The 1,080,767-nt window shown below is 66.9% G+C and overlaps 2 protein-coding genes, 3 long non-coding RNA genes, 353 other non-coding genes and 3 pseudogenes across 371 annotated transcripts; 1 reads left to right on the top strand and 360 right to left on the bottom strand.

Annotated features, from left to right (window-relative positions):
- Window positions 1-30,517: 30,517 nt before the first annotated feature.
- On the bottom strand, window positions 30,518-30,599 carry LOC146406444 (small nucleolar RNA SNORD116; annotated as a pseudogene).
- A 1,642-nt stretch (window positions 30,600-32,241) lies between these two features.
- LOC146406445 (small nucleolar RNA SNORD116) lies at window positions 32,242-32,322 on the bottom strand (annotated as a pseudogene).
- Window positions 32,323-34,822: 2,500 nt separating this feature from the next.
- On the bottom strand, window positions 34,823-34,909 carry LOC146406446 (small nucleolar RNA SNORD116; annotated as a pseudogene).
- Window positions 34,910-40,109: 5,200 nt separating this feature from the next.
- On the bottom strand, window positions 40,110-40,201 carry LOC146406447 (small nucleolar RNA SNORD116). The gene has a single exon (XR_014832804.1). It is a non-coding gene; the product is annotated as a small nucleolar RNA SNORD116 (small nucleolar RNA).
- A 2,540-nt stretch (window positions 40,202-42,741) lies between these two features.
- Window positions 42,742-42,833, bottom strand: LOC146406448 (small nucleolar RNA SNORD116). The gene has a single exon (XR_014832808.1). It is a non-coding gene; the product is annotated as a small nucleolar RNA SNORD116 (small nucleolar RNA).
- A 2,531-nt stretch (window positions 42,834-45,364) lies between these two features.
- Window positions 45,365-45,456, bottom strand: LOC146406449 (small nucleolar RNA SNORD116). The gene has a single exon (XR_014832810.1). It is a non-coding gene; the product is annotated as a small nucleolar RNA SNORD116 (small nucleolar RNA).
- Window positions 45,457-47,996: 2,540 nt separating this feature from the next.
- Window positions 47,997-48,088, bottom strand: LOC146406450 (small nucleolar RNA SNORD116). Its single transcript, XR_014832819.1, has one exon. It is a non-coding gene; the product is annotated as a small nucleolar RNA SNORD116 (small nucleolar RNA).
- A 2,531-nt stretch (window positions 48,089-50,619) lies between these two features.
- On the bottom strand, window positions 50,620-50,711 carry LOC146406451 (small nucleolar RNA SNORD116). Its single transcript, XR_014832820.1, has one exon. It is a non-coding gene; the product is annotated as a small nucleolar RNA SNORD116 (small nucleolar RNA).
- Window positions 50,712-53,242: 2,531 nt separating this feature from the next.
- On the bottom strand, window positions 53,243-53,334 carry LOC146406452 (small nucleolar RNA SNORD116). The gene has a single exon (XR_014832821.1). It is a non-coding gene; the product is annotated as a small nucleolar RNA SNORD116 (small nucleolar RNA).
- Window positions 53,335-55,865: 2,531 nt separating this feature from the next.
- On the bottom strand, window positions 55,866-55,957 carry LOC146406453 (small nucleolar RNA SNORD116). Its single transcript, XR_014832822.1, has one exon. It is a non-coding gene; the product is annotated as a small nucleolar RNA SNORD116 (small nucleolar RNA).
- Window positions 55,958-58,488: 2,531 nt separating this feature from the next.
- On the bottom strand, window positions 58,489-58,580 carry LOC146406454 (small nucleolar RNA SNORD116). The gene has a single exon (XR_014832825.1). It is a non-coding gene; the product is annotated as a small nucleolar RNA SNORD116 (small nucleolar RNA).
- A 2,531-nt stretch (window positions 58,581-61,111) lies between these two features.
- Window positions 61,112-61,203, bottom strand: LOC146406455 (small nucleolar RNA SNORD116). The gene has a single exon (XR_014832827.1). It is a non-coding gene; the product is annotated as a small nucleolar RNA SNORD116 (small nucleolar RNA).
- A 2,531-nt stretch (window positions 61,204-63,734) lies between these two features.
- Window positions 63,735-63,826, bottom strand: LOC146406456 (small nucleolar RNA SNORD116). Its single transcript, XR_014832840.1, has one exon. It is a non-coding gene; the product is annotated as a small nucleolar RNA SNORD116 (small nucleolar RNA).
- Window positions 63,827-66,357: 2,531 nt separating this feature from the next.
- Window positions 66,358-66,449, bottom strand: LOC146406457 (small nucleolar RNA SNORD116). The gene has a single exon (XR_014832848.1). It is a non-coding gene; the product is annotated as a small nucleolar RNA SNORD116 (small nucleolar RNA).
- A 2,531-nt stretch (window positions 66,450-68,980) lies between these two features.
- Window positions 68,981-69,072, bottom strand: LOC146406458 (small nucleolar RNA SNORD116). The gene has a single exon (XR_014832852.1). It is a non-coding gene; the product is annotated as a small nucleolar RNA SNORD116 (small nucleolar RNA).
- Window positions 69,073-71,603: 2,531 nt separating this feature from the next.
- Window positions 71,604-71,695, bottom strand: LOC146406459 (small nucleolar RNA SNORD116). Its single transcript, XR_014832857.1, has one exon. It is a non-coding gene; the product is annotated as a small nucleolar RNA SNORD116 (small nucleolar RNA).
- A 2,540-nt stretch (window positions 71,696-74,235) lies between these two features.
- On the bottom strand, window positions 74,236-74,327 carry LOC146406460 (small nucleolar RNA SNORD116). The gene has a single exon (XR_014833407.1). It is a non-coding gene; the product is annotated as a small nucleolar RNA SNORD116 (small nucleolar RNA).
- A 2,531-nt stretch (window positions 74,328-76,858) lies between these two features.
- On the bottom strand, window positions 76,859-76,950 carry LOC146406461 (small nucleolar RNA SNORD116). The gene has a single exon (XR_014832875.1). It is a non-coding gene; the product is annotated as a small nucleolar RNA SNORD116 (small nucleolar RNA).
- A 2,531-nt stretch (window positions 76,951-79,481) lies between these two features.
- Window positions 79,482-79,573, bottom strand: LOC146406462 (small nucleolar RNA SNORD116). The gene has a single exon (XR_014832880.1). It is a non-coding gene; the product is annotated as a small nucleolar RNA SNORD116 (small nucleolar RNA).
- A 2,531-nt stretch (window positions 79,574-82,104) lies between these two features.
- Window positions 82,105-82,196, bottom strand: LOC146406463 (small nucleolar RNA SNORD116). Its single transcript, XR_014832882.1, has one exon. It is a non-coding gene; the product is annotated as a small nucleolar RNA SNORD116 (small nucleolar RNA).
- Window positions 82,197-84,727: 2,531 nt separating this feature from the next.
- Window positions 84,728-84,819, bottom strand: LOC146406464 (small nucleolar RNA SNORD116). Its single transcript, XR_014832886.1, has one exon. It is a non-coding gene; the product is annotated as a small nucleolar RNA SNORD116 (small nucleolar RNA).
- A 2,531-nt stretch (window positions 84,820-87,350) lies between these two features.
- On the bottom strand, window positions 87,351-87,442 carry LOC146406465 (small nucleolar RNA SNORD116). Its single transcript, XR_014832890.1, has one exon. It is a non-coding gene; the product is annotated as a small nucleolar RNA SNORD116 (small nucleolar RNA).
- Window positions 87,443-89,982: 2,540 nt separating this feature from the next.
- On the bottom strand, window positions 89,983-90,074 carry LOC146406466 (small nucleolar RNA SNORD116). The gene has a single exon (XR_014832896.1). It is a non-coding gene; the product is annotated as a small nucleolar RNA SNORD116 (small nucleolar RNA).
- A 2,532-nt stretch (window positions 90,075-92,606) lies between these two features.
- LOC146406467 (small nucleolar RNA SNORD116) lies at window positions 92,607-92,698 on the bottom strand. Its single transcript, XR_014832900.1, has one exon. It is a non-coding gene; the product is annotated as a small nucleolar RNA SNORD116 (small nucleolar RNA).
- Window positions 92,699-95,229: 2,531 nt separating this feature from the next.
- LOC146406468 (small nucleolar RNA SNORD116) lies at window positions 95,230-95,321 on the bottom strand. Its single transcript, XR_014832905.1, has one exon. It is a non-coding gene; the product is annotated as a small nucleolar RNA SNORD116 (small nucleolar RNA).
- A 2,540-nt stretch (window positions 95,322-97,861) lies between these two features.
- On the bottom strand, window positions 97,862-97,953 carry LOC146406469 (small nucleolar RNA SNORD116). Its single transcript, XR_014832906.1, has one exon. It is a non-coding gene; the product is annotated as a small nucleolar RNA SNORD116 (small nucleolar RNA).
- Window positions 97,954-100,493: 2,540 nt separating this feature from the next.
- LOC146406470 (small nucleolar RNA SNORD116) lies at window positions 100,494-100,585 on the bottom strand. Its single transcript, XR_014832908.1, has one exon. It is a non-coding gene; the product is annotated as a small nucleolar RNA SNORD116 (small nucleolar RNA).
- A 2,519-nt stretch (window positions 100,586-103,104) lies between these two features.
- Window positions 103,105-103,196, bottom strand: LOC146406471 (small nucleolar RNA SNORD116). The gene has a single exon (XR_014832910.1). It is a non-coding gene; the product is annotated as a small nucleolar RNA SNORD116 (small nucleolar RNA).
- A 2,519-nt stretch (window positions 103,197-105,715) lies between these two features.
- LOC146406472 (small nucleolar RNA SNORD116) lies at window positions 105,716-105,807 on the bottom strand. Its single transcript, XR_014832919.1, has one exon. It is a non-coding gene; the product is annotated as a small nucleolar RNA SNORD116 (small nucleolar RNA).
- A 2,520-nt stretch (window positions 105,808-108,327) lies between these two features.
- On the bottom strand, window positions 108,328-108,419 carry LOC146406473 (small nucleolar RNA SNORD116). The gene has a single exon (XR_014832921.1). It is a non-coding gene; the product is annotated as a small nucleolar RNA SNORD116 (small nucleolar RNA).
- A 2,541-nt stretch (window positions 108,420-110,960) lies between these two features.
- On the bottom strand, window positions 110,961-111,052 carry LOC146406474 (small nucleolar RNA SNORD116). Its single transcript, XR_014832928.1, has one exon. It is a non-coding gene; the product is annotated as a small nucleolar RNA SNORD116 (small nucleolar RNA).
- A 2,541-nt stretch (window positions 111,053-113,593) lies between these two features.
- LOC146406475 (small nucleolar RNA SNORD116) lies at window positions 113,594-113,685 on the bottom strand. The gene has a single exon (XR_014832934.1). It is a non-coding gene; the product is annotated as a small nucleolar RNA SNORD116 (small nucleolar RNA).
- Window positions 113,686-116,226: 2,541 nt separating this feature from the next.
- Window positions 116,227-116,318, bottom strand: LOC146406476 (small nucleolar RNA SNORD116). Its single transcript, XR_014833297.1, has one exon. It is a non-coding gene; the product is annotated as a small nucleolar RNA SNORD116 (small nucleolar RNA).
- A 2,541-nt stretch (window positions 116,319-118,859) lies between these two features.
- On the bottom strand, window positions 118,860-118,951 carry LOC146406477 (small nucleolar RNA SNORD116). Its single transcript, XR_014832938.1, has one exon. It is a non-coding gene; the product is annotated as a small nucleolar RNA SNORD116 (small nucleolar RNA).
- A 2,519-nt stretch (window positions 118,952-121,470) lies between these two features.
- Window positions 121,471-121,562, bottom strand: LOC146406478 (small nucleolar RNA SNORD116). Its single transcript, XR_014832940.1, has one exon. It is a non-coding gene; the product is annotated as a small nucleolar RNA SNORD116 (small nucleolar RNA).
- A 2,538-nt stretch (window positions 121,563-124,100) lies between these two features.
- LOC146406479 (small nucleolar RNA SNORD116) lies at window positions 124,101-124,192 on the bottom strand. The gene has a single exon (XR_014832941.1). It is a non-coding gene; the product is annotated as a small nucleolar RNA SNORD116 (small nucleolar RNA).
- Window positions 124,193-126,731: 2,539 nt separating this feature from the next.
- Window positions 126,732-126,823, bottom strand: LOC146406480 (small nucleolar RNA SNORD116). Its single transcript, XR_014832949.1, has one exon. It is a non-coding gene; the product is annotated as a small nucleolar RNA SNORD116 (small nucleolar RNA).
- A 2,519-nt stretch (window positions 126,824-129,342) lies between these two features.
- On the bottom strand, window positions 129,343-129,434 carry LOC146406481 (small nucleolar RNA SNORD116). The gene has a single exon (XR_014832960.1). It is a non-coding gene; the product is annotated as a small nucleolar RNA SNORD116 (small nucleolar RNA).
- Window positions 129,435-131,972: 2,538 nt separating this feature from the next.
- Window positions 131,973-132,064, bottom strand: LOC146406482 (small nucleolar RNA SNORD116). The gene has a single exon (XR_014832982.1). It is a non-coding gene; the product is annotated as a small nucleolar RNA SNORD116 (small nucleolar RNA).
- Window positions 132,065-134,603: 2,539 nt separating this feature from the next.
- Window positions 134,604-134,695, bottom strand: LOC146406483 (small nucleolar RNA SNORD116). Its single transcript, XR_014832989.1, has one exon. It is a non-coding gene; the product is annotated as a small nucleolar RNA SNORD116 (small nucleolar RNA).
- Window positions 134,696-137,236: 2,541 nt separating this feature from the next.
- On the bottom strand, window positions 137,237-137,328 carry LOC146406484 (small nucleolar RNA SNORD116). The gene has a single exon (XR_014832997.1). It is a non-coding gene; the product is annotated as a small nucleolar RNA SNORD116 (small nucleolar RNA).
- A 2,541-nt stretch (window positions 137,329-139,869) lies between these two features.
- Window positions 139,870-139,961, bottom strand: LOC146406485 (small nucleolar RNA SNORD116). Its single transcript, XR_014833005.1, has one exon. It is a non-coding gene; the product is annotated as a small nucleolar RNA SNORD116 (small nucleolar RNA).
- Window positions 139,962-142,502: 2,541 nt separating this feature from the next.
- LOC146406486 (small nucleolar RNA SNORD116) lies at window positions 142,503-142,594 on the bottom strand. Its single transcript, XR_014834417.1, has one exon. It is a non-coding gene; the product is annotated as a small nucleolar RNA SNORD116 (small nucleolar RNA).
- A 2,528-nt stretch (window positions 142,595-145,122) lies between these two features.
- On the bottom strand, window positions 145,123-145,214 carry LOC146406487 (small nucleolar RNA SNORD116). The gene has a single exon (XR_014834431.1). It is a non-coding gene; the product is annotated as a small nucleolar RNA SNORD116 (small nucleolar RNA).
- Window positions 145,215-147,742: 2,528 nt separating this feature from the next.
- On the bottom strand, window positions 147,743-147,834 carry LOC146406488 (small nucleolar RNA SNORD116). The gene has a single exon (XR_014833015.1). It is a non-coding gene; the product is annotated as a small nucleolar RNA SNORD116 (small nucleolar RNA).
- Window positions 147,835-150,362: 2,528 nt separating this feature from the next.
- On the bottom strand, window positions 150,363-150,454 carry LOC146406489 (small nucleolar RNA SNORD116). The gene has a single exon (XR_014833016.1). It is a non-coding gene; the product is annotated as a small nucleolar RNA SNORD116 (small nucleolar RNA).
- A 2,528-nt stretch (window positions 150,455-152,982) lies between these two features.
- On the bottom strand, window positions 152,983-153,074 carry LOC146406490 (small nucleolar RNA SNORD116). Its single transcript, XR_014833018.1, has one exon. It is a non-coding gene; the product is annotated as a small nucleolar RNA SNORD116 (small nucleolar RNA).
- Window positions 153,075-155,602: 2,528 nt separating this feature from the next.
- LOC146406491 (small nucleolar RNA SNORD116) lies at window positions 155,603-155,694 on the bottom strand. Its single transcript, XR_014833024.1, has one exon. It is a non-coding gene; the product is annotated as a small nucleolar RNA SNORD116 (small nucleolar RNA).
- Window positions 155,695-158,222: 2,528 nt separating this feature from the next.
- On the bottom strand, window positions 158,223-158,314 carry LOC146406492 (small nucleolar RNA SNORD116). The gene has a single exon (XR_014833030.1). It is a non-coding gene; the product is annotated as a small nucleolar RNA SNORD116 (small nucleolar RNA).
- A 2,525-nt stretch (window positions 158,315-160,839) lies between these two features.
- On the bottom strand, window positions 160,840-160,931 carry LOC146406493 (small nucleolar RNA SNORD116). Its single transcript, XR_014833298.1, has one exon. It is a non-coding gene; the product is annotated as a small nucleolar RNA SNORD116 (small nucleolar RNA).
- Window positions 160,932-163,472: 2,541 nt separating this feature from the next.
- Window positions 163,473-163,564, bottom strand: LOC146406494 (small nucleolar RNA SNORD116). Its single transcript, XR_014833302.1, has one exon. It is a non-coding gene; the product is annotated as a small nucleolar RNA SNORD116 (small nucleolar RNA).
- A 2,541-nt stretch (window positions 163,565-166,105) lies between these two features.
- Window positions 166,106-166,197, bottom strand: LOC146406495 (small nucleolar RNA SNORD116). Its single transcript, XR_014833321.1, has one exon. It is a non-coding gene; the product is annotated as a small nucleolar RNA SNORD116 (small nucleolar RNA).
- A 2,541-nt stretch (window positions 166,198-168,738) lies between these two features.
- LOC146406496 (small nucleolar RNA SNORD116) lies at window positions 168,739-168,830 on the bottom strand. The gene has a single exon (XR_014833332.1). It is a non-coding gene; the product is annotated as a small nucleolar RNA SNORD116 (small nucleolar RNA).
- A 2,541-nt stretch (window positions 168,831-171,371) lies between these two features.
- LOC146406497 (small nucleolar RNA SNORD116) lies at window positions 171,372-171,463 on the bottom strand. Its single transcript, XR_014833346.1, has one exon. It is a non-coding gene; the product is annotated as a small nucleolar RNA SNORD116 (small nucleolar RNA).
- A 2,541-nt stretch (window positions 171,464-174,004) lies between these two features.
- LOC146406498 (small nucleolar RNA SNORD116) lies at window positions 174,005-174,096 on the bottom strand. Its single transcript, XR_014833347.1, has one exon. It is a non-coding gene; the product is annotated as a small nucleolar RNA SNORD116 (small nucleolar RNA).
- Window positions 174,097-176,637: 2,541 nt separating this feature from the next.
- Window positions 176,638-176,729, bottom strand: LOC146406499 (small nucleolar RNA SNORD116). Its single transcript, XR_014833348.1, has one exon. It is a non-coding gene; the product is annotated as a small nucleolar RNA SNORD116 (small nucleolar RNA).
- Window positions 176,730-179,270: 2,541 nt separating this feature from the next.
- Window positions 179,271-179,362, bottom strand: LOC146406500 (small nucleolar RNA SNORD116). The gene has a single exon (XR_014833349.1). It is a non-coding gene; the product is annotated as a small nucleolar RNA SNORD116 (small nucleolar RNA).
- A 2,540-nt stretch (window positions 179,363-181,902) lies between these two features.
- On the bottom strand, window positions 181,903-181,994 carry LOC146406501 (small nucleolar RNA SNORD116). Its single transcript, XR_014833351.1, has one exon. It is a non-coding gene; the product is annotated as a small nucleolar RNA SNORD116 (small nucleolar RNA).
- A 2,541-nt stretch (window positions 181,995-184,535) lies between these two features.
- LOC146406502 (small nucleolar RNA SNORD116) lies at window positions 184,536-184,627 on the bottom strand. Its single transcript, XR_014833044.1, has one exon. It is a non-coding gene; the product is annotated as a small nucleolar RNA SNORD116 (small nucleolar RNA).
- A 2,541-nt stretch (window positions 184,628-187,168) lies between these two features.
- Window positions 187,169-187,260, bottom strand: LOC146406503 (small nucleolar RNA SNORD116). Its single transcript, XR_014833353.1, has one exon. It is a non-coding gene; the product is annotated as a small nucleolar RNA SNORD116 (small nucleolar RNA).
- Window positions 187,261-189,801: 2,541 nt separating this feature from the next.
- On the bottom strand, window positions 189,802-189,893 carry LOC146406504 (small nucleolar RNA SNORD116). Its single transcript, XR_014833354.1, has one exon. It is a non-coding gene; the product is annotated as a small nucleolar RNA SNORD116 (small nucleolar RNA).
- Window positions 189,894-192,433: 2,540 nt separating this feature from the next.
- On the bottom strand, window positions 192,434-192,525 carry LOC146406505 (small nucleolar RNA SNORD116). Its single transcript, XR_014833355.1, has one exon. It is a non-coding gene; the product is annotated as a small nucleolar RNA SNORD116 (small nucleolar RNA).
- Window positions 192,526-195,066: 2,541 nt separating this feature from the next.
- On the bottom strand, window positions 195,067-195,158 carry LOC146406506 (small nucleolar RNA SNORD116). The gene has a single exon (XR_014833054.1). It is a non-coding gene; the product is annotated as a small nucleolar RNA SNORD116 (small nucleolar RNA).
- A 2,541-nt stretch (window positions 195,159-197,699) lies between these two features.
- LOC146406507 (small nucleolar RNA SNORD116) lies at window positions 197,700-197,791 on the bottom strand. The gene has a single exon (XR_014833359.1). It is a non-coding gene; the product is annotated as a small nucleolar RNA SNORD116 (small nucleolar RNA).
- A 2,540-nt stretch (window positions 197,792-200,331) lies between these two features.
- On the bottom strand, window positions 200,332-200,423 carry LOC146406508 (small nucleolar RNA SNORD116). Its single transcript, XR_014833374.1, has one exon. It is a non-coding gene; the product is annotated as a small nucleolar RNA SNORD116 (small nucleolar RNA).
- A 2,541-nt stretch (window positions 200,424-202,964) lies between these two features.
- LOC146406509 (small nucleolar RNA SNORD116) lies at window positions 202,965-203,056 on the bottom strand. The gene has a single exon (XR_014833055.1). It is a non-coding gene; the product is annotated as a small nucleolar RNA SNORD116 (small nucleolar RNA).
- A 2,541-nt stretch (window positions 203,057-205,597) lies between these two features.
- LOC146406510 (small nucleolar RNA SNORD116) lies at window positions 205,598-205,689 on the bottom strand. The gene has a single exon (XR_014833056.1). It is a non-coding gene; the product is annotated as a small nucleolar RNA SNORD116 (small nucleolar RNA).
- A 2,541-nt stretch (window positions 205,690-208,230) lies between these two features.
- On the bottom strand, window positions 208,231-208,322 carry LOC146406511 (small nucleolar RNA SNORD116). The gene has a single exon (XR_014833382.1). It is a non-coding gene; the product is annotated as a small nucleolar RNA SNORD116 (small nucleolar RNA).
- A 2,540-nt stretch (window positions 208,323-210,862) lies between these two features.
- On the bottom strand, window positions 210,863-210,954 carry LOC146406512 (small nucleolar RNA SNORD116). Its single transcript, XR_014833387.1, has one exon. It is a non-coding gene; the product is annotated as a small nucleolar RNA SNORD116 (small nucleolar RNA).
- Window positions 210,955-213,495: 2,541 nt separating this feature from the next.
- LOC146406513 (small nucleolar RNA SNORD116) lies at window positions 213,496-213,587 on the bottom strand. The gene has a single exon (XR_014833061.1). It is a non-coding gene; the product is annotated as a small nucleolar RNA SNORD116 (small nucleolar RNA).
- A 2,540-nt stretch (window positions 213,588-216,127) lies between these two features.
- Window positions 216,128-216,219, bottom strand: LOC146406514 (small nucleolar RNA SNORD116). The gene has a single exon (XR_014833396.1). It is a non-coding gene; the product is annotated as a small nucleolar RNA SNORD116 (small nucleolar RNA).
- A 2,541-nt stretch (window positions 216,220-218,760) lies between these two features.
- On the bottom strand, window positions 218,761-218,852 carry LOC146406515 (small nucleolar RNA SNORD116). The gene has a single exon (XR_014833063.1). It is a non-coding gene; the product is annotated as a small nucleolar RNA SNORD116 (small nucleolar RNA).
- A 2,541-nt stretch (window positions 218,853-221,393) lies between these two features.
- On the bottom strand, window positions 221,394-221,485 carry LOC146406516 (small nucleolar RNA SNORD116). Its single transcript, XR_014833067.1, has one exon. It is a non-coding gene; the product is annotated as a small nucleolar RNA SNORD116 (small nucleolar RNA).
- Window positions 221,486-224,026: 2,541 nt separating this feature from the next.
- Window positions 224,027-224,118, bottom strand: LOC146406517 (small nucleolar RNA SNORD116). The gene has a single exon (XR_014833068.1). It is a non-coding gene; the product is annotated as a small nucleolar RNA SNORD116 (small nucleolar RNA).
- A 2,541-nt stretch (window positions 224,119-226,659) lies between these two features.
- On the bottom strand, window positions 226,660-226,751 carry LOC146406518 (small nucleolar RNA SNORD116). Its single transcript, XR_014833069.1, has one exon. It is a non-coding gene; the product is annotated as a small nucleolar RNA SNORD116 (small nucleolar RNA).
- Window positions 226,752-229,292: 2,541 nt separating this feature from the next.
- Window positions 229,293-229,384, bottom strand: LOC146406519 (small nucleolar RNA SNORD116). The gene has a single exon (XR_014833074.1). It is a non-coding gene; the product is annotated as a small nucleolar RNA SNORD116 (small nucleolar RNA).
- Window positions 229,385-231,925: 2,541 nt separating this feature from the next.
- LOC146406520 (small nucleolar RNA SNORD116) lies at window positions 231,926-232,017 on the bottom strand. Its single transcript, XR_014833087.1, has one exon. It is a non-coding gene; the product is annotated as a small nucleolar RNA SNORD116 (small nucleolar RNA).
- A 2,541-nt stretch (window positions 232,018-234,558) lies between these two features.
- Window positions 234,559-234,650, bottom strand: LOC146406521 (small nucleolar RNA SNORD116). The gene has a single exon (XR_014833094.1). It is a non-coding gene; the product is annotated as a small nucleolar RNA SNORD116 (small nucleolar RNA).
- Window positions 234,651-237,192: 2,542 nt separating this feature from the next.
- Window positions 237,193-237,284, bottom strand: LOC146406522 (small nucleolar RNA SNORD116). Its single transcript, XR_014833097.1, has one exon. It is a non-coding gene; the product is annotated as a small nucleolar RNA SNORD116 (small nucleolar RNA).
- A 2,542-nt stretch (window positions 237,285-239,826) lies between these two features.
- Window positions 239,827-239,918, bottom strand: LOC146406523 (small nucleolar RNA SNORD116). The gene has a single exon (XR_014833098.1). It is a non-coding gene; the product is annotated as a small nucleolar RNA SNORD116 (small nucleolar RNA).
- Window positions 239,919-242,458: 2,540 nt separating this feature from the next.
- On the bottom strand, window positions 242,459-242,550 carry LOC146406524 (small nucleolar RNA SNORD116). Its single transcript, XR_014833103.1, has one exon. It is a non-coding gene; the product is annotated as a small nucleolar RNA SNORD116 (small nucleolar RNA).
- A 2,546-nt stretch (window positions 242,551-245,096) lies between these two features.
- Window positions 245,097-245,188, bottom strand: LOC146406525 (small nucleolar RNA SNORD116). Its single transcript, XR_014833116.1, has one exon. It is a non-coding gene; the product is annotated as a small nucleolar RNA SNORD116 (small nucleolar RNA).
- Window positions 245,189-247,714: 2,526 nt separating this feature from the next.
- LOC146406526 (small nucleolar RNA SNORD116) lies at window positions 247,715-247,806 on the bottom strand. Its single transcript, XR_014833399.1, has one exon. It is a non-coding gene; the product is annotated as a small nucleolar RNA SNORD116 (small nucleolar RNA).
- A 2,545-nt stretch (window positions 247,807-250,351) lies between these two features.
- LOC146406527 (small nucleolar RNA SNORD116) lies at window positions 250,352-250,443 on the bottom strand. Its single transcript, XR_014833118.1, has one exon. It is a non-coding gene; the product is annotated as a small nucleolar RNA SNORD116 (small nucleolar RNA).
- A 2,527-nt stretch (window positions 250,444-252,970) lies between these two features.
- On the bottom strand, window positions 252,971-253,062 carry LOC146406528 (small nucleolar RNA SNORD116). Its single transcript, XR_014833128.1, has one exon. It is a non-coding gene; the product is annotated as a small nucleolar RNA SNORD116 (small nucleolar RNA).
- A 2,545-nt stretch (window positions 253,063-255,607) lies between these two features.
- LOC146406529 (small nucleolar RNA SNORD116) lies at window positions 255,608-255,699 on the bottom strand. The gene has a single exon (XR_014833134.1). It is a non-coding gene; the product is annotated as a small nucleolar RNA SNORD116 (small nucleolar RNA).
- A 2,544-nt stretch (window positions 255,700-258,243) lies between these two features.
- LOC146406530 (small nucleolar RNA SNORD116) lies at window positions 258,244-258,335 on the bottom strand. Its single transcript, XR_014833135.1, has one exon. It is a non-coding gene; the product is annotated as a small nucleolar RNA SNORD116 (small nucleolar RNA).
- Window positions 258,336-260,880: 2,545 nt separating this feature from the next.
- Window positions 260,881-260,972, bottom strand: LOC146406531 (small nucleolar RNA SNORD116). Its single transcript, XR_014833136.1, has one exon. It is a non-coding gene; the product is annotated as a small nucleolar RNA SNORD116 (small nucleolar RNA).
- A 2,545-nt stretch (window positions 260,973-263,517) lies between these two features.
- On the bottom strand, window positions 263,518-263,609 carry LOC146406532 (small nucleolar RNA SNORD116). The gene has a single exon (XR_014833140.1). It is a non-coding gene; the product is annotated as a small nucleolar RNA SNORD116 (small nucleolar RNA).
- A 2,535-nt stretch (window positions 263,610-266,144) lies between these two features.
- LOC146406533 (small nucleolar RNA SNORD116) lies at window positions 266,145-266,236 on the bottom strand. Its single transcript, XR_014833294.1, has one exon. It is a non-coding gene; the product is annotated as a small nucleolar RNA SNORD116 (small nucleolar RNA).
- Window positions 266,237-268,780: 2,544 nt separating this feature from the next.
- LOC146406534 (small nucleolar RNA SNORD116) lies at window positions 268,781-268,872 on the bottom strand. The gene has a single exon (XR_014833142.1). It is a non-coding gene; the product is annotated as a small nucleolar RNA SNORD116 (small nucleolar RNA).
- A 2,545-nt stretch (window positions 268,873-271,417) lies between these two features.
- LOC146406535 (small nucleolar RNA SNORD116) lies at window positions 271,418-271,509 on the bottom strand. Its single transcript, XR_014833144.1, has one exon. It is a non-coding gene; the product is annotated as a small nucleolar RNA SNORD116 (small nucleolar RNA).
- Window positions 271,510-274,044: 2,535 nt separating this feature from the next.
- LOC146406536 (small nucleolar RNA SNORD116) lies at window positions 274,045-274,136 on the bottom strand. The gene has a single exon (XR_014833295.1). It is a non-coding gene; the product is annotated as a small nucleolar RNA SNORD116 (small nucleolar RNA).
- Window positions 274,137-276,680: 2,544 nt separating this feature from the next.
- LOC146406537 (small nucleolar RNA SNORD116) lies at window positions 276,681-276,772 on the bottom strand. Its single transcript, XR_014833147.1, has one exon. It is a non-coding gene; the product is annotated as a small nucleolar RNA SNORD116 (small nucleolar RNA).
- Window positions 276,773-279,312: 2,540 nt separating this feature from the next.
- On the bottom strand, window positions 279,313-279,404 carry LOC146406538 (small nucleolar RNA SNORD116). The gene has a single exon (XR_014833152.1). It is a non-coding gene; the product is annotated as a small nucleolar RNA SNORD116 (small nucleolar RNA).
- Window positions 279,405-281,944: 2,540 nt separating this feature from the next.
- LOC146406539 (small nucleolar RNA SNORD116) lies at window positions 281,945-282,036 on the bottom strand. The gene has a single exon (XR_014833155.1). It is a non-coding gene; the product is annotated as a small nucleolar RNA SNORD116 (small nucleolar RNA).
- Window positions 282,037-284,576: 2,540 nt separating this feature from the next.
- Window positions 284,577-284,668, bottom strand: LOC146406540 (small nucleolar RNA SNORD116). Its single transcript, XR_014833157.1, has one exon. It is a non-coding gene; the product is annotated as a small nucleolar RNA SNORD116 (small nucleolar RNA).
- Window positions 284,669-287,208: 2,540 nt separating this feature from the next.
- LOC146406541 (small nucleolar RNA SNORD116) lies at window positions 287,209-287,300 on the bottom strand. Its single transcript, XR_014833159.1, has one exon. It is a non-coding gene; the product is annotated as a small nucleolar RNA SNORD116 (small nucleolar RNA).
- A 2,540-nt stretch (window positions 287,301-289,840) lies between these two features.
- LOC146406542 (small nucleolar RNA SNORD116) lies at window positions 289,841-289,932 on the bottom strand. The gene has a single exon (XR_014833167.1). It is a non-coding gene; the product is annotated as a small nucleolar RNA SNORD116 (small nucleolar RNA).
- Window positions 289,933-292,472: 2,540 nt separating this feature from the next.
- Window positions 292,473-292,564, bottom strand: LOC146406543 (small nucleolar RNA SNORD116). Its single transcript, XR_014833172.1, has one exon. It is a non-coding gene; the product is annotated as a small nucleolar RNA SNORD116 (small nucleolar RNA).
- A 2,540-nt stretch (window positions 292,565-295,104) lies between these two features.
- On the bottom strand, window positions 295,105-295,196 carry LOC146406544 (small nucleolar RNA SNORD116). The gene has a single exon (XR_014833185.1). It is a non-coding gene; the product is annotated as a small nucleolar RNA SNORD116 (small nucleolar RNA).
- A 2,540-nt stretch (window positions 295,197-297,736) lies between these two features.
- On the bottom strand, window positions 297,737-297,828 carry LOC146406545 (small nucleolar RNA SNORD116). Its single transcript, XR_014833188.1, has one exon. It is a non-coding gene; the product is annotated as a small nucleolar RNA SNORD116 (small nucleolar RNA).
- Window positions 297,829-300,368: 2,540 nt separating this feature from the next.
- LOC146406546 (small nucleolar RNA SNORD116) lies at window positions 300,369-300,460 on the bottom strand. Its single transcript, XR_014833189.1, has one exon. It is a non-coding gene; the product is annotated as a small nucleolar RNA SNORD116 (small nucleolar RNA).
- Window positions 300,461-303,000: 2,540 nt separating this feature from the next.
- On the bottom strand, window positions 303,001-303,092 carry LOC146406547 (small nucleolar RNA SNORD116). Its single transcript, XR_014833190.1, has one exon. It is a non-coding gene; the product is annotated as a small nucleolar RNA SNORD116 (small nucleolar RNA).
- Window positions 303,093-305,632: 2,540 nt separating this feature from the next.
- On the bottom strand, window positions 305,633-305,724 carry LOC146406548 (small nucleolar RNA SNORD116). Its single transcript, XR_014833196.1, has one exon. It is a non-coding gene; the product is annotated as a small nucleolar RNA SNORD116 (small nucleolar RNA).
- A 2,540-nt stretch (window positions 305,725-308,264) lies between these two features.
- LOC146406549 (small nucleolar RNA SNORD116) lies at window positions 308,265-308,356 on the bottom strand. Its single transcript, XR_014833197.1, has one exon. It is a non-coding gene; the product is annotated as a small nucleolar RNA SNORD116 (small nucleolar RNA).
- A 2,540-nt stretch (window positions 308,357-310,896) lies between these two features.
- LOC146406550 (small nucleolar RNA SNORD116) lies at window positions 310,897-310,988 on the bottom strand. The gene has a single exon (XR_014833198.1). It is a non-coding gene; the product is annotated as a small nucleolar RNA SNORD116 (small nucleolar RNA).
- Window positions 310,989-313,528: 2,540 nt separating this feature from the next.
- LOC146406551 (small nucleolar RNA SNORD116) lies at window positions 313,529-313,620 on the bottom strand. Its single transcript, XR_014833206.1, has one exon. It is a non-coding gene; the product is annotated as a small nucleolar RNA SNORD116 (small nucleolar RNA).
- Window positions 313,621-316,160: 2,540 nt separating this feature from the next.
- On the bottom strand, window positions 316,161-316,252 carry LOC146406552 (small nucleolar RNA SNORD116). The gene has a single exon (XR_014833207.1). It is a non-coding gene; the product is annotated as a small nucleolar RNA SNORD116 (small nucleolar RNA).
- A 2,537-nt stretch (window positions 316,253-318,789) lies between these two features.
- LOC146406553 (small nucleolar RNA SNORD116) lies at window positions 318,790-318,881 on the bottom strand. The gene has a single exon (XR_014833208.1). It is a non-coding gene; the product is annotated as a small nucleolar RNA SNORD116 (small nucleolar RNA).
- A 2,535-nt stretch (window positions 318,882-321,416) lies between these two features.
- LOC146406554 (small nucleolar RNA SNORD116) lies at window positions 321,417-321,508 on the bottom strand. The gene has a single exon (XR_014833212.1). It is a non-coding gene; the product is annotated as a small nucleolar RNA SNORD116 (small nucleolar RNA).
- Window positions 321,509-324,046: 2,538 nt separating this feature from the next.
- LOC146406555 (small nucleolar RNA SNORD116) lies at window positions 324,047-324,138 on the bottom strand. Its single transcript, XR_014833218.1, has one exon. It is a non-coding gene; the product is annotated as a small nucleolar RNA SNORD116 (small nucleolar RNA).
- Window positions 324,139-326,687: 2,549 nt separating this feature from the next.
- LOC146406556 (small nucleolar RNA SNORD116) lies at window positions 326,688-326,779 on the bottom strand. Its single transcript, XR_014833219.1, has one exon. It is a non-coding gene; the product is annotated as a small nucleolar RNA SNORD116 (small nucleolar RNA).
- Window positions 326,780-329,314: 2,535 nt separating this feature from the next.
- LOC146406557 (small nucleolar RNA SNORD116) lies at window positions 329,315-329,406 on the bottom strand. The gene has a single exon (XR_014833222.1). It is a non-coding gene; the product is annotated as a small nucleolar RNA SNORD116 (small nucleolar RNA).
- Window positions 329,407-331,946: 2,540 nt separating this feature from the next.
- Window positions 331,947-332,038, bottom strand: LOC146406558 (small nucleolar RNA SNORD116). Its single transcript, XR_014833227.1, has one exon. It is a non-coding gene; the product is annotated as a small nucleolar RNA SNORD116 (small nucleolar RNA).
- Window positions 332,039-334,573: 2,535 nt separating this feature from the next.
- LOC146406559 (small nucleolar RNA SNORD116) lies at window positions 334,574-334,665 on the bottom strand. Its single transcript, XR_014833228.1, has one exon. It is a non-coding gene; the product is annotated as a small nucleolar RNA SNORD116 (small nucleolar RNA).
- Window positions 334,666-337,200: 2,535 nt separating this feature from the next.
- On the bottom strand, window positions 337,201-337,292 carry LOC146406560 (small nucleolar RNA SNORD116). Its single transcript, XR_014833229.1, has one exon. It is a non-coding gene; the product is annotated as a small nucleolar RNA SNORD116 (small nucleolar RNA).
- A 2,539-nt stretch (window positions 337,293-339,831) lies between these two features.
- LOC146406561 (small nucleolar RNA SNORD116) lies at window positions 339,832-339,923 on the bottom strand. Its single transcript, XR_014833230.1, has one exon. It is a non-coding gene; the product is annotated as a small nucleolar RNA SNORD116 (small nucleolar RNA).
- Window positions 339,924-342,461: 2,538 nt separating this feature from the next.
- LOC146406562 (small nucleolar RNA SNORD116) lies at window positions 342,462-342,553 on the bottom strand. Its single transcript, XR_014833233.1, has one exon. It is a non-coding gene; the product is annotated as a small nucleolar RNA SNORD116 (small nucleolar RNA).
- A 2,536-nt stretch (window positions 342,554-345,089) lies between these two features.
- On the bottom strand, window positions 345,090-345,181 carry LOC146406563 (small nucleolar RNA SNORD116). Its single transcript, XR_014833234.1, has one exon. It is a non-coding gene; the product is annotated as a small nucleolar RNA SNORD116 (small nucleolar RNA).
- A 2,537-nt stretch (window positions 345,182-347,718) lies between these two features.
- On the bottom strand, window positions 347,719-347,810 carry LOC146406564 (small nucleolar RNA SNORD116). The gene has a single exon (XR_014833250.1). It is a non-coding gene; the product is annotated as a small nucleolar RNA SNORD116 (small nucleolar RNA).
- Window positions 347,811-350,346: 2,536 nt separating this feature from the next.
- LOC146406565 (small nucleolar RNA SNORD116) lies at window positions 350,347-350,438 on the bottom strand. The gene has a single exon (XR_014833254.1). It is a non-coding gene; the product is annotated as a small nucleolar RNA SNORD116 (small nucleolar RNA).
- Window positions 350,439-352,974: 2,536 nt separating this feature from the next.
- On the bottom strand, window positions 352,975-353,066 carry LOC146406566 (small nucleolar RNA SNORD116). The gene has a single exon (XR_014833256.1). It is a non-coding gene; the product is annotated as a small nucleolar RNA SNORD116 (small nucleolar RNA).
- Window positions 353,067-355,603: 2,537 nt separating this feature from the next.
- LOC146406567 (small nucleolar RNA SNORD116) lies at window positions 355,604-355,695 on the bottom strand. Its single transcript, XR_014833257.1, has one exon. It is a non-coding gene; the product is annotated as a small nucleolar RNA SNORD116 (small nucleolar RNA).
- A 2,540-nt stretch (window positions 355,696-358,235) lies between these two features.
- On the bottom strand, window positions 358,236-358,327 carry LOC146406568 (small nucleolar RNA SNORD116). The gene has a single exon (XR_014833258.1). It is a non-coding gene; the product is annotated as a small nucleolar RNA SNORD116 (small nucleolar RNA).
- Window positions 358,328-360,864: 2,537 nt separating this feature from the next.
- Window positions 360,865-360,956, bottom strand: LOC146406569 (small nucleolar RNA SNORD116). Its single transcript, XR_014833263.1, has one exon. It is a non-coding gene; the product is annotated as a small nucleolar RNA SNORD116 (small nucleolar RNA).
- Window positions 360,957-363,496: 2,540 nt separating this feature from the next.
- Window positions 363,497-363,588, bottom strand: LOC146406570 (small nucleolar RNA SNORD116). The gene has a single exon (XR_014833265.1). It is a non-coding gene; the product is annotated as a small nucleolar RNA SNORD116 (small nucleolar RNA).
- A 2,537-nt stretch (window positions 363,589-366,125) lies between these two features.
- On the bottom strand, window positions 366,126-366,217 carry LOC146406571 (small nucleolar RNA SNORD116). Its single transcript, XR_014833284.1, has one exon. It is a non-coding gene; the product is annotated as a small nucleolar RNA SNORD116 (small nucleolar RNA).
- A 2,733-nt stretch (window positions 366,218-368,950) lies between these two features.
- LOC146406572 (small nucleolar RNA SNORD116) lies at window positions 368,951-369,044 on the bottom strand. Its single transcript, XR_014833433.1, has one exon. It is a non-coding gene; the product is annotated as a small nucleolar RNA SNORD116 (small nucleolar RNA).
- Window positions 369,045-371,517: 2,473 nt separating this feature from the next.
- LOC146406573 (small nucleolar RNA SNORD116) lies at window positions 371,518-371,611 on the bottom strand. Its single transcript, XR_014833437.1, has one exon. It is a non-coding gene; the product is annotated as a small nucleolar RNA SNORD116 (small nucleolar RNA).
- A 2,581-nt stretch (window positions 371,612-374,192) lies between these two features.
- On the bottom strand, window positions 374,193-374,286 carry LOC146406574 (small nucleolar RNA SNORD116). Its single transcript, XR_014833438.1, has one exon. It is a non-coding gene; the product is annotated as a small nucleolar RNA SNORD116 (small nucleolar RNA).
- Window positions 374,287-376,901: 2,615 nt separating this feature from the next.
- Window positions 376,902-376,995, bottom strand: LOC146406575 (small nucleolar RNA SNORD116). Its single transcript, XR_014833443.1, has one exon. It is a non-coding gene; the product is annotated as a small nucleolar RNA SNORD116 (small nucleolar RNA).
- A 2,623-nt stretch (window positions 376,996-379,618) lies between these two features.
- On the bottom strand, window positions 379,619-379,712 carry LOC146406576 (small nucleolar RNA SNORD116). The gene has a single exon (XR_014833457.1). It is a non-coding gene; the product is annotated as a small nucleolar RNA SNORD116 (small nucleolar RNA).
- A 2,616-nt stretch (window positions 379,713-382,328) lies between these two features.
- On the bottom strand, window positions 382,329-382,422 carry LOC146406577 (small nucleolar RNA SNORD116). The gene has a single exon (XR_014833470.1). It is a non-coding gene; the product is annotated as a small nucleolar RNA SNORD116 (small nucleolar RNA).
- Window positions 382,423-385,045: 2,623 nt separating this feature from the next.
- Window positions 385,046-385,139, bottom strand: LOC146406578 (small nucleolar RNA SNORD116). Its single transcript, XR_014833484.1, has one exon. It is a non-coding gene; the product is annotated as a small nucleolar RNA SNORD116 (small nucleolar RNA).
- A 2,616-nt stretch (window positions 385,140-387,755) lies between these two features.
- Window positions 387,756-387,849, bottom strand: LOC146406579 (small nucleolar RNA SNORD116). The gene has a single exon (XR_014833485.1). It is a non-coding gene; the product is annotated as a small nucleolar RNA SNORD116 (small nucleolar RNA).
- A 2,623-nt stretch (window positions 387,850-390,472) lies between these two features.
- LOC146406580 (small nucleolar RNA SNORD116) lies at window positions 390,473-390,566 on the bottom strand. The gene has a single exon (XR_014833487.1). It is a non-coding gene; the product is annotated as a small nucleolar RNA SNORD116 (small nucleolar RNA).
- A 2,616-nt stretch (window positions 390,567-393,182) lies between these two features.
- Window positions 393,183-393,276, bottom strand: LOC146406581 (small nucleolar RNA SNORD116). The gene has a single exon (XR_014833488.1). It is a non-coding gene; the product is annotated as a small nucleolar RNA SNORD116 (small nucleolar RNA).
- A 2,616-nt stretch (window positions 393,277-395,892) lies between these two features.
- Window positions 395,893-395,986, bottom strand: LOC146406582 (small nucleolar RNA SNORD116). Its single transcript, XR_014833489.1, has one exon. It is a non-coding gene; the product is annotated as a small nucleolar RNA SNORD116 (small nucleolar RNA).
- Window positions 395,987-398,610: 2,624 nt separating this feature from the next.
- On the bottom strand, window positions 398,611-398,704 carry LOC146406583 (small nucleolar RNA SNORD116). The gene has a single exon (XR_014833490.1). It is a non-coding gene; the product is annotated as a small nucleolar RNA SNORD116 (small nucleolar RNA).
- Window positions 398,705-401,328: 2,624 nt separating this feature from the next.
- Window positions 401,329-401,422, bottom strand: LOC146406584 (small nucleolar RNA SNORD116). Its single transcript, XR_014833493.1, has one exon. It is a non-coding gene; the product is annotated as a small nucleolar RNA SNORD116 (small nucleolar RNA).
- Window positions 401,423-404,038: 2,616 nt separating this feature from the next.
- On the bottom strand, window positions 404,039-404,132 carry LOC146406585 (small nucleolar RNA SNORD116). The gene has a single exon (XR_014833496.1). It is a non-coding gene; the product is annotated as a small nucleolar RNA SNORD116 (small nucleolar RNA).
- Window positions 404,133-406,748: 2,616 nt separating this feature from the next.
- On the bottom strand, window positions 406,749-406,842 carry LOC146406586 (small nucleolar RNA SNORD116). Its single transcript, XR_014833500.1, has one exon. It is a non-coding gene; the product is annotated as a small nucleolar RNA SNORD116 (small nucleolar RNA).
- A 2,615-nt stretch (window positions 406,843-409,457) lies between these two features.
- LOC146406587 (small nucleolar RNA SNORD116) lies at window positions 409,458-409,551 on the bottom strand. Its single transcript, XR_014833504.1, has one exon. It is a non-coding gene; the product is annotated as a small nucleolar RNA SNORD116 (small nucleolar RNA).
- Window positions 409,552-412,175: 2,624 nt separating this feature from the next.
- LOC146406588 (small nucleolar RNA SNORD116) lies at window positions 412,176-412,269 on the bottom strand. The gene has a single exon (XR_014833521.1). It is a non-coding gene; the product is annotated as a small nucleolar RNA SNORD116 (small nucleolar RNA).
- A 2,624-nt stretch (window positions 412,270-414,893) lies between these two features.
- On the bottom strand, window positions 414,894-414,987 carry LOC146406589 (small nucleolar RNA SNORD116). Its single transcript, XR_014833522.1, has one exon. It is a non-coding gene; the product is annotated as a small nucleolar RNA SNORD116 (small nucleolar RNA).
- Window positions 414,988-417,586: 2,599 nt separating this feature from the next.
- Window positions 417,587-417,680, bottom strand: LOC146406590 (small nucleolar RNA SNORD116). Its single transcript, XR_014833523.1, has one exon. It is a non-coding gene; the product is annotated as a small nucleolar RNA SNORD116 (small nucleolar RNA).
- A 2,624-nt stretch (window positions 417,681-420,304) lies between these two features.
- Window positions 420,305-420,398, bottom strand: LOC146406591 (small nucleolar RNA SNORD116). The gene has a single exon (XR_014833524.1). It is a non-coding gene; the product is annotated as a small nucleolar RNA SNORD116 (small nucleolar RNA).
- A 2,616-nt stretch (window positions 420,399-423,014) lies between these two features.
- LOC146406592 (small nucleolar RNA SNORD116) lies at window positions 423,015-423,108 on the bottom strand. The gene has a single exon (XR_014833526.1). It is a non-coding gene; the product is annotated as a small nucleolar RNA SNORD116 (small nucleolar RNA).
- A 2,616-nt stretch (window positions 423,109-425,724) lies between these two features.
- LOC146406593 (small nucleolar RNA SNORD116) lies at window positions 425,725-425,818 on the bottom strand. Its single transcript, XR_014833527.1, has one exon. It is a non-coding gene; the product is annotated as a small nucleolar RNA SNORD116 (small nucleolar RNA).
- A 2,616-nt stretch (window positions 425,819-428,434) lies between these two features.
- Window positions 428,435-428,528, bottom strand: LOC146406594 (small nucleolar RNA SNORD116). The gene has a single exon (XR_014833532.1). It is a non-coding gene; the product is annotated as a small nucleolar RNA SNORD116 (small nucleolar RNA).
- A 2,616-nt stretch (window positions 428,529-431,144) lies between these two features.
- Window positions 431,145-431,238, bottom strand: LOC146406595 (small nucleolar RNA SNORD116). Its single transcript, XR_014833542.1, has one exon. It is a non-coding gene; the product is annotated as a small nucleolar RNA SNORD116 (small nucleolar RNA).
- A 2,616-nt stretch (window positions 431,239-433,854) lies between these two features.
- On the bottom strand, window positions 433,855-433,948 carry LOC146406596 (small nucleolar RNA SNORD116). The gene has a single exon (XR_014833546.1). It is a non-coding gene; the product is annotated as a small nucleolar RNA SNORD116 (small nucleolar RNA).
- Window positions 433,949-436,565: 2,617 nt separating this feature from the next.
- Window positions 436,566-436,659, bottom strand: LOC146406597 (small nucleolar RNA SNORD116). Its single transcript, XR_014833556.1, has one exon. It is a non-coding gene; the product is annotated as a small nucleolar RNA SNORD116 (small nucleolar RNA).
- Window positions 436,660-439,275: 2,616 nt separating this feature from the next.
- Window positions 439,276-439,369, bottom strand: LOC146406598 (small nucleolar RNA SNORD116). The gene has a single exon (XR_014833561.1). It is a non-coding gene; the product is annotated as a small nucleolar RNA SNORD116 (small nucleolar RNA).
- Window positions 439,370-441,985: 2,616 nt separating this feature from the next.
- On the bottom strand, window positions 441,986-442,079 carry LOC146406599 (small nucleolar RNA SNORD116). The gene has a single exon (XR_014833562.1). It is a non-coding gene; the product is annotated as a small nucleolar RNA SNORD116 (small nucleolar RNA).
- Window positions 442,080-444,695: 2,616 nt separating this feature from the next.
- LOC146406600 (small nucleolar RNA SNORD116) lies at window positions 444,696-444,789 on the bottom strand. Its single transcript, XR_014833563.1, has one exon. It is a non-coding gene; the product is annotated as a small nucleolar RNA SNORD116 (small nucleolar RNA).
- A 2,616-nt stretch (window positions 444,790-447,405) lies between these two features.
- LOC146406601 (small nucleolar RNA SNORD116) lies at window positions 447,406-447,499 on the bottom strand. Its single transcript, XR_014833564.1, has one exon. It is a non-coding gene; the product is annotated as a small nucleolar RNA SNORD116 (small nucleolar RNA).
- A 2,616-nt stretch (window positions 447,500-450,115) lies between these two features.
- On the bottom strand, window positions 450,116-450,209 carry LOC146406602 (small nucleolar RNA SNORD116). The gene has a single exon (XR_014833572.1). It is a non-coding gene; the product is annotated as a small nucleolar RNA SNORD116 (small nucleolar RNA).
- A 2,617-nt stretch (window positions 450,210-452,826) lies between these two features.
- LOC146406603 (small nucleolar RNA SNORD116) lies at window positions 452,827-452,920 on the bottom strand. The gene has a single exon (XR_014833579.1). It is a non-coding gene; the product is annotated as a small nucleolar RNA SNORD116 (small nucleolar RNA).
- Window positions 452,921-455,537: 2,617 nt separating this feature from the next.
- LOC146406604 (small nucleolar RNA SNORD116) lies at window positions 455,538-455,631 on the bottom strand. Its single transcript, XR_014833584.1, has one exon. It is a non-coding gene; the product is annotated as a small nucleolar RNA SNORD116 (small nucleolar RNA).
- Window positions 455,632-458,247: 2,616 nt separating this feature from the next.
- Window positions 458,248-458,341, bottom strand: LOC146406605 (small nucleolar RNA SNORD116). The gene has a single exon (XR_014833588.1). It is a non-coding gene; the product is annotated as a small nucleolar RNA SNORD116 (small nucleolar RNA).
- Window positions 458,342-460,957: 2,616 nt separating this feature from the next.
- Window positions 460,958-461,051, bottom strand: LOC146406606 (small nucleolar RNA SNORD116). Its single transcript, XR_014833597.1, has one exon. It is a non-coding gene; the product is annotated as a small nucleolar RNA SNORD116 (small nucleolar RNA).
- Window positions 461,052-463,667: 2,616 nt separating this feature from the next.
- On the bottom strand, window positions 463,668-463,761 carry LOC146406607 (small nucleolar RNA SNORD116). The gene has a single exon (XR_014833599.1). It is a non-coding gene; the product is annotated as a small nucleolar RNA SNORD116 (small nucleolar RNA).
- A 2,616-nt stretch (window positions 463,762-466,377) lies between these two features.
- LOC146406608 (small nucleolar RNA SNORD116) lies at window positions 466,378-466,471 on the bottom strand. Its single transcript, XR_014833601.1, has one exon. It is a non-coding gene; the product is annotated as a small nucleolar RNA SNORD116 (small nucleolar RNA).
- Window positions 466,472-469,087: 2,616 nt separating this feature from the next.
- Window positions 469,088-469,181, bottom strand: LOC146406609 (small nucleolar RNA SNORD116). Its single transcript, XR_014833602.1, has one exon. It is a non-coding gene; the product is annotated as a small nucleolar RNA SNORD116 (small nucleolar RNA).
- A 2,616-nt stretch (window positions 469,182-471,797) lies between these two features.
- Window positions 471,798-471,891, bottom strand: LOC146406610 (small nucleolar RNA SNORD116). Its single transcript, XR_014833608.1, has one exon. It is a non-coding gene; the product is annotated as a small nucleolar RNA SNORD116 (small nucleolar RNA).
- A 2,616-nt stretch (window positions 471,892-474,507) lies between these two features.
- On the bottom strand, window positions 474,508-474,601 carry LOC146406611 (small nucleolar RNA SNORD116). Its single transcript, XR_014833610.1, has one exon. It is a non-coding gene; the product is annotated as a small nucleolar RNA SNORD116 (small nucleolar RNA).
- Window positions 474,602-477,217: 2,616 nt separating this feature from the next.
- LOC146406612 (small nucleolar RNA SNORD116) lies at window positions 477,218-477,311 on the bottom strand. The gene has a single exon (XR_014833618.1). It is a non-coding gene; the product is annotated as a small nucleolar RNA SNORD116 (small nucleolar RNA).
- Window positions 477,312-479,927: 2,616 nt separating this feature from the next.
- On the bottom strand, window positions 479,928-480,021 carry LOC146406613 (small nucleolar RNA SNORD116). The gene has a single exon (XR_014833623.1). It is a non-coding gene; the product is annotated as a small nucleolar RNA SNORD116 (small nucleolar RNA).
- A 2,607-nt stretch (window positions 480,022-482,628) lies between these two features.
- LOC146406614 (small nucleolar RNA SNORD116) lies at window positions 482,629-482,722 on the bottom strand. Its single transcript, XR_014833626.1, has one exon. It is a non-coding gene; the product is annotated as a small nucleolar RNA SNORD116 (small nucleolar RNA).
- A 2,607-nt stretch (window positions 482,723-485,329) lies between these two features.
- On the bottom strand, window positions 485,330-485,423 carry LOC146406615 (small nucleolar RNA SNORD116). The gene has a single exon (XR_014833627.1). It is a non-coding gene; the product is annotated as a small nucleolar RNA SNORD116 (small nucleolar RNA).
- A 2,624-nt stretch (window positions 485,424-488,047) lies between these two features.
- On the bottom strand, window positions 488,048-488,141 carry LOC146406616 (small nucleolar RNA SNORD116). Its single transcript, XR_014833634.1, has one exon. It is a non-coding gene; the product is annotated as a small nucleolar RNA SNORD116 (small nucleolar RNA).
- A 2,616-nt stretch (window positions 488,142-490,757) lies between these two features.
- On the bottom strand, window positions 490,758-490,851 carry LOC146406617 (small nucleolar RNA SNORD116). Its single transcript, XR_014833635.1, has one exon. It is a non-coding gene; the product is annotated as a small nucleolar RNA SNORD116 (small nucleolar RNA).
- Window positions 490,852-493,467: 2,616 nt separating this feature from the next.
- Window positions 493,468-493,561, bottom strand: LOC146406618 (small nucleolar RNA SNORD116). The gene has a single exon (XR_014833637.1). It is a non-coding gene; the product is annotated as a small nucleolar RNA SNORD116 (small nucleolar RNA).
- Window positions 493,562-496,177: 2,616 nt separating this feature from the next.
- LOC146406619 (small nucleolar RNA SNORD116) lies at window positions 496,178-496,271 on the bottom strand. The gene has a single exon (XR_014833641.1). It is a non-coding gene; the product is annotated as a small nucleolar RNA SNORD116 (small nucleolar RNA).
- A 2,616-nt stretch (window positions 496,272-498,887) lies between these two features.
- LOC146406620 (small nucleolar RNA SNORD116) lies at window positions 498,888-498,981 on the bottom strand. Its single transcript, XR_014833651.1, has one exon. It is a non-coding gene; the product is annotated as a small nucleolar RNA SNORD116 (small nucleolar RNA).
- A 2,616-nt stretch (window positions 498,982-501,597) lies between these two features.
- On the bottom strand, window positions 501,598-501,691 carry LOC146406621 (small nucleolar RNA SNORD116). The gene has a single exon (XR_014833657.1). It is a non-coding gene; the product is annotated as a small nucleolar RNA SNORD116 (small nucleolar RNA).
- Window positions 501,692-504,306: 2,615 nt separating this feature from the next.
- On the bottom strand, window positions 504,307-504,400 carry LOC146406622 (small nucleolar RNA SNORD116). Its single transcript, XR_014833658.1, has one exon. It is a non-coding gene; the product is annotated as a small nucleolar RNA SNORD116 (small nucleolar RNA).
- Window positions 504,401-507,016: 2,616 nt separating this feature from the next.
- Window positions 507,017-507,110, bottom strand: LOC146406623 (small nucleolar RNA SNORD116). The gene has a single exon (XR_014833660.1). It is a non-coding gene; the product is annotated as a small nucleolar RNA SNORD116 (small nucleolar RNA).
- Window positions 507,111-509,725: 2,615 nt separating this feature from the next.
- On the bottom strand, window positions 509,726-509,819 carry LOC146406624 (small nucleolar RNA SNORD116). The gene has a single exon (XR_014833661.1). It is a non-coding gene; the product is annotated as a small nucleolar RNA SNORD116 (small nucleolar RNA).
- A 2,616-nt stretch (window positions 509,820-512,435) lies between these two features.
- Window positions 512,436-512,529, bottom strand: LOC146406625 (small nucleolar RNA SNORD116). Its single transcript, XR_014833662.1, has one exon. It is a non-coding gene; the product is annotated as a small nucleolar RNA SNORD116 (small nucleolar RNA).
- Window positions 512,530-515,145: 2,616 nt separating this feature from the next.
- On the bottom strand, window positions 515,146-515,239 carry LOC146406626 (small nucleolar RNA SNORD116). Its single transcript, XR_014833663.1, has one exon. It is a non-coding gene; the product is annotated as a small nucleolar RNA SNORD116 (small nucleolar RNA).
- Window positions 515,240-517,854: 2,615 nt separating this feature from the next.
- Window positions 517,855-517,948, bottom strand: LOC146406627 (small nucleolar RNA SNORD116). The gene has a single exon (XR_014833664.1). It is a non-coding gene; the product is annotated as a small nucleolar RNA SNORD116 (small nucleolar RNA).
- Window positions 517,949-520,564: 2,616 nt separating this feature from the next.
- Window positions 520,565-520,658, bottom strand: LOC146406628 (small nucleolar RNA SNORD116). Its single transcript, XR_014833674.1, has one exon. It is a non-coding gene; the product is annotated as a small nucleolar RNA SNORD116 (small nucleolar RNA).
- Window positions 520,659-523,273: 2,615 nt separating this feature from the next.
- On the bottom strand, window positions 523,274-523,367 carry LOC146406629 (small nucleolar RNA SNORD116). The gene has a single exon (XR_014833676.1). It is a non-coding gene; the product is annotated as a small nucleolar RNA SNORD116 (small nucleolar RNA).
- Window positions 523,368-525,982: 2,615 nt separating this feature from the next.
- LOC146406630 (small nucleolar RNA SNORD116) lies at window positions 525,983-526,076 on the bottom strand. The gene has a single exon (XR_014833681.1). It is a non-coding gene; the product is annotated as a small nucleolar RNA SNORD116 (small nucleolar RNA).
- Window positions 526,077-528,690: 2,614 nt separating this feature from the next.
- Window positions 528,691-528,784, bottom strand: LOC146406631 (small nucleolar RNA SNORD116). The gene has a single exon (XR_014833699.1). It is a non-coding gene; the product is annotated as a small nucleolar RNA SNORD116 (small nucleolar RNA).
- A 2,614-nt stretch (window positions 528,785-531,398) lies between these two features.
- On the bottom strand, window positions 531,399-531,492 carry LOC146406632 (small nucleolar RNA SNORD116). Its single transcript, XR_014833701.1, has one exon. It is a non-coding gene; the product is annotated as a small nucleolar RNA SNORD116 (small nucleolar RNA).
- A 2,616-nt stretch (window positions 531,493-534,108) lies between these two features.
- Window positions 534,109-534,202, bottom strand: LOC146406633 (small nucleolar RNA SNORD116). The gene has a single exon (XR_014833702.1). It is a non-coding gene; the product is annotated as a small nucleolar RNA SNORD116 (small nucleolar RNA).
- Window positions 534,203-536,818: 2,616 nt separating this feature from the next.
- Window positions 536,819-536,912, bottom strand: LOC146406634 (small nucleolar RNA SNORD116). The gene has a single exon (XR_014833703.1). It is a non-coding gene; the product is annotated as a small nucleolar RNA SNORD116 (small nucleolar RNA).
- A 2,616-nt stretch (window positions 536,913-539,528) lies between these two features.
- On the bottom strand, window positions 539,529-539,622 carry LOC146406635 (small nucleolar RNA SNORD116). Its single transcript, XR_014833704.1, has one exon. It is a non-coding gene; the product is annotated as a small nucleolar RNA SNORD116 (small nucleolar RNA).
- A 2,616-nt stretch (window positions 539,623-542,238) lies between these two features.
- Window positions 542,239-542,332, bottom strand: LOC146406636 (small nucleolar RNA SNORD116). The gene has a single exon (XR_014833710.1). It is a non-coding gene; the product is annotated as a small nucleolar RNA SNORD116 (small nucleolar RNA).
- A 2,615-nt stretch (window positions 542,333-544,947) lies between these two features.
- On the bottom strand, window positions 544,948-545,041 carry LOC146406637 (small nucleolar RNA SNORD116). The gene has a single exon (XR_014833724.1). It is a non-coding gene; the product is annotated as a small nucleolar RNA SNORD116 (small nucleolar RNA).
- A 2,607-nt stretch (window positions 545,042-547,648) lies between these two features.
- On the bottom strand, window positions 547,649-547,742 carry LOC146406638 (small nucleolar RNA SNORD116). Its single transcript, XR_014833739.1, has one exon. It is a non-coding gene; the product is annotated as a small nucleolar RNA SNORD116 (small nucleolar RNA).
- Window positions 547,743-550,350: 2,608 nt separating this feature from the next.
- Window positions 550,351-550,444, bottom strand: LOC146406639 (small nucleolar RNA SNORD116). The gene has a single exon (XR_014833745.1). It is a non-coding gene; the product is annotated as a small nucleolar RNA SNORD116 (small nucleolar RNA).
- Window positions 550,445-553,060: 2,616 nt separating this feature from the next.
- LOC146406640 (small nucleolar RNA SNORD116) lies at window positions 553,061-553,154 on the bottom strand. Its single transcript, XR_014833747.1, has one exon. It is a non-coding gene; the product is annotated as a small nucleolar RNA SNORD116 (small nucleolar RNA).
- Window positions 553,155-555,769: 2,615 nt separating this feature from the next.
- On the bottom strand, window positions 555,770-555,863 carry LOC146406641 (small nucleolar RNA SNORD116). Its single transcript, XR_014833748.1, has one exon. It is a non-coding gene; the product is annotated as a small nucleolar RNA SNORD116 (small nucleolar RNA).
- A 2,607-nt stretch (window positions 555,864-558,470) lies between these two features.
- LOC146406642 (small nucleolar RNA SNORD116) lies at window positions 558,471-558,564 on the bottom strand. Its single transcript, XR_014833749.1, has one exon. It is a non-coding gene; the product is annotated as a small nucleolar RNA SNORD116 (small nucleolar RNA).
- Window positions 558,565-561,172: 2,608 nt separating this feature from the next.
- Window positions 561,173-561,266, bottom strand: LOC146406643 (small nucleolar RNA SNORD116). The gene has a single exon (XR_014833759.1). It is a non-coding gene; the product is annotated as a small nucleolar RNA SNORD116 (small nucleolar RNA).
- A 2,615-nt stretch (window positions 561,267-563,881) lies between these two features.
- LOC146406644 (small nucleolar RNA SNORD116) lies at window positions 563,882-563,975 on the bottom strand. The gene has a single exon (XR_014833771.1). It is a non-coding gene; the product is annotated as a small nucleolar RNA SNORD116 (small nucleolar RNA).
- Window positions 563,976-566,590: 2,615 nt separating this feature from the next.
- LOC146406645 (small nucleolar RNA SNORD116) lies at window positions 566,591-566,684 on the bottom strand. Its single transcript, XR_014833777.1, has one exon. It is a non-coding gene; the product is annotated as a small nucleolar RNA SNORD116 (small nucleolar RNA).
- Window positions 566,685-569,299: 2,615 nt separating this feature from the next.
- On the bottom strand, window positions 569,300-569,393 carry LOC146406646 (small nucleolar RNA SNORD116). Its single transcript, XR_014833780.1, has one exon. It is a non-coding gene; the product is annotated as a small nucleolar RNA SNORD116 (small nucleolar RNA).
- A 2,608-nt stretch (window positions 569,394-572,001) lies between these two features.
- On the bottom strand, window positions 572,002-572,095 carry LOC146406647 (small nucleolar RNA SNORD116). Its single transcript, XR_014833789.1, has one exon. It is a non-coding gene; the product is annotated as a small nucleolar RNA SNORD116 (small nucleolar RNA).
- Window positions 572,096-574,703: 2,608 nt separating this feature from the next.
- On the bottom strand, window positions 574,704-574,797 carry LOC146406648 (small nucleolar RNA SNORD116). The gene has a single exon (XR_014833813.1). It is a non-coding gene; the product is annotated as a small nucleolar RNA SNORD116 (small nucleolar RNA).
- Window positions 574,798-577,405: 2,608 nt separating this feature from the next.
- LOC146406649 (small nucleolar RNA SNORD116) lies at window positions 577,406-577,499 on the bottom strand. The gene has a single exon (XR_014833828.1). It is a non-coding gene; the product is annotated as a small nucleolar RNA SNORD116 (small nucleolar RNA).
- Window positions 577,500-580,107: 2,608 nt separating this feature from the next.
- Window positions 580,108-580,201, bottom strand: LOC146406650 (small nucleolar RNA SNORD116). Its single transcript, XR_014833836.1, has one exon. It is a non-coding gene; the product is annotated as a small nucleolar RNA SNORD116 (small nucleolar RNA).
- A 2,608-nt stretch (window positions 580,202-582,809) lies between these two features.
- On the bottom strand, window positions 582,810-582,903 carry LOC146406651 (small nucleolar RNA SNORD116). Its single transcript, XR_014833840.1, has one exon. It is a non-coding gene; the product is annotated as a small nucleolar RNA SNORD116 (small nucleolar RNA).
- Window positions 582,904-585,511: 2,608 nt separating this feature from the next.
- Window positions 585,512-585,605, bottom strand: LOC146406652 (small nucleolar RNA SNORD116). Its single transcript, XR_014834512.1, has one exon. It is a non-coding gene; the product is annotated as a small nucleolar RNA SNORD116 (small nucleolar RNA).
- A 2,608-nt stretch (window positions 585,606-588,213) lies between these two features.
- LOC146406653 (small nucleolar RNA SNORD116) lies at window positions 588,214-588,307 on the bottom strand. Its single transcript, XR_014833844.1, has one exon. It is a non-coding gene; the product is annotated as a small nucleolar RNA SNORD116 (small nucleolar RNA).
- Window positions 588,308-590,915: 2,608 nt separating this feature from the next.
- LOC146406654 (small nucleolar RNA SNORD116) lies at window positions 590,916-591,009 on the bottom strand. Its single transcript, XR_014833864.1, has one exon. It is a non-coding gene; the product is annotated as a small nucleolar RNA SNORD116 (small nucleolar RNA).
- A 2,608-nt stretch (window positions 591,010-593,617) lies between these two features.
- Window positions 593,618-593,711, bottom strand: LOC146406655 (small nucleolar RNA SNORD116). Its single transcript, XR_014833883.1, has one exon. It is a non-coding gene; the product is annotated as a small nucleolar RNA SNORD116 (small nucleolar RNA).
- A 2,608-nt stretch (window positions 593,712-596,319) lies between these two features.
- On the bottom strand, window positions 596,320-596,413 carry LOC146406656 (small nucleolar RNA SNORD116). The gene has a single exon (XR_014833889.1). It is a non-coding gene; the product is annotated as a small nucleolar RNA SNORD116 (small nucleolar RNA).
- Window positions 596,414-599,021: 2,608 nt separating this feature from the next.
- LOC146406657 (small nucleolar RNA SNORD116) lies at window positions 599,022-599,115 on the bottom strand. The gene has a single exon (XR_014833897.1). It is a non-coding gene; the product is annotated as a small nucleolar RNA SNORD116 (small nucleolar RNA).
- Window positions 599,116-601,723: 2,608 nt separating this feature from the next.
- Window positions 601,724-601,817, bottom strand: LOC146406658 (small nucleolar RNA SNORD116). The gene has a single exon (XR_014833898.1). It is a non-coding gene; the product is annotated as a small nucleolar RNA SNORD116 (small nucleolar RNA).
- Window positions 601,818-604,425: 2,608 nt separating this feature from the next.
- On the bottom strand, window positions 604,426-604,519 carry LOC146406659 (small nucleolar RNA SNORD116). Its single transcript, XR_014833904.1, has one exon. It is a non-coding gene; the product is annotated as a small nucleolar RNA SNORD116 (small nucleolar RNA).
- Window positions 604,520-607,126: 2,607 nt separating this feature from the next.
- Window positions 607,127-607,220, bottom strand: LOC146406660 (small nucleolar RNA SNORD116). Its single transcript, XR_014833906.1, has one exon. It is a non-coding gene; the product is annotated as a small nucleolar RNA SNORD116 (small nucleolar RNA).
- Window positions 607,221-609,828: 2,608 nt separating this feature from the next.
- On the bottom strand, window positions 609,829-609,922 carry LOC146406661 (small nucleolar RNA SNORD116). The gene has a single exon (XR_014833907.1). It is a non-coding gene; the product is annotated as a small nucleolar RNA SNORD116 (small nucleolar RNA).
- A 2,616-nt stretch (window positions 609,923-612,538) lies between these two features.
- Window positions 612,539-612,632, bottom strand: LOC146406662 (small nucleolar RNA SNORD116). The gene has a single exon (XR_014833910.1). It is a non-coding gene; the product is annotated as a small nucleolar RNA SNORD116 (small nucleolar RNA).
- Window positions 612,633-615,213: 2,581 nt separating this feature from the next.
- LOC146406663 (small nucleolar RNA SNORD116) lies at window positions 615,214-615,307 on the bottom strand. The gene has a single exon (XR_014833911.1). It is a non-coding gene; the product is annotated as a small nucleolar RNA SNORD116 (small nucleolar RNA).
- A 2,582-nt stretch (window positions 615,308-617,889) lies between these two features.
- Window positions 617,890-617,983, bottom strand: LOC146406664 (small nucleolar RNA SNORD116). Its single transcript, XR_014834442.1, has one exon. It is a non-coding gene; the product is annotated as a small nucleolar RNA SNORD116 (small nucleolar RNA).
- A 2,583-nt stretch (window positions 617,984-620,566) lies between these two features.
- LOC146406665 (small nucleolar RNA SNORD116) lies at window positions 620,567-620,660 on the bottom strand. The gene has a single exon (XR_014833914.1). It is a non-coding gene; the product is annotated as a small nucleolar RNA SNORD116 (small nucleolar RNA).
- Window positions 620,661-623,265: 2,605 nt separating this feature from the next.
- On the bottom strand, window positions 623,266-623,359 carry LOC146406666 (small nucleolar RNA SNORD116). Its single transcript, XR_014833919.1, has one exon. It is a non-coding gene; the product is annotated as a small nucleolar RNA SNORD116 (small nucleolar RNA).
- A 2,582-nt stretch (window positions 623,360-625,941) lies between these two features.
- On the bottom strand, window positions 625,942-626,035 carry LOC146406667 (small nucleolar RNA SNORD116). Its single transcript, XR_014833922.1, has one exon. It is a non-coding gene; the product is annotated as a small nucleolar RNA SNORD116 (small nucleolar RNA).
- A 2,582-nt stretch (window positions 626,036-628,617) lies between these two features.
- On the bottom strand, window positions 628,618-628,711 carry LOC146406668 (small nucleolar RNA SNORD116). Its single transcript, XR_014833929.1, has one exon. It is a non-coding gene; the product is annotated as a small nucleolar RNA SNORD116 (small nucleolar RNA).
- A 2,582-nt stretch (window positions 628,712-631,293) lies between these two features.
- On the bottom strand, window positions 631,294-631,387 carry LOC146406669 (small nucleolar RNA SNORD116). Its single transcript, XR_014833950.1, has one exon. It is a non-coding gene; the product is annotated as a small nucleolar RNA SNORD116 (small nucleolar RNA).
- A 2,572-nt stretch (window positions 631,388-633,959) lies between these two features.
- On the bottom strand, window positions 633,960-634,053 carry LOC146406670 (small nucleolar RNA SNORD116). Its single transcript, XR_014833960.1, has one exon. It is a non-coding gene; the product is annotated as a small nucleolar RNA SNORD116 (small nucleolar RNA).
- Window positions 634,054-636,634: 2,581 nt separating this feature from the next.
- On the bottom strand, window positions 636,635-636,728 carry LOC146406671 (small nucleolar RNA SNORD116). The gene has a single exon (XR_014833963.1). It is a non-coding gene; the product is annotated as a small nucleolar RNA SNORD116 (small nucleolar RNA).
- A 2,581-nt stretch (window positions 636,729-639,309) lies between these two features.
- LOC146406672 (small nucleolar RNA SNORD116) lies at window positions 639,310-639,403 on the bottom strand. Its single transcript, XR_014833964.1, has one exon. It is a non-coding gene; the product is annotated as a small nucleolar RNA SNORD116 (small nucleolar RNA).
- A 2,583-nt stretch (window positions 639,404-641,986) lies between these two features.
- LOC146406673 (small nucleolar RNA SNORD116) lies at window positions 641,987-642,080 on the bottom strand. The gene has a single exon (XR_014833965.1). It is a non-coding gene; the product is annotated as a small nucleolar RNA SNORD116 (small nucleolar RNA).
- A 2,581-nt stretch (window positions 642,081-644,661) lies between these two features.
- LOC146406674 (small nucleolar RNA SNORD116) lies at window positions 644,662-644,755 on the bottom strand. Its single transcript, XR_014833967.1, has one exon. It is a non-coding gene; the product is annotated as a small nucleolar RNA SNORD116 (small nucleolar RNA).
- A 2,520-nt stretch (window positions 644,756-647,275) lies between these two features.
- LOC146406675 (small nucleolar RNA SNORD116) lies at window positions 647,276-647,369 on the bottom strand. The gene has a single exon (XR_014833970.1). It is a non-coding gene; the product is annotated as a small nucleolar RNA SNORD116 (small nucleolar RNA).
- Window positions 647,370-649,949: 2,580 nt separating this feature from the next.
- On the bottom strand, window positions 649,950-650,043 carry LOC146406676 (small nucleolar RNA SNORD116). Its single transcript, XR_014833973.1, has one exon. It is a non-coding gene; the product is annotated as a small nucleolar RNA SNORD116 (small nucleolar RNA).
- Window positions 650,044-652,563: 2,520 nt separating this feature from the next.
- On the bottom strand, window positions 652,564-652,657 carry LOC146406677 (small nucleolar RNA SNORD116). Its single transcript, XR_014833976.1, has one exon. It is a non-coding gene; the product is annotated as a small nucleolar RNA SNORD116 (small nucleolar RNA).
- A 2,522-nt stretch (window positions 652,658-655,179) lies between these two features.
- LOC146406678 (small nucleolar RNA SNORD116) lies at window positions 655,180-655,273 on the bottom strand. The gene has a single exon (XR_014833977.1). It is a non-coding gene; the product is annotated as a small nucleolar RNA SNORD116 (small nucleolar RNA).
- A 2,557-nt stretch (window positions 655,274-657,830) lies between these two features.
- Window positions 657,831-657,924, bottom strand: LOC146406679 (small nucleolar RNA SNORD116). The gene has a single exon (XR_014833984.1). It is a non-coding gene; the product is annotated as a small nucleolar RNA SNORD116 (small nucleolar RNA).
- Window positions 657,925-660,540: 2,616 nt separating this feature from the next.
- LOC146406680 (small nucleolar RNA SNORD116) lies at window positions 660,541-660,634 on the bottom strand. The gene has a single exon (XR_014833400.1). It is a non-coding gene; the product is annotated as a small nucleolar RNA SNORD116 (small nucleolar RNA).
- A 2,555-nt stretch (window positions 660,635-663,189) lies between these two features.
- LOC146406681 (small nucleolar RNA SNORD116) lies at window positions 663,190-663,283 on the bottom strand. Its single transcript, XR_014833986.1, has one exon. It is a non-coding gene; the product is annotated as a small nucleolar RNA SNORD116 (small nucleolar RNA).
- Window positions 663,284-665,838: 2,555 nt separating this feature from the next.
- Window positions 665,839-665,932, bottom strand: LOC146406682 (small nucleolar RNA SNORD116). Its single transcript, XR_014833987.1, has one exon. It is a non-coding gene; the product is annotated as a small nucleolar RNA SNORD116 (small nucleolar RNA).
- Window positions 665,933-668,487: 2,555 nt separating this feature from the next.
- On the bottom strand, window positions 668,488-668,581 carry LOC146406683 (small nucleolar RNA SNORD116). Its single transcript, XR_014833988.1, has one exon. It is a non-coding gene; the product is annotated as a small nucleolar RNA SNORD116 (small nucleolar RNA).
- Window positions 668,582-671,197: 2,616 nt separating this feature from the next.
- LOC146406684 (small nucleolar RNA SNORD116) lies at window positions 671,198-671,291 on the bottom strand. The gene has a single exon (XR_014833990.1). It is a non-coding gene; the product is annotated as a small nucleolar RNA SNORD116 (small nucleolar RNA).
- Window positions 671,292-673,907: 2,616 nt separating this feature from the next.
- LOC146406685 (small nucleolar RNA SNORD116) lies at window positions 673,908-674,001 on the bottom strand. Its single transcript, XR_014833991.1, has one exon. It is a non-coding gene; the product is annotated as a small nucleolar RNA SNORD116 (small nucleolar RNA).
- A 2,616-nt stretch (window positions 674,002-676,617) lies between these two features.
- On the bottom strand, window positions 676,618-676,711 carry LOC146406686 (small nucleolar RNA SNORD116). Its single transcript, XR_014833996.1, has one exon. It is a non-coding gene; the product is annotated as a small nucleolar RNA SNORD116 (small nucleolar RNA).
- A 2,616-nt stretch (window positions 676,712-679,327) lies between these two features.
- On the bottom strand, window positions 679,328-679,421 carry LOC146406687 (small nucleolar RNA SNORD116). Its single transcript, XR_014834000.1, has one exon. It is a non-coding gene; the product is annotated as a small nucleolar RNA SNORD116 (small nucleolar RNA).
- Window positions 679,422-681,977: 2,556 nt separating this feature from the next.
- Window positions 681,978-682,071, bottom strand: LOC146406688 (small nucleolar RNA SNORD116). The gene has a single exon (XR_014834002.1). It is a non-coding gene; the product is annotated as a small nucleolar RNA SNORD116 (small nucleolar RNA).
- A 2,556-nt stretch (window positions 682,072-684,627) lies between these two features.
- LOC146406689 (small nucleolar RNA SNORD116) lies at window positions 684,628-684,721 on the bottom strand. Its single transcript, XR_014834004.1, has one exon. It is a non-coding gene; the product is annotated as a small nucleolar RNA SNORD116 (small nucleolar RNA).
- A 2,556-nt stretch (window positions 684,722-687,277) lies between these two features.
- On the bottom strand, window positions 687,278-687,371 carry LOC146406690 (small nucleolar RNA SNORD116). The gene has a single exon (XR_014834011.1). It is a non-coding gene; the product is annotated as a small nucleolar RNA SNORD116 (small nucleolar RNA).
- Window positions 687,372-689,935: 2,564 nt separating this feature from the next.
- On the bottom strand, window positions 689,936-690,029 carry LOC146406691 (small nucleolar RNA SNORD116). The gene has a single exon (XR_014834023.1). It is a non-coding gene; the product is annotated as a small nucleolar RNA SNORD116 (small nucleolar RNA).
- Window positions 690,030-692,585: 2,556 nt separating this feature from the next.
- On the bottom strand, window positions 692,586-692,679 carry LOC146406692 (small nucleolar RNA SNORD116). The gene has a single exon (XR_014834025.1). It is a non-coding gene; the product is annotated as a small nucleolar RNA SNORD116 (small nucleolar RNA).
- Window positions 692,680-695,235: 2,556 nt separating this feature from the next.
- Window positions 695,236-695,329, bottom strand: LOC146406693 (small nucleolar RNA SNORD116). The gene has a single exon (XR_014834026.1). It is a non-coding gene; the product is annotated as a small nucleolar RNA SNORD116 (small nucleolar RNA).
- Window positions 695,330-697,885: 2,556 nt separating this feature from the next.
- LOC146406694 (small nucleolar RNA SNORD116) lies at window positions 697,886-697,979 on the bottom strand. The gene has a single exon (XR_014834027.1). It is a non-coding gene; the product is annotated as a small nucleolar RNA SNORD116 (small nucleolar RNA).
- Window positions 697,980-700,535: 2,556 nt separating this feature from the next.
- Window positions 700,536-700,629, bottom strand: LOC146406695 (small nucleolar RNA SNORD116). The gene has a single exon (XR_014834030.1). It is a non-coding gene; the product is annotated as a small nucleolar RNA SNORD116 (small nucleolar RNA).
- Window positions 700,630-703,193: 2,564 nt separating this feature from the next.
- Window positions 703,194-703,287, bottom strand: LOC146406696 (small nucleolar RNA SNORD116). Its single transcript, XR_014834033.1, has one exon. It is a non-coding gene; the product is annotated as a small nucleolar RNA SNORD116 (small nucleolar RNA).
- A 2,564-nt stretch (window positions 703,288-705,851) lies between these two features.
- Window positions 705,852-705,945, bottom strand: LOC146406697 (small nucleolar RNA SNORD116). Its single transcript, XR_014834042.1, has one exon. It is a non-coding gene; the product is annotated as a small nucleolar RNA SNORD116 (small nucleolar RNA).
- A 2,556-nt stretch (window positions 705,946-708,501) lies between these two features.
- LOC146406698 (small nucleolar RNA SNORD116) lies at window positions 708,502-708,595 on the bottom strand. The gene has a single exon (XR_014834044.1). It is a non-coding gene; the product is annotated as a small nucleolar RNA SNORD116 (small nucleolar RNA).
- A 2,556-nt stretch (window positions 708,596-711,151) lies between these two features.
- LOC146406699 (small nucleolar RNA SNORD116) lies at window positions 711,152-711,245 on the bottom strand. Its single transcript, XR_014834045.1, has one exon. It is a non-coding gene; the product is annotated as a small nucleolar RNA SNORD116 (small nucleolar RNA).
- A 2,556-nt stretch (window positions 711,246-713,801) lies between these two features.
- LOC146406700 (small nucleolar RNA SNORD116) lies at window positions 713,802-713,895 on the bottom strand. The gene has a single exon (XR_014834047.1). It is a non-coding gene; the product is annotated as a small nucleolar RNA SNORD116 (small nucleolar RNA).
- Window positions 713,896-716,460: 2,565 nt separating this feature from the next.
- On the bottom strand, window positions 716,461-716,554 carry LOC146406701 (small nucleolar RNA SNORD116). The gene has a single exon (XR_014834052.1). It is a non-coding gene; the product is annotated as a small nucleolar RNA SNORD116 (small nucleolar RNA).
- Window positions 716,555-719,110: 2,556 nt separating this feature from the next.
- On the bottom strand, window positions 719,111-719,204 carry LOC146406702 (small nucleolar RNA SNORD116). Its single transcript, XR_014834056.1, has one exon. It is a non-coding gene; the product is annotated as a small nucleolar RNA SNORD116 (small nucleolar RNA).
- A 2,581-nt stretch (window positions 719,205-721,785) lies between these two features.
- Window positions 721,786-721,879, bottom strand: LOC146406703 (small nucleolar RNA SNORD116). The gene has a single exon (XR_014834478.1). It is a non-coding gene; the product is annotated as a small nucleolar RNA SNORD116 (small nucleolar RNA).
- A 2,617-nt stretch (window positions 721,880-724,496) lies between these two features.
- Window positions 724,497-724,590, bottom strand: LOC146406704 (small nucleolar RNA SNORD116). Its single transcript, XR_014834063.1, has one exon. It is a non-coding gene; the product is annotated as a small nucleolar RNA SNORD116 (small nucleolar RNA).
- Window positions 724,591-727,215: 2,625 nt separating this feature from the next.
- LOC146406705 (small nucleolar RNA SNORD116) lies at window positions 727,216-727,309 on the bottom strand. Its single transcript, XR_014834074.1, has one exon. It is a non-coding gene; the product is annotated as a small nucleolar RNA SNORD116 (small nucleolar RNA).
- A 2,616-nt stretch (window positions 727,310-729,925) lies between these two features.
- LOC146406706 (small nucleolar RNA SNORD116) lies at window positions 729,926-730,019 on the bottom strand. The gene has a single exon (XR_014834083.1). It is a non-coding gene; the product is annotated as a small nucleolar RNA SNORD116 (small nucleolar RNA).
- A 2,625-nt stretch (window positions 730,020-732,644) lies between these two features.
- On the bottom strand, window positions 732,645-732,738 carry LOC146406707 (small nucleolar RNA SNORD116). Its single transcript, XR_014834087.1, has one exon. It is a non-coding gene; the product is annotated as a small nucleolar RNA SNORD116 (small nucleolar RNA).
- A 2,617-nt stretch (window positions 732,739-735,355) lies between these two features.
- LOC146406708 (small nucleolar RNA SNORD116) lies at window positions 735,356-735,449 on the bottom strand. Its single transcript, XR_014834093.1, has one exon. It is a non-coding gene; the product is annotated as a small nucleolar RNA SNORD116 (small nucleolar RNA).
- Window positions 735,450-738,074: 2,625 nt separating this feature from the next.
- On the bottom strand, window positions 738,075-738,168 carry LOC146406709 (small nucleolar RNA SNORD116). The gene has a single exon (XR_014834095.1). It is a non-coding gene; the product is annotated as a small nucleolar RNA SNORD116 (small nucleolar RNA).
- A 2,624-nt stretch (window positions 738,169-740,792) lies between these two features.
- LOC146406710 (small nucleolar RNA SNORD116) lies at window positions 740,793-740,885 on the bottom strand. Its single transcript, XR_014834373.1, has one exon. It is a non-coding gene; the product is annotated as a small nucleolar RNA SNORD116 (small nucleolar RNA).
- A 2,624-nt stretch (window positions 740,886-743,509) lies between these two features.
- Window positions 743,510-743,602, bottom strand: LOC146406711 (small nucleolar RNA SNORD116). Its single transcript, XR_014834374.1, has one exon. It is a non-coding gene; the product is annotated as a small nucleolar RNA SNORD116 (small nucleolar RNA).
- Window positions 743,603-746,226: 2,624 nt separating this feature from the next.
- Window positions 746,227-746,319, bottom strand: LOC146406712 (small nucleolar RNA SNORD116). The gene has a single exon (XR_014834375.1). It is a non-coding gene; the product is annotated as a small nucleolar RNA SNORD116 (small nucleolar RNA).
- A 2,624-nt stretch (window positions 746,320-748,943) lies between these two features.
- Window positions 748,944-749,036, bottom strand: LOC146406713 (small nucleolar RNA SNORD116). Its single transcript, XR_014834376.1, has one exon. It is a non-coding gene; the product is annotated as a small nucleolar RNA SNORD116 (small nucleolar RNA).
- A 2,624-nt stretch (window positions 749,037-751,660) lies between these two features.
- Window positions 751,661-751,753, bottom strand: LOC146406714 (small nucleolar RNA SNORD116). Its single transcript, XR_014834382.1, has one exon. It is a non-coding gene; the product is annotated as a small nucleolar RNA SNORD116 (small nucleolar RNA).
- Window positions 751,754-754,376: 2,623 nt separating this feature from the next.
- LOC146406715 (small nucleolar RNA SNORD116) lies at window positions 754,377-754,470 on the bottom strand. Its single transcript, XR_014834446.1, has one exon. It is a non-coding gene; the product is annotated as a small nucleolar RNA SNORD116 (small nucleolar RNA).
- A 2,617-nt stretch (window positions 754,471-757,087) lies between these two features.
- On the bottom strand, window positions 757,088-757,180 carry LOC146406716 (small nucleolar RNA SNORD116). Its single transcript, XR_014834385.1, has one exon. It is a non-coding gene; the product is annotated as a small nucleolar RNA SNORD116 (small nucleolar RNA).
- A 2,624-nt stretch (window positions 757,181-759,804) lies between these two features.
- Window positions 759,805-759,897, bottom strand: LOC146406717 (small nucleolar RNA SNORD116). The gene has a single exon (XR_014834391.1). It is a non-coding gene; the product is annotated as a small nucleolar RNA SNORD116 (small nucleolar RNA).
- Window positions 759,898-762,522: 2,625 nt separating this feature from the next.
- On the bottom strand, window positions 762,523-762,615 carry LOC146406718 (small nucleolar RNA SNORD116). The gene has a single exon (XR_014834392.1). It is a non-coding gene; the product is annotated as a small nucleolar RNA SNORD116 (small nucleolar RNA).
- A 2,623-nt stretch (window positions 762,616-765,238) lies between these two features.
- Window positions 765,239-765,332, bottom strand: LOC146406719 (small nucleolar RNA SNORD116). Its single transcript, XR_014834447.1, has one exon. It is a non-coding gene; the product is annotated as a small nucleolar RNA SNORD116 (small nucleolar RNA).
- Window positions 765,333-767,949: 2,617 nt separating this feature from the next.
- Window positions 767,950-768,042, bottom strand: LOC146406720 (small nucleolar RNA SNORD116). The gene has a single exon (XR_014834394.1). It is a non-coding gene; the product is annotated as a small nucleolar RNA SNORD116 (small nucleolar RNA).
- Window positions 768,043-770,657: 2,615 nt separating this feature from the next.
- On the bottom strand, window positions 770,658-770,751 carry LOC146406721 (small nucleolar RNA SNORD116). Its single transcript, XR_014834500.1, has one exon. It is a non-coding gene; the product is annotated as a small nucleolar RNA SNORD116 (small nucleolar RNA).
- A 2,616-nt stretch (window positions 770,752-773,367) lies between these two features.
- LOC146406722 (small nucleolar RNA SNORD116) lies at window positions 773,368-773,461 on the bottom strand. The gene has a single exon (XR_014834104.1). It is a non-coding gene; the product is annotated as a small nucleolar RNA SNORD116 (small nucleolar RNA).
- A 2,615-nt stretch (window positions 773,462-776,076) lies between these two features.
- LOC146406723 (small nucleolar RNA SNORD116) lies at window positions 776,077-776,170 on the bottom strand. The gene has a single exon (XR_014834501.1). It is a non-coding gene; the product is annotated as a small nucleolar RNA SNORD116 (small nucleolar RNA).
- Window positions 776,171-778,784: 2,614 nt separating this feature from the next.
- On the bottom strand, window positions 778,785-778,878 carry LOC146406724 (small nucleolar RNA SNORD116). The gene has a single exon (XR_014834481.1). It is a non-coding gene; the product is annotated as a small nucleolar RNA SNORD116 (small nucleolar RNA).
- A 2,623-nt stretch (window positions 778,879-781,501) lies between these two features.
- LOC146406725 (small nucleolar RNA SNORD116) lies at window positions 781,502-781,595 on the bottom strand. The gene has a single exon (XR_014834457.1). It is a non-coding gene; the product is annotated as a small nucleolar RNA SNORD116 (small nucleolar RNA).
- Window positions 781,596-784,212: 2,617 nt separating this feature from the next.
- Window positions 784,213-784,305, bottom strand: LOC146406726 (small nucleolar RNA SNORD116). Its single transcript, XR_014834398.1, has one exon. It is a non-coding gene; the product is annotated as a small nucleolar RNA SNORD116 (small nucleolar RNA).
- Window positions 784,306-786,929: 2,624 nt separating this feature from the next.
- Window positions 786,930-787,022, bottom strand: LOC146406727 (small nucleolar RNA SNORD116). The gene has a single exon (XR_014834406.1). It is a non-coding gene; the product is annotated as a small nucleolar RNA SNORD116 (small nucleolar RNA).
- Window positions 787,023-789,647: 2,625 nt separating this feature from the next.
- On the bottom strand, window positions 789,648-789,740 carry LOC146406728 (small nucleolar RNA SNORD116). The gene has a single exon (XR_014834408.1). It is a non-coding gene; the product is annotated as a small nucleolar RNA SNORD116 (small nucleolar RNA).
- A 2,623-nt stretch (window positions 789,741-792,363) lies between these two features.
- On the bottom strand, window positions 792,364-792,457 carry LOC146406729 (small nucleolar RNA SNORD116). The gene has a single exon (XR_014834465.1). It is a non-coding gene; the product is annotated as a small nucleolar RNA SNORD116 (small nucleolar RNA).
- A 2,617-nt stretch (window positions 792,458-795,074) lies between these two features.
- On the bottom strand, window positions 795,075-795,167 carry LOC146406730 (small nucleolar RNA SNORD116). The gene has a single exon (XR_014834412.1). It is a non-coding gene; the product is annotated as a small nucleolar RNA SNORD116 (small nucleolar RNA).
- A 2,615-nt stretch (window positions 795,168-797,782) lies between these two features.
- LOC146406731 (small nucleolar RNA SNORD116) lies at window positions 797,783-797,876 on the bottom strand. Its single transcript, XR_014834506.1, has one exon. It is a non-coding gene; the product is annotated as a small nucleolar RNA SNORD116 (small nucleolar RNA).
- Window positions 797,877-800,491: 2,615 nt separating this feature from the next.
- On the bottom strand, window positions 800,492-800,585 carry LOC146406732 (small nucleolar RNA SNORD116). Its single transcript, XR_014834111.1, has one exon. It is a non-coding gene; the product is annotated as a small nucleolar RNA SNORD116 (small nucleolar RNA).
- Window positions 800,586-803,200: 2,615 nt separating this feature from the next.
- On the bottom strand, window positions 803,201-803,294 carry LOC146406733 (small nucleolar RNA SNORD116). The gene has a single exon (XR_014834508.1). It is a non-coding gene; the product is annotated as a small nucleolar RNA SNORD116 (small nucleolar RNA).
- A 2,614-nt stretch (window positions 803,295-805,908) lies between these two features.
- On the bottom strand, window positions 805,909-806,002 carry LOC146406734 (small nucleolar RNA SNORD116). The gene has a single exon (XR_014834491.1). It is a non-coding gene; the product is annotated as a small nucleolar RNA SNORD116 (small nucleolar RNA).
- Window positions 806,003-808,624: 2,622 nt separating this feature from the next.
- LOC146406735 (small nucleolar RNA SNORD116) lies at window positions 808,625-808,718 on the bottom strand. The gene has a single exon (XR_014834119.1). It is a non-coding gene; the product is annotated as a small nucleolar RNA SNORD116 (small nucleolar RNA).
- Window positions 808,719-811,333: 2,615 nt separating this feature from the next.
- LOC146406736 (small nucleolar RNA SNORD116) lies at window positions 811,334-811,427 on the bottom strand. The gene has a single exon (XR_014834511.1). It is a non-coding gene; the product is annotated as a small nucleolar RNA SNORD116 (small nucleolar RNA).
- Window positions 811,428-814,042: 2,615 nt separating this feature from the next.
- LOC146406737 (small nucleolar RNA SNORD116) lies at window positions 814,043-814,136 on the bottom strand. The gene has a single exon (XR_014834469.1). It is a non-coding gene; the product is annotated as a small nucleolar RNA SNORD116 (small nucleolar RNA).
- Window positions 814,137-816,752: 2,616 nt separating this feature from the next.
- LOC146406738 (small nucleolar RNA SNORD116) lies at window positions 816,753-816,846 on the bottom strand. Its single transcript, XR_014834493.1, has one exon. It is a non-coding gene; the product is annotated as a small nucleolar RNA SNORD116 (small nucleolar RNA).
- Window positions 816,847-819,409: 2,563 nt separating this feature from the next.
- Window positions 819,410-819,503, bottom strand: LOC146406739 (small nucleolar RNA SNORD116). The gene has a single exon (XR_014834128.1). It is a non-coding gene; the product is annotated as a small nucleolar RNA SNORD116 (small nucleolar RNA).
- A 2,563-nt stretch (window positions 819,504-822,066) lies between these two features.
- Window positions 822,067-822,160, bottom strand: LOC146406740 (small nucleolar RNA SNORD116). The gene has a single exon (XR_014834139.1). It is a non-coding gene; the product is annotated as a small nucleolar RNA SNORD116 (small nucleolar RNA).
- Window positions 822,161-824,783: 2,623 nt separating this feature from the next.
- LOC146406741 (small nucleolar RNA SNORD116) lies at window positions 824,784-824,877 on the bottom strand. Its single transcript, XR_014834140.1, has one exon. It is a non-coding gene; the product is annotated as a small nucleolar RNA SNORD116 (small nucleolar RNA).
- A 2,564-nt stretch (window positions 824,878-827,441) lies between these two features.
- LOC146406742 (small nucleolar RNA SNORD116) lies at window positions 827,442-827,535 on the bottom strand. Its single transcript, XR_014834142.1, has one exon. It is a non-coding gene; the product is annotated as a small nucleolar RNA SNORD116 (small nucleolar RNA).
- Window positions 827,536-830,099: 2,564 nt separating this feature from the next.
- On the bottom strand, window positions 830,100-830,193 carry LOC146406743 (small nucleolar RNA SNORD116). Its single transcript, XR_014834143.1, has one exon. It is a non-coding gene; the product is annotated as a small nucleolar RNA SNORD116 (small nucleolar RNA).
- Window positions 830,194-832,810: 2,617 nt separating this feature from the next.
- On the bottom strand, window positions 832,811-832,904 carry LOC146406744 (small nucleolar RNA SNORD116). Its single transcript, XR_014834146.1, has one exon. It is a non-coding gene; the product is annotated as a small nucleolar RNA SNORD116 (small nucleolar RNA).
- Window positions 832,905-835,521: 2,617 nt separating this feature from the next.
- LOC146406745 (small nucleolar RNA SNORD116) lies at window positions 835,522-835,615 on the bottom strand. The gene has a single exon (XR_014834147.1). It is a non-coding gene; the product is annotated as a small nucleolar RNA SNORD116 (small nucleolar RNA).
- Window positions 835,616-838,240: 2,625 nt separating this feature from the next.
- On the bottom strand, window positions 838,241-838,334 carry LOC146406746 (small nucleolar RNA SNORD116). The gene has a single exon (XR_014834150.1). It is a non-coding gene; the product is annotated as a small nucleolar RNA SNORD116 (small nucleolar RNA).
- A 2,616-nt stretch (window positions 838,335-840,950) lies between these two features.
- LOC146406747 (small nucleolar RNA SNORD116) lies at window positions 840,951-841,044 on the bottom strand. The gene has a single exon (XR_014834153.1). It is a non-coding gene; the product is annotated as a small nucleolar RNA SNORD116 (small nucleolar RNA).
- Window positions 841,045-843,660: 2,616 nt separating this feature from the next.
- On the bottom strand, window positions 843,661-843,754 carry LOC146406748 (small nucleolar RNA SNORD116). Its single transcript, XR_014834162.1, has one exon. It is a non-coding gene; the product is annotated as a small nucleolar RNA SNORD116 (small nucleolar RNA).
- Window positions 843,755-846,370: 2,616 nt separating this feature from the next.
- Window positions 846,371-846,464, bottom strand: LOC146406749 (small nucleolar RNA SNORD116). The gene has a single exon (XR_014834166.1). It is a non-coding gene; the product is annotated as a small nucleolar RNA SNORD116 (small nucleolar RNA).
- A 2,616-nt stretch (window positions 846,465-849,080) lies between these two features.
- LOC146406750 (small nucleolar RNA SNORD116) lies at window positions 849,081-849,174 on the bottom strand. Its single transcript, XR_014834175.1, has one exon. It is a non-coding gene; the product is annotated as a small nucleolar RNA SNORD116 (small nucleolar RNA).
- Window positions 849,175-851,790: 2,616 nt separating this feature from the next.
- LOC146406751 (small nucleolar RNA SNORD116) lies at window positions 851,791-851,884 on the bottom strand. Its single transcript, XR_014834177.1, has one exon. It is a non-coding gene; the product is annotated as a small nucleolar RNA SNORD116 (small nucleolar RNA).
- A 2,616-nt stretch (window positions 851,885-854,500) lies between these two features.
- On the bottom strand, window positions 854,501-854,594 carry LOC146406752 (small nucleolar RNA SNORD116). Its single transcript, XR_014834479.1, has one exon. It is a non-coding gene; the product is annotated as a small nucleolar RNA SNORD116 (small nucleolar RNA).
- A 2,616-nt stretch (window positions 854,595-857,210) lies between these two features.
- On the bottom strand, window positions 857,211-857,304 carry LOC146406753 (small nucleolar RNA SNORD116). The gene has a single exon (XR_014834480.1). It is a non-coding gene; the product is annotated as a small nucleolar RNA SNORD116 (small nucleolar RNA).
- Window positions 857,305-859,860: 2,556 nt separating this feature from the next.
- LOC146406754 (small nucleolar RNA SNORD116) lies at window positions 859,861-859,954 on the bottom strand. Its single transcript, XR_014833414.1, has one exon. It is a non-coding gene; the product is annotated as a small nucleolar RNA SNORD116 (small nucleolar RNA).
- Window positions 859,955-862,579: 2,625 nt separating this feature from the next.
- LOC146406755 (small nucleolar RNA SNORD116) lies at window positions 862,580-862,673 on the bottom strand. Its single transcript, XR_014833416.1, has one exon. It is a non-coding gene; the product is annotated as a small nucleolar RNA SNORD116 (small nucleolar RNA).
- Window positions 862,674-865,297: 2,624 nt separating this feature from the next.
- LOC146406756 (small nucleolar RNA SNORD116) lies at window positions 865,298-865,391 on the bottom strand. Its single transcript, XR_014834188.1, has one exon. It is a non-coding gene; the product is annotated as a small nucleolar RNA SNORD116 (small nucleolar RNA).
- Window positions 865,392-867,955: 2,564 nt separating this feature from the next.
- LOC146406757 (small nucleolar RNA SNORD116) lies at window positions 867,956-868,049 on the bottom strand. The gene has a single exon (XR_014834193.1). It is a non-coding gene; the product is annotated as a small nucleolar RNA SNORD116 (small nucleolar RNA).
- A 2,625-nt stretch (window positions 868,050-870,674) lies between these two features.
- On the bottom strand, window positions 870,675-870,768 carry LOC146406758 (small nucleolar RNA SNORD116). Its single transcript, XR_014833425.1, has one exon. It is a non-coding gene; the product is annotated as a small nucleolar RNA SNORD116 (small nucleolar RNA).
- A 2,624-nt stretch (window positions 870,769-873,392) lies between these two features.
- On the bottom strand, window positions 873,393-873,486 carry LOC146406759 (small nucleolar RNA SNORD116). The gene has a single exon (XR_014834199.1). It is a non-coding gene; the product is annotated as a small nucleolar RNA SNORD116 (small nucleolar RNA).
- A 2,617-nt stretch (window positions 873,487-876,103) lies between these two features.
- LOC146406760 (small nucleolar RNA SNORD116) lies at window positions 876,104-876,197 on the bottom strand. Its single transcript, XR_014834201.1, has one exon. It is a non-coding gene; the product is annotated as a small nucleolar RNA SNORD116 (small nucleolar RNA).
- Window positions 876,198-878,813: 2,616 nt separating this feature from the next.
- Window positions 878,814-878,907, bottom strand: LOC146406761 (small nucleolar RNA SNORD116). The gene has a single exon (XR_014834203.1). It is a non-coding gene; the product is annotated as a small nucleolar RNA SNORD116 (small nucleolar RNA).
- Window positions 878,908-881,524: 2,617 nt separating this feature from the next.
- LOC146406762 (small nucleolar RNA SNORD116) lies at window positions 881,525-881,618 on the bottom strand. The gene has a single exon (XR_014834209.1). It is a non-coding gene; the product is annotated as a small nucleolar RNA SNORD116 (small nucleolar RNA).
- Window positions 881,619-884,243: 2,625 nt separating this feature from the next.
- Window positions 884,244-884,337, bottom strand: LOC146406763 (small nucleolar RNA SNORD116). Its single transcript, XR_014834224.1, has one exon. It is a non-coding gene; the product is annotated as a small nucleolar RNA SNORD116 (small nucleolar RNA).
- A 2,625-nt stretch (window positions 884,338-886,962) lies between these two features.
- Window positions 886,963-887,056, bottom strand: LOC146406764 (small nucleolar RNA SNORD116). The gene has a single exon (XR_014834234.1). It is a non-coding gene; the product is annotated as a small nucleolar RNA SNORD116 (small nucleolar RNA).
- Window positions 887,057-889,681: 2,625 nt separating this feature from the next.
- Window positions 889,682-889,775, bottom strand: LOC146406765 (small nucleolar RNA SNORD116). The gene has a single exon (XR_014834235.1). It is a non-coding gene; the product is annotated as a small nucleolar RNA SNORD116 (small nucleolar RNA).
- A 2,616-nt stretch (window positions 889,776-892,391) lies between these two features.
- LOC146406766 (small nucleolar RNA SNORD116) lies at window positions 892,392-892,485 on the bottom strand. The gene has a single exon (XR_014834236.1). It is a non-coding gene; the product is annotated as a small nucleolar RNA SNORD116 (small nucleolar RNA).
- A 2,616-nt stretch (window positions 892,486-895,101) lies between these two features.
- LOC146406767 (small nucleolar RNA SNORD116) lies at window positions 895,102-895,195 on the bottom strand. Its single transcript, XR_014834237.1, has one exon. It is a non-coding gene; the product is annotated as a small nucleolar RNA SNORD116 (small nucleolar RNA).
- A 2,617-nt stretch (window positions 895,196-897,812) lies between these two features.
- Window positions 897,813-897,906, bottom strand: LOC146406768 (small nucleolar RNA SNORD116). The gene has a single exon (XR_014834239.1). It is a non-coding gene; the product is annotated as a small nucleolar RNA SNORD116 (small nucleolar RNA).
- A 2,616-nt stretch (window positions 897,907-900,522) lies between these two features.
- LOC146406769 (small nucleolar RNA SNORD116) lies at window positions 900,523-900,616 on the bottom strand. The gene has a single exon (XR_014834241.1). It is a non-coding gene; the product is annotated as a small nucleolar RNA SNORD116 (small nucleolar RNA).
- A 2,617-nt stretch (window positions 900,617-903,233) lies between these two features.
- On the bottom strand, window positions 903,234-903,327 carry LOC146406770 (small nucleolar RNA SNORD116). The gene has a single exon (XR_014834242.1). It is a non-coding gene; the product is annotated as a small nucleolar RNA SNORD116 (small nucleolar RNA).
- A 2,625-nt stretch (window positions 903,328-905,952) lies between these two features.
- On the bottom strand, window positions 905,953-906,046 carry LOC146406771 (small nucleolar RNA SNORD116). The gene has a single exon (XR_014834243.1). It is a non-coding gene; the product is annotated as a small nucleolar RNA SNORD116 (small nucleolar RNA).
- A 2,625-nt stretch (window positions 906,047-908,671) lies between these two features.
- On the bottom strand, window positions 908,672-908,765 carry LOC146406772 (small nucleolar RNA SNORD116). Its single transcript, XR_014834244.1, has one exon. It is a non-coding gene; the product is annotated as a small nucleolar RNA SNORD116 (small nucleolar RNA).
- Window positions 908,766-911,390: 2,625 nt separating this feature from the next.
- Window positions 911,391-911,484, bottom strand: LOC146406773 (small nucleolar RNA SNORD116). The gene has a single exon (XR_014834247.1). It is a non-coding gene; the product is annotated as a small nucleolar RNA SNORD116 (small nucleolar RNA).
- Window positions 911,485-914,100: 2,616 nt separating this feature from the next.
- Window positions 914,101-914,194, bottom strand: LOC146406774 (small nucleolar RNA SNORD116). The gene has a single exon (XR_014834248.1). It is a non-coding gene; the product is annotated as a small nucleolar RNA SNORD116 (small nucleolar RNA).
- Window positions 914,195-916,788: 2,594 nt separating this feature from the next.
- Window positions 916,789-916,882, bottom strand: LOC146406775 (small nucleolar RNA SNORD116). Its single transcript, XR_014834250.1, has one exon. It is a non-coding gene; the product is annotated as a small nucleolar RNA SNORD116 (small nucleolar RNA).
- A 2,594-nt stretch (window positions 916,883-919,476) lies between these two features.
- LOC146406776 (small nucleolar RNA SNORD116) lies at window positions 919,477-919,570 on the bottom strand. Its single transcript, XR_014834260.1, has one exon. It is a non-coding gene; the product is annotated as a small nucleolar RNA SNORD116 (small nucleolar RNA).
- Window positions 919,571-922,187: 2,617 nt separating this feature from the next.
- Window positions 922,188-922,281, bottom strand: LOC146406777 (small nucleolar RNA SNORD116). Its single transcript, XR_014834262.1, has one exon. It is a non-coding gene; the product is annotated as a small nucleolar RNA SNORD116 (small nucleolar RNA).
- A 2,594-nt stretch (window positions 922,282-924,875) lies between these two features.
- LOC146406778 (small nucleolar RNA SNORD116) lies at window positions 924,876-924,969 on the bottom strand. Its single transcript, XR_014834266.1, has one exon. It is a non-coding gene; the product is annotated as a small nucleolar RNA SNORD116 (small nucleolar RNA).
- Window positions 924,970-927,563: 2,594 nt separating this feature from the next.
- On the bottom strand, window positions 927,564-927,657 carry LOC146406779 (small nucleolar RNA SNORD116). Its single transcript, XR_014834276.1, has one exon. It is a non-coding gene; the product is annotated as a small nucleolar RNA SNORD116 (small nucleolar RNA).
- Window positions 927,658-930,273: 2,616 nt separating this feature from the next.
- Window positions 930,274-930,367, bottom strand: LOC146406780 (small nucleolar RNA SNORD116). The gene has a single exon (XR_014834288.1). It is a non-coding gene; the product is annotated as a small nucleolar RNA SNORD116 (small nucleolar RNA).
- A 2,585-nt stretch (window positions 930,368-932,952) lies between these two features.
- On the bottom strand, window positions 932,953-933,046 carry LOC146406781 (small nucleolar RNA SNORD116). Its single transcript, XR_014834289.1, has one exon. It is a non-coding gene; the product is annotated as a small nucleolar RNA SNORD116 (small nucleolar RNA).
- Window positions 933,047-935,631: 2,585 nt separating this feature from the next.
- On the bottom strand, window positions 935,632-935,725 carry LOC146406782 (small nucleolar RNA SNORD116). Its single transcript, XR_014834290.1, has one exon. It is a non-coding gene; the product is annotated as a small nucleolar RNA SNORD116 (small nucleolar RNA).
- Window positions 935,726-938,310: 2,585 nt separating this feature from the next.
- On the bottom strand, window positions 938,311-938,404 carry LOC146406783 (small nucleolar RNA SNORD116). Its single transcript, XR_014834307.1, has one exon. It is a non-coding gene; the product is annotated as a small nucleolar RNA SNORD116 (small nucleolar RNA).
- Window positions 938,405-940,989: 2,585 nt separating this feature from the next.
- LOC146406784 (small nucleolar RNA SNORD116) lies at window positions 940,990-941,083 on the bottom strand. Its single transcript, XR_014834315.1, has one exon. It is a non-coding gene; the product is annotated as a small nucleolar RNA SNORD116 (small nucleolar RNA).
- A 2,616-nt stretch (window positions 941,084-943,699) lies between these two features.
- On the bottom strand, window positions 943,700-943,793 carry LOC146406785 (small nucleolar RNA SNORD116). The gene has a single exon (XR_014834317.1). It is a non-coding gene; the product is annotated as a small nucleolar RNA SNORD116 (small nucleolar RNA).
- A 2,616-nt stretch (window positions 943,794-946,409) lies between these two features.
- On the bottom strand, window positions 946,410-946,503 carry LOC146406786 (small nucleolar RNA SNORD116). Its single transcript, XR_014834318.1, has one exon. It is a non-coding gene; the product is annotated as a small nucleolar RNA SNORD116 (small nucleolar RNA).
- Window positions 946,504-949,088: 2,585 nt separating this feature from the next.
- LOC146406787 (small nucleolar RNA SNORD116) lies at window positions 949,089-949,182 on the bottom strand. The gene has a single exon (XR_014834326.1). It is a non-coding gene; the product is annotated as a small nucleolar RNA SNORD116 (small nucleolar RNA).
- Window positions 949,183-951,767: 2,585 nt separating this feature from the next.
- LOC146406788 (small nucleolar RNA SNORD116) lies at window positions 951,768-951,861 on the bottom strand. The gene has a single exon (XR_014834333.1). It is a non-coding gene; the product is annotated as a small nucleolar RNA SNORD116 (small nucleolar RNA).
- A 2,585-nt stretch (window positions 951,862-954,446) lies between these two features.
- LOC146406789 (small nucleolar RNA SNORD116) lies at window positions 954,447-954,540 on the bottom strand. The gene has a single exon (XR_014834334.1). It is a non-coding gene; the product is annotated as a small nucleolar RNA SNORD116 (small nucleolar RNA).
- A 2,662-nt stretch (window positions 954,541-957,202) lies between these two features.
- LOC146406790 (small nucleolar RNA SNORD116) lies at window positions 957,203-957,296 on the bottom strand. Its single transcript, XR_014834337.1, has one exon. It is a non-coding gene; the product is annotated as a small nucleolar RNA SNORD116 (small nucleolar RNA).
- Window positions 957,297-959,882: 2,586 nt separating this feature from the next.
- On the bottom strand, window positions 959,883-959,976 carry LOC146406791 (small nucleolar RNA SNORD116). The gene has a single exon (XR_014834342.1). It is a non-coding gene; the product is annotated as a small nucleolar RNA SNORD116 (small nucleolar RNA).
- Window positions 959,977-962,562: 2,586 nt separating this feature from the next.
- Window positions 962,563-962,656, bottom strand: LOC146406792 (small nucleolar RNA SNORD116). Its single transcript, XR_014834346.1, has one exon. It is a non-coding gene; the product is annotated as a small nucleolar RNA SNORD116 (small nucleolar RNA).
- Window positions 962,657-965,243: 2,587 nt separating this feature from the next.
- Window positions 965,244-965,337, bottom strand: LOC146406793 (small nucleolar RNA SNORD116). The gene has a single exon (XR_014834350.1). It is a non-coding gene; the product is annotated as a small nucleolar RNA SNORD116 (small nucleolar RNA).
- A 2,662-nt stretch (window positions 965,338-967,999) lies between these two features.
- Window positions 968,000-968,093, bottom strand: LOC146406794 (small nucleolar RNA SNORD116). The gene has a single exon (XR_014834353.1). It is a non-coding gene; the product is annotated as a small nucleolar RNA SNORD116 (small nucleolar RNA).
- A 2,585-nt stretch (window positions 968,094-970,678) lies between these two features.
- LOC146406795 (small nucleolar RNA SNORD116) lies at window positions 970,679-970,772 on the bottom strand. Its single transcript, XR_014834358.1, has one exon. It is a non-coding gene; the product is annotated as a small nucleolar RNA SNORD116 (small nucleolar RNA).
- Window positions 970,773-973,357: 2,585 nt separating this feature from the next.
- LOC146406796 (small nucleolar RNA SNORD116) lies at window positions 973,358-973,451 on the bottom strand. The gene has a single exon (XR_014834359.1). It is a non-coding gene; the product is annotated as a small nucleolar RNA SNORD116 (small nucleolar RNA).
- Window positions 973,452-976,037: 2,586 nt separating this feature from the next.
- LOC146406797 (small nucleolar RNA SNORD116) lies at window positions 976,038-976,131 on the bottom strand. The gene has a single exon (XR_014834365.1). It is a non-coding gene; the product is annotated as a small nucleolar RNA SNORD116 (small nucleolar RNA).
- Window positions 976,132-978,902: 2,771 nt separating this feature from the next.
- On the bottom strand, window positions 978,903-984,017 carry LOC146406798 (uncharacterized). Its single transcript, XR_014840404.1, has 2 exons — window positions 982,002-984,017; window positions 978,903-980,647 (listed from the first exon to the last, which is right to left on the bottom strand). It is a non-coding gene; the product is annotated as an uncharacterized LOC146406798 (long non-coding RNA).
- LOC146406799 (small nucleolar RNA SNORD109A) lies at window positions 983,952-984,017 on the bottom strand. Its single transcript, XR_014832487.1, has one exon. It is a non-coding gene; the product is annotated as a small nucleolar RNA SNORD109A (small nucleolar RNA).
- A 14,303-nt stretch (window positions 984,018-998,320) lies between these two features.
- On the bottom strand, window positions 998,321-1,038,544 carry LOC146406800 (uncharacterized). Of its 6 annotated transcripts, none has more exons than XR_014840400.1 (7): window positions 1,038,025-1,038,544; window positions 1,026,769-1,026,897; window positions 1,026,169-1,026,320; window positions 1,025,478-1,025,625; window positions 1,023,264-1,023,700; window positions 1,022,168-1,022,332; window positions 998,321-1,007,005 (listed from the first exon to the last, which is right to left on the bottom strand). It is a non-coding gene; the product is annotated as an uncharacterized LOC146406800 (long non-coding RNA). The 6 variants fall into 6 exon arrangements; XR_014840401.1 differs by having other exon boundaries at window positions 1,002,854-1,006,982; window positions 1,038,034-1,038,544; XR_014840398.1 differs by lacking the exons at window positions 998,321-1,007,005; window positions 1,022,168-1,022,332 and having other exon boundaries at window positions 1,022,654-1,023,700; window positions 1,038,034-1,038,544.
- On the bottom strand, window positions 1,038,471-1,038,544 carry LOC146406801 (small nucleolar RNA SNORD107). Its single transcript, XR_014832415.1, has one exon. It is a non-coding gene; the product is annotated as a small nucleolar RNA SNORD107 (small nucleolar RNA).
- A 3,892-nt stretch (window positions 1,038,545-1,042,436) lies between these two features.
- Window positions 1,042,437-1,076,548, bottom strand: SNRPN (small nuclear ribonucleoprotein polypeptide N). Of its 3 annotated transcripts, NM_001243699.1 has the most exon segments (10): window positions 1,042,454-1,042,620; window positions 1,042,739-1,042,864; window positions 1,043,486-1,043,624; window positions 1,044,031-1,044,183; window positions 1,044,861-1,044,972; window positions 1,047,822-1,047,973; window positions 1,049,396-1,049,541; window positions 1,056,115-1,056,282; window positions 1,060,710-1,060,805; window positions 1,076,440-1,076,548. In NM_001243699.1, coding segments are annotated over 7 exon segments (723 nt in total). In that variant the 5' UTR covers window positions 1,049,399-1,049,541; window positions 1,056,115-1,056,282; window positions 1,060,710-1,060,805; window positions 1,076,440-1,076,548; the 3' UTR covers window positions 1,042,454-1,042,582.
- On the bottom strand, window positions 1,049,405-1,076,546 carry SNURF (SNRPN upstream open reading frame). 6 transcript variants are annotated; one of them, XR_014840393.1, is made up of 4 exons: window positions 1,076,440-1,076,546; window positions 1,060,710-1,060,805; window positions 1,056,115-1,056,282; window positions 1,049,405-1,049,453 (listed from the first exon to the last, which is right to left on the bottom strand). XR_014840393.1 is itself a non-coding variant. In XM_085017053.1 (3 exons), exons 1-3 carry the CDS (start codon window positions 1,076,451-1,076,453, stop codon window positions 1,056,177-1,056,179), a joined length of 216 nt encoding a protein of 71 aa, XP_084873179.1. In that variant the 5' UTR covers window positions 1,076,454-1,076,546; the 3' UTR covers window positions 1,056,070-1,056,176. The 6 variants fall into 6 exon arrangements, 1 of the variants encoding a protein (XP_084873179.1); XR_014840394.1 differs by having other exon boundaries at window positions 1,049,405-1,049,464; XR_014840396.1 differs by having other exon boundaries at window positions 1,056,100-1,056,282.
- Window positions 1,061,762-1,068,729, top strand: LOC146406802 (uncharacterized). Of its 2 annotated transcripts, XR_014840412.1 has the most exons (3): window positions 1,061,762-1,063,301; window positions 1,064,866-1,065,630; window positions 1,065,927-1,068,091. It is a non-coding gene; the product is annotated as an uncharacterized LOC146406802 (long non-coding RNA). The 2 variants fall into 2 exon arrangements; XR_014840411.1 differs by lacking the exon at window positions 1,061,762-1,063,301 and having other exon boundaries at window positions 1,064,250-1,065,630; window positions 1,065,927-1,068,729.
- Window positions 1,076,549-1,080,767: the final 4,219 nt, after the last annotated feature.

Here is a 1,080,767-nt window from a genome sequence, read left to right on the forward strand (position 1 = left end):
CCTCATGATTAAATCTTTTGAGAAGTTCAAATAGCTCTTTATATAATGCCATACATCAGCCCCAGAATTAGCAAAGTGTTACTGGAAGAAATCTGCAAGTAAATTACATGAGAATAATCTCTAACACTCTTATTACAGATACTTAGGAGGGCCAGATGACCTCAAATAGAAAATTGCAAATATTAAACATGAAATTATCCACTACAGCAAAGACACATTGACTAACGTACATAATCAACATTGATGGAGAAACTTTATTTACTAAGATCACTGAGGATGTTTGTGATGAATGTCTCACTTGTTTTTGGTAAGTCGTAAAAGTTAGGCATGGATACAAGCCCAGATCTAAAGGTTCTTTCAAACACTTCTAAACAGGTTTCATAAATACTTTCTGTAATGGGTTTTTAATACACATTGTAATTGCTTGCTTATTTAGGGGATGGACTAAAGCCTTGTTGGAGAATTCTAGCTCTGTCAGTAGCAATATATTACATGATTTTATGTTTCCAAACTATCTCTGGAATAGTACTAGACAAAATCATCTTACTGAGACTATAACTGAAGAGCTTTGCACAAATATTTCTTCCAGTCACACAGGAACCCTAATGTACATATTATTCCAGTCTTCAGGAAGGATAGACGAAACATTAAATTCAAATTAGCAATATTCTCGTACAGTCTCAAACTCCTATGGCCTGAGGTTTGCATTAATGACAGTTAACTCCTGGGGTTCATTGAATTGTTCCTTTTGAGTCAGCAACAGAACAATATATAAGTCTAGGAGTATCACTTCTGCTTGTAGTCTCTAAGCTATTGTAAGTAATCCTGGCTAAATATTGCAGATGACTCAGGCAACTCATCTAGTTGTAAATGTAACAAAACTTTCTACCAATTTGTATACAAGTAATGTGGGCAGAAAAACTCTTGGTGTTCTGATTCAACCTCATTGGAATCCTCAGAGACTAGCTTATTAAATTTTTTGTCTTGACCCAGTGGCAACAGCCATAGCAGCTAAACAACTGGAAACTTACATTAGCTTGGTTTTAGATTAGAGTATTTAAAAAAAATACAAATATCCTTTCCTCAATAGCCTCCTAAACAACTGTTAATTTCTGGAGGCCTGGTCTAAAATTTGTGAGAGAGTGATAGCCTTCAAACTCTGGAAAACAAACAAACAAACAAACAAAACCAAAATTAGGTACTGTTGAAGCTAGTGCAGAAGTAAATTTCTGCAAGCTTGACAATCGAAGAGGATTAAACTATCTTAAATCATTACTGGAGACCTCAAGCTGAGAAATCCTAGGACCCCATTAGAAGCATGTGGTCTTTGCAAAGAAATGGCTTCTATTGAAGGCCGTCTAATCAAGTAGACAGCTCTGTAAAATGTGGACAGCACCCCCTCAATATCCACAAAAAAGATGATAAATCGTCATGTTTTAATCTGTATTCCTTTATCGCTTATTTTCTAAACTACATTTAATTATATTACCTATAAGACATTATTTATATTGCTTTATTTTGCCTTTAATCACTCTTTACTATGAGTCTAAAATGGGGTTACAATTTATGTGTGAAGGGTTAAAGCATACGATCAAACTATTGAGTTTGTACACATTTTCCCTTGTGAGCTACCTGATTTCTCTTGGTTCCAATTCTTTGCAATAAATCAGTAACTGAGGCCCAACTAATAGATGACAAGGAAAACACAACTAGATACAACTATACTGGATAGCCAGAAATCTAAAATAACTATCCTGTACTGTCATCTCTGGAAAAGGAGTTTCCTGTGTTTACCTAGATAATACCAGAGAATCTCTGGTGGAAGTCTGGAGTTGTAACCAAACTTTCATAGGAATAAAACTTGCAATAATAAATGCAGAGCAGACATATCTATTTGGATGTGTCTAATTTTCTCAGATCTTGTAAGTAAGGCCCACTACTTTTCTTTTGCTTTAGATATATTAATGATATTCATACTACACAATTTATTGTCTGGCAGTAAACTATTCTTGATGAGTAACACTAAAACATTATAAAACTATTTGACAATGTCATAGAGATATTTTGGCTTTAAATAGATCATTGTGTAGTTCTGAAATGCTAATACAGGATTAGTGAAATAATCTTGGCTACATATCTGTACCCTAGAGGAAACTGCTACCTTGATAATCTAAAATCTGCCTATTTAGTATCATCTCTGACATCACCTAGTTCTATTTTGACCTATTAGCTTCTCCTCTATGAAGAGATTTTCAGATAACTTAATTCTAGAAGAAAAGCTGTACCTTGGTGTTAGAACACAATCCTTACCATTCAAGGGGAATTCTGTATTGCTTTCTTTCTCAAGCCCCCGACCTTGAATAAAATTTCAAAATATCCTCCTCTCTTTTATACACTGTTGAGACTGACAAGGGGGCTCCCTCCTACTGTCATAAGAGAGTAAAATAGTTTGGTGATATGTTTCAGGAGCCAGCATTTGATGTATGTAACATAATCAGTTATTTTCAAATGCATGTTTCCTCAAAGAATCAGAATATTTATTAAAAATATAATGTGTCAGATGTTGTACAAAGCGAAACTTTGCTCAATGTATCTCATTTAATTGTAACAGCAGCTGACCCATCCTACGTCCTCTCACCACAGAGACAACCCAGAAAATATGGTGAATGGGAATCTGAACACAGGAAATCTATTCTGGCAGCCATTTCCTTAATAAGCATGAAATTGTACCTACTAATATATTCTATTTCCATAATTGCAAGGAGCCTTACTATCTTGTTCATAGCTATTTCCCTACTGCCTAGAACAGTTCCCTTCTCATACTATATGGTTCACAAATATTTTTAGGGTGAATAAATAAGTTTAAAATGTATTCTATGCTGGTATACAGATTGATATCCAAGAACATGAGTTTTGAATCCAGAAGCTCAAAGTTAGAATAAAACATATGCTACTTGGTAATTATTTACTTTGGTTTTTTCATCTTTGTAGTGGAGGAAGTGATATCTAGGTTTGCTCTAAATATTTTTTTTTTGCTCTAAATATTACACAGTAAAATTATATAAAGTGACAGCCACAGGGGCTAGAATAATAGGGTACCATAAAATAGTTTTTATGATGAATATGATCATTCTAATATTGTCCCTCCAGAATTCTTCTATCCTGCATATGATTTCATTATGTGGCATATTTCCTTATGTTCTTGCACTTCAGCTTGTCCCTGATTGTTCAGTAACATAAAATAAGCTGTTCTATAGTTTCAGTTTTGATTCCTTGTTTTTTTAATTTTGGAGGTTTCTAGGTGTCTGGATAGAATACAAAAAAATGGATCATAACTATTTATTTCCTATTACATCTCACCCAGAAGCAGGGACAAAAAAGGGAAGAGGAAAAACAGGTAGATTTTGTGAAAGAATAAGCTTGTATTTTCATTGTAGTGGGTATTCTGCCCAAATGATGTAGAAGTAAGCTGCTCTGTCATTACAGCAATGTATGTCCCAAGACACCTTTCTTGATCTCTAAGTATTGGAGTTTCTCCTCAATTAGGCGAGCCTAATCCCTACATAGATGTACATATGAAGATATATATAGACGACATAGATATGGAGTAAAGCATGAGGCAAAATCTCAATAAGTGGTAATGATAGGATAGTATTATTACATTTACTTTTTATCTATTTACTCATTCAATGCATAAAATAAATCAAACAATAACCCCTCAAAAGGAAGAAAATGTGTCAGCTTAAGCACATATCCTATTATGTTTATAACCTCATTCATTTATGGCATGTTAAAAAAAGATTTATCAGTGACCTCAAAAATTAAATCCCATCATGATTTTAGCTATGTGGTTCTCTCTAGATACACCTTTCTCCTTCATGAAAATAATAATTAGAAGAAGCTTCCCACAACAGGTAGGGAAAAAATCCTCTTGCCCATTCATTCAATCAATCAATCATATTTTTGGTAATTTATTCAATAGACAAACATTGCTGTAGCATATCTTCTACACAAGGTATTGTACCAGACACAAGAAGAGTACAATCCTTCTGGCTGATTTCAGTGGAACTCAGTATAGTGCCAACAGACAATATGAAGTTGTCAATGACCTCTTGCCCTCTAACTCATATCCACCTGCAACAGATTGTGTATGTAACTGTAACATGTTATATATACATGTAAAAAGCTATGTATATAGATTCAGGAGTGTGCAATTACACACACATGCATATGTTATTCTTTCAGTCTGTTGTGAGGTTTAGAGTGTATATGTATTTATCTCACTGGTTCCTTTAATCATTCAATAAATCATTCAAAAATTGAAGTTGAATTTATTGAGTGCATACTATGATGAGAAAGTGTGGGGAGCACTAATATCTAAATATAAAAAGACAATCTCAAGGAGCCTATAGTTTATCAAGGACGAAAGGAACACTCACAATAATTAAAATAAAAATGATAACTGACTGAAATTACAAACATATCTAAGAATAATGACACTATTTCATCCTGAAGTTTAATTTAGAAATTTTTTTCTATTTTTTATCAATGTATACCTTTAATTTATTAATGATGAATCTAATTTTTCTCCAAACCAGGGCAGAGAAAGTCAATCCTACCCAGAATAGTGTGGAACATTCTGAAAAGACTTCTCTGTGGTCTTATACAAGCTATGCTGTCTAGAGCAAAATTCCCAGGAGAGGAGAGAAACAGAAAATACCCAGCACTGTCATTTTAAATTTTAAAAATATACCATGCATTTGGGTATTATATCTCCTGTGGTATTCTCATAGCAATAGCAACTGTTTTTTCAAGTTGAGAGTTGCTAAAAATAATGTATTTCTATGTCTGCAACAAAAATTTAAAAATCTGTATCTTGACTACAATTAGAGGAATGGATGATCCCCACTTTTTTCCTTCATCTGGTATTATTTTCATTTATGTGAATTAAACCTTTCCATTTGTAGTACAGACTAATGCTGTATTTCTACATCTTAGACATAGTTTCTTTTATAAGTTTGTTCTTTCTGATTATTTTACAAGTGTTAAGAGATCTTAATTTTATATAATCCTACAAAAGCCTGAAAAGAACCTCACTGAGGTGGAGGATAAACAGGTAGGATGGAGTTGGGACCATCTTTTCAGTGGAAAAGAATTAAAAGAAAAAAAGAACAATAATTTTTGTGTCTAACATACATTACAGTCTTCATTTCCTTACTTTCTCTGAGGAAGTTCTACCATATCATTATATTCTGTGTTTATCTCATTGGGCTTTCCAATATAAAAATGGCAATTATTTTGATATTACATCAAAGCAGTGCATTAACATAGCCTTTTGGATATTCATGGCATGAAGTCTTTGGGTCGCTACCAAAAATATGTGATAATATTTAGGGTGCTGTAGCTGGTCATGATGGTGTTGCTACAAAGAAATAATTGCCATCTCAAGTTGCCCAATTAAAAGCAGGGAACAACATGAAGTTTTGTGGAGAAGTCCTTTTTGTGTGAAAAATATAAGAAACCTGAAGGTCAAAAGATCATGATATTAGAAAATTTGCAATAGCCATAATCTCTCCAAGCCAGAGTGAGATGAGAAATCTTTACCAATACCTCCAGATATACACTTCTTTCCTGAGTGGAAGGTGTACCCCACTGGCCCTTAAAGAGTCCCTTTAGGAGGTTATTGCTTCAGGAAATAAGTGATGCTTTATTACTCACTTTGACAACCTGAAGTCAAGACAGAAAGAACCATTTTTTTTCTCTACAGGTAGAATCATGATTTAAATACTGTGATAAGTAATGGTGTCTGATAATGATTCATATCCCAAGAAGTTTCCTCAACTGAGCTGCCTGTCAGCTTGGTGCTTCAAGAGAATTGAATATATGAATTAGAAACCTAAAGCCTAATCAACAAAAACATCAATCCCCTGAAGTGCTGGTAAAGGAATTTTTAAGTTATAATAGCTCACAAAAAAAGGAATTCCCTAACCACTGCTATCAGATAGCTTCCAAGCTCCCTAGAAAACTGAACTCTTCTACCAAAGCAAAACAGAACAACTGGATTAATTGACCAGCAAACTTATTCCAGTGCTGTTGTCCATCAAGCTATATACATCAGGTGGTATATATACATCAGGTGGTATGTAGGGTTTTTTGAGAATGTAAGCTTGTGTTAATTATTAACATGACATATATGGTCATAAAGGCTTACATTAGAGCACTTGAGCACTAGTGGTGGGTGATGGTACCTATACTTTAGAGTTGCCTGGCCATGTTTGCAACTAACTCCCTTTCCCTTTTTCTTAGGGGACATTTTCATCTAGACCATGAAGTACAGGACGAGATGATAATCATGGGGTGCCCTACTTCCACTGGGGAAATGACCCAACTACCCAAAGTTCCTATTGGGTCAGTGAACATCTTAGTGACTCAAGTAAGACTTCAATATAGAAAAGGGAAGAGAAGCTCACATTTTACTAAAATTGCAAAGCAGATAATTGAATTCAGAAATTAAAATGTTCTTTTTTGCCAATCGGCTAAAGAAAAAAATGGACTGCAGAATTAATCAAAGCCAAGAAATACAGAAATAAGAAAAGTCAGCTCTATCTTTAGATCCTGGACTCCTGGATTCCACTGAGATTGAAGCTAGACTTAGCATAGTTATAGAAGATTATTGATTTCCTTTTCCCCTTTTAAGATATTGATATGACTAATTAAGACAATTATGAAGAAATGCAAAGAAAGGCTAATAATGTCAAAACTAAGGGACTATATTTTTCTAGAATGCTTCTTGAACAATTCTTGAGAATATAATACTGCCAACAAAAAAAAGATAAAATAAAAATGATGTGAATGTGGTACCATGGAGCGAGAGGTGATATGTGATTAATTGTTGATCATACTGTATCTAGTGTTGCAAAACAGAGTGCTATGATGGAATAAATTTGATAATTTTACTTATGTAATGTAATGTATTTGTACAGATATTACAACTGAATATAATTATACAAATGTACCATGTGACCATGAGATTAAAATTTAAGGTTATGTCAACAAAGTGAAGCTAGAGTGGGGACATAATCAGGGTATAATGGTTAAGTGAACAGTTCTGCAGATAAGATATATCTAGGTTCAAATACTGCCTCAACCAGTTACCACAATGACTGCCATCGTTGTTGTTTTCCTGCAGCATTTTGTTCTAAATTTTTCCCGGTGGTTTTATCTACATGAATACATAATCTACTTAAAAGAGCAATTTGAAGAAGGCAATATGAGTATCCCCACTATTTAGGCACACATAAAAAACTATATACATATGTGTCAGCTTTATAATATTCTAATACACATCTAATGGGGTACTTAAAAAAATTAAAAAACTCAAGTTTTACCAACATTTCAGAATAGAATCTACCACATTTAAGTGTGTACTCAATAAATGAAAACATTTATCATAGTCATTAATTATTTTGTTACCTGAATAAGGAATTCACAAACATGTATTATATTCTTCTTTCAAAAAAGGAAGTCCCTATTAAGCAGATCACATAAAAATATGTTTTTATAGCACATGCTTTATAGGTTTGTAAGTAACCTAAACTAGTCAAAACACACATGCAACATACCTTCTAAGTGAGTGAAATGGAGGAAACACAAGTTACATAAAAACAGATTAAAGTTAAATAAAATATTGCAAATCACTTTAAAACAAAGGAGGATTATAAAATGGCAAAGGTAAATGAAAACAACACTGCCTATTATATAAATAATAATAATATGATTATATTATCTAATTTAAAATATTCAATTTAAAAATATAATGCAACAAAATGTTTTTCAAAATGACACATCTGAGATTAAAAAGAACTTTCATCAGAAAAATGAGTTACAATCAAAAGTACAATCCAGAAGAAGATAAAATTGAATTGACTCCATTAAGGGTAAATATCATAGCATCACATTTTATAAAGAAAAAATACACAGACTCCCTGAGATTTAAAGAAAACTACAAATAAATTTTAAAATGCTTTATTCAGCATTTAACCAGTCAAAGAATTGAGAAATTAGAGTATAAAGTAATTACCAATATGGCTGGCTTTAAGTCTACCATTTTGCTTTTTAAAATTTTCTGTATAACCTTGTATATTTTAGTTCCTTTCTTTATTTTTCCTGCATTATTTTGGGTTATAAAATACTTATTATTATTATACTTTAATTCTGGCTTTTTAGCTATAGTTCACCACATTTTTTTCAGTGATTGTCATATGGTTATGGTAAGCAGCTTTAAATAATTAGAGTCCACTTAGAGTTAATATAATACAGCTTTATATAAAGTATAAGAACCATGCATTGCTATGGTTACATTTATCCTTGCCCCATCCTGGGTACTATTGTTATAATATAGATTATATTATATGTATTATATGTATTATATCTGGGTATTATATGTTATAATACCCAGAACTTAGTACTATAATTTTAGATTTCAATATTAATATGCCTTTCAAATATTGAAAGACAAAATATTAACCAAAATATTTCCTAAATTTGTTTTTCTGACCTTTCTTCTTCCAAGGCTCCAATTACATGCCAATGGAAACATATCCTAAAATGACCCAGATGTGGCATTAATAATATATAAGGGCTTTAAAGAACCCATAAAAATATGTTCAATATAGTTAAAGACAAAAGATGCTCATAATGAATGGATAGGGAATATAGGCAGAGAAATGGACATTATAAAAATGAACCAGGTGAAAATTCTATAAATAAAAGGGACAAAAAGCAACATGAAAAAAATTTTTTTGTCTTTTTTTTTTTAGGGCCGCACCCATGGCATATAGAGGTTCTCAGGCTAGGGGTCCAGTCGGAGCTGCAGCTGCTGGCCTACACCGTGGCCCCAGCAACTCAGGATCCAAGCGTGTCTGCAACCTATACCACAACTCATGGCAACACCTGATCCTTAACCCACTGAGTGAGGCCAGGGATCAAACTTGCATCCTCATGGATACTAGTCAGGTTTGTTAACCACTGAGCTGCAATAGGAACTCTGACATGAAAAATTTTAAGTAAATTTAGGAAGAGAAAAAATAGCCTGTGAACTTCAAATGTAAGCTCAACAGAAATCAATGAATTGGAAAAACAGAGAAAAGAAAATTTAAAATGATCAGTGCATTAACAATCTATAAATCTAGAAAGCATTCCAATATATTCCAATAGGTGTAGTTGTAGTCTACAATGAGAACACGGGGTAGGGAAAATGAGAAAAAATACTAGAAGATGAGAAAGCTGAAAAATCCGGAATTTCATGAAATGAGTGTCAGTCTACACATCAAGAAGTTCAGTGAACACCAAATAAGACAAATACAAAGAAAGCCACACTTAGATAGGAATATAAGAAAACCTTGGAGGTAGACAGAAGGAAAAAAGGTTTATTATATACAAATAACTGATGACATAAGGGATGGCTAAATTCTCAACAACAACAAAAAAATAACGGAGGCCAGAAAACAATGAAAGACAATAGTCAAGTTACTGAAAGGAGAAAAAAATGTAAATTAATAATTTTATATTCAGTAAAAATGAAGGTAAAATATATTGCCAGACAAATGAAAAGTGAGAGAATGTGTAGAAAGAAAGCTAAGGGAAGTTCTCAGTCTCAAGGGAAAGAACAAAAGATGGAAACAGGAAGGATCAAAAAGTAGAGGTGGTAAGTATATGAGTAAATACAAATATTCTCTCAATTTATTTAAAAGACTATTTGTTGTAGAAAGGAAAATTTGAGTATATAGAATTTATATCATATATAAACATAAAATGACAGGAGGAAAAGGAGTTCCAAGGGTAACTATTTTGCTGTAAAATTTTTATACTTTAAATGGTGTGTAAAATATTAATTCTGAAAGTTATGTTTATAAAAGATAAAGAGGTGGAATGAAGGAAAATGTAAGCTACTTAATGGGAGAAACATTTGCAATACTTATATTGGTTAAGAAATGTGTATCCTGACAATATGAAGAACAATTACAAATGAAGAGTGAATAAACAATTCATTTTAAAAGTGTCTGCATTTAAAACTACTATGGACAATTCTCAAAGGGCAGAGTGATGGAATAAATTGAAATATGTACACAAGATATCAAACAAAACACTGAGGAAGACTTCTTTGAATCTCCATACCGGTAGGATGATTTCCATGATAATGAAAAGGCATACTACAAAAGGGCATCTATATCATGCTATAATTCATGGAAGAAGGATGGATATATTATAAAATATGCACATATTTACTCACTTGTGAACAAGAAAAACAGAAAAGATAAACCAGAAATGAATGAGACTAGTTACCTGTAGGCGTTGAATAATAATTGGGTGGGGTGGGTGGAAAGATGGGAGGAATGGAACCAGTGTAGTGAGAGAAGAATCACAGTTCTCAGAGTTCTAAGTCTTAGAGTCATAGCAACATTTCATATTGCAAAAATGAATAGTGAAAATCAACCATGAGGGAGAGGAACTCACATCGAAATACAAACATAAGAGAAGTACCTGACTGTATGACTAACATATGTGGGGGACCTAGCTAAGTTTGGAAACTAGTTTGATGACTGGATGCTGTAAGGGTAAATTAAAAAACCTGCATTTAAATATTGTACTTTAGTTGGTGATTTTATTTTTAAAAGAAGTATGTCTTAACAATTATGAAACTAATATATATTAGATTAAGAAATAAGATAATATTGTGGATAATAAAAGGCAGGTTTCTTGCTGTTAAGAGAAAGGGGTTACAAATAAAGAAAGAATAAAATAAGAATGGTGATACTAGATTGTAATCAGAAATATCAGTATGGAGATACAAAAACACACACGGAGAGAAATGTAAGTTATTTAGATGTGTGCATGTGTGTATGAGTAAACCTAAAGATATTTCCCAAATCTTTGCATTAGTAGGGGCTAGAAGAAATAATTTCTTGATAGCAAAGATCACATATAACATTCAGATCTTGGTTTCTAAATAATATTTTCCAATATAGAGAACCAGAGCTCCTTGAAGAAATGGTTGATTCTAGGTTTGGGGAAGGAAAACATAAGATAAACCTAGAATATCTGTGGAACCATAAAAATAATGACATGCTCAAAAAATTATGTGGGCATAGTAAAAGAACAAAGGGACCAACTTTAAAGGAGCTCCCAATAGCCAAATCTTGGAAAACTTTAGAAGTAAAAAATAAATAATTATAACAATATATGAAAACCCATGGACTAAAGAAAATACTATACATTAATCCTGATGTAAAACAGCAACTGAATACATAAAAAATGTGAGGAAAAAAGTATGCCCTAATAGTTAAATTCTAATGAATACGTGTGGAAAGTATCAAGGAAAGAGAAAAATATCATTAGGCAAACATTATGGTATTAATTGCTGTAGGCAACAGTCACCAATGTGTACTAAAATTAGTGAGTCAGTGTATGATGAGAAAGAAAACATCTGCATAGTTTCAAAGTATCTCCTCACAAAATATTTAATTGAAAAGAGAAAATAAGTAATTTTGCACTGGAGAAGCCTGGCATACATCACCTTAACCAAGTGATCATATTTAATATCTGCAGAAATAAGACGTACTGACTTTATACACTACTGATATAATCCACTAAAAGCATACCCTATTATCATTGTGTTATTTTTGCCAAAAGTGCATAACCTCAATCTATGAGAAAATATCAAACAAATCCAAATTGAGGGCTTTTGTAGAAAATTATGGCCTAGTTTTTCTCCAATGCATCAAGGTTAATAAATTCTAAGAAAGACGAGGAACTCTTCCAGATTGGAAAGTGGACACAGAGACAATGACAACATGACAAATGAAGGCAATATGGAATCCTGAATTAGATTCTGAACCAGAAAAAAGCACATTAGTGGTACAGCTGGCAAAATTCAAATATGGTCCACAGACTAGTTAACAGTATTTACAGTAATGGTTATATAAGATGTTAACATTAGGAAAACAGGGTAAAGAATGCATAACTCTATTTTCGCAAATTTCCTGTAAGTATAAAATTACTTCAAAATAATAAACAAATTTGGGGGAGAAATACAAACATAAGAGAAGTACCTGACTGTATGACTAACATATGTGGGGGACCTAGCTAAGTAATTAATTTGGTAATTTTAATAATTACCAAAGATTTATAACTGGCAGCTAACCTTAAAAAATTTTTGTTATACTTTTAAATGACCAAACCATAAACTGAAGGCACAATAATATAACACCTCATAGCCACTCAAGTGAGTATGATTTAAAATAATGACAATTTCACATCTATGAGTCTGTTTCTGCTCTGTAGATAGGCTCATTTGTGCCATATTTTAGATTCCACATATAAATGATATCATATGGTATTTGTCTTTCTCTTTCTGACTTACTTCACTTAGTGTGAGATTCCCTTGTTCCATCCATGTTGCTGCAAATGGAATTATTTTGTTCTTTTTTATGGCTGAGTAGTATACTATTGTGTGCATGTGACACATTATCTTAACCCATTCATCTGTTGATGAACATTTAGGTTCTTTCCATGTCTTGGCTGTTGCGAATAGTGTTGCCAAGGGGGAATGGGAAGGAGTGGGATGGATTGGGAGTTTGGGGTTAGTAGATGCAAATTATTGCATTTGGAGTGGATAAGCAATGAGAAACTGTTGTATAGCACAGGGAACTATAATCAATCACTTGTGATGGAACATGATTGAAGATAATTATGAGACAAAGAATGTATACATAAGTATAACTGGGTCACTTTGCTGTACAGCAGAAATTGACAAATGTGGTAAATCAATTATATAAAATATTAAAAAATAAATGAAACAAAAGAAAGATAATTTCAAATACTAGTGATGATGGCTAGTAATTGAAAATAATGTCTATCACTGGCAGAGAGTGTGAAAAGTTTCCACCTCTTTTAGAAGACTCTTTGACAGTTTCTTATAAAGTGAAGTAAAAATATATCTTCCAATCAGGCAAATTCCATTTTTAGGTAATTGCTAAGAGATACATATTCAAAATATCTACAAACTGGAAATGACCCAGATGTCCATCAACAGAGAATGGATAAACAAATTGTAGCATGCCCATTCAATGGAATGGTGCTCTACAATTTAAAATTAAAAAATAAGTTAACATTACTGGTAAGGGGAATGACATGGATAAATCTCAATATCATGATGATGAGTAGAAGAAGCCAGAGACACACTGTGTGATTCCATTTAATTAACTGCAAGAACAGGCAAAACTAATATAGGATGACAGAAATCAGAACATTATCTTTTATGGGAATTAGGCTTAGCTGATACGAGGCAGTGAGGGGGATCCTCAAGTAATTAAAATGGTACTAATTACATGGGTATATACCTTTCAGAAAACTCATTGAATTACATATTTAAGATCTATGCACTTAATTATGTAAATTTTACCTATGTAAAAGTAAAATGTTAAAAATAAGGAAGCTCCTCATGACTGATATGAGGTGGTCTGCTACAAACATTTAAAAATATTTACATAGTACATAAATATATTAAATAAAAGGAAGTACAGAACATTATAAAAAAGTATGTGTATGGGGTGGTTATGGAAGATGGAGTTAAAAAGGCAAATTACCTTTCACTGAAAATCTCTCTGTAAAATTTGAATTTTGTAACATATGTTATGATTTAAAAATTAAAGCGTAAAAATGCTTTTGAGGAAAACCAGTGCTATGATTTCTTTAACTTATTTAAAAATAAAATGAAGTGAATGAATAAGGCAAAATGATAATGGTGGAAGCTGGGTTCCTAGTATTTGCAAGTTCACTGTTCTTTTATCCTTATCCTCTGAATGTTTACAATGTGTTAATAATGAGGTTTTATAAAACTCAGAACGGAGAAAGTTTTTCACTACTAAGAACAAGTAAAAATCAGTAGATTACACACTTTTAAGAATTTATTAGGAAAAAACACAAAGGAATACAGACAAAAATATATAAATAAATTATAACATTAAAAAAATACACTGATAAATTATACCAAAATGCTGATTGGGGGAGAGGGGAACAGAGAGCCAGTGAGGCTAAAAATCCATGAGTCACACTTATCTCATTAAAAAGACACACAGAAATAACCAAAACTAGAATGAAAATGGATATTGAGACAAGATAAATTAATAGGGTGATGAAAGAACGCTTTGTATTACGTCATCCTACTGTGTTTGAAAATCTATTTGGATTGTGATTTTCCAGTGGAAAACATGTTAAATATAAGATATAAAACAAAAAATAAGCTATAACCATTAAAAAGTGAGAACATTTTCGAGACGGCCTCAATTCTACTCCAAATCACCAAAAACAAAGGAGTTTTCAGATGATTTAAATAATGTATTTGATAAACTATTGATGTTAATTCTAGAGCTTTTAAACTCATTCTAGAGCACAGAGTAAAAAGAAAATTCTTTTTTTTTTTTTTTTTTTTTTTTGTCTTTTTGCCTTTTTCTAGGGCCGCTCCTGCGGCATGTGGAGGTTCCCAGGCTAGGAGTCTAACTGGAGCTATAGCTGTTGGCCTATGCCAGAGCCGCAGCAACGTGGGATCCAACCCACTGAGCAAAGCCAGGGATCGAACCCGCAACCTCATGGTTCCTAGTCTGATTTGTTAACCACTGCGCCACAACGGGAACTCCAAAAGAAAATTGTTAAAGTTATTTTAACTCAACCAGGAAATCTAACATGCAAACATGACAAAAACAGAGCAAAATGTAAAATTACAGATCAATTTCTTTTAGTAGTACAGTTGTAAAAAACCAAAATCAAATGAAGATACTCATAATTCAGTAGTGAATTTAAAAAGTAAAACTTTAAAAGTCTGTTGAATGAACAACATAAGGGAATTTCAATACTAAAAATGAATTATTTTCACAGATGAAGTTTAAGGAATAATATAATTTTTATGAAGCATTTGGTTACATTCACCACTTGGTTTTGATTTAAATTTCTTAGAAATATATAAAATGTAAGAGACTTTTCCTAACATGACACACACAAAAATCTCAAATTTAGAATTAGCATATTACTCTGATGACTGAGACCACTTACATCAAAATAACTTACCTATTGGAAATAAGACCTGATACCACCCCCAGCAGAGTCCTATAAACAAGATAAAACCATAAACCAATAAATAAATTCAGTTAATTCATCTAAATAAATAGTTCTTCCATCATTACTCATATAGGGAAATTGCTCATTCATTAGACAAAAATTTGATGATCTACACTCACATCAAGGTCCTCATTTTACTCTTTCATTAACTTTAAACTATTGTATCACAAATTTTTCCCACTCCTAACCAGTTTATTGCCTTGAAAATCCTGCCTTAAACCACATTAGCGCATCCCCCAAACCCATCATTTCTTGTTTTTGAAATACTACTAAACCTTGTCAAAGTGGTGTTTTCCCTTGCTGGAGTAGGTCTAATAAACTCAGCTTTGCTTGATCATCATTGTTTATGAGAGTCTTTTTTGGTAATAGACCAGCAACAACGTGCTGGTCAAACCCGAGAACTATCCATTAAAACCTAATTAAATAAAGGGTGGGTAATATTTCCACAATTGTTTAAGTGCTCTGAAAGTACCAGTCAGTGAATTTTATTAACATAACTAAAATTCACATAATTTGGAAGGGGAGAATCACATCTGTTAGTATTTGTAAGAGATTTAGGATATAATTTGAAAAAATCTGAAAAACCCTAAGAAAGGGTAAGGAGACCATTTACTCCCAAAACAAAACACGACTTTTAGATAAAGAAAAATTATTAAGTAAGAAAATGAACTGAAGGAAAATATCCATATCACAAAGTGAAAATATTAAAAGTAATTAAAATTATTGAATAAAAGGAAAGACATACCTTGTCCTTGGATAGGAAGACATATGATTAAAAACCAATTCTCCCCTAAATTAATTTATTAAAGTTGATGAAATTGCAGTCTAAACTGTAATTTCTTCCAACGAGAAGACACATGAGACAGGAGGCAGAAGAAGAGACACACAGACCCACAGAACAAAAATGGAGCCAGTCACAGATGAGAATACAGTATATGTGCAAGATGGCATTACAGATAAATGGGCAATTATTGGCCAATAATCGCAAATAATGGCAAATAACTTGGCAACTTTAAATTTCAAATCAAAAAAATTCTCATGATTTAAGAATTTGAATTAAAAAAAACACAAAAGAATTTGAAGTTAACATAGGTGAAGAGTTTTATGGGATCAGTATAAATATTTTTCCAAAATGACATGAAACTCAGAAGCCATAGAAGTAAACATGGTTATACTTGGACATATAACAATCATACATTCTTATAACAAAAATGAAGTTTAAAGGTGTTAAAAATATCTGTAATGCTTGACAATCCAAAAGCTTACTCCCTCAATAATAAATGAGCTCTCTGAAATCAGCAAGAGACTAAAACCTCCCCCAGCCCCAAAATTGGACATAAAGAGAAAAATTTTAAATATAGATGGCTAATAAACACATGAAAAATGATCAAAAACAAAAGAAATACAATTTAAGACAATAGTTTGGGCTATCACACTGGCAAAGATTTTAAATACTCATAAAATTCATTATCTGTGAGGTTGTGGGAAAGCTGGCAAATTCATTCATTGCCATTTAAGGATAAAGATGTTACCATATTTCTAAGGAAATCTTGTGATTATTTTCAAAATTTGAAATGTGCATATACTTAATCCCAGTATTTCGACTGTAATTTATTATGATATAGTAGACAAATATAAATTATTGATATATAGGGAGGTTCATTGCACAGAAATTTGGTGCTAACATAAATATCTATGAATAAGTGCTTAAAACGTTTAATTATATTTCATGTACAAAACAGTCATGCAGTCATTCAACAAATGACACAGATATGTAGTAGTGAAACAGAAAAAGGGCATTGAAAAAATTGTTAAATGAGGCAATTTGCAGAATAATGTGTACAATATAGCTCCAATTCCAGAACCCCCTAAAAATAACGTGTGTGTGTGCGCATCTATCCACTTAAAGAATGCACACAACTCCCTTAGTAGAGAAAAACTTTGGGAGATAGTATTAGGAGAAAGGAGGGTGCTTAATTTATATGTTAGATATTTTAGATATGCTTTGATTTTTGAAAAAAAATAGATCTTATTCTTTAAATTTACCACATGGCAAATGAAATTTATAAATGTATTTTTATGGGAGCACTGAGCAATTCCACCATTTTGAGTTTCTTGTGCAATAATATTTCCTCTACTGAGGCTCCTGGGATTGAGTCAAGTGGAAGCAAGGGAAACAGTCACCATGCCCAAATTAAAGTCTCATCGATGATATCCCAACATGAGCATTTCTCAGTTAAGCATTTCTTATCTGCAGGAGGTATCCACTGCAACACAGGAAAGAGAAGAGTTTCCATGCCTGAGGAAGACTGTCGTAGATTTGGAGAAGCTGGTGGTAGAAGCAATGGTATCCAGAGTAACAAATCCACCTCATCTTTGTGGCCATCACCTGCAAGGACACAGTGGGGAACATTGGCAAAGGCAAGGAACACATTTTCTAAGGAGCTTGTCAGGGGGCTATGACATCCTTGCACACTTTTCCTCTACATGTGCTGGAATAAATCTACACAGAAGCCACAGAGAAAGCCACATTTTTAGCTGCTGGGTGCCTTCTGTGGCTGGAAAAGTGGCTTTAAGACTCCCTAAAATCAAAGGTGCCAAACACTTGTACTCCCTTTCCACCTTTGCTTGGCTAAAATGATGGCGATCACTATCTCAGAGTTGTATCTGTCTTTTCCCTTCTGTATTTGGCTCCTTAAAGTTCTAGACTGATCATTCATATAATTAATTATTTCAGCTCAAACTACCTGTCTACCTTCCAGTCTATTATTTATTGAGAATCTATTATATCTCACATATTATAATAATTCTCTGGTAATGAAGTGGACCCAGACACTTTTTTCCTTATCTTTTTTCTTATCTTTACTGAATGAGAAAAGTTAAGAAAATTCTTTATATTGATAGTAAATGTACTAACTGAATTGTAGAAAAGCTATGAAGGTACACAAGAAAAGCTATTCTCTCAACTCATTAGGCAGTCTGACCTTTGGGGTCAATTAGAATGTAACTATAAGCCATCAGTCTTCAGAAAATTAACGTCTAACTTTCTATCCAGACATGGTTGCTCCTAGAAAGCAAGGACTATTATGACAAAAAACTTACCTTCAGAGGGCAGCCCTTGGACAATAGGTAGATGAAATGCTCTGTATGAAGAGTCTTGTTTAGGGATTTGCTGATGTCATTCATTCTCAAAAGGGTTCCCAAGAAGTCATCTCCTAAGAGGAAAAAATAAAGAAACACCACTTTTAATAAAAAAGATAATTCAGCTGGAAACTGGGAAGTAACTCTTTGGTACTCCTTCATATTGATTTTATTTGGAAGCTGCTTCCTACTCTGTTATACAGCTCTGAAATTATAGCTAGCTGCTCCATAGCTCTGCACATTTCAATATTAGCACCATGCATCAGAACCCTTATCCCTTGTGCATTTTCAAAACTGACTGGATTGCCTGGATCAAATTAAAAATTACGTTTCTTTTTTTTGTATCATTTTTTGCATCATTTTTTTCTGCTTAGTTGACCCAGACTGTTTACAAAATCACTCTATAAAATCTAGTTATTTATCTATTCTCAGTAAAAGTTTATTGAAAGCCTACCCTGTGCCTGACAACTCATAAGGTGCTTGTGTCACCAAAAAATGAACCATCAGGCCATAAGAGATGAAAACCCCATTTGGTGAATCAGTCATACAAATAAAGAGGTGATAAGTAATTCAGTAATTGGTGTTATAGAGGTAGATTCAGTTTTAGAATAGAATAGCTAAGGAAAGATCCCCATTTAGGAAGACCTGTTATGACACAAAGTAACTCCCAATTACTATTTTCACTCTCATCTGGCTCTTGGATGGGTTTTTAATGCTTATTTAGCTATAACCAAATGTCATCAAGCTTATTAAAAGCAAGATACATAAATGCCCATCCATCCTAGGCTTTTTTCTAATAAACATACAGTTCCATGCTCATTTAGTCATACCTTCAAGGATGTCCAAAGGACCACAAGTAGGAAGGGTCTTACAGAGAAGTTGTCACTTTCTGCAGAGCTGGCATTTGAGAGTTAAGACAAAAGCATAGATGGTTTCCCTTTCCTTCTAAGCTCTGTCACCTGACAAGGAAAAATAAAAGGGGGGAAAATAACATTTTAAGAAACAACCTATGTAGATATACATATAAATGCACCTATATGTACATATAAACTATACACAAACACACATTCACATAATTGTTACAACAGCAGAGGTTGGAGCAATGAGATTGCAAGCAGGGTTTATTTACCAACAGAGTGGTCGGGAGCTCTGAGCAAGCAAGACTCAGACACCTTCCCCCCTCCACCCCCGCCGTTTCCCTCTCCCCCACACAGGGGAGTGCTTGGTTTTTTATAGACAGGGGTCATTTTGTTGAGCCATATAGTCTGTGGTCTTGGGGCTATCTTTGTGTTTGGGATCCCATTTGCCACATGGGCCTGTTCGATAAGAAGGAGTCTGCAAGTCTGGATTTGGCTGGGTTATGCTGATTTTTTGATCCTTTTAGGCCTTGTTTCATTTTCCATCTAATAGTAATCTAATTTGACAATAAAACATTCATAATCTGTGGGTATCCTGTGTGCTACACACAGACTGGTAAAGATGGATGTTAAGTCCTTTCTGTGTTACCTGCATAACCTTCAAATATGCACTGTTCTCCCTTTATCCTGAGGTCCAATAGACACAGAGAGTGGTTGGCCAATAATCATGTTAGCAAGACAAAATATTCTCATTCAATTAAGACCGAATGTTATAATGCAATTTTTTTTTACCATTATGTGCAAATCAGTGAAAACATGATTTCTCTGTTACAACATGGCAAAGTCTACTGGAAGCTCCCAACAATTCCATTAGCAAAAGAAATTTGTTTCTAGCTTATCAATTTTCATAAGACCATCTTTAGAAAAAAAAAATTGCTGTCTGTAACATCTAAATTCCTGGAAATATTGGATTAAATTAAATTAATCTTTTTTAAAACAATAGTCTAAAGTTTGTCCCCCCCAAAATAATCTAGTGAAAAGGTATAGTCCTGTGCAATTATAAGAAGTGTACTATCTTCATCTAAAAGATATCCATAAATAAAATATTTTAATCTATGATTTGACAAAATAATCTAACGCAAATCATCTTTTTTTTTTTTTTTTTTTTTTTTTTTTTTTTTTTTTTTTTTTTTTTTTGTCTTTTTGCCTTTTCTAGGGCCATTCCCACGGCATGTGGAGGTTCCCAGGCTAGGGGTCGAATTGGAGCCACAGCCACGTAGGATCTGAGCCGCGTCTGCGACCTACACTCCACAGCTCACGGCAACGCCGGATCCTTAATCCACTGAGCAAAGCCAGGGATCGAACCCATAACCTCATGGTTACTAGTCAGATTCGTTAACCACTGAGCCACGACAGGAACTCCCTAAATCATCGTTTTTAAACAATTTCAATTTAACAACAAAATTCTAGATGTGACAAAATGAAGAACACATTTGATTACTATATTCAGGTTATCCTAAAAATGCAGAGAACAGTGGCTTACATGTGGTTTTCCGATCTCGTTTTTGCTGATTACCCAAGGAACAAACAAAAAACTGTATATCTACCTCAAAGTGATATCCTAATACTCTTTCTGAAGTCATCTCCAGATGACATATCACAAATTTCATCAAATGTATTTACAAGTCTTCTATCATCATGTCAATAATTAAAAAATATTTAAATACTAGATTCAAATAAAGGTATAAAATTTTAACTTTCACATTAAAGAAAAATTAATAAAAAACATTTGTTAAAACATGCATTTGCCTTCTGAATTTAAACATACTGATGCAAGGCCATTGTCTTGTAAATTTCATTTTCTTGCTCTCTGACAAGTCAATAAACAAATTTAGAAATATTTATCACAATGTGATAGTTAACAATTCTATTTTCCAACAATTTTCTCATAAATAATATTACCTAAAATTTCAGTAAGTATTTTAAAGAAGTTATTTTTATATTAATTACATTTCTTATCATAGAGTGACATATATGTAATAGCTCTGGATAACTTGTGTTTAATAGAACTTTGGTTGCTGCTGAACAAAAATCTGGAAATTTTAGGGAACACAAAATGGCATATCATTGTGCGTACATAATTCTTTGGTCTAACACAGTAAATTTGGACCTGAATATTCCTGCTGGCAAATATATAGATGTGGACTTTGAGTTTTATGAAAGTCCCAGTAGAAGATAAGCAGCCATTTCCTTCAAGGGAACCTACACAGACACACTTTTTCAGAAAATACTTAAGTGAAGATAATGTACTGAGGAAGAGTTAAGTGAAGATAATGTACTTAATACTTAAGTGAAGTTAAGTGAAGATAATGTACTTAATACTTAAGTGAAGATAATGTACTGAGGAAGAGAAAGATATTAAGTGCCTCTAATGAGAAAAGAAACACAACCTTCTCAAATCACTGTCTCTGCAAAACCCACTACTACCAAGGGAATCTTAGCAAATGGTAGCAGCTGCTCTGGCTTACATCACACCTGATCCTTCATAGTTGGATGGCAGAAACGGATCAATTTCTTTATATAGGTACAATAGGGTCTTACAAACTTTTGTTTTTCCCAACACCTGCCTGAATGTCCTTTTTAAACACTTTCTCCTTGTTTTCACTCCTCCCCCCAAATTTTAATACTACAGATATATTGTATATCTGCTTATGAACTATGGCTGTTTGGAGGACAATGAACCACTGTAATATTGCCATATGTAATATTGTAATGTGTTGTGATGCAATGAACCACTGTAATATTGTAATGTAATGTAATGAATCATTGTACTATTGTAATATGTGAGATTTCTTTTGATCCACAAGAACAACTTTTTCACCCCAGGAGGATGATATCAACTATCTTGAGAATGCACTGTGCGTGTCAATTTGAGAAAAGGAACTAAATGAGTAAGAGATGCATAAAGGGCTCCAATCTGTCATAAACTGTATCTGGGACAGTTTTCCATTCTCTGCAAATGTTCACTCAACAAGACACACTGCTGAGGTTTCAGGGACATTCTCTCAATCACATACCTTATTTTGGCCCAAGACCAAAGCACTCTTAATGCCTAATGCTTTGAGTTAATTTAAGCACAGGAATGTCAAAAAATCCTGTAGGAATGGAAACCTTGGAGGATTCACCATGTTATTAACGTATGTATCTGATGTAATTACAAGAGTCCTCCCCAAATTGGTTAAACAACTGACAAGCAAAACAAAACAAAACAAACCCCCTTCCCCTAAAAAAACCCACTGGCTAGCAATAGATAAATTTGAATAAGTATGGTATATTGTCAAGGGATCTTCTGGAAATTTCACAGAGATCAGTGTTGACAGCAATGGCATGTTACTGAGTTTAAAGTGTAACCAGAACCGTGCTTTCCTCCACAGCCATCTCCCCCTCAAGAAACACAAGACAAACAATAGCATTCCTGATAGAATCTATGGAATCAGTAGTGAGGCCTTCTCTCTCTTTCCTAATTTTAGTGATTTATGTCTTCTTACTTTGTTTCTTGGTCAGACTAAAGGCTTGTCAATTTCATTAATCTGCAAAAACCAACTTTTGGTTTCATTGGCTTACACTATAATTATTCTGGGTTCTATTTTAATATCATTGACCTTTGCTCAAATATTTATTATTCACTTCCTTTGATTTAATTTGGCTTTAATTTTCTAGTTTAGTATTTTTCTTTCTTCTTACGGTTGAAGCTTAGATCATTTATTTGGTATATTTCCTCTTTTCTGATATAATCTTTTAAAACTATAACTTTCCCTCTAGGCATGTCTTTAGCTGTATCCCACTCAGTTCTAAATGTTTTATAATTTTGTGTTTGCCCTATAAAGTATGTTAATTTCAAAATATTCAGCAGTTTCCCAGAGTAATTTATTTTGACTTCTAATTTAATTTTCCTGTGGTCAGTAGAACCTACTCTACATGATTTCAGTCTTGAAATTCATTAAGTTCAGTTTCATAACTTAGCATATGATATAATCTGGAGAATAATCCAGATGTGTTTAAAAATAATTTGTGTTCTACTGTTGTTGGGCGGAGTCTTCTATCTATGTCAGGTCAAGTTGGTTGATATGATTACTCAAGTATATTATAACCACATTGATTCTCTATATTGGTCTGCCGATTATTAAGAGGAAGGTACAGATATCATTAGTGAATTGCCTATTTACCCCTTCAATCACGTCAGTTTTTGCTTTATGTGATTTGAGACACTATTGTTAGGTGACTTTGTTTATAACTGTTATATATGCCAGATTAATTAAACCTTCCATCATATGACATCCTTCTTTACTTCTAGGAATATTTACCATAAAAACTATTTTCTCTGAGGTCAGAATAGCCACTCCAGTTGTCTTTTGGGTATTCTCTGCACGATATAATTTTCCCACCCTTTTACTTTCAAACAGCTAATGTTTTTTATTCTAATGTGTTTCTTTTATAAACAATGCATACCTGTTTAATTTTTAAAATGGAATGCCCCAGTTTATGTCTTTTAAATTTTATATAGTTATCATATGGCTGGATTTATGTCTGCCATTTTCCTATTTGCTTTCTAGATGTCATATCTTTTTGGTTTTTCTGCTCATTCTTAGCTGTCTTTTTTTGTGCTAAATAGATACTTCTTACTGTAATAGTTTAATTCTTTGGAGGTTCTTTTAGTATTTTTGAGTTATTTGTTTAGTATCGGCTCTAGGGTTTAGAAAATGCACCTTAAATCATCACAATCTACTTTGGAGTAACACTAATTTTGTTATATGGCCATTTATATGTCTTGAACTCAGTTTCAGAGAAGTGATTCTGTCCCTTATTCCGTCCAGATTTTCCAGCAGATCAATTATTGAAGCCATAATTGGCCTTGGCATGTTTATTACAGCAACTATTAACCTGAGATAGGTGACAGACACTAAACAGCAAGGATTTCATTACCACTAGACTGGACATATAATCATGTTATTAAGTCATGGAGACCAACAAACACAATTAGTAACCCAGTTCTGTGTTTGACTAACCTGGACAGACTCTCATTGTCACTGGGACATTGCAGCTATTTAAAAGAATGCCAGTATTCTCAGAATAAAATGCTTGCCGTTCTGAGAATTCACACAGGCCTTTGAAGATGCGAGGCCGAATTATTCCCAATACTTTCCTTCATAGTTTTATCTCAAGAGGAAAGAATAAACTCGTCCAAATGAAACCCAGTTTTTGGTCCACGCCAACCTGTGGGAAAGAATAAATGAGTGTCAGGATAAGAAGTAGTACGAGCCCATTCGTGAACTATATACATATAGGAGGGTTCACTATGTATATGCATACAATACATATCATCACTCTACTGAGATATTTCTGATATCATTCAAAAGAGAGTGCAAAAATTCAGTGGGGAAAAAGTGCCTCTTATGACTCTTCAGATAATTAAAACTTTTTGGATTAATAAATACTTCACAAAAGCAATATAATTCTAAATTACTTAATAAAATAATAAAAATAATGTAGTAATATACATTTATTAAAATTTGATATTACCTCTGGAGTGCCTTGTTCTCATTTTTCCCAGAGAAAGAAGATGGTACAAGTGACAAAAATAGCACGTCTCTGGGGGTGGCAGTGAAAATTCCAAGCAGCAAAATGTCTCTTTTGTTCTATATAACTTCCAGTCTACAAAGCACAAGGGAAATTAGGGAGTTGGGAAACAAAACATTTCTAATGGAATATTTAGTAAGGAATACATAAAAGATATTCACTGAGCAACCAATATGACAACAACAATAAATGCTTGCTCCTTTAAACATATTAGTTTAGAATTTTTTCTCTAAGACATAGGCCTCAAAGTTTCCTCAATGTACCCATCATAACTCCATTCATTGTAACTAGTATCTTTCTTTAACACATTGCAAATCCATTGGGGGTATATAAAAGCAGACAAGGAAATCCATGTTAAAAAAAAACTGTAAATTTAATCATTTCACATCTAAAAATGTTTAATGCAATATGTAGCTGGAGCCAGTGCTCATGTGTTGTTCACTCGGTTGATGAGAAAAACAAAAAAAACAAAAATCCAAAGAAAAAATAATTCAATCCTAGTGACTGGTTGGCCGGCAAATTAAAATATATTGTGAAGAGTTCACATATAGTACTTACTTTTCTTTCTTTCTTTTCATTTTTTCTGTCTTTTTGCCTTTTCTAGGGCTGCACCTGCAGCATATGGAGGTTCCCAGGCTAGAGGTCTAATTGGAGCTGTTAACCATCAGCCTACGCCACAGCCACAGCAATGTGGGATCTAAGCTGCGTCTGCGACCTCCTCCACAGCTCACGGCAACGCTGGATCCTTAACCCACTGATCGAGGCCAGGGACCAAACCCGCAACCTCATGGTTCCTAGTCGGATTTGTTAACCACTGAGCCATGACAGGAACTACCACATACAGTACCTACTTTTCAATTATCATATGTTAGTTTCATTTACTAGAGCAAAGTAAAAATCCATAATCTCTTTGTACTTTGACTACTTTAAAATAAACTTCGGAGTTCCCGTCATGGCACAGTGGTTAACAAATCCGACTAGGAACCATGAGGTTGCCGGTTTGATCCCTGGCCTCGATCAGTGGGTTAAGGATCCAGCGTTGCTGTGAGCTGTGGAGGAGGTCACAGACGCAGCTTAGATCCCACATTGCTGTGGCTGTGGCGTAGGCTGATGGTTACAGCTCCAATTAGACCTCTAGCCTGGGAACCTCCATATGCCGCAGGAAGCAGCCCTAGAAAAGACAAAAAGACAAAAATTAAAATAAAACAAAATAAAACAAACTTCAAGAGACCAATCATCACTCAGAAAAATCCAGTAGTTCAGAAAACTATGTGAATATCTCAAGGACAGGTCCAACCATTTCTAGAATTTTCGGTGTTCATGTGCTAGTTCCCTAGGGTCTGTTTACGGCAATTGTATTTATGCTGCCAGCATAAATGACTTAAAGAGTGACTTAAAGAGTTACAATTTCACTCCAAATTTAGATATGTATAGACATTGTACCATCAAATTCCTCTGATATATGCAAACAGCTTAGCTTTCAAATATCTCAGTTCTTCCTGGTACCACACAAATGAAAAACTGATCTTCATATTGTAATGTTTTTCTTAGAGTAGGTATTTGCGCTAGGCCTCAGTTTGACAGAGGTGATTGTGTAATTCATTTGTTCACATTTCTAAATAAGATCAATTATTATAGTAATCACTGATACCCAAGAGTTTCTAAAATAGACCACTGTTTGCGTCAGAAAGTAAAAGAAACTCAGAAGTTCATCACTTATCCTCACTACTCAGTTATGGAGACCAGACCTTAAATTAAAGATCCAGGTTCCACAGCTGACTTCATAGACAGTGCCTTATAGTAACTGAAGCATTACAGAATCCTTAGAAAGAAGGTCATATTCTAGGGAACAAATGCTTACTGATCTCAGAATTCCCACTGGCCCCTGAGGATGAGCTTTCCCTTCATGTCAGACCTCAAGGGGAAGGAATAAACATTTTCATATGAAACCTTAGTTCTACCTTTACTGACCTGTGGGAATAGGACAAAAATGTAGAAAGATATAGAAGTAAACCTGTTCATTTATCCATCAGGGACAATACATTAGTGTTCGATCATGTACGCTCCTACGAAATAAGCTAATGAAGTGCTCTGATAGGATGTTTCCAATGCTATTTTAACAATATTAATTGTCTTAGTCTCTGGCCTCCATAAGAGCTAGTACTGTCCAATATTTTCTGCCAGACAAATTAAATGTGCAATCAGAATGTGTGAGTGTGCACAAAGTTCCAGGAAAATTTTGAACAGAACAATGTGACAGACATATGTTACTGTAAATTCAACCTCAAAATTTTTTTATCCTCAAAAATGACCCAGTGGATTAAGGAGGAGGAAAGTGCAAAAAGTAATGACAGGGAAACAAAGAACAGCCATCTAACAATTACTTACAGGACTTTACCTTTCCGTTTGAGGTCAGGAACCTGGCAATCTGCAGAGGATGCACAGGATTATGCCACATCAGAGCCTACACAGTGTGGTCACAGCAATGCAGGCAAGGCTCACACAGGCACAATAATTATGGAAATGAAACTAGAGGGGATGGGAATGTGCAGAGAGGAAAAGTTGGACACAGAATCCTCTCACCATGAAACATTTCCTGTCCTTTGTCAGTGTTATACTTACCAGGCCATATTGCTGAGGATTCAGTGACATTTGTGCAAGCATGCCCCTCAGTAGAAACAACTTCTGTCTGCCATATGGGTGAGGAACAGCCTTGTCATCACCTCCATGCCTAATTCCTATATGAGGCATCAGTAGGAAGACAAAGAATATGCAGAAATTCTGGAAAGGAACAAAAAGAAACCTCAAAGAATCACTGGATTGTTAAGACTTCATATTGTTTCAATTGACAGACTCTGTACAACATCAATGAAAATTATCAATTACTTAAAAATAATAAAAATAACCCAGGAAAAATGATAAAAAACAGATGTTACCTTGAGAATGCATCATTATGTTTCTTTTCAGATAAGGGAGCAAGTAGAAGTGACAAAAGTAACTCTTCTTTGGTGATGTGGTAAGAATTTCATGTAACTCCAATATTACTTTTAACTTGCAAATTGCAGAGGTATTTAGAGGAGTTGAGGGGAAAATGCCTTCCAAATTAAATATTAGTTGATAATAGATTATAAGGAATTAATTATATACATTTGCTGACCACCTGCATGACAAGAATAAAAATACATTTGTTCCATTAAACAGGAGAATATAGAAAGTCATTTGTTCTAAGACCTAGTCAAACTTTCTCCAAAAGACCATCAGCATCACACATTAAAATTGAGATCTCCCTTAAAACACATAGGAAACAGGTTCTTAGAATATGCATATTAGCCAATAAAATGCCAAGAATTGGAAATGCAAGAATTTCACAATTTAAAAATATTTAGTGCCCAATATACTTGAATCCATCATGCAAATGTCTAGAACATTTCTCTTTATGTGAGAGGGAAAAAACTGTATGAATTCTTGTGACTGAGCTAACATTCACAGCAAAATATGCTCTAAGATATTCCTATTGACAGAAACTACTTTTAAATTTCCACATACTTGCTTTATCTAAAAACTGACAAGTAAAGACATAACATCTTTTGAACTGACTATGTAATTGACTTCAGTAGACTACTCCTTACTCACAAGAGGGTAGTATCTAAGGAAATCATGTGAAAAGCTCAAGGGTAGACAAAAACAAATTTCCTGGTCCCACTTCTCATGTGCTTGTTCTTCAGAGTATGACTACTATGAGTGAATGGATGCTATCAGCCAAGCACTCAAAGAGTTGCCATGTCATCCCTAAATCAGACATTTATAGACCACTGTGGAGCTCATTTTCCCTGATGTATGCAATCAGGACTCCTTTAGTCCTGTATGGTACTGCTACTAGACCAACTGAGCTCCCTCTACATTTTTGCCTAGCATGGTCCCTGGGAGGAACCTTAGCTGACAAATGATTTCATCACTCAATTTGTTCATATTCCAGCAAGACCCATATTTGAAGTCTATCATTGATCCAGGCACATTAGCAAAAGGGACTTTGATCTTAAAATATGTGGCAGATGCTGAGCACTCAGGGTTTTGATACCTTCAGACACACTGATCCATGATATTCAATAACAGAAAGGAGTCATCAGAGTTGATGACAGCTCGATGACTAACTAGCACAGCCAGAGTCTTGTTGTTATATGAGTGTTCCAATGCCCTAAAGGAATGCCAGTATTTTCAGGACAAAATGCTTATTGATGTTACAGCTTCCACTGCCTCTTCAGGATGATATGGTACAATTAATGTCATTACTTTCCTTCATGTCACCTTGCAAGAAAAAGGAATATATGCTTTCATACAAAACTCAGCTAGTGGCATACCTGTGGAAACAGAGTAAAAATATGGGAAAATGAGATGTATCCATGTTTATTTGTTAAACATATGCAAGATAGGAGGGTTTATAATGTATCTTCATATCACATATACTCAAATTATTTTAGTAGAATGTTTCTGATGTTATTCAAAGGGAGAAAGCATAAAAAGCTTGTAAATAAAGGAGACAAAATATTGAACAACTCATCAGGTAATTAATAATGCACATTATTTGCTTTAACAGACACTTCACAAAACCAATTTTCTACTTGATTACAAGAATATAATAAAAATTAGCCATAAAAAGAAAATTTATTTAACACTGGTTATTACCTTTGAAGTGCATTGTTTTGTTCCATCCCAAAAAAGGGAACAGGTGAAAACACAAAAATCTAGCACTTCTTTAGGGTGGTGAGTATTCCATGCAATTCCAAAGTCACTTCCATTTTTTAAAGTACAGAGAAAATAAAGGAAGTTGTGAACCAAAACCTTCCAAACTGAATGCTAACTGCTAAAAAATAACAAGGAATTAACCACAGACATTAACTTGACCATCTATATAACTAGAAAAATTATATTTTTTCCTTGGAAAAGGGTAGTATAGAAAATCAGTTTTTCTAAGACCTTGGTCTTGAAGTTGACCTCAAATTCCCCTTGAGTACTGCTTACTAAAATCATAACTTTTATTTAAACATACAAAACATTCATTCAAGGAATATGAATATTAGTCAAAGATATCTACACAAAATTCCAGGAACTCGATATTTAATAATCTCATGTCTAAAATGTTTAATGAAATATTTAATTTAATCCATCATCAAATATCTAGAAATTTTCTCCCTGAGTGACACACACACACACACAAAAACTTGTTCTTAAAAGTTTTTGGTGGATTAGCAAGCAAATTAAAACATGCCATAAGATAATATAATAAACCTAATCAAACCTTCGATTTTCTCATATTTCTTTTACTTAAGAGATAAATGACACACAAAAACGAATTTCTTTCTAATTGACTGTCAAATAGACCTAAACATAATGATCCTCAGAGAAGACTGAAACATCTAAGGAAACTGTATGAATGGCTCAAGTGTAAGCACAGCTGTTTCCCACAGTAGTCATTATTCATGTGCTGGTTCTCCATGGTTTGTTTACTGTGGTTGTAGGGATGCTGCCTGCCAATCACTCAAAGAACTGTCATCCCACAATGGTTAGTTATAGTCTCTGTACAATTAATTTCCTCTAGTGTATGCCAGCTTCTTAGTTTTCCAGTACTGTAGTCCTTTTGGGTGGGGAGAACAACTTGCTGACCAAACTGAACCCTTTCTACATTTCTGCTTGGCTTGGTCTCTTGTGCTGGACTTCAGTTCACATGAGTGATTTTGTCACTCAGTTTGTTCAGATTCCAGTGAGATCCATTTTTGAAGTCATCATCAATCCAGGCACATATATACAAGGGACCTTGATCCTGAGACATGTGGGAGACACTGAGCTCTAGACTTCCATCTCCTTGGGACACCCTTGCCCACACTATTCCCCATGGAGGCCAGCATCACTGATGACTCCATGGCTGACTAGCACAGCCAAAGTCTCAACATCATTGCAGGAATTCCTGAGGGGAATGTCACTATGTTCAGGGCAAAGTGCTTACCAGTATGAAAATTCCCACTAGCTCATAAAGATGTCATAAGGATGAGAGGCATAATGTTTTCCAATACCTTCCTTCATTTCATGTCTCAGGGAAAAGAATAAAATCTTTATATGAAATTGAGCTCTTAGTTAATCTGCTAGCCTAGAGTAAAATTATGGAAAGATGAGAAGTATATGAGTTCATATGTTAACCATGCATGACACGAAAATGTTTATTATGTACAGGAATATAAAACCACTATTTCTCTAGTAGGGTCTTCTGATATTATATAAAATGGAGGAAGCATTAAAGTCATGGGAAAAATTACACAGAAGCCTCCGAAGACCCAGATTATTAAAGGCCTCACATTGCTTGGATCAACAGACTCTAAGACAGCATTTGTAATCTGGTCTGCTAAAAACAAACAATATAAAACCCCAGGAAAACACACTTATTAAAAGTTGCAATGTTAACTCCAGAATGCATTGTTCTGATTATTTCCATAGAAGGGAGCTAGTACAAGTGACAAAAACAGCAGTTCCTTGGAGTGGTGGTAGGAATTCCATCCAATTCCAATATCACTTCTAATCTACAACATATTTTGGGAAATTAGGAAATTTGACAAACAAAACCATCATAATTGAATGTTTAATAATAACAGATTATAAGGAATAAGCCATAGATACTCACTTGATTGTATAAGAAGAAAAAAAAACAATGCTCACTACTCAGACCAGGGTAACACTGAAAGTCGCAAGACCTGTCTCAAAGGTTCCACAAAGCCCTCCCTTGGCATCAGGTGCTAATCCTAGGATCTCCCCTTCAACACTATAAAACCCACTAACACAATATGAATATTGGGAATCTGCCTAAAATGTCAATAATTGGAAATGTAATCATTTTTTAATTAAAAGTGTTTAATATAGCATCTATTTGAATCTATCACAAAAATGTCTAAAAAATTCCTCTTTGAGTGATAGAGAAAAAAAAAAAAACACTTCCAATTCTTGTGACTTCATCAGTAAGGCAATTAAAACATTTTTGGAGACATTTTGACAAATAGGAACTACTCCTCAATTTCCATGTTTCTTTTACTTTAATAGATACAAAAGTAAACATTCTTATGTTTTGCTTTGAATACCTAACTGACCTCATTCTGAAAATTTTGGCACCTAAGAAAAATATGTGAATGGCTCATAGGTAGGCATAACAATTTACTACCTATCTCTCCATTCTTGAGCTGGTTCTCCAGGATCTATTTATTATACTGCCATCCAAGCATTCACAGAATTGTCATGTCATTCCTAAGATATTTACAGATCTCTGTATAGTTCATTTCCCTTAATGTATGCAATCAGGATAGCGTTCAATTACTTTGGTCCCTACTGGCACCATTAGCTGATCAAACTGAGCCTCACCCCCAAATTTTTGCCTGGCATGGTCTCTTGTGCTGGACCTCAGTCACACAAATGATTTTTTCACTCATTTTGTTCAGATTCCAATGAGATCCATTTTTGAAGTCGTCATTGATCCAGGCACATTCGTAAAAGAGATCTTGGTCCTGAGATATATGGTAGACACTGAGCTCCCAGGATTCTATAATTCTGGGATACACTGACTAAAGCTCTTCAATTATGGAGACCAATTATAGCCAATGACCTAGCCTCTTGGCTGACTACCATAACCAGAGTATTATTGTCACTGGAATGTTATGATTCCCTAGGAGAAATGTGATTATTTTCAGGACAACACTTACTGGTATTAGAATTCACACTGGTCCTTGAGGATGGAAGGTAGAATTACTTCTAATACTTTCCTTCACAGCACATATCAAGGAGAAGGAATAAAATCCCCCATAAACTCATCCCTATGAAGCCTAATTTTTGGTCCATTTCAACCTGTGGGAAAGTATAAATATGTAAAGATGAAAGGTATACATGTCTATTTGTCAAAATTTAATAAGGCAGGATGATTTGCTATGTGCCTTTATGTAAAATACACTGATTTATTACTCTTCTAATGATGCTTCTGGTTAAAGTAGAGAAAAGCATAAATAAAGGAATTGGAATCCTCAGATACCTCGACAGATTATTACTGCTAATAATATAGTTTGTATGCATCAACTCAATGCAATTTTAGATTGTTTTAAATATAATAAAAGTAACCCAAAAAACAAATTTACTAAAATTAGATGTTACCTTAGGAGTGTATTATTTTTTTCCTTCCCAGTTAAGAAAAATGGCACAAGTGACAAACTCAGTACTTCACTGGTACAGTGAAGAGATTCATGAAATTCTAATGTCATATCCAGTAAACAAAGTACACAGGAAATTAGGGAAGCTGCAAAACAAAGTATTAATGGACTATTCAGCAAAAAAAATTTATGAGAGTTTATAATATATATTCCTTGGTCCATAAGAAGGAATATATATGCTTACAACTTTTATCACAGTAGAAGAGATATAATTTTTCCAAGCTATTTGTCTCAAAGTTTCGTCAAAACAAATCACTGCAAAATCATTTACTATAATTAGGATGGGTGTTTAAACACATTAAAAAACCACTAAGAATAAATGAAAGTGACAATGAAATCCATATAAAAATCTAAGAATTTGAAGTATAATCATTTCACATCTAAAAATGTTTAATGCACAGGAAAAAAAAAAAAAAACTCATGGACATGAAGAACAGACTTGTGGTTGCCAAGGGGGAGGAGGAAGGAGTGGGATGTATTGGGAGTTTGGGGCTGGTAGATGCAAACTATTACACCTGGAATGGATAAGCAATGAGATCCTTCTGTATGGCATAGGGAACTATATCTAGTCACTTGTAATGGTACATGACAGAAGATAATGTGAGAAAAAGAATATATATACATATGTGTATATATATTTATATATGTATATATTTTCATATATGTATATATATTTATATATATGTATATGACTGAGTCACTTTGCTGTATAGCAGAAACTGACAGATCATAAATCAACTATAATAATTTTTTTTAAAAGTTTAATGCAGCATGTGGATGAAGCCAGCACCCAAATGTATATACTAAGTTTATAGGAAAAATGAAAAACAAACAAACAAAAAACTGTTCTAATTAATGTGACTGGGTTGGGAAGCAAATTAAAATATGCTGTGAACATTCCATATATCCACTCTTCAATTTATATATAATTGTTTCACTTAATAGAAAATGAAATGTAGAAGTTCATAATATCTTTGAAATTTGACAATCTAATCACACTGAAGACACAATCATTCAGAAGATTCTGTCAGTTCAGACAAATGTATGAAAGTTTCAATTGTAGTTACAAATATTTCTCATGGAACTCATTATTAAAGCGATGATTACCTAAAACTTATTTATTATAAGTTTGTAGATGCTGGCAGCCAAAAACTCAAAGAGTTGTCACCCCACAATGGTTATTTATAGCCTCTGTAAAACTGACTTCCTTTACCATACACTAGCATCTTAGTTTACCAATATAATATTTGTTTTTTTGGGGTACAAACTGCTGACTAAGCTGGATATCCATTCACATTTTTGCCTAGCATGGTCCATGGACTAGACCTCAGCTTACATAAGTGATTTTGTCACTATTTTGTTCAAATTCCAATAAGATCCATTTCAGAAGTCACCATTTATCCAGGCACAGTTATAAAAGGGAACTGTAGAATGAAATATATGACACACACTGAGCTATCAGGACTACATTTCTGATTGGCATAGCCAGAGTTGCACTGAGATTGGAGGGTTAATGTCCCTGAGAGGAATGTTAGTATCTTCAGTATCTGTGTTTACAAGCACAGATTGTCTTCACAGCAGGCAACCACAGGGACAGAGAGCACTACCAGCAATGAAGTACCTCATATCAGGCCCTGAAATTCTGTTTCTCAAGGCCAGACCAACCCACATAGCCTCAAGGTGTCTACCCACACCACTGGCACATTAAGGGCCTCACACACACTGCCTGATAGGGGAACACACTCGGTCAAAGGGACCCTCTTTCTAAGTCCCCTATGAGAACCATGTGATTAGGAGAGAGTAGTGAGTATTCAGTCATTTTGTTCAGATTTTCAAGAAATGCAAATAAGTAAATACCATAGATTGGAGCAAGGGCTAAGGAGCTGGACTTGCACACTCACAGCCTAGACCCTGGGATGACTAGCCTGCTCCTTTATATCATACTTCAGGAGCTTCCAGAGCTTAGCCAAGGTGCAGGAAGTAAAGCTCACACTCAGGCAATCAGGCTGCTGTGACTTGGCCAACGCAAGGGGATGAGAGTGTAGCCAAGGACACCTGAAAAGAGTGCCCTGAGTTCTACATGTCCATACACAGGGACAGTGCTGCTTACCATCACCAGGCCTCCATGATCCCCTCAATAGGCCATCATCAACTTGCCTCTGGGAGCTCCTTGGACTCACTTGGTATCTCCAAATAGGCCCAGGATTCCATGCTGCTGCTGATCTTCAATCACTGATGCTTCCATCTAGGTCATGGAGGGGAAAGGACACGTGCATGCCCATTTTAGGGAGGTGCATGGTTACACAGGGGAAAAGGGCCCACAACCTGTGTCTCAGAGCTGCATCTGGCTTCTATGTTTCACATGCCTCCCTTCCTTCTGGGTGTCATGAACCACAAGGTGATGTGGTAAGGCAAGGACTGCAATCACAGAGGGCCAGAAATGGCACAGAGAGTGACACAGGCACTCAGCTCCCTTGTATCAGGCCCTGCAATTTGGATCCTCAATGCGGGCCCCAACCACGCAGCATCAAAGTGTCCACCCACACCACTAAGACACATTCAGGAACACTGGGCTACTCTGCCTCACACACATAATTCAAGAGGAAGACACCCCACTCCTGGTATATTCTTTTCTCCAGTTGTACTTGCAGACATAGGGCAGCACTTTCTCTATCTCTGGAAGCATCCCATAAATATCAGAAACTTGCCCTAAAAAGAATGCAACTATGCCAAAATTGGCTCCTTGGGCCAAAGACCAAGACAATAATGTGCATCTGCACAGAACACGGAGAACTCCAAGCACACTCTATGTTTCCCAAAAAAACAGAGAAACCTCTGGTGTAAAATACCAGTAGAGTGGTTTGAATGGCCAGAAGTACAATAGAACATAGAGACATGCACGGGGTCACTTCTAGGCCAGTACCTGCACTATCCCTAACAAGGAAGTGTGTGTCCTGACCATGAACACAGCAAGAGATACAGGTCATTCAAGAGACACAGGTCAACCACACACACGCAATGGAAGAAGCCAGAAAACATCCTGGATTCTGAACGTGACATGATGCCTACAAGCCAAGGCCCAGAATGCCACACAGCATGGGCTACCTGTAAGAAAATGGACACCTAGCCCCAACAAAGCCCTCCATCTTTCACTAGGCCCACACACCCCACAGCTGCCAAGCACAGGTCTAAGGTCTCCACTCAGGAGAGGAACAGGAAAACCACACATAAGAGGCTACATTGTACCACAAGATGCAGGCTATCCTTGACCACTAACTCCCTACTTTCCACACACTTCTGCCTAATGACCTCCAGGAAGAGCCCCAAAAGGCAGGGATGACAAGCTGTGCTGGGCATAAAAACCACGCCTGGGTATTAAGGGGAAGAACATCATGCCATCAAGTGAAAGGGAGAATGTGGTTAGGGAAAGGAGAAAAACAACCCATTGCCTCAAAATAGAACCTGCTGGGCGGACACTGCTATGGGCCAGCGACTTGGTGTCTTGCTTCTGAAGAAACTTATGGGGAACAAAAACTACCAGAGGACAGGCAACATGCAGGACAGTGACATCATGCCAGGGCACCTAATCACAACTGCTCAAACAATCCACATGTGGGGCTGTCCAAGCATATCCAGGATAGGCTCACTCTAATGGCTTTTCTCTCGCAAACTATGACTCACAACTCTCGACACCTAGTGACAGTTAACAAGCACAAGGTACTTTCAGGACCTGGACAAAAACCTGAGGGTTCCCAGGATTCCCATTTCCATGATGTTGGGGCAAAAAAGTACAAAAGTGGGCTTGATTGTGGAAGGGAAATGCTTGCATAGGGGACTGGAGCACCACCACCTAGAGACCTGTGCTGCACCTGGCCTCTAGGTTTTCAATTGCCTTCTGCCTCTATAGAGTCTCTAGGGAACATCACTGAGGGTGCCCCAGGCTCCCCACCACCCATGAGAGACTCCGTGATAAAAGGGCCTAACATATGGCACACTCTCCAAAGTGAATCATGACACTCCCCTCAGAACAACAAGAACACTACCCTGCCTGCATCCGGTGTCCCAAAGGGAACATGAGAAGGGAGCTGGGTCTAGCCCAGGACTCAATCTGGAACACTACAACCATAGACTTCACAAGATGTAGGGAACAAAATTCAGCACACTGTATGGCAAAAAAAAATCAAAGTCAGGAGAAATGCCCAACGGGATCTCAATCATATTCAGGCAGACTATCACGCAATGCTGTCTTAAGAAAGACTGGCTAGGCTGGGCACCTTCAGAGGCACCATGACCTGAGGAATGCCCTCAAGGAGGTCAGAGACAGGCAACTGCCAAAATCTTCCGGCGCCTATCATAGGACTGCAGTCCATAGACATCATGGAGTGGGAAATGAAACAAAGGAGCCCATACAAATGGACCCAACACACAAGTGCCCAGTGGGAACCACCGCCAGAACTCATTTTCGGTGAGAAAAGGGTAGTAATATCGCATTCTATGATCAGTGTACAAGGAATGAATTAAAGGACGTCAGAATCAACACAAGCAAGAGTTCAGCCCTTAGAATGCAAAAAAAAAGCATAAACACAAAAAGATCCAATGTGCCCCACACAGTACCAAAAGAACGCTGCTGAGACAAGACAATGGAGAGGACGGGAAGTTCACACTCAGGCAACCAGAAGTGGCATAGGATGGTCAAAGACAGGGGAAGAGGGTATTGCTCACGGAAATAAGATGAGTGTCCCAAGGGAGATTTATCCAAAAAATTAAGAGCCACATACCAAAGACAGGTCTCCAAAAATCCCGCTAAAAGACGGCACGCCCACTGGTCTGCGGGAGCTCCTCGGCCTCGCTCGGTGGCACGCCACAAGATCAGGGGTCCGCCATGCTGCTCTCCTGGGTCAGGGCGAGAGAGCACACACACCACAAGGGTTTCCACAAGGAGGAAGGGCCACGCTGGCGCCAGGGGACCAGGGCCCCTCCACCTGGAGACCCGCACTGCATCGGGCTGCCACGGCTCCCCAGCCTCCCCAGCCTCCCCTCTCTCTGGGTGTCTGCAGGCACACGGACCCAGCCTGGGGGACGGGCGCGGGGGGTGGTGCAGGCCCGGCCTGCACAGAGGCGTGCCAGGGGCACAGAGAGAGGCCCCGGCATTCTTCTCCCACGTCCCAGGGCCCGAAAGATGGATCCCCAAGGCCGGCTCCCCGCCCCCCAACACGGCAACAAGGTGCCCCACGGAGGCACATTCAGGCCCACTGGGGCAACCTGCGCCACACCCCCGACACGACCGGGAAACCCAAACCCCTGGCACCTCCTCTGCCTCAGGACTTCCGCCAGGACTCACCGCCCCTGCGGAAACCCTCTCTCTTCCTTTGTTCTCTCCCTCTCTCTCTCTCCCTCTCGGTCCCACCCGCTGTCACCCTTTCCCTGGCGAGCGCGCGCGCACCGAAGCTTTCTCTCCTTTGCTGGACCCATCCGACGCACGATCAGCCACTTGCCCTCACAAGAGTCTGTCCGTGCCAGCCGGCTCTCCAGGAACCCCAGCACGGGCGCACTGATGCTACCCTGCCCTGACGAAGGGTGACGGCCACCAACTCCCCTTGACCTCTCCATGATGCGGAATCCCCTCAGCGCCCGTAAGACCCCCCCGGAGCCGTTCCCGTGCCCAGCAGCAGGCACGAACCCCCTGACGAGACGTGGTCGCTACCCGGCGGTTCCCGCCCGCACCACGCCCGTCCCAGGCCCGACCACACACCAACCGGGACACCCAAGTCGGCCGGGAGACACGGCTCAAATCCCCACAGGGCGTGGGACATTCCCCCAAACAGCCGGGACTCCTGAACGGGCCAGGCCTTCCAGGGCCTCAAGCCCCGGGCCTTCCTGGCAAGCACGCGGCCGCCGGGCCTCATCAAAGCCCTCCGTCACCGTCGGGGCCAGGACACCGCCACCGATGCCCAAGCCCAGGCCTCCCGTCTCCGCTCGCCATCAAGCCGCCCGCCGCAGGACCCGGACACCCGCCCCGAGCAGCCTCCCAGGCACTGCCAGCTGAGAGACGTCCCTGGCCGCCGACCTCCCCGCTCTGCCCAGGCCCCCGCGCGGCGACCTGGGCGAAGCGCTCCACGCGGCGCGGGTGGCTCGCTCTGCCGGGCAGACCACCCCCTCCAGGGCGTCCAAGGGCTCGGCATCGGACCCTCCAGGGAGAGGGAGACCGTGCACCGGGAAGGACTCCGACCCGTGGCCTCCCAAAGGACCCCCCCAAGGTGCGGTCAGCGCCGCGGCCCAGGGACCTGGCGGCTGCCTTCCCCAGACCCCCACGGGGAGCCACGCCTCCCAGAGGAGAGGCCACATGCAAGACCGTCCCCGCCCCTGCCCGCGCGGTCCTTCCCGACCCGGGCCTCCCACAGCCGCTGACGCCATCCCACTTGAGGCCAGGGCACCTCCTCCAGAGCCCCTCGCCCATCCAGACGTGGGCCTGTCCACCCACGTCCCCGGCAGGCTCCCTCTGCCCGCCTGTCGCTCACCACTTCAGCTGCCCCCTTCTCGCCACCCAGCCCCAGCCTCCGCCCCCACATCCCTGGACGTCCCAGGGGAGCGCCCTCAGGGGTTCCCAGGCTCCCCCCCTCCCATGGGGGACGGCCCTGATCCAAGGGCCCCCGCTACCACAGACCCCCTGCAGCAGGTGGCCCTCAGGGGTCCCCAGAGCAGAAAGAGAACGCTACCCTGCCGGGATCCCGTCTCCCCACAGCATCCTGAGAAGGGCGCCCGGCCTGGGCCAGGACGCCCCCTGGGGCCCTAGGGCCGCACACTTGCCTCGGGTGCCGGGCCCAACTTTCGGCCCCCGCGACGGCTTGCGAAACCCCCCAAGGCCGGCGGGAGGCCGCCCGGGATCTCCAGCACGCTCGGGCACGCGGCCTCTCCCCCGAGGCCAGCGCCGGGCGACGGGCCCCATGCTTCCTGGGCCCGGCAGGCGGCCGCCTTCCCCAGACCTCACCCGAGTGGCTGCTGACACACAGAGGCCCCAAGGCCAAGGGCCCATCTACCCCCGAGCCCCCGGTGGCCGCCACGTGCCGGACCTCAGTTTCGATGAGGAGACGGTAGTGAGTTCTCACTCATTTTGTTCAGATTTCCAAGGAATGCTTTAGAGGGAGTCATCATCGATCCGAGCACGGGCTCCGCCGCCGCAAGGCAAATTCACGGCCTCCGCACCTGGACATCCAACCCGCTCCATCACGGCAGCGTTTGGGGGCGTGCCCAGACAGACGAGCCACTGGGCAGGACGGGACGCTCCCCCTCACGCCCCCGGAGCTGGCCTGCCGGGGCCAAAGCCCGCGAGAAGCGGGGGTGGCCCGGGGCTCCGGACAGACGAGCGCCCCAAGGGCGAGTTCTCCACCACTGAGGACAGGGGCCGCTCACCATCGCCAGGTCTCCACAGAGCCGCGACAAGGACGCCACGCCCACTGGTCTGCGGGAGCTCCTCGGCCTCGCGCGGTGGCACGCCACAAGATCAGGGGTCCGCCATGCTGCTCTCCTGGGTCAGGGCGAGAGAGCACACACACCACAAGGGTTTCCACAAGGAGGAAGGGCCACGCTGGCGCCAGGGGACCAGGGCCCCTCCACCTGGAGACCCGCACTGCATCGGGCTGCCACGGCTCCCCAGCCTCCCCAGCCTCCCCTCTCTCTGGGTGTCTGCAGGCACACGGACCCAGCCTGGGGGACGGGCGCGGGGGGTGGTGCAGGCCCGGCCTGCACAGAGGCGTGCCAGGGGCACAGAGAGAGGCCCCGGCATTCTTCTCCCACGTCCCAGGGCCCGAAAGATGGATCCCCAAGGCCGGCTCCCCGCCCCCCAACACGGCAACAAGGTGCCCCACGGAGGCACATTCAGGCCCACTGGGGCAACCTGCGCCACACCCCCGACACGACCGGGAAACCCAAACCCCTGGCACCTCCTCTGCCTCAGGACTTCCGCCAGGACTCACCGCCCCTGCGGAAACCCTCTCTCTTCCTTTGTTCTCTCCCTCTCTCTCTCTCCCTCTCGGTCCCACCCGCTGTCACCCTTTCCCTGGCGAGCGCGCGCGCACCGAAGCTTTCTCTCCTTTGCTGGACCCATCCGACGCACGATCAGCCACTTGCCCTCACAAGAGTCTGTCCGTGCCAGCCGGCTCTCCAGGAACCCCAGCACGGGCGCACTGATGCTACCCTGCCCTGACGAAGGGTGACGGCCACCAACTCCCCTTGACCTCTCCATGATGCGGAATCCCCTCAGCGCCCGTAAGACCCCCCCGGAGCCGTTCCCGTGCCCAGCAGCAGGCACGAACCCCCTGACGAGACGTGGTCGCTACCCGGCGGTTCCCGCCCGCACCACGCCCGTCCCAGGCCCGACCACACACCAACCGGGACACCCAAGTCGGCCGGGAGACACGGCTCAAATCCCCACAGGGCGTGGGACATTCCCCCAAACAGCCGGGACTCCTGAACGGGCCAGACCTTCCAGGGCCTCAAGCCCCGGGCCTTCCTGGCAAGCACGCGGCCGCCGGGCCTCATCAAAGCCCTCCGTCACCGTCGGGGCCAGGACACCGCCACCGCTGCCCAAGCCCAGGCCTCCCGTCTCCGCTCGCCATCAAGCCGCCCGCCGCAGGACCCGGACACCCGCCCCGAGCAGCCTCCCAGGCACTGCCAGCTGAGAGACGTCCCTGGCCGCCGACCTCCCCGCTCTGCCCAGGCCCCCGCGCGGCGACCTGGGCGAAGCGCTCCACGCGGCGCGGGTGGCTCGCTCTGCCGGGCAGACCACCCCCTCCAGGGCGTCCAAGGGCTCGGCATCGGACCCTCCAGGGAGAGGGAGACCGTGCACCGGGAAGGACTCCGACCCGTGGCCTCCCAAAGGACCCCCCCAAGGTGCGGTCAGCGCCGCGGCCCAGGGACCTGGCGGCTGCCTTCCCCAGACCCCCACGGGGAGCCACGCCTCCCAGAGGAGAGGCCACATACAAGACCATCCCCGCCCCTGCCCGCGCGGTCCTTCCCGACCCGGGCCTCCCACAGCCGCTGACGCCATCCCACTTGAGGCCAGGGCACCTCCTCCAGAGCCCCTCGCCCATCCAGACGTGGGCCTGTCCACCCACGTCCCCGGCAGGCTCCCTCTGCCCGCCTGTCGCTCACCACTTCAGCTGCCCCCTTCTCGCCACCCAGCCCCAGCCTCCGCCCCCACATCCCTGGACGTCCCAGGGGAGCGCCCTCAGGGGTTCCCAGGCTCCCCCCCTCCCATGGGGGACGGCCCTGATCCAAGGGCCCCCGCTACCACAGACCCCCTGCAGCAGGTGGCCCTCAGGGGTCCCCAGAGCAGAAAGAGAACACTACCCTGCCGGGATCCCGTCTCCCCACAGCATCCTGAGAAGGGCGCCCGGCCTGGGCCAGGACGCCCCCTGGGGCCCTAGGGCCGCACACTTGCCTCGGGTGCCGGGCCCAACTTTCGGCCCCCGCGACGGCTTGCGAAACCCCCCAAGGCCGGCGGGAGGCCGCCCGGGATCTCCAGCACGCTCGGGCACGCGGCCTCTCCCCCGAGGCCAGCGCCGGGCGACGGGCCCCATGCTTCCTGGGCCCGGCAGGCGGCCGCCTTCCCCAGACCTCACCCGAGTGGCTGCTGACACACAGAGGCCCCAAGGCCAAGGGCCCATCTACCCCCGAGCCCCCGGTGGCCGCCACGTGCCGGACCTCAGTTTCGATGAGGAGACGGTAGTGAGTTCTCACTCATTTTGTTCAGATTTCCAAGGAATGCTTTAGAGGGAGTCATCATCGATCCGAGCACGGGCTCCGCCGCCGCAAGGCAAATTCACGGCCTCCGCACCTGGACATCCAACCCGCTCCATCACGGCAGCGTTTGGGGGCGTGCCCAGACAGACGAGCCACTGGGCAGGACGGGACGCTCCCCCTCACGCCCCCGGAGCTGGCCTGCCGGGGCCAAAGCCCGCGAGAAGCGGGGGTGGCCCGGGGCTCCGGACAGACGAGCGCCCCAAGGGCGAGTTCTCCACCACTGAGGACAGGGGCCGCTCACCATCGCCAGGTCTCCACAGAGCCGCGACAAGGACGCCACGCCCACTGGTCTGCGGGAGCTCCTCGGCCTCGCGCGGTGGCACGCCACAAGATCAGGGGTCCGCCATGCTGCTCTCCTGGGTCAGGGCGAGAGAGCACACACACCACAAGGGTTTCCACAAGGAGGAAGGGCCACGCTGGCGCCAGGGGACCAGGGCCCCTCCACCTGGAGACCCGCACTGCATCGGGCTGCCACGGCTCCCCAGCCTCCCGTCTCTCTGGGTGTCTGCAGCCACACGGACCCTGCCTGGGGGCCGGGCGCGGGGGGTGGTGCAGGCCCGGCCTGCACAGAGGCGTGCCAGGGGCACAGAGAGAGGCCCCGGCATTCTTCTCCCACGTCCCAGGGCCCGAAAGATGGATCCCCAAGGCCGGCTCCCCGCCCCCCAACACGGCAACAAGGTGCCCCACGGAGGCACATTCAGGCCCACTGGGGCAACCTGCGCCACACCCCCGACACGACCGGGAAACCCAAACCCCTGGCACCTCCTCTGCCTCAGGACTTCCGCCAGGACTCACCGCCCCTGCGGAAACCCTCTCTCTTCCTTTGTTCTCTCCCTCTCTCTCTCTCCCTCTCGGTCCCACCCGCTGTCACCCTTTCCCTGGCGAGCGCGCGCGCACCGAAGCTTTCTCTCCTTTGCTGGACCCATCCGACGCACGATCAGCCACTTGCCCTCACAAGAGTCTGTCCGTGCCAGCCGGCTCTCCAGGAACCCCAGCACGGGCGCACTGATGCTACCCTGCCCTGACGAAGGGTGACGGCCACCAACTCCCCTTGACCTCTCCATGATGCGGAATCCCCTCAGCGCCCGTAAGACCCCCCCGGAGCCGTTCCCGTGCCCAGCAGCAGGCACGAACCCCCTGACGAGACGTGGTCGCTACCTGGCGGTTCCCGCCCGCACCACGCCCGTCCCAGGCCCGACCACACACCAACCGGGACACCCAAGTCGGCCGGGAGACACGGCTCAAATCCCCACAGGGCGTGGGACATTCCCCCAAACAGCCGGGACTCCTGAACGGGCCAGGCCTTCCAGGGCCTCAAGCCCCGGGCCTTCCTGGCAAGCACGCGGCCGCCGGGCCTCATCAAAGCCCTCCGTCACCGTCGGGGCCAGGACACCGCCACCGCTGCCCAAGCCCAGGCCTCCCGTCTCCGCTCGCCATCAAGCCGCCCGCCGCAGGACCCGGACACCCGCCCCGAGCAGCCTCCCAGGCACTGCCAGCTGAGAGACGTCCCTGGCCGCCGACCTCCCCGCTCTGTCCAGGCCCCCGCGCGGCGACCTGGGCGAAGCGCTCCACGCGGCGCGGGTGGCTCGCTCTGCCGGGCAGACCACCCCCTCCAGGGCGTCCAAGGGCTCGGCATCGGACCCTCCAGGGAGAGGGAGACCGTGCACCGGGAAGGACTCCGACCCGTGGCCTCCCAAAGGACCCCCCCAAGGTGCGGTCAGCGCCGCGGCCCAGGGACCTGGCGGCTGCCTTCCCCAGACCCCCACGGGGAGCCACGCCTCCCAGAGGAGAGGCCACATGCAAGACCGTCCCCGCCCCTGCCCGCGCGGTCCTTCCCGACCCGGGCCTCCCACAGCCGCTGACGCCATCCCACTTGAGGCCAGGGCACCTCCTCCAGAGCCCCTCGCCCATCCAGACGTGGGCCTGTCCACCCACGTCCCCGGCAGGCTCCCTCTGCCCGCCTGTCGCTCACCACTTCAGCTGCCCCCTTCTCGCCACCCAGCCCCAGCCTCCGCCCCCACATCCCTGGACGTCCCAGGGGAGCGCCCTCAGGGGTTCCCAGGCTCCCCCCCTCCCATGGGGGACGGCCCTGATCCAAGGGCCCCCGCTACCACAGACCCCCTGCAGCAGGTGGCCCTCAGGGGTCCCCAGAGCAGAAAGAGAACGCTACCCTGCCGGGATCCCGTCTCCCCACAGCATCCTGAGAAGGGCGCCCGGCCTGGGCCAGGACGCCCCCTGGGGCCCTAGGGCCGCACACTTGCCTCGGGTGCCGGGCCCAACTTTCGGCCCCCGCGACGGCTTGCGAAACCCCCCAAGGCCGGCGGGAGGCCGCCCGGGATCTCCAGCACGCTCGGGCACGCGGCCTCTCCCCCGAGGCCAGCGCCGGGCGACGGGCCCCATGCTTCCTGGGCCCGGCAGGCGGCCGCCTTCCCCAGACCTCACCCGAGTGGCTGCTGACACACAGAGGCCCCAAGGCCAAGGGCCCATCTACCCCCGAGCCCCCGGTGGCCGCCACGTGCCGGACCTCAGTTTCGATGAGGAGACGGTAGTGAGTTCTCACTCATTTTGTTCAGATTTCCAAGGAATGCTTTAGAGGGAGTCATCATCGATCCGAGCACGGGCTCCGCCGCCGCAAGGCAAATTCACGGCCTCCGCACCTGGACATCCAACCCGCTCCATCACGGCAGCGTTTGGGGGCGTGCCCAGACAGACGAGCCACTGGGCAGGACGGGACGCTCCCCCTCACGCCCCCGGAGCTGGCCTGCCGGGGCCAAAGCCCGCGAGAAGCGGGGGTGGCCCGGGGCTCCGGACAGACGAGCGCCCCAAGGGCGAGTTCTCCACCACTGAGGACAGGGGCCGCTCACCATCGCCAGGTCTCCACAGAGCCGCGACAAGGACGCCACGCCCACTGGTCTGCGGGAGCTCCTCGGCCTCGCGCGGTGGCACGCCACAAGATCAGGGGTCCGCCATGCTGCTCTCCTGGGTCAGGGCGAGAGAGCACACACACCACAAGGGTTTCCACAAGGAGGAAGGGCCACGCTGGCGCCAGGGGACCAGGGCCCCTCCACCTGGAGACCCGCACTGCATCGGGCTGCCACGGCTCCCCAGCCTCCCCAGCCTCCCCTCTCTCTGGGTGTCTGCAGGCACACGGACCCAGCCTGGGGGACGGGCGCGGGGGGTGGTGCAGGCCCGGCCTGCACAGAGGCGTGCCAGGGGCACAGAGAGAGGCCCCGGCATTCTTCTCCCACGTCCCAGGGCCCGAAAGATGGATCCCCAAGGCCGGCTCCCCGCCCCCCAACACGGCAACAAGGTGCCCCACGGAGGCACATTCAGGCCCACTGGGGCAACCTGCGCCACACCCCCGACACGACCGGGAAACCCAAACCCCTGGCACCTCCTCTGCCTCAGGACTTCCGCCAGGACTCACCGCCCCTGCGGAAACCCTCTCTCTTCCTTTGTTCTCTCCCTCTCTCTCTCTCCCTCTCGGTCCCACCCGCTGTCACCCTTTCCCTGGCGAGCGCGCGCGCACCGAAGCTTTCTCTCCTTTGCTGGACCCATCCGACGCACGATCAGCCACTTGCCCTCACAAGAGTCTGTCCGTGCCAGCCGGCTCTCCAGGAACCCCAGCACGGGCGCACTGATGCTACCCTGCCCTGACGAAGGGTGACGGCCACCAACTCCCCTTGACCTCTCCATGATGCGGAATCCCCTCAGCGCCCGTAAGACCCCCCCGGAGCCGTTCCCGTGCCCAGCAGCAGGCACGAACCCCCTGACGAGACGTGGTCGCTACCCGGCGGTTCCCGCCCGCACCACGCCCGTCCCAGGCCCGACCACACACCAACCGGGACACCCAAGTCGGCCGGGAGACACGGCTCAAATCCCCACAGGGCGTGGGACATTCCCCCAAACAGCCGGGACTCCTGAACGGGCCAGACCTTCCAGGGCCTCAAGCCCCGGGCCTTCCTGGCAAGCACGCGGCCGCCGGGCCTCATCAAAGCCCTCCGTCACCGTCGGGGCCAGGACACCGCCACCGCTGCCCAAGCCCAGGCCTCCCGTCTCCGCTCGCCATCAAGCCGCCCGCCGCAGGACCCGGACACCCGCCCCGAGCAGCCTCCCAGGCACTGCCAGCTGAGAGACGTCCCTGGCCGCCGACCTCCCCGCTCTGCCCAGGCCCCCGCGCGGCGACCTGGGCGAAGCGCTCCACGCGGCGCGGGTGGCTCGCTCTGCCGGGCAGACCACCCCCTCCAGGGCGTCCAAGGGCTCGGCATCGGACCCTCCAGGGAGAGGGAGACCGTGCACCGGGAAGGACTCCGACCCGTGGCCTCCCAAAGGACCCCCCCAAGGTGCGGTCAGCGCCGCGGCCCAGGGACCTGGCGGCTGCCTTCCCCAGACCCCCACGGGGAGCCACGCCTCCCAGAGGAGAGGCCACATACAAGACCATCCCCGCCCCTGCCCGCGCGGTCCTTCCCGACCCGGGCCTCCCACAGCCGCTGACGCCATCCCACTTGAGGCCAGGGCACCTCCTCCAGAGCCCCTCGCCCATCCAGACGTGGGCCTGTCCACCCACGTCCCCGGCAGGCTCCCTCTGCCCGCCTGTCGCTCACCACTTCAGCTGCCCCCTTCTCGCCACCCAGCCCCAGCCTCCGCCCCCACATCCCTGGACGTCCCAGGGGAGCGCCCTCAGGGGTTCCCAGGCTCCCCCCCTCCCATGGGGGACGGCCCTGATCCAAGGGCCCCCGCTACCACAGACCCCCTGCAGCAGGTGGCCCTCAGGGGTCCCCAGAGCAGAAAGAGAACACTACCCTGCCGGGATCCCGTCTCCCCACAGCATCCTGAGAAGGGCGCCCGGCCTGGGCCAGGACGCCCCCTGGGGCCCTAGGGCCGCACACTTGCCTCGCGTGCCGGGCCCAAATTTCGGCCCCCGCGACGGCTTGCGAAACCCCCCAAGGCCGGTGGGAGGCCGCCCGGGATCTCCAGCACGCTCGGGCACGCGGCCTCTCCCCCGAGGCCAGCGCCGGGCGACGGGCCCCATGCTTCCTGGGCCCGGCAGGCGGCCGCCTTCCCCAGACCTCACCCGAGTGGCTGCTGACACACAGAGGCCCCAAGGCCAAGGGCCCATCTACCCCCGAGCCCCCGGTGGCCGCCACGTGCCGGACCTCAGTTTCGATGAGGAGACGGTAGTGAGTTCTCACTCATTTTGTTCAGATTTCCAAGGAATGCTTTAGAGGGAGTCATCATCGATCCGAGCACGGGCTCCGCCGCCGCAAGGCAAATTCACGGCCTCCGCACCTGGACATCCAACCCGCTCCATCACGGCAGCGTTTGGGGGCGTGCCCAGACAGACGAGCCACTGGGCAGGACGGGACGCTCCCCCTCACGCCCCCGGAGCTGGCCTGCCGGGGCCAAAGCCCGCGAGAAGCGGGGGTGGCCCGGGGCTCCGGACAGACGAGCGCCCCAAGGGCGAGTTCTCCACCACTGAGGACAGGGGCCGCTCACCATCGCCAGGTCTCCACAGAGCCGCGACAAGGACGCCACGCCCACTGGTCTGCGGGAGCTCCTCGGCCTCGCGCGGTGGCACGCCACAAGATCAGGGGTCCGCCATGCTGCTCTCCTGGGTCAGGGCGAGAGAGCACACACACCACAAGGGTTTCCACAAGGAGGAAGGGCCACGCTGGCGCCAGGGGACCAGGGCCCCTCCACCTGGAGACCCGCACTGCATCGGGCTGCCACGGCTCCCCAGCCTCCCGTCTCTCTGGGTGTCTGCAGCCACACGGACCCTGCCTGGGGGCCGGGCGCGGGGGGTGGTGCAGGCCCGGCCTGCACAGAGGCGTGCCAGGGGCACAGAGAGAGGCCCCGGCATTCTTCTCCCACGTCCCAGGGCCCGAAAGATGGATCCCCAAGGCCGGCTCCCCGCCCCCCAACACGGCAACAAGGTGCCCCACGGAGGCACATTCAGGCCCACTGGGGCAACCTGCGCCACACCCCCGACACGACCGGGAAACCCAAACCCCTGGCACCTCCTCTGCCTCAGGACTTCCGCCAGGACTCACCGCCCCTGCGGAAACCCTCTCTCTTCCTTTGTTCTCTCCCTCTCTCTCTCTCCCTCTCGGTCCCACCCGCTGTCACCCTTTCCCTGGCGAGCGCGCGCGCACCGAAGCTTTCTCTCCTTTGCTGGACCCATCCGACGCACGATCAGCCACTTGCCCTCACAAGAGTCTGTCCGTGCCAGCCGGCTCTCCAGGAACCCCAGCACGGGCGCACTGATGCTACCCTGCCCTGACGAAGGGTGACGGCCACCAACTCCCCTTGACCTCTCCATGATGCGGAATCCCCTCAGCGCCCGTAAGACCCCCCCGGAGCCGTTCCCGTGCCCAGCAGCAGGCACGAACCCCCTGACGAGACGTGGTCGCTACCTGGCGGTTCCCGCCCGCACCACGCCCGTCCCAGGCCCGACCACACACCAACCGGGACACCCAAGTCGGCCGGGAGACACGGCTCAAATCCCCACAGGGCGTGGGACATTCCCCCAAACAGCCGGGACTCCTGAACGGGCCAGGCCTTCCAGGGCCTCAAGCCCCGGGCCTTCCTGGCAAGCACGCGGCCGCCGGGCCTCATCAAAGCCCTCCGTCACCGTCGGGGCCAGGACACCGCCACCGCTGCCCAAGCCCAGGCCTCCCGTCTCCGCTCGCCATCAAGCCGCCCGCCGCAGGACCCGGACACCCGCCCCGAGCAGCCTCCCAGGCACTGCCAGCTGAGAGACGTCCCTGGCCGCCGACCTCCCCGCTCTGTCCAGGCCCCCGCGCGGCGACCTGGGCGAAGCGCTCCACGCGGCGCGGGTGGCTCGCTCTGCCGGGCAGACCACCCCCTCCAGGGCGTCCAAGGGCTCGGCATCGGACCCTCCAGGGAGAGGGAGACCGTGCACCGGGAAGGACTCCGACCCGTGGCCTCCCAAAGGACCCCCCCAAGGTGCGGTCAGCGCCGCGGCCCAGGGACCTGGCGGCTGCCTTCCCCAGACCCCCACGGGGAGCCACGCCTCCCAGAGGAGAGGCCACATGCAAGACCATCCCCGCCCCTGCCCGCAAGGTCCTTCCCGACCCGGGCCTCCCACAGCCGCTGACGCCATCCCACTTGAGGCCAGGGCACCTCCTCCAGAGCCCCTCGCCCATCCAGACGTGGGCCTGTCCACCCACGTCCCCGGCAGGCTCCCTCTGCCCGCCTGTCGCTCACCACTTCAGCTGCCCCCTTCTCGCCACCCAGCCCCAGCCTCCGCCCCCACATCCCTGGACGTCCCAGGGGAGCGCCCTCAGGGGTTCCCAGGCTCCCCCCCTCCCATGGGGGACGGCCCTGATCCAAGGGCCCCCGCTACCACAGACCCCCTGCAGCAGGTGGCCCTCAGGGGTCCCCAGAGCAGAAAGAGAACACTACCCTGCCGGGATCCCGTCTCCCCACAGCATCCTGAGAAGGGCGCCCGGCCTGGGCCAGGACGCCCCCTGGGGCCCTAGGGCCGCACACTTGCCTCGCGTGCCGGGCCCAAATTTCGGACCCCGCGACGGCTTGCGAAACCCCCCAAGGCCGGCGGGAGGCCGCCCGGGATCTCCAGCACGCTCGGGCACGCGGCCTCTCCCCCGAGGCCAGCGCCGGGCGACGGGCCCCATGCTTCCTGGGCCCGGCAGGCGGCCGCCTTCCCCAGACCTCACCCGAGTGGCTGCTGACACACAGAGGCCCCAAGGCCAAGGGCCCATCTACCCCCGAGCCCCCGGTGGCCGCCACGTGCCGGACCTCAGTTTCGATGAGGAGACGGTAGTGAGTTCTCACTCATTTTGTTCAGATTTCCAAGGAATGCTTTAGAGGGAGTCATCATCGATCCGAGCACGGGCTCCGCCGCCGCAAGGCAAATTCACGGCCTCCGCACCTGGACATCCAACCCGCTCCATCACGGCAGCGTTTGGGGGCGTGCCCAGACAGACGAGCCACTGGGCAGGACGGGACGCTCCCCCTCACGCCCCCGGAGCTGGCCTGCCGGGGCCAAAGCCCGCGAGAAGCGGGGGTGGCCCGGGGCTCCGGACAGACGAGCGCCCCAAGGGCGAGTTCTCCACCACTGAGGACAGGGGCCGCTCACCATCGCCAGGTCTCCACAGAGCCGCGACAAGGACGCCACGCCCACTGGTCTGCGGGAGCTCCTCGGCCTCGCGCGGTGGCACGCCACAAGATCAGGGGTCCGCCATGCTGCTCTCCTGGGTCAGGGCGAGAGAGCACACACACCACAAGGGTTTCCACAAGGAGGAAGGGCCACGCTGGCGCCAGGGGACCAGGGCCCCTCCACCTGGAGACCCGCACTGCATCGGGCTGCCACGGCTCCCCAGCCTCCCGTCTCTCTGGGTGTCTGCAGCCACACGGACCCTGCCTGGGGGCCGGGCGCGGGGGGTGGTGCAGGCCCGGCCTGCACAGAGGCGTGCCAGGGGCACAGAGAGAGGCCCCGGCATTCTTCTCCCACGTCCCAGGGCCCGAAAGATGGATCCCCAAGGCCGGCTCCCCGCCCCCCAACACGGCAACAAGGTGCCCCACGGAGGCACATTCAGGCCCACTGGGGCAACCTGCGCCACACCCCCGACACGACCGGGAAACCCAAACCCCTGGCACCTCCTCTGCCTCAGGACTTCCGCCAGGACTCACCGCCCCTGCGGAAACCCTCTCTCTTCCTTTGTTCTCTCCCTCTCTCTCTCTCCCTCTCGGTCCCACCCGCTGTCACCCTTTCCCTGGCGAGCGCGCGCGCACCGAAGCTTTCTCTCCTTTGCTGGACCCATCCGACGCACGATCAGCCACTTGCCCTCACAAGAGTCTGTCCGTGCCAGCCGGCTCTCCAGGAACCCCAGCACGGGCGCACTGATGCTACCCTGCCCTGACGAAGGGTGACGGCCACCAACTCCCCTTGACCTCTCCATGATGCGGAATCCCCTCAGCGCCCGTAAGACCCCCCCGGAGCCGTTCCCGTGCCCAGCAGCAGGCACGAACCCCCTGACGAGACGTGGTCGCTACCTGGCGGTTCCCGCCCGCACCACGCCCGTCCCAGGCCCGACCACACACCAACCGGGACACCCAAGTCGGCCGGGAGACACGGCTCAAATCCCCACAGGGCGTGGGACATTCCCCCAAACAGCCGGGACTCCTGAACGGGCCAGGCCTTCCAGGGCCTCAAGCCCCGGGCCTTCCTGGCAAGCACGCGGCCGCCGGGCCTCATCAAAGCCCTCCGTCACCGTCGGGGCCAGGACACCGCCACCGCTGCCCAAGCCCAGGCCTCCCGTCTCCGCTCGCCATCAAGCCGCCCGCCGCAGGACCCGGACACCCGCCCCGAGCAGCCTCCCAGGCACTGCCAGCTGAGAGACGTCCCTGGCCGCCGACCTCCCCGCTCTGTCCAGGCCCCCGCGCGGCGACCTGGGCGAAGCGCTCCACGCGGCGCGGGTGGCTCGCTCTGCCGGGCAGACCACCCCCTCCAGGGCGTCCAAGGGCTCGGCATCGCACCCTCCAGGGAGAGGGAGACCGTGCACCGGGAAGGACTCCGACCCGTGGCCTCCCAAAGGACCCCCCCAAGGTGCGGTCAGCGCCGCGGCCCAGGGACCTGGCGGCTGCCTTCCCCAGACCCCCACGGGGAGCCACGCCTCCCAGAGGAGAGGCCACATGCAAGACCATCCCCGCCCCTGCCCGCACGGTCCTTCCCGACCCGGGCCTCCCACAGCCGCTGACGCCATCCCACTTGAGGCCAGGGCACCTCCTCCAGAGCCCCTCGCCCATCCAGACGTGGGCCTGTCCACCCACGTCCCCGGCAGGCTCCCTCTGCCCGCCTGTCGCTCACCACTTCAGCTGCCCCCTTCTCGCCACCCAGCCCCAGCCTCCGCCCCCACATCCCTGGACGTCCCAGGGGAGCGCCCTCAGGGGTTCCCAGGCTCCCCCCCTCCCATGGGGGACGGCCCTGATCCAAGGGCCCCCGCTACCACAGACCCCCTGCAGCAGGTGGCCCTCAGGGGTCCCCAGAGCAGAAAGAGAACACTACCCTGCCGGGATCCCGTCTCCCCACAGCATCCTGAGAAGGGCGCCCGGCCTGGGCCAGGACGCCCCCTGGGGCCCTAGGGCCGCACACTTGCCTCGCGTGCCGGGCCCAAATTTCGGACCCCGCGACGGCTTGCGAAACCCCCCAAGGCCGGCGGGAGGCCGCCCGGGATCTCCAGCACGCTCGGGCACGCGGCCTCTCCCCCGAGGCCAGCGCCGGGCGACGGGCCCCATGCTTCCTGGGCCCGGCAGGCGGCCGCCTTCCCCAGACCTCACCCGAGTGGCTGCTGACACACAGAGGCCCCAAGGCCAAGGGCCCATCTACCCCCGAGCCCCCGGTGGCCGCCACGTGCCGGACCTCAGTTTCGATGAGGAGACGGTAGTGAGTTCTCACTCATTTTGTTCAGATTTCCAAGGAATGCTTTAGAGGGAGTCATCATCGATCCGAGCACGGGCTCCGCCGCCGCAAGGCAAATTCACGGCCTCCGCACCTGGACATCCAACCCGCTCCATCACGGCAGCGTTTGGGGGCGTGCCCAGACAGACGAGCCACTGGGCAGGACGGGACGCTCCCCCTCACGCCCCCGGAGCTGGCCTGCCGGGGCCAAAGCCCGCGAGAAGCGGGGGTGGCCCGGGGCTCCGGACAGACGAGCGCCCCAAGGGCGAGTTCTCCACCACTGAGGACAGGGGCCGCTCACCATCGCCAGGTCTCCACAGAGCCGCGACAAGGACGCCACGCCCACTGGTCTGCGGGAGCTCCTCGGCCTCGCGCGGTGGCACGCCACAAGATCAGGGGTCCGCCATGCTGCTCTCCTGGGTCAGGGCGAGAGAGCACACACACCACAAGGGTTTCCACAAGGAGGAAGGGCCACGCTGGCGCCAGGGGACCAGGGCCCCTCCACCTGGAGACCCGCACTGCATCGGGCTGCCACGGCTCCCCAGCCTCCCCTCTCTCTGGGTGTCTGCAGCCACACGGACCCAGCCTGGGGGACGGGCGCGGGGGGTGTTGCAGGCCCGGCCTGCACAGAGGCGTGCCAGGGGCACAGAGAGAGGCCCCGGCATTCTTCTCCCACGTCCCAGGGCCCGAAAGATGGATCCCCAAGGCCGGCTCCCCGCCCCCCAACACGGCAACAAGGTGCCCCACGGAGGCACATTCAGGCCCACTGGGGCAACCTGCGCCACACCCCCGACACGACCGGGAAACCCAAACCCCTGGCACCTCCTCTGCCTCAGGACTTCCGCCAGGACTCACCGCCCCTGCGGAAACCCTCTCTCTTCCTTTGTTCTCTCCCTCTCTCTCTCTCCCTCTCGGTCCCACCCGCTGTCACCCTTTCCCTGGCGAGCGCGCGCGCACCGAAGCTTTCTCTCCTTTGCTGGACCCATCCGACGCACGATCAGCCACTTGCCCTCACAAGAGTCTGTCCGTGCCAGCCGGCTCTCCAGGAACCCCAGCACGGGCGCACTGATGCTACCCTGCCCTGGCGAAGGGTGACGGCCACCAACTCCCCTTGACCTCTCCATGATGCGGAATCCCCTCAGCGCCCGTAAGACCCCCCCGGAGCCGTTCCCGTGCCCAGCAGCAGGCACGAACCCCCTGACGAGACGTGGTCGCTACCCGGCGGTTCCCGCCCGCACCAAGCCCGTCCCAGGCCCGACCACACACCAACCGGGACACCCAAGTCGGCCGGGAGACACGGCTCAAATCCCCACAGGGCGTGGGACATTCCCCCAAACAGCCGGGACTCCTGAACGGGCCAGGCCTTCCAGGGCCTCAAGCCCCGGGCCTTCCTGGCAAGCACGCGGCCGCCGGGCCTCATCAAAGCCCTCCGTCACCGTCGGGGCCAGGACACCGCCACCGCTGCCCAAGCCCAGGCCTCCCGTCTCCGCTCGCCATCAAGCCGCCCGCCGCAGGACCCGGACACCCGCCCCGAGCAGCCTCCCAGGCACTGCCAGCTGAGAGACGTCCCTGGCCGCCGACCTCCCCGCTCTGCACAGGCCCCCGCGCGGCGACCTGGGCGAAGCGCTCCACGCGGCGCGGGTGGCTCGCTCTGCCGGGCAGACCACCCCCTCCAGGGCGTCCAAGGGCTCGGCATCGGACCCTCCAGGGAGAGGGAGACCGTGCACCGGGAAGGACTCCGACCCGTGGCCTCCCAAAGGACCCCCCCAAGGTGCGGTCAGCGCCGCGGCCCAGGGACCTGGCGGCTGCCTTCCCCAGACCCCCACGGGGAGCCACGCCTCCCAGAGGAGAGGCCACATACAAGACCATCCCCGCCCCTGCCCGCGCGGTCCTTCCCGACCCGGGCCTCCCACAGCCGCTGACGCCATCCCACTTGAGGCCAGGGCACCTCCTCCAGAGCCCCTCGCCCATCCAGACGTGGGCCTGTCCACCCACGTCCCCGGCAGGCTCCCTCTGCCCGCCTGTCGCTCACCACTTCAGCTGCCCCCTTCTCGCCACCCAGCCCCAGCCTCCGCCCCCACATCCCTGGACGTCCCAGGGGAGCGCCCTCAGGGGTTCCCAGGCTCCCCCCCTCCCATGGGGGACGGCCCTGATCCAAGGGCCCCCGCTACCACAGACCCCCTGCAGCAGGTGGCCCTCAGGGGTCCCCAGAGCAGAAAGAGAACACTACCCTGCCGGGATCCCGTCTCCCCACAGCATCCTGAGAAGGGCGCCCGGCCTGGGCCAGGACGCCCCCTGGGGCCCTAGGGCCGCACACTTGCCTCGCGTGCCGGGCCCAAATTTCGGCCCCCGCGACGGCTTGCGAAACCCCCCAAGGCCGGCGGGAGGCCGCCCGGGATCTCCAGCACGCTCGGGCACGCGGCCTCTCCCCCGAGGCCAGCGCCGGGCGACGGGCCCCATGCTTCCTGGGCCCGGCAGGCGGCCGCCTTCCCCAGACCTCACCCGAGTGGCTGCTGACACACAGAGGCCCCAAGGCCAAGGGCCCATCTACCCCCGAGCCCCCGGTGGCCGCCACGTGCCGGACCTCAGTTTCGATGAGGAGACGGTAGTGAGTTCTCACTCATTTTGTTCAGATTTCCAAGGAATGCTTTAGAGGGAGTCATCATCGATCCGAGCACGGGCTCCGCCGCCGCAAGGCAAATTCACGGCCTCCGCACCTGGACATCCAACCCGCTCCATCACGGCAGCGTTTGGGGGCGTGCCCAGACAGACGAGCCACTGGGCAGGACGGGACGCTCCCCCTCACGCCCCCGGAGCTGGCCTGCCGGGGCCAAAGCCCGCGAGAAGCTGGGGTGGCCCGGGGCTCCGGACAGACGAGCGCCCCAAGGGCGAGTTCTCCACCACTGAGGACAGGGGCCGCTCACCATCGCCAGGTCTCCACAGAGCCGCGACAAGGACGCCACGCCCACTGGTCTGCGGGAGCTCCTCGGCCTCGCGCGGTGGCACGCCACAAGATCAGGGGTCCGCCATGCTGCTCTCCTGGGTCAGGGCGAGAGAGCACACACACCACAAGGGTTTCCACAAGGAGGAAGGGCCACGCTGGCGCCAGGGGACCAGGGCCCCTCCACCTGGAGACCCGCACTGCATCGGGCTGCCACGGCTCCCCAGCCTCCCCTCTCTCTGGGTGTCTGCAGCCACACGGACCCAGCCTGGGGGACGGGCGCGGGGGGTGTTGCAGGCCCGGCCTGCACAGAGGCGTGCCAGGGGCACAGAGAGAGGCCCCGGCATTCTTCTCCCACGTCCCAGGGCCCGAAAGATGGATCCCCAAGGCCGGCTCCCCGCCCCCCAACACGGCAACAAGGTGCCCCACGGAGGCACATTCAGGCCCACTGGGGCAACCTGCGCCACACCCCCGACACGACCGGGAAACCCAAACCCCTGGCACCTCCTCTGCCTCAGGACTTCCGCCAGGACTCACCGCCCCTGCGGAAACCCTCTCTCTTCCTTTGTTCTCTCCCTCTCTCTCTCTCCCTCTCGGTCCCACCCGCTGTCACCCTTTCCCTGGCGAGCGCGCGCGCACCGAAGCTTTCTCTCCTTTGCTGGACCCATCCGACGCACGATCAGCCACTTGCCCTCACAAGAGTCTGTCCGTGCCAGCCGGCTCTCCAGGAACCCCAGCACGGGCGCACTGATGCTACCCTGCCCTGACGAAGGGTGACGGCCACCAACTCCCCTTGACCTCTCCATGATGCGGAATCCCCTCAGCGCCCGTAAGACCCCCCCGGAGCCGTTCCCGTGCCCAGCAGCAGGCACGAACCCCCTGACGAGACGTGGTCGCTACCCGGCGGTTCCCGCCCGCACCACGCCCGTCCCAGGCCCGACCACACACCAACCGGGACACCCAAGTCGGCCGGGAGACACGGCTCAAATCCCCACAGGGCGTGAGACATTCCCCCAAACAGCCGGGACTCCTGAACGGGCCAGGCCTTCCAGGGCCTCAAGCCCCGGGCCTTCCTGGCAAGCACGCGGCCGCCGGGCCTCATCAAAGCCCTTCGTCACCGTCAGGGCCAGGACACCGCCACCGCTGCCCAAGCCCAGGCCTCCCGTCTCCGCTCGCCATCAAGCCGCCCGCCGCAGGACCCGGACACCCGCCCCGAGCAGCCTCCCAGGCACTGCCAGCTGAGAGACGTCCCTGGCCGCCGACCTCCCCGCTCTGTCCAGGCCCCCGCGCGGCGACCTGGGCGAAGCGCTCCACGCGGCGCGGGTGGCTCGCTCTGCCGGGCAGACCACCCCCTCCAGGGCGTCCAAGGGCTCGGCATCGGACCCTCCAGGGAGAGGGAGACCGTGCACCGGGAAGGACTCCGACCCGTGGCCTCCCAAAGGACCCCCCCAAGGTGCGGTCCGCGCCGCGGCCCAGGGACCTGGCGGCTGCCTTCCCCAGACCCCCACGGGGAGCCACGCCTCCCAGAGGAGAGGCCACATGCAAGACCGTCCCCGCCCCTGCCCGCGCGGTCCTTCCCGACCCGGGCCTCCCACAGCCGCTGACGCCATCCCACTTGAGGCCAGGGCACCTCCTCCAGAGCCCCTCGCCCATCCAGACGTGGGCCTGTCCACCCACGTCCCCGGCAGGCTCCCTCTGCCCGCCTGTCGCTCACCACTTCAGCTGCCCCCTTCTCGCCACCCAGCCCCAGCCTCCGCCCCCACATCCCTGGACGTCCCAGGGGAGCGCCCTCAGGGGTTCCCAGGCTCCCCCCCTCCCATGGGGGACGGCCCTGATCCAAGGGCCCCCGCTACCACAGACCCCCTGCAGCAGGTGGCCCTCAGGGGTCCCCAGAGCAGAAAGAGAACACTACCCTGCCGGGATCCCGTCTCCCCACAGCATCCTGAGAAGGGCGCCCGGCCTGGGCCAGGACGCCCCCTGGGGCCCTAGGGCCGCACACTTGCCTCGCGTGCCGGGCCCAACTTTCGGCCCCCGCGACGGCTTGCGAAACCCCCCAAGGCCGGCGGGAGGCCGCCCGGGATCTCCAGCACGCTCGGGCACGCGGCCTCTCCCCCGAGGCCAGCGCCGGGCGACGGGCCCCATGCTTCCTGGGCCCGGCAGGCGGCCGCCTTCCCCAGACCTCACCCGAGTGGCTGCTGACACACAGAGGCCCCAAGGCCAAGGGCCCATCTACCCCCGAGCCCCCGGTGGCCGCCACGTGCCGGACCTCAGTTTCGATGAGGAGACGGTAGTGAGTTCTCACTCATTTTGTTCAGATTTCCAAGGAATGCTTTAGAGGGAGTCATCATCGATCCGAGCACGGGCTCCGCCGCCGCAAGGCAAATTCACGGCCTCCGCACCTGGACATCCAACCCGCTCCATCACGGCAGCGTTTGGGGGCGTGCCCAGACAGACGAGCCACTGGGCAGGACGGGACGCTCCCCCTCACGCCCCCGGAGCTGGCCTGCCGGGGCCAAAGCCCGCGAGAAGCGGGGGTGGCCCGGGGCTCCGGACAGACGAGCGCCCCAAGGGCGAGTTCTCCACCACTGAGGACAGGGGCCGCTCACCATCGCCAGGTCTCCACAGAGCCGCGACAAGGACGCCACGCCCACTGGTCTGCGGGAGCTCCTCGGCCTCGCGCGGTGGCACGCCACAAGATCAGGGGTCCGCCATGCTGCTCTCCTGGGTCAGGGCGAGAGAGCACACACACCACAAGGGTTTCCACAAGGAGGAAGGGCCACGCTGGCGCCAGGGGACCAGGGCCCCTCCACCTGGAGACCCGCACTGCATCGGGCTGCCACGGCTCCCCAGCCTCCCCTCTCTCTGGGTGTCTGCAGCCACACGGACCCAGCCTGGGGGCCGGGCGCGGGGGGTGTTGCAGGCCCGGCCTGCACAGAGGCGTGCCAGGGGCACAGAGAGAGGCCCCGGCATTCTTCTCCCACGTCCCAGGGCCCGAAAGATGGATCCCCAAGGCCGGCTCCCCGCCCCCCAACACGGCAACAAGGTGCCCCACGGAGGCACATTCAGGCCCACTGGGGCAACCTGCGCCACACCCCCGACACGACCGGGAAACCCAAACCCCTGGCACCTCCTCTGCCTCAGGACTTCCGCCAGGACTCACCGCCCCTGCGGAAACCCTCTCTCTTCCTTTGTTCTCTCCCTCTCTCTCTCTCCCTCTCGGTCCCACCCGCTGTCACCCTTTCCCTGGCGAGCGCGCGCGCACCGAAGCTTTCTCTCCTTTGCTGGACCCATCCGACGCACGATCAGCCACTTGCCCTCACAAGAGTCTGTCCGTGCCAGCCGGCTCTCCAGGAACCCCAGCACGGGCGCACTGATGCTACCCTGCCCTGGCGAAGGGTGACGGCCACCAACTCCCCTTGACCTCTCCATGATGCGGAATCCCCTCAGCGCCCGTAAGACCCCCCCGGAGCCGTTCCCGTGCCCAGCAGCAGGCACGAACCCCCTGACGAGACGTGGTCGCTACCCGGCGGTTCCCGCCCGCACCAAGCCCGTCCCAGGCCCGACCACACACCAACCGGGACACCCAAGTCGGCCGGGAGACACGGCTCAAATCCCCACAGGGCGTGGGACATTCCCCCAAACAGCCGGGACTCCTGAACGGGCCAGGCCTTCCAGGGCCTCAAGCCCCGGGCCTTCCTGGCAAGCACGCGGCCGCCGGGCCTCATCAAAGCCCTCCGTCACCGTCGGGGCCAGGACACCGCCACCGCTGCCCAAGCCCAGGCCTCCCGTCTCCGCTCGCCATCAAGCCGCCCGCCGCAGGACCCGGACACCCGCCCCGAGCAGCCTCCCAGGCACTGCCAGCTGAGAGACGTCCCTGGCCGCCGACCTCCCCGCTCTGCCCAGGCCCCCGCGCGGCGACCTGGGCGAAGCGCTCCACGCGGCGCGGGTGGCTCGCTCTGCCGGGCAGACCACCCCCTCCAGGGCGTCCAAGGGCTCGGCATCGGACCCTCCAGGGAGAGGGAGACCGTGCACCGGGAAGGACTCCGACCCGTGGCCTCCCAAAGGACCCCCCCAAGGTGCGGTCAGCGCCGCGGCCCAGGGACCTGGCGGCTGCCTTCCCCAGACCCCCACGGGGAGCCACGCCTCCCAGAGGAGAGGCCACATACAAGACCATCCCCGCCCCTGCCCGCGCGGTCCTTCCCGACCCGGGCCTCCCACAGCCGCTGACGCCATCCCACTTGAGGCCAGGGCACCTCCTCCAGAGCCCCTCGCCCATCCAGACGTGGGCCTGTCCACCCACGTCCCCGGCAGGCTCCCTCTGCCCGCCTGTCGCTCACCACTTCAGCTGCCCCCTTCTCGCCACCCAGCCCCAGCCTCCGCCCCCACATCCCTGGACGTCCCAGGGGAGCGCCCTCAGGGGTTCCCAGGCTCCCCCCCTCCCATGGGGGACGGCCCTGATCCAAGGGCCCCCGCTACCACAGACCCCCTGCAGCAGGTGGCCCTCAGGGGTCCCCAGAGCAGAAAGAGAACACTACCCTGCCGGGATCCCGTCTCCCCACAGCATCCTGAGAAGGGCGCCCGGCCTGGGCCAGGACGCCCCCTGGGGCCCTAGGGCCGCACACTTGCCTCGCGTGCCGGGCCCAAATTTCGGCCCCCGCGACGGCTTGCGAAACCCCCCAAGGCCGGCGGGAGGCCGCCCGGGATCTCCAGCACGCTCGGGCACGCGGCCTCTCCCCCGAGGCCAGCGCCGGGCGACGGGCCCCATGCTTCCTGGGCCCGGCAGGCGGCCGCCTTCCCCAGACCTCACCCGAGTGGCTGCTGACACACAGAGGCCCCAAGGCCAAGGGCCCATCTACCCCCGAGCCCCCGGTGGCCGCCACGTGCCGGACCTCAGTTTCGATGAGGAGACGGTAGTGAGTTCTCACTCATTTTGTTCAGATTTCCAAGGAATGCTTTAGAGGGAGTCATCATCGATCCGAGCACGGGCTCCGCCGCCGCAAGGCAAATTCACGGCCTCCGCACCTGGACATCCAACCCGCTCCATCACGGCAGCGTTTGGGGGCGTGCCCAGACAGACGAGCCACTGGGCAGGACGGGACGCTCCCCCTCACGCCCCCGGAGCTGGCCTGCCGGGGCCAAAGCCCGCGAGAAGCGGGGGTGGCCCGGGGCTCCGGACAGACGAGCGCCCCAAGGGCGAGTTCTCCACCACTGAGGACAGGGGCCGCTCACCATCGCCAGGTCTCCACAGAGCCGCGACAAGGACGCCACGCCCACTGGTCTGCGGGAGCTCCTCGGCCTCGCGCGGTGGCACGCCACAAGATCAGGGGTCCGCCATGCTGCTCTCCTGGGTCAGGGCGAGAGAGCACACACACCACAAGGGTTTCCACAAGGAGGAAGGGCCACGCTGGCGCCAGGGGACCAGGGCCCCTCCACCTGGAGACCCGCACTGCATCGGGCTGCCACGGCTCCCCAGCCTCCCCTCTCTCTGGGTGTCTGCAGCCACACGGACCCAGCCTGGGGGACGGGCGCGGGGGGTGTTGCAGGCCCGGCCTGCACAGAGGCGTGCCAGGGGCACAGAGAGAGGCCCCGGCATTCTTCTCCCACGTCCCAGGGCCCGAAAGATGGATCCCCAAGGCCGGCTCCCCGCCCCCCAACACGGCAACAAGGTGCCCCACGGAGGCACATTCAGGCCCACTGGGGCAACCTGCGCCACACCCCCGACACGACCGGGAAACCCAAACCCCTGGCACCTCCTCTGCCTCAGGACTTCCGCCAGGACTCACCGCCCCTGCGGAAACCCTCTCTCTTCCTTTGTTCTCTCCCTCTCTCTCTCTCCCTCTCGGTCCCACCCGCTGTCACCCTTTCCCTGGCGAGCGCGCGCGCACCGAAGCTTTCTCTCCTTTGCTGGACCCATCCGACGCACGATCAGCCACTTGCCCTCACAAGAGTCTGTCCGTGCCAGCCGGCTCTCCAGGAACCCCAGCACGGGCGCACTGATGCTACCCTGCCCTGGCGAAGGGTGACGGCCACCAACTCCCCTTGACCTCTCCATGATGCGGAATCCCCTCAGCGCCCGTAAGACCCCCCCGGAGCCGTTCCCGTGCCCAGCAGCAGGCACGAACCCCCTGACGAGACGTGGTCGCTACCCGGCGGTTCCCGCCCGCACCAAGCCCGTCCCAGGCCCGACCACACACCAACCGGGACACCCAAGTCGGCCGGGAGACACGGCTCAAATCCCCACAGGGCGTGGGACATTCCCCCAAACAGCCGGGACTCCTGAACGGGCCAGGCCTTCCAGGGCCTCAAGCCCCGGGCCTTCCTGGCAAGCACGCGGCCGCCGGGCCTCATCAAAGCCCTCCGTCACCGTCGGGGCCAGGACACCGCCACCGCTGCCCAAGCCCAGGCCTCCCGTCTCCGCTCGCCATCAAGCCGCCCGCCGCAGGACCCGGACACCCGCCCCGAGCAGCCTCCCAGGCACTGCCAGCTGAGAGACGTCCCTGGCCGCCGACCTCCCCGCTCTGCCCAGGCCCCCGCGCGGCGACCTGGGCGAAGCGCTCCACGCGGCGCGGGTGGCTCGCTCTGCCGGGCAGACCACCCCCTCCAGGGCGTCCAAGGGCTCGGCATCGGACCCTCCAGGGAGAGGGAGACCGTGCACCGGGAAGGACTCCGACCCGTGGCCTCCCAAAGGACCCCCCCAAGGTGCGGTCAGCGCCGCGGCCCAGGGACCTGGCGGCTGCCTTCCCCAGACCCCCACGGGGAGCCACGCCTCCCAGAGGAGAGGCCACATACAAGACCATCCCCGCCCCTGCCCGCGCGGTCCTTCCCGACCCGGGCCTCCCACAGCCGCTGACGCCATCCCACTTGAGGCCAGGGCACCTCCTCCAGAGCCCCTCGCCCATCCAGACGTGGGCCTGTCCACCCACGTCCCCGGCAGGCTCCCTCTGCCCGCCTGTCGCTCACCACTTCAGCTGCCCCCTTCTCGCCACCCAGCCCCAGCCTCCGCCCCCACATCCCTGGACGTCCCAGGGGAGCGCCCTCAGGGGTTCCCAGGCTCCCCCCCTCCCATGGGGGACGGCCCTGATCCAAGGGCCCCCGCTACCACAGACCCCCTGCAGCAGGTGGCCCTCAGGGGTCCCCAGAGCAGAAAGAGAACACTACCCTGCCGGGATCCCGTCTCCCCACAGCATCCTGAGAAGGGCGCCCGGCCTGGGCCAGGACGCCCCCTGGGGCCCTAGGGCCGCACACTTGCCTCGCGTGCCGGGCCCAAATTTCGGCCCCCGCGACGGCTTGCGAAACCCCCCAAGGCCGGCGGGAGGCCGCCCGGGATCTCCAGCACGCTCGGGCACGCGGCCTCTCCCCCGAGGCCAGCGCCGGGCGACGGGCCCCATGCTTCCTGGGCCCGGCAGGCGGCCGCCTTCCCCAGACCTCACCCGAGTGGCTGCTGACACACAGAGGCCCCAAGGCCAAGGGCCCATCTACCCCCGAGCCCCCGGTGGCCGCCACGTGCCGGACCTCAGTTTCGATGAGGAGACGGTAGTGAGTTCTCACTCATTTTGTTCAGATTTCCAAGGAATGCTTTAGAGGGAGTCATCATCGATCCGAGCACGGGCTCCGCCGCCGCAAGGCAAATTCACGGCCTCCGCACCTGGACATCCAACCCGCTCCATCACGGCAGCGTTTGGGGGCGTGCCCAGACAGACGAGCCACTGGGCAGGACGGGACGCTCCCCCTCACGCCCCCGGAGCTGGCCTGCCGGGGCCAAAGCCCGCGAGAAGCGGGGGTGGCCCGGGGCTCCGGACAGACGAGCGCCCCAAGGGCGAGTTCTCCACCACTGAGGACAGGGGCCGCTCACCATCGCCAGGTCTCCACAGAGCCGCGACAAGGACGCCACGCCCACTGGTCTGCGGGAGCTCCTCGGCCTCGCGCGGTGGCACGCCACAAGATCAGGGGTCCGCCATGCTGCTCTCCTGGGTCAGGGCGAGAGAGCACACACACCACAAGGGTTTCCACAAGGAGGAAGGGCCACGCTGGCGCCAGGGGACCAGGGCCCCTCCACCTGGAGACCCGCACTGCATCGGGCTGCCACGGCTCCCCAGCCTCCCCTCTCTCTGGGTGTCTGCAGCCACACGGACCCAGCCTGGGGGACGGGCGCGGGGGGTGTTGCAGGCCCGGCCTGCACAGAGGCGTGCCAGGGGCACAGAGAGAGGCCCCGGCATTCTTCTCCCACGTCCCAGGGCCCGAAAGATGGATCCCCAAGGCCGGCTCCCCGCCCCCCAACACGGCAACAAGGTGCCCCACGGAGGCACATTCAGGCCCACTGGGGCAACCTGCGCCACACCCCCGACACGACCGGGAAACCCAAACCCCTGGCACCTCCTCTGCCTCAGGACTTCCGCCAGGACTCACCGCCCCTGCGGAAACCCTCTCTCTTCCTTTGTTCTCTCCCTCTCTCTCTCTCCCTCTCGGTCCCACCCGCTGTCACCCTTTCCCTGGCGAGCGCGCGCGCACCGAAGCTTTCTCTCCTTTGCTGGACCCATCCGACGCACGATCAGCCACTTGCCCTCACAAGAGTCTGTCCGTGCCAGCCGGCTCTCCAGGAACCCCAGCACGGGCGCACTGATGCTACCCTGCCCTGGCGAAGGGTGACGGCCACCAACTCCCCTTGACCTCTCCATGATGCGGAATCCCCTCAGCGCCCGTAAGACCCCCCCGGAGCCGTTCCCGTGCCCAGCAGCAGGCACGAACCCCCTGACGAGACGTGGTCGCTACCCGGCGGTTCCCGCCCGCACCACGCCCGTCCCAGGCCCGACCACACACCAACCGGGACACCCAAGTCGGCCGGGAGACACGGCTCAAATCCCCACAGGGCGTGGGACATTCCCCCAAACAGCCGGGACTCCTGAACGGGCCAGGCCTTCCAGGGCCTCAAGCCCCGGGCCTTCCTGGCAAGCACGCGGCCGCCGGGCCTCATCAAAGCCCTTCGTCACCGTCAGGGCCAGGACACCGCCACCGCTGCCCAAGCCCAGGCCTCCCGTCTCCGCTCGCCATCAAGCCGCCCGCCGCAGGACCCGGACACCCGCCCCGAGCAGCCTCCCAGGCACTGCCAGCTGAGAGACGTCCCTGGCCGCCGACCTCCCCGCTCTGTCCAGGCCCCCGCGCCGCGACCTGGGCGAAGCGCTCCACGCGGCGCGGGTGGCTCGCTCTGCCGGGCAGACCACCCCCTCCAGGGCGTCCAAGGGCTCGGCATCGCACCCTCCAGGGAGAGGGAGACCGTGCACCGGGAAGGACTCCGACCCGTGGCCTCCCAAAGGACCCCCCCAAGGTGCGGTCAGTGCCTCGGCTCAGGGACCTGGCGGCTGCCTTCCCCAGACCCCCACGGGGAGCCACGCCTCCCAGAGGAGAGGCCACATGCAAGACCATCCCCGCCCCTGCCCGCACGGTCCTTCCCGACCCGGGCCTCCCACAGCCGCTGACGCCATCCCACTTGAGGCCAGGGCACCTCCTCCAGAGCCCCTCGCCCATCCAGACGTGGGCCTGTCCACCCACGTCCCCGGCAGGCTCCCTCTGCCCGCCTGTCGCTCACCACTTCAGCTGCCCCCTTCTCGCCACCCAGCCCCAGCCTCCGCCCCCACATCCCTGGACGTCCCAGGGGAGCGCCCTCAGGGGTTCCCAGGCTCCCCCCCTCCCATGGGGGACGGCCCTGATCCAAGGGCCCCCGCTACCACAGACCCCCTGCAGCAGGTGGCCCTCAGGGGTCCCCAGAGCAGAAAGAGAACACTACCCTGCCGGGATCCCGTCTCCCCACAGCATCCTGAGAAGGGCGCCCGGCCTGGGCCAGGACGCCCCCTGGGGCCCTAGGGCCGCACACTTGCCTCGCGTGCCGGGCCCAAATTTCGGCCCCCGCGACGGCTTGCGAAACCCCCCAAGGCCGGCGGGAGGCCGCCCGGGATCTCCAGCACGCTCGGGCACGCGGCCTCTCCCCCGAGGCCAGCGCCGGGCGACGGGCCCCATGCTTCCTGGGCCCGGCAGGCGGCCGCCTTCCCCAGACCTCACCCGAGTGGCTGCTGACACACAGAGGCCCCAAGGCCAAGGGCCCATCTACCCCCGAGCCCCCGGTGGCCGCCACGTGCCGGACCTCAGTTTCGATGAGGAGACGGTAGTGAGTTCTCACTCATTTTGTTCAGATTTCCAAGGAATGCTTTAGAGGGAGTCATCATCGATCCGAGCACGGGCTCCGCCGCCGCAAGGCAAATTCACGGCCTCCGCACCTGGACATCCAACCCGCTCCATCACGGCAGCGTTTGGGGGCGTGCCCAGACAGACGAGCCACTGGGCAGGACGGGACGCTCCCCCTCACGCCCCCGGAGCTGGCCTGCCGGGGCCAAAGCCCGCGAGAAGCGGGGGTGGCCCGGGGCTCCGGACAGACGAGCGCCCCAAGGGCGAGTTCTCCACCACTGAGGACAGGGGCCGCTCACCATCGCCAGGTCTCCACAGAGCCGCGACAAGGACGCCACGCCCACTGGTCTGCGGGAGCTCCTCGGCCTCGCGCGGTGGCACGCCACAAGATCAGGGGTCCGCCATGCTGCTCTCCTGGGTCAGGGCGAGAGAGCACACACACCACAAGGGTTTCCACAAGGAGGAAGGGCCACGCTGGCGCCAGGGGACCAGGGCCCCTCCACCTGGAGACCCGCACTGCATCGGGCTGCCACGGCTCCCCAGCCTCCCCTCTCTCTGGGTGTCTGCAGGCACACGGACCCAGCCTGGGGGACGGGCGCGGGGGGTGGTGCAGGCCCGGCCTGCACAGAGGCGTGCCAGGGGCACAGAGAGAGGCCCCGGCATTCTTCTCCCACGTCCCAGGGCCCGAAAGATGGATCCCCAAGGCCGGCTCCCCGCCCCCCAACACGGCAACAAGGTGCCCCACGGAGGCACATTCAGGCCCACTGGGGCAACCTGCGCCACACCCCCGACACGACCGGGAAACCCAAACCCCTGGCACCTCCTCTGCCTCAGGACTTCCGCCAGGACTCACCGCCCCTGCGGAAACCCTCTCTCTTCCTTTGTTCTCTCCCTCTCTCTCTCTCCCTCTCGGTCCCACCCGCTGTCACCCTTTCCCTGGCGAGCGCGCGCGCACCGAAGCTTTCTCTCCTTTGCTGGACCCATCCGACGCACGATCAGCCACTTGCCCTCACAAGAGTCTGTCCGTGCCAGCCGGCTCTCCAGGAACCCCAGCACGGGCGCACTGATGCTACCCTGCCCTGACGAAGGGTGACGGCCACCAACTCCCCTTGACCTCTCCATGATGCGGAATCCCCTCAGCGCCCGTAAGACCCCCCCGGAGCCGTTCCCGTGCCCAGCAGCAGGCACGAACCCCCTGACGAGACGTGGTCGCTACCCGGCGGTTCCCGCCCGCACCACGCCCGTCCCAGGCCCGACCACACACCAACCGGGACACCCAAGTCGGCCGGGAGACACGGCTCAAATCCCCACAGGGCGTGGGACATTCCCCCAAACAGCCGGGACTCCTGAACGGGCCAGGCCTTCCAGGGCCTCAAGCCCCGGGCCTTCCTGGCAAGCACGCGGCCGCCGGGCCTCATCAAAGCCCTCCGTCACCGTCGGGGCCAGGACACCGCCACCGCTGCCCAAGCCCAGGCCTCCCGTCTCCGCTCGCCATCAAGCCGCCCGCCGCAGGACCCGGACACCCGCCCCGAGCAGCCTCCCAGGCACTGCCAGCTGAGAGACGTCCCTGGCCGCCGACCTCCCCGCTCTGTCCAGGCCCCCGCGCGGCGACCTGGGCGAAGCGCTCCACGCGGCGCGGGTGGCTCGCTCTGCCGGGCAGACCACCCCCTCCAGGGCGTCCAAGGGCTCGGCATCGGACCCTCCAGGGAGAGGGAGACCGTGCACCGGGAAGGACTCCGACCCGTGGCCTCCCAAAGGACCCCCCCAAGGTGCGGTCAGCGCCTCGGCCCAGGGACCTGGCGGCTGCCTTCCCCAGACCCCCACGGGGAGCCACGCCTCCCAGAGGAGAGGCCACATGCAAGACCATCCCCGCCCCTGCCCGCACGGTCCTTCCCGACCCGGGCCTCCCACAGCCGCTGACGCCATCCCACTTGAGGCCAGGGCACCTCCTCCAGAGCCCCTCGCCCATCCAGACGTGGGCCTGTCCACCCACGTCCCCGGCAGGCTCCCTCTGCCCGCCTGTCGCTCACCACTTCAGCTGCCCCCTTCTCGCCACCCAGCCCCAGCCTCCGCCCCCACATCCCTGGACGTCCCAGGGGAGCGCCCTCAGGGGTTCCCAGGCTCCCCCCCTCCCATGGGGGACGGCCCTGATCCAAGGGCCCCCGCTACCACAGACCCCCTGCAGCAGGTGGCCCTCAGGGGTCCCCAGAGCAGAAAGAGAACACTACCCTGCCGGGATCCCGTCTCCCCACAGCATCCTGAGAAGGGCGCCCGGCCTGGGCCAGGACGCCCCCTGGGGCCCTAGGGCCGCACACTTGCCTCGCGTGCCGGGCCCAAATTTCGGCCCCCGCGACGGCTTGCGAAACCCCCCAAGGCCGGCGGGAGGCCGCCCGGGATCTCCAGCACGCTCGGGCACGCGGCCTCTCCCCCGAGGCCAGCGCCGGGCGACGGGCCCCATGCTTCCTGGGCCCGGCAGGCGGCCGCCTTCCCCAGACCTCACCCGAGTGGCTGCTGACACACAGAGGCCCCAAGGCCAAGGGCCCATCTACCCCCGAGCCCCCGGTGGCCGCCACGTGCCGGACCTCAGTTTCGATGAGGAGACGGTAGTGAGTTCTCACTCATTTTGTTCAGATTTCCAAGGAATGCTTTAGAGGGAGTCATCATCGATCCGAGCACGGGCTCCGCCGCCGCAAGGCAAATTCACGGCCTCCGCACCTGGACATCCAACCCGCTCCATCACGGCAGCGTTTGGGGGCGTGCCCAGACAGACGAGCCACTGGGCAGGACGGGACGCTCCCCCTCACGCCCCCGGAGCTGGCCTGCCGGGGCCAAAGCCCGCGAGAAGCGGGGGTGGCCCGGGGCTCCGGACAGACGAGCGCCCCAAGGGCGAGTTCTCCACCACTGAGGACAGGGGCCGCTCACCATCGCCAGGTCTCCACAGAGCCGCGACAAGGACGCCACGCCCACTGGTCTGCGGGAGCTCCTCGGCCTCGCGCGGTGGCACGCCACAAGATCAGGGGTCCGCCATGCTGCTCTCCTGGGTCAGGGCGAGAGAGCACACACACCACAAGGGTTTCCACAAGGAGGAAGGGCCACGCTGGCGCCAGGGGACCAGGGCCCCTCCACCTGGAGACCCGCACTGCATCGGGCTGCCACGGCTCCCCAGCCTCCCCTCTCTCTGGGTGTCTGCAGCCACACGGACCCAGCCTGGGGGACGGGCGCGGGGGGTGGTGCAGGCCCGGCCTGCACAGAGGCGTGCCAGGGGCACAGAGAGAGGCCCCGGCATTCTTCTCCCACGTCCCAGGGCCCGAAAGATGGATCCCCAAGGCCGGCTCCCCGCCCCCCAACACGGCAACAAGGTGCCCCACGGAGGCACATTCAGGCCCACTGGGGCAACCTGCGCCACACCCCCGACACGACCGGGAAACCCAAACCCCTGGCACCTCCTCTGCCTCAGGACTTCCGCCAGGACTCACCGCCCCTGCGGAAACCCTCTCTCTTCCTTTGTTCTCTCCCTCTCTCTCTCTCCCTCTCGGTCCCACCCGCTGTCACCCTTTCCCTGGCGAGCGCGCGCGCACCGAAGCTTTCTCTCCTTTGCTGGACCCATCCGACGCACGATCAGCCACTTGCCCTCACAAGAGTCTGTCCGTGCCAGCCGGCTCTCCAGGAACCCCAGCACGGGCGCACTGATGCTACCCTGCCCTGACGAAGGGTGACGGCCACCAACTCCCCTTGACCTCTCCATGATGCGGAATCCCCTCAGCGCCCGTAAGACCCCCCCGGAGCCGTTCCCGTGCCCAGCAGCAGGCACGAACCCCCTGACGAGACGTGGTCGCTACCCGGCGGTTCCCGCCCGCACCACGCCCGTCCCAGGCCCGACCACACACCAACCGGGACACCCAAGTCGGCCGGGAGACACGGCTCAAATCCCCACAGGGCGTGGGACATTCCCCCAAACAGCCGGGACTCCTGAACGGGCCAGGCCTTCCAGGGCCTCAAGCCCCGGGCCTTCCTGGCAAGCACGCGGCCGCCGGGCCTCATCAAAGCCCTCCGTCACCGTCGGGGCCGGGACACCGCCACCGCTGCCCAAGCCCAGGCCTCCCGTCTCCGCTCGCCATCAAGCCGCCCGCCGCAGGACCCGGACACCCGCCCCGAGCAGCCTCCCAGGCACTGCCAGCTGAGAGACGTCCCTGGCTGCCGACCTCCCCGCTCTGCCCAGGCCCCCGCGCGGCGACCTGGGCGAAGCGCTCCACGCGGCGCGGGTGGCTCGCTCTGCCGGGCAGACCACCCCCTCCAGGGCGTCCAAGGGCTCGGCATCGGACCCTCCAGGGAGAGGGAGACCGTGCACCGGGAAGGACTCCGACCCGTGGCCTCCCAAAGGACCCCCCCAAGGTGCGGTCAGCGCCGCGGCCCAGGGACCTGGCGGCTGCCTTCCCCAGACCCCCACGGGGAGCCACGCCTCCCAGAGGAGAGGCCACATGCAAGACCATCCCCGCCCCTGCCCGCGCGGTCCTTCCCGACCCGGGCCTCCCACAGCCGCTGACGCCATCCCACTTGAGGCCAGGGCACCTCCTCCAGAGGCCCTCGCCCATCCAGACGTGGGCCTGTCCACCCACGTCCCCGGCAGGCTCCCTCTGCCCGCCTGTCGCTCACCACTTCAGCTGCCCCCTTCTCGCCACCCAGCCCCAGCCTCCGCCCCCACATCCCTGGACGTCCCAGGGGAGCGCCCTCAGGGGTTCCCAGGCTCCCCCCCTCCCATGGGGGACGGCCCTGATCCAAGGGCCCCCGCTACCACAGACCCCCTGCAGCAGGTGGCCCTCAGGGGTCCCCAGAGCAGAAAGAGAACACTACCCTGCCGGGATCCCGTCTCCCCACAGCATCCTGAGAAGGGCGCCCGGCCTGGGCCAGGACGCCCCCTGGGGCCCTAGGGCCGCACACTTGCCTCGCGTGCCGGGCCCAAATTTCGGCCCCCGCGACGGCTTGCGAAACCCCCCAAGGCCGGCGGGAGGCCGCCCGGGATCTCCAGCACGCTCGGGCATGCGGCCTCTCCCCCGAGGCCAGCGCCGGGCGACGGGCCCCATGCTTCCTGGGCCCGGCAGGCGGCCGCCTTCCCCAGACCTCACCCGAGTGGCTGCTGACACCCAGAGGCCCCAAGGCCAAGGGCCCATCTACCCCCGAGCCCCCGGTGGCCGCCACGTGCCGGACCTCAGTTTCGATGAGGAGACGGTAGTGAGTTCTCACTCATTTTGTTCAGATTTCCAAGGAATGCTTTAGAGGGAGTCATCATCGATCCGAGCACGGGCTCCGCCGCCGCAAGGCAAATTCACGGCCTCCGCACCTGGACATCCAACCCGCTCCATCACGGCAGCGTTTGGGGGCGTGCCCAGACAGAGGAGCCACTGGGCAGGACGGGACGCTCCCCCTCACGCCCCCGGAGCTGGCCTGCCGGGGCCAAAGCCCGCGAGAAGCGGGGGTGGCCCGGGGCTCCGGACAGACGAGCGCCCCAAGGGCGAGTTCTCCACCACTGAGGACAGGGGCCGCTCACCATCGCCAGGTCTCCACAGAGCCGCGACAAGGACGCCACGCCCACTGGTCTGCGGGAGCTCCTCGGCCTCGCTCGGTGGCACGCCACAAGATCAGGGGTCCGCCATGCTGCTCTCCTGGGTCAGGGCGAGAGAGCACACACACCACAAGGGTTTCCACAAGGAGGAAGGGCCACGCTGGCGCCAGGGGACCAGGGCCCCTCCACCTGGAGACCCGCACTGCATCGGGCTGCCACGGCTCCCCAGCCTCCCCAGCCTCCCCTCTCTCTGGGTGTCTGCAGCCACATGGACCCTGCCTGGGGGACGGGCGCGGGGGGTGGTGCAGGCCCGGCCTGCACAGAGGCGTGCCAGGGGCACAGAGAGAGGCCCCGGCATTCTTCTCCCACGTCCCAGGGCCCGAAAGATGGATCCCCAAGGCCGGCTCCCCGCCCCCCAACACGGCAACAAGGTGCCCCACGGAGGCACATTCAGGCCCACTGGGGCAACCTGCGCCACACCCCCGACACGACCGGGAAACCCAAACCCCTGGCACCTCCTCTGCCTCAGGACTTCCGCCAGGACTCACCGCCCCTGCGGAAACCCTCTCTCTTCCTTTGTTCTCTCCCTCTCTCTCTCTCCCTCTCGGTCCCACCCGCTGTCACCCTTTCCCTGGCGAGCGCGCGCGCACCGAAGCTTTCTCTCCTTTGCTGGACCCATCCGACGCACGATCAGCCACTTGCCCTCACAAGAGTCTGTCCGTGCCAGCCGGCTCTCCAGGAACCCCAGCACGGGCGCACTGATGCTACCCTGCCCTGACGAAGGGTGACGGCCACCAACTCCCCTTGACCTCTCCATGATGCGGAATCCCCTCAGCGCCCGTAAGACCCCCCCGGAGCCGTTCCCGTGCCCAGCAGCAGGCACGAACCCCCTGACGAGACGTGGTCGCTACCCGGCGGTTCCCGCCTGCACCACGCCCGTCCCAGGCCCGACCACACACCAACCGGGACACCCAAGTCGGCCGGGAGACACGGCTCAAATCCCCACAGGGCGTGGGACATTCCCCCAAACAGCCGGGACTCCTGAACGGGCCAGGCCTTCCAGGGCCTCAAGCCCCGGGCCTTCCTGGCAAGCACGCGGCCGCCGGGCCTCATCAAAGCCCTCCGTCACCGTCGGGGCCAGGACACCGCCACCGCTGCCCAAGCCCAGGCCTCCCGTCTCCGCTCGCCATCAAGCCGCCCGCCGCAGGACCCGGACACCCGCCCCGAGCAGCCTCCCAGGCACTGCCAGCTGAGAGACGTCCCTGGCCGCCGACCTCCCCGCTCTGTCCAGGCCCCCGCGCGGCGACCTGGGCGAAGCGCTCCACGCGGCGCGGGTGGCTCGCTCTGCCGGGCAGACCACCCCCTCCAGGGCGTCCAAGGGCTCGGCATCGGACCCTCCAGGGAGAGGGAGACCGTGCACCGGGAAGGACTCCGACCCGTGGCCTCCCAAAGGACCCCCCCAAGGTGCGGTCAGCGCCGCGGCCCAGGGACCTGGCGGCTGCCTTCCCCAGACCCCCACGGGGAGCCACGCCTCCCAGAGGAGAGGCCACATGCAAGACCATCCCCGCCCCTGCCCGCACGGTCCTTCCCGACCCGGGCCTCCCACAGCCGCTGACGCCATCCCACTTGAGGCCAGGGCACCTCCTCCAGAGCCCCTCGCCCATCCAGACGTGGGCCTGTCCACCCACGTCCCCGGCAGGCTCCCTCTGCCCGCCTGTCGCTCACCACTTCAGCTGCCCCCTTCTCGCCACCCAGCCCCAGCCTCCGCCCCCACATCCCTGGACGTCCCAGGGGAGCGCCCTCAGGGGTTCCCAGGCTCCCCCCCTCCCATGGGGGACGGCCCTGATCCAAGGGCCCCCGCTACCACAGACCCCCTGCAGCAGGTGGCCCTCAGGGGTCCCCAGAGCAGAAAGAGAACACTACCCTGCCGGGATCCCGTCTCCCCACAGCATCCTGAGAAGGGCGCCCGGCCTGGGCCAGGACGCCCCCTGGGGCCCTAGGGCCGCACACTTGCCTCGCGTGCCGGGCCCAAATTTCGGACCCCGCGACGGCTTGCGAAACCCCCCAAGGCCGGTGGGAGGCCGCCCGGGATCTCCAGCACGCTCAGGCACGCGGCCTCTCCCCCGAGGCCAGCGCCGGGCGACGGGCCCCATGCTTCCTGGGCCCGGCAGGCGGCCGCCTTCCCCAGACCTCACCCGAGTGGCTGCTGACACACAGAGGCCCCAAGGCCAAGGGCCCATCTACCCCCGAGCCCCCGGTGGCCGCCACGTGCCGGACCTCAGTTTCGATGAGGAGACGGTAGTGAGTTCTCACTCATTTTGTTCAGATTTCCAAGGAATGCTTTAGAGGGAGTCATCATCGATCTGAGCACGGGCTCCGCCGCCGCAAGGCAAATTCACGGCCTCCGCACCTGGACATCCAACCCGCTCCATCACGGCAGCGTTTGGGGGCGTGCCCAGACAGACGAGCCACTGGGCAGGACGGGACGCTCCCCCTCACGCCCCCGGAGCTGGCCTGCCGGGGCCAAAGCCCGCGAGAAGCGGGGGTGGCCCGGGGCTCCGGACAGACGAGCGCCCCAAGGGCGAGTTCTCCACCACTGAGGACAGGGGCCGCTCACCATCGCCAGGTCTCCACAGAGCCGCGACAAGGACGCCACGCCCACTGGTCTGCGGGAGCTCCTCGGCCTCGCGCGGTGGCACGCCACAAGATCAGGGGTCCGCCATGCTGCTCTCCTGGGTCAGGGCGAGAGAGCACACACACCACAAGGGTTTCCACAAGGAGGAAGGGCCACGCTGGCGCCAGGGGACCAGGGCCCCTCCACCTGGAGACCCGCACTGCATCGGGCTGCCACGGCTCCCCAGCCTCCCCTCTCTCTGGGTGTCTGCAGCCACACGGACCCAGCCTGGGGGACGGGCGCGGGGGGTGTTGCAGGCCCGGCCTGCACAGAGGCGTGCCAGGGGCACAGAGAGAGGCCCCGGCATTCTTCTCCCACGTCCCAGGGCCCGAAAGATGGATCCCCAAGGCCGGCTCCCCGCCCCCCAACACGGCAACAAGGTGCCCCACGGAGGCACATTCAGGCCCACTGGGGCAACCTGCGCCACACCCCCGACACGACCGGGAAACCCAAACCCCTGGCACCTCCTCTGCCTCAGGACTTCCGCCAGGACTCACCGCCCCTGCGGAAACCCTCTCTCTTCCTTTGTTCTCTCCCTCTCTCTCTCTCCCTCTCGGTCCCACCCGCTGTCACCCTTTCCCTGGCGAGCGCGCGCGCACCGAAGCTTTCTCTCCTTTGCTGGACCCATCCGACGCACGATCAGCCACTTGCCCTCACAAGAGTCTGTCCGTGCCAGCCGGCTCTCCAGGAACCCCAGCACGGGCGCACTGATGCTACCCTGCCCTGGCGAAGGGTGACGGCCACCAACTCCCCTTGACCTCTCCATGATGCGGAATCCCCTCAGCGCCCGTAAGACCCCCCCGGAGCCGTTCCCGTGCCCAGCAGCAGGCACGAACCCCCTGACGAGACGTGGTCGCTACCCGGCGGTTCCCGCCCGCACCAAGCCCGTCCCAGGCCCGACCACACACCAACCGGGACACCCAAGTCGGCCGGGAGACACGGCTCAAATCCCCACAGGGCGTGGGACATTCCCCCAAACAGCCGGGACTCCTGAACGGGCCAGGCCTTCCAGGGCCTCAAGCCCCGGGCCTTCCTGGCAAGCACGCGGCCGCCGGGCCTCATCAAAGCCCTCCGTCACCGTCGGGGCCAGGACACCGCCACCGCTGCCCAAGCCCAGGCCTCCCGTCTCCGCTCGCCATCAAGCCGCCCGCCGCAGGACCCGGACACCCGCCCCGAGCAGCCTCCCAGGCACTGCCAGCTGAGAGACGTCCCTGGCCGCCGACCTCCCCGCTCTGCCCAGGCCCCCGCGCGGCGACCTGGGCGAAGCGCTCCACGCGGCGCGGGTGGCTCGCTCTGCCGGGCAGACCACCCCCTCCAGGGCGTCCAAGGGCTCGGCATCGGACCCTCCAGGGAGAGGGAGACCGTGCACCGGGAAGGACTCCGACCCGTGGCCTCCCAAAGGACCCCCCCAAGGTGCGGTCAGCGCCGCGGCCCAGGGACCTGGCGGCTGCCTTCCCCAGACCCCCACGGGGAGCCACGCCTCCCAGAGGAGAGGCCACATACAAGACCATCCCCGCCCCTGCCCGCGCGGTCCTTCCCGACCCGGGCCTCCCACAGCCGCTGACGCCATCCCACTTGAGGCCAGGGCACCTCCTCCAGAGCCCCTCGCCCATCCAGACGTGGGCCTGTCCACCCACGTCCCCGGCAGGCTCCCTCTGCCCGCCTGTCGCTCACCACTTCAGCTGCCCCCTTCTCGCCACCCAGCCCCAGCCTCCGCCCCCACATCCCTGGACGTCCCAGGGGAGCGCCCTCAGGGGTTCCCAGGCTCCCCCCCTCCCATGGGGGACGGCCCTGATCCAAGGGCCCCCGCTACCACAGACCCCCTGCAGCAGGTGGCCCTCAGGGGTCCCCAGAGCAGAAAGAGAACACTACCCTGCCGGGATCCCGTCTCCCCACAGCATCCTGAGAAGGGCGCCCGGCCTGGGCCAGGACGCCCCCTGGGGCCCTAGGGCCGCACACTTGCCTCGCGTGCCGGGCCCAAATTTCGGCCCCCGCGACGGCTTGCGAAACCCCCCAAGGCCGGCGGGAGGCCGCCCGGGATCTCCAGCACGCTCGGGCACGCGGCCTCTCCCCCGAGGCCAGCGCCGGGCGACGGGCCCCATGCTTCCTGGGCCCGGCAGGCGGCCGCCTTCCCCAGACCTCACCCGAGTGGCTGCTGACACACAGAGGCCCCAAGGCCAAGGGCCCATCTACCCCCGAGCCCCCGGTGGCCGCCACGTGCCGGACCTCAGTTTCGATGAGGAGACGGTAGTGAGTTCTCACTCATTTTGTTCAGATTTCCAAGGAATGCTTTAGAGGGAGTCATCATCGATCCGAGCACGGGCTCCGCCGCCGCAAGGCAAATTCACGGCCTCCGCACCTGGACATCCAACCCGCTCCATCACGGCAGCGTTTGGGGGCGTGCCCAGACAGACGAGCCACTGGGCAGGACGGGACGCTCCCCCTCACGCCCCCGGAGCTGGCCTGCCGGGGCCAAAGCCCGCGAGAAGCGGGGGTGGCCCGGGGCTCCGGACAGACGAGCGCCCCAAGGGCGAGTTCTCCACCACTGAGGACAGGGGCCGCTCACCATCGCCAGGTCTCCACAGAGCCGCGACAAGGACGCCACGCCCACTGGTCTGCGGGAGCTCCTCGGCCTCGCGCGGTGGCACGCCACAAGATCAGGGGTCCGCCATGCTGCTCTCCTGGGTCAGGGCGAGAGAGCACACACACCACAAGGGTTTCCACAAGGAGGAAGGGCCACGCTGGCGCCAGGGGACCAGGGCCCCTCCACCTGGAGACCCGCACTGCATCGGGCTGCCACGGCTCCCCAGCCTCCCCTCTCTCTGGGTGTCTGCAGCCACACGGACCCAGCCTGGGGGACGGGCGCGGGGGGTGGTGCAGGCCCGGCCTGCACAGAGGCGTGCCAGGGGCACAGAGAGAGGCCCCGGCATTCTTCTCCCACGTCCCAGGGCCCGAAAGATGGATCCCCAAGGCCGGCTCCCCGCCCCCCAACACGGCAACAAGGTGCCCCACGGAGGCACATTCAGGCCCACTGGGGCAACCTGCGCCACACCCCCGACACGACCGGGAAACCCAAACCCCTGGCACCTCCTCTGCCTCAGGACTTCCGCCAGGACTCACCGCCCCTGCGGAAACCCTCTCTCTTCCTTTGTTCTCTCCCTCTCTCTCTCTCCCTCTCGGTCCCACCCGCTGTCACCCTTTCCCTGGCGAGCGCGCGCGCACCGAAGCTTTCTCTCCTTTGCTGGACCCATCCGACGCACGATCAGCCACTTGCCCTCACAAGAGTCTGTCCGTGCCAGCCGGCTCTCCAGGAACCCCAGCACGGGCGCACTGATGCTACCCTGCCCTGGCGAAGGGTGACGGCCACCAACTCCCCTTGACCTCTCCATGATGCGGAATCCCCTCAGCGCCCGTAAGACCCCCCCGGAGCCGTTCCCGTGCCCAGCAGCAGGCACGAACCCCCTGACGAGACGTGGTCGCTACCCGGCGGTTCCCGCCCGCACCAAGCCCGTCCCAGGCCCGACCACACACCAACCGGGACACCCAAGTCGGCCGGGAGACACGGCTCAAATCCCCACAGGGCGTGGGACATTCCCCCAAACAGCCGGGACTCCTGAACGGGCCAGGCCTTCCAGGGCCTCAAGCCCCGGGCCTTCCTGGCAAGCACGCGGCCGCCGGGCCTCATCAAAGCCCTCCGTCACCGTCGGGGCCAGGACACCGCCACCGCTGCCCAAGCCCAGGCCTCCCGTCTCCGCTCGCCATCAAGCCGCCCGCCGCAGGACCCGGACACCCGCCCCGAGCAGCCTCCCAGGCACTGCCAGCTGAGAGACGTCCCTGGCCGCCGACCTCCCCGCTCTGCCCAGGCCCCCGCGCGGCGACCTGGGCGAAGCGCTCCACGCGGCGCGGGTGGCTCGCTCTGCCGGGCAGACCACCCCCTCCAGGGCGTCCAAGGGCTCGGCATCGGACCCTCCAGGGAGAGGGAGACCGTGCACCGGGAAGGACTCCGACCCGTGGCCTCCCAAAGGACCCCCCCAAGGTGCGGTCAGCGCCGCGGCCCAGGGACCTGGCGGCTGCCTTCCCCAGACCCCCACGGGGAGCCACGCCTCCCAGAGGAGAGGCCACATACAAGACCATCCCCGCCCCTGCCCGCGCGGTCCTTCCCGACCCGGGCCTCCCACAGCCGCTGACGCCATCCCACTTGAGGCCAGGGCACCTCCTCCAGAGCCCCTCGCCCATCCAGACGTGGGCCTGTCCACCCACGTCCCCGGCAGGCTCCCTCTGCCCGCCTGTCGCTCACCACTTCAGCTGCCCCCTTCTCGCCACCCAGCCCCAGCCTCCGCCCCCACATCCCTGGACGTCCCAGGGGAGCGCCCTCAGGGGTTCCCAGGCTCCCCCCCTCCCATGGGGGACGGCCCTGATCCAAGGGCCCCCGCTACCACAGACCCCCTGCAGCAGGTGGCCCTCAGGGGTCCCCAGAGCAGAAAGAGAACACTACCCTGCCGGGATCCCGTCTCCCCACAGCATCCTGAGAAGGGCGCCCGGCCTGGGCCAGGACGCCCCCTGGGGCCCTAGGGCCGCACACTTGCCTCGCGTGCCGGGCCCAAATTTCGGCCCCCGCGACGGCTTGCGAAACCCCCCAAGGCCGGCGGGAGGCCGCCCGGGATCTCCAGCACGCTCGGGCACGCGGCCTCTCCCCCGAGGCCAGCGCCGGGCGACGGGCCCCATGCTTCCTGGGCCCGGCAGGCGGCCGCCTTCCCCAGACCTCACCCGAGTGGCTGCTGACACACAGAGGCCCCAAGGCCAAGGGCCCATCTACCCCCGAGCCCCCGGTGGCCGCCACGTGCCGGACCTCAGTTTCGATGAGGAGACGGTAGTGAGTTCTCACTCATTTTGTTCAGATTTCCAAGGAATGCTTTAGAGGGAGTCATCATCGATCCGAGCACGGGCTCCGCCGCCGCAAGGCAAATTCACGGCCTCCGCACCTGGACATCCAACCCGCTCCATCACGGCAGCGTTTGGGGGCGTGCCCAGACAGACGAGCCACTGGGCAGGACGGGACGCTCCCCCTCACGCCCCCGGAGCTGGCCTGCCGGGGCCAAAGCCCGCGAGAAGCGGGGGTGGCCCGGGGCTCCGGACAGACGAGCGCCCCAAGGGCGAGTTCTCCACCACTGAGGACAGGGGCCGCTCACCATCGCCAGGTCTCCACAGAGCCGCGACAAGGACGCCACGCCCACTGGTCTGCGGGAGCTCCTCGGCCTCGCGCGGTGGCACGCCACAAGATCAGGGGTCCGCCATGCTGCTCTCCTGGGTCAGGGCGAGAGAGCACACACACCACAAGGGTTTCCACAAGGAGGAAGGGCCACGCTGGCGCCAGGGGACCAGGGCCCCTCCACCTGGAGACCCGCACTGCATCGGGCTGCCACGGCTCCCCAGCCTCCCCTCTCTCTGGGTGTCTGCAGCCACACGGACCCAGCCTGGGGGACGGGCGCGGGGGGTGGTGCAGGCCCGGCCTGCACAGAGGCGTGCCAGGGGCACAGAGAGAGGCCCCGGCATTCTTCTCCCACGTCCCAGGGCCCGAAAGATGGATCCCCAAGGCCGGCTCCCCGCCCCCCAACACGGCAACAAGGTGCCCCACGGAGGCACATTCAGGCCCACTGGGGCAACCTGCGCCACACCCCCGACACGACCGGGAAACCCAAACCCCTGGCACCTCCTCTGCCTCAGGACTTCCGCCAGGACTCACCGCCCCTGCGGAAACCCTCTCTCTTCCTTTGTTCTCTCCCTCTCTCTCTCTCCCTCTCGGTCCCACCCGCTGTCACCCTTTCCCTGGCGAGCGCGCGCGCACCGAAGCTTTCTCTCCTTTGCTGGACCCATCCGACGCACGATCAGCCACTTGCCCTCACAAGAGTCTGTCCGTGCCAGCCGGCTCTCCAGGAACCCCAGCACGGGCGCACTGATGCTACCCTGCCCTGGCGAAGGGTGACGGCCACCAACTCCCCTTGACCTCTCCATGATGCGGAATCCCCTCAGCGCCCGTAAGACCCCCCCGGAGCCGTTCCCGTGCCCAGCAGCAGGCACGAACCCCCTGACGAGACGTGGTCGCTACCCGGCGGTTCCCGCCCGCACCACGCCCGTCCCAGGCCCGACCACACACCAACCGGGACACCCAAGTCGGCCGGGAGACACGGCTCAAATCCCCACAGGGCGTGGGACATTCCCCCAAACAGCCGGGACTCCTGAACGGGCCAGGCCTTCCAGGGCCTCAAGCCCCGGGCCTTCCTGGCAAGCACGCGGCCGCCGGGCCTCATCAAAGCCCTTCGTCACCGTCAGGGCCAGGACACCGCCACCGCTGCCCAAGCCCAGGCCTCCCGTCTCCGCTCGCCATCAAGCCGCCCGCCGCAGGACCCGGACACCCGCCCCGAGCAGCCTCCCAGGCACTGCCAGCTGAGAGACGTCCCTGGCCGCCGACCTCCCCGCTCTGTCCAGGCCCCCGCGCCGCGACCTGGGCGAAGCGCTCCACGCGGCGCGGGTGGCTCGCTCTGCCGGGCAGACCACCCCCTCCAGGGCGTCCAAGGGCTCGGCATCGGACCCTCCAGGGAGAGGGAGACCGTGCACCGGGAAGGACTCCGACCCGTGGCCTCCCAAAGGACCCCCCCAAGGTGCGGTCAGTGCCTCGGCTCAGGGACCTGGCGGCTGCCTTCCCCAGACCCCCACGGGGAGCCACGCCTCCCAGAGGAGAGGCCACATGCAAGACCATCCCCGCCCCTGCCCGCACGGTCCTTCCCGACCCGGGCCTCCCACAGCCGCTGACGCCATCCCACTTGAGGCCAGGGCACCTCCTCCAGAGCCCCTCGCCCATCCAGACGTGGGCCTGTCCACCCACGTCCCCGGCAGGCTCCCTCTGCCCGCCTGTCGCTCACCACTTCAGCTGCCCCCTTCTCGCCACCCAGCCCCAGCCTCCGCCCCCACATCCCTGGACGTCCCAGGGGAGCGCCCTCAGGGGTTCCCAGGCTCCCCCCCTCCCATGGGGGACGGCCCTGATCCAAGGGCCCCCGCTACCACAGACCCCCTGCAGCAGGTGGCCCTCAGGGGTCCCCAGAGCAGAAAGAGAACACTACCCTGCCGGGATCCCGTCTCCCCACAGCATCCTGAGAAGGGCGCCCGGCCTGGGCCAGGACGCCCCCTGGGGCCCTAGGGCCGCACACTTGCCTCGCGTGCCGGGCCCAAATTTCGGCCCCCGCGACGGCTTGCGAAACCCCCCAAGGCCGGCGGGAGGCCGCCCGGGATCTCCAGCACGCTCGGGCACGCGGCCTCTCCCCCGAGGCCAGCGCCGGGCGACGGGCCCCATGCTTCCTGGGCCCGGCAGGCGGCCGCCTTCCCCAGACCTCACCCGAGTGGCTGCTGACACACAGAGGCCCCAAGGCCAAGGGCCCATCTACCCCCGAGCCCCCGGTGGCCGCCACGTGCCGGACCTCAGTTTCGATGAGGAGACGGTAGTGAGTTCTCACTCATTTTGTTCAGATTTCCAAGGAATGCTTTAGAGGGAGTCATCATCGATCCGAGCACGGGCTCCGCCGCCGCAAGGCAAATTCACGGCCTCCGCACCTGGACATCCAACCCGCTCCATCACGGCAGCGTTTGGGGGCGTGCCCAGACAGACGAGCCACTGGGCAGGACGGGACGCTCCCCCTCACGCCCCCGGAGCTGGCCTGCCGGGGCCAAAGCCCGCGAGAAGCGGGGGTGGCCCGGGGCTCCGGACAGACGAGCGCCCCAAGGGCGAGTTCTCCACCACTGAGGACAGGGGCCGCTCACCATCGCCAGGTCTCCACAGAGCCGCGACAAGGACGCCACGCCCACTGGTCTGCGGGAGCTCCTCGGCCTCGCGCGGTGGCACGCCACAAGATCAGGGGTCCGCCATGCTGCTCTCCTGGGTCAGGGCGAGAGAGCACACACACCACAAGGGTTTCCACAAGGAGGAAGGGCCACGCTGGCGCCAGGGGACCAGGGCCCCTCCACCTGGAGACCCGCACTGCATCGGGCTGCCACGGCTCCCCAGCCTCCCCTCTCTCTGGGTGTCTGCAGCCACACGGACCCAGCCTGGGGGACGGGCGCGGGGGGTGGTGCAGGCCCGGCCTGCACAGAGGCGTGCCAGGGGCACAGAGAGAGGCCCCGGCATTCTTCTCCCACGTCCCAGGGCCCGAAAGATGGATCCCCAAGGCCGGCTCCCCGCCCCCCAACACGGCAACAAGGTGCCCCACGGAGGCACATTCAGGCCCACTGGGGCAACCTGCGCCACACCCCCGACACGACCGGGAAACCCAAACCCCTGGCACCTCCTCTGCCTCAGGACTTCCGCCAGGACTCACCGCCCCTGCGGAAACCCTCTCTCTTCCTTTGTTCTCTCCCTCTCTCTCTCTCCCTCTCGGTCCCACCCGCTGTCACCCTTTCCCTGGCGAGCGCGCGCGCACCGAAGCTTTCTCTCCTTTGCTGGACCCATCCGACGCACGATCAGCCACTTGCCCTCACAAGAGTCTGTCCGTGCCAGCCGGCTCTCCAGGAACCCCAGCACGGGCGCACTGATGCTACCCTGCCCTGACGAAGGGTGACGGCCACCAACTCCCCTTGACCTCTCCATGATGCGGAATCCCCTCAGCGCCCGTAAGACCCCCCCGGAGCCGTTCCCGTGCCCAGCAGCAGGCACGAACCCCCTGACGAGACGTGGTCGCTACCCGGCGGTTCCCGCCCGCACCACGCCCGTCCCAGGCCCGACCACACACCAACCGGGACACCCAAGTCGGCCGGGAGACACGGCTCAAATCCCCACAGGGCGTGGGACATTCCCCCAAACAGCCGGGACTCCTGAACGGGCCAGGCCTTCCAGGGCCTCAAGCCCCGGGCCTTCCTGGCAAGCACGCGGCCGCCGGGCCTCATCAAAGCCCTCCGTCACCGTCGGGGCCAGGACACCGCCACCGCTGCCCAAGCCCAGGCCTCCCGTCTCCGCTCGCCATCAAGCCGCCCGCCGCAGGACCCGGACACCCGCCCCGAGCAGCCTCCCAGGCACTGCCAGCTGAGAGACGTCCCTGGCCGCCGACCTCCCCGCTCTGTCCAGGCCCCCGCGCGGCGACCTGGGCGAAGCGCTCCACGCGGCGCGGGTGGCTCGCTCTGCCGGGCAGACCACCCCCTCCAGGGCGTCCAAGGGCTCGGCATCGGACCCTCCAGGGAGAGGGAGACCGTGCACCGGGAAGGACTCCGACCCGTGGCCTCCCAAAGGACCCCCCCAAGGTGCGGTCAGTGCCTCGGCCCAGGGACCTGGCGGCTGCCTTCCCCAGACCCCCACGGGGAGCCACGCCTCCCAGAGGAGAGGCCACATGCAAGACCATCCCCGCCCCTGCCCGCACGGTCCTTCCCGACCCGGGCCTCCCACAGCCGCTGACGCCATCCCACTTGAGGCCAGGGCACCTCCTCCAGAGCCCCTCGCCCATCCAGACGTGGGCCTGTCCACCCACGTCCCCGGCAGGCTCCCTCTGCCCGCCTGTCGCTCACCACTTCAGCTGCCCCCTTCTCGCCACCCAGCCCCAGCCTCCGCCCCCACATCCCTGGACGTCCCAGGGGAGCGCCCTCAGGGGTTCCCAGGCTCCCCCCCTCCCATGGGGGACGGCCCTGATCCAAGGGCCCCCGCTACCACAGACCCCCTGCAGCAGGTGGCCCTCAGGGGTCCCCAGAGCAGAAAGAGAACACTACCCTGCCGGGATCCCGTCTCCCCACAGCATCCTGAGAAGGGCGCCCGGCCTGGGCCAGGACGCCCCCTGGGGCCCTAGGGCCGCACACTTGCCTCGCGTGCCGGGCCCAAATTTCGGCCCCCGCGACGGCTTGCGAAACCCCCCAAGGCCGGCGGGAGGCCGCCCGGGATCTCCAGCACGCTCGGGCACGCGGCCTCTCCCCCGAGGCCAGCGCCGGGCGACGGGCCCCATGCTTCCTGGGCCCGGCAGGCGGCCGCCTTCCCCAGACCTCACCCGAGTGGCTGCTGACACACAGAGGCCCCAAGGCCAAGGGCCCATCTACCCCCGAGCCCCCGGTGGCCGCCACGTGCCGGACCTCAGTTTCGATGAGGAGACGGTAGTGAGTTCTCACTCATTTTGTTCAGATTTCCAAGGAATGCTTTAGAGGGAGTCATCATCGATCCGAGCACGGGCTCCGCCGCCGCAAGGCAAATTCACGGCCTCCGCACCTGGACATCCAACCCGCTCCATCACGGCAGCGTTTGGGGGCGTGCCCAGACAGACGAGCCACTGGGCAGGACGGGACGCTCCCCCTCACGCCCCCGGAGCTGGCCTGCCGGGGCCAAAGCCCGCGAGAAGCGGGGGTGGCCCGGGGCTCCGGACAGACGAGCGCCCCAAGGGCGAGTTCTCCACCACTGAGGACAGGGGCCGCTCACCATCGCCAGGTCTCCACAGAGCCGCGACAAGGACGCCACGCCCACTGGTCTGCGGGAGCTCCTCGGCCTCGCGCGGTGGCACGCCACAAGATCAGGGGTCCGCCATGCTGCTCTCCTGGGTCAGGGCGAGAGAGCACACACACCACAAGGGTTTCCACAAGGAGGAAGGGCCACGCTGGCGCCAGGGGACCAGGGCCCCTCCACCTGGAGACCCGCACTGCATCGGGCTGCCACGGCTCCCCAGCCTCCCCTCTCTCTGGGTGTCTGCAGCCACACGGACCCAGCCTGGGGGACGGGCGCGGGGGGTGGTGCAGGCCCGGCCTGCACAGAGGCGTGCCAGGGGCACAGAGAGAGGCCCCGGCATTCTTCTCCCACGTCCCAGGGCCCGAAAGATGGATCCCCAAGGCCGGCTCCCCGCCCCCCAACACGGCAACAAGGTGCCCCACGGAGGCACATTCAGGCCCACTGGGGCAACCTGCGCCACACCCCCGACACGACCGGGAAACCCAAACCCCTGGCACCTCCTCTGCCTCAGGACTTCCGCCAGGACTCACCGCCCCTGCGGAAACCCTCTCTCTTCCTTTGTTCTCTCCCTCTCTCTCTCTCCCTCTCGGTCCCACCCGCTGTCACCCTTTCCCTGGCGAGCGCGCGCGCACCGAAGCTTTCTCTCCTTTGCTGGACCCATCCGACGCACGATCAGCCACTTGCCCTCACAAGAGTCTGTCCGTGCCAGCCGGCTCTCCAGGAACCCCAGCACGGGCGCACTGATGCTACCCTGCCCTGACGAAGGGTGACGGCCACCAACTCCCCTTGACCTCTCCATGATGCGGAATCCCCTCAGCGCCCGTAAGACCCCCCCGGAGCCGTTCCCGTGCCCAGCAGCAGGCACGAACCCCCTGACGAGACGTGGTCGCTACCCGGCGGTTCCCGCCTGCACCACGCCCGTCCCAGGCCCGACCACACACCAACCGGGACACCCAAGTCGGCCGGGAGACACGGCTCAAATCCCCACAGGGCGTGGGACATTCCCCCAAACAGCCGGGACTCCTGAACGGGCCAGGCCTTCCAGGGCCTCAAGCCCCGGGCCTTCCTGGCAAGCACGCGGCCGCCGGGCCTCATCAAAGCCCTCCGTCACCGTCGGGGCCGGGACACCGCCACCGCTGCCCAAGCCCAGGCCTCCCGTCTCCGCTCGCCATCAAGCCGCCCGCCGCAGGACCCGGACACCCGCCCCGAGCAGCCTCCCAGGCACTGCCAGCTGAGAGACGTCCCTGGCTGCCGACCTCCCCGCTCTGCCCAGGCCCCCGCGCGGCGACCTGGGCGAAGCGCTCCACGCGGCGCGGGTGGCTCGCTCTGCCGGGCAGACCACCCCCTCCAGGGCGTCCAAGGGCTCGGCATCGGACCCTCCAGGGAGAGGGAGACCGTGCACCGGGAAGGACTCCGACCCGTGGCCTCCCAAAGGACCCCCCCAAGGTGCGGTCAGCGCCGCGGCCCAGGGACCTGGCGGCTGCCTTCCCCAGACCCCCACGGGGAGCCACGCCTCCCAGAGGAGAGGCCACATGCAAGACCATCCCCGCCCCTGCCCGCGCGGTCCTTCCCGACCCGGGCCTCCCACAGCCGCTGACGCCATCCCACTTGAGGCCAGGGCACCTCCTCCAGAGGCCCTCGCCCATCCAGACGTGGGCCTGTCCACCCACGTCCCCGGCAGGCTCCCTCTGCCCGCCTGTCGCTCACCACTTCAGCTGCCCCCTTCTCGCCACCCAGCCCCAGCCTCCGCCCCCACATCCCTGGACGTCCCAGGGGAGCGCCCTCAGGGGTTCCCAGGCTCCCCCCCTCCCATGGGGGACGGCCCTGATCCAAGGGCCCCCGCTACCACAGACCCCCTGCAGCAGGTGGCCCTCAGGGGTCCCCAGAGCAGAAAGAGAACACTACCCTGCCGGGATCCCGTCTCCCCACAGCATCCTGAGAAGGGCGCCCGGCCTGGGCCAGGACGCCCCCTGGGGCCCTAGGGCCGCACACTTGCCTCGCGTGCCGGGCCCAAATTTCGGCCCCCGCGACGGCTTGCGAAACCCCCCAAGGCCGGCGGGAGGCCGCCCGGGATCTCCAGCACGCTCGGGCATGCGGCCTCTCCCCCGAGGCCAGCGCCGGGCGACGGGCCCCATGCTTCCTGGGCCCGGCAGGCGGCCGCCTTCCCCAGACCTCACCCGAGTGGCTGCTGACACCCAGAGGCCCCAAGGCCAAGGGCCCATCTACCCCCGAGCCCCCGGTGGCCGCCACGTGCCGGACCTCAGTTTCGATGAGGAGACGGTAGTGAGTTCTCACTCATTTTGTTCAGATTTCCAAGGAATGCTTTAGAGGGAGTCATCATCGATCCGAGCACGGGCTCCGCCGCCGCAAGGCAAATTCACGGCCTCCGCACCTGGACATCCAACCCGCTCCATCACGGCAGCGTTTGGGGGCGTGCCCAGACAGAGGAGCCACTGGGCAGGACGGGACGCTCCCCCTCACGCCCCCGGAGCTGGCCTGCCGGGGCCAAAGCCCGCGAGAAGCGGGGGTGGCCCGGGGCTCCGGACAGACGAGCGCCCCAAGGGCGAGTTCTCCACCACTGAGGACAGGGGCCGCTCACCATCGCCAGGTCTCCACAGAGCCGCGACAAGGACGCCACGCCCACTGGTCTGCGGGAGCTCCTCGGCCTCGCTCGGTGGCACGCCACAAGATCAGGGGTCCGCCATGCTGCTCTCCTGGGTCAGGGCGAGAGAGCACACACACCACAAGGGTTTCCACAAGGAGGAAGGGCCACGCTGGCGCCAGGGGACCAGGGCCCCTCCACCTGGAGACCCGCACTGCATCGGGCTGCCACGGCTCCCCAGCCTCCCCAGCCTCCCCTCTCTCTGGGTGTCTGCAGCCACATGGACCCTGCCTGGGGGACGGGCGCGGGGGGTGGTGCAGGCCCGGCCTGCACAGAGGCGTGCCAGGGGCACAGAGAGAGGCCCCGGCATTCTTCTCCCACGTCCCAGGGCCCGAAAGATGGATCCCCAAGGCCGGCTCCCCGCCCCCCAACACGGCAACAAGGTGCCCCACGGAGGCACATTCAGGCCCACTGGGGCAACCTGCGCCACACCCCCGACACGACCGGGAAACCCAAACCCCTGGCACCTCCTCTGCCTCAGGACTTCCGCCAGGACTCACCGCCCCTGCGGAAACCCTCTCTCTTCCTTTGTTCTCTCCCTCTCTCTCTCTCCCTCTCGGTCCCACCCGCTGTCACCCTTTCCCTGGCGAGCGCGCGCGCACCGAAGCTTTCTCTCCTTTGCTGGACCCATCCGACGCACGATCAGCCACTTGCCCTCACAAGAGTCTGTCCGTGCCAGCCGGCTCTCCAGGAACCCCAGCACGGGCGCACTGATGCTACCCTGCCCTGACGAAGGGTGACGGCCACCAACTCCCCTTGACCTCTCCATGATGCGGAATCCCCTCAGCGCCCGTAAGACCCCCCCGGAGCCGTTCCCGTGCCCAGCAGCAGGCACGAACCCCCTGACGAGACGTGGTCGCTACCCGGCGGTTCCCGCCTGCACCACGCCCGTCCCAGGCCCGACCACACACCAACCGGGACACCCAAGTCGGCCGGGAGACACGGCTCAAATCCCCACAGGGCGTGGGACATTCCCCCAAACAGCCGGGACTCCTGAACGGGCCAGGCCTTCCAGGGCCTCAAGCCCCGGGCCTTCCTGGCAAGCACGCGGCCGCCGGGCCTCATCAAAGCCCTCCGTCACCGTCGGGGCCAGGACACCGCCACCGCTGCCCAAGCCCAGACCTCCCGTCTCCGCTCGCCATCAAGCCGCCCGCCGCAGGACCCGGACACCCGCCCCGAGCAGCCTCCCAGGCACTGCCAGCTGAGAGACGTCCCTGGCAGCCGACCTCCCCGCTCTGCCCAGGCCCCCGCGCGGCGACCTGGGCGAAGCGCTCCACGCGGCACGGGTGGCTCGCTCTGCCGGGCAGACCACCCCCTCCAGGGCGTCCAAGGGCTCGGCATCGGACCCTCCAGGGAGAGGGAGACCGTGCACCGGGAAGGACTCCGACCCGTGGCCTCCCAAAGGACCCCCCCAAGGTGCGGTCAGCGCCGCGGCCCAGGGACCTGGCGGCTGCCTTCCCCAGACCCCCACGGGGAGCCACGCCTCCCAGAGGAGAGGCCACATGCAAGACCGTCCCCGCCCCTGCCCGCGCGGTCCTTCCCGACCCGGGCCTCCCACAGCCGCTGACGCCATCCCACTTGAGGCCAGGGCACCTCCTCCAGAGCCCCTCGCCCATCCAGACGTGGGCCTGTCCACCCACGTCCCCGGCAGGCTCCCTCTGCCCGCCTGTCGCTCACCACTTCAGCTGCCCCCTTCTCGCCACCCAGCCCCAGCCTCCGCCCCCACATCCCTGGACGTCCCAGGGGAGCGCCCTCAGGGGTTCCCAGGCTCCCCCCCTCCCATGGGGGACGGCCCTGATCCAAGGGCCCCCGCTACCACAGACCCCCTGCAGCAGGTGGCCCTCAGGGGTCCCCAGAGCAGAAAGAGAACACTACCCTGCCGGGATCCCGTCTCCCCACAGCATCCTGAGAAGGGCGCCCGGCCTGGGCCAGGACGCCCCCTGGGGCCCTAGGGCCGCACACTTGCCTCGCGTGCCGGGCCCAACTTTCGGCCCCCGCGACGGCTTGCGAAACCCCCCAAGGCCGGCGGGAGGCCGCCCGGGATCTCCAGCACGCTCGGGCACGCGGCCTCTCCCCCGAGGCCAGCACCGGGCGACGGGCCCCATGCTTCCTGGGCCCGGCAGGCGGCCGCCTTCCCCAGACCTCACCCGAGTGGCTGCTGACACACAGAGGCCCCAAGGCCAAGGGCCCATCTACCCCCGAGCCCCCGGTGGCCGCCACGTGCCGGACCTCAGTTTCGATGAGGAGACGGTAGTGAGTTCTCACTCATTTTGTTCAGATTTCCAAGGAATGCTTTAGAGGGAGTCATCATCGATCCGAGCACGGGCTCCGCCGCCGCAAGGCAAATTCACGGCCTCCGCACCTGGACATCCAACCCGCTCCATCACGGCAGCGTTTGGGGGCGTGCCCAGACAGACGAGCCACTGGGCAGGACGGGACGCTCCCCCTCACGCCCCCGGAGCTGGCCTGCCGGGGCCAAAGCCCGCGAGAAGCGGGGGTGGCCCGGGGCTCCGGACAGACGAGCGCCCCAAGGGCGAGTTCTCCACCACTGAGGACAGGGGCCGCTCACCATCGCCAGGTCCTCCACAGAGCCGCGACAAGGACGCCACGCCCACTGGTCTGCGGGAGCTCCTCGGCCTCGCTCGGTGGCACGCCACAAGATCAGGGGTCCGCCATGCTGCTCTCCTGGGTCAGGGCGAGAGAGCACACACACCACAAGGGTTTCCACAAGGAGGAAGGGCCACGCTGGCGCCAGGGGACCAGGGCCCCTCCACCTGGAGACCCGCACTGCATCGGGCTGCCACGGCTCCCCAGCCTCCCCTCTCTCTGGGTGTCTGCAGGCACACGGACCCAGCCTGGGGGACGGGCGCGGGGGGTGGTGCAGGCCCGGCCTGCACAGAGGCGTGCCAGGGGCACAGAGAGAGGCCCCGGCATTCTTCTCCCACGTCCCAGGGCCCGAAAGATGGATCCCCAAGGCCGGCTCCCCGCCCCCCAACACGGCAACAAGGTGCCCCACGGAGGCACATTCAGGCCCACTGGGGCAACCTGCGCCACACCCCCGACACGACCGGGAAACCCAAACCCCTGGCACCTCCTCTGCCTCAGGACTTCCGCCAGGACTCACCGCCCCTGCGGAAACCCTCTCTCTTCCTTTGTTCTCTCCCTCTCTCTCTCTCCCTCTCGGTCCCACCCGCTGTCACCCTTTCCCTGGCGAGCGCGCGCGCACCGAAGCTTTCTCTCCTTTGCTGGACCCATCCGACGCACGATCAGCCACTTGCCCTCACAAGAGTCTGTCCGTGCCAGCCGGCTCTCCAGGAACCCCAGCACGGGCGCACTGATGCTACCCTGCCCTGACGAAGGGTGACGGCCACCAACTCCCCTTGACCTCTCCATGATGCGGAATCCCCTCAGCGCCCGTAAGACCCCCCCGGAGCCGTTCCCGTGCCCAGCAGCAGGCACGAACCCCCTGACGAGACGTGGTCGCTACCCGGCGGTTCCCGCCCGCACCACGCCCGTCCCAGGCCCGACCACACACCAACCGGGACACCCAAGTCGGCCGGGAGACACGGCTCAAATCCCCACAGGGCGTGGGACATTCCCCCAAACAGCCGGGACTCCTGAACGGGCCAGGCCTTCCAGGGCCTCAAGCCCCGGGCCTTCCTGGCAAGCACGCGGCCGCCGGGCCTCATCAAAGCCCTCCGTCACCGTCGGGGCCAGGACACCGCCACCGCTGCCCAAGCCCAGGCCTCCCGTCTCCGCTCGCCATCAAGCCGCCCGCCGCAGGACCCGGACACCCGCCCCGAGCAGCCTCCCAGGCACTGCCAGCTGAGAGACGTCCCTGGCCGCCGACCTCCCCGCTCTGTCCAGGCCCCCGCGCGGCGACCTGGGCGAAGCGCTCCACGCGGCGCAGGTGGCTCGCTCTGCCGGGCAGACCACCCCCTCCAGGGCGTCCAAGGGCTCGGCATCGGACCCTCCAGGGAGAGGGAGACCGTGCACCGGGAAGGACTCCGACCCGTGGCCTCCCAAAGGACCCCCCCAAGGTGCGGTCAGTGCCTCGGCCCAGGGACCTGGCGGCTGCCTTCCCCAGACCCCCACGGGGAGCCACGCCTCCCAGAGGAGAGGCCACATGCAAGACCATCCCCGCCCCTGCCCGCACGGTCCTTCCCGACCCGGGCCTCCCACAGCCGCTGACGCCATCCCACTTGAGGCCAGGGCACCTCCTCCAGAGCCCCTCGCCCATCCAGACGTGGGCCTGTCCACCCACGTCCCCGGCAGGCTCCCTCTGCCCGCCTGTCGCTCACCACTTCAGCTGCCCCCTTCTCGCCACCCAGCCCCAGCCTCCGCCCCCACATCCCTGGACGTCCCAGGGGAGCGCCCTCAGGGGTTCCCAGGCTCCCCCCCTCCCATGGGGGACGGCCCTGATCCAAGGGCCCCCGCTACCACAGACCCCCTGCAGCAGGTGGCCCTCAGGGGTCCCCAGAGCAGAAAGAGAACACTACCCTGCCGGGATCCCGTCTCCCCACAGCATCCTGAGAAGGGCGCCCGGCCTGGGCCAGGACGCCCCCTGGGGCCCTAGGGCCGCACACTTGCCTCGCGTGCCGGGCCCAAATTTCGGCCCCCGCGACGGCTTGCGAAACCCCCCAAGGCCGGCGGGAGGCCGCCCGGGATCTCCAGCACGCTCGGGCACGCGGCCTCTCCCCCGAGGCCAGCGCCGGGCGACGGGCCCCATGCTTCCTGGGCCCGGCAGGCGGCCGCCTTCCCCAGACCTCACCCGAGTGGCTGCTGACACACAGAGGCCCCAAGGCCAAGGGCCCATCTACCCCCGAGCCCCCGGTGGCCGCCACGTGCCGGACCTCAGTTTCGATGAGGAGACGGTAGTGAGTTCTCACTCATTTTGTTCAGATTTCCAAGGAATGCTTTAGAGGGAGTCATCATCGATCCGAGCACGGGCTCCGCCGCCGCAAGGCAAATTCACGGCCTCCGCACCTGGACATCCCACCCGCTCCATCACGGCAGCGTTTGGGGGCGTGCCCAGACAGACGAGCCACTGGGCAGGACGGGACGCTCCCCCTCACGCCCCCGGAGCTGGCCTGCCGGGGCCAAAGCCCGCGAGAAGCGGGGGTGGCCCGGGGCTCCGGACAGACGAGCGCCCCAAGGGCGAGTTCTCCACCACTGAGGACAGGGGCCGCTCACCATCGCCAGGTCTCCACAGAGCCGCGACAGGGACGCCACGCCCACTGGTCTGCGGGAGCTCCTCGGCCTCGCGCGGTGGCACGCCACAAGATCAGGGGTCCGCCATGCTGCTCTCCTGGGTCAGGGCGAGAGAGCACACACACCACAAGGGTTTCCACAAGGAGGAAGGGCCACGCTGGCGCCAGGGGACCAGGGCCCCTCCACCTGGAGACCCGCACTGCATCGGGCTGCCACGGCTCCCCAGCCTCCCCTCTCTCTGGGTGTCTGCAGCCACACGGACCCAGCCTGGGGGACGGGCGCGGGGGGTGGTGCAGGCCCGGCCTGCACAGAGGCGTGCCAGGGGCACAGAGAGAGGCCCCGGCATTCTTCTCCCACGTCCCAGGGCCCGAAAGATGGATCCCCAAGGCCGGCTCCCCGCCCCCCAACACGGCAACAAGGTGCCCCACGGAGGCACATTCAGGCCCACTGGGGCAACCTGCGCCACACCCCCGACACGACCGGGAAACCCAAACCCCTGGCACCTCCTCTGCCTCAGGACTTCCGCCAGGACTCACCGCCCCTGCGGAAACCCTCTCTCTTCCTTTGTTCTCTCCCTCTCTCTCTCTCCCTCTCGGTCCCACCCGCTGTCACCCTTTCCCTGGCGAGCGCGCGCGCACCGAAGCTTTCTCTCCTTTGCTGGACCCATCCGACGCACGATCAGCCACTTGCCCTCACAAGAGTCTGTCCGTGCCAGCCGGCTCTCCAGGAACCCCAGCACGGGCGCACTGATGCTACCCTGCCCTGACGAAGGGTGACGGCCACCAACTCCCCTTGACCTCTCCATGATGCGGAATCCCCTCAGCGCCCGTAAGACCCCCCCGGAGCCGTTCCTGTGCCCAGCAGCAGGCACGAACCCCCTGACGAGACGTGGTCGCTACCCGGCGGTTCCCGCCTGCACCACGCCCGTCCCAGGCCCGACCACACACCAACCGGGACACCCAAGTCGGCCGGGAGACACGGCTCAAATCCCCACAGGGCGTGGGACATTCCCCCAAACAGCCGGGACTCCTGAACGGGCCAGGCCTTCCAGGGCCTCAAGCCCCGGGCCTTCCTGGCAAGCACGCGGCCGCCGGGCCTCATCAAAGCCCTCCGTCACCGTCGGGGCCGGGACACCGCCACCGCTGCCCAAGCCCAGGCCTCCCGTCTCCGCTCGCCATCAAGCCGCCCGCCGCAGGACCCGGACACCCGCCCCGAGCAGCCTCCCAGGCACTGCCAGCTGAGAGACGTCCCTGGCTGCCGACCTCCCCGCTCTGCCCAGGCCCCCGCGCGGCGACCTGGGCGAAGCGCTCCACGCGGCGCGGGTGGCTCGCTCTGCCGGGCAGACCACCCCCTCCAGGGCGTCCAAGGGCTCGGCATCGGACCCTCCAGGGAGAGGGAGACCGTGCACCGGGAAGGACTCCGACCCGTGGCCTCCCAAAGGACCCCCCCAAGGTGCGGTCAGCGCCGCGGCCCAGGGACCTGGCGGCTGCCTTCCCCAGACCCCCACGGGGAGCCACGCCTCCCAGAGGAGAGGCCACATGCAAGACCATCCCCGCCCCTGCCCGCGCGGTCCTTCCCGACCCGGGCCTCCCACAGCCGCTGACGCCATCCCACTTGAGGCCAGGGCACCTCCTCCAGAGGCCCTCGCCCATCCAGACGTGGGCCTGTCCACCCACGTCCCCGGCAGGCTCCCTCTGCCCGCCTGTCGCTCACCACTTCAGCTGCCCCCTTCTCGCCACCCAGCCCCAGCCTCCGCCCCCACATCCCTGGACGTCCCAGGGGAGCGCCCTCAGGGGTTCCCAGGCTCCCCCCCTCCCATGGGGGACGGCCCTGATCCAAGGGCCCCCGCTACCACAGACCCCCTGCAGCAGGTGGCCCTCAGGGGTCCCCAGAGCAGAAAGAGAACACTACCCTGCCGGGATCCCGTCTCCCCACAGCATCCTGAGAAGGGCGCCCGGCCTGGGCCAGGACGCCCCCTGGGGCCCTAGGGCCGCACACTTGCCTCGCGTGCCGGGCCCAATTTTCGGCCCCCGCGACGGCTTGCGAAACCCCCCAAGGCCGGCGGGAGGCCGCCCGGGATCTCCAGCACGCTCGGGCACGCGGCCTCTCCCCCGAGGCCAGCGCCGGGCGACGGGCCCCATGCTTCCTGGGCCCGGCAGGCGGCCGCCTTCCCCAGACCTCACCCGAGTGGCTGCTGACACCCAGAGGCCCCAAGGCCAAGGGCCCATCTACCCCCGAGCCCCCGGTGGCCGCCACGTGCCGGACCTCAGTTTCGATGAGGAGACGGTAGTGAGTTCTCACTCATTTTGTTCAGATTTCCAAGGAATGCTTTAGAGGGAGTCATCATCGATCCGAGCACGGGCTCCGCCGCCGCAAGGCAAATTCACGGCCTCCGCACCTGGACATCCAACCCGCTCCATCACGGCAGCGTTTGGGGGCGTGCCCAGACAGACGAGCCACTGGGCAGGACGGGACGCTCCCCCTCACGCCCCCGGAGCTGGCCTGCCGGGGCCAAAGCCCGCGAGAAGCGGGGGTGGCCCGGGGCTCCGGACAGACGAGCGCCCCAAGGGCGAGTTCTCCACCACTGAGGACAGGGGCCGCTCACCATCGCCAGGTCTCCACAGAGCCGCGACAAGGACGCCACGCCCACTGGTCTGCGGGAGCTCCTCGGCCTCGCTCGGTGGCACGCCACAAGATCAGGGGTCCGCCATGCTGCTCTCCTGGGTCAGGGCGAGAGAGCACACACACCACAAGGGTTTCCACAAGGAGGAAGGGCCACGCTGGCGCCAGGGGACCAGGGCCCCTCCACCTGGAGACCCGCACTGCATCGGGCTGCCACGGCTCCCCAGCCTCCCCAGCCTCCCCTCTCTCTGGGTGTCTGCAGCCACATGGACCCTGCCTGGGGGACGGGCGCGGGGGGTGGTGCAGGCCCGGCCTGCACAGAGGCGTGCCAGGGGCACAGAGAGAGGCCCCGGCATTCTTCTCCCACGTCCCAGGGCCCGAAAGATGGATCCCCAAGGCCGGCTCCCCGCCCCCCAACACGGCAACAAGGTGCCCCACGGAGGCACATTCAGGCCCACTGGGGCAACCTGCGCCACACCCCCGACACGACCGGGAAACCCAAACCCCTGGCACCTCCTCTGCCTCAGGACTTCCGCCAGGACTCACCGCCCCTGCGGAAACCCTCTCTCTTCCTTTGTTCTCTCCCTCTCTCTCTCTCCCTCTCGGTCCCACCCGCTGTCACCCTTTCCCTGGCGAGCGCGCGCGCACCGAAGCTTTCTCTCCTTTGCTGGACCCATCCGACGCACGATCAGCCACTTGCCCTCACAAGAGTCTGTCCGTGCCAGCCGGCTCTCCAGGAACCCCAGCACGGGCGCACTGATGCTACCCTGCCCTGACGAAGGGTGACGGCCACCAACTCCCCTTGACCTCTCCATGATGCGGAATCCCCTCAGCGCCCGTAAGACCCCCCCGGAGCCGTTCCCGTGCCCAGCAGCAGGCACGAACCCCCTGACGAGACGTGGTCGCTACCCGGCGGTTCCCGCCTGCACCACGCCCGTCCCAGGCCCGACCACACACCAACCGGGACACCCAAGTCGGCCGGGAGACACGGCTCAAATCCCCACAGGGCGTGGGACATTCCCCCAAACAGCCGGGACTCCTGAACGGGCCAGGCCTTCCAGGGCCTCAAGCCCCGGGCCTTCCTGGCAAGCACGCGGCCGCCGGGCCTCATCAAAGCCCTCCGTCACCGTCGGGGCCAGGACACCGCCACCGCTGCCCAAGCCCAGACCTCCCGTCTCCGCTCGCCATCAAGCCGCCCGCCGCAGGACCCGGACACCCGCCCCGAGCAGCCTCCCAGGCACTGCCAGCTGAGAGACGTCCCTGGCAGCCGACCTCCCCGCTCTGCCCAGGCCCCCGCGCGGCGACCTGGGCGAAGCGCTCCACGCGGCACGGGTGGCTCGCTCTGCCGGGCAGACCACCCCCTCCAGGGCGTCCAAGGGCTCGGCATCGGACCCTCCAGGGAGAGGGAGACCGTGCACCGGGAAGGACTCCGACCCGTGGCCTCCCAAAGGACCCCCCCAAGGTGCGGTCAGCGCCGCGGCCCAGGGACCTGGCGGCTGCCTTCCCCAGACCCCCACGGGGAGCCACGCCTCCCAGAGGAGAGGCCACATGCAAGACCGTCCCCGCCCCTGCCCGCGCGGTCCTTCCCGACCCGGGCCTCCCACAGCCGCTGACGCCATCCCACTTGAGGCCAGGGCACCTCCTCCAGAGCCCCTCGCCCATCCAGACCTGGGCCTGTCCACCCACGTCCCCGGCAGGCTCCCTCTGCCCGCCTGTCGCTCACCACTTCAGCTGCCCCCTTCTCGCCACCCAGCCCCAGCCTCCGCCCCCACATCCCTGGACGTCCCAGGGGAGCGCCCTCAGGGGTTCCCAGGCTCCCCCCCTCCCATGGGGGACGGCCCTGATCCAAGGGCCCCCGCTACCACAGACCCCCTGCAGCAGGTGGCCCTCAGGGGTCCCCAGAGCAGAAAGAGAACACTACCCTGCCGGGATCCCGTCTCCCCACAGCATCCTGAGAAGGGCGCCCGGCCTGGGCCAGGACGCCCCCTGGGGCCCTAGGGCCGCACACTTGCCTCGCGTGCCGGGCCCAATTTTCGGCCCCCGCGACGGCTTGCGAAACCCCCCAAGGCCGGCGGGAGGCCGCCCGGGATCTCCAGCACGCTCGGGCACGCGGCCTCTCCCCCGAGGCCAGCGCCGGGCGACGGGCCCCATGCTTCCTGGGCCCGGCAGGCGGCCGCCTTCCCCAGACCTCACCCGAGTGGCTGCTGACACCCAGAGGCCCCAAGGCCAAGGGCCCATCTACCCCCGAGCCCCCGGTGGCCGCCACGTGCCGGACCTCAGTTTCGATGAGGAGACGGTAGTGAGTTCTCACTCATTTTGTTCAGATTTCCAAGGAATGCTTTAGAGGGAGTCATCATCGATCCGAGCACGGGCTCCGCCGCCGCAAGGCAAATTCACGGCCTCCGCACCTGGACATCCAACCCGCTCCATCACGGCAGCGTTTGGGGGCGTGCCCAGACAGACGAGCCACTGGGCAGGACGGGACGCTCCCCCTCACGCCCCCGGAGCTGGCCTGCCGGGGCCAAAGCCCGCGAGAAGCGGGGGTGGCCCGGGGCTCCGGACAGACGAGCGCCCCAAGGGCGAGTTCTCCACCACTGAGGACAGGGGCCGCTCACCATCGCCAGGTCTCCACAGAGCCGCGACAAGGACGCCACGCCCACTGGTCTGCGGGAGCTCCTCGGCCTCGCGCGGTGGCACGCCACAAGATCAGGGGTCCGCCATGCTGCTCTCCTGGGTCAGGGCGAGAGAGCACACACACCACAAGGGTTTCCACAAGGAGGAAGGGCCACGCTGGCGCCAGGGGACCAGGGCCCCTCCACCTGGAGACCCGCACTGCATCGGGCTGCCACGGCTCCCCAGCCTCCCCAGCCTCCCCTCTCTCTGGGTGTCTGCAGCCACACGGACCCTGCCTGGGGGCCGGGCGCGGGGGGTGGTGCAGGCCCGGCCTGCACAGAGGCGTGCCAGGGGCACAGAGAGAGGCCCCGGCATTCTTCTCCCACGTCCCAGGGCCCGAAAGATGGATCCCCAAGGCCGGCTCCCCGCCCCCCAACACGGCAACAAGGTGCCCCACGGAGGCACATTCAGGCCCACTGGGGCAACCTGCGCCACACCCCCGACACGACCGGGAAACCCAAACCCCTGGCACCTCCTCTGCCTCAGGACTTCCGCCAGGACTCACCGCCCCTGCGGAAACCCTCTCTCTTCCTTTGTTCTCTCCCTCTCTCTCTCTCCCTCTCGGTCCCACCCGCTGTCACCCTTTCCCTGGCGAGCGCGCGCGCACCGAAGCTTTCTCTCCTTTGCTGGACCCATCCGACGCACGATCAGCCACTTGCCCTCACAAGAGTCTGTCCGTGCCAGCCGGCTCTCCAGGAACCCCAGCACGGGCGCACTGATGCTACCCTGCCCTGACGAAGGGTGACGGCCACCAACTCCCCTTGACCTCTCCATGATGCGGAATCCCCTCAGCGCCCGTAAGACCCCCCCGGAGCCGTTCCCGTGCCCAGCAGCAGGCACGAACCCCCTGACGAGACGTGGTCGCTACCCGGCGGTTCCCGCCCGCACCAAGCCCCTCCCAGGCCCGACCACACACCAACCGGGACACCCAAGTCGGCCGGGAGACACGGCTCAAATCCCCACAGGGCGTGGGACATTCCCCCAAACAGCCGGGACTCCTGAACGGGCCAGGCCTTCCAGGGCCTCAAGCCCCGGGCCTTCCTGGCAAGCACGCGGCCGCCGGGCCTCATCAAAGCCCTCCGTCACCGTCGGGGCCAGGACACCGCCACCGCTGCCCAAGCCCAGGCCTCCCGTCTCCGCTCGCCATCAAGCCGCCCGCCGCAGGACCCGGACACCCGCCCCGAGCAGCCTCCCAGGCACTGCCAGCTGAGAGACGTCCCTGGCCGCCGACCTCCCCGCTCTGCCCAGGCCCCCGCGCGGCGACCTGGGCGAAGCGCTCCACGCGGCGCGGGTGGCTCGCTCTGCCGGGCAGACCACCCCCTCCAGGGCGTCCAAGGGCTCGGCATCGGACCCTCCAGGGAGAGGGAGACCGTGCACCGGGAAGGACTCCGACCCGTGGCCTCCCAAAGGACCCCCCCAAGGTGCGGTCAGCGCCGCGGCCCAGGGACCTGGCGGCTGCCTTCCCCAGACCCCCACGGGGAGCCACGCCTCCCAGAGGAGAGGCCACATGCAAGACCGTCCCCGCCCCTGCCCGCGCGGTCCTTCCCGACCCGGGCCTCCCACAGCCGCTGACGCCATCCCACTTGAGGCCAGGGCACCTCCTCCAGAGCCCCTCGCCCATCCAGACCTGGGCCTGTCCACCCACGTCCCCGGCAGGCTCCCTCTGCCCGCCTGTCGCTCACCACTTCAGCTGCCCCCTTCTCGCCACCCAGCCCCAGCCTCCGCCCCCACATCCCTGGACGTCCCAGGGGAGCGCCCTCAGGGGTTCCCAGGCTCCCCCCCTCCCATGGGGGACGGCCCTGATCCAAGGGCCCCCGCTACCACAGACCCCCTGCAGCAGGTGGCCCTCAGGGGTCCCCAGAGCAGAAAGAGAACACTACCCTGCCGGGATCCCGTCTCCCCACAGCATCCTGAGAAGGGCGCCCGGCCTGGGCCAGGACGCCCCCTGGGGCCCTAGGGCCGCACACTTGCCTCGCGTGCCGGGCCCAAATTTCGGCCCCCGCGACGGCTTGCGAAACCCCCCAAGGCCGGCGGGAGGCCGCCCGGGATCTCCAGCACGCTCGGGCACGCGGCCTCTCCCCCGAGGCCAGCGCCGGGCGACGGGCCCCATGCTTCCTGGGCCCGGCAGGCGGCCGCCTTCCCCAGACCTCACCCGAGTGGCTGCTGACACCCAGAGGCCCCAAGGCCAAGGGCCCATCTACCCCCGAGCCCCCGGTGGCCGCCACGTGCCGGACCTCAGTTTCGATGAGGAGACGGTAGTGAGTTCTCACTCATTTTGTTCAGATTTCCAAGGAATGCTTTAGAGGGAGTCATCATCGATCCGAGCACGGGCTCCGCCGCCGCAAGGCAAATTCACGGCCTCCGCACCTGGACATCCCACCCGCTCCATCACGGCAGAGTTTGGGGGCGTGCCCAGACAGACGAGCCACTGGGCAGGACGGGACGCTGGCCTGCCGGGGCCAAAGCCCGCGAGAAGCGGGGGTGGCCCGGGGCTCCGGACAGACGAGCGCCCCAAGGGCGAGTTCTCCACCACTGAGGACAGGGGCCGCTCACCATCACCAGGTCTCCACAGAGCCGCGACAAGGACGCCACGCCCACTGGTCTGCGGGAGCTCCTCGGCCTCGCGCGGTGGCACGCCACAAGATCAGGGGTCCGCCATGCTGCTCTCCTGGGTCAGGGCGAGAGAGCACACACACCACAAGGGTTTCCACAAGGAGGAAGGGCCACGCTGGCGCCAGGGGACCAGGGCCCCTCCACCTGGAGACCCGCACTGCATCGGGCTGCCACGGCTCCCCAGCCTCCCCAGCCTCCCCTCTCTCTGGGTGTCTGCAGCCACACGGACCCTGCCTGGGGGCCGGGCGCGGGGGGTGGTGCAGGCCCGGCCTGCACAGAGGCGTGCCAGGGGCACAGAGAGAGGCCCCGGCATTCTTCTCCCACGTCCCAGGGCCCGAAAGATGGATCCCCAAGGCCGGCTCCCCGCCCCCCAACACGGCAACAAGGTGCCCCACGGAGGCACATTCAGGCCCACTGGGGCAACCTGCGCCACACCCCCGACACGACCGGGAAACCCAAACCCCTGGCACCTCCTCTGCCTCAGGACTTCCGCCAGGACTCACCGCCCCTGCGGAAACCCTCTCTCTTCCTTTGTTCTCTCCCTCTCTCTCTCTCCCTCTCGGTCCCACCCGCTGTCACCCTTTCCCTGGCGAGCGCGCGCGCACCGAAGCTTTCTCTCCTTTGCTGGACCCATCCGACGCACGATCAGCCACTTGCCCTCACAAGAGTCTGTCCGTGCCAGCCGGCTCTCCAGGAACCCCAGCACGGGCGCACTGATGCTACCCTGCCCTGACGAAGGGTGACGGCCACCAACTCCCCTTGACCTCTCCATGATGCGGAATCCCCTCAGCGCCCGTAAGACCCCCCCGGAGCCGTTCCCGTGCCCAGCAGCAGGCACGAACCCCCTGACGAGACGTGGTCGCTACCCGGCGGTTCCCGCCCGCACCAAGCCCCTCCCAGGCCCGACCACACACCAACCGGGACACCCAAGTCGGCCGGGAGACACGGCTCAAATCCCCACAGGGCGTGGGACATTCCCCCAAACAGCCGGGACTCCTGAACGGGCCAGGCCTTCCAGGGCCTCAAGCCCCGGGCCTTCCTGGCAAGCACGCGGCCGCCGGGCCTCATCAAAGCCCTCCGTCACCGTCGGGGCCAGGACACCGCCACCGCTGCCCAAGCCCAGGCCTCCCGTCTCCGCTCGCCATCAAGCCGCCCGCCGCAGGACCCGGACACCCGCCCCGAGCAGCCTCCCAGGCACTGCCAGCTGAGAGACGTCCCTGGCCGCCGACCTCCCCGCTCTGCCCAGGCCCCCGCGCGGCGACCTGGGCGAAGCGCTCCACGCGGCGCGGGTGGCTCGCTCTGCCGGGCAGACCACCCCCTCCAGGGCGTCCAAGGGCTCGGCATCGGACCCTCCAGGGAGAGGGAGACCGTGCACCGGGAAGGACTCCGACCCGTGGCCTCCCAAAGGACCCCCCCAAGGTGCGGTCAGCGCCGCGGCCCAGGGACCTGGCGGCTGCCTTCCCCAGACCCCCACGGGGAGCCACGCCTCCCAGAGGAGAGGCCACATGCAAGACCGTCCCCGCCCCTGCCCGCGCGGTCCTTCCCGACCCGGGCCTCCCACAGCCGCTGACTCCATCCCACTTGAGGCCAGGGCACCTCCTCCAGAGGCCCTCGCCCATCCAGACGTGGGCCTGTCCACCCACGTCCCCGGCAGGCTCCCTCTGCCCGCCTGTCGCTCACCACTTCAGCTGCCCCCTTCTCGCCACCCAGCCCCAGCCTCCGCCCCCACATCCCTGGACGTCCCAGGGGAGCGCCCTCAGGGGTTCCCAGGCTCCCCCCCTCCCATGGGGGACGGCCCTGATCCAAGGGCCCCCGCTACCACAGACCCCCTGCAGCAGGTGGCCCTCAGGGGTCCCCAGAGCAGAAAGACAACACTACCCTGCCGGGATCCCGTCTCCCCACAGCATCCTGAGAAGGGCGCCCGGCCTGGGCCAGGACGCCCCCTGGGGCCCTAGGGCCGCACACTTGCCTCGCGTGCCGGGCCCAAATTTCGGCCCCCGCGACGGCTTGCGAAACCCCCCAAGGCCGGCGGGAGGCCGCCCGGGATCTCCAGCACGCTCGGGCACGCGGCCTCTCCCCCGAGGCCAGCGCCGGGCGACGGGCCCCATGCTTCCTGGGCCCGGCAGGCGGCCGCCTTCCCCAGACCTCACCCGAGTGGCTGCTGACACCCAGAGGCCCCAAGGCCAAGGGCCCATCTACCCCCGAGCCCCCGGTGGCCGCCACGTGCCGGACCTCAGTTTCGATGAGGAGACGGTAGTGAGTTCTCACTCATTTTGTTCAGATTTCCAAGGAATGCTTTAGAGGGAGTCATCATCGATCCGAGCACGGGCTCCGCCGCCGCAAGGCAAATTCACGGCCTCCGCACCTGGACATCCCACCCGCTCCATCACGGCAGAGTTTGGGGGCGTGCCCAGACAGACGAGCCACTGGGCAGGACGGGACGCTGGCATGCCGGGGCCAAAGCCCGCGAGAAGCGGGGGTGGCCCGGGGCTCCGGACAGACGAGCGCCCCAAGGGCGAGTTCTCCACCACTGAGGACAGGGGCCGCTCACCATCACCAGGTCTCCACAGAGCCGCGACAAGGACGCCACGCCCACTGGTCTGCGGGAGCTCCTCGGCCTCGCGCGGTGGCACGCCACAAGATCAGGGGTCCGCCATGCTGCTCTCCTGGGTCAGGGCGAGAGAGCACACACACCACAAGGGTTTCCACAAGGAGGAAGGGCCACGCTGGCGCCAGGGGACCAGGGCCCCTCCACCTGGAGACCCGCACTGCATCGGGCTGCCACGGCTCCCCAGCCTCCCCAGCCTCCCCTCTCTCTGGGTGTCTGCAGCCACACGGACCCTGCCTGGGGGCCGGGCGCGGGGGGTGGTGCAGGCCCGGCCTGCACAGAGGCGTGCCAGGGGCACAGAGAGAGGCCCCGGCATTCTTCTCCCACGTCCCAGGGCCCGAAAGATGGATCCCCAAGGCCGGCTCCCCGCCCCCCAACACGGCAACAAGGTGCCCCACGGAGGCACATTCAGGCCCACTGGGGCAACCTGCGCCACACCCCCGACACGACCGGGAAACCCAAACCCCTGGCACCTCCTCTGCCTCAGGACTTCCGCCAGGACTCACCGCCCCTGCGGAAACCCTCTCTCTTCCTTTGTTCTCTCCCTCTCTCTCTCTCCCTCTCGGTCCCACCCGCTGTCACCCTTTCCCTGGCGAGCGCGCGCGCACCGAAGCTTTCTCTCCTTTGCTGGACCCATCCGACGCACGATCAGCCACTTGCCCTCACAAGAGTCTGTCCGTGCCAGCCGGCTCTCCAGGAACCCCAGCACGGGCGCACTGATGCTACCCTGCCCTGACGAAGGGTGACGGCCACCAACTCCCCTTGACCTCTCCATGATGCGGAATCCCCTCAGCGCCCGTAAGACCCCCCCGGAGCCGTTCCCGTGCCCAGCAGCAGGCACGAACCCCCTGACGAGACGTGGTCGCTACCCGGCGGTTCCCGCCTGCACCAAGGCCCTCCCAGGCCGGACCACACACCAACCGGGACACCCAAGTCGGCCGGGAGACACGGCTCAAATCCCCACAGGGCGTGGGACATTCCCCCAAACAGCCGGGACTCCTGAACGGGCCAGGCCTTCCAGGGCCTCAAGCCCCGGGCCTTCCTGGCAAGCACGCGGCCGCCGGGCCTCATCAAAGCCCTCCGTCACCGTCGGGGCCAGGACACCGCCACCGCTGCCCAAGCCCAGGCCTCCCGTCTCCGCTCGCCATCAAGCCGCCCGCCGCAGGACCCGGACACCCGCCCCGAGCAGCCTCCCAGGCACTGCCAGCTGAGAGACGTCCCTGGCCGCCGACCTCCCCGCTCTGCCCAGGCCCCCGCGCGGCGACCTGGGCGAAGCGCTCCACGCGGCGCAGGTGGCTCGCTCTGCCGGGCAGACCACCCCCTCCAGGGCGTCCAAGGGCTCGGCATCGGACCCTCCAGGGAGAGGGAGACCGTGCACCGGGAAGGACTCCGACCCGTGGCCTCCCAAAGGACCCCCCCAAGGTGCGGTCAGCGCCGCGGCCCAGGGACCTGGCGGCTGCCTTCCCCAGACCCCCACGGGGAGCCACGCCTCCCAGAGGAGAGGCCACATGCAAGACCGTCCCCGCCCCTGCCCGCGCGGTCCTTCCCGACCCGGGCCTCCCACAGCCGCTGACGCCATCCCACTTGAGGCCAGGGCACCTCCTCCAGAGCCCCTCGCCCATCCAGACGTGGGCCTGTCCACCCACGTCCCCGGCAGGCTCCCTCTGCCCGCCTGTCACTCACCACTTCAGCTGCCCCCTTCTCGCCACCCAGCCCCAGCCTCCGCCCCCACATCCCTGGACGTCCCAGGGGAGCGCCCTCAGGGGTTCCCAGGCTCCCCCCCTCCCATGGGGGACGGCCCTGATCCAAGGGCCCCCGCTACCACAGACCCCCTGCAGCAGGTGGCCCTCAGGGGTCCCCAGAGCAGAAAGACAACACTACCCTGCCGGGATCCCGTCTCCCCACAGCATCCTGAGAAGGGCGCCGGGCCTGGGCCAGGACGCCCCCTGGGGCCCTAGGGCCGCACACTTGCCTCGCGTGCCGGGCCCAAATTTCGGCCCCCGCGACGGCTTGCGAAACCCCCCAAGGCCGGCGGGAGGCCGCCCGGGATCTCCAGCACGCTCGGGCACGCGGCCTCTCCCCCGAGGCCAGCGCCGGGCGACGGGCCCCATGCTTCCTGGGCCCGGCAGGCGGCCGCCTTCCCCAGACCTCACCCGAGTGGCTGCTGACACCCAGAGGCCCCAAGGCCAAGGGCCCATCTACCCCCGAGCCCCCGGTGGCCGCCACGTGCCGGACCTCAGTTTCGATGAGGAGACGGTAGTGAGTTCTCACTCATTTTGTTCAGATTTCCAAGGAATGCTTTAGAGGGAGTCATCATCGATCCGAGCACGGGCTCCGCCGCCGCAAGGCAAATTCACGGCCTCCGCACCTGGACATCCAACCCGCTCCATCACGGCAGCGTTTGGGGGCGTGCCCAGACAGACGAGCCACTGGGCAGGACGGGACGCTGGCATGCCGGGGCCAAAGCCCGCGAGAAGCGGGGGTGGCCCGGGGCTCCGGACAGACGAGCGCCCCAAGGGCGAGTTCTCCACCACTGAGGACAGGGGCCGCTCACCATCGCCAGGTCTCCACAGAGCCGCGACAAGGACGCCACGCCCACTGGTCTGCGGGAGCTCCTCGGCCTCGCGCGGTGGCACGCCACAAGATCAGGGGTCCGCCATGCTGCTCTCCTGGGTCAGGGCGAGAGAGCACACACACCACAAGGGTTTCCACAAGGAGGAAGGGCCACGCTGGCGCCAGGGGACCAGGGCCCCTCCACCTGGAGACCCGCACTGCATCGGGCTGCCACGGCTCCCCAGCCTCCCCAGCCTCCCCTCTCTCTGGGTGTCTGCAGCCACATGGACCCTGCCTGGGGGCCGGGCGCGGGGGGTGGTGCAGGCCCGGCCTGCACAGAGGCGTGCCAGGGGCACAGAGAGAGGCCCCGGCATTCTTCTCCCACGTCCCAGGGCCCGAAAGATGGATCCCCAAGGCCGGCTCCCCGCCCCCCAACACGGCAACAAGGTGCCCCACGGAGGCACATTCAGGCCCACTGGGGCAACCTGCGCCACACCCCCGACACGACCGGGAAACCCAAACCCCTGGCACCTCCTCTGCCTCAGGACTTCCGCCAGGACTCACCGCCCCTGCGGAAACCCTCTCTCTTCCTTTGTTCTCTCCCTCTCTCTCTCTCCCTCTCGGTCCCACCCGCTGTCACCCTTTCCCTGGCGAGCGCGCGCGCACCGAAGCTTTCTCTCCTTTGCTGGACCCATCCGACGCACGATCAGCCACTTGCCCTCACAAGAGTCTGTCCGTGCCAGCCGGCTCTCCAGGAACCCCAGCACGGGCGCACTGATGCTACCCTGCCCTGACGAAGGGTGACGGCCACCAACTCCCCTTGACCTCTCCATGATGCGGAATCCCCTCAGCGCCCGTAAGACCCCCCCGGAGCCGTTCCCGTGCCCAGCAGCAGGCACGAACCCCCTGACGAGACGTGGTCGCTACCCGGCGGTTCCCGCCCGCACCAAGCCCCTCCCAGGCCCGACCACACACCAACCGGGACACCCAAGTCGGCCGGGAGACACGGCTCAAATCCCCACAGGGCGTGGGACATTCCCCCAAACAGCCGGGACTCCTGAACGGGCCAGGCCTTCCAGGGCCTCAAGCCCCGGGCCTTCCTGGCAAGCACGCGGCCGCCGGGCCTCATCAAAGCCCTCCGTCACCGTCGGGGCCAGGACACCGCCACCGCTGCCCAAGCCCAGGCCTCCCGTCTCCGCTCGCCATCAAGCCGCCCGCCGCAGGACCCGGACACCCGCCCCGAGCAGCCTCCCAGGCACTGCCAGCTGAGAGACGTCCCTGGCCGCCGACCTCCCCGCTCTGCCCAGGCCCCCGCGCGGCGACCTGGGCGAAGCGCTCCACGCGGCGCGGGTGGCTCGCTCTGCCGGGCAGACCACCCCCTCCAGGGCGTCCAAGGGCTCGGCATCGGACCCTCCAGGGAGAGGGAGACCGTGCACCGGGAAGGACTCCGACCCGTGGCCTCCCAAAGGACCCCCCCAAGGTGCGGTCAGCGCCGCGGCCCAGGGACCTGGCGGCTGCCTTCCCCAGACCCCCACGGGGAGCCACGCCTCCCAGAGGAGAGGCCACATGCAAGACCGTCCCCACCCCTGCCCGCGCGGTCCTTCCCGACCCGGGCCTCCCACAGCCGCTGACGCCATCCCACTTGAGGCCAGGGCACCTCCTCCAGAGCCCCTCGCCCATCCAGACCTGGGCCTGTCCACCCACGTCCCTGGCAGGCTCCCTCTGCCCGCCTGTCGCTCACCACTTCAGCTGCCCCCTTCTCGCCACCCAGCCCCAGCCTCCGCCCCCACATCCCTGGACGTCCCAGGGGAGCGCCCTCAGGGGTTCCCAGGCTCCCCCCCTCCCATGGGGGACGGCCCTGATCCAAGGGCCCCCGCTACCACAGACCCCCTGCAGCAGGTGGCCCTCAGGGGTTCCCCAGAGCAGAAAGACAACACTACCCTGCCGGGATCCCGTCTCCCCACAGCATCCTGAGAGGGGCGCCCGGCCTGGGCCAGGACGCCCCCTGGGGCCCTAGGGCCGCACACTTGCCTCGCGTGCCGGGCCCAATTTTCGGCCCCCGCGACGGCTTGCGAAACCCCCCAAGGCCGGCGGGAGGCCGCCCGGGATCTCCAGCACGCTCGGGCACGCGGCCTCTCCCCCGAGGCCAGCGCCGGGCGACGGGCCCCATGCTTCCTGGGCCCGGCAGGCGGCCGCCTTCCCCAGACCTCACCCGAGTGGCTGCTGACACCCAGAGGCCCCAAGGCCAAGGGCCCATCTACCCCCGAGCCCCCGGTGGCCGCCACGTGCCGGACCTCAGTTTCGATGAGGAGACGGTAGTGAGTTCTCACTCATTTTGTTCAGATTTCCAAGGAATGCTTTAGAGGGAGTCATCATCGATCCGAGCACGGGCTCCGCCGCCGCAAGGCAAATTCACGGCCTCCGCACCTGGACATCCAACCCGCTCCATCACGGCAGCGTTTGGGGGCGTGCCCAGACAGACGAGCCACTGGGCAGGACGGGACGCTCCCCCTCACGCCCCCGGAGCTGGCCTGCCGGGGCCAAAGCCCGCGAGAAGCGGGGGTGGCCCGGGGCTCCGGACAGACGAGCGCCCCAAGGGCGAGTTCTCCACCACTGAGGACAGGGGCCGCTCACCATCGCCAGGTCTCCACAGAGCCGCGACAAGGACGCCACGCCCACTGGGCTGCGGGAGCTCCTCGGCCTCGCGCGGTGGCACGCCACAAGATCAGGGGTCCGCCATGCTGCTCTCCTGGGTCAGGGCGAGAGAGCACACACACCACAAGGGTTTCCACAAGGAGGAAGGGCCACGCTGGCGCCAGGGGACCAGGGCCCCTCCACCTGGAGACCCGCACTGCATCGGGCTGCCACGGCTCCCCAGCCTCCCCAGCCTCCCCTCTCTCTGGGTGTCTGCAGCCACACGGACCCTGCCTGGGGGCCGGGCGCGGGGGGTGGTGCAGGCCCGGCCTGCACAGAGGCGTGCCAGGGGCACAGAGAGAGGCCCCGGCATTCTTCTCCCACGTCCCAGGGCCCGAAAGATGCATCCCCAAGGCCGGCTCCCCGCCCCCCAACACGGCAACAAGGTGCCCCACGGAGGCACATTCAGGCCCACTGGGGCAACCTGCGCCACACCCCCGACACGACCGGGAAACCCAAACCCCTGGCACCTCCTCTGCCTCAGGACTTCCGCCAGGACTCACCGCCCCTGCGGAAACCCTCTCTCTTCCTTTGTTCTCTCCCTCTCTCTCTCTCCCTCTCGGTCCCACCCGCTGTCACCCTTTCCCTGGCGAGCGCGCGCGCACCGAAGCTTTCTCTCCTTTGCTGGACCCATCCGACGCACGATCAGCCACTTGCCCTCACAAGAGTCTGTCCGTGCCAGCCGGCTCTCCAGGAACCCCAGCACGGGCGCACTGATGCTACCCTGCCCTGACGAAGGGTGACGGCCACCAACTCCCCTTGACCTCTCCATGATGCGGAATCCCCTCAGCGCCCGTAAGACCCCCCCGGAGCCGTTCCCGTGCCCAGCAGCAGGCACGAACCCCCTGACGAGACGTGGTCGCTACCCGGCGGTTCCCGCCTGCACCACGCCCGTCCCAGGCCCGACCACACACCAACCGGGACACCCAAGTCGGCCGGGAGACACGGCTCAAATCCCCACAGGGCGTGGGACATTCCCCCAAACAGCCGGGACTCCTGAACGGGCCAGGCCTTCCAGGGCCTCAAGCCCCGGGCCTTCCTGGCAAGCACGCGGCCGCCGGGCCTCATCAAAGCCCTCCGTCACCGTCGGGGCCAGGACACCGCCACCGCTGCCCAAGCCCAGGCCTCCCGTCTCCGCTCGCCATCCAGCCGCCCGCCGCAGGACCCGGACACCCGCCCCGAGCAGCCTCCCAGGCACTGCCAGCTGAGAGACGTCCCTGGCTGCCGACCTCCCCGCTCTGCCCAGGCCCCCGCGCGGCGACCTGGGCGAAGCGCTCCACGCGGCGCGGGTGGCTCGCTCTGCCGGGCAGACCACCCCCTCCAGGGCGTCCAAGGGCTCGGCATCGGACCCTCCAGGGAGAGGGAGACCGTGCACCGGGAAGGACTCCGACCCGTGGCCTCCCAAAGGACCCCCCCAAGGTGCGGTCAGCGCCGCGGCCCAGGGACCTGGCGGCTGCCTTCCCCAGACCCCCACGGGGAGCCACGCCTCCCAGAGGAGAGGCCACATGCAAGACCGTCCCCGCCCCTGCCCGCGCGGTCCTTCCCGACCCGGGCCTCCCACAGCCGCTGACGCCATCCCACTTGAGGCCAGGGCACCTCCTCCAGAGCCCCTCGCCCATCCAGACCTGGGCCTGTCCACCCACGTCCCTGGCAGGCTCCCTCTGCCCGCCTGTCGCTCACCACTTCAGCTGCCCCCTTCTCGCCACCCAGCCCCAGCCTCCGCCCCCACATCCCTGGACGTCCCAGGGGAGCGCCCTCAGGGGTTCCCAGGCTCCCCCCCTCCCATGGGGGACGGCCCTGATCCAAGGGCCCCCGCTACCACAGACCCCCTGCAGCAGGTGGCCCTCAGGGGTTCCCCAGAGCAGAAAGACAACACTACCCTGCCGGGATCCCGTCTCCCCACAGCATCCTGAGAAGGGCGCCCGGCCTGGGCCAGGACGCCCCCTGGGGCCCTAGGGCCGCACACTTGCCTCGCGTGCCGGGCCCAAATTTCGGCCCCCGCGACGGCTTGCGAAACCCCCCAAGGCCGGCGGGAGGCCGCCCGGGATCTCCAGCACGCTCGGGCACGCGGCCTCTCCCCCGAGGCCAGCGCCGGGCGACGGGCCCCATGCTTCCTGGGCCCGGCAGGCGGCCGCCTTCCCCAGACCTCACCCGAGTGGCTGCTGACACCCAGAGGCCCCAAGGCCAAGGGCCCATCTACCCCCGAGCCCCCGGTGGCCGCCACGTGCCGGACCTCAGTTTCGATGAGGAGACGGTAGTGAGTTCTCACTCATTTTGTTCAGATTTCCAAGGAATGCTTTAGAGGGAGTCATCATCGATCCGAGCACGGGCTCCGCCGCCGCAAGGCAAATTCACGGCCTCCGCACCTGGACATCCAACCCGCTCCATCACGGCAGCGTTTGGGGGCGTGCCCAGACAGACGAGCCACTGGGCAGGACGGGACGCTCCCCCTCACGCCCCCGGAGCTGGCCTGCCGGGGCCAAAGCCCGCGAGAAGCGGGGGTGGCCCGGGGCTCCGGACAGACGAGCGCCCCAAGGGCGAGTTCTCCACCACTGAGGACAGGGGCCGCTCACCATCGCCAGGTCTCCACAGAGCCGCGACAAGGACGCCACGCCCACTGGTCTGCGGGAGCTCCTCGGCCTCGCGCGGTGGCACGCCACAAGATCAGGGGTCCGCCATGCTGCTCTCCTGGGTCAGGGCGAGAGAGCACACACACCACAAGGGTTTCCACAAGGAGGAAGGGCCACGCTGGCGCCAGGGGACCAGGGCCCCTCCACCTGGAGACCCGCACTGCATCGGGCTGCCACGGCTCCCCAGCCTCCCCAGCCTCCCCTCTCTCTGGGTGTCTGCAGCCACACGGACCCTGCCTGGGGGCCGGGCGCGGGGGGTGGTGCAGGCCCGGCCTGCACAGAGGCGTGCCAGGGGCACAGAGAGAGGCCCCGGCATTCTTCTCCCACGTCCCAGGGCCCGAAAGATGCATCCCCAAGGCCGGCTCCCCGCCCCCCAACACGGCAACAAGGTGCCCCACGGAGGCACATTCAGGCCCACTGGGGCAACCTGCGCCACACCCCCGACACGACCGGGAAACCCAAACCCCTGGCACCTCCTCTGCCTCAGGACTTCCGCCAGGACTCACCGCCCCTGCGGAAACCCTCTCTCTTCCTTTGTTCTCTCCCTCTCTCTCTCTCCCTCTCGGTCCCACCCGCTGTCACCCTTTCCCTGGCGAGCGCGCGCGCACCGAAGCTTTCTCTCCTTTGCTGGACCCATCCGACGCACGATCAGCCACTTGCCCTCACAAGAGTCTGTCCGTGCCAGCCGGCTCTCCAGGAACCCCAGCACGGGCGCACTGATGCTACCCTGCCCTGACGAAGGGTGACGGCCACCAACTCCCCTTGACCTCTCCATGATGCGGAATCCCCTCAGCGCCCGTAAGACCCCCCCGGAGCCGTTCCCGTGCCCAGCAGCAGGCACGAACCCCCTGACGAGACGTGGTCGCTACCCGGCGGTTCCCGCCCGCACCAAGCCCCTCCCAGGCCCGACCACACACCAACCAGGACACCCAAGTCGGCCGGGAGACACGGCTCAAATCCCCACAGGGCGTGGGACATTCCCCCAAACAGCCGGGACTCCTGAACGGGCCAGGCCTTCCAGGGCCTCAAGCCCCGGGCCTTCCTGGCAAGCACGCGGCCGCCGGGCCTCATCAAAGCCCTCCGTCACCGTCGGGGCCAGGACACCGCCACCGCTGCCCAAGCCCAGGCCTCCCGTCTCCGCTCGCCATCAAGCCGCCCGCCGCAGGACCCGGACACCCGCCCCGAGCAGCCTCCCAGGCACTGCCAGCTGAGAGACGTCCCTGGCCGCCGACCTCCCCGCTCTGCCCAGGCCCCCGCGCGGCGACCTGGGCGAAGCGCTCCACGCGGCGCGGGTGGCTCGCTCTGCCGGGCAGACCACCCCCTCCAGGGCGTCCAAGGGCTTGGCATCGGACCCTCCAGGGAGAGGGAGACCGTGCACCGGGAAGGACTCCGACCCGTGGCCTCCCAAAGGACCCCCCCAAGGTGCGGTCAGCGCCGCGGCCCAGGGACCTGGCGGCTGCCTTCCCCAGACCCCCACGGGGAGCCACGCCTCCCAGAGGAGAGGCCACATGCAAGACCGTCCCCGCCCCTGCCCGCGCGGTCCTTCCCGACCCGGGCCTCCCACAGCCGCTGACGCCATCCCACTTGAGGCCAGGGCACCTCCTCCAGAGCCCCTCGCCCATCCAGACCTGGGCCTGTCCACCCACGTCCCTGGCAGGCTCCCTCTGCCCGCCTGTCGCTCACCACTTCAGCTGCCCCCTTCTCGCCACCCAGCCCCAGCCTCCGCCCCCACATCCCTGGACGTCCCAGGGGAGCGCCCTCAGGGGTTCCCAGGCTCCCCCCCTCCCATGGGGGACGGCCCTGATCCAAGGGCCCCCGCTACCACAGACCCCCTGCAGCAGGTGGCCCTCAGGGGTTCCCCAGAGCAGAAAGACAACACTACCCTGCCGGGATCCCGTCTCCCCACAGCATCCTGAGAGGGGCGCCCGGCCTGGGCCAGGACGCCCCCTGGGGCCCTAGGGCCGCACACTTGCCTCGCGTGCCGGGCCCAATTTTCGGCCCCCGCGACGGCTTGCGAAACCCCCCAAGGCCGGCGGGAGGCCGCCCGGGATCTCCAGCACGCTCGGGCACGCGGCCTCTCCCCCGAGGCCAGCGCCGGGCGACGGGCCCCATGCTTCCTGGGCCCGGCAGGCGGCCGCCTTCCCCAGACCTCACCCGAGTGGCTGCTGACACCCAGAGGCCCCAAGGCCAAGGGCCCATCTACCCCCGAGCCCCCGGTGGCCGCCACGTGCCGGACCTCAGTTTCGATGAGGAGACGGTAGTGAGTTCTCACTCATTTTGTTCAGATTTCCAAGGAATGCTTTAGAGGGAGTCATCATCGATCCGAGCACGGGCTCCGCCGCCGCAAGGCAAATTCACGGCCTCCGCACCTGGACATCCAACCCGCTCCATCACGGCAGCGTTTGGGGGCGTGCCCAGACAGACGAGCCACTGGGCAGGACGGGACGCTCCCCCTCACGCCCCCGGAGCTGGCCTGCCGGGGCCAAAGCCCGCGAGAAGCGGGGGTGGCCCGGGGCTCCGGACAGACGAGCGCCCCAAGGGCGAGTTCTCCACCACTGAGGACAGGGGCCGCTCACCATCGCCAGGTCTCCACAGAGCCGCGACAAGGACGCCACGCCCACTGGTCTGCGGGAGCTCCTCGGCCTCGCGCGGTGGCACGCCACAAGATCAGGGGTCCGCCATGCTGCTCTCCTGGGTCAGGGCGAGAGAGCACACACACCACAAGGGTTTCCACAAGGAGGAAGGGCCACGCTGGCGCCAGGGGACCAGGGCCCCTCCACCTGGAGACCCGCACTGCATCGGGCTGCCACGGCTCCCCAGCCTCCCCAGCCTCCCCTCTCTCTGGGTGTCTGCAGCCACACGGACCCTGCCTGGGGGCCGGGCGCGGGGGGTGGTGCAGGCCCGGCCTGCACAGAGGCGTGCCAGGGGCACAGAGAGAGGCCCCGGCATTCTTCTCCCACGTCCCAGGGCCCGAAAGATGCATCCCCAAGGCCGGCTCCCCGCCCCCCAACACGGCAACAAGGTGCCCCACGGAGGCACATTCAGGCCCACTGGGGCAACCTGCGCCACACCCCCGACACGACCGGGAAACCCAAACCCCTGGCACCTCCTCTGCCTCAGGACTTCCGCCAGGACTCACCGCCCCTGCGGAAACCCTCTCTCTTCCTTTGTTCTCTCCCTCTCTCTCTCTCCCTCTCGGTCCCACCCGCTGTCACCCTTTCCCTGGCGAGCGCGCGCGCACCGAAGCTTTCTCTCCTTTGCTGGACCCATCCGACGCACGATCAGCCACTTGCCCTCACAAGAGTCTGTCCGTGCCAGCCGGCTCTCCAGGAACCCCAGCACGGGCGCACTGATGCTACCCTGCCCTGACGAAGGGTGACGGCCACCAACTCCCCTTGACCTCTCCATGATGCGGAATCCCCTCAGCGCCCGTAAGACCCCCCCGGAGCCGTTCCCGTGCCCAGCAGCAGGCACGAACCCCCTGACGAGACGTGGTCGCTACCCGGCGGTTCCCGCCCGCACCAAGCCCGTCCCAGGCCCGACCACACACCAACCGGGACACCCAAGTCGGCCGGGAGACACGGCTCAAATCCCCACAGGGCGTGGGACATTCCCCCAAACAGCCGGGACTCCTGAACGGGCCAGGCCTTCCAGGGCCTCAAGCCCCGGGCCTTCCTGGCAAGCACGCGGCCGCCGGGCCTCATCAAAGCCCTCCGTCACCGTCGGGGCCAGGACACCGCCACCGCTGCCCAAGCCCAGGCCTCCCGTCTCCGCTCGCCATCAAGCCGCCCGCCGCAGGACCCGGACACCCGCCCCGAGCAGCCTCCCAGGCACTGCCAGCTGAGAGACGTCCCTGGCCGCCGACCTCCCCGCTCGGCCCAGGCCCCCGCGCGGCGACCTGGGCGAAGCGCTCCACGCGGCGCGGGTGGCTCGCTCTGCCGGGCAGACCACCCCCTCCAGGGCGTCCAAGGGCTCGGCATCGGACCCTCCAGGGAGAGGGAGACCGTGCACCGGGAAGGACTCCGACCCGTGGCCTCCCAAAGGACCCCCCCAAGGTGCGGTCAGCGCCGCGGCCCAGGGACCTGGCGGCTGCCTTCCCCAGACCCCCACGGGGAGCCACGCCTCCCAGAGGAGAGGCCACATGCAAGACCGTCCCCGCCCCTGCCCGCGCGGTCCTTCCCGACCCGGGCCTCCCACAGCCGCTGACGCCATCCCACTTGAGGCCAGGGCACCTCCTCCAGAGCCCCTCGCCCATCCAGACCTGGGCCTGTCCACCCACGTCCCTGGCAGGCTCCCTCTGCCCGCCTGTCGCTCACCACTTCAGCTGCCCCCTTCTCGCCACCCAGCCCCAGCCTCCGCCCCCACATCCCTGGACGTCCCAGGGGAGCGCCCTCAGGGGTTCCCAGGCTCCCCCCCTCCCATGGGGGACGGCCCTGATCCAAGGGCCCCCGCTACCACAGACCCCCTGCAGCAGGTGGCCCTCAGGGGTTCCCCAGAGCAGAAAGACAACACTACCCTGCCGGGATCCCGTCTCCCCACAGCATCCTGAGAAGGGCGCCCGGCCTGGGCCAGGACGCCCCCTGGGGCCCTAGGGCCGCACACTTGCCTCGCGTGCCGGGCCCAATTTTCGGCCCCCGCGACGGCTTGCGAAACCCCCCAAGGCCGGCGGGAGGCCGCCCGGGATCTCCAGCACGCTCGGGCACGCGGCCTCTCCCCCGAGGCCAGCGCCGGGCGACGGGCCCCATGCTTCCTGGGCCCGGCAGGCGGCTGCCTTCCCCAGACCTCACCCGAGTGGCTGCTGACACCCAGAGGCCCCAAGGCCAAGGGCCCATCTACCCCCGAGCCCCCGGTGGCCGCCACGTGCCGGACCTCAGTTTCGATCAGGAGACGGTAGTGAGTTCTCACTCATTTTGTTCAGATTTCCAAGGAATGCTTTAGAGGGAGTCATCATCGATCCGAGCACGGGCTCCGCCGCCGCAAGGCAAATTCACGGCCTCCGCACCTGGACATCCAACCCGCTCCATCACGGCAGCGTTTGGGGGCGTGCCCAGACAGACGAGCCACTGGGCAGGACGGGACGCTCCCCCTCACGCCCCCGGAGCTGGCCTGCCGGGGCCAAAGCCCGCGAGAAGCGGGGGTGGCCCGGGGCTCCGGACAGACGAGCGCCCCAAGGGCGAGTTCTCCACCACTGAGGACAGGGGCCGCTCACCATCGCCAGGTCTCCACAGAGCCGCGACAAGGACGCCACGCCCACTGGTCTGCGGGAGCTCCTCGGCCTCGCGCGGTGGCACGCCACAAGATCAGGGGTCCGCCATGCTGCTCTCCTGGGTCAGGGCGAGAGAGCACACACACCACAAGGGTTTCCACAAGGAGGAAGGGCCATGCTGGCGCCAGGGGACCAGGGCCCCTCCACCTGGAGACCCGCACTGCATCGGGCTGCCACGGCTCCCCAGCCTCCCCAGCCTCCCCTCTCTCTGGGTGTCTGCAGCCACACGGACCCTGCCTGGGGGCCGGGCGCGGGGGGTGGTGCAGGCCCGGCCTGCACAGAGGCGTGCCAGGGGCACAGAGAGAGGCCCCGGCATTCTTCTCCCACGTCCCAGGGCCCGAAAGATGCATCCCCAAGGCCGGCTCCCCGCCCCCCAACACGGCAACAAGGTGCCCCACGGAGGCACATTCAGGCCCACTGGGGCAACCTGCGCCACACCCCCGACACGACCGGGAAACCCAAACCCCTGGCACCTCCTCTGCCTCAGGACTTCCGCCAGGACTCACCGCCCCTGCGGAAACCCTCTCTCTTCCTTTGTTCTCTCCCTCTCTCTCTCTCCCTCTCGGTCCCACCCGCTGTCACCCTTTCCCTGGCGAGCGCGCGCGCACCGAAGCTTTCTCTCCTTTGCTGGACCCATCCGACGCACGATCAGCCACTTGCCCTCACAAGAGTCTGTCCGTGCCAGCCGGCTCTCCAGGAACCCCAGCACGGGCGCACTGATGCTACCCTGCCCTGACGAAGGGTGACGGCCACCAACTCCCCTTGACCTCTCCATGATGCGGAATCCCCTCAGCGCCCGTAAGACCCCCCCGGAGCCGTTCCCGTGCCCAGCAGCAGGCACGAACCCCCTGACGAGACGTGGTCGCTACCCGGCGGTTCCCGCCCGCACCAAGCCCCTCCCAGGCCCGACCACACACCAACCGGGACACCCAAGTCGGCCGGGAGACACGGCTCAAATCCCCACAGGGCGTGGGACATTCCCCCAAACAGCCGGGACTCCTGAACGGGCCAGGCCTTCCAGGGCCTCAAGCCCCGGGCCTTCCTGGCAAGCACGCGGCCGCCGGGCCTCATCAAAGCCCTCCGTCACCGTCGGGGCCAGGACACCGCCACCGCTGCCCAAGCCCAGGCCTCCCGTCTCCGCTCGCCATCAAGCCGCCCGCCGCAGGACCCGGACACCCGCCCCGAGCAGCCTCCCAGGCACTGCCAGCTGAGAGACGTCCCTGGCCGCCGACCTCCCCGCTCTGCCCAGGCCCCCGCGCGGCGACCTGGGCGAAGCGCTCCACGCGGCGCGGGTGGCTCGCTCTGCCGGGCAGACCACCCCCTCCAGGGCGTCCAAGGGCTCGGCATCGGACCCTCCAGGGAGAGGGAGACCGTGCACCGGGAAGGACTCCGACCCGTGGCCTCCCAAAGGACCCCCCCAAGGTGCGGTCAGCGCCGCGGCCCAGGGACCTGGCGGCTGCCTTCCCCAGACCCCCACGGGGAGCCACGCCTCCCAGAGGAGAGGCCACATGCAAGACCGTCCCCGCCCCTGCCCGCGCGGTCCTTCCCGACCCGGGCCTCCCACAGCCGCTGACGCCATCCCACTTGAGGCCAGGGCACCTCCTCCAGAGCCCCTCGCCCATCCAGACCTGGGCCTGTCCACCCACGTCCCTGGCAGGCTCCCTCTGCCCGCCTGTCGCTCACCACTTCAGCTGCCCCCTTCTCGCCACCCAGCCCCAGCCTCCGCCCCCACATCCCTGGACGTCCCAGGGGAGCGCCCTCAGGGGTTCCCAGGCTCCCCCCCTCCCATGGGGGACGGCCCTGATCCAAGGGCCCCCGCTACCACAGACCCCCTGCAGCAGGTGGCCCTCAGGGGTTCCCCAGAGCAGAAAGACAACACTACCCTGCCGGGATCCCGTCTCCCCACAGCATCCTGAGAAGGGCGCCCGGCCTGGGCCAGGACGCCCCCTGGGGCCCTAGGGCCGCACACTTGCCTCGCGTGCCGGGCCCAATTTTCGGCCCCCGCGACGGCTTGCGAAACCCCCCAAGGCCGGCGGGAGGCCGCCCGGGATCTCCAGCACGCTCGGGCACGCGGCCTCTCCCCCGAGGCCAGCGCCGGGCGACGGGCCCCATGCTTCCTGGGCCCGGCAGGCGGCCGCCTTCCCCAGACCTCACCCGAGTGGCTGCTGACACACAGAGGCCCCAAGGCCAAGGGCCCATCTACCCCCGAGCCCCCGGTGGCCGCCACGTGCCGGACCTCAGTTTCGATGAGGAGACGGTAGTGAGTTCTCACTCATTTTGTTCAGATTTCCAAGGAATGCTTTAGAGGGAGTCATCATCGATCCGAGCACGGGCTCCGCCGCCGCAAGGCAAATTCACGGCCTCCGCACCTGGACATCCAACCCGCTCCATCACGGCAGCGTTTGGGGGCGTGCCCAGACAGACGAGCCACTGGGCAGGACGGGACGCTGGCATGCCAGGGCCAAAGCCCGCGAGAAGCGGGGGTGGCCCGGGGCTCCGGACAGACGAGCGCCCCAAGGGCGAGTTCTCCACCACTGAGGACAGGGGCCGCTCACCATCGCCAGGTCTCCACAGAGCCGCGACAAGGACGCCACGCCCACTGGTCTGCGGGAGCTCCTCGGCCTCGCGCGGTGGCACGCCACAAGATCAGGGGTCCGCCATGCTGCTCTCCTGGGTCAGGGCGAGAGAGCACACACACCACAAGGGTTTCCACAAGGAGGAAGGGCCACGCTGGCGCCAGGGGACCAGGGCCCCTCCACCTGGAGACCCGCACTGCATCGGGCTGCCACGGCTCCCCAGCCTCCCCAGCCTCCCCTCTCTCTGGGTGTCTGCAGCCACACGGACCCTGCCTGGGGGCCGGGCGCGGGGGGTGGTGCAGGCCCGGCCTGCACAGAGGCGTGCCAGGGGCACAGAGAGAGGCCCCGGCATTCTTCTCCCACGTCCCAGGGCCCGAAAGATGCATCCCCAAGGCCGGCTCCCCGCCCCCCAACACGGCAACAAGGTGCCCCACGGAGGCACATTCAGGCCCACTGGGGCAACCTGCGCCACACCCCCGACACGACCGGGAAACCCAAACCCCTGGCACCTCCTCTGCCTCAGGACTTCCGCCAGGACTCACCGCCCCTGCGGAAACCCTCTCTCTTCCTTTGTTCTCTCCCTCTCTCTCTCTCCCTCTCGGTCCCACCCGCTGTCACCCTTTCCCTGGCGAGCGCGCGCGCACCGAAGCTTTCTCTCCTTTGCTGGACCCATCCGACGCACGATCAGCCACTTGCCCTCACAAGAGTCTGTCCGTGCCAGCCGGCTCTCCAGGAACCCCAGCACGGGCGCACTGATGCTACCCTGCCCTGACGAAGGGTGACGGCCACCAACTCCCCTTGACCTCTCCATGATGCGGAATCCCCTCAGCGCCCGTAAGACCCCCCCGGAGCCGTTCCCGTGCCCAGCAGCAGGCACGAACCCCCTGACGAGACGTGGTCGCTACCCGGCGGTTCCCGCCTGCACCAAGCCCCTCCCAGGCCCGACCACACACCAACCGGGACACCCAAGTCGGCCGGGAGACACGGCTCAAATCCCCACAGGGCGTGGGACATTCCCCCAAACAGCCGGGACTCCTGAACGGGCCAGGCCTTCCAGGGCCTCAAGCCCCGGGCCTTCCTGGCAAGCACGCGGCCGCCGGGCCTCATCAAAGCCCTCCGTCACCGTCGGGGCCAGGACACCGCCACCGCTGCCCAAGCCCAGGCCTCCCGTCTCCGCTCGCCATCAAGCCGCCCGCCGCAGGACCCGGACACCCGCCCCGAGCAGCCTCCCAGGCACTGCCAGCTGAGAGACGTCCCTGGCCGCCGACCTCCCCGCTCTGCCCAGGCCCCCGCGCGGCGACCTGGGCGAAGCGCTCCACGCGGCGCGGGTGGCTCGCTCTGCCGGGCAGACCACCCCCTCCAGGGCGTCCAAGGGCTCGGCATCGCACCCTCCAGGGAGAGGGAGACCGTGCACCGGGAAGGACTCCGACCCGTGGCCTCCCAAAGGACCCCCCCAAGGTGCGGTCAGCGCCGCGGCCCAGGGACCTGGCGGCTGCCTTCCCCAGACCCCCACGGGGAGCCACGCCTCCCAGAGGAGAGGCCACATGCAAGACCGTCCCCGCCCCTGCCCGCGCGGTCCTTCCCGACCCGGGCCTCCCACAGCCGCTGACGCCATCTCACTTGAGGCCAGGGCACCTCCTCCAGAGCCCCTCGCCCATCCAGACCTGGGCCTGTCCACCCACGTCCCCGGCAGGCTCCCTCTGCCCGCCTGTCGCTCACCACTTCAGCTGCCCCCTTCTCGCCACCCAGCCCCAGCCTCCGCCCCCACATCCCTGGACGTCCCAGGGGAGCGCCCTCAGGGGTTCCCAGGCTCCCCCCCTCCCATGGGGGACGGCCCTGATCCAAGGGCCCCCGCTACCACAGACCCCCTGCAGCAGGTGGCCCTCAGGGGTCCCCAGAGCAGAAAGACAACACTACCCTGCCGGGATCCCGTCTCCCCACAGCATCCTGAGAAGGGCGCCCGGCCTGGGCCAGGACGCCCCCTGGGGCCCTAGGGCCGCACACTTGCCTCGCGTGCCGGGCCCAAATTTCGGACCCCGCGACGGCTTGCGAAACCCCCCAAGGCCGGCGGGAGGCCGCCCGGGATCTCCAGCACGCTCGGGCACGCGGCCTCTCCCCCGAGGCCAGCGCCGGGCGACTGGCCCCATGCTTCCTGGGCCCGGCAGGCGGCCGCCTTCCCCAGACCTCACCCGAGTGGCTGCTGACACACAGAGGCCCCAAGGCCAAGGGCCCATCTACCCCCGAGCCCCCGGTGGCCGCCACGTGCCGGACCTCAGTTTCGATGAGGAGACGGTAGTGAGTTCTCACTCATTTTGTTCAGATTTCCAAGGAATGCTTTAGAGGGAGTCATCATCGATCCGAGCACGGGCTCCGCCGCCGCAAGGCAAATTCACGGCCTCCGCACCTGGACATCCCACCCGCTCCATCACGGCAGCGTTTGGGGGCGTGCCCAGACAGACGAGCCACTGGGCAGGACGGGACGCTCCCCCTCACGCCCCCGGAGCTGGCCTGCCGGGGCCAAAGCCCGCGAGAAGCGGGGGTGGCCCGGGGCTCCGGACCGACGAGCGCCCCATGGGCGAGTTCTCCACCACTGAGGACAGGGGCCGCTCACCATCGCCAGGTCTCCACAGAGCCGCGACAAGGACGCCACGCCCACTGGTCTGCGGGAGCTCCTCGGCCTCGCGCGGTGGCACGCCACAAGATCAGGGGTCCGCCATGCTGCTCTCCTGGGTCAGGGCGAGAGAGCACACACACCACAAGGGTTTCCACAAGGAGGAAGGGCCACGCTGGCGCCAGGGGACCAGGGCCCCTCCACCTGGAGACCCGCACTGCATCGGGCTGCCACGGCTCCCCAGCCTCCCCAGCCTCCCCTCTTTCTGGGTGTCTGCAGCCACACGGACCCTGCCTGGGGGACGGGCGGGGGGTGGTGCAGGCCCGGCCTGCACAGAGGCGTGCCAGGGGCACAGAGAGAGGCCCCGGCATTCTTCTCCCACGTCCCAGGGCCCGAAAGATGGATCCCCAAGGCCGGCTCCCCGCCCCCCAACACGGCAACAAGGTGCCCCACGGAGGCACATTCAGGCCCACTGGGGCAACCTGCGCCACACCCCCGACACGACCGGGAAACCCAAACCCCTGGCACCTCCTCTGCCTCAGGACTTCCGCCAGGACTCACCGCCCCTGCGGAAACCCTCTCTCTTCCTTTGTTCTCTCCCTCTCTCTCTCTCCCTCTCGGTCCCACCCGCTGTCACCCTTTCCCTGGCGAGCGCGCGCGCACCGAAGCTTTCTCTCCTTTGCTGGACCCATCCGACGCACGATCAGCCACTTGCCCTCACAAGAGTCTGTCCGTGCCAGCCGGCTCTCCAGGAACCCCAGCACGGGAGCACTGATGCTACCCTGCCCTGACGAAGGGTGACGGCCACCAACTCCCCTTGACCTCTCCATGATGCGGAATCCCCTCAGCGCCCGTAAGACCCCCCCGGAGCCGTTCCCGTGCCCAGCAGCAGGCACGAACCCCCTGACGAGACGTGGTGGCTATCCGGCGGTTCCCGCCCGCACCACGCCCCTCCCAGGCCCGACCACACACCAACCGGGACACCCAAGTCGGCCGGGAGACACGGCTCAAATCCCCACAGGGCGTGGGACATTCCCCCAAACAGCCGGGACTCCTGAACGGGCCAGGCCTTCCAGGGCCTCAAGCCCCGGGCCTTCCTGGCAAGCACGCGGCCGCCGGGCCTCATCAAAGCCCTCCGTCACCGTCGGGGCCAGGACACCGCCACCGCTGCCCAAGCCCAGGCCTCCCGTCTCCGCTCGCCATCCAGCCGCCCGCCGCAGGACCCGGACACCCGCCCCGAGCAGCCTCCCAGGCACTGCCAGCTGAGAGACGTCCCTGGCCGCCGACCTCCCCGCTCTGCCCAGGCCCCCGCGCCGCGACCTGGGCGAAGCGCTCCACGCGGCGCGGGTGGCTCGCTCTGCCGGGCAGACCACCCCCTCCAGGGCGTCCAAGGGCTCGGCATCGGACCCTCCAGGGAGAGGGAGACCGTGCACCGGGAAGGACTCCGACCCGTGGCCTCCCAAAGGACCCCCCCCAAGGTGCGGTCAGCGCCGCGGCCCAGGGACCTGGCGGCTGCCTTCCCCAGACCCCCACGGGGAGCCACGCCTCCCAGAGGAGAGGCCACATGCAAGACCGTCCCCCCCCTGCCCGCGCGGTCCTTCCCTACCGGGGCCTCCCACAGCCGCTGATGCCATCCCACTTGAGGCCAGGGCACCTCCTCCAGAGCCCCTCGCCCATCCAGACGTGGGCCTGTCCACCCACGTCCCCGGCAGGCTCCCTCTGCCCGCCTGTCGCTCACCACTTCAGCTGCCCCCTTCTCGCCACCCAGCCCCAGCCTCCGCCCCAACATCCCTGGACGTCCCAGGGGAGCGCCCTCAGGGGTTCCCAGGCTCCCCCCCTCCCATGGGGGACGGCCCTGATCCAAGGGCCCCCGCTACCACAGACCCCCTGCAGCAGGTGGCCCTCAGGGGTCCCCAGAGCAGAAAGAGAACACTACCCTGCCGGGATCCCGTCTCCCCACAGCATCCTGAGAAGGGCGCCCGGCCTGGGCCAGGACGCCCCCTGGGGCCCTAGGGCCGCACACTTGCCTCGCGGGCCGGGCCCAAATTTCGGCCCCCGCGACGGCTTGCGAAACCCCCCAAGGCCGGCGGGAGGCCGCCCGGGATCTCCAGCACGCTTGGGCACGCGGCCTCTCCCCCGAGGCCAGCGCCGGGCGACGGGCCCCAAGCTTCCTGGGCCCGGCAGGCGGCCGCCTTCCCCAGACCTCACCCGAGTGGCTGCTGACACACAGAGGCCCCAAGGCCAAGGGCCCATCTACCCCCGAGCCCCCGGTGGCCGCCACGTGCCGGACCTCAGTTTCGATGAGGAGACGGTAGTGAGTTCTCACTCATTTTGTTCAGATTTCCAAGGAATGCTTTAGAGGGAGTCATCATCGATCCGAGCACGGGCTCCGCCGCCGCAAGGCAAATTCACGGCCTCCGCACCTGGAGATCCCACCTGCTCCATCACGGCAGCGTTTGGGGGCGTGCCCAGACAGACGAGCCACTGGGCAGGACGGGACGCTCCCCCTCACGCCCCCGGAGCTGGCCTGCCGGGGCCAAAGCCCGCGAGAAGCGGGGGTGGCCCGGGGCTCCGGACCGACGAGCGCCCCAAGGGCGAGTTCTCCACCACTGAGGACAGGGGCCGCTCACCATCGCCAGGTCTCCACAGAGCCGCGACAAGGACGCCACGCCCACTGGTCTGCGGGAGCTCCTCGGCCTCGCGCGGTGGCACGCCACAAGATCAGGGGTCCGCCATGCTGCTCTCCTGGGTCAGGGCGAGAGAGCACACACACCACAAGGGTTTCCACAAGGAGGAAGGGCCACGCTGGCGCCAGGGGACCAGGGCCCCTCCACCTGGAGACCCGCACTGCATCGGGCTGCCACGGCTCCCCAGCCTCCCCAGCCTCCCCTCTCTCTGGGTGTCTGCAGCCACACGGACCCTGCCTGGGGGACGGGCGGGGGGTGGTGCAGGCCCGGCCTGCACAGAGGCGTGCCAGGGGCACAGAGAGAGGCCCCGGCATTCTTCTCCCACGTCCCAGGGCCCGAAAGATGGATCCCCAAGGCCGGCTCCCCGCCCCCCAACACGGCAACAAGGTGCCCCACGGAGGCACATTCAGGCCCACTGGGGCAACCTGCGCCACACCCCCGACACGACCGGGAAACCCAAACCCCTGGCACCTCCTCTGCCTCAGGACTTCCGCCAGGACTCACCGCCCCTGCGGAAACCCTCTCTCTTCCTTTGTTCTCTCCCTCTCTCTCTCTCCCTCTCGGTCCCACCCGCTGTCACCCTTTCCCTGGCGAGCGCGCGCGCACCGAAGCTTTCTCTCCTTTGCTGGACCCATCCGACGCACGATCAGCCACTTGCCCTCACAAGAGTCTGTCCGTGCCAGCCGGCTCTCCAGGAACCCCAGCACGGGCGCACTGATGCTACCCTGCCCTGACGAAGGGTGACGGCCACCAACTCCCCTTGACCTCTCCATGATGCGGAATCCCCTCAGCGCCCGTAAGACCCCCCCGGAGCCGTTCCCGTGCCCAGCAGCAGGCACGAACCCCCTGACGAGACGTGGTCGCTACCCGGCGGTTCCCGCCCGCACCAAGCCCCTCCCAGGCCCGACCACACACCAACCGGGACACCCAAGTCGGCCGGGAGACACGGCTCAAATCCCCACAGGGCGTGGGACATTCCCCCAAACAGCCGGGACTCCTGAACGGGCCAGGCCTTCCAGGGCCTCAAGCCCCGGGCCTTCCTGGCAAGCACGCGGCCGCCGGGCCTCATCAAAGCCCTCCGTCACCGTCGGGGCCAGGACACCGCCACCGCTGCCCAAGCCCAGGCCTCCCGTCTCCGCTCGCCATCAAGCCGCCCGCCGCAGGACCCGGACACCCGCCCCGAGCAGCCTCCCAGGCACTGCCAGCTGAGAGACGTCCCTGGCCGCCGACCTCCCCGCTCTGCCCAGGCCCCCGCGCGGCGACCTGGGCGAAGCGCTCCACGCGGCGCGGGTGGCTCGCTCTGCCGGGCAGACCACCCCCTCCAGGGCGTCCAAGGGCTCGGCATCGGACCCTCCAGGGAGAGGGAGACCGTGCACCGGGAAGGACTCCGACCCGTGGCCTCCCAAAGGACCCCCCCAAGGTGCGGTCAGCGCCGCGGCCCAGGGACCTGGCGGCTGCCTTCCCCAGACCCCCACGGGGAGCCACGCCTCCCAGAGGAGAGGCCACATGCAAGACCGTCCCCGCCCCTGCCCGCGCGGTCCTTCCCGACCCGGGCCTCCCACAGCCGCTGACGCCATCCCACTTGAGGCCAGGGCACCTCCTCCAGAGCCCCTCGCCCATCCAGACCTGGGCCTGTCCACCCACGTCCCTGGCAGGCTCCCTCTGCCCGCCTGTCGCTCACCACTTCAGCTGCCCCCTTCTCGCCACCCAGCCCCAGCCTCCGCCCCCACATCCCTGGACGTCCCAGGGGAGCGCCCTCAGGGGTTCCCAGGCTCCCCCCCTCCCATGGGGGACGGCCCTGATCCAAGGGCCCCCGCTACCACAGACCCCCTGCAGCAGGTGGCCCTCAGGGGTTCCCCAGAGCAGAAAGACAACACTACCCTGCCGGGATCCCGTCTCCCCACAGCATCCTGAGAAGGGCGCCCGGCCTGGGCCAGGACGCCCCCTGGGGCCCTAGGGCCGCACACTTGCCTCGCGTGCCGGGCCCAATTTTCGGCCCCCGCGACGGCTTGCGAAACCCCCCAAGGCCGGCGGGAGGCCGCCCGGGATCTCCAGCACGCTCGGGCACGCGGCCTCTCCCCCGAGGCCAGCGCCGGGCGACGGGCCCCATGCTTCCTGGGCCCGGCAGGCGGCCGCCTTCCCCAGACCTCACCCGAGTGGCTGCTGACACACAGAGGCCCCAAGGCCAAGGGCCCATCTACCCCCGAGCCCCCGGTGGCCGCCACGTGCCGGACCTCAGTTTCGATGAGGAGACGGTAGTGAGTTCTCACTCATTTTGTTCAGATTTCCAAGGAATGCTTTAGAGGGAGTCATCATCGATCCGAGCACGGGCTCCGCCGCCGCAAGGCAAATTCACGGCCTCCGCACCTGGACATCCAACCCGCTCCATCACGGCAGCGTTTGGGGGCGTGCCCAGACAGACGAGCCACTGGGCAGGACGGGACGCTGGCATGCCAGGGCCAAAGCCCGCGAGAAGCGGGGGTGGCCCGGGGCTCCGGACAGACGAGCGCCCCAAGGGCGAGTTCTCCACCACTGAGGACAGGGGCCGCTCACCATCGCCAGGTCTCCACAGAGCCGCGACAAGGACGCCACGCCCACTGGTCTGCGGGAGCTCCTCGGCCTCGCGCGGTGGCACGCCACAAGATCAGGGGTCCGCCATGCTGCTCTCCTGGGTCAGGGCGAGAGAGCACACACACCACAAGGGTTTCCACAAGGAGGAAGGGCCACGCTGGCGCCAGGGGACCAGGGCCCCTCCACCTGGAGACCCGCACTGCATCGGGCTGCCACGGCTCCCCAGCCTCCCCAGCCTCCCCTCTCTCTGGGTGTCTGCAGCCACACGGACCCTGCCTGGGGGCCGGGCGCGGGGGGTGGTGCAGGCCCGGCCTGCACAGAGGCGTGCCAGGGGCACAGAGAGAGGCCCCGGCATTCTTCTCCCACGTCCCAGGGCCCGAAAGATGCATCCCCAAGGCCGGCTCCCCGCCCCCCAACACGGCAACAAGGTGCCCCACGGAGGCACATTCAGGCCCACTGGGGCAACCTGCGCCACACCCCCGACACGACCGGGAAACCCAAACCCCTGGCACCTCCTCTGCCTCAGGACTTCCGCCAGGACTCACCGCCCCTGCGGAAACCCTCTCTCTTCCTTTGTTCTCTCCCTCTCTCTCTCTCCCTCTCGGTCCCACCCGCTGTCACCCTTTCCCTGGCGAGCGCGCGCGCACCGAAGCTTTCTCTCCTTTGCTGGACCCATCCGACGCACGATCAGCCACTTGCCCTCACAAGAGTCTGTCCGTGCCAGCCGGCTCTCCAGGAACCCCAGCACGGGCGCACTGATGCTACCCTGCCCTGACGAAGGGTGACGGCCACCAACTCCCCTTGACCTCTCCATGATGCGGAATCCCCTCAGCGCCCGTAAGACCCCCCCGGAGCCGTTCCCGTGCCCAGCAGCAGGCACGAACCCCCTGACGAGACGTGGTCGCTACCCGGCGGTTCCCGCCTGCACCAAGCCCCTCCCAGGCCCGACCACACACCAACCGGGACACCCAAGTCGGCCGGGAGACACGGCTCAAATCCCCACAGGGCGTGGGACATTCCCCCAAACAGCCGGGACTCCTGAACGGGCCAGGCCTTCCAGGGCCTCAAGCCCCGGGCCTTCCTGGCAAGCACGCGGCCGCCGGGCCTCATCAAAGCCCTCCGTCACCGTCGGGGCCAGGACACCGCCACCGCTGCCCAAGCCCAGGCCTCCCGTCTCCGCTCGCCATCAAGCCGCCCGCCGCAGGACCCGGACACCCGCCCCGAGCAGCCTCCCAGGCACTGCCAGCTGAGAGACGTCCCTGGCCGCCGACCTCCCCGCTCTGCCCAGGCCCCCGCGCGGCGACCTGGGCGAAGCGCTCCACGCGGCGCGGGTGGCTCGCTCTGCCGGGCAGACCACCCCCTCCAGGGCGTCCAAGGGCTCGGCATCGCACCCTCCAGGGAGAGGGAGACCGTGCACCGGGAAGGACTCCGACCCGTGGCCTCCCAAAGGACCCCCCCAAGGTGCGGTCAGCGCCGCGGCCCAGGGACCTGGCGGCTGCCTTCCCCAGACCCCCACGGGGAGCCACGCCTCCCAGAGGAGAGGCCACATGCAAGACCGTCCCCGCCCCTGCCCGCGCGGTCCTTCCCGACCCGGGCCTCCCACAGCCGCTGACGCCATCTCACTTGAGGCCAGGGCACCTCCTCCAGAGCCCCTCGCCCATCCAGACCTGGGCCTGTCCACCCACGTCCCCGGCAGGCTCCCTCTGCCCGCCTGTCGCTCACCACTTCAGCTGCCCCCTTCTCGCCACCCAGCCCCAGCCTCCGCCCCCACATCCCTGGACGTCCCAGGGGAGCGCCCTCAGGGGTTCCCAGGCTCCCCCCCTCCCATGGGGGACGGCCCTGATCCAAGGGCCCCCGCTACCACAGACCCCCTGCAGCAGGTGGCCCTCAGGGGTCCCCAGAGCAGAAAGACAACACTACCCTGCCGGGATCCCGTCTCCCCACAGCATCCTGAGAAGGGCGCCCGGCCTGGGCCAGGACGCCCCCTGGGGCCCTAGGGCCGCACACTTGCCTCGCGTGCCGGGCCCAAATTTCGGACCCCGCGACGGCTTGCGAAACCCCCCAAGGCCGGCGGGAGGCCGCCCGGGATCTCCAGCACGCTCGGGCACGCGGCCTCTCCCCCGAGGCCAGCGCCGGGCGACTGGCCCCATGCTTCCTGGGCCCGGCAGGCGGCCGCCTTCCCCAGACCTCACCCGAGTGGCTGCTGACACACAGAGGCCCCAAGGCCAAGGGCCCATCTACCCCCGAGCCCCCGGTGGCCGCCACGTGCCGGACCTCAGTTTCGATGAGGAGACGGTAGTGAGTTCTCACTCATTTTGTTCAGATTTCCAAGGAATGCTTTAGAGGGAGTCATCATCGATCCGAGCACGGGCTCCGCCGCCGCAAGGCAAATTCACGGCCTCCGCACCTGGACATCCCACCCGCTCCATCACGGCAGCGTTTGGGGGCGTGCCCAGACAGACGAGCCACTGGGCAGGACGGGACGCTCCCCCTCACGCCCCCGGAGCTGGCCTGCCGGGGCCAAAGCCCGCGAGAAGCGGGGGTGGCCCGGGGCTCCGGACCGACGAGCGCCCCATGGGCGAGTTCTCCACCACTGAGGACAGGGGCCGCTCACCATCGCCAGGTCTCCACAGAGCCGCGACAAGGACGCCACGCCCACTGGTCTGCGGGAGCTCCTCGGCCTCGCGCGGTGGCACGCCACAAGATCAGGGGTCCGCCATGCTGCTCTCCTGGGTCAGGGCGAGAGAGCACACACACCACAAGGGTTTCCACAAGGAGGAAGGGCCACGCTGGCGCCAGGGGACCAGGGCCCCTCCACCTGGAGACCCGCACTGCATCGGGCTGCCACGGCTCCCCAGCCTCCCCAGCCTCCCCTCTTTCTGGGTGTCTGCAGCCACACGGACCCTGCCTGGGGGACGGGCGGGGGGTGGTGCAGGCCCGGCCTGCACAGAGGCGTGCCAGGGGCACAGAGAGAGGCCCCGGCATTCTTCTCCCACGTCCCAGGGCCCGAAAGATGCATCCCCAAGGCCGGCTCCCCGCCCCCCAACACGGCAACAAGGTGCCCCACGGAGGCACATTCAGGCCCACTGGGGCAACCTGCGCCACACCCCCGACACGACCGGGAAACCCAAACCCCTGGCACCTCCTCTGCCTCAGGACTTCCGCCAGGACTCACCGCCCCTGCGGAAACCCTCTCTCTTCCTTTGTTCTCTCCCTCTCTCTCTCTCCCTCTCGGTCCCACCCGCTGTCACCCTTTCCCTGGCGAGCGCGCGCGCACCGAAGCTTTCTCTCCTTTGCTGGACCCATCCGACGCACGATCAGCCACTTGCCCTCACAAGAGTCTGTCCGTGCCAGCCGGCTCTCCAGGAACCCCAGCACGGGAGCACTGATGCTACCCTGCCCTGACGAAGGGTGACGGCCACCAACTCCCCTTGACCTCTCCATGATGCGGAATCCCCTCAGCGCCCGTAAGACCCCCCCGGAGCCGTTCCCGTGCCCAGCAGCAGGCACGAACCCCCTGACGAGACGTGGTGGCTATCCGGCGGTTCCCGCCCGCACCACGCCCCTCCCAGGCCCGACCACACACCAACCGGGACACCCAAGTCGGCCGGGAGACACGGCTCAAATCCCCACAGGGCGTGGGACATTCCCCCAAACAGCCGGGACTCCTGAACGGGCCAGGCCTTCCAGGGCCTCAAGCCCCGGGCCTTCCTGGCAAGCACGCGGCCGCCGGGCCTCATCAAAGCCCTCCGTCACCGTCGGGGCCAGGACACCGCCACCGCTGCCCAAGCCCAGGCCTCCCGTCTCCGCTCGCCATCCAGCCGCCCGCCGCAGGACCCGGACACCCGCCCCGAGCAGCCTCCCAGGCACTGCCAGCTGAGAGACGTCCCTGGCCGCCGACCTCCCCGCTCTGCCCAGGCCCCCGCGCCGCGACCTGGGCGAAGCGCTCCACGCGGCGCGGGTGGCTCGCTCTGCCGGGCAGACCACCCCCTCCAGGGCGTCCAAGGGCTCGGCATCGGACCCTCCAGGGAGAGGGAGACCGTGCACCGGGAAGGACTCCGACCCGTGGCCTCCCAAAGGACCCCCCCCAAGGTGCGGTCAGCGCCGCGGCCCAGGGACCTGGCGGCTGCCTTCCCCAGACCCCCACGGGGAGCCACGCCTCCCAGAGGAGAGGCCACATGCAAGACCGTCCCCCCCCTGCCCGCGCGGTCCTTCCCTACCGGGGCCTCCCACAGCCGCTGATGCCATCCCACTTGAGGCCAGGGCACCTCCTCCAGAGCCCCTCGCCCATCCAGACGTGGGCCTGTCCACCCACGTCCCCGGCAGGCTCCCTCTGCCCGCCTGTCGCTCACCACTTCAGCTGCCCCCTTCTCGCCACCCAGCCCCAGCCTCCGCCCCAACATCCCTGGACGTCCCAGGGGAGCGCCCTCAGGGGTTCCCAGGCTCCCCCCCTCCCATGGGGGACGGCCCTGATCCAAGGGCCCCCGCTACCACAGACCCCCTGCAGCAGGTGGCCCTCAGGGGTCCCCAGAGCAGAAAGAGAACACTACCCTGCCGGGATCCCGTCTCCCCACAGCATCCTGAGAAGGGCGCCCGGCCTGGGCCAGGACGCCCCCTGGGGCCCTAGGGCCGCACACTTGCCTCGCGGGCCGGGCCCAAATTTCGGCCCCCGCGACGGCTTGCGAAACCCCCCAAGGCCGGCGGGAGGCCGCCCGGGATCTCCAGCACGCTTGGGCACGCGGCCTCTCCCCCGAGGCCAGCGCCGGGCGACGGGCCCCAAGCTTCCTGGGCCCGGCAGGCGGCCGCCTTCCCCAGACCTCACCCGAGTGGCTGCTGACACACAGAGGCCCCAAGGCCAAGGGCCCATCTACCCCCGAGCCCCCGGTGGCCGCCACGTGCCGGACCTCAGTTTCGATGAGGAGACGGTAGTGAGTTCTCACTCATTTTGTTCAGATTTCCAAGGAATGCTTTAGAGGGAGTCATCATCGATCCGAGCACGGGCTCCGCCGCCGCAAGGCAAATTCACGGCCTCCGCACCTGGAGATCCCACCTGCTCCATCACGGCAGCGTTTGGGGGCGTGCCCAGACAGACGAGCCACTGGGCAGGACGGGACGCTCCCCCTCACGCCCCCGGAGCTGGCCTGCCGGGGCCAAAGCCCGCGAGAAGCGGGGGTGGCCCGGGGCTCCGGACCGACGAGCGCCCCAAGGGCGAGTTCTCCACCACTGAGGACAGGGGCCGCTCACCATCGCCAGGTCTCCACAGAGCCGCGACAAGGACGCCACGCCCACTGGTCTGCGGGAGCTCCTCGGCCTCGCGCGGTGGCACGCCACAAGATCAGGGGTCCGCCATGCTGCTCTCCTGGGTCAGGGCGAGAGAGCACACACACCACAAGGGTTTCCACAAGGAGGAAGGGCCACGCTGGCGCCAGGGGACCAGGGCCCCTCCACCTGGAGACCCGCACTGCATCGGGCTGCCACGGCTCCCCAGCCTCCCCAGCCTCCCCTCTCTCTGGGTGTCTGCAGCCACACGGACCCTGCCTGGGGGACGGGCGGGGGGTGGTGCAGGCCCGGCCTGCACAGAGGCGTGCCAGGGGCACAGAGAGAGGCCCCGGCATTCTTCTCCCACGTCCCAGGGCCCGAAAGATGGATCCCCAAGGCCGGCTCCCCGCCCCCCAACACGGCAACAAGGTGCCCCACGGAGGCACATTCAGGCCCACTGGGGCAACCTGCGCCACACCCCCGACACGACCGGGAAACCCAAACCCCTGGCACCTCCTCTGCCTCAGGACTTCCGCCAGGACTCACCGCCCCTGCGGAAACCCTCTCTCTTCCTTTGTTCTCTCCCTCTCTCTCTCTCCCTCTCGGTCCCACCCGCTGTCACCCTTTCCCTGGCGAGCGCGCGCGCACCGAAGCTTTCTCTCCTTTGCTGGACCCATCCGACGCACGATCAGCCACTTGCCCTCACAAGAGTCTGTCCGTGCCAGCCGGCTCTCCAGGAACCCCAGCACGGGAGCACTGATGCTACCCTGCCCTGACGAAGGGTGACGGCCACCAACTCCCCTTGACCTCTCCATGATGCGGAATCCCCTCAGCGCCCGTAAGACCCCCCCGGAGCCGTTCCCGTGCCCAGCAGCAGGCACGAACCCCCTGACGAGACGTGGTCACTACCCGGCGGTTCCCGCCCGCACCACGCCCGTCCCAGGCCCGACCACACACCAACCGGGACACCCAAGTCGGCCGGGAGACACGGCTCAAATTCCCACAGGGCGTGGGACATTCCCCCAAACAGCCGGGACTCCTGAACGGGCCAGGCCTTCCAGGGCCTCAAGCCCCGGGCCTTCCTGGCAAGCACGCGGCCGCCGGGCCTCATCAAAGCCCTCCGTCACCGTCGGGGCCAGGACACCGCCACCGCTGCCCAAGCCCAGGCCTCCCGTCTCCGCTCGCCATCCAGCCGCCCGCCGCAGGACCCGGACACCCGCCCCGAGCAGCCTCCCAGGCACTGCCAGCTGAGAGACGTCCCTGGCCGCCGACCTCCCCGCTCTGCCCAGGCCCCCGCGCGGCGACCTGGGCGAAGCGCTCCACGCGGCGCGGGTGGCTCGCTCTGCCGTGCAGACCACCCCCTCCAGGGCGTCCAAGGGCTCGGCATCGGACCCTCCAGGGAGAGGGAGACCGTGCACCGGGAAGGACTCCGACCCGTGGCCTCCCAAAGGACCCCCCCCAAGGTGCGGTCAGCGCCGCGGCCCAGGGACCTGGCGGCTGCCTTCCCCAGACCCCCACGGGGAGCCACGCCTCCCAGAGGAGAGGCCACATGCAAGACCGTCCCCGCCCCTGCCCGCGCGGTCCTTCCCTACCGGGGCCTCCCACAGCCGCTGACGCCATCCCACTTGAGGCCAGGGCACCTCCTCCAGAGCCCCTCGCCCATCCAGACGTGGGCCTGTCCACCCACGTCCCCGGCAGGCTCCCTCTGCCCGCCTGTCGCTCACCACTTCAGCTGCCCCCTTCTCGCCACCCAGCCCCAGCCTCCGCCCCAACATCCCTGGACGTCCCAGGGGAGCGCCCTCAGGGGTTCCCAGGCTCCCCCCCTCCCATGGGGGACGGCCCTGATCCAAGGGCCCCCGCTACCACAGACCCCCTGCAGCAGGTGGCCCTCAGGGGTCCCCAGAGCAGAAAGAGAACACTACCCTGCCGGGATCCCGTCTCCCCACAGCATCCTGAGAAGGGCGCCGGGCCTGGGCCAGGACGCCCCCTGGGGCCCTAGGGCCGCACACTTGCCTCGCGGGCCGGGTCCAAATTTCGGCCCCCGCGACAGCTTGCGAAACCCCCCAAGGCCGGCGGGAGGCCGCCCGGGATCTCCAGCACGCTCGGGCACGCGGCCTCTCCCCCGAGGCCAGCGCCGGGCGACGGGCCCCATGCTTCCTGGGCCCGGCAGGCGGCCGCCTTCCCCAGACCTCACCCGAGTGGCTGCTGACACACAGAGGCCCCAAGGCCAAGGGCCCATCTACCCCCGAGCCCCCGGTGGCCGCCACGTGCCGGACCTCAGTTTCGATGAGGAGACGGTAGTGAGTTCTCACTCATTTTGTTCAGATTTCCAAGGAATGCTTTAGAGGGAGTCATCATCGATCCGAGCACGGGCTCCGCCGCCGCAAGGCAAATTCACGGCCTCCGCACCTGGAGATCCCACCCGCTCCATCACGGCAGCGTTTGGGGTCGTGCCCAGACAGACGAGCCACTGGGCAGGACGGCACGCTCCCCCTCACGCCCCCGGAGCTGGCCTGCCGGGGCCAAAGCCCGCGAGAAGCGGGGCTGGCCCGGGGCTCCGGACAGACGAGCGCCCCAAGGGCGAGTTCTCCACCACTGAGGACAGGGGCCGCTCACCATCGCCAGGTCTCCACAGAGCCGCGACAAGGACGCCACGCCCACTGGTCTGCGGGAGCTCCTCGGCCTCGCGCGGTGGCACGCCACAAGATCAGGGGTCCGCCATGCTGCTCTCCTGGGTCAGGGCGAGAGAGCACACACACCACAAGGGTTTCCACAAGGAGGAAGGGCCACGCTGGCGCCAGGGGACCAGGGCCCCTCCACCTGGAGACCCGCACTGCATCGGGCTGCCACGGCTCCCCAGCCTCCCCAGCCTCCCCTCTCTCTGGGTGTCTGCAGCCACACGGACCCTGCCTGGGGGAAGGGCGCGGGGGGTGGTGCAGGCCCGGCCTGCACAGAGGCGTGCCAGGGGCACAGAGAGAGGCCCCGGCATTCTTCTCCCACGTCCCAGGGCCCGAAAGATGGATCCCCAAGGCCGGCTCCCCGCCCCCCAACACGGCAACAAGGTGCCCCACGGAGGCACATTCAGGCCCACTGGGGCAACCTGCGCCACACCCCCGACACGACCGGGAAACCCAAACCCCTGGCACCTCCTCTGCCTCAGGACTTCCGCCAGGACTCACCGCCCCTGCGGAAACCCTCTCTCTTCCTTTGTTCTCTCCCTCTCTCTCTCTCCCTCTCGGTCCCACCCGCTGTCACCCTTTCCCTGGCGAGCGCGCGCGCACCGAAGCTTTCTCTCCTTTGCTGGACCCATCCGACGCACGATCAGCCACTTGCCCTCACAAGAGTCTGTCCGTGCCAGCCGGCTCTCCAGGAACCCCAGCACGGGAGCACTGATGCTACCCTGCCCTGACGAAGGGTGACGGCCACCAACTCCCCTTGACCTCTCCATGATGCGGAATCCCCTCAGCGCCCGTAAGACCCCCCCGGAGCCGTTCCCGTGCCCAGCAGCAGGCACGAACCCCCTGACGAGACGTGGTCGCTACCCGGCGGTTCCCGCCCGCACCACGCCCGTCCCAGGCCCGACCACACACCAACCGGGACACCCAAGTCGGCCGGGAGACACGGCTCAAATCCCCACAGGGCGTGGGACATTCCCCCAAACAGCCGGGACTCCTGAACGGGCCAGGCCTTCCAGGGCCTCAAGCCCCGGGCCTTCCTGGCAAGCACGCGGCCGCCGGGCCTCATCAAAGCCCTCCGTCACCGTCGGGGCCAGGACACCGCCACCGCTGCCCAAGCCCAGGCCTCCCGTCTCCGCTCGCCATCAAGCCGCCCGCCGCAGGACCCGGACACCCGACCCGAGCAGCCTCCCAGGCACTGCCAGCTGAGAGACGTCCCTGGCCGCCGGCCTCCCCGCTCTGCCCAGGCCCCCGCGCGGCGACCTGGGCGAAGCGCTCCACGCGGCGCGGGTGGCTCGCTCTGCCGGGCAGACCACCCCCTCCAGGGCGTCCAAGGGCTCGGCATCGGACCCTCCAGGGAGAGGGAGACCATGCACCGGGAAGGACTCCGAGCCATGGCCTCCCAAAGGACCCCCCCCAAGGTGCGGTCAGCGCCGCGGCCCAGGGACCTGGCGGCTGCCTTCCCCAGACCCCCACGGGGAGCCACGCCTCCCAGAGGAGAGGCCACATGCAAGACCGTCCCCGCCCCTGCCCGCGCGGTCCTTCCCTACCCGGGCCTCCCACAGCCGCTGACGCCATCCCACTTGAGGCCAGGGCACCTCCTCCAGAGCCCCTCGCCCATCCAGACGTGGGCCTGTCCACCCACGTCCCCGGCAGGCTCCCTCTGCCCGCCTGTCGCTCACCACTTCAGCTGCCCCCTTCTCGCCACCCAGCCCCAGCCTCCGCCCCAACATCCCTGGACGTCCCAGGGGAGCGCCCTCAGGGGTTCCCAGGCTCCCCCCCTCCCATGGGGGACGGCCCTGATCCAAGGGCCCCCGCTACCACAGACCCCCTGCAGCAGGTGGCCCTCAGGGGTCCCCAGAGCAGAAAGAGAACACTACCCTGCCGGGATCCCGTCTCCCCACAGCATCCTGAGAAGGGCGCCCGGCCTGGGCCAGGACGCCCCCTGGGGCCCTAGGGCCGCACACTTGCCTCGCGGGCCGGGCCCAAATTTCGGCCCCCGCGACGGCTTGCGAAACCCCCCAAGGCCGGCGGGAGGCCGCCCGGGATCTCCAGCACGCTCGGGCACGCGGCCTCTCCCCCGAGGCCAGCGCCGGGCGACGGGCCCCATGCTTCCTGGGCCCGGCAGGCGGCCGCCTTCCCCAGACCTCACCCGAGTGGCTGCTGACACACAGAGGCCCCAAGGCCAAGGGCCCATCTACCCCCGAGCCCCCGGTGGCCGCCACGTGCCGGACCTCAGTTTCGATGAGGAGACGGTAGTGAGTTCTCACTCATTTTGTTCAGATTTCCAAGGAATGCTTTAGAGGGAGTCATCATCGATCCGAGCACGGGCTCCGCCGCCGCAAGGCAAATTCACGGCCTCCGCACCTGGACATCCCACCCGCTCCATCACGGCAGCGTTTGGGGGCGTGCCCAGACAGACGAGCCACTGGGCAGGACGGGACGCTCCCCCTCACGCCCCCGGAGCTGGCCTGCCGGGGCCAAAGCCCGCGAGAAGCGGGGGTGGCCCGGGGCTCCGGACCGACGAGCGCCCCAAGGGCGAGTTCTCCACCACTGAGGACAGGGGCCGCTCACCATCGCCAGGTCTCCACAGAGCCGCGACAAGGACGCCACGCCCACTGGTCTGCGGGAGCTCCTCGGCCTCGCGCGGTGGCACGCCACAAGATCAGGGGTCCGCCATGCTGCTCTCCTGGGTCAGGGCGAGAGAGCACACACACCACAAGGGTTTCCACAAGGAGGAAGGGCCACGCTGGCGCCAGGGGACCAGGGCCCCTCCACCTGGAGACCCGCACTGCATCGGGCTGCCACGGCTCCCCAGCCTCCCCAGCCTCCCCTCTCTCTGGGTGTCTGCAGCCACACGGACCCTGCCTGGGGGACGGGCGCGGGGGGTGGTGCAGGCCCGGCCTGCACAGAGGCGTGCCAGGGGCACAGAGAGAGGCCCCGGCATTCTTCTCCCACGTCCCAGGGCCCGAAAGATGGATCCCCAAGGCCGGCTCCCCGCCCCCCAACACGGCAACAAGGTGCCCCACGGAGGCACATTCAGGCCCACTGGGGCAACCTGCGCCACACCCCCGACACGACCGGGAAACCCAAACCCCTGGCACCTCCTCTGCCTCAGGACTTCCGCCAGGACTCACCGCCCCTGCGGAAACCCTCTCTCTTCCTTTGTTCTCTCCCTCTCTCTCTCTCCCTCTCGGTCCCACCCGCTGTCACCCTTTCCCTGGCGAGCGCGCGCGCACCGAAGCTTTCTCTCCTTTGCTGGACCCATCCGACGCACGATCAGCCACTTGCCCTCACAAGAGTCTGTCCGTGCCAGCCGGCTCTCCAGGAACTCCAGCACGGGAGCACTGATGCTACCCTGCCCTGACGAAGGGTGACGGCCACCAACTCCCCTTGACCTCTCCATGATGCGGAATCCCCTCAGCGCCCGTAAGACCCCCCCGGAGCCGTTCCCGTGCCCAGCAGCAGGCACGAACCCCCTGACGAGACGTGGTCGCTACCCGGCGGTTCCCGCCCGCACCACGCCCGTCCCAGGCCCGACCACACACCAACCGGGACACCCAAGTCGGCCGGGAGACACGGCTCAAATCCCCACAGGGCGTGGGACATTCCCCCAAACAGCCGGGACTCCTGAACGGGCCAGGCCTTCCAGGGCCTCAAGCCCCGGGCCTTCCTGGCAAGCACGCAGCCGCCGGGCCTCATCAAAGCCCTCCGTCACCGTCGGGGCCAGGACACCGCCACCGCTGCCCAAGCCCAGGCCTCCCGTCTCCGCTCGCCATCAAGCCGCCCGCCGCAGGACCCGGACACCCGCCCCGAGCAGCCTCCCAGGCACTGCCAGCTGAGAGACGTCCCTGGCCGCCGGCCTCCCCGCTCTGCCCAGGCCCCCGCGCGGCGACCTGGGCGAAGCGCTCCACGCGGCGCGGGTGGCTCGCTCTGCCGGGCAGACCACCCCCTCCAGGGCGTCCAAGGGCTCGGCATCGGACCCTCCAGGGAGAGGGAGACCGTGCACCGGGAAGGACTCCGAGCCATGGCCTCCCAAAGGACCCCCCCCAAGGTGCGGTCAGCGCCGCGGCCCAGGGACCTGGCGGCTGCCTTCCCCAGACCCCCACGGGGAGCCACGCCTCCCAGAGGAGAGGCCACATGCAAGACCGTCCCCGCCCCTGCCCGCGCGGTCCTTCCCTACCCGGGCCTCCCACAGCCGCTGACGCCATCCCACTTGAGGCCAGGGCACCTCCTACAGAGCCCCTCGCCCATCCAGACGTGGGCCTGTCCACCCACGTCCCCGGCAGGCTCCCTCTGCCCGCCTGTCGCTCACCACTTCAGCTGCCCCCTTCTCGCCACCCAGCCCCAGCCTCCGCCCCAACATCCCTGGACGTCCCAGGGGAGCGCCCTCAGGGGTTCCCAGGCTCCCCCCCTCCCATGGGGGACGGCCCTGATCCAAGGGCCCCCGCTACCACAGACCCCCTGCAGCAGGTGGCCCTCAGGGGTCCCCAGAGCAGAAAGAGAACACTACCCTGCCGGGATCCCGTCTCCCCACAGCATCCTGAGAAGGGCGCCGGGCCTGGGCCAGGACGCCCCCTGGGGCCCTAGGGCCGCACACTTGCCTCGCGTGCCGGGCCCAAATTTCGGCCCCCGCGACGGCTTGCGAAACCCCCCAAGGCCGGCGGGAGGCCGCCCGGGATCTCCAGCACGCTCGGGCACGCGGCCTCTCCCCCGAGGCCAGCGCCGGGCCACGGGCCCCATGCTTCCTGGGCCCGGCAGGCGGCCGCCTTCCCCAGACCTCACCCGAGTGGCTGCTGACACCCAGAGGCCCCAAGGCCAAGGGCCCATCTACCCCCGAGCCCCCGGTGGCCGCCACGTGCCGGACCTCAGTTTCGATGAGGAGACGGTAGTGAGTTCTCACTCATTTTGTTCAGATTTCCAAGGAATGCTTTAGAGGGAGTCATCATCGATCCGAGCACGGGCTCCGCCGCCACAAGGCAAATTCACGGCCTCCGCACCTGGACATCCAACCCGCTCCATCACGGCAGCGTTTGGGGGCGTGCCCAGACAGACGAGCCACTGGGCAGGACGGGACGCTCCCCCTCACGCCCCCGGAGCTGGCCTGCCGGGGCCAAAGCCCGCGAGAAGCGGGGGTGGCCCGGGGCTCCGGACAGACGAGCGCCCCAAGGGCGAGTTCTCCACCACTGAGGACAGGGGCCGCTCACCATCGCCAGGTCTCCACAGAGCCGCGACAGGGACGCCACGCCCACTGGTCTGCGGGAGCTCCTCGGCCTCGCTCGGTGGCACGCCACAAGATCAGGGGTCCGCCATGCTGCTCTCCTGGGTCAGGGCGAGAGAGCACACACACCACAAGGGTTTCCACAAGGAGGAAGGGCCACGCTGGCGCCAGGGGACCAGGGCCCCTCCACCTGGAGACCCGCACTGCATCGGGCTGCCACGGCTCCCCAGCCTCCCCAGCCTCCCCTCTCTCTGGGTGTCTGCAGCCACACGGACCCTGCCTGGGGGACGGGCGCGGGGGGGGGTGCAGGCCCGGCCTGCACAGAGGCGTGCCAGGGGCACAGAGAGAGGCCCCGGCATTCTTCTCCCACGTCCCAGGGCCCGAAAGATGGATCCCCAAGGCCGGCTCCCCGCCCCCCAACACGGCAACAAGGTGCCCCACGGAGGCACATTCAGGCCCACTGGGGCAACCTGCGCCACACCCCCGACACGACCGGGAAACCCAAACCCCTGGCACCTCCTCTGCCTCAGGACTTCCGCCAGGACTCACCGCCCCTGCGGAAACCCTCTCTCTTCCTTTGTTCTCTCCCTCTCTCTCTCTCCCTCTCGGTCCCACCCGCTGTCACCCTTTCCCTGGCGAGCGCGCGCGCACCGAAGCTTTCTCTCCTTTGCTGGACCCATCCGACGCACGATCAGCCACTTGCCCTCACAAGAGTCTGTCCGTGCCAGCCGGCTCTCCAGGAACCCCAGCACGGGAGCACTGAGGCTACCCTGCCCTGACGAAGGGTGACGGCCACCAACTCCCCTTGACCTCTCCATGATGCGGAATCCCCTCAGCGCCCGTAAGACCCCCCCGGAGCCGTTCCCGTGCCCAGCAGCAGGCACGAACCCCCTGACGAGACGTGGTCGCTACCCGGCGGTTCCCGCCCGCACCACGCCCGTCCCAGGCCCGACCACACACCAACCGGGACACCCAAGTCGGCCGGGAGACATGGCTCAAATCCCCACAGGGCGTGGGACATTCCCCCAAACAGCCGGGACTCCTGAACGGGCCAGGCCTTCCAGGGCCTCAAGCCCCGGGCCTTCCTGGCAAGCACGCGGCCGCCGGGCCTCATCAAAGCCCTCCGTCACCGTCGGGGCCAGGACACCGCCACCGCTGCCCAAGCCCAGGCCTCCCGTCTCCGCTCGCCATCCAGCCGCCCGCCGCAGGACCCGGACACCCGTCCCGAGCAGCCTCCCAGGCACTGCCAGCTGAGAGACGTCCCTGGCCGCCGACCTCCCCGCTCTGCCTAGGCCCCCGCGCGGCGACCTGGGCGAAGCGCTCCACGCGGCGCGGGTGGCTCACTCTGCCGGGCAGACCACCCCCTCCAGGGCGTCCAAGGGCTCGGCATCGGACCCTCCAGGGAGAGGGAGACCGTGCACCGGGAAGGACTCCGACCCGTGGCCTCCCAAAGGACCCCCCCCAAGGGGCGGTCAGCGCCGCGGCCCAGGGACCTGGCGGCTGCCTTCCCCAGACCCCCACGGGGAGCCACGCCTCCCAGAGGAGAGGCCACATGCAAGACCGTCCCCGCCCCTGCCCGCGCGGTCCTTCCCTACCCGGGCCTCCCACAGCCGCTGACGCCATCCCACTTGAGGCCAGGGCACCTCCTCCAGAGCCCCTCGCCCATCCAGACGTGGGCCTGTCCACCCACGTCCCTGGCAGGCTCCCACTGCCCGCCTGTCGCTCACCACTTCAGCTGCCCCCTTCTCGCCACCCAGCCCCAGCCTCCGCCCCAACATCCCTGGACGTCCCAGGGGAGCGCCCTCAGGGGTTCCCAGGCTCCCCCCCTCCCATGGGGGACGGCCCTGATCCAAGGGCCCCCGCTACCACAGACCCCCTGCAGCAGGTGGCCCTCAGGGGTCCCCAGAGCAGAAAGAGAACACTACCCTGCCGGGATCCCGTCTCCCCACAGCATCCTGAGAAGGGCGCCCGGCCTGGGCCAGGACGCCCCCTGGGGCCCTAGGGCCGCACACTTGCCTCGCGGGCCGGGCCCAAATTTCGGCCCCCGCGACGGCTTGCGAAACCCCCCAAGGCCGGCGGGAGGCCGCCCGGGATCTCCAGCACGCTCGGGAACGCGGCCTCGCCCCCGAGGCCAGCGCCGGGCGACGGGCCCCATGCTTCCTGGGCCCGGCAGGCGGCCGCCTTCCCCAGACCTCACCCGAGTGGCTGCTGACACACAGAGGCCCCAAGGCCAAGGGCCCATCTACCCCCGAGCCCCCGGTGGCCGCCACGTGCCGGACCTCAGTTTCGATGAGGAGACGGTAGTGAGTTCTCACTCATTTTGTTCAGATTTCCAAGGAATGCTTTAGAGGGAGTCATCATCGATGCGAGCACGGGCTCCGCCGCCGCAAGGCAAATTCACGGCCTCCGCACCTGGACATCCCACCCGCTCCATCACGGCAGCGTTTGGGGGCGTGCCCAGACAGACGAGCCACTGGGCAGGACGGGACGCTCCCCCTCACGCCCCCGGAGCTGGCCTGCCGGGGCCAAAGCCCGCGAGAAGCGGGGGTGGCCCGGGGCTCCGGACAGACGAGCGCCCCAAGGGCGAGTTCTCCACCACTGAGGACAGGGGCCGCTCACCATCGCCAGGTCTCCACAGAGCCGCGACAAGGACGCCACGCCCACTGGTCTGCGGGAGCTCCTCGGCCTCGCGCGGTGGCACGCCACAAGATCAGGGGTCCGCCATGCTGCTCTCCTGGGTCAGGGCGAGAGAGCACACACACCACAAGGGTTTCCACAAGGAGGAAGGGCCACGCTGGCGCCAGGGGACCAGGGCCCCTCCACCTGGAGACCCGCACTGCATCGGGCTGCCACGGCTCCCCAGCCTCCCCAGCCTCCCCTCTCTCTGGGTGTCTGCAGCCACACGGACCCTGCCTGGGGGGGGGTGCAGGCCCGGCCTGCACAGAGGCGTGCCAGGGGCATAGAGAGAGGCCCCGGCATTCTTCTCCCACGTCCCAGGGCCCGAAAGATGGATCCCCAAGGCCGGCTCCCCGCCCCCCAACACGGCAACAAGGTGCCCCATGGAGGCACATTCAGGCCCACTGGGGCAACCTGCGCCACACCCCCGACACGACCGGGAAACCCAAACCCCTGGCACCTCCTCTGCCTCAGGACTTCCGCCAGGACTCACCGCCCCTGCGGAAACCCTCTCTCTTCCTTTGTTCTCTCCCTCTCTCTCTCTCCCTCTCGGTCCCACCCGCTGTCACCCTTTCCCTGGCGAGCGCGCGCGCACCGAAGCTTTCTCTCCTTTGCTGGACCCATCCGACGCACGATCAGCCACTTGCCCTCACAAGAGTCTGTCCGTGCCAGCCGGCTCTCCAGGAACCCCAGCACGGGAGCACTGAGGCTACCCTGCCCTGACGAAGGGTGACGGCCACCAACTCCCCTTGACCTCTCCATGATGCGGAATCTCCTCAGCGCCCGTAAGACCCCCCCGGAGCCGTTCCCATGCCCAGCAGCAGGCACGAACCCCCTGACGAGACGTGGTCGCTACCCGGCGGTTCCCGCCCGCACCACGCCCGTCCCAGGCCCGACCACACACCAACCGGGACACCCAAGTCGGCCGGGAGACACGGCTCAAATCCCCACAGGGCGTGGGACATTCCCCCAAACAGCCGGGACTCCTGAACGGGCCAGGCCTTCCGGGGCCTCAAGCCCCGGGCCTTCCTGGCAAGCACGCGGCCGCCGGGCCTCATCAAAGCCCTCCGTCACCGTCGGGGCCAGGACACCGCCACCGCTGCCCAAGCCCAGGCCTCCCGTCTCCGCTCGCCATCCAGCCGCCCGCCGCAGGACCCGGACACCCGCCCCGAGCAGCCTCCCAGGCACTGCCAGCTGAGAGACGTCCCTGGCCGCCGACCTCCCCGCTCTGCCCAGGCCCCCGCGCGGCGACCTGGGCGAAGCGCTCCACGCGGCGCGGGTGGCTCGCTCTGCCGGGCAGACCACCCCCTCCAGGGCGTCCAAGGGCTCGGCATCGCACCCTCCAGGGAGAGGGAGACCGTGCACCGGGAAGGACTCCGACCCGTGGCCTCCCAAAGGACCCCCCCCAAGGTGCGGTCAGCGCCGCGGCCCAGGGACCTGGCGGCTGCCTTCCCCAGACCCCCACGGGGAGCCACGCCTCCCAGAGGAGAGGCCACATGCAAGACCGTCCCCGCCCCTGCCCGCGCGGTCCTTCCCTACCCGGGCCTCCCACAGCCGCTGACGCCATCCCACTTGAGGCCAGGGCACCTCCTCCAGAGCCCCTCGCCCATCCAGACGTGGGCCTGTCCACCCACGTCCCTGGCAGGCTCCCACTGCCCGCCTGTCGCTCACCACTTCAGCTGCCCCCTTCTCGCCACCCAGCCCCAGCCTCCGCCCCAACATCCCTGGACGTCCCAGGGGAGCGCCCTCAGGGGTTCCCAGGCTCCCCCCCTCCCATGGGGGACGGCCCTGATCCAAGGGCCCCCGCTACCACAGACCCCCTGCAGCAGGTGGCCCTCAGGGGTCCCCAGAGCAGAAAGAGAACACTACCCTGCCGGGATCCCGTCTCCCCACAGCATCCTGAGAAGGGCGCCCGGCCTGGGCCAGGACGCCCCCTGGGGCCCTAGGGCCGCACACTTGCCTCGCGGGCCGGGCCCAAATTTCGGCCCCCGCGACGGCTTGCGAAACCCCCCAAGGCCGGCGGGAGGCCGCCCGGGATCTCCAGCACGCTCGGGCACGCGGCCTCGCCCCCGAGGCCAGCGCCGGGCGACGGGCCCCATGCTTCCTGGGCCCGGCAGGCGGCCGCCTTCCCCAGACCTCACCCGAGTGGCTGCTGACACACAGAGGCCCCAAGGCCAAGGGCCCATCTACCCCCGAGCCCCCGGTGGCCGCCACGTGCCGGACCTCAGTTTCGATGAGGAGACGGTAGTGAGTTCTCACTCATTTTGTTCAGATTTCCAAGGAATGCTTTAGAGGGAGTCATCATCGATGCGAGCACGGGCTCCGCCGCCGCAAGGCAAATTCACGGCCTCCGCACCTGGACATCCCACCCGCTCCATCACGGCAGCGTTTGGGGGCGTGCCCAGACAGACGAGCCACTGGGCAGGACGGGACGCTCCCCCTCACGCCCCCGGAGCTGGCCTGCCGGGGCCAAAGCCCGCGAGAAGCGGGGGTGGCCCGGGGCTCCGGACAGACGAGCGCCCCAAGGGCGAGTTCTCCACCACTGAGGACAGGGGCCGCTCACCATCGCCAGGTCTCCACAGAGCCGCGACAAGGACGCCACGCCCACTGGTCTGCGGGAGCTCCTCGGCCTCGCGCGGTGGCACGCCACAAGATCAGGGGTCCGCCATGCTGCTCTCCTGGGTCAGGGCGAGAGAGCACACACACCACAAGGGTTTCCACAAGGAGGAAGGGCCACGCTGGCGCCAGGGGACCAGGGCCCCTCCACCTGGAGACCCGCACTGCATCGGGCTGCCACGGCTCCCCAGCCTCCCCAGCCTCCCCTCTCTCTGGGTGTCTGCAGCCACACGGACCCTGCCTGGGGGGGGGTGCAGGCCCGGCCTGCACAGAGGCGTGCCAGGGGCATAGAGAGAGGCCCCGGCATTCTTCTCCCACGTCCCAGGGCCCGAAAGATGGATCCCCAAGGCCGGCTCCCCGCCCCCCAACACGGCAACAAGGTGCCCCATGGAGGCACATTCAGGCCCACTGGGGCAACCTGCGCCACACCCCCGACACGACCGGGAAACCCAAACCCCTGGCACCTCCTCTGCCTCAGGACTTCCGCCAGGACTCACCGCCCCTGCGGAAACCCTCTCTCTTCCTTTGTTCTCTCCCTCTCTCTCTCTCCCTCTCGGTCCCACCCGCTGTCACCCTTTCCCTGGCGAGCGCGCGCGCACCGAAGCTTTCTCTCCTTTGCTGGACCCATCCGACGCACGATCAGCCACTTGCCCTCACAAGAGTCTGTCCGTGCCAGCCGGCTCTCCAGGAACCCCAGCACGGGAGCACTGAGGCTACCCTGCCCTGACGAAGGGTGACGGCCACCAACTCCCCTTGACCTCTCCATGATGCGGAATCTCCTCAGCGCCCGTAAGACCCCCCCGGAGCCGTTCCCATGCCCAGCAGCAGGCACGAACCCCCTGACGAGACGTGGTCGCTACCCGGCGGTTCCCGCCCGCACCACGCCCGTCCCAGGCCCGACCACACACCAACCGGGACACCCAAGTCGGCCGGGAGACACGGCTCAAATCCCCACAGGGCGTGGGACATTCCCCCAAACAGCCGGGACTCCTGAACGGGCCAGGCCTTCCGGGGCCTCAAGCCCCGGGCCTTCCTGGCAAGCACGCGGCCGCCGGGCCTCATCAAAGCCCTCCGTCACCGTCGGGGCCAGGACACCGCCACCGCTGCCCAAGCCCAGGCCTCCCGTCTCCGCTCGCCATCCAGCCGCCCGCCGCAGGACCCGGACACCCGCCCCGAGCAGCCTCCCAGGCACTGCCAGCTGAGAGACGTCCCTGGCCGCCGACCTCCCCGCTCTGCCCAGGCCCCCGCGCGGCGACCTGGGCGAAGCGCTCCACGCGGCGCGGGTGGCTCGCTCTGCCGGGCAGACCACCCCCTCCAGGGCGTCCAAGGGCTCGGCATCGCACCCTCCAGGGAGAGGGAGACCGTGCACCGGGAAGGACTCCGACCCGTGGCCTCCCAAAGGACCCCCCCCAAGGTGCGGTCAGCGCCGCGGCCCAGGGACCTGGCGGCTGCCTTCCCCAGACCCCCACGGGGAGCCACGCCTCCCAGAGGAGAGGCCACATGCAAGACCGTCCCCGCCCCTGCCCGCGCGGTCCTTCCCTACCCGGGCCTCCCACAGCCGCTGACGCCATCCCACTTGAGGCCAGGGCACCTCCTCCAGAGCCCCTCGCCCATCCAGACGTGGGCCTGTCCACCCACGTCCCCGGCAGGCTCCCACTGCCCGCCTGTCGCTCACCACTTCAGCTGCCCCCTTCTCGCCACCCAGCCCCAGCCTCCGCCCCAACATCCCTGGACGTCCCAGGGGAGCGCCCTCAGGGGTTCCCAGGCTCCCCCCCTCCCATGGGGGACGGCCCTGATCCAAGGGCCCCCGCTACCACAGACCCCCTGCAGCAGGTGGCCCTCAGGGGTCCCCAGAGCAGAAAGAGAACACTACCCTGCCGGGATCCCGTCTCCCCACAGCATCCTGAGAAGGGCGCCCGGCCTGGGCCAGGACGCCCCCTGGGGCCCTAGGGCCGCACACTTGCCTCGCGGGCCGGGCCCAAATTTCGGCCCCCGCGACGGCTTGCGAAACCCCCCAAGGCCGGCGGGAGGCCGCCCGGGATCTCCAGCACGCTCGGGCACGCGGCCTCTCCCCCGAGGCCAGCGCCGGGCCACGGGCCCCATGCTTCCTGGGCCCGGCAGGCGGCCGCCTTCCCCAGACCTCACCCGAGTGGCTGCTGACACCCAGAGGCCCCAAGGCCAAGGGCCCATCTACCCCCGAGCCCCCGGTGGCCGCCACGTGCCGGACCTCAGTTTCGATGAGGAGACGGTAGTGAGTTCTCACTCATTTTGTTCAGATTTCCAAGGAATGCTTTAGAGGGAGTCATCATCGATCCGAGCACGGGCTCCGCCGCCACAAGGCAAATTCACGGCCTCCGCACCTGGACATCCAACCCGCTCCATCACGGCAGCGTTTGGGGGCGTGCCCAGACAGACGAGCCACTGGGCAGGACGGGACGCTCCCCCTCACGCCCCCGGAGCTGGCCTGCCGGGGCCAAAGCCCGCGAGAAGCGGGGCTGGCCCGGGGCTCCGGACAGACGAGCGCCCCAAGGGCGAGTTCTCCACCACTGAGGACAGGGGCCGCTCACCATCGCCAGGTCTCCACAGAGCCGCGACAAGGACGCCACGCCCATTGGGCTGCGGGAGGTCCTCGGCCTCGCTCGGTGGCACGCCACAAGATCAGGGGTCCGCCATGCTGCTCTCCTGGGTCAGGGCGAGAGAGCACACACACCACAAGGGTTTCCACAAGGAGGAAGGGCCACGCTGGCGCCAGGGGACCAGGGCCCCTCCACCTGGAGACCCGCACTGCATCGGGCTGCCATGGCTCCCCAGCCTCCCCAGCCTCCCCTCTCTCTGGGTGTCTGCAGCCACACGGACCCTGCCTGGGGGGGGGTGCAGGCCCGGCCTGCACAGAGGCGTGCCAGGGGCACAGAGAGAGGCCCCGGCATTCTTCTCCCACGTCCCAGGGCCCGAAAGATGGATCCCCAAGGCCGGCTCCCCGCCCCCCAACACGGCAACAAGGTGCCCCATGGAGGCACATTCAGGCCCACTGGGGCAACCTGCGCCACACCCCCGACACGACCGGGAAACCCAAACCCCTGGCACCTCCTCTGCCTCAGGACTTCCGCCAGGACTCACCGCCCCTGCGGAAACCCTCTCTCTTCCTTTGTTCTCTCCCTCTCTCTCTCTCCCTCTCGGTCCCACCCGCTGTCACCCTTTCCCTGGCGAGCGCGCGCGCACCGAAGCTTTCTCTCCTTTGCTGGACCCATCCGACGCACGATCAGCCACTTGCCCTCACAAGAGTCTGTCCGTGCCAGCCGGCTCTCCAGGAACCCCAGCACGGGAGCACTGAGGCTACCCTGCCCTGACGAAGGGTGACGGCCACCAACTCCCCTTGACCTCTCCATGATGCGGAATCTCCTCAGCGCCCGTAAGACCCCCCCGGAGCCGTTCCCATGCCCAGCAGCAGGCACGAACCCCCTGACGAGACGTGGTCGCTACCCGGCGGTTCCCGCCCGCACCACGCCCGTCCCAGGCCCGACCACACACCAACCGGGACACCCAAGTCGGCCGGGAGACACGGCTCAAATCCCCACAGGGCGTGGGACATTCCCCCAAACAGCCGGGACTCCTGAACGGGCCAGGCCTTCCGGGGCCTCAAGCCCCGGGCCTTCCTGGCAAGCACGCGGCCGCCGGGCCTCATCAAAGCCCTCCGTCACCGTCGGGGCCAGGACACCGCCACCGCTGCCCAAGCCCAGGCCTCCCGTCTCCGCTCGCCATCCAGCCGCCCGCCGCAGGACCCGGACACCCGCCCCGAGCAGCCTCCCAGGCACTGCCAGCTGAGAGACGTCCCTGGCCGCCGACCTCCCCGCTCTGCCCAGGCCCCCGCGCGGCGACCTGGGCGAAGCGCTCCACGCGGCGCGGGTGGCTCGCTCTGCCGGGCAGACCACCCCCTCCAGGGCGTCCAAGGGCTCGGCATCGCACCCTCCAGGGAGAGGGAGACCGTGCACCGGGAAGGACTCCGACCCGTGGCCTCCCAAAGGACCCCCCCCAAGGTGCGGTCAGCGCCGCGGCCCAGGGACCTGGCGGCTGCCTTCCCCAGACCCCCACGGGGAGCCACGCCTCCCAGAGGAGAGGCCACATGCAAGACCGTCCCCGCCCCTGCCCGCGCGGTCCTTCCCTACCCGGGCCTCCCACAGCCGCTGACGCCATCCCACTTGAGGCCAGGGCACCTCCTCCAGAGCCCCTCGCCCATCCAGACGTGGGCCTGTCCACCCACGTCCCCGGCAGGCTCCCACTGCCCGCCTGTCGCTCACCACTTCAGCTGCCCCCTTCTCGCCACCCAGCCCCAGCCTCCGCCCCAACATCCCTGGACGTCCCAGGGGAGCGCCCTCAGGGGTTCCCAGGCTCCCCCCCTCCCATGGGGGACGGCCCTGATCCAAGGGCCCCCGCTACCACAGACCCCCTGCAGCAGGTGGCCCTCAGGGGTCCCCAGAGCAGAAAGAGAACACTACCCTGCCGGGATCCCGTCTCCCCACAGCATCCTGAGAAGGGCGCCCGGCCTGGGCCAGGACGCCCCCTGGGGCCCTAGGGCCGCACACTTGCCTCGCGGGCCGGGCCCAAATTTCGGCCCCCGCGACGGCTTGCGAAACCCCCCAAGGCCGGCGGGAGGCCGCCCGGGATCTCCAGCACGCTCGGGCACGCGGCCTCTCCCCCGAGGCCAGCGCCGGGCCACGGGCCCCATGCTTCCTGGGCCCGGCAGGCGGCCGCCTTCCCCAGACCTCACCCGAGTGGCTGCTGACACCCAGAGGCCCCAAGGCCAAGGGCCCATCTACCCCCGAGCCCCCGGTGGCCGCCACGTGCCGGACCTCAGTTTCGATGAGGAGACGGTAGTGAGTTCTCACTCATTTTGTTCAGATTTCCAAGGAATGCTTTAGAGGGAGTCATCATCGATCCGAGCACGGGCTCCGCCGCCACAAGGCAAATTCACGGCCTCCGCACCTGGACATCCAACCCGCTCCATCACGGCAGCGTTTGGGGGCGTGCCCAGACAGACGAGCCACTGGGCAGGACGGGACGCTCCCCCTCACGCCCCCGGAGCTGGCCTGCCGGGGCCAAAGCCCGCGAGAAGCGGGGCTGGCCCGGGGCTCCGGACAGACGAGCGCCCCAAGGGCGAGTTCTCCACCACTGAGGACAGGGGCCGCTCACCATCGCCAGGTCTCCACAGAGCCGCGACAAGGACGCCACGCCCATTGGGCTGCGGGAGGTCCTCGGCCTCGCTCGGTGGCACGCCACAAGATCAGGGGTCCGCCATGCTGCTCTCCTGGGTCAGGGCGAGAGAGCACACACACCACAAGGGTTTCCACAAGGAGGAAGGGCCACGCTGGCGCCAGGGGACCAGGGCCCCTCCACCTGGAGACCCGCACTGCATCGGGCTGCCATGGCTCCCCAGCCTCCCCAGCCTCCCCTCTCTCTGGGTGTCTGCAGCCACACGGACCCTGCCTGGGGGGGGGTGCAGGCCCGGCCTGCACAGAGGCGTGCCAGGGGCACAGAGAGAGGCCCCGGCATTCTTCTCCCACGTCCCAGGGCCCGAAAGATGGATCCCCAAGGCCGGCTCCCCGCCCCCCAACACGGCAACAAGGTGCCCCATGGAGGCACATTCAGGCCCACTGGGGCAACCTGCGCCACACCCCCGACACGACCGGGAAACCCAAACCCCTGGCACCTCCTCTGCCTCAGGACTTCCGCCAGGACTCACCGCCCCTGCGGAAACCCTCTCTCTTCCTTTGTTCTCTCCCTCTCTCTCTCTCCCTCTCGGTCCCACCCGCTGTCACCCTTTCCCTGGCGAGCGCGCGCGCACCGAAGCTTTCTCTCCTTTGCTGGACCCATCCGACGCACGATCAGCCACTTGCCCTCACAAGAGTCTGTCCGTGCCAGCCGGCTCTCCAGGAACCCCAGCACGGGCGCACTGATGCTACCCTGCCCTGACGAAGGGTGACGGCCACCAACTCCCCTTGACCTCTCCATGATGCGGAATCTCCTCAGCGCCCGTAAGACCCCCCCGGAGCCGTTCCCATGCCCAGCAGCAGGCACGAACCCCCTGACGAGACGTGGTCGCTACCCGGCGGTTCCCGCCCGCACCACGCCCGTCCCAGGCCCGACCACACACCAACCGGGACACCCAAGTCGGCCGGGAGACACGGCTCAAATCCCCACAGGGCGTGGGACATTCCCCCAAACAGCCGGGACTCCTGAACGGGCCAGGCCTTCCGGGGCCTCAAGCCCCGGGCCTTCCTGGCAAGCACGCGGCCGCCGGGCCTCATCAAAGCCCTCCGTCACCGTCGGGGCCAGGACACCGCCACCGCTGCCCAAGCCCAGGCCTCCCGTCTCCGCTCGCCATCCAGCCGCCCGCCGCAGGACCCGGACACCCGCCCCGAGCAGCCTCCCAGGCACTGCCAGCTGAGAGACGTCCCTGGCCGCCGACCTCCCCGCTCTGCCCAGGCCCCCGCGCGGCGACCTGGGCGAAGCGCTCCACGCGGCGCGGGTGGCTCGCTCTGCCGGGCAGACCACCCCCTCCAGGGCGTCCAAGGGCTCGGCATCGCACCCTCCAGGGAGAGGGAGACCGTGCACCGGGAAGGACTCCGACCCGTGGCCTCCCAAAGGACCCCCCCCAAGGTGCGGTCAGCGCCGCGGCCCAGGGACCTGGCGGCTGCCTTCCCCAGACCCCCACGGGGAGCCACGCCTCCCAGAGGAGAGGCCACATGCAAGACCGTCCCCGCCCCTGCCCGCGCGGTCCTTCCCTACCCGGGCCTCCCACAGCCGCTGACGCCATCCCACTTGAGGCCAGGGCACCTCCTCCAGAGCCCCTCGCCCATCCAGACGTGGGCCTGTCCACCCACGTCCCCGGCAGGCTCCCACTGCCCGCCTGTCGCTCACCACTTCAGCTGCCCCCTTCTCGCCACCCAGCCCCAGCCTCCGCCCCAACATCCCTGGACGTCCCAGGGGAGCGCCCTCAGGGGTTCCCAGGCTCCCCCCCTCCCATGGGGGACGGCCCTGATCCAAGGGCCCCCGCTACCACAGACCCCCTGCAGCAGGTGGCCCTCAGGGGTCCCCAGAGCAGAAAGAGAACACTACCCTGCCGGGATCCCGTCTCCCCACAGCATCCTGAGAAGGGCGCCCGGCCTGGGCCAGGACGCCCCCTGGGGCCCTAGGGCCGCACACTTGCCTCGCGGGCCGGGCCCAAATTTCGGCCCCCGCGACGGCTTGCGAAACCCCCCAAGGCCGGCGGGAGGCCGCCCGGGATCTCCAGCACGCTCGGGCACGCGGCCTCTCCCCCGAGGCCAGCGCCGGGCCACGGGCCCCATGCTTCCTGGGCCCGGCAGGCGGCCGCCTTCCCCAGACCTCACCCGAGTGGCTGCTGACACCCAGAGGCCCCAAGGCCAAGGGCCCATCTACCCCCGAGCCCCCGGTGGCCGCCACGTGCCGGACCTCAGTTTCGATGAGGAGACGGTAGTGAGTTCTCACTCATTTTGTTCAGATTTCCAAGGAATGCTTTAGAGGGAGTCATCATCGATCCGAGCACGGGCTCCGCCGCCACAAGGCAAATTCACGGCCTCCGCACCTGGACATCCAACCCGCTCCATCACGGCAGCGTTTGGGGGCGTGCCCAGACAGACGAGCCACTGGGCAGGACGGGACGCTCCCCCTCACGCCCCCGGAGCTGGCCTGCCGGGGCCAAAGCCCGCGAGAAGCGGGGCTGGCCCGGGGCTCCGGACAGACGAGCGCCCCAAGGGCGAGTTCTCCACCACTGAGGACAGGGGCCGCTCACCATCGCCAGGTCTCCACAGAGCCGCGACAAGGACGCCACGCCCATTGGGCTGCGGGAGGTCCTCGGCCTCGCTCGGTGGCACGCCACAAGATCAGGGGTCCGCCATGCTGCTCTCCTGGGTCAGGGCGAGAGAGCACACACACCACAAGGGTTTCCACAAGGAGGAAGGGCCACGCTGGCGCCAGGGGACCAGGGCCCCTCCACCTGGAGACCCGCACTGCATCGGGCTGCCATGGCTCCCCAGCCTCCCCAGCCTCCCCTCTCTCTGGGTGTCTGCAGCCACACGGACCCTGCCTGGGGGGGGGTGCAGGCCCGGCCTGCACAGAGGCGTGCCAGGGGCACAGAGAGAGGCCCCGGCATTCTTCTCCCACGTCCCAGGGCCCGAAAGATGGATCCCCAAGGCCGGCTCCCCGCCCCCCAACACGGCAACAAGGTGCCCCATGGAGGCACATTCAGGCCCACTGGGGCAACCTGCGCCACACCCCCGACACGACCGGGAAACCCAAACCCCTGGCACCTCCTCTGCCTCAGGACTTCCGCCAGGACTCACCGCCCCTGCGGAAACCCTCTCTCTTCCTTTGTTCTCTCCCTCTCTCTCTCTCCCTCTCGGTCCCACCCGCTGTCACCCTTTCCCTGGCGAGCGCGCGCGCACCGAAGCTTTCTCTCCTTTGCTGGACCCATCCGACGCACGATCAGCCACTTGCCCTCACAAGAGTCTGTCCGTGCCAGCCGGCTCTCCAGGAACCCCAGCACGGGAGCACTGAGGCTACCCTGCCCTGACGAAGGGTGACGGCCACCAACTCCCCTTGACCTCTCCATGATGCGGAATCTCCTCAGCGCCCGTAAGACCCCCCCGGAGCCGTTCCCATGCCCAGCAGCAGGCACGAACCCCCTGACGAGACGTGGTCGCTACCCGGCGGTTCCCGCCCGCACCACGCCCGTCCCAGGCCCGACCACACACCAACCGGGACACCCAAGTCGGCCGGGAGACACGGCTCAAATCCCCACAGGGCGTGGGACATTCCCCCAAACAGCCGGGACTCCTGAACGGGCCAGGCCTTCCGGGGCCTCAAGCCCCGGGCCTTCCTGGCAAGCACGCGGCCGCCGGGCCTCATCAAAGCCCTCCGTCACCGTCGGGGCCAGGACACCGCCACCGCTGCCCAAGCCCAGGCCTCCCGTCTCCGCTCGCCATCCAGCCGCCCGCCGCAGGACCCGGACACCCGCCCCGAGCAGCCTCCCAGGCACTGCCAGCTGAGAGACGTCCCTGGCCGCCGACCTCCCCGCTCTGCCCAGGCCCCCGCGCGGCGACCTGGGCGAAGCGCTCCACGCGGCGCGGGTGGCTCGCTCTGCCGGGCAGACCACCCCCTCCAGGGCGTCCAAGGGCTCGGCATCGCACCCTCCAGGGAGAGGGAGACCGTGCACCGGGAAGGACTCCGACCCGTGGCCTCCCAAAGGACCCCCCCCAAGGTGCGGTCAGCGCCGCGGCCCAGGGACCTGGCGGCTGCCTTCCCCAGACCCCCACGGGGAGCCACGCCTCCCAGAGGAGAGGCCACATGCAAGACCGTCCCCGCCCCTGCCCGCGCGGTCCTTCCCTACCCGGGCCTCCCACAGCCGCTGACGCCATCCCACTTGAGGCCAGGGCACCTCCTCCAGAGCCCCTCGCCCATCCAGACGTGGGCCTGTCCACCCACGTCCCCGGCAGGCTCCCACTGCCCGCCTGTCGCTCACCACTTCAGCTGCCCCCTTCTCGCCACCCAGCCCCAGCCTCCGCCCCAACATCCCTGGACGTCCCAGGGGAGCGCCCTCAGGGGTTCCCAGGCTCCCCCCCTCCCATGGGGGACGGCCCTGATCCAAGGGCCCCCGCTACCACAGACCCCCTGCAGCAGGTGGCCCTCAGGGGTCCCCAGAGCAGAAAGAGAACACTACCCTGCCGGGATCCCGTCTCCCCACAGCATCCTGAGAAGGGCGCCCGGCCTGGGCCAGGACGCCCCCTGGGGCCCTAGGGCCGCACACTTGCCTCGCGGGCCGGGCCCAAATTTCGGCCCCCGCGACGGCTTGCGAAACCCCCCAAGGCCGGCGGGAGGCCGCCCGGGATCTCCAGCACGCTCGGGCACGCGGCCTCTCCCCCGAGGCCAGCGCCGGGCCACGGGCCCCATGCTTCCTGGGCCCGGCAGGCGGCCGCCTTCCCCAGACCTCACCCGAGTGGCTGCTGACACCCAGAGGCCCCAAGGCCAAGGGCCCATCTACCCCCGAGCCCCCGGTGGCCGCCACGTGCCGGACCTCAGTTTCGATGAGGAGACGGTAGTGAGTTCTCACTCATTTTGTTCAGATTTCCAAGGAATGCTTTAGAGGGAGTCATCATCGATCCGAGCACGGGCTCCGCCGCCACAAGGCAAATTCACGGCCTCCGCACCTGGACATCCAACCCGCTCCATCACGGCAGCGTTTGGGGGCGTGCCCAGACAGACGAGCCACTGGGCAGGACGGGACGCTCCCCCTCACGCCCCCGGAGCTGGCCTGCCGGGGCCAAAGCCCGCGAGAAGCGGGGCTGGCCCGGGGCTCCGGACAGACGAGCGCCCCAAGGGCGAGTTCTCCACCACTGAGGACAGGGGCCGCTCACCATCGCCAGGTCTCCACAGAGCCGCGACAAGGACGCCACGCCCATTGGGCTGCGGGAGGTCCTCGGCCTCGCTCGGTGGCACGCCACAAGATCAGGGGTCCGCCATGCTGCTCTCCTGGGTCAGGGCGAGAGAGCACACACACCACAAGGGTTTCCACAAGGAGGAAGGGCCACGCTGGCGCCAGGGGACCAGGGCCCCTCCACCTGGAGACCCGCACTGCATCGGGCTGCCATGGCTCCCCAGCCTCCCCAGCCTCCCCTCTCTCTGGGTGTCTGCAGCCACACGGACCCTGCCTGGGGGGGGGTGCAGGCCCGGCCTGCACAGAGGCGTGCCAGGGGCACAGAGAGAGGCCCCGGCATTCTTCTCCCACGTCCCAGGGCCCGAAAGATGGATCCCCAAGGCCGGCTCCCCGCCCCCCAACACGGCAACAAGGTGCCCCATGGAGGCACATTCAGGCCCACTGGGGCAACCTGCGCCACACCCCCGACACGACCGGGAAACCCAAACCCCTGGCACCTCCTCTGCCTCAGGACTTCCGCCAGGACTCACCGCCCCTGCAGAAACCCTCTCTCTTCCTTTGTTCTCTCCCTCTCTCTCTCTCCCTCTCGGTCCCACCCGCTGTCACCCTTTCCCTGGCGAGCGCGCGCGCACCGAAGCTTTCTCTCCTTTGCTGGACCCATCCGACGCACGATCAGCCACTTGCCCTCACAAGAGTCTGTCCGTGCCAGCCGGCTCTCCAGGAACCCCAGCACGGGAGCACTGAGGCTACCCTGCCCTGACGAAGGGTGACGGCCACCAACTCCCCTTGACCTCTCCATGATGCGGAATCCCCTCAGCGCCCGTAAGACCCCCCCGGAGCCGTTCCCGTGCCCAGCAGCAGGCACGAACCCCCTGACGAGACGTGGTCGCTACCCGGCGGTTCCCGCCCGCACCACGCCCGTCCCAGGCCCGACCACACACCAACCGGGACACCCAAGTCGGCCGGGAGACACGGCTCAAATCCCCACAGGGCGTGGGACATTCCCCCAAACAGCCGGGACTCCTGAACGGGCCAGGCCTTCCGGGGCCTCAAGCCCCGGGCCTTCCTGGCAAGCACGCGGCCGTCGGGCCTCATCAAAGCCCTCCGTCATCGTCGGGGCCAGGACACCGCCACCGCTGCCCAAGCCCAGGCCTCCCGTCTCCGCTCGCCATCCAGCCGCCCGCCGCAGGACCCGGACACCCGCCCCGAGCAGCCTCCCAGGCACTGCCAGCTGAGAGACGTCCCTGGCCGCCGACCTCCCCGCTCTGCCCAGGCCCCCGCGCGGCGACCTGGGCGAAGCGCTCCACGCGGCGCGGGTGGCTCGCTCTGCCGGGCAGACCACCCCCTCCAGGGCGTCCAAGGGCTCGGCATCGCACCCTCCAGGGAGAGGGAGACCGTGCACCGGGAAGGACTCCGACCCGTGGCCTCCCAAAGGACCCCCCCCAAGGTGCGGTCAGCGCCGCGGCCCAGGGACCTGGCGGCTGCCTTCCCCAGACCCCCACGGGGAGCCACGCCTCCCAGAGGAGAGGCCACATGCAAGACCGTCCCCGCCCCTGCCCGCGCGGTCCTTCCCTACCCGGGCCTCCCACAGCCGCTGACGCCATCCCACTTGAGGCCAGGGCACCTCCTCCAGAGCCCCTCGCCCATCCAGACGTGGGCCTGTCCACCCACGTCCCCGGCAGGCTCCCACTGCCCGCCTGTCGCTCACCACTTCAGCTGCCCCCTTCTCGCCACCCAGCCCCAGCCTCCGCCCCAACATCCCTGGACGTCCCAGGGGAGCGCCCTCAGGGGTTCCCAGGCTCCCCCCCTCCCATGGGGGACGGCCCTGATCCAAGGGCCCCCGCTACCACAGACCCCCTGCAGCAGGTGGCCCTCAGGGGTCCCCAGAGCAGAAAGAGAACACTACCCTGCCGGGATCCCGTCTCCCCACAGCATCCTGAGAAGGGCGCCCGGCCTGGGCCAGGACGCCCCCTGGGGCCCTAGGGCCGCACACTTGCCTCGCGGGCTGGGCCCAAATTTCGGCCCCCGCGACGGCTTGCGAAACCCCCCAAGGCCGGCGGGAGGCCGCCCGGGATCTCCAGCACGCTCGGGCACGCGGCCTCTCCCCCGAGGCCAGCGCCGGGCCACGGGCCCCATGCTTCCTGGGCCCGGCAGGCGGCCGCCTTCCCCAGACCTCACCCGAGTGGCTGCTGACACCCAGAGGCCCCAAGGCCAAGGGCCCATCTACCCCCGAGCCCCCGGTGGCCGCCACGTGCCGGACCTCAGTTTCGATGAGGAGACGGTAGTGAGTTCTCACTCATTTTGTTCAGATTTCCAAGGAATGCTTTAGAGGGAGTCATCATCGATCCGAGCACGGGCTCCGCCGCCACAAGGCAAATTCACGGCCTCCGCACCTGGACATCCAACCCGCTCCATCACGGCAGCGTTTGGGGGCGTGCCCAGACAGACGAGCCACTGGGCAGGACGGGACGCTCCCCCTCACGCCCCCGGAGCTGGCCTGCCGGGGCCAAAGCCCGCGAGAAGCGGGGCTGGCCCGGGGCTCCGGACAGACGAGCGCCCCAAGGGCGAGTTCTCCACCACTGAGGACAGGGGCCGCTCACCATCGCCAGGTCTCCACAGAGCCGCAACAGGGACGCCACGCCCACTGGTCTGCGGGAGGTCCTCGGCCTCGCTCGGTGGCACGCCACAAGATCAGGGGTCCGCCATGCTGCTCTCCTGGGTCAGGGCGAGAGAGCACACACACCACAAGGGTTTCCACAAGGAGGAAGGGCCACGCTGGCGCCAGGGGACCAGGGCCCCTCCACCTGGAGACCCGCACTGCATCGGGCTGCCATGGCTCCCCAGCCTCCCCAGCCTCCCCTCTCTCTGGGTGTCTGCAGCCACACGGACCCTGCCTGGGGGGGGGTGCAGGCCCGGCCTGCACAGAGGCGTGCCAGGGGCACAGAGAGAGGCCCCGGCATTCTTCTCCCACGTCCCAGGGCCCGAAAGATGCATCCCCAAGGCCGGCTCCCCGCCCCCCAACACGGCAACAAGGTGCCCCATGGAGGCACATTCAGGCCCACTGGGGCAACCTGTGCCACACCCCCGACACGACCGGGAAACCCAAACCCCTGGCACCTCCTCTGCCTCAGGACTTCCGCCAGGACTCACCGCCCCTGCGGAAACCCTCTCTCTTCCTTTGTTCTCTCCCTCTCTCTCTCTCCCTCTCGGTCCCACCCGCTGTCACCCTTTCCCTGGCGAGCGCGCGCGCACCGAAGCTTTCTCTCCTTTGCTGGACCCATCCGACGCACGATCAGCCACTTGCCCTCACAAGAGTCTGTCCGTGCCAGCCGGCTCTCCAGGAACCCCAGCACGGGAGCACTGAGGCTACCCTGCCCTGACGAAGGGTGACGGCCACCAACTCCCCTTGACCTCTCCATGATGCGGAATCCCCTCAGCGCCCGTAAGATCCCCCGGAGCCGTTCCCGTGCCCAGCAGCAGGCACGAACCCCCTGACGAGACGTGGTCGCTACCCGGCGGTTCCCGCCCGCACCACGCCCGTCCCAGGCCCGACCACACACCAACCGGGACACCCAAGTCGGCCGGGAGACACGGCTCAAATCCCCACAGGGCGTGGGACATTCCCCCAAACAGCCGGGACTCCTGAACGGGCCAGGCCTTCCGGGGCCTCAAGCCCCGGGCCTTCCTGGCAAGCACGCGGCCGCCGGGCCTCATCAAAGCCCTCCGTCACCGGCGGGGCCAGGACACCGCCACCGCTGCCCAAGCCCAGGCCTCCCGTCTCCGCTCGCCATCAAGCCGCCCGCCGCAGGACCCGGACACCCGCCCCGAGCAGCCTCCCAGGCACTGCCAGCTGAGAGACGTCCCTGGCCGCCGACCTCCCCGCTCTGCCCAGGCCCCCGCGCGGCGACCTGGGCGAAGCGCTCCACGCGGCGCGGGTGGCTCGCTCTGCCGGGCAGACCACCCCCTCCAGGGCGTCCAAGGGCTCGGCATCGCACCCTCCAGGGAGAGGGAGACCGTGCACCGGGAAGGACTCCGACCCGTGGCCTCCCAAAGGACCCCCCCAAGGTGCGGACAGCGCCGCGGCCCAGGGACCTGGCGGCTGCCTTCCCCAGACCCCCACGGGGAGCCCGCCTCCCAGAGGAGAGGCCACATGCAAGACCGTCCCCGCCCCTGCCCGCGCGGTCCTTCCCTACCCGGGCCTCCCACAGCCGCTGACGCCATCCCACTTGAGGCCAGGGCACCTCCTCCAGAGCCCCTCGCCCATCCAGACGTGGGCCTGTCCACCCACGTCCCCGGCAGGCTCCCTCTGCCCGCCTGTCGCTCACCACTTCAGCTGCCCCCTTCTCGCCACCCAGCCCCAGCCTCCGCCCCAACATCCCTGGACGTCCCAGGGGAGCGCCCTCAGGGGTTCCCAGGCTCCCCCCCTCCCATGGGGGACAGCCCTGATCCAAGGGCCCCCGCTACCACAGACCCCCTGCAGCAGGTGGCCCTCAGGGGTCCCCAGAGCAGAAAGAGAACACTACCCTGCCGGGATCCCGTCTCCCCACAGCATCCTGAGAAGGGCGCCGGGCCTGGGCCAGGACGCCCCCTGGGGCCCTAGGGCCGCACACTTGCCTCGCGGGCCGGGCCCAAATTTCGGCCCCCGCGACGGCTTGCGAAACCCCCCAAGGCCGGCGGGAGGCCGCCCGGGATCTCCAGCACGCTCGGGCACGCGGCCTCTCCCCCGAGGCCAGCGCCGGGCCACGGGCCCCATGCTTCCTGGCCCCGGCAGGTGGCCGCCTTCCCCAGACCTCACCCGAGTGGCTGCTGACACCCAGAGGCCCCAAGGCCAAGGGCCCATCTACCCCCGAGCCCCCGGTGGCCGCCACGTGCCGGACCTCAGTTTCGATCAGGAGACGGTAGTGAGTTCTCACTCATTTTGTTCAGATTTCCAAGGAATGCTTTAGAGGGAGTCATCATCGATCCGAGCACGGGCTCCGCCGCCACAAGGCAAATTCACGGCCTCCGCACCTGGACATCCAACCCGCTCCATCACGGCAGCGTTTGGGGGCGTGCCCAGACAGACGAGCCACTGGGCAGGACGGGACGCTCCCCCTCACGCCCCCGGAGCTGGCCTGCCGGGGCCAAAGCCCGCGAGAAGCGGGGCTGGCCCGGGGCTCCGGACAGACGAGCGCCCCAAGGGCGAGTTCTCCACCACTGAGGACAGGGGCCGCTCACCATCGCCAGGTCTCCACAGAGCCGCGACAAGGACGCCACGCCCACTGGTCTGCGGGAGGTCCTCGGCCTCGCTCGGTGGCACGCCACAAGATCAGGGGTCCGCCATGCTGCTCTCCTGGGTCAGGGCGAGAGAGCACACACACCACAAGGGTTTCCACAAGGAGGAAGGGCCACGCTGGCGCCAGGGGACCAGGGCCCCTCCACCTGGAGACCCGCACTGCATCGGGCTGCCACGGCTCCCCAGCCTCCCCAGCCTCCCCTCTCTCTGGGTGTCTGCAGCCACACGGACCCTGCCTGGGGGACGGGCGTGGGGGGGGGTGCAGGCCCGGCCTGCACAGAGGCGTGCCAGGGGCACAGAGAGAGGCCCCGGCATTCTTCTCCCACGTCCCAGGGCCCGAAAGATGGATCCCCAAGGCCGGCTCCCCGCCCCCCAACACGGCAACAAGGTGCCCCATGGAGGCACATTCAGGCCCACTGGGGCAACCTGCGCCACACCCCCGACACGACCGGGAAACCCAAACCCCTGGCACCTCCTCTGCCTCAGGACTTCCGCCAGGACTCACCGCCCCTGCGGAAACCCTCTCTCTTCCTTTGTTCTCTCCCTCTCTCTCTCTCCCTCTCGGTCCCACCCGCTGTCACCCTTTCCCTGGCGAGCGCGCGCGCACCGAAGCTTTCTCTCCTTTGCTGGTCCCATCCGACGCACGATCAGCCACTTGCCCTCACAAGAGTCTGTCCGTGCCAGCCGGCTCTCCAGGAACCCCAGCACGGGAGCACTGATGCCACCCTGCCCTGACGAAGGGTGACGGCCACCAACTCCCCTTGACCTCTCCATGATGCAGAATCCCCTCAGCGCCCGTAAGACCCCCCCGGAGCCGTTCCCGTGCCCAGCAGCAGGCACGAACCCCCTGACGAGACGTGGTCGCTACCCGGCGGTTCCCGCCCGCACCACGCCCGTCCCAGGCCCGACCACACACCAACCGGGACACCCAAGTCGGCCGGGAGACACGGCTCAAATCCCCACAGGGCGTGGGACATTCCCCCAAACAGCCGGGACTCCTGAACGGGCCAGGCCTTCCGGGGCCTCAAGCCCCGGGCCTTCCTGGCAAGCACGCGGCCGCCGGGCCTCATCAAAGCCCTCCGTCACCGTCGGGGCCAGGACACCGCCACCGCTGCCCAAGCCCAGGCCTCCCGTCTCCGCTCGCCATCAAGCCGCCCGCCGCAGGACCCGGACACCCGCCCCGAGCAGCCTCCCAGGCACTGCCAGCTGAGAGACGTCCCTGGCCGCCGACCTCCCCGCTCTGCCCAGGCCCCCGCGCCGCGACCTGGGCGAAGCGCTCCATGCGGCGCGGGTGGCTCGCTCTGCCGGGCAGACCACCCCCTCCAGGGCGTCCAAGGGCTCGGCATCGCACCCTCCAGGGAGAGGGAGACCGTGCACCGGGAAGGACTCCGACCCGTGGCCTCCCAAAGGACCCCCCCCAAGGTGCGGTCAGCGCCGCGGCCCAGGGACCTGGCGGCTGCCTTCCCCAGACCCCCACGGGGAGCCACGCCTCCCAGAGGAGAGGCCACATGCAAGACCGTCCCCGCCCCTGCCCGCGCGGTCCTTCCCTACCCGGGCCTCCCACAGCCGCTGACGCCATCCCACTTGAGGCCAGGGCACCTCCTCCAGAGCCCCTCGCCCATCCAGACGTGGGCCTGTCCACCCACGTCCCCGGCAGGCTCCCTCTGCCCGCCTGTCGCTCACCACTTCAGCTGCCCCCTTCTCGCCACCCAGCCCCAGCCTCCGCCCCAACATCCCTGGACGTCCCAGGGGAGCGCCCTCAGGGGTTCCCAGGCTCCCCCCCTCCCATGGGGGACAGCCCTGATCCAAGGGCCCCCGCTACCACAGACCCCCTGCAGCAGGTGGCCCTCAGGGGTCCCCAGAGCAGAAAGAGAACACTACCCTGCCGGGATCCCGTCTCCCCACAGCATCCTGAGAAGGGCGCCGGGCCTGGGCCAGGACGCCCCCTGGGGCCCTAGGGCCGCACACTTGCCTCGCGGGCCGGGCCCAAATTTCGGCCCCCGCGACGGCTTGCGAAACCCCCCAAGGCCGGCGGGAGGCCGCCCGGGATCTCCAGCACGCTCGGGCACGCGGCCTCTCCCCCGAGGCCAGCGCCGGGCCACGGGCCCCATGCTTCCTGGCCCCGGCAGGTGGCCGCCTTCCCCAGACCTCACCCGAGTGGCTGCTGACACCCAGAGGCCCCAAGGCCAAGGGCCCATCTACCCCCGAGCCCCCGGTGGCCGCCACGTGCCGGACCTCAGTTTCGATCAGGAGACGGTAGTGAGTTCTCACTCATTTTGTTCAGATTTCCAAGGAATGCTTTAGAGGGAGTCATCATCGATCCGAGCACGGGCTCCGCCGCCACAAGGCAAATTCACGGCCTCCGCACCTGGACATCCAACCCGCTCCATCACGGCAGCGTTTGGGGGCGTGCCCAGACAGACGAGCCACTGGGCAGGACGGGACGCTCCCCCTCACGCCCCCGGAGCTGGCCTGCCGGGGCCAAAGCCCGCGAGAAGCGGGGGTGGCCCGGGGCTCCGGACAGACGAGCGCCCCAAGGGCGAGTTCTCCACCACTGAGGACAGGGGCCGCTCACCATCGCCAGGTCTCCACAGAGCCGCGACAAGGACGCCACGCCCACTGGTCTGCGGGAGGTCCTCGGCCTCGCTCGGTGGCACGCCACAAGATCAGGGGTCCGCCATGCTGCTCTCCTGGGTCAGGGCGAGAGAGCACACACACCACAAGGGTTTCCACAAGGAGGAAGGGCCACGCTGGCGCCAGGGGACCAGGGCCCCTCCACCTGGAGACCCGCACTGCATCGGGCTGCCACGGCTCCCCAGCCTCCCCAGCCTCCCCTCTCTCTGGGTGTCTGCAGCCACACGGACCCTGCCTGGGGGACGGGCGTGGGGGGGGGTGCAGGCCCGGCCTGCACAGAGGCGTGCCAGGGGCACAGAGAGAGGCCCCGGCATTCTTCTCCCACGTCCCAGGGCCCGAAAGATGGATCCCCAAGGCCGGCTCCCCGCCCCCCAACACGGCAACAAGGTGCCCCATGGAGGCACATTCAGGCCCACTGGGGCAACCTGCGCCACACCCCCGACACGACCGGGAAACCCAAACCCCTGGCACCTCCTCTGCCTCAGGACTTCCGCCAGGACTCACCGCCCCTGCGGAAACCCTCTCTCTTCCTTTGTTCTCTCCCTCTCTCTCTCTCCCTCTCGGTCCCACCCGCTGTCACCCTTTCCCTGGCGAGCGCGCGCGCACCGAAGCTTTCTCTCCTTTGCTGGACCCATCCGACGCACGATCAGCCACTTGCCCTCACAAGAGTCTGTCCGTGCCAGCCGGCTCTCCAGGAACCCCAGCACGGGAGCACTGATGCCACCCTGCCCTGACGAAGGGTGACGGCCACCAACTCCCCTTGACCTCTCCATGATGCGGAATCCCCTCAGCGCCCGTAAGACCCCCCCGGAGCCGTTCCCGTGCCCAGCAGCAGGCACGAACCCCCTGACGAGACGTGGTCGCTACCCGGCGGTTCCCGCCCGCACCACGCCCGTCCCAGGCCCGACCACACACCAACCGGGACACCCAAGTCGGCCGGGAGACACGGCTCAAATCCCCACAGGGCGTGGGACATTCCCCCAAACAGCCGGGACTCCTGAACGGGCCAGGCCTTCCGGGGCCTCAAGCCCCGGGCCTTCCTGGCAAGCACGCGGCCGCCGGGCCTCATCAAAGCCCTCCGTCACCGTCGGGGCCAGGACACCGCCACCGCTGCCCAAGCCCAGGCCTCCCGTCTCCGCTCGCCATCAAGCCGCCCGCCGCAGGACCCGGACACCCGCCCCGAGCAGCCTCCCAGGCACTGCCAGCTGAGAGACGTCCCTGGCCGCCGACCTCCCCGCTCTGCCCAGGCCCCCGCGCCGCGACCTGGGCGAAGCGCTCCACGCGGCGCGGGTGGCTCGCTCTGCCGGGCAGACCACCCCCTCCAGGGCGTCCAAGGGCTCGGCATCGCACCCTCCAGGGAGAGGGAGACCGTGCACCGGGAAGGACTCCGACCCGTGGCCTCCCAAAGGACCCCCCCCAAGGTGCGGTCAGCGCCGCGGCCCAGGGACCTGGCGGCTGCCTTCCCCAGACCCCCACGGGGAGCCACGCCTCCCAGAGGAGAGGCCACATGCAAGACCGTCCCCGCCCCTGCCCGCGCGGTCCTTCCCTACCCGGGCCTCCCACAGCCGCTGACGCCATCCCACTTGAGGCCAGGGCACCTCCTCCAGAGCCCCTCGCCCATCCAGACGTGGGCCTGTCCACCCACGTCCCCGGCAGGCTCCCTCTGCCCGCCTGTCGCTCACCACTTCAGCTGCCCCCTTCTCGCCACCCAGCCCCAGCCTCCGCCCCAACATCCCTGGACGTCCCAGGGGAGCGCCCTCAGGGGTTCCCAGGCTCCCCCCCTCCCATGGGGGACAGCCCTGATCCAAGGGCCCCCGCTACCACAGACCCCCTGCAGCAGGTGGCCCTCAGGGGTCCCCAGAGCAGAAAGAGAACACTACCCTGCCGGGATCCCGTCTCCCCACAGCATCCTGAGAAGGGCGCCGGGCCTGGGCCAGGACGCCCCCTGGGGCCCTAGGGCCGCACACTTGCCTCGCGGGCCGGGCCCAAATTTCGGCCCCCGCGACGGCTTGCGAAACCCCCCAAGGCCGGCGGGAGGCCGCCCGGGATCTCCAGCACGCTCGGGCACGCGGCCTCTCCCCCGAGGCCAGCGCCGGGCCACGGGCCCCATGCTTCCTGGCCCCGGCAGGTGGCCGCCTTCCCCAGACCTCACCCGAGTGGCTGCTGACACCCAGAGGCCCCAAGGCCAAGGGCCCATCTACCCCCGAGCCCCCGGTGGCCGCCACGTGCCGGACCTCAGTTTCGATCAGGAGACGGTAGTGAGTTCTCACTCATTTTGTTCAGATTTCCAAGGAATGCTTTAGAGGGAGTCATCATCGATCCGAGCACGGGCTCCGCCGCCACAAGGCAAATTCACGGCCTCCGCACCTGGACATCCAACCCGCTCCATCACGGCAGCGTTTGGGGGCGTGCCCAGACAGACGAGCCACTGGGCAGGACGGGACGCTCCCCCTCACGCCCCCGGAGCTGGCCTGCCGGGGCCAAAGCCCGCGAGAAGCGGGGCTGGCCCGGGGCTCCGGACAGACGAGCGCCCCAAGGGCGAGTTCTCCACCACTGAGGACAGGGGCCGCTCACCATCGCCAGGTCTCCACAGAGCCGCGACAAGGACGCCACGCCCACTGGTCTGCGGGAGGTCCTCGGCCTCGCTCGGTGGCACGCCACAAGATCAGGGGTCCGCCATGCTGCTCTCCTGGGTCAGGGCGAGAGAGCACACACACCACAAGGGTTTCCACAAGGAGGAAGGGCCACGCTGGCGCCAGGGGACCAGGGCCCCTCCACCTGGAGACCCGCACTGCATCGGGCTGCCACGGCTCCCCAGCCTCCCCAGCCTCCCCTCTCTCTGGGTGTCTGCAGCCACACGGACCCTGCCTGGGGGACGGGCGTGGGGGGGGGTGCAGGCCCGGCCTGCACAGAGGCGTGCCAGGGGCACAGAGAGAGGCCCCGGCATTCTTCTCCCACGTCCCAGGGCCCGAAAGATGGATCCCCAAGGCCGGCTCCCCGCCCCCCAACACGGCAACAAGGTGCCCCATGGAGGCACATTCAGGCCCACTGGGGCAACCTGCGCCACACCCCCGACACGACCGGGAAACCCAAACCCCTGGCACCTCCTCTGCCTCAGGACTTCCGCCAGGACTCACCGCCCCTGCGGAAACCCTCTCTCTTCCTTTGTTCTCTCCCTCTCTCTCTCTCCCTCTCGGTCCCACCCGCTGTCACCCTTTCCCTGGCGAGCGCGCGCGCACCGAAGCTTTCTCTCCTTTGCTGGACCCATCCGACGCACGATCAGCCACTTGCCCTCACAAGAGTCTGTCCGTGCCAGCCGGCTCTCCAGGAACCCCAGCACGGGAGCACTGATGCCACCCTGCCCTGACGAAGGGTGACGGCCACCAACTCCCCTTGACCTCTCCATGATGCGGAATCCCCTCAGCGCCCGTAAGACCCCCCCGGAGCCGTTCCCGTGCCCAGCAGCAGGCACGAACCCCCTGACGAGACGTGGTCGCTACCCGGCGGTTCCCGCCCGCACCACGCCCGTCCCAGGCCCGACCACACACCAACCGGGACACCCAAGTCGGCCGGGAGACACGGCTCAAATCCCCACAGGGCGTGGGACATTCCCCCAAACAGCCGGGACTCCTGAACGGGCCAGGCCTTCCGGGGCCTCAAGCCCCGGGCCTTCCTGGCAAGCACGCGGCCGCCGGGCCTCATCAAAGCCCTCCGTCACCGTCGGGGCCAGGACACCGCCACCGCTGCCCAAGCCCAGGCCTCCCGTCTCCGCTCGCCATCAAGCCGCCCGCCGCAGGACCCGGACACCCGCCCCGAGCAGCCTCCCAGGCACTGCCAGCTGAGAGACGTCCCTGGCCGCCGACCTCCCCGCTCTGCCCAGGCCCCCGCGCCGCGACCTGGGCGAAGCGCTCCACGCGGCGCGGGTGGCTCGCTCTGCCGGGCAGACCACCCCCTCCAGGGCGTCCAAGGGCTCGGCATCGCACCCTCCAGGGAGAGGGAGACCGTGCACCGGGAAGGACTCCGACCCGTGGCCTCCCAAAGGACCCCCCCCAAGGTGCGGTCAGCGCCGCGGCCCAGGGACCTGGCGGCTGCCTTCCCCAGACCCCCACGGGGAGCCACGCCTCCCAGAGGAGAGGCCACATGCAAGACCGTCCCCGCCCCTGCCCGCGCGGTCCTTCCCTACCCGGGCCTCCCACAGCCGCTGACGCCATCCCACTTGAGGCCAGGGCACCTCCTCCAGAGCCCCTCGCCCATCCAGACGTGGGCCTGTCCACCCACGTCCCCGGCAGGCTCCCTCTGCCCGCCTGTCGCTCACCACTTCAGCTGCCCCCTTCTCGCCACCCAGCCCCAGCCTCCGCCCCAACATCCCTGGACGTCCCAGGGGAGCGCCCTCAGGGGTTCCCAGGCTCCCCCCCTCCCATGGGGGACAGCCCTGATCCAAGGGCCCCCGCTACCACAGACCCCCTGCAGCAGGTGGCCCTCAGGGGTCCCCAGAGCAGAAAGAGAACACTACCCTGCCGGGATCCCGTCTCCCCACAGCATCCTGAGAAGGGCGCCGGGCCTGGGCCAGGACGCCCCCTGGGGCCCTAGGGCCGCACACTTGCCTCGCGGGCCGGGCCCAAATTTCGGCCCCCGCGACGGCTTGCGAAACCCCCCAAGGCCGGCGGGAGGCCGCCCGGGATCTCCAGCACGCTCGGGCACGCGGCCTCTCCCCCGAGGCCAGCGCCGGGCCACGGGCCCCATGCTTCCTGGCCCCGGCAGGTGGCCGCCTTCCCCAGACCTCACCCGAGTGGCTGCTGACACCCAGAGGCCCCAAGGCCAAGGGCCCATCTACCCCCGAGCCCCCGGTGGCCGCCACGTGCCGGACCTCAGTTTCGATCAGGAGACGGTAGTGAGTTCTCACTCATTTTGTTCAGATTTCCAAGGAATGCTTTAGAGGGAGTCATCATCGATCCGAGCACGGGCTCCGCCGCCACAAGGCAAATTCACGGCCTCCGCACCTGGACATCCAACCCGCTCCATCACGGCAGCGTTTGGGGGCGTGCCCAGACAGACGAGCCACTGGGCAGGACGGGACGCTCCCCCTCACGCCCCCGGAGCTGGCCTGCCGGGGCCAAAGCCCGCGAGAAGCGGGGCTGGCCCGGGGCTCCGGACAGACGAGCGCCCCAAGGGCGAGTTCTCCACCACTGAGGACAGGGGCCGCTCACCATCGCCAGGTCTCCACAGAGCCGCGACAAGGACGCCACGCCCACTGGTCTGCGGGAGCTCCTCGGCCTCGCTCGGTGGCACGCCACAAGATCAGGGGTCCGCCATGCTGCTCTCCTGGGTCAGGGCGAGAGAGCACACACACCACAAGGGTTTCCACAAGGAGGAAGGGCCACGCTGGCGCCAGGGGACCAGGGCCCCTCCACCTGGAGACCCGCACTGCATCGGGCTGCCACGGCTCCCCAGCCTCCCCAGCCTCCCCTCTCTCTGGGTGTCTGCAGCCACACGGACCCTGCCTGGGGGACGGGCGTGGGGGGGGGTGCAGGCCCGGCCTGCACAGAGGCGTGCCAGGGGCACAGAGAGAGGCCCCGGCATTCTTCTCCCACGTCCCAGGGCCCGAAAGATGGATCCCCAAGGCCGGCTCCCCGCCCCCCAACACGGCAACAAGGTGCCCCACGGAGGCACATTCAGGCCCACTGGGGCAACCTGCGCCACACCCCCGACACGACCGGGAAACCCAAACCCCTGGCACCTCCTCTGCCTCAGGACTTCCGCCAGGACTCACCGCCCCTGCGGAAACCCTCTCTCTTCCTTTGTTCTCTCCCTCTCTCTCTCTCCCTCTCGGTCCCACCCGCTGTCACCCTTTCCCTGGCGAGCGCGCGCGCACCGAAGCTTTCTCTCCTTTGCTGGACCCATCCGACGCACGATCAGCCACTTGCCCTCACAAGAGTCTGTCCGTGCCAGCCGGCTCTCCAGGAACCCCAGCACGGGAGCACTGAGGCTACCCTGCCCTGACGAAGGGTGACGGCCACCAACTCCCCTTGACCTCTCCATGATGCGGAATCCCCTCAGCGCCCGTAAGACCCCCCCGGAGCCGTTCCCGTGCCCAGCAGCAGGCACGAACCCCCTGACGAGACGTGGTCGCTACCCGGCGGTTCCCGCCCGCACCACGCCCGTCCCAGGCCCGACCACACACCAACCGGGACACCCAAGTCGGCCGGGAGACACGGCTCAAATCCCCACAGGGCGTGGGACATTCCCCCAAACAGCCGGGACTCCTGAACGGGCCAGGCCTTCCGGGGCCTCAAGCCCCGGGCCTTCCTGGCAAGCACGCGGCCGCCGGGCCTCATCAAAGCCCTCCGTCACCGTCGGGGCCAGGACACCGCCACCGCTGCCCAAGCCCAGGCCTCCCGTCTCCGCTCGCCATCAAGCCGCCCGCCGCAGGACCCGGACACCCGCCCCGAGCAGCCTCCCAGGCACTGCCAGCTGAGAGACGTCCCTGGCCGCCGACCTCCCCGCTCTGCCCAGGCCCCCGCGCCGCGACCTGGGCGAAGCGCTCCACGCGGCGCGGGTGGCTCGCTCTGCCGGGCAGACCACCCCCTCCAGGGCGTCCAAGGGCTCGGCATCGCACCCTCCAGGGAGAGGGAGACCGTGCACCGGGAAGGACTCCGACCCGTGGCCTCCCAAAGGACCCCCCCCAAGGTGCGGTCAGCGCCGCGGCCCAGGGACCTGGCGGCTGCCTTCCCCAGACCCCCACGGGGAGCCACGCCTCCCAGAGGAGAGGCCACATGCAAGACCGTCCCCGCCCCTGCCCGCGCGGTCCTTCCCTACCCGGGCCTCCCACAGCCGCTGACGCCATCCCACTTGAGGCCAGGGCACCTCCTCCAGAGCCCCTCGCCCATCCAGACGTGGGCCTGTCCACCCACGTCCCCGGCAGGCTCCCTCTGCCCGCCTGTCGCTCACCACTTCAGCTGCCCCCTTCTCGCCACCCAGCCCCAGCCTCCGCCCCAACATCCCTGGACGTCCCAGGAGAGCGCCCTCAGGGGTTCCCAGGCTCCCCCCCTCCCATGGGGGACAGCCCTGATCCAAGGGCCCCCGCTACCACAGACCCCCTGCAGCAGGTGGCCCTCAGGGGTCCCCAGAGCAGAAAGAGAACACTACCCTGCCGGGATCCCGTCTCCCCACAGCATCCTGAGAAGGGCGCCGGGCCTGGGCCAGGACGCCCCCTGGGGCCCTAGGGCCGCACACTTGCCTCGCGGGCCAGGCCCAAATTTCGGCCCCCGCGACGGCTTGCGAAACCCCCCAAGGCCGGCGGGAGGCCGCCCGGGATCTCCAGCACGCTCGGGCACGCGGCCTCGCCCCCGAGGCCAGCGCCGGGCCACGGGCCCCATGCTTCCTGGCCCCGGCAGGTGGCCGCCTTCCCCAGACCTCACCCGAGTGGCTGCTGACACCCAGAGGCCCCAAGGCCAAGGGCCCATCTACCCCCGAGCCCCCGGTGGCCGCCACGTGCCGGACCTCAGTTTCGATCAGGAGACGGTAGTGAGTTCTCACTCATTTTGTTCAGATTTCCAAGGAATGCTTTAGAGGGAGTCATCATCGATCCGAGCACGGGCTCCGCCGCCACAAGGCAAATTCACGGCCTCCGCACCTGGACATCCAACCCGCTCCATCACGGCAGCGTTTGGGGGCGTGCCCAGACAGACGAGCCACTGGGCAGGACGGGACGCTCCCCCTCACGCCCCCGGAGCTGGCCTGCCGGGGCCAAAGCCCGCGAGAAGCGGGGGTGGCCCGGGGCTCCGGACAGACGAGCGCCCCAAGGGCGAGTTCTCCACCACTGAGGACAGGGGCCGCTCACCATCGCCAGGTCTCCACAGAGCCGCGACAAGGACGCCACGCCCACTGGGCTGCGGGAGGTCCTCGGCCTCGCTCGGTGGCACGCCACAAGATCAGGGGTCCGCCATGCTGCTCTCCTGGGTCAGGGCGAGAGAGCACACACACCACAAGGGTTTCCACAAGGAGGAAGGGCCACGCTGGCGCCAGGGGACCAGGGCCCCTCCACCTGGAGACCCGCACTGCATCGGGCTGCCACGGCTCCCCAGCCTCCCCAGCCTCCCCTCTCTCTGGGTGTCTGCAGCCACACGGACCCTGCCTGGGGGACGGGCGCGGGGGGGGGTGCAGGCCCGGCCTGCACAGAGGCGTGCCAGGGGCACAGAGAGAGGCCCCGGCATTCTTCTCCCACGTCCCAGGGCCCGAAAGATGGATCCCCAAGGCCGGCTCCCCGCCCCCCAACACGGCAACAAGGTGCCCCACGGAGGCACATTCAGGCCCACTGGGGCAACCTGCGCCACACCCCCGACACGACCGGGAAACCCAAACCCCTGGCACCTCCTCTGCTTCAGGACTTCCGCCAGGACTCACCGCCCCTGCGGAAACCCTCTCTCTTCCTTTGTTCTCTCCCTCTCTCTCTCTCCCTCTCGGTCCCACCCGCTGTCACCCTTTCCCTGGCGAGCGCGCGCGCACCGAAGCTTTCTCTCCTTTGCTGGACCCATCCGACGCACGATCAGCCACTTGCCCTCACAAGAGTCTGTCCGTGCCAGCCGGCTCTCCAGGAACCCCAGCACGGGAGCACTGAGGCTACCCTGCCCTGACGAAGGGTGACGGCCACCAACTCCCCTTGACCTCTCCATGATGCGGAATCCCCTCAGCGCCCGTAAGACCCCCCCGGAGCCGTTCCCGTGCCCAGCAGCAGGCACGAACCCCCTGACGAGACGTGGTCGCTACCCGGCGGTTCCCGCCCGCACCACGCCCGTCCCAGGCCCGACCACACACCAACCGGGACACCCAAGTCGGCCGGGAGACACGGCTCAAATCCCCACAGGGCGTGGGACATTCCCCCAAACAGCCGGGACTCCTGAACGGGCCAGGCCTTCCGGGGCCTCAAGCCCCGGGCCTTCCTGGCAAGCACGCGGCCGCCGGGCCTCATCAAAGCCCTCCGTCACCGTCGGGGCCAGGACACCGCCACCGCTGCCCAAGCCCAGGCCTCCCGTCTCCGCTCGCCATCAAGCCGCCCGCCGCAGGACCCGGACACCCGCCCCGAGCAGCCTCCCAGGCACTGCCAGCTGAGAGACGTCCCTGGCCGCCGACCTCCCCGCTCTGCCCAGGCCCCCGCGCGGCGACCTGGGCGAAGCGCTCCACGCGGCGCGGGTGGCTCGCTCTGCCGGGCAGACCACCCCCTCCAGGGCGTCCAAGGGCTCGGCATCGCACCCTCCAGGGAGAGGGAGACCGTGCACCGGGAAGGACTCCGACCCGTGGCCTCCCAAAGGACCCCCCCCAAGGTGCGGTCAGCGCCGCGGCCCAGGGACCTGGCGGCTGCCTTCCCCAGACCCCCACGGGGAGCCACGCCTCCCAGAGGAGAGGCCACATGCAAGACCGTCCCCGCCCCTGCCCGCGCGGTCCTTCCCTACCCGGGCCTCCCACAGCCGCTGACGCCATCCCACTTGAGGCCAGGGCACCTCCTCCAGAGCCCCTCGCCCATCCAGACGTGGGCCTGTCCACCCACGTCCCCGGCAGGCTCCCTCTGCCCGCCTGTCGCTCACCACTTCAGCTGCCCCCTTCTCGCCACCCAGCCCCAGCCTCCGCCCCAACATCCCTGGACGTCCCAGGGGAGCGCCCTCAGGGGTTCCCAGGCTCCCCCCCTCCCATGGGGGACAGCCCTGATCCAAGGGCCCCCGCTACCACAGACCCCCTGCAGCAGGTGGCCCTCAGGGGTCCCCAGAGCAGAAAGAGAACACTACCCTGCCGGGATCCCGTCTCCCCACAGCATCCTGAGAAGGGCGCCGGGCCTGGGCCAGGACGCCCCCTGGGGCCCTAGGGCCGCACACTTGCCTCGCGGGCCGGGCCCAAATTTCGGCCCCCGCGACGGCTTGCGAAACCCCCCAAGGCCGGCGGGAGGCCGCCCGGGATCTCCAGCACGCTCGGGCACGCGGCCTCTCCCCCGAGGCCAGCGCCGGGCCACGGGCCCCATGCTTCCTGGCCCCGGCAGGTGGCCGCCTTCCCCAGACCTCACCCGAGTGGCTGCTGACACCCAGAGGCCCCAAGGCCAAGGGCCCATCTACCCCCGAGCCCCCGGTGGCCGCCACGTGCCGGACCTCAGTTTCGATCAGGAGACGGTAGTGAGTTCTCACTCATTTTGTTCAGATTTCCAAGGAATGCTTTAGAGGGAGTCATCATCGATCCGAGCACGGGCTCCGCCGCCACAAGGCAAATTCACGGCCTCCGCACCTGGACATCCAACCCGCTCCATCACGGCAGCGTTTGGGGGCGTGCCCAGACAGACGAGCCACTGGGCAGGACGGGACGCTCCCCCTCACGCCCCCGGAGCTGGCCTGCCGGGGCCAAAGCCCGCGAGAAGCGGGGCTGGCCCGGGGCTCCGGACAGACGAGCGCCCCAAGGGCGAGTTCTCCACCACTGAGGACAGGGGCCGCTCACCATCGCCAGGTCTCCACAGAGCCGCGACAAGGACGCCACGCCCACTGGTCTGCGGGAGCTCCTCGGCCTCGCTCGGTGGCACGCCACAAGATCAGGGGTCCGCCATGCTGCTCTCCTGGGTCAGGGCGAGAGAGCACACACACCACAAGGGTTTCCACAAGGAGGAAGGGCCACGCTGGCGCCAGGGGACCAGGGCCCCTCCACCTGGAGACCCGCACTGCATCGGGCTGCCACGGCTCCCCAGCCTCCCCAGCCTCCCCTCTCTCTGGGTGTCTGCAGCCACACGGACCCTGCCTGGGGGACGGGCGTGGGGGGGGGTGCAGGCCCGGCCTGCACAGAGGCGTGCCAGGGGCACAGAGAGAGGCCCCGGCATTCTTCTCCCACGTCCCAGGGCCCGAAAGATGGATCCCCAAGGCCGGCTCCCCGCCCCCCAACACGGCAACAAGGTGCCCCATGGAGGCACATTCAGGCCCACTGGGGCAACCTGCGCCACACCCCCGACACGACCGGGAAACCCAAACCCCTGGCACCTCCTCTGCCTCAGGACTTCCGCCAGGACTCACCGCCCCTGCGGAAACCCTCTCTCTTCCTTTGTTCTCTCCCTCTCTCTCTCTCCCTCTCGGTCCCACCCGCTGTCACCCTTTCCCTGGCGAGCGCGCGCGCACCGAAGCTTTCTCTCCTTTGCTGGACCCATCCGACGCACGATCAGCCACTTGCCCTCACAAGAGTCTGTCCGTGCCAGCCGGCTCTCCAGGAACCCCAGCACGGGAGCACTGATGCCACCCTGCCCTGACGAAGGGTGACGGCCACCAACTCCCCTTGACCTCTCCATGATGCGGAATCCCCTCAGCGCCCGTAAGACCCCCCCGGAGCCGTTCCCGTGCCCAGCAGCAGGCACGAACCCCCTGACGAGACGTGGTCGCTACCCGGCGGTTCCCGCCCGCACCACGCCCGTCCCAGGCCCGACCACACACCAACCGGGACACCCAAGTCGGCCGGGAGACACGGCTCAAATCCCCACAGGTCGTGGGACATTCCCCCAAACAGCCGGGACTCCTGAACGGGCCAGGCCTTCCGGGGCCTCAAGCCCCGGGCCTTCCTGGCAAGCACGCGGCCGCCGGGCCTCATCAAAGCCCTCCGTCACCGTCGGGGCCAGGACACCGCCACCGCTGCCCAAGCCCAGGCCTCCCGTCTCCGCTCGCCATCAAGCCGCCCGCCGCAGGACCCGGACACCCGCCCCGAGCAGCCTCCCAGGCACTGCCAGCTGAGAGACGTCCCTGGCCGCCGACCTCCCCGCTCTGCCCAGGCCCCCGCGCCGCGACCTGGGCGAAGCGCTCCACGCGGCGCGGGTGGCTCGCTCTGCCGGGCAGACCACCCCCTCCAGGGCGTCCAAGGGCTCGGCATCGCACCCTCCAGGGAGAGGGAGACCGTGCACCGGGAAGGACTCCGACCCGTGGCCTCCCAAAGGACCCCCCCCAAGGTGCGGTCAGCGCCGCGGCCCAGGGACCTGGCGGCTGCCTTCCCCAGACCCCCACGGGGAGCCACGCCTCCCAGAGGAGAGGCCACATGCAAGACCGTCCCCGCCCCTGCCCGCGCGGTCCTTCCCTACCCGGGCCTCCCACAGCCGCTGACGCCATCCCACTTGAGGCCAGGGCACCTCCTCCAGAGCCCCTCGCCCATCCAGACGTGGGCCTGTCCACCCACGTCCCCGGCAGGCTCCCTCTGCCCGCCTGTCGCTCACCACTTCAGCTGCCCCCTTCTCGCCACCCAGCCCCAGCCTCCGCCCCAACATCCCTGGACGTCCCAGGGGAGCGCCCTCAGGGGTTCCCAGGCTCCCCCCCTCCCATGGGGGACAGCCCTGATCCAAGGGCCCCCGCTACCACAGACCCCCTGCAGCAGGTGGCCCTCAGGGGTCCCCAGAGCAGAAAGAGAACACTACCCTGCCGGGATCCCGTCTCCCCACAGCATCCTGAGAAGGGCGCCGGGCCTGGGCCAGGACGCCCCCTGGGGCCCTAGGGCCGCACACTTGCCTCGCGGGCCGGGCCCAAATTTCGGCCCCCGCGACGGCTTGCGAAACCCCCCAAGGCCGGCGGGAGGCCGCCCGGGATCTCCAGCACGCTCGGGCACGCGGCCTCTCCCCCGAGGCCAGCGCCGGGCCACGGGCCCCATGCTTCCTGGGCCCGGCAGGTGGCCGCCTTCCCCAGACCTCACCCGAGTGGCTGCTGACACCCAGAGGCCCCAAGGCCAAGGGCCCATCTACCCCCGAGCCCCCGGTGGCCGCCACGTGCCGGACCTCAGTTTCGATCAGGAGACGGTAGTGAGTTCTCACTCATTTTGTTCAGATTTCCAAGGAATGCTTTAGAGGGAGTCATCATCGATCCGAGCACGGGCTCCGCCGCCACAAGGCAAATTCACGGCCTCCGCACCTGGACATCCAACCCGCTCCATCACGGCAGCGTTTGGGGGCGTGCCCAGACAGACGAGCCACTGGGCAGGACGGGACGCTCCCCCTCACGCCCCCGGAGCTGGCCTGCCGGGGCCAAAGCCCGCGAGAAGCGGGGGTGGCCCGGGGCTCCGGACAGACGAGCGCCCCAAGGGCGAGTTCTCCACCACTGAGGACAGGGGCCGCTCACCATCGCCAGGTCTCCACAGAGCCGCGACAAGGACGCCACGCCCACTGGTCTGCGGGAGCTCCTCGGCCTCGCTCGGTGGCACGCCACAAGATCAGGGGTCCGCCATGCTGCTCTCCTGGGTCAGGGCGAGAGAGCACACACACCACAAGGGTTTCCACAAGGAGGAAGGGCCACGCTGGCGCCAGGGGACCAGGGCCCCTCCACCTGGAGACCCGCACTGCATCGGGCTGCCACGGCTCCCCAGCCTCCCCAGCCTCCCCTCTCTCTGGGTGTCTGCAGCCACACGGACCCAGCCTGGGGGACGGGCGCGGGGGGTGTTGCAGGCCCGGCCTGCACAGAGGCGTGCCAGGGGCACAGAGAGAGGCCCCGGCATTCTTCTCCCACGTCCCAGGGCCCGAAAGATGGATCCCCAAGGCCGGCTCCCCGCCCCCCAACACGGCAACAAGGTGCCCCATGGAGGCACATTCAGGCCCACTGGGGCAACCTGCGCCACACCCCCGACACGACCGGGAAACCCAAACCCCTGGCACCTCCTCTGCCTCAGGACTTCCGCCAGGACTCACCGCCCCTGCGGAAACCCTCTCTCTTCCTTTGTTCTCTCCCTCTCTCTCTCTCCCTCTCGGTCCCACCCGCTGTCACCCTTTCCCTGGCGAGCGCGCGCGCACCGAAGCTTTCTCTCCTTTGCTGGACCCATCCGACGCACGATCAGCCACTTGCCCTCACAAGAGTCTGTCCGTGCCAGCCGGCTCTCCAGGAACCCCAGCACGGGAGCACTGAGGCTACCCTGCCCTGACGAAGGGTGACGGCCACCAACTCCCCTTGACCTCTCCATGATGCGGAATCCCCTCAGCGCCCGTAAGACCCCCCCGGAGCCGTTCCCGTGCCCAGCAGCAGGCACGAACCCCCTGACGAGACGTGGTCGCTACCCGGCGGTTCCCGCCCGCACCACGCCCGTCCCAGGCCCGACCACACACCAACCGGGACACCCAAGTCGGCCGGGAGACACGGCTCAAATCCCCACAGGGCGTGGGACATTCCCCCAAACAGCCGGGACTCCTGAACGGGCCAGGCCTTCCGGGGCCTCAAGCCCCGGGCCTTCCTGGCAAGCACGCGGCCGCCGGGCCTCATCAAAGCCCTCCGTCACCGTCGGGGCCAGGACACCGCCACCGCTGCCCAAGCCCAGGCCTCCCGTCTCCGCTCGCCATCAAGCCGCCCGCCGCAGGACCCGGACACCCGCCCCGAGCAGCCTCCCAGGCACTGCCAGCTGAGAGACGTCCCTGGCCGCCGACCTCCCCGCTCTGCCCAGGCCCCCGCGCCGCGACCTGGGCGAAGCGCTCCACGCGGCGCGGGTGGCTCGCTCTGCCGGGCAGACCACCCCCTCCAGGGCGTCCAAGGGCTCGGCATCGCACCCTCCAGGGAGAGGGAGACCGTGCACCGGGAAGGACTCCGACCCGTGGCCTCCCAAAGGACCCCCCCCAAGGTGCGGTCAGCGCCGCGGCCCAGGGACCTGGCGGCTGCCTTCCCCAGACCCCCACGGGGAGCCACGCCTCCCAGAGGAGAGGCCACATGCAAGACCGTCCCCGCCCCTGCCCGCGCGGTCCTTCCCTACCCGGGCCTCCCACAGCCGCTGACGCCATCCCACTTGAGGCCAGGGCACCTCCTCCAGAGCCCCTCGCCCATCCAGACGTGGGCCTGTCCACCCACGTCCCCGGCAGGCTCCCTCTGCCCGCCTGTCGCTCACCACTTCAGCTGCCCCCTTCTCGCCACCCAGCCCCAGCCTCCGCCCCAACATCCCTGGACGTCCCAGGGGAGCGCCCTCAGGGGTTCCCAGGCTCCCCCCCTCCCATGGGGGACAGCCCTGATCCAAGGGCCCCCGCTACCACAGACCCCCTGCAGCAGGTGGCCCTCAGGGGTCCCCAGAGCAGAAAGAGAACACTACCCTGCCGGGATCCTGTCTCCCCACAGCATCCTGAGAAGGGCGCCGGGCCTGGGCCAGGACGCCCCCTGGGGCCCTAGGGCCGCACACTTGCCTCGCGGGCCGGGCCCAAATTTCGGCCCCCGCGACGGCTTGCGAAACCCCCCAAGGCCGGCGGGAGGCCGCCCGGGATCTCCAGCACGCTCGGGCACGCGGCCTCTCCCCCGAGGCCAGCGCCGGGCCACGGGCCCCATGCTTCCTGGGCCCGGCAGGTGGCCGCCTTCCCCAGACCTCACCCGAGTGGCTGCTGACACCCAGAGGCCCCAAGGCCAAGGGCCCATCTACCCCCGAGCCCCCAGTGGCCGCCACGTGCCGGACCTCAGTTTCGATCAGGAGACGGTAGTGAGTTCTCACTCATTTTGTTCAGATTTCCAAGGAATGCTTTAGAGGGAGTCATCATCGATCCGAGCACGGGCTCCGCCGCCACAAGGCAAATTCACGGCCTCCACACCTGGACATCCAACCCGCTCCATCACGGCAGCGTTTGGGGGCGTGCCCAGACAGACGAGCCACTGGGCAGGACGGGACGCTCCCCCTCACGCCCCCGGAGCTGGCCTGCCGGGGCCAAAGCCCGCGAGAAGCGGGGCTGGCCCGGGGCTCCGGACAGACGAGCGCCCCAAGGGCGAGTTCTCCACCACTGAGGACAGGGGCCGCTCACCATCGCCAGATCTCCACAGAGCCGCGACAAGGACGCCACGCCCACTGGTCTGCGGGAGCTCCTCGGCCTCGCTCGGTGGCACGCCACAAGATCAGGGGTCCGCCATGCTGCTCTCCTGGGTCAGGGCGAGAGAGCACACACACCACAAGGGTTTCCACAAGGAGGAAGGGCCACGCTGGCGCCAGGGGACCAGGGCCCCTCCACCTGGAGACCCGCACTGCATCGGGCTGCCACGGCTCCCCAGCCTCCCCAGCCTCCCCTCTCTCTGGGTGTCTGCAGCCACACGGACCCTGCCTGGGGGCCGGGCGCGGGGGGTTGTGCAGGCCCGGCCTGCACAGAGGCGTGCCAGGGGCACAGAGAGAGGCCCCGGCATTCTTCTCCCACGTCCCAGGGCCCGAAAGATGGATCCCCAAGGCCGGCTCCCCGCCCCCCAACACGGCAACAAGGTGCCCCACGGAGGCACATTCAGGCCCACTGGGGCAACCTGCGCCACACCCCCGACACGACCGGGAAACCCAAACCCCTGGCACCTCCTCTGCCTCAGGACTTCCGCCAGGACTCACCGCCCCTGCGGAAACCCTCTCTCTTCCTTTGTTCTCTCCCTCTCTCTCTCTCCCTCTCGGTCCCACCCGCTGTCACCCTTTCCCTGGCGAGCGCGCGCGCACCGAAGCTTTCTCTCCTTTGCTGGACCCATCCGACGCACGATCAGCCACTTGCCCTCACAAGAGTCTGTCCGTGCCAGCCGGCTCTCCAGGAACCCCAGCACGGGAGCACTGAGGCTACCCTGCCCTGACGAAGGGTGACGGCCACCAACTCCCCTTGACCTCTCCATGATGCGGAATCCCCTCAGCGCCCGTAAGACCCCCCCGGAGCCGTTCCCGTGCCCAGCAGCAGGCACGAACCCCCTGACGAGACGTGGTCGCTACCCGGCGGTTCCCGCCCGCACCACGCCCGTCCCAGGCCCGACCACACACCAACCGGGACACCCAAGTCGGCCGGGAGACACGGCTCAAATCCCCACAGGGCGTGGGACATTCCCCCAAACAGCCGGGACTCCTGAACGGGCCAGGCCTTCCGGGGCCTCAAGCCCCGGGCCTTCCTGGCAAGCACGCGGCCGCCGGGCCTCATCAAAGCCCTCCGTCACCGTCGGGGCCAGGACACCGCCACCGCTGCCCAAGCCCAGGCCTCCCGTCTCCGCTCGCCATCAAGCCGCCCGCCGCAGGACCCGGACACCCGCCCCGAGCAGCCTCCCAGGCACTGCCAGCTGAGAGACGTCCCTGGCCGCCGACCTCCCCGCTCTGCCCAGGCCCCTGCGCCGCGACCTGGGCGAAGCGCTCCACGCGGCGCGGGTGGCTCGCTCTGCCGGGCCGACCACCCCCTCCAGGGCGTCCAAGGGCTCGGCATCGCACCCTCCAGGGAGAGGGAGACCGTGCACCGGGAAGGACTCCGACCCGTGGCCTCCCAAAGGACCCCCCCAAGGTGCGGTCCGCGCCGCGGCCCAGGGACCTGGCGGCTGCCTTCCCCAGACCCCCACGGGGAGCCACGCCTCCCAGAGGAGAGGCCACATGCAAGACCGTCCCCGCCCCTGCCCGCGCGGTCCTTCCCTACCCGGGCCTCCCACAGCCGCTGACGCCATCCCACTTGAGGCCAGGGCACCTCCTCCAGAGCCCCTCGCCCATCCAGACGTGGGCCTGTCCACCCACGTCCCCGGCAGGCTCCCTCTGCCCGCCTGTCGCTCACCACTTCAGCTGCCCCCTTCTCGCCACCCAGCCCCAGCCTCCGCCCCAACATCCCTGGACGTCCCAGGGGAGCGCCCTCAGGGGTTCCCAGGCTCCCCCCCTCCCATGGGGGACAGCCCTGATCCAAGGGCCCCCGCTACCACAGACCCCCTGCAGCAGGTGGCCCTCAGGGGTCCCCAGAGCAGAAAGAGAACACTACCCTGCCGGGATCCCGTCTCCCCACAGCATCCTGAGAAGGGCGCCGGGCCTGGGTCAGGACGCCCCCTGGGGCCCTAGGGCCGCACACTTGCCTCGCGGGCCGGGCCCAAATTTCGGCCCCCGCGACGGCTTGCGAAACCCCCCAAGGCCGGCGGGAGGCCGCCCGGGATCTCCAGCACGCTCGGGCACGCGGCCTCTCCCCCGAGGCCAGCGCCGGGCCACGGGCCCCATGCTTCCTGGGCCCGGCAGGCGGCCACCTTCCCCAGACCTCACCCGAGTGGCTGCTGACACCCAGAGGCCCCAAGGCCAAGGGCCCATCTACCCCCGAGCCCCCGGTGGCCGCCACGTGCCGGACCTCAGTTTCGATCAGGAGACGGTAGTGAGTTCTCACTCATTTTGTTCAGATTTCCAAGGAATGCTTTAGAGGGAGTCATCATCGATCCGAGCACGGGCTCCGCCGCCACAAGGCAAATTCACGGCCTCCGCACCTGGACATCCAACCCGCTCCATCACGGCAGCGTTTGGCGGCGTGCCCAGACAGAGGAGCCACTGGGCAGGACGGGACGCTCCCCCTCACGCCCCCGGAGCTGGCCTGCCGGGGCCAAAGCCCGCGAGAAGCGGGGCTGGCCCGGGGCTCCGGACAGACGAGCGCCCCAAGGGCGAGTTCTCCACCACTGAGGACAGGGGCCGCTCACCATCGCCAGGTCTCCACAGAGCCGCGACAGGGACGCCACGCCCACTGGTCTGCGGGAGGTCCTCGGCCTCGCGCGGTGGCACGCCACAAGATCAGGGGTCCGCCATGCTGCTCTCCTGGGTCAGGGCGAGAGAGCACACACACCACAAGGGTTTCCACAAGGAGGAAGGGCCACGCTGGCGCCAGGGGACCAGGGCCCCTCCACCTGGAGACCCGCACTGCATCGGGCTGCCACGGCTCCCCAGCCTCCCCAGCCTCCCCTCTCTCTGGGTGTCTGCAGCCACACGGACCCTGCCTGGGGGCCGGGCGCGGGGGGGGGTGCAGGCCCGGCCTGCACAGAGGCGTGCCAGGGGCACAGAGAGAGGCCCCGGCATTCTTCTCCCACGTCCCAGGGCCCGAAAGATGGATCCCCAAGGCCGGCTCCCCGCCCCCCAACACGGCAACAAGGTGCCCCACGGAGGCACATTCAGGCCCACTGGGGCAACCTGCGCCACACCCCCGACACGACCGGGAAACCCAAACCCCTGGCACCTCCTCTGCCTCAGGACTTCCGCCAGGACTCACCGCCCCTGCGGAAACCCTCTCTCTTCCTTTGTTCTCTCCCTCTCTCTCTCTCCCTCTCGGTCCCACCCGCTGTCACCCTTTCCCTGGCGAGCGCGCGCGCACCGAAGCTTTCTCTCCTTTGCTGGACCCATCCGACGCACGATCAGCCACTTGCCCTCACAAGAGTCTGTCCGTGCCAGCCGGCTCTCCAGGAACCCCAGCACGGGAGCACTGAGGCTACCCTGCCCTGACGAAGGGTGACGGCCACCAACTCCCCTTGACCTCTCCATGATGCGGAATCCCCTCAGCGCCCGTAAGACCCCCCCGGAGCCGTTCCCGTGCCCAGCAGCAGGCACGAACCCCCTGACGAGACGTGGTCGCTACCCGGCGGTTCCCGCCCGCACCACGCCCGTCCCAGGCCCGACCACACACCAACCGGGACACCCAAGTCGGCCGGGAGACACGGCTCAAATCCCCACAGGGCGTGGGACATTCCCCCAAACAGCCGGGACTCCTGAACGGGCCAGGCCTTCCGGGGCCTCAAGCCCCGGGCCTTCCTGGCAAGCACGCGGCCGCCGGGCCTCATCAAAGCCCTCCGTCACCTGCGGGGCCAGGACACCGCCACCGCTGCCCAAGCCCAGGCCTCCCGTCTCCGCTCGCCATCCAGCCGCCCGCCGCAGGACCCGGACACCCGCCCCGAGCAGCCTCCCAGGCACTGCCAGCTGAGAGACGTCCCTGGCCGCCGACCTCCCCGCTCTGCCCAGGCCCCTGCGCCGCGACCTGGGCGAAGCGCTCCACGCGGCGCGGGTGGCTCGCTCTGCCGGGCAGACCACCCCCTCCAGGGCGTCCAAGGGCTCGGCATCGCACCCTCCAGGGAGAGGGAGACCGTGCACCGGGAAGGACTCCGACCCGTGGCCTCCCAAAGGACCCCCCCCAAGGTGCGGTCAGCGCCGCGGCCCAGGGACCTGGCGGCTGCCTTCCCCAGACCCCCACGGGGAGCCACGCCTCCCAGAGGAGAGGCCACATGCAAGACCGTCCCCGCCCCTGCCCGCGCGGTCCTTCCCTACCCGGGCCTCCCACAGCCGCTGACGCCATCCCACTTGAGGCCAGGGCACCTCCTCCAGAGCCCCTCGCCCATCCAGACGTGGGCCTGTCCACCCACGTCCCCGGCAGGCTCCCTCTGCCCGCCTGTCGCTCACCACTTCAGCTGCCCCCTTCTCGCCACCCAGCCCCAGCCTCCGCCCCAACATCCCTGGACGTCCCAGGGGAGCGCCCTCAGGGGTTCCCAGGCTCCCCCCCTCCCATGGGGGACAGCCCTGATCCAAGGGCCCCCGCTACCACAGACCCCCTGCAGCAGGTGGCCCTCAGGGGTCCCCAGAGCAGAAAGAGAACACTACCCTGCCGGGATCCCGTCTCCCCACAGCATCCTGAGAAGGGCGCCCGGCCTGGGCCAGGACGCCCCCTGGGGCCCTAGGGCCGCACACTTGCCTCGCGGGCCGGGCCCAAATTTCGGCCCCCGCGACGGCTTGCGAAACCCCCCAAGGCCGGCGGGAGGCCGCCCGGGATCTCCAGCACGCTCGGGCAAGCGGCCTCTCCCCCGAGGCCAGCGCCGGGCCACGGGCCCCATGCTTCCTGGGCCCGGCAGGCGGCCGCCTTCCCCAGACCTCACCCGAGTGGCTGCTGACACCCAGAGGCCCCAAGGCCAAGGGCCCATCTACCCCCGAGCCCCCGGTGGCCGCCACGTGCCGGACCTCAGTTTCGATGAGGAGACGGTAGTGAGTTCTCACTCATTTTGTTCAGATTTCCAAGGAATGCTTTAGAGGGAGTCATCATCGATCCGAGCACGGGCTCCGCCGCCGCAAGGCAAATTCACGGCCTCCGCACCTGGACATCCAACCCGCTCCATCACGGCAGCGTTTGGGGGCGTGCCCAGACAGACGAGCCACTGGGCAGGACGGGACGCTCCCCCTCACGCCCCCGGAGCTGGCCTGCCGGGGCCAAAGCCCGCGAGAAGCGGGGCTGGCCCGGGGCTCCGGACAGACGAGCGCCCCAAGGGCGAGTTCTCCACCACTGAGGACAGGGGCCGCTCACCATCGCCAGGTCTCCACAGAGCCGCGACAGGGACGCCACGCCCACTGGTCTGCGGGAGCTCCTCGGCCTCGCTCGGTGGCACGCCACAAGATCAGGGGTCCGCCATGCTGCTCTCCTGGGTCAGGGCGAGAGAGCACACACACCACAAGGGTTTCCACAAGGAGGAAGGGCCACGCTGGCGCCAGGGGACCAGGGCCCCTCCACCTGGAGACCCGCACTGCATCGGGCTGCCACGGCTCCCCAGCCTCCCCAGCCTCCCCTCTCTCTGGGTGTCTGCAGCCACACGGACCCTGCCTGGGGGACGGGCGCGGGGGGGGGTGCAGGCCCGGCCTGCACAGAGGCGTGCCAGGGGCACAGAGAGAGGCCCCGGCATTCTTCTCCCACGTCCCAGGGCCCGAAAGATGGATCCCCAAGGCCGGCTCCCCGCCCCCCAACACGGCAACAAGGTGCCCCACGGAGGCACATTCAGGCCCACTGGGGCAACCTGCGCCACACCCCCGACACGACCGGGAAACCCAAACCCCTGGCACCTCCTCTGCCTCAGGACTTCCGCCAGGACTCACCGCCCCTGCGGAAACCCTCTCTCTTCCTTTGTTCTCTCCCTCTCTCTCTCTCCCTCTCGGTCCCACCCGCTGTCACCCTTTCCCTGGCGAGCGCGCGCGCACCGAAGCTTTCTCTCCTTTGCTGGACCCATCCGACGCACGATCAGCCACTTGCCCTCACAAGAGTCTGTCCGTGCCAGCCGGCTCTCCAGGAACCCCAGCACGGGAGCACTGAGGCTACCCTGCCCTGACGAAGGGTGACGGCCACCAACTCCCCTTGACCTCTCCATGATGCGGAATCCCCTCAGCGCCCGTAAGACCCCCCCGGAGCCGTTCCCGTGCCCAGCAGCAGGCACGAACCCCCTGACGAGACGTGGTCGCTACCCGGCGGTTCCCGCCCGCACCACGCCCGTCCCAGGCCCGACCACACACCAACCGGGACACCCAAGTCGGCCGGGAGACACGGCTCAAATCCCCACAGGGCGTGGGACATTCCCCCAAACAGCCGGGACTCCTGAACGGGCCAGGCCTTCCGGGGCCTCAAGCCCCGGGCCTTCCTGGCAAGCACGCGGCCGCCGGGCCTCATCAAAGCCCTCCGTCACCGTCGGGGCCAGGACACCGCCACCGCTGCCCAAGCCCAGGCCTCCCGTCTCCGCTCGCCATCAAGCCGCCCGCCGCAGGACCCGGACACCCGCCCCGAGCAGCCTCCCAGGCACTGCCAGCTGAGAGACGTCCCTGGCCGCCGACCTCCCCGCTCTGCCCAGGCCCCCGCGCCGCGACCTGGGCGAAGCGCTCCACGCGGCGCGGGTGGCTCGCTCTGCCGGGCAGACCACCCCCTCCAGGGCGTCCAAGGGCTCGGCATCGCACCCTCCAGGGAGAGGGAGACCGTGCACCGGGAAGGACTCCGACCCGTGGCCTCCCAAAGGACCCCCCCCAAGGTGCGGTCAGCGCCGCGGCCCAGGGACCTGGCGGCTGCCTTCCCCAGACCCCCACGGGGAGCCACGCCTCCCAGAGGAGAGGCCACATGCAAGACCGTCCCCGCCCCTGCCCGCGCGGTCCTTCCCTACCCGGGCCTCCCACAGCCGCTGACGCCATCCCACTTGAGGCCAGGGCACCTCCTCCAGAGCCCCTCGCCCATCCAGACGTGGGCCTGTCCACCCACGTCCCCGGCAGGCTCCCTCTGCCCGCCTGTCGCTCACCACTTCAGCTGCCCCCTTCTCGCCACCCAGCCCCAGCCTCCGCCCCAACATCCCTGGACGTCCCAGGGGAGCGCCCTCAGGGGTTCCCAGGCTCCCCCCCTCCCATGGGGGACAGCCCTGATCCAAGGGCCCCCGCTACCACAGACCCCCTGCAGCAGGTGGCCCTCAGGGGTCCCCAGAGCAGAAAGAGAACACTACCCTGCCGGGATCCTGTCTCCCCACAGCATCCTGAGAAGGGCGCCGGGCCTGGGCCAGGACGCCCCCTGGGGCCCTAGGGCCGCACACTTGCCTCGCGGGCCGGGCCCAAATTTCGGCCCCCGCGACGGCTTGCGAAACCCCCCAAGGCCGGCGGGAGGCCGCCCGGGATCTCCAGCACGCTCGGGCACGCGGCCTCTCCCCCGAGGCCAGCGCCGGGCCACGGGCCCCATGCTTCCTGGGCCCGGCAGGTGGCCGCCTTCCCCAGACCTCACCCGAGTGGCTGCTGACACCCAGAGGCCCCAAGGCCAAGGGCCCATCTACCCCCGAGCCCCCGGTGGCCGCCACGTGCCGGACCTCAGTTTCGATCAGGAGACGGTAGTGAGTTCTCACTCATTTTGTTCAGATTTCCAAGGAATGCTTTAGAGGGAGTCATCATCGATCCGAGCACGGGCTCCGCCGCCACAAGGCAAATTCACGGCCTCCACACCTGGACATCCAACCCGCTCCATCACGGCAGCGTTTGGGGGCGTGCCCAGACAGACGAGCCACTGGGCAGGACGGGACGCTCCCCCTCACGCCCCCGGAGCTGGCCTGCCGGGGCCAAAGCCCGCGAGAAGCGGGGCTGGCCCGGGGCTCCGGACAGACGAGCGCCCCAAGGGCGAGTTCTCCACCACTGAGGACAGGGGCCGCTCACCATCGCCAGGTCTCCACAGAGCCGCGACAAGGACGCCACGCCCACTGGTCTGCGGGAGCTCCTCGGCCTCGCTCGGTGGCACGCCACAAGATCAGGGGTCCGCCATGCTGCTCTCCTGGGTCAGGGCGAGAGAGCACACACACCACAAGGGTTTCCACAAGGAGGAAGGGCCACGCTGGCGCCAGGGGACCAGGGCCCCTCCACCTGGAGACCCGCACTGCATCGGGCTGCCACGGCTCCCCAGCCTCCCCAGCCTCCCCTCTCTCTGGGTGTCTGCAGCCACACGGACCCAGCCTGGGGGACGGGCGCGGGGGGTGTTGCAGGCCCGGCCTGCACAGAGGCGTGCCAGGGGCACAGAGAGAGGCCCCGGCATTCTTCTCCCACGTCCCAGGGCCCGAAAGATGGATCCCCAAGGCCGGCTCCCCGCCCCCCAACACGGCAACAAGGTGCCCCATGGAGGCACATTCAGGCCCACTGGGGCAACCTGCGCCACACCCCCGACACGACCGGGAAACCCAAACCCCTGGCACCTCCTCTGCCTCAGGACTTCCGCCAGGACTCACCGCCCCTGCGGAAACCCTCTCTCTTCCTTTGTTCTCTCCCTCTCTCTCTCTCCCTCTCGGTCCCACCCGCTGTCACCCTTTCCCTGGCGAGCGCGCGCGCACCGAAGCTTTCTCTCCTTTGCTGGACCCATCCGACGCACGATCAGCCACTTGCCCTCACAAGAGTCTGTCCGTGCCAGCCGGCTCTCCAGGAACCCCAGCACGGGAGCACTGAGGCTACCCTGCCCTGACGAAGGGTGACGGCCACCAACTCCCCTTGACCTCTCCATGATGCGGAATCCCCTCAGCGCCCGTAAGACCCCCCCGGAGCCGTTCCCGTGCCCAGCAGCAGGCACGAACCCCCTGACGAGACGTGGTCGCTACCCGGCGGTTCCCGCCCGCACCACGCCCGTCCCAGGCCCGACCACACACCAACCGGGACACCCAAGTCGGCCGGGAGACACGGCTCAAATCCCCACAGGGCGTGGGACATTCCCCCAAACAGCCGGGACTCCTGAACGGGCCAGGCCTTCCGGGGCCTCAAGCCCCGGGCCTTCCTGGCAAGCACGCGGCCGCCGGGCCTCATCAAAGCCCTCCGTCACCGTCGGGGCCAGGACACCGCCACCGCTGCCCAAGCCCAGGCCTCCCGTCTCCGCTCGCCATCAAGCCGCCCGCCGCAGGACCCGGACACCCGCCCCGAGCAGCCTCCCAGGCACTGCCAGCTGAGAGACGTCCCTGGCCGCCGACCTCCCCGCTCTGCCCAGGCCCCCGCGCCGCGACCTGGGCGAAGCGCTCCACGCGGCGCGGGTGGCTCGCTCTGCCGGGCAGACCACCCCCTCCAGGGCGTCCAAGGGCTCGGCATCGCACCCTCCAGGGAGAGGGAGACCGTGCACCGGGAAGGACTCCGACCCGTGGCCTCCCAAAGGACCCCCCCCAAGGTGCGGTCAGCGCCGCGGCCCAGGGACCTGGCGGCTGCCTTCCCCAGACCCCCACGGGGAGCCACGCCTCCCAGAGGAGAGGCCACATGCAAGACCGTCCCCGCCCCTGCCCGCGCGGTCCTTCCCTACCCGGGCCTCCCACAGCCGCTGACGCCATCCCACTTGAGGCCAGGGCACCTCCTCCAGAGCCCCTCGCCCATCCAGACGTGGGCCTGTCCACCCACGTCCCCGGCAGGCTCCCTCTGCCCGCCTGTCGCTCACCACTTCAGCTGCCCCCTTCTCGCCACCCAGCCCCAGCCTCCGCCCCAACATCCCTGGACGTCCCAGGGGAGCGCCCTCAGGGGTTCCCAGGCTCCCCCCCTCCCATGGGGGACAGCCCTGATCCAAGGGCCCCCGCTACCACAGACCCCCTGCAGCAGGTGGCCCTCAGGGGTCCCCAGAGCAGAAAGAGAACACTACCCTGCCGGGATCCCGTCTCCCCACAGCATCCTGAGAAGGGCGCCGGGCCTGGGCCAGGACGCCCCCTGGGGCCCTAGGGCCGCACACTTGCCTCGCGGGCCGGGCCCAAATTTCGGCCCCCGCGACGGCTTGCGAAACCCCCCAAGGCCGGCGGGAGGCCGCCCGGGATCTCCAGCACGCTCGGGCACGCGGCCTCTCCCCCGAGGCCAGCGCCGGGCCACGGGCCCCATGCTTCCTGGGCCCGGCAGGTGGCCGCCTTCCCCAGACCTCACCCGAGTGGCTGCTGACACCCAGAGGCCCCAAGGCCAAGGGCCCATCTACCCCCGAGCCCCCAGTGGCCGCCACGTGCCGGACCTCAGTTTCGATCAGGAGACGGTAGTGAGTTCTCACTCATTTTGTTCAGATTTCCAAGGAATGCTTTAGAGGGAGTCATCATCGATCCGAGCACGGGCTCCGCCGCCACAAGGCAAATTCACGGCCTCCACACCTGGACATCCAACCCGCTCCATCACGGCAGCGTTTGGGGGCGTGCCCAGACAGACGAGCCACTGGGCAGGACGGGACGCTCCCCCTCACGCCCCCGGAGCTGGCCTGCCGGGGCCAAAGCCCGCGAGAAGCGGGGCTGGCCCGGGGCTCCGGACAGACGAGCGCCCCAAGGGCGAGTTCTCCACCACTGAGGACAGGGGCCGCTCACCATCGCCAGATCTCCACAGAGCCGCGACAAGGACGCCACGCCCACTGGTCTGCGGGAGCTCCTCGGCCTCGCTCGGTGGCACGCCACAAGATCAGGGGTCCGCCATGCTGCTCTCCTGGGTCAGGGCGAGAGAGCACACACACCACAAGGGTTTCCACAAGGAGGAAGGGCCACGCTGGCGCCAGGGGACCAGGGCCCCTCCACCTGGAGACCCGCACTGCATCGGGCTGCCACGGCTCCCCAGCCTCCCCAGCCTCCCCTCTCTCTGGGTGTCTGCAGCCACACGGACCCTGCCTGGGGGACGGGCGCGGGGGGGGGTGCAGGCCCGGCCTGCACAGAGGCGTGCCAGGGGCACAGAGAGAGGCCCCGGCATTCTTCTCCCACGTCCCAGGGCCCGAAAGATGGATCCCCAAGGCCGGCTCCCCGCCCCCCAACACGGCAACAAGGTGCCCCACGGAGGCACATTCAGGCCCACTGGGGCAACCTGCGCCACACCCCCGACACGACCGGGAAACCCAAACCCCTGGCACCTCCTCTGCCTCAGGACTTCCGCCAGGACTCACCGCCCCTGCGGAAACCCTCTCTCTTCCTTTGTTCTCTCCCTCTCTCTCTCTCCCTCTCGGTCCCACCCGCTGTCACCCTTTCCCTGGCGAGCGCGCGCGCACCGAAGCTTTCTCTCCTTTGCTGGACCCATCCGACGCACGATCAGCCACTTGCCCTCACAAGAGTCTGTCCGTGCCAGCCGGCTCTCCAGGAACCCCAGCACGGGAGCACTGAGGCTACCCTGCCCTGACGAAGGGTGACGGCCACCAACTCCCCTTGACCTCTCCATGATGCGGAATCCCCTCAGCGCCCGTAAGACCCCCCCGGAGCCGTTCCCGTGCCCAGCAGCAGGCACGAACCCCCTGACGAGACGTGGTCGCTACCCGGCGGTTCCCGCCCGCACCACGCCCGTCCCAGGCCCGACCACACACCAACCGGGACACCCAAGTCGGCCGGGAGACACGGCTCAAATCCCCACAGGGCGTGGGACATTCCCCCAAACAGCCGGGACTCCTGAACGGGCCAGGCCTTCCGGGGCCTCAAGCCCCGGGCCTTCCTGGCAAGCACGCGGCCGCCGGGCCTCATCAAAGCCCTCCGTCACCGTCGGGGCCAGGACACCGCCACCGCTGCCCAAGCCCAGGCCTCCCGTCTCCGCTCGCCATCAAGCCGCCCGCCGCAGGACCCGGACACCCGCCCCGAGCAGCCTCCCAGGCACTGCCAGCTGAGAGACGTCCCTGGCCGCCGACCTCCCCGCTCTGCCCAGGCCCCTGCGCCGCGACCTGGGCGAAGCGCTCCACGCGGCGCGGGTGGCTCGCTCTGCCGGGCCGACCACCCCCTCCAGGGCGTCCAAGGGCTCGGCATCGCACCCTCCAGGGAGAGGGAGACCGTGCACCGGGAAGGACTCCGACCCGTGGCCTCCCAAAGGACCCCCCCAAGGTGCGGTCCGCGCCGCGGCCCAGGGACCTGGCGGCTGCCTTCCCCAGACCCCCACGGGGAGCCACGCCTCCCAGAGGAGAGGCCACATGCAAGACCGTCCCCGCCCCTGCCCGCGCGGTCCTTCCCTACCCGGGCCTCCCACAGCCGCTGACGCCATCCCACTTGAGGCCAGGGCACCTCCTCCAGAGCCCCTCGCCCATCCAGACGTGGGCCTGTCCACCCACGTCCCCGGCAGGCTCCCTCTGCCCGCCTGTCGCTCACCACTTCAGCTGCCCCCTTCTCGCCACCCAGCCCCAGCCTCCGCCCCAACATCCCTGGACGTCCCAGGGGAGCGCCCTCAGGGGTTCCCAGGCTCCCCCCCTCCCATGGGGGACAGCCCTGATCCAAGGGCCCCCGCTACCACAGACCCCCTGCAGCAGGTGGCCCTCAGGGGTCCCCAGAGCAGAAAGAGAACACTACCCTGCCGGGATCCCGTCTCCCCACAGCATCCTGAGAAGGGCGCCGGGCCTGGGTCAGGACGCCCCCTGGGGCCCTAGGGCCGCACACTTGCCTCGCGGGCCGGGCCCAAATTTCGGCCCCCGCGACGGCTTGCGAAACCCCCCAAGGCCGGCGGGAGGCCGCCCGGGATCTCCAGCACGCTCGGGCACGCGGCCTCTCCCCCGAGGCCAGCGCCGGGCCACGGGCCCCATGCTTCCTGGGCCCGGCAGGCGGCCACCTTCCCCAGACCTCACCCGAGTGGCTGCTGACACCCAGAGGCCCCAAGGCCAAGGGCCCATCTACCCCCGAGCCCCCGGTGGCCGCCACGTGCCGGACCTCAGTTTCGATCAGGAGACGGTAGTGAGTTCTCACTCATTTTGTTCAGATTTCCAAGGAATGCTTTAGAGGGAGTCATCATCGATCCGAGCACGGGCTCCGCCGCCACAAGGCAAATTCACGGCCTCCGCACCTGGACATCCAACCCGCTCCATCACGGCAGCGTTTGGCGGCGTGCCCAGACAGAGGAGCCACTGGGCAGGACGGGACGCTCCCCCTCACGCCCCCGGAGCTGGCCTGCCGGGGCCAAAGCCCGCGAGAAGCGGGGCTGGCCCGGGGCTCCGGACAGACGAGCGCCCCAAGGGCGAGTTCTCCACCACTGAGGACAGGGGCCGCTCACCATCGCCAGGTCTCCACAGAGCCGCGACAGGGACGCCACGCCCACTGGTCTGCGGGAGGTCCTCGGCCTCGCGCGGTGGCACGCCACAAGATCAGGGGTCCGCCATGCTGCTCTCCTGGGTCAGGGCGAGAGAGCACACACACCACAAGGGTTTCCACAAGGAGGAAGGGCCACGCTGGCGCCAGGGGACCAGGGCCCCTCCACCTGGAGACCCGCACTGCATCGGGCTGCCACGGCTCCCCAGCCTCCCCAGCCTCCCCTCTCTCTGGGTGTCTGCAGCCACACGGACCCTGCCTGGGGGCCGGGCGCGGGGGGGGGTGCAGGCCCGGCCTGCACAGAGGCGTGCCAGGGGCACAGAGAGAGGCCCCGGCATTCTTCTCCCACGTCCCAGGGCCCGAAAGATGGATCCCCAAGGCCGGCTCCCCGCCCCCCAACACGGCAACAAGGTGCCCCACGGAGGCACATTCAGGCCCACTGGGGCAACCTGCGCCACACCCCCGACACGACCGGGAAACCCAAACCCCTGGCACCTCCTCTGCCTCAGGACTTCCGCCAGGACTCACCGCCCCTGCGGAAACCCTCTCTCTTCCTTTGTTCTCTCCCTCTCTCTCTCTCCCTCTCGGTCCCACCCGCTGTCACCCTTTCCCTGGCGAGCGCGCGCGCACCGAAGCTTTCTCTCCTTTGCTGGACCCATCCGACGCACGATCAGCCACTTGCCCTCACAAGAGTCTGTCCGTGCCAGCCGGCTCTCCAGGAACCCCAGCACGGGAGCACTGAGGCTACCCTGCCCTGACGAAGGGTGACGGCCACCAACTCCCCTTGACCTCTCCATGATGCGGAATCCCCTCAGCGCCCGTAAGACCCCCCCGGAGCCGTTCCCGTGCCCAGCAGCAGGCACGAACCCCCTGACGAGACGTGGTCGCTACCCGGCGGTTCCCGCCCGCACCACGCCCGTCCCAGGCCCGACCACACACCAACCGGGACACCCAAGTCGGCCGGGAGACACGGCTCAAATCCCCACAGGGCGTGGGACATTCCCCCAAACAGCCGGGACTCCTGAACGGGCCAGGCCTTCCGGGGCCTCAAGCCCCGGGCCTTCCTGGCAAGCACGCGGCCGCCGGGCCTCATCAAAGCCCTCCGTCACCTGCGGGGCCAGGACACCGCCACCGCTGCCCAAGCCCAGGCCTCCCGTCTCCGCTCGCCATCCAGCCGCCCGCCGCAGGACCCGGACACCCGCCCCGAGCAGCCTCCCAGGCACTGCCAGCTGAGAGACGTCCCTGGCCGCCGACCTCCCCGCTCTGCCCAGGCCCCTGCGCCGCGACCTGGGCGAAGCGCTCCACGCGGCGCGGGTGGCTCGCTCTGCCGGGCAGACCACCCCCTCCAGGGCGTCCAAGGGCTCGGCATCGCACCCTCCAGGGAGAGGGAGACCGTGCACCGGGAAGGACTCCGACCCGTGGCCTCCCAAAGGACCCCCCCCAAGGTGCGGTCAGCGCCGCGGCCCAGGGACCTGGCGGCTGCCTTCCCCAGACCCCCACGGGGAGCCACGCCTCCCAGAGGAGAGGCCACATGCAAGACCGTCCCCGCCCCTGCCCGCGCGGTCCTTCCCTACCCGGGCCTCCCACAGCCGCTGACGCCATCCCACTTGAGGCCAGGGCACCTCCTCCAGAGCCCCTCGCCCATCCAGACGTGGGCCTGTCCACCCACGTCCCCGGCAGGCTCCCTCTGCCCGCCTGTCGCTCACCACTTCAGCTGCCCCCTTCTCGCCACCCAGCCCCAGCCTCCGCCCCAACATCCCTGGACGTCCCAGGGGAGCGCCCTCAGGGGTTCCCAGGCTCCCCCCCTCCCATGGGGGACAGCCCTGATCCAAGGGCCCCCGCTACCACAGACCCCCTGCAGCAGGTGGCCCTCAGGGGTCCCCAGAGCAGAAAGAGAACACTACCCTGCCGGGATCCCGTCTCCCCACAGCATCCTGAGAAGGGCGCTGGGCCTGGGCCAGGACGCCCCCTGGGGCCCTAGGGCCGCACACTTGCCTCGCGGGCCGGGCCCAAATTTCGGCCCCCGCGACGGCTTGCGAAACCCCCCAAGGCCGGCGGGAGGCCGCCCGGGATCTCCAGCACGCTCGGGCACGCGGCCTCTCCCCCGAGGCCAGCGCCGGGCCACGGGCCCCATGCTTCCTGGGCCCGGCAGGCGGCCGCCTTCCCCAGACCTCACCCGAGTGGCTGCTGACACCCAGAGGCCCCAAGGCCAAGGGCCCATCTACCCCCGAGCCCCCGGTGGCCGCCACGTGCCGGACCTCAGTTTCGATGAGGAGACGGTAGTGAGTTCTCACTCATTTTGTTCAGATTTCCAAGGAATGCTTTAGAGGGAGTCATCATCGATCCGAGCACGGGCTCCGCCGCCACAAGGCAAATTCACGGCCTCCGCACCTGGACATCCAACCCGCTCCATCACGGCAGCGTTTGGGGGCGTGCCCAGACAGACGAGCCACTGGGCAGGACGGGACGCTCCCCCTCACGCCCCCGGAGCTGGCCTGCCGGGGCCAAAGCCCGCGAGAAGCGGGGCTGGCCCGGGGCTCCGGACAGACGAGCGCCCCAAGGGCGAGTTCTCCACCACTGAGGACAGGGGCCGCTCACCATCGCCAGGTCTCCACAGAGCCGCGACAGGGACGCCACGCCCACTGGTCTGCGGGAGCTCCTCGGCCTCGCTCGGTGGCACGCCACAAGATCAGGGGTCCGCCATGCTGCTCTCCTGGGTCAGGGCGAGAGAGCACACACACCACAAGGGTTTCCACAAGGAGGAAGGGCCACGCTGGCGCCAGGGGACCAGGGCCCCTCCACCTGGAGACCCGCACTGCATCGGGCTGCCACGGCTCCCCAGCCTCCCCAGCCTCCCCTCTCTCTGGGTGTCTGCAGCCACACGGACCCTGCCTGGGGGACGGGCGCGGGGGGGGGTGCAGGCCCGGCCTGCACAGAGGCGTGCCAGGGGCACAGAGAGAGGCCCCGGCATTCTTCTCCCACGTCCCAGGGCCCGAAAGATGGATCCCCAAGGCCGGCTCCCCGCCCCCCAACACGGCAACAAGGTGCCCCACGGAGGCACATTCAGGCCCACTGGGGCAACCTGCGCCACACCCCCGACACGACCGGGAAACCCAAACCCCTGGCACCTCCTCTGCCTCAGGACTTCCGCCAGGACTCACCGCCCCTGCGGAAACCCTCTCTCTTCCTTTGTTCTCTCCCTCTCTCTCTCTCCCTCTCGGTCCCACCCGCTGTCACCCTTTCCCTGGCGAGCGCGCGCGCACCGAAGCTTTCTCTCCTTTGCTGGACCCATCCGACGCACGATCAGCCACTTGCCCTCACAAGAGTCTGTCCGTGCCAGCCGGCTCTCCAGGAACCCCAGCACGGGAGCACTGAGGCTACCCTGCCCTGACGAAGGGTGACGGCCACCAACTCCCCTTGACCTCTCCATGATGCGGAATCCCCTCAGCGCCCGTAAGACCCCCCCGGAGCCGTTCCCGTGCCCAGCAGCAGGCACGAACCCCCTGACGAGACGTGGTCGCTACCCGGCGGTTCCCGCCCGCACCACGCCCGTCCCAGGCCCGACCACACACCAACCGGGACACCCAAGTCGGCCGGGAGACACGGCTCAAATCCCCACAGGGCGTGGGACATTCCCCCAAACAGCCGGGACTCCTGAACGGGCCAGGCCTTCCGGGGCCTCAAGCCCCGGGCCTTCCTGGCAAGCACGCGGCCGCCGGGCCTCATCAAAGCCCTCCGTCACCGTCGGGGCCAGGACACCGCCACCGCTGCCCAAGCCCAGGCCTCCCGTCTCCGCTCGCCATCAAGCCGCCCGCCGCAGGACCCGGACACCCGCCCCGAGCAGCCTCCCAGGCACTGCCAGCTGAGAGACGTCCCTGGCCGCCGACCTCCCCGCTCTGCCCAGGCCCCCGCGCCGCGACCTGGGCGAAGCGCTCCACGCGGCGCGGGTGGCTCGCTCTGCCGGGCAGACCACCCCCTCCAGGGCGTCCAAGGGCTCGGCATCGCACCCTCCAGGGAGAGGGAGACCGTGCACCGGGAAGGACTCCGACCCGTGGCCTCCCAAAGGACCCCCCCCAAGGTGCGGTCAGCGCCGCGGCCCAGGGACCTGGCGGCTGCCTTCCCCAGACCCCCACGGGGAGCCACGCCTCCCAGAGGAGAGGCCACATGCAAGACCGTCCCCGCCCCTGCCCGCGCGGTCCTTCCCTACCCGGGCCTCCCACAGCCGCTGACGCCATCCCACTTGAGGCCAGGGCACCTCCTCCAGAGCCCCTCGCCCATCCAGACGTGGGCCTGTCCACCCACGTCCCCGGCAGGCTCCCTCTGCCCGCCTGTCGCTCACCACTTCAGCTGCCCCCTTCTCGCCACCCAGCCCCAGCCTCCGCCCCAACATCCCTGGACGTCCCAGGGGAGCGCCCTCAGGGGTTCCCAGGCTCCCCCCCTCCCATGGGGGACAGCCCTGATCCAAGGGCCCCCGCTACCACAGACCCCCTGCAGCAGGTGGCCCTCAGGGGTCCCCAGAGCAGAAAGAGAACACTACCCTGCCGGGATCCTGTCTCCCCACAGCATCCTGAGAAGGGCGCCGGGCCTGGGCCAGGACGCCCCCTGGGGCCCTAGGGCCGCACACTTGCCTCGCGGGCCGGGCCCAAATTTCGGCCCCCGCGACGGCTTGCGAAACCCCCCAAGGCCGGCGGGAGGCCGCCCGGGATCTCCAGCACGCTCGGGCACGCGGCCTCTCCCCCGAGGCCAGCGCCGGGCCACGGGCCCCATGCTTCCTGGGCCCGGCAGGTGGCCGCCTTCCCCAGACCTCACCCGAGTGGCTGCTGACACCCAGAGGCCCCAAGGCCAAGGGCCCATCTACCCCCGAGCCCCCAGTGGCCGCCACGTGCCGGACCTCAGTTTCGATCAGGAGACGGTAGTGAGTTCTCACTCATTTTGTTCAGATTTCCAAGGAATGCTTTAGAGGGAGTCATCATCGATCCGAGCACGGGCTCCGCCGCCACAAGGCAAATTCACGGCCTCCACACCTGGACATCCAACCCGCTCCATCACGGCAGCGTTTGGGGGCGTGCCCAGACAGACGAGCCACTGGGCAGGACGGGACGCTCCCCCTCACGCCCCCGGAGCTGGCCTGCCGGGGCCAAAGCCCGCGAGAAGCGGGGCTGGCCCGGGGCTCCGGACAGACGAGCGCCCCAAGGGCGAGTTCTCCACCACTGAGGACAGGGGCCGCTCACCATCGCCAGATCTCCACAGAGCCGCGACAAGGACGCCACGCCCACTGGTCTGCGGGAGCTCCTCGGCCTCGCTCGGTGGCACGCCACAAGATCAGGGGTCCGCCATGCTGCTCTCCTGGGTCAGGGCGAGAGAGCACACACACCACAAGGGTTTCCACAAGGAGGAAGGGCCACGCTGGCGCCAGGGGACCAGGGCCCCTCCACCTGGAGACCCGCACTGCATCGGGCTGCCACGGCTCCCCAGCCTCCCCAGCCTCCCCTCTCTCTGGGTGTCTGCAGCCACACGGACCCTGCCTGGGGGCCGGGCGCGGGGGGTGGTGCAGGCCCGGCCTGCACAGAGGCGTGCCAGGGGCACAGAGAGAGGCCCCGGCATTCTTCTCCCACGTCCCAGGGCCCGAAAGATGGATCCCCAAGGCCGGCTCCCCGCCCCCCAACACGGCAACAAGGTGCCCCACGGAGGCACATTCAGGCCCACTGGGGCAACCTGCGCCACACCCCCGACACGACCGGGAAACCCAAACCCCTGGCACCTCCTCTGCCTCAGGACTTCCGCCAGGACTCACCGCCCCTGCGGAAACCCTCTCTCTTCCTTTGTTCTCTCCCTCTCTCTCTCTCCCTCTCGGTCCCACCCGCTGTCACCCTTTCCCTGGCGAGCGCGCGCGCACCGAAGCTTTCTCTCCTTTGCTGGACCCATCCGACGCACGATCAGCCACTTGCCCTCACAAGAGTCTGTCCGTGCCAGCCGGCTCTCCAGGAACCCCAGCACGGGAGCACTGAGGCTACCCTGCCCTGACGAAGGGTGACGGCCACCAACTCCCCTTGACCTCTCCATGATGCGGAATCCCCTCAGCGCCCGTAAGACCCCCCCGGAGCCGTTCCCGTGCCCAGCAGCAGGCACGAACCCCCTGACGAGACGTGGTCGCTACCCGGCGGTTCCCGCCCGCACCACGCCCGTCCCAGGCCCGACCACACACCAACCGGGACACCCAAGTCGGCCGGGAGACACGGCTCAAATCCCCACAGGGCGTGGGACATTCCCCCAAACAGCCGGGACTCCTGAACGGGCCAGGCCTTCCGGGGCCTCAAGCCCCGGGCCTTCCTGGCAAGCACGCGGCCGCCGGGCCTCATCAAAGCCCTCCGTCACCGTCGGGGCCAGGACACCGCCACCGCTGCCCAAGCCCAGGCCTCCCGTCTCCGCTCGCCATCCAGCCGCCCGCCGCAGGACCTGGACACCCGCCCCGAGCAGCCTCCCAGGCACTGCCAGCTGAGAGACGTCCCTGGCCGCCGACCTCCCCGCTCTGCCCAGGCCCCTGCGCCGCGACCTGGGCGAAGCGCTCCACGCGGCGCGGGTGGCTCGCTCTGCCGGGCCGACCACCCCCTCCAGGGCGTCCAAGGGCTCGGCATCGCACCCTCCAGGGAGAGGGAGACCGTGCACCGGGAAGGACTCCGACCCGTGGCCTCCCAAAGGACCCCCCCAAGGTGCGGTCCGCGCCGCGGCCCAGGGACCTGGCGGCTGCCTTCCCCAGACCCCCACGGGGAGCCACGCCTCCCAGAGGAGAGGCCACATGCAAGACCGTCCCCGCCCCTGCCCGCGCGGTCCTTCCCTACCCGGGCCTCCCACAGCCGCTGACGCCATCCCACTTGAGGCCAGGGCACCTCCTCCAGAGCCCCTCGCCCATCCAGACGTGGGCCTGTCCACCCACGTCCCCGGCAGGCTCCCTCTGCCCGCCTGTCGCTCACCACTTCAGCTGCCCCCTTCTCGCCACCCAGCCCCAGCCTCCGCCCCAACATCCCTGGACGTCCCAGGGGAGCGCCCTCAGGGGTTCCCAGGCTCCCCCCCTCCCATGGGGGACAGCCCTGATCCAAGGGCCCCCGCTACCACAGACCCCCTGCAGCAGGTGGCCCTCAGGGGTCCCCAGAGCAGAAAGAGAACACTACCCTGCCGGGATCCCGTCTCCCCACAGCATCCTGAGAAGGGCGCCCGGCCTGGGTCAGGACGCCCCCTGGGGCCCTAGGGCCGCACACTTGCCTCGCGGGCCGGGCCCAAATTTCGGCCCCCGCGACGGCTTGCGAAACCCCCCAAGGCCGGCGGGAGGCCGCCCGGGATCTCCAGCACGCTCGGGCACGCGGCCTCTCCCCCGAGGCCAGCGCCGGGCCACGGGCCCCATGCTTCCTGGGCCCGGCAGGCGGCCACCTTCCCCAGACCTCACCCGAGTGGCTGCTGACACCCAGAGGCCCCAAGGCCAAGGGCCCATCTACCCCCGAGCCCCCGGTGGCCGCCACGTGCCGGACCTCAGTTTCGATCAGGAGACGGTAGTGAGTTCTCACTCATTTTGTTCAGATTTCCAAGGAATGCTTTAGAGGGAGTCATCATCGATCCGAGCACGGGCTCCGCCGCCACAAGGCAAATTCACGGCCTCCGCACCTGGACATCCAACCCGCTCCATCACGGCAGCGTTTGGCGGCGTGCCCAGACAGACGAGCCACTGGGCAGGACGGGACGCTCCCCCTCACGCCCCCGGAGCTGGCCTGCCGGGGCCAAAGCCCGCGAGAAGCGGGGCTGGCCCGGGGCTCCGGACAGACGAGCGCCCCAAGGGCGAGTTCTCCACCACTGAGGACAGGGGCCGCTCACCATCGCCAGGTCTCCACAGAGCCGCGACAGGGACGCCACGCCCACTGGTCTGCGGGAGCTCCTCGGCCTCGCTCGGTGGCACGCCACAAGATCAGGGGTCCGCCATGCTGCTCTCCTGGGTCAGGGCGAGAGAGCACACACACCACAAGGGTTTCCACAAGGAGGAAGGGCCACGCTGGCGCCAGGGGACCAGGGCCCCTCCACCTGGAGACCCGCACTGCATCGGGCTGCCACGGCTCCCCAGCCTCCCCAGCCTCCCCTCTCTCTGGGTGTCTGCAGCCACACGGACCCTGCCTGGGGGCCGGGCGCGGGGGGGGGTGCAGGCCCGGCCTGCACAGAGGCGTGCCAGGGGCACAGAGAGAGGCCCCGGCATTCTTCTCCCACGTCCCAGGGCCCGAAAGATGGATCCCCAAGGCCGGCTCCCCGCCCCCCAACACGGCAACAAGGTGCCCCACGGAGGCACATTCAGGCCCACTGGGGCAACCTGCGCCACACCCCCGACACGACCGGGAAACCCAAACCCCTGGCACCTCCTCTGCCTCAGGACTTCCGCCAGGACTCACCGCCCCTGCGGAAACCCTCTCTCTTCCTTTGTTCTCTCCCTCTCTCTCTCTCCCTCTCGGTCCCACCCGCTGTCACCCTTTCCCTGGCGAGCGCGCGCGCACCGAAGCTTTCTCTCCTTTGCTGGACCCATCCGACGCACGATCAGCCACTTGCCCTCACAAGAGTCTGTCCGTGCCAGCCGGCTCTCCAGGAACCCCAGCACGGGAGCACTGAGGCTACCCTGCCCTGACGAAGGGTGACGGCCACCAACTCCCCTTGACCTCTCCATGATGCGGAATCCCCTCAGCGCCCGTAAGACCCCCCCGGAGCCGTTCCCGTGCCCAGCAGCAGGCACGAACCCCCTGACGAGACGTGGTCGCTACCCGGCGGTTCCCGCCCGCACCACGCCCGTCCCAGGCCCGACCACACACCAACCGGGACACCCAAGTCGGCCGGGAGACACGGCTCAAATCCCCACAGGGCGTGGGACATTCCCCCAAACAGCCGGGACTCCTGAACGGGCCAGGCCTTCCGGGGCCTCAAGCCCCGGGCCTTCCTGGCAAGCACGCGGCCGCCGGGCCTCATCAAAGCCCTCCGTCACCTGCGGGGCCAGGACACCGCCACCGCTGCCCAAGCCCAGGCCTCCCGTCTCCGCTCGCCATCCAGCCGCCCGCCGCAGGACCCAGACACCCGCCCCGAGCAGCCTCCCAGGCACTGCCAGCTGAGAGACGTCCCTGGCCGCCGACCTCCCCGCTCTGCCCAGGCCCCTGCGCCGCGACCTGGGCGAAGCGCTCCACGCGGCGCGGGTGGCTCGCTCTGCCGGGCAGACCACCCCCTCCAGGGCGTCCAAGGGCTCGGCATCGCACCCTCCAGGGAGAGGGAGACCGTGCACCGGGAAGGACTCCGACCCGTGGCCTCCCAAAGGACCCCCCCCAAGGTGCGGTCAGCGCCGCGGCCCAGGGACCTGGCGGCTGCCTTCCCCAGACCCCCACGGGGAGCCACGCCTCCCAGAGGAGAGGCCACATGCAAGACCGTCCCCGCCCCTGCCCGCGCGGTCCTTCCCTACCCGGGCCTCCCACAGCCGCTGACGCCATCCCACTTGAGGCCAGGGCACCTCCTCCAGAGCCCCTCGCCCATCCAGACGTGGGCCTGTCCACCCACGTCCCCGGCAGGCTCCCTCTGCCCGCCTGTCGCTCACCACTTCAGCTGCCCCCTTCTCGCCACCCAGCCCCAGCCTCCGCCCCAACATCCCTGGACGTCCCAGGGGAGCGCCCTCAGGGGTTCCCAGGCTCCCCCCCTCCCATGGGGGACAGCCCTGATCCAAGGGCCCCCGCTACCACAGACCCCCTGCAGCAGGTGGCCCTCAGGGGTCCCCAGAGCAGAAAGAGAACACTACCCTGCCGGGATCCCGTCTCCCCACAGCATCCTGAGAAGGGCGCCGGGCCTGGGCCAGGACGCCCCCTGGGGCCCTAGGGCCGCACACTTGCCTCGCGGGCCGGGCCCAAATTTCGGCCCCCGTGACGGCTTGCGAAACCCCCCAAGGCCGGCGGGAGGCCGCCCGGGATCTCCAGCACGCTCGGGCACGCGGCCTCTCCCCCGAGGCCAGCGCCGGGCCACGGGCCCCATGCTTCCTGGGCCCGGCAGGCGGCCGCCTTCCCCAGACCTCACCCGAGTGGCTGCTGACACCCAGAGGCCCCAAGGCCAAGGGCCCATCTACCCCCGAGCCCCCGGTGGCCGCCACGTGCCGGACCTCAGTTTCGATGAGGAGACGGTAGTGAGTTCTCACTCATTTTGTTCAGATTTCCAAGGAATGCTTTAGAGGGAGTCATCATCGATCCGAGCACGGGCTCCGCCGCCGCAAGGCAAATTCACGGCCTCCGCACCTGGACATCCCACCCGCTCCATCACGGCAGCGTTTGGGGGCGTGCCCAGACAGACGAGCCACTGGGCAGGACGGGACGCTCCCCCTCACGCCCCCGGAGCTGGCCTGCCGGGGCCAAAGCCCGCGAGAAGCGGGGCTGGCCCGGGGCTCCGGACAGACGAGCGCCCCAAGGGCGAGTTCTCCACCACTGAGGACAGGGGCCGCTCACCATCGCCAGGTCTCCACAGAGCCGCGACAGGGACGCCACGCCCACTGGTCTGCGGGAGCTCCTCGGCCTCGCTCGGTGGCACGCCACAAGATCAGGGGTCCGCCATGCTGCTCTCCTGGGTCAGGGCGAGAGAGCACACACACCACAAGGGTTTCCACAAGGAGGAAGGGCCACGCTGGCGCCAGGGGACCAGGGCCCCTCCACCTGGAGACCCGCACTGCATCGGGCTGCCACGGCTCCCCAGCCTCCCCAGCCTCCCCTCTCTCTGGGTGTCTGCAGCCACACGGACCCTGCCTGGGGGACGGGCGCGGGGGGGGGTGCAGGCCCGGCCTGCACAGAGGCGTGCCAGGGGCACAGAGAGAGGCCCCGGCATTCTTCTCCCACGTCCCAGGGCCCGAAAGATGGATCCCCAAGGCCGGCTCCCCGCCCCCCAACACGGCAACAAGGTGCCCCACGGAGGCACATTCAGGCCCACTGGGGCAACCTGCGCCACACCCCCGACACGACCGGGAAACCCAAACCCCTGGCACCTCCTCTGCCTCAGGACTTCCGCCAGGACTCACCGCCCCTGCGGAAACCCTCTCTCTTCCTTTGTTCTCTCCCTCTCTCTCTCTCCCTCTCGGTCCCACCCGCTGTCACCCTTTCCCTGGCGAGCGCGCGCGCACCGAAGCTTTCTCTCCTTTGCTGGACCCATCCGACGCACGATCAGCCACTTGCCCTCACAAGAGTCTGTCCGTGCCAGCCGGCTCTCCAGGAACCCCAGCACGGGAGCACTGAGGCTACCCTGCCCTGACGAAGGGTGACGGCCACCAACTCCCCTTGACCTCTCCATGATGCGGAATCCCCTCAGCGCCCGTAAGACCCCCCCGGAGCCGTTCCCGTGCCCAGCAGCAGGCACGAACCCCCTGACGAGACGTGGTCGCTACCTGGCGGTTCCCGCCCGCACCACGCCCGTCCCAGGCCCGACCACACACCAACCGGGACACCCAAGTCGGCCGGGAGACACGGCTCAAATCCCCACAGGGCGTGGGACATTCCCCCAAACAGCCGGGACTCCTGAACGGGCCAGGCCTTCCGGGGCCTCAAGCCCCGGGCCTTCCTGGCAAGCACGCGGCCGCCGGGCCTCATCAAAGCCCTCCGTCACCTGCGGGGCCAGGACACCGCCACCGCTGCCCAAGCCCAGGCCTCCCGTCTCCGCTCGCCATCCAGCCGCCCGCCGCAGGACCCGGACACCCGCCCCGAGCAGCCTCCCAGGCACTGCCAGCTGAGAGACGTCCCTGGCCGCCGACCTCCCCGCTCTGCCCAGGCCCCTGCGCCGCGACCTGGGCGAAGCGCTCCACGCGGCGCGGGTGGCTCGCTCTGCCGGGCAGACCACCCCCTCCAGGGCGTCCAAGGGCTCGGCATCGCACCCTCCAGGGAGAGGGAGACCGTGCACCGGGAAGGACTCCGACCCGTGGCCTCCCAAAGGACCCCCCCCAAGGTGCGGTCAGCGCCGCGGCCCAGGGACCTGGCGGCTGCCTTCCCCAGACCCCCACGGGGAGCCACGCCTCCCAGAGGAGAGGCCACATGCAAGACCGTCCCCGCCCCTGCCCGCGCGGTCCTTCCCTACCCGGGCCTCCCACAGCCGCTGACGCCATCCCACTTGAGGCCAGGGCACCTCCTCCAGAGCCCCTCGCCCATCCAGACGTGGGCCTGTCCACCCACGTCCCCGGCAGGCTCCCTCTGCCCGCCTGTCGCTCACCACTTCAGCTGCCCCCTTCTCGCCACCCAGCCCCAGCCTCCGCCCCAACATCCCTGGACGTCCCAGGGGAGCGCCCTCAGGGGTTCCCAGGCTCCCCCCCTCCCATGGGGGACAGCCCTGATCCAAGGGCCCCCGCTACCACAGACCCCCTGCAGCAGGTGGCCCTCAGGGGTCCCCAGAGCAGAAAGAGAACACTACCCTGCCGGGATCCCGTCTCCCCACAGCATCCTGAGAAGGGCGCTGGGCCTGGGCCAGGACGCCCCCTGGGGCCCTAGGGCCGCACACTTGCCTCGCGGGCCGGGCCCAAATTTCGGCCCCCGCGACGGCTTGCGAAACCCCCCAAGGCCGGCGGGAGGCCGCCCGGGATCTCCAGCACGCTCGGGCACGCGGCCTCTCCCCCGAGGCCAGCGCCGGGCCACGGGCCCCATGCTTCCTGGGCCCGGCAGGCGGCCGCCTTCCCCAGACCTCACCCGAGTGGCTGCTGACACCCAGAGGCCCCAAGGCCAAGGGCCCATCTACCCCCGAGCCCCCGGTGGCCGCCACGTGCCGGACCTCAGTTTCGATGAGGAGACGGTAGTGAGTTCTCACTCATTTTGTTCAGATTTCCAAGGAATGCTTTAGAGGGAGTCATCATCGATCCGAGCACGGGCTCCGCCGCCACAAGGCAAATTCACGGCCTCCGCACCTGGACATCCCACCCGCTCCATCACGGCAGCGTTTGGGGGCGTGCCCAGACAGACGAGCCACTGGGCAGGACGGGACGCTCCCCCTCACGCCCCCGGAGCTGGCCTGCCGGGGCCAAAGCCCGCGAGAAGCGGGGCTGGCCCGGGGCTCCGGACAGACGAGCGCCCCAAGGGCGAGTTCTCCACCACTGAGGACAGGGGCCGCTCACCATCGCCAGGTCTCCACAGAGCCGCGACAAGGACGCCACGCCCATTGGGCTGCGGGAGGTCCTCGGCCTCGCGCGGTGGCACGCCACAAGATCAGGGGTCCGCCATGCTGCTCTCCTGGGTCAGGGCGAGAGAGCACACACACCACAAGGGTTTCCACAAGGAGGAAGGGCCACGCTGGCGCCAGGGGACCAGGGCCCCTCCACCTGGAGACCCGCACTGCATCGGGCTGCCACGGCTCCCCAGCCTCCCCAGCCTCCCCTCTCTCTGGGTGTCTGCAGCCACACGGACCCTGCCTGGGGGACGGGCGCGGGGGGGGGTGCAGGCCCGGCCTGCACAGAGGCGTGCCAGGGGCACAGAGAGAGGCCCCGGCATTCTTCTCCCACGTCCCAGGGCCCGAAAGATGGATCCCCAAGGCCGGCTCCCCGCCCCCCAACACGGCAACAAGGTGCCCCACGGAGGCACATTCAGGCCCACTGGGGCAACCTGCGCCACACCCCCGACACGACCGGGAAACCCAAACCCCTGGCACCTCCTCTGCCTCAGGACTTCCGCCAGGACTCACCGCCCCTGCGGAAACCCTCTCTCTTCCTTTGTTCTCTCCCTCTCTCTCTCTCCCTCTCGGTCCCACCCGCTGTCACCCTTTCCCTGGCGAGCGCGCGCGCACCGAAGCTTTCTCTCCTTTGCTGGACCCATCCGACGCACGATCAGCCACTTGCCCTCACAAGAGTCTGTCCGTGCCAGCCGGCTCTCCAGGAACCCCAGCACGGGAGCACTGAGGCTACCCTGCCCTGACGAAGGGTGACGGCCACCAACTCCCCTTGACCTCTCCATGATGCGGAATCCCCTCAGCGCCCGTAAGACCCCCCCGGAGCCGTTCCCGTGCCCAGCAGCAGGCACGAACCCCCTGACGAGACGTGGTCGCTACCCGGCGGTTCCCGCCCGCACCACGCCCGTCCCAGGCCCGACCACACACCAACCGGGACACCCAAGTCGGCCGGGAGACACGGCTCAAATCCCCACAGGGCGTGGGACATTCCCCCAAACAGCCGGGACTCCTGAACGGGCCAGGCCTTCCGGGGCCTCAAGCCCCGGGCCTTCCTGGCAAGCACGCGGCCGCCGGGCCTCATCAAAGCCCTCCGTCACCGTCGGGGCCAGGACACCGCCACCGCTGCCCAAGCCCAGGCCTCCCGTCTCCGCTCGCCATCAAGCCGCCCGCCGCAGGACCCGGACACCCGCCCCGAGCAGCCTCCCAGGCACTGCCAGCTGAGAGACGTCCCTGGCCGCCGACCTCCCCGCTCTGCCCAGGCCCCCGCGCCGCGACCTGGGCGAAGCGCTCCACGCGGCGCGGGTGGCTCGCTCTGCCGGGCAGACCACCCCCTCCAGGGCGTCCAAGGGCTCGGCATCGCACCCTCCAGGGAGAGGGAGACCGTGCACCGGGAAGGACTCCGACCCGTGGCCTCCCAAAGGACCCCCCCCAAGGTGCGGTCAGCGCCGCGGCCCAGGGACCTGGCGGCTGCCTTCCCCAGACCCCCACGGGGAGCCACGCCTCCCAGAGGAGAGGCCACATGCAAGACCGTCCCCGCCCCTGCCCGCGCGGTCCTTCCCTACCCGGGCCTCCCACAGCCGCTGACGCCATCCCACTTGAGGCCAGGGCACCTCCTCCAGAGCCCCTCGCCCATCCAGACGTGGGCCTGTCCACCCACGTCCCCGGCAGGCTCCCTCTGCCCGCCTGTCGCTCACCACTTCAGCTGCCCCCTTCTCGCCACCCAGCCCCAGCCTCCGCCCCAACATCCCTGGACGTCCCAGGGGAGCGCCCTCAGGGGTTCCCAGGCTCCCCCCCTCCCATGGGGGACAGCCCTGATCCAAGGGCCCCCGCTACCACAGACCCCCTGCAGCAGGTGGCCCTCAGGGGTCCCCAGAGCAGAAAGAGAACACTACCCTGCCGGGATCCTGTCTCCCCACAGCATCCTGAGAAGGGCGCCGGGCCTGGGCCAGGACGCCCCCTGGGGCCCTAGGGCCGCACACTTGCCTCGCGGGCCGGGCCCAAATTTCGGCCCCCGCGACGGCTTGCGAAACCCCCCAAGGCCGGCGGGAGGCCGCCCGGGATCTCCAGCACGCTCGGGCACGCGGCCTCTCCCCCGAGGCCAGCGCCGGGCCACGGGCCCCATGCTTCCTGGGCCCGGCAGGTGGCCGCCTTCCCCAGACCTCACCCGAGTGGCTGCTGACACCCAGAGGCCCCAAGGCCAAGGGCCCATCTACCCCCGAGCCCCCAGTGGCCGCCACGTGCCGGACCTCAGTTTCGATCAGGAGACGGTAGTGAGTTCTCACTCATTTTGTTCAGATTTCCAAGGAATGCTTTAGAGGGAGTCATCATCGATCCGAGCACGGGCTCCGCCGCCACAAGGCAAATTCACGGCCTCCACACCTGGACATCCAACCCGCTCCATCACGGCAGCGTTTGGGGGCGTGCCCAGACAGACGAGCCACTGGGCAGGACGGGACGCTCCCCCTCACGCCCCCGGAGCTGGCCTGCCGGGGCCAAAGCCCGCGAGAAGCGGGGCTGGCCCGGGGCTCCGGACAGACGAGCGCCCCAAGGGCGAGTTCTCCACCACTGAGGACAGGGGCCGCTCACCATCGCCAGGTCTCCACAGAGCCGCGACAGGGACGCCACGCCCACTGGTCTGCGGGAGCTCCTCGGCCTCGCTCGGTGGCACGCCACAAGATCAGGGGTCCGCCATGCTGCTCTCCTGGGTCAGGGCGAGAGAGCACACACACCACAAGGGTTTCCACAAGGAGGAAGGGCCACGCTGGCGCCAGGGGACCAGGGCCCCTCCACCTGGAGACCCGCACTGCATCGGGCTGCCACGGCTCCCCAGCCTCCCCAGCCTCCCCTCTCTCTGGGTGTCTGCAGCCACACGGACCCTGCCTGGGGGACGGGCGCGGGGGGGGGTGCAGGCCCGGCCTGCACAGAGGCGTGCCAGGGGCACAGAGAGAGGCCCCGGCATTCTTCTCCCACGTCCCAGGGCCCGAAAGATGGATCCCCAAGGCCGGCTCCCCGCCCCCCAACACGGCAACAAGGTGCCCCACGGAGGCACATTCAGGCCCACTGGGGCAACCTGCGCCACACCCCCGACACGACCGGGAAACCCAAACCCCTGGCACCTCCTCTGCCTCAGGACTTCCGCCAGGACTCACCGCCCCTGCGGAAACCCTCTCTCTTCCTTTGTTCTCTCCCTCTCTCTCTCTCCCTCTCGGTCCCACCCGCTGTCACCCTTTCCCTGGCGAGCGCGCGCGCACCGAAGCTTTCTCTCCTTTGCTGGACCCATCCGACGCACGATCAGCCACTTGCCCTCACAAGAGTCTGTCCGTGCCAGCCGGCTCTCCAGGAACCCCAGCACGGGAGCACTGACGCTACCCTGCCCTGACGAAGGGTGACGGCCACCAACTCCCCTTGACCTCTCCATGATGCGGAATCCCCTCAGCGCCCGTAAGACCCCCCCGGAGCCGTTCCCGTGCCCAGCAGCAGGCACGAACCCCCTGACGAGACGTGGTCGCTACCCGGCGGTTCCCGCCCGCACCACGCCCGTCCCAGGCCCGACCACACACCAACCGGGACACCCAAGTCGGCCGGGAGACACGGCTCAAATCCCCACAGGGCGTGGGACATTCCCCCAAACAGCCGGGACTCCTGAACGGGCCAGGCCTTCCGGGGCCTCAAGCCCCGGGCCTTCCTGGCAAGCACGCGGCCGCCGGGCCTCATCAAAGCCCTCCGTCACCGTCGGGGCCAGGACACCGCCACCGCTGCCCAAGCCCAGGCCTCCCGTCTCCGCTCGCCATCAAGCCGCCCGCCGCAGGACCCGGACACCCGCCCCGAGCAGCCTCCCAGGCACTGCCAGCTGAGAGACGTCCCTGGCCGCCGACCTCCCCGCTCTGCCCAGGCCCCTGCGCCGCGACCTGGGCGAAGCGCTCCACGCGGCGCGGGTGGCTCGCTCTGCCGGGCCGACCACCCCCTCCAGGGCGTCCAAGGGCTCGGCATCGCACCCTCCAGGGAGAGGGAGACCGTGCACCGGGAAGGACTCCGACCCGTGGCCTCCCAAAGGACCCCCCCAAGGTGCGGTCCGCGCCGCGGCCCAGGGACCTGGCGGCTGCCTTCCCCAGACCCCCACGGGGAGCCACGCCTCCCAGAGGAGAGGCCACATGCAAGACCGTCCCCGCCCCTGCCCGCGCGGTCCTTCCCTACCCGGGCCTCCCACAGCCGCTGACGCCATCCCACTTGAGGCCAGGGCACCTCCTCCAGAGCCCCTCGCCCATCCAGACGTGGGCCTGTCCACCCACGTCCCCGGCAGGCTCCCTCTGCCCGCCTGTCGCTCACCACTTCAGCTGCCCCCTTCTCGCCACCCAGCCCCAGCCTCCGCCCCAACATCCCTGGACGTCCCAGGGGAGCGCCCTCAGGGGTTCCCAGGCTCCCCCCCTCCCATGGGGGACAGCCCTGATCCAAGGGCCCCCGCTACCACAGACCCCCTGCAGCAGGTGGCCCTCAGGGGTCCCCAGAGCAGAAAGAGAACACTACCCTGCCGGGATCCCGTCTCCCCACAGCATCCTGAGAAGGGCGCCGGGCCTGGGTCAGGACGCCCCCTGGGGCCCTAGGGCCGCACACTTGCCTCGCGGGCCGGGCCCAAATTTCGGCCCCCGCGACGGCTTGCGAAACCCCCCAAGGCCGGCGGGAGGCCGCCCGGGATCTCCAGCACGCTCGGGCACGCGGCCTCTCCCCCGAGGCCAGCGCCGGGCCACGGGCCCCATGCTTCCTGGGCCCGGCAGGCGGCCACCTTCCCCAGACCTCACCCGAGTGGCTGCTGACACCCAGAGGCCCCAAGGCCAAGGGCCCATCTACCCCCGAGCCCCCGGTGGCCGCCACGTGCCGGACCTCAGTTTCGATCAGGAGACGGTAGTGAGTTCTCACTCATTTTGTTCAGATTTCCAAGGAATGCTTTAGAGGGAGTCATCATCGATCCGAGCACGGGCTCCGCCGCCACAAGGCAAATTCACGGCCTCCGCACCTGGACATCCAACCCGCTCCATCACGGCAGCGTTTGGCGGCGTGCCCAGACAGAGGAGCCACTGGGCAGGACGGGACGCTCCCCCTCACGCCCCCGGAGCTGGCCTGCCGGGGCCAAAGCCCGCGAGAAGCGGGGCTGGCCCGGGGCTCCGGACAGACGAGCGCCCCAAGGGCGAGTTCTCCACCACTGAGGACAGGGGCCGCTCACCATCGCCAGGTCTCCACAGAGCCGCGACAGGGACGCCACGCCCACTGGTCTGCGGGAGGTCCTCGGCCTCGCGCGGTGGCACGCCACAAGATCAGGGGTCCGCCATGCTGCTCTCCTGGGTCAGGGCGAGAGAGCACACACACCACAAGGGTTTCCACAAGGAGGAAGGGCCACGCTGGCGCCAGGGGACCAGGGCCCCTCCACCTGGAGACCCGCACTGCATCGGGCTGCCACGGCTCCCCAGCCTCCCCAGCCTCCCCTCTCTCTGGGTGTCTGCAGCCACACGGACCCTGCCTGGGGGACGGGCGCGGGGGGGGGTGCAGGCCCGGCCTGCACAGAGGCGTGCCAGGGGCACAGAGAGAGGCCCCGGCATTCTTCTCCCACGTCCCAGGGCCCGAAAGATGGATCCCCAAGGCCGGCTCCCCGCCCCCCAACACGGCAACAAGGTGCCCCACGGAGGCACATTCAGGCCCACTGGGGCAACCTGCGCCACACCCCCGACACGACCGGGAAACCCAAACCCCTGGCACCTCCTCTGCCTCAGGACTTCCGCCAGGACTCACCGCCCCTGCGGAAACCCTCTCTCTTCCTTTGTTCTCTCCCTCTCTCTCTCTCCCTCTCGGTCCCACCCGCTGTCACCCTTTCCCTGGCGAGCGCGCGCGCACCGAAGCTTTCTCTCCTTTGCTGGACCCATCCGACGCACGATCAGCCACTTGCCCTCACAAGAGTCTGTCCGTGCCAGCCGGCTCTCCAGGAACCCCAGCACGGGAGCACTGAGGCTACCCTGCCCTGACGAAGGGTGACGGCCACCAACTCCCCTTGACCTCTCCATGATGCGGAATCCCCTCAGCGCCCGTAAGACCCCCCCGGAGCCGTTCCCGTGCCCAGCAGCAGGCACGAACCCCCTGACGAGACGTGGTCGCTACCCGGCGGTTCCCGCCCGCACCACGCCCGTCCCAGGCCCGACCACACACCAACCGGGACACCCAAGTCGGCCGGGAGACACGGCTCAAATCCCCACAGGGCGTGGGACATTCCCCCAAACAGCCGGGACTCCTGAACGGGCCAGGCCTTCCGGGGCCTCAAGCCCCGGGCCTTCCTGGCAAGCACGCGGCCGCCGGGCCTCATCAAAGCCCTCCGTCACCTGCGGGGCCAGGACACCGCCACCGCTGCCCAAGCCCAGGCCTCCCGTCTCCGCTCGCCATCCAGCCGCCCGCCGCAGGACCCAGACACCCGCCCCGAGCAGCCTCCCAGGCACTGCCAGCTGAGAGACGTCCCTGGCCGCCGACCTCCCCGCTCTGCCCAGGCCCCTGCGCCGCGACCTGGGCGAAGCGCTCCACGCGGCGCGGGTGGCTCGCTCTGCCGGGCAGACCACCCCCTCCAGGGCGTCCAAGGGCTCGGCATCGCACCCTCCAGGGAGAGGGAGACCGTGCACCGGGAAGGACTCCGACCCGTGGCCTCCCAAAGGACCCCCCCCAAGGTGCGGTCAGCGCCGCGGCCCAGGGACCTGGCGGCTGCCTTCCCCAGACCCCCACGGGGAGCCACGCCTCCCAGAGGAGAGGCCACATGCAAGACCGTCCCCGCCCCTGCCCGCGCGGTCCTTCCCTACCCGGGCCTCCCACAGCCGCTGACGCCATCCCACTTGAGGCCAGGGCACCTCCTCCAGAGCCCCTCGCCCATCCAGACGTGGGCCTGTCCACCCACGTCCCCGGCAGGCTCCCTCTGCCCGCCTGTCGCTCACCACTTCAGCTGCCCCCTTCTCGCCACCCAGCCCCAGCCTCCGCCCCAACATCCCTGGACGTCCCAGGGGAGCGCCCTCAGGGGTTCCCAGGCTCCCCCCCTCCCATGGGGGACAGCCCTGATCCAAGGGCCCCCGCTACCACAGACCCCCTGCAGCAGGTGGCCCTCAGGGGTCCCCAGAGCAGAAAGAGAACACTACCCTGCCGGGATCCCGTCTCCCCACAGCATCCTGAGAAGGGCGCCGGGCCTGGGCCAGGACGCCCCCTGGGGCCCTAGGGCCGCACACTTGCCTCGCGGGCCGGGCCCAAATTTCGGCCCCCGTGACGGCTTGCGAAACCCCCCAAGGCCGGCGGGAGGCCGCCCGGGATCTCCAGCACGCTCGGGCAAGCGGCCTCTCCCCCGAGGCCAGCGCCGGGCCACGGGCCCCATGCTTCCTGGGCCCGGCAGGCGGCCGCCTTCCCCAGACCTCACCCGAGTGGCTGCTGACACCCAGAGGCCCCAAGGCCAAGGGCCCATCTACCCCCGAGCCCCCGGTGGCCGCCACGTGCCGGACCTCAGTTTCGATGAGGAGACGGTAGTGAGTTCTCACTCATTTTGTTCAGATTTCCAAGGAATGCTTTAGAGGGAGTCATCATCGATCCGAGCACGGGCTCCGCCGCCGCAAGGCAAATTCACGGCCTCCGCACCTGGACATCCCACCCGCTCCATCACGGCAGCGTTTGGGGGCGTGCCCAGACAGACGAGCCACTGGGCAGGACGGGACGCTCCCCCTCACGCCCCCGGAGCTGGCCTGCCGGGGCCAAAGCCCGCGAGAAGCGGGGCTGGCCCGGGGCTCCGGACAGACGAGCGCCCCAAGGGCGAGTTCTCCACCACTGAGGACAGGGGCCGCTCACCATCGCCAGGTCTCCACAGAGCCGCGACAGGGACGCCACGCCCACTGGTCTGCGGGAGCTCCTCGGCCTCGCTCGGTGGCACGCCACAAGATCAGGGGTCCGCCATGCTGCTCTCCTGGGTCAGGGCGAGAGAGCACACACACCACAAGGGTTTCCACAAGGAGGAAGGGCCACGCTGGCGCCAGGGGACCAGGGCCCCTCCACCTGGAGACCCGCACTGCATCGGGCTGCCACGGCTCCCCAGCCTCCCCAGCCTCCCCTCTCTCTGGGTGTCTGCAGCCACACGGACCCTGCCTGGGGGACGGGCGCGGGGGGGGGTGCAGGCCCGGCCTGCACAGAGGCGTGCCAGGGGCACAGAGAGAGGCCCCGGCATTCTTCTCCCACGTCCCAGGGCCCGAAAGATGGATCCCCAAGGCCGGCTCCCCGCCCCCCAACACGGCAACAAGGTGCCCCACGGAGGCACATTCAGGCCCACTGGGGCAACCTGCGCCACACCCCCGACACGACCGGGAAACCCAAACCCCTGGCACCTCCTCTGCCTCAGGACTTCCGCCAGGACTCACCGCCCCTGCGGAAACCCTCTCTCTTCCTTTGTTCTCTCCCTCTCTCTCTCTCCCTCTCGGTCCCACCCGCTGTCACCCTTTCCCTGGCGAGCGCGCGCGCACCGAAGCTTTCTCTCCTTTGCTGGACCCATCCGACGCACGATCAGCCACTTGCCCTCACAAGAGTCTGTCCGTGCCAGCCGGCTCTCCAGGAACCCCAGCACGGGAGCACTGACGCTACCCTGCCCTGACGAAGGGTGACGGCCACCAACTCCCCTTGACCTCTCCATGATGCGGAATCCCCTCAGCGCCCGTAAGACCCCCCCGGAGCCGTTCCCGTGCCCAGCAGCAGGCACGAACCCCCTGACGAGACGTGGTCGCTACCCGGCGGTTCCCGCCCGCACCACGCCCGTCCCAGGCCCGACCACACACCAACCGGGACACCCAAGTCGGCCGGGAGACACGGCTCAAATCCCCACAGGGCGTGGGACATTCCCCCAAACAGCCGGGACTCCTGAACGGGCCAGGCCTTCCGGGGCCTCAAGCCCCGGGCCTTCCTGGCAAGCACGCGGCCGCCGGGCCTCATCAAAGCCCTCCGTCACCGTCGGGGCCAGGACACCGCCACCGCTGCCCAAGCCCAGGCCTCCCGTCTCCGCTCGCCATCAAGCCGCCCGCCGCAGGACCCGGACACCCGCCCCGAGCAGCCTCCCAGGCACTGCCAGCTGAGAGACGTCCCTGGCCGCCGACCTCCCCGCTCTGCCCAGGCCCCTGCGCCGCGACCTGGGCGAAGCGCTCCACGCGGCGCGGGTGGCTCGCTCTGCCGGGCCGACCACCCCCTCCAGGGCGTCCAAGGGCTCGGCATCGCACCCTCCAGGGAGAGGGAGACCGTGCACCGGGAAGGACTCCGACCCGTGGCCTCCCAAAGGACCCCCCCAAGGTGCGGTCCGCGCCGCGGCCCAGGGACCTGGCGGCTGCCTTCCCCAGACCCCCACGGGGAGCCACGCCTCCCAGAGGAGAGGCCACATGCAAGACCGTCCCCGCCCCTGCCCGCGCGGTCCTTCCCTACCCGGGCCTCCCACAGCCGCTGACGCCATCCCACTTGAGGCCAGGGCACCTCCTCCAGAGCCCCTCGCCCATCCAGACGTGGGCCTGTCCACCCACGTCCCCGGCAGGCTCCCTCTGCCCGCCTGTCGCTCACCACTTCAGCTGCCCCCTTCTCGCCACCCAGCCCCAGCCTCCGCCCCAACATCCCTGGACGTCCCAGGGGAGCGCCCTCAGGGGTTCCCAGGCTCCCCCCCTCCCATGGGGGACAGCCCTGATCCAAGGGCCCCCGCTACCACAGACCCCCTGCAGCAGGTGGCCCTCAGGGGTCCCCAGAGCAGAAAGAGAACACTACCCTGCCGGGATCCCGTCTCCCCACAGCATCCTGAGAAGGGCGCCGGGCCTGGGTCAGGACGCCCCCTGGGGCCCTAGGGCCGCACACTTGCCTCGCGGGCCGGGCCCAAATTTCGGCCCCCGCGACGGCTTGCGAAACCCCCCAAGGCCGGCGGGAGGCCGCCCGGGATCTCCAGCACGCTCGGGCACGCGGCCTCTCCCCCGAGGCCAGCGCCGGGCCACGGGCCCCATGCTTCCTGGGCCCGGCAGGCGGCCACCTTCCCCAGACCTCACCCGAGTGGCTGCTGACACCCAGAGGCCCCAAGGCCAAGGGCCCATCTACCCCCGAGCCCCCGGTGGCCGCCACGTGCCGGACCTCAGTTTCGATCAGGAGACGGTAGTGAGTTCTCACTCATTTTGTTCAGATTTCCAAGGAATGCTTTAGAGGGAGTCATCATCGATCCGAGCACGGGCTCCGCCGCCACAAGGCAAATTCACGGCCTCCGCACCTGGACATCCAACCCGCTCCATCACGGCAGCGTTTGGCGGCGTGCCCAGACAGAGGAGCCACTGGGCAGGACGGGACGCTCCCCCTCACGCCCCCGGAGCTGGCCTGCCGGGGCCAAAGCCCGCGAGAAGCGGGGCTGGCCCGGGGCTCCGGACAGACGAGCGCCCCAAGGGCGAGTTCTCCACCACTGAGGACAGGGGCCGCTCACCATCGCCAGGTCTCCACAGAGCCGCGACAGGGACGCCACGCCCACTGGTCTGCGGGAGGTCCTCGGCCTCGCGCGGTGGCACGCCACAAGATCAGGGGTCCGCCATGCTGCTCTCCTGGGTCAGGGCGAGAGAGCACACACACCACAAGGGTTTCCACAAGGAGGAAGGGCCACGCTGGCGCCAGGGGACCAGGGCCCCTCCACCTGGAGACCCGCACTGCATCGGGCTGCCACGGCTCCCCAGCCTCCCCAGCCTCCCCTCTCTCTGGGTGTCTGCAGCCACACGGACCCTGCCTGGGGGACGGGCGCGGGGGGGGGTGCAGGCCCGGCCTGCACAGAGGCGTGCCAGGGGCACAGAGAGAGGCCCCGGCATTCTTCTCCCACGTCCCAGGGCCCGAAAGATGGATCCCCAAGGCCGGCTCCCCGCCCCCCAACACGGCAACAAGGTGCCCCACGGAGGCACATTCAGGCCCACTGGGGCAACCTGCGCCACACCCCCGACACGACCGGGAAACCCAAACCCCTGGCACCTCCTCTGCCTCAGGACTTCCGCCAGGACTCACCGCCCCTGCGGAAACCCTCTCTCTTCCTTTGTTCTCTCCCTCTCTCTCTCTCCCTCTCGGTCCCACCCGCTGTCACCCTTTCCCTGGCGAGCGCGCGCGCACCGAAGCTTTCTCTCCTTTGCTGGACCCATCCGACGCACGATCAGCCACTTGCCCTCACAAGAGTCTGTCCGTGCCAGCCGGCTCTCCAGGAACCCCAGCACGGGAGCACTGAGGCTACCCTGCCCTGACGAAGGGTGACGGCCACCAACTCCCCTTGACCTCTCCATGATGCGGAATCCCCTCAGCGCCCGTAAGACCCCCCCGGAGCCGTTCCCGTGCCCAGCAGCAGGCACGAACCCCCTGACGAGACGTGGTCGCTACCCGGCGGTTCCCGCCCGCACCACGCCCGTCCCAGGCCCGACCACACACCAACCGGGACACCCAAGTCGGCCGGGAGACACGGCTCAAATCCCCACAGGGCGTGGGACATTCCCCCAAACAGCCGGGACTCCTGAACGGGCCAGGCCTTCCGGGGCCTCAAGCCCCGGGCCTTCCTGGCAAGCACGCGGCCGCCGGGCCTCATCAAAGCCCTCCGTCACCTGCGGGGCCAGGACACCGCCACCGCTGCCCAAGCCCAGGCCTCCCGTCTCCGCTCGCCATCCAGCCGCCCGCCGCAGGACCCAGACACCCGCCCCGAGCAGCCTCCCAGGCACTGCCAGCTGAGAGACGTCCCTGGCCGCCGACCTCCCCGCTCTGCCCAGGCCCCTGCGCCGCGACCTGGGCGAAGCGCTCCACGCGGCGCGGGTGGCTCGCTCTGCCGGGCAGACCACCCCCTCCAGGGCGTCCAAGGGCTCGGCATCGCACCCTCCAGGGAGAGGGAGACCGTGCACCGGGAAGGACTCCGACCCGTGGCCTCCCAAAGGACCCCCCCCAAGGTGCGGTCAGCGCCGCGGCCCAGGGACCTGGCGGCTGCCTTCCCCAGACCCCCACGGGGAGCCACGCCTCCCAGAGGAGAGGCCACATGCAAGACCGTCCCCGCCCCTGCCCGCGCGGTCCTTCCCTACCCGGGCCTCCCACAGCCGCTGACGCCATCCCACTTGAGGCCAGGGCACCTCCTCCAGAGCCCCTCGCCCATCCAGACGTGGGCCTGTCCACCCACGTCCCCGGCAGGCTCCCTCTGCCCGCCTGTCGCTCACCACTTCAGCTGCCCCCTTCTCGCCACCCAGCCCCAGCCTCCGCCCCAACATCCCTGGACGTCCCAGGGGAGCGCCCTCAGGGGTTCCCAGGCTCCCCCCCTCCCATGGGGGACAGCCCTGATCCAAGGGCCCCCGCTACCACAGACCCCCTGCAGCAGGTGGCCCTCAGGGGTCCCCAGAGCAGAAAGAGAACACTACCCTGCCGGGATCCCGTCTCCCCACAGCATCCTGAGAAGGGCGCCGGGCCTGGGCCAGGACGCCCCCTGGGGCCCTAGGGCCGCACACTTGCCTCGCGGGCCGGGCCCAAATTTCGGCCCCCGTGACGGCTTGCGAAACCCCCCAAGGCCGGCGGGAGGCCGCCCGGGATCTCCAGCACGCTCGGGCACGCGGCCTCTCCCCCGAGGCCAGCGCCGGGCCACGGGCCCCATGCTTCCTGGGCCCGGCAGGCGGCCGCCTTCCCCAGACCTCACCCGAGTGGCTGCTGACACCCAGAGGCCCCAAGGCCAAGGGCCCATCTACCCCCGAGCCCCCGGTGGCCGCCACGTGCCGGACCTCAGTTTCGATGAGGAGACGGTAGTGAGTTCTCACTCATTTTGTTCAGATTTCCAAGGAATGCTTTAGAGGGAGTCATCATCGATCCGAGCACGGGCTCCGCCGCCGCAAGGCAAATTCACGGCCTCCGCACCTGGACATCCCACCCGCTCCATCACGGCAGCGTTTGGGGGCGTGCCCAGACAGACGAGCCACTGGGCAGGACGGGACGCTCCCCCTCACGCCCCCGGAGCTGGCCTGCCGGGGCCAAAGCCCGCGAGAAGCGGGGCTGGCCCGGGGCTCCGGACAGACGAGCGCCCCAAGGGCGAGTTCTCCACCACTGAGGACAGGGGCCGCTCACCATCGCCAGGTCTCCACAGAGCCGCGACAGGGACGCCACGCCCACTGGTCTGCGGGAGCTCCTCGGCCTCGCTCGGTGGCACGCCACAAGATCAGGGGTCCGCCATGCTGCTCTCCTGGGTCAGGGCGAGAGAGCACACACACCACAAGGGTTTCCACAAGGAGGAAGGGCCACGCTGGCGCCAGGGGACCAGGGCCCCTCCACCTGGAGACCCGCACTGCATCGGGCTGCCACGGCTCCCCAGCCTCCCCAGCCTCCCCTCTCTCTGGGTGTCTGCAGCCACACGGACCCTGCCTGGGGGACGGGCGCGGGGGGGGGTGCAGGCCCGGCCTGCACAGAGGCGTGCCAGGGGCACAGAGAGAGGCCCCGGCATTCTTCTCCCACGTCCCAGGGCCCGAAAGATGGATCCCCAAGGCCGGCTCCCCACCCCCCAACACGGCAACAAGGTGCCCCACGGAGGCACATTCAGGCCCACTGGGGCAACCTGCGCCACACCCCCGACACGACCGGGAAACCCAAACCCCTGGCACCTCCTCTGCCTCAGGACTTCCGCCAGGACTCACCGCCCCTGCGGAAACCCTCTCTCTTCCTTTGTTCTCTCCCTCTCTCTCTCTCCCTCTCGGTCCCACCCGCTGTCACCCTTTCCCTGGCGAGCGCGCGCGCACCGAAGCTTTCTCTCCTTTGCTGGACCCATCCGACGCACGATCAGCCACTTGCCCTCACAAGAGTCTGTCCGTGCCAGCCGGCTCTCCAGGAACCCCAGCACGGGAGCACTGAGGCTACCCTGCCCTGACGAAGGGTGACGGCCACCAACTCCCCTTGACCTCTCCATGATGCGGAATCCCCTCAGCGCCCGTAAGACCCCCCCGGAGCCGTTCCCGTGCCCAGCAGCAGGCACGAACCCCCTGACGAGACGTGGTCGCTACCCGGCGGTTCCCGCCCGCACCAAGCCCCTCCCAGTCCCGACCACACACCAACCGGGACACCCAAGTCGGCCGGGAGACACGGCTCAAATCCCCACAGGGCGTGGGACATTCCCCCAAACAGCCGGGACTCCTGAACGGGCCAGGCCTTCCGGGGCCTCAAGCCCCGGGCCTTCCTGGCAAGCACGCGGCCGCCGGGCCTCATCAAAGCCCTCCGTCACCTGCGGGGCCAGGACACCGCCACCGCTGCCCAAGCCCAGGCCTCCCGTCTCCGCTCGCCATCCAGCCGCCCGCCGCAGGACCCGGACACCCGCCCCGAGCAGCCTCCCAGGCACTGCCAGCTGAGAGACGTCCCTGGCCGCCGACCTCCCCGCTCTGCCCAGGCCCCCGCGCCGCGACCTGGGCGAAGCGCTCCACGCGGCGCGGGTGGCTCGCTCTGCCGGGCAGACCACCCCCTCCAGGGCGTCCAAGGGCTCGGCATCGCACCCTCCAGGGAGAGGGAGACTGTGCACCGGGAAGGACTCCGACCCGTGGCCTCCCAAAGGACCCCCCCCAAGGTGCGGTCAGCGCCGCGGCCCAGGGACCTGGCGGCTGCCTTCCCCAGACCCCCACGGGGAGCCACGCCTCCCAGAGGAGAGGCCACATGCAAGACCGTCCCCGCCCCTGCCCGCGCGGTCCTTCCCTACCCGGGCCTCCCACAGCCGCTGACGCCATCCCACTTGAGGCCAGGGCACCTCCTCCAGAGACCCTCGCCCATCCAGACGTGGGCCTGTCCACCCACGTCCCCGGCAGGCTCCCTCTGCCCGCCTGTCGCTCACCACTTCAGCTGCCCCCTTCTCGCCACCCAGCCCCAGCCTCCGCCCCAACATCCCTGGACGTCCCAGGGGAGCGCCCTCAGGGGTTCCCAGGCTCCCCCCCTCCCATGGGGGACAGCCCTGATCCAAGGGCCCCCGCTACCACAGACCCCCTGCAGCAGGTGGCCCTCAGGGGTCCCCAGAGCAGAAAGAGAACACTACCCTGCCGGGATCCCGTCTCCCCACAGCATCCTGAGAAGGGCGCCGGGCCTGGGCCAGGACGCCCCCTGGGGCCCTAGGGCCGCACACTTGCCTCGCGGGCCGGGCCCAAATTTCGGCCCCCGCGACGGCTTGCGAAACCCCCCAAGGCCGGCGGGAGGCCGCCCGGGATCTCCAGCACGCTCGGGCACGCGGCCTCTCCCCCGAGGCCAGCGCCGGGCCACGGGCCCCATGCTTCCTGGGCCCGGCAGGCGGCCGCCTTCCCCAGACCTCACCCGAGTGGCTGCTGACACCCAGAGGCCCCAAGGCCAAGGGCCCATCTACCCCCGAGCCCCCGGTGGCCGCCACGTGCCGGACCTCAGTTTCGATGAGGAGACGGTAGTGAGTTCTCACTCATTTTGTTCAGATTTCCAAGGAATGCTTTAGAGGGAGTCATCATCGATCCGAGCACGGGCTCCGCCGCCGCAAGGCAAATTCACGGCCTCCGCACCTGGACATCCAACCCGCTCCATCACGGCAGCGTTTGGGGGCGTGCCCAGACAGACGAGCCACTGGGCAGGACGGGACGCTCCCCCTCACGCCCCCGGAGCTGGCCTGCCGGGGCCAAAGCCCGCGAGAAGCGGGGCTGGCCCGGGGCTCCGGACAGACGAGCGCCCCAAGGGCGAGTTCTCCACCACTGAGGACAGGGGCCGCTCACCATCGCCAGGTCTCCACAGAGCCGCGACAGGGACGCCACGCCCACTGGTCTTCGGGAGCTCCTCGGCCTCGCTCGGTGGCACGCCACAAGATCAGGGGTCCGCCATGCTGCTCTCCTGGGTCAGGGCGAGAGAGCACACACACCACAAGGGTTTCCACAAGGAGGAAGGGCCACGCTGGCGCCAGGGGACCAGGGCCCCTCCACCTGGAGACCCGCACTGCATCGGGCTGCCACGGCTCCCCAGCCTCCCCAGCCTCCCCTCTCTCTGGGTGTCTGCAGCCACACGGACCCTGCCTGGGGGACGGGCGCGGGGGGGGGTGCAGGCCCGGCCTGCACAGAGGCGTGCCAGGGGCACAGAGAGAGGCCCCGGCATTCTTCTCCCACGTCCCAGGGCCCGAAAGATGGATCCCCAAGGCCGGCTCCCCGCCCCCCAACACGGCAACAAGGTGCCCCACGGAGGCACATTCAGGCCCACTGGGGCAACCTGCGCCACACCCCCGACACGACCGGGAAACCCAAACCCCTGGCACCTCCTCTGCCTCAGGACTTCCGCCAGGACTCACCGCCCCTGCGGAAACCCTCTCTCTTCCTTTGTTCTCTCCCTCTCTCTCTCTCCCTCTCGGTCCCACCCGCTGTCACCCTTTCCCTGGCGAGCGCGCGCGCACCGAAGCTTTCTCTCCTTTGCTGGACCCATCCGACGCACGATCAGCCACTTGCCCTCACAAGAGTCTGTCCGTGCCAGCCGGCTCTCCAGGAACCCCAGCACGGGCGCACTGATGCTACCCTGCCCTGACGAAGGGTGACGGCCACCAACTCCCCTTGACCTCTCCATGATGCGGAATCCCCTCAGCGCCCGTAAGACCCCCCCGGAGCCGTTCCCGTGCCCAGCAGCAGGCACGAACCCCCTGACGAGACGTGGTCGCTACCCGGCGGTTCCCGCCCGCACCACGCCCGTCCCAGGCCCGACCACACACCAACCGGGACACCCAAGTCGGCCGGGAGACACGGCTCAAATCCCCACAGGGCGTGGGACATTCCCCCAAACAGCCGGGACTCCTGAACGGGCCAGGCCTTCCGGGGCCTCAAGCCCCGGGCCTTCCTGGCAAGCACGCGGCCGCCGGGCCTCATCAAAGCCCTCCGTCACCTGCGGGGCCAGGACACCGCCACCGCTGCCCAAGCCCAGGCCTCCCGTCTCCGCTCGCCATCCAGCCGCCCGCCGCAGGACCCAGACACCCGCCCCGAGCAGCCTCCCAGGCACTGCCAGCTGAGAGACGTCCCTGGCCGCCGACCTCCCCGCTCTGCCCAGGCCCCTGCGCCGCGACCTGGGCGAAGCGCTCCACGCGGCGCGGGTGGCTCGCTCTGCCGGGCAGACCACCCCCTCCAGGGCGTCCAAGGGCTCGGCATCGCACCCTCCAGGGAGAGGGAGACCGTGCACCGGGAAGGACTCCGACCCGTGGCCTCCCAAAGGACCCCCCCCAAGGTGCGGTCAGCGCCGCGGCCCAGGGACCTGGCGGCTGCCTTCCCCAGACCCCCACGGGGAGCCACGCCTCCCAGAGGAGAGGCCACATGCAAGACCGTCCCCGCCCCTGCCCGCGCGGTCCTTCCCTACCCGGGCCTCCCACAGCCGCTGACGCCATCCCACTTGAGGCCAGGGCACCTCCTCCAGAGCCCCTCGCCCATCCAGACGTGGGCCTGTCCACCCACGTCCCCGGCAGGCTCCCTCTGCCCGCCTGTCGCTCACCACTTCAGCTGCCCCCTTCTCGCCACCCAGCCCCAGCCTCCGCCCCAACATCCCTGGACGTCCCAGGGGAGCGCCCTCAGGGGTTCCCAGGCTCCCCCCCTCCCATGGGGGACAGCCCTGATCCAAGGGCCCCCGCTACCACAGACCCCCTGCAGCAGGTGGCCCTCAGGGGTCCCCAGAGCAGAAAGAGAACACTACCCTGCCGGGATCCCGTCTCCCCACAGCATCCTGAGAAGGGCGCCGGGCCTGGGCCAGGACGCCCCCTGGGGCCCTAGGGCCGCACACTTGCCTCGCGGGCCGGGCCCAAATTTCGGCCCCCGCGACGGCTTGCGAAACCCCCCAAGGCCGGCGGGAGGCCGCCCGGGATCTCCAGCACGCTCGGGCAAGCGGCCTCTCCCCCGAGGCCAGCGCCGGGCCACGGGCCCCATGCTTCCTGGGCCCGGCAGGCGGCCGCCTTCCCCAGACCTCACCCGAGTGGCTGCTGACACCCAGAGGCCCCAAGGCCAAGGGCCCATCTACCCCCGAGCCCCCGGTGGCCGCCACGTGCCGGACCTCAGTTTCGATGAGGAGACGGTAGTGAGTTCTCACTCATTTTGTTCAGATTTCCAAGGAATGCTTTAGAGGGAGTCATCATCGATCCGAGCACGGGCTCCGCCGCCGCAAGGCAAATTCACGGCCTCCGCACCTGGACATCCCACCCGCTCCATCACGGCAGCGTTTGGGGGCGTGCCCAGACAGACGAGCCACTGGGCAGGACGGGACGCTCCCCCTCACGCCCCCGGAGCTGGCCTGCCGGGGCCAAAGCCCGCGAGAAGCGGGGCTGGCCCGGGGCTCCGGACAGACGAGCGCCCCAAGGGCGAGTTCTCCACCACTGAGGACAGGGGCCGCTCACCATCGCCAGGTCTCCACAGAGCCGCGACAGGGACGCCACGCCCACTGGTCTGCGGGAGCTCCTCGGCCTCGCTCGGTGGCACGCCACAAGATCAGGGGTCCGCCATGCTGCTCTCCTGGGTCAGGGCGAGAGAGCACACACACCACAAGGGTTTCCACAAGGAGGAAGGGCCACGCTGGCGCCAGGGGACCAGGGCCCCTCCACCTGGAGACCCGCACTGCATCGGGCTGCCACGGCTCCCCAGCCTCCCCAGCCTCCCCTCTCTCTGGGTGTCTGCAGCCACACGGACCCTGCCTGGGGGACGGGCGCGGGGGGGGGTGCAGGCCCGGCCTGCACAGAGGCGTGCCAGGGGCACAGAGAGAGGCCCCGGCATTCTTCTCCCACGTCCCAGGGCCCGAAAGATGGATCCCCAAGGCCGGCTCCCCACCCCCCAACACGGCAACAAGGTGCCCCACGGAGGCACATTCAGGCCCACTGGGGCAACCTGCGCCACACCCCCGACACGACCGGGAAACCCAAACCCCTGGCACCTCCTCTGCCTCAGGACTTCCGCCAGGACTCACCGCCCCTGCGGAAACCCTCTCTCTTCCTTTGTTCTCTCCCTCTCTCTCTCTCCCTCTCGGTCCCACCCGCTGTCACCCTTTCCCTGGCGAGCGCGCGCGCACCGAAGCTTTCTCTCCTTTGCTGGACCCATCCGACGCACGATCAGCCACTTGCCCTCACAAGAGTCTGTCCGTGCCAGCCGGCTCTCCAGGAACCCCAGCACGGGAGCACTGAGGCTACCCTGCCCTGACGAAGGGTGACGGCCACCAACTCCCCTTGACCTCTCCATGATGCGGAATCCCCTCAGCGCCCGTAAGACCCCCCCGGAGCCGTTCCCGTGCCCAGCAGCAGGCACGAACCCCCTGACGAGACGTGGTCGCTACCCGGCGGTTCCCGCCCGCACCAAGCCCCTCCCAGTCCCGACCACACACCAACCGGGACACCCAAGTCGGCCGGGAGACACGGCTCAAATCCCCACAGGGCGTGGGACATTCCCCCAAACAGCCGGGACTCCTGAACGGGCCAGGCCTTCCGGGGCCTCAAGCCCCGGGCCTTCCTGGCAAGCACGCGGCCGCCGGGCCTCATCAAAGCCCTCCGTCACCTGCGGGGCCAGGACACCGCCACCGCTGCCCAAGCCCAGGCCTCCCGTCTCCGCTCGCCATCCAGCCGCCCGCCGCAGGACCCGGACACCCGCCCCGAGCAGCCTCCCAGGCACTGCCAGCTGAGAGACGTCCCTGGCCGCCGACCTCCCCGCTCTGCCCAGGCCCCCGCGCCGCGACCTGGGCGAAGCGCTCCACGCGGCGCGGGTGGCTCGCTCTGCCGGGCAGACCACCCCCTCCAGGGCGTCCAAGGGCTCGGCATCGCACCCTCCAGGGAGAGGGAGACTGTGCACCGGGAAGGACTCCGACCCGTGGCCTCCCAAAGGACCCCCCCCAAGGTGCGGTCAGCGCCGCGGCCCAGGGACCTGGCGGCTGCCTTCCCCAGACCCCCACGGGGAGCCACGCCTCCCAGAGGAGAGGCCACATGCAAGACCGTCCCCGCCCCTGCCCGCGCGGTCCTTCCCTACCCGGGCCTCCCACAGCCGCTGACGCCATCCCACTTGAGGCCAGGGCACCTCCTCCAGAGCCCCTCGCCCATCCAGACGTGGGCCTGTCCACCCACGTCCCCGGCAGGCTCCCTCTGCCCGCCTGTCGCTCACCACTTCAGCTGCCCCCTTCTCGCCACCCAGCCCCAGCCTCCGCCCCAACATCCCTGGACGTCCCAGGGGAGCGCCCTCAGGGGTTCCCAGGCTCCCCCCCTCCCATGGGGGACAGCCCTGATCCAAGGGCCCCCGCTACCACAGACCCCCTGCAGCAGGTGGCCCTCAGGGGTCCCCAGAGCAGAAAGAGAACACTACCCTGCCGGGATCCCGTCTCCCCACAGCATCCTGAGAAGGGCGCCGGGCCTGGGCCAGGACGCCCCCTGGGGCCCTAGGGCCGCACACTTGCCTCGCGGGCCGGGCCCAAATTTCGGCCCCCGCGACGGCTTGCGAAACCCCCCAAGGCCGGCGGGAGGCCGCCCGGGATCTCCAGCACGCTCGGGCACGCGGCCTCTCCCCCGAGGCCAGCGCCGGGCCACGGGCCCCATGCATCCTGGGCCCGGCAGGCGGCCGCCTTCCCCAGACCTCACCCGAGTGGCTGCTGACACCCAGAGGCCCCAAGGCCAAGGGCCCATCTACCCCCGAGCCCCCGGTGGCCGCCACGTGCCGGACCTCAGTTTCGATGAGGAGACGGTAGTGAGTTCTCACTCATTTTGTTCAGATTTCCAAGGAATGCTTTAGAGGGAGTCATCATCGATCCGAGCACGGGCTCCGCCGCCACAAGGCAAATTCACGGCCTCCGCACCTGGACATCCAACCCGCTCCATCACGGCAGCGTTTGGGGGCGTGCCCAGACAGACGAGCCACTGGGCAGGACGGGACGCTCCCCCTCACGCCCCCGGAGCTGGCCTGCCGGGGCCAAAGCCCGCGAGAAGCGGGGCTGGCCCGGGGCTCCGGACAGACGAGCGCCCCAAGGGCGAGTTCTCCACCACTGAGGACAGGGGCCGCTCACCATCGCCAGGTCTCCACAGAGCCGCGACAGGGACGCCACGCCCACTGGTCTGCGGGAGCTCCTCGGCCTCGCTCGGTGGCACGCCACAAGATCAGGGGTCCGCCATGCTGCTCTCCTGGGTCAGGGCGAGAGAGCACACACACCACAAGGGTTTCCACAAGGAGGAAGGGCCACGCTGGCGCCAGGGGACCAGGGCCCCTCCACCTGGAGACCCGCACTGCATCGGGCTGCCACGGCTCCCCAGCCTCCCCAGCCTCCCCTCTCTCTGGGTGTCTGCAGCCACACGGACCCTGCCTGGGGGACGGGCGCGGGGGGGGGTGCAGGCCCGGCCTGCACAGAGGCGTGCCAGGGGCACAGAGAGAGGCCCCGGCATTCTTCTCCCACGTCCCAGGGCCCGAAAGATGGATCCCCAAGGCCGGCTCCCCGCCCCCCAACACGGCAACAAGGTGCCCCACGGAGGCACATTCAGGCCCACTGGGGCAACCTGCGCCACACCCCCGACACGACCGGGAAACCCAAACCCCTGGCACCTCCTCTGCCTCAGGACTTCCGCCAGGACTCACCGCCCCTGCGGAAACCCTCTCTCTTCCTTTGTTCTCTCCCTCTCTCTCTCTCCCTCTCGGTCCCACCCGCTGTCACCCTTTCCCTGGCGAGCGCGCGCGCACCGAAGCTTTCTCTCCTTTGCTGGACCCATCCGACGCACGATCAGCCACTTGCCCTCACAAGAGTCTGTCCGTGCCAGCCGGCTCTCCAGGAACCCCAGCACGGGAGCACTGAGGCTACCCTGCCCTGACGAAGGGTGACGGCCACCAACTCCCCTTGACCTCTCCATGATGCGGAATCCCCTCAGCGCCCGTAAGACCCCCCCGGAGCCGTTCCCGTGCCCAGCAGCAGGCACGAACCCCCTGACGAGACGTGGTCGCTACCCGGCGGTTCCCGCCCGCACCAAGCCCCTCCCAGTCCCGACCACACACCAACCGGGACACCCAAGTCGGCCGGGAGACACGGCTCAAATCCCCACAGGGCGTGGGACATTCCCCCAAACAGCCGGGACTCCTGAACGGGCCAGGCCTTCCGGGGCCTCAAGCCCCGGGCCTTCCTGGCAAGCACGCGGCCGCCGGGCCTCATCAAAGCCCTCCGTCACCTGCGGGGCCAGGACACCGCCACCGCTGCCCAAGCCCAGGCCTCCCGTCTCCGCTCGCCATCCAGCCGCCCGCCGCAGGACCCGGACACCCGCCCCGAGCAGCCTCCCAGGCACTGCCAGCTGAGAGACGTCCCTGGCCGCCGACCTCCCCGCTCTGCCCAGGCCCCCGCGCCGCGACCTGGGCGAAGCGCTCCACGCGGCGCGGGTGGCTCGCTCTGCCGGGCAGACCACCCCCTCCAGGGCGTCCAAGGGCTCGGCATCGCACCCTCCAGGGAGAGGGAGACTGTGCACCGGGAAGGACTCCGACCCGTGGCCTCCCAAAGGACCCCCCCCAAGGTGCGGTCAGCGCCGCGGCCCAGGGACCTGGCGGCTGCCTTCCCCAGACCCCCACGGGGAGCCACGCCTCCCAGAGGAGAGGCCACATGCAAGACCGTCCCCGCCCCTGCCCGCGCGGTCCTTCCCTACCCGGGCCTCCCACAGCCGCTGACGCCATCCCACTTGAGGCCAGGGCACCTCCTCCAGAGACCCTCGCCCATCCAGACGTGGGCCTGTCCACCCACGTCCCCGGCAGGCTCCCTCTGCCCGCCTGTCGCTCACCACTTCAGCTGCCCCCTTCTCGCCACCCAGCCCCAGCCTCCGCCCCAACATCCCTGGACGTCCCAGGGGAGCGCCCTCAGGGGTTCCCAGGCTCCCCCCCTCCCATGGGGGACAGCCCTGATCCAAGGGCCCCCGCTACCACAGACCCCCTGCAGCAGGTGGCCCTCAGGGGTCCCCAGAGCAGAAAGAGAACACTACCCTGCCGGGATCCCGTCTCCCCACAGCATCCTGAGAAGGGCGCCGGGCCTGGGCCAGGACGCCCCCTGGGGCCCTAGGGCCGCACACTTGCCTCGCGGGCCGGGCCCAAATTTCGGCCCCCGCGACGGCTTGCGAAACCCCCCAAGGCCGGCGGGAGGCCGCCCGGGATCTCCAGCACGCTCGGGCACGCGGCCTCTCCCCCGAGGCCAGCGCCGGGCCACGGGCCCCATGCTTCCTGGGCCCGGCAGGCGGCCGCCTTCCCCAGACCTCACCCGAGTGGCTGCTGACACCCAGAGGCCCCAAGGCCAAGGGCCCATCTACCCCCGAGCCCCCGGTGGCCGCCACGTGCCGGACCTCAGTTTCGATGAGGAGACGGTAGTGAGTTCTCACTCATTTTGTTCAGATTTCCAAGGAATGCTTTAGAGGGAGTCATCATCGATCCGAGCACGGGCTCCGCCGCCGCAAGGCAAATTCACGGCCTCCGCACCTGGACATCCAACCCGCTCCATCACGGCAGCGTTTGGGGGCGTGCCCAGACAGACGAGCCACTGGGCAGGACGGGACGCTCCCCCTCACGCCCCCGGAGCTGGCCTGCCGGGGCCAAAGCCCGCGAGAAGCGGGGCTGGCCCGGGGCTCCGGACAGACGAGCGCCCCAAGGGCGAGTTCTCCACCACTGAGGACAGGGGCCGCTCACCATCGCCAGGTCTCCACAGAGCCGCGACAGGGACGCCACGCCCACTGGTCTGCGGGAGCTCCTCGGCCTCGCTCGGTGGCACGCCACAAGATCAGGGGTCCGCCATGCTGCTCTCCTGGGTCAGGGCGAGAGAGCACACACACCACAAGGGTTTCCACAAGGAGGAAGGGCCACGCTGGCGCCAGGGGACCAGGGCCCCTCCACCTGGAGACCCGCACTGCATCGGGCTGCCACGGCTCCCCAGCCTCCCCAGCCTCCCCTCTCTCTGGGTGTCTGCAGCCACACGGACCCTGCCTGGGGGACGGGCGCGGGGGGGGGTGCAGGCCCGGCCTGCACAGAGGCGTGCCAGGGGCACAGAGAGAGGCCCCGGCATTCTTCTCCCACGTCCCAGGGCCCGAAAGATGGATCCCCAAGGCCGGCTCCCCGCCCCCCAACACGGCAACAAGGTGCCCCACGGAGGCACATTCAGGCCCACTGGGGCAACCTGCGCCACACCCCCGACACGACCGGGAAACCCAAACCCCTGGCACCTCCTCTGCCTCAGGACTTCCGCCAGGACTCACCGCCCCTGCGGAAACCCTCTCTCTTCCTTTGTTCTCTCCCTCTCTCTCTCTCCCTCTCGGTCCCACCCGCTGTCACCCTTTCCCTGGCGAGCGCGCGCGCACCGAAGCTTTCTCTCCTTTGCTGGACCCATCCGACGCACGATCAGCCACTTGCCCTCACAAGAGTCTGTCCGTGCCAGCCGGCTCTCCAGGAACCCCAGCACGGGAGCACTGACGCTACCCTGCCCTGACGAAGGGTGACGGCCACCAACTCCCCTTGACCTCTCCATGATGCGGAATCCCCTCAGCGCCCGTAAGACCCCCCCGGAGCCGTTCCCGTGCCCAGCAGCAGGCACGAACCCCCTGACGAGACGTGGTCGCTACCCGGCGGTTCCCGCCCGCACCACGCCCGTCCCAGGCCCGACCACACACCAACCGGGACACCCAAGTCGGCCGGGAGACACGGCTCAAATCCCCACAGGGCGTGGGACATTCCCCCAAACAGCCGGGACTCCTGAACGGGCCAGGCCTTCCGGGGCCTCAAGCCCCGGGCCTTCCTGGCAAGCACGCGGCCGCCGGGCCTCATCAAAGCCCTCCGTCACCTGCGGGGCCAGGACACCGCCACCGCTGCCCAAGCCCAGGCCTCCCGTCTCCGCTCGCCATCCAGCCGCCCGCCGCAGGACCCAGACACCCGCCCCGAGCAGCCTCCCAGGCACTGCCAGCTGAGAGACGTCCCTGGCCGCCGACCTCCCCGCTCTGCCCAGGCCCCCGCGCCGCGACCTGGGCGAAGCGCTCCACGCGGCGCGGGTGGCTCGCTCTGCCGGGCAGACCACCCCCTCCAGGGCGTCCAAGGGCTCGGCATCGCACCCTCCAGGGAGAGGGAGACTGTGCACCGGGAAGGACTCCGACCCGTGGCCTCCCAAAGGACCCCCCCCAAGGTGCGGTCAGCGCCGCGGCCCAGGGACCTGGCGGCTGCCTTCCCCAGACCCCCACGGGGAGCCACGCCTCCCAGAGGAGAGGCCACATGCAAGACCGTCCCCGCCCCTGCCCGCGCGGTCCTTCCCTACCCGGGCCTCCCACAGCCGCTGACGCCATCCCACTTGAGGCCAGGGCACCTCCTCCAGAGCCCCTCGCCCATCCAGACGTGGGCCTGTCCACCCACGTCCCCGGCAGGCTCCCTCTGCCCGCCTGTCGCTCACCACTTCAGCTGCCCCCTTCTCGCCACCCAGCCCCAGCCTCCGCCCCAACATCCCTGGACGTCCCAGGGGAGCGCCCTCAGGGGTTCCCAGGCTCCCCCCCTCCCATGGGGGACAGCCCTGATCCAAGGGCCCCCGCTACCACAGACCCCCTGCAGCAGGTGGCCCTCAGGGGTCCCCAGAGCAGAAAGAGAACACTACCCTGCCGGGATCCCGTCTCCCCACAGCATCCTGAGAAGGGCGCCGGGCCTGGGCCAGGACGCCCCCTGGGGCCCTAGGGCCGCACACTTGCCTCGCGGGCCGGGCCCAAATTTCGGCCCCCGCGACGGCTTGCGAAACCCCCCAAGGCCGGCGGGAGGCCGCCCGGGATCTCCAGCACGCTCGGGCAAGCGGCCTCTCCCCCGAGGCCAGCGCCGGGCCACGGGCCCCATGCTTCCTGGGCCCGGCAGGCGGCCGCCTTCCCCAGACCTCACCCGAGTGGCTGCTGACACCCAGAGGCCCCAAGGCCAAGGGCCCATCTACCCCCGAGCCCCCGGTGGCCGCCACGTGCCGGACCTCAGTTTCGATGAGGAGACGGTAGTGAGTTCTCACTCATTTTGTTCAGATTTCCAAGGAATGCTTTAGAGGGAGTCATCATCGATCCGAGCACGGGCTCCGCCGCCGCAAGGCAAATTCACGGCCTCCGCACCTGGACATCCCACCCGCTCCATCACGGCAGCGTTTGGGGGCGTGCCCAGACAGACGAGCCACTGGGCAGGACGGGACGCTCCCCCTCACGCCCCCGGAGCTGGCCTGCCGGGGCCAAAGCCCGCGAGAAGCGGGGCTGGCCCGGGGCTCCGGACAGACGAGCGCCCCAAGGGCGAGTTCTCCACCACTGAGGACAGGGGCCGCTCACCATCGCCAGGTCTCCACAGAGCCGCGACAGGGACGCCACGCCCACTGGTCTGCGGGAGCTCCTCGGCCTCGCTCGGTGGCACGCCACAAGATCAGGGGTCCGCCATGCTGCTCTCCTGGGTCAGGGCGAGAGAGCACACACACCACAAGGGTTTCCACAAGGAGGAAGGGCCACGCTGGCGCCAGGGGACCAGGGCCCCTCCACCTGGAGACCCGCACTGCATCGGGCTGCCACGGCTCCCCAGCCTCCCCAGCCTCCCCTCTCTCTGGGTGTCTGCAGCCACACGGACCCTGCCTGGGGGACGGGCGCGGGGGGGGGTGCAGGCCCGGCCTGCACAGAGGCGTGCCAGGGGCACAGAGAGAGGCCCCGGCATTCTTCTCCCACGTCCCAGGGCCCGAAAGATGGATCCCCAAGGCCGGCTCCCCACCCCCCAACACGGCAACAAGGTGCCCCACGGAGGCACATTCAGGCCCACTGGGGCAACCTGCGCCACACCCCCGACACGACCGGGAAACCCAAACCCCTGGCACCTCCTCTGCCTCAGGACTTCCGCCAGGACTCACCGCCCCTGCGGAAACCCTCTCTCTTCCTTTGTTCTCTCCCTCTCTCTCTCTCCCTCTCGGTCCCACCCGCTGTCACCCTTTCCCTGGCGAGCGCGCGCGCACCGAAGCTTTCTCTCCTTTGCTGGACCCATCCGACGCACGATCAGCCACTTGCCCTCACAAGAGTCTGTCCGTGCCAGCCGGCTCTCCAGGAACCCCAGCACGGGAGCACTGACGCCACCCTGCCCTGACGAAGGGTGACGGCCACCAACTCCCCTTGACCTCTCCATGATGCGGAATCCCCTCAGCGCCCGTAAGACCCCCCCGGAGCCGTTCCCGTGCCCAGCAGCAGGCACGAACCCCCTGACGAGACGTGGTCGCTACCCGGCGGTTCCCGCCCGCACCAAGCCCCTCCCAGTCCCGACCACACACCAACCGGGACACCCAAGTCGGCCGGGAGACACGGCTCAAATCCCCACAGGGCGTGGGACATTCCCCCAAACAGCCGGGACTCCTGAACGGGCCAGGCCTTCCGGGGCCTCAAGCCCCGGGCCTTCCTGGCAAGCACGCGGCCGCCGGGCCTCATCAAAGCCCTCCGTCACCGGCGGGGCCAGGACACCGCCACCGCTGCCCAAGCCCAGGCCTCCCGTCTCCGCTCGCCATCCAGCCGCCCGCCGCAGGACCCGGACACCCGCCCCGAGCAGCCTCCCAGGCACTGCCAGCTGAGAGACGTCCCTGGCCGCCGACCTCCCCGCTCTGCCCAGGCCCCCGCGCCGCGACCTGGGCGAAGCGCTCCACGCGGCGCGGGTGGCTCGCTCTGCCGGGCAGACCACCCCCTCCAGGGCGTCCAAGGGCTCGGCATCGCACCCTCCAGGGAGAGGGAGACTGTGCACCGGGAAGGACTCCGAGCCATGGCCTCCCAAAGGACCCCCCCCAAGGTGCGGTCAGCGCCGCGGCCCAGGGACCTGGCGGCTGCCTTCCCCAGACCCCCACGGGGAGCCACGCCTCCCAGAGGAGAGGCCACATGCAAGACCGTCCCCGCCCCTGCCCGCGCGGTCCTTCCCTACCCGGGCCTCCCACAGCCGCTGACGCCATCCCACTTGAGGCCAGGGCACCTCCTCCAGAGACCCTCGCCCATCCAGACGTGGGCCTGTCCACCCACGTCCCCGGCAGGCTCCCTCTGCCCGCCTGTCGCTCACCACTTCAGCTGCCCCCTTCTCGCCACCCAGCCCCAGCCTCCGCCCCAACATCCCTGGACGTCCCAGGGGAGCGCCCTCAGGGGTTCCCAGGCTCCCCCCCTCCCATGGGGGACAGCCCTGATCCAAGGGCCCCCGCTACCACAGACCCCCTGCAGCAGGTGGCCCTCAGGGGTCCCCAGAGCAGAAAGAGAACACTACCCTGCCGGGATCCCGTCTCCCCACAGCATCCTGAGAAGGGCGCCGGGCCTGGGCCAGGACGCCCCCTGGGGCCCTAGGGCCGCACACTTGCCTCGCGGGCCGGGCCCAAATTTCGGCCCCCGCGACGGCTTGCGAAACCCCCCAAGGCCGGCGGGAGGCCGCCCGGGATCTCCAGCACGCTCGGGCACGCGGCCTCTCCCCCGAGGCCAGCGCCGGGCCACGGGCCCCATGCTTCCTGGGCCCGGCAGGCGGCCGCCTTCCCCAGACCTCACCCGAGTGGCTGCTGACACCCAGAGGCCCCAAGGCCAAGGGCCCATCTACCCCCGAGCCCCCGGTGGCCGCCACGTGCCGGACCTCAGTTTCGATGAGGAGACGGTAGTGAGTTCTCACTCATTTTGTTCAGATTTCCAAGGAATGCTTTAGAGGGAGTCATCATCGATCCGAGCACGGGCTCCGCCGCCACAAGGCAAATTCACGGCCTCCGCACCTGGACATCCAACCCGCTCCATCACGGCAGCGTTTGGGGGCGTGCCCAGACAGACGAGCCACTGGGCAGGACGGGACGCTCCCCCTCACGCCCCCGGAGCTGGCCTGCCGGGGCCAAAGCCCGCGAGAAGCGGGGCTGGCCCGGGGCTCCGGACAGACGAGCGCCCCAAGGGCGAGTTCTCCACCACTGAGGACAGGGGCCGCTCACCATCGCCAGGTCTCCACAGAGCCGCGACAGGGACGCCACGCCCACTGGTCTGCGGGAGCTCCTCGGCCTCGCTCGGTGGCACGCCACAAGATCAGGGGTCCGCCATGCTGCTCTCCTGGGTCAGGGCGAGAGAGCACACACACCACAAGGGTTTCCACAAGGAGGAAGGGCCACGCTGGCGCCAGGGGACCAGGGCCCCTCCACCTGGAGACCCGCACTGCATCGGGCTGCCACGGCTCCCCAGCCTCCCCAGCCTCCCCTCTCTCTGGGTGTCTGCAGCCACACGGACCCTGCCTGGGGGACGGGCGCGGGGGGGGGGTGCAGGCCCGGCCTGCACAGAGGCGTGCCAGGGGCACAGAGAGAGGCCCCGGCATTCTTCTCCCACGTCCCAGGGCCCGAAAGATGGATCCCCAAGGCCGGCTCCCCACCCCCCAACACGGCAACAAGGTGCCCCACGGAGGCACATTCAGGCCCACTGGGGCAACCTGCGCCACACCCCCGACACGACCGGGAAACCCAAACCCCTGGCACCTCCTCTGCCTCAGGACTTCCGCCAGGACTCACCGCCCCTGCGGAAACCCTCTCTCTTCCTTTGTTCTCTCCCTCTCTCTCTCTCCCTCTCGGTCCCACCCGCTGTCACCCTTTCCCTGGCGAGCGCGCGCGCACCGAAGCTTTCTCTCCTTTGCTGGACCCATCCGACGCACGATCAGCCACTTGCCCTCACAAGAGTCTGTCCGTGCCAGCCGGCTCTCCAGGAACCCCAGCACGGGAGCACTGAGGCTACCCTGCCCTGACGAAGGGTGACGGCCACCAACTCCTCTTGACCTCTCCATGATGCGGAATCCCCTCAGCGCCCGTAAGACCCCCCCGGAGCCGTTCCCGTGCCCAGCAGCAGGCACGAACCCCCTGACGAGACGTGGTCGCTACCCGGCGGTTCCCGCCCGCACCAAGCCCCTCCCAGTCCCGACCACACACCAACCGGGACACCCAAGTCGGCCGGGAGACACGGCTCAAATCCCCACAGGGCGTGGGACATTCCCCCAAACAGCCGGGACTCCTGAACGGGCCAGGCCTTCCGGGGCCTCAAGCCCCGGGCCTTCCTGGCAAGCACGCGGCCGCCGGGCCTCATCAAAGCCCTCCGTCACCTGCGGGGCCAGGACACCGCCACCGCTGCCCAAGCCCAGGCCTCCCGTCTCCGCTCGCCATCCAGCCGCCCGCCGCAGGACCCAGACACCCGCCCCGAGCAGCCTCCCAGGCACTGCCAGCTGAGAGACGTCCCTGGCCGCCGACCTCCCCGCTCTGCCCAGGCCCCCGCGCCGCGACCTGGGCGAAGCGCTCCACGCGGCGCGGGTGGCTCGCTCTGCCGGGCAGACCACCCCCTCCAGGGCGTCCAAGGGCTCGGCATCGCACCCTCCAGGGAGAGGGAGACTGTGCACCGGGAAGGACTCCGACCCGTGGCCTCCCAAAGGACCCCCCCCAAGGTGCGGTCAGCGCCGCGGCCCAGGGACCTGGCGGCTGCCTTCCCCAGACCCCCACGGGGAGCCACGCCTCCCAGAGGAGAGGCCACATGCAAGACCGTCCCCGCCCCTGCCCGCGCGGTCCTTCCCTACCCGGGCCTCCCACAGCCGCTGACGCCATCCCACTTGAGGCCAGGGCACCTCCTCCAGAGCCCCTCGCCCATCCAGACGTGGGCCTGTCCACCCACGTCCCCGGCAGGCTCCCTCTGCCCGCCTGTCGCTCACCACTTCAGCTGCCCCCTTCTCGCCACCCAGCCCCAGCCTCCGCCCCAACATCCCTGGACGTCCCAGGGGAGCGCCCTCAGGGGTTCCCAGGCTCCCCCCCTCCCATGGGGGACAGCCCTGATCCAAGGGCCCCCGCTACCACAGACCCCCTGCAGCAGGTGGCCCTCAGGGGTCCCCAGAGCAGAAAGAGAACACTACCCTGCCGGGATCCCGTCTCCCCACAGCATCCTGAGAAGGGCGCCGGGCCTGGGCCAGGACGCCCCCTGGGGCCCTAGGGCCGCACACTTGCCTCGCGGGCCGGGCCCAAATTTCGGCCCCCGCGACGGCTTGCGAAACCCCCCAAGGCCGGCGGGAGGCCGCCCGGGATCTCCAGCACGCTCGGGCACGCGGCCTCTCCCCCGAGGCCAGCGCCGGGCCACGGGCCCCATGCTTCCTGGGCCCGGCAGGCGGCCGCCTTCCCCAGACCTCACCCGAGTGGCTGCTGACACCCAGAGGCCCCAAGGCCAAGGGCCCATCTACCCCCGAGCCCCCGGTGGCCGCCACGTGCCGGACCTCAGTTTCGATGAGGAGACGGTAGTGAGTTCTCACTCATTTTGTTCAGATTTCCAAGGAATGCTTTAGAGGGAGTCATCATCGATCCGAGCACGGGCTCCGCCGCCACAAGGCAAATTCACGGCCTCCGCACCTGGACATCCAACCCGCTCCATCACGGCAGCGTTTGGGGGCGTGCCCAGACAGACGAGCCACTGGGCAGGACGGGACGCTCCCCCTCACGCCCCCGGAGCTGGCCTGCCGGGGCCAAAGCCCGCGAGAAGCGGGGCTGGCCCGGGGCTCCGGACAGACGAGCGCCCCAAGGGCGAGTTCTCCACCACTGAGGACAGGGGCCGCTCACCATCGCCAGGTCTCCACAGAGCCGCGACAAGGACGCCACGCCCACTGGGCTGCGGGAGCTCCTCGGCCTCGCGCGGTGGCACGCCACAAGATCAGGGGTCCGCCATGCTGCTCTCCTGGGTCAGGGCGAGAGAGCACACACACCACAAGGGTTTCCACAAGGAGGAAGGGCCACGCTGGCGCCAGGGGACCAGGGCCCCTCCACCTGGAGACCCGCACTGCATCGGGCTGCCACGGCTCCCCAGCCTCCCCAGCCTCCCCTCTCTCTGGGTGTCTGCAGCCACACGGACCCTGCCTGGGGGACGGGCGCGGGGGGGGGGTGCAGGCCCGGCCTGCACAGAGGCGTGCCAGGGGCACAGAGAGAGGCCCCGGCATTCTTCTCCCACGTCCCAGGGCCCGAAAGATGGATCCCCAAGGCCGGCTCCCCGCCCCCCAACACGGCAACAAGGTGCCCCACGGAGGCACATTCAGGCCCACTGGGGCAACCTGCGCCACACCCCCGACACGACCGGGAAACCCAAACCCCTGGCACCTCCTCTGCCTCAGGACTTCCGCCAGGACTCACCGCCCCTGCGGAAACCCTCTCTCTTCCTTTGTTCTCTCCCTCTCTCTCTCTCCCTCTCGGTCCCACCCGCTGTCACCCTTTCCCTGGCGAGCGCGCGCGCACCGAAGCTTTCTCTCCTTTGCTGGACCCATCCGACGCACGATCAGCCACTTGCCCTCACAAGAGTCTGTCCGTGCCAGCCGGCTCTCCAGGAACCCCAGCACGGGAGCACTGATGCCACCCTGCCCTGACGAAGGGTGACGGCCACCAACTCCCCTTGACCTCTCCATGATGCGGAATCCCCTCAGCGCCCGTAAGACCCCCCCGGAGCCGTTCCCGTGCCCAGCAGCAGGCACGAACCCCCTGACGAGACGTGGTCGCTACCCGGCGGTTCCCGCCCGCACCACGCCCGTCCCAGGCCCGACCACACACCAACCGGGACACCCAAGTCGGCCGGGAGACACGGCTCAAATCCCCACAGGGCGTGGGACATTCCCCCAAACAGCCGGGACTCCTGAACGGGCCAGGCCTTCCGGGGCCTCAAGCCCCGGGCCTTCCTGGCAAGCACGCGGCCGCCGGGCCTCATCAAAGCCCTCCGTCACCGGCGGGGCCAGGACACCGCCACCGCTGCCCAAGCCCAGGCCTCCCGTCTCCGCTCGCCATCAAGCCGCCCGCCGCAGGACCCGGACACCCGCCCCGAGCAGCCTCCCAGGCACTGCCAGCTGAGAGACGTCCCTGGCCGCCGACCTCCCCGCTCTGCCCAGGCCCCCGCGCCGCGACCTGGGCGAAGCGCTCCACGCGGCGCGGGTGGCTCGCTCTGCCGGGCAGACCACCCCCTCCAGGGCGTCCAAGGGAACGGCATCGCACCCTCCAGGGAGAGGGAGACCGTGCACCGGGAAGGACTCCGACCCGTGGCCTCCCAAAGGACCCCCCCCAAGGTGCGGTCAGCGCCGCGGCCCAGGGACCTGGCGGCTGCCTTCCCCAGACCCCCACGGGGAGCCACGCCTCCCAGAGGAGAGGCCACATGCAAGACCGTCCCCGCCCCTGCCCGCGCGGTCCTTCCCTACCCGGGCCTCCCACAGCCGCTGACGCCATCCCACTTGAGGCCAGGGCACCTCCTCCAGAGCCCCTCGCCCATCCAGACGTGGGCCTGTCCACCCACGTCCCCGGCAGGCTCCCTCTGCCCGCCTGTCGCTCACCACTTCAGCTGCCCCCTTCTCGCCACCCAGCCCCAGCCTCCGCCCCAACATCCCTGGACGTCCCAGGGGAGCGCCCTCAGGGGTTCCCAGGCTCCCCCCCTCCCATGGGGGACGGCCCTGATCCAAGGGCCCCCGCTACCACAGACCCCCTGCAGCAGGTGGCCCTCAGGGGTCCCCAGAGCAGAAAGAGAACACTACCCTGCCGGGATCCCGTCTCCCCACAGCATCCTGAGAAGGGCGCCCGGCCTGGGCCAGGACGCCCCCTGGGGCCCTAGGGCCGCACACTTGCCTCGCGGGCCGGGCCCAAATTTCGGCCCCCGCGACGGCTTGCGAAACCCCCCAAGGCCGGCGGGAGGCCGCCCGGGATCTCCAGCACGCTCGGGCACGCGGCCTCTCCCCCGAGGCCAGCGCCGGGCCACGGGCCCCATGCTTCCTGGGCCCGGCAGGCGGCCGCCTTCCCCAGACCTCACCCGAGTGGCTGCTGACACCCAGAGGCCCCAAGGCCAAGGGCCCATCTACCCCCGAGCCCCCGGTGGCCGCCACGTGCCGGACCTCAGTTTCGATGAGGAGACGGTAGTGAGTTCTCACTCATTTTGTTCAGATTTCCAAGGAATGCTTTAGAGGGAGTCATCATCGATCCGAGCACGGGCTCCGCCGCCACAAGGCAAATTCACGGCCTCCGCACCTGGACATCCAACCCGCTCCATCACGGCAGCGTTTGGGGGCGTGCCCAGACAGACGAGCCACTGGGCAGGACGGGACGCTCCCCCTCACGCCCCCGGAGCTGGCCTGCCGGGGCCAAAGCCCGCGAGAAGCGGGGCTGGCCCGGGGCTCCGGACAGACGAGCGCCCCAAGGGCGAGTTCTCCACCACTGAGGACAGGGGCCGCTCACCATCGCCAGGTCTCCACAGAGCCGCGACAGGGACGCCACGCCCACTGGTCTGCGGGAGCTCCTCGGCCTCTCGCGGTGGCACGCCACAAGATCAGGGGTCCGCCATGCTGCTCTCCTGGGTCAGGGCGAGAGAGCACACACACCACAAGGGTTTCCACAAGGAGGAAGGGCCACGCTGGCGCCAGGGGACCAGGGCCCCTCCACCTGGAGACCCGCACTGCATCGGGCTGCCACGGCTCCCCAGCCTCCCCAGCCTCCCCTCTCTCTGGGTGTCTGCAGCCACACGGACCCTGCCTGGGGGACGGGCGCGGGGGGGGGTGCAGGCCCGGCCTGCACAGAGGCGTGCCAGGGGCACAGAGAGAGGCCCCGGCATTCTTCTCCCACGTCCCAGGGCCCGAAAGATGGATCCCCAAGGCCGGCTCCCCGCCCCCCAACACGGCAACAAGGTGCCCCACGGAGGCACATTCAGGCCCACTGGGGCAACCTGCGCCACACCCCCGACACGACCGGGAAACCCAAACCCCTGGCACCTCCTCTGCCTCAGGACTTCCGCCAGGACTCACCGCCCCTGCGGAAACCCTCTCTCTTCCTTTGTTCTCTCCCTCTCTCTCTCTCCCTCTCGGTCCCACCCGCTGTCACCCTTTCCCTGGCGAGCGCGCGCGCACCGAAGCTTTCTCTCCTTTGCTGGACCCATCCGACGCACGATCAGCCACTTGCCCTCACAAGAGTCTGTCCGTGCCAGCCGGCTCTCCAGGAACCCCAGCACGGGAGCACTGAGGCTACCCTGCCCTGACGAAGGGTGACGGCCACCAACTCCCCTTGACCTCTCCATGATGCGGAATCCCCTCAGCGCCCGTAAGACCCCCCCGGAGCCGTTCCCGTGCCCAGCAGCAGGCACGAACCCCCTGACGAGACGTGGTCGCTACCCGGCCGTTCCCGCCCGCACCACGCCCGTCCCAGGCCCGACCACACACCAACCGGGACACCCAAGTCGGCCGGGAGACACGGCTCAAATCCCCACAGGGCGTGGGACATTCCCCCAAACAGCCGGGACTCCTGAACGGGCCAGGCCTTCCGGGGCCTCAAGCCCCGGGCCTTCCTGGCAAGCACGCGGCCGCCGGGCCTCATCAAAGCCCTCCGTCACCGTCGGGGCCAGGACACCGCCACCGCTGCCCAAGCCCAGGCCTCCCGTCTCCGCTCGCCATCAAGCCGCCCGCCGCAGGACCCGGACACCCGCCCCGAGCAGCCTCCCAGGCACTGCCAGCTGAGAGACGTCCCTGGCCGCCGACCTCCCCGCTCTGCCCAGGCCCCCGCGCGGCGACCTGGGCGAAGCGCTCCACGCGGCGCGGGTGGCTCGCTCTGCCGGGCAGACCACCCCCTCCAGGGCGTCCAAGGGCTCGGCATCGCACCCTCCAGGGAGAGGGAGACCGTGCACCGGGAAGGACTCCGACCCGTGGCCTCCCAAAGGACCCCCCCAAGGTGCGGTCCGCGCCGCGGCCCAGGGACCTGGCGGCTGCCTTCCCCAGACCCCCACGGGGAGCCACGCCTCCCAGAGGAGAGGCCACATGCAAGACCGTCCCCGCCCCTGCCCGCGCGGTCCTTGCCTACCCGGGCCTCCCACAGCCGCTGACGCCATCCCACTTGAGGCCAGGGCACCTCCTCCAGAGCCCCTCGCCCATCCAGACGTGGGCCTGTCCACCCACGTCCCCGGCAGGCTCCCTCTGCCCGCCTGTCGCTCACCACTTCAGCTGCCCCCTTCTCGCCACCCAGCCCCAGCCTCCGCCCCAACATCCCTGGACGTCCCAGGGGAGCGCCCTCAGGGGTTCCCAGGCTCCCCCCCTCCCATGGGGGACGGCCCTGATCCAAGGGCCCCCGCTACCACAGACCCCCTGCAGCAGGTGGCCCTCAGGGGTCCCCAGAGCAGAAAGAGAACACTACCCTGCCGGGATCCCGTCTCCCCACAGCATCCTGAGAAGGGCGCCCGGCCTGGGCCAGGACGCCCCCTGGGGCCCTAGGGCCGCACACTTGCCTCGCGTGCCGGGCCCAAATTTCGGCCCCCGCGACGGCTTGCGAAACCCCCCAAGGCCGGCGGGAGGCCGCCCGGGATCTCCAGCACGCTCGGGCACGCGGCCTCTCCCCCGAGGCCAGCGCCGGGCGACGGGCCCCATGCTTCCTGGGCCCGGCAGGCGGCCGCCTTCCCCAGACCTCACCCGAGTGGCTGCTGACACCCAGAGGCCCCAAGGCCAAGGGCCCATCTACCCCCGAGCCCCCGGTGGCCGCCACGTGCCGGACCTCAGTTTCGATGAGGAGACGGTAGTGAGTTCTCACTCATTTTGTTCAGATTTCCAAGGAATGCTTTAGAGGGAGTCATCATCGATCCGAGCACGGGCTCCGCCGCCGCAAGGCAAATTCACGGCCTCCGCACCTGGACATCCCACCCGCTCCATCACGGCAGCGTTTGGGGGCGTGCCCAGACAGACGAGCCACTGGGCAGGACGGGACGCTCCCCCTCACGCCCCCGGAGCTGGCCTGCCGGGGCCAAAGCCCGCGAGAAGCGGGGGTGGCCCGGGGCTCCGGACAGACGAGCGCCCCAAGGGCGAGTTCTCCACCACTGAGGACAGGGGCCGCTCACCATCGCCAGGTCTCCACAGAGCCGCGACAAGGACGCCACGCCCACTGGGCTGCGGGAGCTCCTCGGCCTCGCGCGGTGGCACGCCACAAGATCAGGGGTCCGCCATGCTGCTCTCCTGGGTCAGGGCGAGAGAGCACACACACCACAAGGGTTTCCACAAGGAGGAAGGGCCACGCTGGCGCCAGGGGACCAGGGCCCCTCCACCTGGAGACCCGCACTGCATCGGGCTGCCACGGCTCCCCAGCCTCCCCAGCCTCCCCAGCCTCCCCTCGCTCTGGGTGTCTGCAGCCACACGGACCCTGCCTGGGGGCCGGGCGGGGGGGTGCAGGCCCGGCCTGCACAGAGGCGTGCCAGGGGCACAGAGAGAGGCCCCGGCATTCTTCTCCCACGTCCCAGGGCCCGAAAGATGGATCCCCAAGGCCGGCTCCCCGCCCCCCAACACGGCAACAAGGTGCCCCACGGAGGCACATTCAGGCCCACTGGGGCAACCTGCGCCACACCCCCGACACGACCGGGAAACCCAAACCCCTGGCACCTCCTCTGCCTCAGGACTTCCGCCAGGACTCACCGCCCCTGCGGAAACCCTCTCTCTTCCTTTGTTCTCTCCCTCTCTCTCTCTCCCTCTCGGTCCCACCCGCTGTCACCCTTTCCCTGGCGAGCGCGCGCGCACCGAAGCTTTCTCTCCTTTGCTGGACCCATCCGACGCACGATCAGCCACTTGCCCTCACAAGAGTCTGTCCGTGCCAGCCGGCTCTCCAGGAACCCCAGCACGGGAGCACTGACGCCACCCTGCCCTGACGAAGGGTGACGGCCACCAACTCCCCTTGACCTCTCCATGATGCGGAATCCCCTCAGCGCCCGTAAGACCCCCCCGGAGCCGTTCCCGTGCCCAGCAGCAGGCACGAACCCCCTGACGAGACGTGGTCGCTACCCGGCGGTTCCCGCCCGCACCACGCCCGTCCCAGGCCCGACCACACACCAACCGGGACACCCAAGTCGGCCGGGAGACACGGCTCAAATCCCCACAGGGCGTGGGACATTCCCCCAAACAGCCGGGACTCCTGAACGGGCCAGGCCTTCCAGGGCCTCAAGCCCCGGGCCTTCCTGGCAAGCACGCGGCCGCCGGGCCTCATCAAAGCCCTCCGTCACCGTCGGGGCCAGGACACCGCCACCGCTGCCCAAGCCCAGGCCTCCCGTCTCCGCTCGCCATCCAGCCGCCCGCCGCAGGACCCGGACACCCGCCCCGAGCAGCCTCCCAGGCACTGCCAGCTGAGAGACGTCCCTGGCCGCCGACCTCCCCGCTCTGCCCAGGCCCCCGCGCGGCGACCTGGGCGAAGCGCTCCACGCGGCGCGGGTGGCTCGCTCTGCCGGGCAGACCACCCCCTCCAGGGCGTCCAAGGGCTCGGCATCGCACCCTCCAGGGAGAGGGAGACCGTGCACCGGGAAGGACTCCGACCCGTGGCCTCCCAAAGGACCCCCCCCAAGGTGCGGTCAGCGCCGCGGCCCAGGGACCTGGCGGCTGCCTTCCCCAGACCCCCACGGGGAGCCACGCCTCCCAGAGGAGAGGCCACATGCAAGACCGTCCCCGCCCCTGCCCGCGCGGTCCTTGCCTACCCGGGCCTCCCACAGCCGCTGACGCCATCCCACTTGAGGCCAGGGCACCTCCTCCAGAGCCCCTCGCCCATCCAGACGTGGGCCTGTCCACCCACGTCCCCGGCAGGCTCCCTCTGCCCGCCTGTCGCTCACCACTTCAGCTGCCCCCTTCTCGCCACCCAGCCCCAGCCTCCGCCCCAACATCCCTGGACGTCCCAGGGGAGCGCCCTCAGGGGTTCCCAGGCTCCCCACCTCCCATGGGGGACGGCCCTGATCCAAGGGCCCCCGCTACCACAGACCCCCTGCAGCAGGTGGCCCTCAGGGGTCCCCAGAGCAGAAAGAGAACACTACCCTGCCGGGATCCCGTCTCCCCACAGCATCCTGAGAAGGGCGCCCGGCCTGGGCCAGGACGCCCCCTGGGGCCCTAGGGCCGCACACTTGCCTCGCGGGCCGGGCCCAAATTTCGGCCCCCGCGACGGCTTGCGAAACCCCCCAAGGCCGGCGGGAGGCCGCCCGGGATCTCCAGCACGCTCGGGCACGCGGCCTCTCCCCCGAGGCCAGCGCCGGGCGACGGGCCCCATGCTTCCTGGGCCCGGCAGGCGGCCGCCTTCCCCAGACCTCACCCGAGTGGCTGCTGACACCCAGAGGCCCCAAGGCCAAGGGCCCATCTACCCCCGAGCCCCCGGTGGCCGCCACGTGCCGGACCTCAGTTTCGATGAGGAGACGGTAGTGAGTTCTCACTCATTTTGTTCAGATTTCCAAGGAATGCTTTAGAGGGAGTCATCATCGATCCGAGCACGGGCTCCGCCGCCGCAAGGCAAATTCACGGCCTCCGCACCTGGACATCCCACCCGCTCCATCACGGCAGCGTTTGGGGGCGTGCCCAGACAGACGAGCCACTGGGCAGGACGGGACGCTCCCCCTCACGCCCCCGGAGCTGGCCTGCCGGGGCCAAAGCCCGCGAGAAGCGGGGCTGGCCCGGGGCTCCGGACAGACGAGCGCCCCAAGGGCGAGTTCTCCACCACTGAGGACAGGGGCCGCTCACCATCGCCAGGTCTCCACAGAGCCGCGACAAGGACGCCACGCCCACTGGGCTGCGGGAGCTCCTCGGCCTCGCGCGGTGGCACGCCACAAGATCAGGGGTCCGCCATGCTGCTCTCCTGGGTCAGGGCGAGAGAGCACACACACCACAAGGGTTTCCACAAGGAGGAAGGGCCACGCTGGCGCCAGGGGACCAGGGCCCCTCCACCTGGAGACCCGCACTGCATCGGGCTGCCACGGCTCCCCAGCCTCCCCAGCCTCCCCTCTCTCTGGGTGTCTGCAGCCACACGGACCCTGCCTGGGGGGTGGTGCAGGCCCGGCCTGCACAGAGGCGTGCCAGGGCCACAGAGAGAGGCCCCGGCATTCTTCTCCCACGTCCCAGGGCCCGAAAGATGGATCCCCAAGGCCGGCTCCCCGCCCCCCAACACTGCAACAAGGTGCCCCACGGAGGCACATTCAGGCCCACTGGGGCAACCTGCGCCACACCCCCGACACGACCGGGAAACCCAAACCCCTGGCACCTCCTCTGCCTCAGGACTTCCGCCAGGACTCACCGCCCCTGCGGAAACCCTCTCTCTTCCTTTGTTCTCTCCCTCTCTCTCTCTCCCTCTCGGTCCCACCCGCTGTCACCCTTTCCCTGGCGAGCGCGCGCGCACCGAAGCTTTCTCTCCTTTGCTGGACCCATCCGACGCACGATCAGCCACTTGCCCTCACAAGAGTCTGTCCGTGCCAGCCGGCTCTCCAGGAACCCCAGCACGGGAGCACTGACGCTACCCTGCCCTGACGAAGGGTGACGGCCACCAACTCCCCTTGACCTCTCCATGATGCGGAATCCCCTCAGCGCCCGTAAGACCCCCCCGGAGCCGTTCCCGTGCCCAGCAGCAGGCACGAACCCCCTGACGAGACGTGGTCGCTACCCGGCGGTTCCCGCCCGCACCAAGCCCCTCCCAGTCCCGACCACACACCAACCGGGACACCCAAGTCGGCCGGGAGACACGGCTCAAATCCCCACAGGGCGTGGGACATTCCCCCAAACAGCCGGGACTCCTGAACGGGCCAGGCCTTCCGGGGCCTCAAGCCCCGGGCCTTCCTGGCAAGCACGCGGCCGCCGGGCCTCATCAAAGCCCTCCGTCACCGGCGGGGCCAGGACACCGCCACCGCTGCCCAAGCCCAGGCCTCCCGTCTCCGCTCGCCATCCAGCCGCCCGCCGCAGGACCCGGACACCCGCCCCGAGCAGCCTCCCAGGCACTGCCAGCTGAGAGACGTCCCTGGCCGCCGACCTCCCCGCTCTGCCCAGGCCCCCGCGCGGCGACCTGGGCGAAGCGCTCCACGTGGCGCGGGTGGCTCGCTCTGCCGGGCAGACCACCCCCTCCAGGGCGTCCAAGGGCTCGGCATCGCACCCTCCAGGGAGAGGGAGACCGTGCACCGGGAAGGACTCCGACCCGTGGCCTCCCAAAGGACCCCCCCAAGGTGCGGTCCGCGCCGCGGCCCAGGGACCTGGCGGCTGCCTTCCCCAGACCCCCACGGGGAGCCACGCCTCCCAGAGGAGAGGCCACATGCAAGACCGTCCCCGCCCCTGCCCGCGCGGTCCTTGCCTACCCGGGCCTCCCACAGCCGCTGACGCCATCCCACTTGAGGCCAGGGCACCTCCTCCAGAGCCCCTCGCCCATCCAGACGTGGGCCTGTCCACCCACGTCCCCGGCAGGCTCCCTCTGCCCGCCTGTCGCTCACCACTTCAGCTGCCCCCTTCTCGCCACCCAGCCCCAGCCTCCGCCCCAACATCCCTGGACGTCCCAGGGGAGCGCCCTCAGGGGTTCCCAGGCTGCCCCCCTCCCATGGGGGACGGCCCTGATCCAAGGGCCCCCGCTACCACAGACCCCCTGCAGCAGGTGGCCCTCAGGGGTCCCCAGAGCAGAAAGAGAACACTACCCTGCCGGGATCCCGTCTCCCCACAGCATCCTGAGAAGGGCGCCCGGCCTGGGCCAGGACGCCCCCTGGGGCCCTAGGGCCGCACACTTGCCTCGCGGGCCGGGCCCAAATTTCGGCCCCCGCGACGGCTTGCGAAACCCCCCAAGGCCGGCGGAAGCCGCCCGGGATCTCCAGCACGCTCGGGCACGCGGCCTCTCCCCCGAGGCCAGCGCCGGGCCACGGGCCCCATGCTTCCTGGGCCCGGCAGGCGGCCGCCTTCCCCAGACCTCACCCGAGTGGCTGCTGACACCCAGAGGCCCCAAGGCCAAGGGCCCATCTACCCCCGAGCCCCCGGTGGCCGCCACGTGCCGGAACTCAGTTTCGATGAGGAGACGGTAGTGAGTTCTCACTCATTTTGTTCAGATTTCCAAGGAATGCTTTAGAGGGAGTCATCATCGATCCGAGCACGGGCTCCGCCGCCGCAAGGCAAATTCACGGCCTCCGCACCTGGACATCCAACCCGCTCCATCACGGCAGCGTTTGGGGGCGTGCCCAGACAGACGAGCCACTGGGCAGGACGGGACGCTCCCCCTCACGCCCCCGGAGCTGGCCTGCCGGGGCCAAAGCCCGCGAGAAGCGGGGCTGGCCCGGGGCTCCGGACAGACGAGCGCCCCAAGGGCGAGTTCTCCACCACTGAGGACAGGGGCCGCTCACCATCGCCAGGTCTCCACAGAGCCGCGACAAGGACGCCACGCCCACTGGGCTGCGGGAGCTCCTCGGCCTCGCTCGGTGGCACGCCACAAGATCAGGGGTCCGCCATGCTGCTCTCCTGGGTCAGGGCGAGAGAGCACACACACCACAAGGGTTTCCACAAGGAGGAAGGGCCACGCTGGCGCCAGGGGACCAGGGCCCCTCCACCTGGAGACCCGCACTGCATCGGGCTGCCACGGCTCCCCAGCCTCCCCAGCCTCCCCAGCCTCGCCTCTCTCTGGGTGTCTGCAGCCACACGGACCCTGCCTGGGGGCCGGGAGGGGGGGTGCAGGCCCGGTCTGCACAGAGGCGTGCCAGGGGCACAGAGAGAGGCCCCGGCATTCTTCTCCCACGTCCCAGGGCCCGAAAGATGGATCCCCAAGGCCGGCTCCCCGCCCCCCAACACGGCAACAAGGTGCCCCACGGAGGCACATTCAGGCCCACTGGGGCAACCTGCGCCACACCCCCGACACGACCGGGAAACCCAAACCCCTGGCACCTCCTCTGCCTCAGGACTTCCGCCAGGACTCACCGCCCCTGCGGAAACCCTCTCTCTTCCTTTGTTCTCTCCCTCTCTCTCTCTCCCTCTCGGTCCCACCCGCTGTCACCCTTTCCCTGCGAGCGCGCGCGCACCGAAGCTTTCTCTCCTTTGCTGGACCCATCCGACGCACGATCAGCCACTTGCCCTCACAAGAGTCTGTCCGTGCCAGCCGGCTCTCCAGGAACCCCAGCACGGGAGCACTGATGCCACCCTGCCCTGACGAAGGGTGACGGCCACCAACTCCCCTTGACCTCTCCATGATGCGGAATCCCCTCAGCGCCCGTAAGACCCCCCTGGAGCCGTTCCCGTGCCCAGCAGCAGGCACGAACCCCCTGACGAGACGTGGTCGCTACCCGGCGGTTCCCGCCCGCACCACGCCCGTCCCAGGCCCGACCACACACCAACCGGGACACCCAAGTCGGCCGGGAGACACGGCTCAAATCCCCACAGGGCGTGGGACATTCCCCCAAACAGCCGGGACTCCTGAACGGGCCAGGCCTTCCAGGGCCTCAAGCCCCGGGCCTTCCTGGCAAGCACGCGGCCGCCGGGCCTCATCAAAGCCCTCCGTCACCGTCGGGGCCAGGACACCGCCACCGCTGCCCAAGCCCAGGCCTCCCGTCTCCGCTCGCCATCCAGCCGCCCGCCGCAGGACCCGGACACCCGCCCCGAGCAGCCTCCGAGGCACTGTCAGCTGAGAGACGTCTCTGGCCGCCGACCTCCCCGCTCTGCCCAGGCCCCCGCGCCGCGACCTGGGCGAAGCGCTCCACGCGGCGCGGGTGGCTCGCTCTGCCGGGCAGACCACCCCCTCCAGGGCGTCCAAGGGCTCGGCATCGCACCCTCCAGGGAGAGGGAGACCATGCACCGGGAAGGACTCCGACCCGTGGCCTCCCAAAGGACCCCCCCCAAGGTGCGGTCAGCGCCGCGGCCCAGGGACCTGGCGGCTGCCTTCCCCAGACCCCCACGGGGAGCCACGCCTCCCAGAGGAGAGGCCACATGCAAGACTGTCCCCGCCCCTGCCCGCGCGGTCCTTCCCTACCCGGGCCTCCCACAGCCGCTGACGCCATCCCACTTGAGGCCAGGGCACCTCCTCCAGAGCCCCTCGCCCATCCAGACGTGGGCCTGTCCACCCACGTCCCCGGCAGGCTCCCTCTGCCCGCCTGTCGCTCACCACTTCAGCTGCCCCCTTCTCGCCACCCAGCCCCAGCCTCCGCCCCAACATCCCTGGACGTCCCAGGGGAGCGCCCTCAGGGGTTCCCAGGCTCCCCCCCTCCCATGGGGGACGGCCCTGATCCAAGGGCCCCCGCTACCACAGACCCCCTGCAGCAGGTGGCCCTCAGGGGTCCCCAGAGCAGAAAGAGAACACTACCCTGCCGGGATCCCGTCTCCCCACAGCATCCTGAGAAGGGCGCCCGGCCTGGGCCAGGACGCCCCCTGGGGCCCTAGGGCCGCACACTTGCCTCGCGGGCCGGGCCCAAATTTCGGCCCCCGCGACGGCTTGCAAAACCCCCCAAGGCCGGCGGGAGGCCGCCCGGGATCTCCAGCACGCTCGGGCACGCGGCCTCTCCCCCGAGGCCAGCGCCGGGCGACGGGCCCCATGCTTCCTGGGCCCGGCAGGCGGCCGCCTTCCCCAGACCTCACCCGAGTGGCTGCTGACACCCAGAGGCCCCAAGGCCAAGGGCCCATCTACCCCCGAGCCCCCGGTGGCCGCCACGTGCCGGACCTCAGTTTCGATGAGGAGACGGTAGTGAGTTCTCACTCATTTTGTTCAGATTTCCAAGGAATGCTTTAGAGGGAGTCATCATCGATCCGAGCACGGGCTCCGCCGCCGCAAGGCAAATTCACGGCCTCCGCACCTGGACATCCCACCCGCTCCATCACGGCAGCGTTTGGGGGCGTGCCCAGACAGACGAGCCACTGGGCAGGACGGGACGCTCCCCCTCACGCCCCCGGAGCTGGCCTGCCGGGGCCAAAGCCCGCGAGAAGCGGGGCTGGCCCGGGGCTCCGGACAGACGAGCGCCCCAAGGGCGAGTTCTCCACCACTGAGGACAGGGGCCGCTCACCATCGCCAGGTCTCCACAGAGCCGCGACAAGGACGCCACGCCCACTGGGCTGCGGGAGCTCCTCGGCCTCGCGCGGTGGCACGCCACAAGATCAGGGGTCCGCCATGCTGCTCTCCTGGGTCAGGGCGAGAGAGCACACACACCACAAGGGTTTCCACAAGGAGGAAGGGCCACGCTGGCGCCAGGGGACCAGGGCCCCTCCACCTGGAGACCCGCACTGCATCGGGCTGCCACGGCTCCCCAGCCTCCCCAGCCTCCCCTCTCTCTGGGTGTCTGCAGCCACACGGACCCTGCCTGGGGGGTGGTGCAGGCCCGGCCTGCACAGAGGCGTGCCAGGGCCACAGAGAGAGGCCCCGGCATTCTTCTCCCACGTCCCAGGGCCCGAAAGATGGATCCCCAAGGCCGGCTCCCCGCCCCCCAACACTGCAACAAGGTGCCCCACGGAGGCACATTCAGGCCCACTGGGGCAACCTGCGCCACACCCCCGACACGACCGGGAAACCCAAACCCCTGGCACCTCCTCTGCCTCAGGACTTCCGCCAGGACTCACCGCCCCTGCGGAAACCCTCTCTCTTCCTTTGTTCTCTCCCTCTCTCTCTCTCCCTCTCGGTCCCACCCGCTGTCACCCTTTCCCTGGCGAGCGCGCGCGCACCGAAGCTTTCTCTCCTTTGCTGGACCCATCCGACGCACGATCAGCCACTTGCCCTCACAAGAGTCTGTCCGTGCCAGCCGGCTCTCCAGGAACCCCAGCACGGGAGCACTGACGCTACCCTGCCCTGACGAAGGGTGACGGCCACCAACTCCCCTTGACCTCTCCATGATGCGGAATCCCCTCAGCGCCCGTAAGACCCCCCCGGAGCCGTTCCCGTGCCCAGCAGCAGGCACGAACCCCCTGACGAGACGTGGTCGCTACCCGGCGGTTCCCGCCCGCACCAAGCCCCTCCCAGTCCCGACCACACACCAACCGGGACACCCAAGTCGGCCGGGAGACACGGCTCAAATCCCCACAGGGCGTGGGACATTCCCCCAAACAGCCGGGACTCCTGAACGGGCCAGGCCTTCCGGGGCCTCAAGCCCCGGGCCTTCCTGGCAAGCACGCGGCCGCCGGGCCTCATCAAAGCCCTCCGTCACCGGCGGGGCCAGGACACCGCCACCGCTGCCCAAGCCCAGGCCTCCCGTCTCCGCTCGCCATCCAGCCGCCCGCCGCAGGACCCGGACACCCGCCCCGAGCAGCCTCCCAGGCACTGCCAGCTGAGAGACGTCCCTGGCCGCCGACCTCCCCGCTCTGCCCAGGCCCCCGCGCGGCGACCTGGGCGAAGCGCTCCACGCGGCGCGGGTGGCTCGCTCTGCCGGGCAGACCACCCCCTCCAGGGCGTCCAAGGGCTCGGCATCGCACCCTCCAGGGAGAGGGAGACCATGCACCGGGAAGGACTCCGACCCGTGGCCTCCCAAAGGACCCCCCCAAGGTGCGGTCCGCGCCGCGGCCCAGGGACCTGGCGGCTGCCTTCCCCAGACCCCCACGGGGAGCCACGCCTCCCAGAGGAGAGGCCACATGCAAGACCGTCCCCGCCCCTGCCCGCGCGGTCCTTGCCTACCCGGGCCTCCCACAGCCGCTGACGCCATCCCACTTGAGGCCAGGGCACCTCCTCCAGAGCCCCTCGCCCATCCAGACGTGGGCCTGTCCACCCACGTCCCCGGCAGGCTCCCTCTGCCCGCCTGTCGCTCACCACTTCAGCTGCCCCCTTCTCGCCACCCAGCCCCAGCCTCCGCCCCAACATCCCTGGACGTCCCAGGGGAGCGCCCTCAGGGGTTCCCAGGCTCCCCCCCTCCCATGGGGGACGGCCCTGATCCAAGGGCCCCCGCTACCACAGACCCCCTGCAGCAGGTGGCCCTCAGGGGTCCCCAGAGCAGAAAGAGAACACTACCCTGCCGGGATCCCGTCTCCCCACAGCATCCTGAGAAGGGCGCCGGGCCTGGGCCAGGACGCCCCCTGGGGCCCTAGGGCCGCACACTTGCCTCGCGGGCCGGGCCCAAATTTCGGCCCCCGCGACGGCTTGCGAAACCCCCCAAGGCCGGCGGGAGGCCGCCCGGGATCTCCAGCACGCTCGGGCACGCGGCCTCGCCCCCGAGGCCAGCGCCGGGCGACGGGCCCCATGCTTCCTGGGCCCGGCAGGCGGCCGCCTTCCCCAGACCTCACCCGAGTGGCTGCTGACACCCAGAGGCCCCAAGGCCAAGGGCCCATCTACCCCCGAGCCCCCGGTGGCCGCCACGTGCCGGACCTCAGTTTCGATGAGGAGACGGTAGTGAGTTCTCACTCATTTTGTTCAGATTTCCAAGGAATGCTTTAGAGGGAGTCATCATCGATCCGAGCATGGGCTCCGCGCCGCAAGGCAAATTCACGGCCTCCGCACCTGGAGATCCCACCCGCTCCATCACGGCAGCGTTTGGGGGCGTGCCCAGACAGACGAGCCACTGGGCAGGACGGGACGCTCCCCCTCACGCCCCCGGAGCTGGCCTGCCGGGGCCAAAGCCCGCGAGAAGCGGGGCTGGCCCGGGGCTCCGGACAGACGAGCGCCCCAAGGGCGAGTTCTCCACCACTGAGGACAGGGGCCGCTCACCATCGCCAGGTCTCCACAGAGCCGCGACAAGGACGCCACGCCCACTGGGCTGCGGGAGCTCCTCGGCCTCGCGCGGTGGCACGCCACAAGATCAGGGGTCCGCCATGCTGCTCTCCTGGGTCAGGGCGAGAGAGCACACACACCACAAGGGTTTCCACAAGGAGGAAGGGCCACGCTGGCGCCAGGGGACCAGGGCCCCTCCACCTGCAGACCCGCACTGCATCGGGCTGCCACGGCTCCCCAGCCTCCCCAGCCTCCCCAGCCTCGCCTCTCTCTGGGTGTCTGCAGCCACACGGACCCTGCCTGGGGGCCGAGCGGGGGGGTGCAGGCCCGGCGTGCACAGAGGCGTGCCAGGGGCACAGAGAGAGGCCCCGGCATTCTTCTCCCACGTCCCAGGGCCCGAAAGATGGATCCCCAAGGCCGGCTCCCCGCCCCCCAACACGGCAACAAGGTGCCCCACGGAGGCACATTCAGGCCCACTGGGGCAACCTGCGCCACACCCCCGACACGACCGGGAAACCCAAACCCCTGGCACCTCCTCTGCCTCAGGACTTCCGCCAGGACTCACCGCCCCTGCGGAAACCCTCTCTCTTCCTTTGTTCTCTCCCTCTCTCTCTCTCCCTCTCGGTCCCACCCGCTGTCACCCTTTCCCTGGCGAGCGCGCGCGCACCGAAGCTTTCTCTCCTTTGCTGGACCCATCCGACGCACGATCAGCCACTTGCCCTCACAAGAGTCTGTCCGTGCCAGCCGGCTCTCCAGGAACCCCAGCACGGGAGCACTGACGCTACCCTGCCCTGACGAAGGGTGACGGCCACCAACTCCCCTTGACCTCTCCATGATGCGGAATCCCCTCAGCGCCCGTAAGACCCCCCCGGAGCCGTTCCCGTGCCCAGCAGCAGGCACGAACCCCCTGACGAGACGTGGTCGCTACCCGGCGGTTCCCGCCCGCACCAAGCCCCTCCCAGTCCCGACCACACACCAACCGGGACACCCAAGTCGGCCGGGAGACACGGCTCAAATCCCCACAGGGCGTGGGACATTCCCCCAAACAGCCGGGACTCCTGAACGGGCCAGGCCTTCCGGGGCCTCAAGCCCCGGGCCTACCTGGCAAGCACGCGGCCGCCGGGCCTCATCAAAGCCCTCCGTCACCGGCGGGGCCAGGACACCGCCACCGCTGCCCAAGCCCAGGCCTCCCGTCTCCGCTCGCCATCCAGCCGCCCGCCGCAGGACCCGGACACCCGCCCCGAGCAGCCTCCCAGGCACTGCCAGCTGAGAGACGTCCCTGGCCGCCGACCTCCCCGCTCTGCCCAGGCCCCCGCGCGGCGACCTGGGCGAAGCGCTCCACGCGGCGCGGGTGGCTCGCTCTGCCGGGCAGACCACCCCCTCCAGGGCGTCCAAGGGCTCGGCATCGCACCCTCCAGGGAGAGGGAGACCATGCACCGGGAAGGACTCCGACCCGTGGCCTCGCAAAGGACCCCCCCCAAGGTGCGGTCCGCGCCGCGGCCCAGGGACCTGGCGGCTGCCTTCCCCAGACCCCCACGGGGAGCCACGCCTCCCAGAGGAGAGGCCACATGCAAGACCGTCCCCGCCCCTGCCCGTGCGGTCCTTGCCTACCCGGGCCTCCCACAGCCGCTGACGCCATCCCACTTGAGGCCAGGGCACCTCCTCCAGAGCCCCTCGCCCATCCAGACGTGGGCCTGTCCACCCACGTCCCCGGCAGGCTCCCTCTGCCCGCCTGTCGCTCACCACTTCAGCTGCCCCCTTCTCGCCACCCAGCCCCAGCCTCCGCCCCCACATCCCTGGACTTCCCAGGGGAGCGCCCTCAGGGGTTCCCAGGCTGCCCCCCTCCCATGGGGGACGGCCCTGATCCAAGGGCCCCCGCTACCACAGACCCCCTGCAGCAGGTGGCCCTCAGGGGTCCCCAGAGCAGAAAGAGAACACTACCCTGCCGGGATCCCGTCTCCCCACAGCATCCTGAGAAGGGCGCCCGGCCTGGGCCAGGACGCCCCCTGGGGCCCTAGGGCCGCACACTTGCCTCGCGGGCCGGGCCCAAATTTCGGCCCCCGCGACGGCTTGCGAAACCCCCCAAGGCCGGCGGGAGGCCGCCCGGGATCTCCAGCACGCTCGGGCACGCGGCCTCGCCCCCGAGGCCAGCGCCGGGCGACGGGCCCCATGCTTCCTGGGCCCGGCAGGCGGCCGCCTTCCCCAGACCTCACCCGAGTGGCTGCTGACACCCAGAGGCCCCAAGGCCAAGGGCCCATCTACCCCCGAGCCCCCGGTGGCCGCCACGTGCCGGACCTCAGTTTCGATGAGGAGACGGTAGTGAGTTCTCACTCATTTTGTTCAGATTTCCAAGGAATGCTTTAGAGGGAGTCATCATCGATCCGAGCATGGGCTCCGCGCCGCAAGGCAAATTCACGGCCTCCGCACCTGGAGATCCCACCCGCTCCATCACGGCAGCGTTTGGGGGCGTGCCCAGACAGACGAGCCACTGGGCAGGACGGGACGCTCCCCCTCACGCCCCCGGAGCTGGCCTGCCGGGGCCAAAGCCCGCGAGAAGCGGGGCTGGCCCGGGGCTCCGGACAGACGAGCGCCCCAAGGGCGAGTTCTCCACCACTGAGGACAGGGGCCGCTCACCATCGCCAGGTCTCCACAGAGCCGCGACAAGGACGCCACGCCCACTGGGCTGCGGGAGCTCCTCGGCCTCGCGCGGTGGCACGCCACAAGATCAGGGGTCCGCCATGCTGCTCTCCTGGGTCAGGGCGAGAGAGCACACACACCACAAGGGTTTCCACAAGGAGGAAGGGCCACGCTGGCGCCAGGGGACCAGGGCCCCTCCACCTGGAGACCCGCACTGCATCGGGCTGCCACGGCTCCCCAGCGTCCCCAGCCTCCCCAGCCTCGCCTCTCTCTGGGTGTCTGCAGCCACACGGACCCTGCCTGGGGGCCGAGCGGGGGGGTGCAGGCCCGGCCTGCACAGAGGCGTGCCAGGGGCACAGAGAGAGGCCCCGGCATTCTTCTCCCACGTCCCAGGGCCCGAAAGATGGATCCCCAAGGCCGGCTCCCCGCCCCCCAACACGGCAACAAGGTGCCCCACGGAGGCACATTCAGGCCCACTGGGGCAACCTGCGCCACACCCCCGACACGACCGGGAAACCCAAACCCCTGGCACCTCCTCTGCCTCAGGACTTCCGCCAGGACTCACCGCCCCTGCGGAAACCCTCTCTCTTCCTTTGTTCTCTCCCTCTCTCTCTCTCCCTCTCGGTCCCACCCGCTGTCACCCTTTCCCTGGCGAGCGCGCGCGCACCGAAGCTTTCTCTCCTTTGCTGGACCCATCCGACGCACGATCAGCCACTTGCCCTCACAAGAGTCTGTCCGTGCCAGCCGGCTCTCCAGGAACCCCAGCACGGGAGCACTGACGCTACCCTGCCCTGACGAAGGGTGACGGCCACCAACTCCCCTTGACCTCTCCATGATGCGGAATCCCCTCAGCGCCCGTAAGACCCCCCCGGAGCCGTTCCCGTGCCCAGCAGCAGGCACGAACCCCCTGACGAGACGTGGTCGCTACCCGGCGGTTCCCGCCCGCACCAAGCCCCTCCCAGTCCCGACCACACACCAACCGGGACACCCAAGTCGGCCGGGAGACACGGCTCAAATCCCCACAGGGCGTGGGACATTCCCCCAAACAGCCGGGACTCCTGAACGGGCCAGGCCTTCCGGGGCCTCAAGCCCCGGGCCTACCTGGCAAGCACGCGGCCGCCGGGCCTCATCAAAGCCCTCCGTCACCGGCGGGGCCAGGACACCGCCACCGCTGCCCAAGCCCAGGCCTCCCGTCTCCGCTCGCCATCCAGCCGCCCGCCGCAGGACACGGACACCCGCCCCGAGCAGCCTCCCAGGCACTGCCAGCTGAGAGACGTCCCTGGCCGCCGAACTCCCCGCTCTGCCCAGGCCCCCGCGCGGCGACCTGGGCGAAGCGCTCCACGCGGCGCGGGTGGCTCGCTCTGCCGGGCAGACCACCCCCTCCAGGGCGTCCAAGGGCTCGGCATCGCACCCTCCAGGGAGAGGGAGACCGTGCACCGGGAAGGACTCCGACCCGTGGCCTCGCAAAGGACCCCCCCAAGGTGCGGTCCGCGCCGCGGCCCAGGGACCTGGCGGCTGCCTTCCCCAGACCCCCACGGGGAGCCACGCCTCCCAGAGGAGAGGCCACATGCAAGACCGTCCCCGCCCCTGCCCGTGCGGTCCTTGCCTACCCGGGCCTCCCACAGCCGCTGACGCCATCCCACTTGAGGCCAGGGCACCTCCTCCAGAGCCCCTCGCCCATCCAGACGTGGGCCTGTCCACCCACGTCCCCGGCAGGCTCCCTCTGCCCGCCTGTCGCTCACCACTTCAGCTGCCCCCTTCTCGCCACCCAGCCCCAGCCTCCGCCCCCACATCCCTGGACGTCCCAGGGGAGCGCCCTCAGGGGTTCCCAGGCTGCCCCCCTCCCATGGGGGACGGCCCTGATCCAAGGGCCCCCGCTACCACAGACCCCCTGCAGCAGGTGGCCCTCAGGGGTCCCCAGAGCAGAAAGAGAACACTACCCTGCCGGGATCCCGTCTCCCCACAGCATCCTGAGAAGGGCGCCCGGCCTGGGCCAGGACGCCCCCTGGGGCCCTAGGGCCGCACACTTGCCTCGCGGGCCGGGCCCAAATTTCGGCCCCCGCGACGGCTTGCGAAACCCCCCAAGGCCGGCGGGAGGCCGCCCGGGATCTCCAGCACGCTCGGGCACGCGGCCTCTCCCCCGAGGCCAGCGCCGGGCGACGGGCCCCATGCTTCCTGGGCCCGGCAGGCGGCCGCCTTCCCCAGACCTCACCCGAGTGGCTGCTGACACACAGAGGCCCCAAGGCCAAGGGCCCATCTACCCCCGAGCCCCCGGTGGCCGCCACGTGCCGGACCTCAGTTTCGATGAGGAGACGGTAGTGAGTTCTCACTCATTTTGTTCAGATTTCCAAGGAATGCTTTAGAGGGAGTCATCATCGATCCGAGCACGGGCTCCGCCGCCGCAAAGCAAATTCACGGCCTCCGCACCTGGAGATCCCACCCGCTCCATCACGGCAGCGTTTGCGGGCGTGCCCAGACAGACGAGCCACTGGGCAGGACGGGACGCTCCCCCTCACGCCCCCGGAGCTGGCCTGCCGGGGCCAAAGCCCACGAGAAGCGGGGCTGGCCCGGGGCTCCGGACAGACGAGCGCCCCAAGGGCGAGTTCTCCACTACTGAGGACAGGGGCCGCTCACCATCGCCAGGTCTCCACAGAGCCGCGACAAGGACGCCACGCCCACTGGGCTGCGGGAGCTCCTCGGCCTCGCGCGGTGGCACGCCACAAGATCAGGGGTCCGCCATGCTGCTCTCCTGGGTCAGGGCGAGAGAGCACACACACCACAAGGGTTTCCACAAGGAGGAAGGGCCACGCTGGCGCCAGGGGACCAGGGCCCCTCCACCTGGAGACCCGCACTGCATCGGGCTGCCACGGCTCCCCAGCCTCCCCAGCCTCCCCAGCCTCGCCTCTCTCTGGGTGTCTGCAGCCACACGGACCCTGCCTGGGGGCCGGGCGGGGGGGTGCAGGCCCGGCCTGCACAGAGGCGTGCCAGGGGCACAGAGAGAGGCCCCGGCATTCTTCTCCCACGTCCCAGGGCCCGAAAGATGGATCCCCAAGGCCGGCTCCCCGCCCCCCAACACGGCAACAAGGTGCCCCACGGAGGCACATTCAGGCCCACTGGGGCAACCTGCGCCACACCCCCGACACGACCGGGAAACCCAAACCCCTGGCACCTCCTCTGCCTCAGGACTTCCGCCAGGACTCACCGCCCCTGCGGAAACCCTCTCTCTTCCTTTGTTCTCTCCCTCTCTCTCTCTCCCTCTCGGTCCCACCCGCTGTCACCCTTTCCCTGGCGAGCGCGCGTGCACCGAAGCTTTCTCTCCTTTGCTGGACCCATCCGACGCACGATCAGCCACTTGCCCTCACAAGAGTCTGTCCGTGCCAGCCGGCTCTCCAGGAACCCCAGCACGGGAGCACTGAGGCTACCCTGCCCTGACGAAGGGTGACGGCCACCAACTCCCCTTGACCTCTCCATGATGCGGAATCCCCTCAGCGCCCGTAAGACCCCCCCGGAGCCGTTCCCGTGCCCAGCAGCAGGCACGAACCCCCTGACGAGACGTGGTCGCTACCCGGCGGTTCCCGCCCGCACCAAGCCCCTCCCAGTCCCGACCACACACCAACCGGGACACCCAAGTCGGCCGGGAGACACGGCTCAAATCCCCACAGGGCGTGGGACATTCCCCCAAACAGCCGGGACTCCTGAACGGGCCAGGCCTTCCGGGGCCTCAAGACCCGGGCCTACCTGGCAAGCACGCGGCCGCCGGGCCTCATCAAAGCCCTCCGTCACCGGCGGGGCCAGGACACCGCCACCGCTGCCCAAGCCCAGGCTTCCCGTCTCCGCTCGCCATCCAGCCGCCCGCCGCAGGACCCGGACACCCGCCCCGAGCAGCCTCCCAGGCACTGCCAGCTGAGAGACGTCCCTGGCCGCCGACCTCCCCGCTCTGCCCAGGCCCCCGCGCCGCGACCTGGGCGAAGCGCTCCACGCGGCGCGGTTGGCTCGCTCTGCCGGGCAGACCACCCCCTCCAGGGCGTCCAAGGGCTCGGCATCGCACCCTCCCGGGAGAGGGAGACCGTGCACCGGGAAGGACTCCGACCCGTGGCCTCCCAAAGGACCCCCCCCAAGGTGCGGTCCGCGCCGCGGCCCAGGGACCTGGCGGCTGCCTTCCCCAGACCCCCACGGGGAGCCACGCCTCCCAGAGGAGAGGCCACATGCAAGACCGTCCCCGCCCCTGCCCGCGTGGTCCTTGCCTACCCGGGCCTCCCACAGCCGCTGACGCCATCCCACTTGAGGCCAGGGCACCTCCTCCAGAGCCCCTCGCCCATCCAGACCTGGGCCTGTCCACCCACGTCCCCGGCAGGCTCCCTCTGCCCGCCTGTCGCTCACCACTTCAGCTGCCCCCTTCTCGCCACCCAGCCCCAGCCTCCGCCCCAACATCCCTGGACGTCCCAGGGGAGCGCCCTCAGGGGTTCCCAGGCTGCCCCCCTCCCATGGGGTCGGCCCTGATCCAAGGGCCCCCGCTACCACAGACCCCCTGCAGCAGGTGGCCCTCAGGGGTCCCCAGAGCAGAAAGAGAACACTACCCTGCCGGGATCCCGTCTCCCCACAGCATCCTGAGAAGGGCGCCCGGCCTGGGCCAGGACGCCCCCTGGGGCCCTAGGGCCGCACACTTGCCTCGCGGGCCGGGCCCAAATTTCGGCCCCCGCGACGGCTTGCGAAACCCCCCAAGGCCGGCGGGAGGCCGCCCGGGATCTCCAGCACGCTCGGGCACGCGGCCTCTCCCCCGAGGCCAGCGCCGGGCGACGGGCCCCATGCTTCCTGGGCCCGGCAGGCGGCCGCCTTCCCCAGACCTCACCCGAGTGGCTGCTGACACCCAGAGGCCCCAAGGCCAAGGGCCCATCTACCCCCGAGCCCCCGGTGGCCGCCACGTGCCGGACCTCAGTTTCGATGAGGAGACGGTAGTGAGTTCTCACTCATTTTGTTCAGATTTCCAAGGAATGCTTTAGAGGGAGTCATCATCGATCCGAGCACGGGCTCCGCCGCCGCAAGGCAAATTCACGGCCTCCGCACCTGGACATCCCACCCGCTCCATCACGGCAGCGTTTGGGGGCGTGCCCAGACAGACGAGCCACTGGGCAGGACGGGACGCTCCCCCTCACGCCCCCGGAGCTGGCCTGCCGGGGCCAAAGCCCGCGAGAAGCGGGGCTGGCCCGGGGCTCCGGACAGACGAGCGCCCCAAGGGCGAGTTCTCCACCACTGAGGACAGGGGCCGCTCACCATCGCCAGGTCTCCACAGAGCCGCGACAAGGACGCCACGCCCACTGGGCTGCGGGAGCTCCTCGGCCTCGCGCGGTGGCACGCCACAAGATCAGGGGTCCGCCATGCTGCTCTCCTGGGTCAGGGCGAGAGAGCACACACACCACAAGGGTTTCCACAAGGAGGAAGGGCCACGCTGGCGCCAGGGGACCAGGGCCCCTCCACCTGGAGACCCGCACTGCATCGGGCTGCCACGGCTCCCCAGCCTCCCCAGCCTCCCCAGCCTCGCCTCTCTCTGGGTTTCTGCAGCCACACGGACCCTGCCTGGGGGCCGAGCGGGGTGGTGCAGGCCCGGCCTGCACAGAGGCGTGCCAGGGGCACAGAGAGAGGCCCCGGCATTCTTCTCCCACGTCCCAGGGCCCGAAAGATGGATCCCCAAGGCTGGCTCCCCGCCCCCCAACACGGCAACAAGGTGCCCCACGGAGGCACATTCAGGCCCACTGGGGCAACCTGCGCCACACCCCCGACACGACCGGGAAACCCAAACCCCTGGCACCTCCTCTGCCTCAGGACTTCCGCCAGGACTCACCGCCCCTGCGGAAACCCTCTCTCTTCCTTTGTTCTCTCCCTCTCTCTCTCTCCCTCTCGGTCCCACCCGCTGTCACCCTTTCCCTGGCGAGCGCGCGCGCACCGAAGCTTTCTCTCCTTTGCTGGACCCATCCGACGCACGATCAGCCACTTGCCCTCACAAGAGTCTGTCCGTGCCAGCCGGCTCTCCAGGAACCCCAGCACGGGAGCACTGACGCTACCCTGCCCTGACGAAGGGTGACGGCCACCAACTCCCCTTGACCTCTCCATGATGCGGAATCCCCTCAGCGCCCGTAAGACCCCCCCGGAGCCGTTCCCGTGCCCAGCAGCAGGCACGAACCCCCTGACGAGACGTGGTCGCTACCCGGCGGTTCCCGCCCGCACCAAGCCCCTCCCAGTCCCGACCACACACCAACCGGGACACCCAAGTCGGCCGGGAGACACGGCTCAAATCCCCACAGGGCGTGGGACATTCCCCCAAACAGCCGGGACTCCTGAACGGGCCAGGCCTTCCGGGGCCTCAAGCCCCGGGCCTTCCTGGCAAGCACGCGGCCGCCGGGCCTCATCAAAGCCCTCCGTCACCGGCGGGGCCAGGACACCGCCACCGCTGCCCAAGCCCAGGCCTCCCGTCTCCGCTCGCCATCCAGCCGCCCGCCGCAGGACCCGGACACCCGCCCCGAGCAGCCTCCCAGGCACTGCCAGCTGAGAGACGTCCCTGGCCGCCGACCTCCCCGCTCTGCCCAGGCCCCCGCGCGGCGACCTGGGCGAAGCGCTCCACGCGGCGCGGGTGGCTCGCTCTGCCGGGCAGACCACCCCCTCCAGGGCGTCCAAGGGCTCGGCATCGCACCCTCCAGGGAGAGGGAGACCGTGCACCGGGAAGGACTCCGACCCGTGGCCTCCCAAAGGACCCCCCCAAGGTGCGGTCCGCGCCGCGGCCCAGGGACCTGGCGGCTGCCTTCCCCAGACCCCCACGGGGAGCCACGCCTCCCAGAGGAGAGGCCACATGCAAGACCGTCCCCGCCCCTGCCCGCGCGGTCCTTCCCTACCCGGGCCTCCCACAGCCGCTGACGCCATCCCACTTGAGGCCAGGGCACCTCCTCCAGAGCCCCTCGCCCATCCAGACCTGGGCCTGTCCACCCACGTCCCCGGCAGGCTCCCTCTGCCCGCCTGTCGCTCACCACTTCAGCTGCCCCCTTCTCGCCACCCAGCCCCAGCCTCCGCCCCAACATCCCTGGACGTCCCAGGGGAGCGCCCTCAGGGGTTCCCAGGCTGCCCCCCTCCCATGGGGGACGGCCCTGATCCAAGGGCCCCCGCTACCACAGACCCCCTGCAGCAGGTGGCCCTCAGGGGTCCCCAGAGCAGAAAGAGAACACTACCCTGCCGGGATCCCGTCTCCCCACAGCATCCTGAGAAGGGCGCCCGGCCTGGGCCAGGACGCCCCCTGGGGCCCTAGGGCCGCACACTTGCCTCGCGGGCCGGGCCCAAATTTCGGCCCCCGCGACGGCTTGCGAAACCCCCCAAGGCCGGCGGGAGGCCGCCCGGGATCTCCAGCACGCTCGGGCACGCGGCCTCGCCCCCGAGGCCAGCGCCGGGCGACGGGCCCCATGCTTCCTGGGCCCGGCAGGCGGCCGCCTTCCCCAGACCTCACCCGAGTGGCTGCTGACACCCAGAGGCCCCAAGGCCAAGGGCCCATCTACCCCCGAGCCCCCGGTGGCCGCCACGTGCCGGACCTCAGTTTCGATGAGGAGACGGTAGTGAGTTCTCACTCATTTTGTTCAGATTTCCAAGGAATGCTTTAGAGGGAGTCATCATCGATCCGAGCACGGGCTCCGCCGCCGCAAGGCAAATTCACGGCCTCCGCACCTGGACATCCCACCCGCTCCATCACGGCAGCGTTTGGGGGCGTGCCCAGACAGACGAGCCACTGGGCAGGACGGGACGCTCCCCCTCACGCCCCCGGAGCTGGCCTGCCGGGGCCAAAGCCCGCGAGAAGCGGGGCTGGCCCGGGGCTCCGGACAGACGAGCGCCCCAAGGGCGAGTTCTCCACCACTGAGGACAGGGGCCGCTCACCATCGCCAGGTCTCCACAGAGCCGCGACAAGGACGCCACGCCCACTGGGCTGCGGGAGCTCCTCGGCCTCGCGCGGTGGCACGCCACAAGATCAGGGGTCCGCCATGCTGCTCTCCTGGGTCAGGGCGAGAGAGCACACACACCACAAGGGTTTCCACAAGGAGGAAGGGCCACGCTGGCGCCAGGGGACCAGGGCCCCTCCACCTGGAGACCCGCACTGCATCGGGCTGCCACGGCTCCCCAGCCTCCCCAGCCTCCCCTCTCTCTGGGTGTCTGCAGCCACACGGACCCTGCCTGGGGGCCGGGCGGGGGGTGGTGCAGGCCCGGCCTGCACAGAGGCGTGCCAGGGGCACAGAGAGAGGCCCCGGCATTCTCCCACGTCCCAGGGCCCGAAAGATGGATCCCCTAGGCCGGCTCCCCGCCCCCCAACACGGCAACAAGGTGCCCCACGGAGGGACATTCAGGCCCACTGGGGCAACCTGCGCCACACCCCCGACACGACCGGGAAACCCAAACCCCTGGCACCTCCTCTGCCTCAGGACTTCCGCCAGGACTCACCGCCCCTGCGGAAACCCTCTCTCTTCCTTTGTTCTCTCCCTCTCTCTCTCTCCCTCTCGGTCCCACCCGCTGTCACCCTTTCCCTGGCGAGCGCGCGCGCGCCGAAGCTTTCTCTCCTTTGCTGGACCCATCCGACGCACGATCAGCCACTTGCCCTCACAAGAGTCTGTCCGTGCCAGCCGGCTCTCCAGGAACCCCAGCACGGGCGCACTGATGCTACCCTGCCCTGACGAAGGGTGACGGCCACCAACTCCCCTTGACCTCTCCATGATGCGGAATCCCCTCAGCGCCCGTAAGACCCCCCCGGAGCCGTTCCCGTGCCCAGCAGCAGGCACGAACCCCCTGACGAGACGTGGTCGCTACCCGGCGGTTCCCGCCCGCACCAAGCCCCTCCCAGTCCCGACCACACACCAACCGGGACACCCAAGTCGGCCGGGAGACACGGCTCAAATCCCCACAGGGCGTGGGACATTCCCCCAAACAGCCGGGACTCCTGAACGGGCCAGGCCTTCCAGGGCCTCAAGCCCCGGGCCTTCCTGGCAAGCACGCGGCCGCCGGGCCTCATCAAAGCCCTCCGTCACCGGCGGGGCCAGGACACCGCCACCGCTGCCCAAGCCCAGGCCTCCCGTCTCCGCTCGCCATCCAGCCGCCCGCCGCAGGACCCGGACACCCGCCCCGAGCAGCCTCCCAGGCACTGCCAGCTGAGAGACGTCCCTGGCCGCCAACCTCCCCGCTCTGCCCAGGCCCCCGCGCGGCGACCTGGGCGAAGCGCTCCACGCGGCGCGGGTGGCTCGCTCTGCCGGGCAGACCACCCCCTCCAGGGCGTCCAAGGGCTCGGCATCGCACCCTCCAGGGAGAGGGAGACCGTGCACCGGGAAGGACTCCGACCCGTGGCCTCCCAAAGGACCCCCCCAAGGTGCGGTCCGCGCCGCGGCCCAGGGACCTGGCGGCTGCCTTCCCCAGACCCCCACGGGGAGCCACGCCTCCCAGAGGAGAGGCCACATGCAAGACCGTCCCCGCCCCTGCCCGCGCGGTCCTTGCCTACCCGGGCCTCCCACAGCCGCTGACGCCATCCCACTTGAGGCCAGGGCACCTCCTCCAGAGCCCCTCGCCCATCCAGACGTGGGCCTGTCCACCCACGTCCCCGGCAGGCTCCCTCTGCCCGCCTGTCGCTCACCACTTCAGCTGCCCCCTTCTCGCCACCCAGCCCCAGCCTCCGCCCCAACATCCCTGGACGTCCCAGGGGAGCGCCCTCAGGGGTTCCCAGGCTGCCCCCCTCCCATGGGGGACGGCCCTGATCCAAGGGCCCCCGCTACCACAGACCCCCTGCAGCAGGTGGCCCTCAGGGGTCCCCAGAGCAGAAAGAGAACACTACCCTGCCGGGATCCCGTCTCCCCACAGCATCCTGAGAAGGGCGCCCGGCCTGGGCCAGGACGCCCCCTGGGGCCCTAGGGCCGCACACTTGCCTCGCGGGCCGGGCCCAAATTTCGGCCCCCGCGACGGCTTGCGAAACCCCCCAAGGCCGGCGGGAGGCCGCCCGGGATCTCCAGCACGCTCGGGCACGCGGCCTCGCCCCCGAGGCCAGCGCCGGGCGACGGGCCCCATGCTTCCTGGGCCCGGCAGGCGGCCGCCTTCCCCAGACCTCACCCGAGTGGCTGCTGACACCCAGAGGCCCCAAGGCCAAGGGCCCATCTACCCCCGAGCCCCCGGTGGCCGCCACGTGCCGGACCTCAGTTTCGATGAGGAGATGGTAGTGAGTTCTCACTCATTTTGTTCAGATTTCCAAGGAATGCTTTAGAGGGAGTCATCATCGATCCGAGCACGGGCTCCGCCGCCGCAAGGCAAATTCACGGCCTCCGCACCTGGACATCCCACCCGCTCCATCACGGCAGCGTTTGGGGGCGTGCCCAGACAGACGAGCCACTGGGCAGGACGGGACGCTCCCCCTCACGCCCCCGGAGCTGGCCTGCCGGGGCCAAAGCCCGCGAGAAGCGGGGCTGGCCCGGGGCTCCGGACAGACGAGCGCCCCAAGGGCGAGTTCTCCACCACTGAGGACAGGGGCCGCTCACCATCGCCAGGTCTCCACAGAGCCGCGACAAGGACGCCATGCCCACTGGTCTGCGGGAGCTCCTCGGCCTCGCGCGGTGGCACGCCACAAGATCAGGGGTCCGCCATGCTGCTCTCCTGGGTCAGGGCGAGAGAGCACACACACCACAAGGGTTTCCACAAGGAGGAAGGGCCACGCTGGCGCCAGGGGACCAGGGCCCCTCCACCTGGAGACCCGCACTGCATCGGGCTGCCACGGCTCCCCAGCCTCCCCAGCCTCCCCAGCCTCGCCTCTCTCTGGGTGTCTGCAGCCACACGGACCCTGCCTGGGGGACGGGCGGGGGGTGGTGCAGGCCCGGCCTGCACAGAGGCGTGCCAGGGGCACAGAGAGACGCCCCGGCATTCTCCCACGTCCCAGGGCCCGAAAGATGGATCCCCAAGGCCGGCTCCCCGCCCCCCAACACGGCAACAAGGTGCCCCACGGAGGCACATTCAGGCCCACTGGGGCAACCTGCGCCACACCCCCGACACGACCGGGAAACCCAAACCCCTGGCACCTCCTCTGCCTCAGGACTTCCGCCAGGACTCACCGCCCCTGCGGAAACCCTCTCTCTTCCTTTGTTCTCTCCCTCTCTCTCTCTCCCTCTCGGTCCCACCCGCTGTCACCCTTTCCCTGGCGAGCGCACGCGCGCCGAAGCTTTCTCTCCTTTGCTGGACCCATCCGACGCACGATCAGCCACTTGCCCTCACAAGAGTCTGTCCGTGCCAGCCGGCTCTCCAGGAACCCCAGCACGGGAGCACTGATGCTACCCTGCCCTGACGAAGGGTGACGGCCACCAACTCCCCTTGACCTCTCCATGATGCGGAATCCCCTCAGCGCCCGTAAGACCCCCCCGGAGCCGTTCCCGTGCCCAGCAGCAGGCACGAACCCCCTGACGAGACGTGGTCGCTACCCGGCGGTTCCCGCCCGCACCACGCCCCTCCCAGTCCCGACCACACACCAACCGGGACACCCAAGTCGGCCGGGAGACACGGCTCAAATCCCCACAGGGCGTGGGACATTCCCCCAAACAGCCGGGACTCCTGAACGGGCCAGGCCTTCCAGGGCCTCAAGCCCCGGGCCTTCCTGGCAAGCACGCGGCCGCCGGGCCTCATCAAAGCCCTCCGTCACCGTCGGGGCCACGACACTGCCACCGCTGCCCAAGCCCAGGCCTCCCGTCTCCGCTCGCCATCCAGCCGCCCGCCGCAGGACCCGGACACCCGCCCCGAGCAGCCTCCCAGGCACTGCCAGCTGAGAGACGTCCCTGGCCGCCGACCTCCCCGCTCTGCCCAGGCCCCCGCGCGGCGACCTGGGCGAAGCGCTCCACGCGGCGCGGGTGGCTCGCTCTGCCGGGCAGACCACCCCCTCCAGGGCGTCCAAGGGCTCGGCATCGCACCCTCCAGGGAGAGGGAGACCGTGCACCGGGAAGGACTCCGACCCGTGGCCTCCCAAAGGACCCCCCCAAGGTGCGGTCCGCGCCGCGGCCCAGGGACCTGGCGGCTGCCTTCCCCAGACCCCCACGGGGAGCCACGCCTCCCAGAGGAGAGGCCACATGCAAGACCGTCCCCGCCCCTGCCCGCGCGGTCCTTCCCTACCCGGGCCTCCCACAGCCGCTGACGCCATCCCACTTGAGGCCAGGGCACCTCCTCCAGAGCCCCTCGCCCATCCAGACGTGGGCCTGTCCACCCACGTCCCCGGCAGGCTCCCTCTGCCCGCCTGTCGCTCACCACTTCAGCTGCCCCCTTCTCGCCACCCAGCCCCAGCCTCCGCCCCAACATCCCTGGACGTCCCAGGGGAGCGCCCTCAGGGGTTCCCAGGCTGCCCCCCTCCCATGGGGGACGGCCCTGATCCAAGGGCCCCCGCTACCACAGACCCCCTGCAGCAGGTGGCCCTCAGGGGTCCCCAGAGCAGAAAGAGAACACTACCCTGCCGGGATCCCGTCTCCCCACAGCATCCTGAGAAGGGCGCCCGGCCTGGGCCAGGACGCCCCCTGGGGCCCTAGGGCCGCACACTTGCCTCGCGGGCCGGGCCCAAATTTCGGCCCCCGCGACGGCTTGCGAAACCCCCCAAGGCCGGCGGGAGGCCGCCCGGGATCTCCAGCACGCTCGGGCACGCGGCCTCTCCCCCGAGGCCAGCGCCGGGCGACGGGCCCCATGCTTCCTGGGCCCGGCAGGCGGCCGCCTTCCCCAGACCTCACCCGAGTGGCTGCTGACACCCAGAGGCCCCAAGGCCAAGGGCCCATCTACCCCCGAGCCCCCGGTGGCCGCCACGTGCCGGACCTCAGTTTCGATGAGGAGACGGTAGTGAGTTCTCACTCATTTTGTTCAGATTTCCAAGGAATGCTTTAGAGGGAGTCATCATCGATCCGAGCACGGGCTCCGCCGCCGCAAGGCAAATTCACGGCCTCCGCACCTGGACATCCCACCCGCTCCATCACGGCAGCGTTTGGGGGCGTGCCCAGACAGACGAGCCACTGGGCAGGACGGGACGCTCCCCCTCACGCCCCCGGAGCTGGCCTGCCGGGGCCAAAGCCCGCGAGAAGCGGGGCTGGCCCGGGGCTCCGGACAGACGAGCGCCCCAAGGGCGAGTTCTCCACCACTGAGGACAGGGGCCGCTCACCATCGCCAGGTCTCCACAGAGCCGCGACAAGGACGCCACGCCCACTGGGCTGCGGGAGCTCCTCGGCCTCGCGCGGTGGCACGCCACAAGATCAGGGGTCCGCCATGCTGCTCTCCTGGGTCAGGGCGAGAGAGCACACACACCACAAGGGTTTCCACAAGGAGGAAGGGCCACGCTGGCGCCAGGGGACCAGGGCCCCTCCACCTGGAGACCCGCACTGCATCGGGCTGCCACGGCTCCCCAGCCTCCCCAGCCTCCCCAGCCTCGCCTCTCTCTGGGTTTCTGCAGCCACACGGACCCTGCCTGGGGGCCGAGCGGGGTGGTGCAGGCCCGGCCTGCACAGAGGCGTGCCAGGGGCACAGAGAGAGGCCCCGGCATTCTTCTCCCACGTCCCAGGGCCCGAAAGATGGATCCCCAAGGCTGGCTCCCCGCCCCCCAACACGGCAACAAGGTGCCCCACGGAGGCACATTCAGGCCCACTGGGGCAACCTGCGCCACACCCCCGACACGACCGGGAAACCCAAACCCCTGGCACCTCCTCTGCCTCAGGACTTCCGCCAGGACTCACCGCCCCTGCGGAAACCCTCTCTCTTCCTTTGTTCTCTCCCTCTCTCTCTCTCCCTCTCGGTCCCACCCGCTGTCACCCTTTCCCTGGCGAGCGCGCGCGCACCGAAGCTTTCTCTCCTTTGCTGGACCCATCCGACGCACGATCAGCCACTTGCCCTCACAAGAGTCTGTCCGTGCCAGCCGGCTCTCCAGGAACCCCAGCACGGGAGCACTGACGCTACCCTGCCCTGACGAAGGGTGACGGCCACCAACTCCCCTTGACCTCTCCATGATGCGGAATCCCCTCAGCGCCCGTAAGACCCCCCCGGAGCCGTTCCCGTGCCCAGCAGCAGGCACGAACCCCCTGACGAGACGTGGTCGCTACCCGGCGGTTCCCGCCCGCACCAAGCCCCTCCCAGTCCCGACCACACACCAACCGGGACACCCAAGTCGGCCGGGAGACACGGCTCAAATCCCCACAGGGCGTGGGACATTCCCCCAAACAGCCGGGACTCCTGAACGGGCCAGGCCTTCCGGGGCCTCAAGCCCCGGGCCTTCCTGGCAAGCACGCGGCCGCCGGGCCTCATCAAAGCCCTCCGTCACCGGCGGGGCCAGGACACCGCCACCGCTGCCCAAGCCCAGGCCTCCCGTCTCCGCTCGCCATCCAGCCGCCCGCCGCAGGACCCGGACACCCGCCCCGAGCAGCCTCCCAGGCACTGCCAGCTGAGAGACGTCCCTGGCCGCCGACCTCCCCGCTCTGCCCAGGCCCCCGCGCGGCGACCTGGGCGAAGCGCTCCACGCGGCGCGGGTGGCTCGCTCTGCCGGGCAGACCACCCCCTCCAGGGCGTCCAAGGGCTCGGCATCGCACCCTCCAGGGAGAGGGAGACCGTGCACCGGGAAGGACTCCGACCCGTGGCCTCCCAAAGGACCCCCCCAAGGTGCGGTCCGCGCCGCGGCCCAGGGACCTGGCGGCTGCCTTCCCCAGACCCCCACGGGGAGCCACGCCTCCCAGAGGAGAGGCCACATGCAAGACCGTCCCCGCCCCTGCCCGCGCGGTCCTTCCCTACCCGGGCCTCCCACAGCCGCTGACGCCATCCCACTTGAGGCCAGGGCACCTCCTCCAGAGCCCCTCGCCCATCCAGACGTGGGCCTGTCCACCCACGTCCCCGGCAGGCTCCCTCTGCCCGCCTGTCGCTCACCACTTCAGCTGCCCCCTTCTCGCCACCCAGCCCCAGCCTCCGCCCCAACATCCCTGGACGTCCCAGGGGAGCGCCCTCAGGGGTTCCCAGGCTGCCCCCCTCCCATGGGGGACGGCCCTGATCCAAGGGCCCCCGCTACCACAGACCCCCTGCAGCAGGTGGCCCTCAGGGGTCCCCAGAGCAGAAAGAGAACACTACCCTGCCGGGATCCCGTCTCCCCACAGCATCCTGAGAAGGGCGCCCGGCCTGGGCCAGGACGCCCCCTGGGGCCCTAGGGCCGCACACTTGCCTCGCGGGCCGGGCCCAAATTTCGGCCCCCGCGACGGCTTGCGAAACCCCCCAAGGCCGGCGGGAGGCCGCCCGGGATCTCCAGCACGCTCGGGCACGCGGCCTCGCCCCCGAGGCCAGCGCCGGGCGACGGGCCCCATGCTTCCTGGGCCCGGCAGGCGGCCGCCTTCCCCAGACCTCACCCGAGTGGCTGCTGACACCCAGAGGCCCCAAGGCCAAGGGCCCATCTACCCCCGAGCCCCCGGTGGCCGCCACGTGCCGGACCTCAGTTTCGATGAGGAGACGGTAGTGAGTTCTCACTCATTTTGTTCAGATTTCCAAGGAATGCTTTAGAGGGAGTCATCATCGATCCGAGCACGGGCTCCGCCGCCGCAAGGCAAATTCACGGCCTCCGCACCTGGACATCCCACCCGCTCCATCACGGCAGCGTTTGGGGGCGTGCCCAGACAGACGAGCCACTGGGCAGGACGGGACGCTCCCCCTCACGCCCCCGGAGCTGGCCTGCCGGGGCCAAAGCCCGCGAGAAGCGGGGCTGGCCCGGGGCTCCGGACAGACGAGCGCCCCAAGGGCGAGTTCTCCACCACTGAGGACAGGGGCCGCTCACCATCGCCAGGTCTCCACAGAGCCGCGACAAGGACGCCACGCCCACTGGGCTGCGGGAGCTCCTCGGCCTCGCGCGGTGGCACGCCACAAGATCAGGGGTCCGCCATGCTGCTCTCCTGGGTCAGGGCGAGAGAGCACACACACCACAAGGGTTTCCACAAGGAGGAAGGGCCACGCTGGCGCCAGGGGACCAGGGCCCCTCCACCTGGAGACCCGCACTGCATCGGGCTGCCACGGCTCCCCAGCCTCCCCAGCCTCCCCTCTCTCTGGGTGTCTGCAGCCACACGGACCCTGCCTGGGGGCCGGGCGGGGGGTGGTGCAGGCCCGGCCTGCACAGAGGCGTGCCAGGGGCACAGAGAGAGGCCCCGGCATTCTCCCACGTCCCAGGGCCCGAAAGATGGATCCCCTAGGCCGGCTCCCCGCCCCCCAACACGGCAACAAGGTGCCCCACGGAGGGACATTCAGGCCCACTGGGGCAACCTGCGCCACACCCCCGACACGACCGGGAAACCCAAACCCCTGGCACCTCCTCTGCCTCAGGACTTCCGCCAGGACTCACCGCCCCTGCGGAAACCCTCTCTCTTCCTTTGTTCTCTCCCTCTCTCTCTCTCCCTCTCGGTCCCACCCGCTGTCACCCTTTCCCTGGCGAGCGCGCGCGCGCCGAAGCTTTCTCTCCTTTGCTGGACCCATCCGACGCACGATCAGCCACTTGCCCTCACAAGAGTCTGTCCGTGCCAGCCGGCTCTCCAGGAACCCCAGCACGGGCGCACTGATGCTACCCTGCCCTGACGAAGGGTGACGGCCACCAACTCCCCTTGACCTCTCCATGATGCGGAATCCCCTCAGCGCCCGTAAGACCCCCCCGGAGCCGTTCCCGTGCCCAGCAGCAGGCACGAACCCCCTGACGAGACGTGGTCGCTACCCGGCGGTTCCCGCCCGCACCAAGCCCCTCCCAGTCCCGACCACACACCAACCGGGACACCCAAGTCGGCCGGGAGACACGGCTCAAATCCCCACAGGGCGTGGGACATTCCCCCAAACAGCCGGGACTCCTGAACGGGCCAGGCCTTCCAGGGCCTCAAGCCCCGGGCCTTCCTGGCAAGCACGCGGCCGCCGGGCCTCATCAAAGCCCTCCGTCACCGGCGGGGCCAGGACACCGCCACCGCTGCCCAAGCCCAGGCCTCCCGTCTCCGCTCGCCATCCAGCCGCCCGCCGCAGGACCCGGACACCCGCCCCGAGCAGCCTCCCAGGCACTGCCAGCTGAGAGACGTCCCTGGCCGCCAACCTCCCCGCTCTGCCCAGGCCCCCGCGCGGCGACCTGGGCGAAGCGCTCCACGCGGCGCGGGTGGCTCGCTCTGCCGGGCAGACCACCCCCTCCAGGGCGTCCAAGGGCTCGGCATCGCACCCTCCAGGGAGAGGGAGACCGTGCACCGGGAAGGACTCCGACCCGTGGCCTCCCAAAGGACCCCCCCAAGGTGCGGTCCGCGCCGCGGCCCAGGGACCTGGCGGCTGCCTTCCCCAGACCCCCACGGGGAGCCACGCCTCCCAGAGGAGAGGCCACATGCAAGACCGTCCCCGCCCCTGCCCGCGCGGTCCTTGCCTACCCGGGCCTCCCACAGCCGCTGACGCCATCCCACTTGAGGCCAGGGCACCTCCTCCAGAGCCCCTCGCCCATCCAGACGTGGGCCTGTCCACCCACGTCCCCGGCAGGCTCCCTCTGCCCGCCTGTCGCTCACCACTTCAGCTGCCCCCTTCTCGCCACCCAGCCCCAGCCTCCGCCCCAACATCCCTGGACGTCCCAGGGGAGCGCCCTCAGGGGTTCCCAGGCTGCCCCCCTCCCATGGGGGACGGCCCTGATCCAAGGGCCCCCGCTACCACAGACCCCCTGCAGCAGGTGGCCCTCAGGGGTCCCCAGAGCAGAAAGAGAACACTACCCTGCCGGGATCCCGTCTCCCCACAGCATCCTGAGAAGGGCGCCCGGCCTGGGCCAGGACGCCCCCTGGGGCCCTAGGGCCGCACACTTGCCTCGCGGGCCGGGCCCAAATTTCGGCCCCCGCGACGGCTTGCGAAACCCCCCAAGGCCGGCGGGAGGCCGCCCGGGATCTCCAGCACGCTCGGGCACGCGGCCTCGCCCCCGAGGCCAGCGCCGGGCGACGGGCCCCATGCTTCCTGGGCCCGGCAGGCGGCCGCCTTCCCCAGACCTCACCCGAGTGGCTGCTGACACCCAGAGGCCCCAAGGCCAAGGGCCCATCTACCCCCGAGCCCCCGGTGGCCGCCACGTGCCGGACCTCAGTTTCGATGAGGAGATGGTAGTGAGTTCTCACTCATTTTGTTCAGATTTCCAAGGAATGCTTTAGAGGGAGTCATCATCGATCCGAGCACGGGCTCCGCCGCCGCAAGGCAAATTCACGGCCTCCGCACCTGGACATCCCACCCGCTCCATCACGGCAGCGTTTGGGGGCGTGCCCAGACAGACGAGCCACTGGGCAGGACGGGACGCTCCCCCTCACGCCCCCGGAGCTGGCCTGCCGGGGCCAAAGCCCGCGAGAAGCGGGGCTGGCCCGGGGCTCCGGACAGACGAGCGCCCCAAGGGCGAGTTCTCCACCACTGAGGACAGGGGCCGCTCACCATCGCCAGGTCTCCACAGAGCCGCGACAAGGACGCCATGCCCACTGGTCTGCGGGAGCTCCTCGGCCTCGCGCGGTGGCACGCCACAAGATCAGGGGTCCGCCATGCTGCTCTCCTGGGTCAGGGCGAGAGAGCACACACACCACAAGGGTTTCCACAAGGAGGAAGGGCCACGCTGGCGCCAGGGGACCAGGGCCCCTCCACCTGGAGACCCGCACTGCATCGGGCTGCCACGGCTCCCCAGCCTCCCCAGCCTCCCCAGCCTCGCCTCTCTCTGGGTGTCTGCAGCCACACGGACCCTGCCTGGGGGACGGGCGGGGGGTGGTGCAGGCCCGGCCTGCACAGAGGCGTGCCAGGGGCACAGAGAGACGCCCCGGCATTCTCCCACGTCCCAGGGCCCGAAAGATGGATCCCCAAGGCCGGCTCCCCGCCCCCCAACACGGCAACAAGGTGCCCCACGGAGGCACATTCAGGCCCACTGGGGCAACCTGCGCCACACCCCCGACACGACCGGGAAACCCAAACCCCTGGCACCTCCTCTGCCTCAGGACTTCCGCCAGGACTCACCGCCCCTGCGGAAACCCTCTCTCTTCCTTTGTTCTCTCCCTCTCTCTCTCTCCCTCTCGGTCCCACCCGCTGTCACCCTTTCCCTGGCGAGCGCACGCGCGCCGAAGCTTTCTCTCCTTTGCTGGACCCATCCGACGCACGATCAGCCACTTGCCCTCACAAGAGTCTGTCCGTGCCAGCCGGCTCTCCAGGAACCCCAGCACGGGAGCACTGATGCTACCCTGCCCTGACGAAGGGTGACGGCCACCAACTCCCCTTGACCTCTCCATGATGCGGAATCCCCTCAGCGCCCGTAAGACCCCCCCGGAGCCGTTCCCGTGCCCAGCAGCAGGCACGAACCCCCTGACGAGACGTGGTCGCTACCCGGCGGTTCCCGCCCGCACCACGCCCCTCCCAGTCCCGACCACACACCAACCGGGACACCCAAGTCGGCCGGGAGACACGGCTCAAATCCCCACAGGGCGTGGGACATTCCCCCAAACAGCCGGGACTCCTGAACGGGCCAGGCCTTCCAGGGCCTCAAGCCCCGGGCCTTCCTGGCAAGCACGCGGCCGCCGGGCCTCATCAAAGCCCTCCGTCACCGTCGGGGCCACGACACTGCCACCGCTGCCCAAGCCCAGGCCTCCCGTCTCCGCTCGCCATCCAGCCGCCCGCCGCAGGACCCGGACACCCGCCCCGAGCAGCCTCCCAGGCACTGCCAGCTGAGAGACGTCCCTGGCCGCCGACCTCCCCGCTCTGCCCAGGCCCCCGCGCGGCGACCTGGGCGAAGCGCTCCACGCGGCGCGGGTGGCTCGCTCTGCCGGGCAGACCACCCCCTCCAGGGCGTCCAAGGGCTCGGCATCGCACCCTCCAGGGAGAGGGAGACCGTGCACCGGGAAGGACTCCGACCCGTGGCCTCCCAAAGGACCCCCCCAAGGTGCGGTCCGCGCCGCGGCCCAGGGACCTGGCGGCTGCCTTCCCCAGACCCCCACGGGGAGCCACGCCTCCCAGAGGAGAGGCCACATGCAAGACCGTCCCCGCCCCTGCCCGCGCGGTCCTTCCCTACCCGGGCCTCCCACAGCCGCTGACGCCATCCCACTTGAGGCCAGGGCACCTCCTCCAGAGCCCCTCGCCCATCCAGACGTGGGCCTGTCCACCCACGTCCCCGGCAGGCTCCCTCTGCCCGCCTGTCGCTCACCACTTCAGCTGCCCCCTTCTCGCCACCCAGCCCCAGCCTCCGCCCCAACATCCCTGGACGTCCCAGGGGAGCGCCCTCAGGGGTTCCCAGGCTGCCCCCCTCCCATGGGGGACGGCCCTGATCCAAGGGCCCCCGCTACCACAGACCCCCTGCAGCAGGTGGCCCTCAGGGGTCCCCAGAGCAGAAAGAGAACACTACCCTGCCGGGATCCCGTCTCCCCACAGCATCCTGAGAAGGGCGCCCGGCCTGGGCCAGGACGCCCCCTGGGGCCCTAGGGCCGCACACTTGCCTCGCGGGCCGGGCCCAAATTTCGGCCCCCGCGACGGCTTGCGAAACCCCCCAAGGCCGGCGGGAGGCCGCCCGGGATCTCCAGCACGCTCGGGCACGCGGCCTCGCCCCCGAGGCCAGCGCCGGGCGACGGGCCCCATGCTTCCTGGGCCCGGCAGGCGGCCGCCTTCCCCAGACCTCACCCGAGTGGCTGCTGACACCCAGAGGCCCCAAGGCCAAGGGCCCATCTACCCCCGAGCCCCCGGTGGCCGCCACGTGCCGGACCTCAGTTTCGATGAGGAGACGGTAGTGAGTTCTCACTCATTTTGTTCAGATTTCCAAGGAATGCTTTAGAGGGAGTCATCATCGATCCGAGCACGGGCTCCGCCGCCGCAAGGCAAATTCACGGCCTCCGCACCTGGACATCCCACCCGCTCCATCACGGCAGCGTTTGGGGGCGTGCCCAGACAGACGAGCCACTGGGCAGGACGGGACGCTCCCCCTCACGCCCCCGGAGCTGGCCTGCCGGGGCCAAAGCCCGCGAGAAGCGGGGCTGGCCCGGGGCTCCGGACAGACGAGCGCCCCAAGGGCGAGTTCTCCACCACTGAGGACAGGGGCCGCTCACCATCGCCAGGTCTCCACAGAGCCGCGACAAGGACGCCACGCCCACTGGTCTGCGGGAGCTCCTCGGCCTCGCGCGGTGGCACGCCACAAGATCAGGGGTCCGCCATGCTGCTCTCCTGGGTCAGGGCGAGAGAGCACACACACCACAAGGGTTTCCACAAGGAGGAAGGGCCACGCTGGCGCCAGGGGACCAGGGCCCCTCCACCTGGAGACCCGCACTGCATCGGGCTGCCACGGCTCCCCAGCCTCCCCAGCCTCCCCTCTCTCTGGGTGTCTGCAGCCACACGGACCCTGCCTGGGGGACGGGCGCGGGGGGTGGTGCAGGCCCGGCCTGCACAGAGGCGTGCCAGGGGCACAGAGAGAGGCCCCGGCATTCTTCTCCCACGTCCCAGGGCCCGAAAGATGGATCCCCAAGGCCGGCTCCCCGCCCCCCAACACGGCAACAAGGTGCCCCACGGAGGGACATTCAGGCCCACTGGGGCAACCTGCGCCACACCCCCGACACGACCGGGAAACCCAAACCCCTGGCACCTCCTCTGCCTCAGGACTTCCGCCAGGACTCACCGCCCCTGCGGAAACCCTCTCTCTTCCTTTGTTCTCTCCCTCTCTCTCTCTCCCTCTCGGTCCCACCCGCTGTCACCCTTTCCCTGGCGAGCGCGCGCGCGCCGAAGCTTTCTCTCCTTTGCTGGACCCATCCGACGCACGATCAGCCACTTGCCCTCACAAGAGTCTGTCCGTGCCAGCCGGCTCTCCAGGAACCCCAGCACGGGAGCACTGATGCTACCCTGCCCTGACGAAGGGTGACGGCCACCAACTCCCCTTGACCTCTCCATGATGCGGAATCCCCTCAGCGCCCGTAAGACCCCCCCGGAGCCGTTCCCGTGCCCAGCAGCAGGCACGAACCCCCTGACGAGACGTGGTCGCTACCCGGCGGTTCCCGCCCGCACCACGCCCCTCCCAGTCCCGACCACACACCAACCGGGACACCCAAGTCGGCCGGGAGACACGGCTCAAATCCCCACAGGGCGTGGGACATTCCCCCAAACAGCCGGGACTCCTGAACGGGCCAGGCCTTCCAGGGCCTCAAGCCCCGGGCCTTCCTGGCAAGCACGCGGCCGCCGGGCCTCATCAAAGCCCTCCGTCACCGGCGGGGCCAGGACACCGCCACCGCTGCCCAAGCCCAGGCCTCCCGTCTCCGCTCGCCATCCAGCCGCCCGCCGCAGGACCCGGACACCCGCCCCGAGCAGCCTCCCAGGCACTGCCAGCTGAGAGACGTCCCTGGCCGCCGACCTCCCCGCTCTGCCCAGGCCCCCGCGCGGCGACCTGGGCGAAGCGCTCCACGCGGCGCGGGTGGCTCGCTCTGCCGGGCAGACCACCCCCTCCAGGGCGTCCAAGGGCTCGGCATCGCACCCTCCAGGGAGAGGGAGACCGTGCACCGGGAAGGACTCCGACCCGTGGCCTCCCAAAGGACCCCCCCAAGGTGCGGTCCGCGCCGCGGCCCAGGGACCTGGCGGCTGCCTTCCCCAGACCCCCACGGGGAGCCACGCCTCCCAGAGGAGAGGCCACATGCAAGACCGTCCCCGCCCCTGCCCGCGCGGTCCTTCCCTACCCGGGCCTCCCACAGCCGCTGACGCCATCCCACTTGAGGCCAGGGCACCTCCTCCAGAGCCCCTCGCCCATCCAGACGTGGGCCTGTCCACCCACGTCCCCGGCAGGCTCCCTCTGCCCGCCTGTCGCTCACCACTTCAGCTGCCCCCTTCTCGCCACCCAGCCCCAGCCTCCGCCCCAACATCCCTGGACGTCCCAGGGGAGCGCCCTCAGGGGTTCCCAGGCTGCCCCCCTCCCATGGGGGACGGCCCTGATCCAAGGGCCCCCGCTACCACAGACCCCCTGCAGCAGGTGGCCCTCAGGGGTCCCCAGAGCAGAAAGAGAACACTACCCTGCCGGGATCCCGTCTCCCCACAGCATCCTGAGAAGGGCGCCCGGCCTGGGCCAGGACGCCCCCTGGGGCCCTAGGGCCGCACACTTGCCTCGCGGGCCGGGCCCAAATTTCGGCCCCCGCGACGGCTTGCGAAACCCCCCAAGGCCGGCGGGAGGCCGCCCGGGATCTCCAGCACGCTCGGGCACGCGGCCTCGCCCCCGAGGCCAGCGCCGGGCGACGGGCCCCATGCTTCCTGGGCCCGGCAGGCGGCCGCCTTCCCCAGACCTCACCCGAGTGGCTGCTGACACCCAGAGGCCCCAAGGCCAAGGGCCCATCTACCCCCGAGCCCCCGGTGGCCGCCACGTGCCGGACCTCAGTTTCGATGAGGAGACGGTAGTGAGTTCTCACTCATTTTGTTCAGATTTCCAAGGAATGCTTTAGAGGGAGTCATCATCGATCCGAGCACGGGCTCCGCCGCCGCAAGGCAAATTCACGGCCTCCGCACCTGGACATCCCACCCGCTCCATCACGGCAGCGTTTGGGGGCGTGCCCAGACAGACGAGCCACTGGGCAGGACGGGACGCTCCCCCTCACGCCCCCGGAGCTGGCCTGCCGGGGCCAAAGCCCGCGAGAAGCGGGGCTGGCCCGGGGCTCCGGACAGACGAGCGCCCCAAGGGCGAGTTCTCCACCACTGAGGACAGGGGCCGCTCACCATCGCCAGGTCTCCACAGAGCCGCGACAAGGACGCCACGCCCACTGGTCTGCGGGAGCTCCTCGGCCTCGCGCGGTGGCACGCCACAAGATCAGGGGTCCGCCATGCTGCTCTCCTGGGTCAGGGCGAGAGAGCACACACACCACAAGGGTTTCCACAAGGAGGAAGGGCCACGCTGGCGCCAGGGGACCAGGGCCCCTCCACCTGGAGACCCGCACTGCATCGGGCTGCCACGGCTCCCCAGCCTCCCCAGCCTCCCCTCGCTCTGGGTGTCTGCAGCCACACGGACCCTGCCTGGGGGACGGGCGCGGGGGGTGGTGCAGGCCCGGCCTGCACAGAGGCGTGCCAGGGGCACAGAGAGAGGCCCCGGCATTCTTCTCCCACGTCCCAGGGCCCGAAAGATGGATCCCCAAGGCCGGCTCCCCGCCCCCCAACACGGCAACAAGGTGCCCCACGGAGGCACATTCAGGCCCACTGGGGCAACCTGCGCCACACCCCCGACACGACCGGGAAACCCAAACCCCTGGCACCTCCTCTGCCTCAGGACTTCCGCCAGGACTCACCGCCCCTGCGGAAACCCTCTCTCTTCCTTTGTTCTCTCCCTCTCTCTCTCTCCCTCTCGGTCCCACCCGCTGTCACCCTTTCCCTGGCGAGCGCGCGCGCGCCGAAGCTTTCTCTCCTTTGCTGGACCCATCCGACGCACGATCAGCCACTTGCCCTCACAAGAGTCTGTCCGTGCCAGCCGGCTCTCCAGGAACCCCAGCACGGGCGCACTGATGCTACCCTGCCCTGACGAAGGGTGACGGCCACCAACTCCCCTTGACCTCTCCATGATGCGGAATCCCCTCAGCGCCCGTAAGACCCCCCCGGAGCCGTTCCCGTGCCCAGCAGCAGGCACGAACCCCCTGACGAGACGTGGTCGCTACCCGGCGGTTCCCGCCCGCACCACGCCCGTCCCAGGCCCGACCACACACCAACCGGGACACCCAAGTCGGCCGGGAGACACGGCTCAAATCCCCACAGGGCGTGGGACATTCCCCCAAACAGCCGGGACTCCTGAACGGGCCAGGCCTTCCAGGGCCTCAAGCCCCGGGCCTTCCTGGCAAGCACGCGGCCGCCGGGCCTCATCAAAGCCCTCCGTCACCGGCGGGGCCAGGACACCGCCACCGCTGCCCAAGCCCAGGCCTCCCGTCTCCGCTCGCCATCCAGCCGCCCGCCGCAGGACCCGGACACCCGCCCCGAGCAGCCTCCCAGGCACTGCCAGCTGAGAGACGTCCCTGGCCGCCGACCTCCCCGCTCTGCCCAGGCCCCCGCGCGGCGACCTGGGCGAAGCGCTCCACGCGGCGCGGGTGGCTCGCTCTGCCGGGCAGACCACCCCCTCCAGGGCGTCCAAGGGCTCGGCATCGCACCCTCCAGGGAGAGGGAGACCGTGCACCGGGAAGGACTCCGACCCGTGGCCTCCCAAAGGACCCCCCCAAGGTGCGGTCCGCGCCGCGGCCCAGGGACCTGGCGGCTGCCTTCCCCAGACCCCCACGGGGAGCCACGCCTCCCAGAGGAGAGGCCACATGCAAGACCGTCCCCGCCCCTGCCCGCGCGGTCCTTGCCTACCCGGGCCTCCCACAGCCGCTGACGCCATCCCACTTGAGGCCAGGGCACCTCCTCCAGAGCCCCTCGCCCATCCAGACGTGGGCCTGTCCACCCACGTCCCCGGCAGGCTCCCTCTGCCCGCCTGTCGCTCACCACTTCAGCTGCCCCCTTCTCGCCACCCAGCCCCAGCCTCCGCCCCAACATCCCTGGACGTCCCAGGGGAGCGCCCTCAGGGGTTCCCAGGCTGCCCCCCTCCCATGGGGGACGGCCCTGATCCAAGGGCCCCCGCTACCACAGACCCCCTGCAGCAGGTGGCCCTCAGGGGTCCCCAGAGCAGAAAGAGAACACTACCCTGCCGGGATCCCGTCTCCCCACAGCATCCTGAGAAGGGCGCCCGGCCTGGGCCAGGACGCCCCCTGGGGCCCTAGGGCCGCACACTTGCCTCGCGGGCCGGGCCCAAATTTCGGCCCCCGCGACGGCTTGCGAAACCCCCCAAGGCCGGCGGGAGGCCGCCCGGGATCTCCAGCACGCTCGGGCACGCGGCCTCGCCCCCGAGGCCAGCGCCGGGCGACGGGCCCCATGCTTCCTGGGCCCGGCAGGCGGCCGCCTTCCCCAGACCTCACCCGAGTGGCTGCTGACACCCAGAGGCCCCAAGGCCAAGGGCCCATCTACCCCCGAGCCCCCGGTGGCCGCCACGTGCCGGACCTCAGTTTCGATGAGGAGACGGTAGTGAGTTCTCACTCATTTTGTTCAGATTTCCAAGGAATGCTTTAGAGGGAGTCATCATCGATCCGAGCACGGGCTCCGCCGCCGCAAGGCAAATTCACGGCCTCCGCACCTGGACATCCCACCCGCTCCATCACGGCAGCGTTTGGGGGCGTGCCCAGACAGACGAGCCACTGGGCAGGACGGGACGCTCCCCCTCACGCCCCCGGAGCTGGCCTGCCGGGGCCAAAGCCCGCGAGAAGCGGGGCTGGCCCGGGGCTCCGGACAGACGAGCGCCCCAAGGGCGAGTTCTCCACCACTGAGGACAGGGGCCGCTCACCATCGCCAGGTCTCCACAGAGTCGCGACAAGGACGCCACGCCCACTGGTCTGCGGGAGCTCCTCGGCCTCGCGCGGTGGCACGCCACAAGATCAGGGGTCCGCCATGCTGCTCTCCTGGGTCAGGGCGAGAGAGCACACACACCACAAGGGTTTCCACAAGGAGGAAGGGCCACGCTGGCGCCAGGGGACCAGGGCCCCTCCACCTGGAGACCCGCACTGCATCGGGCTGCCACGGCTCCCCAGCCTCCCCAGCCTCCCCTCTCTCTGGGTGTCTGCAGCCACACGGACCCTGCCTGGGGGACGGGCGCGGGGGGTGGTGCAGGCCCGGCCTGCACAGAGGCGTGCCAGGGGCACAGAGAGAGGCCCCGGCATTCTTCTCCCACGTCCCAGGGCCCGAAAGATGGATCCCCAAGGCCGGCTCCCCGCCCCCCAACACGGCAACAAGGTGCCCCACGGAGGGACATTCAGGCCCACTGGGGCAACCTGCGCCACACCCCCGACACGACCGGGAAACCCAAACCCCTGGCACCTCCTCTCCCTCAGGACTTCCGCCAGGACTCACCGCCCCTGTGGAAACCCTCTCTCTTCCTTTGTTCTCTCCCTCTCTCTCTCTCCCTCTCGGTCCCACCCGCTGTCACCCTTTCCCTGGCGAGCGCGCGCGCGCCGAAGCTTTCTCTCCTTTGCTGGACCCATCCGACGCACGATCAGCCACTTGCCCTCACAAGAGTCTGTCCGTGCCAGCCGGCTCTCCAGGAACCCCAGCACGGGCGCACTGATGCTACCCTGCCCTGACGAAGGGTGACGGCCACCAACTCCCCTTGACCTCTCCATGATGCGGAATCCCCTCAGCGCCCGTAAGACCCCCCCGGAGCCGTTCCCGTGCCCAGCAGCAGGCACGAACCCCCTGACGAGACGTGGTCGCTACCCGGCGGTTCCCGCCCGCACCACGCCCCTCCCAGTCCCGACCACACACCAACCGGGACACCCAAGTCGGCCGGGAGACACGGCTCAAATCCCCACAGGGCGTGGGACATTCCCCCAAACAGCCGGGACTCCTGAACGGGCCAGGCCTTCCAGGGCCTCAAGCCCCGGGCCTTCCTGGCAAGCACGCGGCCGCCGGGCCTCATCAAAGCCCTCCGTCACCGGCGGGGCCAGGACACCGCCACCGCTGCCCAAGCCCAGGCCTCCCGTCTCCGCTCGCCATCCAGCCGCCCGCCGCAGGACCCGGACACCCGCCCCGAGCAGCCTCCCAGGCACTGCCAGCTGAGAGACGTCCCTGGCCGCCGACCTCCCCGCTCTGCCCAGGCCCCCGCGCGGCGACCTGGGCGAAGCGCTCCACGCGGCGCGGGTGGCTCGCTCTGCCGGGCAGACCACCCCCTCCAGGGCGTCCAAGGGCTCGGCATCGCACCCTCCAGGGAGAGGGAGACCGTGCACCGGGAAGGACTCCGACCCGTGGCCTCCCAAAGGACCCCCCCAAGGTGCGGTCCGCGCCGCGGCCCAGGGACCTGGCGGCTGCCTTCCCCAGACCCCCACGGGGAGCCACGCCTCCCAGAGGAGAGGCCACATGCAAGACCGTCCCCGCCCCTGCCCGCGCGGTCCTTCCCTACCCGGGCCTCCCACAGCCGCTGACGCCATCCCACTTGAGGCCAGGGCACCTCCTCCAGAGCCCCTCGCCCATCCAGACGTGGGCCTGTCCACCCACGTCCCCGGCAGGCTCCCTCTGCCCGCCTGTCGCTCACCACTTCAGCTGCCCCCTTCTCGCCACCCAGCCCCAGCCTCCGCCCCAACATCCCTGGACGTCCCAGGGGAGCGCCCTCAGGGGTTCCCAGGCTGCCCCCCTCCCATGGGGGACGGCCCTGATCCAAGGGCCCCCGCTACCACAGACCCCCTGCAGCAGGTGGCCCTCAGGGGTCCCCAGAGCAGAAAGAGAACACTACCCTGCCGGGATCCCGTCTCCCCACAGCATCCTGAGAAGGGCGCCCGGCCTGGGCCAGGACGCCCCCTGGGGCCCTAGGGCCGCACACTTGCCTCGCGGGCCGGGCCCAAATTTCGGCCCCCGCGACGGCTTGCGAAACCCCCCAAGGCCGGCGGGAGGCCGCCCGGGATCTCCAGCACGCTCGGGCACGCGGCCTCGCCCCCGAGGCCAGCGCCGGGCGACGGGCCCCATGCTTCCTGGGCCCGGCAGGCGGCCGCCTTCCCCAGACCTCACCCGAGTGGCTGCTGACACCCAGAGGCCCCAAGGCCAAGGGCCCATCTACCCCCGAGCCCCCGGTGGCCGCCACGTGCCGGACCTCAGTTTCGATGAGGAGACGGTAGTGAGTTCTCACTCATTTTGTTCAGATTTCCAAGGAATGCTTTAGAGGGAGTCATCATCGATCCGAGCACGGGCTCCGCCGCCGCAAAGCAAATTCACGGCCTCCGCACCTGGACATCCCACCCGCTCCATCACGGCAGCGTTTGGGGGCGTGCCCAGACAGACGAGCCACTGGGCAGGACGGGACGCTCCCCCTCACGCCCCCGGAGCTGGCCTGCCGGGGCCAAAGCCCGCGAGAAGCGGGGCTGGCCCGGGGCTCCGGACAGACGAGCGCCCCAAGGGCGAGTTCTCCACCACTGAGGACAGGGGCCGCTCACCATCGCCAGGTCTCCACAGAGCCGCGACAAGGACGCCACGCCCACTGGTCTGCGGGAGCTCCTCGGCCTCGCGCGGTGGCACGCCACAAGATCAGGGGTCCGCCATGCTGCTCTCCTGGGTCAGGGCGAGAGAGCACACACACCACAAGGGTTTCCACAAGGAGGAAGGGCCACGCTGGCGCCAGGGGACCAGGGCCCCTCCACCTGGAGACCCGCACTGCATCGGGCTGCCACGGCTCCCCAGCCTCCCCAGCCTCCCCTCTCTCTGGGTGTCTGCAGCCACACGGACCCTGCCTGGGGGACGGGCGCGGGGGGTGGTGCAGGCCCGGCCTGCACAGAGGCGTGCCAGGGGCACAGAGAGAGGCCCCGGCATTCTTCTCCCACGTCCCAGGGCCCGAAAGATGGATCCCCAAGGCCGGCTCCCCGCCCCCCAACACGGCAACAAGGTGCCCCACGGAGGGACATTCAGGCCCACTGGGGCAACCTGCGCCACACCCCCGACACGACCGGGAAACCCAAACCCCTGGCACCTCCTCTCCCTCAGGACTTCCGCCAGGACTCACCGCCCCTGTGGAAACCCTCTCTCTTCCTTTGTTCTCTCCCTCTCTCTCTCTCCCTCTCGGTCCCACCCGCTGTCACCCTTTCCCTGGCGAGCGCGCGCGCGCCGAAGCTTTCTCTCCTTTGCTGGACCCATCCGACGCACGATCAGCCACTTGCCCTCACAAGAGTCTGTCCGTGCCAGCCGGCTCTCCAGGAACCCCAGCACGGGCGCACTGATGCTACCCTGCCCTGACGAAGGGTGACGGCCACCAACTCCCCTTGACCTCTCCATGATGCGGAATCCCCTCAGCGCCCGTAAGACCCCCCCGGAGCCGTTCCCGTGCCCAGCAGCAGGCACGAACCCCCTGACGAGACGTGGTCGCTACCCGGCGGTTCCCGCCCGCACCACGCCCCTCCCAGTCCCGACCACACACCAACCGGGACACCCAAGTCGGCCGGGAGACACGGCTCAAATCCCCACAGGGCGTGGGACATTCCCCCAAACAGCCGGGACTCCTGAACGGGCCAGGCCTTCCAGGGCCTCAAGCCCCGGGCCTTCCTGGCAAGCACGCGGCCGCCGGGCCTCATCAAAGCCCTCCGTCACCGGCGGGGCCAGGACACCGCCACCGCTGCCCAAGCCCAGGCCTCCCGTCTCCGCTCGCCATCCAGCCGCCCGCCGCAGGACCCGGACACCCGCCCCGAGCAGCCTCCCAGGCACTGCCAGCTGAGAGACGTCCCTGGCCGCCGACCTCCCCGCTCTGCCCAGGCCCCCGCGCGGCGACCTGGGCGAAGCGCTCCACGCGGCGCGGGTGGCTCGCTCTGCCGGGCAGACCACCCCCTCCAGGGCGTCCAAGGGCTCGGCATCGCACCCTCCAGGGAGAGGGAGACCGTGCACCGGGAAGGACTCCGACCCGTGGCCTCCCAAAGGACCCCCCCAAGGTGCGGTCCGCGCCGCGGCCCAGGGACCTGGCGGCTGCCTTCCCCAGACCCCCACGGGGAGCCACGCCTCCCAGAGGAGAGGCCACATGCAAGACCGTCCCCGCCCCTGCCCGCGCGGTCCTTGCCTACCCGGGCCTCCCACAGCCGCTGACGCCATCCCACTTGAGGCCAGGGCACCTCCTCCAGAGCCCCTCGCCCATCCAGACGTGGGCCTGTCCACCCACGTCCCCGGCAGGCTCCCTCTGCCCGCCTGTCGCTCACCACTTCAGCTGCCCCCTTCTCGCCACCCAGCCCCAGCCTCCGCCCCAACATCCCTGGACGTCCCAGGGGAGCGCCCTCAGGGGTTCCCAGGCTGCCCCCCTCCCATGGGGGACGGCCCTGATCCAAGGGCCCCCGCTACCACAGACCCCCTGCAGCAGGTGGCCCTCAGGGGTCCCCAGAGCAGAAAGAGAACACTACCCTGCCGGGATCCCGTCTCCCCACAGCATCCTGAGAAGGGCGCCCGGCCTGGGCCAGGACGCCCCCTGGGGCCCTAGGGCCGCACACTTGCCTCGCGGGCCGGGCCCAAATTTCGGCCCCCGCGACGGCTTGCGAAACCCCCCAAGGCCGGCGGGAGGCCGCCCGGGATCTCCAGCACGCTCGGGCACGCGGCCTCGCCCCCGAGGCCAGCGCCGGGCGACGGGCCCCATGCTTCCTGGGCCCGGCAGGCGGCCGCCTTCCCCAGACCTCACCCGAGTGGCTGCTGACACCCAGAGGCCCCAAGGCCAAGGGCCCATCTACCCCCGAGCCCCCGGTGGCCGCCACGTGCCGGACCTCAGTTTCGATGAGGAGACGGTAGTGAGTTCTCACTCATTTTGTTCAGATTTCCAAGGAATGCTTTAGAGGGAGTCATCATCGATCCGAGCACGGGCTCCGCCGCCGCAAGGCAAATTCACGGCCTCCGCACCTGGACATCCCACCCGCTCCATCACGGCAGCGTTTGGGGGCGTGCCCAGACAGACGAGCCACTGGGCAGGACGGGACGCTCCCCCTCACGCCCCCGGAGCTGGCCTGCCGGGGCCAAAGCCCGCGAGAAGCGGGGCTGGCCCGGGGCTCCGGACAGACGAGCGCCCCAAGGGCGAGTTCTCCACCATTGAGGACAGGGGCCGCTCACCATCGCCAGGTCTCCACAGAGTCGCGACAAGGACGCCACGCCCACTGGTCTGCGGGAGCTCCTCGGCCTCGCGCGGTGGCACGCCACAAGATCAGGGGTCCGCCATGCTGCTCTCCTGGGTCAGGGCGAGAGAGCACACACACCACAAGGGTTTCCACAAGGAGGAAGGGCCACGCTGGCGCCAGGGGACCAGGGCCCCTCCACCTGGAGACCCGCACTGCATCGGGCTGCCACGGCTCCCCAGCCTCCCCAGCCTCCCCTCTCTCTGGGTGTCTGCAGCCACACGGACCCTGCCTGGGGGACGGGCGCGGGGGGTGGTGCAGGCCCGGCCTGCACAGAGGCGTGCCAGGGGCACAGAGAGAGGCCCCGGCATTCTTCTCCCACGTCCCAGGGCCCGAAAGATGGATCCCCAAGGCCGGCTCCCCGCCCCCCAACACGGCAACAAGGTGCCCCACGGAGGGACATTCAGGCCCACTGGGGCAACCTGCGCCACACCCCCGACACGACCGGGAAACCCAAACCCCTGGCACCTCCTCTCCCTCAGGACTTCCGCCAGGACTCACCGCCCCTGTGGAAACCCTCTCTCTTCCTTTGTTCTCTCCCTCTCTCTCTCTCCCTCTCGGTCCCACCCGCTGTCACCCTTTCCCTGGCGAGCGCGCGCGCGCCGAAGCTTTCTCTCCTTTGCTGGACCCATCCGACGCACGATCAGCCACTTGCCCTCACAAGAGTCTGTCCGTGCCAGCCGGCTCTCCAGGAACCCCAGCACGGGCGCACTGATGCTACCCTGCCCTGACGAAGGGTGACGGCCACCAACTCCCCTTGACCTCTCCATGATGCGGAATCCCCTCAGCGCCCGTAAGACCCCCCCGGAGCCGTTCCCGTGCCCAGCAGCAGGCACGAACCCCCTGACGAGACGTGGTCGCTACCCGGCGGTTCCCGCCCGCACCACGCCCCTCCCAGTCCCGACCACACACCAACCGGGACACCCAAGTCGGCCGGGAGACACGGCTCAAATCCCCACAGGGCGTGGGACATTCCCCCAAACAGCCGGGACTCCTGAACGGGCCAGGCCTTCCAGGGCCTCAAGCCCCGGGCCTTCCTGGCAAGCACGCGGCCGCCGGGCCTCATCAAAGCCCTCCGTCACCGGCGGGGCCAGGACACCGCCACCGCTGCCCAAGCCCAGGCCTCCCGTCTCCGCTCGCCATCCAGCCGCCCGCCGCAGGACCCGGACACCCGCCCCGAGCAGCCTCCCAGGCACTGCCAGCTGAGAGACGTCCCTGGCCGCCGACCTCCCCGCTCTGCCCAGGCCCCCGCGCGGCGACCTGGGCGAAGCGCTCCACGCGGCGCGGGTGGCTCGCTCTGCCGGGCAGACCACCCCCTCCAGGGCGTCCAAGGGCTCGGCATCGCACCCTCCAGGGAGAGGGAGACCGTGCACCGGGAAGGACTCCGACCCGTGGCCTCCCAAAGGACCCCCCCAAGGTGCGGTCCGCGCCGCGGCCCAGGGACCTGGCGGCTGCCTTCCCCAGACCCCCACGGGGAGCCACGCCTCCCAGAGGAGAGGCCACATGCAAGACCGTCCCCGCCCCTGCCCGCGCGGTCCTTCCCTACCCGGGCCTCCCACAGCCGCTGACGCCATCCCACTTGAGGCCAGGGCACCTCCTCCAGAGCCCCTCGCCCATCCAGACGTGGGCCTGTCCACCCACGTCCCCGGCAGGCTCCCTCTGCCCGCCTGTCGCTCACCACTTCAGCTGCCCCCTTCTCGCCACCCAGCCCCAGCCTCCGCCCCAACATCCCTGGACGTCCCAGGGGAGCGCCCTCAGGGGTTCCCAGGCTGCCCCCCTCCCATGGGGGACGGCCCTGATCCAAGGGCCCCCGCTACCACAGACCCCCTGCAGCAGGTGGCCCTCAGGGGTCCCCAGAGCAGAAAGAGAACACTACCCTGCCGGGATCCCGTCTCCCCACAGCATCCTGAGAAGGGCGCCCGGCCTGGGCCAGGACGCCCCCTGGGGCCCTAGGGCCGCACACTTGCCTCGCGGGCCGGGCCCAAATTTCGGCCCCCGCGACGGCTTGCGAAACCCCCCAAGGCCGGCGGGAGGCCGCCCGGGATCTCCAGCACGCTCGGGCACGCGGCCTCGCCCCCGAGGCCAGCGCCGGGCGACGGGCCCCATGCTTCCTGGGCCCGGCAGGCGGCCGCCTTCCCCAGACCTCACCCGAGTGGCTGCTGACACCCAGAGGCCCCAAGGCCAAGGGCCCATCTACCCCCGAGCCCCCGGTGGCCGCCACGTGCCGGACCTCAGTTTCGATGAGGAGACGGTAGTGAGTTCTCACTCATTTTGTTCAGATTTCCAAGGAATGCTTTAGAGGGAGTCATCATCGATCCGAGCACGGGCTCCGCCGCCGCAAAGCAAATTCACGGCCTCCGCACCTGGACATCCCACCCGCTCCATCACGGCAGCGTTTGGGGGCGTGCCCAGACAGACGAGCCACTGGGCAGGACGGGACGCTCCCCCTCACGCCCCCGGAGCTGGCCTGCCGGGGCCAAAGCCCGCGAGAAGCGGGGCTGGCCCGGGGCTCCGGACAGACGAGCGCCCCAAGGGCGAGTTCTCCACCACTGAGGACAGGGGCCGCTCACCATCGCCAGGTCTCCACAGAGCCGCGACAAGGACGCCACGCCCACTGGTCTGCGGGAGCTCCTCGGCCTCGCGCGGTGGCACGCCACAAGATCAGGGGTCCGCCATGCTGCTCTCCTGGGTCAGGGCGAGAGAGCACACACACCACAAGGGTTTCCACAAGGAGGAAGGGCCACGCTGGCGCCAGGGGACCAGGGCCCCTCCACCTGGAGACCCGCACTGCATCGGGCTGCCACGGCTCCCCAGCCTCCCCAGCCTCCCCTCTCTCTGGGTGTCTGCAGCCACACGGACCCTGCCTGGGGGACGGGCGCGGGGGGTGGTGCAGGCCCGGCCTGCACAGAGGCGTGCCAGGGGCACAGAGAGAGGCCCCGGCATTCTTCTCCCACGTCCCAGGGCCCGAAAGATGGATCCCCAAGGCCGGCTCCCCGCCCCCCAACACGGCAACAAGGTGCCCCACGGAGGGACATTCAGGCCCACTGGGGCAACCTGCGCCACACCCCCGACACGACCGGGAAACCCAAACCCCTGGCACCTCCTCTCCCTCAGGACTTCCGCCAGGACTCACCGCCCCTGTGGAAACCCTCTCTCTTCCTTTGTTCTCTCCCTCTCTCTCTCTCCCTCTCGGTCCCACCCGCTGTCACCCTTTCCCTGGCGAGCGCGCGCGCGCCGAAGCTTTCTCTCCTTTGCTGGACCCATCCGACGCACGATCAGCCACTTGCCCTCACAAGAGTCTGTCCGTGCCAGCCGGCTCTCCAGGAACCCCAGCACGGGCGCACTGATGCTACCCTGCCCTGACGAAGGGTGACGGCCACCAACTCCCCTTGACCTCTCCATGATGCGGAATCCCCTCAGCGCCCGTAAGACCCCCCCGGAGCCGTTCCCGTGCCCAGCAGCAGGCACGAACCCCCTGACGAGACGTGGTCGCTACCCGGCGGTTCCCGCCCGCACCACGCCCCTCCCAGTCCCGACCACACACCAACCGGGACACCCAAGTCGGCCGGGAGACACGGCTCAAATCCCCACAGGGCGTGGGACATTCCCCCAAACAGCCGGGACTCCTGAACGGGCCAGGCCTTCCAGGGCCTCAAGCCCCGGGCCTTCCTGGCAAGCACGCGGCCGCCGGGCCTCATCAAAGCCCTCCGTCACCGGCGGGGCCAGGACACCGCCACCGCTGCCCAAGCCCAGGCCTCCCGTCTCCGCTCGCCATCCAGCCGCCCGCCGCAGGACCCGGACACCCGCCCCGAGCAGCCTCCCAGGCACTGCCAGCTGAGAGACGTCCCTGGCCGCCGACCTCCCCGCTCTGCCCAGGCCCCCGCGCGGCGACCTGGGCGAAGCGCTCCACGCGGCGCGGGTGGCTCGCTCTGCCGGGCAGACCACCCCCTCCAGGGCGTCCAAGGGCTCGGCATCGGACCCTCCAGGGAGAGGGAGACCGTGCACCGGGAAGGACTCCGACCCGTGGCCTCCCAAAGGACCCCCCCAAGGTGCGGTCCGCGCCGCGGCCCAGGGACCTGGCGGCTGCCTTCCCCAGACCCCCACGGGGAGCCACGCCTCCCAGAGGAGAGGCCACATGCAAGACCGTCCCCGCCCCTGCCCGCGCGGTCCTTGCCTACCCGGGCCTCCCACAGCCGCTGACGCCATCCCACTTGAGGCCAGGGCACCTCCTCCAGAGCCCCTCGCCCATCCAGACGTGGGCCTGTCCACCCACGTCCCCGGCAGGCTCCCTCTGCCCGCCTGTCGCTCACCACTTCAGCTGCCCCCTTCTCGCCACCCAGCCCCAGCCTCCGCCCCAACATCCCTGGACGTCCCAGGGGAGCGCCCTCAGGGGTTCCCAGGCTGCCCCCCTCCCATGGGGGACGGCCCTGATCCAAGGGCCCCCGCTACCACAGACCCCCTGCAGCAGGTGGCCCTCAGGGGTCCCCAGAGCAGAAAGAGAACACTACCCTGCCGGGATCCCGTCTCCCCACAGCATCCTGAGAAGGGCGCCCGGCCTGGGCCAGGACGCCCCCTGGGGCCCTAGGGCCGCACACTTGCCTCGCGGGCCGGGCCCAAATTTCGGCCCCCGCGACGGCTTGCGAAACCCCCCAAGGCCGGCGGGAGGCCGCCCGGGATCTCCAGCACGCTCGGGCACGCGGCCTCGCCCCCGAGGCCAGCGCCGGGCGACGGGCCCCATGCTTCCTGGGCCCGGCAGGCGGCCGCCTTCCCCAGACCTCACCCGAGTGGCTGCTGACACCCAGAGGCCCCAAGGCCAAGGGCCCATCTACCCCCGAGCCCCCGGTGGCCGCCACGTGCCGGACCTCAGTTTCGATGAGGAGACGGTAGTGAGTTCTCACTCATTTTGTTCAGATTTCCAAGGAATGCTTTAGAGGGAGTCATCATCGATCCGAGCACGGGCTCCGCCGCCGCAAGGCAAATTCACGGCCTCCGCACCTGGACATCCCACCCGCTCCATCACGGCAGCGTTTGGGGGCGTGCCCAGACAGACGAGCCACTGGGCAGGACGGGACGCTCCCCCTCACGCCCCCGGAGCTGGCCTGCCGGGGCCAAAGCCCGCGAGAAGCGGGGCTGGCCCGGGGCTCCGGACAGACGAGCGCCCCAAGGGCGAGTTCTCCACCACTGAGGACAGGGGCCGCTCACCATCGCCAGGTCTCCACAGAGCCGCGACAAGGACGCCACGCCCACTGGTCTGCGGGAGCTCCTCGGCCTCGCGCGGTGGCACGCCACAAGATCAGGGGTCCGCCATGCTGCTCTCCTGGGTCAGGGCGAGAGAGCACACACACCACAAGGGTTTCCACAAGGAGGAAGGGCCACGCTGGCGCCAGGGGACCAGGGCCCCTCCACCTGGAGACCCGCACTGCATCGGGCTGCCACGGCTCCCCAGCCTCCCCAGCCTCCCCTCTCTCTGGGTGTCTGCAGCCACACGGACCCTGCCTGGGGGACGGGCGCGGGGGGTGGTGCAGGCCCGGCCTGCACAGAGGCGTGCCAGGGGCACAGAGAGAGGCCCCGGCATTCTTCTCCCACGTCCCAGGGCCCGAAAGATGGATCCCCAAGGCCGGCTCCCCGCCCCCCAACACGGCAACAAGGTGCCCCACGGAGGGACATTCAGGCCCACTGGGGCAACCTGCGCCACACCCCCGACACGACCGGGAAACCCAAACCCCTGGCACCTCCTCTCCCTCAGGACTTCCGCCAGGACTCACCGCCCCTGTGGAAACCCTCTCTCTTCCTTTGTTCTCTCCCTCTCTCTCTCTCCCTCTCGGTCCCACCCGCTGTCACCCTTTCCCTGGCGAGCGCGCGCGCGCCGAAGCTTTCTCTCCTTTGCTGGACCCATCCGACGCACGATCAGCCACTTGCCCTCACAAGAGTCTGTCCGTGCCAGCCGGCTCTCCAGGAACCCCAGCACGGGCGCACTGATGCTACCCTGCCCTGACGAAGGGTGACGGCCACCAACTCCCCTTGACCTCTCCATGATGCGGAATCCCCTCAGCGCCCGTAAGACCCCCCCGGAGCCGTTCCCGTGCCCAGCAGCAGGCACGAACCCCCTGACGAGACGTGGTCGCTACCCGGCGGTTCCCGCCCGCACCACGCCCCTCCCAGTCCCGACCACACACCAACCGGGACACCCAAGTCGGCCGGGAGACACGGCTCAAATCCCCACAGGGCGTGGGACATTCCCCCAAACAGCCGGGACTCCTGAACGGGCCAGGCCTTCCAGGGCCTCAAGCCCCGGGCCTTCCTGGCAAGCACGCGGCCGCCGGGCCTCATCAAAGCCCTCCGTCACCGGCGGGGCCAGGACACCGCCACCGCTGCCCAAGCCCAGGCCTCCCGTCTCCGCTCGCCATCCAGCCGCCCGCCGCAGGACCCGGACACCCGCCCCGAGCAGCCTCCCAGGCACTGCCAGCTGAGAGACGTCCCTGGCCGCCGACCTCCCCGCTCTGCCCAGGCCCCCGCGCGGCGACCTGGGCGAAGCGCTCCACGCGGCGCGGGTGGCTCGCTCTGCCGGGCAGACCACCCCCTCCAGGGCGTCCAAGGGCTCGGCATCGCACCCTCCAGGGAGAGGGAGACCGTGCACCGGGAAGGACTCCGACCCGTGGCCTCCCAAAGGACCCCCCCAAGGTGCGGTCCGCGCCGCGGCCCAGGGACCTGGCGGCTGCCTTCCCCAGACCCCCACGGGGAGCCACGCCTCCCAGAGGAGAGGCCACATGCAAGACCGTCCCCGCCCCTGCCCGCGCGGTCCTTCCCTACCCGGGCCTCCCACAGCCGCTGACGCCATCCCACTTGAGGCCAGGGCACCTCCTCCAGAGCCCCTCGCCCATCCAGACGTGGGCCTGTCCACCCACGTCCCCGGCAGGCTCCCTCTGCCCGCCTGTCGCTCACCACTTCAGCTGCCCCCTTCTCGCCACCCAGCCCCAGCCTCCGCCCCAACATCCCTGGACGTCCCAGGGGAGCGCCCTCAGGGGTTCCCAGGCTGCCCCCCTCCCATGGGGGACGGCCCTGATCCAAGGGCCCCCGCTACCACAGACCCCCTGCAGCAGGTGGCCCTCAGGGGTCCCCAGAGCAGAAAGAGAACACTACCCTGCCGGGATCCCGTCTCCCCACAGCATCCTGAGAAGGGCGCCCGGCCTGGGCCAGGACGCCCCCTGGGGCCCTAGGGCCGCACACTTGCCTCGCGGGCCGGGCCCAAATTTCGGCCCCCGCGACGGCTTGCGAAACCCCCCAAGGCCGGCGGGAGGCCGCCCGGGATCTCCAGCACGCTCGGGCACGCGGCCTCGCCCCCGAGGCCAGCGCCGGGCGACGGGCCCCATGCTTCCTGGGCCCGGCAGGCGGCCGCCTTCCCCAGACCTCACCCGAGTGGCTGCTGACACCCAGAGGCCCCAAGGCCAAGGGCCCATCTACCCCCGAGCCCCCGGTGGCCGCCACGTGCCGGACCTCAGTTTCGATGAGGAGACGGTAGTGAGTTCTCACTCATTTTGTTCAGATTTCCAAGGAATGCTTTAGAGGGAGTCATCATCGATCCGAGCACGGGCTCCGCCGCCGCAAAGCAAATTCACGGCCTCCGCACCTGGACATCCCACCCGCTCCATCACGGCAGCGTTTGGGGGCGTGCCCAGACAGACGAGCCACTGGGCAGGACGGGACGCTCCCCCTCACGCCCCCGGAGCTGGCCTGCCGGGGCCAAAGCCCGCGAGAAGCGGGGCTGGCCCGGGGCTCCGGACAGACGAGCGCCCCAAGGGCGAGTTCTCCACCACTGAGGACAGGGGCCGCTCACCATCGCCAGGTCTCCACAGAGCCGCGACAAGGACGCCACGCCCACTGGTCTGCGGGAGCTCCTCGGCCTCGCGCGGTGGCACGCCACAAGATCAGGGGTCCGCCATGCTGCTCTCCTGGGTCAGGGCGAGAGAGCACACACACCACAAGGGTTTCCACAAGGAGGAAGGGCCACGCTGGCGCCAGGGGACCAGGGCCCCTCCACCTGGAGACCCGCACTGCATCGGGCTGCCACGGCTCCCCAGCCTCCCCAGCCTCCCCTCTCTCTGGGTGTCTGCAGCCACACGGACCCTGCCTGGGGGACGGGCGCGGGGGGTGGTGCAGGCCCGGCCTGCACAGAGGCGTGCCAGGGGCACAGAGAGAGGCCCCGGCATTCTTCTCCCACGTCCCAGGGCCCGAAAGATGGATCCCCAAGGCCGGCTCCCCGCCCCCCAACACGGCAACAAGGTGCCCCACGGAGGGACATTCAGGCCCACTGGGGCAACCTGCGCCACACCCCCGACACGACCGGGAAACCCAAACCCCTGGCACCTCCTCTCCCTCAGGACTTCCGCCAGGACTCACCGCCCCTGTGGAAACCCTCTCTCTTCCTTTGTTCTCTCCCTCTCTCTCTCTCCCTCTCGGTCCCACCCGCTGTCACCCTTTCCCTGGCGAGCGCGCGCGCGCCGAAGCTTTCTCTCCTTTGCTGGACCCATCCGACGCACGATCAGCCACTTGCCCTCACAAGAGTCTGTCCGTGCCAGCCGGCTCTCCAGGAACCCCAGCACGGGCGCACTGATGCTACCCTGCCCTGACGAAGGGTGACGGCCACCAACTCCCCTTGACCTCTCCATGATGCGGAATCCCCTCAGCGCCCGTAAGACCCCCCCGGAGCCGTTCCCGTGCCCAGCAGCAGGCACGAACCCCCTGACGAGACGTGGTCGCTACCCGGCGGTTCCCGCCCGCACCACGCCCCTCCCAGTCCCGACCACACACCAACCGGGACACCCAAGTCGGCCGGGAGACACGGCTCAAATCCCCACAGGGCGTGGGACATTCCCCCAAACAGCCGGGACTCCTGAACGGGCCAGGCCTTCCAGGGCCTCAAGCCCCGGGCCTTCCTGGCAAGCACGCGGCCGCCGGGCCTCATCAAAGCCCTCCGTCACCGGCGGGGCCAGGACACCGCCACCGCTGCCCAAGCCCAGGCCTCCCGTCTCCGCTCGCCATCCAGCCGCCCGCCGCAGGACCCGGACACCCGCCCCGAGCAGCCTCCCAGGCACTGCCAGCTGAGAGACGTCCCTGGCCGCCGACCTCCCCGCTCTGCCCAGGCCCCCGCGCGGCGACCTGGGCGAAGCGCTCCACGCGGCGCGGGTGGCTCGCTCTGCCGGGCAGACCACCCCCTCCAGGGCGTCCAAGGGCTCGGCATCGCACCCTCCAGGGAGAGGGAGACCGTGCACCGGGAAGGACTCCGACCCGTGGCCTCCCAAAGGACCCCCCCAAGGTGCGGTCCGCGCCGCGGCCCAGGGACCTGGCGGCTGCCTTCCCCAGACCCCCACGGGGAGCCACGCCTCCCAGAGGAGAGGCCACATGCAAGACCGTCCCCGCCCCTGCCCGCGCGGTCCTTGCCTACCCGGGCCTCCCACAGCCGCTGACGCCATCCCACTTGAGGCCAGGGCACCTCCTCCAGAGCCCCTCGCCCATCCAGACGTGGGCCTGTCCACCCACGTCCCCGGCAGGCTCCCTCTGCCCGCCTGTCGCTCACCACTTCAGCTGCCCCCTTCTCGCCACCCAGCCCCAGCCTCCGCCCCAACATCCCTGGACGTCCCAGGGGAGCGCCCTCAGGGGTTCCCAGGCTGCCCCCCTCCCATGGGGGACGGCCCTGATCCAAGGGCCCCCGCTACCACAGACCCCCTGCAGCAGGTGGCCCTCAGGGGTCCCCAGAGCAGAAAGAGAACACTACCCTGCCGGGATCCCGTCTCCCCACAGCATCCTGAGAAGGGCGCCCGGCCTGGGCCAGGACGCCCCCTGGGGCCCTAGGGCCGCACACTTGCCTCGCGGGCCGGGCCCAAATTTCGGCCCCCGCGACGGCTTGCGAAACCCCCCAAGGCCGGCGGGAGGCCGCCCGGGATCTCCAGCACGCTCGGGCACGCGGCCTCGCCCCCGAGGCCAGCGCCGGGCGACGGGCCCCATGCTTCCTGGGCCCGGCAGGCGGCCGCCTTCCCCAGACCTCACCCGAGTGGCTGCTGACACCCAGAGGCCCCAAGGCCAAGGGCCCATCTACCCCCGAGCCCCCGGTGGCCGCCACGTGCCGGACCTCAGTTTCGATGAGGAGACGGTAGTGAGTTCTCACTCATTTTGTTCAGATTTCCAAGGAATGCTTTAGAGGGAGTCATCATCGATCCGAGCACGGGCTCCGCCGCCGCAAGGCAAATTCACGGCCTCCGCACCTGGACATCCCACCCGCTCCATCACGGCAGCGTTTGGGGGCGTGCCCAGACAGACGAGCCACTGGGCAGGACGGGACGCTCCCCCTCACGCCCCCGGAGCTGGCCTGCCGGGGCCAAAGCCCGCGAGAAGCGGGGCTGGCCCGGGGCTCCGGACAGACGAGCGCCCCAAGGGCGAGTTCTCCACCACTGAGGACAGGGGCCGCTCACCATCGCCAGGTCTCCACAGAGCCGCGACAAGGACGCCACGCCCACTGGTCTGCGGGAGCTCCTCGGCCTCGCGCGGTGGCACGCCACAAGATCAGGGGTCCGCCATGCTGCTCTCCTGGGTCAGGGCGAGAGAGCACACACACCACAAGGGTTTCCACAAGGAGGAAGGGCCACGCTGGCGCCAGGGGACCAGGGCCCCTCCACCTGGAGACCCGCACTGCATCGGGCTGCCACGGCTCCCCAGCCTCCCCAGCCTCCCCTCTCTCTGGGTGTCTGCAGCCACACGGACCCTGCCTGGGGGACGGGCGCGGGGGGTGGTGCAGGCCCGGCCTGCACAGAGGCGTGCCAGGGGCACAGAGAGAGGCCCCGGCATTCTTCTCCCACGTCCCAGGGCCCGAAAGATGGATCCCCAAGGCCGGCTCCCCGCCCCCCAACACGGCAACAAGGTGCCCCACGGAGGGACATTCAGGCCCACTGGGGCAACCTGCGCCACACCCCCGACACGACCGGGAAACCCAAACCCCTGGCACCTCCTCTCCCTCAGGACTTCCGCCAGGACTCACCGCCCCTGTGGAAACCCTCTCTCTTCCTTTGTTCTCTCCCTCTCTCTCTCTCCCTCTCGGTCCCACCCGCTGTCACCCTTTCCCTGGCGAGCGCGCGCGCGCCGAAGCTTTCTCTCCTTTGCTGGACCCATCCGACGCACGATCAGCCACTTGCCCTCACAAGAGTCTGTCCGTGCCAGCCGGCTCTCCAGGAACCCCAGCACGGGCGCACTGATGCTACCCTGCCCTGACGAAGGGTGACGGCCACCAACTCCCCTTGACCTCTCCATGATGCGGAATCCCCTCAGCGCCCGTAAGACCCCCCCGGAGCCGTTCCCGTGCCCAGCAGCAGGCACGAACCCCCTGACGAGACGTGGTCGCTACCCGGCGGTTCCCGCCCGCACCACGCCCCTCCCAGTCCCGACCACACACCAACCGGGACACCCAAGTCGGCCGGGAGACACGGCTCAAATCCCCACAGGGCGTGGGACATTCCCCCAAACAGCCGGGACTCCTGAACGGGCCAGGCCTTCCAGGGCCTCAAGCCCCGGGCCTTCCTGGCAAGCACGCGGCCGCCGGGCCTCATCAAAGCCCTCCGTCACCGGCGGGGCCAGGACACCGCCACCGCTGCCCAAGCCCAGGCCTCCCGTCTCCGCTCGCCATCCAGCCGCCCGCCGCAGGACCCGGACACCCGCCCCGAGCAGCCTCCCAGGCACTGCCAGCTGAGAGACGTCCCTGGCCGCCGACCTCCCCGCTCTGCCCAGGCCCCCGCGCGGCGACCTGGGCGAAGCGCTCCACGCGGCGCGGGTGGCTCGCTCTGCCGGGCAGACCACCCCCTCCAGGGCGTCCAAGGGCTCGGCATCGCACCCTCCAGGGAGAGGGAGACCGTGCACCGGGAAGGACTCCGACCCGTGGCCTCCCAAAGGACCCCCCCAAGGTGCGGTCCGCGCCGCGGCCCAGGGACCTGGCGGCTGCCTTCCCCAGACCCCCACGGGGAGCCACGCCTCCCAGAGGAGAGGCCACATGCAAGACCGTCCCCGCCCCTGCCCGCGCGGTCCTTGCCTACCCGGGCCTCCCACAGCCGCTGACGCCATCCCACTTGAGGCCAGGGCACCTCCTCCAGAGCCCCTCGCCCATCCAGACGTGGGCCTGTCCACCCACGTCCCCGGCAGGCTCCCTCTGCCCGCCTGTCGCTCACCACTTCAGCTGCCCCCTTCTCGCCACCCAGCCCCAGCCTCCGCCCCAACATCCCTGGACGTCCCAGGGGAGCGCCCTCAGGGGTTCCCAGGCTGCCCCCCTCCCATGGGGGACGGCCCTGATCCAAGGGCCCCCGCTACCACAGACCCCCTGCAGCAGGTGGCCCTCAGGGGTCCCCAGAGCAGAAAGAGAACACTACCCTGCCGGGATCCCGTCTCCCCACAGCATCCTGAGAAGGGCGCCCGGCCTGGGCCAGGACGCCCCCTGGGGCCCTAGGGCCGCACACTTGCCTCGCGGGCCGGGCCCAAATTTCGGCCCCCGCGACGGCTTGCGAAACCCCCCAAGGCCGGCGGGAGGCCGCCCGGGATCTCCAGCACGCTCGGGCACACGGCCTCTCCCCCGAGGCCAGCGCCGGGCGACGGGCCCCATGCTTCCTGGGCCCGGCAGGCGGCCGCCTTCCCCAGACCTCACCCGAGTGGCTGCTGACACCCAGAGGCCCCAAGGCCAAGGGCCCATCTACCCCCGAGCCCCCGGTGGCCGCCACGTGCCGGACCTCAGTTTCGATGAGGAGACGGTAGTGAGTTCTCACTCATTTTGTTCAGATTTCCAAGGAATGCTTTAGAGGGAGTCATCATCGATCCGAGCACGGGCTCCGCCGCCGCAAGGCAAATTCACGGCCTCCGCACCTGGACATCCCACCCGCTCCATCACGGCAGCGTTTGGGGGCGTGCCCAGACAGACGAGCCACTGGGCAGGACGGGACGCTCCCCCTCACGCCCCCGGAGCTGGCCTGCCGGGGCCAAAGCCCGCGAGAAGCGGGGCTGGCCCGGGGCTCCGGACAGACGAGCGCCCCAAGGGCGAGTTCTCCACCACTGAGGACAGGGGCCGCTCACCATCGCCAGGTCTCCACAGAGCCGCGACAAGGACGCCACGCCCACTGGTCTGCGGGAGCTCCTCGGCCTCGCGCGGTGGCACGCCACAAGATCAGGGGTCCGCCATGCTGCTCTCCTGGGTCAGGGCGAGAGAGCACACACACCACAAGGGTTTCCACAAGGAGGAAGGGCCACGCTGGCGCCAGGGGACCAGGGCCCCTCCACCTGGAGACCCGCACTGCATCGGGCTGCCACGGCTCCCCAGCCTCCCCAGCCTCCCCTCTCTCTGGGTGTCTGCAGCCACACGGACCCTGCCTGGGGGACGGGCGCGGGGGGTGGTGCAGGCCCGGCCTGCACAGAGGCGTGCCAGGGGCACAGAGAGAGGCCCCGGCATTCTTCTCCCACGTCCCAGGGCCCGAAAGATGGATCCCCAAGGCCGGCTCCCCGCCCCCCAACACGGCAACAAGGTGCCCCACGGAGGGACATTCAGGCCCACTGGGGCAACCTGCGCCACACCCCCGACACGACCGGGAAACCCAAACCCCTGGCACCTCCTCTCCCTCAGGACTTCCGCCAGGACTCACCGCCCCTGTGGAAACCCTCTCTCTTCCTTTGTTCTCTCCCTCTCTCTCTCTCCCTCTCGGTCCCACCCGCTGTCACCCTTTCCCTGGCGAGCGCGCGCGCGCCGAAGCTTTCTCTCCTTTGCTGGACCCATCCGACGCACGATCAGCCACTTGCCCTCACAAGAGTCTGTCCGTGCCAGCCGGCTCTCCAGGAACCCCAGCACGGGCGCACTGATGCTACCCTGCCCTGACGAAGGGTGACGGCCACCAACTCCCCTTGACCTCTCCATGATGCGGAATCCCCTCAGCGCCCGTAAGACCCCCCCGGAGCCGTTCCCGTGCCCAGCAGCAGGCACGAACCCCCTGACGAGACGTGGTCGCTACCCGGCGGTTCCCGCCCGCACCACGCCCCTCCCAGTCCCGACCACACACCAACCGGGACACCCAAGTCGGCCGGGAGACACGGCTCAAATCCCCACAGGGCGTGGGACATTCCCCCAAACAGCCGGGACTCCTGAACGGGCCAGGCCTTCCAGGGCCTCAAGCCCCGGGCCTTCCTGGCAAGCACGCGGCCGCCGGGCCTCATCAAAGCCCTCCGTCACCGGCGGGGCCAGGACACCGCCACCGCTGCCCAAGCCCAGGCCTCCCGTCTCCGCTCGCCATCCAGCCGCCCGCCGCAGGACCCGGACACCCGCCCCGAGCAGCCTCCCAGGCACTGCCAGCTGAGAGACGTCCCTGGCCGCCGACCTCCCCGCTCTGCCCAGGCCCCCGCGCGGCGACCTGGGCGAAGCGCTCCACGCGGCGCGGGTGGCTCGCTCTGCCGGGCAGACCACCCCCTCCAGGGCGTCCAAGGGCTCGGCATCGCACCCTCCAGGGAGAGGGAGACCGTGCACCGGGAAGGACTCCGACCCGTGGCCTCCCAAAGGACCCCCCCAAGGTGCGGTCCGCGCCGCGGCCCAGGGACCTGGCGGCTGCCTTCCCCAGACCCCCACGGGGAGCCACGCCTCCCAGAGGAGAGGCCACATGCAAGACCGTCCCCGCCCCTGCCCGCGCGGTCCTTGCCTACCCGGGCCTCCCACAGCCGCTGACGCCATCCCACTTGAGGCCAGGGCACCTCCTCCAGAGCCCCTCGCCCATCCAGACGTGGGCCTGTCCACCCACGTCCCCGGCAGGCTCCCTCTGCCCGCCTGTCGCTCACCACTTCAGCTGCCCCCTTCTCGCCACCCAGCCCCAGCCTCCGCCCCAACATCCCTGGACGTCCCAGGGGAGCGCCCTCAGGGGTTCCCAGGCTGCCCCCCTCCCATGGGGGACGGCCCTGATCCAAGGGCCCCCGCTACCACAGACCCCCTGCAGCAGGTGGCCCTCAGGGGTCCCCAGAGCAGAAAGAGAACACTACCCTGCCGGGATCCCGTCTCCCCACAGCATCCTGAGAAGGGCGCCCGGCCTGGGCCAGGACGCCCCCTGGGGCCCTAGGGCCGCACACTTGCCTCGCGGGCCGGGCCCAAATTTCGGCCCCCGCGACGGCTTGCGAAACCCCCCAAGGCCGGCGGGAGGCCGCCCGGGATCTCCAGCACGCTCGGGCACACGGCCTCTCCCCCGAGGCCAGCGCCGGGCGACGGGCCCCATGCTTCCTGGGCCCGGCAGGCGGCCGCCTTCCCCAGACCTCACCCGAGTGGCTGCTGACACCCAGAGGCCCCAAGGCCAAGGGCCCATCTACCCCCGAGCCCCCGGTGGCCGCCACGTGCCGGACCTCAGTTTCGATGAGGAGACGGTAGTGAGTTCTCACTCATTTTGTTCAGATTTCCAAGGAATGCTTTAGAGGGAGTCATCATCGATCCGAGCACGGGCTCCGCCGCCGCAAGGCAAATTCACGGCCTCCGCACCTGGACATCCCACCCGCTCCATCACGGCAGCGTTTGGGGGCGTGCCCAGACAGACGAGCCACTGGGCAGGACGGGACGCTCCCCCTCACGCCCCCGGAGCTGGCCTGCCGGGGCCAAAGCCCGCGAGAAGCGGGGCTGGCCCGGGGCTCCGGACAGACGAGCGCCCCAAGGGCGAGTTCTCCACCACTGAGGACAGGGGCCGCTCACCATCGCCAGGTCTCCACAGAGCCGCGACAAGGACGCCACGCCCACTGGTCTGCGGGAGCTCCTCGGCCTCGCGCGGTGGCACGCCACAAGATCAGGGGTCCGCCATGCTGCTCTCCTGGGTCAGGGCGAGAGAGCACACACACCACAAGGGTTTCCACAAGGAGGAAGGGCCACGCTGGCGCCAGGGGACCAGGGCCCCTCCACCTGGAGACCCGCACTGCATCGGGCTGCCACGGCTCCCCAGCCTCCCCAGCCTCCCCTCTCTCTGGGTGTCTGCAGCCACACGGACCCTGCCTGGGGGACGGGCGCGGGGGGTGGTGCAGGCCCGGCCTGCACAGAGGCGTGCCAGGGGCACAGAGAGAGGCCCCGGCATTCTTCTCCCACGTCCCAGGGCCCGAAAGATGGATCCCCAAGGCCGGCTCCCCGCCCCCCAACACGGCAACAAGGTGCCCCACGGAGGGACATTCAGGCCCACTGGGGCAACCTGCGCCACACCCCCGACACGACCGGGAAACCCAAACCCCTGGCACCTCCTCTCCCTCAGGACTTCCGCCAGGACTCACCGCCCCTGTGGAAACCCTCTCTCTTCCTTTGTTCTCTCCCTCTCTCTCTCTCCCTCTCGGTCCCACCCGCTGTCACCCTTTCCCTGGCGAGCGCGCGCGCGCCGAAGCTTTCTCTCCTTTGCTGGACCCATCCGACGCACGATCAGCCACTTGCCCTCACAAGAGTCTGTCCGTGCCAGCCGGCTCTCCAGGAACCCCAGCACGGGCGCACTGATGCTACCCTGCCCTGACGAAGGGTGACGGCCACCAACTCCCCTTGACCTCTCCATGATGCGGAATCCCCTCAGCGCCCGTAAGACCCCCCCGGAGCCGTTCCCGTGCCCAGCAGCAGGCACGAACCCCCTGACGAGACGTGGTCGCTACCCGGCGGTTCCCGCCCGCACCACGCCCCTCCCAGTCCCGACCACACACCAACCGGGACACCCAAGTCGGCCGGGAGACACGGCTCAAATCCCCACAGGGCGTGGGACATTCCCCCAAACAGCCGGGACTCCTGAACGGGCCAGGCCTTCCAGGGCCTCAAGCCCCGGGCCTTCCTGGCAAGCACGCGGCCGCCGGGCCTCATCAAAGCCCTCCGTCACCGGCGGGGCCAGGACACCGCCACCGCTGCCCAAGCCCAGGCCTCCCGTCTCCGCTCGCCATCCAGCCGCCCGCCGCAGGACCCGGACACCCGCCCCGAGCAGCCTCCCAGGCACTGCCAGCTGAGAGACGTCCCTGGCCGCCGACCTCCCCGCTCTGCCCAGGCCCCCGCGCGGCGACCTGGGCGAAGCGCTCCACGCGGCGCGGGTGGCTCGCTCTGCCGGGCAGACCACCCCCTCCAGGGCGTCCAAGGGCTCGGCATCGCACCCTCCAGGGAGAGGGAGACCGTGCACCGGGAAGGACTCCGACCCGTGGCCTCCCAAAGGACCCCCCCAAGGTGCGGTCCGCGCCGCGGCCCAGGGACCTGGCGGCTGCCTTCCCCAGACCCCCACGGGGAGCCACGCCTCCCAGAGGAGAGGCCACATGCAAGACCGTCCCCGCCCCTGCCCGCGCGGTCCTTGCCTACCCGGGCCTCCCACAGCCGCTGACGCCATCCCACTTGAGGCCAGGGCACCTCCTCCAGAGCCCCTCGCCCATCCAGACGTGGGCCTGTCCACCCACGTCCCCGGCAGGCTCCCTCTGCCCGCCTGTCGCTCACCACTTCAGCTGCCCCCTTCTCGCCACCCAGCCCCAGCCTCCGCCCCAACATCCCTGGACGTCCCAGGGGAGCGCCCTCAGGGGTTCCCAGGCTGCCCCCCTCCCATGGGGGACGGCCCTGATCCAAGGGCCCCCGCTACCACAGACCCCCTGCAGCAGGTGGCCCTCAGGGGTCCCCAGAGCAGAAAGAGAACACTACCCTGCCGGGATCCCGTCTCCCCACAGCATCCTGAGAAGGGCGCCCGGCCTGGGCCAGGACGCCCCCTGGGGCCCTAGGGCCGCACACTTGCCTCGCGGGCCGGGCCCAAATTTCGGCCCCCGCGACGGCTTGCGAAACCCCCCAAGGCCGGCGGGAGGCCGCCCGGGATCTCCAGCACGCTCGGGCACGCGGCCTCGCCCCCGAGGCCAGCGCCGGGCGACGGGCCCCATGCTTCCTGGGCCCGGCAGGCGGCCGCCTTCCCCAGACCTCACCCGAGTGGCTGCTGACACCCAGAGGCCCCAAGGCCAAGGGCCCATCTACCCCCGAGCCCCCGGTGGCCGCCACGTGCCGGACCTCAGTTTCGATGAGGAGACGGTAGTGAGTTCTCACTCATTTTGTTCAGATTTCCAAGGAATGCTTTAGAGGGAGTCATCATCGATCCGAGCACGGGCTCCGCCGCCGCAAAGCAAATTCACGGCCTCCGCACCTGGACATCCCACCCGCTCCATCACGGCAGCGTTTGGGGGCGTGCCCAGACAGACGAGCCACTGGGCAGGACGGGACGCTCCCCCTCACGCCCCCGGAGCTGGCCTGCCGGGGCCAAAGCCCGCGAGAAGCGGGGCTGGCCCGGGGCTCCGGACAGACGAGCGCCCCAAGGGCGAGTTCTCCACCACTGAGGACAGGGGCCGCTCACCATCGCCAGGTCTCCACAGAGCCGCGACAAGGACGCCACGCCCACTGGTCTGCGGGAGCTCCTCGGCCTCGCGCGGTGGCACGCCACAAGATCAGGGGTCCGCCATGCTGCTCTCCTGGGTCAGGGCGAGAGAGCACACACACCACAAGGGTTTCCACAAGGAGGAAGGGCCACGCTGGCGCCAGGGGACCAGGGCCCCTCCACCTGGAGACCCGCACTGCATCGGGCTGCCACGGCTCCCCAGCCTCCCCAGCCTCCCCTCTCTCTGGGTGTCTGCAGCCACACGGACCCTGCCTGGGGGACGGGCGCGGGGGGTGGTGCAGGCCCGGCCTGCACAGAGGCGTGCCAGGGGCACAGAGAGAGGCCCCGGCATTCTTCTCCCACGTCCCAGGGCCCGAAAGATGGATCCCCAAGGCCGGCTCCCCGCCCCCCAACACGGCAACAAGGTGCCCCACGGAGGGACATTCAGGCCCACTGGGGCAACCTGCGCCACACCCCCGACACGACCGGGAAACCCAAACCCCTGGCACCTCCTCTCCCTCAGGACTTCCGCCAGGACTCACCGCCCCTGTGGAAACCCTCTCTCTTCCTTTGTTCTCTCCCTCTCTCTCTCTCCCTCTCGGTCCCACCCGCTGTCACCCTTTCCCTGGCGAGCGCGCGCGCGCCGAAGCTTTCTCTCCTTTGCTGGACCCATCCGACGCACGATCAGCCACTTGCCCTCACAAGAGTCTGTCCGTGCCAGCCGGCTCTCCAGGAACCCCAGCACGGGCGCACTGATGCTACCCTGCCCTGACGAAGGGTGACGGCCACCAACTCCCCTTGACCTCTCCATGATGCGGAATCCCCTCAGCGCCCGTAAGACCCCCCCGGAGCCGTTCCCGTGCCCAGCAGCAGGCACGAACCCCCTGACGAGACGTGGTCGCTACCCGGCGGTTCCCGCCCGCACCACGCCCCTCCCAGTCCCGACCACACACCAACCGGGACACCCAAGTCGGCCGGGAGACACGGCTCAAATCCCCACAGGGCGTGGGACATTCCCCCAAACAGCCGGGACTCCTGAACGGGCCAGGCCTTCCAGGGCCTCAAGCCCCGGGCCTTCCTGGCAAGCACGCGGCCGCCGGGCCTCATCAAAGCCCTCCGTCACCGGCGGGGCCAGGACACCGCCACCGCTGCCCAAGCCCAGGCCTCCCGTCTCCGCTCGCCATCCAGCCGCCCGCCGCAGGACCCGGACACCCGCCCCGAGCAGCCTCCCAGGCACTGCCAGCTGAGAGACGTCCCTGGCCGCCGACCTCCCCGCTCTGCCCAGGCCCCCGCGCGGCGACCTGGGCGAAGCGCTCCACGCGGCGCGGGTGGCTCGCTCTGCCGGGCAGACCACCCCCTCCAGGGCGTCCAAGGGCTCGGCATCGCACCCTCCAGGGAGAGGGAGACCGTGCACCGGGAAGGACTCCGACCCGTGGCCTCCCAAAGGACCCCCCCAAGGTGCGGTCCGCGCCGCGGCCCAGGGACCTGGCGGCTGCCTTCCCCAGACCCCCACGGGGAGCCACGCCTCCCAGAGGAGAGGCCACATGCAAGACCGTCCCCGCCCCTGCCCGCGCGGTCCTTGCCTACCCGGGCCTCCCACAGCCGCTGACGCCATCCCACTTGAGGCCAGGGCACCTCCTCCAGAGCCCCTCGCCCATCCAGACGTGGGCCTGTCCACCCACGTCCCCGGCAGGCTCCCTCTGCCCGCCTGTCGCTCACCACTTCAGCTGCCCCCTTCTCGCCACCCAGCCCCAGCCTCCGCCCCAACATCCCTGGACGTCCCAGGGGAGCGCCCTCAGGGGTTCCCAGGCTGCCCCCCTCCCATGGGGGACGGCCCTGATCCAAGGGCCCCCGCTACCACAGACCCCCTGCAGCAGGTGGCCCTCAGGGGTCCCCAGAGCAGAAAGAGAACACTACCCTGCCGGGATCCCGTCTCCCCACAGCATCCTGAGAAGGGCGCCCGGCCTGGGCCAGGACGCCCCCTGGGGCCCTAGGGCCGCACACTTGCCTCGCGGGCCGGGCCCAAATTTCGGCCCCCGCGACGGCTTGCGAAACCCCCCAAGGCCGGCGGGAGGCCGCCCGGGATCTCCAGCACGCTCGGGCACACGGCCTCTCCCCCGAGGCCAGCGCCGGGCGACGGGCCCCATGCTTCCTGGGCCCGGCAGGCGGCCGCCTTCCCCAGACCTCACCCGAGTGGCTGCTGACACCCAGAGGCCCCAAGGCCAAGGGCCCATCTACCCCCGAGCCCCCGGTGGCCGCCACGTGCCGGACCTCAGTTTCGATGAGGAGACGGTAGTGAGTTCTCACTCATTTTGTTCAGATTTCCAAGGAATGCTTTAGAGGGAGTCATCATCGATCCGAGCACGGGCTCCGCCGCCGCAAGGCAAATTCACGGCCTCCGCACCTGGACATCCCACCCGCTCCATCACGGCAGCGTTTGGGGGCGTGCCCAGACAGACGAGCCACTGGGCAGGACGGGACGCTCCCCCTCACGCCCCCGGAGCTGGCCTGCCGGGGCCAAAGCCCGCGAGAAGCGGGGCTGGCCCGGGGCTCCGGACAGACGAGCGCCCCAAGGGCGAGTTCTCCACCACTGAGGACAGGGGCCGCTCACCATCGCCAGGTCTCCACAGAGCCGCGACAAGGACGCCACGCCCACTGGGCTGCGGGAGCTCCTCGGCCTCGCGCGGTGGCACGCCACAAGATCAGGGGTCCGCCATGCTGCTCTCCTGGGTCAGGGCGAGAGAGCACACACACCACAAGGGTTTCCACAAGGAGGAAGGGCCACGCTGGCGCCAGGGGACCAGGGCCCCTCCACCTGGAGACCCGCACTGCATCGGGCTGCCACGGCTCCCCAGCCTCCCCAGCCTCCCCTCTCTCTGGGTGTCTGCAGCCACACGGACCCTGCCTGGGGGACGGGCGCGGGGGGTGGTGCAGGCCCGGCCTGCACAGAGGCGTGCCAGGGGCACAGAGAGAGGCCCCGGCATTCTTCTCCCACGTCCCAGGGCCCGAAAGATGGATCCCCAAGGCCGGCTCCCCGCCCCCCAACACGGCAACAAGGTGCCCCACGGAGGGACATTCAGGCCCACTGGGGCAACCTGCGCCACACCCCCGACACGACCGGGAAACCCAAACCCCTGGCACCTCCTCTCCCTCAGGACTTCCGCCAGGACTCACCGCCCCTGTGGAAACCCTCTCTCTTCCTTTGTTCTCTCCCTCTCTCTCTCTCCCTCTCGGTCCCACCCGCTGTCACCCTTTCCCTGGCGAGCGCGCGCGCGCCGAAGCTTTCTCTCCTTTGCTGGACCCATCCGACGCACGATCAGCCACTTGCCCTCACAAGAGTCTGTCCGTGCCAGCCGGCTCTCCAGGAACCCCAGCACGGGCGCACTGATGCTACCCTGCCCTGACGAAGGGTGACGGCCACCAACTCCCCTTGACCTCTCCATGATGCGGAATCCCCTCAGCGCCCGTAAGACCCCCCCGGAGCCGTTCCCGTGCCCAGCAGCAGGCACGAACCCCCTGACGAGACGTGGTCGCTACCCGGCGGTTCCCGCCCGCACCACGCCCCTCCCAGTCCCGACCACACACCAACCGGGACACCCAAGTCGGCCGGGAGACACGGCTCAAATCCCCACAGGGCGTGGGACATTCCCCCAAACAGCCGGGACTCCTGAACGGGCCAGGCCTTCCAGGGCCTCAAGCCCCGGGCCTTCCTGGCAAGCACGCGGCCGCCGGGCCTCATCAAAGCCCTCCGTCACCGGCGGGGCCAGGACACCGCCACCGCTGCCCAAGCCCAGGCCTCCCGTCTCCGCTCGCCATCCAGCCGCCCGCCGCAGGACCCGGACACCCGCCCCGAGCAGCCTCCCAGGCACTGCCAGCTGAGAGACGTCCCTGGCCGCCGACCTCCCCGCTCTGCCCAGGCCCCCGCGCGGCGACCTGGGCGAAGCGCTCCACGCGGCGCGGGTGGCTCGCTCTGCCGGGCAGACCACCCCCTCCAGGGCGTCCAAGGGCTCGGCATCGCACCCTCCAGGGAGAGGGAGACCGTGCACCGGGAAGGACTCCGACCCGTGGCCTCCCAAAGGACCCCCCCAAGGTGCGGTCCGCGCCGCGGCCCAGGGACCTGGCGGCTGCCTTCCCCAGACCCCCACGGGGAGCCACGCCTCCCAGAGGAGAGGCCACATGCAAGACCGTCCCCGCCCCTGCCCGCGCGGTCCTTCCCTACCCGGGCCTCCCACAGCCGCTGACGCCATCCCACTTGAGGCCAGGGCACCTCCTCCAGAGCCCCTCGCCCATCCAGACCTGGGCCTGTCCACCCACGTCCCCGGCAGGCTCCCTCTGCCCGCCTGTCGCTCACCACTTCAGCTGCCCCCTTCTCGCCACCCAGCCCCAGCCTCCGCCCCAACATCCCTGGACGTCCCAGGGGAGCGCCCTCAGGGGTTCCCAGGCTGCCCCCCTCCCATGGGGGACGGCCCTGATCCAAGGGCCCCCGCTACCACAGACCCCCTGCAGCAGGTGGCCCTCAGGGGTCCCCAGAGCAGAAAGAGAACACTACCCTGCCGGGATCCCGTCTCCCCACAGCATCCTGAGAAGGGCGCCCGGCCTGGGCCAGGACGCCCCCTGGGGCCCTAGGGCCGCACACTTGCCTCGCGGGCCGGGCCCAAATTTCGGCCCCCGCGACGGCTTGCGAAACCCCCCAAGGCCGGCGGGAGGCCGCCCGGGATCTCCAGCACGCTCGGGCACGCGGCCTCTCCCCCGAGGCCAGCGCCGGGCGACGGGCCCCATGCTTCCTGGGCCCGGCAGGCGGCCGCCTTCCCCAGACCTCACCCGAGTGGCTGCTGACACCCAGAGGCCCCAAGGCCAAGGGCCCATCTACCCCCGAGCCCCCGGTGGCCGCCACGTGCCGGACCTCAGTTTCGATGAGGAGACGGTAGTGAGTTCTCACTCATTTTGTTCAGATTTCCAAGGAATGCTTTAGAGGGAGTCATCATCGATCCGAGCACGGGCTCCGCCGCCGCAAGGCAAATTCACGGCCTCCGCACCTGGACATCCCACCCGCTCCATCACGGCAGCGTTTGGGGGCGTGCCCAGACAGACGAGCCACTGGGCAGGACGGGACGCTCCCCCTCACGCCCCCGGAGCTGGCCTGCCGGGGCCAAAGCCCGCGAGAAGCGGGGCTGGCCCGGGGCTCCGGACAGACGAGCGCCCCAAGGGCGAGTTCTCCACCACTGAGGACAGGGGCCGCTCACCATCGCCAGGTCTCCACAGAGCCGCGACAAGGACGCCACGCCCACTGGGCTGCGGGAGCTCCTCGGCCTCGCTCGGTGGCACGCCACAAGATCAGGGGTCCGCCATGCTGCTCTCCTGGGTCAGGGCGAGAGAGCACACACACCACAAGGGTTGCCACAAGGAGGAAGGGCCACGCTGGCGCCAGGGGACCAGGGCCCCTCCACCTGGAGACCCGCACTGCATCGGGCTGCCACGGCTCCCCAGCCTCCCCAGCCTCCCCTCTCTCTGGGTGTCTGCAGCCACACGGACCCTGCCTGGGGGACGGGCGCGGGGGGTGGTGCAGGCCCGGCCTGCACAGAGGCGTGCCAGGGGCACAGAGAGAGGCCCCGGCATTCTTCTCCCACGTCCCAGGGCCCGAAAGATGGATCCCCAAGGCCGGCTCCCCGCCCCCCAACACGGCAACAAGGTGCCCCACGGAGGCACATTCAGGCCCACTGGGGCAACCTGCGCCACACCCCCGACACGACCGGGAAACCCAAACCCCTGGCACCTCCTCTGCCTCAGGACTTCCGCCAGGACTCACCGCCCCTGCGGAAACCCTCTCTCTTCCTTTGTTCTCTCCCTCTCTCTCTCTCCCTCTCGGTCCCACCCGCTGTCACCCTTTCCCTGGCGAGCGCGCGCGCGCCGAAGCTTTCTCTCCTTTGCTGGACCCATCCGACGCACGATCAGCCACTTGCCCTCACAAGAGTCTGTCCGTGCCAGCCGGCTCTCCAGGAACCCCAGCACGGGCGCACTGATGCTACCCTGCCCTGACGAAGGGTGACGGCCACCAACTCCCCTTGACCTCTCCATGATGCGGAATCCCCTCAGCGCCCGTAAGACCCCCCCGGAGCCGTTCCCGTGCCCAGAAGCAGGCACGAACCCCCTGACGAGACGTGGTCGCTACCCGGCGGTTCCCGCCCGCACCAAGCCCCTCCCAGTCCCGACCACACACCAACCGGGACACCCAAGTCGGCCGGGAGACACGGCTCAAATCCCCACAGGGCGTGGGACATTCCCCCAAACAGCCGGGACTCCTGAACGGGCCAGGCCTTCCAGGGCCTCAAGCCCCGGGCCTTCCTGGCAAGCACGCGGCCGCCGGGCCTCATCAAAGCCCTCCGTCACCGGCGGGGCCAGGACACCGCCACCGCTGCCCAAGCCCAGGCCTCCCGTCTCCGCTCGCCATCCAGCCGCCCGCCGCAGGACCCGGACACCCGCCCCGAGCAGCCTCCCAGGCACTGCCAGCTGAGAGACGTCCCTGGCCGCCGACCTCCCCGCTCTGCCCAGGCCCCCGCGCGGCGACCTGGGCGAAGCGCTCCACGCGGCGCGGGTGGCTCGCTCTGCCGGGCAGACCACCCCCTCCAGGGCGTCCAAGGGCTCGGCATCGCACCCTCCAGGGAGAGGGAGACCGTGCACCGGGAAGGACTCCGACCCGTGGCCTCCCAAAGGACCCCCCCAAGGTGCGGTCCGCGCCGCGGCCCAGGGACCTGGCGGCTGCCTTCCCCAGACCCCCACGGGGAGCCACGCCTCCCAGAGGAGAGGCCACATGCAAGACCGTCCCCGCCCCTGCCCGCGCGGTCCTTCCCTACCCGGGCCTCCCACAGCCGCTGACGCCATCCCACTTGAGGCCAGGGCACCTCCTCCAGAGCCCCTCGCCCATCCAGACGTGGGCCTGTCCACCCACGTCCCCGGCAGGCTCCCTCTGCCCGCCTGTCGCTCACCACTTCAGCTGCCCCCTTCTCGCCACCCAGCCCCAGCCTCCGCCCCAACATCCCTGGACGTCCCAGGGGAGCGCCCTCAGGGGTTCCCAGGCTGCCCCCCTCCCATGGGGGACGGCCCTGATCCAAGGGCCCCCGCTACCACAGACCCCCTGCAGCAGGTGGCCCTCAGGGGTCCCCAGAGCAGAAAGAGAACACTACCCTGCCGGGATCCCGTCTCCCCACAGCATCCTGAGAAGGGCGCCCGGCCTGGGCCAGGACGCCCCCTGGGGCCCTAGGGCCGCACACTTGCCTCGCGGGCCGGGCCCAAATTTCGGCCCCCGCGACGGCTTGCGAAACCCCCCAAGGCCGGCGGGAGGCCGCCCGGGATCTCCAGCACGCTCGGGCACGCGGCCTCTCCCCCAAGGCCAGCGCCGGGCGACGGGCCCCATGCTTCCTGGGCCCGGCAGGCGGCCGCCTTCCCCAGACCTCACCCGAGTGGCTGCTGACACCCAGAGGCCCCAAGGCCAAGGGCCCATCTACCCCCGAGCCCCCGGTGGCCGCCACGTGCCGGACCTCAGTTTCGATGAGGAGACGGTAGTGAGTTCTCACTCATTTTGTTCAGATTTCCAAGGAATGCTTTAGAGGGAGTCATCATCGATCCGAGCACGGGCTCCGCCGCCGCAAGGCAAATTCACGGCCTCCGCACCTGGACATCCCACCCGCTCCATCACGGCAGCGTTTGGGGGCGTGCCCAGACAGACGAGCCACTGGGCAGGACGGGACGCTCCCCCTCACGCCCCCGGAGCTGGCCTGCCGGGGCCAAAGCCCGCGAGAAGCGGGGGTGGCCCGGGGCTCCGGACAGACGAGCGCCCCAAGGGCGAGTTCTCCACCACTGAGGACAGGGGCCGCTCACCATCGCCAGGTCTCCACAGAGCCGCGACAAGGACGCCATGCCCACTGGGCTGCGGGAGCTCCTCGGCCTCGCTCGGTGGCACGCCACAAGATCAGGGGTCCGCCATGCTGCTCTCCTGGGTCAGGGCGAGAGAGCACACACACCACAAGGGTTGCCACAAGGAGGAAGGGCCACGCTGGCGCCAGGGGACCAGGGCCCCTCCACCTGGAGACCCGCACTGCATCGGGCTGCCACGGCTCCCCAGCCTCCCCAGCCTCCCCTCTCTCTGGGTGTCTGCAGCCACACGGACCCTGCCTGGGGGACGGGCGCGGGGGGTGGTGCAGGCCCGGCCTGCACAGAGGCGTGCCAGGGGCACAGAGAGAGGCCCCGGCATTCTTCTCCCACGTCCCAGGGCCCGAAAGATGGATCCCCAAGGCCGGCTCCCCGCCCCCCAACACGGCAACAAGGTGCCCCACGGAGGCACATTCAGGCCCACTGGGGCAACCTGCGCCACACCCCCGACACGACCGGGAAACCCAAACCCCTGGCACCTCCTCTGCCTCAGGACTTCCGCCAGGACTCACCGCCCCTGCGGAAACCCTCTCTCTTCCTTTGTTCTCTCCCTCTCTCTCTCTCCCTCTCGGTCCCACCCGCTGTCACCCTTTCCCTGGCGAGCGCGCGCGCGCCGAAGCTTTCTCTCCTTTGCTGGACCCATCCGACGCACGATCAGCCACTTGCCCTCACAAGAGTCTGTCCGTGCCAGCCGGCTCTCCAGGAACCCCAGCACGGGCGCACTGATGCTACCCTGCCCTGACGAAGGGTGACGGCCACCAACTCCCCTTGACCTCTCCATGATGCGGAATCCCCTCAGCGCCCGTAAGACCCCCCCGGAGCCGTTCCCGTGCCCAGCAGCAGGCACGAACCCCCTGACGAGACGTGGTCGCTACCCGGCGGTTCCCGCCCGCACCACGCCCGTCCCAGGCCCGACCACACACCAACCGGGACACCCAAGTCGGCCGGGAGACACGGCTCAAATCCCCACAGGGCGTGGGACATTCCCCCAAACAGCCGGGACTCCTGAACGGGCCAGGCCTTCCAGGGCCTCAAGCCCCGGGCCTTCCTGGCAAGCACGCGGCCGCCGGGCCTCATCAAAGCCCTCCGTCACCGGCGGGGCCAGGACACCGCCACCGCTGCCCAAGCCCAGGCCTCCCGTCTCCGCTCGCCATCCAGCCGCCCGCCGCAGGACCCGGACACCCGCCCCGAGCAGCCTCCCAGGCACTGCCAGCTGAGAGACGTCCCTGGCCGCCGACCTCCCCGCTCTGCCCAGGCCCCCGCGCGGCGACCTGGGCGAAGCGCTCCACGCGGCGCGGGTGGCTCGCTCTGCCGGGCAGACCACCCCCTCCAGGGCGTCCAAGGGCTCGGCATCGCACCCTCCAGGGAGAGGGAGACCGTGCACCAGGAAGGACTCCGACCCGTGGCCTCCCAAAGGACCCCCCCAAGGTGCGGTCCGCGCCGCGGCCCAGGGACCTGGCGGCTGCCTTCCCCAGACCCCCACGGGGAGCCACGCCTCCCAGAGGAGAGGCCACATGCAAGACCGTCCCCGCCCCTGCCCGCGCGGTCCTTGCCTACCCGGGCCTCCCACAGCCGCTGACGCCATCCCACTTGAGGCCAGGGCACCTCCTCCAGAGCCCCTCGCCCATCCAGACGTGGGCCTGTCCACCCACGTCCCCGGCAGGCTCCCTCTGCCCGCCTGTCGCTCACCACTTCAGCTGCCCCCTTCTCGCCACCCAGCCCCAGCCTCCGCCCCAACATCCCTGGACGTCCCAGGGGAGCGCCCTCAGGGGTTCCCAGGCTGCCCCCCTCCCATGGGGGACGGCCCTGATCCAAGGGCCCCCGCTACCACAGACCCCCTGCAGCAGGTGGCCCTCAGGGGTCCCCAGAGCAGAAAGAGAACACTACCCTGCCGGGATCCCGTCTCCCCACAGCATCCTGAGAAGGGCGCCCGGCCTGGGCCAGGACGCCCCCTGGGGCCCTAGGGCCGCACACTTGCCTCGCGGGCCGGGCCCAAATTTCGGCCCCCGCGACGGCTTGCGAAACCCCCCAAGGCCGGCGGGAGGCCGCCCGGGATCTCCAGCACGCTCGGGCACGCGGCCTCGCCCCCGAGGCCAGCGCCGGGCGACGGGCCCCATGCTTCCTGGGCCCGGCAGGCGGCCGCCTTCCCCAGACCTCACCCGAGTGGCTGCTGACACCCAGAGGCCCCAAGGCCAAGGGCCCATCTACCCCCGAGCCCCCGGTGGCCGCCACGTGCCGGACCTCAGTTTCGATGAGGAGACGGTAGTGAGTTCTCACTCATTTTGTTCAGATTTCCAAGGAATGCTTTAGAGGGAGTCATCATCGATCCGAGCACGGGCTCCGCCGCCGCAAGGCAAATTCACGGCCTCCGCACCTGGACATCCCACCCGCTCCATCACGGCAGCGTTTGGGGGCGTGCCCAGACAGACGAGCCACTGGGCAGGACGGGACGCTCCCCCTCACGCCCCCGGAGCTGGCCTGCCGGGGCCAAAGCCCGCGAGAAGCGGGGGTGGCCCGGGGCTCCGGACAGACGAGCGCCCCAAGGGCGAGTTCTCCACCACTGAGGACAGGGGCCGCTCACCATCGCCAGGTCTCCACAGAGCCGCGACAAGGACGCCACGCCCACTGGGCTGCGGGAGCTCCTCGGCCTCGCTCGGTGGCACGCCACAAGATCAGGGGTCCGCCATGCTGCTCTCCTGGGTCAGGGCGAGAGAGCACACACACCACAAGGGTTTCCACAAGGAGGAAGGGCCACGCTGGCGCCAGGGGACCAGGGCCCCTCCACGTGGAGACCCGCACTGCATCGGGCTGCCACGGCTCCCCAGCCTCCCCAGCCTCCCCTCGCTCTGGGTGTCTGCAGCCACACGGACCCTGCCTGGGGGACGGGCGCGGGGGGTGGTGCAGGCCCGGCCTGCACAGAGGCGTGCCAGGGGCACAGAGAGAGGCCCCGGCATTCTCCCACGTCCCAGGGCCCGAAAGATGGATCCCCAAGGCCGGCTCCCCGCCCCCCAACACGGCAACAAGGTGCCCCACGGAGGCACATTCAGGCCCACTGGGGCAACCTGCGCCACACCCCCGACACGACCGGGAAACCCAAACCCCTGGCACCTCCTCTGCCTCAGGACTTCCGCCAGGACTCACCGCCCCTGCGGAAACCCTCTCTCTTCCTTTGTTCTCTCCCTCTCTCTCTCTCCCTCTCGGTCCCACCCGCTGTCACCCTTTCCCTGGCGAGCGCGCGCGCGCCGAAGCTTTCTCTCCTTTGCTGGACCCATCCGACGCACGATCAGCCACTTGCCCTCACAAGAGTCTGTCCGTGCCAGCCGGCTCTCCAGGAACCCCAGCACGGGCGCACTGATGCTACCCTGCCCTGACGGAGGGTGACGGCCACCAACTCCCCTTGACCTCTCCATGATGCGGAATCCCCTCAGCGCCCGTAAGACCCCCCCGGAGCCGTTCCCGTGCACAGCAGCAGGCACGAACCCCCTGACGAGACGTGGTCGCTACCCGGCGGTTCCCGCCCGCACCAAGCCCCTCCCAGTCCCGACCACACACCAACCGGGACACCCAAGTCGGCCGGGAGACACGGCTCAAATCCCCACAGGGCGTGGGACATTCCCCCAAACAGCCGGGACTCCTGAACGGGCCAGGCCTTCCAGGGCCTCAAGCCCCGGGCCGTCCTGGCAAGCACGCGGCCGCCGGGCCTCATCAAAGCCCTCCGTCACCGGCGGGGCCAGGACACCGCCACCGCTGCCCAAGCCCAGGCCTCCCGTCTCCGCTCGCCATCAAGCCGCCCGCCGCAGGACCCGGACACCCGCCCCGAGCAGCCTCCCAGGCACTGCCAGCTGAGAGACGTCCCTGGCCGCCGACCTCCCCGCTCTGCCCAGGCCCCCGCGCGGCGACCTGGGCGAAGCGCTCCACGCGGCGCGGGTGGCTCGCTCTGCCGGGCAGACCACCCCCTCCAGGGCGTCCAAGGGCTCGGCATCGCACCCTCCAGGGAGAGGGAGACCGTGCACCGGGAAGGACTCCGACCCGTGGCCTCCCAAAGGACCCCCCCAAGGTGCGGTCCGCGCCGCGGCCCAGGGACCTGGCGGCTGCCTTCCCCAGACCCCCACGGGGAGCCACGCCTCCCAGAGGAGAGGCCACATGCAAGACCGTCCCCGCCCCTGCCCGCGCGGTCCTTGCCTACCCGGGCCTCCCACAGCCGCTGACGCCATCCCACTTGAGGCCAGGGCACCTCCTCCAGAGCCCCTCGCCCATCCAGACGTGGGCCTGTCCACCCACGTCCCCGGCAGGCTCCCTCTGCCCGCCTGTCGCTCACCACTTCAGCTGCCCCCTTCTCGCCACCCAGCCCCAGCCTCCGCCCCAACATCCCTGGACGTCCCAGGGGAGCGCCCTCAGGGGTTCCCAGGCTGCCCCCCTCCCATGGGGGACGGCCCTGATCCAAGGGCCCCCGCTACCACAGACCCCCTGCAGCAGGTGGCCCTCAGGGGTCCCCAGAGCAGAAAGAGAACACTACCCTGCCGGGATCCCGTCTCCCCACAGCATCCTGAGAAGGGCGCCCGGCCTGGGCCAGGACGCCCCCTGGGGCCCTAGGGCCGCACACTTGCCTCGCGGGCCGGGCCCAAATTTCGGCCCCCGCGACGGCTTGCGAAACCCCCCAAGGCCGGCGGGAGGCCGCCCGGGATCTCCAGCACGCTCGGGCACGCGGCCTCGCCCCCGAGGCCAGCGCCGGGCGACGGGCCCCATGCTTCCTGGGCCCGGCAGGCGGCCGCCTTCCCCAGACCTCACCCGAGTGGCTGCTGACACCCAGAGGCCCCAAGGCCAAGGGCCCATCTACCCCCGAGCCCCCGGTGGCCGCCACGTGCCGGACCTCAGTTTCGATGAGGAGACGGTAGTGAGTTCTCACTCATTTTGTTCAGATTTCCAAGGAATGCTTTAGAGGGAGTCATCATCGATCCGAGCACGGGCTCCGCCGCCGCAAGGCAAATTCACGGCCTCCGCACCTGGACATCCCACCCGCTCCATCACGGCAGCGTTTGGGGGCGTGCCCAGACAGACGAGCCACTGGGCAGGACGGGACGCTCCCCCTCACGCCCCCGGAGCTGGCCTGCCGGGGCCAAAGCCCGCGAGAAGCGGGGGTGGCCCGGGGCTCCGGACAGACGAGCGCCCCAAGGGCGAGTTCTCCACCACTGAGGACAGGGGCCGCTCACCATCGCCAGGTCTCCACAGAGCCGCGACAAGGACGCCACGCGCACTGGGCTGCGGGAGCTCCTCGGCCTCGCTCGGTGGCACGCCACAAGATCAGGGGTCCGCCATGCTGCTCTCCTGGGTCAGGGCGAGAGAGCACACACACCACAAGGGTTTCCACAAGGAGGAAGGGCCACGCTGGCGCCAGGGGACCAGGGCCCCTCCACCTGGAGACCCGCACTGCATCGGGCTGCCACGGCTCCCCAGCCTCCCCAGCCTCCCCTCGCTCTGGGTGTCTGCAGCCACACGGACCCTGCCTGGGGGCCGGGCGGGGGGTGGTGCAGGCCCGGCCTGCACAGAGGCGTGCCAGGGGCACAGAGAGAGGCCCCGGCATTCTCCCACGTCCCAGGGCCCGAAAGATGGATCCCCAAGGCCGGCTCCCCGCCCCCCAACACGGCAACAAGGTGCCCCACGGAGGCACATTCAGGCCCACTGGGGCAACCTGCGCCACACCCCCGACACGACCGGGAAAACCAAACCCCTGGCACCTCCTCTGCCTCAGGACTTCCGCCAGGACTCACCGCCCCTGCGGAAACCCTCTCTCTTCCTTTGTTCTCTCCCTCTCTCTCTCTCCCTCTCGGTCCCACCCGCTGTCACCCTTTCCCTGGCGAGCGCGCGCGCGCCGAAGCTTTCTCTCCTTTGCTGGACCCATCCAACGCACGATCAGCCACTTGCCCTCACAAGAGTCTGTCCGTGCCAGCCGGCTCTCCAGGAACCCCAGCACGGGCGCACTGATGCTACCCTGCCCTGACGGAGGGTGACGGCCACCAACTCCCCTTGACCTCTCCATGATGCGGAATCCCCTCAGCGCCCGTAAGACCCCCCCGGAGCCGTTCCCGTGCCCAGCAGCAGGCACGAACCCCCTGACGAGACGTGGTCGCTACCCGGCGGTTCCCGCCCGCACCAAGCCCCTCCCAGTCCCGACCACACACCAACCGGGACACCCAAGTCGGCCGGGAGACACGGCTCAAATCCCCACAGGGCGTGGGACATTCCCCCAAACAGCCGGGACTCCTGAACGGGCCAGGCCTTCCAGGGCCTCAAGCCCCGGGCCTTCCTGGCAAGCACGCGGCCGCCGGGCCTCATCAAAGCCCTCCGTCACCGGCGGGGCCAGGACACCGCCACCGCTGCCCAAGCCCAGGCCTCCCGTCTCCGCTCGCCATCAAGCCGCCCGCCGCAGGACCCGGACACCCGCCCCGAGCAGCCTCCCAGGCACTGCCAGCTGAGAGACGTCCCTGGCCGCCGACCTCCCCGCTCTGCCCAGGCCCCCGCGCGGCGACCTGGGCGAAGCGCTCCACGCGGCGCGGGTGGCTCGCTCTGCCGGGCAGACCACCCCCTCCAGGGCGTCCAAGGGCTCGGCATCGCACCCTCCAGGGAGAGGGAGACCGTGCACCGGGAAGGACTCCGACCCGTGGCCTCCCAAAGGACCCCCCCAAGGTGCGGTCCGCGCCGCGGCCCAGGGACCTGGCGGCTGCCTTCCCCAGACCCCCACGGGGAGCCACGCCTCCCAGAGGAGAGGCCACATGCAAGACCGTCCCCGCCCCTGCCCGCGCGGTCCTTGCCTACCCGGGCCTCCCACAGCCGCTGACGCCATCCCACTTGAGGCCAGGGCACCTCCTCCAGAGCCCCTCGCCCATCCAGACGTGGGCCTGTCCACCCACGTCCCCGGCAGGCTCCCTCTGCCCGCCTGTCGCTCACCACTTCAGCTGCCCCCTTCTCGCCACCCAGCCCCAGCCTCCGCCCCAACATCCCTGGACGTCCCAGGGGAGCGCCCTCAGGGGTTCCCAGGCTGCCCCCCTCCCATGGGGGACGGCCCTGATCCAAGGGCCCCCGCTACCACAGACCCCCTGCAGCAGGTGGCCCTCAGGGGTCCCCAGAGCAGAAAGAGAACACTACCCTGCCGGGATCCCGTCTCCCCACAGCATCCTGAGAAGGGCGCCCGGCCTGGGCCAGGACGCCCCCTGGGGCCCTAGGGCCGCACACTTGCCTCGCGGGCCGGGCCCAAATTTCGGCCCCCGCGACGGCTTGCGAAACCCCCCAAGGCCGGCGGGAGGCCGCCCGGGATCTCCAGCACGCTCGGGCACGCGGCCTCGCCCCCGAGGCCAGCGCCGGGCGACGGGCCCCATGCTTCCTGGGCCCGGCAGGCGGCCGCCTTCCCCAGACCTCACCCGAGTGGCTGCTGACACCCAGAGGCCCCAAGGCCAAGGGCCCATCTACCCCCGAGCCCCCGGTGGCCGCCACGTGCCGGACCTCAGTTTCGATGAGGAGACGGTAGTGAGTTCTCACTCATTTTGTTCAGATTTCCAAGGAATGCTTTAGAGGGAGTCATCATCGATCCGAGCACGGGCTCCGCCGCCGCAAGGCAAATTCACGGCCTCCGCACCTGGACATCCCACCCGCTCCATCACGGCAGCGTTTGGGGGCGTGCCCAGACAGACGAGCCACTGGGCAGGACGGGACGCTCCCCCTCACGCCACCGGAGCTGGCCTGCCGGGGCCAAAGCCCGCGAGAAGCGGGGGTGGCCCGGGGCTCCGGACAGACGAGCGCCCCAAGGGCGAGTTCTCCACCACTGAGGACAGGGGCCGCTCACCATCGCCAGGTCTCCACAGAGCCGCGACAAGGACGCCACGCCCACTGGTCTGCGGGAGCTCCTCGGCCTCGCGCGGTGGCACGCCACAAGATCAGGGGTCCGCCATGCTGCTCTCCTGGGTCAGGGCGAGAGAGCACACACACCACAAGGGTTTCCACAAGGAGGAAGGGCCACGCTGGCGCCAGGGGACCAGGGCCCCTCCACCTGGAGACCCGCACTGCATCGGGCTGCCACGGCTCCCCAGCCTCCCCAGCCTCCCCTCGCTCTGGGTGTCTGCAGCCACACGGACCCTGCCTGGGGGCCGGGCGGGGGGTGGTGCAGGCCCGGCCTGCACAGAGGCGTGCCAGGGGCACAGAGAGAGGCCCCGGCATTCTTCTCCCACGTCCCAGGGCCCGAAAGATGGATCCCCAAGGCCGGCTCCCCGCCCCCCAACACGGCAACAAGGTGCCCCACGGAGGCACATTCAGGCCCACTGGGGCAACCTGCGCCACACCCCCGACACGACCGGGAAAACCAAACCCCTGGCACCTCCTCTGCCTCAGGACTTCCGCCAGGACTCACCGCCCCTGCGGAAACCCTCTCTCTTCCTTTGTTCTCTCCCTCTCTCTCTCTCCCTCTCGGTCCCACCCGCTGTCACCCTTTCCCTGGCGAGCGCGCGCGCGCCGAAGCTTTCTCTCCTTTGCTGGACCCATCCAACGCACGATCAGCCACTTGCCCTCACAAGAGTCTGTCCGTGCCAGCCGGCTCTCCAGGAACCCCAGCACGGGCGCACTGATGCTACCCTGCCCTGACGGAGGGTGACGGCCACCAACTCCCCTTGACCTCTCCATGATGCGGAATCCCCTCAGCGCCCGTAAGACCCCCCCGGAGCCGTTCCCGTGCCCAGCAGCAGGCACGAACCCCCTGACGAGACGTGGTCGCTACCCGGCAGTTCCCGCCCGCACCAAGCCCCTCCCAGTCCCGACCACACACCAACCGGGACACCCAAGTCGGCCGGGAGACACGGCTCAAATCCCCACAGGGCGTGGGACATTCCCCCAAACAGCCGGGACTCCTGAACGGGCCAGGCCTTCCAGGGCCTCAAGCCCCGGGCCTTCCTGGCAAGCACGCGGCCGCCGGGCCTCATCAAAGCCCTCCGTCACCGTCGGGGCCAGGACACCGCCACCGCTGCCCAAGCCCAGGCCTCCCGTCTCCGCTCGCCATCAAGCCGCCCGCCGCAGGACCCGGACACCCGCCCCGAGCAGCCTCCCAGGCACTGCCAGCTGAGAGACGTCCCTGGCCGCCGACCTCCCCGCTCTGCACAGGCCCCCGCGCGGCGACCTGGTCGAAGCGCTCCACGCGGCGCGGGTGGCTCGCTCTGCCGGGCAGACCACCCCCTCCAGGGCGTCCAAGGGCTCGGCATCGCACCCTCCAGGGAGAGGGAGACCGTGCACCGGGAAGGACTCCGACCCGTGGCCTCCCAAAGGACCCCCCCAAGGTGCGGTCCGCGCCGCGGCCCAGGGACCTGGCGGCTGCCTTCCCCAGACCCCCACGGGGAGCCACGCCTCCCAGAGGAGAGGCCACATGCAAGACCGTCCCCGCCCCTGCCCGCGCGGTCCTTGCCTACCCGGGCCTCCCACAGCCGCTGACGCCATCCCACTTGAGGCCAGGGCACCTCCTCCAGAGCCCCTCGCCCATCCAGACGTGGGCCTGTCCACCCACGTCCCCGGCAGGCTCCCTCTGCCCGCCTGTCGCTCACCACTTCAGCTGCCCCCTTCTCGCCACCCAGCCCCAGCCTCCGCCCCAACATCCCTGGACGTCCCAGGGGAGCGCCCTCAGGGGTTCCCAGGCTGCCCCCCTCCCATGGGGGACGGCCCTGATCCAAGGGCCCCCGCTACCACAGACCCCCTGCAGCAGGTGGCCCTCAGGGGTCCCCAGAGCAGAAAGAGAACACTACCCTGCCGGGATCCCGTCTCCCCACAGCATCCTGAGAAGGGCGCCCGGCCTGGGCCAGGACGCCCCCTGGGGCCCTAGGGCCGCACACTTGCCTCGCGGGCCGGGCCCAAATTTCGGCCCCCGCGACGGCTTGCGAAACCCCCCAAGGCCGGCGGGAGGCCGCCCGGGATCTCCAGCACGCTCGGGCACGCGGCCTCGCCCCCGAGGCCAGCGCCGGGCGACGGGCCCCATGCTTCCTGGGCCCGGCAGGCGGCCGCCTTCCCCAGACCTCACCCGAGTGGCTGCTGACACCCAGAGGCCCCAAGGCCAAGGGCCCATCTACCCCCGAGCCCCCGGTGGCCGCCACGTGCCGGACCTCAGTTTCGATGAGGAGACGGTAGTGAGTTCTCACTCATTTTGTTCAGATTTCCAAGGAATGCTTTAGAGGGAGTCATCATCGATCCGAGCACGGGCTCCGCCGCCGCAAGGCAAATTCACGGCCTCCGCACCTGGACATCCCACCCGCTCCATCACGGCAGCGTTTGGGGGCGTGCCCAGACAGACGAGCCACTGGGCAGGACGGGACGCTCCCCCTCACGCCCCCGGAGCTGGCCTGCCGGGGCCAAAGCCCGCGAGAAGCGGGGCTGGCCCGGGGCTCCGGACAGACGAGCGCCCCAAGGGCGAGTTCTCCACCACTGAGGACAGGGGCCGCTCACCATCGCCAGGTCTCCACAGAGCCGCGACAAGGACGCCACGCCCACTGGGCTGCGGGAGCTCCTCGGCCTCGCTCGGTGGCACGCCACAAGATCAGGGGTCCGCCATGCTGCTCTCCTGGGTCAGGGCGAGAGAGCACACACACCACAAGGGTTGCCACAAGGAGGAAGGGCCACGCTGGCGCCAGGGGACCAGGGCCCCTCCACCTGGAGACCCGCACTGCATCGGGCTGCCACGGCTCCCCAGCCTCCCCAGCCTCCCCAGCCTCCCCTCTCTCTGGGTGTCTGCAGCCACACGGACCCTGCCTGGGGGACGGGCGCGGGGGGTGGTGCAGGCCCGGCCTGCACAGAGGCGTGCCAGGGGCACAGAGAGAGGCCCCGGCATTCTTCTCCCACGTCCCAGGGCCCGAAAGATGGATCCCCAAGGCCGGCTCCCCGCCCCCCAACACGGCAACAAGGTGCCCCACGGAGGCACATTCAGGCCCACTGGGGCAACCTGCGCCACACCCCCGACACGACCGGGAAACCCAAACCCCTGGCACCTCCTCTGCCTCAGGACTTCCGCCAGGACTCACCGCCCCTGCGGAAACCCTCTCTCTTCCTTTGTTCTCTCCCTCTCTCTCTCTCCCTCTTGGTCCCACCCGCTGTCACCCTTTCCCTGGCGAGCGCGCGCGCGCCGAAGCTTTCTCTCCTTTGCTGGACCCATCCGACGCACGATCAGCCACTTGCCCTCACAAGAGTCTGTCCGTGCCAGCCGGCTCTCCAGGAACCCCAGCACGGGCGCACTGATGCTACCCTGCCCTGACGAAGGGTGACGGCCACCAACTCCCCTTGACCTCTCCATGATGCGGAATCCCCTCAGCGCCCGTAAGACCCCCCCGGAGCCGTTCCCGTGCCCAGCAGCAGGCACGAACCCCCTGACGAGACGTGGTCGCTACCCGGCGGTTCCCGCCCGCACCAAGCCCCTCCCAGTCCCGACCACACACCAACCGGGACACCCAAGTCGGCTGGGAGACACAGCTCAAATCCCCACAGGGCGTGGGACATTCCCCCAAACAGCCGGGACTCCTGAACGGGCCAGGCCTTCCAGGGCCTCAAGCCCCGGGCCGTCCTGGCAAGCACGCGGCCGCCGGGCCTCATCAAAGCCCTCCGTCACCGGCGGGGCCAGGACACCGCCACCGCTGCCCAAGCCCAGGCCTCCCGTCTCCGCTCGCCATCCAGCCGCCCGCCGCAGGACCCGGACACCCGCCCCGAGCAGCCTCCCAGGCACTGCCAGCTGAGAGACGTCCCTGGCCGCCGACCTCCCCGCTCTGCCCAGGCCCCCGCGCGGCGACCTGGGCGAAGCGCTCCACGCGGCGCGGGTGGCTCGCTCTGCCGGGCAGACCACCCCCTCCAGGGCGTCCAAGGGCTCGGCATCGCACCCTCCAGGGAGAGGGAGACCGTGCACCGGGAAGGACTCCGACCCGTGGCCTCCCAAAGGACCCCCCCAAGGTGCGGTCCGCGCCGAGGCCCAGGGACCTGGCGGCTGCCTTCCCCAGACCCCCACGGGGAGCCACGCCTCCCAGAGGAGAGGCCACATGCAAGACCGTCCCCGCCCCTGCCCGCGCGGTCCTTGCCTACCCGGGCCTCCCACAGCCGCTGACGCCATCCCACTTGAGGCCAGGGCACCTCCTCCAGAGCCCCTCGCCCATCCAGACGTGGGCCTGTCCACCCACGTCCCCGGCAGGCTCCCTCTGCCCGCCTGTCGCTCACCACTTCAGCTGCCCCCTTCTCGCCACCCAGCCCCAGCCTCCGCCCCAACATCCCTGGACGTCCCAGGGGAGCGCCCTCAGGGGTTCCCAGGCTGCCCCCCTCCCATGGGGGACGGCCCTGATCCAAGGGCCCCCGCTACCACAGACCCCCTGCAGCAGGTGGCCCTCAGGGGTCCCCAGAGCAGAAAGAGAACACTACCCTGCCGGGATCCCGTCTCCCCACAGCATCCTGAGAAGGGCGCCCGGCCTGGGCCAGGACGCCCCCTGGGGCCCTAGGGCCGCACACTTGCCTCGCGGGCCGGGCCCAAATTTCGGCCCCCGCGACGGCTTGCGAAACCCCCCAAGGCCGGCGGGAGGCCGCCCGGGATCTCCAGCACGCTCGGGCACGCGGCCTCGCCCCCGAGGCCAGCGCCGGGCGACGGGCCCCATGCTTCCTGGGCCCGGCAGGCGGCCGCCTTCCCCAGACCTCACCCGAGTGGCTGCTGACACCCAGAGGCCCCAAGGCCAAGGGCCCATCTACCCCCGAGCCCCCGGTGGCCGCCACGTGCCGGACCTCAGTTTCGATGAGGAGACGGTAGTGAGTTCTCACTCATTTTGTTCAGATTTCCAAGGAATGCTTTAGAGGGAGTCATCATCGATCCGAGCACGGGCTCCGCCGCCGCAAGGCAAATTCACGGCCTCCGCACCTGGACATCCCACCCGCTCCATCACGGCAGCGTTTGGGGGCGTGCCCAGACAGACGAGCCACTGGGCAGGACGGGACGCTCCCCCTCACGCCCCCGGAGCTGGCCTGCCGGGGCCAAAGCCCGCGAGAAGCGGGGCTGGCCTGGGGCTCCGGACAGACGAGCGCCCCAAGGGCGAGTTCTCCACCACTGAGGACAGGGGCCGCTCACCATCGCCAGGTCTCCACAGAGCCGCGACAAGGACGCCACGCGCACTGGGCTGCGGGAGCTCCTCGGCCTCGCGCGGTGGCACGCCACAAGATCAGGGGTCCGCCATGCTGCTCTCCTGGGTCAGGGCGAGAGAGCACACACACCACAAGGGTTTCCACAAGGAGGAAGGGCCACGCTGGCGCCAGGGGACCAGGGCCCCTCCACCTGGAGACCCGCACTGCATCGGGCTGCCACGGCTCCCCAGCCTCCCCAGCCTCCCCTCTCTCTGGGTGTCTGCAGCCACACGGACCCTGCCTGGGGGCCGGGCGGGGGGTGGTGCAGGCCCGGCCTGCACAGAGGCGTGCCAGGGGCACAGAGAGAGGCCCCGGCATTCTCCCACGTCCCAGGGCCCGAAAGATGGATCCCCAAGGCCGGCTCCCCGCCCCCCAACACGGCAACAAGGTGCCCCACGGAGGCACATTCAGGCCCACTGGGGCAACCTGCGCCACACCCCCGACACGACCGGGAAACCCAAACCCCTGGCACCTCCTCTGCCTCAGGACTTCCGCCAGGACTCACCGCCCCTGCGGAAACCCTCTCTCTTCCTTTGTTCTCTCCCTCTCTCTCTCTCCCTCTCGGTCCCACCCGCTGTCACCCTTTCCCTGGCGAGCGCGCGCGCGCCGAAGCTTTCTCTCCTTTGCTGGACCCATCCGACGCACGATCAGCCACTTGCCCTCACAAGAGTCTGTCCGTGCCAGCCGGCTCTCCAGGAACCCCAGCACGGGCGCACTGATGCTACCCTGCCCTGACGAAGGGTGACGGCCACCAACTCCCCTTGACCTCTCCATGATGCGGAATCCCCTCAGCGCCCGTAAGACCCCCCCGGAGCCGTTCCCGTGCCCAGCAGCAGGCACGAACCCCCTGACGAGACGTGGTCGCTACCCGGCGGTTCCCGCCCGCACCAAGCCCCTCCCAGTCCCGACCACACACCAACCGGGACACCCAAGTCGGCCGGGAGACACGGCTCAAATCCCCACAGGGCGTGGGACATTCCCCCAAACAGCCGGGACTCCTGAACGGGCCAGGCCTTCCTGGGCCTCAAGCCCCGGGCCTTCCTGGCAAGCACGCGGCCGCCGGGCCTCATCAAAGCCCTCCGTCACCGGCGGGGCCAGGACACCGCCACCGCTGCCCAAGCCCAGGCCTCCCGTCTCCGCTCGCCATCCAGCCGCCCGCCGCAGGACCCGGACACCCGCCCCGAGCAGCCTCCCAGGCACTGCCAGCTGAGAGACGTCCCTGGCCGCCGACCTCCCCGCTCTGCCCAGGCCCCCGCGCGGCGACCTGGGCGAAGCGCTCCACGCGGCGCGGGTGGCTCGCTCTGCCGGGCAGACCACCCCCTCCAGGGCGTCCAAGGGCTCGGCATCGCACCCTCCAGGGAGAGGGAGACCGTGCACCGGGAAGGACTCCGACCCGTGGCCTCCCAAAGGACCCCCCCAAGGTGCGGTCCGCGCCGAGGCCCAGGGACCTGGCGGCTGCCTTCCCCAGACCCCCACGGGGAGCCACGCCTCCCAGAGGAGAGGCCACATGCAAGACCGTCCCCGCCCCTGCCCGCGCGGTCCTTGCCTACCCGGGCCTCCCACAGCCGCTGACGCCATCCCACTTGAGGCCAGGGCACCTCCTCCAGAGCCCCTCGCCCATCCAGACGTGGGCCTGTCCACCCACGTCCCCGGCAGGCTCCCTCTGCCCGCCTGTCGCTCACCACTTCAGCTGCCCCCTTCTCGCCACCCAGCCCCAGCCTCCGCCCCAACATCCCTGGACGTCCCAGGGGAGCGCCCTCAGGGGTTCCCAGGCTGCCCCCCTCCCATGGGGGACGGCCCTGATCCAAGGGCCCCCGCTACCACAGACCCCCTGCAGCAGGTGGCCCTCAGGGGTCCCCAGAGCAGAAAGAGAACACTACCCTGCCGGGATCCCGTCTCCCCACAGCATCCTGAGAAGGGCGCCCGGCCTGGGCCAGGACGCCCCCTGGGGCCCTAGGGCCGCACACTTGCCTCGCGGGCCGGGCCCAAATTTCGGCCCCCGCGACGGCTTGCGAAACCCCCCAAGGCCGGCGGGAGGCCGCCCGGGATCTCCAGCACGCTCGGGCACGCGGCCTCGCCCCCGAGGCCAGCGCCGGGCGACGGGCCCCATGCTTCCTGGGCCCGGCAGGCGGCCGCCTTCCCCAGACCTCACCCGAGTGGCTGCTGACACCCAGAGGCCCCAAGGCCAAGGGCCCATCTACCCCCGAGCCCCCGGTGGCCGCCACGTGCCGGACCTCAGTTTCGATGAGGAGACGGTAGTGAGTTCTCACTCATTTTGTTCAGATTTCCAAGGAATGCTTTAGAGGGAGTCATCATCGATCCGAGCACGGGCTCCGCCGCCGCAAGGCAAATTCACGGCCTCCGCACCTGGACATCCCACCCGCTCCATCACGGCAGCGTTTGGGGGCGTGCCCAGACAGACGAGCCACTGGGCAGGACGGGACGCTCCCCCTCACGCCCCCGGAGCTGGCCTGCCGGGGCCAAAGCCCGCGAGAAGCGGGGGTGGCCCGGGGCTCCGGACAGACGAGCGCCCCAAGGGCGAGTTCTCCACCACTGAGGACAGGGGCCGCTCACCATCGCCAGGTCTCCACAGAGCCGCGACAAGGACGCCACGCGCACTGGGCTGCGGGAGCTCCTCGGCCTCGCGCGGTGGCACGCCACAAGATCAGGGGTCCGCCATGCTGCTCTCCTGGGTCAGGGCGAGAGAGCACACACACCACAAGGGTTTCCACAAGGAGGAAGGGCCACGCTGGCGCCAGGGGACCAGGGCCCCTCCACCTGGAGACCCGCACTGCATCGGGCTGCCATGGCTCCCCAGCCTCCCCAGCCTCCCCTCGCTCTGGGTGTCTGCAGCCACACGGACCCTGCCTGGGGGACGGGCGCGGGGGGTGGTGCAGGCCCGGCCTGCACAGAGGCGTGCCAGGGGCACAGAGAGAGGCCCCGGCATTCTTCTCCCACGTCCCAGGGCCCGAAAGATGGATCCCCAAGGCCGGCTCCCCGCCCCCCAACACGGCAACAAGGTGCCCCACGGAGGCACATTCAGGCCCACTGGGGCAACCTGCGCCACACCCCCGACACGACCGGGAAACCCAAACCCCTGGCACCTCCTCTGCCTCAGGACTTCCGCCAGGACTCACCGCCCCTGCGGAAACCCTCTCTCTTCCTTTGTTCTCTCCCTCTCTCTCTCTCCCTCTCGGTCCCACCCGCTGTCACCCTTTCCCTGGCGAGCGCGCGCGCGCCGAAGCTTTCTCTCCTTTGCTGGACCCATCCGACGCACGATCAGCCACTTGCCCTCACAAGAGTCTGTCCGTGCCAGCCGGCTCTCCAGGAACCCCAGCACGGGCGCACTGATGCTACCCTGCCCTGACGAAGGGTGACGGCCACCAACTCCCCTTGACCTCTCCATGATGCGGAATCCCCTCAGCGCCCGTAAGACCCCCCCGGAGCCGTTCCCGTGCCCAGCAGCAGGCACGAACCCCCTGACGAGACGTGGTCGCTACCCGGCGGTTCCCGCCCGCACCAAGCCCCTCCCAGTCCCGACCACACACCAACCGGGACACCCAAGTCGGCCGGGAGACACGGCTCAAATCCCCACAGGGCGTGGGACATTCCCCCAAACAGCCGGGACTCCTGAACGGGCCAGGCCTTCCGGGGCCTCAAGCCCCGGGCCTTCCTGGCAAGCACGCGGCCGCCGGGCCTCATCAAAGCCCTCCGTCACCGGCGGGGCCAGGACACCGCCACCGCTGCCCAAGCCCAGGCCTCCCGTCTCCGCTCGCCATCCAGCCGCCCGCCGCAGGACCCGGACACCCGCCCCGAGCAGCCTCCCAGGCACTGCCAGCTGAGAGACGTCCCTGGCCGCCGACCTCCCCGCTCTGCCCAGGCCCCCGCGCGGCGACCTGGGTGAAGCGCTCCACGCGGCGCGGGTGGCTCGCTCTGCCGGGCAGACCACCCCCTCCAGGGCGTCCAAGGGCTCGGCATCGCACCCTCCAGGGAGAGGGAGACCGTGCACCGGGAAGGACTCCGACCCGTGGCCTCCCAAAGGACCCCCCCAAGGTGCGGTCCGCGCCGCGGCCCAGGGACCTGGCGGCTGCCTTCCCCAGACCCCCACGGGGAGCCACGCCTCCCAGAGGAGAGGCCACATGCAAGACCGTCCCCGCCCCTGCCCGCGCGGTCCTTGCCTACCCGGGCCTCCCACAGCCGCTGACGCCATCCCACTTGAGGCCAGGGCACCTCCTCCAGAGCCCCTCGCCCATCCAGACGTGGGCCTGTCCACCCACGTCCCCGGCAGGCTCCCTCTGCCCGCCTGTCGCTCACCACTTCAGCTGCCCCCTTCTCGCCACCCAGCCCCAGCCTCCGCCCCAACATCCCTGGACGTCCCAGGGGAGCGCCCTCAGGGGTTCCCAGGCTGCCCCCCTCCCATGGGGGACGGCCCTGATCCAAGGGCCCCCGCTACCACAGACCCCCTGCAGCAGGTGGCCCTCAGGGGTCCCCAGAGCAGAAAGAGAACACTACCCTGCCGGGATCCCGTCTCCCCACAGCATCCTGAGAAGGGCGCCCGGCCTGGGCCAGGACGCCCCCTGGGGCCCTAGGGCCGCACACTTGCCTCGCGGGCCGGGCCCAAATTTCGGCCCCCGCGACGGCTTGCGAAACCCCCCAAGGCCGGCGGGAGGCCGCCCGGGATCTCCAGCACGCTCGGGCACACGGCCTCTCCCCCGAGGCCAGCGCCGGGCGACGGGCCCCATGCTTCCTGGGCCCGGCAGGCGGCCGCCTTCCCCAGACCTCACCCGAGTGGCTGCTGACACCCAGAGGCCCCAAGGCCAAGGGCCCATCTACCCCCGAGCCCCCGGTGGCCGCCACGTGCCGGACCTCAGTTTCGATGAGGAGACGGTAGTGAGTTCTCACTCATTTTGTTCAGATTTCCAAGGAATGCTTTAGAGGGAGTCATCATCGATCCGAGCACGGGCTCCGCCGCCGCAAGGCAAATTCACGGCCTCCGCACCTGGACATCCCACCCGCTCCATCACGGCAGCGTTTGGGGGCGTGCCCAGACAGACGAGCCACTGGGCAGGACGGGACGCTCCCCCTCACGCCCCCGGAGCTGGCCTGCCGGGGCCAAAGCCCGCGAGAAGCGGGGCTGGCCCGGGGCTCCGGACAGACGAGCGCCCCAAGGGCGAGTTCTCCACCACTGAGGACAGGGGCCGCTCACCATCGCCAGGTCTCCACAGAGCCGCGACAAGGACGCCACGCGCACTGGGCTGCGGGAGCTCCTCGGCCTCGCGCGGTGGCACGCCACAAGATCAGGGGTCCGCCATGCTGCTCTCCTGGGTCAGGGCGAGAGAGCACACACACCACAAGGGTTTCCACAAGGAGGAAGGGCCACGCTGGCGCCAGGGGACCAGGGCCCCTCCACCTGGAGACCCGCACTGCATCGGGCTGCCACGGCTCCCCAGCCTCCCCAGCCTCCCCTCTCTCTGGGTGTCTGCAGCCACACGGACCCTGCCTGGGGGCCGGGCGGGGGGTGGTGCAGGCCCGGCCTGCACAGAGGCGTGCCAGGGGCACAGAGAGAGGCCCCGGCATTCTCCCACGTCCCAGGGCCCGAAAGATGGATCCCCAAGGCCGGCTCCCCGCCCCCCAACACGGCAACAAGGTGCCCCACGGAGGCACATTCAGGCCCACTGGGGCAACCTGCGCCACACCCCCGACACGACCGGGAAAACCAAACCCCTGGCACCTCCTCTGCCTCAGGACTTCCGCCAGGACTCACCGCCCCTGCGGAAACCCTCTCTCTTCCTTTGTTCTCTCCCTCTCTCTCTCTCCCTCTCGGTCCCACCCGCTGTCACCCTTTCCCTGGCGAGCGCGCGCGCGCCGAAGCTTTCTCTCCTTTGCTGGACCCATCCGACGCACGATCAGCCACTTGCCCTCACGAGAGTCTGTCCGTGCCAGCCGGCTCTCCAGGAACCCCAGCACGGGCGCACTGATGCTACCCTGCCCTGACGAAGGGTGACGGCCACCAACTCCCCTTGACCTCTCCATGATGCGGAATCCCCTCAGCGCCCGTAAGACCCCCCCGGAGCCGTTCCCGTGCCCAGCAGCAGGCACGAACCCCCTGACGAGACGTGGTCGCTACCCGGCGGTTCCTGCCCGCACCAAGCCCCTCCCAGTCCCGACCACACACCAACCGGGACACCCAAGTCGGCCGGGAGACACGGCTCAAATCCCCACAGGGCGTGGGACATTCCCCCAAACAGCCGGGACTCCTGAACGGGCCAGGCCTTCCAGCGCCTCAAGCCCCGGGCCTTCCTGGCAAGCACGCGGCCGCCGGGCCTCATCAAAGCCCTCCGTCACCGGCGGGGCCAGGACACCGCCACCGCTGCCCAAGCCCAGGCCTCCCGTCTCCGCTCGCCATCCAGCCGCCCGCCGCAGGACCCGGACACCCGCCCCGAGCAGCCTCCCAGGCACTGCCAGCTGAGAGACGTCCCTGGCCGCCGACCTCCCCGCTCTGCCCAGGCCCCCGCGCGGCGACCTGGGCGAAGCGCTCCACGCGGCGCGGGTGGCTCGCTCTGCCGGGCAGACCACCCCCTCCAGGGCGTCCAAGGGCTCGGCATCGCACCCTCCAGGGAGAGGGAGACCGTGCACCGGGAAGGACTCCGACCCGTGGCCTCCCAAAGGACCCCCCCAAGGTGCGGTCCGCGCCGCGGCCCAGGGACCTGGCGGCTGCCTTCCCCAGACCCCCACGGGGAGCCACGCCTCCCAGAGGAGAGGCCACATGCAAGACCGTCCCCGCCCCTGCCCGCGCGGTCCTTGCCTACCCGGGCCTCCCACAGCCGCTGACGCCATCCCACTTGAGGCCAGGGCACCTCCTCCAGAGCCCCTCGCCCATCCAGACGTGGGCCTGTCCACCCACGTCCCCGGCAGGCTCCCTCTGCCCGCCTGTCGCTCACCACTTCAGCTGCCCCCTTCTCGCCACCCAGCCCCAGCCTCCGCCCCAACATCCCTGGACGTCCCAGGGGAGCACCCTCAGGGGTTCCCAGGCTGCCCCCCTCCCATGGGGGACGGCCCTGATCCAAGGGCCCCCGCTACCACAGACCCCCTGCAGCAGGTGGCCCTCAGGGGTCCCCAGAGCAGAAAGAGAACACTACCCTGCCGGGATCCCGTCTCCCCACAGCATCCTGAGAAGGGCGCCCGGCCTGGGCCAGGACGCCCCCTGGGGCCCTAGGGCCGCACACTTGCCTCGCGGGCCGGGCCCAAATTTCGGCCCCCGCGACGGCTTGCGAAACCCCCCAAGGCCGGCGGGAGGCCGCCCGGGATCTCCAGCACGCTCGGGCACGCGGCCTCGCCCCCGAGGCCAGCGCCGGGCGACGGGCCCCATGTTTCCTGGGCCCGGCAGGCGGCCGCCTTCCCCAGACCTCACCCGAGTGGCTGCTGACACCCAGAGGCCCCAAGGCCAAGGGCCCATCTACCCCCGAGCCCCCGGTGGCCGCCACGTGCCGGACCTCAGTTTCGATGAGGAGACGGTAGTGAGTTCTCACTCATTTTGTTCAGATTTCCAAGGAATGCTTTAGAGGGAGTCATCATCGATCCGAGCACGGGCTCCGCCGCCGCAAGGCAAATTCACGGCCTCCGCACCTGGACATCCCACCCGCTCCATCACGGCAGCGTTTGGGGGCGTGCCCAGACAGACGAGCCACTGGGCAGGACGGGACGCTCCCCCTCACGCCCCCGGAGCTGGCCTGCCGGGGCCAAAGCCCGCGAGAAGCGGGGCTGGCCCGGGGCTCCGGACAGACGAGCGCCCCAAGGGCGAGTTCTCCACCACTGAGGACAGGGGCCGCTCACCATCGCCAGGTCTCCACAGAGCCGCGACAAGGACGCCACGCGCACTGGGCTGCGGGAGCTTCTCGGCCTCGCGCGGTGGCACGCCACAAGATCAGGGGTCCGCCATGCTGCTCTCCTGGGTCAGGGCGAGAGAGCACACACACCACAAGGGTTTCCACAAGGAGGAAGGGCCACGCTGGCGCCAGGGGACCAGGGCCCCTCCACCTGGAGACCCGCACTGCATCGGGCTGCCACGGCTCCCCAGCCTCCCCAGCCTCCCCTCTCTCTGGGTGTCTGCAGCCACACGGACCCTGCCTGGGGGCCGGGCGGGGGGTGGTGCAGGCCCGGCCTGCACAGAGGCGTGCCAGGGGCACAGAGAGAGGCCCCGGCATTCTCCCACGTCCCAGGGCCCGAAAGATGGATCCCCAAGGCCGGCTCCCCGCCCCCCAACACGGCAACAAGGTGCCCCACGGAGGCACATTCAGGCCCACTGGGGCAACCTGCGCCACACCCCCGACACGACCGGGAAACCCAAACCCCTGGCACCTCCTCTGCCTCAGGACTTCCGCCAGGACTCACCGCCCCTGCGGAAACCCTCTCTTTTCCTTTGTTCTCTCCCTCTCTCTCTCTCCCTCTCGGTCCCACCCGCTGTCACCCTTTCCCTGGCGAGCGCGCGCGCGCCGAAGCTTTCTCTCCTTTGCTGGACCCATCCGACGCACGATCAGCCACTTGCCCTCACAAGAGTCTGTCCGTGCCAGCCGGCTCTCCAGGAACCCCAGCACGGGCGCACTGATGCTACCCTGCCCTGACGAAGGGTGACGGCCACCAACTCCCCTTGACCTCTCCATGATGCGGAATCCCCTCAGCGCCCGTAAGACCCCCCCGGAGCCGTTCCCGTGCCCAGCAGCAGGCACGAACCCCCTGACGAGACGTGGTCGCTACCCGGCGGTTCCCGCCCGCACCAAGCCCCTCCCAGTCCCGACCACACACCAACCGGGACACCCAAGTCGGCCGGGAGACACGGCTCAAATCCCCACAGGGCGTGGGACATTCCCCCAAACAGCCGGGACTCCTGAACGGGCCAGGCCTTCCAGGGCCTCAAGCCCCGGGCCTTCCTGGCAAGCACGCGGCCGCCGGGCCTCATCAAAGCCCTCCGTCACCGGCGGGGCCAGGACACCGCCACCGCTGCCCAAGCCCAGGCCTCCCGTCTCCGCTCGCCATCCAGCCGCCCGCCGCAGGACCCGGACACCCGCCCCGAGCAGCCTCCCAGGCACTGCCAGCTGAGAGACGTCCCTGGCCGCCGACCTCCCCGCTCTGCCCAGGCCCCCGCGCGGCGACCTGGGCGAAGCGCTCCACGCGGCGCGGGTGGCTCGCTCTGCCGGGCAGACCACCCCCTCCAGGGCGTCCAAGGGCTCGGCATCGCACCCTCCAGGGAGAGGGAGACCGTGCACCGGGAAGGACTCCGACCCGTGGCCTCCCAAAGGACCCCCCCAAGGTGCGGTCCGCGCCGCGGCCCAGGGACCTGGCGGCTGCCTTCCCCAGACCCCCACGGGGAGCCACGCCTCCCAGAGGAGAGGCCACATGCAAGACCGTCCCCGCCCCTGCCCGCGCGGTCCTTCCCTACCCGGGCCTCCCACAGCCGCTGACGCCATCCCACTTGAGGCCAGGGCACCTCCTCCAGAGCCCCTCGCCCATCCAGACGTGGGCCTGTCCACCCACGTCCCCGGCAGGCTCCCTCTGCCCGCCTGTCGCTCACCACTTCAGCTGCCCCCTTCTCGCCACCCAGCCCCAGCCTCCGCCCCAACATCCCTGGACGTCCCAGGGGAGCGCCCTCAGGGGTTCCCAGGCTGCCCCCCTCCCATGGGGGACGGCCCTGATCCAAGGGCCCCCGCTACCACAGACCCCCTGCAGCAGGTGGCCCTCAGGGGTCCCCAGAGCAGAAAGAGAACACTACCCTGCCGGGATCCCGTCTCCCCACAGCATCCTGAGAAGGGCGCCCGGCCTGGGCCAGGACGCCCCCTGGGGCCCTAGGGCCGCACACTTGCCTCGCGGGCCGGGCCCAAATTTCGGCCCCCGCGACGGCTTGCGAAACCCCCCAAGGCCGGCGGGAGGCCGCCCGGGATCTCCAGCACGCTCGGGCACGCGGCCTCGCCCCCGAGGCCAGCGCCGGGCGACGGGCCCCATGCTTCCTGGGCCCGGCAGGCGGCCGCCTTCCCCAGACCTCACCCGAGTGGCTGCTGACACCCAGAGGCCCCAAGGCCAAGGGCCCATCTACCCCCGAGCCCCCGGTGGCCGCCACGTGCCGGACCTCAGTTTCGATGAGGAGACGGTAGTGAGTTCTCACTCATTTTGTTCAGATTTCCAAGGAATGCTTTAGAGGGAGTCATCATCGATCCGAGCACGGGCTCCGCCGCCGCAAGGCAAATTCACGGCCTCCGCACCTGGACATCCCACCCGCTCCATCACGGCAGCGTTTGGGGGCGTGCCCAGACAGACGAGCCACTGGGCAGGACGGGACGCTCCCCCTCACGCCCCCGGAGCTGGCCTGCCGGGGCCAAAGCCCGCGAGAAGCGGGGCTGGCCCGGGGCTCCGGACAGACGAGCGCCCCAAGGGCGAGTTCTCCACCACTGAGGACAGGGGCCGCTCACCATCGCCAGGTCTCCACAGAGCCGCGACAAGGACGCCACGCGCACTGGGCTGCGGGAGCTCCTCGGCCTCGCGCGGTGGCACGCCACAAGATCAGGGGTCCGCCATGCTGCTCTCCTGGGTCAGGGCGAGAGAGCACACACACCACAAGGGTTTCCACAAGGAGGAAGGGCCACGCTGGCGCCAGGGGACCAGGGCCCCTCCACCTGGAGACCCGCACTGCATCGGGCTGCCACGGCTCCCCAGCCTCCCCAGCCTCCCCTCGCTCTGGGTGTCTGCAGCCACACGGACCCTGCCTGGGGGACGGGCGCGGGGGGGGGGTGCAGGCCCGGCCTGCACAGAGGCGTGCCAGGGGCACAGAGAGAGGCCCCGGCATTCTTCTCCCACGTCCCAGGGCCCGAAAGATGGATCCCCAAGGCCGGCTCCCCGCCCCCCAACACGGCAACAAGGTGCCCCACGGAGGCACATTCAGGCCCACTGGGGCAACCTGCGCCACACCCCCGACACGACCGGGAAAACCAAACCCCTGGCACCTCCTCTGCCTCAGGACTTCCGCCAGGACTCACCGCCCCTGCGGAAACCCTCTCTCTTCCTTTGTTCTCTCCCTCTCTCTCTCTCCCTCTCGGTCCCACCCGCTGTCACCCTTTCCCTGGCGAGCGCGCGCGCTGATGCTTTCTCTCCTTTGCTAGACCCATCCGACGCACGATCAGCCACTTGCCCTCACAAGAGTCTGTCCGTGCCAGCCGGCTCTCCAGGAACCCCAGCACGGGCGCACTGATGCTACCCTGCCCTGACGAAGGGTGACGGCCACCAACTCCCCTTGACCTCTCCATGATGCGGAATCCCCTCAGCACCCGTAAGACCCCCCCGAAGCCGTTCCCGTGCCCAGCAGCAGGCACGAACCCCCTGACGAGACGTGGTCGCTACCCGGCCGTTCCCGCCCGCACCACGCCCGTCCCAGGCCCGACCACACACCAACCGGGACACCCAAGTCGGCCGGGAGACACGGCTCAAATCCCCACAGGGCGTGGGACATTCCCCCAAACAGCCGGGACTCCTGAACGGGCCAGGCCTTCCAGGGCCTCAAGCCCCGGGCCTTCCTGGCAAGCACGCGGCCGCCGGGCCTCATCAAAGCCCTCCGTCACCGGCGGGGCCAGGACACCGCCACCGCTGCCCAAGCCCAGGCCTCCCGTCTCCGCTCGCCATCCAGCCGCCCGCCGCAGGACCCGGACACCCGCCCCGAGCAGCCTCCCAGGCACTGCCAGCTGAGAGACGTCCCTGGCCGCCGACCTCCCCGCTCTGCCCAGGCCCCCGCGCGGCGACCTGGGCGAAGCGCTCCACGCGGCGCGGGTGGCTCGCTCTGCCGGGCAGACCACCCCCTCCAGGGCGTCCAAGGGCTCGGCATCGCACCCTCCAGGGAGAGGGAGACCGTGCACCGGGAAGGACTCCGACCCGTGGCCTCCCAAAGGACCCCCCCAAGGTGCGGTCCGCGCCGCGGCCCAGGGACCTGGCGGCTGCCTTCCCCAGACCCCCACGGGGAGCCACGCCTCCCAGAGGAGAGGCCACATGCAAGACCGTCCCCGCCCCTGCCCGCGCGGTCCTTCCCTACCCGGGCCTCCCACAGCCGCTGACGCCATCCCACTTGAGGCCAGGGCACCTCCTCCAGAGCCCCTCGCCCATCCAGACCTGGGCCTGTCCACCCACGTCCCCGGCAGGCTCCCTCTGCCCGCCTGTCGCTCACCACTTCAGCTGCCCCCTTCTCGCCACCCAGCCCCAGCCTCCGCCCCCACATCCCTGGACGTCCCAGGGGAGCGCCCTCAGGGGTTCCCAGGCTGCCCCCCTCCCATGGGGGACGGCCCTGATCCAAGGGCCCCCGCTACCACAGACCCCCTGCAGCAGGTGGCCCTCAGGGGTCCCCAGAGCAGAAAGAGAACACTACCCTGCCGGGATCCCGTCTCCCCACAGCATCCTGAGAAGGGCGCCCGGCCTGGGCCAGGACGCCCCCTGGGGCCCTAGGGCCGCACACTTGCCTCGCGGGCCGGGCCCAAATTTCGGCCCCCGCGACGGCTTGCGAAACCCCCCAAGGCCGGCGGGAGGCCGCCCGGGATCTCCAGCACGCTCGGGCACGCGGCCTCGCCCCCGAGGCCAGCGCCGGGCGACGGGCCCCATGCTTCCTGGGCCCGGCAGGCGGCCGCCTTCCCCAGACCTCACCCGAGTGGCTGCTGACACCCAGAGGCCCCAAGGCCAAGGGCCCATCTACCCCCGAGCCCCCGGTGGCCGCCACGTGCCGGACCTCAGTTTCGATGAGGAGACGGTAGTGAGTTCTCACTCATTTTGTTCAGATTTCCAAGGAATGCTTTAGAGGGAGTCATCATCGATCCGAGCACGGGCTCCGCCGCCGCAAGGCAAATTCACGGCCTCCGCACCTGGACATCCCACCCGCTCCATCACGGCAGCGTTTGGGGGCGTGCCCAGACAGACGAGCCACTGGGCAGGACGGGACGCTCCCCCTCACGCCCCCGGAGCTGGCCTGCCGGGGCCAAAGCCCGCGAGAAGCGGGGCTGGCCCGGGGCTCCGGACAGACGAGCGCCCCAAGGGCGAGTTCTCCACCACTGAGGACAGGGGCCGCTCACCATCGCCAGGTCTCCACAGAGCCGCGACAAGGACGCCACGCCCACTGGGCTGCGGGAGCTCCTCGGCCTCGCTCGGTGGCACGCCACAAGATCAGGGGTCCGCCATGCTGCTCTCCTGGGTCAGGGCGAGAGAGCACACACACCACAAGGGTTGCCACAAGGAGGAAGGGCCACGCTGGCGCCAGGGGACCAGGGCCCCTCCACCTGGAGACCCGCACTGCATCGGGCTGCCACGGCTCCCCAGCCTCCCCAGCCTCCCCTCGCTCTGGGTGTCTGCAGCCACACGGACCCTGCCTGGGGGACGGGCGCGGGGGGTGGTGCAGGCCCGGCCTGCACAGAGGCGTGCCAGGGGCACAGAGAGAGGCCCCGGCATTCTTCTCCCACGTCCCAGGGCCCGAAAGATGGATCCCCAAGGCCGGCTCCCCGCCCCCCAACACGGCAACAAGGTGCCCCACGGAGGCACATTCAGGCCCACTGGGGCAACCTGCGCCACACCCCCGACACGACCGGGAAACCCAAACCCCTGGCACCTCCTCTGCCTCAGGACTTCCGCCAGGACTCACCGCCCCTGCGGAAACCCTCTCTCTTCCTTTGTTCTCTCCCTCTCTCTCTCTCCCTCTCGGTCCCACCCGCTGTCACCCTTTCCCTGGCGAGAGCGCGCGCCGAAGCTTTCTCTCCTTTGCTGGACCCATCCGACGCACGATCAGCCACTTGCCCTCACGAGAGTCTGTCCGTGCCAGCCGGCTCTCCAGGAACCCCAGCACGGGCGCACTGATGCTACCCTGCCCTGACGAAGGGTGACGGCCACCAACTCCCCTTGACCTCTCCATGATGCGGAATCCCCTCAGCGCCCGTAAGACCCCCCCGGAGCCGTTCCCGTGCCCAGCAGCAGGCATGAACCCCCTGACGAGACGTGGTCACTACCCGGCGGTTCCCGCCCGCACCAAGCCCGTCCCAGGCCCGACCACACACCAACCGGGACACCCAAGTCGGCCGGGAGTCATGGCTCAAATCCCCACAGGGCGTGGGACATTCCCCCAAATAGCCGGGACTCCTGAACGGGCCAGGCCTTCCAGGGCCTCAAGCCCCGGGCCTTCCTGGCAAGCACGCGGCCGCCGGGCCTCATCAAAGCCCTCCGTCACCGGCGGGGCCAGGACACCGCCACCGCTGCCCAAGCCCAGGCCTCCCGTCTCCGCTCGCCATCCAGCCGCCCGCCGCAGGACCCGGACACCCGCCCCGAGCAGCCTCCCAGGCACTGCCAGCTGAGAGACGTCCCTGGCCGCCGACCTCCCCGCTCTGCCCAGGCCCCCGCGCGGCGACCTGGGCGAAGCGCTCCACGCGGCGCGGGTGGCTCGCTCTGCCGGGCAGACCACCCCCTCCAGGGCGTCCAAGGGCTCGGCATCGCACCCTCCAGGGAGAGGGAGACCGTGCACCGGGAAGGACTCCGACCCGTGGCCTCCCAAAGGACTCCCCCAAGGTGCAGTCCGCGCCGCGGTCCAGGGACCTGGCGGCTGCCTTCCCCAGACCCCCACGGGGAGCCACGCCTCCCAGAGGAGAGGCCACATGCAAGACCGTCCCCGCCCCTGCCCGCGCGGTCCTTCCCTACCCGGGCCTCCCACAGCCGCTGACGCCATCCCACTTGAGGCCAGGGCACCTCCTCCAGAGCCCCTCGCCCATCCAGACCTGGGCCTGTCCACCCACGTCCCCGGCAGGCTCCCTCTGCCCGCCTGTCGCTCACCACTTCAGCTGCCCCCTTCTCGCCACCCAGCCCCAGCCTCCGCCCCCACATCCCTGGACGTCCCAGGGGAGCGCCCTCAGGGGTTCCCAGGCTGCCCCCCTCCCATGGGGGACGGCCCTGATCCAAGGGCCCCCGCTACCACAGACCCCCTGCAGCAGGTGGCCCTCAGGGGTCCCCAGAGCAGAAAGAGAACACTACCCTGCCGGGATCCCGTCTCCCCACAGCATCCTGAGAAGGGCGCCCGGCCTGGGCCAGGACGCCCCCTGGGGCCCTAGGGCCGCACACTTGCCTCGCGGGCCGGGCCCAAATTTCGGCCCCCGCGACGGCTTGCGAAACCCCCCAAGGCCGGCGGGAGGCCGCCCGGGATCTCCAGCACGCTCGGGCACGCGGCCTCGCCCCCGAGGCCAGCGCCGGGCGACGGGCCCCATGCTTCCTGGGCCCGGCAGGCGGCCGCCTTCCCCAGACCTCACCCGAGTGGCTGCTGACACCCAGAGGCCCCAAGGCCAAGGGCCCATCTACCCCCGAGCCCCCGGTGGCCGCCACGTGCCGGACCTCAGTTTCGATGAGGAGACGGTAGTGAGTTCTCACTCATTTTGTTCAGATTTCCAAGGAATGCTTTAGAGGGAGTCATCATCGATCCGAGCACGGGCTCCGCCGCCGCAAGGCAAATTCACGGCCTCCGCACCTGGACATCCCACCCGCTCCATCACGGCAGCGTTTGGGGGCGTGCCCAGACAGACGAGCCACTGGGCAGGACGGGACGCTCCCCCTCACGCCCCCGGAGCTGGCCTGCCGGGGCCAAAGCCCGCGAGAAGCGGGGCTGGCCCGGGGCTCCGGACAGACGAGCGCCCCAAGGGCGAGTTCTCCACCACTGAGGACAGGGGCCGCTCACCATCGCCAGGTCTCCACAGAGCCGCGACAAGGACGCCACGCCCACTGGGCTGCGGGAGCTCCTCGGCCTCGCTCGGTGGCACGCCACAAGATCAGGGGTCCGCCATGCTGCTCTCCTGGGTCAGGGCGAGAGAGCACACACACCACAAGGGTTGCCACAAGGAGGAAGGGCCACGCTGGCGCCAGGGGACCAGGGCCCCTCCACCTGGAGACCCGCACTGCATCGGGCTGCCACGGCTCCCCAGCCTCCCCAGCCTCCCCTCTCTCTGGGTGTCTGCAGCCACACGGACCCTGCCTGGGGGACGGGCGGGGGGGTGCAGGATCGGCCTGCACAGAGGCGTGCCAGGGGCACAGAGAGAGGCCCCGGCATTCTTCTCCCACGTCCCAGGGCCCGAAAGATGGATCCCCAAGGCCGGCTCCCCGCCCCCCAACACGGCAACAAGGTGCCCCACGGAGGCACATTCAGGCCCACTGGGGCAACCTGCGCCACACCCCCGACACGACCGGGAAAACCAAACCCCTGGCACCTCCTCTGCCTCAGGACTTCCGCCAGGACTCACCGCCCCTGCGGAAACCCTCTCTCTTCCTTTGTTCTCTCCCTCTCTCTCTCTCCCTCTCGGTCCCACCCGCTGTCACCCTTTCCCTGGCGAGCGCGCGCGCGCCGAAGCTTTCTCTCCTTTGCTGGACCCATCCGACGCACGATCAGCCACTTGCCCTCACAAGAGTCTGTCCGTGCCAGCCGGCTCTCCAGGAACCCCAGCACGGGCGCACTGATGCTACCCTGCCCTGACGAAGGGTGACGGCCACCAACTCCCCTTGACCTCTCCATGATGCGGAATCCCCTCAGCGCCCGTAAGACCCCCCCGGAGCCGTTCCCGTGCCCAGCAGCAGGCACGAACCCCCTGACGAGACGTGGTCGCTACCCGGCGGTTCCCGCCCGCACCACGCCCCTCCCAGTCCCGACCACACACCAACCGGGACACCCAAGTCGGCCGGGAGACACGGCTCAAATCCCCACAGGGCGTGGGACATTCCCCCAAACAGCCGGGACTCCTGAACGGGCCAGGCCTTCCAGGGCCTCAAGCCCCGGGCCTTCCTGGCAAGCACGCGGCCGCCGGGCCTCATCAAAGCCCTCCGTCACCGGCGGGGCCAGGACACCGCCACCGCTGCCCAAGCCCAGGCCTCCCGTCTCCGCTCGCCATCCAGCCGCCCGCCGCAGGACCCGGACACCCGCCCCGAGCAGCCTCCCAGGCACTGCCAGCTGAGAGACGTCCCTGGCCGCCGACCTCCCCGCTCTGCCCAGGCCCCCGCGCGGCGACCTGGGCGAAGCGCTCCACGCGGCGCGGGTGGCTCGCTCTGCCGGGCAGACCACCCCCTCCAGGGCGTCCAAGGGCTCGGCATCGCACCCTCCAGGGAGAGGGAGACCGTGCACCGGGAAGGACTCCGACCCGTGGCCTCCCAAAGGACCCCCCCAAGGTGCGGTCAGCGCCGCGGCCCAGGGACCTGGCGGCTGCCTTCCCCAGACCCCCACGGGGAGCCACGCCTCCCAGAGGAGAGGCCACATGCAAGACCGTCCCCGCCCCTGCCCGCGCGGTCCTTCCCTACCCGGGCCTCCCACAGCCGCTGACGCCATCCCACTTGAGGCCAGGGCACCTCCTCCAGAGCCCCTCGCCCATCCAGACCTGGGCCTGTCCACCCACGTCCCCGGCAGGCTCCCTCTGCCCGCCTGTCGCTCACCACTTCAGCTGCCCCCTTCTCGCCACCCAGCCCCAGCCTCCGCCCCCACATCCCTGGACGTCCCAGGGGAGCGCCCTCAGGGGTTCCCAGGCTGCCCCCCTCCCATGGGGGACGGCCCTGATCCAAGGGCCCCCGCTACCACAGACCCCCTGCAGCAGGTGGCCCTCAGGGGTCCCCAGAGCAGAAAGAGAACACTACCCTGCCGGGATCCCGTCTCCCCACAGCATCCTGAGAAGGGCGCCCGGCCTGGGCCAGGACGCCCCCTGGGGCCCTAGGGCCGCACACTTGCCTCGCGGGCCGGGCCCAAATTTCGGCCCCCGCGACGGCTTGCGAAACCCCCCAAGGCCGGCGGGAGGCCGCCCGGGATCTCCAGCACGCTCGGGCACGCGGCCTCGCCCCCGAGGCCAGCGCCGGGCGACGGGCCCCATGCTTCCTGGGCCCGGCAGGCGGCCGCCTTCCCCAGACCTCACCCGAGTGGCTGCTGACACCCAGAGGCCCCAAGGCCAAGGGCCCATCTACCCCCGAGCCCCCGGTGGCCGCCACGTGCCGGACCTCAGTTTCGATGAGGAGACGGTAGTGAGTTCTCACTCATTTTGTTCAGATTTCCAAGGAATGCTTTAGAGGGAGTCATCATCGATCCGAGCACGGGCTCCGCCGCCGCAAGGCAAATTCACGGCCTCCGCACCTGGACATCCCACCCGCTCCATCACGGCAGCGTTTGGGGGCGTGCCCAGACAGACGAGCCACTGGGCAGGACGGGACGCTCCCCCTCACGCCCCCGGAGCTGGCCTGCCGGGGCCAAAGCCCGCGAGAAGCGGGGCTGGCCCGGGGCTCCGGACAGACGAGCGCCCCAAGGGCGAGTTCTCCACCACTGAGGACAGGGGCCGCTCACCATCGCCAGGTCTCCACAGAGCCGCGACAAGGACGCCACGCCCACTGGGCTGCGGGAGCTCCTCGGCCTCGCTCGGTGGCACGCCACAAGATCAGGGGTCCGCCATGCTGCTCTCCTGGGTCAGGGCGAGAGAGCACACACACCACAAGGGTTGCCACAAGGAGGAAGGGCCACGCTGGCGCCAGGGGACCAGGGCCCCTCCACCTGGAGACCCGCACTGCATCGGGCTGCCACGGCTCCCCAGCCTCCCCAGCCTCCCCTCTCTCTGGGTGTCTGCAGCCACACGGACCCTGCCTGGGGGACGGGCGGGGGGGTGCAGGCCCGGCCTGCACAGAGGCGTGCCAGGGGCACAGAGAGAGGCCCCGGCATTCTTCTCCCACGTCCCAGGGCCCGAAAGATGGATCCCCAAGGCCGGCTCCCCGCCCCCCAACACGGCAACAAGGTGCCCCACGGAGGCACATTCAGGCCCACTGGGGCAACCTGCGCCACACCCCCGACACGACCGGGAAAACCAAACCCCTGGCACCTCCTCTGCCTCAGGACTTCCGCCAGGACTCACCGCCCCTGCGGAAACCCTCTCTCTTCCTTTGTTCTCTCCCTCTCTCTCTCTCCCTCTCGGTCCCACCCGCTGTCACCCTTTCCCTGGCGAGCGCGCGCGCGCCGAAACTTTCTCTCCTTTGCTGGACCCATCCGACGCATGATCAGCCACTTGCCCTCACAAGAGTCTGTCCGTGCCAGCCGGCTCTCCAGGAACCCCAGCACGGGCGCACTGATGCTACCCTGCCCTGACGAAGGGTGACGGCCACCAACTCCCCTTGACCTCTCCATGATGCGGAATCCCCTCAGCGCCCGTAAGACCCCCCCCGGAGCCGTTCCCGTGCCCAGCAGCAGGCACGAACCCCCTGACGAGACGTGGTCGCTACCCGGCGGTTCCCGCCCGCACCAAGCCCCTCCCAGTCCCGACCACACACCAACCGGGACACCCAAGTCGGCCGGGAGACACGGCTCAAATCCCCACAGGGCGTGGGACATTCCCCCAAACAGCCGGGACTCCTGAACGGGCCAGGCCTTCCAGGGCCTCAAGCCCCGGGCCTTCCTGGCAAGCACGCGGCCGCCGGGCCTCATCAAAGCCCTCCGTCACCGGCGGGGCCAGGACACCGCCACCGCTGCCCAAGCCCAGGCCTCCCGTCTCCGCTCGCCATCAAGCCGCCCGCCGCAGGACCCGGACACCCGCCCCGAGCAGCCTCCCAGGCACTGCCAGCTGAGAGACGTCCCTGGCCGCCGACCTCCCCGCTCTGCCCAGGCCCCCGCGCGGCGACCTGGGCGAAGCGCTCCACGCGGCGCGGGTGGCTCGCTCTGCCGGGCAGACCACCCCCTCCAGGGCGTCCAAGGGCTCGGCATCGCACCCTCCAGGGAGAGGGAGACCGTGCACCGGGAAGGACTCCGACCCGTGGCCTCCCAAAGGACCCCCCCAAGGTGCGGTCCGCGCCGCGGCCCAGGGACCTGGCGGCTGCCTTCCCCAGACCCCCACGGGGAGCCACGCCTCCCAGAGGAGAGGCCACATGCAAGACCGTCCCCGCCCCTGCCCGCGCGGTCCTTCCCTACCCGGGCATCCCACAGCCGCTGACGCCATCCCACTTGAGGCCAGGGCACCTCCTCCAGAGCCCCTCGCCCATCCAGACCTGGGCCTGTCCACCCACGTCCCCGGCAGGCTCCCTCTGCCCGCCTGTCGCTCACCACTTCAGCTGCCCCCTTCTCGCCACCCAGCCCCAGCCTCCGCCCCCACATCCCTGGACGTCCCAGGGGAGCGCCCTCAGGGGTTCCCAGGCTGCCCCCCTCCCATGGGGGACGGCCCTGATCCAAGGGCCCCCGCTACCACAGACCCCCTGCAGCAGGTGGCCCTCAGGGGTCCCCAGAGCAGAAAGAGAACACTACCCTGCCGGGATCCCGTCTCCCCACAGCATCCTGAGAAGGGCGCCCGGCCTGGGCCAGGACGCCCCCTGGGGCCCTAGGGCCGCACACTTGCCTCGCGGGCCGGGCCCAAATTTCGGCCCCCGCGACGGCTTGCGAAACCCCCCAAGGCCGGCGGGAGGCCGCCCGGGATCTCCAGCACGCTCGGGCACGCGGCCTCGCCCCCGAGGCCAGCGCCGGGCGACGGGCCCCATGCTTCCTGGGCCCGGCAGGCGGCCGCCTTCCCCAGACCTCACCCGAGTGGCTGCTGACACCCAGAGGCCCCAAGGCCAAGGGCCCATCTACCCCCGAGCCCCCGGTGGCCGCCACGTGCCGGACCTCAGTTTCGATGAGGAGACGGTAGTGAGTTCTCACTCATTTTGTTCAGATTTCCAAGGAATGCTTTAGAGGGAGTCATCATCGATCCGAGCACGGGCTCCGCCGCCGCAAGGCAAATTCACGGCCTCCGCACCTGGACATCCCACCCGCTCCATCACGGCAGCGTTTGGGGGCGTGCCCAGACAGACGAGCCACTGGGCAGGACGGGACGCTCCCCCTCACGCCCCCGGAGCTGGCCTGCCGGGGCCAAAGCCCGCGAGAAGCGGGGCTGGCCCGGGGCTCCGGACAGACGAGCGCCCCAAGGGCGAGTTCTCCACCACTGAGGACAGGGGCCGCTCACCATCGCCAGGTCTCCACAGAGCCGCGACAAGGACGCCACGCCCACTGGGCTGCGGGAGCTCCTCGGCCTCGCTCGGTGGCACGCCACAAGATCAGGGGTCCGCCATGCTGCTCTCCTGGGTCAGGGCGAGAGAGCACACACACCACAAGGGTTGCCACAAGGAGGAAGGGCCACGCTGGCGCCAGGGGACCAGGGCCCCTCCACCTGGAGACCCGCACTGCATCGGGCTGCCACGGCTCCCCAGCCTCCCCAGCCTCCCCTCTCTCTGGGTGTCTGCAGCCACACGGACCCTGCCTGGGGGACGGGCGGGGGGGTGCAGGCCCGGCCTGCACAGAGGCGTGCCAGGGGCACAGAGAGAGGCCCCGGCATTCTTCTCCCACGTCCCAGGGCCCGAAAGATGGATCCCCAAGGCCGGCTCCCCGCCCCCCAACACGGCAACAAGGTGCCCCACGGAGGCACATTCAGGCCCACTGGGGCAACCTGCGCCACACCCCCGACACGACCGGGAAACCCAAACCCCTGGCACCTCCTCTGCCTCAGGACTTCCGCCAGGACTCACCGCCCCTGCGGAAACCCTCTCTCTTCCTTTGTTCTCTCCCTCTCTCTCTCTCCCTCTCGGTCCCACCCGCTGTCACCCTTTCCCTGGCGAGCGCGCGCGCGCCGAAGCTTTCTCTCCTTTGCTGGACCCATCCGACGCACGATCAGCCACTTGCCCTCACAAGAGTCTGTCCGTGCCAGCCGGCTCTCCAGGAACCCCAGCACGGGCGCACTGATGCTACCCTGCCCTGACGAAGGGTGACGGCCACCAACTCCCCTTGACCTCTCCATGATGCGGAATCCCCTCAGCGCCCGTAAGACCCCCCCGGAGCCGTTCCCGTGCCCAGCAGCAGGCACGAACCCCCTGACGAGACGTGGTCGCTACCCAGCGGTTCCCGCCCGCACCACGCCCCTCCCAGTCCCGACCACACACCAACCGGGACACCCAAGTCGGCCGGGAGACACGGCTCAAATCCCCACAGGGCGTGGGACATTCCCCCAAACAGCCGGGACTCCTGAACGGGCCAGGCCTTCCAGGGCCTCAAGCCCCGGGCCTTCCTGGCAAGCACGCGGCCGCCGGGCCTCATCAAAGCCCTCCGTTACCGGCGGGGCCAGGACACCGCCACCGCTGCCCAAGCCCAGGCCTCCCGTCTCCGCTCGCCATCAAGCCGCCCGCCGCAGGACCCGGACACCCGCCCCGAGCAGCCTCCCAGGCACTGCCAGCTGAGAGACGTCCCTGGCCGCCGACCTCCCCGCTCTGCCCAGGCCCCCGCGCGGCGACCTGGGCGAAGCGCTCCACGCGGCGCGGGTGGCTCGCTCTGCCGGGCAGACCACCCCCTCCAGGGCGTCCAAGGGCTCGGCATCGCACCCTCCAGGGAGAGGGAGACCGTGCACCGGGAAGGACTCCGACCCGTGGCCTCCCAAAGGACCCCCCCAAGGTGCGGTCCGCGCCGCGGCCCAGGGACCTGGCGGCTGCCTTCCCCAGACCCCCACGGGGAGCCACGCCTCCCAGAGGAGAGGCCACATGCAAGACCGTCCCCGCCCCTGCCCGCGCGGTCCTTCCCTACCCGGGCCTCCCACAGCCGCTGACGCCATCCCACTTGAGGCCAGGGCACCTCCTCCAGAGCCCCTCGCCCATCCAGACCTGGGCCTGTCCACCCACGTCCCCGGCAGGCTCCCTCTGCCCGCCTGTCGCTCACCACTTCAGCTGCCCCCTTCTCGCCACCCAGCCCCAGCCTCCGCCCCCACATCCCTGGACGTCCCAGGGGAGCGCCCTCAGGGGTTCCCAGGCTGCCCCCCTCCCATGGGGGACGGCCCTGATCCAAGGGCCCCCGCTACCACAGACCCCCTGCAGCAGGTGGCCCTCAGGGGTCCCCAGAGCAGAAAGAGAACACTACCCTGCCGGGATCCCGTCTCCCCACAGCATCCTGAGAAGGGCGCCCGGCCTGGGCCAGGACGCCCCCTGGGGCCCTAGGGCCGCACACTTGCCTCGCGGGCCGGGCCCAAATTTCGGCCCCCGCGACGGCTTGCGAAACCCCCCAAGGCCGGCGGGAGGCCGCCCGGGATCTCCAGCACGCTCGGGCACGCGGCCTCGCCCCCGAGGCCAGCGCCGGGCGACGGGCCCCATGCTTCCTGGGCCCGGCAGGCGGCCGCCTTCCCCAGACCTCACCCGAGTGGCTGCTGACACCCAGAGGCCCCAAGGCCAAGGGCCCATCTACCCCCGAGCCCCCGGTGGCCGCCACGTGCCGGACCTCAGTTTCGATGAGGAGACGGTAGTGAGTTCTCACTCATTTTGTTCAGATTTCCAAGGAATGCTTTAGAGGGAGTCATCATCGATCCTAGCACGGGCTCCGCCGCCGCAAGGCAAATTCACGGCCTCCGCACCTGGACATCCCACCCGCTCCATCACGGCAGCGTTTGGGGGCGTGCCCAGACAGACGAGCCACTGGGCAGGACGGGACGCTCCCCCTCACGCCCCTGGAGCTGGCCTGCCGGGGCCAAAGCCCGCGAGAAGCGGGGCTGGCCCGGGGCTCCGGACAGACGAGCGCCCCAAGGGCGAGTTCTCCACCACTGAGGACAGGGGCCGCTCACCATCGCCAGGTCTCCACAGAGCCGCGACAAGGACGCCACGCCCACTGGGCTGCGGGAGCTCCTCGGCCTCGCTCGGTGGCACGCCACAAGATCAGGGGTCCGCCATGCTGCTCTCCTGGGTCAGGGCGAGAGAGCACACACACCACAAGGGTTGCCACAAGGAGGAAGGGCCACGCTGGCGCCAGGGGACCAGGGCCCCTCCACCTGGAGACCCGCACTGCATCGGGCTGCCACGGCTCCCCAGCCTCCCCAGCCTCCCCTCTCTCTGGGTGTCTGCAGCCACACGGACCCTGCCTGGGGGACGGGCGCGGGGGTGCAGGACCGGCCTGCACAGAGGCGTGCCAGGGGCACAGAGAGAGGCCCCGGCATTCTTCTCCCACGTCCCAGGGCCCGAAAGATGGATCCCCAAGGCCGGCTCCCCGCCCCCCAACACGGCAACAAGGTGCCCCACGGAGGCACATTCAGGCCCACTGGGGCAACCTGCGCCACACCCCCGACACGACCGGGAAACCCAAACCCCTGGCACCTCCTCTGCCTCAGGACTTCCGCCAGGACTCACCGCCCCTGCGGAAACCCTCTCTCTTCCTTTGTTCTCTCCCTCTCTCTCTCTCCCTCTCGGTCCCACCCGCTGTCACCCTTTCCCTGGCGAGCGCGCGCGCGCCGAAGCTTTCTCTCCTTTGCTGGACCCATCCGACGCACGATCAGCCACTTGCCCTCACAAGAGTCTGTCCGTGCCAGCCGGCTCTCCAGGAACACCAGCACGGGCGCACTGATGCTACCCTGCCCTGACGAAGGGTGACGGCCACCAACTCCCCTTGACCTCTCCATGATGCGGAATCCCCTCAGCGCCCGTAAGACCCCCCCGGAGCCGTTCCCGTGCCCAGCAGCAGGCACGAACCCCCTGACGAGACGTGGTCGCTACCCGGCGGTTCCCGCCCGCACCAAGCCCCTCCCAGTCCCGACCACACACCAACCGGGACACCCAAGTCGGCCGGGAGACACGGCTCAAATCCCCACAGGGCGTGGGACATTCCCCCAAACAGCCGGGACTCCTGAACGGGCCAGGCCTTCCAGGGCCTCAAGCCCCGGGCCTTCCTGGCAAGCACGCGGCCGCCGGGCCTCATCAAAGCCCTCCGTCACCGGCGGGGCCAGGACACCGCCACCGCTGCCCAAGCCCAGGCCTCCCGTCTCCGCTCGCCATCAAGCCGCCCGCCGCAGGACCCGGACACCCGCCCCGAGCAGCCTCCCAGGCACTGCCAGCTGAGAGACGTCCCTGGCCGCCGACCTCCCCGCTCTGCCCAGGCCCCCGCGCGGCGACCTGGGCGAAGCGCTCCACGCGGCGCGGGTGGCTCGCTCTGCCGGGCAGACCACCCCCTCCAGGGCGTCCAAGGGCTCGGCATCGCACCCTCCAGGGAGAGGGAGACCGTGCACCGGGAAGGACTCCGACCCGTGGCCTCCCAAAGGACCCCCCCAAGGTGCGGTCCGCGCCGCGGCCCAGGGACCTGGCGGCTGCCTTCCCCAGACCCCCACGGGGAGCCACGCCTCCCAGAGGAGAGGCCACATGCAAGACCGTCCCCGCCCCTGCCCGCGCGGTCCTTGCCTACCCGGGCCTCCCACAGCCGCTGACGCCATCCCACTTGAGGCCAGGGCACCTCCTCCAGAGCCCCTCGCCCATCCAGACGTGGGCCTGTCCACCCACGTCCCCGGCAGGCTCCCTCTGCCCGCCTGTCGCTCACCACTTCAGCTGCCCCCTTCTCGCCACCCAGCCCCAGCCTCCGCCCCCACATCCCTGGACGTCCCAGGGGAGCGCCCTCAGGGGTTCCCAGGCTGCCCCCCTCCCATGGGGGACGGCCCTGATCCAAGGGCCCCCGCTACCACAGACCCCCTGCAGCAGGTGGCCCTCAGGGGTCCCCAGAGCAGAAAGAGAACACTACCCTGCCGGGATCCCGTCTCCCCACAGCATCCTGAGAAGGGCGCCCGGCCTGGGCCAGGACGCCCCCTGGGGCCCTAGGGCCGCACACTTGCCTCGCGGGCCGGGCCCAAATTTCGGCCCCCGCGACGGCTTGCGAAACCCCCCAAGGCCGGCGGGAGGCCGCCCGGGATCTCCAGCACGCTCGGGCACGCGGCCTCGCCCCCGAGGCCAGCGCCGGGCGACGGGCCCCATGCTTCCTGGGCCCGGCAGGCGGCCGCCTTCCCCAGACCTCACCCGAGTGGCTGCTGACACCCAGAGGCCCCAAGGCCAAGGGCCCATCTACCCCCGAGCCCCCGGTGGCCGCCACGTGCCGGACCTCAGTTTCGATGAGGAGACGGTAGTGAGTTCTCACTCATTTTGTTCAGATTTCCAAGGAATGCTTTAGAGGGAGTCATCATCGATCCGAGCACGGGCTCCGCCGCCGCAAGGCAAATTCACGGCCTCCGCACCTGGACATCCCACCCGCTCCATCACGGCAGCGTTTGGGGGCGTGCCCAGACAGACGAGCCACTGGGCAGGACGGGACGCTCCCCCTCACGCCCCCGGAGCTGGCCTGCCGGGGCCAAAGCCCGCGAGAAGCGGGGCTGGCCCGGGGCTCCGGACAGACGAGCGCCCCAAGGGCGAGTTCTCCACCACTGAGGACAGGGGCCGCTCACCATCGCCAGGTCTCCACAGAGCCGCGACAAGGACGCCACGCCCACTGGGCTGCGGGAGCTCCTCGGCCTCGCTCGGTGGCACGCCACAAGATCAGGGGTCCGCCATGCTGCTCTCCTGGGTCAGGGCGAGAGAGCACACACACCACAAGGGTTGCCACAAGGAGGAAGGGCCACGCTGGCGCCAGGGGACCAGGGCCCCTCCACCTGGAGACCCGCACTGCATCGGGCTGCCACGGCTCCCCAGCCTCCCCAGCCTCCCCTCTCTCTGGGTGTCTGCAGCCACACGGACCCTGCCTGGGGGACGGGCGGGGTGGTGCAGGCCCGGCCTGCACAGAGGCGTGCCAGGGGCACAGAGAGAGGCCCCGGCATTCTTCTCCCACGTCCCAGGGCCCGAAAGATGGATCCCCAAGGCCGGCTCCCCGCCCCCCAACACGGCAACAAGGTGCCCCACGGAGGCACATTCAGGCCCACTGGGGCAACCTGCGCCACACCCCCGACACGACCGGGAAACCCAAACCCCTGGCACCTCCTCTGCCTCAGGACTTCCGCCAGGACTCACCGCCCCTGCGGAAACCCTCTCTCTTCCTTTGTTCTCTCCCTCTCTCTCTCTCCCTCTCGGTCCCACCCGCTGTCACCCTTTCCCTGGCGAGCGCGCGCGCGCCGAAGCTTTCTCTCCTTTGCTGGACCCATCCGACGCACGATCAGCCACTTGCCCTCACAAGAGTCTGTCCGTGCCAGCCGGCTCTCCAGGAACCCCAGCACGGGCGCACTGATGCTACCCTGCCCTGACGAAGGGTGACGGCCACCAACTCCCCTTGACCTCTCCATGATGCGGAATCCCCTCAGCGCCCGTAAGACCCCCCCCGGAGCCGTTCCCGTGCCCAGCAGCAGGCACGAACCCCCTGACGAGACGTGGTCGCTACCCGGCGGTTCCCGCCCGCACCAAGCCCGTCCCAGGCCCAACCACACACCAACCGGGACACCCAAGTCGGCCGGGAGTCACGGCTCAAATCCCCACAGGGCGTGGGACATTCCCCCAAACAGCCGGGACTCCTGAACGGGCCAGGCCTTCCAGGGCCTCAAGCCCCGGGCCTTCCTGGCAAGCACGCGGCCGCCGGGCCTCATCAAAGCCCTCCGTCACCGGCGGGGCCAGGACACCGCCACCGCTGCCCAAGCCCAGGCCTCCCGTCTCCGCTCGCCATCCAGCCGCCCGCCGCAGGACCCGGACACCCGCCCCGAGCAGCCTCCCAGGCACTGCCAGCTGAGAGACGTCCCTGGCCGCCGACCTCCCCGCTCTGCCCAGGCCCCCGCGCGGCGACCTGGGCGAAGCGCTCCACGCGGCGCGGGTGGCTCGCTCTGCCGGGCAGACCACCCCCTCCAGGGCGTCCAAGGGCTCGGCATCGCACCCTCCAGGGAGAGGGAGACCGTGCACCGGGAAGGACTCCGACCCGTGGCCTCCCAAAGGACCCCCCCAAGGTGCGGTCCGCGCCGCGGCCCAGGGACCTGGCGGCTGCCTTCCCCAGACCCCCACGGGGAGCCACGCCTCCCAGAGGAGAGGCCACATGCAAGACCGTCCCCGCCCCTGCCCGCGCGGTCCTTCCCTACCCGGGCCTCCCACAGCCGCTGACGCCATCCCACTTGAGGCCAGGGCACCTCCTCCAGAGCCCCTCGCCCATCCAGACCTGGGCCTGTCCACCCACGTCCCCGGCAGGCTCCCTCTGCCCGCCTGTCGCTCACCACTTCAGCTGCCCCCTTCTCGCCACCCAGCCCCAGCCTCCGCCCCCACATCCCTGGACGTCCCAGGGGAGCGCCCTCAGGGGTTCCCAGGCTGCCCCCCTCCCATGGGGGACGGCCCTGATCCAAGGGCCCCCGCTACCACAGACCCCCTGCAGCAGGTGGCCCTCAGGGGTCCCCAGAGCAGAAAGAGAACACTACCCTGCCGGGATCCCGTCTCCCCACAGCATCCTGAGAAGGGCGCCCGGCCTGGGCCAGGACGCCCCCTGGGGCCCTAGGGCCGCACACTTGCCTCGCGGGCCGGGCCCAAATTTCGGCCCCCGCGACGGCTTGCGAAACCCCCCAAGGCCGGCGGGAGGCCGCCCGGGATCTCCAGCACGCTCGGGCACGCGGCCTCGCCCCCGAGGCCAGCGCCGGGCGACGGGCCCCATGCTTCCTGGGCCCGGCAGGCGGCCGCCTTCCCCAGACCTCACCCGAGTGGCTGCTGACACCCAGAGGCCCCAAGGCCAAGGGCCCATCTACCCCCGAGCCCCCGGTGGCCGCCACGTGCCGGACCTCAGTTTCGATGAGGAGACGGTAGTGAGTTCTCACTCATTTTGTTCAGATTTCCAAGGAATGCTTTAGAGGGAGTCATCATCGATCCGAGCACGGGCTCCGCCGCCGCAAGGCAAATTCACGGCCTCCGCACCTGGACATCCCACCCGCTCCATCACGGCAGCGTTTGGGGGCGTGCCCAGACAGACGAGCCACTGGGCAGGACGGGACGCTCCCCCTCACGCCCCCGGAGCTGGCCTGCCGGGGCCAAAGCCCGCGAGAAGCGGGGCTGGCCCGGGGCTCCGGACAGACGAGCGCCCCAAGGGCGAGTTCTCCACCACTGAGGACAGGGGCCGCTCACCATCGCCAGGTCTCCACAGAGCCGCGACAAGGACGCCACGCCCACTGGGCTGCGGGAGCTCCTCGGCCTCGCTCGGTGGCACGCCACAAGATCAGGGGTCCGCCATGCTGCTCTCCTGGGTCAGGGCGAGAGAGCACACACACCACAAGGGTTGCCACAAGGAGGAAGGGCCACGCTGGCGCCAGGGGACCAGGGCCCCTCCACCTGGAGACCCGCACTGCATCGGGCTGCCACGGCTCCCCAGCCTCCCCAGCCTCCCCTCTCTCTGGGTGTCTGCAGCCACACGGACCCTGCCTGGGGGACGGGCGCGGGGGGGGGTGCAGGCCCGGCCTGCACAGAGGCGTGCCAGGGGCACAGAGAGAGGCCCCGGCATTCTTCTCCCACGTCCCAGGGCCCGAAAGATGGATCCCCAAGGCCGGCTCCCCGCCCCCCAACACGGCAACAAGGTGCCCCACGGAGGCACATTCAGGCCCACTGGGGCAACCTGCGCCACACCCCCGACACGACCGGGAAACCCAAACCCCTGGCACCTCCTCTGCCTCAGGACTTCCGCCAGGACTCACCGCCCCTGCGGAAACCCTCTCTCTTCCTTTGTTCTCTCCCTCTCTCTCTCTCCCTCTCGGTCCCACCCGCTGTCACCCTTTCCCTGGCGAGCACGCGCGCGCCGAAGCTTTCTCTCCTTTGCTGGACCCATCCGACGCACGATCAGCCACTTGCCCTCACAAGAGTCTGTCCGTGCCAGCCGGCTCTCCAGGAACCCCAGCACGGGCGCACTGATGCTACCCTGCCCTGACGAAGGGTGACGGCCACCAACTCCCCTTGACCTCTCCATGATGCGGAATCCCCTCAGCGCCCGTAAGACCCCCCCGGAGCCGTTCCCGTGCCCAGCAGCAGGCACGAACCCCCTGACGAGACGTGGTCGCTACCCGGCGGTTCCCGCCCGCACCAAGCCCGTCCCAGGCCCGACCACACACCAACCGGGACACCCAAGTCGGCCGGGAGACACGGCTCAAATCCCCACAGGGCGTGGGACATTCCCCCAAACAGCCGGGACTCCTGAACGGGCCAGGCCTTCCAGGGCCTCAAGCCCCGGGCCTTCCTGGCAAGCACGCGGCCGCCGGGCCTCATCAAAGCCCTCCGTCACCGTCGGGGCCAGGACACCGCCACCGCTGCCCAAGCCCAGGCCTCCCGTCTCCGCTCGCCATCAAGCCGCCCGCCGCAGGACCCGGACACCCGCCCCGAGCAGCCTCCCAGGCACTGCCAGCTGAGAGACGTCCCTGGCCGCCGACCTCCCCGCTCTGCCCAGGCCCCCGCGCGGCGACCTGGGCGAAGCGCTCCACGCGGCGCGGGTGGCTCGCTCTGCCGGGCAGACCACCCCCTCCAGGGCGTCCAAGGGCTCGGCATCGCACCCTCCAGGGAGAGGGAGACCGTGCACCGGGAAGGACTCCGACCCGTGGCCTCCCAAAGGACCCCCCCAAGGTGCGGTCCGCGCCGCGGCCCAGGGACCTGGCGGCTGCCTTCCCCAGACCCCCACGGGGAGCCACGCCTCCCAGAGGAGAGGCCACATGCAAGACCGTCCCCGCCCCTGCCCGCGCGGTCCTTCCCTACCCGGGCCTCCCACAGCCGCTGACGCCATCCCACTTGAGGCCAGGGCACCTCCTCCAGAGCCCCTCGCCCATCCAGACGTGGGCCTGTCCACCCACGTCCCCGGCAGGCTCCCTCTGCCCGCCTGTCGCTCACCACTTCAGCTGCCCCCTTCTCGCCACCCAGCCCCAGCCTCCGCCCCCACATCCCTGGACGTCCCAGGGGAGCGCCCTCAGGGGTTCCCAGGCTGCCCCCCTCCCATGGGGGACGGCCCTGATCCAAGGGCCCCCGCTACCACAGACCCCCTGCAGCAGGTGGCCCTCAGGGGTCCCCAGAGCAGAAAGAGAACACTACCCTGCCGGGATCCCGTCTCCCCACAGCATCCTGAGAAGGGCGCCCGGCCTGGGCCAGGACGCCCCCTGGGGCCCTAGGGCCGCACACTTGCCTCGCGGGCCGGGCCCAAATTTCGGCCCCCGCGACGGCTTGCGAAACCCCCCAAGGCCGGCGGGAGGCCGCCCGGGATCTCCAGCACGCTCGGGCACGCGGCCTCGCCCCCGAGGCCAGCGCCGGGCGACGGGCCCCATGCTTCCTGGGCCCGGCAGGCGGCCGCCTTCCCCAGACCTCACCCGAGTGGCTGCTGACACCCAGAGGCCCCAAGGCCAAGGGCCCATCTACCCCCGAGCCCCCGGTGGCCGCCACGTGCCGGACCTCAGTTTCGATGAGGAGACGGTAGTGAGTTCTCACTCATTTTGTTCAGATTTCCAAGGAATGCTTTAGAGGGAGTCATCATCGATCCTAGCACGGGCTCCGCCGCCGCAAGGCAAATTCACGGCCTCCGCACCTGGACATCCCACCCGCTCCATCACGGCAGCGTTTGGGGGCGTGCCCAGACAGACGAGCCACTGGGCAGGACGGGACGCTCCCCCTCACGCCCCTGGAGCTGGCCTGCCGGGGCCAAAGCCCGCGAGAAGCGGGGCTGGCCCGGGGCTCCGGACAGACGAGCGCCCCAAGGGCGAGTTCTCCACCACTGAGGACAGGGGCCGCTCACCATCGCCAGGTCTCCACAGAGCCGCGACAAGGACGCCACGCCCACTGGGCTGCGGGAGCTCCTCGGCCTCGCTCGGTGGCACGCCACAAGATCAGGGGTCCGCCATGCTGCTCTCCTGGGTCAGGGCGAGAGAGCACACACACCACAAGGGTTGCCACAAGGAGGAAGGGCCACGCTGGCGCCAGGGGACCAGGGCCCCTCCACCTGGAGACCCGCACTGCATCGGGCTGCCACGGCTCCCCAGCCTCCCCAGCCTCCCCTCTCTCTGGGTGTCTGCAGCCACACGGACCCTGCCTGGGGGACGGGCGCGGGGGTGCAGGACCGGCCTGCACAGAGGCGTGCCAGGGGCACAGAGAGAGGCCCCGGCATTCTTCTCCCACGTCCCAGGGCCCGAAAGATGGATCCCCAAGGCCGGCTCCCCGCCCCCCAACACGGCAACAAGGTGCCCCACGGAGGCACATTCAGGCCCACTGGGGCAACCTGCGCCACACCCCCGACACGACCGGGAAACCCAAACCCCTGGCACCTCCTCTGCCTCAGGACTTCCGCCAGGACTCACCGCCCCTGCGGAAACCCTCTCTCTTCCTTTGTTCTCTCCCTCTCTCTCTCTCCCTCTCGGTCCCACCCGCTGTCACCCTTTCCCTGGCGAGCGCGCGCGCGCCGAAGCTTTCTCTCCTTTGCTGGACCCATCCGACGCACGATCAGCCACTTGCCCTCACAAGAGTCTGTCCGTGCCAGCCGGCTCTCCAGGAACCCCAGCACGGGCGCACTGATGCTACCCTGCCCTGACGAAGGGTGACGGCCACCAACTCCCCTTGACCTCTCCATGATGCGGAATCCCCTCAGCGCCCGTAAGACCCCCCCCGGAGCCGTTCCCGTGCCCAGCAGCAGGCACGAACCCCCTGACGAGACGTGGTCGCTACCCGGCGGTTCCCGCCCGCACCAAGCCCGTCCCAGGCCCAACCACACACCAACCGGGACACCCAAGTCGGCCGGGAGTCACGGCTCAAATCCCCACAGGGCGTGGGACATTCCCCCAAACAGCCGGGACTCCTGAACGGGCCAGGCCTTCCAGGGCCTCAAGCCCCGGGCCTTCCTGGCAAGCACGCGGCCGCCGGGCCTCATCAAAGCCCTCCGTCACCGGCGGGGCCAGGACACCGCCACCGCTGCCCAAGCCCAGGCCTCCCGTCTCCGCTCGCCATCCAGCCGCCCGCCGCAGGACCCGGACACCCGCCCCGAGCAGCCTCCCAGGCACTGCCAGCTGAGAGACGTCCCTGGCCGCCGACCTCCCCGCTCTGCCCAGGCCCCCGCGCGGCGACCTGGGCGAAGCGCTCCACGCGGCGCGGGTGGCTCGCTCTGCCGGGCAGACCACCCCCTCCAGGGCGTCCAAGGGCTCGGCATCGCACCCTCCAGGGAGAGGGAGACCGTGCACCGGGAAGGACTCCGACCCGTGGCCTCCCAAAGGACCCCCCCAAGGTGCGGTCCGCGCCGCGGCCCAGGGACCTGGCGGCTGCCTTCCCCAGACCCCCACGGGGAGCCACGCCTCCCAGAGGAGAGGCCACATGCAAGACCGTCCCCGCCCCTGCCCGCGCGGTCCTTCCCTACCCGGGCCTCCCACAGCCGCTGACGCCATCCCACTTGAGGCCAGGGCACCTCCTCCAGAGCCCCTCGCCCATCCAGACCTGGGCCTGTCCACCCACGTCCCCGGCAGGCTCCCTCTGCCCGCCTGTCGCTCACCACTTCAGCTGCCCCCTTCTCGCCACCCAGCCCCAGCCTCCGCCCCCACATCCCTGGACGTCCCAGGGGAGCGCCCTCAGGGGTTCCCAGGCTGCCCCCCTCCCATGGGGGACGGCCCTGATCCAAGGGCCCCCGCTACCACAGACCCCCTGCAGCAGGTGGCCCTCAGGGGTCCCCAGAGCAGAAAGAGAACACTACCCTGCCGGGATCCCGTCTCCCCACAGCATCCTGAGAAGGGCGCCCGGCCTGGGCCAGGACGCCCCCTGGGGCCCTAGGGCCGCACACTTGCCTCGCGGGCCGGGCCCAAATTTCGGCCCCCGCGACGGCTTGCGAAACCCCCCAAGGCCGGCGGGAGGCCGCCCGGGATCTCCAGCACGCTCGGGCACGCGGCCTCGCCCCCGAGGCCAGCGCCGGGCGACGGGCCCCATGCTTCCTGGGCCCGGCAGGCGGCCGCCTTCCCCAGACCTCACCCGAGTGGCTGCTGACACCCAGAGGCCCCAAGGCCAAGGGCCCATCTACCCCCGAGCCCCCGGTGGCCGCCACGTGCCGGACCTCAGTTTCGATGAGGAGACGGTAGTGAGTTCTCACTCATTTTGTTCAGATTTCCAAGGAATGCTTTAGAGGGAGTCATCATCGATCCGAGCACGGGCTCCGCCGCCGCAAGGCAAATTCACGGCCTCCGCACCTGGACATCCCACCCGCTCCATCACGGCAGCGTTTGGGGGCGTGCCCAGACAGACGAGCCACTGGGCAGGACGGGACGCTCCCCCTCACGCCCCCGGAGCTGGCCTGCCGGGGCCAAAGCCCGCGAGAAGCGGGGCTGGCCCGGGGCTCCGGACAGACGAGCGCCCCAAGGGCGAGTTCTCCACCACTGAGGACAGGGGCCGCTCACCATCGCCAGGTCTCCACAGAGCCGCGACAAGGACGCCACGCCCACTGGGCTGCGGGAGCTCCTCGGCCTCGCTCGGTGGCACGCCACAAGATCAGGGGTCCGCCATGCTGCTCTCCTGGGTCAGGGCGAGAGAGCACACACACCACAAGGGTTGCCACAAGGAGGAAGGGCCACGCTGGCGCCAGGGGACCAGGGCCCCTCCACCTGGAGACCCGCACTGCATCGGGCTGCCACGGCTCCCCAGCCTCCCCAGCCTCCCCTCTCTCTGGGTGTCTGCAGCCACACGGACCCTGCCTGGGGGACGGGCGCGGGGGGGGGTGCAGGCCCGGCCTGCACAGAGGCGTGCCAGGGGCACAGAGAGAGGCCCCGGCATTCTTCTCCCACGTCCCAGGGCCCGAAAGATGGATCCCCAAGGCCGGCTCCCCGCCCCCCAACACGGCAACAAGGTGCCCCACGGAGGCACATTCAGGCCCACTGGGGCAACCTGCGCCACACCCCCGACACGACCGGGAAACCCAAACCCCTGGCACCTCCTCTGCCTCAGGACTTCCGCCAGGACTCACCGCCCCTGCGGAAACCCTCTCTCTTCCTTTGTTCTCTCCCTCTCTCTCTCTCCCTCTCGGTCCCACCCGCTGTCACCCTTTCCCTGGCGAGCACGCGCGCGCCGAAGCTTTCTCTCCTTTGCTGGACCCATCCGACGCACGATCAGCCACTTGCCCTCACAAGAGTCTGTCCGTGCCAGCCGGCTCTCCAGGAACCCCAGCACGGGCGCACTGATGCTACCCTGCCCTGACGAAGGGTGACGGCCACCAACTCCCCTTGACCTCTCCATGATGCGGAATCCCCTCAGCGCCCGTAAGACCCCCCCGGAGCCGTTCCCGTGCCCAGCAGCAGGCACGAACCCCCTGACGAGACGTGGTCGCTACCCGGCGGTTCCCGCCCGCACCAAGCCCGTCCCAGGCCCGACCACACACCAACCGGGACACCCAAGTCGGCCGGGAGACACGGCTCAAATCCCCACAGGGCGTGGGACATTCCCCCAAACAGCCGGGACTCCTGAACGGGCCAGGCCTTCCAGGGCCTCAAGCCCCGGGCCTTCCTGGCAAGCACGCGGCCGCCGGGCCTCATCAAAGCCCTCCGTCACCGTCGGGGCCAGGACACCGCCACCGCTGCCCAAGCCCAGGCCTCCCGTCTCCGCTCGCCATCAAGCCGCCCGCCGCAGGACCCGGACACCCGCCCCGAGCAGCCTCCCAGGCACTGCCAGCTGAGAGACGTCCCTGGCCGCCGACCTCCCCGCTCTGCCCAGGCCCCCGCGCGGCGACCTGGGCGAAGCGCTCCACGCGGCGCGGGTGGCTCGCTCTGCCGGGCAGACCACCCCCTCCAGGGCGTCCAAGGGCTCGGCATCGCACCCTCCAGGGAGAGGGAGACCGTGCACCGGGAAGGACTCCGACCCGTGGCCTCCCAAAGGACCCCCCCAAGGTGCGGTCCGCGCCGCGGCCCAGGGACCTGGCGGCTGCCTTCCCCAGACCCCCACGGGGAGCCACGCCTCCCAGAGGAGAGGCCACATGCAAGACCGTCCCCGCCCCTGCCCGCGCGGTCCTTGCCTACCCGGGCCTCCCACAGCCGCTGACGCCATCCCACTTGAGGCCAGGGCACCTCCTCCAGAGCCCCTCGCCCATCCAGACGTGGGCCTGTCCACCCACGTCCCCGGCAGGCTCCCTCTGCCCGCCTGTCGCTCACCACTTCAGCTGCCCCCTTCTCGCCACCCAGCCCCAGCCTCCGCCCCCACATCCCTGGACGTCCCAGGGGAGCGCCCTCAGGGGTTCCCAGGCTGCCCCCCTCCCATGGGGGACGGCCCTGATCCAAGGGCCCCCGCTACTACAGACCCCCTGCAGCAGGTGGCCCTCAGGGGTCCCCAGAGCAGAAAGAGAACACTACCCTGCCGGGATCCCGTCTCCCCACAGCATCCTGAGAAGGGCGCCCGGCCTGGGCCAGGACGCCCCCTGGGGCCCTAGGGCCGCACACTTGCCTCGCGGGCCGGGCCCAAATTTCGGCCCCCGCGACGGCTTGCGAAACCCCCCAAGGCCGGCGGGAGGCCGCCCGGGATCTCCAGCACGCTCGGGCACGCGGCCTCGCCCCCGAGGCCAGCGCCGGGCGACGGGCCCCATGCTTCCTGGGCCCGGCAGGCGGCCGCCTTCCCCAGACCTCACCCGAGTGGCTGCTGACACCCAGAGGCCCCAAGGCCAAGGGCCCATCTACCCCCGAGCCCCCGGTGGCCGCCACGTGCCGGACCTCAGTTTCGATGAGGAGACGGTAGTGAGTTCTCACTCATTTTGTTCAGATTTCCAAGGAATGCTTTAGAGGGAGTCATCATCGATCCGAGCACGGGCTCCGCCGCCGCAAGGCAAATTCACGGCCTCCGCACCTGGACATCCCACCCGCTCCATCACGGCAGCGTTTGGGGGCGTGCCCAGACAGACGAGCCACTGGGCAGGACGGGACGCTCCCCCTCACGCCCCCGGAGCTGGCCTGCCGGGGCCAAAGCCCGCGAGAAGCGGGGCTGGCCCGGGGCTCCGGACAGACGAGCGCCCCAAGGGCGAGTTCTCCACCACTGAGGACAGGGGCCGCTCACCATCGCCAGGTCTCCACAGAGCCGCGACAAGGACGCCACGCCCACTGGGCTGCGGGAGCTCCTCGGCCTCGCTCGGTGGCACGCCACAAGATCAGGGGTCCGCCATGCTGCTCTCCTGGGTCAGGGCGAGAGAGCACACACACCACAAGGGTTGCCACAAGGAGGAAGGGCCACGCTGGCGCCAGGGGACCAGGGCCCCTCCACCTGGAGACCCGCACTGCATCGGGCTGCCACGGCTCCCCAGCCTCCCCAGCCTCCCCTCTCTCTGGGTGTCTGCAGCCACACGGACCCTGCCTGGGGGACGGGCGGGGTGGTGCAGGCCCGGCCTGCACAGAGGCGTGCCAGGGGCACAGAGAGAGGCCCCGGCATTCTTCTCCCACGTCCCAGGGCCCGAAAGATGGATCCCCAAGGCCGGCTCCCCGCCCCCCAACACGGCAACAAGGTGCCCCACGGAGGCACATTCAGGCCCACTGGGGCAACCTGCGCCACACCCCCGACACGACCGGGAAACCCAAACCCCTGGCACCTCCTCTGCCTCAGGACTTCCGCCAGGACTCACCGCCCCTGCGGAAACCCTCTCTCTTCCTTTGTTCTCTCCCTCTCTCTCTCTCCCTCTCGGTCCCACCCGCTGTCACCCTTTCCCTGGCGAGCGCGCGCGCGCCGAAGCTTTCTCTCCTTTGCTGGACCCATCCGACGCACGATCAGCCACTTGCCCTCACAAGAGTCTGTCCGTGCCAGCCGGCTCTCCAGGAACCCCAGCACGGGCGCACTGATGCTACCCTGCCCTGACGAAGGGTGACGGCCACCAACTCCCCTTGACCTCTCCATGATGCGGAATCCCCTCAGCGCCCGTAAGACCCCCCCCGGAGCCGTTCCCGTGCCCAGCAGCAGGCACGAACCCCCTGACGAGACGTGGTCGCTACCCGGCGGTTCCCGCCCGCACCAAGCCCGTCCCAGGCCCAACCACACACCAACCGGGACACCCAAGTCGGCCGGGAGTCACGGCTCAAATCCCCACAGGGCGTGGGACATTCCCCCAAACAGCCGGGACTCCTGAACGGGCCAGGCCTTCCAGGGCCTCAAGCCCCGGGCCTTCCTGGCAAGCACGCGGCCGCCGGGCCTCATCAAAGCCCTCCGTCACCGGCGGGGCCAGGACACCGCCACCGCTGCCCAAGCCCAGGCCTCCCGTCTCCGCTCGCCATCCAGCCGCCCGCCGCAGGACCCGGACACCCGCCCCGAGCAGCCTCCCAGGCACTGCCAGCTGAGAGACGTCCCTGGCCGCCGACCTCCCCGCTCTGCCCAGGCCCCCGCGCGGCGACCTGGGCGAAGCGCTCCACGCGGCGCGGGTGGCTCGCTCTGCCGGGCAGACCACCCCCTCCAGGGCGTCCAAGGGCTCGGCATCGCACCCTCCAGGGAGAGGGAGACCGTGCACCGGGAAGGACTCCGACCCGTGGCCTCCCAAAGGACCCCCCCAAGGTGCGGTCCGCGCCGCGGCCCAGGGACCTGGCGGCTGCCTTCCCCAGACCCCCACGGGGAGCCACGCCTCCCAGAGGAGAGGCCACATGCAAGACCGTCCCCGCCCCTGCCCGCGCGGTCCTTGCCTACCCGGGCCTCCCACAGCCGCTGACGCCATCCCACTTGAGGCCAGGGCACCTCCTCCAGAGCCCCTCGCCCATCCAGACGTGGGCCTGTCCACCCACGTCCCCGGCAGGCTCCCTCTGCCCGCCTGTCGCTCACCACTTCAGCTGCCCCCTTCTCGCCACCCAGCCCCAGCCTCCGCCCCCACATCCCTGGACGTCCCAGGGGAGCGCCCTCAGGGGTTCCCAGGCTGCCCCCCTCCCATGGGGGACGGCCCTGATCCAAGGGCCCCCGCTACCACAGACCCCCTGCAGCAGGTGGCCCTCAGGGGTCCCCAGAGCAGAAAGAGAACACTACCCTGCCGGGATCCCGTCTCCCCACAGCATCCTGAGAAGGGCGCCCGGCCTGGGCCAGGACGCCCCCTGGGGCCCTAGGGCCGCACACTTGCCTCGCGGGCCGGGCCCAAATTTCGGCCCCCGCGACGGCTTGCGAAACCCCCCAAGGCCGGCGGGAGGCCGCCCGGGATCTCCAGCACGCTCGGGCACGCGGCCTCGCCCCCGAGGCCAGCGCCGGGCGACGGGCCCCATGCTTCCTGGGCCCGGCAGGCGGCCGCCTTCCCCAGACCTCACCCGAGTGGCTGCTGACACCCAGAGGCCCCAAGGCCAAGGGCCCATCTACCCCCGAGCCCCCGGTGGCCGCCACGTGCCGGACCTCAGTTTCGATGAGGAGACGGTAGTGAGTTCTCACTCATTTTGTTCAGATTTCCAAGGAATGCTTTAGAGGGAGTCATCATCGATCCGAGCACGGGCTCCGCCGCCGCAAGGCAAATTCACGGCCTCCGCACCTGGACATCCCACCCGCTCCATCACGGCAGCGTTTGGGGGCGTGCCCAGACAGACGAGCCACTGGGCAGGACGGGACGCTCCCCCTCACGCCCCCGGAGCTGGCCTGCCGGGGCCAAAGCCCGCGAGAAGCGGGGCTGGCCCGGGGCTCCGGACAGACGAGCGCCCCAAGGGCGAGTTCTCCACCACTGAGGACAGGGGCCGCTCACCATCGCCAGGTCTCCACAGAGCCGCGACAAGGACGCCACGCCCACTGGTCTGCGGGAGGTCCTCGGCCTCGCGCGGTGGCACGCCACAAGATCAGGGGTCCGCCATGCTGCTCTCCTGGGTCAGGGCGAGAGAGCACACACACCACAAGGGTTGCCACAAGGAGGAAGGGCCACGCTGGCGCCAGGGGACCAGGGCCCCTCCACCTGGAGACCCGCACTGCATCGGGCTGCCACGGCTCCCCAGCCTCCCCAGCCTCCCCTCTCTCTGGGTGTCTGCAGCCACACGGACCCTGCCTGGGGGACGGGCGGGGGGGGTGCAGGCCCGGCCTGCACAGAGGCGTGCCAGGGGCACAGAGAGAGGCCCCGGCATTCTTCTCCCACGTCCCAGGGCCCGAAAGATGGATCCCCAAGGCCGGCTCCCCGCCCCCCAACACGGCAACAAGGTGCCCCACGGAGGCACATTCAGGCCCACTGGGGCAACCTGCGCCACACCCCCGACACGACCGGGAAACCCAAACCCCTGGCACCTCCTCTGCCTCAGGACTTCCGCCAGGACTCACCGCCCCTGCGGAAACCCTCTCTCTTCCTTTGTTCTCTCCCTCTCTCTCTCTCCCTCTCGGTCCCACCCGCTGTCACCCTTTCCCTGGCGAGCGCGCGCGCGCCGAAGCTTTCTCTCCTTTGCTGGACCCATCCGACGCACGATCAGCCACTTGCCCTCACAAGAGTCTGTCCGTGCCAGCCGGCTCTCCAGGAACCCCAGCACGGGCGCACTGATGCTACCCTGCCCTGACGAAGGGTGACGGCCACCAACTCCCCTTGACCTCTCCATGATGCGGAATCCCCTCAGCGCCCGTAAGACCCCCCCGGAGCCGTTCCCGTGCCCAGCAGCAGGCACGAACCCCCTGACGAGACGTGGTCGCTACCCGGCGGTTCCCGCCCGCACCAAGCCCCTCCCAGTCCCGACCACACACCAACCGGGACACCCAAGTCGGCCGGGAGACACGGCTCAAATCCCCACAGGGCGTGGGACATTCCCCCAAACAGCCGGGACTCCTGAACGGGCCAGGCCTTCCAGGGCCTCAAGCCCCGGGCCGTCCTGGCAAGCACGCGGCCGCCGGGCCTCATCAAAGCCCTCCGTCACCGTCGGGGCCAGGACACCGCCACCGCTGCCCAAGCCCAGGCCTCCCGTCTCCGCTCGCCATCAAGCCGCCCGCCGCAGGACCCGGACACCCGCCCCGAGCAGCCTCCCAGGCACTGCCAGCTGAGAGACGTCCCTGGCCGCCGACCTCCCCGCTCTGCCCAGGCCCCCGCGCGGCGACCTGGGCGAAGCGCTCCACGCGGCGCGGGTGGCTCGCTCTGCTGGGCAGACCACCCCCTCCAGGGCGTCCAAGGGCTCGGCATCGCACCCTCCAGGGAGAGGGAGACCGTGCACCGGGAAGGACTCCGACCCGTGGCCTCCCAAAGGACCCCCCCAAGGTGCGGTCCGCGCCGCGGCCCAGGGACCTGGCGGCTGCCTTCCCCAGACCCCCACGGGGAGCCACGCCTCCCAGAGGAGAGGCCACATGCAAGACCGTCCCCGCCCCTGCCCGCGCGGTCCTTCCCTACCCGGGCCTCCCACAGCCGCTGACGCCATTCCACTTGAGGCCAGGGCACCTCCTCCAGAGCCCCTCGCCCATCCAGACGTGGGCCTGTCCACCCACGTCCCCGGCAGGCTCCCTCTGCCCGCCAGGGCACAGGCACCCAGCGCCCATACACGTGCCCTGGAAACCTCTGTCCTCCCTTCCACGCGCCGCCCAAATCTCTGAGGATATCCCACATCATAGCCCAGGCCGCCCTGAAGGCACTGCCTCCCCGGGCACCCAACTCTCCCCCTCACGGTGCTGTGCGCACACTGGCCCAGGACCTCTGGCCCTCCCGCATTTCTCTCGACCCCAGTCCGCGGCCGACTCGGCACCGCCCAGGGACTCTGCGAGGGACAGGCACTGGCAGCCCCGCCGACCACGGGAAGACGCAGGTAAAGGCATCCACCCCGCCCAAACGGCCATCTCGGCAAGGCCCCCCGGCCTGCCTCCTCTCTCCCCACCAGAACCTGGGTCGGCAGTCCCGCCGAGGCCAAGGCCCCCGCTGCTCACCCGCAACCTACAGACAGCCTCTGCGCCCGACACCGCGGGCAGGACCCCGCAGAGGCCTCAAGGAGGCAGCCGCAGGCCTGAGAGCCCAGCGGAGCTCACGCACACCGCAGGCAGCCCACCCCACACTGGGCCTGCCACTCCCAAGGCTTTCCCGCCGGGCACCGGGGCCCCGGGGCCCCGGGGCCCCGGGGCTGCCCGCGAGGAGGCCTGCCCCAAGGCTCCTCTCCCCATGGCCCTCCGGGGCCACCGTAGGCCTGCCTGCCCCCACCTGCGCCCCAGGGCTGCACGCACCCAAGGGAGCCAAGGCAACGGGACCCTCCCCCGACGTCCCCTGTGGGAGCCACGTGCCGGACCTCAGTTTGCGATGAGGAGACGGTAGTGAGTTCTCACTCATTTTGTTCAGATTTTCCAAGGAATGCGTTTGTGGGTGTCATCATCGATCCGAGCACGGGCACACCCGCGGGACAGCCACCGCCACAGCCCCCACCGCCGGGACGGCCAGCCAGCTCCCTCCTGGACGCGTCCCGGAACCTCCCGAGCCCAACCGCGGGCAAGCAGGTCAGCTCCACCACCGGGAGCAGAGGGTGCGGGTCCGGGCGCCACACACGGCGCCCCGGGGGCTACCTTTTCACGCCTACCAGGTGGCCATCGATCCCGCCACCGGCCGCACGCCAACACGCCACCCTCCGGCAGGAGGGACTGGCCTTCTCGGGGTCGCTCCCGACAGGCTCCGGCTTCCGCTCCCCGCGCTGGCCTCCGTTTCTCCGCCGCAGCAGCTGGGTGAGGGCGACAACGGACACGCGCAAGCACGCCTCAGCAAGGGGCTCAGCTGCCCAAGGCACAGGGGCCGGGCCCCCCACCGCCCAGGGCCTGTGGGCAGCCTGGCTGCCACCTGTCCCTGGCCTCCCCCCTCTCACTGGGTGCCAGCAGCCAAAGCGCCACACGGAGTGGCCAGCACTGCCCCTTCGCTGGGGCGCCACACCCTTCCCCCAGGAACCGCACCTCCCTCAGGCTCCCTATGGCCCTGCCCACCCGCACCCCTCCCAGCTTAAGAGTCCACGGCAACCCCGAGTCCGATTCCACCCCAAGGCCCACCCTGGGGCTCTCCCCCTCACCCGATGGGAAAACACCCTCGCTCCGGCCACCGACACTGCCTGCCCACGCAGGGAGAGACACACGCGGCCCAGAGTGCTCTGCAGGAGCCTCAGCTCAGGACCGCTGACGTGCCCCTGGGGGCAAGGTCTCCGCCCCGAGAGCGGCTCCGCGGGCCCTGGACCCGGGGCGCCCATGGGCACACCTGCACTCCACCCCCGCTATCCCCAGCACGCTCTCAGGACCCCGGGCAAAACACAGACCCTTCTGCTGGACCCTCCGGGACCCCAAGGGCCCTGGAGCCTGGGCAAGACCCCGCAGGGCCGCACCTCGCCCTGACCGCCAATGGCGAGGGGCGACCCCAGCCGCCAGGCTGTGGGCTCGGGTCGCGCGCCCTTCACCCTCCAGGCCCGCCACACCAGGCCCCCTTGGGGCAGGGGGCCTGGGTCCCCCAGGCAGGTCTCCCCGGGGCACTCTGGGGACACCGGAGGCCTGCCTGCCCCAAACCGCGCCCCATGGCGGCTGCCTGTCCACCGGACACAACGTAACCCGCCCAGACCGCCTGCCGCCGGGCGCCCGGAACCTGCCACCAGTTGGGCGCTCGGGCCCCACGCAAGAGACACGCCACAGCCCCGGCGCCAGCAGCGGAAGGCCCGCCGGGCCCCATGGGACCCTCTCCTTTGCGTGGCACACCCATGCACACCCAGGCCTCCCTACCTCCAGCACCAGCGTCTCCACGGGAGACGCACCAGGCCCTGGGCCCAGCGGGACCCTCGCACCGAAACTCACGCCCCTTCCGCCGCCGCCTGCCCCCTTTCCTCCACAGCAGACTCCCTCCTTGCCACCAGCTCCCGCCCGGCACCAGCTCGGCTGGGCTCCAGTCCGCAGGCGTGGATAGCTCTGCTGGGTATCAACCTCACACTGCCTCCCACTGCGCAACTCCCTGTCCTCCCTCCCCGGGAACACGGCCTCAGCCAGGCCAGGGGCGCCGCACGGCCTCAACGTCCAGCCCCGTGTGTGGAAACCTTAGCGGCCCCGGGAGCTGGCCGCGGGCTCACACATCTATGGCCCGCCGGCAACCATGACCGGCCAGGGCACAGGCACCCAGCTCCCATTCACGTGCCCGGGACCCCTCTGTCCTGCCTTCCACGCGCCGCCCAAATCTCTGAGGATATCCCACATCATAGCCCAGGCCGCCCTGAAGGCACTGCCGCCCCGGGCACCCATCTCTCCCCCTCACGGTGCTGTGCGCACACTGGCCCAGGACCTCTGGCCCTCCCGCACTTCTCTCGACCCCAGTCCGCGGCCGACTCGGCACCGCCCAGGGACTCTGCGAGGGACAGGCACTGGCAGCCCCGCCGACCCCGGGAAGACGCAGGCAAAGGCATCCACCCCGCCCAAACGGCCATCTCGGCAAGGCCCCCCGGCTGGCCTCCTCTCTCCCCACCAGAACCTGGGTCGGCAGTCCCGCCGAGGCCAAGGCCCCCGCTGCTCACCCGCAACCTACAGACAGCCTCTGCGCCCGACACCGCGGGCAGGACCTCACGGAGGCAGCCGCAGGCCTGAGAGCCCAGCGGAGCTCACGCACACCGCAGGCAGCCCACCCCACACTGGGCCTGCCACTCCCAAGGCTTTCCCGCCGGGCACCGGGGCCCCGGGGCCCCGGGGCTGCCCACGAGGAGGCCAGCCCCAAGGCTCCACCCCCATGGCCCTCCCGGGCCACCGGAGACCTGCCTGCCCCCACCTGCGCCCCAGGGCTGCACGCACCCAAGGGAGCCAAGGCAACGGGACGTCCCCCGACGTCCCCTGTGGGAGCCACGTGCTGGACCTCAGTTTGCGATGAGGAGACGGTAGTGAGTTCTCACTCATTTTGTTCAGATTTTCCAAGGAATGCGTTTGTGGGTGTCATCATCGATCCGAGCACGGGCACACCCGCGGGACGGCCACCGCCACAGCCCCCACCGCCGGGACGGCCAGCCAGCTCCCTCCTGCCCGCGTCCCGCAGGCTCCCGAGCCCAACCGAGGGCAAGCAGGTCAGCTCCACCCCCGGGAGCAGAGGGTGCGGGTCCGGGCGCCACACACCGCCCCCCGGGGGCTACCTTGGCGCAGGCCACTGCCGCTTACCATCGCCTACCAGGTGGCCATCGATCCCGCCACCGGCCGCACGCCAACACGCCTCCCTCCGGCAGGAGGGACTGGCCTTCCCGGGGTTGCTCCCGACAGGCTCCGGCTTCCGCTCCCCGCGCTGGCCTCCGTTTCTCCGCCGCAGCAGCTGGGTGAGGGCGACAACGGACACGCGCAAGCACGCCTCAGCAAGGGGCCCAGCTGCCCAAGGCACAGGGGCCGGGCCCCCCACCGCCCAGGGCCTGTGGGCAGCCTGGCTGCCACCTGTCCCTGGCCTCCCCCCTCTCACTGGGTGCCAGCAGCCAAAGCGCCACACGGAGTGGCCAGCACTGCCCCTTCGCTGGGGTGCCACACCCTTCCCCAGGAACCGCACCTCCCTCAGGCTCCCTACTGCCCTGCCCACCCGCACCCCTCCCAGCTTAAGAGTCCACGGCAACCCCGAGTCCGATTCCACCCCAAGGCCCACCCTGGGGCTCTCCCCCTCACCCGATGGGAAAACACCCTCGCTCCGGCCACCGACACTGCCTGCCCACGCAGGGAGAGACACACGCGGCCCAGAGTGCTCTGCAGGAGCCTCAGCTCAGGACCGCTGACGTGCCCCTGGGGGCAAGGTCTCCGCCCCGAGAGCGGCTCCGCGGGCCCTGGACCCGGGGCGCCCATGGGCACACCTGCACTCCACCCCCGCTATCCCCAGCACGCTCTCAGGACCCCGGGCAAAACACAGACCCTTCTGCTGGACCCTCCGGGACCCCAAGGGCCCTGGAGCCTGGGCAAGACCCCGCAGGGCCGCACCTCGCCCTGACCGCCAATGGCGAGGGGCGACCCCAGCTGCCAGGCTGTGGGCTCGGGTCGCGCGCCCTTCACCCTCCAGGCCCGCCACACCAGGCCCCCTTGGGGCAGGGGGCCTGGGTCCCCCAGGCAGGTCTCCCCGGGGCACTCTGGGGACACCGGAGGCCTGCCTGCCCCAAACCGCGCCCCATGGCGGCTGCCTGTCCACCGGACACAACGTAACCCGCCCAGACCGCCTGCCGCCGGGCGCCCGGAACCTGCCACCAGTTGGGCGCTCGGGCCCCACGCAAGAGACACGCCACAGCCCCGGCGCCAGCAGCGGAAGGCCCGCCGGGCCCCATGGGACCCTCTCCTTTGCGTGGCACACCCATGCACACCCAGGCCTCCCTACCTCCAGCACCAGCGTCTCCACGGGAGACGCACCAGGCCCTGGGCCCAGCGGGACCCTCGCACCGAAACTCACGCCCCTTCCGCCGCCGCCTGCCCCCTTTCCTCCACAGCAGACTCCCTCCTTGCCACCAGCTCCCGCCCGGCACCAGCTCGGCTGGGCTCCAGTCCGCAGGCGTGGCTAGCTCTGCTGGGTATCAACCTCACACTGCCTCCCACTGCGCAACTCCCTGTCCTCCCTCCCCGGGAACACGGCCTCAGCCAGGGCAGGGGCGCCGCACGGCCTCAACGCCCAGCCCCGTGTGTGGACACCTTAGCGGCCCCGGGAGCTGGCCGCGGGCTCACACATCTATGGCCCGCGGGCACCCACGACCGGCCAGGGCACAGGCACCCAGCGCCCATTCACGTGCCCGGGACCCCTCTGTCCTGCCTTCCACGCGCCGCCCAAATCTCTGAGGATATCCCACATCATAGCCCAGGCCGCCCTGAAGGCACTGCCGCCCCGGGCACCCAACTCTCCCCCTCACGGTGCTGTGTGCACACTGGCCCAGGACCTCTGGCCCTCCCGCACTTCTCTCGACCCCAGTCCGCGGCCGACTCGGCACCGCCCAGGGCCACCTGGCGCCCCACCGCCTCCACCTCTCTGGGAAATGCCGCAGGGGCTCCAGGCTTCCCGATGCCCCCCAGGGACTCTGCGAGGGACAGGCACTGGCAGCCCCGCCGACCCCGGGAAGACGCAGGCAAAGGCATCCACCCCGCCCAAACGGCCATCTCGGCAAGGCCCCCCGGCCGGCCTCCTCTCTCCCCACCAGAACCTGGGTCGGCAGTCCCGCCGAGGCCAAGGCCCCCGCTGCTCACCCGCAACCTACAGACAGCCTCTGCGCCCGACACCGCGGGCAGGACCCCGCGGAGGCCTCACGGAGGCAGCCGCAGGCCTGAGAGCCCAGCGGAGCTCACGCACACCGCAGGCAGCCCACCCCACACTGGGCCTGCCACTCCCAAGGCTTTCCCGCCGGGCACCGGGGCCCCGGGGCCCCGGGGCTGCCCTCGAGGAGGCCAGCCCCAAGGCTCCTCTCCCCATGGCCCTCCGGGGCCACCGGAGGCCTGCCTGCCCCCACCTGCGCCCCAGGGCTGCACGCACCCAAGGGAGCCAAGGCAACGGGACCCTCCCCCGACGTCCCCTGTGGGAGCCACGTGCCGGACCTCAGTTTGCGATGAGGAGACGGTAGTGAGTTCTCACTCATTTTGTTCAGATTTTCCAAGGAATGCGTTTGTGGGTGTCATCATCGATCCGAGCACGGGCACACCCGCGGGACGGCCACCGCCACAGCCCCCACCGCCGGGACGGCCAGCCAGCTCCCTCCTGGCCGCGGCCCGCAGGCTCCCGAGCCCAACCGCGGGCAAGCAGGTCAGCTCCACCCCCGGGAGCAGAGGGTGCGGGTCCGGGCGCCACACACGGCGCCCCAGGGGCTACGTTGGCGCAGGCCACTGCCGCTTACCATCGCCTACCAGGTGGCCATCGATCCCGCCACCGGCCGCACGCCAACACGCCTCCCACCGGCAGGAGGGACTGGCCTTCCCGGGGTCGCTCCCGACAGGCTCCCGTTTCCGCTCCCCGCGCTGGCCTCCGTTTCTCCGCCACAGCAGCTGGGTGAGGGCGACAACGGACACGCGCAAGCACGCCTCAGCAAGGGGCCAGGCTGCCCAAGGCACAGGGGCCGGGCCCCCCACCGCCCAGGGCCTGTGGGCAGCCTGGCTGCCACCTGTCCCTGGCCTCCCCCCTCTCACTGGGTGCCAGCAGCCAAAGGGCCACACGAGTGGCCAGCACTGCCCCTTCGCTGGGGCGCCACAGCGCCACGCGGGCTGCCGCCGCCTCGCCACACCCTTCCCCCAGGAACCGCGCCTCCCTCAGGCTCCCTAAGGCCCTGCCCACCCGCACCCCTCCCAGCTTCAGAAGAGTCCACCCCAACCCCGAGTCCGATTCCGCCCCCAGGCCCACCCTGGGGCTCTCCCTCTCACCCGATGGGAAAACACCCTCGCTCCGGCCACCGACACTGCCTGCCCACGCAGGGAGAGACACACGCGGCCCAGAGTGCTCTGCAGGAGCCTCAGCTCAGGACCGCTGACGTGCCCCTGGGGGCAAGGTCTCCGCCCCGAGAGCGGCTCCGCGGGCCCTGGACCCGGGGCGCCCATGGGCACACCTGCACTCCACCCCTGCTATCCCCAGCACGCTCTCAGGACCCCGGGCAAAACACAGACCCTTCTGCTGGACCCTCCGGGACCCCAAGGGCCCTGGAGCCTGTGCGAGACCCCGCAGGGCCGCACCTCGCCCTGACCGCCAATGGCCAGGGGCGTCCCCTGCCGCCAGGCTGTGGGCTCGGGTCGCTCGCCCTTCACCCTCCAGGCCCGCCACACCAGGCCCCCTGGCGCGCGGGACCTGGGTCCCTCAGGCAGGTCTCCCCGGGGCACTCTAGGGACACCGGAGGCCTGCCTGCCCCAAACCGCGCCCCACGGCTGCCGCCTGTCCACCGGACACAACGCAACCCGCACAGACCGCCTTCCGCCGGGCGCCCGGAGCCTGCCACCAGTTGGGCGCTCGGGCCCCACGCAAGGCACACGCCACAGCCCCGGCGCCAGCACCGGAAGGCCCGCCGGGCCCCATGGCACCCTCTCCTTTGCGTGCCACACCCATGCACACCCAGGCCTCCCTAACTCCAGCACCAGCATCTCCACGGGAGACGCACTAGACCCTGGGCCCAGCGGGACCCTCGCACCGAAACTCACGCCCCTTCCGCCGCCGCCTGCCCCCTTTCCTCCACAGCAGACTCCCTCCTTGCCACCAGCTCCCGCCCGGCACCAGCTCGGCTGGGCTCCAGTCCGCAGGCGTGGCTAGCTCTGCTGGGTATCAACCTCACACTGCCTCCCACTGCGCAACTCCCTGTCCTCCCTCCCCGGGAACACGGCCTCAGCCAGGCCAGGAGCGCCGCACGGCCTCAATGCCCAGCCCCGTGTGTGGACACCTTAGCGGCCCCGGGAGCTGGCCGCGGGCTCACACTTCTCTGCCCCGCCGGCACCCATGACCGGCCAGGGCACAGGCACCCAGCTCCCATTCACGTGCCCGGGACCCCTCCGTCCTGCCTTCCACGCGCCGCCCAAATCTCTGAGGATATCCCACATCATAGCCCAGGCCGCCCTGAAGGCACTGCCGCCCCGGGCACCCAACACTCCCCCTCACGGTGCTCTGCGCACACTGGCCCAGGACCTCTGGCCCTCCTGCACTTCTCTCGACCCCAGTCCGCGGCCGACTCGGCACCGCCCAGGGCCACCTGGCGCCCCACCGCCTCCACGTCTCTGGGAAATGCCGCAGGGGCTCCAGGGTTCTCGATGACCACCAAGGACTCTGCGAGGGAAAGGCACTGGCAGCCCCGCCGACCCCGTGAAGGCCCAGGCCAAGGCGTCCGACCACGCCCAAACGGCCATCTCGGCAAGGCCCTCCGGCCGGCCTCCTCTCTCCCCACCAGAACCTGGGTCGGCAGTCCCGCCGAGGCCAAGGCCCCCGCTGCTCACCCGCAACCTACAGACAGCCTCTGCGCCCGACACCGCGGGCAGGACCCCGCGGAGGCCTCACGGAGGCAGCCGCAGGCCTGAGAGCCCAGCGGCGCTCACACACACCGCAGGCAGCCCACCCCACACTGGGCCTGCCACTCCCAAGGCTTTCCCGCCGGGCACCGGGGCCCCGGGGCCCCGGGGCTGCCCTCGAGGAGGCCAGCCCCAAGGCTCCTCTCCCCATGGCCCTCCGGGGCCACCGGAGGCCTGCCTGCCCCCACCTGCGCCCCAGGGCTGCACGCACCCAAGGGAGCCAAGGCAACGGGACCCTCCCCCGACGTCCCCTGTGGGAGCCACGTGCCGGACCTCAGTTTGCGATGAGGAGACGGTAGTGAGTTCTCACTCATTTTGTTCAGATTTTCCAAGGAATGCGTTTGTGGGTGTCATCATCGATCCGAGCACGGGCACACCCGCGGGACGGCCACCGCCACAGCCCCCACCGCCGGGACGGCCAGCCAGCTCCCTCCTGGCCGCGGCCCGCAGGCTCCCGAGCCCAACCGCGGGCAAGCAGGTCAGCTCCACCCCCGGGAGCAGAGGGTGCGGGTCCGGGCGCCACACACGGCGCCCCAGGGGCTACGTTGGCGCAGGCCACTGCCGCTTACCATCGCCTACCAGGTGGCCATCGATCCCGCCACCGGCCGCACGCCAACACGCCTCCCTCCGGCAGGAGGGACTGGCCTTCCCGGGGTCGCTCCCGACAGGCTCCGGCTTCCGCTCCCCGCGCTGGCCTCCGTTTCTCCGCCACAGCAGCTGGGTGAGGGCGACAACGGACACGCGCAAGCACGCCTCAGCAAGGGGCCAGGCTGCCCAAGGCACAGGGGCCGGGCCCCCCACCGCCCAGGGCCTGTGGGCAGCCTGGCTGCCACCTGTCCCTGGCCTCCCCCCTCTCACTGGGTGCCAGCAGCCAAAGGGCCACACGAGTGGCCAGCACTGCCCCTTCGCTGGGGCGCCACAGCGCCACGCGGGCTGCCGCCGCCTCGCCACACCCTTCCCCCAGGAACCGCGCCTCCCTCAGGCTCCCTAAGGCCCTGCCCACCCGCACCCCTCCCAGCTTCAGAAGAGTCCACCCCAACCCCGAGTCCGATTCCGCCCCCAGGCCCACCCTGGGGCTCTCCCTCTCACCCGATGGGAAAACACCCTCGCTCCGGCCACCGACACTGCCTGCCCACGCAGGGAGAGACACACGCGGCCCAGAGTGCTCTGCAGGAGCCTCAGCTCAGGACCGCTGACGTGCCCCTGGGGGCAAGGTCTCCGCCCCGAGAGCGGCTCCGCGGGCCCTGGACCCGGGGCGCCCATGGGCACCCCTGCACTCCACCCCTGCTATCCCCAGCACGCTCTCAGGACCCCGGGCAAAACACAGACCCTTCTGCTGGACCCTCCGGGACCCCAAGGGCCCTGGAGCCTGTGCGAGACCCCGCAGGGCCGCACCTCGCCCTGACCGCCAATGGCCAGGGGCGTCCCCTGCCGCCAGGCTGTGGGCTCGGGTCGCTCGCCCTTCACCCTCCAGGCCCGCCACACCAGGCCCCCTGGCGCGCGGGACCTGGGTCCCTCAGGCAGGTCTCCCCGGGGCACTCTGGGGACACCGGAGGCCTGCCTGCCCCAAACCCCGCCCCACGGCTGCCGCCTGTCCACCGGACACAACGCAACCCGCACAGACCGCCTGCCGCCGGGCGCCCGGAGCCTGCCACCAGTTGGGCGCTCGGGCCCCACGCAAGGCACACGCCACAGCCCCGCCGCCAGCACCGGAAGGCCCGCCGGGCCCCATGGGACCCTCTCCTTTGCGTGCCACACCCATGCACACCCAGGCCTCCCTAACTCCAGCACCAGCATCTCCACGGGAGACGCACTAGACCCTGGGCCCAGCGGGACCCTCGCACCGAAACTCACGCCCTCACGCCCCTTCCGCCGCCGCCTGCCCCCTTTCCTCCACAGCAGACTCCCTCCTTGCCACCAGCTCCCGCCCGGCACCAGCTCGGCTGGGCTCCAGTCCGCAGGCGTGGCTGGCTCTGCTGGGTATCAACCTCACACTGCCTCCCACTGCGCAACTCCCTGTCCTCCCTCCCCGGGAACACGGCCTCAGCCAGGGCAGGGGCGCCGCACGGCCTCAATGCCCAGCCTCGTGTGTGGACACCTTAGCGGCCCCGGGAGCTGGCCGCGGGCTCACACTTCTCTGCCCCGCCGGCACCCATGACTGGCCAGGGCACAGGCACCCAGCTCCCATTCACGTGCCCGGGACCCCTCCGTCCTGCCTTCCACGCGCCGCCCAAATCTCTGAGGATATCCCACATCATAGCCCAGGCCGCCCTGAAGGCACTGCCGCCCCGGGCACCCAACACTCCCCCTCACGGTGCTCTGCGCACACTGGCCCAGGACCTCTGGACCTCCTGCACTTCTCTCGACCCCAGTCCGCGGCCGACTCGGCACCGCCCAGGGCCACCTGGCGCCCCACCGCCTCCACGTCTCTGGGAAATGCCGCAGGGGCTCCAGGGTTCTCGATGACCACCAAGGACTCTGCGAGGGAAAGGCACTGGCAGCCCCGTCGACCCCGTGAAGGCCCAGGCCAAGGCGTCCGACCACGCCCAAACGGCCATCTCGGCAAGGCCCCCCGGCCGGCCTCCTCTCTCCCCACCAGAACCTGGGTCGGCAGTCCCGCCGAGGCCAAGGCCCCCGCTGCTCACCCGCAACCTACAGACAGCCTCTGCGCCCGACACCGCGGGCAGGACCCCGCGGAGGCCTCACGGAGGCAGCCGCAGGCCTGAGAGCCCAGCGGCGCTCACACACACCGCAGGCAGCCCACCCCACACTGGGCCTGCCACTCCCAAGGCTTTCCCGCCGGGCACCGGGGCCCCGGGGCCCCGGGGCTGCCCTCGAGGAGGCCAGCCCCAAGGCTCCTCTCCCCATGGCCCTCCGCGGCCACCGGAGGCCTGCCTGCCCCCACCTGCGCCCCAGGGCTGCACGCACCCAAGGGAGCCAAGGCAACGGGACCCTCCCCCGACGTCCCCTGTGGGAGCCACGTGCCGGACCTCAGTTTGCGATGAGGAGACGGTAGTGAGTTCTCACTCATTTTGTTCAGATTTTCCAAGGAATGCGTTTGTGGGTGTCATCATCGATCCGAGCACGGGCACACCCGCGGGACGGCCACCGCCACAGCCCCCACCGCCGGGACGGCCAGCCAGCTCCCTCCTGGCCGCGGCCCGCAGGCTCCCGAGCCCAACCGCGGGCAAGCAGGTCAGCTCCACCCCCGGGAGCAGAGGGTGCGGGTCCGGGCGCCACACACCGCCCCCCGGGGGCTATCTTGGCGCAGGCCACTGCCGCTTACCATCGCCTACCAGGTGGCCATCGATCCCGCCACCGGCCGCACGCCAACACGCCTCCCTCCGGCAGGAGGGACTGGCCTTCCCGGGGTCGCTCCCGACAGGCTCCGGCTTCCGCTCCCCGCGCTGGCCTCCGTTTCTCCGCCACAGCAGCTGGGTGAGGGCGACAACGGACACGCGCAAGCACGCCTCAGCAAGGGGCCAGGCTGCCCAAGGCACAGGGGCCGGGCCCCCCACCGCCCAGGGCCTGTGGGCAGCCTGGCTGCCACCTGTCCCTGGCCTCCCCCCTCTCACTGGGTGCCAGCAGCCAAAGGGCCACACGAGTGGCCAGCACTGCCCCTTCGCTGGGGCGCCACAGCGCCACGCGGGCTGCCGCCGCCTCGCCACACCCTTCCCCCAGGAACCGTGCCTCCCTCAGGCTCCCTAAGGCCCTGCCCACCCGCACCCCTCCCAGCTTCAGAAGAGTCCACCCCAACCCCGAGTCCGATTCCGCCCCCAGGCCCACCCTGGGGCTCTCCCTCTCACCCCGATGGGAAAACACCCTCGCTCCGGCCACCGACACTGCCTGCCCACGCAGGGAGAGACACACGCGGCCCAGAGTGCTCTGCAGGAGCCTCAGCTCAGGACCGCTGACGTGCCCCTGGGGGCAAGGTCTCCGCCCCGAGAGCGGCTCCGCGGGCCCTGGACCCGGGGCGCCCATGGGCACACCTGCACTCCACCCCTGCTATCCCCAGCACGCTCTCAGGACCCCGGGCAAAACACAGACCCTTCTGCTGGACCCTCCGGGACCCCAAGGGCCCTGGAGCCTGTGCGAGACCCCGCAGGGCCGCACCTCGCCCTGACCGCCAATGGCCAGGGGCGTCCCCTGCCGCCAGGCTGTGGGCTCGGGTCGCTCGCCCTTCACCCTCCAGGCCCGCCACACCAGGCCCCCTGGCGCGCGGGACCTGGGTCCCTCAGGCAGGTCTCCCCGGGGCACTCTAGGGACACCGGAGGCCTGCCTGCCCCAAACCCCGCCCCACGGCTGCCGCCTGTCCACCGGACACAACGCAACCCGCACAGACCGCCTGCCGCCGGGCGCCCGGAGCCTGCCACCAGTTGGGCGCTCGGGCCCCACGCAAGGCACACGCCACAGCCCCGCCGCCAGCACCGGAAGGCCCGCCGGGCCCCATGGGACCCTCTCCTTTGCGTGCCACACCCATGCACACCCAGGCCTCCCTAACTCCAGCACCAGCATCTCCACGGGAGACGCACTAGACCCTGGGCCCAGCGGGACCCTCGCACCGAAACTCACGCCCCTTCCGCCGCCACCTGCCCCCTTTCCTCCACAGCAGACTCCCTCCTTGCCACCAGCTCCCGCCCGGCACCAGCTCGGCTGGGCTCCAGTCCGCAGGCGTGGCTAGCTCTGCTGGGTATCAACCTCACACTGCCTCCCACTGCGCAACTCCCTGTCCTCCCTCCCCGGGAACACGGCCTCAGCCAGGGCAGGGGCGCCGCACGGCCTCAATGCCCATCCCCGTGTGTGGACACCTTAGCGGCCCCGGGAGCTGGCCGCGGGCTCACACTTCTCTGCCCCGCCGGCACCCATGACCGGCCAGGGCACAGGCACCCAGCTCCCATTCACGTGCCCGGGACCCCTCCGTCCTGCCTTCCACGCGCCGCCCAAATCTCTGAGGATATCCCACATCATAGCCCAGGCCGCCCTGAAGGCACTGCCGCCCCGGGCACCCAACACTCCCCCTCACGGTGCTCTGCGCACACTGGCCCAGGACCTCTGGCCCTCCTGCACTTCTCTCGACCCCTGTCCGCGGCCGACTCGGCACCGCCCAGGGCCACCTGGCGCCCCACCGCCTCCACGTCTCTGGGAAATGCCGCAGGGGCTCCAGGGTTCTCGATGACCACCAAGGACTCTGCGAGGGAAAGGCACTGGCAGCCCCGCCGACCCCGTGAAGGCCCAGGCCAAGGCGTCCGACCCCGCCCAAACGGCCATCTCGGCAAGGCCCCCCGGCCGGCCTCCTCTCTCCCCACCAGAACCTGGGTCGGCAGTCCCGCCGAGGCCAAGGCCCCCGCTGCTCACCCGCAACCTACAGACAGCCTCTGCGCCCGACACCGCGGGCAGGACCCCGCGGAGGCCTCACGGAGGCAGCCGCAGGCCTGAGAGCCCAGCGGCGCTCACACACACCGCAGGCAGCCCACCCCACACTGGGCCTGCCACTCCCAAGGCTTTCCCGCCGGGCACCGGGGCCCCGGGGCCCCGGGGCTGCCCTCGAGGAGGCCAGCCCCAAGGCTCCTCTCCCCATGGCCCTCCGGGGCCACCGGAGGCCTGCCTGCCCCCACCTGCGCCCCAGGGCTGCACGCACCCAAGGGAGCCAAGGCAACGGGACCCTCCCCCGACGTCCCCTGTGGGAGCCACGTGCCGGACCTCAGTTTGCGATGAGGAGACGGTAGTGAGTTCTCACTCATTTTGTTCAGATTTTCCAAGGAATGCGTTTGTGGGTGTCATCATCGATCCGAGCACGGGCACACCCGCGGGACGGCCACCGCCACAGCCCCCACCGCCGGGACGGCCAGCCAGCTCCCTCCTGGCCGCGGCCCGCAGGCTCCCGAGCCCAACCGCGGGCAAGCAGGTCAGCTCCACCCCCGGGAGCAGAGGGTGCGGGTCCGGGCGCCACACACGGCGCCCCAGGGGCTACGTTGGCGCAGGCCACTGCCGCTTACCATCGCCTACCAGGTGGCCATCGATCCCGCCACCGGCCGCACGCCAACACGCCTCCCTCCGGCAGGAGGGACTGGCCTTCCCGGGGTCGCTCCCGACAGGCTCCGGCTTCCGCTCCCCGCGCTGGCCTCCGTTTCTCCGCCACAGCAGCTGGGTGAGGGCGACAACGGACACGCGCAAGCACGCCTCAGCAAGGGGCCAGGCTGCCCAAGGCACAGGGGCCGGGCCCCCCACCGCCCAGGGCCTGTGGGCAGCCTGGCTGCCACCTGTCCCTGGCCTCCCCCCTCTCACTGGGTGCCAGCAGCCAAAGGGCCACACGAGTGGCCAGCACTGCCCCTTCGCTGGGGCGCCACAGCGCCACGCGGGCTGCCGCCGCCTCGCCACACCCTTCCCCCAGGAACCGCGCCTCCCTCAGGCTCCCTAAGGCCCTGCCCACCCGCACCCCTCCCAGCTTCAGAAGAGTCCACCCCAACCCCGAGTCCGATTCCGCCCCCAGGCCCACCCTGGGGCTCTCCCTCTCACCCGATGGGAAAACACCCTCGCTCCGGCCACCGACACTGCCTGCCCACGCAGGGAGAGACACACGCGGCCCAGAGTGCTCTGCAGGAGCCTCAGCTCAGGACCGCTGACGTGCCCCTGGGGGCAAGGTCTCCGCCCCGAGAGCGGCTCCGCGGGCCCTGGACCCGGGGCGCCCATGGGCACCCCTGCACTCCACCCCTGCTATCCCCAGCACGCTCTCAGGACCCCGGGCAAAACACAGACCCTTCTGCTGGACCCTCCGGGACCCCAAGGGCCCTGGAGCCTGTGCGAGACCCCGCAGGGCCGCACCTCGCCCTGACCGCCAATGGCCAGGGGCGTCCCCTGCCGCCAGGCTGTGGGCTCGGGTCGCTCGCCCTTCACCCTCCAGGCCCGCCACACCAGGCCCCCTGGCGCGCGGGACCTGGGTCCCTCAGGCAGGTCTCCCCGGGGCACTCTGGGGACACCGGAGGCCTGCCTGCCCCAAACCCCGCCCCACGGCTGCCGCCTGTCCACCGGACACAACGCAACCCGCACAGACCGCCTGCCGCCGGGCGCCCGGAGCCTGCCACCAGTTGGGCGCTCGGGCCCCACGCAAGGCACACGCCACAGCCCCGCCGCCAGCACCGGAAGGCCCGCCGGGCCCCATGGGACCCTCTCCTTTGCGTGCCACACCCATGCACACCCAGGCCTCCCTAACTCCAGCACCAGCATCTCCACGGGAGACGCACTAGACCCTGGGCCCAGCGGGACCCTCGCACCGAAACTCACGCCCTCACGCCCCTTCCGCCGCCGCCTGCCCCCTTTCCTCCACAGCAGACTCCCTCCTTGCCACCAGCTCCCGCCCGGCACCAGCTCGGCTGGGCTCCAGTCCGCAGGCGTGGCTGGCTCTGCTGGGTATCAACCTCACACTGCCTCCCACTGCGCAACTCCCTGTCCTCCCTCCCCGGGAACACGGCCTCAGCCAGGGCAGGGGCGCCGCACGGCCTCAATGCCCAGCCTCGTGTGTGGACACCTTAGCGGCCCCGGGAGCTGGCCGCGGGCTCACACTTCTCTGCCCCGCCGGCACCCATGACCGGCCAGGGCACAGGCACCCAGCTCCCATTCACGTGCCCGGGACCCCTCCGTCCTGCCTTCCACGCGCCGCCCAAATCTCTGAGGATATCCCACATCATAGCCCAGGCCGCCCTGAAGGCACTGCCGCCCCGGGCACCCAACACTCCCCCTCACGGTGCTCTGCGCACACTGGCCCAGGACCTCTGGACCTCCTGCACTTCTCTCGACCCCAGTCCGCGGCCGACTCGGCACCGCCCAGGGCCACCTGGCGCCCCACCGCCTCCACGTCTCTGGGAAATGCCGCAGGGGCTCCAGGGTTCTCGATGACCACCAAGGACTCTGCGAGGGAAAGGCACTGGCAGCCCCGTCGACCCCGTGAAGGCCCAGGCCAAGGCGTCCGACCACGCCCAAACGGCCATCTCGGCAAGGCCCCCCGGCCGGCCTCCTCTCTCCCCACCAGAACCTGGGTCGGCAGTCCCGCCGAGGCCAAGGCCCCCGCTGCTCACCCGCAACCTACAGACAGCCTCTGCGCCCGACACCGCGGGCAGGACCCCGCGGAGGCCTCACGGAGGCAGCCGCAGGCCTGAGAGCCCAGCGGCGCTCACACACACCGCAGGCAGCCCACCCCACACTGGGCCTGCCACTCCCAAGGCTTTCCCGCCGGGCACCGGGGCCCCGGGGCCCCGGGGCTGCCCTCGAGGAGGCCAGCCCCAAGGCTCCTCTCCCCATGGCCCTCCGCGGCCACCGGAGGCCTGCCTGCCCCCACCTGCGCCCCAGGGCTGCACGCACCCAAGGGAGCCAAGGCAACGGGACCCTCCCCCGACGTCCCCTGTGGGAGCCACGTGCCGGACCTCAGTTTGCGATGAGGAGACGGTAGTGAGTTCTCACTCATTTTGTTCAGATTTTCCAAGGAATGCGTTTGTGGGTGTCATCATCGATCCGAGCACGGGCACACCCGCGGGACGGCCACCGCCACAGCCCCCACCGCCGGGACGGCCAGCCAGCTCCCTCCTGGCCGCGGCCCGCAGGCTCCCGAGCCCAACCGCGGGCAAGCAGGTCAGCTCCACCCCCGGGAGCAGAGGGTGCGGGTCCGGGCGCCACACACCGCCCCCCGGGGGCTATCTTGGCGCAGGCCACTGCCGCTTACCATCGCCTACCAGGTGGCCATCGATCCCGCCACCGGCCGCACGCCAACACGCCTCCCTCCGGCAGGAGGGACTGGCCTTCCCGGGGTCGCTCCCGACAGGCTCCGGCTTCCGCTCCCCGCGCTGGCCTCCGTTTCTCCGCCACAGCAGCTGGGTGAGGGCGACAACGGACACGCGCAAGCACGCCTCAGCAAGGGGCCAGGCTGCCCAAGGCACAGGGGCCGGGCCCCCCACCGCCCAGGGCCTGTGGGCAGCCTGGCTGCCACCTGTCCCTGGCCTCCCCCCTCTCACTGGGTGCCAGCAGCCAAAGGGCCACACGAGTGGCCAGCACTGCCCCTTCGCTGGGGCGCCACAGCGCCACGCGGGCTGCCGCCGCCTCGCCACACCCTTCCCCCAGGAACCGTGCCTCCCTCAGGCTCCCTAAGGCCCTGCCCACCCGCACCCCTCCCAGCTTCAGAAGAGTCCACCCCAACCCCGAGTCCGATTCCGCCCCCAGGCCCACCCTGGGGCTCTCCCTCTCACCCCGATGGGAAAACACCCTCGCTCCGGCCACCGACACTGCCTGCCCACGCAGGGAGAGACACACGCGGCCCAGAGTGCTCTGCAGGAGCCTCAGCTCAGGACCGCTGACGTGCCCCTGGGGGCAAGGTCTCCGCCCCGAGAGCGGCTCCGCGGGCCCTGGACCCGGGGCGCCCATGGGCACACCTGCACTCCACCCCTGCTATCCCCAGCACGCTCTCAGGACCCCGGGCAAAACACAGACCCTTCTGCTGGACCCTCCGGGACCCCAAGGGCCCTGGAGCCTGTGCGAGACCCCGCAGGGCCGCACCTCGCCCTGACCGCCAATGGCCAGGGGCGTCCCCTGCCGCCAGGCTGTGGGCTCGGGTCGCTCGCCCTTCACCCTCCAGGCCCGCCACACCAGGCCCCCTGGCGCGCGGGACCTGGGTCCCTCAGGCAGGTCTCCCCGGGGCACTCTAGGGACACCGGAGGCCTGCCTGCCCCAAACCCCGCCCCACGGCTGCCGCCTGTCCACCGGACACAACGCAACCCGCACAGACCGCCTGCCGCCGGGCGCCCGGAGCCTGCCACCAGTTGGGCGCTCGGGCCCCACGCAAGGCACACGCCACAGCCCCGCCGCCAGCACCGGAAGGCCCGCCGGGCCCCATGGGACCCTCTCCTTTGCGTGCCACACCCATGCACACCCAGGCCTCCCTAACTCCAGCACCAGCATCTCCACGGGAGACGCACTAGACCCTGGGCCCAGCGGGACCCTCGCACCGAAACTCACGCCCCTTCCGCCGCCACCTGCCCCCTTTCCTCCACAGCAGACTCCCTCCTTGCCACCAGCTCCCGCCCGGCACCAGCTCGGCTGGGCTCCAGTCCGCAGGCGTGGCTAGCTCTGCTGGGTATCAACCTCACACTGCCTCCCACTGCGCAACTCCCTGTCCTCCCTCCCCGGGAACACGGCCTCAGCCAGGGCAGGGGCGCCGCACGGCCTCAATGCCCATCCCCGTGTGTGGACACCTTAGCGGCCCCGGGAGCTGGCCGCGGGCTCACACTTCTCTGCCCCGCCGGCACCCATGACCGGCCAGGGCACAGGCACCCAGCTCCCATTCACGTGCCCGGGACCCCTCCGTCCTGCCTTCCACGCGCCGCCCAAATCTCTGAGGATATCCCACATCATAGCCCAGGCCGCCCTGAAGGCACTGCCGCCCCGGGCACCCAACACTCCCCCTCACGGTGCTCTGCGCACACTGGCCCAGGACCTCTGGCCCTCCTGCACTTCTCTCGACCCCAGTCCGCGGCCGACTCGGCACCGCCCAGGGCCACCTGGCGCCCCACCGCCTCCACGTCTCTGGGAAATGCCGCAGGGGCTCCAGGGTTCTCGATGACCACCAAGGACTCTGCGAGGGAAAGGCACTGGCAGCCCCGCCGACCCCGTGAAGGCCCAGGCCAAGGCGTCCGACCCCGCCCAAACGGCCATCTCGGCAAGGCCCCCCGGCCGGCCTCCTCTCTCCCCACCAGAACCTGGGTCGGCAGTCCCGCCGAGGCCAAGGCCCCCGCTGCTCACCCGCAACCTACAGACAGCCTCTGCGCCCGACACCGCGGGCAGGACCCCGCGGAGGCCTCACGGAGGCAGCCGCAGGCCTGAGAGCCCAGCGGCGCTCACACACACCGCAGGCAGCCCACCCCACACTGGGCCTGCCACTCCCAAGGCTTTCCCGCCGGGCACCGGGGCCCCGGGGCCCCGGGGCTGCCCTCGAGGAGGCCAGCCCCAAGGCTCCTCTCCCCATGGCCCTCCGCGGCCACCGGAGGCCTGCCTGCCCCCACCTGCGCCCCAGGGCTGCACGCACCCAAGGGAGCCAAGGCAACGGGACCCTCCCCCGACGGCCCCTGTGGGAGCCACGTGCCGGACCTCAGTTTGCGATGAGGAGACGGTAGTGAGTTCTCACTCATTTTGTTCAGATTTTCCAAGGAATGCGTTTGTGGGTGTCATCATCGATCCGAGCACGGGCACACCCGCGGGACGGCCACCGCCACAGCCCCCACACCGGGACGGCCAGCCAGCTCCCTCCTGGCCGCGGCCCGCAGGCTCCCGAGCCCAACTGCGGGCAAGCAGGTCAGCTCCACCCCCGGGAGCAGAGGGTGCGGGTCCGGGCGCCACACACGGCGCCCCAGGGGCTACGTTGGCGCAGGCCACTGCCGCTTACCATCGCCTACCAGGTGGCCATCGATCCCGCCACCGGCCGCACGCCAACACGCCTCCCTCCGGCAGGAGGGACTGGCCTTCCCGGGGTCGCTCCCGACAGGCTCCGGCTTCCGCTCCCCGCGCTGGCCTCCGTTTCTCCGCCACAGCAGCTGGGTGAGGGCGACAACGGACACGCGCAAGCACGCCTCAGCAAGGGGCCAGGCTGCCCAAGGCACAGGGGCCGTGCCCCCCACCGCCCAGGGCCTGTGGGCAGCCTGGCTGCCACCTGTCCCTGGCCTCCCCCCTCTCACTGGGTGCCAGCAGCCAAAGGGCCACACGAGTGGCCAGCACTGCCCCTTCGCTGGGGCGCCACAGCGCCACGCGGGCTGCCGCCGCCTCGCCACACCCTTCCCCCAGGAACCGCGCCTCCCTCAGGCTCCCTAAGGCCCTGCCCACCCGCACCCCTCCCAGCTTCAGAAGAGTCCACCCCAACCCCGAGTCCGATTCCGCCCCCAGGCCCACCCTGGGGCTCTCCCTCTCACCCCGATGGGAAAACACCCTCGCTCCGGCCACCGACACTGCCTGCCCACGCAGGGAGAGACACACGCGGCCCAGAGTGCTCTGCAGGAGCCTCAGCTCAGGACCGCTGACGTGCCCCTGGGGGCAAGGTCTCCGCCCCGAGAGCGGCTCCGCGGGCCCTGGACCCGGGGCGCCCATGGGCACACCTGCACTCCACCCCTGCTATCCCCAGCACGCTCTCAGGACCCCGGGCAAAACACAGACCCTTCTGCTGGACCCTCCGGGACCCCAAGGGCCCTGGAGCCTGTGCGAGACCCCGCAGGGCCGCACCTCGCCCTGACCGCCAATGGCCAGGGGCGTCCCCTGCCGCCAGGCTGTGGGCTCGGGTCGCTCGCCCTTCACCCTCCAGGCCCGCCACACCAGGCCCCCTGGCGCGCGGGACCTGGGTCCCTCAGGCAGGTCTCCCCGGGGCACCCTGGGGACACCGGAGGCCTGCCTGCCCCAAACCCCGCCCCACGGCTGCCGCCTGTCCACCGGACACAACGCAACCCGCACAGACCGCCTGCCGCCGGGCGCCCGGAGCCTGCCACCAGTTGGGCGCTCGGGCCCCACGCAAGGCACACGCCACAGCCCCGCCGCCAGCACCGGAAGGCCCGCCGGGCCCCATGGGACCCTCTCCTTTGCGTGCCACACCCATGCACACCCAGGCCTCCCTAACTCCAGCACCAGCATCTCCACGGGAGACGCACTAGACCCTGGGCCCAGCGGGACCCTCGCACCGAAACTCACGCCCTCACGCCCCTTCCGCCGCCACCTGCCCCCTTTCCTCCACAGCAGACTCCCTCCTTGCCACCAGCTCCCGCCCGGCACCAGCTCGGCTGGGCTCCAGTCCGCAGGCGTGGCTAGCTCTGCTGGGTATCAACCTCACACTGCCTCCCACTGCGCAACTCCCTGTCCTCCCTCCCCGGGAACACGGCCTCAGCCAGGGCAGGGGCGCCGCACGGCCTCAATGCCCAGCCCCGTGTGTGGACACCTTAGCGGCCCCGGGAGCTGGCCGCGGGCTCACACTTCTCTGCCCCGCCGGCACCCATGACCGGCCAGGGCACAGGCACCCAGCTCCCATTCACGTGCCCGGGACCCCTCCGTCCTGCCTTCCACGCGCCGCCCAAATCTCTGAGGATATCCCACATCATAGCCCAGGCCGCCCTGAAGGCACTGCCGCCCCGGGCACCCAACACTCCCCCTCACGGTGCTCTGCGCACACTGGCCCAGGACCTCTGGCCCTCCTGCACTTCTCTCGACCCCAGTCCGCGGCCGACTCGGCACCGCCCAGGGCCACCTGGCGCCCCACCGCCTCCATGTCTCTGGGAAATGCCGCAGGGGCTCCAGGGTTCTCGATGACCACCAAGGACTCTGCGAGGGAAAGGCACTGGCAGCCCCGCCGACCCCGTGAAGGCCCAGGCCAAGGCGTCCGACCACGCCCAAACGGCCATCTCGGCAAGGCCCCCCGGCCGGCCTCCTCTCTCCCCACCAGAACCTGGGTCGGCAGTCCCGCCGAGGCCAAGGCCCCCGCTGCTCACCCGCAACCTACAGACAGCCTCTGCGCCCGACACCGCGGGCAGGACCCCGCGGAGGCCTCACGGAGGCAGCCGCAGGCCTGAGAGCCCAGCGGCGCTCACACACACTGCAGGCAGCCCACCCCACACTGGGCCTGCCACTCCCAAGGCTTTCCCGCCGGGCACCGGGGCCCCGGGGCCCCGGGGCTGCCCTCGAGGAGGCCAGCCCCAAGGCTCCTCTCCCCATGGCCCTCCGCGGCCACCGGAGGCCTGCCTGCCCCCACCTGCGCCCCAGGGCTGCACGCACCCAAGGGAGCCAAGGCAACGGGACCCTCCCCCGACGTCCCCTGTGGGAGCCACGTGCCGGACCTCAGTTTGCGATGAGGAGACGGTAGTGAGTTCTCACTCATTTTGTTCAGATTTTCCAAGGAATGCGTTTGTGGGTGTCATCATCGATCCGAGCACGGGCACACCCGCGGGACGGCCACCGCCACAGCCCCCACCGCCGGGACGGCCAGCCAGCTCCCTCCTGGCCGCGGCCCGCAGGCTCCCGAGCCCAACCGCGGGCAAGCAGGTCAGCTCCACCCCCGGGAGCAGAGGGTGCGGGTCCGGGCGCCACACACCGCCCCCCGGGGGCTACCTTGGCGCAGGCCACTGCCGCTTACCATCGCCTACCAGGTGGCCATCGATCCCGCCACAGGCCGCACGCCAACACGCCTCCCTCCGGCAGGAGGGACTGGCCTTCCCGGGGTCGCTCCCGACAGGCTCCGGCTTCCGCTCCCCGCGCTGGCCTCCGTCTCTCCGCCGCAGCAGCTGGGTGAGGGCGACAACGGACACGCGCAAGCACGCCTCAGCAAGGGGCCAGGCTGCCCAAGGCACAGGGGCCGGGCCCCCCACCGCCCAGGGCCTGTGGGCAGCCTGGCTGCCACCTGTCCCTGGCCTCCCCCCTCTCACTGGGTGCCAGCAGCCAAAGGGCCACACGAGTGGCCAGCACTGCCCCTTCGCTGGGGCGCCACAGCCTGACGCGGGCTGCCGCCGCCTCGCCACACCCTTCCCCCAGGAACCGCGCCTCCCTCAGGCTCCCTAAGGCCCTGCCCACCCGCACCCCTCCCAGCTTCAGAAGAGTCCACCCCAACCCCGAGTCCGATTCCGCCCCCAGGCCCACCCTGGGGCTCTCCCTCTCACCCCGATGGGAAAACACCCTCGCTCCGGCCACCGACACTGCCTGCCCACGCAGGGAGAGACACACGCGGCCCAGAGTGCTCTGCAGGAGCCTCACCTCAGGACCGCTGACGTGCCCCTGGGGGCAAGGTCTCCGCCCCGAGAGCGGCTCCGCGGGCCCTGGACCCGGGGCGCCCATGGGCACACCTGCACTCCACCCCTGCTATCCCCAGCACGCTCTCAGGACCCCGGGCAAAACACAGACCCTTCTGCTGGACCCTCCGGGACCCCAAGGGCCCTGGAGCCTGTGCGAGACCCCGCAGGGCCGCACCTCGCCCTGACCGCCAATGGCCAGGGGCGTCCCCTGCCGCCAGGCTGTGGGCTCGGGTCGCTCGCCCTTCACCCTCCAGGCCCGCCACACCAGGCCCCCTGGCGCGCGGGACCTGGGTCCCTCAGGCAGGTCTCCCCGGGGCACCCTGGGGACACCGGAGGCCTGCCTGCCCCAAACCCCGCCCCACGGCTGCCGCCTGTCCACCGGACACAACGCAACCCGCACAGACCGCCTGCCGCCGGGCGCCCGGAGCCTGCCACCAGTTGGGCGCTCGGGCCCCACGCAAGGCACACGCCACAGCCCCGCCGCCAGCACCGGAAGGCCCGCCGGGCCCCATGGGACCCTCTCCTTTGCGTGCCACACCCATGCACACCCAGGCCTCCCTAACTCCAGCACCAGCATCTCCACGGGAGACGCACTAGACCCTGGGCCCAGCGGGACCCTCGCACCGAAACTCACGCCCCTTCCGCCGCCACCTGCCCCCTTTCCTCCACAGCAGACTCCCTCCTTGCCACCAGCTCCCGCCCGGCACCAGCTCGGCTGGGCTCCAGTCCGCAGGCGTGGCTAGCTCTGCTGGGTATCAACCTCACACTGCCTCCCACTGCGCAACTCCCTGTCCTCCCTCCCCGGGAACACGGCCTCAGCCAGGGCAGGGGCGCCGCACGGCCTCAATGCCCAGCCCCGTGTGTGGACACCTTAGCGGCCCCGGGAGCTGGCCGCGGGCTCACACTTCTCTGCCCCGCCGGCACCCATGACCGGCCAGGGCACAGGCACCCAGCTCCCATTCACGTGCCCGGGACCCCTCCGTCCTGCCTTCCACGCGCCGCCCAAATCTCTGAGGATATCCCACATCATAGCCCAGGCCGCCCTGAAGGCACTGCCGCCCCGGGCACCCAACACTCCCCCTCACGGTGCTCTGCGCACACTGGCCCAGGACCTCTGGACCTCCTGCACTTCTCTCGACCCCTGTCCGCGGCCGACTCGGCACCGCCCAGGGCCACCTGGCGCCCCACCGCCTCCACGTCTCTGGGAAATGCCGCAGGGGCTCCAGGGTTCTCGATGACCACCAAGGACTCTGCGAGGGAAAGGCACTGGCAGCCCCGCCGACCCCGTGAAGGCCCAGGCCAAGGCGTCCGACCCCGCCCAAACGGCCATCTCGGCAAGGCCCCCCGGCCGGCCTCCTCTCTCCCCACCAGAACCTGGGTCGGCAGTCCCGCCGAGGCCAAGGCCCCCGCTGCTCACCCGCAACCTACAGACAGCCTCTGCGCCCGACACCGCGGGCAGGACCCCGCGGAGGCCTCACGGAGGCAGCCGCAGGCCTGAGAGCCCAGCGGCGCTCACACACACCGCAGGCAGCCCACCCCACACTGGGCCTGCCACTCCCAAGGCTTTCCCGCCGGGCACCGGGGCCCCGGGGCCCCGGGGCTGCCCTCGAGGAGGCCAGCCCCAAGGCTCCTCTCCCCATGGCCCTCCGCGGCCACCGGAGGCCTGCCTGCCCCCACCTGCGCCCCAGGGCTGCACGCACCCAAGGGAGCCAAGGCAACGGGACCCTCCCCCGACGTCCCCTGTGGGAGCCACGTGCCGGACCTCAGTTTGCGATGAGGAGACGGTAGTGAGTTCTCACTCATTTTGTTCAGATTTTCCAAGGAATGCGTTTGTGGGTGTCATCATCGATCCGAGCACGGGCACACCCGCGGGACGGCCACCGCCACAGCCCCCACCGCCGGGACGGCCAGCCAGCTCCCTCCTGGCCGCGGCCCGCAGGCTCCCGAGCCCAACCGCGGGCAAGCAGGTCAGCTCCACCCCCGGGAGCAGAGGGTGCGGGTCCGGGCGCCACACACCGCCCCCCGGGGGCTACCTTGGCGCAGGCCACTGCCGCTTACCATCGCCTACCAGGTGGCCATCGATCCCGCCACAGGCCGCACGCCAACACGCCTCCCTCCGGCAGGAGGGACTGGCCTTCCCGGGGTCGCTCCCGACAGGCTCCGGCTTCCGCTCCCCGCGCTGGCCTCCGTCTCTCCGCCGCAGCAGCTGGGTGAGGGCGACAACGGACACGCGCAAGCACGCCTCAGCAAGGGGCCAGGCTGCCCAAGGCACAGGGGCCGGGCCCCCCACCGCCCAGGGCCTGTGGGCAGCCTGGCTGCCACCTGTCCCTGGCCTCCCCCCTCTCACTGGGTGCCAGCAGCCAAAGGGCCACACGAGTGGCCAGCACTGCCCCTTCGCTGGGGCGCCACAGCCTGACGCGGGCTGCCGCCGCCTCGCCACACCCTTCCCCCAGGAACCGCGCCTCCCTCAGGCTCCCTAAGGCCCTGCCCACCCGCACCCCTCCCAGCTTCAGAAGAGTCCACCCCAACCCCGAGTCCGATTCCGCCCCCAGGCCCACCCTGGGGCTCTCCCTCTCACCCCGATGGGAAAACACCCTCGCTCCGGCCACCGACACTGCCTGCCCACGCAGGGAGAGACACACGCGGCCCAGAGTGCTCTGCAGGAGCCTCACCTCAGGACCGCTGACGTGCCCCTGGGGGCAAGGTCTCCGCCCCGAGAGCGGCTCCGCGGGCCCTGGACCCGGGGCGCCCATGGGCACACCTGCACTCCACCCCTGCTATCCCCAGCACGCTCTCAGGACCCCGGGCAAAACACAGACCCTTCTGCTGGACCCTCCGGGACCCCAAGGGCCCTGGAGCCTGTGCGAGACCCCGCAGGGCCGCACCTCGCCCTGACCGCCAATGGCCAGGGGCGTCCCCTGCCGCCAGGCTGTGGGCTCGGGTCGCTCGCCCTTCACCCTCCAGGCCCGCCACACCAGGCCCCCTGGCGCGCGGGACCTGGGTCCCTCAGGCAGGTCTCCCCGGGGCACCCTGGGGACACCGGAGGCCTGCCTGCCCCAAACCCCGCCCCACGGCTGCCGCCTGTCCACCGGACACAACGCAACCCGCACAGACCGCCTGCCGCCGGGCGCCCGGAGCCTGCCACCAGTTGGGCGCTCGGGCCCCACGCAAGGCACACGCCACAGCCCCGCCGCCAGCACCGGAAGGCCCGCCGGGCCCCATGGGACCCTCTCCTTTGCGTGCCACACCCATGCACACCCAGGCCTCCCTAACTCCAGCACCAGCATCTCCACGGGAGACGCACTAGACCCTGGGCCCAGCGGGACCCTCGCACCGAAACTCACGCCCCTTCCGCCGCCACCTGCCCCCTTTCCTCCACAGCAGACTCCCTCCTTGCCACCAGCTCCCGCCCGGCACCAGCTCGGCTGGGCTCCAGTCCGCAGGCGTGGCTAGCTCTGCTGGGTATCAACCTCACACTGCCTCCCACTGCGCAACTCCCTGTCCTCCCTCCCCGGGAACACGGCCTCAGCCAGGGCAGGGGCGCCGCACGGCCTCAATGCCCAGCCCCGTGTGTGGACACCTTAGCGGCCCCGGGAGCTGGCCGCGGGCTCACACTTCTCTGCCCCGCCGGCACCCATGACCGGCCAGGGCACAGGCACCCAGCTCCCATTCACGTGCCCGGGACCCCTCCGTCCTGCCTTCCACGCGCCGCCCAAATCTCTGAGGATATCCCACATCATAGCCCAGGCCGCCCTGAAGGCACTGCCGCCCCGGGCACCCAACACTCCCCCTCACGGTGCTCTGCGCACACTGGCCCAGGACCTCTGGACCTCCTGCACTTCTCTCGACCCCTGTCCGCGGCCGACTCGGCACCGCCCAGGGCCACCTGGCGCCCCACCGCCTCCACGTCTCTGGGAAATGCCGCAGGGGCTCCAGGGTTCTCGATGACCACCAAGGACTCTGCGAGGGAAAGGCACTGGCAGCCCCGCCGACCCCGTGAAGGCCCAGGCCAAGGCGTCCGACCCCGCCCAAACGGCCATCTCGGCAAGGCCCCCCGGCCGGCCTCCTCTCTCCCCACCAGAACCTGGGTCGGCAGTCCCGCCGAGGCCAAGGCCCCCGCTGCTCACCCGCAACCTACAGACAGCCTCTGCGCCCGACACCGCGGGCAGGACCCCGCGGAGGCCTCACGGAGGCAGCCGCAGGCCTGAGAGCCCAGCGGCGCTCACACACACCGCAGGCAGCCCACCCCACACTGGGCCTGCCACTCCCAAGGCTTTCCCGCCGGGCACCGGGGCCCCGGGGCCCCGGGGCTGCCCTCGAGGAGGCCAGCCCCAAGGCTCCTCTCCCCATGGCCCTCCGGGGCCACCGGAGGCCTGCCTGCCCCCACCTGCGCCCCAGGGCTGCACGCACCCAAGGGAGCCAAGGCAACGGGACCCTCCCCCGACGTCCCCTGTGGGAGCCACGTGCCGGACCTCAGTTTGCGATGAGGAGACGGTAGTGAGTTCTCACTCATTTTGTTCAGATTTTCCAAGGAATGCGTTTGTGGGTGTCATCATCGATCCGAGCACGGGCACACCCGCGGGACGGCCACCGCCACAGCCCCCACCGCCGGGACGGCCAGCCAGCTCCCTCCTGGCCGCGGCCCGCAGGCTCCCGAGCCCAACCGCGGGCAAGCAGGTCAGCTCCACCCCCGGGAGCAGAGGGTGCGGGTCCGGGCGCCACACACCGCCCCCCGGGGGCTACCTTGGCGCAGGCCACTGCCGCTTACCATCGCCTACCAGGTGGCCATCGATCCCGCCACCGGCCGCACGCCAACACGCCTCCCTCCGGCAGGAGGGACTGGCCTTCCCGGGGTCGCTCCCGACAGGCTCCGGCTTCCGCTCCCCGCGCTGGCCTCCGTCTCTCCGCCACAGCAGCTGGGTGAGGGCGACAACGGACACGCGCAAGCACGCCTCAGCAAGGGGCCAGGCTGCCCAAGGCACAGGGGCCGTGCCCCCCACCGCCCAGGGCCTGTGGGCAGCCTGGCTGCCACCTGTCCCTGGCCTCCCCCCTCTCACTGGGTGCCAGCAGCCAAAGGGCCACACGAGTGGCCAGCACTGCCCCTTCCCTGGGGCGCCACAGCGCCACGCGGGCTGCCGCCGCCTCGCCACACCCTTCCCCCAGGAACCGCGCCTCCCTCAGGCTCCCTAAGGCCCTGCCCACCCGCACCCCTCCCAGCTTCAGAAGAGTCCACCCCAACCCCGAGTCCGATTCCGCCCCCAGGCCCACCCTGGGGCTCTCCCTCTCACCCCGATGGGAAAACACCCTCGCTCCGGCCACCGACACTGCCTGCCCACGCAGGGAGAGACACACGCGGCCCAGAGTGCTCTGCAGGAGCCTCACCTCAGGACCGCTGACGTGCCCCTGGGGGCAAGGTCTCCGCCCCGAGAGCGGCTCCGCGGGCCCTGGACCCGGGGCGCCCATGGGCACACCTGCACTCCACCCCTGCTATCCCCAGCACGCTCTCAGGACCCCGGGCAAAACACAGACCCTTCTGCTGGACCCTCCGGGACCCCAAGGGCCCTGGAGCCTGTGCGAGACCCCGCAGGGCCGCACCTCGCCCTGACCGCCAATGGCCAGGGGCGTCCCCTGCCGCCAGGCTGTGGGCTCGGGTCGCTCGCCCTTCACCCTCCAGGCCCGCCACACCAGGCCCCCTGGCGCGCGGGACCTGGGTCCCTCAGGCAGGTCTCCCCGGGGCACTCTAGGGACACCGGAGGCCTGCCTGCCCCAAACCCCGCCCCACGGCTGCCGCCTGTCCACCGGACACAACGCAACCCGCACAGACCGCCTGCCGCCGGGCGCCCGAAGCCTGCCACCAGTTGGGCGCTCGGGCCCCACGCAAGGCACACGCCACAGCCCCGCCGCCAGCACCGGAAGGCCCGCCGGGCCCCATGGGACCCTCTCCTTTGCGTGCCACACCCATGCACACCCAGGCCTCCCTAACTCCAGCACCAGCATCTCCACGGGAGACGCACTAGACCCTGGGCCCAGCGGGACCCTCGCACCGAAACTCACGCCCTCACGCCCCTTCCGCCGCCACCTGCCCCCTTTCCTCCACAGCAGACTCCCTCCTTGCCACCAGCTCCCGCCCGGCACCAGCTCGGCTGGGCTCCAGTCCGCAGGCGTGGCTAGCTCTGCTGGGTATCAACCTCACACTGCCTCCCACTGCGCAACTCCCTGTCCTCCCTCCCCGGGAACACGGCCTCAGCCAGGGCAGGGGCGCCGCACGGCCTCAATGCCCAGCCCCGTGTGTGGACACCTTAGCGGCCCCGGGAGCTGGCCGCGGGCTCACACTTCTCTGCCCCGCCGGCACCCATGACCGGCCAGGGCACAGGCACCCAGCTCCCATTCACGTGCCCGGGACCCCTCCGTCCTGCCTTCCACGCGCCGCCCAAATCTCTGAGGATATCCCACATCATAGCCCAGGCCGCCCTGAAGGCACTGCCGCCCCGGGCACCCAACACTCCCCCTCACGGTGCTCTGCGCACACTGGCCCAGGACCTCTGGACCTCCTGCACTTCTCTCGACCCCTGTCCGCGGCCGACTCGGCACCGCCCAGGGCCACCTGGCGCCCCACCGCCTCCACGTCTCTGGGAAATGCCGCAGGGGCTCCAGGGTTCTCGATGACCACCAAGGACTCTGCGAGGGAAAGGCACTGGCAGCCCCGCCGACCCCGTGAAGGCCCAGGCCAAGGCGTCCGACCCCGCCCAAACGGCCATCTCGGCAAGGCCCCCCGGCCGGCCTCCTCTCTCCCCACCAGAACCTGGGTCGGCAGTCCCGCCGAGGCCAAGGCCCCCGCTGCTCACCCGCAACCTACAGACAGCCTCTGCGCCCGACACCGCGGGCAGGACCCCGCGGAGGCCTCACGGAGGCAGCCGCAGGCCTGAGAGCCCAGCGGCGCTCACACACACCGCAGGCAGCCCACCCCACACTGGGCCTGCCACTCCCAAGGCTTTCCCGCCGGGCACCGGGGCCCCGGGGCCCCGGGGCTGCCCTCGAGGAGGCCAGCCCCAAGGCTCCTCTCCCCATGGCCCTCCGGGGCCACCGGAGGCCTGCCTGCCCCCACCTGCGCCCCAGGGCTGCACGCACCCAAGGGAGCCAAGGCAACGGGACCCTCCCCCGACGTCCCCTGTGGGAGCCACGTGCCGGACCTCAGTTTGCGATGAGGAGACGGTAGTGAGTTCTCACTCATTTTGTTCAGATTTTCCAAGGAATGCGTTTGTGGGTGTCATCATCGATCCGAGCACGGGCACACCCGCGGGACGGCCACCGCCACAGCCCCCACCGCCGGGACGGCCAGCCAGCTCCCTCCTGGCCGCGGCCCGCAGGCTCCCGAGCCCAACCGCGGGCAAGCAGGTCAGCTCCACCCCCGGGAGCAGAGGGTGCGGGTCCGGGCGCCACACACGGCGCCCCAGGGGCTACGTTGGCGCAGGCCACTGCCGCTTACCATCGCCTACCAGGTGGCCATCGATCCCGCCACCGGCCGCACGCCAACACGCCTCCCTCCGGCAGGAGGGACTGGCCTTCCCGGGGTCGCTCCCGACAGGCTCCGGCTTCCGCTCCCCGCGCTGGCCTCCGTTTCTCCGCCACAGCAGCTGGGTGAGGGCGACAACGGACACGCGCAAGCACGCCTCAGCAAGGGGCCAGGCTGCCCAAGGCACAGGGGCCGTGCCCCCCACCGCCCAGGGCCTGTGGGCAGCCTGGCTGCCACCTGTCCCTGGCCTCCCCCCTCTCACTGGGTGCCAGCAGCCAAAGGGCCACACGAGTGGCCAGCACTGCCCCTTCGCTGGGGCGCCACAGCGCCACGCGGGCTGCCGCCGCCTCGCCACACCCTTCCCCCAGGAACCGCGCCTCCCTCAGGCTCCCTAAGGCCCTGCCCACCCGCACCCCTCCCAGCTTCAGAAGAGTCCACCCCAACCCCGAGTCCGATTCCGCCCCCAGGCCCACCCTGGGGCTCTCCCTCTCACCCCGATGGGAAAACACCCTCGCTCCGGCCACCGACACTGCCTGCCCACGCAGGGAGAGACACACGCGGCCCAGAGTGCTCTGCAGGAGCCTCACCTCAGGACCGCTGACGTGCCCCTGGGGGCAAGGTCTCCGCCCCGAGAGCGGCTCCGCGGGCCCTGGACCCGGGGCGCCCATGGGCACACCTGCACTCCACCCCTGCTATCCCCAGCACGCTCTCAGGACCCCGGGCAAAACACAGACCCTTCTGCTGGACCCTCCGGGACCCCAAGGGCCCTGGAGCCTGTGCGAGACCCCGCAGGGCCGCACCTCGCCCTGACCGCCAATGGCCAGGGGCGTCCCCTGCCGCCAGGCTGTGGGCTCGGGTCGCTCGCCCTTCACCCTCCAGGCCCGCCACACCAGGCCCCCTGGCGCGCGGGACCTGGGTCCCTCAGGCAGGTCTCCCCGGGGCACTCTAGGGACACCGGAGGCCTGCCTGCCCCAAACCCCGCCCCACGGCTGCCGCCTGTCCACCGGACACAACGCAACCCGCACAGACTGCCTGCCGCCGGGCGCCCGGAGCCTGCCACCAGTTGGGCGCTCGGGCCCCACGCAAGGCACACGCCACAGCCCCGCCGCCAGCACCGGAAGGCCCGCCGGGCCCCATGGGACCCTCTCCTTTGCGTGCCACACCCATGCACACCCAGGCCTCCCTACCTCCAGCACCAGCATCTCCACGGGAGACGCACTAGACCCTGGGCCCAGCGGGACCCTCGCACCGAAACTCACGCCCTCACGCCCCTTCCGCCGCCACCTGCCCCCTTTCCTCCACAGCAGACTCCCTCCTTGCCACCAGCTCCCGCCCGGCACCAGCTCGGCTGGGCTCCAGTCCGCAGGCGTGGCTAGCTCTGCTGGGTATCAACCTCACACTGCCTCCCACTGCGCAACTCCCTGTCCTCCCTCCCCGGGAACACGGCCTCAGCCAGGGCAGGGGCGCCGCACGGCCTCAATGCCCAGCCCCGTGTGTGGACACCTTAGCGGCCCCGGGAGCTGGCCGAGGGCTCACACTTCTCTGCCCCGCCGGCACCCATGACCGGCCAGGGCACAGGCACCCAGCTCCCATTCACGTGCCCGGGACCCCTCCGTCCTGCCTTCCACGCGCCGCCCAAATCTCTGAGGATATCCCACATCATAGCCCAGGCCGCCCTGAAGGCACTGCCGCCCCGGGCACCCAACACTCCCCCTCACGGTGCTCTGCGCACACTGGCCCAGGACCTCTGGACCTCCTGCACTTCTCTCGACCCCTGTCCGCGGCCGACTCGGCACCGCCCAGGGCCACCTGGCGCCCCACCGCCTCCACGTCTCTGGGAAATGCCGCAGGGGCTCCAGGGTTCTCGATGACCACCAAGGACTCTGCGAGGGAAAGGCACTGGCAGCCCCGCCGACCCCGTGAAGGCCCAGGCCAAGGCGTCCGACCCCGCCCAAACGGCCATCTCGGCAAGGCCCCCCGGCCGGCCTCCTCTCTCCCCACCAGAACCTGGGTCGGCAGTCCCGCCGAGGCCAAGGCCCCCGCTGCTCACCCGCAACCTACAGACAGCCTCTGCGCCCGACACCGCGGGCAGGACCCCGCGGAGGCCTCACGGAGGCAGCCGCAGGCCTGAGAGCCCAGCGGCGCTCACACACACCGCAGGCAGCCCACCCCACACTGGGCCTGCCACTCCCAAGGCTTTCCCGCCGGGCACCGGGGCCCCGGGGCCCCGGGGCTGCCCTCGAGGAGGCCAGCCCCAAGGCTCCTCTCCCCATGGCCCTCCGCGGCCACCGGAGGCCTGCCTGCCCCCACCTGCGCCCCAGGGCTGCACGCACCCAAGGGAGCCAAGGCAACGGGACCCTCCCCCGACGTCCCCTGTGGGAGCCACGTGCCGGACCTCAGTTTGCGATGAGGAGACGGTAGTGAGTTCTCACTCATTTTGTTCAGATTTTCCAAGGAATGCGTTTGTGGGTGTCATCATCGATCCGAGCACGGGCACACCCGCGGGACGGCCACCGCCACAGCCCCCACCGCCGGGACGGCCAGCCAGCTCCCTCCTGGCCGCGGCCCGCAGGCTCCCGAGCCCAACCGCGGGCAAGCAGGTCAGCTCCACCCCCGGGAGCAGAGGGTGCGGGTCCGGGCGCCACACACCGCCCCCCGGGGGCTACCTGGGCGCAGGCCACTGCCGCTTACCATCGCCTACCAGGTGGCCATCGATCCCGCCACCGGCCGCACGCCAACACGCCTCCCTCCGGCAGGAGGGACTGGCCTTCCCGGGGTCGCTCCCGACAGGCTCCGGCTTCCGCTCCCCGCGCTGGCCTCCGTCTCTCCGCCACAGCAGCTGGGTGAGGGCGACAACGGACACGCGCAAGCACGCCTCAGCAAGGGGCCAGGCTGCCCAAGGCACAGGGGCCGGGCCCCCCACCGCCCAGGGCCTGTGGGCAGCCTGGCTGCCACCTGTCCCTGGCCTCCCCCCTCTCACTGGGTGCCAGCAGCCAAAGGGCCACACGAGTGGCCAGCACTGCCCCTTCGCTGGGGCGCCACAGCGCCACGCGGGCTGCCGCCGCCTCGCCACACCCTTCCCCCAGGAACCGCGCCTCCCTCAGGCTCCCTAAGGCCCTGCCCACCCGCACCCCTCCCAGCTTCAGAAGAGTCCACCCCAACCCCGAGTCCGATTCCGCCCCCAGGCCCACCCTGGGGCTCTCCCTCTCACCCCGATGGGAAAACACCCTCGCTCCGGCCACCGACACTGCCTGCCCACGCAGGCAGAGACACACGCGGCCCAGAGTGCTCTGCAGGAGCCTCACCTCAGGACCGCTGACGTGCCCCTGGGGGCAAGGTCTCCGCCCCGAGAGCGGCTCCGCGGGCCCTGGACCCGGGGCGCCCATGGGCACACCTGCACTCCACCCCTGCTATCCCCAGCACGCTCTCAGGACCCCGGGCAAAACACAGACCCTTCTGCTGGACCCTCCGGGACCCCAAGGGCCCTGGAGCCTGTGCGAGACCCCGCAGGGCCGCACCTCGCCCTGACCGCCAATGGCCAGGGGCGTCCCCTGCCGCCAGGCTGTGGGCTCGGGTCACTCGCCCTTCACCCTCCAGGCCCGCCACACCAGGCCCCCTGGCGCGCGGGACCTGGGTCCCTCAGGCAGGTCTCCCCGGGGCACCCTGGGGACACCGGAGGCCTGCCTGCCCCAAACCCCGCCCCACGGCTGCCGCCTGTCCACCGGACACAACGCAACCCGCACAGACCGCCTGCCGCCGGGCGCCCGAAGCCTGCCACCAGTTGGGCGCTCGGGCCCCACGCAAGGCACACGCCACAGCCCCGCCGCCAGCACCGGAAGGCCCGCCGGGCCCCATGGGACCCTCTCCTTTGCGTGCCACACCCATGCACACCCAGGCCTCCCTAACTCCAGCACCAGCATCTCCACGGGAGACGCACTAGACCCTGGGCCCAGCGGGACCCTCTCACCGAAACTCACGCCCCTTCCGCCGCCACCTGCCCCCTTTCCTCCACAGCAGACTCCCTCCTTGCCACCAGCTCCCGCCCGGCACCAGCTCGGCTGGGCTCCAGTCCGCAGGCGTGGCTAGCTCTGCTGGGTATCAACCTCACACTGCCTCCCACTGCGCAACTCCCTGTCCTCCCTCCCCGGGAACACGGCCTCAGCCAGGGCAGGGGCGCCGCACGGCCTCAATGCCCAGCCCCGTGTGTGGACACCTTAGCGGCCCCGGGAGCTGGCCGCGGGATCACACTTCTCTGCCCCGCCGGCACCCATGACCGGCCAGGGCACAGGCACCCAGCTCCCATTCACGTGCCCGGGACCCCTCCGTCCTGCTTTCCACGCGCCGCCCAAATCTCTGAGGATATCCCACATCATAGCCCAGGCCGCCCTGAAGGCACTGCCGCCCCGGGCACCCAACACTCCCCCTCACGGTGCTCTGCGCACACTGGCCCAGGACCTCTGGCCCTCCTGCACTTCTCTCGACCCCAGTCCGCGGCCGACTCGGCACCGCCCAGGGCCACCTGGCGCCCCATCGCCTCCACGTCTCTGGGAAATGCTGCAGGGGCTCCAGGGTTCTCGATGACCACCAAGGACTCTGCGAGGGAAAGGCACTGGCAGCCCCGCCGACCCCGTGAAGGCCCAGGCCAAGGCGTCCGACCCCGCCCAAACGGCCATCTCGGCAAGGCCCCCCGGCCGGCCTCCTCTCTCCCCACCAGAACCTGGGTCGGCAGTCCCACCGAGGCCAAGGCCCCCGCTGCTCACCCGCAACCTACAGACAGCCTCTGCGCCCGACACCGCGGGCAGGACCCCGCGGAGGCCTCACGGAGGCAGCCGCAGGCCTGAGAGCCCAGCGGCGCTCACACACACCGCAGGCAGCCCACCCCACACTGGGCCTGCCACTCCCAAGGCTTTCCCGTCGGGCACCGGGGCCCCGGGGCCCCGGGGCTGCCCTCGAGGAGGCCAGCCCCAAGGCTCCTCTCCCCATGGCCCTCCCGGGCCACCGGAGGCCTGCCTGCCCCCACCTGCGCCCCAGGGCTGCACGCACCCAAGGGAGCCAAGGCAACGGGACCCTCCCCCGACGTCCCCTGTGGGAGCCACGTGCCGGACCTCAGTTTGCGATGAGGAGACGGTAGTGAGTTCTCACTCATTTTGTTCAGATTTTCCAAGGAATGCGTTTGTGGGTGTCATCATCGATCCGAGCACGGGCACACCCGCGGGACGGCCACCGCCACAGCCCCCACCGCCGGGACGGCCAGCCAGCTCCCTCCTGGCCGCGGCCCGCAGGCTCCCGAGCCCAACCGCGGGCAAGCAGGTCAGCTCCACCCCCGGGAGCAGAGGGTGCGGGTCCGGGCGCCACACACGGCGCCCCAGGGGCTACGTTGGCGCAGGCCACTGCCGCTTACCATCGCCTACCAGGTGGCCATCGATCCCGCCACCGGCCGCACGCCAACACGCCTCCCTCCGGCAGGAGGGACTGGCCTTCCCGGGGTCGCTCCCGACAGGCTCCGGCTTCCGCTCCCCGCGCTGGCCTCCGTTTCTCCGCCACAGCAGCTGGGTGAGGGCGACAACGGACACGCGCAAGCACGCCTCAGCAAGGGGCCAGGCTGCCCAAGGCACAGGGGCCGTGCCCCCCACCGCCCAGGGCCTGTGGGCAGCCTGGCTGCCACCTGTCCCTGGCCTCCCCCCTCTCACTGGGTGCCAGCAGCCAAAGGGCCACACGAGTGGCCAGCACTGCCCCTTCGCTGGGGCGCCACAGCGCCACGCGGGCTGCCGCCGCCTCGCCACACCCTTCCCCCAGGAACCGCGCCTCCCTCAGGCTCCCTAAGGCCCTGCCCACCCGCACCCCTCCCAGCTTCAGAAGAGTCCACCCCAACCCCGAGTCCGATTCCGCCCCCAGGCCCACCCTGGGGCTCTCCCTCTCACCCCGATGGGAAAACACCCTCGCTCCGGCCACCGACACTGCCTGCCCACGCAGGCAGAGACACACGCGGCCCAGAGTGCTCTGCAGGAGCCTCACCTCAGGACCGCTGACGTGCCCCTGGGGGCAAGGTCTCCGCCCCGAGAGCGGCTCCGCGGGCCCTGGACCCGGGGCGCCCATGGGCACACCTGCACTCCACCCCTGCTATCCCCAGCACGCTCTCAGGACCCCGGGCAAAACACAGACCCTTCTGCTGGACCCTCCGGGACCCCAAGGGCCCTGGAGCCTGTGCGAGACCCCGCAGGGCCGCACCTCGCCCTGACCGCCAATGGCCAGGGGCGTCCCCTGCCGCCAGGCTGTGGGCTCGGGTCACTCGCCCTTCACCCTCCAGGCCCGCCACACCAGGCCCCCTGGCGCGCGGGACCTGGGTCCCTCAGGCAGGTCTCCCCGGGGCACCCTGGGGACACCGGAGGCCTGCCTGCCCCAAACCCCGCCCCACGGCTGCCGCCTGTCCACCGGACACAACGCAACCCGCACAGACCGCCTGCCGCCGGGCGCCCGAAGCCTGCCACCAGTTGGGCGCTCGGGCCCCACGCAAGGCACACGCCACAGCCCCGCCGCCAGCACCGGAAGGCCCGCCGGGCCCCATGGGACCCTCTCCTTTGCGTGCCACACCCATGCACACCCAGGCCTCCCTAACTCCAGCACCAGCATCTCCACGGGAGACGCACTAGACCCTGGGCCCAGCGGGACCCTCTCACCGAAACTCACGCCCCTTCCGCCGCCACCTGCCCCCTTTCCTCCACAGCAGACTCCCTCCTTGCCACCAGCTCCCGCCCGGCACCAGCTCGGCTGGGCTCCAGTCCGCAGGCGTGGCTAGCTCTGCTGGGTATCAACCTCACACTGCCTCCCACTGCGCAACTCCCTGTCCTCCCTCCCCGGGAACACGGCCTCAGCCAGGGCAGGGGCGCCGCACGGCCTCAATGCCCAGCCCCGTGTGTGGACACCTTAGCGGCCCCGGGAGCTGGCCGCGGGATCACACTTCTCTGCCCCGCCGGCACCCATGACCGGCCAGGGCACAGGCACCCAGCTCCCATTCACGTGCCCGGGACCCCTCCGTCCTGCTTTCCACGCGCCGCCCAAATCTCTGAGGATATCCCACATCATAGCCCAGGCCGCCCTGAAGGCACTGCCGCCCCGGGCACCCAACACTCCCCCTCACGGTGCTCTGCGCACACTGGCCCAGGACCTCTGGCCCTCCTGCACTTCTCTCGACCCCAGTCCGCGGCCGACTCGGCACCGCCCAGGGCCACCTGGCGCCCCACCGCCTCCACGTCTCTGGGAAATGCTGCAGGGGCTCCAGGGTTCTCGATGACCACCAAGGACTCTGCGAGGGAAAGGCACTGGCAGCCCCGCCGACCCCGTGAAGGCCCAGGCCAAGGCGTCCGACCACGCCCAAACGGCCATCTCGGCAAGGCCCCCCGGCCGGCCTCCTCTCTCCCCACCAGAACCTGGGTCGGCAGTCCCACCGAGGCCAAGGCCCCCGCTGCTCACCCGCAACCTACAGACAGCCTCTGCGCCCGACACCGCGGGCAGGACCCCGCGGAGGCCTCACGGAGGCAGCCGCAGGCCTGAGAGCCCAGCGGCGCTCACACACACCGCAGGCAGCCCACCCCACACTGGGCCTGCCACTCCCAAGGCTTTCCCGTCGGGCACCGGGGCCCCGGGGCCCCGGGGCTGCCCTCGAGGAGGCCAGCCCCAAGGCTCCTCTCCCCATGGCCCTCCCGGGCCACCGGAGGCCTGCCTGCCCCCACCTGCGCCCCAGGGCTGCACGCACCCAAGGGAGCCAAGGCAACGGGACCCTCCCCCGACGTCCCCTGTGGGAGCCACGTGCCGGACCTCAGTTTGCGATGAGGAGACGGTAGTGAGTTCTCACTCATTTTGTTCAGATTTTCCAAGGAATGCGTTTGTGGGTGTCATCATCGATCCGAGCACGGGCACACCCGCGGGACGGCCACCGCCACAGCCCCCACCGCCGGGACGGCCAGCCAGCTCCCTCCTGGCCGCGGCCCGCAGGCTCCCGAGCCCAACCGCGGGCAAGCAGGTCAGCTCCACCCCCGTGAGCAGAGGGTGCGGGTCCGGGCGCCTCACACGGCGCCCCAGGGGCTACGTTGGCGCAGGCCACTGCCGCTTACCATCGCCTACCAGGTGGCCATCGATCCCGCCACCGGCCGCACGCCAACACGCCTCCCTCCGGCAGGAGGGACTGGCCTTCCCGGGGTCGCTCCCGACAGGCTCCGGCTTCCGCTCCCCGCGCTGGCCTCCGTTTCTCCACCACAGCAGCTGGGTGAGGGCGACAACGGACACGCGCAAGCACGCCTCAGCAAGGGGCCAGGCTGCCCAAGGCACAGGGGCCGTGCCCCCCACCGCCCAGGGCCTGTGGGCAGCCTGGCTGCCACCTGTCCCTGGCCTCCCCCCTCTCACTGGGTGCCAGCAGCCAAAGGGCCACACGAGTGGCCAGCACTGCCCCTTCGCTGGGGCGCCACAGCCTGACGCGGGCTGCCGCCGCCTCGCCACACCCTTCCCCCAGGAACCGCGCCTCCCTCAGGCTCCCTAAGGCCCTGCCCACCCGCACCCCTCCCAGCTTCAGAAGAGTCCACCCCAACCCCGAGTCCGATTCCGCCCCCAGGCCCACCCTGGGGCTCTCCCTCTCACCCCGATGGGAAAACACCCTCGCTCCGGCCACCGACACTGCCTGCCCACGCAGGGAGAGACACACGCGGCCCAGAGTGCTCTGCAGGAGCCTCACCTCAGGACCGCTGACGTGCCCCTGGGGGCAAGGTCTCCGCCCCGAGAGCGGCTCCGCGGGCCCTGGACCCGGGGCGCCCATGGGCACACCTGCACTCCACCCCTGCTATCCCCAGCACGCTCTCAGGACCCTGGGCAAAACACAGACCCTTCTGCTGGACCCTCCGGGACCCCAAGGGCCCTGGAGCCTGTGCGAGACCCCGCAGGGCCACACCTCGCCCTGACCGCCAATGGCCAGGGGCGTCCCCTGCCGCCAGGCTGTGGGCTCGGGTCGCTCGCCCTTCACCCTCCAGGCCCGCCACACCAGGCCCCCTGGCGCGCGGGACCTGGGTCCCTCAGGCAGGTCTCCCCGGGGCACCCTGGGGACACCAGAGGCCTGCCTGCCCCAAACCCCGCCCCACGGCTGCCGCCTGTCCACCGGACACAACGCAACCCGCACAGACCGCCTGCCGCCGGGCGCCCGGAGCCTGCCACCAGTTGGGCGCTCGGGCCCCACGCAAGGCACACGCCACAGCCCCGCCGCCAGCACCGGAAGGCCCGCCGGGCCCCATGGGACCCTCTCTTTGGGTGCCACACCCATGCACACCCAGGCCTCCCTAACTCCAGCACCAGCATCTCCACGGGAGACGCACTAGACCCTGGGCCCAGCGGGACCCTCGCACCGAAACTCACGCCCCTTCCGCCGCCACCTGCCCCCTTTCCTCCACAGCAGACTCCCTCCTTGCCACCAGCTCCCGCCCGGCACCAGCTCGGCTGGGCTCCAGTCCGCAGGCGTGGCTAGCTCTGCTGGGTATCAACCTCACACTGCCTCCCACTGCGCAACTCCCTGTCCTCCCTCCCCGGGAACACGGCCTCAGCCAGGGCAGGGGCGCCGCACGGCCTCAATGCCCAGCCCCGTGTGTGGACACCTTAGCGGCCCCGGGAGCTGGCCGCGGGCTCACACTTCTCTGCCCCGCCGGCACCCATGACCGGCCAGGGCACAGGCACCCAGCTCCCATTCACGTGCCCGGGACCCCTCCGTCCTGCCTTCCACGCGCCGCCCAAATCTCTGAGGATATCCCACAGCATAGCCCAGGCCGCCCTGAAGGCACTGCCGCCCCGGGCACCCAACACTCCCCCTCACGGTGCTCTGCGCACACTGGCCCAGGACCTCTGGCCCTCCTGCACTTCTCTCGACCCCAGTCCGCGGCCGACTCGGCACCGCCCAGGGCCACCTGGCGCCCCACCGCCTCCATGTCTCTGGGAAATGCCGCAGGGGCTCCAGGGTTCTCGATGACCACCAAGGACTCTGCGAGGGAAAGGCACTGGCAGCCCCGCCGACCCCGTGAAGGCCCAGGCCAAGGCGTCCGACCCCGCCCAAACGGCCATCTCGGCAAGGCCCCCCGGCCGGCCTCCTCGCTCCCCACCAGAACCTGGGTCGGCAGTCCCGCCGAGGCCAAGGCCCCCGCTGCTCACCCGCAACCTACAGACAGCCTCTGCGCCCGACACCGCGGGCAGGACCCCGCGGAGGCCTCACGGAGGCAGCCGCAGGCCTGAGAGCCCAGCGGCGCTCACACACACCGCAGGCAGCCCACCCCACACTGGGCCTGCCACTCCCAAGGCTTTCCCGCCGGGCACCGGGGCCCCGGGGCCCCGGGGCTGCCCTCGAGGAGGCCAGCCCCAAGGCTCCTCTCCCCATGGCCCTCCGCGGCCACCGGAGGCCTGCCTGCCCCCACCTGCGCCCCAGGGCTGCACGCACCCAAGGGAGCCAAGGCAACGGGACCCTCCCCCGACGTCCCCTGTGGGAGCCACGTGCCGGACCTCAGTTTGCGATGAGGAGACGGTAGTGAGTTCTCACTCATTTTGTTCAGATTTTCCAAGGAATGCGTTTGTGGGTGTCATCATCGATCCGAGCACGGGCACACCCGCGGGACGGCCACCGCCACAGCCCCCACCGCCGGGACGGCCAGCCAGCTCCCTCCTGGCCGCGGCCCGCAGGCTCCCGAGCCCAACCGCGGGCAAGCAGGTCAGCTCCACCCCCGGGAGCAGAGGGTGCGGGTCCGGGCGCCACACACGGCGCCCCAGGGGCTACGTTGGCGCAGGCCACTGCCGCTTACCATCGCCTACCAGGTGGCCATCGATCCCGCCACCGGCCGCACGCCAACATGCCTCCCTCCGGCAGGAGGGACTGGCCTTCCCGGGGTCACTCCCGACAGGCTCCGGCTTCCGCTCCCCGCGCTGGCCTCCGTTTCTCCGCCACAGCAGCTGGGTGAGGGCGACAACGGACACGCGCAAGCACGCCTCAGCAAGGGACCAGTCTGCCCAAGGCACAGGGGCCGGGCCCCCCACCGCCCAGGGCCTGTGGGCAGCCTGGCTGCCACCTGTCCCTGGCCTCCCCCCTCTCACTGGGTGCCAGCAGCCAAAGGGCCACACGAGTGGCCAGCACTGCCCCTTCGCTGGGGCGCCACAGCGCCACGCGGGCTGCCGCCGCCTCGCCACACCCTTCCCCCAGGAACCGCGCCTCCCTCAGGCTCCCTAAGGCCCTGCCCACCCGCACCCCTCCCAGCTTCAGAAGAGTCCACCCCAACCCCGAGTCCGATTCCGCCCCCAGGCCCACCCTGGGGCTCTCCCTCTCACCCCGATGGGAAAACACCCTCGCTCCGGCCACCGACACTGCCTGCCCACGCAGGGAGAGACACACGCGGCCCAGAGTGCTCTGCAGGAGCCTCAGCTCAGGACCGCTGACGTGCCCCTGGGGGCAAGGTCTCCGCCCCGAGAGCGGCTCCGCGGGCCCTGGACCCGGGGCGCCCATGGGCACACCTGCACTCCACCCCTGCTATCCCCAGCACGCTCTCAGGACCCCGGGCAAAACACAGACCCTTCTGCTGGACCCTCCGGGACCCCAAGGGCCCTGGAGCCTGGGCGAGACCCCGCAGGGCCGCACCTCGCCCTGACCGCCAATGGCCAGGGGCGTCCCCTGCCGCCAGGCTGTGGGCTCGGGTCGCTCGCCCTTCACCCTCCAGGCCCGCCACACCAGGCCCCCTGGCGCGCGGGACCTGGGTCCCTCAGGCAGGTCTCCCCGGGGCACTCTGGGGACACCGGAGGCCTGCCTGCCCCAAACCCCGCCCCACGGCTGCCGCCTGTCCACCGGACACAACGCAACCCGCACAGACCGCCTGCCGCCGGGCGCCCGAAGCCTGCCACCAGTTGGGCGCTCGGGCCCCACGCAAGGCACACGCCACAGCCCCGCCGCCAGCACCGGAAGGCCCGCCGGGCCCCATGGGACCCTCTCCTTTGCGTGCCACACCCATGCACACCCAGGCCTCCCTAACTCCAGCACCAGCATCTCCACGGGAGACGCACCAGACCCTGGGCCCAGCGGGACCCTCGCACCGAAACTCACGCCCTCACGCCCCTTCCGCCGCCACCTGCCCCCTTTCCTCCACAGCAGACTCCCTCCTTGCCACCAGCTCCCGCCCGGCACCAGCTCGGCTGGGCTCCAGTCCGCAGGCGTGGCTAGCTCTGCTGGGTATCAACCTCACACTGCCTCCCACTGCGCAACTCCCTGTCCTCCCTCCCCGGGAACACGGCCTCAGCCAGGGCAGGGGCGCCGCACGGCCTCAATGCCCAGCCCCGTGTGTGGACACCTTAGCGGCCCCGGGAGCTGGCCGCGGGCTCACACTTCTCTGCCCCGCCGGCACCCATGACCGGCCAGGGCACAGGCACCCAGCTCCCATTCACGTGCCCGGGACCCCTCCGTCCTGCCTTCCACGCGCCGCCCAAATCTCTGAGGATATCCCACATCATAGCCCAGGCCGCCCTGAAGGCACTGCCGCCCCGGGCACCCAACACTCCCCCTCACGGTGCTCTGCGCACACTGGCCCAGGACCTCTGGCCCTCCTGCACTTCTCTCGACCCCAGTCCGCGGCCGACTCGGCACCGCCCAGGGCCACCTGGCGCCCCACCGCCTCCATGTCTCTGGGAAATGCCGCAGGGGCTCCAGGGTTCTCGATGACCACCAAGGACTCTGCGAGGGAAAGGCACTGGCAGCCCCGCCGACCCCGTGAAGGCCCAGGCCAAGGCGTCCGACCCCGCCCAAACGGCCATCTCGGCAAGGCCCCCCGGCCGGCCTCCTCTCTCCCCACCAGAACCTGGGTCGGCAGTCCCGCCGAGGCCAAGGCCCCCGCTGCTCACCCGCAACCTACAGACAGCCTCTGCGCCCGACACCGCGGGCAGGACCCCGCGGAGGCCTCACGGAGGCAGCCGCAGGCCTGAGAGCCCAGCGGCGCTCACACACACCGCAGGCAGCCCACCCCACACTGGGCCTGCCACTCCCAAGGCTTTCCCGCCGGGCACCGGGGCCCCGGGGCCCCGGGGCTGCCCTCGAGGAGGCCAGCCCCAAGGCTCCTCTCCCCATGGCCCTCCGCGGCCACCGGAGGCCTGCCTGCCCCCACCTGCGCCCCAGGGCTGCACGCACCCAAGGGAGCCAAGGCAACGGGACCCTCCCCCGACGTCCCCTGTGGGAGCCACGTGCCGGACCTCAGTTTGCGATGAGGAGACGGTAGTGAGTTCTCACTCATTTTGTTCAGATTTTCCAAGGAATGCGTTTGTGGGTGTCATCATCGATCCGAGCACGGGCACACCCGCGGGACGGCCACCGCCACAGCCCCCACCGCCGGGACGGCCAGCCAGCTCCCTCCTGGCCGCGGCCCGCAGGCTCCCGAGCCCAACCGCGGGCAAGCAGGTCAGCTCCACCCCCGGGAGCAGAGGGTGCGGGTCCGGGCGCCACACACGGCGCCCCAGGGGCTACGTTGGCGCAGGCCACTGCCGCTTACCATCGCCTACCAGGTGGCCATCGATCCCGCCACCGGCCGCACGCCAACATGCCTCCCTCCGGCAGGAGGGACTGGCCTTCCCGGGGTCACTCCCGACAGGCTCCGGCTTCCGCTCCCCGCGCTGGCCTCCGTTTCTCCGCCACAGCAGCTGGGTGAGGGCGACAACGGACACGCGCAAGCACGCCTCAGCAAGGGACCAGTCTGCCCAAGGCACAGGGGCCGGGCCCCCCACCGCCCAGGGCCTGTGGGCAGCCTGGCTGCCACCTGTCCCTGGCCTCCCCCCTCTCACTGGGTGCCAGCAGCCAAAGGGCCACACGAGTGGCCAGCACTGCCCCTTCGCTGGGGCGCCACAGCGCCACGCGGGCTGCCGCCGCCTCGCCACACCCTTCCCCCAGGAACCGCGCCTCCCTCAGGCTCCCTAAGGCCCTGCCCACCCGCACCCCTCCCAGCTTCAGAAGAGTCCACCCCAACCCCGAGTCCGATTCCGCCCCCAGGCCCACCCTGGGGCTCTCCCTCTCACCCCGATGGGAAAACACCCTCGCTCCGGCCACCGACACTGCCTGCCCACGCAGGGAGAGACACACGCGGCCCAGAGTGCTCTGCAGGAGCCTCACCTCAGGACCGCTGACGTGCCCCTGGGGGCAAGGTCTCCGCCCCGAGAGCGGCTCCGCGGGCCCTGGACCCGGGGCGCCCATGGGCACACCTGCACTCCACCCCTGCTATCCCCAGCACGCTCTCAGGACCCCGGGCAAAACACAGACCCTTCTGCTGGACCCTCCGGGACCCCAAGGGCCCTGGAGCCTGTGCGAGACCCCGCAGGGCCGCACCTCGCCCTGACCGCCAATGGCCAGGGGCGTCCCCTGCCGCCAGGCTGTGGGCTCGGGTCGCTCGCCCTTCACCCTCCAGGCCCGCCACACCAGGCCCCCTGGCGCGCGGGACCTGGGTCCCTCAGGCAGGTCTCCCCGGGGCACTCTGGGGACACCGGAGGCCTGCCTGCCCCAAACCCCGCCCCACGGCTGCCGCCTGTCCACCGGACACAACGCAACCCGCACAGACCGCCTGCCGCCGGGCGCCCGGAGCCTGCCACCAGTTGGGCGCTCGGGCCCCACGCAAGGCACACGCCACAGCCCCGCCGCCAGCACCGGAAGGCCCGCCGGGCCCCATGGGACCCTCTCCTTTGCGTGCCACACCCATGCACACCCAGGCCTCCCTAACTCCAGCACCAGCATCTCCACGGGAGACGCACCAGACCCTGGGCCCAGCGGGACCCTCGCACCGAAACTCACGCCCTCACGCCCCTTCCGCCGCCACCTGCCCCCTTTCCTCCACAGCAGACTCCCTCCTTGCCACCAGCTCCCGCCCGGCACCAGCTCGGCTGGGCTCCAGTCCGCAGGCGTGGCTAGCTCTGCTGGGTATCAACCTCACACTGCCTCCCACTGCGCAACTCCCTGTCCTCCCTCCCCGGGAACACGGCCTCAGCCAGGGCAGGGGCGCCGCACGGCCTCAATGCCCAGCCCCGTGTGTGGACACCTTAGCGGCCCCGGGAGCTGACCGCGGGCTCACACTTCTCTGCCCCGCCGGCACCCATGACCGGCCAGGGCACAGGCACCCAGCTCCCATTCACGTGCCCGGGACCCCTCCGTCCTGCCTTCCACGCGCCGCCCAAATCTCTGAGGATATCCCACATCATAGCCCAGGCCGCCCTGAAGGCACTGCCGCCCCGGGCACCCAACACTCCCCCTCACGGTGCTCTGCGCACACTGGCCCAGGACCTCTGGCCCTCCTGCACTTCTCTCGACCCCAGTCCGCGGCCGACTCGGCACCGCCCAGGGCCACCTGGCGCCCCACCGCCTCCACGTCTCTGGGAAATGCCGCAGGGGCTCCAGGGTTCTCGATGACCACCAAGGACTCTGCGAGGGAAAGGCACTGGCAGCCCCGCCGACCCCGTGAAGGCCCAGGCCAAGGCGTCCGACCACGCCCAAACGGCCATCTCGGCAAGGCCCCCCGGCCGGCCTCCTCTCTCCCCACCAGAACCTGGGTCGGCAGTCCCGCCGAGGCCAAGGCCCCCGCTGCTCACCCGCAACCTACAGACAGCCTCTGCGCCCGACACCGCGGGCAGGACCCCGCGGAGGCCTCACGGAGGCAGCCGCAGGCCTGAGAGCCCAGCGGCGCTCACACACACCGCAGGCAGCCCACCCCACACTGGGCCTGCCACTCCCAAGGCTTTCCCGCCGGGCACCGGGGCCCCGGGGCCCCGGGGCTGCCCTCGAGGAGGCCAGCCCCAAGGCTCCTCTCCCCATGGCCCTCCGGGGCCACCGGAGGCCTGCCTGCCCCCACCTGCGCCCCAGGGCTGCACGCACCCAAGGGAGCCAAGGCAACGGGACCCTCCCCCGACGTCCCCTGTGGGAGCCACGTGCCGGACCTCAGTTTGCGATGAGGAGACGGTAGTGAGTTCTCACTCATTTTGTTCAGATTTTCCAAGGAATGCGTTTGTGGGTGTCATCATCGATCCGAGCACGGGCACACCCGCGGGACGGCCACCGCCACAGCCCCCACCGCCGGGACGGCCAGCCAGCTCCCTCCTGGCCGCGGCCCGCAGGCTCCCGAGCCCAACCGCGGGCAAGCAGGTCAGCTCCACCCCCGGGAGCACAGGGTGCGGGTCCGGGCGCCACACACCGCCCCCCGGGGGCTACCTTGGCGCAGGCCACTGCCGCTTACCATCGCCTACCAGGTGGCCATCGATCCCGCCACCGGCCGCAGGCCAACACGCCTCCCTCCGGCAGGAGGGACTGGCCTTCCCGGGGTCGCTCCCGACAGGCTCCGGCTTCCGCTCCCCGCGCTGGCCTCCGTCTCTCCGCCACAGCAGCTGGGTGAGGGCGACAACGGACACGCGCAAGCACGCCTCAGCAAGGGGCCAGGCTGCCCAAGGCACAGGGGCCGGGCCCCCCACCGCCCAGGGCCTGTGGGCAGCCTGGCTGCCACCTGTCCCTGGCCTCCCCCCTCTCACTGGGTGCCAGCAGCCAAAGGGCCACACGAGTGGCCAGCACTGCCCCTTCGCTGGGGCGCCACAGCGCGACACGGGCTGCCGCCGCCTCGCCACACCCTTCCCCCAGGAACCGCGCCTCCCTCAGGCTCCCTAAGGCCCTGCCCACCCGCACCCCTCCCAGCTTCAGAAGAGTCCACCCCAACCCCGAGTCCGATTCCGCCCCCAGGCCCACCCTGGGGCTCTCCCTCTCACCCCGATGGGAAAACACCCTCGCTCCGGCCACCGACACTGCCTGCCCACGCAGGGAGAGACACACGCGGCCCAGAGTGCTCTGCAGGAGCCTCAGCTCAGGACCGCTGACGTGCCCCTGGGGGCAAGGTCTCCGCCCCGAGAGCGGCTCCGCGGGCCCTGGACCCGGGGCGCCCATGGGCACACCTGCACTCCACCCCTGCTATCCCCAGCACGCTCTCAGGACTCCGGGCAAAACACAGACCCTTCTGCTGGACCCTCCGGGACCCCAAGGGCCCTGGAGCCTGTGCGAGACCCCGCAGGGCCGCTCCTCGCCCTGACCGCCAATGGCCAGGGGCGTCCCCTGCCGCCAGGCTGTGGGCTCGGGTCGCTCGCCCTTCACCCTCCAGGCCCGCCACACCAGGCCCCCTGGCGCGCGGGACCTGGGTCCCTCAGGCAGGTCTCCCCGGGGCACTCTAGGGACACCGGAGGCCTGCCTGCCCCAAACCCCGCCCCACGGCTGCCGCCTGTCCACCGGACACAACGCAACCCGCACAGACCGCCTGCCGCCGGGCGCCCGGAGCCTGCCACCAGTTGGGCGCTCGGGCCCCACGCAAGGCACACGCCACAGCCCCGCCGCCAGCACCGGAAGGCCCGCCGGGCCCCATGGGACCCTCTCCTTTGCGTGCCACACCCATGCACACCCAGGCCTCCCTAACTCCAGCACAAGCATCTCCACGGGAGACGCACTAGACCCTGGGCCCAGCGGGACCCTCGCACCGAAACTCACGCCCTCACGCCCCTTCCGCCGCCACCTGCCCCCTTTCCTCCACAGCAGACTCCCTCCTTGCCACCAGCTCCCGCCCGGCACCAGCTCGGCTGGGCTCCAGTCCGCAGGCGTGGCTAGCTCTGCTGGGTATCAACCTCACACTGCCTCCCACTGCGCAACTCCCTGTCCTCCCTCCCCGGGAACACGGCCTCAGCCAGGGCAGGGGCGCCGCACGGCCTCAATGCCCAGCCCCGTGTGTGGACACCTTAGCGGCCCCGGGAGCTGGCCGCGGGCTCACACTTCTCTGCCCCGCCGGCACCCATGACCGGCCAGGGCACAGGCACCCAGCTCCCATTCACGTGCCCGGGACCCCTCCGTCCTGCCTTCCACGCGCCGCCCAAATCTCTGAGGATATCCCACATCATAGCCCAGGCCGCCCTGAAGGCACTGCCGCCCCGGGCACCCAACACTCCCCCTCACGGTGCTCTGCGCACACTGGCCCAGGACCTCTGGCCCTCCTGCACTTCTCTCGACCCCAGTCCGCGGCCGACTCGGCACCGCCCAGGGCCACCTGGCGCCCCACCGCCTCCACGTCTCTGGGAAATGCCGCAGGGGCTCCAGGGTTCTCGATGACCACCAAGGACTCTGCGAGGGAAAGGCACTGGCAGCCCCGCCGACCCCGTGAAGGCCCAGGCCAAGGCGTCCGACCCCGCCCAAACGGCCATCTCGGCAAGGCCCCCCGGCCGGCCTCCTCTCTCCCCACCAGAACCTGGGTCGGCAGTCCCGCCGAGGCCAAGGCCCCCGCTGCTCACCCGCAACCTACAGACAGCCTCTGCGCCCGACACCGCGGGCAGGACCCCGCGGAGGCCTCACGGAGGCAGCCGCAGGCCTGAGAGCCCAGCGGCGCTCACACACACCGCAGGCAGCCCACCCCACACTGGGCCTGCCACTCCCAAGGCTTTCCCGCCGGGCACCGGGGCCCCGGGGCCCCGGGGCTGCCCTCGAGGAGGCCAGCCCCAAGGCTCCTCTCCCCATGGCCCTCCGCGGCCACCGGAGGCCTGCCTGCCCCCACCTGCGCCCCAGGGCTGCACGCACCCAAGGGAGCCAAGGCAACGGGAGCCACGTGCCGGACCTCAGTTTGCGATGAGGAGACGGTAGTGAGTTCTCACTCATTTTGTTCAGATTTTCCAAGGAATGCGTTTGTGGGTGTCATCATCGATCCGAGCACGGGCACACCCGCGGGACGGCCACCGCCACAGCCCCCACCGCCGGGACGGCCAGCCAGCTCCCTCCTGGCCGCGGCCCGCAGGCTCCCGAGCCCAACCGCGGGCAAGCAGGTCAGCTCCACCCCCGGGAGCAGAGGGTGCGGGTCCGGGCGCCACACACCGCCCCCCGGGGGCTACCTTGGCGCAGGCCACTGCCGCTTACCATCGCCTACCAGGTGGCCATCGATCCCGCCACCGGCCGCAGGCCAACACGCCTCCCTCCGGCAGGAGGGACTGGCCTTCCCGGGGTCGCTCCCGACAGGCTCCGGCTTCCGCTCCCCGCGCTGGCCTCCGTCTCTCCGCCACAGCAGCTGGGTGAGGGCGACAACGGACACGCGCAAGCACGCCTCAGCAAGGGGCCAGGCTGCCCAAGGCACAGGGGCCGTGCCCCCCACCGCCCAGGGCCTGTGGGCAGCCTGGCTGCCACCTGTCCCTGGCCTCCCCCCTCTCACTGGGTGCCAGCAGCCAAAGGGCCACACGAGTGGCCAGCACTGCCCCTTCGCTGGGGCGCCACAGCGCGACACGGGCTGCCGCCGCCTCGCCACACCCTTCCCCCAGGAACCGCGCCTCCCTCAGGCTCCCTAAGGCCCTGCCCACCCGCACCCCTCCCAGCTTCAGAAGAGTCCACCCCAACCCCGAGTCCGATTCCGCCCCCAGGCCCACCCTGGGGCTCTCCCTCTCACCCCGATGGGAAAACACCCTCGCTCCGGCCACCGACACTGCCTGCCCACGCAGGGAGAGACACACGCGGCCCAGAGTGCTCTGCAGGAGCCTCACCTCAGGACCGCTGACGTGCCCCTGGGGGCAAGGTCTCCGCCCCGAGAGCGGCTCCGCGGGCCCTGGACCCGGGGCGCCCATGGGCACACCTGCACTCCACCCCTGCTATCCCCAGCACGCTCTCAGGACCCCGGGCAAAACACAGACCCTTCTGCTGGACCCTCCGGGACCCCAAGGGCCCTGGAGCCTGTGCGAGACCCCGCAGGGCCGCTCCTCGCCCTGACCGCCAATGGCCAGGGGCGTCCCCTGCCGCCAGGCTGTGGGCTCGGGTCGCTCGCCCTTCACCCTCCAGGCCCGCCACACCAGGCCCCCTGGCGCGCGGGACCTGGGTCCCTCAGGCAGGTCTCCCCGGGGCACTCTAGGGACACCGGAGGCCTGCCTGCCCCAAACCCCGCCCCACGGCTGCCGCCTGTCCACCGGACACAACGCAACCCGCACAGACCGCCTGCCGCCGGGCGCCCGGAGCCTGCCACCAGTTGGGCGCTCGGGCCCCACGCAAGGCACACGCCACAGCCCCGCCGCCAGCACCGGAAGGCCCGCCGGGCCCCATGGGACCCTCTCCTTTGCGTGCCACACCCATGCACACCCAGGCCTCCCTAACTCCAGCACAAGCATCTCCACGGGAGACGCACTAGACCCTGGGCCCAGCGGGACCCTCGCACCGAAACTCACGCCCTCACGCCCCTTCCGCCGCCACCTGCCCCCTTTCCTCCACAGCAGACTCCCTCCTTGCCACCAGCTCCCGCCCGGCACCAGCTCGGCTGGGCTCCAGTCCGCAGGCGTGGCTAGCTCTGCTGGGTATCAACCTCACACTGCCTCCCACTGCGCAACTCCCTGTCCTCCCTCCCCGGGAACACGGCCTCAGCCAGGGCAGGGGCGCCGCACGGCCTCAATGCCCAGCCCCGTGTGTGGACACCTTAGCGGCCCCGGGAGCTGGCCGCGGGCTCACACTTCTCTGCCCCGCCGGCACCCATGACCGGCCAGGGCACAGGCACCCAGCTCCCATTCACGTGCCCGGGACCCCTCCGTCCTGCCTTCCACGCGCCGCCCAAATCTCTGAGGATATCCCACATCATAGCCCAGGCCGCCCTGAAGGCACTGCCGCCCCGGGCACCCAACACTCCCCCTCACGGTGCTCTGCGCACACTGGCCCAGGACCTCTGGCCCTCCTGCACTTCTCTCGACCCCAGTCCGCGGCCGACTCGGCACCGCCCAGGGCCACCTGGCGCCCCACCGCCTCCACGTCTCTGGGAAATGCCGCAGGGGCTCCAGGGTTCTCGATGACCACCAAGGACTCTGCGAGGGAAAGGCACTGGCAGCCCCGCCGACCCCGTGAAGGCCCAGGCCAAGGCGTCCGACCCCGCCCAAACGGCCATCTCGGCAAGGCCCCCCGGCCGGCCTCCTCTCTCCCCACCAGAACCTGGGTCGGCAGTCCCGCCGAGGCCAAGGCCCCCGCTGCTCACCCGCAACCTACAGACAGCCTCTGCGCCCGACACCGCGGGCAGGACCCCGCGGAGGCCTCACGGAGGCAGCCGCAGGCCTGAGAGCCCAGCGGCGCTCACACACACCGCAGGCAGCCCACCCCACACTGGGCCTGCCACTCCCAAGGCTTTCCCGCCGGGCACCGGGGCCCCGGGGCCCCGGGGCTGCCCTCGAGGAGGCCAGCCCCAAGGCTCCTCTCCCCATGGCCCTCCGGGGCCACCGGAGGCCTGCCTGCCCCCACCTGCGCCCCAGGGCTGCACGCACCCAAGGGAGCCAAGGCAACGGGACCCTCCCCCGACGTCCCCTGTGGGAGCCACGTGCCGGACCTCAGTTTGCGATGAGGAGACGGTAGTGAGTTCTCACTCATTTTGTTCAGATTTTCCAAGGAATGCGTTTGTGGGTGTCATCATCGATCCGAGCACGGGCACACCCGCGGGACGGCCACCGCCACAGCCCCCACCGCCGGGACGGCCAGCCAGCTCCCTCCTGGCCGCGGCCCGCAGGCTCCCGAGCCCAACCGCGGGCAAGCAGGTCAGCTCCACCCCCGGGAGCAGAGGGTGCGGGTCCGGGCGCCACACACCGCCCCCCGGGGGCTACCTTGGCGCAGGCCACTGCCGCTTACCATCGCCTACCAGGTGGCCATCGATCCCGCCACCGGCCGCACGCCAACACGCCTCCCTCCGGCAGGAGGGACTGGCCTTCCCGGGGTCGCTCCCGACAGGCTCCGGCTTCCGCTCCCCGCGCTGGCCTCCGTCTCTCCGCCACAGTAGCTGGGTGAGGGCGACAACGGACACGCGCAAGCACGCCTCAGCAAGGGGCCCGGCTGCCCAAGGCACAGGGGCCGTGCCCCCCACCGCCCAGGGCCTGTGGGCAGCCTGGCTGCCACCTGTCCCTGGCCTCCCCCCTCTCACTGGGTGCCAGCAGCCAAAGGGCCACACGAGTGGCCAGCACTGCCCCTTCGCTGGGGCGCCACAGCGCCACGCGGGCTGCCGCCGCCTCGCCACACCCTTCCCCCAGGAACCGCGCCTCCCTCAGGCTCCCTAAGGCCCTGCCCACCCGCACCCCTCCCAGCTTCAGAAGAGTCCACCCCAACCCCGAGTCCGATTCCGCCCCCAGGCCCACCCTGGGGCTCTCCCTCTCACCCCGATGGGAAAACACCCTCGCTCCGGCCACCGACACTGCCTGCCCACGCAGGGAGAGACACACGCGGCCCAGAGTGCTCTGCAGGAGCCTCACCTCAGGACCGCTGACGTGCCCCTGGGGGCAAGGTCTCCGCCCCGAGAGCGGCTCCGCGGGCCCTGGACCCGGGGCGCCCATGGGCACACCTGCACTCCACCCCTGCTATCCCCAGCACGCTCTCAGGACCCCGGGCAAAACACAGACCCTTCTGCTGGACCCTCCGGGACCCCAAGGGCCCTGGAGCCTGGGCGAGACCCCGCAGGGCCGCACCTCGCCCTGACCGCCAATGGCCAGGGGCGTCCCCTGCCGCCAGGCTGTGGGCTCGGGTCGCTCGCCCTTCACCCTCCAGGCCCGCCACACCAGGCCCCCTGGCGCGCGGGACCTGGGTCCCTCAGGCAGGTCTCCCCGGGGCACCCTGGGGACACCGGAGGCCTGCCTGCCCCAAACCCCGCCCCACGGCTGCCGCCTGTCCACCGGACACAACGCAACCCGCACAGACCGCCTGCCGCCGGGCGCCCGGAGCCTGCCACCAGTTGGGCGCTCGGGCCCCACGCAAGGCACACGCCACAGCCCCGCCGCCAGCACCGGAAGGCCCGCCGGGCCCCATGGGACCCTCTCCTTTGCGTGCCACACCCATGCACACCCAGGCCTCCCTACCTCCAGCACAAGCATCTCCACGGGAGACGCACTAGACCCTGGGCCCAGCGGGACCCTCGCACCGAAACTCACGCCCCTTCCGCCGCCACCTGCCCCCTTTCCTCCACAGCAGACTCCCTCCTTGCCACCAGCTCCCGCCCGGCACCAGCTCGGCTGGGCTCCAGTCCGCAGGCGTGGCTAGCTCTGCTGGGTATCAACCTCACACTGCCTCCCACTGCGCAACTCCCTGTCCTCCCTCCCCGGGAACACGGCCTCAGCCAGGGCAGGGGCGCCGCACGGCCTCAATGCCCAGCCCCGTGTGTGGACACCTTAGCGGCCCCGGGAGCTGGCCGCGGGCTCACACTTCTCTGCCCCGCCGGCACCCATGACCGGCCAGGGCACAGGCACCCAGCTCCCATTCACGTGCCCGGGACCCCTCCGTCCTGCCTTCCACGCGCCGCCCAAATCTCTGAGGATATCCCACATCATAGCCCAGGCCGCCCTGAAGGCACTGCCGCCCCGGGCACCCAACACTCCCCCTCACGGTGCTCTGCGCACACTGGCCCAGGACCTCTGGCCCTCCTGCACTTCTCTCGACCCCAGTCCGCGGCCGACTCGGCACCGCCCAGGGCCACCTGGCGCCCCACCGCCTCCACGTCTCTGGGAAATGCCGCAGGGGCTCCAGGGTTCTCGATGACCACCAAGGACTCTGCGAGGGAAAGGCACTGGCAGCCCCGCCGACCCCGTGAAGGCCCAGGCCAAGGCGTCCGACCCCGCCCAAACGGCCATCTCGGCAAGGCCCCCCGGCCGGCCTCCTCTCTCCCCACCAGAACCTGGGTCGGCAGTCCCGCCGAGGCCAAGGCCCCCGCTGCTCACCCGCAACCTACAGACAGCCTCTGCGCCCGACACCGCGGGCAGGACCCCGCGGAGGCCTCACGGAGGCAGCCGCAGGCCTGAGAGCCCAGCGGCGCTCACACACACCGCAGGCAGCCCACCCCACACTGGGCCTGCCACTCCCAAGGCTTTCCCGCCGGGCACCGGGGCCCCGGGGCCCCGGGGCTGCCCTCGAGGAGGCCAGCCCCAAGGCTCCTCTCCCCATGGCCCTCCGGGGCCACCGGAGGCCTGCCTGCCCCCACCTGCGCCCCAGGGCTGCACGCACCCAAGGGAGCCAAGGCAACGGGACCCTCCCCCGACGTCCCCTGTGGGAGCCACGTGCCGGACCTCAGTTTGCGATGAGGAGACGGTAGTGAGTTCTCACTCATTTTGTTCAGATTTTCCAAGGAATGCGTTTGTGGGTGTCATCATCGATCCGAGCACGGGCACACCCGCGGGACGGCCACCGCCACAGCCCCCACCGCCGGGACGGCCAGCCAGCTCCCTCCTGGCCGCGGCCCGCAGGCTCCCGAGCCCAACCGCGGGCAAGCAGGTCAGCTCCACCCCCGGGAGCAGAGGGTGCGGGTCCGGGCGCCACACACCGCCCCCCGGGGGCTACCTTGGCGCAGGCCACTGCCGCTTACCATCGCCTACCAGGTGGCCATCGATCCCGCCACCGGCCGCACGCCAACACGCCTCCCTCCGGCAGGAGGGACTGGCCTTCCCGGGGTCGCTCCCGACAGGCTCCGGCTTCCGCTCCCCGCGCTGGCCTCCGTCTCTCCGCCACAGTAGCTGGGTGAGGGCGACAACGGACACGCGCAAGCACGCCTCAGCAAGGGGCCCGGCTGCCCAAGGCACAGGGGCCGTGCCCCCCACCGCCCAGGGCCTGTGGGCAGCCTGGCTGCCACCTGTCCCTGGCCTCCCCCCTCTCACTGGGTGCCAGCAGCCAAAGGGCCACACGAGTGGCCAGCACTGCCCCTTCGCTGGGGCGCCACAGCGCCACGCGGGCTGCCGCCGCCTCGCCACACCCTTCCCCCAGGAACCGCGCCTCCCTCAGGCTCCCTAAGGCCCTGCCCACCCGCACCCCTCCCAGCTTCAGAAGAGTCCACCCCAACCCCGAGTCCGATTCCGCCCCCAGGCCCACCCTGGGGCTCTCCCTCTCACCCCGATGGGAAAACACCCTCGCTCCGGCCACCGACACTGCCTGCCCACGCAGGGAGAGACACACGCGGCCCAGAGTGCTCTGCAGGAGCCTCACCTCAGGACCGCTGACGTGCCCCTGGGGGCAAGGTCTCCGCCCCGAGAGCGGCTCCGCGGGCCCTGGACCCGGGGCGCCCATGGGCACACCTGCACTCCACCCCTGCTATCCCCAGCACGCTCTCAGGACCCCGGGCAAAACACAGACCCTTCTGCTGGACCCTCCGGGACCCCAAGGGCCCTGGAGCCTGGGCGAGACCCCGCAGGGCCGCACCTCGCCCTGACCGCCAATGGCCAGGGGCGTCCCCTGCCGCCAGGCTGTGGGCTCGGGTCGCTCGCCCTTCACCCTCCAGGCCCGCCACACCAGGCCCCCTGGCGCGCGGGACCTGGGTCCCTCAGGCAGGTCTCCCCGGGGCACCCTGGGGACACCGGAGGCCTGCCTGCCCCAAACCCCGCCCCACGGCTGCCGCCTGTCCACCGGACACAACGCAACCCGCACAGACCGCCTGCCGCCGGGCGCCCGGAGCCTGCCACCAGTTGGGCGCTCGGGCCCCACGCAAGGCACACGCCACAGCCCCGCCGCCAGCACCGGAAGGCCCGCCGGGCCCCATGGGACCCTCTCCTTTGCGTGCCACACCCATGCACACCCAGGCCTCCCTATCTCCAGCACAAGCATCTCCACGGGAGACGCACTAGACCCTGGGCCCAGCGGGACCCTCGCACCGAAACTCACGCCCCTTCCGCCGCCACCTGCCCCCTTTCCTCCACAGCAGACTCCCTCCTTGCCACCAGCTCCCGCCCGGCACCAGCTCGGCTGGGCTCCAGTCCGCAGGCGTGGCTAGCTCTGCTGGGTATCAACCTCACACTGCCTCCCACTGCGCAACTCCCTGTCCTCCCTCCCCGGGAACACGGCCTCAGCCAGGGCAGGGGCGCCGCACGGCCTCAATGCCCAGCCCCGTGTGTGGACACCTTAGCGGCCCCGGGAGCTGGCCGCGGGCTCACACTTCTCTGCCCCGCCGGCACCCATGACCGGCCAGGGCACAGGCACCCAGCTCCCATTCACGTGCCCGGGACCCCTCCGTCCTGCCTTCCACGCGCCGCCCAAATCTCTGAGGATATCCCACATCATAGCCCAGGCCGCCCTGAAGGCACTGCCGCCCCGGGCACCCAACACTCCCCCTCACGGTGCTCTGCGCACACTGGCCCAGGACCTCTGGCCCTCCTGCACTTCTCTCGACCCCAGTCCGCGGCCGACTCGGCACCGCCCAGGGCCACCTGGCGCCCCACCGCCTCCACGTCTCTGGGAAATGCCGCAGGGGCTCCAGGGTTCTCGATGACCACCAAGGACTCTGCGAGGGAAAGGCACTGGCAGCCCCGCCGACCCCGTGAAGGCCCAGGCCAAGGCGTCCGACCCCGCCCAAACGGCCATCTCGGCAAGGCCCCCCGGCCGGCCTCCTCTCTCCCCACCAGAACCTGGGTCGGCAGTCCCGCCGAGGCCAAGGCCCCCGCTGCTCACCCGCAACCTACAGACAGCCTCTGCGCCCGACACCGCGGGCAGGACCCCGCGGAGGCCTCACGGAGGCAGCCGCAGGCCTGAGAGCCCAGCGGCGCTCACACACACCGCAGGCAGCCCACCCCACACTGGGCCTGCCACTCCCAAGGCTTTCCCGCCGGGCACCGGGGCCCCGGGGCCCCGGGGCTGCCCTCGAGGAGGCCAGCCCCAAGGCTCCTCTCCCCATGGCCCTCCGGGGCCACCGGAGGCCTGCCTGCCCCCACCTGCGCCCCAGGGCTGCACGCACCCAAGGGAGCCAAGGCAACGGGACCCTCCCCCGACGTCCCCTGTGGGAGCCACGTGCCGGACCTCAGTTTGCGATGAGGAGACGGTAGTGAGTTCTCACTCATTTTGTTCAGATTTTCCAAGGAATGCGTTTGTGGGTGTCATCATCGATCCGAGCACGGGCACACCCGCGGGACGGCCACCGCCACAGCCCCCACCGCCGGGACGGCCAGCCAGCTCCCTCCTGGCCGCGGCCCGCAGGCTCCCGAGCCCAACCGCGGGCAAGCAGGTCAGCTCCACCCCCGGGAGCGGAGGGTGCGGGTCCGGGCGCCACACACCGCCCCCCGGGGGCTACCTTGGCGCAGGCCACTGCCGCTTACCATCGCCTACCAGGTGGCCATCGATCCCGCCACCGGCCGCACGCCAACACGCCTCCCTCCGGCAGGAGGGACTGGCCTTCCCGGGGTCGCTCCCGACAGGCTCCGGCTTCCGCTCCCCGTGCTGGCCTCCGTCTCTCCGCCACAGTAGCTGGGTGAGGGCGACAACGGACACGCGCAAGCACGCCTCAGCAAGGGGCCCGGCTGCCCAAGGCACAGGGGCCGTGCCCCCCACCGCCCAGGGCCTGTGGGCAGCCTGGCTGCCACCTGTCCCTGGCCTCCCCCCTCTCACTGGGTGCCAGCAGCCAAAGGGCCACACGAGTGGCCAGCACTGCCCCTTCGCTGGGGCGCCACAGCGCCACGCGGGCTGCCGCCGCCTCGCCACACCCTTCCCCCAGGAACCGCGCCTCCCTCAGGCTCCCTAAGGCCCTGCCCACCCGCACCCCTCCCAGCTTCAGAAGAGTCCACCCCAACCCCGAGTCCGATTCCGCCCCCAGGCCCACCCTGGGGCTCTCCCTCTCACCCCGATGGGAAAACACCCTCGCTCCGGCCACCGACACTGCCTGCCCACGCAGGGAGAGACACACGCGGCCCAGAGTGCTCTGCAGGAGCCTCACCTCAGGACCGCTGACGTGCCCCTGGGGGCAAGGTCTCCGCCCCGAGAGCGGCTCCGCGGGCCCTGGACCCGGGGCGCCCATGGGCACACCTGCACTCCACCCCTGCTATCCCCAGCACGCTCTCAGGACCCCGGGCAAAACACAGACCCTTCTGCTGGACCCTCCGGGACCCCAAGGGCCCTGGAGCCTGGGCGAGACCCCGCAGGGCCGCACCTCGCCCTGACCGCCAATGGCCAGGGGCGTCCCCTGCCGCCAGGCTGTGGGCTCGGGTCGCTCGCCCTTCACCCTCCAGGCCCGCCACACCAGGCCCCCTGGCGCGCGGGACCTGGGTCCCTCAGGCAGGTCTCCCCGGGGCACCCTGGGGACACCGGAGGCCTGCCTGCCCCAAACCCCGCCCCACGGCTGCCGCCTGTCCACCGGACACAACGCAACCCGCACAGACCGCCTGCCGCCGGGCGCCCGGAGCCTGCCACCAGTTGGGCGCTCGGGCCCCACGCAAGGCACACGCCACAGCCCCGCCGCCAGCACCGGAAGGCCCGCCGGGCCCCATGGGACCCTCTCCTTTGCGTGCCACACCCATGCACACCCAGGCCTCCCTAACTCCAGCACCAGCATCTCCACGGGAGACGCACTAGACCCTGGGCCCAGCGGGACCCTCGCACCGAAACTCACGCCCCTTCCGCCGCCACCTGCCCCCTTTCCTCCACAGCAGACTCCCTCCTTGCCACCAGCTCCCGCCCGGCACCAGCTCGGCTGGGCTCCAGTCCGCAGGCGTGGCTAGCTCTGCTGGGTATCAACCTCACACTGCCTCCCACTGCGCAACTCCCTGTCCTCCCTCCCCGGGAACACGGCCTCAGCCAGGGCAGGGGCGCCGCACGGCCTCAATGCCCAGCCCCGTGTGTGGACACCTTAGCGGCCCCGGGAGCTGGCCGCGGGCTCACACTTCTCTGCCCCGCCGGCACCCATGACCGGCCAGGGCACAGGCACCCAGCTCCCATTCACGTGCCCGGGACCCCTCCGTCCTGCCTTCCACGCGCCGCCCAAATCTCTGAGGATATCCCACATCATAGCCCAGGCCGCCCTGAAGGCACTGCCGCCCCGGGCACCCAACACTCCCCCTCACGGTGCTCTGCGCACACTGGCCCAGGACCTCTGGCCCTCCTGCACTTCTCTCGACCCCAGTCCGCGGCCGACTCGGCACCGCCCAGGGCCACCTGGCGCCCCACCGCCTCCACGTCTCTGGGAAATGCCGCAGGGGCTCCAGGGTTCTCGATGACCACCAAGGACTCTGCGAGGGAAAGGCACTGGCAGCCCCGCCGACCCCGTGAAGGCCCAGGCCAAGGCGTCCGACCCCGCCCAAACGGCCATCTCGGCAAGGCCCCCCGGCCGGCCTCCTCTCTCCCCACCAGAACCTGGGTCGGCAGTCCCGCCGAGGCCAAGGCCCCCGCTGCTCACCCGCAACCTACAGACAGCCTCTGCGCCCGACACCGCGGGCAGGACCCCGCGGAGGCCTCACGGAGGCAGCCGCAGGCCTGAGAGCCCAGCGGCGCTCACACACACCGCAGGCAGCCCACCCCACACTGGGCCTGCCACTCCCAAGGCTTTCCCGCCGGGCACCGGGGCCCCGGGGCCCCGGGGCTGCCCTCGAGGAGGCCAGCCCCAAGGCTCCTCTCCCCATGGCCCTCCGGGGCCACCGGAGGCCTGCCTGCCCCCACCTGCGCCCCAGGGCTGCACGCACCCAAGGGAGCCAAGGCAACGGGACCCTCCCCCGACGTCCCCTGTGGGAGCCACGTGCCGGACCTCAGTTTGCGATGAGGAGACGGTAGTGAGTTCTCACTCATTTTGTTCAGATTTTCCAAGGAATGCGTTTGTGGGTGTCATCATCGATCCGAGCACGGGCACACCCGCGGGACGGCCACCGCCACAGCCCCCACCGCCGGGACGGCCAGCCAGCTCCCTCCTGGCCGCGGCCCGCAGGCTCCCGAGCCCAACCGCGGGCAAGCAGGTCAGCTCCACCCCCGGGAGCGGAGGGTGCGGGTCCGGGCGCCACACACCGCCCCCCGGGGGCTACCTTGGCGCAGGCCACTGCCGCTTACCATCGCCTACCAGGTGGCCATCGATCCCGCCACCGGCCGCACGCCAACACGCCTCCCTCCGGCAGGAGGGACTGGCCTTCCCGGGGTCGCTCCCGACAGGCTCCGGCTTCCGCTCCCCGTGCTGGCCTCCGTCTCTCCGCCACAGTAGCTGGGTGAGGGCGACAACGGACACGCGCAAGCACGCCTCAGCAAGGGGCCCGGCTGCCCAAGGCACAGGGGCCGTGCCCCCCACCGCCCAGGGCCTGTGGGCAGCCTGGCTGCCACCTGTCCCTGGCCTCCCCCCTCTCACTGGGTGCCAGCAGCCAAAGGGCCACACGAGTGGCCAGCACTGCCCCTTCGCTGGGGCGCCACAGCGCCACGCGGGCTGCCGCCGCCTCGCCACACCCTTCCCCCAGGAACCGCGCCTCCCTCAGGCTCCCTAAGGCCCTGCCCACCCGCACCCCTCCCAGCTTCAGAAGAGTCCACCCCAACCCCGAGTCCGATTCCGCCCCCAGGCCCACCCTGGGGCTCTCCCTCTCACCCCGATGGGAAAACACCCTCGCTCCGGCCACCGACACTGCCTGCCCACGCAGGGAGAGACACACGCGGCCCAGAGTGCTCTGCAGGAGCCTCACCTCAGGACCGCTGACGTGCCCCTGGGGGCAAGGTCTCCGCCCCGAGAGCGGCTCCGCGGGCCCTGGACCCGGGGCGCCCATGGGCACACCTGCACTCCACCCCTGCTATCCCCAGCACGCTCTCAGGACCCCGGGCAAAACACAGACCCTTCTGCTGGACCCTCCGGGACCCCAAGGGCCCTGGAGCCTGGGCGAGACCCCGCAGGGCCGCACCTCGCCCTGACCGCCAATGGCCAGGGGCGTCCCCTGCCGCCAGGCTGTGGGCTCGGGTCGCTCGCCCTTCACCCTCCAGGCCCGCCACACCAGGCCCCCTGGCGCGCGGGACCTGGGTCCCTCAGGCAGGTCTCCCCGGGGCACCCTGGGGACACCGGAGGCCTGCCTGCCCCAAACCCCGCCCCACGGCTGCCGCCTGTCCACCGGACACAACGCAACCCGCACAGACCGCCTGCCGCCGGGCGCCCGGAGCCTGCCACCAGTTGGGCGCTCGGGCCCCACGCAAGGCACACGCCACAGCCCCGCCGCCAGCACCGGAAGGCCCGCCGGGCCCCATGGGACCCTCTCCTTTGCGTGCCACACCCATGCACACCCAGGCCTCCCTAACTCCAGCACCAGCATCTCCACGGGAGACGCACTAGACCCTGGGCCCAGCGGGACCCTCGCACCGAAACTCACGCCCCTTCCGCCGCCACCTGCCCCCTTTCCTCCACAGCAGACTCCCTCCTTGCCACCAGCTCCCGCCCGGCACCAGCTCGGCTGGGCTCCAGTCCGCAGGCGTGGCTAGCTCTGCTGGGTATCAACCTCACACTGCCTCCCACTGCGCAACTCCCTGTCCTCCCTCCCCGGGAACACGGCCTCAGCCAGGGCAGGGGCGCCGCACGGCCTCAATGCCCAGCCCCGTGTGTGGACACCTTAGCGGCCCCGGGAGCTGGCCGCGGGCTCACACTTCTCTGCCCCGCCGGCACCCATGACCGGCCAGGGCACAGGCACCCAGCTCCCATTCACGTGCCCGGGACCCCTCCGTCCTGCCTTCCACGCGCCGCCCAAATCTCTGAGGATATCCCACATCATAGCCCAGGCCGCCCTGAAGGCACTGCCGCCCCGGGCACCCAACACTCCCCCTCACGGTGCTCTGCGCACACTGGCCCAGGACCTCTGGCCCTCCTGCACTTCTCTCGACCCCAGTCCGCGGCCGACTCGGCACCGCCCAGGGCCACCTGGCGCCCCACCGCCTCCACGTCTCTGGGAAATGCCGCAGGGGCTCCAGGGTTCTCGATGACCACCAAGGACTCTGCGAGGGAAAGGCACTGGCAGCCCCGCCGACCCCGTGAAGGCCCAGGCCAAGGCGTCCGACCCCGCCCAAACGGCCATCTCGGCAAGGCCCCCCGGCCGGCCTCCTCTCTCCCCACCAGAACCTGGGTCGGCAGTCCCGCCGAGGCCAAGGCCCCCGCTGCTCACCCGCAACCTACAGACAGCCTCTGCGCCCGACACCGCGGGCAGGACCCCGCGGAGGCCTCACGGAGGCAGCCGCAGGCCTGAGAGCCCAGCGGCGCTCACACACACCGCAGGCAGCCCACCCCACACTGGGCCTGCCACTCCCAAGGCTTTCCCGCCGGGCACCGGGGCCCCGGGGCCCCGGGGCTGCCCTCGAGGAGGCCAGCCCCAAGGCTCCTCTCCCCATGGCCCTCCGGGGCCACCGGAGGCCTGCCTGCCCCCACCTGCGCCCCAGGGCTGCACGCACCCAAGGGAGCCAAGGCAACGGGACCCTCCCCCGACGTCCCCTGTGGGAGCCACGTGCCGGACCTCAGTTTGCGATGAGGAGACGGTAGTGAGTTCTCACTCATTTTGTTCAGATTTTCCAAGGAATGCGTTTGTGGGTGTCATCATCGATCCGAGCACGGGCACACCCGCGGGACGGCCACCGCCACAGCCCCCACCGCCGGGACGGCCAGCCAGCTCCCTCCTGGCCGCGGCCCGCAGGCTCCCGAGCCCAACCGCGGGCAAGCAGGTCAGCTCCACCCCCGGGAGCGGAGGGTGCGGGTCCGGGCGCCACACACCGCCCCCCGGGGGCTACCTTGGCGCAGGCCACTGCCGCTTACCATCGCCTACCAGGTGGCCATCGATCCCGCCACCGGCCGCACGCCAACACGCCTCCCTCCGGCAGGAGGGACTGGCCTTCCCGGGGTCGCTCCCGACAGGCTCCGGCTTCCGCTCCCCGTGCTGGCCTCCGTCTCTCCGCCACAGTAGCTGGGTGAGGGCGACAACGGACACGCGCAAGCACGCCTCAGCAAGGGGCCCGGCTGCCCAAGGCACAGGGGCCGTGCCCCCCACCGCCCAGGGCCTGTGGGCAGCCTGGCTGCCACCTGTCCCTGGCCTCCCCCCTCTCACTGGGTGCCAGCAGCCAAAGGGCCACACGAGTGGCCAGCACTGCCCCTTCGCTGGGGCGCCACAGCGCCACGCGGGCTGCCGCCGCCTCGCCACACCCTTCCCCCAGGAACCGCGCCTCCCTCAGGCTCCCTAAGGCCCTGCCCACCCGCACCCCTCCCAGCTTCAGAAGAGTCCACCCCAACCCCGAGTCCGATTCCGCCCCCAGGCCCACCCTGGGGCTCTCCCTCTCACCCCGATGGGAAAACACCCTCGCTCCGGCCACCGACACTGCCTGCCCACGCAGGGAGAGACACACGCGGCCCAGAGTGCTCTGCAGGAGCCTCACCTCAGGACCGCTGACGTGCCCCTGGGGGCAAGGTCTCCGCCCCGAGAGCGGCTCCGCGGGCCCTGGACCCGGGGCGCCCATGGGCACACCTGCACTCCACCCCTGCTATCCCCAGCACGCTCTCAGGACCCCGGGCAAAACACAGACCCTTCTGCTGGACCCTCCGGGACCCCAAGGGCCCTGGAGCCTGGGCGAGACCCCGCAGGGCCGCACCTCGCCCTGACCGCCAATGGCCAGGGGCGTCCCCTGCCGCCAGGCTGTGGGCTCGGGTCGCTCGCCCTTCACCCTCCAGGCCCGCCACACCAGGCCCCCTGGCGCGCGGGACCTGGGTCCCTCAGGCAGGTCTCCCCGGGGCACCCTGGGGACACCGGAGGCCTGCCTGCCCCAAACCCCGCCCCACGGCTGCCGCCTGTCCACCGGACACAACGCAACCCGCACAGACCGCCTGCCGCCGGGCGCCCGGAGCCTGCCACCAGTTGGGCGCTCGGGCCCCACGCAAGGCACACGCCACAGCCCCGCCGCCAGCACCGGAAGGCCCGCCGGGCCCCATGGGACCCTCTCCTTTGCGTGCCACACCCATGCACACCCAGGCCTCCCTAACTCCAGCACCAGCATCTCCACGGGAGACGCACTAGACCCTGGGCCCAGCGGGACCCTCGCACCGAAACTCACGCCCCTTCCGCCGCCACCTGCCCCCTTTCCTCCACAGCAGACTCCCTCCTTGCCACCAGCTCCCGCCCGGCACCAGCTCGGCTGGGCTCCAGTCCGCAGGCGTGGCTAGCTCTGCTGGGTATCAACCTCACACTGCCTCCCACTGCGCAACTCCCTGTCCTCCCTCCCCGGGAACACGGCCTCAGCCAGGGCAGGGGCGCCGCACGGCCTCAATGCCCAGCCCCGTGTGTGGACACCTTAGCGGCCCCGGGAGCTGGCCGCGGGATCACACTTCTCTGCCCCGCCGGCACCCATGACCGGCCAGGGCACAGGCACCCAGCGCCCATTCACGTGCCCGGGACCCCTCCGTCCTGCCTTCCACGCGCTGCCCAAATCTCTGAGGATATCCCACATCATAGCCCAGGCCGCCCTGAAGGCACTGCCGCCCCGGGCACCCAACACTCCCCCTCACGGTGCTCTGCGCACACTGGCCCAGGACCTCTGGCCCTCCTGCACTTCTCTCGACCCCAGTCCGCGGCCGACTCGGCACCGCCCAGGGCCACCTGGCGCCCCACCGCCTCCACGTCTCTGGGAAATGCCGCAGGGGCTCCAGGGTTCTCGATGACCACCAAGGACTCTGCGAGGGAAAGGCACTGGCAGCCCCGCCGACCCCGTGAAGGCCCAGGCCAAGGCGTCCGACCCCGCCCAAACGGCCATCTCGGCAAGGCCCCCCGGCCGGCCTCCTCTCTCCCCACCAGAACCTGGGTCGGCAGTCCCGCCGAGGCCAAGGCCCCCGCTGCTCACCCGCAACCTACAGACAGCCTCTGCGCCCGACACCACGGGCAGGACCCCGCGGAGGCCTCACGGAGGCAGCCGCAGGCCTGAGAGCCCAGCGGTGCTCACACACACCGCAGGCAGCCCACCCCACACTGGGCCTGCCACTCCCAAGGCTTTCCCGCCGGGCACCGGGGCCCCGGGGCCCCGGGGCTGCCCTCGAGGAGGCCAGCCCCAAGGCTCCTCTCCCCATGGCCCTCCGGGGCCACCGGAGGCCTGCCTGCCCCCACCTGCGCCCCAGGGCTGCACGCACCCAAGGGAGCCAAGGCAACGGGACCCTCCCCCGACGTCCCCTGTGGGAGCCACGTGCCGGACCTCAGTTTGCGATGAGGAGACGGTAGTGAGTTCTCACTCATTTTGTTCAGATTTTCCAAGGAATGCGTTTGTGGGTGTCATCATCGATCCGAGCACGGGCACACCCGCGGGACGGCCACCGCCACAGCCCCCACCGCCGGGACGGCCAGCCAGCTCCCTCCTGGCCGCGGCCCGCAGGCTCCCGAGCCCAACCGCGGGCAAGCAGGTCAGCTCCACCCCCGGGAGCAGAGGGTGCGGGTCCGGGCGCCACACACCGCCCCCCGGGGGCTACCTTGGCGCAGGCCACTGCCGCTTACCATCGCCTACCAGGTGGCCATCGATCCCGCCACCGGCCGCACGCCAACACGCCTCCCTCCGGCAGGAGGGACTGGCCTTCCCGGGGTCGCTCCCGACAGGCTCCGGCTTCCGCTCCCCGCGCTGGCCTCCGTTTCTCCGCCACAGCAGCTGGGTGAGGGCGACAACGGACACGCGCAAGCACGCCTCAGCAAGGGGCCAGGCTGCCCAAGGCACAGGGGCCGTGCCCCCCACCGCCCAGGGCCTGTGGGCAGCCTGGCTGCCACCTGTCCCTGGCCTCCCCCCTCTCACTGGGTGCCAGCAGCCAAAGGGCCACACGAGTGGCCAGCACTGCCCCTTCGCTGGGGCGCCACAGCGCCACGCGGGCTGCCGCCGCCTCGCCACACCCTTCCCCCAGGAACCGCGCCTCCCTCAGGCTCCCTAAGGCCCTGCCCACCCGCACCCCTCCCAGCTTCAGAAGAGTCCACCCCAACCCCGAGTCCGATTCCGCCCCCAGGCCCACCCTGGGGCTCTCCCTCTCACCCCGATGGGAAAACACCCTCGCTCCGGCCACCGACACTGCCTGCCCACGCAGGGAGAGACACACGCGGCCCAGAGTGCTCTGCAGGAGCCTCACCTCAGGACCGCTGACGTGCCCCTGGGGGCAAGGTCTCCGCCCCGAGAGCGGCTCCGCGGGCCCTGGACCCGGGGCGCCCATGGGCACACCTGCACTCCACCCCTGCTATCCCCAGCACGCTCTCAGGACCCCGGGCAAAACACAGACCCTTCTGCTGGACCCTCCGGGACCCCAAGGGCCCTGGAGCCTGTGCGAGACCCCGCAGGGCCGCACCTCGCCCTGACCGCCAATGGCCAGGGGCGTCCCCTGCCGCCAGGCTGTGGGCTCGGGTCGCGCGCCCTTCACCCTCCAGGCCCGCCACACCAGGCCCCCTGGCGCGCGGGACCTGGGTCCCTCAGGCAGGTCTCCCCGGGGCACTCTGGGGACACCGGAGGCCTGCCTGCCCCAAACCCCGCCCCACGGCTGCCGCCTGTCCACCGGACACAACGCAACCCGCACAGACCGCCTGCCGCCGGGCGCCCGGAGCCTGCCACCAGTTGGGCGCTCGGGCCCCACGCAAGGCACACGCCACAGCCCCGCCGCCAGCACCGGAAGGCCCGCCGGGCCCCATGGGACCCTCTCCTTTGCGTGCCACACCCATGCACACCCAGGCCTCCCTAACTCCAGCACCAGCATCTCCACGGGAGACGCACTAGACCCTGGGCCCAGCGGGACCCTCGCACCGAAACTCACGCCCCTTCCGCCGCCGCCTGCCCCCTTTCCTCCACAGCAGACTCCCTCCTTGCCACCAGCTCCCGCCCGGCACCAGCTCGGCTGGGCTCCAGTCCGCAGGCGTGGCTAGCTCTGCTGGGTATCAACCTCACACTGCCTCCGACTGCGCAACTCCCTGTCCTCCCTCCCCGGGAACACGGCCTCAGCCAGGGCAGGGGCGCCGCACGGCCTCAATGCCCAGCCCCGTGTGTGGACACCTTAGCGGCCCCGGGAGCTGGCCGCGGGCTCACACTTCTCTGCCCCGCCGGCACCCATGACCGGCCAGGGCACAGGCACCCAGCGCCCATTCACGTGCCCGGGACCCCTCCGTCCTGCCTTCCAATGCCCCGCCCAAATCTCTGAGGATATCCCACATCATAGCCCAGGCCGCCCTGAAGGCACTGCCGCCCCGGGCACCCAACACTCCCCCTCACGGTGCTCTGCGCACACTGGCCCAGGACCTCTGGCCCTCCTGCACTTCTCTCGACCCCAGTCCGCGGCCGACTCGGCACCGCCCAGGGCCACCTGGCGCCCCACCGCCTCCACGTCTCTGGGAAATGCCGCAGGGGCTCCAGGGTTCTCGATGACCACCAAGGACTCTGCGAGGGAAAGGCACTGGCAGCCCCGCCGACCCCGTGAAGGCCCAGGCCTAGGCGTCCGACCCCGTCCAAACGGCCATCTCGGCAAGGCCCCCCGGCCGGCCTCCTCTCTCCCCACCAGAACCTGGGTCGGCAGTCCCGCCGAGGCCAAGGCCCCCGCTGCTCACCCGCAACCTACAGACAGCCTCTGCGCCCGACACCGCGGGCAGGACCCCGCGGAGGCCTCACGGAGGCAGCCGCAGGCCTGAGAGCCCAGCGGCGCTCACACACACCGCAGGCAGCCCACCCCACACTGGGCCTGCCACTCCCAAGGCTTTCCCGCCGGGCACCGGGGCCCCGGGGCCCCGGGGCTGCCCTCGAGGAGGCCAGCCCCAAGGCTCCTCTCCCCATGGCCCTCCGGGGCCACCGGAGGCCTGCCTGCCCCCACCTGCGCCCCAGGGCTGCACGCACCCAAGGGAGCCAAGGCAACGGGACCCTCCCCCGACGTCCCCTGTGGGAGCCACGTGCCGGACCTCAGTTTGCGATGAGGAGACGGTAGTGAGTTCTCACTCATTTTGTTCAGATTTTCCAAGGAATGCGTTTGTGGGTGTCATCATCGATCCGAGCACGGGCACACCCGCGGGACGGCCACCGCCACAGCCCCCACCGCCGGGACGGCCAGCCAGCTCCCTCCTGGCCGCGGCCCGCAGGCTCCCGAGCCCAACCGCGGGCAAGCAGGTCAGCTCCACCCCCGGGAGCACAGGGTGCGGGTCCGGGCGCCACACACCGCCCCCCGGGGGCTACCTTGGCGCAGGCCACTGCCGCTTACCATCGCCTACCAGGTGGCCATCGATCCCGCCACCGGCCGCACGCCAACACGCCTCCCTCCGGCAGGAGGGACTGGCCTTCCCGGGGTCGCTCCCGACAGGCTCCGGCTTCCGCTCCCCGTGCTGGCCTCCGTCTCTCCGCCACAGTAGCTGGGTGAGGGCGACAACGGACACGCGCAAGCACGCCTCAGCAAGGGGCCCGGCTGCCCAAGGCACAGGGGCCGTGCCCCCCACCGCCCAGGGCCTGTGGGCAGCCTGGCTGCCACCTGTCCCTGGCCTCCCCCCTCTCACTGGGTGCCAGCATCCAAAGGGCCACACGAGTGGCCAGCACTGCCCCTTCGCTGGGGCGCCACAGCGCCACGCGGGCTGCCGCCGCCTCGCCACACCCTTCCCCCAGGAACCGCGCCTCCCTCAGGCTCCCTAAGGCCCTGCCCACCCGCACCCCTCCCAGCTTCAGAAGAGTCCACCCCAACCCCGAGTCCGATTCCGCCCCCAGGCCCACCCTGGGGCTCTCCCTCTCACCCCGATGGGAAAACACCCTCGCTCCGGCCACCGACACTGCCTGCCCACGCAGGGAGAGACACACGCGGCCCAGAGTGCTCTGCAGGAGCCTCACCTCAGGACCGCTGACGTGCCCCTGGGGGCAAGGTCTCCGCCCCGAGAGCGGCTCCGCGGGCCCTGGACCCGGGGCGCCCATGGGCACACCTGCACTCCACCCCTGCTATCCCCAGCACGCTCTCAGGACCCCGGGCAAAACACAGACCCTTCTGCTGGACCCTCCGGGACCCCAAGGGCCCTGGAGCCTGGGCGAGACCCCGCAGGGCCGCACCTCGCCCTGACCGCCAATGGCCAGGGGCGTCCCCTGCCGCCAGGCTGTGGGCTCGGGTCGCTCGCCCTTCACCCTCCAGGCCCGCCACACCAGGCCCCCTGGCGTGCGGGACCTGGGTCCCTCAGGCAGGTCTCCCCGGGGCACCCTGGGGACACCGGAGGCCTGCCTGCCCCAAACCCCGCCCCACGGCTGCCGCCTGTCCACCGGACACAACGCAACCCGCACAGACCGCCTGCCGCCGGGCGCCCGGAGCCTGCCACCAGTTGGGCGCTCGGGCCCCACGCAAGGCACACGCCACAGCCCCGCCGCCAGCACCGGAAGGCCCGCCGGGCCCCATGGGACCCTCTCCTTTGCGTGCCACACCCATGCACACCCAGGCCTCCCTAACTCCAGCACCAGCATCTCCACGGGAGACGCACTAGACCCTGGGCCCAGCGGGACCCTCGCACCGAAACTCACGCCCCTTCCGCCGCCACCTGCCCCCTTTCCTCCACAGCAGACTCCCTCCTTGCCACCAGCTCCCGCCCGGCACCAGCTCGGCTGGGCTCCAGTCCGCAGGCGTGGCTAGCTCTGCTGGGTATCAACCTCACACTGCCTCCCACTGCGCAACTCCCTGTCCTCCCTCCCCGGGAACACGGCCTCAGCCAGGGCAGGGGCGCCGCACGGCCTCAATGCCCAGCCCCGTGTGTGGACACCTTAGCGGCCCCGGGAGCTGGCCGCGGGCTCACACTTCTCTGCCCCGCCGGCACCCATGACCGGCCAGGGCACAGGCACCCAGCGCCCATTCACGTGCCCGGGACCCCTGCGTCCTGCCTTCCACGCGCCGCCCAAATCTCTGAGGATATCCCACATCATAGCCCAGGCCGCCCTGAAGGCACTGCCGCCCCGGGCACCCAACACTCCCCCTCACGGTGCTCTGCGCACACTGGCCCAGGACCTCTGGCCCTCCTGCACTTCTCTCGACCCCAGTCCGCGGCCGACTCGGCACCGCCCAGGGCCACCTGGCGCCCCACCGCCTCCACGTCTCTGGGAAATGCCGCAGGGGCTCCAGGGTTCTCGATGACCACCAAGGACTCTGCGAGGGAAAGGCACTGGCAGCCCCGCCGACCCCGTGAAGGCCCAGGCCAAGGCGTCCGACCCCGCCCAAACGGCCATCTCGGCAAGGCCCCCCGGCCGGCCTCCTCTCTCCCCACCAGAACCTGGGTCGGCAGTCCCGCCGAGGCCAAGGCCCCCGCTGCTCACCCGCAACCTACAGACAGCCTCTGCGCCCGACACCGCGGGCAGGACCCCGCGGAGGCCTCACGGAGGCAGCCGCAGGCCTGAGAGCCCAGCGGCGCTCACACACACCGCAGGCAGCCCACCCCACACTGGGCCTGCCACTCCCAAGGCTTTCCCGCCGGGCACCGGGGCCCCGGGGCCCCGGGGCTGCCCTCGAGGAGGCCAGCCCCAAGGCTCCTCTCCCCATGGCCCTCCGGGGCCACCGGAGGCCTGCCTGCCCCCACCTGCGCCCCAGGGCTGCACGCACCCAAGGGAGCCAAGGCAACGGGACCCTCCCCCGACGGCCCCTGTGGGAGCCACGTGCCGGACCTCAGTTTGCGATGAGGAGACGGTAGTGAGTTCTCACTCATTTTGTTCAGATTTTCCAAGGAATGCGTTTGTGGGTGTCATCATCGATCCGAGCACGGGCACACCCGCGGGACGGCCACCGCCACAGCCCCCACCGCCGGGACGGCCAGCCAGCTCCCTCCTGGCCGCGGCCCGCAGGCTCCCGAGCCCAACCGCGGGCAAGCAGGTCAGCTCCACCCCCGGGAGCAGAGGGTGCGGGTCCGGGCGCCACACACCGCCCCCCGGGGGCTACCTTGGCGCAGGCCACTGCCGCTTACCATCGCCTACCAGGTGGCCATCGATCCCGCCACCGGCCGCACGCCAACACGCCTCCCTCCGGCAGGAGGGACTGGCCTTCCCGGGGTCGCTCCCGACAGGCTCCGGCTTCCGCTCCCCGCGCTGGCCTCCGTTTCTCCGCCACAGCAGCTGGGTGAGGGCGACAACGGACACGCGCAAGCACGCCTCAGCAAGGGGCCAGGCTGCCCAAGGCACAGGGGCCGTGCCCCCCACCGCCCAGGGCCTGTGGGCAGCCTGGCTGCCACCTGTCCCTGGCCTCCCCCCTCTCACTGGGTGCCAGCAGCCAAAGGGCCACACGAGTGGCCAGCACTGCCCCTTCGCTGGGGCGCCACAGCGCCACGCGGGCTGCCGCCGCCTCGCCACACCCTTCCCCCAGGAACCGCGCCTCCCTCAGGCTCCCTAAGGCCCTGCCCACCCGCACCCCTCCCAGCTTCAGAAGAGTCCACCCCAACCCCGAGTCCGATTCCGCCCCCAGGCCCACCCTGGGGCTCTCCCTCTCACCCCGATGGGAAAACACCCTCGCTCCGGCCACCGACACTGCCTGCCCACGCAGGGAGAGACACACGCGGCCCAGAGTGCTCTGCAGGAGCCTCACCTCAGGACCGCTGACGTGCCCCTGGGGGCAAGGTCTCCGCCCCGAGAGCGGCTCCGCGGGCCCTGGACCCGGGGCGCCCATGGGCACACCTGCACTCCACCCCTGCTATCCCCAGCACGCTCTCAGGACCCCGGGCAAAACACAGACCCTTCTGCTGGACCCTCCGGGACCCCAAGGGCCCTGGAGCCTGGGCGAGACCCCGCAGGGCCGCACCTCGCCCTGACCGCCAATGGCCAGGGGCGTCCCCTGCCGCCAGGCTGTGGGCTCGGGTCGCTCGCCCTTCACCCTCCAGGCCCGCCACACCAGGCCCCCTGGCGCGCGGGCCCTGGGTCCCTCAGGCAGGTCTCCCCGGGGCACTCTAGGGACACCGGAGGCCTGCCTGCCCCAAACCCCGCCCCACGGCTGCCGCCTGTCCACCGGACACAACGCAACCCGCACAGACCGCCTGCCGCCGGGCGCCCGGAGCCTGCCACCAGTTGGGCGCTCGGGCCCCACGCAAGGCACACGCCACAGCCCCGCCGCCAGCACCGGAAGGCCCGCCGGGCCCCATGGGACCCTCTCCTTTGCGTGCCACACCCATGCACACCCAGGCCTCCCTAACTCCAGCACCAGCATCTCCACGGGAGACGCACTAGACCCTGGGCCCAGCGGGACCCTCGCACCGAAACTCACGCCCCTTCCGCCGCCACCTGCCCCCTTTCCTCCACAGCAGACTCCCTCCTTGCCACCAGCTCCCGCCCGGCACCAGCTCGGCTGGGCTCCAGTCCGCAGGCGTGGCTAGCTCTGCTGGGTATCAACCTCACACTGCCTCCCACTGCGCAACTCCCTGTCCTCCCTCCCCGGGAACACGGCCTCAGCCAGGGCAGGGGCGCCGCACGGCCTCAATGCCCAGCCCCGTGTGTGGACACCTTAGCGGCCCCGGGAGCTGGCCGCGGGCTCACACTTCTCTGCCCCGCCGGCACCCATGACCGGCCAGGGCACAGGCACCCAGCGCCCATTCACGTGCCCGGGACCCCTGCGTCCTGCCTTCCACGCGCCGCCCAAATCTCTGAGGATATCCCACATCATAGCCCAGGCCGCCCTGAAGGCACTGCCGCCCCGGGCACCCAACACTCCCCCTCACGGTGCTCTGCGCACACTGGCCCAGGACCTCTGGCCCTCCTGCACTTCTCTCGACCCCAGTCCGCGGCCGACTCGGCACCGCCCAGGGCCACCTGGCGCCCCACCGCCTCCACGTCTCTGGGAAATGCCGCAGGGGCTCCAGGGTTCTCGATGACCACCAAGGACTCTGCGAGGGAAAGGCACTGGCAGCCCCGCCGACCCCGTGAAGGCCCAGGCCAAGGCGTCCGACCCCGCCCAAACGGCCATCTCGGCAAGGCCCCCCGGCCGGCCTCCTCTCTCCCCACCAGAACCTGGGTCGGCAGTCCCGCCGAGGCCAAGGCCCCCGCTGCTCACCCGCAACCTACAGACAGCCTCTGCGCCCGACACCGCGGGCAGGACCCCGCGGAGGCCTCACGGAGGCAGCCGCAGGCCTGAGAGCCCAGCGGCGCTCACACACACCGCAGGCAGCCCACCCCACACTGGGCCTGCCACTCCCAAGGCTTTCCCGCCGGGCACCGGGGCCCCGGGGCCCCGGGGCTGCCCTCGAGGAGGCCAGCCCCAAGGCTCCTCTCCCCATGGCCCTCCGGGGCCACCGGAGGCCTGCCTGCCCCCACCTGCGCCCCAGGGCTGCACGCACCCAAGGGAGCCAAGGCAACGGGACCCTCCCCCGACGTCCCCTGTGGGAGCCACGTGCCGGACCTCAGTTTGCGATGAGGAGACGGTAGTGAGTTCTCACTCATTTTGTTCAGATTTTCCAAGGAATGCGTTTGTGGGTGTCATCATCGATCCGAGCACGGGCACACCCGCGGGACGGCCACCGCCACAGCCCCCACCGCCGGGACGGCCAGCCAGCTCCCTCCTGGCCGCGGCCCGCAGGCTCCCGAGCCCAACCGCGGGCAAGCAGGTCAGCTCCACCCCCGGGAGCAGAGGGTGCGGGTCCGGGCGCCACACACCGCCCCCCGGGGGCTACCTTGGCGCAGGCCACTGCCGCTTACCATCGCCTACCAGGTGGCCATCGATCCCGCCACCGGCCGCACGCCAACACGCCTCCCTCCGGCAGGAGGGACTGGCCTTCCCGGGGTCGCTCCCGACAGGCTCCGGCTTCCGCTCCCCGCGCTGGCCTCCGTCTCTCCGCCACAGCAGCTGGGTGAGGGCGACAACGGACACGCGCAAGCACGCCTCAGCAAGGGGCCAGGCTGCCCAAGGCACAGGGGCCGTGCCCCCCACCGCCCAGGGCCTGTGGGCAGCCTGGCTGCCACCTGTCCCTGGCCTCCCCCCTCTCACTGGGTGCCAGCAGCCAAAGGGCCACACGAGTGGCCAGCACTGCCCCTTCGCTGGGGCGCCACAGCGCCACGCGGGCTGCCGCCGCCTCGCCACACCCTTCCCCCAGGAACCGCGCCTCCCTCAGGCTCCCTAAGGCCCTGCCCACCCGCACCCCTCCCAGCTTCAGAAGAGTCCACCCCAACCCCGAGTCCGATTCCGCCCCCAGGCCCACCCTGGGGCTCTCCCTCTCACCCCGATGGGAAAACACCCTCGCTCCGGCCACCGACACTGCCTGCCCACGCAGGGAGAGACACACGCGGCCCAGAGTGCTCTGCAGGAGCCTCACCTCAGGACCGCTGACGTGCCCCTGGGGGCAAGGTCTCCGCCCCGAGAGCGGCTCCGCGGGCCCTGGACCCGGGGCGCCCATGGGCACACCTGCACTCCACCCCTGCTATCCCCAGCACGCTCTCAGGACCCCGGGCAAAACACAGACCCTTCTGCTGGACCCTCCGGGACCCCAAGGGCCCTGGAGCCTGGGCGAGACCCCGCAGGGCCGCACCTCGCCCTGACCGCCAATGGCCAGGGGCGTCCCCTGCCGCCAGGCTGTGGGCTCGGGTCGCTCGCCCTTCACCCTCCAGGCCCGCCACACCAGGCCCCCTGGCGCGCGGGCCCTGGGTCCCTCAGGCAGGTCTCCCCGGGGCACTCTAGGGACACCGGAGGCCTGCCTGCCCCAAACCCCGCCCCACGGCTGCCGCCTGTCCACCGGACACAACGCAACCCGCACAGACCGCCTGCCGCCGGGCGCCCGGAGCCTGCCACCAGTTGGGCGCTCGGGCCCCACGCAAGGCACACGCCACAGCCCCGCCGCCAGCACCGGAAGGCCCGCCGGGCCCCATGGGACCCTCTCCTTTGCGTGCCACACCCATGCACACCCAGGCCTCCCTACCTCCAGCACCAGCATCTCCACGGGAGACGCACTAGACCCTGGGCCCAGCGGGACCCTCGCACCGAAACTCACGCCCCTTCCGCCGCCACCTGCCCCCTTTCCTCCACAGCAGACTCCCTCCTTGCCACCAGCTCCCGCCCGGCACCAGCTCGGCTGGGCTCCAGTCCGCAGGCGTGGCTAGCTCTGCTGGGTATCAACCTCACACTGCCTCCCACTGCGCAACTCCCTGTCCTCCCTCCCCGGGAACACGGCCTCAGCCAGGGCAGGGGCGCCGCACGGCCTCAATGCCCAGCCCCGTGTGTGGACACCTTAGCGGCCCCGGGAGCTGGCCGCGGGCTCACACTTCTCTGCCCCGCCGGCACCCATGACCGGCCAGGGCACAGGCACCCAGCTCCCATTCACGTGCCCGGGACCCCTCCGTCCTGCCTTCCACGCGCCGCCCAAATCTCTGAGGATATCCCACATCATAGCCCAGGCCGCCCTGAAGGCACTGCCGCCCCGGGCACCCAACACTCCCCCTCACGGTGCTCTGCGCACACTGGCCCAGGACCTCTGGCCCTCCTGCACTTCTCTCGACCCCAGTCCGCGGCCGACTCGGCACCGCCCAGGGCCACCTGGCGCCCCACCGCCTCCACGTCTCTGGGAAATGCCGCAGGGGCTCCAGGGTTCTCGATGACCACCAAGGACTCTGCGAGGGAAAGGCACTGGCAGCCCCGCCGACCCCGTGAAGGCCCAGGCCAAGGCGTCCGACCCCGCCCAAACGGCCATCTCGGCAAGGCCCCCCGGCCGGCCTCCTCTCTCCCCACCAGAACCTGGGTCGGCAGTCCCGCCGAGGCCAAGGCCCCCGCTGCTCACCCGCAACCTACAGACAGCCTCTGCGCCCGACACCGCGGGCAGGACCCCGCGGAGGCCTCACGGAGGCAGCCGCAGGCCTGAGAGCCCAGCGGCGCTCACACACACCGCAGGCAGCCCACCCCACACTGGGCCTGCCACTCCCAAGGCTTTCCCGCCGGGCACCGGGGCCCCGGGGCCCCGGGGCTGCCCTCGAGGAGGCCAGCCCCAAGGCTCCTCTCCCCATGGCCCTCCGGGGCCACCGGAGGCCTGCCTGCCCCCACCTGCGCCCCAGGGCTGCACGCACCCAAGGGAGCCAAGGCAACGGGACCCTCCCCCGACGTCCCCTGTGGGAGCCACGTGCCGGACCTCAGTTTGCGATGAGGAGACGGTAGTGAGTTCTCACTCATTTTGTTCAGATTTTCCAAGGAATGCGTTTGTGGGTGTCATCATCGATCCGAGCACGGGCACACCCGCGGGACGGCCACCGCCACAGCCCCCACCGCCGGGACGGCCAGCCAGCTCCCTCCTGGCCGCGGCCCGCAGGCTCCCGAGCCCAACCGCGGGCAAGCAGGTCAGCTCCACCCCCGGGAGCAGAGGGTGCGGGTCCGGGCGCCACACACCGCCCCCCGGGGGCTACCTTGGCGCAGGCCACTGCCGCTTACCATCGCCTACCAGGTGGCCATCGATCCCGCCACCGGCCGCACGCCAACACGCCTCCCTCCGGCAGGAGGGACTGGCCTTCCCGGGGTCGCTCCCGACAGGCTCCGGCTTCCGCTCCCCGCGCTGGCCTCCGTCTCTCCGCCACAGCAGCTGGGTGAGGGCGACAACGGACACGCGCAAGCACGCCTCAGCAAGGGGCCAGGCTGCCCAAGGCACAGGGGCCGGGCCCCCCACCGCCCAGGGCCTGTGGGCAGCCTGGCTGCCACCTGTCCCTGGCCTCCCCCCTCTCACTGGGTGCCAGCAGCCAAAGGGCCACACGAGTGGCCAGCACTGCCCCTTCGCTGGGGCGCCACAGCGCCACGCGGGCTGCCGCCGCCTCGCCACACCCTTCCCCCAGGAACCGCGCCTCCCTCAGGCTCCCTAAGGCCCTGCCCACCCGCACCCCTCCCAGCTTCAGAAGAGTCCACCCCAACCCCGAGTCCGATTCCGCCCCCAGGCCCACCCTGGGGCTCTCCCTCTCACCCCGATGGGAAAACACCCTCGCTCCGGCCACCGACACTGCCTGCCCACGCAGGGAGAGACACACGCGGCCCAGAGTGCTCTGCAGGAGCCTCACCTCAGGACCGCTGACGTGCCCCTGGGGGCAAGGTCTCCGCCCCGAGAGCGGCTCCGCGGGCCCTGGACCCGGGGCGCCCATGGGCACACCTGCACTCCACCCCTGCTATCCCCAGCACGCTCTCAGGACCCCGGGCAAAACACAGACCCTTCTGCTGGACCCTCCGGGACCCCAAGGGCCCTGGAGCCTGGGCGAGACCCCGCAGGGCCGCACCTCGCCCTGACCGCCAATGGCCAGGGGCGTCCCCTGCCGCCAGGCTGTGGGCTCGGGTCGCTCGCCCTTCACCCTCCAGGCCCGCCACACCAGGCCCCCTGGCGCGCGGGACCTGGGTCCCTCAGGCAGGTCTCCCCGGGGCACTCTAGGGACACCGGAGGCCTGCCTGCCCCAAACCCCGCCCCACGGCTGCCGCCTGTCCACCGGACACAACGCAACCCGCACAGACCGCCTGCCGCCGGGCGCCCGGAGCCTGCCACCAGTTGGGCGCTCGGGCCCCACGCAAGGCACACGCCACAGCCCCGCCGCCAGCACCGGAAGGCCCGCCGGGCCCCATGGGACCCTCTCCTTTGCGTGCCACACCCATGCACACCCAGGCCTCCCTACCTCCAGCACCAGCATCTCCACGGGAGACGCACTAGACCCTGGGCCCAGCGGGACCCTCGCACCGAAACTCACGCCCCTTCCGCCGCCACCTGCCCCCTTTCCTCCACAGCAGACTCCCTCCTTGCCACCAGCTCCCGCCCGGCACCAGCTCGGCTGGGCTCCAGTCCGCAGGCGTGGCTAGCTCTGCTGGGTATCAACCTCACACTGCCTCCCACTGCGCAACTCCCTGTCCTCCCTCCCCGGGAACACGGCCTCAGCCAGGGCAGGGGCGCCGCACGGCCTCAATGCCCAGCCCCGTGTGTGGACACCTTAGCGGCCCCGGGAGCTGGCCGCGGGCTCACACTTCTCTGCCCCGCCGGCACCCATGACCGGCCAGGGCACAGGCACCCAGCTCCCATTCACGTGCCCGGGACCCCTCCGTCCTGCCTTCCACGCGCCGCCCAAATCTCTGAGGATATCCCACATCATAGCCCAGGCCGCCCTGAAGGCACTGCCGCCCCGGGCACCCAACACTCCCCCTCACGGTGCTCTGCGCACACTGGCCCAGGACCTCTGGACCTCCTGCACTTCTCTCGACCCCAGTCCGCGGCCGACTCGGCACCGCCCAGGGCCACCTGGCGCCCCACCGCCTCCACGTCTCTGGGAAATGCCGCAGGGGCTCCAGGGTTCTCGATGACCACCAAGGACTCTGCGAGGGAAAGGCACTGGCAGCCCCGCCGACCCCGTGAAGGCCCAGGCCAAGGCGTCCGACCCCGCCCAAACGGCCATCTCGGCAAGGCCCCCCGGCCGGCCTCCTCTCTCCCCACCAGAACCTGGGTCGGCAGTCCCGCCGAGGCCAAGGCCCCCGCTGCTCACCCGCAACCTACAGACAGCCTCTGCGCCCGACACCGCGGGCAGGACCCCGCGGAGGCCTCACGGAGGCAGCCGCAGGCCTGAGAGCCCAGCGGCGCTCACACACACCGCAGGCAGCCCACCCCACACTGGGCCTGCCACTCCCAAGGCTTTCCCGCCGGGCACCGGGGCCCCGGGGCCCCGGGGCTGCCCTCGAGGAGGCCAGCCCCAAGGCTCCTCTCCCCATGGCCCTCCGGGGCCACCGGAGGCCTGCCTGCCCCCACCTGCGCCCCAGGGCTGCACGCACCCAAGGGAGCCAAGGCAACGGGACCCTCCCCCGACGTCCCCTGTGGGAGCCACGTGCCGGACCTCAGTTTGCGATGAGGAGACGGTAGTGAGTTCTCACTCATTTTGTTCAGATTTTCCAAGGAATGCGTTTGTGGGTGTCATCATCGATCCGAGCACGGGCACACCCGCGGGACGGCCACCGCCACAGCCCCCACCGCCGGGACGGCCAGCCAGCTCCCTCCTGGCCGCGGCCCGCAGGCTCCCGAGCCCAACCGCGGGCAAGCAGGTCAGCTCCACCCCCGGGAGCAGAGGGTGCGGGTCCGGGCGCCACACACCGCCCCCCGGGGGCTACCTTGGCGCAGGCCACTGCCGCTTACCATCGCCTACCAGGTGGCCATCGATCCCGCCACCGGCCGCACGCCAACACGCCTCCCTCCGGCAGGAGGGACTGGCCTTCCCGGGGTCGCTCCCGACAGGCTCCGGCTTCCGCTCCCCGCGCTGGCCTCCGTCTCTCCGCCACAGCAGCTGGGTGAGGGCGACAACGGACACGCGCAAGCACGCCTCAGCAAGGGGCCAGGCTGCCCAAGGCACAGGGGCCGGGCCCCCCACCGCCCAGGGCCTGTGGGCAGCCTGGCTGCCACCTGTCCCTGGCCTCCCCCCTCTCACTGGGTGCCAGCAGCCAAAGGGCCACACGAGTGGCCAGCACTGCCCCTTCGCTGGGGCGCCACAGCGCCACGCGGGCTGCCGCCGCCTCGCCACACCCTTCCCCCAGGAACCGCGCCTCCCTCAGGCTCCCTAAGGCCCTGCCCACCCGCACCCCTCCCAGCTTCAGAAGAGTCCACCCCAACCCCGAGTCCGATTCCGCCCCCAGGCCCACCCTGGGGCTCTCCCTCTCACCCCGATGGGAAAACACCCTCGCTCCGGCCACCGACACTGCCTGCCCACGCAGGGAGAGACACACGCGGCCCAGAGTGCTCTGCAGGAGCCTCACCTCAGGACCGCTGACGTGCCCCTGGGGGCAAGGTCTCCGCCCCGAGAGCGGCTCCGCGGGCCCTGGACCCGGGGCGCCCATGGGCACACCTGCACTCCACCCCTGCTATCCCCAGCACGCTCTCAGGACCCCGGGCAAAACACAGACCCTTCTGCTGGACCCTCCGGGACCCCAAGGGCCCTGGAGCCTGGGCGAGACCCCGCAGGGCCGCACCTCGCCCTGACCGCCAATGGCCAGGGGCGTCCCCTGCCGCCAGGCTGTGGGCTCGGGTCGCTCGCCCTTCACCCTCCAGGCCCGCCACACCAGGCCCCCTGGCGCGCGGGACCTGGGTCCCTCAGGCAGGTCTCCCCGGGGCACTCTAGGGACACCGGAGGCCTGCCTGCCCCAAACCCCGCCCCACGGCTGCCGCCTGTCCACCGGACACAACGCAACCCGCACAGACCGCCTGCCGCCGGGCGCCCGGAGCCTGCCACCAGTTGGGCGCTCGGGCCCCACGCAAGGCACACGCCACAGCCCCGCCGCCAGCACCGGAAGGCCCGCCGGGCCCCATGGGACCCTCTCCTTTGCGTGCCACACCCATGCACACCCAGGCCTCCCTACCTCCAGCACCAGCATCTCCACGGGAGACGCACTAGACCCTGGGCCCAGCGGGACCCTCGCACCGAAACTCACGCCCCTTCCGCCGCCACCTGCCCCCTTTCCTCCACAGCAGACTCCCTCCTTGCCACCAGCTCCCGCCCGGCACCAGCTCGGCTGGGCTCCAGTCCGCAGGCGTGGCTAGCTCTGCTGGGTATCAACCTCACACTGCCTCCCACTGCGCAACTCCCTGTCCTCCCTCCCCGGGAACACGGCCTCAGCCAGGGCAGGGGCGCCGCACGGCCTCAATGCCCAGCCCCGTGTGTGGACACCTTAGCGGCCCCGGGAGCTGGCCGCGGGCTCACACTTCTCTGCCCCGCCGGCACCCATGACCGGCCAGGGCACAGGCACCCAGCTCCCATTCACGTGCCCGGGACCCCTCCGTCCTGCCTTCCACGCGCCGCCCAAATCTCTGAGGATATCCCACATCATAGCCCAGGCCGCCCTGAAGGCACTGCCGCCCCGGGCACCCAACACTCCCCCTCACGGTGCTCTGCGCACACTGGCCCAGGACCTCTGGACCTCCTGCACTTCTCTCGACCCCAGTCCGCGGCCGACTCGGCACCGCCCAGGGCCACCTGGCGCCCCACCGCCTCCACGTCTCTGGGAAATGCCGCAGGGGCTCCAGGGTTCTCGATGACCACCAAGGACTCTGCGAGGGAAAGGCACTGGCAGCCCCGCCGACCCCGTGAAGGCCCAGGCCAAGGCGTCCGACCCCGCCCAAACGGCCATCTCGGCAAGGCCCCCCGGCCGGCCTCCTCTCTCCCCACCAGAACCTGGGTCGGCAGTCCCGCCGAGGCCAAGGCCCCCGCTGCTCACCCGCAACCTACAGACAGCCTCTGCGCCCGACACCGCGGGCAGGACCCCGCGGAGGCCTCACGGAGGCAGCCGCAGGCCTGAGAGCCCAGCGGCGCTCACACACACCGCAGGCAGCCCACCCCACACTGGGCCTGCCACTCCCAAGGCTTTCCCGCCGGGCACCGGGGCCCCGGGGCCCCGGGGCTGCCCTCGAGGAGGCCAGCCCCAAGGCTCCTCTCCCCATGGCCCTCCGCGGCCACCGGAGGCCTGCCTGCCCCCACCTGCGCCCCAGGGCTGCACGCACCCAAGGGAGCCAAGGCAACGGGACCCTCCCCCGACGTCCCCTGTGGGAGCCACGTGCCGGACCTCAGTTTGCGATGAGGAGACGGTAGTGAGTTCTCACTCATTTTGTTCAGATTTTCCAAGGAATGCGTTTGTGGGTGTCATCATCGATCCGAGCACGGGCACACCCGCGGGACGGCCACCGCCACAGCCCCCACCGCCGGGACGGCCAGCCAGCTCCCTCCTGGCCGCGGCCCGCAGGCTCCCGAGCCCAACCGCGGGCAAGCAGGTCAGCTCCACCCCCGGGAGCAGAGGGTGCGGGTCCGGGCGCCACACACCGCCCCCCGGGGGCTATCTTGGCGCAGGCCACTGCCGCTTACCATCGCCTACCAGGTGGCCATCGATCCCGCCACCGGCCGCACGCCAACACGCCTCCCTCCGGCAGGAGGGACTGGCCTTCCCGGGGTCGCTCCCGACAGGCTCCGGCTTCCGCTCCCCGTGCTGGCCTCCGTCTCTCCGCCACAGTAGCTGGGTGAGGGCGACAACGGACACGCGCAAGCACGCCTCAGCAAGGGGCCCGGCTGCCCAAGGCACAGGGGCCGTGCCCCCCACCGCCCAGGGCCTGTGGGCAGCCTGGCTGCCACCTGTCCCTGGCCTCCCCCCTCTCACTGGGTGCCAGCAGCCAAAGGGCCACACGAGTGGCCAGCACTGCCCCTTCGCTGGGGCGCCACAGCGCCACGCGGGCTGCCGCCGCCTCGCCACACCCTTCCCCCAGGAACCGCGCCTCCCTCAGGCTCCCTAAGGCCCTGCCCACCCGCACCCCTCCCAGCTTCAGAAGAGTCCACCCCAACCCCGAGTCCGATTCCGCCCCCAGGCCCACCCTGGGGCTCTCCCTCTCACCCCGATGGGAAAACACCCTCGCTCCGGCCACCGACACTGCCTGCCCACGCAGGGAGAGACACACGCGGCCCAGAGTGCTCTGCAGGAGCCTCACCTCAGGACCGCTGACGTGCCCCTGGGGGCAAGGTCTCCGCCCCGAGAGCGGCTCCGCGGGCCCTGGACCCGGGGCGCCCATGGGCACACCTGCACTCCACCCCTGCTATCCCCAGCACGCTCTCAGGACCCCGGGCAAAACACAGACCCTTCTGCTGGACCCTCCGGGACCCCAAGGGCCCTGGAGCCTGGGCGAGACCCCGCAGGGCCGCACCTCGCCCTGACCGCCAATGGCCAGGGGCGTCCCCTGCCGCCAGGCTGTGGGCTCGGGTCGCTCGCCCTTCACCCTCCAGGCCCGCCACACCAGGCCCCCTGGCGCGCGGGACCTGGGTCCCTCAGGCAGGTCTCCCCGGGGCACCCTGGGGACACCGGAGGCCTGCCTGCCCCAAACCCCGCCCCACGGCTGCCGCCTGTCCACCGGACACAACGCAACCCGCACAGACCGCCTGCCGCCGGGCGCCCGGAGCCTGCCACCAGTTGGGCGCTCGGGCCCCACGCAAGGCACACGCCACAGCCCCGCCGCCAGCACCGGAAGGCCCGCCGGGCCCCATGGGACCCTCTCCTTTGCGTGCCACACCCATGCACACCCAGGCCTCCCTAACTCCAGCACCAGCATCTCCACGGGAGACGCACTAGACCCTGGGCCCAGCGGGACCCTCGCACCGAAACTCACGCCCCTTCCGCCGCCACCTGCCCCCTTTCCTCCACAGCAGACTCCCTCCTTGCCACCAGCTCCCGCCCGGCACCAGCTCGGCTGGGCTCCAGTCCGCAGGCGTGGCTAGCTCTGCTGGGTATCAACCTCACACTGCCTCCCACTGCGCAACTCCCTGTCCTCCCTCCCCGGGAACACGGCCTCAGCCAGGGCAGGGGCGCCGCACGGCCTCAATGCCCAGCCCCGTGTGTGGACACCTTAGCGGCCCCGGGAGCTGGCCGCGGGCTCACACTTCTCTGCCCCGCCGGCACCCATGACCGGCCAGGGCACAGGCACCCAGCTCCCATTCACGTGCCCGGGACCCCTCCGTCCTGCCTTCCACGCGCCGCCCAAATCTCTGAGGATATCCCACATCATAGCCCAGGCCGCCCTGAAGGCACTGCCGCCCCGGGCACCCAACACTCCCCCTCACGGTGCTCTGCGCACACTGGCCCAGGACCTCTGGCCCTCCTGCACTTCTCTCGACCCCAGTCCGCGGCCGACTCGGCACCGCCCAGGGCCACCTGGCGCCCCACCGCCTCCACGTCTCTGGGAAATGCCGCAGGGGCTCCAGGGTTCTCGATGACCACCAAGGACTCTGCGAGGGAAAGGCACTGGCAGCCCCGCCGACCCCGTGAAGGCCCAGGCCAAGGCGTCCGACCCCGCCCAAACGGCCATCTCGGCAAGGCCCCCCGGCCGGCCTCCTCTCTCCCCACCAGAACCTGGGTCGGCAGTCCCGCCGAGGCCAAGGCCCCCGCTGCTCACCCGCAACCTACAGACACCCTCTGCGCCCGACACCGCGGGCAGGACCCCGCGGAGGCCTCAAGGAGGTAGCCGCAGGCCTGAGAGCCCAGCGGCGCTCACACACACCGCAGGCAGCCCACCCCACACTGGGCCTGCCACTCCCAAGGATTTGCCGCCGGGCACCGGGGGCCCCGGGGCCCCGGGGCTGCCCTCGAGGAGGCCAGCCCCAAGGCTCCTCTCCCCATGGCCCTCCGGGGCCACCGGAGGCCTGCCTGCCCCCACCTGCGCCCCAGGGCTGCACGCACCCAAGGGAGCCAAGGCAACGGGACCCTCCCCCGACGGCCCCTGTGGGAGCCACGTGCCGGACCTCAGTTTGCGATGAGGAGACGGTAGTGAGTTCTCACTCATTTTGTTCAGATTTTCCAAGGAATGCGTTTGTGGGTGTCATCATCGATCCGAGCACGGGCACACCCGCGGGACGGCCACCGCCACAGCCCCCACCGCCGGGACGGCCAGCCAGCTCCCTCCTGGCCGCGGCCCGCAGGCTCCCGAGCCCAACCGCGGGCAAGCAGGTCAGCTCCACCCCCGGGAGCAGAGGGTGCGGGTCCGGGCGCCACACACCGCCCCCCGGGGGCTACCTTGGCGCAGGCCACTGCCGCTTACCATCGCCTACCAGGTGGCCATCGATCCCGCCACCGGCCGCACGCCAACACGCCTCCCTCCGGCAGGAGGGACTGGCCTTCCCGGGGTCGCTCCCGACAGGCTCCGGCTTCCGCTCCCCGCGCTGGCCTCCGTTTCTCCGCCACAGCAGCTGGGTGAGGGCGACAACGGACACGCGCAAGCACGCCTCAGCAAGGGGCCAGGCTGCCCAAGGCACAGGGGCCGTGCCCCCCACCGCCCAGGGCCTGTGGGCAGCCTGGCTGCCACCTGTCCCTGGCCTCCCCCCTCTCACTGGGTGCCAGCAGCCAAAGGGCCACACGAGTGGCCAGCACTGCCCCTTCGCTGGGGCGCCACAGCGCCACGCGGGCTGCCGCCGCCTCGCCACACCCTTCCCCCAGGAACCGCGCCTCCCTCAGGCTCCCTAAGGCCCTGCCCACCCGCACCCCTCCCAGCTTCAGAAGAGTCCACCCCAACCCCGAGTCCGATTCCGCCCCCAGGCCCACCCTGGGGCTCTCCCTCTCACCCCGATGGGAAAACACCCTCGCTCCGGCCACCGACACTGCCTGCCCACGCAGGGAGAGACACACGCGGCCCAGAGTGCTCTGCAGGAGCCTCACCTCAGGACCGCTGACGTGCCCCTGGGGGCAAGGTCTCCGCCCCGAGAGCGGCTCCGCGGGCCCTGGACCCGGGGCGCCCATGGGCACACCTGCACTCCACCCCTGCTATCCCCAGCACGCTCTCAGGACCCCGGGCAAAACACAGACCCTTCTGCTGGACCCTCCGGGACCCCAAGGGCCCTGGAGCCTGTGCGAGACCCCGCAGGGCCGCACCTCGCCCTGACCGCCAATGGCCAGGGGCGTCCCCTGCCGCCAGGCTGTGGGCTCGGGTCGCGCGCCCTTCACCCTCCAGGCCCGCCACACCAGGCCCCCTGGCGCGCGGGACCTGGGTCCCTCAGGCAGGTCTCCCCGGGGCACCCTGGGGACACCGGAGGCCTGCCTGCCCCAAACCCCGCCCCACGGCTGCCGCCTGTCCACCGGACACAACGCAACCCGCACAGACCGCCTGCCGCCGGGCGCCCGGAGCCTGCCACCAGTTGGGCGCTCGGGCCCCACGCAAGGCACACGCCACAGCCCCGCCGCCAGCACCGGAAGGCCCGCCGGGCCCCATGGGACCCTCTCCTTTGCGTGCCACACCCATGCACACCCAGGCCTCCCTACCTCCACCACCAGCATCTCCACGGGAGACGCACTAGACCCTGGGCCCAGCGGGACCCTCGCACCGAAACTCACGCCCCTTCCGCCGCCACCTGCCCCCTTTCCTCCACAGCAGACTCCCTCCTTGCCACCAGCTCCCGCCCGGCACCAGCTCGGCTGGGCTCCAGTCCGCAGGCGTGGCTAGCTCTGCTGGGTATCAACCTCACACTGCCTCCCACTGCGCAACTCCCTGTCCTCCCTCCCCGGGAACACGGCCTCAGCCAGGGCAGGGGCGCCGCACGGCCTCAATGCCCAGCCCCGTGTGTGGACACCTTAGCGGCCCCGGGAGCTGGCCGCGGGCTCACACTTCTCTGCCCCGCCGGCACCCATGACCGGCCAGGGCACAGGCACCCAGCTCCCATTCACGTGCCCGGGACCCCTCCGTCCTGCCTTCCACGCGCCGCCCAAATCTCTGAGGATATCCCACATCATAGCCCAGGCCGCCCTGAAGGCACTGCCGCCCCGGGCACCCAACACTCCCCCTCACGGTGCTCTGCGCACACTGGCCCAGGACCTCTGGCCCTCCTGCACTTCTCTCGACCCCAGTCCGCGGCCGACTCGGCACCGCCCAGGGCCACCTGGCGCCCCACCGCCTCCACGTCTCTGGGAAATGCCGCAGGGGCTCCAGGGTTCTCGATGACCACCAAGGACTCTGCGAGGGAAAGGCACTGGCAGCCCCGCCGACCCCGTGAAGGCCCAGGCCAAGGCGTCCGACCCCGCCCAAACGGCCATCTCGGCAAGGCCCCCCGGCCGGCCTCCTCTCTCCCCACCAGAACCTGGGTCGGCAGTCCCGCCGAGGCCAAGGCCCCCGCTGCTCACCCGCAACCTACAGACACCCTCTGCGCCCGACACCGCGGGCAGGACCCCGCGGAGGCCTCAAGGAGGTAGCCGCAGGCCTGAGAGCCCAGCGGCGCTCACACACACCGCAGGCAGCCCACCCCACACTGGGCCTGCCACTCCCAAGGATTTGCCGCCGGGCACCGGGGGCCCCGGGGCCCCGGGGCTGCCCTCGAGGAGGCCAGCCCCAAGGCTCCTCTCCCCATGGCCCTCCGGGGCCACCGGAGGCCTGCCTGCCCCCACCTGCGCCCCAGGGCTGCACGCACCCAAGGGAGCCAAGGCAACGGGACCCTCCCCCGACGTCCCCTGTGGGAGCCACGTGCCGGACCTCAGTTTGCGATGAGGAGACGGTAGTGAGTTCTCACTCATTTTGTTCAGATTTTCCAAGGAATGCGTTTGTGGGTGTCATCATCGATCCGAGCACGGGCACACCCGCGGGACGGCCACCGCCACAGCCCCCACCGCCGGGACGGCCAGCCAGCTCCCTCCTGGCCGCGGCCCGCAGGCTCCCGAGCCCAACCGCGGGCAAGCAGGTCAGCTCCACCCCCGGGAGCAGAGGGTGCGGGTCCGGGCGCCACACACCGCCCCCCGGGGGCTACCTTGGCGCAGGCCACTGCCGCTTACCATCGCCTACCAGGTGGCCATCGATCCCGCCACCGGCCGCACGCCAACACGCCTCCCTCCGGCAGGAGGGACTGGCCTTCCCGGGGTCGCTCCCGACAGGCTCCGGCTTCCGCTCCCCGCGCTGGCCTCCGTTTCTCCGCCACAGCAGCTGGGTGAGGGCGACAACGGACACGCGCAAGCACGCCTCAGCAAGGGGCCAGGCTGCCCAAGGCACAGGGGCCGTGCCCCCCACCGCCCAGGGCCTGTGGGCAGCCTGGCTGCCACCTGTCCCTGGCCTCCCCCCTCTCACTGGGTGCCAGCAGCCAAAGGGCCACACGAGTGGCCAGCACTGCCCCTTCGCTGGGGCGCCACAGCGCCACGCGGGCTGCCGCCGCCTCGCCACACCCTTCCCCCAGGAACCGCGCCTCCCTCAGGCTCCCTAAGGCCCTGCCCACCCGCACCCCTCCCAGCTTCAGAAGAGTCCACCCCAACCCCGAGTCCGATTCCGCCCCCAGGCCCACCCTGGGGCTCTCCCTCTCACCCCGATGGGAAAACACCCTCGCTCCGGCCACCGACACTGCCTGCCCACGCAGGGAGAGACACACGCGGCCCAGAGTGCTCTGCAGGAGCCTCACCTCAGGACCGCTGACGTGCCCCTGGGGGCAAGGTCTCCGCCCCGAGAGCGGCTCCGCGGGCCCTGGACCCGGGGCGCCCATGGGCACACCTGCACTCCACCCCTGCTATCCCCAGCACGCTCTCAGGACCCCGGGCAAAACACAGACCCTTCTGCTGGACCCTCCGGGACCCCAAGGGCCCTGGAGCCTGTGCGAGACCCCGCAGGGCCGCACCTCGCCCTGACCGCCAATGGCCAGGGGCGTCCCCTGCCGCCAGGCTGTGGGCTCGGGTCGCGCGCCCTTCACCCTCCAGGCCCGCCACACCAGGCCCCCTGGTGCGCGGGACCTGGGTCCCTCAGGCAAGTCTCCCCGGGGCACTCTGGGGACACCGGAGGCCTGCCTGCCCCAAACCCCGCCCCACGGCTGCCGCCTGTCCACCGGACACAACGCAACCCGCACAGACCGCCTGCCGCCGGGCGCCCGGAGCCTGCCACCAGTTGGGCGCTCGGGCCCCACGCAAGGCACACGCCACAGCCCCGCCGCCAGCACCGGAAGGCCCGCCGGGCCCCATGGGACCCTCTCCTTTGCATGCCACACCCATGCACACCCAGGCCTCCCTACCTCCACCACCAGCATCTCCACGGGAGACGCACTAGACCCTGGGCCCAGCGGGACCCTCGCACCGAAACTCACGCCCCTTCCGCCGCCGCCTGCCCCCTTTCCTCCACAGCAGACTCCCTCCTTGCCACCAGCTCCCGCCCGGCACCAGCTCGGCTGGGCTCCAGTCCGCAGGCGTGGCTAGCTCTGCTGGGTATCAACCTCACACTGCCTCCCACTGCGCAACTCCCTGTCCTCCCTCCCCGGGAACACGGCCTCAGCCAGGGCAGGGGCGCCGCACGGCCTCAATGCCCAGCCCCGTGTGTGGACACCTTAGCGGCCCCGGGAGCTGGCCGCGGGCTCACACTTCTCTGCCCCGCCGGCACCCATGACCGGCCAGGGCACAGGCACCCAGCTCCCATTCACGTGCCCGGGACCCCTCCGTCCTGCCTTCCACGCGCCGCCCAAATCTCTGAGGATATCCCACATCATAGCCCAGGCCGCCCTGAAGGCACTGCCGCCCCGGGCACCCAACACTCCCCCTCACGGTGCTCTGCGCACACTGGCCCAGGACCTCTGGACCTCCTGCACTTCTCTCGACCCCAGTCCGCGGCCGACTCGGCACCGCCCAGGGCCACCTGGCGCCCCACCGCCTCCACGTCTCTGGGAAATGCCGCAGGGGCTCCAGGGTTCTCGATGACCACCAAGGACTCTGCGAGGGAAAGGCACTGGCAGCCCCGCCGACCCCGTGAAGGCCCAGGCCTAGGCGTCCGACCCCGTCCAAACGGCCATCTCGGCAAGGCCCCCCGGCCGGCCTCCTCTCTCCCCACCAGAACCTGGGTCGGCAGTCCCGCCGAGGCCAAGGCCCCCGCTGCTCACCCGCAACCTACAGACAGCCTCTGCGCCCGACACCGCGGGCAGGACCCCGCGGAGGCCTCACGGAGGCAGCCGCAGGCCTGAGAGCCCAGCGGCGCTCACACACACCGCAGGCAGCCCACCCCACACTGGGCCTGCCACTCCCAAGGCTTTCCCGCCGGGCACCGGGGCACCGGGGCCCCGGGGCTGCCCTCGAGGAGGCCAGCCCCAAGGCTCCTCTCCCCATGGCCCTCCGGGGCCACCGGAGGCCTGCCTGCCCCCACCTGCGCCCCAGGGCTGCACGCACCCAAGGGAGCCAAGGCAACGGGACCCTCCCCCGACGTCCCCTGTGGGAGCCACGTGCCGGACCTCAGTTTGCGATGAGGAGACGGTAGTGAGTTCTCACTCATTTTGTTCAGATTTTCCAAGGAATGCGTTTGTGGGTGTCATCATCGATCCGAGCACGGGCACACCCGCGGGACGGCCACCGCCACAGCCCCCACCGCCGGGACGGCCAGCCAGCTCCCTCCTGGCCGCGGCCCGCAGGCTCCCGAGCCCAACCGCGGGCAAGCAGGTCAGCTCCACCCCCGGGAGCACAGGGTGCGGGTCCGGGCGCCACACACCGCCCCCCGGGGGCTACCTTGGCGCAGGCCACTGCCGCTTACCATCGCCTACCAGGTGGCCATCGATCCCGCCACCGGCCGCACGCCAACACGCCTCCCTCCGGCAGGAGGGACTGGCCTTCCCGGGGTCGCTCCCGACAGGCTCCGGCTTCCGCTCCCCGTGCTGGCCTCCGTCTCTCCGCCACAGTAGCTGGGTGAGGGCGACAACGGACACGCGCAAGCACGCCTCAGCAAGGGGCCCGGCTGCCCAAGGCACAGGGGCCGTGCCCCCCACCGCCCAGGGCCTGTGGGCAGCCTGGCTGCCACCTGTCCCTGGCCTCCCCCCTCTCACTGGGTGCCAGCATCCAAAGGGCCACACGAGTGGCCAGCACTGCCCCTTCGCTGGGGCGCCACAGCGCCACGCGGGCTGCCGCCGCCTCGCCACACCCTTCCCCCAGGAACCGCGCCTCCCTCAGGCTCCCTAAGGCCCTGCCCACCCGCACCCCTCCCAGCTTCAGAAGAGTCCACCCCAACCCCGAGTCCGATTCCGCCCCCAGGCCCACCCTGGGGCTCTCCCTCTCACCCCGATGGGAAAACACCCTCGCTCCGGCCACCGACACTGCCTGCCCACGCAGGGAGAGACACACGCGGCCCAGAGTGCTCTGCAGGAGCCTCACCTCAGGACCGCTGACGTGCCCCTGGGGGCAAGGTCTCCGCCCCGAGAGCGGCTCCGCGGGCCCTGGACCCGGGGCGCCCATGGGCACACCTGCACTCCACCCCTGCTATCCCCAGCACGCTCTCAGGACCCCGGGCAAAACACAGACCCTTCTGCTGGACCCTCCGGGACCCCAAGGGCCCTGGAGCCTGGGCGAGACCCCGCAGGGCCGCACCTCGCCCTGACCGCCAATGGCCAGGGGCGTCCCCTGCCGCCAGGCTGTGGGCTCGGGTCGCTCGCCCTTCACCCTCCAGGCCCGCCACACCAGGCCCCCTGGCGCGCGGGACCTGGGTCCCTCAGGCAGGTCTCCCCGGGGCACCCTGGGGACACCGGAGGCCTGCCTGCCCCAAACCCCGCCCCACGGCTGCCGCCTGTCCACCGGACACAACGCAACCCGCACAGACCGCCTGCCGCCGGGCGCCCGGAGCCTGCCACCAGTTGGGCGCTCGGGCCCCACGCAAGGCACACGCCACAGCCCCGCCGCCAGCACCGGAAGGCCCGCCGGGCCCCATGGGACCCTCTCCTTTGCGTGCCACACCCATGCACACCCAGGCCTCCCTAACTCCAGCACCAGCATCTCCACGGGAGACGCACTAGACCCTGGGCCCAGCGGGACCCTCGCACCGAAACTCACGCCCCTTCCGCCGCCACCTGCCCCCTTTCCTCCACAGCAGACTCCCTCCTTGCCACCAGCTCCCGCCCGGCACCAGCTCGGCTGGGCTCCAGTCCGCAGGCGTGGCTAGCTCTGCTGGGTATCAACCTCACACTGCCTCCCACTGCGCAACTCCCTGTCCTCCCTCCCCGGGAACACGGCCTCAGCCAGGGCAGGGGCGCCGCACGGCCTCAATGCCCAGCCCCGTGTGTGGACACCTTAGCGGCCCCGGGAGCTGGCCGCGGGCTCACACTTCTCTGCCCCGCCGGCACCCATGACCGGCCAGGGCACAGGCACCCAGCGCCCATTCACGTGCCCGGGACCCCTCCGTCCTGCCTTCCACGCGCCGCCCAAATCTCTGAGGATATCCCACATCATAGCCCAGGCCGCCCTGAAGGCACTGCCGCCCCGGGCACCCAACACTCCCCCTCACGGTGCTCTGCGCACACTGGCCCAGGACCTCTGGCCCTCCTGCACTTCTCTCGACCCCAGTCCGCGGCCGACTCGGCACCGCCCAGGGCCACCTGGCGCCCCACCGCCTCCACGTCTCTGGGAAATGCCGCAGGGGCTCCAGGGTTCTCGATGACCACCAAGGACTCTGCGAGGGAAAGGCACTGGCAGCCCCGCCGACCCCGTGAAGGCCCAGGCCAAGGCGTCCGACCCCGCCCAAACGGCCATCTCGGCAAGGCCCCCCGGCCGGCCTCCTCTCTCCCCACCAGAACCTGGGTCGGCAGTCCCGCCGAGGCCAAGGCCCCCGCTGCTCACCCGCAACCTACAGACAGCCTCTGCGCCCGACACCACGGGCAGGACCCCGCGGAGGCCTCACGGAGGCAGCCGCAGGCCTGAGAGCCCAGCGGTGCTCACACACACCGCAGGCAGCCCACCCCACACTGGGCCTGCCACTCCCAAGGCTTTCCCGCCGGGCACCGGGGCCCCGGGGCCCCGGGGCTGCCCTCGAGGAGGCCAGCCCCAAGGCTCCTCTCCCCATGGCCCTCCGGGGCCACCGGAGGCCTGCCTGCCCCCACCTGCGCCCCAGGGCTGCACGCACCCAAGGGAGCCAAGGCAACGGGACCCTCCCCCGACGTCCCCTGTGGGAGCCACGTGCCGGACCTCAGTTTGCGATGAGGAGACGGTAGTGAGTTCTCACTCATTTTGTTCAGATTTTCCAAGGAATGCGTTTGTGGGTGTCATCATCGATCCGAGCACGGGCACACCCGCGGGACGGCCACCGCCACAGCCCCCACTGCCGGGACGGCCAGCCAGCTCCCTCCTGGCCGCGGCCCGCAGGCTCCCGAGCCCAACCGCGGGCAAGCAGGTCAGCTCCACCCCCGGGAGCACAGGGTGCGGGTCCGGGCGCCACACACCGCCCCCCGGGGGCTACCTTGGCGCAGGCCACTGCCGCTTACCATCGCCTACCAGGTGGCCATCGATCCCGCCACCGGCCGCACGCCAACACGCCTCCCTCCGGCAGGAGGGACTGGCCTTCCCGGGGTCGCTCCCGACAGGCTCCGGCTTCCGCTCCCCGCGCTGGCCTCCGTTTCTCCGCCACAGCAGCTGGGTGAGGGCGACAACGGACACGCGCAAGCACGCCTCAGCAAGGGGCCAGGCTGCCCAAGGCACAGGGGCCGGGCCCCCCACCGCCCAGGGCCTGTGGGCAGCCTGGCTGCCACCTGTCCCTGGCCTCCCCCCTCTCACTGGGTGCCAGCAGCCAAAGGGCCACACGAGTGGCCAGCACTGCCCCTTCGCTGGGGCGCCACAGCGCCACGCGGGCTGCCGCCGCCTCGCCACACCCTTCCCCCAGGAACCGCGCCTCCCTCAGGCTCCCTAAGGCCCTGCCCACCCGCACCCCTCCCAGCTTCAGAAGAGTCCACCCCAACCCCGAGTCCGATTCCGCCCCCAGGCCCACCCTGGGGCTCTCCCTCTCACCCCGATGGGAAAACACCCTCGCTCCGGCCACCGACACTGCCTGCCCACGCAGGGAGAGACACACGCGGCCCAGAGTGCTCTGCAGGAGCCTCACCTCAGGACCGCTGACGTGCCCCTGGGGGCAAGGTCTCCGCCCCGAGAGCGGCTCCGCGGGCCCTGGACCCGGGGCGCCCATGGGCACACCTGCACTCCACCCCTGCTATCCCCAGCACGCTCTCAGGACCCCGGGCAAAACACAGACCCTTCTGCTGGACCCTCCGGGACCCCAAGGGCCCTGGAGCCTGGGCGAGACCCCACAGGGCCGCACCTCGCCCTGACCGCCAATGGCCAGGGGCGTCCCCTGCCGCCAGGCTGTGGGCTCGGGTCGCTCGCCCTTCACCCTCCAGGCCCGCCACACCAGGCCCCCTGGCGCGCGGGACCTGGGTCCCTCAGGCAGGTCTCCCCGGGGCACCCTGGGGACACCGGAGGCCTGCCTGCCCCAAACCCCGCCCCACGGCTGCCGCCTGTCCACCGGACACAACGCAACCCGCACAGACCGCCTGCCGCCGGGCGCCCGGAGCCTGCCACCAGTTGGGCGCTCGGGCCCCACGCAAGGCACACGCCACAGCCCCGCCGCCAGCACCGGAAGGCCCGCCGGGCCCCATGGGACCCTCTCCTTTGCGTGCCACACCCATGCACACCCAGGCCTCCCTACCTCCAGCACCAGCATCTCCACGGGAGACGCACTAGACCCTGGGCCCAGCGGGACCCTCGCACCGAAACTCACGCCCCTTCCGCCGCCACCTGCCCCCTTTCCTCCACAGCAGACTCCCTCCTTGCCACCAGCTCCCGCCCGGCACCAGCTCGGCTGGGCTCCAGTCCGCAGGCGTGGCTGGCTCTGCTGGGTATCAACCTCACACTGCCTCCCACTGCGCAACTCCCTGTCCTCCCTCCCCGGGAACACGGCCTCAGCCAGGGCAGGGGCGCCGCACGGCCTCAATGCCCAGCCCCGTGTGTGGACACCTTAGCGGCCCCGGGAGCTGGCCGCGGGCTCACACTTCTCTGCCCCGCCGGCACCCATGACCGGCCAGGGCACAGGCACCCAGCTCCCATTCACGTGCCCGGGACCCCTCCGTCCTGCCTTCCACGCGCCGCCCAAATCTCTGAGGATATCCCACATCATAGCCCAGGCCGCCCTGAAGGCACTGCCGCCCCGGGCACCCAACACTCCCCCTCACGGTGCTCTGCGCACACTGGCCCAGGACCTCTGGCCCTCCTGCACTTCTCTCGACCCCAGTCCGCGGCCGACTCGGCACCGCCCAGGGCCACCTGGCGCCCCACCGCCTCCACGTCTCTGGGAAATGCCGCAGGGGCTCCAGGGTTCTCGATGACCACCAAGGACTCTGCGAGGGAAAGGCACTGGCAGCCCCGCCGACCCCGTGAAGGCCCAGGCCAAGGCGTCCGACCCCGCCCAAACGGCCATCTCGGCAAGGCCCCCCGGCCGGCCTCCTCTCTCCCCACCAGAACCTGTGTCGGCAGTCCCGCCGAGGCCAAGGCCCCCGCTGCTCACCCGCAACCTACAGACAGCCTCTGCGCCCGACACCGCGGGCAGGACCCCGCGGAGGCCTCACGGAGGCAGCCGCAGGCCTGAGAGCCCAGCGGCGCTCACACACACCGCAGGCAGCCCACCCCACACTGGGCCTGCCACTCCCAAGGCTTTCCCGCCGGGCACCGGGGCCCCGGGGCCCCGGGGCTGCCCTCGAGGAGGCCAGCCCCAAGGCTCCTCTCCCCATGGCCCTCCGCGGCCACCGGAGGCCTGCCTGCCCCCACCTGCGCCCCAGGGCTGCACGCACCCAAGGGAGCCAAGGCAACGGGACCCTCCCCCGACGTCCCCTGTGGGAGCCACGTGCCGGACCTCAGTTTGCGATGAGGAGACGGTAGTGAGTTCTCACTCATTTTGTTCAGATTTTCCAAGGAATGCGTTTGTGGGTGTCATCATCGATCCGAGCACGGGCACACCCGCGGGACGGCCACCGCCACAGCCCCCACCGCCGGGACGGCCAGCCAGCTCCCTCCTGGCCGCGGCCCGCAGGCTCCCGAGCCCAACCGCGGGCAAGCAGGTCAGCTCCACCCCCGGGAGCAGAGGGTGCGGGTCCGGGCGCCACACACCGCCCCCCGGGGGCTACCTTGGCGCAGGCCACTGCCGCTTACCATCGCCTACCAGGTGGCCATCGATCCCGCCACCGGCCGCACGCCAACACGCCTCCCTCCGGCAGGAGGGACTGGCCTTCCCGGGGTCGCTCCCGACAGGCTCCGGCTTCCGCTCCCCGCGCTGGCCTCCGTTTCTCCGCCACAGCAGCTGGGTGAGGGCGACAACGGACACGCGCAAGCACGCCTCAGCAAGGGGCCAGGCTGCCCAAGGCACAGGGGCCGGGCCCCCCACCGCCCAGGGCCTGTGGGCAGCCTGGCTGCCACCTGTCCCTGGCCTCCCCCCTCTCACTGGGTGCCAGCAGCCAAAGGGCCACACGAGTGGCCAGCACTGCCCCTTCGCTGGGGCGCCACAGCGCCACGCGGGCTGCCGCCGCCTCGCCACACCCTTCCCCCAGGAACCGCGCCTCCCTCAGGCTCCCTAAGGCCCTGCCCACCCGCACCCCTCCCAGCTTCAGAAGAGTCCACCCCAACCCCGAGTCCGATTCCGCCCCCAGGCCCACCCTGGGGCTCTCCCTCTCACCCCGATGGGAAAACACCCTCGCTCCGGCCACCGACACTGCCTGCCCACGCAGGCAGAGACACACGCGGCCCAGAGTGCTCTGCAGGAGCCTCACCTCAGGACCGCTGACGTGCCCCTGGGGGCAAGGTCTCCGCCCCGAGAGCGGCTCCGCGGGCCCTGGACCCGGGGCGCCCATGGGCACACCTGCACTCCACCCCTGCTATCCCCAGCACGCTCTCAGGACCCCGGGCAAAACACAGACCCTTCTGCTGGACCCTCCGGGACCCCAAGGGCCCTGGAGCCTGGGCGAGACCCCGCAGGGCCGCACCTCGCCCTGACCGCCAATGGCCAGGGGCGTCCCCTGCCGCCAGGCTGTGGGCTCGGGTCGCTCGCCCTTCACCCTCCAGGCCCGCCACACCAGGCCCCCTGGCGCGCGGGACCTGGGTCCCTCAGGCAGGTCTCCCCGGGGCACTCTGGGGACACCGGAGGCCTGCCTGCCCCAAACCCCGCCCCACGGCTGCCGCCTGTCCACCGGACACAACGCAACCCGCACAGACCGCCTGCCGCCGGGCGCCCGGAGCCTGCCACCAGTTGGGCGCTCGGGCCCCACGCAAGGCACACGCCACAGCCCCGCCGCCAGCACCGGAAGGCCCGCCGGGCCCCATGGGACCCTCTCCTTTGCGTGCCACACCCATGCACACCCAGGCCTCCCTAACTCCAGCACCAGCATCTCCACGGGAGACGCACTAGACCCTGGGCCCAGCGGGACCCTCGCACCAAAACTCACGCCCCTTCCGCCGCCGCCTGCCCCCTTTCCTCCACAGCAGACTCCCTCCTTGCCACCAGCTCCCGCCCGGCACCAGCTCGGCTGGGCTCCAGTCCGCAGGCGTGGCTGGCTCTGCTGGGTATCAACCTCACACTGCCTCCCACTGCGCAACTCCCTGTCCTCCCTCCCCGGGAACACGGCCTCAGCCAGGGCAGGGGCGCCGCACGGCCTCAATGCCCAGCCCCGTGTGTGGACACCTTAGCGGCCCCGGGAGCTGGCCGCGGGCTCACACTTCTCTGCCCCGCCGGCACCCATGACCGGCCAGGGCACAGGCACCCAGCTCCCATTCACGTGCCCGGGACCCCTCCGTCCTGCCTTCCACGCGCCGCCCAAATCTCTGAGGATATCCCACATCATAGCCCAGGCCGCCCTGAAGGCACTGCCGCCCCGGGCACCCAACACTCCCCCTCACGGTGCTCTGCGCACACTGGCCCAGGACCTCTGGCCCTCCTGCACTTCTCTCGACCCCAGTCCGCGGCCGACTCGGCACCGCCCAGGGCCACCTGGCGCCCCACCACCTCCACCTCTCTGGGAAATGCCGCAGGGGCTCCAGGGTTCTCTATGACCACCAAGGACTCTGCGAGGGAAAGGCACTGGCAGCCCCGCCGACCCCGTGAAGGCCCAGGCCAAGGCGTCCGACCCCGCCCAAACGGCCATCTCGGCAAGGCCCCCCGGCCGGCCTCCTCTCTCCCCACCAGAACCTGGGTCGGCAGTCCCGCCGAGGCCAAGGCCCCCGCTGCTCACCCGCAACCTACAGACAGCCTCTGCGCCCGACACCGCGGGCAGGACCCCGCGGAGGCCTCACGGAGGCAGCCGCAGGCCTGAGAGCCCAGCGGCGCTCACACACACCGCAGGCAGCCCACCCCACACTGGGCCTGCCACTCCCAAGGCTTTCCCGCCGGGCACCGGGGCCCCGGGGCCCCGGGGCTGCCCTCGAGGAGGCCAGCCCCAAGGCTCCTCTCCCCATGGCCCTCCGCGGCCACCGGAGGCCTGCCTGCCCCCACCTGCGCCCCAGGGCTGCACGCACCCAAGGGAGCCAAGGCAACGGGACCCTCCCCCGACGTCCCCTGTGGGAGCCACGTGCCGGACCTCAGTTTGCGATGAGGAGACGGTAGTGAGTTCTCACTCATTTTGTTCAGATTTTCCAAGGAATGCGTTTGTGGGTGTCATCATCGATCCGAGCACGGGCACACCCGCGGGACGGCCACCGCCACAGCCCCCACCGCCGGGACGGCCAGCCAGCTCCCTCCTGGCCGCGGCCCGCAGGCTCCCGAGCCCAACCGCGGGCAAGCAGGTCAGCTCCACCCCCGGGAGCAGAGGGTGCGGGTCCGGGCGCCACACACCGCCCCCCGGGGGCTACCTTGGCGCAGGCCACTGCCGCTTACCATCGCCTACCAGGTGGCCATCGATCCCGCCACCGGCCGCACGCCAACACGCCTCCCTCCGGCAGGAGGGACTGGCCTTCCCGGGGTCGCTCCCGACAGGCTCCGGCTTCCGCTCCCCGCGCTGGCCTCCGTTTCTCCGCCACAGCAGCTGGGTGAGGGCGACAACGGACACGCGCAAGCACGCCTCAGCAAGGGGCCAGGCTGCCCAAGGCACAGGGGCCGGGCCCCCCACCGCCCAGGGCCTGTGGGCAGCCTGGCTGCCACCTGTCCCTGGCCTCCCCCCTCTCACTGGGTGCCAGCAGCCAAAGGGCCACACGAGTGGCCAGCACTGCCCCTTCGCTGGGGCGCCACAGCGCCACGCGGGCTGCCGCCGCCTCGCCACACCCTTCCCCCAGGAACCGCGCCTCCCTCAGGCTCCCTAAGGCCCTGCCCACCCGCACCCCTCCCAGCTTCAGAAGAGTCCACCCCAACCCCGAGTCCGATTCCGCCCCCAGGCCCACCCTGGGGCTCTCCCTCTCACCCCGATGGGAAAACACCCTCGCTCCGGCCACCGACACTGCCTGCCCACGCAGGGAGAGACACACGCGGCCCAGAGTGCTCTGCAGGAGCCTCACCTCAGGACCGCTGACGTGCCCCTGGGGGCAAGGTCTCCGCCCCGAGAGCGGCTCCGCGGGCCCTGGACCCGGGGCGCCCATGGGCACACCTGCACTCCACCCCTGCTATCCCCAGCACGCTCTCAGGACCCCGGGCAAAACACAGACCCTTCTGCTGGACCCTCCGGGACCCCAAGGGCCCTGGAGCCTGGGCGAGACCCCGCAGGGCCGCACCTCGCCCTGACCGCCAATGGCCAGGGGCGTCCCCTGCCGCCAGGCTGTGGGCTCGGGTCGCTCGCCCTTCACCCTCCAGGCCCGCCACACCAGGCCCCCTGGCGCGCGGGACCTGGGTCCCTCAGGCAGGTCTCCCCGGGGCACCCTGGGGACACCGGAGGCCTGCCTGCCCCAAACCCCGCCCCACGGCTGCCGCCTGTCCACCGGACACAACGCAACCCGCACAGACCGCCTGCCGCCGGGCGCCCGGAGCCTGCCACCAGTTGGGCGCTCGGGCCCCACGCAAGGCACACGCCACAGCCCCGCCGCCAGCACCGGAAGGCCCGCCGGGCCCCATGGGACCCTCTCCTTTGCGTGGCACACCCATGCACACCCAGGCCTCCCTAACTCCAGCACCAGCATCTCCACGGGAGACGCACTAGACCCTGGGCCCAGCGGGACCCTCGCACCGAAACTCACGCCCCTTCCGCCGCCGCCTGCCCCCTTTCCTCCACAGCAGACTCCCTCCTTGCCACCAGCTCCCGCCCGGCACCAGCTCGGCTGGGCTCCAGTCCGCAGGCGTGGCTAGCTCTGCTGGGTATCAACCTCACACTGCCTCCCACTGCGCAACTCCCTGTCCTCCCTCCCCGGGAACACGGCCTCAGCCAGGGCAGAGGCGCCGCACGGCCTCAATGCCCAGCCTCGTGTGTGGACACCTTAGCGGCCCCGGGAGCTGGCCGCGGGCTCACACTTCTCTGCCCCGCCGGCACCCATGACCGGCCAGGGCACAGGCACCCAGCGCCCATTCACGTGCCCGGGACCCCTCCGTCCTACCTTCCACGCGCCGCCCAAATCTCTGAGGATATCCCACATCATAGCCCAGGCCGCCCTGAAGGCACTGCCGCCCCGGGCACCCAACACTCCCCCTCACGGTGCTCTGCGCACACTGGCCCAGGACCTCTGGCCCTCCTGCACTTCTCTCGACCCCAGTCCGCGGCCGACTCGGCACCGCCCAGGGCCACCTGGCGCCCCACCACCTCCACCTCTCTGGGAAATGCCGCAGGGGCTCCAGGGTTCTCGATGACCACCAAGGACTCTGCGAGGGAAAGGCACTGGCAGCCCCGCCGACCCCGTGAAGGCCCAGGCCAAGGCGTCCGACCCCGCCCAAACGGCCATCTCGGCAAGGCCCCCCGGCCGGCCTCCTCTCTCCCCACCAGAACCTGGGTCGGCAGTCCCGCCGAGGCCAAGGCCCCCGCTGCTCACCCGCAACCTACAGACACCCTCTGCGCCCGACACCGCGGGCAGGACCCCGCGGAGGCCTCACGGAGGCAGCCGCAGGCCTGAGAGCCCAGCGGCGCTCACACACACCGCAGGCAGCCCACCCCACACTGGGCCTGCCACTCCCAAGGCTTTCCCGCCGGGCACCGGGGCCCCGGGGCCCCGGGGCTGCCCTCGAGGAGGCCAGCCCCAAGGTTCCTCTCCCCATGGCCCTCCGGGGCCACCGGAGGCCTGCCTGCCCCCACCTGCGCCCCAGGGCTGCACGCACCCAAGGGAGCCAAGGCAACGGGACCCTCCCCCGACGTCCCCTGTGGGAGCCACGTGCCGGACCTCAGTTTGCGATGAGGAGACGGTAGTGAGTTCTCACTCATTTTGTTCAGATTTTCCAAGGAATGCGTTTGTGGGTGTCATCATCGATCCGAGCACGGGCACACCCGCGGGACGGCCACCGCCACAGCCCCCACTGCCGGGACGGCCAGCCAGCTCCCTCCTGGCCGCGGCCCGCAGGCTCCCGAGCCCAACCGCGGGCAAGCAGGTCAGCTCCACCCCCGGGAGCAGAGGGTGCGGGTCCGGGCGCCACACACCGCCCCCCGGGGGCTACCTTGGCGCAGGCCACTGCCGCTTACCATCGCCTACCAGGTGGCCATCGATCCCGCCACCGGCCGCACGCCAACACGCCTCCCTCCGGCAGGAGGGACTGGCCTTCCCGGGGTCGCTCCCGACAGGCTCCGGCTTCCGCTCCCCGCGCTGGCCTCCGTTTCTCCGCCACAGCAGCTGGGTGAGGGCGACAACGGACACGCGCAAGCACGCCTCAGCAAGGGGCCAGGCTGCCCAAGGCACAGGGGCCGGGCCCCCCACCGCCCAGGGCCTGTGGGCAGCCTGGCTGCCACCTGTCCCTGGCCTCCCCCCTCTCACTGGGTGCCAGCAGCCAAAGGGCCACACGAGTGGCCAGCACTGCCCCTTCGCTGGGGCGCCACAGCGCCACGCGGGCTGCCGCCGCCTCGCCACACCCTTCCCCCAGGAACCGCGCCTCCCTCAGGCTCCCTAAGGCCCTGCCCACCCGCACCCCTCCCAGCTTCAGAAGAGTCCACCCCAACCCCGAGTCCGATTCCGCCCCCAGGCCCACCCTGGGGCTCTCTCTCTCACCCCGATGGGAAAACACCCTCGCTCCGGCCACCGACACTGCCTGCCCACGCAGGCAGAGACACACGCGGCCCAGAGTGCTCTGCAGGAGCCTCACCTCAGGACCGCTGACGTGCCCCTGGGGGCAAGGTCTCCGCCCCGAGAGCGGCTCCGCGGGCCAAGGACCCGGGGCGCCCATGGGCACACCTGCACTCCACCCCTGCTATCCCCAGCACGCTCTCAGGACCCCGGGCAAAACACAGACCCTTCTGCTGGACCCTCCGGGACCCCAAGGGCCCTGGAGCCTGGGCGAGACCCCGCAGGGCCGCACCTCGCCCTGACCGCCAATGGCCAGGGGCGTCCCCTGCCGCCAGGCTGTGGGCTCGGGTCGCTCGCCCTTCACCCTCCAGGCCCGCCACACCAGGCCCCCTGGCGCGCGGGACCTGGGTCCCTCAGGCAGGTCTCCCCGGGGCACTCTGGGGACACCGGAGGCCTGCCTGCCCCAAACCCCGCCCCACGGCTGCCGCCTGTCCACCGGACACAACGCAACCCGCACAGACCGCCTGCCGCCGGGCGCCCGGAGCCTGCCACCAGTTGGGCGCTCGGGCCCCACGCAAGGCACACGCCACAGCCCCGCCGCCAGCACCGGAAGGCCCGCCGGGCCCCATGGGACCCTCTCCTTTGCGTGCCACACCCATGCACACCCAGGCCTCCCTAACTCCAGCACCAGCATCTCCACGGGAGACGCACTAGACCCTGGGCCCAGCGGGACCCTCGCACCGAAACTCACGCCCCTTCCGCCGCCGCCTGCCCCCTTTCCTCCACAGCAGACTCCCTCCTTGCCACCAGCTCCCGCCCGGCACCAGCTCGGCTGGGCTCCAGTCCGCAGGCGTGGCTAGCTCTGCTGGGTATCAACCTCACACTGCCTCCCACTGCGCAACTCCCTGTCCTCCCTCCCCGGGAACACGGCCTCAGCCAGGGCAGGGGCGCTGCACGGCCTCAATGCCCAGCCCCGTGTGTGGACACCTTAGCGGCCCCGGGAGCTGGCCGCGGGCTCACACTTCTCTGCCCCGCCGGCACCCATGACCGGCCAGGGCACAGGCACCCAGCTCCCATTCACGTGCCCGGGACCCCTCCGTCCTGCCTTCCACGCGCCGCCCAAATCTCTGAGGATATCCCACATCATAGCCCAGGCCGCCCTGAAGGCACTGCCGCCCCGGGCACCCAACACTCCCCCTCACGGTGCTCTGCGCACACTGGCCCAGGACCTCTGGCCCTCCTGCACTTCTCTCGACCCCAGTTCGCGGCCGACTCGGCACGGCCCAGGGCCACCTGGCGCCCCACCGCCTCCACATCTCTGGGAAATGCCGCAGGGGCTCCAGGGTTCTCGATGACCACCAAGGACTCTGCGAGGGAAAGGCACTGGCAGCCCCGCCGACCCCGTGAAGGCCCAGGCCAAGGCGTCCGACCCCGCCCAAACGGCCATCTCGGCAAGGCCCCCCGGCCGGCCTCCTCTCTCCCCACCAGAACCTGGGTCGGCAGTCCCGCCGAGGCCAAGGCCCCCGCTGCTCACCCGCAACCTACAGACAGCCTCGGCGCCCGACACCGCGGGCAGGACCCCGCGGAGGCCTCACGGAGGCAGCCGCAGGCCTGAGAGCCCAGCGGCGCTCACACACACCGCAGGCAGCCCACCCCACACTGGGCCTGCCACTCCCAAGGCTTTCCCGCCGGGCACCGGGGCCCCGGGGCCCCGGGGCTGCCCTCGAGGAGGCCAGCCCCAAGGCTCCTCTCCCCATGGCCCTCCGGGGCCACCGGAGGCCTGCCTGCCCCCACCTGCGCCCCAGGGCTGCACGCACCCAAGGGAGCCAAGGCAACGGGACCCTCCCCCGACGTCCCCTGTGGGAGCCACGTGCCGGACCTCAGTTTGCGATGAGGAGACGGTAGTGAGTTCTCACTCATTTTGTTCAGATTTTCCAAGGAATGCGTTTGTGGGTGTCATCATCGATCCGAGCACGGGCACACCCGCGGGACGGCCACCGCCACAGCCCCCACCGCCGGGACGGCCAGCCAGCTCCCTCCTGGCCGCGGCCCGCAGGCTCCCGAGCCCAACCGCGGGCAAGCAGGTCAGCTCCACCCCCGGGAGCTCAGGGTGCGGGTCCGGGCGCCACACACCGCCCCCCGGGGGCTACCTTGGCGCAGGCCACTGCCGCTTACCATCGCCTACCAGGTGGCCATCGATCCCGCCACCGGCCGCACGCCAACACGCCTCCCTCCGGCAGGAGGGACTGGCCTTCCCGGGGTCGCTCCCGACAGGCTCCGGCTTCCGCTCCCCGCGCTGGCCTCCGTTTCTCCGCCACAGCAGCTGGGTGAGGGCGACAACGGACACGCGCAAGCACGCCTCAGCAAGGGGCCAGGCTGCCCAAGGCACAGGGGCCGGGCCCCCCACCGCCCAGGGCCTGTGGGCAGCCTGGCTGCCACCTGTCCCTGGCCTCCCCCCTCTCACTGGGTGCCAGCAGCCAAAGGGCCACACGAGTGGCCAGCACTGCCCCTTCGCTGGGGCGCCACAGCGCCACGCGGGCTGCCGCCGCCTCGCCACACCCTTCCCCCAGGAACCGCGCCTCCCTCAGGCTCCCTAAGGCCCTGCCCACCCGCACCCCTCCCAGCTTCAGAAGAGTCCACCCCAACCCCGAGTCCGATTCCGCCCCCAGGCCCACCCTGGGGCTCTCCCTCTCACCCCGATGGGAAAACACCCTCGCTCCGGCCACCGACACTGCCTGCCCACGCAGGGAGAGACACACGCGGCCCAGAGTGCTCTGCAGGAGCCTCACCTCAGGACCGCTGACGTGCCCCTGGGGGCAAGGTCTCCGCCCCGAGAGCGGCTCCGCGGGCCCTGGACCCGGGGCGCCCATGGGCACACCTGCACTCCACCCCTGCTATCCCCAGCACGCTCTCAGGACCCCGGGCAAAACACAGACCCTTCTGCTGGACCCTCCGGGACCCCAAGGGCCCTGGAGCCTGGGCGAGACCCCGCAGGGCCGCACCTCGCCCTGACCGCCAATGGCCAGGGGCGTCCCCTGCCGCCAGGCTGTGGGCTCGGGTCGCTCGCCCTTCACCCTCCAGGCCCGCCACGCCAGGCCCCCTGGCGCGCGGGACCTGGGTCCCTCAGGCAGGTCTCCCCGGGGCACTCTGGGGACACCGGAGGCCTGCCTGCCCCAAACCCCGCCCCACGGCTGCCGCCTGTCCACCGGACACAACGCAACCCGCACAGACCGCCTGCCGCCGGGCGCCCGGAGCCTGCCACCAGTTGGGCGCTCGGGCCCCACGCAAGGCACACGCCACAGCCCCGCCGCCAGCACCGGAAGGCCCGCCGGGCCCCATGGGACCCTCTCCTTTGCGTGCCACACCCATGCACACCCAGGCCTCCCTAACTCCAGCACCAGCATCTCCACGGGAGACGCACTAGACCCTGGGCCCAGCGGGACCCTCGCACCGAAACTCACGCCCCTTCCGCCGCCGCCTGCCCCCTTTCCTCCACAGCAGACTCCCTCCTTGCCACCAGCTCCCGCCCGGCACCAGCTCGGCTGGGCTCCAGTCCGCAGGCGTGGCTAGCTCTGCTGGGTATCAACCTCACACTGCCTCCCACTGCGCAACTCCCTGTCCTCCCTCCCCGGGAACACGGCCTCAGCCAGGGCAGGGGCGCTGCACGGCCTCAATGCCCAGCCCCGTGTGTGGACACCTTAGCGGCCCCGGGAGCTGGCCGCGGGCTCACACTTCTCTGCCCCGCCGGCACCCATGACCGGCCAGGGCACAGGCACCCAGCTCCCATTCACGTGCCCGGGACCCCTCCGTCCTGCCTTCCACGCGCCGCCCAAATCTCTGAGGATATCCCACATCATAGCCCAGGCCGCCCTGAAGGCACTGCCGCCCCGGGCACCCAACACTCCCCCTCACGGTGCTCTGCGCACACTGGCCCAGGACCTCTGGCCCTCCTGCACTTCTCTCGACCCCAGTTCGCGGCCGACTCGGCACGGCCCAGGGCCACCTGGCGCCCCACCGCCTCCACATCTCTGGGAAATGCCGCAGGGGCTCCAGGGTTCTCGATGACCACCAAGGACTCTGCGAGGGAAAGGCACTGGCAGCCCCGCCGACCCCGTGAAGGCCCAGGCCAAGGCGTCCGACCCCGCCCAAACGGCCATCTCGGCAAGGCCCCCCGGCCGGCCTCCTCTCTCCCCACCAGAACCTGGGTCGGCAGTCCCGCCGAGGCCAAGGCCCCCGCTGCTCACCCGCAACCTACAGACAGCCTCGGCGCCCGACACCGCGGGCAGGACCCCGCGGAGGCCTCACGGAGGCAGCCGCAGGCCTGAGAGCCCAGCGGCGCTCACACACACCGCAGGCAGCCCACCCCACACTGGGCCTGCCACTCCCAAGGCTTTCCCGCCGGGCACCGGGGCCCCGGGGCCCCGGGGCTGCCCTCGAGGAGGCCAGCCCCAAGGCTCCTCTCCCCATGGCCCTCCGGGGCCACCGGAGGCCTGCCTGCCCCCACCTGCGCCCCAGGGCTGCACGCACCCAAGGGAGCCAAGGCAACGGGACCCTCCCCCGACGTCCCCTGTGGGAGCCACGTGCCGGACCTCAGTTTGCGATGAGGAGACGGTAGTGAGTTCTCACTCATTTTGTTCAGATTTTCCAAGGAATGCGTTTGTGGGTGTCATCATCGATCCGAGCACGGGCACACCCGCGGGACGGCCACCGCCACAGCCCCCACCGCCGGGACGGCCAGCCAGCTCCCTCCTGGCCGCGGCCCGCAGGCTCCCGAGCCCAACCGCGGGCAAGCAGGTCAGCTCCACCCCCGGGAGCAGAGGGTGCGGGTCCGGGCGCCACACACCGCCCCCCGGGGGCTACCTTGGCGCAGGCCACTGCCGCTTACCATCGCCTACCAGGTGGCCATCGATCCCGCCACCGGCCGCACGCCAACACGCCTCCCTCCGGCAGGAGGGACTGGCCTTCCCGGGGTCGCTCCCGACAGGCTCCGGCTTCCGCTCCCCGCGCTGGCCTCCGTTTCTCCGCCACAGCAGCTGGGTGAGGGCGACAACGGACACGCGCAAGCACGCCTCAGCAAGGGGCCAGGCTGCCCAAGGCACAGGGGCCGTGCCCCCCACCGCCCAGGGCCTGTGGGCAGCCTGGCTGCCACCTGTCCCTGGTCTCCCCCCTCTCACTGGGTGCCAGCAGCCAAAGGGCCACACGAGTGGCCAGCACTGCCCCTTCGCTGGGGCGCCACAGCGCCACGCGGGCTGCCGCCGCCTCGCCACACCCTTCCCCCAGGAACCGCGCCTCCCTCAGGCTCCCTAAGGCCCTGCCCACCCGCACCCCTCCCAGCTTCAGAAGAGTCCACCCCAACCCCGAGTCCGATTCCGCCCCCAGGCCCACCCTGGGGCTCTCCCTCTCACCCCGATGGGAAAACACCCTCGCTCCGGCCACCGACACTGCCTGCCCACGCAGGGAGAGACACACGCGGCCCAGAGTGCTCTGCAGGAGCCTCACCTCAGGACCGCTGACGTGCCCCTGGGGGCAAGGTCTCCGCCCCGAGAGCGGCTCCGCGGGCCCTGGACCCGGGGCGCCCATGGGCACACCTGCACTCCACCCCTGCTATCCCCAGCACGCTCTCAGGACCCCGGGCAAAACACAGACCCTTCTGCTGGACCCTCCGGGACCCCAAGGGCCCTGGAGCCTGGGCGAGACCCCGCAGGGCCGCACCTCGCCCTGACCGCCAATGGCCAGGGGCGTCCCCTGCCGCCAGGCTGTGGGCTCGGGTCGCTCGCCCTTCACCCTCCAGGCCCGCCACACCAGGCCCCCTGGCGCGCGGGACCTGGGTCCCTCAGGCAGGTCTCCCCGGGGCACTCTGGGGACACCGGAGGCCTGCCTGCCCCAAACCCCGCCCCACGGCTGCCGCCTGTCCACCGGACACAACGCAACCCGCACAGACCGCCTGCCGCCGGGCGCCCGGAGCCTGCCACCAGTTGGGCGCTCGGGCCCCACGCAAGGCACACGCCACAGCCCCGCCGCCAGCACCGGAAGGCCCGCCGGGCCCCATGGGACCCTCTCCTTTGCGTGCCACACCCATGCACACCCAGGCCTCCCTAACTCCAGCACCAGCATCTCCACGGGAGACGCACTAGACCCTGGGCCCAGCGGGACCCTCGCACCGAAACTCACGCCCCTTCCGCCGCCGCCTGCCCCCTTTCCTCCACAGCAGACTCCCTCCTTGCCACCAGCTCCCGCCCGGCACCAGCTCGGCTGGGCTCCAGTCCGCAGGCGTGGCTAGCTCTGCTGGGTATCAACCTCACACTGCCTCCCACTGCGCAACTCCCTGTCCTCCCTCCCCGGGAACACGGCCTCAGCCAGGGCAGAGGCGCTGCACGGCCTCAATGCCCAGCCCCGTGTGTGGACACCTTAGCGGCCCCGGGAGCTGGCCGCGGGCTCACACTTCTCTGCCCCGCCGGCACCCATGACCGGCCAGGGCACAGGCACCCAGCTCCCATTCACGTGCCCGGGACCCCTCCGTCCTGCCTTCCACGCGCCGACCAAATCTCTGAGGATATCCCACATCATAGCCCAGGCCGCCCTGAAGGCACTGCCGCCCCGGGCACCCAACACTCCCCCTCACGGTGCTCTGCGCACACTGGCCCAGGACCTCTGGCCCTCCTGCACTTCTCTCGACCCCAGTTCGCGGCCGACTCGGCACGGCCCAGGGCCTCCTGGCGCCCCACCGCCTCCACATCTCTGGGAAATGCCGCAGGGGCTCCAGGGTTCTCGATGACCACCAAGGACTCTGCGAGGGAAAGGCACTGGCAGCCCCGCCGACCCCGTGAAGGCCCAGGCCAAGGCGTCCGACCCCGCCCAAACGGCCATCTCGGCAAGGCCCCCCGGCCGGCCTCCTCTCTCCCCACCAGAACCTGGGTCGGCAGTCCCGCCGAGGCCAAGGCCCCCGCTGCTCACCCGCAACCTACAGACAGCCTCGGCGCCCGACACCGCGGGCAGGACCCCGCGGAGGCCTCACGGAGGCAGCCGCAGGCCTGAGAGCCCAGCGGCGCTCACACACACCGCAGGCAGCCCACCCCACACTGGGCCTGCCACTCCCAAGGCTTTCCCGCCGGGCACCGGGGCCCCGGGGCCCCGGGGCTGCCCTCGAGGAGGCCAGCCCCAAGGCTCCTCTCCCCATGGCCCTCCGGGGCCACCGGAGGCCTGCCTGCCCCCACCTGCGCCCCAGGGCTGCACGCACCCAAGGGAGCCAAGGCAACGGGACCCTCCCCCGACGTCCCCTGTGGGAGCCACGTGCCGGACCTCAGTTTGCGATGAGGAGACGGTAGTGAGTTCTCACTCATTTTGTTCAGATTTTCCAAGGAATGCGTTTGTGGGTGTCATCATCGATCCGAGCACGGGCACACCCGCGGGACGGCCACCGCCACAGCCCCCACCGCCGGGACGGCCAGCCAGCTCCCTCCTGGCCGCGGCCCGCAGGCTCCCGAGCCCAACCGCGGGCAAGCAGGTCAGCTCCACCCCCGGGAGCAGAGGGTGCGGGTCCGGGCGCCACACACCGCCCCCCGGGGGCTACCTTGGCGCAGGCCACTGCCGCTTACCATCGCCTACCAGGTGGCCATCGATCCCGCCACCGGCCGCACGCCAACACGCCTCCCTCCGGCAGGAGGGACTGGCCTTCCCGGGGTCGCTCCCGACAGGCTCCGGCTTCCGCTCCCCGCGCTGGCCTCCGTTTCTCCGCCACAGCAGCTGGGTGAGGGCGACAACGGACACGCGCAAGCACGCCTCAGCAAGGGGCCAGGCTGCCCAAGGCACAGGGGCCGTGCCCCCCACCGCCCAGGGCCTGTGGGCAGCCTGGCTGCCACCTGTCCCTGGTCTCCCCCCTCTCACTGGGTGCCAGCAGCCAAAGGGCCACACGAGTGGCCAGCACTGCCCCTTCGCTGGGGCGCCACAGCGCCACGCGGGCTGCCGCCGCCTCGCCACACCCTTCCCCCAGGAACCGCGCCTCCCTCAGGCTCCCTAAGGCCCTGCCCACCCGCACCCCTCCCAGCTTCAGAAGAGTCCACCCCAACCCCGAGTCCGATTCCGCCCCCAGGCCCACCCTGGGGCTCTCCCTCTCACCCCGATGGGAAAACACCCTCGCTCCGGTCACCGACACTGCCTGCCCACGCAGGGAGAGACACACGCGGCCCAGAGTGCTCTGCAGGAGCCTCACCTCAGGACCGCTGACGTGCCCCTGGGGGCAAGGTCTCCGCCCCGAGAGCGGCTCTGCGGGCCCTGGACCCGGGGCGCCCATGGGCACACCTGCACTCCACCCCTGCTATCCCCAGCACGCTCTCAGGACCCCGGGCAAAACACAGACCCTTCTGCTGGACCCTCCGGGACCCCAAGGGCCCTGGAGCCTGTGCGAGACCCCGCAGGGCCGCACCTCGCCCTGACCGCCAATGGCCAGGGGCGTCCCCTGCCGCCAGGCTGTGGGCTCGGGTCGCTCGCCCTTCACCCTCCAGGCCCGCCACACCAGGCCCCCTGGCGCGCGGGACCTGGGTCCCTCAGGCAGGTCTCCCCGGGGCACCCTGGGGACACCGGAGGCCTGCCTGCCCCAAACCCCGCCCCACGGCTGCCGCCTGTCCACCGGACACAACGCAACCCGCACAGACCGCCTGCCGCCGGGCGCCCGGAGCCTGCCACCAGTTGGGCGCTCGGGCCCCACGCAAGGCACACGCCACAGCCCCGCCGCCAGCACCGGAAGGCCCGCCGGGCCCCATGGGACCCTCTCCTTTGCGTGCCACACCCATGCACACCCAGGCCTCCCTAACTCCAGCACCAGCATCTCCACGGGAGACGCACTAGACCCTGGGCCCAGCGGGACCCTCGCACCGAAACTCACGCCCCTTCCGCCGCCGCCTGCCCCCTTTCCTCCACAGCAGACTCCCTCCTTGCCACCAGCTCCCGCCCGGCACCAGCTCGGCTGGGCTCCAGTCCGCAGGCGTGGCTGGCTCTGCTGGGTATCAACCTCACACTGCCTCCCACTGCGCAACTCCCTGTCCTCCCTCCCCGGGAACACGGCCTCAGCCAGGGCAGGGGCGCCGCACGGCCTCAATGCCCAGCCTCGTGTGTGGACACCTTAGCGGCCCCGGGAGCTGGCCGCGGGCTCACACTTCTCTGCCCCGCCGGCACCCATGACCGGCCAGGGCACAGGCACCCAGCGCCCATTCACGTGCCCGGGACCCCTCCGTCCTGCCTTCCACGCGCCGCCCAAATCTCTGAGGATATCCCACATCATAGCCCAGGCCGCCCTGAAGGCACTGCCGCCCCGGGCACCCAACACTCCCCCTCACAGTGCTCTGCGCACACTGGCCCAGGACCTCTGGCCCTCCTGCACTTCTCTCGACCCCAGTACGCGGCCGACTCGGCACGGCCCAGGGCCACCTGGCGCCCCACCGCCTCCACATCTCTGGGAAATGCCGCAGGGGCTCCAGGGTTCTCGATGACCACCAAGGACTCTGCGAGGGAAAGGCACTGGCAGCCCCGCCGACCCCGTGAAGGCCCAGGCCAAGGCGTCCGACCCCGCCCAAACGGCCATCTCGGCAAGGCCCCCCGGCCGGCCTCCTCTCTCCCCACCAGAACCTGGGTCGGCAGTCCCGCCGAGGCCAAGGCCCCCGCTGCTCACCCGCAACCTACAGACAGCCTCTGCGCCCGACACCGCGGGCAGGACCCCGCGGAGGCCTCACGGAGGCAGCCGCAGGCCTGAGAGCCCAGCGGCGCTCACACACACCGCAGGCAGCCCACCCCACACTGGGCCTGCCACTCCCAAGGCTTTCCCGCCGGGCACCGGGGCCCCGGGGCCCCGGGGCTGCCCTCGAGGAGGCCAGCCCCAAGGCTCCTCTCCCCATGGCCCTCCGGGGCCACCGGAGGCCTGCCTGCCCCCACCTGCGCCCCAGGGCTGCACGCACCCAAGGGAGCCAAGGCAACGGGACCCTCCCCCGACGTCCCCTGTGGGAGCCACGTGCCGGACCTCAGTTTGCGATGAGGAGACGGTAGTGAGTTCTCACTCATTTTGTTCAGATTTTCCAAGGAATGCGTTTGTGGGTGTCATCATCGATCCGAGCACGGGCACACCCGCGGGACGGCCACCGCCACAGCCCCCACCGCCGGGACGGCCAGCCAGCTCCCTCCTGGCCGCGGCCCGCAGGCTCCCGAGCCCAACCGCGGGCAAGCAGGTCAGCTCCACCCCCGGGAGCAGAGGGTGCGGGTCCGGGCGCCACACACCGCCCCCCGGGGGCTACCTTGGCGCAGGCCACTGCCGCTTACCATCGCCTACCAGGTGGCCATCGATCCCGCCACCGGCCGCACGCCAACACGCCTCCCTCCGGCAGGAGGGACTGGCCTTCCCGGGGTCGCTCCCGACAGGCTCCGGCTTCCGCTCCCCGCGCTGGCCTCCGTTTCTCCGCCACAGCAGCTGGGTGAGGGCGACAACGGACACGCGCAAGCACGCCTCAGCAAGGGGCCCGGCTGCCCAAGGCACAGGGGCCGTGCCCCCCACCGCCCAGGGCCTGTGGGCAGCCTGGCTGCCACCTGTCCCTGGCCTCCCCCCTCTCACTGGGTGCCAGCAGCCAAAGGGCCACACGAGTGGCCAGCACTGCCCCTTCGCTGGGGCGCCACAGCGCCACGCGGGCTGCCGCCGCCTCGCCACACCCTTCCCCCAGGAACCGCGCCTCCCTCAGGCTCCCTAAGGCCCTGCCCACCCGCACCCCTCCCAGCTTCAGAAGAGTCCACCCCAACCCCGAGTCCGATTCCGCCCCCAGGCCCACCCTGGGGCTCTCCCTCTCACCCCGATGGGAAAACACCCTCGCTCCGGCCACCGACACTGCCTGCCCACGCAGGGAGAGACACACGCGGCCCAGAGTGCTCTGCAGGAGCCTCACCTCAGGACCGCTGACGTGCCCCTGGGGGCAAGGTCTCCGCCCCGAGAGCGGCTCCGCGGGCCCTGGACCCGGGGCGCCCATGGGCACACCTGCACTCCACCCCTGCTATCCCCAGCACGCTCTCAGGACCCCGGGCAAAACACAGACCCTTCTGCTGGACCCTCCGGGACCCCAAGGGCCCTGGAGCCTGGGCGAGACCCCGCAGGGCCGCACCTCGCCCTGACCGCCAATGGCCAGGGGCGTCCCCTGCCGCCAGGCTGTGGGCTCGGGTCGCTCGCCCTTCACCCTCCAGGCCCGCCACACCAGGCCCCCTGGCGCGCGGGACCTGGGTCCCTCAGGCAGGTCTCCCCGGGGCACTCTGGGGACACCGGAGGCCTGCCTGCCCCAAACCCCGCCCCACGGCTGCCGCCTGTCCACCGGACACAACGCAACCCGCACAGAGCGCCTGCCGCCGGGCGCCCGGAGCCTGCCACCAGTTGGGCGCTCGGGCCCCACGCAAGGCACACGCCACAGCCCCGCCGCCAGCACCGGAAGGCCCGCCGGGCCCCATGGGACCCTCTCCTTTGCGTGCCACACCCATGCACACCCAGGCCTCCCTAACTCCAGCACCAGCATCTCCACGGGAGACGCACTAGACCCTGGGCCCAGCGGGACCCTCGCACCGAAACTCACGCCCCTTCCGCCGCCGCCTGCCCCCTTTCCTCCACAGCAGACTCCCTCCTTGCCACCAGCTCCCGCCCGGCACCAGCTCGGCTGGGCTCCAGTCCGCAGGCGTGGCTGGCTCTGCTGGGTATCAACCTCACACTGCCTCCCACTGCGCAACTCCCTGTCCTCCCTCCCCGGGAACACGGCCTCAGCCAGGGCAGAGGCGCCGCACGGCCTCAATGCCCAGCCTCGTGTGTGGACACCTTAGCGGCCCCGGGAGCTGGCCGCGGGCTCACACTTCTCTGCCCCGCCGGCACCCATGACCGGCCAGGGCACAGGCACCCAGCGCCCATTCACGTGCCCGGGACCCCTCCGTCCTGCCTTCCACGCGCCGCCCAAATCTCTGAGGATATCCCACATCATAGCCCAGGCCGCCCTGAAGGCACTGCCGCCCCGGGCACCCAACACTCCCCCTCACGGTGCTCTGCGCACACTGGCCCAGGACCTCTGGCCCTCCTGCACTTCTCTCGACCCCAGTCCGCGGCCGACTCGGCACCGCCCAAGGCCACCTGGCGCCCCACCGCCTCCACCTCTCTGGGAAATGCCGCAGGGGCTCCAGGGTTCTCGATGACCACCAAGGACTCTGCGAGGGAAAGGCACTGGCAGCCCCGCCGACCCCGTGAAGGCCCAGGCCAAGGCGTCCGACCCCGCCCAAACGGCCATCTCGGCAAGGCCCCCCGGCCGGCCTCCTCTCTCCCCACCAGAACCTGGGTCGGCAGTCCCGCCGAGGCCAAGGCCCCCGCTGCTCACCCGCAACCTACAGACAGCCTCTGCGCCCGACACCGCGGGCAGGACCCCGCGGAGGCCTCACGGAGGCAGCCGCAGGCCTGAGAGCCCAGCGGCGCTCACACACACCGCAGGCAGCCCACCCACACTGGGCCTGCCACTCCCAAGGCTTTCCCGCCGGGCACCGGGGCCCCGGGGCTGCCCTCGAGGAGGCCAGCCCCAAGGCTCCTCTCCCCATGGCCCTCCGGGGCCACCGGAGGCCTGCCTGCCCCCACCTGCGCCCCAGGGCTGCACGCACCCAAGGGAGCCAAGGCAACGGGACCCTCCCCCGACGTCCCCTGTGGGAGCCTCGTGCCGGACCTCAGTTTGCGATGAGGAGACGGTAGTGAGTTCTCACTCATTTTGTTCAGATTTTCCAAGGAATGCGTTTGTGGGTGTCATCATCGATCCGAGCACGGGCACACCCGCGGGACGGCCACCGCCACAGCCCCCACTGCCGGGACGGCCAGCCAGCTCCCTCCTGGCCGCGGCCCGCAGGCTCCCGAGCCCAACCGCGGGCAAGCAGGTCAGCTCCACCCCCGGGAGCAGAGGGTGCGGGTCCGGGCGCCACACACCGCCCCCCGGGGGCTACCTTGGCGCAGGCCACTGCCGCTTACCATCGCCTACCAGGTGGCCATCGATCCCGCCACCGGCCGCACGCCAACACGCCTCCCTCCGGCAGGAGGGACTGGCCTTCCCGGGGTCGCTCCCGACAGGCTCCGGCTTCCGCTCCCCGAGCTGGCCTCCGTTTCTCCGCCGCAGCAGCTGGGTGAGGGCGACAACGGACACGCGCAAGCACGCCTCAGCAAGGGGCCCGGCTGCCCAAGGCACAGGGGCCGGCCCCCCACCGCCCAGGGCCTGTGGGCAGCCTGGCTGCCACCTGTCCCTGGCCTCCCCCCTCTCACTGGGTGCCAGCAGCCAAAGGGCCACACGAGTGGCCAGCACTGCCCCTTCGCTGGGGCGCCACAGCGCGACACGGGCTGCCGCCGCCTCGCCACACCAAGAACCGCGCCTCCCTCAGTCTCCCTAAGGCCCTGCCCACCCGCACCCCTCCCAGCTTCAGAAGAGTCTACCCCAACCCCGAGTCCGATTCCGCCCCCAGGCCCACCCTGGGGCTCTCCCTCTCACCCCGATGGGAAAACACCCTCACTCCGGCCACCGACACTGCCTGCCCACGCAGGGAGAGACACACGCGGCCCAGAGTGCTCTGCAGGAGCCTCACCTCAGGACCGCTGACGTGCCCCTGGGGGCAAGGTCTCCGCCCCGAGAGCGGCTCCGCGGGCCCTGGACCCGGGGCGCCCATGGGCACACCTGCACTCCACCCCTGCTATCCCCAGCACGCTCTCAGGACCCCGGGCAAAACACAGACCCTTCTGCTGGACCCTCCGGGACCCCAAGGGCCCTGGAGCCTGGGCGAGACCCCGCAGGGCCGCACCTCGCCCTGACCGCCAATGGCCAGGGGCGTCCCCTGCCGCCAGGCTGTGGGCTCGGGTCGCTCGCCCTTCACCCTCCAGGCCCGCCACACCAGGCCCCCTGGCGCGCGGGACCTGGGTCCCTCAGGCAGGTCTCCCCGGGGCACCCTGGGGACACCGGAGGCCTGCCTGCCCCAAACCCCGCCCCACGGCTGCCGCCTGTCCACCGGACACAACGCAACCCGCACAGACCGCCTGCCGCCGGGCGCCCGGAGCCTGCCACCAGTTGGGCGCTCGGGCCCCACGCAAGGCACACGCCACAGCCCCGCCGCCAGCACCGGAAGGCCCGCCGGGCCCCATGGGACCCTCTCCTTTGCGTGCCACACCCATGCACACCCAGGCCTCCCTAACTCCAGCACCAGCATCTCCACGGGAGACGCACTAGACCCTGGGCCCAGCGGGACCCTCGCACCGAAACTCACGCCCCTTCCGCCGCCGCCTGCCCCCTTTCCTCCACAGCAGACTCCCTCCTTGCCACCAGCTCCCGCCCGGCACCAGCTCGGCTGGGCTCCAGTCCGCAGGCGTGGCTAGCTCTGCTGGGTATCAACCTCACACTGCCTCCCACTGCGCAACTCCCTGTCCTCCCTCCCTGGGACCACGGCCTCAGCCAGGGCAGAGGCGCCGCACGGCCTCAATGCCCAGCCTCGTGTGTGGACACCTTAGCGGCCCCGGGAGCTGGCCGCGGGCTCACACTTCTCTGCCCCGCCGGCACCCATGACCGGCCAGGGCACAGGCACCCAGCGCCCATTCACGTGCCCGGGACCCCTCCGTCCTGCCTTCCACGCGCCGCCCAAATCTCTGAGGATATCCCACATCATAGCCCAGGCCGCCCTGAAGGCACTGCCGCCCCGGGCACCCAACACTCCCCCTCACGGTGCTCTGCGCACACTGGCCCAGGACCTCTGGCCCTCCTGCACTTCTCTCGACCCCAGTCCGCGGCCGACTCGGCACCGCCCAGGGCCACCTGGCGCCCCACCGCCTCCACCTCTCTGGGAAATGCCGCAGGGGCTCCAGGGTTCTCGATGACCACCAAGGACTCTGCGAGGGAAAGGCACTGGCAGCCCCGCCGACCCCGTGAAGGCCCAGGCCAAGGCGTCCGACCCCGCCCAAACGGCCATCTCGGCAAGGCCCCCCGGCCGGCCTCCTCTCTCCCCACCAGAACCTGGGTCGGCAGTCCCGCCGAGGCCAAGGCCCCCGCTGCTCACCCGCAACCTACAGACACCCTCTGCGCCCGACACCGCGGGCAGGACCCCGCGGAGGCCTCACGGAGGCAGCCGCAGGCCTGAGAGCCCAGCGGCGCTCACACACACCGCAGGCAGCCCACCCCACACTGGGCCTGCCACTCCCAAGGCTTTCCCGCCGGGCACCGGGGCCCCGGGGCCCCGGGGCTGCCCTCGAGGAGGCCAGCCCCAAGGCTCCTCTCCCCATGGCCCTCCGGGGCCACCGGAGGCCTGCCTGCCCCCACCTGCGCCCCAGGGCTGCACGCACCCAAGGGAGCCAAGGCAACGGGACCCTCCCCCGACGTCCCCTGTGGGAGCCACGTGCCGGACCTCAGTTTGCGATGAGGAGACGGTAGTGAGTTCTCACTCATTTTGTTCAGATTTTCCAAGGAATGCGTTTGTGGGTGTCATCATCGATCCGAGCACGGGCACACCCGCGGGACGGCCACCGCCACAGCCCCCACCGCCGGGACGGCCAGCCAGCTCCCTCCTGGCCGCGGCCCGCAGGCTCCCGAGCCCAACCGCGGGCAAGCAGGACAGCTCCACCCCCGGGAGCTCAGGGTGCAGGTCCGGGCGCCACACACCGCTCCCCGGGGGCTACCTTGGCGCAGGCCACTGCCGCATACCATCGCCTACCAGGTGGCCATCGATCCCGCCACCGGCCGCACGCCAACACGCCTCCCTCCGGCAGGAGGGACTGGCCTTCCCGGGGTCGCTCCCGACAGGCTCCGGCTTCCGCTCCCCGCGCTGGCCTCCGTTTCTCCGCCGCAGCAGCTGGGTGAGGGCGACAACGGACACGCGCAAGCACACCTCAGCAAGGGGCCCGGCTGCCCAAGGCACAGGGGCCGGGCCCCCCACCGCCCAGGGCCTGTGGGCAGCCTGGCTGCCACCTGTCCCTGGCCTCCCCCCTCTCACTGGGTGCCAGCAGCCAAAGGGCCACACGAGTGGCCAGCACTGCCCCTTCTCTGGGGCGCCACAGCGCCACGCGGGCTGCCGCCGCCTCGCCACACCCTTCCCCCAGGAACCGCGCCTCCCTCAGGCTCCCTAAGGCCCTGCCCACCCGCACCCCTCCCAGCTTCAGAAGAGTCCACCCCAACCCCGAGTCCGATTCCGCCCCCAGGCCCACCCTGGGGCTCTCCCTCTCACCCCGATGGGAAAACACCCTCGTTCCGGCCACCGACACTGCCTGCCCACGCAGGGAGAGACACACGCGGCCCAGAGTGCTCTGCAGGAGCCTCACCTCAGGACCGCTGACGTGCCCCTGGGGGCAAGGTCTCCGCCCCGAGAGCGGCTCCGCGGGCCCTGGACCCGGGGCGCCCATGGGCACACCTGCACTCCACCCCTGCTATCCCCAGCACGCTCTCAGGACCCCGGGCAAAACACAGACCCTTCTGCTGGACCCTCCGGGACCCCAAGGGCCCTGGAGCCTGGGCGAGACCCCGCAGGGCCGCACCTCGCCCTGACCGCCAATGGCCAGGGGCGTCCCCTGCCGCCAGGCTGTGGGCTCGGGTCGCTCGCCCTTCACCCTCCAGGCCCGCCACACCAGGCCCCCTGGCGCGCGGGACCTGGGTCCCTCAGGCAGGTCTCCCCGGGGCACTCTGGGGACACCGGAGGCCTGCCTGCCCCAAACCCCGCCCCACGGCTGCCGCCTGTCCACCGGACACAACGCAACCCGCACAGACCGCCTGCCGCCGGGCGCCCGGAGCCTGCCACCAGTTGGGCGCTCGGGCCCCACGCAAGGCACACGCCACAGCCCCGCCGCCAGCACCGGAAGGCCCGCCGGGCCCCATGGGACCCTCTCCTTTGCGTGCCACACCCATGCACACCCAGGCCTCCCTAACTGCAGCACCAGCATCTCCACGGGAGACGCACTAGACCCTGGGCCCAGCGGGACCCTCGCACCGAAACTCACGCCCTCACGCCCCTTCCGCCGCCACCTGCCCCCTTTCCTCCACAGCAGACTCCCTCCTTGCCACCAGCTCCCGCCCGGCACCAGCTCGGCTGGGCTCCAGTCCGCAGGCGTGGCTAGCTCTGCTGGGTATCAACCTCACACTGCCTCCCACTGCGCAACTCCCTGTCCTCCCTCCCCGGGAACACGGCCTCAGCCAGGGCAGGGGCGCCGCACGGCCTCAATGCCCAGCCCCGTGTGTGGACACCTTAGCGGCCCCGGGAGCTGGCCGCGGGCTCACACTTCTCTGCCCCGCCGGCACCCATGACCGGCCAGGGCACAGGCACCCAGCTCCCATTCACGTGCCCGGGACCCCTCCGTCCTGCCTTCCACGCGCCGACCAAATCTCTGAGGATATCCCACATCATAGCCCAGGCCGCCCTGAAGGCACTGCCGCCCCGGGCACCCAACACTCCCCCTCACGGTGCTCTGCGCACACTGGCCCAGGACCTCTGGCCCTCCTGCACTTCTCTCGACCCCAGTCCGCGGCCGACTCGGCACCGCCCAGGGCCACCTGGCGCCCCACCGCCTCCACGTCTCTGGGAAATGCCGCAGGGGCTCCAGGGTTCTCGATGACCACCAAGGACTCTGCGAGGGAAAGGCACTGGCAGCCCCGCCGACCCCGTGAAGGCCCAGGCCAAGGCGTCCGACCCCGCCCAAACGGCCATCTCGGCAAGGCCCCCCGGCCGGCCTCCTCTCTCCCCACCAGAACCTGGGTCGGCAGTCCCGCCGAGGCCAAGGCCCCCGCTGCTCACCCGCAACCTACAGACAGCCTCGGCGCCCGACACCGCGGGCAGGACCCCGCGGAGACCTCAAGGAGGCAGCCGCAGGCCTGAGAGCCCAGCGGCGCTCACACACACCGCAGGCAGCCCACCCCACACTGGGCCTGCCACTCCCAAGGCTTTCCCGCCGGGCACCGGGGCCCCGGGGCCCCGGGGCTGCCCGCGAGGAGGCCAGCCCCAAGGCTCCTCTCCCCATGGCCCTCCGCGGCCACCGGAGGCCTGCCTGCCCCCACCTGCGCCCCAGGGCTGCACGCACCCAAGGGAGCCAAGGCAACGGGACCCTCCCCCGACGTCCCCTGTGGGAGCCACGTGCCGGACCTCAGTTTGCGATGAGGAGACGGTAGTGAGTTCTCACTCATTTTGTTCAGATTTTCCAAGGAATGCGTTTGTGGGTGTCATCATCGATCCGAGCACGGGCACACCCGCGGGACGGCCACCGCCACAGCCCCCACCGCCGGGACGGCCAGCCAGCTCCCTCCTGGCCGCGGCCCGCAGGCTCCCGAGCCCAACCGCGGGCAAGCAGGTCAGCTCCACCCCCGGGAGCAGAGGGTGCGGGTCCGGGCGCCACACACCGCCCCCCGGGGGCTACCTTGGCGCAGGCCACTGCCGCTTACCATCGCCTACCAGGTGGCCATCGATCCCGCCACCGGCCGCACGCCAACACGCCTCCCTCCGGCAGGAGGGACTGGCCTTCCCGGGGTCGCTCCCGACAGGCTCCGGCTTCCGCTCCCCGCGCTGGCCTCCGTTTCTCCGCCACAGCAGCTGGGTGAGGGCGACAACGGACACGCGCAAGCACGCCTCAGCAAGGGGCCCGGCTGCCCAAGGCACAGGGGCCGGGCCCCCCACCGCCCAGGGCCTGTGGGCAGCCTGGCTGCCACCTGTCCCTGGCCTCCCCCCTCTCACTGGGTGCCAGCAGCCAAAGGGCCACACGAGTGGCCAGCACTGCCCCTTCGCTGGGGCGCCACAGCGCCACGCGGGCTGCCGCCGCCTCGCCACACCCTTCCCCCAGGAACCGCGCCTCCCTCAGTCTCCCTAAGGCCCTGCCCACCCGCACCCCTCCCAGCTTCAGAAGAGTCCACCCCAACCCCGAGTCCGATTCCGCCCCCAGGCCCACCCTGGGGCTCTCCCTCTCACCCCGATGGGAAAACACCCTCGCTCCGGCCACCGACACTGCCTGCCCACGCAGGGAGAGACACACGCGGCCCAGAGTGCTCTGCAGGAGCCTCACCTCAGGACCGCTGACGTGCCCCTGGGGGCAAGGTCTCCGCCCCGAGAGCGGCTCCGCCGGCCCTGGAACCGGGGCGCCCATGGGCACACCTGCACTCCACCCCTGCTATCCCCAGCACGCTCTCAGGACCCCGGGCAAAACACAGACCCTTCTGCTGGACCCTCCGGGACCCCAAGGGCCCTGGAGCCTGGGCGAGACCCCGCAGGGCCGCACCTCGCCCTGACCGCCAATGGCCAGGGGCGTCCCCTGCCGCCAGGCTGTGGGCTCGGGTCGCTCGCCCTTCACCCTCCAGGCCCGCCACACCAGGCCCCCTGGCGCGCGGGACCTGGGTCCCTCAGGCAGGTCTCCCCGGGGCACTCTAGGGACACCGGAGGCCTGCCTGCCCCAAACCCCGCCCCACGGCTGCCGCCTGTCCACCGGACACAACGCAACCCGCACAGACCGCCTGCCGCCAGGCGCCCGGAGCCTGCCACCAGTTGGGCGCTCGGGCCCCACGCAAGGCACACGCCACAGCCCCGCCGCCAGCACCGGAAGGCCCGCCGGGCCCCATGGGACCCTCTCCTTTGCGTGGCACACCCATGCACACCCAGGCCTCCCTAACTCCAGCACCAGCATCTCCACGGGAGACGCACTAGACCCTGGGCCCAGCGGGACCCTCGCACCGAAACTCACGCCCCTTCCGCCGCCGCCTGCCCCCTTTCCTCCACAGCAGACTCCCTCCTTGCCACCAGCTCCCGCCCGGCACCAGCTCGGCTGGGCTCCAGTCCGCAGGCGTGGCTAGCTCTGCTGGGTATCAACCTCACACTGCCTCCCACTGCGCAACTCCCTGTCCTCCCTCCCCGGGAACACGGCCTCAGCCAGGCCAGGGGCGCCGCACGGCCTCAATGCCCAGCCCCGTGTGTGGACACCTTAGCGGCCCCGGGAGCTGGCCGCGGGCTCACACTTCTCTGCCCCGCCGGCACCCATGACCGGCCAGGGCACAGGCACCCAGCTCCCATTCACGTGCCCGGGACCCCTCCGTCCTGCCTTCCACGCGCCGCCCAAATCTCTGAGGATATCCCACATCATAGCCCAGGCCGCCCTGAAGGCACTGCCGCCCCGGGCACCCAACACTCCCCCTCACGGTGCTCTGCGCACACTGGCCCAGGACCTCTGGCCCTCCTGCACTTCTCTCGACCCCAGTCCGCGGCCGACTCGGCACCGCCCAGGGCCACCTGGCGCCCCACCGCCTCCACGTCTCTGGGAAATGCCGCAGGGGCTCCAGGGTTCTCGATGACCACCAAGGACTCTGCGAGGGAAAGGCACTGGCAGCCCCGCCGACCCCGTGAAGGCCCAGGCCAAGGCGTCCGACCCCGCCCAAACGGCCATCTCGGCAAGGCCCCCCGGCCGGCCTCCTCTCTCCCCACCAGAACCTGGGTCGGCAGTCCAGCCGAGGCCAAGGCCCCCGCTGCTCACCCGCAACCTACAGACAGCCTCGGCGCCCGACACCGCGGGCAGGACCCCGCGGAGGCCTCACGGAGGCAGCCGCAGGCCTGAGAGCCCAGCGGCGCTCACACACACCGCAGGCAGCCCACCCCACACTGGGCCTGCCACTCCCAAGGCTTTCCCGCCGGGCACCGGGGCCCCGGGGCCCCGGGGCTGCCCTCGAGGAGGCCAGCCCCAAGGCTCCTCTCCCCATGGCCCTCCGCGGCCACCGGAGGCCTGCCTGCCCCCACCTGCGCCCCAGGGCTGCACGCACCCAAGGGAGCCAAGGCAACGGGACCCTCCCCCGACGTCCCCTGTGGGAGCCACGTGCCGGACCTCAGTTTGCGATGAGGAGACGGTAGTGAGTTCTCACTCATTTTGTTCAGATTTTCCAAGGAATGCGTTTGTGGGTGTCATCATCGATCCGAGCACGGGCACACCCGCGGGACGGCCACCGCCACAGCCCCCACCGCCGGGACGGCCAGCCAGCTCCCTCCTGGCCGCGGCCCACAGGCTCCCGAGCCCAACCGCGGGCAAGCAGGTCAGCTCCACCCCCGGGAACAGAGGGTGCGGGTCCGGGCGCCACACACCGCCCCCCGGGGGCTACCTTGGCGCAGGCCACTGCCGCTTACCATCGCCTACCAGGTGGCCATCGATCCCGCCACCGGCCGCACGCCAACACGCCTCCCTCCGGCAGGAGGGACTGGCCTTCCCGGGGTCGCTCCCGACAGGCTCCGGCTTCCGCTCCCCGCGCTGGCCTCCGTTTCTCCGCCGCAGCAGCTGGGTGAGGGCGACAACGGACACGCGCAAGCACGCCTCAGCAAGGGGCCCGGCTGCCCAAGGCACAGGGGCCGGGCCCCCCACCGCCCAGGGCCTGTGGGCAGCCTGGCTGCCACCTGTCCCTGGCCTCCCCCCTCTCACTGGGTGCCAGCAGCCAAAGGGCCACACGAGTGGCCAGCACTGCCCCTTCGCTGGGGCGCCACAGCGCCACGCGGGCTGCCGCCGCCTCGCCACACCCTTCCCCCAGGAACCGCGCCTCCCTCAGGCTCCCTAAGGCCCTGCCCACCCGCACCCCTCCCAGCTTCAGAAGAGTCCACCCCAACCCCGAGTCCGATTCCGCCCCCAGGCCCACCCTGGGGCTCTCCCTCTCACCCCGATGGGAAAACACCCTCGCTCCGGCCACCGACACTGCCTGCCCACGCAGGGAGAGACACACGCGGCCCAGAGTGCTCTGCAGGAGCCTCACCTCAGGACCGCTGACGTGCCCCTGGGGGCAAGGTCTCCGCCCCGAGAGCGGCTCCGCGGGCCCTGGACCCGGGGCGCCCATGGGCACACCTGCACTCCACCCCTGCTATCCCCAGCACGCTCTCAGGACCCCGGGCAAAACACAGACCCTTCTGCTGGACCCTCCGGGACCCCAAGGGCCCTGGAGCCTGGGCGAGACCCCGCAGGGCCGCACCTCGCCCTGACCGCCAATGGCCAGGGGCGTCCCCTGCCGCCAGGCTGTGGGCTCGGGTCGCTCGCCCTTCACCCTCCAGGCCCGCCACACCAGGCCCCCTGGCGCGCGGGACCTGGGTCCCTCAGGCAGGTCTCCCCGGGGCACTCTGGGGACACCGGAGGCCTGCCTGCCCCAAACCCCGCCCCACGGCTGCCGCCTGTCCACCAGACACAACGCAACCCGCACAGACCGCCTGCCGCCGGGCGCCCGGAGCCTGCCACCAGTTGGGCGCTCGGGCCCCACGCAAGGCACACGCCACAGCCCCGCCGCCAGCACCGGAAGGCCCGCCGGGCCCCATGGGACCCTCTCCTTTGCGTGCCACACCCATGCACACCCAGGCCTCCCTAACTCCAGCACCAGCATCTCCACGGGAGACGCACTAGACCCTGGGCCCAGCGGGACCCTCACACCGAAACTCACGCCCCTTCCGCCGCCACCTGCCCCCTTTCCTCCACAGCAGACTCCCTCCTTGCCACCAGCTCCCGCCCGGCACCAGCTCGGCTGGGCTCCAGTCCGCAGGCGTGGCTAGCTCTGCTGGGTATCAACCTCACACTGCCTCCCACTGCGCAACTCCCTGTCCTCCCTCCCCGGGAACACGGCCTCAGCCAGGGCAGGGGCGCCGCACGGCCTCAATGCCCAGCCCCGTGTGTGGACACCTTAGCGGCCCCGGGAGCTGGCCGCGGGCTCACACTTCTCTGCCCCGCCGGCACCCATGACCGGCCAGGGCACAGGCACCCAGCTCCCATTCACGTGCCCGGGACCCCTCCGTCCTGCCTTCCACGCGCCGACCAAATCTCTGAGGATATCCCACATCATAGCCCAGGCCGCCCTGAAGGCACTGCCGCCCCGGGCACCCAACACTCCCCCTCACGGTGCTCTGCGCACACTGGCCCAGGACCTCTGGCCCTCCTGCACTTCTCTCGACCCCAGTCCGCGGCCGACTCGGCACCGCCCAGGGCCACCTGGCGCCCCACCGCCTCCACGTCTCTGGGAAATGCCGCAGGGGCTCCAGGGTTCTCGATGACCACCAAGGACTCTGCGAGGGAAAGGCACTGGCAGCCCCGCCGACCCCGTGAAGGCCCAGGCCAAGGCGTCCGACCCCGCCCAAACGGCCATCTCGGCAAGGCCCCCCGGCCGGCCTCCTCTCTCCCCACCAGAACCTGGGTCGGCAGTCCCGCCGAGGCCAAGGCCCCCGCTGCTCACCCGCAACCTACAGACAGCCTCGGCGCCCGACACCGCGGGCAGGACCCCGCGGAGACCTCAAGGAGGCAGCCGCAGGCCTGAGAGCCCAGCGGCGCTCACACACACCGCAGGCAGCCCACCCCACACTGGGCCTGCCACTCCCAAGGCTTTCCCGCCGGGCACCGGGGCCCCGGGGCCCCGGGGCTGCCCGCGAGGAGGCCAGCCCCAAGGCTCCTCTCCCCATGGCCCTCCGCGGCCACCGGAGGCCTGCCTGCCCCCACCTGCGCCCCAGGGCTGCACGCACCCAAGGGAGCCAAGGCAACGGGACCCTCCCCCGACGTCCCCTGTGGGAGCCACGTGCCGGACCTCAGTTTGCGATGAGGAGACGGTAGTGAGTTCTCACTCATTTTGTTCAGATTTTCCAAGGAATGCGTTTGTGGGTGTCATCATCGATCCGAGCACGGGCACACCCGCGGGACGGCCACCGCCACAGCCCCCACCGCCGGGACGGCCAGCCAGCTCCCTCCTGGCCGCGGCCCGCAGGCTCCCGAGCCCAACCGCGGGCAAGCAGGTCAGCTCCACCCCCGGGAGCAGAGGGTGCGGGTCCGGGCGCCACACACCGCCCCCCGGGGGCTACCTTGGCGCAGGCCACTGCCGCTTACCATCGCCTACCAGGTGGCCATCGATCCCGCCACCGGCCGCACGCCAACACGCCTCCCTCCGGCAGGAGGGACTGGCCTTCCCGGGGTCGCTCCCGACAGGCTCCGGCTTCCGCTCCCCGCGCTGGCCTCCGTTTCTCCGCCACAGCAGCTGGGTGAGGGCGACAACGGACACGCGCAAGCACGCCTCAGCAAGGGGCCAGGCTGCCCAAGGCACAGGGGCCGTGCCCCCCACCGCCCAGGGCCTGTGGGCAGCCTGGCTGCCACCTGTCCCTGGCCTCCCCCCTCTCACTGGGTGCCAGCAGCCAAAGGGCCACACGAGTGGCCAGCACTGCCCCTTCGCTGGGGCGCCACAGCGCGACGCGGGCTGCCGCCGCCTCGCCACACCCTTCCCCCAGGAACCGCGCCTCCCTCAGTCTCCCTAAGGCCCTGCCCACCCGCACCCCTCCCAGCTTCAGAAGAGTCCACCCCAACCCCGAGTCCGATTCCGCCCCCAGGCCCACCCTGGGGCTCTCCCTCTCACCCCGATGGGAAAACACCCTCGCTCCGGCCACCGACACTGCCTGCCCACGCAGGGAGAGACACACGCGGCCCAGAGTGCTCTGCAGGAGCCTCACCTCAGGACCGCTGACGTGCCCCTGGGGGCAAGGTCTCCGCCCCGAGAGCGGCTCCGCCGGCCCTGGAACCGGGGCGCCCATGGGCACACCTGCACTCCACCCCTGCTATCCCCAGCACGCTCTCAGGACCCCGGGCAAAACACAGACCCTTCTGCTGGACCCTCCGGGACCCCAAGGGCCCTGGAGCCTGGGCGAGACCCCGCAGGGCCGCACCTCGCCCTGACCGCCAATGGCCAGGGGCGTCCCCTGCCGCCAGGCTGTGGGCTCGGGTCGCTCGCCCTTCACCCTCCAGGCCCGCCACACCAGGCCCCCTGGCGCGCGGGACCTGGGTCCCTCAGGCAGGTCTCCCCGGGGCACTCTAGGGACACCGGAGGCCTGCCTGCCCCAAACCCCGCCCCACGGCTGCCGCCTGTCCACCGGACACAACGCAACCCGCACAGACCGCCTGCCGCCAGGCGCCCGGAGCCTGCCACCAGTTGGGCGCTCGGGCCCCACGCAAGGCACACGCCACAGCCCCGCCGCCAGCACCGGAAGGCCCGCCGGGCCCCATGGGACCCTCTCCTTTGCGTGGCACACCCATGCACACCCAGGCCTCCCTAACTCCAGCACCAGCATCTCCACGGGAGACGCACTAGACCCTGGGCCCAGCGGGACCCTCGCACCGAAACTCACGCCCCTTCCGCCGCCGCCTGCCCCCTTTCCTCCACAGCAGACTCCCTCCTTGCCACCAGCTCCCGCCCGGCACCAGCTCGGCTGGGCTCCAGTCCGCAGGCGTGGCTAGCTCTGCTGGGTATCAACCTCACACTGCCTCCCACTGCGCAACTCCCTGTCCTCCCTCCCCGGGAACACGGCCTCAGCCAGGCCAGGGGCGCCGCACGGCCTCAATGCCCAGCCCCGTGTGTGGACACCTTAGCGGCCCCGGGAGCTGGCCGCGGGCTCACACTTCTCTGCCCCGCCGGCACCCATGACCGGCCAGGGCACAGGCACCCAGCTCCCATTCACGTGCCCGGGACCCCTCCGTCCTGCCTTCCACGCGCCGCCCAAATCTCTGAGGATATCCCACATCATAGCCCAGGCCGCCCTGAAGGCACTGCCGCCCCGGGCACCCAACACTCCCCCTCACGGTGCTCTGCGCACACTGGCCCAGGACCTCTGGCCCTCCTGCACTTCTCTCGACCCCAGTCCGCGGCCGACTCGGCACCGCCCAGGGCCACCTGGCGCCCCACCGCCTCCACGTCTCTGGGAAATGCCGCAGGGGCTCCAGGGTTCTCGATGACCACCAAGGACTCTGCGAGGGAAAGGCACTGGCAGCCCCGCCGACCCCGTGAAGGCCCAGGCCAAGGCGTCCGACCCCGCCCAAACGGCCATCTCGGCAAGGCCCCCCGGCCGGCCTCCTCTCTCCCCACCAGAACCTGGGTCGGCAGTCCAGCCGAGGCCAAGGCCCCCGCTGCTCACCCGCAACCTACAGACAGCCTCGGCGCCCGACACCGCGGGCAGGACCCCGCGGAGGCCTCACGGAGGCAGCCGCAGGCCTGAGAGCCCAGCGGCGCTCACACACACCGCAGGCAGCCCACCCCACACTGGGCCTGCCACTCCCAAGGCTTTCCCGCCGGGCACCGGGGCCCCGGGGCCCCGGGGCTGCCCTCGAGGAGGCCAGCCCCAAGGCTCCTCTCCCCATGGCCCTCCGCGGCCACCGGAGGCCTGCCTGCCCCCACCTGCGCCCCAGGGCTGCACGCACCCAAGGGAGCCAAGGCAACGGGACCCTCCCCCGACGTCCCCTGTGGGAGCCACGTGCCGGACCTCAGTTTGCGATGAGGAGACGGTAGTGAGTTCTCACTCATTTTGTTCAGATTTTCCAAGGAATGCGTTTGTGGGTGTCATCATCGATCCGAGCACGGGCACACCCGCGGGACGGCCACCGCCACAGCCCCCACCGCCGGGACGGCCAGCCAGCTCCCTCCTGGCCGCGGCCCACAGGCTCCCGAGCCCAACCGCGGGCAAGCAGGTCAGCTCCACCCCCGGGAACAGAGGGTGCGGGTCCGGGCGCCACACACCGCCCCCCGGGGGCTACCTTGGCGCAGGCCACTGCCGCTTACCATCGCCTACCAGGTGGCCATCGATCCCGCCACCGGCCGCACGCCAACACGCCTCCCTCCGGCAGGAGGGACTGGCCTTCCCGGGGTCGCTCCCGACAGGCTCCGGCTTCCGCTCCCCGCGCTGGCCTCCGTTTCTCCGCCGCAGCAGCTGGGTGAGGGCGACAACGGACACGCGCAAGCACGCCTCAGCAAGGGGCCCGGCTGCCCAAGGCACAGGGGCCGGGCCCCCCACCGCCCAGGGCCTGTGGGCAGCCTGGCTGCCACCTGTCCCTGGCCTCCCCCCTCTCACTGGGTGCCAGCAGCCAAAGGGCCACACGAGTGGCCAGCACTGCCCCTTCGCTGGGGCGCCACAGCGCCACGCGGGCTGCCGCCGCCTCGCCACACCCTTCCCCCAGGAACCGCGCCTCCCTCAGGCTCCCTAAGGCCCTGCCCACCCGCACCCCTCCCAGCTTCAGAAGAGTCCACCCCAACCCCGAGTCCGATTCCGCCCCCAGGCCCACCCTGGGGCTCTCCCTCTCACCCCGATGGGAAAACACCCTCGCTCCGGCCACCGACACTGCCTGCCCACGCAGGGAGAGACACACGCGGCCCAGAGTGCTCTGCAGGAGCCTCACCTCAGGACCGCTGACGTGCCCCTGGGGGCAAGGTCTCCGCCCCGAGAGCGGCTCCGCGGGCCCTGGACCCGGGGCGCCCATGGGCACACCTGCACTCCACCCCTGCTATCCCCAGCACGCTCTCAGGACCCCGGGCAAAACACAGACCCTTCTGCTGGACCCTCCGGGACCCCAAGGGCCCTGGAGCCTGGGCGAGACCCCGCAGGGCCGCACCTCGCCCTGACCGCCAATGGCCAGGGGCGTCCCCTGCCGCCAGGCTGTGGGCTCGGGTCGCTCGCCCTTCACCCTCCAGGCCCGCCACACCAGGCCCCCTGGCGCGCGGGACCTGGGTCCCTCAGGCAGGTCTCCCCGGGGCACTCTGGGGACACCGGAGGCCTGCCTGCCCCAAACCCCGCCCCACGGCTGCCGCCTGTCCACCAGACACAACGCAACCCGCACAGACCGCCTGCCGCCGGGCGCCCGGAGCCTGCCACCAGTTGGGCGCTCGGGCCCCACGCAAGGCACACGCCACAGCCCCGCCGCCAGCACCGGAAGGCCCGCCGGGCCCCATGGGACCCTCTCCTTTGCGTGCCACACCCATGCACACCCAGGCCTCCCTAACTCCAGCACCAGCATCTCCACGGGAGACGCACTAGACCCTGGGCCCAGCGGGACCCTCACACCGAAACTCACGCCCCTTCCGCCGCCGCCTGCCCCCTTTCCTCCACAGCAGACTCCCTCCTTGCCACCAGCTCCCGCCCGGCACCAGCTCGGCTGGGCTCCAGTCCGCAGGCGTGGCTAGCTCTGCTGAGTATCAACCTCACACTGCCTCCCACTGCGCAACTCCCTGTCCTCCCTCCCCGGGAACACGGCCTCAGCCAGGGCAGGGGCGCCGCACGGCCTCAATGCCCAGCCCCGTGTGTGGACACCTTAGCGGCCCCGGGAGCTGGCCGCGGGCTCACACTTCTCTGCCCCGCCGGCACCCATGACCGGCCAGGGCACAGGCACCCAGCTCCCATTCACGTGCCCGGGACCCCTCCGTCCTGCCTTCCACGCGCCGCCCAAATCTCTGAGGATATCCCACATCATAGCCCAGGCCGCCCTGAAGGCACTGCCGCCCCGGGCACCCAACACTCCCCCTCACGGTGCTCTGCGCACACTGGCCCAGGACCTCTGGCCCTCCTGCACTTCTCTCGACCCCAGTCCGCGGCCGACTCGGCACCGCCCAGGGCCACCTGGCGCCCCACCGCCTCCACGTCTCTGGGAAATGCCGCAGGGGCTCCAGGGTTCTCGATGACCACCAAGGACTCTGCGAGGGAAAGGCACTGGCAGCCCCGCCGACCCCGTGAAGGCCCAGGCCAAGGCGTCCGACCCCGCCCAAACGGCCATCTCGGCAAGGCCCGCCGGCCGGCCTCCTCTCTCCCCACCAGAACCTGGGTCGGCAGTCCCGCCGAGGCCAAGGCCCCCGCTGCTCACCCGCAACCTACAGACAGCCTCGGCGCCCGACACCGCGGGCAGGACCCCGCGGAGGCCTCAAGGAGGCAGCCGCAGGCCTGAGAGCCCAGCGGCGCTCACACACACCGCAGGCAGCCCACCCCACACTGGGCCTGCCACTCCCAAGGCTTTCCCGCCGGGCACCGGGGCCCCGGGGCCCCGGGGCTGCCCGCGAGGAGGCCAGCCCCAAGGCTCCTCTCCCCATGGCCCTCCGCGGCCACCGGAGGCCTGCCTGCCCCCACCTGCGCCCCAGCGCTGCACGCACCCAAGGGAGCCAAGGCAACGGGACCCTCCCCCGACGTCCCCTGTGGGAGCCACGTGCCGGACCTCAGTTTGCGATGAGGAGACGGTAGTGAGTTCTCACTCATTTTGTTCAGATTTTCCAAGGAATGCGTTTGTGGGTGTCATCATCGATCCGAGCACGGGCACACCCGCGGGACGGCCACCGCCACAGCCCCCACCGCCGGGACGGCCAGCCAGCTCCCTCCTGGCCGCGGCCCGCAGGCTCCCGAGCCCAACCGCGGGCAAGCAGGTCAGCTCCACCCCCGGGAGCAGAGGGTGCGGGTCCGGGCGCCACACACCGCCCCCCGGGGGCTACCTTGGCGCAGGCCACTGCCGCTTACCATCGCCTACCAGGTGGCCATCGATCCCGCCACCGGCCGCACGCCAACACGCCTCCCTCCGGCAGGAGGGACTGGCCTTCCCGGGGTCGCTCCCGACAGGCTCCGGCTTCCGCTCCCCGCGCTGGCCTCCGTTTCTCCGCCACAGCAGCTGGGTGAGGGCGACAACGGACACGCGCAAGCACGCCTCAGCAAGGGGCCAGGCTGCCCAAGGCACAGGGGCCGTGCCCCCCACCGCCCAGGGCCTGTGGGCAGCCTGGCTGCCACCTGTCCCTGGCCTCCCCCCTCTCACTGGGTGCCAGCAGCCAAAGGGCCACACGAGTGGCCAGCACTGCCCCTTCGCTGGGGCGCCACAGCGCCACGCGGGCTGCCGCCGCCTCGCCACACCCTTCCCCCAGGAACCGCGCCTCCCTCAGGCTCCCTAAGGCCCTGCCCACCCGCACCCCTCCCAGCTTCAGAAGAGTCCACCCCAACCCCGAGTCCGATTCCGCCCCCAGGCCCACCCTGGGGCTCTCCCTCTCACCCCGATGGGAAAACACCCTCGCTCCGGCCACCGACACTGCCTGCCCACGCAGGGAGAGACACACGCGGCCCAGAGTGCTCTGCAGGAGCCTCACCTCAGGACCGCTGACGTGCCCCTGGGGGCAAGGTCTCCGCCCCGAGAGCGGCTCCGCGGGCCCTGGACCCGGGGCGCCCATGGGCACACCTGCACTCCACCCCTGCTATCCCCAGCACGCTCTCAGGACCCCGGGCAAAACACAGACCCTTCTGCTGGACCCTCCGGGACCCCAAGGGCCCTGGAGCCTGTGCGAGACCCCGCAGGGCCGCACCTCGCCCTGACCGCCAATGGCCAGGGGCGTCCCCTGCCGCCAGGCTGTGGGCTCGGGTCGCTCGCCCTTCACCCTCCAGGCCCGCCACACCAGGCCCCCTGGCGCGCGGGACCTGGGTCCCTCAGGCAGGTCTCCCCGGGGCACTCTAGGGACACCGGAGGCCTGCCTGCCCCAAACCCCGCCCCACGGCTGCCGCCTGTCCACCGGACACAACGCAACCCGCACAGACCGCCTGCCGCCAGGCGCCCGGAGCCTGCCACCAGTTGGGCGCTCGGGCCCCACGCAAGGCACACGCCACAGCCCCGCCGCCAGCACCGGAAGGCCCGCCGGGCCCCATGGGACCCTCTCCTTTGCGTGGCACACCCATGCACACCCAGGCCTCCCTAACTCCAGCACCAGCATCTCCACGGGAGACGCACTAGACCCTGGGCCCAGCGGGACCCTCACACCGAAACTCACGCCCCTTCCGCCGCCACCTGCCCCCTTTCCTCCACAGCAGACTCCCTCCTTGCCACCAGCTCCCGCCCGGCACCAGCTCGGCTGGGCTCCAGTCCGCAGGCGTGGCTAGCTCTGCTGAGTATCAACCTCACACTGCCTCCCACTGCGCAACTCCCTGTCCTCCCTCCCCGGGAACACGGCCTCAGCCAGGGCAGGGGCGCCGCACGGCCTCAATGCCCAGCCCCGTGTGTGGACACCTTAGCGGCCCCGGGAGCTGGCCGCGGGCTCACACTTCTCTGCCCCGCCGGCACCCATGACCGGCCAGGGCACAGGCACCCAGCTCCCATTCACGTGCCCGGGACCCCTCCGTCCTGCCTTCCACGCGCCGCCCAAATCTCTGAGGATATCCCACATCATAGCCCAGGCCGCCCTGAAGGCACTGCCGCCCCGGGCACCCAACACTCCCCCTCACGGTGCTCTGCGCACACTGGCCCAGGACCTCTGGCCCTTCTGCACTTCTCTCGACCCCAGTCCGCGGCCGACTCGGCACCGCCCAGGGCCACCTGGCGCCCCACCGCCTCCACCTCTCTGGGAAATGCCGCAGGGGCTCCAGGGTTCTCGATGACCACCAAGGACTCTGCGAGGGAAAGGCACTGGCAGCCCCGCCGACCCCGTGAAGGCCCAGGCCAAGGCGTCCGACCCCGCCCAAACGGCCATCTCGGCAAGGCCCCCCGGCCGGCCTCCTCTCTCCCCACCAGAACCTGGGTCGGCAGTCCCGCCGAGGCCAAGGCCCCCGCTGCTCACCCGCAACCTACAGACAGCCTCGGCGCCCGACACCGCGGGCAGGACCCCGCGGAGACCTCAAGGAGGCAGCCGCAGGCCTGAGAGCCCAGCGGCGCTCACACACACCGCAGGCAGCCCACCCCACACTGGGCCTGCCACTCCCAAGGCTTTCCCGCCGGGCACCGGGGCCCCGGGGCCCCGGGGCTGCCCGCGAGGAGGCCAGCCCCAAGGCTCCTCTCCCCATGGCCCTCCGCGGCCACCGGAGGCCTGCCTGCCCCCACCTGCGCCCCAGGGCTGCACGCACCCAAGGGAGCCAAGGCAACGGGACCCTCCCCCGACGTCCCCTGTGGGAGCCACGTGCCGGACCTCAGTTTGCGATGAGGAGACGGTAGTGAGTTCTCACTCATTTTGTTCAGATTTTCCAAGGAATGCGTTTGTGGGTGTCATCATCGATCCGAGCACGGGCACACCCGCGGGACGGCCACCGCCACAGCCCCCACCGCCGGGACGGCCAGCCAGCTCCCTCCTGGCCGCGGCCCGCAGGCTCCCGAGCCCAACCGCGGGCAAGCAGGTCAGCTCCACCCCCGGGAGCAGAGGGTGCGGGTCCGGGCGCCACACACCGCCCCCCGGGGGCTACCTTGGCGCAGGCCACTGCCGCTTACCATCGCCTACCAGGTGGCCATCGATCCCGCCACCGGCCGCACGCCAACACGCCTCCCTCCGGCAGGAGGGACTGGCCTTCCCGGGGTCGCTCCCGACAGGCTCCGGCTTCCGCTCCCCGCGCTGGCCTCCGTTTCTCCGCCACAGCAGCTGGGTGAGGGCGACAACGGACACGCGCAAGCACGCCTCAGCAAGGGGCCAGGCTGCCCAAGGCACAGGGGCCGTGCCCCCCACCGCCCAGGGCCTGTGGGCAGCCTGGCTGCCACCTGTCCCTGGCCTCCCCCCTCTCACTGGGTGCCAGCAGCCAAAGGGCCACACGAGTGGCCAGCACTGCCCCTTCGCTGGGGCGCCACAGCGCCACGCGGGCTGCCGCCGCCTCGCCACACCCTTCCCCCAGGAACCGCGCCTCCCTCAGGCTCCCTAAGGCCCTGCCCACCCGCACCCCTCCCAGCTTCAGAAGAGTCCACCCCAACCCCGAGTCCGATTCCGCCCCCAGGCCCACCCTGGGGCTCTCCCTCTCACCCCGATGGGAAAACACCCTCGCTCCGGCCACCGACACTGCCTGCCCACGCAGGGAGAGACACACGCGGCCCAGAGTGCTCTGCAGGAGCCTCACCTCAGGACCGCTGACGTGCCCCTGGGGGCAAGGTCTCCGCCCCGAGAGCGGCTCCGCGGGCCCTGGACCCGGGGCGCCCATGGGCACACCTGCACTCCACCCCTGCTATCCCCAGCACGCTCTCAGGACCCCGGGCAAAACACAGACCCTTCTGCTGGACCCTCCGGGACCCCAAGGGCCCTGGAGCCTGGGCGAGACCCCGCAGGGCCGCACCTCGCCCTGACCGCCAATGGCCAGGGGCGTCCCCTGCCGCCAGGCTGTGGGCTCGGGTCGCTCGCCCTTCACCCTCCAGGCCCGCCACACCAGGCCCCCTGGCGCGCGGGACCTGGGTCCCTCAGGCAGGTCTCCCCGGGGCACTCTAGGGACACCGGAGGCCTGCCTGCCCCAAACCCCGCCCCACGGCTGCCGCCTGTCCACCGGACACAACGCAACCCGCACAGACCGCCTGCCGCCGGGCGCCCGGAGCCTGCCACCAGTTGGGCGCTCGGGCCCCACGCAAGGCACACGCCACAGCCCCGCCGCCAGCACCGGAAGGCCCGCCGGGCCCCATGGGACCCTCTCCTTTGCGTGCCACACCCATGCACACCCAGGCCTCCCTAACTCCAGCACCAGCATCTCCACGGGAGACGCACTAGACCCTGGGCCCAGCGGGACCCTCGCACCGAAACTCACGCCCCTTCCACCGCCACCTGCCCCCTTTCCTCCACAGCAGACTCCCTCCTTGCCACCAGCTCCCGCCCGGCACCAGCTCGGCTGGGCTCCAGTCCGCAGGCGTGGCTAGCTCTGCTGGGTATCAACCTCACACTGCCTCCCACTGCGCAACTCCCTGTCCTCCCTCCCCGGGAACACGGCCTCAGCCAGGCCAGGGGCGCCGCACGGCCTCAATGCCCAGCCCCGTGTGTGGACACCTTAGCGGCCCCGGGAGCTGGCCGCGGGCTCACACTTCTCTGCCCCGCCGGCACCCATGACCGGCCAGGGCACAGGCACCCAGCTCCCATTCACGTGCCCGGGACCCCTGCGTCCTGCCTTCCACGCGCCGCCCAAATCTCTGAGGATATCCCACATCATAGCCCAGGCCGCCCTGAAGGCACTGCCGCCCCGGGCACCCAACACTCCCCCTCACGGTGCTCTGCGCACACTGGCCCAGGACCTCTGGCCCTCCTGCACTTCTCTCGACCCCAGTACGCGGCCGACTCGGCACCGCCCAGGGCCACCTGGCGCCCCACCGCCTCCACGTCTCTGGGAAATGCCGCAGGGGCTCCAGGGTTCTCGATGACCACCAAGGACTCTGCGAGGGAAAGGCACTGGCAGCCCCGCCGACCCCGTGAAGGCCCAGGCCAAGGCGTCCGACCCCGCCCAAACGGCCATCTCGGCAAGGCCCCCCGGCCGGCCTCCTCTCTCCCCACCAGAACCTGGGTCGGCAGTCCCGCCGAGGCCAAGGCCCCCGCTGCTCACCCGCAACCTACAGACAGCCTCTGCGCCCGACACCGCGGGCAGGACCCCGCGGAGGCCTCACGGAGGAAGCCGCAGGCCTGAGAGCCCAGCGGCGCTCACACACACCGCAGGCAGCCCACCCCACACTGGGCCTGCCACTCCCAAGGCTTTCCCGCCGGGCACCGGGCCCCGGGGCCCCGGGGCTGCCCTCGAGGAGGCCAGCCCCAAGGCTCCTCTCCCCATGGCCCTCCGCGACCACCGGAGGCCTGCCTGCCCCCACCTGCGCCCCAGGGCTGCACGCACCCAAGGGAGCCAAGGCAACGGGACCCTCCCCCGACGGCCCCTGTGGGAGCCACGTGCCGGACCTCAGTTTGCGATGAGGAGACGGTAGTGAGTTCTCACTCATTTTGTTCAGATTTTCCAAGGAATGCGTTTGTGGGTGTCATCATCGATCCGAGCACGGGCACACCCGCGGGACAGCCACCGCCACAGCCCCCACCGCCGGGACGGCCAGCCAGCTCCCTCCTGGCCGCGGCCCGCAGGCTCCCGAGCCCATCCGCGGGCAAGCAGGTCAGCTCCACCCCCGGGAGCAGAGGGTGCGGGTCCGGGCGCCACACACCGCCCCCCGGGGGCTACCTTGGCGCAGGCCACTGCCGCTTACCATCGCCTACCAGGTGGCCATCGATCCCGCCACCGGCCGCACGCCAACACGCCTCCCTCCGGCAGGAGGGACTGGCCTTCCCGGGGTCGCTCCCGACAGGCTCCGGCTTCCGCTCCCCGCGCTGGCCTCCGTTTCTCCGCCACAGCAGCTGGGTGAGGGCGACAACGGACACGCGCAAGCACGCCTCAGCAAGGGGCCAGGCTGCCCAAGGCACAGGGGCCGGGCCCCCCACCGCCCAGGGCCTGTGGGCAGCCTGGCTGCCACCTGTCCCTGGCCTCCCCCCTCTCACTGGGTGCCAGCAGCCAAAGGGCCACACGAGTGGCCAGCACTGCCCCTTCGCTGGGGCGCCACAGCGCCACGCGGGCTGCCGCCGCCTCGCCACACCCTTCCCCCAGGAACCGCGCCTCCCTCAGGCTCCCTAAGGCCCTGCCCACCCGCACCCCTCCCAGCTTCAGAAGAGTCCACCCCAACCCCGAGTCCGATTCCGCCCCCAGGCCCACCCTGGGGCTCTCCCTCTCACCCCGATGGGAAAACACCCTCGCTCCGGCCACCGACACTGCCTGCCCACGCAGGGAGAGACACACGCGGCCCAGAGTGCTCTGCAGGAGCCTCACCTCAGGACCGCTGACGTGCCCCTGGGGGCAAGGTCTCCGCCCCGAGAGCGGCTCCGCGGGCCCTGGACCCGGGGCGCCCATGGGCACACCTGCACTCCACCCCTGCTATCCCCAGCACGCTCTCAGGACCCCGGGCAAAACACAGACCCTTCTGCTGGACCCTCCGGGACCCCAAGGGCCCTGGAGCCTGTGCGAGACCCCGCAGGGCCGCACCTCGCCCTGACCGCCAATGGCCAGGGGCGTCCCCTGCCGCCAGGCTGTGGGCTCGGGTCGCTCGCCCTTCACCCTCCAGGCCCGCCACACAAGGCCCCCTGGCGCGCGGGACCTGGGTCCCTCAGGCAGGTCTCCCCGGGGCACCCTGGGGACACCGGAGGCCTGCCTGCCCCAAACCCCGCCCCACGGCTGCCGCCTGTCCACCGGACACAACGCAACCCGCACAGACCGCCTGCCGCCGGGCGCCCGGAGCCTGCCACCAGTTGGGCGCTCGGGCCCCACGCAAGGCACACGCCACAGCCCCGCCGCCAGCACCGGAAGGCCCGCCGGGCCCCATGGGACCCTCTCCTTTGCGTGCCACACCCATGCACACCCAGGCCTCCCTAACTCCAGCACCAGCATCTCCACGGGAGACGCACTAGACCCTGGGCCCAGCGGGACCCTCGCACCGAAACTCACGCCCCTTCCGCCGCCACCTGCCCCCTTTCCTCCACAGCAGACTCCCTCCTTGCCACCAGCTCCCGCCCGGCACCAGCTCGGCTGGGCTCCAGTCCGCAGGCGTGGCTAGCTCTGCTGGGTATCAACCTCACACTGCCTCCCACTGCGCAACTCCCTGTCCTCCCTCCCCGGGAACACGGCCTCAGCCAGGCCAGGGGCGCCGCACGGCCTCAATGCCCAGCCCCGTGTGTGGACACCTTAGCGGCCCCGGGAGCTGGCCGCGGGCTCACACTTCTCTGCCCCGCCGGCACCCATGACCGGCCAGGGCACAGGCACCCAGCTCCCATTCACGTGCCCGGGACCCCTCCGTCCTGCCTTCCACGCGCCGCCCAAATCTCTGAGGATATCCCACATCATAGCCCAGGCCGCCCTGAAGGCACTGCCGCCCCGGGCACCCAACACTCCCCCTCACGGTGCTCTGCGCACACTGGCCCAGGACCTCTGGCCCTCCTGCACTTCTCTCGACCCCAGTCCGCGGCCGACTCGGCACCGCCCAGGGCCACCTGGCGCCCCACCGCCTCCACGTCTCTGGGAAATGCCGCAGGGGCTCCAGGGTTCTCGATGACCACCAAGGACTCTGCGAGGGAAAGGCACTGGCAGCCCCGCCGACCCCGTGAAGGCCCAGGCCAAGGCGTCCGACCCCGCCCAAACGGCCATCTCGGCAAGGCCCCCCGGCCGGCCTCCTCTCTCCCCACCAGAACCTGGGTCGGCAGTCCCGCCGAGGCCAAGGCCCCCGCTGCTCACCCGCAACCTACAGACAGCCTCTGCGCCCGACACCGCGGGCAGGACCCCGCGGAGGCCTCACGGAGGCAGCCGCAGGCCTGAGAGCCCAGCGGCGCTCACACACACCGCAGGCAGCCCACCCCACACTGGGCCTGCCACTCCCAAGGCTTTCCCGCCGGGCACCGGGGCCCCGGGGCCCCGGGGCTGCCCTCGAGGAGGCCAGCCCCAAGGCTCCTCTCCCCATGGCCCTCCGCGGCCACCGGAGGCCTGCCTGCCCCCACCTGCGCCCCAGGGCTGCACGCACCCAAGGGAGCCAAGGCAACGGGACCCTCCCCCGACGTCCCCTGTGGGAGCCACGTGCCGGACCTCAGTTTGCGATGAGGAGACGGTAGTGAGTTCTCACTCATTTTGTTCAGATTTTCCAAGGAATGCGTTTGTGGGTGTCATCATCGATCCGAGCACGGGCACACCCGCGGGACAGCCACCGCCACAACCCCCACCGCGGGGACCACCAGCCAGCTCCCTCCTGGCCGCGGCCCGCAGGCTCCCGAGCCCAACCGCGGGCAAGCAGGACAGCTCCACCCCCGGGAGCTCAGGGTGCGGGTCCGGGCGCCACACACCGCCCCCCGGGGGCTACCTTGGCGCAGGCCACTGCCGCTTACCATCGCCTACCAGGTGGCCATCGATCCCGCCACCGGCCGCACGCCAACACGCCTCCCTCCGGCAGGAGGGACTGGCCTTCCCGGGGTCGCTCCCGACAGGCTCCGGCTTCCGCTCCCCGCGCTGGCCTCCGTTTCTCCGCCGCAGCAGCTGGGTGAGGGCGACAACGGACACGCGCAAGCACGCCTCAGCAAGGGGCCCGGCTGCCCAAGGCACAGGGGCCGGGCCCCCCACCGCCCAGGGCCTGTGGGCAGCCTGGCTGCCACCTGTCCCTGGCCTCCCCCCTCTCACTGGGTGCCAGCAGCCAAAGGGCCACACGAGTGGCCAGCACTGCCCCTTCGCTGGGGCGCCACAGCGCCACGCGGGCTGCCGCCGCCTCGCCACACCCTTCCCCCAGGAACCGCGCCTCCCTCAGGCTCCCTAAGGCCCTGCCCACCCGCACCCCTCCCAGCTTCAGAAGAGTCCACCCCAACCCCGAGTCCGATTCCGCCCCCAGGCCCACCCTGGGGCTCTCCCTCTCACCCCGATGGGAAAACACCCTCGCTCCGGCCACCGACACTGCCTGCCCACGCAGGGAGAGACACACGCGGCCCAGAGTGCTCTGCAGGAGCCTCACCTCAGGACCGCTGACGTGCCCCTGGGGGCAACGTCTCCGCCCCGAGAGCGGCTCCGCGGGCCCTGGACCCGGGGCGCCCATGGGCACACCTGCACTCCACCCCTGCTATCCCCAGCACGCTCTCAGGACCCCGGGCAAAACACAGACCCTTCTGCTGGACCCTCCGGGACCCCAAGGGCCCTGGAGCCTGTGCGAGACCCCGCAGGGCCGCACCTCGCCCTGACCGCCAATGGCCAGGGGCGTCCCCTGCCGCCAGGCTGTGGGCTCGGGTCGCTCGCCCTTCACCCTCCAGGCCCGCCACACAAGGCCCCCTGGCGCGCGGGACCTGGGTCCCTCAGGCAGGTCTCCCCGGGGCACCCTGGGGACACCGGAGGCCTGCCTGCCCCAAACCCCGCCCCACGGCTGCCGCCTGTCCACCGGACACAACGCAACCCGCACAGACCGCCTGCCGCCGGGCGCCCGGAGCCTGCCACCAGTTGGGCGCTCGGGCCCCACGCAAGGCACACGCCACAGCCCCGCCGCCAGCACCGGAAGGCCCGCCGGGCCCCATGGGACCCTCTACTTTGCGTGCCACACCCATGCACACCCAGGCCTCCCTAACTCCAGCACCAGCATCTCCACGGGAGACGCACTAGACCCTGGGCCCAGCGGGACCCTCGCACCGAAACTCACGCCCCTTCCGCCGCCACCTGCCCCCTTTCCTCCACAGCAGACTCCCTCCTTGCCACCAGCTCCCGCCCGGCACCAGCTCGGCTGGGCTCCAGTCCGCAGGCGTGGCTAGCTCTGCTGGGTATCAACCTCACACTGCCTCCCACTGCGCAACTCCCTGTCCTCCCTCCCCGGGAACACGGCCTCAGCCAGGCCAGGGGCGCCGCACGGCCTCAATGCCCAGCCCCGTGTGTGGACACCTTAGCGGCCCCGGGAGCTGGCCGCGGGCTCACACTTCTCTGCCCCGCCGGCACCCATGACCGGCCAGGGCACAGGCACCCAGCTCCCATTCACGTGCCCGGGACCCCTGCGTCCTGCCTTCCACGCGCCGCCCAAATCTCTGAGGATATCCCACATCATAGCCCAGGCCGCCCTGAAGGCACTGCCGCCCCGGGCACCCAACACTCCCCCTCACGGTGCTCTGCGCACACTGGCCCAGGACCTCTGGCCCTCCTGCACTTCTCTCGACCCCAGTACGCGGCCGACTCGGCACCGCCCAGGGCCACCTGGCGCCCCACCGCCTCCACGTCTCTGGGAAATGCCGCAGGGGCTCCAGGGTTCTCGATGACCACCAAGGACTCTGCGAGGGAAAGGCACTGGCAGCCCCGCCGACCCCGTGAAGGCCCAGGCCAAGGCGTCCGACCCCGCCCAAACGGCCATCTCGGCAAGGCCCCCCGGCCGGCCTCCTCTCTCCCCACCAGAACCTGGGTCGGCAGTCCCGCCGAGGCCAAGGCCCCCGCTGCTCACCCGCAACCTACAGACACCCTCTGCGCCCGACACCGCGGGCAGGACCCCGCGGAGGCCTCACGGAGGAAGCCGCAGGCCTGAGAGCCCAGCGGCGCTCACACACACCGCAGGCAGCCCACCCCACACTGGGCCTGCCACTCCCAAGGCTTTCCCGCCGGGCACCGGGCCCCGGGGCCCCGGGGCTGCCCTCGAGGAGGCCAGCCCCAAGGCTCCTCTCCCCATGGCCCTCCGCGACCACCGGAGGCCTGCCTGCCCCCACCTGCGCCCCAGGGCTGCACGCACCCAAGGGAGCCAAGGCAACGGGACCCTCCCCCGACGGCCCCTGTGGGAGCCACGTGCCGGACCTCAGTTTGCGATGAGGAGACGGTAGTGAGTTCTCACTCATTTTGTTCAGATTTTCCAAGGAATGCGTTTGTGGGTGTCATCATCGATCCGAGCACGGGCACACCCGCGGGACAGCCACCGCCACAGCCCCCACCGCCGGGACGGCCAGCCAGCTCCCTCCTGGCCGCGGCCCGCAGGCTCCCGAGCCCATCCGCGGGCAAGCAGGTCAGCTCCACCCCCGGGAGCAGAGGGTGCGGGTCCGGGCGCCACACACCGCCCCCCGGGGGCTACCTTGGCGCAGGCCACTGCCGCTTACCATCGCCTACCAGGTGGCCATCGATCCCGCCACCGGCCGCACGCCAACACGCCTCCCTCCGGCAGGAGGGACTGGCCTTCCCGGGGTCGCTCCCGACAGGCTCCGGCTTCCGCTCCCCGCGCTGGCCTCCGTTTCTCCGCCGCAGCAGCTGGGTGAGGGCGACAACGGACACGCGCAAGCACGCCTCAGCAAGGGGCCCGGCTGCCCAAGGCACAGGGGCCGGGCCCCCCACCGCCCAGGGCCTGTGGGCAGCCTGGCTGCCACCTGTCCCTGGCCTCCCCCCTCTCACTGGGTGCCAGCAGCCAAAGGGCCACACGAGTGGCCAGCACTGCCCCTTCGCTGGGGCGCCACAGCGCCACGCGGGCTGCCGCCGCCTCGCCACACCCTTCCCCCAGGAACCGCGCCTCCCTCAGGCTCCCTAAGGCCCTGCCCACCCGCACCCCTCCCAGCTTCAGAAGAGTCCACCCCAACCCCGAGTCCGATTCCGCCCCCAGGCCCACCCTGGGGCTCTCCCTCTCACCCCGATGGGAAAACACCCTCGCTCCGGCCACCGACACTGCCTGCCCACGCAGGGAGAGACACACGCGGCCCAGAGTGCTCTGCAGGAGCCTCACCTCAGGACCGCTGACGTGCCCCTGGGGGCAACGTCTCCGCCCCGAGAGCGGCTCCGCGGGCCCTGGACCCGGGGCGCCCATGGGCACACCTGCACTCCACCCCTGCTATCCCCAGCACGCTCTCAGGACCCCGGGCAAAACACAGACCCTTCTGCTGGACCCTCCGGGACCCCAAGGGCCCTGGAGCCTGTGCGAGACCCCGCAGGGCCGCACCTCGCCCTGACCGCCAATGGCCAGGGGCGTCCCCTGCCGCCAGGCTGTGGGCTCGGGTCGCTCGCCCTTCACCCTCCAGGCCCGCCACACAAGGCCCCCTGGCGCGCGGGACCTGGGTCCCTCAGGCAGGTCTCCCCGGGGCACCCTGGGGACACCGGAGGCCTGCCTGCCCCAAACCCCGCCCCACGGCTGCCGCCTGTCCACCGGACACAACGCAACCCGCACAGACCGCCTGCCGCCGGGCGCCCGGAGCCTGCCACCAGTTGGGCGCTCGGGCCCCACGCAAGGCACACGCCACAGCCCCGCCGCCAGCACCGGAAGGCCCGCCGGGCCCCATGGGACCCTCTACTTTGCGTGCCACACCCATGCACACCCAGGCCTCCCTAACTCCAGCACCAGCATCTCCACGGGAGACGCACTAGACCCTGGGCCCAGCGGGACCCTCGCACCGAAACTCACGCCCCTTCCGCCGCCACCTGCCCCCTTTCCTCCACAGCAGACTCCCTCCTTGCCACCAGCTCCCGCCCGGCACCAGCTCGGCTGGGCTCCAGTCCGCAGGCGTGGCTAGCTCTGCTGGGTATCAACCTCACACTGCCTCCCACTGCGCAACTCCCTGTCCTCCCTCCCCGGGAACACGGCCTCAGCCAGGCCAGGGGCGCCGCACGGCCTCAATGCCCAGCCCCGTGTGTGGACACCTTAGCGGCCCCGGGAGCTGGCCGCGGGCTCACACTTCTCTGCCCCGCCGGCACCCATGACCGGCCAGGGCACAGGCACCCAGCTCCCATTCACGTGCCCGGGACCCCTCCGTCCTGCCTTCCACGCGCCGCCCAAATCTCTGAGGATATCCCACATCATAGCCCAGGCCGCCCTGAAGGCACTGCCGCCCCGGGCACCCAACACTCCCCCTCACGGTGCTCTGCGCACACTGGCCCAGGACCTCTGGCCCTCCTGCACTTCTCTCGACCCCAGTCCGCGGCCGACTCGGCACCGCCCAGGGCCACCTGGCGCCCCACCGCCTCCACGTCTCTGGGAAATGCCGCAGGGGCTCCAGGGTTCTCGATGACCACCAAGGACTCTGCGAGGGAAAGGCACTGGCAGCCCCGCCGACCCCGTGAAGGCCCAGGCCAAGGCGTCCGACCCCGCCCAAACGGCCATCTCGGCAAGGCCCCCCGGCCGGCCTCCTCTCTCCCCACCAGAACCTGGGTCGGCAGTCCCGCCGAGGCCAAGGCCCCCGCTGCTCACCCGCAACCTACAGACAGCCTCTGCGCCCGACACCGCGGGCAGGACCCCGCGGAGGCCTCACGGAGGCAGCCGCAGGCCTGAGAGCCCAGCGGCGCTCACACACACCGCAGGCAGCCCACCCCACACTGGGCCTGCCACTCCCAAGGCTTTCCCGCCGGGCACCGGGGCCCCGGGGCCCCGGGGCTGCCCTCGAGGAGGCCAGCCCCAAGGCTCCTCTCCCCATGGCCCTCCGCGGCCACCGGAGGCCTGCCTGCCCCCACCTGCGCCCCAGGGCTGCACGCACCCAAGGGAGCCAAGGCAACGGGACCCTCCCCCGACGTCCCCTGTGGGAGCCACGTGCCGGACCTCAGTTTGCGATGAGGAGACGGTAGTGAGTTCTCACTCATTTTGTTCAGATTTTCCAAGGAATGCGTTTGTGGGTGTCATCATCGATCCGAGCACGGGCACACCCGCGGGACAGCCACCGCCACAACCCCCACCGCGGGGACGGCCAGCCAGCTCCCTCCTGGCCGCGGCCCGCAGGCTCCCGAGCCCAACCGCGGGCAAGCAGGACAGCTCCACCCCCGGGAGCTCAGGGTGCGGGTCCGGGCGCCACACACCGCCCCCCGGGGGCTACCTTGGCGCAGGCCACTGCCGCTTACCATCGCCTACCAGGTGGCCATCGATCCCGCCACCGGCCGCACGCCAACACGCCTCCCTCCGGCAGGAGGGACTGGCCTTCCCGGGGTCGCTCCCGACAGGCTCCGGCTTCCGCTCCCCGCGCTGGCCTCCGTTTCTCCGCCGCAGCAGCTGGGTGAGGGCGACAACGGACACGCGCAAGCACGCCTCAGCAAGGGGCCCGGCTGCCCAAGGCACAGGGGCCGGGCCCCCCACCGCCCAGGGCCTGTGGGCAGCCTGGCTGCCACCTGTCCCTGGCCTCCCCCCTCTCACTGGGTGCCAGCAGCCAAAGGGCCACACGAGTGGCCAGCACTGCCCCTTCGCTGGGGCGCCACAGCGCCACGCGGGCTGCCGCCGCCTCGCCACACCCTTCCCCCAGGAACCGCGCCTCCCTCAGGCTCCCTAAGGCCCTGCCCACCCGCACCCCTCCCAGCTTCAGAAGAGTCCACCCCAACCCCGAGTCCGATTCCGCCCCCAGGCCCACCCTGGGGCTCTCCCTCTCACCCCGATGGGAAAACACCCTCGCTCCGGCCACCGACACTGCCTGCCCACGCAGGGAGAGACACACGCGGCCCAGAGTGCTCTGCAGGAGCCTCACCTCAGGACCGCTGACGTGCCCCTGGGGGCAACGTCTCCGCCCCGAGAGCGGCTCCGCGGGCCCTGGACCCGGGGCGCCCATGGGCACACCTGCACTCCACCCCTGCTATCCCCAGCACGCTCTCAGGACCCCGGGCAAAACACAGACCCTTCTGCTGGACCCTCCGGGACCCCAAGGGCCCTGGAGCCTGTGCGAGACCCCGCAGGGCCGCACCTCGCCCTGACCGCCAATGGCCAGGGGCGTCCCCTGCCGCCAGGCTGTGGGCTCGGGTCGCTCGCCCTTCACCCTCCAGGCCCGCCACACAAGGCCCCCTGGCGCGCGGGACCTGGGTCCCTCAGGCAGGTCTCCCCGGGGCACCCTGGGGACACCGGAGGCCTGCCTGCCCCAAACCCCGCCCCACGGCTGCCGCCTGTCCACCGGACACAACGCAACCCGCACAGACCGCCTGCCGCCGGGCGCCCGGAGCCTGCCACCAGTTGGGCGCTCGGGCCCCACGCAAGGCACACGCCACAGCCCCGCCGCCAGCACCGGAAGGCCCGCCGGGCCCCATGGGACCCTCTACTTTGCGTGCCACACCCATGCACACCCAGGCCTCCCTAACTCCAGCACCAGCATCTCCACGGGAGACGCACTAGACCCTGGGCCCAGCGGGACCCTCGCACCGAAACTCACGCCCCTTCCGCCGCCACCTGCCCCCTTTCCTCCACAGCAGACTCCCTCCTTGCCACCAGCTCCCGCCCGGCACCAGCTCGGCTGGGCTCCAGTCCGCAGGCGTGGCTAGCTCTGCTGGGTATCAACCTCACACTGCCTCCCACTGCGCAACTCCCTGTCCTCCCTCCCCGGGAACACGGCCTCAGCCAGGGCAGGGGCGCCGCACGGCCTCAATGCCCAGCCCCGTGTGTGGACACCTTAGCGGCCCCGGGAGCTGGCCGCGGGCTCACACTTCTCTGCCCCGCCGGCACCCATGACCGGCCAGGGCACAGGCACCCAGCTCCCATTCACGTGCCCGGGACCCCTCCGTCCTGCCTTCCACGCGCCGCCCAAATCTCTGAGGATATCCCACATCATAGCCCAGGCCGCCCTGAAGGCACTGCCGCCCCGGGCACCCAACACTCCCCCTCACGGTGCTCTGCGCACACTGGCCCAGGACCTCTGGCCCTCCTGCACTTCTCTCGACCCCAGTCCGCGGCCGACTCGGCACCGCCCAGGGCCACCTGGCGCCCCACCGCCTCCACGTCTCTGGGAAATGCCGCAGGGGCTCCAGGGTTCTCGATGACCACCAAGGACTCTGCGAGGGAAAGGCACTGGCAGCCCCGCCGACCCCGTGAAGGCCCAGGCCAAGGCGTCCGACCCCGCCCAAACGGCCATCTCGGCAAGGCCCCCCGGCCGGCCTCCTCTCTCCCCACCAGAACCTGGGTCGGCAGTCCCGCCGAGGCCAAGGCCCCCGCTGCTCACCCGCAACCTACAGACAGCCTCTGCGCCCGACACCGCGGGCAGGACCCCGCGGAGGCCTCACGGAGGCAGCCGCAGGCCTGAGAGCCCAGCGGCGCTCACACACACCGCAGGCAGCCCACCCCACACTGGGCCTGCCACTCCCAAGGCTTTCCCGCCGGGCACCGGGGCCCCGGGGCCCCGGGGCTGCCCTCGAGGAGGCCAGCCCCAAGGCTCCTCTCCCCATGGCCCTCCGCGGCCACCGGAGGCCTGCCTGCCCCCACCTGCGCCCCAGGGCTGCACGCACCCAAGGGAGCCAAGGCAACGGGACCCTCCCCCGACGTCCCCTGTGGGAGCCACGTGCCGGACCTCAGTTTGCGATGAGGAGACGGTAGTGAGTTCTCACTCATTTTGTTCAGATTTTCCAAGGAATGCGTTTGTGGGTGTCATCATCGATCCGAGCACGGGCACACCCGCGGGACAGCCACCGCCACAGCCCCCACCGCCGGGACGGCCAGCCAGCTCCCTCCTGGCCGCGGCCCGCAGGCTCCCGAGCCCATCCGCGGGCAAGCAGGTCAGCTCCACCCCCGGGAGCAGAGGGTGCGGGTCCGGGCGCCACACACCGCCCCCCGGGGGCTACCTTGGCGCAGGCCACTGCCGCTTACCATCGCCTACCAGGTGGCCATCGATCCCGCCACCGGCCGCACGCCAACACGCCTCCCTCCGGCAGGAGGGACTGGCCTTCCCGGGGTCGCTCCCGACAGGCTCCGGCTTCCGCTCCCCGCGCTGGCCTCCGTTTCTCCGCCGCAGCAGCTGGGTGAGGGCGACAACGGACACGCGCAAGCACGCCTCAGCAAGGGGCCCGGCTGCCCAAGGCACAGGGGCCGGGCCCCCCACCGCCCAGGGCCTGTGGGCAGCCTGGCTGCCACCTGTCCCTGGCCTCCCCCCTCTCACTGGGTGCCAGCAGCCAAAGGGCCACACGAGTGGCCAGCACTGCCCCTTCGCTGGGGCGCCACAGCGCCACGCGGGCTGCCGCCGCCTCGCCACACCCTTCCCCCAGGAACCGCGCCTCCCTCAGGCTCCCTAAGGCCCTGCCCACCCGCACCCCTCCCAGCTTCAGAAGAGTCCACCCCAACCCCGAGTCCGATTCCGCCCCCAGGCCCACCCTGGGGCTCTCCCTCTCACCCCGATGGGAAAACACCCTCGCTCCGGCCACCGACACTGCCTGCCCACGCAGGGAGAGACACACGCGGCCCAGAGTGCTCTGCAGGAGCCTCACCTCAGGACCGCTGACGTGCCCCTGGGGGCAACGTCTCCGCCCCGAGAGCGGCTCCGCGGGCCCTGGACCCGGGGCGCCCATGGGCACACCTGCACTCCACCCCTGCTATCCCCAGCACGCTCTCAGGACCCCGGGCAAAACACAGACCCTTCTGCTGGACCCTCCGGGACCCCAAGGGCCCTGGAGCCTGTGCGAGACCCCGCAGGGCCGCACCTCGCCCTGACCGCCAATGGCCAGGGGCGTCCCCTGCCGCCAGGCTGTGGGCTCGGGTCGCTCGCCCTTCACCCTCCAGGCCCGCCACACAAGGCCCCCTGGCGCGCGGGACCTGGGTCCCTCAGGCAGGTCTCCCCGGGGCACCCTGGGGACACCGGAGGCCTGCCTGCCCCAAACCCCGCCCCACGGCTGCCGCCTGTCCACCGGACACAACGCAACCCGCACAGACCGCCTGCCGCCGGGCGCCCGGAGCCTGCCACCAGTTGGGCGCTCGGGCCCCACGCAAGGCACACGCCACAGCCCCGCCGCCAGCACCGGAAGGCCCGCCGGGCCCCATGGGACCCTCTCCTTTGCGTGCCACACCCATGCACACCCAGGCCTCCCTAACTCCAGCACCAGCATCTCCACGGGAGACGCACTAGACCCTGGGCCCAGCGGGACCCTCGCACCGAAACTCACGCCCCTTCCGCCGCCACCTGCCCCCTTTCCTCCACAGCAGACTCCCTCCTTGCCACCAGCTCCCGCCCGGCACCAACTCGGCTGGGCTCCAGTCCGCAGGCGTGGCTAGCTCTGCTGGGTATCAACCTCACACTGCCTCCCACTGCGCAACTCCCTGTCCTCCCTCCCCGGGAACACGGCCTCAGCCAGGGCAGAGGCGCCGCACGGCCTCAATGCCCAGCCCCGTGTGTGGACACCTTAGCGGCCCCGGGAGCTGGCCGCGGGCTCACACTTCTCTGCCCCGCCGGCACCCATGACCGGCCAGGGCACAGGCACCCAGCTCCCATTCACGTGCCCGGGACCCCTCCGTCCTGCCTTCCACGCGCCGCCCAAATCTCTGAGGATATCCCACATCATAGCCCAGGCCGCCCTGAAGGCACTGCCGCCCCGGGCACCCAACACTCCCCCTCACGGTGCTCTGCGCACACTGGCCCAGGACCTCTGGCCCTCCTGCACTTCTCTCGACCCCAGTACGCGGCCGACTCGGCACCGCCCAGGGCCACCTGGCGCCCCACCGCCTCCACGTCTCTGGGAAATGCCGCAGGGGCTCCAGGGTTCTCGATGACCACCAAGGACTCTGCGAGGGAAAGGCACTGGCAGCCCCGCCGACCCCGTGAAGGCCCAGGCCAAGGCGTCCGACCCCGCCCAAACGGCCATCTCGGCAAGGCCCCCCGGCCGGCCTCCTCTCTCCCCACCAGAACCTGGGTCGGCAGTCCCGCCGAGGCCAAGGCCCCCGCTGCTCACCCGCAACCTACAGACAGCCTCTGCGCCCGACACCGCGGGCAGGACCCCGCGGAGGCCTCACGGAGGAAGCCGCAGGCCTGAGAGCCCAGCGGCGCTCACACACACCGCAGGCAGCCCACCCCACACTGGGCCTGCCACTCCCAAGGCTTTCCCGCCGGGCACCGGGCCCCGGGGCCCCGGGGCTGCCCTCGAGGAGGCCAGCCCCAAGGCTCCTCTCCCCATGGCCCTCCGCGACCACCGGAGGCCTGCCTGCCCCCACCTGCGCCCCAGGGCTGCACGCACCCAAGGGAGCCAAGGCAACGGGACCCTCCCCCGACGGCCCCTGTGGGAGCCACGTGCCGGACCTCAGTTTGCGATGAGGAGACGGTAGTGAGTTCTCACTCATTTTGTTCAGATTTTCCAAGGAATGCGTTTGTGGGTGTCATCATCGATCCGAGCACGGGCACACCCGCGGGACAGCCACCGCCACAGCCCCCACCGCCGGGACGGCCAGCCAGCTCCCTCCTGGCCGCGGCCCGCAGGCTCCCGAGCCCATCCGCGGGCAAGCAGGTCAGCTCCACCCCCGGGAGCAGAGGGTGCGGGTCCGGGCGCCACACACCGCCCCCCGGGGGCTACCTTGGCGCAGGCCACTGCCGCTTACCATCGCCTACCAGGTGGCCATCGATCCCGCCACCGGCCGCACGCCAACACGCCTCCCTCCGGCAGGAGGGACTGGCCTTCCCGGGGTCGCTCCCGACAGGCTCCGGCTTCCGCTCCCCGCGCTGGCCTCCGTTTCTCCGCCGCAGCAGCTGGGTGAGGGCGACAACGGACACGCGCAAGCACGCCTCAGCAAGGGGCCCGGCTGCCCAAGGCACAGGGGCCGGGCCCCCCACCGCCCAGGGCCTGTGGGCAGCCTGGCTGCCACCTGTCCCTGGCCTCCCCCCTCTCACTGGGTGCCAGCAGCCAAAGGGCCACACGAGTGGCCAGCACTGCCCCTTCGCTGGGGCGCCACAGCGCCACGCGGGCTGCCGCCGCCTCGCCACACCCTTCCCCCAGGAACCGCGCCTCCCTCAGGCTCCCTAAGGCCCTGCCCACCCGCACCCCTCCCAGCTTCAGAAGAGTCCACCCCAACCCCGAGTCCGATTCCGCCCCCAGGCCCACCCTGGGGCTCTCCCTCTCACCCCGATGGGAAAACACCCTCGCTCCGGCCACCGACACTGCCTGCCCACGCAGGGAGAGACACACGCGGCCCAGAGTGCTCTGCAGGAGCCTCACCTCAGGACCGCTGACGTGCCCCTGGGGGCAACGTCTCCGCCCCGAGAGCGGCTCCGCGGGCCCTGGACCCGGGGCGCCCATGGGCACACCTGCACTCCACCCCTGCTATCCCCAGCACGCTCTCAGGACCCCGGGCAAAACACAGACCCTTCTGCTGGACCCTCCGGGACCCCAAGGGCCCTGGAGCCTGTGCGAGACCCCGCAGGGCCGCACCTCGCCCTGACCGCCAATGGCCAGGGGCGTCCCCTGCCGCCAGGCTGTGGGCTCGGGTCGCTCGCCCTTCACCCTCCAGGCCCGCCACACAAGGCCCCCTGGCGCGCGGGACCTGGGTCCCTCAGGCAGGTCTCCCCGGGGCACCCTGGGGACACCGGAGGCCTGCCTGCCCCAAACCCCGCCCCACGGCTGCCGCCTGTCCACCGGACACAACGCAACCCGCACAGACCGCCTGCCGCCGGGCGCCCGGAGCCTGCCACCAGTTGGGCGCTCGGGCCCCACGCAAGGCACACGCCACAGCCCCGCCGCCAGCACCGGAAGGCCCGCCGGGCCCCATGGGACCCTCTACTTTGCGTGCCACACCCATGCACACCCAGGCCTCCCTAACTCCAGCACCAGCATCTCCACGGGAGACGCACTAGACCCTGGGCCCAGCGGGACCCTCGCACCGAAACTCACGCCCCTTCCGCCGCCACCTGCCCCCTTTCCTCCACAGCAGACTCCCTCCTTGCCACCAGCTCCCGCCCGGCACCAGCTCGGCTGGGCTCCAGTCCGCAGGCGTGGCTAGCTCTGCTGGGTATCAACCTCACACTGCCTCCCACTGCGCAACTCCCTGTCCTCCCTCCCCGGGAACACGGCCTCAGCCAGGCCAGGGGCGCCGCACGGCCTCAATGCCCAGCCCCGTGTGTGGACACCTTAGCGGCCCCGGGAGCTGGCCGCGGGCTCACACTTCTCTGCCCCGCCGGCACCCATGACCGGCCAGGGCACAGGCACCCAGCTCCCATTCACGTGCCCGGGACCCCTCCGTCCTGCCTTCCACGCGCCGCCCAAATCTCTGAGGATATCCCACATCATAGCCCAGGCCGCCCTGAAGGCACTGCCGCCCCGGGCACCCAACACTCCCCCTCACGGTGCTCTGCGCACACTGGCCCAGGACCTCTGGCCCTCCTGCACTTCTCTCGACCCCAGTCCGCGGCCGACTCGGCACCGCCCAGGGCCACCTGGCGCCCCACCGCCTCCACGTCTCTGGGAAATGCCGCAGGGGCTCCAGGGTTCTCGATGACCACCAAGGACTCTGCGAGGGAAAGGCACTGGCAGCCCCGCCGACCCCGTGAAGGCCCAGGCCAAGGCGTCCGACCCCGCCCAAACGGCCATCTCGGCAAGGCCCCCCGGCCGGCCTCCTCTCTCCCCACCAGAACCTGGGTCGGCAGTCCCGCCGAGGCCAAGGCCCCCGCTGCTCACCCGCAACCTACAGACAGCCTCTGCGCCCGACACCGCGGGCAGGACCCCGCGGAGGCCTCACGGAGGCAGCCGCAGGCCTGAGAGCCCAGCGGCGCTCACACACACCGCAGGCAGCCCACCCCACACTGGGCCTGCCACTCCCAAGGCTTTCCCGCCGGGCACCGGGGCCCCGGGGCCCCGGGGCTGCCCTCGAGGAGGCCAGCCCCAAGGCTCCTCTCCCCATGGCCCTCCGCGGCCACCGGAGGCCTGCCTGCCCCCACCTGCGCCCCAGGGCTGCACGCACCCAAGGGAGCCAAGGCAACGGGACCCTCCCCCGACGTCCCCTGTGGGAGCCACGTGCCGGACCTCAGTTTGCGATGAGGAGACGGTAGTGAGTTCTCACTCATTTTGTTCAGATTTTCCAAGGAATGCGTTTGTGGGTGTCATCATCGATCCGAGCACGGGCACACCCGCGGGACAGCCACCGCCACAGCCCCCACCGCCGGGACGGCCAGCCAGCTCCCTCCTGGCCGCGGCCCGCAGGCTCCCGAGCCCATCCGCGGGCAAGCAGGTCAGCTCCACCCCCGGGAGCAGAGGGTGCGGGTCCGGGCGCCACACACCGCCCCCCGGGGGCTACCTTGGCGCAGGCCACTGCCGCTTACCATCGCCTACCAGGTGGCCATCGATCCCGCCACCGGCCGCACGCCAACACGCCTCCCTCCGGCAGGAGGGACTGGCCTTCCCGGGGTCGCTCCCGACAGGCTCCGGCTTCCGCTCCCCGCGCTGGCCTCCGTTTCTCCGCCGCAGCAGCTGGGTGAGGGCGACAACGGACACGCGCAAGCACGCCTCAGCAAGGGGCCCGGCTGCCCAAGGCACAGGGGCCGGGCCCCCCACCGCCCAGGGCCTGTGGGCAGCCTGGCTGCCACCTGTCCCTGGCCTCCCCCCTCTCACTGGGTGCCAGCAGCCAAAGGGCCACACGAGTGGCCAGCACTGCCCCTTCGCTGGGGCGCCACAGCGCCACGCGGGCTGCCGCCGCCTCGCCACACCCTTCCCCCAGGAACCGCGCCTCCCTCAGGCTCCCTAAGGCCCTGCCCACCCGCACCCCTCCCAGCTTCAGAAGAGTCCACCCCAACCCCGAGTCCGATTCCGCCCCCAGGCCCACCCTGGGGCTCTCCCTCTCACCCCGATGGGAAAACACCCTCGCTCCGGCCACCGACACTGCCTGCCCACGCAGGGAGAGACACACGCGGCCCAGAGTGCTCTGCAGGAGCCTCACCTCAGGACCGCTGACGTGCCCCTGGGGGCAACGTCTCCGCCCCGAGAGCGGCTCCGCGGGCCCTGGACCCGGGGCGCCCATGGGCACACCTGCACTCCACCCCTGCTATCCCCAGCACGCTCTCAGGACCCCGGGCAAAACACAGACCCTTCTGCTGGACCCTCCGGGACCCCAAGGGCCCTGGAGCCTGTGCGAGACCCCGCAGGGCCGCACCTCGCCCTGACCGCCAATGGCCAGGGGCGTCCCCTGCCGCCAGGCTGTGGGCTCGGGTCGCTCGCCCTTCACCCTCCAGGCCCGCCACACAAGGCCCCCTGGCGCGCGGGACCTGGGTCCCTCAGGCAGGTCTCCCCGGGGCACCCTGGGGACACCGGAGGCCTGCCTGCCCCAAACCCCGCCCCACGGCTGCCGCCTGTCCACCGGACACAACGCAACCCGCACAGACCGCCTGCCGCCGGGCGCCCGGAGCCTGCCACCAGTTGGGCGCTCGGGCCCCACGCAAGGCACACGCCACAGCCCCGCCGCCAGCACCGGAAGGCCCGCCGGGCCCCATGGGACCCTCTCCTTTGCGTGCCACACCCATGCACACCCAGGCCTCCCTAACTCCAGCACCAGCATCTCCACGGGAGACGCACTAGACCCTGGGCCCAGCGGGACCCTCGCACCGAAACTCACGCCCCTTCCGCCGCCACCTGCCCCCTTTCCTCCACAGCAGACTCCCTCCTTGCCACCAGCTCCCGCCCGGCACCAACTCGGCTGGGCTCCAGTCCGCAGGCGTGGCTAGCTCTGCTGGGTATCAACCTCACACTGCCTCCCACTGCGCAACTCCCTGTCCTCCCTCCCCGGGAACACGGCCTCAGCCAGGGCAGAGGCGCCGCACGGCCTCAATGCCCAGCCCCGTGTGTGGACACCTTAGCGGCCCCGGGAGCTGGCCGCGGGCTCACACTTCTCTGCCCCGCCGGCACCCATGACCGGCCAGGGCACAGGCACCCAGCTCCCATTCACGTGCCCGGGACCCCTCCGTCCTGCCTTCCACGCGCCGCCCAAATCTCTGAGGATATCCCACATCATAGCCCAGGCCGCCCTGAAGGCACTGCCGCCCCGGGCACCCAACACTCCCCCTCACGGTGCTCTGCGCACACTGGCCCAGGACCTCTGGCCCTCCTGCACTTCTCTCGACCCCAGTACGCGGCCGACTCGGCACCGCCCAGGGCCACCTGGCGCCCCACCGCCTCCACGTCTCTGGGAAATGCCGCAGGGGCTCCAGGGTTCTCGATGACCACCAAGGACTCTGCGAGGGAAAGGCACTGGCAGCCCCGCCGACCCCGTGAAGGCCCAGGCCAAGGCGTCCGACCCCGCCCAAACGGCCATCTCGGCAAGGCCCCCCGGCCGGCCTCCTCTCTCCCCACCAGAACCTGGGTCGGCAGTCCCGCCGAGGCCAAGGCCCCCGCTGCTCACCCGCAACCTACAGACAGCCTCTGCGCCCGACACCGCGGGCAGGACCCCGCGGAGGCCTCACGGAGGCAGCCGCAGGCCTGAGAGCCCAGCGGCGCTCACACACACCGCAGGCAGCCCACCCCACACTGGGCCTGCCACTCCCAAGGCTTTCCCGCCGGGCACCGGGCCCCGGGGCCCCGGGGCTGCCCTCGAGGAGGCCAGCCCCAAGGCTCCTCTCCCCATGGCCCTCCGCGGCCACCGGAGGCCTGCCTGCCCCCACCTGCGCCCCAGGGCTGCACGCACCCAAGGGAGCCAAGGCAACGGGACCCTCCCCCGACGGCCCCTGTGGGAGCCACGTGCCGGACCTCAGTTTGCGATGAGGAGACGGTAGTGAGTTCTCACTCATTTTGTTCAGATTTTCCAAGGAATGCGTTTGTGGGTGTCATCATCGATCCGAGCACGGGCACACCCGCGGGACAGCCACCGCCACAACCCCCACCGCGGGGACGGCCAGCCAGCTCCCTCCTGGCCGCGGCCCGCAGGCTCCCGAGCCCAACCGCGGGCAAGCAGGACAGCTCCACCCCCGGGACTCAGGGTGCGGGTCCGGGCGCCACACACCGCCCCCCGGGGGCTACCTTGGCGCAGGCCACTGCCGCTTACCATCGCCTACCAGGTGGCCATCGATCCCGCCACCGGCCGCACGCCAACACGCCTCCCTCCGGCAGGAGGGACTGGCCTTCCCGGGGTCGCTCCCGACAGGCTCCGGCTTCCGCTCCCCGCGCTGGCCTCCGTTTCTCCGCCGCAGCAGCTGGGTGAGGGCGACAACGGACACGCGCAAGCACGCCTCAGCAAGGGGCCCGGCTGCCCAAGGCACAGGGGCCGGGCCCCCCACCGCCCAGGGCCTGTGGGCAGCCTGGCTGCCACCTGTCCCTGGCCTCCCCCCTCTCACTGGGTGCCAGCAGCCAAAGGGCCACACGAGTGGCCAGCACTGCCCCTTCGCTGGGGCGCCACAGCGCCACGCGGGCTGCCGCCGCCTCGCCACACCCTTCCCCCAGGAACCGCGCCTCCCTCAGGCTCCCTAAGGCCCTGCCCACCCGCACCCCTCCCAGCTTCAGAAGAGTCCACCCCAACCCCGAGTCCGATTCCGCCCCCAGGCCCACCCTGGGGCTCTCCCTCTCACCCCGATGGGAAAACACCCTCGCTCCGGCCACCGACACTGCCTGCCCACGCAGGGAGAGACACACGCGGCCCAGAGTGCTCTGCAGGAGCCTCACCTCAGGACCGCTGACGTGCCCCTGGGGGCAACGTCTCCGCCCCGAGAGCGGCTCCGCGGGCCCTGGACCCGGGGCGCCCATGGGCACACCTGCACTCCACCCCTGCTATCCCCAGCACGCTCTCAGGACCCCGGGCAAAACACAGACCCTTCTGCTGGACCCTCCGGGACCCCAAGGGCCCTGGAGCCTGGGCGAGACCCCGCAGGGCCGCACCTCGCCCTGACCGCCAATGGCCAGGGGCGTCCCCTGCCGCCAGGCTGTGGGCTCGGGTCGCTCGCCCTTCACCCTCCAGGCCCGCCACACAAGGCCCCCTGGCGCGCGGGACCTGGGTCCCTCAGGCAGGTCTCCCCGGGGCACCCTGGGGACACCGGAGGCCTGCCTGCCCCAAACCCCGCCCCACGGCTGCCGCCTGTCCACCGGACACAACGCAACCCGCACAGACCGCCTGCCGCCGGGCGCCCGGAGCCTGCCACCAGTTGGGCGCTCGGGCCCCACGCAAGGCACACGCCACAGCCCCGCCGCCAGCACCGGAAGGCCCGCCGGGCCCCATGGGACCCTCTACTTTGCGTGCCACACCCATGCACACCCAGGCCTCCCTAACTCCAGCACCAGCATCTCCACGGGAGACGCACTAGACCCTGGGCCCAGCGGGACCCTCGCACCGAAACTCACGCCCCTTCCGCCGCCACCTGCCCCCTTTCCTCCACAGCAGACTCCCTCCTTGCCACCAGCTCCCGCCCGGCACCAACTCGGCTGGGCTCCAGTCCGCAGGCGTGGCTAGCTCTGCTGGGTATCAACCTCACACTGCCTCCCACTGCGCAACTCCCTGTCCTCCCTCCCCGGGAACACGGCCTCAGCCAGGCCAGGGGCGCCGCACGGCCTCAATGCCCAGCCCCGTGTGTGGACACCTTAGCGGCCCCGGGAGCTGGCCGCGGGCTCACACTTCTCTGCCCCGCCGGCACCCATGACCGGCCAGGGCACAGGCACCCAGCTCCCATTCACGTGCCCGGGACCCCTCCGTCCTGCCTTCCACGCGCCGCCCAAATCTCTGAGGATATCCCACATCATAGCCCAGGCCGCCCTGAAGGCACTGCCGCCCCGGGCACCCAACACTCCCCCTCACGGTGCTCTGCGCACACTGGCCCAGGACCTCTGGCCCTCCTGCACTTCTCTCGACCCCAGTCCGCGGCCGACTCGGCACCGCCCAGGGCCACCTGGCGCCCCACCGCCTCCACGTCTCTGGGAAATGCCGCAGGGGCTCCAGGGTTCTCGATGACCACCAAGGACTCTGCGAGGGAAAGGCACTGGCAGCCCCGCCGACCCCGTGAAGGCCCAGGCCAAGGCGTCCGACCCCGCCCAAACGGCCATCTCGGCAAGGCCCCCCGGCCGGCCTCCTCTCTCCCCACCAGAACCTGGGTCGGCAGTCCCGCCGAGGCCAAGGCCCCCGCTGCTCACCCGCAACCTACAGACAGCCTCTGCGCCCGACACCGCGGGCAGGACCCCGCGGAGGCCTCACGGAGGCAGCCGCAGGCCTGAGAGCCCAGCGGCGCTCACACACACCGCAGGCAGCCCACCCCACACTGGGCCTGCCACTCCCAAGGCTTTCCCGCCGGGCACCGGGGCCCCGGGGCCCCGGGGCTGCCCTCGAGGAGGCCAGCCCCAAGGCTCCTCTCCCCATGGCCCTCCGCGGCCACCGGAGGCCTGCCTGCCCCCACCTGCGCCCCAGGGCTGCACGCACCCAAGGGAGCCAAGGCAACGGGACCCTCCCCCGACGTCCCCTGTGGGAGCCACGTGCCGGACCTCAGTTTGCGATGAGGAGACGGTAGTGAGTTCTCACTCATTTTGTTCAGATTTTCCAAGGAATGCGTTTGTGGGTGTCATCATCGATCCGAGCACGGGCACACCCGCGGGACAGCCACCGCCACAACCCCCACCGCGGGGACGGCCAGCCAGCTCCCTCCTGGCCGCGGCCCGCAGGCTCCCGAGCCCAACCGCGGGCAAGCAGGACAGCTCCACCCCCGGGACTCAGGGTGCGGGTCCGGGCGCCACACACCGCCCCCCGGGGGCTACCTTGGCGCAGGCCACTGCCGCTTACCATCGCCTACCAGGTGGCCATCGATCCCGCCACCGGCCGCACGCCAACACGCCTCCCTCCGGCAGGAGGGACTGGCCTTCCCGGGGTCGCTCCCGACAGGCTCCGGCTTCCGCTCCCCGCGCTGGCCTCCGTTTCTCCGCCGCAGCAGCTGGGTGAGGGCGACAACGGACACGCGCAAGCACGCCTCAGCAAGGGGCCCGGCTGCCCAAGGCACAGGGGCCGGGCCCCCCACCGCCCAGGGCCTGTGGGCAGCCTGGCTGCCACCTGTCCCTGGCCTCCCCCCTCTCACTGGGTGCCAGCAGCCAAAGGGCCACACGAGTGGCCAGCACTGCCCCTTCGCTGGGGCGCCACAGCGCCACGCGGGCTGCCGCCGCCTCGCCACACCCTTCCCCCAGGAACCGCGCCTCCCTCAGGCTCCCTAAGGCCCTGCCCACCCGCACCCCTCCCAGCTTCAGAAGAGTCCACCCCAACCCCGAGTCCGATTCCGCCCCCAGGCCCACCCTGGGGCTCTCCCTCTCACCCCGATGGGAAAACACCCTCGCTCCGGCCACCGACACTGCCTGCCCACGCAGGGAGAGACACACGCGGCCCAGAGTGCTCTGCAGGAGCCTCACCTCAGGACCGCTGACGTGCCCCTGGGGGCAACGTCTCCGCCCCGAGAGCGGCTCCGCGGGCCCTGGACCCGGGGCGCCCATGGGCACACCTGCACTCCACCCCTGCTATCCCCAGCACGCTCTCAGGACCCCGGGCAAAACACAGACCCTTCTGCTGGACCCTCCGGGACCCCAAGGGCCCTGGAGCCTGGGCGAGACCCCGCAGGGCCGCACCTCGCCCTGACCGCCAATGGCCAGGGGCGTCCCCTGCCGCCAGGCTGTGGGCTCGGGTCGCTCGCCCTTCACCCTCCAGGCCCGCCACACAAGGCCCCCTGGCGCGCGGGACCTGGGTCCCTCAGGCAGGTCTCCCCGGGGCACCCTGGGGACACCGGAGGCCTGCCTGCCCCAAACCCCGCCCCACGGCTGCCGCCTGTCCACCGGACACAACGCAACCCGCACAGACCGCCTGCCGCCGGGCGCCCGGAGCCTGCCACCAGTTGGGCGCTCGGGCCCCACGCAAGGCACACGCCACAGCCCCGCCGCCAGCACCGGAAGGCCCGCCGGGCCCCATGGGACCCTCTACTTTGCGTGCCACACCCATGCACACCCAGGCCTCCCTAACTCCAGCACCAGCATCTCCACGGGAGACGCACTAGACCCTGGGCCCAGCGGGACCCTCGCACCGAAACTCACGCCCCTTCCGCCGCCACCTGCCCCCTTTCCTCCACAGCAGACTCCCTCCTTGCCACCAGCTCCCGCCCGGCACCAGCTCAGCTGGGCTCCAGTCCGCAGGCGTGGCTAGCTCTGCTGGGTATCAACCTCACACTGCCTCCCACTGCGCAACTCCCTGTCCTCCCTCCCCGGGAACACGGCCTCAGCCAGGCTAGGGGCGCCGCACGGCCTCAATGCCCAGCCCCGTGTGTGGACACCTTAGCGGCCCCGGGAGCTGGCCGCGGGCTCACACTTCTCTGCCCCGCCGGCACCCATGACCGGCCAGGGCACAGGCACCCAGCTCCCATTCACGTGCCCGGGACCCCTCCGTCCTGCCTTCCACGCGCCGCCCAAATCTCTGAGGATATCCCACATCATAGCCCAGGCCGCCCTGAAGGCACTGCCGCCCCGGGCACCCAACACTCCCCCTCACGGTGCTCTGCGCACACTGGCCCAGGACCTCTGGCCCTCCTGCACTTCTCTCGACCCCAGTCCGCGGCCGACTCGGCACCGCCCAGGGCCACCTGGCGCCCCACCGCCTCCACGTCTCTGGGAAATGCCGCAGGGGCTCCAGGGTTCTCGATGACCACCAAGGACTCTGCGAGGGAAAGGCACTGGCAGCCCCGCCGACCCCGTGAAGGCCCAGGCCAAGGCGTCCGACCCCGCCCAAACGGCCATCTCGGCAAGGCCCCCCGGCCGGCCTCCTCTCTCCCCACCAGAACCTGGGTCGGCAGTCCCGCCGAGGCCAAGGCCCCCGCTGCTCACCCGCAACCTACAGACAGCCTCTGCGCCCGACACCGCGGGCAGGACCCCGCGGAGGCCTCACGGAGGCAGCCGCAGGCCTGAGAGCCCAGCGGCGCTCACACACACCGCAGGCAGCCCACCCCACACTGGGCCTGCCACTCCCAAGGCTTTCCCGCCGGGCACCGGGCCCCGGGGCCCCGGGGCTGCCCTCGAGGAGGCCAGCCCCAAGGCTCCTCTCCCCATGGCCCTCCGCGGCCACCGGAGGCCTGCCTGCCCCCACCTGCGCCCCAGGGCTGCACGCACCCAAGGGAGCCAAGGCAACGGGACCCTCCCCCGACGGCCCCTGTGGGAGCCACGTGCCGGACCTCAGTTTGCGATGAGGAGACGGTAGTGAGTTCTCACTCATTTTGTTCAGATTTTCCAAGGAATGCGTTTGTGGGTGTCATCATCGATCCGAGCACGGGCACACCCGCGGGACAGCCACCGCCACAACCCCCACCGCGGGGACGGCCAGCCAGCTCCCTCCTGGCCGCGGCCCGCAGGCTCCCGAGCCCAACCGCGGGCAAGCAGGACAGCTCCACCCCCGGGACTCAGGGTGCGGGTCCGGGCGCCACACACCGCCCCCCGGGGGCTACCTTGGCGCAGGCCACTGCCGCTTACCATCGCCTACCAGGTGGCCATCGATCCCGCCACCGGCCGCACGCCAACACGCCTCCCTCCGGCAGGAGGGACTGGCCTTCCCGGGGTCGCTCCCGACAGGCTCCGGCTTCCGCTCCCCGCGCTGGCCTCCGTTTCTCCGCCGCAGCAGCTGGGTGAGGGCGACAACGGACACGCGCAAGCACGCCTCAGCAAGGGGCCCGGCTGCCCAAGGCACAGGGGCCGGGCCCCCCACCGCCCAGGGCCTGTGGGCAGCCTGGCTGCCACCTGTCCCTGGCCTCCCCCCTCTCACTGGGTGCCAGCAGCCAAAGGGCCACACGAGTGGCCAGCACTGCCCCTTCGCTGGGGCGCCACAGCGCCACGCGGGCTGCCGCCGCCTCGCCACACCCTTCCCCCAGGAACCGCGCCTCCCTCAGGCTCCCTAAGGCCCTGCCCACCCGCACCCCTCCCAGCTTCAGAAGAGTCCACCCCAACCCCGAGTCCGATTCCGCCCCCAGGCCCACCCTGGGGCTCTCCCTCTCACCCCGATGGGAAAACACCCTCGCTCCGGCCACCGACACTGCCTGCCCACGCAGGGAGAGACACACGCGGCCCAGAGTGCTCTGCAGGAGCCTCACCTCAGGACCGCTGACGTGCCCCTGGGGGCAACGTCTCCGCCCCGAGAGCGGCTCCGCGGGCCCTGGACCCGGGGCGCCCATGGGCACACCTGCACTCCACCCCTGCTATCCCCAGCACGCTCTCAGGACCCCGGGCAAAACACAGACCCTTCTGCTGGACCCTCCGGGACCCCAAGGGCCCTGGAGCCTGGGCGAGACCCCGCAGGGCCGCACCTCGCCCTGACCGCCAATGGCCAGGGGCGTCCCCTGCCGCCAGGCTGTGGGCTCGGGTCGCTCGCCCTTCACCCTCCAGGCCCGCCACACAAGGCCCCCTGGCGCGCGGGACCTGGGTCCCTCAGGCAGGTCTCCCCGGGGCACCCTGGGGACACCGGAGGCCTGCCTGCCCCAAACCCCGCCCCACGGCTGCCGCCTGTCCACCGGACACAACGCAACCCGCACAGACCGCCTGCCGCCGGGCGCCCGGAGCCTGCCACCAGTTGGGCGCTCGGGCCCCACGCAAGGCACACGCCACAGCCCCGCCGCCAGCACCGGAAGGCCCGCCGGGCCCCATGGGACCCTCTACTTTGCGTGCCACACCCATGCACACCCAGGCCTCCCTAACTCCAGCACCAGCATCTCCACGGGAGACGCACTAGACCCTGGGCCCAGCGGGACCCTCGCACCGAAACTCACGCCCCTTCCGCCGCCACCTGCCCCCTTTCCTCCACAGCAGACTCCCTCCTTGCCACCAGCTCCCGCCCGGCACCAACTCGGCTGGGCTCCAGTCCGCAGGCGTGGCTAGCTCTGCTGGGTATCAACCTCACACTGCCTCCCACTGCGCAACTCCCTGTCCTCCCTCCCCGGGAACACGGCCTCAGCCAGGCCAGGGGCGCCGCACGGCCTCAATGCCCAGCCCCGTGTGTGGACACCTTAGCGGCCCCGGGAGCTGGCCGCGGGCTCACACTTCTCTGCCCCGCCGGCACCCATGACCGGCCAGGGCACAGGCACCCAGCTCCCATTCACGTGCCCGGGACCCCTCCGTCCTGCCTTCCACGCGCCGCCCAAATCTCTGAGGATATCCCACATCATAGCCCAGGCCGCCCTGAAGGCACTGCCGCCCCGGGCACCCAACACTCCCCCTCACGGTGCTCTGCGCACACTGGCCCAGGACCTCTGGCCCTCCTGCACTTCTCTCGACCCCAGTACGCGGCCGACTCGGCACCGCCCAGGGCCACCTGGCGCCCCACCGCCTCCACGTCTCTGGGAAATGCCGCAGGGGCTCCAGGGTTCTCGATGACCACCAAGGACTCTGCGAGGGAAAGGCACTGGCAGCCCCGCCGACCCCGTGAAGGCCCAGGCCAAGGCGTCCGACCCCGCCCAAACGGCCATCTCGGCAAGGCCCCCCGGCCGGCCTCCTCTCTCCCCACCAGAACCTGGGTCGGCAGTCCCGCCGAGGCCAAGGCCCCCGCTGCTCACCCGCAACCTACAGACAGCCTCTGCGCCCGACACCGCGGGCAGGACCCCGCGGAGGCCTCACGGAGGCAGCCGCAGGCCTGAGAGCCCAGCGGCGCTCACACACACCGCAGGCAGCCCACCCCACACTGGGCCTGCCACTCCCAAGGCTTTCCCGCCGGGCACCGGGCCCCGGGGCCCCGGGGCTGCCCTCGAGGAGGCCAGCCCCAAGGCTCCTCTCCCCATGGCCCTCCGCGGCCACCGGAGGCCTGCCTGCCCCCACCTGCGCCCCAGGGCTGCACGCACCCAAGGGAGCCAAGGCAACGGGACCCTCCCCCGACGGCCCCTGTGGGAGCCACGTGCCGGACCTCAGTTTGCGATGAGGAGACGGTAGTGAGTTCTCACTCATTTTGTTCAGATTTTCCAAGGAATGCGTTTGTGGGTGTCATCATCGATCCGAGCACGGGCACACCCGCGGGACAGCCACCGCCACAGCCCCCACCGCCGGGACGGCCAGCCAGCTCCCTCCTGGCCGCGGCCCGCAGGCTCCCGAGCCCATCCGCGGGCAAGCAGGTCAGCTCCACCCCCGGGAGCAGAGGGTGCGGGTCCGGGCGCCACACACCGCCCCCCGGGGGCTACCTTGGCGCAGGCCACTGCCGCTTACCATCGCCTACCAGGTGGCCATCGATCCCGCCACCGGCCGCACGCCAACACGCCTCCCTCCGGCAGGAGGGACTGGCCTTCCCGGGGTCGCTCCCGACAGGCTCCGGCTTCCGCTCCCCGCGCTGGCCTCCGTTTCTCCGCCGCAGCAGCTGGGTGAGGGCGACAACGGACACGCGCAAGCACGCCTCAGCAAGGGGCCCGGCTGCCCAAGGCACAGGGGCCGGGCCCCCCACCGCCCAGGGCCTGTGGGCAGCCTGGCTGCCACCTGTCCCTGGCCTCCCCCCTCTCACTGGGTGCCAGCAGCCAAAGGGCCACACGAGTGGCCAGCACTGCCCCTTCGCTGGGGCGCCACAGCGCCACGCGGGCTGCCGCCGCCTCGCCACACCCTTCCCCCAGGAACCGCGCCTCCCTCAGGCTCCCTAAGGCCCTGCCCACCCGCACCCCTCCCAGCTTCAGAAGAGTCCACCCCAACCCCGAGTCCGATTCCGCCCCCAGGCCCACCCTGGGGCTCTCCCTCTCACCCCGATGGGAAAACACCCTCGCTCCGGCCACCGACACTGCCTGCCCACGCAGGGAGAGACACACGCGGCCCAGAGTGCTCTGCAGGAGCCTCACCTCAGGACCGCTGACGTGCCCCTGGGGGCAACGTCTCCGCCCCGAGAGCGGCTCCGCGGGCCCTGGACCCGGGGCGCCCATGGGCACACCTGCACTCCACCCCTGCTATCCCCAGCACGCTCTCAGGACCCCGGGCAAAACACAGACCCTTCTGCTGGACCCTCCGGGACCCCAAGGGCCCTGGAGCCTGTGCGAGACCCCGCAGGGCCGCACCTCGCCCTGACCGCCAATGGCCAGGGGCGTCCCCTGCCGCCAGGCTGTGGGCTCGGGTCGCTCGCCCTTCACCCTCCAGGCCCGCCACACAAGGCCCCCTGGCGCGCGGGACCTGGGTCCCTCAGGCAGGTCTCCCCGGGGCACCCTGGGGACACCGGAGGCCTGCCTGCCCCAAACCCCGCCCCACGGCTGCCGCCTGTCCACCGGACACAACGCAACCCGCACAGACCGCCTGCCGCCGGGCGCCCGGAGCCTGCCACCAGTTGGGCGCTCGGGCCCCACGCAAGGCACACGCCACAGCCCCGCCGCCAGCACCGGAAGGCCCGCCGGGCCCCATGGGACCCTCTACTTTGCGTGCCACACCCATGCACACCCAGGCCTCCCTAACTCCAGCACCAGCATCTCCACGGGAGACGCACTAGACCCTGGGCCCAGCGGGACCCTCGCACCGAAACTCACGCCCCTTCCGCCGCCACCTGCCCCCTTTCCTCCACAGCAGACTCCCTCCTTGCCACCAGCTCCCGCCCGGCACCAGCTCAGCTGGGCTCCAGTCCGCAGGCGTGGCTAGCTCTGCTGGGTATCAACCTCACACTGCCTCCCACTGCGCAACTCCCTGTCCTCCCTCCCCGGGAACACGGCCTCAGCCAGGCTAGGGGCGCCGCACGGCCTCAATGCCCAGCCCCGTGTGTGGACACCTTAGCGGCCCCGGGAGCTGGCCGCGGGCTCACACTTCTCTGCCCCGCCGGCACCCATGACCGGCCAGGGCACAGGCACCCAGCTCCCATTCACGTGCCCGGGACCCCTCCGTCCTGCCTTCCACGCGCCGCCCAAATCTCTGAGGATATCCCACATCATAGCCCAGGCCGCCCTGAAGGCACTGCCGCCCCGGGCACCCAACACTCCCCCTCACGGTGCTCTGCGCACACTGGCCCAGGACCTCTGGCCCTCCTGCACTTCTCTCGACCCCAGTCCGCGGCCGACTCGGCACCGCCCAGGGCCACCTGGCGCCCCACCGCCTCCACGTCTCTGGGAAATGCCGCAGGGGCTCCAGGGTTCTCGATGACCACCAAGGACTCTGCGAGGGAAAGGCACTGGCAGCCCCGCCGACCCCGTGAAGGCCCAGGCCAAGGCGTCCGACCCCGCCCAAACGGCCATCTCGGCAAGGCCCCCCGGCCGGCCTCCTCTCTCCCCACCAGAACCTGGGTCGGCAGTCCCGCCGAGGCCAAGGCCCCCGCTGCTCACCCGCAACCTACAGACAGCCTCTGCGCCCGACACCGCGGGCAGGACCCCGCGGAGGCCTCACGGAGGCAGCCGCAGGCCTGAGAGCCCAGCGGCGCTCACACACACCGCAGGCAGCCCACCCCACACTGGGCCTGCCACTCCCAAGGCTTTCCCGCCGGGCACCGGGGCCCCGGGGCCCCGGGGCTGCCCTCGAGGAGGCCAGCCCCAAGGCTCCTCTCCCCATGGCCCTCCGCGGCCACCGGAGGCCTGCCTGCCCCCACCTGCGCCCCAGGGCTGCACGCACCCAAGGGAGCCAAGGCAACGGGACCCTCCCCCGACGGCCCCTGTGGGAGCCACGTGCCGGACCTCAGTTTGCGATGAGGAGACGGTAGTGAGTTCTCACTCATTTTGTTCAGATTTTCCAAGGAATGCGTTTGTGGGTGTCATCATCGATCCGAGCACGGGCACACCCGCGGGACAGCCACCGCCACAGCCCCCACCGCCGGGACGGCCAGCCAGCTCCCTCCTGGCCGCGGCCCGCAGGCTCCCGAGCCCATCCGCGGGCAAGCAGGTCAGCTCCACCCCCGGGAGCAGAGGGTGCGGGTCCGGGCGCCACACACCGCCCCCCGGGGGCTACCTTGGCGCAGGCCACTGCCGCTTACCATCGCCTACCAGGTGGCCATCGATCCCGCCACCGGCCGCACGCCAACACGCCTCCCTCCGGCAGGAGGGACTGGCCTTCCCGGGGTCGCTCCCGACAGGCTCCGGCTTCCGCTCCCCGCGCTGGCCTCCGTTTCTCCGCCGCAGCAGCTGGGTGAGGGCGACAACGGACACGCGCAAGCACGCCTCAGCAAGGGGCCCGGCTGCCCAAGGCACAGGGGCCGGGCCCCCCACCGCCCAGGGCCTGTGGGCAGCCTGGCTGCCACCTGTCCCTGGCCTCCCCCCTCTCACTGGGTGCCAGCAGCCAAAGGGCCACACGAGTGGCCAGCACTGCCCCTTCGCTGGGGCGCCACAGCGCCACGCGGGCTGCCGCCGCCTCGCCACACCCTTCCCCCAGGAACCGCGCCTCCCTCAGGCTCCCTAAGGCCCTGCCCACCCGCACCCCTCCCAGCTTCAGAAGAGTCCACCCCAACCCCGAGTCCGATTCCGCCCCCAGGCCCACCCTGGGGCTCTCCCTCTCACCCCGATGGGAAAACACCCTCGCTCCGGCCACCGACACTGCCTGCCCACGCAGGGAGAGACACACGCGGCCCAGAGTGCTCTGCAGGAGCCTCACCTCAGGACCGCTGACGTGCCCCTGGGGGCAACGTCTCCGCCCCGAGAGCGGCTCCGCGGGCCCTGGACCCGGGGCGCCCATGGGCACACCTGCACTCCACCCCTGCTATCCCCAGCACGCTCTCAGGACCCCGGGCAAAACACAGACCCTTCTGCTGGACCCTCCGGGACCCCAAGGGCCCTGGAGCCTGGGCGAGACCCCGCAGGGCCGCACCTCGCCCTGACCGCCAATGGCCAGGGGCGTCCCCTGCCGCCAGGCTGTGGGCTCGGGTCGCTCGCCCTTCACCCTCCAGGCCCGCCACACAAGGCCCCCTGGCGCGCGGGACCTGGGTCCCTCAGGCAGGTCTCCCCGGGGCACCCTGGGGACACCGGAGGCCTGCCTGCCCCAAACCCCGCCCCACGGCTGCCGCCTGTCCACCGGACACAACGCAACCCGCACAGACCGCCTGCCGCCGGGCGCCCGGAGCCTGCCACCAGTTGGGCGCTCGGGCCCCACGCAAGGCACACGCCACAGCCCCGCCGCCAGCACCGGAAGGCCCGCCGGGCCCCATGGGACCCTCTACTTTGCGTGCCACACCCATGCACACCCAGGCCTCCCTAACTCCAGCACCAGCATCTCCACGGGAGACGCACTAGACCCTGGGCCCAGCGGGACCCTCGCACCGAAACTCACGCCCCTTCCGCCGCCACCTGCCCCCTTTCCTCCACAGCAGACTCCCTCCTTGCCACCAGCTCCCGCCCGGCACCAGCTCGGCTGGGCTCCAGTCCGCAGGCGTGGCTAGCTCTGCTGGGTATCAACCTCACACTGCCTCCCACTGCGCAACTCCCTGTCCTCCCTCCCCGGGAACACGGCCTCAGCCAGGCCAGGGGCGCCGCACGGCCTCAATGCCCAGCCCCGTGTGTGGACACCTTAGCGGCCCCGGGAGCTGGCCGCGGGCTCACACTTCTCTGCCCCGCCGGCACCCATGACCGGCCAGGGCACAGGCACCCAGCTCCCATTCACGTGCCCGGGACCCCTCCGTCCTGCCTTCCACGCGCCGCCCAAATCTCTGAGGATATCCCACATCATAGCCCAGGCCGCCCTGAAGGCACTGCCGCCCCGGGCACCCAACACTCCCCCTCACGGTGCTCTGCGCACACTGGCCCAGGACCTCTGGCCCTCCTGCACTTCTCTCGACCCCAGTCCGCGGCCGACTCGGCACCGCCCAGGGCCACCTGGCGCCCCACCGCCTCCACGTCTCTGGGAAATGCCGCAGGGGCTCCAGGGTTCTCGATGACCACCAAGGACTCTGCGAGGGAAAGGCACTGGCAGCCCCGCCGACCCCGTGAAGGCCCAGGCCAAGGCGTCCGACCCCGCCCAAACGGCCATCTCGGCAAGGCCCCCCGGCCGGCCTCCTCTCTCCCCACCAGAACCTGGGTCGGCAGTCCCGCCGAGGCCAAGGCCCCCGCTGCTCACCCGCAACCTACAGACAGCCTCTGCGCCCGACACCGCGGGCAGGACCCCGCGGAGGCCTCACGGAGGCAGCCGCAGGCCTGAGAGCCCAGCGGCGCTCACACACACCGCAGGCAGCCCACCCCACACTGGGCCTGCCACTCCCAAGGCTTTCCCGCCGGGCACCGGGGCCCCGGGGCCCCGGGGCTGCCCTCGAGGAGGCCAGCCCCAAGGCTCCTCTCCCCATGGCCCTCCGCGGCCACCGGAGGCCTGCCTGCCCCCACCTGCGCCCCAGGGCTGCACGCACCCAAGGGAGCCAAGGCAACGGGACCCTCCCCCGACGTCCCCTGTGGGAGCCACGTGCCGGACCTCAGTTTGCGATGAGGAGACGGTAGTGAGTTCTCACTCATTTTGTTCAGATTTTCCAAGGAATGCGTTTGTGGGTGTCATCATCGATCCGAGCACGGGCACACCCGCGGGACAGCCACCGCCACAGCCCCCACCGCCGGGACGGCCAGCCAGCTCCCTCCTGGCCGCGGCCCGCAGGCTCCCGAGCCCATCCGCGGGCAAGCAGGTCAGCTCCACCCCCGGGAGCAGAGGGTGCGGGTCCGGGCGCCACACACCGCCCCCCGGGGGCTACCTTGGCGCAGGCCACTGCCGCTTACCATCGCCTACCAGGTGGCCATCGATCCCGCCACCGGCCGCACGCCAACACGCCTCCCTCCGGCAGGAGGGACTGGCCTTCCCGGGGTCGCTCCCGACAGGCTCCGGCTTCCGCTCCCCGCGCTGGCCTCCGTTTCTCCGCCGCAGCAGCTGGGTGAGGGCGACAACGGACACGCGCAAGCACGCCTCAGCAAGGGGCCCGGCTGCCCAAGGCACAGGGGCCGGGCCCCCCACCGCCCAGGGCCTGTGGGCAGCCTGGCTGCCACCTGTCCCTGGCCTCCCCCCTCTCACTGGGTGCCAGCAGCCAAAGGGCCACACGAGTGGCCAGCACTGCCCCTTCGCTGGGGCGCCACAGCGCCACGCGGGCTGCCGCCGCCTCGCCACACCCTTCCCCCAGGAACCGCGCCTCCCTCAGGCTCCCTAAGGCCCTGCCCACCCGCACCCCTCCCAGCTTCAGAAGAGTCCACCCCAACCCCGAGTCCGATTCCGCCCCCAGGCCCACCCTGGGGCTCTCCCTCTCACCCCGATGGGAAAACACCCTCGCTCCGGCCACCGACACTGCCTGCCCACGCAGGGAGAGACACACGCGGCCCAGAGTGCTCTGCAGGAGCCTCACCTCAGGACCGCTGACGTGCCCCTGGGGGCAACGTCTCCGCCCCGAGAGTGGCTCCGCGGGCCCTGGACCCGGGGCGCCCATGGGCACACCTGCACTCCACCCCTGCTATCCCCAGCACGCTCTCAGGACCCCGGGCAAAACACAGACCCTTCTGCTGGACCCTCCGGGACCCCAAGGGCCCTGGAGCCTGTGCGAGACCCCGCAGGGCCGCACCTCGCCCTGACCGCCAATGGCCAGGGGCGTCCCCTGCCGCCAGGCTGTGGGCTCGGGTCGCTCGCCCTTCACCCTCCAGGCCCGCCACACAAGGCCCCCTGGCGCGCGGGACCTGGGTCCCTCAGGCAGGTCTCCCCGGGGCACCCTGGGGACACCGGAGGCCTGCCTGCCCCAAACCCCGCCCCACGGCTGCCGCCTGTCCACCGGACACAACGCAACCCGCACAGACCGCCTGCCGCCGGGCGCCCGGAGCCTGCCACCAGTTGGGCGCTCGGGCCCCACGCAAGGCACACGCCACAGCCCCGCCGCCAGCACCGGAAGGCCCGCCGGGCCCCATGGGACCCTCTCCTTTGCGTGCCACACCCATGCACACCCAGGCCTCCCTAACTCCAGCACCAGCATCTCCACGGGAGACGCACTAGACCCTGGGCCCAGCGGGACCCTCGCACCGAAACTCACGCCCCTTCCGCCGCCACCTGCCCCCTTTCCTCCACAGCAGACTCCCTCCTTGCCACCAGCTCCCGCCCGGCACCAGCTCGGCTGGGCTCCAGTCCGCAGGCGTGGCTAGCTCTGCTGGGTATCAACCTCACACTGCCTCCCACTGCGCAACTCCCTGTCCTCCCTCCCCGGGAACACGGCCTCAGCCAGGCCAGGGGCGCCGCACGGCCTCAATGCCCAGCCCCGTGTGTGGACACCTTAGCGGCCCCGGGAGCTGGCCGCGGGCTCACACTTCTCTGCCCCGCCGGCACCCATGACCGGCCAGGGCACAGGCACCCAGCTCCCATTCACGTGCCCGGGACCCCTCCGTCCTGCCTTCCACGCGCCGCCCAAATCTCTGAGGATATCCCACATCATAGCCCAGGCCGCCCTGAAGGCACTGCCGCCCCGGGCACCCAACACTCCCCCTCACGGTGCTCTGCGCACACTGGCCCAGGACCTCTGGCCCTCCTGCACTTCTCTCGACCCCAGTCCGCGGCCGACTCGGCACCGCCCAGGGCCACCTGGCGCCCCACCGCCTCCACGTCTCTGGGAAATGCCGCAGGGGCTCCAGGGTTCTCGATGACCACCAAGGACTCTGCGAGGGAAAGGCACTGGCAGCCCCGCCGACCCCGTGAAGGCCCAGGCCAAGGCGTCCGACCCCGCCCAAACGGCCATCTCGGCAAGGCCCCCCGGCCGGCCTCCTCTCTCCCCACCAGAACCTGGGTCGGCAGTCCCGCCGAGGCCAAGGCCCCCGCTGCTCACCCGCAACCTACAGACAGCCTCTGCGCCCGACACCGCGGGCAGGACCCCGCGGAGGCCTCACGGAGGCAGCCGCAGGCCTGAGAGCCCAGCGGCGCTCACACACACCGCAGGCAGCCCACCCCACACTGGGCCTGCCACTCCCAAGGCTTTCCCGCCGGGCACCGGGGCCCCGGGGCCCCGGGGCTGCCCTCGAGGAGGCCAGCCCCAAGGCTCCTCTCCCCATGGCCCTCCGCGGCCACCGGAGGCCTGCCTGCCCCCACCTGCGCCCCAGGGCTGCACGCACCCAAGGGAGCCAAGGCAACGGGACCCTCCCCCGACGTCCCCTGTGGGAGCCACGTGCCGGACCTCAGTTTGCGATGAGGAGACGGTAGTGAGTTCTCACTCATTTTGTTCAGATTTTCCAAGGAATGCGTTTGTGGGTGTCATCATCGATCCGAGCACGGGCACACCCGCGGGACAGCCACCGCCACAGCCCCCACCGCCGGGACGGCCAGCCAGCTCCCTCCTGGCCGCGGCCCGCAGGCTCCCGAGCCCAACCGCGGGCAAGCAGGTCAGCTCCACCCCCGGGAGCAGAGGGTGCGGGTCCGGGCGCCACACACCGCCCCCCGGGGGCTACCTTGGCGCAGGCCACTGCCGCTTACCATCGCCTACCAGGTGGCCATCGATCCCGCCACCGGCCGCACGCCAACACGCCTCCCTCCGGCAGGAGGGACTGGCCTTCCCGGGGTCGCTCCCGACAGGCTCCGGCTTCCGCTCCCCGCGCTGGCCTCCGTTTCTCCGCCGCAGCAGCTGGGTGAGGGCGACAACGGACACGCGCAAGCACGCCTCAGCAAGGGGCCCGGCTGCCCAAGGCACAGGGGCCGGGCCCCCCACCGCCCAGGGCCTGTGGGCAGCCTGGCTGCCACCTGTCCCTGGCCTCCCCCCTCTCACTGGGTGCCAGCAGCCAAAGGGCCACACGAGTGGCCAGCACTGCCCCTTCGCTGGGGCGCCACAGCGCCACGCGGGCTGCCGCCGCCTCGCCACACCCTTCCCCCAGGAACCGCGCCTCCCTCAGGCTCCCTAAGGCCCTGCCCACCCGCACCCCTCCCAGCTTCAGAAGAGTCCACCCCAACCCCGAGTCCGATTCCGCCCCCAGGCCCACCCTGGGGCTCTCCCTCTCACCCCGATGGGAAAACACCCTCGCTCCGGCCACCGACACTGCCTGCCCACGCAGGGAGAGACACACGCGGCCCAGAGTGCTCTGCAGGAGCCTCACCTCAGGACCGCTGACGTGCCCCTGGGGGCAACGTCTCCGCCCCGAGAGCGGCTCCGCGGGCCCTGGACCCGGGGCGCCCATGGGCACACCAGCACTCCACCCCTGCTATCCCCAGCACGCTCTCAGGACCCCGGGCAAAACACAGACCCTTCTGCTGGACCCTCCGGGACCCCAAGGGCCCTGGAGCCTGTGCGAGACCCCGCAGGGCCGCACCTCGCCCTGACCGCCAATGGCCAGGGGCGTCCCCTGCCGCCAGGCTGTGGGCTCGGGTCGCTCGCCCTTCACCCTCCAGGCCCGCCACACAAGGCCCCCTGGCGCGCGGGACCTGGGTCCCTCAGGCAGGTCTCCCCGGGGCACCCTGGGGACACCGGAGGCCTGCCTGCCCCAAACCCCGCCCCACGGCTGCCGCCTGTCCACCGGACACAACGCAACCCGCACAGACCGCCTGCCGCCGGGCGCCCGGAGCCTGCCACCAGTTGGGCGCTCGGGCCCCACGCAAGGCACACGCCACAGCCCCGCCGCCAGCACCGGAAGGCCCGCCAGGCCCCATGGGACCCTCTCCTTTGCGTGCCACACCCATGCACACCCAGGCCTCCCTAACTCCAGCACCAGCATCTCCACGGGAGACGCACTAGACCCTGGGCCCAGCGGGACCCTCGCACCGAAACTCACGCCCCTTCCGCCGCCACCTGCCCCCTTTCCTCCACAGCAGACTCCCTCCTTGCCACCAGCTCCCGCCCGGCACCAACTCGGCTGGGCTCCAGTCCGCAGGCGTGGCTAGCTCTGCTGGGTATCAACCTCACACTGCCTCCCACTGCGCAACTCCCTGTCCTCCCTCCCCGGGAACACGGCCTCAGCCAGGGCAGAGGCGCCGCACGGCCTCAATGCCCAGCCCCGTGTGTGGACACCTTAGCGGCCCCGGGAGCTGGCCGCGGGCTCACACTTCTCTGCCCCGCCGGCACCCATGACCGGCCAGGGCACAGGCACCCAGCTCCCATTCACGTGCCCGGGACCCCTCCGTCCTGCCTTCCACGCGCCGCCCAAATCTCTGAGGATATCCCACATCATAGCCCAGGCCGCCCTGAAGGCACTGCCGCCCCGGGCACCCAACACTCCCCCTCACGGTGCTCTGCGCACACTGGCCCAGGACCTCTGGCCCTCCTGCACTTCTCTCGACCCCAGTCCGCGGCCGACTCGGCACCGCCCAGGACCACCTGGCGCCCCATCGCCTCCACGTCTCTGGGAAATGCCGCAGGGGCTCCAGGGTTCTCGATGACCACCAAGGACTCTGCGAGGGAAAGGCACTGGCAGCCCCGCCGACCCCGTGAAGGCCCAGGCCAAGGCGTCCGACCCCGCCCAAACGGCCATCTCGGCAAGGCCCCCCGGCCGGCCTCCTCTCTCCCCACCAGAACCTGGGTCGGCAGTCCCGCCGAGGCCAAGGCCCCCGCTGCTCACCCGCAACCTACAGACACCCTCTGCGCCCGACACCGCGGGCAGGACCCCGCGGAGGCCTCACGGAGGCAGCCGCAGGCCTGAGAGCCCAGCGGCGCTCACACACACCGCAGGCAGCCCACCCCACACTGGGCCTGCCACTCCCAAGGCTTTCCCGCCGGGCACCGGGGCCCCGGGGCCCCGGGGCTGCCCTCGAGGAGGCCAGCCCCAAGGCTCCTCTCCCCATGGCCCTCCGCGGCCACCGGAGGCCTGCCTGCCCCCACCTGCGCCCCAGGGCTGCACGCACCCAAGGGAGCCAAGGCAACGGGACCCTCCCCCGACGTCCCCTGTGGGAGCCACGTGCCGGACCTCAGTTTGCGATGAGGAGACGGTAGTGAGTTCTCACTCATTTTGTTCAGATTTTCCAAGGAATGCGTTTGTGGGTGTCATCATCGATCCGAGCACGGGCACACCCGCGGGACGGCCACCGCCACAACCCCCACCGCGGGGACGGCCAGCCAGCTCCCTCCTGGCCGCGGCCCGCAGGCTCCCGAGCCCAACCGCGGGCAAGCAGGACAGCTCCACCCCCGGGAGCTCAGGGTGCGGGTCCGGGCGCCACACACCGCCCCCCGGGGGCTACCTTGGCGCAGGCCACTGCCGCTTACCATCGCCTACCAGGTGGCCATCGATCCCGCCACCGGCCGCACGCCAACACGCCTCCCTCCGGCAGGAGGGACTGGCCTTCCCGGGGTCGCTCCCGACAGGCTCCGGCTTCCGCTCGCCGCGCTGGCCTCCGTTTCTCCGCCGCAGCAGCTGGGTGAGGGCGACAACGGACACGCGCAAGCACGCCTCAGCAAGGGGCCCGGCTGCCCAAGGCACAGGGGCCGGGCCCCCCACCGCCCAGGGCCTGTGGGCAGCCTGGCTGCCACCTGTCCCTGGCCTCCCCCCTCTCACTGGGTGCCAGCAGCCAAAGGGCCACACGAGTGGCCAGCACTGCCCCTTCGCTGGGGCGCCACAGCGCCACGCGGGCTGCCGCCGCCTCGCCACACCCTTCCCCCAGGAACCGCGCCTCCCTCAGGCTCCCTAAGGCCCTGCCCACCCGCACCCCTCCCAGCTTCAGAAGAGTCCACCCCAACCCCGAGTCCGATTCCGCCCCCAGGCCCACCCTGGGGCTCTCCCTCTCACCCCGATGGGAAAACACCCTCGCTCCGGCCACCGACACTGCCTGCCCACGTAGGGAGAGACACACGCGGCCCAGAGTGCTCTGCAGGAGCCTCACCTCAGGACCGCTGACGTGCCCCTGGGGGCAACGTCTCCGCCCCGAGAGCGGCTCCGCGGGCCCTGGACCCGGGGCGCCCATGGGCACACCTGCACTCCACCCCTGCTATCCCCAGCACGCTCTCAGGACCCCGGGCAAAACACAGACCCTTCTGCTGGACCCTCCGGGACCCCAAGGGCCCTGGAGCCTGGGCGAGACCCCGCAGGGCCGCACCTCGCCCTGACCGCCAATGGCCAGGGGCGTCCCCTGCCGCCAGGCTGTGGGCTCGGGTCGCTCGCCCTTCACCCTCCAGGCCCGCCACACCAGGCCCCCTGGCACGCGGGACCTGGGTCCCTCAGGCAGGTCTCCCCGGGGCACTCTAGGGACACCGGAGGCCTGCCTGCCCCAAACCCCGCCCCACGGCTGCCGCCTGTCCACCGGACACAACGCAACCCGCACAGACCGCCTGCCGCCAGGCGCCCGGAGCCTGCCACCAGTTGGGCGCTCGGGGCCCACGCAAGGCACACGCCACAGCCCCGCCGCCAGCACCGGAAGGCCCGCCGGGCCCCATGGGACCCTCCCTTTTGCGTGCCACACCCATGCACACCCAGGCCTCCCTAACTCCAGCACCAGCATCTCCACGGGAGACGCACTAGACCCTGGGCCCAGCGGGACCCTCGCACCGAAACTCACGCCCCTTCCGCCGCCGCCTGCCCACTTTCCTCCACAGCAGACTCCCTCCTTGCCACCAGCTCCCGCCCGGCACCAGCTCGGCTGGGCTCCAGTCCGCAGGCGTGGCTAGCTCTGCTGGGTATCAACCTCACACTGCCTCCCACTGCGCAACTCCCTGTCCTCCCTCCCCGGGAACACGGCCTCAGCCAGGGCAGAGGCGCCGCACGGCCTCAATGCCCAGCCTCGTGTGTGGACACCTTAGCGGCCCCGGGAGCTGGCCGCGGGCTCACACTTCTCTGCCCCGCCGGCACCCATGACCGGCCAGGGCACAGGCACCCAGCTCCCATTCACGTGCCCGGGACCCCTCCGTCCTGCCTTCCACGCGCCGCCCAAATCTCTGAGGATATCCCACATCATAGCCCAGGCCGCCCTGAAGGCACTGCCGCCCCGGGCACCCAACACTCCCCCTCACGGTGCTCTGCGCACACTGGCCCAGGACCTCTGGCCCTCCTGCACTTCTCTCGACCCCAGTCCGCGGCCGACTCGGCACCGCCCAGGGCCACCTGGCGCCCCACCGCCTCCACCTCTCTGGGAAATGCCGCAGGGGTCCAGGGTTCTCGATGACCACCAAGGACTCTGCAAGGGAAAGGCACTGGCAGCCCCGCCGACCCCGTGAAGGCCCAGGCCAAGGCGTCCGACCCCGCCCAAACGGCCATCTCGGCAAGGCCCCCCGGCCGGCCTCCTCTCTCCCCACCAGAACCTGGGTCGGCAGTCCCGCCGAGGCCAAGGCCCCCGCTGCTCACCCGCAACCTACAGACAGCCTCTGCGCCCGACACCGCGGGCAGGACCCCGCGGAGGCCTCACGGAGGCAGCCGCAGGCCTGAGAGCCCAGCGGCGCTCACACACACCGCAGGCAGCCCACCCCACACTGGGCCTGCCACTCCCAAGGCTTTCCCGCCGGGCACCGGGGCCCCGGGGCCCCGGGGCTGCCCTCGAGGAGGCCAGCCCCAAGGCTCCTCTCCCCATGGCCCTCCGCGGCCACCGGAGGCCTGCCTGCCCCCACCTGCGCCCCAGGGCTGCACGCACCCAAGGGAGCCAAGGCAACGGGACCCTCCCCCGACGTCCCCTGTGGGAGCCACGTGCCGGACCTCAGTTTGCGATGAGGAGACGGTAGTGAGTTCTCACTCATTTTGTTCAGATTTTCCAAGGAATGCGTTTGTGGGTGTCATCATCGATCCGAGCACGGGCACACCCGCGGGACGGCCACCGCCACAGCCCCCACCGCCGGGACGGCCAGCCAGCTCCCTCCTGGCCGCGGCCCGCAGGCTCCCGAGCCCAACCGCGGGCAAGCAGGTCAGCTCCACCCCCGGGAGCTCAGGGTGCGGGTCCGGGCGCCACACACCGCCCCCCGGGGGCTACCTGGGCGCAGGCCACTGCCGCTTACCATCGCCTACCAGGTGGCCATCGATCCCGCCACCGGCCGCACGCCAACACGCCTCCCTCCGGCAGGAGGGACTGGCCTTCCCGGGGTCGCTCCCGACAGGCTCCGGCTTCCGCTCCCCGCGCTGGCCTCCGTTTCTCCGCCGCAGCAGCTGGGTGAGGGCGACAACGGACACGCGCAAGCACGCCTCAGCAAGGGGCCCGGCTGCCCAAGGCACAGGGGCCGGGCCCCCCACCGCCCAGGGCCTGTGGGCAGCCTGGCTGCCACCTGTCCCTGGCCTCCCCCCTCTCACTGGGTGCCAGCAGCCAAAGGGCCACACGAGTGGCCAGCACTGCCCCTTCGCTGGGGCGCCACAGCGCGACACGGGCTGCCGCCGCCTCGCCACACCAGGAACCGCGCCTCCCTCAGGCTCCCTAAGGCCCTGCCCACCCGCACCCCTCCCAGCTTCAGAAGAGTCCACCCCAACCCCGAGTCCGATTCCGCCCCCAGGCCCACCCTGGGGCTCTCCCTCTCACCCCGATGGGAAAACACCCTCGCTCCGGCCACCGACACTGCCTGCCCACGCAGGGAGAGACACACGCGGCCCAGAGTGCTCTGCAGGAGCCTCACCTCAGGACCGCTGACGTGCCCCTGGGGGCAAGGTCTCCGCCCCGAGAGCGGCTCCGCGGGCCCTGGACCCGGGGCGCCCATGGGCACACCTGCACTCCACCCCTGCTATCCCCAGCACGCTCTCAGGACCCCGGGCAAAACACAGACCCTTCTGCTGGACCCTCCGGGACCCCAAGGGCCCTGGAGCCTGGGCGAGACCCCGCAGGGCCGCACCTCGCCCTGACCGCCAATGGCCAGGGGCGTCCCCTGCCGCCAGGCTGTGGGCTCGGGTCGCTCGCCCTTCACCCTCCAGGCCCGCCACACCAGGCCCCCTGGCGCGCGGGACCTGGGTCCCTCAGGCAGGTCTCCCCGGGACACCCTGGGGACACCGGAGGCCTGCCTGCCCCAAACCCCGCCCCACGGCTGCCGCCTGTCCACCGGACACAACGCAACCCGCACAGACCGCCTGCCGCCGGGCGCCCGGAGCCTGCCACCAGTTGGGCGCTCGGGCCCCACGCAAGGCACACGCCACAGCCCCGCCGCCAGCACCGGAAGGCCCGCCGGGCCCCATGGGACCCTCTCCTTTGCGTGCCACACCCATGCACACCCAGGCCTCCCTAACTCCAGCACCAGCATCTCCACGGGAGACGCACTAGACCCTGGGCCCAGCGGGACCCTCGCACCGAAACTCACGCCCCTTCCGCCGCCGCCTGCCCACTTTCCTCCACAGCAGACTCCCTCCTTGCCACCAGCTCCCGCCCGGCACCAGCTCGGCTGGGCTCCAGTCCGCAGGCGTGGCTAGCTCTGCTGGGTATCAACCTCACACTGCCTCCCACTGCGCAACTCCCTGTCCTCCCTCCCCGGGAACACGGCCTCAGCCAGGGCAGAGGCGCCGCACGGCCTCAATGCCCAGCCTCGTGTGTGGACACCTTAGCGGCCCCGGGAGCTGGCCGCGGGCTCACACTTCTCTGCCCCGCCGGCACCCATGACCGGCCAGGGCACAGGCACCCAGCTCCCATTCACGTGCCCGGGACCCCTCCGTCCTGCCTTCCACGCGCCGCCCAAATCTCTGAGGATATCCCACATCATAGCCCAGGCCGCCCTGAAGGCACTGCCGCCCCGGGCACCCAACACTCCCCCTCACGGTGCTCTGCGCACACTGGCCCAGGACCTCTGGCCCTCCTGCACTTCTCTCGACCCCAGTCCGCGGCCGACTCGGCACCGCCCAGGGCCACCTGGCGCCCCACCGCCTCCACCTCTCTGGGAAATGCCGCAGGGGTCCAGGGTTCTCGATGACCACCAAGGACTCTGCGAGGGAAAGGCACTGGCAGCCCCGCCGACCCCGTGAAGGCCCAGGCCAAGGCGTCCGACCCCGCCCAAACGGCCATCTCGGCAAGGCCCCCCGGCCGGCCTCCTCTCTCCCCACCAGAACCTGGGTCGGCAGTCCCGCCGAGGCCAAGGCCCCCGCTGCTCACCCGCAACCTACAGACAGCCTCTGCGCCCGACACCGCGGGCAGGACCCCGCGGAGGCCTCACGGAGGCAGCCGCAGGCCTGAGAGCCCAGCGGCGCTCACACACACCGCAGGCAGCCCACCCCACACTGGGCCTGCCACTCCCAAGGCTTTCCCGCCGGGCACCGGGGCCCCGGGGCCCCGGGGCTGCCCTCGAGGAGGCCAGCCCCAAGGCTCCTCTCCCCATGGCCCTCCGCGGCCACCGGAGGCCTGCCTGCCCCCACCTGCGCCCCAGGGCTGCACGCACCCAGGGGAGCCAAGGCAACGGGACCCTCCCCCGACGTCCCCTGTGGGAGCCACGTGCCGGACCTCAGTTTGCGATGAGGAGACGGTAGTGAGTTCTCACTCATTTTGTTCAGATTTTCCAAGGAATGCGTTTGTGGGTGTCATCATCGATCCGAGCACGGGCACACCCGCGGGACGGCCACCGCCACAGCCCCCACCGCCGGGACGGCCAGCCAGCTCCCTCCTGGCCGCGGCCCGCAGGCTCCCGAGCCCAACCGCGGGCAAGCAGGTCAGCTCCACCCCCGGGAGCTCAGGGTGCGGGTCCGGGCGCCACACACCGCCCCCCGGGGGCTACCTGGGCGCAGGCCACTGCCGCTTACCATCGCCTACCAGGTGGCCATCGATCCCGCCACCGGCCGCACGCCAACACGCCTCCCTCCGGCAGGAGGGACTGGCCTTCCCGGGGTCGCTCCCGACAGGCTCCGGCTTCCGCTCCCCGCGCTGGCCTCCGTTTCTCCGCCGCAGCAGCTGGGTGAGGGCGACAACGGACACGCGCAAGCACGCCTCAGCAAGGGGCCCGGCTGCCCAAGGCACAGGGGCCGGGCCCCCCACCGCCCAGGGCCTGTGGGCAGCCTGGCTGCCACCTGTCCCTGGCCTCCCCCCTCTCACTGGGTGCCAGCAGCCAAAGGGCCACACGAGTGGCCAGCACTGCCCCTTCGCTGGGGCGCCACAGCGCGACACGGGCTGCCGCCGCCTCGCCACACCAGGAACCGCGCCTCCCTCAGGCTCCCTAAGGCCCTGCCCACCCGCACCCCTCCCAGCTTCAGAAGAGTCCACCCCAACCCCGAGTCCGATTCCGCCCCCAGGCCCACCCTGGGGCTCTCCCTCTCACCCCGATGGGAAAACACCCTCGCTCCGGCCACCGACACTGCCTGCCCACGCAGGGAGAAACACACGCGGCCCAGAGTGCTCTGCAGGAGCCTCACCTCAGGACCGCTGACGTGCCCCTGGGGGCAAGGTCTCCGCCCCGAGAGCGGCTCCGCGGGCCCTGGACCCGGGGCGCCCATGGGCACACCTGCACTCCACCCCTGCTATCCCCAGCACGCTCTCAGGACCCCGGGCAAAACACAGACCCTTCTGCTGGACACTCCGGGACCCCAAGGGCCCTGGAGCCTGTGCGAGACCCCGCAGGGCCGCACCTCGCCCTGACCGCCAATGGCCAGGGGCGTCCCCTGCCGCCAGGCTGTGGGCTCGGGTCGCTCGCCCTTCACCCTCCAGGCCCGCCACACCAGGCCCCCTGGCGCGCGGGACCTGGGTCCCTCAGGCAGGTCTCCCCGGGGCACCCTGGGGACACCGGAGGCCTGCCTGCCCCAAACCCCGCCCCACGGCTGCCGCCTGTCCACCGGACACAACGCAACCCGCACAGACCGCCTGCCGCCGGGCGCCCGGAGCCTGCCACCAGTTGGGCGCTCGGGCCCCACGCAAGGCACACGCCACAGCCCCGCCGCCAGCACCGGAAGGCCCGCCGGGCCCCATGGGACCCTCTCCTTTGCGTGCCACACCCATGCACACCCAGGCCTCCCTAACTCCAGCACCAGCATCTCCACGGGAGACGCACTAGACCCTGGGCCCAGCGGGACCCTCGCACCGAAACTCACGCCCCTTCCGCCGCCGCCTGCCCACTTTCCTCCACAGCAGACTCCCTCCTTGCCACCAGCTCCCGCCCGGCACCAGCTCGGCTGGGCTCCAGTCCGCAGGCGTGGCTAGCTCTGCTGGGTATCAACATCACACTGCCTCCCACTGCGCAACTCCCTGTCCTCCCTCCCCGGGAACACGGCCTCAGCCAGGGCAGGGGCGCCGCACGGCCTCAATGCCCAGCCCCGTGTGTGGACACCTTAGCGGCCCCGGGAGCTGGCCGCGGGCTCACACTTCTCTGCCCCGCCGGCACCCATGACCGGCCAGGGCACAGGCACCCAGCTCCCATTCACGTGCCCGGGACCCCTCCGTCCTGCCTTCCACGCGCCGACCAAATCTCTGAGGATATCCCACATCATAGCCCAGGCCGCCCTGAAGGCACTGCCGCCCCGGGCACCCAACACTCCCCCTCACGGTGCTCTGCGCACACTGGCCCAGGACCTCTGGCCCTCCTGCACTTCTCTCGACCCCAGTCCGCGGCCGACTCGGCACCGCCCAGGGCCACCTGGCGCCCCATCGCCTCCACGTCTCTGGGAAATGCCGCAGGGGCTCCAGGGTTCTCGATGACCACCAAGGACTCTGCGAGGGAAAGGCACTGGCAGCCCCGCCGACCCCGTGAAGGCCCAGGCCAAGGCGTCCGACCCCGCCCAAACGGCCATCTCGGCAAGGCCCCCCGGCCGGCCTCCTCTCTCCCCACCAGAACCTGGGTCGGCAGTCCCGCCGAGGCCAAGGCCCCCGCTGCTCACCCGCAACCTACAGACACCCTCTGCGCCCGACACCGCGGGCAGGACCCCGCGGAGGCCTCACGGAGGCAGCCGCAGGCCTGAGAGCCCAGCGGCGCTCACACACACCGCAGGCAGCCCACCCCACACTGGGCCTGCCACTCCCAAGGCTTTCCCGCCGGGCACCGGGGCCCCGGGGCCCCGGGGCTGCCCTCGAGGAGGCCAGCCCCAAGGCTCCTCTCCCCATGGCCCTCCGCGGCCACCGGAGGCCTGCCTGCCCCCACCTGTGCCCCAGGGCTGCACGCACCCAAGGGAGCCAAGGCAACGGGACCCTCCCCCGACGTCCCCTGTGGGAGCCACGTGCCGGACCTCAGTTTGCGATGAGGAGACGGTAGTGAGTTCTCACTCATTTTGTTCAGATTTTCCAAGGAATGCGTTTGTGGGTGTCATCATCGATCCGAGCACGGGCACACCCGCGGGACGGCCACCGCCACAACCCCCACCGCGGGGACGGCCAGCCAGCTCCCTCCTGGCCGCGGCCCGCAGGCTCCCGAGCCCAACCGCGGGCAAGCAGGACAGCTCCACCCCCGGGAGCTCAGGGTGCGGGTCCGGGCGCCACACACCGCCCCCCGGGGGCTACCTTGGCGCAGGCCACTGCCGCTTACCATCGCCTACCAGGTGGCCATCGATCCCGCCACCGGCCGCACGCCAACACGCCTCCCTCCGGCAGGAGGGACTGGCCTTCCCGGGGTCGCTCCCGACAGGCTCCGGCTTCCGCTCCCCGCGCTGGCCTCCGTTTCTCCGCCGCAGCAGCTGGGTGAGGGCGACAACGGACACGCGCAAGCACGCCTCAGCAAGGGGCCCGGCTGCCCAAGGCACAGGGGCCGGGCCCCCCACCGCCCAGGGCCTGTGGGCAGCCTGGCTGCCACCTGTCCCTGGCCTCCCCCCTCTCACTGGGTGCCAGCAGCCAAAGGGCCACACGAGTGGCCAGCACTGCCCCTTCGCTGGGGCGCCACAGCGCCACGCGGGCTGCCGCCGCCTCGCCACACCCTTCCCCCAGGAACCGCGCCTCCCTCAGGCTCCCTAAGGCCCTGCCCACCCGCACCCCTCCCAGCTTCAGAAGAGTCCACCCCAACCCCGAGTCCGATTCCGCCCCCAGGCCCACCCTGGGGCTCTCCCTCTCACCCCGATGGGAAAACACCCTCGCTCCGGCCACCGACACTGCCTGCCCACGCAGGGAGAGACACACGCGGCCCAGAGTGCTCTGCAGGAGCCTCACCTCAGGACCGCTGACGTGCCCCTGGGGGCAACGTCTCCGCCCCGAGAGCGGCTCCGCGGGCCCTGGACCCGGGGCGCCCATGGGCACACCTGCACTCCACCCCTGCTATCCCCAGCACGCTCTCAGGACCCCGGGCAAAACACAGACCCTTCTGCTGGACCCTCCGGGACCCCAAGGGCCCTGGAGCCTGGGCGAGACCCCGCAGGGCCGCACCTCGCCCTGACCGCCAATGGCCAGGGGCGTCCCCTGCCGCCAGGCTGTGGGCTCGGGTCGCTCGCCCTTCACCCTCCAGGCCCGCCACACCAGGACCCCTGGCACGCGGGACCTGGGTCCCTCAGGCAGGTCTCCCCGGGGCACTCTAGGGACACCGGAGGCCTGCCTGCCCCAAACCCCGCCCCACGGCTGCCGCCTGTCCACCGGACACAACGCAACCCGCACAGACCGCCTGCCGCCAGGCGCCCGGAGCCTGCCACCAGTTGGGCGCTCGGGGCCCACGCAAGGCACACGCCACAGCCCCGCCGCCAGCACCGGAAGGCCCGCCGGGCCCCATGGGACCCTCTCCTTTGCGTGCCACACCCATGCACACCCAGGCCTCCCTAACTCCAGCACCAGCATCTCCACGGGAGACGCACTAGACCCTGGGCCCAGCGGGACCCTCGCACCGAAACTCACGCCCCTTCCGCCGCCACCTGCCCCCTTTCCTCCACAGCAGACTCCCTCCTTGCCACCAGCTCCCGCCCGGCACCAGCTCGGCTGGGCTCCAGTCCGCAGGCGTGGCTAGCTCTGCTGGGTATCAACATCACACTGCCTCCCACTGCGCAACTCCCTGTCCTCCCTCCCCGGGAACACGGCCTCAGCCAGGGCAGGGGCGCCGCACGGCCTCAATGCCCAGCCCCGTGTGTGGACACCTTAGCGGCCCCGGGAGCTGGCCGCGGGCTCACACTTCTCTGCCCCGCCGGCACCCATGACCGGCCAGGGCACAGGCACCCAGCTCCCATTCACGTGCCCGGGACCCCTCCGTCCTGCCTTCCACGCGCCGCCCAAATCTCTGAGGATATCCCACATCATAGCCCAGGCCGCCCTGAAGGCACTGCCGCCCCGGGCACCCAACACGCCCCCTCACGGTGCTCTGCGCACACTGGCCCAGGACCTCTGGCCCTCCTGCACTTCTCTCGACCCCAGTCCGCGGCCGACTCGGCACCGCCCAGGACCACCTGGCGCCCCATCGCCTCCACGTCTCTGGGAAATGCCGCAGGGGCTCCAGGGTTCTCGATGACCACCAAGGACTCTGCGAGGGAAAGGCACTGGCAGCCCCGCCGACCCCGTGAAGGCCCAGGCCAAGGCGTCCGACCCCGCCCAAACGGCCATCTCGGCAAGGCCCCCCGGCCGGCCTCCTCTCTCCCCACCAGAACCTGGGTCGGCAGTCCCGCCGAGGCCAAGGCCCCCGCTGCTCACCCGCAACCTACAGACACCCTCTGCGCCCGACACCGCGGGCAGGACCCCGCGGAGGCCTCACGGAGGCAGCCGCAGGCCTGAGAGCCCAGCGGCGCTCACACACACCGCAGGCAGCCCACCCCACACTGGGCCTGCCACTCCCAAGGCTTTCCCGCCGGGCACCGGGGCCCCGGGGCCCCGGGGCTGCCCTCGAGGAGGCCAGCCCCAAGGCTCCTCTCCCCATGGCCCTCCGCGGCCACCGGAGGCCTGCCTGCCCCCACCTGCGCCCCAGGGCTGCACGCACCCAAGGGAGCCAAGGCAACGGGACCCTCCCCCGACGTCCCCTGTGGGAGCCACGTGCCGGACCTCAGTTTGCGATGAGGAGACGGTAGTGAGTTCTCACTCATTTTGTTCAGATTTTCCAAGGAATGCGTTTGTGGGTGTCATCATCGATCCGAGCACGGGCACACCCGCGGGACGGCCACCGCCACAACCCCCACCGCGGGGACGGCCAGCCAGCTCCCTCCTGGCCGCGGCCCGCAGGCTCCCGAGCCCAACCGCGGGCAAGCAGGACAGCTCCACCCCCGGGAGCTCAGGGTGCGGGTCCGGGCGCCACACACCGCCCCCCGGGGGCTACCTTGGCGCAGGCCACTGCCGCTTACCATCGCCTACCAGGTGGCCATCGATCCCGCCACCGGCCGCACGCCAACACGCCTCCCTCCGGCAGGAGGGACTGGCCTTCCCGGGGTCGCTCCCGACAGGCTCCGGCTTCCGCTCGCCGCGCTGGCCTCCGTTTCTCCGCCGCAGCAGCTGGGTGAGGGCGACAACGGACACGCGCAAGCACGCCTCAGCAAGGGGCCCGGCTGCCCAAGGCACAGGGGCCGGGCCCCCCACCGCCCAGGGCCTGTGGGCAGCCTGGCTGCCACCTGTCCCTGGCCTCCCCCCTCTCACTGGGTGCCAGCAGCCAAAGGGCCACACGAGTGGCCAGCACTGCCCCTTCGCTGGGGCGCCACAGCGCCACGCGGGCTGCCGCCGCCTCGCCACACCCTTCCCCCAGGAACCGCGCCTCCCTCAGGCTCCCTAAGGCCCTGCCCACCCGCACCCCTCCCAGCTTCAGAAGAGTCCACCCCAACCCCGAGTCCGATTCCGCCCCCAGGCCCACCCTGGGGCTCTCCCTCTCACCCCGATGGGAAAACACCCTCGCTCCGGCCACCGACACTGCCTGCCCACGTAGGGAGAGACACACGCGGCCCAGAGTGCTCTGCAGGAGCCTCACCTCAGGACCGCTGACGTGCCCCTGGGGGCAACGTCTCCGCCCCGAGAGCGGCTCCGCGGGCCCTGGACCCGGGGCGCCCATGGGCACACCTGCACTCCACCCCTGCTATCCCCAGCACGCTCTCAGGACCCCGGGCAAAACACAGACCCTTCTGCTGGACCCTCCGGGACCCCAAGGGCCCTGGAGCCTGGGCGAGACCCCGCAGGGCCGCACCTCGCCCTGACCGCCAATGGCCAGGGGCGTCCCCTGCCGCCAGGCTGTGGGCTCGGGTCGCTCGCCCTTCACCCTCCAGGCCCGCCACACCAGGCCCCCTGGCACGCGGGACCTGGGTCCCTCAGGCAGGTCTCCCCGGGGCACTCTAGGGACACCGGAGGCCTGCCTGCCCCAAACCCCGCCCCACGGCTGCCGCCTGTCCACCGGACACAACGCAACCCGCACAGACCGCCTGCCGCCAGGCGCCCGGAGCCTGCCACCAGTTGGGCGCTCGGGGCCCACGCAAGGCACACGCCACAGCCCCGCCGCCAGCACCGGAAGGCCCGCCGGGCCCCATGGGACCCTCCCTTTTGCGTGCCACACCCATGCACACCCAGGCCTCCCTAACTCCAGCACCAGCATCTCCACGGGAGACGCACTAGACCCTGGGCCCAGCGGGACCCTCGCACCGAAACTCACGCCCCTTCCGCCGCCGCCTGCCCACTTTCCTCCACAGCAGACTCCCTCCTTGCCACCAGCTCCCGCCCGGCACCAGCTCGGCTGGGCTCCAGTCCGCAGGCGTGGCTAGCTCTGCTGGGTATCAACCTCACACTGCCTCCCACTGCGCAACTCCCTGTCCTCCCTCCCCGGGAACACGGCCTCAGCCAGGGCAGAGGCGCCGCACGGCCTCAATGCCCAGCCTCGTGTGTGGACACCTTAGCGGCCCCGGGAGCTGGCCGCGGGCTCACACTTCTCTGCCCCGCCGGCACCCATGACCGGCCAGGGCACAGGCACCCAGCTCCCATTCACGTGCCCGGGACCCCTCCGTCCTGCCTTCCACGCGCCGCCCAAATCTCTGAGGATATCCCACATCATAGCCCAGGCCGCCCTGAAGGCACTGCCGCCCCGGGCACCCAACACTCCCCCTCACGGTGCTCTGCGCACACTGGCCCAGGACCTCTGGCCCTCCTGCACTTCTCTCGACCCCAGTCCGCGGCCGACTCGGCACCGCCCAGGGCCACCTGGCGCCCCACCGCCTCCACCTCTCTGGGAAATGCCGCAGGGGTCCAGGGTTCTCGATGACCACCAAGGACTCTGCAAGGGAAAGGCACTGGCAGCCCCGCCGACCCCGTGAAGGCCCAGGCCAAGGCGTCCGACCCCGCCCAAACGGCCATCTCGGCAAGGCCCCCCGGCCGGCCTCCTCTCTCCCCACCAGAACCTGGGTCGGCAGTCCCGCCGAGGCCAAGGCCCCCGCTGCTCACCCGCAACCTACAGACAGCCTCTGCGCCCGACACCGCGGGCAGGACCCCGCGGAGGCCTCACGGAGGCAGCCGCAGGCCTGAGAGCCCAGCGGCGCTCACACACACCGCAGGCAGCCCACCCCACACTGGGCCTGCCACTCCCAAGGCTTTCCCGCCGGGCACCGGGGCCCCGGGGCCCCGGGGCTGCCCTCGAGGAGGCCAGCCCCAAGGCTCCTCTCCCCATGGCCCTCCGCGGCCACCGGAGGCCTGCCTGCCCCCACCTGCGCCCCAGGGCTGCACGCACCCAAGGGAGCCAAGGCAACGGGACCCTCCCCCGACGTCCCCTGTGGGAGCCACGTGCCGGACCTCAGTTTGCGATGAGGAGACGGTAGTGAGTTCTCACTCATTTTGTTCAGATTTTCCAAGGAATGCGTTTGTGGGTGTCATCATCGATCCGAGCACGGGCACACCCGCGGGACGGCCACCGCCACAGCCCCCACCGCCGGGACGGCCAGCCAGCTCCCTCCTGGCCGCGGCCCGCAGGCTCCCGAGCCCAACCGCGGGCAAGCAGGTCAGCTCCACCCCCGGGAGCTCAGGGTGCGGGTCCGGGCGCCACACACCGCCCCCCGGGGGCTACCTGGGCGCAGGCCACTGCCGCTTACCATCGCCTACCAGGTGGCCATCGATCCCGCCACCGGCCGCACGCCAACACGCCTCCCTCCGGCAGGAGGGACTGGCCTTCCCGGGGTCGCTCCCGACAGGCTCCGGCTTCCGCTCCCCGCGCTGGCCTCCGTTTCTCCGCCGCAGCAGCTGGGTGAGGGCGACAACGGACACGCGCAAGCACGCCTCAGCAAGGGGCCCGGCTGCCCAAGGCACAGGGGCCGGGCCCCCCACCGCCCAGGGCCTGTGGGCAGCCTGGCTGCCACCTGTCCCTGGCCTCCCCCCTCTCACTGGGTGCCAGCAGCCAAAGGGCCACACGAGTGGCCAGCACTGCCCCTTCGCTGGGGCGCCACAGCGCGACACGGGCTGCCGCCGCCTCGCCACACCAGGAACCGCGCCTCCCTCAGGCTCCCTAAGGCCCTGCCCACCCGCACCCCTCCCAGCTTCAGAAGAGTCCACCCCAACCCCGAGTCCGATTCCGCCCCCAGGCCCACCCTGGGGCTCTCCCTCTCACCCCGATGGGAAAACACCCTCGCTCCGGCCACCGACACTGCCTGCCCACGCAGGGAGAGACACACGCGGCCCAGAGTGCTCTGCAGGAGCCTCACCTCAGGACCGCTGACGTGCCCCTGGGGGCAAGGTCTCCGCCCCGAGAGCGGCTCCGCGGGCCCTGGACCCGGGGCGCCCATGGGCACACCTGCACTCCACCCCTGCTATCCCCAGCACGCTCTCAGGACCCCGGGCAAAACACAGACCCTTCTGCTGGACCCTCCGGGACCCCAAGGGCCCTGGAGCCTGGGCGAGACCCCGCAGGGCCGCACCTCGCCCTGACCGCCAATGGCCAGGGGCGTCCCCTGCCGCCAGGCTGTGGGCTCGGGTCGCTCGCCCTTCACCCTCCAGGCCCGCCACACCAGGCCCCCTGGCGCGCGGGACCTGGGTCCCTCAGGCAGGTCTCCCCGGGACACCCTGGGGACACCGGAGGCCTGCCTGCCCCAAACCCCGCCCCACGGCTGCCGCCTGTCCACCGGACACAACGCAACCCGCACAGACCGCCTGCCGCCGGGCGCCCGGAGCCTGCCACCAGTTGGGCGCTCGGGCCCCACGCAAGGCACACGCCACAGCCCCGCCGCCAGCACCGGAAGGCCCGCCGGGCCCCATGGGACCCTCTCCTTTGCGTGCCACACCCATGCACACCCAGGCCTCCCTAACTCCAGCACCAGCATCTCCACGGGAGACGCACTAGACCCTGGGCCCAGCGGGACCCTCGCACCGAAACTCACGCCCCTTCCGCCGCCGCCTGCCCACTTTCCTCCACAGCAGACTCCCTCCTTGCCACCAGCTCCCGCCCGGCACCAGCTCGGCTGGGCTCCAGTCCGCAGGCGTGGCTAGCTCTGCTGGGTATCAACCTCACACTGCCTCCCACTGCGCAACTCCCTGTCCTCCCTCCCCGGGAACACGGCCTCAGCCAGGGCAGAGGCGCCGCACGGCCTCAATGCCCAGCCTCGTGTGTGGACACCTTAGCGGCCCCGGGAGCTGGCCGCGGGCTCACACTTCTCTGCCCCGCCGGCACCCATGACCGGCCAGGGCACAGGCACCCAGCTCCCATTCACGTGCCCGGGACCCCTCCGTCCTGCCTTCCACGCGCCGCCCAAATCTCTGAGGATATCCCACATCATAGCCCAGGCCGCCCTGAAGGCACTGCCGCCCCGGGCACCCAACACTCCCCCTCACGGTGCTCTGCGCACACTGGCCCAGGACCTCTGGCCCTCCTGCACTTCTCTCGACCCCAGTCCGCGGCCGACTCGGCACCGCCCAGGGCCACCTGGCGCCCCACCGCCTCCACCTCTCTGGGAAATGCCGCAGGGGTCCAGGGTTCTCGATGACCACCAAGGACTCTGCGAGGGAAAGGCACTGGCAGCCCCGCCGACCCCGTGAAGGCCCAGGCCAAGGCGTCCGACCCCGCCCAAACGGCCATCTCGGCAAGGCCCCCCGGCCGGCCTCCTCTCTCCCCACCAGAACCTGGGTCGGCAGTCCCGCCGAGGCCAAGGCCCCCGCTGCTCACCCGCAACCTACAGACAGCCTCTGCGCCCGACACCGCGGGCAGGACCCCGCGGAGGCCTCACGGAGGCAGCCGCAGGCCTGAGAGCCCAGCGGCGCTCACACACACCGCAGGCAGCCCACCCCACACTGGGCCTGCCACTCCCAAGGCTTTCCCGCCGGGCACCGGGGCCCCGGGGCCCCGGGGCTGCCCTCGAGGAGGCCAGCCCCAAGGCTCCTCTCCCCATGGCCCTCCGCGGCCACCGGAGGCCTGCCTGCCCCCACCTGCGCCCCAGGGCTGCACGCACCCAGGGGAGCCAAGGCAACGGGACCCTCCCCCGACGTCCCCTGTGGGAGCCACGTGCCGGACCTCAGTTTGCGATGAGGAGACGGTAGTGAGTTCTCACTCATTTTGTTCAGATTTTCCAAGGAATGCGTTTGTGGGTGTCATCATCGATCCGAGCACGGGCACACCCGCGGGACGGCCACCGCCACAGCCCCCACCGCCGGGACGGCCAGCCAGCTCCCTCCTGGCCGCGGCCCGCAGGCTCCCGAGCCCAACCGCGGGCAAGCAGGTCAGCTCCACCCCCGGGAGCTCAGGGTGCGGGTCCGGGCGCCACACACCGCCCCCCGGGGGCTACCTGGGCGCAGGCCACTGCCGCTTACCATCGCCTACCAGGTGGCCATCGATCCCGCCACCGGCCGCACGCCAACACGCCTCCCTCCGGCAGGAGGGACTGGCCTTCCCGGGGTCGCTCCCGACAGGCTCCGGCTTCCGCTCCCCGCGCTGGCCTCCGTTTCTCCGCCGCAGCAGCTGGGTGAGGGCGACAACGGACACGCGCAAGCACGCCTCAGCAAGGGGCCCGGCTGCCCAAGGCACAGGGGCCGGGCCCCCCACCGCCCAGGGCCTGTGGGCAGCCTGGCTGCCACCTGTCCCTGGCCTCCCCCCTCTCACTGGGTGCCAGCAGCCAAAGGGCCACACGAGTGGCCAGCACTGCCCCTTCGCTGGGGCGCCACAGCGCGACACGGGCTGCCGCCGCCTCGCCACACCAGGAACCGCGCCTCCCTCAGGCTCCCTAAGGCCCTGCCCACCCGCACCCCTCCCAGCTTCAGAAGAGTCCACCCCAACCCCGAGTCCGATTCCGCCCCCAGGCCCACCCTGGGGCTCTCCCTCTCACCCCGATGGGAAAACACCCTCGCTCCGGCCACCGACACTGCCTGCCCACGCAGGGAGAAACACACGCGGCCCAGAGTGCTCTGCAGGAGCCTCACCTCAGGACCGCTGACGTGCCCCTGGGGGCAAGGTCTCCGCCCCGAGAGCGGCTCCGCGGGCCCTGGACCCGGGGCGCCCATGGGCACACCTGCACTCCACCCCTGCTATCCCCAGCACGCTCTCAGGACCCCGGGCAAAACACAGACCCTTCTGCTGGACACTCCGGGACCCCAAGGGCCCTGGAGCCTGTGCGAGACCCCGCAGGGCCGCACCTCGCCCTGACCGCCAATGGCCAGGGGCGTCCCCTGCCGCCAGGCTGTGGGCTCGGGTCGCTCGCCCTTCACCCTCCAGGCCCGCCACACCAGGCCCCCTGGCGCGCGGGACCTGGGTCCCTCAGGCAGGTCTCCCCGGGGCACCCTGGGGACACCGGAGGCCTGCCTGCCCCAAACCCCGCCCCACGGCTGCCGCCTGTCCACCGGACACAACGCAACCCGCACAGACCGCCTGCCGCCGGGCGCCCGGAGCCTGCCACCAGTTGGGCGCTCGGGCCCCACGCAAGGCACACGCCACAGCCCCGCCGCCAGCACCGGAAGGCCCGCCGGGCCCCATGGGACCCTCTCCTTTGCGTGCCACACCCATGCACACCCAGGCCTCCCTAACTCCAGCACCAGCATCTCCACGGGAGACGCACTAGACCCTGGGCCCAGCGGGACCCTCGCACCGAAACTCACGCCCCTTCCGCCGCCGCCTGCCCACTTTCCTCCACAGCAGACTCCCTCCTTGCCACCAGCTCCCGCCCGGCACCAGCTCGGCTGGGCTCCAGTCCGCAGGCGTGGCTAGCTCTGCTGGGTATCAACATCACACTGCCTCCCACTGCGCAACTCCCTGTCCTCCCTCCCCGGGAACACGGCCTCAGCCAGGGCAGGGGCGCCGCACGGCCTCAATGCCCAGCCCCGTGTGTGGACACCTTAGCGGCCCCGGGAGCTGGCCGCGGGCTCACACTTCTCTGCCCCGCCGGCACCCATGACCGGCCAGGGCACAGGCACCCAGCTCCCATTCACGTGCCCGGGACCCCTCCGTCCTGCCTTCCACGCGCCGCCCAAATCTCTGAGGATATCCCACATCATAGCCCAGGCCGCCCTGAAGGCACTGCCGCCCCGGGCACCCAACACTCCCCCTCACGGTGCTCTGCGCACACTGGCCCAGGACCTCTGGCCCTCCTGCACTTCTCTCGACCCCAGTCCGCGGCCGACTCGGCACCGCCCAGGGCCACCTGGCGCCCCATCGCCTCCACGTCTCTGGGAAATGCCGCAGGGGCTCCAGGGTTCTCGATGACCACCAAGGACTCTGCGAGGGAAAGGCACTGGCAGCCCCGCCGACCCCGTGAAGGCCCAGGCCAAGGCGTCCGACCCCGCCCAAACGGCCATCTCGGCAAGGCCCCCCGGCCGGCCTCCTCTCTCCCCACCAGAACCTGGGTCGGCAGTCCCGCCGAGGCCAAGGCCCCCGCTGCTCACCCGCAACCTACAGACACCCTCTGCGCCCGACACCGCGGGCAGGACCCCGCGGAGGCCTCACGGAGGCAGCCGCAGGCCTGAGAGCCCAGCGGCGCTCACACACACCGCAGGCAGCCCACCCCACACTGGGCCTGCCACTCCCAAGGCTTTCCCGCCGGGCACCGGGGCCCCGGGGCCCCGGGGCTGCCCTCGAGGAGGCCAGCCCCAAGGCTCCTCTCCCCATGGCCCTCCGCGGCCACCGGAGGCCTGCCTGCCCCCACCTGTGCCCCAGGGCTGCACGCACCCAAGGGAGCCAAGGCAACGGGACCCTCCCCCGACGTCCCCTGTGGGAGCCACGTGCCGGACCTCAGTTTGCGATGAGGAGACGGTAGTGAGTTCTCACTCATTTTGTTCAGATTTTCCAAGGAATGCGTTTGTGGGTGTCATCATCGATCCGAGCACGGGCACACCCGCGGGACGGCCACCGCCACAACCCCCACCGCGGGGACGGCCAGCCAGCTCCCTCCTGGCCGCGGCCCGCAGGCTCCCGAGCCCAACCGCGGGCAAGCAGGACAGCTCCACCCCCGGGAGCTCAGGGTGCGGGTCCGGGCGCCACACACCGCCCCCCGGGGGCTACCTTGGCGCAGGCCACTGCCGCTTACCATCGCCTACCAGGTGGCCATCGATCCCGCCACCGGCCGCACGCCAACACGCCTCCCTCCGGCAGGAGGGACTGGCCTTCCCGGGGTCGCTCCCGACAGGCTCCGGCTTCCGCTCCCCGCGCTGGCCTCCGTTTCTCCGCCGCAGCAGCTGGGTGAGGGCGACAACGGACACGCGCAAGCACGCCTCAGCAAGGGGCCCGGCTGCCCAAGGCACAGGGGCCGGGCCCCCCACCGCCCAGGGCCTGTGGGCAGCCTGGCTGCCACCTGTCCCTGGCCTCCCCCCTCTCACTGGGTGCCAGCAGCCAAAGGGCCACACGAGTGGCCAGCACTGCCCCTTCGCTGGGGCGCCACAGCGCCACGCGGGCTGCCGCCGCCTCGCCACACCCTTCCCCCAGGAACCGCGCCTCCCTCAGGCTCCCTAAGGCCCTGCCCACCCGCACCCCTCCCAGCTTCAGAAGAGTCCACCCCAACCCCGAGTCCGATTCCGCCCCCAGGCCCACCCTGGGGCTCTCCCTCTCACCCCGATGGGAAAACACCCTCGCTCCGGCCACCGACACTGCCTGCCCACGCAGGGAGAGACACACGCGGCCCAGAGTGCTCTGCAGGAGCCTCACCTCAGGACCGCTGACGTGCCCCTGGGGGCAACGTCTCCGCCCCGAGAGCGGCTCCGCGGGCCCTGGACCCGGGGCGCCCATGGGCACACCTGCACTCCACCCCTGCTATCCCCAGCACGCTCTCAGGACCCCGGGCAAAACACAGACCCTTCTGCTGGACCCTCCGGGACCCCAAGGGCCCTGGAGCCTGGGCGAGACCCCGCAGGGCCGCACCTCGCCCTGACCGCCAATGGCCAGGGGCGTCCCCTGCCGCCAGGCTGTGGGCTCGGGTCGCTCGCCCTTCACCCTCCAGGCCCGCCACACCAGGACCCCTGGCACGCGGGACCTGGGTCCCTCAGGCAGGTCTCCCCGGGGCACTCTAGGGACACCGGAGGCCTGCCTGCCCCAAACCCCGCCCCACGGCTGCCGCCTGTCCACCGGACACAACGCAACCCGCACAGACCGCCTGCCGCCAGGCGCCCGGAGCCTGCCACCAGTTGGGCGCTCGGGGCCCACGCAAGGCACACGCCACAGCCCCGCCGCCAGCACCGGAAGGCCCGCCGGGCCCCATGGGACCCTCTCCTTTGCGTGCCACACCCATGCACACCCAGGCCTCCCTAACTCCAGCACCAGCATCTCCACGGGAGACGCACTAGACCCTGGGCCCAGCGGGACCCTCGCACCGAAACTCACGCCCCTTCCGCCGCCACCTGCCCCCTTTCCTCCACAGCAGACTCCCTCCTTGCCACCAGCTCCCGCCCGGCACCAGCTCGGCTGGGCTCCAGTCCGCAGGCGTGGCTAGCTCTGCTGGGTATCAACATCACACTGCCTCCCACTGCGCAACTCCCTGTCCTCCCTCCCCGGGAACACGGCCTCAGCCAGGGCAGGGGCGCCGCACGGCCTCAATGCCCAGCCCCGTGTGTGGACACCTTAGCGGCCCCGGGAGCTGGCCGCGGGCTCACACTTCTCTGCCCCGCCGGCACCCATGACCGGCCAGGGCACAGGCACCCAGCTCCCATTCACGTGCCCGGGACCCCTCCGTCCTGCCTTCCACGCGCCGCCCAAATCTCTGAGGATATCCCACATCATAGCCCAGGCCGCCCTGAAGGCACTGCCGCCCCGGGCACCCAACACTCCCCCTCACGGTGCTCTGCGCACACTGGCCCAGGACCTCTGGCCCTCCTGCACTTCTCTCGACCCCAGTCCGCGGCCGACTCGGCACCGCCCAGGGCCACCTGGCGCCCCACCGCCTCCACGTCTCTGGGAAATGCCGCAGGGGCTCCAGGGTTCTCGATGACCACCAAGGACTCTGCGAGGGAAAGGCACTGGTAGCCCCGCCGACCCCGTGATGGCCCAGGCCAAGGCGTCCGACCACGCCCAAATGGCCATCTCAGCAAGGCCCCCCGGCCGGCCTCCTCTCTCCCCACCAGAACCTGGGTCGGCAGTCCCGCCGAGGCCAAGGCCCCCACTGCTCACCTGCAACCTACAGACACCCTCTGCGCCCGACACCCCGGGCAGGACCCCGCGGAGGCCTCACGGAGGCAGCCGCAGGCCTGAGAGCCCAGCGGCGCTCACACACACCGCAGGCAGCCCACCCCACACTGGGCCTGCCACTCCCAAGGCTTTCCCGCCGGGCACCGGGGCCCCGGGGCCCCGGGGCTGCCCTCGAGGAGGCCAGCCCCAAGGCTCCTCTCCCCATGGCCCTCCGGGCCACCGGAGGCCTGCCTGCCCCCACCTGCGCCCCAGGGCTGCACGCACCCAAGGGAGCCAAGGCATCGGGACCCTCCCCCGACGTCCCCTGTGGGAGCCACGTGCCGGACCTCAGTTTGCGATGAGGAGACGGTAGTGAGTTCTCACTCATTTTGTTCAGATTTTCCAAGGAATGCGTTTGTGGGTGTCATCATCGATCCGAGCACGGGCACACCCGCGGGACGGCCACCGCCACAGCCCCCACCGCCGGGACGGCCAGCCAGCTCCCTCTTCGCTGTGGACCGCAGGCTCCCAAGCCCAACCGCGGGCAAGCAGGTCAGCTCCACCCCCGGGAGCAGAGGGTGCGGGTCCGGGCGCCACACACCGCCCCCCGGGGGCTACCTTGGCGCAGGCCACTGCCGCTTACCATCGCCTACCAGGTGGCCATCGATCCCGCCACCGGCCGCACGCCAACACGCCTCCCTCCGGTAGGAGGGACTGGCCTTCCCGGGGTCGCTCCCGACAGGCTCCGGCTTCCGCTCCCCGCGCTGGCCTCCGTTTCTCCGCCGCAGCAGCTGGGTGAGGGCGACAACGGACACGCGCAAGCACGCCTCAGCAAGGGGCCCGGCTGCCCAAGGCACAGGGGCCGGGCCCCCCACCGCCCAGGGCCTGTGGGCAGCCTGGCTGCCACCTGTCCCTGGCCTCCCCCCTCTCACTGGGTGCCAGCAGCCAAAGGGCCACACGAGTGGCCAGCACTGCCCCTTCCCTGGGGCGCCACAGCGCCACGCGGGCTGCCGCCGCCTCGCCACACCAGGAACCGCGCCTCCCTCAGGCTCCCTAAGGCCTGCCCACCCGCACCCCTCCCAGCTTCAGAAGAGTCCACCCCAACCCCGAGTCCGATTCCGCCCCCAGGCCCACCCTGGGGCTCTCCCTCTCACCCCGATGGGAAAACACCCTCGCTCCGGCCACCGACACTGCCTGCCCACGCAGGGAGAGACACACGCGGCCCAGAGTGCTCTGCAGGAGCCTCACCTCAGGACCGCTGACGTGCCCCTGGGGGCAAGGTCTCCGCCCCGAGAGCGGCTCCGCGGGCCCTGGACCCGGGGCGCCCATGGGCACACCTGCACTCCACCCCTGCTATCCCCAGCACGCTCTCAGGACCCCAGGCAAAACACAGACCCTTCTGCTGGACCCTCCGGGACCCCAAGGGCCCTGGAGCCTGGGCGAGACCCCGCAGGGCCGCACCTCGCCCTGACCGCCAATGGCCAGGGGCGTCCCCTGCCGCCAGGCTGTGGGCTCGGGTCGCTCGCCCTTCACCCTCCAGGCCCGCCACACCAGGCCCCCTGGCGCGCGGGACCTGGGTCCCTCAGGCAGGTCTCCCCGGGGCACCCTGGGGACACCGGAGGCCTGCCTGCCCCAAACCCCGCCCCACGGCTGCCGCCTGTCCACCGGACACAACGCAACCCGCACAGACCGCCTGCCGCCGGGCGCCCGGAGCCTGCCACCAGTTGGGCGCTTGGGCCCCACGCAAGGCACACGCCACAGCCCCGCCGCCAGCACCGGAAGGGCCGCCGGGCCCCATGGGACCCTCTCCTTTGCGTGCCACACCCATGCACACCCAGGCCTCCCTAACTCCAGCACCAGCATCTCCACGGGAGACGCACTAGACCCTGGGCCCAGCGGGACCCTCGCACCGAAACTCACACCCTCGCGCCCCTTCCGCCGCCGCCTGCCCCCTTTCCTCCACAGCAGACTCCCTCCTTGCCACCAGCTCCCGCCCGGCACCAGCTCGGCTGGGCTCCAGTCCGCAGGCGTGGCTAGCTCTGCTGGGTATCAACATCACACTGCCTCCCACTGCGCAACTCCCTGTCCTCCCTCCCCGGGAACACGGCCTCAGCCAGGGCAGAGGCGCCGCCCGGCCTCAATGCCCAGCCTCGTGTGTGGACACCTTAGCGGCCCCGGGAGCTGGCCGCGGGCTCACACTTCTCTGCCCCGCCGGCACCCATGACCGGCCAGGGCACAGGCACCCAGCTCCCATTCACGTGCCCGGGACCCCTCCGTCCTGCCTTCCACGCGCCGACCAAATCTCTGAGGATATCCCACATCATAGCCCAGGCCGCCCTGAAGGCACTGCCGCCCCGGGCACCCAACACTCCCCCTCACGGTGCTCTGCGCACACTGGCCCAGGACCTCTGGCCCTCCTGCACTTCTCTCGACCCCAGTCCGCGGCCGACTCGGCACCGCCCAGGGCCACCTGGCGCCCCACCGCCTCCACCTCTCTGGGAAATGCCGCAGGGGCTCCAGGGTTCTCGATGACCACCAAGGACTCTGCGAGGGAAAGGCACTGGCAGCCCCGCCGACCCCGTGAAGGCCCAGGCCAAGGCGTCCGACCCCGCCCAAACGGCCATCTCGGCAAGGCCCCCCGGCCTGCCTCCTCTCTCCCCACCAGAACCTGGGTCGGCAGTCCCGCCGAGGCCAAGGCCCCCGCTGCTCACCCGCAACCTACAGACACCCTCTGCGCCCGACACCGCGGGCAGGACCCCGCGGAGGACTCACGGAGGCAGCCGCAGGCCTGAGAGCCCAGCGGCGCTCACACACACCGCAGGCAGCCCACCCCACACTGGGCCTGCCACTCCCAAGGCTTTCCCGCCGGGCACCGGGGCCCCGGGGCCCCGGGGCTGCCCTCGAGGAGGCCAGCCCCAAGGCTCCTCACCCCATGGCCCTCCGCGGCCACCGGAGGCCTGCCTGCCCCCACCTGCGCCCCAGGGCTGCACGCACCCAAGGGAGCCAAGGCAACGGGACCCTCCCCCGACGTCCCCTGTGGGAGCCACGTGCCGGACCTCAGTTTGCGATGAGGAGACGGTAGTGAGTTCTCACTCATTTTGTTCAGATTTTCCAAGGAATGCGTTTGTGGGTGTCATCATCGATCCGAGCACGGGCACACCCGCGGGACGGCCACCGCCACAGCCCCCACCGCCGGGACGGCCAGCCAGCTCCCTCCTGGCCGCGGCCCGCAGGCTCCCGAGCCCAACCGCGGGCAAGCAGGACAGCTCCACCCCCGGGAGCAGAGGGTGCGGGTCCGGGCGCCACACACCGCCCCCCGGGGGCTACCTTGGCGCAGGCCACTGCCGCTTACCATCGCCTACCAGGTGGCCATCGATCCCGCCACCGGCCGCACGCCAACACGCCTCCCTCCGGCAGGAGGGACTGGCCTTCCCGGGGTCGCTCCCGACAGGCTCCGGCTTCCGCTCCCCGCGCTGGCCTCCGTTTCTCCGCCGCAGCAGCTGGGTGAGGGCGACAACGGACACGCGCAAGCACGCCTCAGCAAGGGGCCCGGCTGCCCAAGGCACAGGGGCCGGGCCCCCCACCGCCCAGGGCCTGTGGGCAGCCTGGCTGCCACCTGTCCCTGGCCTCCCCCCTCTCACTGGGTGCCAGCAGCCAAAGGGCCACACGAGTGGCCAGCACTGCCCCTTCGCTGGGGCGCCACAGCGCCACGCGGGCTGCCGCCGCCTCGCCACACCAGGAACCGCGCCTCCCTCAGGCTCCCTAAGGCCTGCCCACCCGCACCCCTCCCAGCTTCAGAAGAGTCCACCCCAACCCCGAGTCCGATTCCGCCCCCAGGCCCACCCTGGGGCTCTCCCTCTCACCCCGATGGGAAAACACCCTCGCTCCGGCCACCGACACTGCCTGCCCACGCAGGGAGAGACACACGCGGCCCAGAGTGCTCTGCAGGAGCCTCACCTCAGGACCGCTGACGTGCCCCTGGGGGCAAGGTCTCCGCCCCGAGAGCGGCTCCGCGGGCCCTGGACCCGGGGCGCCCATGGGCACACCTGCACTCCACCCCTGCTATCCCCAGCACGCTCTCAGGACCCCGGGCAAAACACAGACCCTTCTGCTGGACCCTCCGGGACCCCAAGGGCCCTGGAGCCTGGGCGAGACCCCGCAGGGCCGCACCTCGCCCTGACCGCCAATGGCCAGGGGCGTCCCCTGCCGCCAGGCTGTGGGCTCGGGTCGCTCGCCCTTCACCCTCCAGGCCCGCCACACCAGGCCCCCTGGCGCGCGGGACCTGGGTCCCTCAGGCAGGTCTCCCCGGGGCACCCTGGGGACACCGGAGGCCTGCCTGCCCCAAACCCCGCCCCACGGCTGCCGCCTGTCCACCGGACACAACGCAACCCGCACAGACCGCCTGCCGCCGGGCGCCCGGAGCCTGCCACCAGTTGGGCGCTTGGGCCCCACGCAAGGCACACGCCACAGCCCCGCCGCCAGCACCGGAAGGCCCGCCGGGCCCCATGGGACCCTCTCCTTTGCGTGCCACACCCATGCACACCCAGGCCTCCCTAACTCCAGCACCAGCATCTCCACGGGAGACGCACTAGACCCTGGGCCCAGCGGGACCCTCGCACCGAAACTCACACCCTCGCGCCCCTTCCGCCGCCGCCTGCCCCCTTTCCTCCACAGCAGACTCCCTCCTTGCCACCAGCTCCCGCCCGGCACCAGCTCGGCTGGGCTCCAGTCCGCAGGCGTGGCTAGCTCTGCTGGGTATCAACATCACACTGCCTCCCACTGCGCAACTCCCTGTCCTCCCTCCCCGGGAACACGGCCTCAGCCAGGGCAGAGGCGCCGCCCGGCCTCAATGCCCAGCCTCGTGTGTGGACACCTTAGCGGCCCCGGGAGCTGGCCGCGGGCTCACACTTCTCTGCCCCGCCGGCACCCATGACCGGCCAGGGCACAGGCACCCAGCTCCCATTCACGTGCCCGGGACCCCTCCGTCCTGCCTTCCACGCGCCGACCAAATCTCTGAGGATATCCCACATCATAGCCCAGGCCGCCCTGAAGGCACTGCCGCCCCGGGCACCCAACACTCCCCCTCACGGTGCTCTGCGCACACTGGCCCAGGACCTCTGGCCCTCCTGCACTTCTCTCGACCCCAGTCCGCGGCCGACTCGGCACCGCCCAGGGCCACCTGGCGCCCCACCGCCTCCACCTCTCTGGGAAATGCCGCAGGGGCTCCAGGGTTCTCGATGACCACCAAGGACTCTGCGAGGGAAAGGCACTGGCAGCCCCGCCGACCCCGTGAAGGCCCAGGCCAAGGCGTCCGACCCCGCCCAAACGGCCATCTCGGCAAGGCCCCCCGGCCTGCCTCCTCTCTCCCCACCAGAACCTGGGTCGGCAGTCCCGCCGAGGCCAAGGCCCCCGCTGCTCACCCGCAACCTACAGACACCCTCTGCGCCCGACACCGCGGGCAGGACCCCGCGGAGGACTCACGGAGGCAGCCGCAGGCCTGAGAGCCCAGCGGCGCTCACACACACCGCAGGCAGCCCACCCCACACTGGGCCTGCCACTCCCAAGGCTTTCCCGCCGGGCACCGGGGCCCCGGGGCCCCGGGGCTGCCCTCGAGGAGGCCAGCCCCAAGGCTCCTCACCCCATGGCCCTCCGCGGCCACCGGAGGCCTGCCTGCCCCCACCTGCGCCCCAGGGCTGCACGCACCCAAGGGAGCCAAGGCAACGGGACCCTCCCCCGACGTCCCCTGTGGGAGCCACGTGCCGGACCTCAGTTTGCGATGAGGAGACGGTAGTGAGTTCTCACTCATTTTGTTCAGATTTTCCAAGGAATGCGTTTGTGGGTGTCATCATCGATCCGAGCACGGGCACACCCGCGGGACGGCCACCGCCACAGCCCCCACCGCCGGGACGGCCAGCCAGCTCCCTCCTGGCCGCGGCCCGCAGGCTCCCGAGCCCAACCGCGGGCAAGCAGGACAGCTCCACCCCCGGGAGCAGAGGGTGCGGGTCCGGGCGCCACACACCGCCCCCCGGGGGCTACCTTGGCGCAGGCCACTGCCGCTTACCATCGCCTACCAGGTGGCCATCGATCCCGCCACCGGCCGCACGCCAACACGCCTCCCTCCGGCAGGAGGGACTGGCCTTCCCGGGGTCGCTCCCGACAGGCTCCGGCTTCCGCTCCCCGCGCTGGCCTCCGTCTCTCCGCCGCAGCAGCTGGGTGAGGGCGACAACGGACACGCGCAAGCACGCCTCAGCAAGGGGCCCGGCTGCCCAAGGCACAGGGGCCGGGCCCCCCACCGCCCAGGGCCTGTGGGCAGCCTGGCTGCCACCTGTCCCTGGCCTCCCCCCTCTCACTGGGTGCCAGCAGCCAAAGGGCCACACGAGTGGCCAGCACTGCCCCTTCGCTGGGGCGCCACAGCGCGACACGGGCTGCCGCCGCCTCGCCACACCAGGAACCGCGCCTCCCTCAGGCTCCCTAAGGCCCTGCCCACCCGCACCCCTCCCAGCTTCAGAAGAGTCCACCCCAACCCCGAGTCCGATTCCGCCCCCAGGCCCACCCTGGGGCTCTCCCTCTCACCCCGATGGGAAAACACCCTCGCTCCGGCCACCGACACTGCCTGCCCACGCAGGGAGAGACACACGCGGCCCAGAGTGCTCTGCAGGAGCCTCACCTCAGGACCGCTGACGTGCCCCTGGGGGCAAGGTCTCCGCCCCGAGAGCGGCTCCGCGGGCCCTGGACCCGGGGCGCCCATGGGCACACCTGCACTCCACCCCTGCTATCCCCAGCACGCTCTCAGGACCCCGGGCAAAACACAGACCCTTCTGCTGGACCCTCCGGGACCCCAAGGGCCCTGGAGCCTGGGCGAGACCCCGCAGGGCCGCACCTCGCCCTGACCGCCAATGGCCAGGGGCGTCCCCTGCCGCCAGGCTGTGGGCTCGGGTCGCTCGCCCTTCACCCTCCAGGCCCGCCACACCAGGCCCCCTGGCGCGCGGGACCTGGGTCCCTCAGGCAGGTCTCCCCGGGGCACCCTGGGGACACCGGAGGCCTGCCTGCCCCAAACCCCGCCCCACGGCTGCCGCCTGTCCACCGGACACAACGCAACCCGCACAGACCGCCTGCCGCCGGGCGCCCGGAGCCTGCCACCAGTTGGGCGCTCGGGCCCCACGCAAGGCACACGCCACAGCCCCGCCGCCAGCACCGGAAGGCCCGCCGGGCCCCATGGGACCCTCTCCTTTGCGTGCCACACCCATGCACACCCAGGCCTCCCTAACTCCAGCACCAGCATCTCCACGGGAGACGCACTAGACCCTGGGCCCAGCGGGACCCTCGCACCGAAACTCACGCCCCTTCCGCCGCCGCCTGCCCCCTTTCCTCCACAGCAGACTCCCTCCTTGCCACCAGCTCCCGCCCGGCACCAGCTCGGCTGGGCTCCAGTCCGCAGGCGTGGCTAGCTCTGCTGGGTATCAACATCACACTGCCTCCCACTGCGCAACTCCCTGTCCTCCCTCCCCGGGAACACGGCCTCAGCCAGGGCAGAGGCGCCGCACGGCCTCAATGCCCAGCCTCGTGTGTGGACACCTTAGCGGCCCCGGGAGCTGGCCGCGGGCTCACACTTCTCTGCCCCGCCGGCACCCATGACCGGCCAGGGCACAGGCACCCAGCTCCCATTCACGTGCCCGGGACCCCTCCGTCCTGCCTTCCACGCGCCGACCAAATCTCTGAGGATATCCCACATCATAGCCCAGGCCGCCCTGAAGGCACTGCCGCCCCGGGCACCCAACACTCCCCCTCACGGTGCTCTGCGCACACTGGCCCAGGACCTCTGGCCCTCCTGCACTTCTCTCGACCCCAGTCCGCGGCCGACTCGGCACCGCCCAGGGCCACCTGGCGCCCCACCGCCTCCACGTCTGTGGGAAATGCTGCAGGGGCTCCAGGGTTCTCGATGACCACCAAGGACTCTGCGAGGGAAAGGCACTGGCAGCCCCGCCGACCCCGTGAAGGCCCAGGCCAAGGCGTCCGACCCCGCCCAAACGGCCATCTCGGCAAGGCCCCCCGGCCGGCCTCCTCTCTCCCCACCAGAACCTGGGTCGGCAGTCCCGCCGAGGCCAAGGCCCCCGCTGCTCACCCGCAACCTACAGACACCCTCTGCGCCCGACACCCCGGGCAGGACCCCGCGGAGGCCTCACGGAGGCAGCCGCAGGCCTGAGAGCCCAGCGGCGCTCACACACACCGCAGGCAGCCCACCCCACACTGGGCCTGCCACTCCCAAGGCTTTCCCGCCGGGCACCGGGGCCCCGGGGCCCCGGGGCTGCCCTCGAGGAGGCCAGCCCCAAGGCTCCTCTCCCCATGGCCCTCCGCGGCCACCGGAGGCCTGCCTGCCCCCACCTGCGCCCCAGGGCTGCACGCACCCAAGGGAGCCAAGGCAACGGGACCCTCCCCCGACGTCCCCTGTGGGAGCCACGTGCCGGACCTCAGTTTGCGATGAGGAGACGGTAGTGAGTTCTCACTCATTTTGTTCAGATTTTCCAAGGAATGCGTTTGTGGGTGTCATCATCGATCCGAGCACGGGCACACCCGCGGGACGGCCACCGCCACAGCCCCCACCGCCGGGACGGCCAGCCAGCTCCCTCCTGGCCGCGGCCCGCAGGCTCCCGAGCCCAACCGCGGGCAAGCAGGTCAGCTCCACCCCCGGGAGCTCAGGGTGCGGGTCCGGGCGCCACACACCGCCCCCCGGGGGCTACCTTGGCGCAGGCCACTGCCGCTTACCATCGCCTACCAGGTGGCCATCGATCCCGCCACCGGCCGCACGCCAACACGCCTCCCTCCGGCAGGAGGGACTGGCCTTCCCGGGGTCGCTCCCGACAGGCTCCGGCTTCCGCTCCCCGCGCTGGCCTCCGTCTCTCCGCCGCAGCAGCTGGGTGAGGGCGACAACGGACACGCGCAAGCACGCCTCAGCAAGGGGCCCGGCTGCCCAAGGCACAGGGGCCGGGCCCCCCACCGCCCAGGGCCTGTGGGCAGCCTGGCTGCCACCTGTCCCTGGCCTCCCCCCTCTCACTGGGTGCCAGCAGCCAAAGGGCCACACGAGTGGCCAGCACTGCCCCTTCGCTGGGGCGCCACAGCGCCACGCGGGCTGCCGCCGCCTCGCCACACCAGGAACCGCGCCTCCCTCAGGCTCCCTAAGGCCCTGCCCACCCGCACCCCTCCCAGCTTCAGAAGAGTCCACCCCAACCCCGAGTCCGATTCCGCCCCCAGGCCCACCCTGGGGCTCTCCCTCTCACCCCGATGGGAAAACACCCTCGCTCCGGCCACCGACACTGCCTGCCCACGCAGGGAGAGACACACGCGGCCCAGAGTGCTCTGCAGGAGCCTCACCTCAGGACCGCTGACGTGCCCCTGGGGGCAAGGTCTCCGCCCCGAGAGCGGCTCCGCGGGCCCTGGACCCGGGGCGCCCATGGGCACACCTGCACTCCACCCCTGCTATCCCCAGCACGCTCTCAGGACCCCGGGCAAAACACAGACCCTTCTGCTGGACCCTCCGGGACCCCAAGGGCCCTGGAGCCTGGGCGAGACCCCGCAGGGCCGCACCTCGCCCTGACCGCCAATGGCCAGGGGCGTCCCCTGCCGCCAGGCTGTGGGCTCGGGTCGCTCGCCCTTCACCCTCCAGGCCCGCCACACCAGGCCCCCTGGCGCGCGGGACCTGGGTCCCTCAGGCAGGTCTCCCCGGGGCACCCTGGGGACACCGGAGGCCTGCCTGCCCCAAACCCCGCCCCACGGCTGCCGCCTGTCCACCGGACACAACGCAACCCGCACAGACCGCCTGCCGCCGGGCGCCCGGAGCCTGCCACCAGTTGGGCGCTCGGGCCCCACGCAAGGCACACGCCACAGCCCCGCCGCCAGCACCGGAAGGCCCGCCGGGCCCCATGGGACCCTCTCCTTTGCGTGCCACACCCATGCACACCCAGGCCTCCCTAACTCCAGCACCAGCATCTCCACGGGAGACGCACTAGACCCTGGGCCCAGCGGGACCCTCGCACCGAAACTCACGCCCCTTCCGCCGCCGCCTGCCCCCTTTCCTCCACAGCAGACTCCCTCCTTGCCACCAGCTCCCGCCCGGCACCAGCTCGGCTGGGCTCCAGTCCGCAGGCGTGGCTAGCTCTGCTGGGTATCAACATCACACTGCCTCCCACTGCGCAACTCCCTGTCCTCCCTCCCCGGGAACACGGCCTCAGCCAGGGCAGAGGCGCCGCACGGCCTCAATGCCCAGCCTCGTGTGTGGACACCTTAGCGGCCCCGGGAGCTGGCCGCGGGCTCACACTTCTCTGCCCCGCCGGCACCCATGACCGGCCAGGGCACAGGCACCCAGCTCCCATTCACGTGCCCGGGACCCCTCCGTCCTGCCTTCCACGCGCCGACCAAATCTCTGAGGATATCCCACATCATAGCCCAGGCCGCCCTGAAGGCACTGCCGCCCCGGGCACCCAACACTCCCCCTCACGGTGCTCTGCGCACACTGGCCCAGGACCTCTGGCCCTCCTGCACTTCTCTCGACCCCAGTCCGCGGCCGACTCGGCACCGCCCAGGGCCACCTGGCGCCCCACCGCCTCCACGTCTGTGGGAAATGCTGCAGGGGCTCCAGGGTTCTCGATGACCACCAAGGACTCTGCGAGGGAAAGGCACTGGCAGCCCCGCCGACCCCGTGAAGGCCCAGGCCAAGGCGTCCGACCCCGCCCAAACGGCCATCTCGGCAAGGCCCCCCGGCCGGCCTCCTCTCTCCCCACCAGAACCTGGGTCGGCAGTCCCGCCGAGGCCAAGGCCCCCGCTGCTCACCCGCAACCTACAGACACCCTCTGCGCCCGACACCCCGGGCAGGACCCCGCGGAGGCCTCACGGAGGCAGCCGCAGGCCTGAGAGCCCAGCGGCGCTCACACACACCGCAGGCAGCGCACCCCACACTGGGCCTGCCACTCCCAAGGCTTTCCCGCCGGGCACCGGGGCCCCGGGGCCCCGGGGCTGCCCTCGAGGAGGCCAGCCCCAAGGCTCCTCTCCCCATGGCCCTCCGCGGCCACCGGAGGCCTGCCTGCCCCCACCTGCGCCCCAGGGCTGCACGCACCCAAGGGAGCCAAGGCAACGGGACCCTCCCCCGACGTCCCCTGTGGGAGCCACGTGCCGGACCTCAGTTTGCGATGAGGAGACGGTAGTGAGTTCTCACTCATTTTGTTCAGATTTTCCAAGGAATGCGTTTGTGGGTGTCATCATCGATCCGAGCACGGGCACACCCGCGGGACGGCCACCGCCACAGCCCCCACCGCCGGGACGGCCAGCCAGCTCCCTCCTGGCCGCGGCCCGCAGGCTCCCGAGCCCAACCGCGGGCAAGCAGGTCAGCTCCACCCCCGGGGGCTCAGGGTGCGGGTCCGGGCGCCACACACCGCCCCCCGGGGGCTACCTTGGCGCAGGCCACTGCCGCTTACCATCGCCTACCAGGTGGCCATCGATCCCGCCACCGGCCGCACGCCAACACGCCTCCCTCCGGCAGGAGGGACTGGCCTTCCCGGGGTCGCTCCCGACAGGCTCCGGCTTCCGCTCCCCGCGCTGGCCTCCGTTTCTCCGCCGCAGCAGCTGGGTGAGGGCGACAACGGACACGCGCAAGCACGCCTCAGCAAGGGGCCCGGCTGCCCAAGGCACAGGGGCCGGGCCCCCCACCGCCCAGGGCCTGTGGGCAGCCTGGCTGCCACCTGTCCCTGGCCTCCCCCCTCTCACTGGGTGCCAGCAGCCAAAGGGCCACACGAGTGGCCAGCACTGCCCCTTCGCTGGGGCGCCACAGCGCGACACGGGCTGCCGCCGCCTCGCCACACCAGGAACCGCGCCTCCCTCAGGCTCCCTAAGGCCCTGCCCACCCGCACCCCTCCCAGCTTCAGAAGAGTCCACCCCAACCCCGAGTCCGATTCCGCCCCCAGGCCCACCCTGGGGCTCTCCCTCTCACCCCGATGGGAAAACACCCTCGCTCCGGCCACCGACACTGCCTGCCCACGCAGGGAGAGACACACGCGGCCCAGAGTGCTCTGCAGGAGCCTCACCTCAGGACCGCTGACGTGCCCCTGGGGGCAAGGTCTCCGCCCCGAGAGCGGCTCCGCGGGCCCTGGACCCGGGGCGCCCATGGGCACACCTGCACTCCACCCCTGCTATCCCCAGCACGCTCTCAGGACCCCGGGCAAAACACAGACCCTTCTGCTGGACCCTCCGGGACCCCAAGGGCCCTGGAGCCTGGGCGAGACCCCGCAGGGCCGCACCTCGCCCTGACCGCCAATGGCCAGGGGCGTCCCCTGCCGCCAGGCTGTGGGCTCGGGTCGCTCGCCCTTCACCCTCCAGGCCCGCCACACCAGGCCCCCTGGCGCGCGGGACCTGGGTCCCTCAGGCAGGTCTCCCCGGGGCACCCTGGGGACACCGGAGGCCTGCCTGCCCCAAACCCCGCCCCACGGCTGCCGCCTGTCCACCGGACACAACGCAACCCGCACAGACCGCCTGCCGCCGGGCGCCCGGAGCCTGCCACCAGTTGGGCGCTCGGGCCCCACGCAAGGCACACGCCACAGCCCCGCCGCCAGCACCGGAAGGCCCGCCGGGCCCCATGGGACCCTCTCCTTTGCGTGCCACACCCATGCACACCCAGGCCTCCCTAACTCCAGCACCAGCATCTCCACGGGAGACGCACTAGACCCTGGGCCCAGCGGGACCCTCGCACCGAAACTCACGCCCCTTCCGCCGCCGCCTGCCCCCTTTCCTCCACAGCAGACTCCCTCCTTGCCACCAGCTCCCGCCCGGCACCAGCTCGGCTGGGCTCCAGTCCGCAGGCGTGGCTAGCTCTGCTGGGTATCAACATCACACTGCCTCCCACTGCGCAACTCCCTGTCCTCCCTCCCCGGGAACACGGCCTCAGCCAGGGCAGAGGCGCCGCACGGCCTCAATGCCCAGCCTCGTGTGTGGACACCTTAGCGGCCCCGGGAGCTGGCCGCGGGCTCACACTTCTCTGCCCCGCCGGCACCCATGACCGGCCAGGGCACAGGCACCCAGCTCCCATTCACGTGCCCGGGACCCCTCCGTCCTGCCTTCCACGCGCCGACCAAATCTCTGAGGATATCCCACATCATAGCCCAGGCCGCCCTGAAGGCACTGCCGCCCCGGGCACCCAACACTCCCCCTCACGGTGCTCTGCGCACACTGGCCCAGGACCTCTGGCCCTCCTGCACTTCTCTCGACCCCAGTCCGCGGCCGACTCGGCACCGCCCAGGGCCACCTGGCGCCCCACCGCCTCCACGTCTGTGGGAAATGCTGCAGGGGCTCCAGGGTTCTCGATGACCACCAAGGACTCTGCGAGGGAAAGGCACTGGCAGCCCCGCCGACCCCGTGAAGGCCCAGGCCAAGGCGTCCGACACCGCCCAAACGGCCATCTCGGCAAGGCCCCCCGGCCGGCCTCCTCTCTCCCCACCAGAACCTGGGTCGGCAGTCCCGCCGAGGCCAAGGCCCCCGCTGCTCACCCGCAACCTACAGACACCCTCTGCGCCCGACACCCCGGGCAGGACCCCGCGGAGGCCTCACGGAGGCAGCCGCAGGCCTGAGAGCCCAGCGGCGCTCACACACACCGCAGGCAGCCCACCCCACACTGGGCCTGCCACTCCCAAGGCTTTCCCGCCGGGCACCGGGGCCCCGGGGCCCCGGGGCTGCCCTCGAGGAGGCCAGCCCCAAGGCTCCTCTCCCCATGGCCCTCCGCGGCCACCGGAGGCCTGCCTGCCCCCACCTGCGCCCCAGGGCTGCACGCACCCAAGGGAGCCAAGGCAACGGGACCCTCCCCCGACGTCCCCTGTGGGAGCCACGTGCCGGACCTCAGTTTGCGATGAGGAGACGGTAGTGAGTTCTCACTCATTTTGTTCAGATTTTCCAAGGAATGCGTTTGTGGGTGTCATCATCGATCCGAGCACGGGCACACCCGCTGGACGGCCACCGCCACAGCCCCCACCGCCGGGACGGCCAGCCAGCTCCCTCCTGGCCGCGGCCCGCAGGCTCCCGAGCCCAACCGCGGGCAAGCAGGTCAGCTCCACCCCCGGGGGCTCAGGGTGCGGGTCCGGGCGCCACACACCGCCCCCCGGGGGCTACCTTGGCGCAGGCCACTGCCGCTTACCATCGCCTACCAGGTGGCCATCGATCCCGCCACCGGCCGCACGCCAACACGCCTCCCTCCGGCAGGAGGGACTGGCCTTCCCGGGGTCGCTCCCGACAGGCTCCGGCTTCCGCTCCCCGCGCTGGCCTCCGTCTCTCCGCCGCAGCAGCTGGGTGAGGGCGACAACGGACACGCGCAAGCACGCCTCAGCAAGGGGCCCGGCTGCCCAAGGCACAGGGGCCGGGCCCCCCACCGCCCAGGGCCTGTGGGCAGCCTGGCTGCCACCTGTCCCTGGCCTCCCCCCTCTCACTGGGTGCCAGCAGCCAAAGGGCCACACGAGTGGCCAGCACTGCCCCTTCGCTGGGGCGCCACAGCGCGACACGGGCTGCCGCCGCCTCGCCACACCAGGAACCGCGCCTCCCTCAGGCTCCCTAAGGCCCTGCCCACCCGCACCCCTCCCAGCTTCAGAAGAGTCCACCCCAACCCCGAGTCCGATTCCGCCCCCAGGCCCACCCTGGGGCTCTCCCTCTCACCCCGATGGGAAAACACCCTCGCTCCGGCCACCGACACTGCCTGCCCACGCAGGGAGAGACACACGCGGCCCAGAGTGCTCTGCAGGAGCCTCACCTCAGGACCGCTGACGTGCCCCTGGGGGCAAGGTCTCCGCCCCGAGAGCGGCTCCGCGGGCCCTGGACCCGGGGCGCCCATGGGCACACCTGCACTCCACCCCTGCTATCCCCAGCACGCTCTCAGGACCCCGGGCAAAACACAGACCCTTCTGCTGGACCCTCCGGGACCCCAAGGGCCCTGGAGCCTGTGCGAGACCCCGCAGGGCCGCACCTCGCCCTGACCGCCAATGGCCAGGGGCGTCCCCTGCCGCCAGGCTGTGGGCTCGGGTCGCTCGCCCTTCACCCTCCAGGCCCGCCACACCAGGCCCCCTGGCGCACGGGACCTGGGTCCCTCAGGCAGGTCTCCCCGGGGCACCCTGGGGACACCGGAGGCCTGCCTGCCCCAAACCCCGCCCCACGGCTGCCGCCTGTCCACCGGACACAACGCAACCCGCACAGACCGCCTGCCGCCGGGCGCCCGGAGCCTGCCACCAGTTGGGCGCTCGGGCCCCACGCAAGGCACACGCCACAGCCCCGCCGCCAGCACCGGAAGGCCCGCCGGGCCCCATGGGACCCTCTCCTTTGCGTGCCACACCCATGCACACCCAGGCCTCCCTAACTCCAGCACCAGCATCTCCACGGGAGACGCACTAGACCCTGAGCCCAGCGGGACCCTCGCACCGAAACTCACGCCCCTTCCGCCGCCGCCTGCCCCCTTTCCTCCACAGCAGACTCCCACCTTGCCACCAGCTCCCGCCCGGCACCAGCTCGGCTGGGCTCCAGTCCGCAGGCGTGGCTAGCTCTGCTGGGTATCAACATCACACTGCCTCCCACTGCGCAACTCCCTGTCCTCCCTCCCCGGGAACACGGCCTCAGCCAGGGCAGAGGCGCCGCCCGGCCTCAATGCCCAGCCTCGTGTGTGGACACCTTAGCGGCCCCGGGAGCTGGCCGCGGGCTCACACTTCTCTGCCCCGCCGGCACCCATGACCGGCCAGGGCACAGGCACCCAGCTCCCATTCACGTGCCCGGGACCCCTCCGTCCTGCCTTCCACGCGCCGCCCAAATCTCTGAGGATATCCCACATCATAGCCCAGGCCGCCCTGAAGGCACTGCCGCCCCGGGCACCCAACACTCCCCCTCACGGTGCTCTGCGCACACTGGCCCAGGACCTCTGGCCCTCCTGCACTTCTCTCGACCCCAGTCCGCAGCCGACTCGGCACCGCCCAGGGCCACCTGGCGCCCCATCGCCTCCACCTCTCTGGGAAATGCCGCAGGGGCTCCTGGGTTCTCGATGACCACCAAGGACTCTGCGAGGGAAAGGCACTGGCAGCCCCGCCGACCCCGTGAAGGCCCAGGCCAAGGCGTCCGACCACGCCCAAACGGCCATCTCGGCAAGGCCCCCCGGCCGGCCTCCTCTCTCCCCACCAGAACCTGGGTCGGCAGTCCCGCCGAGGCCAAGGCCCCCGCTGCTCACCCGCAACCTACAGACAGCCTCTGCGCCCGACACCGCGGGCAGGACCCCGCGGAGGCCTCACGGAGGCAGCCGCAGGCCTGAGAGCCCAGCGGCGCTCACACACACCGCAGGCAGCCCACCCCACACTGGGCCTGCCACTCCCAAGGCTTTCCCGCCGGGCACCGGGGCCCCGGGGCCCCGGGGCTGCCCGCGAGGAGGCCAGCCCCAAGGCTCCTCTCCCCATGGCCCTCCGCGGCCACCGGAGGCCTGCCTGCCCCCACCTGCGCCCCAGGGCTGCACGCACCCAAGGGAGCCAAGGCAACGGGACCCTCCCCCGACGTCCCCTGTGGGAGCCACGTGCCGGACCTCAGTTTGCGATGAGGAGACGGTAGTGAGTTCTCACTCATTTTGTTCAGATTTTCCAAGGAATGCGTTTGTGGGTGTCATCATCGATCCGAGCACGGGCACACCCGCGGGACGGCCACCGCCACAGCCCCCACCGCCGGGACGGCCAGCCAGCTCCCTCCTGGCCGCGGCCCGCAGGCTCCCGAGCCCAACCGCGGGCAAGCAGGACAGCTCCACCCCCGGGAGCTCAGGGTGCGGGTCCGGGCGCCACACACCGCCCCCCGGGGGCTACCTTGGCGCAGGCCACTGCCGCTTACCATCGCCTACCAGGTGGCCATCGATCCCGCCACCGGCCGCACGCCAACACGCCTCCCTCCGGCAGGAGGGACTGGCCTTCCCGGGGTCGCTCCCGACAGGCTCCGGCTTCCGCTCCCCGCGCTGGCCTCCGTCTCTCCGCCGCAGCAGCTGGGTGAGGGCGACAACGGACACGCGCAAGCACGCCTCAGCAAGGGGCCCGGCTGCCCAAGGCACAGGGGCCGGGCCCCCCACCGCCCAGGGCCTGTGGGCAGCCTGGCTGCCACCTGTCCCTGGCCTCCCCCCTCTCACTGGGTGCCAGCAGCCAAAGGGCCACACGAGTGGCCAGCACTGCCCCTTCGCTGGGGCGCCACAGCGCGACACGGGCTGCCGCCGCCTCGCCACACCAGGAACCGCGCCTCCCTCAGGCTCCCTAAGGCCCTGCCCACCCGCACCCCTCCCAGCTTCAGAAGAGTCCACCCCAACCCCGAGTCCGATTCCGCCCCCAGGCCCACCCTGGGGCTCTCCCTCTCACCCCGATGGGAAAACACCCTCGCTCCGGCCACCGACACTGCCTGCCCACGCAGGGAGAGACACACGCGGCCCAGAGTGCTCTGCAGGAGCCTCACCTCAGGACCGCTGACGTGCCCCTGGGGGCAAGGTCTCCGCCCCGAGAGCGGCTCCGCGGGCCCTGGACCCGGGGCGCCCATGGGCACACCTGCACTCCACCCCTGCTATCCCCAGCACGCTCTCAGGACCCCGGGCAAAACACAGACCCTTCTGCTGGACCCTCCGGGACCCCAAGGGCCCTGGAGCCTGGGCGAGACCCCGCAGGGCCGCACCTCGCCCTGACCGCCAATGGCCAGGGGCGTCCCCTGCCGCCAGGCTGTGGGCTCGGGTCGCTCACCCTTCACCCTCCAGGCCCGCCACACCAGGCCCCCTGGCGCGCGGGACCTGGGTCCCTCAGGCAGGTCTCCCCGGGGCACCCTGGGGACACCGGAGGCCTGCCTGCCCCAAACCCCGCCCCACGGCTGCCGCCTGTCCACCGGACACAACGCAACCCGCACAGACCGCCTGCCGCCGGGCGCCCGGAGCCTGCCACCAGTTGGGCGCTCGGGCCCCACGCAAGGCACACGCCACAGCCCCGCCGCCAGCACCGGAAGGCCCGCCGGGCCCCATGGGACCCTCTCCTTTGCGTGCCACACCCATGCACACCCAGGCCTCCCTAACTCCAGCACCAGCATCTCCACGGGAGACGCACCAGACCCTGGGCCCAGCGGGACCCTCGCACCGAAACTCACGCCCCTTCCGCCGCCGCCTGCCCCCTTTCCTCCACAGCAGACTCCCTCCTTGCCACCAGCTCCCGCCCGGCACCAGCTCGGCTGGGCTCCAGTCCGCAGGCGTGGCTAGCTCTGCTGGGTATCAACCTCACACTGCCTCCCACTGCGCAACTCCCTGTCCTCCCTCCCCGGGAACACGGCCTCAGCCAGGGCAGAGGCGCCGCACGGCCTCAACGCCCAGCCCCGTGTGTGGACACCTTAGCAGCCCCGGGAGCAGGCCGGGGGCTCACACTTCTCTGCCCCGCCGGCACCCATGACCGGCCAGGGCACAGGCACCCAGCTCCCATTCACGTGCCCGGGACCCCTCCGTCCTGCCTTCCACGCGCCGACCAAATCTCTGAGGATATCCCACATCATAGCCCAGGCCGCCCTGAAGGCACTGCCGCCCCGGGCACCCAACACTCCCCCTCACGGTGCTCTGCGCACACTGGCCCAGGACCTCTGGCCCTCCCGCACTTCTCTCGACCCCAGTCCGCGGCCGACTCGGCACCGCCCAGGGCCACCTGGTGCCCCACCGCCTCCACGTCTCTGGGAAATGCCGCAGGGGCTCCAGGCTTCCCGATGCCCCCCAGGGACTCTGCGAGGGAAAGGCACTGGCAGCCCCGCCGACCCCGGGAAGACGCAGGCAAAGGCATCCGACCCCGCCCAAACGGCCATCTCGGCAAGGCCCCCCGGCCGGCCTCCTCTCTCCCCACCAGAACCTGGGTCGGCAGTCCCGCCGAGGCCAAGGCCCCCGCTGCTCACTCGCAACCTACAGACACCCTCTGCGACCGACACCGCGGGCAGGACCCCGCGGAGGCCTCACGGAGGCAGCCGCAGGCCTGAGAGCCCAGCGGCGCTCACACACACCGCAGGCAGCCCACCCCACACTGGGCCTGCCACTCCCAAGGCTTTCCCGCCGGGCACCGGGGCCCCGGGGCCCCGGGGCTGCCCTCGAGGAGGCCAGCCCCAAGGCTCCTCTCCCCATGGCCCTCCGCGGCCACCGGAGGCCTGCCTGCCCCCACCTGCGCCCCAGGGCTGCACGCACCCAAGGGAGCCAAGGCAACGGGACCCTCCCCCGACGTCCCCTGTGGGAGCCACGTGCCGGACCTCAGTTTGCGATGAGGAGACGGTAGTGAGTTCTCACTCATTTTGTTCAGATTTTCCAAGGAATGCGTTTGTGGGTGTCATCATCGATCCGAGCACGGGCACACCCGCGGGACGGCCACCGCCACAGCCCCCACCGCCGGGACGGCCAGCCAGCTCCCTCCTGGCCGCGGCCCGCAGGCTCCCGAGCCCAACCGCGGGCAAGCAGGACAGCTCCACCCCCGGGAGCAGAGGGTGCGGGTCCGGGCGCCACACACCGCCCCCCGGGGGCTACCTTGGCGCAGGCCACTGCCGCTTACCATCGCCTACCAGATGGCCATCGATCCCGCCACCGGCCGCACGCCAACACGCCTCCCTCCGGCAGGAGGGACTGGCCTTCCCGGGGTCGCTCCCGACAGGCTCCGGCTTCCCCTCCCCGCGCTGGCCTCCGTCTCTCCGCCGCAGCAGCTGGGTGAGGGCGACAACGGACACGCGCAAGCACGCCTCAGCAAGGGGCCCGGCTGCCCAAGGCACAGGGGCCGGGCCCCCCACCGCCCAGGGCCTGTGGGCAGCCTGGCTGCCACCTGTCCCTGGCCTCCCCCCTCTCACTGGGTGCCAGCAGCCAAAGGGCCACACGAGTGGCCAGCACTGCCCCTTCGCTGGGGCGCCACAGCGCGACACGGGCTGCCGCCGCCTCGCCACACCAGGAACCGCGCCTCCCTCAGGCTCCCTAAGGCCCTGCCCACCCGCACCCCTCCCAGCTTCAGAAGAGTCCACCCCAACCCCGAGTCCGATTCCGCCCCCAGGCCCACCCTGGGGCTCTCCCTCTCACCCCGATGGGAAAACACCCTCGCTCCGGCCACCGACACTGCCTGCCCACGCAGGGAGAGACACACGCGGCCCAGAGTGCTCTGCAGGAGCCTCACCTCAGGACCGCTGACGTGCCCCTGGGGGCAAGGTCTCCGCCCCGAGAGCGGCTCCGCGGGCCCTGGACCCGGGGCGCCCATGGGCACACCTGCACTCCACCCCTGCTATCCCCAGCACGCTCTCAGGACCCCGGGCAAAACACAGACCCTTCTGCTGGACCCTCCGGGACCCCAAGGGCCCTGGAGCCTGGGCGAGACCCCGCAGGGCCGCACCTCGCCCTGACCGCCAATGGCCAGGGGCGTCCCCTGCCGCCAGGCTGTGGGCTCGGGTCGCTCGCCCTTCACCCTCCAGGCCCGCCACACCAGGCCCCCTGGCGCGCGGGACCTGGGTCCCTCAGGCAGGTCTCCCCGGGGCACCCTGGGGACACCGGAGGCCTGCCTGCCCCAAACCCCGCCCCACGGCTGCCGCCTGTCCACCGGACACAACGCAACCCGCACAGACCGCCTGCCGCCGGGCGCCCGGAGCCTGCCACCAGTTGGGCGCTCGGGCCCCACGCAAGGCACACGCCACAGCCCCGCCGCCAGCACCGGAAGGCCCGCCGGGCCCCATGGGACCCTCTCCTTTGCGTGCCACACCCATGCACACCCAGGCCTCCCTAACTCCAGCACCAGCATCTCCACGGGAGACGCACTAGACCCTGGGCCCAGCGGGACCCTCGCACCGAAACTCACGCCCCTTCCGCCGCCGCCTGCCCCCTTTCCTCCACAGCAGACTCCCTCCTTGCCACCAGCTCCCGCCCGGCACCAGCTCGGCTGGGCTCCAGTCCGCAGGCGTGGCTAGCTCTGCTGGGTATCAACATCACACTGCCTCCCACTGCGCAACTCCCTGTCCTCCCTCCCCGGGAACACGGCCTCAGCCAGGGCAGAGGCGCCGCACGGCCTCAATGCCCAGCCTCGTGTGTGGACACCTTAGCGGCCCCGGGAGCTGGCCGCGGGCTCACACTTCTCTGCCCCGCCGGCACCCATGACCGGCCAGGGCACAGGCACCCAGCTCCCATTCACGTGCCCGGGACCCCTCCGTCCTGCCTTCCACGCGCCGACCAAATCTCTGAGGATATCCCACATCATAGCCCAGGCCGCCCTGAAGGCACTGCCGCCCCGGGCACCCAACACTCCCCCTCACGGTGCTCTGCGCACACTGGCCCAGGACCTCTGGCCCTCCTGCACTTCTCTCGACCCCAGTCCGCGGCCGACTCGGCACCGCCCAGGGCCACCTGGCGCCCCACCGCCTCCACGTCTGTGGGAAATGCTGCAGGGGCTCCAGGGTTCTCGATGACCACCAAGGACTCTGCGAGGGAAAGGCACTGGCAGCCCCGCCGACCCCGTGAAGGCCCAGGCCAAGGCGTCCGACCCCGCCCAAACGGCCATCTCGGCAAGGCCCCCCGGCCGGCCTCCTCTCTCCCCACCAGAACCTGGGTCGGCAGTCCCGCCGAGGCCAAGGCCCCCGCTGCTCACCCGCAACCTACAGACACCCTCTGCGCCCGACACCGCGGGCAGGACCCCGCGGAGGCCTCACGGAGGCAGCCGCAGGCCTGAGAGCCCAGCGGCGCTCACACACACCGCAGGCAGCCCACCCCACACTGGGCCTGCCACTCCCAAGGCTTTCCCGCCGGGCACCGGGGCCCCGGGGCCCCGGGGCTGCCCTCGAGGAGGCCAGCCCCAAGGCTCCTCTCCCCATGGCCCTCCGCGGCCACCGGAGGCCTGCCTGCCCCCACCTGCGCCCCAGGGCTGCACGCACCCAAGGGAGCCAAGGCAACGGGACCCTCCCCCGACGTCCCCTGTGGGAGCCACGTGCCGGACCTCAGTTTGCGATGAGGAGACGGTAGTGAGTTCTAACTCATTTTGTTCAGATTTTCCAAGGAATGCGTTTGTGGGTGTCATCATCGATCCGAGCACGGGCACACCCGCGGGACGGCCACCGCCACAGCCCCCACCGCCGGGACGGCCAGCCAGCTCCCTCCTGGCCGCGGCCCGCAGGCTCCCGAGCCCAACCGCGGGCAAGCAGGTCAGCTCCACCCCCGGGGGCTCAGGGTGCGGGTCCGGGCGCCACACACCGCCCCCCGGGGGCTACCTTGGCGCAGGCCACTGCCGCTTACCATCGCCTACCAGGTGGCCATCGATCCCGCCACCGGCCGCACGCCAACACGCCTCCCTCCGGCAGGAGGGACTGGCCTTCCCGGGGTCGCTCCCGACAGGCTCCGGCTTCCGCTCCCCGCGCTGGCCTCCGTCTCTCCGCCGCAGCAGCTGGGTGAGGGCGACAACGGACACGCGCAAGCACGCCTCAGCAAGGGGCCCGGCTGCCCAAGGCACAGGGGCCGGGCCCCCCACCGCCCAGGGCCTGTGGGCAGCCTGGCTGCCACCTGTCCCTGGCCTCCCCCCTCTCACTGGGTGCCAGCAGCCAAAGGGCCACACGAGTGGCCAGCACTGCCCCTTCGCTGGGGCGCCACAGCGCGACACGGGCTGCCGCCGCCTCGCCACACCAGGAACCGCGCCTCCCTCAGGCTCCCTAAGGCCCTGCCCACCCGCACCCCTCCCAGCTTCAGAAGAGTCCACCCCAACCCCGAGTCCGATTCCGCCCCCAGGCCCACCCTGGGGCTCTCCCTCTCACCCCGATGGGAAAACACCCTCGCTCCGGCCACCGACACTGCCTGCCCACGCAGGGAGAGACACACGCGGCCCAGAGTGCTCTGCAGGAGCCTCACCTCAGGACCGCTGACGTGCCCCTGGGGGCAAGGTCTCCGCCCCGAGAGCGGCTCCGCGGGCCCTGGACCCGGGGCGCCCATGGGCACACCTGCACTCCACCCCTGCTATCCCCAGCACGCTCTCAGGACCCCGGGCAAAACACAGACCCTTCTGCTGGACCCTCCGGGACCCCAAGGGCCCTGGAGCCTGGGCGAGACCCCGCAGGGCCGCACCTCGCCCTGACCGCCAATGGCCAGGGGCGTCCCCTGCCGCCAGGCTGTGGGCTCGGGTCGCTCGCCCTTCACCCTCCAGGCCCGCCACACCAGGCCCCCTGGCGCGCGGGACCTGGGTCCCTCAGGCAGGTCTCCCCGGGGCACCCTGGGGACACCGGAGGCCTGCCTGCCCCAAACCCCGCCCCACGGCTGCCGCCTGTCCACCGGACACAACGCAACCCGCACAGACCGCCTGCCGCCGGGCGCCCGGAGCCTGCCACCAGTTGGGCGCTCGGGCCCCACGCAAGGCACACGCCACAGCCCCGCCGCCAGCACCGGAAGGCCCGCCGGGCCCCATGGGACCCTCTCCTTTGCGTGCCACACCCATGCACACCCAGGCCTCCCTAACTCCAGCACCAGCATCTCCACGGGAGACGCACTAGACCCTGGGCCCAGCGGGACCCTCGCACCGAAACTCACGCCCCTTCCGCCGCCGCCTGCCCCCTTTCCTCCACAGCAGACTCCCTCCTTGCCACCAGCTCCCGCCCGGCACCAGCTCGGCTGGGCTCCAGTCCGCAGGCGTGGCTAGCTCTGCTGGGTATCAACATCACACTGCCTCCCACTGCGCAACTCCCTGTCCTCCCTCCCCGGGAACACGGCCTCAGCCAGGGCAGAGGCGCCGCACGGCCTCAATGCCCAGCCTCGTGTGTGGACACCTTAGCGGCCCCGGGAGCTGGCCGCGGGCTCACACTTCTCTGCCCCGCCGGCACCCATGACCGGCCAGGGCACAGGCACCCAGCTCCCATTCACGTGCCCGGGACCCCTCCGTCCTGCCTTCCACGCGCCGACCAAATCTCTGAGGATATCCCACATCATAGCCCAGGCCGCCCTGAAGGCACTGCCGCCCCGGGCACCCAACACTCCCCCTCACGGTGCTCTGCGCACACTGGCCCAGGACCTCTGGCCCTCCTGCACTTCTCTCGACCCCAGTCCGCGGCCGACTCGGCACCGCCCAGGGCCACCTGGCGCCCCACCGCCTCCACGTCTGTGGGAAATGCTGCAGGGGCTCCAGGGTTCTCGATGACCACCAAGGACTCTGCGAGGGAAAGGCACTGGCAGCCCCGCCGACCCCGTGAAGGCCCAGGCCAAGGCGTCCGACCCCGCCCAAACGGCCATCTCGGCAAGGCCCCCCGGCCGGCCTCCTCTCTCCCCACCAGAACCTGGGTCGGCAGTCCCGCCGAGGCCAAGGCCCCCGCTGCTCACCCGCAACCTACAGACACCCTCTGCGCCCGACACCGCGGGCAGGACCCCGCGGAGGCCTCACGGAGGCAGCCGCAGGCCTGAGAGCCCAGCGGCGCTCACACACACCGCAGGCAGCCCACCCCACACTGGGCCTGCCACTCCCAAGGCTTTCCCGCCGGGCACCGGGGCCCCGGGGCCCCGGGGCTGCCCTCGAGGAGGCCAGCCCCAAGGCTCCTCTCCCCATGGCCCTCCGCGGCCACCGGAGGCCTGCCTGCCCCCACCTGCGCCCCAGGGCTGCACGCACCCAAGGGAGCCAAGGCAACGGGACCCTCCCCCGACGTCCCCTGTGGGAGCCACGTGCCGGACCTCAGTTTGCGATGAGGAGACGGTAGTGAGTTCTCACTCATTTTGTTCAGATTTTCCAAGGAATGCGTTTGTGGGTGTCATCATCGATCCGAGCACGGGCACACCCGCGGGACGGCCACCGCCACAGCCCCCACCGCCGGGACGGCCAGCCAGCTCCCTCCTGGCCGCGGCCCGCAGGCTCCCGAGCCCAACCGCGGGCAAGCAGGTCAGCTCCACCCCCGGGAGCTCAGGGTGCGGGTCCGGGCGCCACACACCGCCCCCCGGGGGCTACCTTGGCGCAGGCCACTGCCGCTTACCATCGCCTACCAGGTGGCCATCGATCCCGCCACCGGCCGCACGCCAACACGCCTCCCTCCGGCAGGAGGGACTGGCCTTCCCGGGGTCGCTCCCGACAGGCTCCGGCTTCCGCTCCCCGCGCTGGCCTCCGTTTCTCCGCCGCAGCAGCTGGGTGAGGGCGACAACGGACACGCGCAAGCACGCCTCAGCAAGGGGCCCGGCTGCCCAAGGCACAGGGGCCGGGCCCCCCACCGCCCAGGGCCTGTGGGCAGCCTGGCTGCCACCTGTCCCTGGCCTCCCCCCTCTCACTGGGTGCCAGCAGCCAAAGGGCCACACGAGTGGCCAGCACTGCCCCTTCGCTGGGGCGCCACAGCGCGACACGGGCTGCCGCCGCCTCGCCACACCAGGAACCGCGCCTCCCTCAGGCTCCCTAAGGCCCTGCCCACCCGCACCCCTCCCAGCTTCAGAAGAGTCCACCCCAACCCCGAGTCCGATTCCGCCCCCAGGCCCACCCTGGGGCTCTCCCTCTCACCCCGATGGGAAAACACCCTCGCTCCGGCCACCGACACTGCCTGCCCACGCAGGGAGAGACACACGCGGCCCAGAGTGCTCTGCAGGAGCCTCACCTCAGGACCGCTGACGTGCCCCTGGGGGCAAGGTCTCCGCCCCGAGAGCGGCTCCGCGGGCCCTGGACCCGGGGCGCCCATGGGCACACCTGCACTCCACCCCTGCTATCCCCAGCACGCTCTCAGGACCCCGGGCAAAACACAGACCCTTCTGCTGGACCCTCCGGGACCCCAAGGGCCCTGGAGCCTGGGCGAGACCCCGCAGGGCCGCACCTCGCCCTGACCGCCAATGGCCAGGGGCGTCCCCTGCCGCCAGGCTGTGGGCTCGGGTCGCTCGCCCTTCACCCTCCAGGCCCGCCACACCAGGCCCCCTGGCGCGCGGGACCTGGGTCCCTCAGGCAGGTCTCCCCGGGGCACCCTGGGGACACCGGAGGCCTGCCTGCCCCAAACCCCGCCCCACGGCTGCCGCCTGTCCACCGGACACAACGCAACCCGCACAGACCGCCTGCCGCCGGGCGCCCGGAGCCTGCCACCAGTTGGGCGCTCGGGCCCCACGCAAGGCACACGCCACAGCCCCGCCGCCAGCACCGGAAGGCCCGCCGGGCCCCATGGGACCCTCTCCTTTGCGTGCCACACCCATGCACACCCAGGCCTCCCTAACTCCAGCACCAGCATCTCCACGGGAGACGCACTAGACCCTGGGCCCAGCGGGACCCTCGCACCGAAACTCACGCCCCTTCCGCCGCCGCCTGCCCCCTTTCCTCCACAGCAGACTCCCTCCTTGCCACCAGCTCCCGCCCGGCACCAGCTCGGCTGGGCTCCAGTCCGCAGGCGTGGCTAGCTCTGCTGGGTATCAACATCACACTGCCTCCCACTGCGCAACTACCTGTCCTCCCTCCCCGGGAACACGGCCTCAGCCAGGGCAGAGGCGCCGCACGGCCTCAATGCCCAGCCTCGTGTGTGGACACCTTAGCGGCCCCGGGAGCTGGCCGCGGGCTCACACTTCTCTGCCCCGCCGGCACCCATGACCGGCCAGGGCACAGGCACCCAGCTCCCATTCACGTGCCCGGGACCCCTCCGTCCTGCCTTCCACGCGCCGCCCAAATCTCTGAGGATATCCCACATCATAGCCCAGGCCGCCCTGAAGGCACTGCCGCCCCGGGCACCCAACACTCCCCCTCACGGTGCTCTGCGCACACTGGCCCAGGACCTCTGGCCCTCCTGCACTTCTCTCGACCCCAGTCCGCGGCCGACTCGGCACCGCCCAGGGCCACCTGGCGCCCCACCGCCTCCACGTCTGTGGGAAATGCTGCAGGGGCTCCAGGGTTCTCGATGACCACCAAGGACTCTGCGAGGGAAAGGCACTGGCAGCCCCGCCGACCCCGTGAAGGCCCAGGCCAAGGCGTCCGACCCCGCCCAAACGGCCATCTCGGCAAGGCCCCCCGGCCGGCCTCCTCTCTCCCCACCAGAACCTGGGTCGGCAGTCCCGCCGAGGCCAAGGCCCCCGCTGCTCACCCGCAACCTACAGACACCCTCTGCGCCCGACACCGCGGGCAGGACCCCGCGGAGGCCTCACGGAGGCAGCCGCAGGCCTGAGAGCCCAGCGGCGCTCACACACACCGCAGGCAGCCCACCCCACACTGGGCCTGCCACTCCCAAGGCTTTCCCGCCGGGCACCGGGGCCCCGGGGCCCCGGGGCTGCCCTCGAGGAGGCCAGCCCCAAGGCTCCTCTCCCCATGGCCCTCCGCGGCCACCGGAGGCCTGCCTGCCCCCACCTGCGCCCCAGGGCTGCACGCACCCAAGGGAGCCAAGGCAACGGGACCCTCCCCCGACGTCCCCTGTGGGAGCCACGTGCCGGACCTCAGTTTGCGATGAGGAGACGGTAGTGAGTTCTCACTCATTTTGTTCAGATTTTCCAAGGAATGCGTTTGTGGGTGTCATCATCGATCCGAGCACGGGCACACCCGCGGGACGGCCACCGCCACAGCCCCCACCGCCGGGACGGCCAGCCAGCTCCCTCCTGGCCGCGGCCCGCAGGCTCCCGAGCCCAACCGCGGGCAAGCAGGTCAGCTCCACCCCCGGGAGCTCAGGGTGCGGGTCCGGGCGCCACACACCGCCCCCCGGGGGCTACCTTGGCGCAGGCCACTGCCGCTTACCATCGCCTACCAGGTGGCCATCGATCCCGCCACCGGCCGCACGCCAACACGCCTCCCTCCGGCAGGAGGGACTGGCCTTCCCGGGGTCGCTCCCGACAGGCTCCGGCTTCCGCTCCCCGCGCTGGCCTCCGTTTCTCCGCCGCAGCAGCTGGGTGAGGGCGACAACGGACACGCGCAAGCACGCCTCAGCAAGGGGCCCGGCTGCCCAAGGCACAGGGGCCGGGCCCCCCACCGCCCAGGGCCTGTGGGCAGCCTGGCTGCCACCTGTCCCTGGCCTCCCCCCTCTCACTGGGTGCCAGCAGCCAAAGGGCCACACGAGTGGCCAGCACTGCCCCTTCGCTGGGGCGCCACAGCGCGACACGTGCTGCCGCCGCCTCGCCACACCAGGAACCGCGCCTCCCTCAGGCTCCCTAAGGCCCTGCCCACCCGCACCCCTCCCAGCTTCAGAAGAGTCCACCCCAACCCCGAGTCCGATTCCGCCCCCAGGCCCACCCTGGGGCTCTCCCTCTCACCCCGATGGGAAAACACCCTCGCTCCGGCCACCGACACTGCCTGCCCACGCAGGGAGAGACACACGCGGCCCAGAGTGCTCTGCAGGAGCCTCACCTCAGGACCGCTGACGTGCCCCTGGGGGCAAGGTCTCCGCCCCGAGAGCGGCTCCGCGGGCCCTGGACCCGGGGCGCCCATGGGCACACCTGCACTCCACCCCTGCTATCCCCAGCACGCTCTCAGGACCCCGGGCAAAACACAGACCCTTCTGCTGGACCCTCCGGGACCCCAAGGGCCCTGGAGCCTGTGCGAGACCCCGCAGGGCCGCACCTCGCCCTGACCGCCAATGGCCAGGGGCGTCCCCTGCCGCCAGGCTGTGGGCTCGGGTCGCTCGCCCTTCACCCTCCAGGCCCGCCACACCAGGCCCCCTGGCGCGCGGGACCTGGGTCCCTCAGGCAGGTCTCCCCGGGGCACCCTGGGGACACCGGAGGCCTGCCTGCCCCAAACCCCGCCCCACGGCTGCCGCCTGTCCACCGGACACAACGCAACCCGCACAGACCGCCTGCCGCCGGGCGCCCGGAGCCTGCCACCAGTTGGGCGCTCGGGCCCCACGCAAGGCACACGCCACAGCCCCGCCGCCAGCACCGGAAGGCCCGCCGGGCCCCATGGGACCCTCTCCTTTGCGTGCCACACCCATGCACACCCAGGCCTCCCTAACTCCAGCACCAGCATCTCCACGGGAGACGCACTAGACCCTGGGCCCAGCGGGACCCTCGCACCGAAACTCACGCCCCTTCCGCCGCCGCCTGCCCCCTTTCCTCCACAGCAGACTCCCTCCTTGCCACCAGCTCCCGCCCGGCACCAGCTCGGCTGGGCTCCAGTCCGCAGGCGTGGCTAGCTCTGCTGGGTATCAACATCACACTGCCTCCCACTGCGCAACTCCCTGTCCTCCCTCCCCGGGAACACGGCCTCAGCCAGGGCAGAGGCGCCGCACGGCCTCAATGCCCAGCCTCGTGTGTGGACACCTTAGCGGCCCCGGGAGCTGGCCGCGGGCTCACACTTCTCTGCCCCGCCGGCACCCATGACCGGCCAGGGCACAGGCACCCAGCTCCCATTCACGTGCCCGGGACCCCTCCGTCCTGCCTTCCACGCGCCGACCAAATCTCTGAGGATATCCCACATCATAGCCCAGGCCGCCCTGAAGGCACTGCCGCCCCGGGCACCCAACACTCCCCCTCACGGTGCTCTGCGCACACTGGCCCAGGACCTCTGGCCCTCCTGCACTTCTCTCGACCCCAGTCCGCGGCCGACTCGGCACCGCCCAGGGCCACCTGGCGCCCCACCGCCTCCACGTCTGTGGGAAATGCTGCAGGGGCTCCAGGGTTCTCGATGACCACCAAGGACTCTGCGAGGGAAAGGCACTGGCAGCTCCGCCGACCCCGTGAAGGCCCAGGCCAAGGCGTCCGACACCGCCCAAACGGCCATCTCGGCAAGGCCCCCCGGCCGGCCTCCTCTCTCCCCACCAGAACCTGGGTCGGCAGTCCCGCCGAGGCCAAGGCCCCCGCTGCTCACCCGCAACCTACAGACACCCTCTGCGCCCGACACCCCGGGCAGGACCCCGCGGAGGCCTCACGGAGGCAGCCGCAGGCCTGAGAGCCCAGCGGCGCTCACACACACCGCAGGCAGCCCACCCCACACTGGGCCTGCCACTCCCAAGGCTTTCCCGCCGGGCACCGGGGCCCCGGGGCCCCGGGGCTGCCCGCGAGGAGGCCAGCCCCAAGGCTCCTCTCCCCATGGCCCTCCGCGGCCACCGGAGGCCTGCCTGCCCCCACCTGCGCCCCAGGGCTGCACGCACCCAAGGGAGCCAAGGCAACGGGACCCTCCCCCGACGTCCCCTGTGGGAGCCACGTGCCGGACCTCAGTTTGCGATGAGGAGACGGTAGTGAGTTCTCACTCATTTTGTTCAGATTTTCCAAGGAATGCGTTTGTGGGTGTCATCATCGATCCGAGCACGGGCACACCCGCGGGACGGCCACCGCCACAGCCCCCACCGCCGGGACGGCCAGCCAGCTCCCTCCTGGCCGCGGCCCGCAGGCTCCCGAGCCCAACCGCGGGCAAGCAGGACAGCTCCACCCCCGGGAGCTCAGGGTGCGGGTCCGGGCGCCACACACCACCCCCCGGGGGCTACCTTGGCGCAGGCCACTGCCGCTTACCATCGCCTACCAGGTGGCCATCGATCCCGCCACCGGCCGCACGCCAACACGCCTCCCTCCGGCAGGAGGGACTGGCCTTCCCGGGGTCGCTCCCGACAGGCTCCGGCTTCCGCTCCCCGCGCTGGCCTCCGTCTCTCCGCCGCAGCAGCTGGGTGAGGGCGACAACGGACACGCGCAAGCACGCCTCAGCAAGGGGCCCGGCTGCCCAAGGCACAGGGGCCGGGCCCCCCACCGCCCAGGGCCTGTGGGCAGCCTGGCTGCCACCTGTCCCTGGCCTCCCCCCTCTCACTGGGTGCCAGCAGCCAAAGGGCCACACGAGTGGCCAGCACTGCCCCTTCGCTGGGGCGCCACAGCGCGACACGGGCTGCCGCCGCCTCGCCACACCAGGAACCGCGCCTCCCTCAGGCTCCCTAAGGCCCTGCCCACCCGCACCCCTCCCAGCTTCAGAAGAGTCCACCCCAACCCCGAGTCCGATTCCGCCCCCAGGCCCACCCTGGGGCTCTCCCTCTCACCCCGATGGGAAAACACCCTCGCTCCGGCCACCGACACTGCCTGCCCACGCAGGGAGAGACACACGCGGCCCAGAGTGCTCTGCAGGAGCCTCACCTCAGGACCGCTGACGTGCCCCTGGGGGCAAGGTCTCCGCCCCGAGAGCGGCTCCGCGGGCCCTGGACCCGGGGCGCCCATGGGCACACCTGCACTCCACCCCTGCTATCCCCAGCACGCTCTCAGGACCCCGGGCAAAACACAGACCCTTCTGCTGGACCCTCCGGGACCCCAAGGGCCCTGGAGCCTGGGCGAGACCCCGCAGGGCCGCACCTCGCCCTGACCGCCAATGGCCAGGGGCGTCCCCTGCCGCCAGGCTGTGGGCTCGGGTCGCTCGCCCTTCACCCTCCAGGCCCGCCACACCAGGCCCCCTGGCGCGCGGGACCTGGGTCCCTCAGGCAGGTCTCCCCGGGGCACCCTGGGGACACCGGAGGCCTGCCTGCCCCAAACCCCGCCCCACGGCTGCCGCCTGTCCACCGGACACAACGCAACCCGCACAGACCGCCTGCCGCCGGGCGCCCGGAGCCTGCCACCAGTTGGGCGCTCGGGCCCCACGCAAGGCACACGCCACAGCCCCGCCGCCAGCACCGGAAGGCCCGCCGGGCCCCATGGGACCCTCTCCTTTGCGTGCCACACCCATGCACACCCAGGCCTCCCTAACTCCAGCACCAGCATCTCCACGGGAGACGCACTAGACCCTGGGCCCAGCGGGACCCTCGCACCGAAACTCACGCCCCTTCCGCCGCCGCCTGCCCCCTTTCCTCCACAGCAGACTCCCTCCTTGCCACCAGCTCCCGCCCGGCACCAGCTCGGCTGGGCTCCAGTCCGCAGGCGTGGCTAGCTCTGCTGGGTATCAACATCACACTGCCTCCCACTGCGCAACTCCCTGTCCTCCCTCCCCGGGAACACGGCCTCAGCCAGGGCAGAGGCGCCGCACGGCCTCAATGCCCAGCCTCGTGTGTGGACACCTTAGCGGCCCCGGGAGCTGGCCGCGGGCTCACACTTCTCTGCCCCGCCGGCACCCATGACCGGCCAGGGCACAGGCACCCAGCTCCCATTCACGTGCCCGGGACCCCTCCGTCCTGCCTTCCACGCGCCGCCCAAATCTCTGAGGATATCCCACATCATAGCCCAGGCCGCCCTGAAGGCCCTGCCGCCCCGGGCACCCAACACTCCCCCTCACGGTGCTCTGCGCACACTGGCCCAGGACCTCTGGCCCTCCTGCACTTCTCTCGACCCCAGTCCGCGGCCGACTCGGCACCGCCCAGGGCCACCTGGCGCCCCACCGCCTCCACCTCTCTGGGAAATGCCGCAGGGGCTCCAGGGTTCTCGATGACCACCAAGGACTCTGCGAGGGAAAGGCACTGGCAGCCCCGCCGACCCCGTGAAGGCCCAGGCCAAGGCGTCCGACCCCGCCCAAACGGCCATCTCGGCAAGGCCCCCCGGCCGGCCTCCTCTCTCCCCACCAGAACCTGGGTCGGCAGTCCCGCCGAGGCCAAGGCCCCCGCTGCTCACCCGCAACCTACAGACACCCTCTGCGCCCGACACCGCGGGCAGGACCCCGCGGAGGCCTCACGGAGGCAGCCGCAGGCCTGAGAGCCCAGCGGCGCTCACACACACCGCAGGCAGCCCACCCCACACTGGGCCTGCCACTCCCAAGGCTTTCCCGCCGGGCACCGGGGCCCCGGGGCCCCGGGGCTGCCCGCGAGGAGGCCAGCCCCAAGGCTCCTCTCCCCATGGCCCTCCGCGGCCACCGGAGGCCTGCCTGCCCCCACCTGCGCCCCAGGGCTGCACGCACCCAAGGGAGCCAAGGCAACGGGACCCTCCCCCGACGTCCCCTGTGGGAGCCACGTGCCGGACCTCAGTTTGCGATGAGGAGACGGTAGTGAGTTCTCACTCATTTTGTTCAGATTTTCCAAGGAATGCGTTTGTGGGTGTCATCATCGATCCGAGCACGGGCACACCCGCGGGACGGCCACCGCCACAGCCCCCACCGCCGGGACGGCCAGCCAGCTCCCTCCTGGCCGCGGCCCGCAGGCTCCCGAGCCCAACCGCGGGCAAGCAGGACAGCTCCACCCCCGGGAGCTCAGGGTGCGGGTCCGGGCGCCACACACCGCCCCCCGGGGGCTACCTTGGCGCAGGCCACTGCCGCTTACCATCGCCTACCAGGTGGCCATCGATCCCGCCACCGGCCGCACGCCAACACGCCTCCCTCCGGCAGGAGGGACTGGCCTTCCCGGGGTCGCTCCCGACAGGCTCCGGCTTCCGCTCCCCGCGCTGGCCTCCGTCTCTCCGCCGCAGCAGCTGGGTGAGGGCGACAACGGACACGCGCAAGCACGCCTCAGCAAGGGGCCCGGCTGCCCAAGGCACAGGGGCCGGGCCCCCCACCGCCCAGGGCCTGTGGGCAGCCTGGCTGCCACCTGTCCCTGGCCTCCCCCCTCTCACTGGGTGCCAGCAGCCAAAGGGCCACACGAGTGGCCAGCACTGCCCCTTCGCTGGGGCGCCACAGCGCGACACGGGCTGCCGCCGCCTCGCCACACCAGGAACCGCGCCTCCCTCAGGCTCCCTAAGGCCCTGCCCACCCGCACCCCTCCCAACTTCAGAAGAGTCCACCCCAACCCCGAGTCCGATTCCGCCCCCAGGCCCACCCTGGGGCTCTCCCTCTCACCCCGATGGGAAAACACCCTCGCTCCGGCCACCGACACTGCCTGCCCACGCAGGGAGAGACACACGCGGCCCAGAGTGCTCTGCAGGAGCCTCACCTCAGGACCGCTGACGTGCCCCTGGGGGCAAGGTCTCCGCCCCGAGAGCGGCTCCGCGGGCCCTGGACCCGGGGCGCCCATGGGCACACCTGCACTCCACCCCTGCTATCCCCAGCACGCTCTCAGGACCCCGGGCAAAACACAGACCCTTCTGCTGGACCCTCCGGGACCCCAAGGGCCCTGGAGCCTGGGCGAGACCCCGCAGGGCCGCACCTCGCCCTGACCGCCAATGGCCAGGGGCGTCCCCTGCCGCCAGGCTGTGGGCTCGGGTCGCTCGCCCTTCACCCTCCAGGCCCGCCACACCAGGCCCCCTGGCGCGCGGGACCTGGGTCCCTCAGGCAGGTCTCCCCGGGGCACCCTGGGGACACCGGAGGCCTGCCTGCCCCAAACCCCGCCCCACGGCTGCCGCCTGTCCACCGGACACAACGCAACCCGCACAGACCGCCTGCCGCCGGGCGCCCGGAGCCTGCCACCAGTTGGGCGCTCGGGCCCCACGCAAGGCACACGCCACAGCCCCGCCGCCAGCACCGGAAGGCCCGCCGGGCCCCATGGGACCCTCTCCTTTGCGTGCCACACCCATGCACACCCAGGCCTCCCTAACTCCAGCACCAGCATCTCCACGGGAGACGCACTAGACCCTGGGCCCAGCGGGACCCTCGCACCGAAACTCACGCCCCTTCCGCCGCCGCCTGCCCCCTTTCCTCCACAGCAGACTCCCTCCTTGCCACCAGCTCCCGCCCGGCACCAGCTCGGCTGGGCTCCAGTCCGCAGGCGTGGCTAGCTCTGCTGGGTATCAACATCACACTGCCTCCCACTGCGCAACTCCCTGTCCTCCCTCCCCGGGAACACGGCCTCAGCCAGGGCAGAGGCGCCGCACGGCCTCAATGCCCAGCCTCGTGTGTGGACACCTTAGCGGCCCCGGGAGCTGGCCGCGGGCTCACACTTCTCTGCCCCGCCGGCACCCATGACCGGCCAGGGCACAGGCACCCAGCTCCCATTCACGTGCCCGGGACCCCTCCGTCCTGCCTTCCACGCGCCGCCCAAATCTCTGAGGATATCCCACATCATAGCCCAGGCCGCCCTGAAGGCACTGCCGCCCCGGGCACCCAACACTCCCCCTCACGGTGCTCTGCGCACACTGGTCCAGGACCTCTGGCCCTCCTGCACTTCTCTCGACCCCAGTCCGCGGCCGACTCGGCACCGCCCAGGGCCACCTGGCGCCCCACCGCCTCCACGTCTGTGGGAAATGCTGCAGGGGCTCCAGGGTTCTCGATGACCACCAAGGACTCTGCGAGGGAAAGGCACTGGCAGCCCCGCCGACCCCGTGAAGGCCCAGGCCAAGGCGTCCGACCCCGCCCAAACGGCCATCTCGGCAAGGCCCGCCGGCCGGCCTCCTCTCTCCCCACCAGAACCTGGGTCGGCAGTCCCGCCGAGGCCAAGGCCCCCGCTGCTCACCCGCAACCTACAGACACCCTCTGCGCCCGACACCGCGGGCAGGACCCCGCGGAGGCCTCACGGAGGCAGCCGCAGGCCTGAGAGCCCAGCGGCGCTCACACACACCGCAGGCAGCCCACCCCACACTGGGCCTGCCACTCCCAAGGCTTTCCCGCCGGGCACCGGGGCCCCGGGGCCCCGGGGCTGCCCGCGAGGAGGCCAGCCCCAAGGCTCCTCTCCCCATGGCCCTCCGCGGCCACCGGAGGCCTGCCTGCCCCCACCTGCGCCCCAGGGCTGCACGCACCCAAGGGAGCCAAGGCAACGGGACCCTCCCCCGACGTCCCCTGTGGGAGCCACGTGCCGGACCTCAGTTTGCGATGAGGAGACGGTAGTGAGTTCTCACTCATTTTGTTCAGATTTTCCAAGGAATGCGTTTGTGGGTGTCATCATCGATCCGAGCACGGGCACACCCGCGGGACGGCCACCGCCACAGCCCCCACCGCCGGGACGGCCAGCCAGCTCCCTCCTGGCCGCGGCCCGCAGGCTCCCGAGCACAACCGCGGGCAAGCAGGACAGCTCCACCCCCGGGAGCTCAGGGTGCGGGTCCGGGCGCCACACACCGCCCCCCGGGGGCTACCTTGGCGCAGGCCACTGCCGCTTACCATCGCCTACCAGGTGGCCATCGATCCCGCCACCGGCCGCACGCCAACACGCCTCCCTCCGGCAGGAGGGACTGGCCTTCCCGGGGTCGCTCCCGACAGGCTCCGGCTTCCGCTCCCCGCGCTGGCCTCCGTCTCTCCGCCGCAGCAGCTGGGTGAGGGCGACAACGGACACGCGCAAGCACGCCTCAGCAAGGGGCCCGGCTGCCCAAGGCACAGGGGCCGGGCCCCCCACCGCCCAGGGCCTGTGGGCAGCCTGGCTGCCACCTGTCCCTGGCCTCCCCCCTCTCACTGGGTGCCAGCAGCCAAAGGGCCACACGAGTGGCCAGCACTGCCCCTTCGCTGGGGCGCCACAGCGCGACACGGGCTGCCGCCGCCTCGCCACACCAGGAACCGCGCCTCCCTCAGGCTCCCTAAGGCCCTGCCCACCCGCACCCCTCCCAGCTTCAGAAGAGTCCACCCCAACCCCGAGTCCGATTCCGCCCCCAGGCCCACCCTGGGGCTCTCCCTCTCACCCCGATGGGAAAACACCCTCGCTCCGGCCACCGACACTGCCTGCCCACGCAGGGAGAGACACACGCGGCCCAGAGTGCTCTGCAGGAGCCTCACCTCAGGACCGCTGACGTGCCCCTGGGGGCAAGGTCTCCGCCCCGAGAGCGGCTCCGCGGGCCCTGGACCCGGGGCGCCCATGGGCACACCTGCACTCCACCCCTGCTATCCCCAGCACGCTCTCAGGACCCCAGGCAAAACACAGACCCTTCTGCTGGACCCTCCGGGACCCCAAGGGCCCTGGAGCCTGTGCGAGACCCCGCAGGGCCGCACCTCGCCCTGACCGCCAATGGCCAGGGGCGTCCCCTGCCGCCAGGCTGTGGGCTCGGGTCGCTCGCCCTTCACCCTCCAGGCCCGCCACACCAGGCCCCCTGGCGCGCGGGACCTGGGTCCCTCAGGCAGGTCTCCCCGGGGCACCCTGGGGACACCGGAGGCCTGCCTGCCCCAAACCCCGCCCCACGGCTGCCGCCTGTCCACCGGACACAACGCAACCCGCACAGACCGCCTGCCGCCGGGCGCCCGGAGCCTGCCACCAGTTGGGCGCTCGGGCCCCACGCAAGGCACACGCCACAGCCCCGCCGCCAGCACCGGAAGGCCCGCCGGGCCCCATGGGACCCTCTCCTTTGCGTGCCACACCCATGCACACCCAGGCCTCCCTAACTCCAGCACCAGCATCTCCACGGGAGACGCACTAGACCCTGGGCCCAGCGGGACCCTCGCACCGAAACTCACGCCCCTTCCGCCGCCGCCTGCCCCCTTTCCTCCACAGCAGACTCCCACCTTGCCACCAGCTCCCGCCCGGCACCAGCTCGGCTGGGCTCCAGTCCGCAGGCGTGGCTAGCTCTGCTGGGTATCAACATCACACTGCCTCCCACTGCGCAACTCCCTGTCCTCCCTCCCCGGGAACACGGCCTCAGCCAGGGCAGAGGCGCCGCACGGCCTCAATGCCCAGCCTCGTGTGTGGACACCTTAGCGGCCCCGGGAGCTGGCCGCGGGCTCACACTTCTCTGCCCCGCCGGCACCCATGACCGGCCAGGGCACAGGCACCCAGCTCCCATTCACGTGCCCGGGACCCCTCCGTCCTGCCTTCCACGCGCCGCCCAAATCTCTGAGGATATCCCACATCATAGCCCAGGCCGCCCTGAAGGCACTGCCGCCCCGGGCACCCAACACTCCCCCTCACGGTGCTCTGCGCACACTGGTCCAGGACCTCTGGCCCTCCTGCACTTCTCTCGACCCCAGTCCGCGGCCGACTCGGCACCGCCCAGGGCCACCTGGCGCCCCACCGCCTCCACGTCTCTGGGAAATGCCGCAGGGGCTCCAGGGTTCTCGATGACCACCAAGGACTCTGCGAGGGAAAGGCACTGGCAGCCCCGCCGACCCCGTGAAGGCCCAGGCCAAGGCGTCCGACCCCGCCCAAACGGCCATCTCGGCAAGGCCCCCCGGCCGGCCTCCTCTCTCCCCACCAGAACCTGGGTCGGCAGTCCCGCCGAGGCCAAGGCCCCCGCTGCTCACCCGCAACCTACAGACACCCTCTGCGCCCGACACCCCGGGCAGGACCCCGCGGAGGCCTCACGGAGGCAGCCGCAGGCCTGAGAGCCCAGCGGCGCTCACACACACCGCAGGCAGCCCACCCCACACTGGGCCTGCCACTCCCAAGGCTTTCCCGCCGGGCACCGGGGCCCCGGGGCCCCGGGGCTGCCCTCGAGGAGGCCAGCCCCAAGGCTCCTCTCCCCATGGCCCTCCGCGGCCACCGGAGGCCTGCCTGCCCCCACCTGCGCCCCAGGGCTGCACGCACCCAAGGGAGCCAAGGCAACGGGACCCTCCCCCGACGTCCCCTATGGGAGCCACGTGCCGGACCTCAGTTTGCGATGAGGAGACGGTAGTGAGTTCTCACTCATTTTGTTCAGATTTTCCAAGGAATGCGTTTGTGGGTGTCATCATCGATCCGAGCACGGGCACACCCGCGGGACGGCCACCGCCACAGCCCCCACCGCCGGGACGGCCAGCCAGCTCCCTCCTGGCCGCGGCCCGCAGGCTCCCGAGCCCAACCGCGGGCAAGCAGGACAGCTCCACCCCCGGGAGCTCAGGGTGCGGGTCCGGGCGCCACACACCGCCCCCCGGGGGCTACCTTGGCGCAGGCCACTGCCGCTTACCATCGCCTACCAGGTGGCCATCGATCCCGCCACCGGCCGCACGCCAACACGCCTCCCTCCGGCAGGAGGGACTGGCCTTCCCGGGGTCGCTCCCGACAGGCTCCGGCTTCCGCTCCCCGCGCTGGCCTCCGTCTCTCCGCCGCAGCAGCTGGGTGAGGGCGACAACGGACACGCGCAAGCACGCCTCAGCAAGGGGCCCGGCTGCCCAAGGCACAGGGGCCGGGCCCCCCACCGCCCAGGGCCTGTGGGCAGCCTGGCTGCCACCTGTCCCTGGCCTCCCCCCTCTCACTGGGTGCCAGCAGCCAAAGGGCCACACGAGTGGCCAGCACTGCCCCTTCGCTGGGGCGCCACAGCGCGACACGGGCTGCCGCCGCCTCGCCACACCAGGAACCGCGCCTCCCTCAGGCTCCCTAAGGCCCTGCCCACCCGCACCCCTCCCAGCTTCAGAAGAGTCCACCCCAACCCCGAGTCCGATTCCGCCCCCAGGCCCACCCTGGGGCTCTCCCTCTCACCCCGATGGGAAAACACCCTCGCTCCGGCCACCGACACTGCCTGCCCACGCAGGGAGAGACACACGCGGCCCAGAGTGCTCTGCAGGAGCCTCACCTCAGGACCGCTGACGTGCCCCTGGGGGCAAGGTCTCCGCCCCGAGAGCGGCTCCGCGGGCCCTGGACCCGGGGCGCCCATGGGCACACCTGCACTCCACCCCTGCTATCCCTAGCACGCTCTCAGGACCCCGGGCAAAACACAGACCCTTCTGCTGGACCCTCCGGGACCCCAAGGGCCCTGGAGCCTGTGCGAGACCCCGCAGGGCCGCACCTCGCCCTGACCGCCAATGGCCAGGGGCGTCCCCTGCCGCCAGGCTGTGGGCTCGGGTCGCTCGCCCTTCACCCTCCAGGCCCGCCACACCAGGCCCCCTGGCGCGCGGGACCTGGGTCCCTCAGGCAGGTCTCCCCGGGGCACCCTGGGGACACCGGAGGCCTGCCTGCCCCAAACCCCGCCCCACGGCTGCCGCCTGTCCACCGGACACAACGCAACCCGCACAGACCGCCTGCCGCCGGGCGCCCGGAGCCTGCCACCAGTTGGGCGCTCGGGCCCCACGCAAGGCACACGCCACAGCCCCGCCGCCAGCACCGGAAGGCCCGCCGGGCCCCATGGGACCCTCTCCTTTGCGTGCCACACCCATGCACACCCAGGCCTCCCTAACTCCAGCACCAGCATCTCCACGGGAGACGCACTAGACCCTGGGCCCAGCGGGACCCTCGCACCGAAACTCACGCCCCTTCCGCCGCCGCCTGCCCCCTTTCCTCCACAGCAGACTCCCACCTTGCCACCAGCTCCCGCCCGGCACCAGCTCGGCTGGGCTCCAGTCCGCAGGCGTGGCTAGCTCTGCTGGGTATCAACATCACACTGCCTCCCACTGCGCAACTCCCTGTCCTCCCTCCCCGGGAACACGGCCTCAGCCAGGGCAGAGGCGCCGCACGGCCTCAATGCCCAGCCTCGTGTGTGGACACCTTAGCGGCCCCGGGAGCTGGCCGCGGGCTCACACTTCTCTGCCCCGCCGGCACCCATGACCGGCCAGGGCACAGGCACCCAGCTCCCATTCACGTGCCCGGGACCCCTGCGTCCTGCCTTCCACGCGCCGCCCAAATCTCTGAGGATATCCCACATCATAGCCCAGGCCGCCCTGAAGGCACTGCCGCCCCGGGCACCCAACACTCCCCCTCACGGTGCTCTGCGCACACTGGCCCAGGACCTCTGGCCCTCCTGCACTTCTCTCGACCCCAGTCCGCGGCCGACTCGGCACCGCCCAGGGCCACCTGGCGCCCCACCGCCTCCACGTCTCTGGGAAATGCCGCAGGGGCTCCAGGGTTCTCGATGACCACCAAGGACTCTGCGAGGGAAAGGCACTGGCAGCCCCGCCGACCCCGTGAAGGCCCAGGCCAAGGCGTCCGACCCCGCCCAAACGGCCATCTCGGCAAGGCCCCCCGGCCGGCCTCCTCTCTCCCCACCAGAACCTGGGTCGGCAGTCCCGCCGAGGCCAAGGCCCCCGCTGCTCACCCGCAACCTACAGACACCCTCTGCGCCCGACACCCCGGGCAGGACCCCGCGGAGGCCTCACGGAGGCAGCCGCAGGCCTGAGAGCCCAGCGGCGCTCACACACACCGCAGGCAGCCCACCCCACACTGGGCCTGCCACTCCCAAGGCTTTCCCGCCGGGCACCGGGGCCCCGGGGCCCCGGGGCTGCCCTCGAGGAGGCCAGCCCCAAGGCTCCTCTCCCCATGGCCCTCCGCGGCCACCGGAGGCCTGCCTGCCCCCACCTGCGCCCCAGGGCTGCACGCACCCAAGGGAGCCAAGGCAACGGGACCCTCCCCCGACGTCCCCTATGGGAGCCACGTGCCGGACCTCAGTTTGCGATGAGGAGACGGTAGTGAGTTCTCACTCATTTTGTTCAGATTTTCCAAGGAATGCGTTTGTGGGTGTCATCATCGATCCGAGCACGGGCACACCCGCGGGACGGCCACCGCCACAGCCCCCACCGCCGGGACGGCCAGCCAGCTCCCTCCTGGCCGCGGCCCGCAGGCTCCCGAGCCCAACCGCGGGCAAGCAGGACAGCTCCACCCCCGGGAGCTCAGGGTGCGGGTCCGGGCGCCACACACCGCCCCCCGGGGGCTACCTTGGCGCAGGCCACTGCCGCTTACCATCGCCTACCAGGTGGCCATCGATCCCGCCACCGGCCGCACGCCAACACGCCTCCCTCCGGCAGGAGGGACTGGCCTTCCCGGGGTCGCTCCCGACAGGCTCCGGCTTCCGCTCCCCGCGCTGGCCTCCGTCTCTCCGCCGCAGCAGCTGGGTGAGGGCGACAACGGACACGCGCAAGCACGCCTCAGCAAGGGGCCCGGCTGCCCAAGGCACAGGGGCCGGGCCCCCCACCGCCCAGGGCCTGTGGGCAGCCTGGCTGCCACCTGTCCCTGGCCTCCCCCCTCTCACTGGGTGCCAGCAGCCAAAGGGCCACACGAGTGGCCAGCACTGCCCCTTCGCTGGGGCGCCACAGCGCGACACGGGCTGCCGCCGCCTCGCCACACCAGGAACCGCGCCTCCCTCAGGCTCCCTAAGGCCCTGCCCACCCGCACCCCTCCCAGCTTCAGAAGAGTCCACCCCAACCCCGAGTCCGATTCCGCCCCCAGGCCCACCCTGGGGCTCTCCCTCTCACCCCGATGGGAAAACACCCTCGCTCCGGCCACCGACACTGCCTGCCCACGCAGGGAGAGACACACGCGGCCCAGAGTGCTCTGCAGGAGCCTCACCTCAGGACCGCTGACGTGCCCCTGGGGGCAAGGTCTCCGCCCCGAGAGCGGCTCCGCGGGCCCTGGACCCGGGGCGCCCATGGGCACACCTGCACTCCACCCCTGCTATCCCCAGCACGCTCTCAGGACCCCGGGCAAAACACAGACCCTTCTGCTGGACCCTCCGGGACCCCAAGGGCCCTGGAGCCTGTGCGAGACCCCGCAGGGCCGCACCTCGCCCTGACCGCCAATGGCCAGGGGCGTCCCCTGCCGCCAGGCTGTGGGCTCGGGTCGCTCGCCCTTCACCCTCCAGGCCCGCCACACCAGGCCCCCTGGCGCGCGGGACCTGGGTCCCTCAGGCAGGTCTCCCCGGGGCACCCTGGGGACACCGGAGGCCTGCCTGCCCCAAACCCCGCCCCACGGCTGCCGCCTGTCCACCGGACACAACGCAACCCGCACAGACCGCCTGCCGCCGGGCGCCCGGAGCCTGCCACCAGTTGGGCGCTCGGGCCCCACGCAAGGCACACGCCACAGCCCCGCCGCCAGCACCGGAAGGCCCGCCGGGCCCCATGGGACCCTCTCCTTTGCGTGCCACACCCATGCACACCCAGGCCTCCCTAACTCCAGCACCAGCATCTCCACGGGAGACGCACTAGACCCTGGGCCCAGCGGGACCCTCGCACCGAAACTCACGCCCCTTCCGCCGCCGCCTGCCCCCTTTCCTCCACAGCAGACTCCCTCCTTGCCACCAGCTCCCGCCCGGCACCAGCTCGGCTGGGCTCCAGTCCGCAGGCGTGGCTAGCTCTGCTGGGTATCAACATCACACTGCCTCCCACTGCGCAACTCCCTGTCCTCCCTCCCCGGGAACACGGCCTCAGCCAGGGCAGAGGCGCCGCACGGCCTCAATGCCCAGCCTCGTGTGTGGACACCTTAGCGGCCCCGGGAGCTGGCCGCGGGCTCACACTTCTCTGCCCCGCCGGCACCCATGACCGGCCAGGGCACAGGCACCCAGCTCCCATTCACGTGCCCGGGACCCCTCCGTCCTGCCTTCCACGCGCCGCCCAAATCTCTGAGGATATCCCACATCATAGCCCAGGCCGCCCTGAAGGCACTGCCGCCCCGGGCACCCAACACTCCCCCTCACGGTGCTCTGCGCACACTGGCCCAGGACCTCTGGCCCTCCTGCACTTCTCTCGACCCCAGTCCGCGGCCGACTCGGCACCGCCCAGGGCCACCTGGCGCCCCAACGCCTCCACCTCTCTGGGAAATGCCGCAGGGGCTCCAGGGTTCTCGATGACCACCAAGGACTCTGCGAGGGAAAGGCACTGGCAGCCCCGCCGACCCCGTGAAGGCCCAGGCCAAGGCGTCCGACCCCGCCCAAAAGGCCATCTCGGCAAGGCCCCCCGGCCTGCCTCCTCTCTCCCCACCAGAACCTGTGTCGGCAGTCCCGCCGAGGCCAAGGCCCCCGCTGCTCACCCGCAACCTACAGACACCCTCTGCGCCCGACACCCCGGGCAGGACCCCGCGGAGGCCTCACGGAGGCAGCCGCAGGCCTGAGAGCCCAGCGGCGCTCACACACACCGCAGGCAGCCCACCCCACACTGGGCCTGCCACTCCCAAGGCTTTCCGCCGGGCACCGGGGCCCCGGGGCCCCGGGGCTGCCCTCGAGGAGGCCAGCCCCAAGGCTCCTCACCCCATGGCCCTCCGCGGCCACCGGAGGCCTGCCTGCCCCCACCTGCGCCCCAGGGCTGCACGCACCCAAGGGAGCCAAGGCAACGGGACCCTCCCCCGACGTCCCCTGTGGGAGCCACGTGCCGGACCTCAGTTTGCGATGAGGAGACGGTAGTGAGTTCTCACTCATTTTGTTCAGATTTTCCAAGGAATGCGTTTGTGGGTGTCATCATCGATCCGAGCACGGGCACACCCGCGGGACGGCCACCGCCACAGCCCCCACCGCCGGGACGGCCAGCCAGCTCCCTCCTGGCCGCGGCCCGCAGGCTCCCGAGCCCAACCGCGGGCAAGCAGGACAGCTCCACCCCCGGGAGCTCAGGGTGCGGGTCCGGGCGCCACACACCGCCCCCCGGGGGCTACCTTGGCGCAGGCCACTGCCGCTTACCATCGCCTACCAGGTGGCCATCGATCCCGCCACCGGCCGCACGCCAACACGCCTCCCTCCGGCAGGAGGGACTGGCCTTCCCGGGGTCGCTCCCGACAGGCTCCGGCTTCCGCTCCCCGCGCTGGCCTCCGTCTCTCCGCCGCAGCAGCTGGGTGAGGGCGACAACGGACACGCGCAAGCACGCCTCAGCAAGGGGCCCGGCTGCCCAAGGCACAGGGGCCGGGCCCCCCACCGCCCAGGGCCTGTGGGCAGCCTGGCTGCCACCTGTCCCTGGCCTCCCCCCTCTCACTGGGTGCCAGCAGCCAAAGGGCCACACGAGTGGCCAGCACTGCCCCTTCGCTGGGGCGCCACAGCGCGACACGGGCTGCCGCCGCCTCGCCACACCAGGAACCGCGCCTCCCTCAGGCTCCCTAAGGCCCTGCCCACCCGCACCCCTCCCAGCTTCAGAAGAGTCCACCCCAACCCCGAGTCCGATTCCGCCCCCAGGCCCACCCTGGGGCTCTCCCTCTCACCCCGATGGGAAAACACCCTCGCTCCGGCCACCGACACTGCCTGCCCACGCAGGCAGAGACACACGCGGCCCAGAGTGCTCTGCAGGAGCCTCAGCTCAGGACCGCTGACGTGCCCCTGGGGGCAAGGTCTCCGCCCCGAGAGCGGCTCCGCAGGCCCTGGACCCGGGGTGCCCATGGGCACACCTGCACTCCACCCCTGCTATCCCCAGCACGCTCTCAGGACCCGGGGCAAAACAGAGACCCTTCTGCTGGACCCTCCGGGACCCCAAGGGCCCTGGAGCCTGGGCGAGACCCCGCAGGGCCGCACCTCGCCCTGACCGCCAATGGCGAGTGGCGTCCCCTGCCGCCAGGCTGTGGGCTCGGGTCGCTCGCCCTTCACCCTCCAGGCCCGCCACACCAGGCCCCCTGGCGCGCGGGACCTGGGTCCCTCAGGCAGGTCTCCCCGGGGCACCCTGGGGACACCGGAGGCCTGCCTGCCCCAAACCCCGCCCCACGGCTGCCGCCTGTCCACCGGACACAACGCAACCCGCACAGACCGCCTGCCGCCGGGCGCCCGGAGCCTGCCACCAGTTGGGCGCTCGGGCCCCACGCAAGGCACACGCCACAGCCCCGCCGCCAGCACCGGAAGGCCCGCCGGGCCCCATGGGACCCTCTCCTTTGCGTGCCACACCCATGCACACCCAGGCCTCCCTAACTCCAGCACCAGCATCTCCACGGGAGACGCACTAGACCCTGGGCCCAGCGGGACCCTCGCACCGAAACTCACGCCCCTTCCGCCGCCGCCTGCCCCCTTTCCTCCACAGCAGACTCCCTCCTTGCCACCAGCTCCCGCCCGGCACCAGCTCGGCTGGGCTCCAGTCCGCAGGCGTGGCTAGCTCTGCTGGGTATCAACATCACACTGCCTCCCACTGCGCAACTCCCTGTCCTCCCTCCCCGGGAACACGGCCTCAGCCAGGGCAGAGGCGCCGCACGGCCTCAATGCCCAGCCTCGTGTGTGGACACCTTAGCGGCCCCGGGAGCTGGCCGCGGGCTCACACTTCTCTGCCCCGCCGGCACCCATGACCGGCCAGGGCACAGGCACCCAGCTCCCATTCACGTGCCCGGGACCCCTGCGTCCTGCCTTCCACGCGCCGCCCAAATCTCTGAGGATATCCCACATCATAGCCCAGGCCGCCCTGAAGGCACTGCCGCCCCGGGCACCCAACACTCCCCCTCACGGTGCTCTGCGCACACTGGCCCAGGACCTCTGGCCCTCCTGCACTTCTCTCGACCCCAGTCCGCGGCCGACTCGGCACCGCCCAGGGCCACCTGGCGCCCCACCGCCTCCACGTCTCTGGGAAATGCCGCAGGGGCTCCAGGGTTCTCGATGACCACCAAGGACTCTGCGAGGGAAAGGCACTGGCAGCCCCGCCGACCCCGTGAAGGCCCAGGCCAAGGCGTCCGACCCCGCCCAAACGGCCATCTCGGCAAGGCCCCCCGGCCTGCCTCCTCTCTCCCCACCAGAACCTGGGTCGGCAGTCCCGCCGAGGCCAAGGCCCCCGCTGCTCACCCGCAACCTACAGACACCCTCTGCGCCCGACACCCCGGGCAGGACCCCGCGGAGGCCTCACGGAGGCAGCCGCAGGCCTGAGAGCCCAGCGGCGCTCACACACACCGCAGGCAGCCCACCCCACACTGGGCCTGCCACTCCCAAGGCTTTCCCGCCGGGCACCGGGGCCCCGGGGCCCCGGGGCTGCCCTCGAGGAGGCCAGCCCCAAGGCTCCTCTCCCCATGGCCCTCCGCGGCCACCGGAGGCCTGCCTGCCCCCACCTGCGCCCCAGGGCTGCACGCACCCAAGGGAGCCAAGGCAACGGGACCCTCCCCCGACGGCCCCTGTGGGAGCCACGTGCCGGACCTCAGTTTGCGATGAGGAGACGGTAGTGAGTTCTCACTCATTTTGTTCAGATTTTCCAAGGAATGCGTTTGTGGGTGTCATCATCGATCCGAGCACGGGCACACCCGCGGGACGGCCACCGCCACAGCCCCCACCGCCGGGACGGCCAGCCAGCTCCCTCCTGGCCGCGGCCCGCAGGCTCCCGAGCCCAACCGCGGGCAAGCAGGACAGCTCCACCCCCGGGAGCTCAGGGTGCGGGTCCGGGCGCCACACACCGCCCCCCGGGGGCTACCTTGGCGCAGGCCACTGCCGCTTACCATCGCCTACCAGGTGGCCATCGATCCCGCCACCGGCCGCACGCCAACACGCCTCCCTCCGGCAGGAGGGACTGGCCTTCCCGGGGTCGCTCCCGACAGGCTCCGGCTTCCGCTCCCCGCGCTGGCCTCCGTCTCTCCGCCGCAGCAGCTGGGTGAGGGCGACAACGGACACGCGCAAGCACGCCTCAGCAAGGGGCCCGGCTGCCCAAGGCACAGGGGCCGGGCCCCCCACCGCCCAGGGCCTGTGGGCAGCCTGGCTGCCACCTGTCCCTGGCCTCCCCCCTCTCACTGGGTGCCAGCAGCCAAAGGGCCACACGAGTGGCCAGCACTGCCCCTTCGCTGGGGCGCCACAGCGCGACACGGGCTGCCGCCGCCTCGCCACACCCTTCCCCCAGGAACCGCGCCTCCCTCAGGCTCCCTAAGGCCCTGCCCACCCGCACCCCTCCCAGCTTCAGAAGAGTCCACCCCAACCCCGAGTCCGATTCCGCCCCCAGGCCCACCCTGGGGCTCTCCCTCTCACCCCGATGGGAAAACACCCTCGCTCCGGCCACCGACACTGCCTGCCCACGCAGGGAGAGACACACGCGGCCCAGAGTGCTCTGCAGGAGCCTCACCTCAGGACCGCTGACGTGCCCCTGGGGGCAAGGTCTCCGCCCCGAGAGCGGCTCCGCGGGCCCTGGACCCGGGGCGCCCATGGGCACACCTGCACTCCACCCCTGCTATCCCCAGCACGCTCTCAGGACCCCGGGCAAAACACAGACCCTTCTGCTGGACCCTCCGGGACCCCAAGGGCCCTGGAGCCTGGGCGAGACCCCGCAGGGCCGCACCTCGCCCTGACCGCCAATGGCCAGGGGCGTCCCCTGCCGCCAGGCTGTGGGCTCGGGTCGCTCGCCCTTCACCCTCCAGGCCCGCCACACCAGGCCCCCTGGCGCGCGGGACCTGGGTCCCTCAGGCAGGTCTCCCCGGGGCACCCTGGGGACACCGGAGGCCTGCCTGCCCCAAACCCCGCCCCACGGCTGCCGCCTGTCCACCGGACACAACGCAACCCGCACAGACCGCCTGCCGCCGGGCGCCCGGAGCCTGCCACCAGTTGGGCGCTCGGGCCCCACGCAAGGCACACGCCACAGCCCCGCCGCCAGCACCGGAAGGCCCGCCGGGCCCCATGGGACCCTCTCCTTTGCGTGCCACACCCATGCACACCCAGGCCTCCCTAACTCCAGCACCAGCATCTCCACGGGAGACGCACTAGACCCTGGGCCCAGCGGGACCCTCGCACCGAAACTCACGCCCCTTCCGCCGCCGCCTGCCCCCTTTCCTCCACAGCAGACTCCCTCCTTGCCACCAGCTCCCGCCCGGCACCAGCTCGGCTGGGCTCCAGTCTGCAGGCGTGGCTAGCTCTGCTGGGTATCAACATCACACAGCCTCCCACTGCGCAACTCCCTGTCCTCCCTCCCCGGGAATACGGCCTCAGCCAGGGCAGAGGCGCCGCACGGCCTCAATGCCCAGCCTCGTGTGTGGACACCTTAGCGGCCCCGGGAGCTGGCCGCGGGCTCACACTTCTCTGCCCCGCCGGCACCCATGACCGGCCAGGGCACAGGCACCCAGCTCCCATTCACGTGCCCGGGACCCCTGCGTCCTGCCTTCCACGCGCCGCCCAAATCTCTGAGGATATCCCACATCATAGCCCAGGCCGCCCTGAAGGCACTGCCGCCCCGGGCACCCAACACTCCCCCTCACGGTGCTCTGCGCACACTGGCCCAGGACCTCTGGCCCTCCTGCACTTCTCTCGACCCCAGTCCGCGGCCGACTCGGCACCGCCCAGGGCCACCTGGCGCCCCACCGCCTCCACGTCTCTGGGAAATGCCGCAGGGGCTCCAGGGTTCTCGATGACCACCAAGGACTCTGCGAGGGAAAGGCACTGGCAGCCCCGCCGACCCCGTGAAGGCCCAGGCCAAGGCGTCCGACCCCGCCCAAACGGCCATCTCGGCAAGGCCCCCCGGCCTGCCTCCTCTCTCCCCACCAGAACCTGGGTCGGCAGTCCCGCCGAGGCCAAGGCCCCCGCTGCTCACCCGCAACCTACAGACAGCCTCGGCGCCCGACACCGCGGGCAGGACCCCGCGGAGGCCTCACGGAGGCAGCCGCAGGCCTGAGAGCCCAGCGGCGCTCACACACACCGCAGGCAGCCCACCCCACACTGGGCCTGCCACTCCCAAGGCTTTCCCGCCGGGCACCGGGGCCCCGGGGCCCCGGGGCTGCCCTCGAGGAGGCCAGCCCCAAGGCTCCTCTCCCCATGGCCCTCCGCGGCCACCTGAGGCCTGCCTGCCCCCACCTGCGCCCCAGGGCTGCACGCACCCAAGGGAGCCAAGGCAACGGGACCCTCCCCCGACGGCCCCTGTGGGAGCCACGTGCCGGACCTCAGTTTGCGATGAGGAGACGGTAGTGAGTTCTCACTCATTTTGTTCAGATTTTCCAAGGAATGCGTTTGTGGGTGTCATCATCGATCCGAGCACGGGCACACCCGCGGGACGGCCACCGCCACAGCCCCCACCGCCGGGACGGCCAGCCAGCTCCCTCCTGGCCGCGGCCCGCAGGCTCCCGAGCCCAACCGCGGGCAAGCAGGACAGCTCCACCCCCGGGAGCTCAGGGTGCGGGTCCGGGCGCCACACACCGCCCCCCGGGGGCTACCTTGGCGCAGGCCACTGCCGCTTACCATCGCCTACCAGGTGGCCATCGATCCCGCCACCGGCCGCACGCCAACACGTCTCCCTCCGGCAGGAGGGACTGGCCTTCCCGGGGTCGCTCCCGACAGGCTCCGGCTTCTGCTCCCCGCGCTGGCCTCCGTTTCTCCGCCGCAGCAGCTGGGTGAGGGCGACAACGGACACGCGCAAGCACGCCTCAGCAAGGGGCCCGGCTGCCCAAGGCACAGGGGCCGGGCCCCCCACCGCCCAGGGCCTGTGGGCAGCCTGGCTGCCACCTGTCCCTGGCCTCCCCCCTCTCACTGGGTGCCAGCAGCCAAAGGGCCACACGAGTGGCCAGCACTGCCCCTTCGCTGGGGCGCCACACCCTTCCCCCAGGAACCGCACCTCCCTCAGGCTCCCTGAGGCCCTGCCCACCCGCACCCCTCCCAGCTTAAGAGTCCACCCCAACCCCGAGTCCGATTCCACCCCAAGGCCCACCCTGGGGCTCTCCCCCTCACCCGATGGGAAAACACCCTCGCTCCGGCCACCGACACTGCCTGCCCACGCAGGCAGAGACACACGCGGCCCAGAGTGCTCTGCAGGAGCCTCAGCTCAGGACCGCTGACGTGCCCCTGGGGGCAAGGTCTCCGCCCCGAGAGCGGCTCCGCGGGCCCTGGACCCGGGGCGCCCATGGGCACACCTGCACTCCACCCCCGCTATCCCCAGCACGCTCTCAGGACCCCGGGCAAAACACAGACCCTTCTGCTGGACCCTCCGGGACCCCAAGGGCCCTGGAGCCTGGGCAAGACCCCGCAGGGCCGCACCTCGCCCTGACCGCCAATGGCGAGGGGCGACCCCAGCCGCCAGGCTGTGGGCTCGGGTCGCTCGCCCTTCACCCTCCAGGCCAGCCACACCAGGCCTCCTTGGGGCAGGGGGCCTGGGTCTCCCAGGCAGGTCTCCCCGGGGCACTCTGGGGACACCGGAGGCCTGCCTGCCCCAAACCGCGCCCCATGGCGGCTGCCTGTCCACCGGACACAACGTAACCCGCACAGACCGCCTGCCGCCGGGCGCCCGGAACCTGCCACCAGTTGGGCGCTCGGGCCCCACGCAAGGCACACGCCACAGCCCCGGCGCCAGCACCGGAAGGCCCGCCGGGCCCCATGGCACCCTCTCCTTTGCGTGGCACACCCATGCACACCCAGGCCTCCCTACCTCCAGCACCAGCGTCTCCACGGGAGACGCACCAGGCCCTGGGCCCAGCGGGACCCTCGCACCGAAACTCACGCCCCTTCCGCCGCCGCCTGCCCCCTTTCCTCCACAGCAGACTCCCTCCTTGCCACCAGCTCCCGCCCGGCACCAGCTCGGCTGGGCTCCAGTCCGCAGGCATGGCTAGCTCTGCTGGGTATCAACCTCACACTGCCTCCCAATGCGCAACTCCCTGTCCTCAATCCCCGGGAACACGGCCTCAGTCAGACCAGGGGGGCCGCACGGTCTCAACGCCCAGCCCCGTGTGTGGACACCTTAGCGGCCCCGGGAGCTGGCCGCGGGCTCACACATCTATGGCCCGCCGGCACCCATGACCGGCCAGGGCACAGGCACCCAGCGCCCATTCACGTGCTTGGGACCCCTCTGTCCTGCCTTCCACACGCCGCCCAAATCTCTGAGGATATCCCACATCATAGCCCAGGCCGCCCTGAAGGCACTGCCGCCCCTGGCACCCAACTCTCCCCCTCACGGTGCTGTGCGCACACTGGCCCAGGACCTCTGGCCCTCCCGCACTTCTCTCGACCCCAGTCCGCGGCCGACTCGGCACCGCCCAGGGCCACCTGGCGCCCCACCGCCTCCACGTCTCTGGGAACTGCCGCAGGGGCTCCAGGCTTCCCGATGCCCCCCAGGGACTCTGCGAGGGACAGGCACTGGCAGCCCCGCCGACCCCGGGAAGACGCAGGCAAAGGCATCCACCCCGCCCAAACGGCCATCTCGGCAAGGCCCCCCGGCCGGCCTCCTCTCTCCCCACCAGAACCTGGGTCGGCAGTCCCGCCGAGGCCAAGGCCCCCGCTGCTCACCCGCAACCTACAGACAGCCTCTGCGCCCGACACCGCGGGCAGGACCCCGCAGAGGCCTCACGGAGGCAGCCGCAGGCCTGAGAGCCCAGCGGTGCTCACGCACACCGCAGGCAGCCCACCCCACACTGGGCCTGCCACTCCCAAGGCTTTCCCGCCGGGCACCGGGGCGCCGGGGCCCCGGGGCTGACCGCGAGGAGGCCAGCCCCAAGGCTCCTCTCCCCATGGCCCTCCGGGGCCACCGGAGGCCTGCCTGCCCCCACCTGCGCCCCAGGGCTGCACGCACCCAAGGGAGCCAAGGCAACGGGACCCTCCCCCGACGGCCCCTGTGGGAGCCACGTGCCGGACCTCAGTTTGCGATGAGGAGACGGTAGTGAGTTCTCACTCATTTTGTTCAGATTTTCCAAGGAATGCGTTTGTGGGTGTCATCATCGATCCGAGCACGGGCACACCCGCGGGACGGCCACCGCCACAGCCCCCACCGCCGGGACGGCCAGCCAGCTCCCTCCTGGCCGCGGCCCGCAGGCTCCCGAGCCCAACCGCGGGCAAGCAGGTCAGCTCCACCCCCGGGAGCAGAGGGTGCGGGTCCGGGCGCCACACACCGCCCCCCGGGGGCTACCTTGGCGCAGGCCACTGCCGCTTACCATCGCCTACCAGGTGGCCATCGATCCCGCCACCGGCCGCACGCCAACACGCCTCCCTCCGGCAGGAGGGACTGGCCTTCCCGGGGTCGCTCCCGACAGGCTCCGGCTTCCGCTCCCCGCGCTGGCCTCCGTTTCTCCGCCACAGCAGCTGGGTGAGGGCGACAACGGACACGCGCAAGCACGCCTCAGCAAGGGGCCCGGCTGCCCAAGGCACAGGGGCCGGGCCCCCCACCGCCCAGGGCCTGTGGGCAGCCTGGCTGCCACCTGTCCCTGGCCTCCCCCCTCTCACTGGGTGCCAGCAGCCAAAGCGCCACACGGAGTGGCCAGCACTGCCCCTTCGCTGGGGCGCCACACCCTTCCCCCAGGAACCGCACCTCCCTCAGGCTCCCTGAGGCCCTGCCCACCCGCACCCCTCCCAGCTTAAGAGTCCACCCCAACCCCGAGTCCGATTCCGCACCCAGGCCCACCCTGGGGCTCTCCCCCTCACCCGATGGGAAAACACCCTCGCTCCGGCCACCGACACTGCCTGCCCACGCAGGCAGAGACACACGCGGCCCAGAGTGCTCTGCAGGAGCCTCAGCTCAGGACCGCTGACGTGCCCCTGGGGGCAAGGTCTCCGCCCCGAGAGCGGCTCCGCGGGCCCTGGACCCGGGGCGCCCATGGGCACACCTGCACTCCACCCCCGCTATCCCCAGCACGCTCTCAGGACCCCGGGCAAAACACAGACCCTTCTGCTGGACCCTCCGGGACCCCAAGGGCCCTGGAGCCTGGGCAAGACCCCGCAGGGCCGCACCTCGCCCTGACCGCCAATGGCGAGGGGCGACCCCAGCCGCCAGGCTGTGGGCTCGGGTCGCTCGCCCTTCACCCTCCAGGCCCGCCACACCAGGCCGCCTTGGGGCAGGGAGCCTGGGTCTCCCAGGCAGGTCTCCCCGGGGCACTCTGGGGACACTGGAGGCCTGCCTCCCCCAAACCGCGCCCCATGGCGGCTGCCTGTCCACCGGACACAACGTAACCCGCACAGACCGCCTGCCGCCGGGCGCCCGGAACCTGCCACCAGTTGGGCGCTCGGGCCCCATGCAAGGCACACGCCACAGCCCCGGCGCCAGCACCGGAAGGCCCGCCGGGCCCCATGGCACCCTTTCCTTTGCGTGGCACACCCATGCACACCCAGGCCTCCCTACCTCCAGCACCAGCGTCTCCACGGGAGACGCACCAGGCCCTGGGCCCAGCGGGACCCTCGCACCGAAACTCACGCCCCTTCCGCCGCCGCCTGCCCCCTTTCCTCCACAGCAGACTCCCTCCTTACCACCAGCTCCCGCCCGGCACCAGCTCGGCTGGGCTCCAGTCCGCAGGCGTGGCTAGCTCTGCTGGGTATCAACCTCACACTGCCTCCCACTGCGCAACTCCCTGTCCTCCCTCCCCGGGAACACGGCCTCAGCCAGGCCAGGGGCGCCGCACGGCCTCAACGCCCAGCCCCGTGTGTGGACACCTTAGCGGCCCCGGGAGCTGGCCGCGGGCTCACACTTCTATGCCCCGCCGGCACCCATGACCGGCCAGGGCACAGGCACCCAGCGCCCATTCACGTGCCCGGGACCCCTCCGTCCTGCCTTCCACGCGCCGCCCAAATCTCTGAGGATATCCCACATCATAGCCCAGGCCGCCCTGAAGGCACTGCCGCCCCGGGCACCCAACTCTCCCCCTCTCGGTGCTGTGCGCACACTGGCCCAGGACCTCTGGCCCTCCCGCACTTCTCTCGACCCCAGTCCGCGGCCGACTCGGCACCGCCCAGGGCCACCTGGCGCCCCACCGCCTCCATGTCTCTGGGAACTGCCGCAGGGGCTCCAGGCTTCCCGATGCCCCCCAGGGACTCTGCGAGGGACAGGCACTGGCAGCCCCGCCGACCCCGGGAAGACGCAGGCAAAGGCATCCACCCCGCCCAAACGGCCATCTCGGCAAGGCCCCCCGGCCGGCCTCCTCTCTCCCCACCAGAACCGGGGTCGGCAGTCCCGCCGAGGCCAAGGCCCCCGCTGCTCACCCGCAACCTACAGACAGCCTCTGCGCCCGACACCGCGGGCAGGACCCCGCAGAGGCCTCACTGAGGCAGCCGCAGGCCTGAGAGCCCAGCGGTGCTCACGCACACCGCAGGCAGCCCACCCCACACTGGGCCTGCCACTCCCAAGGCTTTCCCGCCGGGCACCGGGGCGCCGGGGCCCCGGGGCTGACCGCGAGGAGGCCAGCCCCAAGGCTCCTCTCCCCATGGCCCTCCGGGGCCACCGGAGGCCTGCCTGCCCCCACCTGCGCCCCAGGGCTGCACGCACCCAAGGGAGCCAAGGCAACGGGACCCTCCCCCGACGGCCCCTGTGGGAGCCACGTGCCGGACCTCAGTTTGCGATGAGGAGACGGTAGTGTGTTCTCACTCATTTTGTTCAGATTTTCCAAGGAATGCGTTTGTGGGTGTCATCATCGATCCGAGCACGGGCACACCCGCGGGACGGCCACCGCCACAGCCCCCACCGCCGGGACGGCCAGCCAGCTCCCTCCTGGCCGCGGCCCGGAGCCTCCCGAGCCCAACCGCGGGCAAGCAGGTCAGCTCCACCCCCGGGAGCAGAGGGTGCGGGTCCGGGCGCCACACACCGCCCCCCGGGGGCTACCTTGGCGCAGGCCACTGCCGCTTACCATCGCCTACCAGGTGGCCATCGATCCCGCCACCGGCCGCACGCCAACACGCCTCCCTCCGGCAGGAGGGACTGGCCTTCCCGGGGTCGCTCCCGACAGGCTCCGGCTTCCGCTCCCCGCGCTGGCCTCCGTTTCTCCGCCGCAGAAGCTGGGTGAGGGCGACAACGGACACGCGCAAGCACGCCTCAGCAAGGGGCCCGGCTGCCCAAGGCACAGGGGCCGGGCCCCCCACCGCCCAGGGCCTGTGGGCAGCCTGGCTGCCACCTGTCCCTGGCCTCCCCCCTCTCACTGGGTGCCAGCAGCCAAAGCGCCACACGGAGTGGCCAGCACTGCCCCTTCGCTGGGGCGCCACACCCTTCCCCCAGGAACCGCACCTCCCTCAGGCTCCCTCAGGCCCTGCCCACCCGCACCCCTCCCAGCTTAAGAGTCCACCCCAACCCCGAGTCCGATTCCACCCCAAGGCCCACCCTGGGGCTCTCCCCCTCACCCGATGGGAAAACACCCTCGCTCCGGCCACCGACACTGCCTGCCCACGCAGGCAGAGACACACGCGGCCCAGAGTGCTCTGCAGGAGCCTCAGCTCAGGACCGCTGATGTGCCCCTGGGGGCAAGGTCTCTGCCCCGAGAGCGGCTCCGCGGGCCCTGGACCCGGGGCGCCCATGGGCACACCTGCACTCCACCCCCGCTATCCCCAGCACGCTCTCAGGACCCCGGGCAAAACACAGACCCTTCTGCTGGACCCTCCGGGACCCCAAGGGCCCTGGAGCCTGGGCAAGACCCCGCAGGGCCGCACCTCGCCCTGACCGCCAATGGCGAGGGGCGACCCCAGCCGCCAGGCTGTGGGCTCGGGTCGCTCGCCCTTCACCCACCAGGCCAGCCACACCAGGCCTCCTTGGGGCAGGGGGCCTGGGTCTCCCAGGCAGGTCTCCCCGGGGCACTCTGGGGACACCGGAGGCCTGCCTGCCCCAAACCGTGCCCCATGGCGGCTGCCTGTCCACCGGACACAACGTAACCCGCACAGACCGCCTGCCGCCAGGCGCCCGGAGCCTGCCACCAGTTGGGCGCTCGGGCCCCACGCAAGGCACACGCCACAGCCCCGGCACCAGCACCGGAAGGCCCGCCGGGCCCCATGGCACCCTCTCCTTTGCGTGGCACACCCATGTACACCCAGGCCTCCCTACCTCCAGCACCAGCGTCTCCACGGGAGACGCACCAGGCCCTGGGCCCAGCGGGACCCTCGCACCGAAACTCACGCCCCTTCCGCCGCCGCCTGCCCCCTTTCCTCCACAGCAGACTCCCTCCTTGCCACCAGCTCCCGCCCGGCACCAGCTCGGCTGGGCTCCAGTCCGCAGGCGTGGCTAGCTCTGCTGGGTATCAACCTCACACTGCCTCCCACTGCGCAACTCCCTGTCCTCCCTCCCCGGGAACACGGCCTCAGCCAGGGCAGGGGCGCCGCACGGCCTCAATGCCCAGCCCCGTGTGTGGACACCTTAGCGGCCCCGGGAGCTGGCCGAGGGCTCACACTTCTCTGCCCCGCCGGCACCCATGACCGGCCAGGGCACAGGCACCCAGCTCCCATTCACGTGCCCGGGACCCCTCCGTCCTGCCTTCCACGCGCCGCCCAAATCTCTGAGGATATCCCACATCATAGCCCAGGCCGCCCTGAAGGCACTGCCGCCCCGGGCACCCAACACTCCCCCTCACGGTGCTCTGCGCACACTGGCCCAGGACCTCTGGCCCTCCTGCACTTCTCTCGACCCCAGTTCGCGGCCGACTCGGCACCGTCCAGGGCCACCTGGCGCCCCACCGCCTCCACCTCTCTGGGAAATGCCGCAGGGGCTCCAGGGTTCTCGATGACCACCAAGGACTCTGCGAGGGAAAGGCACTGGCAGCCCCGCCGACCCCGTGAAGGCCCAGGCCAAGGCGTCCGACCCCGCCCAAACGGCCATCTCGGCAAGGCCCCCCGGCCGGCCTCCTCTCTCCCCACCAGAACCTGGGTCGGCAGTCCCGCCGAGGCCAAGGCCCCCGCTGCTCACCCGCAACCTACAGACACCCTCTGCGCACGACACCGCGGGCAGGACCCCGCGGAGGCCTCAAGGAGGCAGCCGCAGGCCTGAGAGCCCAGCGGTGCTCACACACACCGCAGGCAGCCCACCCCACACTGGGCCTGCCACTCCCAAGGCTTTCCCGCCGGGCACCGGGGCCCCGGGGCCCCGGGGCTGCCCTCGAGGAGGCCAGCCCCAAGGCTCCTCTCCCCATGGCCCTCCGGGGCCACCGGAGGCCTGCCTGCCCCCACCTGCGCCCCAGGGCTGCACGCACCCAAGGGAGCCAAGGCAACGGGACCCTCCCCCGAAGGCCCCTGTGGGAGCCACGTGCCGGACCTCAGTTTGCGATGAGGAGACGGTAGTGAGTTCTCACTCATTTTGTTCAGATTTTCCAAGGAATGCGTTTGTGGGTGTCATCATCGATCCGAGCACGGGCACACCCGCGGGACGGCCACCGCCACAGCCCCCACCGCCGGGACGGCCAGCCAGCTCCTTCCTGGCCGCGGCCCGCAGGCTCCCGAGCCCAACCGCGGGCAAGCAGGTCAGCTCCACCCCCGGGAGCAGAGGGTGCGGGTCCGGGCGCCACACACCGCCCCCCGGGGGCTACCTTGGCGCAGGCCACTGCCGCTTACCATCGCCTACCAGGTGGCCATCGATCCCGCCACCGGCCGCACGCCAACACGCCTCCCTCCGGCAGGAGGGACTGGCCTTCCCCGGGTCGCTCCTGACAGGCTCCGGCTTCCGCTCCCCGCGCTGGCCTCCGTTTCTCCGCCGCAGCAGCTGGGTGAGGGCGACAACGGACACGCACAAGCACGCCTCAGCAAGGGGCCCGGCTGCCCAAGGCACAGGGGCCGTGCCCCCCACCGCCCAGTGCCTGTGGGCAGCCTGGCTGCCACCTGTCCCTGGCCTCCCCCCTCTCACTGGGTGCCAGTAGCCAAAGGGCCACACGAGTGGCCAGCACTGCCCCTTCGCTGGGGCGCCACAGCGCGACACGGGCTGCCGCCGCCTCGCCACACCCTTCCCCCAGGAACCGCGCCTCCCTCAGGCTCCCTAAGGCCCTGCCCACCCGCACCCCTCCCAGCTTCAGAAGAGTCCACCCCAACCCCGAGTCCGATTCCGCCCCCAGGCCCACCCTGGGGCTCTCCCTCTCACCCCGATGGGAAAACACCCTCGCTCCGGCCACCGACACTGCCTGCCCACGCAGGGAGAGACACACGCGGCCCAGAGTGCTCTGCAGGAGCCTCACCTCAGGACCGCTGACGTGCCCCTGGGGGCAAGGTCTCCGCCCCGAGAGCGGCTCCGTGGGCCCTGGACCCGGGGCGCCCATGGGCACACCTGCACTCCACCCCTGCTATCCCCAGGACGCTCTCAGGACCCCGGGCAAAACACAGACCCTTCTGCTGGACCCTCCGGGACCCCAAGGGCCCTGGAGCCTGGGCAAGACCCCGCAGGGCCGCACCTCGCCCTGACCGCCAATGGCCAGGGGCGTCCCCTGCCGCCAGGCTGTGGGCTCGGGTCGCTCGCGCTTCACCCTCCAGGCCCGCCACACCAGGCCCTCTGGCGCGCGGGACCTGGGTCCCTCAGGCAGGTCTCCCCGGGGCACTCTGGGGACACCGGAGGCCTGCCTGCCCCAAACCCCGCCCCACGGCTGCCGCCTGTCCACCGGACACAACGCAACCCGCCCAGACCGCCTGCCGCCGGGCGCCCGGAGCCTGCCACCAGTTGGGCGCTCGGGCCCCACGCAAGGCACACGCCACAGCCCCGCCGCCATCACCGGAAGGGCCGCCGGGCCCCATGGCACCCTCTCCTTTGCGTGCCACACCCATGCACACCCAGGCCTCCCTAACTCCAGCACCAGCATCTCCACGGGAGACGCACTAGACCCTGGGCCCAGCGGGACCCTCGCACCGAAACTCACGCCCCTTCCGCCGCCGCCTGCCCCCTTTCCTCCACAGCAGACTCCCTCCTTGCCACCAGCTCCCGCCCGGCACCAGCTCGGCTGGGCTCCAGTCCGCAGGTGTGGCTAGCTCTGCTGGGTATCAACCTCACACTGCTTCCCACTGCGCAACTCCCTGTCCTCCCTCCCCGGGAACACGGCCTCAGCCAGGGCAGGGGCGCCGCACGGCCTCAATGCCCAGCCCCGTGTGTGGACACCTTAGCGGCCCCGGGAGCTGGCCGCGGGCTCACACTTCTCTGCCCCGCCGGCACCCATGACCGGCCAGGGCACAGGCACCCAGCTCCCATTCACGTGCCCGGGACCCCTCCTTCCTGCCTTCCATGCGCCGCCCAAATCTCTGAGGATATCCCACATCATAGCCCAGGCCGCCCTGAAGGCACTGCCGCCCCGGGCACCCAACTCTCCCCCTCACGGTGCTGTGCGCACACTGGCCCAGGACCTCTGGCCCTCCCGCACTTCTCTCGACCCCAGTCCGCGGCCGACTCGGCACCGCCCAGGGCCACCTGGCGCCCCACTGCATCCACGTCTCTGGGAACTGCCGCAGGGGCTCCAGGCTTCCCGATGCCCCCCAGGGACTCTGCGAGGGACAGGCACTGGCAGCCCCGCCGACCCCTGGAAGACGCAGGCAAAGGCATCCACCACGCCCAAACGGCCATCTCGGCAAGGCCCCCCGGCCGGCCTCCTCTCTCCCCACCAGAACCGGGGTCGGCAGTTCCGCCGAGGCCAAGGCCCCCGCTGCTCACCCAAAACCTACAGACACCCTTTGCGCCCGACAAGGCCCGCGGAGTCCTCACGGAGGCAGCCGCAGGCCTGAGAGCCCAGCGGCGCTCACGCACACCGCAGGCAGCCCACCCCACACTGGGCCTGCCACTCCCAAGGCTTTCCCGCCGGGCACCGGGGCCCCGGGGCCCCGGGGCTGCCCTCGAGGAGGCCAGCCCCAAGGCTTTCCTCCCCATGGCCCTCCGGGGCCACCGGAGGCCTGCCTGCCCCCACCTGCGCCCCAGGGCTGCACGCACCCAAGGGAGCCAAGGCAACGGGACCCTCCCCCGACGTCCCCTGTGGGAGCCACGTGCCGGACCTCAGTTTGCGATGAGGAGACGGTAGTGAGTTCTCACTCATTTTGTTCAGATTTTCCAAGGAATGCGTTTGTGGGTGTCATCATCGATCCGAGCACGGGCACACCCGCGGGACGGCCACCGCCACAGCCCCCACCGCCGGGACGGTCAGCCAGCTCCCTCCCGGACGCGTCCCGGAGCCTCCCGAGCCCAACCGCGGGCAAGCAGGTCAGCTCCACCCCCGGGAGCAGAGGGTGCGGGTCCGGGCGCCACACACCGCCCCCCGGGGGCTACCTTGGCGCAGGCCACTGCCGCTTACCATCGCCTACCAGGTGGCCATCGATCCCGCCACCGGCCGCACGCCAACACGCCTCCCTCCGGCAGGAGGGACTGGCCTTCCCGGGGTCGCTCCCGACAGGCTCCGGCTTCCGCTCCCCGCGCTGGCCTCCGTTTCTCCGCCGCAGCAGCTGGGTGAGGGCGACAACGGACACGCGCAAGCACGCCTCAGCAAGGGGCCCAGCTGCCCAAGGCACAGGGGCCGGGCCCCCCACCGCCCAGGGCCTGTGGGCAGCCTGGCTGCCACCTGTCCCTGGCCTCCCCCCTCTCACTGGGTGCCAGCAGCCAAAGCGCCACACGGAGTGGCCAGCACTGCCCCTTCGCTGGGGCGCCACACCCTTCCCCCAGGAACCGCACCTCCCTCAGGCTCCCTAAGGCCCTGCCCACCCGCACCCCTCCCAGCTTAAGAGTCCACCCCAACCCCGAGTCCGATTCCACCCCAAGGCCCACCCTGGGGCTCTCCCCCTCACCCGATGGGAAAACACCCTCGCTCCGGCCACCGACCCTGCCTGCCCACGCAGGGAGAGACACACGCGGCCCAGAGTGCTCTGCAGGAGCCTCAGCTCAGGACCGCTGACGTGCCCCTGGGGGCAAGGTCTCCGCCCCGAGAGCGGCTCCGCGGGCCCTGGACCCGGGGCGCCCATGGGCACACCTGCACTCCACCCCCGCTATCCCCAGCACGCTCTCAGGACCCCGGGCAAAACACAGACCCTTCTGCTGGACCCTCCGGGACCCCAAGGGCCCTGGAGCCTGTGCGAGACCCCGCAGGGCCGCACCTCGCCCTGACCGCCAATGGCCAGGGGCGTCCCCTGCCGCCAGGCTGTGGGCTCGGGTCGCTCGCCCTTCACCCTCCAGGCCCGCCACACCAGGCCCCCTTGGGGCAGGGGGCCTGGGTCACCCAGGCAGGTCTCCCCGGGGCACTCTGGGGACACCGGAGGCCTGCCTGCCCCAAACCGCGCCCCATGGCGGCTGCCTGTCCACCGGACACAACGTAACCCGCACAGACCGCCTGCCGCCGGGCGCCCGGAGCCTGCCACCAGTTGGGCGCTCGGGCCCCACGCAAGGCACACGCCACAGCCCCGCCGCCAGCACCGGAAGGCCCGCCGGGCCCCATGGCACCCTCTCCTTTGCGTGGCACACCCATGCACACCCAGGCCTCCCTACCTCCAGCACCAGCGTCTCCACGGGAGACGCACCAGGCCCTGGGCCCAGCGGGACCCTCGCACCGAAACTCACGCCCCTTCCGCCGCCGCCTGCCCCCTTTCCTCCACAGCAGACTCCCTCCTTGCCACCAGCTCCCGCCCGGCACCAGCTCGGCTGGGCTCCAGTCCGCAGGCGTGGCTAGCTCTGCTGGGTATCAACCTCACACTGCCTCCCACTGCGCAACTCCCTGTCCTCCCTCCCCGGGAACACGGCCTCAGCCAGGCCAGGGGCGCCGCACGGCCTCAATGCCCAGCCCCGTGTGTGGACACCTTAGCGGCCCCGGGAGCTGGCCGCGGGCTCACACATCTATGGCCCGCCGGCACCCATGACCGGCCAGGGCACAGGCACCCAGCGCCCATTCACGTGCCCGGGACCCCTCTGTCCTGCCTTCCACGCGCCGCCCAAATCTCTGAGGATATCCCACATCATAGCCCAGGCCGCCCTGAAGGCACTGCCGCCCCGGGCACCCAACTCTCCCCCTCACGGTGCTGTGCGCACACTGGCCCAGGACCTCTGGCCCTCCCGCACTTCTCTCGACCCCAGTCCGCGGCCGACTCGGCACCGCCCAGGGCCACCTGGCGCCCCACCGCCTCCACGTCTCTGGGAACTGCCGCAGGGGCTCCAGGCTTCCCGATGCCCCCCAGGGACTCTGCGAGGGACAGGCACTGGCAGCCCCGCCGACCCCGGGAAGACGCAGGCAAAGGCATCCACCCCGCCCAAACGGCCATCTCGGCAAGGCCCCCCGGCCGGCCTCCTCTCTCCCCACCAGAACCTGGGTCGGCAGTCCCGCCGAGGCCAAGGCCCCCGCTGCTCACCCGCAACCTACAGACAGCCTCTGCGCCCGACACCGCGGGCAGGACCCCGCAGAGGCCTCACGGAGGCAGCCGCAGGCCTGAGAGCCCAGCGGTGCTCACGCACACCGCAGGCAGCCCACCCCACACTGGGCCTGCCACTCCCAAGGCTTTCCCGCCGGGCACCGGGGCGCCGGGGCCCCGGGGCTGACCGCGAGGAGGCCAGCCCCAAGGCTCCTCTCCCCATGGCCCTCCGGGGCCACCGGAGGCCTGCCTGCCCCCACCTGCGCCCCAGGGCTGCACGCACCCAAGGGAGCCAAGGCAACGGGACCCTCCCCCGACGGCCCCTGTGGGAGCCACGTGCCGGACCTCAGTTTGCGATGAGGAGACGGTAGTGAGTTCTCACTCATTTTGTTCAGATTTTCCAAGGAATGCGTTTGTGGGTGTCATCATCGATCCGAGCACGGGCACACCCGCGGGACGGCCACCGCCACAGCCCCCACCGCCGGGACGGCCAGCCAGCTCCCTCCCGGACGCGTCCCGGAGCCTCCCGAGCCCAACCGCGGGCAAGCAGGTCAGCTCCACCCCCGGGAGCAGAGGGTGCGGGTCCGGGCGCCACACACCGCCCCCCGGGGGCTACCTTGGCGCAGGCCACTGCCGCTTACCATCGCCTACCAGGTGGCCATCGATCCCGCCACCGGCCGCACGCCAACACGCCTCCCTCCGGCAGGAGGGACTGGCCTTCCCGGCGTCGCTCCCGACAGGCTCCGGCTTCCGCTCCCCGCGCTGGCCTCCGTTTCTCCGCCACAGCAGCTGGGTGAGGGCGACAACGGACACGCGCAAGCACGCCTCAGCAAGGGGCCCGGCTGCCCAAGGCACAGGGGCCGGGCCCCCCACCGCCCAGGGCCTGTGGGCAGCCTGGCTGCCACCTGTCCCTGGCCTCCCCCCTCTCACTGGGTGCCAGCAGCCAAAGCGCCACACGGAGTGGCCAGCACTGCCCCTTCGCTGGGGCGCCACACCCTTCCCCCAGGAACCGCACCTCCCTCAGGCTCCCTCAGGCCCTGCCCACCCGCACCCCTCCCAGCTTAAGAGTCCACCCCAACCCCGAGTCCGATTCCACCCCAAGGCCCACCCTGGGGCTCTCCCCCTCACCCGATGGGAAAACACCCTCGCTCCGGCCACCGACACTGCCTGCCCACGCAGGCAGAGACACACGCGGCCCAGAGTGCTCTGCAGGAGCCTCAGCTCAGGACCGCTGACATGCCCCTGGGGGCAAGGTCTCCGCCCCGAGAGCGGCTCCGCGGGCCCTGGACCCGGGGCGCCCATGGGCACACCTGCACTCCACCCCCGCTATCCCCAGCACGCTCTCAGGACCCCGGGCAAAACACAGACCCTTCTGCTGGACCCTCCGGGACCCCAAGGGCCCTGGAGCCTGGGCAAGACCCCGCAGGGCCGCACCTCGCCCTGACCGCCAATGGCGAGGGGCGACCCCAGCCGCCAGGCTGTGGGCTCGGGTCGCTCGCCCTTCACCCTCCAGGCCCGCCACACCAGGCCGCCTTGGGGCAGGGAGCCTGGGTCTCCCAGGCAGGTCTCCCCGGGGCACTCTGGGGACACTGGAGGCCTGCCTGCCCCAAACCGCGCCCCATGGCGGCTGCCTGTCCACCGGACACAACGTAACCCGCACAGACCGCCTGCCGCCGGGCGCCCGGAACCTGCCACCAGTTGGGCGCTCGGGCCCCACGCAAGGCACACGCCACAGCCCCGGCGCCAGCACCGGAAGGCCCGCCGGGCCCCATGGCACCCTTTCCTTTGCGTGGCACACCCATGCACACCCAGGCCTCCCTACCTCCAGCACCAGCGTCTCCACGGGAGACGCACCAGGCCCTGGGCCCAGCGGGACCCTCGCACCGAAACTCACGCCCCTTCCGCCGCCGCCTGCCCCCTTTCCTCCACAGCAGACTCCCTCCTTACCACCAGCTCCCGCCCGGCACCAGCTCGGCTGGGCTCCAGTCCGCAGGCGTGGCTAGCTCTGCTGGGTATCAACCTCACACTGCCTCCCACTGCGCAACTCCCTGTCCTCCCTCCCCGGGAACACGGCCTCAGCCAGGCCAGGGGCGCCGCACGGCCTCAACGCCCAGCCCCGTGTGTGGACACCTTAGCGGCCCCGGGAGCTGGCCGCGGGCTCACACTTCTATGCCCCGCCGGCACCCATGACCGGCCAGGGCACAGGCACCCAGCGCCCATTCACGTGCCCGGGACCCCTCCGTCCTGCCTTCCACGCGCCGCCCAAATCTCTGAGGATATCCCACATCATAGCCCAGGCCGCCCTGAAGGCACTGCCGCCCCGGGCACCCAACTCTCCCCCTCTCGGTGCTGTGCGCACACTGGCCCAGGACCTCTGGCCCTCCCGCACTTCTCTCGACCCCAGTCCGCGGCCGACTCGGCACCGCCCAGGGCCACCTGGCGCCCCACCGCCTCCATGTCTCTGGGAACTGCCGCAGGGGCTCCAGGCTTCCCGATGCCCCCCAGGGACTCTGCGAGGGACAGGCACTGGCAGCCCCGCCGACCCCGGGAAGACGCAGGCAAAGGCATCCACCCCGCCCAAACGGCCATCTCGGCAAGGCCCCCCGGCCGGCCTCCTCTCTCCCCACCAGAACCTGGGTCGGCAGTCCCGCCGAGGCCAAGGCCCCCGCTGCTCACCCGCAACCTACAGACAGCCTCTGCGCCCGACACCGCGGGCAGGACCCCGCAGAGGCCTCACGGAGGCAGCCGCAGGCCTGAGAGCCCAGCGGTGCTCACGCACACCGCAGGCAGCCCACCCCATACTGGGCCTGCCACTCCCAAGGCTTTCCCGCCGGGCACCGGGGCGCCGGGGCCCCGGGGCTGACCGCGAGGAGGCCAGCCCCAAGGCTCCTCTCCCCATGGCCCTCCGGGGCCACCGGAGGCCTGCCTGCCCCCACCTGCGCCCCAGGGCTGCACGCACCCAAGGGAGCCAAGGCAACGGGACCCTCCCCCGACGGCCCCTGTGGGAGCCACGTGCCGGACCTCAGTTTGCGATGAGGAGACGGTAGTGAGTTCTCACTCATTTTGTTCAGATTTTCCAAGGAATGCGTTTGTGGGTGTCATCATCGATCCGAGCACGGGCACACCCGCGGGACGGCCACCGCCACAGCCCCCACCGCCGGGACGGCCAGCCAGCTCCCTCCCGGACGCGTCCCGGAGCCTCCCGAGCCCAACCGCGGGCAAGCAGGTCAGCTCCACCCCCGGGAGCAGAGGGTGCGGGTCCGGGCGCCACACACCGCCCCCCGGGGGCTACCTTGGCGCAGGCCACTGCCGCTTACCATCGCCTACCAGGTGGCCATCGATCCCGCCACCGGCCGCACGCCAACACGCCTCCCTCCGGCAGGAGGGACTGGCCTTCCCGGGGTCGCTCCCGACAGGCTCCGGCTTCCGCTCCCCGCGCTGGCCTCCGTTTCTCCGCCGCAGAAGCTGGGTGAGGGCGACAACGGACACGCGCAAGCACGCCTCAGCAAGGGGCCCGGCTGCCCAAGGCACAGGGGCCGGGCCCCCCACCGCCCAGGGCCTGTGGGCAGCCTGGCTGCCACCTGTCCCTGGCCTCCCCCCTCTCACTGGGTGCCAGCAGCCAAAGCGCCACACGGAGTGGCCAGCACTGCCCCTTCGCTGGGGCGCCACACCCTTCCCCCAGGAACCGCACCTCCCTCAGGCTCCCTCAGGCCCTGCCCACCCGCACCCCTCCCAGCTTAAGAGTCCACCCCAACCCCGAGTCCGATTCCACCCCAAGGCCCACCCTGGGGCTCTCCCCCTCACCCGATGGGAAAACACCCTCGCTCCGGCCACCGACACTGCCTGCCCACGCAGGGAGAGACACACGCGGCCCAGAGTGCTCTGCAGGAGCCTCAGCTCAGGACCGCTGATGTGCCCCTGGGGGCAAGGTCTCCGCCCCGAGAGCGGCTCCGCGGGCCCTGGACCCGGGGCGCCCATGGGCACACCTGCACTCCACCCCCGCTATCCCCAGCACGCTCTCAGGACCCCGGGCAAAACACAGACCCTTCTGCTGGACCCTCCGGGACCCCAAGGGCCCTGGAGCCTGGGCAAGACCCCGCAGGGCCGCACCTCGCCCTGACCGCCAATGGCGAGGGGCGACCCCAGCCGCCAGGCTGTGGGCTCGGGTCGCTCGCCCTTCACCCACCAGGCCAGCCACACCAGGCCTCCTTGGGGCAGGGGGCCTGGGTCTCCCAGGCAGGTCTCCCCGGGGCACTCTGGGGACACCGGAGGCCTGCCTGCCCCAAACCGTGCCCCATGGCGGCTGCCTGTCCACCGGACACAACGTAACCCGCACAGACCGCCTGCCGCCGGGCGCCCGGAGCCTGCCACCAGTTGGGCGCTCGGGCCCCACGCAAGGCACACGCCACAGCCCCGGCGCCAGCACCGGAAGGCCCGCCGGGCCCCATGGCACCCTCTCCTTTGCGTGGCACACCCATGCACACCCAGGCCTCCCTACCTCCAGCACCAGCGTCTCCACGGGAGACGCACCAGGCCCTGGGCCCAGCGGGACCCTCGCACCGAAACTCACGCCCCTTCCGCCGCCGCCTGCCCCCTTTCCTCCACAGCAGACTCCCTCCTTGCCACCAGCTCCCGCCCGGCACCAGCTCGGCTGGGCTCCAGTCCGCAGGTGTGGCTAGCTCTGCTGGGTATCAACCTCACACTGCCTCCCACTGCGCAACTCCCTGTCCTCCCTCCCCGGGAACACGGCCTCAGCCAGGCCAGGGGCGCCGCACGGCCTCAATGCCCAGCCCCGTGTGTGGACACCTTAGCGGCCCCGGGAGCTGGCCGCGGGCTCACACATCTATGGCCCACCGGCACCCATGACCGGCCAGGGCACAGGCACCCAGCGCCCATTCACGTGCCCGGGACCCCTCTGTCCTGCCTTCCACGCGCCGCCCAAATCTCTGAGGATATCCCACATCATAGCCCAGGCCGCCCTGAAGGCACTGCCGCCCCGGGCACCCAACTCTCCCCCTCACGGTGCTGTGCGCACACTGGCCCAGGACCTCTGGCCCTCCCGCACTTCTCTCGACCCCAGTCCGCGGCCGACTCGGCACCGCCCAGGGCCACCTGGCGCCCCACCGCCTCCACGTCTCTGGGAAATGCCGCAGGGGCTCCAGGCTTCCCGATGCCCCCCAGGGACTCTGCGAGGGACAGGCACTGGCAGCCCCGCCGACCCCGGGAAGACGCAGGCAAAGGCATCCACCCCGCCCAAACGGCCATCTCGGCAAGGCCCCCCGGCCGGCCTCCTCTCTCCCCACCAGAACCTGGGTCGGCAGTCCCGCCGAGGCCAAGGCCCCCGCTGCTCACCCGCAACCTACAGACAGCCTCTGCGCCCGACACCGCGGGCAGGACCCCGCAGAGGCCTCACGGAGGCAGCCGCAGGCCTGAGAGCCCAGCGGTGCTCACGCACACCGCAGGCAGCCCACCCCACACTAGGCCTGCCACTCCCAAGGCTTTCCCGCCGGGCACCGGGGCGCCGGGGCCCCGGGGCTGACCGCGAGGAGGCCAGCCCCAAGGCTCCTCTCCCCATGGCCCTCCGGGGCCACCGGAGGCCTGCCTGCCCCCACCTGCGCCCCAGGGCTGCACGCACCCAAGGGAGCCAAGGCAACGGGACCCTCCCCCGACGGCCCCTGTGGGAGCCACGTGCCGGACCTCAGTTTGCGATGAGGAGACGGTAGTGAGTTCTCACTCATTTTGTTCAGATTTTCCAAGGAATGCGTTTGTGGGTGTCATCATCGATCCGAGCACGGGCACACCCGCGGGACGGCCACCGCCACAGCCCCCACCGCCGGGACGGCCAGCCAGCTCCCTCCCGGACGCGTCCCGGAGCCTCCCGAGCCCAACCGCGGGCAAGCAGGTCAGCTCCACCCCCGGGAGCAGAGGGTGCGGGTCCGGGCGCCACACACCGCCCCCCGGGGGCTACCTTGGCGCAGGCCACTGCCGCTTACCATCGCCTACCAGGTGGCCATCGATCCCGCCACCGGCCGCACGCCAACACGCCTCCCTCCGGCAGGAGGGACTGGCCTTCCCGGGGTCGCTCCCGACAGGCTCCGGCTTCCGCTCCCCGCGCTGGCCTCCGTTTCTCCGCCACAGCAGCTGGGTGAGGGCGACAACGGACACGCGCAAGCACGCCTCAGCAAGGGGCCCGGCTGCCCAAGGCACAGGGGCCGGGCCCCCCACCGCCCAGGGCCTGTGGGCAGCCTGGCTGCCACCTGTCCCTGGCCTCCCCCCTCTCACTGGGTGCCAGCAGCCAAAGCGCCACACGGAGTGGCCAGCACTGCCCCTTCGCTGGGGCGCCACACCCTTCCCCCAGGAACCGCACCTCCCTCAGGCTCCCTCAGGCCCTGCCCACCCGCACCCCTCCCAGCTTAAGAGTCCACCCCAACCCCGAGTCCGATTCCACCCCAAGGCCCACCCTGGGGCTCTCCCCCTCACCCGATGGGAAAACACCCTCGCTCCGGCCACCGACACTGCCTGCCCACGCAGGCAGAGACACACGCGGCCCAGAGTGCTCTGCAGGAGCCTCAGCTCAGGACCGCTGACGTGCCCCTGGGGGCAAGGTCTCCGCCCCGAGAGCGGCTCCGCGGGCCCTGGACCCGGGGCGCCCATGGGCACACCTGCACTCCACCCCCGCTATCCCCAGCACGCTCTCAGGACCCCGGGCAAAACACAGACCCTTCTGCTGGACCCTCCGGGACCCCAAGGGCCCTGGAGCCTGGGCAAGACCCCGCAGGGCCGCACCTCGCCCTGACCGCCAATGGCGAGGGGCGACCCCAGCCGCCAGGCTGTGGGCTCGGGTCGCTCGCCCTTCACCCTCCAGGCCCGCCACACCAGGCCGCCTTGGGGCAGGGAGCCTGGGTCTCCCAGGCAGGTCTCCCCGGGGCACTCTGGGGACACTGGAGGCCTGCCTGCCCCAAACCGCGCCCCATGGCGGCTGCCTGTCCACCGGACACAACGTAACCCGCACAGACCGCCTGCCGCCGGGCGCCCGGAACCTGCCACCAGTTGGGCGCTCGGGCCCCACGCAAGGCACACGCCACAGCCCCGGCACCAGCACCGGAAGGCCCGCCGGGCCCCATGGCACCCTCTCCTTTGCGTGGCACACCCATGTACACCCAGGCCTCCCTACCTCCAGCACCAGCGTCTCCACGGGAGACGCACCAGGCCCTGGGCCCAGCGGGACCCTCGCACCGAAACTCACGCCCCTTCCGCCGCCGCCTGCCCCCTTTCCTCCACAGCAGACTCCCTCCTTGCCACCAGCTCCCGCCCGGCACCAGCTCGGCTGGGCTCCAGTCCGCAGGCGTGGCTAGCTCTGCTGGGTATCAACCTCACACTGCCTCCCACTGCGCAACTCCCTGTCCTCCCTCCCCGGGAACACGGCCTCAGCCAGGGCAGGGGCGCCGCACGGCCTCAATGCCCAGCCCCGTGTGTGGACACCTTAGCGGCCCCGGGAGCTGGCCGAGGGCTCACACTTCTCTGCCCCGCCGGCACCCATGACCGGCCAGGGCACAGGCACCCAGCTCCCATTCACGTGCCCGGGACCCCTCCGTCCTGCCTTCCACGCGCCGCCCAAATCTCTGAGGATATCCCACATCATAGCCCAGGCCGCCCTGAAGGCACTGCCGCCCCGGGCACCCAACACTCCCCCTCACGGTGCTCTGCGCACACTGGCCCAGGACCTCTGGCCCTCCCGCACTTCTCTCGACCCCAGTCCACGGCCGACTCGGCACCGCCCAGGGCCACCTGGCGCCCCACTGCATCCACGTCTCTGGGAACTGCCGCAGGGGCTCCAGGCTTCCCGATGCCCCCCAGGGACTCTGCGAGGGACAGGCACTGGCAGCCCCGCCGACCCCTGGAAGACGCAGGCAAAGGCATCCACCACGCCCAAACGGCCATCTCGGCAAGGCCCCCCGGCCGGCCTCCTCTCTCCCCACCAGAACCGGGGTCGGCAGTTCCGCCGAGGCCAAGGCCCCCGCTGCTCACCCAAAACCTACAGACACCCTTTGCGCCCGACAAGGCCCGCGGAGTCCTCACGGAGGCAGCCGCAGGCCTGAGAGCCCAGCGGCGCTCACGCACACCGCAGGCAGCCCACCCCACACTGGGCCTGCCACTCCCAAGGCTTTCCCGCCGGGCACCGGGGCCCCGGGGCCCCGGGGCTGCCCTCGAGGAGGCCAGCCCCAAGGCTTTCCTCCCCATGGCCCTCCGGGGCCACCGGAGGCCTGCCTGCCCCCACCTGCGCCCCAGGGCTGCACGCACCCAAGGGAGCCAAGGCAACGGGACCCTCCCCCGACGTCCCCTGTGGGAGCCACGTGCCGGACCTCAGTTTGCGATGAGGAGACGGTAGTGAGTTCTCACTCATTTTGTTCAGATTTTCCAAGGAATGCGTTTGTGGGTGTCATCATCGATCCGAGCACGGGCACACCCGCGGGACGGCCACCGCCACAGCCCCCACCGCCGGGACGGTCAGCCAGCTCCCTCCCGGACGCGTCCCGGAGCCTCCCGAGCCCAACCGCGGGCAAGCAGTTCAGCTCCACCCCCGGGAGCAGAGGGTGCGGGTCCGGGCGCCACACACCGCCCCCCGGGGGCTACCTTGGCGCAGGCCACTGCCGCTTACCATCGCCTACCAGGTGGCCATCGATCCCGCCACCGGCCGCACGCCAACACGCCTCCCTCCGGCAGGAGGGACTGGCCTTCCCGGGGTCGCTCCCGACAGGCTCCGGCTTCCGCTCCCCGCGCTGGCCTCCGTTTCTCCGCCGCAGCAGCTGGGTGAGGGCGACAACGGACACGCGCAAGCACGCCTCAGCAAGGGGCCCAGCTGCCCAAGGCACAGGGGCCGGGCCCCCCACCGCCCAGGGCCTGTGGGCAGCCTGGCTGCCACCTGTCCCTGGCCTCCCCCCTCTCACTGGGTGCCAGCAGCCAAAGCGCCACACGGAGTGGCCAGCACTGCCCCTTCGCTGGGGCGCCACACCCTTCCCCCAGGAACCGCACCTCCCTCAGGCTCCCTAAGGCCCTGCCCACCCGCACCCCTCCCAGCTTAAGAGTCCACCCCAACCCCGAGTCCGATTCCACCCCAAGGCCCACCCTGGGGCTCTCCCCCTCACCCGATGGGAAAACACCCTCGCTCCGGCCACCGACCCTGCCTGCCCACGCAGGGAGAGACACACGCGGCCCAGAGTGCTCTGCAGGAGCCTCAGCTCAGGACCGCTGACGTGCCCCTGGGGGCAAGGTCTCCGCCCCGAGAGCGGCTCCGCGGGCCCTGGACCCGGGGCGCCCATGGGCACACCTGCACTCCACCCCCGCTATCCCCAGCACGCTCTCAGGACCCCGGGCAAAACACAGACCCTTCTGCTGGACCCTCCGGGACCCCAAGGGCCCTGGAGCCTGGGCAAGACCCCGCAGGGCCGCACCTCGCCCTGACCGCCAATGGCGAGGGGCGACCCCAGCCGCCAGGCTGTGGGCTCGGGTCGCTCGCCCTTCACCCTCCAGGCCCGCCACACCAGGCCCCCTTGGGGCAGGGGGCCTGGGTCACCCAGGCAGGTCTCCCCGGGGCACTCTGGGGACACCGGAGGCCTGCCTGCCCCAAACCGCGCCCCATGGCGGCTGCCTGTCCACCGGACACAACGTAACCCGCCCAGACCGCCTGCCGCCGGGCGCCCGGAACCTGCCACCAGTTCGGCGCTCGGGCCCCACGCAAGGGACACGCCACAGCCCCGGCGCCAGCACCGGAAGGCCCGCCGGGCCCCATGGCACCCTTTCCTTTGCGTGGCACACCCATGCACACCCAGGCCTCCCTACCTCCAGCACCAGCGTCTCCACGGGAGACGCACCAGGCCCTGGGCCCAGCGGGACCCTCGCACCGAAACTCACGCCCCTTCCGCCGCCGCCTGCCCCCTTTCCTCCACAGCAGACTCCCTCCTTGCCACCAGCTCCCGCCCGGCACCAGCTCGGCTGGGCTCCAGTCCGCAGGCGTGGCTAGCTCTGCTGGGTATCAACCTCACACTGCCTCCGGCTGCGCAACTCCCTGTCCTCCCTCCCCGGGAACACGGCCTCAGCCAGGCCAGGGGCGCCGCACGGCCTCAACGCCCAGCCCCATGTGTGGACACCTTAGCGGCCCCGGGAGCTGGCCGCGGGCTCACACATCTATGGCCCGCCGGCCCCCATGACCGGCCAGGGCACAGGCACCCAGCGCCCATTCACGTGCCCGGGACCCCTCTGTCCTGCATTCCACGCGCCGCCCAAATCTCTGAGGATATCCCACATCATAGCCCAGGACGCCCTGAGGCACTGCCGCCCCGGGCACCCAACTCTCCCCCTCACGGTGCTGTGCGCACACTGGCCCAGGACCTCTGGCCCTCCCGCACTTCTCTCGACCCCAGTCCACGGCCGACTCGGCACCGCCCAGGGCCACCTGGCGCCCCACCGCCTCCACGTCTCTGGGAACTGCCGCAGGGGCTCCAGGCTTCCCGATGCCCCCCAGGGACTCTGCGAGGGACAGGCACTGGCAGCCCCGCCGACCCCGGGAAGACGCAGGCAAAGGCATCCACCCCGCCCAAACGGCCATCTCGGCAAGGCCCCCCGGCCGGCCTCCTCTCTCCCCACCAGAACCTGGGTCGGCAGTCCCGCCGAGGCCAAGGCCCCCGCTGCTCACCCGCAACCTACAGACAGCCTCTGCGCCCGACACCGCGGGCAGGACCCCGCAGAGGCCTCACGGAGGCAGCCGCAGGCCTGAGAGCCCAGCGGTGCTCACGCACACCGCAGGCAGCCCACCCCACACTGGGCCTGCCACTCCCAAGGCTTTCCCGCCGGGCACCGGGGCCCCGGGGCGCCGGGGCTGCCCTCGAGGAGGCCAGCCCCACGGCTCCTCTCCCCATGGCCCTTCGGGGCCACCGGAGGCCTGCCTGCCCCCACCTGCGCCCCACGGCTGCACGCACCCAAGGGAGCCAAGGCAACGGGACCCTCCCCCGACGGCCCCTGTGGGAGCCACGTGCCGGACCTCAGTTTGCGATGAGGAGACGGTAGTGAGTTCTCACTCATTTTGTTCAGATTTTCCAAGGAATGCGTTTGTGGGTGTCATCATCGATCCGAGCACGGGCACACCCGCGGGACGGCCACCGCCACAGCCCCCACCGCCGGGACGGCCAGCCAGCTCCCTCCCGGACGCGTCCCGGAGTCTCCCGAGCCCAACCGCGGGCAAGCAGGTCAGCTCCACCCCCGGGAGCAGAGAGTGCGGGTCCGGGCGCCACACACCGCCCCCCGGGGGCTACCTTGGCGCAGGCCACTGCCGCTTACCATCGCCTACCAGGTGGCCATCGATCCCGCCACCGGCCGCACGCCAACACGCCTCCCTCCGGCAGGAGGGACTGGCCTTCCCGGGGTCGCTCCCGACAGGCTCCGGCTTCCGCTCCCCGCGCTGGCCTCCGTCTCTCCGCCGCAGCAGCTGGGTGAGGGCGACAACGGACACGCGCAAGCACGCCTCAGCAAGGGGCCCAGCTGCCCAAGGCACAGGGGCCGGGCCCCCCACCGCCCAGGGCCTGTGGGCAGCCTGGCTGCCACCTGTCCCTGGCCTCCCCCCTCTCACTGGGTGCCAGCAGCCAAAGCGCCACACGGAGTGGCCAGCACTGCCCCTTCGCTGGGGCGCCACACCCTTCCCCCAGGAACCGCACCTCCCTCAGGCTCCCTCAGGCCCTGCCCACCCGCACCCCTCCCAGCTTAAGAGTCCACCCCAACCCCGAGTCCGATTCCACCCCAAGGCCCACCCTGGGGCTCTCCCCCTCACCCGATGGGAAAACACCCTCGCTCCGGCCACCGACACTGCCTGCCCACGCAGGGAGAGACACACGCGGCCCAGAGTGCTCTGCAGGAGCCTCAGCTCAGGACCGCTGACGTGCCCCTGGGGGCAAGGTCTCCGCCCCGAGAGAGGCTCCGCGGGCCCTGGACCCGGGGCGCCCATGGGCACACCTGCACTCCACCCCCGCTATCCCCAGCACGCTCTCAGGACCCCGGGCAAAACACAGACCCTTCTGCTGGACCCTCCGGGACCCCAAGGGCCCTGGAGCCTGGGCAAGACCCCGCAGGGCCGCACCTCGCCCTGACCGCCAATGGCGAGGGGCGACCCCAGCCGCCAGGCTGTGGGCTTGGGTCGCTCGCCCTTCAACCTCCAGGCCCGCCACACCAGGCCCCCTTGGGGCAGGGGGCCTGGGTCCCCCAGGCAGGTCTCCCCGGGGCACTCTGGGGACACTGGAGGCCTGCCTGCCCCAAACTGCGCCCCATGGCGGCTGCCTGTCCACCGGACACAACGTAACCCGCACAGACCGCCTGCCGCCGGGCGCCCGGAACCTGCCACCAGTTCGGAGCTCGGGCCCCACGCAAGGGACACGCCACAGCCCCGGCGCCAGCACCGGAAGGCCCGCCGGGCCCCATGGCACCCTTTCCTTTGCGTGGCACACCCATGCACACCCAGGCCTTCCTACCTCCAGCACCAGCGTCTCCACGGGAGACGCACCAGGCCCTGGGCCCAGCGGGACCCTCGCACCGAAACTCACGCCCCTTCCGCCGCCGCCTGCCCCCTTTCCTCCACAGCAGACTCCCTCCTTGCCACCAGCTCCCGCCCGGCACCAGCTCGGCTGGGCTCCAGTCCGCAGGCGTGGCTAGCTCTGCTGGGTATCAACCTCACACTGCCTCCGACTGCGCAACTCCCTGTCCTCCCTCCCCGGGAACACGGCCTCAGCCAGGCCAGGGGCGCCGCACGGCCTCAACGCCCAGCCCCGTGTGTGGACACCTTAGCGGCCCCGGGAGCTGGCCGCGGGCTCACACATCTATGGCCCGCCGGCACCCATGACCGGCCAGGGCACAGGCACCCAGCGCCCATTCACGTGCCCGGGACCCCTCTGTCCTGCATTGCACGCGCCGCCCAAATCTCTGAGGATATCCCACATCATAGCCCAGGACGCCCTGAGGCACTGCCGCCCCGGGCACCCAACTCTCCCCCTCACGGTGCTGTGCGCACACTGGCCCAGGACCTCTGGCCCTCCCGCACTTCTCTCGACCCCAGTCCACGGCCGACTCGGCACCGCTCAGGGCCACCTGGCGCCCCACCGCCTCCACGTCTCTGGGAAATGCCGCAGGGGATCCAGGCTTCCCGATGCCCCCCAGGGACTCTGCGAGGGACAGGCACTGGCAGCCCCGCCGACCCCGGGAAGACGCAGGCAAAGGCATCCACCCCGCCCAAACGGCCATCTCGGCAAGGCCCCCCGGCCGGCCTCCTCTCTCCCCACCAGAACCGGGGTCGGCAGTCCCGCCGAGGCCAAGGCCCCCGCTGCTCACCCGCAACCTACAGACAGCCTCTGCGCCCGACACCGCGGGCAGGACCCCGCAGAGGCCTCACGGAGGCAGCCGCAGGCCTGAGAGCCCAGCGGTGCTCACGCACACCGCAGGCAGCCCACCCCACACTGGGCCTGCCACTCCCAAGGCTTTCCCGCCGGGCACCGGGGCCCCGGGGCGCCGGGGCTGCCCTCGAGGAGGCCAGCCCCAAGGCTCCTCTCCCCATGGCCCTCCGGGGCCCTCGGAGGCCTGCCTGCCCCCACCTGCGCCCCACGGCTGCACGCACCCAAGGGAGCCAAGGCAACGGGACCCTCCCCCGACGTCCCCTGTGGGAGCCACGTGCCGGACCTCAGTTTGCGATGAGGAGACGGTAGTGAGTTCTCACTCATTTTGTTCAGATTTTCCAAGGAATGCGTTTGTGGGTGTCATCATCGATCCGAGCACGGGCACACCCGCGGGACGGCCACCGCCACAGCCCCCACCGCCGGGACGGCCAGCCAGCTCCCTCCCGGACGCGTCCCGGAGCCTCCCGAGCCCAACCGCGGGCAAGCAGGTCAGCTCCACCCCCGGGAGCAGAGGGTGCGGGTCCGGGCGCCACACACCGCCCCCCGGGGGCTACCTTGGCGCAGGCCACTGCCGCTTACCATCGCCTACCAGGTGGCCATCGATCCCGCCACCGGCCGCACGCCAACACGCCTCCCTCCGGCAGGAGGGACTGGCCTTCCCGGGGTCGCTCCCGACAAGCTCCGGCTTCCGCTCCCCGTGTTGGCCTCCGTTTCTCCCCCGCAGCAGCTGGGTGAGGGCGACAACGGACACGCGCAAGCACGCCTCAGCAAGGGGCCCAGCTGCCCAAGGCACAGGGGCCGGGCCCCCCACCGCCCAGGGCCTGTGGGCAGCCTGGCTGCCACCTGTCCCTGGCCTCCCCCCTCTCACTGGGTGCCAGCAGCCAAAGCGCCACACGGAGTGGCCAGCACTGCCCCTTCGCTGGGGCGCCACACCCTTCCCCCAGGAACCGCACCTCCCTCAGGCTCCCTAAGGCCCTGCCCACCCGCACCCCTCCCAGCTTAAGAGTCCACCCCAACCCCGAGTCAGATTCCACCCCAAGGCCCACCCTGGGGCTCTCCCCCCCTCACCCGATGGGAAAACACCATCGCTCCAGCCACCGACACTGCCTGCCCACGCAGGGAGAGACACACGCGGCCCAGAGTGCTCTGCAGGAGCCTCACCTCAGGACCGCTGACGTGCCCCTGGGGGCAAGGTCTCCGCCCCGAGAGCGGCTCCGCGGGCCCTGGACCCGGGGCGCCCATGGGCACACCTGCACTCCACCCCCGCTATCCCCAGCACGCTCTCAGGACCCCGGGCAAAACACAGACCCTTCTGCTGGACCCTCCGGGACCCCAAGGGCCCTGGAGCCTGGGCAAGACCCCGCAGGGCCGCACCTCGCCCTGACCGCCAATGGCGAGGGGCGACCCCAGCCGCCAGGCTGTGGGCTTGGGTCGCTCGCCCTTCACCCTCCAGGCCCGCCACACCAGGCCCCCTTGGGGCAGGGGGCCTGGGTCCCCCAGGCAGGTCTCCCCAGGGCACTCTGGGGACACCGGAGGCCTGCCTGCCCCAAACCGCGCCCCATGGCGGCTGCCTGTCCACCGGACACAACGTAACCCGCACAGACCGCCTGCCGCCGGGCGCCCGGAACCTGCCACCAGTTCGGAGCTCGGGCCCCACGCAAGGGACACGCCACAGCCCCGGCGCCAGCACCGGAAGGCCCGCCGGGCCCCATGGCACCCTTTCCTTTGCGTGGCACACCCATGCACACCCAGGCCTCCCTACCTCCAGCACCAGCGTCTCCACGGGAGACGCACCAGGCCCTGGGCCCAGCGGGACCCTCGCACCGAAACTCACGCCCCTTCCGCCGCCGCCTGCCCCCTTTCCTCCACAGCAGACTCCCTCCTTGCCACCAGCTCCCGCCCGGCACCAGCTCAGCTGGGCTCCAGTCCGCAGGCGTGGCTAGCTCTGCTGGGTATCAACCTCACACTGCCTCCCACTGCGCAACTCCCTGTCCTCCCTCCCCGGGAACACGGCCTCAGCCAGGCCAGGGGCGCCGCACGGCCTCAACGCCCAGCCCCGTGTGTGGACACCTTAGCGGCCCCGGGAGCTGGCCGCGGGCTCACACATCTATGGCCCGCCGGCCCCCATGACCGGCCAGGGCACAGGCACCCAGCGCCCATTCACGTGCCCGGGACCCCTCTGTCCTGCATTCCACGCGCCGCCCAAATCTCTGAGGATATCCCACATCATAGCCCAGGACGCCATGAGGCACTGCCGCCCCGGGCACCCAACTCTCCCCCTCACGGTGCTGTGCGCACACTGGCCCAGGACCTCTGGCCCTCCCGCACTTCTCTCGACCCCAGTCCACGGCCGACTCGGCACCGCCCAGGGCCACCTGGTGCCCCACCGCCTCCACGTCTCTGGGAACTGCCGCAGGGGCTCCAGGCTTCCCGATGCCCCCCAGGGACTCTGCGAGGGACAGGCACTGGCAGCCCCGCCGACCCCGGGAAGACGCAGGCAAAGGCATCCACCCCGCCCAAACGGCCATCTCGGCAAGGCCCCCCGGCCGGCCTCCTCTCTCCCCACCAGAACCTGGGTCGGCAGTCCCGCCGAGGCCAAGGCCCCCGCTGCTCACCCGCAACCTACAGACAGCCTCTGCGCCCGACACCGCGGGCAGGACCCCGCAGAGGCCTCACGGAGGCAGCCGCAGGCCTGAGAGCCCAGCGGTGCTCACGCACACCGCAGGCAGCCCACCCCACACTGGGCCTGCCACTCCCAAGGCTTTCCCGCCGGGCACCGGGGCCCCGGGGCGCCGGGGCTGCCCTCGAGGAGGCCAGCCCCAAGGCTCCTCTCCCCATGGCCCTTCGGGGCCACCGGAGGCCTGCCTGCCCCCACCTGCGCCCCACGGCTGCACGCACCCAAGGGAGCCAAGGCAACGGGACCCTCCCCCGACGTCCCCTGTGGGAGCCACGTGCCGGACCTCAGTTTGCGATGAGGAGACGGTAGTGAGTTCTCACTCATTTTGTTCAGATTTTCCAAGGAATGCGTTTGTGGGTGTCATCATCGATCCGAGCACGGGCACACCCGCGGGACGGCCACCGCCACAGCCCCCACCGCCGGGACGGCCAGCCAGCTCCCTCCCGGACGCGTCCCGGAGTCTCCCGAGCCCAACCGCGGGCAAGCAGGTCAGCTCCACCCCCGGGAGCAGAGAGTGCGGGTCCGGGCGCCACACACCGCCCCCCGGGGGCTACCTTGGCGCAGGCCACTGCCGCTTACCATCGCCTACCAGGTGGCCATCGATCCCGCCACCGGCCGCACGCCAACACGCCTCCCTCCGGCAGGAGGGACTGGCCTTCCCGGGGTCGCTCCCGACAGGCTCCGGCTTCCGCTCCCCGCGCTGGCCTCCGTCTCTCCGCCGCAGCAGCTGGGTGAGGGCGACAACGGACACGCGCAAGCACGCCTCAGCAAGGGGCCCAGCTGCCCAAGGCACAGGGGCCGGGCCCCCCACCGCCCAGGGCCTGTGGGCAGCCTGGCTGCCACCTGTCCCTGGCCTCCCCCCTCTCACTGGGTGCCAGCAGCCAAAGCGCCACACGGAGTGGCCAGCACTGCCCCTTCGCTGGGGCGCCACACCCTTCCCCCAGGAACCGCACCTCCCTCAGGCTCCCTCAGGCCCTGCCCACCCGCACCCCTCCCAGCTTAAGAGTCCACCCCAACCCCGAGTCCGATTCCACCCCAAGGCCCACCCTGGGGCTCTCCCCCTCACCCGATGGGAAAACACCCTCGCTCCGGCCACCGACACTGCCTGCCCACGCAGGGAGAGACACACGCGGCCCAGAGTGCTCTGCAGGAGCCTCAGCTCAGGACCGCTGACGTGCCCCTGGGGGCAAGGTCTCCGCCCCGAGAGAGGCTCCGCGGGCCCTGGACCCGGGGCGCCCATGGGCACACCTGCACTCCACCCCCGCTATCCCCAGCACGCTCTCAGGACCCCGGGCAAAACACAGACCCTTCTGCTGGACCCTCCGGGACCCCAAGGGCCCTGGAGCCTGGGCAAGACCCCGCAGGGCCGCACCTCGCCCTGACCGCCAATGGCGAGGGGCGACCCCAGCCGCCAGGCTGTGGGCTTGGGTCGCTCGCCCTTCAACCTCCAGGCCCGCCACACCAGGCCCCCTTGGGGCAGGGGGCCTGGGTCCCCCAGGCAGGTCTCCCCGGGGCACTCTGGGGACACTGGAGGCCTGCCTGCCCCAAACTGCGCCCCATGGCGGCTGCCTGTCCACCGGACACAACGTAACCCGCACAGACCGCCTGCCGCCGGGCGCCCGGAACCTGCCACCAGTTCGGAGCTCGGGCCCCACGCAAGGGACACGCCACAGCCCCGGCGCCAGCACCGGAAGGCCCGCCGGGCCCCATGGCACCCTTTCCTTTGCGTGGCACACCCATGCACACCCAGGCCTCCCTACCTCCAGCACCAGCGTCTCCACGGGAGACGCACCAGGCCCTGGGCCCAGCGGGACCCTCGCACCGAAACTCACGCCCCTTCCGCCGCCGCCTGCCCCCTTTCCTCCACAGCAGACTCCCTCCTTGCCACCAGCTCCCGCCCGGCACCAGCTCGGCTGGGCTCCAGTCCGCAGGCGTGGCTAGCTCTGCTGGGTATCAACCTCACACTGCCTCCCACTGCGCAACTCCCTGTCCTCCCTCCCCGGGAACACGGCCTCAGCCAGGCCAGGGGCGCCGCACGGCCTCAACGCCCAGCCCCGTGTGTGGACACCTTAGCGGCCCCGGGAGCTGGCCGCGGGCTCACACATCTATGGCCCGCCGGCACCCATGACCGGCCAGGGCACAGGCACCCAGCGCCCATTCACGTGCCCGGGACCCCTCTGTCCTGCATTCCACGCGCCGCCCAAATCTCTGAGGATATCCCACATCATAGCCCAGGACGCCCTGAGGCACTGCCGCCCCGGGCACCCAACTCTCCCCCTCACAGTGCTGTGCGCACACTGGCCCAGGACCTCTGGCCCTCCCGCACTTCTCTCGACCCCAGTCCACGGCCGACTCGGCACCGCCCAGGGCCACCTGGCGCCCCACCGCCTCCACGTCTCTGGGAAATGCCGCAGGGGATCCAGGCTTCCCGATGCCCCCCAGGGACTCTGCGAGGGACAGGCACTGGCAGCCCCGCCGACCCCGGGAAGACGCAGGCAAAGGCATCCACCCCGCCCAAACGGCCATCTCGGCAAGGCCCCCCGGCCGGCCTCCTCTCTCCCCACCAGAACCGGGGTCGGCAGTCCCGCCGAGGCCAAGGCCCCCGCTGCTCACCCGCAACCTACAGACAGCCTCTGCGCCCGACACCGCGGGCAGGACCCCGCAGAGGCCTCACGGAGGCAGCCGCAGGCCTGAGAGCCCAGCGGTGCTCACGCACACCGCAGGCAGCCCACCCCACACTGGGCCTGCCACTCCCAAGGCTTTCCCGCCGGGCACCGGGGCCCCGGGGTGCCGGGGCTGCCCTCGAGGAGGCCAGCCCCAAGGCTCCTCTCCCCATGGCCCTCCGGGGCCACCGGAGGCCTGCCTGCCCCCACCTGCGCCCCACGGCTGCACGCACCCAAGGGAGCCAAGGCAACGGGACCCTCCCCCGACGGCCCCTGTGGGAGCCACGTGCCGGACCTCAGTTTGCGATGAGGAGACGGTAGTGAGTTCTCACTCATTTTGTTCAGATTTTCCAAGGAATGCGTTTGTGGGTGTCATCATCGATCCGAGCACGGGCACACCCGCGGGACGGCCACCGCCACAGCCCCCACCGCCGGGACGGCCAGGCAGCTCCCTCCCGGACGCGTCCCGGAGCCTCCCGAGCCCAACCGCGGGCAAGCAGGTCAGCTCCACCCCCGGGAGCAGAGAGTGCGGGTCCGGGCGCCACACACCGCCCCCCGGGGGCTACCTTGGCGCAGGCCACTGCCGCTTACCATCGCCTACCAGGTGGCCATCGATCCCGCCACCGGCCGCACGCCAACACGCCTCCCTCCGGCAGGAGGGACTGGCCTTCCCGGGGTCGCTCCCGACAGGCTCCGGCTTCCGCTCCCCGCGCTGGCCTCCGTCTCTCCGCCGCAGCAGCTGGGTGAGGGCGACAACGGACACGCGCAAGCACGCCTCAGCAAGCGGCCCAGCTGCCCAAGGCACAGGGGCCGGGCCCCCCACCGCCCAGGGCCTGTGGGCAGCCTGGCTGCCACCTGTCCCTGGCCTCCCCCCTCTCACTGGGTGCCAGCAGCCAAAGCGCCACACGGAGTGGCCAGCACTGCCCCTTCGCTGGGGCGCCACACCCTTCCCCCAGGAACCGCACCTCCCTCAGGCTCCCTAAGGCCCTGCCCACCCGCACCCCTCCCAGCTTAAGAGTCCACCCCAACCCCGAGTCCGATTCCACCCCAAGGCCCACCCTGGGGCTCTCCCCCTCACCCGATGGGAAAACACCCTCGCTCCGGCCACCGACACTGCCTGCCCACGCAGGGAGAGACACACGCGGCCCAGAGTGCTCTGCAGGAGCCTCAGCTCAGGACCGCTGACGTGCCCCTGGGGGCAAGGTCTCCGCCCCGAGAGCGGCTCCGCGGGCCCTGGACCCGGGGCGCCCATGGGCACACCTGCACTCCACCCCCGCTATCCCCAGCACGCTCTCAGGACCCCGGGCAAAACACAGACCCTTCTGCTGGACCCTCCGGGACCCCAAGGGCCCTGGAGCCTGGGCAAGACCCCGCAGGGCCGCACCTCGCCCTGACCGCCAATGGCGAGGGGCGACCCCAGCCGCCAGGCTGTGGGCTTGGGTCGCTCGCCCTTCACCCTCCAGGCCCGCCACACCAGGCCCCCTTGGGGCAGGGGGCCTGGGTCCCCCAGGCAGGTCTCCCCGGGGCACTCTGGGGACACTGGAAGCCTGCCTGCCCCAAACTGCGCCCCATGGCGGCTGCCTGTCCAACGGACACAACGTAACCCGCACAGACCGCCTGCCGCCGGGCGCCCAGAACCTGCCACCAGTTCGGAGCTCGGGCCCCACGCAAGGGACACGCCACAGCCCCGGCGCCAGCACCGGAAGGCCCGCCGGGCCCCATGGCACCCTTTCCTTTGCATGGCACACCCATGCACACCCAAGCCTCCCTACCTCCAGCACCAGCGTCTCCACGGGAGACGCACCAGGCCCTGGGCCCAGCGGGACCCTCGCACCGAAACTCACGCCCCTTCCGCCGCCGCCTGCCCCCTTTCCTCCACAGCAGACTCCCTCCTTGCCACCAGCTCCCGCCCGGCACCAGCTCGGCTGGGCTCCAGTCCGCAGGCGTGGCTAGCTCTGCTGGGTATCAACCTCACACTGCCTCCCACTGCGCAACTCCCTGTCCTCCCTCCCCGGGAACACGGCCTCAGCCAGGCCAGGGGCGCCGCACGGCCTCAACGCCCAGCCCCGTGTGTGGACACCTTAGCGGCCCCGGGAGCTGGCCGCGGGCTCACACATCTATGGCCCGCCGGCACCCATGACCGGCCAGGGCACAGGCACCCAGCGCCCATTCACGTGCCCGGAACCCCTCTGTCCTGCATTCCACGCGCCGCCCAAATCTCTGAGGATATCCCACATCATAGCCCAGGACGCCCTGAGGCACTGCCGCCCCGGGCACCCAACTCTCCCCCTCATGGTGCTGTGCGCACACTGGCCCAGGACCTCTGGCCCTCCCGCACTTCTCTCGACCCCAGTCCGCGGCCGACTCGGCACCGCCCAGGGCCACCTGGTGCCCCACCGCCTCCACGTCTCTGGGAACTGCCGCAGGGGCTCCAGGCTTCCCGATGCCCCCCAGGGACTCTGCGAGGGACAGGCACTGGCAGCCCCGCCGACCCCGGGAAGACGCAGGCAAAGGCATCCACCCCGCCCAAACGGCCATCTCGGCAAGGCCCCCCGGCCGGCCTCCTCTCTCCCCACCAGAACCTGGGTCGGCAGTCCCGACGAGGCCAAGGCCCCCGCTGCTCACCCGCAACCTACAGACAGCCTCTCCGCCCGACACCGCGGGCAGGAACCCGCAGAGGCCTCACGGAGGCAGCCGCAGGCCTGAGAGCCCAGCGGTGCTCACGCACACCGCAGGCAGCCCACCCCACACTGGGCCTGCCACTCCCAAGGCTTTCCCGTGGGCACCGGGGCCCCGGGGCCACCGGAGGCCTGCCTGCCCCCACCTGCGCCCCAGGGCTGCACGCACCCAAGGGAGCCAAGGCAACGGGACCCTCCCCCGACGGCCCCTGTGGGAGCCACGTGCCGGACCTCAGTTTGCGATGAGGAGACGGTAGTGAGTTCTCACTCATTTTGTTCAGATTTTCCAAGGAATGCGTTTGTGGGTGTCATCATCGATCCGAGCACGGGCACACCCGCGGGACGGCCACCGCCACAGCCCCCACCGCCGGGACGGCCAGCCAGCTCCCTCCTGGACGCGTCCCGGAGCCTCCCGAGCCCAACCGCGGGCAAGCAGGTCAGCTCCACCCCCGGGAGCAGAGGGTGCGGGTCCGGGCGCCACACACCGCCCCCCGGGGGCTACCTTGGCGCAGGCCACTGCCGCTTACCATCGCCTACCAGGTGGCCATCGATCCCGCCACCGGCCGCACGCCAACACGCCTCCCTCCGGCAGGAGGGACTGGCCTTCCCGGGGTCGCTCCCGACAGGCTCCGGCTTCCGCTCCCTGCGCTGGCCTCCGTTTCTCCGCCGCAGCAGCTGGGTGAGGGCGACAACGGACACGCGCAAGCACGCCTCAGCAAGGGGCCCAGCTGCCCAAGGCACAGGGGCCGGGCCCCCCACCGCCCAGGGCCTGTGGGCAGCCTGGCTGCCACCTGTCCCTGGCCTCCCTCCTCTCACTGGGTGCCAGCAGCCAAAGCGCCACACGGAGTGGCCAGCACTGCCCCTTCGCTGGGGCGCCACACCCTTCCCCCAGGAACCGCACCTCCCTCAGGCTCCCTAAGGCTCTGCCCACCCGCACCCCTCCCAGCTTAAGAGTCCACCCCAACCCCGAGTCCGATTCCACCCCAAGGCCCACCCTGGGGCTCTCCCCCTCACCCGATGGGAAAACACCCTCGCTCCGGCCACCGACACTGCCTGCCCACGCAGGGAGAGACACACGCGGCCCAGAGTGCTCTGCAGGAGCCTCACCTCAGGACCGCTGACGTGCCCCTGGGGGCAAGGTCTCCGCCCCGAGAGCAGCTCCGCGGGCCCTGGATCCGGGGCGCCCATGGGCACACCTGCACTCCACCCCCGCTATCCCCAGCACGCTCTCAGGACCCCGGGCAAAACACAGACCCTTCTGCTGGACCCTCCGGGACCCCAAGGGCCCTGGAGCCTGGGCAAGACCCCGCAGGGCCGCACCTCGCCCTGACCGCCAATGGCGAGGGGCGACCCCAGCCCCCAGGCTGTGGGCTCGGGTCGCTCGCCCTTCACCCTCCAGGCCCGCCACACCAGGCCCCCTTGGGGCAGGGGTCCTGGGTCCCCCAGGCAGGTCTCCCCGGGGCACTCTGGGGACACCGGAGGCCTGCCTGCCACAAACCGCGCCCCATGGCGGCTGCCTGTCCACCGGACACAACGTAACCCGCACAGACCGCCTGCCGCCGGGCGCCCGGAACCTGCCACCAGTTGGGCGCTCGGGCCCCACGCAAGGCACACGCCACAGCCCGGCGCCAGCACCGGAAGGTCCGCCGGGCCCCATGGCACCCTTTCCTTTGCATGGCACACCCATGCACACCCAAGCCTCCCTACCTCCAGCACCAGCGTCTCCACGGGAGACGCACCAGGCCCTGGGCCCAGCGGGACCCTCGCACCGAAACTCACGCCCCTTCCGCCGCCGCCTGCCCCCTTTCCTCCACAGCAGACTCCCTCCTTGCCACCAGCTCCCGCCCGGCACCAGCTCGGCTGGGCTCCAGTCCGCAGGCGTGGCTAGCTCTGCTGGGTATCAACCTCACACTGCCTCCCACTGCGCAACTCCCTGTCCTCCCTCCCCGGGAACACGGCCTCAGCCAGGCCAGGGGCGCCGCACGGCCTCAACGCCCAGCCCCGTGTGTGGACACCTTAGCGGCCCCGGGAGCTGGCCGCGGGCTCACACATCTATGGCCCGCCGGCACCCATGACCGGCCAGGGCACAGGCACCCAGCGCCCATTCACGTGCCCGGGACCCCTCTGTCCTGCATTGCACGCGCCGCCCAAATCTCTGAGGATATCCCACATCATAGCCCAGGACGCCCTGAGGCACTGCCGCCCCGGGCACCCAACTCTCCCCCTCACGGTGCTGTGCGCACACTGGCCCAGGACCTCTGGCCCTCCCGCACTTCTCTCGACCCCAGTCCACGGCCGACTCGGCACCGCCCAGGGCCACCTGGCGCCCCACCGCCTCCACGTCTCTGGGAAATGCCGCAGGGGCTCCAGGCTTCCCGATGCCCCCCAGGGACTCTGCGAGGGACAGGCACTGGCAGCCCCGCCGACCCCGGGAAGATGCAGGCAAAGGCATCCACCCCGCCCAAACGGCCATCTCGGCAAGGCCCCCCGGCCGGCCTCCTCTCTCCCCACCAGAACCGGGGTCGGCAGTCCCGCCGAGGCCAAGGCCCCCGCTGCTCACCCGCAACCTACAGACAGCCTCTGCGCCCGACACCGCGGGCAGGACCCCACAGAGGCCTCACGGAGGCAGCCGCAGGCCTGAGAGCCAAGCGGTGCTCACGCACACCGCAGGCAGCCCACCCCACACTGGGCCTGCCACTCCCAAGGCTTTCCCGCCGGGCACCGGGGCCCCGGGGTGCCGGGGCTGCCCTCGAGGAGGCCAGCCCCAAGGCTCCTCTCCCCATGGCCCTCCGCGGCCACCGGAGGCCTGCCTGCCCCCACCTGCGCCCCACGGCTGCACGCACCCAAGGGAGCCAAGGCAACGGGACCCTCCCCCGACGGCCCCTGTGGGAGCCACGTGCCGGACCTCAGTTTGCGATGAGGAGACGGTAGTGAGTTCTCACTCATTTTGTTCAGATTTTCCAAGGAATGCGTTTGTGGGTGTCATCATCGATCCGAGCACGGGCACACCCGCGGGACGGCCACCGCCACAGCCCCCACCGCCGGGACGGCCAGCCAGCTCCCTCCCGGACGCGTCCCGGAGCCTCCCGAGCCCAACCGCGGGCAAGCAGGTCAGCTCCACCCCCGGGAGCAGAGGGTGCGGGTCCGGGCGCCACACACCGCCCCCCGGGGGCTACCTTGGCGCAGGCCACTGCCGCTTACCATCGCCTACCAGGTGGCCATCGATCCCGCCACCGGCCGCACGCCAACACGCCTCCCTCCGGCAGGAGGGACTGGCCTTCCCGGGGTCGCTCCCGACAGGCTCCGGCTTCCGCTCCCCGCGCTGGCCTCCGTCTCTCCGCCGCAGCAGCTGGGTGAGGGCGACAACGGACACGCGCAAGCACGCCTCAGCAAGGGGCCAGGCTGCCCAAGGCACAGGGGCCGGGCCCCCCACCGCCCAGGGCCTGTGGGCAGCCTGGCTGCCACCTGTCCCTGGCCTCCCCCCTCTCACTGGGTGCCAGCAGCCAAAGCGCCACACGGAGTGGCCAGCACTGCCCCTTCGCTGGGGCGCCACACCCTTCCCCCAGGAACCGCACCTCCCTCAGGCTCCCTAAGGCCCTGCCCACCCGCACCCCTCCCAGCTTAAGAGTCCACCCCAACCCCGAGTCCGATTCCACCCCAAGGCCCACCCTGGGGCTCTCCCCCTCACCCGATGGGAAAACACCCTCGCTCCGGCCACCGACACTGCCTGCCCACGCAGGGAGAGACACACGCGGCCCAGAGTGCTCTGCAGGAGCCTCAGCTTAGGACCGCTGACGTGCCCCTGGGGGCAAGGTCTCCGCCCCGAGAGCAGCTCCGCGGGCCCTGGTCCCGGGGCGCCCATGGGCACACCTGCACTCCACCCCCGCTATCCCCAGCACGCTCTCAGGACCCCGGGCAAAACACAGACCCTTCTGCTGGACCCTCCGGGACCCCAAGGGCCCTGGAGCCTGGGCAAGACCCCGCAGGGCCGCACCTCGCCCTGACCGCCAATGGCGAGGGGCGACCCCAGCCGCCAGGCTGTGGGCTTGGGTCGCTCGCCCTTCAACCTCCAGGCCCGCCACACCAGGCCCCCTTGGGGCAGGGGGCCTGGGTCCCCCAGGCAGGTCTCCCCGGGGCACTCTGGGGACACTGGAGGCCTGCCTGCCCCAAACTGCGCCCCATGGCGGCTGCCTGTCCACCGGACACAACGTAACCCGCACAGACCGCCTGCCGCCGGGCGCCCGGAACCTGCCACCAGTTCGGAGCTCGGGCCCCACGCAAGGGACACGCCACAGCCCCGGCGCCAGCACCGGAAGGCCCGCCGGGCCCCATGGCACCCTTTCCTTTGCGTGGCACACCCATGCACACCCAGGCCTCCCTACCTCCAGCACCAGCGTCTCCACGGGAGACGCACCAGGCCCTGGGCCCAGCGGGACCCTCGCACCGAAACTCACGCCCCTTCCGCCGCCGCCTGCCCCCTTTCCTCCACAGCAGACTCCCTCCTTGCCACCAGCTCCCGCCCGGCACCAGCTCGGCTGGGCTCCAGTCCGCAGGCGTGGCTAGCTCTGCTGGGTATCAACCTCACACTGCCTCCCACTGCGCAACTCCCTGTCCTCCCTCCCCGGGAACACGGCCTCAGCCAGGCCAGGGGCGCCGCACGGCCTCAACGCCCAGCCCCGTGTGTGGACACCTTAGCGGCCCCGGGAGCTGGCCGCGGGCTCACACATCTATGGCCCGCCGGCACCCATGACCGGCCAGGGCACAGGCACCCAGCGCCCATTCACGTGCCCGGGACCCCTCTGTCCTGCATTCCACGCGCCGCCCAAATCTCTGAGGATATCCCACATCATAGCCCAGGACGCCCTGAGGCACTGCCGCCCCGGGCACCCAACTCTCCCCCTCATGGTGCTGTGCGCACACTGGCCCAGGACCTCTGGCCCTCCCGCACTTCTCTCGACCCCAGTCCACGGCCGACTCGGCACCGCCCAGGGCCACCTGGTGCCCCACCGCCTCCACGTCTCTGGGAACTGCCGCAGGGGCTCCAGGCTTCCCGATGCCCCCCAGGGACTCTGCGAGGGACAGGCACTGGCAGCCCCGCCGACCCCGGGAAGACGCAGGCAAAGGCATCCACCCCGCCCAAACGGCCATCTCGGCAAGGCCCCCCGGCCGGCCTCCTCTCTCCCCACCAGAACCTGGGTCGGCAGTCCCGACGAGGCCAAGGCCCCCGCTGCTCACCCGCAACCTACAGACAGCCTCTCCGCCCGACACCGCGGGCAGGACCCCGCAGAGGCCTCACGGAGGCAGCCGCAGGCCTGAGAGCCCAGCGGTGCTCACGCACACCGCAGGCAGCCCACCCCACACTGGGCCTGCCACTTCCAAGGCTTTCCCGTGGGCACCGGGGCCCCGGGGCCACCGGAGGCCTGCCTGCCCCCACCTGCGCCCCAGGGCTGCACGCACCCAAGGGAGCCAAGGCAACGGGACCCTCCCCCGACGGCCCCTGTGGGAGCCACGTGCCGGACCTCAGTTTGCGATGAGGAGACGGTAGTGAGTTCTCACTCATTTTGTTCAGATTTTCCAAGGAATGCGTTTGTGGGTGTCATCATCGATCCGAGCACGGGCACACCCGCGGGACGGCCACCGCCACAGCCCCCACCGCCGGGACGGCCAGCCAGCTCCCTCCTGGACGCGTCCCGGAGCCTCCCGAGCCCAACCGCGGGCAAGCAGGTCAGCTCCACCCCCGGGAGCAGAGGGTGCGGGTCCGGGCGCCACACACCGCCCCCCGGGGGCTACCTTGGCGCAGGCCACTGCCGCTTACCATCGCCTACCAGGTGGCCATCGATCCCGCCACCGGCCGCACGCCAACACGCCTCCCTCCGGCAGGAGGGACTGGCCTTCCCGGGGTCGCTCCCGACAGGCTCCGGCTTCCGCTCCCTGCGCTGGCCTCCGTTTCTCCGCCGCAGCAGCTGGGTGAGGGCGACAACGGACACGCGCAAGCACGCCTCAGCAAGGGGCCCAGCTGCCCAAGGCACAGGGGCCGGGCCCCCCACCGCCCAGGGCCTGTGGGCAGCCTGGCTGCCACCTGTCCCTGGCCTCCCTCCTCTCACTGGGTGCCAGCAGCCAAAGCGCCACACGGAGTGGCCAGCACTGCCCCTTCGCTGGGGCGCCACACCCTTCCCCCAGGAACCGCACCTCCCTCAGGCTCCCTAAGGCTCTGCCCACCCGCACCCCTCCCAGCTTAAGAGTCCACCCCAACCCCGAGTCCGATTCCACCCCAAGGCCCACCCTGGGGCTCTCCCCCTCACCCGATGGGAAAACACCCTCGCTCCGGCCACCGACACTGCCTGCCCACGCAGGGAGAGACACACGCGGCCCAGAGTGCTCTGCAGGAGCCTCACCTCAGGACCGCTGACGTGCCCCTGGGGGCAAGGTCTCCGCCCCGAGAGCAGCTCCGCGGGCCCTGGATCCGGGGCGCCCATGGGCACACCTGCACTCCACCCCCGCTATCCCCAGCACGCTCTCAGGACCCCGGGCAAAACACAGACCCTTCTGCTGGACCCTCCGGGACCCCAAGGGCCCTGGAGCCTGGGCAAGACCCCGCAGGGCCGCACCTCGCCCTGACCGCCAATGGCGAGGGGCGACCCCAGCCCCCAGGCTGTGGGCTCGGGTCGCTCGCCCTTCACCCTCCAGGCCCGCCACACCAGGCCCCCTTGGGGCAGGGGTCCTGGGTCCCCCAGGCAGGTCTCCCCGGGGCACTCTGGGGACACCGGAGGCCTGCCTGCCACAAACCGCGCCCCATGGCGGCTGCCTGTCCACCGGACACAACGTAACCCGCACAGACCGCCTGCCGCCGGGCGCCCGGAACCTGCCACCAGTTGGGCGCTCGGGCCCCACGCAAGGCACACGCCACAGCCCCGGCGCCAGCACCGGAAGGTCCGCCGGGCCCCATGGCACCCTCTCCTTTGCGTGGCACACCCATGCACACCCAGGCCTCCCTACCTCCAGCACCAGCGTCTCCACGGGAGTCGCACCAGGCCCTGGGCCCAGCGGGACCCTCGCACCGAAACTCACGCCCCTTCTGCCGCCGCCTGCCCCCTTTCCTCCACAGCAGACTCCCTCCTTGCCACCAGCTCCCGCCCGGCACCAGCTCGGCTGGGCTCCAGTCCGCAGGCGTGGCTAGCTCTGCTGGGTATCAACCTCACACTGCCTCCCACTGCGCAACTCCCTGTCCTCCCTCCCCGGGAACACGGCCTCAGTCAGGCCAGGGGCGCCGCACGGCCTCAACGCCCAGCCCCGTGTGTGGACACCTTAGCGGCCCCGGGAGCTGGCCGCGGGCTCACACATCTATGGCCCGCCGGCACCCATGACCGGCCAGGGCACAGGCACCCAGCGCCCATTCACGTGCCCGGGACCCCTCTGTCCTGCCTTCCACGCGCCGCCCAAATCTCTGAGGATATCCCACATCATAGCCCAGGCCGCCCTGAAGGCACTGCCGCCCCGGGCACCCAACTCTCCCCCTCACGGTGCTGTGCGCACACTGGCCCAGGACCTCTGGCCCTCCCGCACTTCTCTCGACCCCAGTCCGCCGCCGACTCGGCACCGCCCAGGGCCACCTGGCGCCCCACCGCCTCCACGTCTCTGGGAACTGCCGCAGGGGCTCCAGGCTTCCCGATGCCCCCCAGGGACTCTGCGAGGGACAGGCACTGGCAGCCCCGCCGACCCCGGGAAGACGCAGGCAAAGGCATCCACCCCGCCCAAACGGCCATCTCGGCAAGGCCCCCCCGCCGGCCTCCTCTCTCCCCACCAGAACCTGGGTAGGCAGTCCCGCTGAGGCCAAGGCCCCCGCTGCTCACCCGCAACCTACAGACAGCCTCTGCGCCCGACACCGCGGGCAGGACCCCGCAGAGGCCTCACGGAAGCAGCCGCAGGCCTGAGAGCCCAGCGGTGCTCACGCACACCGCAGGCAGCCCACCCCACACTGGGCCTGCCACTCCCAAGGCTTTCCCGCTGGGCACCGGGGCCCCGGGGCCACCGGAGGCCTGCCTGCCCCCACCTGCGCCCCAGGGCTGCACGCACCCAAGGGAGCCAAGGCAACGGGACCCTCCCCCGACGGCCCCTGTGGGAGCCACGTGCCGGACCTCAGTTTGCGATGAGGAGACGGTAGTGAGTTCTCACTCATTTTGTTCAGATTTTCCAAGGAATGCGTTTGTGGGTGTCATCATCGATCCGAGCACGGGCACACCCGCGGGACGGCCACCGCCACAGCCCCCACCGCCGGGACGGCCAGCCAGCTCCCTCCTGGCCGCGGCCCGCAGGCTCCCGAGCCCAACCGCGGGCAAGCAGGTCAGCTCCACCCCCGGGAGCAGAGGGTGCGGGTCCGGGCGCCACACACCGCCCCCCGGGGGCTACCTTGGCGCAGGCCACTGCCGCTTACCATCGCCTACCAGGTGGCCATCGATCCCGCCACCGGCCGCACGCCAACACGCCTCCCACCGGCAGGAGGGACTGGCCTTCCCGGGGTCGCTCCCGACAGGCTCCGGCTTCCGCTCCCCGCGCTGGCCTCCGTCTCTCCGCCGCAGCAGCTGGGTGAGGGCGACAACGGACACGCGCAAGCACGCCTCAGCAAGGGGCCAGGCTGCCCAAGGCACAGGGGCCGGGCCCCCCACCGCCCAGGGCCTGTGGGCAGCCTGGCTGCCACCTGTCCCTGGCCTCCCCCCTCTCACTGGGTGCCAGCAGCCAAAGCGCCACACGGAGTGGCCAGCACTGCCCCTTCGCTGGGGCGCCACAGCGCGACACGGGCTGCCGCCGCCTCGCCACACCCTTCCCCCAGGAACCGCGCCTCCCTCAGGCTCCCTAAGGCCCTGCCCACCCGCACCCCTCCCAGCTTCAGAAGAGTCCACCCCAACCCCGAGTCCGATTCCGCCCCCAGGCCCACCCTGGGGCTCTCCCTCTCACCCCGATGGGAAAACACCCTCGCTCCGGCCACCGACACTGCCTGCCCACGCAGGGAGAGACACACGCGGCCCAGAGTGCTCTGCAGGAGCCTCACCTCAGGACCGCTGACGTGCCCCTGGGGGCAAGGTCTCCGCCCCGAGAGCGGCTCCGCGGGCCCTGGACCCGGGGCGCCCATGGGCACACCTGCACTCCACCCCTGCTATCCCCAGCACGCTCTCAGGACCCCGGGCAAAACACAGACCCTTCTGCTGGACCCTCCGGGACCCCAAGGGCCCTGGAGCCTGGGCGAGACCCCGCAGGGCCGCACCTCGCCCTGACCGCCAATGGCCAGGGGCGTCCCCTGCCGCCAGGCTGTGGGCTCGGGTCGCTCGCCCTTCACCCTCCAGGCCCGCCACACCAGGCCCCCTGGCGCGCGGGACCTGGGTCCCTCAGGCAGGTCTCCCCGGGGCACTCTGGGGACACCGGAGGCCTGCCTGCCCCAAACCCCGCCCCACGGCTGCCGCCTGTCCACCGGACACAACGCAACCCGCACAGACCGCCTGCCGCCGGGCGCCCGGAGCCTGCCACCAGTTGGGCGCTCGGGCCCCACGCAAGGCACACGCCACAGCCCCGCCGCCAGCACCGGAAGGCCCGCCGGGCCCCATGGCACCCTCTCCTTTGCGTGCCACACCCATGCACACCCAGGCCTCCCTAACTCCAGCACCAGCATCTCCACGGGAGACGCACCAGACCCTGGGCCCAGCGGGACCCTCGCACCGAAACTCACGCCCCTTCCGCCGCCACCTGCCCCCTTTCCTCCACAGCAGACTCCCTCCTTGCCACCAGCTCCCGCCCGGCACCAGCTCGGCTGGGCTCCAGTCCGCAGGCGTGGCTAGCTCTGCTGGGTATCAACCTCACACTGCCTCCCACTGCGCAACTCCCTGTCCTCCCTCCCCGGGAACACGGCCTCAGCCAGGGCAGGGGCGCCGCACGGCCTCAATGCCCAGCCCCGTGTGTGGACACCTTAGCGGCCCCGGGAGCTGGCCGCGGGCTCACACTTCTATGCCCCGCCGGCACCCATGACCGGCCAGGGCACAGGCACCCAGCTCCCATTCACGTGCCCGGGACCCCTCCGTCCTGCCTTCCACGCGCCGCCCAAATCTCTGAGGATATCCCACATCATAGCCCAGGCCGCCCTGAAGGCACTGCCGCCCCGGGCACCCAACACTCCCCCTCACGGTGCTCTGCGCACACTGGCCCAGGACCTCTGGCCCTCCTGCACTTCTCTCGACCCCAGTCCGCGGCCGACTCGGCACCGCCCAGGGCCACCTGGCGCCCCACCGCCTCCACGTCTCTGGGAAATGCCGCAGGGGCTCCAGGGTTCTCGATGACCACCAAGGACTCTGCGAGGGAAAGGCACTGGCAGCCCCGCCGACCCCGTGAAGGCCCAGGCCAAGGCGTCCGACCCCGCCCAAACGGCCATCTCGGCAAGGCCCCCCGGCCTGCCTCCTCTCTCCCCACCAGAACCTGGGTCGGCAGTCCCGCCGAGGCCAAGGCCCCCGCTGCTCACCCGCAACCTACAGACACCCTCTGCGCCCGACACCGCGGGCAGGACCCCGCGGAGGCCTCAAGGAGGCAGCCGCAGGCCTGAGAGCCCAGCGGCGCTCACACACACCGCAGGCAGCCCACCCCACACTGGGCCTGCCACTCCCAAGGCTTTCCCGCCGGGCACCGGGGCCCCGGGGCCACCGGAGGCCTGCCTGCCCCCACCTGCGCCCCAGGGCTGCACGCACCCAAGGGAGCCAAGGCAACGGGACCCTCCCCCGACGGCCCCTGTGGGAGCCACGTGCCGGACCTCAGTTTGCGATGAGGAGACGGTAGTGAGTTCTCACTCATTTTGTTCAGATTTTCCAAGGAATGCGTTTGTGGGTGTCATCATCGATCCGAGCACGGGCACACCCGCGGGACGGCCACCGCCACAGCCCCCACCGCCGGGACGGCCAGCCAGCTCCCTCCTGGCCGCGGCCCGCAGGCTCCCGAGCCCAACCGCGGGCAAGCAGGTCAGCTCCACCCCCGGGAGCAGAGGGTGCGGGTCCGGGCGCCACACACCGCCCCCCGGGGGCTACCTTGGCGCAGGCCACTGCCGCTTACCATCGCCTACCAGGTGGCCATCGATCCCGCCACCGGCCGCACGCCAACACGCCTCCCTCCGGCAGGAGGGACTGGCCTTCCCGGGGTCGCTCCCGACAGGCTCCGGCTTCCGCTCCCCGCGCTGGCCTCCGTCTCTCCGCCGCAGCAGCTGGGTGAGGGCGACAACGGACACGCGCAAGCACGCCTCAGCAAGGGGCCCAGTTGCCCAAGGCACAGGGGCCGTGCCCCCCACCGCCCAGGGCCTGTGGGCAGCCTGGCTGCCACCTGTCCCTGGCCTCCCCCCTCTCACTGGGTGCCAGCAGCCAAAGGGCCACACGAGTGGCCAGCACTGCCCCTTCGCTGGGGCGCCACAGCGCGACGCGGGCTGCCGCCGCCTCGCCACACCCTTCCCCCAGGAACCGCGCCTCCCTCAGGCTCCCTAAGGCCCTGCCCACCCGCACCCCTCCCAGCTTCAGAAGAGTCCACCCCAACCCCGAGTCCGATTCCGCCCCCAGGCCCACCCTGGGGCTCTCCCTCTCACCCCGATGGGAAAACACCCTCGCTCCGGCCACCGACACTGCCTGCCCACGCAGGGAGAGACACACGCGGCCCAGAGTGCTCTGCAGGAGCCTCACCTCAGGACCGCTGACATGCCCCTGGGGGCAAGGTCTCCGCCCCGAGAGCGGCTCCGCGGGCCCTGGACCCGGGGCGCCCATGGGCACACCTGCACTCCACCCCTGCTATCCCCAGCACGCTCTCAGGACCCCGGGCAAAACACAGACCCTTCTGCTGGACCCTCCGGGACCCCAAGGGCCCTGGAGCCTGTGCGAGACCCCGCAGGGCCGCACCTCGCCCTGACCGCCAATGGCCAGGGGCGTCCCCTGCCGCCAGGCTGTGGGCTCGGGTCGCTCGCCCTTCACCCTCCAGGCCCGCCACACCAGGCCCCCTGGCGCGCGGGACCTGGGTCCCTCAGGCAGGTCTCCCCGGGGCACTCTGGGGACACCAGAGGCCTGCCTGCCCCAAACCCCGCCCCACGGCTGCCGCCTGTCCACCGGACACAACGCAACCCGCACAGACCGCGTGCCGCCGGGCGCCCGGAGCCTGCCACCAGTTGGGCGCTCGGGCCCCACGCAAGGCACACGCCACAGCCCCGCCGCCAGCACCGGAAGGCCCGCCGGGCCCCATGGGACCCTCTCCTTTGCGTGCCACACCCATGCACACCCAGGCCTCCCTAACTCCAGCACAAGCATCTCCACGGGAAACGCAGTAGACCCTGGGCCCAGCGGGACCCTCGCACCGAAACTCACGCCCCTTCCGCCGCCACCTGCCCCCTTTCCTCCACAGCAGACTCCCTCCTTGCCACCAGCTCCCGCCCGGCACCAGCTCGGCTGGGCTCCAGTCCGCAGGCGTGGCTAGCTCTGCTGGGTATCAACCTCACACTGCCTCCCACTGCGCAACTCCCTGTCCTCCCTCCCCGGGAACACGGCCTCAGCCAGGGCAGGGGCGCCGCACGGCCTCAATGCCCAGCCCTGTGTGTGGACACCTTAGCGGCACCGGGAGCTGGCCGCGGGCTCACACTTCTATGCCCCGCCGGCACCCATGACCGGCCAGGGCACAGGCACCCAGCTCCCATTCACGTGCCCGGGACCCCTCCGTCCTGCCTTCCACGCGCAGCCCAAATCTCTGAGGATATCCCACATCATAGCCCAGGCCGCCCTGAAGGCACTGCCGCCCCGGGCACCCAACACTCCCCCTCACGGTGCTCTGCGCACACTGGCCCAGGACCTCTGGCCCTCCTGCACTTCTCTCGACCCCAGTCCGAGGCCGACTCGGCCCCGCCCAGGACCACCTGGCGCCCACCGCCTCCACGTCTCTGGGAAATGCCGCAGGGGCTCCAGGGTTCTCGATGACCACCAAGGACTCTGCGAGGGAAAGGCACTGGCAGCCCCGCCGACCCCGTGAAGGCCCAGGCCAAGGCGTCCGACCCCGCCCAAACGGCCATCTCGGCAAGGCCCCCCGGCCTGCCTCCTCTCTCCCCACCAGAACCTGGGTCGGCAGTCCCGCCGAGGCCAAGGCCCCTGCTTCTCACCCGCAACCTACAGACACCCTCTGCGCCCGACACCGCGGGCAGGACCCCGCGGAGGCCTCAAGGAGGCAGCCGCAGGCCTGAGAGCCCAGCGGCGCTCACACACACCGCAGGCAGCCCACCCCACACTGGGCCTGCCACTCCCAAGGCTTTCCCGCCGGGCACCGGGGGCCCCGGGGCCCCGGGGCTGCCCTCGAGGAGGCCAGCCCCAAGGCTCCTCTCCCCATGGCCCTCCGGGGCCACCGGAGGCCTGCCTGCCCCCACCTGCGCCCCAGGGCTGCACGCACCCAAGGGAGCCAAGGCAACGGGACCCTCCCCCGACGGCCCCTGTGGGAGCCACGTGCCGGACCTCAGTTTGCGATGAGGAGACGGTAGTGAGTTCTCACTCATTTTGTTCAGATTTTCCAAGGAATGCATTTGTGGGTGTCATCATCGATCCGAGCACGGGCACACCCGCGGGACGGCCACCGCCACAGCCCCCACCGCCGGGACGGCCAGCCAGCTCCCTCCTGGCCGCGGCCTGCAGGCTCCCGAGCCCAACCGCGGGCAAGCAGGTCAGCTCCACCCCCGGGAGCAGAGGGTGCGGGTCCGGGCGCCACACACCGCCCCCCGGGGGCTACCTTGGCGCAGGCCACTGCCGCTTACCATCGCCTACCAGGTGGCCATCGATCCCGCCACCGGCCGCACGCCAACACGCCTCCCTCCGGCAGGAGGGACTGGCCTTCCCGGGGTCGCTCCCGACAGGCTCCGGCTTCCGCTCCCCGCGCTGGCCTCCGTCTCTCCGCCGCAGCAGCTGGGTGAGGGCGACAACGGACACGCGCAAGCACGCCTCAGCAAGGGGCCCAGTTGCCCAAGGCACAGGGGCCGTGCCCCCCACCGCCCAGGGCCTGTGGGCAGCCTGGCTGCCACCTGTCCCTGGCCTCCCCCCTCTCACTGGGTGCCAGCAGCCAAAGGGCCACACGAGTGGCCAGCACTGCCCCTTCCCTGGGGCGCCACAGCGCGACGCGGGCTGCCGCCGCCTCGCCACACCCTTCCCCCAGGAACCGCGCCTCCCTCAGGCTCCCTAAGGCCCTGCCCACCCGCACCCCTCCCAGCTTCAGAAGAGTCCACCCCAACCCCGAGTCCGATTCCGCCCCCAGGCCCACCCTGGGGCTCTCCCTCTCACCCCGATGGGAAAACACCCTCGCTCCAGCCACCGACACTGCCTGCACACGCAGGGAGAGACACACGCGGCCCAGAGTGCTCTGCAGGAGCCTCACCTCAGGACCGCTGACATGCCCCTGGGGGCAAGGTCTCCGCCCCGAGAGCGGCTCCGCGGGCCCTGGACCCGGGGCGCCCATGGGCACACCTGCACTCCACCCCTGCTATCCCCAGCACGCTCTCAGGACCCCGGGCAAAACACAGACCCTTCTGCTGGACCCTCCGGGACCCCAAGGGCCCTGGAGCATGTGCGAGACCCCGCAGGGCCGCACCTCGCCCTGACCGCCAATGGCCAGGGGCGTCCCCTGCCGCCAGGCTGTGGGCTCGGGTCGCTCGCCCTTCACCCTCCAGGCCCGCCACACCAGGCCCCCTGGCGCGCGGGACCTGGGTCCCTCAGGCAGGTCTCCCCGGGGCACTCTGGGGACACCAGAGGCCTGCCTGCCCCAAACCCCGCCCCACGGCTGCCGCCTGTCCACCGGACACAACGCAACCCGCACAGACCGCGTGCCGCCGGGCGCCCGGAGCCTGCCACCAGTTGGGCGCTCGGGCCCCACGCAAGGCACACGCCACAGCCCCGCCGCCAGCACCGGAAGGCCCGCCGGGCCCCATGGGACCCTCTCCTTTGCGTGCCACACCCATGCACACCCAGGCCTCCCTAACTCCAGCACAAGCATCTCCACGGGAAACGCACTAGACCCTGGGCCCAGCGGGACCCTCGCACCGAAACTCACGCCCCTTCCGCCGCCACCTGCCCCCTTTCCTCCACAGCAGACTCCCTCCTTGCCACCAGCTCCCGCCCGGCACCAGCTCGGCTGGGCTCCAGTCCGCAGGCGTGGCTAGCTCTGCTGGGTATCAACCTCACACTGCCTCCCACTGCGCAACTCCCTGTCCTCCCTCCCCGGGAACACGGCCTCAGCCAGGCCAGGGGCGCCGCACGGCCTCAATGCCCAGCCCTGTGTGTGGACACCTTAGCGGCACCGGGAGCTGGCCGCGGGCTCACACTTCTATGCCCCGCCGGCACCCATGACCGGCCAGGGCACAGGCACCCAGCTCCCATTCACGTGCCCGGGACCCCTCCGTCCTGCCTTCCACGCGCAGCCCAAATCTCTGAGGATATCCCACATCATAGCCCAGGCTGCCCTGAAGGCACTGCCGCCCCGGGCACCCAACACTCCCCCTCACGGTGCTCTGCGCACACTGGCCCAGGACCTCTGGCCCTCCTGCACTTCTCTCGACCCCAGTCCGAGGCCGACTCGGCCCCGCCCAGGACCACCTGGCGCCCACCGCCTCCACGTCTCTGGGAAATGCCGCAGGGGCTCCAGGGTTCTCGATGACCACCAAGGACTCTGCGAGGGAAAGGCACTGGCAGCCCCGCCGACCCCGTGAAGGCCCAGGCCAAGGCGTCCGACCCCGCCCAAACGGCCATCTCGGCAAGGCCCCCCGGCCTGCCTCCTCTCTCCCCACCAGAACCTGGGTCGGCAGTCCCGCCGAGGCCAAGGCCCCTGCTGCTCACCCGCAACCTACAGACACCCTCTGCGCCCGACACCGCGGGCAGGACCCCGCGGAGGCCTCAAGGAGGCAGCCGCAGGCCTGAGAGCCCAGCGGCGCTCACACACACCGCAGGCAGCCCACCCCACACTGGGCCTGCCACTCCCAAGGCTTTCCCGCCGGGCACCGGGGCCCCGGGGCCACCGGAGGCCTGCCTGCCCCCACCTGCGCCCCAGGGCTGCACGCACCCAAGGGAGCCAAGGCAACGGGACCCTCCCCCGACGGCCCCTGTGGGAGCCACGTGCCGGACCTCAGTTTGCGATGAGGAGACGGTAGTGAGTTCTCACTCATTTTGTTCAGATTTTCCAAGGAATGCGTTTGTGGGTGTCATCATCGATCCGAGCACGGGCACACCCGCGGGACGGCCACCGCCACAGCCCCCACCGCCTTGACGGCCAGCCAGCTCCCTCCTGGCCGCGGCCCGCAGGCTCCCGAGCCCAACCGCGGGCAAGCAGGTCAGCTCCACCCCCGGGAGCAGAGGGTGCGGGTCCGGGCGCCACACACCGCCCCCCGGGGGCTACCTTGGCGCAGGCCACTGCCGCTTACCATCGCCTACCAGGTGGCCATCGATCCCGCCACCGGCCGCACGCCAACACGCCTCCCTCCGGCAGGAGGGACTGGCCTTCCCGGGGTCGCTCCCGACAGGCTCCGGCTTCCGCTCCCCGCGCTGGCCTCCGTCTCTCCGCCGCAGCAGCTGGGTGAGGGCGACAACGGACACGCGCAAGCACGCCTCAGCAAGGGGCCCAGTTGCCCAAGGCACAGGGGCCGTGCCCCCCACCGCCCAGGGCCTGTGGGCAGCCTGGCTGCCACCTGTCCCTGGCCTCCCCCCTCTCACTGGGTGCCAGCAGCCAAAGGGCCACACGAGTGGCCAGCACTGCCCCTTCCCTGGGGCGCCACAGCGCGACGCGGGCTGCCGCCGCCTCGCCACACCCTTCCCCCAGGAACCGCGCCTCCCTCAGGCTCCCTAAGGCCCTGCCCACCCGCACCCCTCCCAGCTTCAGAAGAGTCCACCCCAACCCCGAGTCCGATTCCGCCCCCAGGCCCACCCTGGGGCTCTCCCTCTCACCCCGATGGGAAAACACCCTCGCTCCGGCCACCGACACTGCCTGCCCACGCAGGGAGAGACACACGCGGCCCAGAGTGCTCTGCAGGAGCCTCACCTCAGGACCGCTGACATGCCCCTGGGGGCAAGGTCTCCGCCCCGAGAGCGGCTCCGCGGGCCCTGGACCCGGGGCGCCCATGGGCACACCTGCACTCCACCCCTGCTATCCCCAGCACGCTCTCAGGACCCCGGGCAAAACACAGACCCTTCTGCTGGACCCTCCGGGACCCCAAGGGCCCTGGAGCATGTGCGAGACCCCGCAGGGCCGCACCTCGCCCTGACCGCCAATGGCCAGGGGCGTCCCCTGCCGCCAGGCTGTGGGCTCGGGTCGCTCGCCCTTCACCCTCCAGGCCCGCCACACCAGGCCCCCTGGCGCGCGGGACCTGGGTCCCTCAGGCAGGTCTCCCCGGGGCACTCTGGGGACACCAGAGGCCTGCCTGCCCCAAACCCCGCCCCACGGCTGCCGCCTGTCCACCGGACACAACGCAACCCGCACAGACCGCGTGCCGCCGGGCGCCCGGAGCCTGCCACCAGTTGGGCGCTCGGGCCCCACGCAAGGCACACGCCACAGCCCCGCCGCCAGCACCGGAAGGCCCGCCGGGCCCCATGGGACCCTCTCCTTTGCGTGCCACACCCATGCACACCCAGGCCTCCCTAACTCCAGCACAAGCATCTCCACGGGAAACGCACTAGACCCTGGGCCCAGCGGGACCCTCGCACCGAAACTCACGCCCCTTCCGCCGCCACCTGCCCCCTTTCCTCCACAGCAGACTCCCTCCTTGCCACCAGCTCCCGCCCGGCACCAGCTCGGCTGGGCTCCAGTCCGCAGGCGTGGCTAGCTCTGCTGGGTATCAACCTCACACTGCCTCCCACTGCGCAACTCCCTGTCCTCCCTCCCCGGGAACACGGCCTCAGCCAGGCCAGGGGCGCCGCACGGCCTCAATGCCCAGCCCTGTGTGTGGACACCTTAGCGGCACCGGGAGCTGGCCGCGGGCTCACACTTCTATGCCCCGCCGGCACCCATGACCGGCCAGGGCACAGGCACCCAGCTCCCATTCACGTGCCCGGGACCCCTCCGTCCTGCCTTCCACGCGCAGCCCAAATCTCTGAGGATATCCCACATCATAGCCCAGGCTGCCCTGAAGGCACTGCCGCCCCGGGCACCCAACACTCCCCCTCACGGTGCTCTGCGCACACTGGCCCAGGACCTCTGGCCCTCCTGCACTTCTCTCGACCCCAGTCCGAGGCCGACTCGGCCCCGCCCAGGACCACCTGGCGCCCACCGCCTCCACGTCTCTGGGAAATGCCGCAGGGGCTCCAGGGTTCTCGATGACCACCAAGGACTCTGCGAGGGAAAGGCACTGGCAGCCCCGCCGACCCCGTGAAGGCCCAGGCCAAGGCGTCCGACCCCGCCCAAACGGCCATCTCGGCAAGGCCCCCCGGCCTGCCTCCTCTCTCCCCACCAGAACCTGGGTCGGCAGTCCCGCCGAGGCCAAGGCCCCTGCTGCTCACCCGCAACCTACAGACACCCTCTGCGCCCGACACCGCGGGCAGGACCCCGCGGAGGCCTCAAGGAGGCAGCCGCAGGCCTGAGAGCCCAGCGGCGCTCACACACACCGCAGGCAGCCCACCCCACACTGGGCCTGCCACTCCCAAGGCTTTCCCGCCGGGCACCGGGGCCCCGGGGCCACCGGAGGCCTGCCTGCCCCCACCTGCGCCCCAGGGCTGCACGCACCCAAGGGAGCCAAGGCAACGGGACCCTCCCCCGACGGCCCCTGTGGGAGCCACGTGCCGGACCTCAGTTTGCGATGAGGAGACGGTAGTGAGTTCTCACTCATTTTGTTCAGATTTTCCAAGGAATGCGTTTGTGGGTGTCATCATCGATCCGAGCACGGGCACACCCGCGGGACGGCCACCGCCACAGCCCCCACCGCCTTGACGGCCAGCCAGCTCCCTCCTGGCCGCGGCCCGCAGGCTCCCGAGCCCAACCGCGGGCAAGCAGGTCAGCTCCACCCCCGGGAGCAGAGGGTGCGGGTCCGGGCGCCACACACCGCCCCCCGGGGGCTACCTTGGCGCAGGCCACTGCCGCTTACCATCGCCTACCAGGTGGCCATCGATCCCGCCACCGGCCGCACGCCAACACGCCTCCCTCCGGCAGGAGGGACTGGCCTTCCCGGGGTCGCTCCCGACAGGCTCCGGCTTCCGCTCCCCGCGCTGGCCTCCGTCTCTCCGCCGCAGCAGCTGGGTGAGGGCGACAACGGACACGCGCAAGCACGCCTCAGCAAGGGGCCCAGTTGCCCAAGGCACAGGGGCCGTGCCCCCCACCGCCCAGGGCCTGTGGGCAGCCTGGCTGCCACCTGTCCCTGGCCTCCCCCCTCTCACTGGGTGCCAGCAGCCAAAGGGCCACACGAGTGGCCAGCACTGCCCCTTCCCTGGGGCGCCACAGCGCGACGCGGGCTGCCGCCGCCTCGCCACACCCTTCCCCCAGGAACCGCGCCTCCCTCAGGCTCCCTAAGGCCCTGCCCACCCGCACCCCTCCCAGCTTCAGAAGAGTCCACCCCAACCCCGAGTCCGATTCCGCCCCCAGGCCCACCCTGGGGCTCTCCCTCTCACCCCGATGGGAAAACACCCTCGCTCCGGCCACCGACACTGCCTGCCCACGCAGGGAGAGACACACGCGGCCCAGAGTGCTCTGCAGGAGCCTCACCTCAGGACCGCTGACATGCCCCTGGGGGCAAGGTCTCCGCCCCGAGAGCGGCTCCGCGGGCCCTGGACCCGGGGCGCCCATGGGCACACCTGCACTCCACCCCTGCTATCCCCAGCACGCTCTCAGGACCCCGGGCAAAACACAGACCCTTCTGCTGGACCCTCCGGGACCCCAAGGGCCCTGGAGCATGTGCGAGACCCCGCAGGGCCGCACCTCGCCCTGACCGCCAATGGCCAGGGGCGTCCCCTGCCGCCAGGCTGTGGGCTCGGGTCGCTCGCCCTTCACCCTCCAGGCCCGCCACACCAGGCCCCCTGGCGCGCGGGACCTGGGTCCCTCAGGCAGGTCTCCCCGGGGCACTCTGGGGACACCAGAGGCCTGCCTGCCCCAAACCCCGCCCCACGGCTGCCGCCTGTCCACCGGACACAACGCAACCCGCACAGACCGCGTGCCGCCGGGCGCCCGGAGCCTGCCACCAGTTGGGCGCTCGGGCCCCACGCAAGGCACACGCCACAGCCCCGCCGCCAGCACCGGAAGGCCCGCCGGGCCCCATGGGACCCTCTCCTTTGCGTGCCACACCCATGCACACCCAGGCCTCCCTAACTCCAGCACAAGCATCTCCACGGGAAACGCACTAGACCCTGGGCCCAGCGGGACCCTCGCACCGAAACTCACGCCCCTTCCGCCGCCACCTGCCCCCTTTCCTCCACAGCAGACTCCCTCCTTGCCACCAGCTCCCGCCCGGCACCAGCTCGGCTGGGCTCCAGTCCGCAGGCGTGGCTAGCTCTGCTGGGTATCAACCTCACACTGCCTCCCACTGCGCAACTCCCTGTCCTCCCTCCCCGGGAACACGGCCTCAGCCAGGGCAGGGGCGCCGCACGGCCTCAATGCCCAGCCCTGTGTGTGGACACCTTAGCGGCACCGGGAGCTGGCCGCGGGCTCACACTTCTATGCCCCGCCGGCACCCATGACCGGCCAGGGCACAGGCACCCAGCTCCCATTCACGTGCCCGGGACCCCTCCGTCCTGCCTTCCACGCGCAGCCCAAATCTCTGAGGATATCCCACATCATAGCCCAGGCTGCCCTGAAGGCACTGCCGCCCCGGGCACCCAACACTCCCCCTCACGGTGCTCTGCGCACACTGGCCCAGGACCTCTGGCCCTCCTGCACTTCTCTCGACCCCAGTCCGAGGCCGACTCGGCCCCGCCCAGGACCACCTGGCGCCCACCGCCTCCACGTCTCTGGGAAATGCCGCAGGGGCTCCAGGGTTCTCGATGACCACCAAGGACTCTGCGAGGGAAAGGCACTGGCAGCCCCGCCGACCCCGTGAAGGCCCAGGCCAAGGCGTCCGACCCCGCCCAAACGGCCATCTCGGCAAGGCCCCCCGGCCTGCCTCCTCTCTCCCCACCAGAACCTGGGTCGGCAGTCCCGCCGAGGCCAAGGCCCCTGCTGCTCACCCGCAACCTACAGACACCCTCTGCGCCCGACACCGCGGGCAGGACCCCGCGGAGGCCTCAAGGAGGCAGCCGCAGGCCTGAGAGCCCAGCGGCGCTCACACACACCGCAGGCAGCCCACCCCACACTGGGCCTGCCACTCCCAAGGCTTTCCCGCCGGGCACCGGGGCCCCGGGGCCACCGGAGGCCTGCCTGCCCCCACCTGCGCCCCAGGGCTGCACGCACCCAAGGGAGCCAAGGCAACGGGACCCTCCCCCGACGGCCCCTGTGGGAGCCACGTGCCGGACCTCAGTTTGCGATGAGGAGACGGTAGTGAGTTCTCACTCATTTTGTTCAGATTTTCCAAGGAATGCGTTTGTGGGTGTCATCATCGATCCGAGCACGGGCACACCCGCGGGACGGCCACCGCCACAGCCCCCACCGCCTTGACGGCCAGCCAGCTCCCTCCTGGCCGCGGCCCGCAGGCTCCCGAGCCCAACCGCGGGCAAGCAGGTCAGCTCCACCCCCGGGAGCAGAGGGTGCGGGTCCGGGCGCCACACACCGCCCCCCGGGGGCTACCTTGGCGCAGGCCACTGCCGCTTACCATCGCCTACCAGGTGGCCATCGATCCCGCCACCGGCCGCACGCCAACACGCCTCCCTCCGGCAGGAGGGACTGGCCTTCCCGGGGTCGCTCCCGACAGGCTCCGGCTTCCGCTCCCCGCGCTGGCCTCCGTCTCTCCGCCGCAGCAGCTGGGTGAGGGCGACAACGGACACGCGCAAGCACGCCTCAGCAAGGGGCCCAGTTGCCCAAGGCACAGGGGCCGTGCCCCCCACCGCCCAGGGCCTGTGGGCAGCCTGGCTGCCACCTGTCCCTGGCCTCCCCCCTCTCACTGGGTGCCAGCAGCCAAAGGGCCACACGAGTGGCCAGCACTGCCCCTTCCCTGGGGCGCCACAGCGCGACGCGGGCTGCCGCCGCCTCGCCACACCCTTCCCCCAGGAACCGCGCCTCCCTCAGGCTCCCTAAGGCCCTGCCCACCCGCACCCCTCCCAGCTTCAGAAGAGTCCACCCCAACCCCGAGTCCGATTCCGCCCCCAGGCCCACCCTGGGGCTCTCCCTCTCACCCCGATGGGAAAACACCCTCGCTCCGGCCACCGACACTGCCTGCCCACGCAGGGAGAGACACACGCGGCCCAGAGTGCTCTGCAGGAGCCTCACCTCAGGACCGCTGACATGCCCCTGGGGGCAAGGTCTCCGCCCCGAGAGCGGCTCCGCGGGCCCTGGACCCGGGGCGCCCATGGGCACACCTGCACTCCACCCCTGCTATCCCCAGCACGCTCTCAGGACCCCGGGCAAAACACAGACCCTTCTGCTGGACCCTCCGGGACCCCAAGGGCCCTGGAGCCTGTGCGAGACCCCGCAGGGCCGCACCTCGCCCTGACCGCCAATGGCCAGGGGCGTCCCCTGCCGCCAGGCTGTGGGCTCGGGTCGCTCGCCCTTCACCCTCCAGGCCCGCCACACCAGGCCCCCTGGCGCGCGGGACCTGGGTCCCTCAGGCAGGTCTCCCCGGGGCACTCTGGGGACACCAGAGGCCTGCCTGCCCCAAACCCCGCCCCACGGCTGCCGCCTGTCCACCGGACACAACGCAACCCGCACAGACCGCGTGCCGCCGGGCGCCCGGAGCCTGCCACCAGTTGGGCGCTCGGGCCCCACGCAAGGCACACGCCACAGCCCCGCCGCCAGCACCGGAAGGCCCGCCGGGCCCCATGGGACCCTCTCCTTTGCGTGCCACACCCATGCACACCCAGGCCTCCCTAACTCCAGCACAAGCATCTCCACGGGAAACGCACTAGACCCTGGGCCCAGCGGGACCCTCGCACCGAAACTCACGCCCCTTCCGCCGCCACCTGCCCCCTTTCCTCCACAGCAGACTCCCTCCTTGCCACCAGCTCCCGCCCGGCACCAGCTCGGCTGGGCTCCAGTCCGCAGGCGTGGCTAGCTCTGCTGGGTATCAACCTCACACTGCCTCCCACTGCGCAACTCCCTGTCCTCCCTCCCCGGGAACACGGCCTCAGCCAGGCCAGGGGCGCCGCACGGCCTCAATGCCCAGCCCTGTGTGTGGACACCTTAGCGGCACCGGGAGCTGGCCGCGGGCTCACACTTCTATGCCCCGCCGGCACCCATGACCGGCCAGGGCACAGGCACCCAGCTCCCATTCACGTGCCCGGGACCCCTCCGTCCTGCCTTCCACGCGCAGCCCAAATCTCTGAGGATATCCCACATCATAGCCCAGGCCGCCCTGAAGGCACTGCCGCCCCGGGCACCCAACACTCCCCCTCACGGTGCTCTGCGCACACTGGCCCAGGACCTCTGGCCCTCCTGCACTTCTCTCGACCCCAGTCCGAGGCCGACTCGGCCCCGCCCAGGACCACCTGGCGCCCACCGCCTCCACGTCTCTGGGAAATGCCGCAGGGGCTCCAGGGTTCTCGATGACCACCAAGGACTCTGCGAGGGAAAGGCACCGGCAGCCCCGCCGACCCCGTGAAGGCCCAGGCCAAGGCGTCCGACCCCGCCCAAACGGCCATCTCGGCAAGGCCCCCCGGCCTGCCTCCTCTCTCCCCACCAGAACCTGGGTCGGCAGTCCCGCCGAGGCCAAGGCCCCTGCTGCTCACCCGCAACCTACAGACACCCTCTGCGCCCGACACCGCGGGCAGGACCCCGCGGAGGCCTCAAGGAGGCAGCCGCAGGCCTGAGAGCCCAGCGGCGCTCACACACACCGCAGGCAGCCCACCCCACACTGGGCCTGCCACTCCCAAGGCTTTCCCGCCGGGCACCGGGGGCCCCGGGGCCCCGGGGCTGCCCTCGAGGAGGCCAGCCCCAAGGCTCCTCTCCCCATGGCCCTCCGGGGCCACCGGAGGCCTGCCTGCCCCCACCTGCGCCCCAGGGCTGCACGCACCCAAGGGAGCCAAGGCAACGGGACCCTCCCCCGACGGCCCCTGTGGGAGCCACGTGCCGGACCTCAGTTTGCGATGAGGAGACGGTAGTGAGTTCTCACTCATTTTGTTCAGATTTTCCAAGGAATGCGTTTGTGGGTGTCATCATCGATCCGAGCACGGGCACACCCGCGGGACGGCCACCGCCACAGCCCCCACCGCCGGGACGGCCAGCCAGCTCCCTCCTGGCCGCGGCCCGCAGGCTCCCGAGCCCAACCGCGGGCAAGCAGGTCAGCTCCACCCCCGGGAGCAGAGGGTGCGGGTCCGGGCGCCACACACCGCCCCCCGGGGGCTACCTTGGCGCAGGCCACTGCCGCTTACCATCGCCTACCAGGTGGCCATCGATCCCGCCACCGGCCGCACGCTAACACGCCTCCCACCGGCAGGAGGGACTGGCCTTCCCGGGGTCGCTCCCGACAGGCTCCGGCTTCCGCTCCCCGCGCTGGCCTCCGTCTCTCCGCCGCAGCAGCTGGGTGAGGGCGACAACGGACACGCGCAAGCACGCCTCAGCAAGGGGCCAGGCTGCCCAAGGCACAGGGGCCGGGCCCCCCACCGCCCAGGGCCTGTGGACAGCCTGGCTGCCACCTGTCCCTGGCCTCCCCCCTCTCACTGGGTGCCAGCAGCCAAAGGGCCACACGAGTGGACAGCACTGCCCCTTCCCTGGGGCGCCACAGCGCGACGCGGGCTGCCGCCGCCTCGCCACACCCTTCCCCCAGGAACCGCGCCTCCCTCAGGCTCCCTAAGGCCCTGCCCACCCGCACCCCTCCCAGCTTCAGAAGAGTCCACCCCAACCCCGAGTCCGATTCCGCCCCCAGGCCCACCCTGGGGCTCTCCCTCTCACCCCGATGGGAAAACACCCTCGCTCCGGCCACCGACACTGCCTGCCCACGCAGGGAGAGACACACGCGGCCCAGAGTGCTCTGCAGGAGCCTCAGCTCAGGACCGCTGACGTGCCCCTGGGGGCAAGGTCTCCGCCCCGAGAGCGGCTCCGCGGGCCCTGGACCCGGGGCGCCCATGGGCACACCTGCACTCCACCCCTGCTATCCCCAGCACGCTCTCAGGACCCCGGGCAAAACACAGACCCTTCTGCTGGACCCTCCGGGACCCCAAGGGCCCTGGAGCCTGTGCGAGACCCCGCAGGGCCGCACCTCGCCCTGACCGCCAATGGCCAGGGGCGTCCCCTGCCGCCAGGCTGTGGGCTCGGGTCGCTCGCCCTTCACCCTCCAGGCCCGCCACACCAGGCCCCCTGGCGCGCGGGACCTGGGTCCCTCAGGCAGGTCTCCCCGGGGCACTCTGGGGACACCGGAGGCCTGCCTGCCCCAAACCCCACCCCACGGCTGCGGCCTGTCCACCGGACACAACGCAACCCGCACAGACCGCCTGCCGCCGGGCGCCCGGAGCCTGCCACCAGTTGGGCGCTCGGGCCCCACGCAAGGCACACGCCACAGCCCCGCCGCCAGCACCGGAAGGCCCGCCGGGCCGAATGGGACCCTCTCCTTTGCGTGCCACACCCATGCACACCCAGGCCTCCCTAACTCCAGCACCAGCATCTCCACGGGAGACGCACCAGACCCTGGGCCCAGCGGGACCCTCGCACCGAAACTCACGCCCCTTCCGCCGCCACCTGCCCCCTTTCCTCCACAGCAGACTCCCTCCTTGCCACCAGCTCCCGCCCGGCACCAGCTCGGCTGGGCTCCAGTCCGCAGGCGTGGCTAGCTCTGCTGGGTATCAACCTCACACTGCCTCCCACTGCGCAACTCCCTGTCCTCCCTCCCCGGGAACACGGCCTCAGCCAGGGCAGGGGCGCCGCACGGCCTCAATGCCCAGCCCCGTGTGTGGACACCTTAGCGGCCCCGGGAGCTGGCCGCGGGCTCACACTTCTATGCCCCGCCGGCACCCATGACCGGCCAGGGCACAGGCACCCAGCTCCCATTCACGTGCCCGGGACCCCTCCGTCCTGCCTTCCACGCGCCGCCCAAATCTCTGAGGATATCCCACATCATAGCCCAGGCCGCCCTGAAGGCACTGCCGCCCCGGGCACCCAACACTCCCCCTCACGGTGCTCTGCGCACACTGGCCCAGGACCTCTGGCCCTCCTGCACTTCTCTCGACCCCAGTCCGCGGCCGACTCGGCACCGCCCAGGGCCACCTGGCGCCCCACCGCCTCCACGTCTCTGGGAAATGCCGCAGGGGCTCCAGGGTTCTCGATGACCAACAAGGACTCTGCGAGGGAAAGGCACTGGCAGCCCCGCCGACCCCGTGAAGGCCCAGGCCAAGGCGTCCGACCCCGCCCAAACGGCCATCTCGGCAAGGCCCCCCGGCCTGCCTCCTCTCTCCCGACCAGAACCTGGGTCGGCAGTCCCGCCGAGGCCAAGGCCCCCGCTGCTCACCCGCAACCTACAGACACCCTCTGCGCCCGACACCGCGGGCAGGACCCCGCGGAGGCCTCAAGGAGGCAGCCGCAGGCCTGAGAGCCAAGCGGCGCTCACACACACCGCAGGCAGCCCACCCCACACTGGGCCTGCCACTCCCAAGGCTTTCCCGCCGGGCACCGGGGCCCCGGGGCCCCGGGGCTGCCCTCGAGGAGGCCAGCACCAAGGCTCCTCTCCCCATGGCCCTCCGGGGCCACCGGAGGCCTGCCTGCCCCCACCTGCGCCACAGGGCTGCACGCACCCAAGGGAGCCAAGGCAACGGGACCCTCCCCCGACGGCCCCTGTGGGAGCCACGTGCCGGACCTCAGTTTGCGATGAGGAGACGGTAGTGAGTTCTCACTCATTTTGTTCAGATTTTCCAAGGAATGCGTTTGTGGGTGTCATCATCGATCCGAGCACGGGCACACCCGCGGGACGGCCACCGCCACAGCCCCCACCGCCGGGACGGCCAGCCAGCTCCCTCCTGGCCGCGGCCCGCAGGCTCCCGAGCCCAACCGCGGGCAAGCAGGTCAGCTCCACCCCCGGGAGCAGAGGGTGCGGGTCCGGGCGCCACACACCGCCCCCCGGGGGCTACCTTGGCGCAGGCCACTGCCGCTTACCATCGCCTACCAGGTGGCCATCGATCCCGCCACCGGCCGCACGCTAACACGCCTCCCAACGGCAGGAGGGACTGGCCTTCCCGGGGTCGCTCCCGACAGGCTCCGGCTTCCGCTCCCCGCGCTGGCCTCCGTCTCTCCGCCGCAGCAGCTGGGTGAGGGCGACAACAGACACGCGCAAGCATGCCTCAGCAAGGGGCCAGGCTGCCCAAGGCACAGGGGCCGGGCCCCCCACCGCCCAGGGCCTGTGGGCAGCCTGGCTGCCACCTGTCCCTGGCCTCCCCCCTCTCACTGGGTGCCAGCAGCCAAAGGGCCACACGAGTGGCCAGCACTGCCCCTTCCCTGGGGCGCCACAGCGCGACACGGGCTGCCGCCGCCTCGCCACACCCTTCCCCCAGGAACCGCGCCTCCCTCAGGCTCCCTAAGGCCCTGCCCACCCGCACCCCTCCCAGCTTCAGAAGAGTCCACCCCAACCCCGAGTCCGATTCCGCCCCCAGGCCCACCCTGGGGCTCTCCCTCTCACCCCGATGGGAAAACACCCTCGCTCCGGCCACCGACACTGCCTGCCCACGCAGGGAGAGACACACGCGGCCCAGAGTGCTCTGCAGGAGCCTCACCTCAGGACCGCTGACGTGCCCCTGGGGGCAAGGTCTCCGCCCCGAGAGCGGCTCCGCGGGCCCTGGACCCGGGGCGCCCATGGGCACACCTGCACTCCACCCCTGCTATCCCCAGCACGCTCTCAGGACCCCGGGCAAAACACAGACCCTTCTGCTGGACCCTCCGGGACCCCAAGGGCCCTGGAGCCTGGGCGAGACCCCGCAGGGCCGCACCTCGCCCTGACCGCCAATGGCCAGGGGCGTCCCCTGCCGCCAGGCTGTGGGCTCGGGTCGCTCGCCCTTCACCCTCCAGGCCCGCCACACCAGGCCCCCTGGCGCGCGGGACCTGGGTCCCTCAGGCAGGTCTCCCCGGGGCACCCTGGGGACACCGGAGGCCTGCCTGCCCCAAACCCCGCCCCACGGCTGCCGCCTGTCCACCGGACACAACGCAACCCGCACAGACCGCCTGCCGCCGGGCGCCCGGAGCCTGCCACCAGTTGGGCGCTCGGGCCCCACGCAAGGCACACGCCACAGCCCCGCCGCCAGCACCGGAAGGCCCGCCGGGCCCCATGGGACCCTCTCCTTTGCGTGCCACACCCATGCACACCCAGGCCTCCCTAACTCCAGCACCAGCATCTCCACGGGAGACGCACTAGACCCTGGGCCCAGCGGGACCCTCGCACCGAAACTCACGCCCCTTCCGCCGCCGCCTGCCCCCTTTCCTCCACAGCAGACTCCCACCTTGCCACCAGCTCCCGCCCGGCACCAGCTCGGCTGGGCTCCAGTCCGCAGGCGTGGCTAGCTCTGCTGGGTATCAACATCACACTGCCTCCCACTGCGCAACTCCCTGTCCTCCCTCCCCGGGAACACGGCCTCAGCCAGGGCAGAGGCGCCGCACGGCCTCAATGCCCAGCCTCGTGTGTGGACACCTTAGCGGCCCCGGGAGCTGGCCGCGGGCTCACACTTCTCTGCCCCGCCGGCACCCATGACCGGCCAGGGCACAGGCACCCAGCTCCCATTCACGTGCCCGGGACCCCTCCGTCCTGCCTTCCACGCGCCGCCCAAATCTCTGAGGATATCCCACATCATAGCCCAGGCCGCCCTGAAGGCACTGCCGCCCCGGGCACCCAACACTCCCCCTCACGGTGCTCTGCGCACACTGGTCCAGGACCTCTGGCCCTCCTGCACTTCTCTCGACCCCAGTCCGCGGCCGACTCGGCACCGCCCAGGGCCACCTGGCGCCCCACCGCCTCCACGTCTCTGGGAAATGCCGCAGGGGCTCCAGGGTTCTCGATGACCACCAAGGACTCTGCGAGGGAAAGGCACTGGCAGCCCCGCCGACCCCGTGAAGGCCCAGGCCAAGGCGTCCGACCCCGCCCAAACGGCCATCTCGGCAAGGCCCCCCGGCCGGCCTCCTCTCTCCCCACCAGAACCTGGGTCGGCAGTCCCGCCGAGGCCAAGGCCCCCGCTGCTCACCCGCAACCTACAGACACCCTCTGCGCCCGACACCCCGGGCAGGACCCCGCGGAGGCCTCACGGAGGCAGCCGCAGGCCTGAGAGCCCAGCGGCGCTCACACACACCGCAGGCAGCCCACCCCACACTGGGCCTGCCACTCCCAAGGCTTTCCCGCCGGGCACCGGGGCCCCGGGGCCCCGGGGCTGCCCTCGAGGAGGCCAGCCCCAAGGCTCCTCTCCCCATGGCCCTCCGCGGCCACCGGAGGCCTGCCTGCCCCCACCTGCGCCCCAGGGCTGCACGCACCCAAGGGAGCCAAGGCAACGGGACCCTCCCCCGACGTCCCCTATGGGAGCCACGTGCCGGACCTCAGTTTGCGATGAGGAGACGGTAGTGAGTTCTCACTCATTTTGTTCAGATTTTCCAAGGAATGCGTTTGTGGGTGTCATCATCGATCCGAGCACGGGCACACCCGCGGGACGGCCACCGCCACAGCCCCCACCGCCGGGACGGCCAGCCAGCTCCCTCCTGGCCGCGGCCCGCAGGCTCCCGAGCCCAACCGCGGGCAAGCAGGACAGCTCCACCCCCGGGAGCTCAGGGTGCGGGTCCGGGCGCCACACACCGCCCCCCGGGGGCTACCTTGGCGCAGGCCACTGCCGCTTACCATCGCCTACCAGGTGGCCATCGATCCCGCCACCGGCCGCACGCCAACACGCCTCCCTCCGGCAGGAGGGACTGGCCTTCCCGGGGTCGCTCCCGACAGGCTCCGGCTTCCGCTCCCCGCGCTGGCCTCCGTCTCTCCGCCGCAGCAGCTGGGTGAGGGCGACAACGGACACGCGCAAGCACGCCTCAGCAAGGGGCCAGGCTGCCCAAGGCACAGGGGCCGGGCCCCCCACCGCCCAGGGCCTGTGGGCAGCCTGGCTGCCACCTGTCCCTGGCCTCCCCCCTCTCACTGGGTGCCAGCAGCCAAAGGGTCACACGAGTGGCCAGCACTGCCCCTTCCCTGGGGCGCCACAGCGCGACGCGGGCTGCCGCCGCCTCGCCACACCCTTCCCCCAGGAACCGCGCCTCCCTCAGGCTCCCTAAGGCCCTGCCCACCCGCACCCCTCCCAGCTTCAGAAGAGTCCACCCCAACCCCGAGTCCGATTCCGCCCCCAGGCCCACCCTGGGGCTCTCCCTCTCACCCCGATGGGAAAACACCCTCGCTCCGGCCACCGACACTGCCTGCCCACGCAGGGAGAGACACACGCGGCCCAGAGTGCTCTGCAGGAGCCTCACCTCAGGACCGCTGACGTGCCCCTGGGGGCAAGGTCTCCGCCCCGAGAGCGGCTCCGCGGGCCCTGGACCCGGGGCGCCCATGGGCACACCTGCACTCCACCCCTGCTATCCCCAGCACGCTCTCAGGACCCCGGGCAAAACACAGACCCTTCTGCTGGACCCTCCGGGACCCCAAGGGCCCTGGAGCCTGGGCGAGACCCCGCAGGGCCGCACCTCGCCCTGACCGCCAATGGCCAGGGGCGTCCCCTGCCGCCAGGCTGTGGGCTCGGGTCGCTCGCCCTTCACCCTCCAGGCCCGCCACACCAGGCCCCCTGGCGTGCGGGACCTGGGTCCCTCAGGCAGGTCTCCCCGGGGCACTCTGGGGACACCGGAGGCCTGCCTGCCCCAAACCCCGCCCCACGGCTGCCGCCTGTCCACCGGACACAACGCAACCCGCACAGACCGCCTGCCGCCGGGCGCCCGGAGCCTGCCACCAGTTGGGCGCTCGGGCCCCACGCAAGGCACACGCCACAGCCCCGCCGCCAGCACCGGAAGGCCCGCCGGGCCCCATGGGACCCTCTCCTTTGCGTGCCACACCCATGCACACCCAGGCCTCCCTAACTCCAGCACCAGCATCTCCACGGGAGACGCACCAGACCCTGGGCCCAGCGGGACCCTCGCACCGAAACTCACGCCCCTTCCGCCGCCACCTGTCCCCTTTCCTCCACAGCAGACTCCCTCCTTGCCACCAGCTCCCGCCCGGCACCAGCTCGGCTGGGCTCCAGTCCGCAGGCGTGGCTAGCTCTGCTGGGTATCAACCTCACACTGCCTCCCACTGCGCAACTCCCTGTCCTCCCTCCCCGGGAACACGGCCTCAGCCAGGGCAGGGGCGCCGCACGGCCTCAATGCCCAGCCCCGTGTGTGGACACCTTAGCGGCCCCGGGAGCTGGCCGCGGGCTCACACTTCTATGCCCCGCCGGCACCCATGACCGGCCAGGGCACAGGCACCCAGCTCCCATTCACGTGCCCGGGACCCCTCCGTCCTGCCTTCCACGCGCCGCCCAAATCTCTGAGGATATCCCACATCATAGCCCAGGCCGCCCTGAAGGCACTGCCGCCCCGGGCACCCAACACTCCCCCTCACGGTGCTCTGCGCACACTGGCCCAGGACCTCTGGCCCTCCTGCACTTCTCTCGACCCCAGTCCGCGGCCGACTCGGCACCGCCCAGGGCCACCTGGCGCCCCACCGCCTCCACGTCTCTGGGAAATGCCGCAGGGGCTCCAGGGTTCTCGATGACCACCAAGGACTCTGCGAGGGAAAGGCACTGGCAGCCCCGCCGACCCCGTGAAGGCCCAGGCCAAGGCGTCCGACCCCGCCCAAACGGCCATCTCGGCAAGGCCCCCCGGCCGGCCTCCTCTCTCCCCACCAGAACCTGGGTCGGCAGTCCCGCCGAGGCCAAGGCCCCCGCTGCTCACCCGCAACCTACAGACACCCTCTGCGCCCGACACCGCGGGCAGGACCCCGCGGAGGCCTCAAGGAGGCAGCCGCAGGCCTGAGAGCCAAGCGGCGCTCACACACACCGCAGGCAGCCCACCCCACACTGGGCCTGCCACTCCCAAGGCTTTCCCGCCGGGCACCGGGGCCCCGGGGCCCCGGGGCTGCCCTCGAGGAGGCCAGCACCAAGGCTCCTCTCCCCATGGCCCTCCGGGGCCACCGGAGGCCTGCCTGCCCCCACCTGCGCCCCAGGGCTGCACGCACCCAAGGGAGCCAAGGCAACGGGACCCTCCCCCGACGTCCCCTGTGGGAGCCACGTGCCGGACCTCAGTTTGCGATGAGGAGACGGTAGTGAGTTCTCACTCATTTTGTTCAGATTTTCCAAGGAATGCGTTTGTGGGTGTCATCATCGATCCGAGCACGGGCACACCCGCGGGACGGCCACCGCCACAGCCCCCACCGCCGGGACGGCCAGCCAGCTCCCTCCTGGCCGCGGCCCGCAGGCTCCCGAGCCCAACCGCGGGCAAGCAGGTCAGCTCCACCCCCGGGAGCAGAGGGTGCGGGTCCGGGCGCCACACACCGCCCCCCGGGGGCTACCTTGGCGCAGGCCACTGCCGCTTACCATCGCCTACCAGGTGGCCATCGATCCCGCCACCGGCCGCACGCTAACACGCCTCCCACCGGCAGGAGGGACTGGCCTTCCCGGGGTCGCTCCCGACAGGCTCCGGCTTCCGCTCCCCGCGCTGGCCTCCGTCTCTCCGCCGCAGCAGCTGGGTGAGGGCGACAACAGACACGCGCAAGCACGCCTCAGCAAGGGGCCAGGCTGCCCAAGGCACAGGGGCCGGGCCCCCCACCGCCCAGGGCCTGTGGGCAGCCTGGCTGCCACCTGTCCCTGGCCTCCCCCCTCTCACTGGGTGCCAGCAGCCAAAGGGCCACACGAGTGGCCAGCACTGCCCCTTCCCTGGGGCGCCACAGCGCGACACGGGCTGCCGCCGCCTCGCCACACCCTTCCCCCAGGAACCGCGCCTCCCTCAGGCTCCCTAAGGCCCTGCCCACCCGCACCCCTCCCAGCTTCAGAAGAGTCCACCCCAACCCCGAGTCCGATTCCGCCCCCAGGCCCACCCTGGGGCTCTCCCTCTCACCCCGATGGGAAAACACCCTCGCTCCGGCCACCGACACTGCCTGCCCACGCAGGGAGAGACACACGCGGCCCAGAGTGCTCTGCAGGAGCCTCAGCTCAGGACCGCTGACGTGCCCCTGGGGGCAAGGTCTCCGCCCCGAGAGCGGCTCCGCGGGCCCTGGACCCGGGGCGCCCATGGGCACACCTGCACTCCACCCCTGCTATCCCCAGCACGCTCTCAGGACCCCGGGCAAAACACAGACCCTTCTGCTGGACCCTCCGGGACCCCAAGGGCCCTGGAGCCTGGGCGAGACCCCGCAGGGCCGCACCTCGCCCTGACCGCCAATGGCCAGGGGCGTCCCCTGCCGCCAGGCTGTGGGCTCGGGTCGCTCGCCCTTCACCCTCCAGGCCCGCCACACCAGGCCCCCTGGCGCGCGGGACCTGGGTCCCTCAGGCAGGTCTCCCCGGGGCACTCTGGGGACACCGGAGGCCTGCCTGCCCCAAACCCCGCCCCACGGCTGCCGCCTGTCCACCGGACACAACGCAACCCGCACAGACCGCCTGCCGCCGGGCGCCCGGAGCCTGCCACCAGTTGGGCGCTCGGGCCCCACGCAAAGCACACGCCACAGCCCCGCCGCCAGCACCGGAAGGCCCGCCGGGCCCCATGGGACCCTCTCCTTTGCGTGCCACACCCATGCACACCCAGGCCTCCCTAACTCCAGCACCAGCATCTCCACGGGAGACGCACCAGACCCTGGGCCCAGCGGGACCCTCGCACCGAAACTCACGCCCCTTCCGCCGCCACCTGCCCCCTTTCCTCCACAGCAGACTCCCTCCTTGCCACCAGCTCCCGCCCGGCACCAGCTCGGCTGGGCTCCAGTCCGCAGGCGTGGCTAGCTCTGCTGGGTATCAACCTCACACTGCCTCCCACTGCGCAACTCCCTGTCCTCCCTCCCCGGGAACACGGCCTCAGCCAGGGCAGGGGCGCTGCACGGCCTCAATGCCCAGCCCCGGGTGTGGACACCTTAGCGGCCCCGGGAGCTGGCCGCGGGCTCACACTTCTATGCCCCGCCGGCACCCATGACCGGCCAGGGCACAGGCACCCAGCTCCCATTCACGTGCCCGGGACCCCTCCGTCCTGCCTTCCACGCGCCGCCCAAATCTCTGAGGATATCCCACATCATAGCCCAGGCCGCCCTGAAGGCACTGCCGCCCCGGGCACCCAACACTCCCCCTCACGGTGCTCTGCGCACACTGGCCCAGGACCTCTGGCCCTCCTGCACTTCTCTCGACCCCAGTCCGCGGCCGACTCGGCACCGCCCAGGGCCACCTGGCGCCCCACCACCTCCACGTCTCTGGGAAATGCCGCAGGGGCTCCAGGGTTCTCGATGACCACCAAGGACTCTGCGAGGGAAAGGCACTGGCAGCCCCGCCGACCCCGTGAAGGCCCAGGCCAAGGCGTCCGACCCCGCCCAAACGGCCATCTCGGCAAGGCCCCCCGGCCTGCCTCCTCTCTCCCCACCAGAACCTGGGTCGGCAGTCCCGCCGAGGCCAAGGCCCCCGCTGCTCACCCGCAACCTACAGACACCCTCTGCGCCCGACACCGCGGGCAGGACCCCGCGGAGGCCTCAAGGAGGCAGCCGCAGGCCTGAGAGCCCAGCGGCGCTCACACACACCGCAGGCAGCCCACCCCACACTGGGCCTGCCACTCCCAAGGCTTTCCCGCCGGGCACCGGGGCCCCGGGGCCACCGGAGGCCTGCCTGCCCCCACCTGCGCCCCAGGGCTGCACGCACCCAAGGGAGCCAAGGCAACGGGACCCTCCCCCGACGGCCCCTGTGGGAGCCACGTGCCGGACCTCAGTTTGCGATGAGGAGACGGTAGTGAGTTCTCACTCATTTTGTTCAGATTTTCCAAGGAATGCGTTTGTGGGTGTCATCATCGATCCGAGCACGGGCACACCCGCGGGACGGCCACCGCCACAGCCCCCACCGCCGGGACGGCCAGCCAGCTCCCTCCTGGCCGCGGCCCGCAGGCTCCCGAGCCCAACCGCGGGCAAGCAGGTCAGCTCCACCCCCGGGAGCAGAGGGTGCGGGTCCGGGCGCCACACACCGCCCCCCGGGGGCTACCTTGGCGCAGGCCACTGCCGCTTACCATCGCCTACCAGGTGGCCATCGATCCCGCCACCGGCCGCACGCCAACACGCCTCCCACCGGCAGGAGGGACTGGCCTTCCCGGGGTCGCTCCCGACAGGCTCCGGCTTCCGCTCCCCGCGCTGGCCTCCGTCTCTCCGCCGCAGCAGCTGGGTGAGGGCGACAACGGACACGCGCAAGCACGCCTCAGCAAGGGGCCAGGCTGCCCAAGGCACAGGGGCCGGGCCCCCCACCGCCCAGGGCCTGTGGGCAGCCTGGCTGCCACCTGTCCCTGGCCTCCCCCCTCTCACTGGGTGCCAGCAGCCAAAGGGCCACACGAGTGGCCAGCACTGCCCCTTCCCTGGGGCGCCACAGCGCGACACGGGCTGCCGCCGCCTCGCCACACCCTTCCCCCAGGAATCGCGCCTCCCTCAGGCTCCCTAAGGCCCTGCCCACCCGCACCCCTCCCAGCTTCAGAAGAGTCCACCCCAACCCCGAGTCCGATTCCGCCCCCAGGCCCACCCTGGGGCTCTCCCTCTCACCCCGATGGGAAAACACCCTCGCTCCGGCCACCGACACTGCCTGCCCACGCAGGGAGAGACACACGCGGCCCAGAGTGCTCTGCAGGAGCCTCACCTCAGGACCGCTGACGTGCCCCTGGGGGCAAGGTCTCCGCCCCGAGAGCGGCTCCGCGGGCCCTGGACCCGGGGCGCCCATGGGCACACCTGCACTCCACCCCTGCTATCCCCAGCACGCTCTCAGGACCCCGGGCAAAACACAGACCCTTCTGCTGGACCCTCCGGGACCCCAAGGGCCCTGGAGCCTGGGCGAGACCCCGCAGGGCCGCACCTCGCCCTGACCGCCAATGGCCAGGGGCGTCCCCTGCCGCCAGGCTGTGGGCTCGGGTCGCTCGCCCTTCACCCTCCAGGCCCGCCACACCAGGCCCCCTGGCGCGCGGGACCTGGGTCCCTCAGGCAGGTCTCCCCGGGGCACTCTGGGGACACCGGAGGCCTGCCTGCCCCAAACCCCGCCCCACGGCTGCCGCCTGTCCACCGGACACAACGCAACCCGCACAGACCGCCTGCCGCCGGGCGCCCGGAGCCTGCCACCAGTTGGGCGCTCGGGCCACACGCAAGGCACACGCCACAGCCCCGCCGCCAGCACCGGAAGGCCCGCCGGGCCCCATGGGACCCTCTCCTTTGCGTGCCACACCCATGCACACCCAGGCCTCCCTAACTCCAGCACCAGCATCTCCACGGGAGACGCACCAGACCCTGGGCCCAGCGGGACCCTCGCACCGAAACTCACGCCCCTTCCGCCGCCACCTGCCCCCTTTCCTCCACAGCAGACTCCCTCCTTGCCACCAGCTCCCGCCCGGCACCAGCTCGGCTGGGCTCCAGTCCGCAGGCGTGTCTAGCTCTGCTGGGTATCAACCTCACACTGCCTCCCACTGCGCAACTCCCTGTCCTCCCTCCCCGGGAACACGGCCTCAGCCAGGGCAGGGGCGCCGCACGGCCTCAATGCCCAGCCCCGTGTGTGGACACCTTAGCGGCCCCGGGAGCTGGCCGCGGGCTCACACTTCTATGCCCCGCCGGCACCCATGACCGGCCAGGGCACAGGCACCCAGCTCCCATTCACGTGCCCGGGACCCCTCCGTCCTGCCTTCCACGCGCCGCCCAAATCTCTGAGGATATCCCACATCATAGCCCAGGCCGCCCTGAAGGCACTGCCGCCCCGGGCACCCAACACTCCCCCTCACGGTGCTCTGCGCACACTGGCCCAGGACCTCTGGCCCTCCTGCACTTCTCTCGACCCCAGTCCGCGGCCGACTCGGCACCGCCCAGGGCCACCTGGCGCCCCACCACCTCCACGTCTCTGGGAAATGCCGCAGGGGCTCCAGGGTTCTCGATGACCACCAAGGACTCTGCGAGGGAAAGGCACTGGCAGCCCCGCCGACCCCGTGAAGGCCCAGGCCAAGGCGTCCGACCCCGCCCAAACGGCCATCTCGGCAAGGCCCCCCGGCCTGCCTCCTCTCTCCCCACCAGAACCTGGGTCGGCAGTCCCGCCGAGGCCAAGGCCCCCGCTGCTCACCCGCAACCTACAGACACCCTCTGCGCCCGACACCGCGGGCAGGACCCCGCGGAGGCCTCAAGGAGGCAGCCGCAGGCCTGAGAGCCCAGCGGCGCTCACACACACCGCAGGCAGCCCACCCCACACTGGGCCTGCCACTCCCAAGGCTTTCCCGCCGGGCACCGGGGCCCCGGGGCCACCGGAGGCCTGCCTGCCCCCACCTGCGCCCCAGGGCTGCACGCACCCAAGGGAGCCAAGGCAACGGGACCCTCCCCCGACGGCCCCTGTGGGAGCCACGTGCCGGACCTCAGTTTGCGATGAGGAGACGGTAGTGAGTTCTCACTCATTTTGTTCAGATTTTCCAAGGAATGCGTTTGTGGGTGTCATCATCGATCCGAGCACGGGCACACCCGCGGGACGGCCACCGCCACAGCCCCCACCGCCGGGACGGCCAGCCAGCTCCCTCCTGGCCGCGGCCCGCAGGCTCCCGAGCCCAACCGCGGGCAAGCAGGTCAGCTCCACCCCCGGGAGCAGAGGGTGCGGGTCCGGGCGCCACACACCGCCCCCCGGGGGCTACCTTGGCGCAGGCCACTGCCGCTTACCATCGCCTACCAGGTGGCCATCGATCCCGCCACCGGCCGCACGCCAACACGCCTCCCACCGGCAGGAGGGACTGGCCTTCCCGGGGTCGCTCCCGACAGGCTCCGGCTTCCGCTCCCCGCGCTGGCCTCCGTCTCTCCGCCGCAGCAGCTGGGTGAGGGCGACAACGGACACGCGCAAGCACGCCTCAGCAAGGGGCCAGGCTGCCCAAGGCACAGGGGCCGGGCCCCCCACCGCCCAGGGCCTGTGGGCAGCCTGGCTGCCACCTGTCCCTGGCCTCCCCCCTCTCACTGGGTGCCAGCAGCCAAAGGGCCACACGAGTGGCCAGCACTGCCCCTTCCCTGGGGCGCCACAGCGCGACACGGGCTGCCGCCGCCTCGCCACACCCTTCCCCCAGGAATCGCGCCTCCCTCAGGCTCCCTAAGGCCCTGCCCACCCGCACCCCTCCCAGCTTCAGAAGAGTCCACCCCAACCCCGAGTCCGATTCCGCCCCCAGGCCCACCCTGGGGCTCTCCCTCTCACCCCGATGGGAAAACACCCTCGCTCCGGCCACCGACACTGCCTGCCCACGCAGGGAGAGACACACGCGGCCCAGAGTGCTCTGCAGGAGCCTCACCTCAGGACCGCTGACGTGCCCCTGGGGGCAAGGTCTCCGCCCCGAGAGCGGCTCCGCGGGCCCTGGACCCGGGGCGCCCATGGGCACACCTGCACTCCACCCCTGCTATCCCCAGCACGCTCTCAGGACCCCGGGCAAAACACAGACCCTTCTGCTGGACCCTCCGGGACCCCAAGGGCCCTGGAGCCTGGGCGAGACCCCGCAGGGCCGCACCTCGCCCTGACCGCCAATGGCCAGGGGCGTCCCCTGCCGCCAGGCTGTGGGCTCGGGTCGCTCGCCCTTCACCCTCCAGGCCCGCCACACCAGGCCCCCTGGCGCGCGGGACCTGGGTCCCTCAGGCAGGTCTCCCCGGGGCACTCTGGGGACACCGGAGGCCTGCCTGCCCAAAACCCCGCCCCACGGCTGCCGCCTGTCCACCGGACACAACGCAACCCGCACAGACCGCCTGCCGCCGGGCGCCCGGAGCCTGCCACCAGTTGGGCGCTCGGGCCCCACGCAAGGCACACGCCACAGCCCCGCCGCCAGCACCGGAAGGCCCGCCGGGCCCCATGGGACCCTCTCCTTTGCGTGCCACACCCATGCACACCCAGGCCTCCCTAACTCCAGCACCAGCATCTCCACGGGAGACGCACCAGACCCTGGGCCCAGCGGGACCCTCGCACCGAAACTCACGCCCCTTCCGCCGCCACCTGCCCCCTTTCCTCCACAGCAGACTCCCTCCTTGCCACCAGCTCCCGCCCGGCACCAGCTCGGCTGGGCTCCAGTCCGCAGGCGTGGCTAGCTCTGCTGGGTATCAACCTCACACTGCCTCCCACTGCGCAACTCCCTGTCCTCCCTCCCCGGGAACACGGCCTCAGCCAGGGCAGGGGCGCCGCACGGCCTCAATGCCCAGCCCCGTGTGTGGACACCTTAGCGGCCCCGGGAGCTGGCCGCGGGCTCACACTTCTATGCCCCGCCGGCACCCATGACCGGCCAGGGCACAGGCACCCAGCTCCCATTCACGTGCCCGGGACCCCTCCGTCCTGCCTTCCACGCGCCGCCCAAATCTCTGAGGATATCCCACATCATAGCCCAGGCCGCCCTGAAGGCACTGCCGCCCCGGGCACCCAACACTCCCCCTCACGGTGCTCTGCGCACACTGGCCCAGGACCTCTGGCCCTCCTGCACTTCTCTCGACCCCAGTCCGCGGCCGACTCGGCACCGCCCAGGGCCACCTGGCGCCCCACCACCTCCACGTCTCTGGGAAATGCCGCAGGGGCTCCAGGGTTCTCGATGACCACCAAGGACTCTGCGAGGGAAAGGCACTGGCAGCCCCGCCGACCCCGTGAAGGCCCAGGCCAAGGCGTCCGACCCCGCCCAAACGGCCATCTCGGCAAGGCCCCCCGGCCTGCCTCCTCTCTCCCCACCAGAACCTGGGTCGGCAGTCCCGCCGAGGCCAAGGCCCCCGCTGCTCACCCGCAACCTACAGACACCCTCTGCGCCCGACACCGCGGGCAGGACCCCGCGGAGGCCTCAAGGAGGCAGCCGCAGGCCTGAGAGCCCAGCGGCGCTCACACACACCGCAGGCAGCCCACCCCACACTGGGCCTGCCACTCCCAAGGCTTTCCCGCCGGGCAGCGGGGCCCCGGGGCCACCGGAGGCCTGCCTGCCCACACCTGCGCCCCAGGGCTGCACGCACCCAAGGGAGCCAAGGCAACGGGACCCTCCCCCGACGGCCCCTGTGGGAGCCACGTGCCGGACCTCAGTTTGCGATGAGGAGACGGTAGTGAGTTCTCACTCATTTTGTTCAGATTTTCCAAGGAATGCGTTTGTGGGTGTCATCATCGATCCGAGCACGGGCACACCCGCGGGACGGCCACCGCCACAGCCCCCACCGCCGGGACGGCCAGCCAGCTCCCTCCTGGCCGCGGCCCGCAGGCTCCCGAGCCCAACCGCGGGCAAGCAGGTCAGCTCCACCCCCGGGAGCAGAGGGTGCGGGTCCGGGCGCCACACACCGCCCCCCGGGGGCTACCTTGGCGCAGGCCACTGCCGCTTACCATCGCCTACCAGGTGGCCATCGATCCCGCCACCGGCCGCACGCCAACACGCCTCCCACCGGCAGGAGGGACTGGCCTTCCCGGGGTCGCTCCCGACAGGCTCCGGCTTCCGCTCCCCGCGCTGGCCTCCGTCTCTCCGCCGCAGCAGCTGGGTGAGGGCGACAACGGACACGCGCAAGCACGCCTCAGCAAGGGGCCAGGCTGCGCAAGGCACAGGGGCCGGGCCCCCCACCGCCCAGGGCCTGTGGGCAGCCTGGCTGCCACCTGTCCCTGGCCTCCCCCCTCTCACTGGGTGCCAGCAGCCAAAGGGCCACACGAGTGGCCAGCACTGCCCCTTCCCTGGGGCGCCACAGCGCGACGCGGGCTGCCGCCGCCTCGCCACACCCTTCCCCCAGGAACCGCGCCTCCCTCAGGCTCCCTAAGGCCCTGCCCACCCGCACCCCTCCCAGCTTCAGAAGAGTCCACCCCAACCCCGAGTCCGATTCCGCCCCCAGGCCCACCCTGGGGCTCTCCCTCTCACCCCGATGGGAAAACACCCTCGCTCCGGCCACCGACACTGCCTGCCCACGCAGGGAGAGACACACGCGGCCCAGAGTGCTCTGCAGGAGCCTCACCTCAGGACCGCTGACGTGCCCCTGGGGGCAAGGTCTCCGCCCCGAGAGCGGCTCCGCGGGCCCTGGACCCGGGGCGCCCATGGGCACACCTGCACTCCACCCCTGCTATCCCCAGCACGCTCTCAGGACCCCGGGCAAAACACAGACCCTTCTGCTGGACCCTCCGGGACCCCAAGGGCCCTGGAGCCTGGGCGAGACCCCGCAGGGCCGCACCTCGCCCTGACCGCCAATGGCCAGGGGCGTCCCCTGCCGCCAGGCTGTGGGCTCGGGTCGCTCGCCCTTCACCCTCCAGGCCCGCCACACCAGGCCCCCTGGCGCGCGGGACCTGGGTCCCTCAGGCAGGTCTCCCCGGGGCACTCTGGGGACACCGGAGGCCTGCCTGCCCCAAACCCCGCCCCACGGCTGCCGCCTGTCCACCGGACACAACGCAACCCGCACAGACCGCCTGCCGCCGGGCGCCCGGAGCCTGCCACCAGTTGGGCGCTCGGGCCCAACGCAAGGCACACGCCACAGCCCCGCCGCCAGCACCGGAAGGCCCGCCGGGCCCCATGGCACCCTCTCCTTTGCGTGGCACACCCATGCACACCCAGGCCTCCCTAACTCCAGCACCAGCATCTCCACGGGAGACGCACTAGACCCTGGGCCCAGCGGGACCCTCGCACCGAAACTCACGCCCTCACGCCCCTTCCGCCGCCACCTGCCCCCTTTCCTCCACAGCAGACTCCCTCCTTGCCACCAGCTCCCGCCCGGCACCAGCTCGGCTGGGCTCCAGTCCGCAGGCGTGGCTAGCTCTGCTGGGTATCAACCTCACACTGCCTCCCACTGCGCAACTCCCTGTCCTCCCTCCCCGGGAACACGGCCTCAGCCAGGGCAGGGGCGCCGCACGGCCTCAATGCCCAGCCCTGTGTGTGGACACCTTAGCGGCCCCGGGAGCTGGCCGCGGGCTCACACTTCTAGGCCCCGCCGGCACCCATGACCGGCCAGGGCACAGGCACCCAGCGCCCATTCACGTGCCCGGGACCCCTCCGTCCTGCCTTCCACGCGCCGCCCAAATCTCTGAGGATATCCCACATCATAGCCCAGGCCGCCCTGAAGGCACTGCCGCCCCGGGCACCCAACACTCCCCCTCACGGTGCTCTGCGCACACTGGCCCAGGACCTCTGGCCCTCCTGCACTTCTCTCGACCCCAGTCCGCGGCCGACTCGGCTCCGCCCAGGGCCACCTGGCGCCCCACCGCCTCCACGTCTCTGGGAACTGCCGCAGGGGCTCCAGGGTTCTCGATGACCACCAAGGACTCTGCGAGGGAAAGGCACTGGCAGCCCCGCCGACCCCGTGAAGGCCCAGGCCAAGGCGTCCGACCCCGCCCAAACGGCCATCTCGGCAAGGCCCCCCGGCCTGCCTCCTCTCTCCCCACCAGAACCTGGGTCGGCAGTCCCGCCGAGGCCAAGGCCCCCGCTGCTCACCCGCAACCTACAGACACCCTCTGCGCCCGACACCGCGGGCAGGACCCCGCGGAGGCCTCAAGGAGGCAGCCGCAGGCCTGAGAGCCCAGCGGCGCTCACACACACCGCAGGCAGCCCACCCCACACTGGGCCTGCCACTCCCAAGTCTTTCCCGCCGGGCAGCGGGGCCCCGGGGCCACCGGAGGCCTGCCTGCCCCCACCTGCGCCCCAGGGCTGCACGCACCCAAGGGAGCCAAGGCAACGGGACCCTCCCCCGACGGCCCCTGTGGGAGCCACGTGCCGGACCTCAGTTTGCGATGAGGAGACGGTAGTGAGTTCTCACTCATTTTGTTCAGATTTTCCAAGGAATGCGTTTGTGGGTGTCATCATCGATCCGAGCACGGGCACACCCGCGGGACGGCCACCGCCACAGCCCCCACCGCCGGGACGGCCAGCCAGCTCCCTCCTGGCCGCGGCCCGCAGGCTCCCGAGCCCAACCGCGGGCAAGCAGGTCAGCTCCACCCCCGGGAGCAGAGGGTGCGGGTCCGGGCGCCACACACCGCCCCCCGGGGGCTACCTTGGCGCAGGCCACTGCCGCTTACCATCGCCTACCAGGTGGCCATCGATCCCGCCACCGGCCGCACGCCAACACGCCTCCCACCGGCAGGAGGGACTGGCCTTCCCGGGGTCGCTCCCGACAGGCTCCGGCTTCCGCTCCCCGCGCTGGCCTCCGTCTCTCCGCCGCAGCAGCTGGGTGAGGGCGACAACGGACACGCGCAAGCACGCCTCAGCAAGGGGCCAGGCTGCCCAAGGCACAGGGGCCGGGCCCCCCACCGCCCAGGGCCTGTGGGCAGCCTGGCTGCCACCTGTCCCTGGCCTCCCCCCTCTCACTGGGTGCCAGCAGCCAAAGGGCCACACGAGTGGCCAGCACTGCCCCTTCCCTGGGGCGCCACAGCGCGACACGGGCTGCCGCCGCCTCGCCACACCCTTCCCCCAGGAATCGCGCCTCCCTCAGGCTCCCTAAGGCCCTGCCCACCCGCACCCCTCCCAGCTTCAGAAGAGTCCACCCCAACCCCGAGTCCGATTCCGCCCCCAGGCCCACCCTGGGGCTCTCCCTCTCACCCCGATGGGAAAACACCCTCGCTCCGGCCACCGACACTGCCTGCCCACGCAGGGAGAGACACACGCGGCCCAGAGTGCTCTGCAGGAGCCTCACCTCAGGACCGCTGACGTGCCCCTGGGGGCAAGGTCTCCGCCCCGAGAGCGGCTCCGCGGGCCCTGGACCCGGGGCGCCCATGGGCACACCTGCACTCCACCCCTGCTATCCCCAGCACGCTCTCAGGACCCCGGGCAAAACACAGACCCTTCTGCTGGACCCTCCGGGACCCCAAGGGCCCTGGAGCCTGGGCGAGACCCCGCAGGGCCGCACCTCGCCCTGACCGCCAATGGCCAGGGGCGTCCCCTGCCGCCAGGCTGTGGGCTCGGGTCGCTCGCCCTTCACCCTCCAGGCCCGCCACACCAGGCCCCCTGGCGCGCGGGACCTGGGTCCCTCAGGCAGGTCTCCCCGGGGCACTCTGGGGACACCGGAGGCCTGCCTGCCCCAAACCCCGCCCCACGGCTGCCGCCTGTCCACCGGACACAACGCAACCCGCACAGACCGCCTGCCGCCGGGCGCCCGGAGCCTGCCACCAGTTGGGCGCTCGGGCCCCACGCAAGGCACACGCCACAGCCCCGCCGCCAGCACCGGAAGGCCCGCCGGGCCCCATGGGACCCTCTCCTTTGCGTGCCACACCCATGCACACCCAGGCCTCCCTAACTCCAGCACCAGCATCTCCACGGGAGACGCACCAGACCCTGGGCCCAGCGGGACCCTCGCACCGAAACTCACGCCCCTTCCGCCGCCACCTGCCCCCTTTCCTCCACAGCAGACTCCCTCCTTGCCACCAGCTCCCGCCCGGCACCAGCTCGGCTGGGCTCCAGTCCGCAGGCGTGGCTAGCTCTGCTGGGTATCAACCTCACACTGCCTCCCACTGCGCAACTCCCTGTCCTCCCTCCCCGGGAACACGGCCTCAGCCAGGGCAGGGGCGCCGCACGGCCTCAATGCCCAGCCCCGTGTGTGGACACCTTAGCGGCCCCGGGAGCTGGCCGCGGGCTCACACTTCTATGCCCCGCCGGCACCCATGACCGGCCAGGGCACAGGCACCCAGCTCCCATTCACGTGCCCGGGACCCCTCCGTCCTGCCTTCCACGCGCCGCCCAAATCTCTGAGGATATCCCACATCATAGCCCAGGCCGCCCTGAAGGCACTGCCGCCCCGGGCACCCAACACTCCCCCTCACGGTGCTCTGCGCACACTGGCCCAGGACCTCTGGCCCTCCTGCACTTCTCTCGACCCCAGTCCGCGGCCGACTCGGCACCGCCCAGGGCCACCTGGCGCCCCACCACCTCCACGTCTCTGGGAAATGCCGCAGGGGCTCCAGGGTTCTCGATGACCACCAAGGACTCTGCGAGGGAAAGGCACTGGCAGCCCCGCCGACCCCGTGAAGGCCCAGGCCAAGGCGTCCGACCCCGCCCAAACGGCCATCTCGGCAAGGCCCCCCGGCCTGCCTCCTCTCTCCCCACCAGAACCTGGGTCGGCAGTCCCGCCGAGGCCAAGGCCCCCGCTGCTCACCCGCAACCTACAGACACCCTCTGCGCCCGACACCGCGGGCAGGACCCCGCGGAGGCCTCAAGGAGGCAGCCGCAGGCCTGAGAGCCCAGCGGCGCTCACACACACCGCAGGCAGCCCACCCCACACTGGGCCTGCCACTCCCAAGGCTTTCCCGCCGGGCAGCGGGGCCCCGGGGCCACCGGAGGCCTGCCTGCCCACACCTGCGCCCCAGGGCTGCACGCACCCAAGGGAGCCAAGGCAACGGGACCCTCCCCCGACGGCCCCTGTGGGAGCCACGTGCCGGACCTCAGTTTGCGATGAGGAGACGGTAGTGAGTTCTCACTCATTTTGTTCAGATTTTCCAAGGAATGCGTTTGTGGGTGTCATCATCGATCCGAGCACGGGCACACCCGCGGGACGGCCACCGCCACAGCCCCCACCGCCGGGACGGCCAGCCAGCTCCCTCCTGGCCGCGGCCCGCAGGCTCCCGAGCCCAACCGCGGGCAAGCAGGTCAGCTCCACCCCCGGGAGCAGAGGGTGCGGGTCCGGGCGCCACACACCGCCCCCCGGGGGCTACCTTGGCGCAGGCCACTGCCGCTTACCATCGCCTACCAGGTGGCCATCGATCCCGCCACCGGCCGCACGCCAACACGCCTCCCACCGGCAGGAGGGACTGGCCTTCCCGGGGTCGCTCCCGACAGGCTCCGGCTTCCGCTCCCCGCGCTGGCCTCCGTCTCTCCGCCGCAGCAGCTGGGTGAGGGCGACAACGGACACACGCAAGCACACCTCAGCAAGGGGCCAGGCTGCCCAAGGCACAGGGGCCGTGCCCCCCACCGCCCAGGGCCTGTGGGCAGCCTGGCTGCCACCTGTCCCTGGCCTCCCCCCTCTCACTGGGTGCCAGCAGCCAAAGGGCCACACGAGTGGCCAGCACTGCCCCTTCGCTGGGGCGCCACAGCGCGACGCGGGCTGCCGCCGCCTCGCCACACCCTTCCCCCAGGAACCGCGCCTCCCTCAGGCTCCCTAAGGCCCTGCCCACCCGCACCCCTCCCAGCTTCAGAAGAGTCCACCCCAACCCCGAGTCCGATTCCGCCCCCAGGCCCACCCTGGGGCTCTCCCTCTCACCCCGATGGGAAAACACCCTCGCTCCGGCCACCGACACTGCCTGCCCACGCAGGGAGAGACACACGCGGCCCAGAGTGCTCTGCAGGAGCCTCACCTCAGGACCGCTGACGTGCCCCTGGGGGCAAGGTCTCCGCCCCGAGAGCGGCTCCGCGGGCCCTGGACCCGGGGCGCCCATGGGCACACCTGCACTCCACCCCTGCTATCCCCAGCACGCTCTCAGGACCCCGGGCAAAACACAGACCCTTCTGCTGGACCCTCCGGGACCCCAAGGGCCCTGGAGCCTGGGCGAGACCCCGCAGGGCCGCACCTCGCCCTGACCGCCAATGGCCAGGGGCGTCCCCTGCCGCCAGGCTGTGGGCTCGGGTCGCTCGCCCTTCACCCTCCAGGCCCGCCACACCAGGCCCCCTGGCGCGCGGGACCTGGGTCCCTCAGGCAGGTCTCCCCGGGGCACTCTGGGGACACCGGAGGCCTGCCTGCCCCAAACCCCGCCCCACGGCTGCCGCCTGTCCACCGGACACAACGCAACCCGCACAGACCGCCTGCCGCCGGGCGCCCGGAGCCTGCCACCAGTTGGGCGCTCGGGCCCCACGCAAGGCACACGCCACAGCCCCGCCGCCAGCACCGGAAGGCCCGCCGGGCCCCATGGGACCCTCTCCTTTGCGTGCCACACCCATGCACACCCAGGCCTCCCTAACTCCAGCACCAGCATCTCCACGGGAGACGCACCAGACCCTGGGCCCAGCGGGACCCTCGCACCGAAACTCACGCCCCTTCCGCCGCCACCTGCCCCCTTTCCTCCACAGCAGACTCCCTCCTTGCCACCAGCTCCCGCCCGGCACCAGCTCGGCTGGGCTCCAGTCCGCAGGCGTGGCTAGCTCTGCTGGGTATCAACCTCACACTGCCTCCCACTGCGCAACTCCCTGTCCTCCCTCCCCGGGAACACGGCCTCAGCCAGGGCAGGGGCGCCGCACGGCCTCAATGCCCAGCCCTGTGTGTGGACACCTTAGCGGCCCCGGGAGCTGGCCGCGGGCTCACACTTCTATGCCCCGCCGGCACCTATGACCGGCCAGGGCACAGGCACCCAGCGCCCATTCACGTGCCCGGGACCCCTCCGTCCTGCCTTCCACGCGCCGCCCAAATCTCTGAGGATATCCCACATCATAGCCCAGGCCGCCCTGAAGGCACTGCCGCCCCGGGCACCCAACACTCCCCCTCACGGTGCTCTGCGCACACTGGCCCAGGACCTCTGGCCCTCCTGCACTTCTCTCGACCCCAGTCCGCGGCCGACTCGGCTCCGCCCAGGGCCACCTGGCGCCCCACCGCCTCCACGTCTCTGGGAAATGCCGCAGGGGCTCCAGGGTTCTCGATGACCACCAAGGACTCTGCGAGGGAAAGGCACTGGCAGCCCCGCCGACCCCGTGAAGGCCCAGGCCAAGGCGTCCGACCCCGCCCAAACGGCCATCTCGGCAAGGCCCCCCGGCCTGCCTCCTCTCTCCCCACCAGAACCTGGGTCGGCAGTCCCGCCGAGGCCAAGGCCCCCGCTGCTCACCCGCAACCTACAGACACCCTCTGCGCCCGACACCGCGGGCAGGACCCCGCGGAGGCCTCAAGGAGGCAGCCGCAGGCCTGAGAGCCCAGCGGCGCTCACACACACCGCAGGCAGCCCACCCCACACTGGGCCTGCCACTCCCAAGGCTTTCCCGCCGGGCACCGGGGCCCCGGGGCCACCGGAGGCCTGCCTGCCCCCACCTGCGCCCCAGGGCTGCACGCACCCAAGGGAGCCAAGGCAACGGGACCCTCCCCCGACGGCCCCTGTGGGAGCCACGTGCCGGACCTCAGTTTGCGATGAGGAGACGGTAGTGAGTTCTCACTCATTTTGTTCAGATTTTCCAAGGAATGCGTTTGTGGGTGTCATCATCGATCCGAGCACGGGCACACCCGCGGGACGGCCACCGCCACAGCCCCCACCGCCGGGACGGCCAGCCAGCTCCCTCCTGGCCGCGGCCCGCAGGCTCCCGAGCCCAACCGCGGGCAAGCAGGTCAGCTCCACCCCCGGGAGCAGAGGGTGCGGGTCCGGGCGCCACACACCGCCCCCCGGGGGCTACCTTGGCGCAGGCCACTGCCGCTTACCATCGCCTACCAGGTGGCCATCGATCCCGCCACCGGCCGCACGCCAACACGCCTCCCACCGGCAGGAGGGACTGGCCTTCCCGGGGTCGCTCCCGACAGGCTCCGGCTTCCGCTCCCCGCGCTGGCCTCCGTCTCTCCGCCGCAGCAGCTGGGTGAGGGCGACAACGGACACGCGCAAGCACGCCTCAGCAAGGGGCCAGGCTGCCCAAGGCACAGGGGCCGGGCCCCCCACCGCCCAGGGCCTGTGGGCAGCCTGGCTGCCACCTGTCCCTGGCCTCCCCCCTCTCACTGGGTGCCAGCAGCCAAAGGGCCACACGAGTGGCCAGCACTGCCCCTTCCCTGGGGCGCCACAGCGCGACACGGGCTGCCGCCGCCTCGCCACACCCTTCCCCCAGGAATCGCGCCTCCCTCAGGCTCCCTAAGGCCCTGCCCACCCGCACCCCTCCCAGCTTCAGAAGAGTCCACCCCAACCCCGAGTCCGATTCCGCCCCCAGGCCCACCCTGGGGCTCTCCCTCTCACCCCGATGGGAAAACACCCTCGCTCCGGCCACCGACACTGCCTGCCCACGCAGGGAGAGACACACGCGGCCCAGAGTGCTCTGCAGGAGCCTCACCTCAGGACCGCTGACGTGCCCCTGGGGGCAAGGTCTCCGCCCCGAGAGCGGCTCCGCGGGCCCTGGACCCGGGGCGCCCATGGGCACACCTGCACTCCACCCCTGCTATCCCCAGCACGCTCTCAGGACCCCGGGCAAAACACAGACCCTTCTGCTGGACCCTCCGGGACCCCAAGGGCCCTGGAGCCTGGGCGAGACCCCGCAGGGCCGCACCTCGCCCTGACCGCCAATGGCCAGGGGCGTCCCCTGCCGCCAGGCTGTGGGCTCGGGTCGCTCGCCCTTCACCCTCCAGGCCCGCCACACCAGGCCCCCTGGCGCGCGGGACCTGGGTCCCTCAGGCAGGTCTCCCCGGGGCACTCTGGGGACACCGGAGGCCTGCCTGCCCCAAACCCCGCCCCACGGCTGCCGCCTGTCCACCGGACACAACGCAACCCGCACAGACCGCCTGCCGCCGGGCGCCCGGAGCCTGCCACCAGTTGGGCGCTCGGGCCACACGCAAGGCACACGCCACAGCCCCGCCGCCAGCACCGGAAGGCCCGCCGGGCCCCATGGGACCCTCTCCTTTGCGTGCCACACCCATGCACACCCAGGCCTCCCTAACTCCAGCACCAGCATCTCCACGGGAGACGCACCAGACCCTGGGCCCAGCGGGACCCTCGCACCGAAACTCACGCCCCTTCCGCCGCCACCTGCCCCCTTTCCTCCACAGCAGACTCCCTCCTTGCCACCAGCTCCCGCCCGGCACCAGCTCGGCTGGGCTCCAGTCCGCAGGCGTGTCTAGCTCTGCTGGGTATCAACCTCACACTGCCTCCCACTGCGCAACTCCCTGTCCTCCCTCCCCGGGAACACGGCCTCAGCCAGGGCAGGGGCGCCGCACGGCCTCAATGCCCAGCCCCGTGTGTGGACACCTTAGCGGCCCCGGGAGCTGGCCGCGGGCTCACACTTCTATGCCCCGCCGGCACCCATGACCGGCCAGGGCACAGGCACCCAGCTCCCATTCACGTGCCCGGGACCCCTCCGTCCTGCCTTCCACGCGCCGCCCAAATCTCTGAGGATATCCCACATCATAGCCCAGGCCGCCCTGAAGGCACTGCCGCCCCGGGCACCCAACACTCCCCCTCACGGTGCTCTGCGCACACTGGTCCAGGACGTCTGGCCCTCCTGCACTTCTCTCGACCCCAGTCCGCGGCCGACTCGGCACCGCCCAGGGCCACCTGGCGCCCCACCACCTCCACGTCTCTGGGAAATGCCGCAGGGGCTCCAGGGTTCTCGATGACCACCAAGGACTCTGCGAGGGAAAGGCACTGGCAGCCCCGCCGACCCCGTGAAGGCCCAGGCCAAGGCGTCCGACCCCGCCCAAACGGCCATCTCGGCAAGGCCCCCCGGCCTGCCTCCTCTCTCCCCACCAGAACCTGGGTCGGCAGTCCCGCCGAGGCCAAGGCCCCCGCTGCTCACCCGCAACCTACAGACACCCTCTGCGCCCGACACCGCGGGCAGGACCCCGCGGAGGCCTCAAGGAGGCAGCCGCAGGCCTGAGAGCCCAGCGGCGCTCACACACACCGCAGGCAGCCCACCCCACACTGGGCCTGCCACTCCCAAGGCTTTCCCGCCGGGCAGCGGGGCCCCGGGGCCACCGGAGGCCTGCCTGCCCACACCTGCGCCCCAGGGCTGCACGCACCCAAGGGAGCCAAGGCAACGGGACCCTCCCCCGACGGCCCCTGTGGGAGCCACGTGCCGGACCTCAGTTTGCGATGAGGAGACGGTAGTGAGTTCTCACTCATTTTGTTCAGATTTTCCAAGGAATGCGTTTGTGGGTGTCATCATCGATCCGAGCACGGGCACACCCGCGGGACGGCCACCGCCACAGCCCCCACCGCCGGGACGGCCAGCCAGCTCCCTCCTGGCCGCGGCCCGCAGGCTCCCGAGCCCAACCGCGGGCAAGCAGGTCAGCTCCACCCCCGGGAGCAGAGGGTGCGGGTCCGGGCGCCACACACCGCCCCCCGGGGGCTACCTTGGCGCAGGCCACTGCCGCTTACCATCGCCTACCAGGTGGCCATCGATCCCGCCACCGGCCGCACGCCAACACGCCTCCCACCGGCAGGAGGGACTGGCCTTCCCGGGGTCGCTCCCGACAGGCTCCGGCTTCCGCTCCCCGCGCTGGCCTCCGTCTCTCCGCCGCAGCAGCTGGGTGAGGGCGACAACGGACACACGCAAGCACACCTCAGCAAGGGGCCAGGCTGCCCAAGGCACAGGGGCCGTGCCCCCCACCGCCCAGGGCCTGTGGGCAGCCTGGCTGCCACCTGTCCCTGGCCTCCCCCCTCTCACTGGGTGCCAGCAGCCAAAGGGCCACACGAGTGGCCAGCACTGCCCCTTCGCTGGGGCGCCACAGCGCGACGCGGGCTGCCGCCGCCTCGCCACACCCTTCCCCCAGGAACCGCGCCTCCCTCAGGCTCCCTAAGGCCCTGCCCACCCGCACCCCTCCCAGCTTCAGAAGAGTCCACCCCAACCCCGAGTCCGATTCCGCCCCCAGGCCCACCCTGGGGCTCTCCCTCTCACCCCGATGGGAAAACACCCTCGCTCCGGCCACCGACACTGCCTGCCCACGCAGGGAGAGACACACGCGGCCCAGAGTGCTCTGCAGGAGCCTCACCTCAGGACCGCTGACGTGCCCCTGGGGGCAAGGTCTCCGCCCCGAGAGCGGCTCCGCGGGCCCTGGACCCGGGGCGCCCATGGGCACACCTGCACTCCACCCCTGCTATCCCCAGCACGCTCTCAGGACCCCGGGCAAAACACAGACCCTTCTGCTGGACCCTCCGGGACCCCAAGGGCCCTGGAGCCTGGGCGAGACCCCGCAGGGCCACACCTCGCCCTGACCGCCAATGGCCAGGGGCGTCCCCTGCCGCCAGGCTGTGGGCTCGGGTCGCTCGCCCTTCACCCTCCAGGCCCGCCACACCAGGCCCCCTGGCGCGCGGGACCTGGGTCCCTCAGGCAGGTCTCCCCGGGGCACTCTGGGGACACCGGAGGCCTGCCTGCCCCAAACCCCGCCCCACGGCTGCCGCCTGTCCACCGGACACAACGCAACCCGCACAGACCGCCTGCCGCCGGGCGCCCGGAGCCTGCCACCAGTTGGGCGCTCGGGCCCCACGCAAGGCACACGCCACAGCCCCGCCGCCAGCACCGGAAGGCCCGCCGGGCCCCATGGGACCCTCTCCTTTGCGTGCCACACCCATGCACACCCAGGCCTCCCTAACTCCAGCACCAGCATCTCCACGGGAGACGCACCAGACCCTGGGCCCAGCGGGACCCTCGCACCGAAACTCACGCCCCTTCCGCCGCCACCTGCCCCCTTTCCTCCACAGCAGACTCCCTCCTTGCCACCAGCTCCCGCCCGGCACCAGCTCGGCTGGGCTCCAGTCCGCAGGCGTGGCTAGCTCTGCTGGGTATCAACCTCACACTGCCTCCCACTGCGCAACTCCCTGTCCTCCCTCCCCGGGAACACGGCCTCAGCCAGGGCAGGGGCGCCGCACGGCCTCAATGCCCAGCCCCGTGTGTGGACACCTTAGCGGCCCCGGGAGCTGGCCGCGGGCTCACACTTCTATGCCCCGCCGGCACCCATGACCGGCCAGGGCACAGGCACCCAGCGCCCATTCACGTGCCCGGGACCCCTCCGTCCTGCCTTCCACGCGCCGCCCAAATCTCTGAGGATATCCCACATCATAGCCCAGGCCGCCCTGAAGGCACTGCCGCCCCGGGCACCCAACACTCCCCCTCACGGTGCTCTGCGCACACTGGCCCAGGACCTCTGGCCCTCCTGCACTTCTCTCGACCCCAGTCCGCGGCCGACTCGGCTCCGCCCAGGGCCACCTGGCGCCCCACCGCCTCCACGTCTCTGGGAAATGCCGCAGGGGCTCCAGGGTTCTCGATGACCACCAAGGACTCTGCGAGGGAAAGGCACTGGCAGCCCCGCCGACCCCGTGAAGGCCCAGGCCAAGGCGTCCGACCCCGCCCAAACGGCCATCTCGGCAAGGCCCCCCGGCCTGCCTCCACTCTCCCCACCAGAACCTGGGTCGGCAGTCCCGCCGAGGCCAAGGCCCCCGCTGCTCACCCGCAACCTACAGACACCCTCTGCGCCCGACACCGCGGGCAGGACCCCGCGGAGGCCTCAAGGAGGCAGCCGCAGGCCTGAGAGCCCAGCGGCGCTCACACACACCGCAGGCAGCCCACCCCACACTGGGCCTGCCACTCCCAAGGCTTTCCCGCCGGGCACCGGGGCCCCGGGGCCACCGGAGGCCTGCCTGCCCCCACCTGCGCCCCAGGGCTGCACGCACCCAAGGGAGCCAAGGCAACGGGACCCTCCCCCGACGGCCCCTGTGGGAGCCACGTGCCGGACCTCAGTTTGCGATGAGGAGACGGTAGTGAGTTCTCACTCATTTTGTTCAGATTTTCCAAGGAATGCGTTTGTGGGTGTCATCATCGATCCGAGCACGGGCACACCCGCGGGACGGCCACCGCCACAGCCCCCACCGCCGGGACGGCCAGCCAGCTCCCTCCTGGCCGCGGCCCGCAGGCTCCCGAGCCCAACCGCGGGCAAGCAGGTCAGCTCCACCCCCGGGAGCAGAGGGTGCGGGTCCGGGCGCCACACACCGCCCCCCGGGGGCTACCTTGGCGCAGGCCACTGCCGCTTACCATCGCCTACCAGGTGGCCATCGATCCCGCCACCGGCCGCACGCCAACACGCCTCCCACCGGCAGGAGGGACTGGCCTTCCCGGGGTCGCTCCCGACAGGCTCCGGCTTCCGCTCCCCGCGCTGGCCTCCGTCTCTCCGCCGCAGCAGCTGGGTGAGGGCGACAACGGACACGCGCAAGCACGCCTCAGCAAGGGGCCAGGCTGCCCAAGGCACAGGGGCCGGGCCCCCCACCGCCCAGGGCCTGTGGGCAGCCTGGCTGCCACCTGTCCCTGGCCTCCCCCCTCTCACTGGGTGCCAGCAGCCAAAGGGCCACACGAGTGGCCAGCACTGCCCCTTCCCTGGGGCGCCACAGCGCCACGCGGGCTGCCGCCGCCTCGCCACACCCTTCCCCCAGGAACCGCGCCTCCCTCAGGCTCCCTAAGGCCCTGCCCACCCGCACCCCTCCCAGCTTCAGAAGAGTCCACCCCAACCCCGAGTCCGATTCCGCCCCCAGGCCCACCCTGGGGCTCTCCCTCTCACCCCGATGGGAAAACACCCTCGCTCCGGCCACCGACACTGCCTGCCCACGCAGGGAGAGACACACGCGGCCCAGAGTGCTCTGCAGGAGCCTCACCTCAGGACCGCTGACGTGCCCCTGGGGGCAAGGTCTCCGCCCCGAGAGCGGCTCCGCGGGCCCTGGACCCGGGGCGCCCATGGGCACACCTGCACTCCACCCCTGCTATCCCCAGCACGCTCTCAGGACCCCGGGCAAAACACAGACCCTTCTGCTGGACCCTCCGGGACCCCAAGGGCCCTGGAGCCTGTGCGAGACCCCGCAGGGCCGCACCTCGCCCTGACCGCCAATGGCCAGGGGCGTCCCCTGCCGCCAGGCTGTGGGCTCGGGTCGCTCGCCCTTCACCCTCCAGGCCCGCCACACCAGGCCCCCTGGCGCGCGGGACCTGGGTCCCTCAGGCAGGTCTCCCCGGGGCACTCTGGGGACACCGGAGGCCTGCCTGCCCCAAACCCCGCCCCACGGCTGCCGCCTGTCCACCGGACACAACGCAACCCGCACAGACCGCCTGCCGCCGGGCGCCCGGAGCCTGCCACCAGTTGGGCGCTCGGGCCCCACGCAAGGCACACGCCACAGCCCCGCCGCCAGCACCGGAAGGCCCGCCGGGCCCCATGGGACCCTCTCCTTTGCGTGCCACACCCATGCACACCCAGGCCTCCCTAACTCCAGCACCAGCATCTCCACGGGAGACGCACTAGACCCTGGGCCCAGCGGGACCCTCGCACCGAAACTCACGCCCTCACGCCCCTTCCGCCGCCACCTGCCCCCTTTCCTCCACAGCAGACTCCCTCCTTGCCACCAGCTCCCGCCCGGCACCAGCTCGGCTGGGCTCCAGTCCGCAGGCGTGGCTAGCTCTGCTGGGTATCAACCTCACACTGCCTCCCACTGCGCAACTCCCTGTCCTCCCTCCCCGGGAACACGGCCTCAGCCAGGGCAGGGGCGCCGCACGGCCTCAATGCCCAGCCCCGTGTGTGGACACCTTAGCGGCCCCGGGAGCTGGCCGCGGGCTCACACTTCTCTGCCCCGCCGGCACCCATGACCGGCCAGGGCACAGGCACCCAGCTCCCATTCACGTGCCCGGGACCCCTCCGTCCTGCCTTCCACGCGCCGCCCAAATCTCTGAGGATATCCCACATCATAGCCCAGGCCGCCCTGAAGGCACTGCCGCCCCGGGCACCCAACACTCCCCCTCACGGTGCTCTGCGCACACTGGCCCAGGACCTCTGGCCCTCCTGCACTTCTCTCGACCCCAGTCCGCGGCCGACTCGGCACCGCCCAGGGCCACCTGGCGCCCCACCGCCTCCACGTCTCTGGGAAATGCCGCAGGGGCTCCAGGGTTCTCGATGACCACCAAGGACTCTGCGAGGGACAGGCACTGGCAGCCCCGCCGACCCCGTGAAGGCCCAGGCCAAGGCGTCCGACCCCGCCCAAACGGCCATCTCGGCAAGGCCCCCCGGCCGGCCTCCTCTCTCCCCACCAGAACCTGGGTCGGCAGTCCCGCCGAGGCCAAGGCCCCCGCTGCTCACCCGCAACCTACAGACACCCTCTGCGCCCGACACCGCGGGCAGGACCCCGCGGAGGCCTCAAGGAGGCAGCCGCAGGCCTCAGAGCCCAGCGGCGCTCACACACACCGCAGGCAGCCCACCCCACACTGGGCCTGCCACTCCCAAGGCTTTCCCGCCGGGCACCGGGGCCCCGGGGCCACCGGAGGCCTGCCTGCCCACACCTGCGCCCCAGGGCTGCACGCACCCAAGGGAGCCAAGGCAACGGGACCCTCCCCCGACGGCCCCTGTGGGAGCCACGTGCCGGACCTCAGTTTGCGATGAGGAGACGGTAGTGAGTTCTCACTCATTTTGTTCAGATTTTCCAAGGAATGCGTTTGTGGGTGTCATCATCGATCCGAGCACGGGCACACCCGCGGGACGGCCACCGCCACAGCCCCCACCGCCGGGACGGCCAGCCAGCTCCCTCCTGGCCGCGGCCCGCAGGCTCCCGAGCCCAACCGCGGGCAAGCAGGTCAGCTCCACCCCCGGGAGCAGAGGGTGCGGGTCCGGGCGCCACACACCGCCCCCTGGGGGCTACCTTGGCGCAGGCCACTGCCGCTTACCATCGCCTACCAGGTGGCCATCGATCCCGCCACCGGCCGCACGCCAACACGCCTCCCACCGGCAGGAGGGACTGGCCTTCCCGGGGTCGCTCCCGACAGGCTCCGGCTTCCGCTCCCCGCGCTGGCCTCCGTCTCTCCGCCGCAGCAGCTGGGTGAGGGCGACAACGGACACGCGCAAGCACGCCTCAGCAAGGGGCCAGGCTGCCCAAGGCACAGGGGCCGTGCCCCCCACCGCCCAGGGCCTGTGGGCAGCCTGGCTGCCACCTGTCCCTGGCCTCCCCCCTCTCACTGGGTGCCAGCAGCCAAAGGGCCACACGAGTGGCCAGCACTGCCCCTTCGCTGGGGCGCCACAGCGCGACGCGGGCTGCCGCCGCCTCGCCACACCCTTCCCCCAGGAACCGCGCCTCCCTCAGGCTCCCTAAGGCCCTGCCCACCCGCACCCCTCCCAGCTTCAGAAGAGTCCACCCCAACCCCGAGTCCGATTCCGCCCCCAGGCCCACCCTGGGGCTCTCCCTCTCACCCCGATGGGAAAACACCCTCGCTCCGGCCACCGACACTGCCTGCCCACGCAGGGAGAGACACACGCGGCCCAGAGTGCTCTGCAGGAGCCTCACCTCAGGACCGCTGACGTGCCCCTGGGGGCAAGGTCTCCGCCCCGAGAGCGGCTCCGCGGGCCCTGGACCCGGGGCGCCCATGGGCACACCTGCACTCCACCCCTGCTATCCCCAGCACGCTCTCAGGACCCCGGGCAAAACACAGACCCTTCTGCTGGACCCTCCGGGACCCCAAGGGCCCTGGAGCCTGTGCGAGACCCCGCAGGGCCGCACCTCGCCCTGACCGCCAATGGCCAGGGGCGTCCCCTGCCGCCAGGCTGTGGGCTCGGGTCGCTCGCCCTTCACCCTCCAGGCCCGCCACACCAGGCCCCCTGGCGCGCGGGACCTGGGTCCCTCAGGCAGGTCTCCCCGGGGCACTCTGGGGAAACCGGAGGCCTGCCTGCCCCAAACCCCGCCCCACGGCTGCCGCCTGTCCACCGGACACAACGCAACCCGCACAGACCGCCTGCCGCCGGGCGCCCGGAGCCTGCCACCAGTTGGGCGCTCGGGCCCCACGCAAGGCACACGCCACAGCCCCGCCGCCAGCACCGGAAGGCCCGCCGGGCCCCATGGCACCCTCTCCTTTGCGTGGCACACCCATGCACACCCAGGCCTCCCTAACTCCAGCACCAGCATCTCCACGGGAGACGCACTAGACCCTGGGCCCAGCGGGACCCTCGCACCGAAACTCACGCCCTCACGCCCCTTCCGCCGCCACCTGCCCCCTTTCCTCCACAGCAGACTCCCTCCTTGCCACCAGCTCCCGCCCGGCACCAGCTCGGCTGGGCTCCAGTCCGCAGGCGTGGCTAGCTCTGCTGGGTATCAACCTCACACTGCCTCCCACTGCGCAACTCCCTGTCCTCCCTCCCCGGGAACACGGCCTCAGCCAGGGCAGGGGCGCCGCACGGCCTCAATGCCCAGCCCCGTGTGTGGACACCTTAGCGGCCCCGGGAGCTGGCCGCGGGCTCACACTTCTATGCCCCGCCGGCACCCATGACCGGCCGGGGCACAGGCACCCAGCTCCCATTCACGTGCCCGGGACCCCTCCATCCTGCCTTCCACGCGCCGCCCAAATCTCTGAGGATATCCCACATCATAGCCCAGGCCGCCCTGAAGGCACTGCCGCCCCGGGCACCCAACACTCCCCCTCACGGTGCTCTGCGCACACTGGCCCAGGACCTCTGGCCCTCCTGCACTTCTCTCGACCCCAGTCCGCGGCCGACTCGGCACCGCCCAGGGCCACCTGGCGCCCCACCGCCTCCACGTCTCTGGGAAATGCCGCAGGGGCTCCAGGGTTCTCGATGACCACCAAGGACTCTGCGAGGGACAGGCACTGGCAGCCCCGCCGACCCCGTGAAGGCCCAGGCCAAGGCGTCCGACCCCGCCCAAACGGCCATCTCGGCAAGGCCCCCCGGCCGGCCTCCTCTCTCCCCACCAGAACCTGGGTCGGCAGTCCCGCCGAGGCCAAGGCCCCCGCTGCTCACCCGCAACCTACAGACACCCTCTGCGCCCGACACCGCGGGCAGGACCCCGCGGAGGCCTCAAGGAGGCAGCCGCAGGCCTCAGAGCCCAGCGGCGCTCACACACACCGCAGGCAGCCCACCCCACACTGGGCCTGCCACTCCCAAGGCTTTCCCGCCGGGCACCGGGGCCCCGGGGCCACCGGAGGCCTGCCTGCCCCCACCTGCGCCCCAGGGCTGCACGCACCCAAGGGAGCCAAGGCAACGGGACCCTCCCCCGACGGCCCCTGTGGGAGCCACGTGCCGGACCTCAGTTTGCGATGAGGAGACGGTAGTGAGTTCTCACTCATTTTGTTCAGATTTTCCAAGGAATGCGTTTGTGGGTGTCATCATCGATCCGAGCACGGGCACACCCGCGGGACGGCCACCGCCACAGCCCCCACCGCCGGGACGGCCAGCCAGCTCCCTCCTGGCCGCGGCCCGCAGGCTCCCGAGCCCAACCGCGGGCAAGCAGGTCAGCTCCACCCCCGGGAGCAGAGGGTGCGGGTCCGGGCGCCACACACCGCCCCCCGGGGGCTACCTTGGCGCAGGCCACTGCCGCTTACCATCGCCTACCAGGTGGCCATCGATCCCGCCACCGGCCGCACGCCAACACGCCTCCCACCGGCAGGAGGGACTGGCCTTCCCGGGGTCGCTCCCGACAGGCTCCGGCTTCCGCTCCCCGCGCTGGCCTCCGTCTCTCCGCCGCAGCAGCTGGGTGAGGGCGACAAGGGACACGTGCAAGCACGCCTCAGCAAGGGGCCCAGTTGCCCAAGGCACAGGGGCCGTGCCCCCCACCGCCCAGGGCCTGTGGGCAGCCTGGCTGCCACCTGTCCCTGGCCTCCCCCCTCTCACTGGGTGCCAGCAGCCAAAGGGCCACACGAGTGGCCAGCACTGCCCCTTCGCTGGGGCGCCACAGCGCGACGCGGGCTGCCGCCGCCTCGCCACACCCTTCCCCCAGGAACCGCGCCTCCCTCAGGCTCCCTAAGGCCCTGCCCACCCGCACCCCTCCCAGCTTCAGAAGAGTCCACCCCAACCCCGAGTCCGATTCCGCCCCCAGGCCCACCCTGGGGCTCTCCCTCTCACCCCGATGGGAAAACACCCTCGCTCCGGCCACCGACACTGCCTGCCCACGCAGGGAGAGACACACGCGGCCCAGAGTGCTCTGCAGGAGCCTCACCTCAGGACCGCTGACGTGCCCCTGGGGGCAAGGTCTCCGCCCCGAGAGCGGCTCCGCGGGCCCTGGACCCGGGGCGCCCATGGGCACACCTGCACTCCACCCCTGCTATCCCCAGCATGCTCTCAGGACCCCGGGCAAAACACAGACCCTTCTGCTCGACCCTCCGGGACCCCAAGGGCCCTGGAGCCTGTGCGAGACCCCGCAGGGCCGCACCTCGCCCTGACCGCCAATGGCCAGGGGCGTCCCCTGCCGCCAGGCTGTGGGCTCGGGTCGCTCGCCCTTCACCCTCCAGGCCCGCCACACCAGGCCCCCTGGCGCGCGGGACCTGGGTCCCTCAGGCAGGTCTCCCCGGGGCACTCTGGGGACACCGGAGGCCTGCCTGCCCCAAACCCCGCCCCACGGCTGCCGCCTGTCCACCGGACACAACGCAACCCGCACAGACCGCCTGCCGCCGGGCGCCCGGAGCCTGCCACCAGTTGGGCGCTCGGGCCCCACGCAAGGCACACGCCACAGCCCCGCCGCCAGCACCGGAAGGCCCGCCGGGCCCCATGGCACCCTCTCCTTTGCGTGCCACACCCATGCACACCCAGGCCTCCCTAACTCCAGCACCAGCATCTCCACGGGAGACGCACCAGACCCTGGGCCCAGCGGGACCCTCGCACCGAAACTCACGCCCCTTCCGCCGCCACCTGCCCCCTTTCCTCCACAGCAGACTCCCTCCTTGCCACCAGCTCCCGCCCGGCACCAGCTCGGCTGGGCTCCAGTCCGCAGGCGTGGCTAGCTCTGCTGGGTATCAACCTCACACTGCCTCCCACTGCGCAACTCCCTGTCCTCCCTCCCCGGGAACACGGCCTCAGCCAGGGCAGGGGCGCCGCACGGCCTCAATGCCCAGCCCCGTGTGTGGACACCTTAGCGGCCCCGGGAGCTGGCCGCGGGCTCACACTTCTATGCCCCGCCGGCACCCATGACCGGCCAGGGCACAGGCACCCAGCGCCCATTCACGTGCCCGGGACCCCTCCGTCCTGCCTTCCACGCGCCGCCCAAATCTCTGAGGATATCCCACATCATAGCCCAGGCCGCCCTGAAGGCACTGCCGCCCCGGGCACCCAACACTCCCCCTCACGGTGCTCTGCGCACACTGGCCCAGGACCTCTGGCCCTCCTGCACTTCTCTCGACCCCAGTCCGCGGCCGACTCGGCTCCGCCCAGGGCCACCTGGCGCCCCACCACCTCCACTTCTCTGGGAAATGCCGCAGGGGCTCCAGGGTTCTCGATGACCACCAAGGACTCTGCGAGGGAAAGGCACTGGCAGCCCCGCCGACCCCGTGAAGGCCCAGGCCAAGGCGTCCGACCCCGCCCAAACGGCCATCTCGGCAAGGCCCCCCGGCCGGCCTCCTCTCTCCCCACCAGAACCTGGGTCGGCAGTCCCGCCGAGGCCAAGGCCCCCGCTGCTCACCCGCAACCTACAGACACCCTCTGCGCCCGACACCGCGGGCAGGACCCCGCGGAGGCCTCAAGGAGGCAGCCGCAGGCCTCAGAGCCCAGCGGCGCTCACACACACCGCAGGCAGCCCACCCCACACTGGGCCTGCCACTCCCAAGGCTTTCCCGCCGGGCACCGGGGACCCGGGGCCACCGGAGGCCTGTCTGCCCACACCTGCGCCCCAGGGCTGCACGCACCCAAGGGAGCCAAGGCAACGGGACCCTCCCCCGACGGCCCCTGTGGGAGCCACGTGCCGGACCTCAGTTTGCGATGAGGAGACGGTAGTGAGTTCTCACTCATTTTGTTCAGATTTTCCAAGGAATGCGTTTGTGGGTGTCATCATCGATCCGAGCACGGGCACACCCGCGGGACGGCCACCGCCACAGCCCCCACCGCCGGGACGGCCAGCCAGCTCCCTCCTGGCCGCGGCCCGCAGGCTCCCGAGCCCAACCGCGGGCAAGCAGGTCAGCTCCACCCCCGGGAGCAGAGGGTGCGGGTCCGGGCGCCACACACCGCCCCCCGGGGGCTACCTTGGCGCAGGCCACTGCCGCTTACCATCGCCTACCAGGTGGCCATCGATCCCGCCACCGGCCGCACGCCAACACGCCTCCCACCGGCAGGAGGGACTGGCCTTCCCGGGGTCGCTCCCGACAGGCTCCGGCTTCCGCTCCCCGCGCTGGCCTCCGTCTCTCCGCCGCAGCAGCTGGGTGAGGGCGACAAGGGACACGTGCAAGCACGCCTCAGCAAGGGGCCCAGTTGCCCAAGGCACAGGGGCCGTGCCCCCCACCGCCCAGGGCCTGTGGGCAGCCTGGCTGCCACCTGTCCCTGGCCTCCCCCCTCTCACTGGGTGCCAGCAGCCAAAGGGCCACACGAGTGGCCAGCACTGCCCCTTCGCTGGGGCGCCACAGCGCGACGCGGGCTGCCGCCGCCTCGCCACACCCTTCCCCCAGGAACCGCGCCTCCCTCAGGCTCCCTAAGGCCCTGCCCACCCGCACCCCTCCCAGCTTCAGAAGAGTCCACCCCAACCCCGAGTCCGATTCCGCCCCCAGGCCCACCCTGGGGCTCTCCCTCTCACCCCGATGGGAAAACACCCTCGCTCCGGCCACCGACACTGCCTGCCCACGCAGGGAGAGACACACGCGGCCCAGAGTGCTCTGCAGGAGCCTCAGCTCAGGACCGCTGACGTGCCCCTGGGGGCAAGGTCTCCGCCCCGAGAGCGGCTCCGCGGGCCCTGGACCCGGGGCGCCCATGGGCACACCTGCACTCCACCCCTGCTATCCCCAGCATGCTCTCAGGACCCCGGGCAAAACACAGACCCTTCTGCTCGACCCTCCGGGACCCCAAGGGCCCTGGAGCCTGGGCGAGACCCCGCAGGGCCGCACCTCGCCCTGACCGCCAATGGCCAGGGGCGTCCCCTGCCGCCAGGCTGTGGGCTCGGGTCGCTCGCCCTTCACCCTCCAGGCCCGCCACACCAGGCCCCCTGGCGCGCGGGACCTGGGTCCCTCAGGCAGGTCTCCCCGGGGCACTCTGGGGACACCGGAGGCCTGCCTGCCCCAAACCCCGCCCCACGGCTGCCGCCTGTCCACCGGACACAACGCAACCCGCACAGACCGCCTGCCGCCGGGCGCCCGGAGCCTGCCACCAGTTGGGCGCTCGGGCCCCACGCAAGGCACACGCCACAGCCCCGCCGCCAGCACCGGAAGGCCCGCCGGGCCCCATGGGACCCTCTCCTTTGCGTGCCACACCCATGCACACCCAGGCCTCCCTAACTCCAGCACCAGCATCTCCACGGGAGACGCACCAGACCCTGGGCCCAGCGGGACCCTCGCACCGAAACTCACGCCCCTTCCGCCGCCACCTGCCCCCTTTCCTCCACAGCAGACTCCCTCCTTGCCACCAGCTCCCGCCCGGCACCAGCTCGGCTGGGCTCCAGTCCGCAGGCGTGGCTAGCTCTGCTGGGTATCAACCTCACACTGCCTCCCACTGCGCAACTCCCTGTCCTCCCTCCCCGGGAACACGGCCTCAGCCAGGGCAGGGGCGCCGCACGGCCTCAATGCCCAGCCCCGTGTGTGGACACCTTAGCGGCCCCGGGAGCTGGCCGCGGGCTCACACTTCTATGCCCCGCCGGCACCCATGACCGGCCAGGGCACAGGCACCCAGCGCCCATTCACGTGCCCGGGACCCCTCCGTCCTGCCTTCCACGCGCCGCCCAAATCTCTGAGGATATCCCACATCATAGCCCAGGCCGCCCTGAAGGCACTGCCGCCCCGGGCACCCAACACTCCCCCTCACGGTGCTCTGCGCACACTGGCCCAGGACCTCTGGCCCTCCTGCACTTCTCTCGACCCCAGTCCGCGGCCGACTCGGCTCCGCCCAGGGCCACCTGGCGCCCCACCACCTCCACGTCTCTGGGAAATGCCGCAGGGGCTCCAGGGTTCTCGATGACCACCAAGGACTCTGCGAGGGAAAGGCACTGGCAGCCCCGCCGACCCCGTGAAGGCCCAGGCCAAGGCGTCCGACCCCGCCCAAACGGCCATCTCGGCAAGGCCCCCCGGCCGGCCTCCTCTCTCCCCACCAGAACCTGGGTCGGCAGTCCCGCCGAGGCCAAGGCCCCCGCTGCTCACCCGCAACCTACAGACACCCTCTGCGCCCGACACCGCGGGCAGGACCCCGCGGAGGCCTCAAGGAGGCAGCCGCAGGCCTCAGAGCCCAGCGGCGCTCACACACACCGCAGGCAGCCCACCCCACACTGGGCCTGCCACTCCCAAGGCTTTCCCGCCGGGCACCGGGGACCCGGGGCCACCGGAGGCCTGCCTGCCCACACCTGCGCCCCAGGGCTGCACGCACCCAAGGGAGCCAAGGCAACGGGACCCTCCCCCGACGGCCCCTGTGGGAGCCACGTGCCGGACCTCAGTTTGCGATGAGGAGACGGTAGTGAGTTCTCACTCATTTTGTTCAGATTTTCCAAGGAATGCGTTTGTGGGTGTCATCATCGATCCGAGCACGGGCACACCCGCGGGACGGCCACCGCCACAGCCCCCACCGCCGGGACGGCCAGCCAGCTCCCTCCTGGCCGCGGCCCGCAGGCTCCCGAGCCCAACCGCGGGCAAGCAGGTCAGCTCCACCCCCGGGAGCAGAGGGTGCGGGTCCGGGCGCCACACACCGCCCCCCGGGGGCTACCTTGGCGCAGGCCACTGCCGCTTACCATCGCCTACCAGGTGGCCATCGATCCCGCCACCGGCCGCACGCCAACACGCCTCCCACCGGCAGGAGGGACTGGCCTTCCCGGGGTCGCTCCCGACAGGCTCCGGCTTCCGCTCCCCGCGCTGGCCTCCGTCTCTCCGCCGCAGAGGCTGGGTGAGGGCGACAACGGACACGCGCAAGCACGCCTCAGCAAGGGGCCAGGCTGCCCAAGGCACAGGGGCCGGGCACCCCACCGCCCAGGGCCTGTGGGCAGCCTGGCTGCCACCTGTCCCTGGCCTCCCCCCTCTCACTGGGTGCCAGCAGCCAAAGGGCCACACGAGTGGCCAGCACTGCCCCTTCCCTGGGGCGCCACAGCGCGACGCGGGCTGCCGCCGCCTCGCCACACCCTTCCCCCAGGAACCGCGCCTCCCTCAGGCTCCCTAAGGCCCTGCCCACCCGCACCCCTCCCAGCTTCAGAAGAGTCCACCCCAACCCCGAGTCCGATTCCGCCCCCAGGCCCACCCTGGGGCTCTCCCTCTCACCCCGATGGGAAAACACCCTCGCTCCGGCCACCGACACTGCCTGCCCACGCAGGGAGAGACACACGCGGCCCAGAGTGCTCTGCAGGAGCCTCACCTCAGGACCGCTGACGTGCCCCTGGGGGCAAGGTCTCCGCCCCGAGAGCGGCTCCAAGGGCTCTGGACCCGGGGCGCCCATGGGCACACCTGCACTCCACCCCTGCTATCCCCAGCACGCTCTCAGGACCCCGGGCAAAACACAGACCCATCTGCTGGACCCTCCGGGACCCCAAGGGCCCTGGAGCCTGTGCGAGACCCCGCAGGGCCGCACCTCGCCCTGACCGCCAATGGCCAGGGGCGTCCCCTGCCGCCAGGCTGTGGGCTCGGGTCGCTCGCCCTTCACCCTCCAGGCCCGCCACACCAGGCCCCCTGGCGCGCGGGACCTGGGTCCCTCAGGCAGGTCTCCCCGGGGCACTCTGGGGACACCGGAGGCCTGCCTGCCCCAAACCCCGCCCCACGGCTGCCGCCTGTCCACCGGACACAACGTAACCCGCACAGACCGCCTGCCGCCGGGCGCCCGGAGCCTGCCACCAGTTGGGCGCTCGGGCCCCACGCAAGGCACACGCCACAGCCCCGCCGCCAGCACCGGAAGGCCCGCCGGGCCCCATGGCACCCTCTCCTTTCCGTGGCACAACCATGCACACCCAGGCCTCCCTAACTCCAGCACCAGCATCTCCACGGGAGACGCACCAGACCCTGGGCCCAGCGGGACCCTCGCACCGAACCTCACGCCCCTTCCGCCGCCACCTGCCCCCTTTCCTCCACAGCAGACTCCCTCCTTGCCACCAGCTCCCGCCCGGCACCAGCTCGGCTGGGCTCCAGTCCGCAGGCGTGGCTAGTTCTGCTGGGTATCAACCTCACACTGCCTCCCACTGCGCAACTCCCTGTCCTCCCTCCCCGGGAACACGGCCTCAGCCAGGGCAGGGGCGCCGCACGGCCTCAATGCCCAGCCCCGTGTGTGGACACCTTAGCGGCCCCGGAAGCTGGCCGCGGGCTCACACTTCTATGCCCCGCCGGCACCCATGACCGGCCAGGGCACAGGCACCCAGCTCCCATTCACGTGCCCGGGACCCCTCCGTCCTGCCTTCCATGCGCCGCCCAAATCTCTGAGGATATCCCACATCATAGCCCAGGCCGCCCTGAAGGCACTGCCGCCCCGGGCACCCAACACTCCCCCTCACGGTGCTCTGCGCACACTGGCCCAGGACCTCTGGCCCTCCTGCACTTCTCTCGACCCCAGTCCGCGGCCGACTCGGCACCGCCCAGGGCCACCTGGCGCCCCACCGCCTCCACGTCTCTGGGAACTGCCGCAGGGGCTCCAGGGTTCTCGATGACCACCAAGGACTCTGCGAGGGACAGGCACTGGCAGCCCCGCCGACCCCGTGAAGGCCCAGGCCAAGGCGTCCGACCCCGCCCAAACGGCCATCTCGGCAAGGCCCCCCGGCCGGCCTCCTCTCTCCCCACCAGAACCTGGGTCGGCAGTCCCGCCGAGGCCAAGGCCCCCGCTGCTCACCCGCAACCTACAGACACCCTCTGCGCCCGACACCGCGGGCAGGACCCCGCGGAGGCCTCAAGGAGGCAGCCGCAGGCCTCAGAGCCCAGCGGCGCTCACACACACCGCAGGCAGCCCACCCCACACTGGGCCTGCCACTCCCAAGGCTTTCCCGCCGGGCACCGGGGCCCCGGGGCCACCGGAGGCCTTCCTGCCCACACCTGCGCCCCAGGGCTGCACGCACCCAAGGGAGCCAAGGCAACGGGACCCTCCCCCGACGGCCCCTGTGGGAGCCACGTGCCGGACCTCAGTTTGCGATGAGGAGACGGTAGTGAGTTCTCACTCATTTTGTTCAGATTTTCCAAGGAATGCGTTTGTGGGTGTCATCATCGATCCGAGCACGGGCACACCCGCGGGACGGCCACCGCCACAGCCCCCACCGCCGGGACGGCCAGCCAGCTCCCTCCTGGCCGCGGCCCGCAGGCTCCCGAGCCCAACCGCGGGCAAGCAGGTCAGCTCCACCCCCGGGAGCAGAGGGTGCGGGTCCGGGCGCCACACACCGCCCCCTGGGGGCTACCTTGGCGCAGGCCACTGCCGCTTACCATCGCCTACCAGGTGGCCATCGATCCCGCCACCGGCCGCACGCCAACACGCCTCCCACCGGCAGGAGGGACTGGCCTTCCCGGGGTCGCTCCCGACAGGCTCCGGCTTCCGCTCCCCGCGCTGGCCTCCGTCTCTCCGCCGCAGCAGCTGGGTGAGGGCGACAACGGACACGCGCAAGCACGCCTCAGCAAGGGGCCAGGCTGCCCAAGGCACAGGGGCCGTGCCCCCCACCGCCCAGGGCCTGTGGGCAGCCTGGCTGCCACCTGTCCCTGGCCTCCCCCCTCTCACTGGGTGCCAGCAGCCAAAGGGCCACACGAGTGGCCAGCACTGCCCCTTCCCTGGGGCGCCACAGCGCGACGCGGGCTGCCGCCGCCTCGCCACACCCTTCCCCCAGGAACCGCGCCTCCCTCAGGCTCCCTAAGGCCCTGCCCACCCGCACCCCTCCCAGCTTCAGAAGAGTCCACCCCAACCCCGAGTCCGATTCCGCCCCCAGGCCCACCCTGGGGCTCTCCCTCTCACCCCGATGGGAAAACACCCTCGCTCCGGCCACCGACACTGCCTGCCCACGCAGGGAGAGACACACGCGGCCCAGAGTGCTCTGCAGGAGCCTCACCTCAGGACCGCTGACGTGCCCCTGGGGGCAAGGTCTCCGCCCCGAGAGCGGCTCCGCGGGCCCTGGACCCGGGGCGCCCATGGGCACACCTGCACTCCACCCCTGCTATCCCCAGCACGCTCTCAGGACCCCGGGCAAAACACAGACCCTTCTGCTGGACCCTCCGGGACCCCAAGGGCCCTGGAGCCTGTGCGAGACCCCGCAGGGCCGCACCTCGCCCTGACCGCCAATGGCCAGGGGCGTCCCCTGCCGCCAGGCTGTGGGCTCGGGTCGCTCGCCCTTCACCCTCCAGGCCCGCCACACCAGGCCCCCTGGCGCGCGGGACCTGGGTCCCTCAGGCAGGTCTCCCCGGGGCACTCTGGGGAAACCGGAGGCCTGCCTGCCCCAAACCCCGCCCCACGGCTGCCGCCTGTCCACCGGACACAACGCAACCCGCACAGACCGCCTGCCGCCGGGCGCCCGGAGCCTGCCACCAGTTGGGCGCTCGGGCCCCACGCAAGGCACACGCCACAGCCCCGCCGCCAGCACCGGAAGGCCCGCCGGGCCCCATGGCACCCTCTCCTTTGCGTGGCACACCCATGCACACCCAGGCCTCCCTAACTCCAGCACCAGCATCTCCACGGGAGACGCACTAGACCCTGCGCCCAGCGGGACCCTCGCACCGAAACTCACGCCCTCACGCCCCTTCCGCCGCCACCTGCCCCCTTTCCTCCACAGCAGACTCCCTCCTTGCCACCAGCTCCCGCCCGGCACCAGCTCGGCTGGGCTCCAGTCCGCAGGCGTGGCTAGCTCTGCTGGGTATCAACCTCACACTGCCTCCCACTGCGCAACTCCCTGTCCTCCCTCCCCGGGAACACGGCCTCAGCCAGGGCAGGGGCGCCGCACGGCCTCAATGCCCAGCCCCGTGTGTGGACACCTTAGCGGCCCCGGGAGCTGGCCGCGGGCTCACACTTCTATGCCCCGCCGGCACCCATGACCGGCCGGGGCACAGGCACCCAGCTCCCATTCACGTGCCCGGGACCCCTCCATCCTGCCTTCCACGCGCCGCCCAAATCTCTGAGGATATCCCACATCATAGCCCAGGCCGCCCTGAAGGCACTGCCGCCCCGGGCACCCAACACTCCCCCTCACGGTGCTCTGCGCACACTGGCCCAGGACCTCTGGCCCTCCTGCACTTCTCTCGACCCCAGTCCGCGGCCGACTCGGCACCGCCCAGGGCCACCTGGCGCCCCACCGCCTCCACGTCTCTGGGAAATGCCGCAGGGGCTCCAGGGTTCTCGATGACCACCAAGGACTCTGCGAGGGACAGGCACTGGCAGCCCCGCCGACCCCGTGAAGGCCCAGGCCAAGGCGTCCGACCCCGCCCAAACGGCCATCTCGGCAAGGCCCCCCCGGCCGGCCTCCTCTCTCCCCACCAGAACCTGGGTCGGCAGTCCCGCCGAGGCCAAGGCCCCCGCTGCTCACCCGCAACCTACAGACACCCTCTGCGCCCGACACCGCGGGCAGGACCCCGCGGAGGCCTCAAGGAGGCAGCCGCAGGCCTCAGAGCCCAGCGGCGCTCACACACACCGCAGGCAGCCCACCCCACACTGGGCCTGCCACTCCCAAGGCTTTCCCGCCGGGCACCGGGGCCCCGGGGCCACCGGAGGCCTGCCTGCCCCCACCTGCGCCCCAGGGCTGCACGCACCCAAGGGAGCCAAGGCAACGGGACCCTCCCCCGACGGCCCCTGTGGGAGCCACGTGCCGGACCTCAGTTTGCGATGAGGAGACGGTAGTGAGTTCTCACTCATTTTGTTCAGATTTTCCAAGGAATGCGTTTGTGGGTGTCATCATCGATCCGAGCACGGGCACACCCGCGGGACGGCCACCGCCACAGCCCCCACCGCCGGGACGGCCAGCCAGCTCCCTCCTGGCCGCGGCCCGCAGGCTCCCGAGCCCAACCGCGGGCAAGCAGGTCAGCTCCACCCCCGGGAGCAGAGGGTGCGGGTCCGGGCGCCACACACCGCCCCCCGGGGGCTACCTTGGCGCAGGCCACTGCCGCTTACCATCGCCTACCAGGTGGCCATCGATCCCGCCACCGGCCGCACGCCAACACGCCTCCCACCGGCAGGAGGGACTGGCCTTCCCGGGGTCGCTCCCGACAGGCTCCGGCTTCCGCTCCCCGCGCTGGCCTCCGTCTCTCCGCCGCAGCAGCTGGGTGAGGGCGACAAGGGACACGTGCAAGCACGCCTCAGCAAGGGGCCCAGTTGCCCAAGGCACAGGGGCCGTGCCCCCCACCGCCCAGGGCCTGTGGGCAGCCTGGCTGCCACCTGTCCCTGGCCTCCCCCCTCTCACTGGGTGCCAGCAGCCAAAGGGCCACACGAGTGGCCAGCACTGCCCCTTCGCTGGGGCGCCACAGCGCGACGCGGGCTGCCGCCGCCTCGCCACACCCTTCCCCCAGGAACCGCGCCTCCCTCAGGCTCCCTAAGGCCCTGCCCACCCGCACCCCTCCCAGCTTCAGAAGAGTCCACCCCAACCCCGAGTCCGATTCCGCCCCCAGGCCCACCCTGGGGCTCTCCCTCTCACCCCGATGGGAAAACACCCTCGCTCCGGCCACCGACACTGCCTGCCCACGCAGGGAGAGACACACGCGGCCCAGAGTGCTCTGCAGGAGCCTCACCTCAGGACCGCTGACGTGCCCCTGGGGGCAAGGTCTCCGCCCTGAGAGCGGCTCCAAGGGCTCTGGACCCGGGGCGCCCATGGGCACACCTGCACTCCACCCCTGCTATCCCCAGCACGCTCTCAGGACCCCGGGCAAAACACAGACCCATCTGCTGGACCCTCCGGGACCCCAAGGGCCCTGGAGCCTGTGCGAGACCCCGCAGGGCCGCACCTCGCCCTGACCGCCAATGGCCAGGGGCGTCCCCTGCCGCCAGGCTGTGGGCTCGGGTCGCTCGCCCTTCACCCTCCAGGCCCGCCACACCAGGCCCCCTGGCGCGCGGGACCTGGGTCCCTCAGGCAGGTCTCCCCGGGGCACTCTGGGGACACCGGAGGCCTGCCTGCCCCAAACCCCGCCCCACGGCTGCCGCCTGTCCACCGGACACAACGCAACCCGCACAGACCGCCTGCCGCCGGGCGCCCGGAGCCTGCCACCAGTTGGGCGCTCGGGCCCCACGCAAGGCACACGCCACAGCCCCGCCGCCAGCACCGGAAGGCCCGCCGGGCCCCATGGCACCCTCTCCTTTGCGTGGCACAACCATGCACACCCAGGCCTCCCTAACTCCAGCACCAGCATCTCCACGGGAGACGCACCAGACCCTGGGCCCAGCGGGACCCTCGCACCGAACCTCACGCCCCTTCCGCCGCCACCTGCCCCCTTTCCTCCACAGCAGACTCCCTCCTTGCCACCAGCTCCCGCCCGGCACCAGCTCGGCTGGGCTCCAGTCCGCAGGCGTGGCTAGTTCTGCTGGGTATCAACCTCACACTGCCTCCCACTGCGCAACTCCCTGTCCTCCCTCCCCGGGAACACGGCCTCAGCCAGGGCAGGGGCGCCGCACGGCCTCAATGCCCAGCCCCGTGTGTGGACACCTTAGCGGCCCCGGAAGCTGGCCGCGGGCTCACACTTCGATGCCCCGCCGGCACCCATGACCGGCCAGGGCACAGGCACCCAGCTCCCATTCACGTGCCCGGGACCCCTCCGTCCTGCCTTCCATGCGCCGCCCAAATCTCTGAGGATATCCCACATCATAGCCCAGGCCGCCCTGAAGGCACTGCCGCCCCGGGCACCCAACACTCCCCCTCACGGTGCTCTGCGCACACTGGCCCAGGACCTCTGGCCCTCCTGCACTTCTCTCGACCCCAGTCCGCGGCCGACTCGGCACCGCCCAGGGCCACCTGGCGCCCCACCGCCTCCACGTCTCTGGGAAATGCCGCAGGGGCTCCAGGGTTCTCGATGACCACCAAGGACTCTGCGAGGGAAAGGCACTGGCAGCCCCGCCGACCCCGTGAAGGCCCAGGCCAAGGCGTCCGACCCCACCCAAACGGCCATCTCGGCAAGGCCCCCCGGCCTGCCTCCTCTCTCCCCACCAGAACCTGGGTCGGCAGTCCCGCCGAGGCCAAGGCCCCCGCTGCTCACCCGCAACCTACAGACACCCTCTGCGCCCGACACCGCGGGCAGGACCCCGCGGAGGCCTCAAGGAGGCAGCCGCAGGCCTCAGAGCCCAGCGGCGCTCACACACACCGCAGGCAGCCCACCCCACACTGGGCCTGCCACTCCCAAGGCTTTCCCGCCGGGCACCGGGGCCCCGGGGCCACCGGAGGCCTGCCTGCCCCCACCTGCGCCCCAGGGCTGCACGCACCCAAGGGAGCCAAGGCAACGGGACCCTCCCCCGACGGCCCCTGTGGGAGCCACGTGCCGGACCTCAGTTTGCGATGAGGAGACGGTAGTGAGTTCTCACTCATTTTGTTCAGATTTTCCAAGGAATGCGTTTGTGGGTGTCATCATCGATCCGAGCACGGGCACACCCGCGGGACGGCCACCGCCACAGCCCCCACCGCCGGGACGGCCAGCCAGCTCCCTCCTGGCCGCGGCCCGCAGGCTCCCGAGCCCAACCGCGGGCAAGCAGGTCAGCTCCACCCCCGGGAGCAGAGGGTGCGGGTCCGGGCGCCACACACCGCCCCCCGGGGGCTACCTTGGCGCAGGCCACTGCCGCTTACCATCGCCTACCAGGTGGCCATCGATCCCGCCACCGGCCGCACGCCAACACGCCTCCCACCGGCAGGAGGGACTGGCCTTCCCGGGGTCGCTCCCGACAGGCTCCGGCTTCCGCTCCCCGCGCTGGCCTCCGTCTCTCCGCCGCAGCAGCTGGGTGAGGGCGACAACGGACACGCGCAAGCACGCCTCAGCAAGGGGCCAGGCTGCCCAAGGCACAGGGGCCGGGCCCCCCAAGGCCCAGGGCCTGTGGGCAGCCTGGCTGCCACCTGTCCCTGGCCTCCCCCCTCTCACTGGGTGCCAGCAGCCAAAGGGCCACACCAGTGGCCAGCACTGCCCCTTCCCTGGGGCGCCACAGTGCGACGCGGGCTGCCGCCGCCTCGCCACACCCTTCCCCCAGGAACCGCGCCTCCCTCAGGCTCCCTAAGGCCCTGCCCACCCGCACCCCTCCCAGCTTCAGAAGAGTCCACCCCAACCCCGAGTCCGATTCCGCCCCCAGGCCCACCCTGGGGCTCTCCCTCTCACCCCGATGGGAAAACACCCTCGCTCCGGCCACCGACACTGCCTGCCCACGCAGGGAGAGACACACGCGGCCCAGAGTGCTCTGCAGGAGCCTCACCTCAGGACCGCTGACGTGCCCCTGGGGGCAAGGTCTCCGCCCCGAGAGCGGCTCCGCGGGCCCTGGACCCGGGGCGCCCATGGGCACACCTGCACTCCACCCCTGCTATCCCCAGCACGCTCTCAGGACCCCGGGCAAAACACAGACCCTTCTGCTGGACCCTCCGGGACCCCAAGGGCCCTGGAGCCTGGGCGAGACCCCGCAGGGCCGCACCTCGCCCTGACCGCCAATGGCCAGGGGCGTCCCCTGCCGCCAGGCTGTGGGCTCGGGTCGCTCGCCCTTCACCCTCCAGGCCCGCCACACCAGGCCCCCTGGCGCGCGGGACCTGGGTCCCTCAGGCAGGTCTCCCCGGGGCACTCTGGGGACACCGGAGGCCTGCCTGCCCCAAACCCCGCCCCACGGCTGCCGCCTGTCCACTGGACACAACGCAACCCGCACAGACCGTGTGTCGCCGGGCGCCCGGAGCCTGCCACCAGTTGGGCGCCCGGAGCCTGCCACCAGTTGGGCGCTCGGGCCCCACGCAAGGCACACGCCACAGCCCCGCCGCCAGCACCGGAAGGCCCGCCGGGCCCCATGGGACCCTCTTCTTTGCGTGCCACACCCATGCACACCCAGGCCTCCCTAACTCCAGCACAAGCATCTCCACGGGAAACGCACTAGACCCTGGGCCCAGCGGCACCCTCGCACCGAACCTCACGCCCCTTCCGCCGCCACCTGCCCCCTTTCCTCCACAGCAGACTCCCTCCTTGCCACCAGCTCCCGCCCGGCACCAGCTCGGCTGGGCTCCAGTCCGCAGGCGTGGCTAGCTCTGCTGGGTATCAACCTCACACTGCCTCCCACTGCGCAACTCCCTGTCCTCCCTCCCCGGGAACACGGCCTCAGCCAGGGCAGGGGCGCCGCACGGCCTCAATGCCCAGCCCCGTGTGTGGACACCTTAGCGGCCCCGGGAGCTGTCCGCGGGCTCACACTTCTATGCCCCGCCGGCACCCATGACCGGCCAGGGCACAGGCACCCAGCTCCCATTCACGTGCCCGGGACCCCTCCGTCCTGCCTTCCACGCGCCGCCCAAATCTCTGAGGATATCCCACATCATAGCCCAGGCCGCCCTGAAGGCACTGCCGCCCCGGGCACCCAACACTCCCCCTCACGGTGCTCTGCGCACACTGGCCCAGGACCTCTGGCCCTCCTGCACTTCTCTCGACCCCAGTCCGCGGCCGACTCGGCACCGCCCAGGGCCACCTGGCGCCCCACCGCCTCCACGTCTCTGGGAAATGCCGCAGGGGCTCCAGGGTTCTCGATGACCACCAAGGACTCTGCGAGGGAAAGGCACTGGCAGCCCCGCCGACCCCGTGAAGGCCCAGGCCAAGGCGTCCGACCCCGCCCAAACGGCCATCTCGGCAAGGCCCCCCGGCCTGCCTCCTCTCTCCCCACCAGAACCTGGGTCGGCAGTCCCGCCGAGGCCAAGGCCCCCGCTGCTCACCCGCAACCTACAGACACCCTCTGCGCCCGACACCGCGGGCAGGACCCCGCGGAGGCCTCAAGGAGGCAGCCGCAGGCCTCAGAGCCCAGCGGCGCTCACACACACCGCAGGCAGCCCACCCCACACCGGGCCTGCCACTCCCAAGGCTTTCCCGCCGGGCACCGGGGCCCCGGGGCCACCGGAGGCCTGCCTGCCCCCACCTGCGCCCCAGGGCTGCACGCACCCAAGGGAGCCAAGGCAACGGGACCCTCCCCCGACGGCCCCTGTGGGAGCCACGTGCCGGACCTCAGTTTGCGATGAGGAGACGGTAGTGAGTTCTCACTCATTTTGTTCAGATTTTCCAAGGAATGCGTTTGTGGGTGTCATCACCGATCCGAGCACGGGCACACCCGCGGGACGGCCACCGCCACAGCCCCCACCGCCGGGACGGCCAGCCAGCTCCCTCCTGGCCGCGGCCCGCAGGCTCCCGAGCCCAACCGCGGGCAAGCAGGTCAGCTCCACCCCCGGGAGCAGAGGGTGCGGGTCCGGGCGCCACACACCGCCCCCCGGGGGCTACCTTGGCGCAGGCCACTGCCGCTTACCATCGCCTACCAGGTGGCCATCGATCCCGCCACCGGCCGCACGCCAACACGCCTCCCACCGGCAGGAGGGACTGGCCTTCCCGGGGTCGCTCCCGACAGGCTCCGGCTTCCGCTCCCCGCGCTGGCCTCCGTCTCTCCGCCGCAGCAGCTGGGTGAGGGCGACAACGGACACGCGCAAGCACGCCTCAGCAAGGGGCCCAGTTGCCCAAGGCACAGGGGCCGTGCCCCCCACCGCCCAGGGCCTGTGGGCAGCCTGGCTGCCACCTGTCCCTGGCCTCCCCCCTCTCACTGGGTGCCAGCAGCCAAAGGGCCACACGAGTGGCCAGCACTGCCCCTTCCCTGGGGCGCCACAGCGCGACGCGGGCTGCCGCCGCCTCGCCACACCCTTCCCCCAGGAACCGCGCCTCCCTCAGGCTCCCTAAGGCCCTGCCCACCCGCACCCCTCCCAGCTTCAGAAGAGTCCACCCCAACCCCGAGTCCGATTCCGCCCCCAGGCCCACCCTGGGGCTCTCCCTCTCACCCCGATGGGAAAACACCCTCGCTCCGGCCACCGACACTGCCTGCCCACGCAGGGAGAGACACACGCGGCCCAGAGTGCTCTGCAGGAGCCTCACCTCAGGACCGCTGACGTGCCCCTGGGGGCAAGGTCTCCGCCCCGAGAGCGGCTCCGCGGGCCCTGGACCCGGGGCGCCCATGGGCACACCTGCACTCCACCCCTGCTATCCCCAGCACGCTCTCAGGACCCCGGGCAAAACACAGACCCTTCTGCTGGACCCTCCGGGACCCCAAGGGCCCTGGAGCCTGTGCGAGACCCCGCAGGGCCGCACCTCGCCCTGACCGCCAATGGCCAGGGGCGTCCCCTGCCGCCAGGCTGTGGGCTCGGGTCGCTCGCCCTTCACCCTCCAGGCCCGCCACACCAGGCCCCCTGGCGCGCGGGACCTGGGTCCCTCAGGCAGGTCTCCCCGGGGCACTCTGGGGACACCGGAGGCCTGCCTGCCCCAAACCCCGCCCCACGGCTGCCGCCTGTCCACCGGACACAACGCAACCCGCACAGACCGCCTGCCGCCGGGCGCCCGGAGCCTGCCACCAGTTGGGCGCTCGGGCCCCACGCAAGGCACACGCCACAGCCCCGCCGCCAGCACCGGAAGGCCCGCCGGGCCCCATGGGACCCTCTCCTTTGCGTGCCACACCCATGCACACCCAGGCCTCCCTAACTCCAGCACAAGCATCTCCACGGGAAACGCACTAGACCCTGGGCCCAGCGGGACCCTCGCACCGAACCTCACGCCCCTTCCGCCGCCACCTGCCCCCTTTCCTCCACAGCAGACTCCCTCCTTGCCACCAGCTCCCGCCTGGAACCAGCTCGGCTGGGCTCCAGTCCGCAGGCGTGGCTAGCTCTGCTGGGTATCAACCTCACACTGCCTCCCACTGCGCAACTCCCTGTCCTCCCTCCCCGGGAACACGGCCTCAGCCAGGGCAGGGGCGCCGCACGGCCTCAATGCCCAGCCCCGTGTGTGGACACCTTAGCGGCCCCGGGAGCTGGCCGCGGGCTCACACTTCTATGCCCCGCCGGCACCCATGACCGGCCAGGGCACAGGCACCCAGCTCCCATTCACGTGCCCGGGACCCCTCCGTCCTGCCTTCCACGCGCCGCCCAAATCTCTGAGGATATCCCACATCATAGCCCAGGCCGCCCTGAAGGCACTGCCGCCCCGGGCACCCAACACTCCCCCTCACGGTGCTCTGCGCACACTGGCCCAGGACCTCTGGCCCTCCTGCACTTCTCTCGACCCCAGTCCGCGGCCGACTCGGCACCGCCCAGGGCAACCTGGCGCCCCACCGCCTCCACTTCTCTGGGAAATGCCGCAGGGGCTCCAGGGTTCTCGATGACCACCAAGGACTCTGCGAGGGAAAGGCACTGGCAGCCCCGCCGACCCCGTGAAGGCCCAGGCCAAGGCGTCCGACCCCGCCCAAACGGCCATCTCGGCAAGGCCCCCCGGCCGGCCTCCTCTCTCCCCACCAGAACCTGGGTCGGCAGTCCCGCCGAGGCCAAGGCCCCCGCTGCTCACCCGCAACCTACAGACACCCTCTGCGCCCGACACCGCGGGCAGGACCCCGCGGAGTCCTCAAGGAGGCAGCCGCAGGCCTCAGAGCCCAGCGGCGCTCACACACACCGCAGGCAGCCCACCCCACACTGGGCCTGCCACTCCCAAGGCTTTGCCGCCCGGCACCGGGGGCCCCGGGGCCCCGGGGCTGCCCTCGAGGAGGCCAGCCCCAAGGCTCCTCTCCCCATGGCCCTCCGGGGCCACCGGAGGCCTGCCTGCCCCCACCTGCGCCCCAGGGCTGCACGCACCCAAGGGAGCCAAGGCAACGGGACCCTCCCCCGACGGCCCCTGTGGGAGCCACGTGCCGGACCTCAGTTTGCGATGAGGAGACGGTAGTGAGTTCTCACTCATTTTGTTCAGATTTTCCAAGGAATGCGTTTGTGGGTGTCATCATCGATCCGAGCACGGGCACACCCGCGGGACGGCCACCGCCACAGCCCCCACCGCCGGGACGGCCAGCCAGCTCCCTCCTGGCCGCGGCCCGCAGGCTCCCGAGCCCAACCGCGGGCAAGCAGGTCAGCTCCACCCCCGGGAGCAGAGGGTGCGGGTCCGGGCGCCACACACCGCCCCCCGGGGGCTACCTTGGCGCAGGCCACTGCCGCTTACCATCGCCTACCAGGTGGCCATCGATCCCGCCACCGGCCGCACGCCAACACGCCTCCCACCGGCAGGAGGGACTGGCCTTCCCGGGGTCGCTCCCGACAGGCTCCGGCTTCCGCTCCCCGCGCTGGCCTCCGTCTCTCCGCCGCAGCAGCTGGGTGAGGGCGACAACGGACACGCGCAAGCACGCCTCAGCAAGGGGCCAGGCTGCCCAAGGCACAGGGGCCGGGCCCCCCACCGCCCAGGGCCTGTGGGCAGCCTGGCTGCCACCTGTCCCTGGCCTCCCCCCTCTCACTGGGTGCCAGCAGCCAAAGGGCCACACGAGTGGCCAGCACTGCCCCTTCCCTGGGGCGCCACAGCGCGACACGGGCTGCCGCCGCCTCGCCACACCCTTCCCCCAGGAACCGCGCCTCCCTCAGGCTCCCTAAGGCCCTGCCCACCCGCACCCCTCCCAGCTTCAGAAGAGTCCACCCCAACCCCCAGTCCGATTCCGCCCCCAGGCCCACCCTGGGGCTCTCCCTCTCACCCCGATGGGAAAACACCCTCGCTCCGGCCACCGACACTGCCTGCCCACGCAGGGAGAGACACACTCGGCCCAGAGTGCTCTGCAGGAGCCTCACCTCAGGACCGCTGACGTGCCCCTGGGGGCAAGGTCTCCGCCCCGAGAGCGGCTCCGCGGGCTCTGGACCCGGGGCGCCCATGGGCACACCTGCACTCCACCCCTGCTATCCCCAGCACGCTCTCAGGACCCCGGGCAAAACACAGACCCTTCTGCTGGACCCTCCGGGACCCCAAGGGCCCTGGAGCCTGTGCGAGACCCCGCAGGGCCGCACCTCGCCCTGACCGCCAATGGCCAGGGGCGTCCCCTGCCGCCAGGCTGTGGGCTCGGGTCGCTCGCCCTTCACCCTCCAGGCCCGCCACACCAGGCCCCCTGGCGCGCGGGACCTGGGTCCCTCAGGCAGGTCTCCCCGGGGCACTCTGGGGACACCGGAGGCCTGCCTGCCCCAAACCCCGCCCCACGGCTGCCGCCTGTCCACCGGACACAACGCAACCCGCAAAGACCGCCTGCCGCCGGGCGCCCGGAGCCTGCCACCAGTTGGGCGCTCGGGCCCCACGCAAGGCACACGCCACAGCCCCGCCGCCAGCACCGGAAGGCCCGCCGGGCCCCATGGGACCCTCTCCTTTGCGTGGCACACCCATGCACACCCAGGCCTCCCTAACTCCAGCACCAGCATCTCCACGGGAGAGGCACCAGACCCTGGGCCCAGCGGCACCCTCGCACCGAAACTCACGCCCTCACGCCCCTTCCGCCGCCACCTGCCCCCTTTCCTCCACAGCAGACTCCCTCCTTGCCACCAGCTCCCGCCCGGCACCAGCTCGGCTGGGCTCCAGTCCGCAGGCGTGGCTAGCTCTGCTGGGTATCAACCTCACACTGCCTCCCACTGCGCAACTCCCTGTCCTCCCTCCCCAGGAACACGGCCTCAGCCAGGGCAGGGGCGCCGCACGGCCTCAATGCCCAGCCCCGTGTGTGGACACCTTAGCGGCCCCGGGAGCTGGCCGCGGGCTCACACTTCTATGGCCCGCCGGCACCCATGACCGGCCAGGGCACAGGCACCCAGCTCCCATTCACGTGCCCGGGACCCCTCCGTCCTGCCTTCCACGCGCCGCCCAAATCTCTGAGGATATCCCACATCATAGCCCAGGCCGCCCTGAAGGCACTGCCGCCCCGGGCACCCAACACTCCCCCTCACGGTGCTCTGCGCACACTGGCCCAGGACCTCTGGCCCTCCTGCACTTCTCTCGACCCCAGTCCGCGGCCGACTCGGCCCCGCCCAGGGCCACCTGGCGCCCCACCGCCTCCACGTCTCTGGGAAATGCCGCAGGGGCTCCAGGGTTCTCGATGACCACCAAGGACTCTGCGAGGGAAAGGCACTGGCAGCCCCGCCGACCCCGTGAAGGCCCAGGCCAAGGCGTCCGACCCCGCCCAAACGGCCATCTCGGCAAGGCCCCCCGGCCTGCCTCCTCTCTCCCCACCAGAACCTGGGTCGGCAGTCCCGCCGAGGCCAAGGCCCCCGCTGCTCACCCGCAACCTACAGACACCCTCTGCGCCCGACACCGCGGGCAGGACCCCGCGGAGGCCTCACGGAGGCAGCCGCAGGCCTGAGAGCCCAGCGGCGCTCACACACACCGCAGGCAGCCCACCCCACACTGGGCCTGCCACTCCCAAGGCTTTCCCGCCCGGCACCGGGGGCCCCGGGGCCCCGGGGCTGCCCTCGAGGAGGCCAGCCCCAAGGCTCCTGTCCCCATGGCCCTCTGGGGCCACCGGAGGCCTGCCTGCCCCCACCTGCGCCCCAGGGCTGCACGCACCCAAGGGAGCCAAGGCAACGGGACCCTCCCCCGACGTCCCCTGTGGGAGCCACGTGCCGGACCTCAGTTTGCGATGAGGAGACGGTAGTGAGTTCTCACTCATTTTGTTCAGATTTTCCAAGGAATGCGTTTGTGGGTGTCATCATCGATCCGAGCACGGGCACACCCGCGGGACGGCCACCGCCACAGCCCCCACCGCCGGGACGGCCAGCCAGCTCCCTCCTGGCCGCGGCCCGAAGGCTCCCGAGCCCAACCACGGGCAAGCAGGTCAGCTCCACCCCCGGGAGCAGAGGGTGCGGGTCCGGGCGCCACACACCGCCCCCCGGGGGCTACCTTGGCGCAGGCCACTGCCGCTTACCATCGCCTACCAGGTGGCCATCGATCCCGCCACCGGCCGCACGCTAACACGCCTCCCACCGGCAGGAGGGACTGGCCTTCCCGGGGTCGCTCCCGACAGGCTCCGGCTTCCGCTCCCCGCGCTGGCCTCCGTCTCTCCGCCGCAGCAGCTGGGTGAGGGCGACAACGGACACACGCAAGCACACCTCAGCAAGGGGCCAGGCTGCCCAAGGCACAGGGGCCGGGCCCCCCACCGCCCAGGGCCTGTGGGCAGCCTGGCTGCCACCTGTCCCTGGCCTCCCCCCTCTCACTGGGTGCCAGCAGCCAAAGGGCCACACGAGTGGCCAGCACTGCCCCTTCGCTGGGGCGCCACAGCGCGACGCGGGCTGCCGCCGCCTTGCCACACCCTTCCCCCAGGAACCGCGCCTCCCTCAGGCTCCCTAAGGCCCTGCCCACCCGCACCCCTCCCAGCTTCAGAAGAGTCCACCCCAACCCCGAGTCCGATTCCGCCCCCAGGCCCACCCTGGGGCTCTCCCTCTCACCCCGATGGGAAAACACCCTCGCTCCGGCCACCGACACTGCCTGCCCACGCAGGGAGAGACACACGCGGCCCAGAGTGCTCTGCAGGAGCCTCAGCTCAGGACCGCTGACGTGCCCCTGGGGGCAAGGTCTCCGCCCCGAGAGCGGCTCCGCGGGCCCTGGACCCGGGGCGCCCATGGGCACACCTGCACTCCACCCCTGCTATCCCCAGCACGCTCTCAGGACCCCGGGCAAAACACAGACCCTTCTGCTGGACCCTCCGGGACCCCAAGGGCCCTGGAGCCTGTGCGAGACCCCGCAGGGCCGCACCTCGCCCTGACCGCCAATGGCCAGGGGCGTCCCCTGCCGCCAGGCTGTGGGCTCGGGTCGCTCGCCCTTCACCCTCCAGGCCCGCCACACCAGGCCCCCTGGCGCGCGGGACCTGGGTCCCTCAGGCAGGTCTCCCCGGGGCACTGTGGGGACACCGGAGACCTGCCTGCCCCAAACCCCGCCCCACGGCTGCCGCCTGTCCACCGGACACAACGCAACCCGCACAGACCGCCTGCCGCCGGGCGCCCGGAGCCTGCCACCAGTTGGGCGCTCGGGCCCCACGCAAGGCACACGCCACAGCCCCGCCGCCAGCACCGGAAGGCCCGCCGGGCCCCATGGCACCCTCTCCTTTGCGTGGCACACCCATGCACACCCAGGCCTCCCTAACTCCAGCACCAGCATCTCCACGGGAGACGCACCAGACCCTGGGCCCAGCGGGACCCTCGCACCGAAACTCACGCCCCTTCCGCCGCCACCTGCCCCCTTTCCTCCACAGCAGACTCCCTCCTTGCCACCAGCTCCCGCCCGGCACCAGCTCGGCTGGGCTCCAGTCCGCAGGCGTGGCTAGCTCTGCTGGGTATCAACCTCACACTGCCTCCCACTGCGCAACTCCCTGTCCTCCCTCCCCGGGAACACGGCCTCAGCAAGGGCAGGGGCGCCGCACGGCCTCAATGCCCAGCCCCTTGTGTGGACACCTTAGCGGCCCCGGGAGCTGGCCGCGGGCTCACACTTCTCTGCCCCGCCGGCACCCATGACCGGCCAGGGCACAGGCACCCAGCTCCCATTCACGTGCCCGGGACCCCTCCGTCCTGCCTTCCACGCGCCGCCCAAATCTCTGAGGATATCCCACATCATAGCCCAGGCCGCCCTGAAGGCACTGCCGCCCCGGGCACCCAACACTCCCCCTCACGGTGCTCTGCGCACACTGGCCCAGGACCTCTGGCCCTCCTGCACTTCTCTCGACCCCAGTCCGAGGCCGACTCGGCCCCGCCCAGGGCCACCTGGCGCCCCACCGCCTCCACGTCTCTAGGAAATGCCGCAGGGGCTCCAGGGTTCTCGATGACCACCAAGGACTCTGCGAGGGACAGGCACTGGCAGCCCCACCGACCCCGTGAAGGCCCAGGCCAAGGCGTCCGACCCCGCCCAAACGGCCATCTCGGCAAGGCCCCCCGGCCTGCCTCCTCTCTCCCCACCAGAACCTGGGTCGGCAGTCCCGCCGAGGCCAAGGCCCCCGCTGCTCACCCGCAACCTACAGACACCCTCTGCGCCCGACACCGCGGGCAGGACCCCGCGGAGGCCTCAAGGAGGCAGCCGCAGGCCTGAGAGCCCAGCGGCGCTCACACACACCGCAGGCAGCCCACCCCACACTGGGCCTGCCACTCCCAAGGCTTTCCCGTCGGGCACCGGGGCCCCGGGGCCCCGGGGCTGCACTCGAGGAGGCCAGCCCCAAGGCTCCTCTCCCCATGGCCCTCCGGGGCCACCGGAGGCCTGCCTGCCCCCACCTGCGCCCCAGGGCTGCACGCACCCAAGGGAGCCAAGGCAACGGGACCCTCCCCCGACGGCCCCTGTGGGAGCCACGTGCCGGACCTCAGTTTGCGATGAGGAGACGGTAGTGAGTTCTCACTCATTTTGTTCAGATTTTCCAAGGAATGCGTTTGTGGGTGTCATCATCGATCCGAGCACGGGCACACCCGCGGGACGGCCACCGCCACAGCCCCCACCGCCGGGACGGCCAGCCAGCTCCCTCCTGGCCGCGGCCCGCAGGCTCCCGAGCCCAACCGCGGGCAAGCAGGTCAGCTCCACCCCCGGGAGCAGAGGGTGCGGGTCCGGGCGCCACACACCGCCCCCCGGGGGCTACCTTGGCGCAGGCCACTGCCGCTTACCATCGCCTACCAGGTGGCCATCGATCCCGCCACCGGCCGCACGCCAACACGCCTCCCACCGGCAGGAGGGACTGGCCTTCCCGGGGTCGCTCCCGACAGGCTCCGGCTTCCGCTCCCCGCGCTGGCCTCCGTCTCTCCGCCGCAGCAGCTGGGTGAGGGCGACAACGGACACGCGCAAGCACGCCTCAGCAAGGGGCCAGGCTGCCCAAGGCACAGGGGCCGGGCCCCCCACCGCCCAGGGCCTGTGGGCAGCCTGGCTGCCACCTGTCCCTGGCCTCCCCCCTCTCACTGGGTGCCAGCAGCCAAAGGGCCACACGAGTGGCCAGCACTGCCCCTTCCCTGGGGCGCCACAGCGCGACACGGGCTGCCGCCGCCTCGCCACACCCTTCCCCCAGGAACCGCGCCTCCCTCAGGCTCCCTAAGGCCCTGCCCACCCGCACCCCTCCCAGCTTCAGAAGAGTCCACCCCAACCCCCAGTCCGATTCCGCCCCCAGGCCCACCCTGGGGCTCTCCCTCTCACCCCGATGGGAAAACACCCTCGCTCCGGCCACCGACACTGCCTGCCCACGCAGGGAGAGACACACTCGGCCCAGAGTGCTCTGCAGGAGCCTCACCTCAGGACCGCTGACGTGCCCCTGGGGGCAAGGTCTCCGCCCCGAGAGCGGCTCCGCGGGCTCTGGACCCGGGGCGCCCATGGGCACACCTGCACTCCACCCCTGCTATCCCCAGCACGCTCTCAGGACCCCGGGCAAAACACAGACCCTTCTGCTGGACCCTCCGGGACCCCAAGGGCCCTGGAGCCTGTGCGAGACCCCGCAGGGCCGCACCTCGCCCTGACCGCCAATGGCCAGGGGCGTCCCCTGCCGCCAGGCTGTGGGCTCGGGTCGCTCGCCCTTCACCCTCCAGGCCCGCCACACCAGGCCCCCTGGCGCGCGGGACCTGGGTCCCTCAGGCAGGTCTCCCCGGGGCACTCTGGGGACACCGGAGGCCTGCCTGCCCCAAACCCCGCCCCACGGCTGCCGCCTGTCCACCGGACACAACGCAACCCGCAAAGACCGCCTGCCGCCGGGCGCCCGGAGCCTGCCACCAGTTGGGCGCTCGGGCCCCACGCAAGGCACACGCCACAGCCCCGCCGCCAGCACCGGAAGGCCCGCCGGGCCCCATGGGACCCTCTCCTTTGCGTGGCACACCCATGCACACCCAGGCCTCCCTAACTCCAGCACCAGCATCTCCACGGGAGAGGCACCAGACCCTGGGCCCAGCGGGACCCTCGCACCGAAACTCACGCCCTCACGCCCCTTCCGCCGCCACCTGCCCCCTTTCCTCCACAGCAGACTCCCTCCTTGCCACCAGCTCCCGCCCGGCACCAGCTCGGCTGGGCTCCAGTCCGCAGGCGTGGCTAGCTCTGCTGGGTATCAACCTCACACTGCCTCCCACTGCGCAACTCCCTGTCCTCCCTCCCCAGGAACACGGCCTCAGCCAGGGCAGGGGCGCCGCACGGCCTCAATGCCCAGCCCCGTGTGTGGACACCTTAGCGGCCCCGGGAGCTGGCCGCGGGCTCACACTTCTATGGCCCGCCGGCACCCATGACCGGCCAGGGCACAGGCACCCAGCTCCCATTCACGTGCCCGGGACCCCTCCGTCCTGCCTTCCACGCGCCGCCCAAATCTCTGAGGATATCCCACATCATAGCCCAGGCCGCCCTGAAGGCACTGCCGCCCCGGGCACCCAACACTCCCCCTCACGGTGCTCTGCGCACACTGGCCCAGGACCTCTGGCCCTCCTGCACTTCTCTCGACCCCAGTCCGCGGCCGACTCGGCCCCGCCCAGGGCCACCTGGCGCCCCACCGCCTCCACGTCTCTGGGAAATGCCGCAGGGGCTCCAGGGTTCTCGATGACCACCAAGGACTCTGCGAGGGAAAGGCACTGGCAGCCCTGCCGACCCCGTGAAGGCCCAGGCCAAGGCGTCCGACCCCGCCCAAACGGCCATCTCGGCAAGGCCCCCCGGCCTGCCTCCTCTCTCCCCACCAGAACCTGGGTCGGCAGTCCCGCCGAGGCCAAGGCCCCCGCTGCTCACCCGCAACCTACAGACACCCTCTGCGCCCGACACCGCGGGCAGGACCCCGCGGAGGCCTCACGGAGGCAGCCGCAGGCCTGAGAGCCCAGCGGCGCTCACACACACCGCAGGCAGCCCACCCCACACTGGGCCTGCCACTCCCAAGGCTTTCCCGCCCGGCACCGGGGGCCCCGGGGCCCCGGGGCTGCCCTCGAGGAGGCCAGCCCCAAGGCTCCTGTCCCCATGGCCCTCTGGGGCCACCGGAGGCCTGCCTGCCCCCACCTGCGCCCCAGGGCTGCACGCACCCAAGGGAGCCAAGGCAACGGGACCCTCCCCCGACGTCCCCTGTGGGAGCCACGTGCCGGACCTCAGTTTGCGATGAGGAGACGGTAGTGAGTTCTCACTCATTTTGTTCAGATTTTCCAAGGAATGCGTTTGTGGGTGTCATCATCGATCCGAGCACGGGCACACCCGCGGGACGGCCACCGCCACAGCCCCCACCGCCGGGACGGCCAGCCAGCTCCCTCCTGGCCGCGGCCCGAAGGCTCCCGAGCCCAACCACGGGCAAGCAGGTCAGCTCCACCCCCGGGAGCAGAGGGTGCGGGTCCGGGCGCCACACACCGCCCCCCGGGGGCTACCTTGGCGCAGGCCACTGCCGCTTACCATCGCCTACCAGGTGGCCATCGATCCCGCCACCGGCCGCACGCTAACACGCCTCCCACCGGCAGGAGGGACTGGCCTTCCCGGGGTCGCTCCCGACAGGCTCCGGCTTCCGCTCCCCGCGCTGGCCTCCGTCTCTCCGCCGCAGCAGCTGGGTGAGGGCGACAACGGACACACGCAAGCACACCTCAGCAAGGGGCCAGGCTGCCCAAGGCACAGGGGCCGGGCCCCCCACCGCCCAGGGCCTGTGGGCAGCCTGGCTGCCACCTGTCCCTGGCCTCCCCCCTCTCACTGGGTGCCAGCAGCCAAAGGGCCACACGAGTGGCCAGCACTGCCCCTTCGCTGGGGCGCCACAGCGCGACGCGGGCTGCCGCCGCCTTGCCACACCCTTCCCCCAGGAACCGCGCCTCCCTCAGGCTCCCTAAGGCCCTGCCCACCCGCACCCCTCCCAGCTTCAGAAGAGTCCACCCCAACCCCGAGTCCGATTCCGCCCCCAGGCCCACCCTGGGGCTCTCCCTCTCACCCCGATGGGAAAACACCCTCGCTCCGGCCACCGACACTGCCTGCCCACGCAGGGAGAGACACACGCGGCCCAGAGTGCTCTGCAGGAGCCTCAGCTCAGGACCGCTGACGTGCCCCTGGGGGCAAGGTCTCCGCCCCGAGAGCGGCTCCGCGGGCCCTGGACCCGGGGCGCCCATGGGCACACCTGCACTCCACCCCTGCTATCCCCAGCACGCTCTCAGGACCCCGGGCAAAACACAGACCCTTCTGCTGGACCCTCCGGGACCCCAAGGGCCCTGGAGCCTGTGCGAGACCCCGCAGGGCCGCACCTCGCCCTGACCGCCAATGGCCAGGGGCGTCCCCTGCCGCCAGGCTGTGGGCTCGGGTCGCTCGCCCTTCACCCTCCAGGCCCGCCACACCAGGCCCCCTGGCGCGCGGGACCTGGGTCCCTCAGGCAGGTCTCCCCGGGGCACTGTGGGGACACCGGAGACCTGCCTGCCCCAAACCCCGCCCCACGGCTGCCGCCTGTCCACCGGACACAACGCAACCCGCACAGACCGCCTGCCGCCGGGCGCCCGGAGCCTGCCACCAGTTGGGCGCTCGGGCCCCACGCAAGGCACACGCCACAGCCCCGCCGCCAGCACCGGAAGGCCCGCCGGGCCCCATGGCACCCTCTCCTTTGCGTGGCACACCCATGCACACCCAGGCCTCCCTAACTCCAGCACCAGCATCTCCACGGGAGACGCACCAGACCCTGGGCCCAGCGGGACCCTCGCACCGAAACTCACGCCCCTTCCGCCGCCACCTGCCCCCTTTCCTCCACAGCAGACTCCCTCCTTGCCACCAGCTCCCGCCCGGCACCAGCTCGGCTGGGCTCCAGTCCGCAGGCGTGGCTAGCTCTGCTGGGTATCAACCTCACACTGCCTCCCACTGCGCAACTCCCTGTCCTCCCTCCCCGGGAACACGGCCTCAGCAAGGGCAGGGGCGCCGCACGGCCTCAATGCCCAGCCCCTTGTGTGGACACCTTAGCGGCCCCGGGAGCTGGCCGCGGGCTCACACTTCTCTGCCCCGCCGGCACCCATGACCGGCCAGGGCACAGGCACCCAGCTCCCATTCACGTGCCCGGGACCCCTCCGTCCTGCCTTCCACGCGCCGCCCAAATCTCTGAGGATATCCCACATCATAGCCCAGGCCGCCCTGAAGGCACTGCCGCCCCGGGCACCCAACACTCCCCCTCACGGTGCTCTGCGCACACTGGCCCAGGACCTCTGGCCCTCCTGCACTTCTCTCGACCCCAGTCCGAGGCCGACTCGGCCCCGCCCAGGGCCACCTGGCGCCCCACCGCCTCCACCTCTCTGGGAAATGCCGCAGGGGCTCCAGGGTTCTCGATGACCACCAAGGACTCTGCGAGGGACAGGCACTGGCAGCCCCACCGACCCCGTGAAGGCCCAGGCCAAGGCGTCCGACCCCGCCCAAACGGCCATCTCGGCAAGGCCCCCCGGCCTGCCTCCTCTCTCCCCACCAGAACCTGGGTCGGCAGTCCCGCCGAGGCCAAGGCCCCCGCTGCTCACCCGCAACCTACAGACACCCTCTGCGCCCGACACCGCGGGCAGGACCCCGCGGAGGCCTCAAGGAGGCAGCCGCAGGCCTGAGAGCCCAGCGGCGCTCACACACACCGCAGGCAGCCCACCCCACACTGGGCCTGCCACTCCCAAGGCTTTGCCGCCGGGCACCGGGGGCCCCGGGGCCCCGGGGCTGCCCTCGAGGAGGCCAGCCCCAAGGCTGCTCTCCCCATGGCCCTCCGGGGCCACCGGAGGCCTGCCTGCCCCCACCTGCGCCCCAGGGCTGCACGCACCCAAGGGAGCCAAGGCAACGGGACCCTCCCCCGACGTCCCCTGTGGGAGCCACGTGCCGGACCTCAGTTTGCGATGAGGAGACGGTAGTGAGTTCTCACTCATTTTGTTCAGATTTTCCAAGGAATGCGTTTGTGGGTGTCATCATCGATCCGAGCACGGGCACACGCGCGGGACGGCCACCGCCACAGCCCCCACCGCCGGGACGGCCAGCCAGCTCCCTCCTGGCCGCGGCCCGCAGGCTCCCGAGCCCAACCGCGGGCAAGCAGGTCAGCTCCACCTCCGGGAGCAGAGGGTGCGGGTCCGGGCGCCACACACCGCCCCCCGGGGGCTACCTTGGCGCAGGCCACTGCCGCTTACCATCGCCTACCAGGTGGCCATCGATCCCGCCACCGGCCGCACGCCAACACGCCTCCCTCCGGCAGGAGGGACTGGCCTTCCCGGGGTCGCTCCCGACAGGCTCCGGCTTCCGCTCCCCGCGCTGGCCTCCGTCTCTCCGCCGCAGCAGCTGGGTGAGGGCGACAACGGACACGCGCAAGCACGCCTCAGCAAGGGGCCAGGCTGCCCAAGGCACAGGGGCCGTGCCCCCCACCGCCCAGGGCCTGTGGGCAGCCTGGCTGCCACCTGTCCCTGGCCTCCCCCCTCTCACTGGGTGCCAGCAGCCAAAGGGCCACACGAGTGGCCAGCACTGCCCCTTCCCTGGGGCGCCACAGCGCGACACGGGCTGCCGCCGCCTCGCCACACCCTTCCCCCAGGAACCGCGCCTCCCTCAGGCTCCCTAAGGCCCTGCCCACCCGCACCCCTCCCAGCTTCAGAAGAGTCCACCCCAACCCCCAGTCCGATTCCGCCCCCAGGCCCACCCTGGGGCTCTCCCTCTCACCCCGATGGGAAAACACCCTCGCTCCGGCCACCGACACTGCCTGCCCACGCAGGGAGAGACACACGCGGCCCAGAGTGCTCTGCAGGAGCCTCACCTCAGGACCGCTGACGTGCCCCTGGGGGCAAGGTCTCCGCCCCGAGAGCGGCTCCGCGGGCTCTGGACCCGGGGCGCCCATGGGCACACCTGCACTCCACCCCTGCTATCCCCAGCACGCTCTCAGGACCCCGGGCAAAACACAGACCCTTCTGCTGGACCCTCCGGGACCCCAAGGGCCCTGGAGCCTGTGCGAGACCCCGCAGGGCCGCACCTCGCCCTGACCGCCAATGGCCAGGGGCGTCCCCTGCCTCCAGGCTGTGGGCTCGGGTCGCTCGCCCTTCACCCTCCAGGCCCGCCACACCAGGCCCCCTGGCGCGCGGGACCTGGGTCCCTCAGGCAGGTCTCCCCGGGGCACTCTGGGGACACCGGAGGCCTGCCTGCCCCAAACCCCGCCCCACGGCTGCCGCCTGTCCACCGGACACAACGCAACCCGCACAGACCGCCTGCCGCCGGGCGCCCGGAGCCTGCCACCAGTTGGGCGCTCGGGCCCCACGCAAGGCACACGCCACAGCCCCGCCGCCAGCACCGGAAGGCCCGCCGGGCCCCATGGGACCCTCTCCTTTGCGTGCCACACCCATGCACACCCAGGCCTCCCTAACTCCAGCACCAGCATCTCCACGGGAGAGGCACCAGACCCTGGGCCCAGCGGCACCCTCGCACCGAAACTCACGCCCTCACGCCCCTTCCGCCGCCACCTGCCCCCTTTCCTCCACAGCAGAATCCCTCCTTGCCACCAGCTCCCGCCCGGCACCAGCTCGGCTGGGCTCCAGTCCGCAGGCGTGGCTAGCTCTGCTGGGTATCAACCTCACACTGCCTCCCACTGCGCAACTCCCTGTCCTCCCTCCCCAGGAACACGGCCTCAGCCAGGGCAGGGGCGCCGCACGGCCTCAATGCCCAGCCCCGTGTGTGGACACCTTAGCGGCCCCGGGAGCTGGCCGCGGGCTCACACTTCTATGGCCCGCCGGCACCCATGACCGGCCAGGGCACAGGCACCCAGCTCCCATTCACGTGCCCGGGACCCCTCCGTCCTGCCTTCCACGCGCCGCCCAAATCTCTGAGGATATCCCACATCATAGCCCAGGCCGCCCTGAAGGCACTGCCGCCCCGGGCACCCAACACTCCCCCTCACGGTGCTCTGCGCACACTGGCCCAGGACCTCTGGCCCTCCTGCACTTCTCTCGACCCCAGTCCGCGGCCGACTCGGCACCGCCCAGGGCCACCTGGCGCCCCACCGCCTCCACGTCTCTGGGAAATGCCGCAGGGGCTCCAGGGTTCTCGATGACCACCAAGGACTCTGCGAGGGAAAGGCACTGGCAGCCCCGCCGACCCCGTGAAGGCCCAGGCCAAGGCGTCCGACCCCGCCCAAACGGCCATCTCGGCAAGGCCCCCCGGCCTGCCTCCTCTCTCCCCACCAGAACCTGGGTCGGCAGTCCCGCCGAGGCCAAGGCCCCCGCTGCTCACCCGCAACCTACAGACACCCTCTGCGCCCGACACCGCGGGCAGGACCCCGCGGAGGCCTCAAGGAGGCAGCCGCAGGCCTGAGAGCCCAGCGGCGCTCACACACACCGCAGGCAGCCCACCCCACACTGGGCCTGCCACTCCCAAGGCTTTCCCGCCCGGCACCGGGGGCCCCGGGGCCCCGGGGCTGCCCTCGAGGAGGCCAGCCCCAAGGCTCCTCTCCCCATGGCCCTCTGGGGCCACCGGAGGCCTGCCTGCCCCCACCTGCGCCCCAGGGCTGCACGCACCCAAGGACGCCAAGGCAACGGGACTCTCCCCAGACGTCCCCTGTGGGAGCCACGTGCCGGACCTCAGTTTGCGATGAGGAGACGGTAGTGAGTTCTCACTCATTTTGTTCAGATTTTCCAAGGAATGCGTTTGTGGGTGTCATCATCGATCCGAGCACGGGCACACCCGCGGGACGGCCACCGCCACAGCCCCCACCGCCGGGACGGCCAGCCAGCTCCCTCCTGGCCGCGGCCCGAAGGCTCCCGAGCCCAACCACGGGCAAGCAGGTCAGCACCACCCCCGGGAGCAGAGGGTGCGGGTCCGGGCGCCACACACCGCCCCCCGGGGGCTACCTTGGCGCAGGCCACTGCCGCTTACCATCGCCTACCAGGTGGCCATCGATCCCGCCACCGGCCGCACGCTAACACGCCTCCCACCGGCAGGAGGGACTGGCCTTCCCGGGGTCGCTCCCGACAGGCTCCGGCTTCCGCTCCCCGCGCTGGCCTCCGTCTCTCCGCCGCAGCAGCTGGGTGAGGGCGACAACGGACACACGCAAGCACGCCTCAGCAAGGGGCCAGGCTGCCCAAGGCACAGGGGCCGTGCCCCCCACCGCCCAGGGCCTGTGGGCAGCCTGGCTGCCACCTGTCCCTGGCCTCCCCCCTCTCACTGGGTGCCAGCAGCCAAAGGGCCACACGAGTGGCCAGCACTGCCCCTTCGCTGGGGCGCCACAGCGCGACGCGGGCTGCCGCCGCCTCGCCACACCCTTCCCCCAGGAACCGCGCCTCCCTCAGGCTCCCTAAGGCCCTGCCCACCCGCACCCCTCCCAGCTTCAGAAGAGTCCACCCCAACCCCGAGTCCGATTCCGCCCCCAGGCCCACCCTGGGGCTCTCCCTCTCACCCCGATGGGAAAACACCCTCGCTCCGGCCACCGACACTGCCTGCCCACGCAGGGAGAGACACACGCGGCCCAGAGTGCTCTGCAGGAGCCTCACCTCAGGACCGCTGACGTGCCCCTGGGGGCAAGGTCTCCGCCCCGAGAGCGGCTCCGCGGGCCCTGGACCCGGGGCGCCCATGGGCACACCTGCACTCCACCCCTGCTATCCCCAGCACGCTCTCAGGACCCCGGGCAAAACACAGACCCTTCTGCTGGACCCTCCGGGACCCCAAGGGCCCTGGAGCCTGTGCGAGACCCCGCAGGGCCGCACCTCGCCCTGACCGCCAATGGCCAGGGGCGTCCCCTGCCGCCAGGCTGTGGGCTCGGGTCGCTCGCCCTTCACCCTCCAGGCCCGCCACACCAGGCCCCCTGGCGCGCGGGACCTGGGTCCCTCAGGCAGGTCTCCCCGGGGCACTCTGGGGACACCGGAGGCCTGCCTGCCCCAAACCCCGCCCCACGGCTGCCGCCTGTCCACCGGACACAACGCAACCCGCACAGACCGCCTGCCGCCGGGCGCCCGGAGCCTGCCACCAGTTGGGCGCTCGGGCCCCACGCAAGGCACACGCCACAGCCCCGCCGCCTGCACCGGAAGGCCCGCCGGGCCCCATGGGACCCTCTCCTTTGCGTGCCACACCCATGCACACCCAGGCCTCCCTAACTCCAGCACCAGCCTCTCCACGGGAGACGCACTAGACCCTGGGCCCAGCGGGACCCTCGCACCGAAACTCACGCCCTCACGCCCCTTCCGCCGCCACCTGCCCCCTTTCCTCCACAGCAGACTCCCTCCTTGCCACCAGCTCCCGCCCGGCACCAGCTCGGCTGGGCTCCAGTCCGCAGGCGTGGCTAGCTCTGCTGGGTATCAACCTCACACTGCCTCCCACTGCGCAACTCCCTGTCCTCCCTCCCCGGGAACACGGCCTCAGCCAGGGCAGGGGCGCCGCACGGCCTCAATGCCCAGCCCCGTGTGTGGACACCTTAGCGGCCCCGGGAGCTGGCCGCGGGCTCACACTTCTATGGCCCGCCGGCACCCATGACCGGCCAGGGCACAGGCACCCAGCTCCCATTCACGTGCCCGGGACCCCTCCGTCCTGCCTTCCACGCGCCGCCCAAATCTCTGAGGATATCCCACATCATAGCCCAGGCCGCCCTGAAGGCACTGCCGCCCCGGGCACCCAACACTCCCCCTCACGGTGCTCTGCGCACACTGGCCCAGGACCTCTGGCCCTCCTGCACTTCTCTCGACCCCAGTCCGCGGCCGACTCGGCACCGCCCAGGGCCACCTGGCGCCCACCGCCTCCACGTCTCTGGGAAATGCCGCAGGGGCTCCAGGGTTCTCGATGACCACCAAGGAATCTGCGAGGGACAGGCACTGGCAGCCCCACCGACCCCGTGAAGGCCCAGGCCAAGGCGTCCGACCCCGCCCAAACGGCCATCTCGGCAAGGCCCCCCGGCCTGCCTCCTCTCTCCCCACCAGAACCTGGGTCGGCAGTCCCGCCGAGGCCAAGGCCCCCGCTGCTCACCCGCAACCTACAGACACCCTCTGCGCCCGACACCGCGGGCAGGACCCCGCGGAGTCCTCAAGGAGGCAGCCGCAGGCCTGAGAGCCCAGCGGCGCTCACACACACCGCAGGCAGCCCACCCCACACTGGGCCTGCCACTCCCAAGGCTTTGCCGCCGGGCACCGGGGGCCCCGGGGCCCCGGGGCTGCCCTCGAGGAGGCCAGCCCCAAGGCTCCTCTCCCCATGGCCCTCCGGGGCCACCGGAGGCCTGCCTGCCCCCACCTGCGCCCCAGGGCTGCACGCACCCAAGGGAGCCAAGGCAACGGGACCCTCCCCCGACGGCCCCTGTGGGAGCCACGTGCCGGACCTCAGTTTGCGATTGGAGACGGTAGTGAGTTCTCACTCATTTTGTTCAGATTTTCCAAGGAATGCGTTTGTGGGTGTCATCATCGATCCGAGCACGGGCACACCCGCGGGACGGCCACCGCCACAGCCCCCACCGCCGGGCCGGCCAGCCAGCTCCCTCCTGGCCGCGGCCCGCAGGCTCCCGAGCCCAACCGCGGGCAAGCAGGTCAGCTCCATCCCCGGGAGCAGAGGGTGCGGGTCCGGGCGCCACACACCGCCCCACGGGGGCTACCTTGGCGCAGGCCACTGCCGCTTACCATCGCCTACCAGGTGGCCATCGATCCCGCCACAGGCCGCACGCCAACACGCCTCCCTCCGGCAGGAGGGACTGGCCTTCCCGGGGTCGCTCCCGACAGGCTCCGGCTTCCGCTCCCCGCGCTGGCCTCCGTCTCTCCGCCGCAGCAGCTGGGTGAGGGCGACAACGGACACGCGCAAGCACGCCTCAGCAAGGGGCCAGGCTGCCCAAGGCACAGGGGCCGGGCCCCCCACCGCCCAGGGCCTGTGGGCAGCCTGGCTGCCAACTGTCCCTGGCCTCCCCCCTCTCACTGGGTGCCAGCAGCCAAAGGGCCACACGAGTGGCCAGCACTGCCCCTTCGCTGGGGCGCCACAGCGCCACGCGGGCTGCCGCCGCCTCGCCACACCCTTCCCCCAGGAACCGCGCCTCCCTCAGGCTCCCTAAGGCCCTGCCCACCCGCACCCCTCCCAGCTTCAGAAGAGTCCACCCCAACCCCGAGTCCGATTCCGCCCCCAGGCCCACCCTGGGGCTCTCCCTCTCACCCCGATGGGAAAACACCCTCGCTCCGGCCACCGACACTGCCTGCCCACGCAGGGAGAGACACACGCGGCCCAGAGTGCTCTGCAGGAGCCTCACCTCAGGACCGCTGACGTGCCCCTGGGGGCAAGGTCTCCGCCCCGAGAGCGGCTCCGCGGGCCCTGGACCCGGGGCGCCCATGGGCACACCTGCACTCCACCCCTGCTATCCCCAGCACGCTCTCAGGACCCCGGGCAAAACCCAGACCCTTCTGCTGGACCCTCCGGGACCCCAAGGGCCCTGGAGCCTGTGCGAGACCCCGCAGGGCCGCACCTCGCCCTGACCACCAATGGCCAGGGGCGTCCCCTGCCGCCAGGCTGTGGGCTCGGGTCGCTCGCCCTTCACCCTCCAGGCCCGCCACACCAGGCCCCCTGGCGCGCGGGACCTGGGTCCCTCAGGCAGGTCTCCCCGGGGCACTCTGGGGACACCGGAGGCCTGCCTGAACCAAACCCCGCCCCACGGCTGCCGCCTGTCCACCGGACACAACGCAACCCGCACAGACCGCCTGCCGCCGGGCGCCCGGAGCCTGCCACCAGTTGGGCGCTCGGGCCCCACGCAAGGCACACGCCACAGCCCCGCCGCCAGCACCGGAAGGCCCGCCGGGCCCCATGGGACCCTCTCCTTTGCGTGGCACACCCATGCACACCCAGGCCTCCCTAACTCCAGCACCAGCATCTCCACGGGAGACGCACTAGACCCTGCGCCCAGCGGGACCCTCGCACCGAAACTCACGCCCTCACGCCCCTTCCGCCGCCACCTGCCCCCTTTCCTCCACAGCAGACTCCCTCCTTGCCACCAGCTCCCGCCCGGCACCAGCTCGGCTGGGCTCCAGTCCGCAGGCGTGGCTAGCTCTGCTGGGTATCAACCTCACACTGCCTCCCACTGCGCAACTCCCTGTCCTCCCTCCCCGGGAACACGGCCTCAGCCAGGGCAGGGGCGCCGCACGGCCTCAATGCCCAGCCCCGTGTGTGGACACCTTAGCGGCCCCGGGAGCTGGCCGCGGGCTCACACTTCTCTGCCCCGCCGGCACCCATGACCGGCCAGGGCACAGGCACCCAGCTCCCATTCACGTGCCCGGGACCCCTCCGTCCTGCCTTCCACGCGCCGCCCAAATCTCTGAGGATATCCCACATCATAGCCCAGGCCGCCCTGAAGGCACTGCCGCCCCGGGCACCCAACACTCCCCCTCACGGTGCTCTGCGCACACTGGCCCAGGACCTCTGGCCCTCCTGCACTTCTCTCGACCCCAGTCCGCGGCCGACTCGGCACCGCCCAGGGCCACCTGGCGCCCACCGCCTCCACGTCTCTGGGAAATGCCGCAGGGGCTCCAGGGTTCTCGATGACCACCAAGGACTCTGCGAGGGACAGGCACTGGCAGCCCCACCGACCCCGTGAAGGCCCAGGCCAAGGCGTCCGACCCCGCCCAAACGGCCATCTCGGCAAGGCCCCCCGGCCTGCCTCCTCTCTCCCCACCAGAACCTGGGTCGGCAGTCCCGCCGAGGCCAAGGCCCCCGCTGCTCACCCGCAACCTACAGACACCCTCTGCGCCCGACACCGCGGGCAGGACCCCGCGGAGGCCTCAAGGAGGCAGCCGCAGGCCTGAGAGCCCAGCGGCGCTCACACACACCGCAGGCAGCCCACCCCACACTGGGCCTGCCACTCCCAAGGCTTTGCCGCCGGGCACCGGGGGCCCCGGGGCCCCGGGGCTGCCCTCGAGGAGGCCAGCACCAAGGCTCCTCTCCCCATGGCCCTCCGGGGCCACCGGAGGCCTGCCTGCCCCCACCTGCGCCCCAGGGCTGCACGCACCCAAGGGAGCCAAGGCAACGGGACCCTCCCCCGACGTCCCGTGTGGGAGCCACGTGCCGGACCTCAGTTTGCGATTGGAGACGGTAGTGAGTTCTCACTCATTTTGTTCAGATTTTCCAAGGAATGCGTTTGTGGGTGTCATCATCGATCCGAGCACGGGCACACCCGCGGGACGGCCACCGCCACAGCCCCCACCGCCGGGACGGCCAGCCAGCTCCCTCCTGGCCGCGGCCCGCAGGCTCCCGAGCCCAACCGCGGGCAAGCAGGTCAGCTCCACCCCCGGGAGCAGAGGGTGCGGGTCCGGGCGCCACACACCGCCCCCCGGGGGCTACCTTGGCGCAGGCCACTGCCGCTTACCATCGCCTACCAGGTGGCCATCGATCCCGCCACAGGCCGCACGCCAACACGCCTCCCTCCGGCAGGAGGGACTGGCCTTCCCGGGGTCGCTCCCGACAGGCTCCGGCTTCCGCTCCCCGCGCTGGCCTCCGTCTCTCCGCCGCAGCAGCTGGGTGAGGGCGACAACGGACACGCGCAAGCACGCCTCAGCAAGGGGCCAGGCTGCCCAAGGCACAGGGGCCGGGCCCCCCACCGCCCAGGGCCTGTGGGCAGCCTGGCTGCCACCTGTCCCTGGCCTCCCCCCTCTCACTGGGTGCCAGCAGCCAAAGGGCCACACGAGTGGCCAGCACTGCCCCTTCGCTGGGGCGCCACAGCCTGACGCGGGCTGCCGCCGCCTCGCCACACCCTTCCCCCAGGAACCGCGCCTCCCTCAGGCTCCCTAAGGCCCTGCCCACCCGCACCCCTCCCAGCTTCAGAAGAGTCCACCCCAACCCCGAGTCCGATTCCGCCCCCAGGCCCACCCTGGGGCTCTCCCTCTCACCCCGATGGGAAAACACCCTCGCTCCGGCCACCGACACTGCCTGCCCACGCAGGGAGAGACACACGCGGCCCAGAGTGCTCTGCAGGAGCCTCACCTCAGGACCGCTGACGTGCCCCTGGGGGCAAGGTCTCCGCCCCGAGAGCGGCTCCGCGGGCCCTGGACCCGGGGCGCCCATGGGCACACCTGCACTCCACCCCTGCTATCCCCAGCACGCTCTCAGGACCCCGGGCAAAACACAGACCCTTCTGCTGGACCCTCCGGGACCCCAAGGGCCCTGGAGCCTGGGCGAGACCCCGCAGGGCCGCACCTCGCCCTGACCGCCAATGGCCAGGGGCGTCCCCTGCCGCCAGGCTGTGGGCTCGGGTCGCTCGCCCTTCACCCTCCAGGCCCGCCACACCAGGCTCCCTGGCGCGCGGGACCTGGGTCCCTCAGGCAGGTCTCCCCGGGGCACTCTGGGGACACCGGAGGCCTGCCTGCCCCAAACCCCGCCCCACGGCTGCCGCCTGTCCACCGGACACAACGCAACCCGCACAGACCGCCTGCCGCCGGGCGCCCGGAGCCTGCCACCAGTTGGGCGCTCGGGCCCCACGCAAGGCACACGCCACAGCCCCGCCGCCAGCACCGGAAGGCCCGCCGGGCCCCATGGGACCCTCTCCTTTGCGTGCCACACCCATGCACACCCAGGCCTCCCTAACTCCAGCACCAGCATCTCCACGGGAGACGCACTAGACCCTGGGCCCAGCGGCACCCTCGCACCGAAACTCACGCCCTCACGCCCCTTCCGCCGCCACCTGCCCCCTTTCCTCCACAGCAGACTCCCTCCTTGCCACCAGCTCCCGCCCGGCACCAGCTCGGCTGGGCTCCAGTCCGCAGGCGTGGCTAGCTCTGCTGGGTATCAACCTCACACTGCCTCCCACTGCGCAACTCCCTGTCCTCCCTCCCCGGGAACACGGCCTCAGCCAGGGCAGGGGCGCCGCACGGCCTCAATGCCCAGCCCCGTGTGTGGACACCTTAGCGGACCCGGGAGCTGGCCGCGGGCTCACACTTCTATGCCCCGCCGGCACCCATGACCGGCCAGGGCACAGGCACCCAGCTCCCATTCACGTGCCCGGGACCCCTCCGTCCTGCCTTCCACGCGCCGCCCAAATCTCTGAGGATATCCCACATCATAGCCCAGGCCGCCCTGAAGGCACTGCCGCCCCGGGCACCCAACACTCCCCCTCACGGTGCTCTGCGCACACTGGCCCAGGACCTCTGGCCCTCCTGCACTTCTCTCGACCCCAGTCCGCGGCCGACTCGGCACCGCCCAGGGCCACCTGGCGCCCACCGCCTCCACGTCTCTGGGAAATGCCGCAGGGGCTCCAGGGTTCTCGATGACCACCAAGGACTCTGCAAGGGACAGGCACTGGCAGCCCCACCGACCCCGTGAAGGCCCAGGCCAAGGCGTCCGACCCCGCCCAAACGGCCATCTCGGCAAGGCCCCCCGGCCTGCCTCCTCTCTCCCCACCAGAACCTGGGTCGGCAGTCCCGCCAAGGCCAAGGCCCCCGCTGCTCACCCGCAACCTACAGACACACTCTGCGCCCGACACCGCGGGCAGGACCCCGCGGAGGCCTCAAGGAGGCAGCCGCAGGCCTGAGAGCCCAGCGGCGCTCACACACACCACAGGCAGCCCACCCCACACTAGGCCTGCCACTCCCAAGGCTTTGCCGCCGGGCACCGGGGGCCCCGGGGCCCCGGGGCTGCCCTCGAGGAGGCCAGCCCCAAGGCTCCTCTCCCCATGGCCCTCCGGGGCCACCGGAGGCCTGCCTGCCCCCACCTGCGCCCCACGGCTGCACGCACCCAAGGGAGCCAAGGCAACGGGACCCTCCCCCGACGTCCCCTGTGGGAGCCACGTGCCGGACCTCAGTTTGCGATTGGAGACGGTAGTGAGTTCTCACTCATTTTGTTCAGATTTTCCAAGGAATGCGTTTGTGGGTGTCATCATCGATCCGAGCACGGGCACACCCGCGGGACGGCCACCGCCACAGCCCCCACCGCCGGGACGGCCAGCCAGCTCCCTCCTGGCCGCGGCCCGCAGGCTCCCGAGCCCAACCGCGGGCAAGCAGGTCAGCTCCACCCCCGGGAGCAGAGGGTGCGGGTCCGGGCGCCACACACCGCCCCCCGGGGGCTACCTTGGCGCAGGCCACTGCCGCTTACCATCGCCTACCAGGTGGCCATCGATCCCGCCACCGGCCGCACGCCAACACGCCTCCCTCCGGCAGGAGGGACTGGCCTTCCCGGGGTCGCTCCCGACAGGCTCCGGCTTCCGCTCCCCGCGCTGGCCTCCGTCTCTCCGCCGCAGCAGCTGGGTGAGGGCGACAACGGACACGCGCAAGCACGCCTCAGCAAGGGGCCAGGCTGCCCAAGGCACAGGGGCCGGGCCCCCCACCGCCCAGGGCCTGTGGGCAGCCTGGCTGCCACCTGTCCCTGGCCTCCCCCCTCTCACTGGGTGCCAGCAGCCAAAGGGCCACACGAGTGGCCAGCACTGCCCCTTCGCTGGGGCGCCACAGCGCCACGCGGGCTGCCGCCGCCTCGCCACACCCTTCCCCCAGGAACCGCGCCTCCCTCAGGCTCCCTAAGGCCCTGCCCACCCGCACCCCTCCCAGCTTCAGAAGAGTCCACCCCAACCCCGAGTCCGATTCCGCCCCCAGGCCCACCCTGGGGCTCTCCCTCTCACCCCGATGGGAAAACACCCTCGCTCCGGCCACCGACACTGCCTGCCCACGCAGGGAGAGACACACGCGGCCCAGAGTGCTCTGCAGGAGCCTCACCTCAGGACCGCTGACGTGCCCCTGGGGGCAAGGTCTCCGCCCCGAGAGCGGCTCCGCGGGCCCTGGACCCGGGGCGCCCATGGGCACACCTGCACTCCACCCCTGCTATCCCCAGCACGCTCTCAGGACCCCGGGCAAAACACAGACCCTTCTGCTCGACCCTCCGGGACCCCAAGGGCCCTGGAGCCTGTGCGAGACCCCGCAGGGCCGCACCTCGCCCTGACCGCCAATGGCCAGGGGCGTCCCCTGCCGCCAGGCTGTGGGCTCGGGTCGCTCGCCCTTCACCCTCCAGGCCCGCCACACCAGGCCCCCTGGCGCGCGGGACCTGGGTCCCTCAGGCAGGTCTCCCCGGGGCACTCTGGGGACACCGGAGGCCTGCCTGCCCCAAACCCCGCCCCACGGCTGCCGCCTGTCCACCGGACACAACGCAACCCGCACAGACCGCCTGCCGCCGGGCGCCCGGAGCCTGCCACCAGTTGGGCGCTCGGGCCCCACGCAAGGCACACGCCACAGCCCCGCCGCCAGCACCGGAAGGCCCGCCGTGCCCCATGGGACCCTCTCCTTTGCGTGGCACACCCATGCACACCCAGGCCTCCCTAACTCCAGCACCAGCATCTCCACGGGAGACGCACTAGACCCTGGGCCCAGCGGGACCCTCGCACCGAAACTCACGCCCTCACGCCCCTTCCGCCGCCACCTGCCCCCTTTCCTCCACAGCAGACTCCCTCCTTGCCACCAGCTCCCGCCCGGCACCAGCTCGGCTGGGCTCCAGTCCGCAGGCGTGGCTAGCTCTGCTGGGTATCAACCTCACACTGCCTCCCACTGCGCAACTCCCTGTCCTCCCTCCCCGGGAACACGGCCTCAGCCAGGGCAGAGGCGCCGCACGGCCTCAATGCCCAGCCCCGTGTGTGGACACCTTAGCGGCCCCGGGAGCTGGCCGCGGGCTCACACTTCTATGCCCCGCCGGCACCCATGACCGGCCAGGGCACAGGCACCCAGCTCCCATTCACGTGCCCGGGACCCCTCCGTCCTGCCTTCCACGCGCCGCCCAAATCTCTGAGGATATCCCACATCATAGCCCAGGCCGCCCTGAAGGCACTGCCGCCCCGGGCACCCAACACTCCCCCTCACGGTGCTCTGCGCACACTGGCCCAGGACCTCTGGCCCTCCTGCACTTCTCTCGACCCCAGTCCGCGGCCGACTCCGCACCGCCCAGGGCCACCTGGCGCCCACCGCCTCCACGTCTCTGGGAAATGCCGCAGGGGCTCCAGGGTTCTCGATGACCACCAAGGACTCTGCGAGGGACAGGCACTGGCAGCCCCACCGACCCCGTGAAGGCCCAGGCCAAGGCGTCCGACCCCGCCCAAACGGCCATCTCGGCAAGGCCCCCCGGCCTGCCTCCTCTCTCCTCACCAGAACCTGGGTCGGCAGTCCCGCCGAGGCCAAGGCCCCCGCTGCTCACCCGCAACCTACAGACACCCTCTGCGCCCGACACCGCGGGCAGGACCCCGCGGAGGCCTCAAGGAGGCAGCCGCAGGCCTGAGAGCCCAGCGGCGCTCACACACACCGCAGGCAGCCCACCCCACACTGGGCCTGCCACTCCCAAGGCTTTGCCGCCCGGCACCGGGGGCCCCGGGGCCCCGGGGCTGCCCTCGAGGAGGCCAGCCCCAAGGCTCCTCTCCCCATGGCCCTCCGGGGCCACCGGAGGCCTGCCTGCCCCCACCTGCGCCCCAGGGCTGCACGCACCCAAGGGAGCCAAGGCAACGGGACCCTCCCCCGACGTCCCCTGTGGGAGCCACGTGCCGGACCTCAGTTTGCGATTGGAGACGGTAGTGAGTTCTCACTCATTTTGTTCAGATTTTCCAAGGAATGCGTTTGTGGGTGTCATCATCGATCCGAGCACGGGCACACCCGCGGGACGGCCACCGCCACAGCCCCCACCGCCGGGACGGCCAGCCAGCTCCCTCCTGGCCGCGGCCCGCAGGCTCCCGAGCCCAACCGCGGGCAAGCAGGTCAGCTCCACCCCCGGGAGCAGAGGGTGCGGGTCCGGGCGCCACACACCGCCCCCCGGGGGCTACCTTGGCGCAGGCCACTGCCGCTTACCATCGCCTACCAGGTGGCCATCGATCCCGCCACCGGCCGCACGCCAACACGCCTCCCTCCGGCAGGAGGGACTGGCCTTCCCGGGGTCGCTCCCGACAGGCTCCGGCTTCCGCTCCCCGCGCTGGCCTCCGTCTCTCCGCCGCAGCAGCTGGGTGAGGGCGACAACGGACACGCGCAAGCACGCCTCAGCAAGGGGCCAGGCTGCCCAAGGCACAGGGGCCGGGCCCCCCACCGCCCAGGGCCTGTGGGCAGCCTGGCTGCCACCTGTCCCTGGCCTCCCCCCTCTCACTGGGTGCCAGCAGCCAAAGGGCCACACGAGTGGCCAGCACTGCCCCTTCGCTGGGGCGCCACAGCGCGACGCGGGCTGCCGCCGCCTCGCCACACCCTTCCCCCAGGAACCGCGCCTCCCTCAGGCTCCCTAAGGCCCTGCCCACCCGCACCCCTCCCAGCTTCAGAAGAGTCCACCCCAACCCCGAGTCCGATTCCGCCCCCAGGCCCACCCTGGGGCTCTCCCTCTCACCCCGATGGGAAAACACCCTCGCTCCGGCCACCGACACTGCCTGCCCACGCAGGGAGAGACACACGCGGCCCAGAGTGCTCTGCAGGAGCCTCACCTCAGGACCGCTGACGTGCCCCTGGGGGCAAGGTCTCCGCCCCGAGAGCGGCTCCGCGGGCCCTGGACCCGGGGCGCCCATGGGCACACCTGCACTCCACCCCTGCTATCCCCAGCACGCTCTCAGGACCCCGGGCAAAACACAGACCCTTCTGCTCGACCCTCCGGGACCCCAAGGGCCCTGGAGCCTGTGCGAGACCCCGCAGGGCCGCACCTCGCCCTGACCGCCAATGGCCAGGGGCGTCCCCTGCCGCCAGGCTGTGGGCTCGGGTCGCTCGCCCTTCACCCTCCAGGCCCGCCACACCAGGCCCCCTGGCGCGCGGGACCTGGGTCCCTCAGGCAGGTCTCCCCGGGGCACTCTGGGGACACCGGAGGCCTGCCTGCCCCAAACCCCGCCCCACGGCTGCCGCCTGTCCACCGGACACAACGCAACCCGCACAGACCGCCTGCCGCCGGGCGCCCGGAGCCTGCTACCAGTTGGGCGCTCGGGCCCCACGCAAGGCACACGCCACAGCCCCGCCGCCAGCACCGGAAGGCCCGCCGGGCCCCATGGGACCCTCTCCTTTGCGTGGCACACCCATGCACACCCAGGCCTCCCTAACTCCAGCACCAGCATCTCCACGGGAGACGCACTAGACCCTGGGCCCAGCGGGACCCTCGCACCGAAACTCACGCCCTCACGCCCCTTCCGCCGCCACCTGCCCCCTTTCCTCCACAGCAGACTCCCTCCTTGCCACCAGCTCCCGCCCGGCACCAGCTCGGCTGGGCTCCAGTCCGCAGGCGTGGCTAGCTCTGCTGGGTATCAACCTCACACTGCCTCCCACTGCGCAACTCCCTGTCCTCCCTCCCCGGGAACACGGCCTCAGCCAGGGCAGGGGCGCCGCACGGCCTCAATGCCCAGCCCCGTGTGTGGACACCTTAGCGGCCCCGGGAGCTGGCCGCGGGCTCACACTTCTATGCCCCGCCGGCACCCATGACCGGCCAGGGCACAGGCACCCAGCTCCCATTCACGTGCCCGGGACCCCTCCGTCCTGCCTTCCACGCGCCGCCCAAATCTCTGAGGATATCCCACATCATAGCCCAGGCCGCCCTGAAGGCACTGCCGCCCCGGGCACCCAACACTCCCCCTCACGGTGCTCTGCGCACACTGGCCCAGGACCTCTGGCCCTCCTGCACTTCTCTCGACCCCAGTCCGCGGCCGACTCCGCACCGCCCAGGGCCACCTGGCGCCCACCGCCTCCACGTCTCTGGGAAATGCCGCAGGGGCTCCAGGGTTCTCGATGACCACCAAGGACTCTGCGAGGGACAGGCACTGGCAGCCCCACCGACCCCGTGAAGGCCCAGGCCAAGGCGTCCGACCCCGCCCAAACGGCCATCTCGGCAAGGCCCCCCGGCCTGCCTCCTCTCTCCTCACCAGAACCTGGGTCGGCAGTCCCGCCGAGGCCAAGGCCCCCGCTGCTCACCCGCAACCTACAGACACCCTCTGCGCCCGACACCGCGGGCAGGACCCCGCGGAGGCCTCAAGGAGGCAGCCGCAGGCCTGAGAGCCCAGCGGCGCTCACACACACCGCAGGCAGCCCACCCCACACTGGGCCTGCCACTCCCAAGGCTTTGCCGCCTGGCACCGGGGGCCCCGGGGCCCCGGGGCTGCCCTCGAGGAGGCCAGCCCCAAGGCTCCTCTCCCCATGGCCCTCCGGGGCCACCGGAGGCCTGCCTGCCCACACCTGCGCCCCAGGGCTGCACGCACCCAAGGGAGCCAAGGCAACGGGACCCTCCCCCGACGTCCCCTGTGGGAGCCACGTGCCGGACCTCAGTTTGCGATTGGAGACGGTAGTGAGTTCTCACTCATTTTGTTCAGATTTTCCAAGGAATGCGTTTGTGGGTGTCATCATCGATCCGAGCACGGGCACACCCGCGGGACGGCCACCGCCACAGCCCCCACCGCCGGGACGGCCAGCCAGCTCCCTCCTGGCCGCGGCCCGCAGGCTCCCGAGCCCAACCGCGGGCAAGCAGGTCAGCTCCACCCCCGGGAGCAGAGGGTGCGGGTCCGGGCGCCACACACCGCCCCCCGGGGGCTACCTTGGCGCAGGCCACTGCCGCTTACCATCGCCTACCAGGTGGCCATCGATCCCGCCACCGGCCGCACGCCAACACGCCTCCCTCCGGCAGGAGGGACTGGCCTTCCCGGGGTCGCTCCCGACAGGCTCCGGCTTCCGCTCCCCGCGCTGGCCTCCGTCTCTCCGCCGCAGCAGCTGGGTGAGGGCGACAACGGACACGCGCAAGCACGCCTCAGCAAGGGGCCAGGCTGCCCAAGGCACAGGGGCCGGGCCCCCCACCGCCCAGGGCCTGTGGGCAGCCTGGCTGCCACCTGTCCCTGGCCTCCCCCCTCTCACTGGGTGCCAGCAGCCAAAGGGCCACACGAGTGGCCAGCACTGCCCCTTCGCTGGGGCGCCACAGCGCGACGCGGGCTGCCGCCGCCTCGCCACACCCTTCCCCCAGGAACCGCGCCTCCCTCAGGCTCCCTAAGGCCCTGCCCACCCGCACCCCTCCCAGCTTCAGAAGAGTCCACCCCAACCCCGAGTCCGATTCCGCCCCCAGGCCCACCCTGGGGCTCTCCCTCTCACCCCGATGGGAAAACACCCTCGCTCCGGCCACCGACACTGCCTGCCCACGCAGGGAGAGACACACGCGGCCCAGAGTGCTCTGCAGGAGCCTCACCTCAGGACCGCTGACGTGCCCCTGGGGGCAAGGTCTCCGCCCCGAGAGCGGCTCCGCGGGCCCTGGACCCGGGGCGCCCATGGGCACACCTGCACTCCACCCCTGCTATCCCCAGCACGCTCTCAGGACCCCGGGCAAAACACAGACCCTTCTGCTGGACCCTCCGGGACCCCAAGGGCCCTGGAGCCTGGGCGAGACCCCGCAGGGCCGCACCTCGCCCTGACCGCCAATGGCCAGGGGCGTCCCCTGCCGCCAGGCTGTGGGCTCGGGTCGCTCGCCCTTCACCCTCCAGGCCCGCCACACCAGGCCCCCTGGCGCGCGGGACCTGGGTCCCTCAGGCAGGTCTCCCCGGGGCACTCTGGGGACACCGGAGGCCTGCCTGCCCCAAACCCCGCCCCACGGCTGCCGCCTGTCCACCGGACACAACGCAACCCGCACAGACCGCCTGCCGCCGGGCGCCCGGAGCCTGCCACCAGTTGGGCGCTCGGGCCCCACGCAAGGCACACGCCACAGCCCCGCCGCCAGCACCGGAAGGCCCGCCGGGCCCCATGGGACCCTCTCCTTTGCGTGCCACACCCATGCACACCCAGGCCTCCCTAACTCCAGCACCAGCATCTCCACGGGAGACGCACTAGACCCTGGGCCCAGCGGCACCCTCGCACCGAAACTCACGCCCTCACGCCCCTTCCGCCGCCACCTGCCCCCTTTCCTCCACAGCAGACTCCCTCCTTGCCACCAGCTCCCGCCCGGCACCAGCTCGGCTGGGCTCCAGTCCGCAGGCGTGGCTAGCTCTGCTGGATATCAACCTCACACTGCCTCCCACTGCGCAACTCCCTGTCCTCCCTCCCCGGGAACACGGCCTCAGCCAGGGCAGGGGCGCCGCACGGCCTCAATGCCCAGCCCCGTGTGTGGACACCTTAGCGGCCCCGGGAGCTGGCCGCGGGCTCACACTTCTATGGCCCGCCGGCACCCATGACCGGCCAGGGCACAGGCACCCAGCTCCCATTCACGTGCCCGGGACCCCTCCGTCCTGCCTTCCACGCGCCGCCCAAATCTCTGAGGATATCCCACATCATAGCCCAGGCCGCCCTGAAGGCACTGCCGCCCCGGGCACCCAACACTCCCCCTCACGGTGCTCTGCGCACACTGGCCCAGGACCTCTGGCCCTCCTGCACTTCTCTCGACCCCAGTCCGCGGCCGACTCGGCACCGCCCAGGGCCACCTGGCGCCCACCGCCTCCACGTCTCTGGGAAATGCCGCAGGGGCTCCAGGGTTCTCGATGACCACCAAGGACTCTGCGAGGGACAGGCACTGGCAGCCCCACCGACCCCGTGAAGGCCCAGGCCAAGGCGTCCGACCCCGCCCAAACGGCCATCTCGGCAAGGCCCCCCGGCCTGCCTCCTCTCTCCCCACCAGAACCTGGGTCGGCAGTCCCGCCGAGGCCAAGGCCCCCGCTGCTCACCCGCAACCTACAGACACCCTCTGCGCCCGACACCGCGGGCAGGACCCCGCGGAGGCCTCAAGGAGGCAGCCGCAGGCCTGAGAGCCCAGCGGCGCTCACACACACCGCAGGCAGCCCACCCCACACTGGGCCTGCCACTCCCAAGGCTTTCCCGTCGGGCACCGGGGCCCCGGGGCCCCGGGGCTGCACTCGAGGAGGCCAGCCCCAAGGCTCCTCTCCCCATGGCCCTCCGGGGCCACCGGAGGCCTGCCTGCCCCCACCTGCGCCCCAGGGCTGCACGCACCCAAGGGAGCCAAGGCAACGGGACCCTCCCCCGACGGCCCCTGTGGGAGCCACGTGCCGGACCTCAGTTTGCGATGAGGAGACGGTAGTGAGTTCTCACTCATTTTGTTCAGATTTTCCAAGGAATGCGTTTGTGGGTGTCATCATCAATCCGAGCACGGGCACACCCGCGGGACGGCCACCGCCACAGCCCCCACCGCCGGGACGGCCAGCCAGCTCCCTCCTGGCCGCGGCCCGCAGGCTCCCGAGCCCAACCGCGGGCAAGCAGGTCAGCTCCACCCCCGGGAGCAGAGGGTGCGGGTCCGGGCGCCACACACCGCCCCCCGGGGGCTACCTTGGCGCAGGCCACTGCCGCTTACCATCGCCTACCAGGTGGCCATCGATCCCGCCACCGGCCGCACGCCAACACGCCTCCCTCCGGCAGGAGGGACTGGCCTTCCCGGGGTCGCTCCCGACAGGCTCCGGCTTCCGCTCCCCGCGCTGGCCTCCGTCTCTCCGCCGCAGCAGCTGGGTGAGGGCGACAACGGACACGCGCAAGCACGCCTCAGCAAGGGGCCAGGCTGCCCAAGGCACAGGGGCCGGGCCCCCCACCGCCCAGGGCCTGTGGGCAGCCTGGCTGCCACCTGTCCCTGGCCTCCCCCCTCTCACTGGGTGCCAGCAGCCAAAGGGCCACACGAGTGGCCAGCACTGCCCCTTCGCTGGGGCGCCACAGCGCGACGCGGGCTGCCGCCGCCTCGCCACACCCTTCCCCCAGGAACCGCGCCTCCCTCAGGCTCCCTAAGGCCCTGCCCACCCGCACCCCTCCCAGCTTCAGAAGAGTCCACCCCAACCCCGAGTCCGATTCCGCCCCCAGGCCCACCCTGGGGCTCTCCCTCTCACCCCGATGGGAAAACACCCTCGCTCCGGCCACCGACACTGCCTGCCCACGCAGGGAGAGACACACGCGGCCCAGAGTGCTCTGCAGGAGCCTCACCTCAGGACCGCTGACGTGCCCCTGGGGGCAAGGTCTCCGCCCCGAGAGCGGCTCCGCGGGCCCTGGACCCGGGGCGCCCATGGGCACACCTGCACTCCACCCCTGCTATCCCCAGCACGCTCTCAGGACCCCGGGCAAAACACAGACCCTTCTGCTGGACCCTCCGGGACCCCAAGGGCCCTGGAGCCTGGGCGAGACCCCGCAGGGCCGCACCTCGCCCTGACCGCCAATGGCCAGGGGCGTCCCCTGCCGCCAGGCTGTGGGCTCGGGTCGCTCGCCCTTCACCCTCCAGGCCCGCCACACCAGGCCCCCTGGCGCGCGGGACCTGGGTCCCTCAGGCAGGTCTCCCCGGGGCACTCTGGGGACACCGGAGGCCTGCCTGCCCCAAACCCCGCCCCACGGCTGCCGCCTGTCCACCGGACACAACGCAACCCGCACAGACCGCCTGCCGCCGGGCGCCCGGAGCCTGCCACCAGTTGGGCGCTCGGGCCCCACGCAAGGCACACGCCACAGCCCCGCCGCCAGCACCGGAAGGCCCGCTGGGCCCCATGGCACCCTCTCCTTTGCGTGGCACACCCATGCACACCCAGGCCTCCCTAACTCCAGCACCAGCATCTCCACGGGAGACGCACCAGACCCTGGGCCCAGCGGGACCCTCGCACCGAAACTCACGCCCCTTCCGCCGCCACCTGCCCCCTTTCCTCCACAGCAGACTCCCTCCTTGCCACCAGCTCCCGCCCGGCACCAGCTCGGCTGGGCTCCAGTCCGCAGGCGTGGCTAGCTCTGCTGGGTATCAACCTCACACTGCCTCCCACTGCGCAACTCCCTGTCCTCCCTCCCCGGGAACACGGCCTCAGCCAGGGCAGAGGCGCCGCACGGCCTCAATGCCCAGCCCCGTGTGTGGACACCTTAGCGGCCCCGGGAGCTGGCCGCGGGCTCACACTTCTATGCCCCGCCGGCACCCATGACCGGCCAGGGCACAGGCACCCAGCTCCCATTCACGTGCCCGGGACCCCTCCGTCCTGCCTTCCACGCGCCGCCCAAATCTCTGAGGATATCCCACATCATAGCCCAGGCCGCCCTGAAGGCACTGCCGCCCCGGGCACCCAACACTCCCCCTCACGGTGCTCTGCGCACACTGGCCCAGGACCTCTGGCCCTCCTGCACTTCTCTCGACCCCAGTCCGCGGCCGACTCCGCACCGCCCAGGGCCACCTGGCGCCCCACCGCCTCCACGTCTCTGGGAAATGCCGCAGGGGCTCCAGGGTTCTCGATGACCACCAAGGACTCTGCGAGGGACAGGCACTGGCAGCCCCACCGACCCCGTGAAGGCCCAGGCCAAGGCGTCCGACCCCGCCCAAACGGCCATCTCGGCAAGGCCCCCCGGCCTGCCTCCTCTCTCCCCACCAGAACCTGGGTCGGCAGTCCCGCCGAGGCCAAGGCCCCCGCTGCTCACCCGCAACCTACAGACACCCTCTGCGCCCGACACCGCGGGCAGGACCCCGCGGAGGCCTCAAGGAGGCAGCCGCAGGCCTGAGAGCCCAGCGGCGCTCACACACACCGCAGGCAGCCCACCCCACACTGGGCCTGCCACTCCCAAGGCTTTGCCGCCGGGCACCGGGGGCCCCGGGGCCCCGGGGCTGCCCTCGAGGAGGCCAGCCCCAAGGCTCCTCTCCCCATGGCCCTCCGGGGCCACCGGAGGCCTGCCTGCCCCCACCTGCGCCCCAGGGCTGCACGCACCCAAGGGAGCCAAGGCAACGGGACCCTCCCCCGACGTCCCCTGTGGGAGCCACGTGCCGGACCTCAGTTTGCGATTGGAGACGGTAGTGAGTTCTCACTCATTTTGTTCAGATTTTCCAAGGAATGCGTTTGTGGGTGTCATCATCGATCCGAGCACGGGCACACCCGCGGGACGGCCACCGCCACAGCCCCCACCGCCGGGACGGCCAGCCAGCTCCCTCCTGGCCGCGGCCCGCAGGCTCCCGAGCCCAACCGCGGGCAAGCAGGTCAGCTCCACCCCCGGGAGCAGAGGGTGCGGGTCCGGGCGCCACACACCGCCCCCCGGGGGCTACCTTGGCGCAGGCCACTGCCGCTTACCATCGCCTACCAGGTGGCCATCGATCCCGCCACCGGCCGCACGCCAACACGCCTCCCTCCGGCAGGAGGGACTGGCCTTCCCGGGGTCGCTCCCGACAGGCTCCGGCTTCCGCTCCCCGCGCTGGCCTCCGTCTCTCCGCCGCAGCAGCTGGGTGAGGGCGACAACGGACACGCGCAAGCACGCCTCAGCAAGGGGCCAGGCTGCCCAAGGCACAGGGGCCGGGCCCCCCACCGCCCAGGGCCTGTGGGCAGCCTGGCTGCCACCTGTCCCTGGCCTCCCCCCTCTCACTGGGTGCCAGCAGCCAAAGGGCCACACGAGTGGCCAGCACTGCCCCTTCGCTGGGGCGCCACAGCGCGACGCGGGCTGCCGCCGCCTCGCCACACCCTTCCCCCAGGAACCGCGCCTCCCTCAGGCTCCCTAAGGCCCTGCCCACCCGCACCCCTCCCAGCTTCAGAAGAGTCCACCCCAACCCCGAGTCCGATTCCGCCCCCAGGCCCACCCTGGGGCTCTCCCTCTCACCCCGATGGGAAAACACCCTCGCTCCGGCCACCGACACTGCCTGCCCACGCAGGGAGAGACACACGCGGCCCAGAGTGCTCTGCAGGAGCCTCACCTCAGGACCGCTGACGTGCCCCTGGGGGCAAGGTCTCCGCCCCGAGAGCGGCTCCGCGGGCCCTGGACCCGGGGCGCCCATGGGCACACCTGCACTCCACCCCTGCTATCCCCAGCACGCTCTCAGGACCCCGGGCAAAACACAGACACTTCTGCTCGACCCTCCGGGACCCCAAGGGCCCTGGAGCCTGTGCGAGACCCCGCAGGGCCGCACCTCGCCCTGACCGCCAATGGCCAGGGGCGTCCCCTGCCGCCAGGCTGTGGGCTCGGGTCGCTCGCCCTTCACCCTCCAGGCCCGCCACACCAGGCCCCCTGGCGCGCGGGACCTGGGTCCCTCAGGCAGGTCTCCCCGGGGCACTCTGGGGACACCGGAGGCCTGCCTGCCCCAAACCCCGCCCCACGGCTGCCGCCTGTCCACCGGACACAACGCAACCCGCACAGACCGCCTGCCGCCGGGCGCCCGGAGCCTGCTACCAGTTGGGCGCTCGGGCCCCACGCAAGGCACACGCCACAGCCCCGCCGCCAGCACCGGAAGGCCCGCCGGGCCCCATGGGACCCTCTCCTTTGCGTGGCACACCCATGCACACCCAGGCCTCCCTAACTCCAGCACCAGCATCTCCACGGGAGACGCACTAGACCCTGGGCCCAGCGGGACCCTCGCACCGAAACTCACGCCCTCACGCCCCTTCCGCCGCCACCTGCCCCCTTTCCTCCACAGCAGACTCCCTCCTTGCCACCAGCTCCCGCCCGGCACCAGCTCGGCTGGGCTCCAGTCCGCAGGCGTGGCTAGCTCTGCTGGGTATCAACCTCACACTGCCTCCCACTGCGCAACTCCCTGTCCTCCCTCCCCGGGAACACGGCCTCAGCCAGGGCAGGGGCGCCGCACGGCCTCAATGCCCAGCCCCGTGTGTGGACACCTTAGCGGCCCCGGGAGCTGGCCGCGGGCTCACACTTCTATGCCCCGCCGGCACCCATGACCGGCCAGGGCACAGGCACCCAGCTCCCATTCACGTGCCCGGGACCCCTCCGTCCTGCCTTCCACGCGCCGCCCAAATCTCTGAGGATATCCCACATCATAGCCCAGGCCGCCCTGAAGGCACTGCCGCCCCGGGCACCCAACACTCCCCCTCACGGTGCTCTGCGCACACTGGCCCAGGACCTCTGGCCCTCCTGCACTTCTCTCGACCCCAGTCCGCGGCCGACTCCGCACCGCCCAGGGCCACCTGGCGCCCACCGCCTCCACGTCTCTGGGAAATGCCGCAGGGGCTCCAGGGTTCTCGATGACCACCAAGGACTCTGCGAGGGACAGGCACTGGCAGCCCCACCGACCCCGTGAAGGCCCAGGCCAAGGCGTCCGACCCCGCCCAAACGGCCATCTCGGCAAGGCCCCCCGGCCTGCCTCCTCTCTCCTCACCAGAACCTGGGTCGGCAGTCCCGCCGAGGCCAAGGCCCCCGCTGCTCACCCGCAACCTACAGACACCCTCTGCGCCCGACACCGCGGGCAGGACCCCGCGGAGGCCTCAAGGAGGCAGCCGCAGGCCTGAGAGCCCAGCGGCGCTCACACACACCGCAGGCAGCCCACCCCACACTGGGCCTGCCACTCCCAAGGCTTTGCCGCCTGGCACCGGGGGCCCCGGGGCCCCGGGGCTGCCCTCGAGGAGGCCAGCCCCAAGGCTCCTCTCCCCATGGCCCTCCGGGGCCACCGGAGGCCTGCCTGCCCACACCTGCGCCCCAGGGCTGCACGCACCCAAGGGAGCCAAGGCAACGGGACCCTCCCCCGACGTCCCCTGTGGGAGCCACGTGCCGGACCTCAGTTTGCGATTGGAGACGGTAGTGAGTTCTCACTCATTTTGTTCAGATTTTCCAAGGAATGCGTTTGTGGGTGTCATCATCGATCCGAGCACGGGCACACCCGCGGGACGGCCACCGCCACAGCCCCCACCGCCGGGACGGCCAGCCAGCTCCCTCCTGGCCGCGGCCCGCAGGCTCCCGAGCCCAACCGCGGGCAAGCAGGTCAGCTCCACCCCCGGGAGCAGAGGGTGCGGGTCCGGGCGCCACACACCGCCCCCCGGGGGCTACCTTGGCGCAGGCCACTGCCGCTTACCATCGCCTACCAGGTGGCCATCGATCCCGCCACCGGCCGCACGCCAACACGCCTCCCTCCGGCAGGAGGGACTGGCCTTCCCGGGGTCGCTCCCGACAGGCTCCGGCTTCCGCTCCCCGCGCTGGCCTCCGTCTCTCCGCCGCAGCAGCTGGGTGAGGGCGACAACGGACACGCGCAAGCACGCCTCAGCAAGGGGCCAGGCTGCCCAAGGCACAGGGGCCGGGCCCCCCACCGCCCAGGGCCTGTGGGCAGCCTGGCTGCCACCTGTCCCTGGCCTCCCCCCTCTCACTGGGTGCCAGCAGCCAAAGGGCCACACGAGTGGCCAGCACTGCCCCTTCGCTGGGGCGCCACAGCGCGACGCGGGCTGCCGCCGCCTCGCCACACCCTTCCCCCAGGAACCGCGCCTCCCTCAGGCTCCCTAAGGCCCTGCCCACCCGCACCCCTCCCAGCTTCAGAAGAGTCCACCCCAACCCCGAGTCCGATTCCGCCCCCAGGCCCACCCTGGGGCTCTCCCTCTCACCCCGATGGGAAAACACCCTCGCTCCGGCCACCGACACTGCCTGCCCACGCAGGGAGAGACACACGCGGCCCAGAGTGCTCTGCAGGAGCCTCACCTCAGGACCGCTGACGTGCCCCTGGGGGCAAGGTCTCCGCCCCGAGAGCGGCTCCGCGGGCCCTGGACCCGGGGCGCCCATGGGCACACCTGCACTCCACCCCTGCTATCCCCAGCACGCTCTCAGGACCCCGGGCAAAACACAGACCCTTCTGCTGGACCCTCCGGGACCCCAAGGGCCCTGGAGCCTGGGCGAGACCCCGCAGGGCCGCACCTCGCCCTGACCGCCAATGGCCAGGGGCGTCCCCTGCCGCCAGGCTGTGGGCTCGGGTCGCTCGCCCTTCACCCTCCAGGCCCGCCACACCAGGCCCCCTGGCGCGCGGGACCTGGGTCCCTCAGGCAGGTCTCCCCGGGGCACTCTGGGGACACCGGAGGCCTGCCTGCCCCAAACCCCGCCCCACGGCTGCCGCCTGTCCACCGGACACAACGCAACCCGCACAGACCGCCTGCCGCCGGGCGCCCGGAGCCTGCCACCAGTTGGGCGCTCGGGCCCCACGCAAGGCACACGCCACAGCCCCGCCGCCAGCACCGGAAGGCCCGCCGGGCCCCATGGGACCCTCTCCTTTGCGTGCCACACCCATGCACACCCAGGCCTCCCTAACTCCAGCACCAGCATCTCCACGGGAGACGCACTAGACCCTGGGCCCAGCGGCACCCTCGCACCGAAACTCACGCCCTCACGCCCCTTCCGCCGCCACCTGCCCCCTTTCCTCCACAGCAGACTCCCTCCTTGCCACCAGCTCCCGCCCGGCACCAGCTCGGCTGGGCTCCAGTCCGCAGGCGTGGCTAGCTCTGCTGGGTATCAACCTCACACTGCCTCCCACTGCGCAACTCCCTGTCCTCCCTCCCCGGGAACACGGCCTCAGCCAGGGCAGAGGCGCCGCACGGCCTCAATGCCCAGCCCCGTGTGTGGACACCTTAGCGGCCCCGGGAGCTGGCCGCGGGCTCACACTTCTATGCCCCGCCGGCACCCATGACCGGCCAGGGCACAGGCACCCAGCTCCCATTCACGTGCCCGGGACCCCTCCGTCCTGCCTTCCACGCGCCGCCCAAATCTCTGAGGATATCCCACATCATAGCCCAGGCCGCCCTGAAGGCACTGCCGCCCCGGGCACCCAACACTCCCCCTCACGGTGCTCTGCGCACACTGGCCCAGGACCTCTGGCCCTCCTGCACTTCTCTCGACCCCAGTCCGCGGCCGACTCCGCACCGCCCAGGGCCACCTGGCGCCCCACCGCCTCCACGTCTCTGGGAAATGCCGCAGGGGCTCCAGGGTTCTCGATGACCACCAAGGACTCTGCGAGGGACAGGCACTGGCAGCCCCACCGACCCCGTGAAGGCCCAGGCCAAGGCGTCCGACCCCGCCCAAACGGCCATCTCGGCAAGGCCCCCCGGCCTGCCTCCTCTCTCCCCACCAGAACCTGGGTCGGCAGTCCCGCCGAGGCCAAGGCCCCCGCTGCTCACCCGCAACCTACAGACACCCTCTGCGCCCGACACCGCGGGCAGGACCCCGCGGAGGCCTCAAGGAGGCAGCCGCAGGCCTGAGAGCCCAGCGGCGCTCACACACACCGCAGGCAGCCCACCCCACACTGGGCCTGCCACTCCCAAGGCTTTGCCGCCGGGCACCGGGGGCCCCGGGGCCCCGGGGCTGCCCTCGAGGAGGCCAGCCCCAAGGCTCCTCTCCCCATGGCCCTCCGGGGCCACCGGAGGCCTGCCTGCCCCCACCTGCGCCCCAGGGCTGCACGCACCCAAGGGAGCCAAGGCAACGGGACCCTCCCCCGACGTCCCCTGTGGGAGCCACGTGCCGGACCTCAGTTTGCGATTGGAGACGGTAGTGAGTTCTCACTCATTTTGTTCAGATTTTCCAAGGAATGCGTTTGTGGGTGTCATCATCGATCCGAGCACGGGCACACCCGCGGGACGGCCACCGCCACAGCCCCCACCGCCGGGACGGCCAGCCAGCTCCCTCCTGGCCGCGGCCCGCAGGCTCCCGAGCCCAACCGCGGGCAAGCAGGTCAGCTCCACCCCCGGGAGCAGAGGGTGCGGGTCCGGGCGCCACACACCGCCCCCCGGGGGCTACCTTGGCGCAGGCCACTGCCGCTTACCATCGCCTACCAGGTGGCCATCGATCCCGCCACCGGCCGCACGCCAACACGCCTCCCACCGGCAGGAGGGACTGGCCTTCCCGGGGTCGCTCCCGACAGGCTCCGGCTTCCGCTCCCCGCGCTGGCCTCCGTCTCTCCGCCGCAGCAGCTGGGTGAGGGCGACAACGGACACGCGCAAGCACGCCTCAGCAAGGGGCCAGGCTGCCCAAGGCACAGGGGCCGGGCCCCCCACCGCCCAGGGCCTGTGGGCAGCCTGGCTGCCACCTGTCCCTGGCCTCCCCCCTCTCACTGGGTGCCAGCAGCCAAAGGGCCACACGAGTGGCCAGCACTGCCCCTTCGCTGGGGCGCCACAGCGCGACGCGGGCTGCCGCCGCCTCGCCACACCCTTCCCCCAGGAACCGCGCCTCCCTCAGGCTCCCTAAGGCCCTGCCCACCCGCACCCCTCCCAGCTTCAGAAGAGTCCACCCCAACCCCGAGTCCGATTCCGCCCCCAGGCCCACCCTGGGGCTCTCCCTCTCACCCCGATGGGAAAACACCCTCGCTCCGGCCACCGACACTGCCTGCCCACGCAGGGAGAGACACACGCGGCCCAGAGTGCTCTGCAGGAGCCTCACCTCAGGACCGCTGACGTGCCCCTGGGGGCAAGGTCTCCGCCCCGAGAGCGGCTCCGCGGGCCCTGGACCCGGGGCGCCCATGGGCACACCTGCACTCCACCCCTGCTATCCCCAGCACGCTCTCAGGACCCCGGGCAAAACACAGACCCTTCTGCTGGACCCTCCGGGACCCCAAGGGCCCTGGAGCCTGGGCGAGACCCCGCAGGGCCGCACCTCGCCCTGACCGCCAATGGCCAGGGGCGTCCCCTGCCGCCAGGCTGTGGGCTCGGGTCGCTCGCCCTTCACCCTCCAGGCCCGCCACACCAGGCCCCCTGGCGCGCGGGACCTGGGTCCCTCAGGCAGGTCTCCCCGGGGCACTCTGGGGACACCGGAGGCCTGCCTGCCCCAAACCCCGCCCCACGGCTGCCGCCTGTCCACCGGACACAACGCAACCCGCACAGACCGCCTGCCGCCGGGCGCCCGGAGCCTGCCACCAGTTGGGCGCTCGGGCCCCACGCAAGGCACACGCCACAGCCCCGCCGCCAGCACCGGAAGGCCCGCCGGGCCCCATGGGACCCTCTCCTTTGCGTGCCACACCCATGCACACCCAGGCCTCCCTAACTCCAGCACCAGCATCTCCACGGGAGACGCACTAGACCCTGGGCCCAGCGGCACCCTCGCACCGAAACTCACGCCCTCACGCCCCTTCCGCCGCCACCTGCCCCCTTTCCTCCACAGCAGACTCCCTCCTTGCCACCAGCTCCCGCCCGGCACCAGCTCGGCTGGGCTCCAGTCCGCAGGCGTGGCTAGCTCTGCTGGATATCAACCTCACACTGCCTCCCACTGCGCAACTCCCTGTCCTCCCTCCCCGGGAACACGGCCTCAGCCAGGGCAGGGGCGCCGCACGGCCTCAATGCCCAGCCCCGTGTGTGGACACCTTAGCGGCCCCGGGAGCTGGCCGCGGGCTCACACTTCTATGGCCCGCCGGCACCCATGACCGGCCAGGGCACAGGCACCCAGCTCCCATTCACGTGCCCGGGACCCCTCCGTCCTGCCTTCCACGCGCCGCCCAAATCTCTGAGGATATCCCACATCATAGCCCAGGCCGCCCTGAAGGCACTGCCGCCCCGGGCACCCAACACTCCCCCTCACGGTGCTCTGCGCACACTGGCCCAGGACCTCTGGCCCTCCTGCACTTCTCTCGACCCCAGTCCGCGGCCGACTCGGCACCGCCCAGGGCCACCTGGCGCCCACCGCCTCCACGTCTCTGGGAAATGCCGCAGGGGCTCCAGGGTTCTCGATGACCACCAAGGACTCTGCGAGGGACAGGCACTGGCAGCCCCACCGACCCCGTGAAGGCCCAGGCCAAGGCGTCCGACCCCGCCCAAACGGCCATCTCGGCAAGGCCCCCCGGCCTGCCTCCTCTCTCCCCACCAGAACCTGGGTCGGCAGTCCCGCCGAGGCCAAGGCCCCCGCTGCTCACCCGCAACCTACAGACACCCTCTGCGCCCGACACCGCGGGCAGGACCCCGCGGAGGCCTCAAGGAGGCAGCCGCAGGCCTGAGAGCCCAGCGGCGCTCACACACACCGCAGGCAGCCCACCCCACACTGGGCCTGCCACTCCCAAGGCTTTCCCGTCGGGCACCGGGGCCCCGGGGCCCCGGGGCTGCACTCGAGGAGGCCAGCCCCAAGGCTCCTCTCCCCATGGCCCTCCGGGGCCACCGGAGGCCTGCCTGCCCCCACCTGCGCCCCAGGGCTGCACGCACCCAAGGGAGCCAAGGCAACGGGACCCTCCCCCGACGGCCCCTGTGGGAGCCACGTGCCGGACCTCAGTTTGCGATGAGGAGACGGTAGTGAGTTCTCACTCATTTTGTTCAGATTTTCCAAGGAATGCGTTTGTGGGTGTCATCATCAATCCGAGCACGGGCACACCCGCGGGACGGCCACCGCCACAGCCCCCACCGCCGGGACGGCCAGCCAGCTCCCTCCTGGCCGCGGCCCGCAGGCTCCCGAGCCCAACCGCGGGCAAGCAGGTCAGCTCCACCCCCGGGAGCAGAGGGTGCGGGTCCGGGCGCCACACACCGCCCCCCGGGGGCTACCTTGGCGCAGGCCACTGCCGCTTACCATCGCCTACCAGGTGGCCATCGATCCCGCCACCGGCCGCACGCCAACACGCCTCCCTCCGGCAGGAGGGACTGGCCTTCCCGGGGTCGCTCCCGACAGGCTCCGGCTTCCGCTCCCCGCGCTGGCCTCCGTCTCTCCGCCGCAGCAGCTGGGTGAGGGCGACAACGGACACGCGCAAGCACGCCTCAGCAAGGGGCCAGGCTGCCCAAGGCACAGGGGCCGGGCCCCCCACCGCCCAGGGCCTGTGGGCAGCCTGGCTGCCACCTGTCCCTGGCCTCCCCCCTCTCACTGGGTGCCAGCAGCCAAAGGGCCACACGAGTGGCCAGCACTGCCCCTTCCCTGGGGCGCCACAGCGCCACGCGGGCTGCCGCCGCCTCGCCACACCCTTCCCCCAGGAACCGCGCCTCCCTCAGGCTCCCTAAGGCCCTGCCCACCCGCACCCCTCCCAGCTTCAGAAGAGTCCACCCCAACCCCGAGTCCGATTCCGCCCCCAGGCCCACCCTGGGGCTCTCCCTCTCACCCCGATGGGAAAACACCCTCGCTCCGGCCACCGACACTGCCTGCCCACGCAGGGAGAGACACACGCGGCCCAGAGTGCTCTGCAGGAGCCTCACCTCAGGACCGCTGACGTGCCCCTGGGGGCAAGGTCTCCGCCCCGAGAGCGGCTCCGCGGGCCCTGGACCCGGGGCGCCCATGGGCACACCTGCACTCCACCCCTGCTATCCCCAGCACGCTCTCAGGACCCCGGGCAAAACACAGACCCTTCTGCTGGACCCTCCGGGACCCCAAGGGCCCTGGAGCCTGGGCGAGACCCCGCAGGGCCGCACCTCGCCCTGACCGCCAATGGCCAGGGGCGTCCCCTGCCGCCAGGCTGTGGGCTCGGGTCGCTCGCCCTTCACCCTCCAGGCCCGCCACACCAGGCCCCCTGGCGCGCGGGACCTGGGTCCCTCAGGCAGGTCTCCCCGGGGCACTCTGGGGACACCGGAGGCCTGCCTGCCCCAAACCCCGCCCCACGGCTGCCGCCTGTCCACCGGACACAACGCAACCCGCACAGACCGCCTGCCGCCGGGCGCCCGGAGCCTGCCACCAGTTGGGCGCTCGGGCCCCACGCAAGGCACACGCCACAGCCCCGCCGCCAGCACCGGAAGGCCCGCTGGGCCCCATGGCACCCTCTCCTTTGCGTGGCACACCCATGCACACCCAGGCCTCCCTAACTCCAGCACCAGCATCTCCACGGGAGACGCACCAGACCCTGGGCCCAGCGGGACCCTCGCACCGAAACTCACGCCCCTTCCGCCGCCACCTGCCCCCTTTCCTCCACAGCAGACTCCCTCCTTGCCACCAGCTCCCGCCCGGCACCAGCTCGGCTGGGCTCCAGTCCGCAGGCGTGGCTAGCTCTGCTGGGTATCAACCTCACACTGCCTCCCACTGCGCAACTCCCTGTCCTCCCTCCCCGGGAACACGGCCTCAGCCAGGGCAGAGGCGCCGCACGGCCTCAATGCCCAGCCCCGTGTGTGGACACCTTAGCGGCCCCGGGAGCTGGCCGCGGGCTCACACTTCTATGCCCCGCCGGCACCCATGACCGGCCAGGGCACAGGCACCCAGCTCCCATTCACGTGCCCGGGACCCCTCCGTCCTGCCTTCCACGCGCCGCCCAAATCTCTGAGGATATCCCACATCATAGCCCAGGCCGCCCTGAAGGCACTGCCGCCCCGGGCACCCAACACTCCCCCTCACGGTGCTCTGCGCACACTGGCCCAGGACCTCTGGCCCTCCTGCACTTCTCTCGACCCCAGTCCGCGGCCGACTCCGCACCGCCCAGGGCCACCTGGCGCCCCACCGCCTCCACGTCTCTGGGAAATGCCGCAGGGGCTCCAGGGTTCTCGATGACCACCAAGGACTCTGCGAGGGACAGGCACTGGCAGCCCCACCGACCCCGTGAAGGCCCAGGCCAAGGCGTCCGACCCCGCCCAAACGGCCATCTCGGCAAGGCCCCCCGGCCTGCCTCCTCTCTCCCCACCAGAACCTGGGTCGGCAGTCCCGCCGAGGCCAAGGCCCCCGCTGCTCACCCGCAACCTACAGACACCCTCTGCGCCCGACACCGCGGGCAGGACCCCGCGGAGGCCTCAAGGAGGCAGCCGCAGGCCTGAGAGCCCAGCGGCGCTCACACACACCGCAGGCAGCCCACCCCACACTGGGCCTGCCACTCCCAAGGCTTTGCCACCGGGCACCGGGGGCCCCGGGGCCCCGGGGCTGCCCTCGAGGAGGCCAGCCCCAAGGCTCCTCTCCCCATGGCCCTCCGGGGCCACCGGAGGCCTGCCTGCCCCCACCTGCGCCCCAGGGCTGCACGCACCCAAGGGAGCCAAGGCAACGGGACCCTCCCCCGACGTCCCCTGTGGGAGCCACGTGCCGGACCTCAGTTTGCGATTGGAGACGGTAGTGAGTTCTCACTCATTTTGTTCAGATTTTCCAAGGAATGCGTTTGTGGGTGTCATCATCGATCCGAGCACGGGCACACCCGCGGGACGGCCACCGCCACAGCCCCCACCGCCGGGACGGCCAGCCAGCTCCCTCCTGGCCGCGGCCCGCAGGCTCCCGAGCCCAACCGCGGGCAAGCAGGTCAGCTCCACCCCCGGGAGCAGAGGGTGCGGGTCCGGGCGCCACACACCGCCCCCCGGGGGCTACCTTGGCGCAGGCCACTGCCGCTTACCATCGCCTACCAGGTGGCCATCGATCCCGCCACCGGCCGCACGCCAACACGCCTCCCACCGGCAGGAGGGACTGGCCTTCCCGGGGTCGCTCCCGACAGGCTCCGGCTTCCGCTCCCCGCGCTGGCCTCCGTCTCTCCGCCGCAGCAGCTGGGTGAGGGCGACAACGGACACGCGCAAGCACGCCTCAGCAAGGGGCCAGGCTGCCCAAGGCACAGGGGCCGGGCCCCCCACCGCCCAGGGCCTGTGGGCAGCCTGGCTGCCACCTGTCCCTGGCCTCCCCCCTCTCACTGGGTGCCAGCAGCCAAAGGGCCACACGAGTGGCCAGCACTGCCCCTTCGCTGGGGCGCCACAGCGCGACGCGGGCTGCCGCCGCCTCGCCACACCCTTCCCCCAGGAACCGCGCCTCCCTCAGGCTCCCTAAGGCCCTGCCCACCCGCACCCCTCCCAGCTTCAGAAGAGTCCACCCCAACCCCGAGTCCGATTCCGCCCCCAGGCCCACCCTGGGGCTCTCCCTCTCACCCCGATGGGAAAACACCCTCGCTCCGGCCACCGACACTGCCTGCCCACGCAGGGAGAGACACACGCGGCCCAGAGTGCTCTGCAGGAGCCTCACCTCAGGACCGCTGACGTGCCCCTGGGGGCAAGGTCTCCGCCCCGAGAGCGGCTCCGCGGGCCCTGGACCCGGGGCGCCCATGGGCACACCTGCACTCCACCCCTGCTATCCCCAGCACGCTCTCAGGACCCCGGGCAAAACACAGACCCTTCTGCTGGACCCTCCGGGACCCCAAGGGCCCTGGAGCCTGGGCGAGACCCCGCAGGGCCGCACCTCGCCCTGACCGCCAATGGCCAGGGGCGTCCCCTGCCGCCAGGCTGTGGGCTCGGGTCGCTCGCCCTTCACCCTCCAGGCCCGCCACACCAGGCCCCCTGGCGCGCGGGACCTGGGTCCCTCAGGCAGGTCTCCCCGGGGCACTCTGGGGACACCGGAGGCCTGCCTGCCCCAAACCCCGCCCCACGGCTGCCGCCTGTCCACCGGACACAACGCAACCCGCACAGACCGCCTGCCGCCGGGCGCCCGGAGCCTGCCACCAGTTGGGCGCTCGGGCCCCACGCAAGGCACACGCCACAGCCCCGCCGCCAGCACCGGAAGGCCCGCTGGGCCCCATGGCACCCTCTCCTTTGCGTGGCACACCCATGCACACCCAGGCCTCCCTAACTCCAGCACCAGCATCTCCACGGGAGACGCACCAGACCCTGGGCCCAGCGGGACCCTCGCACCGAAACTCACGCCCCTTCCGCCGCCACCTGCCCCCTTTCCTCCACAGCAGACTCCCTCCTTGCCACCAGCTCCCGCCCGGCACCAGCTCGGCTGGGCTCCAGTCCGCAGGCGTGGCTAGCTCTGCTGGGTATCAACCTCACACTGCCTCCCACTGCGCAACTCCCTGTCCTCCCTCCCCGGGAACACGGCCTCAGCCAGGGCAGGGGCGCCGCACGGCCTCAATGCCCAGCCCCGTGTGTGGACACCTTAGCGGCCCCGGGAGCTGGCCGCGGGCTCACACTTCTATGCCCCGCCGGCACCCATGACCGGCCAGGGCACAGGCACCCAGCTCCCATTCACGTGCCCGGGACCCCTCTGTCCTGCCTTCCACGCGCCGCCCAAATCTCTGAGGATATCCCACATCATAGCCCAGGCCGCCCTGAAGGCACTGCCGCCCCGGGCACCCAACACTCCCCCTCACGGTGCTCTGCGCACACTGGCCCAGGACCTCTGGCCCTCCTGCACTTCTCTCGACCCCAGTCCGAGGCGGACTCGGCCCCGCCCAGGACCACCTGGCGCCCACCGCCTCCACGTCTCTGGGAAATGCCGCAGGGGCTCCAGGGTTCTCGATGACCACCAAGGACTCTGCGAGGGAAAGGCACTGGCAGCCCCGCCGACCCCGTGAAGGCCCAGGCCAAGGCGTCCGACCCCGCCCAAACGGCCATCTCGGCAAGGCCCCCCGGCCTGCCTCCTCTCTCCCCACCAGAACCTGGGTCGGCAGTCCCGCCGAGGCCAAGGCCCCCGCTGCTCACCCGCAACCTACAGACACCCTCTGCGCCCGACACCGCGGGCAGGACCCCGCGGAGGCCTCAAGGAGGCAGCCGCAGGCCTGAGAGCCCAGCGGCGCTCACACACACCGCAGGCAGCCCACCCCACACTGGGCCTGCCACTCCCAAGGCTTTCCCGCCGGGCACCGTGGCCCCGGGGCCCCGGGGCTGCCCTCGAGGAGGCCAGCCCCAAGGCTCCTCTCCCCATGGCCCTCCGGGGCCACCGGAGGCCTGCCTGCCCCCACCTGCGCCCCAGGGCTGCACGCACCCAAGGGAGCCAAGGCAACGGGACCCTCCCCCGACGGCCCCTGTGGGAGCCACGTGCCGGACTTCAGTTTGGGATGAGGAGACGGTAGTGAGTTCTCACTCATTTTGTTCAGATTTTCCAAGGAATGCGTTTGTGGGTGTCATCATCGATCCGAGCACGGGCACACCCGCGGGACGGCCACCGCCACAGCCCCCACCGCCGGGACGGCCAGCCAGCTCCCTCCTGGCCGCGGCCCGCAGGCTCCCGAGCCCAACCGCGGGCAAGCAGGTCAGCTCCACCCCCGGGAGCAGAGGGTGCGGGTCCGGGCGCCACACACCGCCCCCCGGGGGCTACCTTGGCGCAGGCCACTGCCGCTTACCATCGCCTAACAGGTGGCCATCGATCCCGCCACCGGCCGCACGCCAACACGCCTCCCTCCGGCAGGAGGGACTGGCCTTCCCGGGGTCGCTCCCGACAGGCTCCGGCTTCCGCTCCCCGCGCTGGCCTCCGTCTCTCCGCCGTAGCAGCTGGGTGAGGGCGACAACGGACACGCGCAAGCACGCCTCAGCAAGGGGCCAGGCTGCCCAAGGCACAGGGGCCGGGCCCCCCACCGCCCAGGGCCTGTGGGCAGCCTGGCTGCCACCTGTCCCTGGCCTCCCCCCTCTCACTGGGTGCCAGCAGCCAAAGGGCCACACGAGTGGCCAGCACTGCCCCTTCGCTGGGGCGCCACAGCGCGACGCGGGCTGCCGCCGCCTCGCCACACCCTTCCCCCAGGAACCGCGCCTCCCTCAGGCTCCCTAAGGCCCTGCCCACCCGCACCCCTCCCAGCTTCAGAAGAGTCCACCCCAACCCCGAGTCCGATTCCGCCCCCAGGCCCACCCTGGGGCTCTCCCTCTCACCCCGATGGGAAAACACCCTCGCTCCGGCCACCGACACTGCCTGCCCACGCAGGGAGAGACACACGCGGCCCAGAGTGCTCTGCAGGAGCCTCACCTCAGGACCGCTGACGTGCCCCTGGGGGCAAGGTCTCCGCCCCGAGAGCGGCTCCGCGGGCCCTGGACCCGGGGCGCCCATGGGCACACCTGCACTCCACCCCTGCTATCCCCAGCACGCTCTCAGGACCCCGGGCAAAACACAGACCCTTCTGCTGGACCCTCCGGGACCCCAAGGGCCCTGGAGCCTGGGCGAGACCCCGCAGGGCCGCACCTCGCCCTGACCGCCAATGGCCAGGGGCGTCCCCTGCCGCCAGGCTGTGGGCTCGGGTCGCTCGCCCTTCACCCTCCAGGCCCGCCACACCAGGCCCCCTGGCGCGCGGGACCTGGGTCCCTCAGGCAGGTCTCCCCGGGGCACTCTGGGGACACCGGAGGCCTGCCTGCCCCAAACCCCGCCCCACGGCTGCCGCCTGTCCACCGGACACAACGCAACCCGCACAGACCGCCTGCCGCCGGGCGCCCGGAGCCTGCCACCAGTTGGGCGCTCGGGCCCCACGCAAGGCACACGCCACAGCCCCGCCGCCAGCACCGGAAGGCCCGCCGGGCCCCATGGCACCCTCTCCTTTGCGTGGCACACCCATGCACACCCAGGCCTCCCTAACTCCAGCACCAGCATCTCCACGGGAGACGCACCAGACCCTGGGCCCAGCGGGACCCTCGCACCGAAACTCACGCCCCTTCCGCCGCCACCTGCCCCCTTTCCTCCACAGCAGACTCCCTCCTTGCCACCAGCTCCCGCCCGGCACCAGCTCGGCTGGGCTCCAGTCCGCAGGCGTGGCTAGCTCTGCTGGATATCAACCTCACACTGCCTCCCACTGCGCAACTCCCTGTCCTCCCTCCCCGGGAACACGGCCTCAGCCAGGGCAGGGGCGCCGCACGGCCTCAATGCCCAGCCCCGTGTGTGGACACCTTAGCGGCCCCGGGAGCTGGCCGCGGGCTCACACTTCTATGGCCCGCCGGCACCCATGACCGGCCAGGGCACAGGCACCCAGCTCCCATTCACGTGCCCGGGACCCCTCCGTCCTGCCTTCCACGCGCCGCCCAAATCTCTGAGGATATCCCACATCATAGCCCAGGCCGCCCTGAAGGCACTGCCGCCCCGGGCACCCAACACTCCCCCTCACGGTGCTCTGCGCACACTGGCCCAGGACCTCTGGCCCTCCTGCACTTCTCTCGACCCCAGTCCGCGGCCGACTCCGCACCGCCCAGGGCCACCTGGCGCCCCACCGCCTCCACGTCTCTGGGAAATGCCGCAGGGGCTCCAGGGTTCTCGATGACCACCAAGGACTCTGCGAGGGACAGGCACTGGCAGCCCCACCGACCCCGTGAAGGCCCAGGCCAAGGCGTCCGACCCCGCCCAAACGGCCATCTCGGCAAGGCCCCCCGGCCTGCCTCCTCTCTCCCCACCAGAACCTGGGTCGGCAGTCCCGCCGAGGCCAAGGCCCCCGCTGCTCACCCGCAACCTACAGACACCCTCTGCGCCCGACACCGCGGGCAGGACCCCGCGGAGGCCTCAAGGAGGCAGCCGCAGGCCTGAGAGCCCAGCGGCGCTCACACACACCGCAGGCAGCCCACCCCACACTGGGCCTGCCACTCCCAAGGCTTTCCCGTCGGGCACCGTGGCCCCGGGGCCCCGGGGCTGCACTCGAGGAGGCCAGCCCCAAGGCTCCTCTCCCCATGGCCCTCCGGGGCCACTGGAGGCCTGCCTGCCCCCACCTGCGCCCCAGGGCTGCACGCACCCAAGGGAGCCAAGGCAACGGGACCCTCCCCCGACGGCCCCTGTGGGAGCCACGTGCCGGACCTCAGTTTGCGATGAGGAGACGGTAGTGAGTTCTCACTCATTTTGTTCAGATTTTCCAAGGAATGCGTTTGTGGGTGTCATCATCGATCCGAGCACGGGCACACCCGCGGGACGGCCACCGCCACAGCCCCCACCGCCGGGACGGCCAGCCAGCTCCCTCCTGGCCGCGGCCCGCAGGCTCCCGAGCCCAACCGCGGGCAAGCAGGTCAGCTCCACCCCCGGGAGCAGAGGGTGCGGGTCCGGGCGCCACACACCGCCCCCCGGGGGCTACCTTGGCGCAGGCCACTGCCGCTTACCATCGCCTACCAGGTGGCCATCGATCCCGCCACCGGCCGCACGCCAACACGCCTCCCTCCGGCAGGAGGGACTGGCCTTCCCGGGGTCGCTCCCGACAGGCTCCGGCTTCCGCTCCCCGCGCTGGCCTCCGTCTCTCCGCCGCAGCAGCTGGGTGAGGGCGACAACGGACACGCGCAAGCACGCCTCAGCAAGGGGCCAGGCTGCCCAAGGCACAGGGGCCGGGCCCCCCACCGCCCAGGGCCTGTGGGCAGCCTGGCTGCCACCTGTCCCTGGCCTCCCCCCTCTCACTGGGTGCCAGCAGCCAAAGGGCCACACGAGTGGCCAGCACTGCCCCTTCGCTGGGGCGCCACAGCGCGACGCGGGCTGCCGCCGCCTCGCCACACCCTTCCCCCAGGAACCGCGCCTCCCTCAGGCTCCCTAAGGCCCTGCCCACCCGCACCCCTCCCAGCTTCAGAAGAGTCCACCCCAACCCCGAGTCCGATTCCGCCCCCAGGCCCACCCTGGGGCTCTCCCTCTCACCCCGATGGGAAAACACCCTCGCTCCGGCCACCGACACTGCCTGCCCACGCAGGGAGAGACACACGCGGCCCAGAGTGCTCTGCAGGAGCCTCACCTCAGGACCGCTGACGTGCCCCTGGGGGCAAGGTCTCCGCCCCGAGAGCGGCTCCGCGGGCCCTGGACCCGGGGCGCCCATGGGCACACCTGCACTCCACCCCTGCTATCCCCAGCACGCTCTCAGGACCCCGGGCAAAACACAGACCCTTCTGCTGGACCCTCCGGGACCCCAAGGGCCCTGGAGCCTGGGCGAGACCCCGCAGGGCCGCACCTCGCCCTGACCGCCAATGGCCAGGGGCGTCCCCTGCCGCCAGGCTGTGGGCTCGGGTCGCTCGCCCTTCACCCTCCAGGCCCGCCACACCAGGCCCCCTGGCGCGCGGGACCTGGGTCCCTCAGGCAGGTCTCCCCGGGGCACTCTGGGGACACCGGAGGCCTGCCTGCCCCAAACCCCGCCCCACGGCTGCCGCCTGTCCACCGGACACAACGCAACCCGCACAGACCGCCTGCCGCCGGGCGCCCGGAGCCTGCCACCAGTTGGGCGCTCGGGCCCCACGCAAGGCACACGCCACAGCCCCGCCGCCAGCACCGGAAGGCCCGCTGGGCCCCATGGCACCCTCTCCTTTGCGTGGCACACCCATGCACACCCAGGCCTCCCTAACTCCAGCACCAGCATCTCCACGGGAGACGCACCAGACCCTGGGCCCAGCGGGACCCTCGCACCGAAACTCACGCCCCTTCCGCCGCCACCTGCCCCCTTTCCTCCACAGCAGACTCCCTCCTTGCCACCAGCTCCCGCCCGGCACCAGCTCGGCTGGGCTCCAGTCCGCAGGCGTGGCTAGCTCTGCTGGGTATCAACCTCACACTGCCTCCCACTGCGCAACTCCCTGTCCTCCCTCCCCGGGAACACGGCCTCAGCCAGGGCAGGGGCGCCGCACGGCCTCAATGCCCAGCCCCGTGTGTGGACACCTTAGCGGCCCCGGGAGCTGGCCGCCGGCTCACACTTCTATGCCCCGCCGGCACCCATGACCGGCCAGGGCACAGGCACCCAGCTCCCATTCACGTGCCCGGGACCCCTCTGTCCTGCCTTCCACGCGCCGCCCAAATCTCTGAGGATATCCCACATCATAGCCCAGGCCGCCCTGAAGGCACTGCCGCCCCGGGCACCCAACACTCCCCCTCACGGTGCTCTGCGCACACTGGCCCAGGACCTCTGGCCCTCCTGCACTTCTCTCGACCCCAGTCCGCGGCGGACTCGGCCCCGCCCAGGACCACCTGGCGCCCACCGCCTCCACGTCTCTGGGAAATGCCGCAGGGGCTCCAGGGTTCTCGATGACCACCAAGGACTCTGCGAGGGAAAGGCACTGGCAGCCCCGCCGACCCCGTGAAGGCCCAGGCCAAGGCGTCCGACCCCGCCCAAACGGCCATCTCGGCAAGGCCCCCCGGCCTGCCTCCTCTCTCCCCACCAGAACCTGGGTCGGCAGTCCCGCCGAGGCCAAGGCCCCCGCTGCTCACCCGCAACCTACAGACACCCTCTGCGCCCGACACCGCGGGCAGGACCCCGCGGAGGCCTCAAGGAGGCAGCCGCAGGCCTGAGAGCCCAGCGGCGCTCACACACACCGCAGGCAGCCCACCCCACACTGGGCCTGCCACTCCCAAGGCTTTCCCGTCGGGCACCGTGGCCCCGGGGCCCCGGGGCTGCCCTCGAGGAGGCCAGCCCCAAGGCTCCTCTCCCCATGGCCCTCCGGGGCCACCGGAGGCCTGCCTGCCCCCACCTGCGCCCCAGGGCTGCACGCACCCAAGGGAGCCAAGGCAACGGGACCCTCCCCCGACGGCCCCTGTGGGAGCCACGTGCCGGACTTCAGTTTGGGATGAGGAGACGGTAGTGAGTTCTCACTCATTTTGTTCAGATTTTCCAAGGAATGCGTTTGTGGGTGTCATCATCGATCCGAGCACGGGCACACCCGCGGGACGGCCACCGCCACAGCCCCCACCGCCGGGACGGCCAGCCAGCTCCCTCCTGGCCGCGGCCCGCAGGCTCCCGAGCCCAACCGCGGGCAAGCAGGTCAGCTCCACCCCCGGGAGCAGAGGGTGCGGGTCCGGGCGCCACACACCGCCCCCCGGGGGCTACCTTGGCGCAGGCCACTGCCGCTTACCATCGCCTAACAGGTGGCCATCGATCCCGCCACCGGCCGCACGCCAACACGCCTCCCTCCGGCAGGAGGGACTGGCCTTCCCGGGGTCGCTCCCGACAGGCTCCGGCTTCCGCTCCCCGCGCTGGCCTCCGTCTCTCCGCCGTAGCAGCTGGGTGAGGGCGACAACGGACACGCGCAAGCACGCCTCAGCAAGGGGCCAGGCTGCCCAAGGCACAGGGGCCGGGCCCCCCACCGCCCAGGGCCTGTGGGCAGCCTGGCTGCCACCTGTCCCTGGCCTCCCCCCTCTCACTGGGTGCCAGCAGCCAAAGGGCCACACGAGTGGCCAGCACTGCCCCTTCGCTGGGGCGCCACAGCGCGACGCGGGCTGCCGCCGCCTCGCCACACCCTTCCCCCAGGAACCGCGCCTCCCTCAGGCTCCCTAAGGCCCTGCCCACCCGCACCCCTCCCAGCTTCAGAAGAGTCCACCCCAACCCCGAGTCCGATTCCGCCCCCAGGCCCACCCTGGGGCTCTCCCTCTCACCCCGATGGGAAAACACCCTCGCTCCGGCCACCGACACTGCCTGCCCACGCAGGGAGAGACACACGCGGCCCAGAGTGCTCTGCAGGAGCCTCACCTCAGGACCGCTGACGTGCCCCTGGGGGCAAGGTCTCCGCCCCGAGAGCGGCTCCGCGGGCCCTGGACCCGGGGCGCCCATGGGCACACCTGCACTCCACCCCTGCTATCCCCAGCACGCTCTCAGGACCCCGGGCAAAACACAGACCCTTCTGCTGGACCCTCCGGGACCCCAAGGGCCCTGGAGCCTGGGCGAGACCCCGCAGGGCCGCACCTCGCCCTGACCGCCAATGGCCAGGGGCGTCCCCTGCCGCCAGGCTGTGGGCTCGGGTCGCTCGCCCTTCACCCTCCAGGCCCGCCACACCAGGCCCCCTGGCGCGCGGGACCTGGGTCCCTCAGGCAGGTCTCCCCGGGGCACTCTGGGGACACCGGAGGCCTGCCTGCCCCAAACCCCGCCCCACGGCTGCCGCCTGTCCACCGGACACAACGCAACCCGCACAGACCGCCTGCCGCCGGGCGCCCGGAGCCTGCCACCAGTTGGGCGCTCGGGCCCCACGCAAGGCACACGCCACAGCCCCGCTGCCAGCACCGGAAGGCCCGCCGGGCCCCATGGCACCCTCTCCTTTGCGTGGCACACCCATGCACACCCAGGCCTCCCTAACTCCAGCACCAGCATCTCCACGGGAGACGCACCAGACCCTGGGCCCAGCGGGACCCTCGCACCGAAACTCACGCCCCTTCCGCCGCCACCTGCCCCCTTTCCTCCACAGCAGACTCCCTCCTTGCCACCAGCTCCCGCCCGGCACCAGCTCGGCTGGGCTCCAGTCCGCAGGCGTGGCTAGCTCTGCTGGGTATCAACCTCACACTGCCTCCCACTGCGCAACTCCCTGTCCTCCCTCCCCGGGAACACGGCCTCAGCCAGGGCAGGGGCGCCGCACGGCCTCAATGCCCAGCCCCGTGTGTGGACACCTTAGCGGCCCCGGGAGCTGGCCGCGGGCTCACACTTCTATGCCCCGCCGGCACCCATGACCGGCCAGCGCACAGGCACCCAGCTCCCATTCACGTGCCCGGGACCCCTCCGTCCTGCCTTCCACGCGCCGCCCAAATCTCTGAGGATATCCCACATCATAGCCCAGGCCGCCCTGAAGGCACTGCCGCCCCGGGCACCCAACACTCCCCCTCACGGTGCTCTGCGCACACTGGCCCAGGACCTCTGGCCCTCCTGCACTTCTCTCGACCCCAGTCCGCGGCCGACTCGGCACCGCCCAGGACCACCTGTCACCCACCGCCTCCACGTCTCTGGGAAATGCCGCAGGGGCTCCAGGGTTCTCGATGACCACCAAGGACTCTGCGAGGGAAAGGCACTGGCAGCCCTGCCGACCCCGTGAAGGCCCAGGCCAAGGCGTCCGACCCCGCCCAAACGGCCATCTCGGCAAGGCCCCCCGGCCTGCCTCCTCTCTCCCCACCAGAACCTGGGTCGGCAGTCCCGCCGAGGCCAAGGCCCCCGCTGCTCACCCGCAACCTACAGACACCCTCTGCGCCCGACACCGCGGGCAGGACCCCGCGGAGGCCTCAAGGAGGCAGCCGCAGGCCTCAGAGCCCAGCGGCGCTCACACACACCGCAGGCAGCCCACCCCACACTGGCCTGCCACTCCCAAGGCTTTCCCGTCGGGCACCGGGGCCCCGGGGCCCCGGGGCTGCCCTCGAGGAGGCCAGCCCCAAGGCTCCTCTCCCCATGGCCCTCCGGGGCCACCGGAGGCCTGCCTGCCCCCACCTGCGCCCCAGGGCTGCACGCACCCAAGGGAGCCAAGGCAACGGGACCCTCCCCCGACGGCCCCTGTGGGAGCCACGTGCCGGACTTCAGTTTGGGATGGGGAGACGGTAGTGAGTTCTCACTCATTTTGTTCAGATTTTCCAAGGAATGCGTTTGTGGGTGTCATCATCGATCCGAGCACGGGCACACCCGCGGGACGGCCACCGCCACAGCCCCCACCGCCGGGACGGCCAGCCAGCTCCCTCCTGGCCGCGGCCCGCAGGCTCCCGAGCCCAACCGCGGGCAAGCAGGTCAGCTCCACCCCCGGGAGCAGAGGGTGCGGGTCCGGGCGCCACACACCGCCCCCCGGGGGCTACCTTGGCGCAGGCCACTGCCGCTTACCATCGCCTACCAGGTGGCCATCGATCCCGCCACCGGCCGCACGCCAACACGCCTCCCACCGGCAGGAGGGACTGGCCTTCCCGGGGTCGCTCCCGACAGGCTCCGGCTTCCGCTCCCCGCGCTGGCCTCCGTCTCTCCGCCGCAGCAGCTGGGTGAGGGCGACAACGGACACGCGCAAGCACGCCTCAGCAAGGGGCCAGGCTGCCCAAGGCACAGGGGCCGGGCCCCCCACCGCCCAGGGCCTGTGGGCAGCCTGGCTGCCACCTGTCCCTGGCCTCCCCCCTCTCACTGGGTGCCAGCAGCCAAAGGGCCACACGAGTGGCCAGCACTGCCCCTTCGCTGGGGCGCCACAGCGCGACGCGGGCTGCCGCCGCCTCGCCACACCCTTCCCCCAGGAACCGCGCCTCCCTCAGGCTCCCTAAGGCCCTGCCCACCCGCACCCCTCCCAGCTTCAGAAGAGTCCACCCCAACCCCGAGTCCGATTCCGCCCCCAGGCCCACCCTGGGGCTCTCCCTCTCACCCCGATGGGAAAACACCCTCGCTCCGGCCACCGACACTGCCTGCCCACGCAGGGAGAGACACACGCGGCCCAGAGTGCTCTGCAGGAGCCTCACCTCAGGACCGCTGACGTGCCCCTGGGGGCAAGGTCTCCGCCCCGAGAGCGGCTCCGCGGGCCCTGGACCCGGGGCGCCCATGGGCACACCTGCACTCCACCCCTGCTATCCCCAGCACGCTCTCAGGACCCCGGGCAAAACACAGACCCTTCTGCTGGACCCTCCGGGACCCCAAGGGCCCTGGAGCCTGGGCGAGACCCCGCAGGGCCGCACCTCGCCCTGACCGCCAATGGCCAGGGGCGTCCCCTGCCGCCAGGCTGTGGGCTCGGGTCGCTCGCCCTTCACCCTCCAGGCCCGCCACACCAGGCCCCCTGGCGCGCGGGACCTGGGTCCCTCAGGCAGGTCTCCCCGGGGCACTCTGGGGACACCGGAGGCCTGCCTGCCCCAAACCCCGCCCCACGGCTGCCGCCTGTCCACCGGACACAACGCAACCCGCACAGACCGCCTGCCGCCGGGCGCCCGGAGCCTGCCACCAGTTGGGCGCTCGGGCCCCACGCAAGGCACACGCCACAGCCCCGCCGCCAGCACCGGAAGGCCCGCCGGGCCCCATGGGACCCTCTCCTTTGCGTGCCACACCCATGCACACCCAGGCCTCCCTAACTCCAGCACCAGCATCTCCACGGGAGACGCACTAGACCCTGGGCCCAGCGGCACCCTCGCACCGAAACTCACGCCCTCACGCCCCTTCCGCCGCCACCTGCCCCCTTTCCTCCACAGCAGACTCCCTCCTTGCCACCAGCTCCCGCCCGGCACCAGCTCGGCTGGGCTCCAGTCCGCAGGCGTGGCTAGCTCTGCTGGATATCAACCTCACACTGCCTCCCACTGCGCAACTCCCTGTCCTCCCTCCCCGGGAACACGGCCTCAGCCAGGGCAGGGGCGCCGCACGGCCTCAATGCCCAGCCCCGTGTGTGGACACCTTAGCGGCCCCGGGAGCTGGCCGCGGGCTCACACTTCTATGGCCCGCCGGCACCCATGACCGGCCAGGGCACAGGCACCCAGCTCCCATTCACGTGCCCGGGACCCCTCCGTCCTGCCTTCCACGCGCCGCCCAAATCTCTGAGGATATCCCACATCATAGCCCAGGCCGCCCTGAAGGCACTGCCGCCCCGGGCACCCAACACTCCCCCTCACGGTGCTCTGCGCACACTGGCCCAGGACCTCTGGCCCTCCTGCACTTCTCTCGACCCCAGTCCGCGGCCGACTCGGCACCGCCCAGGGCCACCTGGCGCCCACCGCCTCCACGTCTCTGGGAAATGCCGCAGGGGCTCCAGGGTTCTCGATGACCACCAAGGACTCTGCGAGGGACAGGCACTGGCAGCCCCACCGACCCCGTGAAGGCCCAGGCCAAGGCGTCCGACCCCGCCCAAACGGCCATCTCGGCAAGGCCCCCCGGCCTGCCTCCTCTCTCCCCACCAGAACCTGGGTCGGCAGTCCCGCCGAGGCCAAGGCCCCCGCTGCTCACCCGCAACCTACAGACACCCTCTGCGCCCGACACCGCGGGCAGGACCCCGCGGAGGCCTCAAGGAGGCAGCCGCAGGCCTGAGAGCCCAGCGGCGCTCACACACACCGCAGGCAGCCCACCCCACACTGGGCCTGCCACTCCCAAGGCTTTCCCGTCGGGCACCGGGGCCCCGGGGCCCCGGGGCTGCACTCGAGGAGGCCAGCCCCAAGGCTCCTCTCCCCATGGCCCTCCGGGGCCACCGGAGGCCTGCCTGCCCCCACCTGCGCCCCAGGGCTGCACGCACCCAAGGGAGCCAAGGCAACGGGACCCTCCCCCGACGGCCCCTGTGGGAGCCACGTGCCGGACCTCAGTTTGCGATGAGGAGACGGTAGTGAGTTCTCACTCATTTTGTTCAGATTTTCCAAGGAATGCGTTTGTGGGTGTCATCATCAATCCGAGCACGGGCACACCCGCGGGACGGCCACCGCCACAGCCCCCACCGCCGGGACGGCCAGCCAGCTCCCTCCTGGCCGCGGCCCGCAGGCTCCCGAGCCCAACCGCGGGCAAGCAGGTCAGCTCCACCCCCGGGAGCAGAGGGTGCGGGTCCGGGCGCCACACACCGCCCCCCGGGGGCTACCTTGGCGCAGGCCACTGCCGCTTACCATCGCCTACCAGGTGGCCATCGATCCCGCCACCGGCCGCACGCCAACACGCCTCCCTCCGGCAGGAGGGACTGGCCTTCCCGGGGTCGCTCCCGACAGGCTCCGGCTTCCGCTCCCCGCGCTGGCCTCCGTCTCTCCGCCGCAGCAGCTGGGTGAGGGCGACAACGGACACGCGCAAGCACGCCTCAGCAAGGGGCCAGGCTGCCCAAGGCACAGGGGCCGGGCCCCCCACCGCCCAGGGCCTGTGGGCAGCCTGGCTGCCACCTGTCCCTGGCCTCCCCCCTCTCACTGGGTGCCAGCAGCCAAAGGGCCACACGAGTGGCCAGCACTGCCCCTTCGCTGGGGCGCCACAGCGCGACGCGGGCTGCCGCCGCCTCGCCACACCCTTCCCCCAGGAACCGCGCCTCCCTCAGGCTCCCTAAGGCCCTGCCCACCCGCACCCCTCCCAGCTTCAGAAGAGTCCACCCCAACCCCGAGTCCGATTCCGCCCCCAGGCCCACCCTGGGGCTCTCCCTCTCACCCCGATGGGAAAACACCCTCGCTCCGGCCACCGACACTGCCTGCCCACGCAGGGAGAGACACACGCGGCCCAGAGTGCTCTGCAGGAGCCTCACCTCAGGACCGCTGACGTGCCCCTGGGGGCAAGGTCTCCGCCCCGAGAGCGGCTCCGCGGGCCCTGGACCCGGGGCGCCCATGGGCACACCTGCACTCCACCCCTGCTATCCCCAGCACGCTCTCAGGACCCCGGGCAAAACACAGACCCTTCTGCTGGACCCTCCGGGACCCCAAGGGCCCTGGAGCCTGGGCGAGACCCCGCAGGGCCGCACCTCGCCCTGACCGCCAATGGCCAGGGGCGTCCCCTGCCGCCAGGCTGTGGGCTCGGGTCGCTCGCCCTTCACCCTCCAGGCCCGCCACACCAGGCCCCCTGGCGCGCGGGACCTGGGTCCCTCAGGCAGGTCTCCCCGGGGCACTCTGGGGACACCGGAGGCCTGCCTGCCCCAAACCCCGCCCCACGGCTGCCGCCTGTCCACCGGACACAACGCAACCCGCACAGACCGCCTGCCGCCGGGCGCCCGGAGCCTGCCACCAGTTGGGCGCTCGGGCCCCACGCAAGGCACACGCCACAGCCCCGCCGCCAGCACCGGAAGGCCCGCTGGGCCCCATGGCACCCTCTCCTTTGCGTGGCACACCCATGCACACCCAGGCCTCCCTAACTCCAGCACCAGCATCTCCACGGGAGACGCACCAGACCCTGGGCCCAGCGGGACCCTCGCACCGAAACTCACGCCCCTTCCGCCGCCACCTGCCCCCTTTCCTCCACAGCAGACTCCCTCCTTGCCACCAGCTCCCGCCCGGCACCAGCTCGGCTGGGCTCCAGTCCGCAGGCGTGGCTAGCTCTGCTGGATATCAACCTCACACTGCCTCCCACTGCGCAACTCCCTGTCCTCCCTCCCCGGGAACACGGCCTCAGCCAGGGCAGAGGCGCCGCACGGCCTCAATGCCCAGCCCCGTGTGTGGACACCTTAGCGGCCCCGGGAGCTGGCCGCGGGCTCACACTTCTATGCCCCGCCGGCACCCATGACCGGCCAGGGCACAGGCACCCAGCTCCCATTCACGTGCCCGGGACCCCTCCGTCCTGCCTTCCACGCGCCGCCCAAATCTCTGAGGATATCCCACATCATAGCCCAGGCCGCCCTGAAGGCACTGCCGCCCCGGGCACCCAACACTCCCCCTCACGGTGCTCTGCGCACACTGGCCCAGGACCTCTGGCCCTCCTGCACTTCTCTCGACCCCAGTCCGCGGCCGACTCCGCACCGCCCAGGGCCACCTGGCGCCCCACCGCCTCCACGTCTCTGGGAAATGCCGCAGGGGCTCCAGGGTTCTCGATGACCACCAAGGACTCTGCGAGGGACAGGCACTGGCAGCCCCACCGACCCCGTGAAGGCCCAGGCCAAGGCGTCCGACCCCGCCCAAACGGCCATCTCGGCAAGGCCCCCCGGCCTGCCTCCTCTCTCCCCACCAGAACCTGGGTCGGCAGTCCCGCCGAGGCCAAGGCCCCCGCTGCTCACCCGCAACCTACAGACACCCTCTGCGCCCGACACCGCGGGCAGGACCCCGCGGAGGCCTCAAGGAGGCAGCCGCAGGCCTGAGAGCCCAGCGGCGCTCACACACACCGCAGGCAGCCCACCCCACACTGGGCCTGCCACTCCCAAGGCTTTGCCGCCGGGCACCGGGGGCCCCGGGGCCCCGGGGCTGCCCTCGAGGAGGCCAGCCCCAAGGCTCCTCTCCCCATGGCCCTCCGGGGCCACCGGAGGCCTGCCTGCCCCCACCTGCGCCCCAGGGCTGCACGCACCCAAGGGAGCCAAGGCAACGGGACCCTCCCCCGACGTCCCCTGTGGGAGCCACGTGCCGGACCTCAGTTTGCGATTGGAGACGGTAGTGAGTTCTCACTCATTTTGTTCAGATTTTCCAAGGAATGCGTTTGTGGGTGTCATCATCGATCCGAGCACGGGCACACCCGCGGGACGGCCACCGCCACAGCCCCCACCGCCGGGACGGCCAGCCAGCTCCCTCCTGGCCGCGGCCCGCAGGCTCCCGAGCCCAACCGCGGGCAAGCAGGTCAGCTCCACCCCCGGGAGCAGAGGGTGCGGGTCCGGGCGCCACACACCGCCCCCCGGGGGCTACCTTGGCGCAGGCCACTGCCGCTTACCATCGCCTACCAGGTGGCCATCGATCCCGCCACCGGCCGCACGCCAACACGCCTCCCTCCGGCAGGAGGGACTGGCCTTCCCGGGGTCGCTCCCGACAGGCTCCGGCTTCCGCTCCCCGCGCTGGCCTCCGTCTCTCCGCCGCAGCAGCTGGGTGAGGGCGACAACGGACACGCGCAAGCACGCCTCAGCAAGGGGCCAGGCTGCCCAAGGCACAGGGGCCGGGCCCCCCACCGCCCAGGGCCTGTGGGCAGCCTGGCTGCCACCTGTCCCTGGCCTCCCCCCTCTCACTGGGTGCCAGCAGCCAAAGGGCCACACGAGTGGCCAGCACTGCCCCTTCGCTGGGGCGCCACAGCGCGACGCGGGCTGCCGCCGCCTCGCCACACCCTTCCCCCAGGAACCGCGCCTCCCTCAGGCTCCCTAAGGCCCTGCCCACCCGCACCCCTCCCAGCTTCAGAAGAGTCCACCCCAACCCCGAGTCCGATTCCGCCCCCAGGCCCACCCTGGGGCTCTCCCTCTCACCCCGATGGGAAAACACCCTCGCTCCGGCCACCGACACTGCCTGCCCACGCAGGGAGAGACACACGCGGCCCAGAGTGCTCTGCAGGAGCCTCACCTCAGGACCGCTGACGTGCCCCTGGGGGCAAGGTCTCCGCCCCGAGAGCGGCTCCGCGGGCCCTGGACCCGGGGCGCCCATGGGCACACCTGCACTCCACCCCTGCTATCCCCAGCACGCTCTCAGGACCCCGGGCAAAACACAGACCCTTCTGCTCGACCCTCCGGGACCCCAAGGGCCCTGGAGCCTGTGCGAGACCCCGCAGGGCCGCACCTCGCCCTGACCGCCAATGGCCAGGGGCGTCCCCTGCCGCCAGGCTGTGGGCTCGGGTCGCTCGCCCTTCACCCTCCAGGCCCGCCACACCAGGCCCCCTGGCGCGCGGGACCTGGGTCCCTCAGGCAGGTCTCCCCGGGGCACTCTGGGGACACCGGAGGCCTGCCTGCCCCAAACCCCGCCCCACGGCTGCCGCCTGTCCACCGGACACAACGCAACCCGCACAGACCGCCTGCCGCCGGGCGCCCGGAGCCTGCTACCAGTTGGGCGCTCGGGCCCCACGCAAGGCACACGCCACAGCCCCGCCGCCAGCACCGGAAGGCCCGCCGGGCCCCATGGGACCCTCTCCTTTGCGTGGCACACCCATGCACACCCAGGCCTCCCTAACTCCAGCACCAGCATCTCCACGGGAGACGCACTAGACCCTGGGCCCAGCGGGACCCTCGCACCGAAACTCACGCCCTCACGCCCCTTCCGCCGCCACCTGCCCCCTTTCCTCCACAGCAGACTCCCTCCTTGCCACCAGCTCCCGCCCGGCACCAGCTCGGCTGGGCTCCAGTCCGCAGGCGTGGCTAGCTCTGCTGGGTATCAACCTCACACTGCCTCCCACTGCGCAACTCCCTGTCCTCCCTCCCCGGGAACACGGCCTCAGCCAGGGCAGGGGCGCCGCACGGCCTCAATGCCCAGCCCCGTGTGTGGACACCTTAGCGGCCCCGGGAGCTGGCCGCGGGCTCACACTTCTATGCCCCGCCGGCACCCATGACCGGCCAGGGCACAGGCACCCAGCTCCCATTCACGTGCCCGGGACCCCTCCGTCCTGCCTTCCACGCGCCGCCCAAATCTCTGAGGATATCCCACATCATAGCCCAGGCCGCCCTGAAGGCACTGCCGCCCCGGGCACCCAACACTCCCCCTCACGGTGCTCTGCGCACACTGGCCCAGGACCTCTGGCCCTCCTGCACTTCTCTCGACCCCAGTCCGCGGCCGACTCCGCACCGCCCAGGGCCACCTGGCGCCCACCGCCTCCACGTCTCTGGGAAATGCCGCAGGGGCTCCAGGGTTCTCGATGACCACCAAGGACTCTGCGAGGGACAGGCACTGGCAGCCCCACCGACCCCGTGAAGGCCCAGGCCAAGGCGTCCGACCCCGCCCAAACGGCCATCTCGGCAAGGCCCCCCGGCCTGCCTCCTCTCTCCTCACCAGAACCTGGGTCGGCAGTCCCGCCGAGGCCAAGGCCCCCGCTGCTCACCCGCAACCTACAGACACCCTCTGCGCCCGACACCGCGGGCAGGACCCCGCGGAGGCCTCAAGGAGGCAGCCGCAGGCCTGAGAGCCCAGCGGCGCTCACACACACCGCAGGCAGCCCACCCCACACTGGGCCTGCCACTCCCAAGGCTTTGCCGCCTGGCACCGGGGGCCCCGGGGCCCCGGGGCTGCCCTCGAGGAGGCCAGCCCCAAGGCTCCTCTCCCCATGGCCCTCCGGGGCCACCGGAGGCCTGCCTGCCCACACCTGCGCCCCAGGGCTGCACGCACCCAAGGGAGCCAAGGCAACGGGACCCTCCCCCGACGTCCCCTGTGGGAGCCACGTGCCGGACCTCAGTTTGCGATTGGAGACGGTAGTGAGTTCTCACTCATTTTGTTCAGATTTTCCAAGGAATGCGTTTGTGGGTGTCATCATCGATCCGAGCACGGGCACACCCGCGGGACGGCCACCGCCACAGCCCCCACCGCCGGGACGGCCAGCCAGCTCCCTCCTGGCCGCGGCCCGCAGGCTCCCGAGCCCAACCGCGGGCAAGCAGGTCAGCTCCACCCCCGGGAGCAGAGGGTGCGGGTCCGGGCGCCACACACCGCCCCCCGGGGGCTACCTTGGCGCAGGCCACTGCCGCTTACCATCGCCTACCAGGTGGCCATCGATCCCGCCACCGGCCGCACGCCAACACGCCTCCCTCCGGCAGGAGGGACTGGCCTTCCCGGGGTCGCTCCCGACAGGCTCCGGCTTCCGCTCCCCGCGCTGGCCTCCGTCTCTCCGCCGCAGCAGCTGGGTGAGGGCGACAACGGACACGCGCAAGCACGCCTCAGCAAGGGGCCAGGCTGCCCAAGGCACAGGGGCCGGGCCCCCCACCGCCCAGGGCCTGTGGGCAGCCTGGCTGCCACCTGTCCCTGGCCTCCCCCCTCTCACTGGGTGCCAGCAGCCAAAGGGCCACACGAGTGGCCAGCACTGCCCCTTCGCTGGGGCGCCACAGCGCGACGCGGGCTGCCGCCGCCTCGCCACACCCTTCCCCCAGGAACCGCGCCTCCCTCAGGCTCCCTAAGGCCCTGCCCACCCGCACCCCTCCCAGCTTCAGAAGAGTCCACCCCAACCCCGAGTCCGATTCCGCCCCCAGGCCCACCCTGGGGCTCTCCCTCTCACCCCGATGGGAAAACACCCTCGCTCCGGCCACCGACACTGCCTGCCCACGCAGGGAGAGACACACGCGGCCCAGAGTGCTCTGCAGGAGCCTCACCTCAGGACCGCTGACGTGCCCCTGGGGGCAAGGTCTCCGCCCCGAGAGCGGCTCCGCGGGCCCTGGACCCGGGGCGCCCATGGGCACACCTGCACTCCACCCCTGCTATCCCCAGCACGCTCTCAGGACCCCGGGCAAAACACAGACCCTTCTGCTGGACCCTCCGGGACCCCAAGGGCCCTGGAGCCTGGGCGAGACCCCGCAGGGCCGCACCTCGCCCTGACCGCCAATGGCCAGGGGCGTCCCCTGCCGCCAGGCTGTGGGCTCGGGTCGCTCGCCCTTCACCCTCCAGGCCCGCCACACCAGGCCCCCTGGCGCGCGGGACCTGGGTCCCTCAGGCAGGTCTCCCCGGGGCACTCTGGGGACACCGGAGGCCTGCCTGCCCCAAACCCCGCCCCACGGCTGCCGCCTGTCCACCGGACACAACGCAACCCGCACAGACCGCCTGCCGCCGGGCGCCCGGAGCCTGCCACCAGTTGGGCGCTCGGGCCCCACGCAAGGCACACGCCACAGCCCCGCCGCCAGCACCGGAAGGCCCGCCGGGCCCCATGGGACCCTCTCCTTTGCGTGCCACACCCATGCACACCCAGGCCTCCCTAACTCCAGCACCAGCATCTCCACGGGAGACGCACTAGACCCTGGGCCCAGCGGCACCCTCGCACCGAAACTCACGCCCTCACGCCCCTTCCGCCGCCACCTGCCCCCTTTCCTCCACAGCAGACTCCCTCCTTGCCACCAGCTCCCGCCCGGCACCAGCTCGGCTGGGCTCCAGTCCGCAGGCGTGGCTAGCTCTGCTGGGTATCAACCTCACACTGCCTCCCACTGCGCAACTCCCTGTCCTCCCTCCCCGGGAACACGGCCTCAGCCAGGGCAGAGGCGCCGCACGGCCTCAATGCCCAGCCCCGTGTGTGGACACCTTAGCGGCCCCGGGAGCTGGCCGCGGGCTCACACTTCTATGCCCCGCCGGCACCCATGACCGGCCAGGGCACAGGCACCCAGCTCCCATTCACGTGCCCGGGACCCCTCCGTCCTGCCTTCCACGCGCCGCCCAAATCTCTGAGGATATCCCACATCATAGCCCAGGCCGCCCTGAAGGCACTGCCGCCCCGGGCACCCAACACTCCCCCTCACGGTGCTCTGCGCACACTGGCCCAGGACCTCTGGCCCTCCTGCACTTCTCTCGACCCCAGTCCGCGGCCGACTCCGCACCGCCCAGGGCCACCTGGCGCCCCACCGCCTCCACGTCTCTGGGAAATGCCGCAGGGGCTCCAGGGTTCTCGATGACCACCAAGGACTCTGCGAGGGACAGGCACTGGCAGCCCCACCGACCCCGTGAAGGCCCAGGCCAAGGCGTCCGACCCCGCCCAAACGGCCATCTCGGCAAGGCCCCCCGGCCTGCCTCCTCTCTCCCCACCAGAACCTGGGTCGGCAGTCCCGCCGAGGCCAAGGCCCCCGCTGCTCACCCGCAACCTACAGACACCCTCTGCGCCCGACACCGCGGGCAGGACCCCGCGGAGGCCTCAAGGAGGCAGCCGCAGGCCTGAGAGCCCAGCGGCGCTCACACACACCGCAGGCAGCCCACCCCACACTGGGCCTGCCACTCCCAAGGCTTTGCCGCCGGGCACCGGGGGCCCCGGGGCCCCGGGGCTGCCCTCGAGGAGGCCAGCCCCAAGGCTCCTCTCCCCATGGCCCTCCGGGGCCACCGGAGGCCTGCCTGCCCCCACCTGCGCCCCAGGGCTGCACGCACCCAAGGGAGCCAAGGCAACGGGACCCTCCCCCGACGTCCCCTGTGGGAGCCACGTGCCGGACCTCAGTTTGCGATTGGAGACGGTAGTGAGTTCTCACTCATTTTGTTCAGATTTTCCAAGGAATGCGTTTGTGGGTGTCATCATCGATCCGAGCACGGGCACACCCGCGGGACGGCCACCGCCACAGCCCCCACCGCCGGGACGGCCAGCCAGCTCCCTCCTGGCCGCGGCCCGCAGGCTCCCGAGCCCAACCGCGGGCAAGCAGGTCAGCTCCACCCCCGGGAGCAGAGGGTGCGGGTCCGGGCGCCACACACCGCCCCCCGGGGGCTACCTTGGCGCAGGCCACTGCCGCTTACCATCGCCTACCAGGTGGCCATCGATCCCGCCACCGGCCGCACGCCAACACGCCTCCCACCGGCAGGAGGGACTGGCCTTCCCGGGGTCGCTCCCGACAGGCTCCGGCTTCCGCTCCCCGCGCTGGCCTCCGTCTCTCCGCCGCAGCAGCTGGGTGAGGGCGACAACGGACACGCGCAAGCACGCCTCAGCAAGGGGCCAGGCTGCCCAAGGCACAGGGGCCGGGCCCCCCACCGCCCAGGGCCTGTGGGCAGCCTGGCTGCCACCTGTCCCTGGCCTCCCCCCTCTCACTGGGTGCCAGCAGCCAAAGGGCCACACGAGTGGCCAGCACTGCCCCTTCGCTGGGGCGCCACAGCGCGACGCGGGCTGCCGCCGCCTCGCCACACCCTTCCCCCAGGAACCGCGCCTCCCTCAGGCTCCCTAAGGCCCTGCCCACCCGCACCCCTCCCAGCTTCAGAAGAGTCCACCCCAACCCCGAGTCCGATTCCGCCCCCAGGCCCACCCTGGGGCTCTCCCTCTCACCCCGATGGGAAAACACCCTCGCTCCGGCCACCGACACTGCCTGCCCACGCAGGGAGAGACACACGCGGCCCAGAGTGCTCTGCAGGAGCCTCACCTCAGGACCGCTGACGTGCCCCTGGGGGCAAGGTCTCCGCCCCGAGAGCGGCTCCGCGGGCCCTGGACCCGGGGCGCCCATGGGCACACCTGCACTCCACCCCTGCTATCCCCAGCACGCTCTCAGGACCCCGGGCAAAACACAGACCCTTCTGCTGGACCCTCCGGGACCCCAAGGGCCCTGGAGCCTGGGCGAGACCCCGCAGGGCCGCACCTCGCCCTGACCGCCAATGGCCAGGGGCGTCCCCTGCCGCCAGGCTGTGGGCTCGGGTCGCTCGCCCTTCACCCTCCAGGCCCGCCACACCAGGCCCCCTGGCGCGCGGGACCTGGGTCCCTCAGGCAGGTCTCCCCGGGGCACTCTGGGGACACCGGAGGCCTGCCTGCCCCAAACCCCGCCCCACGGCTGCCGCCTGTCCACCGGACACAACGCAACCCGCACAGACCGCCTGCCGCCGGGCGCCCGGAGCCTGCCACCAGTTGGGCGCTCGGGCCCCACGCAAGGCACACGCCACAGCCCCGCCGCCAGCACCGGAAGGCCCGCCGGGCCCCATGGGACCCTCTCCTTTGCGTGCCACACCCATGCACACCCAGGCCTCCCTAACTCCAGCACCAGCATCTCCACGGGAGACGCACTAGACCCTGGGCCCAGCGGCACCCTCGCACCGAAACTCACGCCCTCACGCCCCTTCCGCCGCCACCTGCCCCCTTTCCTCCACAGCAGACTCCCTCCTTGCCACCAGCTCCCGCCCGGCACCAGCTCGGCTGGGCTCCAGTCCGCAGGCGTGGCTAGCTCTGCTGGATATCAACCTCACACTGCCTCCCACTGCGCAACTCCCTGTCCTCCCTCCCCGGGAACACGGCCTCAGCCAGGGCAGGGGCGCCGCACGGCCTCAATGCCCAGCCCCGTGTGTGGACACCTTAGCGGCCCCGGGAGCTGGCCGCGGGCTCACACTTCTATGGCCCGCCGGCACCCATGACCGGCCAGGGCACAGGCACCCAGCTCCCATTCACGTGCCCGGGACCCCTCCGTCCTGCCTTCCACGCGCCGCCCAAATCTCTGAGGATATCCCACATCATAGCCCAGGCCGCCCTGAAGGCACTGCCGCCCCGGGCACCCAACACTCCCCCTCACGGTGCTCTGCGCACACTGGCCCAGGACCTCTGGCCCTCCTGCACTTCTCTCGACCCCAGTCCGCGGCCGACTCGGCACCGCCCAGGGCCACCTGGCGCCCACCGCCTCCACGTCTCTGGGAAATGCCGCAGGGGCTCCAGGGTTCTCGATGACCACCAAGGACTCTGCGAGGGACAGGCACTGGCAGCCCCACCGACCCCGTGAAGGCCCAGGCCAAGGCGTCCGACCCCGCCCAAACGGCCATCTCGGCAAGGCCCCCCGGCCTGCCTCCTCTCTCCCCACCAGAACCTGGGTCGGCAGTCCCGCCGAGGCCAAGGCCCCCGCTGCTCACCCGCAACCTACAGACACCCTCTGCGCCCGACACCGCGGGCAGGACCCCGCGGAGGCCTCAAGGAGGCAGCCGCAGGCCTGAGAGCCCAGCGGCGCTCACACACACCGCAGGCAGCCCACCCCACACTGGGCCTGCCACTCCCAAGGCTTTCCCGTCGGGCACCGGGGCCCCGGGGCCCCGGGGCTGCACTCGAGGAGGCCAGCCCCAAGGCTCCTCTCCCCATGGCCCTCCGGGGCCACCGGAGGCCTGCCTGCCCCCACCTGCGCCCCAGGGCTGCACGCACCCAAGGGAGCCAAGGCAACGGGACCCTCCCCCGACGGCCCCTGTGGGAGCCACGTGCCGGACCTCAGTTTGCGATGAGGAGACGGTAGTGAGTTCTCACTCATTTTGTTCAGATTTTCCAAGGAATGCGTTTGTGGGTGTCATCATCAATCCGAGCACGGGCACACCCGCGGGACGGCCACCGCCACAGCCCCCACCGCCGGGACGGCCAGCCAGCTCCCTCCTGGCCGCGGCCCGCAGGCTCCCGAGCCCAACCGCGGGCAAGCAGGTCAGCTCCACCCCCGGGAGCAGAGGGTGCGGGTCCGGGCGCCACACACCGCCCCCCGGGGGCTACCTTGGCGCAGGCCACTGCCGCTTACCATCGCCTACCAGGTGGCCATCGATCCCGCCACCGGCCGCACGCCAACACGCCTCCCTCCGGCAGGAGGGACTGGCCTTCCCGGGGTCGCTCCCGACAGGCTCCGGCTTCCGCTCCCCGCGCTGGCCTCCGTCTCTCCGCCGCAGCAGCTGGGTGAGGGCGACAACGGACACGCGCAAGCACGCCTCAGCAAGGGGCCAGGCTGCCCAAGGCACAGGGGCCGGGCCCCCCACCGCCCAGGGCCTGTGGGCAGCCTGGCTGCCACCTGTCCCTGGCCTCCCCCCTCTCACTGGGTGCCAGCAGCCAAAGGGCCACACGAGTGGCCAGCACTGCCCCTTCCCTGGGGCGCCACAGCGCCACGCGGGCTGCCGCCGCCTCGCCACACCCTTCCCCCAGGAACCGCGCCTCCCTCAGGCTCCCTAAGGCCCTGCCCACCCGCACCCCTCCCAGCTTCAGAAGAGTCCACCCCAACCCCGAGTCCGATTCCGCCCCCAGGCCCACCCTGGGGCTCTCCCTCTCACCCCGATGGGAAAACACCCTCGCTCCGGCCACCGACACTGCCTGCCCACGCAGGGAGAGACACACGCGGCCCAGAGTGCTCTGCAGGAGCCTCACCTCAGGACCGCTGACGTGCCCCTGGGGGCAAGGTCTCCGCCCCGAGAGCGGCTCCGCGGGCCCTGGACCCGGGGCGCCCATGGGCACACCTGCACTCCACCCCTGCTATCCCCAGCACGCTCTCAGGACCCCGGGCAAAACACAGACCCTTCTGCTGGACCCTCCGGGACCCCAAGGGCCCTGGAGCCTGGGCGAGACCCCGCAGGGCCGCACCTCGCCCTGACCGCCAATGGCCAGGGGCGTCCCCTGCCGCCAGGCTGTGGGCTCGGGTCGCTCGCCCTTCACCCTCCAGGCCCGCCACACCAGGCCCCCTGGCGCGCGGGACCTGGGTCCCTCAGGCAGGTCTCCCCGGGGCACTCTGGGGACACCGGAGGCCTGCCTGCCCCAAACCCCGCCCCACGGCTGCCGCCTGTCCACCGGACACAACGCAACCCGCACAGACCGCCTGCCGCCGGGCGCCCGGAGCCTGCCACCAGTTGGGCGCTCGGGCCCCACGCAAGGCACACGCCACAGCCCCGCCGCCAGCACCGGAAGGCCCGCTGGGCCCCATGGCACCCTCTCCTTTGCGTGGCACACCCATGCACACCCAGGCCTCCCTAACTCCAGCACCAGCATCTCCACGGGAGACGCACCAGACCCTGGGCCCAGCGGGACCCTCGCACCGAAACTCACGCCCCTTCCGCCGCCACCTGCCCCCTTTCCTCCACAGCAGACTCCCTCCTTGCCACCAGCTCCCGCCCGGCACCAGCTCGGCTGGGCTCCAGTCCGCAGGCGTGGCTAGCTCTGCTGGGTATCAACCTCACACTGCCTCCCACTGCGCAACTCCCTGTCCTCCCTCCCCGGGAACACGGCCTCAGCCAGGGCAGAGGCGCCGCACGGCCTCAATGCCCAGCCCCGTGTGTGGACACCTTAGCGGCCCCGGGAGCTGGCCGCGGGCTCACACTTCTATGCCCCGCCGGCACCCATGACCGGCCAGGGCACAGGCACCCAGCTCCCATTCACGTGCCCGGGACCCCTCCGTCCTGCCTTCCACGCGCCGCCCAAATCTCTGAGGATATCCCACATCATAGCCCAGGCCGCCCTGAAGGCACTGCCGCCCCGGGCACCCAACACTCCCCCTCACGGTGCTCTGCGCACACTGGCCCAGGACCTCTGGCCCTCCTGCACTTCTCTCGACCCCAGTCCGCGGCCGACTCCGCACCGCCCAGGGCCACCTGGCGCCCCACCGCCTCCACGTCTCTGGGAAATGCCGCAGGGGCTCCAGGGTTCTCGATGACCACCAAGGACTCTGCGAGGGACAGGCACTGGCAGCCCCACCGACCCCGTGAAGGCCCAGGCCAAGGCGTCCGACCCCGCCCAAACGGCCATCTCGGCAAGGCCCCCCGGCCTGCCTCCTCTCTCCCCACCAGAACCTGGGTCGGCAGTCCCGCCGAGGCCAAGGCCCCCGCTGCTCACCCGCAACCTACAGACACCCTCTGCGCCCGACACCGCGGGCAGGACCCCGCGGAGGCCTCAAGGAGGCAGCCGCAGGCCTGAGAGCCCAGCGGCGCTCACACACACCGCAGGCAGCCCACCCCACACTGGGCCTGCCACTCCCAAGGCTTTGCCACCGGGCACCGGGGGCCCCGGGGCCCCGGGGCTGCCCTCGAGGAGGCCAGCCCCAAGGCTCCTCTCCCCATGGCCCTCCGGGGCCACCGGAGGCCTGCCTGCCCCCACCTGCGCCCCAGGGCTGCACGCACCCAAGGGAGCCAAGGCAACGGGACCCTCCCCCGACGTCCCCTGTGGGAGCCACGTGCCGGACCTCAGTTTGCGATTGGAGACGGTAGTGAGTTCTCACTCATTTTGTTCAGATTTTCCAAGGAATGCGTTTGTGGGTGTCATCATCGATCCGAGCACGGGCACACCCGCGGGACGGCCACCGCCACAGCCCCCACCGCCGGGACGGCCAGCCAGCTCCCTCCTGGCCGCGGCCCGCAGGCTCCCGAGCCCAACCGCGGGCAAGCAGGTCAGCTCCACCCCCGGGAGCAGAGGGTGCGGGTCCGGGCGCCACACACCGCCCCCCGGGGGCTACCTTGGCGCAGGCCACTGCCGCTTACCATCGCCTACCAGGTGGCCATCGATCCCGCCACCGGCCGCACGCCAACACGCCTCCCACCGGCAGGAGGGACTGGCCTTCCCGGGGTCGCTCCCGACAGGCTCCGGCTTCCGCTCCCCGCGCTGGCCTCCGTCTCTCCGCCGCAGCAGCTGGGTGAGGGCGACAACGGACACGCGCAAGCACGCCTCAGCAAGGGGCCAGGCTGCCCAAGGCACAGGGGCCGGGCCCCCCACCGCCCAGGGCCTGTGGGCAGCCTGGCTGCCACCTGTCCCTGGCCTCCCCCCTCTCACTGGGTGCCAGCAGCCAAAGGGCCACACGAGTGGCCAGCACTGCCCCTTCGCTGGGGCGCCACAGCGCGACGCGGGCTGCCGCCGCCTCGCCACACCCTTCCCCCAGGAACCGCGCCTCCCTCAGGCTCCCTAAGGCCCTGCCCACCCGCACCCCTCCCAGCTTCAGAAGAGTCCACCCCAACCCCGAGTCCGATTCCGCCCCCAGGCCCACCCTGGGGCTCTCCCTCTCACCCCGATGGGAAAACACCCTCGCTCCGGCCACCGACACTGCCTGCCCACGCAGGGAGAGACACACGCGGCCCAGAGTGCTCTGCAGGAGCCTCACCTCAGGACCGCTGACGTGCCCCTGGGGGCAAGGTCTCCGCCCCGAGAGCGGCTCCGCGGGCCCTGGACCCGGGGCGCCCATGGGCACACCTGCACTCCACCCCTGCTATCCCCAGCACGCTCTCAGGACCCCGGGCAAAACACAGACCCTTCTGCTGGACCCTCCGGGACCCCAAGGGCCCTGGAGCCTGGGCGAGACCCCGCAGGGCCGCACCTCGCCCTGACCGCCAATGGCCAGGGGCGTCCCCTGCCGCCAGGCTGTGGGCTCGGGTCGCTCGCCCTTCACCCTCCAGGCCCGCCACACCAGGCCCCCTGGCGCGCGGGACCTGGGTCCCTCAGGCAGGTCTCCCCGGGGCACTCTGGGGACACCGGAGGCCTGCCTGCCCCAAACCCCGCCCCACGGCTGCCGCCTGTCCACCGGACACAACGCAACCCGCACAGACCGCCTGCCGCCGGGCGCCCGGAGCCTGCCACCAGTTGGGCGCTCGGGCCCCACGCAAGGCACACGCCACAGCCCCGCCGCCAGCACCGGAAGGCCCGCTGGGCCCCATGGCACCCTCTCCTTTGCGTGGCACACCCATGCACACCCAGGCCTCCCTAACTCCAGCACCAGCATCTCCACGGGAGACGCACCAGACCCTGGGCCCAGCGGGACCCTCGCACCGAAACTCACGCCCCTTCCGCCGCCACCTGCCCCCTTTCCTCCACAGCAGACTCCCTCCTTGCCACCAGCTCCCGCCCGGCACCAGCTCGGCTGGGCTCCAGTCCGCAGGCGTGGCTAGCTCTGCTGGGTATCAACCTCACACTGCCTCCCACTGCGCAACTCCCTGTCCTCCCTCCCCGGGAACACGGCCTCAGCCAGGGCAGGGGCGCCGCACGGCCTCAATGCCCAGCCCCGTGTGTGGACACCTTAGCGGCCCCGGGAGCTGGCCGCGGGCTCACACTTCTATGCCCCGCCGGCACCCATGACCGGCCAGGGCACAGGCACCCAGCTCCCATTCACGTGCCCGGGACCCCTCTGTCCTGCCTTCCACGCGCCGCCCAAATCTCTGAGGATATCCCACATCATAGCCCAGGCCGCCCTGAAGGCACTGCCGCCCCGGGCACCCAACACTCCCCCTCACGGTGCTCTGCGCACACTGGCCCAGGACCTCTGGCCCTCCTGCACTTCTCTCGACCCCAGTCCGAGGCGGACTCGGCCCCGCCCAGGACCACCTGGCGCCCACCGCCTCCACGTCTCTGGGAAATGCCGCAGGGGCTCCAGGGTTCTCGATGACCACCAAGGACTCTGCGAGGGAAAGGCACTGGCAGCCCCGCCGACCCCGTGAAGGCCCAGGCCAAGGCGTCCGACCCCGCCCAAACGGCCATCTCGGCAAGGCCCCCCGGCCTGCCTCCTCTCTCCCCACCAGAACCTGGGTCGGCAGTCCCGCCGAGGCCAAGGCCCCCGCTGCTCACCCGCAACCTACAGACACCCTCTGCGCCCGACACCGCGGGCAGGACCCCGCGGAGGCCTCAAGGAGGCAGCCGCAGGCCTGAGAGCCCAGCGGCGCTCACACACACCGCAGGCAGCCCACCCCACACTGGGCCTGCCACTCCCAAGGCTTTCCCGCCGGGCACCGTGGCCCCGGGGCCCCGGGGCTGCCCTCGAGGAGGCCAGCCCCAAGGCTCCTCTCCCCATGGCCCTCCGGGGCCACCGGAGGCCTGCCTGCCCCCACCTGCGCCCCAGGGCTGCACGCACCCAAGGGAGCCAAGGCAACGGGACCCTCCCCCGACGGCCCCTGTGGGAGCCACGTGCCGGACTTCAGTTTGGGATGAGGAGACGGTAGTGAGTTCTCACTCATTTTGTTCAGATTTTCCAAGGAATGCGTTTGTGGGTGTCATCATCGATCCGAGCACGGGCACACCCGCGGGACGGCCACCGCCACAGCCCCCACCGCCGGGACGGCCAGCCAGCTCCCTCCTGGCCGCGGCCCGCAGGCTCCCGAGCCCAACCGCGGGCAAGCAGGTCAGCTCCACCCCCGGGAGCAGAGGGTGCGGGTCCGGGCGCCACACACCGCCCCCCGGGGGCTACCTTGGCGCAGGCCACTGCCGCTTACCATCGCCTAACAGGTGGCCATCGATCCCGCCACCGGCCGCACGCCAACACGCCTCCCTCCGGCAGGAGGGACTGGCCTTCCCGGGGTCGCTCCCGACAGGCTCCGGCTTCCGCTCCCCGCGCTGGCCTCCGTCTCTCCGCCGTAGCAGCTGGGTGAGGGCGACAACGGACACGCGCAAGCACGCCTCAGCAAGGGGCCAGGCTGCCCAAGGCACAGGGGCCGGGCCCCCCACCGCCCAGGGCCTGTGGGCAGCCTGGCTGCCACCTGTCCCTGGCCTCCCCCCTCTCACTGGGTGCCAGCAGCCAAAGGGCCACACGAGTGGCCAGCACTGCCCCTTCGCTGGGGCGCCACAGCGCGACGCGGGCTGCCGCCGCCTCGCCACACCCTTCCCCCAGGAACCGCGCCTCCCTCAGGCTCCCTAAGGCCCTGCCCACCCGCACCCCTCCCAGCTTCAGAAGAGTCCACCCCAACCCCGAGTCCGATTCCGCCCCCAGGCCCACCCTGGGGCTCTCCCTCTCACCCCGATGGGAAAACACCCTCGCTCCGGCCACCGACACTGCCTGCCCACGCAGGGAGAGACACACGCGGCCCAGAGTGCTCTGCAGGAGCCTCACCTCAGGACCGCTGACGTGCCCCTGGGGGCAAGGTCTCCGCCCCGAGAGCGGCTCCGCGGGCCCTGGACCCGGGGCGCCCATGGGCACACCTGCACTCCACCCCTGCTATCCCCAGCACGCTCTCAGGACCCCGGGCAAAACACAGACCCTTCTGCTGGACCCTCCGGGACCCCAAGGGCCCTGGAGCCTGGGCGAGACCCCGCAGGGCCGCACCTCGCCCTGACCGCCAATGGCCAGGGGCGTCCCCTGCCGCCAGGCTGTGGGCTCGGGTCGCTCGCCCTTCACCCTCCAGGCCCGCCACACCAGGCCCCCTGGCGCGCGGGACCTGGGTCCCTCAGGCAGGTCTCCCCGGGGCACTCTGGGGACACCGGAGGCCTGCCTGCCCCAAACCCCGCCCCACGGCTGCCGCCTGTCCACCGGACACAACGCAACCCGCACAGACCGCCTGCCGCCGGGCGCCCGGAGCCTGCCACCAGTTGGGCGCTCGGGCCCCACGCAAGGCACACGCCACAGCCCCGCCGCCAGCACCGGAAGGCCCGCCGGGCCCCATGGCACCCTCTCCTTTGCGTGGCACACCCATGCACACCCAGGCCTCCCTAACTCCAGCACCAGCATCTCCACGGGAGACGCACCAGACCCTGGGCCCAGCGGGACCCTCGCACCGAAACTCACGCCCCTTCCGCCGCCACCTGCCCCCTTTCCTCCACAGCAGACTCCCTCCTTGCCACCAGCTCCCGCCCGGCACCAGCTCGGCTGGGCTCCAGTCCGCAGGCGTGGCTAGCTCTGCTGGATATCAACCTCACACTGCCTCCCACTGCGCAACTCCCTGTCCTCCCTCCCCGGGAACACGGCCTCAGCCAGGGCAGGGGCGCCGCACGGCCTCAATGCCCAGCCCCGTGTGTGGACACCTTAGCGGCCCCGGGAGCTGGCCGCGGGCTCACACTTCTATGGCCCGCCGGCACCCATGACCGGCCAGGGCACAGGCACCCAGCTCCCATTCACGTGCCCGGGACCCCTCCGTCCTGCCTTCCACGCGCCGCCCAAATCTCTGAGGATATCCCACATCATAGCCCAGGCCGCCCTGAAGGCACTGCCGCCCCGGGCACCCAACACTCCCCCTCACGGTGCTCTGCGCACACTGGCCCAGGACCTCTGGCCCTCCTGCACTTCTCTCGACCCCAGTCCGCGGCCGACTCGGCACCGCCCAGGACCACCTGTCACCCACCGCCTCCACGTCTCTGGGAAATGCCGCAGGGGCTCCAGGGTTCTCGATGACCACCAAGGACTCTGCGAGGGACAGGCACTGGCAGCCCCACCGACCCCGTGAAGGCCCAGGCCAAGGCGTCCGACCCCGCCCAAACGGCCATCTCGGCAAGGCCCCCCGGCCTGCCTCCTCTCTCCCCACCAGAACCTGGGTCGGCAGTCCCGCCGAGGCCAAGGCCCCCGCTGCTCACCCGCAACCTACAGACACCCTCTGCGCCCGACACCGCGGGCAGGACCCCGCGGAGGCCTCAAGGAGGCAGCCGCAGGCCTGAGAGCCCAGCGGCGCTCACACACACCGCAGGCAGCCCACCCCACACTGGGCCTGCCACTCCCAAGGCTTTCCCGTCGGGCACCGTGGCCCCGGGGCCCCGGGGCTGCACTCGAGGAGGCCAGCCCCAAGGCTCCTCTCCCCATGGCCCTCCGGGGCCACTGGAGGCCTGCCTGCCCCCACCTGCGCCCCAGGGCTGCACGCACCCAAGGGAGCCAAGGCAACGGGACCCTCCCCCGACGGCCCCTGTGGGAGCCACGTGCCGGACCTCAGTTTGCGATGAGGAGACGGTAGTGAGTTCTCACTCATTTTGTTCAGATTTTCCAAGGAATGCGTTTGTGGGTGTCATCATCGATCCGAGCACGGGCACACCCGCGGGACGGCCACCGCCACAGCCCCCACCGCCGGGACGGCCAGCCAGCTCCCTCCTGGCCGCGGCCCGCAGGCTCCCGAGCCCAACCGCGGGCAAGCAGGTCAGCTCCACCCCCGGGAGCAGAGGGTGCGGGTCCGGGCGCCACACACCGCCCCCCGGGGGCTACCTTGGCGCAGGCCACTGCCGCTTACCATCGCCTACCAGGTGGCCATCGATCCCGCCACCGGCCGCACGCCAACACGCCTCCCTCCGGCAGGAGGGACTGGCCTTCCCGGGGTCGCTCCCGACAGGCTCCGGCTTCCGCTCCCCGCGCTGGCCTCCGTCTCTCCGCCGCAGCAGCTGGGTGAGGGCGACAACGGACACGCGCAAGCACGCCTCAGCAAGGGGCCAGGCTGCCCAAGGCACAGGGGCCGGGCCCCCCACCGCCCAGGGCCTGTGGGCAGCCTGGCTGCCACCTGTCCCTGGCCTCCCCCCTCTCACTGGGTGCCAGCAGCCAAAGGGCCACACGAGTGGCCAGCACTGCCCCTTCGCTGGGGCGCCACAGCGCGACGCGGGCTGCCGCCGCCTCGCCACACCCTTCCCCCAGGAACCGCGCCTCCCTCAGGCTCCCTAAGGCCCTGCCCACCCGCACCCCTCCCAGCTTCAGAAGAGTCCACCCCAACCCCGAGTCCGATTCCGCCCCCAGGCCCACCCTGGGGCTCTCCCTCTCACCCCGATGGGAAAACACCCTCGCTCCGGCCACCGACACTGCCTGCCCACGCAGGGAGAGACACACGCGGCCCAGAGTGCTCTGCAGGAGCCTCACCTCAGGACCGCTGACGTGCCCCTGGGGGCAAGGTCTCCGCCCCGAGAGCGGCTCCGCGGGCCCTGGACCCGGGGCGCCCATGGGCACACCTGCACTCCACCCCTGCTATCCCCAGCACGCTCTCAGGACCCCGGGCAAAACACAGACCCTTCTGCTGGACCCTCCGGGACCCCAAGGGCCCTGGAGCCTGGGCGAGACCCCGCAGGGCCGCACCTCGCCCTGACCGCCAATGGCCAGGGGCGTCCCCTGCCGCCAGGCTGTGGGCTCGGGTCGCTCGCCCTTCACCCTCCAGGCCCGCCACACCAGGCCCCCTGGCGCGCGGGACCTGGGTCCCTCAGGCAGGTCTCCCCGGGGCACTCTGGGGACACCGGAGGCCTGCCTGCCCCAAACCCCGCCCCACGGCTGCCGCCTGTCCACCGGACACAACGCAACCCGCACAGACCGCCTGCCGCCGGGCGCCCGGAGCCTGCCACCAGTTGGGCGCTCGGGCCCCACGCAAGGCACACGCCACAGCCCCGCCGCCAGCACCGGAAGGCCCGCTGGGCCCCATGGCACCCTCTCCTTTGCGTGGCACACCCATGCACACCCAGGCCTCCCTAACTCCAGCACCAGCATCTCCACGGGAGACGCACCAGACCCTGGGCCCAGCGGGACCCTCGCACCGAAACTCACGCCCCTTCCGCCGCCACCTGCCCCCTTTCCTCCACAGCAGACTCCCTCCTTGCCACCAGCTCCCGCCCGGCACCAGCTCGGCTGGGCTCCAGTCCGCAGGCGTGGCTAGCTCTGCTGGGTATCAACCTCACACTGCCTCCCACTGCGCAACTCCCTGTCCTCCCTCCCCGGGAACACGGCCTCAGCCAGGGCAGGGGCGCCGCACGGCCTCAATGCCCAGCCCCGTGTGTGGACACCTTAGCGGCCCCGGGAGCTGGCCGCCGGCTCACACTTCTATGCCCCGCCGGCACCCATGACCGGCCAGGGCACAGGCACCCAGCTCCCATTCACGTGCCCGGGACCCCTCTGTCCTGCCTTCCACGCGCCGCCCAAATCTCTGAGGATATCCCACATCATAGCCCAGGCCGCCCTGAAGGCACTGCCGCCCCGGGCACCCAACACTCCCCCTCACGGTGCTCTGCGCACACTGGCCCAGGACCTCTGGCCCTCCTGCACTTCTCTCGACCCCAGTCCGCGGCGGACTCGGCCCCGCCCAGGACCACCTGGCGCCCACCGCCTCCACGTCTCTGGGAAATGCCGCAGGGGCTCCAGGGTTCTCGATGACCACCAAGGACTCTGCGAGGGAAAGGCACTGGCAGCCCCGCCGACCCCGTGAAGGCCCAGGCCAAGGCGTCCGACCCCGCCCAAACGGCCATCTCGGCAAGGCCCCCCGGCCTGCCTCCTCTCTCCCCACCAGAACCTGGGTCGGCAGTCCCGCCGAGGCCAAGGCCCCCGCTGCTCACCCGCAACCTACAGACACCCTCTGCGCCCGACACCGCGGGCAGGACCCCGCGGAGGCCTCAAGGAGGCAGCCGCAGGCCTGAGAGCCCAGCGGCGCTCACACACACCGCAGGCAGCCCACCCCACACTGGGCCTGCCACTCCCAAGGCTTTCCCGTCGGGCACCGTGGCCCCGGGGCCCCGGGGCTGCCCTCGAGGAGGCCAGCCCCAAGGCTCCTCTCCCCATGGCCCTCCGGGGCCACCGGAGGCCTGCCTGCCCCCACCTGCGCCCCAGGGCTGCACGCACCCAAGGGAGCCAAGGCAACGGGACCCTCCCCCGACGGCCCCTGTGGGAGCCACGTGCCGGACTTCAGTTTGGGATGAGGAGACGGTAGTGAGTTCTCACTCATTTTGTTCAGATTTTCCAAGGAATGCGTTTGTGGGTGTCATCATCGATCCGAGCACGGGCACACCCGCGGGACGGCCACCGCCACAGCCCCCACCGCCGGGACGGCCAGCCAGCTCCCTCCTGGCCGCGGCCCGCAGGCTCCCGAGCCCAACCGCGGGCAAGCAGGTCAGCTCCACCCCCGGGAGCAGAGGGTGCGGGTCCGGGCGCCACACACCGCCCCCCGGGGGCTACCTTGGCGCAGGCCACTGCCGCTTACCATCGCCTAACAGGTGGCCATCGATCCCGCCACCGGCCGCACGCCAACACGCCTCCCTCCGGCAGGAGGGACTGGCCTTCCCGGGGTCGCTCCCGACAGGCTCCGGCTTCCGCTCCCCGCGCTGGCCTCCGTCTCTCCGCCGTAGCAGCTGGGTGAGGGCGACAACGGACACGCGCAAGCACGCCTCAGCAAGGGGCCAGGCTGCCCAAGGCACAGGGGCCGGGCCCCCCACCGCCCAGGGCCTGTGGGCAGCCTGGCTGCCACCTGTCCCTGGCCTCCCCCCTCTCACTGGGTGCCAGCAGCCAAAGGGCCACACGAGTGGCCAGCACTGCCCCTTCGCTGGGGCGCCACAGCGCGACGCGGGCTGCCGCCGCCTCGCCACACCCTTCCCCCAGGAACCGCGCCTCCCTCAGGCTCCCTAAGGCCCTGCCCACCCGCACCCCTCCCAGCTTCAGAAGAGTCCACCCCAACCCCGAGTCCGATTCCGCCCCCAGGCCCACCCTGGGGCTCTCCCTCTCACCCCGATGGGAAAACACCCTCGCTCCGGCCACCGACACTGCCTGCCCACGCAGGGAGAGACACACGCGGCCCAGAGTGCTCTGCAGGAGCCTCACCTCAGGACCGCTGACGTGCCCCTGGGGGCAAGGTCTCCGCCCCGAGAGCGGCTCCGCGGGCCCTGGACCCGGGGCGCCCATGGGCACACCTGCACTCCACCCCTGCTATCCCCAGCACGCTCTCAGGACCCCGGGCAAAACACAGACCCTTCTGCTGGACCCTCCGGGACCCCAAGGGCCCTGGAGCCTGGGCGAGACCCCGCAGGGCCGCACCTCGCCCTGACCGCCAATGGCCAGGGGCGTCCCCTGCCGCCAGGCTGTGGGCTCGGGTCGCTCGCCCTTCACCCTCCAGGCCCGCCACACCAGGCCCCCTGGCGCGCGGGACCTGGGTCCCTCAGGCAGGTCTCCCCGGGGCACTCTGGGGACACCGGAGGCCTGCCTGCCCCAAACCCCGCCCCACGGCTGCCGCCTGTCCACCGGACACAACGCAACCCGCACAGACCGCCTGCCGCCGGGCGCCCGGAGCCTGCCACCAGTTGGGCGCTCGGGCCCCACGCAAGGCACACGCCACAGCCCCGCTGCCAGCACCGGAAGGCCCGCCGGGCCCCATGGCACCCTCTCCTTTGCGTGGCACACCCATGCACACCCAGGCCTCCCTAACTCCAGCACCAGCATCTCCACGGGAGACGCACCAGACCCTGGGCCCAGCGGGACCCTCGCACCGAAACTCACGCCCCTTCCGCCGCCACCTGCCCCCTTTCCTCCACAGCAGACTCCCTCCTTGCCACCAGCTCCCGCCCGGCACCAGCTCGGCTGGGCTCCAGTCCGCAGGCGTGGCTAGCTCTGCTGGGTATCAACCTCACACTGCCTCCCACTGCGCAACTCCCTGTCCTCCCTCCCCGGGAACACGGCCTCAGCCAGGGCAGGGGCGCCGCACGGCCTCAATGCCCAGCCCCGTGTGTGGACACCTTAGCGGCCCCGGGAGCTGGCCGCGGGCTCACACTTCTATGCCCCGCCGGCACCCATGACCGGCCAGCGCACAGGCACCCAGCTCCCATTCACGTGCCCGGGACCCCTCCGTCCTGCCTTCCACGCGCCGCCCAAATCTCTGAGGATATCCCACATCATAGCCCAGGCCGCCCTGAAGGCACTGCCGCCCCGGGCACCCAACACTCCCCCTCACGGTGCTCTGCGCACACTGGCCCAGGACCTCTGGCCCTCCTGCACTTCTCTCGACCCCAGTCCGCGGCCGACTCGGCACCGCCCAGGACCACCTGTCACCCACCGCCTCCACGTCTCTGGGAAATGCCGCAGGGGCTCCAGGGTTCTCGATGACCACCAAGGACTCTGCGAGGGAAAGGCACTGGCAGCCCTGCCGACCCCGTGAAGGCCCAGGCCAAGGCGTCCGACCCCGCCCAAACGGCCATCTCGGCAAGGCCCCCCGGCCTGCCTCCTCTCTCCCCACCAGAACCTGGGTCGGCAGTCCCGCCGAGGCCAAGGCCCCCGCTGCTCACCCGCAACCTACAGACACCCTCTGCGCCCGACACCGCGGGCAGGACCCCGCGGAGGCCTCAAGGAGGCAGCCGCAGGCCTCAGAGCCCAGCGGCGCTCACACACACCGCAGGCAGCCCACCCCACACTGGCCTGCCACTCCCAAGGCTTTCCCGTCGGGCACCGGGGCCCCGGGGCCCCGGGGCTGCCCTCGAGGAGGCCAGCCCCAAGGCTCCTCTCCCCATGGCCCTCCGGGGCCACCGGAGGCCTGCCTGCCCCCACCTGCGCCCCAGGGCTGCACGCACCCAAGGGAGCCAAGGCAACGGGACCCTCCCCCGACGGCCCCTGTGGGAGCCACGTGCCGGACTTCAGTTTGGGATGGGGAGACGGTAGTGAGTTCTCACTCATTTTGTTCAGATTTTCCAAGGAATGCGTTTGTGGGTGTCATCATCGATCCGAGCACGGGCACACCCGCGGGACGGCCACCGCCACAGCCCCCACCGCCGGGACGGCCAGCCAGCTCCCTCCTGGCCGCGGCCCGCAGGCTCCCGAGCCCAACCGCGGGCAAGCAGGTCAGCTCCACCCCCGGGAGCAGAGGGTGCGGGTCCGGGCGCCACACACCGCCCCCCGGGGGCTACCTTGGCGCAGGCCACTGCCGCTTACCATCGCCTACCAGGTGGCCATCGATCCCGCCACCGGCCGCACGCCAACACGCCTCCCTCCGGCAGGAGGGACTGGCCTTCCCGGGGTCGCTCCCGACAGGCTCCGGCTTCCGCTCCCCGCGCTGGCCTCCGTCTCTCCGCCGCAGCAGCTGGGTGAGGGCGACAACGGACACGCGCAAGCACGCCTCAGCAAGGGGCCAGGCTGCCCAAGGCACAGGGGCCGGGCCCCCCACCGCCCAGGGCCTGTGGGCAGCCTGGCTGCCACCTGTCCCTGGCCTCCCCCCTCTCACTGGGTGCCAGCAGCCAAAGGGCCACACGAGTGGCCAGCACTGCCCCTTCGCTGGGGCGCCACAGCGCGACGCGGGCTGCCGCCGCCTCGCCACACCCTTCCCCCAGGAACCGCGCCTCCCTCAGGCTCCCTAAGGCCCTGCCCACCCGCACCCCTCCCAGCTTCAGAAGAGTCCACCCCAACCCCGAGTCCGATTCCGCCCCCAGGCCCACCCTGGGGCTCTCCCTCTCACCCCGATGGGAAAACACCCTCGCTCCGGCCACCGACACTGCCTGCCCACGCAGGGAGAGACACACGCGGCCCAGAGTGCTCTGCAGGAGCCTCACCTCAGGACCGCTGACGTGCCCCTGGGGGCAAGGTCTCCGCCCCGAGAGCGGCTCCGCGGGCCCTGGACCCGGGGCGCCCATGGGCACACCTGCACTCCACCCCTGCTATCCCCAGCACGCTCTCAGGACCCCGGGCAAAACACAGACCCTTCTGCTGGAACCTCCGGGACCCCAAGGGCCCTGGAGCCTGGGCGAGACCCCGCAGGGCCGCACCTCGCCCTGACCGCCAATGGCCAGGGGCGTCCCCTGCCGCCAGGCTGTGGGCTCGGGTCGCTCGCCCTTCACCCTCCAGGCCCGCCACACCAGGCCCCCTGGCGCGCGGGACCTGGGTCCCTCAGGCAGGTCTCCCCGGGGCACTCTGGGGACACCGGAGGCCTGCCTGCCCCAAACCCCGCCCCACGGCTGCCGCCTGTCCACCGGACACAACGCAACCCGCACAGACCGCCTGCCGCCGGGCGCGGGAGCCTGCCACCAGTTGGGCGCTCGGGCCCCACGCAAGGCACACGCCACAGCCCCGCCGCCAGCACCGGAAGGCCCGCCGGGCCCCATGGCACCCTCTCCTTTGCGTGGCACACCCATGCACACCCAGGCCTCCCTAACTCCAGCACCAGCATCTCCACGGGAGACGCACTAGACCCTGGGCCCAGCGGGACCCTCGCACCGAAACTCACGCCCTCACGCTCCTTCCGCCGCCACCTGCCCCCTTTCCTCCACAGCAGACTCCCTCCTTGCCACCAGCTCCCGCCCGGCACCAGCTCGGCTGGGCTCCAGTCCGCAGGCGTGGCTAGCTCTGCTGGGTATCAACCTCACACTGCCTCCCACTGCGCAACTCCCTGTCCTCCCTCCCCGGGAACACGGCCTCAGCCAGGGCAGGGGCGCCGCACGGCCTCAATGCCCAGCCCCGTGTGTGGACACCTTAGCGGCCCCGGGAGCTGGCCGCGGGCTCACACTTCTATGCCCCGCCGGCACCCATGACCGGCCAGGGCACAGGCACCCAGCTCCCATTCACGTGCCCGGGACCCCTCCGTCCTGCCTTCCACGCGCCGCCCAAATCTCTGAGGATATCCCACATCATAGCCCAGGCCGCCCTGAAGGCACTGCCGCCCCGGGCACCCAACACTCCCCCTCACGGTGCTCTGCGCACACTGGCCCAGGACCTCTGGCCCTCCTGCACTTCTCTCGACCCAAGTCCGAGGCGGACTCGGCCCCGCCCAGGACCACCTGGCGCCCACCGCCTCCACGTCTCTGGGAAATGCCGCAGGGGCTCCAGGGTTCTCGATGACCACCAAGGACTCTGCGAGGGAAAGGCACTGGCAGCCCCGCCGACCCCGTGAAGGCCCAGGCCAAGGCGTCCGACCCCGCCCAAACGGCCATCTCGGCAAGGCCCCCCGGCCTGCCTCCTCTCTCCCCACCAGAACCTGGGTCGGCAGTCCCGCTGAGGCCAAGGCCCCCGCTGCTCACCCGCAACCTACAGACACCCTCTGCGCCCGACACCGCGGGCAGGACCCCGCGGAGGCCTCAAGGAGGTAGCCGCAGGCCTGAGAGCCCAGCGGCGCTCACACACACCGCAGGCAGCCCACCCCACACTGGGCCTGCCACTCCCAAGGCTTTCCCGTCGGGCACCGGGGCCCCGGGGCCCCGGGGCTGCCCTCGAGGAGGCCAGCCCCAAGGCTCCTCTCCCCATGGCCCTCCGGGGCCACCGGAGGCCTGCCTGCCCCCACCTGCGCCCCAGGGCTGCACGCACCCAAGGGAGCCAAGGCAACGGGACCCTCCCCCGACGGCCCCTGTGGGAGCCACGTGCCGGACCTCAGTTTGCGATGAGGAGACGGTAGTGAGTTCTCACTCATTTTGTTCAGATTTTCCAAGGAATGCGTTTGTGGGTGTCATCATCGATCCGAGCACGGGCACACCCGCGGGACGGCCACCGCCACAGCCCCCACCGCCGGGACGGCCAGCCAGCTCCCTCCTGGCCGCGGCCCGCAGGCTCCCGAGCCCAACCGCGGGCAAGCAGGTCAGCTCCACCCCCGGGAGCAGAGGGTGCGGGTCCGGGCGCCACACACCGCCCCCCGGGGGCTACCTTGGCGCAGGCCACTGCCGCTTACCATCGCCTACCAGGTGGCCATCGATCCCGCCACCGGCCGCACGCCAACACGCCTCCCTCCGGCAGGAGGGACTGGCCTTCCCGGGGTCGCTCCCGACAGGCTCCGGCTTCCGCTCCCCGCGCTGGCCTCCGTCTCTCCGCCGCAGCAGCTGGGTGAGGGCGACAACGGACACGCGCAAGCACGCCTCAGCAAGGGGCCAGGCTGCCCAAGGCACAGGGGCCGGGCCCCCCACCGCCCAGGGCCTGTGGGCAGCCTGGCTGCCACCTGTCCCTGGCCTCCCCCCTCTCACTGGGTGCCAGCAGCCAAAGGGCCACACGAGTGGCCAGCACTGCCCCTTCGCTGGGGCGCCACAGCGCCACGCGGGCTGCCGCCGCCTCGCCACACCCTTCCCCCAGGAACCGCGCCTCCCTCAGGCTCCCTAAGGCCCTGCCCACCCGCACCCCTCCCAGCTTCAGAAGAGTCCACCCCAACCCCGAGTCCGATTCCGCCCCCAGGCCCACCCTGGGGCTCTCCCTCTCACCCCGATGGGAAAACACCCTCGCTCCGGCCACCGACACTGCCTGCCCACGCAGGGAGAGACACACGCGGCCCAGAGTGCTCTGCAGGAGCCTCACCTCAGGACCGCTGACGTGCCCCTGGGGGCAAGGTCTCCGCCCCGAGAGCGGCTCCGCGGGCCCTGGACCCGGGGCGCCCATGGGCACACCTGCACTCCACCCCTGCTATCCCCAGCACGCTCTCAGGACCCCGGGCAAAACACAGACCCTTCTGCTGGACCCTCCGGGACCCCAAGGGCCCTGGAGCCTGGGCGAGACCCCGCAGGGCCGCACCTCGCCCTGACCGCCAATGGCCAGGGGCGTCCCCTGCCGCCAGGCTGTGGGCTCGGGTCGCTCGCCCTTCACCCTCCAGGCCCGCCACACCAGGCCCCCTGGCGCGCGGGACCTGGGTCCCTCAGGCAGGTCTCCCCGGGGCACTCTGGGGACACCGGAGGCCTGCCTGCCCCAAACCCCGCCCCACGGCTGCCGCCTGTCCACCGGACACAACGCAACCCGCACAGACCGCCTGCCGCCGGGCGCCCGGAGCCTGCCACCAGTTGGGCGCTCGGGCCCCACGCAAGGCACACGCCACAGCCCCGCCGCCAGCACCGGAAGGCCCGCTGGGCCCCATGGCACCCTCTCCTTTGCGTGGCACACCCATGCACACCCAGGCCTCCCTAACTCCAGCACCAGCATCTCCACGGGAGACGCACCAGACCCTGGGCCCAGCGGGACCCTCGCACCGAAACTCACGCCCCTTCCGCCGCCACCTGCCCCCTTTCCTCCACAGCAGACTCCCTCCTTGCCACCAGCTCCCGCCCGGCACCAGCTCGGCTGGGCTCCAGTCCGCAGGCGTGGCTAGCTCTGCTGGGTATCAACCTCACACTGCCTCCCACTGCGCAACTCCCTGTCCTCCCTCCCCGGGAACACGGCCTCAGCCAGGGCAGGGGCGCCGCACGGCCTCAATGCCCAGCCCCGTGTGTGGACACCTTAGCGGCCCCGGGAGCTGGCCGCGGGCTCACACTTCTATGCCCCGCCGGCACCCATGACCGGCCAGGGCACAGGCACCCAGCTCCCATTCACGTGCCCGGGACCCCTCTGTCCTGCCTTCCACGCGCCGCCCAAATCTCTGAGGATATCCCACATCATAGCCCAGGCCGCCCTGAAGGCACTGCCGCCCCGGGCACCCAACACTCCCCCTCACGGTGCTCTGCGCACACTGGCCCAGGACCTCTGGCCCTCCTGCACTTCTCTCGACCCCAGTCCGAGGCGGACTCGGCCCCGCCCAGGACCACCTGGCGCCCACCGCCTCCACGTCTCTGGGAAATGCCGCAGGGGCTCCAGGGTTCTCGATGACCACCAAGGACTCTGCGAGGGAAAGGCACTGGCAGCCCCGCCGACCCCGTGAAGGCCCAGGCCAAGGCGTCCGACCCCGCCCAAACGGCCATCTCGGCAAGGCCCCCCGGCCTGCCTCCTCTCTCCCCACCAGAACCTGGGTCGGCAGTCCCGCCGAGGCCAAGGCCCCCGCTGCTCACCCGCAACCTACAGACACCCTCTGCGCCCGACACCGCGGGCAGGACCCCGCGGAGGCCTCAAGGAGGCAGCCGCAGGCCTCAGAGCCCAGCGGCGCTCACACACACCGCAGGCAGCCCACCCCACACTGGGCCTGCCACTCCCAAGGCTTTCCCGCCGGGCACCGTGGCCCCGGGGCACCGGGGCTGCCCTCGAGGAGGCCAGCCCCAAGGCTCCTCTCCCCATGGCCCTCCGGGGCCACCGGAGGCCTGCCTGCCCCCACCTGCGCCCCAGGGCTGCACGCACCCAAGGGAGCCAAGGCAACGGGACCCTCCCCCGACGGCCCCTGTGGGAGCCACGTGCCGGACTTCAGTTTGGGATGAGGAGACGGTAGTGAGTTCTCACTCATTTTGTTCAGATTTTCCAAGGAATGCGTTTGTGGGTGTCATCATCGATCCGAGCACGGGCACACCCGCGGGACGGCCACCGCCACAGCCCCCACCGCCGGGACGGCCAGCCAGCTCCCTCCTGGCCGCGGCCCGCAGGCTCCCGAGCCCAACCGCGGGCAAGCAGGTCAGCTCCACCCCCGGGAGCAGAGGGTGCGGGTCCGGGCGCCACACACCGCCCCCCGGGGGCTACCTTGGCGCAGGCCACTGCCGCTTACCATCGCCTAACAGGTGGCCATCGATCCCGCCACCGGCCGCACGCCAACACGCCTCCCTCCGGCAGGAGGGACTGGCCTATCCGGGGTCGCTCCCGACAGGCTCCGGCTTCCGCTCCCCGCGCTGGCCTCCGTCTCTCCGCCGTAGCAGCTGGGTGAGGGCGACAACGGACACGCGCAAGCACGCCTCAGCAAGGGGCCAGGCTGCCCAAGGCACAGGGGCCGGGCCCCCCACCGCCCAGGGCCTGTGGGCAGCCTGGCTGCCACCTGTCCCTGGCCTCCCCCCTCTCACTGGGTGCCAGCAGCCAAAGGGCCACACGAGTGGCCAGCACTGCCCCTTCGCTGGGGCGCCACAGCGCGACGCGGGCTGCCGCCGCCTCGCCACACCCTTCCCCCAGGAACCGCGCCTCCCTCAGGCTCCCTAAGGCCCTGCCCACCCGCACCCCTCCCAGCTTCAGAAGAGTCCACCCCAACCCCGAGTCCGATTCCGCCCCCAGGCCCACCCTGGGGCTCTCCCTCTCACCCCGATGGGAAAACACCCTCGCTCCGGCCACCGACACTGCCTGCCCACGCAGGGAGAGACACACGCGGCCCAGAGTGCTCTGCAGGAGCCTCACCTCAGGACCGCTGACGTGCCCCTGGGGGCAAGGTCTCCGCCCCGAGAGCGGCTCCGCGGGCCCTGGACCCGGGGCGCCCATGGGCACACCTGCACTCCACCCCTGCTATCCCCAGCACGCTCTCAGGACCCCGGGCAAAACACAGACCCTTCTGCTGGACCCTCCGGGACCCCAAGGGCCCTGGAGCCTGGGCGAGACCCCGCAGGGCCGCACCTCGCCCTGACCGCCAATGGCCAGGGGCGTCCCCTGCCGCCAGGCTGTGGGCTCGGGTCGCTCGCCCTTCACCCTCCAGGCCCGCCACACCAGGCCCCCTGGCGCGCGGGACCTGGGTCCCTCAGGCAGGTCTCCCCGGGGCACTCTGGGGACACCGGAGGCCTGCCTGCCCCAAACCCCGCCCCACGGCTGCCGCCTGTCCACCGGACACAACGCAACCCGCACAGACCGCCTGCCGCCGGGCGCCCGGAGCCTGCCACCAGTTGGGCGCTCGGGCCCCACGCAAGGCACACGCCACAGCCCCGCCGCCAGCACCGGAAGGCCCGCCGGGCCCCATGGCACCCTCTCCTTTGCGTGGCACACCCATGCACACCCAGGCCTCCCTAACTCCAGCACCAGCATCTCCACGGGAGACGCACCAGACCCTGGGCCCAGCGGGACCCTCGCACCGAAACTCACGCCCCTTCCGCCGCCACCTGCCCCCTTTCCTCCACAGCAGACTCCCTCCTTGCCACCAGCTCCCGCCCGGCACCAGCTCGGCTGGGCTCCAGTCCGCAGGCGTGGCTAGCTCTGCTGGGTATCAACCTCACACTGCCTCCCACTGCGCAACTCCCTGTCCTCCCTCCCCGGGAACACGGCCTCAGCCAGGGCAGGGGCGCCGCACGGCCTCAATGCCCAGCCCCGTGTGTGGACACCTTAGCGGCCCCGGGAGCTGGCCGCGGGCTCACACTTCTATGCCCCGCCGGCACCCATGACCGGCCAGGGCACAGGCACCCAGCTCCCATTCACGTGCCCGGGACCCCTCCGTCCTGCCTTCCACGCGCCGCCCAAATCTCTGAGGATATCCCACATCATAGCCCAGGCCGCCCTGAAGGCACTGCCGCCCCGGGCACCCAACACTCCCCCTCACGGTGCTCTGCGCACACTGGCCCAGGACCTCTGGCCCTCCTGCACTTCTCTCGACCCCAGTCCGCGGCCGACTCGGCACCGCCCAGGACCACCTGTCACCCACCGCCTCCACGTCTCTGGGAAATGCCGCAGGGACTCCAGGGTTCTCGATGACCACCAAGGACTCTGCGAGGGAAAGGCACTGGCAGCCCCGCCGACCCCGTGAAGGCCCAGGCCAAGGCGTCCGACCCCGCCCAAACGGCCATCTCGGCAAGGCCCCCCGGCCTGCCTCCTCTCTCCCCACCAGAACCTGGGTCGGCAGTCCCGCCGAGGCCAAGGCCCCCGCTGCTCACCCGCAACCTACAGACACCCTCTGCGCCCGACACCGCGGGCAGGACCCCGCGGAGGCCTCAAGGAGGCAGCCGCAGGCCTGAGAGCCCAGCGGCGCTCACACACACCGCAGGCAGCCCACCCCACACTGGGCCTGCCACTCCGAAGGCTTTCCCGTCGGGCACCGGGGCCCCGGGGCCCCGGGGCTGCCCTCGAGGAGGCCAGCCCCAAGGCTCCTCTCCCCATGGCCCTCCGGGGCCACCGGAGGCCTGCCTGCCCCCACCTGCGCCCCAGGGCTGCACGCACCCAAGGGAGCCAAGGCAACGGGACCCTCCCCCGACGGCCCCTGTGGGAGCCACGTGCCGGACCTCATTTTGCGATGAGGAGACGGTAGTGAGTTCTCACTCATTTTGTTCAGATTTTCCAAGGAATGCGTTTGTGGGTGTCATCATCGATCCGAGCACGGGCACACCCGCGGGATGGCCACCGCCACAGCCCCCACCGCCGGGACGGCCAGCCAGCTCCCTCCTGGCCGCGGCCCGCAGGCTCCTGAGCCCAACCGCGGGCAAGCAGGTCAGCTCCACCCCCGGGAGCAGAGGGTGCGGGTCCGGGCGCCACACACCGCCCCCCGGGGGCTACCTTGGCGCAGGCCACTGCCGCTTACCATCGCCTACCAGGTGGCCATCGATCCCGCCACCGGCCGCACGCCAACACGCCTCCCTCCGGCAGGAGGGACTGGCCTTCCCGGGGTCGCTCCCGACAGGCTCCGGCTTCCGCTCCCCGCGCTGGCCTCCGTCTCTCCGCCGCAGCAGCTGGGTGAGGGCGACAACGGACACGCGCAAGCACGCCTCAGCAAGGGGCCAGGCTGCCCAAGGCACAGGGGCCGGGCCCCCCACCGCCCAGGGCCTGTGGGCAGCCTGGCTGCCACCTGTCCCTGGCCTCCCCCCTCTCACTGGGTGCCAGCAGCCAAAGGGCCACACGAGTGGCCAGCACTGCCCCTTCGCTGGGGCGCCACAGCGCGACGCGGGCTGCCGCCGCCTCGCCACACCCTTCCCCCAGGAACCGCGCCTCCCTCAGGCTCCCTAAGGCCCTGCCCACCCGCACCCCTCCCAGCTTCAGAAGAGTCCACCCCAACCCCGAGTCCGATTCCGCCCCCAGGCCCACCCTGGGGCTCTCCCTCTCACCCCGATGGGAAAACACCCTCGCTCCGGCCACCGACACTGCCTGCCCACGCAGGGAGAGACACACGCGGCCCAGAGTGCTCTGCAGGAGCCTCACCTCAGGACCGCTGACGTGCCCCTGGGGGCAAGGTCTCCGCCCCGAGAGCGGCTCCGCGGGCCCTGGACCCGGGGCGCCCATGGGCACACCTGCACTCCACCCCTGCTATCCCCAGCACGCTCTCAGGACCCCGGGCAAAACACAGACCCTTCTGCTGGACCCTCCGGGACCCCAAGGGCCCTGGAGCCTGGGCGAGACCCCGCAGGGCCGCACCTCGCCCTGACCGCCAATGGCCAGGGGCGTCCCCTGCCGCCAGGCTGTGGGCTCGGGTCGCTCGCCCTTCACCCTCCAGGCCCGCCACACCAGGCCCCCTGGCGCGCGGGACCTGGGTCCCTCAGGCAGGTCTCCCCGGGGCACTCTGGGGACACCGGAGGCCTGCCTGCCCCAAACCCCGCCCCACGGCTGCCGCCTGTCCACCGGACACAACGCAACCCGCACAGACCGCCTGCCGCCGGGCGCCCGGAGCCTGCCACCAGTTGGGCGCTCGGGCCCCACGCAAGGCACACGCCACAGCCCCGCCGCCAGCACCGGAAGGCCCGCCGGGCCCCATGGCACCCTCTCCTTTGCGTGGCACACCCATGCACACCCAGGCCTCCCTACCTCCAGCACCAGCATCTCCACGGGAGACGCACTAGACCCTGGGCCCAGCGGGACCCTCGCACCGAAACTCACGCCCCTTCCGCCGCCACCTGCCCCCTTTCCTCCACAGCAGACTCCCTCCTTGCCACCAGCTCCCGCCCGGCACCAGCTCGGCTGGGCTCCAGTCCGCAGGCGTGGCTAGCTCTGCTGGGTATCAACCTCACACTGCCTCCCACTGCGCAACTCCCTGTCCTCCCTCCCCGGGAACACGGCCTCAGCCAGGGCAGGGGCGCCGCACGGCCTCAATGCCCAGCCCCGTGTGTGGACACCTTAGCGGCCCCGGGAGCTGGCCGCGGGCTCACACTTCTATGCCCCGCCGGCACCCATGACCGGCCAGGGCACAGGCACCCAGCTCCCATTCACGTGCCCGGGACCCCTCCGTCCTGCCTTCCACGCGCCGCCCAAATCTCTGAGGATATCCCACATCATAGCCCAGGCCGCCCTGAAGGCACTGCCGCCCCGGGCACCCAACACTCCCCCTCACGGTGCTCTGCGCACACTGGCCCAGGACCTCTGGCCCTCCTGCACTTCTCTCGACCCCAGTCCGCGGCCGACTCGGCACCGCCCAGGACCACCTGGCACCCACCGCCTCCACGTCTCTGGGAAATGCCGCAGGGGCTCCAGGGTTCTCGATGACCACCAAGGACTCTACGAGGGAAAGGCACTGGCAGCCCCGCCGACCCCGTGAAGGCCCAGGCCAAGGCGTCCGACCCCGCCCAAACGGCCATCTCGGCAAGGCCCCCCGGCCTGCCTCCTCTCTCCCCACCAGAACCTGGGTCGGCAGTCCCGCCGAGGCCAAGGCCCCCGCTGCTCACCCGCAACCTACAGACACCCTCTGCGCCCGACACCGCGGGCAGGACCCCGCGGAGGCCTCAAGGAGGCAGCCGCAGGCCTCAGAGCCCAGCGGCGCTCACACACACCGCAGGCAGCCCACCCCACACTGGGCCTGCCACTCCCAAGGCTTTGCCGCCCGGCACCGGGGGCCCCGGGGCCCCGGGGCTGCCCTCGAGGAGGCCAGCCCCAAGGCTCCTCTCCCCATGGCCCTCCGGGGCCACCGGAGGCCTGCCTGCCCCCACCTGCGCCCCAGGGCTGCACGCACCCAAGGGAGCCAAGGCAACGGGACCCTCCCCCGACGGCCCCTGTGGGAGCCACGTGCCGGACTTCAGTTTGGGATGGGGAGACGGTAGTGAGTTCTCACTCATTTTGTTCAGATTTTCCAAGGAATGCGTTTGTGGGTGTCATCATCGATCCGAGCAAGGGCACACCCGCGGGACAGCCACCGCCACAGCCCCCACCGCCGGGACGGCCAGCCAGCTCCCTCCTGGCCGCGGCCCGCAGGCTCCTGAGCCCAACCGCGGGCAAGCAGGTCAGCTCCACCCCCGGGAGCAGAGGGTGCGGGTCCGGGCGCCACACACCGCCCCCCGGGGGCTACCTTGGCGCAGGCCACTGCCGCTTACCATCGCCTACCAGGTGGCCATCGATCCCGCCACCGGCCGCACGCCAACACGCCTCCCTCCGGCAGGAGGGACTGGCCTTCCCGGGGTCGCTCCCGACAGGCTCCGGCTTCCGCTCCCCGCGCTGGCCTCCGTCTCTCCGCCGCAGCAGCTGGGTGAGGGCGACAACGGACACGCGCAAGCACGCCTCAGCAAGGGGCCAGGCTGCCCAAGGCACAGGGGCCGGGCCCCCCACCGCCCAGGGCCTGTGGGCAGCCTGGCTGCCACCTGTCCCTGGCCTCCCCCCTCTCACTGGGTGCCAGCAGCCAAAGGGCCACACGAGTGGCCAGCACTGCCCCGTCGCTGGGGCGCCACAGCGCCACGCGGGCTGCCGCCGCCTCGCCACACCCTTCCCCCAGGAACCGCGCCTCCCTCAGGCTCCCTAAGGCCCTGCCCACCCGCACCCCTCCCAGCTTCAGAAGAGTCCACCCCAACCCCGAGTCCGATTCCGCCCCCAGGCCCACCCTGGGGCTCTCCCTCTCACCCCGATGGGAAAACACCCTCGCTCCGGCCACCGACACTGCCTGCCCACGCAGGGAGAGACACACGCGGCCCAGAGTGCTCTGCAGGAGCCTCACCTCAGGACCGCTGACGTGCCCCTGGGGGCAAGGTCTCCGCCCCGAGAGCGGCTCCGCGGGCCCTGGACCCGGGGCGCCCATGGGCACACCTGCACTCCACCCCTGCTATCCCCAGCACGCTCTCAGGACCCCGGGCAAAACACAGACCCTTCTGCTGGACCCTCCGGGACCCCAAGGGCCCTGGAGCCTGTGCGAGACCCCGCAGGGCCGCACCTCGCCCTGACCGCCAATGGCCAGGGGCGTCCCCTGCCGCCAGGCTGTGGGCTCGGGTCGCTCGCCCTTCACCCTCCAGGCCCGCCACACCAGGCCCCCTGGCGCGCGGGACCTGGGTCCCTCAGGCAGGTCTCCCCGGGGCACTCTGGGGACACCGGAGGCCTGCCTGCCCCAAACCCCGCCCCACGGCTGCCGCCTGTCCACCGGACACAACGCAACCCGCACAGACCGCCTGCCGCCGGGCGCCCGGAGCCTGCCACCAGTTGGGCGCTCGGGCCCCACGCAAGGCACACGCCACAGCCCCGCCGCCAGCACCGGAAGGCCCGCCGGGCCCCATGGCACCCTCTCCTTTGCGTGGCACACCCATGCACACCCAGGCCTCCCTAACTCCAGCACCAGCATCTCCACGGGAGACGCACTAGACCCTGCGCCCAGCGGGACCCTCGCACCGAAACTCACGCCCTCACGCCCCTTCCGCCGCCACCTGCCCCCTTTCCTCCACAGCAGACTCCCTCCTTGCCACCAGCTCCCGCCCGGCACCAGCTCGGCTGGGCTCCAGTCCGCAGGCGTGGCTAGCTCTGCTGGGTATCAACCTCACACTGCCTCCCACTGCGCAACTCCCTGTCCTCCCTCCCCGGGAACACGGCCTCAGCCAGGGCAGGGGCGCCGCACGGCCTCAATGCCCAGCCCCGTGTGTGGACACCTTAGCGGCCCCGGGAGCTGGCCGCGGGCTCACACTTCTCTGCCCCGCCGGCACCCATGACCGGCCAGGGCACAGGAACCCAGCTCCCATTCACGTGCCCGGGACCCCTCCGTCCTGCCTTCCACGCGCCGCCCAAATCTCTGAGGATATCCCACATCATAGCCCAGGCCGCCCTGAAGGCACTGCCGCCCCGGGCACCCAACACTCCCCCTCACGGTGCTCTGCGCACACTGGCCCAGGACCTCTGGCCCTCCTGCACTTCTCTCGACCCCAGTCCGCGGCCGACTCGGCACCGCCCAGGACCACCTGGCACCCACCGCCTCCACGTCTCTGGGAAATGCCGCAGGGGCTCCAGGGTTCTCGATGACCACCAAGGACTCTGCGAGGGAAAGGCACTGGCAGCCCCGCCGACCCCGTGAAGGCCCAGGCCAAGGCGTCCGACCCCGCCCAAACGGCCATCTTGGCAAGGCCCCCCGGCCGGCCTCCTCTCTCCCCACCAGAACCTGGGTCGGCAGTCCCGCCGAGGCCAAGGCCCCCGCTGCTCACCCGCAACCTACAGACACCCTCTGCGCCCGACACCGCGGGCAGGACCCCGCGGAGGCCTCAAGGAGGCAGCCGCAGGCCTGAGAGCCCAGCGGCGCTCACACACACCGCAGGCAGCCCACCCCACACTGGGCCTGCCACTCCCAAGGCTTTGCCGTCGGGCACCGGGGCCCCGGGGCCACCGGAGGCCTGCCTGCCTCCACCTGCGCCCCAGGGCTGCACGCACCCAAGGGAGCCAAGGCAACGGGACCCTCCCCCGACGGCCCCTGTGGGAGCCACGTGCCGGACCTCAGTTTGCGATGAGGAGACGGTAGTGAGTTCTCACTCATTTTGTTCAGATTTTCCAAGGAATGCGTTTGTGGGTGTCATCATCGATCCGAGCACGGGCACACCCGCGGGACGGCCACCGCCACAGCCCCCACCGCCGGGACGGCCAGCCAGCTCCCTCCTGGCCGCGGCCCGCAGGCTCCCGAGCCCAACCGCGGGCAAGCAGGTCAGCTCCACCCCCGGGAGCAGAGGGTGCGGGTCCGGGCGCCACACACCGCCCCCCGGGGGCTACCTTGGCGCAGGCCACTGCCGCTTACCATCGCCTACCAGGTGGCCATCGATCCCGCCACCGGCCGCACGCCAACACGCCTCCCACTGGCAGGAGGGACTGGCCTTCCCGGGGTCGCTCCCGACAGGCTCCGGCTTCCGCTCCCCGCGCTGGCCTCCGTCTCTCCGCCGCAGCAGCTGGGTGAGGGCGACAACGGACACGCGCAAGCACGCCTCAGCAAGGGGCCAGGCTGCCCAAGGCACAGGGGCCGGGCCCCCCACCGCCCAGGGCCTGTGGGCAGCCTGGCTGCCACCTGTCCCTGGCCTCCCCCCTCTCACTGGGTGCCAGCAGCCAAAGGGCCACACGAGTGGCCAGCACTGCCCCTTCGCTGGAGCGCCACAGCGCGACGCGGGCTGCCGCCGCCTCGCCACACCCTTCCCCCAGGAACCGCGCCTCCCTCAGGCTCCCTAAGGCCCTGCCCACCCGCACCCCTCCCAGCTTCAGAAGAGTCCACCCCAACCCCGAGTCCGATTCCGCCCCCAGGCCCACCCTGGGGCTCTCCCTCTCACCCCGATGGGAAAACACCCTCGCTCCGGCCACCGACACTGCCTGCCCACGCAGGGAGAGACACACGCGGCCCAGAGTGCTCTGCAGGAGCCTCACCTCAGGACCGCTGACGTGCCCCTGGGGGCAAGGTCTCCGCCCCGAGAGCGGCTCCGCGGGCCCTGGACCCGGGGCGCCCATGGGCACACCTGCACTCCACCCCTGCTATCCCCAGCACGCTCTCAGGACCCCGGGCAAAACACAGACCCTTCTGCTGGACCCTCCGGGACCCCAAGGGCCCTGGAGCCTGGGCGAGACCCCGCAGGGCCGCACCTCGCCCTGACCGCCAATGGCCAGGGGCGTCCCCTGCCGCCAGGCTGTGGGCTCGGGTCGCTCGCCCTTCACCCTCCAGGCCCGCCACACCAGGCCCCCTGGCGCGCGGGACCTGGGTCCCTCAGGCAGGTCTCCCCGGGGCACTGTGGGAACACCGGAGGCCTGCCTGCCCCAAACCCCGCCCCACGGCTGCCGCCTGTCCACCGGACACAACGCAACCCGCACAGACCGCCTGCCGCCGGGCGCCCGGAGCCTGCCACCAGTTGGGCGCTCGGGCCCCACGCAAGGCACACGCCACAGCCCCGCCGCCAGCACCGGAAGGCCCGCCGGGCCCCATGGGACCCTCTCCTTTGCGTGCCACACCCATGCACACCCAGGCCTCCCTAACTCCAGCACCAGCATCTCCACGGGAGACGCACTAGACCCTGGGCCCAGCGGGACCCTCGCACCGAAACTCACGCCCTCACGCCCCTTCCGCCGCCACCTGCCCCCTTTCCTCCACAGCAGACTCCCTCCTTGCCACCAGCTCCCGCCCGGCACCAGCTCGGCTGGGCTCCAGTCCGCAGGCGTGGCTAGCTCTGCTGGGTATCAACCTCACACTGCCTCCCACTGCGCAACTCCCTGTCCTCCCTCCCCGGGAACACGGCCTCAGCCAGGGCAGGGGCGCCGCACGGCCTCAATGCCCAGCCCCGTGTGTGGACACCTTAGCGGCCCCGGGAGCTGGCCGCGGGCTCACACTTCTCTGCCCCGCCGGCACCCATGACCGGCCAGGGCACAGGAACCCAGCTCCCATTCACGTGCCCGGGACCCCTCCGTCCTGCCTTCCACGCGCCGCCCAAATCTCTGAGGATATCCCACATCATAGCCCAGGCCGCCCTGAAGGCACTGCCGCCCCGGGCACCCAACACTCCCCCTCACGGTGCTCTGCGCACACTGGCCCAGGACCTCTGGCCCTCCTGCACTTCTCTCGACCCCAGTCCGCGGCCGACTCGGCACCGCCCAGGACCACCTGGCACCCACCGCCTCCACGTCTCTGGGAAATGCCGCAGGGGCTCCAGGGTTCTCGATGACCACCAAGGACTCTGCGAGGGAAAGGCACTGGCAGCCCCGCCGACCCCGTGAAGGCCCAGGCCAAGGCGTCCGACCCCGCCCAAACGGCCATCTTGGCAAGGCCCCCCGGCCGGCCTCCTCTCTCCCCACCAGAACCTGGGTCGGCAGTCCCGCCGAGGCCAAGGCCCCCGCTGCTCACCCGCAACCTACAGACACCCTCTGCGCCCGACACCGCGGGCAGGACCCCGCGGAGGCCTCAAGGAGGCAGCCGCAGGCCTGAGAGCCCAGCGGCGCTCACACACACCGCAGGCAGCCCACCCCACACTGGGCCTGCCACTCCCAAGGCTTTGCCGTCGGGCACCGGGGCCCCGGGGCCACCGGAGGCCTGCCTGCCTCCACCTGCGCCCCAGGGCTGCACGCACCCAAGGGAGCCAAGGCAACGGGACCCTCCCCCGACGGCCCCTGTGGGAGCCACGTGCCGGACCTCAGTTTGCGATGAGGAGACGGTAGTGAGTTCTCACTCATTTTGTTCAGATTTTCCAAGGAATGCGTTTGTGGGTGTCATCATCGATCCGAGCACGGGCACACCCGCGGGACGGCCACCGCCACAGCCCCCACCGCCGGGACGGCCAGCCAGCTCCCTCCTGGCCGCGGCCCGCAGGCTCCCGAGCCCAACCGCGGGCAAGCAGGTCAGCTCCACCCCCGGGAGCAGAGGGTGCGGGTCCGGGCGCCACACACCGCCCCCCGGGGGCTACCTTGGCGCAGGCCACTGCCGCTTACCATCGCCTACCAGGTGGCCATCGATCCCGCCACCGGCCGCACGCCAACACGCCTCCCACTGGCAGGAGGGACTGGCCTTCCCGGGGTCGCTCCCGACAGGCTCCGGCTTCCGCTCCCCGCGCTGGCCTCCGTCTCTCCGCCGCAGCAGCTGGGTGAGGGCGACAACGGACACGCGCAAGCACGCCTCAGCAAGGGGCCAGGCTGCCCAAGGCACAGGGGCCGGGCCCCCCACCGCCCAGGGCCTGTGGGCAGCCTGGCTGCCACCTGTCCCTGGCCTCCCCCCTCTCACTGGGTGCCAGCAGCCAAAGGGCCACACGAGTGGCCAGCACTGCCCCTTCGCTGGAGCGCCACAGCGCGACGCGGGCTGCCGCCGCCTCGCCACACCCTTCCCCCAGGAACCGCGCCTCCCTCAGGCTCCCTAAGGCCCTGCCCACCCGCACCCCTCCCAGCTTCAGAAGAGTCCACCCCAACCCCGAGTCCGATTCCGCCCCCAGGCCCACCCTGGGGCTCTCCCTCTCACCCCGATGGGAAAACACCCTCGCTCCGGCCACCGACACTGCCTGCCCACGCAGGGAGAGACACACGCGGCCCAGAGTGCTCTGCAGGAGCCTCACCTCAGGACCGCTGACGTGCCCCTGGGGGCAAGGTCTCCGCCCCGAGAGCGGCTCCGCGGGCCCTGGACCCGGGGCGCCCATGGGCACACCTGCACTCCACCCCTGCTATCCCCAGCACGCTCTCAGGACCCCGGGCAAAACACAGACCCTTCTGCTGGACACTCCGGGACCCCAAGGGCCCTGGAGCCTGGGCGAGACCCCGCAGGGCCGCACCTCGCCCTGACCGCCAATGGCCAGGGGCGTCCCCTGCCGCCAGGCTGTGGGCTCGGGTCGCTCGCCCTTCACCCTCCAGGCCCGCCACACCAGGCCCCTGGCGCGCGGGACCTGGGTCCCTCAGGCAGGTCTCCCCGGGGCACTCTGGGGACACCGGAGGCCTGCCTGCCCCAAACCCCGCCCCACGGCTGCCGCCTGTCCACCGGACACAACGCAACCCGCACAGACCGCCTGCCGCCGGGCGCCCGGAGCCTGCCACCAGTTGGGCGCTCGGGCCCCACGCAAGGCACACGCCACAGCCCCGCCGCCAGCACCGGAAGGCCCGCCGGGCCCCATGGGACCCTCTCCTTTGCGTGCCACACCCATGCACACCCAGGCCTCCCTAACTCCAGCACCAGCATCTCCACGGGAGACGCACTAGACCCTGGGCCCAGCGGGACCCTCGCACCGAAACTCACGCCCTCACGCCCCTTCCGCCGCCACCTGCCCCCTTTCCTCCACAGCAGACTCCCTCCTTGCCACCAGCTCCCGCCCGGCACCAGCTCGGCTGGGCTCCAGTCCGCAGGCGTGGCTAGCTCTGCTGGGTATCAACCTCACACTGCCTCCCACTGCGCAACTCCCTGTCCTCCCTCCCCGGGAACACGGCCTCAGCCAGGGCAGGGGCGCCGCACGGCCTCAATGCCCAGCCCCGTGTGTGGACACCTTAGCGGCCCCGGGAGCTGGCCGCGGGCTCACACTTCTCTGCCCCGCCGGCACCCATGACCGGCCAGGGCACAGGCACCCAGCTCCCATTCACGTGCCCGGGACCCCTCCGTCCTGCCTTCCACGCGCCGCCCAAATCTCTGAGGATATCCCACATCATAGCCCAGGCCGCCCTGAAGGCACTGCCGCCCCGGGCACCCAACACTCCCCCTCACGGTGCTCTGCGCACACTGGCCCAGGACCTCTGGCCCTCCTGCACTTCTCTCGACCCCAGTCCGCGGCCGACTCGGCACCGCCCAGGGCCACCTGGCGCCCCACCGCCTCCACGTCTCTGGGAAATGCCGCAGGGGCTCCAGGGTTCTCGATGACCACCAAGGACTCTGCGAGGGAAAGGCACTGGCAGCCCCGCCGACCCCGTGAAGGCCCAGGCCAAGGCGTCCGACCCCGCCCAAACGGCCATCTCGGCAAGGCCCCCCGGCCTGCCTCCTCTCTCCCCACCAGAACCTGGGTCGGCAGTCCCGCCGAGGCCAAGGCCCCCGCTGCTCACCCGCAACCTACAGACACCCTCTGCGCCCGACACCGCGGGCAGGACCCCGCGGAGGCCTCAAGGAGGCAGCCGCAGGCCTGAGAGCCCAGCGGCGCTCACACACACCGCAGGCAGCCCACCCCACACTGGGCCTGCCACTCCCAAGGCTTTCCCGCCGGGCACCGGGGCCCCGGGGCCCCGGGGCTGCCCTCGAGGAGGCCAGCCCCAAGGCTCCTCTCCCCATGGCCCTCCGGGGCCACCGGAGGCCTGCCTGCCCCCACCTGCGCCCCAGGGCTGCACGCACCCAAGGGAGCCAAGGCAACGGGACCCTCCCCCGACGTCCCCTGTGGGAGCCACGTGCTGGACCTCAGTTTGCGATGAGGAGACGGTAGTGAGTTCTCACTCATTTTGTTCAGATTTTCCAAGGAATGCGTTTGTGGGTGTCATCATCGATCCGAGCACGGGCACACCCGCGGGACGGCCACCGCCACAGCCCCCACCGCCGGGACGGCCAGCCAGCTCCCTCCTGGCCGCGGCCCGCAGGCTCCCGAGCCCAACCGCGGGCAAGCAGGTCAGCTCCACCCCCGGGAGCAGAGGGTGCGGGTCCGGGCGCCACACACCGCCCCCCGGGGGCTACCTTGGCGCAGGCCACCGCCGCTTACCATCGCCTACCAGGTGGCCATCGATCCCGCCACCGGCCGCACGCCAACACGCCTCCCACCGGCAGGAGGGACTGGCCTTCGCGGGGTCGCTCCCGACAGGCTCCGGCTTCCGCTCCCCGCGCTGGCCTCCGTCTCTCCGCCGCAGCAGCTGGGTGAGGGCGACAATGGACACGCGCAAGCACGCCTCAGCAAGGGGCCAGGCTGCCCAAGGCACAGGGGCCGGGCCCCCCACCGCCCAGGGCCTGTGGGCAGCCTGGCTGCCACCTGTCCCTGGCCTCCCCCCTCTCACTGGGTGCCAGCAGCCAAAGGGCCACACGAGTGGCCAGCACTGCCCCTTCGCTGGGGCGCCACAGCGCGACGCGGGCTGCCGCCGCCTCGCCACACCCTTCCCCCAGGAACCGCGCCTCCCTCAGGCTCCCTAAGGCCCTGCCCACCCGCACCCCTCCCAGCTTCAGAAGAGTCCACCCCAACCCCGAGTCCGATTCCGCCCCCAGGCCCACCCTGGGGCTCTCCCTCTCACCCCGATGGGAAAACACCCTCGCTCCGGCCACCGACACTGCCTGCCCACGCAGGGAGAGACACACGCGGCCCAGAGTGCTCTGCAGGAGTCTCACCTCAGGACCGCTGACGTGCCCCTGTGGGCAAGGTCTCCGCCCCGAGAGCAGCTCCGCGGGCCCTGGACCCAGGGCGCCCATGGGCACACCTGCACTCCACCCCTGCTATCCCCAGCACGCTCTCAGGACCCCGGGCAAAACACAGACCCTTCTGCTGGACCCTCCGGGACCCCAAGGGCCTTGGAGCCTGTGCGAGACCCCGCAGGGCCGCACCTCCCCCTGACCGCCAATGGCCAGGGGCGTCCCCTGCCGCCAGGCTGTGGGCTCGGGTCGCTCGCCCTTCACCCTCCAGGCCCGCCACACCAGGCCCCCTGGCGCGCGGGACCTGGGTCCCTCAGGCAGGTCTCCCCGGGGCACTCTGGGGACACTGGAGGCCTGCCTGCCCCAAACCCCGCCCCACGGCTGCCGCCTGTCCACCGGACACAACGCAACCCGCACAGACCGCGTGCCGCCGGGCGCCCGGAGCCTGCCACCAGTTGGGCGCTCGGGCCCCACGCAAGGCACACGCCACAGCCCCGCCGCCAGCACCGGAAGGCCCGCCGGGCCCCATGGGACCCTCTCCTTTGCGTGCCACACCCATGCACACCCAGGCCTCCCTAACTCCAGCACCAGCATCTCCACGGGAGACGCACTAGACCCTGGGCCCAGCGGGACCCTCGCACCGAAACTCACGCCCTCACGCCCCTTCCGCCGCCACCTGCCCCCTTTCCTCCACAGCAGACTCCCTCCTTGCCACCAGCTCCCGCCCGGCACCAGCTCGGCTGGGCTCCAGTCCGCAGGCGTGGCTAGCTCTGCTGGGTATCAACCTCACACTGCCTCCCACTGCACAACTCCCTGTCCTCCCTCCCCGGGAACACGGCCTCAGCCAGGGCAGGGGCGCCGCACGGCCTCAATGCCCAGCCCCGTGTGTGGACACCTTAGCGGCCCCGGGAGCTGGCCGCGGGCTCACACTTCTATGCCCCGCCGGCACCCATGACCGGCCCGGGCACAGGCACCCAGCTCCCATTCACGTGCCCGGGACCCCTCCGTCCTGCCTTCCACGCGCCGCCCAAATCTCTGAGGATATCCCACATCATAGCCCAGGCTGCCCTGAAGGCACTGCCGCCCCGGGCACCCAACACTCCCCCTCACGGTGCTCTGCGCACACTGGCCCAGGACCTCTGGCCCTCCTGCACTTCTCTCGACCCCAGTCCGCGGCCGACTCGGCACCGCCCAGGGCCACCTGGCGCCCCACCGCCTCCACGTCTCTGGGAAATGCCGCAGGGGCTCCAGGGTTCTCGATGATCACCAAGGACTCTGCGAGGGAAAGGCACTGGCAGCCCCGCCGACCCCGTGAAGGCCCAGGCCAAGGCGTCCGACCCCGCCCAAACGGCCATCTCGGCAAGGCCGCCCGGCTGGCCTCCTCTCTCCCCACCAGAACCTGGGTCGGCAGTCCCGCCGAGGCCAAGGCCCCCGCTGCTCACCCGCAACCTACAGACACCCTCTGCGCCCGACACCGCGGGCAGGACCCCGCGGAGGCCTCAAGGAGGCAGCCGCAGGCCTGAGAGCCCAGCGACGCTCACACACACCGCAGGCAGCCCACCCCACACTGGGCCTGCCACTCCCAAGGCTTTCCCGCCGGGCACCGGGGCCCCGGGGCCACCGGAGGCCTGCCTGCCCCCACCTGCGCCCCAGGGCTGCACGCACCCAAGGGAGCCAAGGCAACGGGACCCTCCCCCGACGGCCCCTGTGGGAGCCACGTGCCGGACCTCAGTTTGCGATGAGGAGACGGTAGTGAGTTCTCACTCATTTTGTTCAGATTTTCCAAGGAATGCGTTTGTGGGTGTCATCATCGATCCGAGCACGGGCACACCCGCGGGACGGCCACCGCCACAGCCCCCACCGCCGGGACGGCCAGCCAGCTCCCTCCTGGCCGCGGCCCGCAGGCTCCCGAGCCCAACCGCGGGCAAGCAGGTCAGCTCCACCCCCGGGAGCAGAGGGTGCGGGTCCGGGCGCCACACACCGCCCCCCGGGGGCTACCTTGGCGCAGGCCACTGCCGCTTACCATCGCCTACCAGGTGGCCATCGATCCCGCCACCGGCCGCACGCCAACACGCCTCCCACCGGCAGGAGGGACTGGCCTTCCCGGGGTCGCTCCCGACAGGCTCCGGCTTCCGCTCCCCGCGCTGGCCTCCGTCTCTCCGCCGCAGCAGCTGGGTGAGGGCGACAACGGACACGCGCAAGCACGCCTCAGCAAGGCGCCAGGCTGCCCAAGGCACAGGGGCCGGGCCCCACACCGCCCAGGGCCTGTGGGCAGCCTGGCTGCCACCTGTCCCTGGCCTCCCCCCTCTCACTGGGTGCCAGCAGCCAAAGGGCCACACGAGTGGCCAGCACTGCCCCTTCGCTGGAGCGCCACAGCGCCACGCGGGCTGCCGCCGCCTCGCCACACCCTTCCCCCAGGAACCGCGCCTCCCTCAGGCTCCCTAAGGCCCTGCCCACCCGCACCCCTCCCAGCTTCAGAAGAGTCCACCCCAACCCCGAGTCCGATTCCGCCCCCAGGCCCACCCTGGGGCTCTCCCTCTCACCCCGATGGGAAAACACCCTCGCTCCGGCCACCGACACTGCCTGCCCACGCAGGGAGAGACACACGCGGCCCAGAGTGCTCTGCAGGAGCCTCACCTCAGGACCGCTGACGTGCCCCTGGGGGCAACGTCTCCGCCCCGAGAGCAGCTCCGCGGGCCCTGGACCCGGGGCGCCCATGGGCACACCTGCACTCCACCCCTGCTATCCCCAGCACGCTCTCAGGACCCCAGGCAAAACACAGACCCTTCTGCTGGACCCTCCGGGACCCCAAGGGCCCTGGAGCCTGTGAGAGACCCCGCAGGGCCGCACCTCGCCCTGACCGCCAATGGCCAGGGGCGTCCCCTGCCGCCAGGCTGTGGGCTCGGGTCGCTCGCCCTTCACCCTCCAGGCCCGCCACACCAGGCCCCCTGGCGCGCGGGACCTGGGTCCCTCAGGCAGGTCTCCCCGGGGCACTCTGGAGACACCGGAGGCCTGCCTGCCCCAAACCCCGCCCCACGGCTGCCGCCTGTCCACCGGACACAACGCAACCCGCACAGACCGCCTGCCGCCGGGCGCCCGGAGCCTGCCACCAGTTGGGCGCTCGGGCCCCACGCAAGGCACACGCCACAGCCCCGCCGCCAGCACCGGAAGGCCCGCCGGGCCCCATGGGACCCTCTCCTTTGCGTGCCACACCCATGCACACCCAGGCCTCCCTAACTCCAGCACCAGCATCTCCACGGGAGACGCACTAGACCCTGGGCCCAGCGGGACCCTCGCACCGAAACTCACGCCCTCACGCCCCTTCCGCCGCCACCTGCCCCCTTTCCTCCACAGCAGACTCCCTCCTTGCCACCAGCTCCCGCCCGGCACCAGCTCGGCTGGGCTCCAGTCCGCAGGCGTGGCTAGCTCTGCTGGGTATCAACCTCACACTGCCTCCCACTGCGCAACTCCCTGTCCTCCCTCCCCGGGAACACGGCCTCAGCCAGGGCAGGGGCGCCGCACGGCCTCAATGCCCAGCCCCGTGTGTGGACACCTTAGCGGACCCGGGAGCTGGCCGCGGGCTCACACTTCTATGCCCCGCCGGCACCCATGACCGGCCAGGGCACAGGCACCCAGCTCCCATTCACGTGCCCGGGACCCCTCCGTCCTGCCTTCCACGCGCCGCCCAAATCTCTGAGGATATCCCACATCATAGCCCAGGCTGCCCTGAAGGCACTGCCGCCCCGGGCACCCAACACTCCCCCTCACGGTGCTCTGCGCACACTGGCCCAGGACCTCTGGCCCTCCTGCACTTCTCTCGACCCCAGTCCGCGGCCGACTCGGCACCGCCCAGGGCCACCTGGCGCCCCACCGCCTCCACGTCTCTGGGAAATGCCGCAGGGGCTCCAGGGTTCTCGATGATCACCAAGGACTCTGCGAGGGAAAGGCACTGGCAGCCCCGCCGACCCCGTGAAGGCCCAGGCCAAGGCGTCCGACCCCGCCCAAACGGCCATCTCGGCAAGGCCCCCCGGCTGGCCTCCTCTCTCCCCACCAGAACCTGGGTCGGCAGTCCCGCCGAGGCCAAGGCCCCCGCTGCTCACCCGCAACCTACAGACACCCTCTGCGCCCGACACCGCGGGCAGGACCCCGCGGAGGCCTCAAGGAGGCAGCCGCAGGCCTGAGAGCCCAGCGACGCTCACACACACCGCAGGCAGCCCACCCCACACTGGGCCTGCCACTCCCAAGGCTTTCCCGCCGGGCACCGGGGCCCCGGGGCCACCGGAGGCCTGCCTGCCCCCACCTGCGCCCCAGGGCTGCACGCACCCAAGGGAGCCAAGGCAACGGGACCCTCCCCCGACGGCCCCTGTGGGAGCCACGTGCCGGACCTCAGTTTGCGATGAGGAGACGGTAGTGAGTTCTCACTCATTTTGTTCAGATTTTCCAAGGAATGCGTTTGTGGGTGTCATCATCGATCCGAGCACGGGCACACCCGCGGGACGGCCACCGCCACAGCCCCCACCGCCGGGACGGCCAGCCAGCTCCCTCCTGGCCGCGGCCCGCAGGCTCCCGAGCCCAACCGCGGGCAAGCAGGTCAGCTCCACCCCCGGGAGCAGAGGGTGCGGGTCCGGGCGCCACACACCGCCCCCCGGGGGCTACCTTGGCGCAGGCCACTGCCGCTTACCATCGCCTACCAGGTGGCCATCGATCCCGCCACCGGCCGCACGCAAACACGCCTCCCACCGGCAGGAGGGACTGGCCTTCCCGGGGTCGCTCCCGACAGGCTCCGGCTTCCGCTCCCCGCGCTGGCCTCCGTCTCTCCGCCGCAGCAGCTGGGTGAGGGCGACAACGGACACGCGCAAGCACGCCTCAGCAAGGCGCCAGGCTGCCCAAGGCACAGGGGCCGGGCCCCCCACCGCCCAGGGCCTGTGGGCAGCCTGGCTGCCACCTGTCCCTGGCCTCCCCCCTCTCACTGGGTGCCAGCAGCCAAAGGGCCACACGAGTGGCCAGCACTGCCCCTTCGCTGGGGCGCCACAGCGCCACGCGGGCTGCCGCCGCCTCGCCACACCCTTCCCCCAGGAACCGCGCCTCCCTCAGGCTCCCTAAGGCCCTGCCCACCCGCACCCCTCCCAGCTTCAGAAGAGTCCACCCCAACCCCGAGTCCGATTCCGCCCCCAGGCCCACCCTGGGGCTCTCCCTCTCACCCCGATGGGAAAACACCCTCGCTCCGGCCACCGACACTGCCTGCCCACGCAGGGAGAGACACACGCGGCCCAGAGTGCTCTGCAGGAGCCTCACCTCAGGACCGCTGACGTGCCCCTGGGGGCAACGTCTCCGCCCCGAGAGCAGCTCCGCGGGCCCTGGACCCGGGGCGCCCATGGGCACACCTGCACTCCACCCCTGCTATCCCCAGCACGCTCTCAGGACCCCAGGCAAAACACAGACCCTTCTGCTGGACCCTCCGGGACCCCAAGGGCCCTGGAGCCTGTGAGAGACCCCGCAGGGCCGCACCTCGCCCTGACCGCCAATGGCCAGGGGCGTCCCCTGCCGCCAGGCTGTGGGCTCGGGTCGCTCGCCCTTCACCCTCCAGGCCCGCCACACCAGGCCCCCTGGCGCGCGGGACCTGGGTCCCTCAGGCAGGTCTCCCCGGGGCACTCTGGAGACACCGGAGGCCTGCCTGCCCCAAACCCCGCCCCACGGCTGCCGCCTGTCCACCGGACACAACGCAACCCGCACAGACCGCCTGCCGCCGGGCGCCCGGAGCCTGCCACCAGTTGGGCGCTCGGGCCCCACGCAAGGCACACGCCACAGCCCCGCCGCCAGCACCGGAAGGCCCGCCGGGCCCCATGGGACCCTCTCCTTTGCGTGCCACACCCATGCACACCCAGGCCTCCCTAACTCCAGCACCAGCATCTCCACGGGAGACGCACTAGACCCTGGGCCCAGCGGGACCCTCGCACCGAAACTCACGCCCCTTCCGCCGCCACCTGCCCCCTTTCCTCCACAGCAGACTCCCTCCTTGCCACCAGCTCCCGCCCGGCACCAGCTCGGCTGGGCTCCAGTCCGCAGGCGTGGCTAGCTCTGCTGGGTATCAACCTCACACTGCCTCCCACTGCGCAACTCCCTGTCCTCCCTCCCCGGGAACACGGCCTCAGCCAGGGCAGGGGCGCCACACGGCCTCAATGCCCAGCCCCGTGTGTGGACACCTTAGCGGCCCCGGGAGATGGCCGCGGGCTCACACTTCTATGCCCCGCCGGCACCCATGACCGGCCAGGGCACAGGCACCCAGCTCCCATTCACGTACCCGGGACCCCTCCGTCCTGCCTTCCACGCGCCGCCCAAATCTCTGAGGATATCCCACATCATAGCCCAGGCCGCCCTGAAGGCACTGCCGCCCCGGGCACCCAACACTCCCCCTCACGGTGCTCTGCGCACACTGGCCCAGGACCTCTGGCCCTCCTGCACTTCTCTCGACCCCAGTCCGCGGCCGACTCGGCACCGCCCAGGGCCACCTGGCGCCCCACCGCCTCCACGTCTCTGGGAAATGCCGCAGGGGCTCCAGGGTTCTCGATGACCACCAAGGACTCTGCGAGGGAAAGGCACTGGCAGCCCCGCCGACCCCGTGAAGGCCCAGGCCAAGGCGTCCGACCCCGCCCAAACGGCCATCTCGGCAAGGCCCCCCGGCCTGCCTCCTCTCTCCCCACCAGAACCTGGGTCGGCAGTCCCGCCGAGGCCAAGGCCCCCGCTGCTCACCCGCAACCTACAGACACCCTCTGCGCCCGACACCGCGGGCAGGACCCCGCGGAGGCCTCAAGGAGGCAGCCGCAGGCCTGAGAGCCCAGCGGCGCTCACACACACCGCAGGCAGCCCACCCCACACTGGGCCTGCCACTCCCAAGGCTTTGCCGCCCGGCACCGGGGGCCCCGGGGCCCCGGGGCTGCCCTCAAGGAGGCCAGCCCCAAGGCTCCTCTCCCCATGGCCCTCCGGGGCCACCGGAGGCCTGCCTGCCCCCACCTGCGCCCCAGGGCTGCACGCACCCAAGGGAGCCAAGGCAACAGGACCCTCCCCCGACGTCCCCTGTGGGAGCCACGTGCCGGACCTCAGTTTGCGATGAGGAGACGGTAGTGAGTTCTCACTCATTTTGTTCAGATTTTCCAAGGAATGCGTTTGTGGGTGTCATCATCGATCCGAGCACGGGCACACCCGCGGGACGGCCACCGCCACAGCCCCCACCGCCGGGACGGCCAGCCAGCTCCCTCCTGGCCGCGGCCCGCAGGCTCCCGAGCCCAACCGCGGGCAAGCAGGTCAGCTCCACCCCCGGGAGCAGAGGGTGCGGGTCCGGGCGCCACACACCGCCCCCCGGGGGCTACCTTGGCGCAGGCCACTGCCGCTTACCATCGCCTACCAGGTGGCCATCGATCCCGCCACCGGCCGCACGCAAACACGCCTCCCACCGGCAGGAGGGACTGGCCTTCCCGGGGTCGCTCCCGACAGGCTCCGGCTTCCGCTCCCCGCGCTGGCCTCCGTCTCTCCGCCGCAGCAGCTGGGTGAGGGCGACAACGGACACGCGCAAGCACGCCTCAGCAAGGGGCCAGGCTGCCCAAGGCACAGGGGCCGGGCCCCCCACCGCCCAGGGCCTGTGGGCAGCCTGGCTGCCACCTGTCCCTGGCCTCCCCCCTCTCACTGGGTGCCAGCAGCCAAAGGGCCACACGAGTGGCCAGCACTGCCCCTTCGCTGGAGCGCCACAGCGCGACGCGGGCTGCCGCCGCCTCGCCACACCCTTCCCCCAGGAACCGCGCCTCCCTCAGGCTCCCTAAGGCCCTGCCCACCCGCACCCCTCCCAGCTTCAGAAGAGTCCACCCCAACCCCCAGTCCGATTCCGCCCCCAGGCCCACCCTGGGGCTCTCCCTCTCACCCCGATGGGAAAACACCCTCGCTCCGGCCACCGACACTGCCTGCCCACGCAGGGAGAGACACACGCGGCCCAGAGTGCTCTGCAGGAGCCTCACCTCAGGACCGCTGACGTGCCCCTGGGGGCAAGGTCTCCGCCCCGAGAGCGGCTCCGCGGGCCCTGGACCCGGGGCGCCCATGGGCACACCTGCACTCCACCCCTGCTATCCCCAGCACGCTCTCAGGACCCCAGGCAAAACACAGACCCTTCTGCTGGACCCTCCGGGACCCCAAGGGCCCTGGAGCCTGTGCGAGACCCCGCAGGGCCGCACCTCGCCCTGACCGCCAATGGCCAGGGGCGTCCCCTGCCGCCAGGCTGTGGGCTCGGGTCGCTCGCCCTTCACCCTCCAGGCCCGCCACACCAGGCCCCCTGGCGCGCGGGACCTGGGTCCCTCAGGCAGGTCTCCCCGGGGCACTCTGGGGACACCGGAGGCCTGCCTGCCCCAAACCCCGCCCCACGGCTGCCGCCTGTCCACCGGACACAACGCAACCCGCACAGACCGCCTGCCGCCGGGCGCCCGGAGCCTGCCACCAGTTGGGCGCTCGGGCCCCACGCAAGGCACACGCCACAGCCCCGCCGCCAGCACCGGAAGGCCCGCCGGGCCCCATGGGACCCTCTCCTTTGCGTGCCACACCCATGCACACCCAGGCCTCCCTAACTCCAGCACCAGCATCTCCACGGGAGACGCACCAGACCCTGGGCCCAGCGGGACCCTCGCACCGAAACTCACGCCCCTTCCGCCGCCAGCTGCCCCCTTTCCTCCACAGCAGACTCCCTCCTTGCCACCAGCTCCCGCCCGGCACCAGCTCGGCTGGGCTCCAGTCCGCAGGCGTGGCTAGCTCTGCTGGGTATCAACCTCACACTGCCTCCCACTGCGCAACTCCCTGTCCTCCCTCCCCGGGAACACGGCCTCAGCCAGGGCAGGGGCGCCGCACGGCCTCAATGCCCAGCCCCGTGTGTGGACACCTTAGCGGCCCCGGGAGCTGGCCGCGGGCTCACACTTCTCTGCCCCGCCGGCACCCATGACCGGCCAGGGCACAGGCACCCAGCTCCCATTCACGTGCCCGGGACCCCTCCGTCCTGCCTTCCACGCGCCGCCCAAATCTCTGAGGATATCCCACATCATAGCCCAGGCCGCCCTGAAGGCACTGCCGCCCCGGGCACCCAACACTCCCCCTCACGGTGCTCTGCGCACACTGGCCCAGGACCTCTGGCCCTCCTGCACTTCTCTCGACCCCAGTCCGCGGCCGACTCGGCACCGCCCAGGGCCACCTGGCGCCCCACCGCCTCCACGTCTCTGGGAAATGCCGCAGGGGCTCCAGGGTTCTCGATGACCACCAAGGACTCTGCGAGGGAAAGGCACTGGCAGCCCCGCCGACCCCGTGAAGGCCCAGGCCAAGGCGTCCGACCCCGCCCAAACGGCCATCTCGGCAAGGCCCCCCGGCCTGCCTCCTCTCTCCCCACCAGAACCTGGGTCGGCAGTCCCGCCGAGGCCAAGGCCCCCGCTGCTCACCCGCAACCTACAGACACCCTCTGCGCCCGACACCGCGGGCAGGACCCCGCGGAGGCCTCAAGGAGGCAGCCGCAGGCCTGAGAGCCCAGCGGCGCTCACACACACCGCAGGCAGCCCACCCCACACTGGGCCTGCCACTCCCAAGGCTTTGCCGCCCGGCACCGGGGGCCCCGGGGCCCCGGGGCTGCCCTCAAGGAGGCCAGCCCCAAGGCTCCTCTCCCCATGGCCCTCCGGGGCCACCGGAGGCCTGCCTGCCCCCACCTGCGCCCCAGGGCTGCACGCACCCAAGGGAGCCAAGGCAACAGGACCCTCCCCCGACGGCCCCTGTGGGAGCCACGTGCCGGACCTCAGTTTGCGATGAGGAGACGGTAGTGAGTTCTCACTCATTTTGTTCAGATTTTCCAAGGAATGCGTTTGTGGGTGTCATCATCGATCCGAGCACGGGCACACCCGCGGGACGGCCACCGCCACAGCCCCCACCGCCGGGACGGCCAGCCAGCTCCCTCCTGGCCGCGGCCCGCAGGCTCCCGAGCCCAACCGCGGGCAAGCAGGTCAGCTCCACCCCCGGGAGCAGAGGGTGCGGGTCCGGGCGCCACACACCGCCCCCCGGGGGCTACCTTGGCGCAGGCCACTGCCGCTTACCATCGCCTACCAGGTGGCCATCGATCCCGCCACCGGCCGCACGCCAACACGCCTCCCACCGGCAGGAGGGACTGGCCTTCCCGGGGTCGCTCCCGACAGGCTCCGGCTTCCGCTCCCCGCGCTGGCCTCCGTCTCTCCGCCGCAGCAGCTGGGTGAGGGCGACAACGGACACGCGCAAGCACGCCTCAGCAAGGGGCCAGGCTGCCCAAGGCACAGGGGCCGGGCCCCCCACCGCCCAGGGCCTGTGGGCAGCCTGGCTGCCACCTGTCCCTGGCCTCCCCCCTCTCACTGGGTGCCAGCAGCCAAAGGGCCACACGAGTGGCCAGCACTGCCCCTTCGCTGGGGCGCCACAGCGCGACGCGGGCTGCCGCCGCCTCGCCACACCCTTCCCCCAGGAACCGCGCCTCCCTCAGGCTCCCTAAGGCCCTGCCCACCCGCACCCCTCCCAGCTTCAGAAGAGTCCACCCCAACCCCGAGTCCGATTCCGCCCCCAGGCCCACCCTGGGGCTCTCCCTCTCACCCCGATGGGAAAACACCCTCGCTCCGGCCACCGACACTGCCTGCCCACGCAGGGAGAGACACACGCGGCCCAGAGTGCTCTGCAGGAGCCTCACCTCAGGACCGCTGACGTGCCCCTGGGGGCAAGGTCTCCGCCCCGAGAGCGGCTCCGCGGGCCCTGGACCCGGGGCGCCCATGGGCACACCTGCACTCCACCCCTGCTATCCCCAGCACGCTCTCAGGACCCCAGGCAAAACACAGACCCTTCTGCTGGACCCTCCGGGACCCCAAGGGCCCTGGAGCCTGTGCGAGACCCCGCAGGGCCGCACCTCGCCCTGACCGCCAATGGCCAGGGGCGTCCCCTGCCGCCAGGCTGTGGGCTCGGGTCGCTCGCCCTTCACCCTCCAGGCCCGCCACACCAGGCCCCCTGGCGCGCGGGACCTGGGTCCCTCAGGCAGGTCTCCCCGGGGCACTGTGGGAACACCGGAGGCCTGCCTGCCCCAAACCCCGCCCCACGGCTGCCGCCTGTCCACCGGACACAACGCAACCCGCACAGACCGCCTGCCGCCGGGCGCCCGGAGCCTGCCACCAGTTGGGCGCTCGGGCCCCACGCAAGGCACACGCCACAGCCCCGCCGCCAGCACCGGAAGGCCCGCCGGGCCCCATGGGACCCTCTCCTTTGCGTGCCACACCCATGCACACCCAGGCCTCCCTAACTCCAGCACCAGCATCTCCACGGGAGACGCACTAGACCCTGGGCCCAGCGGGACCCTCGCACCGAAACTCACGCCCTCACGCCCCTTCCGCCGCCACCTGCCCCCTTTCCTCCACAGCAGACTCCCTCCTTGCCACCAGCTCCCGCCCGGCACCAGCTCGGCTGGGCTCCAGTCCGCAGGCGTGGCTAGCTCTGCTGGGTATCAACCTCACACTGCCTCCCACTGCGCAACTCCCTGTCCTCCCTCCCCGGGAACACGGCCTCAGCCAGGGCAGGGGCGCCGCACGGCCTCAATGCCCAGCCCCGTGTGTGGACACCTTAGCGGCCCCGGGAGCTGGCCGCGGGCTCACACTTCTATGCCCCGCCGGCACCCATGACCGGACAGGGCACAGGCACCCAGCTCCCATTCACGTGCCCGGGACCCCTCCGTCCTGCCTTCCACGCGCCGCCCAAATCTCTGAGGATATCCCACATCATAGCCCTGGCCGCCCTGAAGGCACTGCCGCCCCGGGCACCCAACACTCCCCCTCACGGTGCTCTGCGCACACTGGCCCAGGACCTCTGGCCCTCCTGCACTTCTCTCGACCCCAGTCCGCGGCCGACTCGGCACCGCCCAGGGCCACCTGGCGCCCCACCGCCTCCACGTCTCTGGGAAATGCCGCAGGGGCTCCAGGGTTCTCGATGACCACCAAGGACTCTGCGAGGGAAAGGCACTGGCAGCCCCGCCGACCCCGTGAAGGCCCAGGCCAAGGCGTCCGACCCCGCCCAAACGGCCATCTCGGCAAGGCCCCCCGGCCGGCCTCCTCTCTCCCCACCAGAACCTGGGTCGGCAGTCCCGCCGAGGCCAAGGCCCCCGCTGCTCACCCGCAACCTACAGACACCCTCTGCGCCCGACACCGCGGGCAGGACCCCGCGGAGGCCTCAAGGAGGTAGCCGCAGGCCTGAGAGCCCAGCGGCGCTCACACACACCGCAGGCAGCCCACCCCACACTGGGCCTGCCACTCCCAAGGATTTGCCGCCGGGCACCGGGGGCCCCGGGGCCCCGGGGCTGCCCTCGAGGAGGCCAGCCCCAAGGCTCCTCTCCCCATGGCCCTCCGGGGCCACCGGAGGCCTGCCTGCCCCCACCTGCGCCCCAGGGCTGCACGCACCCAAGGGAGCCAAGGCAACGGGACCCTCCCCCGACGGCCCCTGTGGGAGCCACGTGCCGGACCTCAGTTTGCGATGAGGAGACGGTAGTGAGTTCTCACTCATTTTGTTCAGATTTTCCAAGGAATGCGTTTGTGGGTGTCATCATCGATCCGAGCACGGGCACACCCGCGGGACGGCCACCGCCACAGCCCCCACCGCCGGGACGGCCAGCCAGCTCCCTCCTGGCCGCGGCCCGCAGGCTCCCGAGCCCAACCGCGGGCAAGCAGGTCAGCTCCACCCCCGGGAGCAGAGGGTGCGGGTCCGGGCGCCACACACCGCCCCCCGGGGGCTACCTTGGCGCAGGCCACTGCCGCTTACCATCGCCTACCAGGTGGCCATCGATCCCGCCACCGGCCGCACGCCAACACGCCTCCCTCCGGCAGGAGGGACTGGCCTTCCCGGGGTCGCTCCCGACAGGCTCCGGCTTCCGCTCCCCGCGCTGGCCTCCGTCTCTCCGCCGCAGCAGCTGGGTGAGGGCGACAACGGACACGCGCAAGCACGCCTCAGCAAGGGGCCAGGCTGCCCAAGGCACAGGGGCCGTGCCCCCCACCGCCCAGGGCCTGTGGGCAGCCTGGCTGCCACCTGTCCCTGGCCTCCCCCCTCTCACTGGGTGCCAGCAGCCAAAGGGCCACACGAGTGGCCAGCACTGCCCCTTCGCTGGGGCGCCACAGCGCCACGCGGGCTGCCGCCGCCTCGCCACACCCTTCCCCCAGGAACCGCGCCTCCCTCAGGCTCCCTAAGGCCCTGCCCACCCGCACCCCTCCCAGCTTCAGAAGAGTCCACCCCAACCCCGAGTCCGATTCCGCCCCCAGGCCCACCCTGGGGCTCTCCCTCTCACCCCGATGGGAAAACACCCTCGCTCCGGCCACCGACACTGCCTGCCCACGCAGGGAGAGACACACGCGGCCCAGAGTGCTCTGCAGGAGCCTCACCTCAGGACCGCTGACGTGCCCCTGGGGGCAAGGTCTCCGCCCCGAGAGCGGCTCCGCGGGCCCTGGACCCGGGGCGCCCATGGGCACACCTGCACTCCACCCCTGCTATCCCCAGCACGCTCTCAGGACCCCGGGCAAAACACAGACCCTTCTGCTCGACCCTCCGGGACCCCAAGGGCCCTGGAGCCTGTGCGAGACCCCGCAGGGCCGCACCTCGCCCTGACCGCCAATGGCCAGGGGCGTCCCCTGCCGCCAGGCTGTGGGCTCGGGTCGCTCGCCCTTCACCCTCCAGGCCCGCCACACCAGGCCCCCTGGCGCGCGGGACCTGGGTCCCTCAGGCAGGTCTCCCCGGGGCACTGTGGGAACACCGGAGGCCTGCCTGCCCCAAACCCCGCCCCACGGCTGCCGCCTGTCCACCGGACACAACGCAACCCGCACAGACCGCCTGCCGCCGGGCGCCCGGAGCCTGCCACCAGTTGGGCGCTCGGGCCCCACGCAAGGCACACGCCACAGCCCCGCCGCCAGCACCGGAAGGCCCGCCGGGCCCCATGGGACCCTCTCCTTTGCGTGCCACACCCATGCACACCCAGGCCTCCCTAACTCCAGCACCAGAATCTCCACGGGAGACGCACCAGACCCTGGGCCCAGCGGGACCCTCGCACCGAACCTCACGCCCCTTCCGCCGCCACCTGCCCCCTTTCCTCCACAGCAGACTCCCTCCTTGCCACCAGCTCCCGCCCGGCACCAGCTCGGCTGGGCTCCAGTCCGCAGGCGTGGCTAGCTCTGCTGGGTATCAACCTCACACTGCCTCCCACTGCGCAACTCCCTGTCCTCCCTCCCCGGGAACACGGCCTCAGCCAGGGCAGGGGCGCCGCACGGCCTCAATGCCCAGCCCCGTGTGTGGACACCTTAGCGGCCCCGGGAGCTGGCCGCGGGCTCACACTTCTATGCCCCGCCGGCACCCATGACCGGCCAGGGCACAGGCACCCAGCTCCCATTCACGTGCCCGGGACCCCTCCGTCCTGCCTTCCACGCGCCGCCCAAATCTCTGAGGATATCCCACATCATAGCCCAGGCCGCCCTGAAGGCACTGCCGCCCCGGGCACCCAACACTCCCCCTCACGGTGCTCTGCGCACACTGGCCCAGGACCTCTGGCCCTCCTGCACTTCTCTCGACCCCAGTCCGCGGCCGACTCCGCACCGCCCAGGGCCACCTGGCGCCCACCGCCTCCACGTCTCTGGGAAATGCCGCAGGGGCTCCAGGGTTCTCGATGACCACCAAGGACTCTGCGAGGGAAAGGCACTGGCAGCCCCGCCGACCCCGTGAAGGCCCAGGCCAAGGCGTCCGACCCCGCCCAAACGGCCATCTCAGCAAGGCCCCCCGGCCGGCCTCCTCTCTCCCCACCAGAACCTGGGTCGGCAGTCCCGCCGAGGCCAAGGCCCCCGCTGCTCACCCGCAACCTACAGACACCCTCTGCGCCCGACACCGCGGGCAGGACCCCGCGGAGGCCTCAAGGAGGCAGCCGCAGGCCTGAGAGCCCAGCGGCGCTCACACACACCGCAGGCAGCCCACCCCACACTGGGCCTGCCACTCCCAAGACTTTCCCGCCGGGCACCGGGGTCCCCGGGGCCCCGGGGCTGCCCTCGAGGAGGCCAGCCCCAAGGCTCCTCTCCCCATGGCCCTCCGGGGCCACCGGAGGCCTGCCTGCCCCCACCTGCGCCCCAGGGCTGCACGCACCCAAGGGAGCCAAGGCAACGGGACCCTCCCCCGATGTCCCCTGTGGGAGCCACGTGCCGGACCTCAGTTTGCGATGAGGAGACGGTAGTGAGTTCTCACTCATTTTGTTCAGATTTTCCAAGGAATGCGTTTGTGGGTGTCATCATCGATCCGAGCACGGGCACACCCGCGGGACGGCCACCGCCACAGCCCCCACCGCCGGGACGGCCAGCCAGCTCCCTCCTGGCCGCGGCCCGCAGGCTCCCGAGCCCAACCGCGGGCAAGCAGGTCAGCTCCACCCCCGGGAGCAGAGGGTGCGGGTCCGGGCGCCACACACCGCCCCCCGGGGGCTACCTTGGCGCAGGCCACTGCCGCTTACCATCGCCTACCAGGTGGCCATCGATCCCGCCACCGGCCGCACGCCAACACGCCTCCCTCCGGCAGGAGGGACTGGCCTTCCCGGGGTCGCTCCCGACAGGCTCCGGCTTCCGCTCCCCGCGCTGGCCTCCGTCTCTCCGCCGCAGCAGCTGGGTGAGGGCGACAACGGACACGCGCAAGCACGCCTCAGCAAGGGGCCAGGCTGCCCAAGGCACAGGGGCCGGGCCCCCCACCGCCCAGGGCCTGTGGGCAGCCTGGCTGCCACCTGTCCCTGGCCTCCCCCCTCTCACTGGGTGCCAGCAGCCAAAGGGCCACACGAGTGGCCAGCACTGCCCCTTCGCTGGGGCGCCACAGCGTGACGCGGGCTGCCGCCGCCTCGCCACACCCTTCCCCCAGGAACCGCGCCTCCCTCAGGCTCCCTAAGGCCCTGCCCACCCGCACCCCTCCCAGCTTCAGAAGAGTCCACCCCAACCCCGAGTCCGATTCCGCCCCCAGGCCCACCCTGGGGCTCTCCCTCTCACCCCGATGGGAAAACACCCTCGCTCCGGCCACCGACACTGCCTGCCCACGCAGGGAGAGACACACTCGGCCCAGAGTGCTCTGCAGGAGCCTCACCTCAGGACCGCTGACGTGCCCCTGGGGGCAAGGTCTCCGCCCCGAGAGCGGCTCCACGGGCCCTGGACCCGGGGCGCCCATGGGCACACCTGCACTCCACCCCTGCTATCCCCAGCACGCTCTCAGGACCCCGGGCAAAACACAGACCCTTCTGCTGGACCCTCCGGGACCCCAAGGGCCCTGGAGCCTGTGCGAGACCCCGCAGGGCCACACCTCGCCCTGACCGCCAATGGCCAGGGGCGTCCCCTGCCGCCAGGCTGTGGGCTCGGGTCGCTCGCCCTTCACCCTCCAGGCCCGCCACACCAGGCCCCCTGGCGCGCGGGACCTGGGTCCCTCAGGCAGGTCTCCCCGGGGCACTCTGGGGACACCGGAGGCCTGCCTGCCCCAAACCCCGCCCCACGGCTGCCGCCTGTCCACCGGACACAACGCAACCCGCACAGACCGCCTGCCGCCGGGCGCCCGGAGCCTGCCACCAGTTGGGCGCTCGGGCCCCACTCAAGGCACACGCCACAGCCCCGCCGCCTGCACCGGAAGGCCCGCCGGGCCCCATGGGACCCTCTCCTTTGCGTGCCACACCCATGCACACCCAGGCCTCCCTAACTCCAGCACCAGAATCTCCACGGGAGACGCACCAGACCCTGGGCCCAGCGGGACCCTCGCACCGAAACTCACGCCCCTTCCGCCGCCACCTGCCCCCTTTCCTCCACAGCAGACTCCCTCCTTGCCACCAGCTCCCGCCCGGCACCAGCTCGGCTGGGCTCCAGTCCGCAGGCGTGGCTAGCTCTGCTGGGTATCAACCTCACACTGCCTCCCACTGGGCAACTCCCTGTCCTCCCTCCCCGGGAACACGGCCTCAGCCAGGGCAGGGGCGCCGCACGGCCTCAATGCCCAGCCCCGTGTGTGGACACCTTAGCGGCCCCGGGAGCTGGCCGCGGGCTCACACTTCTATGCCCCGCCGGCACCCATGACCGGCCAGGGCACAGGCACCCAGCTCCCATTCACGTGCCCGGGACCCCTCCGTCCTGCCTTCCACGCGCCGCCCAAATCTCTGAGGATATCCCACATCATAGCCCAGGCCGCCCTGAAGGCACTGCCGCCCCGGGCACCCAACACTCCCCCTCACGGTGCTCTGCGCACACTGGCCCAGGACCTCTGGCCCTCCTGCACTTCTCTCGACCCCAGTCCGCGGCCGACTCCGCACCGCCCAGGGCCACCTGGCGCCCACCGCCTCCACGTCTCTGGGAAATGCCGCAGGGGCTCCAGGGTTCTCGATGACCACCAAGGACTCTGCGAGGGAAAGGCACTGGCAGCCCCGCCGACCCCGTGAAGGCCCAGGCCAAGGCGTCCGACCCCGCCCAAACGGCCATCTCGGCAAGGCCCCCCGGCCGGCCTCCTCTCTCCCCACCAGAACCTGGGTCGGCAGTCCCGCCGAGGCCAAGGCCCCCGCTGCTCACCCGCAACCTACAGACACCCTCTGCGCCCGACACCGCGGGCAGGACCCCGCGGAGGCCTCAAGGAGGCAGCCGCAGGCCTGAGAGCCCAGCGGCGCTCACACACACCGCAGGCAGCCCACCCCACACTGGGCCTGCCACTCCCAAGACTTTGCCGCCGGGCACCGGGGTCCCCGGGGCCCCGGGGCTGCCCTCGAGGAGGCCAGCCCCAAGGCTCCTCTCCCCATGGCCCTCCGGGGCCACCGGAGGCCTGCCTGCCCCCACCTGCGCCCCAGGGCTGCACGCACCCAAGGGAGCCAAGGCAACGGGACCCTCCCCCGATGTCCCCTGTGGGAGCCACGTGCCGGACCTCAGTTTGCGATGAGGAGACGGTAGTGAGTTCTCACTCATTTTGTTCAGATTTTCCAAGGAATGCGTTTGTGGGTGTCATCATCGATCCGAGCACGGGCACACCCGCGGGACGGCCACCGCCACAGCCCCCACCGCCGGGACGGCCAGCCAGCTCCCTCCTGGCCGCGGCCCGCAGGCTCCCGAGCCCAACCGCGGGCAAGCAGGTCAGCTCCACCCCCGGGAGCAGAGGGTGCGGGTCCGGGCGCCACACACCGCCCCCCGGGGGCTACCTTGGCACAGGCCACTGCCGCTTACCATCGCCTACCAGGTGGCCATCGATCCCGCCACCGGCCGCACGCCAACACGCCTCCCTCCGGCAGGAGGGACTGGCCTTCGCGGGGTCGCTCCCGACAGGCTCCGGCTTCCGCTCCCCGCGCTGGCCTCCGTCTCTCCGCCGCAGCAGCTGGGTGAGGGCGACAACGGACACGCGCAAGCACGCCTCAGCAAGGGGCCAGGCTGCCCAAGGCACAGGGGCCGGGCCCCCCACCGCCCAGGGCCTGTGGGCAGCCTGGCTGCCACCTGTCCCTGGCCTCCCCCCTCTCACTGGGTGCCAGCAGCCAAAGGGCCACACGAGTGGCCAGCACTGCCCCTTCGCTGGAGCGCCACAGCGCGACGCGGGCTGCCGCCGCCTCGCCACACCCTTCCCCCAGGAACCGCGCCTCCCTCAGGCTCCCTAAGGCCCTGCCCACCCGCACCCCTCCCAGCTTCAGAAGAGTCCACCCCAACCCCGAGTCCGATTCCGCCCCCAGGCCCACCCTGGGGCTCTCCCTCTCACCCCGATGGGAAAACACCCTCGCTCCGGCCACCGACACTGCCTGCCCACGCAGGGAGAGACACACGCGGCCCAGAGTGCTCTGCAGGAGCCTCACCTCAGGACCGCTGACGTGCCCCTGGGGGCAAGGTCTCCGCCCCGAGAGCGGCTCCGCGGGCCCTGGACCCGGGGCGCCCATGGGCACACCTGCACTCCACCCCTGCTATCCCCAGCACGCTCTCAGGACCCCGGGCAAAACACAGACCCTTCTGCTGGACCCTCCGGGACCCCAAGGGCCCTGGAGCCTGTGCGAGACCCCGCAGGGCCGCACCTCGCCCTGACCGCCAATGGCCAGGGGCGTCCCCTGCCGCCAGGCTGTGGGCTCGGGTCGCTCGCCCTTCACCCTCCAGGCCCGCCACACCAGGCCCCCTGGCGCGCGGGACCTGGGTCCCTCAGGCAGGTCTCCCCGGGGCACTCTGGGGACACCGGAGGCCTGCCTGCCTCAAACCCCGCCCCACGGCTGCCGCCTGTCCACCGGACACAACGCAACCCGCACAGACCGCCTGCCGCCGGGCGCCCGGAGCCTGCCACCAGTTGGGCGCTCGGGCCCCACGCAAGGCACACGCCACAGCCCCGCCGCCAGCACCGGAAGGCCCGCCGGGCCCCATGGGACCCTCTCCTTTGCGTGCCACACCCATGCACACCCAGGCCTCCCTAACTCCAGCACCAGCATCTCCACGGGAGACGCACCAGACCCTGGGCCCAGCGGGACCCTCGCACCGAAACTCACGCCCCTTCCGCCGCCACCTGCCCCCTTTCCTCCACAGCAGACTCCCTCCTTGCCACCAGCTCCCGCCCGGCACCAGCTCGGCTGGGCTCCAGTCCGCAGGCGTGGCTAGCTCTGCTGGGTATCAACCTCACACTGCCTCCCACTGCGCAACTCCCTGTCCTCCCTCCCCGGGAACACGGCCTCAGCCAGGGCAGGGGCGCCGCACGGCCTCAATGCCCAGCCCCGTGTGTGGACACCTTAGCGGCCCCGGGAGCTGGCCGCGGGCTCACACTTCTCTGCCCCGCCGGCACCCATGACCGGCCAGGGCACAGGCACCCAGCTCCCATTCACGTGCCCGGGACCCCTCCGTCCTGCCTTCCACGCGCCGCCCAAATCTCTGAGGATATCCCACATCATAGCCCAGGCCGCCCTGAAGGCACTGCCGCCCCGGGCACCCAACACTCCCCCTCACGGTGCTCTGCGCACACTGGCCCAGGACCTCTGGCCCTCCTGCACTTCTCTCGACCCCAGTCCGCGGCCGACTCGGCACCGCCCAGGGCCACCTGGCGCCCACCGCCTCCACGTCTCTGGGAAATGCCGCAGGGGCTCCAGGGTTCTCGATGACCACCAAGGACTCTGCGAGGGAAAGGCACTGGCAGCCCCGCCGACCCCGTGAAGGCCCAGGCCAAGGCGTCCGACCCCGCCCAAACGGCCATCTCGGCAAGGCCCCCCGGCCGGCCTCCTCTCTCCCCACCAGAACCTGGGTCGGCAGTCCCGCCGAGGCCAAGGCCCCCGCTGCTCTTCCGCAACCTACAGACACCCTCTGCGCCCGACACCGCGGGCAGGACCCCGCGGAGGCCTCAAGGAGGCAGCCGCAGGCCTGAGAGCCCAGCGGCGCTCACACACACCGCAGGCAGCCCACCCCACACTGGGCCTGCCACTCCCAAGACTTTGCCGCCGGGCACCGGGGTCCCCGGGGCCCCGGGGCTGCCCTCGAGGAGGCCAGCCCCAAGGCTCTTCTCCCCATGGCCCTCCGGGGCCACCGGAGGCCTGCCTGCCCCCACCTGCGCCCCAGGGCTGCACGCACCCAAGGGAGCCAAGGCAACGGGACCCTCCCCCGACGGCCCCTGTGGGAGCCACGTGCCGGACCTCAGTTTGCGATGAGGAGACGGTAGTGAGTTCTCACTCATTTTGTTCAGATTTTCCAAGGAATGCGTTTGTGGGTGTCATCATCGATCCGAGCACGGGCACACCCGCGGGACGGCCACCGCCACAGCCCCCACCGCCGGGACGGCCAGCCAGCTCCCTCCTGGCCGCGGCCCGCAGGCTCCCGAGCCCAACCGCGGGCAAGCAGGTCAGCTCCACCCCCGGGAGCAGAGGGTGCGGGTCCGGGCACCACACACCGCCCCCCGGGGGCTACCTTGGCGCAGGCCACTGCCGCTTACCATCGCCTACCAGGTGGCCATCGATCCCGCCACCGGCCGCACGCCAACACGCCTCCCACCGGCAGGAGGGACTGGCCTTCCCGGGGTCGCTCCCGACAGGCTCCGGCTTCCGCTCCCCGCGCTGGCCTCCGTCTCTCCGCCGCAGCAGCTGGGTGAGGGCGACAACGGACACGCGCAAGCACGCCTCAGCAAGGGGCCAGGCTGCCCAAGGCACAGGGGCCGGGCCCCCCACCGCCCAGGGCCTGTGGGCAGCCTGGCTGCCACCTGTCCCTGGCCTCCCCCCTCTCACTGGGTGCCAGCAGCCAAAGGGCCACACGAGTGGCCAGCACTGCCCCTTCGCTGGAGCGCCACAGCGCGACGCGGGCTGCCGCCGCCTCGCCACACCCTTCCCCCAGGAACCGCGCCTCCCTCAGGCTCCCTAAGGCCCTGCCCACCCGCACCCCTCCCAGCTTCAGAAGAGTCCACCCCAACCCCGAGTCCGATTCCGCCCCCAGGCCCACCCTGGGGCTCTCCCTCTCACCCCGATGGGAAAACACCCTCGCTCCGGCCACCGACACTGCCTGCCCACGCAGGGAGAGACACACGCGGCCCAGAGTGCTCTGCAGGAGCCTCACCTCAGGACCGCTGACGTGCCCCTGGGGGCAACGTCTCCGCCCCGAGAGCGGCTCCGCGGGCCCTGGACCCGGGGCGCCCATGGGCACACCTGCACTCCACCCCTGCTATCCCCAGCACGCTCTCAGGACCCCGGGCAAAACACAGACCCTTCTGCTGGACCCTCCGGGACCCCAAGGGCCCTGGAGCCTGTGCGAGACCCCGCAGGGCCGCACCTCGCCCTGACCGCCAATGGCCAGGGGCGTCCCCTGCCGCCAGGCTGTGGGCTCGGGTCGCTCGCCCTTCACCCTCCAGGCCCGCCACACCAGGCCCCCTGGCGCGCGGGACCTGGGTCCCTCAGGCAGGTCTCCCCGGGGCACTCTGGGGACACCGGAGGCCTGCCTGCCCCAAACCCCGCCCCACGGCTGCCGCCTGTCCACCGGACACAACGCAACCCGCACAGACCGCCTGCCGCCGGGCGCCCGGAGCCTGCCACCAGTTGGGCGCTCGGGCCCCACGCAAGGCACACGCCACAGCCCCGCCGCCAGCACCGGAAGGCCCGCCGGGCCCCATGGGACCCTCTCCTTTGCGTGCCACACCCATGCACACCCAGGCCTCCCTAACTCCAGCACCAGCATCTCCACGGGAGACGCACCAGACCCTGGGCCCAGCGGGACCCTCGCACCGAAACTCACGCCCCTTCCGCCGCCACCTGCCCCCTTTCCTCCACAGCAGACTCCCTCCTTGCCACCAGCTCCCGCCCGGCACCAGCTCGGCTGGGCTCCAGTCCGCAGGCGTGGCTAGCTCTGCTGGGTATCAACCTCACACTGCCTCCCACTGCGCAACTCCCTGTCCTCCCTCCCCGGGAACACGGCCTCAGCCAGGGCAGGGGCGCCGCACGGCCTCAATGCCCAGCCCCGTGTGTGGACACCTTAGCGGCCCCGGGAGCTGGCCGCGGGCTCACACTTCTATGCCCCGCCGGCACCCATGACCGGCCAGGGCACAGGCACCCAGCTCCCATTCACGTGCCCGGGACCCCTCCGTCCTGCCTTCCACGCGCCGCCCAAATCTCTGAGGATATCCCACATCATAGCCCAGGCCGCCCTGAAGGCACTGCCGCCCCGGGCACCCAACACTCCCCCTCACGGTGCTCTGCGCACACTGGCCCAGGACCTCTGGCCCTCCTGCACTTCTCTCGACCCCAGTCCGCGGCCGACTCGGCACCGCCCAGGGCCACCTGGCGCCCACCGCCTCCACGTCTCTGGGAAATGCCGCAGGGGCTCCAGGGTTCTCGATGACCACCAAGGACTCTGCGAGGGAAAGGCACTGGCAGCCCCGCCGACCCCGTGAAGGCCCAGGCCAAGGCGTCCGACCCCGCCCAAACGGCCATCTCGGCAAGGCCCCCCGGCCGGCCTCCTCTCTCCCCACCAGAACCTGGGTCGGCAGTCCCGCCGAGGCCAAGGCCCCCGCTGCTCACCCGCAACCTACAGACACCCTCTGCGCCCGACACCGCGGGCAGGACCCCGCGGAGGCCTCAAGGAGGCAGCCGCAGGCCTGAGAGCCCAGCGGCGCTCACACACACCGCAGGCAGCCCACCCCACACTGGGCCTGCCACTCCCAAGACTTTGCCGCCGGGCACCGGGGTCCCCGGGGCCCCGGGGCTGCCCTCGAGGAGGCCAGCCCCAAGGCTCCTCTCCCCATGGCCCTCCGGGGCCACCGGAGGCCTGCCTGCCCCCACCTGCGCCCCAGGGCTGCACGCACCCAAGGGAGCCAAGGCAACGGGACCCTCCCCCGACGGCCCCTGTGGGAGCCACGTGCCGGACCTCAGTTTGCGATGAGGAGACGGTAGTGAGTTCTCACTCATTTTGTTCAGATTTTCCAAGGAATGCGTTTGTGGGTGTCATCATCGATCCGAGCACGGGCACACCCGCGGGACGGCCACCGCCACAGCCCCCACCGCCGGGACGGCCAGCCAGCTCCCTCCTGGCCGCGGCCCGCAGGCTCCCGAGCCCAACCGCGGGCAAGCAGGTCAGCTCCACCCCCGGGAGCAGAGGGTGCGGGTCCGGGCACCACACACCGCCCCCCGGGGGCTACCTTGGCGCAGGCCACTGCCGCTTACCATCGCCTACCAGGTGGCCATCGATCCCGCCACCGGCCGCACGCCAACACGCCTCCCACCGGCAGGAGGGACTGGCCTTCCCGGGGTCGCTCCCGACAGGCTCCGGCTTCCGCTCCCCGCGCTGGCCTCCGTCTCTCCGCCGCAGCAGCTGGGTGAGGGCGACAACGGACACGCGCAAGCACGCCTCAGCAAGGGGCCAGGCTGCCCAAGGCACAGGGGCCGGGCCCCCCACCGCCCAGGGCCTGTGGGCAGCCTGGCTGCCACCTGTCCCTGGCCTCCCCCCTCTCACTGGGTGCCAGCAGCCAAAGGGCCACACGAGTGGCCAGCACTGCCCCTTCGCTGGAGCGCCACAGCGCGACGCGGGCTGCCGCCGCCTCGCCACACCCTTCCCCCAGGAACCGCGCCTCCCTCAGGCTCCCTAAGGCCCTGCCCACCCGCACCCCTCCCAGCTTCAGAAGAGTCCACCCCAACCCCGAGTCCGATTCCGCCCCCAGGCCCACCCTGGGGCTCTCCCTCTCACCCCGATGGGAAAACACCCTCGCTCCGGCCACCGACACTGCCTGCCCACGCAGGGAGAGACACACGCGGCCCAGAGTGCTCTGCAGGAGCCTCACCTCAGGACCGCTGACGTGCCCCTGGGGGCAACGTCTCCGCCCCGAGAGCGGCTCCGCGGGCCCTGGACCCGGGGCGCCCATGGGCACACCTGCACTCCACCCCTGCTATCCCCAGCACGCTCTCAGGACCCCGGGCAAAACACAGACCCTTCTGCTGGACCCTCCGGGACCCCAAGGGCCCTGGAGCCTGTGCGAGACCCCGCAGGGCCGCACCTCGCCCTGACCGCCAATGGCCAGGGGCGTCCCCTGCCGCCAGGCTGTGGGCTCGGGTCGCTCGCCCTTCACCCTCCAGGCCCGCCACACCAGGCCCCCTGGCGCGCGGGACCTGGGTCCCTCAGGCAGGTCTCCCCGGGGCACTCTGGGGACACCGGAGGCCTGCCTGCCCCAAACCCCGCCCCACGGCTGCCGCCTGTCCACCGGACACAACGCAACCCGCACAGACCGCCTGCCGCCGGGCGCCCGGAGCCTGCCACCAGTTGGGCGCTCGGGCCCCACGCAAGGCACACGCCACAGCCCCGCCGCCAGCACCGGAAGGCCCGCCGGGCCCCATGGGACCCTCTCCTTTGCGTGCCACACCCATGCACACCCAGGCCTCCCTAACTCCAGCACCAGCATCTCCACGGGAGACGCACCAGACCCTGGGCCCAGCGGGACCCTCGCACCGAAACTCACGCCCCTTCCGCCGCCACCTGCCCCCTTTCCTCCACAGCAGACTCCCTCCTTGCCACCAGCTCCCGCCCGGCACCAGCTCGGCTGGGCTCCAGTCCGCAGGCGTGGCTAGCTCTGCTGGGTATCAACCTCACACTGCCTCCCACTGCGCAACTCCCTGTCCTCCCTCCCCGGGAACACGGCCTCAGCCAGGGCAGGGGCGCCGCACGGCCTCAATGCCCAGCCCCGTGTGTGGACACCTTAGCGGCCCCGGGAGCTGGCCGCGGGCTCACACTTCTATGCCCCGCCGGCACCCATGACCGGCCAGGGCACAGGCACCCAGCTCCCATTCACGTGCCCGGGACCCCTCCGTCCTGCCTTCCACGCGCCGCCCAAATCTCTGAGGATATCCCACATCATAGCCCAGGCCGCCCTGAAGGCACTGCCGCCCCGGGCACCCAACACTCCCCCTCACGGTGCTCTGCGCACACTGGCCCAGGACCTCTGGCCCTCCTGCACTTCTCTCGACCCCAGTCCGCGGCCGACTCGGCACCGCCCAGGGCCACCTGGCGCCCACCGCCTCCACGTCTCTGGGAAATGCCGCAGGGGCTCCAGGGTTCTCGATGACCACCAAGGACTCTGCGAGGGAAAGGCACTGGCAGCCCCGCCGACCCCGTGAAGGCCCAGGCCAAGGCGTCCGACCCCGCCCAAACGGCCATCTCGGCAAGGCCCCCCGGCCGGCCTCCTCTCTCCCCACCAGAACCTGGGTCGGCAGTCCCGCCGAGGCCAAGGCCCCCGCTGCTCACCCGCAACCTACAGACACCCTCTGCGCCCGACACCGCGGGCAGGACCCCGCGGAGGCCTCAAGGAGGCAGCCGCAGGCCTGAGAGCCCAGCGGCGCTCACACACACCGCAGGCAGCCCACCCCACACTGGGCCTGCCACTCCCAAGGCTTTGCCGCCGGGCACCGGGGTCCCCGGGGCCCCGGGGCTGCCCTCGAGGAGGCCAGCCCCAAGGCTCCTCTCCCCATGGCCCTCCGGGGCCACCGGAGGCCTGCCTGCCCCCACCTGCGCCCCAGGGCTGCACGCACCCAAGGGAGCCAAGGCAACGGGACCCTCCCCCGACGGCCCCTGTGGGAGCCACGTGCCGGACCTCAGTTTGCGATGAGGAGACGGTAGTGAGTTCTCACTCATTTTGTTCAGATTTTCCAAGGAATGCGTTTGTGGGTGTCATCATCGATCCGAGCACGGGCACACCCGCGGGACGGCCACCGCCACAGCCCCCACCGCCGGGACGGCCAGCCAGCTCCCTCCTGGCCGCGGCCCGCAGGCTCCCGAGCCCAACCGCGGGCAAGCAGGTCAGCTCCACCCCCGGGAGCAGAGGGTGCGGGTCCGGGCGCCACACACCGCCCCCCGGGGGCTACCTTGGCGCAGGCCACTGCCGCTTACCATCGCCTACCAGGTGGCCATCGATCCCGCCACCGGCCGCACGCCAACACGCCTCCCACCGGCAGGAGGGACTGGCCTTCCCGGGGTCGCTCCCGACAGGCTCCGGCTTCCGCTCCCCGCGCTGGCCTCCGTCTCTCCGCCGCAGCAGCTGGGTGAGGGCGACAACGGACACGCGCAAGCACGCCTCAGCAAGGGGCCAGGCTGCCCAAGGCACAGGGGCCGGGCCCCCCACCGCCCAGGGCCTATGGGCAGCCTGGCTGCCACCTGTCCCTGGCCTCCCCCCTCTCACTGGGTGCCAGCAGCCAAAGGGCCACACGAGTGGCCAGCACTGCCCCTTCGCTGGGGCGCCACAGCGCGACGCGGGCTGCCGCCGCCTCGCCACACCCTTCCCCCAGGAACCGCGCCTCCCTCAGGCTCCCTAAGGCCCTGCCCACCCGCACCCCTCCCAGCTTCAGAAGAGTCCACCCCAACCCCGAGTCCGATTCCGCCCCCAGGCCCACCCTGGGGCTCTCCCTCTCACCCCGATGGGAAAACACCCTCGCTCCGGCCACCGACACTGCCTGCCCACGCAGGGAGAGACACACGCGGCCCAGAGTGCTCTGCAGGAGCCTCACCTCAGGACCGCTGACGTGCCCCTGGGGGCAAGGTCTCCGCCCCGAGAGCGGCTCCGCGGGCCCTGGACCCGGGGCGCCCATGGGCACACCTGCACTCCACCCCTGCTATCCCCAGCACGCTCTCAGGACCCCGGGCAAAACACAGACCCTTCTGCTGGACCCTCCGGGACCCCAAGGGCCCTGGAGCCTGTGCGAGACCCCGCAGGGCCGCACCTCGCCCTGACCGCCAATGGCCAGGGGCGTCCCCTGCCGCCAGGCTGTGGGCTCGGGTCGCTCGCCCTTCACCCTCCAGGCCCGCCACACCAGGCCCCCTGGCGCGCGGGACCTGGGTCCCTCAGGCAGGTCTCCCCGGGGCACTCTGGGGACACCGGAGGCCTGCCTGCCCCAAACCCCGCCCCACGGCTGCCGCCTGTCCACCGGACACAACGCAACCCGCACAGACCGCCTGCCGCCGGGCGCCCGGAGCCTGCCACCAGTTGGGCGCTCGGGCCCCACGCAAGGCACACGCCACAGCCCCGCCGCCAGCACCGGAAGGCCCGCCGGGCCCCATGGGACCCTCTCCTTTGCGTGCCACACCCATGCACACCCAGGCCTCCCTAACTCCAGCACCAGCATCTCCACGGGAGACGCACCAGACCCTGGGCCCAGCGGGACCCTCGCACCGAAACTCACGCCCCTTCCGCCGCCACCTGCCCCCTTTCCTCCACAGCAGACTCCCTCCTTGCCACCAGCTCCCGCCCGGCACCAGCTCGGCTGGGCTCCAGTCCGCAGGCGTGGCTAGCTCTGCTGGGTATCAACCTCACACTGCCTCCCACTGCGCAACTCCCTGTCCTCCCTCCCCGGGAACACGGCCTCAGCCAGGGCAGGGGCGCCGCACGGCCTCAATGCCCAGCCCCGTGTGTGGACACCTTAGCGGCCCCGGGAGCTGGCCGCGGGCTCACACTTCTATGCCCCGCCGGCACCCATGACCGGCCAGGGCACAGGCACCCAGCTCCCATTCACGTGCCCGGGACCCCTCCGTCCTGCCTTCCACGCGCCGCCCAAATCTCTGAGGATATCCCACATCATAGCCCAGGCCGCCCTGAAGGCACTGCCGCCCCGGGCACCCAACACTCCCCCTCACGGTGCTCTGCGCACACTGGCCCAGGACCTCTGGCCCTCCTGCACTTCTCTCGACCCCAGTCCGCGGCCGACTCGGCACCGCCCAGGGCCACCTGGCGCCCCACCGCCTCCACCTCTCTGGGAAATGCCGCAGAGGCTCCAGGGTTCTCGATGACCACCAAGGACTCTGCGAGGGAAAGGCACTGGCAGCCCCGCCGACCCCGTGAAGGCCCAGGCCAAGGCGTCCGACCCCGCCCAAACGGCCATCTCGGCAAGGCCCCCCGGCCGGCCTCCTCTCTCCCCACCAGAACCTGGGTCGGCAGTCCCGCCGAGGCCAAGGCCCCCGCTGCTCACCCGCAACCTACAGACACCCTCTGCGCCCGACACCGCGGGCAGGACCCCGCGGAGGCCTCAAGGAGGCAGCCGCAGGCCTCAGAGCCCAGCGGCGCTCACACACACCGCAGGCAGCCCACCCCACACTGGGCCTGCCACTCCCAAGGCTTTGCCGCCGGGCACCGGGGCGCCGGGGCCCCGGGGCTGACCGCGAGGAGGCCAGCCCCAAGGCTCCTCTCCCCATGGCCCTCCGGGGCCACCGGAGGCCTGCCTGCCCCCACCTGCGCCCCAGGGCTGCACGCACCCAAGGGAGCCAAGGCAACAGGACCCTCCCCGGACGGCCCCTGTGGGAGCCACGTGCCGGACCTCAGTTTGCGATGAGGAGAGGGTAGTGAGTTCTCACTCATTTTGTTCAGATTTTCCAAGGAATGCGTTTGTGGGTGTCATCATCGATCCGAGCACGGGCACACCCGCGGGACGGCCACCGCCACAGCCCCCACCGCCGGGACGGCCAGCCAGCTCCCACCTGGCCGGGGCCCGCAGGCTCCCGAGCCCAACCGCGGGCAAGCAGGTCAGCTCCACCCCCGGGAGCAGAGGGTGCGGGTCCGGGCGCCACACACCGCCCCCCGGGGGCTACCTTGGCGCAGGCCACTGCCGCTTACCATCGCCTACCAGGTGGCCATCGATCCCGCCACCGGCCGCACGCCAACACGCCTCCCACCGGCAGGAGGGACTGGCCTTCGCGGGGTCGCTCCCGACAGGCTCCGGCTTCCGCTCCCCGCGCTGGCCTCCGTCTCTCCGCCGCAGCAGCTGGGTGAGGGCGACAACGGACACGCGCAAGCACGCCTCAGCAAGGGGCCAGGCTGCCCAAGGCACAGGGGCCGGGCCCCCCACCGCCCAGGGCCTGTGGGCAGCCTGGCTGCCACCTGTCCCTGGCCTCCCCCCTCTCACTGGGTGCCAGCAGCCAAAGGGCCACACGAGTGGCCAGCACTGCCCCTTCGCTGGGGCGCCACAGCGCGACACGTGCTGCCGCCGCCTCGCCACACCCTTCCCCCAGGAACCGCGCCTCCCTCAGGCTCCCTAAGGCCCTGCCCACCCGCACCCCTCCCAGCTTCAGAAGAGTCCACCCCAACCCCGAGTCCGATTCCGCCCCCAGGCCCACCCTGGGGCTCTCCCTCTCACCCCGATGGGAAAACACCCTCGCTCCGGCCACCGACACTGCCTGCCCACGCAGGGAGAGACACACGCGGCCCAGAGTGCTCTGCAGGAGCCTCACCTCAGGACCGCTGACGTGCCCCTGGGGGCAAGGTCTCCGCCCCGAGAGCGGCTCCGCGGGCCCTGGACCCGGGGCGCCCATGGGCACACCTGCACTCCACCCCTGCTATCCCCAGCACGCTCTCAGGACCCCGGGCAAAACACAGACCCTTCTGCTGGACCCTCCGGGACCCCAAGGGCCCTGGAGCCTGTGCGAGACCCCGCAGGGCCGCACCTCGCCCTGACCGCCAATGGCCAGGGGCGTCCCCTGCCGCCAGGCTGTGGGCTCGGGTCGCTCGCCCTTCACCCTCCAGGCCCGCCACACCAGGCCCCCTGGCGCGCGGGACCTGGGTCCCTCAGGCAGGTCTCCCCGGGGCACTCTGGGGACACCGGAGGCCTGCCTGCCCCAAACCCCGCCCCACGGCTGCCGCCTGTCCACCGGACACAACGCAACCCGCACAGACCGCCTGCCGCCGGGCGCCCGGAGCCTGCCACCAGTTGGGCGCTCGGGCCCCACGCAAGGCACACGCCACAGCCCCGCCGCCAGCACCGGAAGGCCCGCCGGGCCCCATGGGACCCTCTCCTTTGCGTGCCACACCCATGCACACCCAGGCCTCCCTAACTCCAGCACCAGCATCTCCACGGGAGACGCACCAGACCCTGGGCCCAGCGGGACCCTCGCACCGAAACTCACGCCCCTTCCGCCGCCACCTGCCCCCTTTCCTCCACAGCAGACTCCCTCCTTGCCACCAGCTCCCGCCCGGCACCAGCTCGGCTGGGCTCCAGTCCGCAGGCGTGGCTAGCTCTGCTGGGTATCAACCTCACACTGCCTCCCACTGCGCAACTCCCTGTCCTCCCTCCCCGGGAACACGGCCTCAGCCAGGGCAGGGGCGCCGCACGGCCTCAATGCCCAGCCCCGTGTGTGGACACCTTAGCGGCCCCGGGAGCTGGCCGCGGGCTCACACTTCTATGCCCCGCCGGCACCCATGACCGGCCAGGGCACAGGCACCCAGCTCCCATTCACGTGCCCGGGACCCCTCCGTCCTGCCTTCCACGCGCCGCCCAAATCTCTGAGGATATCCCACATCATAGCCCAGGCCGCCCTGAAGGCACTGCCGCCCCGGGCACCCAACACTCCCCCTCACGGTGCTCTGCGCACACTGGCCCAGGACCTCTGGCCCTCCTGCACTTCTCTCGACCCCAGTCCGCGGCCGACTCGGCACCGCCCAGGGCCACCTGGCGCCCCACCGCCTCCACCTCTCTGGGAAATGCCGCAGAGGCTCCAGGGTTCTCGATGACCACCAAGGACTCTGCGAGGGAAAGGCACTGGCAGCCCCGCCGACCCCGTGAAGGCCCAGGCCAAGGCGTCCGACCCCGCCCAAACGGCCATCTCGGCAAGGCCCCCCGGCCGGCCTCCTCTCTCCCCACCAGAACCTGGGTCGGCAGTCCCGCCGAGGCCAAGGCCCCCGCTGCTCACCCGCAACCTACAGACACCCTCTGCGCCCAACACCGCGGGCAGGACCCCGCGGAGGCCTCAAGGAGGCAGCCGCAGGCCTCAGAGCCCAGCGGCGCTCACACACACCGCAGGCAGCCCACCCCACACTGGGCCTGCCACTCCCAAGGCTTTCCCGCCGGGCACCGGGGCGCCGGGGCCCCGGGGCTGACCGCGAGGAGGCCAGCCCCAAGGCTCCTCTCCCCATGGCCCTCCGGGGCCACCGGAGGCCTGCCTGCCCCCACCTGCGCCCCAGGGCTGCACGCACCCAAGGGAGCCAAGGCAACAGGACCCTCCCCGGACGGCCCCTGTGGGAGCCACGTGCCGGACCTCAGTTTGCGATGAGGAGAGGGTAGTGAGTTCTCACTCATTTTGTTCAGATTTTCCAAGGAATGCGTTTGTGGGTGTCATCATCGATCCGAGCACGGGCACACCCGCGGGACGGCCACCGCCACAGCCCCCACCGCCGGGACGGCCAGCCAGCTCCCACCTGGCCGGGGCCCGCAGGCTCCCGAGCCCAACCGCGGGCAAGCAGGTCAGCTCCACCCCCGGGAGCAGAGGGTGCGGGTCCGGGCGCCACACACCGCCCCCCGGGGGCTACCTTGGCGCAGGCCACTGCCGCTTACCATCGCCTACCAGGTGGCCATCGATCCCGCCACCGGCCGCACGCCAACACGCCTCCCACCGGCAGGAGGGACTGGCCTTCGCGGGGTCGCTCCCGACAGGCTCCGGCTTCCGCTCCCCGCGCTGGCCTCCGTCTCTCCGCCGCAGCAGCTGGGTGAGGGCGACAACGGACACGCGCAAGCACGCCTCAGCAAGGGGCCAGGCTGCCCAAGGCACAGGGGCCGGGCCCCCCACCGCCCAGGGCCTGTGGGCAGCCTGGCTGCCACCTGTCCCTGGCCTCCCCCCTCTCACTGGGTGCCAGCAGCCAAAGGGCCACACGAGTGGCCAGCACTGCCCCTTCGCTGGGGCGCCACAGCGCGACACGTGCTGCCGCCGCCTCGCCACACCCTTCCCCCAGGAACCGCGCCTCCCTCAGGCTCCCTAAGGCCCTGCCCACCCGCACCCCTCCCAGCTTCAGAAGAGTCCACCCCAACCCCGAGTCCGATTCCGCCCCCAGGCCCACCCTGGGGCTCTCCCTCTCACCCCGATGGGAAAACACCCTCGCTCCGGCCACCGACACTGCCTGCCCACGCAGGGAGAGACACACGCGGCCCAGAGTGCTCTGCAGGAGCCTCACCTCAGGACCGCTGACGTGCCCCTGGGGGCAAGGTCTCCGCCCCGAGAGCGGCTCCGCGGGCCCTGGACCCGGGGCGCCCATGGGCACACCTGCACTCCACCCCTGCTATCCCCAGCACGCTCTCAGGACCCCGGGCAAAACACAGACCCTTCTGCTGGACCCTCCGGGACCCCAAGGGCCCTGGAGCCTGTGCGAGACCCCGCAGGGCCGCACCTCGCCCTGACCGCCAATGGCCAGGGGCGTCCCCTGCCGCCAGGCTGTGGGCTCGGGTCGCTCGCCCTTCACCCTCCAGGCCCGCCACACCAGGCCCCCTGGCGCGCGGGACCTGGGTCCCTCAGGCAGGTCTCCCCGGGGCACTCTGGGGACACCGGAGGCCTGCCTGCCCCAAACCCCGCCCCACGGCTGCCGCCTGTCCACCGGACACAACGCAACCCGCACAGACCGCCTGCCGCCGGGCGCCCGGAGCCTGCCACCAGTTGGGCGCTCGGGCCCCACGCAAGGCACACGCCACAGCCCCGCCGCCAGCACCGGAAGGCCCGCCGGGCCCCATGGCACCCTCTCCTTTGCGTGGCACACCCATGCACACCCAGGCCTCCCTAACTCCAGCACCAGCATCTCCACGGGAGACGCACCAGACCCTGGGCCCAGCGGGACCCTCGCACCGAAACTCACGCCCCTTCCGCCGCCACCTGCCCCCTTTCCTCCACAGCAGACTCCCTCCTTGCCACCAGCTCCCGCCCGGCACCAGCTCGGCTGGGCTCCAGTCCGCAGGCGTGGCTAGCTCTGCTGGGTATCAACCTCACACTGCCTCCCACTGCGCAACTCCCTGTCCTCCCTCCCCGGGAACACGGCCTCAGCCAGGGCAGGGGCGCCGCACGGCCTCAATGCCCAGCCCCGTGTGTGGACACCTTAGCGGCCCCGGGAGCTGGCCGCGGGCTCACACTTCTATGCCCCGCCGGCACCCATGACCGGCCAGGGCACAGGCACCCAGCTCCCATTCACGTGCCCGGGACCCCTCCGTCCTGCCTTCCACGCGCCGCCCAAATCTCTGAGGATATCCCACATCATAGCCCAGGCCGCCCTGAAGGCACTGCCGCCCCGGGCACCCAACACTCCCCCTCACGGTGCTCTGCGCACACTGGCCCAGGACCTCTGGCCCTCCTGCACTTCTCTCGACCCCAGTCCGCGGCCGACTCGGCACCGCCCAGGGCCACCTGGCGCCCCACCGCCTCCACCTCTCTGGGAAATGCCGCAGGGGCTCCAGGGTTCTCGATGATCACCAAGGACTCTGCGAGGGAAAGGCACTGGCAGCCCCGCCGACCCCGTGAAGGCCCAGGCCAAGGCGTCCGACCCCGCCCAAACGGCCATCTCGGCAAGGCCCCCCGGCCAGCCTCCTCTCTCCCCACCAGAACCTGGGTCGGCAATCCCGCCGAGGCCAAGGCCCCCGCTGCTCACCCGCAACCTACAGACACCCTCTGCGCCCGACACTGCGGGCAGGACCCCGCGGAGGCCTCAAGGAGGCAGCCGCAGGCCTGAGAGCCCAGCGGCGCTCACACACACCGCAGGCAGCCCACCCCACACTGGGCCTGCCACTCCCAAGGCTTTCCCGCCGGGCACCGGGGCCCCGGGGCCACCGGAGGCCTGCCTGCCCCCACCTGCGCCCCAGGGCTGCACGCACCCAAGGACGCCAAGGCAACGGGACCCTCCCCCGACGGCCCCTGTGGGAGCCACGTGCCGGACCTCAGTTTGCGATGAGGAGACGGTAGAGAGTTCTCACTCATTTTGTTCAGATTTTCCAAGGAATGCGTTTGTGGGTGTCATCATCGATCCGAGCACGGGCACACCCGCGGGACGGCCACCGCCACAGCCCCCACCGCCGGGACGGCCAGCCAGCTCCCTCCTGGCCGCGGCCCGCAGGCTCCCGAGCCCAACCGCGGGCAAGCAGGTCAGCTCCACCCCCGGGAGCAGAGGGTGCGGGTCCGGGCGCCACACACCGCCCCCCGGGGGCTACCTTGGCGCAGGCCACTGCCGCTTACCATCGCCTACCAGGTGGCCATCGATCCCGCCACCGGCCGCACACCAACACGCCTCCCTCCGGCAGGAGGGACTGGCCTTCCCGGGGTCGCTCCCGACAGGCTCCGGCTTCCGCTCCCCGCGCTGGCCTCCGTCTCTCCGCCGCAGCAGCTGGGTGAGGGCGACAACGGACACGCGCAAGCACGCCTCAGCAAGGCGCCAGGCTGCCCAAGGCACAGGGGCCGTGCCCCCCACCGCCCAGGGCCTGTGGGCAGCCTGGCTGCCACCTGTCCCTGGCCTCCCCCCTCTCACTGGGTGCCAGCAGCCAAAGGGCCACACGAGTGGCCAGCACTGCCCCTTCGCTGGAGCGCCACAGCGCGACGCGGGCTGCCGCCGCCTCGCCACACCCTTCCCCCAGGAACCGCGCCTCCCTCAGGCTCCCTAAGGCCCTGCCCACCCGCACCCCTCCCAGCTTCAGAAGAGTCCACCCCAACCCCGAGTCCGATTCCGCCCCCAGGCCCACCCTGGGGCTCTCCCTCTCACCCCGATGGGAAAACACCCTCGCTCCGGCCACCGACACTGCCTGCCCACGCAGGGAGAGACACACGCGGCCCAGAGTGCTCTGCAGGAGCCTCACCTCAGGACCGCTGACGTGCCCCTGGGGGCAACGTCTCCGCCCCGAGAGCGGCTCCGCGGGCCCTGGACCCGGGGCGCCCATGGGCACACCTGCACTCCACCCCTGCTATCCCCAGCACGCTCTCAGAACCCCGGGCAAAACACAGACCCTTCTGCTGGACCCTCCGGGACCCCAAGGGCCCTGGAGCCTGTGCGAGACCCCGCAGGGCCGCACCTCGCCCTGACCGCCAATGGCCAGGGGCGTCCCCTGCCGCCAGGCTGTGGGCTCGGGTCGCTCGCCCTTCACCCTCCAGGCCCGCCACACCAGGCCCCCTGGCGCGCGGGACCTGGGTCCCTCAGGCAGGTCTCCCCGGGGCACTCTGGGGACACCGGAGGCCTGCCTGCCCCAAACCCCGCCCCACGGCTGCCGCCTGTCCACCGGACACAACGCAACCCGCACAGACCGCCTGCCGCCGGGCGCCCGGAGCCTGCCACCAGTTGGGCGCTCGGGCCCCACGCAAGGCACACGCCACAGCCCCGCCGCCAGCACCGGAAGGCCCGCCGGGCCCCATGGGACCCTCTCCTTTGCGTGCCACACCCATGCACACCCAGGCCTCCCTAACTCCAGCACCAGCATCTCCACGGGAGACGCACTAGACCCTGGGCCCAGCGGGACCCTCGCACCGAAACTCACGCCCTCACGCCCCTTCCGCCGCCACCTGCCCCCTTTCCTCCACAGCAGACTCCCTCCTTGCCACCAGCTCCCGCCCGGCACCAGCTCGGCTGGGCTCCAGTCCGCAGGCGTGGCTAGCTCTGCTGGGTATCAACCTCACACTGCCTCCCACTGCGCAACTCCCTGTCCTCCCTCCCCGGGAACACGGCCTCAGCCAGGGCAGGGGCGCCGCACGGCCTCAATGCCCAGCCCTGTGTGTGGACACCTTAGCGGCCCCGGGAGCTGGCCGCGGGCTCACACTTCTCTGCCCCGCCGGCACCCATGACCGGCCAGGGCACAGGCACCCAGCTCCCATTCACGTGCCCGGGACCCCTCCGTCCTGCCTTCCACGCGCCGCCCAAATCTCTGAGGATATCCCACATCATAGCCCAGGCCGCCCTGAAGGCACTGCCGCCCCGGGCACCCAACACTCCCCCTCACGGTGCTCTGCGCACACTGGCCCAGGACCTCTGGCCCTCCTGCACTTCTCTCGACCCCAGTCCGCGGCCGACTCGGCACCGCCCAGGGCCACCTGGCGCCCCACCGCCTCCACCTCTCTGGGAAATGCCGCAGGGGCTCCAGGGTTCTCGATGACCACCAAGGACTCTGCGAGGGAAAGGCACTGGCAGCCCCGCCGACCCCGTGAAGGCCCAGGCCAAGGCGTCCGACCCCGCCCAAACGGCCATCTCGGCAAGGCCCCCCGGCCGGCCTCCTCTCTCCCCACCAGAACCTGGGTCGGCAGTCCCGCCGAGGCCAAGGCCCCCGCTGCTCACCCGCAACCTACAGACACCCTCTGCGCCCAACACCGCGGGCAGGACCCCGCGGAGGCCTCAAGGAGGCAGCCGCAGGCCTCAGAGCCCAGCGGCGCTCACACACACCGCAGGCAGCCCACCCCACACTGGGCCTGCCACTCCCAAGGCTTTGCCGCCCGGCACCGGGGGCCCCGGGGCCCCGGGGCTGCCCTCGAGGAGGCCAGCCCCAAGGCTCCTCTCCCCATGGCCCTCCGGGGCCACCGGAGGCCTGCCTGCCCCCACCTGCGCCCCAGGGCTGCACGCACCCAAGGGAGCCAAGGCAACAGGACCCTCCCCGGACGGCCCCTGTGGGAGCCACGTGCCGGACCTCAGTTTGCGATGAGGAGACGGTAGAGAGTTCTCACTCATTTTGTTCAGATTTTCCAAGGAATGCGTTTGTGGGTGTCATCATCGATCCGAGCACGGGCACACCCGCGGGACGGCCACCGCCACAGCCCCCACCGCCGGGACGGCCAGCCAGCTCCCACCTGGCCGGGGCCCGCAGGCTCCCGAGCCCAACCGCGGGCAAGCAGGTCAGCTCCACCCCCGGGAGCAGAGGGTGCGGGTCCGGGCGCCACACACCGCCCCCCGGGGGCTACCTTGGCGCAGGCCACTGCCGCTTACCATCGCCTACCAGGTGGCCATCGATCCCGCCACCGGCCGCACGCCAACACGCCTCCCACCGGCAGGAGGGACTGGCCTTCGCGGGGTCGCTCCCGACAGGCTCCGGCTTCCGCTCCCCGCGCTGGCCTCCGTCTCTCCGCCGCAGCAGCTGGGTGAGGGCGACAACGGACACGCGCAAGCACGCCTCAGCAAGGGGCCAGGCTGCCCAAGGCACAGGGGCCGGGCCCCCCACCGCCCAGGGCCTGTGGGCAGCCTGGCTGCCACCTGTCCCTGGCCTCCCCCCTCTCACTGGGTGCCAGCAGCCAAAGGGCCACACGAGTGGCCAGCACTGCCCCTTCGCTGGGGCGCCACAGCGCGACACGTGCTGCCGCCGCCTCGCCACACCCTTCCCCCAGGAACCGCGCCTCCCTCAGGCTCCCTAAGGCCCTGCCCACCCGCACCCCTCCCAGCTTCAGAAGAGTCCACCCCAACCCCGAGTCCGATTCCGCCCCCAGGCCCACCCTGGGGCTCTCCCTCTCACCCCGATGGGAAAACACCCTCGCTCCGGCCACCGACACTGCCTGCCCACGCAGGGAGAGACACACGCGGCCCAGAGTGCTCTGCAGGAGCCTCACCTCAGGACCGCTGACGTGCCCCTGGGGGCAAGGTCTCCGCCCCGAGAGCGGCTCCGCGGGCCCTGGACCCGGGGCGCCCATGGGCACACCTGCACTCCACCCCTGCTATCCCCAGCACGCTCTCAGGACCCCGGGCAAAACACAGACCCTTCTGCTGGACCCTCCGGGACCCCAAGGGCCCTGGAGCCTGTGCGAGACCCCGCAGGGCCGCACCTCGCCCTGACCGCCAATGGCCAGGGGCGTCCCCTGCCGCCAGGCTGTGGGCTCGGGTCGCTCGCCCTTCACCCTCCAGGCCCGCCACACCAGGCCCCCTGGCGCGCGGGACCTGGGTCCCTCAGGCAGGTCTCCCCGGGGCACTCTGGGGACACCGGAGGCCTGCCTGCCCCAAACCCCGCCCCACGGCTGCCGCCTGTCCACCGGACACAACGCAACCCGCACAGACCGCCTGCCGCCGGGCGCCCGGAGCCTGCCACCAGTTGGGCGCTCGGGCCCCACGCAAGGCACACGCCACAGCCCCGCCGCCAGCACCGGAAGGCCCGCCGGGCCCCATGGGACCCTCTCCTTTGCGTGCCACACCCATGCACACCCAGGCCTCCCTAACTCCAGCACCAGCATCTCCACGGGAGACGCACTAGACCCTGCGCCCAGCGGGACCCTCGCACCGAAACTCACGCCCTCACGCCCCTTCCGCCGCCACCTGCCCCCTTTCCTCCACAGCAGACTCCCTCCTTGCCACCAGCTCCCGCCCGGCACCAGCTCGGCTGGGCTCCAGTCCGCAGGCGTGGCTAGCTCTGCTGGGTATCAACCTCACACTGCCTCCCACTGCGCAACTCCCTGTCCTCCCTCCCCGGGAACACGGCCTCAGCCAGGGCAGGGGCGCCGCACGGCCTCAATGCCCAGCCCCGTGTGTGGACACCTTAGCGGCCCCGGGAGCTGGCCGCGGGCTCACACTTCTATGCCCCGCCGGCACCCATGACCGGCCAGGGCACAGGCACCCAGCTCCCATTCACGTGCCCGGGACCCCTCCGTCCTGCCTTCCACGCGCCGCCCAAATCTCTGAGGATATCCCACATCATAGCCCAGGCCGCCCTGAAGGCACTGCCGCCCCGGGCACCCAACACTCCCCCTCACGGTGCTCTGCGCACACTGGCCCAGGACCTCTGGCCCTCCTGCACTTCTCTCGACCCCAGTCCGCGGCCGACTCGGCACCGCCCAGGGCCACCTGGCACCCCACCGCCTCCACGTCTCTGGGAAATGCCGCAGGGGCTCCAGGGTTCTCGATGACCAACAAGGACTCTGCGAGGGAAAGGCACTGGCAGCCCCGCCGACCCCGTGAAGGCCCAGGCCAAGGCGTCCGACCCCACCCAAACGGCCATCTCGGCAAGGCCCCCCGGCCTGCCTCCTCTCTCCCCACCAGAACCTGGGTCGGCAGTCCCGCCGAGGCCAAGGCCCCCGCTGCTCACCCGCAACCTACAGACACCCTCTGCGCCCGACACCGCGGGCAGGACCCCGCGGAGGCCTCAAGGAGGCAGCCGCAGGCCTGAGAGCCCAGCGGCGCTCACACACACCGCAGGCAGCCCACCCCACACTGGGCCTGCCACTCCCAAGGCTTTCCCGCCGGGCACCGGGGCGCCGGGGCCCCGGGGCTGACCGCGAGGAGGCCAGCCCCAAGGCTCCTCTCCCCATGGCCCTCCGGGGCCACCGGAGGCCTGCCTGCCCCCACCTGCGCCCCAGGGCTGCACGCACCCAAGGGAGCCAAGGCAACAGGACCCTCCCCGGACGGCCCCTGTGGGAGCCACGTGCCGGACCTCAGTTTGCGATGAGGAGACGGTAGTGAGTTCTCACTCATTTTGTTCAGATTTTCCAAGGAATGCGTTTGTGGGTGTCATCATCGATCCGAGCACGGGCACACCCGCGGGACGGCCACCGCCACAGCCCCCACCGCCGGGACGGCCAGCCAGCTCCCACCTGGCCGGGGCCCGCAGGCTCCCGAGCCCAACCGCGGGCAAGCAGGTCAGCTCCACCCCCGGGAGCAGAGGGTGCGGGTCCGGGCGCCACACACCGCCCCCCGGGGGCTACCTTGGCGCAGGCCACTGCCGCTTACCATCGCCTACCAGGTGGCCATCGATCCCGCCACCGGCCGCACGCCAACACGCCTCCCACCGGCAGGAGGGACTGGCCTTCGCGGGGTCGCTCCCGACAGGCTCCGGCTTCCGCTCCCCGCGCTGGCCTCCGTCTCTCCGCCGCAGCAGCTGGGTGAGGGCGACAACGGACACGCGCAAGCACGCCTCAGCAAGGGGCCAGGCTGCCCAAGGCACAGGGGCCGTGCCCCCCACCGCCCAGGGCCTGTGGGCAGCCTGGCTGCCACCTGTCCCTGGCCTCCCCCCTCTCACTGGGTGCCAGCAGCCAAAGGGCCACACGAGTGGCCAGCACTGCCCCTTCGCTGGGGCGCCACAGCGCGACACGTGCTGCCGCCGCCTCGCCACACCCTTCCCCCAGGAACCGTGCCTCCCTCAGGCTCCCTAAGGCCCTGCCCACCCGCACCCCTCCCAGCTTCAGAAGAGTCCACCCCAACCCCGAGTCCGATTCCGCCCCCAGGCCCACCCTGGGGCTCTCCCTCTCACCCCGATGGGAAAACACCCTCGCTCCGGCCACCGACACTGCCTGCCCACGCAGGGAGAGACACACGCGGCCCAGAGTGCTCTGCAGGAGCCTCACCTCAGGACCGCTGACGTGCCCCTGGGGGCAAGGTCTCCGCCCCGAGAGCGGCTCCGCGGGCCCTGGACCCGGGGCGCCCATGGGCACACCTGCACTCCACCCCTGCTATCCCCAGCACGCTCTCAGGACCCCGGGCAAAACACAGACCCTTCTGCTGGACCCTCCGGGACCCCAAGGGCCCTGGAGCCTGTGCGAGACCCCGCAGGGCCGCACCTCGCCCTGACCGCCAATGGCCAGGGGCGTCCCCTGCCGCCAGGCTGTGGGCTCGGGTCGCTCGCCCTTCACCCTCCAGGCCCGCCACACCAGGCCCCCTGGCGCGCGGGACCTGGGTCCCTCAGGCAGGTCTCCCCGGGGCACTCTGGGGACACCGGAGGCCTGCCTGCCCCAAACCCCGCCCCACGGCTGCCGCCTGTCCACCGGACACAACGCAACCCGCACAGACCGCCTGCCGCCGGGCGCCCGGAGCCTGCCACCAGTTGGGCGCTCGGGCCCCACGCAAGGCACACGCCACAGCCCCGCCGCCAGCACCGGAAGGCCCGCCGGGCCCCATGGGACCCTCTCCTTTGCGTGCCACACCCATGCACACCCAGGCCTCCCTAACTCCAGCACCAGCATCTCCACGGGAGACGCACTAGACCCTGCGCCCAGCGGGACCCTCGCACCGAAACTCACGCCCTCACGCCCCTTCCGCCGCCACCTGCCCCCTTTCCTCCACAGCAGACTCCCTCCTTGCCACCAGCTCCCGCCCGGCACCAGCTCGGCTGGGCTCCAGTCCGCAGGCGTGGCTAGCTCTGCTGGGTATCAACCTCACACTGCCTCCCACTGCGCAACTCCCTGTCCTCCCTCCCCGGGAACACGGCCTCAGCCAGGGCAGGGGCGCCGCACGGCCTCAATGCCCAGCCCCGTGTGTGGACACCTTAGCGGCCCCGGGAGCTGGCCGCGGGCTCACACTTCTATGCCCCGCCGGCACCCATGACCGGCCAGGGCACAGGCACCCAGCTCCCATTCACGTGCCCGGGACCCCTCCGTCCTGCCTTCCACGCGCCGCCCAAATCTCTGAGGATATCCCACATCATAGCCCAGGCCGCCCTGAAGGCACTGCCGCCCCGGGCACCCAACACTCCCCCTCACGGTGCTCTGCGCACACTGGCCCAGGACCTCTGGCCCTCCTGCACTTCTCTCGACCCCAGTCCGCGGCCGACTCGGCACCGCCCAGGGCCACCTGGCGCCCCACCGCCTCCACGTCTCTGGGAAATGCCGCAGGGGCTCCAGGGTTCTCGATGATCACCAAGGACTCTGCGAGGGAAAGGCACTGGCAGCCCCGCCGACCCCGTGAAGGCCCAGGCCAAGGCGTCCGACCCCGCCCAAACGGCCATCTCGGCAAGGCCCCCCGGCCAGCCTCCTCTCTCCCCACCAGAACCTGGGTCGGCAATCCCGCCGAGGCCAAGGCCCCCGCTGCTCACCCGCAACCTACAGACACCCTCTGCGCCCGACACTGCGGGCAGGACCCCGCGGAGGCCTCAAGGAGGCAGCCGCAGGCCTGAGAGCCCAGCGGCGCTCACACACACCGCAGGCAGCCCACCCCACACTGGGCCTGCCACTCCCAAGGCTTTCCCGCCGGGCACCGGGGCCCCGGGGCCACCGGAGGCCTGCCTGCCCCCACCTGCGCCCCAGGGCTGCACGCACCCAAGGGAGCCAAGGCAACGGGACCCTCCCCCGACGGCCCCTGTGGGAGCCACGTGCCGGACCTCAGTTTGCGATGAGGAGACGGTAGTGAGTTCTCACTCATTTTGTTCAGATTTTCCAAGGAATGCGTTTGTGGGTGTCATCATCGATCCGAGCACGGGCACACCCGCGGGACGGCCACCGCCACAGCCCCCACCGCCGGGACGGCCAGCCAGCTCCCTCCTGGCCGCGGCCCGCAGGCTCCCGAGCCCAACCGCGGGCAAGCAGGTCAGCTCCACCCCCGGGAGCAGAGGGTGCGGGTCCGGGCGCCACACACCGCCCCCCGGGGGCTACCTTGGCGCAGGCCACTGCCGCTTACCATCGCCTACCAGGTGGCCATCGATCCCGCCACCGGCCGCACGCCAACACGCCTCCCTCCGGCAGGAGGGACTGGCCTTCCCGGGGTCGCTCCCGACAGGCTCCGGCTTCCGCTCCCCGCGCTGGCCTCCGTCTCTCCGCCGCAGCAGCTGGGTGAGGGCGACAACGGACACGCGCAAGCACGCCTCAGCAAGGCGCCAGGCTGCCCAAGGCACAGGGGCCGTGCCCCCCACCGCCCAGGGCCTGTGGGCAGCCTGGCTGCCACCTGTCCCTGGCCTCCCCCCTCTCACTGGGTGCCAGCAGCCAAAGGGCCACACGAGTGGCCAGCACTGCCCCTTCGCTGGAGCGCCACAGCGCGACGCGGGCTGCCGCCGCCTCGCCACACCCTTCCCCCAGGAACCGCGCCTCCCTCAGGCTCCCTAAGGCCCTGCCCACCCGCACCCCTCCCAGCTTCAGAAGAGTCCACCCCAACCCCGAGTCCGATTCCGCCCCCAGGCCCACCCTGGGGCTCTCCCTCTCACCCCGATGGGAAAACACCCTCGCTCCGGCCACCGACACTGCCTGCCCACGCAGGGAGAGACACACGCGGCCCAGAGTGCTCTGCAGGAGCCTCACCTCAGGACCGCTGACGTGCCCCTGGGGGCAAGGTCTCCGCCCCGAGAGCGGCTCCGCGGGCCCTGGACCCGGGGCGCCCATGGGCACACCTGCACTCCACCCCTGCTATCCCCAGCACGCTCTCAGGACCCCGGGCAAAACACAGACCCTTCTGCTGGACCCTCCGGGACCCCAAGGGCCCTGGAGCCTGTGCGAGACCCCGCAGGGCCGCACCTCGCCCTGACCGCCAATGGCCAGGGGCGTCCCCTGCCGCCAGGCTGTGGGCTCGGGTCGCTCGCCCTTCACCCTCCAGGCCCGCCACACCAGGCCCCCTGGCGCGCGGGACCTGGGTCCCTCAGGCAGGTCTCCCCGGGGCACTCTGGGGACACCGGAGGCCTGCCTGCCCCAAACCCCGCCCCACGGCTGCCGCCTGTCCACCGGACACAACGCAACCCGCACAGACCGCCTGCCGCCGGGCGCCCGGAGCCTGCCACCAGTTGGGCGCTCGGGCCCCACGCAAGGCACACGCCACAGCCCCGCCGCCAGCACCGGAAGGCCCGCCGGGCCCCATGGGACCCTCTCCTTTGCGTGCCACACCCATGCACACCCAGGCCTCCCTAACTCCAGCACCAGCATCTCCACGGGAGACGCACTAGACCCTGCGCCCAGCGGGACCCTCGCACCGAAACTCACGCCCTCACGCCCCTTCCGCCGCCACCTGCCCCCTTTCCTCCACAGCAGACTCCCTCCTTGCCACCAGCTCCCGCCCGGCACCAGCTCGGCTGGGCTCCAGTCCGCAGGCGTGGCTAGCTCTGCTGGGTATCAACCTCACACTGCCTCCCACTGCGCAACTCCCTGTCCTCCCTCCCCGGGAACACGGCCTCAGCCAGGGCAGGGGCGCCGCACGGCCTCAATGCCCAGCCCTGTGTGTGGACACCTTAGCGGCCCCGGGAGCTGGCCGCGGGCTCACACTTCTATGCCCCGCCGGCACCCATGACCGGCCAGGGCACAGGCACCCAGCTCCCATTCACGTGCCCGGGACCCCTCCGTCCTGCCTTCCACGCGCCGCCCAAATCTCTGAGGATATCCCACATCATAGCCCAGGCCGCCCTGAAGGCACTGCCGCCCCGGGCACCCAACACTCCCCCTCACGGTGCTCTGCGCACACTGGCCCAGGACCTCTGGCCCTCCTGCACTTCTCTCGACCCCAGTCCGCGGCCGACTCGGCACCGCCCAGGGCCACCTGGCGCCCCACCGCCTCCACCTCTCTGGGAAATGCCGCAGGGGCTCCAGGGTTCTCGATGACCACCAAGGACTCTGCGAGGGACAGGCACTGGCAGCCCCGCCGACCCCGTGAAGGCCCAGGCCAAGGCGTCCGACCCCGCCCAAACGGCCATCTCGGCAAGGCCCCCCGGCCGGCCTCCTCTCTCCCCACCAGAACCTGGGTCGGCAGTCCCGCCGAGGCCAAGGCCCCCGCTGCTCACCCGCAACCTACAGACACCCTCTGCGCCCAACACCGCGGGCAGGACCCCGCGGAGGCCTCAAGGAGGCAGCCGCAGGCCTCAGAGCCCAGCGGCGCTCACACACACCGCAGGCAGCCCACCCCACACTGGGCCTGCCACTCCCAAGGCTTTCCCGCCGGGCACCGGGGGCCCCGGGGCCCCGGGGCTGCCCTCGAGGAGGCCAGCCCCAAGGCTCCTCTCCCCATGGCCCTCCGGGGCCACCGGAGGCCTGCCTGCCCCCACCTGCGCCCCAGGGCTGCACGCACCCAAGGGAGCCAAGGCAACGGGACCCTCCCCGGACGGCCCCTGTGGGAGCCACGTGCCGGACCTCAGTTTGCGATGAGGAGACGGTAGAGAGTTCTCACTCATTTTGTTCAGATTTTCCAAGGAATGCGTTTGTGGGTGTCATCATCGATCCGAGCACGGGCACACCCGCGGGACGGCCACCGCCACAGCCCCCACCGCCGGGACGGCCAGCCAGCTCCCACCTGGCCGGGGCCCGCAGGCTCCCGAGCCCAACCGCGGGCAAGCAGGTCAGCTCCACCCCCGGGAGCAGAGGGTGCGGGTCCGGGCGCCACACACCGCCCCCCGGGGGCTACCTTGGCGCAGGCCACTGCCGCTTACCATCGCCTACCAGGTGGCCATCGATCCCGCCACCGGCCGCACGCCAACACGCCTCCCACCGGCAGGAGGGACTGGCCTTCGCGGGGTCGCTCCCGACAGGCTCCGGCTTCCGCTCCCCGCGCTGGCCTCCGTCTCTCCGCCGCAGCAGCTGGGTGAGGGCGACAACGGACACGCGCAAGCACGCCTCAGCAAGGGGCCAGGCTGCCCAAGGCACAGGGGCCGGGCCCCCCACCGCCCAGGGCCTATGGGCAGCCTGGCTGCCACCTGTCCCTGGCCTCCCCCCTCTCACTGGGTGCCAGCAGCCAAAGGGCCACACGAGTGGCCAGCACTGCCCCTTCGCTGGGGCGCCACAGGGCGACGCGGGCTGCCGCCGCCTCGCCACACCCTTCCCCCAGGAACCGCGCCTCCCTCAGGCTCCCTAAGGCCCTGCCCACCCGCACCCCTCCCAGCTTCAGAAGAGTCCACCCCAACCCCGAGTCCGATTCCGCCCCCAGGCCCACCCTGGGGCTCTCCCTCTCACCCCGATGGGAAAACACCCTCGCTCCGGCCACCGACACTGCCTGCCCACGCAGGGAGAGACACACGCGGCCCAGAGTGCTCTGCAGGAGCCTCACCTCAGGACCGCTGACGTGCCCCTGGGGGCAAGGTCTCCGCCCCGAGAGCGGCTCCGCGGGCCCTGGACCCGGGGCGCCCATGGGCACACCTGCACTCCACCCCTGCTATCCCCAGCACGCTCTCAGGACCCCGGGCAAAACACAGACCCTTCTGCTGGACCCTCCGGGACCCCAAGGGCCCTGGAGCCTGTGCGAGACCCCGCAGGGCCGCACCTCGCCCTGACCGCCAATGGCCAGGGGCGTCCCCTGCCGCCAGGCTGTGGGCTCGGGTCGCTCGCCCTTCACCCTCCAGGCCCGCCACACCAGGCCCCCTGGCGCGCGGGACCTGGGTCCCTCAGGCAGGTCTCCCCGGGGCACTCTGGGGACACCGGAGGCCTGCCTGCCCCAAACCCCGCCCCACGGCTGCCGCCTGTCCACCGGACACAACGCAACCCGCACAGACCGCCTGCCGCCGGGCGCCCGGAGCCTGCCACCAGTTGGGCGCTCGGGCCCCACGCAAGGCACACGCCACAGCCCCGCCGCCAGCACCGGAAGGCCCGCCGGGCCCCATGGGACCCTCTCCTTTGCGTGGCACACCCATGCACACCCAGGCCTCCCTAACTCCAGCACCAGCATCTCCACGGGAGACGCACTAGACCCTGCGCCCAGCGGGACCCTCGCACCGAAACTCACGCCCTCACGCCCCTTCCGCCGCCACCTGCCCCCTTTCCTCCACAGCAGACTCCCTCCTTGCCACCAGCTCCCGCCCGGCACCAGCTCGGCTGGGCTCCAGTCCGCAGGCGTGGCTAGCTCTGCTGGGTATCAACCTCACACTGCCTCCCACTGCGCAACTCCCTGTCCTCCCTCCCCGGGAACACGGCCTCAGCCAGGGCAGGGGCGCCGCACGGCCTCAATGCCCAGCCCCGTGTGTGGACACCTTAGCGGACCCGGGAGCTGGCCGCGGGCTCACACTTCTATGCCCCGCCGGCACCCATGACCGGCCAGGGCACAGGCACCCAGCTCCCATTCACGTGCCCGGGACCCCTCCGTCCTGCCTTCCACGCGCCGCCCAAATCTCTGAGGATATCCCACATCATAGCCCAGGCCGCCCTGAAGGCACTGCCGCCCCGGGCACCCAACACTCCCCCTCACGGTGCTCTGCGCACACTGGCCCAGGACCTCTGGCCCTCCTGCACTTCTCTCGACCCCAGTCCGCGGCCGACTCGGCACCGCCCAGGGCCACCTGGCACCCCACCGCCTCCACGTCTCTGGGAAATGCCGCAGGGGCTCCAGGGTTCTCGATGACCACCAAGGACTCTGCGAGGGAAAGGCACTGGCAGCCCCGCCGACCCCGTGAAGGCCCAGGCCAAGGCGTCCGACCCCGCCCAAACGGCCATCTCGGCAAGGCCCCCCGGCCGGCCTCCTCTCTCCCCACCAGAACCTGGGTCGGCAGTCCCGCCGAGGCCAAGGCCCCCGCTGCTCACCCGCAACCTACAGACACCCTCTGCGCCCGACACCGCGGGCAGGACCCCGCGGAGGCCTCAAGGAGGCAGCCGCAGGCCTGAGAGCCCAGCGGCGCTCACACACACCGCAGGCAGCCCACCCCACACTGGGCCTGCCACTCCCAAGGCTTTCCCGCCGGGCACCGGGGCGCCGGGGCCCCGGGGCTGACCGCGAGGAGGCCAGCCCCAAGGCTCCTCTCCCCATGGCCCTCCGGGGCCACCGGAGGCCTGCCTGCCCCCACCTGCGCCCCAGGGCTGCACGCACCCAAGGGAGCCAAGGCAACAGGACCCTCCCCCGACGTCCCCTGTGGGAGCCACGTGCCGGACCTCAGTTTGCGATGAGGAGACGGTAGTGAGTTCTCACTCATTTTGTTCAGATTTTCCAAGGAATGCGTTTGTGGGTGTCATCATCGATCCGAGCACGGGCACACCCGCGGGACGGCCACCGCCACAGCCCCCACCGCCGGGCCGGCCAGCCAGCTCCCTCCTGGCCGCGGCCCGCAGGCTCCCGAGCCCAACCGCGGGCAAGCAGGTCAGCTCCACCCCCGGGAGCAGAGGGTGCGGGTCCGGGCGCCACACACCGCCCCCCGGGGGCTACCTTGGCGCAGGCCACTGCCGCTTACCATCGCCTACCAGGTGGCCATCGATCCCGCCACCGGCCGCACGCCAACACGCCTCCCTCCGGCAGGAGGGACTGGCCTTCCCGGGGTCGCTCCCGACAGGCTCCGGCTTCCGCTCCCCGCGCTGGCCTCCGTCTCTCCGCCGCAGCAGCTGGGTGAGGGCGACAACGGACACGCGCAAGCACGCCTCAGCAAGGGGCCAGGCTGCCCAAGGCACAGGGGCCGGGCCCCCCACCGCCCAGGGCCTGTGGGCAGCCTGGCTGCCACCTGTCCCTGGCCTCCCCCCTCTCACTGGGTGCCAGCAGCCAAAGGGCCACACGAGTGGCCAGCACTGCCCCTTCGCTGGGGCGCCACAGCGCGACACGGGCTGCCGCCGCCTCGCCACACCCTTCCCCCAGGAACCGCGCCTCCCTCAGGCTCCCTAAGGCCCTGCCCACCCGCACCCCTCCCAGCTTCAGAAGAGTCCACCCCAACCCCGAGTCCGATTCCGCCCCCAGGCCCACCCTGGGGCTCTCCCTCTCACCCCGATGGGAAAACACCCTCGCTCCGGCCACCGACACTGCCTGCCCACGCAGGGAGAGACACACGCGGCCCAGAGTGCTCTGCAGGAGCCTCACCTCAGGACCGCTGACGTGCCCCTGGGGGCAAGGTCTCCGCCCCGAGAGCGGCTCCGCGGGCCCTGGACCCGGGGCGCCCATGGGCACACCTGCACTCCACCCCTGCTATCCCCAGCACGCTCTCAGGACCCCGGGCAAAACACAGACCCTTCTGCTGGACCCTCCGGGACCCCAAGGGCCCTGGAGCCTGGGCGAGACCCCGCAGGGCCGCACCTCGCCCTGACCGCCAATGGCCAGGGGCGTCCCCTGCCGCCAGGCTGTGGGCTCGGGTCGCTCGCCCTTCACCCTCCAGGCCCGCCACACCAGGCCCCCTGGCGCGCGGGACCTGGGTCCCTCAGGCAGGTCTCCCCGGGGCACTCTGGGGACACCGGAGGCCTGCCTGCCCCAAACCCCGCCCCACGGCTGCCGCCTGTCCACCGGACACAACGCAACCCGCACAGACCGCCTGCCGCCGGGCGCCCAGAGCCTGCCACCAGTTGGGCGCTCGGGCCCCACGCAAGGCACACGCCACAGCCCCGCCGCCAGCACCGAAAGGCCCGCCGGGCCCCATGGGACCCTCTCCTTTGCGTGCCACACCCATGCACACCCAGGCCTCCCTAACTCCAGCACCAGCATCTCCACGGGAGACGCACCAGACCCTGGGCCCAGCGGGACCCTCGCACCGAAACTCACGCCCCTTCCGCCGCCACCTGCCCCCTTTCCTCCACAGCAGACTCCCTCCTTGCCACCAGCTCCCGCCCGGCACCAGCTCGGCTGGGCTCCAGTCCGCAGGCGTGGCTAGCTCTGCTGGGTATCAACCTCACACTGCCTCCCACTGCGCAACTCCCTGTCCTCCCTCCCCGGGAACACGGCCTCAGCCAGGGCAGGGGCGCCGCACGGCCTCAATGCCCAGCCCCGTGTGTGGACACCTTAGCGGCCCCGGGAGCTGGCCGCGGGCTCACACTTCTATGCCCCGCCGGCACCCATGACCGGCCAGGGCACAGGCACCCAGCTCCCATTCACGTGCCCGGGACCCCTCCGTCCTGCCTTCCACGCGCCGCCCAAATCTCTGAGGATATCCCACATCATAGCCCTGGCCGCCCTGAAGGCACTGCCGCCCCGGGCACCCAACACTCCCCCTCACGGTGCTCTGCGCACACTGGCCCAGGACCTCTGGCCCTCCTGCACTTCTCTCGACCCCAGTCCGCGGCCGACTCGGCACCGCCCAGGGCCACCTGGCGCCCCACCGCCTCCACGTCTCTGGGAAATGCCGCAGGGGCTCCAGGGTTCTCGATGACCACCAAGGACTCTGCGAGGGAAAGGCACTGGCAGCCCCGCCGACCCCGTGAAGGCCCAGGCCAAGGCGTCCGACCCCGCCCAAACGGCCATCTCGGCAAGGCCCCCCGGCCTGCCTCCTCTCTCCCCACCAGAACCTGGGTCGGCAGTCCCGCCGAGGCCAAGGCCCCCGCTGCTCACCCGCAACCTACAGACACCCTCTGCGCCCGACACCGCGGGCAGGACCCCGCGGAGGCCTCAAGGAGGCAGCAGAAGGCCTGAGAGCCCAGCGGCGCTCACACACACCGCAGGCAGCCCACCCCACACTGGGCCTGCCACTCCCAAGGCTTTGCCGCCCGGCACCGGGGGCCCCGGGGCCCCGGGGCTGCCCTCGAGGAGGCCAGCCCCAAGGCTCCTCTCCCCATGGCCCTCCGGGGCCACCGGAGGCCTGCCTGCCCCCACCTGCGCCCCAGGGCTGCACGCACCCAAGGGAGCCAAGGCAACGGGACCCTCCCCCGACGTCCCCTGTGGGAGCCACGTGCCGGACCTCAGTTTGCGATGAGGAGACGGTAGTGAGTTCTCACTCATTTTGTTCAGATTTTCCAAGGAATGCGTTTGTGGGTGTCATCATCGATCCGAGCACGGGCACACCCGCGGGACGGCCACCGCCACAGCCCCCACCGCCGGGACGGCCAGCCAGCTCCCTCCTGGCCGCGGCCCGCAGGCTCCCGAGCCCAACCGCGGGCAAGCAGGTCAGCTCCACCCCCGGGAGCAGAGGGTGCGGGTCCGGGCGCCACACACCGCCCCCCGGGGGCTACCTTGGCGCAGGCCACTGCCGCTTACCATCGCCTACCAGGTGGCCATCGATCCCGCCACCGGCCGCACGCCAACACGCCTCCCTCCGGCAGGAGGGACTGGCCTTCCCGGGGTCGCTCCCGACAGGCTCCGGCTTCCGCTCCCCGCGCTGGCCTCCGTCTCTCCGCCGCAGCAGCTGGGTGAGGGCGACAACGGACACGCGCAAGCACGCCTCAGCAAGGGGCCAGGCTGCCCAAGGCACAGGGGCCGGGCCCCCCACCGCCCAGGGCCTGTGGGCAGCCTGGCTGCCACCTGTCCCTGGCCTCCCCCCTCTCACTGGGTGCCAGCAGCCAAAGGGCCACACGAGTGGCCAGCACTGCCCCTTCGCTGGGGCGCCACAGCGCGACGCGGGCTGCCGCCGCCTCGCCACACCCTTCCCCCAGGAACCGCGCCTCCCTCAGGCTCCCTAAGGCCCTGCCCACCCGCACCCCTCCCAGCTTCAGAAGAGTCCACCCCAACCCCGAGTCCGATTCCGCCCCCAGGCCCACCCTGGGGCTCTCCCTCTCACCCCGATGGGAAAACACCCTCGCTCCGGCCACCGACACTGCCTGCCCACGCAGGGAGAGACACACGCGGCCCAGAGTGCTCTGCAGGAGCCTCACCTCAGGACCGCTGACGTGCCCCTGGGGGCAACGTCTCCGCCCCGAGAGCGGCTCCGCGGGCCCTGGACCCGGGGCGCCCATGGGCACACCTGCACTCCACCCCTGCTATCCCCAGCACGCTCTCAGGACCCCGGGCAAAACACAGACCCTTCTGCTGGACCCTCCGGGACCCCAAGGGCCCTGGAGCCTGTGCGAGACCCCGCAGGGCCGCACCTCGCCCTGACCGCCAATGGCCAGGGGCGTCCCCTGCCGCCAGGCTGTGGGCTCGGGTCGCTCGCCCTTCACCCTCCAGGCCCGCCACACCAGGCCCCCTGGCGCGCGGGACCTGGGTCCCTCAGGCAGGTCTCCCCGGGGCACTCTGGGGACACCGGAGGCCTGCCTGCCCCAAACCCCGCCCCACGGCTGCCGCCTGTCCACCGGACACAACGCAACCCGCACAGACCGCCTGCCGCCGGGCGCCCGGAGCCTGCCACCAGTTGGGCGCTCGGGCCCCACGCAAGGCACACGCCACAGCCCCGCCGCCAGCACCGGAAGGCCCGCCGGGCCCCATGGGACCCTCTCCTTTGCGTGCCACACCCATGCACACCCAGGCCTCCCTAACTCCAGCACCAGCATCTCCACGGGAGACGCACCAGACCCTGGGCCCAGCGGGACCCTCGCACCGAAACTCACGCCCCTTCCGCCGCCACCTGCCCCCTTTCCTCCACAGCAGACTCCCTCCTTGCCACCAGCTCCCGCCCGGCACCAGCTCGGCTGGGCTCCAGTCCGCAGGCGTGGCTAGCTCTGCTGGGTATCAACCTCACACTGCCTCCCACTGCGCAACTCCCTGTCCTCCCTCCCCGGGAACACGGCCTCAGCCAGGGCAGGGGCGCCGCACGGCCTCAATGCCCAGCCCCGTGTGTGGACACCTTAGCGGCCCCGGGAGCTGGCCGCGGGCTCACACTTCTATGCCCCGCCGGCACCCATGACCGGCCAGGGCACAGGCACCCAGCTCCCATTCACGTGCCCGGGACCCCTCCGTCCTGCCTTCCACGCGCCGCCCAAATCTCTGAGGATATCCCACATCATAGCCCAGGCCGCCCTGAAGGCACTGCCGCCCCGGGCAACCAACACTCCCCCTCACGGTGCTCTGCGCACACTGGCCCAGGACCTCTGGCCCTCCTGCACTTCTCTCGACCCCAGTCCGCGGCCGACTCGGCACCGCCCAGGGCCACCTGGCGCCCACCGCCTCCACGTCTCTGGGAAATGCCGCAGGGGCTCCAGGGTTCTCGATGACCACCAAGGACTCTGCGAGGGAAAGGCACTGGCAGCCCCGCCGACCCCGTGAAGGCCCAGGCCAAGGCGTCCGACCCCGCCCAAACGGCCATCTCGGCAAGGCCCCCCGGCCGGCCTCCTCTCTCCCCACCAGAACCTGGGTCGGCAGTCCCGCCGAGGCCAAGGCCCCAGCTGCTCACCCGCAACCTACAGACACCCTCTGCGCCCGACACCGCGGGCAGGACCCCGCGGAGGCCTCAAGGAGGCAGCCGCAGGCCTGAGAGCCCAGCGGCGCTCACACACACCGCAGGCAGCCCACCCCACACTGGGCCTGCCACTCCCAAGGCTTTGCCGCCCGGCACCGGGGGCCCCGGGGCCCCGGGGCTGCCCTCGAGGAGGCCAGCCCCAAGGCTCCTCTCCCCATGGCCCTCCGGGGCCACCGGAGGCCTGCCTGCCCCCACCTGCGCCCCAGGGCTGCACGCACCCAAGGGAGCCAAGGCAACGGGACCCTCCCCCGACGTCCCCTGTGGGAGCCACGTGCCGGACCTCAGTTTGCGATGAGGAGACGGTAGTGAGTTCTCACTCATTTTGTTCAGATTTTCCAAGGAATGCGTTTGTGGGTGTCATCATCGATCCGAGCACGGGCACACCCGCGGGACGGCCACCGCCACAGCCCCCACCGCCGGGCCGGCCAGCCAGCTCCCTCCTGGCCGCGGCCCGCAGGCTCCCGAGCCCAACCACGGGCAAGCAGGTCAGCTCCACCCCCGGGAGCAGAGGGTGTGGGTCCGGGCGCCACACACCGCCCCCCGGGGGCTACCTTGGCGCAGGCCACCGCCGCTTACCATCGCCTACCAGGTGGCCATCGATCCCGCCACCGGCCGCACGCCAACACGCCTCCCTCCGGCAGGAGGGACTGGCCTTCCCGGGGTCGCTCCCAACAGGCTCCGGCTTCCGCTCCCCGCGCTGGCCTCCGTCTCTCCGCCGCAGCAGCTGGGTGAGGGCGACAACGGACACGCGCAAGCACGCCTCAGCAAGGGGCCAGGCTGCCCAAGGCACAGGGGCCGGGCCCCCCACCGCCCAGGGCCTGTGGGCAGCCTGGCTGCCACCTGTCCCTGGCCTCCCCCCTCTCACTGGGTGCCAGCAGCCAAAGGGCCACACGAGTGGCCAGCACTGCCCCTTCGCTGGGGCGCCACAGCGCGACGCGGGCTGCCGCCGCCTCGCCACACCCTTCCCCCAGGAACCGCGCCTCCCTCAGGCTCCCTAAGGCCCTGCCCACCCGCACCCCTCCCAGCTTCAGAAGAGTCCACCCCAACCCCGAGTCCGATTCCGCCCCCAGGCCCACCCTGGGGCTCTCCCTCTCACCCCGATGGGAAAACACCCTCGCTCCGGCCACCGACACTGCCTGCCCACGCAGGGAGAGACACACGCGGCCCAGAGTGCTCTGCAGGAGCCTCACCTCAGGACCGCTGACGTGCCCCTGGGGGCAAGGTCTCCGCCCCGAGAGCGGCTCCGCAGGCCCTGGACCCGGGGCGCCCATGGGCACACCTGCACTCCACCCCTGCTATCCCCAGCACGCTCTCAGGACCCCGGGCAAAACACAGACCCTTCTGCTGGACCCTCCGGGACCCCAAGGGCCCTGGAGCCTGGGCGAGACCCCGCAGGGCCGCACCTCGCCCTGACCGCCAATGGCCAGGGGCGTCCCCTGCCGCCAGGCTGTGGGCTCGGGTCGCTCGCCCTTCACCCTCCAGGCCCGCCACACCAGGCCCCCTGGCGCGCGGGACCTGGGTCCCTCAGGCAGGTCTCCCCGGGGCACTCTGGGGACACCGGAGGCCTGCCTGCCCCAAACCCCGCCCCACGGCTGCCGCCTGTCCACCGGACACAACGCAACCCGCACAGACCGCCTGCCGCCGGGCGCCCGGAGCCTGCCACCAGTTGGGCGCTCGGGCCCCACGCAAGGCACACGCCACAGCCCCGCCGCCAGCACCGGAAGGCCCGCCGGGCCCCATGGGACCCTCTCCTTTGCGTGCCACACCCATGCACACCCAGGCCTCCCTAACTCCAGCACCAGCATCTCCACGGGAGACGCACCAGACCCTGGGCCCAGCGGGACCCTCGCACCGAAACTCACGCCCCTTCCGCCGCCACCTGCCCCCTTTCCTCCACAGCAGACTCCCTCCTTGCCACCAGCTCCCGCCCGGAACTAGCTCGCCTGGGCTCCAGTCCGCAGGCGTGGCTAGCTCTGCTGGGTATCAACCTCACACTGCCTCCCACTGCGCAACTCCCTGTCCTCCCTCCCCGGGAACACGGCCTCAGCCAGGGCAGGGGCGCCGCACGGCCTCAATGCCCAGCCCCGTGTGTGGACACCTTAGCGGCCCCGGGAGCTGGCCGCGGGCTCACACTTCTATGCCCCGCCGGCACCCATGACCGGCCAGGGCACAGGCACCCAGCTCCCATTCACGTGCCCGGGACCCCTCCGTCCTGCCTTCCACGCGCCGCCCAAATCTCTGAGGATATCCCACATCATAGCCCTGGCCGCCCTGAAGGCACTGCCGCCCCGGGCACCCAAAACTCCCCCTCACGGTGCTCTGCGCACACTGGCCCAGGACCTCTGGCCCTCCTGCACTTCTCTCGACCCCAGTCCGCGGCCGACTCGGCACCGCCCAGGGCCACCTGGCGCCCCACCGCCTCCACGTCTCTGGGAAATGCCGCAGGGGCTCCAGGGTTCTCGATGACCACCAAGGACTCTGCGAGGGAAAGGCACTGGCAGCCCCGCCGACCCCGTGAAGGCCCAGGCCAAGGCGTCCGACCCCGCCCAAACGGCCATCTCGGCAAGGCCCCCCGGCCGGCCTCCTCTCTCCCCACCAGAACCTGGGTCGGCAGTCCCGCCGAGGCCAAGGCCCCCGCTGCTCACCCGCAACCTACAGACACACTCTGCGCCCGACACCGCGGGCAGGACCCCGCGGAGGCCTCAAGGAGGCAGCAGAAGGCCTGAGAGCCCAGCGGCGCTCACACACACCGCAGGCAGCCCACCCCACACTGGGCCTGCCACTCCCAAGGCTTTGCCGCCCGGCACCGGGGTCCCCGGGGCCCCGGGGCTGCCCTCGAGGAGGCCAGCCCCAAGGCTCCTCTCCCCATGGCCCTCCGGGGCCACCGGAGGCCTGCCTGCCCCCACCTGCGCCCCAGGGCTGCACGCACCCAAGGGAGCCAAGGCAACGGGACCCTCCCCCGACGTCCCCTGTGGGAGCCACGTGCCGGACCTCAGTTTGCGATGAGGAGACGGTAGTGAGTTCTCACTCATTTTGTTCAGATTTTCCAAGGAATGCGTTTGTGGGTGTCATCATCGATCCGAGCACGGGCACACCCGCGGGACGGCCACCGCCACAGCCCCCACCGCCGGGACGGCCAGCCAGCTCCCTCCTGGCCGCGGCCCGCAGGCTCCCGAGCCCAACCGCGGGCAAGCAGGTCAGCTCCACCCCCGGGAGCAGAGGGTGCGGGTCCGGGCGCCACACACCGCCCCCCGGGGGCTACCTTGGCGCAGGCCACTGCCGCTTACCATCGCCTACCAGGTGGCCATCGATCCCGCCACCGGCCGCACGCCAACACGCCTCCCACCGGCAGGAGGGACTGGCCTTCCCGGGGTCGCTCCCGACAGGCTCCGGCTTCCGCTCCCCGCGCTGGCCTCCGTCTCTCCGCCGCAGCAGCTGGGTGAGGGCGACAACGGACACGCGCAAGCACGCCTCAGCAAGGGGCCAGGCTGCCCAAGGCACAGGGGCCGGGCCCCCCACCGCCCAGGGCCTGTGGGCAGCCTGGCTGCCACCTGTCCCTGGCCTCCCCCCTCTCACTGGGTGCCAGCAGCCAAAGGGCCACACGAGTGGCCAGCACTGCCCCTTCGCTGGGGCGCCACAGCGCGACGCGGGCTGCCGCCGCCTCGCCACACCCTTCCCCCAGGAACCGCGCCTCCCTCAGGCTCCCTAAGGCCCTGCCCACCCGCACCCCTCCCAGCTTCAGAAGAGTCCACCCCAACCCCGAGTCCGATTCCGCCCCCAGGCCCACCCTGGGGCTCTCCCTCTCACCCCGATGGGAAAACACCCTCGCTCCGGCCACCGACACTGCCTGCCCACGCAGGGAGAGACACACGCGGCCCAGAGTGCTCTGCAGGAGCCTCACCTCAGGACCGCTGACGTGCCCCTGGGGGCAAGGTCTCCGCCCCGAGAGCGGCTCCGCGAGCCCTGGACCCGGGGCGCCCATGGGCACACCTGCACTCCACCCCTGCTATCCCCAGCACGCTCTCAGGACCCCGGGCAAAACACAGACCCTTCTGCTGGACCCTCCGGGACCCCAAGGGCCCTGGAGCCTGTGCGAGACCCCGCAGGGCCGCACCTCGCCCTGACCGCCAATGGCCAGGGGCGTCCCCTGCCGCCAGGCTGTGGGCTCGGGTCGCTCGCCCTTCACCCTCCAGGCCCGCCACACCAGGCCCCCTGGCGCGCGGGACCTGGGTCCCTCAGGCAGGTCTCCCCGGGGCACTCTGGGGACACCGGAGGCCTGCCTGCCCCAAACCCCGCCCCACGGCTGCCGCCTGTCCACCGGACACAACGCAACCCGCACAGACCGCCTGCCGCCGGGCGCCCGGAGCCTGCCACCAGTTGGGCGCTCGGGCCCCACGCAAGGCACACGCCACAGCCCCGCCGCCAGCACCGGAAGGCCCGCCGGGCCCCATGGGACCCTCTCCTTTGCGTGGCACACCCATGCACACCCAGGCCTCCCTAACTCCAGCACCAGCATCTCCACGGGAGACGCACTAGACCCTGGGCCCAGCGGGACCCTCGCACCGAAACTCACGCCCTCACGCCCCTTCCGCCGCCACCTGCCCCCTTTCCTCCACAGCAGACTCCCTCCTTGCCACCAGCTCCCGCCCGGCACCAGCTCGGCTGGGCTCCAGTCCGCAGGCGTGGCTAGCTCTGCTGGGTATCAACCTCACACTGCCTCCCACTGCGCAACTCCCTGTCCTCCCTCCCCGGGAACACGGCCTCAGCCAGGGCAGGGGCGCCGCACGGCCTCAATGCCCAGCCCCGTGTGTGGACACCTTAGCGGCCCCGGGAGCTGGCCGCGGGCTCACACTTCTCTGCCCCGCCGGCACCCATGACCGGCCAGGGCACAGGCACCCAGCTCCCATTCACGTGCCCGGGACCCCTCCGTCCTGCCTTCCACGCGCCGCCCAAATCTCTGAGGATATCCCACATCATAGCCCAGGCCGCCCTGAAGGCACTGCCGCCCCGGGCACCCAACACTCCCCCTCACGGTGCTCTGCGCACACTGGCCCAGGACCTCTGGCCCTCCTGCACTTCTCTCGACCCCAGTCCGCGGCCGACTCGGCACCGCCCAGGGCCACCTGGCGCCCCACCGCCTCCACGTCTCTGGGAAATGCCGCAGGGGCTCCAGGGTTCTCGATGACCACCAAGGACTCTGCGAGGGAAAGGCACTGGCAGCCCCGCCGACCCCGTGAAGGCCCAGGCCAAGGCGTCCGACCCCGCCCAAACGGCCATCTCGGCAAGGCCCCCCGGCCGGCCTCCTCTCTCCCCACCAGAACCTGGGTCGGCAGTCCCGCCGAGGCCAAGGCCCCCGCTGCTCACCCGCAACCTACAGACACCCTCTGCGCCCGACACCGCGGGCAGGACCCCGCGGAGGCCTCAAGGAGGAAGCCGCAGGCCTGAGAGCCCAGCGGCGCTCACACACACCGCAGGCAGCCAACCCCACACTGGGCCTGCCACTCCCAAGGCTTTGCCGCCCGGCACCGGGGGCCCCGGGGCCCCGGGGCTGCCCTCGAGGAGGCCAGCCCCAAGGCTCCTCTCCCCATGGCCCTCCGGGGCCACCGGAGGCCTGCCTGCCCCCACCTGCGCCCCAGGGCTGCACGCACCCAAGGGAGCCAAGGCAACGGGACCCTCCCCCGACGGCCCCTGTGGGAGCCACGTGCCGGACCTCAGTTTGCGATGAGGAGACGGTAGTGAGTTCTCACTCATTTTGTTCAGATTTTCCAAGGAATGCGTTTGTGGGTGTCATCATCGATCCGAGCACGGGCACACCCGCGGGACGGCCACCGCCACAGCCCCCACCGCCGGGACGGCCAGCCAGCTCCCTCCTGGCCGCGGCCCGCAGGCTCCCGAGCCCAACCGCGGGCAAGCAGGTCAGCTCCACCCCCGGGAGCAGAGGGTGCGGGTCCGGGCGCCACACACCGCCCCCCGGGGGCTACCTTGGCGCAGGCCACCGCCGCTTACCATCGCCTACCAGGTGGCCATCGATCCCGCCACCGGCCGCACGCCAACACGCCTCCCACCGGCAGGAGGGACTGGCCTTCCCGGGGTCGCTCCCGACAGGCTCCGGCTTCCGCTCCCCGCGCTGGCCTCCGTCTCTCCGCCGCAGCAGCTGGGTGAGGGCGACAACGGACACGCGCAAGCACGCCTCAGCAAGGGGCCAGGCTGCCCAAGGCACAGGGGCCGGGCCCCCCACCGCCCAGGGCCTGTGGGCAGCCTGGCTGCCACCTGTCCCTGGCCTCCCCCCTCTCACTGGGTGCCAGCAGCCAAAGGGCCACACGAGTGGCCAGCACTGCCCCTTCGCTGGGGCGCCACAGCGCGACGCGGGCTGCCGCCGCCTCGCCACACCCTTCCCCCAGGAACCGCGCCTCCCTCAGGCTCCCTAAGGCCCTGCCCACCCGCACCCCTCCCAGCTTCAGAAGAGTCCACCCCAACCCCGAGTCCGATTCCGCCCCCAGGCCCACCCTGGGGCTCTCCCTCTCACCCCGATGGGAAAACACCCTCGCTCCGGCCACCGACACTGCCTGCCCACGCAGGGAGAGACACACGCGGCCCAGAGTGCTCTGCAGGAGCCTCACCTCAGGACCGCTGACGTGCCCCTGGGGGCAAGGTCTCCGCCCCGAGAGCGGCTCCGCGAGCCCTGGACCCGGGGCGCCCATGGGCACACCTGCACTCCACCCCTGCTATCCCCAGCACGCTCTCAGGACCCCGGGCAAAACACAGACCCTTCTGCTGGACCCTCCGGGACCCCAAGGGCCCTGGAGCCTGTGCGAGACCCCGCAGGGCCGCACCTCGCCCTGACCGCCAATGGCCAGGGGCGTCCCCTGCCGCCAGGCTGTGGGCTCGGGTCGCTCGCCCTTCACCCTCCAGGCCCGCCACACCAGGCCCCCTGGCGCGCGGGACCTGGGTCCCTCAGGCAGGTCTCCCCGGGGCACTCTGGGGACACCGGAGGCCTGCCTGCCCCAAACCCCGCCCCACGGCTGCCGCCTGTCCACCGGACACAACGCAACCCGCACAGACCGCCTGCCGCCGGGCGCCCGGAGCCTGCCACCAGTTGGGCGCTCGGGCCCCACGCAAGGCACACGCCACAGCCCCGCCGCCAGCACCGGAAGGCCCGCCGGGCCCCATGGGACCCTCTCCTTTGCGTGGCACACCCATGCACACCCAGGCCTCCCTAACTCCAGCACCAGCATCTCCACGGGAGACGCACTAGACCCTGGGCCCAGCGGGACCCTCGCACCGAAACTCACGCCCTCACGCCCCTTCCGCCGCCACCTGCCCCCTTTCCTCCACAGCAGACTCCCTCCTTGCCACCAGCTCCCGCCCGGCACCAGCTCGGCTGGGCTCCAGTCCGCAGGCGTGGCTAGCTCTGCTGGGTATCAACCTCACACTGCCTCCCACTGCGCAACTCCCTGTCCTCCCTCCCCGGGAACACGGCCTCAGCCAGGGCAGGGGCGCCGCACGGCCTCAATGCCCAGCCCCGTGTGTGGACACCTTAGCGGCCCCGGGAGCTGGCCGCGGGCTCACACTTCTCTGCCCCGCCGGCACCCATGACCGGCCAGGGCACAGGCACCCAGCTCCCATTCACGTGCCCGGGACCCCTCCGTCCTGCCTTCCACGCGCCGCCCAAATCTCTGAGGATATCCCACATCATAGCCCAGGCCGCCCTGAAGGCACTGCCGCCCCGGGCACCCAACACTCCCCCTCACGGTGCTCTGCGCACACTGGCCCAGGACCTCTGGCCCTCCTGCACTTCTCTCGACCCCAGTCCGCGGCCGACTCGGCACCGCCCAGGGCCACCTGGCGCCCCACCGCCTCCACGTCTCTGGGAAATGCCGCAGGGGCTCCAGGGTTCTCGATGACCACCAAGGACTCTGCGAGGGAAAGGCACTGGCAGCCCCGCCGACCCCGTGAAGGCCCAGGCCAAGGCGTCCGACCCCGCCCAAACGGCCATCTCGGCAAGGCCCCCCGGCCGGCCTCCTCTCTCCCCACCAGAACCTGGGTCGGCAGTCCCGCCGAGGCCAAGGCCCCCGCTGCTCACCCGCAACCTACAGACACCCTCTGCGCCCGACACCGCGGGCAGGACCCCGCGGAGGCCTCAAGGAGGCAGCCGCAGGCCTGAGAGCCCAGCGGCGCTCACACACACCGCAGGCAGCCCACCCCACACTGGGCCTGCCACTCCCAAGGCTTTGCCGCCCGGCACCGGGGGCCCCGGGGCCCCGGGGCTGCCCTCGAGGAGGCCAGCCCCAAGGCTCCTCTCCCCATGGCCCTCCGGGGCCACCGGAGGCCTGCCTGCCCCCACCTGCGCCCCAGGGCTGCACGCACCCAAGGGAGCCAAGGCAACGGGACCCTCCCCCGACGGCCCCTGTGGGAGCCACGTGCCGGACCTCAGTTTGCGATGAGGAGACGGTAGTGAGTTCTCACTCATTTTGTTCAGATTTTCCAAGGAATGCGTTTGTGGGTGTCATCATCGATCCGAGCACGGGCACACCCGCGGGACGGCCACCGCCACAGCCCCCACCGCCGGGACGGCCAGCCAGCTCCCTCCTGGCCGCGGCCCGCAGGCTCCCGAGCCCAACCGCGGGCAAGCAGGTCAGCTCCACCCCCGGGAGCAGAGGGTGCGGGTCCGGGCGCCACACACCGCCCCCCGGGGGCTACCTTGGCGCAGGCCACCGCCGCTTACCATCGCCTACCAGGTGGCCATCGATCCCGCCACCGGCCGCACGCCAACACGCCTCCCACCGGCAGGAGGGACTGGCCTTCCCGGGGTCGCTCCCGACAGGCTCCGGCTTCCGCTCCCCGCGCTGGCCTCCGTCTCTCCGCCGCAGCAGCTGGGTGAGGGCGACAACGGACACGCGCAAGCACGCCTCAGCAAGGGGCCAGGCTGCCCAAGGCACAGGGGCCGGGCCCCCCACCGCCCAGGGCCTGTGGGCAGCCTGGCTGCCACCTGTCCCTGGCCTCCCCCCTCTCACTGGGTGCCAGCAGCCAAAGGGCCACACGAGTGGCCAGCACTGCCCCTTCGCTGGGGCGCCACAGCGCGACGCGGGCTGCCGCCGCCTCGCCACACCCTTCCCCCAGGAACCGCGCCTCCCTCAGGCTCCCTAAGGCCCTGCCCACCCGCACCCCTCCCAGCTTCAGAAGAGTCCACCCCAACCCCGAGTCCGATTCCGCCCCCAGGCCCACCCTGGGGCTCTCCCTCTCACCCCGATGGGAAAACACCCTCGCTCCGGCCACCGACACTGCCTGCCCACGCAGGGAGAGACACACGCGGCCCAGAGTGCTCTGCAGGAGCCTCACCTCAGGACCGCTGACGTGCCCCTGGGGGCAAGGTCTCCGCCCCGAGAGCGGCTCCGCGAGCCCTGGACCCGGGGCGCCCATGGGCACACCTGCACTCCACCCCTGCTATCCCCAGCACGCTCTCAGGACCCCGGGCAAAACACAGACCCTTCTGCTGGACCCTCCGGGACCCCAAGGGCCCTGGAGCCTGTGCGAGACCCCGCAGGGCCGCACCTCGCCCTGACCGCCAATGGCCAGGGGCGTCCCCTGCCGCCAGGCTGTGGGCTCGGGTCGCTCGCCCTTCACCCTCCAGGCCCGCCACACCAGGCCCCCTGGCGCGCGGGACCTGGGTCCCTCAGGCAGGTCTCCCCGGGGCACTCTGGGGACACCGGAGGCCTGCCTGCCCCAAACCCCGCCCCACGGCTGCCGCCTGTCCACCGGACACAACGCAACCCGCACAGACCGCCTGCCGCCGGGCGCCCGGAGCCTGCCACCAGTTGGGCGCTCGGGCCCCACACAAGGCACACGCCACAGCCCCGCCGCCAGCACCGGAAGGCCCGCCGGGCCCCATGGGACCCTCTCCTTTGCGTGCCACACCCATGCACACCCAGGCCTCCCTAACTCCAGCACCAGCATCTCCACGGGAGACGCACTAGACCCTGGGCCCAGCGGGACCCTCGCACCGAAACTCACGCCCTCACGCCCCTTCCGCCGCCACCTGCCCCCTTTCCTCCACAGCAGACTCCCTCCTTGCCACCAGCTCCCGCCCGGCACCAGCTCGGCTGGGCTCCAGTCCGCAGGCGTGGCTAGCTCTGCTGGGTATCAACCTCACACTGCCTCCCACTGCGCAACTCCCTGTCCTCCCTCCCCGGGAACACGGCCTCAGCCAGGGCAGGGGCGCCGCACGGCCTCAATGCCCAGCCCCGTGTGTGGACACCTTAGCGGCCCCGGGAGCTGGCCGCGGGCTCACACTTCTATGCCCCGCCGGCACCCATGACCGGCCAGGGCACAGGCACCCAGCTCCCATTCACGTGCCCGGGACCCCTCCGTCCTGCCTTCCACGCGCCGCCCAAATCTCTGAGGATATCCCACATCATAGCCCAGGCCGCCCTGAAGGCACTGCCGCCCCGGGCACCCAACACTCCCCCTCACGGTGCTCTGCGCACACTGGCCCAGGACCTCTGGCCCTCCTGCACTTCTCTCGACCCCAGTCCGCGGCCGACTCGGCACCGCCCAGGGCCACCTGGCGCCCCACCGCCTCCACGTCTCTGGGAAATGCCGCAGGGGCTCCAGGGTTCTCGATGACCACCAAGGACTCTGCGAGGGAAAGGCACTGGCAGCCCCGCCGACCCCGTGAAGGCCCAGGCCAAGGCGTCCGACCCCGCCCAAACGGCCATCTCGGCAAGGCCCCCCGGCCGGCCTCCTCTCTCCCCACCAGAACCTGGGTCGGCAGTCCCGCCGAGGCCAAGGCCCCCGCTGCTCACCCGCAACCTACAGACACCCTCTGCGCCCGACACCGCGGGCAGGACCCCGCGGAGGCCTCAAGGAGGCAGCCGCAGGCCTCAGAGCCCAGCGGCGCTCACACACACCGCAGGCAGCCCACCCCACACTGGGCCTGCCACTCCCAAGGCTTTGCCGCCGGGCACCGGGGGCCCCGGGGCCCCGGGGCTGCCCTCGAGGAGGCCAGCCCCAAGGCTCCTCTCCCCATGGCCCTCCGGGGCCACCGGAGGCCTGCCTGCCCCCACCTGCGCCCCAGGGCTGCACGCACCCAAGGGAGCCAAGGCAACGGGACCCTCCCCCGACGTCCCCTGTGGGAGCCACGTGCCGGACCTCAGTTTGCGATGAGGAGACGGTAGTGAGTTCTCACTCATTTTGTTCAGATTTTCCAAGGAATGCGTTTGTGGGTGTCATCATCGATCCGAGCACGGGCACACCCGCGGGACGGCCACCGCCACAGCCCCCACCGCCTGGACGGCCAGCCAGCTCCCACCTGGCCGGGGCCCGCAGGCTCCCGAGCCCAACCGCGGGCAAGCAGGTCAGCTCCACCCCCGGGAGCAGAGGGTGCGGGTCCGGGCGCCACACACCGCCCCCCGGGGGCTACCTTGGCGCAGGCCACCGCCGCTTACCATCGCCTACCAGGTGGCCATCGATCCCGCCACCGGCCGCACGCCAACACGCCTCCCACCGGCAGGAGGGACTGGCCTTCCCGGGGTCGCTCCCGACAGGCTCCGGCTTCCGCTCCCCGCGCTGGCCTCCGTCTCTCCGCCGCAGCAGCTGGGTGAGGGCGACAACGGACACGCGCAAGCACGCCTCAGCAAGGGGCCAGGCTGCCCAAGGCACAGGGGCCGGGCCCCCCACCGCCCAGGGCCTGTGGGCAGCCTGGCTGCCACCTGTCCCTGGCCTCCCCCCTCTCACTGGGTGCCAGCAGCCAAAGGGCCACACGAGTGGCCAGCACTGCCCCTTCGCTGGGGCGCCACAGCGCGACGCGGGCTGCCGCCGCCTCGCCACACCCTTCCCCCAGGAACCGCGCCTCCCTCAGGCTCCCTAAGGCCCTGCCCACCCGCACCCCTCCCAGCTTCAGAAGAGTCCACCCCAACCCCGAGTCCGATTCCGCCCCCAGGCCCACCCTGGGGCTCTCCCTCTCACCCCGATGGGAAAACACCCTCGCTCCGGCCACCGACACTGCCTGCCCACGCAGGGAGAGACACACGCGGCCCAGAGTGCTCTGCAGGAGCCTCACCTCAGGACCGCTGACGTGCCCCTGGGGGCAAGGTCTCCGCCCCGAGAGCGGCTCCGCGGGCCCTGGACCCGGGGCGCCCATGGGCACACCTGCACTCCACCCCTGCTATCCCCAGCACGCTCTCAGGACCCCGGGCAAAACACAGACCCTTCTGCTGGACCCTCCGGGACCCCAAGGGCCCTGGAGCCTGTGCGAGACCCCGCAGGGCCGCACCTCGCCCTGACCGCCAATGGCCAGGGGCGTCCCCTGCCGCCAGGCTGTGGGCTCGGGTCGCTCGCCCTTCACCCTCCAGGCCCGCCACACCAGGCCCCCTGGCGCGCGGGACCTGGGTCCCTCAGGCAGGTCTCCCCGGGGCACTCTGGGGACACCGGAGGCCTGCCTGCCCCAAACCCCGCCCCACGGCTGCCGCCTGTCCACCGGACACAACGCAACCCGCACAGACCGCCTGCCGCCGGGCGCCCGGAGCCTGCCACCAGTTGGGCGCTCGGGCCCCACGCAAGGCACACGCCACAGCCCCGCCGCCAGCACCGAAAGGCCCGCCGGGCCCCATGGGACCCTCTCCATTGCGTGCCACACCCATGCACACCCAGGCCTCCCTAACTCCAGCACCAGCATCTCCACGGGAGACGCACCAGACCCTGGGCCCAGCGGGACCCTCGCACCGAAACTCACGCCCCTTCCGCCGCCACCTGCCCCCTTTCCTCCACAGCAGACTCCCTCCTTGCCACCAGCTCCCGCCCGGCACCAGCTCGGCTGGGCTCCAGTCCGCAGGCGTGGCTAGCTCTGCTGGGTATCAACCTCACACTGCCTCCCACTGCGCAACTCCCTGTCCTCCCTCCCCGGGAACACGGCCTCAGCCAGGGCAGGGGCGCCGCACGGCCTCAATGCCCAGCCCCGTGTGTGGACACCTTAGCGGCCCCGGGAGCTGGCCGCGGGCTCACACTTCTATGCCCCGCCGGCACCCATGACCGGCCAGGGCACAGGCACCCAGCTCCCATTCACGTGCCCGGGACCCCTCCGTCCTGCCTTCCACGCGCCGCCCAAATCTCTGAGGATATCCCACATCATAGCCCAGGCCGCCCTGAAGGCACTGCCGCCCCGGGCACCCAACACTCCCCCTCACGGTGCTCTGCGCACACTGGCCCAGGACCTCTGGCCCTCCTGCACTTCTCTCGACCCCAGTCCGCGGCCGACTCGGCACCGCCCAGGGCCACCTGGCGCCCACCGCCTCCACGTCTCTGGGAAATGCCGCAGGGGCTCCAGGGTTCTCGATGACCACCAAGGACTCTGCGAGGGAAAGGCACTGGCAGCCCCGCCGACCCCGTGAAGGCCCAGGCCAAGGCGTCCGACCCCGCCCAAACGGCCATCTCGGCAAGGCCCCCCGGCCTGCCTCCTCTCTCCCCACCAGAACCTGGGTCGGCAGTCCCGCTGAGGCCAAGGCCCCCGCTGCTCACCCGCAACCTACAGACACCCTCTGCGCCCGACACCGCGGGCAGGACCCCGCGGAGGCCTCAAGGAGGCAGCAGAAGGCCTGAGAGCCCAGCGGCGCTCACACACACCGCAGGCAGCCCACCCCACACTGGGCCTGCCACTCCCAAGACTTTGCCGCCGGGCACCGGGGGCCCCGGGGCCCCGGGGCTGCCCTCGAGGAGGCCAGCCCCAAGGCTCCTCTCCCCATGGCCCTCCGGGGCCACCGGAGGCCTGCCTGCCCCCACCTGCGCCCCAGGGCTGCACGCACCCAAGGGAGCCAAGGCAACGGGACCCTCCCCCGACGTCCCCTGTGGGAGCCACGTGCCGGACCTCAGTTTGCGATGAGGAGACGGTAGTGAGTTCTCACTCATTTTGTTCAGATTTTCCAAGGAATGCGTTTGTGGGTGTCATCATCGATCCGAGCACGGGCACACCCGCGGGACGGCCACCGCCACAGCCCCCACCGCCGGGACGGCCAGCCAGCTCCCTCCTGGCCGCGGCCCGCAGGCTCCCGAGCCCAACCGCGGGCAAGCAGGTCAGCTCCACCCCCGGGAGCAGAGGGTGCGGGTCCGGGCGCCACACACCGCCCCCCGGGGGCTACCTTGGCGCAGGCCACTGCCGCTTACCATCGCCTACCAGGTGGCCATCGATCCCGCCACCGGCCGCACGCCAACACGCCTCCCTCCGGCAGGAGGGACTGGCCTTCCCGGGGTCGCTCCCGACAGGCTCCGGCTTCCGCTCCCCGCGCTGGCCTCCGTCTCTCCGCCGCAGCAGCTGGGTGAGGGCGACAACGGACACGCGCAAGCACGCCTCAGCAAGGGGCCAGGCTGCCCAAGGCACAGGGGCCGGGCCCCCCACCGCCCAGGGCCTGTGGGCAGCCTGGCTGCCACCTGTCCCTGGCCTCCCCCCTCTCACTGGGTGCCAGCAGCCAAAGGGCCACACGAGTGGCCAGCACTGCCCCTTCGCTGGGGCGCCACAGCGCGACGCGGGCTGCCGCCGCCTCGCCACACCCTTCCCCCAGGAACCGCGCCTCCCTCAGGCTCCCTAAGGCCCTGCCCACCCGCACCCCTCCCAGCTTCAGAAGAGTCCACCCCAACCCCGAGTCCGATTCCGCCCCCAGGCCCACCCTGGGGCTCTCCCTCTCACCCCGATGGGAAAACACCCTCGCTCCGGCCACCGACACTGCCTGCCCACGCAGGGAGAGACACACGCGGCCCAGAGTGCTCTGCAGGAGCCTCACCTCAGGACCGCTGACGTGCCCCTGGGGGCAAGGTCTCCGCCCCGAGAGCGGCTCCGCGGGCCCTGGACCCGGGGCGCCCATGGGCACACCTGCACTCCACCCCTGCTATCCCCAGCACGCTCTCAGGACCCCGGGCAAAACACAGACCCTTCTGCTGGACCCTCCGGGACCCCAAGGGCCCTGGAGCCTGTGCGAGACCCCGCAGGGCCGCACCTCGCCCTGACCGCCAATGGCCAGGGGCGTCCCCTGCCGCCAGGCTGTGGGCTCGGGTCGCTCGCCCTTCACCCTCCAGGCCCGCCACACCAGGCCCCCTGGCGCGCGGGACCTGGGTCCCTCAGGCAGGTCTCCCCGGGGCACTCTGGGGACACCGGAGGCCTGCCTGCCCCAAACCCCGCCCCACGGCTGCCGCCTGTCCACCGGACACAACGCAACCCGCACAGACCGCCTGCCGCCGGGCGCCCGGAGCCTGCCACCAGTTGGGCGCTCGGGCCCCACGCAAGGCACACGCCACAGCCCCGCCGCCAGCACCGGAAGGCCCGCCGGGCCCCATGGGACCCTCTCCTTTGCGTGCCACACCCATGCACACCCAGGCCTCCCTAACTCCAGCACCAGCATCTCCACGGGAGACGCACCAGACCCTGGGCCCAGCGGGACCCTCGCACCGAAACTCACGCCCCTTCCGCCGCCACCTGCCCCCTTTCCTCCACAGCAGACTCCCTCCTTGCCACCAGCTCCCGCCCGGAACTAGCTCGCCTGGGCTCCAGTCCGCAGGCGTGGCTAGCTCTGCTGGGTATCAACCTCACACTGCCTCCCACTGCGCAACTCCCTGTCCTCCCTCCCCGGGAACACGGCCTCAGCCAGGGCAGGGGCGCCGCACGGCCTCAATGCCCAGCCCCGTGTGTGGACACCTTAGCGGCCCCGGGAGCTGGCCGCGGGCTCACACTTCTCTGCCCCGCTGGCACCCATGACCGGCCAGGGCACAGGCACCCAGCTCCCATTCACGTGCCCGGGACCCCTCCGTCCTGCCTTCCACGCGCCGCCCAAATCTCTGAGGATATCCCACATCATAGCCCTGGCCGCCCTGAAGGCACTGCCGCCCCGGGCACCCAACACTCCCCCTCACGGTGCTCTGCGCACACTGGCCCAGGACCTCTGGCCCTCCTGCACTTCTCTCGACCCCAGTCCGCGGCCGACTCGGCACCGCCCAGGGCCACCTGGCGCCCACCGCCTCCACGTCTCTGGGAAATGCCGCAGGGGCTCCAGGGTTCTCGATGACCACCAAGGACTCTGCGAGGGAAAGGCACTGGCAGCCCCGCCGACCCCGTGAAGGCCCAGGCCAAGGCGTCCGACCCCGCCCAAACGGCCATCTCGGCAAGGCCCCCCGGCCTGCCTCCTCTCTCCCCACCAGAACCTGGGTCGGCAGTCCCGCCGAGGCCAAGGCCCCCGCTGCTCACCCGCAACCTACAGACACCCTCTGCGCCCGACACCGCGGGCAGGACCCCGCGGAGGCCTCAAGGAGGCAGCAGAAGGCCTGAGAGCCCAGCGGCGCTCACACACACCGCAGGCAGCCCACCCCACACTGGGCCTGCCACTCCCAAGACTTTGCCGCCCGGCACCGGGGGCCCCGGGGCCCCGGGGCTGCCCTCGAGGAGGCCAGCCCCAAGGCTCCTCTCCCCATGGCCCTCCGGGGCCACCGGAGGCCTGCCTGCCCCCACCTGCGCCCCAGGGCTGCACGCACCCAAGGGAGCCAAGGCAACGGGACCCTCCCCCGACGTCCCCTGTGGGAGCCACGTGCCGGACCTCAGTTTGCGATGAGGAGACGGTAGTGAGTTCTCACTCATTTTGTTCAGATTTTCCAAGGAATGCGTTTGTGGGTGTCATCATCGATCCGAGCACGGGCACACCCGCGGGACGGCCACCGCCACAGCCCCCACCGCCGGGACGGCCAGCCAGCTCCCTCCTGGCCGCGGCCCGCAGGCTCCCGAGCCCAACCGTGGGCAAGCAGGTCAGCTCCACCCCCGGGAGCAGAGGGTGCGGGTCCGGGCGCCACACACCGCCCCCCGGGGGCTACCTTGGCGCAGGCCACTGCCGCTTACCATCGCCTACCAGGTGGCCATCGATCCCGCCACCGGCCGCACGCCAACACGCCTCCCTCCGGCAGGAGGGACTGGCCTTCCCGGGGTCGCTCCCGACAGGCTCCGGCTTCCGCTCCCCGCGCTGGCCTCCGTCTCTCCGCCGCAGCAGCTGGGTGAGGGCGACAACGGACACGCGCAAGCACGCCTCAGCAAGGGGCCAGGCTGCCCAAGGCACAGGGGCCGGGCCCCCCACCGCCCAGGGCCTGTGGGCAGCCTGGCTGCCACCTGTCCCTGGCCTCCCCCCTCTCACTGGGTGCCAGCAGCCAAAGGGCCACACGAGTGGCCAGCACTGCCCCTTCGCTGGGGCGCCACAGCGCGACGCGGGCTGCCGCCGCCTCGCCACACCCTTCCCCCAGGAACCGCGCCTCCCTCAGGCTCCCTAAGGCCCTGCCCACCCGCACCCCTCCCAGCTTCAGAAGAGTCCACCCCAACCCCGAGTCCGATTCCGCCCCCAGGCCCACCCTGGGGCTCTCCCTCTCACCCCGATGGGAAAACACCCTCGCTCCGGCCACCGACACTGCCTGCCCACGCAGGGAGAGACACACGCGGCCCAGAGTGCTCTGCAGGAGCCTCACCTCAGGACCGCTGACGTGCCCCTGGGGGCAAGGTCTCCGCCCCGAGAGCGGCTCCGCGGGCCCTGGACCCGGGGCGCCCATGGGCACACCTGCACTCCACCCCTGCTATCCCCAGCACGCTCTCAGGACCCCGGGCAAAACACAGACCCTTCTGCTGGACCCTCCGGGACCCCAAGGGCCCTGGAGCCTGTGCGAGACCCCGCAGGGCCGCACCTCGCCCTGACCGCCAATGGCCAGGGGCGTCCCCTGCCGCCAGGCTGTGGGCTCGGGTCGCTCGCCCTTCACCCTCCAGGCCCGCCACACCAGGCCCCCTGGCGCGCGGGACCTGGGTCCCTCAGGCAGGTCTCCCCGGGGCACTCTGGGGACACCGGAGGCCTGCCTGCCCCAAACCCCGCCCCACGGCTGCCGCCTGTCCACCGGACACAACGCAACCCGCACAGACCGCCTGCCGCCGGGCGCCCGGAGCCTGCCACCAGTTGGGCGCTCGGGCCCCACGCAAGGCACACGCCACAGCCCCGCCGCCAGCACCGGAAGGCCCGCCGGGCCCCATGGGACCCTCTCCTTTGCGTGCCACACCCATGCACACCCAGGCCTCCCTAACTCCAGCACCAGCATCTCCACGGGAGACGCACCAGACCCTGGGCCCAGCGGGACCCTCGCACCGAAACTCACGCCCCTTCCGCCGCCACCTGCCCCCTTTCCTCCACAGCAGACTCCCTCCTTGCCACCAGCTCCCGCCCGGCACCAGCTCGGCTGGGCTCCAGTCCGCAGGCGTGGCTAGCTCTGCTGGGTATCAACCTCACACTGCCTCCCACTGCGCAACTCCCTGTCCTCCCTCCCCGGGAACACGGCCTCAGCCAGGGCAGGGGCGCCGCACGGCCTCAATGCCCAGCCCCGTGTGTGGACACCTTAGCGGCCCCGGGAGCTGGCCGCGGGCTCACACTTCTCTGCCCCGCTGGCACCCATGACCGGCCAGGGCACAGGCACCCAGCTCCCATTCACGTGCCCGGGACCCCTCCGTCCTGCCTTCCACGCGCCGCCCAAATCTCTGAGGATATCCCACATCATAGCCCTGGCCGCCCTGAAGGCACTGCCGCCCCGGGCACCCAACACTCCCCCTCACGGTGCTCTGCGCACACTGGCCCAGGACCTCTGGCCCTCCTGCACTTCTCTCGACCCCAGTCCGCGGCCGACTCGGCACCGCCCAGGGCCACCTGGCGCCCCACCGCCTCCACCTCTCTGGGAAATGCCGCAGGGGCTCCAGGGTTCTCGATGACCACCAAGGACTCTGCGAGGGAAAGGCACTGGCAGCCCCGCCGACCCCGTGAAGGCCCAGGCCAAGGCGTCCGACCCCGCCCAAACGGCCATCTCGGCAAGGCCCCCCGGCCGGCCTCCTCTCTCCCCACCAGAACCTGGGTCGGCAGTCCCGCCGAGGCCAAGGCCCCCGCTGCTCACCCGCAACCTACAGACACCCTCTGCGCCCAACACCGCGGGCAGGACCCCGCGGAGGCCTCAAGGAGGCAGCCGCAGGCCTGAGAGCCCAGCGGCGCTCACACACACCGCAGGCAGCCCACCCCACACTGGGCCTGCCACTCCCAAGGCTTTGCCGCCCGGCACCGGGGGCCCCGGGGCCCCGGGGCTGCCCTCGAGGAGGCCAGCCCCAAGGCTCCTCTCCCCATGGCCCTCCGGGGCCACCGGAGGCCTGCCTGCCCCCACCTGCGCCCCAGGGCTGCACGCACCCAAGGGAGCCAAGGCAACGGGACCCTCCCCCGACGTCCCCTGTGGGAGCCACGTGCCGGACCTCAGTTTGCGATGAGGAGACGGTAGTGAGTTCTCACTCATTTTGTTCAGATTTTCCAAGGAATGCGTTTGTGGGTGTCATCATCGATCCGAGCACGGGCACACCCGCGGGACGGCCACCGCCACAGCCCCCACCGCCGGGACGGCCAGCCAGCTCCCTCCTGGCCGCGGCCCGCAGGCTCCCGAGCCCAACCGCGGGCAAGCAGGTCAGCTCCACCCCCGGGAGCAGAGGGTGCGGGTCCGGGCGCCACACACCGCCCCCCGGGGGCTACCTTGGCGCAGGCCACCGCCGCTTACCATCGCCTACCAGGTGGCCATCGATCCCGCCACCGGCCGCACGCCAACACGCCTCCCTCCGGCAGGAGGGACTGGCCTTCCCGGGGTCGCTCCCGACAGGCTCCGGCTTCCGCTCCCCGCGCTGGCCTCCGTCTCTCCGCCGCAGCAGCTGGGTGAGGGCGACAACGGACACGCGCAAGCACGCCTCAGCAAGGGGCCAGGCTGCCCAAGGCACAGGGGCCGGGCCCCCCACCGCCCAGGGCCTGTGGGCAGCCTGGCTGCCACCTGTCCCTGGCCTCCCCCCTCTCACTGGGTGCCAGCAGCCAAAGGGCCACACGAGTGGCCAGCACTGCCCCTTCGCTGGGGCGCCACAGCGCGACGCGGGCTGCCGCCGCCTCGCCACACCCTTCCCCCAGGAACCGCGCCTCCCTCAGGCTCCCTAAGGCCCTGCCCACCCGCACCCCTCCCAGCTTCAGAAGAGTCCACCCCAACCCCGAGTCCGATTCCGCCCCCAGGCCCACCCTGGGGCTCTCCCTCTCACCCCGATGGGAAAACACCCTCGCTCCGGCCACCGACACTGCCTGCCCACGCAGGGAGAGACACACGCGGCCCAGAGTGCTCTGCAGGAGCCTCACCTCAGGACCGCTGACGTGCCCCTGGGGGCAAGGTCTCCGCCCCGAGAGCGGCTCCGCGGGCCCTGGACCCGGGGCGCCCATGGGCACACCTGCACTCCACCCCTGCTATCCCCAGCACGCTCTCAGGACCCCGGGCAAAACACAGACCCTTCTGCTGGACCCTCCGGGACCCCAAGGGCCCTGGAGCCTGTGCGAGACCCCGCAGGGCCGCACCTCGCCCTGACCGCCAATGGCCAGGGGCGTCCCCTGCCGCCAGGCTGTGGGCTCGGGTCGCTCGCCCTTCACCCTCCAGGCCCGCCACACCAGGCCCCCTGGCGCGCGGGACCTGGGTCCCTCAGGCAGGTCTCCCCGGGGCACTCTGGGGACACCGGAGGCCTGCCTGCCCCAAACCCCGCCCCACGGCTGCCGCCTGTCCACCGGACACAACGCAACCCGCACAGACCGCCTGCCGCCGGGCGCCCGGAGCCTGCCACCAGTTGGGCGCTCGGGCCCCACGCAAGGCACACGCCACAGCCCCGCCGCCAGCACCGAAAGGCCCGCCGGGCCCCATGGGACCCTCTCCTTTGCGTGCCACACCCATGCACACCCAGGCCTCCCTAACTCCAGCACCAGCATCTCCACGGGAGACGCACCAGACCCTGGGCCCAGCGGGACCCTCGCACCGAAACTCACGCCCCTTCCGCCGCCACCTGCCCCCTTTCCTCCACAGCAGACTCCCTCCTTGCCACCAGCTCCCGCCCGGCACCAGCTCGGCTGGGCTCCAGTCCGCAGGCGTGGCTAGCTCTGCTGGGTATCAACCTCACACTGCCTCCCACTGCGCAACTCCCTGTCCTCCCTCCCCGGGAACACGGCCTCAGCCAGGGCAGGGGCGCCGCACGGCCTCAATGCCCAGCCCCGTGTGTGGACACCTTAGCGGCCCCGGGAGCTGGCCGCGGGCTCACACTTCTATGCCCCGCCGGCACCCATGACCGGCCAGGGCACAGGCACCCAGCTCCCATTCACGTGCCCGGGACCCCTCCGTCCTGCCTTCCACGCGCCGCCCAAATCTCTGAGGATATCCCACATCATAGCCCAGGCCGCCCTGAAGGCACTGCCGCCCCGGGCAACCAACACTCCCCCTCACGGTGCTCTGCGCACACTGGCCCAGGACCTCTGGCCCTCCTGCACTTCTCTCGACCCCAGTCCGCGGCCGACTCGGCACCGCCCAGGGCCACCTGGCGCCCACCGCCTCCACGTCTCTGGGAAATGCCGCAGGGGCTCCAGGGTTCTCGATGACCACCAAGGACTCTGCGAGGGAAAGGCACTGGCAGCCCCGCCGACCCCGTGAAGGCCCAGGCCAAGGCGTCCGACCCCGCCCAAACGGCCATCTCGGCAAGGCCCCCCGGCCGGCCTCCTCTCTCCCCACCAGAACCTGGGTCGGCAGTCCCGCCGAGGCCAAGGCCCCCGCTGCTCACCCGCAACCTACAGACACACTCTGCGCCCGACACCGCGGGCAGGACCCCGCGGAGGCCTCAAGGAGGCAGCCGCAGGCCTGAGAGCCCAGCGGCGCTCACACACACCGCAGGCAGCCCACCCCACACTGGGCCTGCCACTCCCAAGACTTTGCCGCCGGGCACCGGGGGCCCCGGGGCCCCGGGGCTGCCCTCGAGGAGGCCAGCCCCAAGGCTCCTCTCCCCATGGCCCTCCGGGGCCACCGGAGGCCTGCCTGCCCCCACCTGCGCCCCAGGGCTGCACGCACCCAAGGGAGCCAAGGCAACGGGACCCTCCCCCGACGTCCCCTGTGGGAGCCACGTGCCGGACCTCAGTTTGCGATGAGGAGACGGTAGTGAGTTCTCACTCATTTTGTTCAGATTTTCCAAGGAATGCGTTTGTGGGTGTCATCATCGATCCGAGCACGGGCACACCCGCGGGACGGCCACCGCCACAGCCCCCACCGCCGGGCCGGCCAGCCAGCTCCCTCCTGGCCGCGGCCCGCAGGCTCCCGAGCCCAACCGCGGGCAAGCAGGTCAGCTCCACCCCCGGGAGCAGAGGGTGCGGGTCCGGGCGCCACACACCGCCCCCCGGGGGCTACCTTGGCGCAGGCCACTGCCGCTTACCATCGCCTACCAGGTGGCCATCGATCCCGCCACCGGCCGCACGCCAACACGCCTCCCTCCGGCAGGAGGGACTGGCCTTCCCGGGGTCGCTCCCGACAGGCTCCGGCTTCCGCTCCCCGCGCTGGCCTCCGTCTCTCCGCCGCAGCAGCTGGGTGAGGGCGACAACGGACACGCGCAAGCACGCCTCAGCAAGGGGCCAGGCTGCCCAAGGCACAGGGGCCGGGCCCCCCACCGCCCAGGGCCTGTGGGCAGCCTGGCTGCCACCTGTCCCTGGCCTCCCCCCTCTCACTGGGTGCCAGCAGCCAAAGGGCCACACGAGTGGCCAGCACTGCCCCTTCGCTGGGGCGCCACAGCGCGACGCGGGCTGCCGCCGCCTCGCCACACCCTTCCCCCAGGAACCGCGCCTCCCTCAGGCTCCCTAAGGCCCTGCCCACCCGCACCCCTCCCAGCTTCAGAAGAGTCCACCCCAACCCCGAGTCCGATTCCGCCCCCAGGCCCACCCTGGGGCTCTCCCTCTCACCCCGATGGGAAAACACCCTCGCTCCGGCCACCGACACTGCCTGCCCACGCAGGGAGAGACACACGCGGCCCAGAGTGCTCTGCAGGAGCCTCACCTCAGGACCGCTGACGTGCCCCTGGGGGCAAGGTCTCCGCCCCGAGAGCGGCTCCGCGGGCCCTGGACCCGGGGCGCCCATGGGCACACCTGCACTCCACCCCTGCTATCCCCAGCACGCTCTCAGGACCCCGGGCAAAACACAGACCCTTCTGCTGGACCCTCCGGGACCCCAAGGGCCCTGGAGCCTGTGCGAGACCCCGCAGGGCCGCACCTCGCCCTGACCGCCAATGGCCAGGGGCGTCCCCTGCCGCCAGGCTGTGGGCTCGGGTCGCTCGCCCTTCACCCTCCAGGCCCGCCACACCAGGCCCCCTGGCGCGCGGGACCTGGGTCCCTCAGGCAGGTCTCCCCGGGGCACTCTGGGGACACCGGAGGCCTGCCTGCCCCAAACCCCGCCCCACGGCTGCCGCCTGTCCACCGGACACAACGCAACCCGCACAGACCGCCTGCCGCCGGGCGCCCGGAGCCTGCCACCAGTTGGGCGCTCGGGCCCCACGCAAGGCACACGCCACAGCCCCGCCGCCAGCACCGGAAGGCCCGCCGGGCCCCATGGGACCCTCTCCTTTGCGTGCCACACCCATGCACACCCAGGCCTCCCTAACTCCAGCACCAGCATCTCCACGGGAGACGCACCAGACCCTGGGCCCAGCGGGACCCTCGCACCGAAACTCACGCCCCTTCCGCCGCCACCTGCCCCCTTTCCTCCACAGCAGACTCCCTCCTTGCCACCAGCTCCCGCCCGGAACTAGCTCGCCTGGGCTCCAGTCCGCAGGCGTGGCTAGCTCTGCTGGGTATCAACCTCACACTGCCTCCCACTGCGCAACTCCCTGTCCTCCCTCCCCGGGAACACGGCCTCAGCCAGGGCAGGGGCGCCGCACGGCCTCAATGCCCAGCCCCGTGTGTGGACACCTTAGCGGCCCCGGGAGCTGGCCGCGGGCTCACACTTCTCTGCCCCGCCGGCACCCATGACCGGCCAGGGCACAGGCACCCAGCTCCCATTCACGTGCCCGGGACCCCTCCGTCCTGCCTTCCACGCGCCGCCCAAATCTCTGAGGATATCCCACATCATAGCCCAGGCCGCCCTGAAGGCACTGCCGCCCCGGGCACCCAACACTCCCCCTCACGGTGCTCTGCGCACACTGGCCCAGGACCTCTGGCCCTCCTGCACTTCTCTCGACCCCAGTCCGCGGCCGACTCGGCACCGCCCAGGGCCACCTGGCGCCCCACCGCCTCCACGTCTCTGGGAAATGCCGCAGGAGCTCCAGGGTTCTCGATGACCACCAAGGACTCTGCGAGGGAAAGGCACTGGCAGCCCCGCCGACCCCGTGAAGGCCCAGGCCAAGGCGTCCGACCCCGCCCAAACGGCCATCTCGGCAAGGCCCCCCGGCCGGCCTCCTCTCTCCCCACCAGAACCTGGGTCGGCAGTCCCGCCGAGGCCAAGGCCCCCGCTGCTCACCCGCAACCTACAGACACCCTCTGCGCCCGACACCGCGGGCAGGACCCCGCGGAGGCCTCAAGGAGGCAGCAGAAGGCCTGAGAGCCCAGCGGCGCTCACACACACCGCAGGCAGCCCACCCCACACTGGGCCTGCCACTCCCAAGGCTTTGCCGCCGGGCACCGGGGGCCCCGGGGCCCCGGGGCTGCCCTCGAGGAGGCCAGCCCCAAGGCTCCTCTCCCCATGGCCCTCCGGGGCCACCGGAGGCCTGCCTGCCCCCACCTGCGCCCCAGGGCTGCACGCACCCAAGGGAGCCAAGGCAACGGGACCCTCCCCCGACGTCCCCTGTGGGAGCCACGTGCCGGACCTCAGTTTGCGATGAGGAGACGGTAGTGAGTTCTCACTCATTTTGTTCAGATTTTCCAAGGAATGCGTTTGTGGGTGTCATCATCGATCCGAGCACGGGCACACCCGCGGGACGGCCACCGCCACAGCCCCCACCGCCGGGACGGCCAGCCAGCTCCCTCCTGGCCGCGGCCCGCAGGCTCCCGAGCCCAACCGCGGGCAAGCAGGTCAGCTCCACCCCCGGGAGCAGAGGGTGCGGGTCCGGGCGCCACACACCGCCCCCCGGGGGCTACCTTGGCGCAGGCCACTGCCGCTTACCATCGCCTACCAGGTGGCCATCGATCCCGCCACCGGCCGCACGCCAACACGCCTCCCTCCGGCAGGAGGGACTGGCCTTCCCGGGGTCGCTCCCGACAGGCTCCGGCTTCCGCTCCCCGCGCTGGCCTCCGTCTCTCCGCCGCAGCAGCTGGGTGAGGGCGACAACGGACACGCGCAAGCACGCCTCAGCAAGGGGCCAGGCTGCCCAAGGCACAGGGGCCGGGCCCCCCACCGCCCAGGGCCTGTGGGCAGCCTGGCTGCCACCTGTCCCTGGCCTCCCCCCTCTCACTGGGTGCCAGCAGCCAAAGGGCCACACGAGTGGCCAGCACTGCCCCTTCGCTGGGGCGCCACAGCGCGACGCGGGCTGCCGCCGCCTCGCCACACCCTTCCCCCAGGAACCGCGCCTCCCTCAGGCTCCCTAAGGCCCTGCCCACCCGCACCCCTCCCAGCTTCAGAAGAGTCCACCCCAACCCCGAGTCCGATTCCGCCCCCAGGCCCACCCTGGGGCTCTCCCTCTCACCCCGATGGGAAAACACCCTCGCTCCGGCCACCGACACTGCCTGCCCACGCAGGGAGAGACACACGCGGCCCAGAGTGCTCTGCAGGAGCCTCACCTCAGGACCGCTGACGTGCCCCTGGGGGCAAGGTCTCCGCCCCGAGAGCGGCTCCGCGGGCCCTGGACCCGGGGCGCCCATGGGCACACCTGCACTCCACCCCTGCTATCCCCAGCACGCTCTCAGGACCCCGGGCAAAACACAGACCCTTCTGCTGGACCCTCCGGGACCCCAAGGGCCCTGGAGCCTGGGCGAGACCCCGCAGGGCCGCACCTCGCCCTGACCGCCAATGGCCAGGGGCGTCCCCTGCCGCCAGGCTGTGGGCTCGGGTCGCTCGCCCTTCACCCTCCAGGCCCGCCACACCAGGCCCCCTGGCGCGCGGGACCTGGGTCCCTCAGGCAGGTCTCCCCGGGGCACTCTGGGGACACCGGAGGCCTGCCTGCCCCAAACCCCGCCCCACGGCTGCCGCCTGTCCACCGGACACAACGCAACCCGCACAGACCGCCTGCCGCCGGGCGCCCGGAGCCTGCCACCAGTTGGGCGCTCGGGCCCCACGCAAGGCACACGCCACAGCCCCGCCGCCAGCACCGGAAGGCCCGCCGGGCCCCATGGGACCCTCTCCTTTGCGTGCCACACCCATGCACACCCAGGCCTCCCTAACTCCAGCACCAGCATCTCCACGGGAGACGCACTAGACCCTGGGCCCAGCGGGACCCTCGCACCGAAACTCACGCCCTCACGCCCCTTCCGCCGCCACCTGCCCCCTTTCCTCCACAGCAGACTCCCTCCTTGCCACCAGCTCCCGCCCGGCACCAGCTCGGCTGGGCTCCAGTCCGCAGGCGTGGCTAGCTCTGCTGGGTATCAACCTCACACTGCCTCCCACTGCGCAACTCCCTGTCCTCCCTCCCCGGGAACACGGCCTCAGCCAGGGCAGGGGCGCCGCACGGCCTCAATGCCCAGCCCCGTGTGTGGACACCTTAGCGGCCCCGGGAGCTGGCCGCGGGCTCACACTTCTCTGCCCCGCCGGCACCCATGACCGGCCAGGGCACAGGCACCCAGCTCCCATTCACGTGCCCGGGACCCCTCCGTCCTGCCTTCCACGCGCCGCCCAAATCTCTGAGGATATCCCACATCATAGCCCAGGCCGCCCTGAAGGCACTGCCGCCCCGGGCACCCAACACTCCCCCTCACGGTGCTCTGCGCACACTGGCCCAGGACCTCTGGCCCTCCTGCACTTCTCTCGACCCCAGTCCGCGGCCGACTCGGCACCGCCCAGGGCCACCTGGCGCCCCACCGCCTCCACGTCTCTGGGAAATGCCGCAGGAGCTCCAGGGTTCTCGATGACCACCAAGGACTCTGCGAGGGAAAGGCACTGGCAGCCCCGCCGACCCCGTGAAGGCCCAGGCCAAGGCGTCCGACCCCGCCCAAACGGCCATCTCGGCAAGGCCCCCCGGCCGGCCTCCTCTCTCCCCACCAGAACCTGGGTCGGCAGTCCCGCCGAGGCCAAGGCCCCCGCTGCTCACCCGCAACCTACAGACACCCTCTGCGCCCGACACCGCGGGCAGGACCCCGCGGAGGCCTCAAGGAGGCAGCAGAAGGCCTGAGAGCCCAGCGGCGCTCACACACACCGCAGGCAGCCCACCCCACACTGGGCCTGCCACTCCCAAGGCTTTGCCGCCGGGCACCGGGGGCCCCGGGGCCCCGGGGCTGCCCTCGAGGAGGCCAGCCCCAAGGCTCCTCTCCCCATGGCCCTCCGGGGCCACCGGAGGCCTGCCTGCCCCCACCTGCGCCCCAGGGCTGCACGCACCCAAGGGAGCCAAGGCAACGGGACCCTCCCCCGACGTCCCCTGTGGGAGCCACGTGCCGGACCTCAGTTTGCGATGAGGAGACGGTAGTGAGTTCTCACTCATTTTGTTCAGATTTTCCAAGGAATGCGTTTGTGGGTGTCATCATCGATCCGAGCACGGGCACACCCGCGGGACGGCCACCGCCACAGCCCCCACCGCCGGGACGGCCAGCCAGCTCCCTCCTGGCCGCGGCCCGCAGGCTCCCGAGCCCAACCGCGGGCAAGCAGGTCAGCTCCACCCCCGGGAGCAGAGGGTGCGGGTCCGGGCGCCACACACCGCCCCCCGGGGGCTACCTTGGCGCAGGCCACTGCCGCTTACCATCGCCTACCAGGTGGCCATCGATCCCGCCACCGGCCGCACGCCAACACGCCTCCCTCCGGCAGGAGGGACTGGCCTTCCCGGGGTCGCTCCCGACAGGCTCCGGCTTCCGCTCCCCGCGCTGGCCTCCGTCTCTCCGCCGCAGCAGCTGGGTGAGGGCGACAACGGACACGCGCAAGCACGCCTCAGCAAGGGGCCAGGCTGCCCAAGGCACAGGGGCCGGGCCCCCCACCGCCCAGGGCCTGTGGGCAGCCTGGCTGCCACCTGTCCCTGGCCTCCCCCCTCTCACTGGGTGCCAGCAGCCAAAGGGCCACACGAGTGGCCAGCACTGCCCCTTCGCTGGGGCGCCACAGCGCGACGCGGGCTGCCGCCGCCTCGCCACACCCTTCCCCCAGGAACCGCGCCTCCCTCAGGCTCCCTAAGGCCCTGCCCACCCGCACCCCTCCCAGCTTCAGAAGAGTCCACCCCAACCCCGAGTCCGATTCCGCCCCCAGGCCCACCCTGGGGCTCTCCCTCTCACCCCGATGGGAAAACACCCTCGCTCCGGCCACCGACACTGCCTGCCCACGCAGGGAGAGACACACGCGGCCCAGAGTGCTCTGCAGGAGCCTCACCTCAGGACCGCTGACGTGCCCCTGGGGGCAAGGTCTCCGCCCCGAGAGCGGCTCCGCGGGCCCTGGACCCGGGGCGCCCATGGGCACACCTGCACTCCACCCCTGCTATCCCCAGCACGCTCTCAGGACCCCGGGCAAAACACAGACCCTTCTGCTGGACCCTCCGGGACCCCAAGGGCCCTGGAGCCTGGGCGAGACCCCGCAGGGCCGCACCTCGCCCTGACCGCCAATGGCCAGGGGCGTCCCCTGCCGCCAGGCTGTGGGCTCGGGTCGCTCGCCCTTCACCCTCCAGGCCCGCCACACCAGGCCCCCTGGCGCGCGGGACCTGGGTCCCTCAGGCAGGTCTCCCCGGGGCACTCTGGGGACACCGGAGGCCTGCCTGCCCCAAACCCCGCCCCACGGCTGCCGCCTGTCCACCGGACACAACGCAACCCGCACAGACCGCCTGCCGCCGGGCGCCCGGAGCCTGCCACCAGTTGGGCGCTCGGGCCCCACGCAAGGCACACGCCACAGCCCCGCCGCCAGCACCGGAAGGCCCGCCGGGCCCCATGGGACCCTCTCCTTTGCGTGCCACACCCATGCACACCCAGGCCTCCCTAACTCCAGCACCAGCATCTCCACGGGAGACGCACTAGACCCTGGGCCCAGCGGGACCCTCGCACCGAAACTCACGCCCTCACGCCCCTTCCGCCGCCACCTGCCCCCTTTCCTCCACAGCAGACTCCCTCCTTGCCACCAGCTCCCGCCCGGCACCAGCTCGGCTGGGCTCCAGTCCGCAGGCGTGGCTAGCTCTGCTGGGTATCAACCTCACACTGCCTCCCACTGCGCAACTCCCTGTCCTCCCTCCCCGGGAACACGGCCTCAGCCAGGGCAGGGGCGCCGCACGGCCTCAATGCCCAGCCCCGTGTGTGGACACCTTAGCGGCCCCGGGAGCTGGCCGCGGGCTCACACTTCTCTGCCCCGCCGGCACCCATGACCGGCCAGGGCACAGGCACCCAGCTCCCATTCACGTGCCCGGGACCCCTCCGTCCTGCCTTCCACGCGCCGCCCAAATCTCTGAGGATATCCCACATCATAGCCCAGGCCGCCCTGAAGGCACTGCCGCCCCGGGCACCCAACACTCCCCCTCACGGTGCTCTGCGCACACTGGCCCAGGACCTCTGGCCCTCCTGCACTTCTCTCGACCCCAGTCCGCGGCCGACTCGGCACCGCCCAGGGCCACCTGGCGCCCCACCGCCTCCACGTCTCTGGGAAATGCCGCAGGGGCTCCAGGGTTCTCGATGACCACCAAGGACTCTGCGAGGGAAAGGCACTGGCAGCCCCGCCGACCCCGTGAAGGCCCAGGCCAAGGCGTCCGACCCCGCCCAAACGGCCATCTCGGCAAGGCCCCCCGGCCGGCCTCCTCTCTCCCCACCAGAACCTGGGTCGGCAGTCCCGCCGAGGCCAAGGCCCCCGCTGCTCACCCGCAACCTACAGACACCCTCTGCGCCCGACACCGCGGGCAGGACCCCGCGGAGGCCTCAAGGAGGCAGCCGCAGGCCTGAGAGCCCAGCGGCGCTCACACACACCGCAGGCAGCCCACCCCACACTGGGCCTGCCACTCCCAAGGCTTTGCCGCCCGGCACCGGGGGCCCCGGGGCCCCGGGGCTGCCCTCGAGGAGGCCAGCCCCAAGGCTCCTCTCCCCATGGCCCTCCGGGGCCACCGGAGGCCTGCCTGCCCCCACCTGCGCCCCAGGGCTGCACGCACCCAAGGGAGCCAAGGCAACGGGACCCTCCCCCGACGTCCCCTGTGGGAGCCACGTGCCGGACCTCAGTTTGCGATGAGGAGACGGTAGTGAGTTCTCACTCATTTTGTTCAGATTTTCCAAGGAATGCGTTTGTGGGTGTCATCATCGATCCGAGCACGGGCACACCCGCGGGACGGCCACCGCCACAGCCCCCACCGCCGGGACGGCCAGCCAGCTCCCTCCTGGCCGCGGCCCGCAGGCTCCCGAGCCCAACCGCGGGCAAGCAGGTCAGCTCCACCCCCGGGAGCAGAGGGTGCGGGTCCGGGCGCCACACACCGCCCCCCGGGGGCTACCTTGGCGCAGGCCACCGCCGCTTACCATCGCCTACCAGGTGGCCATCGATCCCGCCACCGGCCGCACGCCAACACGCCTCCCACCGGCAGGAGGGACTGGCCTTCCCGGGGTCGCTCCCGACAGGCTCCGGCTTCCGCTCCCCGCGCTGGCCTCCGTCTCTCCGCCGCAGCAGCTGGGTGAGGGCGACAACGGACACGCGCAAGCACGCCTCAGCAAGGGGCCAGGCTGCCCAAGGCACAGGGGCCGGGCCCCCCACCGCCCAGGGCCTGTGGGCAGCCTGGCTGCCACCTGTCCCTGGCCTCCCCCCTCTCACTGGGTGCCAGCAGCCAAAGGGCCACACGAGTGGCCAGCACTGCCCCTTCGCTGGGGCGCCACAGCGCGACGCGGGCTGCCGCCGCCTCGCCACACCCTTCCCCCAGGAACCGCGCCTCCCTCAGGCTCCCTAAGGCCCTGCCCACCCGCACCCCTCCCAGCTTCAGAAGAGTCCACCCCAACCCCGAGTCCGATTCCGCCCCCAGGCCCACCCTGGGGCTCTCCCTCTCACCCCGATGGGAAAACACCCTCGCTCCGGCCACCGACACTGCCTGCCCACGCAGGGAGAGACACACGCGGCCCAGAGTGCTCTGCAGGAGCCTCACCTCAGGACCGCTGACGTGCCCCTGGGGGCAAGGTCTCCGCCCCGAGAGCGGCTCCGCGAGCCCTGGACCCGGGGCGCCCATGGGCACACCTGCACTCCACCCCTGCTATCCCCAGCACGCTCTCAGGACCCCGGGCAAAACACAGACCCTTCTGCTGGACCCTCCGGGACCCCAAGGGCCCTGGAGCCTGTGCGAGACCCCGCAGGGCCGCACCTCGCCCTGACCGCCAATGGCCAGGGGCGTCCCCTGCCGCCAGGCTGTGGGCTCGGGTCGCTCGCCCTTCACCCTCCAGGCCCGCCACACCAGGCCCCCTGGCGCGCGGGACCTGGGTCCCTCAGGCAGGTCTCCCCGGGGCACTCTGGGGACACCGGAGGCCTGCCTGCCCCAAACCCCGCCCCACGGCTGCCGCCTGTCCACCGGACACAACGCAACCCGCACAGACCGCCTGCCGCCGGGCGCCCGGAGCCTGCCACCAGTTGGGCGCTCGGGCCCCACGCAAGGCACACGCCACAGCCCCGCCGCCAGCACCGGAAGGCCCGCCGGGCCCCATGGGACCCTCTCCTTTGCGTGCCACACCCATGCACACCCAGGCCTCCCTAACTCCAGCACCAGCATCTCCACGGGAGACGCACTAGACCCTGGGCCCAGCGGGACCCTCGCACCGAAACTCACGCCCTCACGCCCCTTCCGCCGCCACCTGCCCCCTTTCCTCCACAGCAGACTCCCTCCTTGCCACCAGCTCCCGCCCGGCACCAGCTCGGCTGGGCTCCAGTCCGCAGGCGTGGCTAGCTCTGCTGGGTATCAACCTCACACTGCCTCCCACTGCGCAACTCCCTGTCCTCCCTCCCCGGGAACACGGCCTCAGCCAGGGCAGGGGCGCCGCACGGCCTCAATGCCCAGCCCCGTGTGTGGACACCTTAGCGGCCCCGGGAGCTGGCCGCGGGCTCACACTTCTCTGCCCCGCCGGCACCCATGACCGGCCAGGGCACAGGCACCCAGCTCCCATTCACGTGCCCGGGACCCCTCCGTCCTGCCTTCCACGCGCCGCCCAAATCTCTGAGGATATCCCACATCATAGCCCAGGCCGCCCTGAAGGCACTGCCGCCCCGGGCACCCAACACTCCCCCTCACGGTGCTCTGCGCACACTGGCCCAGGACCTCTGGCCCTCCTGCACTTCTCTCGACCCCAGTCCGCGGCCGACTCGGCACCGCCCAGGGCCACCTGGCGCCCCACCGCCTCCACGTCTCTGGGAAATGCCGCAGGGGCTCCAGGGTTCTCGATGACCACCAAGGACTCTGCGAGGGAAAGGCACTGGCAGCCCCGCCGACCCCGTGAAGGCCCAGGCCAAGGCGTCCGACCCCGCCCAAACGGCCATCTCGGCAAGGCCCCCCGGCCGGCCTCCTCTCTCCCCACCAGAACCTGGGTCGGCAGTCCCGCCGAGGCCAAGGCCCCCGCTGCTCACCCGCAACCTACAGACACCCTCTGCGCCCGACACCGCGGGCAGGACCCCGCGGAGGCCTCAAGGAGGCAGCCGCAGGCCTGAGAGCCCAGCGGCGCTCACACACACCGCAGGCAGCCCACCCCACACTGGGCCTGCCACTCCCAAGGCTTTGCCGCCCGGCACCGGGGGCCCCGGGGCCCCGGGGCTGCCCTCGAGGAGGCCAGCCCCAAGGCTCCTCTCCCCATGGCCCTCCGGGGCCACAGGAGGCCTGCCTGCCCCCACCTGCGCCCCAGGGCTGCACGCACCCAAGGGAGCCAAGGCAACGGGACCCGCCCCCGACGGCCCCTGTGGGAGCCACGTGCCGGACCTCAGTTTGCGATGAGGAGACGGTAGTGAGTTCTCACTCATTTTGTTCAGATTTTCCAAGGAATGCGTTTGTGGGTGTCATCATCGATCCGAGCACGGGCACACCCGCGGGACGGCCACCGCCACAGCCCCCACCGCCGGGACGGCCAGCCAGCTCCCACCTGGCCGGGGCCCGCAGGCTCCCGAGCCCAACCGCGGGCAAGCAGGTCAGCTCCACCCCCGGGAGCAGAGGGTGCGGGTCCGGGCGCCACACACCGCCCCCCGGGGGCTACCTTGGCGCAGGCCACTGCCGCTTACCATCGCCTACCAGGTGGCCATCGATCCCGCCACCGGCCGCACGCCAACACGCCTCCCACCGGCAGGAGGGACTGGCCTTCCCGGGGTCGCTCGCGACAGGCTCCGGCTTCCGCTCCCCGCGCTGGCCTCCGTCTCTCCGCCGCAGCAGCTGGGTGAGGGCGACAACGGACACGCGCAAGCACGCCTCAGCAAGGGGCCAGGCTGCCCAAGGCACAGGGGCCGGGCCCCCCACCGCCCAGGGCCTGTGGGCAGCCTGGCTGCCACCTGTCCCTGGCCTCCCCCCTCTCACTGGGTGCCAGCAGCCAAAGGGCCACACGAGTGGCCAGCACTGCCCCTTCGCTGGGGCGCCACAGCGCGACGCGGGCTGCCGCCGCCTCGCCACACCCTTCCCCCAGGAACCGCGCCTCCCTCAGGCTCCCTAAGGCCCTGCCCACCCGCACCCCTCCCAGCTTCAGAAGAGTCCACCCCAACCCCGAGTCCGATTCCGCCCCCAGGCCCACCCTGGGGCTCTCCGTCTCACCCCGATGGGAAAACACCCTCGCTCCGGCCACCGACACTGCCTGCCCACGCAGGGAGAGACACACGCGGCCCAGAGTGCTCTGCAGGAGCCTCACCTCAGGACCGCTGACGTGCCCCTGGGGGCAAGGTCTCCGCCCCGAGAGCGGCTCCGCGGGCCCTGGACCCGGGGCGCCCATGGGCACACCTGCACTCCACCCCTGCTATCCCCAGCACGCTCTCAGGACCCCGGGCAAAACACAGACCCTTCTGCTCGACCCTCCGGGACCCCAAGGGCCCTGGAGCCTGTGCGAGACCCCGCAGGGCCGCACCTCGCCCTGACCGCCAATGGCCAGGGGCGTCCCCTGCCGCCAGGCTGTGGGCTCGGGTCGCTCGCCCTTCACCCTCCAGGCCCGCCACACCAGGCCCCCGGCGCGCGGGACCTGGGTCCCTCAGGCAGGTCTCCCCGGGGCACTCTGGGGACACCGGAGGCCTGCCTGCCCCAAACCCCGCCCCACGGCTGCCGCCTGTCCACCGGACACAACGCAACCCGCACAGACCGCCTGCCGCCGGGCGCCCGGAGCCTGCCACCAGTTGGGCGCTCGGGCCCCACGCAAGGCACACGCCACAGCCCCGCCGCCAGCACCGGAAGGCCCGCCGGGCCCCATGGGACCCTCTCCTTTGCGTGCCACACCCATGCACACCCAGGCCTCCCTAACTCCAGCACCAGCATCTCCACGGGAGACGCACCAGACCCTGGGCCCAGCGGGACCCTCGCACCGAAACTCACGCCCCTTCCGCCGCCACCTGCCCCCTTTCCTCCACAGCAGACTCCCTCCTTGCCACCAGCTCCCGCCCGGCACCAGCTCGGCTGGGCTCCAGTCCGCAGGCGTGGCTAGCTCTGCTGGGTATCAACCTCACACTGCCTCCCACTGCGCAACTCCCTGTCCTCCCTCCCCGGGAACACGGCCTCAGCCAGGGCAGGGGCGCCGCACGGCCTCAATGCCCAGCCCCGTGTGTGGACACCTTAGCGGCCCCGGGAGCTGGCCGCGGGCTCACACTTCTCTGCCCCGCCGGCACCCATGACCGGCCAGGGCACAGGCACCCAGCTCCCATTCACGTGCCCGGGACCCCTCCGTCCTGCCTTCCACGCACCGCCCAAATCTCTGAGGATATCCCACATCATAGCCCAGGCCGCCCTGAAGGCACTGCCGCCCCGGGCACCCAACACTCCCCCTCACGGTGCTCTGCGCACACTGGCCCAGGACCTCTGGCCCTCCTGCACTTCTCTCGACCCCAGTCCGCGGCCGACTCGGCACCGCCCAGGGCCACCTGGCGCCCCACCGCCTCCACGTCTCTGGGAAATGCCTCAGGGGCTCCAGGGTTCTCGATGACCACCAAGGACTCTGCGAGGGAAAGGCACTGGCAGCCCCGCCGACCCCGTGAAGGCCCAGGCCAAGGCGTCCGACCCCGCCCAAACGGCCATCTCGGCAAGGCCCCCCGGCCGGCCTCCTCTCTCCCCACCAGAACCTGGGTCGGCAGTCCCGCCGAGGCCAAGGCCCCCGCTGCTCACCCGCAACCTACAGACACCCTCTGCGCCCGACACCGCGGGCAGGACCCCGCGGAGGCCTCAAGGAGGCAGCCGCAGGCCTGAGAGCCCAGCGGCGCTCACACACACCGCAGGCAGCCCACCCCACACTGGGCCTGCCACTCCCAAGGCTTTGCCGCCGGGCACCGGGGGCCCCGGGGCCCCGGGGCTGCCCTCGAGGAGGCCAGCCCCAAGGCTCCTCTCCCCATGGCCCTCCGGGGCCACCGGAGGCCTGCCTGCCCCCACCTGCGCCCCAGGGCTGCACGCACCCAAGGGAGCCAAGGCAACGAGACCCTCCCCCGACGTCCCCTGTGGGAGCCACGTGCCGGACCTCAGTTTGCGATGAGGAGACGGTAGTGAGTTCTCACTCATTTTGTTCAGATTTTCCAAGGAATGCGTTTGTGGGTGTCATCATCGATCCGAGCACGGGCACACCCGCGGGACGGCCACCGCCACAGCCCCCACCGCCGGGACGGCCAGCCAGCTCCCTCCTGGCCGCGGCCCGCAGGCTCCCGAGCCCAACCGCGGGCAAGCAGGTCAGCTCCACCCCCGGGAGCAGAGGGTGCGGGTCCGGGCGCCACACACCGCCCCCCGGGGGCTACCTTGGCGCAGGCCACTGCCGCTTACCATCGCCTACCAGGTGGCCATCGATCCCGCCACCGGCCGCTCGCCAACCCGCCTCCCACCGGCAGGAGGGACTGGCCTTCCCGGGGTCGCTCCCGACAGGCTCCGGCTTCCGCTCCCCGCGCTGGCCTCCGTTTCTCCGCCGCAGCAGATGGGTGAGGGCGACAACGGACACGCGCAAGCACGCCTCAGCAAGGGGCCCAGTTGCCCAAGGCACAGGGGCCGAGCCCCCCACCGCCCAGGGCCTGTGGGCAGCCTGGCTGCCACCTGTCCCTGGCCTCCCCCCTCTCACTGGGTGCCAGCAGCCAATGCGCCACACGGAGTGGCCAGCACTGCCCCTTCGCTGGGGCGCCACACCCTTCCCCCAGGAACCGCACCTCCCTCAGGCTCCCTAAGGCCCTGCCCACCCGCACCCCTCCCAGCTTCAGAAGAGTCCACCCCAACCCCGAGTCCGATTCCGCCCCCAGGCCCACCCTGGGGCTCTCCCTCTCACCCCGATGGGAAAACACCCTCGCTCCGGCCACCGACACTGCCTGCCCACGCAGGGAGAGACACACGCGGCCCAGAGTGCTCTGCAGGAGCCTCACCTCAGGACCGCTGACGTGCCCCTGGGGGCAAGGTCTCCGCCCCGAGAGCGGCTCCGCGGGCCCTGGACCCGGGGCGCCCATGGGCACACCTGCACTCCACCCCTGCTATCCCCAGCACGCTCTCAGGACCCCGGGCAAAACACAGACCCTTCTGCTGGACCCTCCGGGACCCCAAGGGCCCTGGAGCCTGGGCGAGACCCCGCAGGGCCGCACCTCGCCCTGACCGCCAATGGCCAGGGGCGTCCCCTGCCGCCAGGCTGTGGGCTCGGGTCGCTCGCCCTTCACCCTCCAGGCCCGCCACACCAGGCCCCCTGGCGCGCGGGACCTGGGTCCCTCAGGCAGGTCTCCCCGGGGCACTCTGGGGACACCGGAGGCCTGCCTGCCCCAAACCCCGCCCCACGGCTGCCGCCTGTCCACCGGACACAACGCAACCCGCACAGACCGCCTGCCGCCGGGCGCCCGGAGCCTGCCACCAGTTGGGCGCTCGGGCCCCACGCAAGGCACACGCCACAGCCCCGCCGCCAGCACCGGAAGGCCCGCCGGGCCCCATGGCACCCTCTCCTTTGCGTGCCACACCCATGCACACCCAGGCCTCCCTAACTCCAGCACCAACATCTCCACGGGAGACGCACAAGACCCTGGGCCCAGCGGCACCCTCGCACCGAAACTCACGCCCTCACGCCCCTTCCGCCGCCACCTGCCCCCTTTCCTCCACAGCAGACTCCCTCCTTGCCACCAGCTCCCGCCCGGCACCAGCTTGGCTGGGCTCCAGTCCGCAGGCGTGGCTAGCTCTGCTGGGTATCAACCTCACACTGCCTCCCACTGCGCAACTCCCTGTCCTCCCTCCCCGGGAACACGGCCTCAGCCAGGGCAGGGGCGCCGCACGGCCTCAATGCCCAGCCCCGTGTGTGGACACCTTAGCGGCCCCGGGAGCTGGCCGCGGGCTCACACTTCTATGCCCCGCCGGCACCCATGACCGGCCAGGGCACAGGCACCCAGCTCCCATTCACGTGCCCGGGACCCCTCCGTCCTGCCTTCCACGCGCCGCCCAAATCTCTGAGGATATCCCACATCATAGCCCAGGCCGCCCTGAAGGCACTGCCGCCCCGGGCACCCAACACTCCCCCTCACGGTGCTCTGCGCACACTGGCCCAGGACCTCTGGCCCTCCTGCACTTCTCTCGACCCCAGTCCGCGGCCGACTCGGCACCGCCCAGGGCCACCTGGCGCCCGCCGCCTCCACGTCTCTGGGAAATGCCGCCGGGGCTCCAGGGTTCTCGATGACCACCAAGGACTCTGCGAGGGAAAGGCACTGGCAGCCCCGCCGACCCCGTGAAGGCCCAGGCCAAGGCGTCCGACCCCGCCCAAACGGCCATCTCGGCAAGGCCCCCCGGCCTGCCTCCTCTCTCCCCACCAGAACCTGGGTCGGCAGTCCCGCCGAGGCCAAGGCCCCCGCTGCTCACCCGCAACCTACAGACACCCTCTGCGCCCAACACCGCGGGCAGGACCCCGCGGAGGCCTCAAGGAGGCAGCCGCAGGCCTGAGAGCCCAGCGGCGCTCACACACACCGCAGGCAGCCCACCCCACACTGGGCCTGCCACTCCCAAGGCTTTGCCGCCGGGCACCGGGGGCCCCGGGGCCCCGGGGCTGCCCTCGAGGAGGCCAGCCCCAAGGCTCCTCTCCCCATGGCCCTCCGGGGCCACCGGAGGCCTGCCTGCCCCCACCTGCGCCCCAGGGCTGCACGCACCCAAGGGAGCCAAGGCAACGGGACCCTCCCCCGACGGCCCCTGTGGGAGCCACGTGCCGGACCTCAGTTTGCGATGAGGAGACGGTAGTGAGTTCTCACTCATTTTGTTCAGATTTTCCAAGGAATGCGTTTGTGGGTGTCATCATCGATCCGAGCACGGGCACACCCGCGGGACGGCCACCGCCACAGCCCCCACCGCCGGGACGGCCAGCCAGCTCCCTCCTGGCCGCGGCCCGCAGGCTCCTGAGCCCAACCGCGGGCAAGCAGGTCAGCTCCACCCCCGGGAGCAGAGGGTGCGGGTCCGGGCGCCACACACCGACCCCGGGGGCTACCTTGGCGCAGGCCACTGCCTCTTACCATCGCCTACCAGGTGGCCATCGATCCCGCCACCGGCCGCTCGCCAACCCGCCTCCCACCGGCAGGAGGGACTGGCCTTCCCGGGGTCGCTCCCGACAGGCTCCGGCTTCCGCTCCCCGCGCTGGCCTCCGTTTCTCCGCCGCAGCAGATGGGTGAGGGCGACAACGGACACGCGCAAGCACGCCTCAGCAAGGGGCCCAGTTGCCCAAGGCACAGGGGCCGAGCCCCCCACCGCCCAGGGCCTGTGGGCAGCCTGGCTGCCACCTGTCCCTGGCCTCCCCCCTCTCACTGGGTGCCAGCAGCCAATGCGCCACACGGAGTGGCCAGCACTGCCCCTTCGCTGGGGCGCCACAACCTTCCCCCAGGAACCGCACCTCCCTCAGGCTCCCTAAGGCCCTGCCCACCCGCACCCCTCCCAGCTTCAGAAGAGTCCACCCCAACCCCGAGTCCGATTCCGCCCCCAGGCCCACCCTGGGGCTCTCCCTCTCACCCCGATGGGAAAACACCCTCGCTCCGGCCACCGACACTGCCTGCCCACGCAGGGAGAGACACACGCGGCCCAGAGTGCTCTGCAGGAGCCTCACCTCAGGACCGCTGACGTGCCCCTGGGGGCAAGGTCTCCGCCCCGAGAGCGGCTCCGCGGGCCCTGGACCCGGGGCGCCCATGGGCACACCTGCACTCCACCCCTGCTATCCCCAGCACGCTCTCAGGACCCCGGGCAAAACACAGACCCTTCTGCTGGACCCTCCGGGACCCCAAGGGCCCTGGAGCCTGGGCGAGACCCCGCAGGGCCGCACCTCGCCCTGACCGCCAATGGCCAGGGGCGTCCCCTGCCGCCAGGCTGTGGGCTCGGGTCGCTCGCCCTTCACCCTCCAGGCCCGCCACACCAGGCCCCCTGGAGCGCGGGACCTGGGTCCCTCAGGCAGGTCTCCCCGGGGCACTCTGGGGACACCGGAGGCCTGCCTGCCCCAAACCCCGCCCCACGGCTGCCGCCTGTCCACCGGACACAACGCAACCCGCACAGACCGCCTGCCGCCGGGCGCCCGGAGCCTGCCACCAGTTGGGCGCTCGGGCCCCACGCAAGGCACACGCCACAGCCCCGCCGCCAGCACCGGAAGGCCCGCCGGGCCCCATGGCACCCTCTCCTTTGCGTGCCACACCCATGCACACCCAGGCCTCCCTAACTCCAGCACCAGCATCTCCACGGGAGACGCACTAGACCCTGGGCCCAGCGGGACCCTCGCACCGAAACTCACGCCCTCACGCCCCTTCCGCCGCCACCTGCCCCCTTTCCTCCACAGCAGACTCCCTCCTTGCCACCAGCTCCCGCCCGGCACCAGCTCGGCTGGGCTCCAGTCCGCAGGCGTGGCTAGCTCTGCTGGGTATCAACCTCACACTGCCTCCCACTGCGCAACTCCCTGTCCTCCCTCCCCGGGAACACGGCCTCAGCCAGGGCAGGGGCGCCGCACGGCCTCAATGCCCAGCCCCGTGTGTGGACACCTTAGCGGCCCCGGGAGCTGGCCGCGGGCTCACACTTCTATGCCCCGCCGGCACCCATGACCGGCCAGGGCACAGGCACCCAGCTCCCATTCACGTGCCCGGGACCCCTCCGTCCTGCCTTCCACGCACCGCCCAAATCTCTGAGGATATCCCACATCATAGCCCTGGCCGCCCTGAAGGCACTGCCGCCCCGGGCACCCAACACTCCCCCTCACGGTGCTCTGCGCACACTGGCCCAGGACCTCTGGCCCTCCTGCACTTCTCTCGACCCCAGTCCGCGGCCGACTCGGCACCGCCCAGGGCCACCTGGCGCCCCACCGCCTCCACCTCTCTGGGAAATGCCGCAGGGGCTCCAGGGTTCTCGATGACCACCAAGGACTCTGCGAGGGAAAGGCACTGGCAGCCCCGCCGACCCCGTGAAGGCCCAGGCCAAGGCGTCCGACCCCGCCCAAACGGCCATCTCGGCAAGGCCCCCCGGCCGGCCTCCTCTCTCCCCACCAGAACCTGGGTCGGCAGTCCCGCCGAGGCCAAGGCCCCCGCTGCTCACCCGCAACCTACAGACACCCTCTGCGCCCGACACCGCGGGCAGGACCCCGCGGAGGCCTCAAGGAGGCAGCAGAAGGCCTGAGAGCCCAGCGGCGCTCACACACACCGCAGGCAGCCCACCCCACACTGGGCCTGCCACTCCCAAGGCTTTGCCGCCCGGCACCGGGGGCCCCGGGGCCCCGGGGCTGCCCTCGAGGAGGCCAGCCCCAAGGCTCCTCTCCCCATGGCCCTCCGGGGCCACCGGAGGCCTGCCTGCCCCCACCTGCGCCCCAGGGCTGCACGCACCCAAGGGAGCCAAGGCAACGGGACCCTCCCCCGACGTCCCCTGTGGGAGCCACGTGCCGGACCTCAGTTTGCGATGAGGAGACGGTAGTGAGTTCTCACTCATTTTGTTCAGATTTTCCAAGGAATGCGTTTGTGGGTGTCATCATCGATCCGAGCACGGGCACACCCGCGGGACGGCCACCGCCACAGCCCCCACCGCCGGGACGGCCAGCCAGCTCCCTCCTGGCCGCGGCCCGCAGGCTCCCGAGCCCAACCGCGGGCAAGCAGGTCAGCTCCACCCCCGGGAGCAGAGGGTGCGGGTCCGGGCGCCACACACCGCCCCCCGGGGGCTACCTTGGCGCAGGCCACTGCCGCTTACCATCGCCTACCAGGTGGCCATCGATCCCGCCGCCGGCCGCACGCCAACACGCCTCCCTCCGGCAGGAGGGACTGGCCTTCCCGGGGTCGCTCCCGACAGGCTCCGGCTTCCGCTCCCCGCGCTGGCCTCCGTCTCTCCGCCGCAGCAGCTGGGTGAGGGCGACAACGGACACGCGCAAGCACGCCTCAGCAAGGGGCCAGGCTGCCCAAGGCACAGGGGCCGGGCCCCCCACCGCCCAGGGCCTGTGGGCAGCCTGGCTGCCACCTGTCCCTGGCCTCCCCCCTCTCACTGGGTGCCAGCAGCCAAAGGGCCACACGAGTGGCCAGCACTGCCCCTTCGCTGGGGCGCCACAGCGCGACGCGGGCTGCCGCCGCCTCGCCACACCCTTCCCCCAGGAACCGCGCCTCCCTCAGGCTCCCTAAGGCCCTGCCCACCCGCACCCCTCCCAGCTTCAGAAGAGTCCACCCCAACCCCGAGTCCGATTCCGCCCCCAGGCCCACCCTGGGGCTCTCCCTCTCACCCCGATGGGAAAACACCCTCGCTCCGGCCACCGACACTGCCTGCCCACGCAGGGAGAGACACACGCGGCCCAGAGTGCTCTGCAGGAGCCTCACCTCAGGACCGCTGACGTGCCCCTGGGGGCAAGGTCTCCGCCCCGAGAGCGGCTCCGCGGGCCCTGGACCCGGGGCGCCCATGGGCACACCTGCACTCCACCCCTGCTATCCCCAGCACGCTCTCAGGACCCCGGGCAAAACACAGACCCTTCTGCTGGACCCTCCGGGACCCCAAGGGCCCTGGAGCCTGTGCGAGACCCCGCAGGGCCGCGCCTCGCCCTGATCGCCAATGTCGAGGGGCGTCCCCTGCCGCCAGGCTGTGGGCTCGGGTCGCTCGCCCTTCACCCTCCAGGCCCGCCACACCAGGCCCCCTGGCGCGCGGGACCTGGGTCCCTCAGGCAGGTCTCCCCGGGGCACTCTGGGGACACCGGAGGCCTGCCTGCCCCAAACCCCGCCCCACGGCTGCCGCCTGTCCACCGGACACAACGCAACCCGCACAGACCGCCTGCCGCCGGGCGCCCGGAGCCTGCCACCAGTTGGGCGCTCGGGCCCCACGCAAGGCACACGCCACAGCCCCGCCGCCAGCACCGGAAGGCCCGCCGGGCCCCATGGGACCCTCTCCTTTGCGTGCCACACCCATGCACACCCAGGCCTCCCTAACTCCAGCACCAGCATCTCCACGGGAGACGCACCAGACCCTGGGCCCAGCGGGACCCTCGCACCGAAACTCACGCCCCTTCCGCCGCCACCTGCCCCCTTTCCTCCACAGCAGACTCCCTCCTTGCCACCAGCTCCCGCCCGGCACCAGCTCGGCTGGGCTCCAGTCCGCAGGCGTGGCTAGCTCTGCTGGGTATCAACCTCACACTGCCTCCCACTGCGCAACTCCCTGTCCTCCCTCCCCGGGAACACGGCCTCAGCCAGGGCAGGGGCGCCGCACGGCCTCAATGCCCAGCCCCGTGTGTGGACACCTTAGCGGCCCCGGGAGCTGGCCGCGGGCTCACACTTCTCTGCCCCGCCGGCACCCATGACCGGCCAGGGCACAGGCACCCAGCTCCCATTCACGTGCCCGGGACCCCTCCGTCCTGCCTTCCACGCACCGCCCAAATCTCTGAGGATATCCCACATCATAGCCCAGGCCGCCCTGAAGGCACTGCCGCCCCGGGCACCCAACACTCCCCCTCACGGTGCTCTGCGCACACTGGCCCAGGACCTCTGGCCCTCCTGCACTTCTCTCGACCCCAGTCCGCGGCCGACTCGGCACCGCCCAGGGCCACCTGGCGCCCCACCGCCTCCACGTCTCTGGGAAATGCCTCAGGGGCTCCAGGGTTCTCGATGACCACCAAGGACTCTGCGAGGGAAAGGCACTGGCAGCCCCGCCGACCCCGTGAAGGCCCAGGCCAAGGCGTCCGACCCCGCCCAAACGGCCATCTCGGCAAGGCCCCCCGGCCGGCCTCCTCTCTCCCCACCAGAACCTGGGTCGGCAGTCCCGCCGAGGCCAAGGCCCCCGCTGCTCACCCGCAACCTACAGACACCCTCTGCGCCCGACACCGCGGGCAGGACCCCGCGGAGGCCTCAAGGAGGCAGCAGAAGGCCTGAGAGCCCAGCGGCGCTCACACACACCGCAGGCAGCCCACCCCACACTGGGCCTGCCACTCCCAAGGCTTTGCCGCCGGGCACCGGGGGCCCCGGGGCCCCGGGGCTGCCCTCGAGGAGGCCAGCCCCAAGGCTCCTCTCCCCATGGCCCTCCGGGGCCACCGGAGGCCTGCCTGCCCCCACCTGCGCCCCAGGGCTGCACGCACGCAAGGGAGCCAAGGCAACGGGACCCTCCCCCGACGGCCCCTGTGGGAGCCACGTGCCGGACCTCAGTTTGCGATGAGGAGACGGTAGTGAGTTCTCACTCATTTTGTTCAGATTTTCCAAGGAATGCGTTTGTGGGTGTCATCATCGATCCGAGCACGGGCACACCCGCGGGACGGCCACCGCCACAGCCCCCACCGCCGGGACGGCCAGCCAGCTCCCTCCTGGCCGCGGCCCGCAGGCTCCCGAGCCCAACCGCGGGCAAGCAGGTCAGCTCCACCCCCGGGAGCAGAGGGTGCGGGTCCGGGCGCCACACACCGCCCCCCGGGGGCTACCTTGGCGCAGGCCACTGCCGCTTACCATCGCCTACCAGGTGGCCATCGATCCCGCCACCGGCCGCTCGCCAACCCGCCTCCCACCGGCAGGAGGGACTGGCCTTCCCGGGGTCGCTCCCGACAGGCTCCGGCTTCCGCTCCCCGCGCTGGCCTCCGTTTCTCCGCCGCAGCAGCTGGGTGAGGGCGACAACGGACACGCGCAAGCACGCCTCAGCAAGGGGCCCAGTTGCCCAAGGCACAGGGGCCGAGCCCCCCACCGCCCAGGGCCTGTGGGCAGCCTGGCTGCCACCTGTCCCTGGCCTCCCCCCTCTCACTGGGTGCCAGCAGCCAATGCGCCACACGGAGTGGCCAGCACTGCCCCTTCGCTGGGGCGCCACACCCTTCCCCCAGGAACCGCACCTCCCTCAGGCTCCCTAAGGCCCTGCCCACCCGCACCCCTCCCAGCTTCAGAAGAGTCCACCCCAACCCCGAGTCCGATTCCGCCCCCAGGCCCACCCTGGGGCTCTCCCTCTCACCCCGATGGGAAAACACCCTCGCTCCGGCCACCGACACTGCCTGCCCACGCAGGGAGAGACACACGCGGCCCAGAGTGCTCTGCAGGAGCCTCACCTCAGGACCGCTGACGTGCCCCTGGGGGCAAGGTCTCCGCCCCGAGAGCGGCTCCGCGGGCCCTGGACCCGGGGCGCCCATGGGCACACCTGCACTCCACCCCTGCTATCCCCAGCACGCTCTCAGGACCCCGGGCAAAACACAGACCCTTCTGCTGGACCCTCCGGGACCCCAAGGGCCCTGGAGCCTGGGCGAGACCCCGCAGGGCCGCACCTCGCCCTGACCGCCAATGGCCAGGGGCGTCCCCTGCCGCCAGGCTGTGGGCTCGGGTCGCTCGCCCTTCACCCTCCAGGCCCGCCACACCAGGCCCCCTGGAGCGCGGGACCTGGGTCCCTCAGGCAGGTCTCCCCGGGGCACTCTGGGGACACCGGAGGCCTGCCTGCCCCAAACCCCGCCCCACGGCTGCCGCCTGTCCACCGGACACAACGCAACCCGCACAGACCGCCTGCCGCCGGGCGCCCGGAGCCTGCCACCAGTTGGGCGCTCGGGCCCCACGCAAGGCACACGCCACAGCCCCGCCGCCAGCACCGGAAGGCCCGCCGGGCCCCATGGCACCCTCTCCTTTGCGTGCCACACCCATGCACACCCAGGCCTCCCTAACTCCAGCACCAGCATCTCCACGGGAGACGCACAAGACCCTGGGCCCAGCGGCACCCTCGCACCGAAACTCACGCCCTCACGCCCCTTCCGCCGCCACCTGCCCCCTTTCCTCCACAGCAGACTCCCTCCTTGCCACCAGCTCCCGCCCGGCACCAGCTCGGCTGGGCTCCAGTCCGCAGGCGTGGCTAGCTCTGCTGGGTATCAACCTCACACTGCCTCCCACTGCGCAACTCCCTGTCCTCCCTCCCCGGGAACACGGCCTCAGCCAGGGCAGGGGCGCCGCACGGCCTCAATGCCCAGCCCCGTGTGTGGACACCTTAGCGGCCCCGGGAGCTGGCCGCGGGCTCACACTTCTATGCCCCGCCGGCACCCATGACCGGCCAGGGCACAGGCACCCAGCTCCCATTCACGTGCCCGGGACCCCTCCGTCCTGCCTTCCACGCGCCGCCCAAATCTCTGAGGATATCCCACATCATAGCCCAGGCCGCCCTGAAGGCACTGCCGCCCCGGGCACCCAACACTCCCCCTCACGGTGCTCTGCGCACACTGGCCCAGGACCTCTGGCCCTCCTGCACTTCTCTCGACCCCAGTCCGCGGCCGACTCGGCACCGCCCAGGGCCACCTGGCGCCCGCCGCCTCCACCTCTCTGGGAAATGCCGCAGGGGCTCCAGGGTTCTCGATGACCACCAAGGACTCTGCGAGGGAAAGGCACTGGCAGCCCCGCCGACCCCGTGAAGGCCCAGGCCAAGGCGTCCGACCCCGCCCAAACGGCCATCTCGGCAAGGCCCCCCGGCCTGCCTCCTCTCTCCCCACCAGAACCTGGGTCGGCAGTCCCGCCGAGGCCAAGGCCCCCGCTGCTCACCCGCAACCTACAGACACCCTCTGCGCCCAACACCGCGGGCAGGACCCCGCGGAGGCCTCAAGGAGGCAGCCGCAGGCCTGAGAGCCCAGCGGCGCTCACACACACCGCAGGCAGCCCACCCCACACTGGGCCTGCCACTCCCAAGGCTTTGCCGCCGGGCACCGGGGGCCCCGGGGCCCCGGGGCTGCCCTCGAGGAGGCCAGCCCCAAGGCTCCTCTCCCCATGGCCCTCCGGGGCCACCGGAGGCCTGCCTGCCCCCACCTGCGCCCCAGGGCTGCACGCACCCAAGGGAGCCAAGGCAACGGGACCCTCCCCCGACGTCCCCTGTGGGAGCCACGTGCCGGACCTCAGTTTGCGATGAGGAGACGGTAGTGAGTTCTCACTCATTTTGTTCAGATTTTCCAAGGAATGCGTTTGTGGGTGTCATCATCGATCCGAGCACGGGCACACCCGCGGGACGGCCACCGCCACAGCCCCCACCGCCGGGACGGCCAGCCAGCTCCCTCCTGGCCGCGGCCCGCAGGCTCCTGAGCCCAACCGCGGGCAAGCAGGTCAGCTCCACCCCCGGGAGCAGAGGGTGCGGGTCCGGGCGCCACACACCGACCCCGGGGGCTACCTTGGCGCAGGCCACTGCCTCTTACCATCGCCTACCAGGTGGCCATCGATCCCGCCACCGGCCGCTCGCCCACCCGCCTCCCACCGGCAGGAGGGACTGGCCTTCCCGGGGTCGCTCCCGACAGGCTCCGGCTTCCGCTCCCCGCGCTGGCCTCCGTTTCTCCGCCGCAGCAGATGGGTGAGGGCGACAACGGACACGCGCAAGCACGCCTCAGCAAGGGGCCCAGTTGCCCAAGGCACAGTGGCCGAGCCCCCCACCGCCCAGGGCCTGTGGGCAGCCTGGCTGCCACCTGTCCCTGGCCTCCCCCCTCTCACTGGGTGCCAGCAGCCAATGCGCCACACGGAGTGGCCAGCACTGCCCCTTCGCTGGGGCGCCACACCCTTCCCCCAGGAACCGCACCTCCCTCAGGCTCCCTAAGGCCCTGCCCACCCGCACCCCTCCCAGCTTCAGAAGAGTCCACCCCAACCCCGAGTCCGATTCCGCCCCCAGGCCCACCCTGGGGCTCTCCCTCTCACCCCGATGGGAAAACACCCTCGCTCCGGCCACCGACACTGCCTGCCCACGCAGGGAGAGACACACGCGGCCCAGAGTGCTCTGCAGGAGCCTCACCTCAGGACCGCTGACGTGCCCCTGGGGGCAAGGTCTCCGCCCCGAGAGCGGCTCCGCGGGCCCTGGACCCGGGGCGCCCATGGGCACACCTGCACTCCACCCCTGCTATCCCCAGCACGCTCTCAGGACCCCGGGCAAAACACAGACCCTTCTGCTGGACCCTCCGGGACCCCAAGGGCCCTGGAGCCTGGGCGAGACCCCGCAGGGCCGCACCTCGCCCTGACCGCCAATGGCCAGGGGCGTCCCCTGCCGCCAGGCTGTGGGCTCGGGTCGCTCGCCCTTCACCCTCCAGGCCCGCCACACCAGGCCCCCTGGAGCGCGGGACCTGGGTCCCTCAGGCAGGTCTCCCCGGGGCACTCTGGGGACACCGGAGGCCTGCCTGCCCCAAACCCCGCCCCACGGCTGCCGCCTGTCCACCGGACACAACGCAACCCGCACAGACCGCCTGCCGCCGGGCGCCCGGAGCCTGCCACCAGTTGGGCGCTCGGGCCCCACGCAAGGCACACGCCACAGCCCCGCCGCCAGCACCGGAAGGCCCGCCGGGCCCCATGGCACCCTCTCCTTTGCGTGCCACACCCATGCACACCCAGGCCTCCCTAACTCCAGCACCAGCATCTCCACGGGAGACGCACTAGACCCTGGGCCCAGCGGGACCCTCGCACCGAAACTCACGCCCTCACGCCCCTTCCGCCGCCACCTGCCCCCTTTCCTCCACAGCAGACTCCCTCCTTGCCACCAGCTCCCGCCCGGCACCAGCTCGGCTGGGCTCCAGTCCGCAGGCGTGGCTAGCTCTGCTGGGTATCAACCTCACACTGCCTCCCACTGCGCAACTCCCTGTCCTCCCTCCCCGGGAACACGGCCTCAGCCAGGGCAGGGGCGCCGCACGGCCTCAATGCCCAGCCCCGTGTGTGGACACCTTAGCGGCCCCGGGAGCTGGCCGCGGGCTCACACTTCTATGCCCCGCCGGCACCCATGACCGGCCAGGGCACAGGCACCCAGCTCCCATTCACGTGCCCGGGACCCCTCCGTCCTGCCTTCCACGCGCCGCCCAAATCTCTGAGGATATCCCACATCATAGCCCTGGCCGCCCTGAAGGCACTGCCGCCCCGGGCACCCAACACTCCCCCTCACGGTGCTCTGCGCACACTGGCCCAGGACCTCTGGCCCTCCTGCACTTCTCTCGACCCCAGTCCGCGGCCGACTCGGCACCGCCCAGGGCCACCTGGCGCCCCACCGCCTCCACCTCTCTGGGAAATGCCGCAGGGGCTCCAGGGTTCTCGATGACCACCAAGGACTCTGCGAGGGAAAGGCACTGGCAGCCCCGCCGACCCCGTGAAGGCCCAGGCCAAGGCGTCCGACCCCGCCCAAACGGCCATCTCGGCAAGGCCCCCCGGCCGGCCTCCTCTCTCCCCACCAGAACCTGGGTCGGCAGTCCCGCCGAGGCCAAGGCCCCCGCTGCTCACCCGCAACCTACAGACACCCTCTGCGCCCGACACCGCGGGCAGGACCCCGCGGAGGCCTCAAGGAGGCAGCAGAAGGCCTGAGAGCCCAGCGGCGCTCACACACACCGCAGGCAGCCCACCCCACACTGGGCCTGCCACTCCCAAGGCTTTGCCGCCCGGCACCGGGGGCCCCGGGGCCCCGGGGCTGCCCTCGAGGAGGCCAGCCCCAAGGCTCCTCTCCCCATGGCCCTCCGGGGCCACCGGAGGCCTGCCTGCCCCCACCTGCGCCCCAGGGCTGCACGCACCCAAGGGAGCCAAGGCAACGGGACCCTCCCCCGACGTCCCCTGTGGGAGCCACGTGCCGGACCTCAGTTTGCGATGAGGAGACGGTAGTGAGTTCTCACTCATTTTGTTCAGATTTTCCAAGGAATGCGTTTGTGGGTGTCATCATCGATCCGAGCACGGGCACACCCGCGGGACGGCCACCGCCACAGCCCCCACCGCCGGGACGGCCAGCCAGCTCCCTCCTGGCCGCGGCCCGCAGGCTCCCGAGCCCAACCGCGGGCAAGCAGGTCAGCTCCACCCCCGGGAGCAGAGGGTGCGGGTCCGGGCGCCACACACCGCCCCCCGGGGGCTACCTTGGCGCAGGCCACTGCCGCTTACCATCGCCTACCAGGTGGCCATCGATCCCGCCGCCGGCCGCACGCCAACACGCCTCCCTCCGGCAGGAGGGACTGGCCTTCCCGGGGTCGCTCCCGACAGGCTCCGGCTTCCGCTCCCCGCGCTGGCCTCCGTCTCTCCGCCGCAGCAGCTGGGTGAGGGCGACAACGGACACGCGCAAGCACGCCTCAGCAAGGGGCCAGGCTGCCCAAGGCACAGGGGCCGGGCCCCCCACCGCCCAGGGCCTGTGGGCAGCCTGGCTGCCACCTGTCCCTGGCCTCCCCCCTCTCACTGGGTGCCAGCAGCCAAAGGGCCACACGAGTGGCCAGCACTGCCCCTTCGCTGGGGCGCCACAGCGCGACGCGGGCTGCCGCCGCCTCGCCACACCCTTCCCCCAGGAACCGCGCCTCCCTCAGGCTCCCTAAGGCCCTGCCCACCCGCACCCCTCCCAGCTTCAGAAGAGTCCACCCCAACCCCGAGTCCGATTCCGCCCCCAGGCCCACCCTGGGGCTCTCCCTCTCACCCCGATGGGAAAACACCCTCGCTCCGGCCACCGACACTGCCTGCCCACGCAGGGAGAGACACACGCGGCCCAGAGTGCTCTGCAGGAGCCTCACCTCAGGACCGCTGACGTGCCCCTGGGGGCAAGGTCTCCGCCCCGAGAGCGGCTCCGCGGGCCCTGGACCCGGGGCGCCCATGGGCACACCTGCACTCCACCCCTGCTATCCCCAGCACGCTCTCAGGACCCCGGGCAAAACACAGACCCTTCTGCTGGACCCTCCGGGACCCCAAGGGCCCTGGAGCCTGTGCGAGACCCCGCAGGGCCGCGCCTCGCCCTGATCGCCAATGTCGAGGGGCGTCCCCTGCCGCCAGGCTGTGGGCTCGGGTCGCTCGCCCTTCACCCTCCAGGCCCGCCACACCAGGCCCCCTGGCGCGCGGGACCTGGGTCCCTCAGGCAGGTCTCCCCGGGGCACTCTGGGGACACCGGAGGCCTGCCTGCCCCAAACCCCGCCCCACGGCTGCCGCCTGTCCACCGGACACAACGCAACCCGCACAGACCGCCTGCCGCCGGGCGCCCGGAGCCTGCCACCAGTTGGGCGCTCGGGCCCCACGCAAGGCACACGCCACAGCCCCGCCGCCAGCACCGGAAGGCCCGCCGGGCCCCATGGGACCCTCTCCTTTGCGTGCCACACCCATGCACACCCAGGCCTCCCTAACTCCAGCACCAGCATCTCCACGGGAGACGCACCAGACCCTGGGCCCAGCGGGACCCTCGCACCGAAACTCACGCCCCTTCCGCCGCCACCTGCCCCCTTTCCTCCACAGCAGACTCCCTCCTTGCCACCAGCTCCCGCCCGGCACCAGCTCGGCTGGGCTCCAGTCCGCAGGCGTGGCTAGCTCTGCTGGGTATCAACCTCACACTGCCTCCCACTGCGCAACTCCCTGTCCTCCCTCCCCGGGAACACGGCCTCAGCCAGGGCAGGGGCGCCGCACGGCCTCAATGCCCAGCCCCGTGTGTGGACACCTTAGCGGCCCCGGGAGCTGGCCGCGGGCTCACACTTCTCTGCCCCGCCGGCACCCATGACCGGCCAGGGCACAGGCACCCAGCTCCCATTCACGTGCCCGGGACCCCTCCGTCCTGCCTTCCACGCGCCGCCCAAATCTCTGAGGATATCCCACATCATAGCCCAGGCCGCCCTGAAGGCACTGCCGCCCCGGGCACCCAACACTCCCCCTCACGGTGCTCTGCGCACACTGGCCCAGGACCTCTGGCCCTCCTGCACTTCTCTCGACCCCAGTCCGCGGCCGACTTGGCACCGCCCAGGGCCACCTGGCGCCCACCGCCGCCACGTCTCTGGGAAATGCCGCAGGGGCTCCAGGGTTCTCGATGACCACCAAGGACTCTGCGAGGGAAAGGCACTGGCAGCCCCGCCGACCCCGTGAAGGCCCAGGCCAAGGCGTCCGACCCCGCCCAAACGGCCATCTCGGCAAGGCCCCCCGGCCTGCCTCCTCTCTCCCCACCAGAACCTGGGTCGGCAGTCCCGCCGAGGCCAAGGCCCCCGCTGCTCACCCGCAACCTACAGACACCCTCTGCGCCCGACACCGCGGGCAGGACCCCGCGGAGGCCTCAAGGAGGCAGCCGCAGGCCTGAGAGCCCAGCGGCGCTCACACACACCGCAGGCAGCCCACCCCACACTGGGCCTGCCACTCCCAAGGCTTTCCCGCCGGGCACCGGGGGCCCCGGGGCCCCGGGGCTGCCCTCGAGGAGGCCAGCCCCAAGGCTCCTCTCCCCATGGCCCTCCGGGGCCACCGGAGGCCTGCCTGCCCCCACCTGCGCCCCAGGGCTGCACGCACCCAAGGGAGCCAAGGCAACGGGACCCTCCCCCGACGTCCCCTGTGGGAGCCACGTGCCGGACCTCAGTTTGCGATGAGGAGACGGTAGTGAGTTCTCACTCATTTTGTTCAGATTTTCCAAGGAATGCGTTTGTGGGTGTCATCATCGATCCGAGCACGGGCACACCCGCGGGACGGCCACCGCCACAGCCCCCACCGCCGGGACGGCCAGCCAGCTCCCTCCTGGCCGCGGCCCACAGGCTCCCGAGCCCAACCGCGGGCAAGCAGGTCAGCTCCACCCCCGGGAGCAGAGGGTGCGGGTCCGGGCGCCACACACCGCCCCCCGGGGGCTACCTTGGCGCAGGCCACTGCCGCTTACCATCGCCTACCAGGTGGCCATCGATCCCGCCACCGGCCGCACGCCAACACGCCTCCCACCGGCAGGAGGGACTGGCCTTCCCGGGGTCGCTCCCGACAGGCTCCGGCTTCCGCTCCCCGCGCTGGCCTCCGTCTCTCCGCCGCAGCAGCTGGGTGAGGGCGACAACGGACACGCGCAAGCACGCCTCAGCAAGGGGCCCAGTTGCCCAAGGCACAGGGCCGGGCCCCCCACCGCCCAGGGCCTGTGGGCAGCCTGGCTGCCACCTGTCCCTGGCCTCCCCCCTCTCACTGGGTGCCAGCAGCCAAAGCGCCACACGGAGTGGCCAGCACTGCCCCTTCGCTGGGGCGCCACACCCTTCCCCCAGGAACCGCACCTCCCTCAGGCTCCCTAAGGCCCTGCCCACCCGCACCCCTCCCAGCTTCAGAAGAGTCCACCCCAACCCCGAGTCCGATTCCGCCCCCAGGCCCACCCTGGGGCTCTCCCTCTCACCCCGATGGGAAAACACCCTCGCTCCGGCCACCGACACTGCCTGCCCACGCAGGGAGAGACACACGCGGCCCAGAGTGCTCTGCAGGAGCCTCACCTCAGGACCGCTGACGTGCCCCTGGGGGCAAGGTCTCCGCCCCGAGAGCGGCTCCGCGGGCCCTGGACCCGGGGCGCCCATGGGCACACCTGCACTCCACCCCTGCTATCCCCAGCACGCTCTCAGGACCCCGGGCAAAACACAGACCCTTCTGCTGGACCCTCCGGGACCCCAAGGGCCCTGGAGCCTGTGCGAGACCCCGCAGGGCCGCGCCTCGCCCTGATCGCCAATGTCGAGGGGCGTCCCCTGCCGCCAGGCTGTGGGCTCGGGTCGCTCGCCCTTCACCCTCCAGGCCCGCCACACCAGGCCCCCTGGCGCGCGGGACCTGGGTCCCTCAGGCAGGTCTCCCCGGGGCACTCTGGGGACACCGGAGGCCTGCCTGCCCCAAACCCCGCCCCACGGCTGCCGCCTGTCCACCGGACACAACGCAACCCGCACAGACCGCCTGCCGCCGGGCGCCCGGAGCCTGCCACCAGTTGGGCGCTCGGGCCCCACGCAAGGCACACGCCACAGCCCCGCCGCCAGCACCGGAAGGCCCGCCGGGCCCCATGGGACCCTCTCCTTTGCGTGCCACACCCATGCACACCCAGGCCTCCCTAACTCCAGCACCAGCATCTCCACGGGAGACGCACCAGACCCTGGGCCCAGCGGGACCCTCGCACCGAAACTCACGCCCCTTCCGCCGCCACCTGCCCCCTTTCCTCCACAGCAGACTCCCTCCTTGCCACCAGCTCCCGCCCGGCACCAGCTCGGCTGGGCTCCAGTCCGCAGGCGTGGCTAGCTCTGCTGGGTATCAACCTCACACTGCCTCCCACTGCGCAACTCCCTGTCCTCCCTCCCCGGGAACACGGCCTCAGCCAGGGCAGGGGCGCCGCACGGCCTCAATGCCCAGCCCCGTGTGTGGACACCTTAGCGGCCCCGGGAGCTGGCCGCGGGCTCACACTTCTCTGCCCCGCCGGCACCCATGACCGGCCAGGGCACAGGCACCCAGCTCCCATTCACGTGCCCGGGACCCCTCCGTCCTGCCTTCCACGCGCCGCCCAAATCTCTGAGGATATCCCACATCATAGCCCAGGCCGCCCTGAAGGCACTGCCGCCCCGGGCACCCAACACTCCCCCTCACGGTGCTCTGCGCACACTGGCCCAGGACCTCTGGCCCTCCTGCACTTCTCTCGACCCCAGTCCGCGGCCGACTTGGCACCGCCCAGGGCCACCTGGCGCCCACCGCCGCCACGTCTCTGGGAAATGCCGCAGGGGCTCCAGGGTTCTCGATGACCACCAAGGACTCTGCGAGGGAAAGGCACTGGCAGCCCCGCCGACCCCGTGAAGGCCCAGGCCAAGGCGTCCGACCCCGCCCAAACGGCCATCTCGGCAAGGCCCCCCGGCCTGCCTCCTCTCTCCCCACCAGAACCTGGGTCGGCAGTCCCGCCGAGGCCAAGGCCCCCGCTGCTCACCCGCAACCTACAGACACCCTCTGCGCCCGACACCGCGGGCAGGACCCCGCGGAGGCCTCAAGGAGGCAGCCGCAGGCCTGAGAGCCCAGCGGCGCTCACACACACCGCAGGCAGCCCACCCCACACTGGGCCTGCCACTCCCAAGGCTTTCCCGCCGGGCACCGGGGGCCCCGGGGCCCCGGGGCTGCCCTCGAGGAGGCCAGCCCCAAGGCTCCTCTCCCCATGGCCCTCCGGGGCCACCGGAGGCCTGCCTGCCCCCACCTGCGCCCCAGGGCTGCACGCACCCAAGGGAGCCAAGGCAACGGGACCCTCCCCCGACGTCCCCTGTGGGAGCCACGTGCCGGACCTCAGTTTGCGATGAGGAGACGGTAGTGAGTTCTCACTCATTTTGTTCAGATTTTCCAAGGAATGCGTTTGTGGGTGTCATCATCGATCCGAGCACGGGCACACCCGCGGGACGGCCACCGCCACAGCCCCCACCGCCGGGACGGCCAGCCAGCTCCCTCCTGGCCGCGGCCCACAGGCTCCCGAGCCCAACCGCGGGCAAGCAGGTCAGCTCCACCCCCGGGAGCAGAGGGTGCGGGTCCGGGCGCCACACACCGCCCCCCGGGGGCTACCTTGGCGCAGGCCACTGCCGCTTACCATCGCCTACCAGGTGGCCATCGATCCCGCCACCGGCCGCACGCCAACACGCCTCCCACCGGCAGGAGGGACTGGCCTTCCCGGGGTCGCTCCCGACAGGCTCCGGCTTCCGCTCCCCGCGCTGGCCTCCGTCTCTCCGCCGCAGCAGCTGGGTGAGGGCGACAACGGACACGCGCAAGCACGCCTCAGCAAGGGGCCCAGTTGCCCAAGGCACAGGGCCGGGCCCCCCACCGCCCAGGGCCTGTGGGCAGCCTGGCTGCCACCTGTCCCTGGCCTCCCCCCTCTCACTGGGTGCCAGCAGCCAAAGCGCCACACGGAGTGGCCAGCACTGCCCCTTCGCTGGGGCGCCACACCCTTCCCCCAGGAACCGCACCTCCCTCAGGCTCCCTAAGGCCCTGCCCACCCGCACCCCTCCCAGCTTCAGAAGAGTCCACCCCAACCCCGAGTCCGATTCCGCCCCCAGGCCCACCCTGGGGCTCTCCCTCTCACCCCGATGGGAAAACACCCTCGCTCCGGCCACCGACACTGCCTGCCCACGCAGGGAGAGACACACGCGGCCCAGAGTGCTCTGCAGGAGCCTCACCTCAGGACCGCTGACGTGCCCCTGGGGGCAAGGTCTCCGCCCCGAGAGCGGCTCCGCGGGCCCTGGACCCGGGGCGCCCATGGGCACACCTGCACTCCACCCCTGCTATCCCCAGCACGCTCTCAGGACCCCGGGCAAAACACAGACCCTTCTGCTGGACCCTCCGGGACCCCAAGGGCCCTGGAGCCTGTGCGAGACCCCGCAGGGCCACACCTCGCCCTGACCGCCAATGGCCAGGGGCGTCCCCTGCCGCCAGGCTGTGGGCTCGGGTCGCTCGCCCTTCACCCTCCAGGCCCGCCACACCAGGCCCCCTGGCGCGCGGGACCTGGGTCCCTCAGGCAGGTCTCCCCGGGGCACTCTGGGGACACCGGAGGCCTGCCTGCCCCAAACCCCGCCCCACGGCTGCCGCCTGTCCACCGGACACAACGCAACCCGCACAGACCGCCTGCCGCCGGGCGCCCGGAGCCTGCCACCAGTTGGGCGCTCGGGCCCCACGCAAGGCACACGCCACAGCCCCGCCGCCAGCACCGGAAGGCCCGCCGGGCCCCTTGGCACCCTCTCCTTTGCGTGCCACACCCATGCACACCCAGGCCTCCCTAACTCCAGCACCAGCATCTCCACGGGAGACGCACCAGACCCTGGGCCCAGCGGGACCCTCGCACCGAAACTCACGCCCCTTCCGCCGCCACCTGCCCCCTTTCCTCCACAGCAGACTCCCTCCTTGCCACCAGCTCCCGCCCGGCACCAGCTCGGCTGGGCTCCAGTCCGCAGGCGTGGCTAGCTCTGCTGGGTATCAACCTCACACTGCCTCCCACTGCGCAACTCCCTGTCCTCCCTCCCCGGGAACACGGCCTCAGCCAGGGCAGGGGCGCCGCACGGCCTCAATGCCCAGCCCCGTGTGTGGACACCTTAGCGGCCCCGGGAGCTGGCCGCGGGCTCACACTTCTATGCCCCGCCGGCACCCATGACCGGCCAGGGCACAGGCACCCAGCTCCCATTCACGTGCCCGGGACCCCTCCGTCCTGCCTTCCACGCGCCGCCCAAATCTCTGAGGATATCCCACATCATAGCCCAGGCCGCCCTGAAGGCACTGCCGCCCCGGGCACCCAACACTCCCCCTCACGGTGCTCTGCGCACACTGGCCCAGGACCTCTGGCCCTCCTGCACTTCTCTCGACCCCAGTCCGCGGCCGACTTGGCACCGCCCAGGGCCACCTGGCGCCCACCGCCGCCACGTCTCTGGGAAATGCCGCAGGGGCTCCAGGGTTCTCGATGACCACCAAGGACTCTGCGAGGGAAAGGCACTGGCAGCCCCGCCGACCCCGTGAAGGCCCAGGCCAAGGCGTCCGACCCCGCCCAAACGGCCATCTCGGCAAGGCCCCCCGGCCTGCCTCCTCTCTCCCCACCAGAACCTGGGTCGGCAGTCCCGCCGAGGCCAAGGCCCCCGCTGCTCACCCGCAACCTACAGACACCCTCTGCGCCCGACACCGCGGGCAGGACCCCGCGGAGGCCTCAAGGAGGCAGCCGCAGGCCTGAGAGCCCAGCGGCGCTCACACACACCGCAGGCAGCCCACCCCACACTGGGCCTGCCACTCCCAAGGCTTTCCCGCCGGGCACCGGGGGCCCCGGGGCCCCGGGGCTGCCCTCGAGGAGGCCAGCCCCAAGGCTCCTCTCCCCATGGCCCTCCGGGGCCACCGGAGGCCTGCCTGCCCCCACCTGCGCCCCAGGGCTGCACGCACCCAAGGGAGCCAAGGCAACGGGACCCTCCCCCGACGTCCCCTGTGGGAGCCACGTGCCGGACCTCAGTTTGCGATGAGGAGACGGTAGTGAGTTCTCACTCATTTTGTTCAGATTTTCCAAGGAATGCGTTTGTGGGTGTCATCATCGATCCGAGCACGGGCACACCCGCGGGACGGCCACCGCCACAGCCCCCACCGCCGGGACGGCCAGCCAGCTCCCTCCTGGCCGCGGCCCACAGGCTCCCGAGCCCAACCGCGGGCAAGCAGGTCAGCTCCACCCCCGGGAGCAGAGGGTGCGGGTCCGGGCGCCACACACCGCCCCCCGGGGGCTACCTTGGCGCAGGCCACTGCCGCTTACCATCGCCTACCAGGTGGCCATCGATCCCGCCACCGGCCGCACGCCAACACGCCTCCCACCGGCAGGAGGGACTGGCCTTCCCGGGGTCGCTCCCGACAGGCTCCGGCTTCCGCTCCCCGCGCTGGCCTCCGTCTCTCCGCCGCAGCAGCTGGGTGAGGGCGACAACGGACACGCGCAAGCACGCCTCAGCAAGGGGCCCAGTTGCCCAAGGCACAGGGCCGGGCCCCCCACCGCCCAGGGCCTGTGGGCAGCCTGGCTGCCACCTGTCCCTGGCCTCCCCCCTCTCACTGGGTGCCAGCAGCCAAAGCGCCACACGGAGTGGCCAGCACTGCCCCTTCGCTGGGGCGCCACACCCTTCCCCCAGGAACCGCACCTCCCTCAGGCTCCCTAAGGCCCTGCCCACCCGCACCCCTCCCAGCTTCAGAAGAGTCCACCCCAACCCCGAGTCCGATTCCGCCCCCAGGCCCACCCTGGGGCTCTCCCTCTCACCCCGATGGGAAAACACCCTCGCTCCGGCCACCGACACTGCCTGCCCACGCAGGGAGAGACACACGCGGCCCAGAGTGCTCTGCAGGAGCCTCACCTCAGGACCGCTGACGTGCCCCTGGGGGCAAGGTCTCCGCCCCGAGAGCGGCTCCGCGGGCCCTGGACCCGGGGCGCCCATGGGCACACCTGCACTCCACCCCTGCTATCCCCAGCACGCTCTCAGGACCCCGGGCAAAACACAGACCCTTCTGCTGGACCCTCCGGGACCCCAAGGGCCCTGGAGCCTGTGCGAGACCCCGCAGGGCCACACCTCGCCCTGACCGCCAATGGCCAGGGGCGTCCCCTGCCGCCAGGCTGTGGGCTCGGGTCGCTCGCCCTTCACCCTCCAGGCCCGCCACACCAGGCCCCCTGGCGCGCGGGACCTGGGTCCCTCAGGCAGGTCTCCCCGGGGCACTCTGGGGACACCGGAGGCCTGCCTGCCCCAAACCCCGCCCCACGGCTGCCGCCTGTCCACCGGACACAACGCAACCCGCACAGACCGCCTGCCGCCGGGCGCCCGGAGCCTGCCACCAGTTGGGCGCTCGGGCCCCACGCAAGGCACACGCCACAGCCCCGCCGCCAGCACCGGAAGGCCCGCCGGGCCCCTTGGCACCCTCTCCTTTGCGTGCCACACCCATGCACACCCAGGCCTCCCTAACTCCAGCACCAGCATCTCCACGGGAGACGCACCAGACCCTGGGCCCAGCGGGACCCTCGCACCGAAACTCACGCCCCTTCCGCCGCCACCTGCCCCCTTTCCTCCACAGCAGACTCCCTCCTTGCCACCAGCTCCCGCCCGGCACCAGCTCGGCTGGGCTCCAGTCCGCAGGCGTGGCTAGCTCTGCTGGGTATCAACCTCACACTGCCTCCCACTGCGCAACTCCCTGTCCTCCCTCCCCGGGAACACGGCCTCAGCCAGGGCAGGGGCGCCGCACGGCCTCAATGCCCAGCCCCGTGTGTGGACACCTTAGCGGCCCCGGGAGCTGGCCGCGGGCTCACACTTCTATGCCCCGCCGGCACCCATGACCGGCCAGGGCACAGGCACCCAGCTCCCATTCACGTGCCCGGGACCCCTCCGTCCTGCCTTCCACGCGCCGCCCAAATCTCTGAGGATATCCCACATCATAGCCCAGGCCGCCCTGAAGGCACTGCCGCCCCGGGCACCCAACACTCCCCCTCACGGTGCTCTGCGCACACTGGCCCAGGACCTCTGGCCCTCCTGCACTTCTCTCGACCCCAGTCCGCGGCCGACTTGGCACCGCCCAGGGCCACCTGGCGCCCACCGCCGCCACGTCTCTGGGAAATGCCGCAGGGGCTCCAGGGTTCTCGATGACCACCAAGGACTCTGCGAGGGAAAGGCACTGGCAGCCCCGCCGACCCCGTGAAGGCCCAGGCCAAGGCGTCCGACCCCGCCCAAACGGCCATCTCGGCAAGGCCCCCCGGCCTGCCTCCTCTCTCCCCACCAGAACCTGGGTCGGCAGTCCCGCCGAGGCCAAGGCCCCCGCTGCTCACCCGCAACCTACAGACACCCTCTGCGCCCGACACCGCGGGCAGGACCCCGCGGAGGCCTCAAGGAGGCAGCCGCAGGCCTGAGAGCCCAGCGGCGCTCACACACACCGCAGGCAGCCCACCCCACACTGGGCCTGCCACTCCCAAGGCTTTCCCGCCGGGCACCGGGGGCCCCGGGGCCCCGGGGCTGCCCTCGAGGAGGCCAGCCCCAAGGCTCCTCTCCCCATGGCCCTCCGGGGCCACCGGAGGCCTGCCTGCCCCCACCTGCGCCCCAGGGCTGCACGCACCCAAGGGAGCCAAGGCAACGGGACCCTCCCCCGACGTCCCCTGTGGGAGCCACGTGCCGGACCTCAGTTTGCGATGAGGAGACGGTAGTGAGTTCTCACTCATTTTGTTCAGATTTTCCAAGGAATGCGTTTGTGGGTGTCATCATCGATCCGAGCACGGGCACACCCGCGGGACGGCCACCGCCACAGCCCCCACCGCCGGGACGGCCAGCCAGCTCCCTCCTGGCCGCGGCCCACAGGCTCCCGAGCCCAACCGCGGGCAAGCAGGTCAGCTCCACCCCCGGGAGCAGAGGGTGCGGGTCCGGGCGCCACACACCGCCCCCCGGGGGCTACCTTGGCGCAGGCCACTGCCGCTTACCATCGCCTACCAGGTGGCCATCGATCCCGCCACCGGCCGCACGCCAACACGCCTCCCACCGGCAGGAGGGACTGGCCTTCCCGGGGTCGCTCCCGACAGGCTCCGGCTTCCGCTCCCCGCGCTGGCCTCCGTCTCTCCGCCGCAGCAGCTGGGTGAGGGCGACAACGGACACGCGCAAGCACGCCTCAGCAAGGGGCCCAGTTGCCCAAGGCACAGGGCCGGGCCCCCCACCGCCCAGGGCCTGTGGGCAGCCTGGCTGCCACCTGTCCCTGGCCTCCCCCCTCTCACTGGGTGCCAGCAGCCAAAGCGCCACACGGAGTGGCCAGCACTGCCCCTTCGCTGGGGCGCCACACCCTTCCCCCAGGAACCGCACCTCCCTCAGGCTCCCTAAGGCCCTGCCCACCCGCACCCCTCCCAGCTTCAGAAGAGTCCACCCCAACCCCGAGTCCGATTCCGCCCCCAGGCCCACCCTGGGGCTCTCCCTCTCACCCCGATGGGAAAACACCCTCGCTCCGGCCACCGACACTGCCTGCCCACGCAGGGAGAGACACACGCGGCCCAGAGTGCTCTGCAGGAGCCTCACCTCAGGACCGCTGACGTGCCCCTGGGGGCAAGGTCTCCGCCCCGAGAGCGGCTCCGCGGGCCCTGGACCCGGGGCGCCCATGGGCACACCTGCACTCCACCCCTGCTATCCCCAGCACGCTCTCAGGACCCCGGGCAAAACACAGACCCTTCTGCTGGACCCTCCGGGACCCCAAGGGCCCTGGAGCCTGTGCGAGACCCCGCAGGGCCACACCTCGCCCTGACCGCCAATGGCCAGGGGCGTCCCCTGCCGCCAGGCTGTGGGCTCGGGTCGCTCGCCCTTCACCCTCCAGGCCCGCCACACCAGGCCCCCTGGCGCGCGGGACCTGGGTCCCTCAGGCAGGTCTCCCCGGGGCACTCTGGGGACACCGGAGGCCTGCCTGCCCCAAACCCCGCCCCACGGCTGCCGCCTGTCCACCGGACACAACGCAACCCGCACAGACCGCCTGCCGCCGGGCGCCCGGAGCCTGCCACCAGTTGGGCGTTCGGGCCCCACGCAAGGCACATGCCACAGCCCCGCCGCCAGCACCGGAAGGCCCGCCGGGCCCCTTGGCACCCTCTCCTTTGCGTGGCACACCCATGCACACCCAGGCCTCCCTAACTCCAGCACCAGCATCTCCACGGGAGACGCACCAGACCCTGGGCCCAGCGGGACCCTCGCACCGAAACTCACGCCCCTTCCGCCGCCACCTGCCCCCTTTCCTCCACAGCAGACTCCCTCCTTGCCACCAGCTCCCGCCCGGCACCAGCTCGGCTGGGCTCCAGTCCGCAGGCGTGGCTAGCTCTGCTGGGTATCAACCTCACACTGCCTCCCACTGCGCAACTCCCTGTCCTCCCTCCCCGGGAACACGGCCTCAGCCAGGGCAGGGGCGCCGCACGGCCTCAATGCCCAGCCCCGTGTGTGGACACCTTAGCGGACCCGGGAGCTGGCCGCGGGCTCACACTTCTATGCCCCGCCGGCACCCATGACCGGCCAGGGCACAGGCACCCAGCTCCCATTCACGTGCCCGGGACCCCTCCGTCCTGCCTTCCACGCGCCGCCCAAATCTCTGAGGATACCCCACATCATAGCCCAGGCCGCCCTGAAGGCACTGCCGCCCCGGGCACCCAACACTCCCCCTCACGGTGCTCTGCGCACACTGGCCCAGGACCTCTGGCCCTCCTGCACTTCTCTCGACCCCAGTCCGCGGCCGACTTGGCACCGCCCAGGGCCACCTGGCGCCCACCGCCGCCACGTCTCTGGGAAATGCCGCAGGGGCTCCAGGGTTCTCGATGACCACCAAGGACTCTGCGAGGGAAAGGCACTGGCAGCCCCGCCGACCCCGTGAAGGCCCAGGCCAAGGCGTCCGACCCCGCCCAAACGGCCATCTCGGCAAGGCCCCCCGGCCTGCCTCCTCTCTCCCCACCAGAACCTGGGTCGGCAGTCCCGCCGAGGCCAAGGCCCCCGCTGCTCACCCGCAACCTACAGACACCCTCTGCGCCCGACACCGCGGGCAGGACCCCGCGGAGGCCTCAAGGAGGCAGCCGCAGGCCTGAGAGCCCAGCGGCGCTCACACACACCGCAGGCAGCCCACCCCACACTGGGCCTGCCACTCCCAAGGCTTTCCCGCCGGGCACCGGGGGCCCCGGGGCCCCGGGGCTGCCCTCGAGGAGGCCAGCCCCAAGGCTCCTCTCCCCATGGCCCTCCGGGGCCACCGGAGGCCTGCCTGCCCCCACCTGCGCCCCAGGGCTGCACGCACCCAAGGGAGCCAAGGCAGCGGGACCCTCCCCCGACGGCCCCTGTGGGAGCCACGTGCCGGACCTCAGTTTGCGATGAGGAGACGGTAGTGAGTTCTCACTCATTTTGTTCAGATTTTCCAAGGAATGCGTTTGTGGGTGTCATCATCGATCCGAGCACGGGCACACCCGCGGGACGGCCACCGCCACAGCCCCCACCGCCGGGACGGCCAGCCAGCTCCCTCCTGGCCGCGGCCCGCAGGCTCCCGAGCCCAACCGCGGGCAAGCAGGTCAGCTCCACCCCCGGGAGCAGAGGGTGCGGGTCCGGGCGCCACACACCGCCCCCCGGGGGCTACCTTGGCGCAGGCCACTGCCGCTTACCATCGCCTACAAGGTGGCCATCGATCCCGCCACCGGCCGCACGCCAACACGCCTCCCACCGGCAGGAGGGACTGGCCTTCCCGGGGTCGCTCCCGACAGGCTCCGGCTTCCGCTCCCCGCGCTGGCCTCCGTCTCTCCGCCGCAGCAGCTGGGTGAGGGCGACAACGGACACGCGCAAGCACGCCTCAGCAAGGGGCCAGGCTGCCCAAGGCACAGGGGCCGGGCCCCCCACCGCCCAGGGCCTGTGGGCAGCCTGGCTGCCACCTGTCCCTGGCCTCCCCCCTCTCACTGGGTGCCAGCAGCCAAAGGGCCACACGAGTGGCCAGCACAGCCCCTTCGCTGGGGCGCCACAGCGCGACGCGGGCTGCCGCCACCTCGCCACACCCTTCCCCCAGGAACCGTGCCTCCCTCAGGCTCCCTAAGGCCCTGCCCACCCGCACCCCTCCCAGCTTCAGAAGAGTCCACCCCAACCCCGAGTCCGATTCCGCCCCCAGGCCCACCCTGGGGCTCTCCCTCTCACCCCGATGGGAAAACACCCTCGCTCCGGCCACCGACACTGCCTGCCCACGCAGGGAGAGACACACACGGCCCAGAGTGCTCTGCAGGAGCCTCACCTCAGGACCGCTGACGTGCCCCTGGGGGCAAGGTCTCCGCCCCGAGAGCGGCTCCGCGGGCCCTGGACCCGGGGCGCCCATGGGCACACCTGCACTCCACCCCTGCTATCCCCAGCACGCTCTCAGGACCCCGGGCAAAACACAGACCCTTCTGCTGGACCCTCCGGGACCCCAAGGGCCCTGGAGCCTGGGCGAGACCCCGCAGGGCCGCACCTCGCCCTGACCGCCAATGGCCAGGGGCGTCCCCTGCCGCCAGGCTGTGGGCTCGGGTCGCTCGCCCTTCACCCTCCAGGCCCGCCACACCAGGCCCCTGGCGCGCGGGACCTGGGTCCCTCAGGCAGGTCTCCCCGGGGCACTCTGGGGACACCGGAGGCCTGCCTGCCCCAAACCCCGCCCCACGGCTGCCGCCTGTCCACCGGACACAACGCAACCCGCACAGACCGCCTGCCGCCGGGCGCCCGGAGCCTGCCACCAGTTGGGCGCTCGGGCCCCACGCAAGGCACACGCCACAGCCCCGCCGCCAGCACCGGAAGGCCCGCCGGGCCCCATGGGACCCTCTCCTTTGCGTGCCACACCCATGCACACCCAGGCCTCCCTAACTCCAGCACCAGCATCTCCACGGGAGACGCACCAGACCCTGGGCCCAGCGGGACCCTCGCACCGAAACTCACGCCCCTTCCGCCGCCACCTGCCCCCTTTCCTCCACAGCAGACTCCCTCCTTGCCACCAGCTCCCGCCCGGCACCAGCTCGGCTGGGCTCCAGTCCGCAGGCGTGGCTAGCTCTGCTGGGTATCAACCTCACACTGCCTCCCACTGCGCAACTCCCTGTCCTCCCTCCCCGGGAACACGGCCTCAGCCAGGGCAGGGGCGCCGCACGGCCTCAATGCCCAGCCCCGTGTGTGGACACCTTAGCGGCCCCGGGAGCTGGCCGCGGGCTCACACTTCTATGCCCCGCCGGCACCCATGACCGGCCAGGGCACAGGCACCCAGCTCCCATTCACGTGCCCGGGACCCCTCCGTCCTGCCTTCCACGCGCCGCCCAAATCTCTGAGGATATCCCACATCATAGCCCTGGCCGCCCTGAAGGCACTGCCGCCCCGGGCACCCAACACTCCCCCTCACGGTGCTCTGCGCACACTGGCCCAGGACCTCTGGCCCTCCTGCACTTCTCTCGACCCCAGTCCGCGGCCGACTCGGCACCGCCCAGGGCCACCTGGCGCCCCACCGCCTCCACCTCTCTGGGAAATGCCGCAGGGGCTCCAGGGTTCTCGATGACCACCAAGGACTCTGCGAGGGAAAGGCACTGGCAGCCCCGCCGACCCCGTGAAGGCCCAGGCCAAGGCGTCCGACCCCGCCCAAACGGCCATCTCGGCAAGGCCCCCCGGCCGGCCTCCTCTCTCCCCACCAGAACCTGGGTCGGCAGTCCCGCCGAGGCCAAGGCCCCCGCTGCTCACCCGCAACCTACAGACACCCTCTGCGCCCGACACCGCGGGCAGGACCCCGCGGAGGCCTCAAGGAGGCAGCCGCAGGCCTGAGAGCCCAGCGGCGCTCACACACACCGCAGGCAGCCCACCCCACACTGGGCCTGCCACTCCCAAGGCTTTGCCGCCCGGCACCGGGGGCCCCGGGGCCCCGGGGCTGCCCTCGAGGAGGCCAGCCCCAAGGCTCCTCTCCCCATGGCCCTCCGGGGCCACCGGAGGCCTGCCTGCCCCCACCTGCGCCCCAGGGCTGCACGCACCCAAGGGAGCCAAGGCAACGGGACCCTCCCCCGACGTCCCCTGTGGGAGCCACGTGCCGGACCTCAGTTTGCGATGAGGAGACGGTAGTGAGTTCTCACTCATTTTGTTCAGATTTTCCAAGGAATGCGTTTGTGGGTGTCATCATCGATCCGAGCACGGGCACACCCGCGGGACGGCCACCGCCACAGCCCCCACCGCCGGGACGGCCAGCCAGCTCCCTCCTGGCCGCGGCCCGCAGGCTCCCGAGCCCAACCGCGGGCAAGCAGGTCAGCTCCACCCCCGGGAGCAGAGGGTGCGGGTCCGGGCACCACACACCGCCCCCCGGGGGCTACCTTGGCGCAGGCCACTGCCGCTTACCATCGCCTACCAGGTGGCCATCGATCCCGCCGCCGGCCGCACGCCAACACGCCTCCCTCCGGCAGGAGGGACTGGCCTTCCCGGGGTCGCTCCCGACAGGCTCCGGCTTCCGCTCCCCGCGCTGGCCTCCGTCTCTCCGCCGCAGCAGCTGGGTGAGGGCGACAACGGACACGCGCAAGCACGCCTCAGCAAGGGGCCAGGCTGCCCAAGGCACAGGGGCCGGGCCCCCCACCGCCCAGGGCCTGTGGGCAGCCTGGCTGCCACCTGTCCCTGGCCTCCCCCCTCTCACTGGGTGCCAGCAGCCAAAGGGCCACACGAGTGGCCAGCACTGCCCCTTCGCTGGGGCGCCACAGCGCGACGCGGGCTGCCGCCGCCTCGCCACACCCTTCCCCCAGGAACCGCGCCTCCCTCAGGCTCCCTAAGGCCCTGCCCACCCGCACCCCTCCCAGCTTCAGAAGAGTCCACCCCAACCCCGAGTCCGATTCCGCCCCCAGGCCCACCCTGGGGCTCTCCCTCTCACCCCGATGGGAAAACACCCTCGCTCCGGCCACCGACACTGCCTGCCCACGCAGGGAGAGACACACGCGGCCCAGAGTGCTCTGCAGGAGCCTCACCTCAGGACCGCTGACGTGCCCCTGGGGGCAAGGTCTCCGCCCCGAGAGCGGCTCCGCGGGCCCTGGACCCGGGGCGCCCATGGGCACACCTGCACTCCACCCCTGCTATCCCCAGCACGCTCTCAGGACCCCGGGCAAAACACAGACCCTTCTGCTGGACCCTCCGGGACCCCAAGGGCCCTGGAGCCTGTGCGAGACCCCGCAGGGCCGCGCCTCGCCCTGATCGCCAATGTCGAGGGGCGTCCCCTGCCGCCAGGCTGTGGGCTCGGGTCGCTCGCCCTTCACCCTCCAGGCCCGCCACACCAGGCCCCCTGGCGCGCGGGACCTGGGTCCCTCAGGCAGGTCTCCCCGGGGCACTCTGGGGACACCGGAGGCCTGCCTGCCCCAAACCCCGCCCCACGGCTGCCGCCTGTCCACCGGACACAACGCAACCCGCACAGACCGCCTGCCGCCGGGCGCCCGGAGCCTGCCACCAGTTGGGCGCTCGGGCCCCACGCAAGGCACACGCCACAGCCCCGCCGCCAGCACCGGAAGGCCCGCCGGGCCCCATGGGACCCTCTCCTTTGCGTGCCACACCCATGCACACCCAGGCCTCCCTAACTCCAGCACCAGCATCTCCACGGGAGACGCACCAGACCCTGGGCCCAGCGGGACCCTCGCACCGAAACTCACGCCCCTTCCGCCGCCACCTGCCCCCTTTCCTCCACAGCAGACTCCCTCCTTGCCACCAGCTCCCGCCCGGCACCAGCTCGGCTGGGCTCCAGTCCGCAGGCGTGGCTAGCTCTGCTGGGTATCAACCTCACACTGCCTCCCACTGCGCAACTCCCTGTCCTCCCTCCCCGGGAACACGGCCTCAGCCAGGGCAGGGGCGCCGCACGGCCTCAATGCCCAGCCCCGTGTGTGGACACCTTAGCGGCCCCGGGAGCTGGCCGCGGGCTCACACTTCTCTGCCCCGCCGGCACCCATGACCGGCCAGGGCACAGGCACCCAGCTCCCATTCACGTGCCCGGGACCCCTCCGTCCTGCCTTCCACGCGCCGCCCAAATCTCTGAGGATATCCCACATCATAGCCCAGGCCGCCCTGAAGGCACTGCCGCCCCGGGCACCCAACACTCCCCCTCACGGTGCTCTGCGCACACTGGCCCAGGACCTCTGGCCCTCCTGCACTTCTCTCGACCCCAGTCCGCGGCCGACTTGGCACCGCCCAGGGCCACCTGGCGCCCACCGCCGCCACGTCTCTGGGAAATGCCGCAGGGGCTCCAGGGTTCTCGATGACCACCAAGGACTCTGCGAGGGAAAGGCACTGGCAGCCCCGCCGACCCCGTGAAGGCCCAGGCCAAGGCGTCCGACCCCGCCCAAACGGCCATCTCGGCAAGGCCCCCCGGCCTGCCTCCTCTCTCCCCACCAGAACCTGGGTCGGCAGTCCCGCCGAGGCCAAGGCCCCCGCTGCTCACCCGCAACCTACAGACACCCTCTGCGCCCGACACCGCGGGCAGGACCCCGCGGAGGCCTCAAGGAGGCAGCCGCAGGCCTGAGAGCCCAGCGGCGCTCACACACACCGCAGGCAGCCCACCCCACACTGGGCCTGCCACTCCCAAGGCTTTCCCGCCGGGCACCGGGGGCCCCGGGGCCCCGGGGCTGCCCTCGAGGAGGCCAGCCCCAAGGCTCCTCTCCCCATGGCCCTCCGGGGCCACCGGAGGCCTGCCTGCCCCCACCTGCGCCCCAGGGCTGCACGCACCCAAGGGAGCCAAGGCAACGGGACCCTCCCCCGACGTCCCCTGTGGGAGCCACGTGCCGGACCTCAGTTTGCGATGAGGAGACGGTAGTGAGTTCTCACTCATTTTGTTCAGATTTTCCAAGGAATGCGTTTGTGGGTGTCATCATCGATCCGAGCACGGGCACACCCGCGGGACGGCCACCGCCACAGCCCCCACCGCCGGGACGGCCAGCCAGCTCCCTCCTGGCCGCGGCCCACAGGCTCCCGAGCCCAACCGCGGGCAAGCAGGTCAGCTCCACCCCCGGGAGCAGAGGGTGCGGGTCCGGGCGCCACACACCGCCCCCCGGGGGCTACCTTGGCGCAGGCCACTGCCGCTTACCATCGCCTACCAGGTGGCCATCGATCCCGCCACCGGCCGCACGCCAACACGCCTCCCACCGGCAGGAGGGACTGGCCTTCCCGGGGTCGCTCCCGACAGGCTCCGGCTTCCGCTCCCCGCGCTGGCCTCCGTCTCTCCGCCGCAGCAGCTGGGTGAGGGCGACAACGGACACGCGCAAGCACGCCTCAGCAAGGGGCCCAGTTGCCCAAGGCACAGGGCCGGGCCCCCCACCGCCCAGGGCCTGTGGGCAGCCTGGCTGCCACCTGTCCCTGGCCTCCCCCCTCTCACTGGGTGCCAGCAGCCAAAGCGCCACACGGAGTGGCCAGCACTGCCCCTTCGCTGGGGCGCCACACCCTTCCCCCAGGAACCGCACCTCCCTCAGGCTCCCTAAGGCCCTGCCCACCCGCACCCCTCCCAGCTTCAGAAGAGTCCACCCCAACCCCGAGTCCGATTCCGCCCCCAGGCCCACCCTGGGGCTCTCCCTCTCACCCCGATGGGAAAACACCCTCGCTCCGGCCACCGACACTGCCTGCCCACGCAGGGAGAGACACACGCGGCCCAGAGTGCTCTGCAGGAGCCTCACCTCAGGACCGCTGACGTGCCCCTGGGGGCAAGGTCTCCGCCCCGAGAGCGGCTCCGCGGGCCCTGGACCCGGGGCGCCCATGGGCACACCTGCACTCCACCCCTGCTATCCCCAGCACGCTCTCAGGACCCCGGGCAAAACACAGACCCTTCTGCTGGACCCTCCGGGACCCCAAGGGCCCTGGAGCCTGTGCGAGACCCCGCAGGGCCACACCTCGCCCTGACCGCCAATGGCCAGGGGCGTCCCCTGCCGCCAGGCTGTGGGCTCGGGTCGCTCGCCCTTCACCCTCCAGGCCCGCCACACCAGGCCCCCTGGCGCGCGGGACCTGGGTCCCTCAGGCAGGTCTCCCCGGGGCACTCTGGGGACACCGGAGGCCTGCCTGCCCCAAACCCCGCCCCACGGCTGCCGCCTGTCCACCGGACACAACGCAACCCGCACAGACCGCCTGCCGCCGGGCGCCCGGAGCCTGCCACCAGTTGGGCGCTCGGGCCCCACGCAAGGCACACGCCACAGCCCCGCCGCCAGCACCGGAAGGCCCGCCGGGCCCCTTGGCACCCTCTCCTTTGCGTGCCACACCCATGCACACCCAGGCCTCCCTAACTCCAGCACCAGCATCTCCACGGGAGACGCACCAGACCCTGGGCCCAGCGGGACCCTCGCACCGAAACTCACGCCCCTTCCGCCGCCACCTGCCCCCTTTCCTCCACAGCAGACTCCCTCCTTGCCACCAGCTCCCGCCCGGCACCAGCTCGGCTGGGCTCCAGTCCGCAGGCGTGGCTAGCTCTGCTGGGTATCAACCTCACACTGCCTCCCACTGCGCAACTCCCTGTCCTCCCTCCCCGGGAACACGGCCTCAGCCAGGGCAGGGGCGCCGCACGGCCTCAATGCCCAGCCCCGTGTGTGGACACCTTAGCGGCCCCGGGAGCTGGCCGCGGGCTCACACTTCTATGCCCCGCCGGCACCCATGACCGGCCAGGGCACAGGCACCCAGCTCCCATTCACGTGCCCGGGACCCCTCCGTCCTGCCTTCCACGCGCCGCCCAAATCTCTGAGGATATCCCACATCATAGCCCAGGCCGCCCTGAAGGCACTGCCGCCCCGGGCACCCAACACTCCCCCTCACGGTGCTCTGCGCACACTGGCCCAGGACCTCTGGCCCTCCTGCACTTCTCTCGACCCCAGTCCGCGGCCGACTTGGCACCGCCCAGGGCCACCTGGCGCCCACCGCCGCCACGTCTCTGGGAAATGCCGCAGGGGCTCCAGGGTTCTCGATGACCACCAAGGACTCTGCGAGGGAAAGGCACTGGCAGCCCCGCCGACCCCGTGAAGGCCCAGGCCAAGGCGTCCGACCCCGCCCAAACGGCCATCTCGGCAAGGCCCCCCGGCCTGCCTCCTCTCTCCCCACCAGAACCTGGGTCGGCAGTCCCGCCGAGGCCAAGGCCCCCGCTGCTCACCCGCAACCTACAGACACCCTCTGCGCCCGACACCGCGGGCAGGACCCCGCGGAGGCCTCAAGGAGGCAGCCGCAGGCCTGAGAGCCCAGCGGCGCTCACACACACCGCAGGCAGCCCACCCCACACTGGGCCTGCCACTCCCAAGGCTTTCCCGCCGGGCACCGGGGGCCCCGGGGCCCCGGGGCTGCCCTCGAGGAGGCCAGCCCCAAGGCTCCTCTCCCCATGGCCCTCCGGGGCCACCGGAGGCCTGCCTGCCCCCACCTGCGCCCCAGGGCTGCACGCACCCAAGGGAGCCAAGGCAACGGGACCCTCCCCCGACGTCCCCTGTGGGAGCCACGTGCCGGACCTCAGTTTGCGATGAGGAGACGGTAGTGAGTTCTCACTCATTTTGTTCAGATTTTCCAAGGAATGCGTTTGTGGGTGTCATCATCGATCCGAGCACGGGCACACCCGCGGGACGGCCACCGCCACAGCCCCCACCGCCGGGACGGCCAGCCAGCTCCCTCCTGGCCGCGGCCCACAGGCTCCCGAGCCCAACCGCGGGCAAGCAGGTCAGCTCCACCCCCGGGAGCAGAGGGTGCGGGTCCGGGCGCCACACACCGCCCCCCGGGGGCTACCTTGGCGCAGGCCACTGCCGCTTACCATCGCCTACCAGGTGGCCATCGATCCCGCCACCGGCCGCACGCCAACACGCCTCCCACCGGCAGGAGGGACTGGCCTTCCCGGGGTCGCTCCCGACAGGCTCCGGCTTCCGCTCCCCGCGCTGGCCTCCGTCTCTCCGCCGCAGCAGCTGGGTGAGGGCGACAACGGACACGCGCAAGCACGCCTCAGCAAGGGGCCCAGTTGCCCAAGGCACAGGGCCGGGCCCCCCACCGCCCAGGGCCTGTGGGCAGCCTGGCTGCCACCTGTCCCTGGCCTCCCCCCTCTCACTGGGTGCCAGCAGCCAAAGCGCCACACGGAGTGGCCAGCACTGCCCCTTCGCTGGGGCGCCACACCCTTCCCCCAGGAACCGCACCTCCCTCAGGCTCCCTAAGGCCCTGCCCACCCGCACCCCTCCCAGCTTCAGAAGAGTCCACCCCAACCCCGAGTCCGATTCCGCCCCCAGGCCCACCCTGGGGCTCTCCCTCTCACCCCGATGGGAAAACACCCTCGCTCCGGCCACCGACACTGCCTGCCCACGCAGGGAGAGACACACGCGGCCCAGAGTGCTCTGCAGGAGCCTCACCTCAGGACCGCTGACGTGCCCCTGGGGGCAAGGTCTCCGCCCCGAGAGCGGCTCCGCGGGCCCTGGACCCGGGGCGCCCATGGGCACACCTGCACTCCACCCCTGCTATCCCCAGCACGCTCTCAGGACCCCGGGCAAAACACAGACCCTTCTGCTGGACCCTCCGGGACCCCAAGGGCCCTGGAGCCTGTGCGAGACCCCGCAGGGCCACACCTCGCCCTGACCGCCAATGGCCAGGGGCGTCCCCTGCCGCCAGGCTGTGGGCTCGGGTCGCTCGCCCTTCACCCTCCAGGCCCGCCACACCAGGCCCCCTGGCGCGCGGGACCTGGGTCCCTCAGGCAGGTCTCCCCGGGGCACTCTGGGGACACCGGAGGCCTGCCTGCCCCAAACCCCGCCCCACGGCTGCCGCCTGTCCACCGGACACAACGCAACCCGCACAGACCGCCTGCCGCCGGGCGCCCGGAGCCTGCCACCAGTTGGGCGCTCGGGCCCCACGCAAGGCACACGCCACAGCCCCGCCGCCAGCACCGGAAGGCCCGCCGGGCCCCTTGGCACCCTCTCCTTTGCGTGCCACACCCATGCACACCCAGGCCTCCCTAACTCCAGCACCAGCATCTCCACGGGAGACGCACCAGACCCTGGGCCCAGCGGGACCCTCGCACCGAAACTCACGCCCCTTCCGCCGCCACCTGCCCCCTTTCCTCCACAGCAGACTCCCTCCTTGCCACCAGCTCCCGCCCGGCACCAGCTCGGCTGGGCTCCAGTCCGCAGGCGTGGCTAGCTCTGCTGGGTATCAACCTCACACTGCCTCCCACTGCGCAACTCCCTGTCCTCCCTCCCCGGGAACACGGCCTCAGCCAGGGCAGGGGCGCCGCACGGCCTCAATGCCCAGCCCCGTGTGTGGACACCTTAGCGGCCCCGGGAGCTGGCCGCGGGCTCACACTTCTATGCCCCGCCGGCACCCATGACCGGCCAGGGCACAGGCACCCAGCTCCCATTCACGTGCCCGGGACCCCTCCGTCCTGCCTTCCACGCGCCGCCCAAATCTCTGAGGATATCCCACATCATAGCCCAGGCCGCCCTGAAGGCACTGCCGCCCCGGGCACCCAACACTCCCCCTCACGGTGCTCTGCGCACACTGGCCCAGGACCTCTGGCCCTCCTGCACTTCTCTCGACCCCAGTCCGCGGCCGACTTGGCACCGCCCAGGGCCACCTGGCGCCCACCGCCGCCACGTCTCTGGGAAATGCCGCAGGGGCTCCAGGGTTCTCGATGACCACCAAGGACTCTGCGAGGGAAAGGCACTGGCAGCCCCGCCGACCCCGTGAAGGCCCAGGCCAAGGCGTCCGACCCCGCCCAAACGGCCATCTCGGCAAGGCCCCCCGGCCTGCCTCCTCTCTCCCCACCAGAACCTGGGTCGGCAGTCCCGCCGAGGCCAAGGCCCCCGCTGCTCACCCGCAACCTACAGACACCCTCTGCGCCCGACACCGCGGGCAGGACCCCGCGGAGGCCTCAAGGAGGCAGCCGCAGGCCTGAGAGCCCAGCGGCGCTCACACACACCGCAGGCAGCCCACCCCACACTGGGCCTGCCACTCCCAAGGCTTTCCCGCCGGGCACCGGGGGCCCCGGGGCCCCGGGGCTGCCCTCGAGGAGGCCAGCCCCAAGGCTCCTCTCCCCATGGCCCTCCGGGGCCACCGGAGGCCTGCCTGCCCCCACCTGCGCCCCAGGGCTGCACGCACCCAAGGGAGCCAAGGCAACGGGACCCTCCCCCGACGTCCCCTGTGGGAGCCACGTGCCGGACCTCAGTTTGCGATGAGGAGACGGTAGTGAGTTCTCACTCATTTTGTTCAGATTTTCCAAGGAATGCGTTTGTGGGTGTCATCATCGATCCGAGCACGGGCACACCCGCGGGACGGCCACCGCCACAGCCCCCACCGCCGGGACGGCCAGCCAGCTCCCTCCTGGCCGCGGCCCACAGGCTCCCGAGCCCAACCGCGGGCAAGCAGGTCAGCTCCACCCCCGGGAGCAGAGGGTGCGGGTCCGGGCGCCACACACCGCCCCCCGGGGGCTACCTTGGCGCAGGCCACTGCCGCTTACCATCGCCTACCAGGTGGCCATCGATCCCGCCACCGGCCGCACGCCAACACGCCTCCCACCGGCAGGAGGGACTGGCCTTCCCGGGGTCGCTCCCGACAGGCTCCGGCTTCCGCTCCCCGCGCTGGCCTCCGTCTCTCCGCCGCAGCAGCTGGGTGAGGGCGACAACGGACACGCGCAAGCACGCCTCAGCAAGGGGCCCAGTTGCCCAAGGCACAGGGCCGGGCCCCCCACCGCCCAGGGCCTGTGGGCAGCCTGGCTGCCACCTGTCCCTGGCCTCCCCCCTCTCACTGGGTGCCAGCAGCCAAAGCGCCACACGGAGTGGCCAGCACTGCCCCTTCGCTGGGGCGCCACACCCTTCCCCCAGGAACCGCACCTCCCTCAGGCTCCCTAAGGCCCTGCCCACCCGCACCCCTCCCAGCTTCAGAAGAGTCCACCCCAACCCCGAGTCCGATTCCGCCCCCAGGCCCACCCTGGGGCTCTCCCTCTCACCCCGATGGGAAAACACCCTCGCTCCGGCCACCGACACTGCCTGCCCACGCAGGGAGAGACACACGCGGCCCAGAGTGCTCTGCAGGAGCCTCACCTCAGGACCGCTGACGTGCCCCTGGGGGCAAGGTCTCCGCCCCGAGAGCGGCTCCGCGGGCCCTGGACCCGGGGCGCCCATGGGCACACCTGCACTCCACCCCTGCTATCCCCAGCACGCTCTCAGGACCCCGGGCAAAACACAGACCCTTCTGCTGGACCCTCCGGGACCCCAAGGGCCCTGGAGCCTGTGCGAGACCCCGCAGGGCCACACCTCGCCCTGACCGCCAATGGCCAGGGGCGTCCCCTGCCGCCAGGCTGTGGGCTCGGGTCGCTCGCCCTTCACCCTCCAGGCCCGCCACACCAGGCCCCCTGGCGCGCGGGACCTGGGTCCCTCAGGCAGGTCTCCCCGGGGCACTCTGGGGACACCGGAGGCCTGCCTGCCCCAAACCCCGCCCCACGGCTGCCGCCTGTCCACCGGACACAACGCAACCCGCACAGACCGCCTGCCGCCGGGCGCCCGGAGCCTGCCACCAGTTGGGCGCTCGGGCCCCACGCAAGGCACACGCCACAGCCCCGCCGCCAGCACCGGAAGGCCCGCCGGGCCCCTTGGCACCCTCTCCTTTGCGTGCCACACCCATGCACACCCAGGCCTCCCTAACTCCAGCACCAGCATCTCCACGGGAGACGCACCAGACCCTGGGCCCAGCGGGACCCTCGCACCGAAACTCACGCCCCTTCCGCCGCCACCTGCCCCCTTTCCTCCACAGCAGACTCCCTCCTTGCCACCAGCTCCCGCCCGGCACCAGCTCGGCTGGGCTCCAGTCCGCAGGCGTGGCTAGCTCTGCTGGGTATCAACCTCACACTGCCTCCCACTGCGCAACTCCCTGTCCTCCCTCCCCGGGAACACGGCCTCAGCCAGGGCAGGGGCGCCGCACGGCCTCAATGCCCAGCCCCGTGTGTGGACACCTTAGCGGCCCCGGGAGCTGGCCGCGGGCTCACACTTCTATGCCCCGCCGGCACCCATGACCGGCCAGGGCACAGGCACCCAGCTCCCATTCACGTGCCCGGGACCCCTCCGTCCTGCCTTCCACGCGCCGCCCAAATCTCTGAGGATATCCCACATCATAGCCCAGGCCGCCCTGAAGGCACTGCCGCCCCGGGCACCCAACACTCCCCCTCACGGTGCTCTGCGCACACTGGCCCAGGACCTCTGGCCCTCCTGCACTTCTCTCGACCCCAGTCCGCGGCCGACTTGGCACCGCCCAGGGCCACCTGGCGCCCACCGCCGCCACGTCTCTGGGAAATGCCGCAGGGGCTCCAGGGTTCTCGATGACCACCAAGGACTCTGCGAGGGAAAGGCACTGGCAGCCCCGCCGACCCCGTGAAGGCCCAGGCCAAGGCGTCCGACCCCGCCCAAACGGCCATCTCGGCAAGGCCCCCCGGCCTGCCTCCTCTCTCCCCACCAGAACCTGGGTCGGCAGTCCCGCCGAGGCCAAGGCCCCCGCTGCTCACCCGCAACCTACAGACACCCTCTGCGCCCGACACCGCGGGCAGGACCCCGCGGAGGCCTCAAGGAGGCAGCCGCAGGCCTGAGAGCCCAGCGGCGCTCACACACACCGCAGGCAGCCCACCCCACACTGGGCCTGCCACTCCCAAGGCTTTCCCGCCGGGCACCGGGGGCCCCGGGGCCCCGGGGCTGCCCTCGAGGAGGCCAGCCCCAAGGCTCCTCTCCCCATGGCCCTCCGGGGCCACCGGAGGCCTGCCTGCCCCCACCTGCGCCCCAGGGCTGCACGCACCCAAGGGAGCCAAGGCAACGGGACCCTCCCCCGACGTCCCCTGTGGGAGCCACGTGCCGGACCTCAGTTTGCGATGAGGAGACGGTAGTGAGTTCTCACTCATTTTGTTCAGATTTTCCAAGGAATGCGTTTGTGGGTGTCATCATCGATCCGAGCACGGGCACACCCGCGGGACGGCCACCGCCACAGCCCCCACCGCCGGGACGGCCAGCCAGCTCCCTCCTGGCCGCGGCCCGCAGGCTCCCGAGCCCAACCGCGGGCAAGCAGGTCAGCTCCACCCCCGGGAGCAGAGGGTGCGGGTCCGGGCGCCACACACCGCCCCCCGGGGGCTACCTTGGCGCAGGCCACTGCCGCTTACCATCGCCTACCAGGTGGCCATCGATCCCGCCACCGGCCGCACGCCAACACGCCTCCCACCGGCAGGAGGGACTGGCCTTCCCGGGGTCGCTCCCGACAGGCTCCGGCTTCCGCTCCCCGCACTGGCCTCCGTCTCTCCGCCGCAGCAGCTGGGTGAGGGCGACAACGGACACGCGCAAGCACGCCTCAGCAAGGGGCCCAGTTGCCCAAGGCACAGGGCCGGGCCCCCCACCGCCCAGGGCCTGTGGGCAGCCTGGCTGCCACCTGTCCCTGGCCTCCCCCCTCTCACTGGGTGCCAGCAGCCAAAGCGCCACACGGAGTGGCCAGCACTGCCCCTTCGCTGGGGCGCCACACCCTTCCCCCAGGAACCGCACCTCCCTCAGGCTCCCTAAGGCCCTGCCCACCCGCACCCCTCCCAGCTTCAGAAGAGTCCACCCCAACCCCGAGTCCGATTCCGCCCCCAGGCCCACCCTGGGGCTCTCCCTCTCACCCCGATGGGAAAACACCCTCGCTCCGGCCACCGACACTGCCTGCCCACGCAGGGAGAGACACACGCGGCCCAGAGTGCTCTGCAGGAGCCTCACCTCAGGACCGCTGACGTGCCCCTGGGGGCAAGGTCTCCGCCCCGAGAGCGGCTCCGCGGGCCCTGGACCCGGGGCGCCCATGGGCACACCTGCACTCCACCCCTGCTATCCCCAGCACGCTCTCAGGACCCCGGGCAAAACACAGACCCTTCTGCTGGACCCTCCGGGACCCCAAGGGCCCTGGAGCCTGTGCGAGACCCCGCAGGGCCGCACCTCGCCCTGACCGCCAATGGCCAGGGGCGTCCCCTGCCGCCAGGCTGTGGGCTCGGGTCGCTCGCCCTTCACCCTCCAGGCCCGCCACACCAGGCCCCCTGGGTCCCTCAGGCAGGTCACCCCGGGGCACTCTGGGGACACCGGAGGCCCTTCACCCTCCAGGCCCGCCACACCAGGCCCCCTGCGTCCCTCAGGCAGGTCTCCCCGGGGCACTCTGGGGACACCGGAGGCCTGCCTGCCCCAAACCCCGCCCCACGGCTGCCGCCTGTCCACCAGACACAACGCAACCCGCACAGACCGCCTGCCTCCGGGCGCCCAGAGCCTGCCACCAGTTGGGCGTTCGGGCCCCACGCAAGGCACACACCACAGCCCCGCCGCCAGCACCGGAAGGCCCGCCGGGCCCCATGGGACCCTCTCCTTTGCGTGCCAAACCCATGCACACCCAGGCCTCCCTAACTCCAGCACCAGCATCTCCACGGGAGACGCACCAGGCCCTGGGCCCAGCGGGACCCTCGCACCGAAACTCACGCCCTCACGCCCCTTCCGCCGCCACCTGCCCCCTTTCCTCCACAGCAGACTGACTCCTTGCCATCAGCTCCCGCCCGGCACCAGCTCGGCTGGGCTCCAGTCCGCAGGCGTGGCTAGCTCTGCTGGGTATCAACCTCACACTGCCTCCCACTGCGCAACTCCCTGTCCTCCCTCCCCGGGAACACGGCCTCAGCCAGGGCAGGGGCGCCGCACGGCCTCAATGCCCAGCCCCGTGTGTGGACACCTTAGCGGCCCCGGGAGCTGGCCGCGGGCTCACACTTCTATGCCCCGCCGGCACCCATGACCGGCCAGGGCACAGGCACCCAGCTCCCATTCACGTGCCCGGGACCCCTCCGTCCTGCCTTCCACGCGCCGCCCAAATCTCTGAGGATATCCCACATCATAGCCCAGGCCGCCCTGAAGGCACTGCCGCCCCGGGCACCCAACACTCCCCCTCACGGTGCTCTGCGCACACTGGCCCAGGACCTCTGGCCCTCCTGCACTTCTCTCGACCCCAGTCCGCGGCCGACTTGGCACCGCCCACGGCCACCTGGCGCCCCGCCGCCTCCACGTCTGTGGGAAATGCCGCAGGGGCTCCAGGGTTCTCGATGACCACCAAGGACTCTGCGAGGGAAAGGCACTGGCAGCCCCGCCGACCCCGTGAAGGCCCAGGCCAACGCGTCCGACCCCGCCCAAACGGCCATCTCGGCAAGGTCCCCCGGCCTGCCTCCCCTCTCCCCACCAGAACCTGGGTTGGCAGTCCCGCCGAGGCCAAGGCCCCCGCTGCTCACCCGCAACCTACAGACACCCTCTGCGCCCGACACCGCGGGCAGGACCCCGCGGAGGCCTCAAGGAGGCAGCCGCAGGCCTGAGAGCCCAGCGGCGCTCACACACACCGCAGGCAGCCCACCCCACACTGGGCCTGCCACTCCCAAGGCTTTCCCGTCGGGCACCGGGGCCCCGGGGCCCCGGGGCTGCCCTCGAGGAGGCCAGCCCCAAGGCTCCTCTCCCCATGGCCCTCCGGGGCCACCGGAGGCCTGCCTGCCCCCACCTGCGCCCCAGGGCTGCACGCACCCAAGGGAGCCAAGGCAACGGGACCCTCCCCCGACGGCCCCTGTGGGAGCCACGTGCCGGACCTCAGTTTGCGATGAGGAGACGGTAGTGAGTTCTCACTCATTTTGTTCAGATTTTCCAAGGAATGCGTTTGTGGGTGTCATCATCGATCCGAGCACGGGCACACCCGCGGGACGGCCACCGCCACAGCCCCCACCGCCGGGACGGCCAGCCAGCTCCCTCCTGGCCGCGGCCCGCAGGCTCCCGAGCCCAACCGCGGGCAAGCAGGTCAGCTCCACCCCCGGGAGCAGAGGGTGCGGGTCCGGGCGCCACACACCGCCCCCCGGGGGCTACCTTGGCGCAGGCCACTGCCGCTTACCATCGCCTACCAGGTGGCCATCGATCCCGCCACCGGCCGCACGCCAACACGCCTCCCACCGGCAGGAGGGACTGGCCTTCCCGGGGTCGCTCCCGACAGGCTCCGGCTTCCGCTCCCCGCGCTGGCCTCCGTCTCTCCGCCGCAGCAGCTGGGTGAGGGCGACAACGGACACGCGCAAGCACGCCTCAGCAAGGGGCCCAGTTGCCCAAGGCACAGGGGCCGGGCCCCCCACCGCCCAGGGCCTGTGGGCAGCCTGGCTGCCACCTGTCCCTGGCCTCCCCCCTCTCACTGGGTGCCAGCAGCCAAAGCGCCACACGGAGTGGCCAGCACTGCCCCTTCGCTGGGGCGCCACACCCTTCCCCCAGGAACCGCACCTCCCTCAGGCTCCCTAAGGCCCTGCCCACCCGCACCCCTCCCAGCTTCAGAAGAGTCCACCCCAACCCCGAGTCCGATTCCGCCCCCAGGCCCACCCTGGGGCTCTCCCTCTCACCCCGATGGGAAAACACCCTCGCTCCGGCCACCGACACTGCCTGCCCACGCAGGGAGAGACACACGCGGCCCAGAGTGCTCTGCAGGAGCCTCACCTCAGGACCGCTGACGTGCCCCTGGGGGCAAGGTCTCCGCCCCGAGAGCGGCTCCGCGGGCCCTGGACCCGGGGCGCCCATGGGCACACCTGCACTCCACCCCTGCTATCCCCAGCACGCTCTCAGGACCCCGGGCAATACACAGACCCTTCTGCTGGACCCTCCGGGAGCCCAAGGGCCCTGGAGCCTGTGCGAGACCCCGCAGGGCCGCGCCTCGCCCTGATCGCCAATGTCGAGGGGCGTCCCCTGCCGCCAGGCTGTGGGCTCGGGTCGCTCGCCCTTCACCCTCCAGGCCCGCCACACCAGGCCCCCTGGCGCGCGGGACCTGGGTCCCTCAGGCAGGTCTCCCCGGGGCACTCTGGGGACACCGGAGGCCTGCCTGCCCCAAACCCCGCCCCACGGCTGCCGCCTGTCCACCGGACACAACGCAACCCGCACAGACCGCCTGCCGCCGGGCGCCCGGAGCCTGCCACCAGTTGGGCGCTCGGGCCCCACGCAAGGCACACGCCACAGCCCCGCCGCCAGCACCGGAAGGCCCGCCGGGCCCCATGGGACCCTCTCCTTTGCGTGCCACACCCATGCACACCCAGGCCTCCCTAACTCCAGCACCAGCATCTCCACGGGAGACGCACCAGACCCTGGGCCCAGCGGGACCCTCGCACCGAAACTCACGCCCCTTCCGCCGCCACCTGCCCCCTTTCCTCCAAAGCAGACTCCCTCCTTGCCACCAGCTCCCGCCCGGCACCAGCTCGGCTGGGCTCCAGTCCGCAGGCGTGGCTAGCTCTGCTGGGTATCAACCTCACACTGCCTCCCACTGCGCAACTCCCTGTCCTCCCTCCCCGGGAACACGGCCTCAGCCAGGGCAGGGGCGCCGCATGGCCTCAATGCCCAGCCCCGTGTGTGGACACCTTAGCGGCCCCGGGAGCTGGCTGCGGGCTCACACTTCTATGCAGCGCCGGCACCCATGACCGGCCAGGGCACAGGCACCCAGCTCCCATTCACGTGCCCGGGACCCCTCCGTCCTGCCTTCCACGCGCCGCCCAAATCTCTGAGGATATCCCACATCATAGCCCAGGCCGCCCTGAAGGCACTGCCGCCCCGGGCACCCAACACTCCCCCTCACGGTGCTCTGCGCACACTGGCCCAGGACCTCTGGCCCTCCTGCACTTCTCTCGACCCCAGTCCGCGGCCGACTCCGCACCGCCCAGGGCCACCTGGCGCCCACCGCCTCCACGTCTCTGGGAAATGCCGCAGGGGCTCCAGGGTTCTCGATGACCACCAAGGACTCTGCGAGGGAAAGGCACTGGCAGCCCCGCCGACCCCGTGAAGGCCCAGGCCAAGGCGTCCGACCCCGCCCAAACGGCCATCTCGGCAAGGCCCCCCGGCCGGCCTCCTCTCTCCCCACCAGAACCTGGGTCGGCAGTCCCGCCGAGGCCAAGGCCCCCGCTGCTCACCCGCAACCTACAGACACCCTCTGCGCCCGACACCGCGGGCAGGACCCCGCGGAGGCCTCAAGGAGGCAGCCGCAGGCCTGAGAGCCCAGCGGCGCTCACACACACCGCAGGCAGCCCACCCCACACTGGGCCTGCCACTCCCAAGGCTTTGCCGCCGGGCACCGGGGGCCCCGGGGCCCCGGGGCTGCCCTCGAGGAGGCCAGCCCCAAGGCTCCTCTCCCCATGGCCCTCCGGGGCCACCGGAGGCCTGCCTGCCCCCACCTGCGCCCCAGGGCTGCACGCACCCAAGGGAGCCAAGGCAACGGGACCCTCCCCCGACGTCCCCTGTGGGAGCCACGTGCCGGACCTCAGTTTGCGATGAGGAGACGGTAGTGAGTTCTCACTCATTTTGTTCAGATTTTCCAAGGAATGCGTTTGTGGGTGTCATCATCGATCCGAGCACGGGCACACCCGCGGGACGGCCACCGCCACAGCCCCCACCGCCGGGACGGCCAGCCAGCTCCCTCCTGGCCGCGGCCCGCAGGCTCCCGAGCCCAACCGCGGGCAAGCAGGTCAGCTCCACCCCCGGGAGCAGAGGGTGCGGGTCCGGGCGCCACACACCGCCCCCCGGGGGCTACCTTGGCGCAGGCCACTGCCGCTTACCATCGCCTACCAGGTGGCCATCGATCCCGCCACCGGCCGCACGCCAACACGCCTCCCACCGGCAGGAGGGACTGGCCTTCCCGGGGTCGCTCCCGACAGGCTCCGGCTTCCGCTCCCCGCGCTGGCCTCCGTTTCTCCGCCGCAGCAGCTGGGTGAGGGCGACAACGGACACGCGCAAGCACGCCTCAGCAAGGGGCCCAGTTGCCCAAGGCACAGGGGCCGAGCCCCCCACCGCCCAGGGCCTGTGGGCAGCCTGGCTGCCACCTGTCCCTGGCCTCCCCCCTCTCACTGGGTGCCAGCAGCCAAAGCGCCACACGGAGTGGCCAGCACTGCCCCTTCGCTGGGGCGCCACACCCTTCCCCCAGGAACCGCACCTCCCTCAGGCTCCCTAAGGCCCTGCCCACCCGCACCCCTCCCAGCTTCAGAAGAGTCCACCCCAACCCCGAGTCCGATTCCGCCCCCAGGCCCACCCTGGGGCTCTCCCTCTCACCCCGATGGGAAAACACCCTCGCTCCGGCCACCGACACTGCCTGCCCACGCAGGGAGAGACACACGCGGCCCAGAGTGCTCTGCAGGAGCCTCACCTCAGGACCGCTGACGTGCCCCTGGGGGCAAGGTCTCCGCCCCGAGAGCGGCTCCGCGGGCCCTGGACCCGGGGCGCCCATGGGCACACCTGCACTCCACCCCTGCTATCCCCAGCACGCTCTCAGGACCCCGGGCAAAACACAGACCCTTCTGCTGGACCCTCCGGGACCCCAAGGGCCCTGGAGCCTGTGCGAGACCCCGCAGGGCCGCACCTCGCCCTGACCGCCAATGGCCAGGGGCGTCCCCTGCCGCCAGGCTGTGGGCTCGGGTCGCTCGCCCTTCACCCTCCAGGCCCGCCACACCAGGCCCCCTGGCGCGCGGGACCTGGGTCCCTCAGGCAGGTCTCCCCGGGGCACTCTGGGGACACCGGAGGCCTGCCTGCCCCAAACCCCGCCCCACGGCTGCCGCCTGTCCACCGGACACAACGCAACCCGCACAGACCGCCTGCCGCCAGGCGCCCGGAGCCTGCCACCAGTTGGGCGCTCGGGCCCCACGCAAGGCACACGCCACAGCCCCGCCGCCAGCACCGGAAGGCCCGCCGGGCCCCATGGGACCCTCTCCTTTGCGTGCCACACCCATGCACACCCAGGCCTCCCTAACTCCAGCACCAGCATCTCCACGGGAGACGCACTAGACCCTGGGCCCAGCGGGACCCTCGCACCGAAACTCACGCCCCTTCCGCCGCAACCTGCCCCCTTTCCTCCACAGCAGACTCCCTCCTTGCCACCAGCTCCCGCCCGGCACCAGCTCGGCTGGGCTCCAGTCCGCAGGCGTGGCTAGCTCTGCTGGGTATCAACCTCACACTGCCTCCCACTGCGCAACTCCCTGTCCTCCCTCCCCGGGAACACGGCCTCAGCCAGGGCAGGGGCGCCGCACGGCCTCAATGCCCAGCCCCGTGTGTGGACACCTTAGCGGCCCCGGGAGCTGGCCGCGGGCTCACACTTCTATGCCCCGCCGGCACCCATGACCGGCCAGGGCACAGGCACCCAGCTCCCATTCACGTGCCCGGGACCCCTCCGTCCTGCCTTCCACGCGCCGCCCAAATCTCTGAGGATATCCCACATCATAGCCCAGGCCGCCCTGAAGGCACTGCCGCCCCGGGCACCCAACACTCCCCCTCACGGTGCTCTGCGCACACTGGCCCAGGACCTCTGGCCCTCCTGCACTTCTCTCGACCCCAGTCCGCGGCCGACTCGGCACCGCCCAGGGCCACCTGGCGCCCACCGCCGCCACGTCTCTGGGAAATGCCGCAGGGGCTCCAGGGTTCTCGATGACCACCAAGGACTCTGCGAGGGAAAGGCACTGGCAGCCCCGCCGACCCCGTGAAGGCCCAGGCCAAGGCGTCCGACCCCGCCCAAACGGCCATCTCGGCAAGGCCCCCCGGCCTGCCTCCTCTCTCCCCACCAGAACCTGGGTCGGCAGTCCCGCCGAGGCCAAGGCCCCCGCTGCTCACCCGCAACCTACAGACACCCTCTGCGCCCGACACCGCGGGCAGGACCCCGCGGAGGCCTCAAGGAGGCAGCCGCAGGCCTGAGAGCCCAGCGGCGCTCACACACACCGCAGGCAGCCCACCCCACACTGGGCCTGCCACTCCCAAGGCTTTCCCGCCGGGCACCGGGGGCCCCGGGGCCCCGGGGCTGCCCTCGAGGAGGCCAGCCCCAAGGCTCCTCTCCCCATGGCCCTCCGGGGCCACCGGAGGCCTGCCTGCCCCCACCTGCGCCCCAGGGCTGCACGCACCCAAGGGAGCCAAGGCAGCGGGACCCTCCCCCGACGTCCCCTGTGGGAGCCACGTGCCGGACCTCAGTTTGCGATGAGGAGACGGTAGTGAGTTCTCACTCATTTTGTTCAGATTTTCCAAGGAATGCGTTTGTGGGTGTCATCATCGATCCGAGCACGGGCACACCCGCGGGACGGCCACCGCCACAGCCCCCACCGCCGGGACGGCCAGCCAGCTCCCTCCTGGCCGCGGCCCGCAGGCTCCCGAGCCCAACCGCGGGCAAGCAGGTCAGCTCCACCCCCGGGAGCAGAGGGTGCGGGTCCGGGCGCCACACACCGCCCCCCGGGGGCTACCTTGGCGCAGGCCACTGCCGCTTACCATCGCCTACCAGGTGGCCATCGATCCCGCCACCGGCCGCACGCCAACACGCCTCCCACCGGCAGGAGGGACTGGCCTTCCCGGGGTCGCTCCCGACAGGCTCCGGCTTCCGCTCCCCGCGCTGGCCTCTGTTTCTCCGCCGCAGCAGCTGGGTGAGGGCGACAACGGACACGCGCAAGCACGCCTCAGCAAGGGGCCCAGTTGCCCAAGGCACAGGGGCCGGGCCCCCCACCGCCCAGGGCCTGTGGGCAGCCTGGCTGCCACCTGTCCCTGGCCTCCCCCCTCTCACTGGGTGCCAGCAGCCAAAGCGCCACACGGAGTGGCCAGCACTGCCCCTTCGCTGGGGCGCCACACCCTTCCCCCAGGAACCGCACCTCCCTCAGGCTCCCTAAGGCCCTGCCCACCCGCACCCCTCCCAGCTTCAGAAGAGTCCACCCCAACCCCGAGTCCGATTCCGCCCCCAGGCCCACCCTGGGGCTCTCCCTCTCACCCCGATGGGAAAACACCCTCGCTCCGGCCACCGACACTGCCTGCCCACGCAGGGAGAGACACACGCGGCCCAGAGTGCTCTGCAGGAGCCTCACCTCAGGACCGCTGACGTGCCCCTGGGGGCAAGGTCTCCGCCCCGAGAGCGGCTCCGCGGGCCCTGGACCCGGGGCGCCCATGGGCACACCTGCACTCCACCCCTGCTATCCCCAGCACGCTCTCAGGACCCCGGGCAAAACACAGACCCTTCTGCTGGACCCTCCGGGACCCCAAGGGCCCTGGAGCCTGTGCGAGACCCCGCAGGGCCGCACCTCGCCCTGACCGCCAATGGCCAGGGGCGTCCCCTGCCGCCAGGCTGTGGGCTCGGGTCGCTCGCCCTTCACCCTCCAGGCCCGCCACACCAGGCCCCCTGGAGCGCGGGACCTGGGTCCCTCAGGCAGGTCTCCCCGGGGCACTCTGGGGACACCGGAGGCCTGCCTGCCCCAAACCCCGCCCCACGGCTGCCGCCTGTCCACCGGACACAACGCAACCCGCACAGACCGCCTGCCGCCGGGCGCCCGGAGCCTGCCACCAGTTGGGCGCTCGGGCCCCACGCAAGGCACACGCCACAGCCCCGCCGCCAGCACCGGAAGGCCCGCCGGGCCCCATGGCACCCTCTCCTTTGCGTGGCACACCCATGCACACCCAGGCCTCCCTAACTCCAGCACCAGCATCTCCACGGGAGACGCACTAGACCCTGGGCCCAGCGGGACCCTCGCACCGAAACTCACGCCCCTTCCGCCGCCACCTGCCCCCTTTCCTCCACAGCAGACTCCCTCCTTGCCACCAGCTCCCGCCCGGCACCAGCTCGGCTGGGCTCCAGTCCGCAGGCGTGGCTAGTTCTGCTGGGTATCAACCTCACACTGCCTCCCACTGTGCAACTCCCTGTCCTCCCTCCCCGGGAACACGGCCTCAGCCAGGGCAGGGGCGCCGCACGGCCTCAATGCCCAGCCCCGTGTGTGGACACCTTAGCGGCCCCGGGAGCTGGCCGCGGGCTCACACTTCTATGCCCCGCCGGCACCCATGACCGGCCAGGGCACAGGCACCCAGCTCCCATTCACGTGCCCGGGACCCCTCCGTCCTGCCTTCCACGCGCCGCCCAAATCTCTGAGGATATCCCACATCATAGCCCAGGCCGCCCTGAAGGCACTGCCGCCCCGGGCACCCAACACTCCCCCTCACGGTGCTCTGCGCACACTGGCCCAGGACCTCTGGCCCTCCTGCACTTCTCTCGACCCCAGTCCGCGGCCGACTCGGCACCGCCCAGGGCCACCTGGCGCCCCACCGCCTCCACGTCTCTGGGAAATGCCGCAGGGGCTCCAGGGTTCTCGATGACCACCAAGGACTCTGCGAGGGAAAGGCACTGGCAGCCCCGCCGACCCCGTGAAGGCCCAGGCCAAGGCGTCCGACCCCGCCCAAACGGCGATCTCGGCAAGGCCCCCCGGCCGGCCTCCTCTCTCCCCACCAGAACCTGGGTCGGCAGTCCCGCCGAGGCCAAGGCCCCCGCTGCTCACCCGCAACCTACAGACACCCTCTGCACCCGACACCGCGGGCAGGACCCCGCGGAGGCCTCAAGGAGGCAGCCGCAGGCCTGAGAGCCCAGCGGCGCTCACACACACCGCAGGCAGCCCACCCCACACTGGGCCTGCCACTCCCAAGGCTTTCCCGCCGGGCAACGGGGGCCCCGGGGCCCCGGGGCTGCCCTCGAGGAGGCCAGCCCCAAGGCTCCTCTCCCCATGGCCCTCCGGGGCCACCGGAGGCCTGCCTGCCCCCACCTGCGCCCCAGGGCTGCACGCACCCAAGGGAGCCAAGGCAACGGGACCCTCCCCCGACGGCCCCTGTGGGAGCCACGTGCCGGACCTCAGTTTGCGATGAGGAGACGGTAGTGAGTTCTCACTCATTTTGTTCAGATTTTCCAAGGAATGCGTTTGTGGGTGTCATCATCGATCCGAGCACGGGCACACCCGCGGGACGGCCACCGCCACAGCCCCCACCGCCGGGACGGCCAGCCAGCTCCCTCCTGGCCGCGGCCCGCAGGCTCCCGAGCCCAACCGCGGGCAAGCAGGTCAGCTCCACCCCCGGGAGCAGAGGGTGCGGGTCCGGGCGCCACACACCGCCCCCCGGGGGCTACCTTGGCGCAGGCCACTGCCGCTTACCATCGCCTACCAGGTGGCCATCGATCCCGCCACCGGCCGCACGCCAACACGCCTCCCACCGGCAGGAGGGACTGGCCTTCCCGGGGTCGCTCCCGACAGGCTCCGGCTTCCGCTCCCCGCGCTGGCCTCCGTCTCTCCGCCGCAGCAGCTGGGTGAGGGCGACAACGGACACGCGCAAGCACGCCTCAGCGAGGGGCCCAGTTGCCCAAGGCACAGGGCCGGGCCCCCCACCACCCAGGGCCTGTGGGCAGCCTGGCTGCCACCTGTCCCTGGCCTCCCCCCTCTCACTGGGTGCCAGCAGCCAAAGCGCCACACGGAGTGGCCAGCACTGCCCCTTCGCTGGGGCGCCACACCCTTCCCCCAGGAACCGCACCTCCCTCAGGCTCCCTAAGGCCCTGCCCACCCGCACCCCTCCCAGCTTCAGAAGAGTCCACCCCAACCCCGAGTCCGATTCCGCCCCCAGGCCCACCCTGGGGCTCTCCCTCTCACCCCGATGGGAAAACACCCTCGCTCCGGCCACCGACACTGCCTGCCCACGCAGGGAGAGACACACGCGGCCCAGAGTGCTCTGCAGGAGCCTCACCTCAGGACCGCTGACGTGCCCCTGGGGGCAAGGTCTCCGCCCCGAGAGCGGCTCCGCGGGCCCTGGACCCGGGGCGCCCATGGGCACACCTGCACTCCACCCCTGCTATCCCTAGCACGCTCTCAGGACCCCGGGCAAAACACAGACCCTTCTGCTGGACCCTCCGGGAGCCCAAGGGCCCTGGAGCCTGGGCGAGACCCCGCAGGGCCGCACCTCGCCCTGACCGCCAATGTCGAGGGGCGTCCCCTGCCGCCAGGCTGTGGGCTCGGGTCGCTCGCCCTTCACCCTCCAGGCCCGCCACACCAGGCCCCCTGGGTCCCTCAGGCAGGTCACCCCGGGGCACTCTGGGGACACCGGAGGCCCTTCACCCTCCAGGCCCGCCACACCAGGCCCCCTGCGTCCCTCAGGCAGGTCTCCCCGGGGCACTCTGGGGACACCGGAGGCCTGCCTGCCCCAAACCCCGCCCCACGGCTGCCGCCTGTCCACCAGACACAACGCAACCCGCACAGACCGCCTGCCGCCGGGCGCCCAGAGCCTGCCACCAGTTGGGCGTTCGGGCCCCACGCAAGGCACACACCACAGCCCCGCCGCCAGCACCGGAAGGCCCGCCGGGCCCCATGGGACCCTCTCCTTTGCGTGCCAAACCCATGCACACCCAGGCCTCCCTAACTCCAGCACCAGCATCTCCACGGGAGACGCACCAGGCCCTGGGCCCAGCGGGACCCTCGCACCGAAACTCACGCCCTCACGCCCCTTCCGCCGCCACCTGCCCCCTTTCCTCCACAGCAGACTGACTCCTTGCCATCAGCTCCCGCCCGGCACCAGCTCGGCTGGGCTCCAGTCCGCAGGCGTGGCTAGCTCTGCTGGGTATCAACCTCACACTGCCTCCCACTGCGCAACTCCCTGTCCTCCCTCCCCGGGAACACGGCCTCAGCCAGGGCAGGGGCGCCGCACGGCCTCAATGCCCAGCCCCGTGTGTGGACACCTTAGCGGCCCCGGGAGCTGGCCGCGGGCTCACACTTCTATGCCCCGCCGGCACCCATGACCGGCCAGGGCACAGGCACCCAGCTCCCATTCACGTGCCCGGGACCCCTCCGTCCTGCCTTCCACGCGCCGCCCAAATCTCTGAGGATATCCCACATCATAGCCCAGGCCGCCCTGAAGGCACTGCCGCCCCGGGCACCCAACACTCCCCCTCACGGTGCTCTGCGCACACTGGCCCAGGACCTCTGGCCCTCCTGCACTTCTCTCGACCCCAGTCCGCGGCCGACTTGGCACCGCCCACGGCCACCTGGCGCCCCGCCGCCTCCACGTCTGTGGGAAATGCCGCAGGGGCTCCAGGGTTCTCGATGACCACCAAGGACTCTGCGAGGGAAAGGCACTGGCAGCCCCGCCGACCCCGTGAAGGCCCAGGCCAACGCGTCCGACCCCGCCCAAACGGCCATCTCGGCAAGGTCCCCCGGCCTGCCTCCCCTCTCCCCACCAGAACCTGGGTTGGCAGTCCCGCCGAGGCCAAGGCCCCCGCTGCTCACCCGCAACCTACAGACACCCTCTGCGCCCGACACCGCGGGCAGGACCCCGCGGAGGCCTCAAGGAGGCAGCCGCAGGCCTGAGAGCCCAGCGGCGCTCACACACACCGCAGGCAGCCCACCCCACACTGGGCCTGCCACTCCCAAGGCTTTCCCGTCGGGCACCGGGGCCCCGGGGCCCCGGGGCTGCCCTCGAGGAGGCCAGCCCCAAGGCTCCTCTCCCCATGGCCCTCCGGGGCCACCGGAGGCCTGCCTGCCCCCACCTGCGCCCCAGGGCTGCACGCACCCAAGGGAGCCAAGGCAACGGGACCCTCCCCCGACGGCCCCTGTGGGAGCCACGTGCCGGACCTCAGTTTGCGATGAGGAGACGGTAGTGAGTTCTCACTCATTTTGTTCAGATTTTCCAAGGAATGCGTTTGTGGGTGTCATCATCGATCCGAGCACGGGCACACCCGCGGGACGGCCACCGCCACAGCCCCCACCGCCGGGACGGCCAGCCAGCTCCCTCCTGGCCGCGGCCCGCAGGCTCCCGAGCCCAACCGCGGGCAAGCAGGTCAGCTCCACCCCCGGGAGCAGAGGGTGCGGGTCCGGGCGCCACACACCGCCCCCCGGGGGCTACCTTGGCGCAGGCCACTGCCGCTTACCATCGCCTACCAGGTGGCCATCGATCCCGCCACCGGCCGCACGCCAACACGCCTCCCACCGGCAGGAGGGACTGGCCTTCCCGGGGTCGCTCCCGACAGGCTCCGGCTTCCGCTCCCCGCGCTGGCCTCCGTCTCTCCGCCGCAGCAGCTGGGTGAGGGCGACAACGGACACGCGCAAGCACGCCTCAGCAAGGGGCCCAGTTGCCCAAGGCACAGGGGCCGGGCCCCCCACCGCCCAGGGCCTGTGGGCAGCCTGGCTGCCACCTGTCCCTGGCCTCCCCCCTCTCACTGGGTGCCAGCAGCCAAAGCGCCACACGGAGTGGCCAGCACTGCCCCTTCGCTGGGGCGCCACACCCTTCCCCCAGGAACCGCACCTCCCTCAGGCTCCCTAAGGCCCTGCCCACCCGCACCCCTCCCAGCTTCAGAAGAGTCCACCCCAACCCCGAGTCCGATTCCGCCCCCAGGCCCACCCTGGGGCTCTCCCTCTCACCCCGATGGGAAAACACCCTCGCTCCGGCCACCGACACTGCCTGCCCACGCAGGGAGAGACACACGCGGCCCAGAGTGCTCTGCAGGAGCCTCACCTCAGGACCGCTGACGTGCCCCTGGGGGCAAGGTCTCCGCCCCGAGAGCGGCTCCGCGGGCCCTGGACCCGGGGCGCCCATGGGCACACCTGCACTCCACCCCTGCTATCCCCAGCACGCTCTCAGGACCCCGGGCAAAACACAGACCCTTCTGCTGGACCCTCCGGGACCCCAAGGGCCCTGGAGCCTGTGCGAGACCCCGCAGGGCCGCGCCTCGCCCTGACCGCCAATGGCCAGGGGCGTCCCCTGCCGCCAGGCTGTGGGCTCGGGTCGCTCGCCCTTCACCCTCCAGGCCCGCCACACCAGGCCCCCTGGCGCGCGGGACCTGGGTCCCTCAGGCAGGTCTCCCCGGGGCACTCTGGGGACACCGGAGGCCTGCCTGCCCCAAACCCCGCCCCACGGCTGCCGCCTGTCCACCGGACACAACGCAACCCGCACAGACCGCCTGCCGCCGGGCGCCCGGAGCCTGCCACCAGTTGGGCGCTCGGGCCCCACGCAAGGCACACGCCACAGCCCCGCCGCCAGCACCGGAAGGCCCGCCGGGCCCCATGGGACCCTCTCCTTTGCGTGCCACACCCATGCACACCCAGGCCTCCCTAACTCCAGCACCAGCATCTCCACGGGAGACGCACTAGACCCTGGGCCCAGCGGGACCCTCGCACCGAAACTCACGCCCCTTCCGCCGCAACCTGCCCCCTTTCCTCCAAAGCAGACTCCCTCCTTGCCACCAGCTCCCGCCCGGCACCAGCTCGGCTGGGCTCCAGTCCGCAGGCGTGGCTAGCTCTGCTGGGTATCAACCTCACACTGCCTCCCACTGCGCAACTCCCTGTCCTCCCTCCCCGGGAACACGGCCTCAGCCAGGGCAGGGGCGCCGCACGGCCTCAATGCCCAGCCCCGTGTGTGGACACCTTAGCGGCCCCGGGAGCTGGCCGCGGGCTCACACTTCTATGCCCCGCCGGCACCCATGACCGGCCAGGGCACAGGCACCCAGCTCCCATTCACGTGCCCGGGACCCCTCCGTCCTGCCTTCCACGCGCCGCCCAAATCTCTGAGGATATCCCACATCATAGCCCAGGCCGCCCTGAAGGCACTGCCGCCCCGGGCACCCAACACTCCCCCTCACGGTGCTCTGCGCACACTGGCCCAGGACCTCTGGCCCTCCTGCACTTCTCTCGACCCCAGTCCGCGGCCGACTCCGCACCGCCCAGGGCCACCTGGCGCCCACCGCCTCCACGTCTCTGGGAAATGCCGCAGGGGCTCCAGGGTTCTCGATGACCACCAAGGACTCTGCGAGGGAAAGGCACTGGCAGCCCCGCCGACCCCGTGAAGGCCCAGGCCAAGGCGTCCGACCCCGCCCAAACGGCCATCTCGGCAAGGCCCCCCGGCCTGCCTCCCCTCTCCCCACCAGAACCTGGGTTGGCAGTCCCGCCGAGGCCAAGGCCCCCGCTGCTCACCCGCAACCTACAGACACCCTCTGCGCCCGACACCGCGGGCAGGACCCCGCGGAGGCCTCAAGGAGGCAGCCGCAGGCCTGAGAGCCCAGCGGCGCTCACACACACCGCAGGCAGCCCACCCCACACTGGGCCTGCCACTCCCAAGGCTTTCCCGTCGGGCACCGGGGCCCCGGGGCCCCGGGGCTGCCCTCGAGGAGGCCAGCCCCAAGGCTCCTCTCCCCATGGCCCTCCGGGGCCACCGGAGGCCTGCCTGCCCCCACCTGCGCCCCAGGGCTGCACGCACCCAAGGGAGCCAAGGCAACGGGACCCTCCCCCGACGGCCCCTGTGGGAGCCACGTGCCGGACCTCAGTTTGCGATGAGGAGACGGTAGTGAGTTCTCACTCATTTTGTTCAGATTTTCCAAGGAATGCGTTTGTGGGTGTCATCATCGATCCGAGCACGGGCACACCCGCGGGACGGCCACCGCCACAGCCCCCACCGCCGGGACGGCCAGCCAGCTCCCTCCTGGCCGCGGCCCGCAGGCTCCCGAGCCCAACCGCGGGCAAGCAGGTCAGCTCCACCCCCGGGAGCAGAGGGTGCGGGTCCGGGCGCCACACACCGCCCCCCGGGGGCTACCTTGGCGCAGGCCACTGCCGCTTACCATCGCCTACCAGGTGGCCATCGATCCCGCCACCGGCCGCACGCCAACACGCCTCCCACCGGCAGGAGGGACTGGCCTTCCCGGGGTCGCTCCCGACAGGCTCCGGCTTCCGCTCCCCGCGCTGGCCTCCGTCTCTCCGCCGCAGCAGCTGGGTGAGGGCGACAACGGACACGCGCAAGCACGCCTCAGCAAGGGGCCAGGCTGCCCAAGGCACAGGGGCCGGGCCCCCCACCGCCCAGGGCCTGTGGGCAGCCTGGCTGCCACCTGTCCCTGGCCTCCCCCCTCTCACTGGGTGCCAGCAGCCAAAGCGCCACACGGAGTGGCCAGCACTGCCCCTTCGCTGGGGCGCCACACCCTTCCCCCAGGAACCGCACCTCCCTCAGGCTCCCTAAGGCCCTGCCCACCCGCACCCCTCCCAGCTTCAGAAGAGTCCACCCCAACCCCGAGTCCGATTCCGCCCCCAGGCCCACCCTGGGGCTCTCCCTCTCACCCCGATGGGAAAACACCCTCGCTCCGGCCACCGACACTGCCTGCCCACGCAGGGAGAGACACACGCGGCCCAGAGTGCTCTGCAGGAGCCTCACCTCAGGACCGCTGACGTGCCCCTGGGGGCAAGGTCTCCGCCCCGAGAGCGGCTCCGCGGGCCCTGGACCCGGGGCGCCCATGGGCACACCTGCACTCCACCCCTGCTATCCCCAGCACGCTCTCAGGACCCCGGGCAATACACAGACCCTTCTGCTGGACCCTCCGGGAGCCCAAGGGCCCTGGAGCCTGTGCGAGACCCCGCAGGGCCGCGCCTCGCCCTGATCGCCAATGTCGAGGGGCGTCCCCTGCCACCAGGCTGTGGGCTCGGGTCGCTCGCCCTTCACCCTCCAGGCCCGCCACACCAGGCCCCCTGGCGCGCGGGACCTGGGTCCCTCAGGCAGGTCTCCCCGGGGCACTCTGGGGACACCGGAGGCCTGCCTGCCCCAAACCCCGCCCCACGGCTGCCGCCTGTCCACCGGACACAACGCAACCCGCACAGACCGCCTGCCGCCGGGCGCCCGGAGCCTGCCACCAGTTGGGCGCTCGGGCCCCACGCAAGGCACACGCCACAGCCCCGCCGCCAGCACCGGAAGGCCCGCCGGGCCCCATGGGACCCTCTCCTTTGCGTGCCACACCCATGCGCACCCAGGCCTCCCTAACTCCAGCACCAGCATCTCCACGGGAGACGCACTAGACCCTGGGCCCAGCGGGACCCTCGCACCGAAACTCACGCCCCTTCCGCCGCAACCTGCCCCCTTTCCTCCACAGCAGACTCCCTCCTTGCCACCAGCTCCCGCCCGGCACCAGCTCGGCTGGGCTCCAGTCCGCAGGCGTGGCTAGCTCTGCTGGGTATCAACCTCACACTGCCTCCCACTGCGCAACTCCCTGTCCTCCCTCCCCGGGAACACGGCCTCAGCCAGGGCAGGGGCGCCGCACGGCCTCAATGCCCAGCCCCGTGTGTGGACACCTTAGCGGCCCCGGGAGCTGGCCGCGGGCTCACACTTCTATGCCCCGCCGGCACCCATGACCGGCCAGGGCACAGGCACCCAGCTCCCATTCACGTGCCCGGGACCCCTCCGTCCTGCCTTCCACGCGCCGCCCAAATCTCTGAGGATATCCCACATCATAGCCCAGGCCGCCCTGAAGGCACTGCCGCCCCGGGCACCCAACACTCCCCCTCACGGTGCTCTGCGCACACTGGCCCAGGACCTCTGGCCCTCCTGCACTTCTCTCGACCCCAGTCCGCGGCCGACTCGGCACCGCCCAGGGCCACCTGGCGCCCACCGCCTCCACGTCTCTGGGAAATGCCGCAGGGGCTCCAGGGTTCTCGATGACCACCAAGGACTCTGCGAGGGAAAGGCACTGGCAGCCCCGCCGACCCCGTGAAGGCCCAGGCCAAGGCGTCCGACCCCGCCCAAACGGCCATCTCGGCAAGGCCCCCCGGCCGGCCTCCTCTCTCCCCACCAGAACCTGGGTCGGCAGTCCCGCCGAGGCCAAGGCCCCCGCTGCTCACCCGCAACCTACAGACACCCTCTGCGCCCGACACCGCGGGCAGGACCCCGCGGAGGCCTCAAGGAGGCAGCCGCAGGCCTGAGAGCCCAGCGGCGCTCACACACACCGCAGGCAGCCCACCCCACACTGGGCCTGCCACTCCCAAGGCTTTGCCGCCGGGCAACGGGGGCCCCGGGGCCCCGGGGCTGCCTCGAGGAGGCCAGCCCCAAGGCTCCTCTCCCCATGGCCCTCCGGGGCCACCGGAGGCCTGCCTGCCCCCACCTGCGCCCCAGGGCTGCACGCACCCAAGGGAGCCAAGGCAACGGGACCCTCCCCCGACGGCCCCTGTGGGAGCCACGTGCCGGACCTCAGTTTGCGATGAGGAGACGGTAGTGAGTTCTCACTCATTTTGTTCAGATTTTCCAAGGAATGCGTTTGTGGGTGTCATCATCGATCCGAGCACGGGCACACCCGCGGGACGGCCACCGCCACAGCCCCCACCGCCGGGACGGCCAGCCAGCTCCCTCCTGGCCGCGGCCCGCAGGCTCCCGAGCCCAACCGCGGGCAAGCAGGTCAGCTCCACCCCCGGGAGCAGAGGGTGCGGGTCCGGGCGCCACACACCGCCCCCCGGGGGCTACCTTGGCGCAGGCCACTGCCGCTTACCATCGCCTACCAGGTGGCCATCGATCCCGCCACCGGCCGCACGCCAACACGCCTCCCACCGGCAGGAGGGACTGGCCTTCCCGGGGTCGCTCCCGACAGGCTCCGGCTTCCGCTCCCCGCGCTGGCCTCCGTTTCTCCGCCGCAGCAGCTGGGTGAGGGCGACAACGGACACGCGCAAGCACGCCTCAGCAAGGGGCCCAGTTGCCCAAGGCACAGGGGCCGGGCCCCCCACCGCCCAGGGCCTGTGGGCAGCCTGGCTGCCACCTGTCCCTGGCCTCCCCCCTCTCACTGGGTGCCAGCAGCCAAAGCGCCACACGGAGTGGCCAGCACTGCCCCTTCGCTGGGGCGCCACACCCTTCCCCCAGGAACCGCACCTCCCTCAGGCTCCCTAAGGCCCTGCCCACCCGCACCCCTCCCAGCTTCAGAAGAGTCCACCCCAACCCCGAGTCCGATTCCGCCCCCAGGCCCACCCTGGGGCTCTCCCTCTCACCCCGATGGGAAAACACCCTCGCTCCGGCCACCGACACTGCCTGCCCACGCAGGGAGAGACACGCGCGGCCCAGAGTGCTCTGCAGGAGCCTCACCTCAGGACCGCTGACGTGCCCCTGGGGGCAAGGTCTCCGCCCCGAGAGCGGCTCCGCGGGCCCTGGACCCGGGGCGCCAATGGGCACACCTGCACTCCACCCCTGCTATCCCCAGCACGCTCTCAGGACCCCGGGCAATACACAGACCCTTCTGCTGGACCCTCCGGGACCCCAAGGGCCCTGGAGCCTGTGCGAGACCCCGCAGGGCCGCACCTCGCCCTGATCGCCAATGTCGAGGGGCGTCCCCTGCCGCCAGGCTGTGGGCTCGGGTCGCTCGCCCTTCACCCTCCAGGCCCGCCACACCAGGCCCCCTGGCGCGCGGGACCTGGGTCCCTCAGGCAGGTCTCCCCGGGGCACTCTGGGGACACCGGAGGCCTGCCTGCCCCAAACCCCGCCCCACGGCTGCCGCCTGTCCACCGGACACAACGCAACCCGCACAGACCGCCTGCCGCCGGGCGCCCGGAGCCTGCCACCAGTTGGGCGCTCGGGCCCCACGCAAGGCACACGCCACAGCCCCGCCGCCAGCACCGGAAGGCCCGCCGGGCCCCATGGGACCCTCTCCTTTGCGTGCCACACCCATGCACACCCAGGCCTCCCTAACTCCAGCACCAGCATCTCCACGGGAGACGCACCAGACCCTGGGCCCAGCGGGACCCTCGCACCGAAACTCACGCCCCTTCCGCCGCCACCTGCCCCCTTTCCTCCAAAGCAGACTCCCTCCTTGCCACCAGCTCCCGCCCGGCACCAGCTCGGCTGGGCTCCAGTCCGCAGGCGTGGCTAGCTCTGCTGGGTATCAACCTCACACTGCCTCCCACTGCGCAACTCCCTGTCCTCCCTCCCCGGGAACACGGCCTCAGCCAGGGCAGGGGCGCCGCATGGCCTCAATGCCCAGCCCCGTGTGTGGACACCTTAGCGGCCCCGGGAGCTGGCTGCGGGCTCACACTTCTATGCAGCGCCGGCACCCATGACCGGCCAGGGCACAGGCACCCAGCTCCCATTCACGTGCCCGGGACCCCTCCGTCCTGCCTTCCACGCGCCGCCCAAATCTCTGAGGATATCCCACATCATAGCCCAGGCCGCCCTGAAGGCACTGCCGCCCCGGGCACCCAACACTCCCCCTCACGGTGCTCTGCGCACACTGGCCCAGGACCTCTGGCCCTCCTGCACTTCTCTCGACCCCAGTCCGCGGCCGACTCCGCACCGCCCAGGGCCACCTGGCGCCCACCGCCTCCACGTCTCTGGGAAATGCCGCAGGGGCTCCAGGGTTCTCGATGACCACCAAGGACTCTGCGAGGGAAAGGCACTGGCAGCCCCGCCGACCCCGTGAAGGCCCAGGCCAAGGCGTCCGACCCCGCCCAAACGGCCATCTCGGCAAGGCCCCCCGGCCGGCCTCCTCTCTCCCCACCAGAACCTGGGTCGGCAGTCCCGCCGAGGCCAAGGCCCCCGCTGCTCACCCGCAACCTACAGACACCCTCTGCGCCCGACACCGCGGGCAGGACCCCGCGGAGGCCTCAAGGAGGCAGCCGCAGGCCTGAGAGCCCAGCGGCGCTCACACACACCGCAGGCAGCCCACCCCACACTGGGCCTGCCACTCCCAAGGCTTTCCCGCCGGGCAACGGGGGCCCCGGGGCCCCGGGGCTGCCCTCGAGGAGGCCAGCCCCAAGGCTCCTCTCCCCATGGCCCTCCGGGGCCACCGGAGGCCTGCCTGCCCCCACCTGCGCCCCAGGGCTGCACGCACCCAAGGGAGCCAAGGCAACGGGACCCTCCCCCGACGGCCCCTGTGGGAGCCACGTGCCGGACCTCAGTTTGCGATGAGGAGACGGTAGTGAGTTCTCACTCATTTTGTTCAGATTTTCCAAGGAATGCGTTTGTGGGTGTCATCATCGATCCGAGCACGGGCACACCCGCGGGACGGCCACCGCCACAGCCCCCACCGCCGGGACGGCCAGCCAGCTCCCTCCTGGCCGCGGCCCGCAGGCTCCCGAGCCCAACCGCGGGCAAGCAGGTCAGCTCCACCCCCGGGAGCAGAGGGTGCGGGTCCGGGCGCCACACACCGCCCCCCGGGGGCTACCTTGGCGCAGGCCACTGCCGCTTACCATCGCCTACCAGGTGGCCATCGATCCCGCCACCGGCCGCACGCCAACACGCCTCCCACCGGCAGGAGGGACTGGCCTTCCCGGGGTCGCTCCCGACAGGCTCCGGCTTCCGCTCCCCGCGCTGGCCTCCGTTTCTCCGCCGCAGCAGCTGGGTGAGGGCGACAACGGACACGCGCAAGCACGCCTCAGCAAGGGGCCCAGTTGCCCAAGGCACAGGGGCCGAGCCCCCCACCGCCCAGGGCATGTGGGCAGCCTGGCTGCCACCTGTCCCTGGCCTCCCCCCTCTCACTGGGTGCCAGCAGCCAAAGCGCCACACGGAGTGGCCAGCACTGCCCCTTCGCTGGGGCGCCACACCCTTCCCCCAGGAACCGCACCTCCCTCAGGCTCCCTAAGGCCCTGCCCACCCGCACCCCTCCCAGCTTCAGAAGAGTCCACCCCAACCCCGAGTCCGATTCCGCCCCCAGGCCCACCCTGGGGCTCTCCCTCTCACCCCGATGGGAAAACACCCTCGCTCCGGCCACCGACACTGCCTGCCCACGCAGGGAGAGACACACGCGGCCCAGAGTGCTCTGCAGGAGCCTCACCTCAGGACCGCTGACGTGCCCCTGGGGGCAAGGTCTCCGCCCCGAGAGCGGCTCCGCGGGCCCTGGACCCGGGGCGCCCATGGGCACACCTGCACTCCACCCCTGCTATCCCCAGCACGCTCTCAGGACCCCGGGCAAAACACAGACCCTTCTGCTGGACCCTCCGGGACCCCAAGGGCCCTGGAGCCTGTGCGAGACCCCGCAGGGCCGCACCTCGCCCTGACCGCCAATGGCCAGGGGCGTCCCCTGCCGCCAGGCTGTGGGCTCGGGTCGCTCGCCCTTCACCCTCCAGGCCCGCCACACCAGGCCCCCTGGCGCGCGGGGCCTGCGTCCCTCAGGCAGGTCTCCCCGGGGCACTCTGGGGACACCGGAGGCCTGCCTGCCCCAAACCCCGCCCCACGGCTGCCGCCTGTCCACCGGACACAACGCAACCCGCACAGACCGCCTGCCGCCGGGCGCCCGGAGCCTGCCACCAGTTGGGCGCTCGGGCCCCACGCAAGGCACACGCCACAGCCCCGCCGCCAGCACCGGAAGGCCCGCCGGGCCCCATGGCACCCTCTCCTTTGCGTGGCACACCCATGCACACCCAGGCCTCCCTAACTCCAGCACCAGCATCTCCACGGGAGACGCACTAGACCCTGGGCCCAGCGGCACCCTCGCACCGAAACTCACGCCCCTTCCGCCGCCGCCTGCCCCCTTTCCTCGACAGCAGACTCCCTCCTTGCCACCAGCTCCCGCCTGGCACCAGCTCGGCTGGGCTCCAGTCCGCAGGCGTGGCTAGCTCTGCTGGGTATCAACCTCACACTGCCTCCCACTGCGCAACTCCCTGTCCTCCCTCCCCGGGAACACAGCCTCAGCCAGGGCAGGGGCGCCGCATGGCCTCAATGCCCATCCCCGTGTGTGGACACCTTAGCGGCCCCGGGAGCTGGCCGCGGGCTCACACTTCTATGCCCCGCCGGCACCCATGACCGGCCAGGGCACAGGCACCCAGCTCCCATTCACGTGCCCGGGACCCCTCCGTCCTGCCTTCCACGCGCCGCCCAAATCTCTGAGGATATCCCACATCATAGCCCAGGCCACCCTGAAGGCACTGCCGCCCCGGGCACCCAACACTCCCCCTCACGGTGCTCTGCGCACACTGGCCCAGGACCTCTGGCCCTCCTGCACTTCTCTCGACCCCAGTCCGCGGCCGACTCGGCACCGCCCAGGGCCACCTGGCGCCCACCGCCTCCACGTCTCTGGGAAATGCCGCAGGGGCTCCAGGGTTCTCGATGACCACCAAGGACTCTGCGAGGGAAAGGCACTGGCAGCCCCGCCGACCCCGTGAAGGCCCAGGCCAAGGCGTCCGACCCCGCCCAAACGGCCATCTCGGCAAGGCCCCCCGGCCTGCCTCCTCTCTCCCCACCAGAACCTGGGTCGGCAGTCCCGCCGAGGCCAAGGCCCCCGCTGCTCACCCGCAACCTACAGACAGCCTCTGCGCCCGACACCTTGGGCAGGACCCCGCGGAGGCCTTGGAGCTTGTGCAATCAACCACATTCCTGAGAACGAGCATGTGGGTCTGTCCCCTACCCTTGTTCCTGGTATATAGACATTCTCCCAATTTCTTAGAGTCAGACAGGGTCCAGATCTCTTTCCTTATGTTTACCTGGGATCCGGGGCTTGACAATATCCCCCATGCTGTCCCTGAAGTTACCTTTCTTCTCTCCTGCTAATGTTGCTGGGAGGATCCTATATAATCCTCAAGGAGACAGAAATATACAATGAGAGCCCACATACAGAGCTGGCCACCCTGGGCCTGCCTCTCACAAGGCATACCCACCAGGCTTTGGTTCACTGGGTTTGTCCTTGAGGTTGTCTGCCCCTGGCTCCTTTCCCAATGGCTCCTCCTGTGACTTGATTGTTTGGCTTTGTTTTTGTTTCTATATTTATTGCTGAACGTTCACTCTGCTGATATCTCTTTTTGCCTATCTTTCTGTATATGTTTTTCTTTTTTTTTCTTTGTGTGTGTGTGTGTGTGTGTGTGTGTGTGTGTGTGTGTGGTGTATGTTGAAGGAGGTAGCCTCTGTATCTCTGTATCTATGTGTTTTTCTCTACAAATACCTCAGTTACTCAAAACTCATTCTGTGTATATTGTGACATTTCCTCTACCCTATGAATTAAATTGACTTCCCACGTACACTATTGCTTTTGCCATAGTGAAGGACGACAAAAAGCACATCAGATGCGCAGAAAAATTGAAGAGACAAATGGTAGAACTCCTTTATCAGTTACTACATTAAAAAGAAATGGTTCAAATTTATGTCGAAATGGATTTTAAAACATGATCCAACAATATGTTATCTGCAAGAGACTTACTTTAGATTCAGAGACAAACTGGTTGAAAATTAATGTATGAAATAAATATTTCATATAAATTATAACCAAAAGAGCTGAAGTCACTATATTAATACCAGACAAAATCTGTTTTCAAACAAAAATTGATACATGGGTCAATTAAACGTTGATAAAAGAGTCAATCAATTAAGAAGTTATAACAATCTGGGGTTCCCATCATGGCTTAGTGGTTAACGAATCTGACTAGGAACCATGAGGTTGTTCGTTCTATCCCTGGCCTCACTCAGTGAGTTAAGGATCCAGCATTGTGTGAGCTGTGGTGTAGGCTGCAGATGCGGCTTGGATCCCACGTTGCTGTGGCTGTGGTATAGGCCAGCCCCTACAGATCTGATCAGACCCCTAGCCTGGGAACCTCCATATGTTATGGGTGCAGCCCTAGAACAGACCAAAAAAAGAAAAAAGAAAAAAAAAGAAGATACAGCAATCCTAAACATTTACACACCTAACAACAGAGTCCCAACAAATTGAAGCAAATCTGCATAGAATTGAAGAGAGAAATAGATAATTCTACAGTAATACTTGGTTACCTCAATATCCTACCTTCAATAAGCAATGAAATAATTAGAAAGATCATTACAGAAATAGAGTACCTTAATAATACTATAAAACAACTACACCTAACAGACACATGCAGAACACTTCACCTAACAAAAGAGGTTTACATAATTTTCTCAAGGGCTCATAAAATATTCTAAAAATAGAAAGATATAATACCCAAAATATGTTTAAATAGATGATGAAACATTGAAATCATACTATGTTCACCACGAAAGAATTCAATTAGAAATCAGCAACAGACGATTAGAAAATTCACACATAATCGGAAATTAAGAATCAAATTCCTAATAAACAATGAACCAAATAAGATTTTCCTATTCTCAAGGCAAATATCTGAATTTAAGATGAATAAAAATTAACACACAATATTCTAAAATGTAGGAGATGCCAAAAACTGTACTCTAGGGGAAATATATAACTTTTAAAACTCACATTTAAAAAAAAAGTTTTCAAATCAATAACCTAACCTTATGCCTTCAGAAGCTAGAAGAAGAAAAGCAACTCAAATATAAATCAAGAAGCGGAAGAAAATAAAGGTTATCCCAGGAAATTTAAAAAATACATATTGGAGTTCCTGTCATGGCACAGTGGTTAACGAATCCGACTAGGAACCATGAGGTTGCGGGTTCGGTCCCTACCCTTGCTCAGTGGGTTAATGATCCGGCGTTGCCGTGAGCTGTGGTGTAGGTTGCAGACGCGGCTCGGACCCTGCATTGCTGTGGCTCTGGCGTAGGCTGGTGGCTACAGCTCCGATTCGACCCCTAGCCTGGGAACCTCCATATGCCGTGGGAGCGGCCCAAGAAATAGCTAAAAAGACAAAAAATGAAAAAAATAATAAATAAATAAATAAAATATATATTAATGATTGAAATGATTAACTGAAAAAATAAAATAAAATCAATAAAACCAGAAACTAATTCTTTGAAAAATTCAAGAAATTTCAGAATGCTTTAGCTAAACTGAGGAGGAGAGGATTAGAGAAGATTCAATTTACTAATGCCACAAGTGAACACAGAGACATTACTACTGACTTCAGAGAAATGAAAAGGATTAGGAACAATGCAGTGAACAAGCGCTTACCAGAAAAATTAAACAATCTAGATGTAATGGACTAATTCTTAAAAAAGTAAAAACTATCAAAAATAACCCAAGAAGAATTTGAAATTCTGAACAGATTTTGCTATGTTCTGAATGTTTGTGTCCCCCCAAAATTCATACCTGAAAATCCCAAGTAGGGCCCTTGGGAGGTGCTTAAGCCATAACAGTAGAGACCAAGTGAATGGGCTTCACTTCTTACAAAAGGGACTCTGACTAAACTCTCTTATTCCTTCCACCATGTGAAGATACTGCCTTTAACTGACCATACTGATTCCCTGAACTCAACAATGCTAGTATTTCAGGATCCAAAACTTTGAAAAAATAAATATCTATTGTTTATAAGCTACCCAGTTGGTGGCATCTTGTTATGATGGCACAAATGGATTATGACAGATTGATTAAGTAAAGTGGTTTAATCAGAAATTTAAAACAAAAACAAAACAAAAAAAAAACCTTTCAGCAAAGAAAAGCCTAGGACCATATGGCATTACTGGTGAATTCTACTAAACATTTAAGGAAGGGTTAACACCAATACTTCTTAAATTCTCCCCAAAACTAAAGGAGGGAGAAACACATCCTAACTCATACTACGAGGCCAATTTGACCATGATACCCAAACCAGATGAGGACATCACTCAGAACCTCACAAATTAATGAATGTAACAAAAAAGAAGCAGACTCATAAGATATAAAGAACAAACAAGTGGTTACCAGTGGGAAGACGGAAGTGGGGACAAATTAGGGGTAGGGGATTAAGAGGTACAAGCTATTAGGTATAAAATAATATACATGGTTATACCTTGAAACAGAGGGAAATACAGCCAATATTTTATAATGACTACAAACAGTATAACTTTTAAAAATTGTGAATTCCTATATTGTACTCCTGTAACTATACCGTACATCTGTAATACTGTACATCAACTTTATTTCAATTAAAAAAAATAAGTGGGGAGTTCCCTGGTGATCTAGTGGTTAGAACTCAGAACTCTGACTGCTGCAGCCTGGTTTCAGTCCCTGGTCTGGGAACTGAGATCTCACATAAAGCCATTGTATGTCATGGCAAAAAAAAAAAAAAGGTGATGTGACAGGACATCATTGTCTTGTTCCCAGTTCTAGGGAGAAAATACTTAAAAAAAAAAAAAAAAGCATCTAGGTGGTACATTAATACATGCCATTTATAGCATAAACATTATATGTCAATATAATTCTATACATTAAGACAGAATCATGTACTACAAATCTACTTATACAATCATATGGATCAACAAACAACTGTGTATTTATAGATCATATTTGCTAAAACAATATATGTTCTAGTGTTCCTGTCACTCATGATTATAATCAAATGTTTTCAATGATAGTTTCTAGCGTTCATTTCATTATCTCGTAGGGATCTTCTCCTCCCTGATGTTGCAGTTATTAGTGTTCATGGCTACTTTATAATATTTTATAAATTCTTATTGATGTCATTTGAATGACATTGCTGGAGAAGTGAATGAACAATTTAAAATACATACATACATACAAAAATAATACTACACTTCAAAGAATTCTACACTTCAAAGAATTTTCTGTCACGAGAAAAACAGAGTAACCCATCTCAAAAGTATTAAACAGCAGGCCTTTGGTAACACAAGACCTTGGTAATCATGCCAAGGAAAATACAGACTATTTTTCTTATTAATACATGTTTCAATTTTAACAACAAATTATGATTAGATATGTGAAACTTCACTATCTCTCCACTTGATTAACCAAACCTATTTTGTGAGACTAATGCAGTATGAAAAATTGAATTTTCTGTGTTTCAGAAAAATGAAGTGCCCCAAGGTTCTTTATCATTTAAAATAATCATGGCCTTAGAAAGAACTAAGGAAATTTAATATATAACTTTTCACATCAAAAATGAAAAAAAAACTAAAGTCAAATTCAATACTGAGAAGAGTTGAAATAATGATCCATAATTATCTTACAGATCTAACTACAGATCAAAATGATCTAACTATGATGATCTCAATCACAGGGTCAATATTTTGAAACTATAATAAGTTATTAAGAAAACTCTTAAACATAGCTTAATTACATCAAAGAATATTTCATTGTAATATGAAACTGTTAAAAAAATAGCAATTGGAGTTCCTGCAATGGCAGAGCAGGTTAAGGGGCTGGTGTTGCTGCAGCTGGGGTGTAGGTTGCAGCTGGAGCTTGGTTTTGATCCCTAGGCCAGGATACCATATGCCACAGGTGAAGGCAAAAGAAAATCAACAATTTTCTAAAATTCTACACTTGTCAGTCTAACCAAAAGTCAACTAAAATAAAATTTAAACTTTGGAAATGAAGATAAAGGAAATCAACAAGAAAAGCACACATCAAGATATCATCCAGCAAGCCACTTAACAGATGAACACAGAGACTTCAGTGTATAGCACAAAGCACACGACATATGACTATGGAAGAAAATTGTATAGTTACTCACCTCTGTTCCCTGAAGTGGAGGCCCTCACTCGAGCCATTCTACCTCAGAAAACCGTAACAGGAAAAAAGTAAAGATACAGTCTTGAAAAAAAAATTAATCAACAGTAAAAATAACAAAGCACTAATTTTGACCCCATTGTCAATATTTATTACAGGCATTTAGTGTTCCTTTCTTTTAGACCAACACTTATGGGATTTTTAACATCTGTCACAGTTGCTTGACCCACTCAATTTAATCTTTCTCTCATTTTCTTATTTATTATTCAAGAACATTTCCTTTCTACAAGTTCCATATACAACTCTGTTCAAACTGAGAAAAATAAAACAACTCTTGGGTCATTTGCAGTATTTCTAAGATGAATACGGCCTCATAAGAAGGATGCCAATGTCATGCCCTGACAGAAAACTCATGCTCACAGCAGTATTACGTTGTCAATGAGGAGACACTAAATAGAGCCAGGCTATGAGGGTCTTATTTGTCTTATTAGAGGGGCATACATCTGGACCTCAGATTGACATCTGGAATAGTCCCTCAGCATCCTCAGACAATTTTTCTCATCATCGATCCAGACAAGCACCCTCCCACAAATAAGCATTTCCATAGCCAGGTTTATTTTCTTCTAATGAATTGAGAATAAAAAACAGTGCATGTACAGTAGACATTTTATTTAGTACTTGAATAATGGAACACTCATCTACATAGCATAAATGGCATATGACTTTTGGATTTTTCTAATGCAATTAAATAAAAATCTACTGAGAAACTACAAAAAATTGAGTCAACTAAAATTTCAAAGAGTAATGGATTAGCACTTGTACATGAAGCAGCAAATTAGGTGTGATAATAGTAAAAATATGAATAGAAATATTTAAATTTTGAACTTGTAATAACAAAAAGATATTTTGGCCTATTTAAATTTCACTAAAATATTAATTTCATACATTATAAAATAGTATAAAAAGAAAGTCTATCAATGACTCAAACATTAAGCAATTTACTTCAAAAAGAGATTATTATTTATTAAGGAAAGAAACAATAATGAATCTCTTTAACAAATCATACCTATAGCAGAAAAAAAACTATTGTAAAAATATTCTCCCTGAGTGCCTGAAAAAATGAGCCCATAGAACTTGTATTTCTAACATCAGTGGCCAGAACACAAATGAAAATTTCAATAGCACTAGAGCAGCTGCTCACCTTTCCTCCCTGAAGTATGGAAACTTGTTCTAGCCCTTGACCTGCAGTAAAACATCATAAAGAATATAAATCATATCAGTAAATACATTAAATTCATTTAAAAATCAAGTACAATCACTTCTGTGGTAATATTTATTATACAGACATTCTCCCCAGGTCTAATTCCCTCACACAAATCATACTTCCTTGGGTATTTTATCCCCTTGGTCATCTGATTACTTCACTTCTTTCCTCTTTGAATTCTTCACTCTGTCAAGAGTCAGTAATCTTCTGTACCATGCAATGCAAATTAGTGACATAGCATTTTTCTTTTGAAATGAGAAATTCAGAAGTTTTAGTCCACTAAACAAGTATTTTGTGAAAATGTTTTGTGATTGGTAAAATGAAGACCATGTGATAAGTGTGTTACAAGGCTGTATTCTGGAAGTAAGAGATAAGAACTCTGAAAATCTATTATAAACAACATATAGAAACAGATGGAGCAATGGAAAGAACAGAAAAATAGATGAAACATTTCATAGGATAAATAGAAATTATTTTTAAAACAGATGTTTTTAAAACATATTAGAGGGATTCATCTTTTCTCAACGCAGAATGCAATTAAGAATCCTAGGAGGAGTTCCCATTGTGCCTGAGCAGAAATCAACCTGACTATTGTCCGTGAGGATGCAAATTCGATTCTTGGAGTTTCTCAGTGGATTAAGGATCTGGTGTTGCCCTGAGCTGTGGTATGAGTGGCAGGTGTGGCTCACATCCTGTGTTGCTGTGGCTGTGCTGTAAGGCAGCAGCAGCAGCTCCACTTTGGCCCCTAGACTGGGAACTTCCAAATGCCACATCTGTGTCCCGAAAAAGCAAAAGAAAAAGAAAAAAAAGAATCCTAGGAGGAGTACATCAATAAACTAGCAGAGGAGCAGAGGTCTCTGAAGGGTAAATGCCTGGAAGTTAACCAGGAAAGTCAAAGGGCTAGGTAAAAGGAGTAAAACCCTAGAGGCTATATAATGTTTGATTCCATTTAAATGACATTTTATAAAAGACCAAACTATAGAAAGAGTGGTTTCAACAGATTACATAGTAGAAGGAGGGTTTGATTATAAAAGGAGAAAGATGAGGGAATTTTAGGGGTAATGGAACCCCTCCACATCATGATTGTGATGCTAGATATACTATTCTATATATTTGTTAAAAGCCACAGAACTGTATATGACAGAGTCAATTTTACTATACATAAAATAAAAATAAATTATACAAAAGGAACAAATATAAAATTGAATAAAGGCTGGGACAGAACACTGGGCCTAGTGTGCATGTACCCCTCCCCTCTACACTGTAATGTACTGAGCCTATACATTTGTCAGCAGGCACACACTCAAAGGAACACCATTTAACAAGACACTCAGATTAAATGTCGAAGACATTCAGGACTGGTAGCAGTCAAAGCTCCCAAGCAGCGAGCTAACACTAAAATAAGTAAGCTGAAGTCTATTTGTACTTCCTTAGAATAGAAATACAGTACTGTGCAACAGCAGTGATTTTGCCTCTCCTTTTCTTACATTTTTCACAAGTTATGAATATATGATCCAGTTGCAGTCACTAAAAAGAGCACTTTTTTTTTTTAAAGGGCCACACCCAAAGCATATTGAAGGTTCCAGGCTAGGGGTTGAATTGGAGCTACAGCTGCTGGCCTATACAACCACAGTAATGTCAGATCCAAGCCACATCTGCAGCCTATACCACAGCTCATGGCAATGCCAGATCCTTAACCCACTGAGCAAGGGCAGGGATCAAACCCACAATCTTACGAATACTAGTCAGATTTGCTTCTGCTGCACCACACCAGGAACCCCCAAAAGAGTACCTTTTGCTTGTTGCGTGTGAGAAAGGATAGACCCTAAAGACACCCATGGAATTACTTAAGCATTCATGACCCTAAAACATACTGAACCACTCGATTTACACATGGAAAGTGGAGATGAAAATGAATAAGAAAGGGTACACAAACTATTAAACCAGTTAGAAAAAGTTTTTCACTTCAGTTATTTCTGAACATCATGAATAAAATCAATATACTTATGTGACAGAATTCTGCTGATCCATAATTCTGTTATTCTTAGGATTTTAAATATTAGAATAATATTTAATTCACTTATTCACATACTCTTTCTCCATAATAATTAGTGTTATAAGGCAAGTAAATGCTTTGTATTCAAACCAACACTGATTCCCTAACAGCTAAAATAAGAACACAAAAAGAAAAAATGTGCAGTAATTTAAAAAAATACATATAACCATTGATTCAACAAGGTATGAGGCAATGGGCTCCAATCGTGTTTATCTTTTTCAATTTACTTAATTATTTCTTCCAATATTATTATTTCCACCAATATTCAACAGGATATTCACTGTTCACAGACATGTAAGCCTTCAAATGAAGCAAATATGAGCTTAAATTCCGGGTGAGACATCTACATAAGATGATAAACATAGTTACCATATTCTCACCTCAATTTATATATATATATATATATATATATATATACACACACACAAACACATCCTTTGATGTGCCTAGTTGAAACGATTATTTTTATTATTCCCAAGTGTTGGTTTTTATATCCTGTATTCTTATTATCTTTATTACAGTTTTCTGTAGGAAAGACCTATACTTTCTATCCTAGTCATTCATGTTCGTTCATTCACATCATAGTTTTAATAACATTATAAACATCTTACCATCATTAATCAGTTTTATCACCCTTAAACTTGAACTTACCATGTCCAAACATCCCCAAACTGTATAAAAGTTAAAACCAGAGGCTGAGTCGCTTAGTGTCCAGCAGTCCTCTGACCCACTAATGACTGTTTTTTCCTTCTATACTTATCATCTTCCTTCAGTATTGTCAACATTCTGGAGCCCCGACTGTGAGTATCTTACATAGGACCATTTCCCCTCAAAATACCAGAATATAAACAGGCAAAGTTAGAAGAATATAGCATATTCCTCGTTATAAACAATCTAAAATTTAAAAACACTGTGGCACAGTCAGGCAAAATATATGTCACAATTCACTCTGCTTATCCTTCCGGCCAACATTTCAGCTACTAGCTCAGATTTGCTAACGAGCTGCACCTGTAGGACAGAGTGCTGTCTTTAGAAAATGGGAGTTCCCAAGGCTCAGTGGTAAGGAACCCAACTAGTATCCATGTGGACCCCTAGCCTCACTCAGTGGTTTAAGGATCAGGTGTTGCCATGAGCTGTGGTGTAGGTTACAGACAAGGCTTAGATCTGGTATATCTATGGCTGGCAGTTATAGCTCTGATTTGAACCCCTAGCCCGGGAACTTCCATATGCCATGGGAGCAGCCTAAAAAACCAAAAAAAAAAACCAAAAAAAAAAAAAAAAAAAAAAAAAAAAGGTATTAGAATGAATACAGATAACTTAAGAAAAATGAATTGATTATATAGACCACTCATTCAAAATGAGGTAGATATTTTAAAATCCAGACCATCGGGCATAAGTTGCAATTGGAAAAATATTCCGAAAGAGATTATGACATTTCAATCTATGTCAGCTGAGGATTGCATCTTCACTCCAAGATCCTCATCAGACTTTTGCCTGATCTACAGTATTTGTCTTGGTATCTGCCTGTCATAGAGTTTATTCCAAACTTGATTTCCTCCATTTAGTGATACTGCTCATATTGGCCATTCCTCTTTTGACTTTTACCTGTGCCCCCATAGCATCCAGCCTCTATCTAGAAAATGGTTTCTACTGAGAAACACTGGTACTCCATATTGCTAAAAGGTTTGTTTGTTTGTTTGTTTTGGTAAATTTACACCCTATTCATTTTTATCTCCTGCTCTTGTGATATCTTTTTAGCCTTGAAAATTAAACTTGAGAATTCTCATGGCTCTGACCTAAACCCTAAGGTAAAATAAATATGACTTCATAAATATGCACCATTACCCCAAAACAAGGGGAGATATAGCAAAATATAAGTATTTAAAATTATCATGTTCCAAAGTCTATGAAACCACAGGGTTGTGTGGGGTTTTTTTAGTTCTGAATAAAAGAATTAATACATACTTCAAATGTAGCATCAAAGTTAGCCTCTATTTTTCTTAAAAAATGAATGAACATCCTACTCTATATTATGAGCATTAAATAAGATAATCCGTGGAAAAGTGATATATACACCAGGAATTCAATAAATGCTATATACACATATGACACTGCAAACCACACACACACACGCCAGTAAAATAAATGACCGAAACTCACTATCGACATTTTTGAACATTCTTCCTATAAAATTGGTTTATTGACCATAACCAAACAAGCATATATATCATTTTATGTGAATTAAATACAATATTAATGCCTCAAACATAGTTGATACTCAATAACTGACAGAAAAATGAACTTTTGAAAGACAGATTTTCATATCAATTAATTTCAACATACATTACCACATATAACTGAAAAAATTCAACTGTATAAATGTATCACCACTAATTTCCCTAGCATTAGGACTTCATAAAAAGATTACATATAATTTGACAAGTATAACTATGGCTGTAATGAATATCCTAGAGTTTACATACAGGTTTGAAAACTCCAATTACATCCTATAGGTAAATTTCTAAGAAAAAACGTTAGTCAAAATGTGCTGATTTCCGTCTAATACATATTTTTTACCATGTGTTGGAAAGATTTTAATCCAGAAGGAGTCTGAAATTACCCACACTTTGTTAACAAACGTACCTATTAATCTAATAGGTGAAAAAGGTAATTGTTAATCTATTTTGTGTGTTTGTGTCTGTGTTTTTAAACACACACATATATTTAATGTATATATTTATAAAAATTGATGATTTAATACATTTTTGTTTAATTACGAAGATTGATAGGTTTGAGTATACTTTTTATGTGTTCTTGGCCATTCACAATCCTTTTATGAATTTCTCATTTATGTACTTTCCACTTTTGTAGTGGAATGATTGCCTTTTTCTAATTGATTTGGGTCAGGCTTTCATAGAAATAGTAACACTAAAATGGTCATGTAAGTTTCAAGTAACAATACAGGTAAATTCTCAGTTCATTGCAAAGTAATCAATAACCCAAATTCAATTTTAAGTTAATGGGTTTTAGCTACTATTTTTCGCTCCTCTAACTCTTCAATGCATATAAGATGGAGAAAACTTGGAAGACAAATTTTAATTGAATTAAAGATAGTATTCATTAATTAGGTATACTGTTGAATCTTCCACATTTTTACAAACTAGGTTAAATAATAGCCTTGGAATATACAAATCCTATTCTGAGAGGTTGAAACAATTACCAAAAAAGGATCATATGAAGTCAAAATAGACTGAAGTCAATGGCTAAGGAGACTGGATAACACCAAAGACGTGGAGAGACATTTTGACTTGAAGTGTATTGAAGGGGGAAAGAAGGCAGGAATGAGTTTGGACACAATGGACAAATGGAATATGGGAGAAGTATGCTCAATTTAAAATATAGTTTATTGGTTATAACTGGAAAGGGGTTCATATCTCCCCAGTCACTTATACAATACTGGCTTTACATTGTTTATGTTGACATGTAGTATTCATTGACAGCACTCTCTTATAAATAAGATTTACAGAGGAGCTAAAAATAATTTTCATGAAAATAAAATGGGGAGATAATTTTTAAATATTTTTTACAATGGTGGGGCTAATGTGATTATTTTCCAGGTTCTGGTTTAACCACTTATCTTGTTCAGGATGTGGTACTCAAGCCCACAGCCTGCTGTTATAAATAAAGTTTTATTGGAACACTGAAATTGTTTTATTGGAAAACAAATTGTTATTTGGCCCTTTACAGAAAAGGTTTACCAATCCATGGTCTAGTTTAGCATAGACTGAGCTGATAATTCCATGCAATTAATACTGAGTTTTAAAATATGGAGGCTGTACTGAAAAGACAGTCACAGAGACTAAATTTTAGAAGCTGAGACAGAATGGAGGCAGCTCTATTTTGAGGTTTCAAATTTGATCATGGTAGCAAGTCCAGAGTTCCTGATAGACATGTTCCTGAGTTAATATCCCTGTTATTATGTTCTATTCTTGCTGTCACTTTATATATCATCACCTCAGAGACCACTGTCATCACTATCATTTTATATGGGGGTAACTCCTTTGATTCTCCATTGTCGTACTCTTCAACTTAGCATACTTAATAGCAGGACGGATGTATGGATAGATGGAGATTAGACAGCTAGCTAGATGATATACAAACTATAGGTGACAAGATGGGTGACTAAATGATAATGTATCTATTAATAAGTTAGGCAGATGATAGGTAGAGATAGATAGATTACAGAAGATAGAACGGTAGATAAACAGTTGACATGTAGGAATGTCAAAGTGAAAAAATTTGCACATCAAATACAATTGAAAGGTTAATTTCATCTTCGCCAAAATCAGAGGTTGTAAGATAACCATATCCCAATGTCATCTTCAATAAAAAAATGTTACGTCAAGAGATGGATCAATTCAGTATTAAAAGAACTCATAGCAAATGTTTGCAACACTGCACAATTAACAAAATAGTACAAATATCTATGAACAAATGGTAACAATTAATTAAATGACATATTTCTAATATCAACTCACTCCAATCTTTTTTTACTTTGCTTTTTCTAACAAAACCATCCATTTTCTAACTTATTATTTTATTGTAAATACCATGAAAGAGAAACTATCCATTTAAAAGTATGGAATGATAAGAAGTTCCCATCATGGCACAGTGTAAATGAATCAGACTAGGAACCATGAGGTTGTGGGTTCAATCCTTGGCCTCACTCTGTGAGTTAAGGATCCAACATTGCCTTGAGCTGTGGTGTAGGTCACAAACGCTCAGATCTGGCGTTGTCGTGGCTGTGGCCTATAGTTCTGATTAGACCTCTAGCCTGGGAACCTCCACGTGCCATGGGTGCGGCCCTAAAAAGACAAAAGACAAAAAAAATTTTAATTTAAAAAAAAATTTTAAAAAGTATAGAATGATTATTTTTAAATGTATGATATATGACTTTCTGAGTAAGTCAAGAATATGAACAAAACCAAGTCCCAGTCAAAAGGAGCTCATTTGTTCAAAGCTATCGGGAGACACAGAGAAAATCATAAAACAAATTGTTTAGTTAAGAACTCTTCATAACTACTCTCTGTTAAAGTACCTATCATATCACACTTTGCTAGCTAAAACTTTTGCTTCAACTACTTTCTATATTAACTACCTAAAGAATGGATTTTATTTCAACAAAGTCCAGAACACTGTGGAAAATTATCTTTAAAGTAATAATGGAGAAAACCCAATCATAATTCTACAGAGAGTAACTATATCAATCAATAAAAAGGACTAAAAGGACAGAGTCAGATAAAAGAAAACAAAGAACTTATCACCAGTCAACTTGGCATGAAGGAAAATTCTTTGGGAAGACAGATAATGATAACAGAAGGAAACACAGATGTTCAGGATAGAGTAAAAAGAATTAAAACTGGTTAATACCTAGGTAGTTATGAAGTATTTTCCCCTCTTAAACTATTTAATATAAATATACCTGTTTAAAACAATTATGGCATTGGCTATAGGGTTTATAGTAGATATAGATATATATGACGACTATAGAATAAGAGGGGCCGGAGACTAGGCAATTAGGTACATATTATTGCAAGATTCTTCTTTTTATGTGAAGAGATTTAATAGTCTTTAAAAGACTGAAATAACTAAATATGTATATTGTAATCACTAGGAAAACCAGCAAAATTGCATAAAGGTAGAGTTAAAAAGGAATAGGAAAAGAAAATTCTGAAAAAAAGTCAAAAGGTAGGGAAGAAGGGACAGAATAATAAGAAACAAAAGACACATACTAAAAGGGAGTACACACAAAGCAACAAATGACAAAACTGGTGGACTTAAATCCACCTTTTTAATGATTATATTAGTCATTGAATAAACACTCAATCGTTAATGGCTAAAACATATCCCAACTACATGCTATCTAAAATTACAAAACGTTATACATAAAGATACAGGTAGGAAGAAATAAAAAGAGGGAAAGATACACTCTACAAACAGAAGGCGTAAGAAAGCTAGAGTTGTTATATTAATTTCAGAAAAAATAAACTTCAAATCAATTATTACCAGAGATAGAGATATTTCTTAATAGAGTCAATTTACAAGGAAAGTATAACAATCATGAGAGTTTATATGACTAATAACAAAGTTTCAACTTGAATGAAATGAAACTGGAAGAAATAAAAGGAGTAGTAAATAAATCTACAGTCATAGCTCTTTCAGTAATTTATAGAAAAAAACCAAAGTATTAGTCATAGAAGTAAAACACTACAGCAAATATCAGAATCAATTCATGTCTAGGGCATATTCACCAAGATGAACTATATACTAGGCCAAAAAACAATATTAAAATCTTTAAAATCATTCAAATGATATAGAATATATTAACTGATCATAATGAAAATTAGAAATCAATACAATAAAATGTCTTTAAAGAATGAAAGGAAAACAGTGAAAGACTTACCTATTTGTACAGCAAATGAAATTTCTATAGCTAATAAAAATTTCTCTGATTTTTCATAGTTGTATGATCTTAACTTAGGGAAGTTCTAGAGTTAAGCAATCCTTACTTGAGAGAGTAAGTAAGCATAGAATTGAAATGCAACCCTACATCTTCCCATGGTAGCACAATAGTATTGGCAGCATCTTGGGAGTGTTGGGATGAGGGTTCAATCCTCAGCCCAGCACCATGGGTTAAGGATCCAGTGTTGCTGCAGTTGCAGCTCAGGCAACTGTGGCTTGGATCTGATCCATGGCCTGATAATTGCATATGCCATGGAGCAACCAAAAAAAAAAAAGACTAAAGAAAAAGAAATATAACTCTACAATAACATGTCTACATCTCAATAAGACATAATGGAAGAAAAAATATTTTTTTACTGTCATTAATACAGGTTACCATACACAAGGCCAGAAAATCAAAAGACTAAATTGTTATTAAAGAAAACATCTCAAATTTCAAAAACACGTTAGAGCAAAGATAAAAATTTTGATGGAAAAGCAAGGATTCAAAACTTAGGAACTGGGAGGCAACAAGATCGTGACAAAGGAAGCTCCTGAGCTTCCCTCCTCATACTGACACATCAAATGGACAATTACACATGGAGCAACACCCAGCAACTAGCTGAGCAACTCCTACATGCCAGACAAATGAGAAAATACCCACATCAAAACAGGTAGGAAAAACTGTTCCTTCCATACTCTTGCCATAAACCCTCCTCTCAGCACAGTGCCCGACAATTAGGAGAGAAGCCCTGACTTCTAGCTTCTCCCTGAAAACCAAAGGGCTTGGACTCCATATCTAGCACTCAAACTTATAAGATTCACCAGAGACAGGCTCACAAAAACCACTTGCTCTAAAAACCAATGGAGCTTGTGTCCACAAGCCTCATAAGTATATAGCATAGAACCAATTCTTAACAAGCATGCAAGCACTCACCACAGCTATCATCCCAGCAATCTGCACAGAGGAAAAAGGCAAAAGTGTCCACCTCATAGTTTTCCCCTGAAAGAGTATCTGTGTACTTTAAAATTAAGCTGCTGCCTGAAGTCCAGTCTTCTAATTTAACAGGCATTAGGGACTAACCATGATCCTCCCCAGAAAATGGGGAAGTGGACAACATTCCTTCCCACTCAAGATGACTCTAAATTCCTAGTATCTCCCTGGAAGGAGCTAGTACACATGCCTACACCCCAGATTTTATAGCTGCTCCCCGAGAAATGGGTCTCCAGACCATCAGTCTTATAGCTAAAGGGGGTTCCACTAACAAGTTCCATAGGACTATAGAAAACAAAGGAGCAATTTCTAGCTGGCTATCCCCTTAGGGCGCAGTGCAAAAGGAGCAAAAAAATTTACCCATTTCCCAATCTTTCCCTGAAAAAGTTTTATATACATACTGTAAAAGATAGAAAAACACACCATGTTCATGGATTGGGAGAATAAATATCAGAAAATGACCATACTACCCAAAGCAATCTACAGATTCAATGCAATCCTTATCAAAATACCAACGGCATTTTTCACAGAACTAGAACAAATTTTAAAATTTGTATTGTAAAACAAAAGACACTTAATAGCAAAAAAAAAAAAAAAATTTTAAGCAAAAAAGAACAGAGCTGGAGGAATTACACTCCCTGGCTACAAAGCTACAATAATCAAAACAGAATGGTACTGGCACAAAAACAGACACATAGACCAATGGAACAAGACAGAAAGCCCAGAAATAAACACTTGCCCTTATTGATCAATTAATCTAAGACAAAAGAAGTAAGAAGACAGTGCAGCAGCTTGGGTCACTGCTGGGGTGAGGGTTTGATCCCTGGCAAAGGAACTTCCACATGCCACAGGCACAGCAAAAAAAAAAAAAAAAAAAAAAAAAAAAAAAAATCTCAAACATTCTATACAAAAATAAATCTAAAATGGATTAAAAACCAAAACATAAGACTGGAAATCATAAAACTTCTAGAGGAAAACATAGAGCACTCTGACATAAATTAGGTAAATTTTTTTTTTTTTGGATCCATCTCCTAAAGCAAAGGAAATCATCAATAAAACAAAAAAGATAAGCTACTGAGTGGGTGAAAATATTTGCAAATCATACATCTAATAAACTATTTGAATATCTCATACAACTCAACTATAAAAAAAAAAAAACAGTTAAAAAATGGTCATAGGACCTGAAAAGACATTTGCTCAAAGAGAACATGTAGATGGCCAGCAGGCACATGAAAAGATGCTCAACATTGATAATCATCAGCAAAATGAAAAAACAAAACCACAATGAAATTATCACCTCACACCTTAGAATTGTTATCATCGAAAAGAACATAAGAAACACATGTTAGCAAGAATGTGGAGAAAAGCGAACCCTAGTATACTGTTAGTGGGAATATAAATTGGTGCAGCCACTATGGAAAATCATATGGAGATTCTCAGCATCTAAAAAGAGAACTACCACATGACCCAGCATTCCACTCCTAGGTATATATCCAAAAGAAAAAGAAAAGAAAAACGAAAACACTTAATTTAAAAAGATACAAGAAGTTCAATGCTCGTTGTGGCATTATTTATAGTAGCCAAGATATGTAAATAACCTAAATGTGCATCAGTGAATGAATGAATGGATAAAAAGATGAGATTTTATATATATATATATATATATATATATGTATATATAGATAGATAAAATGGAATATTGTTCAGCCATAGAAAGAATGAAGTTCTACCATTTGCAACAACATGGATGGATGTGGAGGGTATTATGCTAAGTGAAAAGAGTCAGAGAGAAAGACAAATACTGTACGATATCACTTAGTATGGGATCTAAAAAGTAAAACTAAAGAATATAACAAAAAAAATAATCAGGAGTTCCCTAGTGGCCTAGTGGTCAAGGAACCAGTATTGTCACTGCTATGGGTTGGGTCACTGCTGTGTCATGGGTTCAATCCCTGACCCAAAAACTTCTGCATGCCATGGACTTAGCCAAAAAAAAAAAAAAAAAAGAAGAAGACTCAGATACAGGAAAAAAAAAACAAAACAAAACTACTGGTTACAACTGGGGATAATTATTTCATTACAACTATAAATAGAATAAAATTTTTAGAAATTATGTATTATACATTATAAGCCTGTAACATATAATATTGTATATCAACTACTTTTTAATGTTTTAAAATGCTGCTAAAAATAAATAAAAATTAAAAATTGCTGCTGGCAGGCTGCTAATTTTGTGGCCATCCTAGAGCCTGGCTACAAAATTCCCCAGAGACCAGGAAGACAGTAAGACACTGACCCTCTATCTCCCTCCAGCCTACACCAATAATAAAACCATGTTTACCAGTATTTCCCTGGAAGGAGCTTCTACACACACTTAGTGCACAGCATTTCTGGCAGCCACCTGAGAGACAGGCCCCAGTATCACCGAGCTCTATCAGCCAAGGGGGCTTTCAATCACAAGTCCCACAAGACTTTAGCAAATAAGGAAATAGTGCTTAATGGGTACAGGAACACCCACATACACACGCACTTCATTTCTATAAACCCAGGCCCAAAACAGAAGGAGCAGTCAAAAATAACCATCTCCTGGTTTATTCCTAATAGGCACTTAACTACACTTTCCCAGCTGCTTCCTGAGGGACAAGCTTCTATTTAGCCTGCATCTAGATGCTGACTTCGAATCTTCCCTTTAGTAATGTGTCTTTGCACACTCAAAACTACAGGGAGCCACTAAGAAGGCTTGGACAATCACAAAGCCTGGATCAACGAATGGGAGCTTGGTCTGGGCTGATCAATAAGGTTCATCTCCTACATAAGACCATTCTGTAAAGACTGGCAGAGGTGGCTCTTTTAACTAATTCACAGAAACACAGAGAATCAAGAAAAATAAAGAAATAGAAGAAAATATTCTAAACCAGAAACAGATCTTAATAAAATGAAGATAGGTGATTTCCCTGACTAAGAGTTCAAAATAATGGCCATAAACATGCTGAAGTCAGGAGAGAACTATATGAGCAAAATGATAATTTCAACCAAAACAAAGGAAAATTATTATAAGTAACAAATACAAACTACGGAGCTAAAGAATAAAGCAACTAAAAAACTGAGTAGAGGGAGTCAACAGTAGACAACAGCAAGAGAAAGAAAGAATCAGCAAAACTGAAGACAGCACAGCAGAATTCATCTAATAAGTCAAAGGAAAAAATAATCAAAGAGTGAAATTAGCTTAAAGAACTTATGAGGTACTAGCAAGCAAGCCAATATAGGTGTTATAGAGGTCCCAGAAGGAGAAGATTGAAAGGAGCAGAAGGCTTATTCAAATAAATAATGGCTAAAGACTTCCCTAATATTGGAAAAGAAAGCTACATCCATATCCAGGAATCCCAGGGAATACCAAAATAAAAAATAAAAATAATCCAAAGGGACCCATATGAAGACATTATAATTAAACTGTCAAATGCTAAAAACTTAAGAATCCTAAAAACTGAATGAGAAGGAAAGTTTTATGTACAAGGTGAAACCCATAATACTAGCAAAAAAATTTCAGCAGAAACCTTGAAGATCAGAAAGCAGTGAAAAAAAACAAACAAACAAACAAACAAAAAAAACCCAACCAAGAATACCCTACCTAGGAGTTCCCTTGTGGAGTAGCAGGTTAAGGATGTGTCACTGGGACTGCAGGGGCTCAGAAGTCTGCTATGGTGCAGGTTCAGTCTCTGGCCTGAGAACTTCCACATGCCACAGGCATAGCCAAAAAATAAAAACAACAAAAAAGAATATCCTAATCAGGAAATAGTTTCCGCTGAACTCATACAGAAATAAGCAATTTTCTAAGCAAACAAAAGTTATCAGAGTTCATTGCCACTAGGAGAACTTTATAAGAAAGGTTAAAGGGGATTCTTTAAGCTGTAATACAATGATGTGAATTAGGAGAAAAACATACGAAAATATAAAATTTACCAGTAAGGGTAAATATACAGTTAAACTTAGAATACTGTAATATTGTAATGGTGATGGGTAAATCACTTACAATCTAATGAAGGTTAAAGGACAAAAGCATTTAAAAACTATAAAAACATTTATTCATGAATATACAGTTTTAAAAGATGCAAATTGTGACATCAAAAACATAAATATGTAGGGGTAGGAGTGCATTGGTACTCATTTGAAGTTATTTTCAGCTTAAAATAGACTGTTGTACATAAAAGATATTTTATGCAAGTCTCATAGTAACCACAAGCAAAAATCTACACTAATATACAAAAGAGAAAGAATCAAAGCAACTAGCAAAAAAAATCAATTCTAAAAGAAATATAGCAAGAGAGGAGTAAAGAAACAAAGGAATTACAAACAGCAAGAAACAATTAACAAAATGTCAATTAGTCCAAACCTATCAGTAATTACTTTAAATATAAATGGACAAAATGTACTGTCAATGGATGATTAACCTTCATAAAAGAAAAAAAATCTTGTCATTTGTGACAACATATATGAAACTTGGAGGATTTTATGCTAAGAAAACCATACTGCATATTATCACTTATATGTGGAATCTTGAAAAAAAATACTGCATACTATCTTATATATGGAATCTTACAAAAAAAAGTCAAACTTATAAAAACAGACTAAGAGACTAGTAGAGTGGTTTCCAGACTCTGAGGTTTGGGAGAAAGAGTTGAGTACTTGGTAAAATGGTACATACTTCCATTTAGAAAATAAAGCTGGAGGAGTTAATGTATAACATGGTGACTATAGTCAGTAACATTGTACTGTACAACTGCAATTTACTAAGAGTAAAATTTAAATGTTTACACATATGCAAATACAAAAAGAAAATATGTGATGTGATGGAGTTTTAATTAACTCAGTGGGGGGAGTACTTTCATATTGTATAAATATATATAATCATATTTAAATATCACTTTAAGGATCTTAACCATTTTAACTACCAATTACAACTCAATGTAAGCAAGGGAGAATACAGATTTCTTAAACAGAATCAAACATAAATGTTAACAACTGGCACAACTAAACCCTTATAGTTCTACAGGCAACAGAGCATTTCCTAGTCCACTGAGTTCATTTCCCTAGCAACCAAATAGACCTGAAGACAGACTCAAACCACTATCAGTGATATCACTCTCCACTCCCTACATAAACTCAAAATCTAGCAAAGTAAGAGCCTTGGCAAAGTGAGGTTTATATAGCAGTCACAAGGAAGCAATATAGGAGGGAGGCACCAAAAAGTGACCCTTTTCCAATTTCTCAAATTCAGATATGTTAAAGGTTTTTAGATATTATTTCAAAATAAACCCCAAAGTGTTAATACTACATGCCTACATCTAAGGGGGGGGGGGGAAATCACTAAATTTTATGTTCTTCTCTTTCAACATTGTCAAACACAAAATATTCCCAAATTACTCAAATAACATCACATGTCTATCTGACTAACACCATTGCTCCTTGATTGTTATATTATCTCATTAATTATTACCTCTCTCACATTCATTCCATTATAAATGTGTTTATTTAACAAATGTTGATGAAATTCTTATTTTCTAACATTGCAGCATAAGACAATAAAAATAATCCCTGTCAAGTAGGAGCTCATTATAAATTTTAGGAAAAGGAGACACTGTAAGACATTAGAAAAATCCAATCTGATACTTGTATTGATATAAATACAACATTTAAGAGTAAAGTGGGGAGCCAAAGCAAATAGGACTCAATACATGCAGCTATTTACATTAAGGCATATTGACCAATCCTGAGATACTTCACTTCTGAGTGCCATTCGACAATGCGATAATTCCATATTTACCATTTTGTCATGATTCATTCAGATGCTCTCTCCAAACCTACACTTTATCCACTAAGAGAAGAGGGTTTGAGTGGGAATCCCATTTAGTATTATGACTGAAAACAACATGAATCAAATGGACAGTTTAATAGGGCTTTGTTTGAATCTATCATTACTTCAAGCTGAACCAAGACCAGTACTTTTTCTCAAGGTAATAAAGTCGTAAGAAATCTTAAACTTACTCAGAACAGCTGACTAAAAGCCAGAATGAAAGAAAGAAGATGCACGTCTCCTGTTGACCTAATGTTTCAATGTCCTCCTAGAAATCGACAGTCTGACAGTTTGGTCAACTCCCTGCTGACAGGGCATTTCTTCCTCTTAACAATCTCCATAAAGGTTAGTAGTCTTATTCTTTAGACTTTGTGATCCTAAGAGCCATGTGGTGAAAGGCTCACATAAAAGCCTTTCTTCTTTTCCTTATTGTCTTTCTTGGTCTCTTATTTGAGACACAGATCCTTTCCCACCTACCAACAGTCAGTAGACAATTCTCCAAAACTCCTCAAATTCCAATACTAAACAAGTGAACTGGGTCACAAAGATGAATATAACTATCATACTTGGGGAAGCTATCCATAAGAACTGATGACATACAAATACACAAAGGAAGAATTTTTTAAAGTTAGGAAGTTCAAAAACATCAATATCAATACAGTATTGAGGACATACTGAAACATCTCACTGAAATCAGCTGTATAGACTATACTATGTTGGCCTTTCTCATGACTCAAAACCATTAATAAGGGACTATGTTCCACAATTTAATGTCTTATTATTCATCTTTCAACACTCTCTCAAGACCAGCTTTTCACTTTCAAGGTAGTTTTAAAAACAGAATTTATATTACAGAGAAAATGAGTATTTTAGGTACATATTGCACATAAAAAGAATGCTACTACAAAAGATGTTGATTTGATCCAGAGGGAACAGATTTATCTATAAGCTTCCTCTTTGGATTGCTTTTTTTGAAAGAACACAGTAAAGGGGGAAAAAAAGGCACCTCTGGTGCATGCTACACAAGCAGGCAAGAAAACAAGGGTTGCATTACACTATTCCACAACTATCAATGGGGATTAATCATCCTGTAATCTTCACCATAAAAAATCTAATTCGGAATATGCTCACTTCCTCAATACTAAATCTATATTTGCAAATTCCAACTCAGAGTAAGCTACAAAAATCTCTAATTTCCTCATTCATAGCCATACTACTACCAAAATCATCCTTAAAGAGCTGCCTCATGCAGGATCTCTATAACTTCTTACTTTCCTTGCCCTTTAAGTGACTGGCTAATTCATCAAAATTTCACTCATCCATACACTAAACAAATAGTTTAATCAACACAGTTAAATTTATTTGTCTGCTACATAATAGGCTCTGTAAGGTCATGAATGGAAAGTTAAATATGAATAGGAAAATATCCCTGTCAAAAGGAGCTCATTATTTTTCTAGTCTATTAAACAGACACAAAAATAAAACAAAATTTAGCAACTGAAATGTTAGAGACATAAAAAAGGTGTATTAAATGGTAGCAATTTTAGACAGTTTTGGATAAAAAATTTCCAGACTCATGTCCAAATCACTAATTATAAAACAAATTTCTGGACATATTCCAGACTCAATTGGGAAAGAAAATCTTCCACAGTCCTATCTTCTCCTTGACTTTTACAATGTTGTGTACATTTACTATCCTCCAGAACTACTATCTAAAATGTAGCTTCAGGGAGTTCCCATTATGGCTCAGTGGAAACAAACCTGACCAGTATCCATGAGGATGCAGGTTCTATCCCTGGCCTTGCTAAATGGGTTAAGGACCTGATGTTGCCATAAGCCATGGTGTAGGTGGCAGATGCAGCTGGGATCCTGCATTACGGTGGCTATGGCATAGGCCAGAGGCTATAGCTGCTATTTGACTCCTAGCCTGGGAACTTCCATATGCCATAGGTGTGGTCCTAAAAAGAATTTTTTTTAATTTTGAAAGTAAAATAAAACATAGGTTCAGCATATATTGGCTTTATCCTTACAGTTTTTTCCTTCAGAATTCTGTCATCTATATATTTCATCTGACTTTACTACTTTGATTCCTACCGTCATCCTTTTTCATTTGTTCATGATTAGGTTGATGCTTTTTCATTTGGACCCTCCCCCATTCATTTCTTCAATAGTCTTTGGTCAAGATCTCAAAAAGCCAAGATCTTTGGAACTACTGAGCTATCTTGATGAGATATTCTATATTAATAAGATATTCTTAATAAGATATTCTATCTTAACAAAATATTCTACCATAGCCAATGGATGCAGGAACAGAGACACACAGGTGGAAACTTAAAGGATAAAATTGCATGAAAGTTATTATGGCAATACTGACAACTTGTAGTGAAGAAATCAGTTATATCTTGTATACATATAGTGTGGAATTCTGAAAGGGATCTCAAACTGTACAACTAAGATTCACTTTCATTTTATGATGATTCATGGAATCATCTCATAAGCCATCAGCATGCATGTGTACCAGACTGACACTGCTAACAGTATTACAGGGCAAACTGTTGACTCAGAGGGATCTTTTGTTTTTGGCCTTGCCCATACTAAAAAGTACTAGTTAGTCTGCCAGTACATAGAGCAGTTTTACAAAACTCAATGATCTCTTTCATTTCCAAACTTTATTGTACCCTACAGTGCTACACAAAAGCCACCTGCAGCCTCTGTTATTCCTTTTTGAAATTCAAATCTTCTTTTCTCTTCATGGACAAAACAATATTTTCATTTTAACTCAATGACTCTAGCCACTATTGTCAATCTCATATACTAGGTCCTCCTCATTAGCTCACTATCTTAATGCTAGAGCATCCAAGGCACAGTCTTCAGGTCAATATATTCCAACATATATTTCATTTGTAGATCTCATCTTTATCCGTGTCCATAATTAACAGACTTGTACTGATTAAGTAGTATCTCAATCTCCAATCTCTCCCCTAAGCCTCAGATTTCTGTTTCTACCTTAAAAACCAAAATCTTAATCTGTAGGTAAAATATGAATATAAAACTTGCAAACAGAGCTTTCTTCCCTTGTGATCTAAGAAACCCAAAATTTGGCCAAAATGTATTAAAAAGTGTTCAGTAACACAGTTTCTATTACCCCAGAGAACAATTAAACAGTAACATCCTTTCCTTATTATGATTTCCTATTTTTTAAAAACTTTATATCATGGAAATTTTAAGCGCTTGCTAGATTCAGGCTGAATGTATGTATTTGGTAATAAAACTGTTTTAACATCAACAAGAAACAATAATACATGTGCCCTCATGGAAGAAAGGAGAATGTGTTTTAACCAGGCAGATTTCAAATTTTCCAAAATACCATTATATTACATGGGAAAGCACCATATATATATATTAAAATGATGACAAACTCCCCTTGGCCCCTGTCTTCTTCAATTCTTTTTCCTTCTTTCGATGACAAGTTTCTTTACTGGAAATTCATTTGCCTATTTATCTGCACATTCACTAAGTTCATAATTCATTTGTTTATAGTCACAAATTTTGGCTTCACTTCCATTTTCCCCTTCACACACTATGGCCAATATTCACTGAGCCTCCACTATAAGCATGTCATCAGAGACTAAGCAGAAATTTAGATTACAGGGGGTGGAGAATATTCAGATGACCATTTTGAGCCAAAGCCTTAGGTCATGCCCATGCCTCTATAAATACTCTTCACTGATTTACAATTTGCAAACTGGTATGACATTTCTATTCCTGGCCTGCACCTAGGGAACGCTGATCCATATTTTGAAACTCATCATATTCAGGATGATTAACAAGATTTCAATATTTCATCAAGGAGTTCTCTTGTAGTGCAGTAGGTTAAAGATCCAGTGTTGTCTACTGCAATGGCTCAGGCTGCTGCTGTGGTGAAGGTTTGATCCCTGGTCTGGGAACTTCCACATGCTACAGGTGTGGCCAAAAAAAAAAAGAAAAAGAAAAAAGAAAAGAACATTTCATCAATTTAACCAGGCCATGTGTCACTTTTCAAAACTTAGAATATCTTCATTCTCTATATCTTATTTAACTAGCATAAAATTTGAGATTACATTTAGTAGTCTGCTTATAGTTCCCTGGTTATAGATAACCGAGAACAGAATTTAGGGATATAGAGATTTTAGCCAACATAATAAATGCAGCAGTCTATATCATCTATAGACATCACTACAGAATGTTGGAGGAACAGTGACAGGTTAAACATAAATAACAACTCTGAAAACTGAGTACTCATCTTTAGATAGCATCTGCAACATATGTCATTCATCATCAATCTCAGACACTATAACAGGTTTATGGAAACCTAACAAATTAAAAAAAATAGGGAGGAACACTGGTAATTGAACATCTATATGGAATATCAGTCTATAGTGAATCTGAACCTACTATACAGTCAGTTCAAGAAAACTGTTGCCCATTTCACCAGTAATGATGGCATGGTTACATTCCCTAGTTGGAACTTATTACAAAAACATGCTTTTCTCCCTCTACCATGTATTTAATCAACTATCTCTTAAAGAGTTATATATGCCTCTCACATACATCTCTCTAGTTTAGACATAAACTTCATTAAATCTTTTAAATAACCCTTTCTCAGCTCTGAACTGTGAATCACCATCTCATTCTTTCACACGGTATTTAAGTTAGAAAATATTTCATTGAGCATTTCTCACAAGCCATGATACACAAACTCCCTTTAAAAAAAATGCCAACTAATATACATAACCAGTAAAAGAGATTTTGAAAAATCATTGATTCTGCTAAGACTTACTTGTGAATGCTAAAACCATAGTGTAAAAGTTGGATTCACAAGACTTAACTTGTGAATGCTAAAACTATACTGCAAAATTACACATATTCAAATGATTTCCCCATAGAATATTAATTACAAAGTGGAGAAACATAGTAAATATCAATTGAATCAAGTGATCAAATTTAATGTCATCAATAAGTGACATCACTCACCATTTACTGTGAACCACTGAGGTAGACACACATTATAGAATATATGGGGGTTGCCCACATGATTTTTGCAACACTGACTCTAAAATTATTCCAAAAATAAATAGTCAAAAATTAAACACTGGTATAAGATATACTTAGGAAGTTTATGAACCTCCAAGAAGCACTACATTTTAAAAACGTTTATGGTTTCTATGTCTCACAACTCTTGAAATTAGATGAAATGTGGACTATCGCTTTCCATTTTAGTTGGTCTTTTTATGTTTGCCCGTTTATAATTTATACTTAATTTAAATAATATTTTCACCTATTAGATTAGCCAAAAGTTTAAAGGATTGATAATATCCATCATGTACAGATTTTTGTGAAAATTAGCACTGCCATTATACTACATTGCATATGCTGGCTTAGAAAACATTTCAAAAGTAATTTCAAAATATCAACTAAAATCAAAGTATGCACAATTAATGATCCACAATGTCACATCTAAATCTATCATAGAATTAGGAGATCAGTTATATATGTATATAAAACATATATCATAGTATTATATACAACAACAAACAGTTAACCTCTATTTCTCAAATAGAGAAATGCATAAGTGTACTATGGTATGTACTTTACATCCAATGGAAAGTGTGTACTTAAGCTATAATTACTGGTTTGAAAATATGTCCAAAAATATTAAAAAAAATAAATTTGTAAAATACAACCATATTGACTACATATTTGTAAAATAAATTGCACATAAATTTATAAGCTTAGATAAATTATTGACCACTATACCATAAATGGTCACCCTAGAAAGTAGGAATGGAAAATGAAGGATGAATGACAATTCACTTTAAATTCTTTAATAACCCATTCATTCTCTGTGGCCCATATCAATGCATTCAGTTTTAGCCTGTATAGTAAGAGTCTGGACAATGTAATTACTAGTTCTCTAATGACAGGGCAGCTTATGTTCCAGAAGTAAACAAAACTTCGAATAAACACAGCTATCTATAATAAGCCCACTCAGAGTAAACAGATATGAGTGAAAATCAGAGTAATATGGATTAAATGAAAATCTCTTTGCTAACTTGAGTTTTTACTCCAGTCACAAATAAGAACATGTCAGTGATGCCAAGAAAATTGTGGAACCATTTTCTACAAGATTGCTTTACCATGGCTTCAAATGTCAATGAAAGCGTATGGTTCACCTATACACTAGTGTTGTGATGGCATCCAGGAATTATATTTGTATATTGGGAAGAGAAAAACTACACTCAGATTCAGATCATGTTCTATATTGAGACCTAGTAGGTTCAATATAAAGTGAAACTGGAGGCAGCCTGTTACAGGCAATACAAAAGTTTTAAAAGGATCTTTTAAAAAAACATTTTTTTAAAAGGGATTGACCTAAAAACTGTGGGCTTATGATTCAAAAGAGGAACAAAGTATCTTAAAAATGATACCAAAAATAGTACATGGGAAGCATGGGGTCATGGGAAAGCCTGGTTATTAACTGGGCCATGAGCAAGGTGTCCAGAGGGTTGCACTAATCATATTTATCACACACAAATCTCACATTTGTAAAGTAAAACATGGATAAAAAAAGTCCAATGGGGTAAAAACAATAATAAAGAAAAACACAAGATACATTCAGAGCACAGAGAACTACTAACAACATTCCAGGAAATTACTTGTCAAAAGCAACGTCACTTCTATTCCCAAGGATACATATATCAAGGCATGCCTTTCGGGATACAAAGATGAGACAAGCTTCTGAAAGGGGTAAATAATGACAGCAATTGGGTGATGCTGTGGATGAAACCACTGTGAAGATTTCTATGATCCTCTTGTCCATATGTTCACCACCTGGGAGAGTACAGAGGGAGATACTGCAAATGAAAATAAACAACAGGTTACAGGTAGCCACGCTTCATGACAGATGGGTATCATCTTCACATCAATATTTTACTGATACTCCATGGGGAAAAAAACACTCCCATTATCCTAATGCTAACTATCTCCAGAACATAAAAATCAGGCATATGAACAAAAATGATGACAATATAATCTTCTTTCCTTGGCCCATTTACTGTGATTTCATATCCACCTTCTATTCAAAATTATTTGCACACCACTCAACCACACATGTATTCTTGAAAAACTATTTCCTATGTATCTTCTTAATGATCATTTATAGACCAGTTCAGGTTTAGAACAAAATAAAAAAGATGATACAAGCAAATGCTGGTAATGTACTCTGTAAATTCCATGGTATTTCAGGGAAATCTTTCCAAAATCAAAACACATTGAAAAGATATTTGCATATCTATTCTCCCTGATTATGCAACTTCTGATAGTAATAACTGGAAAAGTCATAACTGGAAGAGAACTCTTTATACTTCAACTCCTGACTGACTTAAGTGTTGTTACTAACAAGAGGCACCTGAATATCCTTTACATAGTGTATATTATATAGTTTAACCCAACTATAACCTCAAAATAATCATGAAGGCCCTATAAAAAAATCTGATGAAAATTAAGAAGACACAATGTCAAATAATTCAAACAAGAATCCAATCTACCGTCAAAATAGGAATACAGGACTTAATGCTCTTATCTACAGACTAAATCTCTTTGATCCTTCCTTATGAAAGATGCTTGTAGAAAAAAGAAAAGAAGGCAGAAAGAAAGAGAAAAGAAACACTTGTAAATATATAAAGAATTGTCATTCACTCATCAAGTGAAAGGGTATCAAGAACCTCCTTCTATCACTCTAATATTGGAATATCCCTTAACTCCTGTCTACCCACCTTAACAACAAACTGATAGTGTTATTAATACCCTAAGTCATATATTTGGAAATACAATTCAGGCTCTTGCTGTCCTTAAGACTCATATTACACACAGCAAATTCTACTTTATAATGGCTTTGGTCTCTGATGTCTTTTTATACCCCTTTCACGTATACCCACATGCCTGATTTCCTTGTCTCTATCCAGCCACCATCGGTGCATTTATTTCAAAATATTTAATACTGGAGTTCCCGTCGTGGCACAGTGGTTAACGAATCCGACTAGGAACCATGAGGTTGCCGGTTAGGTCCCTGCCCTTGCTCAGTGGGTTAACGATCCGGCGTTGCCGTGAGCTGTGGTGTAGGTTGCAGACGCGGCTCGGGTCTGGTGTTGCTGTGGCTCTGGCGTAGGCTGGTGGCTACAGCTCCGATTGGACTCCTAGCCTGGGAACCTCCATATGCCATGGGAGCAGCCCAAGAAATAGCAAAAAAAAAAAAAGAAACAAAATATTTAATACTTAAATAAGTTAACAAAACTACTCGGTGTCAGAGATGGTAGCCTCTTTGTAGGTAACATATCCTCTTACCGTAGAATTTGATAAAAAGTAGTTAATCAAAACCTATATGATCTATGTATCATAGAGAAGAGCTTTTTTATCTCGACTATTGCATCTAACTGGCAATCACTCCACAATTTGAAATCTTATATGTCTTATGAAATTCATGTTTTTGGATTTTAAAAATATTACAAATTGGATTTCACATTAAACTGATCAAAAAATGAGCAGAGTACAGCAGTATAACTGATTTTTACCAGCACTTGAGGAAGAATGAATACTAATATATCTAAGGTAAGACGGTTCTTTGGGACACAAGTCCACCATCTTCTCAGTCTGCTTTCCTAAATCACTCACTACTGCTTGCCCTAACAATTCATCTCTTGACTTACTGGCTTATTGTGAAGCAAGAGTTATGAGCTTGGACTCAGTAACAATATATCCATTCATTCATGCAATTTTACATATGTGATATTATCACTGCATCTGTCTATTCTCCCAGTGATGAAATTCTTGCACCACCCTTTTGAATCAATCCATTCATGCATAGGTGGGAGGAGATGGGATTATGATGGTGGAACAGAAGGACTGGAGATCAACTTCTCTTCAAAAAACAACAAAATTTACAACTAAAGGCTGAGCAATCTTTGACCAAATGGACTGGAAACCTTAAAAAAGATATCATACTCCAGAAGACAAAGAAGAGGCCACATCAAGGGGTAGGAGGGATGATTTCACCATATAAGCAACTCCATACCTCCCAGGTGGGGATCCCCACAGACTTGAAACTAACTGGTCACAGAGATTCACCTAAAGGAGTGAGATTCTGAGCCCCTCATCAAACTCCCATGTGTGGGGATCTGGCACTGGGAGAAAGAGCCCCCAGAGAATCTAGCATTGAAGGCCAGTGGGGCTTGTCTGCAGGAGCTCCACAGGACTGAGGGAAAAGAGACCCCATTCTTAAAAAGGTACACACAGACTTTCATGTGTACTGGGTCCCAGGGCAAAGATAAGTCTCCATAGGAATCTGGGTCAAACATGACTACAGATCTTGGAGGACTTACTGGAAAAACAGGGGTGAATGTGGCTTGTTGTGGGGGAAGGACACTGGAAGCAAAGCTCTCAGGAATATTCAGCAGCCAAAGTGCCTTTATCTGGAGGTGGCCATTTTGGGAAAATCTGGCCCCACCCATCAGTCAGTGCTGACAAGCCCCAGGCCAAACAACAATCCAGGTGGGGTCACAGCCCCGCCCCTCAGCAAACAGGCTACCTAAAGACCCCTCAGGCACACAGCTGCTGCTAATCCCATCCAGGGACTAAGCCCCACCCACCAGAGGGATAGGAATCAGCTCCACCTACCAGTGGGCAGGCATCAGCCCCTCCCATCAGGAAGCCTACAGCAAGCTTGCCATACTGACTTCAGCCACAGGGGGGTAGATACCAGAAGTAAGAGAGGCTACAACTCTATTATCTGTAAAAACGTCACCACACCACAAACCTATAAAAATGAAAAGACAGAGAACTATAACTCAGATGAGGGAGAAAGAAAAAATCCCAGAAAAACAGCTAAGTAATCAGGAGATTCTCAGCATCCAGGAAAAAGACTTTAGACTGTTGATGCTTAAGATGATGCAAGACATTGGAATAAAGATGGATAATTTATAGGAAACACTGAGCAAAGAAATACAAGATATAAAACTTAAGCAAACAGAGATGCAAAATACGATAACTGAAATAAAAAATTCACTACAAGCAGCTAACAATAGAATACAAGAGGCAGAAGAACGAATAAGCGAGGTGGAGGACAGATTAGTAGAAATTATGAATGCAGAACAGAAAAGAGGAAAAAGATAGAAATCAAATGAAGAGAGTCTCAGAGAACTCTGGGACAACGTTAAATGCACCAACATCCATATTATAGGGGTGCCAGAAGGAGAAGAGAGAGAGAGAGAAGGGGACAGAAAAAATTCTCTAAGAGATAATAGCTGAAAAATTCCCTAACATGGGAAAGGAACCACTCACTCAAATCCAGGAAGCACAACGAGTACCATATAAAATAAACCCAAGAAGACACATATTGATCAAACTGACCAAAATTAAAGACCAAGAGAAAATACTGAAAGCAGCTAGGGAAAAGAAAGAAATGACATACAAGGGAACCCCGATAAGGTTATCAGCAGATTTTTCAGCAGAAACTCTGCAGGCCAGAAGGGTGTGGCATGATATACTTAATGTGAAGAAAGGATAAAACCTCCAACCAAGATTACTTTACCCAGCAAGGCTCTCATTCAGATTTGAAGGAGAAATCAAAAGCTTCAGAGAGAAGCAGAAGCTAAGAGACATCAGCAACACTAAACCAGTCTTGTGACAAATACTAAAGGAACTTCTCTAGGCAGAAAACAAAACACAGCAACAGGAAACAAAAATACCACAAATAACAAGGCTCACCATTAAAGGTATATATACACTAAAGATAAGAAATCATCCATGCAAAATTATGCCACCAAAATAAAAAATCATGACAAGAGGTGGGTACAAGTGCAGAACACTGAAGATGAACTTGCAATTAAGAGACCGGCAACTTAAAGCAAACTCATATATATATATAGACTCATATCAACACTTCAGAATAAATGAAAACAAAAATCTCCAATTGATAAACAAATAAGAAAAATCAACTCAAATACAACATTAGAGATAGTCATAAAACCAGAAGAGGAGAGAACAAGAAAAGAAGGGAAGAAAAAAGAGTAACAAGAACAAATATAAACCAATTAATAAAATGGCAATAAGAACATATATAAAAATAATTACCTTAAATGTTAATGGACTAAACGCCCCAACCAAAAGACATAGACTAGCTGAATGGATACAAAAACAAGATCCATATATATATATATATATATATATATATATATATATATATATATGCTGTCTTCAAGAGACCCACTTCACTCCTAGGGACATATACAAATTGAAAGTGAGAGGATGGAAGAAAATATTTCATGCAAATGGGGATCAAAAGAAAGCTGGATGAGCAAAACTCATATCAGACAAAATAGACTTTAAAATAAAGAATATTTTAAGGGACAAGGAAGGTCACTACATAATGATCAAAGGATCAATCCAAGAAGAAGCTATTACAATTTTAAATATCTACGCACCCAACATAGGTTCACCACAATATATAAGGCAACTGCTAACAACCTTAAAAGGACAAATCGACAATAACACAATCATAGTGGGATACTTTCACACCCCACTTACAGCAATGGACATATCATCCAGACAGAAAATCAACAAGGAAACATAGGCCCTGAATGATACATTATACCAGATGGACTTTATAGATATTTATAGGACATTCCAGCCAAAAGCAAGAGAATACACATTCTTTTCAAGTTCACAGGGAAGATTCTCTAAGATTGATCACATCTTGGGCTACAAATCAATCTTTGTTAACTAAGAAAATTGAAGTCATATCAAGCATCTTTTCTGACCACAAAGCTATACGACTGTAAATCAAAAACAAGAAACAAACTGCAAAAAACACAAACACATGGAGACTCAACAATATGCTACTAAACAACCAATGGATCACTGAAGAAATCAAAGAGGAAATTCAAAAATACCTAGAAGCAAATAACAACAAAGATAAAGCACTCCAAAACCTATGGGATGCAGCAAAAGCCAATATAAGGGGAAAGTTTATAGCAATACAAGCCCACCTCAGGAAACAAGAAAAAGCTCAAATAAACAAGCTAACTTTACAGATAAAGCAGCTCAAGAGAGAAGAACAAACAAGACCTAAATTTAGTAGAAGGAAATAAATCATTGAGAGCAGAAATCAATGAAATGAAAACAAATAAAACCATAGAAAAGATCAATGAAACGAAAAGCTGGTTCTTTGAAAAGATCAACAAAATTGATAAACCCCTAGCCAGACTTATCAAGAAAAAGAGAGAGGACTCAAATCAATAAAATTAGAAATGAAAAAGGAGAAGTAACAACACACATCACAGAAATACACAGGGTCATAAGAGACTACTATATGCAACTATACGTCAATAAAACAAAAACCCAGAAGAAATGGACAAATTCTTAGAAAAGTACAATCTTCCAAGAATAAACCAAGATGAAATAGAAAAGATGAATGGACAAGTCACCAAGAGCTATTTCAGTTCTTGAAACTGTGATTAAAAAACTTCTAACACACAAAAGTCCAGGACCAGATGGCTTCACAGGTGAATTCTATCAAACATTTAGAGAAGAGCTAACACCTATCCTTCTGAAACTATTTCAAAAAATTGCAGAGGAAGGGATACTCCCAAACTCATTCTATGAGGCCAACACCACCCTGATACCAAAACCAGACAAAGATACCACAAAAAAAGAAAACTACAGAACAATTTCACGGATGAACATCAATGCAAAAATCCTCAACAAAATACTAGCAAACCACATCTAACAATACAATAAATGGATTGTTCGTCATGATCAGATGGGATTTATCCCAGGGATGCAAGGGTTCTTCAACACCTGCAAATCCATCAGTGTGATATACTACATTAACAAACTGAAGAATAAAAACCATACGATCCTCTCAATAGATGCAGAAAAAGCCTTTGACAAAATCCAACACCCATTTCTGATCGAAACCCTTCAGAAAGTGTTTTGAAGGAGACCCACCTCAACATAATGAAGGCCATAAATGACAAACCCACAGGGAACATCATTTTCAATGGTGAAAAGCTGAAATTCCCACTGAGATCAGGAACAAGACAAGGATTTCCGCTCTTGCCTCTAATCTTCAACATAGTTCTGGAAGTCCTAGCCACAGCAATTAGAGAAGTAAAAGAGATAAAAGGAATCCAAATTGGAAAGGAGGAAGTAAAACTATCACTATTTGCAGATGACATGATACTATACCTAGAGAATCCTAAAGACACTACCAGAAAACTGTTAGAACTCATCCACGAATTTGGCAAAGTCGCAGGGTACAAAATTAACACACAGAAATCAATGGCATTACTATACACTAACAATGAAAGATCAGAAAAAGAAATTAGGGAAGCAATCCCATTTACCATCGCATCCAAAAGAATAAAATAACCTAGGAGTAAACCTACCTAAAGAGACACAAGACCTGTACTCTGAAAACTCTAAGACACTGATGAAAGAAATCAAAGATGACACAAATAGATGGAAAGACATACCATGCTCTTGGATTGGAAGAGTCAATATTATCAAAATGAATATACTACCTAAGGGAATCTACAGATTCAATGCATAGCAAAAGACATCCTGAAAAAGAAAAATGGAGCTGGAGGAATCAGGCTCCCGGACTTCAGACTATACTACAAAGCAACAGTCATCAAAACCATATGGTACTGGCACAAAGACAGAAATATAGATCAGTGGAACAGGATAGAAAGCCCAGAACTAAACCCACGCACCCACAGCCAACTAATCTATGACAAAGGAGGCAAGAATATACAATGGAGAAAGGACAGCTTGTTCAATAAGTGGTGCTGGGAAAACTGGACAGCCACATGGAAAAGAATGAAATGAGAACACCCCCTAACACCATACACACACAAAAAAAAACTTATAATGGACTAAAGATCTAGATATAAGACCAGACACTATCAAACTCTTAGAGGAAAACATAGGCCAAACACTCTCTGACATAAACAACAGCAACATCTTCTCAGATCCATCTCTTAGAGTATGACAATAAAAACAAAAATAAATAAATGGGACCTAATCAAACTTAAAAGTTTCTGCACAGTGAAGGAAACCCTAAACAAAATGAAAAGACAACCCACAGAATGGGAGAAAATCTTTGCAATTGGATCGACTGACAAGGGGTTAATCTTCAAAATTTATAAACACCTCCTACAGGTCAATACCAAAAGAACAAACAACCCCATCAAAAAATGGGCAAAGATCTAAACAGACAGTTCTCCAATGAAGACATACGGAATGCCAAAAAAACACATGAAAAGATGTTCAACATCACTCATTATTAGAGAAATGCAAATCAAAACCTTTGATTTTGAGGTACCACCTTATACCAGCCAGTATGGCCATCATCAAAAAGCCTACAAACAGTAAGTGCTGGAGAGGGTGTGGGGAAAAAGGAATGCTAGTACACCAGTGGTGGGATTGTAAATTAATGCAACCACTGTGGAAAACAGTAGGGAGATTCCTCAGAAAACTAAACATAGAACTACCATTTGATCCAGCAATCCCACTTCTGGGCATCTATCCCACTTCTGGGCATCTCCATGACTCACAAAGACACATGTACTCCGATGTTCATTGCAACACTATTTTCAATAGCCAAGACATGGAAACAACCTAAATGTCCATCGACAGAGGAGTGGATCCAGAAGATGTGATACATATACACAAAAGGAACGAAATAATGGCATTCTTAGCCACGTGGATGAACCTAGAAATTACCATGCTAAGTGAAGTCAGCCATACAATGAGACACCAACATCAAATGCTTTCACTGAGATGTGGAATCTGAAAAATGGACAGACTGAACTTCTTTGAAGAACAGATACTGACGCAGACTTTGAAAAACTTATGGTCTCTAAAGGAGACAGTTTGGGGGGTGGGGAGATGTGCTTGGGTTGTGGGATGGAAATCCTGTGAATCTGGATTGTTATGGTCATTGTACAACTACAAATGTAATAAGTTCATTGAGTAATAAAATATAAATAAAAAGAGATAGTAAACAAGAAAAATAATCCATTCATGTATAAATACCTTTAGCAAGCCACCATGAAACCATCAATGATGCTGCTATTCATACATTCAATCTATCTATGCACTGACCTCTACATTCATCCATTATTCTAGCCAGCCTTACTTATATCCATCACTCTAAACACCTATATATCTGTATATGATCCATGCATCCAACATTCCATTCTGGAATCCACTCAAATTCTAGCATCTAGATATATACCTGTGCCTTCACTGATATCAATCCATACATACAACTGTTTGTTTCCAAAACATTAACTGAATCTTGTTTCTATCCACCCACTCATACATACTCTAATTTCCAACTGGTTTTATATTCAGCCAATTTTGCATTCATTCATCCAATATTGTACCCTAAATTCCATAAAGAAAATTTTGTATCTATCTCTCCCAATTTTCTCCTTCCAAATATCCAATCTTGCATTCCTTTCCTTAATTAATTTTTGTTGCTAAAAGCTTTATTGTTTCCATTTGTCCAAGCCTTAGTATAGGACTCACGCATGGTTAAAAAGGAACTTGTGGTTTCAGAGGGGGGCTTCTGTCGGAAAACAAGCAGTCATGCATTTTATCACCCATTAATTCTTGATTTCTCATAAGCTTAAATTATTAGGTAAAAATCTCATTATTATATCATTCATTCCATCTATCCACTCCTATAACTCTATAAAGTAGAGTTTTAACCCATCAATCTAACTGTCCATTCTATGCATTCATCCACAAATCCTTCAATTCTCCCTGGCAAATTATCCATTTACATTAGTTGGCATGAAGTCAAAGCAAATTCCAAGTCTCACTGGACAAACAATTAATTTTCATTCACTAAGAGACCTCTGCAGGTCTGACCTAATAGCTCTCCAGAATAGCTTTGCTCCATCCATGTTCCAGGATATTCTCCTTTTGTGGCAACTTTGCTTCAACACATGATTCTTTCAATACCACAGTTAAGAAGTGCAGAATCACTTGCAAGCTTCTAAAGTCTTCTGCCCATGACGTATCTCAAACATGCTACATTTTCAACAGTGAATTAGTTTGACTATAAATTGACTGGAAAATATTTTCAAAAGACAGTATTGGGTGACAAAAGCATGATACAACATGTGTGTTATAGGAACTGATTCTTACAGCAGAAACAAGTATAGAAATGCTTGTTTACAATCCACAGTTACAATTTCAGATTTCCACAGCCCACTCTCATCAACTGAGAGGCTACCATGCTGAAAATCAACATGCATATACAAAACTGAACATAGTCAAACAAAAAAATCTAGAAGACATTCATAACATGCTCCATGAAATCACAGTAGAATAAACATTCTTATCAAGTGCCAATGGAACATCTACCAAGACACACCATACCTCAAGCCATAGCAAGAAAATCTAACCACATTAAAAATAATTGAAATCAGTTATCTGACAATGGATTCAAATGGGAAATCAATAGAAAGACAAGAAAATATCTGAACACTTGTAAATTAAGCAACGTTGGCATGCTATATTTTAGAGTATGCTGTCTAACAAACTAAAAAAATCTGTGATTAAATGATATATTCTTTTAAAAGAGAGAAAGTTCTGCACTACTAGGAGGAATATATCTCACATTTCCCATCTTATAAATAAATGAACATGATAATGCAGAGGAACAATGTGCAAGAGACTGAGATAGGACCAGGAAGAACAAAGAACAAATTAACACCTCCCAACATCTTTTTAAAACATTCTCCACCCCCAAGATAGATGGTGTTCAGTATCTTTCCGGTAGGATATTTGAATTTATAAGAACAGTGATTAGTATGTCTCACATTCAATATCTTACATTTTATAAAGAATTTTCCCCCCTACGGTTGCCTTGTCCTTGCACCATAACTGTACAAGTGTGATGCTGTGTATCTATAGTGTGGTTCATGTATCTATATAATCATCTGCTTATCACCATGAACAAGACCTTGAAGTAACAAAATATATTCAGAAGATATTATGAAAGAAATAAAGGTCTTAGTTGTCATTTCTTGAGTGAGAAGACAGTAAAATGGAAGATGCATTATCAGATTCTATTACAGACATATTTTAAGAAATCCCAAGAGCCAAGAGCTTATGAAAAGTTGAGAGCATTGGAAAACACTATACATGAAATGAAACAAAAGAAAATTAACTCATCCATAAATAAAGAAAACAATGTCACTTTCAGCAACATGGATGGAACTAGAGACTCTCATACTAAATGAAATAACTCAGGAGAAAGACAAATATCATATGGTATCACTTATATCTGGAATCTAATATTTGACACAAATGAACCTTTCTACAGAAAAGAAACTCACAGAGAACAGACTTGTGGTTGCCAAGGGGAAGAGACTGGGATGAACTAGGCTTCTGGGGTTAATAGATACAAACTATTGCATTTGGAGTGGATAAGCAATGAGATCTTGCTGTATGGCATAGGGAACTATATCTAGTCACTTGTAATGGTAAGATAATGTGAGAAAAAGAATATATATACATATATATGTATATATACATATATATGAAGGAACATTATGGAGGATAATATGAGAAATAGAAAATATTTATATGTATGTCTGGGTCACTGTTGTACAGCAGAAACTGTCAGAACATTGCAATAAACTATAATGGAAAAAAACAAAGTCAGGATTATCAATAGAAAATTAATTTAGAAAGAGTAAAATGCTCTCTAAACAATGACAAAGATACAGATTTCCAACAAGTTTACAGTTAACCATGATAACAATTATTATAGAACTCTGTACACTGGAGAATATGCATCTTTCCAAGCATCTCTAACACAGTTACAAATATGAACTATATTTTTGTTATTATCTATACAAATATAAATCCATTATAGTTTATTAGGGTATTTATATAGTCTATAAATATATAAATGTATAAACATGTGAAAGAATATCTGAGACAGAGAGAGGTAAAGTCAAGGCAGAAATAACTGAAACCAAAAAGCTCACCAATTGCATTCAATGCACTAGAAACGGTGAGTAAAATCATTAACATAACATGAAAATTAAATTCCTCCCAAGTGAAATGAATTACAAAAAACAAATCTTAAAAAAATATATAAAAGATACATAAAACAGCAAGGGAACTATCCCATATTAAAATGAAAGAAAATGAAAATGGGTAATTTAATAAATTTGCAAAAACTAAGATAAAAATGTACTAGATGGGGAGTTCCCGTCATGGCTTGGTGGTTAACGAATCCAACTAGGAACCATGACTTTGCGAGTTGAATCCCTGGCCTTGCTCGGTGGGTTAAAAATCACATGTTGCTGTGAGCTATGGTGTAGGTTGCAGTCACAGCTTGGATCCTGAGTTGCTGTGGCTGGTGTAGACAGGTGGCTGCAGCTCTGATTGGACCCCTGGCCTGGGACCCTCCATATGCCAAAGGAGCAGCCCTAGAAAAGGCAAAAAGACAAAAAAAAAAATATATATATATATATATATATATACACACACTAGATGAAATGCAAGGTCATAGCCTGGGTACAGATTTCTTCAAACTACCATGTATAATTTTGGAATGACTAATAAATTTACATAAGGATTTATCTTAACATATATGAATGGATTCTAGTTTATAATTATACTGGGGATATGATCCTGTAATTTAAAATATTATTAGCACACATAAAACTTTAGGATTCAAATATGGCATTTATAATTTTGAAAATATGGCAAAATTTTATAAGTATTATGTTCTCACATGTGTCTTTGAAAATTAACAAAATAAAAACTAACAATTAATCCAAATATTAAATATGGAATTGCCGTGACTGTTAGAAATGGTACTCCTAGGTATATACCCAAAGGATATGAAAACAGACTCAGTGTTCATAATGTCATTGTTCAATGTGGAAAACCACACAGACACATTATTCAAAGTCAAAAAATGGAAATACTCAAGTGCTCAACTGATAAAATGTGGCATATTCATAAAATGAAATATTCAGCCATAAAAGGAAAAATGAAATTAATATATATCTTGCTTTCCAAATATTATTCCTCATAAGGAACCAGGAATCCTAGGAGAAATGGGTGGTTTCAGAACAGGAGCAAGTTAAGAACAAAATAAATTTGGATACTGTTAGGTGGCCAGGTGCTCAATAAAGGATGGGATATTTTGAAAAGACAGAGACCAACTTAAGAGAGAAAGGCCAAATGTGGGATCTTTTAAGGGATAAAAGGTAATGAATTTTACCCATAAGATAAAGAAAATATCCGGGAGTCAACATTTAAATGAACAACTTAAAAACGGAATGGGTCTTCTGCTCATTTTTCAATTGAAAAATTTGTATTTGTGTCAAGTTGTACGTATATTTTGGAGATTAGGCCTGTGTCTATTGCATCGTTTGCAAAGTTTCCCCCATTCTGTGGGTTGTCATTTCATTTTTTTTTTTAATGGTTTCCTTTGCTGTGCAAAAGCTTTTGAGCTTAAGTCCCATTGGTTTATTTTTGTCTTTACTGTCATTATTCTAGGGGGTGGAGCAATTAAGATATTGCTGTGATTTATGTCAAAGAGTGTTCTGCCTATGTTTTTCTCTGGAGTTTTATAGTATCTTCCCTTATATTTAGGTCTGTAATCCATTTCGAATTTATTTTTGTATATGGTGTTAGACAGTGTTCTAATTTCATTCTTTTACATATAGCTTTCCAATTTTTCCAGCACCATTTATTGAAGAGATTGTCTTTCTTCCACTGTAATTTCGTGTCTCCTGTGTCATAGATTATTTGACTATAGGTGTTTGGGTTTATTTTTGGGCTTTCTATCCTGTTCTATTGATCTATATTTCTAGTTTTGTGGCAATACCATACTGAAAAATTTGCAGAAGACCTAAATAGACATTTCTCCAAAGAAGACATACAAAAGGCCAGCAGGCACATGAAAAAATGCCCAACATCACTAGTCATTAGAGAAATGCAAATCAAAACTACAATGAGGTACCACCTCACACCAGTCAGAATGGCCATAATCTACAAATCAAGAAATAACCAATGCTAGAGAGGGAGTGGAGAAAGGGATACCCTTCTTCATTGTTGGTGGGAATGTAAATTGGTACAACCACTATGGAAAACTGTATGGAGGTACCTCAGAAAACTAAATATAAAACTACCATATGAACCAGTAATCCCACTCCTGGGCATATATCCAGACAAAACATTCAAGGAAAAAGATACATGAAACCCTATGTTCATCACAGTGCTATTCACAATAGCCAAGACATGGAAACAACCTAAATATCCACTGACAGATGAATGGATTAAAAAAAGACATAGTACATATATATACACAATGTAATAATACTTAGCCATAAAAAAAGACAAAGCAACAACATGGCTAGAACTAGTTTCTCATACCAAGTGAAGTAAGCAAGAAAGAAAAAGCCAAATACCATATAATATCATTATTTGTGGAATCTAAAATATGGCACAGATGATCCTAACTACAAAACAGAAATAGATAATGGGCAGGGAGGGCAGATTTGTGGTCCCCAGGGGAGAGGTGGGAGTACGATGTACAGGGTGTTTGGGGCTTTTGGAGTATAAAGTCTTACATTTGGAATGGATGGGCAATGAGGCCCTAATGTACAGCACTGGGCAATGTGTGAGATTGGGTAACTATTCTGTACAACAGAAAGTGAAGAAACATTATAAATTGACTATAATAAAAATAATTAAAAGAACCAGGCTATCAAAAAAACTGAATGGGGGAGAAAAATCAATTCCAATTAATAAAACATGGAAATCAGAGTCTTTTAACTCATGATTTGGCAAGAAATCTCAATCTGCAAAAATTAGCATATTACATACAGTATGAGAAGATACAGTATTTGCAGTATCTTTCCCCAAAATACTAAGTAAGCAAAATAAACAAAGTAAGCAAAATAAACAAAGCAAAATAAATATCACTAATCATGATTGGAACTATTTAACATTATTTTACCACTAGTAATGAACTAAGAACTATATCATTGCTGTAGTATTCTTGCCAAAAATATAAAACCTCAAACTCAAAAAAAAAAAAAAATTAAGCAAACCCACACTGAAAGACATGAATGCTTAGATATTTTGTAGTCTTCAAAAGTATCAACATCATGGAAAACTGGACAACTGTCCCAAAAAGGAAATTAAGGAGACTGACAAACATACACAATGTTGGACCCTGCTTTAAATCACTGGACATATCAAAGAATCAATAGTAGCATATTAATGGTAATTTCCTGCTTTTGATTATTGTATCTTACATATGGAAGATGTTAATATAAAAGCTGGAACATAATATTTAAAAAAACAAATAAGCAACAATAAGAAAAAACTATTTACTATTTTAGCAACATTTTTGTAGTCCAAAGTTATATCAAAAGAGAATTTTAAAGATATGTTAATACTTCTCAATTGTTTCCAGTCTACACTAAAAAAAAGTTTTGAGAGATGCAGTAAACCAAATAATAAATTCTAACAAATATAGGAAAAAATAATGCTATTTGTTTATCTATTCAGAAGTTTCAAATAAAATTATAATAACTGTAATATGGGCTAGTAAGATAGAAAAATGAAATATTTATTTTATAAAAATTCATTTTTTATCCTAATGGCAACTGTGACCAAATGCAATGCACAAGACATTTTATTAAAACTGTCACCCAATTTGGTGAAAAATCATAAATTAAAAGGAAAAATATTCCCAGTTACCTATAAGTACTTATGAAAGAAGAAACCCATAATTATGGAATTTTAATGAAATTGCATTCAAAAATATACAAAGATGGCTTTCATATATCAGTAATAATGTAGTGATAGGGATCATAAAACCAATTTAACTATGAAATGCCTGGGAATTAAATTTAAGAACTACACTAGCAGTATCCCAACATAATCTGATAAAAAAATAGACATACCTTGCTGTTGGGTAGGAAGACTCAATTTTTAAAGAGATCTAGTCTCTCCTAATTAATCTATTAAATTTGTTGCAAATGAAATTAAAACTGCATTATTTTTCCAACTTGCAAAGTAATTTTAAGCACCAATTGAGAGAAAAAATGCAAGTATAGACAGGGAATATTCTGAAAAAGAAGAGAAACGAGATAGAACTCAATGGAATAGATAAGACTCATCAGTTATTTTTAAGTATCAATATAAGGTAAGGCAAACAAATAAATAGAAACATGGTCAATTATGTCAGATTTTCTATAAGATTATGCTAGAAATGAAAATAAGTGGTAACCACATAAGCAAGTTAATAACTTGAATATGTAATGATTTAAAAGCACAATAATCATAATGGAAAGAGAAATGATGAAATATTTGATGAAAAATGAATACAGACCAAGAAATGATACTAAATCAAACATATTTTTAAAGAAAAACACAAAACTCAAAGGGCATAAAACATAACACAATTATATTTTAATACACAACCAAAATACAGAACACCATAGTAAACTAGTGGCATAAATACACAGTATTTCATTCCCGATGCATGACAAATGGTTCACATCCTTAATTATAAATGATTTCTTAGAAATCAGTAACACAGACATTAATATTCCAAGGGAAATGAAAAAAAAAGGAAAATGAAATAACACAAGTGACCAGTAAAGATTAAGCATAACATGAAGATGACCAAGCTAAACAACAGAGAAAAGCAATTTCTGTATAATCTCACATTACCAAAGATTAAACAGCTAATACTTGTATAATTTTGGGATATAGACCCTGGGGAACAAGACTGATGAGGACCCATCTATACAGTTGGGAGAAATCTGTAGATTGAACTCAAAATATAAATTTTGGATATCTTCAGAAGTAGCAGTTCTACTTCACTGGAACTATTTCAACAAATTATTCAGGCAAATTACAATTTATCAGTAAGTCATACTTACGGCAAAGAAAAATCTATAGCCAATATAGAGACCCCCAAATGACTTGCATATTAATTTATCAATACACTAGAAAGGATGTATAGAATTAGGAAAAGGCAAAGTAAAAACATACTTCACAAATTTCCATGTCCTTTGAGATCTTGAAAAAGACGATTTTTTATGAATCAATTTTAAATTTCCCTGTGATAAGTTAAAATTTTAAATACAAGAACCTAATGTTTATGAGAGCACTGAAACGAAGCCTTGCAATCACTCCATGCTGATCTTCTCCATGTAATGATGCCTCCATCAGTAAAGCTCCTGAGATTTAGTCCAATGGCAACAATTGAAATCTCTCAACATGCCTGGTTACAATTCTCTCCAATAACATCCTTCACGTCACTTTCGAACTTGAGCCTTCTAAGTCCAGTTTTTCTGATCTACAGGGAGTGTCTATTGTAACACATCAATGCCGAGTCTACATACATTATGAAGACTGTCTTTTGGTTTTTAGTGAAGATGGTTGCAGAAGTGATCAGTATCCTAATCAATCATCACCTAAAGGACACACTGGAGAGGAAAAAAAGAAAAAAAAATCAATAGGGAAAGGTTATTCACCCTTTATGAGATCATCCCCAGGGGCTAATAAAACTTTGATGTAAAGTGAAAGGCAACAGCTCTTCCATTATGAAGAAATAACAAGTGCATCAAAATTCATTTTGGAATTTTCTAACAATAAGAAAGGCAGACATTGGTAGTCTTTCTTCTTATATCTTGCTAAATTGACTGATCTGTTACAACTTTCTCCTCATGGCATCATTGTCTCTTTCTTATGGTTTCTTTTATCTCTAGATCACTGACTCATTCAGATACAGATACCATGCAAACCATACAGGCACTTTTGCACAAGAAACAGGACAACAATGCCTAAACATTGACATGAAAACAAAGGGAGCTCATTTCATTTGATAAGAAAAATAACTATGTAAAGATAGAAAGTAAAATGGAACTTAAGGAAAAATTTAGCTCCCGACCCATTATAGGGGCCACCAAAATTGCTTAGTGGGCACCTCCCAAAAACCATTAATCTTCTATTTAGCTATGATTTATCATAAAGAAAAAAGAAACATTTTCTCATAAAAACCTTCTCAAAGTTATTCCATGGATAAATGGTAGGCAACAAGGCTCTCTGAGAAAGAACGTTTAAGGAATTTGTCAGCATTCACTCTTGACAGCACATCACCTGAATTAAACTTCCAGAGGGTTATAGTGGGAGATGAAGGGAAATCTCCTAGGGTAGTAAGAGCTATGTCTATTTGCTATTTGTTACAACAATATTGGTTTCATCAACAATTGTTCTCTTTCATTCTTTTCATGGTTCCATAGCCTTAGTAGTTCTAAGATTTCAGTATCAGCACTTGGGCCTTTTCTTTTCTGTATTCCCCAAACTGACCTAATCCCCCAAATCATATTTTTTTTTTCTTTCTCTTAACTTCGCATCTTTTGCCTAATTACTCCCAAAGTCACAAAACAATTCACTAATTGTTGCCAGGCAATGAATAGGCATTTCTTGAAAACTTTGTACAAGACATTGAATGTTATAGAAGTGGAAGTCTGAAAATCATCTTATAATGGAAACACTGTGAAAGGACCCCATATTCCCAAAGCATAAAAAAAACAAACAAGCAAAAAAAAATAAACAAAACCCTGAAGTTCCACATTTTCTGATTAAAACCTTCTCAAAGTAACTACCGTGACTTCTTTGATTTGGTCTTACATGCAGTCTGGGTTGTGACACAAATCAACCATAAGATGGAATTTCCATTAACCAAATGACACTGCCAGCCAACAGAATATGGTAAAATTGATACTGTGTGACTTGTGAAACTAGATCAGAAAGGCCATGCCTTTCATTCAACATTTATATGATTCATGTGGGAACTGGTTATGAAGATACTCCAGTTGAAATAATCAGTCAAGCCCACCTTTCAAGTCATCTAAAACCAGTACCAGATATGAATGAACAAGTATCTGAAAAACTCCAGCCTCTGGGGGTCTAGGTCACTCTCAACCACTAGATTAGGTCTTCTATTTGATCCCACAGATATTCAGGAACTGTCAGAAATCTTTACCCACAGAATTCATGGAATTACATATGTGTATTACATGTTACTAAATTTTAGGATAATTTGTTAGTCAGCAGTATGTAACCTGAACAATACCTGCTCCTTTTTTCCTGCTGCCCCACCCCCGCCAAATCCATCAAGCTTAAGAAAAGCAGAATATCAATTCCTGTGTAACTTAAGTGATAAACTCTGAATTAAATGAGCACTCAAACTGTCCTTACGATTATGATGGCCAAGGGCTTCTCCAGGGTCCAAAGATGGGAGTGAAGAACACTTGGAATGAGAATACTGCAACAGGTCTGGTGGTACCAATTACTGAGATTTAAAAACAAAAGTGGCAAAAGTATGTTTTCTTGTAACTGTCATCACCTTATAGGGAAAAAGAAGAAACAATAAAAAGCAATCTGATGACATAGCTTAAGTAGAAGGTATATGTAGGCTCATGTTGAACTCTGCTACAAATTTCAGTTAAAGCTTAGAAACAGTTCCTCATGAATCAATCCATTTGCTGATTCAATTCTCCAACTTCAACATCCCTTTACTACTTTTCAGTATCAACACCATTTTAAAGTTTTCATCAACATCATCATACATCACACCACAAAAGTACACATGCAAAAACAGTTGGTCTATTCCAAATTTCTAATTATTAAAGAATTGATCATTTCCTTTATAATTAGTTAATGTTGTCATGTTTGGTTCTACATAATTAAAGGAGGCACAGATAATCTCCTACATTCCTCATACATTCCATTTTATTTTAATAAAATTTACTTTAAATAATTGCTTACTAATTCTGAGATATATTTGAAAATTTCAAGGTGCCCAAGAACAAAATCTATAGCAGTGTTATATTCCTCAACCTAGCCAAAACATTGTCCTAATAAAGCATTTTTTGATCCGGAATCTTACCTGTGGTTTAAATTTGAAATTTATAAATGAAAGAACTCCATAGGCATGTTTGCATAAGAATAAGAACTCCATAGGCATAGTTGCATAAGGATGTTCCTGATGCCAGCTATCCTCAGGTTATATGCAAGTGTGTCATTTTTTACCATGTTCACCTGAGAATTAATTATACAATATAGCCAAGGTTAGATACAAATTAAGCACCAGGAAACACAAAATAGGATGACTTTAGAATGGTCAGGAATAGTGACCATTCTGAATAATAATACCGAGCAAATATGATTGCCCAAAGACTAAGCTTTTAATAGCACTTTTAGCAAGAATGTTGAAAATCCTGAAACATTTTTCATGCTAATTCTGAATTTTAAGTCATAAAGACCTATGTGAAATTTTTCTGACTCAACTACCATAAAACAATCCATTTTCCAATTATGTCCATTTATTATAATTCCCAACCTATCCAAAGAAACCCATCCTCCAGTAACTTGAAGTCAGTAACCAAATATAGCATAGTCTTATTTAATTAACCTTCATAGAAAGTCTCAATGATTACTATCACCACACATCTTTTTGAGGATCCAAATATAATTGTTTAGTACCTACCTCAAATCCTGTCTTCTTTCTTCTTCTTTCCTTCGGTAACCCAACAGTCTTTATTTCGCTGGGTAACTCTGCTGCACTAGTCTATGTCACAGGTTCTTCATGATCACTCAAAACTATTCATTACAGCCACTGAGGATACAAAGTTGGATACAACAGCCCAACATTCCCAAGATGTCAATAGGCAACAATCAGGACAGGCACAAATCAATTATATCTCTAGAATTCCCTTCGTTGTTTAAACGTTGCTTTTGAAACACCTTTAAAATTACAAATGTGGGAAAGTAGCAGCAGACCCTTAATTTCTCATCTCTTTATACAGTAATGTTAAAATTTTGCCATGTTTTTTCAGGCAAGTTTCTCTACAATAACCCCTATATGCATTTTAGATTGTCACATAGCAATATACAAAGTTATAAACATTGTTTTAGTGTTTAAACATGTACAAAAATTTCAAGAAGAATGCCATTATAGTAACACAAATAAGTAAGCATTTCTTCACATTATTGTATCTAGACAGCCCCATTTTCCAGTAATAACAATGAATATTTAAATCAGGAAACCAGAGGCACATGGACAGACCTCTTATACATATTTAGTTGACCTTTCTTCAAAACTGACAATTTTAAAAATCAACTTAAAACATCCTTCAATATCAGAATATTTCAGTGTTTTTCAATGATATCCATATGAATAAGCTATCATTAGTCTTACACTCAACCTATAACATACTTTCTTCTTTATATTACTTGAGTAGGAATAGATAAAATGTAATCAGCAAATTCCAACAATTCAAAAGTTTTACACAAATTTTGATTGATTGCCAAACTGCTATTCAAAACGATATATTTATTTACACTTCAATTAATAGCAGATATATTCCCAACAAAAATTTTGTTTTTGGATAGATGTATTTAAATAAACATAACAGAAATGTTACAGCTTAACTGTTTTATATAAAAATTAATATTCCTTTATATATTACACAAGGAAGGCTTCTATACTTGTTTAAACATACAACTGAAATACTATTTCCATAGTTTTCAAAATAAAGGTAAAGCAATAAGATAATGAGAAGGAATATCATCACAGCTCTACACCTAAAACAAATTCTCCATATGCATGTGTATATACATAATATGCATGTACATGCATATAAATATACAGCTTTTCAAACAGTAGCTTTATATGGCATATCAAAATAGCAGTTATTTTAGCAGAGTTATATAACTATAAATAAATCTATAGTTTAAAAGGACAATTACCTTCTCCTGTCTCTTTTACTTCTTAAAGAGAAATTAAATCCCAAGGACATTTTGTTTGTTAAAAGTGTATAATCTCAACATTTTTTATGCATGAGAACATAATGATATCCTTAGAAAGCCCGTGGCATAAACACAAAAATGTTACAAAGACTTAAAAGCCCAATTATTAATTACCTAAGTTGTTAAAACATTTATAGAAGCCAATTTATGATATTTTACAATTAGATATTTACAAATTTATACTCATGAAATTCCATGCATATAGAAAAAGTAGCCTTTTTAATGACATATTTCCTATTATTTACAAAATTGTCTTGAATGGTGTTATGCAGTCCGAATAAATACCAAACTATATTAATTCAGAGTGAATAAAATTTTTAAATACACATTTCTTATGATTGAAATATAATTTCCTATCAGCAATACAACTACAAATAAAATAAAATCTAAGCACTGAGTAATTAAAATGTAAAATTTTCTTTCAGCTGAGAAGGCAAAAATGAAAAACTGCCCTTTTAACCTCTGCTTTGCTGTAACAAATCAAGAAACAGATTCCAAAATATGTGTAACTCATGAAATCCACAAGTGTATCAATTTCACTGGTAGGTGAAGAAATAAACCATGAAACTTTACAATTAATTATTTACAAAATTGTACTTTGTGAGACTATACATCTAGAAAGACCAGATGTTAAAAATTAAAAACTCATATCTGCCTATTTACAAAGTTGTCTTGAATATTGTCATGCAACAAAGGGAACACATACAGAACTGTGTATAGTTCCAAGAGGTAGTATAAAATCTTTTTAACCAAGTCACTTATTAACTTGAATGTTGGCAGGAAGGAAGAGACGGAAAAAGGAAATAGTATAAGGGGAGGAATTAGTAACTGGAGGACAGAGAATTTTGAGGTCCATTAAAACACCATGTATGGTGTGATAATGATGAATATATGTTCATTATACATCTGTCTAAGCCACAGAATGTACAATACTAAGTTAATCATAATGTAAAGGATGGACTTTGGGTGATTTGTGACATGATGTGTCAACTTAGGTTCATCAATGTAGCAAATGTACTATTTTGATGGGGCATTTGATAATGCGGGTGAATTATGCATGTGTTGGGTTGATAACAGAGGAGGATTTATATATGCGTTGGGACAGGGAGTAAATGGAAAACCCCTGTATGTTCCCCTAAATTTTGCCGTGAACATAAAATTGCTCCTAGAAAAAAAAAAAGGCTTAATAAAAGATCATAACATAAAATACATCAGGAATATTGGTACCTCCAAAAACACCAAATAAATTTAAATGGCATAGATTTTTAAATGGTATAGTTTTACATGGTGTAGTTTTTAAATACACATACTTGATAAAATGGCAAATTATTTTCCTATATGAGAACAGGGTAAATGCATAATCTTGTCAATGTTTCCTCGTAACCACCAAACAAACACATGACAAATTTTGCAAAACTCCAGGCCCTGTTTGTCAATTTCATGTCATTAATTTTAAAAGATTAACATACTTACAATGCAGTATTTACAAAATTATACCTTTTGAGACTCTCAATCCATTTAGAAATACTAGTTGTTTAAAACAAAATATTTCTCTTGCTGCTTATTTACAAAATTTTCTTGGTTATTGCCAGGTAACAAACTCAGAAACATTTCTATAAAATGTTCTGCAGAAAAATGAATTGCATCATGAGCCACAACACATCTTGGAAATTAAGTTATATCTACATGTTCCATAAATAAAAAGTATATGAGTATCAGAAATGTCTATATCTAGAAAAAAATGTGTTTTTAACATAACTATGTATAACATCAGTCTAAAAGTCACATTCTACAACTGTGAGGCTTAGTGTACCATTACATTTCTACAAACAAAAAAAAAATGATTATGTGCTATTAGTTTTAGGCAAATATTCAAAACTATGATAGAAATTTATGGACAGCTATAGAATAATGTGGTATAAAAACAAAAATTTGATCACATGCACAGAATTACAACCCTGACAATGTGTAAACACATAGATGTCATGTAACACTTCTATTGATATTTTTCTCCCACCAATGTGGCCACAACAATAAAAATATTTTTCGGTATTATTTCTACATTAAAATATTAATTCTGTTTGTTTGTGTGTATGTGAAGACAGAGTTTCGAAATACCTAGGTTAAAGTCAGTATGAAGCCTAATTTATAAATATGCTTACTCTAAAATCAATGACTGTTAACTTTAACATTTTAAAAGATATTTCTAAAATTACTGACAGAAATTATATAACCAAAAATGTTTTATCAAATGTATGTCTCTATATAGAAAACAAATTACTAACATAATCCTCAGCAAGCAACCAAACATCTCAAATAGACATAGTTTAGCAATCCAATTTACCAAAATACTGTTTTCACTTTCGTCTATCAGTTTGGTACTCACAATATATATACCTCAATCAGCAGGTCCTTTGTAGGTATCATAAGAAAAAAACACTAAATTTGTCTACCACATATCTAGCAGCCTCACAATATCCTCTAATAGACTGGAAAAAACTTCTGACCAAACAACCCAAAGAACATAGACTAAAGCTAAGATAATTGGGTCAAAAAAAATTCTATACTATGCCTTTTAATGAACACATCTATTCCACACAAATGTCCATGTATACATATTTATATGTAAGAAATCCTGATAAGTGTAAAGCAAAAACCATCATATATTCTATTTTATTCACGACCATCTAAAAGAGCACACTTCAGCTGCCAAATTATCTACTCAGAAATAATCTGACAATCATTAAGGAACTGTTTACTTCTATGTATAGCTAAAACACACAGAAATAATCATTTCTATGCTTAAAAAGCATAGCAGTGGTGTCTATTGAATACACATAACGCAAAAACATTCTCTTGATCAAGCCACTATTTAGTGTACTCAGGTCTGCTGGATCATGGCTAACATCACCCATAAAACTTGTAAATTCTCTATAAATTTGTAAATTTCCCTACAACTAGAAAAAAAGTGTTTTAAAGCAATTCACTATTTTCATCAAAAGTCAAATTCCACTGACCCCTGAAAATTTTTCTAAGCTATGCTATTTTATCAAATGCAGAGATTTTTATGTTACTCACAGTGTTATATTCTATTTGTATACACACATATCCAAAAACCACAAATAAGCAGTCCAGTGATGTTTTCATCATAAGGAATCCTGTCATAAAGCAATGATATATTTATACCAGGCACTACACAATGAAATTCTCATAACCTATAAATTCAGCCTAATGATGTACCCAATGATTACAATGAGAGGCTAGATGGAACATCTCTTTTGCCAAATAGAAATATTTCTATACTATTAGAGTGATATGTATTTATAATGTTTATACATGTAGAAAACTATAGAGGTTAAAGAAAAAATTAACATTGTAACAAAAAGTTTTAACAATTTCTACCAGAAAATGAGATAATATGGAGAGATAATTTAACAATTCCACTGGCAAAAAAAAAACTACCAACCAAACATTAGATTATTTATAGAATAGTCATAGATTCCCAATATCTGAGAATAAAGCCTTAGTGCCCTTTTAAATGTCTCTGTGCGTATGCATATATACAAACATCGAAATTTTCTATTCTCTATCTAGCTTTTATTTGCCTAATCTGTAGTCGTCTAGACATTTGTCTCAGTAATCAACACTACATTATAATAACTGAAATGCCTCAAATGTCAGTCCTCTCTATTACTGATGGGATTGTAACAGAGTACCTTTTCTATTACATATACAAACCAATATAACGGACCACTAAAGCCTTAACAGGCAAGTGTTCATTGTGCAAAAGTTCCACAATAAGGTAATATCGCCCCATACAAATTTTAACATAATGACCATTTACAGGATAATATCTATATTCAGTTAGAGCAGACTTAATAAAATTTATGTGACAGTTACATACAGGACATTCCCCTCCACCAAAAACCAAAAGCAATAATCCAATCAAATGATTTCAAATGTACATTACTCAGATGTACATTCTAACAATAGCACTTCTATAATCATGTAATAAAAATAATTATTCTATATGTTTTACCAAACTCCTTGTTAGCATTTGCAATACATTAACAAATGTCACAAAGCAAATATATTTGGTTATTTCATATAAACAATAACTAGTACCTTCCTTTGCTTTTCTGATTGATGTATTAAATGTTCCCATGTCTATCTCTTTTCTGCTATCCATAAACAATATAGAATTCTTCATAGCTTACAAAATGTTCTCGGAATCCCCTTCTAAAAGTGTTTCCAGAAGAGAATTTTACCAAACATGTAAAAGGTTTGTAAAACTTCTTTAGGAAATAAGTTCTACTATCACAATTTTCATTTTCAAAAGTATCTAAAAATAATATTTTTTTATAAAAAAAGACTGAGTAAAGAATAAAATACAATAATATAAACTATTACATATTGAATTTCATTCTCTCTATAATGTCCAATGAACAGTTCACATGTATTAATCATTCACTGAGTATTTTATATTTTAATTTCGATACCATTACCCAAACACAATTTCCTAAATATTTAAATAAATTCATAAGATATATATGTCCAGTAAATTACTTAACAGGATTTGATTCCAAATTGTTTTAAAATGCCAAGAGGGTAGGGAATAAGATTTGTTTATCACATATGCATACAACTACCATTTATATTTATATAGGGCTTTTACCAGTAAATCTTTTGAAGTTAGCTTGATATTCCACACACAGCAAGGAAAACATTCTTACTCCACCCCAAATCCAAAGATAACTAAGGAAATGTAAATATCTGAATCAAGAAGCTGCTTTAGGCGAATATAAATTTTTATTTTGTCTATAATTTTGTAGCTAATGAAAGCTTCTAGCTGAATTTAAAATGTATTATCCTTAGCTTCCTGTCCACATATATCTACAAGGTTGGCTTATGTTTACTTGAGATTGTCCAGAATAGCCCAGCACTTCAAGTTTTACCCAGCCCAAATAATTTTCAATTCAGTAGATACCCTTCACACACTGCCATCTTGGGGAGAAAACTGGTGTGAGAGATGTTCTCCTGCTGCTGTTAGATCAGGCAAATGAATTCAGGACAAAAAGATCTAAAGAATGTCTTTACAGGATAGGCCTGGCCAAGGACCCCTTAAATTGGCATGAGGTGCAAACTTCTCTAGCAGTCCACAAGCAAAACTTCTCAGGATACTCCAGAAAAATCTCCTTAACTATGTTAACAGAAAAAAGGTTTGCAAAACTACCCTAAATCATTCTGGGTTGCAATCATCTTGTATCTTGCTGTGTAAATTTCTTGAGGTTCCTATGGACCAAAGGTTTAAAGAAATGTCTGAAATTTATGAATCCAAATGTTCAGTAAATAAACATGAAAATTTTTCAGTTTCGACAGTGACAAAAGATGCTCTCAATATCAACTTATATAATCTTTGTCCTCTTCCCTGATTATTGCTTATTTCTAATTAACTTTTTAAATATGTCAACTGCAGATTTATGAAGAGTGTGATGTGGTTCATCTTCTTTCCCACTGGCAGACAGATGAATTAGAGAATCTGAAGCTAGAAAATGAGGAGCCAGTCAGAAGTTCCAATATGAAAGGTATCTCCAAAACAGCTATTTAATGGAGTCTGATCAGTACCTATCATGCACAAAAAAAGAATCTTAAAGTTTCTGGATGAAATCCTTGTCCATCTTTCTTAGGCTCCATTCATGTCCATGAATGATAGATAGCCAATTCCTCACCTTCTAGTTGGCATCACGTTTCAAATCTCTGTAAAATTGATAGTCAAATATATATTATACTTGGTTTTAAAAGAATGATGATGAATTAGTTTGAGTTATTTCATGTTTACTTGCCATTTTTTTCTTCTTTGTATATGTTTGCCATTTAAAAAATAATTATTCAATCTTTTCTTTTAAAATGAGTTCTGGGAAGACATTAATGGTACATAACAAAAACTAAGAAAATAAATAACCAATGTAATTTACCACCCTAATTTTCACATTTATTTCCTACCTAGGGCCACACCCATGGCATATGGAAGTTCCCAGGCTAGGGGTCTAATCGGAGCTATGGCCGCCAGCCTATGCCAGAGCCAGGATCCGAGCCGCATCTGCAACCTACACCACAGCTCAGGGCAACACTAGATCCTTAACCTACTGAGCGAGGCCAGGGATTGAACGTGCATCCTCATGGTTCCTAGTCAGATTCATTAACCACTGAGCCACGGCAGGAACTCCAATTTTCACATATTTTGATGTGGCTAAGCACTCTTTTAGCCACTAGCAAGTAAAGTCTGTCATATATGCCTCAACAAGTATCCCCTCTTTATTTGTAAGAGATTTGCTCTAGGAATAGCTTCAAATAAGGACTTTTTCTCTTTTTTTGGTTTTAACATGGAAAATTTATTCTCTGGCTAGCTAGAAAGGCATCCAGTAAGAATAGACAACTGTAAAGGATGCTCATTTCTCTTTCCACCAAAGCTCCACATGAAATTTTGCATACTCATGCGAGTTTAATTCCCTGATCCCAGATTGTGATACACTAAACATCCTTATTTCTTAACTCAAATCCTTACAAAAAAAAAAAAAAAAAAAAAAAACAGAAAATAAAGGTTAAACTGGAAATCAACTTTTGCCTATACTACAGGCAAATTTCATTCAAGTATTTTACCCATGATTATGGTAACAATAACAATTATTACTAACTATCCAAACACCTGCTAGATCCCAAATTTGTTTTGGCCACACTTGCAGTATATGGATGATCCCAAGTCAGGGATCAGGCCTAAGCCACATCAATGACAATGCTGGATCCTTAACCCATTAGGCCATCAGGGTACTCCCTAAATGTCAAATTTTTTTTGTCTTTTTGTCTCTTAGGGCTTCAACCGTGGCATATGGAGGGTCCCAGGCTAAGGTGGAATTGGAGTTGTAGCCCCTGGCCTATGCCACAACCACAGCAATGTCAGATCTGAGCCATGTCTGAGACCTACACCATAGCTCATGGCAATGCCGGATCCTTAACCCACTGAGCGAGGCCAGGGATCAAACCCACATCCTCATGGATGCTAGACAGGTTTGTTAACCACTGAGCAATGAGGGAACTCCTCCATAAATTTCAGTTTTTATTACAGGCCTTGGGGAAAGGCATAATGGCATAATTATAACAAGGCCCCTAGTGAACTATTGATGTTTCATTCTCCTAATAAAGGAAAAATACAGAAAAGTCAGTATATGTGCATTCTTATCACCATTTTTCCAAAACTTGCCAAGTTATAATCTTAAACAAAAGTTTAACAGCTTTTACAAAAGTTTCTTCATTGTGATTTAAGCAATTTTGGGGAAACAGAATATTCCTATTGTTACTTTAACATTACTTTTTCTGTCAAAATAACACCCAATCAATCTAAAACTCAAAGCGAGTGTCCAGCCAAGTTCATTAGAGTAACACATTATGCAAGAGTTACACATTATGCAAAGGATGATTAGAAAAATACAAAGCCCAAATCAGTATCACTGCAATATTTTCATAATACACATATTACAAATTTTAAAAATCCTCTCAATTCCACAGAAAAGCAGAATCCTTTATTCAAGTATGGGTTCATTCTTCAGTTGCTATAGCATGGGGAGTTACTGTATTTTGACTTACATGTTTATATTCTTTGCCACTTAGAAACTTGGAGGAATTGCAACTGAGTAATTTTTAGAGTTCGTAATTACAAGTGGACATTCCATTACAACACTAACATTATGGCGAACCGTCATTAAAAAAAAAACAGTACTGGATTTTAATAACCAATATGGCCACCAAGCTATTAATGTATTAGATGAAATTTCCTCAGAGAACAGTATTTCCTCAACTCAAAACCTGGACATCTATTGGTATTACAAATTTATGGTCTATCTAAAAAAAAAAAAATGACCTACAAGTGGATGCTTAAAATAAATTCAGTGTAATTCAAATTAGGCATAGTTCATTAACTAAAACAGAATATAAACTTGGTAAAACTTATTTATACTTTTTGGGTAAGGTTTATCAAGTTTATATTCTGTTCTAGTCACTTAACTATATATAATAGTACAAGTTGCAGGCAAAAATTACCATGTCTAGGAAATCAATATACTATTAACTCAGATCATATCTAAAACATCTATTTCCAAGAAAATTTTTTGTATTGGTCACTTTTATCACAGATAACTTAATTAAAAATTTAATATTGGTTCATTATTATGGAAATTACCAAAATTAAACTTTTTCCCTCAAATGAGTTATACGATTTAAATGTATATTGGCAAGAGCTCCCACTGTGGCTGAGAGGGTTGAGAATCAGACTAGGGAGTTCTAATTATGGCTCAGCAGTTAACGAACCTGACTGGCATCCATGAGGACAAAGGTTTAATCCTTGGCCTTGCTCAACGGGTTAAGGATCTGGCGTTGCCATGAGCAGTGGTGTAGGTCGCAGATGAGGCTTGGATCCTGCTTTGCTGTGGCCCTGGCATAGGCTGGAGGCTATAGCTCCAATTGGCCCCCTAACCTGGTAACCTCCATATGCTGCAGGTGGGTGCAGCCCTAAAAAAGAGAATTTAAGGACCTAGATTACATTGAAAACATGCACCAAATTATTCAAGTAATGTATTAAAAAGTACTATGGAAGAATTAATGTGAAATGTCACATAAAAAGGAAGACCAAATAGATGCATTTTGATTATTGGAAAGGCAATCCATTCTAAATTCTAATATCTATAATTCAAGGAACTAAAGTAGTATGGTAATTTAATTCCAATTTTAACACAGAAAAACAGGTGTACATGCTACTTTTCCTGATACATGTCTCCTAACAGATGAGAAATTACTATCAGGAACTACATTTTTTTAACTTTATTTTGCTATTTATAACACAAATGATCACATATAACAAACTTTATGTATAGCTGTTATCAATAAATGTCATGCGTACAGTCAGCCAAATGATTTATATGTGCAAATATTATTATGTTGTCCCCATCAACTGTAAATCAAACAAACAATAATTCACAATCAAACATCCAGTAAAGCTGACTGAGGCTTCTTCTTGGCCTCCTTGCCTACATTTTAAGATTAAACTTACTCAAAAGAAAATAACTCAGTCAAGTCTTTCCTAGAAAATCATTTCTAGTTCACAATGGAAATTCCTAAATTATAGGCAAAGAAGCATTATGTTAGCAAATGGGTTCTACAGCTCAACAGAAAAGGAACTAGTGAATTTGTTTCTTCTAGTCTATATCCTTGACACCAAAGGACACTGGAGCTTTGAGGGCATATCCCCTTTTTGTTCAGGGTTGAATTCACAGAAACAAGGTTATTTTGTCTACCATTTGTGAAGCTGAATTAAATTCCCCTGCAGTAACTGACCCTATTTGCTTTTGGCAATGAAGAAATGTCTGGGTAAATACCCGAGAAGATCAACATCTAGAATAAACATCTTAGAATCGGATTTCGAAAACTGCTCTTTCACTAGGCCCTCACCATACCTTTGTGAGAGGTATCCTCATCTTATGAACTCAAATAGCACTTTTTTATTTCCACTTTTGACCAAAATGACTATAATGTAACCCTAATTAACTTCATGACAAGGTATTTAGCTTCTCTAAAACAGACTTGGTTGTATACTAAATAGCTATTTCTTGAGAGGTGCCAAACTGACTACTACTGACTACTAAGTAACAAGCATATGAAATTAGTTATTAGACTGACCTAGATTCTAATCACAGACATTCCACTAAAAGAAGTAACTGGAAAGTACCTAATAATACTTTAACTAGTAGTGCCATTTTTCATAAATATCTATTCTGTGATAGGCCCTATGCCTGCTAATGAACTGTAGACCACCAAAATGGAAAATAAATAAACCATCCAAAACGGAAAATAAATAAACCAAAAACGTCTATGTGAGGGCACTTACCACACTCACCGTCTTCTTAAAATGTTCCATAAATATTCTTTTGGACATCACTTAGATATTTAGAACTTTGTCACTCAATGTTTGCTGTAAGAGGTGGTGATCTGCTTTTTACATGTCTTTGTTTCCATGTCACCACTTGCGGCCTTCTGAGATCCAAGGACGAGCCTCCATTTTTGTTTTGAACAGTGTTTGTGGGTACATACACACACAAACACACACACACACACATATATACACACACGTGTGTGTATATATAGTGTAAGAGAAAAAGAGAAAAAAAAGAATTAGCTCACACAAACCTATGAAAAGGGAAAAAAATAGGTATTTGAAGAACTGGCAAAGTGTACTACTACACCTGCCATTTCTAACTAAGTTTTCACATATCAAGCCAACATTTTCTGTCAAGAATAATATTCTCTGAAAAGTCTAGTGAGGCACATTGACTGGATTTCAGGGTATCCTTTTAAGCTCAAAATGTGAAATCACCATGTTCAGACAAGGTCCTGTGTCATCATAAACCGAGCCAAGGCCTCTGCAATATAGTCTTTTTTTTTTTTTTTTTTTTCTTTAACAAGATTATTTTACCTGGAGTAGTTTTATGTTTTGCTCCTAAAAGCAGCTAATATGATTCTCAGCTTCACTGCAACAACACTGGATCCATGGTGACATTACAGGAAATTCAGTGATTGAATTCTCTCTTCCTTTAGAGTTACCAACTATGTGGGCAAAAAGGCAGAAGACTGAAAGTTTCAAGACAAAAAAATAAATAAATAAATAAATGAAAACATGCATTGCTCTGTTTACTAACTGAAACAGCATTATTACATGTATTTCAGTCCCAAGATAATTACAATGCAAGATGAGAAAAACAAATCTTGCAATGTACTATAAAGTGACTAACATATCTGAAATTTCATGATATAACAGAGACTTTTACCTCACTACTTGCTGAAATCGATACCACTTTTATTTGAAATTAATACAATAGATTTTTCCTTGACCTTCAAAAAAAGACTTCTTAAATTCTAGACCAGTATTACAGTTTCAAATAATTCCAAAAAGCACTTACATCTATAAGATCTATAAGAAAACCTAAGTTTTGTTTACAAAAATTAAAGACTTCTCATCTCACTTATGTATGGATTGCAAAAAAAAAACTGAACTCAAAGAATAGAATGGTGACTGTTGCCAGGGGACTGGAGGTTGGGGAAATGGGGAGATGTTGATCAAAGCGAAAGTTTCCTTTCTTTCTTCCTCTTTTTTTTTTTTTTTTTCTTTAAAGGGCCTCAGGTGCGGCATTATAGAAGTTCCCAGGCTAGAGGTTGAATTGGAGCTACAGCTTCTGGCCCATGCTAGGCATAGCAATGCTAGATCTGAGGTGTGTCTGGGACCTTCAGCTTGTGGCAATACAGGATCCTTAACCCACTGAGACAGGCCAGGTATTGAACCTGCATACTCGTGGAAATTATTCAGGTTCCTTTCCCCTGAGCCATGACGGAAACTCCTGAAAGTTTTCAATTGTAAGATGCATAATTTCTAGGGATTTAATAGGCATCATTGTGACTATAGTTACCAATACCATATTAAATACTTAAAATTTGCTAAGACAATAGATCTTACATAATCTTCTGTAATTTTTAAAAATTACAGAACTTGTAAAATATAAACAATGGTAATTATGTAAGGTAATGAAAACAGCAACTAATATGATTGTGACAATCTTTTCACAATATATACATAACACAAGACATATTGTACATCTTCAAATTATACAATATTACTTAGCACTTACCATGAATTTTTAAAAATTACAGAACTTGTAAAATTTGACATGATTACATGATTAAGTGATAATGAGTTTATGAAGGTAAGAGCTATGTAACTTCTGATATGCTTCTTTACCAAGTATAGTTTATGTATTGCATAAACACAGAAAAAAACAATACCGCAAATAATTCAAAAACAAAGGTTAATATTAAATAACTATTAAATGCTTACTTTTAATCAAATTCCCAGAATTCCATTGAAGCTATAAAGCACAATGAAATGGATATCACAATACAATGTGTGTATATTTATAAAGTCACAGTTAATGTGACCAGGAAACCAAGTTGTTGTCTAACCATGTTTTAGATAAAATGTATACATCTGAATGGAGGAAAATTCTTAGGGTCTACACAAGTATTTGAAAACTGTTATGTTGGTATGTGATGCCCAATAGGACTCTACAGAAGCTGTGATCTAGGAGTGCCATAACAAAATATCCACACTTATCTTACATTCTACATGCAATTATATGAATATTCCTGCCTTAAGTTGTCTTAGAGTATGTTCCACAGTTAAGACTTCTCAAAAAAAAATTCAAGTAAATTCTAGGCAAAAAATGTATTTATACAAAAAAAGTCATTAGAATTACGTATCTCACAAAATATAATTCTTTTCACTCACCTCTAACTTGCAAGAGGACATATTTAGTTAAGAACATTATAGAACAAGTCTTTTTTAAATGTGTTGCATTCATGCCAAAATCTGAAAGCTACTATGCCAGCAGATCTATACGGGATAAAAAAAGCAAATTATTTGCAATTGATCCAGAGAGCAGATTGCTCAGAAAATAAGGTTCTTTTCATATTACCCTCATTTTTTATAACAAAAGTATGTGTCATACACAGAGTCAATTTTAGGCAATAGACTTTACCTATACTGATCCAGATGCCCAGGGCTCTAGTAACAATAGAATTTCTTTGTAACATTCACAAACTCAAAAAAAAATATCATATCCATATTACAAAAATCTCCTAAACCGAGGAAGGCTTGGCTACCCTATGTTTCTTACTTGATAGTGGCCATTAAGCTTATAAACTACTTTGCAATAGAACCCTTAATGATGGTGGCAGCAATGTAGCTATCTTGAAGGCCCGTTTTCTCCAGAAGACTATTACTGGAAAGGCTATAGTTTAAAAGCTGAAAAGGCAATATAGACAAAACCTCTGCTGATGAAAATCAAAGAAGAAAGAGTTCTCATTGTGGCTCTGTGGGTTAAGAACACGACTAATATCCATGAGGATGCAGGTTGATCCCTGGACTTGCTCAGTGGGTTAGGGATCTGGCATTGCCACGAGCTATGGAACAGGTTGCAGTTGCAGCTCAGATCTGGTGATGCTGTGGTTGTGTTGTAGGCCAGCAGCTGCAGCTCCAACTTGACCCCTAGTCGAGGAACTTCCATATGCCGCAGGTGTGACCCTAAAAAGATAAAAAGAACAATTGAAGGAGAAGACATGAAATTATGAAGGAGTTATTACCAATCTCTGTGGGATTTTACAAACCAACTCCTACGATCAATACGTCCTCACTGACTGTCTAGTTGAAACCTTAGCATAAAGCCTGGAAACCTTCAACCTCTTCCCTTTAAAAGTTATTTCATTATTACATAACTCAAACTGGACCTAGATATTTGGGGATGGCTTAACTATTTAACCAAAAGAGACTGTTACTCCCCTGAACACTTCCCAGGGGATAAGTGATGCAGTTGGATATAATCCTAATTTGTTTTTAAGAGTGTCAACTACATTTTTTGCCTTTTTTTAGGGTGGCAAACACAGCATAAAGAAGTTGCCAAGGTAGGGGTCAAATCAGAGCTGTAGCCACCAGCCTATGCCACAGCAACTCAGAATCCAAGCCCTGTCAACCAACTACAAGGAGGCCAGGGATCAAACCCGAATCCTCAGGGATACCAGTTGGGTTCATTCCCGCTGGGCCACAATGGAAACTCCCAAATGTTAACTATATTTAAAGTATAAATTACCTTAAAGTAATACAACTTGTCTCAAATATGCAGTCCCTGCACCTCCCAGGACCCAGAGTCTGCCATTCATTTAAAATTTTCTAAGTAAATACTTACTCACTGGCAGTAAATGATTATTCCAGGGTCACAGCATCTAATCTGATCACAGACACAAGGCGCTGTAAAAAGCTGATCAAATGAGGTAAATTTACCAAGAAAAGATGTACCTTCCTATGCCAAATGCTTTGATTTAATTAACAAAGTCTGATTTAGTACCACAGTTTCTTTCTAAAGTTGGCCTTCCAAGACCTTGCATCACATCCCTATTTTCCTTCAAGTAGGTATGGCAAAATACAGTAGAAGGGGCTATGTGTGAGTCCTAGACCAACCATTTAACCCCCAGTCACGTTTCCTTATGTGTAAAGACTATTACCTGATACCAGTAAGTGCACAAAGTCAAAGTTAGGAAGCTGAAATAAGTATCACAACTATTTTATCTTAAGAACTAAAAGAAAATTATTTAAATGTGTTGCCTAATAGGATTTACTTCATCCATAATAACTCCAAGACCAGAATAATCCCAGTCTTCAACTCTTATCTCAAAAAAAAAGTCAACAGGCAAAAAATGTCAACAGTACCTCACAGTTTAATTGCTCTATGCATTTATTCGCTAATATTAATGCAGCAAATAGGGGACAAAAGCTCACAAACACTCCACACATTTCACAAGACACATTGCAGGGAAAAAAGTGACTAAGAAGGATCAACAGTATCCTAGGGTCTTGGTGGACGCATTCCTGGGGGAGGTGGACCTAAAAAAGGACAAGCAAAATTCCATTTAAGAAAATAAGAAAAAAAAAACACAGAAAAAGAACATAGAAATATTCAGGGACATGGCTAGTACAACTGAGAACATGTGTACCCACTTACCTCTAATTCCTGGTGGAGGGGGTCTCATTCCTGGAGGGGGCATGCCTATTGGCGTCCCTCGAGTAGGAGGAAGTCCGATTGGTGGGCCCATTGGTGGTCTCATACCAGGTGGAGGAGCCATAATTCCTAGAAAGAAAAATGGCAGAAATAAAAGCCACATAAATCATCTCAGCCAAAATAGTAGCATTAAATACAAAATAATATTTAAAGAAATAGGCCCAGATACTAAGTAGATAGTTTAACAATTTGTCCTTGACCATTGCCATGTTGGTCATTCCCAAAAAAGTCCACAGCCTTTCATTAAAAATCAGTATCCAAAACTGGAAAACCCATCCAAAGTTCCTAGTTAGGTTGAATCTTAATTCAGTATCGTCTTAAGAATATTTTCAGTCATCACTTCTCGTGATGATATGATTTCTTTTTGTTGTTGTTGTTGTTGTTGCTGCTATTTCTTGGGCCGCTCCCGCGGCATATGGAGGTTCCCAGGCTAGGGGTTGAATCGGAGCTGTAGCCACCGGCCTACGCCAGAGCCACAGCAACGCGGGATCTGAGCCGCGTCTGCAACCTACACCACAGCTCACGGCAACGCCGGATCATTAACCCACTGAGCAAGGGCAGGGACCGAACCCGCAACCTCATGGTTCCTAGTCGGATTCGTTAACCACTGCGCCACGATGGGAACTCCCTGATTTCTTAACAGACCCACAACTATATCTAAGAATCAAATTCTTTTTGACAACCCCTTACCTGGAGGTGGGGTTGCTCGACCAACAGGTGTGGGTGGAGTCCCCCGGCCTGGTGGATACTGAGTTGGGGCTCCAGCAATGCTGGCAGTAGCAGCAACTGCAGCAGCAGCTACAGTGCCTCTTCCCTGTGGGGTCATTACCTAAGAAGGAATGGTCCAAAAGAAAGTAAATGTAAGGCACATTCTCACATCACTCAAATATAGAAAATAAAAGGTGGGTCACGGCCTATTAAACACAAAATGATTACAGCAAATCTGTACTTCTGTGATTGTCATTTAAAACAATTTTGGCACACCACCACAATCTCCTTTAAGCTGAGAATGTCCCTATCCACCTAATAAGGCTCTTTGATTTTTCTCAGCTCCAGTTTATCCATCCATTTCTCTTTACTCACCAACAGTGGTGAGCAATTTATATTTGTCCCTCACTTGCCTTTACAGCTATGCTGCTTACATAGTATGGGATGTACACTGAGATTTTTAAATGTCCTCAGCCTCAGGATCTAAGCACTTTTTCCTAATAATATAAAATCTTCTGGTTCCTCACCTGTTGGGATGGCCCCCCAACCCCTCGGACAGGACCTGCTAATCCAGCAGGTGCCTGGGGAATTGGAACACCAGCTGGTACACCTCTGCCAGCTGCCCTGCCAACCCCAGGGCCTCCTGCAGCTCCAGCAAGTGGTACACGAGCAATTCCAGTCTGAAACAAAAGAAAACTACAGCTTGAAATCAAACGATTTACCAAAGTTATCAATAAACTTATCCGTAAAAGATTACCCCTTCCTACTGTTTTCCCATACCACCTATATCATATTAGTTCTGTCTTCAAAACAAGAAATGGGTTTTCCCTTTGTGGCTCAGCATGTTAAGAACCTACTCACTGGGTTAAGGATCCAGCATTGCTGTCAGCTGCAGTGTACATAACAGAAGAGGCTCGATATGGCATTGCTATAACTGTGGTGTATGCCAGAAGCTGTAAGCTCTGATTTGAACTCTAGCCTGGGAACCTCCATATGCCAGGGGTACAGCCCTTAAAAGACAAAATAAAAAAACAACAAATGGTCAAGTGCACCAGAGAGGCATCCTATAGCTTAAGTGTTCATCTGTCAAATTGTGAGTTCCTGTATTTTCATGACCCTACCAAGAGAAAATAAATCAGCAACTCCTACCCTTATCTAGGCAGTTGTGGTCAGCACATAGATTAACCCACCAGGAAACTCTTAATCTCTAAGTATAGACAAGCAAGAATTGACATTAAACACCAGGCACATTTTACTTGACAAAAGCATGCCTCTGGTGTGCGTTGATTTAGCAAATATTTCAAATGATGTCATGTCTTTCCATATTAATGTTTTATTATGCCCTACATCTTCTTACATCTTTGGGGGGTGGTCCCTCCACAGTCATGGAAACCAAATTTTCCCCACGCAGCAACACCAGACCCAAAACCCGCTTTTCTTCACGCTCTGGCTGCTTTGCGTTCTTTGGCCTATAAATCAGAACAAAATTTTAGTATGTTAAGTCATGGATCACTCACTCACTAAAATATTTACAGATCATTAATATCAATTAAGGCAATAATTGATGCTAAGATGCTCATGTTAATGATTTGTGACAAAAACAAAACTAGACTCAACTAATACAAAGGTTAATGATAAAGCCCTTTTCCTATCATACCTCAATCCTCCAGAATATTCCCTCAATTTTATACTTCTTTGTGAAACACAGCTAACATGGCCAAAACCTTTTATTTTTGCTTTTTTGCTTTTTAGGGCTGTACCCATGGCATATGGAAGTTCCCAGGCTAGGGAGAGAATCAGAGCCACAGCTGCCAGCCAAGCCACAGCCACAGTGACGTGGGATCTGAACCACATCTCTGACCTACACCACAGCTCACAGCAACACCATATCCCGAACCCACTGAGCAAGGCCAGGGATCGAACCCACATCCCCATGTATACTTGTGGGATTCATTTCCACTGCACTGTAACGGGAACTCTGAAACCTTTTTTTTCTTTTTTTTTTTTTTTAATAGTACTGATTACAAACCTGAGAATCCCTTTTTTTCTTCCAGTTTTTAGATACAATGACATACAGCACTGTATAAGTTTAAGGTATACAACATAATGATCTTACTTATACTCTTCATGCAATTGTTACAAGAAAGTTTAAATGGACATTCAACATGTCTATTTTATACAAATGTTTCCCTTGTAATGAAAACTCTTAGCATTTACACTTAGCAAATGTCTCATATAATATATAGTAGTGTCATCCATAGTCATCATGTCGTACACTACATCTCTAGTGTCTTTTTGTAACAGAAAGTTTGCACCTTTTGACCACTTTTAAACAACTTACCCTGCCCCACATCTTGCCTCTGGTAGCCAAAAATCTGATCTCTCTTACTCTAAGTTTGCTTTTGAAGTATAACTGACCTACAACACTATGTTATAGTCTGGTAGCCAACACGGTGATTTGATATTTCTATACGTTATAAAATGATCACCCCGCACTAAGACTGCGAAGACAAACCAATATTTCAAGTTTTCATGGTAAGATGAGATTTAAATCATTTTAACTAAATAAATTAATGCTGATAACAGATAACTGAAATAAGGAATGGGAACAATAGGCGATAAAAGCTTAAGGTTTTGCATAAGACACTTGCATATTCCTGGCCTTACCACATATAACACAAACATGAGAAACTCTCAAAAAAACTTTATTCTAACCCCCATGATTCTTGTTTCTTAACTGTAAGCAGCAAAAATAAAACATGTGGGAGGTTTATACCACAAAATATGGGTAAAAGCACTTGACACGATGACATTAAACAAATAACACTATGTACTGTCACAGAGAACAATGCACAACTTAAGAATTATTTAGGTGAAATTATCTCCATAACTTAGTTAAGAGGGAAACAGACATTAAGAATATGCCTAATGTGCTCATCAAATGTCTTTAGGATTTAACATCATAAGTTTTTTTTTTTTTAAATTATTTTCAGTTAAAAGTTAGATTATTTACACAAAAAATTAGCATTGAAGCATTTACCATCTTAAGAATTTTTGGGGAGTTCCCGTAGTGGCGCAACTAGGGGAATCCGACTAGGAACCATGAGGTTGAGGGTTTGGTCCCTGCCCTTGCTCAGTGGGTTAAGGATCCGGCGTTGCCGTGAGCTGTGGTGTAGGTTGCAGACGCGGCTCGGATCCCGCGTTGCTGTGGCTCTGGCGTAGGCCAGTGGCTACAGCTCTGATTAGACCCCTAGCCTGGGAATCTCCATATGCCGCGGGAGCGGCCCAAGAGATAGCAAAAAGACAAAAAAAAAAAAAAAAAAGAATTTTTGGAATGACCCAACTTGGTGTGGAGGAATAAATGAAAAGGGAAGGACAAGGAATAGGTTATGAGTTCTATTCAGATTTAAGAAAGACTTAAGACTATAGCAGGCAGGTAAAACTCATCATCACTTTTCTTTTCATATCTGAAATCCCTAAGATATGAGGTCAAATTAAACCTCTGGAGAGTATATCATTAACTATAGAAACAGAAGAAATCAAGCCAAGGGTCAAAGATGATGCCTTGTAAATTCTGTCCCAAGGGCCTGAAGCAAATTTATCTTTCATATCCAAAGATATTGCTAGTATAGACCCAAATACTCTGAAAAGTAGAAGTAGAATGTTGCTAGGATCTACCAAGTAGTATTCTTTTGTTACAGGCAGCCACCAGTGCAATTGAAGGAAGACCCCCCCAATCACAGGTACAAAGAGGGAAGCATCTTATCCTGAGGCACAAGCACCCAGAGGTTATTCTTGAAGAAATGGCATGGACATATCATAAAGACAGAGAAGCGAAAAGAGGATGAGTTAGGAATTGACACCAAATCATTACTTATCATGATTTGGACAAAACAAGGGGAATGCAAAGAGACTGGCTAAACAAATGTGAGTCCTAGCCTAGGGTATTCTATTCATATCCCAAATCATCAACCATGAAGAATAATTATTATTAAGATTCCTTCCATATGAAGGAAGGCTAAAGAACCTAACCTAATAATATTTCTCAATTTTTTGGGTAAATTTAATAAATTGGACATTTTGATCATACTATACAGTTTTATTCTCAGGTTAGCCCATAACTGTATTTCTAAATAGTAGTGAGGATACAGTGGCTTTAAGACTGGGAGATTCACCTAATGCAGAGATGAGCCCAGGACATTAGATAGACAACAGTCTTGCTACATTTTCCCTACCTGCTTCAGTTACCTGTGTAAGCCCTTACTATTATACTGCCTCTCCCTCAATGTGCCATTACCCAAACCCAAAGTGGTCTTACTTGATCTTCCTGAATTCATCACAATCACAGAGGATCAAGTTCATATGCTTGTCAAAAGCCTTAAAGGTGCCAATGAAGATCCGGCCATCTTGCAGGATACATCTCATTCTATAGTCAATGTGCTGCAGCATCTTGCTGCTCTTTCCCACGGTCTGGAAGGAGTAAGAAATCAGTCATCAGCTTGTCTGCATCTACTTTATCTTGAATTCCTATTTCCTCCCCACACCTAAGCAATCCAAACTTGACTTCCCTAACAAAAATATCATGCCTCCCACACCTTTAAGATACTGGACCAAATTTGTACCCAGGGCCACTTATACTCCCCATGAATCCTCTACTTCTAAGAATCCCTACGTAGTTTCCCATTGCCCTAAATATATTTCCTCCCTAATAGGGATCCCTAAATTCAGTTCTCCCTTTTAGTATTCCAACGTCCTTTCCCAATTCTAATCCCAAATCCTACCCTCCTACAGAACATGGAACCCTGTGGAAAAAATTCCCCCTGGACACATAGCTAAATAGTGGAAAATTCCTACCTCTATCACTAGCTTTGCAACCCTGATTAGCCAAATTCAAACTTGATATGTCATTTTCAGTTTCCCACAGGCCTCTGACCTAGTGCCACCACACCCACACTCATCACTGGGAACTTGCATTCATGTTTCACAAACATTTGTTTCACTTTTATCCCACTGAGACTCTTTTTTAATGTTCATCCTAGCCCACTGCACTGAAATTTTAATATGTAGAAATACTATCTCTACATACTGTGGCTCTCTAAAAGATCACAAACCAGTGTAAAATCTTTCCATTTCTCAAGAACTACTTTTGCTCTCTTGGGATTTCCTTCCCATTAAAAATGTTCTTGATTAGCTAAAATTAAACAGAACCACAAAGCTGAGCGGCATATTCTCTCTCTCCAGACTGCTTTCCTTTGTACTAATGAAGAACCCCCACCTCCCCCCACCCGCGTTTTATTTGCTTTTTAGGGCAACACCTGGAACATATGAAGTTCCCAGGTTAGAGGTCAAATCAGAGCTGCCTCTGCTGGCCTATGCCACAGCCAGAGCAACTCGGGACCTGAGCCCCATCTTCAAACTATGCTGCAGCTTATGGCAACGCAGGATCCTTAATGAATGAGGCTCGGGTTCAAACCCACATCCTCGTGGATATCAGTCGGATTCATTTCCACTGAGCTACAACAGGAACTCCCCAAACCCCTCCATTTTTATTATTATTAAAGTATAGCCCAAATCCCTCCTTCTTTTTAAAGCAGATTTTTGTCAATTTTAAACCAACCTCAGAGTCCCTTATTTGCAGAATGGTCCCTTACAACTAATTATAACTAAATGCTCTTCTATATTTCCTTACAAGATCTCTTAAAATATTTTCTAAACCATTTTATCCCTCTAACAACAGACAAAGCCCTTCCCCAGTTGTTATTCCATGCAATGCAGTATCATCCTTACAGGTTAATTCCTTATTAGGACCCACAAACACCCACACTCTGGCAATCCTTTCTATTAGGCCCTTAATATGGCTTCTCAGCCCCTCTGACTTAATAAATATCTTACCATGATTGCTTTTCCACCAAATCCAATGTCCACAGGAAAATTTCAGGATCCTTAAGACCTAAGGGAAGGCTACAGATAAAGGTAGGATGCAGGTTCTCCTACAAACAATGCAAGCTGGGGCAGAAGCTTCAAATAGTAGATGGAGCCTGTAGAGGAAAGCATGATCTAGCTGCACTGCAATCTACCATGGTTTAAAACAAGCAGACAATATTTCATGAAAATCACTGTAAGAGACATTCAAAAACACCTCCTCATGCTATTACACCCATAAGTAAACACCAAATTTCACTACTCCCTCACATTAAGTTATTTTTTACACACCTAGGTTTAACAATTTGTTGAATTTATTTTTATACAGATACAAAAATTAAGCTTCATTTTCCAATCCTAAAATGTAATATTTTTTCTAGACTTACTTAAAGTGGCATTTTATTCTCTGATCCCAAATTAATACCAAATCATTTCAACTTCAACATTTTGGTACACTTAAAAGTTTCTCCATATGAATTACTCCTAAATTAGTCCAAAATTTTGCTCCTTAGCTGAACTACTTAGTTGTTTTGAATTTCAGTGTTCCCTTCCCCTAAGCCTAAGTCCATTCAAAATAATGCTAGGAAATCTTTCTTCACTAGGAATCAAATATATTACCATGTATGTCCTTTGCTATGATGCCCTTAGCTAAAAGGAAACATACAACTACTGAATGCTTATATGGATATATAGTCAACTTTCTTAGTAATCAAAGGAGCATGCATTAAACAATATAATCATTTTCCCCAATATGCTTTTTAAAATGCTTCTATCATTATGAGAACCCAAACTGGCCACAATTGGTAAAGTGTCTAAAAGTGCTAATTAGGAAACACACAAATTATGTTCCTTTTGGAGTTCCCATTGTGGCTCAGCAGTCACGAATTAGTATCCCTGAAGATCAGGTTTGATCCCTGGCCCTACAGAGTGTGTTAAGGATTCGGCATTGCTGTGAGCTGCAGTGTAGGCTGCAGACCTGGCTCAGATTGGGCATTGTTGTGACCACGGTGTAGGCCAGCAGCTGCGGCTTCAATTCCATCCCTAACCTCAGAAGTTCCATATGTCATGGGTGGGGCCCTAAAAAAGAAAGAAAAATTATGTTCCTTTTGAATGGGAATTTGGATTTACTCATGAAAGTAACTCTGTATCATAAACAAAATCTGGTATAATTGTCCTTTTGCCAATGCAATTGTTTCCAATAATATTCTTCTCCAATGTTTTCAATAGAGAAAATTTGCCAACAGGTTAGGTTTAAAATCATCTAATTTAGGATGTAAAAATATAAACATTTAAATGGTGATTATGAACAATAGCAATATCAAATAAGGTGAAAGAATATTCTGTGGATACCATTTTCCATGTGGAAGTATAACGTTAGATCTGATCAGAAGAGAACATAAGGGTATAAAAGAAATAATTCAGTAAGAATGGTAAAATGTAGAGGGGATGTTTCGCTATAATTAGCAAAAAATTGATGGCAGTTAAATACATTTTTATGAGAACCTGGAGGAGTATTAGATTGTCTAAAAAATAAAACTCTTAATCATTGCTCAGACTATCTCCCAAGCTTTGTTCTCCATAAGCCAACTGCCTCACATCCTTTGTTCAGCTTTTCCCGGAAGACAATCAATCCTCCCCCTGTATATGTAATTTCTGACCTAAACGCAAATGAGAAGTTTAACATCTATAATTTAGATGTTCTGAATTCTGACAGGATTCTATTATAAAGCATAGTATAAATTCAGGAATACTTGTTATATGTTTGAATCAGTATCAATTTCCATTTTCACAGCAATATATTTCAGATTTAGGATGCTGAGCAATCCATGGAGACAAAGTAAATTAAGTGGTTGTCTGAACTAGGGGGTGGAAAAAGGTAATTATAGACATGAGGGTATCTTACTTGAGTAATGGAAAAATTCTAAGAGTACTGGGGGCAAAGACTACAGAATTCTATAAATTTACTAAAAATCATCTTTTTTTGTTTGTTTGCATTTTAGAACTGTACCTACAGCATATGGAAGTTCCTAGGCTCGGGGTCAAATCAAAGCTACAGCTGCTGGCCTACACAATAGCCAAGCAATTCGGGACCCAAGCCACATCTGTGACCTACACCAGAGCTCACAGCAATGTGGGACCCAAGCCACATCTGTGACCTATACCACAGTTCACAGCAATGCTGGATACTTGACCCACTGAGCAAGGCCAGGGATTGAACCCACATTATCACGGATACTAGTCAGATTTGTTTCCCACTGCACCAAGGAAACTCCCCAAATCACCTGTTTTTAAATAGTTTAACTCTATGGTATATAAACCATACACCAATAAAGCAGTATTTAAAACGTAAACTGTCAGAATCTTCAAATAATGTTCAGGGTCTATAGATTCTGCTGTGCTACAATGGGAACTCCCAAGATTACTTTTTATATTGCCATTGGTGCCCCCTAAAAATAAAACCAAACTAAATATTCAACAAGACACCATTACTAGAGCATACCCCCTTACCAATAATGGAGACTGGCCAGGAGTGAATGAGCCACAAGGTTAGTAGGGAGGAAAAAAAAGGGGAAGTTCCTATATGGCACATCAGGAAGGATCTAGCATTGCTGCAGCTGTGGCACAGGTCATAACTGTAGTATAGCTTCAATCTCTGGACCTGGTAACTTTCAACATGCAGCATGCCACCACTGACCAAAAAAAAGCAGAGCTAGATGCAGGTTTTCAAATTTCCATTTAAGGAAAATACATCATCACAAAAAGCTTTTTGATAAAACATTAATATAGTGATAACCAGTATCAAATGTACTGGTGGGAATTTGTAATCGGTCACCTCTTCATAAAAGTTTAAATTTCAGAGACAAAACTTTTTCGTTCAAGTACAAAACAGATTTTAGAGTACAGCTTTCTCAATCTGGCCTTTTTTTCAAATGTTTTATCCCATTTGGCATTTCAGTGAACACATACCTCATCAGCCTAGTTCACAGAATTTAGCTATTAAAAAAAAAATCGGAGTTCCTATCATGGCACAGCAGAAATGAATCCGACTAGGAACCATGAGGTTGCAGGTGTGATCCCTGGCCTCACTCTGTGGGTTAAGGATCTGGCGTTGCCGTTGAGCCGAGGTGTAGGTCACAGACAGGGCTTGGATCCTGAGTTGCTTTAGCTGTGATGTAGGCCAGCAGCTACAGCTCCAATTCGACCCCTAGCCTGGGAACCTTCATATGCCATGAGTGAGGCTCTAAAAAAGAAAAAAAAAAAGACAAAGAAAAAAGAAAAAAAAATTCAAATGAGCTTTCCGGTTCAGTAGATCAGAACAAAAAAGGAGGGCCAGTAAGGACTATGTTTGTCCATACAACTTGTTTGAGTTTCCAAAGACTTCCCACATTCACTATCCTTACCAAGTATAAAAATGCATCTGAGGATTTAAATCATGGGCTAAACAATTGGAGACCTATTGAACTGGGGATACAAACATGTAATAGGTATAAATAGGAGAAATACATTTCACTCAGAACTCAGAATAGGGGTTGACTGACTGAAGAGATTAAGAAAGGCTTCCCTTAATGAGATGGACTTGAAATTTCATCTCTAAATTTATCACAACACAATCATGAATCCCTGTAAGGGAAGAGAAATACATACATCACTTGATGAAATGATCAACTGTATCTCCACAGCAAAGGGAAACAAAATGCTTTATGAGGAAAAGACAATAAAATAAGCAATATCACACTGTACTAAGAAACTAGCAGCCACAGTAAATCTCATCAAAGTACACATAAGCAAATAAATAACCCAAAGACCCTATCTCAAACATCCTGGGATCCTTCACAGGAGGAAAAGCTCTTGAACTTTTGGAAAATGTGTACTTTCAAATTATTAAACTATGTGAACATCTAAAGCTTCTTTAAATCAAAAGATACAATGGTTAGGCTTGGCTAAGGTGCATATAAGAAAAGAGAAGTCACAGAATAATGTAATGTGTTGTGCTTGTTAATCTCATAAAATGATAGATCCATAACAGAAAAAAATGTGCCAAAGTCCAACAGGTGAAGATATAAATAAGTGTAAAGTATTAATCCACAATGAAATAACAGTTAAAACCTGAGGAAAACAACTTTTCCCTTTTGGAACTGTTTATCAAAGGAGAAAAGAAAAAAGGATACCAAAGGTGGTACTAAGGAACTACATCACTCTAGTAATTATTCTTTGTGGCAATCAACACTGTTTATGATGCTGTTAGAAAAGCAATGAAGTAAAACATTTATGAGTCATACTAATATTTATATCATGCAACTAAAAATTGGATACTTATCCTCATAAATGTAAAACACTAACTATATCTTAAAAATACAGAGTATTCATTAACAGCATAGCAAACTAGGGGAGAAAAAACACAAGTACAAAAGAAAAATAAATAATGAATGTACTGTCATTTATTCACTATCAATGATACCTATGAGCACTATGTAATAAAACGATGGAACATTAATGATACAAATTTAAGTGGAATAAAAAATAAATTAAAAGCATGATTACAACTGACTACTTTCTTAAAAGAAAAGCAAAAAAAAAAAAAAGAGTAAAACAGAACCTCATGCTATGGCTGACACACGAGTATTTAAAGTTGTTGGTTTACCTTCCCAATTTTCTTGGCTATCATTCACATGCTTTAGATTTTTATCATGAAAAAAGAAAACGTATCAATTGTTAAAATGTCTTTAAAAGCTGGCCATCTACATATATAGCATACTTTAACATGAGTCTTAGACCTGACCTTCGTCCCAGAAACTCATTTGTTTCTCCTTATATTTCCTTCATACATTCTTCTTCTACAACAACTCTTTTCCCTTAACCACTCTTTATAGTATTAACACTCTTCCACTGGCTCCACTTTGGTGTTTTTCAAAGTGGTCCTCTAAGAGATTAAGGATCAGCCAACTTTTTCTTTTAAAGGGGGAGGTAATAAATATTGGAGGCTTTGTCTGCAGTTCAATTTGTTGCAACTACTCCCACGTGCCACTGTATTGCCAAAAACAGTCACAGGCCAGACATAAGAAAATGGATATGGATGTGTGCCAATGATGTTATATTTACAAAAACAGGCAGTAAATAGGTCAGATACTTCACCCTCTCCTGCTCCAAAATAGTCCTAGCAACTAGTACTGTTCAGATGAAACTAGCACTTGAAAATAGAATAAAACACAGTATGAAAGAAATTAGATGGCCCTCCCTGCAGATCATAATGTATAATACTATACCTAGGAACTTATAAGAATATGTGAACTGCCTTGAAGAGTCAAAAAATTCTTGGTTTAAAAAAAAAAAAAAATCAAGGATTCCCATCATGGCACAGCAGAAATGAATCCGACTAGGAACCATGAGGTTGTAGGTTTAATCCCTGGCCTCACTCAGTGGGTTAGGGATCTGGCATTGCTGTGAGCTGTGGTGTAGGTCACAGACACGGCTCAGATCCTGCGCTGCTGTGGCTGTGGCTGACACCTCCAGCTCTGATTGGACCCCTAGCCTGGGAAACTCCATATGCCGGGGTGCAGCCATGAAAAGCAAAATAAATAAATAAAATAAAATAAATTATGCACACTGACTCATTTAAAACCGCCCTTGCTGTGGGAAAGATCTAGGGGTCATCGATCAGATTCCACTGTATGAAATCAATTCCATTGTCTTACAATCAAGTGCAGGAAACTACTGGCAAATCAAAATAGAAATATAATCTAAAGAAAACTCATCTATAAGCCCCTTTCTCCTCGTACTTTCTGAAAAGTGTATTATAACCTTTGAGTAGAGGTCATTCAAATCTTAAAGTAAAAAAGGTCAGAAGAAAGGAGAAACAAAGTATTAAATCAAAATTAACTTCATAGCTTTTTCCTAAACATTTAAGCAACCAAAACACAGACTGTAAATAAATCTGTATCATATTGAAAAATCATAGATAATAGCTATATTACATTTTCTGCTGATTCACATACATTAAAAAAATTGAGGAAAAAGACCAAAAAACAATAATTAGTAAATAAGCATGGGAAAATATTTAGCTTCTCATTTGCTTGCTAATAGATGTGATATGTATTTACACTTCAACAGACACACATAATATGTAATTAAAATAACCAATGCAGGTGAAAGTAACTGGTGTTATATCTTGTTATGGCGACAGACATAATTTGTGATACAATTTAGAAAATGTACCTTAATTTTATATTCCTTGATTCAAGTTATTTAACTTCTGCATATCCAAGAAAATTATCCTAGCTAATGTTTCATGGAAAGCAATTCACTGATGCTTTATTCAAACTACCAGCTGAACAAATTAAGTCTCTCACAAAAGGGAATCATAAAACATACTAGCAGGATGTTCTGCAGCCATTTATAATGAAATATTTTTCATAAGTTAAATTGAAAATCACTACAAGTTAAACATGAATAAAACTACCTAAAAAGTAAGGACTACAATGTCAGGAAAGTAATATGTGACCAAAGCATCAGGCTAAGAGCATTAATGCCCTGCTGCTATTTTTTTAACTTTCTACAGTGTGTTTGTTTGTATGACGCCTTTAAGGGAAAAAAAAAATCCTTTGAACATATCCCATATAATTAAATGAGCTTCAAACACCCCACTCTTTAATTAGTTCTTTATTCTTGATCATTACCTCATCAGATCTAACCTGTTTTTTTGATTTTTTTTTTCCTCTTGGAATCAGCTCCTTGAGTGTGTTGCAATACTGCTTTAACCACCCCTTGGTGTCTCAGCTAAGAATGCCTGTCTCAATTCTGCTTGAAAATCCACCACAGGGAGTTGCTGCTGCTGAGATCGCCTCAGATACAGCTGACACCTATGACAAAAGCACAATACATACAAATAAAAAGGCATTTGCCTATATAGATAACAATATGAAAGAAAACACAGAGGCCTTTACATTTAAGGGGATCCTAATTTTGGGTCAGAGCATGTTATCATCATCTTATGAAGAAAACTATAAACAGGGGGCTCTCTCCACACAGAGATATACAAGGAACTGAAGGATACTTACGCCATTTTGGGGGTACTACCAAGGAACTTAAAAGAAAAATGCTCTGTGTTAAGTATCATCAGCATAATATCCATTACTATGTTATAATCAGGAAACAATTATTTAACCCCTAAGGAAAGAGCTGGGCATTTGTTAAGGCATTTCCAGTGAGACATTAAGGCTGTCATCTATGCTGATCCTTTCCAAGAAGTCACTCCCTGAAACAAAGTATTTCCAGTCTATTAAGGCTTTCAAATTATGTCTATTGACCATTTATTATTTAGTATAAAGCTCTATAGAAAAGCACTCATCATACTCCTACCTATCAGTCATCTGTCTGTGTATCTGATCCTGAGGATAAGGAAGAAATGGAGGAAGTTACACAGGTTGCTGGCTAACAAGACAAGCAGGGAGAAAAAAAAAAAAATCAATCACCAGCAATTCTGCCCTTGTTGATTAAGTTCTAAAGTAAGATAATGTTCAAGAGCACTCAGATATGAAAATGGGACTGGGATAAAAGATTTTCCACTATTTTCTGTAGTTTTTAAATACCTTTTTATTGATCTTTTTTTTTTTTTTTGGTCTTTTTGGTCTTTTTGCCTTTTCTAGGGCCATTCCCTTGGCATATGGAGGTTCCCAGGCTAGGGGTCTAATCGGATCTGTAGATGCCGGCCTATGCCAGAGCTACAGCAACGCCAAATCTGAGCCGTGACATACACCACGGCTGATGGCAATGCCAGATCCTTAACCCACTGAGCAAGGCCAGGGATCGAACCTGCAACCTCATGGTTCCTAGTCGGATTAGTTAACCACTGTGCCACAACAGGAACTCCTAAATAACTTTTTAAATACTATCTAATAAAGAATTATGCCAGGAGTTCCCGTCGTGGCACAGTGGTTAACGAATCCGACTAGGAACCATGAGGTTGCGGGTTCGGTCCCTGCCCTTGCTCAGTGGGTTAACGATCCGGCGTTGCCGTGAGCTGTGGTGTAGGTCGCAGACGCGGCTCGGATCCCGCGTTGCTGTGGCTCTGGCGTAGGCCGGTGGCTACAGCTCCAATTCAACCCCTAGCCTGGGAACCTCCATATGCCGCGGGAGCGGCCCAAGAAATAGCAACAACAGCAACAACAACAGACAAAAAAGACAAAAAAGACAAAAAAAAAAAAAAAAAAAAAAAAAAAAGAATTATGCCAGACTTTTTGTCCATGGTTCCTAGGAGGAACCACTGAGATTTAACAAGTGATAGGAGTGTCTTTGTCAGTCACATTGGGTCCCTTAGATCATTAATCAGAGTTAATGCAAATAAGATGGCTTATTACAGGGGCTGGGCTTAAGAAAATATCAATATTGCTTATCTGTTCCTATAATCCACTTACTCTTGAAGTACAGAAAGATGGCTGGAGAAATTACACTATTTCCCTAACTCAAAACTCCTCTCAGATTCTTCCCCTAGTACAGTACCCTGTGATATTTATATGTTATATATAAAACAGAGATCAGGAAAATTATTTCTTCTCCAAAAGCAACAAAATGTTTCCATGGATATGGACAAATTAATCACCCCTAAAACAGGCTTTTACAAGATTAGGATGTAATCACCTGTTATACAGGTCCACATTGATGCTGCATAGGATAAACTCTCCAATAAAATACAAAAAATGATAGAGCATTTACCCACTAACAGAGACCCTCCCATAAGAAATCCCCTCTACCAATACCCTCTGCCACAAACTTCAAACTACTTCAAGAAATTTCTAGAGATTTGGGGGGTGGATTATGGCACTTTCGAAAACTGAGGTTACAAGAGACTTACAGGGAAAAAAAGACTTTACCATGTAAACATTAATAAGCAAATACTTATTACAAAAGACAGAATATATAATATCCATAAACTACTCCGTTTTGGAGTCCCTTTGTGGCACAGCAGGTTAAGGACTCAACATTGTCACTGCAGTGGCCCAGGCTGCTGCTGTGGTGAGTTCAACTCCTTGCCTAAGAACTTCCATATGCAATAGGTGCAGCATTGCATATGGAAAAAAAAAGGAAAAAAAAGGAAAAGGAAAAAAAAAGATAAAAACCTAAAAGTAAAAAACAAAATAAAATAAAAATACTCTCTCTGCAAAAAAGCAAAAATGTAAAAGGCAATAATGAACTCTGAAAAATAAGTAAGATAAATATAGGAAAATAGAGAAATCTTTAGCCTCATCCAAAGTTTAAAATGTACTAATATACTGAAAGTTATCCACATATAAAAATGAGCAAATTGGAGTTCTTTTGTGGTGCTGTGGGTTGGGGATCAAGTATCACTTCAGAGGCAGAGGCTATTGCTACAGCCTAGGTTTGATCTCTGGTCCAGAAACTTTCACATCCCATGGGTAGGGCCAAAAAAACAAAAAGGCAAACAAAAAAATAAAGACACAAGATACTACACTCATTTTTTTTTTTACAACAAATTCTTTCAAAAGCTTTAGATTTGAAGAAGTGTAAAAAAATGCAAACAAATATTACCTATAGTTGAACACGGGTGTGAAATGAGTAGCTATATTGGAAAAATATTTGGAGGTTTGTTACAATTTGAAAAAACTTGCAGATAAACTGCAGAGCCTAGAAATACTAAAAAAAAATAAGTATGTCATGAATGCATTGAAATATATAGACATATGTAATATAATGTGTTAATCAACTGTTTACATTATCAGTAAGGCTGTTAGTCCACAATAGGGTATTAGTAGTTAAAGTTGGGGACACTCAAAAATATACATGGGGATTTTTACCTTTGTGTGTGTGTGGGGGGGGGGGGGGTCAGACCCCCAATCTCTTTCATTGTTCAAGGGGCAAATGTAATATTGAGATAAACTGCTCTTATAGTCACCGTAACAACTAAGAAATACAAGCAACTTTAATATCCATCTGGAACCTAATGATTAATATATTATTACAACGACCATACTCTGCAAATTTGTAAAATAAGACAGATTTATACTCACTGACATGGAAAGAACCCCAAGGCATACTGTAACAGAATAAATCTAATAATGTATGCAAACAAATCACAAATATGCTTCCTCCCATCCCATGTGTGTGCACACATGAATGCACAAGAAAAGGTCTGAAATGACAGAGATCACAGTACCTGAGGATTATCTCTGGGAAAGTTAGTGGAATGGACTAGTAGGTTCCTGAAGCATATACTCCCTTTTATGTGAAAACTATGCGTGTTATGGAATTTCCCATTGTGGCTCAGTGGTAACTATTCCAAGTAGTATGAGGATGCAGGTTCAATACCTGGTCTCACTCAACAGGTCAAGGATCTAGAATTGCCATGATCTTTGGGGTAGGTGGCAGATGCAGCTTGGATCCCGCATTGCTGTGGCTGTGGTGTAGGCCAGCAGCTGTAGCTCCAATTCGACTCCTAGCCAGGGAATTTCCAAAGCCACAGGTGCAGCCCTAAAAAGCAAAAAAAAAAAAAAAAAAAAAAAAAAAGTGTTTTAAAAACAGGTTGTATTCAAACAATATTAAGACCTGTAATTTTGAAGAGTAACTTAACAGCTTTAGGTAAAAAAAAAAGAATGCTCATGTTAAGGATAAAATTCTTAAGATTGAAGTATACTTGGTGTGTATCAGGTCTTTAGGGATGTTCACAGATTTTTATTGAAAAGTCCCTTCTGGAAACCAAAATTTTAAACACTTGTTCATGTGTGTGGGGGTGTGTTCATATCCCCAAATAAAGGAAGGGAAAATGTATATATTTTAAATTTTTAACTGGATATATGTTAAAATAAAAACTAAATATTACAAAGCAAGCATGAACATATAAATTAACATCTCTTCAATGTATGGAATATTTTTCAAGTACAGAAAAAGTGATTTACTAATAACATAAATAACAAAGCAGGAGTAATTTTAGTATGAGTTCCCATTGTGACTCAGTGGTAACGACCTGGTTATTTCCACATGCCGGGGGTGCAGTCCTAAAAAGACCAAAAAAAAAAAAAAAGAGAGAAAAAGCATGGAATAATTTTAATATAAGTATGTTGAAAGTTGAATTTTTTTGAAGATAACACCCACCTACACATGTCTGGAAAAATAGGAAATTTGTATATATTATATATACATATATACACATATATATAATATGTTCATGCTTCTTTGATTACATTCATTTCTATCCCCTGATTTTAAGAAACTATGTTGCGTATCTGAAAATGGATTCTGCCCTAAATTGGTTCTCAACCCTGATTGTACTCACTCCTGGTTGCTCAGTGAAGCTGTCCTTCTACGTTTGACTTGGACTTCCACCTCTGGTACGTGCTGTTCTGTGGTCCGTCTCAGGTGTAAGCGGTCCCTGAATCAGAAAGAGGATTTGTTCCATAAACTTCATTAATTTAGGAAATAACCATTTATTTAAAGGTCATATTTAGAACTATACTTTATATGATGGAATTTTTCTAAGTGCCCATAATCTAATTTAAACAAGGTACAGCAATGTATGTCAATTATATCAATAAAACTGAAAAATAAAAGGTGAAATAGAAATATTAGAAGGTCTTTATCCTCAAAGAGTTGGAAACTATCCTCAAACTGCTTTTTTCCTTTCATATCATCTGTACATCAGAAAATGTGAAGGGGGGAAATATCAAAAAATTAAGCAAAAATACGTATTCACAGGAATACATACTGTATTCACATATGCAGATATTAAACTATACATAGATGTATTTATATAGAGATATACTTCCTATACCTACAGACCCCTGAAAAACAGCAATACTTATTCTAAGAATGGTTTGCAAAATATTTTATGATAGATCATTTCGTATAATGGAATAAAATTTGAATTAAAAAATGTCTATTTAACCAATCTCTGTGCAAATGCTTCTTGGGATTTCCAAAAGAAGAAACAAAAAGAATGCTTAAGAGAAAAAAAAAAAAGAAAGCATCACCACTGCCATATTACAATCTGCAGAACAGCTCGCAAAATGGCTGCTCAAGGGGCCTGAATATTAAATCCCCTACTTGGCTTGTCCGGCTTAGAAACAACAGGAACCACTCCTAAAATTAAATTTTTAAATGTCAAATCAGAAAGGAAAGAAAGAAAGTCATTTTACAAAAGTCATACAATGTAATATTTCAAAGGTAGAATTCAAAGGACACAGACACATCCTGAAAGATAATTCCCTGAACACTTGCTATTTTAGAATTCATCTTTGATTATGCATAGTAAATCAAAAGAGCTTAATAACCGCAAATTGTTTTACTGCTTCAGAAACTTTAATGTTGTAATCAAACAGGAGCAAAGACCTTTTTTTTTTTTTTTTTGTCTTGTCTTTTTAGGGCCACGCCCAAGGTATATGGAGGTTCCCCCAGACTAGGGGTCAAATCAGAACTACAGCTGGTGGCCTACACAACAGCTCATGGCAATGCCAGATCCTTAACCCAGTGAGTGAAGCCCAGGAACGAAACTGTGACCCCATGGACACTAGTCACGATGGGAATTTCAAAGACCATTTTTAAAAAAATCAGAGTTTTAAATGGGCTAATCTCCTTGACCTCAGATTAGGCAATGGTTTCTTAGATATGACACCTAAAGTCCCTAAGGGAGGGATTCATAAACAGTATTTCTTCAAAAACTAAATAGCTTTTGCTTTGAAAGAAACTATTAAGAAAGTGAAAAACAACTAGAAGAAAGGGAGAAAACATATGCAAATCATAGAGCTGATAAGTCTTGTATTCAGAATATGTAAAGAACTCTTATAACTCAATAATAGAATGTCAAAACTTTTAAAACGGATAAAGGATTTGAGAAGACTGCTTTGGTTAGCACATGAAAAGATGCCAATTAGCATCACTAAAAATGCAAATCAAAACCACAAACATGAGGCTCCATACATCACACCAGCAGTAGGACATGGAGAAACTGCTAGTAAAAATGCAAAGTGCTACAACCTCTGCAGGTCTTAAGAATATTAAGTATGCTGTGAACTCCTAGCTGAAATGAAATAAAACCACATAGAAGTTCCAGTCGTGGCTCAGAGGTTAGCGAAGCGGACTAGCATCCATGAGGACACAGGCTCGCTCAGTTAAGGATCCAGAGTTAAGGTGAGCTGTGGTGTAGGCCGGCTACAGTTCTGATTGGACCTGTAGCCTGAGAACCTCCAGGTGGCCCTGCAGTGCTGCAGGTGTGGCCCTAGAAAGACCAAAGAACCTCCCCCAAAAGAAATAAAACCACACAAACTTGACCATAAATGTTCCTACCAGCAAACCAGAAACAATGAAACCACCACTCATTTACTGATTAACCTAATAGTATAATTAAGAATGCCTCATTATTCTCCCGCCAAGAAATAATTTTCAGTTCTTTGTAGTTGCTCAGTCCTGAGTTCATTTGAGGAAAAAAAAAAAAAAACTGCATACAAAGATATTTTATTCAATTTTCTAAGTCTTAAAAGTTACTTGCAATTTTGAAAATATTGAAGTTTATTCCAAACACACACTAAGTGCATTTCACAACTCAGAAGCCAACATTTCATAGTTATGCATTTAAGGGAAAAAATGTCATTATATGTACACAATGTTACTTTTGTGCTCAAAAATCACTTTCATTAAAAAATAATACTCACCTGGAAATATACTTAAAGGCAAAATATGAGATCACACCATATTTATCCTTACTGCCTAATATTCTATCAAATATTTAAGACGCCTTATTCCTTCCCCCCCCAAAAAAAAAACTTAATAAAAACTCAGTTAAAAAAGCTCAAGAGGAGTTCCCTCGTGGCTTGGCAGAAATGAACTTAACTAGGATCCATGAGACCACAGTTTCGATCCCTAGCCTCACTCAGTGGGTTAAGAATCTGGCATTGCCATGAGCTATGGTATAGGTTGCAGATACAGCTTGGATCTGGCATTGCTGTGGCTTTGGTGAAAGCCAGCAGCTACAGCTCCAATTTGACCCTTAGTCTGGGAACCTCCATATGCCATAGGTGTGGCCCTAAAAAGCAAAACTGTAAAAAGCATAAAGAATGAAAAATAAAAATAAACACAATTTGAGTCCCAGCCTGTGGTCTTCCCACAAACATAAGAAAGTCAGTGTTCCAAAACAAACCCTGTGGAATCAGAATTCTGAACCATTCAGCATTCAGGAACAGCAAATAAAAAGAAATAACCTTCCCTGCCCAACCTTTATTAGTGAAGGATGCCGCCCCAAACCTCAACAATTATCACTAAAACTTCCTGTCTATGGGGCCACAAAACTGGAGGGGACAGACAGCACCAGCAATAAAGTCCTAATGTACACTAAAGAAGGATCATGTCATGATGAGGCAGCACTCATATCCTGCTGGCTTTGTTGCCAAAATTCATCCTGTCTGTTGATGCAGAATTGAAATGCAGAGACAGACTTTTGGGTAAATAAGAAAAGAACAGCTTTATTGCTTTGCTAGGCAAAGAGGGTCCTAGCAGGCCAATGCCCTAAAGACTGTGCCCCCTCACTGGAAAGGACTGCAAAGAGTTTTAAAGTAAAAAGGAGAAAAGCGGATTTTCAGATAGGAATCAGGATTGGGACAAACATGCATTCTTCTTTCTTCGGGGGAATCTTAGTTATCATAGCTGGACTCAGGAGATCTCTGTATGATCATTATTGTGGCCTTCTGGGTTATTGCCTATAATAAAAGTACTTGTGAAAAGGGCATATTGAAAAGGGATCAACAATCTAGGAAAGTTCCTGAAAAACATCATGTGCTAATGATAATGTTTAACCCACAGGCAGTCATGCTCAGGATGCCTCATCTTTTTTTTTTTTTTTTTTTGCTTTTCAGGGCTGCACCCGTGGCATTTGGAAGTTCCCAGGCTAGGGGTCAAATCAGAGCTATAGCTGCCAGCTTACACCACAGCTACAGTAACACCAGATCTGCTCCACATCTGCAACCTACACCACAGCTCACAGACATGTCAGATCCCTAACCCACTAAGCAAGCCCAGGTATGGAACCTGCAGCCTCAGGGATACTAGTGGGATTGTTTCTGCTGTGCCACAAGGGGAACTCCCTCAGGGTGCCTAATCTTTAGTTTATGGGTAATTGTGTTTAGGGGTGCAATTAAGCCAGATAGAAGGACAAGGAAAGATTCTAAGCTGTTCATTTTTTTTTTTTTTTTTAATCTTTTTAGGGCTGTACCTGTGATATATGGAGGTTCCCAGGCTAGGGATTGAATCCAAGCTGTAGCCGCTGGCCTACACCAGACACAGCAAGTCAATTTTTGAACCATATCTGCTACCTACACCACAGCTCAAGGCAACGCCAGATCCTTAACCCACTGAGTGAGGCCAGGGATCGAACCAGTGTCCTCATGGATGCTAGTCAGATTCATTTCCACTGAGCCCCAATGGGAACTCCCTATGCTGTTCAGTTTTAAAGCATTCAAAGGAATAAAAGTTTTAACTATATAAGATGCCTATATTTTTATGTGTCCCTTGGGAGGGAACCAGGATCCTGCACCAAGTCTTGATTATTGTTTCTTGACTGTTCCTCCCTAGTCTTTGCATCCCCTTCCTTCACTGATCACCAACTCTCTGAACCTTCCCCTTGGAACTCAAGGAAAGTCATGGTGGCTGAATGAGGCCCATTTCCAAAGAGCAAGAAATGGGGGACACCAAAAAGGCTTTTTGTGCCCAGGAGCCCTAGAGGGTCCTGCTCGGTTACATTCACCCCTTTTCTTGAGGAGAACAGGTGTTGAGCAATAAAGGAAATAATTATTTTGCACAGAGATGTTAATCACAAACTTGGCAAAAGTATTCAGTCTTAGTGGGACTTAAGTTTTAATTCCCACTTCTGTTTTAGCTTTTCCCAAGTCTTCCAGGGAATGCGACAAGCGCTCTGGCTACTTCCTACTAAAATGGGGCTTAGTCCCGCCTCGATTTGGGGAAAGGACATCAAATTAGAAAAATTCCTGAGTTCCAAGTCCTGGATCTGAGTTTCATATAATTATAATCTCAATTCCTTGACCATTCAGGTGCCAAAAGGCCCAGTAAGAAGTAGGAGTGACGACAGCTGGAGCTTTAACAGACAAAATAGACCTCACTGCCTGAGAATTCAGAAGCATTAGCCCAAAACCCAGTCTAGAACTGTCACTTTGGGGAACCTTGTAGCCAGGTAGCCAGTTGTCTACTTCTAAGTAGATTTTTTTTTTTTTTTTTTTTTTTTTTTTTTTTTTGGTCTTTTTGCCATTTCTTGGGCCGCTCCCGCGGCATATGGAGGTTCCCAGGCTAGGGGTCTAATCGGAGCTGCAGCCGCCAGCCTACGCCAGAGCCACAGCAACGCAGGATCCGAGCCGTGTCTGCGACCTACACCACAGCTCACGGCAACGCCGGAACCCTGACCCACTGAGCAAGGGCAGGGATCGAACCCGCAACCTCATGGTTCCCAGTCGGATTCGTTAACCACTGCGCCACGACGGGAACTCCCTCTAAGTAGATTTTTATCTTTCAATGTGGTACTGACATATATATAACATGAACTATTGGACACTGGCTATTTCCTTTTTCCCTGCTAATGTCTCATCTAGAGCAATTTCATTGACTACAAATTTAGTAGTTAGAAGAATCTTTGAAGCCATAAGGTTGCAGCGACCAGCTGCCAGCAAACATTGCTTTAAGAATGGCTGGTGGCATTCCAAGACTGACACAGCTCAGAGAGTTCTCAGTAATACAAGGCATTGTCTCAAACACTATCCTAATGCCCTCAGCATTACTCCGGATGTCTGAACCACAGCTACTCCATTTTTAATAGTATTTTCCTTGATGGCCAAGGCAGCTATCACTGTTAATGATTTTAGTGCTTTTCTAGATACAAGGAGATACAAGAATTGGGCTCTCAAAATATTCCCCTGAAAATATCTAAATGTCTAACGACCTGTTCTGCCAGTTCTCCCAGAGCACAGAGTGCCTCACTGCTGATTTCCACCCTGAGCACTTTGAAGGGGTGTTTAAAATCAGAAGCTACAGTGGTTCATGGCTCCATCCATGTAGAGGCAGATGACAAGTGCCAATCTCCAGTTCACAAGGCTCCCTCATGGTCATGAATTCCACCATAGTTTTGGGAGCTGTTTCATGACCATTTTGTCCCACAATGCTAAGAATGCTCATTCCCAGGTCTGGGAAAGATTTTGCTGTTAGGCCACCCAATGTGCTATTACTGGAATAGGCCTTATTACAGTAGTCAAATCTCTGGACCACCTATCTTACTAGTCTGTTATGGTTCAGGAAAATATTCCCTCTTGTTGCATCTTCCCATACCTAGAGTTACATTATTATAATCAGATCTAGTAAAAAAAAGTAACCTAGTCAATTACTTATCTTGGAGGCTCAGTCACACATTTGGTAATATAGCAACAATAATCTCATAAAACAGGCAAAATACAAGCAATATAGCTAATAGAGTTATAAGTAAATATTTAAGCCAATAGCTTCCTACTCCAAACAAGTTTTAGAATATGTTGTCAAGATTAGGGAAAATGTCCCTTCAGGCAACATAGAACCTCAGAATTCAGTAAATTAATAGCCTGGTTCCTATCATTTAAAATATGTTGAGTGAAGTTCCTTAAGGTTTTGGTGTGGCTGATTACAGGCTCCAATTCCACTGACAATACAAAAATAGCTGCTAAGTTGTCATACTAGCATAATACAGATTTCTTGACCCATTGCACTTATAGATTTGGTCAGGGTCATTTTTTAAGTTGTTATGTATAGGACCTTGAGTCCAAGGGGGGTCCTAGAGTACTTTTTCCTATCCAGCCTGGTGGTAGTAAAGGCCATAAATTAGTACTACAAATTCACTGAGTTCCATTAGGTACAACCAAGTGAATCTCTGGTCCTCTGACCCAGTCTGTTCCATACCAGTCACTATCTCTAAGGTTAATAATATGTAGGTATTGTTCATAAGGCACCTGGCCTATTTTCTTAATGTTACTAGGCTAGGCTGATTATTCTTAGTATGATTTAATTGTTCCCAACATACAGGAGCCTTTAAACTTAAATGGCCATAGCCTGGTGTTAACCACATGAACCATCCCACAACTGTGGGAGGTTCCCTTCTAATCAACAGGAGGTTATAGTTGTTGATTGAGACTTAGCTCAGTGTTCTGAGTTTGAGTGACCCTAAAAGAAAATCTGTATTTATGGTCAGGGTCAGAACAGTTATTATTAATTTGCCAGGTGAGAAAATCCCACCGGGTAATAAAATAAATTTCCTAAGGGTTATTCAGTCAGAGCCTTGGAGAGGAGAAATCCACCAAGGTAACCCAGAAATACTAGACACAAGTAATTGGCCACCAACCCAACAACTGGGTTGTTTTTTTAAAATTAGCATAGGATCATGCTCCTGATGGAAAAAAATTTTGATTCATATGCAAACGTTTAAGTCAAGAAAACATTATAAATCATCATACAAGTCAGGTCCAGCATCTTGAGCCAGCTGTCTACTTTTGATGTCGTCGTCTTCTCATCCTGGTACTTTTTCCTCCATGTGAGCATGATTTTGTCAGCAGTCCTCTCTATAGACCAGTCCAGTGCAGAGGCCTAGTTCAGAATTATGGTCTGAAAATCAGGAACTTGTATTTTTCAAAAAGTCCTTTCTATAGACCTCCTTGAAGAGGAAGCATTTTTGCAAAGGCATCAGAATAAAAACATTAACTGCCTTAATGACAAAAGAATTATAAAGGCACATTCAAGATCTTATTACAATCCAATTGACAAAGAAACTTGGTTACTACTGATACATCATACTATATAATCTGAGGAGGCTAATTACTCATTTGATAATGCTCTCCATGTATTTTCCTAGTTAATTTAACTCTCCCCTTCTCTGACTTCTGGGATGCCTCAGGGGCTCTCTTAACTATCCCAAAGTTATCTGGAGTCAGGAAAATCTTTAGTTAGAATTTGATAGGAAATTCATTAAAAACATTTCAACAGACAGAATTATAGGTCACTGTGGATAATACTTTCCCTAAAGTTATAGGAGATCTCAAAAACAAATACAGATCACTTAAAGGCAAAGAATATCACATAATCTGTTGTCAAAAGTGGCATTCCAAGAAGACGTTGTTCTCTTAGCAGAGAGAGAAAAAAGCCAAATTCAAATTTTGCACCAGCTTACTTTTAAAATAACTTTAGTCAATTAGGAGTTCCTGTCGTGGTACAGCAGAAACAAATCCGACTAGGAACCATGAGGTTGCAGGTTCAATCCCTGGCCTTGATCAGTGGGTTAAGGATCCAGTGTTGCTATGAGCTGTGGTGTGGATTGCAGACATGGCTCAGATCTGGCATTGCTGTAGCTCTGGTATAGTCTGGCAGCAACAGCTCCAATTAGACCCCTATCCTGGGAACCTGCATATGCCGAGGGTACAGCCCTAAAAAGACCAAAGACAATAAAATAAAATAAATTTAGTCAATTAAATTTATTCTAAACTTAGTCCCTACTATGCACAAATTCTTTTCTCAGTGTCCACTTCCCACACATCTTGCATCACTTTCTGTATCCATACTAGTCTGTCCCTTATTTTTCCATCCAGAGCAAAAAGCTACAAGACAGACTATCTTTCTTTTTTCTTAATGAAATGCAATTCCATTCCTCATTCCTTCTTTAGTGAAGGAACACATACCCTACTTTTCTAAAGCAACCATGGACTGTCTTTTCTAATTTCTAAAGACATGTTTCTCTATAGAGAACATCTCAGGGTGGCACTGAACATACTACTAGTCCTAAATACCCTCACAGTTTCTCTTTTTGGTAACTGATGTCTCAGTGTCTCATTTGACTTCTATTAAACCTAGATATAGTAAGGTATTATACTTAATGTTGATAACTCTAAAAACATGTCTATATTAATTGGATCAACAAACTTTAATTCTAACACAAGATTTTAATTCAATACTGAATATTAAATAGTTCACACAAACCTAAAATTAATTCTGGTTAATTCCCTTTCGTATTTTGAGAATTTATATATGCGTTTAATTTACTTTAAGCCAAATAAATAGATCTCATTTACATTTAATTTTTAATAAAACCATACCAAAGTTAGGACATATATGATGCACAAAAAAAACACACAGATTTCATGGCTTAATTTTCTAAAGCTTGGTCATGAGTCAGATATTACAAATACAACTCACTAGTTTATAAATAAGTTTTGAGGAGTTCCCATCATGGTGCAGTGGTTAACGATTCCGACTAGGAACAGTGAGGTTGCAGGTTCAATCCCTGGCCTTGCTCAGTGGGTTAAGGATCGAGTCTTGCCATGAGCTGTGGTATAGGTCGCAGACATGGCTTGGATCCCGAGTTGCTGCGGCTCTGGCGTAGGCTGGTGGCTACAGCTCGGATTAGACCCCTAGCATGGGAACCTCCATATGCCACAGGTGCATCCATAAAAAGACAAAAAAAAAAAAAAAAAAAAAAAGACAACACAGAACATAAAGTACAATTCACACAGGCATGGTCGTCTTTAATCAGACATTTTCTTAAATTCAATGTCGTAATCTCTCAGAGAACATACAGGGACACAGAAGCTTCAGATACAAGTACTAATCAACAGAGTAATCAGAAATATCTTGAGCCTTCAAAGGTTTCAAAGGGAGGAAAAGAGGCTAGCTTGAGAGAAGAGAAGGGGAAAAGGTTGACAAAGTCTCTTGTTGCTCAGGGCACTCTGGCCAGTCGTCTGTGTCAGGAGGAGACCAGGGACCAAAGGGTCCTGGCTGTGACCACTGGGTCTGGTCCATTAGTGGGTGAGCTAGTCCTCGAGCACCCCAAGTGTTCGGGATGTCCGACACGGCAAAGAAGGGATATCCCACCAGAGTTATGAATTGTGAAAAGATTTTTTTCCCCAAGTTAGCTTTCTCTAATAACTGCATATACAATAGAAGAGCCCATTTTGAGTATTTTTAGAGGAATTTTCTTCCTTTAATACTCAATTAAGGTGAGTGTCGTGGCGCATTGGAAGCGAATCCAACTAGGAACCAAGAGGTTGCAGGTTCGAACCCTGGCCTTGCTCAGTGGGTTAAGGATCCGGCGTTGCCATGAGCTGTGGTGTAGGTTGCAGACACGGCTTGGATCTGGCATTGCTATGGCTCTGGCATAGGCTGGCAGCTATAGCTCTGATTAGGACCCTAGCCTGGGAACCTCCATATCCCTCAGGTACAGCCCTAAAAAGACAAAGACCAAAAAAAAAAAAAAAAAAAATTAAAAAACCAAAAACAAGAAAAACAAAACATTCAACTAAGTAGCTACTTGCACACATATAAATCTGGCTGAGGTGCTAAAAGCTGGATTTCTGGTGCTCTTCATTTTTCTGTTTGAGACTATTTCCCATTTTAAAATTGAATTTCTCAGGGATAAAGTTCACTAATGACATTGTGTGGTGGGCCATTGTGCTGCTTGAGAGCTTAATTCCTCTAGGTTTTATCCTAGAGTTGCTTCAGCTCTCTCTTACGTGTCTCTGATCTCCCACTGGCATATAGAACCCCACAGATGCTCAGATCCCTGAATGGCCAGTTCTTATTTGAGTCCCCAGTTGAGCAGGTTTTAATTAATAGGTGGATTTCCCTATGGGACTACTGCCTGGTGTGAGGACTTAGCCTCCACCACCCCCATTAAATTTCTGTCACCTGAGAAAACTAACTGGCCAGGAGTCTTGCTCCTTTTCTTTGAAGCAAATGCTCTCATGTAATACTTTCACCTTTATCCCAACAAATTCCATTAAAGCAGTTGAAGTGAGGAAAAGCATTAGATCATCCTCTTAACTAAACACTCAACCCAGATGCCTCAGTTCCTTCCAACTAAACAAGCCATAGTAACTCAGTCATTAGTTTATAGCTCTAAGATGACTAGCTGCTTGTGATCTTCCCCAGGGGACTGCATGATAGAATTTCAGAGATGTTCCCCCATATTGGCTTTGTTTTTCCTTAGCTTGCAAAACTGAGGCCTAGGCTAGAACTCTGTCAAAATCCTTTTTTCTAGGGTACCATCAGAAGGAACTAAATACTTGCGCACAAATCTGAAAGCAAAACTGGAATCCTCACCAGCCAAGTGGAAGTCACAAAATTACAAATGGAATCTCCTAAAAGGAAAATCCCCAAATAGGAGCCAAATGGACAAGGTCCAAGGGGCCTTGGAGTGCAAGCAGGGGGATTTACCAAGATGCTGGCAGAGGCATCTAGACCTCCCCAATACTACTGGGTCAAAGCTTTCTTAAAATGGGAAGTTTGGGTCTCCAGGAGCAGAGGGAAAGGAAGGAGTTCCCCTAAGGCCAATGGAGTTTAAGCAGCAAAGGGGTGGTCCTTTCCTTCCAAACACTTTTCTGCCCCAGAGTTCCAACTCCCCAGACAGCCAGTCAGGTCTGCTCAGGGCTGGTCCCAAAAGTGTCCGCCAACCCCTCCGCTCATCCAAAGGGAGACAGGAATAGAAAGAAAACTCAGAGCATCCGATCAAGCCGAGAGGCTTTTGGGGCTGCCCACAGGCAGAACCCAGATGAGCCCCCAAAATTTGTTGCTGAAATTTGGCTTCTGTCTGCTGGTACAGAATTGAAATGCAGAGTATAGGGGTAAAGGAGGAAAAAATAGCTTTATTGCTTTTCCAGGCAAAGGAGGGTCACAGTAGGCTAAAGACTGCCCCCGCCCCCAGGGAAAAACAGCAACGAGTTTTATGGTAAAAGAAGAAAAACAGGTTTTCAGATAGGAATCGAGATTGGGACAAAGATACATTCTTCTTTCTTGAGGGGAATCTTAAGTCCTCAAAGCTGGAGTCAGGAGACCTCAGTGTGATGATGGGGGTCTTCTTGATTATTGCCTAGAATAACAGTACTTGTAAAAAGGGCACAGTGATCAGAGTTCAGAACAAACTAACAAAGTTCCTTAAAAACATCATGTGCTAGTAATCTTTAACCCACAGACAATTATACTCAGGGTGCCTAATCTTTAGCTTAGGGGTGATTGTTTTTAGGATACAATTAAGCCAGGGAGAAGGACAAGGAGGGACTCTAAGCTGTTCAGTTTTAAAGCAATCATTTCTAAAAGACGTATAAGGAATATAACATTTCTCTTAGATGTATAAGGTGCCTATATTGTTATGTGTATCCCTTGGGAGGGAACCAGAATCCTGCCCCAAGACTGGACTACTGTTTCTTGACTGTTCCTCCTTTTTCTTTGCATCCCCTCCTTCCCTACAAGCAACTCTCTGAACCTGCCCCTTGTAACTCAGGGAAGTTCAGAGAGGCTGCGTAAGACCCATTTCCTCAGAACAAGAAATGGAGGACACAGAAAGGGTTTGCTGCCCAGGAGCCCCACAGGGCCCTGCTCAGTTACAACTTCAAAGATTCTTCCTAAAAGCTAAACAGCGGAGTGCAGGGTTAGAGATTAACTTATAGGCTTTAGCATCTTAAATACAAAATTTGTCAAAAACAAATCTTAGTATATTAAAAGGAAGAGGGAAACGGAGAAATAAAGATGTAATGTATATGGAGAAAATATCTCAAAGATAAAACACTGGTCAGATTAGGGAAACCAATGTAACATAAAACAAACCAAAACCTGTCAGTAACCTTGCCTTAACAACACAACAGCTTGTCAACTAACTGTCCTTTCTCTAAATTTCTGGAGGGGTTCACATGCCCTGCCCATTCTCAAAAAGCTGTGGTACTAAGCCAATTATTCACCGGGAAGGACAGGGACCTTCAAACCTCTTTCCACACGTCCACCATGTTGGGCCCTGCGCCTGAGGCAAAGACTACAAAATGGCAGACCAGGATGATGCACACTCATCTTGTAAAGTGCCAAGTGATCAGAGGTTCACATTTGAAGCAGAATTTTCCTACAAGCAGGAAAAAAAGATGCAAATCATTAAGTACTGCAAAGTACCAGACTCCTATTTTTCAAACTACTTGAAAACAAAACAATTCTAGAACAATGCCTCCCAAGCTTCTGAATTAACGCTTTCCTTAATTACATTCTTTTTTTTTTTTTTTTTTTGGTCTTTTTTTTTTTTTGCTATTTCTTGGGCCACTCCCGCGGCATATGGAGGTTCCCAGGCTAGGGGCTGAATCGGAGCTGTAGCCACCAGCCTACGCCAGAGCCACAGCAACGCGGGATCTGAGCCGCGTCTGCAACCTACACCACAGCTCACGGCAACGCCGGATCGTTAACCCACTGAGCAAGGGCAGGGACGGAACCCGGTACCTCATGGTTCCCAGTCGGATTCGTTAACCACTGCGCCACGACGGGAACTCCCCCTCTTAATTACATTCTAACTCAGCACACAGCCAGGCGTTCAGCTTATGATGGGTGGGGAAAAAACAAAGGCAAGTATATCAAAAACATGCAAAGAATGTCCTTTAAAATGCCCCCCCAAATCAAATTAGTGAAATACAGAATATAGGAATAGTTATTGCATTAACTATCCTTTCTCACCATATATTCATAGCAGCTCCAAGTTCAAAAATGATGGATCAAAAGTATTAACTTAAAAACCTGATTAGGGTTCCGGTGGATCAATGGAAACGGATCTGACTAGTCCCCATGAAGACGCAGGTTTGACCCCTGGCCTTGTTAAGTGGGTTAAGGATCTGGCATGGCTGTGAGCTATGGCATAGGTTGCAGACACCTCTGGGATCGGCGTTGCAATGGCTGTGGCTTAGGCTACAGCTCCAATTCGACACCTAGCCTGGGAACTTCCATATGTTGCAGGTGTGGCCCTAAAAAGACAAAAAAAAAAATCTAATTAAAGTCAAGCATCCATTAATCACATGTACAGCCCTGGGGTATTCTACTTTCTCTCCTCTTTTCTCCTTAAGCAAACACAATCAATTTATAGCTCTTAGTTTCTGGAGCCCTAGAGAAGCCCCAATCCATCCTTAAGCAAATTATCTACAAAGGTGTCATCATCAATAGAATATCCAAAGATCAAAGCATATGATATTGAGAAACAAAAAATTAATAAAAAAACATGATAGACACAACTGTGTAATTATGGTAGATGGAACTGTTGAGTTATATAATCTGAAAAGCTGACATCAAAAGTTTGTAGGGAGGTGAGTTGTCTAAAAGGTTATTTGATAATGTATCATCGACTTGATATGGTGAACGGTTAAGATTTCTCACAATTCAACCTAGGAACAACCTATAAAAATGGAAAAAGCTCCTTCACCTGTGATGGAGGTTGTCCTATATGGATCCTGGAATGCCCTCATCTTTCTTGGTTTCCAGGCCCCCGCCTCTCCATTCTGCATCCCAGAAAACCAGGGTTGCAGTGCAAGTGCTCTCACATTGAAGCCAGGCACATAATATACAACTCACCCCCTATACGAATCTCTGGCCTCACCGCCTTACCCTCTCCACTGTCACGAAGCAGGCGGGGAGTGGGGTCAACACAAGGCAGAGGGTCGGCAAAACTGTCCTTCCTCCTTCCTCTACAACCCCACTGCAGTACAGCAGAGAAGGAATTGGGCACACAAGTGATGGGTGAGGCAGCACAAAACTCCTCCCCTGCTGCATGCCCACCGCACAGCGTAGGTGGTGTCATGTTTGCTGAGCCTGCGCACCCAAAACCCACACCTTTCCTACTGCGGCATCAGGGCTGCGGCAGCCACCCACCCAGCACTGTCTCCTCCCCCCACCACTGCGCACTGGGGAGGATGCAGCTGACACTTCTGCCAGGCAGAAGTGCCACAGCCGCCCCTAACCACTGAGTCAGGGATGTGGGGGAGGGGGGAGGAATGGGGGAAGGGGAAAGAGGTGAGGGGAGAAGGGAGGTGGTAAAAAGGGGGGAAAGGGGGGGGGCAAAGGGCGGCCCCCACCCCCACCCTGCTGCGCCTGCGCCTGCGCAGATCTTCACATCTGCAGTAGCAGCCATCTTGACCCTGCAGCACAATGGCCCGTGACATGGAACAGACCCCCGGGGTGTTCCCAAGCTGGGCTTTGAAAATCCGATTCCAAACACACATAAAATCAATGCAAACAGGAGATGCCCCTGGGTGTTACATCCCAGAACCTGGCAGTTCTCTCACAAGATCCAGTAAGAGGGCTCTAAATCACATCCCTCATCGTAACACCAAAGCCAGACAGGAGGGATCAGGAGTTAAACACTAAGGGCCGAACATTTCCGCAGCCACCTCCTCAGATGACCGGTAGAGTAAGACCTTTGCCTCAGTGTGCAAACTCGACTTAATATTCTCTCTTTTCTTCAAAAGAAGGGCCACTTCCACCCCCCCAACGCCCCCGCCACCCCCCCAACGCCCCCGCCACCCCCCTCCACCTCCGCCTCCTTTTTAGGTGCTGGTGGTACCACTGTCTGGGCAGACAATCCTCAAGACCGCCACCCCTTCCCGACTCCACTGCCACCATGTTGCCCTTCTCATCACCGTCATCGCAGTCATCCCGCCGCCCCCACACCACTGCAACACAAGCCACCCTGTCATAATCTCTGCCATCATCTCCAGGCACCCACCACAGCCTCCACATCACCTGCTACCCGCTCCATTTCACTGCCACCTTGGCGATCCCCACACCCGTTCCTGCCGCTGCCACATGCACCCGCGTCATGGATGCCCCACCTGCCACCCCCTAACCACCACTGTGGACACCAATTACTCCCAGCTGTGTACCCTCCCCTGCGTTTCTCACCACAGCCACTGAATGTATGCCCTCTGGACCCCCAAGGACAAAGGGTCACCCTAGAAAGGATCTCATAAGACAGGACGGGATGGTGCAAATGGGCCAAACAAGACGTCACAAGACACGGTCGGGATCCCACCTGAGGACGGTCAGCCAAGAGCCTAGCCTCCAAAATGTGTCCTATCCCATCGTCCAGACAAAGAATCAGAGGGCCCAGATCCCCAGTAAATACCATAATAGTCCAAGTTCCGCAATCTTGGGATATTGTACAAACAAAAATTTTCCCCACATTGTCTCTGACGAAAGACACCCTCATGGCTGACCTGGCCCGCTCCATTGCGCCGCTGGCCACTCCTCAAAAAGTAACCTCAGGCATCTCCAGCGGTCACTCCACTCTGCGCTGCTCTTGCCGCGGCGGCACCACAGATCTGCAAGCGCAGGCGCGGCAACCACACCAAACCTCCCCCTACCTCCTCTCTGTTTGGCCGCGCATGCGCGCGTATTTGCCGCAGTGGCGAGGTGCTGCGGCAGTGCAGGCGCCAGGGGAGCTACCCGACTGGAAAAACTGGGGGCGGGGGGGGGAGGTGGGGGGGATGGTACTTGCCGTAAGATCCTGAGGGGTCAAAGCACAGGGTCCTTCACAGTGGGGGCTCTAGGGACCACCACTAGCCTACAGTTAATGGCTCTTAGAATTGCACTAAGTATTGGAGTAGTACTTCCACCCAAGGGGGTGGTACTTTTCAAGGGAGTGGGAATTGGGTATTTATTTTTTGTGAACTTTGTAAAGTCCATACGTTATTCAAAGGAAAATTGCCCCCACCCATGTCCTTTCCTGTTGCAACATAACATAAGTATTATGTTCAGTAGCCATGTCTCTCAACTCCTTTTGTCTGTGAGAAATTAGATTTTTGTTTAGTTTTTCAACTTTTACCATGTTTAGATTTTTACTGTAATCATTACTTTCAGAATGAAAAAATTAGGATAAAACAAAGTTTGAAAAAAGGAAAAAAAACGCAAAAAATATAATTAATTCAAAGCACTAATGTACTTGACTCTCAGTTTTAGCACCCACATTCCACCCTTTTCTAGCCTGCTCTTTTTGTTAGCTCTGACTATACTCCTCCTAATTTCCTGGCTACTCTGCATATTAAGAAGCTGGATTTGGGAGTAAGGAAGGGAAGCAGTGGGAGTTCAAGATTAGCAGATGCAAAATCTTATATAGGATGGCTAAACAAGGTCCTACTGTATAGTACAGGGAAATATATTCAATATCCAGTGATAAACCACAGTGGAAATGACTAGGTAAAAATATATGTGTTACTGAGTCACATTTCTGTACAGAAGAAATTAACACAAGATTGTAAATTTTTTTTGTCTTTTTTTTTTTTTTAATCTTTTCGGGCTTCTCCACAGCATATGGAGGTTCCTAGGCTAGGGGTCCATTCGGAGCCATAGCCGCCAGCCTACACCAGAGCCACAGCAATGCGGGATCCGAGCTGAGTCTGCCACCTACGCCACAGCTCACAGCAACGCCAGATCCTTAACCCACTGAGCAAGGCCAGGGATTGAACCTGCAGCCTCATGGTTCCTAGTCAGATTCATTAACCACTGCGCCAGGACGTGAACTCCAAGATTGTAAATTTAATTGAAATTTCAATGTGTTTTATCATAGAAAATTCACGAAAAAAAAAAAAAGGTAGTATCTGGCTTTGGATGCCAGGAAAGGCATGATAGGCTCCCCGACCCTTACAGAGGATTCAGAGAGTGGTCATTTTGCCCACTTGTATACTTACAGAGGGTATTTTAAGTCAATTTATAAGCCTGATTGAGTGTATCCTGCAATTAGGAAGTGAATTTACAGAAAAGGAGACTTATCAATAAACTATGCTTTAAGGATTTTGATGCTAGATCCTATTATCTCCCAACCATTCCTTTTTTTTTTTTTTTAATTTTTCCCCAAAAAACAAAGTCTACATTTATTTCCAAGTCAGACATTCAAGGATATGAGCTTAAAGGACATCAAACCTAGACTAAACTATTCTCTATATTAAAATAAAGCTAGAGGATCTGTGATCACTGATCAGAACTTCTCTGTCACACCATACATAAAAAATTAACTCAGGGGAGATCGAAGACCTAAATATGAGTTTAAAATGTAAATCTCTTGGGAAAAAATATAGACCTTAAGTTTGTGTGACTTTGACTTAAGCAATGGTTTTTTAGATATGACACTGAATGTAAAAGAAACCAAAAAAGAAAAGATAAATTTGACTTCATCACAAGTACATACATTTTTTTTTCCAACTATCACTATTAAGAAAATGAAAATATAACAAGAGTGCCCGTCGTGGAACAGTGGAAATGAATCCGACTAGGAACCATGAGGTTGCAGGTTCAATACCTAGCCTTGCTCAATGGGTTAAGGATCCTGCATTGCATGAGCTGTGATGTAGGTCACAGATGCTGCTCAGATCTGGTATAGCTATGGCTGTGGTGTAGGCCAGCAGATGTAGGTTTGACTCGACCCCTAGCCTGGGAACCTCCATATGCTTCGGGTGCAGCCCTAAAAAAGGAAATAAAATAAAATAAAATTAAAAATAACTCAACCAATGAAATAGTAAAAGTATATTTGCAAGTCATATGCAAGCTGATAAAGAAAGTCTTACAACTCAACACCAAAAAGATGAAAAAAGTTTAATGGGTAAAGGATTTGAACAGATAGTTCACCAAAAACTGGCAAACAAATGGCCAATCAGCACATGAAAAGATGCTCAGCATCTTTAGTCATTATGGAGTCGCAAATGAATAGCTCAATGAAATGCCACTTCACACTCACTGGGAGGGCCGAAATTAAAAAGACAATAAGTATTATGAAGAATGTGGAGATTTTGGAACCCTCTTACTTTGCTGATAGGAATGTAAAACAGTGTAGTTATTTAGGAAAAGAATTTGGGGGTACTTAAATCACCATAAATTTACCTTATGGCTCTGCACATTTCCTCGCCTAATTATATAATCCAAAATAAATGAAAACATGCATCTGTGCAAAAAAAGTGGCACATGAATTTTCACAGCAACCTTGTTATTACAATAAAAAAAAAATGGAAACAACCCAAATGTCTATCACCTGATGAATGCATAAACGAAACATGTAGCATAGCATATCTGTACAATGGAATAGCATTTGACCATACCAAGGAATGAAGTCTTATTCATCTACATAATGGATAAACCCTGAAAATATTATGCTAAATGAAAGCCACATTTTGAATAAGTCCACTTACATGAATTTTTCAAAATAGGCAAGTCCATAGTCAGAAAGCTGATTAGGAATTGTCAGGGAATTGGAGAAAGGCAAATAGAAAGCAACTTCTAATGGTTATGGTGTTTCTTTATAGAATGATGAAATGTTCTGAAATTAGATAGTGGGGATAGTTGTAAAACATTATAAATATACTAAAAAGCACTGAATTATGCAATTTTTAAAAGGTAGTTTTTTCTGGTATGTGCATTGTAAGTCATTTTTTAGAAATCCCAATTCAGGGACACTCTACAAAGTACCTAAGTAGTAATCCCCAAAATTGTCAAGGGCATTAAAATTCAAAATCTGAGAAACTTTCTGAGTCTTGTCACAACCAAGAAGAGCCTTGAGATAAGAGTACTAAGGGTAACTTATTATCCTGAAAAAGATACTGGACATTATGGAGAAACTGAGGACATCAGAATAAAGTATAAACTACTGTCAATAATAATATACCAATATTGTAACAAATATACCATACCTTGATTTTAAGACCTGATACTAGGGGAATATGTGTATGAGGTATTAAGGGAACTCCTTCTACTACCTTCAAAATAATTATTTAAATACAAAAGTGTTCTGAACTAAAAATTAAGGGAACACAATTGATCATAAAAAAATAGGCAAAAATGTCCTAACATGGTCATCTATAAAGAAGAAGGCTGATAGATAAGGGTAGAAGGAAGACACTCCACTGAAAAAATCTCTGTAATTCCAATTAAATTTTTTTCTGTAATTTTAATTTATGAACTGTACAAAATAAAAAGCAAAGGGTGAAAAAAAAGTTGTTCAAGGAAACGTGTCTGGCAAAAGAAACAGTGAAAGGAAAAAAAGAGGAGTTTCTGTTGTGACGCAGTGGAAATGAATTCCACTAGGAACCATGAGGTTTCAGGTTTAATCCCAGGCCTCGCTCTGTGGGTTAAGGATCTGGCATTGCCGTGAGCTGTGGTGTAGTTTGCAGATGCAGCTCGGATCTGGCGTTGCTGTGGCTCTGGTATAGTTGGCAGCTGAAACTCTGATTAGATCCCTAGCCTGGGAACCTCCATATGCCAAGGGTGCAGCCCCAAAAAGCCAAAAAAAGAAAAGAGAAAGGAAAGAAAAAAGGATTTGTTTGTAATTATACTTAGATAATGAATTAATATCTATTCATCACATTAAGAATTTATAGAAATCAATAAGGAAAGGGAACCTCAAAAGAACGTACTGCAAGGATGCCCAGTCATTATGAAGTATTTTCCAGGTACTTTAACACCAGTCTAAGTAACAACCGTATAATTATTTCCACTCTCCAATCCTTTTATAGATTAGGAAACTGAGGCCCAGAGCAGTGAAGAAGCATACTCAAAGTCC

Source organism: Sus scrofa, chromosome 1 (assembly GCF_054392235.1).
Source record: "Sus scrofa isolate SSC_HxYL_T2T_F1_AM1 chromosome 1, Sscrofa_HxYL_maternal_Yorkshire_Landrace_v2.0, whole genome shotgun sequence".
NCBI classification, from domain to species: Eukaryota; Metazoa; Chordata; class Mammalia; order Artiodactyla; family Suidae; genus Sus; species Sus scrofa.

Bases quoted from the DNA above. Each gene is read 5' to 3' on its own strand.
- SNRPN (XM_021082172.2), bottom strand. The intron at 1,042,865-1,043,485 runs GTAAGGGGTTGT...TTTTCTTTCTAG, and splicing joins TCGAGCAACCCCACCTCCAG to GAATTATGGCTCCTCCACCT. The intron at 1,042,621-1,042,738 runs GTAAGTGGGTAC...GTCCTTTTTTAG, and splicing joins CCCTCCACCAGGAATTAGAG to GTCCACCTCCCCCAGGAATG.
- SNURF (XM_085017053.1), bottom strand. The intron at 1,056,283-1,060,709 runs GTGAGTACAATC...CTTTTGTCATAG, and splicing joins GCTTCACTGAGCAACCAGGA to GTGTCAGCTGTATCTGAGGC.